An 866,968-nucleotide genomic window follows, 5' to 3' on the forward strand; every position below is an offset into this window, starting at 1 on the left:
TAGTTACCATATTGGACAGCACAGAATGTGAACATTTCCATCATGCTAAAATGTTCTATTGGGTAGCACTGGTTGATGACACAAACAGATGGAAAGTTATAACATGTTCTTAGATTGGAAGAATTATTATTGTTAAAGTGACCATACTACCCAAGGCAATCTACAGATTCAAAGCAATCCCTATCAAAATACCAAATTTTCACAGAACTAGAACAAATAATTTTAAAATTTGTATGGAAATACAAAAGACCCTGAATAGCCAAAACAATCCTGAGGAAGAAGAACAGACCTGGAGGAATCACACTTCCTGGTTTCAGACTATACTATAAAGCTACTGTCATCAAAACAGTATGGTACTGGCACAAAAACAGACACATAGATCAATGGAAGAGAATAGGGAACTAAACCCACACACTTATGGTCAATTAATCTATGACAAAGGCAGCAAGAATACAAAATGAAGAAAAGACAATCTCTTCAATAACTGGTGCTGGAAAAACTGGACAGCTACATGTAAAAGAATGAAATTAGAACATTCTGTAACAACATATACCAAAATAAACTCAAAATGGATTGAAGAGCTAAATGTAAGACCGCATACCATAAAACTCCTAGAGGAAGACATAGGCAGAACACTCCTTGACATAAATCATAGCAATATTTTTTATAATATATTTTAACTAAACTTAAAAGCACAGCAAGGAAACCACTGACAAAGTGAAAAGACAACCCACCAAACAGGAGAAAATATTTGCAAATGATATGACCAATAAGGGGTTAATATCCAACATATATAAACAGCTCATACAACTCAACATCAAAAAAACAAACAATCCAATTTAAAAATGGGCGAAAGACCTAAATAGACATTTTTCCAAAGATATGCAGATGGCCAACAGTTATATGAAAAGATGCCCAACACCACCAATCATCAGGGAAATGCAAATCAAAACCACAGTGAGATATCACCTCACACCTGACAGAATGGCTATCATCAAAAAGGTCACATATAACAAATGTTGGTAAGGATATGAAGAAAAGGGAATCCTTGTACATTGTTGGTAGGAATGTAAATTGGTACAGACACTGTGGAAAACAATATGGAGGTTTCTCAAAAAACTAAAAATAGGCCTATCATAGGACCCAGCAATTCCACTCGTGAGTATATATCCAAAAAACAACCAAAAACACTGTTTCACAAAGATACATACACCCCAATGTTCACAGCAGCATTATTTACAATTGCCAAGATGTGGAAACAACATAAGTGTCCATCAACAGATGAATGGATAAAGAATATGTGGTATATATATACAATGGAATAGTATTCAGCCATAAAAAGAACAAAAGTTTGCCATTTTCAGCAACATGGATGGACTTGGAGGGCATTATGCTAAGTGAAATAAGTCAGACAAAGACAAGTACTGTATGATATCACATATACGTGGAATCTAAAAAACTAGTGAATACAACAAACTAGTGAATATAACAACAACAACAAAAAGCAGACTCTCAAGATATAGAGAACAAACTAGTAGTTACCAGTGGGGAGAAGGAAGGGAGGAGGGGCACTATAGGGGTAGGGAATTAAGAGGTACAAACTTTAGGTACAAAATAAACTACAAGGATATATTGTACAACAAGGGGAATATAGCCAGTATTTTATAATAACTATAAATGGCATATAACCTGTAAAAATTGTGAATCACTATACTGTATACCTGTAACATATAATATTGCACATCAACTATACTTCAATAAAAAAGACAAAAAAAAAGATCTAACTAATCTCACAAACAAAAGTCCTTCTGATATTACACCGTAAGTAACATAGAAAACTTTATCAGCTCCCAACTCCTGATAGCCTATATATATATGTATATACATATATATATATGTGTGTGTATATATATATATACACACACATATATATACATATATATCACTGAATCACTTTGGTTCCGTTACCTGAAACTAACACAACACTGTAAATCAACCATACTTCAATTAAAATTTTTTTAATAAAATAAAATGGAAACCCCTTTCTAAATGAACCAATAAATATGGCCACCACTTATTGGGTGTTAACTAAATCATTTGTGTATATTATCCCATCTAATTAAATAATCTAGTGAGGTTGGTATTATGACTGCCATTTAACAGACAGGGAACAGAGCCAGAGAAATAAGGGAACTTTCCCAAGGATAGAAAGCAAGTAAGGAGGAGGGTCAGGGCTGAAACTGAGGTCGACTGACTCTAGAGCCTTAAAGGGGGATTGAAAGAGGCCACAAAATATGCTTCAGCTATTTCTTTAAAGAACTTTGAGCCACTTCTGAAGATACACCAGATTTTCCTGGAATGTAACCTCCTTCTAGGAATAAAGTGGCCTGTCGGACAGAGGATATTAATGCTCTGTGTTACTGGGGCACCACTTGGTAGTAAACTGCTGCTTTCAAATACAAAAGGACTCTGAAAGGATTCCTCCAGCTTTTCAAACTCTGAAATGAACAATGGAATTGTCTATATTCATAGAGAGTCAAATACTTTTACATGAGAATTTGTAGAAATGTAAGGAGAAGCAGGAGTGAGCCTAGAAAAGTGAAGACCCATAACCTTCCCCCACCACCTCAAACCATCACTAGGACTCCTCTGGGAGTCCCCAGCTCTACAGCCACAGGAAACTGAATTCTGCCAACAACCAGTGAGCTTAGAATACTCAGGGCCTCCAGATGAAAATGGAGCCTGGACAGCACCTTTATTACAGCCCTGTGAGGTCCTGAGCAGGAGACCAGTTAAGCTGTGCATAGACTCCTAGCCCACAGAAACTGTGAGATAATAAACATGCGTTGTTTTAAGCCAGTAAGCTTGGGGCAATTTGTTATGCAGCAATAGTAAACTAATACAGGCTCATTTCAGGAGCACACAAAACTGGCTGCTGTGTTATAGCGCAGGTTTGCAAGCATCCAGGGGTGCAGGTGTAGGACACAGGAAAGGTTTTCCATTTAGGCAGAGAACCAAAGTGGACAGGTAGACAGGGGACAAAATCACAGAACCATACCCCACTCCGCCTTGTTTGCGGAAGCAGTTGACTAATTGTTTTATTTGCCAGATGATGTCCTTGCCTTACTAGCCTTATTAACTTAAGGGCTTTCTCCTTTTCCCTCTCAGAGACTGCACAATGGCACCAGCAAAAGTCCATGAACTGGACCCAGTGTTAATATTGCTTACACCATTGGCACTTGGGAAGCAGAGCAAGACAGTGTGTGATTAGCTGCTCACTGTCTAAAGTAACAAAGTATTTCCAGTTTTATCAAATCTATTGTTTATTTGATAATTCCTAGGGTAAGACCTAAGTCCAAATTGTCCAATGCATTCTTACCGTAATTTTTTTAAACTGGCTCTGAGCTTTAAAACTTTTCCCCTCTGGTTCATAAAGTACTCCACTTATTTTACCAATTTAATCTCCCAACAAATCTATCCTTATCCCTGAATTACAGGTAGGGAACTAAAACCCAGGACTATGGTTAGATTTATCCAGAGCCATCAAGTAAATTCCAGATGGGCTGGAATACCCCAAATGCTCTTTCGTCTAAGCAGTTACATAACTCTTTAGTATGTGTGTGTACGGGTATGTGTATATATTTTACCTGATATTTCCCCAGGAGTTATTTCCACGGTCTGGGTTGTTATCTCAATAGCCTCTTATTTTTGACCCAATCTACTAGAGTTCAAGCGGTACGCAGCACAGATTGAGCTAATTATTACTAGAGGGAAGCATAAAGGTGTCATTTGATGAGGCAGCAATTCACATATGATAAAACAGTTTTTTGAACTAAAAATAAGGACACCTCAGGGTTAGACAATGGAGTAGAATGTGTAAATATGAGAGCTGCCCTCAAATCTAGAATATATGTTTACACACATCCACAGATGTATTTTAAAGACATCCACACTTTTATATGTTCAACATCACCAGTAAAAAAAATACCTTGTTGAAGCAAGCCTTTGCTCATAGGTTAAGCTCGACAAATACTCCGTAACTGAGTAGTTTGTGCAGTTACAGACTTGAAAGTAACACAAAGTTACCAAACAGACAACCTAAATCCCAGGAGCTGAAAAGACTAATTATTACAAGTAACACTGTCATCATCTATGCATAAAGGAAAATGTCATCCATTTGTTAAGAATTTACTAGGGAAACTGACATTTGGGGGTACCTCCTATATGCCTGGAATTAGGTTAAATGCTTTGCATAAGTCATTCCACTTATTCTCAATAAGAACCCTTTAAGGTAAATATTGCTACTGCCACTTTGCAAATACAGAAACTTAGATTCAGAGGGGTTAAGTAACTTGCCCAAGGGACACAACTACTAACTGCCTCTTGAATAAAACACACACAGGTAAAGAAAGGCCGAAACCAACAAAAATCCTACTGGAAGGAGCTCCAAGGGTTTCCCTATTTTGTTATAGTAAAATTGCATTTCACTGTTCTGGTAGAAGGCATATTACTAGCCTATCAGACCCGAAGATAAAACAGAACTGACCTCCAATTTACTTTAGTATTGTCAAGGAGTGGGAAATTTCTGCCTCTACCCCTCTTAAGTTCTTGTGGTGGGACTAATGATAAAATTGACACAAGACAGTTAACAGGAGAAAAAGCAATACATTTTAATTCAGATGCACGGAGGTATCAGAAATGGTACCTAAGAAGTGGCAAAAGCAGGTACCTTTTATACTTTTTAGACAAAGAAACAATAAATTTGTGAGGAACTGACAGGAGAAAGAAATAGGTTTGGGGTGCTCAATTAGTGAAGAATCTAAACAGTCTGGGCTTGGGATATTAAATTAAAGAAGTAACAAGGTTTGTTCACATAAGCTTCTTGACCTCTGTAAACAAATTCCCTATCTCTAGCAATGAGGGTGTCTTTCTACTTCCAAATGTAGGGAGTGCACGTTTCACATAGGAGATTTCCTGCTTTCAGAGAGACAGGGAGGAGGGTCTGAGTGCCCCTCTTGCACTGGCTGCTTTTTAAGTAATTTTGATCCAAAAAAATCAAAATGCCATTGTGGCATATTTTAGGGCTGCCCACCCTGAGTCGCAACAGTATGTAATCAAGTAAATCAAATTATATATTTAAAGCCCAGTTGGGGCTATCCCTTTCCCCTGCCCCTGTTTGGGGAGGGGGGTGGGTAGCTTTATTTAGGTGGAATCTCTTTATGTGAAAAGTATAATCTTGGAGCATAAAGAGATGTAAGAATTACAAAGAAGCTACTATTTGATGGGACAAGTGAAGGAGCAACAGGAGAAGTTGTAATAACCATAATGACTGTTGTTATTATTTAATGCATTATTTTAAGCACTTTCCATAAAATAACATTTAATCCTCACAACAATCCTATGAGGATACTATGATCATCTCCATTTTATAGGTGAAGAAACTGAGGCACAAAGAATTAAATAGCCTGCCCAAGGTCGCACTGACCATATGGAAGAACGAACACTGGAACTCCAGAGTCTGGGCTCTTAACTACTAAGAATTATGAGGAATTAAGGTCCTCCTGGCTTTTCCTCTCACCCCCACCCCTCCACAGCACAAAAGCTCTTAACCCTTTCCTCTGTTAGGGGATGATCATGATTTAAGAATGGAAACTGGTTTTGAATAGGACTTTTTGTTATATGAAATGCAGCCTAGTCTGTTTTGTTACTTGGGGAAAACTGTTCTACGCCCACCCCACTGCAGCTTCCAACCAGACATTCTCCCTTTTCCATCCCAACCAAATAGATCTGTCTTATGTCTGAGTTACAGCAGCAAAGTATACTGATGACACAAAGCATGACACTCACAGCCAACGCGTATGTGTTTTAACAGAGACCTTCAAATACTGCTTGAACCGAAAGGACAACTGTTAACTATAGAGCTGCAGGCACCATGGCAGGTTTGGGAAGCTGCATTAAGAAGAGTGGGTATGGCACTTCCCTGGTGGTCCGGTGGTTGACTCCACGCTCCCAATGCAGGGGGCCCAGGTTCGATCCCTTGTCAGGGAACTAGATCCCCCGCATGCCACAACTAAAGATCCCGTATGTCGCAATGAAGATCCCACATGCGGCAACAAAGATCCTGCATGTCACAACTAATGCGGCAACAAAGATCCTGAATGTCACAACTAAGACCGGGTGCAGCCAAATAAATAAATAAATAAGAATGGGGGTCTCAGAGAGAACAGACTTGTGGTTGCCAAGGTGCAGGGGAAGGAGAGGGATGGACTAGGAGTTTGGGGTTGGTAGATGCAAACTATTACATTTAGAATGGATAAACAACAAGGTCCTACTGTATAGCACAGGGAACTGTATTCGATATTCTGTGATAAACCATAATGGAAAAGAATAAAAAAAGAATGTATGCATGTGTATAACTGAGTCATTTTGCTGTAGAGCAAAGTCTGGAACAACATTGTAAATCAACTATACTTCAATTTAAAAATAAACAAAAGCATCAAAAATACCAAATATAAAAAAAAAAAAGTGTCTCTGGAGGAATTCATCCAATTAGGGGTAACCAGAATGATACTGAATTGTGTATTATGTAATATATGGTATTATAAATATGCAAATATATGGTATTATGAAGCAACACCAATTAAATTTTAGGCTTAAATAAAAGTAAATTAACCCTAAAACGTACACTGAGGGATTCAGAATCAGATGGCAGATACAACCCATGACTATAAAAAGTAGTAGAGGGCTTCCCTGGTGGCGCAGTGGTTGAGAGTCCGCCTGCCGGTGCAGGGGACGCGGGTTCATGCTCCGGTCCGGGAGGATCCCACGTGCCGCGGAGCGGCTGGGCCCGTGAGCCATGGCCGCTGAGCCTGCGCGTCCGGAGCCTGTGCTCCGCAACGGGAGAGGCCACAACAGTGAGAGGCCCGCGTACCGCAAAAAAAAAAAAAAAAACAGACACAATAATCTACCATGTTAGAAGTCTGATAGTGCTATCTTTTCCAGAAGATAGTGGGGGCAGGCCTCTGGGGTAATTTCTTCATCTTGTTACCAGCTAAATGAGTGTGGATACTTGGTGACAATTCACTAAATTGTACGCTTATGATTTGTACACTTCTCTGGATGTATGTTATGCTTCATTAAAAGGTTGTTTTAAAAAACAGGTACAGTGGTTCTAATCTTTGGTGCAGTTCTCATCACCCTGAGGAAGCTGAGGCTCAGAGTGTAAGAGGCTTGACTAAGTGTTACCGGCAGAGCCCATAAACAATTCCTGGAAAATAAAAATAGAGGCTGGGTAATAAAGTCTTACCTTTTGTTTTCCCCCTTTGTGCTTCGTCTAGTTTCACTTGCTCACAGGGTGCCACAGGCAGAGTCCTCACACCTCGCACTTCGTACCAGGGTTCCTTGTGAGGAATGGCTGCGTTGACGCCTCAGCTCGGCGGGCCGGGTGCTGAGGCGCTGCGCACGACACCTCAATCCAAGATGGTGGCTGCGGCGGGCCGTGTGCAGAGACTCCGCCCCCGAGCAGCACGGCTGTGCCCCGGCCCCTCCCCCGCTGGCTGACTAGATCCCTGTAAAGCAGCCCTGCCGCTGGAGAGCGTGTGCTCTCAAGCGGCAGCTCGCACCTCTCTATTCTTTGATCAAAGAATAAAATTTTCCTTTGCTTCTGAACTCGGCTCCATTCCATTGGCTCAAACGACCCCGGGCAGGAGGGCCCTTGTCGGGTCTGGCGACGCTGTCAAGTCGGACTATGGCCTCTTCGCCTGCACCCATCCGCTAGGCTCCGGGCTCGCCCCGGCTCCAGCAGGAGGACGGCGGAGGCTCTGGGAGGTTGACGTGAGGATGATCACCTCAGGTCTCTGAGGACACCCTGCCCAGGTAGGACGGCCGCAGCCTTCAGCCGATTTCGGAGCAACTTCTCCCAGCAACCCGTATTCGGGTGATTCTTTATCGACTGAATTTCCACAGGCTCCCCTCCCGGGATCAGCACGGAATACCAGCTGCCCCAGCGAATGGGTGCAGACGCCACGGACTCCCGCGTACTTTCAGCTCTCACCGGGCGGGAGGTCCAAAAACTCCTCCTTTTCAACCAAAGGAGGAAAGAGAAGACCCTGCCTCAGACAGCGGTGCCAACCCCCAAGGGACCAAGTTGGTCGGGAACTCACGCAGCTGAGCTGCTCTGGCCACAGGTGGCCCCATCTCACTTCCTGTGGGACATTCTGACTGAGGAGGGGCTGACTATCTCAAACCCAGGCTGCTACAGAGTCAAGGGGGCCCCCACTTATATCAGAGTCCACGCCATTTAGACGCCTTCTACTTTGGTCTTTTGAGGAATCCATTGACCATTTGGTACTGGTTTCAAATTTCCCGAACTGAAAGTCTTATTTCAGTCAAATCTTGTGGCATTTGTGTGCCAACAAATTACTCCAACCGCCCCCTCAGTAGCTGGAAAAAAATCCAAGACAGAACATCTAACGTATGGGGAACAAACCTCCACCATATGAAGGACAGCCCAGTAGGGTGCACCCTGCAGAATCGGAAGTCTTTTGAGTATCACCAAACTGGAAGTAGACCCAGATACCCCTACCTCTTGCCTGGTTGAGATTGCCTACTGGGTATTTAATAACCTGGATGCAGAAGAGGAAAAGTCAGAGGATAAAAAGGTCCGACGCAAGCCCACCTACTGGCTGTTGCCCTTCAATGACTAACCGCCCACGGAGACGCTCGACTCCGGTGAGTGACCCCTGCCCCCCACGAGGGAGAGCAAGCCAAGGACTAGGACCCAATCAGTGTGCCATCTGTAAACAAGAGGGACGCTCGAAGGGAGGACGCCCTAGCCACCCTCAAAGAGGGAGGGAAATGGCAGATCCCAGCCACTAGCCTGGAACACAGATGATCCAAATAGATGAAGAACGACAGGGTCAGGGGGCTCCAATTGACCCGCAAGGAGCCTCGGCTGACCCTGGAAATGGGAGAAAGCCTGTCGAATTGTTAGTCGAAACTAGTGCCACTTACTGGGTTCTGAACACCAGACTGGGCAAAACTCAGTCACAAGAGTTGTAAAATTAAGGGGGTATCAGGGAAGGCCTAGGAACAGGCATTCATAGAGCCATTAGAACGCCATTCCTTCCTTTATGTACAAATCGGAGATTGGTGTCCCCTTAGACAAAGGGCACAGGATGATAATGTTAATGGCTGAGGGCAAACCTCCCCAGACAGAGCAATTCCATCTCCCCAGAGTAAATCCTGATGTCTGGGCCCAGACGGGTGGGATGAGCTTGCAGGAGCTAGTCGCGTGATAGTCCATCAAAAACCTGGACATGTATGTCCAATAGAAAAGAGCACCCCCTTTGTCGGGAGGCCTTATTGGGCACTGCTTCTGCAATTGACCAGGGCCTTAACAGACCAGGCCAATCAGCCTGTAATACCTCCATTCTCCCTGTAAAGAAACCCAGCGGGGAATACCGGATGGTACAGGACCTCAGAGCAGTCAGCAAAGCCCCAAGGATATACATCCAGCAGTCCCTAATTCCTACACCCTGCTGGCCACTTCACTGTCCTCCAGGACCTGATATTCTGTATTAGATTTAAAAGAATGACTTCTTCTGTATTCCATTAGCCCCAGAGTCACAAGAAATTTTTGCTTCTGAGTGGCAGGACCCAAACACACAACAAAAAGGATACTGCTGGATAGTCCTGCCCCACGGATTCAAAAATTCCCTCACCATCTTTGGGGAAAATTTAGTTAACGACCCAAAAGATCTACATCTGGAGGAGGGAACCCTCCTCCAGTATACAGAACATTCTGATCACCAGCCCTACTATGGAGGCCTCTGACAAAAATACTGTAACCACCCTGAACCACCTGGCGGAGAAAGGATATAAGAAAGGATACAAGAAAAAGGTTCAAATATCACAAACTAAGGTGACCTACCTAGGCTTCATTCTCACCGAAGGTCAGAGAAGCCCACCCCAGGAAAGGAAAAAAGGCATTTGCAGCCTTGCCTCTCCTATAGAAGGCAGCTTAGGGGCTTCCTGGGGATGGCCAGGTTTTTCCCCATCTGGATCCTTAAGTATGGTCTAATAGCTGGATCTCTGTATGAAAAGTTGAAAGGAAAGAATGATGACCCTTTTGAATGGAGCTCAGAATGTGAAGGGGCCTTTCAAGAATTGAAAAAGCAATTACTGCAGGTCCCTGCCCTGGCCCTCCCAGACTTAGCTGAACCCTTTGACCTTTACATTCATGAAAGAAGGGGAATCGCCCTTGGGGTATTAGCTCAAAAACTGGGAGCCCTTGCTCAGGTGGTTGCTAATTTCTCTGAAAAATTAGTTCAAACTGCTAAAGGATGGCCTCCTTGCCTATGGACAGTAGCAGCTACTACAACCCTGCTGAAAAGTTAATGTTTGGTCAGCCAATCACTGTATGGACTCCACACCAGGTTCAGCCTTTAGTAAGTTCCAAAGGAACAGAATGGCTATCCCCCAAAAGTTGATTCAAGTTCAAGGAATGCTTTTAGACAACCCAGTGGTTACTGTAAAAATCCGTTACACACTAAGCCTGCCACCCACAGAAACGGGACCCCTGGAGCATGACTATATGGAAACCACAGACACAATCTATTCCAGTCTCCTGACCTAGGAAGTGAGCCTGTCCCAAACACCGAAGAGGAATGGCTCACAGATGGGAGCAGTTTTATGAGAGGGGAGAAGGCTGGCAGGATATACAGTAACCTCCCAGACCCAAATCACAGATGCATGAAGGGTATCCCCACGGACTTCTGCCCAAAAGGTGAAGTTGATAGCCCTCACCCAAGCCTTAGAGTTCAGGACAGGGAAGATCTTTTTTTTTTTTTTTAATTGCATTGAAGTATAGTTGATTTACAGTGTTGTATTAATTTCTGCTATACAGCAAAATGATTCAGCTATACATATATATATACTTTTTCATATTCTTTTCCGTTATGGTTTATCACAGGAGATTGAACACAGTTCCCTGTGCTATATACAGTAGAACCTTGTTGTTTATCCATCCTATATATAACAGTTTGCATCTGCTAATCCCAAGCTCCCAATCCTTCCCTCCCCCTTGACAACCACAGTCTGTTCTCTATATCTGTGAGTCTGTTTCTGTTGCATAGATATGTTCATTTGGGTCATTTTTTATTTATTTATTTTTGGCTGCGTTGGGTCTTTGTTGCTGTGCATGGGCTTTCTCTAGTTGTGACGAGCGGGGGCTACTCTTCGTTGCAGTGCGCAGGCTTCTCATTGTGGTGGCTTCTCTTGCTGTGGAGCACGGGCTCTAGATGCACGGGCTTCAGTTGTTGTGGTTCGCAGGCTCCAGAGCAGAGGCTCAGCAGTCGTGGTGCACGGGCTTAGTTGGTCCACAGGATGTGGAATCTTCCCGGACCAGGGCTTGAACCCATGTCCCCTGCATTGGCAGGCAGATTCTTAACCACTGCGCCACCAGGGAAGTCCCTGGGTCGTATTTTAGATTCCACATATAAGTGATATCACATAATATTTGTCTTTCTGTTTTTTCTTTTTTCCCCCGGCCACGCTGCTTGCAGGATATTAGTTCCCCAACCAGGGATTGAACCCCAGGCACTCAGCAGTGAAAGCATGGAGTCCTAACCACTGGACCACCAGGGAATTCCCTGTTTTTCTCTTTCTGACTTAACTTCAGTTAGTGTGATAATCTCTAGGTCCATCCATGTTGCTTTAAATGGCATTGTTTTTTATGGCTATGTAATATTCCATTGTATGTGTATGCCATATCTTCTTTATCCATTCATCAGGACAGGAAAGATCTTGAACATTCACACAGTTGACATCCTACACATACACGGGGCTATTTGGAAGGAAAGAGGTATGCTTACTGCAGAGAATAAACAGGTGAAATACGGCTTAAGCATATTGAAGCTCTTAGAAGCAGTACAGCTTCCAAAAACGTGGCAGCCAGTCATTGTAGGGGCCACCAAAAGGGGTGGGGGGGGTTCAGAGATAATAAAGGTAAACAGAACAGATGCAACTGCCAAAAGGGTGGCCCAAGAAACAGTATCTTGGCAACAACCTCTTACATCTCAAAGACCAGATCCATGCAATTATTCCCTAATCTACACAAAGGAAGAATTAGACAAAGCCCAAAAATGGGTGGAGACCCCAATCATCAGGGAAAGTAGAGAACCAATCAGACCTTGAAACCGGCCTTAGCCAAGCTATGTCAGGAAACTCAAAAAAATTGGATTACTTTGCTTCCAATTGCCCTGCTCCACATGCATTTTAGCCCCAAGGGATAAGATAAAGTTAAGTGCATTTGAGCTCTTGTATGGTAGACCCATTCCCTAAGCCCAAAAGAAGGGACACCTTAACCCCTTGAAATGGAACAACTCAAGTATGCCCTCCAGGGAGGAGAAACCATGAAAGCTCCAGTGGTCCAGTGGTTAGAACTCCGTGCTTTCACTGCTGTGGGCCCGGGTTCGATCAATTGTCATGGAACTAAAATCCTGCAAGCTGCACAGCACAGCCAAAAATTTAAAAAATAATTTAAAAATTAAAAAAAATTAAAAACCTGTAGTCCTGAGGTCCTATATACAAAAATAGTTTGGGAAAGCTAAAAAATTACTTTCCCAAAGTTAAAACCCTCTTCAAGGTTAAACATTTGCAGCAGTTCCTGGAAGTTACTCATTTCAAAAGAGGTAAATAGAGGCACTTGGCCCATCTGAGCTCATCACATAATGTGTGTTTTGAAAATAAAATCTCTACCTATGAACCATCCCTCTCAAAGATTTAAAATAACTCTCAGAGTCTGAAAGATCCTCTTCAACTGTAAAACAGTACATTAGCCACTGCCTCAAAAAGGACTCAAAACACTGACCCTGCTTATTCCAGGAAACCCATTTAAATGGCAAAGAAAGAAACAAACAAAATGAAAAGGCAGCTTACAGAATGAGGGAAAATATTTGCAAACAATCTATCTGATAAGGGGTTAATATCCAAAATATATAAGGAATTCATAGCCAGAAAAAAAGGTCAGAGGACCTCAAAAGATATTTTTCCAAAGACATACAGAAGTGCAACAGGTACATGACAAGATGCTCAAAATCACTTATCATAAGGAAAATGCAAATCAAAACCACGAGATACCACCTCACACCTATCAGAATGGCTATCATCAAAAAGACAAAAGATAACAAGTGTTGGTGAGGATGTGGGAATGTAAACTGGTACAGCCGTTATGGAAAACAGTATGGAGGATATTCAAAAAATTAAAAATAGAACTATATGACCCAGCAATCTCACTTTTCAGTATACATCCAAAGAAAAAGAGAACAGGATATCAAAAAGATATCTGCACTCCTATGGGCATTGCAACATTATTCACAATAGCCAAGTTATGGAAACAACCTAAGTGTCCACTGATGGATGAAAAGATAAAGAAGATCTGTTTGTATATACATACAATGGAATATTATTCAGCCATAAGAAAGAAATCCTGCCATTTGCATCAACATGAATGGACCTTTAGGGGATTATGCTAAGTGAAATAAGGCAGACAGAGAAAAATAAACACTGTACCATCTCATTTATACGGGGCATCTATAAAAGCCAAACTCATGGAAACAGAGAGTAGAATAGTGGTTGCCTGGGTCTAAGGAATGGGGGAGATGGGGAGATATTGCCCAAAGGGTACAAACTTCCAGTTATAAGTTGTAATTATGTGAGGTGATGGATGTGTTAACTAACCCTACTATGGTAATCATTTTGTAATATATACATGTATCAAATCATCACATGGTATACCTTAACCTTACACAATGTTATATGTCAATTACATCTCCAAAAAGCTGGAAAATAAGTAAATAAGACCACTGCAACCTACAGTCAGAAAAAGTTAAACATACACACACACACACACACACACACACACACACACACACACACACACACACATTCAGTTTTCTGATTGCTTCAGACAGTATATAACATTCTTCTTAATTTATATGCTTCCTCTACCAGGAAAAAAAAGCAAATGTTAAGTGGATTCAAACCTCTTTACGTAATTCAGTTTGAGACAAAGTGAAAAATTGTAGAGCCCTCCTCTCTCCCCTATACCCTCTCCCTTCATCTCCCTGAAGTTGCCCTGGTCCTTCCCAGAAGCCTGCATCAGGACCCTGCATCAGGACCTCCCTAGAACTGCTCTCCTCGTACTGAGAGGACCAGCATTCCTCTCTCCCTCCCTCCAAGCCACCAGTGTGGCTGACTTCAGGGAGGTAACAGAAAGAAAGCAACAGGACTGAAAAACGTTCATTCTAAGATCAGTTCTCCAAGGTAGTCATATTTTAAAAGTAGAGCTTATTTATCCACATAAATTCCTACTAAATGAAATATGGATTTCAACTTGTGTGCCCAAGGAAATTAAAGAATTCCAGTACTGTGAGGAAAAGAGCGACCTTATTGTCACTTCTTAAGGTGGCTACTGCCCATGATACAAGGAGCTTCATGGTTTGACTCCTCACAGCCTTTTTTCCCATTTCTAGATTGACAAGATTTCAATAAATTATAGGCATATATTTGTGCAGGTAATATTTCAAATGTCATACCAAAATGTTGTTCAGAAATTGATGTTCAAATAAATGGTGAAAGAATTCTAACTTAGCTAGAGTATATGGCCATGATCTCTAAATGGGAGTCTGTTATTCACAATTTTCCCAGCTCCACAAACTCACTCTCTTTAAGACTGCTTCACGCTTTCCATTTCCATTGTTTCATATACATAAATACAACCACAAAGTAAAAGCAAAGCAGGAACTCGATTCATGGTCATTAAAACATCGGTGTTCTAGTGGCACTGTTAATAGAGGTCTAAACCTTTATGGTGGAATCTCTGGCATAGTGTGGGGTTACAATACCCAACCAACTTGTGTTAAGCATCTACTAAATGTTAGCCATTGAGATTCAATTCCTGCTATATCCCAGTTCTTTCATCCCTGGAGAGAGATGCTGGCATTCACCCAAATGCCTTTGATCAGGCCATCACTACATATCCCCTTGGACCCCACCATCATATAGTCTAGTCATGGAACAAATAGGAGAGTCAACCCAAGTCTATACATTTAGAATACGACTCCAAAGAAGCATAAGGTAAGTGATAAGAAGGATTTCGTATTTGCAGAAAAGAGCCATTTTTAGAAGAGGAATGCTTCTAAACTCTATAATTTACATTTTCTTAAGCAAGTGGAAATCAAGAAGTGGTGTTGGAAAACAAGAGCATGTTATGAATCGAGAAATATTTTCTAACCAAATAATCACCCCCATCCTTTCTGGGAAACTCCTAGACTTTTCCCTCTCTGAGCCTGAATCTCCAATTTACTGCATTATGTCAATTGTTTACAAGATGCAGATCCAGTCAATATTTATTTAATTATCAATAGTATTTGGTATCACTAGAGTGCCTAGTACAGTGCCTGGCAAGTATCTATTGAGTAGGCACTCAATAAATATTTGTTGCGTGAATGAATAAACTGCTGAAATCTGTGACTCATATTTATTCAGCCAAAATACAAATGGTATTTTTAATTAATTCAACAACATATGGTATTGATTCTAAAGGCGTTTCATTAAACTATAAGCAAGCACTGAGATACTGATACTACAAAGGTAATTCTGCTACTAGACTATAATTATACTAATGCATTACTAGACTTATTTGTTAAGTACAGACTATAAATATGCTTTAATTGGGCCTTCATTAAGTTATACAGAAATTTTAAAATGCTTAGGCTACCAGATTTCTCTTTCCTCAGGAATAGGAAGGAAGTACCTCCCTTAGACCCAGGCAAGAGGGCCCTTGTCCTGGATCCCCTATCTGGCACTTGTCCAGCTGGAACCACCACCCCTGCCAGTGACAGAGTCTGCAGGGCCAAAGGGATATGCATACCCAAAGCCCACATCCCCCCCTCCTAGAACACGCTCTGGGTATCTAGGACCCCAGAGTTTCCGGGTCAAACAACCCCAAGCTACTTCCAGAACTTGTGCAGGACCACTTCCCAGGGTCCCTCCTCCAGAGGGTGGACCACACCTAGAGTGCTCATGCCTCAGCCTGAGGGGGTGAATGTACACAGTGGAGAGGGATGCCCACGTAAGTGCATGCAAGAGAGAGCCAGGGATGGGGAGAGAGGCAGATGGCCTCAGGCTAAGAACCAGGGCTTGCCTTCCCTGTGTCACCATATTTCAGCACAGACCACCAAGAAGACCAAGAATTCTAAATTCAAAGCTGCCTTCCAAAATTACTGGAAAACAGGCATCAAGGTGTTGGTTAACTTTGGAGGATAGCATTATGGGTCATTTTTTCTATGTGTTTTTTTTGCCTCACGTTTCATGTCTATAAAATGGAAATAACAATAGGACATCCCCCGTCAAATTGTTATTAAGACTAAATGAGATCATGCATATAAAGTTGAAGCACAGTACCTGACGTAGGATAAATGCTTGATAAAATAATTGTAACTACAATTAGTATTACACACACGTACTAATTTTGTAACTAGGAACACAGGCAATAAATGCTATTTTAAAGTACTATTGAAAAATAAAAAGCAGACTTCTGGGTTGCCATGAAAATGTGTGTGTCAAGATGGAAAGTAAAACAGTTAACAGTTTTGTAGCTTGATGTATAATGTTTCAGAATTTAGACACATGGTTTGTGGACATCTATGTACACTAGTGACCCTGGCTTTGCAAATATTAGGAGTGGTGTCCTCAAATTCTTTTCTTGAACTTCAAATATCCAAATATCCTGAATATGCTTAATGAAGTATCACAGGTGAGACCCTGCCCATTTAAACCTTTGAGATTTCTTATGATCTCAAACTTAACCAACAGAGGGGCTTGGTCCAGATGAATAGGTTTTCTTTAAGCAGCCTATAAATGTCAACAGGGTCCATCTCGGGTGGTAATAGTATTCACACATAATAATGAAGTTTATTGAGCATTTAGCAGATGCCAGGTACACTAGCAAGTAATTTGCATACATTATTCCATTCAATTCTCAAGACTCTAAAGTGGGTAAAAATATTATTTTATTCAACAGATAAGGAAAGTAAGGTATAGAGAAGTTCAATAATTCAATAACTTGTCCGGGTTTCCACAGCGGAAGGGACAACCTCTGGGTGCCAGCTGGCTGGGCAGCCTGCAAAGCGCCTGCTGTCTGCCATGTACTCCACTGCCTCGAGCACCACCATCCTCTCTAGGTCTCTGCCTCTTCTCTTCCTGAGACTCTCTCATCTTCACCTTTGCTCAACTTTGCCCCACCCGACTCAGACCTCAGGTCTCTGACCCCAAGTTATAATTGCTAATTGTGTTCAATGTAGAAATTGCTTGGGGGCGGGGGATGGATGCCTTTCAACACACGCACAGGAAAGGAAAGATACTCCAGAGTTGAAGGTACCTGGGAATCAGGCAGGCTATGCCCCATGGTGGCATGAGGGAACCAGAGCTGATTCATGAAGATTCCAGAGGGAGTGGTGGTAAGTCAGAGCATGGGGCATGTACGGTACACCTGGTGCCAGGAGTGTGCTGTGGGTGAGTGTCTGCTGTACCTTGAAAAAGAAGGGACAGAAAAGGACAGAACTGAGAAGATGTGCAGCCATGAGCCTCAGTCAGTGCTGAAGTGAGGGAAATGGGCATCCAAACTGAAGGAGAGTTTCCAGGCAGGGAGCACAGTTTGGGTTAGACACAATAAATAAGGAAAATTCACTCTTCTTCATTAAACACCAAACCAAACCTACTCTTGCTGGTTTAGTTAGATCATATCTATGTTTTTAAAAAGTGAACCTAACCTATGTGTTTTGAAATATAGAGATGGGAGAGGAGTTATAAATTTCCTCAAAACTGATATGTGTTTGGATTACAGTCCATGAGCCCGAGAGAGGCAAAATATTTCCAGAAGCATGTCACTGGATGAAATAGTTTGGGAAGGAGCAAGGAGAAAATGAAGCCTCCTTTCTCTTCATCTCCCTTTCTCTCTTTTCTTTCATCTTCAAATGCACTGACTGAATATGCTTACTCTTGGGGAATCGATTGAGGCATAATCATGACATCTGCCCTCTACGGAGAGAGAAAGATGAAAATGATATTTCATTTTAAGTCCACATTTCAATTCAACCTCACCCCTCCCCCTGTACAAAAGCATCTAGGGCACTCAAAAACTCTTACTTGCTCTTGTTTCTGTTACCATGACAACAGGCATCTGTTCTGAATGGACCAAAAGTGTAGGGAAACAAATACATTTCAACCTACTTGAGAAATACTTTCTTGTTGATAGTGTAGGGGAGGAAAACTTCTCCCTTCTCCCTTCTAGGTTCTTTGGCTGGTCTAATAATTCAATTGACATAAGGCAGATTAACAGGTGAAAATTTTAATTTCATATATACAGAAGCCCATAAAAATATGAAACTCCAAGAAGTGACCAAAGCAGGCAGCTTTTATACCTCTTAGACAAGGAAAAAATTAATTTGTGAAGAATTGGCCAAACAAAGGGGTTTGGGCTCGGGATTAGTGAAGAAGTAACAAGGTTTGTTTACGCAGACTTTGTGGCCCTGAATTCCCTATCTTTGGCAATAAGGATGCCTTTTACCCTCCTGGTACAGGAAGAGTAACTTCACATGAGAGAATTATTTCCTGCTTTCAGGGAGACAAAGGAGTGTCAGAATGTTCTTCTTGCACTGGCTGTTTCCAAAGTAACTTTGATTCAATATGCCAAAGAATCATATTTTGGGGTAGCATACTCTGCTCTCCTTCAATCCTACCTTCGAAACTTCCAAGAAGTTTCACAATTCAGAAGCCACGTTGGCAGATTGCTCCATTATTTCATTGAATTCCTCTTTTAGTCTTGAAAATAGGTTGGTTCAGTCAAACTTATTTCAGGAGGTGGTGATGCTAAGGTGGGCTCCCAAAGTTAGGCCTGTATTGTGCTAGCAACAAGGTATTTAATAAACATTTCTAAGGAAACAAAAGAAAAACAAAAGGTCGATGGTTGGAGCAAGTTATAAACCCAATCTGAGCTTTGAGAGTAGTCAGTCAAGAAGATTTCTAGATATTGGTGTGGGACTCGAGGGACATTGTTCCAGCTAATGATTAAGAACTCTCCAGACAATAGGGGCTTCTTAGACAATGGGTGAATTTCCAGGATGTCCGGCCCCCTTCCGAGAAGGAGGGAGATAACAAAATGTAAAAAAGGTGTCTGTCAAAGACCAATCAGGCAGCTGGGGAGAAGGAGGGAGATAACAAAATGTAAAAAAGGTGTCTGTCAAAGACCAATCAGGCAGCTGGGGACAAGTTCCCTCTCTGGTCCGAGCCTAAGCCGGGACCAATCAGCAGGAGAACACAACCAAATCTATAATTTACATACGGGGAAGTGGGAACCTATAAAACTGACATATTCGCGCCCAAAGGGGTTCCTTCTTCGACCTCCTGCGTGAGGACCAAGGAACCCCGGTGCACCGGCCTTCAATAAACCTCTTGCGTTTTGCATCGACTTCCGACTCTTGTTGTTTCCTGGGCGAGTCGAAACTCCTAGGAGACCGCGCAGGTCTAACATTGGGCTCAAAACATCTTCAGATGGAGTGAAGGCAGGCAGTGGCAATATGACAGATTTCCTAGTTTGCAGTTTGAATGTCTTTGATAACCTTTCTGAGTGATTACACAGCAACAGGCCTGAAGATTGTCCATATATGAGCTGTTGTGTTGACTTCTCTGTAGTTTATATCAAGTTGTCCAACATTAGTTTGCACAGCTTTGGGAAAAGGGCAGTTTTAGTTCTCAGTGATTCCAAGTCAAGAAGGGTAGTAGAGAAATTGGAAACATTAATTGAGAGAGCTGTACCCAAATACTGGAGGAAACTAGAAGAATTCAGGGTCCAGTTCAGTTTACAAGTAGAAAACAAACCTCAAAGACAATAGCACTAGAATCTGATATCCACAGAGGCGTATTACTGAAATGTAATGAAACGTAATTTTTCTCTCTATGATTACACCCATTTATATCAAAGATAACCGCAATAACACTAATTTGTTTACAAATTGAGTCTAGTTTCAATAAACTTGATTATTTACGTAAGTGCAACAAGGATAGTGATTGACCATATAGGCTCTTTTAAATATTCTTTGCTGGAACTTTTCATAAAGAATCTCAGACTGAGCTCTAAAAAGCCTCTCTTCTAGGAGAAGCCAAGCTGAGAATTTGCCATCAGACTTTGCTTGCAGTACCCATAGATTTGGGTAAATTTCTCTCTTCTTGAGGTCCCCAAAATACCCTGAGTTTCTTGCACCTGCCAGGAAGTGACCTTCCTTACTTGCCTGGTAAGGCTGCCAGGAACCCTGTAAGCAAGGTACCAGGATGTTTTTCCAAGGGACTTTATTGGCTACTGAGTATATATACATCTCTCTCAAATATGACATTCCAATCAGAGCCTTGGTAACATAACCAATGTTTTTAATTGTGTCTTGTTACAAGGAGAACATTATTATTGAACTTATGCAAATAATTGTATTGCCATAAAAATAATAATACTCAGTGAATTTTCCTAATTCTCGAGGGATCAGGTAGGAAGACAGAGTAATTGCTTCATCTTTATTCACAAAGGTATACTTTATCAAATTGCCCTAAGTCATAGGTATCTTAAGAGAAAAGAGAAAAATGTTTCCTTAAATCTAGAAAAACAAAACACTAAAAGAACCAGCAATGTTTCAGTCATAAAAATTAAAATCATCCACCTTAGTCGTTTCAGTCCTATGCAATTAATTCTTGTTGACCTTGAACTTTGTTAGCAATTTTATGAATCCAGTTTTTCCTTAAAGTTCTGTAAATTCTTACTCAGTTCAGTTGTATGATCTGAAAGTTATCAGAAACCTGTATTCTAGAGTACTTGTCAGAGTCCTTTCTATGAATTTCTCTAAAGATGAAACACATTTGCCAAAGCCATCAAACAGTAACTGTAAATGCCAAAAGACTTAAAATGGTCATAGTTAAAGATCTGATGAGAGTTCATTATAATGCAGTTGACAAGGAAATTTGATTATTTCTGTGACACACAACACTTCAAGATAATGACTAGAATTATAAGTGATAACATACCAGGAGATATCAGATTTCTAAGAATTTTATACAATTTATGGAACATTTATATTAATAACATACATCTATACAAAAGTAACCTAAAATGGTTTAGCATCACTTATTTGACAATGCTTCTCATGTAATTTAACATATCAAATAAGCCTAATTAGTGTAACATCTCTCTTTTATAAGGAGATGGAACAAATCTTTTAAAATGTTTCAGGGACCCTCTGGAAAATCCCATACTTAGTTTGAGGTCAACAGGACTTCATTTAAAGCTTGATTTGGGGAAGTTTTTCAAAAATATAAAAAAGTTTTCGACACTTGACTCAAAAGGATCACAGATCATTATGAAACAATACTTAATTAGCCATTTAACCAAAGGGACAGTAAAAAATTTCAAGGGCACATAAAGAAAGTTACATAGTTCTGAGCAAAGTTTAGCTCTTTTAGTATCTAGAAGATTCAGTTTACTTAAGTAATCAAAGACCTGATGATAAAGATAACATGAAACACAAAAAATTATTATTATTATTATTATTTTTTGCGGTACGTGGGCCTCTCACTGTTGTGGCCTCTCCCGTTGCGGAGCACAGGCTCCGGACGCGCAGGCTCAGCGGCCATGGCTCATGGGCCCAGCCGCTCCGCGGCATGTGGGATCTTCCCGGACCGGGGCACGAACCCATGTCCCCTGCATCGGCAGGCAGACTCTCAACCACTGAGCCACCAGGGAAGCCCCCAAAAATTATTTTGATAAAACACAAAACCTTTGCTTTCTTGGCAGATTACTTAAAAGGTAAAGAGAAATCTTTCACAATGTCTTATCGAGAGCAGACCCATAGTCCAAAAGAACTTTCTCCTTTTAGCAGATGAAACAAAATTAAATTGTGCTTTTACATAAGTATACTATTGGTGTTAAAGCTTATTTTTAAAACCCTTATAATAACAATTCAATTTTTAGCCAACTTGACCACACAAGATTCTTTTTCTCTCTCCCCCACCATCTATCTATCTCTCTCTCTCTCTTCCCAAGTTTCTGTGTCCATAGATTTCCCTTTACACTGCTCTTTTCCTTTCTAAAATATCCAACCTTACTTTACTTCTTTTCCCTTAAAAAAGTACATCTCCATACCTCATACCTTTTCTAAGCCAAAAACACAACTTACTTTCCTTGTATACAGGGTTGCAAGGAAAATTTGCAAATATTACTATTTATAATAGTTTTAATTGCATTAGAATTCTTAACCCTTAAAATCCTTAATTTCTATTGAAAATTAAGAAGTAAGCATTTCAAAGAATTGAACTGTTACAACAGCATTCTTTAGATTTGCAAATTTATGAATACATTTCATAACCTTTAGAAATGCTTTCTCATAGTACAATTTTTTTTTTGGTAATAAGGAGCTAAAAGTGGATAAACCTATGTTTAATAACTAATGTTTCTGTATTTTATTTTATTAGGAAATGATCTAGATATTAAATAAATTTCCATCATTTACTTTAACTTAGCAAAACCCTAAGGGTGTAAGTTACCTAAGAGATTTAGGAAAATATTTAAGTAGACATATCATAAAACATAATTGTTATTGAAAAGTTCGCTTAAAATTTTTATTCCACTTGCTTTTAATTCACTTGCTGTTAACAGCCATACTTAGATTACTCATGAAAATTTCAAGAGACGTTAAAGCAGCTAGTCATCATCTTATTTTTCTTGTTCACAAATTTTATAACAGGACATCACAAGCTTATTTGACTTTTAGTAAACCAAGTAAAATAAAAGTATTATGCTTAATGTTGGTAACTCTAAAGGTATGCATGTTTTAATTAAACCAAGAAATCTTAAACTAGTTTTTATTTACTGAATATTATCCTAGATCACATGAACTTGAAAAACATTTGGATTAGTTTTTATATCTCTAAGAGTGTACTTAATTTATATAGCACTTGTTTGCCTTTATGCCAATTAAATGAGCTCTTTACAAATTAATTTTAGCAGTACCATCTGGAGGTAGAAAAAATGTATATATATACATAAACATACATCCATGAATATACATAAACACAGAGACAGTATAGACAGGCATAGAGACCCTATAGCTTCTGTTACAAAATTTTAGTTGTGAATGGGGTACAATAATATAAAACTCACTAGCTAATAAATAACAGTTGAAATAAGTTGACCAGCTCAGGTGACTAAAGCTTTTTACTATTTATGGAGAAGATTTTCAAAACTTGTATTTGCCCTTGACAAATAATCTTATGGAGGCTGTGGACTACAGTTTGGGCCAGAGAGCTTTTGTAGCAGTTTGTATTTTAGAAAGCCTCTTTTCCCTATTTTTTTCCGTCAGTCCCAAGCATGTGTGAGCATTGTTTTACTTATCTCTTAGGGTGTTTACATTTCAAAGACATGGTAAGATTGATATCTTCAAGGGACATAGAAAGAACATAAATTTTTCCTAGGAGGTTTGGAGAATATTTGTCTATTATCAGAAGTCTAGGATAATTACTATTTAAATGTTTCCTTCTCTTTCTTAAATGTTATTATACTTCCAATGTCCTGATTTTTTACAATATCTGTAAATGTCTGAAGGCAAATAAAGAAAGAGTCTGAGTGGGCTTTGGGTTGCTCTCAGAGTTTTGCTTTTGTGTTTGTAAAGTTTCAAGTTGCAACTCAAAAATTTAACTCTTTTTTCCTCTTGCATCCCTGCAAACTATCTTCAAAGAATTGAGTGATGCTTTCATTGTAATGCTTAGAGGTTGATTAGCCCACTAACCACACAATTTTGAATCTGCCTTTTTATATCAGGGAGAAATTTTCCTACTAAAGCGAAAATTAAAAGATCTTTTATGTTCTAGAGCTTCGGGGTTTAGTGAAGTATACCTTTCAAAACTCTATAAAACGTTCAACAAAGGCCTTGGATGCTCTCCTTCCTTCTGAGTGCTCAGTTTAAACTTAGACCAATTCACCTTAGAGGGGCAAGCCTCCACTAATGTCTCTAACAGCCCCTCAATCTCAGCCTCTGGCTGAGCCATTTCCTGGTAATTTGCAGGAAGGCCTGGGAGAATTTCTGGTCATCTGTTTCCTCCAAGGGAGATTTTCTCCAGGAGGGCTGTCTGACTTATCTGATAATTATAGTCTAATATGGGTGGGAAGAACACCCCTTGGCAGCCAAACAAGGTCACTGTGAATAGGGTTTTGAAAAGCCATTAATTCCTGCTTAAATTTGGTAGAATCTTCCAAAAGTAGAAGTGAAGGGGCTTTATAATTTAAAAGATCTGCTGCTGTCTGGGGAACATGAATTCTTTGGGTGGTGTTCTAGACTATGTATCTGCAAAGGGCATTGCATAGGAAGGCCTAAAGCTAGCAGGGCCTGATTACAGAGCCCTGGTGAGTAGGAAGAGTTGTAAGGGACAGCAAAGTGAACCCCACTTCTTGTTCTGGGTGCTTCTGCTAAATTCACTTCCTGACTTTCAGCATTTATGTGAATAACCTGTATGCCCTAGCTATTAGGCTGGAGTGTTCTCTGTAAATCTTGCAGAGAAAGGGAAGTTAAAACAGGCAGCAGGGTGTTTAAGGGATTTTCTGGGGAAGGTGGAGGAATTTGGGGAGCTAAGGGAATTTGCTGAGGAGACAGGGCCAGATCTTAAGAAGGGGAAATTATGTGAGATGTAGACTTTACTTTTTAAGTCTAATCTCTGTTCTTTCGTATTGTTAAGGGAGTCCCTAAGGCTAGGATACTCCTTTGTAGCCATTTTTTAAATTTGGTCTTTCCACAGGTACGAATAAAACAATTGTTTAGAATGAGAGGTCTCTAAAAGAAATTTTTTTGAAATACAGAAGTTTTTCCAATTCAAACAATCTTTTGTCTGGTCATTGATGAGTAGGATCTTATATTAATTTCAGTAATGACTCAAACCAGTAAGCTTTTTTATGGCTTAACTATGGACACAAGAGACATCCCAAAGGAGAATGCAAAAGATGCAGCCCTCACAGGATCCAGAAGGTTCACCCCCAAAGCCTGTGAAAGCAAAGACCTTCACTGCCACAGGCAGTAAGAAAGTTTTAGTGAAAAGGGTGTCTCCAGTCCTCACAAGATTGTGAGATGCCCTCAGTCACAGACCCACTAATATGTAACACTGGGCAGGTACTGCTGGAATGGGACTTTTCCAGCGGTAACCAGACAATGAAAATTGAGACAACAAAGGCCCCTTGTAGACGGGTGCACCCTTATGCCGAATTCCTCGGAGAGCTGGACAATGAGAATGCTGCTGTGACTTCATGTCTCGTAACCCCAGTCTATTCAACTGGCCACCAAATGCAAGATGGCATTTGCACTTTCTAGCTGGTAGAAACTAGAGAGAATATTCTCACTGTTCACAAAGACAAGCTTTGGGGACATAGAACAAGATTTCATATGTCCTTGAATCCCTTCACCATTTTCGTGCTCAATGGCTCCCAGTACATATTCACTCCCAACTGTAAGCACCTGTGCCTCTTTTCTGGTGATCTCCCTCCCACTGTCCAAACCCAAATGTATGTCCCCTGGGGAGCCTTACCCTGTATGACCACAGGTGCAGATGATAAAACGCTTCTTCTCTGCAAACTGAGGTAGACCACTCGAGGGAGTGCTCCCCTTTTTGGACTTGGCTTCAGGCGATGCCCTCACTTGACCTCTTCCCCTTGTAAGTCACACTTCCCAACCCCCTTCCAGGGGACACTTCCTAATCAATAAATTGCTTTCTAGAGCATCCTCCTCAGGATCTGCTTCTAGGGAACCAACCTAAGACAGGCTAGTGTTAATGGCCGGAGTACTTGCTTCAAAAACATGGTTAGAAGTAAACACTTGGGTGAGAAATGTTTCAGTCTTTGCAAGGCTTGACACACAAGCTTTAGTATTTGAGCATTTGAGAGAGTAGTAATAGGCATTTTGTCCTTCAGTATGAAAGATGGAGGACTATTAGAGTTGAGAAGTAGAAACACAGTGATGCATTTTAGAATAAGATGCACCTTCTGTGCAGCAATCACTCCTAAGTTAGAGTAATCAGACTCTTCACTGTTGCTTGTTTCCAAATGAAATGTTCCTTAAACGAAATTCAAAATGTACCAGAACAAGCAAGGCTTTCTTAGGTGCTCAAAATTGCAAAGAAATCATAACTTTTTAAGTGAAGTACAATTAAGTAGGAGTGAAATATTCGTCATTTGAATGCTTAATGGAATTCTATCTAAGAGAATCTATCTTTAGAGCTTAACTGTGGATACAACTTGTAGACATTCAACAGTGGTGTCCACCATTTCAGGGTGGGATTCAGTTAGATTAAAATGTACCTAGGTTTTTATTTATGACTAAAAAGTAAGGCAGCGCTGGTTAGAAATGATATTTGAGACAGCCTCCTTCATCATGACTTTTGCCATTTGGCCTTGGATATGAAATTTCTGATATTATGGTCATAGCATTCAGAGTTTAGAGATCATCTAGCCCAATTTTTTCTTTCCAGTGTTCTACATTTCCAGCTTTTCCACAATGGGTATATGGATATATATAATGTATATATTTACATATATGGATATGCATAGCCATGTGTGCTTTATGTATGTATATAAATATATATGTATGTATGTGTAAATATACAAAGAGAGATTACTTCTATAATTTGAAGTTTCTAAATTGGACCATGTTCAACATGTATAAGTATAGACACAAGTATAGACACTTAAAGGAATTTAAATTAGAAAAAAGAAACAATTTTGCTTATACATTATCAAAATGTTTTTTAAGTAATAAGATTTACTTGCTGATGAAGGGAAGGTAAAGCGATATGAAAGCAATTTAGCAAGAGCCTTTAAAAGGTTTGTAATCCGGGCTTCCCTGGTGGCTCAGTGGTAGAGAGTTCACCTGCCAATGCAGGGCACATGGGTTCGTGCCCCGGTCTGGGAAGATCCCACATGCCGTGGAGCGGCTGGGCCGCTGAGCCTGCGCATCCAGAGCCTGTGCTCCGCAACGGGAGAGTCCACAACAGTGAGAGGCCCGTGTACTGCAAAAAAAAAAAAAAAAAAACGGTTTGTGATCCAGTAGTTCCATGCCTATAAAGCTGAAATAAATAAAAAGCTTTTTGTACAAATATGCACATTTTGATAAAATTTAATAGGTTGTCTACTTTTTTTAAAGTATAACATACTTACAGAGGAGTGTACAATTCCATGAACATCCACAAACTGTACCCACCCATGTAACCATCACCCAATTAATAAGCAAATTTTTTTTCTTTTTTAGGAATTTTTTTTTGAAGTATAGTTGCTTTGCAATGTTATATTAGTTTCTGGTGTACAGCAAAGTGATTCAGTTTATATATATATATATATATATATAAAATAAAGATTCTACATATAAGTGATATCATATGATATTTGTCTTTCTTTGTCTGACTTACTTCACTAAGTATGATAATCCCTAGGTCTATCCATGTTGCTTGCAAGTAGCATTATTTCATTCTTTTTTATGGCTGAGTAATATTCCATTGTCCGTGTGTGTGTGTGTGTGTGTGTGTGTGTGTGTGTGTGTATCACATCTTCCTTATCCATTCATCTGTCGATGAACATTTAGGTTGCTTCCATGACCTGGCTATTGTAAATAGTGCTGCAGTGAACATTGGGGTACATGTATCTTTTCATCTTATGGTTTTCTCCAGATGGAAAGCAGATTATTACCAGCACTCCAGAATGTAATAGCTTTCTTTAATATTTATTATTTATTAGTTTATTTATTTGTTTATTTATTTAGGCTGTTCTGGGTCTTAGTTGCAGCACGCAGGATCTTTTAGTTGCAGCACGTGGACTTAATTGTGGCATGCAGACTTCTTAGTTGTGGCATGCGAACTCTTAGTTGCAGCATGCATGTGGGATCTAGTTCCCCAACCAGAGATCAAACCCGGGCCCCTGCATTGGGAGCATGGAGTCTTACCCACTGGACCACCAGGGAAGTCTCCTGTAATAGCTTTTTAAAGTGGAAAACAATTAGTGTCCAAAATAGAGAAAATTTTAAGATGGGACAACCTGGGCAAATTTTAAGCAGTTTAAACAAAGCCATCTAGAAATCCCAAAGGCAATGAGACAAAGCAGTAAATATGAAGATCCTGTAGACCGGGGGTCCCCAACCCCCAGGCTGTGGACCGGTACCAGTCCACGACCTGTTAGGAACCAGAGAGCACAGCAGGAGGTGAGCGGCAGGCAAGCAAGTGAAGCTTCATCTGCCCCTCCCCATCGCTCCCCATCACTCACGTTACTGCCTGAACCATTGCTCTCATTACCGCCTGAACCATCACCCCCCTCCCACCCCACCCCCGGCCATGGAAAACCATGAAACCAGTTCCTGGTGCCAAAAAGGTTGGGGACCACTGCTGTAGACCTCAGTCACAAGCTTGCAAGAGCTATATTACTGGAGGTGTGGCCAAGGCAATGGGAAATTGTACCAAGTAGCCTCTATGCAGAATGCCTGGGAGAATCATAGCCACACAAGCACTGAGTAAGCATTTGGCTCAGGTCAGGGCATGCCGCGTGGGTATGCAAATGAGGTCTTAATTGATATGCTCCCTAAACCAAATGATGAAAGTGAGTAGGCAATCACAGAGGGGAGAAGCAGATCTGGGTGGCTGTCTGACTGAGGGTGGAAAATATAGAAATAAGTCCTCCATGCTGAGAAAAGATGGAGTCCACCACTTTGAATCATATAGTGAACATTAACATCAAACCAGATTATAGCCAAAGACACTGATGAGAAGGCCAAGCTTAACTAATTGGTATAACCTGCTAGCACCATCTGGTTTATGCATAAGCGTAGCTAAATTAAACATGATATAGACCAAGTAGAAGAGGCTCAGAAGCTAGAACAAAGAAGCTTCCAGATAGGTGAAAGATGTATCAGCAACATTCCAACAAACAAACCTAACACAGTAGGACTCTTGAAGCTAGGATAGGGTGGACCTTTCTTATTCACTGATCCATGCTTGAGGGGGCAATGAGAGCACCAGGTAATAATATTAGTATAGAAAATCCAGGTTTTAGGAGAACTGCCTTAGAGAGAAGAGTGGGCTCTGAGTGAAGAGATTTCTCAGGGCTTCCACGGGACCAAGGCTGGGTAAAGACAGAACTAACCTGTGCCTCCTCCTTCATCTGCATAGATTCATTATTTCTCTCAACAAATAGTTACTGAGCCCCTACTAAGTGCCAGGCGCTGTGCTATGTAGAGGATCCATTAGTGAGAAAGATTAATATAGGATCTGCCCTGAAGAGACTATCACCTAAACTGTGACAAGCAGCGGTACACATCTACCACCCAGCTAACTAAGTCATAGCTTCAGACTGCATTTCAAGGCCCGCACCTAATTTTTTTTTCATAATTGTGTATTCTGTTCTTTCGGTGAGCCCACCAGAAATGTACAAGCTTTGGGTCCCACAAAATCTGGGCCCACATCTGTGAATGAGTTCTGTGAAGACCAGGTTCCTGTGATGGCACCTCTCACACTTCCTTATACACATTTATTTACGTATCTGTCTTTCTCTAAAACCCTGAGCCCCTTCGTGTTAGAGAGGCTTCTAATTTATCTTTGTGTCTCTGCTATTCAATGCAGATGTGTTAAATGAATTAGTAAGTGAACAGACTTTAGTTGACTTTTAGTTATCAGTATACTGAAGAATCAATTTTTTTATGCTTTCGAATATCATTTGTTCCCTTTTTGCTTTCCCTCAGTAAAGGTCCTTTTGAAAATTCCAGTCTGACCAGGCTGGAACAAATGAGGAATTATTGATTCTTATCCAGACTAGAAAAGAACAGCCTTTTTGTGGCCAGGTGAGGTCATGGTAGCAAGCAGTCCCAGGTAGCAAATCAGTGAAGTTTGGAGTTGCTGAGTCAAATTTTCACGTGCTCATGTGGAGAGCTTGTTAAAACACAGATGGCTGGGCCCCATCTCCAGAAGTTCCAATTTAGTAGGTCTCAGGTGGGAACTGGGAATTAGCATTTCTAACAAGTTCCAGGTGATGGTGATGCTGCTGGTCCAAGGGATCACACTTTGCCCTGTACCACTGATACCCAATCTTAGCTATACATTGGAATCACCTGGAGAGCTTTAAAAACTCTGACGTCTGGGACCTCCACCCCCACCCTGATATTGATTAATTATCTCCATCACAGTCTGGGCATTATGATTTGCAAAAGCCCAGTCAAGACTTCGAACCAGTGCCCAACACCGTGATGCATGAGGCATGTGAAAAGGTGTGCAGGTCACAAGTCCTGACCACCAGAAACAAGAGTATCTGAATCCTCATCTTTGGAGAATCTTAAAAATTGGTTAGAGAGGAATTTAAAGACTCTTAAAAGCTCTCCAGACTCCCTCCCTCTGCAACATCTACACAGGATTCCTTGGAGCAATTCCAGCTGGAGGCAATTTTTCTGCATTCAAACAGCCCCAGATAGTAAAATCCAAAGGGGACTCACTTAGGCCTTGTTGCTCCACTCACACCATGTTTCCTAGCCTTTGCATGCATCAGTCAGTGACCGCCTGAAGTGGCCACCCTAGCCCTGACCTTATATTTCTCTCCCTGCATCACATTACTTTGCATTTCCATCTTCCTCCCAGAATAATAGGAGCTCCTTGAGAGTAATTTCTCTCCCTTATGGCCCTAGAATTTAGATCAGGTTTTTTGAATGAATGTAGAACAATGTATTTTTCAGATCTTTGACTCCTCCCTTCAGAGCAAAAGAATTTCTTACACTTCCCAATTGTCTCTCCATTTCCATATCTAATTGCTGGAGGCTTTTACCTTAGTCAAAATTTAAAGGTAAAAATCAACTTGGTAACATCTTGTACCATGAATTGCAAAACAACCAAACTAAGCTCAAATTATTTGAATGGCCACCCAGAATAGAGCCTAAAACAGAAAGCTATATTAAGTGAACTAATTAAATAAGGAAAATGAGAATTTTGCTATTGCATTACAAGTTCTTGGTTTTACCTAATGAATGTTAAAAAACAGTGTGGAAGAGCAAAATGACTTCACAGTAAAACTCTAAGCCCCAGAAGATCCTAGCATCCCTTCTTTTCTAAACTTAGCCACTGGCCCACCATGTGAATGAGTCACTGCTCTTCCTTGACTTAAATCATCCCTCTTATAAAACTTGTTAAAGAAAGACGTCACTGCAAATTAGATGTTGTAGCTAAGTTTAGCCATCCTTAGGACATAAATATTGTAACTTATGTAAATTCAATCATTTTTGGTTCATGACATATTTGGGCATGTGCTTGAATATGTGTTTTTATACATACTGTAGATAAAGATATACCTTTTACATAGACATAGATTTTATATATATAAATACATTAATATATATACAAATATCCACAGAAACCACCTTGCACAGAAACATCCTTGAGCTATTTTAAGAGGCAGCATTATTTTACTGACAAATGTTCAGAATTTAGCTCTCCAAATTGCCCCCAGCCTAACCTCTATGAATGACTGTTCTCCTCAGAGAGTCTGTCTGAGTGAGTGTGTCTGTCGCAGGGAAGACAGGAAAACCCACCCTCCCCCGGCCCAGCTTCTCCTCAGATGATGCCATTTGCACTGAGCCATGCAGGCAGATGCCACATGGTGTGTCTTGGTGATTAACGGGGGGTCTAGCAGAAATACTCCCCCACATGCTTCTCAGAGAAGCCTGAGACTCCAGTCATCACCAGCACTCCCTCCATCCTTTAAGGTTTTTCTTAAAGAGCTCATGCATCTCACCTGGATCAGGAAACTATTACCTGGCAATGGTTACCCATTTAAAGTCTGAGTGATTAGAGAGCTTAGTTTGTCCAATCAGCCTATTACAGCCAATTTATAGTCACTCCTTTGAGATTAGGATTCTGAAAGAATGAGGTAGAGGAAGGCTACATACAGGGAGGCTGAGAAGCCCTGAATCTTGCTCTGGGAAGGAAGTCAGAAGCCTGGACAGGCCAGCGCCACATGGGGGTCTAGGCAGGAGGAGCAAGCAGCAGATGAGAGTAACAGGGACACCAGAAACCAGGTAAGTAGAAGCAAAAGGCCAACTCAGGCCAGTGACCATTGCATGGGAATTTATAGTTTACAGAGAACTTTCTCATCTCATTTGAATCTCATAAAATCCTGGTGAATTAGGTATTGTTATTTTCATACTCATTTCATAGAGGAAGAATAAGAGATTCAGAAACTGAGTGGCTGATCCAATTTCACTCAGCTGGTATAGGGCAGACCTGGGCTGCTAACCATGGTCTGCAAAATCCAGCAACTCTTCTTGGTATAGCTGATACCCAGCAGGGCCCTGTGGGGCTACTGGACATAAAGTCTTTCTGTGACCCCCACTTCTTTGATTACTAGAAATAACACCTTCTTTTCAGCCTCCATGACCTTCCCTGAGTTCCAAAGGGCAGATTCAAGCAGTTGTTAATTAGGGAAGGGAGGTGATCCTAGACAAGGGAGAAAGAGTCAAGAGAAACAATAGTTTAGCCTTGGGGCAGGACCTCGTTCCCCATCAATGGACACACACAAGATATCTTTGAGCAGTTTTGCAGACACTGAAACCCCCTCCAGGTAGGAAAAGTTAACAATTAATGATGGTATGCTGCCCACAAACATTTAAACCCCAGACCAGTTGGAACCAGAAGGTCAATGATGCTGACTCCCACTTACCTCATCACCAACCAATCAGAAAAACGTCCCCAAGCTGATCACACCCTCTTTGAACCATTACTATAAAAATTTCTCACTACCCTCTCCAAGGGGGGCACAGTTCTTGGAGGCACTAGCCTGCTATGTTCCCTCTTTGCCTGGCAAAGAAATAAGGCTACCCTTTCTTTTTCCTCCTAAATTCTGTCTCCGTATTTCTATTTGGCACCAGTGTAGAGAAGCTGAGATTTTTGGCAACATACCTTTCTGCCTACGTGTGTCAGGCCAAGCAGTGGCTGTACCAAATGGTTCTGTCCCCTCCAACACACACAGATGTGGCCAGACTCCACCCCTGGGTTTCCACCTCCTGTGGCCAGAACTGACCCATGCTCCCTAGCAATAGTCTACAGGCTGCTCATAGCAGGAGAGCCAATTTACCCTAAAGTGTGGAGCAAACGGCTAAAGGAGAAACTTAAGAGGGAGGCAAATAGTCAGATAGGTAAGGAAGGTATCCCTACCCTCCTAATCCAGGACAGTACGTTGCTAACATCTTCCCGTGGGTCAAAGGGAGATCTGAGAACACAGAATACAGGTTCTGGGAGAGGCCTCGAGGGTACAGCCCCACCCACCCCTCAACTATCCAACCCTTGGGGTCATCTAGCCTGGATGTAAATAGTGAAAAAGAAGCATTCTTCAATTTTCTTAAGAAACCCATTCCCATGTTCAGTCATCTTTTCTTTTTAAAAATGTGCTCTTTTGTGGGGGCTTCCCTGGTGGCGCAGTGGTTGAGAGTCCACCTGCCGATTCAGGGGACACGGGTTCGTGCCCCGGTCCAGGAGGATCCCACGTGCCGTGGAGCGGCTGGGCCCATGAGCCATGGCCGCTGAGCCTGCGCATCCGGAGCCTGTGCTCTGCAACGCAAGAGGCCACAACAGTGACAGGCCCGCGTACCCCCCCAAAAAAAAATTAAATTTAAAAAAATGTGCTCTTTTGTATCTAACAAATATTTTCTGTTAGCTTCCTTAGGTCTGCTCTAGAAGAGATAATCAGTGCCATTTAAATAACATATTTAATGTTTTAACGCCTGCTAAGAATCCCTTCAGTATTTCGTCTCCAGTAAAATAGCCACAAGTTCTTTGACATCTCCTCATAAGGCATGAGTCCTATTTTTCATGCCTTTAATCAATTCCATTGCTCATCTGTGGTCCCTTTCCAATTTTACCACATGCACCTTCAGATATGAAAACCAAAACACAGTACTCTGGATGTAACACTATCAGGAACAGACCAATAAAAAGGTTGGTTTCCAAGGTCCTGAAAGGAGATCACACAATAAAAGCCAGGGTTGGGCTTCCCTGGTGGCGCAGTGGTTGAGAGTCCGCCTGCCGATGCAGGGGACACGGGTTCGTGCCCCGGTTCGGGGGGATCCCCCATGCCGCGGAGCGGCCGGGCCCGTGAGCCATGGCCGCTGGGCCTGCGTGTCCGGAGCCTGTGCTCTGCAACGGGAGAGGCCACAGCAGTAAGAGGCCCGCGTACCGCAAAAAAAAAAAAAAAAAAAAAAAAAGCCGGGGTCATATTCATTCCCAAATATCACTAATAACAGCACCACCTTGTCAATTCATTCAGTGTGGGCTCCATTCACCACAGCTCCCCTGGTGCCTTGCCCTCCCTCCTCAGCTGTGTCCCTGTGGCCCACATTGAGTGGTCCTATATATAACCCTACCCTGACCCTTCCTGAGCAGGACCGTTAGGAGAGATCCAGGGCAGCTCACAAGCTTAAAATATGATGAGAGTAACCACTTCTCACTATCACAGATGACTGGAGAATCACAGAATTTCAGAACAAAATGGATGCTCAATCTAGCACCACAACAGGAAAGAAGGAATTCGCAGTATATGTAGGTGCTCAGTGAAGCCTCTGTTGGTACAAATAGCCCAAGAACATGCGTAGGTGACTTATACACCTAGGTCTATCTGTATAAAGGGAAGCCTTACCCTCATTCACCTGCTCACAGGTTTGATCAGCAAAGAGGCTGAAGCTGAGAAAGCCATATGTACCTGAAGCTTGTTAGAAAATTTATCACTGCAGGGCCAGCAATCACTCAGCCTGCTTTCTCTCTTTTTCCCTTTGCACCTGCATATTAAACCAAGCTATTTGCTCCTCACAAAGGGAAACTATTGTAACCTGAACTTCCCCATTTTTCTCCCTGAAGCAAAACATGATTGTGTAAGTAAAAGCCCCAGAAACACCCTAATCAAGAATAAGAACTAAACCCCCAACAACTAAGATTTAGGCAAACAAGAAACAGATTGCAGAATCAGCTAAGAGCCAGCTGATGCTGCTAGAGGCATTGCTAACACACAAAAGTCAAGCCTTAGCTCTCAATAGTAAGGTCCTCTCAGCTGAATGCCCTAGGTCTCTCTGCCTGGAGGGGCTGAGGCCCTGCTTGCAAATATTTACTCAGTCTCAGAGCATCCTTTCCAGAGTGGTATTTTTCTTTACTCTGCTGATGGAATGCAGCCATGCAGAGGTCAGGGAGGCAGCACTATGTGTCACTGACCCTCACAGCGAGTCCACCGTGGGGCCTGGACCATCTCATGTTCTCCCAGAATGGGTTTAGTCCTCTGGAATGTTAGCTCAATGCCTGCATTGCCAGCTGGGCAACCTAAGATGGTCATTTCAATAGAGAGCAGCCTGAAAAAGCAGTAAAATTATTCTGTTTTAGTCATTTAACAGTTAAACACTATTTCCAAAAGAATGTACTGTTTTTCTTGTTTTTATTTATTTGTTTGTTTGTTTTTGGCTGCGTTGGGTCCTTGTTGCTGCACGCAGGCTTTCTTTTAGTTGCGGCGAGCGGGGGCTACTCCTCGTTGCAGTGCGCGGGTTTCTCATTGCGGTGGCTTCTTTTGTTGCAGAGCACAGGCTCTAGGCACGCGGGCTTCGGTAGTTGTGGCGCATGGGCTCAGTAGTTGTGGCTTGCAGGCTCTAGAGTGCAGGCTCAGTAGTTGTGGTGCACGGGCTTAGTTGCTCTGTGGCATGTGGGATCTTCCTGGACCAGGGCTGAAACCCGTGTCCCCTTCATTGGAAGGAGGATACTCAACCACTGCGCCACCAGGGAAGCCCCAAAAGAATGTACTTTTATTTATTAGTGGTATTTAGACCAATTAAGACACAATGAGGGGCTTCCCTGGTGGCGCAGTGGTTGAGTATCCGCCTGCCAATGCAGGGGACACGGGTTCGAGCCCTGGTCCAGGAAGATCCCACATGCCACAAAGCAACTAAGCCCCTGTGCCACAACTACTGAGCCTGCGCTCTAGAGCCAGCAAGCCACAACTACTGAAGCCTGCGCACCTACAGCCCGTTCTCCGCAACAAGAGAAGCCACCGCAATGAGAAGCCAGCACACCACAATGAAGAGTAGCCCCCTCTTGCCACAACTAGAGAAAAGCCCACGCGCAGCAATGAAGACCCAATGCAGCCATAAATAAATAAAAAGACACAATGAAGATAAGAGAGATTTGCACTCCCATGGTCACTGCAGCATTATTCAAAATAGCTAAGAGGTCGAAACAATCTAAATGTTCATTGACACATAAGTGGATAAAGAAAATGTGGTGCATACTTACAATGAAATATTATTCAGCCATGAAAAAGAAGGAAATCCTGGCCTATGCTGCAACATGGATGAACCTTGAGGACATTATACTAAGTGAATAAGCCACTCACAGAAGGATAAAAACTGCATGATTCCACTTACTTGAGGTACTAAAGTAGTCAAACTCACTGAAGCAGAGAGTAGAAGGGTGGCTGCCAGGACCTGGCAGGAGGGGCAGGGAGGGAGTCACTGTTCAATGAGTAGAGAGTTTCAGTCACGTAAGGTGAAAAAGTTCTAGAAAGCTGCTGTACCACATTGTGCTTACAGGAAGCTATACTGTATGGCACACTTAAAATTTTGTTGAGGGTAGAGCTCATGTTATGTGTTTTTTAGCCACAATTTTAAAAATCTGTTCTCCTCTACTTCACTGCCAATGGCAAACTGAATGGACAATAAAATTATGTGCATGTCAAATCACACAAAACACACACACATACACACACACACACACACACACACACACTAAGGATAGAACATTAAGAACAAATAAAGACAGGGTTCTGGGGTAAGCTCTGGCCAGACCTGCCATACTCAGCACTCCCAAATCTAGAACCAGAGCCAGTTTCATGGCCGTATGATCTGTACACTCCCATTAGGCCCTGAGCTCAGAACAGTTCTGCGCTTGGGTTAGTACTTTGCTGTTGTCTAGAAATTCTTAATAATTTTTAAAAGGGTATTGCATTGTCATTTTGCTGTAGGCCCCCAAAATTATGTAGCTAGTCCTGTTTGTGTGTGTTCACAACTGGTCATCTTTACATAGTTCATTCCATGTGACTATAAATTGGTGGAGTCATTATTATATAATCTGTGCACAGTGGGGCAAAGGTTGTAAAATAAGAAAATATAGCAGCACATTAGACACAGGTGACTTGCTAAAAGCAGTTATTATAACTATATAAAGTAGTTAAGCTGGGGATTTGGGGCACTGTAGTTGGGGGTAAAAGAGATTTGGAAATCCCTTACTTTGGGCTTCCCTCTGCCTGACAGGACCCACCCTTGGCAGGCAGATTACCTTTGCTACCCTCCCAAGCCCATCTCCCCCAAGGAACTGGGGAGACCTAGGAAGCCACACTCATAAAACCCCCTCCAGCCTTATATTTTCTGAAATCCTTTGCTGAAAAATGGATCCTTTGTGTTTATCACATTAATGGTAATTTCTAGAATATGTAACTGTCCAAGCCCTCATTTTCACCAACCCTTCAGTTCCCTGGCAGATTTCTTCAGTCATTTAAAGGAACAAGAAAGAATACTTTCAAAGACTTGAGTTGAATACCTTTGCAAGAATCTGGGGATCAGTTGTCTATAGTTTTTTAGATAAATTGAATGAAAAACGAAATTAAGCCTAAAGGCTAAACGACTTGAGTCTACACAGAGATAACTTATTAAGAATGACTAAAAGTTAGTTATTTCAAGGTACAGTCAGATAAACCCTTACTCCATAAATTTATTTTTTCCCTCCTATGTTAGGATGCCTTCAGAGTAATTTCAGGGACATAAGCTACTTATTAACATAGACTGATTGGAGAAAAGACAGCCTCTTCAATAAGTGGTGCTGGGAAAACTGGACAGCTACATGTAAAAGAATGAAATTAGAACACTCCCTAACACCATACACAAAAATAAACTAAAAATGAATTAAAGACCTAAATGTAAGCCCAGACACTATAAAACTCTTAGAGGAAAACATAGGAAGGACATTCTTTGACATAAATCACAGCAAGATCCTTTTTGACCCACCTCCTAAAGAAATGGAAATAAAAACAAAAATAAATAAATGGGGCCTAATGAAACTTAAAAGCTTTTGCACAGCAAAGGAAATCATAAACAAGATGTAAAGCAACCCTCAGAATGGGAGAAAATATTTTCAAATGAAGCAACAGACAAAGGATTAATCTCCAGAATTTACAAGCAGCTCATGCTGCAGCTCAATATCAAAAAAACAAACAACCCAATCCAAAAATGCGCAGAAGACCTAAACAGACATTTCTCAAAAGAAGATATACAGATTGCCAACAAACACATGAAAGGATTCTCAATATCACTAATCATAAGAGAAATGCAAATCAAAACCACAATGAGATATCACCTCACACCAGTCAGAATGGCCATCATCAAAAAATCTACAAACAGTAAATGCTGGACAGGGTGTGGAGAAAAGGGAACCTTCTTGCACTGTTGGTGGGAATGTAAATTGATACAGACACTATGGAGAACAGTGTGGAGGTGCCTTTAAAAACTAAAAATAGAACTACCATATGACCCAGCAATCCCACTACTGGGCATATATGCTGAGAAAACCATAATTCAAAAAGAGTCATGTACCACAATGTTCACTGCAGCTCTATTTACAATAGCCAGGACATGGAAGCAACCTAAGTGTCCATCAACAGATGAATGGATAAGATGTGGCACGTATATACAATGGAATATTACTCAGCCGTAAAAAGAAACAAAATTGAGTTATTTGTAGTGAGGTGGATGGACATAGAGTCTTACTTCACACAGAGTGGAGTAAGTCAGAAAGAGAAAAATACCATATGCTAACACATATATATATGGAATCTTAAAAAAAATGGTTCTGATGAAGCTAGGGGCAGAACAGGAATAAAGACGCAGATGTAGAGAATGGACTTGAGGACACAGGGAGGGGGAAGGGTAAGCTGTGACAAAGTGAGAGAGTGGCATGGACATATATACACGACCAAATGTAAAATAGCTAGCTAGTGGGAAGCAGCCGCATAGTGCAGGGAGATCAGCTCGGTGCTCTGTGACCACCTAGAGGGGTGGGACAAGGAGGGTGGGAGGGAGACACCAGAGGGAGGGGATATGGGGATATATATATATAGCTGATTCACTTTGTTATAAAGCAGAAACTAACACAACATTGTAAAGCAATTATACTCCAATAAAGATGTTAAAAAAAGAAAAAAAGATAGACTGATTATCAGCTTTAAAGTTTAAAAAAAAAAAAAAAACAGCAGTTCTCCCTTACTACATCTCAAACAAAGATCCAAGTAAGAAAAGACAGGATCCTTTCTCCATTACTGATGATACTAGAGGAAAACACACACTGATTAGATTTATGGGAAATCTAGAGGACTTGCTTTAGCAGCTTCAATATCCTTTTTCACCAGGATGCCTAGCAATCAGCAGATTGATCTGGTTCACATTTTTGTTTCTTCTCCTTCCCTCTTTCTAATTGAAGCACAATAAATAATCTCATGATCAGAAGACAGAATCTGCAAATGGGATCATCAGCTCCTTACATAATTATGAAAGTTATGTGAGCAAGATGTGCCCCTGCAAAATCACAATCCCAAGATAGCTTCCATCTAATTAATGCTAAGAGCATCATTTATTTCCCCAGCTCACTGTAGAACTGAGCATCTGGTTTCCACAGGCAAGTATATGACACTAAAGAAGTCAGACGGCCTTTCTCTGATGCTCCCTATTTACACTCAAAGTGGGAGAACTAGAAGAGATCTTAGCAGGGGCTCATCCAAGAACATCTGCATATATAAGCAAGTTGGAAAATTCCCAAACACTCAAGAAAGTCTCATGTCCATTGTGTGAATGTATTTGTTTTTTTTTAAATTTCTCATCAAAGCTTAAATTTTGGAAACACACAAGTCAATGCACAAGGTCAAATATACTTGGGGCCTTTAAGCAACTCCAAGGAATTTGGGCTCTAAATTGGTGGCCTATATTTTCTCAGAAAACAAATCCATTTAGTCAACAGACAACTTCCAGTGAGTACCTACCATGTTCAAGTTCTGTGTTGCTGTTCCCATCTGTCACCTGAGTATAAGATTTATCACCTGCTAGGGTGAGAAGAGAATAAGAAAAACAAAGAGGGAAACAATCCTGCAGAACTCAAACAACCTCGGCACACAAACACTGGGTATTCAAAGGAATATGCTTTGACTCAATCACTCAAAAAGTATTTGTTGCTGTCAAAATCCTTCCTAATATCATGTTATACCTTAAATTATTTTGTTCCTAGTGTCTAAATAGAGAATAATCATTCACCAACTTCATGGAATTAATTTCAGTTCAACATGTAGTGACTGAGTGTCCATTATGTGCCGGAAGCTACAGGCCCTAAGCGTTGGAAGTTGAATAATTATGGTCCTTAGGTTCTCATCCTATCAGCAAAAGATGTGTATGCATGTCTAGCAGTACGAAGAAATGCAGCAGGAAAACAGAGAAAGGAGCTAGTCCTTCCTTGAAAGATTAGTAGCATTTCACCAGGGGAAAAAAAAGGATAGAAGACCGTTCTAGAGAGAGGGACCCACAAATAGAAGGTGATAGGTGAGAAGAGAAAGGTAGGTTAGAGGGAAATTATTAAAGACAGGCTAAAGACTTCGGACTCCATCCAATAGGCCAGAAGAAATCATAAAAATTTTTTCAAGCCAGTATAAGGAGGTAAGATAACCAGGATTTTATCTTAGATAGATCATTCTGGAGGCAGAGGAGAATGACTAGGAAGAAGTAAGTGGAGCCAAAGTGTTAGGAGGCTACTGTGAAAACAGCAAAGGATTATGTGAATATGGAGTTCTGCAGAAGATAGGATTGGAAAATCCATTAAGACTTACTGGCCGATTAAATAAATGGAGTAAAGAGGAGGAAAAGGAAGAGAAGAATACTCTGAAGTATTTAGATTGGGTAACATAATGGATAATGATGTCAAAAACAGGAGGAATAAATGTGGATAATGATTCGTTTGGGAACATATTGAGCTTGGGGTACCTAGAGAGCTTGGACATCCAGGTGAATACGTCAATTGGACATTTGAACTCTCACAAGGACTGTAGGGGTGGGCGCATCAGAACATCACAGATGTTCACCTACTGAAGGACATTTCGGTTGCTCCCAAGTTTTGGCAATTATGAATAAAGACTCTCTAAGCATCTGTGTGCAGGTTTTTGTGTGGTCATAAGTTGTTAACTCCTTTGGACAAATTCCAAGGAGCCTGACTGCTGAATCTTATGGTAAGAGTATGTTGACTTTTGTAAAAAACAGCCAAACTGTCTTCCAAAGTGGCTCTATTGAGTTTTATCACAAGTTTCATGGGTACAGGGAAAGGCAGGATTTCAAAAAAGTTTCAGAGCAGAGCAGTTCTAAGATGCTAGTGGTTCAGAGAGGTAGTAGAGTTGATGGCAAAGGATGGTGAGGGTCTTCACAGGGTATTTCTTACTATAATTAAAAGCAGTTACTGGGTTTACTTCTAGATGTTTTACAATATTTAAACATTAAAGTAAAATTTTAGCAGAGCGTGTTGAAGGCTTTGGAACACTGGGGCAATGGAAGCTGTAACACTTCCTGTTGGCTGGAACTTCTGCAGACCAGTTCTAACACTCTCCTGATTTATGAAGAAAAAATACCCAGCCAGTATGAGTCGGGTTTCCATGACTTGCAACACAGGTCTTAACTTACAAACAACAAACAAAACTGGCTTAAGCAATGAAGGGGATTTATGGGCTTATTTAACAGGAACGTTCAGTCCAGCCTTCAGGGTTGTTTGATTCAAGGGCTCATTTGATTCAAGGGCTCAATGTTGTTTTCAGGGACGTGTTTCTTCCTATCACTCCTGTCTGTCTTTCATGGTGTCAGTTCCATTGTGAGGCTGGCTTCTTATATGTTGTGTTAAATCATACATCATGCCATTCAGAAGTAAAAAAAGAACCTCTTTCCTAGAAGCTTCCAGCAAAAAAAAAAAATCTCTAATCCCACTATCCTGAAATTGGTAACATGTCAAGCCCTGAATTGTGGTCAGGGGGGACAATTATCCTGATTAGTTACATCTAGAAGTGCAGTTTGCATCCCATAAAAGCCAAGAGCTGCATGAGGGACCTGTGTTCAAGAGTAAATCCAGGTAGTTAACAAGAGGAGGGCAAATGTGCGCAGATGCATACCACATTGTCTATTTTCTTTTAGGTTTATAGGTAATAGTCCTCCCTGAATTAGGATTCTGTAATATATAGCAAAGATATAGCTAGAAGAAAATAAACTTAGACCAGATGACATCACCTACCACGATGTTCCACTGTTGTTAAAAAATGTCTTTCCTTATGTGCCTTTTCCTGTCTATGAACTTATGTTCCAAATTACATTTCTGTTGATGGGAGAAGTTTGACAGCTGCAGATAACTACCCTGTTAATTATCACTTTGAGAGCAGTCCAGTTCCCAGTCTGTTTCTCAAGAAATCCCTTTTCCTTTATTCTAGGAAAAAGTATGACTTTCCTGAGGCATAAGGTGAATTCCCTCTAATTTGGAAATACAATTCTTCTTTATCAGGATGAAAAACTTAAGGCCTGGTGGCTTGCTTGAGTCTGTCGCAGCCTTTTGCCTACATACGAATTTAAAGTTCATTTTATCTTATCGCAGAAACACACCTAATTAATTTGGCATTCTTTTCTATGTAGCTTTTCCTGGAGTAAGATCTAGTTTGATTTACAATGAACACCTAATTAATAAGTTAATTTCACTTCCTACATACACTTTGTAGCTGTCCTATTAGACTAAGGGGGAAATGTCAAGGTGAATTCTGCAAGTCCTCTGTTATTTCCATCACTCAGAGGTATTTATTATGTTCCCCGAAGTGTGTCGGGCATTAACGTGCATTTTGTCATCCACGACTTCCAGGAGATCATGGAGCTGGGGAGACAAGGCAGGCACTTACAAAACAGTTCAGGAACAGGGCAGAGCAGTGTGGAATTAAAGATCAGAAGTACTGCTGCAGAGAGTGAGGGTCACCGGAAACAAGTGCAAGGATGGTGGTGGAGGCATCAATATGTTACTCAGAGAGGCTGAGGAAGATCCCTAAAAAAGGAGGGTGTGAGTCAGCCCTTACAGAATATTTAGGTTGGGTTAGGTTGAGAAAGGACATTCCGGCCATGGAGGAATTGTGGGAGATGAAAAGGAGCATTCAAGTTTCCAAGACCAATAAGAACTTTTCCTTCTAAAGAAGGATCATGTTGGGTCCAGAGTATGAGGAACTTTGGACCCTGTGACAGTGGAGGCTACCCCAGAACATCAGAGGGATAAAAAGGAGCTAAAGCTACCTGGTTGAAGGGGAAATGACCAAGCACAGGCTGACCTGTTACAAACCAGCATAGGAAGCCAGTGGTGAGGCCGAAAGAGAAGCAGGCATCTCCCTTCTTCAAAGAAGGGTTCCAAAGAAAAAGAGCTCAGACTTGATGTTGGTTCCCAGTTTTGTAACAGTGTGAACAGTAGGGTTGAGTGTGAGGTCAGTGGAGCCTCCAAGTAAAATCATCTTGTAAACAGCTGGGGGGACATATTCAAGCCAAATTTGGACATAATGCAATTGCAAGTTGACTTCTGGATCCGCAGTTACCGCCAGCTAGCTGCGCAGGTTCTATTATTTCATTAATCTCTCAGTCATGTGATTGAACTACTTAGACTCTATTTACAGGATCACTCTTCTTCCAGAAGCTCCTCTAACAGAGAGGTCCAACCAGAACGTACAAGTAAAATAATGCTAACTATGGACTTAGTGACCTAAAGAAAATATTACAACTTCTCAAGAACCTAATGTCCATCCTGGGAGAATACAGCTTATTGATGTATTTATTACTGTGTACAGATAGCATAACCTGTTGCTTATTAATATGAAAAAAAATAGTCCCAGCACACACATGTGCCTAAAATATGTTGCCAAATTCTAGATCTAGGCAGTCTCAAACTTCATTGCCCATTAATCTACGGTTTTTATTTAAAATGCAGATTCACTGATTCTGGTGAAGTCCTGAAATCTGCATTATTAACAAGTTCCCCCATGTGATCCTGTTGCAGAAAAATATTCTTTCAAAAAATACTAGCTTAACTCCCACATGTTAGTTAGGCTTTCTCAACCAGTGTGCCTGGTCCATTTTAGGTGTTCAGTAAATTTATACTGTATTGAATCAATGTGTCCCCAGCCCTATCACCAATAGGGCACATCTGATGACTTCTTGGGTACCTAAATATATCAATCCCTCCAAGGAAAAAACATCATTTGAGTTAACCCATGTAAGAGAATATAGAAAGTTGCTAAATACAATTAACTTCACTTGAAGTCAGCCAGTCTGGGGCTTATTTCTATTTTCTCAACAAGTCATTAGCCCTCAACCAAATAAATTAGCTTTATTTTTCTTCATTCTTCCACTTACCGCACTAGCATACTATATATATATATATATATATATATATATATATACACACACACACACACACACTCAGCGACTCCATGGAGGGGCGCAGCAGAGGGGGCAGTTTAAAGATGGAGAAGAAAAACTCCTTATCCAATAAAATCCAATGTAAATATGAATTTTACTGTTCATTTTTTTAGATACACTACAAATGAGACCTCTAGGTCATAAGGTCCTCCTTATATGATTCTGGGCCTTAAATACTAAGCTAAGTTCTAAAGATAGTTTTTGAATCCTTGCGGATCTTTACTGGTCCTTTAATATTATTGTGATACATTTATTGATTTATTAATTGTATGCATTAATATTTAGGATGAAAACTTGGCAATTTAAATTAAATTGTATGTGACTTATTATAAGTGATTTTTATTACATTTTTTTAACCCAGAAATAGCAAGGGCTCCAAAATAAACACCACTGAGAAATTTATGGGACTTTCATATGAAGGCTTTGCTTTAAAGTTTGTTAATATGACAAAAAAAATCCACAAATGACTTTTCACATTTTGTCCTGGACTTCAAAGTACATTTTCTTTTAAAGATATTTAATTAACTCTTTGCTTACTCATATCCTTTTTCCTTCTGCCCAAAGCATTTTAATCAGAGACAGTTGTTTATAGATCTCTAAACATATTTTTAAACCTCCAAAGTTAAGTCATTTTTATACAGAATTTTATGGAGACCAATTTAGTGTGCAGAGTTACTTACAAAATAACAATGTTAGATTTCTATTTCAAAGGTGTAACTAATACCCAGTTACTATCTCCCACCACTGGATAGCAACTTTCTGAGTACTGAGCAATGTATTTACACACTAGGGGATGGAAATTAATCTAAATTGAGCATCCTATAAAGGTTCCAATATCTTCACCTATTTATGAGCTTAGTATCTTCTTAGGCGTCTCCATCTAAGTAGCTACTTTAAATTTTTAGTCGAATTCAGTAACCCATCAAGCAGATATTAAAATACAATTTATGAAAATACATGGATGATTAGATAGATATTCCAGACATGAAAAATCTTATGGTTGCTAAAGAAAATACTTTAAGAGATTTTAAAGTAGTTATTTCCTGAATGTCTTTTTTCCCCACACATTAGACGAAGTTGCATTGTTTATAAAAATTTATTCATACAAATTTTACACACTTTATATAACAGTTATCAAAGTCCTAATTATAGATATCATGTGTGTAATAATACTCGGGTAAGATGTTTTTATAATCAGTTGCACATAAAATAAGAGCTTCAAGACTAACATCTATCTAAATTATCACTATATCATAAATCTGCTCCAGGTTATTAGTAAGGCTCTTGGCATTTCTAAAAAATATACAAAAGATTAAACTGGGTGATCACTGTAAATGCTTGCAACTAGCCACGGGAACACTAAATTAGACTTCGTAAAAAAAAGGTTAACTAGAGCCCTATTTCACCACTAACAGCTGACACAAATACAGAAAACTGCCCATTATCCAAGAAACAAATAATTAAGACTAAAATGCAAGCCAATGTGTTGCAGCATTGTAGGGCCACTAAATAGCCATCTGTGATTCGTGGCGATTTAAAAGGCGAAGAAAGGCACTAAAGCTGCAAACTGCATCCCGTGTCACATTGCCTGAGGAGACTGCAGAATTAAAGAAAGATTGATTATGTACACAGGACTCAGGCATAGATCGAATGCCTCTGTGCTTTCACTGTTTGCAATGTGATCTCCTGGCAGCATCCATCCTGCCTGGGAATGCAAATCCAAGTCAGTTTTCTTTGATTTATGACTTCATACTGATCAAATCCGTAAAGGAAAAGGAAAGGTCCTTTAAACTTTACAAGCTAATGTTTAATCTTTTCTTGTTTTGTTTTGTTTTTTTCAAAAGAACTTGGGCCTGAAATCTGGGAGTTTGGCTGGCTGGTTTGCCTGTTGTTGCTTGAGCTGGTTGCTGGGTGAAGGTTCTTTTGTTTATTGAGATTACTTGACAGGTTCAAGAAATTGATAGGAAACAGACAGACATGCTTTCTGTAGCCAAGAAAGAATACAAGGGGACATTCTCAGGGCCTGTTGGAGCTTGCTTACCTCACTCTTGACCACAAATATAAGATAGTACTCATACATATGAAGATGAGATTTAAATGATTTGTCAGTTAGTACAACTGACCAACATGTGAACACTACACATTCTAATATGACAAAGGTTGGTTTTATGAAATAAATTTTACTAAGCAATAAGCCATAATGTAGAAAAATACATTTTACCTACAAACTCAATCAACAAGAAACAAAAGATTCATATTTAGTGCATAATTACTTAGTGGTAACTACACAAGGGTTCCTATACTTTACAATAAGTGCTAGCATCAAACAACAAAAATATTAAGAAGCATTACAAATTTAATAGAAGTGAATGAAAAATGGTAAACAGTACTTTAAAAACTGGTGCGAGAGGGTGGGAAAGAAGTCTTCAGAAAACCACGAAAGAAAAGGGTGGCTCCTACAGAGCAAGGTTCAAAGGGGAGGATCCTGGCCATTTCACAAGATGAGAAGCATGGACAGCACTGGAGAAAAACACATTGTACTTTGCATCCATTTCCAATACCCAGCACCCAAAGTCAGGCAGGCAGGGGACTACGGTGGGACTCGGCTTATGCCCAGCTCCCAGGCCTGAGGCAGCCCCCAGCCAGTCCCTCTCCAGGAGGGTCCTCCTCCTACTGCCTTACGCTCTGCCTTTTCCAATATTCCTACATTTCCTTCACTTTGTTCCAATTGCCCTAACCTTGGAATATTGGGGTCCCTGGAAGTACAGAAAAGGGAGCTTCCTATTCAAGTCTCCCTTCTCTGTAGAGTCTAATTCCTCCCCCAGGGAGTGGTATGAATCCTGGGGAGAAGCGCAATTTGGATCCAGCTGTTGTTTTATCAGGAGAATTTCCTTCTGGGGTGAGTCTGAAGAGAAACAAATACACATGAAAATAGAATCCAAGAAAGCAGAAGTATTGGAATTGCCACCCAGCGAGGGGGACAGTGGCTAGTTGAGTCCAGCTGGGATTGAAGCAGCCTGCCCCAAAGACTCACTGGGAAAGAGTGCCCTCCAGCAATTCTCCCAAATCATTACTCAAAATCTCCCTGGAGCAGGGCATCACTGTTTATGTACAGTAGCAAATGGTCGGTATTAATATCTTCAGGCCTGTAGTGGATAAAAATACTGTCCTTTTAATTCCAGTTTACAAAAATAGGAGTAATATTCAAAACAATGATTGTCTATTTTTCTATTTATTTTATATAAAAACAAACAGCTCAGGCGAATTTTCAATCCTTGTGCACACTTTGAACTGCTTTCAATTATACTTTTATATATATATTCTTAATATAAATTTGTAATATATATATATATATCAATATCAATAATTGGTCCACAAAGTATATCTGTGCATTCTCTAGTGCTTTGTAAAAAGAAAAACAATATTATTATCAAAATATTCATTTAATGGCTTTACTTCATACATAAATACATGTTTGGACAGAACACAAGAGCGATGACTGTTCAGTCAGTTGGGAAAATGACTTTTCAGTGTGTCAGGGTTGTATACACAGGGTAGCTGGTAACTCATCGCTACAAATACGCTATTCGCCGTCCTTTGTTTTTAACCCTTTGTTTATACCTTTTCCCTAGGACAGCCGCCAAGTATTTCTTAACAGCCATTTGTTTCCGGTAGCGGCTGTAGCTGTCCGTGAAGATTCCGTCCGAGTGGCGCTTGGAGAGCGGCTCCGAGTCGTCGTCCGCGCCTCCGCCCAGGTTCCCACTGCAAGGAAAGAGGTCGGGAAGAGGGTGGCGGGGCGGGAGACACAGGTTGAATAGTTGCTGGAGGCAGACGGGCCCCACCCCAAGCGGGAGTCTTCAGGGATGACGCCGGCTCTCAACGCCCACCGCGCCGCCTTGCTCGGCCAGAGAGCTGCCGGAGGGAGGGCTGCGATGGGAACCCTCACTCCTCCCTCCCCATCGACTATCTTGGGGCACTAAGTCCTTACAGAATGGGCCCCAGATGAGGTCCGGGCCAAAGGCAAGCGACTTAAGGCCAACCTCTCTCCAAACGCTGCCTGCTGAGATTTGAATATCCATGCTTTTGCGCTCAATCGTCCTGACGTTCCTGGCACACCCCCACCCAACCCCACGTACAGAGAAAATAACCGAAGAGCCCTAAATTTCAAGTTGGCTGCTGCCGTGGAGTTTACATCGATCCCGCAATTCCTAGTCAGACATGAACACTCCTCTCCTGCGCGCTAAAGTGAAAAACGTGATAATAATATAAGTCGACAGGCTGTAGGCAATATTTTTCATCGCATGAATTATTAATTGCGGAAAATGTAATCTTTTGTCCCATGGGCTTTATTAAAATGTTGCCTTCTGCTGAGAGATGCTCCACGCAAGCCCTGTGCTCTGGGTTTGTCTGGCACCAGCAAAAACTGTTTCCTTAAGGGTCCAAATCTGAGGATTTGTTTGTTTCGAACTGAATTTACAGTGAAAGAAAAATGAGGAAAGAAAAAGTCATGCTTAGAGGATATCCTAGCCAATCGTCCCACGAAGCTTGAAGGTTTTGAAGGCCTGGGGTGGGGGAGGGGGGCTTTTTCTTTTTTTCAATTATTCAAAACGGATCAGATTCCCCGGGTTTCCTGCCTTCTCCCTTCCTCGCCCAGTTCCCGAGCTCTCTGGCCAAACTTAAGTCGCGGTCTCCGAACCTTAGTCTGCCTCCGGGAGCTGGCCCGGCAGACCCTGCGGCGCAGACGCACCCTCGGCCCCACGTGCACGCACGGACGTAGAAGCTGCGCCGCCCGCCCAGCGCGCATTGGCACAGATACCCACCCCGGCGCTCGCGGGGGCGCGCCATTACGCGCGGGTTAACTCTTTCGCAAACTCTTACCCCACGCCCTTGGCCGTGAGCGTCTGCAGGTATTTCCTGGCGGACAGCTGGTCCAGCACTTTGCGGTAGGCCTTGTTAAGGACCCCGTGGGCGAAATCTCTAACAAGGAGGCAAAGTGCGCGCCTGGGGTCACTGACTGTCCCCAAGTGGCAGCCCCAGGTCCCCAGCTGGGCACGCACGCCCCCCGGTGCTCCGGGAGACTGCCGGGGAAAACCCCAGAGGCAAGGCACTCGGGGATGACTCTTGGGATGTTCCCGTGAGTGCCAGGAACCGGAGTTCGTCCTGCCCTCCGGGGACCGCAGGTGTGGAGCCCGGCCTGGGCGCGCACTCACTGCCACTCCTTGGGCCACGGACCTTTCGTCCCCACGCGGCCCTCATGTCCACACAAACCGGCCCGCTACTAACTTTCTCTCGCTCTCGTGGGAACCATCCCGGGAGAGGAGAGGCTTGAGGGCTTTTATGAAAAAGAACCTACTCGATGGGCCACCCCTTGCCCCTTTCTCCCTCCCAGTCCTGGGCCGGCGCAGGGCCGTGCGGTGGTACCTTTCCTCCGCCGGGTAGTAGAGCGCGTAGGCGTCGCGCAGCGCGGAGGCGGGGCTCCCCACGCCAGGTGGATCCGAGTCATAGAAGTCCTGCAGCGGGTTTCCGTCCTCGTCGTACGCCTCGTCCTCCGGCCTGCAGCGGTAGTCGGGGGCACGAGGAGTGGTCACTACAGGTCCCTCCTCGGCTCTGCGAGGACCCAAAGATCCCTAGGGGCTCTCACGATTTTCCTTCTTCCTAAAGGCGCCCCTTGGAGAATTGCCTCTTCTTCTAGGACAGGGGTGCGGGTAGAAGTAGGAGGAGAAAACTCCACCCAACAGAAATTCCCACCCCTCATCTCGCGGGTGCAGAGTCGCCCTGCCCGGGCCGCGGCCTCAACGGGCACTGGGAAGCCGAGGCGTCTGCGCCGACTTAGCACACCTGGCCACGGAGGAGGACCGCTCCGCTCCCGGCCTGGCGCTTGAGCCTCCGTCCACAAGCAGCGGCGGGCAGAGATGAGAAGGGCTCTAGGAGAGAGACGCTGGCCACGCGAAGACCGGATGGGGGAGGCCGGGAGCCAGAGAGGGTGGATGGCTGGGGAGTCCGGCGGCCAACGCCAGCAGCCACCCCCACCCAGCCTCCGAGCCCAGGGGAGTCCTTCCCCGCGCAGATGTAGGTCACGGAGAACCTCCGGCTTCTATTTTGGGCGGGAGAGGATCTGGCAGGAACATGAGTAATAGATGCCCCTAAACTTAGCCTGTTTGGCAGCGGCTCATTCTGTGGCATGTCCGCGCCCTCCGGTACCTCTTGCCCGGAGAAAGTGTCAGGCACACGGGACTTTGAAAATAGCTGGGGGTGTAATAAGGCTTTTAAGTCCAGTAAGTAGATAGTTCGCGCTAATATGTTAGCGGTGGCGGGGCGGCGGGACACCATCTCAACCCAGAGGCAAAGGGAGAGGGTCAAAGGGTCAACAGGGGACCGAGAGACAACAATCTCGCAGTCGCCCTTACCTACCAACTCAATCCTTGATACAGGACGGGAGAGATGGGTTAGTATACACAACCCACTCGCTTTCGGCCGCTGGAGAGACTAGGAAAGCGGCCAAGGCAAGTAGCGCGCTTTAGGAGGGGTTAGCCATACTTCGTTACTTCGCTCGCCTTTCCTCCATCCCTGGAGAGGTAGGGGCAAGGCATTGCTGCGCTCGCCCCACACCCAGCCTTTCCTCGGCGACGCGCCTGTCTGCCCTGGCCCGGCTGCTCGGAGTCTCCTGGTCTTTCTCGGCACTTCCACCCCGTACCCCGTGCCCAGATGCTGGAATCCTAACACCGAAGCCAGAACCCAAATCAATGGTCAGCGACCCCTAAGGAGATCATTCTTGGGCGCGGCTCGGAGGAGCAGCTTTGCGGTCAGAACGCGCGCTCCTCGCCGCCAGGAGCCCGGTGCACAGCGGAGTGCCGATGCTGCGCTGCGAGCTTCCACTCTCCCGCTGACAGGCCCGGGACTCTGGGGCTGCGGCGGGGAACCCGGGCAGCGCCGACCGATTAGAAACCCGGAATTGGGGGTGGGTGGGGGAAGCCAGGGTTACTCCTGCCTGGGGTGGGTAGGGCTGCCTTCCCAGTACTGCCTGCCAGTTTGGTTTCTGTTGCTCCTTTGCATCCATTTCATCTATTTCCCCCTCCCTCATCTTTGTTTTCCTTCTCTCAAATAGCTTCTTCTTAACTCTACCCGGCCAACACTCCCTCTCCCCAAGACTCAAAATGCAGTTGGAAAACCTATCACTTGAGAGGAAGCTCTTCCAGTAGAAAGAATTCTAATTGAGGTGAGGAGAGAGAGGGAGACCCCGCCCCGATAGTCCCGAACAAGCTGTAACAAAGCAAAGTCCACAGGAGCTTCACTCTCAACCCCCCCCCCCCACAAACTGGCTCCGGGAGCCAAAGTTCTCCTAACTCAAGCTAAGAATAGGGCCCGGCCCTGCCCCCCTCCCGTGGGAGGGGTTGGGGGAGGGGAGGTTTCACCAGCCCGCCGAAGTGCGCTCGGTCCACCCAGGCGCCTCGGCTGCGGCGGGCTGGGGGAGGGGGGCCGAGGCCCAGCGGAGTCTGCCGGGATCCTCCCGCTGAGCCACGGCCACTGACCCGCGGCCGGACCCAGGCTGGTGGCGGTGCAGTGGGGCCGCATGGGGAGGTGGTGGTAAGCCTGACCGGTCGTAGCCTGACCGAGGAACTGCAGGAGGGCGACCACGAGGAGGTGTCAGGGGAAGGGAAGCCCCGGCCTCAGCTCAGCTAGGGCAGCCAGCACCTACCTGATCCCAGGAAACCGGAGTCCGGCGGCGGCAGGTGAGCAATAGACGCTGCTGTGCATTATTATCCCGTAGACCAGCAGGGCCAGCCTCACTCCGCTACACATGGTCATTCTGCGCAGGACGCGAAAGAGAGCACACAGCAGTCAGAACGCCACTGGCCTTCCACCCTCCGACCCCTAGAAACTCCCTGAACTGAGGGAGGGACGGCGCTCACCTCTGACTCCCAGTATTGAATACGGCTTAATGACAGCCGGCGCGCCCCCGCCACTTCCTTCTCGCTATAGTTAGAAAGTATATGTATATACCCAACGCCCAATAACTCGCCAGATCTGGTACGAAGGAAAGCTAACTCGTACCCTGATGCTGGCGAAAGAATTAGCAGTCAGGTGAGTTGTTTGGTTTGGTAAGATTTTTTTCCCCTTACCATTCAACTCCTACCGCTGCCAGCAGAGGGTTTGCTGCCAAGTAGGACGGCGGGCAAAGGGCTTCTCCAAGTTTCTGCTCTGGAGTCACAACCCAAGAGGCATCACCGTCTGGCGTTAGTGTCTGAGCAGAAGCCGCAGCAACGAGCAGGAGCAGCAGGAGGAGCTGAAGGACTTGTTTGCTGAGGCCGGTATTCTGTTCAAAAGTTTGTGGACGCTCAGGACTAGGAGGGAGCGTGACACCGAGAGAAGGGGGCGAGGAGAGAGATGTAGAAGGAAGAAGGAGGGGGCGACGAGTTAAGAGGGGTGGGGGACAAAGTGGCCTTAAGTTCACGGAGAGAAAGAAGTGATAAGGAAAGAGGGAAAGTCTTAGAAGGAGACGAAGGAAAGAGAGAGGGCCCCAGCGCAGCCGGCGTCTGTGGGAGCCACTCGATCAGGCAGCTGCGCGAGTCGGCAGCGCCTTCTCTGCTCAGAAGTCCCTCTGGCTGCGTCTGAAGCTGCGGCTTCTGCTGCTGCTGCCGGTGGTTACAGAGGTGACCGGCCCTCTGCTCCTGTTTATATGTGCAGTTAGCAGAAATCAATCCGAACGTGGCTTTGGAAGAGCCTTCTTTGTCAACATCTGTCTGCCTATGGCCTTTAAGTACAGAATATTTTGTTGCACTGTTGCACTCCGATTTTTATTCATGGAATGACTTCCTTTTTTTTTTTTTTTTTCCAGTCACGTAATGATCGGGTATCAGAAAAAGACGTCAGCATCCTAGTCCCTCAAGGAACATATTAACTATTCTGTGCCGTCCTCTTGGATAAAATCCGGAGTCATCGACTTCTCATAAACACCTTTAACTCAAACAGTACAATTTTAAAGAAGTTTAATTGTTTTGATTGTTTTCAATTTTACCCACTTCTCAAGGATGGGTAAAGAATTCATAGAATTTTGAGAATGGTGAAAATCATGTTTTTAACTATGTCCCTCTTATTTCTTTTTGCTTTTTCATCAAGCCCCAGCAATCAGAGCTCTGAGCTCTGGAATTAAGCACCATCAAGCCCTCCTATTAATAAATTTAATTTAGATCTCCTAATTTCTTGCGTATGTTCTTTTAGATAGACAATTAAATGTGGAAGTCGTTTTGTTTTTAAAGGGAAGTCTTGGAGGATTTTCAGTAAATCGCTAATGAGTCTGGCTGTCGTTGACAGTCTGGCTCTGAGTAGAATTGATTAGAGTTAAAGCCGCGTCCGGAGCTCGGCCTGTGGAGCTGTCCAGGCTTGGAGTGCTGAACTGTTTGGTCGCAGATGCTGCAAACATTGAGAATTGCCACTAGTTTAATTTTTCACCAGAGCCTCTGAAGATTTGGTAGTGGTGCCCTTAATGTGGCGATTCATCGTCCAAGTTCCCCCGTTGTTCAGATATGTTCCTCCCTTGCAGTGTCCACGAATGCCCTTAATGGTGAGAACTGTCCAACCCTTGCCTCTGCCCTTCTGAGTAAAGAGCATTCTATGTCTCCCCTTAGTCCTGGTTTTTGGATCTCTAGATGACCTATTTGGACGCCTTCACACTTTCTGTGGCTCTTACTAATTTTAACATTGAAATTGTGAAATTGTATTTTCCACAAAAACTGAAATTTTAAGAATTTGGGAGTGAGAAATATGTTTCTCCCCTTTATTTACAGCTTGAGTTCTGTTTGGGGGTTACAGACAGACGGGGAAAGCACGAGGATACCCAGTACAAATTCACTTACTGAGGGTTTCTAACAGGAATCCCTTCGTTGGGGATGGCTAAAATTTTTTAACTGAAAATGACGTGGGGAGAGGAAAGCAATAAGGGAAGACCATATACACCAGGAAGCTTCCAAGTCCCGGGGTTATTTAAGAAGATCTGTAAATTTCTACTCCAGTAAGGGAACTCGGGTCTATTTCTTTTAAAAAAGAAACAGAGCCATCGATAACCATTAGTGTGCATTTTAATTATTTGGATCTTAAACAAAAATTAGAGGAAATGGCAATTTAGTGGGAGTGTTTCCTGTTACTATGATTTAGATCTAACATTTAGAGAAGCTATATTCTGCATGCTTTTTCTAAGACAAGATTATAATGCTGCTCATTTTCAATGCCTTTCCCGCTCTCTTATTTGAGATTTAATACTTCCTCCAAGGTGACAAAGTTTTGCTTCGTTCTGACCATTCATGGCCAGAAACTGCCACTTCCTCTTAGTTTGTTCCTGGGGATGCTCCAGATTGCCTATCTGCAATAAAGATTCAAACCACATCTACATGGGGGTGAATCTCTTTGTCTCCACTGCATATGTTCGCTGATTTATGTTGGAGTGTTTACATGCGTGTGTTCCGTGTTCAGCCCTGCCTCTGGAGTAAGCTCGCACACAAAGAGCCGGCGGTGAACACGACCGGATAATCAAGCAGAGACGGCTTTCTTACTAAAGCGCCCGGAGCTATTACCGGCTGTGGCTTTCCTGTCTTCCGCCTTGCTTCACGTCAAAGGTGAACCCGATTAAAATCCTACTCTTTCCGCCCACGTGAATTCTGAAATGAGTTAAATCTTTAGAAATATTTGAAAATTTCCAAGACTCCTTGTACCAATTCACTACTCGACTTTAGTAAAGGGAGCCACCATGTGGGGAGTTTGTTGACTTCATGGACTATTAAAGGGGGAAATCCACAAACACCAATACGTTTATGCGGAGGAGGAAGGAACTGCCGGCTCCACCCACCCCAAGAATCCGACCTGCGCCTCTGGTTTACAAAAGATGTGCCACTGGACTGTTCTCAGCGTGGGCCCTGTGAGCTTGGACCTCAGGGCCCAGCACGCCAGAATTACCGGCCTCGAGGCCCGAACCCGTTCACTGAAGTGAAAGACTAAGCAGAGAATTTAATTTGAGATTCTTGGCCACTGAACTCCAAAAACAATCAAGCTTCGGAGATCCATGTATTGCTCAGCACAATCCAAAGACCCGCCCAGCCCCGACCCACTGCTACCTGGGGGAATCAGACCCGGAAAAGGGTCGTCCCGCAGAACTTTCGTCCCATTGCAGCGTCTCTCATTAGGCGAGTTTGGTGTCCCGTGGGCAAAGATGCGATCCTATTGTTGAAAGTTCTGGTCTGGTCCTGAACCGCTGGGCCGGGAGATGCTGGGAAGGCTGAGAAAGGGGAGGAGCTAGAAGCTGAGGACCCAGCTCAAGAACTTGGGGGGTCTGGGGCTGCACCCCTGCCTCGACAGACCCTCGGCGCGAGCGCAGACCCTTTCTGCTTTCTATTCCATGGAGGGGAATATGGGGCGACCGATGTCTCAAAGACCAAAACTACCCCCAAATGCCCTGAGAGTGGTAATTTGCTTCCAACCTCGGGAGCGTTCTAACTCGAGTGTTGACGCTGCTTTCAGGGGGCCTTTGTGTCTGGGGATTTGGGGGAGCAGCGAGGAGGCGCGCATCACACCAGGCTGGAGAGGCCCGGAGCCACCCCGTGCGAGCTGCAAGGGGTCCCGGCCAGGGCCGCGCAGGAAACCGTGGCGGCAGATATGGACTTGCTTACTCACTACAAATGCAGACGAGAGAGAAACCTCCAGATGCCCAAGTGTAATTGACAGTGACACAGGGAGAAGAGGGAGGGGACGAAGAAAGGACCCAAGAGTTAGAACTTCCAATTTACGGGTAACGCAGAGGAATTTCAAGTCCTCTTTCCAAGAGCCCCGACCCTTACCCGCAACGTTCACTAGACGAAGTAGAATTCCCCGGCAACAGTTTCTTTCCCGACCATGGAAGAAAAGAATGGCAGGTAACTGGCATCATGTTCAGTCAGAGAAGCTGGTGGTACCATGGAAATCTTCAGAGTGCAAAGCCTCACCTAGGTCCTCTGTGAGGGAGAGCGACAGAAGGCAGGCAGTTTCCCGCTAAGCCATGACCTACCCAGAAGAGGCTGTTTGGAAATATTTGTTGGAAATGATCAAAGATCCTGAATTTCAAACCTATAACGTTATCAACTCCTTTTTATCCCGTTGGTCCTTAAGATATGGAAACAAAACTTTTAGTCTGAAATGGTGGATGCTAGCTACAAGTCAAACTAACACTTCCCTGAATTGTTTTTCCTGGTCACAAACACATCTGTCTCCTTGAAGTTTCAAGCCTTGAACCCTCAAACAACACTCGATTTTAAAGAACTCATTAGCCCTTGAAAAAGTGGGGTTTGTATTCAAACAGGAAGAATATGTCTAGTATATTACTGAGAGTTTGAATTTGCAGATGGCTTCACAACATTAGCAAACACCTGGCGTAAACAAGACTCAGTTTCCTAGGGTAAGGAGATTTCCACTACTTTCTTTCTGGCCTAGCTACCCATCCTACAGTTTCCATGTTTTCATTTTTCCTTTCTTTGACTGTGTAGCTCTCCCCATTGCCCTGTACCACCACCATCCCCATCCCCTACCCCATGGATTTTTTTTTTTTTTTACCATATGAAAGGACATGTTTGCACACAACATCTTCATACATTCCTAGTATAAATAACATTAAACCAGATTGAGAAAGTCTTATATTTTCATTCTATTCATTTCTAAGTCAATACTTAGCTAGGAACCAGGCTACAGTAAGCTTTCTCAGTGAGCAAGCTCATTGCAAAACACCATCCTCTCATATGAGTGACAAGAGTAAATTGCAACACTGTATTCAATTTCACTCTAAACTTTTTCTCTTCTGACTCTTCCAGAAAATGTTATGACTAATGACTCACCTCATACCGATTATACCTGTAGGGAAACCCAGATGTTCTGCAGTGGAACATCATGACCATCATTTACTGGACTGCCTGCATCATGCCCCTCTGAACTCACAAAGTAGTGAGGAGCTGATGAGCTTACCCAGAATGTGTCATGGTTTCTCTGACCTTCAGAATCTAGTGCTTCACACACTCTGAAAACAATCAGCAAAGGAAGCCTTTCCAAACCACATGAGCAAAAACATACCTTTCTAATTCAAGAACAGAACTGCCTGTTCACAGGGCCAAGAAATTTTGCCAGTTTTAAGACAAAGCAGACACTCAAGAAGCAAATCTAGGATTGAACCTTTGCTGAAAGTTTGGGTGATTTCAACTATCTCATATATGTGGCTCTTCTAAGGCCTGGTTCTGAGCATTAGCTTACTGGTGATGGGGTTCAGGGCAGCCTGCCCCAAATATACCACTTTGGCATATTGATTATTTTGAAACAGCTGGTTCAAGAAAAACACTAACCCTCCTTTGTACCCCTAAAAGCAGGAAATAAATCTCCCATGTGAAAGTACCTTCCCTGTCCCAGGAGGTAGACGGGGCATCCTTATCACCAGAGATAGAAAATTTAGGGCCAAGAAGGGTATTATAAACAAACCTTGTTACTTCTACACTAATTTACTACCCCAAGTCCAAACTTCTTTGTCTTGTCAATTCCTCACAAGTTTATTTTTTTCTTTGTCCAGAAGGTATAAAAGCTGCCTGCTTTGGTCTCTTCTTGTAGTCTCATATTTCTATGGGCTTCCATACACACGAATTAAATTTGGTTTTTTTGTTGCTGTTGTTGTTAATCTGTCTTATGTTGATTTAATTAGTAGGCTAACCAAAGAACCTAGAAGGGAAGAGAAGAAGGATTTTCCTCCCCTACCCTAGGTTCCAAAAATATATACCCCATACTTCACTGTGCAGCATCTGCAAGATTCTCCAGAGGTTTCCAGAACATGTCCTCTTAAAAGCCAAGGAGAAGGAAGTCTTCTCTCTACTTAAGTCTAAATCTTCTGCTCATGTAAGTCTTAAATGCAGGAAGAAAAGCTTGAAGAGGATACAGGACACCCAATATCTTAACTGAGTTTTTGTGACAGCCTCTAAAAATGTTGGAAGGAAGATCTGTGTGCAAAATAAAACAAGGCTTTTATGCATAAATCAAAACAGGATGTTGCTCTATGAGTTCATAGTATCCCAAATCTCTGTCCTTGGGGTTCAAACTCAGCCTTATCTATCTGTGAATATAGGTCTGTTTGTAATAATATTGGAGCACTTGTTTTTCATTATCCTTATTACTAACACTTTGTGTTAATAATAAAATCTCTACAAATATTTTTAAATTAATTCTTCTCTCCACCCAAATATAGAGGCATGATTTAATTTTTTAAGAAACTATCATCTGCTTGAAATACAATTATATTAGCCATGAGTTTACTATTTGAAAGCTTCAATTATTATTCCTTTAAATTCTTTTAAGTCCTTCCTTCCAATGGGGCTGCATAATTTTGCTACTCGCCAGTCAATAATAGCAATAACAACAGCAAAAATAATCATCTATTGAACACTTACTATGATAAATGCTTGATTAGAGTTATTTCCTTTACCCTCAAACAATCTTCTTTCTAGATACTACTATTATTCTATTTTACAGATGAGAAACTAAAACTCAAAGTGCTTAGGTAACTTAGCCAAAGTCACACAGCTGCTACATTGTAAAGCAGAGACTCAAATTCAAGTCTCAGTGACTTCAGACAGTCTTAGTGACAGTAGTATATTATACTAATTTACATATTTATTTGTTCCAGAGTTGTTATAAATATAAATTACTAATTTAATATGAGATTTAATCCATGATTTGACTCAACTGAGAAGAAAATGTTTCTTTTCTTATTAATTTTTAAATTAAAAATTATGGTTAATGTAATTGGAATCCAATGCTATTAACACAACAGAAACTGGTTTAGTTAGACTACAAACATATCACATACTTATGGGCTTTGCTTTAGAAAATAGATATGTGTCTAAAAATATGTGCATTAATGGTACACATATTCTTACTTATGTTATCAAATTGTTGAAAAGGTTAAAAATATTGCCATCCTGAGTCATTATTTAAAGTGATTTCATACCTAAGAGTGTAGCAGAAGTTTCAGTGATGTTTTTAAGTAAAAAAAACATTATCTTGTAAGATGACCATTAAATACCATTATATCATCATCATATCTTATTAAATCATCGTGTAATTTAATACCACGGAAATCGTATGATTGCCAATGAGTCAAGACTTTTGTGAGTCAAATGAGGTGATGTATATAAAAATGTTTTACAAACAATAAATCCTAGACCAGTATAAGGGAAGGGAAATTACATTTACTGGGGTCCTTCTTTGACAGCAGTGACTTGCTCTGTATTAGCAATGCCCCATTTAATCCTCTCATTGCCCTAGGAAGTAGATTTGGTAGTTTTATTCCTTTTTTTACCAATGGATAAACTGAGACTCTTAAAGGTGAACTAACTTGACCAAAGCACACAGCTAATAAATGACAAAGTGAGGTTTCCAACCCAGGACTGCCTGTTTCCAAAGTTACTGTACTTTCTCCTACCATTTGGTCTCCTTGTTATTACTGTATAATTACCATTATTATTATTAAAGGGGAAAGAAGCATCAACTTTCATAAAAGCACATGACTATTTAACAAAACATGAGTTTTAAAGCAGTAGTTAGAACAATTCTTGCTTTTTCTTGACATTTTAAAATAAATGAAGTTATCTGTAAGTATCATTTTTAAAGACATTTTAAAGATGTAAGTAATGAATAAGGTTTCACTCACAGGTATTAAAAAATGTGATAAAGTTGCAGTTATTGTAACAGTGTGGTGCTGATGAAATAATATATCAGAGGAATAAATATCAAGTATATAAATATGAAGAAATAAATACTACTATGTAATTTCCAAGGGAAAGAATAGAATACTGGGACAACTAATTATCCATTTGGAAAAAAAAAATTAGATCGCTACTCATGTCCTACAAGAACATCAAACATGTTCAAGTGGATTAAAATTTTAAATGTAAGAAATCTCAAAAATACTAGAAAAAAATATAGAAATACTTTTAGAATTGGAAAGAAAATTGTACAGCTGGCAATTTAAAAGAAACCAAAAAGTAAGAGATTGATAAATTGACTAAAATTTTTTAAAATTTCTCTGTATTAAAATAAAGTTCACAAATAAAGTTAAATAGTTAAACAGGAAAATGGGGAAATTTTGCCATTGCTTATGAAAAATAAACATGAAAATTTGAATTCAGATTTTCAAAGTACAAAGAACACTAATAGATCCATAAAGAAAAGATAATCATACCTAAATGCAAAGTTGGTGAAGGACATAAAGAGGCAATTCACAAAATTAGAAACATGAGTGGCCAATAAATTTGCACAAAATCTTTATTTTTCCAATTGGATAGTCAGTTGTCCTAGTATCCTACTCTTTGCATTGGAAATTACATAATAGTTTTATTTTCTTATATTTACACCTTTTATATTTATTCCTTTGATCTATTCTATGTAGCATAAATGGTCATACAAATGCAAATTAAAGTGTTGGTTTTTTAATTTACCAAATTGGAATGATATTTTTATATTCTACCATGTTGTATTATCAAATATGCCAGGAAATATGTGTTCTCAAGCACTATTGGCAGGAGTGTAAACTGATCCATCTTTTCCAGAGAGCAGTTTGTCAATTATTCATAAATTTGACCCACTGATTTTACTTCTATGAATTTATGCTGAGAAAATAAGCATAGGTCTATCAAAAGATTAATACAACCCTAATCACAGCACCATTTATTATAATAAGAAACATTTGAAAACAACCGTAAAATGTCCCATAGTAAGGGATTGATTAATTTTTTTTAGTATATCCCTACAATGGAACTTTATTTCCACTGCAGAATGATGAAAGGAAATGACACTGTAGAAAAATCTTTAATGCCATGAGGAGATGCTTACAACATGTTGTTAAAAAGAGACAGAGAACAGATTATAAACCCACATGTACAATACCAGCTTTGTAAAAGCAGAATGTTTATACGTGTGCCTCCGGAAGGAATATACCAAAACATTAACAAAGTTCATTGACAGTGTTGGAATTATGAAGGGGATCATGGATTCTTTTTATTTTATTTTAATGCTTATGTGTTTTTCCTAAAGTTTTTTTTTTTGTTTGTTTTGTTTTTGTTTGTTTCTTTGCGGTACGCAGGCCTCTCACTGTTGTGGCCTCTCCCATTACGGAGCACAGGCTCCGGACGTGCAGGCCCAGCGGCCAGGGCTCACGGGCCCAGCCGCTCCGCGGCATGTGGGATCCTCCCGGACCGGGGCACGAACCCGTGTCCCCTGCATCAGCAGGCGGACTCTCAACCACTGCACCACCAGGGAAGCCCCTAAAGTTTTTTTTTTAATGAACATGTATTTTATAATAAGAGAAATAAGTGTGAGATTTATTTTAAATATAATTCATGGCTTTTCTTTATTACTTTTCCAATAAATGTGTACTTCCTCTGTTGAAATTTTTTTGTCTTATAATGAGCTAAGCATCTATTTGATTCTTCTCATCATGTAGGTCTGATCTGTGACCTCCACTTGGAAGGAAAGCTGAAGGCAAATCAGAAAGGAAGAAAGAACAGAACCAAGTCAACACATTAAGGAAGATAGCATAGCAAAGGCAGGTACGGGAAGAAACACAGCAGAGGGGAGAGCCAAGCAATACGGTCATCGACAGTAGCTGTGTCTAGTGTATGTATCAAATCCTCTCATTATTGATAAGATTAATTGAATGTGTTAAATTTGTACTGAATGAGGTTGACTGTATCTTGGAAGAATAATTTATCATACATCATTCAGAGGTGGATCATCTAACTTGTGTTTTGTTCAGAATTTGGCTCCTTTATGATCCAAGTTTATTGTCATGGTTTGTGGGACCAAGTAGGTCTAGACATCTGATTAGTATCTCCTGACCTCTCCTTCATAAAATACATCCTTTCCATGCCAGCCTTCAGGGGTAGATGTTATCAGGGCTGAACAGTATCTAGCAAGCAGGCTTGGTGAAGTGCTATGTTTGAGGCATTAGTTAGAATTTTCAAAAGGCAGTGTTATGAATTGAACTGTGTCCTCCAAAAATGTATGTTGAAGTCCTAATCTCCCAGCACCTCAGAATGTAATCTTATCTGAATATAGGGTCTTTGCAGATGTCGTCAATTTAAAATGAGGTCATTAGGGTGTGCCCTAATACAATATAACTGGGATCCCTTGTAATATGGGGAAATTTGGACAGAGACACACATATGTGCAAAGGGAAGATTAGGTGAAGAGACATGGGGATAATGCCAAGTGAAGGTGAGCATGATACTGTCACAAGCCAAGGAATATCTGGGGCTTCTAGAAGCTGGAAGAGGCAAGGAAGTTTCCTTCCCCAATAGGTTTCAGCGGGAAGATGGCCCTGCCAACACCCTAACCCCTGGAACTGTGAGACAATAAATTTCTGTGGTTCTGAGCCACCCAGTTTGTGATACTTTGTTACAGCAGCCTAGGAAACTAATACAGGTGGTATAATGCCCCTCTCCAAAACAAGGTGCAAGTAATTCCCAGGGGATGCTGGGAAATACTGAGAAGGACTCTGATGCACGACTGTAAAACTAATGATAAAGACTTGGGGATTTGCTCCTGCCTGCAAGTGCAGGCAACACCTCTGTTTTATATATATACCCTCACCTTCAACTTCCATTTTGCCATCATTTTTCAGCTTTAAATTGGGATAAAAGTCTGCTCCCCCTCACAGGACTTCTGCACAGAACTAATATCTTGTTGGGAAGCACTTTGAAAAGAAAGGGAGTACATAAATACAACAGAACCAGGTAAAGTGACAACCCTAATAAACATGCTGAACAGAAGTGGCTACGAGGCCTTATAGTTTAAGGCAATTGTTAACTGGGCCTAATGCTTTTTAAATGGCTTGCAATCTCACGATGCTTCACTAGGATGTTAAAAGAAGGAGCTACATAGGAATTCCTTGGCGGTCCAGTGGTTAGGACTCCACACTTTCACTGCTGAGGGCTTGGGTTCTTTTCTTTTCTTTTAGTTTTATTGAAATATAGTTGATCTTCAATGTTGTGTTAATTTCTGCTGTACAGCAAAGTGACTCAGTTGTACATATACATACACATTATTTTTCATATTCTTTTCCATTATGGTTTATCACAGGATACTGAATATAGTTTCCTGTGCTATACAGTAGGACCTTGTTGTTTATCCATCCTATATATAATAGTTTGCATCTACTAATCCCAAACTCTCAATCCTTCCCTCTCCCACCCCCTTCCCCTTGGCAACTACAAGTCTGTGTCTATGTCTGTGAGTCTATTTCTGTTTCATAGGTACGTTCATTTGTGTTGTGAGGGCACGGGTTCAATCCCTGGTCGGGGAACTAAGATCCCACAAGCTGTGTGGCGTGGTCAAACAAAACAAAACAAAACAAAACAAGGAGCTGCTGGGCCAGCTCAATGCATGGTGTGCAGACAGACTGGTCTGGGTAAAGCTGTCTGTGTGGTTTACGTGCACTAGGGCAACAGTGTGTGATGGCCATTCCCTGAAGTTTCACACAACAGACACCTCGTAAATAAGGCTGTCCCAGGAAGGCAAATGTTCTGCTAAATTAATAAAATCTCTTTACGAAAACTGCACGACTCAGAGTAACAGCCAGAGAACAAAAGAAGGAGGCCACAGGACCTTTCAGATGGAGCACCTAAGTACCTTGAGACACGTGGGTCCTGGATTCAGAGAAGGACACCCTACAAAGTCAGCTCCACTCTTCAGAGGCAGGACCACTCATATTTCCTCTCCAAATGCTTCTGCTATAGGGATTCAGACATATTTTAGAGCCAGAAAGATTTTACCTGTTCTCTTTCACTGTAGCCTAATACTGTGCAAACTTTTATATTTAGCAGCAAGCCACACCAAAACGTGAAGCAAATCTCCCAACTCTTGAGCTAAAGGAACCCAAAATTACATAAAAAGTTAAACATAGTAATACTATGTATAGCTGTACATAAGGCGACAGAGCCCTGAGGTCCACCGTGTAGCACTATGCAAGCAGCCACAGTCAACAGACATCTACCACGTCTACTGAAGCCAAATCAAGATAAAAATATCAGCAAGTTTTTGTCAGTTAACAGCAACATGTGTTGGAGAGGCTAAAAAAGAAGCATAAGGCGTGTAAACTCTCTGCCGTCATGAGGTTTACAATCAAAATAACTGGAATCAAAATGCACTTTGTTAAGTTGTCTATTGAGTTTCTGCTATGAGCTGAATGTTTGTGTCCCCTCAAAGCTCATATATTGAAACCCTAATCCCCAATGTGATGGTATTTGAAGGTGAGGCCTTTGGGAAGTAATTAGGTCATGAGCATAGAGCCCTCATGAATGGGATTAGTGCCCTCATAAGGAGAAACACAGAAAAGATCATCCCTTGCTCTGCGTGAGGACACAGCAAGCAGGAATCCATCTGCAAACCAGGAAGAGAGCCCTCGCCAGACATTGAATCAGCCAGCACCTTGATCTTGGACTCCCCAGCCTTCAGAATTCTGAGAAATTAATGTCTGATCTTTAAGTCACACAGTTTACAGTATTCCCTTACAGCAGCCTGAGCTAAGACAGTTCCTTAAGTCAGATCCCCTCTACTCCTCCACTGCTGCTTTCATTCAGAAAATATTGGTGGGTGCATACAACTGCCAAAAATGTTTTTTTATTTTTGAAATCTCCAACAAATATCTCAGTTAAAGAAGATGAGTACAGCAGGTAAGTCATTGCCACTCACAAGGATAACTGCTGTGCTGTTACCTAAGACAGCAAGCATGAATGCAATCTATGGCAGCTTTGCAAACTGCTTTTTTTTAAATTGGAGTATAGTTGATTTACAATGTTGTGTTAGTTTCAGGTGTACAACCTGAAACTAACAACCTGTACAACCTGTACAAATACAAAGTAATTCAGTTATACATTGTACAGGTGTACAACCTGTACAAATACAAAGTAATTCAGTTATACATATACATATGAAACTGCCTTTAAAAATCACTATGCTGGACTTCCCTGGTGGCACAGTGGTTAAGAATCTGCCTGCCAATGCAGCAGACACGGGTTTGATCCCTAGTCCGGGAAGGTCCCACATGCCACGGAGCAACAAAACCCGTGCGCCACAACTACTGAGCCTGCGCTCTACAGCCTGCAAGCCACAACTACTGAAGCCCACGTGGCTAGAGCCCGTGCTACGCAACAAGAGAAGCCACTGCAATGAGAAGCCCACAGGCAGCAATGAAGACCCAACATGGCCAAAAATAAATAAAATTTTAAAAATAATAAAAATAAAAATCACTGTGCTAACCTTAAAAATAAAAAAGTAGGAGAATAATGTTGAGAACCACTGGTCTAATGCATTGGTTTCATATCAATTAGTCCTGACAAAGTGCAGAGAAGTCTGTAGGGAGAGTTTAAACTCCATTTTGTTTTAAGTCATGGTATGTGTAGCCTCGATCCCAAAGTCATTTGAATAAAGAGTTGTTTTTAGCTGATGGTTTTGAAGTTCCAGAAATGGGTGTATCTGAATGGATGTGAAGTGTTTACAGTAGTTTAGTTCACCCTGTGCTTGAGAATCTTAGCCCAAGAGATTCTAATTCGTATTATATTCACCACAGCTAATCAATGGCAGTGTCCCCATGTGATCTAAACCAAAATGGTTTTAAAGAGTGTTAGACTGTTCTTTTAAAATGGGAAAGTTATCTATTACTGTTGGAGAGATTTTTGCATTTTCAAGTTTCTGCTATTCTAATTAGATGGCATTGTGTGAAAGAAAAAAATCACTATGCTTACAAAGACTGTACTTGGCCTACAGAATTTACATTCTCTTAACACAGATTTTATCTAGGCTATTCTGTCTTCCTATCCCACAATAAATTAACAGAAAAGATACCTCTTTCTGTTACAAGTATCATATAACACACACACACACACACACACACACACACACACACACACACACACACACATACTCCTCATTTACATTGCTCTCATATCACACAGCAGATTCTGCCCAGATGAACAATTAAATTAGAATAGAATAGAAGAGGCAGCAAGTCACTATAGGGCTTCCCTGGTGGCGCAGTGGTTGAGAGTCTGTCTGCCGATGCAGGGGACACGGGTTCGTGCCCCAGTCCGGGAAGATCCCACATGCCACGGAGCAGCTGGGCCCATGAGCCATGGCCGCTAAGCCTGCGTGTCCAAAGCCTGCGTGTCCGAAGCCTGTGCTCCAAAACGGGAGAGGCCACAAGAGTGAGAGACCACAACAGTGAGAGACCCGCGTACCGCAAAAAAAAAAAAAAAGTCACTATACTTGCAACTTGATTTCTTTTTAGATTTGCCCCAAGATTCTGTGCGGCATGAACACATATCCTAAAGAAAACTTTTCTGCCTGCTATTTCCTTGCTTTCATTAGCTTTGTTTGTTTTTTGTTTTGTTTTGACCTTTTCTTTTAATTTTTTCTTTTTTATTGTGGTATAGTTGATGTACTCAATGGCTTTTTTAAAAAAATATTTATCTATTTATTTTGTTGCACCATGTCTTAGTTGCAGCTTGCTGGCTCCTTAGTTGTGGCTCGCCAGCTCCTCAGTTGCAGCACGTGGGCTCCTTAGTTGTGGCATGCAAACTCTTAGTTGCAGCATGCATGTGGGATCTAGTTCCCTGACCAGGGATCGAACCCGGGCCCCCTGCATTGGGAGCATGCCAGATACAGAGAAATCTATAATGCTTAAAAGAAGTCACTAAAATTGTGCCTGATACTGACCTATGATGACAGAGGTATAGTGGTTACCTTTAGAGGAAGGTATTGACCAGGTAGTTGCAGGAGAGAGCCTTCTGGAAATGTACTACCCCTTAACCTGGGTGATGGTTACATGCATCTATACATAGGTAAAAATTATCGAGCTGTAAACTTAAGATTTTGAGTACTTTATTGAGTTATACCTCAGTAAACTCTTTTATTTCTACCTCTGAAGCATATTCATATCCAGCTCAAAATCAGGTAGAGCAGTAACACATTATGGGACTTCCCTGGCAGTCCAGTGGTTAGGACTCTGAGCTTCCACTGCAGGGGGCACAGGTTTCATCCCTGGTTGGGGAACTAAGATCCCACATGCCGCATGGGGTGGCCAAAATAAATAAATAAATAACACATTACAGTAGAAAGTGATAACTTATAAATCAATAAGAACTAATAAAATTATTATATTTTAAGTCATGAGATCCCTTGAGGCATGCATATAACTGTTAAATATACACCACACGGCCATGAATATGAATTATCCATAAACCAAGGCTATTTGCTGGCCGTAGTTGAATCTGAAAGACCAACGGTAAAAAAAAATAATTATTTCCTGAAGCCTACCTCCTTTCAGTTGTATAAACACAATGAGCACAAGTGGACCATGGCCACCCTGTTGAACCCCAGACTTCCCTCACCTGTAAAATCACCTATAACTGGCTCCAGGAACCTAAGACCCATGGACAGCGATGCTCCAGCCACTGAAAACTATTGCAGTTTCTCAGTCCCATTCAGGGCCTGAATACTGAATTCAGTAGAAGAACACACCATGAGAAATATCCATCACAGCGACCAGAAAGAGAGTTTAGCATGGAAGAGACTATTCTGACTTCTCATCACCCCCTTGTTCACAGACCAGAAGAAAATATAGATATTGACCCAGCTTCCCAGTGCCCGGTTCTCTCCATTCCTACCACTATAAACCTGGAAAGAAGAATTTCTTTAAAGTTGGTCCACTGCTGTGAAAAAATCATGGCCCTTTGACAACAGAACTCACCCCCATAGGCTAACCTAGGCAATATTAATTCAGTCTAAATAAAATCTGAATTTTTTGGCCACGCCATGCAGCTTGCAGGATCTTAACCCAGGCCCAGCAGTGAAAGCGCCGAATCCTAATCCCCGGACCACCAGGGAATTCCCTAAAATCTGAAATTTTAAGAAACACTGCATTAGGTTTATAGAGCTCCAGGAACAAAGTACCACAAACTAGGGGACTTAAACAACAGCAAGTTATTGTCTCACACTTATAGGGGCCAGAAGTCCAAATCATGGTTTTGACAGGGCTCATTCCTTCTTTGAAGGCAGAGGGAGAAGCTTTTCCAGGCCTCTCCCTGAGCTTCTGGTGATTTGCCAGCAATCTTGGGCGTTCCTTGGCTTGTAGACATGTCACCCAGATCTTTGTCTTCATATCCACATTATGCTCCCCCTGTGTGTGTGTCTGTGTCCAAATTTCCCCTTTTTATAAGGAAACTGGTCATACTGGATTAGGGGCCACCCTGTGCCTGTATAACCTCATCTTAACTAATTACACCTGCAATGACCCTATTCCCAAATAAGGTTACATTCTGGGGTTTAGGACTTCAACGTACACATTTTTAAGGGCTACAATTAAGCCCATAGCAGACTCATACCCTGTTAGATCTTCTTTTCATCATCCTCCACTTCACCCGAGGCTCAGCTCAGGCCCTCTTCATCCTTCACCTGGGCTCCTGCAGTGCACACTTAACTACCTGCAGTCCCAGTTCCCTCCATGACATCCTCCACACAACCCCCTGAATGCTGCTCAAATTCAAATCTAGTCACAGTAACACTCTGGTTAAGGCTCCCATTGCTCATAGGACAAAGAATGTACCGATCCATTTAGCCATCCATCTCTAGCCCAGCAGAGTCAAATAGGAATATAGTGCAGCCCACAAATGGGGCCACTTATGTAACTTTAAATGCTCCAGTAGTGATATTTAGAAAAGTAAGATGAAACAAGTGAAATTAATTTTAAGTATATATTTAACCCAATTGTCCAAAACATCATCATTTCAACATGTAATTGATGTGAAAAAATTATTAGTGAGATTTACATTTTTTTCTATTAACTCTTCAAACTCCAAAATGTACTTTACACTTATAGCACATCTCAATTCAGACTAGCCACATTTCAAGGACTGAACAGCCACATGAGGCTAGGGAGCTACCATATTGGACAGTGTAGATCTAGCCCTTACTCATCTCAACCATGGGACGCCTTCCATCCTACCCACTAAGTAGGCATCACCAATTTATTAGAGTTTCATAAGCCCAGCAGTTAGTTTTCTAGCTCTTTGCTTTTTTTTTTTTTTTTTCGGTACGCAGGCCTCTCACTGTTGTGGCCTCTCCCGTTGCAGAGCACAGGCTCTGGACGTGCAGGCTCAGCAGCCATGGCTCATGGGCCCAGCCGCTCTGCGGCATGTGGGATCTTCCTGGACCGGGACACAAACCCGTGTCCCCTGCATCAGCAGGCAGACTCTCAACCACTGCGCCACCAGGGAAGCCCTAGCTCTTTGCTTTTTAAAGTGCTATTTCCCCTGACAGAATGCTCTCCTCGTCCCTCAAGTATCTCCTCTTCTTTGGAAACTTCCCTGAGAACACTTTCTTCCTAACTTTAGCAAATTTGATTATTCCCTCTTTTGTACCAACTCTGGGATCACCAGAAACTTAAGACCTATTAAAGCACTTTCGATATTTGGATTTCAATATTTGTTTTCCTTTCTGTTCTCCATAAATAAAAACTTGAGCTTACTGGAGCCAATGTTCATGTTTTATTCGTATATGTATCCCCAGCACTGGCCAAGGGCCTGGAAAATAATAGGTGCTTAACGAATGATTCTACCTGAATGAAGAGAAAGCCAGCGGCATGCAGATTGCAAATTCAAGTGTCATTTATTGATTACCTTACAATGTGTTTGACACTGCATGTATTTTATCTCGTTTAATCAATATTTATTAAGATTCATATAGCTAATCCTGGAAACAGTAGATTCCCAAGTATTGGCTCTTATTTAATGCCATATTAAAATCAGCATAGGGACTTCCCTATGGTGGTGCAGTGGTTAAGAATCCACCTGCCAATGCAGGGGACACAGTTTCAATCCCTGGTCCAGGAAGATCCCACATGGCGTGGAGCAACTAAGCCCGTGCACCACAGCTACTGAGCCTGTGCTCTAGAGCCTGCGAGCCACAACTACTGAGCCCACATGCCACAACTACTGAAGCCGGCGTGCCTAGAGCCTAAGCTCTGCAACAAGAGAAGCCACCACAATGAGAAGCCCACGCACCTCAACAAAAGAGTAGCCCCAGCTCGCTGCAACTAGAGAAAGCCTGCGCAGCAATGAAGACCCAACACCACCAAAAATAAATAAATAAATAAGTAAATTTATTTTTAAAATAAAATAAAATCAGCATAAGCCAGATCGAGAATAGAAAATACAGGGACTTCCCTGGTGGTCCAGTGGTTAAGACTCCAAGTTCACAGTGCAAGGGACACAGGTTCGAACTAAGATCCCACATGACACACAGTGTGGCCAAAAAAAAAAAAAAGAATAGAAAATACATTCAACAAATATTTTATTAATATCCACTATGTGCCAGACACTGTTAAAAGTTCTGAAGATGGATGCATTAAAAAAAAAAAAAAAAAAGACAGGGCCTGTGTTTTTGTGGAGCTTATATCCTAGAGATCCACAACAATAATCATGCCCCCTGTGTCTTTGGTGATTAAGTGCTACCACTTGGCCTCTGATGCCCCAGGATCCAATTATCCCCAATGTGTTTAAGGATTCCAGTTCAGTAGCAGCAGGTTCCACTGCAAATTCTGACCTAAAGAGAAGAATGACCACAGAGTACTTTAAGTATGCTGGCACTCCACTTACAAATTTGTTTCTCATAACCATGGTGAAAGAGTGTTGTCTGGAACCCTCACTTGGGGAAAATTAACATGATAAATCCACTCTAATATTTCAGTCTCCTTCAGTCTTTGGATATCCTCCTTTACAGCATGCCAAGGCAGTCCTGGCATTCCAACTTTATTTTGTGGAGGCTACCTTTTGGTCCATGTTTTAGCCAACCAACCAGACAAATTGTTAGAGCCCATTCTAACCCCTTGGGCTTCAACATTGACTCCAGAATCTACACTTAGTGGACCCATAACAATAAATTCAGCCTGATCAAACTTTACGTTCCTTCCACCATTATCTTACAACTTTAATATCCATTCCTAACACATATTCTCCGGATTTCTGTCAGTATAAATTAGAACCATCATTCAGGAGAATCAGCAGTTTCTTTCCAGGCTACTACCTCAGGGGAGGTCATTACAGGTTCTTGGAGCAAAGCAAGGTTAACCTCCTCAGACAGGGATGGAAGGGCTACTTCTATTGTCAAAGGAAATTCAGCAGAATTTAGTCATTCAAGTACCTCAGCTTCGGGACTTCCCTCGTAGCGCAGTAGTTAAGAATCCACCTGACAATGCAGGGGATACGGGTTCGAGCCCTGGTCTGGGAAGATCCCGCATGCCGGGGAGCAACTAAGCCCGTGCGCCACAACTACTGAGCCCATGCGCTGCAACTACTGAAGCCCGCATGCCTAAAGCCCGTGCTCTGCAACAAGAGAAGCCACCACAATGAGAAGTCTGTGCGCCACAAGGAAGAGTATCCCCTGCTCACCACAACTAGAGAAAGTTCCGTGTGCAGCAACGAAGACCCAACGCAGCCATAAATAAATAGATTTATTAAAAAAAAAAAAAACGAAACCTCAGCTTCATCAGGCTCTCCCCATATGTCCCATTCCTTCCCAGTCAATGTCTTCACTTTAACAGGAGACACCCTGCAAGGTTGAGAATTCAGCTAAAATTATAATTCAGCCACTTCCAGGATGATCCTCTCAGCTTGACTTTTAGAAATCTCAGCTCTGAAGCTACGGGAGATAAGGGTTTCTTTCAGGGTAGAAATAGAAACGTTGAGCTCATTTATGCAGCTGAGAATTTGAAGCCCTGAGCTCATTTTCTTTTCTTTCCCCACTTTCTCCGGTGCACTTAAGAACAACAGTCAATCTCATTATACTCATCAGTTTGACAACATTCTAAAGTTTCAAGCTCATGGTCACCCATACCCTTACCTCCTAAAACTATTTGGAGTATCCAGTGGTGATATTTTGTGTATCCCTATTGCTGCTTTATGCCATGGACTACCAGTGCCCCCGAAATAGAGTCATTCATGCCTTTAAATCAAATCATATTAGATTGCTGATTCCAGAAAACCCAGAGCCAGTTCAGAAACTCATCCTTAAGATTCAGTTCCTCTAGGACTACTCTCGGTACCAAAATCTGTGTCAATTAAGGAAAACAAAACCAGTTTTACTGTTTTCCTTGACTGATACAGATTTTGGTACCGAAAGTAGTTCTAGATGTTCTAATATAATTATATTAGAGACACAGAGACAGAGACAGAGAGACAGAGATTTCAAGGAATGGGCTTACAGGATGGTGTGGGCTGGCAACTCTGAAATCCATAGTGGAGGCTGGAACTCTCAGGCAGGAGCTGACACTGCTATCTTGAGACAGACTTTCTTCTTCCTCACGGAAACCTGTTTTGTTCTTAAGGCTCTCAACTGATTGAATGAGGTCCATCCACATTACCAAGGATAATCTCCTTTACTTAAAGTCAACTAATTGGATATGTCAATCACATTTACAAAATACCTTCACAGAGAGACTTAGTGTTTGATTGGTAACTGGCTACCATAGCCTAGCCAAGTTGACACATAAAACTAACCAGCACAATCTCTAATAGTGACTTCTTGTCACTGAGTCACAATAAGACATTTTAAGTTGTGTCTAAATTGTATTCTTTGTCCCCAGTCCTTCCAAAATCATGAAGAAACTATCATTTAAATTTAATTTACATTGATAGTATTTATTCATGGTTACACACTACTTACAGAGTCAAAATTTCATATATAACAGCTCTACCACCAGGAAAAAAATCCTTAGTGGTTTGTGGATAAGATTTTTAAAACATTTATTTATAGCCAAGAATTGCCAGAAATAACAGCCAAATTAATAATTAAATAGAAGTCTTTTATTGCAAAAGGAACAGAGCTAAAATAAATAGGAATCATCTGAAATTTTTCAGTATACAAATTCATAGAGCTTTAATTTAACCAAACAGTTATTACAATAATAACTAACAACCTGACATCTTCCAAGTCCCCTGGTGCTCCTGGCCTCTAAATCTGAGAAAGCTGACAGGGGTAGCCTAGCAATCCAGCCTGCGTGGGAGGAAATAAGAGAGGAATTGATGAAAAATTATGGAAAAACATGGGGGCAGGTGGGAAACACTCTAATTTGGTTTGTATTATTGCATAGAGAAGAATGAATATTTACAGTCATAAACTCATATATGCAAAACTGTATTTTATTTTCCTATAACTGAATTTAATTTCTTACCTGAGCTTCTATTACTACCCAACAGCAGAAAATTTCATCTAATAATTTCTAGGTAAACTCAGTCAAATCAATGATTACTCAGTCAGTCATTCCAAGTTTTTAGTTAGTCAATTCAGGAATTTTTTTTCCAAGTAAAATCCAGGGACCCACTGTTCCACTGTTTACCCAAGGGCAAAAATGCTGGGGAATTTATGAAAGTGCCTGTGCTTCCACAGATGAGGTGTCTGGTTCTTGATGTTTCTCTGTCCTCCATGAGCATCCACAGAGATGTAACTCATCTTCCTGGGTCCTTGGTGGTTCCTCATTCACATGGTCCATGTGACATCTGTTGACTGCTTCCCTGCATCATGACCTCCCTGCATTCATGACTGGAGACCACTTCTAGCCCATCAGCCTTCTCTCAGCCAATCCTACTCTACTCTTGAGCACATAGGGACCTTTCTAATGCTCTCCTACACTCCTCGAGGTTCACAGGTGACTCAGGGGACAGCCTCAGGCCCTCTGCCCAGACCTCCCCTCTGGGGATTTGCCACTGCCAAACCATACTTTGGGAGGGGATTCTCTGTAAAGCTTGGATTTCTCCTCAGGCCTTAGTTGGGAAGGGAAGCACTCACAGACTCCTAGCCTACCTGGAGTATAATGTCATCACACACACATGTTCAGACACACACACACACACACACAGTGCAAGGACGGGAGGCAGGACACTGGGACCCCTTTCACCAATGGTTAACTCTATCCTCGGCTATCACTGAAACACTAATTTTTCCAACTAGCTCATCCTCTCTGATGGGGCAGTGGTACATGCACAGACCCTTGCTTCAGTGTTCGGAGACTTTTCTTGCTAATCTATTGTCTCTGTAAAAGAAACTCTAAGGTTATTTTTTATCAAGATTATTTTTATTTTGACTGTATCACCCTTTGCCAAAAGTAACAATGTTCCACTGATATAATGAGTTAAAAGCTTTGACAAAAAAATTAAAGTGGAGGGAACCTTGATTCAGCCTTTCGTGTCACTACAGTTATAAAGTTCTAACAGAGAAACCACTATTGTTCCATGTTGACCATGGTATGTACAGTAACAAAGCTTCCTTGGGTTTGAGGAGGTCTGACAGGTTTATAGTCGAATTCCAGATCCATTATGTTCTCTCTAATTGGTCTCAGACAAGTTACTTAACCTCTTTGAAATCCATTTTCTTCATTCCCCACACCGATCTCATGGGATTATTGTTTAATAGTTAAACAGGGGACTTCCCTGGCAGTCCAGTGGTTAAGACTCCACGCTTCCACTGCAGGGGTCGCAGGTTCTATCCCTGGTCGGGAAACTAAGATCCCACACGCTGCACAGTGTGGCCAAAAAAAAAAAAGAGTTAAACAGGATAACAAGGGGTAATTGTTGGTTCCCTAATCCAATGCGGTAAAATTTGAAAGTCCCAGTTGGCACCATCTCAACATAAACTACTGTATAAAAGCTAATTTTTTCAATTTCATTTCTTTTTATGGCTGAGTAATATTCCATTGTATATATGTGCCACATCTTCTTTATCCATTCATCTGTCAATGGACACTTAGGTTGCTTCCATGTCCTGACTATTGTAAATAGTGCTGCAATGGAGGGAGGCTCAAGAGGGAGGGGATATGGGGACATGTGTATGCATAGGGCTGATTTGCTTTGTTGTGCAACAGAAACTAACACAGTATTGTGAAGCAATTATACTCCAATAAAGATCTATTTTTTTTAAAAAAAGCTAATTTTTATTTTTGCTTCAAACAACAGAATTCACTCTCTCACAGTTCTGGAGGCTAGAAGACCAAGATCAAGGTGTTGGCAGGGCTGTGCATCCTCCAGAGGTTCTAGGAGAGATCAGACCTATTCAGTGTGTAGCCAGTTCCAATGTCCAACTACCTTACTGAAGGAAGTTCTGCTCATGTCCACCGAAACTCCTTCTGCAATTTAGATGCTAACTACCCAACTACCCAGAGTTAGCACAGACTTCATGGGTTGAGAGGGCAAACCTCCACAGGAACCCCCTCACTTGAGATGCAAGACCTGGAGTTCCCAGGCTTCTGTCCAACTGGCTAAAAATTCGGAGGTTCCCTCTACTCCCTTCAGGTTTGATAATTTAATAGAAAGATTCATAAGACTCGGGAAAGCTCTATATTTATGATTGTGGTTTTTATTATAAGGATGTAGACCACGACCAGACAGAAGAAGAAACCTTTAGGATGAGATCTAGGAAGTTCACAAATATGAAACTTCCACGTCCTCTCCTTGTGGAATCAGGACATATGACCCCCTTGGCATATCAATATGTTCACCAACTGAGAAGCTGACCGAACTTGGTGTCTAGCTTTCTTATTAGGGTTTCATTAGGTAGGTGTGATTGATCAAGTCATTGGCAGTGTGATTGAATTCAATCTCTGGCTGCTCTCCCCACTGCCAGAGGCTGGGCTGCTATCACCTGGCTCAGAGCTGCATCCCTCTAATCACATGGTTGGCCTTTCCAGCAAGGCCAGCCCCCACCCTGAAGCCATCTAAGGTGCCCCGTGAGTCACCTTATTAGCATAAACTTAAGTGTGGTCTGAGGGGTGCCCTAAGAATAATAGTTACCTCTATCACTGGGAAAATTCCAAGGGCCTAAAATCTCCACCCCAGGAACCTAGGGCAAAGACCAGACAAATTCTTTATTATACAACACCTTCTTACTGCAACTTAAGATAGATAAGTTGATAAATGGAGGCCCCTGAAATATGTCTTATGAAAGCCTTATAGATGGCTTTGTTTTATTCCCTCTAGGTATCATTTTACCAGTGAAATTACTTCTAATCCGTGGTCCCGAGGCAGGTATTAAACAGCTATAAGTTATCAAATTACCTCATTAAAATTTTAAGAAAAATGTCAAGCAGGCTTTCATTATGTCATTATGTGATCTTTATTTCTCCTTTGAACTATTCAGAAAACTTTCAATAATTTGAAGATAAAATCTCTTTTGATAATCATATTTCTCTTCTTCTACTCAGAACCAAAAAGAATTAGATTTTCTGGTGTTATCCATACTCTTAGATAGAAACAAGGGTATGAAAATGAGTCCTTAACTTCATTGCCTATAGAGAAAAATCTTAAGTCTTAATAATAAATACTAGAAAACTGTCCTGGCATTTATGATAAAAGTCACACCTCTGTCATTCTAAGTCAACCTGACTTTACACTACATTATAGGTAAGGAACCAACCTTGATTAAAGAAAAAGTAGTTTTTCATTTAACATGTGGGAGTATCAAAGATGCGTAATTGGACTATAGGTGTTGTGACCAATTTAAGGAGACCATTTAGTGTTCACGTCTTTTACTATGACTTTAATATTGGGAGGTATTTTCCCCAGGTTCATGGACCAGCATCTACAGATGGGCTCTAGGGCTTCTGTAAAGCTCCTGACATGGTATATAAAATATTGTACATTTTTATGGAGAGAAAATGTATCAGTTTCATCAGATTCCCAAAATTCATTACCATGACTCTTAAAAGCCCTAAGAATCACTTTTGTAAGAGAGCCCTTCTCTAGGAACAGACCAGCCCTCAAACCATTCCCTAAAGCCTCCAGAATTTATAATTCCTACCATCATAACCCAAAGGGCTGCTGTTGAGTGTTTCCACCTCCTCCAGCCTTCCTGAAGCTTTTTTTTTTTTTTAGGTCACGCCATGTGTCATGCAGGATGCGGGATCTTAGTTCCCCGAGCAGAAATTGAATCTGTGTCCCCTGCATTGAGAGTATGGAGTCTTAACCACTGGACCACCAGGGAAGTCCCCTGAAGCATTTATTTTCCAAGTAAGTTGACTTGAGCCTCCATCCACATAGCCCTCCTCAGTATTTCTGAGAATTCTTGGTGGGAGTGCTTTTGTTTCTCTTGATCACCTCCTACTTTGATTTCCTTCTCTATTCACTCTCTGTAGCAACACCTGCAACATGGAAAATAATGCTGTTTCCCCCAAAGTACCATTAATATAAGACAGTTGCCTATAACAGAACTTTACTGAAAGTTTAAAAAACTGAGAAGGATTACATATCAATATTAAGCATGTTTATAGCTTCTGTAAACTCAGTGCTTTAATATTTGCCCTATGTACATGTGCTGGACATACCTTGTTCTGCTTTATGTTTGAGTGCCCTTGTCTTGACTTTCTGCCTCCTTCAACACCCCTGCCCCCTCAAGAGGAGTCCTCTGTTTGGGGACATGCCTTTCAAATACACACCAGCCAATACAGAGTCCACACTCCCAATCACCTTTTTATAGGGATCTCAGATCCTTAGCCATTATCCACCTGCCCCAATCACCCCAGACATCTAGGAACCGCCTCTGTATTCCAGAGCCTCTAAAGTTATGCAAACTAGCAATCTAAGCCTGCTTACCCCTCCTTAATTGCTTCTTTCCAAATAAACCACAATCAGTGCTTACCCACACTTCCTCCCCCTTCTTCTTCTTCATGACCAACCCTGGTGCTTCCTCATGTGACCCCAGGTGGTATAGCATGCCCACTTCTCTCCGAAACTGTGAGCAATAAACTATCTTTTCAGTGACAGTCGTTTGCTGATCTGTTGACCTTACTACATCTCAAATTTTGTGTGAATATACTCTATTCTAGAACAGATCACAACAGGGTTCAGAACAGGAATCAACTTATAATTTATTAATAAATATCACTGTTCTTTACAAGGAGCAATCCCTTTACAAGGAATTTTTTAGCAGTTCTATTTTCGTGGTACTCCTTCCCCCACTGAGGTCATTACTCCTCATAGTTTCTTCTATTCTCATCCTTGGGGTTCCCCATACCCCCGCCTCTTCAGATGGCAGAGGAATTTAGGAATGTTCCTGTTATTTTACTAAACAGAACAGCTTCCTTTTTCTTATTTTTTTTTTTTTTTTGGCCTTGCCTCAGGGCTTGTGGGATCTTAGTTCCCCAAGCAGGGATTGAACCCATGCCCCCTGCAGTGGAAGTGCAGAGCCCTAACCACTGGAATGCGAGGGAAGTCCCCTTCATTTTCCTTTCTTCACCCTCTGCCAATCTAAGACTTCCATGACCAAAAACTCACTAAGATTATTCCTAAAGAAAAAAGCTGTCTGTCTGCCTTTAAAATAAATGTTGCTCTTCTTTATGAGATGGATGTTCAGCAACAATTTCATCTTTCAAAGCAAATTTTCTTCCTATTAAATATGTATCTAGTAAATCCAAAAAAAAATCCATTCATAAAAGATTCCAGTGTGCTTCAATTTAAAATATTAGCTAACAGTTTAAAATTTATCATATACACATTATTCGAGTTTGCACTTGGTAACACAAATTAATGTGTATACAAGAATTAATAGCCTTCCTATGTCCCAACAATAAGCGGTAGAAAATAAAATGGAAACTATCGCACTAAAAGTAACTAATAACTAATAATAAAAATTATAAAATACCTAAGAATAGTCTTAGCAAGAAATGCAGAGGAGCTATACTAATAAGCTCAAAACTTTAGTGAGGGCATAATTATTTAAGCCTGAATAAAAGAGAGGTAAGCCACAATACGTGAATTGGAAATCTATGTATATGATAAAGATGAAATTTCAAGTCAGAGGAAATAATAAAATAGTCCATTAATGGTTCTTTAACAACCTACTAACTATTTTAGAATGAAAGATTATATTCCTAATACACACCATATTCCAAAATAGGTTCCAGTCATATAAAAATATTTTTAAATAAATTATTAGAACAAAATGTAGAATAACTAGGGAGTTCCCTGGTGGTCCAGTGGTTAGGATTCGGGGCTTTCACTGCCGTGGCCTGGGTTCAATCCCTGGTTGGGGAACTGAGATCCCACAAGCCATGCAATGCAGCAAAAAAAAAAAAGTAGAATAACTATATAAACTTGGAAGTCTTTCCTCAATATGACAGCAGATGCAATAACCACAAAGGAAAAAGTAAATAAATTTGACTATCTCAAATGATTTTGTAACTCAAAAACATCATTGTCAAAATATAAATAATAAACTGGGAAAATGTCATTTCTATATAAAGAGACCTTACCAAAAACTAAACAGCTCAGGACAAAATTGGCCAAAGGATATAGAACAGACAGTTCGCAAAACAAGAAAAGCAACTAGTCAATAATACATGGAAAAGTTTTCAATAGTTAAAAATGCTCACTGCCATTGCTTAGCGTTACTATGGCGGGGAATCATTGGAGAGACAGACATCTCATGCTTTGTTACAGGGGGATTATAAATTGAGAGAAACTCATGAAAAATGAGAATTTGGCAGCATGTATCAAAAGCCCTTAATACAGCAATTCTATCAGAATTTAATACAGAAATCTATCAGAAAGAAATTTGTTGACAACAGCCCAAAGTTAAACATGCAAGAATGTTCATTGCAGCAATGTTTATGAGAATGGAGAAATTCCAAACTGTCCCTAACAACAGGAGATTAAATAAATAAATTATGGCACATTCTGACAATGGGATGCCGTGCAGCCATTGAAATTATTATGAAGAGCTTTATTAATTTGAACTTAAAATGTTCATGGTATATTGCTAAGAGGAAAAAGGGCCACAAAAATGTTTATAGGATGTGATTTCATTTTCATGAAATGAGTAAGCATATGCACATATTTGCAAGGAAATATATCTAGAACGATATCACCAAAAGAGAAAAAAATTGTGTTGCACAGACTTTATGATGACAGCAGTGAAAATAAAAATGACAACACTCATTCAGGATTCCACCATTTTGTCAAAACAAAGTCATTTCATTCTCCATATTCTCTTTGGTTTGTCTTATAAGCAAACAAAATTTGATGGAGTTATCGTACCCAATGACAAAAATTCCTTAGGATGCAATTGTGCCAGAAAGAGGGAAAAACCACTAAAAAAAAATGGGTAAAAGAATGGAAAGATGGAAAAATGAATGGATGGAAAGATGGATGGATGAATGGATGGATGGATAGACGGACATTCACCCATAGATAAGCAGGCCAACTTAATCTTTTAGAATCGTACTTCATAGTAAGGAGAAGTCACTGTCAATGTCACAATTTCCATGGAGTGTTACCAAGACTCAGAAGTGTGACTGGGAGAGAGCAAAGCAAGCTGTCACCCTCCTGAGCACAATTTCACAGAGCAAAGTCTTGTCTACCATGTTTTCAAGAAAAATACATTGACAGGGTTATTGTTCAAACTATGACAGAAAAATCAGTAGAGGAAGCCATGTGAAAGCAAGACCAGGAGACCCCAGAGAAATTAGTCAAAGAGCAGTACGTTGTCCCTCTGTTCTCCTCCCACCAACCCGTCCAGCCTCTCCCCCAAGCTGGCTCTCCAAGAGGCTGGCATCAGGCTGGGCAAGCCTCTGCGAGGACCACCTTCATGGGAAACTGCTGCTTTCACATCAGGATGTGGCACAAATGACCCGTCGTGTCCTTCACAGCCCTCGTCAGTGTAATCTTACATCTTTTTTGTGTGATTGTTTAATTAGTGTCTGTCTCTGCAGCCAAACCATAAACGACTAAAGACCAGAATCCACCTCTGTTTGCACACCTTTGTGTCCCCAGCCTGGCGCCTGGCACAGACCGTCTCTCAATATTTTTTAAGTGGATGAGTGAGTGAGTGAAAAGCCAGCAAACTTGGATTTGGACTAGTATCCCTTACTTTTCTAGCCTTAACCTCTTTGTCTAAAAATAAGGATTCACCGGGAGTTCCCTGGTGGTCCAGGGGTAAGGATTCTGTGCTTTCACTGCTCTGGCCTGGGTTCAATCTCTGGTTGGGGAACTGAGATCCCACAAACTGAGTGGCACGGCCAAAAAAAAAAAAGAAAAAAAAGGATTTGCCCGTGACGTAAGATTATGGTAAGGATTAAAGTTAAATAAGATGGGTCCACAGCTACCACAGTAGATTCTTCATACATACAAATTCTCACCTGGTTTCTCCTCTCTGAGTTCTAGTTGGAGCTCCACAACCTATCAAATATGTAACTAAACTCCTCAAGATTTAATTTTTCATCTGTAAGATAAGGGATTAGATAGACAATCTTTAAAACCATGTCCACCCCTAACATTTTCTGATTCAGGAGGATCACCCTGAAAATTTTCCCTGAGAGAAGGGCTCACAAAACATTCTGGTTGTAAGAACTGGATGTAGCACTTAGAAGGAGCCCAAGTTGTGGAAATAATACTGAAAATATTAATAAAGGACAATGTCAAACTTCAAACATTCTATTTTGGGGGTGGAAAGAGGAGTCAATTGCCAGAATATATGTATCTCAAGCAAAGGGTCATCACTGAAATCAGATTACTCATCAACAAGGAGTAGGGTATTATAAATGTAATATTCCAATTGCATCAAAACTGTCCTTGTAAAAAAACTTTTGTCCTCCTCCATTCAGCTACGAGCATTGTCTGTGTCATCCAATGCACCATGGCATTTGTTCATTGAACTGTTGTCCTTCTCAAGAGATGGTTTTTCACCCCAACAAAAATAACTATGAATCACTGGTTCTATTAATATTTTCTCCCTTGTTTTGTTCACAGTATGAATGAGCAATTTCAGTGTACTTCTTGCATTAGCAAAAGTTGCCATTAACCTGAAATGATCTGTATTGCAAATGCAAATTGTTGCCTTTTAATTTCAAATTTAGGGTAACTATGCAGTTCTAATTAGGAATTCATCATTCTCTTAGAGGAAGGATATGAATAATAACAAGAGGGAAAAAGAAGTTTCACAGAGAATAGAAAGCCTATTGATATTTAAAATTTCTTTTTTCAGATTCAACTGTCTATGTGACTTGAAAATTAAGAGAAAAATATTCCCTTAGTATTTCCCTTCGTATTTAATATTATTTAGTGTTTAGTATTAGCTTTTCTATGGCATCTATGATCAAAGTGGTCAAAGAATTTTACATGTTTCCAGTTTTCCATAAAGAAAAGCAGCATTTAACACAGACACACAATGTCTTTTTCTGTTTGCTCTGTTAAAGGATTATATTTTTGAATAAATATCCCTATACAATCTAATCTAACATTCAGTTTTTATGTCTTTTTCTGTTTCCTCTGTTAAAGGATTATTTTTTTTCTATAAAAATCTCCATACAATCTAATCTAACAATCAGTTTTTCCTGTGAAGTGTCTACAGATAGTAATTTTCATATCTACTGCTATGTTCTCTCAGAGAATCTTGTATTTCTCCACTTAGCTCAGTTACCACACATTATTGGAATTGCTTGCCCAACTCACTGTTTGACCAGAAAAATGTAGTCTCCTTGAAGGCAGAGCCCATTACTGGTTCCCTCAATAAATAAACAAATTATTTAAAAGAAAATTAGTAAGTTAATTTAAACAGAATATATATGTGTAAAATATATCATGTCCCTAGAAGAAAAACTTGTATAATTCTGTAATGTCAGACTTATGATTCAAAAATTCTAATGTGATTTGGGGTATTTTTTCAGCTTTATTGAGATACTATTGACATATATGTAAGTTTAAGGTGTACAGTGTGATGATCTGATACAAGTACATATTGTAAAATAATTACCACAATAAAGTTAATTAACATCTCCATCCCCTCACATAACTACCTGTGTGTGTGGTGATAAGTTTTAAGATCTACTCTCTTAACAACTTTCAAGTATATGATACAATATTGTAATTATAGTCACCATGCTGTACATCATATCCCCAGAACGTCTTCATCTTACAGCTGGAAGTTTGTACCCTTTGACCAACATCTTCCTGTTTCCCCCCCCCTCCCCGCCCCGACCCCCAGCCCCTGGCAACCACCATTCCAACTCCCTACTCCTTTGAGTTCAGCTTTTTTAGATTCCACATATGGGTGAAAACATACAGTCCTTGTCTTTCTCTGTCTGACTTCCTAATGTAATTTTACATGTAGCAAATAGAAGGCCAGCAGTTTCCAAAACATTTAGAGCAAAGATAAAGCACTGAGCTAATATCATTATAGACAATTCCATTACCTCCTCAACCAAAACTTCAAAGTTTTCCTTCCATATCTTGGAATTCCAGGAATGCACATCCCTTCTGACATTCAACAAGAGTAGTATTCACATATATACCATATTATAAACATTCACATGCCTTTACAGTAAACTGGAATCAAATTAAATGGCTTTCAGGAGCTCATACTTTGCAACTGCTTAAAATCAGATAATCATAGACCATTAGAATCTGAAGGGAGCTTTGTGGTCTCCAGTCCTGATTTCTTCTGTTGCAGCTGAGAACAGGCCGGACAAGTAGATGCCTCACCAGATACCGTCTCGCTCCTCCTTCAGAGCCCACAGTGCCACTCCCACCACCAGCTCTTTATTTTTCCAGTAAGCCATCAAAAGCCTTCAGCCTCAGGAAAATTTTAATCATCCAATGGAAAACATAAATTAATGTAAAACGTAGGGGTGGGGAGAGATAAATTAGGAGTTTAGGATTAACATATACACACTACTATATATAAAATAGGTAAACAACAAGGACCTACTGTATAGCACAGGGAACTATACTAAATATCTTATAATAACCTATAGTGGAAAAAAAAATATATATATGAGTCACTTTGCTGTACACTTGAAACTAACACAACATTGTAAATTAACTGTACTTCAATTTTTAAAATAACTAAAGAAAAAAGAAAAAATGTAAAATTGTACTTATAATCTTGACAGACTCTGAATTTTGCCCTTATATTTCCTTTCCAATTTTTCAAAACAAAACACCCCAGCCTTTAGACTGTGAAACAATGTTTTTTTAATAAAGTTTTTTTTTTCAATGTGGACCGTCTTTAAAGTCTTTATTGACTCATTGTTACAGTATTGTTTCTGTTTTATGTTTGGGTTTTTGGCCGGGAGCCATGCAGGATCTTAGCTCCCCGACCAGGGATCAAACCTGTACCCCCTGCATTGGAAGGCAAAGTCTCAATCACTGGACCACCAGGGAAGTCCCATGGTTTGTTGATATAACAAATCACAGCCTTAACGAAAACTTAACAGAAAATTCCTTTTCCAGATATATATCCTGTAAGGACCACCTCTGCTTGAGTTAATCTGATCGCTCTGGGGCACAAACATCAGTGATCAGGGTTCTTTCTCTCCACAGAAATCCTAGCAGCCCTGAAGTGCAGCGGGCCTCGGCCTTCTAGCACTTACGACGCAGCACCGCCACCTAGTGCTTTTTCTGAGGAACTTGCTCTCTGCCAAAATCACTGCCCTTGGCCTTTCTGGGTCGGCGAACTATTTTTACGAACATAGCGACCAAGATAGGGTCCTGAAACGACTTCTACATCATTACAGGAAATCCTCTGGTTCACAGAGCACAATCCAGCAAGCAAATAGGAACCATCTATCATAAAGGCGACGGAGACCACAAGCAATTTAGAGCAGGATTCTCAAGTCTTCATTATCTTTCACTTTATTTATTTATTTTTTTAATATTTATTTGTTTATTTGGCTGCACCAGGTCTTAGTTGCAGCATGCGGGATCTTCGTTGCGGCATGCAGAATCTAGTTCCCTGACCAGGGATAGAACCCGCGACCCCTGCATTGGGAGCGTGGCATCTTAACCACTGGACCACCAGGGAAGTCCCTCTATCTTTCACTTTAAATAAATATCTCAGTTATTTAAATTGCACTTTTTTTCCCCCAACTGCTGAGTAAAAGAAGGCAAAACTGGAATTGACAGCAGCAATTTGAATTGCACTATTTCACAGAAACCCTCAATGAGACAGAAAGAGGAATGCAAAAATGAAACAGAAAAATATAACATGTATGTGTTTACCGAAGTTAGTGTCTTGAGCCAAGGGAGCACTTGATTATCTCTGACCATAGTTAGGAAAGAGAGAAAATCAGATTTTTTTCCCCCAGGTTTACTTAGCTGTTAATGGAATCCTAACTTTGAACCTGAACGCCCTTGTTCTTGTGCTTTGTGTTTACTTGGGCTCATGTTCTTTTGATGTAAGGCAAAATAACATATTTTAAAAGTAAATACCCTCCCTCTTAAGGACTGATTGATTATTGAGGGATCAAGCCTGAGGGAGATTGGTCCCAAGTCCACAGCCAACCATTTTTGCTTTTACACGCCTTATCTTCTGGGTAGTATATACATTCTATTCCACATAAAAGAAGTTTATGCTTCTCTAAGGGGTGATTTCCCCCGAGAAAGATTGTAAAGATAACTTACTTGATTAAGGTAAGAGCAAATTTGGTCATTTCAGACAGAAAGATAATAGAACTGCTTGAGTTAGTACCTTAAGGGGGACTCATTAATAAGAAGGATATCCAATGAGTCATGTCTGGGTTTAAATAACAAAAACCACAGGTGTAAGCAACACTGCTGCAATCAGGTCTCCCGTTTTCCCTGTGTGTATGACTCTGCAAATAATTGCCAACAATTATTTAATTACACCCAGATGCCTTGTGTTGAAAGTCACCTTGGGTTTTCAGAAACTGGAAGATTATGAAACAGATCTGAATCCCACAAGAGGAGACAGTCTGAGAAACTCCTTTGCACAGCCTGGGCTAATTCATTATTTCTGCATTTCGTGAAGGAACACAGAGTTCCCTGTGGGCCTGGGTAGCCTTGTTCAGAGTGAGATTCCCCAAGCTGCTCGCCCTTATTCCACCTGGAAAGGAGTAGGGCAGAAACACAAAGCATTGCCTGAACTATAAATGTCACTTAATGGTCAGGCAGCCAAGAAAAGGTGAAAAAAATTCAATTTTGGGTGGGGGGCAGTGCAGAGGTTTCTCCTATAAGTGTGAACAGCTAATTCTAGGAAAATTTTCTGCAGTTAGGTGCCAACCCAGCGACCGAAAAGGGCTACCAAAACAGGAGTGCCAAGAAAGGAAGGGTTTTGTTTTTATCGCAATCTTCTTCTCCCACTTTTCTCATTCACAAAATTAGCAGGTAGCTCTGACCTGTAGGAAATTAACTAGTGTCAAAGCAGCCTCTAGGCAGGAAGACCCTGCTTCTTTTCACCGCCTCAAATAGGACATTTGCTGCTGTTTCCTTCAGGAGAAAGGGGGAAGGACATTTAATGTCTCAAAGGAATTTCAAAGGTAATACCCTCTTTCTGAACATTTTCCCCTACTTAATTAGAACCACCGTAGAAGCAGGGGAACCCTCTTTGATTAGAGAAATCACCAATTTCAGAATAAAAATTAGAAAACAGCCTCCATGTTATTACTTCTCAAATGCACCCAAATATCATCTTGGGGGCTCATCATTCCTTTTTCTCATTATTATTCTTTTTTTCAATAATGACAATATTGTCATTATTGAAAATGTTGACAAATATACATTTGCTTTCAGGTGGAACTCAACTGTTTCCATTATGAAGTTTTTTAAATGCTTCATGAGCCTTTTTATTTTCCCTTTGATTTCCCTGGTGCCATAATGAAATGCCAGACTGCCTTTGTTGGGCAGCTTTGCTAGAAGAGGCTCTGATGAAAGACAAGAAGAGAGGGCTGAGAAGGGGAGGCCCTCAGGCACGTGGGCACATGGCCTAAAGCACATCCTACTTTTTATTCAAATGCTGTGGCCCATGTGCTTTTGCTGTCAGGTCTCCAGTCTTGCCATCTGGGTGCTTATTATCATTGGGAAGAAAAAGCAAATCCAGTGTCAAGCAGTTGAATCTTTATAAGAACAGTCTGGGGTCTCTTTTGTATAACAAGCCAATGATCTTTGTTGCTAAGGATACCTTTTCACAACAAATACGTAAAGCAGAGAGACTGACAAAAGGTTAGAGACGCTGAATAGGATTTTACATCAGGCTGCCTGTTTCTCATTGTTTTTCTTACACCTGAGTGTGGTTGTTTTATATGGTATAATGCTTTTTAACACAACATTGTAAATCAAGTATACTCTAATAAAATTTAAAAATAATAATAATAAATGGTATAATGCTTTTAGATGGCATAACAAGCCCAGGTGGCACAGAAATAATTCCAGCAATCTAAGAAATCAGTCTTAATAAAAATCATATTTTGTGGCCTAACCTGCAAAACTGTAATTACTACAACTAGTTCTAGAATATTTTGAATTTGTACACTGTTAAAGGTGAAGTAGAAACTGGAACTGAATCAACCAGAATGACTGCCTGAAAAGCTAAAATTCACTAAATATCTACTAACTTTAGCTTCATTTCTGCTACCTATTATGGCCCGAGACATAATGCCACACAAAATGAAAAGGAGGGGAGGAGAGAGAAAAGAATTATTATGCTAATTCTCTTTATAGATATGTTAGTTTCTTGAACTACACCTGAAGAAACTAATCCTTGAAAAGCCTAAAATGTCAAAACAAAAGAGTAATAAGCTACAGATGGTCCAGAGCATGCTCCTGCTCTGAGAACATCTATGTGAAAGATAATGGGCATGAGAAAAATAAATGAAAAAACAAGTAACTCATGAATTTCATGTATTAGGTAGAAGATTCATCAAGAAACATGCTGACTGAACAGCATGTCACCGGTATAAAACAGAAAAAGCAATTCTTCAAGAGTTTTAGAGGAGAGTTCTTTAGAGAACATGGCATCTGATCCCCTCTCTTTTTTTTTTTTTCAGTTTTATTGAGATATATTTGACATACAGCACTGTATTAAGGGGTACAGCATAATGATTTGACTTACATATATTGTGAAATGATTACCACAGTAAGTTTAGTTAACATTCATCATTTCATATAGATACAATAAAAAAAGAAAAAATTGTTTTTTATTTTTTTCTTGTGATGAGAACTCTTAGGATCTATTAACAACTTTCAAATATACCATAACTACAGTCATCATGTTGCACATTACATCCCTGGTACTTATTTATCTTATAACTGAAAGTTTGTACCTTTTGACCACCTTTATCCAATTCCCCCTCCCTCCACCCCTACCCCCATCTCTGGGAACCACACGTCTGCAGATCCCCTCTTGTATAAATGGAAGCTGGGGTTCAGAAGATGAAGAGGCTTCCCTAAGAGGCCAGGTAGTTGAGCACAGCAGCCCTGAATCCATTCTCTTTCTATTTCACATCAATATCAATGCCCCACACAGCTCTCTCTCCCCAGTGGGCCACACACAGGGTTTTTGTGGGGTTTTTGGAGGCAAAAGGTACTTTTTATAAAAATTGAGCCAACATTTAAAAATTAGAAGATCTCATGCAAAACAAAACACAGATTTCTGCTTCTATTAAAAATAAGGAGGTCTGAGAAGACATACAGATGGCCAACAGGCACATGAAAAGATGCTCAACATCACTAATCATCAGAGAAATGCAAATCAAACCACAAAGAGATATCATCTCTCACCTGTTAGAAGATGACAAGAGATAAGTGCTGGGGACAATGTGGGGAAAAGAAAACCCTTATGCACTGTTGGTAGGAATGTAAATTAGAAAACAGTATGGAGATTCCTTAAAAAGTTAAAAATAGAACTACCATATGATCCAGCAAATCCACTTCCGGTATTTATCCAAAGGAAACAAAATCACTATCTCAAAAAAATATCTGCACCCCCAAGTTCATTACAATGTTATTTATAATAGGCAAGAAATAGAAGAAATATGTATATTATTCAGCTATTTAAAACAAAAAAGAGGTAAATCCTGCCATTTGTGACAACATGGATGAAACTTAAGGGCATCATACTAAGTGAAATAAGTCAGACAGAGAGAGACAAACACTATATGATCTCAGGTGTATGTAGAATCTTAAAAAAAAAAAAAGATACAGAGAACAGACATGGTGGCTGCCAGAGACAGGAGGTGGGCAGTGGGCAAAATGCGTGAAGGAGGTCAAAAGGTACCTATTTCCAGTTATAAGACAAATAAGTTCTGGGGGTGTAATGTACAGCACGGTGACTATAATTAACAATATTGTATATTTGAAAGTTGCAGGTGGGAGGTTGAGTGAAATAAGAAGATCAAGAGGTAGAAACTTTTAGTTATAAAATAAATAAGTCATAGGGATGTAATGCACCGAATAGAGAATATAGTCAATAATATTGTGATAACTTTGTGTGGTGACAGATGGTTACTGGACTTATCGTGATCAACTCATAATGTACATGAATGTCAAATCACGATGTTACACAGCTGAAACGAATATAATGTGTGTCAACTATACTTCAATTAAAAAAAGACAATTGCTAAGGGTGTAAAAATTAAAAGTTCTCATCACAAGAAAAAGATTTGTAACTATGTGAGGTGATTTCTGTTAACTAAATTATTGTGGCAATCATTTCTCAATAAATACATAAATCAAATCCTTTATAAAAATGAGAAGATCTGGGGGATTCCCTGGTGGTGCAGTGGTTAAGAATCCACCTGCCAATGCAGCGGACACAGGTTCAAGCCCTGGTCCAGGAAGATCCCACATGCCGCGGAGCAACAACTACTGAGCCCGCGTGCCACAACTACTGAAGCCCACACGCCTAGGGAAGCCACAGCAATGAGAAGCCCGCACACCGCAAGGAAGAGTAGCCCCTGCTCGCTGCAACTAGAGAAAGCCTGTGTGCAGCAACAGAGACCCAAAGCAGCCAAAACTAAATAAATTTATTTTAAAAAATAATCTTTTAAAATAAAAAAAAAGAGAGACGATCTGGTAGCAGTGAGCAGCAAGCTGACAGAGCTGTGACTACCAAGAACTAGAACTAAACTAAACTAACTAATCTAAACTAACTAGAACTAAACTATAACTTAGTTTTTAAATTTTTTCAGCAAAATCATTCCACCTGAAAGTATACCACCTGATTGATGTGTTGAGGTGAAATCTATTCAAATTATGTCTAATCCCCCCAAAAATGAATCCTCTATGATTTGTTTTTAAGATGGAATGTTAGTAAATTGCATTTCAACATGCGTATTGGGTAATATTATCATATCATAGGGTCCAAGGTTGAGTATGTTTTCTTTCTTCTAAAGCTTATTGACGAATTTTGTTTTTCATAAAAACCAGCGACTCATGGCTTCACTATGAGCTAGGCATGGTATCTGCAGTTGGTTCTATACTTACAGCTACTTAGAATAAAAGATAGAACAGAATTTTATTATTTATTATATACCACATGTATCACCCAAACTGGCTTTTAAGTTCTTGATGACACTGGTTCATATTCTTTCAAGTTGAGAAATAATCTTTACAACCATTTCTTTTCATTTCCACAGTTAGTTCATTTATAAATTCTTAAAGGCATGGAACCAGTTCAGTCCCTAAAAGTTTCCTGAGTTTTTTTTCTAAATTGCTTTTTTTTTTTTTTAATTTTTTTTTCTAAATTGCTTTCAGCCAAACACAAGATGTTTCCTCTTTAACAAACCAACCTGATAAGCTCTCTGGGCAAATACAGGAAGCTTGACATTTAGTTCAATCTCTCTATATGAGGGATAATGCTCTAAGTTATGAAAATGTTCCCACTTAACACAGGATGAATTGTTCTATCTGATCCTTACTACCACTGTACTACTCACAATATTAAATCTCACTTTGAAAAATTGTGTTCATTAAATTAATAAATGAGAAAGTGAATCACTAAAAAATGTTAATCTAATGCATAATTTATGGTATAATAATAAATTGAACACTCCCTGGACCTCGGGTACATGAATCTCAAACACAAAAATCAGCAAATCTTTCTTCTTTTAACTCAGGTTCATAGTTGAAGTAATAATAATGGGGATTCTGTGACTAACTTTTGCCCAAAAGTGCTCACCCGAAAGAATACAGAAATTACTTTTCCCATTAAAAGTTCTATAAATGATGATTTCTCTTCCTTCTTCCAGGCATCATTAAAAATAAAGAACTTAAATTTTTATAAAATGACCCAGAAATCTAATTTGCCAAAGACTCTAAAGAGAATGAAGACATATTCAACTTTGAAGGGGGAAACCTAATGAAAAGTTATTCATCTGTGTAATTAATAGGGCAACCAACTGTCAGACACAAGATGTGTCATTGGCTTCAGCTGTCAGTCCCACCCTGAAAAGAAGGCGCAGGGCTCCTTGGCTTTGTCCCTATCCTCCATGACTTCTCGAGGGCAGCAGGGGGGTTCTTCCCAATTACTCTTACTATTACTTTCCATTCTGTTCAAGACAACCCTTTCCCAAAGGGCCCAGAGGGTAACAAATAGGAAAGTCCAATATGAAATTCCTCAAGTTCTAAATACAAATGTGTTTATGGAATAGACAGAAAACCTAAGGTGGGTTAACCAGTGAGAAGAAATGTTATGACGAGTAGAATTGTAAGATGGTCCCCAAGATTCCTGCTCCCCATCGTACACATCCCCCTTGAGTGTGGATGTGACTTGTGACTATGGTGGGGTAGTTACTCCCATGATTATATTACATCACATGGCAGAAGGGATTTTGCAGTTGTAATTAAGTTCCCTCATCAGTTGATGTTGAGTTAATCAAAAGGGGAATCTTCCTGGGTGGGCCTGACCTAATCAGATGGGCACTTCCTTTGGGAAGAGATTCAGAGGATGAGAGAGATTCTTCTACTGATCTCACAGGAGCAAACTTCCATGCTGGGGAGAGGACCACGTGGCAGGGAAGGCAGGTTGCCTCTAGGATATGAGAAGGTTGCCCAGTTGGCCAACAGCAAGTAGCAAATTAATCAAACCCAGAGAGGTGGTCGTGAGAACCTTCGATGTACAGCCTTTAGGTCAGAAGCACAGGTGAAAACCTGGACTTGCCACTGGCATCTAAAAGGGGGTGGGGGAGGGAATTCCCCAGTGGTCCAGTGGTTAGGAATTTTCACTTTCACTGCCAAGGGCCTGGGTTCAATCCTTCAAGGAGGAAACAAGATCCCCCAAGCCATGTGGTGTGGCCAAAAACAAAGGGGAAGGGGAGCAGTCTTGTAGGACTGAGCCCTTAACCTGTGGGGTCTGACTCTATCCCCAGGTAGATAGTGTCAGAATGAAGTTAAATTGTAGGATACCCAGCTAGTGTCACATGGAGTTGCTTGGTGGGAAGAAACCCACACATCGGGTGTCAGAACTGTTGTGAGTTTGCTAGTAAAGTGCGAGTAAAAGAGACACAGGAGGAAGAACTGAGTTTCCTAACTCAGCTCCCGACCCACAGAAAGTGTAAGATAATAAATTTGTGTTGTTTAAGCTGCTAAATTTGTGGTAATTTGTTATGCAGCAATAGAAAACTAATACACTCTAATCCTTATAATAATCCATGTACTATTAATATTCCCACTTTACATACAAGAAAAATGAGGCACAGAAAGATTAATAACTTGCCCAAGGTTACACAAGTGGTAGTGGGATTTAAATTTCAGCAGTCTGGAATGAGAGCCTACCCACATCCACCCATATCACTCATCACCCTGATCAAAATCTCTGGGTCTTTATCTACCGAGACCCCCTCCAGTGGATGCCTCGAGGCTCAAATGCTACAAAACAAACTCCCAAAAAAAACAAACTCCCAAAAAGTTATAAATAAAATCAAAAGACACACCATAGAGTGGTAGGAGAAGGAAATACCTGTAATTCATATAACTTACCAATGATTAGTATCTAGAACATATTAAGAAATTATACAAATCAAAAGCAAAAAAAAAAAACAAAAAAAGAGAGAGAGAGAAATAACCCAATAGAAAAATGAACAGAGGGAATTCCCTGGTGGTCCAGTGGTTAGGACTCAGCGCTTTCACTGCTGTGACCCAGGTTCAATCCCTGGTCAGGGAACTAAGATCCCACAAGCTGCGGGGCATGACCACAAAAAAAGAAAAAAAAAAAGAAAGAAAGAAAAAAAAAAAAAACAAACAGGAGATATGAACAGGCAATTGGCAGAAAGGGAAAGTCAAATAGACAATGAACATATGACATGGTGCTGGGCCTTGCTACTACTCACGCAAATTTCAACAATGATAAAGACCTAAGTATTGGTAAGAATGTGAAACAAGGACTCTCATGTTCTACCTGAGGGAGTAAAATTCCTACAACCACTTTGGAGAGTGATTTAGGAACATCTCGTAAAACTGAATATAAGAATGTCTTCTGGGCTTCCCTGGTGGCGCAGTGGTTGAGAGTCCGCCTGCCGATGCAGGGGACATGGATTCGTGCCTCGGTCCTGGAAGATCCCGCATGCCGCGGAGCAGCTGGGCCCGTGAGCCATGGCCGCTAAGCCTGCGCGTCTAGAGCCTGTGCTCCGCAACGGGAGAGGCCACAACAGTGAGAGGCTCGCGTATCGCAAAAAAAAAAAAAAAAAAGTCTTCTGAACCAGAAATTCCACTTTAACGTATATAGAGAAACTCTAGTCTATGTGCCTAAGAAGAAATATGAAAGAACATTCACTTCAGTCTGATTTGTATTAAGAAAGAAAATTAAGTGTCCACCAACAGAATGGTCAGTAATTAAGCAGTAAAAACAGTTTTTCCATCTCTAAATATGCTCTATCTCTCCATTTATTTAGGTCTTCTTCAGTTTTTTCAATAAAGTTTGCATTTGGTCCTGTAATCTAAGTTTAACTGATACCAGTCTTTTATGCCATGATATCTTTCTTTTAAATTGAAGTATAGCTGATTTACAATGTTGTGTTAATTTCTGCTGTACAGCAAAGTGACTCAGTTATACATATATATACATTCTTTTTTATATTCTTTTACATTATGGTTTATCCCAGGACATTGAATAGTTCCCTGTGCTATACAGTTGGACCTCGTCCACCCATTCTATATGTAATAGTTTGCATCTACTAACCCCAAACTCCAGTCCATCCCTCCCCTCCCCTTGGCAATCACAAGTCTGTTCTCTATATGCCAAGATATCTTTTTCCTTTTTCTTTTTTTTTTTTTTGGAGTAAAATTGCTTTATGATGTTGTGTTACTTTCTACTGTACAATGAAGTGAATCAGCTACATGTATAACTATATCCCCTCTCTCTTGGATCTTCCACCCCACCCCCTCATCCCACCCATCTAGGTCATCACAGAGCACTGAGCTGAGCTCCCTGTGCTATAACAGCAGGTTCCCACTAGCTATTTTACACATGGTAGTGTATTTTTGTCAAACCTAATCTCCCAATTCATCCCACACTCCCCTCCCCACTCTGTGTCCACATGTCTGTTCTCTATGTCTACGTCTCTATTCTTGCCCTACAAATACATTCAACTGTGCCATTTTTCTAGATTCCACATATATGCATTAATGTATGATATTTGTTTTTCTCTTTCTGGCTTACTTCACTCTGTATGACAGACTCTAGGTCCATCCACGTCTCTACAAATGACCCAGTTTCATTCCTTTTTATGGCTGAGTAATATTCCATTGTACATGGTATCTTAATTCTTAAATTTTAAATGTTGGTTTATCTCCTGATGAACTGAGTTATATGTCCAACTAATTTCTTTCTAATACAAGTGTTTTACCAGGATTTTTGCATGTATAATAACATCTTCCTTTAATCTTCCCAAACAAACAGCAATCTGGCCAAGCATAAAATTCTCTAACTGCACACTTTTCTCTACAAGGAGTTTCAGCAAGGATCTGTTTTCTTCTGGTACTCGTAGAGGTCTAAGCCTATGTTTTGCTCCCTTTAAACAACCTGTTTTTATCTGCCTGTGCATATTGCTTCTCGATCCATGTTGAAAGGGTAAAATTGCTCTGAAGCACTGGCCGTGAAGAGGTGCTGTGGCTCTGTTAGGAGATCACACAGGTCCTGGAACCAAAGAGCAGAAGTAGTTCCTGTCCCTGCAATGTTAGGCTCTCCTGGACCACAGGAACACTTCTCCTGGGAAACCAAGAAACAGTTCCACTGAACCTAAAGCTTTGACTGCATTTGGGGCTTTTCTGCTAGTGGATCAGAAAGCAGAGTGGAGTTACTCTGCTGGTGGGGGTAATTGACCTTAGAGAGCATGAGGAAATAAGATTGCTGCTACATAATCAAGGCGGGGAAGAATATGTCTGGAACTCAGGGATTCACCAGGCTCCCACTTGTTTCCATATACAACAACCATGCCTGGCAAGAACACAGGAGCTAAGGGCTCAGACCTCTCCAGGTAAAGGTCTGGATTTCCCACTAGGCAAACAACATAGACCAGCAGAAAGATGAGCCACAGGTGAGGGGAATCTAGAATGGGTGGCAGGTGAGAAAGGTGGTGAATGTTTATTGCAGTTTGGAGACTAACTACAGCAGAGGGAGCTACAGTATGAGTTCCAACCATCCCGTATAAGTCTATCTTTTAGAAATTTTGACTGGCCTGCCTAGAGCAAGCTTGAACCCATGACTGACAGGAGATGGTGCACAGGTATACCCCAGGCTCCTTGCCCTTCATTCTATACCATCTCCCAGTTCCCCAGGCTGGAGTAACCATATTTATCAACTTAATTTTCTTCTGTTTCACGGCCCCACCCACTACCAGTATTTCCTGGAATTATTTTCCGCATCCACCACTTATCTGTCCTGGTTCTTCTTCTGGAGAAATTCACACAAAGATATTTGAGCAGATTTACTATGAAGCTCATGAAACATCAGCATCAGAACGCCCTATGTTCATGGATGATGTTGGGGTTTTTCTGGAGTAATGAATGCTCCAACTTCGTATAACTTCATAAAACCTGGATCCACTCCTGATTATTTGATATTCCATATATACTATTCATTTGTTTGTTTATTATTATTTGTCTTCCTTCACTACAGTTTAAGCACCGATTAGGCAGGAATTTTAGCTCATTTGTTCACTGTTGAATCCCTAGTACCTTTATCAGTGCCGAGCACATAGTAGATGCTAATAATTTTTGTGGAATAGATAAGCGATAAGCCCCAAATGAACCAAACCCTTTCCTGTTTCTATCTCACTGCATCTGCTCTTTCCTCTAATTAGAATCCCTTCTGCTCCCCCAGCAGCTACTCACTCAAGACCCATCTCATATGTTCAAGAATTGTGTGGGTGGAAATGCAGACATGAATTTAGGGAAGGATTTGTATCTAACCCCAAATGCCTAGTTCCCTCTCCAGGTATGATTTCCCCTATGTGTCTATTTTAACTTTTCATTTAAAATTTTTCAAACAGACAGAAAATAGAAACAGCACAATAACCATATATCCACCATTTAAATACAGCTGTTAATCTTTTGCCATATCACTTCACCAGTATATATTTTTATTTAAATGTATATATTTAAATATAGAATTAATGTAAAACAACTTACTACATCTCATGATCTGTGGATCCGCCGAGTGTTTCCTCCTGTGGTCTCACCTGAGCTCACTCCTGAAGAACTCACTCACCTAGAAGGTTGGCCAGGCTCCCAAAAGTTCAAGGTGGGCTCGTTCCCAGGTGCAGTGGTTGGTGCTGGCTATTGGCTGAGCCCCTCAGTTCTCCTCCAGGACAGTCTCAGGGTTAGTATCAGTAGGAGAAAGGGGAAAGCTGCAAGGCTCACAGAACATCACATCTGCCATAGTCCTTTTTTTTTGCTGTACTCGGGCCTCTCACTGCTGTGGCCTCTCCCATTGCGGAGCACAGGCTCCGGATGCGCAGGCTCAGTGGCCATGGCTCACGGGCCTAGCCGCTCCGTGGCATGTGGGATCCTCCCGGACCGGGGCACGAACCCGTGTCCCCTGCATCGGCAGGCAGACTCCCAACCACTGCGCCACCAGGGAAGCCCTGCCATAGTCCTTTCTTAATCCGTTTATTGAGGTAGAATTTATGTACTGTAAAATCCACTCATTATAAGTGGACGTTTCAATGATTTTTAGTAAATGTACAGAGTTGCACAAACCATCACCACAATCCAGTTTTAGAACACTTTTTCCACCCCCAAAAGCTCCGTTATGACCGTATGCAGTAAGCCTTCATTTCCATCCTCGGCCCATGACAACAACTAATCTACCCAACGTCTCTCTAGATTTGCCTTTTCTGGACATTTCATATCAATAGAATCATACAATATGTGGTCTTATGCATCTAGACATTTTTCCTTAGCATAAGGTTTTTGATGTTCACCCATGTTATAACATGTATCAATAGTTTGTTTCTTTTATGGCTGAGTAATATTCCATTGTCTGGATAGATCACATTTTGTTTATCCACTTATCAGTTGATGGACATTTAGATTGTTTCCAGTTTTTGGCTTTTGTTAATGCTTCTATGAACATTGACATACAAGTCCTTGTGTGGATATATATTTTCTCTTGGGTAGAAGACACCCAGGAGAGGAATTGCTGGATCACAGAGCAAATTTACATTTAACTTGTTAACTATTTCCAAAGTGGCTGCACTTTACATGCCTAAAAACAATCACCGTTGATCTAGTTTCGGTACCTTCTCCCATCTCTTTTAATTATTTATTTATTTATTTGGGCCACGCTGCGCAGCTTGCTGGATCTTAGTTCCCTGACCAGGGATTGAACCAAGGCCCTCAGCAGTGAAAGTGCGGAGTCCTAACCACTGGACCTCCAGGGAATTCCCTCTCTCATCTCTTTTAATCTAGAACTGACGCTATCTCCCCAATTATTTTCATTGTACAATCTCCCACATTCTATTTTTAACTTCGTTTCTTCAAGATGTTTTTTAATTTCTCTATCCCTTCTATTTCTAGGAACTGGAAGTAAGACCTACAGACTTGCTTACATTCAAGTTAACATATTTGGCAAGTGGCAGCATGTACATCATATTGCATCTCATCAGGAGGCACATAATGCCTGATTGTCCTACTATTACTGATTGCAAAATTGATCACTGGGTTGTGGTGGTGAAAGCCAGATCTCTCCATTTTAGGTATTTTTGCCCTTGGCAGTTAGCAAGTAATCCATAGGGTAATTCTATGCCTATTGCCAAAAAAATTAAGTGGGAGAGGGTGTTTTAGATAACTTACAAATATTAAGACACAAGCTGACAATTAAAATTTTTAATGTAATTTTTAAGGAACAATATGTATACTTAGCATCTGGAATTAATTAAGCAATATAGTCAAGTACTCATTTGGCAATGAGTTTTCTGGGAACCAAAACAATAAAGCAAAGATATTTAGTATGAAGTCTCACTTCCGAATAGAATAAGGCACATGAATTCTTCCATAAAGGTGAACTAGACTCCAGCAGGAATGTCTCAAAGGGATCCTTATATAAATACATTGAATAATATAATGGATAATTATTCATATACTGTAAAAGCCTGTACATTTGTATACCTTGACTGAAGAACCAGCCTTCTGTATCTGAAAAGGAAGTTTTCCTCCATTGGGACTTCCCCGGTGGTCCAGTGGTCAGGACTCCGTGCTTTCACTGCCAAGGGTACAGGTTCAATCCCTGGTTGGGGAATTAAGATCTCACAAGCCATGGGGAGAGGCCAAAAAAAAAAGTCTTCCCCCCTCAAACATCCAATTTTGTGAAACAGACCCTAAACAGTGAGAAAAGAAAGGGACACCTGTCATTTCTGCAAGAGCAATTAAAGCAGCCCTAGAAATTAGTAAAATGACAGATTAGCCTAACAGCATTGTTTTGTTACTCTTATAAGGATATTTTTAAAGGAACTGTGATTACACACACACACTCACACAAACACACACACACACAGATTCAAGAACATTATCCTCTGATTACCTAAGATAATACAGTCCAATAACTTGGAGACCCTGGAAGAACAGATAATCACAATTCCCACAAATCTTTTTTCATATTCTTCCTTTCTCTTTCTCTCTCTTATCAGATGTCACAAGCAAACTCTGGCAAGGGCTGAATTGCAATCAATTCGTAGTGACAAATAACTAAAATGCCAGTCTTCTGTGTTGTTGAATGGAGGAAAATACATATGCTTTAGATCCCAGACGTGCAGATGGCACAGTTGAAAGTGTTGGGAAAATTTAGGAACCTGATCCACATTCTTGCCAGAGACAGAGCAGCCTACATTCCTAGGGAAGCTACCAGAAACCATGTATTTTTTTTCTCAAAATACAGCTTTGGATTGTAAAGAAAAAAATGTTGCTTGCCATTCCAGTTCTACAGGGATCAAGCCATTAGTCACTGCAGTCAGCCACCGACAGTGCATCCTGAGGGGAATTCAGGATGGAGAAAAACAGAAAGCATTCTGTGCTTTGAATATACCAGTCCCTAGATAAGATACTTATCTAAGGAAAAATTTCAATGACCCCAGATTCTTGCATCTTCCCATACTTAGAAAAACACTAAAATCATTAATTTGAGATGTCTGTTCTTTGGGATCAGCAATAATCTTTTTGTGCTTGACTATATGTTTTTCCCAGCAAAAAAATTCATCTATAACCTGGCTCCTCCCTCACCTCTTCAGAGAAGTTCTTCAGAGCTTACTTGAGAGCCTGTGTCCCGAGCTACAGTCCTCAGTAAGGTCCCTGAATAAAACTTAATTCACAACTTTTGCATCATGTGTTCTTATTTCAGTCAACAGGATCTACTCATAAACTCAAAAATAAAGTGCTTTATTGATAAATCTGCATCATAAAACATGGAAGAAATTCCTTTGTCTTTTTATTTTTTTATTTCATTTCTTTATTATTTCTTTTATTTTTGGCTGCGTTGGGTGCTGCAAGCAGGCTTTTCTCTAGTTGCAAGCAGGCTTTTCTCTAGTTGCGGGAGAGCGGAGGCTACTCTTGGTTGTGGTGCGTAGGCTTTTCATTGCCACGGCTTCTCTTGTTGTGGAGCATGGGCTCTAGATTGCAGGTTCAGTAGCTGTGGCAACCGGGCTCAGTAGTTGTGACTTGCGGTCTCTAGAGCACAGGTTCAGTAGCTGTGGCACACGGGTTTAGTTGATCCGGGGCATGTGGGATCTTCCGGGACCAGGGCTCAAACCCGTGTCCCCTGCATTGGCAGGCGGATTCTTAACCACTGCACCACCAGGGAAGCCGAGCTTTGTCTTTTAATTTTAAAATGTTTAATGTCTTTGGACTACAGAAAACTATTTGAATTCCAATTCTTGTATCTAATAATTAAGTAGCCCTGGACAAGTTACTAATGTCTCAAAGTTTCTCCTTCCACATCAGGAACAAGACCTATCAGAGTTGTTTTGAGGAAAGAAAATAATGTAAATAAAAGTGCTGAGAACAGCGTAGGCACTTCATGGACATGGCAGCTACTACTGCGACTGAACATGCTCAAGGTTCAGCTGCCCCTCTGTGCAGCCCTCCTCCACCTCCCCCCAGCTCCTTTCCCAGGCTCACTGACGAGCATGCGCAGTGGGAAGGAACACAGAAGGAAAGACAGTGGCACTTTTTTAATAGCTAAGCAAGCCGTTAACATAAATTCTCTTAAAAGCAGGTCTGGAGAAAGGCTTAGGCCTGAGGGTAGAGTGCAGCTTCCGACCGCTTTCCTCATACATAGCTGCCCGTTTCACCTCCAAATCCAAGGGTAGATGAAACTACTGTGGAGCCAGGAAAGGCCAGTTGGAAACGCCTGCATTCCAGGTGCCAGAGCAACCTGCAAAACAGCACGAGATCCATCACTTTCAGCTGCCCCTGGCCCGGCTCCTGACCTTCACCTTTTAGCCTGGGGCTCGGGCAGGAACTCCTACAGTAGGAAGTGAAGCAGGAAGGGTGAGCTCAAGCACGTAGCCCCACCCGCTAGGAAAACCTGCCTCAGAGGGATCCGAGGCTCACGCTCAAACTGGTCGCGCCTCTACCCAGGAATGGGTGGGACCCGGCTGTGCCTTATTCTCCAACACCAGACAGGGTGGCGAGGAAGCGGAGGTTTCCTGTCTGAGAGAGGCGGTGGAAGTCTAGGTAGGTGGAGAAAAGATTTATCCAAGTGGTCCCTCTGACCATTAAATCATTTCTGATGGCCTCACAGCCCCCGGGTTCTCAGTATATCTGTGTCCTAGTGGGTTTATCACAATGATTTGGTAGCGGAACGTGTTAAGTCTTTGGGAACGGAAATAATTAGTACAGTTCTCTCCAAGGTTGAGTCTTGTTTTATAAACACAAAAACTGTGGTAAAGGTCTCCATTCCTCAAGGAGAGTACCAGTGGCATTTGGGGTGGGATGATATTTGGTTGTGCTGGAATCCATACTTGACAGAGCATTTAGCATCCCTCATCCCAAGACACTAAATGCCTGTTGTACCTCCCATGCATTGTGACAACCTTAAAGGGCCGCCGTATGGTTCCAAATGTCCCTTGGAGGGAACCCCACACCTGACTGAGTCGCTGGCGGATGGTCAGATGGTCTTGCTGATAACAGTTAATCAACAGTTATCATTCCTTCTTTTAACCCATTAGTTTGTGATAAACAAGTCAAATGCTTCCATGATATTTGTCTACTTGTCAGAGAGAATAAATTCCATTTATATAATAGTTTTACATATTTAGATAAGGTAAGGCACTTAGTGTAGTGCTTAGTAAATTATGAGTACTCAACAAATAGCTCCAATTTTCAGCTTTTTTATTATTAAACATTAGTTAAAAGGAAAATCAAAAGAAGCAGTATTTTATACCATTTTGAACCTTAATTTCACCTGAGAGGAATTATATTACCTTTTCCGGTTCCTACATTAGCACTCTGTTCTCCCCAAGACTCAATTTCCTTACCTGTAAGTGAGGATGATAGTATTGACACTGTGGAGTTGTTAATGAGGCTTAAATGAGACCATGTTTATGAAGTATTGGTGAGTGATAGTGACTAAACAGATTTTTTTTTTGGTTATTTTTACAGATTAAGGAGAAAAAATGGGGCAGGGGGAGGCAGAGGAGGGACACCTCAAGTAGCTTCCAAAATCTCTATGTAATCTAATTCCAAACGTTAACGGGCACACTAATCACCTGGGAATCTTGTTAAAATGCAGATTCTTTTTTTTTTTCACATTCCAATTTTTTTTTTTTTTTCGGTACGCGGGCCTCTCACTGTTGTGGCCTCTCCCGATGCGGAGCACAGGCTCCGGACGCACAGGCTTAGCGGCCATGGCTCACGGGCCCAGCCGCTCCACGGCATGTGGGATCTTCGCGGACCGGGGCACGAACCCGTGTCCCCTGCATCGGCAGGCGGACTCTCAACCACTGCACCACCAGGGAAGCCCCCAATTTTTTTAATTACTAGATTCAAGACATAAAATTTCCTTAATAGAGTCAGAAAAATAACAGGAAAAAGAACTTCAATATTCTTTTAGCTCTTCTAGTTCCTTTGCCTTTCCATGTGAATTTTAGAATAAACTTATCTACCAAAGAAAAAGTCTTGCTGGAATTTTGATAGGAACTGTATTAATTTGGAAGAATTGACATCCTTGTTGAGTCTTTCAGCCCATGAGAATGGTACATCTCTTACTTATTTAGATCTTTGATTTCTTTCATCAGGATTTTCATCATATTAGTCCCATTTCTGTTTTATTAGATTTATATACATTTTTTGAGCAATTGTAAATTGTGTTGTTTTAATTTCAGCTTCTACATGATCATTGTTAGTATATTTGGGTTTTTATGTTAATCTTATATTCTGTGACCTTGCTGAATTCACTTATTAGTCTTAGGAATTATTTTTTGGATTTACGTAAGCTTTTCTGTGTAAAGAATCATGTCATGTAAATAAGGATAGTTCTTCCTTTTTTTTAATTTTTAAATATTATTTTTTTTTATATAGCAGGTTTTTATTAGTCATCCATTTTATACACATCAGTGTATACATGTCAATCCCAATCGTCCAATTCATCCCACCACCACCCCCACCACTTTCCCCCCTTGGTGTCTATACATTTGTTCTCTACATCTGTCTCTTTATTTCTGCCCTGAAAACCGGTTCATCTGTACCATTTTTCTAGGTTCCACATATATGCGTTAATATACGATATTGTTTTTCTCTTTCTGACTCACCTCATTCTGTATGACAGTCTCTAGGTCCATCCACATCTCTACAAATGACCCAATTTCATTCCATTTTATGGCTGAGTAATATTCCATTGTATATATGTACCACATCTTCTTTATCCATTTGTCTGTTGGTGGGCATTTAGGTTGCTTCCATGATCTGGCTATTGTAAATAGTGCTGCAGTGAACACTGGGGTGCATGTGTCTTTTTGAATTATGGTTTTCTCTGGGTATATGCCCAGTAGCGGGATTGCTGGGTCATATGATAATTCTATTTTTAGTTTTTCAAGGAACCTCCATACTGTTCTCCATAGTGGCTGTATCAATTTACATTCCCACCAACAGTGCAAGAGGGTTCCCTTTTCTCCACACCCTCTCCAGCATTTGTTGTTTGTAGGTTTCCTGATGATGCCCATTCTAACTGGTATGAGGTGATACTCATTGTAGTTTTGATTTGCACTTCTCTAATAATTAGTGATGTTGAGCAGCTTTTCATGTGCTTCTTAGCCATTTGTATGTCCTCTTTGGAGAAATGTCTATTTAAGTCTTCTGCCCATTTTTTGATTGGGTTGTTTGTTTTTTTAATATTGAGCTGCATGAGCTGTTTATATATTTTGGAGATTAATCCTTTGTCCGTTGATTCGTTTGCAAATATTTTCTCCCATTCTGAGGGTTGTCTTTTCGTCTTGTTTGTAGTTTCCTTTGCTTTGCAAAAGCTTTTGAGTTTCATTAGGTCCCATTTGTTTATTTTTGTTTTTATTTCCATTACTCTAGGAGGTAGATCAAAAAGATCTTGCTGTGATTTATGTCAAAGAGTGTTCTTCCTATGTTTTCCTCTAAGAGTTTTATAGTGTCCAGTCTTACATTTAGGTCTGTAATCCATTTTGAGTTTATTTTTGTGTATGGTATTAGGGAGTGTTCTAATTTCATTCTTTTACATGGTGCTGTCCAGTTTTCCCAGCACCACTTATTGAAGAGACTATCTTTTCTCCATTGTATATCCTTGCCTCCTTTGTCATAGTTGACCATAGGTGCATGGGTTTATCTCTGGGCTTCCTATCCTGTTCCATTGATCTATGTTTCTGTTTTTGTGCCAGTACCATATTGTCTTGATTACTGTAGCTTTGTAGTATAGTCTGAAGTCAGGGAGTCTGATTCCTCCAGATCTGTTTTTTTCCCTCAAGACTGCTTTGGCTATTCAGGGTCTTTTGTGTCTCCATACAAATTTTAAGATTTTTTGTTCTAGTTCTGTAAAAAATGCCATTGGTAATTTGATGGGGATTGCATTGAATCTGTAGATCACTTTGGGGGGCATAGTCATTTTCACAATATTGATTCTTCCAGTCCAAAACATGGTATATCTCTCCACCTGTTTGTTTTGTCTTTAATTTCTTTCATCAGTGTCAGTTTTCTGCATACAGGTCTTTTATCTTCCTAGGTAGGTTTATTCCTAGGTATTTTATTCTTTTTGTTGCAGTGGTAAATGGGAGTGTTTCCTTAATTTCTCTTTCATATTTTTCATCATTAGTGTATAGGAATGCAAGAGATTTTTGTGCATTAATTTTGTATCCTGCAACTTTACCAAATTCATAAAATGCAGATTCTGATTCAACAGGTGAGGGAGGGGGTGGGCCCCTGAGATTCTGCATCTAACAAGCTCCCAGGAGGAGATTTGTGAGCCAGGACCAATCTGGGTTTACATGTGATTCAATCAATAATTGTGTGATGAATTATCTCTGAGATTCAGTTCCATATCTGTGAAATGGTCACAATAATACACACCTTACATAAGCATGATAATTGCACAATATAACATATCTGCAAAGCAACTGTCATTATTTCACAAGTTTAGGATTTATTTTAATGCCCTGGCCGCTCTGAGCCCAGAAAAAATAAACATAATTATATCGCTCTTGCACTTGGCAGGCAGAGTTTAGAGTCAGACAGACCTTGGTTCAGGTCCCACTTTCCTGCTTTTCACCCATCTTGCCTGACGCAATTTACTCTGTTCCTCCAAATTTAGTTTCTTTATCTGTAAAATAAAACTGGTAACTACCCTATATTCACAGTATACGGATTAAATGAGCTATAGCTCATGTAAAAGACTTAGCACATATATTTAGCAGAGCATGCATTCTATGCTTAATAACTGATAGTTATTATTACACCAGGTAATCTAGGCTGTTTCCAGGCTGTCTAAAATGTTGTTACTATATAAAATGGAATTCTCTGCCGGAAACACTTTGGGTAGAAAATTTACTCATGGGATTAGAAAGATGCCTACTTCTTCTTAGCATTTTTTTCATCATTTTACTATTTGTGTTGAGAATTGTCAGACACACTTTTGAAAAGCAGCAATACTGAGGGGCCAAATATACTTAAAAAGGAAAATGATCACTTTTAATTTGATCTACAATATCTACCTCAGGAATTCCCTGGCGGTCCAGCGGTTAGAGCTTGGTGATTTCACTGTCAAGGGCCCGGGTTCAATCCCTGGTCAGGGAACTGAGATCTCACAAGCCCCGCACCACGGCCAAAAATATAAAATAAAATATCTACTGCAAACTGAAATAAGTAACAAATGGCTTAAGTGGATTAAAGTGCCAATTTTTAAAATTTTTTCAGAAACCTAGCCCTTTAAATCTACATGAAAATATACAGTGTTGTTAGCTCATGACAATAAATCCACTTGGCCAGATGGTTTCCATTTGGTTCAAGCAAGTATTCTGAGTAACGGGCCGTAGGAAAGCGGTCTCTCCACCCCACGCTTCCTGTGGTTGAGGCTTAGAGGGGGCCAGTGCCCAAATTTCCTAAAGTTAGTAGGCAAGCCAATGAGGGCCTCGGAGGTCATCACATTTGTTCCAGATCTGAAGCTCTAAATGCATAGCATTTAAGAGGCGTGTGTATGTTCAAGCAGGACTAACCGGAAATACGGACTAGGAGAAATCACATGTTCTTGATGTTAACTAAGGCCATCCTGGCCACGCCAAACACCACGGCTGCCATTTACTTTTCCAGATGAATGAACAAGGAAAAATCGAAAACTTTGGCCCTGGGATTTTGTTTGGCTTGGTTTGGTGTTCTAAAATTGTTCCTTTGTAAACACATCTTATTAAAGCCTCACAGGGAGTTTAGAGGTTGAGATTTTTGCCTTGTTTCCCCACCTATCACATTACAAAAGAGGAAGTTAGTCATCAGGCAATGAATTCCCAGTCACCTTCAGAATCAGAAAAAAACCTCATCTGCCCAGGGAGCTTGAAGGGAGGTGATTCCACAGTTGCTGAATTACTATTACCACTGGGATCAGTCTCCCCTGCACTGGTGGGCAACCCTTGTAAAAATGGATAACGGCAAGAACACAGTAAAAAGTCAGACAGAAGCAGATGGTTATGTGACTGCTGGAATGGAATTCGATGAGGATGAATCTAGTAAAAGAGCTGGGTCATCTGCAAAGAGAAAGCTAAAGTGGACATCTAAGGAGGAATTACGTACCGTGAGGGTCCAAGTGGTTCGAGATAGCTATCAAAGAAAGGGTCAAAGAAATTCCAGAATTGGTACAGAATTCCCATGTAAGTGGCTATTCTAATAAAAATGGACAAGGAAACATTCGCAGGGAAATTTGATTGGAATCACAAGACCTGAGTGAACTAATGTTACTAGGTAGTTTTTTGGTGAAGAGTCCCATCAAAAGCCATCCTATAATAGGGAGAAAATGCAAGTGTTCAAGGCATCTTCAACTGACTTCTAAGATACAGAATATTGGGACTTCCTGGCAGTCCACTGGTTAAGACTCTGTGCTCTCACTGCAGGGGGCACAGGTTCCATCCCTGGTCAGGGAACTAAAAAACCACATGCCTCGTGGTGTGGCCAAAAAGAAATAAAGAAAAAGAAATACAGACTATCCCTTCATGCAAGTTGAAATATAGCAGGAAACAGCTTTCCTTGTGTTATGTGTGGGCTCTGGACTTATCATGAATTTGATTATCAAAAGATACCTGGAAGGTTCTTTTGTGAAGTAGGTTAGAACTACTGCAATTTTTCATCACAATCAGGAGAAGGGTGCTATGCAATGGGCCATGCAAAGAATTTTGATTTGGGGACTTCCCTGGCGATCCAGTGGTTAAGACTCCAAACTTCCACTGCAGGGGGCAAGTGTTCAATCCCTGGTCGGGCAGCTAATATCCCACATGCCTTGCGGCACAGCCAAAAAAAAAAAAAAGAATTTTGATTTTACTCTACTTCCAATGAGTTTCATTATACTCTACGTATAATGAAACTCATTGGAAGACTTTTTATTTATTAAGGACTCGTTGGTTGTTTTCTAGTATAAACCAGTCCTGCAGCTACATTACTCCCTTCCATTCACTAAATATTTTATGAAAGTCCAATACACACCAGTCACTGTTCTAGGCTCTGGATATAAACTATTGAACAAGATAGGCAAAATCACATCCACTGCCAGCCTGGATGATACCTTTGGACAATTTTTTTTTAAGACAACCCGTCTGGTGGGTAAGTAAAGGCAGATTTTAGCCCATTCACTTACCTCAACTAGGCATCCTTATACAGTGCACAACCTGTGCAAATGTTCATGGTGACCCTGGACAAGTGACTTGACTTCAATGACCTTATTTCTTAGGGGGGCAGTCAGACAATAACCAAACAAACCCAAAATAATTATAGAGGATGGTGTGATGGAGAAAAACTAAAGAGAGAAAGACTTCTACAGATCAGATGATCAGGAAAGTTCCTCTGAAGAGATGGCAATTAGGCTGAGGCATGAAGTATGTGAAGGAGCCAAATGCGGTAAGAACATTGCAGTAAAAGAGAATAGCACGTGTGATGGCCTTCAGGTGTGTTAAAGTTGAAGCGGCGCTATAACATCAGAGGGTAAGAACTTAACCTCAAGACAGATGACCCTGGGTTTGATTATGTTACTCAGAGTTATTTAACCTCGCTGAGTCTTGGCTTCCTCACATAAAATGGAGATTAAAAACACCTACCTTATAAGGTTGTTTGAGGATTAAATGAGATAATGTGTGCATTTAATAGGGGGTTGATAAATCATAAGCATCGCGTGCACACACACACACACACACACACACACACACACACACCCATAAGCCTAAAAAAGAAACTGAGAAGGAATTTCTAAAGAGGAAAAAGAAGAGTCTGGTGTCACTGAAGCCAGGAGGAGAGAGTTAAAAGATGAAGGTGGTCAGCGGTGTGAAATGGGTTTTTTTAAATAAGTGCTTTAACTTTTATTGTCCTTGTATCCTTATGAAAGATGACAGACATTTTGATATTAAGTGGGCACATGATGTACAGAATTTACTGTAAACCAGAGAGTGGAAACCAGTGCTGAATTCTATATTTTGACATCTAGCCCAGTAACTAACATGTGACCCTCTGACCTTCATGAATGAAATGTCATTAGAAATATCAGATCACCCCTTTGAGACGTGTAATTAGTAGAGAAAATGATCTCAGGTTGTTCCGGAAAGGAAATCACAGCGTGAGGATCTGGTTGTTCTGCCATCATTACATGTGAGTATGTAAGAGGGCTCAGAAAAGCAACCACTGAATCTGGCCATGGTCATTTTAGCAGAGTAGCTTCACTATCATGGCTGAGTTGGAAGCCTTATGACTGTCTGAGGAATTATTCTCATACGTGGAAATGCAGAAAGATAACATACCTGCCCTGTTAAGAAGGTCGGCTCAGACCAGGAGCAGAGACCCAAGACAGTAACTGAAGTGGAGAATAGGATCAAGTTTGCATCTTTGTTTAAAGATGCGAATCACTTACACATGATTATATGCTGAGGAGAAGCTGAAAATACAGAAGACGATGATAGTTGATGTATAGGTAGGCGGTAAGAGGTCATAGGACCCAGAACACGAGTGGAGGGTGCACACCTTTTGTTGTGAAATGAGAAGGAAATATGAATGAGTATAAATATCCTAACCTTTTACAGATGGGAGTAGAGAGTTTAAATTTCTCAGGGTGTACTACATTTGCCTGGGAAGTTAGATCTGAGACTGAGGGACAAGGAATTAAAGGGTAGGTTGACAGGATTGACGTATGGAACTACAAAAGTGGGTGATTGATTTGATATCGTCCTGTAACAATTTTTGGATACTATCCGGTTTGGTGGGGGATGAGGGGTTTTGTTTGTTTGTTTTGGCCATACCGCACCACTTGCAGGATCTCAGTTCCACGACCAGGGATTGAACCCAGGCCACAGCAGTGAAAGCTTAGAATCCTAACCACTTGGCCACCAGGGAATTCCCAGGATGCTATAGTTTTTAATCCACAAATTTCTTTATAGCGGGAATAAAATGACCCAAATATTGGGTTGGCCAAAAAGTTCGTTTCCTCACGATGTTACGGAAAACCCCGAACGAACTTTTTGGCCAACCCAATATAAAGGAACAGGAGATATTCTGAGCAATTAAAAAATATATATATATTTATTTATTTCGTTGCACTAGGTCTTAGTTGTGGCAGGCGGGCTCCTTAGTTGTGGATCCAGGGCTCCTTAGCAGCAGCACGTGGGCTCATTAGTTGTGGCACGCAAGCTCCTTAGTTGCATCATGCATGTGGAATCTAGTTCCCTGTCCAGGGATAGAACCCAGGCCCCCTGCATTGGGAGCGCAGAGTCTTATCCACTGCGCCACCAGGGAAGTCCCCTGAGCAACTTTTGAAGCTAGCTCTTTGGATGGTAAAATTTCAGTCTGAAGTTTTGCTGGGGGAAAAAAAAAGTGGGATTAAACCTAGGGAGCAGATATATGCAGTCCCAAGCCAGAGGCATGGCTCTTGTGCTTCCAGGGTTCAAAAATTTGCAAAATGACAGAGAACCTCCCTCCGGTCTATTATCGTTTTATTATATTTGTTTCCTGACAGCCTTCCTGACAGAGACACTCTCTCTGCCCATGGCAGGGAATTCATAAGCCAAGGCCATTCCCAGAAGCTTTTGTCTCAGTAACCTTTCTGAATCATACAACTGGTTCTCCAGTATTACTAATCAGTCATTTAAAAATCCCTTAGAGACAGAAGAGGCTGCTGGGGCTCATGGCAGAGTGACCTTGACTTCTCTCAGCTCAACAAATGCCGGGACAGAATGCCGGGACACACACAGAGCAGATTTACAACTCTACTGGGAAACTCGTGAGATAGGCCTAACTATTGAGATGGGGTCATTTTCAAGGTCACTGTTTCAACAACGAAAAAATGCACTGAAGTAAACAGATTCCAAGTTTTAGCTAGTGTTATTGACCCTCTTGCTCCAATGGGCTGAGCACGCTATAAATTATTCACGTGTGTTAAGTTATTCATCATGGCCATAATGAAATTCTGGCTACTGTGCCATGTCCAACTCATGCTCCATTTATGCTAATAAGAGAGCACTGCCACCCTGGATACGGTCCCTTGTCCCTGGAGAGATTTTTCTGTACATAATAAAAACCCATCTAGAAAGCTGGGTCGCTGGGTCTTCAGCCTTGCGGAGCCTGTTGACAACACTATCCGTTTCTACCACAGGGTGGCACCCGCGAACCTCGAAAGGCGCTGCGCGGCTGTGCTGGGAATCCCACACTCCGCGAGCCTGAACCAGGGGTGCCAGAGAGCAGCCCACGCGTTTCACCAAGGAGAAAACTGCCACCCAAAGAAGGTAAGGGACCCGACCCAAACCACAGCGATATTGTGCCAAAGGCAGGATAAAAGTCCTTGTGTCAACACTGTCAATCCCAAATTCATTCCACCAAAGGGCAGTGGTTTTCAAACCAAAACAACCTCTCTCCTCTGGATGTTTCTTTTTCTAATCCCCTCCGAGGACACCCAGCCACCAGTCTCTGCCTCCACAGCACAGAACACACCTGAGTCCTCCAGGTGCTGTCCTAAGACTATTACATGTACTAACTCATCATAACCTTCACAGCGGTCCTATAGGGCAGAAAAGAGTATTTAGAATCCCCATTTTAAAATAAACAAATTAAATTAAATCCCCATTTTACAGATGAGAAGCCTGAGGCACAGAGATCTCAGAGTGGGGAAATGGCAGAGCTGCAGTTTGAGCCTCAAGCCTGTGTTATCCCCATGGCTTAACACACCCAGCGGTGGCCTCCAGTGAATGTGCCTGCAGCTTCTCTTAGAAAACCCAAGCTACCAGGCATCCAGTCCCTCCATTTCCATCCCTTCTACCTCATCATTATCTGCATCTCCCCCCAGCCTTGAATCCTTCTCTTTCTACTGGTAATTCTGATCCCGGTGTCTCTCAGTGTCCCAGAGGACAATTATTCTCCCCTCATCCCTCTATGGAAACTGCCCCACTGAAGCTCCTGATAAGCCTGGTTTGTCAGGCCCCGTGGGTGCCCCGTTCCTCTCCCTTCTTTGTCACCGTTGTCCCCTCCCTGCAGCCTCACCTCCTTGAGCTTACAGGACTCTGTCCTCCTCTGGTCTTCTTCCACAACAATGTTCTCACTTGGTTTTTTTGAAGCCTATCTCAGACCCCGTGACTCAGAATCTCTGGCTCTGGAGTAGTTTTGCAAACTCCTCGGGTGGTTTGGCTGCGACCACTGCTCCCTGCTCCCATGGTAAATATGCACGATTCCACTTATATGAAGTACCCAAGTAGTCAGATTCATGGAGACGGAAAGTAGAACAGAGCCACCAGGGGCCATGCAGGCTTCAGACCATCACCCTTCCTGCCTGGCTAATTCCTGCTCATCAATCCGGCTCAGCTCCTGGCTGCTGCTGGGCTAAGTGGACCCTCTGCATTCTCTCTCTCCCTTAGAAATCTCATTTGTTCCACAGCTGCAGCTCTTCCCTACATATTATTCGTTCCTAAATCCCCCTCCAGCCCCAGCAGTGCTCCTGAGTCCTGATACAAATTCACATCTCCCGCCTGCTCTCTTACACAAGACACCGACTTTCCTCCAGCATCTCAAAGCCAACACGTCCAAAACTTGAGTTATCATTTTCCCTCTTTCCAGCCTGCTTTTTCTCCTGTATTTTCTATTTCAGAAGCCAGTATCATCATGTCCTGTGTGTATCAGGTACTTAGAACAGTGCCTAGTAGCTATTATTATTCTATGAGGGTTAATAATATTATTAACAATAAAATTATAAAACTAGAATTATGACAAAGACTTTTAGAAATATGATGAAGCCAGAGATGAAGTATCTGTCACTCTACAGCATCTCCATATTTAAGATAACTTGAAAAACTTGTCTCTTAAATACTGAAGTGGAAAAGGAAAAGCTTAATGATGGAACATGCTCATACTAGAAGCCAAACACTACGGTTGATTATCCCCAGAAGAAAACTTCCTTTGAAAAGTGGAGCCTTGCCAGAAGACCTAACAAAAGGTAGAAATAGCAAGATATTTCAGATATACAGTCTAAGAGGACACAGATGACTAAGGGTTGAACAGTTTTACGTCTCTCTAATCAAGATGTGCTAGAGATTATAGAAGACTCTCAAAAGATGTATTAATGATTTACTGACTAAACAAAATTAATGTGATATTGTCAAAGATGAGCCATTATGAATGGATAAACAAAATGTATAAACATACAATGAGATACTATTCAGCCTTAAAAAGGAATGAAGTACTAATACATGGTACAACATGGCTGAATCTTGAAAACATGCTAAGTGAAATAAGCCAGACACAGAATGACAAATATTGTATGATTCCACTTATATGAGGTACCCAAAGTAGTCAAATTCATAGAAACAGAAAGTAGAATGCTGGTTGCCAGGGGCTGGGGGGTAGGAGGGAATGGGGAGCTAGTTTTTAATGGGTACAGTGTGAGTTCAGAATGATGAAAAAGTTCCAGAGATAAATAGTGGTGATGATTGCACAACAAAGTGAATGTACTTAGTGCCTCTGAACTAGACACTTACAAATGGTTAAAGTGGTAAATTTTGGTTATATATATTTTACCACAATAAAAAAAATCAAAAGAAGAGCCATCAAGCTCAATACTTAATAAATAACTATAAAGTTTCCTTAAATATATTTTTCCTAGTAATAGATAAAATTTGTAAAATTTCATAAATAAATGCAATATACGTCTCCAAGATGGGATGTCAGTAAGGACAACAGTTTGGGGAACAGCTTTCCAGTATATCCAATTAAAGTTGGAAAGAGGTAATTACAATAAAAATCATAACTTAAACATCCAAGGAAGAGATGCAGGAGAAGGAAGATAGTTCTCTCAAAGAATAAAGGAGCAAAGGACATTTAATTTTATACAAAAGTCAATCAGAACAGAAATTGTAATATAAAAGTCTGTCGCTACACTTCTGCCATTATACAAATGGGGATATTTAATTTTGAGTGTCAAAAATGAAGAATTGTGAACATCAAAATTGCTCTTGTTATTCTCTTTTTGATAGAATAATTTCCTAATGGAAAACTTCAAATCAAAATTTTTTTTTTTTTTTTTTTTTTTGGCTGTGCCACGTGGCATGTGAGATCTTAGTTCCCTGAGCAAGGATCGAACCTGCGCCCCCTGCCGTGGAAGTGCAGAGTCTTAACCACTGGACCTCCAGGGAAGTCCCCTAGCTGCTCTTGTAGAAGCTTTATCAGAGGCCATTGGTGCTCCCAGAACCTCCATTTGCCTCTCCCACCCTCCAGGCCACCTTGCCATTGGGCTGGGGGCTAGTTCTGGCCACTGGAAAGTAGCAGGGTGACATGTGTCCCTTCCAAGATGGAGCAGGTGAAAGCCAGTGGGCCCCCTCCATCTGTTTCCCTGTCCTGTTGAGTCTGGCAGTTGACACGGTGGCAGAGTTCACAAGATCAGGAAGCCTGGATTCTCAAGATGCTGCTTGTAGACAGGCCTGGCCAGCCTGCATTGGACCTTCCGTGAGGAAAAAAAATTGTGTTTTTAGCCACTGAAATTCGGGGGTTTATTTGTTACCATAACATAGCCACACTTCTACTGACTGATACAAATGATAAGGTGGAAATCCTTACTATTTTCCCTACTCATCAAGTCAGTTCTACCTCTGACCACTTTCTAAAACTCCAAAGTAGCCATCGTTAAATACTAAGAAACGCTAGAGGGCACAATTGCGTTGTGGAAAACTGGCCAATACTGTAAATGAAGCAAGGTATGGAATCTCGCAAAAATTAAACAGTGCGACAGAAAAATGGGTCATGAAAATCATTAGCTTTGGAAACAACTGTTTTCTTTGCAAATTTCTTAGCTACATTTTGCCATTTGAGATCATTGAATTAAGAGAAAATTTCAACACTTTAATTTTAATACAAAACTAATAGGGCTTCCCTGGTGGCGCAGTGGTTGAGAGTCTGCCTGCCAGTGCAGGGGATATGGGTTCGAGCCCTGGTCTGGGAAGATCCCACATGCCGCGGAGCAACTGGGCCCGTGAGCCACAATTACTGAGCCTGCATGTCTGGAGCCTGTGCTCCGCAGCAGGAGAGGCCGCCACAGTGAGAGGCCTGTGCACCGCAATGAAGAGGGGCCCCCGCTTGCCACAACCAGAGAAAGCCCTTGCACAGAAATGAAGACCCAACACAGCCAAAAATAAATAAATAAATTTAAAAAAAAAAAACTAATAAATTCCCAAAACACGTAAAGCATATACTTTTCCAAATATGAATACTTACATTGGAAAACTAGTGGGAGTGTTCTCAGTGTAAGAGACTCAATTGTCTTCCGTCTATATTTTTTTCTTTCTTCGGATGTGCCTGTCTGCCAGCACTGTTAACGGCCGTGGAATCCGTACATATTCTAACCTGGTTGCTTGAGAAGGCTCCAGTTTCTAAAGTTTCCTTGTTATAAGAGGTGACCAGATGTTGCAAACATCAAGCTGTGACAGGAAGCTCTCCTCCCACCACAATGTCATCCTGCGTGCTGAGCAGACTTCCTTTTCCCGTTTCCTTTTTCCCCTCTCTCTCATTTTTTTTCTTCAACGTCTATTCAAAAGCTGCTGCCAAAACTATCTTCCTCTGTTGTTGTTCTGATGACATCATCCCCTTCCCTGACTTGCCCCTATCTTTAGTTTCCGGGTCCCAGTTTGCCTTCATTTCCTTGGGCTTCATTTCTGTGCTGCCTCTACTGCATTTTCCCGTGCTGTCTGCTGCTTCTTTCCACTTCTGCACGGGACTGTCATTCTTGACGTCCCAGCGTTGAGGTATCTATTCATCTTTACTTCTAACAAAAGAAGTATTCCCAGGTCTCTTCCAAAAGAACTTCATTTATGTATTCATTGCTCAAGCACATATTAAGCACCTTCTGCATGCAGGGCATGATTCTGGGTACTGTAAGAGGGCATATAACGTGAAAGACATGGTCCTCGAACTCAAAACTACCAGGTAGCTGTTTATGTTGGGGTTTTGGAAAAGCAATTTGGGGGATGAACTAGCAGGAGAAAATTATGCAATGATAACCAAATAACTACACCATCAGAGTGGCAGACTTGGGGTCATTCTAATTATTTTATCATCTTGTCAAAATTATAATTTCAACAAAAAAAAAGTTGACTCTTAAATTGGTGTTAAGAATATGACCCTTACACCAAATTACAAAAACTATTATTTCCAGTGCATATCACGCTCCTATTAAAAAAGAATTTATTTTAATTTAATTTTATTTTTATTTATTTATTTTTTTGGCTGCATTGGGTCTTCGTTGCTGTGCGCGGGCTTTCTCTAGTTGCAGCGAGCCGGGGCTACTCTTCGTTGTGGTGCGCAGGCTTCTCATTGCGGTGGCTTCTCTTGTTGCGGAGCACGGCCTCTAGGCGTGTGGGCTTCAGTAGTTGCAGCACGTGGGCTCAGTAGTTGTGGCGTGGGCTCTAGGGCATGCGGGCTTCAGTAGTTGTGGCACGCAGGCTCTAGAGCACAGGCTCAGTAATTGTGGTGCACGGGCTTAGTTGCTTCGTGGCATGTGGGATCTTCCCGGACCAGGGATCAAATCCATGTCTCCTGCAGTAGCAGGCGGATTCTTAACCACTGTCCCACCCAGGAAGTCCGATTTTTTTTTTTTTTTTTGAGTGAGTTTAAGACAACACAGTAAACAGTATCACATCAAAAGGGAAAATGTTATAGTAACATAGAAAAAGACAGTTGTGTCAAACCCAAGACTCTAATATGAGAAAAACTATCATCTAAATTATATGATGTTATTTAGTGACCCAAACTACCTTAAATAGTACTCAAGAGTATAAAATTCATCACTGTGATTATAGTTTTTTGGTATTGATGTGATATGTAGAAAAACTACTTTGCATTCTTATTAAAATAAAATTTTGAGATTTTAGCATGGGATAAACACTGCCTAATAATCACATGTATTGAAGAAAAATCCCTTCTTAACTGAAGACCATGCTGATATTTTTTTACTTAGGAGAGTGGAATTTAGTCTAATGAGGTTTGGTGTATTAGAAAGCATACTAAGTTAAAAGCTTCTAGCTTAGTCATTAATTTGCTGCTTGTTGTTAGGCATACTAATTTGAATCTCTCATTTCTAGTTTACTGACCCTGAAATGAGGATAATAACATCTACTTACCCACTCTTCGAGGTTGTTTTAAGAATCAAATGTGATAGTGTATTTGAATAATTTGAAAAGTATAAAGTATTATTCAATGTAAGGTATTATTTTCATTATATTTATGCCACTGTGATTTTAAAATGTGATAAAAATTATTTATTGATTCAGTCAATGAAAAGTTCATGTCATCTTTAGTTGTTTATGGAAACTGTTTATAGGCTCACGGGTTTATAGGGCAACATAATTAACAAATATTAAATAAATGAAAATACCTGCCTTCTACTATTATAACCTCTCCAAATGTTTCGTTTCAAATCAAATTAGCGTTTGTGCATAAAAATTATTCTCAAATTTTCTATATTTTTAGGGTGACAGAATTCAAACACCCTAAATTATATTTTTTGATACAATATTAAGTATTCTTAAAATTGTTGTCATGTGCTTACTATGTATCAGGTGTTGCACTAGGAATTAAAGATAGAAATATAACTGAATGGTACCTGCCAAGAATTATTATTTCACTTGAGTGTTTAAAATTAAAAACATAACTTGACATTTTAAAAGAATATTTATGGGATCAAATCAAACAAGTGGTAATGGTATGCCACATTCATTAAATTTGTATTAGTATTTCTCTTTTTTTTTTTTTTTGACTGCGCTGGGTCTTAGTTGCAGCACGTGGGATCTTCCCTGCAGCACGCGGGACCTTTAGTTGCAACATGCGGACTGTTAGTTGCAACATGCATGCAGGATCTAGTTCCCCGACCAGAGATCGAACCCAGGCCCTCTGCATTGGGAGCTCGGAGTCTTACCCACTGGACCACCAGGGAAGTCCCTGCATTAGTATTTTTTATTAAACAGTAGCCATAATTTATTGAGTGAATACTATGAGCCATGCACTGTACTCAGTATTTTATGCTCTTATTTTATTTAATTCTCATAACAACAACTCTAAGATGGAGGAACAATTATTACTCCCAATTAATGGATAAAGAAACTGACACTAAGAGAAGTAACTTGTCAAGGTCACACGTCTGATAACTTGAATTTGAACCAGAGGTGCTCCTCACCATTATGTTGTACTATCTCAACAAAAGGAACTTGTATAAATACACATTGAGAACCAAATATGTAGCCCATGATGTTTTAGTGGAATAGATTTGGGATATTCAACTGACTACATGACTTGTGAGTGGTAAAGATCTGTGATGGTTAATTTTATGTGTCAACTTGCCTGAGCCATGTGATGCCAAGATACTTGGTCAAACATTATTCTGGACCACGTCTGTGAGGGTGTTTCTGAATGAGATTAACATTACATGGGGACTTCCCTGGTGGCACAGTGGTTAAGAATCCGCCTGCCAATGCAGGGGACGTGGTTTTGAGCCCTGGTCCAGGAAGATCCCACATGCCTCAGAGCAACTAAGCCTGTGCACCACAACTACTGATCCTGCGCTCTAGAGCCCACGATCCACAACTACTGAAGCCCGCGCCCCTAGAGCCCGTGCTCTGCAACAAAGAGAAGCCACCACAATGATAAGCTCATGCACTGCAAGGAAGAGTAGCCCCCACTCGCCGCAACTAGAGAAAGCCCACGCACAGCAACGAAGACCCAACGCAGCCAAAAATAAGTAAATAATTTTTTTTAAAATTAAAAACATTACATGAATTGCCCTCCCTAATGTGGGTGGGCCTCATCCAATCAGGTGAAAGCCTAAGTAGAACAAAAAAAACTGACCCTCCCCCAAGTAAGGGAGAATTCCTCCTGCTGGACTGACTTCAAACTGGGACACTGACTTTTTCCTGTCTTCAAACTAGAGCTGAAACATCAGCTCTTCCTGTTCTCAGGTCTTTGGACTAGAACTGGAACTACGCCATTGGCTCTTCTGGGTCCCAGTTTGCTGAGTCACCCTGCAGACCTTGGGACTTGTCTGCCTCCATAGTTGCATGAGCCAATTCCTTATCATCAATCTCTCTCTCTCTCTCTCTCTCTCTCTCTCTGTGTGTGTGTGTGTGTGTGTGTGTGTGTGTGTGTGTGTGTGTGTGTCTCTCTCAATACACACATACACATACAACTACACACACATATCCCATTGGTTCTGTTTCTGTGCAGAACCTTAACTAATACAATCTTCTTAAGGTCCATCCAAGAAAATTTCCAAAAAGACAAGGAGAATGGAAAAATAATGATTCTGTAACACTGTATAGTTCACATCTGAATAGAGTAAAAAGCAACAGTTTGTGCCAGCTGTAACTCACTTTCTAGTTGTTTGACCTTGAGTAATTCACTGAATCTATCTGAGACTCATTCATTCATTCATTCATCCATCCATTCAACAAATACTTGCAGAATGTCTTTTCTGAGTCAGGCACTCAAAGTACTGTGTTAGCACTGAAAACATCAGGGTAGATAAGATAAATGCCCACCCTCGAAAAGTTCCGTAGTGTGAGAGCTGGAGTCATTTGATAGGAAAATTCATGTTTGAAGTCAAAAGTTGTAAATGCTGGATCATCAGGAACCTTTATCTCCTATGCTATTCCTGCACAAACCCTCGACTTTTGGCCCTGGTAGCATTCTATCTGAACACACATCTGGGGCTCTGAAACTCTGCCTAAGCCATCACCTTCCCTTTGAAGAATGCCTTTATGGAATTGTCTTTCCCAATTATGTCCCACTACCTTTTCAGAGCTCTTTTTTTTTTTGCGGTACGCGGGCCTCTCACTGTAGTGGCCTCTCCCGTTGCGGAGCACAGGCTCCAGACGCGCACAGGCTCAGCGGCCATGGCTCACGGGCCCAGCCGCTCTGCGGCATGTGGGATCTTCCCGGACCAGGGCACGAACCCGTGTCCCCTGCATCGGCAGGCGGACTCTTAACCACTGAGCCACCAGGGAAGCTCCAGAGCTCTTTTTAACTGCCTCACCATACTCAGATCTTCCTCTAACTGAGAATTCCCAAAGATTTTCTTCTTTATGCTTTTCGTTAGCATGTATCAAATATGAGCTATTATTCATCTTTGTATATAATATTCTAGTTGTTAAGCTTCTACAAGCAGCATATAATTTGATATTTCTTTGTTTCATTCTGTACACTAAGCATTTCTTGAGTAACAATGATTTGCTACTGTTGACTCAGTAAAAGAAACTGGAAAATCACTTCATTTCAATGTCCTGATTTTTCATAAGTTACACAATGAAGAAAACAATTAAAATGGAAATTTTGTGTACAATATTATTGGTTTCCAAGTGGGAAAAAAAGACCAAATAAATTTAAAATATCATAATTTGTTTACAGTCATTATGGCAATAAGGAAATTAATCAACATCTATTACTGAAATTAAATATCTCCTGTTCATGACAAATATCCAAAAGTAGTCCCTTATATAAGGATTCTAATCTTACTTATTCTAATCTTATTTAATCAATAAGTAAATTCTAAGTTTTGAAAAAGTCCTAAGCCATATATAATTTGCAGTTAAATGTTATTGATATGAGGTTAAGGACCTGAGTTCTCTAAGGAAAAGGGCAGGACTGGGAGCACCTTTCTCATTTGTGGGGGAGAACAGTGATCATGACTCAGACTCAGAGTAAAATAGTGATGCCATTTGTTATAACTGCACACACTTGGACACATTAGCTTTCCTAAGGCTTAGTTTCTTTAAAATTCATCAATTAAAATTTTATTCTTGGGAATTCCATGGCAGTCCAGTGGTTAAGACTCGGTGCTCTCACTGCCACGGGCCCGGGTTTGACACCTGGTTGGGGGGGAGTAAGATCCCATAGGCCACGGCCAAAAAAATGAACAAGAATTTTATTCTCTATCTTCTTACTTGGTATAAAATGAAAAGGATATTCATCACAAAAGAATAGTTCTAACTCTCTGGGGATTTTAGCTTCATTTATACCTAAATTTATAGGATTGTTGTGAGGGGTTAAATGGGTTAAGATGATTTAAAGTACAGGAAATTTGCCTGGCACTTAGTAACTGTGAAATGAATGATATCTGCCTTAGAAAATAAATGGCCAGAAAGGTTGTATGTGGCTAGACCCATTACATTTCTCACACTGGTTCTGCGTTATTCCTACTTGGCTAAAATCTCTGTTAAATGTGTTCTTCCTGTGTCTTGAAGTTTATAATCTGATTTTTCCAAAATAGTTTTTATAATTTTTTAAAATTTATTTATTATTTATTTATTTTGGCTGCGGCGGGTCTTAGTTGCGGCACGCTGACTCTTACTTGCAGCATGTGGGCTTCTTAGTTGCGGCATGCGAACTCTTAGTTGCAGCAGTCACGTGGGTTCTAGTTCCCTGACCAGGGATTGAACCTGGGCCCCTTTGCGTTGGTAGTGTGGAGTCTTACCCACTGGACCACAAGGGAAATCTAGGTTTTATAAGTTTGAAGTTCATTTCTTATTTTATGCTTTATACAAATGCTTTTTCTTCACGTCACTTACCTTCTTTGTGGGGATCATTATCTCAAGCCTTGCTCCAAGAATAGGATTATAGTTGTTGGTTTGGTTTTTTTTTAACTCAACACGGGGTCTCCATTCCTCTTTAAGTTTCACGATTAATTTGCAAAATTCTGTCTAAATAGCTACATTGTTCCTGGCCCATTAGGCATTAGCTGCAGGATTTAAGTTTAACAATTCATAGCAAAGCATTAAAAAGGAAATGTGAAAAATGTGTATGTGACTGCAAATATAAAGGAAATAGTCAAGATTTGAGCTGAACCAAAGATAAAAGTCCCTGTGTTTAAACTAAATCTTCTAAATATTCTGTATTAGCAAAACATAGATCCTATAGCAGATGGAAGCTAAAAAATGGAAATGTCTGGGTAAACATGTTATGTTTATTTCAAATAATCACAACAACAGAAACCATACTAAATACATGTATGCTGTGTACAGAGGTGCATTGAGTGAGGGGCAACACTTCAGAGCCGGACAGTGGGAAAAACTACCAGGCTTGGCCCAAAGAATGTGGGATTTAACTCAAGCCAGATCATTTAATACCAAATTATCTTAACTGAGTTTCAGTTTTTAAAAAGTACAGGACTTCCCTGGTGGCACAGTGGTTAAGAATCCACCTGCCAATGCAGGGGACATGGATCCGAGCCCTGATCCAGGAAGATCCCACATGCTGCAGAGCAGCTAAGCCTGTGTGCCACAACTACTGACCCTGCTCTCTAGAACCCGTGAGCCACAACTCCTGAGCCCATGAGCCACAACTACTGAGCCCGTGTGCCACAACTACTGAAGCCCATATGCCTAGAGCCTGTGCACTGCAACGAGAGAAGCCACCGCAATGAGAAGCCCGTGCACTGCAACCAAGAGTAGCCCCCGCTCGCCACAACTTAGAGAAAGCACACATGCAGTAAGGAAGACCCAACGCAGCCAAAAATAAATAAATAAATATTTTTAAAAAAGGATCCACCTGCCACTGCAGGGAACACGGGTTCGCTCCCTTGTCCAGGAAGATCCCACATGCCACGGAGCAACTAAGCCCATGCGCCACAACTACAGAGCCCACACACCATAACTACTGAGCCCATGCACTGCAACTACTGAAGCCCGCATGCCTAGAGCCCGTGCTCCGCTACAAGAGAAGCCACTGCAAAGAGAAAGAAACCCATGGACCACAATGAAGAATAGCCCCCTGGTCTTCCCTGGTGGCGCAGTGGTTGAGAGTCCGCCTGCCAATGCAGGGGACACGGGTTCATGCCCCGGTCCAGGAAATCCCACATGCCACGGAGCGGCTAGGCCCATGAGCCATGGCCACTGAGAAAGCCCAACTCATTTATGATAAAAACTCTCCAGAAAGTAGGCATAGAGGGAACTTACCTCAGCATAATAAAGGCCATATATGACAAACCCACAGCCAGCATCGTTCTCAATGGTGAAAAACTGAAACAATTTCCTCTAAGATCAGGAACAAGACAAGGCTGCCCACTCTCACCACTATTATTCAACATAGTTTTGGAAGTTTTAGCCACAGCAATCAGAGAAGAAAAAGAAATAAAAGGAATCCAAATCGGAAAAGAAGAAATAAAGCTGTCACTGTTTGCAGATGACATGACACTATACATAGAGAATCCTAAAAATGCTACCAGAAAACTACTAGAGCTAATCAGTGAATTTGGTAAAGTAGCGGGATACAAAATTAATGCACAGAAACCTCTTGCATTCCTATACACTAATGATGAAAAATATGAAAGAGATATTAAGGAAACACTCCCATTTACCACTGCAACAAAAAGAATAAAATACCTAGGAATAAACCTACCTAAGGAGACAAAAGACCTGTATACAGAAAACTATAAGACACTGATGAAAGAATTTAAAGATGTTACAAACAGATGGAGAGATATACGACGTTCTTGGATTGGAAGACTCAACATTGTGAAAAGGACTATACTACCCAAAGCAATCTACAGATTCAATGCAATCCCTGTCAAACTACCAATGACATTTTTCACAGAACTAGAACAAAAAATTTCACAATTTGCACTGACACACAAAAGACCCCGAATAGCCAAAGCAATCTTGAGAAAGAAAAACAGAGCTGAAGGAATCAGGCTCCCTGACTTTAGACTATACTCCAAAGCTACAGTAATCAAGACAGTATGGTACTGGCATAAAAACAGAAATATAGATCAATGGAACAGGATAGAAAGCCCAGAGATAAACCCACGCACATATGGTCACCTTATCTTTGATAAAGGAGGCAAGAATATACAAAGGAGAAAAGACAGCCTCTTCAGTAAGTGGTGCTGGGAAAACTGGACAGCTACATGTAGAAGAATGAAATTAGAACACTCCCTAACACCATACACAAAAATAAACTCAAAATAGATTAAAGACCTAAATGTAAGGACAGACACTATAAAACTCTTAGAGGAAAACATAGGCAGAACACTCTATGACATAAATCACAGCAAGATCCTTTTTGACCCACCTCCTAGAGAAATGGAAATAAAAACAAAAATAAAAAAATGGGACCTAATGAAACTTAAAAGCTTTTGCACAACAAAGGAAACCATAAACAAGACAAAAAGACAACCCTCAGAATGGGAGAAAATATTTGCAAACGAAGCAACTGCAAAGGATTAATCTCCAAAATATACAAGCAGCTCATGCAGCTCAATATCAAAAAAACAAACAACCCTATCCAAAAATGGGCAGAAGATCTAAATAGACATTTCTCCAAAGAAGATATACAGATTGCCAACAAACACATGAAAGGATGCTCAACATCATTAACCATTAGAGAAATACAAATCAAAACTACAGTTAGGTATCACCTCACACCGGTCAGAATGGCCATCATCAAAAAATCCACAAACAATAAATGCTGGAGAGGGTGTGGAGAAAAAGGAACCCTCTTGCATTGTTGGTGGGAATGTAAATTGATACAGCCACTATGGAGAACAGTATGGAGGTTCCTTAAAAAACTAAAACTAGAACTACCATACGACCCAGCAATCCCACTACTGGGCATATACCCTGAGAAAACCATAATTCAAAAAGAGTCATGTACCACAATGTTCATTGCAGCACTATTTACAATAGCCAGGACATGGAAGCAACCTAAGTGTCCATCGACAGATGAATGGATAAAGAAGATGTGGCACATATATACAATGGAATATTACACAGCCGTAAAAAGAGACAAAATTGAGTTATCTGCAGTGAGGTGGATAGACCTAGAGTCTCATACAGAGTGAAGTAAATCAGAAAGAGAAAAACAAATACGGTATGCTAACACATATATATGGAATCTTAAAATAAAAAAAAAGGTTCTGAAGAACCTAGGGACAGGACAGGAATAAAGACACAGATGTAGAGAAGGGACTTGAGGACATGGAGATGGGGGAAGGGTAAGCTGGGATGAAGTGAGAGAGTAGCAATGACATATATACACTGCCAAATGTAAAATAGCTAGTGGGAAGCAGCTGCAGTGCATGGGGAGATCAGCTCGGTGCTTTGTGACCACCTAGAGGGGTGGGATAGGGAGGGTGGGAGGGAGATGCATGGGGGAGGGGGTATGGGAACATATGTATACATATAGCTGATTCACTTTGTTATACGGCAGAAACGAACACAACATTGTAAAGCAATTATACTCCAATAAAGATGTTAAAAAAATAAAGAGAGAAAGCCCATGTGCAGCAACAAAGACCCAACGCAGCCAAAAATAAATAAATAAATAATTTAAAATAAAATAAGATAAAAAGTAGAGTAGGGACTTCCCTGGTGGTCCAGTGGTTAAGACTCTGGGCTCCCAATGAAGGGGTTGGGGCATCTGGGTTCGATCCCTGGTGAAGGAACTAGATCCTGCATGCAGCAATGAAGACACAGCGTGCTGAAACTAAGACCTAGTGCAGCCAAATAAATAAATAAATACATTTTACAAAAGAAAATAAAAAGTGGAGTAATCTCACAAACTGTGGTGAAGACCATTTAAATCAGTATATAAATCAGGGCAAAAGTCTAGTAAAAACAAGCACTTAACAAAGGATGGTTTCCAATTTTTATTGCCAAGAGATTGGAGTCATCTTGAGAAGCTGGGACTGTGTCAAAATAACGTTGTGTTTGTTGCATTAGTAGAAGAGTGAGTATGTGTATGTGTCACAGGATACAGCTATCATCAAGAAGAAATAAGATAGGAAGACAGAACTTGACCTTTGCTGTTACTGTTTCCATTGCATTGACTTCAGTGCATCATCTAAATTCTGCTTCTTATTTCTCAGGCTTCTTATGATCTTTTGCCTTCCTGGGGAGCTAATTAGAACAATTCTGATTTGAGGAAGAATACTAGATATTTTTGTGGCCAAATTCAACTGAGCTAAAGTTGAACAACTCATTATTTCAATAGAATGTAGCCAAGGAATTATAGGAGCTTTATTCTTAGGGGAAGATTCTTTATTGCAGAAACACCTTTGTTTGTTTGTTTTGTTTTGTTTTTAATTAATTTATTTAGTTTTGGCTGTGTTGGGTCTTTGTTGCTGCGTGCGGGCTTTCTCTAGTTGTGGTGAGTGGGGGCCGCTCTTCATTGCGGTGCACGTGCCTCCCATCGCAATGGCTTCTCTTGTTGCGGAGCATGGGCTCTAGGCGCGCAGGTTCCAGTAGTTGTGGCGCACAGGCTCAGTAGTTGTGGCACATGGGCCCAGCTGCTCCACAGCACGTGGGATCCTCCCGGACCAGGGATCGAACCCGTGTCCCCTGCACCGGCAGGTGGATTCCCAACAACTGCGCCACCAGGGAAATCCCTGTTTTGTTTGTTTTAAAGTGAAAAGTTTCTACTACTCAGCCAAAATCTTGGGATCTACAAAGGGCATTAAGAAATGAGTTGATGGTCTGAACTGATGTGTTGATACTCCCTCCCCCACTCTTTTTAATGATTTCTCAGATGAGGTTAATTTAATATCAAGGAAACTCTTATTTTTTTTAAACCAATATTCACCAAAAATACAAAACCAATACTCACCAAAAATACAAAATTCTATAATATTAAGTGGAGAAGGGCTACGGGATTGTAGGTCAATTTAAAACTTTAAAAATTTATTGCCAGAATTCTAGATAGAATGATATAGTGGTTAAAAGTGGCAGCTTTAAAATTAAGCTACTTGGGTTCAATTACCAGCTCTATCACTTATAGCTGTATGTTTTTGTCTTATTAACTTCTCTTTCCTGCATTTTCTTTGCCTATAAAATGGGAATGATCATAATGATTATACTGCTTCATTGTTTGCAGTAAGGATTGGAGATTTTGCTGCTACCAAATTGAACAGTGTAAATTGACAGAATTTTATAAGAGGGAGATTACAAATCAGCTAACTTTTTATTGTAACCAACAGTGAAAAAAAAACATATTTTACATCATGACTCCTTATGTATTCACATATAAGGGAAATAAGAGTTTGGCAAAATAATACTTCTTATATGCAATACACTCAGATATTTGTTTCTTTTTCTTTTTTTTTTAAGATGCTGGTTGCCCTCCACTAAATTGATTTTGCCACTCACTAAGGATTGCAAACCACCGTGTAAAAAGCATTGCTCTAATAAAACCCCTTCACTTTACAGTGGAAAAACTGAAGTCTTAAGAACCTAGGAAACTTACTTAAGATTATATAGCTAAGAAACGTGATACATCACATTAATAGAATGAAGGATAAAAATTATATAATCTTCTCAATAGATGCAGAAAAAACATTTGACAAAATTCAACACCCCTTCATGATCAAAGCTCTCAAGAAATTGAGTGTAGAAGGAACATAGCTCACATAATATAAACTATATCTAAGAAACTCATAGCTAACATCACACTCAATAGTGAAAAGCAAAAAGCTTTTCCTATAAAATCAGGAATGAGGCAAAAGTGCCCATTCTCACAATTCCTATTCAACCTAGTCCTGGAACTCCTAGTCAGAACAATCAGGCAAGAAAAAGAGATAAATGTAATCCTAGTGGAAAGAAGAGAATAGTGGGACAACTGACTATCCATTTAGAAAAAAAAAGAAAAATAAGATTGCTACTTCATGTCCTACAACATCAAACATATTCAAACGGACTAAATTTTTTAATGCAAAAAAAATCACAAAAATACTAGGAAAAAATATATAAATAATTTTAGGTTGGAAAGGAAATTTTAAGACTGGGATTTAAAAGAAACCAAAAAGGAAGAGATTGATAAATGGAATAAAATATTTCTCAAGTTCTCTGTATTAAAAGAAAACCTACAAATAAAGTTAAATGGCACATGAAAACTTGGGGGAAACGTTGCCGTCGTTTATGAGAAATGAAGAATTCAAAATCTCAAAATAGGACACTTACAAACTCATAAAGACAATCACACCTAAATGCAAAGTTGGTAAAGGACAATTCACAAAATTAGAAATATGAATGGCCAATAAATTTACACAAAATCTTTAAGAGAAATTTTTCTTTCTCCAAATGGATAGTCAGTTGTCCCAGTATCCTACTCTTTCCATTGCAAGTTACATAATGGCATTGATTTCCCTACATTTATGTACTTTATACTTATTTCTTTGATCTATGTAGCATAAATGGTGTTTGATGTGCTAACTAACCTTATTGTGGTAATCATTTCACAATATATACGGGTATCAAAATCATCACCTTGCAAGCCTTAAACTTACACATTGTTTTGTGTCAATTATACCTCAATAAAGCTGGGGAAAAAAGATTACATAGTTACAGAAGGGAATAAAATTCTGGAACCAGAATTTTCTTTTAATCAAGATACAATTTACATGACACAGAATTCACCCTTTAAAGTGTACAATTCAGTGGTTTTTAGTTTATTCACAAAGTTGTGCAACCATTACCACTATCCGATTCCAGGATACTTTCTTCACCCCTAAAGAAACCCCATGTCCAGGACTTCCCTGGTGGCACAGTGGTTAGGAATCCACCTGTCAATGTAGGGGACGCAGGTTCAATCCCTGGTCCAGGAAGATCCCACATGCCGTGGAGCAACTAAGCCCGTGTACCACAACTGCTGAAGCCCGCGCACCTAGAGCCTGTGCTCCGCAACAAGAGAAGCCACCGAAATGAGAAGCCCGCGCACCGCAAAGAAGAATAGGCCCCACTCTCCACAACTAGAGAGAGCCCGCGTGCAGCAACGAAGACCCAACACAGTCATAAATAAATAAATAATTGATTTTTAAAAAGTGAAAAGACAATCTACAGAATGGGAGAACATTCCTGCAAATCATTATGTCTCATAAGGCACTTGTATCCAGAATGTACAAAGAATAATTACAGCTCAATAATAAAAATGACAAACAAATTAAAAAAAAAAAAAGAAAAGAAACCCCATATCCACTAGCAGTTGGACCAGAATTAGTATTTATTCCCAGTCCAAACATCTTTCCACTGTCATAGCTTTCTATCTTAAGGAACGTAAAGCTTAATAAGTGTTTATATGTCTAAATGACCAAACTTATCAAATACTTCCTGGGACTTTACGTAATTCTGTGCTATTTACCATCTCAAGATTTTATATAAATTTCTGTATTCTTTGGGAGGTTTCTGGCTTTCTTGTTTTGTTTTTTACTTTCTACCAGGTTCTTGAGGGTACATGACAAACACTTAGGAACTAATCCTATGTACTCTAAACAGACTCAGGAAATGCTTTGTTCTTTGGATGTATAGCTCATCATCTCAAAGGAAATGAGACTGGTGATTTTTAAAGAGAATATGTGAGGCTTGGAGACTTTGACAAAAGGAGGAATTTTTTTTTTTTCTGTTTCAAGGTTTTCAAATAAAATCCACAACTAGACAATAGGTCCTTAAGAGGGCTAAGGAAAATCTAAATATTTTCCTGAGCACAAGTTCAAATAAATTTTAAAAGGGCCTTACTATAATATAAACAGAATTTCCAGTCTGGTTTTCAAAACAAAACATCCATTCCTTGGTCTCCAGCTCTGGTTCTATTTTAACTTGTTGGAATTAATTTTACGTGAAATGAGCATGAGTGCCAATTTTCTATTTTATGCCAAAATTACCAGGTGTCCAAAAAAAAAAATCTCTACTTTGAAGTTAGTCACATTTGGATTATTTAAATAGCATCCTCTTTAGTGTGAGTCATTGTACACTCTTTGATTCTTCAGTGCATGGCTGTTGATTCTTTAGTAAACATGCTTTCAAATATTCAGAAGGACATAGGCCCACAGGAATTAATGACCAGAACTCAGGGCTCAAAAATTTGAAATGGTTGTAGAGTAGTCCACTATAAAGAAATGAAAATGATAATAACAATAAAGCTAAAAGATAATTTAAAAAAAGTGGCTAGCTCTTTTATGCAAAACAAAAAAATTTTTTAAATTAAATTAGGTATAAAGTGTAAAAACTGATTGTATTAGTCTCCAATGAATATCCTAAAGAAAACTATGTATTTTTTTTTAAAACTATGTATTTTAACATTAAATGTGGTAGGATATTAATTCCTTTTTCCCTGAAAAAAAAGTCCACATAAAATCTTTGAAAATCTATTAATATTTAATTTGTTGAATTTCAATACAAAGAAAGTATACTGCCATTAATTTTCCAATCCTTCAAGTTAATAAAGGCATAAGATCTCTCTTTTTTTTTTTTTTTTTTTTGCGGTACGCAGGCCTCTCACTGTTGCGGCCTCTCCTGTTGCAGAGCACAGGCTCTGGATGCTCAGGCTCAGCGGCCATGGCTCACGGGCCCAGCCGCTCCGCGGCATGTGGGATCTTCCCGGACCGGGGCACGAACCCGTGTCCCCTGCATCGGCAGGCGGACTCTCAACAACTGCGCCACCAGGGAAGCCCTCTCATGCATCTTTTAAGTTTGTCCCCAACCCTTTCTTAGAGATACAAGATTATACATTAAAGAATTTCCTATGAAATTTGTAGAATCCCACATTTCTTATTTATGTTTCCTAATTATAAAGGCAGTTTACCAATTTTAATTATTTCAGAATTTGGAGAAACAAACGCTGTTTTACATAGTCATTGAAATACATTTAAGAAATAATTTCTTTTCTGCAATGGGATCCAATCTGCAAATGGGAATAATACTACTAACCTCCAGAGTGATTATGAGGATTCAGTGAATGACTCAGGTAAAGCACCTGGCATATGGTAAGGGCTCAATAAGAGACAGCCATGGTTTTTACAACCCTGGTATCGGTGTTGCAGTCACATTAATTCATTCACATGACCTAAGACATTTCATCAAAGCATAGATCTTATGTTAGATATTTGTTATGTAAGATATTCCCCTAGAAAGAAGAGCAATTAAGTAGCTATTTCAAGTACTCAAAAGCCTTCTTCATATACAAGTAAAAGAAGCGTAAATACACTTTGCTAAAGAATTAAAAGTGCGTTATGGTGTACATCATATAATACGATCTTGTCAGATTTTAATTGCTCAGACACAATGCAAAAAATAATGATCTATACCACTGAAAGTACAAAAAGAAAGCATAGCTTTAAAACAATGTTAAAAGAGTTTTTCAAAGACATAGATTCATTCCAAACATATTTTTAAACCCCAACCAGTGTTAGCTTGCAAAATATCTAATAAAAAAGAGTTCCCTGATTCCAGTCCTTTATGTTTCATGATCTGATGTTAGTTAATTTAAGAGATAAGAGCATGACTGATGTATAGTTTCTTTTCTAAACCTTTGATGTAGGTAAACATTCTAACTTCTTGCCTTTAAGCAAAGTTATGTTCTACTTTTTATAACCCATTTGTAAAGATTTCCAGGAAGTAGCAATCTGGTAGCAATTTCGGTCGTGTTTATACTCACTGTCAGAGACACTGACCACACATCAGCTTAATGTATCAGGTCAAACACTTGGGAATGGCTACAGGACTTGCACATATAGATTTTGGGAGGAAATTATAAGCCTATAGGGCAGAGGTATCAAATGGGTTGCAATATCTAACATCAATTTCAGGTGTTTGCTGCCTGAATCGTTGTGTTGAGAAGGATTTTGAAGATGGAGGTAGTGCTCTGGGAGAAAGGGTAGATGCCTGCTGTGATGTAAAAGCAATGACTGGACTTCCCTGGTGGCATAGTGGTTAAGAATCCACCTGCCAATGCAGGGGACACAGGTTCGATCCCTGGTCTGGGAAGATCCCACATGCCTCGGAGCAACTAAGCCCATGCGCCACAACTACTGAGCCTGCGCTCTACAGCCCGTGAGGCACAACTACTGAGCCCGCGTGCTGCAACTACTGAAGCCTGCACACCTAGAGCCCGTGCTCCACAACAAGAGAAGCCACTGCAATGAGAAGCCCGCACACTGCAACGAAGACCCAACACAGCCAAAAATAAATAAAAAATTAAAAAAAAAATGACTGCCCCTGGCAGCTGGAGGAGGGACTGATTTGCCAGCTATGTTCTACTCTTGGGGTCTTACATGTGGCTCAAGGCAACTAGAGTTGGCATTGGGGTCCTACAAGCTCTTATCCCCGGAAAAACTTCTCACTATGCATCTGCTTCATCCTCTCCCTGAAAACGAGCTCCCCCCAGCCCTCACCCACCCCCACTGTGTGCAGGGGGCAGGAGGTGCTGCCCTCACAGCACTTGAGTTTACTGTCAGCAGTATGAGTAAGTAGCAGAAACTAACAGTGGCTCTTATTTGCAAAGAACAGAAGGTCTGTACTTAATTTAAGCAGAAAGAGAATTTAATTTTGGAAGTTCAGAGAATGAACAGGAGGATTGGTGGAGCAGGCTTAGGCAAGAACCAAGGGAGGTGGGGCAGAGTCCAGGTCCTGCCATAGGGATGGTCTGCTTAGGATGCAGGCACCAGCAGCACTGGACACTTGCTGCTCCTGGGCCCTCCCTACCCCTGGACACTCACCTTATGCCACTGGACCCTGAACTCCACCACACCATCATGAATAACCTCTGAGTCATCTTTGTGTCACTCCCTCAAAATTCCAAGCTGGAGCCTGAAAGTAGGGGGTACTCAGATCAAAGGGCTACACTCTGGCTATTGGGAGAGGACTGGTTCTCAGAGTAGAGGACCTTGGGTTAAACAGACACCCTCAAAAGGTGTCCACTGCATGCTATATTCTGCAAGGTGGACAGCATGTGAGAAGATGCCAAGTGCCATCCAGCTTAGAAACTGCTGTCACAGAACAGAGTGATGAACCAAGTTGAGAGCAAGAAAGTCTGAAGTGATGGCAAAGGCTATCTAGGAACAGGCAGAGTGGTACCCGGGGAGCTAGAGCTGCTGACACTGGTAGGGACTTCGCTAGGTATAACAGGCCTGGGACAAAACTACAGGAGAACTAGGAAGAACGGAAGTCAGAAAAATAAACCTAGATGACGCCCAAGTAGATTCCAACAGCAAAGACTAGATTTCCAACAAATAGTCCCGGAGCTGGGGAGGCACACCAGGCACAGGGTGGAAATCTAAGATTGTAGACCAGGCAGGCAATAAGTTAGACACTGGAGAGAGCAACAAAACAGGGCAAAACGATGGGCTGGATTTGCTGCAGCTCACATAAGATCACCGTTTCTTGTATCTATTCATTGTAGGAGGTGTCCTTACACATCCAGTGGAGTGCTTCTCTTAGACAGACCTTGCCCAGGTGAGCACCAGTCCTGGAGGTAATGAAAGCATCAGAAATTGTATGGCATCTCGCCACAGAGCTTGGCACAACAAGCCTAACATTCAAGGATGGATACTTGCCTTTTGCTCGATTTTCCCTATCTTTGCTTAGAGGGCTCCTCATATTTGCCCTAATTGGCCAGGTGGAGGAGGCAAGGCTGAGGTGGTGTAGATAACCCGAGGCACCGTGACTTAAGGAGATCCAAGCTTTGAATGGTTATGGTGGAAGGCATTTGGGGGGGAATAGTGAGGATAGTCATTAAAGAGCAGAGACCAGTGCCTGCACCCTGTGTAGGACTGCAGGCTCTCTAGTTACCAGGAAGAGAAAATCATCATCACAGCCTCAGTGATGCAAGCAGCAACAGCAGCAGATGACTGACACAGGCGGGAGAGGTTTATTCCACACACAACCACTTCCTGGCAAAATCACATCCAGGGTGAGAGGGAGTGGGCCCCAAGGAAACTCCAAATCCTTCAGACTTTCCACCAGTCAGATAATTGTAAGCATTAATAAACTTAAATAAACAATGTGTTTCACTCTTGTAGGGACTTAACCTATTTCATTAATTTATTTCAAGCTTTCCCCTAGCTTTTTCATCCAGCAGACTCGCCCAGGGATTCCATGATTTAGGTTCCTTATCACTCCTTAACCCATACATACCAGACGTCCCTGCTGTGTGGGAGGGACACAGGGGTGTGCTTCTTCATTTGTCCTTTTCACAAATGAACAGATTTTCACTTGAAAGCAATTTCTATTATACCAAACTCAGTGAGGCTTTAGAGATTCTCTTTGTCCCGTTTGTTTTAAATATGCTTGGAAATAAGTGAGACTCCAGATTGAAAAATCTCCAGAATATTTACAGACTGAAGCTTGATGTTGTTAGACAAATATTCCAAAAGAGAAAACAGGGAATGAAGTAATAAAAAGAATTAAAATGAGGGTTAAGGGAAGAAAAGTGAAGATAAATGGGTATAACAAAACATGTAGGATTTTGACACCCTCTCCCATCTTTAAAACTCCATACAGAACATCTTCAAAGCCACTTCATCCCTTGAACTGGAGTAAACTAGTATTTTTGAGTTGATTTTTTTGAGGCTGAGAGTTTAGGACAAAAAATACTATCTCTATTTTACACAGAAGTTTAGAAAAGTAGCAGCTCAAGGAATTTATTTTCTAGTTTAAAAAAAAGCTAAATATAAATTTACATGAAAATTTTAATAACCAAGACAGTCAAGGGCAAATGAAGTTTTAGCAGCTAAATCATATGAAGCACGATGTTACCGTTTAGTTAATGTGAATGCTTATGCCTATCTTTGGCTCATTCAGTGAGCTGAAAAAAAATTTTTTTCAAACCCTTATATGCATTTCCTAAGTTTCTAGAATACCCGAATACTGGCACATATGATTGTACCATTTCGTATTTGCCGAAGATGATTCTGAATTTCGCTAAAAACCACAAAGGAAACCAACAGTCCCAACATTAATAGTTCTGATAACCCCACCAAAGAGGAAATACGAAGAGGAAGTTAATCTGAGAGTCTGTCAGGGCAGAAGTGATTTCAGCAGAAGACACTCAATATTCAGCCCTTCTGGACACTGGCAGATCCTCATTTTTTCCCAGGTCCTTCTGGACCTTCTGGACCCTCTTCCTTCTGCTTCAGCGGCTGGCTGCAAGGCCAGTAGGAAAGGTGCTTGGATTCAGATGAGCAGGATTCTAGCTGTGGCTGCTCCACGTTCATTGGGGTGGCAGCCTCAGTTTCCACAGCTGTCAAACGGGACAATAATACCTGCCCCAGTTCCTCCTCTGGGACGTTGCCAGCATCGCCTAAGAACACGCTGTCGCAAGACAAGCCAAGGCCACCATTACTGGGCGAGTCGCCAACAAAACTCGGCTTCGGTTCCCTCTCCCGGCAAGGCTGGTTCGACCTACAGTCAACAGGAAGCTCCTGGGGCTGGGACAGGATCCCTGGATCGGAAGGAGGCCAGACGCGAGCGTTTCTGGACGGTGATCAGGCTGGTGATGAGGGTGTTAGTAACACCCCCCTGGCTGGGCTGAGATTTTACTATCCACGACAAAGGGTGCGGAAGCATAGTACTGAAGAGCAAACAGCCAACCCCCCAAACTCCTATACTCCCCCACGAAAACAAAGCCCTCGGCACTACAGAGAGCGGGGCGAGGGGAAAGGAAAGAGGCCGAGGCACCCCACCCTATCTTCCGCGGCAGCCGAGCCGCAGGTTCCGCGCGTGGGGAGGGGGCGCTGTGGGCCTGCTTTCCGTGTGGAGAAGCGCCTCCTCCTCACGCCCCCTCAGCCTGCGCCGCCTCGGGAATCCGCCCCAGACCCCGCCGCCATGTTGGGTCGGGATTAGTGACTCGATCTCGCCGCCGACCGGGACAGCTGGAGTGCGGCCCGCAACCCGAGGGGGCGCGCGCCGGCGTCGGAAGGCGAGGTCGCGGGAGCCCGGTCGGGCGCGGCGCGAGTTCCGGTGAGCGGGCGGGCGCGCGCGCGCAGGTAGCCCGCCCCCGCCCCTACACGGGGGGGCGGGGCCGGGAGTGAGGGCGGGCACCGCGCGGGGAGGAGGTGGAGCGTGAGGCCGCGGTGTTGGGGAGCCCGGGAATTCCCTCCTGAAGTAGCGAGTCCCCGGCTGGCTGTGCCGTCGTCGCTGCCCCTCGGCGCCCGGGACGAGGAGGTGGAGGACGGAGAGGGCCCCACGGGCCTCCCCTCCGCCCGCCGCCCCCTCCCCGCCACCCTTCCCCGCCGCTGCGGCGACTCATGCGAGCGCCGCTGGAGCGCAGGTAAGGACGCTTCGGGGCCCCGCGGGCGGAGCAGGAGGCGGCCGACCCCGGCCCCGCAGCGCTAGGCCCGGCGCCTGCCTGCGTCCGGAGGCGCCGCCGCTCCCCGCCGGCTCCGAGTCGGGAAGTTGGGAGAAACTTCTCCCCTCCCCCGGCCCGGCTCGCCCGACGGGCGTGTGTCCTTCCCGGCGCTACCTGCTCGCCCTCTGCCTCGGTCTCCGCCCAGTCCATTCCTTCCCGGTCCCGCCCAAGTCCGACCCAAGGTCCTGGGAGTGCCGGGACACCCGCACCCGCGTCTGTAAGGTCGTGCTGGCCGCCCGGCGAGGGGTCGGCGAGGTTTCTTTTGGCCGAAGTAAGGGGCGGGAGCAGCGGCCCCTTCCCGTCCCCGGGGTCGGGGGTCTGCCTGTCGGCGGACACGGGGTGGCAACTGTGCCGGGAGAGCGGGCGGGGGAGGGGGGGGCGAGCGGGTGAGCCTCTCGCTGCGCTAGGTTTGATTGAAAACCGCAACATGTTAAAGTTTTCCTTTGTTTTGGGTTGGGGGTTGGGAAATACGCTGTTCAGCGTGCACTTTTAGTGTTACGACGCTCCGCCTCCCATTTGGTTCGGTTCTCTGTCCACATGTGTTACAGAAAATTTTGTTTTAATGTGTGTTTTTCTTCTTGATAATTGCTTCCAGCTTTTGCTTTATTGGGCATGGGACAACGTTGTTTTAAGAAGCTCTTAGAAAATCAAATCCGATGTAGGGTAGGAACTGCTTTAGTTTTTGTTCTGTAGTGGGTGGGACCCAACATGGTTTGGATTTGGTAGAATTATTTTCTGCTTCATTAATTAAAACAGGCACGGCATAACACAAGGTCTGACGCTTTATAAATTGTTAGAGAAATGAAAAGCTGAGTCTCCACTGGAATCAAACTTTATGTTCAAGCCATTTATTATGTGTATATATGTTCCCACCGGAATGTGTGTTCACATAGATGATGGTGGTATACTTGTGCATTGCAACTGCAGGATTGCAGTGGCAAAGTGAAGTTGATAATTCTAAGTGTGTTTAAACCATCCTGTTAAATTATCTGTGGTTAAATTACACACTAAGGAAAATATTACTAAATAGGTACATGTGACTATAGGCATTTAAGGCAAAGTGTGGTAAATTTAATGTATTAACTAGCACAATGGTTGGCACACAGTGGACAGGAAACATTTTGAATGGACAGGTAATGAAGGAGTGTCTTGTATTAGAAGCCAAGGACCTTGTATGTGTCACATACAAGATTTTCATCTGTAGTTCTGTAAGAAAGTTATATTTCATTATTTATGTTTTGTTCTGTCTTTATTAATATATTAGACCCCTGCCATAGTTGATGTTTTAAGAAAAGGAAGTGTAATTGTATTTTAATTTTTGGACATTAGCTAAACCTCAGTGGAGATTTTGAATGCTGGTTGACAATTCATTGGGTCCTAAATTTGAAAAAAAAGACTTTGATCTGAATCTAAGTACAGGACAGTTCACATTCATGTTTCCAGGATAAAGTATAAAAGGGCTCTTAAAATATGTATTCTGCCGTAACCACCATAATGTTATAATAGCTTTAATTTTGCAGTACATTTTTGGTGACTTCATAAACCACAAAATTGACTCCATTCTGTTCAACCGAAAGTGAAATTACAGCTTTGACCTATCTTCTGGGATAGGTGGAATTTGTCTTATGGCTGAAGTATAATATTAACACATGGTTCAAGTTTTTTTTTTTTGAATCAGTGAATTCTCAAGCTGAAAAATCAACATCTATGCAAATAAATCTCTTTCATGATATGTAATGTTAAAAGAATAAATATTCTAAAAGATAGCAAGGACCCAGTGTAAATGAAATATTACTGACACATGCTTTAAGAGTTGTTTATGTAGAGTTCAAATTTGCATCCTTTTAGGCAGTAAATAATTTATTAATGTAATTTTTCTTTATAAATATGTTTAGCTCTTTAGTGAGTCTGTTTAGCGTAGACGTTATTTATTATTAGTTTCTACTAGCATTATATTAAAAAAAGCCTAATGTCAAAAATTTTTAAAGAGCAGTATTAAGATCTGGTATCTAGGAATGCAAACTCGGGGGGTAAAACTATGTAATTTTTAAAAACCTGCAAGGAAGTGATTTCTGTAAAAGTGAAGATAAAAGAGGAGGGAGGAGGCTGTGATTGGGACCTGGCTCCTGAAGTGGTGGCAAAGTTCTTTAACCTGATGGTGGTATAGTTCAAGCGTATAGTTCATTACGCCATGATTGCTTTTCTGTGTCTGTGTTTTAGTTTATGTGAAACTTTTAAAATTTCCTTTTTAAAGAAGCCTGTGTGTAATGTACTTTACACTGTATAAGGTGTTTCGCTAAAGGACTTAATATTTGGTGGCTGACTTTAGAATACTGCTGGGCTGCCCTTTGCAAACAGGATTAGACCTATTAAACCATAACTGGGAAATACCAGCTGGCGTATGTAACTACTTTCACAGGTGAATAACATATGTTAATTATGTTAATATTTTGAGGAAAGACACCAGGTTTAACTAACTTTAAATCCTTTTCAGTTTTGTATGTTGTACATGACAAATAGTAGGTAATCAAAGTATGTTTATTAAACTAGGGAACACTGTTCTATCATCAAATATAAAATATGCCCTATTTTTCAGAAGATTATGGTAGCATGACAGTTAAGACGCAAAATTTAACTATGGCATCGAGGTAATAAGTCTTTCATCCATTTTCAGTTTTCTGGAACAATAATTCTTTAGATTGGTAATTTCAGCCTGCGATTTGATATTCTTAAGGATGTCTTAAAATTCTCAGCATAAAATAAGTTGTCATTTACTCAGACTTTATGAAGATGTGCCGTATAGCACCTAAAGAAATGGTGTTTTGTTTCAAATGACATTATGGTGTTGGAGTTTCCAAAATGCTGTGAATCGCTGCCTTATGCTACTTTACTTGCTTTGTGTAATGGCTTGCTGTGTTAGTTGTTGGTGTGGTTGCTTTGCATTGTGGTAATGTAGAGCTGAAGAGGAGATCATGGCTGTACCAAGTTCTTATATCACAGGAACTTTCAGTTATGTTTCAAAGGTGATGTTTGTGGTGCTGGCTTTGTTGTGTGAATATTTACAGGAAGTTTTAGTTAAAATCTTCATTGTTCAGAACGCTACATGGCTTAGGTCACCTTCAGTTCACGTTTAAACAGGTTTGTAATACAAATACAAGTTCCTCTAGTGAGGTACAACTGCTTTTCTTTAAGGGAAATCATCTGTTCCTGTTAAAGTACCCTGGTATCTGATTGGTAGTGTGTGCGGCGGTTTGTGTGGCTATGGTAGGGTATGCAGTCTCTCTTTTCTTCCTCTCAGCTGCTCCGGCGCCACAATTAGGCTGCCTATTGCTCAGCTACAGCTGCTGGGTGATTATGAACCATCCAGCTCCTGTCTATACTCAGAGGCAGATTTAGCAAAAGGAGCTAGAGTAACAACAGAGGGTGAAAGAGAAGAGCCAGTGCCGCTGCCAGGATCATTTTAACGTGTCTGTGTGCCAAGGAATCGTTGGCTGCAGCAGCGCCACTGTTGTCTTGGAACTAGCAGACTTGATAGCAACACATCCTGGTCTGGGTTAGGTTTACCTGGTGTTATTCTTTAAGATCTTGAAGCTCACTCCAGGAAAGAAAGGGAATCCTGTAATTTCAGAGTACAGGATAATGTACAATGAGGTTACTGATGGGCTGAGCTATGCCTCTGCTCCCCCGCACCGCCCCCCAACCCGGGACAGCAGTGCCCTTCAGTTTCCCTAATTTGAATATATATGTGATTTCAGGTTCTCTGAAGCGTATACCATATACGCTTTAACCCGTGTCTCTTCGAAGTGCTGCTGCTGTTACTGTTGCTTGGCGGGTGGCAGAGCTGATATGTTCTTTGGACTCCCTGCTTTTTTTCCAGTAAGTGGAAGACCTTCAAAAGGGATTATTTCTAGAACTAGCTGCACATGGCATATCCCCTGTGACTGCTGGAGTTTTGCAAGTAGGAACCCTAGATTATTTTTCCTGTTGTTCTTTATTCCTGGGGTGTGAGAAGATGGACATCAACAAACGCAGATACAGCATCAGCTCTATATGGCAAGCCCCAGACTGGAAGAGGCCGCAGGCAAATTTTGCTGCTTCTGAAATGTTGCTCAGTGTGCCAAGCAAAGAGCAGCAGCATCTTGTCCTCTCGTTTACCACTACCGTTGGAAAATCTAGACAATTCCTTTTGATAGTTCTGGCTTTGGAATTTAGTGGTTCAGGATTTGGCTGATTTGGGATGGGGAATAGAGAGTATTGGGAGAAGTAGCTCTCAAACTGGTGTAACCAGAAGGAAGGAAGAAGTACGGAAGACTGTGTACACTTGAACATTAACAAGTACACATTGTTATCGTGGCACATACTTAACAAGACATTGGTGTGTTGACCCCCTTCGCTGTGCTCCCACAAAACGCTGGTATCAAAGCACATTTCTCCTTGCATTCTAATTATTTCTTTCCATGACTGTGATATACTTGACCTAGTACTCGCTGTGGCAAGGAACTGTTTTCTATGAATCTTTGAGAACAGTCCCTAATAGAATAAATCCTTTTGAGCTGTATTCAGGGATGTGGTTCTGTGTATATTTATATGAGTTTATATACACAGACTTTCCCCACACACAACATGTTTTTAAGGTATACCTGTAGTAAAATTTTACAGAAGTAGCGTAGTACTTTTTCAGAAGCTGATGTTAAAACAAGTTCTTTAGATCTTTAACCCTCATAAGTTTTGGTCTAGAAAATGATTTTATAAAACTGTTTAAAAAGTTTAAACTTTAAATGTGAACTTAAAGGTCATTTTGATATTTCTAACATAAACTGGAAACTCTTTGTAGTTGAAGTTATACTAGTTTCTAGTAAGGTTTATTTTAAATAAGTGTTTTTTTTACTATTTTAGTGAATGTTGAAAGCCCAAGATCCTAGATTGTAAAAAAAGTACATCTGGGGGACTTCCCTGGTGGTCTAATGGTTAAGACTCCATGCTTCCATTGCAGGGGGTGCAGTTTCGATCTCTAGTCGAAGAACGGGGATCCTGGTGCCACGCAGTGCAGCCAAAAATTTAAAAAAAAATTTTTTTGGGGGGTATCCTATCATGGTATTAGTGACAGTATTATAATTGTGATAATATTCGTATATTCCAAGGACAAAAAGAAAAAGAAATCCTTGTTTTCTTGATGTAATCTGTGAAAGAATGCATAGGTCATAGGGTATGTCTGCTGAATTATTGGTGGGGGTGGAGGCAGGAAGTACTGGGAGGAAAAGACTGACCACTGAAACCTAAAGATTGTCTGGTTTCAGCCTCTGTTCCTAACAATATATGTAGACCTTAGGTTTTCTTAAACTGATTACAGAGGCTAGTCACTTCTCTAATTTTTTAATGTAACTTTTAGTTTCTTAGCGTTAAGTAGAAATTGGGGTGGGGTGGAGAAAATTGGTGGCTTTTGCTTCATAAGTTAATACTTAAAACTGTTTCATGGCAAGTTTATTGATTTGTTTTTTGTTTTTTGTTTTTTTTGTCTGTATTGGGTCTTCATTGCTGCGCGGGCTTTCTCCAGTTGTGGAGAGTGGGGGCTACTCTTCGTTGTGGTGCGCTGGCTTCTCTTGTTGCGGAGCATGGGCTCCAGGCACGTGGGCTTCAGTAGTTGCAGCGCGAGGGCACAGGAGTTGTGGCTCGTGGGCTCTAGAGCGCAGGCTCAGTAGTTACTGCGCACGGGCTTAGTTGCTCCGCGGTATGTGGGATCTTCCTGGACCAGGGCTCGAACCCGTGTCCCCTGCATTGGCAGGTGGATTCTCAACCACTGTGCCACCAGGGAAGTCCCAAGTTTATTGATTTCTTACATTTGTTCTGATGTAATTAGTATTTTCACATTATAGATACTTTTTAATTAGCAGCAGTCAGGCATTTGAAAAGGAGCAGAGAAGGTAACATGGTGTAATAAGGACAAGACTAAAAGGTAGAAGACCATCTGCATTTTAATTCCACTTGTGACAGTGAAGAGCTATGTGGCCTTGGTCAATTCACTGAACTTCATAGGCCTCAGTTTCACCATTTGAAACGGGGGTACAGTTGGGCCAGATGTTTTCTAATATTCTTTCAGCCTTATTTAAATATGTGGCTCTACTGCAGTTGAAGTTTTTATATTGATAAAATTTTAAGGAAATGTTTTAGAGTCTAGAATTTGAAATACAATTAGATATCAGGTAAGTAAAAGTTAGGGTAAAAAACTGACCCACAGACTTGACCCTGGACTTTCTCAGGCAAATAAAGTGTATTCCATTCATTAAGTGGACATTTATTAAACCTGTGGTGCCACAAATACTATGCCAGTTTTGATGTTATAAAAATGATTGCAGCATGACTGCTACCTTCTAGGAATTCACAGTTGGGTGGAACTGGCTATAATTATGAGGCTGTTATAAATTTTTTGGATTGATCTTTTTAGTGTGATAATCCATTAGAATACTTCTCTGATTTTTGATGGTGTTAGGCTGTGATACATCTGAAGCTTTAATAAATCCCTTTGTACTACATAGATTTAGCCTCAAGTAAACCGATTCAGTTCTCTAGGCAGGAAGACTTGATGTTTTTCTAGATGTTAGTTCATTACAGATACGTGTGGCTCACATACACAGGCTCCACAACACCTGTACAGAGGTTTTACTATAAGAAAACACATTTGAAAGCAAGGCTTTTAAAAAAACATTTCAGATTTATTTTGCAGTAAAGTTAGAAAAGGACTGAATGATTCATTGAAGCACATAGTTGTGATGTCAGTTAACAGGTAGTCATGACTGGATGACAGCTTTGCTGCATTGTATCGGGAAAAGAGCCTCTGACATTAATTAAAACATCTTTTTTAATTGATAGAACCGGAGACTAATTATTTAGGATATTTTTCTTTAACACATGTAGTTAACATTTAGAACAAAATAAGCATGGGCATTTGAAGATGGTTAGCTTTTTAAGGTTTGCATAATAGATTTTGTAGAAAGAAAGAGAAGGAAGGAAAAGAAAAGAAACTAAAACTATAAGGTGGAAAATCAGTATATTTTTCCCAGAAAAAGTTCTTTTTGTAAGGTTAGCCTTTTTGGTTAGATTTCTGGGCAGCCCATTAGAGTTTACCTGTAAAAACCTAACATAAAGATATAACAGTGTTTCTGTGGTAAATATGTTCTGATTGATTTTAAGTTTTGTGTGTTTTTTTTAAATTTGCTGAGCTCTTTGAGCAAATGAAATACTTGGCCTACTAAATGCTCTGATTATACAGTGGATAACCTGTAGCTTTGCCAGTCCTCACCTTCCCAGCTTTTCACTATTTAAAAATCACTGTTATGAGCTCCATGTTAGGATGCTAGGACTCTGAGCTTAATTTAAGGACAGAAGCTTCCCTAGTTCCTCCCACCTGCTTGCTAGGCACTGTGAAACTTGCTTCCTACCCTGATCCGGTGTGAGAAATGGAAACAGGTCAAAAGATTGGGAATGAGAAACAAAAATGAGGGGAGTAGAAGAGGAGAAATGAGAAGTGGATGTAGTATGAAGTTTATAATTTTCTTTTTTGTGTCCTTTTTTCTTTTTCCCACCCATTCACTCCTTCTGTTAGGTATTGGGTAAAGACGGAAGAAAACCTGTTTTATTTTTTATTTTTAGATTTTATTTATTTTCTTTTAAACAATTTTTTGGCTGCATCGGGTCTTAGTTGCGGCATGCAGGATCTTTCATTGTGGCGCGGGCTCTTCGTTTTGGCACGTGGGCTTCGCTTTAGTTGTGGCGTGTGGGCTTTAGAGCACGTGGGCTCTGTGGTTTGCGGCACATGGGCTCTCTCGTTGAGGCGCGCGAGCTCAGTAGTTGTGGTGTGGGGACTTAGTTGCCCTGCAGCTTGTGGGATCTTAGTTCCCCGACCAGGGATCGAACCCCGTCCCCTGCATTGGAAGGCGGATTCTTTACCACTGGACCACCAGGGAAGTCCCAAGAAAGCCTGTTTTATGTCAGATGCTTTGCTATACATTCATATACATTTTCACGTTTAACTTAAATCTTTGAAAAGGCATTCCCAAAACACAGAGGAATCATGCATAAGATAGGCTTTTACTACACACAAAGAAACTGAGGACCAGTAAGTATATGTAATTTGCTAAGGTCACATGACTCGTTGATGTGACTGAATAATTGACAGCAAGACTGTTTCCTATAAGACACCTTCCTTAGGGATAAGGAGCAATGATGGAAAGGGAGATTTTTTTATCTTTTTCCTTCTTCCTTAAACTGTACATTTGTATCAGGCTGAGAATTTTCAACACTTACACTTTTCTTTTTAATGGAATTAGCTTTGTGGTGCATCTTTCATAATGGGTGTTGAGGTCAACTATTGTATGAGGTAAAAAATTGGGTTATTGAACTAACTAAACTGTAGCTACAGCCCACATTACAGAGACAGTGTTTGCATGTTTTTCCAATCAAGTTTTTTTCCTATCTAAATTTAATTCATCAGGGAATTCCCTGGCAGTCCAGTGGTTAGGAGTCTACGCTTTCACTCTGGAGGGACTGGGTTCAATCCCTGGTTGGGGAACCAAGATCCCACAAGGCTCCCACAAGCTGTGTGGCGTGGCCAAAAAGAAAAAAATTCATCAAAGGAGCAAAGGAGCATGCAGAAGTGAGTTATTACTCTAACTCAACTGGAGTAAATGTGGTTCATTTGTAAGTTTGGGTTTGTAAAGTATATATATAGTCTGTATGTATATAGTCAGCCTCCCCCCATATATATTTATATATATATATATATATATAGTTTATGGTCAAATCAGTTTTCCTTCTACTGTGCAATATTGCCTTCTTTTCTACTAATTATATGATTTATTCCTAGATGAGTTCGTAGAAATAGATGGAAGCTCTGTATTGTCTAAATTGTCCTCCATCATGTTTCAGGCACATGCTGCAGAAAGAGAGCACACTTTCTGATTTGTTCTGTCAGTAGGATGGTGGTTTCCTGCACCTTGGTACAGACTTACCAACATTCAAAGCTGCACTTCCTTCTTAAGGAAATCCAGTAGAATTCTTCCAAATTGGCTTGTTCTTTTATTTATTTAAAATTTTTATTTTTTTGGCTGCGTTGGGTCTTCGTTGCTGCGCGCGGGCTTTTCTCTGGTTGCGGCCAGCGGGGGACTCCTCTTCGTTGCGGTGCGCAGGCTTCTCATTGTGGTGGCTTCTCTTGTTGCAGAGCACGGGCTCTAGGCGTGCGGGCTTCAGTAGTTGTGGCGCGCAGGCTCAGTAGTTGTGGCGCACGGGCCTAGTTGCTCCGTGGCATGTGGGATCTTCCCGGACCAGGGCTCAAACCCTTGTTCCCTGCATTGGCAGGTGGATTCTTAACCACTGCACCACCAGGGAAGCCCTGGCTTGTTCCTTTAAATCTTATTGTTCCGTGAATTCCTCACTCTCTGCATGAAGAGTCTCATCTAAAGCTCTAAATGGAAATTTTGTTTGCTACTCTTTTGCCACTGTGTCAAGTTCCATTGACAGTGATTTCCTTCACCACCTTAGAAGCCTTTTCTTCTTTGGCTTCCTTTTATTTCTTCCGTTGTATCTAAGAATGTACCCTTTGTCCTCTCTTATAAGCTGGAGCATTGTTTTCTATGGGAATACAGCTTGATTTTGTTGCATTATTATCCCACATAGAATATCCGCAGTACAACTCCACACATCACTGCCAACAGTTCCATCACTGCCTGTGTTTATTGAGTCTACATAAGGATTAGCAGATAGGTTTAAACTGTTGTGCTAGGGACTCCCCAGTGGTCCAGTGGTGAAGAGTCCACGCTCCCACTGCAGGGAGCACGGGTTCCCCCTGGTTGGGGGAACTAGAATCCCGCATGCCACGCAGCGCAGCCAAAAAATAAATATATAAAATACCCTGTTGTGCCAACTCTATGAGCTTAGAATGGCTTCCACTAGGTAAGCTCCACAAGGGTAGGATCTTTATTTTGTTTACTGAAGTTATCCCAAGTATCTAGAACAACAGCACATAGTAGGCATGTATTAAATAGTTTTAAAATATGGGCAAGTACAGCAGTTCGCTGGCAATATTTGCTTGCCATGGGCATAGGAGAAAGGAGTGTCAGCAGCCAGCTTCTCACTGAAAACTCATGCAGCAAGTAACCTCAAGACTCCTTGGAGTGGCAGGCCCAGTGCTAAACAATGGCATTAATGCTCAGGATGAATTCAGATAAACACTCTACTTGAGTCTGATGAAGAAACTGAGATTTGATTTAGCAGTGACTTGTAAATGTTAAGGAGAAGTAAGAATAAGTGGGTTTCTTTTCTTTATATCATAGTCTCTAACTATATCTCTAGCAGCCATGCTTCTTAAAAACTGTAGCACACATCCGTTCCCCATACACTGATTGAGTCATATGCTTGTATCTGGTTGTAGGTAGAACTGAGACAAATAGTCCTTGGCAGGGCAGCTACCTTCCAGTGACAACTTTACACCATAGAAGGGGAGAAGGCATTTTTAGTGGAAACGTAGCTGTCTCTACCACAGAAGGGAACAGGAAGTAACCTAGTAGTTGAATGAGTTAGGTATATGGAAATACACTATCTAGTTGTATAAACATGATTAGAATATTTATTTGAAAGGTGTGGGCACAGATGGTATTTTCTTAATTCGGGCAACAATATTAGTACAGGAGCGAACTAACGGTGATGGTTTAAGATTGTAGTGGGCAATATACCACCTAAAGGAATGAATTTCCCAGGCTTTTTTATATGAAAAGTTTGAGAAGCACCCTGGTAGGGAAGGGCGTCAGAGTAGAATGGGGCTTTTATCTAAATACATTTAGATAGCACTTTTAGTGATTGAGAAAAGACAGTAATTAGCCGTATCAAAGAATTTGGTGGGGAATAGTGGCAGGTGGAAATTATGATGGAGCTAAACCTCCTTTTCCCCAGTCTCACCTCACACTTCCCCTTCCCCCCACCCCCTTAAGCCACTCCTACTGGGGCTTAGCTTTTGATTTTTTTTTTTAATGAATAGAACTTAAGTCAGAAGGAGGAACTCGTAATAAAGGTCAAGTAGAAGAGAGAGTCAAGAACCTCTTAGGTTGTCAGAGGATGAATAGGATTTTTAGGATGATTGATGCTTAGAAGAGGGAAAAACTAATGACAACGTAGACGATTCTTCGAGATAATCACAGCCAGCAGTAAGAAGCCACAGATCCACAACTTCAGAAAGTCGAAATGATAGATCATAAGAAACAACTAGCACGTCTTCTTTTTAATCTCCTAACTTCTGTAACAAGAGGATGCTCATTAATGGAAAAGCTAGAAAAAAAGTATAAGAAACTAGATAGCAGATAGTAAGAGGGTATCTAGCTTTGACTGATTTCAGGCTTCTAGGTCCAGAAGAATTCCATCTGAAGGTTCTAAAAGACATTTCTGATATTCCCAGGACCCCACTGATAATAGAAAGAAATCATGGTGGACTTCCCTGGTGACACAGTGGTTAAGAATCTGCCTGCCAGTGCAGGGAACACAGGTTTGATCCCTGGTCTGGGAAGATCCCACATGCCACGGAGCAGCTAAGCCTGTGCGCCACAACTACTGAGCTGCGCTCTAGAGCCTGCGAGCCACAGCTATTGACCCCATGTACTGCAACTACTGAAGCCCGCACGCCTAGAGCCCGTGCTCTGCAACAAAGAGAAGCCACCGCAGTGAGAAGCACGTGCACTGCAACGAAGAGTAGTCCCTGCTTGCCGCAACCAGAGAAAGCCTGCGTGCAGCAACGAAGACCCAACGCAGCCAAAAATAAAAACAAAATTAAAAAAAAAAAAGAAAGAAGTCATAGAGACAGACATCTCAAAAAGAAAGAAAAATGATTAAATGATGCCTTAAAAGGTGAATTTTAATAAATGCAGACACTGAAAGTTGCCTTTAAATCTGGACAAGATTCTGTAACAGTTTATTAAACAGTTACCATTTATAAACAATTGGAATGTTACAGAGAAGTAATTCTTAACAGTTAGTTGTCCAGCAGTGCTTTCTTGAATTGTTGAACCACCTCTTTGTAGTCTGAGTAAATACTGGCTCTAGATCATCTGTCAGTGGTACTTTCCTGTGTTGGTGAGTGGTCGGACCTGATAAAGCTTAGTTTCCTTCTAACAGCAAGGGTCAGTGATTCCTTTTCCAATTTATTTATTTTTTGGTCTGTTTTATTTTCCCCTTTCTGTAATTAAGTCTTCTAATGGCACTATAGACTTTGCTTTATCTTTTTGATATTCAGAGTCAGGGATATTAACAGGTTTAAAGCTCTTTTTATGTATTTCTGGATTTTTCTTTTTTAAGGAAAATTAAACTGGAGTATGGGATAAGCATGTGTGTTTATCCCGTAATATCTGTGAACATTGTTTTATTTTTATTATATATATGAACAAAGATACCTCAGAGTTATTTTTATTTGCTTTTTCAGTTGAAGTCTCCTGTGCATTTTTCTGTGCTTGCTCATAACCATTGCCAATCTTGCTCTTGGGTTGTCTTTTTCTTATAGATTTTTACAGATTCTTCGTGTACAATGGATATTAATCCTTTATGTTGCAAACACTTCATATCTCTGCTTGTCTTTATTTTGTTTAATGTTTTTCTTTTATCTTAAAGTATTACAAGTAATTTTCCTTTTGTAACTTCTGAATTTTGTGTTCTAAGAATACTTTCCACAGTTGACAATAATTTTAAAAATTCTATTTATAGGTTTTTGTTTTGTTTTATGTTACAAATAATTTAGCTGTTTACTCTGAAACTTATATATGTTGTAAGATAAGGATCCAATTCCTTTTTTCTTTCCTCAGATGATAGAGCTCACCAATGCTCTTTATTAAATCTAAATCTCTCCTTTTACCACAGATTCAAAATGCCACATTTAGCATTTACAAATTCTTTTACTCTCAGGCTTGTTTTGGGGCACTCTTTGTTTTCCCGATATTTACTTGTTTATTACTATGCCAGGACCACATAGCTTGATGATGAGGATGATCATGACCCTGATAACAACAGCAGGAGCAGCAGCTAATGCGTATTGAGTATTACCTGTGTACCAGTCACAGTGGTAAATACTTTAACATATTTTACCTGATTCATTTCTCACAAAACCCAGAGTTAGGTATTCTTTTTTCTTTTTAAAATCTGGCTTAAATGTTCTGACCGGTAGCCATCTTATTTAATGAAAGGATTTTCTTTCTTTAAATATGGAACACTTCACAAATGTGCCTGTCCTTGCACAGGGGCCATGCTAATCTCTGTATCGTTCAAATTTTAGTTTATGTGCTGCCAAAGCAAGCAATTGAGTTAAGTATTTTCAATATCTTTATTTTTACAGGTGAAGAAGTAGGTTTTGAGAAGTTATATTTATTTAGGTTACAAGCTAGGACTGTCACCAACTCTGACTCTAGAGCCTATACTCTTAACCGTGAGGTTGTGATTACTAGTGGGACAAATTTCCTCATTTTTCTTTTTTTAAAAATTTCTCGGGCTTCCCTGGTGGCGCAGTGGTTGAGAGTCCACCTGCCGATGGAGGGGACCCAGGTTCGTGTCCTGGTCCGGGAAGATCCGACATGCCGCCGGAGCGGCTAGGCCCGTGAGCCATGGCCACTGAGCCTGCGCGTCTGGAGCCTGTGCTCCGTAACGGGAGAGGCCACAACAGTGAGAGGCCCGCGTAATGCAAAAAAAAAAAAAAAAAAAAAAATTTTCTCAGCTATTCTTATGCATTTACTTTTCCATGTGAACATTGTGCTTTTGATCTAGATAATGTTAATTATTTAGATTTATTTAGGGAAGAATGGACACCTTTATAATAATGGATCTTATTATCTAAAAATAAATGGTTTGTTTCATTTATTAAGGTTCTTTATATCCCACAGTTTTATTTTTTTAATATAGACTCTGAACATTTGTTGTTAAGCTTATTCATAGGTATTATTTCATGTGTGGTTTTAGAAAAACTTGTTATTTGGAAATAATTTCAAAGTTACAGAAGAGTTGCTAACATTTTGCCACATTTGATTTTGTCATTCCTTTCTTGTATATGTGTGTGGGTATCCTCCCCACATCCCCACCTTGAAAGTTAGTTGCAGACATCATTCTCATCACCCTTAATTACTTCGGTGTACATTTTCTAAATCAGGGACATTTTCTTATACACCGACAGTACAGTCAATCAAATTCAGGAATTTTAACATCACTATGACACAGTTATCTAATAGATAATTGTTGTAGGTTGAATTGTGTTTCCCCCAAAAGTTCTAATCCCCAGTATCTGTGAATGTGACCTTATTTGGAAATAGGGTCTTTGCAGACGTAATCAAGTTAAAATGAAGTCATACTGAATTAGGGTGGGCCCTAATCCAGTATGACTGGTGTACTGATAAGAAGAGGAAAATGCCATGTGACGATAGAGGCAGAGATGGGAGCGACACAGCTGCAAGCCAAGGAGTCCAAGGATTGCCAGCCACAACCAGAAGTTAGCAGGAGGCAAGAAAGATTCTATCCAGAGATAGAGGGAGCGTGGTCCCGCTGGCACCTTGATTTTGGACTTGTGGCCTCCATTACTGTGAGAGAATACATTTCTGTTGTTTTAAGCCTTTTTAAAAAAATTTATTTATTTATTTTTAATATATTTATTTATTTATTTATTTTGGCTGTGTTGGGTCTTCGTTGCTGTGTGCGGGCTTTCTCTAGTTGCGGCGAGCGGGGGGCTACTCTTCGTTGCGGTGCGCTGGCTTCTCTTGTTGCAGAGCACGGGCTCTAGGCGTGTGGGGTTCAGTAGTTGTGGCACGTGGGCTTAGTAGTTGTGGCTCGCGAGCTCTAGAGCGCAGGCTCAGTAGTTGTGGCGCACAGGCTTAGTTGCTCTGCGGCATGTGGGATCTTCCCGGGCCAGGGCTCGAACCCGTGTCCCCTGCATTGGCAGGCGGATTCTTAACCACTGTGCCACCAGGGAAGCCCATATTTACTTATTTTTAAACAGCAGCCCTAAGGAGTTAATGTCGCAGTCCATAATCAAAATTTTTCTAGTTGTCCTAATAGTGTCCTTTATAACAAAAATCCAGAATGTAACCCACTGCATCTAGTTACGGCTCTTTAGTCTCCTTTAATCTGAATAGTTCTTTAGCCTTTATCTTTCATGATGTTGATATTTTTGAAAAGTCAGAATGCTTGTTTTGTACAGGGTACCTTATTGAGGATTTGTCTGTGCTTTCTCGTGATTAGATTTAGATTATGAATTAGGGCAGGAATACTACTGATATATCAGGGGTATTGTGTCGTTCCTGGTATAGCCCATCAGGAGGCACACCTTGTTAGTCCCATTATTAGCAGTATTAATTCTGCTTAGGTAAGGTGATATCTGTCAGGTTTCTCCACTGTAAAGTTAACATTTTTCTCTTTTTCATTAATAAGTGATTTGTAGGAAAATAGTTTTAGATTCCATGAATGAGTCTTGCCTGAATTGATTATTGAAATGATGGCTGCAAAGTAATACTTTTCTAACTGTGTAATTCCTTCTATGTTTATTAGTTGGGATTCTGAAAGAAAATCTTCCCTTCTCACTCATTTATATCAGAGTGATTTTTGGATTTTCTTTTTAGTCAACAGGTTATAATCTATTACTGTCATTCATTTTGATGCTCAAATTCATCCTGTATTTAGCCAGCAAGAGCCTCTTCAAGATGGTTCCTGTACACTTTCGATATATCCACATCATGTTTTGAGTAGTACTTAATTTTCTTGGTGTAAGATGTCCCAGGCTCTGAAACTGAGCAGAGGGCTTGTGTGTCTGCAGTGCAGAAAGCCAAACTCTGACAGCAGGAGTTTGTAGCAAAGTAAGGATTTGTTACAGGGTGCCATGCAGGGGAGTGGAAGACAAGCCTCAGGCCCACTCCAACTTGGTCTTTGAGTTAGGGATATTCTTAAAGGGGAAGAACAAAGAGGCTGGGATTAACAAAAGAGACATGGTCTTGTGACATTTTTCAGTCATAGTTTTGGGAGTCAGGATGTTTCTGGTTTATGATTCTCCTAGCCAGGTGGTCCATGGCTCAGGGGTCTGTTAGCTCATCTTGCCCTGGAGAAATGACCTGAGTTTGTATATTACTGATGATATCTACATCAGCAGCTTTAGGCATCTGACTCTGGTTGATTAGTGTTCAGTTAGCACGGCATTGAGGTCAGAGGGGACAAGAAAGGGGATAAAGTTTTGGATAGACATATTAACCATAAACTTTGTAATGGAACTTGGTTTCAGTCCCCACTCCTGTTTTAACTTTCCCCAAATCTTTCAGGGAATGGGGCGACAGCTGCTCTGGCTACTTCTTGTTGAAACAGGGTGTATTCTTGCCTCAATTTGGGGAATGGAAATGTTGCATACCAACTTTCAAAACACTTGGTCAAATAGATCATAGGTCACCATGAAACAATACTTATTCACTTAACAAAGTGACAATAAAAGATTTCAAAAGCAAATATATAGAGTTAGAACAAATTACTTAAAAGGTAAAGAAAGTTAGCCGCTCAGTATTCCCCACAAAAAAAATTTGTTTTCTTAACAAAGAAAACATATTCAAGTTTTGTACCATATTGCCTTTAATCTTAAAATTCATTGACTCAATTAAATTCATCCTGATCTTAATCCTGACCACACATAGAATTCCTTTTTTTTTTTTTGATTTTAATTTTTGTCTGCGTTGGGTCTCCGTTGCTGCCTGCAGGCTTTCTCTTGTTGCGGCGAGTGGGAGCTACTCTTCGTTGTGGTGTGCGGGCTTCTCATTGTGGTGGCTTCTCTTGTGGCACGTGGGCTTCAGTAGTTGCAGCACACAGGCTCAGTAGTTGCAGCACATGGGCCCTAGAGCATGTGGGCTTCAGTAGTTGCAGTGCGTGGGCTCAGTAGTTGTGGCACACGGCTTAGTTGCTCCACGGCATGTGGGATCTTCCCGGACCAGGGATCAAACCCGTGTCCCCTGCATTGGCAGGTGGGTTCTTAACCACTTTGCCACCAGGGAAGTCCCATAGAATTCCTTTCTATGGATTCTTTATTTTCTCTTGCAAATCTTCTGCAACTTTCTGTATCCATATTAATTTGTCCCCTACTTTCTTTCCCTTAACAAAATGCATTTCCATTCCTTATACCTTCTTTTTCCTTGCATACAAAGATGTTTTCCATATTAATTTTTAGTTTTAATTACATTAATTAAAATTCTCAACTCTTAAAAACCTTAATTTCTGATGAAAACTAAGAAGTAAGTAATTGTGGACTGTTTGTCATACCACCATTTCCCCATTGGCAAATTTTATGAACATATTCTATAACCTCTAGAAACATACATTTCCTCAGAGCATAATTTTTTAAATTGAAGTATAGTTGATTTACAATATTATGTTAGTTTCTCATAACATAGTTTCTTTCCTCTACGTGGTACAGGATGTGTCTAATAAACCCAAACGTCTTTAGTTTTTCTCTCGTAAGAAGACAAAAGTAGATAGACTTGTTTAGCAGTTAATGTTTCAGTATTTTATCTTATTTGAAATGACCTGGATATTCAATGAATTCCCATCATTTAACTTTATTTAGCAAAACTTTAAAGTTTCAAGTTACCAAAAGTCTGGAGAAACTATTTTTACTTGAAATTTTAATTTATTTTTTTCATTTTTGGCCACGCCACGTGGCATGTGGGATCTTCGTTCCCTGACCAGGGATGGAACCCGGGCCCCCTGCGTTGGAAGCGTGGAGTCTTAACCACGGGGCCACCAGGGAAGTCCTTGGAGAATCTAGTTTTAAATAGACATACCTAAAACATAATTATGCCTTAGGAGTTCACCTAAAATTTCCTATCTCATTTATCTCTATTTCATTACTTATGAAAATACCAAGGTTGCAAATAGTGAGTCTACACATTACCCACAACTTCTGTCCAACTGCTGTAAATTGGGATTTCCCATGACACCTCCTTGGGTTTGATAATTTGCTGTAATGGCTAACAACTCAGGAAAAGTTTATTTACTTGGTTACTGGTTTATTATAAAAGGATACAACTCGGAAACAGGCAATGGAAGAGATGCACAGGGTAATGTATGTGGGAAGGGGTGTGGGGCTTCCAGGTAAGCCACCCTCCCAGAACCTCCAGGTCTCTTCAGCACCTGGAAGGTCTCTGAACCCCTTCAGTTAGGATTTTTATGGAGACCTCTTTACAGAGGCTTCACTGATTAAACCATTGACTGTTGGTGTTTAGTTCAAGCTCCAGCTCCTCTTCCCTCCCCTGAGGTGGGAGTGTGTGGTGGGGCTGAAATTTCCAGCCACTCAATCCACTGGTGGGTTCACCCTAGGGGCTTTCTACTAGTTACCACTAACACAAACTCAGGGACTTGTGAATAACAAAAGGTGTTCCTTCACCTTTATTGCTCTTATCCGTCAGGAAATTCCAAGGGTTTTAGGAGCTCTGGGCTAGGGATAGGGAGGAAAACCAAATACATATTTCTTATTGTTAATCACAATGTGTCAAGTAGCTCCTGGCCACATGGGACAGTTGAGCAGTTGAAATGTGCTGTAAGTGTGAAATACATCCAGATTTTGAAGACTTAATATAAAAAGAATGTAAAATAATTCAACTTTTTTGGTCGATACATGTTGAAATTATAATATTTTGGATATATTAGGTTAAGTAAGATATTATTAAAGTTAATCTCACCTGTTTATTTTTCACCTTTTTTTTTTTTTCCTGCTACGCAGCTTGTGGGATCCTTGTTCCCCCACCAGGGATCGAACCCTGGTCCTCTGCAGTGAAAGCGCGGAGTCCCAACCGCTGGACCTCCAGGAAATTCCCCTATTTTTAATGCGGCTACTAGAAAATTTAAAGTTTATATATGTGACTCACATCATATTTTTGTTGGATAGCATTGCTCTAGATCCAGGCTGCCTGGGAGTTATCTTTGATTTGGAGCAAGTTACATAATCTCTATGCCTCAGTTTTCTCACCTTTAAAGGAAAAGTAAAAAGAAAAAGCCTTTAACTCACAGGGTTGTTTTAAAGATTGAGTAGGTTAATGTGTGCAAGAGTACTTAGAACAGTGCTTGGCACATAGTAAGTGCCTAATGTTGTCTGTTACTATTCCCAATATGAGTGCAAACTGCATGAAGGCTGGGACTTTGTTTCGTTCACTACTATATCTCCACTTCTTAGGTTCTCAGTAATTTTTGAATGAATAAATGAATATGGAGAGTTTTTGAGTAACGTAGGTAGTGATTGGGAAGGTTTCTTGATTATCCAGAATGTCTGTTGAAAAAATATTACAACCAAGAAAATTGCATCCCTAAAAGACAGGTGGCGTGGACTTCTCTCTTAGGAAAAATCTATATCAAAAGGTTAGAAAAATCAAAAGACAAATTAGATATATTTTGAGATTAAAAAGTAGAAAATATATATTATTTGCACTGCATTTTCCAGGCTGTCCGAGACTCTCAATAAAAATTCTCTAAGCCTGCAAAAAAAAACCCTAAAAAACTAAAAAACAATACTAAGTCAGTGATCAAATATCTGGTGGTGGGCTAGAAGAGCATGCTGCTGCTGGTCCTTGGTGTCTGTGGTATTTTAAGGGCTTTTCAGTGCTGTTGTTTCCTCAGAAAAACTCTTAATTTGCTAGGGACTGATATTTGCTAGCAGTCCAAGAGAGTGCGAAGATTCCCCTGACTTAGGAACTCTTCACTAGATCTTTCCCTTGTTTCCCCACTTCTTGGCTCTGTAGAGACCCCAAACCAACTGTCAGGATTCGGCTGTCAGTAAAAAAAAATAAGGAAACTTTTTCCTGTATGTTTTGGAAGAGATTAAAGAGCATAGAACTAGTTTATTCTTGACAGGTGTCAGATAATTTACCCATGAAATATTTAACAATTTTTGATGGAATTTTTGACAAGGTTTAAACCCTTTTCATGCTTATTGATTTATTTAGGTCTCCTATCTTTTAACTGAGTTAATTTTATTAACTTCCGTTTGCTTAGATAGTCATCCTTTTCATCTGATTGTTAAAACTTTTTTAAAGTTCCCGTTTATAGTTTTTTCAAATCTTCTGTTGCTCTAGCATTCTTTTCACACCTAAAACTGTGTACTCGCCCTTTTCATTTCTTGATTAAGATTAAATCTAGTGATCTATCTATTTCATTGATTTTTATTTGTAAATCACATTGGAAGTTTTTCCATTATAATAATGAAATAAAAGAAAATTAAAAGAAAAATTAATTAGAAACAACAGGAAAAGAAATCTCAGTATGATTTACAAGTAAAAATCCTCTTTTTGAGTTTTTGGGTTTTTTCCCTAAATTTTATTTGTATTAATTTCTTTTTAGTAATAGGTGTGTAAGACTATGAATTTTGCTCTGAATACAACCTTTGCTATAGCTCATTGATGTGGTAGGAAGTTGTTATTCTTTTTATTTTATAATTTCAGTTTGCATTTCCTCCTTGACACAAGAGTATTGGATCATGAAAAATCTTATGTATTCATGTTATTTAGGAAAACTTGAAAAAACACTTGTGTGCCATTTCTTTAGGTTTTATAGCATATAGTATTCTGTTGTCAATACTCAAAAATGATAAATAGGAGAAAATTGTTTCCAGTCAGAAATAGTTTATGCATGTATAGGTAACTTGTCTCATGGAATTTTAAATACCCATTCCTCAAATAAATAATACTATAAAATGTGGGCCTAATAATACAACCCACCTTTTTTATATACTTGCTGTAAGCAAGCAAATACTGCTAATACTACTGTAGTATTCTGGTAAGAGCACAAAATAGTATCAGTATTGCAAAAAATCTTAACCAATTCTAATACAGTTTTTGTGGCTCTTGTTGGAAATTTGTACTCCTTTATATGATAAACCGTAAAAATCAAATGCAGTCTTTTAACTTTTTAATAAGATGTTTTAAATGTTGACATATATTCACATAGTTATTACATACATGTTTTTAAAAAATGACTTCAGGATTGAAATAGTATAGCACAGAAGTAAGGAACAGTTCAGAAATATTGTACCAAGGTTCTGGCTTTGATTCTTAGGTCATGCTAAGGAACTAAAGACTGTGATCGTTTATAGCGTAGGGTAAAAGGCTTCTCATGTAATATGAAAGTAGAAAGAAAGAAAACATCAACTCTTCTTTGATTAAAAATTTCATGTCTCCCTTTTTTTTTTTAAATGAAAGAAGGTTTAATCAGGGAGATACACGCTCCATAGACAGTGTGTGGGGCCATCTCGGAAGGTGAGAGGCCAAAAACTTCATGTCTCCTTTTAATGTGACAGCTCCATTGGACTATGATAAAACCATTCACACTACTTCCACATTAATTTTTTACTCCCAAGAGCCAAAGCAGGCAAATTGATATTCTTTGGAAATTCAAATGTAAATGGAATGAAGTCCTTCAGAAAATATGTCATGTAGATCTGTTTGATTTTATGATATAGATATGGTCCTTGGAGCTTGACTATATAAAAATTTGATAAGTACCAAATCTTATTTTCCTATAAGTTTTCATTTACTCGTGTCTATAACATTCCTACCTATTTCTAAGTGGAGTAATAGCAGTTGCTAAATAATAATGCAGAAAACCGATATTATCAATTGTTGTTGCCACCTTCAATTGATAAGATGATGTCAGAAATGTCTGGAAATGGTCAACATGCATTTTACCTTTCTCATATAGCTGCTGTTTTCTTGTCACCTACCTTATACTGACATTTTGAGGCTAGAGCAGTTGTTGAGGTCATAAGCATTATCAGTCTTGACAGATTAAAGGAGATGTAGATAACTAGTAAATTAATCTTGTTAATTATTATGGATTAAGTTTATTTTTATTTATTCTTGGCTGCGGTGGGTCTTTGTTGCTGAGCACGGGCTTTCTCTAGTTGTGGTGAGCGGGGGCTACTCCTCGTTGTAGTGCCTGGGCTTCTCATTGCGGTGGCTTCTCTTGTTGCGGAGCACAGGCTCTAGGCGTGCGGGCTTCAGTAGTTGTGGCTCGTGGGCTCTAGAGTGCAGGCTTAGTAGTTGTAGCGCATGGACTTAGTTGCTTCGCGACATGTGGGATCTTCCCAGACCAGGGCTCGAACCCGTGTCCCCTGCATTGGCAGGTGGATTCTTAACCACTGCGCCACCAGGGAAGCCCTAAATTTATTTTTACTTAGGGTGATTTTTTTTTTTTTTTTTTTGTACTACAGTCTTTTTATCTCCATTTCCTTTGGCTAAAGAAGCCAGATTCAAACATTAATTTGTTGACTAATATTTATCTTTTGGGTCAAGTCCTAAACATTGATGGGGAAAAGAATCTGTAATTCAATTCAACAAACTTAAAAAAAATTTACATCTACTCCAGGCGAGGCACCATATTAATAAGGCTTTTTAGGAGGTAAAAAGGAAACTCTCCTTTCTGTTTATCAATTAAGTATTCCACTTCTTTAGATAACCTGAGAGAAATATTGTATTGGAGTCTTAAAGTTCAATGGCAGATCAAGAGAAAGGCCCATTCAGGAGACGCCAGGTGAAGGTAAGATTTGAGAAGGTTTTGAAGGATAAATAAAATGGACATTCCATAGGAAGCTGGTAATAGGAACAAAGACACAGAGAAGATGGACAAAGCAAGGTGCTTTCTGGTTATAGTAAATAGGTATGCTTGGAGCATAGGAATAAGGGGTCAATCATATACTTAAAAATGGTGGCTCTCATCATTACTTAAAAATGAGTGCCTGCTCATCACCTGGGATGTCTGTTAATGTGTAGCCTCCTGAGTTCTACTTCCAGAAATTCGAATTCAGTAAACCTGGACTGAGAGCCAGGAATCTTCATTTGTAATAAGTACCTCAGACCCTTATCACGCAGGTGGTATGGAAAAATTGAAAATAGAGACCCATTTATACAACTTGAAGCTTTAAAGATGTTCAGTTTGACAGTGGTAGACCACTGGAGGTCTGGAGTCTTACTGTCTCACTTGCCGTGTGACCTTGGACAAGTTACTTAATCCTCTGTGTATCAGGTTCTGCATCTGTAAATGAGGAAAGTAACAGTAATTGTTTTTCAGAGTGTTTTGAGAATTAAATGAGATAATTCATTTTAAGTGGTAAGCACAGTGGCTATAACACACTAACTGTTCAGTAAGTGTTAGCTCTTTTTGAAATCATTGTCATCTAATTAAGAGAAATATATTTATTACTAGGTTATGATTAAATTCATTAGTTATTTTACCCTACATGCTTAATCAGACTACTTTTTGGTATATTACCTTGTGTATATTACTTTTGCTCATTCATTTATTCAGAAAAACATTTTGAAATGTAGTGGGTGTGCACAATATTAGATATACAAAAATACGAATGTCTTAACTACTTGTTCTTGATTTGCTAAATTACTGATTTTTGTTTTAGTAATTGATGACTAAATACATGCCTAGCAAATTCAATACTTTTCTATTTGGAGCAAAACAATATAATGTAACAATTCATTTGAATGAATTTTAATTCACTTAAAAATGCAAAAGTGGCAAAGAAATTGTTGGAGGGCTTTAGTACATTTAAAGATATAATTTTAAAGCAGAACAAAAAGCTATACATTTTAAAAGTACAGCATTTTAGATTTTTCCTTTAAAAAATTTATTAGAGGGAAATTTAGCAGTATGTAATCAGTTTTCAAAAAGCACAACTTTTGACTCGCTTATGGAAGTCTTTTCTATCAAAGTATTTATATACAGTCAGTTTACATTATTTGCAGTAGTTATGTTCTAGAAAGTCACCTTGAACACTGATTTCAGTGAATACTGAACCATTGCTCCTAGAGGAAATACAAGGTTAGGTCCCTGTGAGCCTCTGATTACAACGTTTTGTCAGCTGATAAATGTATAATCTGTTTTATGTGTGCTTCTATTTAAAAACACACCTTATTTATATTTTCTTTTGGAGGAGGCAAATAGTTTATCTAGCAAAACAGAGAAATACAATTAGATTTCACCAAGTTTACAGTTATCTAGCCTTCTTTTTGAGCTCTCCTGAAAGAACTAAGATTCCTTCCAGTAATACATCTTAAGTCTGCCCTAGAAGGCTCAACAAGTAGGGAGAAAACTACTAAAAACACACCTTATTTAATGTGTATTGTTGATTCAATAACACTGAACTAACAAATAGCACTATAACTCGTGTCTGAATGAAGCTTATCCAGCACACATTTTCTCTATAAGGTGCACCACAGCCTTCTTGTGTTTAGAGAGAGGACAGCGCTTCAGCAGCAACACCTGGGATACTATTTTAAACAGTAACATCACCAACAAAAACACAAAAAGAAAAAAGAAAAGAAAGTGGCACTAGATAGACCGTGGAAAGGACACTAGTTTACAGTATGAGAGCCTTGCTTGCCCTGAGCTGGGTACGTGTGGATCTCGCAACTCATTTTTCATGGCTCTGCTCATGTCTGCAAGTGTCTGCTAAAACACCATAAATTATCATTGGTTTGGGAGTTACAAATAAATCTTAACAAGCAGGCTATTTTGCAAATATGGAATCCATGATAATGAGGATTTATTAATGATGACATTTTTATAGTAGTGTATGTTGCAGAATATCTTCTGGGCTAACCACAAGAGACAAAGGTCCTATTTCAGATTTCCTTAGCTCTCCTGCGTGTGTCACCCAAATTCAGTACTCCTGTATTAAGCACCCCTCCTTCTCACTCCATAGAGGGGAAAAAAGGAAAACGCCTCCGTGTTTGGTGTTGTGCTGTCAAGGAAGTCACCCACCCACTTAGTCTCCCGTCTTTGAGTCCTTGTGATTTTGGTAATTGCTATGCTGAGACCAGCTTCCTAACGAATTCCCATTCAGGGGACACTGAAAGAACAGTTGGGTCCAGAGTGTCATCCAGACAGGCTGCTCGTAATGCCAACCACAGCCCTGTTACCAGGACTCGGACCTTCTACAGTGCTTCTCTCTCCTCCAGCCACTTAGAGCCAGGCCAGCTCTGCCCGTTCTTATTTCTTCCTCCAAGGCTAGTACTTAATTCCCTTTGTAAGGGAAGAGGAAGGTGGTACTCTTACTGGCTTATTTCCCTTTAAAACCTAGTTAAATGAATGAGTTGTTCATTTGATTGATTCAACTACTTTGTTCTACTTGGTTATATTAAACCATTCTCCTAATTTAGCAAAGTTATGTTGCTTAGTACAGAATTACCTTTAAATCATAATAAACTCTGAACCCTAACAGACCAGTGTGATTTTTTTTTTTTTTTTTTGGCTGTGTTGGGTCTTCGTTGCTGTGCGTGGGCTTTCTCTGGTTATGGCGAGTGGGGGCTACTCTTCGTTGCAGTGCGCAGGCTTCTCATTGCAGTGGCTTCTCTTGTTGCGGAGCACGGGCTCTAGCTGTGCAGGCTTCAGTAGTTGTGGCACACGGGCTCAGTAGTTGTGGCACGGTCTCTAGCGCGCAGGCTCAGTAGTTTTAGCGCACGGGCTTAGTTGCTCCGCGGCACATGAGATCTTCCCAGACCAGGGCTCGAACCCTTTTCCCCTGCATTGTCAGGTGGATTCTTTTTTTTTTTTTAATAATATTGATGTATTTATTAGTCAAGTACTAATAGTGATTATACAGTTTTTACTCTTCTTTGTACGCGGGCCTCTCACTGTTGTGGCCTCTCCCGCTGCGGAGCACAGGCTCCGGACGCGCAGGCTCAGCGGCCATGGCTCACGGGCCCAGCCGCTCCGCGGCATGTGGGATCTTCCCAGACCGGGGCACGAACCCGTGTCCCCTGCATTGGCAGGCGGACTCTCAACCACTGCGCCACCAGGGAAGCCCTATAATCCTTTTTATATATGCTGTTATCAAGTTTTCCATTCATATAAAATTTAAAATCAAAGAAGTATAACTTAAAACATGACTAATTACTAATATATTCTTATTGTAGCTAATTCACTCGAGTAAAATAATTCTCTCTAAATGTTAATAGCTTTCACTTGGTGGAACAGTAAACGCCAAGTGTTTTGATTGCTCAGACTCTCTTATTTTCTAGGACCTTCTCCACCATCTCATGGTTAAAGTGGGATCTGCCATTTCCGGTGGTGATCCCACCTCTTGGCTTAGAGAGACAGACCCAGAAGCAGGCAGCTGACCCAATATGGGCCAGAGTCCTTTAGGAATTTGGAATTGATACTTAGAATCCTCTGTCTGGCTCTAAAATGAAGATCATAACTCTGGAACTGTTGATAGCCATAACTCTGGAACTGTTCTACCATGTGACGTCAAGAGCCAAAAAGCCATTCTTCCACAGGAGAAAAGAATAAGACACATGAACAGAGTAGCAGAGGTGAAAGATGGAGAGGGACTGAGACAAATATAGGAAGGGAATGGAGAAGAGAGGGGGATTAAATAGGCAGGGAGACGAGGAGGAAAGAAGAGGGGGTTGGGGAGGGAGTGAGCAGAGAGAGGAGGACTCAGGAGGAAGAGAGAAAAATGAACAAACTAACTTTTTATGGCTTGGGCTCCTGATTCTGGTTTTTTCTTATGACCTTGGATTGGATTCCATGAGACACTGCTGTAACCTTTATTTAAAATGCTCTTTTTGCTTAATCTACCTCTAGTTAGTTCTGTCCTTGTAGCCAGAATAGTCTTAACTAAAGCAAACACTTGTTTTTGTTACGGTACTGCTAGCTGCTCTACATACAATATTAGTTAATTCTCACAACCTTTCATGATAGATATCATTCCTCCAGAAAAATGAGGGAACCTGGGTTTAGGAGAGATTAACTAATTTGATCAAGAATCCCAGTAGCTATTAAGAAACAAAACCAGAATTGAAATGTGGTCTAATTCCAAGTCAGTTCTTATTCATTCACTCTAAAGACATTTATTGACCATCTTCTGTGGGCTAGCACCGGGCCAAGGTACAACAGAGACCAACAGGCAGTGACAATTTAGTAAATGCTGTGGGGAAGGAATAAAATGGGCTATAAGAGCACGTGAGAGGTCAGGGAAGATGCCTTGAACATTTAAGCTAAGAGCTGAAGGTTGAGTAGTCATAAGCCAAGCATAAGGAAAGAGGTAGGTTGTGGTGAGCATTTATGAAAAGAAAATGGTGCAATTGAGAATCTAAAAAAAATTCTTATGCGGGGAGCAAGGAGATGGATGGAAAGAGGTGAGCCAGGAGAGGTAAATAAAGCAAATCATGCAGGGACTCCTATTTCATATTAAGGAATTTAGACCTTATATTGGGAGCAGTATATGGACAGGGCCATTGAAGGCTCCTAATCAGATTTTCTCTTTAGAAAACACAAACATCCTTCACACTACACCCAGAAAAGACTGGAGAAATTCTTAACACTAGAGACAGTGAAGGTCAGCGAAGGAAGCTTTTGCAGTAATCCAGACAGTAAATGGTTAGTACCGAGGGAAGTAGTAATTAGTTGAGGGAAAAGTGGAAGAATGTTGGAGATTACAGGGTAGTATTGTCAGTTCCTGTTGACTGACTGGATGTGTGGGAGCGTGGGAGGAGTATGAGTTAAGAATGACTCTCAGGTTTCTGACTGAGGCAGCGGGGTGGACTGGAACAGTGTCCTCGCCATTCACTGACATCTGGGTGACAGAGAAGGAAGAGTGGATTTTGGTGGGAAAGATGGCAGATTCTATTTCAGACGTGATGAATTTGAGTTCTTGGAAGATAGCTGTCCCAGCTAACAAAGCCTCCTGCAGAGAGTGGATATGTTGACAAAATGAGAACTAGTCTTTCATCTTCACCCTTCATGTTTCTGGAGGGCAGTGCCTATAGGTATCTAATGAATTTTGATATTTTAGAGGATCTGAAAGACTTTTTCCATTAATTTTAAAAAAATAAAATCACGGTCTCTTCCAGCAAATCGCTAGAAAGTCATTGATTGTCTTTGCCATTCTACTGTGTAATTACCATTATTCTGTAGACTTTTATGTTTAGAAGAAAAAAAAAACCTATTTAAAGGCAAAATTGGTACTCCACGTATCCTTTTACCTAGTAGATATCCAGAGAATTATATTAGCTTTTATTTCCTTCAAAATCAGTGCCAGGAAAGAGAAAAATAAACATTTATTGAGTACATATCGTATGACAAAACCACAGTTTAAAAAAAAAATTATTGCTGACAGGACAGAACTTTCTTCGTGGAAGTTAAAAATTAAAATATCTTTTAACATACTTGGTAATTCAAATTTTGAAGCAAGCATTTTAAAACACTGTATTAACCTCTGACAAAACCAAAGTAAACTGTTTACTTCATGTAGTAATGTAACATCTTGTTTGAGAAGTTGGCAAAGTAAGCTAAAAAGGACAGTGTTTTAAAAAGGTTATAATTCTTCCATACATCTAAAATTATTTCACAATAGTTTTTAAATAAATGATGGTTTTAAACCTATATAATATGCACAAGTTACAATTAAATTCCTGGATACCAATCAAAATGTATTATTGATTGATTGGCTGCGTTGGGTCTTGGTTGCAGTGTGCAGGCTTTCTCTAGTTGCGGCAGGCGGGGGCTACTCATTGCGTTGCGCGGGCTTCTCATCACGGTGGCTTCTCTTGTCGCGAAGCACGGGCTGTAGGCACGTGGGCTTAGTTCCCCCACAGCATGTGGGATCTTCCCGGACCAGGGATTGAACCTGTGTCCCGTGCATTGGCAGATGGCGTCTAAACCACTGCGCCACCAGGGAACTCCCCAAAATGTGTTTTTAAAAACTTCTTTCGTACTAGTAGAAATACTAGCCTGAGTTCGAGAGGCGAGGATACAGTTTCTGCTTATTCCTGATAAAAGGCTAGTGATTTTACAGAATATAAGACCTGCACCAAATGGTATCAAAGGTCTGAAAGGTTCCTGGTCTCTGAGAGTGGTAACAGATTAAACTGATTCGCTTCTTGCCTTGCTTCCCTAAACTCATCTTCAGCCGTGTCCCATGTCATGTGATTTATTTTGATTTTTGAAATACATCTGACTATTCCTTGCTGTTGCTTCTGTTGCTAAAGCTCCCTTTCCTCAGATCTGCATTAATTTCATGTTTACAGTTGTATATTTTATTTACCAAATAGATGTCTCAGTTTTATATCTATTGACTAAAACATGCATTGAAACTCAAAATATTGTTACAGCAAAAGCACAGTGGAAAAAAAATATTACAGGAATTTGGAGAAAGCTAAAGAGTTCTGGGTCAGTTTTATAAACTGATGTTTCTAAAATCGTGTATCTAATTTCTTCTCTTTAGTCTTAAAAAGATAAACAGAAGGGACATATACATTATTATAGAAATAGTTGAATGATATATATATATTTTTTTGCGGTACGCGGGCCTCTCACTGTTGTGGCCTCTCCCGTTGCGGAGCACAGGCTCCAGACGCGCAGGCTCAGCGGCCATGGCTCACGGGCCCAGCCGCTCTGCGGCATGTGGGATCTTCCCGGACCGGGGCACGAACCCATGTCCCCTGCATCGGCAGGCGGACTCTCAACCACTGCGCCACCAGGGAAGCCCTGAATGATATATTTTTAAGGCTTAAAACTACGACTAAAGAAGAATCCATACAGTGTCTGAGGAGCATTTAATTTCCATAAGGACTTGAAAGTATTAACTAATTGTTTACTATTTCTAGGTCAAAAATCTTGACAAAGAACGATAAAAAAATCTTAAGATAGGTATAAAATCAGCTTATTTTTTCAAGAGTTGACTGAATTTGTAGAGAGAATGATGCTTATAAATACTTACAAGTAATAAATATCTTGGGGCTTTACATTAATTTGTAATTTGTTACTATATTTCCTAACACAATAAATTTTAAGTGTTCTTTACATCAGGTCCTTATGGCTGATCCTGTGCCAGACTTCATTAAAGAAACCATGCGGAACAACCCAGAATTTAGAATGAGTTGGCTTTTTCTTTAAGTTCACTTGTTTGCACATCTAAAGTGCAAAAAAAGAAAAAATTGGTGGTAGAAAATTGCTGTCAGTGAGACTGCAAGCTCAGTTTTCCATTGCTCACATTTTCTATTCTCCTTTGACTCTTGGGAAATTAAGTTCTTTGTTTGCTTTTACTAGACAAAGTGCACGCCCTTTAGTCGTGTGATGTTTCCTCCTCTCCGTCTGTTTTCTATTCTTTCATAGTCCTGCTTATCTTTTGTGCTTTATGCTAAAGGGAAGGATTTAAAAATGAAAGTAAGAGAAAAAATCGTTGACTATGTTTATGATCCATAGAGCACTGTGTCAAACTAGGCTTTTTACCCCCTTACTGGATACAGCATATAATGTCACAGTTGGTTAACTTGCTAGAGTTAGTTTATAGAAATAATGTACATTTTAATTTAAGAGTTCAGAAATGTGTTAAGTCATCTGAGAATTTTTAATCACTATTACTAATAATAAAACAACATGGTTATGGTGGAGAGGGGCGGGATGCTGTTTTCAGAGTTAGTAGATTTGTGTTGTGGGTAGAGCAGTGAGGCTGACTGCCAATAGTATTATCATGTTTGTAACATTTTCTAAAGGGCTGATGTTCAGTAACTTATCAAAGAACAGAAAATGTTATACACAAGCTTCCCCAGAGGCTGTATGGGTAGTGGAAAGAGGGCAGCCTAGAACTCAGACCCAGTTCCCCAGTTGTGCTTACTTTTAGCTTCATCTCCTTGAGCAAATGACTTCACCCACCCAGATGTCAGGTTCTTCAAATAAAAGATGTAGAGGTTATACCTACCTTTTTTTTCCCTGGTAATATTAGGATTATTATGGGGTCAAATTAAATAATAAAAAAATACTTTGGAGACATAAAACACTGTTAAAGAGTAAAATATTATTAAGACAGAATACCTTAACATAGAGTACAATGTGAAGTGTTACTTGCTAATGATTGAGCCAGGTGCATTTTAAAAATTATTTCAAATCTGTTCCAGCTCTACTAAACATACTGTTACAAAGCAGGTTCTGTTATAGTATAGGCAGTTCTGATATATGACTGCCTGATGGAAATTTGAAAAACTTTTATCTGACTTATGGAATTGATAAGTTAAGGAAATAGTCGAAGAACCTACAAGTATTTCTAGAATGCTTGCTATGCTTGGCCTTTTGGGGAGAAACAAATGTTAGGCAGGTTGTTGGAAAGAATAAGTCAGAATCAAGTTACAATTCAGTGATTTATTCTTTCTTTTTCTAACTATTTATTTATTTGTTTGGCTGCGCCAGGGCTTAGTTGCAGCATGTGGAATCTTTAGTTGCAACATGCAGCCTTTTTTAGTTGTGGTATGTAGGATTTAGTTCCCTGACCAGGGATCAAACCCAGGCCCCCTGCATTGGGAGCACAGAGTCTTAACCACTGGACCACCAGGGAAGTCCCTGATTTATTCTTTTAACAAAAATTAAATGAATACCCATGCATCTAAAGCAATTTGTATTAAGCAGAAGAAGATCCTTGTAGTATAGGCTCTGTTCCCTGTTGCTGTCTCTTCTGGCCTCATCTTTCCCCTTATTACTCTTCCACATTGTACTTCAGCACCAAACTACTTACGGTTTCAAAATCCCACTTTGTTCTGTCTTGTCTGTGGGCTTTTGTACATCCTGCTAGCTCTGCCTCTAAAAGACAGTCTCTGCTCCCTGATTTACATACTTAAAGTCTAATTGGCTTTTTTGTCTCCCCCAACCCCAGGTCTGTGTTTGGGAAGATTAGCAGGTGGTAGGGAAAGCAGGTTGGGAAGGTAAATTGGGGAAGTTAACGTGGAATACCAGGTTAAGGAGTTGGGTTCTTCTTCTGTAGGTACTAGGAAGCCATTGAAAGATTTAATCCTGGATGGTGTTCTAGACAAGGTCTCCTTTATAAAAATTATTAAGCAGTTCACAAGTTAGAACCTCCTTGGATTGGATTAGAGGTTGAGAATCACTATAAATTATCCAATTATGTAGCATAGTTGCAGAAACAGAGATGATTAGGATCTGAAGAAAAACAGAGCAGGCATTCGTTCATTTTAAAAATATTATTGATGCTTATTATGTTCCAGGCTCTGTTCTAGGTTCTGGGAATACTACAGAGAATGCCTTATAGATCAATAAGAAAAAGAGACAACCCTATAAGAAACTGAGTAAGTGTTTTGAATAGACATTTCACAAAAGAGAATGGCCAATAAACATATGAAAAGGTGCTCACTTCATCAATAATTATGAACACAAAATTTAAAGCACAGTGAGAGACCACTACATACCCACCAGAACAGATAAATTTTAAAAGATTGAAAATGCCAAGTATTGATGAACATGTGAAGCAATGGCAACTCTCATAATCTGCTGATGGGATTATATACTGGTGCAGCCACCCTGGAAAACTGTTCTGCACTGTGTACTCTGTGACCCAGCAATCTCCTGCAAGGTATATTTCCAGTAGGATGGTTGCTGGCAGTTAAGTATGTTTCTTAATCTGGGTGGTGAGTACATTGGTGTTTGGTTTGTGCTAATTCGTCTAGCTGTACATTTGTTATATTTACTTTTCTGCATATATGTTATACTTCAATAAAATTTAAAAACAAAATTTGCCATTAGATTCTGGAGAGGAGAGCCATCATTATCCTCAAAGTCATTACCATTATAGCAAACATTAGTGGTTATTATATGCTAGGCACTGTTGTAGGCGCATTACATGTATTAACTCATTTAATCCTCACAATAACTCTTGAGTCTTAACTTTTATTATTCCCATTTTACAGATGAGGAAACAGGCACAGAAAGGTTGAGTAACTTGCCAAAGCTCACGAAGCTGCTGAACGGTGGACTCAGACTTTTTTTATGTTTTTATTTTTTGCGGTGTGCGGGCCTCTCACTGTTGTGGCCTCTCCCGTTGCGGAGCACAGGCTCCGGATGCGCAGGCCCAGCGGCCATGGCTCACGGGCGCAGCCATTCCGCGGCATGTGGGATCTTCCCGGACCGGAGCATGAACCCGTGTCCCCTGCATTGGCAGGCAGACTCTCAACCACTGCGCCACCAGGGAAGCCCTGGACTCAGACTTTGCACCCAGACATTCTGTTTCTAAAATCTGTTCTTAAGCACTGTGCTGTACATCCAATAAGCAAATAACAGAACAGTCTTTGCTGTCAACGCTTATGTTTTATATAGTGATAAGTGCTATCAAGAAAAATAAAGCAGGTTAAAGGGGAATAGGCAGTACTCTAGGGAATGTTGTACTGCTGCTTTATATAGGATGGTCAGAGAAGTTCTTATTGAGAAGGTGGTAATAGTGCAAAGACCCGAAGAAGCTGAGGGTATGAGCCATGCCAGTATGTAGCAGAAGAGCTTTCCAGGCAGAGAAAAGAAGGGGCAGTGGCCTGAGATGGGAGTTACTTGGCCTGTCTGAAGGACAACAAGAAGGCCATGGGGCAAATAAGGACACAGTAGTAGGAGATGAGGTAAGAGAAGTAATGGGGGCTCCGTAGTAGGATCTCGAAGGCGATTGTAAGAACTTTGGCTTTTACTCTGAGTGCAGTGAAAGTCTTGGACGGATTGTGGCACAGAGTGATGTGAAATGACTTGTGATTTATTTATTTATTTAATAAATTTATTTATTTATTTATGGCTGCGTTGGGTCTTTGTGGCTGCGCATGGGCTTTTCTCTAGTTGTGGCGAGCGGGTGCTACTCTTTGTTGCGGTGCGTGGACTTCTCATTGCAGTGGCTTCTCTTGTTGCAGAGCACAGGCTCTAGGCGCACGGGCTTCAGTAGTTGTGGCATGTGGCCTCAGTAGTTGTGGCACTCGGGCTGTAGAGCGCAGGCTTAGTAGTTGTGGCACAAGGGCTTAGTTGCTCCGTGGCATGTGGGTTCTTTCCAGACCAGGAATCGAACCCATGCTTTGGCAGGCGGATTCTTAACCACTGCGCCACCAGGGAAGTCCCTGATTCATGTTTTAAAAGGATAGCTCTGTTACTTTGAGAAAAGCCCGTGAGGGGGTGCAAAAGCAGGAACCGGGAGACCATCTAGGCTGTTGGGAGTAATTCCATGTTGTTGAATTAGTGAGAGATGGTGTGACTTGGACCAGATTAGCAGTGGAGGTGGAGAAAAGTTTTCAGATTCTGGATATATTTGTAAAATAAAGCTTAGGAATTTGCTGTAGAGTTGGATATAGGATGTGAAATAAAGAGATTAAAGGATACTTCAGAGTTTTTGTCCTGAACAACTGGAGGAACAGCATTAACATTTACTGATATGGGGAAGATTGCGGGAGCTGGTTTGGGGAAAAAGATTAGGAGTCTTGGAAATGTTAAATTTGAGGTGCTTTTAGACATGCAAGTTGGGGATATTGAGTAGATATTTAGAAAACTAATCTGGAGTTCAAGTGAGGAGACTTTGGTAACCGTTGATGTATACTGTTGTACAGGTATTTAAAGATATGAGACTGGGTGTACCAGCAAAGGAGTGAGTGTAGATGGAGAAGGCCTGTGTTTAGATGTCAGGAGGTGAGGAGGGTGTGTCCTAGAAACTAGGTGGAAAAGGGAGGGATCCCTTGTATGGACTGTGGCTGACTGGTTAGGTGAGATGAGGACTGGATTGATTTAGCAATGTGCAGTTAATTGGGGACCTTAGTGAGCAGTTTTAATGTAGTGGAAGCAGCAAGCATGGGCAGAAATCAAGAAAATTCCGATTATATTTTAAGTGAGTATGAGAAACATAGGAAAGTTAGAAAAAATTTTTGCCAAAATAAGTGGGATGTGTAGAGAGAAGAGGGAAAGTTGAAATGGACAGGATTATGAAGGCCTGAGGTTTGAAAAGAGAATGCCTGACCATCTTAAATATCTGGTAGCATTTCTTCTTGTTGTCACTACCTTATCAATGCTTTATTTCCTATAGCATTTTGAAACAAAAGGTTTTCGAGTACTATAATTTACGTTCTTTTGGGGGATGACAAGACAGCCATATGAGAAATAGAAAGGGGCCATTTTACTTCTCTGCTTTTGAGAATTTGCCCCATCAGCAAAGCTCTGTTGATGTTTTTAGTTCCACTCTACCTTCTCTTGCCCTTTATCCAGGGAAGATGAGAAAGTACAATAGTTTAGGCGTGATGAGGGATCAAAGTAAAACTTTGCATTTGTTAACCTGCCTGACTCTACCCTCTGGTAATGGCTGGTGACTTAGTGGGGCTAGATCAGCATTACACATTAATCTTCCATATCTCTGACTTCCTTTCCACTAAAGAAAAAAAATCTAACACAGAAATTTGTTTCAGTTGGAAAAGTTTTTACTTTTAGTACATTTCGCTAATAGGTACTAAATTTTTTTTAATAGGTACTAAAGCAAGAGCTTATGCTGAACAGACTAATCATCATGGTAACTTCTAGGCCCACAATCTCGTAAGGAGACCATGGGGTGAGCACCTGACGGACAGATCTGGTCAGCAGGTTAGGGCAATGAGATAGCAGCTTACATTCTTTTGCTTTTACTCTTCTTCATGCTAGTGCAAACTCAGAAATAAGTGAATTAGGCAGTGGCTGGGGGAGTTTGAGGAAACCTGGAATAGACCATAAATGAATCAAAATTATGAGTAAATAGGGGTTAGAAGTAGGGAACTGTTATCCCAGTAGAGAGTGAAATAGTTGGTTGAAGCATCGGGGTATGGAAATAGAGATGCTGAATCCATGTTATAGAAGGGAAGCAATAAGCTCCTAACAATAAAGCAATGATTACCGAGTATCAAGACCTGCATTCAAACTTGAACACCATCAGCCTTTTGGGATTAATCTATATGATTAGATTGTTCTGTAGTTTATGGTTTTTATGAGACTCTTGCCTCTTCCCTATTACCATTTTTATGTTTAGAATAAAAACTTTCTGGAGTCCAAAAGAGCCTAACTCATGAAGCTGAGTATAAATTTTAGACTTAGCAAGTGGGTACATAAATGCTACCTTAAAAATTATTTCTTGAAATTAAAAATACTACAGAGCACTTCAATTATAGTAAAACACTTAAAATGTTAATTTGTTTGAAAGTGATGATGATGATGGTTTTTTTGGCCATGTGGAGTGACATGTGGGATCTTAGTTTCCCTACCAGGGATCGAACCCACACCCCCTGCAGTGGAAGCGCAGAGTCTCAACCACTGGACCGCCAGGGAAGTCCCTGAAAGTGGTTATTGTTAAGGAATAAGTCCATTATCTGTTATATAAACTGACTTAATTTTATTTAGAAATAAACTCTCTGCACGTTAATGATATTAAAACCAAGGAATGAAATGTTTTTTTAGGGATTAAATTTAAGAACTTTTTTTTTTTTTTTGGCCGTGCCTTGCAGCATGTGGGACCCTAGTTTCCCAACCAGGGATCGAACCCATGCTCCCTGCATTGGAAGCGTGGAGTCTTAACCACTGGACTGCCAGGGAAGTCCCCTTTAAGAACATTTAAAGTGGCCATGATGGATTTACTGTGATGGATTTACCACTCCCCCCAAAACCAAAAACCGAAAATCTGGACAAAGTATATGAAACAATTGTTTTCAGACATTGAACAACAGCAATACAGGACTGTGATCCCTGAAAGACAGGAAACAAATGAGGTAAGCTGGGCAGTCACCTAATCACCCCAGCTTTCTCTAGAGGCATGGTCTGAATTGCAGAGCAGGGATAGGGATCTTGGGCAAAGGAGGGTGGTTCTTTTTTTTTTCTTTTCTTTTTTAAAAAATTAACTTTATTTATTTATTTTTGGCTGCATTGGGTCTTCATTGCTGTGCGTGGGCTTTCTCTAGTTGTGGCGAGCGGGGCGGGGGCTGCTCTTTGTTGCGGTGTGCAGGCTTCTCATTGCAGTGGCTTGTCTTGTTTCGGAGCACGGGCTCTAGGCGTGTGGGCTTCAGTAGTTGTGGCACGTGGGCCCAGTAGTTGTGGCTCACAGGCTCTAGAGCGCAGGCTCAGTAGTTGTGGCGCACAGGCTTAGTTGCTCCACAGCACGTGGGATCTTCCCGGACCAGGGCTTGAACCCGTGTCCCCTGCATTGGCAGGCGGTTACTTAACTACTGCGCCACAGGGAAGCCTGAGAGTGGTCTTAATAAGTTGAGGAGATCAGAATTCATGGAGGCCAAGGCAGCTGGAAATTGCAGGGGAGAATTCCAGCAGAAAGACCACTATTTAGAAAAATAACGCTAACAGTCTGCAAAGGAGTCTCTCTGATTTTTTTGCTGAATTCTGGAAGGTACCTGCAGAGTGTGAAACTGTAAAGCCAGGCAAAGAGCAGTTTGTTGTGAGCTGGTGGCCCTTTGAGATCACGGAGGGTTGGGAGGCATTTGAGGTTTTACCAACTGGAGGGGAAAAAGTCCTTGTTGATTACTCTGAACTTCTAATAGAAACCTTGAAAGGGCTGTGGTGCTAGACTAGATTAACAAAGGAATATTATGAACAACTTTATGCTAATATAAATTTAATAACTTGGGTGAATTGGACAAATCTTGAAAAAGTTACCAAAGTAACACAAGAAAAATCAAATATGAGTAGCCCTGTATGTTAAATTTGTAATTGAAAACTCAAGGCCCAGATGGCTTCACTGGTGAATTCTTTTGAACATTTTAGAAGTAATACTAATTTTAACTCTTTAAAATAATAGAGGAGGAAGGGAACATTTCCCAACTTATTTCATGAGGCCAAAATTATCCTGATACCAAACACAGACAAATTACAAGAGAACAAAAGAGCAATATCTCTTTGATTATAGACATAAAAATATTGAACAAAATATTAGCCTTTAGGAATATATTAAAAGGGTAATATATCATAACCAAATGGGTTTTATTCCAAGAATGCAGAGGTGCCAAGGTGGGGTTAACACTCAAAAATCAATTAGTTTAATCCACCATATCAGTTGAGTAAAGGAGAAAACCCATGTGATCATCTGAGTAGATATATAAAAATATCTGACAAAATTTAACACCCATTCATGACAAAAACTCTAGGCAAACACAGAATTAGAAGAGAATGTCCCTTAGCCTAATGAAGGTCAGCTACAGTCTTACAGCTAATATACTTAATGGTGATAGACTAAATGCTTTTCCCTTAAGATCAGGAACGAGGCAAAGATGTTCTCTCTCCTCACTTCTATTCAGCATTGTACTAGAGGTGCTAAGGGAGAGTAAAAGTGTTTATTTGTACACATGACCTTTAATATAGAAAATCCTATGGTACTAAAAAAAAAGCTATTAGAATTAAGATGTGAACTTATTATTATTAGGGTCACAGGATATGAGGTCAATATATAAGTATCAAGTATATATATTATTAATATATTAATATATGTTTATATAAGTGATGAACAATTAGAAATAGAAATAAAATAATACCATTTATAGTAATAACCAAAAACCATGAAATGCTTAGAGATAAGTTTAACAAAAATTGAACAAGACCTATCTATCTATACACTGAAAATTGCAGAACATTGCTGAGAGAAATTTTTAAAGTTCTAAATAAATGGAGTACTGTATTCTTGGATCAGGAGATCAATATTTTCAAGATGCCGGTTTGCCCCAAATTGATCTGTAGGTTCAGTATCATCCCAGTCAACATTCCAGCAGGCATTTTTCTAGAGATTGACAAGCTGACTCTACAGTTTGTATGGAAATGAAAGACCCTAGTGCACAGGCAAACTGCAACTTCCAGGCCAAATCTGACCCGCTGCTTGTTTTTGGAAATAGTTTTATTACAACATTGCCACACTTAGCACTTATGTATTGTCTATGCACTAACATGCTTTTGCACTAACATGGTGGAGTCAGGTAGTTGTGACAGAGACCATTTGGTTTGCAAAGTTTAAAATGTCTATTCTTTGACCCCTTCCAGAAAAAGTTTGTTGACCCCCTTCCATAGAGTATCCAAAATAATTTTGGAGAAGATAAAAAAAACCCTGGAGGACTTATTTTATCCAATTTCAAGACTTACTGTAAAGCTATAGTGATGAAGACAGTGTGATAATTGACACTAGCATAGACATATAATATAAAACAATGGAACTAATAGTATAGAAACAGACCCTTGCATTTATGATTAATTGATTTTTTTTTTTGTGGTATGCGGGCCTCTCACTGCCGCGGCCTCTCCCACTGCGGAGCACAGGCTCCGGATGTGCAGGCCCAGCGGCCATGGCCCACGGGCCCAGCTGCTCCGCGGCATGCGGGATCCTCCTGGACCGGGGCACGAACCTGTGTCCCCGGCATCGGCAGGCGGACTCTCAACCACTGCGCCACCAGGGAAGCCGTATGATTAATTGATTTTTGACAAAGGTATCAAGATAATTCAATGGGAAATGGATAGTCTTTTCAGCAAATGGCAGTTGAAGAACTGTATATCCAATTTAAAAATATGGGATCGCAGACTTCACAACATATATAAAAATCCACTTAAAATGGCTCAGTAGGCCTGATATAAAGAGCTAAAACTTCTGGTGAAAACAGGAGAAATTCTTCTGGTGAAGAATTCTCAATTAGGACACAGCACAAACCATAAAATTAAAATTTCTTAATTGAGCATCAAAATTAAAAATCATGTTCAAGGATACTGCTATAAAAATGCAAAGGCAACCTATAGGCTGGGAAAAAATATTTGACAAAGAACTTGATTCTGGAATATTAAATAATATAATAAATAGTATTATATTAGTAAATATTCTTGTTTCCAGAATATATTAGAAAGAAGACAACCCAATTAAAAAATTGAGTTGAACAGATATTTCACCAAAGTAGATACGAGTAGCAAATAAGCACATGAAAAGACGCTTAATATCAGGTGCTTAGTCATTAGGAAAATATAAATTAAAACCTTAACAATAGCACTACACACCTAAAAAAATCAACTGACCAATAACAAGTGTTGATGAGGATGTAGAGCAACTGGAATTCTCATTTTGATCGGGAGAATGCAGAATGTTAAAGCTGCTTTGGAAAAGTGTTTGCAGTTTTTTATAAAGTTATACTTCCAATACAGCCCAGCAGTTTCCCTCCTAAGTATTTACTCAAATGAAATGAAAACTTGTGTTCACAGAAAAACCTATGTGTATGTGGTCATAGTGGCTCTATTTGTGATTTTCAAAAACTGGAAACAACCCAGATCAACTGGGGAATGAATAAACAAACTGTGGTATATGCATACCACTCAGCGATAAAAAGGAACGAACTAAAAAAAGGGGGGTGGGGGAGGGGAATGAACTGATACCTGCAAAAACATGGATGGATCTCAGATGGATTATGCTAACTGAAAAAAGCCAGAATCAAAAAGCTACATGCTGTATGGTATCTGGAAAAAAAAAGGTGAAACTGTAAGAACAGAAAACAGATTAATGGTTGCCTGGGGTTGGAGGGGGAGGTTGACTACAAAAAGTGCATGGAGGTGTCAGGGGATGGGGGTGGGGATGGAACTGTTCTTTATCTTCATTGAGGTGGCAGTTGCACGACTGTATGCATGTGTCAAAACTTGCAGACCTGTATACTAATATGAGTGGATTTTACACATTTATGCCTTAATTTTTAAAGATAGGGTTTTAAAAGTGAGAAACTGACCTATTGATGTAGTAAGGTATGAAGGAATCATCATTGCATCTTAGTAACCATGCAGTCTTAGATTGCCATTGGATCTAATCTGAGTGTAGAAATAATACTGGATTTTAGAGGGCAGGCTTGAGATTGAAATGCTCTTGATAACATTGGCAAATTAAATGGTGGTAAAGGTGTTTGGCAGTTACTGACCAAAGTCCTGACCATTGTTTATATCAGTGAACTAAAATCAGTGGTTAATCAACAGTTCTAATGATTTTGGTAATGCTCATGTTGTAAATGTGTGTAACATCAATTCAGCCATATGCATTTTATATTGTCAGCTACCTTTGGTATCAGTAGATTTCAATTGTCAAAGCTCTTTAGATAGAATAAAAAGTCAAAGAGCTGTGTAGACTATTTGGATCATATCCAAACCCAAGTAAACATGTGATGGGTTTCTGAGAGGGGAAAGAAAGACTTAGAAGTGTTGTTGAGAATGTGGAGAATGGATTCACATTCACTGCTGGTGGGGATGCAAAATGGTACAGTCACTATGGAAACCAGTTTAGCAGCTTATTACAGTAACTTAACTTTATATGACCAAGCAGTTCTATTCCTTAGGTATTTATGGGGAGAGGGGGGAGAGGCACATATCTACCCACCCGAAGACTTGTATGGGGATGTTTGTAGCTGTTTTATTTATAATAGCCCCAAACTGGAACAACCCAAATACCCATCAACAAGTGAATGGCTAAATAATTATGGTATATGATGGGGTTCTACTTAGCAATACAAATTAATGAACTACCTATATATGCAGCAATATGGAAGTATCTCAGGTACACAATGCCTAATTTAAAAAAATGGCAGACACGAAAAAGACTATAGTGTTATTCTATTTATATGAAACTCTAGAAAAGATAAATGTATAGTTAGAGAAAACAAATCAGTGATTGCTTAGGGATGGGGTTGGGGATTTTCCCTATTGGGAAAAGGGTACAACAGAATCTTCTGGGGGTGATTGGAATCTTCTATATTGTAATTATAGTATTGGTTGCACAGTTATAGACATTTGCCGAAACTCATTGAACTGTACACTTTAAATGGGTGCATTTTATTGTATGTAAATTACACCTCAAAGTTGTGTTTTTTTTTTTTTTTTTTGTGGTACGCGAGCCTCTCACTGTGTGGCCTCTCCCGTTGTGGAGCACAGGCTCCGGACGCGCAGGCCCAGCGGCCATGGCTCTCGGGCCCAGCCGCTCTGCGGCATGTGGGATCCTCCTGGACCAGGGCACGAACCCATGTCCCCTGCATCGGCAGGTGGACTCTCAACCACTGCGCCACCAGGGAAGCCCAAAGTTGATTTTTTTTTTTTTCTTTTTTTGGCTGCGTTGGGTCTTCGTTGCTGCATGCAGGCTTTCTCTAGATACAACGCACGTGCTTCTCATTGCGGTGGCTTCTCTTGTTGCCGAGCATGGGCTCCAGGTGTGCGGGCTTCAGTAGTCGTGGCTTGTGGGCTCTAGAGCGCAGGCTCGGTAGTTGTGGCGCACGAGCTTAGTTGCCTCACGGCATGCAGGATCTTCCTGGGCCAGGGATCGAACCTGTGTCCTCTGCATTGGCAGGCGGATTCTTAACCACTGCGCCACCAGGGAAGTCCCGAAGCTAATTTTTTTAAAAAAGAACATTTTAGGAAAGAATATCTGATAGTGTCTAAGGGAAGAAGTTTCTGTAATCTAAATTTTAAATTCATATTTCTCAGAAAATCTTAAAGTAACAGTAATATTCAAATTGAGGTAAAGCCTGTTTTTCAGCAAATATTCATGCACCTTATACTCAAGCAAATATCTATATGAAATCATTTGCTTAAAAATTGAATTTTACTTTTATAGACTATAAATTTTACAGTCTTAAGGATAGCTCAGATTTATGTAAATACTTTGAGAGAAGATCTATTTTTGTTAAGCTCTTGATTCTTGATATGTTGAAAGGGATTTAATATATTAACCATTGTCATGTGATTTGAGTAGTTTATTATTTAAGATCCTTTCAGCTGCAAGTAACTGAAAACCAAACAAGAAAATTGACTTTTACAGTAGATATTTATCTCACACAGTAAGATTTCTGGAGCTAAATTGTGTTCTCGGGTTATTATAGGGTTATATAGTTCAGTAACTGAGCAGCAGCATCAGGGACCCAAGTTCCTTTCATCTTTCTGCCCTCCCCTTTTCAGTATGTTTGTGTCCTCCTTTCACATGGGTGCTTTGTGGTCTCAGATTTAGGCATCAACAACAATAACATCTAGGGAGTGAAATGGAATATTTCTGTCTTGTATTCCTTTTTACAAGTGAGGAGAAACTTCCTAGAAGCCCATGCTCATGGCTTACACAGTTAATGGCAAAGGGATAGGACCAAGAGTGGCTTAAATCAGTCATTATTTATTACCTGGGGCTGGACAAATGAAGGAAGGTGAACAAAATCAGGGTTCTTTTATCAAAGCAGGATGGCTGTTGAGTAACCCAAGTGTCTGCCGAATTAGATCACGCCAAGACTGCGAAGGAAAGTATCTGTGAAGTAGACAAATCATATAAAACGTTTTGATACAAAGTGTATGTTTCCAGCTTATGAAGATGTTGTATTCCAGATTTCACCATATTTTCATGGCCTAGTCATTAATTTATTATTCAACTTAACTGTGCTCTCACTTTTACCTTCATGATGCTAAGAAATGCTCTTGTGAAAGTCATCAGCGAGCTCCTAATTACTAATCAGCTGGCCTTTTAAAATCAGTTTAAACGCCACTTGATTTCATGTTGGTCTTTACCATTATTAGTCATTTTCTTCTTGAAAGTCTATTTCTCTATTCCCACTGTATTATTCTGCTTGTTAAAAATGTATTAAATACTCCAAACTAACAAAAAGAATTATATCTATTACCTACGTTTAACACATTAACATTTTTCTCTATTTGCTTCATTTATCTTTTAAGAAAAAAAAAAAAAGTGCCACAGATACAGTTGAAACTCTTCCCCAACCCTTTCCACTACCTTGAAGTTAATGATTATGCTTTCCAATTGTGTTTTTGTATTTATGAAAGCACTCCCAACTCTTAATTGCTGCTTCCTAATTTCCTTGCCCGTCTGTTCCTTATCTGTAGGTGTCTTGCAACACTGTATTAATTTTTCACACCTCTCCAAGTCTGTGCCTTGGGTGAGTTTTATTATCTCCAAAAGGTGTGGTAACACTGAAAAAAATTTTAACTTTTCTCTGGTTTCTACCTCTTTCTGAGTTTTACACTTACTGTCATTCCCCACTAGACTTCTTAACATCATGCCCCACAGACCCCTAAAACTAACATCTGAAACTGAACTGGTTGGTCCAGAAAAACCTGTCTTTCTTTTCTCTACCTCATGGTGTTACTTTCCACTCAGTTCAAACTAGAAACTCTTGCGTCATCCAGCCCCTAGCATGCACATAGTAACTACTTTTAAAGTGTTTGGTAAATTGTAAGGACTGAGTAAATGACTCCTTTTTCATGTCTCCTCCACCCATACTCAGCCGATCACCTAGAGTTGATTATTTTACTTATTTTCATTTCCCCTCATCTTTGGCCCCAGTATTCCTGCTTTTGTCCTGCCTCCCATGGGTCATGGCAGTAGTTTTGTAACTTGACTAACTGCCGCCATTCTTTCTTTCCACTCTATAATTTGTCCTTTTACCACAGTTATTCTAAAATTCTAATATTTTCTGCGATTCACCTTTTTTTTTTTTTTGCGGTACGCGGGCCTCTCACTCTTGTGGCCTCTCCTGTTGTGGAGCACAGGCTCCGGACACTCAGGCTCAGCGGCCATGGCTCACGGGCCCAGCCGCTCCGTGGCATGTGGGATCTTCCCAGACCGGGGCACCAACCCGTGTCCCCTGCATCGGCAGGCGGACTCTCAGCCACTGTACCACCAGGGAAGCCCTATTCATCTTTTTAAGAATCTTAACTTTCCAGTGCTCCCTGGATAAATCTAAAAGTTATTGCTTAGCAAATAATCCTCTTTGTGTGTAAATTCTCCTCGAACACTAGCCATCTGTCCCACCATTCTCAAAAACACCCCCTTATACTCCTGCCACGGGGTTTTCTGTTCCCCAAATACACCATGCTGTTCCAAACATCTGAACCATTCTTCCCACTTCATTCTTCCTGGAATATCCTAGTTCTTCTTCCCTAAATCTCCAACTCTTCAAGACCTAGCTCAGATGCCATTGTCTGCAAAAATTTTCTTTCCCAAGCACTCAAGGCAGAGCTCATAACTTCTGTTGTATTCCCATGATGTTCTGTATGTACCTCTGCTCTAGTGTTTTTTTTTTTCACTCTGGCATTTTTCAAATTTTACAATACTGTGTTTTTTTCCTTCACTTATGTGTGACCTTTTTAAAGAAAAAGAACCATTCTTGCCATCCTTAGCTCCCTTTATAGTGTCTAATAAATATATGTTGTTAATAAATATGTATCTGTAAGTTAGTAGCTTGGAACTTGAAAGAGGCTTTTCCCATGTAAATATTTTAAATAATGTTATGTTTCTAAGACAGTCCATTAAAATCTGTATAACTCATTGCACCTGAAGTTTACTTAAAAATGTAAATCACATCCTACATTTATAATAATGTTTCTAGGGAATTCCCTGGCAGTCCAGTGGTTAGGACTCAGCACTCTCACTGCCAGGGGCCCAGGTTCAATCCCTGGTCGGGGAACTAAGATCCTACAAGCAACGCAGTGTGGCCAATATATATATATTTTATATATATATATATATATATATATATATATATACACGCACACACTTATATACACACACACACATATATATATATATATATATATATATATATATATATATATATATATATATATATAAATGTTTCTAAAGGAGATGGGCAGCCGTGATGGCTCCTGTGTATTGATGCTGGGTGCTATTGGAACTGTCCTGGAGCTATTGAAAAGAATAAGTGGGTAGATGTGAGGAGCTGGACCAAAGACTCTATTTAAGAAAAAGAGACTGGTGGACAGTAGTAATGAAAAACTGGTAGAGTGAGGGGAAAAAAGATGATACGACTTTTGAAGGAAGAGGAGTTAAGTTAGGAGTGATGTCTTACGGGGCGAAAAGACCTTAGCAAAGACCCTGAGTGAAGAAAAAGGTGAAAATGAGGAATTAAGGAAGCTGGAAATAGAAATGAGGGTGGGTAAATAGTTATAGTAACCTTGGTTATGAATTGATGTATTTCAGTTGGTCTGTTATCAAATTTAAAATGTTAGCACCGTTACTGGCTTTCATAATTTTTTCTCTGTCATACAACTACTGTTCTTTCAAAGTCTATGTAATTGTTAAAATATTTTTTTAATATTTAGACTTTGGATATAGGTAATAGTGAAAGTCTTGTATAGATTTTAAAATATTTTTGCAATTTAACATATTTTATGGGTATATATTGATTGTTGATTAAAATTCACCCTTCAGCCTTGAGTATTGAGCCAAAATTTGCCAATCTCATAAGCAAAAAGGATACCTTTAAAAATTTGCATTTATTGATTGATTGTCGTGCCGTGTGGCTTTTGGGATTTTACTTCTCCGACCAGGGATCAAACCCAGGCCCTCAGCAGTGAGAGTGTGGAGTCCTAACCACTGGACCCCCAAGGAATTCCCTAAAAATTTGCATTTATTAGAAGACTGGGATGGTTGGACATATCTTCATATGCTAATTGGCCTTTCATATTTCCTTCGTGAATTGCCTGTTGATAGGCTTTCCTATTTTTCTAAGGGGCTTATATATATGTTTTTAACGTGTAAGAGTTGTCTGTATTAAGAACGTCAACCAGTTTTCATACGAGTACATGTATGTGTTGAGAGAGCAAGTAAGAGCATGAGCAAGTGCAAAGATATTCTCCCTACTTCTCATGTCTTTAGTTTCACTTAAGAGTTTCTGTGTCCACACGTGCCCCCCCAACTTAATCATATATCTCTTAGTCTTTTCCTTTAAGGTTTCTACTTTTACGCTTTAAAGGGTTTTCCAACTCCTAGATTATGAAACAGCTTACCTTTAGTTTTTTCTAACACATTTAGAAGACTGCCTTTTATATATTTAGCTCATTATTCTCTCATAGTGTTTTCAGTAGATATTGTAAGTTTCCAGTCCCAGTCATGTTCCAATCCTGTGCTTTATTGTCACGTCTTCAGAGTATACCTGTTTTAAGATACATGTGAAAACCTTCCAACTTTGAGTTTCTGAGACTGTTTCTCTTTTAATATTTATAGCTACATTTTAAATCAATATTATGTAGTTGAGTTTGTAAAAATGTTCAGTCTTTCAGAATTGATGAAGCAGTCATCTTATCACTCACTTACTTCCTTTTGAATGCTGTAAAAGAAGGGAAATACTGTAAAAAGTAAGTGAATTAGGGGAATTCCCTGGCAGTTCAGTGGTTAGAACTCTGCACTTCCACTGAAGGGGGTGCGGGTTCAGTCCCTGGTTGGGAAACTAAGATCCCGCATGCCACGCGTCACAGCCAGGAAAAAAAACAAAGTGAATTAATGAAATCACCATTAGTTCTTCTGCAGGAAGTGAATGGAATAATGCAGATTTTGTCATATCAGTAAACATACTATATGCAAGTCATGTTGGTAGGCTGTACAGTATATAAGAGGTGAGAAACTCTTGCTTTTTAAGAAGTGTGTTGCCAGTGACTTGAGGGTAGGCTGGGAATTAGCAGAAAACAAGATGCAAGTGAGAGTCTCGTACAAAAATCTCTCCAAAAGTACATTAGAAGTTTTAAGGAAGAAGGTATTTTACCAGTTATGGAGACAGCCTGAATGGTAAAGTAACATTTGTAATGACCCTCAGTGAATGGATAAATTTTAGCAGGTAGAGATGTGAGGAGAGTATTAACCGACAGAGGCGCTTTTAGGAGGGAAAACACAAAAATGGGAAAGCACAGGGCATATGTATTGGAGAAACAGGAATTTATTTTTTCTCCATGTGTGCATAAGGTAAGTGAGGAAATGATAAAGTGGGAAAGATAAATTTAAGTCCAATTTGGCAAGCATTGGGAGTGCGTCCATTGGTAGGGAAGGGAAAAGATATAGAGCTGCATTGTCCTGTGTAGTAGCTACTAGCCACATACAGCTGTTGAGCACTTAAAATGTGCTTGGTCCAAATTGAGATGTACTTTAAGTTTAAAATGCACACCAGATTTCTAAGATTTAGTACAAGAGAATATAAAACATCTCATTAAGTTTTTTCATATTGATGACATGTTGAAATAATTATATTTTAGATTTATTGAGTCAAATCAAATATATTATTAAAATTAATTTTACCTGTTTTTATTTTTTAAATGTATTTATTAGAAAATTTAGAATTATATGCATGGCTCAGGTTATATTTCTGTTACACAGTGCTGGTATAGGTAGAAGGAAACCAACCAGAATTTGCTAGTACCCACTGTGTAGAACCAGAGATTGTCTAGAAGTTGTAAGAAATTTAATCCTTATAGAAAACCTTATGAAGTAGGTGATATTATTGTTCTCCTTTTTCAAGTAACTGAAGTGCAGAGAAGTTAAGCAACATACCTGCAGTCACTGCACTAGGAAGTAAGAAGCTAGGATTCAAACTCTCACCTCTGGCATCAGAGCCCATGGTTTTCCCAATACACTGTGGCATGTTGGCATTGAACCATTAAAGGAGATTGAGCTGGAGAATGACATGATTGGAATGATACATTAGCAGAATTGTAATAAAGATAAATGATGTGGAGAGACTTTATTTGCAGCTGTCTAGGTTCTTTTTGGTTTGTTTTGTAATTGTTTACTTATTTGCAGGGGAAAAATGCCTCGTTTAAAGTCAACTATTGAATTGCACCTTTTGAAGTATGTTTTATGTTAACTGCTTCTCAAAATTTGTCTTATCACCTTTGTAGATTTGATAATGGGCTGCATTAAAAGTAAAGAGAACAAAAGTCCAGCCGTTAAATACAGACCAGAAAACACTCCAGAACCGGTCAGTACAAGTGTCAGCCATTATGGAGCAGAGCACACTGCAGTGGCACCAACATCCTCCACAAAGAGCACATCTGTTAATTTCAGCAACCTTTCCATGACACCATTTGGAGGATCCTCAGGGGTGACACCTTTTGGAGGAGCATCTTCCTCATTTTCAGTGGTGCCAAGTTCATATCCTGCTGGTTTAACAGGTGAGATTTAAATGGACAATCCTGTTGTTGGTTTGAGAATGTGACCTTGGGCAATACATAAAGTTTGCCTGCTATAACAGAAATAACTTACTGGGGGACTATTAAAATAAGTTTATGTAAAAATTAAAGTCTCCAACATAAATTCAAGTCTTATTGTGTACATCTGGGAAATTTGGTAGTAATCTGATGGTGATTTTATATATATATATATATATATATATATATATATATATATATATGTACTGGGTTATATAATTAATTATTTCACTAATTCATTTTTCAAATAATTATTGAGTGCTGACTGGCAGGCACTGGAAATATAAAGATTAAAAACGTATACCCCAAAGAGAACCCTCCTGCACTGTTGGTGGGAATGTAAATTGATACAGCCACTATGGAGAACAGTATGGAGGGTCCTTAAAAAACTACAAATAGAACTACCATATGACCCAGCAATCCCACTGCTGGGCATATACCCTGAGAAAACCATAATTCAAAAAGAGTCATGTACCACAGTGTTCATTGCAGCTCTATTTACAATAGCCAGGACATGGAAGCAACCTAAGTGTCCATCAACAGATGACTGGATAAAGAAGATGTGGCATATATATACAATGGAATATTACTCAGCCATAAAAAGAAATGAAATTGAGTTATTTGTAGTGAGGGGGATGGACCTAGATTCTGTCATATGCAGTGAAGTAAGTCAGAAAGAGAAAAATACTGTATGCTAACACATATATATGGAATCTTAAAGAGAAAAAAATGGTACTGATGAACCTACTTGCAGGGCAGGAATAAAGACATAGACATAGAGAATGGACTTGGGGACTGGTGGGGGAGGGGGAAGCTGGGTCGAGGTGAGAGTAGCATGGACATATATACACTACCAAATGTAAAATAGATAGCTAGTGGGAAGCAGCCTCATAGCACAGGGAGATCAGCTTGGTGCTTTGCGATGACCTAGAGGGGTGGGATAGGGAGGGTGGGAGGGAGGCTCAAGAGGGAGGGGATATGGGGCTATATGTATACGTATAGCTGATTCACTTTGTTGTACAACAGAAACAAAGACAGTATTGTGAAGCAGTTATACTCCAATAAAGATCTATTTTTAAAAAAAGTATACCCCTCCCTCCTGTGGACTTCCCTGGCAGTCCAGTGGGCGCAGGTTCGATCCCTGGTTGGGGAACTTAGGATCCCACATGCCGTGCAGCACGGCCAAAAAACAACCACCCTGAAAAATGTATACCCCTCCCTCTAGAATATTACAACTTCTGAGGATTGTAAAGTGCTAGCCATTATTAAAGTATTATAGTAGTTACTTGATAAATGTTAGGTAAGTGGCAGTTTCGTGATGATAATACAGTTTTTTCGATTAGACACTACTGACTGAAAAAAGAAAAATCCTGAGGCTCAGTGTTTAAATGATTTTTTTTTCAGAGTCACAGATAATAAGCAGGAGGGCACAGATTTAATGCCCTATTCTAGAACTTCATTTTTTACCCTATAATATCTTTTCAGAGAACAGCAAGAAGTGATGGCCAACAACCTTTCGTGGAGTCAGAAATGCTCTAAAAACGTAGTCAGAAATTTCAAAAAGAGAGATGGTTCTTTTGTGAAGGGTCCCCTATCGGGATGCTTTTCCCTTGAGTAACAAAGCACAACTGGCTTTAAAAGGTAGGGTGAGCTCCAGGATTCCTTGATCCAGCAGTTCCTTGATGTCATCAAGGACTCGAGTTTCTTTGGTGTCTCTCTTGGAGCCCTTGGAGTGTCCACTTTATCCTTAGCCTTGGCAAAACAGCTGCCAGCATCAAATTGAGCAACATGAGGGGACAAAAGAAGAATCTCTTCTACAAGCATGGACTATAAATGTGTCCCTTCACTCTGCTCACCTCCAGACCAAAAATAGTGACTAGAGAATGTCATACACAAATTCTGTTAGACTGTTCATTTGAGAAGTTATGGACATCAAAGAGTCAATAATAGTCTTAATTCCAGTCCCCTAACTCTAAATACTTCAGTAATAGTTGGTCATGATGGTATTTCTCAGTCACCAGTAAAAGTTTATTTTCAGGATTATATGTTCTGGAAAGATATTAATCCAAAATGATTAAATGTTGAGAAGACATACTTGAGTTACCTAAAGCAGTTTATTTACGGGAAATAGTCCATTCATGGGTATTAATTTATTGATGAGTGTCTGTGTGCCACGTATAGAGAGTTGTAAGCAAGAGAAACAAGATTTCTGCCCCAGTGGAGTTTACATTATAATGAGGGTTGGATAATAATTATAGAAACAACTAAACAGGATGATTAATGGTTCATAAATACTATGAAGGAACTAACTAGAATGATTGGCGAAGGCCCTTTTTAAATGATCAAGGAAAGCCATCTTGAGATGAAATCGTTTGAGCTGAGGTTTGATGAGAATGACCTAAATATGTGCATAAATGGGAAAAGAGCTTTCTGGGAAGAGAGAATAACAAATGCACTTTAGGAGGTACAGATGGGCTTGGCAGGTTTGAGGACTAGTATGGGCAGAGGGTAGAGTTACATGATATGTGGTTGAAGAGTCAGGATTTCTCAGGACCTCATAGACTATAGTAAGAAGTATGGGTTTTATTCAAAGCTAGAAGGAAGTTATTGAAGAGATTTCAGTAAAGAATTTGCACGATTGAATTCCCTTTCTAAAAACTTCCTTCTGGCAGCTGCGTGAAGGGTGGATGTAGGGAACCAGATATAGAAGTGAGTTAGGCTATTACTTTCCCAGTAAGAGATAACAGGGACTTGGATTAGGGTGGAAGAGCTGGAAATGAAAAGGAAGTAGATAAGGTACTTTAGAGGTAGAACTGACAGTGCTGGTAATGGACTTGGCTTGAATACCTGACTGGTAATGTTCGCTGAGGTAGGGAAGACTTCAGTAATACTTCAGATTAGAGGAGAAAAGTCAACACCTTTGTGGGGTTTTTTTGTTTTTTGTTTTTTTTTTTTTGCGGTACGTGGGCCTCTCCCTGCTGTGGCCTCTCCCTTTGCGGAGCACAGGCTCCGGACGCGCAGGCTCAGCGGCCATGGCTCACGGGCCCAGCCGCTCCGGGGCATGTGGGATCTTCCCGGACCAGGGCACAAACCCATGTCCCCTGCATCGGCAGGCGGACTCTCAACCACTGCAGCACCAGGGAAGCCCAACACCTTTGTTTTGTACCTAATAAATTTTAAGTGCTTGATAGACATTTGAGATGTCAAATAGGTAGTTAATATATGACCGGGCCTCAGGGGAGAAGCCAGATAAATGAGATTCTGTTCTTTCGCTTGCAGATAATAGTTTGGCTATTTAAGTTGCTTATGTCTTAACCAACTACATACAGTGCTTTATATGACAAAATTACTTTTGGAATTTATAATCCATATCAGCCATACCATTTAGTTTCTAAGAAAAGCATGCTGTTTTTATCTTTGTGTTAAATATAATAAATAATCTTAATAAAACCCTAGTTATTACTGTTAGTCTTTTTTTAAATTAATTTTTATTGGAGTATAGTTGATTTATAGTGTTGTGTTCTGCTGTACAGCAAAGTGAATCAGTTATACATATATCCACTCTTTTTTTAAATTCTGTTCCCATATGGGTCATTACAGAGTATTGAGTAGAGTTCCCTGTGCTATACAGTGAATGATTAGTCTTAAGGATGGGAATGTTCACTTACTGTTTTTAAGAAATTGAGATGATCAATGCTAGTAGTTTATAATACTCGTTAATGCTTTTTCTGCCAAAGAATTGATTTGAACTTTGTCTTTTCAAGCTAGAGATGTTGCAGCTGTGAATCAAGATTAAAAATGTCTCTCTGGGTCTATAGAATTTTAGAATTTGTAGAGTACAGTAGTCTCATGGAAGGCCTTAAGATAGCATCTTAATAACTTGAAAACTTCAGCAACCCAAATCTCCAACTTTTTTTTTTTAATTTTATTTATTTATTTATGGCTGTGTTGGGTCTTCATTTCTGTGCGAGGGCTTTCTCTAGTTACGGCAAGTGGGGGCCACTCTTCATCGCAGTGCACGGGCCTCTCACTATCGTGGCCTCTCTTGTTGCGGAGCAGAGGCTTCAGACGCGCAGCCTCAGTAGTTGTGGCGCACGGGCTTAGTTGCTCCGCGGCATGTGGGATATTCCCAGACCAGGGCTCAAACCCGTGACCCCTGCATTGGCAGGCAGACTCTCAACCACAGCGCCACCAGGGAAGCCCCTCCAACTTTTAAAAATAGATTCTGGAGACCAGGAAAAGAGCTATGCTTAATAAGCTTTTTTTGTTGTTGTTGGCAATGTTTTTAAATTTTTCTGTTGTTAATTTGTCTATATAATTTGCATTGGTCTTTTTTTCCCCCAATAGGTGGTGTTACTGTATTTGTGGCCTTATATGATTATGAAGCTAGAACTACAGAAGACCTTTCATTTAAGAAGGGTGAAAGATTTCAAATAATTAACAATACGTAAGTGTTATGAACATTTTATGGGGGAGAGATACCAATGACAGCCTACTTTACACTGAAACCACTGAGCTGGATGATGATTCAGAGACGAGAGTAGTGGGGCGTGGGTCTCTGCCCACTGGATTGGATGATACATTTGGTTTCTTTAGACATACGGCATAATACTACTGCTGGAGCCAGAAGTTATGATTTCTGCAAATGGTGTTGCTGTGGTTCTGCCATAAACAGTAGAGATTTAAGAGTGAGGATTGAGGGAGTATATGTAAGTAAGTACCTTACTTAAAAAAAACCTTTATAAAGATATTTCTATGATCCCATTTATCTAAGTACTAGATGATTTAAAGATCTTAATCTCTTTCTCTTAAAAAAACAAACTAAAAAGGCTAAGGAACTCCTGCAGTCCCAAACTGACCATGTTACGTTGCTGTTTCCTTATGTGACTCTCAGACTTGTTGTCATTTAGTGGGCCACCATAGAAAATTCAGTGCTTGTTACAGAAAATAGATCCCATAATTTCATTAGCAGGCACAGTGACCACTTTGTAACTTCTCAGAATAGACACTTATGGTTTCTTTGCATCCAGTCATGTTTCCTTCCATCTTTGTTCCCACTTGCTACCAGTTATTTTTTGAGAACATGAAATGTGATTCTGTCTCTCGGCTTTAAAATCCTTCAATAGCTACTGGCTGCTGTCAAGATAAAACAGCAATAAGAGCAGGCGTCATTCATTGAGCTTTTTCCCCTTCCTCACTCCACTGCCCAGCCAGAGTGAATTACTTATTTATGATTCTGAATACACTGGGGGTTCTCCCCTTCTCTGTGCTTTCACACATGCGATTCCTTTTTTCTGGAATGTAACTTCTTGTCCCTCCACTTTTCTTCCTTCATCTGGCCAACGCTGTGCATCCGTCAAAGTGTATGTTCCTGTGTCCTTTCTCAAGGAAGCCTTTCTTGATATGCTTTCTACCTTTCCTGCCTGGCCCAGTCCCCACCTCCTGCTGGATTTGGTGGTGTCTCTCTTACATGTTTACATAGCAACCTGTGCAAACCTCAATTATAGCAGTCATCACAGTTTTGAATTAAAATTTATCACTTGCCTATCATCCTTTTAGACCAGTGGTTCTCAGCATGGGGGCAGAATCAGCCAGGGGACATTTGACCATGTCTGGAGACATTTTTGGTTGTTACATCCATGGTGCTACAACTGGCATCTAGTGGATGGAGGCTAGGGATGCTGCTCAGCATCCTGCGGTGCACAGGACAGCCCCCCCACCACAAAGCATTGTCCAGCCCAAAGTGTCAGTCGTGCGGAGGTTGAGAAATCCTGCTCTAGATGGAGTTACTTGAGGATAAGGACTTTTTACCTGTTTCTAGCACACTCTGTTGTAAGGTCTGTTACTTAAAAGATATTCAGTGAATGTTTGAATGAATCAGTGAATGATTATCAGGATCAAAGTTTTCAGTTTGTATATCTGAACGTACTTAATATATACTAGGAAGCTACAAGCCAAGTATATGAGTTTGTAAACATTTGAATTACAAAAGGATTTTCCATTTCATTTTTAAAAGATCAGATTCACCTCAAGAATTTATGAAATTTCAATGTAGACAAAATATTTTCAATACTTATTTCTGGTAAAGCAAAACATGCATTTAATCTATAGCAGCAGAACCCATATGTCTTCCTCATTGCAGATTGATAATATACTCTCCTTTCACATTAATTTTGGAAAAGTCAAGGCTTATCTATTACAAACTACATGTAGTTCTCATGTTCTGAATTGACTTTAGTCTTATTTGGATGTTCATGGATAACATTCTTGTAAATATACTTTATTACAGGAATTAAATCTTTTTATTATTGCTCATTGCTAATATTTTGGTTACAGTAGTTCTAGGGCATCTGAATTTTTTCTCCTAATATGATAGAAAGAAACATTGTAATTTTATGCATTGTTAAAAAGAAAATCATTGGGACTTCCCTGGTGGCACAGTGGTTAAGAATCCGCCTGCCAGTGCAGGGGACACGGGTTTGATCCCTGGTCTGGGAAGATCCCACATGCCGCAGAGCAGCTAAGCCCGTGAGTCACTACTGAGTCAACTACTGAGCCTGCGTTCTAGAGCCTGCAAGTCACAACTCCTGAGCTCACGAGCCACAACTGCTGAGGCCCGTTCACCGCAACAAGAGAGGCCACCGCAACGAGAAGCACGCATACCACAACGAAGAGTAGCCCCTGCTCGCCGCAGCTACCGCTTACCACAACTAGAGAACGCCCTCGCGCAGCAACGAAGACCCAATGCAGCCAAAAAAAAGAAAAAAAGAATAAAAAAATTTTTTTTAAAAAAGAAAATCATTTAGCAATAAAAAAAGAATGAGCAACTGATAAATGCTGAAAAAATTATGCTGAGTGAAGGAAGCCAGTCAAAAAGACCAGGTGTTGTATTGTTCCATTTATATGCAATGCCCCACAATGGGCATATCCATAGAAATAGAAAGCAGATTAGTGGTTGGAAATGGTGGGGGAGGGGTGGGATGGGAAGTAACTCTTTTTTTTTTGGTGGTACGAGGGCCTCTCACTGTTGTGGCCTCTCCCGTTGCGGAGCACAGGCTCCAGATGCGCACGCTCATTGGCCATGGCTCACGGGCCCAGCTGCTCCATGGCATGTGGGATCTTCCCGGACCAGGCCACAAACCCGTGTCCCCTGCAACAGCAGGCAGACTCTCAACCACTGCGCCACCAGGGAAGCCCAGGAAGTAACTCTTAATGGGTACAGGGTTTCTTTTGGGGGTGATGAAAATGTTCTAAAATTGATAGTGGTAACGGCTGCAAAACTCTTAAAAAATCTTAAATGGGGGAATTTTATGGTATACAAATTATATCTCAGTAAAGCTTTTAAATGAGAAAACATTTCATCGAAACTGAGTAATCTGAAAGATTTACTTCCCAAATTGTTTTATTCAGCATAGTTTATTGTCTTAGGTTGAAAGGTTAGGTTACGTAAAAAAGAGATTTTATAACTAAAATTAAAGTGGTTTTTTTTTTTGTTTTTTAGGGTTTTTGTTTTGTTTTTTGGTTTGAAGCAGAAACAATGCAATTGTGATTTTGCTTGGCCTTATTCCCTTAATTCATGTAACCTATTTTTTTTTTTTTTTTTTGGCTGCGTTGGATCTTTGTTGCTGCACGCGGGTTTTCTCTAGTTGCAGCGAGCAGGGGCTACCCTTCGTGGTGGTGTGCGGGCTTCACATTGTGGTGGCTTCTCTTGTTGCCGGGCACAGGCTCTAGGCGCTCAGGCTTCAGTAGTTGCAGCACACGGGCTCAGGAGTTGTGGCTCACGGTTCTAGAGCGCAGGCTCAGTAGTCGTGGTGCAGGGGCTTAGTTGCTCCATGACATGTGGGACCTTCCTGGACCAGGGATTAAACCCATGTCCCCTGGGTTGGCAGGCAGATTCTTAACCACTGCGCCACCAGTGATGTCCTCTAACCTATTTTTTAAATATTATTCTTGGAGTTTAATTCTTGATCAAATGAATGCATAAATAAAAATGGAAGTAATACTTCTTGTCTGTTTCAGATACAAGATGGCACTGCAATAGATCGTGTCCTGAGCTGTGGTCTACCTTGTGGTAATTGTTGTTTTATGTGTTGCAGGGAAGGAGACTGGTGGGAAGCAAGATCAATTGCTACAGGAAAGAATGGCTATATCCCTAGCAATTATGTAGCCCCTGCAGATTCCATTCAGGCAGAAGAGTATGGCACTGCTTCATATTTTATTAATTATTTTGATTTTTAAAATGTCTTAATGCACATTCTACTTAGCCACAACTTTACACACGTGCAATTACATACCAGTCTTAATACAGCTAATGTATCGTATTAATAGGAGATGTTACTTGAAAATTAATAATTAATGCCATAGTATTTGCTTACAGTAGGATCATAAATGAATCTGCATTTATAATACTGTATTATGCCTAGTCCCTAGCCTTTATTTTTTCACTTTAAAATAATTGCATTAACCCTTTTTATATTCTGCAGACTCTTTCACGCCAAAAATTTATCCTCCATTGATGTTATTGTATCAGTGTTAACTTCTTGACTTAGGTGCTTGCTCCATGGCTAAGGAGAGAGAGTATCTTTGTCTTTTAGGATGTACACACTGAAGCATTTAGAGGTAACGATTCAGCATGTTTGCAACTATCAATTCAGTTCAGAAGGAAATACACACACCCACACAAACACACATACACAGGGAAAAAGAGAATATGACAAAGCAAAATGTTAACAGGAAACCTGGGTGGAGTGTGTATGGGAGTTCTAAGTACCATTCTTACAACTTTCAAAAAGTTAAAGTTCACCTTCAGTGACATATTACAGGCATACTTGGAGATATTGTGGATTTGGTTCTAGACAGCCATAATAAAGCAAGTATTGCAGTAAAGTGAGTTGGTTTCCCAGTGCATAAAAGTTATGGTTACACTACACTGTGGTATATTAAGTGTGCAACAGTCTATGTCTAAAAAAACTATGTACATACCTTAATTAAAAATACTTTATTGCTAAAAAATGCTAACCATTGTCTGAGCTTTCAGCAAGCCATAATTGTTTTGCTGTAGAGGGTCCTGCCTCCATGTTGGTGGCTGCTGATCGGAGCGGTGGCTGCTGATGGCTGGAGTGGCTGTGGCAGTTTCTTAAAATAAATCAAAAACAGTTTGCCATGTTGATCGACTCTTCCTTTCACTCAGAGAAAGGAACACTTAGACCATTGTAGGGTTATTACTTGGCCTAATTTCAACATTGTGTATCTCAGGGAGTTGGGAGGCCTGAGGAGAGGGAGTTGGGGAAACAGCCAGTTGGTGGAGCAGTCAGATCACACACAACATTTAGCAGTTAAGTTTGCTGTCTTATGTGGAAGAAAATGTTTGAAATACTGCGAGACTTAGCAAAATGTGACACAGAGACGCGAAGTTAGCAAATGCTATTGGAAAAATGACTCTGATAGACTTGCTTGACCAGGTTGCCACAAACCTACAATTTTTTAAAAGACGCAATAAAGCAAAACACAATAAAATGAGGTATGCCTGTACTTTTATGACAAAGCAGGTTTATCTGGGATCCATAAATAATACATCATCTTCATATCATAGCACTTGACCCAGCATCTTGCACATAGTAGGTGCTCTATCAATATTTGTTTGCTTTTTTATTAGTGATGTGTAATTTGTCTCCATAACTCTCTGTTCTGCTTTGGGACGTGTTACTTTCCATTTTGTCCTTTGGTCTTTCTTCTCCATTATTCTGTGGCTCCTCCTCAGCAAAAATTGCATTTTTATTCACAAAACCGTATTAAATGAACCCACAGTAATTTAGAGTCTCTAATAATTTGGACATGGTTTACTTGCATCTTACTGAATACAAATGATCACACTGTTGCCAGAGAACCACTTTTACTCTTCCTACTATAATCTTAATATTTTCATCTGTCATTGACTAAAAGACTGTCATTGTTGCCTTTCCTTCTATATTTACGGTTCCTGTGACTGCCAGGTGGAGTTTAAGAGACTTGTTGAGTAGTTAATACATGAAAATACTATGACAATATATTCTGATAGTAATACTTGTAATATTTAAGAAAGATCTTTCATTCTGTTTTACTGTATTTTAAAGCTGTGTTCTGTTCTTTGTCATCCTCCCTATCCCACTCCATTCTTACTAATATCTATGTATAATTTTTCTGATGCTTATTACACCCTTCTAACTCAGAACACTACTCATTTTTTTTTCCAGATGGTATTTTGGCAAAATGGGGAGAAAAGATGCTGAAAGATTACTTCTGAATCCTGGGAATCAACGAGGTATTTTCTTAGTAAGAGAGAGTGAAACTACTAAAGGTATGAATATTGTTAATATAAGTATAAAAATTTTCTTGGGCAGTATTTTAAGAAAGGTATAGTAGAAGTGTTCATTTTCTCTTCTAGGTGCTTATTCCCTCTCTATTCGTGATTGGGATGAGGTAAGGGGTGACAATGTGAAACACTACAAAATTAGGAAACTTGACAATGGTGGATACTATATCACAACCAGAGCACAATTTGATACTCTGCAGAAATTGGTAAAACACTATACAGGTACGTGAATATTTCAAGGGTGAAAATTATTTCCTCATGTTCAATTTTATGAGGACAGCATCCATGTCTTCATGTCTCTTAAGGTCTAACATGCTACTTTATACACAGTATGTGCCCAATGTATTTTAGTTTTAAAATGAGGAACAGATAATACTATTGAGTTGGGTTCATTTTTCTTTTTTGGCTGCATTGGGTCTTCGTTGCTGCACGTGGGCTTTCTCTAGTTGCGGAGAGCGGGGGCTACTCTTCATTGCAGTGCACAGGTTCCTCATTGCAGGGGCTTCTCTTGTTGTGGACCAAGGGCTCTAGGCGTGCAGGCTTCAGTAGTTGTGGCATGCAGTCTCAGTAGTTGTGGCGCACGGGCTCTAGAGCACAGGCTCAGTAGTTGTGGCGCACAGGCTTAGTTGCTCCGCGGCATGTGGGATCTTCCCAGACCAGGGATCGAACCTGTGTCCCCTGCATTGGCAGGCAGATTCTTAACCACTGCACCACCAGGGAAGTTCCTCACTTGTGGTTTTTAGAAATAACAATTAATGGTAACATTCTCTTTGGGAAGAAATGAAGCACAGTGGTCAAAAGCAGAACTTTGGAGGCAGTCAGATCTAGGGTTTGAAACCCATCTCTATCATGTATTTACTGGGTCACCTTGTGAAAGTTGCTTAAGTTTTCTAAGTCTCTTTTATTTATATGAGATATTTGTAAAGGGCTGAATTAGCACAATAGCTGGGACATAATGGGACATAATAAATAATAACTTTTAAAATGTATTTAATAAAATGTTTGACTTCTTGTATGTTTTGCTTCTTTTATGCAACTCCCTTTTTGTGTTTGTGCTTTTGTAATAAAACTGATAGAACATTGTTTTTATTTCCTATAATTTAAACTTTTAAAAACACTGGTACAATTATATGTACCTTAATTTTTGTAAGTTATTCATTTTACAGTGTAGTTTATTCATTTATCTAGAACATGCTGATGGTTTATGCCATAAGTTAACAACTGTGTGTCCAACTGTGAAACCCCAGACTCAAGGTCTAGCAAAAGATGCTTGGGAAATCCCTCGAGAATCTTTGCGACTGGAGGTTAAACTAGGACAAGGATGTTTTGGTGAAGTATGGATGGGTAAGGAGCCTGAACTTTTGTTTTTTGTCATTGTTTAGACATAGATGAAAATGCCCCAATTTATGATAAGATATGTTGAAATATTTGAGGTTACTGCTGCTCATTGAAGTTTGTTGTAAATCTCTTAAAATATAGGTTAAAATAGTGAAATATGGGTTGTTTCTCTAGGAACATGGAATGGAACCACAAAAGTTGCAATCAAAACACTAAAACCAGGTACAATGATGCCAGAAGCTTTTCTTCAAGAGGCTCAGATAATGAAAAAGTTAAGACATGATAAACTTGTTCCACTATATGCTGTTGTTTCTGAAGAGCCAATTTACATTGTCACTGAATTTATGTCAAAAGGTATGTGTATGTTAGTATTTCATGGGGTATTCATGTTGTTAATAAATTTTAAGTCTTCATCTGTTTTTATGCATCCAGATTTTTACTGTATTTTCTAACTTAAGATTTTTTATGTAGACATGTGAAAAGAGAAAACCTGACATTTTGTTTAATGGAAATTAGCTCCAGTTATTCCAAATGATAGTACGGAGTTTAAAAAGGAAATAAGGCCCTGAATTTATTTTGAAAGTAAATAGTCCTTCATTCCATTTGACTAAAGTCAGTGGAATAGCTGGGAAGGTGAAAAAGAAAAGAAGTATTCACACTAGTTGATTTAAAATAATGCAATCAGAAAGCTATTTATATTTTTAGTACTAAAGCAAAGAAATCAGGTAAAGTTAAGAAAATTAACTTTATCTAGTTTTAATATAATCTCACTCAGAAATCCTAGAAACTGCTTTTTGCCACTACTGTCAACTGAAATTTCTCCATTTCTCCAAACACCAGACCCCAAGGTGTGGGATCTTCAGTAACAGGGTTGGTTAGGGCCAGGGAAAGAAGGGAAGGCTGTCGCTCTTCTCTCTTTCCCTTTGCTGATGATGCATTAGAAGAGGAACTAGTAAGTCACCAAATATGCTTGCTGACAGGCCTGCTTTTTATCCTCTTGAATTTTATCTCCTTTTTTTAGTCTTAATGAGTCATTAGTCAGAGCCACTGATGGAGTCATCCCTCACCATTTGTCCATCTTGATCAGTGATGTAGTTCCATCTAGTGGTGACAGGACCAACTACAAGCTACACATTGACCATAAGAAAATATTTCCCCCCAAAAGAAACAGAAAAACCAAAAGTTAAGAATTGACACAGCCTGCTAATTGAGAGCCAAAACATTACCTAAAGCTCCCAAAGCACATGGCACTTTTGGCAAAGAATCTCTACTTCAAACAACTGCCAAATATCCCATGTCAGAGTACATTAGATGAACTAGAAGGGAGAAAAGGGGCAAGGAGAAAGTTTAAATCAGGATATTGATAGCATAAGAATATAGTGGAGATAAAGCTAATGGTCCGTTTAGCTTTGTATATTGATTTCAAGAAGTATTTAATTGGGGAATATGGTAGAAGTCTATGTTGTCAGATTGCTGGGTTAGGATTATTTCTAGATGGGAGGTTTAGTATACAAGATCACAAATGCCCCTTCTAGTTTTTTAATTTTTTTTTAAATATAATTTCCATTTTATTGTCTTTCCAGAGGACACTATTTCTTTAGTCTTTAAGGACTTAGCGTCTTACATGGGCTTTGGCGGAGGTCATGGGGCAGCACCCGCAGGTCTAAATCGGGGTGGAGGTGTTCGGTCTTTCTGGGCTTCCCGAGAACGATTCCTGACTACCTTGCTGTGAATGGCACAACTCACCCAGTAATGCAGTTTCACATACAGCTTGGGAAGCACACAGGCGTTGAAAACACTCGCTTCGGAAATGTCCCTGACAGCTGCAGCCTCTACGATGTTCCGAATGATGAGCTTCTTAAATGGCCTTGTCCTTGGGCACACATCGGGCACAGTTGGTGCAGCGAATAGGCTGCACGTGGCCGCGGCCCTTTTTGGGGTGACCATTATTCCTTCTTTTCTTGGTCATCTTGGAAGCAGGGAGGCGAGAGAGGCCCTTCTGGTTTTAAACTCTGTAATTCCCCATCTTGCTATTCAGGCACTTAGAACTTGGCCCTCCATAATCTATCCAGACTCATTGCTTCGTGTGTTCTCTTTATAATCAGAATGCTCTAGAAATTGTTAACAATTAAAATGTATTGAATGCTTCTAATATATAAACAGTGTGCCAGTATTATAAGGTATCAAAGAAATAAAGCCATCTAACCAACTTACATTGAATTAAGAGAGAAAAGACCTAACCCGATAAGTTAATTTTCAGTATAAAAGTAAATAACAGCTCGCTATCAACAAACAAGTTCAAAGCATAATGGATTTCTAGGTGTTTTGACACATTCAGTAAGTAACATAGAAATTGAGGAAGAGATAACATAGGTTGGAATAAAATGAGAAATATCAGTAGAAAAGACAAGTCTTGAAATACCCTTTAAGATTATGAAGGACATGAATAAGTAAAGTGAAGGGTACCAGTATTTTTCTGCAGAGCTATGAGGAAATGGGGAACAAAACCATGGGTAGTGGAAAGTATAGAAGGTAACTGGTTGGAAATAAGGCCAGAGAGGTATATGAGACCGACTTAAGGACTGCTCTGAATTGGTTTCATAATTACTTATCAAATACATGCTCTCTCTGCCATGAATGAGCTTCAGAGGGTCAGTGAACTTCCTCTGAAGTTCTCTGTCAATCTTTGCACAGTTATGTATGTTTTTCTAGAAAGAGAGTCCATAGACTCTCATTCATCAGATTCTCAAAATAACCCATGACCAAAAAAAGGTTAAGGACCCACTGATATGATCCAAAATGTTCTGATAAATGGATATAAGAAACTTTTAAGGGAGGGGGGATTTGTTGTAATTAAAGATCAGAAAAAAAGAATTGTCAAAATAACACACATTCCAGTCCTGGATTTCTGTGCTCTGCAGCCTTTGCACTGTTTTAGCAATTATCATTACACTGAATGATGTTCTACATAGTGGATTGATCATGGCTCCTTATCTAGATTCTAAATCCTGAAACAAAGAACTGTAGCTTTTGCTTCTTTCTGTATATTCAACATTGTCATGCAGTGTATTTATATAACATCAGTCTGTCTTGCAGGCTAAGAAAAAGAAGTGTTCTTTCCTCTGTTTAAGGACAGTTAAATCCTTCCTTTCGTTTAAAAAGAAAACCCTCTCTTGGTCCCAACATCTGCTTTTCACTGACTTCTCTTTACCTTTTGCTTCCCTTCACAGCCAAGATTCTTTTTTTTTTTTTTAATTTATTTATTTATTTTGGGCTGCATTGGGTCTTCATTGCTGTGCATGGGCTTTCTCTAGTTGCGGCAAGTGAGGGCTACTCTTTGTTGCGGTGTGTGGGCTTCTCACTGCAGTGGCTTCTCTTGTTGCGGAGCACAGGCTCTAGGCACATGGCCTCCAGTAGTTATGGCTCGCGGGCTCTAGAGCAGGCTCAGTAGTTGTGGCGCACGGGCTTAGTTGCTCTGTGGCATGTGGGATCTTCCGGGATCAGGGCTTGAACCCCTGTCCCCCTGCGTTGGCAGGTGGATTCTTAACCACTGCACCACCAGGGAAGCCCCAGGATTCTTTAAAGAAGACAGTATTACATCTTTACTTCCTAACTAGCCATTTTACTCTTTTTAAATTACAGAATATTTCAAACATACAAAGAATACCATAACACCCATGTCCCTACCATCCAAATTTAACTAATGTTTACATTTTGCCATATTTGCTTCAGATCTTTCTACTAAGGAAACAACACATTAAAGATCTAACTTAATCCTTGTTTTTACCCCTCCTTGAGCCCATTCCCTTCAGAGGTAACCTCAGTTTTGAAGTTGTTGCTTTTCCCATCTCTGTTTTTCCTGTTGATATACTTTTACTAATATATAGTTAACCTATTAACAGTATTTGTATATTTTTAAATTACATAAATTTAACCAGCTTTATTTTCATTCAGCATCACGTGCTTGAGAGTTATTCATGTGGATAAGGGAAGATCTCATTTGTGTACTTTTAACTATTGAATGAAATTCTGTATGAGTGTTCCATTGTTTATTCATTCCTTTCCCAATGAACATTTAGGTTGCTTTTAGTTTGCACCATCACAGACAGTGCTGCAGTGAATATTCTTGTACTTGCCATTTTTGGAAAGGGGAAAGAGACTCTGGAACATTGGGTGCGGCAGCAGTAGCATCACCTGGACACTTGTTAGAAACACAGACTTTGGCAATGAGGCCCCGCAGTCTTCACTTTCCCACCCCCTTATGTAATAATAGTCCATTGTGGACTGTTAATTCCATTTATTAAGTGCCTCTGGAAATGTTCCTCTTCTCACTCTTTCCTAGACTATTGCAGGAACTTTTAAACTTATTCCTTTTATGCAGTTTTAGTACAATATCATTCATCAAATTGGAGTGATTGCTTTTTCAACATAAATCTGATCATATTGCTTCTCTATAAAACTTCATATAAAAAAGATAAAGTCCATTTATGCATTGCCTTCTGTGTTCTGACTCCTGCAGCCTCTTTCTCATCAGTTCCCATCTTTGTGCCCATGTTCTTGCATAGGAAGGACCGTTTTCAGTTCCTTGAACTTACTGTGCCGTTTCATGAATTACTGCCTTTGTACTTGTTATTCTGTCTTCCTGGAATTCTCTATCTGACCCCATTCTTCTTCAAGATGCATCTCCTCTGTGAAGCCTTTCCTGATTTTTCCATAGAATTAACCAGATCCATCGTGTCTCCACTGTAGTTTTTACAGTAACTTTTATAACACCTACTGGACAATATCTATTTGTGTGCATATAGTTTCTAGATCTATATACTATACTTTCATATAGTATTTTAAGAGCTTATTTATCTTTGTATCTTCTATGCCTTTTACAGTGCCTCACATGTAGTAGACCCTCAGTAAATATTTGAAAGGGCAGATAAATGGAGAAACACAGTAACATGTCCTCCCTGCCATAGACGGACCAGAGGAAGAGAGAGATTCCCTGACTTTGAATCTCTATAAATGAAGATACTAAGTCATGACTATGTCTTGCTTCATAGTCCTGTCAACACGGAAAGGGCTTTCTTTGCCTTGCCTTGTTTTTTGTTTTATTTTACTTTTATTTTGAAGTACTTTTAAACTTACAGAACAGTTGCAAAAATAATACAAAGAATTCCCATGTATGTTTCAGCCAGATTCGGCCAGTGCTATATATATGTATGAATAAATGTGAGGGTTTTTTCCCGAACCATTTGAGAGTACGTTGCAGACGTTATGCTTGCTTTACCTCTAAATACTTGAGTTTGTCTTCTGAAGACAAGAACATTGTCTTACATAACCACAGTACAATGATCAAATTCAAGAAATGTAACATGGTTACAATTTTGTTGCCTAAAATACAGTTCATATTCAGATTTCACCGATTGTCCCAGTGACGATTATAGCAGTCCCCCCCACCCCGCCCACCGATCTGGTATCCAGTCCGTGGTCATGCATTGCTTTTAGTCATCCATCTCTTTAGTCTCCTTTAATCTGGAGCAGTCCTCAGCTTTTCTTGTCTTTCATAACGTTATTTTTTTAAGAGAACAAAGTTGCTTCATAAAATGTGCCTTAATTTGGGTTTGTCGGATATTTTCTCTTGATTAAATTCAGGTACATGGTAAGTTTTTAACCTGTAATAGAATAGCAATTAGACGTTTTCTTTCCAACCTTTATCTCTGCTGTAATGCATAGTACTTTGCTGTTGCATGGTATCTTCTGCTAAAATTGAGAGAAGTTGGTTGTACTAACACTTCATATCAACTCATTTATTTAGCCACCTAGCTTTAGTTTCAAGTACCCCAAGATGTCCTCAAGTTGTCTGAGCTCTTGTTACAGATTGACTTAAAAATATAAGTATCTAATACTACTTTTTGACTAAAAATTGGGCTGATTTTGATCAAAGCAAACAAGGAAAGAATGTCTGTAATCTGGTGAGATGATTGCATTTTCCCTTTTTTTTTCATGTTATCAGAAGTTTTAAAAAATTCAGTTTAGGGCCCTCTTCTAGAATCTTAAAGATAATTATTCAGAAATTCCAAAGCTGCAAAAAATATTGAAGAATAAAAAGCTGAAGTTTTGTATTGTGATATGATTTGTTTGGAGGTAGGGGAATGTTTGTTGCAATTCTGATTTAAGATTTGCTTATTTTTTATGAATGTCTTGCTGTCTGTTACAGGGAGCTTATTAGATTTCCTGAAGGAGGGAGATGGAAAGTACTTGAAGCTCCCACAACTGGTTGACATGGCTGCTCAGGTACTTGTGTGTTTATACATGTGTCCATTTGAATTGCAAGTGTACATTAAAAATGTAAACTAATCTTAGTAGATACTATTGTTCAAATAGTGAAATCATGGAATTTTATAGCTGGGAGGAACATTACAGATAATCCAGTCTGAACTCGTATGTTACAGATACTGTAGTATCTTGAGGACCCAGGTATCTAAAAGTCATATAACTTATTAGTATTAGAATCAGGTAAGTAACTCCCAGTACAGTGCTTTCCTGTATCATATGGCCTTTCAGAAACATATGCATCCACAAGTATAAAATCTATATGTATTTATATTTCAGTAGATAAATTTTAAGTCGATGAATGATCGCTATTCCAAAGAAAATATTAGAAATCTAAAGTGTGTGCTGCAAAAGGCCCTGAACAAAGCTGGGAGTGGGATGCCGTAGATAGGCAGATATTAAGCAACATAGAATCATACTGATCCTACCAGGATAGAAGGTTGGAAAGTAATATACCTAAAATAATTAATAATATTGGTCTTTAAATAAATAAATAAAGATAAAGTATATGCTGAATTTCTTATTTAATATAGTCCAAAACAAGAATTAAGATGGCAGTATACAGTTAAAGATGGGATAGTTTTACTATTCTGGATCTGAAAACTATTAAAAGTTATATTCAGGTGTGTGGTAGGTATTCAAGGGGCCTTTTATTGGCTTTGGTTGACACATTGGGTCTAAGACTCTTCTCTCAGTGAGTGTCCAGATGTCTATGGGATCTAACAATTTAGAGAAACTTTATACCAAGAAACCGTACCTGTGAGACTTTAGCATATGTCAAGCCTCGTCCACACACCTGAGCTCAAGGCTCTGAGCCCCTCTATACTAGGGGCCAGCAAACTGTTTCTGGAAAGGGCCAGGTAAATGCTTCAGGCTTTCTGGGCCTTTCTCCTACTCCCCTATCCCCTCTCCTTCTCTCCTTCCCTCTCTCTCCCTCCATATCCTCCTCTCCCTCCCCCCACTCCATTAAAAGGTTTTCTGTTCTTATTATTATCTGCTAGACTATGCCCCATTACCATCATCTCTTTTGAAGATATATGATTCTTCAGCGATCTGGCTTAACATTAACCAGAATTGTCCTCTCTCTCCTTCCCTTTGTATCATATGTTTTTTTTCTTCCCAAGATTGCTGATGGTATGGCATATATTGAAAGAATGAACTATATTCATCGAGATCTTCGGGCTGCTAACATTCTTGTAGGAGAAAACCTTGTGTGCAAAATAGCAGATTTTGGCTTAGCAAGGTTAATTGAAGACAATGAGTATACAGCTAGACAAGGTAAAATGGCTTTTTAATAAATGCTTGTAACCTCATTTTCGATGGATTTTTCTTACCATTCTTTTGAATATACAGGGTTTTACAGAATAAGAAGAACAGCTCTCGGTCTGCTCAGAAGAGTCATAGAAACATTAGCAACTGTACTCCAATAAAAAAGAAAGGAAAAGAAAAAAAAAGTCATAAAAACATTGATTTTTATTCATAAAATTATACACAGTGCATAGTACTGTGGCTTTCTGATAGTTATTTCCCCCAAGGAAGAATCTAACTGTGGGTGTTCTTTGCATTATAAATATAGCAAGCAGTATTCTCTTCACACTGCCTTTGGCATGCCAACAAATAAGAAACATTTTAAAATAACTTTTGTAACGAACTTCAGAACCATCCAGTTTTTACTACACTAAGGACTAGGAGTTAATGTATTAAGAAATAGCATACAATTTTATAAAGGCTTTGGAAACCAGTTCCGTGCCAGATTTACAATAATTCTTTATTATATATAAAATTGTAGTAAATAAAAACACTTATAAGATTGACACTGTAAACAGGGAGGGGAGCTTACAGAAATTACAACAGGTCACTTCTTTTATTTGGTGTCTATCTCTCTGAGCTCTCATTCAGTATACATTTAAAGGACAAAATATATGCATACAGAAAGAGTATGGTTTTTGGTTTTTTTTAAAGTCAAGGTTGTGTCTTTCCTCCCTCTTTATTTTTTTTATTTTTTTAATTTTTTTTAACATCTTTATTGGAGTATAATTGCTTTACAATGGTGTGTTAGTTTCTGCTTTACAACAAAATGAATCAGTTATATATATACATATGTTCAAGAGTATGGGTTTTTGAGTTCCAGTTCCATCTCCTGTTAGCCCAGAGATTTCACCCAAGTTACCTAACCTTTTTGACTGGGCCTCAGTCTCCTCACTTATAAATATTAGATGGTAATACTTACTTTTCAAGATTGTTGTGAAACTTAATGCATTAATAGATGTAGAGTGCCTGACATTACCTAACATAGTGGATGCTCAGTCCACTATGAAAAGAAAGAGTGTAACTTTGACAGGCAGAGAGTAAGTAAGGTCGAGTGCAGATCAGCACATAGGTTGTTCATCCTGATGAAACCTTCAGGCCTCCACACCTATAAAAAAGATACCTTGGCATTCATCATCTCCTACTGTCTAGTTCCAGCTTGTCTTTAACAGACATTTGAGTCCTTCCACGTGCTGGACATCAGGGCACAGCTGTAAGAGGCATGATTTCTGCTGTCAGGGAGCTCACTGACTAATGTCTGTCTGCAACTGAATTATAAACAGACTATTTCAATACAAACTAGTAAGACCAACGTAAAGGTTAGCAAAGATTTATTTAGTAGATATACCAAAAAAACCTTTTCTCAGCTATCCACTATTACCATCATTTCATAAAAGAAAGAGCATTTTAACACTACACAAGCAGGAAGAATGTAATCTCAGAATAAAGAATATACCTATAAATTAGTGATTTTAGCTTTATGAATTGATGTGTGATCTTTTTTCTCTTTTTTTCATTGGACTGTATCTTTTTGTCACTGACCATATTGGTACTCAAACCACTGTTTGAGTACCACTGATTCAGGGAACTGTTCCCTAAATCACAGTTCTCAACCAGGGGTGGTGGTACTGCTCGCCGAGGGACATTTGGCAACCTCTTGAGACATTTTTATTTTTATTTTATTACTTATTTTTTTGGCTGCACCACGCACCATGAGGGGTCTTAGTTCTCCGATCAGGGATCGAACCTGTGCCCCCTGCAGTGGAAGTGCAGAGTCTTAACCACTAGACCGCCAGAGAAGTCCCTTTAGACATTTTTAGTTGTTACAACTGGGAGGTTGCTACTGGCGTCTACTGGGGGCGGCCCAGCATACCACTAAACACCCTGCAAAGTACAAGCTAGCCCCGACCAAGCAGAGAATTATCCAGCCCCAAATGCCAGTAGTCCACAGGTTGAGAAACCCTGTCTTCAACACAGTGCTTTCTTTTCAATCTCCATACGTTTGTGCTGTTCCCTCCAGCTGAAATATCTTCCTATTGTTCTTTAATCTTTACCTGCAAAAATTCTAAGCATTCTTTAAGACTAAACTTAGCCTCCACTTTTTAAATGAAACCTTTTGTGATTGTGCTAATGAAAATTGATCTTCTGTTTGAACATCTAAAGAACTGTTTTACAACATTATATACATATATAAGGAACTTCAAGTATTTAAGACACCTATAATCTCATTTTCACTATAAGTGTATAAACGTCACAAAGGCTATGTTTTTGTGTCTCCTATAACAATTAGCATAATGTCTTGTGCATAAAAAGTAAGTATACACTAAATGTTTGACTAAATATTTTTTAGTCTTTTAGGCTTTTAAAAATGATAGTACAATAAAATTTTCCAGAGAGATATCATAAAATATTTAGAAAGGAGATTGTGGTTGAAAACCAGTAGACGTTAGAACCGATAGAATAGGTTCTTGGCAACCAACAGAACTACTAGGAGCTAGACTGACTTAAAAGTTATAGATCCTATAACCCATGTACTTGGTTGCTTCTTACTAGAGTTTTTACCTCTCTTTTCTTTTTTTAAAAAAATTATTTATTTATTTATTTTTGGCTGCGTTGGGTCTTTGTTGCTGTGCGCGGGCTACTCATTGCAGTGGCTTCTCTTGTCGCGGAGCACGGGCTCTAGGCGCATGGGCTTCAGTAGTTGTGGCCTGCGGGCTCTAGAGCACAGGCTCAGTAGTTGTGGTGCACGGGCTTAGTTGCTCCATGGCATGTGGGATCTTCCTGGACCAGGGCTTGAACTCGTGTCCCCTGCATTGGCAGGCGGATTCTTAACCACTGCGCCACCAGGGACGCCCCCACCTCTATTTTCTTGAATAATTTTCTATCCCCATCAGCCATTCTGTCATTGAATATCTTATCAGGAAGAAATGTGATTTTTATTAATGCAAATTTTAAATAGTATTAAAGAAAATTTTCCCATGTATCTTGTACTTTTGAAGAATTTGACACTGATGACATGTACAGTAGGGATAGTGACAAAAAATTAACCTTGCTTATGTCATATTTACACAAATAGAGAAAAGCAAGTTACTGAAGCAAGCTTGTCAATACTGTTTTAGGTGCAAAATTTCCAATCAAATGGACAGCTCCTGAGGCTGCACTATATGGTCGATTTACAATAAAGTCTGATGTATGGTCATTTGGAATTCTGCAGACGGAACTGGTAACAAAGGGCAGAGTGCCATATCCAGGTAAGTTTGCATTTCATGTAACTGGAGTTTATTATGAGCAAAAGTGTAAGGGGTTGGGGGAGACGTTTATTTTTCTCTCTCTGTCTCATTTTTTTTTTTTTGTCATTGGATGGGGAGCAGTCTATGAGAGCCACAGTCCTTGAGATAGGGTAAGGTGTGCTCAGTTTTCTCCCTTTGGGGCATTTTCTAAAAGGGCCTTTTCGCTCTGCTGTTCTCTTAGGAGATGAGCATAAATATATCCTAGTCCTCTCCTTCCCCAGGTAATTGAGGGTATGCTTACCCTGTGATAACACAGGGTGCACTGCTGATGGGGTTGGTGGGGATTACAGAGGAATACAAGAAAGGAACTGTGTAATAACTTGAGGTAAGTCAAACAGGTGACAGTTGATAAGGAAACTGTTTCAAGGAAGTGACTTGATATAAAATAACATAATTAGTATATTTGGCAAAACCAGGACTAGCACTCTTTCTTCTGAATTCCTGTTTGAAAGTTCTTGGCCACTGTTCCTCATTAGCCTAAGTTTGGTCATTATTAACTGTTAGTATCAGAAAGTATCAGTACCTCAGAGTAGCACTCTGAATTCTCATTGAAGGCATTAGTATTAAAAGCCAGATTTTAGGTGGAATGAAAAAAGATATGTTGAAACAGATTAGCATTTTCTAAGCTCTTGTTGATGTACTTTGACATTTAAAATTCACTTTCTTTGTTGAAAGAATCGCTTCTCTAAATAAACTCACTCAAATATACCTCCAATTAGTTAGTGGTTAGGGGATTTGTTCTTTTTGCTAGTGGAGTTTGGCGTCACTGTTTTTTGGTGTTTGAATCTTGCGTGATAGGTATGGTAAACCGCGAGGTGCTGGAACAGGTGGAACGAGGGTACAGGATGCCGTGCCCGCAGGGCTGTCCAGAGTCCCTACATGAATTGATGAATCTTTGTTGGAAGAAGGACCCTGATGAAAGACCAACGTTTGAATATATCCAGTCCTTCTTGGAAGACTACTTCACTGCTACAGAGCCACAGTACCAGCCAGGAGAAAATTTATAATCCGAGAAGCCAATTTTATATGCACAAATCTGCCAAAATGTAAAGAACTTGTGTAGACTTCCTCACGTACAGGAATCAAAAGAAGAAAATCTTCACCCTGCATGTTTTTGATGGTAAACTGGAATTACAGATGTGGTTGCACAAAACCACTTTTTTTTTTCCTAAGTGTTAAACTCTAAAGTACCAATGATGAATTTTTCAGCTTATTTCAGGGTCCAAAGAAAGTATAGTTAAGATATTGATGACTGTGTGAGTGATAGCATGACAATGAAGAGCAACAAGGCTACTGTTTATGAATCACTACCTTTCTTTTATTCCCCAAACTCATAATTAAGAGAAGTTTATCAATCAGTATAGACAAAACTTGGGAGATTAAAAAGTTATACTATAATAAAATCTAGAATTACAGAACTTCACGGGACCAAACAATTCCATTCCAATTTTTTAAAATTTCTTGCATTTATTATTATTAAAAGTTTTTTCTAAGTTGAACAGTTAATATGCAACCTTAATATATGCCTTTGTTTGCATGGAAGTGGGCCAGGTCTCTAGAAGCAAAAAGGAATATAAACAGCATCTAAAACTTGATTAAATGTTAGACAACAGCAGTGGAATTTGAAAGTATAATGCACTATGTTAATACTCAGTATACTCATGGAACTGGAAAGTAGAAGAAATTTTTCACTTTAATCATTTCTGAATAGCTCAGTTTAAAATAATGAAGGTAACTAGAATATGGGTTAATCTTTTATAAGGTTGCACTGATTTTTTTTAAAGGCAATATATAATTGAAATCATATTATCCAACCCAAGGGGAAATCTTTTAATCTTTAGATAGCATGAAAAAAAATAAACCCAGCATTTAAATAGTCCTTTTTGAAAAACAGACTGGTACTGTGAGATTGCTAATATGTACTTATGATGATGGGTGCCACAAATATAAAATATCACTAGATCAGGGACTTGAATGCACTTTTGCTCTTATTGAATATAGACTAACAGAGAGGAAAATGTATTTAAAGAAATATGAGAAAAGAAAATGTGAAAGTTTTACAGATAGAGAGATGGAATGTAATGTTTAATGTTGACGTTACAGAGTGACAAAATGGCTTTGCTGGCACTCAAAGCTCCTCACTTATTTTCTGAGATTTTAAGAGTTATAAGGTATGACTATAAAACTAATCTTTCTTAACATAAATACTAAATGAGTGCTATAAGCCTCAAAATAGCTAAGTTAAGGCTTCCCACTAATTCCAGTGATACAGCTTTTATGCAAAACATTTTTAGAACTCCAGGTTTCAAATCCATGTTTGAATCTACATTCACTTTTTAAATATGCTTAATGATGATCATTTTTTCCCTTCGAGAATTTAGTTGATTTGAGGAGGAAAACATATTCGGAATAATAGCAGTGGTGAAAAGAGGGGGACAGATTTTGCCTATTTAAAGTACAGAAGTGAAACGTACAGAATAATACTGATTTTCATGACTAACTCAAAAAGAAAATTCCAAAATACGAATTTGAATAGCAGCATCACTGGTTTAAGTGTCTAGCAAAGGGACTGAATCTGACAAATGAAAGTCTGGTATTTACGTTTTAAAATACTCTCTTTTATAGTCACACTTTAAATAAAGCAACACATCAGGTCCCAGTATTTTAGGAATGTTATTACTGACCACCATCACATACCTGATTTGATCGTTAAATTTAAAATTCTGTGCTGTGGTCTCTCTGTTGAGATTCAAACCATTTTAAAATGTGACAGATGAACTTCATGCAGGTTGGCAACAGTTCTGGTACTAAAAATTGTGGTGGCTTCTTATGTTTACGTAACCTGCTTAGTATTGAATCCCTCTTCCAAGAGGGTTTTCCCAAGAATTCTGCTGTCATCACTTACCTTTAACGTCTACAACCTGTGACATCAGAGTTTTAAAGGGCTTTGTGTGAACTATGATATTAAAATTTTTCTAAGCATTTTAAAAAGGATAAAATTATATGTTTATGTACTAATTCTCTTCAGAAAAATAGGCCAGAAAAAGTTGATGGTATTCATTAGGTTTTAACTGAATGGAGCAGTTCTTTATAATATCGATTGTATAGTTAGGAAATAAAACACTAACTTAATGTGTATTCAGTTTAAATGGTTATGTATTTTTAAATTGCTGAGAAAAATAAACAACTTTGTACATTTGAAGATTTTTTCCAACAGCTTTTCTTCTTCAACCTCTTAATGTGTTTTTCTTACCAAAAGAGGAAGTTGGCAAAAACAGCCTTCTAGCACACTTTTTTAAATGAATAATGGTAGCCTAAAACTTAATATTTTTATAAAGTGTTATTATATTGTTTTGTGGATAATTGAAATAAAAATTTTCATTGAATGCACCGATTTATCTTTTTAGCCACTACTAATACTTTCTCATCAGTTTTTTAAGAATTGGTATTTAAAGCAAAGTATATTCTGTTTCTTCTTCCATTGGGGAAAAAAAGTGTTGAGTTATGACTCTTGAGCAGAGTTAAATCAATTCTTTATGAAATTCAGAACATTATTGAACTCATTCTGTGTGGTTAATTTTCCATGTCAGGTGAGTGAGTTACATTATTTTTACAGGTTTTTTTTTTTTTTTAATTATATCAGCAACTACAGTTTTAATGTATTATACAGAGAAACCTAAGTGATTTAAGTGAAGCTATTCACAGAAGAATCTGTGTGAAGGGTATAAAATAGAATAACTACTTTTGATCATAAAGGATTCAGTTTTCTAAAAATGAAAAATATGTGAGCCTTATTTCTATGTGTGTTTTATACTTCTATTATAGGTTTAATGAAAATAAGATACTAAATTATGAATGGCCAATCAAAAGCATTTGTTATTTTCAATAAGGTAATAATATTAATTGCCGTTTACTGTTATATTATCAAAATTATTAACTTTGTTTTTCCCTAATGATTTCAGAAAATTAACATTTAATCAACAAACACATCATTTAGTAAGCATTTATTAAATATTTTTATACAGTACGGTAATAGTTTCTCAACTTAAGAATGTTTTCTTAGTTTGCTGTTTGCCTTTTAAGTTTGCATGTAACTTTTTTGACATTTAAGTTGTACATTTGTATGTTATCAAATCTTTTTTATGCCTAAACAGTTCTTTGCATCCCAAGATTAAATATTCATCTCATCTGTTACATTTTATGCTTTTGTGTTTTACATCACTCTAATTCGTTTGGAAGTTATTTGGGTATAAAATGTGACTTATAAGTCTAGCATGATTGTTTCCCATACAGTTAATTTTCCCAGCACCAATTATTGGTTAATCCATGCCCACTGTATTGGTTTTGTCCAGTTAACTAGCCATTCTGACGTCACTACTTTCAATGACTAATCACTTGATAATGCATTTTAATAGTTAAGCAAGTTGCCTTTGCGATTCCTTTTTTTTTCTTCATCTTGGTATTCTGGCAAGTTCTTGATGAAGTTTAGACTTTATTTTTCATACTCCAAAAAAGTTCAGGTGAGATTTTGGTTAGGATTACATTATGTTTATAAGTTAACTTGTAAGAAATAACATCTTCCAATCAGTCTTCCCATCCTGTCTATTCAAATGTTTATTCATCCCTTGATTTATTCTTTTAATCAAGATTTAAATCTCCTAGTAAAGTCCTCTGAGACTTTTCTCCGTGGAGTTGGAAGATGAATCATCCTTTGTCTGATTATACTGCTCTAAAGATCTACCCCAATGCTCAGTGCTCTTGGAATCCAGGTCCCCACTTGGATACAAAACAAACAAGCATATGCAGAGATGAGGAGGAGAGTGTGTGCCTGAACAGCATTTATTTCCCTAAAATCAGCTCCTCCCCTGCCTTTCTTCCATTTTCTTTCTTTCTTTACTTTTTTTTTTTTTTTTAAGACATCAAGTTGGGTTTCCTTCAACAGCAGAGTCCCGATTAATTAACAAATTGTCGATACAGAAAGGAATATTTCTGATTAAAATAAGCAATGTATGCCCGGTGTCTTCCATTTGTCCTTCCACAGCCATACTCTGCTAGAAGGCTGGCCTGTACTCACCAGTGGGTTCCCTTGCTCTGGATTCCTCTTGGGCTGAGCCAACGAGGAGCTCTAGCAGAAGACCGGAGGACCTGAAAGAGAGGTCAAGGTATTTATTCCCCTGCTTCACTCCCTGTGAGGTTGGGCTGGCTATGTCCTCCAACTGAAGGGACCTCCTCTCCTTTGGGGGACCTCCCATCCCCTATCTTTTCTGCCTTAGGGGTGCTTCTGTTAATGTTGGTTGCTGCATTAATTCTTGTGATTCCCTTATCCTGCCCCCCCCGTTTGTAAATATCCTTGATTTATCTTAATTCGAGTGTGCCATTTGTTTCCAGCTGGGACCCTGACTGATGCTCATCATGCCACCACTAGATGTATCAGTAGAAAATTGGAAACTCTTATGTTATATGTCAAAGTGAGAGTTATTGCAAAACAGTAACATTTTTGGAACAGTAGCAATATACAATATTCTGTTAAATGTTAAGTTACCATAAGACCTTATTAAATGGAGAGAACACACCAAACGTTGAGCATATTCAAAACTCTTAATTTCTAAATTGGAACTTTTTAAGAATTTTTCAATTAAATTTCTGTTTTTCAAAAATTGGTAGCCATATATGTTAAAACTCCATTGAACAGACTAGTGTTAGATGTAACACTCCAAGAATGAATGAATCATTCAATTCATGGGTAGAATGAAAAATGAATAGGAATGAGGGGGTGGGAGTGCTGACCTAAGAAAAAGAGGAAATGGAAGAAAAAGGAGGTACCCAGAAAATTAGTAAAACAATAAAAGCCAAGTTAAATGGTGTGAGAACCCCACAGTAGCAGGAAAGGCCGACAGACCTTCAAGAAACAAGATGTCTAAGATGCTTGATCAGCTCTCCTCTGTTACCACAAACTTTCCTTCAGCTCTGCTACACACCCTGGGTGGGTGGCATTTGGGGAAGTAAAGGGATTAGGGGAATGTCCAGAGGGTTGACAAGGTACAAAAAAGGGGAGGGGTGGATTTCACATGTAAGAGTTTAAATGTTGTGACAAAATAAAAGTCCGCCAAGCGCTTCAGAGACCCTGGGAGGGACAGACACTAGGTTTCCCACATACACAGGGGAGCAGTTCAGTACACCTTCAGTCACATCTTAAAGGTCAAGTTAGCATGAGGAAGCTGGAGGACTTCGAGAATCCGAAGTAAAAAATTGCCCCCAGCCCAAGTGGTAATAGGGACAAGAGAAATAAAAAGAAACAACTTTGCAGTTGGCCAGAAGGAGTGACAGTGATCCTAATAGAAAAACTGAATTATTTAAAGTGGTGTGTCCCTTAAATGTTATGAGAGTCCTTTTATTCACTTACAATTGCTATTTATAATCCCTGTTTTCAAGGACAGCCTCAGCCTTGGTCTCCTAAAACATTGAGAGAATATACTGTGGAATTAGCAAACTACATGTATGCTTTTACGTCTCCCGATCCCAAACTCTTTCTTTTTTTTTTTATAAAGTTGTTTGTTTTCCCCCCCCTCATAAATTTATTTATTTATTTATTTTTGACTGTGTTGGGTCTTTGTTTCTGCACGCAGGCTTTCTTTAGCTGCATCGAGCGGGGGCTACTCTTCATTGTGGTGTGTGGGCTTCTCATTGCAGTGGCTTCTCTTATTGCGTAGCAAGGGCTCTAGGCACGCAGGCTTCAGTAGTTGTGGCACGTGGGCTCAGTAGCTGTGGCTCTCGGGCTCTGTAGCTGTGGCTCTCGGGCTCTAGAGCTCAGGCTCAGTAGTTGTGGCGCACTGGCTTAGTTGCTCTGCGGCATGTGGGATCTTCCCGGACCAGGGCTCAAACCCGTGTTCCCTGCATTGGCAGGCGGATTCTTAACCACTGTGCCACCAGGGAAGCCCCCCAAACTCTTTCAAAGGATCAAAGATCTTGGGTTGTTGGTTTGTCTGTTTTCGTAATCCTTACCACTGCTAGAAAATTAGAAAGATGACATCAATCCAGAAATTTTGAGAAACTCCTGGAACCAAAAGAAACCCAGTCCAAAATAAATACAAGAGAAAATTCTTGGAGAGTTTTAAGTGCAATTTCAGAGAATTCAAACTCAAAATTAACAAATAAAAGGAGGAGGGAGCCCCAGCGCAACATTTTTTTGTTTGTTTTATTGAGGTATAATTGCATAAAATAAAATTCACCATTTTAAGTGTACAATTAGATGAGTCTTGACAAACGTGTACAGTCGTGAAACCGCTGCCAGAATCATGATGTAGAACTTTTTCATCTTTCCAAAAAGTTCCCTCATGCCCCCTTACAGTCAGTCCTCTCCATTCACTCCTGACCTGTGGCAACCACTGAGGGCCTTCTGCCACTCCAGTTCTACATTTCTAGGTTTTCACATAAATGGAATCACACAGTATGTAGTCACTTGTGTCTGGCATCTTTCGCTTAGCATATGCTTTTGAGATTCATCTTTTTATGGCTTAGAAATTTCCCCTTGTATGAATATACTGCAATTTGATTGTCCATTTACCAAGTGATGGATGTTTGGGGCTATCATGAATAAGGCTGCTATATTAAAAAAGAGTCTTTTCATAAACTTATTTCAAATTCATATATCTTCTCTGGTGGAGGGTCTGTTTTGCCCATCTTTTGATACCAAGTTGTTTGTTTATTACTGAGTTGTAATTCTTTCAATATTCTGGATACAAGGACTTTACCAGATACATGTTTTACAAATATTTTTCTCCCATTCTGCACCTTGCATTTTCATGTCCTTAATGGTGTCTGTTGAAGAGAAAACATTTTCAATCTTGATGAAGTGCAATTTATCATTTTTTTTCCTTTTATGATTTACGCTCTTTGTATCTTAAGAAAATTTGCCTTACCCAAGTTCACAAAGATTTTCTCCATTGTGTTCTACAGAAGTTTTATAATTTTAGCTCTTATGTTTATGTCTGGATTCCAAGATGACTTTGTATATGATATAAGGTAAAGGCCAAGGGTAGTGTTTTGTTTGTTTTTCCATACAAATATCCATTTGTTCTAGCACTATTTGTTGCAAAGACTTCTACCCATTGAATTTCCTTGGCATCTTTTTCAAATCAGTTTACTGTATATGTGTGGGTCTATTTCAGGACTCTTGTTTCATTGATCTACATGTATCATTATGCCAATATCACATTGTCTTAATTAATGTGGCTTTTATAATAGTTAAGTCTTAAAATCAAGTAGTTTAAATTGTTTGGCTTTGTTCTTCTTTTCAAGATTATTTTGGCTATTCTGGTTCTTTAAATTTCCATAGGGATTTTAGAATCAAGTCCTTAATAGCTACAAAAAATCCTGCTGGGATTCTGATTAGACTGCATCAAATCAGTAGTTCAGTTTGGGAAGAACTGATATCTTAACAATATTGAATTTTCCAATCCAAGATTATGAACTTTCTGTACATTTAGGTCTTAAGTTTTCAGTGTATAGATCTTGCTTTTTTGTTGTTGTTGTCGTTGTTAAATTTGTGTCTAAGTATTCCAGACTTTTAATACAAAGAGGCATTGTTTTCTAATTTTAATTTCCCATTTTTAGTTATATTGAATGTAATTGATTTTATATTTTTAATAATTAATTAATTTGGCTTCACTGGGTCTTAGTTGCGGCACACGGGATCTTTGTTGTGACATTCAGGCTATTTTAGTTGCGGCATGCAGGCTCTTAGTTGTGGCATATGGGAGCTAGTTCACCGACCAGGGATTGAACCAGGGCCCCCTGCATTGGGAGCATGGAGTTTTAACCGCTGGACCACCAGGGAAATCCCTAATTGATTTTAAATTGACTTTGAATCCTAAAACTTGCTAAACTCGTTAATTCTAGAAGCTTTTTTTGGTAAATTCTACAAAGTTGATTTTCTTTTTTAAAGTTTTATTGGTGTATAGTTGATTTACAATGTTGTGTTAGTTTCTGGTATACAGCAAAGTGATTCAGTTATACACATATATATATATATATATATATTCTTTTTCATATTCTTTTTCGTTATAGGTTATTACAAGATATTGAATAGAGTTCCCTGTACTCTACAGTAGGACTTTATTGCTTATCTGTTTTATATATAGTAGTTTGTATCTGCTAATCCCAAACCCCTAATTTATCCCTCCCCCCCCACCCCCACTTTCCCCTTTGGTAACCGTAAGTTTGTTCTCTATGTCTGTGAGTCAAAGTTGATTTTCTACAAAAACCATCAATCATGTCATCCAAGAATAAAGAGGCTTACTTTATTCTTTCCAATATGCCTTTTGTTTCTTTTTCTTGCCATATTACACTAACTAGGACTTTCAGAACTATATTGAATAGAAGTGGTGAAAGCAGATATCCTTGCCTTGTTTCTTTTTTTTTTTTTGCGGTACGTGGGCCTCTCACTGCTGTGGCCTCTCCCGCCGCGGAGCACAGGCTCCGGACGCGCAGGCCCAGCGGCCATGGCTCACAGACCCAGCCGCTCCGCGGCATGTGGGATCCTCCCAGACTGGAGCACGAACCCGTGTCCCCCGCATCGGCAGGCGGACTCCCAACCACTGCGCTTGTTTCTAATCTTATGGGGAAAGCATTAATTTTTTACTATAATGTCAGATGGTGGCAATAGTTTTTTCCAAATGTCCTTTATCAGGTTGAAGAAGTTTCTTCTTTTGCTACTTTGATAAGAGATTTTTTTTAAATCATGAATCATTGTTGAATTTTGTCAAATACTTCTTCAGTCTGTATGAAGATCATATAGTTTCTCTTTTTTAGTCTATTATTAAGAAGAATAATTACATTAATGATTTTTGAATGCTAAACTAACCTTGCATTACTGGGATAAATCTCACCCAGTCGTGATGTTTTGTCTTTTTTATATAGTGCTAATGTCAGATTTGCTATTTTTTAAAAAGATTTTTGTGAATATGTTCATGAGTGCTATTGTTCTGCAGTTTTGTTTTCTTATAATATCTTTGTTTTAGTATCAGGATAATACTAACCTCTCTATTTAAAAGCTGGGAAATGTTCTCTCATATTTTTTTGAGGAGTTTACATAGAATTGCTATTGTTTCATAAATGTTTGGTAAACAGTGAAGCTGAGATGGCCTGGAATTTACTTTGAGGGAAAAATTTTCACTTTGAATTAAATTATTAAACTTTGTAATAGTTATAGGATTATTTATTTTTTAACATATTTATTGGAGTATAATTGCTTTACAATGGTGTGTTAGTTTCTGCTTTATAACAAAGTGAATCAGTTATACATATACATATGTTCCCGTATCTCTTCCCTCTTGCGTCTCCCTCCCTCCTACCCTCTATCTATTTCTTCTTGAATGAACTTTGGTGGTTTGTACATAATCTTCCCTTATTATTGTTTAGTGTTTGTAGGATCTGTAGTGCTGCCTCCACTTTTATTTGCAATCTTGGTAATTTGTGTCTTCTCTCCGTTGTTTTTCCTCATTAGTCTGGCTAGTGGTTTATCTATTTTAGTGATTTGTCTCAAAGAACTAGCTTTTGGTTTCATTGATTTGCTCTATATGCGTGTATTTATGTGTGTGTATGTGTGCATGTGTGCACGATCACCCATGTGCATGTGTGTTCTGTTTCACTGATTTCCTATCTTCACTTATTTCATCCTTTTGGGTTTTATTTGCTCTGTCATTTTGGAGTTTACTCTTCTTTTTCTAGCTTTTTTTAAGGTGGAAGTTCAGATCATTGATTTGAGACTTTCCTTCTTTTCTAATACATTTAATGTTATAAATTTCCGTTTAAATACTACTTTAACTGCATTCCACATATTTTGATATGTTCTTACCATATCAAAATATTTTCTAATTTCCCTTCTGAGTTCTTTTTTGACTCGTGGCTTATTTATATGTTTGCTATTTAATTGTTAATTATTTGGGGATTTTCCAGAAATCTCTTATCCTAGTTTATTTCTGTTTTGGCCAGAGAACATATTTTGTATAATTTCAATCCTCTCAAATGTATACCTGTATTAAAACTCTGTTTCATGGCCCAGAATATGTTCTACCTTGATGTATGTTCTGTTTGTACTTGAAAATAATATGCATCCTGCTTTTGTCAGCTAGAGTGTTCTAGAAATGTCAGTTTGGTCAAATTAATTGATAGTATTGCTCAGTCTTCTATATTTTTGTTGCTTTTCTGTTGGCTTTTCCTATCAATTACTGAAAGAGGAATGTTGAAATCCTCAACTATAATTGTAGATTTTTCTGTTTCTCCTTTTAATTCTATCTTTTTTGTTTCATGTGTAACTCTTATTAGGTGCATATACATTTATGATTATTGCGTCACAGGACAAATTGACTCCTTTATCATTATTAAATATTTCCCTTTATCCTTGGTAATATTCCTTTGCATAGATCCAGATTTCTTCTGATATCATTTTCCTTCTCCATGAAGTGCTTCCTTTAATATTTCTTCTTGCACAGGTCTGATAGTACTGCATTTTAAAAGTTTTTATTTGACTTCCTTTTTGAAATGTTTTAGTTCAGTTAAGAATTCTAGGTTGACAGGGTTTTTTTTTTTTCCCTTTAGTACTTTATAGATGTCTCTTCACTGTCTTCTAACTTGCATTATTCCTGACAAAAAGTCTTCTGTTGTCCTCAATTTTATTTCTTTAAATGTAGAGTGTCTTTTTTTTCAGAATGTTTTAAAAATAGTCTTTTTTTTTTTAAAGATTTTTTTTTTTGATGACCATTTTTAAAGTCTTTATTGAATTTGTTACAGTATTGCTTCTGCTTTATGTTTTTGGTTTTCTGGCTGCGAGGCATGTGGGATCTTAGCTCCCTGACCAAGGATTGAACCTGCGCCCCCTGCATTGGAAGGCGAAGTCTCAACCACTGGACCGCCAGGGAAGTCCCTAAAAATAGTCTTTTATTCCTGGTTTTCAGCAATTTATTTATGATGTACCTTCACATGACTTTCTTAAAGGTTATTCTACTTAGAGTTTAAGATGCTTGATTCAGTGGATTATAGTTTTCATCAAAGTTGGGAATTTGGGGCCATTATTTTTCAATTTGTTTTCTGTATTCACTTCTGGACCTCTACGTGTCTATTGGGCCATTTACTATTGTCTCACAGGTCAGTGATGCTCTCTTCTATTCTTTTTCTGTTTAATCCTTCTTTTTGCTTCATTATGGATACTTTCTTTTACTCTGTCTTCATATTCACTAATCTTTTCTTTTGAAGTGTCTTTTCTGCTTATAATCCCATACAGTGTATTTTTTTAATCTTAGAAATTGTAGCTTTCATTTTTTTCTTTTTTGTATCTTTCATACCTCTCCTCTTTATGCTTGTAGTTTCCATCTTGAAGGTCCTTGTCTGAATTTTAGGACTGTTGAGTCTGTTTCTATTTATTGACCTTTATCTTGTTCATGGGCTATATATTCCCGCTTTTATATATGCCTAGTAAATTTGATTGGATGCTGGACACTATAAATTGTAATTTTTGGTTGCTAGAATTTGGAGGGGGGCATTCCTTTAAATAATGTTGAATTTTGATTCATGTACACTTTCTACCCTGGCTCATGGGGACAGGAACTATTTTAAGCCCTGTGGAAACTCCAGGTATTATTTTGTCTAGTCTTAACTTGGAATCAGTTGAATCCTTCCAAGTTTTGCATTCAAGTTCTGTTAGATCCAAAACAATCTTTAGTCTTAGGAGACTTTTTCTGCCAGTAAGGCAATACCCCGTTGAGGGTTCTACCTGATGCCCCATGTATTACTAAATCTTCTCACTCTGGCTGGCAGGAATAGGTACCATTCCCTACCTTGTGCAACCTCCAATAATTTTTTTGCCTATTCCTTTCTGGTGACTTTCCTCAAATTTGAATAATTTCCTCTAATTCATGTGCATATCCACACTCAGCCAAAGATTAGAAGAGATCCTTCTGTTTTCTGCCTCTAAAATTACAGCCACATTGGCCTCCTCAAACACTAATATTAGTCTTCTCAAGTCAGTAACGCTGCTAGGCTCAGTTTGGGACCCCCCTTTCCAGTAGCCTCCAGCCTCCAGACAGTAAGCTGGTGCAACTGTAGGGTGCTTTGTTTTTCTTCTCTCCAAGATCACAGTTCTGCTCTCCTGTGGTCCAGTGTCTGAAATCCTTTCTTCCAAATATTTTAACTGGTTTTCTAGCTGTGTAAGATGGGAGTATAAATCCTGTCCCTTTTACTTTATTTTTCCTAGAAGTAGTGGGGCTATTAATTATAGGGATTTGGATGGGGGGTGTGGTCAGCATTTGGAATAGCTGGGTAGCCAGGCCTCTCCCTGTATGATAAACTGATCCAGTCAGTAAGCTGGAATATTAAACCAAAGGATATGCCCAGAACTCAACAAAGAGTCAAAAAAATTGTGGATTTTTTGTTTTTGTTTAAGTTAAAGCATGGGTGACAGATTCAGATTTGAACTTAACAAACCAACGTAAGTTCCAGATGAAGAGGAAGAACCAATGAAAGGAACAGTAGAGAAAACTTTCCAGAGCAATACATTGCTTCTGGCTTGAAAGAATCCATCAGTTGTAGAGTAAGATTAATACTTAAGTTCATCCTAAACATATATTAGTAATATTTTTAAACCATAAAGAGAAAATCCAAACATTTTCCAGAGAGTGGGAAAAAAACCCAAAACTCAGCGTATTCTTTAAAGAATGAGACTTAACATTACTTTAAAAAGTATTCATTTGAACTAAGAATTCTATACAATAAAATCCTTCAGATCTGAAAGAAAAAGACATCTTCAGAACACAAAGTACTCGGAATATATCACCCAGGCCAGAGACCCATTCTGAAAAAAATAAATTGAGCATATATTCCAGCCACATACCCCCAACCCCCAAAATCAAGAAAGCAAAAAATAGGGGTGAACAAATAGGTAACACAATTGTTAATAAATGTTGATCCATATGTAAAATTATCTCTATCTAAATGGCAAAGTGGGTAGGACAGGGAAAAGAAGGGCTATTTCCTATTAACATCCGAATTTCAGACTTCCCTTGGAAAATGTGAAGATGCAGCAATCCGGGCTCTAATTCCCACAGGGCCACAATCAGCTGGAGCTAACTGGCTGCCCCTTAGCTGCAGTGACTGCCTCTTGCCTCACGCCCCGCCCCCACACACACCTTTGCTTCTTGGTGTCCATGCAGCCTCTGTAGGCGTTTGAGTTAACCATCTCAGTCTTTAGCCAAAGGAATTCATTCAACGGGGTTTGCATCCTTGAGCAGCAGAGGTGACCTGGGTATCCCTGAAAACATCCTTGCCATACCAACAGGAACATATATTAATGGAATATCTATACAGCACTGCTTCCCAAACATTTAATTTTCAAAGCAGTCCCCAGAAGTAGGAACTGAAAGGTGGCCTGCTGTACTACAAGGCAAGGGGTCAGTGACCCCCGCCCCCCCCCCAAAATGGTATAAAAACTTACATGTGCACGTTGGAGGGGGCGGTGTCCATAGCCTTCACCATGCTGTCAGAGGGATCCTATAGCTCTGAACCCCAGAGTCCCTGCAACCCAGAGGACAGAGCCCTGGGTTTGCAGCTAGAACTCTCAGCCACTTAACTAGCTTTGTGGCCTTGGGCAAGTCTCTTAAATCAATCTCTCCAAATCCCCATTCCTTCACCAATAAAATGGACATGACCTGCCTACTTGTAGAGTTGGGCGGATAAGAGGTCATGTATTTAAAGCACTCTGCATCAGCAAGGGTGTAATAAATCGTGAGCCGCCTCTTTATCAGGTGGTAAACAGGCTGAGGTCACTTAAAAGACCCTTAGGATCTTCTAGCCCAAGGCTATCCTGGCTGACCTTCCGACTGAGGGCAGGCGCTGAGCTGACCCGAATCTGCTGCTAGGCGATCTCACTCTGACCGGACACGCACTCTCGGGCTCGCACTCTCGGGCACCGCTCCCGGTAAGGTCACTTTGCGTGTTTCTAGTCTGGGCGGAGCAGGGTCCTGCGGGGTTGCCGACGCGGAGCGAGGTGGGTGGAGAACCCGAACGAGTCCGCCTGTGGTGCAGCTCCCTCAGTACGGGCGGAAACTTGGCGCGAAAAACGTAGGAGTCATGGGACCCTGAACTGGGCTGGCCACTCCAGTCGGGCCAAGTTCACTGAGTTCGCCAAGTTCTCGAGCGCGGCCGTGAGAGTTGGCAGCCTCGGGGTGCGGGCGACATGGTGCGCGGCAGGATCTCTCGGCTCTCGGTTCGCGACGTGCGCTTCCCCACGTCGCTCGGGGGCCACGGCTCGGACGCTATGGTAAGCGCTGCCTGACCGCCGGTGCCCTCCCGCCCCTCCGACGCTGGGCCGTTTAGGCTCGGGGCACCCCGCAGGCCCCAGGAAGGTTCCCAACCTTGGAACCGTTGCTTTTGTAAGTGGAGAGGTCGGGAAGGGGAATGAAGGTATCTAGAGACTCTCCACCCTCCTAGGTTTTTTTCTCTTTTCTTACTGTTCCTTTCTTTGCTGACATTTAGTATTTCCTGTTTTTACATTTACAATTCTCATTTTGCTGGAAATGCGAATCGTATTTGCAAAACGATGTTGTTAGGTTCCCACCAGTGAAACCCTAAAACACAGCGCTAGCTTCTCAACCAGAAGGAGACCAGGAAGACCCGGGCAGGGTGTTAGGTGGTGATCCTGCTTCCGCCACAGCTTGCTGTGTGACCTGGGAAAGCTCCTAACCCAAGAGGCCCATCTGCGAAGTGAAGGAGTCACAGTCTGGCTGGAAAACCAGACGAACAAACTCGCAGTAACTGGGTCGTGTAAGAGGGGGCTCTCATGAAATTACCTGAAAACATGATTATAGAGGATGTGTCACATAAAGAGTTAAGTAGATGTCAGCCTTTGGAGATGCAGTAAAGTAAGCACTGAAGGGCATTTTTGCTCCCTGAGAGTGTTAGCGGGACAGCCCACGCCACCACCACCTTCTAGTGCAGTGGTTCCCAAATATGAGTCCTGTGCAGGGTCTCCTCCAGGCCTGTCCCCACTGGATCCTCACTGCCCCTCCCGGCCCACTCACACATGGCACACTGGAAAAACAAAGTTGCAGGGTATGTAATGAATGTGTGAAACATCCGTGTTAGGATAATGATTATCTGTTACTTGTATGGAGGGAGGGGAATTGGGTACCCAAGGACTTTCATTCACACTGTAAAGTTTTGCCTCTTAAGCTGGATGGAGGGCACCCTGATGTGTATTACATTCCCTATGCTCTTTGTGTACCTGAAATGACCTTTTGTTAAAAAGTGCTAAAGTTACTTAAAAGAATGTCCTTTATTCTGAGATTAGGTTCTTCCTGCTTTTAAAAACCCTTATTTGTCCTTTCTTATATGATGTTATGGTAAATGACAAAAAACACCCACTGGGCAATCCTTTGTGGATCTCCAAACAAATATTTGAAATTTTACTGACTTGTAAAATTCAAATACCTGATCATGTGCTATCGCCTCTGCCCCTCTGAGGTGTAGCAGCTGTGGGGAAACCACACAATCTCTCCAGGCCTGGGTTTTCTCATCTGTAAAATGGGTGTAACAGTGTCTGCTTTATACATGTAAATGAGATGTGTGTAGAGAGCCTGACACAGAGAAGGCTGGCAATAACTGTGGCTGTAATTACTGTTTACATATGAAGAAACTGAAGCAGAAGAGTGCTGACCTCCATTTTTCTCTTCTTTGAATTTGTGAAGTGTTAAGGTTGCTGGCTTACTGTGGAATAACTTAGGAAATGGAATTTGTCTCTGGCCTGAGTGGTTTATGACCTCTGGGTCAGGAGAGATTATTATCTGACAGCTGTATTGCAAGCTCATAAATACTGAAGTATTATCTCCCAGAGATATGGTGTGTGTTGTATGCTGATTTCCAAGTGCCTTCCTTTTAATTAATTAATTAATTAACTTATTTATTTGGCCACCCCGAGGCATGCAGGATCTTAGGAGATCTAACTCGTGCCCCCTGCAGTGGAAGCGCAGAGTCCTAACCACTGGACCACCAGGGAACTCCCCCCAAGTGCCTTCTTAATCGCAAGTCTGCTTGTCAGTCCTCAGCAGTACTGCCATGACTGAGGATTGCTCCCCGCACCCTCACTGCACGCAGCACTCAGCAGTTCAGCTCCCTTAGCACTTAGCAGCAGAGCGAGTCTTCCTGATCACAAGTAGGGTATTTTCATGAAGGAGCCCTGAAACTGTTCCCCATATTTGTTCAAGCAGTGGGTTCCAGTTACGATTTCTTACCAGCCTTTTAAGAAACGTGGAGCCCTCGGGCCTGCAGTGCTCTTACCAGCACTTATGCAGGAGCTAACTACGGTTCCAGAGAGCCCAGCTCTGCTGAGCCTGCCACTTCCCAGCCCGACTTTTTTTTTTCTTTTCCATTATAGTTTATATTAGATATTGAATGTAGTTCCTTCTGCTATACAGTAAATACTTCTTGTTTATCTATTTTATATATAGTAGTTTGTATATGTTAATTCTAAACTCCTAATTTATCCTTACCTGCCTTCTCCTTTGGTAAGCATAAGTTTGTTGTCTATGTCTGTGACTCTGTTTCTGTTTTGTAAAGTCCATTTGTGTGTCATATTTTAGATTCCACATATAAGTGATATCATATGGTATTTGTCTTTCTCTGTCTGACTGACTTCACTTAGTGTGATAATCTCTAGGTCCATCCATGTTGCTGCAAATGACATTACTTCATTCTTTTTTTACAGCCGAGTAATATTCCATTGTATATATGTACCACATCTTCTTTATCCATTCATCTGTCAGTGGACCCTTAGGTTGCTTCCATGTCTTGTCCCAGCCATACTTTTCCTCTCCATTCCCCGTTGTCTGCTGAGCTCCCTGAAGCTGCTGTCTAGACCACTCTCTCCCGCCTCTGCCACCCAGTCCTGTGCCACTGTGTCACCACAAAGACTGAAGACTAATGCGCCCTTGGCCCCATCTCTGCACATCAGCCTCCAGCCATCCCTCTCATCTTTCCCTTTATTCTGTAAGGCATGTCCTTCTCCAGAACTGATTTATGCCTGTGTCCCCATGCCCACCTTTTCTGACTGCCAGGGCCTGTTCCCTTTTCATTTTAAGCCTCTCCTTTTCTAGTGGCCCCTCTCCATCCCACATGGACAGGGCTTCCCACTTTGGAATAGTCTTTACTTGGCCTCTCCACCCCCTTTCTGTCCCTTCCCCACCGAACCCTAGATTACTGGTCCATGCCTGTTGCCTCCATCCGTTCATCTACTTCCTCCTTAACCTGAAGTTGACCTGTGTCTCCTTCCTTCTCTTGGAACTGCCCTTTCTATTTCTGCATCCAGTGTCCTTCACCCTGGTCTACATTTCTTGCTGTCTGCTGCCCATCCCTCCCTCGCTGACCACTTGCCTCTCTGGCTGCTCCTTCCTATACTGACCCCCTTCTTCCCTCTCAAGGCTCAGGCCTCAATGTCTTTCCTGTCTCATCACACACTCCCATTAAGACCCCCTCTGTGTTCATGGCTTCAGTGACCACTTTTATGCCAAAGACTCCCAGATCTCATTCCTGGATCTTCACTGTCACCTCAAGTCCAACTGCCATCCTTCAGGAGGACATTCCTTTTGTCCATTCAGAGCTCCTGTGTTTCCTTTGGGGAACATGAACAGTTCCCTCTGATGGGAACTCTTTTTGGTGTTTTCTGTTCTTACGTGACATCATTCCCGGGTTTATTTGGGGATTTCTCACGTTTGCGGATTTGGGGGGATCATTTCCCCTCCAGCACACAGACCCTGATTACTCAGCTGCCTATGTTGTCTTGGAGACGGATGCGGAAGATGGACTCAAGGGCTACGGAATCACCTTCACTCTGGGGAAAGGCACTGAAGTTGGTGAGTTGAACATCCCTTGAGGTTCTAGAATGCTTAAGTTTCATTTACATTCCAGTTCTGACCTTATTTTCCTCCGTATTTACACTGCTTGAAGTGAGTAAAAACAATGTTTAATGGTTTATTTCATTGGGATAAATTTTTAAATAGCAGATTTTGGCTTCTCTCCTTGTAGTCATCCATAGACTACAGGTGAATCCTTGAATCTCAGCCGATTTCTGTGCAGAGCTTTGAGGACCTGAACTGTGTGAGTGAGTGAGGGACATGACGTAGGCAGGCATGCATTCACAGAACAAGGCTTATTGTTGTGTGCAGAGAGCCTACTTGCTTTTCTGAATATTCCACACTGAGTTGGTTTCAAGTTCACTGCTCTTCTGGGCAGAAAAGGCTGTAGGTCCTGCCCAGTTTCAGAACTCTCATCTGGAAGAGCAGATAGTGAAGAATGCACATTGAGCCGTGAGTAAGCCTGTCTTTTCTCAGAGCTGGATGAGGGCTCAGCAGTCTTGAGAGTCCACATTTTTGGAGATAAGGAAACTGAGGCCCAGACAGCTGCTCGGTTAGTCCTGACTGCCCGAAGTGCTTTCTCTCCGGAATATTTACATACAAATTATTTGCTTGTTTTTTTTTAAATGCATAATTGTTTTTTTTAATGCACGCACAGTGTACAAAATTCAATATGTACAAAAAGAAGACCTCTGACAGATCAATTTCAATGGCTCATTAGGAGCTGAAGCCGAATTATGATAGGTTGAAGGGTGAGGGTCCAGGAAGGGAGGAAATAGATTCTCTAACTTTGGTGGTGATGCGATACCTCCCTCATGGATATTTGTACTGTCAGCCCTTGCCTAGTTGTAGAAGAAAACTCTTGACCCACCGAACGATTTTGGTATCATCGAGCAGATAAAAGGTGTGTGTGTGTGTGTATGTATGTGTGTATGAATGTATGTGTGTGTGTATGTGTGTGTGTGTGTGTGTGTGTGTGTGTGTGTGTGTGTGTGTGTGTGTGTGTAGGACAAGGGAACCTTTCTTGAGCGTTATGTGGATGCCATCAGGCTCTTCCAGCTCCTCCCAGGGCTGCCGTCCAGTCATCCGTCAGCTGGGCCTTCCGCAGACACCTCCTGTGTGCTAGGCGCTCTGCCAGGCACTGCAGAAATGACTTTACAAACAGAGAGAAAGGGGACAGAGTCCCACATACAAGGAGAAGGAAATCACGAACTTCTCAGGGAGACAGACATAAAAGAATCAATAGTGCAGTGCGAGAAGGACTATTTTTTTTTTTTTTTTTGAGTACAAGCTACACGGAAAGAAGTTTAGTTCATTGTCCAGGAGGGTCAGGACGGCCTCAGAGCAATGGTGAGGTTTTGAGATGAGCCTTGAGGGGTAACTAGGAATTGGCTGGGCAGAAGGAGGCACCTCGGCAATGATTCCCTGACCCCCTCCCCCTAAGTCAACCATTCACTGTTGATGTTTTCTCCCAGGCAGTGACTGCTGACCCCCACAGGTTGCTGAGCTGTGTATCAGCTTCTCCTGCAACTTTAATTCACTGGTGTAAGTTGAGCACTTTATGAAGCTGCTTTCTCCAGCCATACAGGGCAGCCCCCAAAGTTTGTACAAAACTCAGCAGGCTTACAAGATGTGTTCTGGGACAAGCCATGAGAACCACTCTCTGTTAACAGCCAGGACCTGGAACTGGGCCCGCAGTGGAGGGACGCTGCACTGTCACGTGGTCCCTGGGACAGATGTGTTGCTGAGTTCACTGTGTGGGGACCTCCCTGACCCCTCCCCTCCCCCACACTGTCCCAATGGATGCCTCGAGCAGGAGAAATCAATTTCCATCTCTCTGTGCCTGGAACAAATGGCTCTTTTGTGGTGATGGAGGTGGCTTCCGCCTGTTTCAGACCACAGCATGACGGAACCCATTTTAATTTTAACCTTGTTGCATTTTTCACTGCCACTGCCGTCTCACTGAACGTGTTACGTGGTGTTCAAATTAAAGTTGAAAAAAATTCCATTAGCTCATCACGGTTCTTCTGCAGCCTTTATCAGCCTACTTACCTAATCATCTTTTATGATCCAAGAAAACAGAAAGAAAACAATGCTTTCCTCATTACTGTGCAGAAAGCGCCTATATGTGAGAGAGCGGGGAAGTTATGGTTGATTTTTTATGTATAAATGAGACCAATATAGTTTCTTTTAATAGGAAAAGAAAAAGAGGTGAAAAAAGCATAATTTTTAAAGAGAAAAGATGTCCACAAGCGTTCTTGCCAGCATGAGAGCTCAGACCCAGGGTCCTCCATAGCCTTTACTGACTTGTCCCTCCCGGGCAGGAGGTCCCAGGAAGTGAGTCCTGGACAGATGTAGTCACAGGAGAGAACCCTGGCCTCAGTCAGCACGGAGCTGCCTTCAAGGCCGAGTGTTTCCAGACAGATTTCCCACCCATTGCTTCAGATGTGCACACCTGAAGCAGACTGTTCTCCACACTGGAGTCAGACCACCACCGCCCGAATTTCTGTGGAAGGCACCAAATTTTAGTAAACTTCCTGCAGTGGCCTCAGTTTGAGCAAGGAGAATCCACATCCTCTAGATGAATGTATTAGTGTTGCTTGCGCTTCTGTTAGAGCTGTGAAAGATGAGCCCATCCTTAACATTTGTTAAATGTGTTTGCTTTGTGATGCGAACAGTCCATGGTTTTCAGCAACCATCTCAGTAGAACAGAGGTTTAATGCAGATAATGATACGAGAGTCGCTGACTTACTCTTCAGATGTCTTTAATCCAAGAGCACCAACCATCAAGGACTGAGGAGCACTCTGTCTTCTCACAGTTCTAGGGACTGAGCACCTGAACTGGAATCAGTCTGCATGCCATTAACAAAAGCCCTAGAGAACACAGAAAGTGTGGATCAGCCCTAAATGCTGTATGTGAGAGCCAGTGCGAATCATCTGAGGGCTGCGTCACAGAGACCAAGCAGATCCTAAGAACATGTTTTAAATACTTTCAAAACATCTTTCTCCTAAGATCTGACTGATAGTAAAACTGTGCCTCTACAACTATCCTGTGAAATGATGTGAGAATTTTAATATTGAAGCAGTGGCTATACCAAACAAAAGTCGATCAAAATTTTTTATAATAAATTCATTGCTTTAGGGCTAAGTTGATGACTTGGTTTGATTATTTTGGCCTTTTACACATAGACTGAGTGTTTTATAGACTGAGCAAAGGATAGAAGGATCTTTCCCATACAGTTTGTTACTTTACTTGTTCATCTGAAATAACACAATAAAGTCTTTTTTAAGTAGAACACCAAAAATAAGTAATTGATGGTAATGCTGACCCAAATGCAGATTAACTTTGAAATTAGTTATGAAAAATGTAGTCTATCACAAGTCAATGGTAAGAAATTTAATGTTTATGAAAAGTGTTTTCATGTAGTTTAACATTTTACATGTAAGTATTAAGCCATTTGCAAATTCATTTCATTTTTAATAGAGTTATGCTGTGAATTCAAGATACTTTCTATACTTGACAATGATCAAAAGGCATTTTTTAAAAAAATTCTGTAAGTCAGAGTCTTATTCCTTAGGAACAATGAATTAGCAAGGTTTGGTTTTGAAGCTGACATATGGACACTTTACAAAGTGAACAGGAAAATGATTTGGGAACGTGATTTAAACTTTCAGATCTATGGCTCTGTCAATCAAAATGGGTTTGCTCTTTTCAGAAATTAAGCTCAGTATATAGATTAACAGTCATTCTATCGTGTGCTATTAGTTATGACAACCATAGAAGACATATTTGGGGCAATTTTTAAAGGCATGTACCTTTTGTATTTAAAATTATTTTCATTAATGCCCACATTAGATTGTTTGTGGTGCTTGCGTGTCTTAATTTATTTACACCAAAACTAAACAAGAATTAAATCCCCTTTAATAGTTGTCTGTGCTGTGAATGCCCTGGCCCCCCACCTGCTTAACAAGGACCTCGGGGACATTGTTGGTGATTTCAGAGGCTTCTACAGACAGCTCACGAGCGACAGCCAGCTCAGATGGGTAAGGCACCTGTTTTGTAAAACACTTCTATAAATAACTCAGGTCTCATGTCCTTTGATTGCAGCATTTGTGAAAATAGAGACAGGTTTACAATTTTAAGGTAAAACATTTTATTCAGATAAATTAGGGCTTGAACCATTTGGACAATCAGTATTTTGAGGTAATCTGTTCCTTTCTGTAAGACTTGAATCTGGACATATTTGGATCCTGAGAGCTATCTCTGCCCTTATGGACCTCATCTCTGCTCCCTGGATGGGGAGAAGTGGTCTAGACTCTCTAGAGGATAAAGTGCTGAATGGGCAACATTTTTTTTTTTTTTTTTTTTTGTGGTACGCGGGCCTCTCACTGTTGTGGCCTCTCCCGTTGTGGAGCTCCGGACGCGCAGGCTCAGCGGCCATGGCTCACAGGTCCAGCCACTCCGCGGCATGTGGGATCCTCCCGGACCGGGGCACGAACCCGTGTCCCCTGCATCGGCAGGCGGACTCTCAACCATTGCACCACCAGGGAAGCCCATGGGCAACCATTTTAAGGGAGACATAATGTGAGTAGAATTGAAGTTGTGGGAGGCACTTATTAAGGACAAACGTAAGAGAAGAACAAAGGTTAAGAAGAGAAAGACCAGAGCACCTTTATGTGTATAGGGCTATATTTGAAACCTAAGTTCAAAGCATGAAGAAAATGAGGTTCTAGAGAGAGGATTTTATCACAGTAAGGTCAGTCTAGCAGCAGAGACCTTGCCGATGTCTCCTGACATCAGCTCTGTCTTTTCCTAAGTGCTCAGTCTCCTGTCCATGCACAGAGAAAGGCTTATTGTCCACATTGCCTCGAATTTCATTCTTAACTTCTGCCAACCAAGTGAAACTTGCTTTTAAAGCATCCCCTCGAAGGAGTTCCCACTGGTCGAATCTGGGACAATTCAAGCATCAAGAGAAATGTGGTGGTGATGTGTACAAGTCACTGAATAACCTAAGACTCCATGAGTCTGTTCAGATAGCAAACAACCAACCAACAAGGGAAACTTTGTCATTACAATCGAATACACACTAATATAACAGGAATGGTAACATTAGAAAACCACCATATTACAACCATACCTGTAATTGACTGAGGCAAGAATCACCAATGGATGGTAAAACTTGGGGGCAATATTAATCTCCTTACTTAGAAAGGGAAATGGTAACCACACAGTGGGGAAGCCTAAAGGATACATCTTACCCAAGTGCTAAAAGATAATAGCCCTAACAAAAAAATGTGGTGGCAACGTTGCAATCTAATCATGATGGGGCTGCAGACCAACCCAGGTGGAGGAACATTGTGTAAGTCAACTGGCCTGTACTCTTTGAGAATATTGATATCATTTTTAAAAAGAAGAAAATTTGCTCCAGATAAAGAGAGACTAAAGTGAAATGTCAGCTAAATCTAATATGTGAATACAAGAAAGAACATTATTGGGACAGTTGGTGAAATTTGATTATAGACTGTCTTTGTAGGTAATAGTATTCTATCAATGTTATATTCCCTGAATTTGATCCTTGTTCTATGGTCATGTAAGAGAATGTCCTTGTTTTTAGGAGCTACATTCTGAAGTATTTAGGGTTAAAGGGGCATGATATTTGCAACTTACTCTCAAATGACTCAGTAAAATAAGTTTATATAATATATTTTATTTTTCTGTACATATGTGTATGTGTGTATATATGTATATACAAAGAGAGAGACAGAGAAATATATAGGAGTTCTTTGTACTATTCTTGCAAATCTTCTATAGGTTAGAAACTATTGAAAAAGAGCTTATCCTCTAAGTGAGTTTCCATCGCTGCCTTTTAATTCATGAAACATGTCCCTGGCTAGAAGACCTAAATATCTTTTTCTTTTCTAAGAAGTGCTGGTGTGTTTTGCTTCCTAACCAGATCGGTCCCGAGAAGGGTGTGGTGCATCTGGCCACGTCGGCCGTTCTCAATGCCGTGTGGGACCTGTGGGCCAAGCAGGAGGGAAAGGTAATCCTCCAGGCAGCACCTCTGTGACCCTGCAGCACAGACACTTCCTCTATGAGCAAAGGCAAACGCACAGCAGGCTCCCAAGTGACATATGGAGAATTGTTCGATTATTCGTCTCCGCTGAGAGGTACTGGCCACAGTCAGGTTGTTGTTGGAGTAGGTTAGAAAGGGCTGAGCAAGAAGGGGTAGCAGAGGCGAGGGGCTGGGAGGCAGGTGTTAGTCTGATAGTGGGAATTCGCCACTAGTGCATTTACTGTCAGAAAACAAGTGGGTACTTAACACGTTTTGGGTACTTCACACATTTTACAAATCTTTTCTTTTCTTCAAGCCTCTGTGGAAGTTACTTGTTGACATGGTAAGTAAATTCTTTAATATTCTCATTGTTTCTGTAAATGAAATGGATTTCATGGATTACTTGCCTTTTGATAATCAGTAAATACATTCAGCACTGCCTCTGGATCAATCACTATAGTGCTGATCAAACAAAACCCAGTAAAGTCTAATATTCTTTTTTTTTTTTTGGCTGCGTCGGGTCTTTAGTTGTGGCACACGGGATCTTTCTTTGCCGCGCGCGGGCTCTTCATTGCGGCATGTGGGCTTCTCTCTAGTTGTGACGTGTGGGTTTTTTCTCTCTCCAGTTGTGGCGTGTGGGTCTTTTCTCTCTCCAGTTGTGGCGTGCGGGCTTCTCTCTAGTTGTGGCTCATGGGCTCCAGAGCGCGTGGGCTCAGTAGTTGTGGCACACAGGCTTAGTTGCCCTGCAGCATGTGGGATCTTATTTCCTCAACTAGGGATTAAACCCACGTCCCCTGCATTGCAGGATGGATTCTATACCACTGGACCACCAGGGAAGTCCCAAGTCTAATATTCTTTTTCTGGTATTTGAAGTAACAAAGAGCTGTGCTCACACAGGCAGGGAGGTCCGATGGTCCCACCTCCCCCACTGTGGCACTTGTTTCCACATGTAACACAAATTCTTGAGTTTCCGCTTCCTAACTGTGAAAAGGGGATAATCATAACTTCTCTAGAAATTCCGTAGAATTGGTTTAAAGACCAATTGAGAAAAGTGCTTTACAAACTCTGACGAGCAAGATGTTATTATTGAAATATTATCTGGTCACTTTGACTCCAAGAGCAAATGGCAGATCAGACTCTTGAGCAAGGAGCCCACAGTGAATTCTAAAGATGTGCCCCTGCCGTTTCCTTTCTCCCTGACCTGTTGATATCAGGGATGAGCACCTGGCTGCCAAGGAGGAAAAAACTCTGGGCAGGTTAAGGGGAGTGAACTTCAGACTCAGGCAGACCTGGCTTTGAATCTGGACTCCACCACTTCCTGGCTGTGTGACCTTGAGCATGCTGCTTAACCTCTCTGAGCATCATCTTGCTTGGGGTAATGCCTTAGATGGTTGCTGAAAATCTGGTGGTTAACAAACGAAGGTCCTGGGACTTCCCTGGTGGTGCAATGGTTAAGAATCCGCATGCCAGTACAGGGGACACGGGTTCAAGCCCTAGTCCAGGAAGATCCCACATGCCTCAGAGTAACTAAGCCTGTGTGCCACAACTACTGAGCCTGCACTCTGGAGCCCACGAGCCACAACTACTGAGCCCGTGTGCCCTAGAGCCTGTGCTCTGCAACAAGAGAAACCACCGCAATGAGAAGCCTGCGCACCGCAACGAAGAGTAGCCCCCACTCGCCGCAGGTAGAGAAAGCCCGCGTGCAGCAATGAAGACCCAACGCAGCCAAAAATAAAATAAATAAACAAATTTACTAAAAAAAAAAAAGAAAAAACAAAGAACCATGGCCTTGAAGACTGTTGGGCCGGCAGACGTTGTCTCTTCTCTGGAGGAAAGTGAAAATGAGAGGCTGTAACATCATCTCTCTGACATGGTTGCGGGTGGCATGGGGGCGCCATCTGAAGGGGAAGGACGTGGACCTTTTGAGCCACCTGCAGGCTCAAGGTTGGCCTCTGAGAGGGATGTTGGAGGTGGCCCCCAGAACTGAATGATTTGGGGCCACTAGGAAGGTGCCTGAAATCCCACCTGTGGACTTTTCATTCTTTTGGATCCTGTTCCGTTTCAATGCCAGTGGTCTTAAAAGAAGCAGAATCTCGGCATTGAGAGCTTTTATGATATTTAAGGTTACAGCGGAGTACTATTGGTCACAGTACAACCTGCTTCCAAACTGACTGACTTAGATTGGGGTGGGGAGGTCTCGCCAGAGACCCAGCCTAGAATGTGGGCCTCCCCAGTGAGGCCAAAGCCCCGACTTCGGGGAGGGAGGAGAAGGGGACCCAAAGGTCCTTTCCCGGTCAGAATAAGCCCATGTCCAGCAGATTCTTAGAAACATAATCCACTTGTGAATTGATGTGGGCCTTTCCTACCTGCTCTCTTGCTGCCAGGACCCCAGGAAGCTGGTATCCTGCCTAGATTTTAGGTACATCACTGACGTCCTGACAGAGGAGGAAGCCTATGGTGAGTCATCCCCAGGAGCTGGGAGCTTTCTGGTCCATTCTTATATGGAAGCAACAGGGCCGAGTGCTTTGTTGTCTAAAAGAGTGATAATGCTTTTTATTTTTTCCAGAAATTCTGCAGAAAGGTCAAGTTGGGAAAAAAGAGCGAGGTGGGTTGTGAGGAAATTCTCTTCATTATTTTTGCTATCATTGTGCACTTTTGAGTGTCCCCGTCCTTGAGTGTCCAGGGGTTCGCATCATCCCCCTGCAGCAGGCCCACGGACAGACGGTTGAGTCTAGATGCAGCGGCCTCCTGGTGTGACCTCTTAGGTCAGAGTTCACTTCGGCCACTGCTGGGAGCAAGGCTGTTTTTAGGGTTACACCACACGCCACGGGCAAGGCCTTGGCCAGCAGGGCGTCCCAGAGGGTATCCCAGGACCTGGGTGTGACATCCTTGGGATCCGCACCGCCTCCAGGTGCCTGTGCAGGGCGGGCAGGAGAACAGCTGGATTCTCCATGGGCAGCGCCTTAGCCACGGGCAAGTCTAAAGCTGAAGGTCCCGCAAACACAAAATGTTGACGAGCGTTGTGTTTCCACAGAAGAACAAATGCTGGCGCACGGCTACCCCGCCTACACCACGTCGTGCGCCTGGCTGGGCTACTCGGACACCACGCTGAAGCAGGTGGGCGCTTGAACCTGGTTTTCTAGACAGGCTTTCTGGAGGGACATCATGTTTTCCTCTTAGCCTTTCTGAATCGTTAAGGATCCCAGGCCTTGCCCTGGAGGTCCTTGGATGTGAGCAAAAGGAAAGCCGTTTCCGTTGTGGACGCTGGGCCCGTGAGCTGGTGAGCCCCACCTCGGCCCTGGAGGGGGAAGCTGATTCCCGGGCAGAGGCAGCAGCATAACATGGTGCAATGTGAGCCCTAACCGTGCTCTGCCTCAGTTTCCTCACTGCGAAGTGGGGAAATAATAGCTGTCCGGGGTGGAGGGGGTTGAGGATTCCGATGAATGCTGCCGTGGTGTGATGCTCGCAGCACATGGTGGCACCTGGTGGGTGGTCAGCGCCTGCCTGCTTTACTGCCCTTTCCCATCACCCTGTGCTCACCTGCCGCTGAGAGCGAGAGAGAGGGGAGACTAGCTTCTGTTCGTTACTCTTTTATCCACTCTTCCTGTGGATACCACAGAACATCCTGGCTTTAAAAAGAGGGACAGAAATGCTCCATTCCCCAACCAGGAATGTTGTGACCATTAATGAAATGGTTCCCATAGAGATGAGGAAAGAAAGTCACCAAGCGGTCATGCTCTGTTGGCTAAGCTGTTTCTGCTCTGAATTTCAACACATGGTGGTTCTTCTGGTTCATGGTACAGCCGTAGCATTTGTGAAGCCAAATCAGAGATGACCAAGGTGCTGCTTAGATCTAGGAGTGTGTGTGTGGTGATGGCTCTGCTCCTCTCCCCACAGCTCTGCAGCAAGGCGCTGGAGGACGGCTGGACCAGGTAACTTATTTGGGTGAACTTGACTCTCCAGTTAGCGAGAGAGGCTGGTCGGTGGAGAGGAGCCAGGATCCAAAAGTACCAAGGAGGCCAGGATTCGCCCGGGGCAGTCTGGTGTGTAAGGACACACCAGGGAAATTTCAGCTGAAGCTCTTTCTCCAAAGACGAGTTATGAGTCTAGTTAGAATCGTGGAACATCAGAGTTGAAAAAGATAATTGATTTCCAGCCCCGATCTAGAAATCTACTCTTTACTATAGTAACAAGCGTTGATTCAGCTTCTATGTGAAAACCTCCAGAGGCAGCAAGCTTGTGCGTTGTTGGAAGGCTCTCAGTGTTGGAAGAGCTTCAATGTAGCAGACCCTTTGCTTCCCTATAACTTCCAGCCACTGGTCGCAATAATTATCTTCGGAGTTCTTCTCCCAAGAGTCTGGCCCCCCTCTTCCCCAGGCCACCTCCTCTCCAGACCAAGCCTCTGCCTTCTCTTCTCCTTCTCCCTCATGGTTATGGACCCCTGGGCATCCTGGGGTTTCCTTGGGGTAAACTACGGTGGGCAGTGGCCCCGAATCCCGAAGCTGTGCAGGACACAGGGACCATCACCTTTTGATCTGGTCACTGAGCCCATCCATGCGGCTCAAGGTGGACATTGTGCCTGTGAGCCGTCACCAGGCTCTCTGCGCGACAGTCTGGCCACCCGCCTCCTGTCGCTCCAGGTGTGGTCTGTGGAGCAGCAGCACTAGCGTGCCCTGCTGCTCGCGGTAGATTTAGAAAACCATTTGTATAGGTTGCTTAATAAGTAAGGACCAAAAACAAGATCTCCCATCAACTTTAAAAAACAAGTGCAGAATCTTGGGCCTCACCCCAGACCTGCTGCATCAGAATCTGCATTCTAACAAGATCCCTGGGTGATCTGCATACCCACTGAACTGTGAGAGGCACTGAGTTATGGTTGAATCCTCAGCTAAGTAAAGGGTTGGGGACTGAGAACTTGATGGAGGCAGCATGAAGCAGTGGAGAGGCTTGGGATGTGGTGGATTTGGAATCAACATCATGCCTTTTCCTTTCATCTCCTGCAGTGCCTGCCTGCTGTGTGACCATGGGCAAATTGTTCAACCTCTCTGAACCTCATTTTCTCTCTATAAAATGGGAATCATAATATCTCATGGTTTTCAAGGTTGCTGTCTCTGAAAAGGACCAGCACAGCCAGGATTGGTAGCAGGTGCTCAGTGAGTGCTGGCACCTTCCCTCCCTCCATGTGCCCAGGAAAGGCTGGAGCAGACACCGCTAGGAGTCAGAGAAGGCCGAGGAGAGATTCCTAGGCCCCTGAGCATGGGAAGCCCAGCATCCAGAAGCTAAGGCTTCCACCCAGGATAGAAAGGTCATCTTTAGTGTGTTTGGTGTTGAGCACAGGGGAGAGAACAGCACAGGCTGTGAGAGGGGCTTTTTTGTTAGCACAGCGGGTGGGCGTTGTGGAGAGGAGGACCTTGGGCCATCCTGGCTCCAAAGCGGCAGCCTGATGTCCGTGTGTAGGACAGAGAGGCTGGTGAGTGAGGCAGAGGATGCCAACTCACCCGCCAAGTCTGACTATGCCTTTTCCGTTCTTAACTCTTCTTCATGGCACAGCAAAAAACTCAGTTAATGTTATTAAAGATCTAGCTGCTCTGTCCATTGCTGGACTTCAGGACAGTAGGTAATTTAGAGTTACTGCCCCGATACTGAGTAAAAAGATACACTTACAGGGTTATTTTTGAGTGGCTTGTCTGAAGATTGATTGGGAAAGGGCAAGAGTTTACTAGAAAATGTGACCTGTGAATTATTGACAGAAACAGTTACTTCTGCAGAAAAGCCACGTGTCTTTGCCAAGTCAGGGGACAGATCTAAATTATGAGACCAAACTTATTTTATAGGTTTAAGGTAAAAGTTGGTGCTGATCTCCAGGATGACATCCGTAGATGCCGACTCATCAGAAACATGATCGGCCCTGAGAAGACGCTGGTAAGTAACCTCCCTGCCACTGAGAAGTAAGCAGCTGTATGTGAGAAGCCTTGTCCAGGGCCAAAATACAACTTGTTTCAAGCAAGGATTAAAGAACATTGGGAACTTTAACACCGTATGTCAGAAGTACAGCTTTGAGCTCTTGGAGTAGGCGAATTGTTTAAAAAAACAAAAAACTGAGGGGGCTGATTGATAGTTTTTTATTCTGCGGAACTAAGTAAGATCAGGTTTAGGGATTGTTCCTTTGTGCTAGGACAGATGCGCCTGAGCAAACAGGTCTCCCATTGGCGCCCCAGGTGTGTCAACCATTCAACCCCCCCCCTTCTTAAATCCGCCAACCCGCCTTCAGGTAGGTGGGTCTCAGGGAGCCATTGCTCAAGAAATGCTGGAACTTTTGCCGAGATAAATGTTAAATATCAGTCATTCCTACCTATTTTTATAAAACATTTCTTCCTATGTGTAAAATATTTTCATAAAATAGTCACAATAAGATGTTTTTATATCTTTTTTGGAGGCATGTTTCATATATTAAAATAGAAGTTTGAGTCCTGGACCTAAGATCAAAAGTCCCACTATTTATACATGAATTAATGTTACTTTTGTCTTGTGAGGTCATGCTCATCTAAATAATTTATGACAGGAATAGATTCTGGGCGCACTATCCTCTGGTTCCCACAGAGTCCCACAAGGGACCTCTTGCCACTCAGCACATTCTACTAAAGAATTCCATCTCTGTGTCTGGCTTCTCCAAGTGTGATGATATCGGGGATGGAGGGGCCCTTTCTTGTCTCTGCACACCCTGGCTTCCTGGCAGTCTCACTGCACACAGAGGGCCCAGGCCTTAGAGTGAGAGGCCTGGATTTGAACTCGCCATTTACTTACTGTCCTTGAGCAAGTTACTTCTCTGCTTATGTGTTCTTGTCTGTAAGATGGGTTAATGTGAACTGCCTCATAGAGTTATTATAAATATTAAATGGAACAAAATCCATTAAATGCCTAGTGGAGTAGATGCCTAATTAATGGTAGAGTTTGGGTTTATTATTGTGCCAAACACATAGTAGGTAATAGCCAATAAGTGACTATTGAACAAACTCGGTATTAACTGTGCATGATTCAGAATGTGATAAAACAGTTCCTACAAATGATGAACCCTGCAAGACAAATGTATTTGGGTGGTTTCTAAATGTAGATCAGGCTGGAGCTCCAGGGCCAGCAAGCACTTCTGGACCTCACAGTGGCTCCCTGAGCAGCTTGCATCTCCTGAGACAGTATCTGGAGCCAGAGTTCGTCTTGGTGGCTGCTCTTGGGGTCCCTTTGTTATGGGTGTGTGCTGGGCCCCAGCAGTCAGGGGCACCAAGTGGCAGCGTTTCCTCCCTGGGAGCCACAGCCTGCAGCAAGGTCAGCAGCGGGCACACCTCCCCATGAAGGGTCTCTCCCTCCTTTCAGATGATGGGCACACCTCCCCATGAAGGGTCTCTCCCTCCTTTCAGATGATGGATGCCAACCAGCGCTGGGATGTGCCTGAGGCCGTGGAGTGGATGGCGAAGCTGGCGGAGTTCAAGCCCCTGTGGATTGAGGAGCCCACCTCCCCTGATGACATTCTGGGGCATGCCACCATTTCCAAGGTAAAAAACCTGCTGCTGCTGCTAGAGTGGTGGTCACAGATCCTAAGATTGCTGGGCTTATTCCCTTTCACAGTTCTATTTATTTTAGAGAAACTAAATTGCTACCAGTTGAAAGGCTACCAGCAATCCAAAGGTTAACAGACCTGATTCCCATACTTTGTAAATACAGAAATCTGACTGATACTCAAATATTTTACTCACCCAGATTGAAACAAAGTGTAGATTCCTCTGGCTGATTCACAAGCAAAGGTTTGCTTAGCTAATGTCAAGTTCAGGCCTCCCCATGAGAAGGCTGCCCATCCGTTTCCACAGAGCCCTTTAACCAGGGCGCTTCCTGGGCAAACTCACCTGAATTTGGGCCGGCTTCTCTCCCTTTCATATGTAAGAATATGTGAGAAATATCCTGTCTCTCAGGGAGTCTCCCATTAGCCGGGTTCACAGCACAGATCTATAAGCCAGAGCGCCAGGTGGGTCACTCATAGGAGAAAGTGTAACTTCTGGGAGCCCTATATTTTTGCATCCTCTGACAGAGCGAGCTCCATGAGCAGCCCTATTTAAACCAAAGGCTGCCAGATGGGTGAGAAATCAGGGAGGTACTGGTTGTGGGATGGAACACGTGCTGGCGTCAGACAGAGATGGCCCAGTGTACCTCCCCCACCCGCTCTACCACTTTCTGTGGCTCCTTAAACTTCACACGGCTCGACGGCAGGGCTGTTTCCTTCTTCAGCTCTAAATAGCTGAACAGCTCTAAATATTTTTAAACATTAGGAGTCTCAGTTCAAAAACTTAGGAAAATAACATCAGGTTGCCTTATATTTTACAGGCACTGGTCCCCCTGGGAATTGGCGTTGCCACCGGAGAACAGGTAAGAGATGTCTCCTCAGGGTCAGCACACACTGGCCACCGACTGGGGACACTGGCATACGCTAGGCTCCATCACCTGTGTTGTTGTTCTGAGTTGGGAGATTTTCTTCATCTTAGAAATTGGGTCACCTTAGACCACTTCATTGTCTGGAGTAAGACATATATATAGTCGAGTTTGCATGTTCTTTTACAATTCCTATGACTAAGGTCATTTATCTTTTTCAACGTAGCTCCTCGGAATTTACAAGGCAGCAATTTAAAGCTGCAGGGGCCTAATGTGCACCATGTGGTTTTAAGAAAGCCAGCTTCCAAACTGGGTAAACATGATTGCGTTCCCTTTTTGTGCTTATAAACGAAGCACAAGTGCCTGCCAAAGCCCGCGGCAGGCGGCCCACGAGTAGAGCTCTGTGAGGGAACAGATTCTCGGCTTTCCCAGCAAAAGGAGCAGTGCCGTTCTACCACGCTTCTGTTTTGTCGCCCGTGCCACCTGCTCATCGCCATCCCCTTATTTCATCCTGATGCTTTATCTCCCACTTAGAGGTGGCGGTTATGCACTGATAGATGGTGAGTGGTGTGACTTTTACATGACACACACGTGGTTCCGCCAGCAAATCTGTAACAAAGTGATCAGAAGGTCCCTGCCTGGCTTGTCAGGGCTCACCTCATGCCAAGTGAGAACAAAAAATGAATACAGTCCGGGCTTCCAGGAGGCCACCAATGAGAGACTTGGAATGGGGGCAGTGCCAGGTATACAGATCCTGAAGGCCGAGGCTGACTCTTCTGTTGGTGTATTTTAATTCTATTTCCAGTGCCACAATAGAGTGATATTTAAGCAACTCCTACAGGCAAAAGCCCTGCAGTTTCTCCAGATCGACAGCTGCAGGCTGGGGAGTGTAAATGAGAACCTCTCAGTGCTGCTGATGGCCAAAAAGTTTGACAGTAAGGGCACCGCGGGGTCGCGGACCAAACACCATTTCCCTGCCTGGTTCCCTCTGGAGTTTCCCATTTTGACTTTTTTCTAACTCTCAGTTAGGCTTAATCAGGGAATCTTTGATGATTTTCATTCCTAACTATTAACGATTTAATCACCTGCAGGCAAAAGAAAAGCCACAGGTTCTCCTTCACTTCTCCCTCGCTGCCCTACTTAGCACTCAGTGGAAATCTGTCTTCACTTTTAGTTCCTGTGTGCCCGCATGCTGGTGGAGTTGGCCTCTGTGAACTGGTGCAGCACCTGATTATATTTGACTTCATATCAGTCTCTGCAAGCCTCAAAGACAGGTCAGTGATGTGGCATTAACTTCAGTACTGTCTCTCACTCCAGGCCAGACCCCTGGCCACTGGCACATCCCATAACTCAAAGGCAGTTTGAGCCCCACTACTGAATAGTCTTTTTTCTTCTAGAGGGTGGTTTCCTGGTAGCTGACTTACTGTTTTCTAGGTACATAAGGGGGATGGGGAGAGTCTGCAACCAAATGGAAACCAGAAACAGCTCCTGTTTCTGATTTTCTAAAGCCCCGCTTTCATATGTATACTCTCTGCTTCTGTCCAATTTCTTCCCAACACTGGAGTCTTCAGGATCTGGCTGCATCTTTTAGTTCCGTCTTATTTCTCAGCATGTGCCAGGTGAGCTTTAAATTAGGACAGTCTCCTTCCAGTCACCTGCAGACATACAACTTTATTATGCCTTTCTCTCCTCCAAGAATTAAATGCAATAGTGCAGAAAGATCACTAGGAGTATACAGTGAAAGCATGAGGACATGCACGGGAAAGGTGAACATCAAGTTCAGGATTGAGAAGTGGGACCTATGAAGGTCTACGGGGACTTCAACTATAAAGTAATGGTTCTTTCTGCAGCTGGGTATTTTAAACCTGAGATATTTTAAACTAGAAAAACGAACACTCCTAGGTTATTCTGCTTTTGCCCCCTCATTTCAGTTCCTTAAAGCAGGACTAAGGGAGGGGCTCCAACCAACCTTGACAGGTCCTGCAAAGTTTTGAGGAATACAAAAGAGGGTCAGCTCTGACCCACTGGGCACTATGCCCGCCCATGAGTGGGTGAGAACCTCATGCCACCCCCTGAAAGCAGACCTCACTGTTTGGGAATGCCACCATGCAGGAGGGACAGCCACCAGACAGAGATGCCGTGTGCTGTCACCTGCTTTGTAACCCTGTGTGTGGAGCACCGCTTCCCTATTCATTCTTCAAGGCCCGCTGTCCTCTCCCAAGCGGCCGGTTCTTCATCTGTAGCCTGTTCTTTATAGATTATACACAGTACATATTATAGTCAACAACTTGGTATCTACGGCCATTGAAACCACAAGGCCCTCTCTTACCAGTTCCTTTGTGTCCCCAGCACTGGACACATGGCCTGCTCATCTCAGCTGTTCATTAACCAATGGCTGAAGTAAGGCAGTAGAGTTAGGTCACTTGCCCCAAGTCACAAAACTAGACAGTGGCTGACACCAAATTTGAACAGATTGGTCTGATCCTAAAACCTGTGCTCTTCTAAATCATTTGTGTAGCTGGAAGGGACCTCATTTGGTGACTTTAATCTGTTCACCTTTTGGCTAGAGGCACCCAAATCCCAGATACGTCTAAGTCTAAATTGATGCCTTTTGGTTCCCAAAACCTTAAGTTAAAAGATACTTCACAGTTCATTTCATCCAATCCCCCATACTGCTTTACCTTACAGAGAAGAACCTGAAGTCCAGAGGCTGAGGGACTTACATAGAAATACATGGTATCAGCCAGGCCTTGGCAGAGTCCATCCTTTCTTAGTGGTGCTCGCCCCTTTGCCCTAACAGCACCACATGAACTATCTAACTGAAGGCATTTTTACCCCAACCCGATTCCTTCCTCCCAGGATGTGTGAATACGTCGACCACCTGCACGAGCACTTCAAGTACCCCGTGATAATCAAGAAGGCTTCCTACATGCCTCCTAAGGTGAGTTTGGCCAGGGAGGCCCCACCCCCATCCCCGAGGAGGCACTGCCAGCCCTGCCCTACTCTTCTCAGGAGCTAGACCCCAGAGCACAAAGTTTTGTCTCCTTCAAGTCTGTTTTCAATATCTAGAAACATATTGCTCTTTAGTCAAATTCCCCAGACCTGAAGGTCAGGATGCCCCTGACAAGGCTTCTCTCACGCCAGCCTTTCCTCACCAGCTGGACCTGAAAACATGCACTCCTTGGGTCCTTCCTGCCCCAAACAAAACGAAACTAAAAAAAAACCCCGGCACCATCTAGCAAGTTAGTGAAAGGTTTTGACTGCAGTTGTGTTGTCTGCGCCATTTATCCGTCTATTCAAGAGATCGGGGCTCATTTTCACCAACAGAGGTTGAACTATCAAAGGGTGTGAATAGTTCACTAATCCTGAGAAGCAGCCAATAAAGGACGTCCCTCTCCCCCATTTCAAACAACCTGCAAACTTATTTTTAAAACATTAATTCAGTTGCCTCTGACTTAGATTTAAAAGCATTTCTAGGAACAGCAGAAATAAGTAAAATAAATGACTTTTGTTCTAGGTGGTTATTAACAAGTTTCCATTTTTTGTCTTTGATAGGATGCTGGCTATTCAACAGAAATGAAGGAGGAGTCTGTAAAGAAACACCAGTATCCAGATGGTGAAGTTTGGGAGAAGCTCCTTGCTGCTCAAGGGAATTAGAGCTGAATGCTTAACAGCTTTTGCTTTAAGTGAAAAGGCTTAAAATTTCTTGGGTATGGTTTTACAAAAATAGAAAAAATAATTCATCCTACCAATCAGAACAAGTTCAGCTGAAAGTCATACTAACCTCAGGCATCAGCTTAGTCATCATTACTTGATTCTTTCAGCAAAAAACATTCTCCTATGTAATCTTTAAACAAAAGTAGATCCAACTGTCTCAAAGTCCAGGAAGATGTTAAAATTTCTATCAAGTGCTGGTACCTAGACATTAAACTTTGAAAATAAGCAGCATGTTGGAATAATTCCTTAATCTTTTTAAAAAACACACTTGTCATAAATTAGCATAATAAAACAGTCGTGCAGCACTATGAGGTATCTGATATGCAGCAAAGGTAAAAACATTCACTGATCAGCCCTGAGGTGGTTTAGCATCTTTCTCTTGCTCAGTCTAAGCACTGTTATTAGAGAATTCACCATGCTGAAGCTAATGAGGGTAAAGGGATATTTCATAGACTATTTTTATAACCCTTAAAGCCTTTATCCCAAATAATCATTGTATTTTAATGATAAAATGCAGCTAGAATTAGATGTATCATAGAAAAATAGGGTGAAATACAGCTTAGTCAGCATTTCTAAAATATACCTTACCCATCTAAGCAGCATCCAAAAGAGAACACAGCACAGGTATGTTTGTTTAGGAGGGTTCAGTTAAATCTGTTTTAGGCAGGAACTGAGCAGATAAATGGCAACATGGAATTAAAAAACAAAACAAAACATGAATGCAGAACATTACAGCAAGATATAAAACAAATATGTTCATAACCACACTAGGCATTATGACTGATGGTGTTATCCAGCTTGCTCCAATTTGGGCAATAGTTATACATAATTCTTGAAATTCACTGACCATTTTCATAAAAACATAAAGTTTGAATTAAGAGTATATATATTTTCTCCTTCCTGTCTGTATTCACAATCTCTACATTTACATACATCCTCAGTGAGTTACCCTAACTCCAGGTCTTTTATTACTAAGAGAACCAGCACAGTTCTATCTGCCAGTGGCAACATCCTTAAAAGTTAATGAATAATAACTGATAGATCACCAACAGGTTTTGACCTAGTTCCTTCTCCTTTAGAGCAAAATGAACTTTCACCTGTAAATATCCTTCAAACAACTCCTTCAAAAGCACTCTAAACAGCCATTTCCATTTTAATGGTCGGGTGAGGATTGTAGCCTTCAATCTGAAAGTCTTCAGCCTTGAAGTCATCAATTTTCTCAACTTTTCGAAGTATTTTGAGCTTGGGGAAAGGCCTTGGTTCTCGCTGAAGCTAAAAACAACATAAGTCCATTATTTTGCCAGATCCATACAACCTGCTTTAATTTTGCTCCCTGTGTCCCTTCATGAAACAAATAACAGCATTTTACCAATAAAGTATCAATATTATTTTTCAGGGGTGGAATACTACAGATACCTTGTCCCTGGTTATTCAATGCTGCTGACCAATTCTTTCACCCACGTGGAGAGTGAAGGGTGTTCAGTAGAATCACATGGTGTCAGGAGCCTTGGTGGCTCACCAGGTTTAAGTTCTTATAATCGACTGCTCTTGGTAAATTTGTTAAAGACAGGGCCTAGTCTTCTACTTTAATAAAAAGTAGCTACAGAATGGTTACTTGAGTCCCTTGAACCCTAGCCCAACTGTCCCTGGCAGAAAGGGCAAAGAAGATGACACGTGTTGACAACAGAAAGGGATGCAAGCCAGGACTCCTGGGATGAACAGACAGCAGCAATGAGGACATGGACACAGGTCACGACCACATAGTATTCCGTCCAGCATGACTGGAGCAGACTGCCAGAGAGGAGCATTTGGATGAGCCCTGGGTCACCCTCTAATCACAGCAGCCAAGCTCCTCAAAGACTTGCCAAACCCAGACCTAATCCATAAGGGGCTAAAGGTTTTTGGTTTGAATTTTTTTCCTTGAGGTTTATTAAGCACACTCATATTTTTATTGCCATCTTAAATCATCCTTTGTTGGAAATACATAAGACATGACACCATAAAACGCCTAGAAGAGAACATAGGTAAAATATTCTGACATAAATTGTATCAATGTTCTTAGGTCAGTCTCCCAAAGCAATGGAAATAAAAACAAAAATAAACAAATGGGACCTAAACTAACTACAAGCTTTTGCATAGCAAAGGAAACCATAAACAACACCAAAAGACATTTCTCCACAGAAGAAACACAGATAGCCAATAGGCACATGAAAAGATGCTCAACATCGCTGATTATTACAGAAATGCAAATCAAAACTAAAATGAAGTACTATCTCACACCAGTTAGAGTGGCCATCATTAAAAAGTCTACAAATAACAAATGCTGGAGAGGGTGTGGAGAAAAGGGGAACCTCCTACACTGTTGGTGGGAATGTAAGTTGGTGCAGCCACTGTGGAAAATATGGAGGTTCCTCAGAAAATGGAAAATAATATTACCATATAATCCAGCAATCCCACTCCTGGGCATATATCCAGACAAAACTGTAATTCAAGGATACATGCACCTCTATGTTCACAGCAGCACTATTCACAATAGCCAAGACATGGAAACAAGCCAAATGTCGATGGACAGATGAATGGATAAAGAAGATGCAATACATATATACAATGGACTACTACTCAGCCATAAAAAAGAATGAAATAATGCCACTTGCAGCAACATGGATGCAACTGGAGATTATCATACTATGTGAAGTCAGAAAGGGAAAGGCAAATACCATGAGATATCACTCATGTGAAATCTAAAATATGACAGAAATGAACCTATCTATGAAACAGAAACACGAACAGAGAATAGACTGGTGGCTGCCAAGGTGGGGAAGGGGTGGGAGTTCAGGATTAGCAGATGCAAACTAGTATATATAAATGGATAAACAAGGTCCTACTGTATAGTACAGAGAAGTATATTCAATATCCTGTGAAACCATAATGGAAAAGAATATGAAAAAAATGTATATACATGTATAACTGAGTCTGCTGTACAACAGTAATTAATACAACACTGTAAATCAACTATACTTCAATTAACAAAACAACAACAAAAAACATCCAAAAAACAAATCCTTTGTTGGCTGCTGTAAATTATGGAAGTGAACACAGACTTTTCAAAGTTCAGACCTAAATACTGTACGTTAGCATAAAACTAAGGGAAAATATTTGCATTTAAACACTCTTCCAAGTAAAACAATGAATTAAAATGCCACCTCTGGGAAGGTCCTAAACCTTCTGGTCCAAAGATGGCTCCTCCTCTCTGGTACTGGTACTTAATACCTCACAGCACGTGTCATGTAAAGTGTCTGTGGCCATTGAGGCCTGTCTGCCTTGTCCCTGCCTGCCCACCACCCCCCGCAAACCTGGAAGCAGGTCCTCTTATCTCTGTCAGAGCACCGAGGAGAACACTTATTACAGGAGGGATGTTTTCCATATCGACCTTTTATCAAGAGAAGGTACCAAACCCCAAAGTGTGACAGATACATTTCTTACCTGAATTTTCAGCGGCTCAATGTGATTCAGGTAAATGTGTGCATCTCCCAAAGTGTGTACAAAGTCACCTGGCTAAACCCCACGGGAGAAAGCAGAACAGTAAATTCTTTAGTTTGAATTCCTTTAAAACACATCATGTAGAAACACATGATACAGAGTATGCAGACATCCCAAAGCTTTTCACAAGGAATTTAACCAGCGTCAATTTTGAGAAAAGTTGATTCATCAAAGTTATAATAAATAACCTATACGATCCTGTTAGTTTATACAGAGCAAAAGGACGGGAAAGCTCCAAGGAGGTTACAGAGTAAGCCAGTTCCTCATTTACATCTATCACATTTAAAGACTAATTGGAGACGAAATTCTCTGCAATTAGTTCTTCCACGTTACAGGATCTAAGAGCTCAGTGCTTGGGACTTCCCTGGTGGCACAGTGGTTAAGAATCTGCCTGCTAATGCAGGGGACACAGGTTTGAGCCCTGGCCTGGGAAGATCCCACATGCTATGGAGCAACTAAGCCCGTGTGCCACAACTACTGAGCCTGCGCTCTAGAGCCCGTGAGCCACAACTACTGAGCCCACGTGCCACAACTACTGAAGCCCATGCGCCTAGAGCCCGCGCTCCGCAAAAGAGAAGCCACCACAATGAGAAGCCCACGCACCGCAACAAAGAGTAGTCCCCGCTCGCCACAACTAGAGAAAGCCCGCGCGCAGCAACGCAGACCCAATGCGGCCAAAAATAAATTAATTAATTAAAAAAAAATCATTGAAAATAAGAGCTCAGTGCTTTAGGCTGGCAACAGCCGTTCCTCCCCGAGAGGAGCCCACCTTCAGGCCCGTGATGTGTGCGATCATGTAGGTGAGCAGGGCGTAGCTGGCGATGTTAAAGGGCACACCCAGGCCCATGTCTCCTGACCTCTGGTACAGCTGGCAGGACAGCTCACCGTTCACCACGTAGAACTGGCAAAGGGCATGGCACGGGGGTAGGGCCATGAGAGGGACATCTGAGGAGACGGCAGAGGAAAGTCAGGAGGGGCAGTGGTTTTAAAGAACACAGCTCTAGGCAAAGTGAAACAGAACCAACTCATACAGCGGAGATGGTGAGAAAGAGCCACTGGGCCAGCGACCCCCATGACCCTCACAGACCGTTCCAACCCCAGGGATGGCATACGGTCGACAACAGAGACCTGTCCATCAATGTGAGACTTCTATGGATGCATGCTGACAACTGAAGCCATGCTCTTCCACCCGAGCTGAAATGAATTACTTGTGCTACCACCATGGCACCAAACCACAAGTATAGGAGGAATGAATTCATTTGCAGGGGCCACAGGATATTGGCCACTCAGGCACACCTTCCCGTATTCAAAATCTCTATCATAAATGCAAATATTCCACTCTGGGTATTTAGTACACCTTGGTAGAGTTTAGTTTTACAATATAATTGTTTAAAATGTTCATAATAGTGAGGGGGAGGTGATCTGAAATTCCATCTGCCTCAATTTAAAATGTTAAAATTTTCATGTGTAATTTTTATAGGCAATTTAAAGCCCATAAAATACAAATTTCATCTGGGCCCAACCTCACCCTCTGAAGGTGAAAATGGGACCACGTGCGACATGGCCAGGGTCACAGGGGCAGCCGGGCAGCCTCTGCAGGAGGTACAGTTAAGACATGGCAGGGTGACTGGGATGCAATCAACCTTTTGGATTCCAAGCACACAGGATGATTCTTCTGTCGTCAGGGTTGGTTTTGATTGTGTCAATCACTTTTTGCAGTTGATCTACTCCTTTATCTGAATAATCTGCAGAATTGGCAAAAAGAGAGAACACCTCACACGTGAATCACAGCATCCCATGAGAGGGTCTCAGAGGTCATCGACCACACTGTCCTCCCACGGCCTCCCCTGGCGCACAGTTACATGATAGCCAATGAACAATACAAATGTCTTATATTTCGTCGGGTTATATTGAGTCTTGGCTCCTAGGTCTGTCCTCTGGAACCGTAACAATGTCTATTTCTTACCTACTTAAGAGTCATTTAAATACTTGGCCATGGTGCCCCTCCTCCCCCTTCTCCTATCGCTAACCTTCTTCAGCCTTAACAATCTGTTTCTTCCAGTGGTCCCCACAGGACGTAGTCTCTATACCATCAACCAATCTTGTCACGCTCCACTGCCAGGCACAGGGCTGGATCTTCACTAATTTACCCTACAATACACGGTCCAACTAACAGAGGATGAGAATTCCTTTTTGTCATCTAGACACTATCCTTCCAACACTCCCACCTAAAATTACAATTTAACAGCTAAATACCTACTGACTGTAAATATCAGGAAACCTCTAATTATTATACCACCTTATACTTTTGTCCCATTTCTGGTCTCTGGACTTTTAAGTCCCTGCTTCCTTCTGAAATGAACTGGAAGCCGAGATGTGCAGAGCTTCACACCCCTCTGGTTAAACTTCCACTTATTGGAGTCAGACTATGCTCAAGTCCAGTAGTTCCAAATTTGGGGAAGAAAGTCCTATCACCATCACAGTTCCAGAAAAGTAACATCAAAGATTTAAAAAAAGATGAACTGTGAAGGAACAGTTCTGTATCTTGATTGTGGTGGTGGTTACCTAAATCTACAGGTGCTAAAACTGCACACAAATCTATAAAGCTGGAGCAATCTGGTAAGTGCTGTGGGTTTTACAAATGTTAATTTATGTGAGAGGTTACATTTTCTTGGGCAATTTCCTGTGAACCTATAATTATTTCAGGGTAAAAATTAAAAACAAAACAAAACAAAAACTCTTGTACTGAAATCCAACAGCTAAGCATTCATACAACTCTAAACTAAGGCCATAATTTCATCAGGTCCCTCAAGGAAGAATAAATAATTGAACATGAGGCAGGATTTAAGGCACAATTAAGCCAGGGGTGTAGCCTCACATCCTGAGGATGTCCTAGGACGGGGGCTACATTCTAACAACAGAAAGACCATTCACCTGCAGAGAAATTGTTTGGCCCACAGAGCATTTTTTTTGGTGTGTGGCAAAATTTATATAACATTAAGTTGACCATTTTAACCATTTAAAGGTGTGCAGTTGGTGGCATTAAGTACATTCCCAATGTTGTGCAACCATCACCACTATCCATTCTAAATCTTCTTCATTTTCCTAAAATGAAATTCTGTACCCATTAAACAACTCCCCATCCACTTTTGGTCTCTGTGAATTTGCCTGTTTCAGGTTGGCATGGCATTTTGAACTTACCAAAGTTGCCACCATTCCAAAGACTTAGCCATTTATTGAAAAACCCAACAACATCAGGCCCAAATCCCTCCAGCTGGCTAGAGCTGAGGTGTGACTGTCCCCTTTAGATGGCACAGGCTTTCCAGGTAACTGGTTTTTGCCCAGCCAGCAAACTGTTACTTCCTGTGTGTATGCACATGCGCGGCGTGCGCACACACACACACCCACCCCGAGGTAGGCATTTGCTTTTGCAACTCCTGACCTAGGGATGGGGGGACAGGAAGGGTCAAAGGACCTGGACTGGATTCTGTGACAGTCAGCAAGTGGAGCCACCAAGTGACAGAGGAGGGTGGGCGCCCAGGGGTGAGATATTTCACCTTCCTCCATCCCACCAGGATGGGGAAGAGAGGGTGACCAGAGACCGGTCCCCAGCACCACTACAGTGTGCTGGGCAGCTCAGTCTTTAAAAGGGGAGATCAAGGCCGCCACAGGGCAATCCCTGACACTCTTGTCCCCCAGATGAACTTCCAACCCTACACCCAACACACTGACCAACCACCAACCGGGTCACTATCTGCTGATGAACAAGGTATGGAAGGTGCTAAGACCCAGCAAGTGCTAACCACCCTGCTATGATCTGATCTGATCCTCCACCTGAATCTGAAGCGCCCCTCACAAGGTCCAAGTTATACATCCACTTCCCCATCACCGGTTTCCTATCCCCCAGGCTCCACTTGCAACATTGGAACAAACTCAGGCTGTGAGAGGCACTCAGGAAATTTGAGGCCCCACTCCGTCTCCTCACCTGAATCCATCTCTTTGTATTCGGCCCCAAAATGCCTCCACTGAAAGCCATAAACTGGGCCTAAATCCCCTTCTGCTCTGGTGGAGAATCCCAGGCTGTCCAAGAAGTCTCGGGACCCATTAGCATCCCAGATTTTCACTCCCTTGGAAGACAGCTCCTTAGCGTTTGTGGATCCCTGGAAGAGATGGGAGAGAGCAGCATCCAGTGAATTCTGTGCCATCAGTCGATCCCCCAAAAGCCTCCTCCCAAGTGGGCCTGTGCTGACAGACAGGGGACAGCACCTGACACATCCCATCATTAAGCAGGCTGGTCCCAGTCCAGACTTTCTGAGGGCCCCCAGGATGGTCCAATCCTTCTTTGCAATCACAATCTCAAATCTTTTTTCCTATTCCCCTCAACTAAAATTCGAAACACCTCCAAGTCCTTTAATTACTTCCATCTCATCTAACAGTTTTGTGTTTCTTAACTAAATGTGTTCTGTGTCTAAGTGTGATGCCCCAGGATGAATCTAATGCCTCATGTGCAATCTGTTTGGTGTATCTTAGACCTGGTATATCAGATATTTCCACCGATTGGCCTAATCAGTCTTAGCTTTTCTGGCAAATATGTCAGTCACACATCTTACAAGTGCCACTATCAAGTCATGTTTACCCCCAACCTATATTTGCAAAGTTAAGGTGTGGGTTTTGGGGGGTTATTTATTTATTTTTTTGGTGCCAAGTACAAGCTTTATTTTCCTCTTATATATTTTACCTCATTAGATTTGGCCCATGTCATCCTAACCTGTATTCTGATGGTGCATCCAGGTCAAGGACAGACCCCACTGGCCTCTGGGTATGATATGCTGTAAGGTTCCAAGCAAGGCTATGAGGCCACACACACCTGGGCCCCGTGCCTCTCTTCCTCCCTTCTCTGACCAGCTTCCTGACCCCTCTAGCCTCACCATCTGCACCCAAAAAAGAGCACAGCAGTAGTAACCACCACCCATATTACTGTGAGTAGAAAATACAAGCAAAACGCTTGGCACTCGACCCAATATTAACTATTGCACAGACCATACATCTCCATATTGCCCAAAGATCCCAGCTGAAGTGCAGGTAAACTCTGACTGCCGTATTTTTTTTTTTTTTTTTTTGCACCACACAGCACGTGGAACTTCCTCGACCAAGGGTCAAACCCGTGCCCCCTGCAGTGGAAGCACGGAGTCTTAACCACTGGACTGCCAGGGAAATCCCTAACTCCTGTATTTTTGAGTCACCCATGGAGTGATGATCAGAGGTGAGTCTGATGTGTTCCTGACAAGGAGTTATTAGAATCCTGCACTCAAGCTTTAAGATAAAACAAGCGAATACATTTTATTTCTAAGCATCTCAGTTCCACCCTTTGTCGCTGAGTTTGTACTAATTTTTTTCACTTCCAACAACTCATTTCTCAACCTTTCACATGTGGCTTCAAAAGTCTCCCTTCCCATCTATTCAGACTGGGCTCTAGCTGCTTTACAAACGTCCTCTTCTGAGATTTGCGCTGGTGTATTTGGAAGTAGAAGCTCGCTCTCAGTTGAGATAGGCCAATGCAGAAGAAAATACCCCGAGAATACAGAACTAAGGGAGACTGGATTGAATCCAAATCTAAACCTTTTCTAAAAGGTGTTAAGAGGCCTTGGGCCTGCTTTGGCCCAAGACAATACAAGCCACATAAGTGCCCTGTAGAAGGGATCCCAACCTCTAGCCCAGCCCAGAACAGAGCCCATTTCCTCAGGTACCCTGTGACCAGCACTGGCCAGAATATCACTAGTCTGAACCAGATGGAGCGAGGGGAAGCCCAGGTGTGGCTGCTGCCCATCATCACTTCACTCTAGCTTGTTACTCAAGAGACCCTTCCAGCTTATCCCAACACAAGAGCACAGTTGGGATCTATATTCAGTGATCACTCCATGTTGAGTGCCTACTGTGTGGCAGGCTGTGTCTCAGGGGATGCAACAGTGGACAAGAGAAATTCTCTGCCCTCATGGAGCTTCTAATACTTTTCTAAATTTAAAAAAAAATTTTTAAATATATTTTCATTTTAAAAAATTTTATTTATTTGATTGTCTGCCTTTACCCTTGAAGGGGGTAAAGGGGGAGGGCAGACCTTATACATAAGGTATTTCTCTGTAGAGAAAACAAAGGAGGGGTGGGAGGAGAGGGTGGGGAGGTAATCACAGTTTTAGATCCGAGGCAGGGAAAGCTCACTGAGCAGAGACTTGAGGGTGAGGGAGCGAGTCATGCTACATGGAGCAGAAGGTTCCAGGGAGCAGGACCAGCGGGTGCCTGGGCCCTAGGTGGGAATGTCCTGGTGTGCTCGAAGATTAGCAAGGAGGCCAGGGTGGGAGGGGCAGAGTGAGCAGGACTCTGGCGGAGGCCAGAGCTGAGACAGGATGGTAAGGACCTTGGCTCCTACTAAGTGAAATTGGAGCCACTAAGGGCTTTAGGCCGAGGAGTGACATGGTGTGACTTTTAAAAGGATCTAGCTGATGCTGTACTGAGAACAGATTATTGATTTCCAATAGCAGCAATTTCTTTACCTTGATAAACCACAGCAACTCCTCCAAAACACCCTTCCAGAAAACACGTTTGGTTGTCAGCAGAGGAAATTCATCTGGAAAACAAAGTTTATCGTATAATTTCAAGATGGGAAAACAGAACATGCCATCCAACTTTCTCTGTAAAAGCAAACTGCTCCAGGACACAAGGCCCTGGAGTGACCACAGAGCAGCTGGAAAACTGCAACCTCTGCCACGTGGGCACCCCCGGATCAGAGTGGAGCTCCCAAGGCTGCAGCCCCAAGTCAGTGACACAATTCAGACCGAGACCACCCTCCTGTGCCCCTTGACCACCAGACACAGGAATTCCACACAGTGATTTGGGGCAGGGAACAGGCAGGGATGCACGTGTACGCAGGGAAAGAGCTACCACCCACTACCTGGTTAGCGTGAACCCTTCATCACAGAGGTGCGAAGACAACACATAGAATGTGACCTAGGACAAAGCCTGAAGGCTCCTATTCCATGATTATCCTGCCAGGGATAACTTGCTCAAGACCACGGGATAGTAGATACTGCCCTGGCCCAAAATGAATAGTTTCTAGATAGTCGCAAAGAAAATTAACCTCTATTCTTTTAAGTGTAATAAAAATAGTTAACTGTTTAAACACTTGATATGCATGATCCTATTTGATCCTCAAAACAGCCTTCCTTGAGGCTCCATTATGACCTCCCTTTTTACAGACACCAGGAGGTAACACGTAAGTTTGCGTCAAGCAACACAGAAAACTGTAAAAGCTTCTCTCTAAATTTGGTACCTATTCAGTCGACATTATCACTTGTACAGGTGATACTCATGTAACAAGAACAGAGTCTTCAAGCACCTGCTTCCCTCCATTTTGAGGATGATTTCCTCCATTTTGAGCACATGGGGACGCTGAAGATGGGAAAGTTAAGCCACTTGCCAAAGGTCTAAGCAAAGGGGCGGGGGTAGAAACGAGGTCTGTGTTTCCCCGGAGGCCACTGCGCTGGAGCTGCAGGAAGGTGGATCCCTCTGCTCAGGGATCCCTCCCTAGGCTGTCCAAGCCACATCGGCCACTGCAGCCCCGTATTTTCCAGTCTCTCCAATGGGTGCGCGGCGGAGGGTTTCTCTCCTGACCTGGGTCAATCTGCTGTACCAACAGTTGGTCTCCCCACTCAAAACCGCCCTCCACGCCTGTTTCAACTTTCGTCCGGTGCCGACCCCCACCCCGCCCCTCTGTCCCCTGAAAGCCCAACCCTAACAGCCCCCTAGACACACTTCTTCCCAGGAGCCACCCTGTTTTAAAGACAAAGACAAATAAATATGAACTCCTACTCGGACTCTCGCGTTCCTGTTTCAAGGTTTAAGAGGAAAGCTGGTTCGCGGGACCAAATGGCAAAACTGTAGTGAACCACAAGTTCCCGCCCTTGCTTTTCGGCTCGCTCCTCCCAACGCGGCCTCGCCCACGTCATCTTGGCTCCAATTTTTAAAAACTTTGCAAAGCGAAACAGCAGACGCGGAGGGAAGAGGAGGGGCAGAAAAGGGGCCCTCCAGCCAAGGCCCCGGTCAAGCCCGAGCAGATCCTCTCCCACCCTCTAATCTGGGGCAAACGCTGCAGGATCGCGCCCGCTTTGGGGAGACAGCATAACTGCGTGATTAAGAGCCAGAGGACCTGGTTTTACCTCCCAGCTCTGTCCCTCCAGTTCGTGTGACCCTACGCAAGTCATCTCTCTAATCCGAGCCTCAGTTTCGGCGTCTGCAAAGTGGTGCCAAGGCCGCTTCCCCTCCTCGCGGGGTTGAGGTTGAATAAACGCCGACCGCGGGGCCCGGCCTGTCCGGAACGCTCTCCCCACCGCAGCTCCGTGCGCACCGGGCGCGCCCGCCTTCCCGCCCCCGTGGCGCGTCCGCCTCACCTCTCAGGCTGTAGCGCGCCTGCATGCCGAACACCGACAGGGTGCCGGTGCCTGTGCGGTCATCCTTCCGAAAGCCGCAGCGGAGAATGTGCTCGATCTGCCCCAAGTACTGCAGCTCCCCGTGCGGCGGCGGCGGCCGCGACTCGGCGCCCTGCTCCTGCGCGGCGGGCGGCGACATCGGGCGCGGCAGCTCGGAGCCGGCGGCGGGCATAGCGCGGCAGCGGGCGAGGCGACCCGCCGCTTTCAACGGTCCTCTTTTCCCGCCGCCGCTCCCGAGACTCCGCCTCTTCCATGACGTCGGCCCCGCCCCGACCCCCTCGGGGCCCCGCCGTTCGCGTCCCTTGAGCGCGCTGGGCCGCCAGCTGGGACCGCGATCGCTTTCCCGAATCGCGTAACCTTTATGGCATTTTAAAAGTCAAGAACCTTTGGCCTAGAAGGAAATCCTAAAGCTGTATCTTGGTGCGTTGCCTGAGACAGGCCGCCCTCGTTGGAAAGATTCAGGGTCGACCGCACGTTTAGGTGATCAAGGGGACCCTGAAACAATTTACACGTGTTCGCGCAATCGAAAAACAAACGAAACCCTGTTACCTGCGGTGTTTCCTACAACTGAGGGAGGCTGCTGCAAGTGATTTGCATTTCCATTTTCCCGCGTCCTCCCTCAAGGCCGGCAGCTGGAGCAAATAGAATAAGGCAGCTTTTTTACTTGATTAATAACAGCCAGCCGTTTTCAGTTTTGAATACCAAATTTTTCAGTTTTAGCGTAACGTTTATAATATAAACACTGGTGGGTAGAAAATATTTGATAATGAGTTTAAAAGGTACTAATACATGTACATGCAACAGCAGTCTTTTGAATCACCTGTTTATTGAGCACATAGTAGATGCTAAATAAATTTCTTGATGTCGCTGCGTCTAGGGTTACCAAGAAGGAGATGTGGGCTCTCTCTGAAACATACTAAACACTATTTCTTTCCATTCAATAAAGTCGATGGTTTTTCCTTTTTCTCCCCTCTCCTCCCCCATCTCAACTTTATTGTCTGTGGAAGATTCTCGAATCTTTCTGCTAAAGGGCACTTCTCAAACTCAAGGTTAAAATTTTTGTAACAGGAAAACATTCTGGGAGGAGATAAATATCTTTCACCTGCAGCTCTGCCTAATCTGCTCGGCAAAAACAATGTTACATTTGTGTTTTCTTTTGGGTGGAATGTTCTTGCTCTTTGGTTGTATGAGTGCTCACAAAGGGTAAACTGAAATGCACTGGATAGCAGATGTTTTAGATATATTTAATCTATTAAACCTATCTAATCCGTCACCTGCTAGGCTGGCCTTTCCCAGGTCAACTAGATTCATCCTTCTCCTCCCCCAGCACCTTCCTCATCCCACCCCCCACGCCCACACCAGTGTAATAATAGTATTAAAAAGTCACCTGTATCTGCTTTGGGGATGATGGCCGTCCTGTGTTGCGCTGTACTGCTTGGATGGGGTGGACGTGGTGGCTGTCTCCAGACGCGGCGGGCTTTTTTTCTGATGGTCATTTGGGCAGAGACTGCTCTGTGGGAAACCTGAACTCAGAAAACAGGCTTTAGACAGGGATGGGGACTCACGTTGTCTGCCTTAGCTTGAGAGCGCCCCTGGGTGTGAGAAGCTCAAATGCGATGTGGAGGTGCAGTCTTCGCTGCGAGGGATCGTCCCACACATTAATTACCGCAGGGCTGTAGGTACCTGTGCAAGGCCAACTAAATGCAGATAGATATTCCCCCAATCCCACGCCGAGCAAAAGTGTCTCCACACATTTCCAACCATGTGCCTGGTCCCAGTCTGAAAATCTCCCAGATTACCTAGTTGCAGTTACTCTCCGTGTTTATTTCCCTTTTGTTATTTTGAGCTGAGTTTAATTGTTCCAATTGAATATCACTTGTACCACAGGGTTAATCTTGGGACACAAGTGTAGACTCCCCCGCCTGTGTGGAGACTCCTCTTCCATTGTAGTACTTGGAGGACCTTGGTTTGCTGATAATGGAGAGAGAACGGTTTCCTTCCCGGTTACTGCTCTATAAACAAATGATCCTCTCAGACAAGCTTATCATTCATTCATTCATTCATTCATCCAACAGCGTTTACATCATAGTGCCTACCACGAGTCACCAAGGAGCAAGATAGACAAGGTCACTCTCAGCCTAGAGGAGCAATTTCTAAATCTGAGAACAAGACATCTGCAGAGAGCGACAAGTGCTATGATGATTACATAACCGGGTTCAGAGAGAGCACTTTAGATCCCACCATCAGGTGAGGCCTCCCTGAGGAGGTCACATTTGAGCTGAGATCTAAATAGTGAGAAGAAACCAGCAGGGGATGATCTGGGGAAAGAGCATTCTAACCTCAAATGCATTACACCAGCAGCTTTCACAGCACTCACATCTATAAAAACGCAAAATAAGGATGATATTGATGCTGAATCCTATCTCATTCTAGGAAGAAATAATAATTATTAATGGATCCATTAACTTACTGGAGGAAAAAAAGCTTTTTCTTCTCATTAAGAGATCTATTTCTGTTAAAAATTTCACTGTTTATGTTTAATAGCCATAGAAATGTGTAATATATTTATTTTGATCAATTATGTACAAGTAATAAATTACAATGATAACTCAATCCAGAATGAATATTTGATACCTAGATTTTTGTGTCCCAGGAAATTTTTAATTTTCAAAATTTAAAAATATTTATATTTTATTGATCAATAAAGATGTTTAAGCATAAAATATATTACATTAGAATAAAATTCTCTGGAGAAAATAGAATGAAAATATAAGAGTTTAAGGAGAAAATGGAATGAGATAAAATTTCTTACTGATAAAGAAAAACTTGTGTATTTGTTTAAATGGATGATACTGGATATCAAATTGCCATGATATGTAGATTCCATTGGGCACATTTCAAAAAAGGATGAGATATTTTTAAAGATGCTACTATTTACAATACATGGGAAAATTAAAATTCCCTATTCTTTCAACTTATATTGAAAAATCATGTGCAAGAGCATATATACATTTTTCAGTTTCCTTTTCAGTGTGTATGAGAGCAAGAACATTTGAATATTATTGGTCTGGATATTGATTCTTCTTTACACGACAAATTCTCAAAAATGTTGGCACAATTAGGTAAAGGAAAGCAGGAAACTAAAATTTTTGAGAGCCAACTATGAGTCAGATACTAAATAATAGTATTATTTATATAGTCAAAGCTACCATCGATTGATGCTTATCATTATGGATTATTTACTGTAGTTCTCACAACTACCCAATAAAACAAAAACTATTACTTTTATCATTTTATAGATTAAAAACACAGAGGTTCAGAGAGATTAAGGATCTTGCCTAGTCAAACACCTATGAAATCTGGCAGCCAGGATTAAAATCCAGGTCAGCCTGCACGGGAAGGCTTTTCTCTGCCAGGTGCTTTGAGGCCAGTATCTTCCTTTCCTTTCTTTACTCTACAAGGTTTTGATGGCACATTGGCTATAGTCAGGTTCCCTTTATAACTTATTTTTTGGCACCTTCTCTGACAAATATATCAAATGTATGGCTGAATAGGCTCTATTTATTTGAGATTTACTGTACATTACGGTATCCAGGATTCTATCAATAGTATCCTTTTTTTTAACTATAGCCTTCAGTTATGATAAAAACAGCTTTGTCTTCATTTGGAATTGACTATATTCGATGGACTGCCTTTGAACTCTAAGTCTCTCCGACAAGCTTTCCTACCAAATAGCTCAACTGGGTGAAAAATGCTTTAAAGGTTTCAAGTTCTCTCTTTATATTTCTTTTTATAATTTGAAAGACTGACTATAAATATATCCCCAGTGTAATCCTTAGTGAGATATACTGGCAAAAGATTCTCCTTTTGTATTGCACCAAGGTCCAAATTCTGAGGTTAAGTAAGAGTCAGTCAAAAACACTTTGTGTTTTATGTAAAATCTGTATGACCTTGTTAAAAAAGAGCACTGTTGTGTTAATTTTTAAAAGAAACTATGCAGTACACCCATATGCATGGCAGCACTCTCCACTATGGGCAAAAGAAGGAAGCCACCCAAGTGTCCAACTCCAGATGAATGGATAAACAAAATGTGATACTCACGTACAATGGAGTAGTATTCAGCCTTAAAAAGAAAAGGAATTCCAGCATATGCTACCACGTGGATGAACCTTGAGGACACTACCCTAAGCCAATTGCAAAAGGACAAATACTGTATGATTCCACTTATCTGAGGTCCCTAAAGTAGTCAGAGTTGGACAGATCCTGGCTGTCAAGGGCTGGGGGACAGGGGAGAAATGGGAGTTATTGCTTAATGGGGACAGAGTTTCAGTTTAGGAAGATGAAAAAAGTTCTGGAGATGGTTAAGGGTGATAGTTGCATAACATTGTGAATTTACTTAATGCTACTGAACTGTGCACTTAAAAATGATTAAAATAGTAAATTTTGTTATGCATATTTTACCACAAAAAAAAAATCTATGCAGAAGCTATAGATCTTTACTAAACAAAGGAATGAATTACAGATTTTTTTCAAGAAGTCAAATATTTTATATTGTAAAAGCAAATTGAAAAAAAGAATCTTTGTTAATTAGAAAGTGGCACATTTGTAGTAGAAGTGATAGAACACAGACCCCTTGGTGATTTAATATTTAATATACAAACTATGAATATACCATAGAATACAGTAATATTTACATTTGATTTTTTAAAAAGGAATTTTCATTTTAACTCAATTTGAAGTTATTAAACTGCCATTCAGTGTAAGACAATTAACAGTACTTTACAATATATAACTGACATACTCTCCTGCAGCTACATTTCCTGCATTATCTTATGTATTTCTGGATTTTCAGGTCTCAGCTGAAGAGGTAATTCTACTTGCCACATATAGGATGCATCAGTTCTTACCTTAAAAAAGCATCAATAATCAAAATATTAATAAATTACTTATAGACTGAGTGCATTTTTCTTGGAATAAAGTCCAGAATGAGTGACAGAATAAATACCCTTGGCTTTTGAAAAAATTAATACATAGCAAAATAACAGAAAACTCATCTGTATGGATATTTTTAATAACACTATTCAAAGGGATCTTCTCAGTAACCCTGGATTATTAAACCTTTACAATTGCCCCTGCCTCTGATGTGAAGATACTCATTCTGTATTCTACATGCACATAGGACTTGTTCGATAAACTTCTACTGTTTACGACACATTATTCAAGGTGTTTCTTCCCTTTGTGTGCCCTTCATTCTCATAATGACGGTAAGAACCAATCACCAAATGCTTATTGGATACTTGGGATGTGCAAGACATTCTGTTACAGCCTGTAACTGTGGATCCCAACCACAGTTACAGCTGTGAAAGTCTGGAATAGGGAAATAAACACATCCCAAACCAATCAATAAAGTTAGGCATTTAGGATGCTAGATGACTAGATGAGAATTCCAGAGGGTTCTTAATATATGTTCTACCCTATAAAATTGGGATTCATGTTTTAACGAGCTACATTCTTGGAGTAAGGGCCTAACAAATATTCATATATTTGAATGGAAATGACAGGGTGATTCTTTTCCCCCATCTTTCCTGTTATTTTCCTTAGTATGTTGCTATTTCACTGTTGGCAGGTTTGAGAGCTTGGTATGTTGATCTAATCAAAACACACAAAGTCTTACCCACTGAATTAAATAGGATGCACAAAAGAAGAAATTCAGGTAGTAAGCAAACTTGGAAAAATGTACATTATAATCAAAAACATAAAAGTTGTAATAGTAAGAAAAGTTTTCATTTATTAGTAAAGATTTTTTTAAATTGAAATGTTAGGATATGAGAAAGTAGTACTTTAGACGTTGCTGCTATCAAATTTGGCAATATATATCAATAAAATGTTAACCTTTAAACAAATAATTCAATTTTTTGGAATCCATCTAAGAAAATAAGTGGAAAATGTGAATAAGAAAAAATAGTAAGATGATAACAGTTTTGTGAAGATGGTGGGACTGTGGATAATCTTTGCCTTCTAAATTTGGGGGGGAATTCCCTGGCAGTTCAGTGGTTAGGACTCCGTGCTCTCATTGCTGGGGCCTGGGTTTGATCCCTGATGGGGGAACTAAGATCCCGCAAGCCGGGTGGCATGGCAAAAAAAAAAAAAAATTAAAAGAAAAATAAATAAAGTTTTGGAATTTGTGATTTTGTTACTTTTAGAATTAAAGAACTATAAATTAAAAAGAAAAAAATTAGTACTGCCTTTATGAAAGATCATTTTGTGAGCCATATTAGTAAATAATTTGTTCACTATCTCAATTTTTCAACATATTTTCCATTGTCATTGCAGCCTCTTCATTCCAAAATCTGTGAAAAGATTTTATTGAAAATATATTTATTATTCAGTCATAAATAAATCATCAATACCCATTTGAACAATAGCACACTGTTTCTTCCCTCAAAATCCTGCAGTGTCTCACTGTGGCCCACTGAGTTTGGGCCCTAGGCACAGCTGCCCAGCTTCCCTACTCATTTTGTGAGGCAGACAGTATCCTTCCATGTCTTTTTTTTTTAATATATGTATAGAATATTGGAAGGTGTTTAAGCCCTTCCTATATTCTTTTTTTTAAATAAATTTATTTATGTTTTGTTTATTTATTTGTGGCTGCGTTGTGTCTTCGTTGCTGCACGTGGGCTTTCTCTAGTTGTGGTGAACGGGGGCTACTCTTCATCGCGGTGCGCGGGCTTCTCACTGCAGTGGCTTCTCTTTGTTGCGGAGCATGGGCTCTAGGCACATGGGCTTCAGTAGTTGTGGCTTGCGGGCTCAGTGGTTGTGGCTCGCAGGCTCTAGAGCTCAGGCTCAGTAGTTGTGGTGCATGGGCTTAGTTGCTCTGCGGCATGTGGTATCTTCCCGGACCAGGGCTCGAACCTGTGTCCCCTGCATTGGGAGGCGGATTCTTAACCACTGCGCCACCAGGGAAGCCGCCTTCCATGCTTACAAGTGAAGAAAGAACACAAACTCATATGGGGGAGGTTCCTGGATAGAGGGAGGTGCAAAGGGCCCTGGTGGGAGTAGATTCGTTTAATAGGACTTCTCAGCATCCCTAGTATCTAGACACTCCTGTCTTTCTGGCCCCATTTGCTCACATTTTCCCCTATTTTTGGAATCTTTTTTGGAATATTCTCACCTTTATATTTTGACCATATATATATATGCACATATGATCAAATATATTATTTGATCATATATATATGATCAAACATATATATGATATATATCATATATATTTTGGTGGGGGATGAAGGGAGAAGAGGGGGGGAGGGAGGGAAGGAGGGAGGGAAAGAGAAAAGAAGAGGAAAATATGAGGGGGATAGAAGACCGATGGAAAACGAAGAGGAAAAAAATGGAAATGTACCACACTGAGAAGTTTCTCCTCCATGGTAAAGTAAAGACACTCCCCTCAACTCCTAGAGGGCCCCCTTGGGCACTCACTAAATGCTGCCTCCTATTACTCTTCTGTGTGTCTTGTGTCTCTCAAATTCATCATTTTCTCCTCCACCGTACCTGGGTCTTGTGCCTTCACTTAGTAGATGCTAAAAAGATATTGGTTGATTGATGTAACTTGAAAAGAAACTTCTCCAAAATTCAGAGGTAAAGGGAGAGGCAGCAAATCCAGTAATATCCAGCTTAATTATACACTGATGGTGACCTACTAACAAGATCCCTTATGAATAATAACTTAGAATTAAAAATTATTCTTTTAAGATTGATCATGTTACCAAAGGAGACTATTATGTACAGTTTTAATTGTGCCACTAATTTAGATCATCCTAAGTTTAACAGAGATGGTGACTAATGTATGCCTGAAATGTCATTCATTTATTTTCTCTGCAGACTTAATAGATTTACATTTTATCTCAATGTAGGATTATCATGGAATGGAAGTACTTATACTAAGGTTTAGAGATGCGGAACACATTGATACGGTTCAATCTACATTTACCTAGCTATTTTAGCAAAATAACATCTTCTAATTTGAAATCTTAAAATTATTTATTCACTACAGAAAATTGTAAAAATATCAGAAAATGGAAAGTTTTTAAAAGAAATCATCCATTTCCCATTGTAATTCCTGACAATCCTTTTTATTTTTAATGCAGATTTTAGATTTTTTTGATCATTACATTTATAGAGTTTTGTACTTTTTTTTTTTTTTTACCAAATGTCCTAACAGGAACCAGTATAATGTGGCAATTTTGAGTCAGAGAGAACTGAGTTAAAATTTGACTCTACCACCTGCTGACTTGAATAATTCATTTAACCTTGGATCCTGAGTCTCAAGTTCCCTTTCTGGAAAATGGTAATAATAATATCTACCTCACAGATAGGCTTAGAATAAACCCTTGTTCCAGTAGTTGTCATGTTATGATTTAAATTTTATAAATATCTTTAATGGTTTCATAAGACTTACTGAGCATATTTAGCCATAATCTTTTAACCATTTTCTTATTTTTAGATGTTCAGATTGTTTTTAACATTTTAAATAATTTTGCAAATATAGATCTTGGGGTAGGAACTTTTATTCAAATTTAGATTTATTCCTTCTGATTGATTCCAGAAGTGGAATTAATGTATCAAAAAGAAATTTTATGACTCTTGATATGTATAATTGAATAGCTTTTCAAAAAGGCAAAAACAGTTTATGTTCCCGGCAATAACATACGGGAATTCTCATTTCATCACATCCTATCAGGGTTTTTTTTAATTTGCAAATTTAATAGGCAAAAATTGCTATCTTGTCTTAGTTTTCATGTCTTTGATTATTAATGAGGTTGAATATATTTTCAAGGTATTTTAAAACTAGTTTTGTCATTTTCCCCTTTTATGAATCATCTATTCCTGTTGACAAGCATTCCTAATCAAGCACTCTGCTTACCAAGATTTAAAATGTTCCTTAAAATGCTGTACAGCTTTGGCCAGCATGTAGCTAATGAAGTTAGAACTCTCAGCACTTTCTTCATGAGGGATGGTGAGTGTGAAATTAGGGGAAAGCAGAATGCTTACCTCTGTCATCGTTACATCTCGTTTGGAAAAATTTCCTTCATGAACACCTGGAACTACCTAAGAAGAAGGATTATACAACAAAAGATTACTAAATTCCAGCACACATTCAGCATTAATTTAATACCACATTAGTCAGGATAGGCTAAGTTGTGCTGAGGTAACAAGTTAGCCCCAGCATTCCAGTGGCTTCTTATAATTTATTTTTCACTCATGTTACATGCCCATTACAAGGGCTCTGAACCACCTAGATGCTCAGGACCCTGGCTGAGAAAGGAATATCATCTCACATGTGCTGTAGCACATGTAATAACGCATGGCTTTCTTTACATCCTCATCAGAGAAAGAGAATGGATAATCACACACAGGCTCTTCTCTATCTCAGTCTAGAAATAACTCTTTTCATTTTTGTTCCCATTTCATTGGCCAGAACTTAACACATGGCACCACTTAACTGCAAGAGGAGCAAGAAAGTGTGAGTGGGCAGATGGAATATTTGGTGAGCGCTCCTGTCTGTCACAAATGTTAATGTGATGTACCAAGTTTTGTACTGAGTTTCCACAGGAAATTTACAATTTATGGTTGTATGTGTGATTTTTGTAAGAACCAGTCATCTGAAATGCATGTCGTTTACTTTCTTAATAAGTTCTCAAGGGCATATACTTTGATTTTAATAATTTACACGAAACTGTAATGACATGCAACTTGATGTAACCTTAAGAGAACTACTTTGGGGCTTCCCTGGTGGCACAGTGGTTAAGAATCTGCCTGCCAGAGAGACTTCCCTGGCGGTCCAGTGGTTAAGACTCTGCACTTCCACTGCAGGCGGCGCAGGTTCAATCCCTGGTTGGGGAACTAAGATCCTGCATGCCCCACGGTGTGGCCAAAACATTAATAAAATAAAATAAAAATAGGAGAAGAATCTGCCTGCCAATGCAGGGGACATGGGTTTGAGCCCTGGTCCGGGAAGATCCCACATGCCGCGGAGCAACTAAGCCCGTGCGCCAAAACTACTGAGCCTGTGCTCTGGAGCCTGTGAGCCACAACTACTGAGCCCATGTGCCACAACTACTGAAGCCCGTGTGCCTAGAGCCTGTGCTCCACAAGAGAAGCCACTGCAATGAGAAGCCCGCGCACCGTAAAAAAGAGCAGTCCCTGCTCGCCGCAACTAGAGAAAGCCTGCGCACAGCAACAAAGACCCAACGCAGCCAAAAATAAAATAAATAAATTTATATAAAAAAAGAACTATTTTGAAAATGTGTTCAAATAAATTTCCCTATCAAAAAAACTAAAGCAGAATATTAAGAAGCAAAATCAACACTGGTGATTTCTTAATTCTAGTTTATAAAGCTAACATAACTTTCCCCCTTTTCCTTTTGATACATGTAACACACATAAAAACTGCATAAAGCGTTTACGTCTAGTTGAATAAACAATTATAACGCTAACATGTAACTACAACCTAAAAAGCATAACTTTTTTCACCTGCTGGAATTTGTATATTTTTTTACAAAAGATTCCTCTTCAGTATGTGCTGTTTTACAAATTTGCACTTTCCATTACATGATGAAATAAGAGCCGTTTAAAGAAAAATAAGTTTTACAAGCGGTTCAGCAAAGTGGTTAAGTCCAAGGATTCTGAAGAAAAGCTGTTTGGCCTTGAATCTCAGTTCTACCATTTACTAGCTGTGCAACCTCAGACAAGTTGTTTAACTTCTCTGTACCTCATCTGAAAAATCTGTAAAACAATCATACTCACCTTATAGGTACACAGAGTATTAAATGATCTAATACACGGGAAAAGTTCTTAGAACATTGCCAGACAAATATTGAGTGCTCTTTAGCAGTGATTATTATTAGAAAAATATACCATTGAAAACCATAATTTTATTTTCTATGGAGTTTTTTGTATAGAAGTGTCTTTGTTATCAATATCAAAAATTTTAGTTAAATCAATTAATGTTACTCAGAGCCACTAGAATGGAAGCAAATTGAAGCATAGAATGGAAATCCTGACGACGATGAAAACAGTTAAATATTGGCTCTACTTTTCTAAAGATTGAAAGCATTGCTAAAATTTTTCTTAAAATTTTATTCTTTCCCTCATTCCTTACAAGAATTTTTCCTTTTTAAACTAAAAGTCTATATTTGTGAGAATGATCAAATATATCACATTATTTTACTCTCCTAGGGAATGATCTATCTAATGAAGTAATAGAGAGTCAGCAGGAATTGATAGTGGCTTTCAAAACCTTTTGACTATGGTCTACAGTTATAAACACATTTGTCGTCATGACTCAAAAACACACATTTCTTAGAAAACAAACTTAGGGTTACCAAAGGGGAAAGGCGGCAGAGGGATAAATTAGGAGTTTGGGATTAACAGATACATACCATTATATATAAAATAGATAAACAACAAGGACCCTGTATAGCACAGGGAACTACATTCAATATCTTGTAATAACTTATAATGGCAAAGAATCTGAAAAAGAATGTATATATAAAAGAATATATTGACATATATATAACTGAATAACTTTGTTGTACACCTGAAACTAATGCAACATTGTAAATCGACTATACTCAAATAGAAAAAGAAAATAAACCACATCTTACATATAAGTTATACACATATATAAACACACATCATGGAAATGAAAGTTCCATGACATATGCATCTGACTTATTAAATGCAATGCACTCTAATATTTTTTCTTCTGGTGTGTTCTATTCTGCTTTTGTTTGTTTGTTTGTTTAATGTGCTGGTTGTGACTCTCTAAACTTATTTCTCAAACCACAACCTTGTACCTTGAAAGAGAGTGAATCACTAGGATACAGAATGTCTTAGGTCAGACTGCCTAGAAGCAGAGCCTGAGATTCTGACAGTTATTTATTAAGGGTGCTTTCAGTAAAACTTTTAGGGGGATGAGGCGAGCAAGATAGAGAAGAGGGAGATGCTAATCTGGGAGGTGGCCTTCAGGTGACCTCCAGCCTCAGCCTGATCCTGCAGGGAGCTCTGGAGCATAAGTGGCCCCAAGGACCACCCTTTGGAGAAGATTTCAGGGGTGAGCAGTTAGCAGCAGCACCAGCTGAAGTTGGTAAAGGGATCCCGGGGGATTGTTAACATTACATGCTACACAAAATATTGTACCTTCAATTGCTCTGCAGGTGATTTTTGTATCTGGGCCTTTTTAGGAGCCCACCAATACCAACCTCATCAGAAATCACTTGCCTGGTGCATTGTATATTAATGTAATATGGTGTGTGAAGGGGGTGCATCAGGGAAGAAATTCAATCACTATTTTATGTTATGCAACAGGAGTTATTGATTGCAAGTGGGAGACATGGTATAAGTGCAACTTAAGATAGCAATGTTTATATGTGAATATTAATATATAACTGTGTTTAATTTTCAAGGTAAGTCAGTAGCTTGTTGTGTCAAAAGCTAATGAGAGCTATAATTTACAGAGCTCTTGTTTTGGATAAGGAACTTATACTCATTGTTTTACAGACATTAATTTTAAGGTAGCTATTATTATTCCCATTTTCCAGATGGAAAAACTGAGGCCTAGAAGGATTCTGGAACTTTCCCAAACTTATTCAGCTGGTAAGTTTCAGAGTCAGCCTTTGATCTCAAGTTGCTTTACCTGAAAGTCTTCTCCCTTAAAAACGATATTGGCCAGGTTTCTTCATGGTTACTTGTATCAGCACTATAGCTCTAAGCAGAATTAGCCATCTCTGGATTAGAAAGTATTTTGTGTTTTAAATTGGTTTTCTTTATAGAGTTTCTTGTTTTCTAAAGACCATGCACAAGTCAGCCTGAGTACAATCACAATGGAAGTAGAATATCCTTCTAGAGCCTGTTTTCAAATTCAGACGTAATTAATAAGTAAATTAACAGAAAAATCAACGTATGCACACTTAGTCTCCATAACTGCTCTTGAGTCTCTCCATTACCTTTATGAAATTGAAGATGTTCTTGGTTCCTAGGGTCTGGTTTGCCAGTTCTGTCACCCAGCCAAACTGCTCTCTCATCTTCTCCATCAGGTATGTAGTGTCCTCCAAGTGATGCTGGGTCATCTGGAGAACCTGGGCATACTGCTGATTGGATATGTTGACCAACTCAAGGGCCTCATCTACTTTTGTGTATAGTTTAGGAACATCAGGACAGTCTAGCAAAGAAGAAAGTAACATGGTAAAGAAAAATGTATGTGGGACTTGGAGTTGGGTGTTGTGGATTTAAGTCCCAGCCCTTAAGCTTTCTACTTCCAGCCTTTTGACCTTGAGTGAGTTTTCAGCCAGGTACAATCGTCACGAATGAAATAACACTGCAGAATGCCTGCTCACAGAGCCAGCACACACTGAAGATTTAAAATGTTCCTTTTCCTTGTCTTCCTTTCCATAGTGTCTCTGAAGGTCATTAGGGCTGCTCACTTATACTCTGATCAGGACACATGGGAGATTGCACTTTTCTGCCACCTGGAAGTTGAGCATGGCCATATTCAAAGTGATGTGTCTTACTGCTGGAGGAATCCTTTAAGAATGGTTTACGATTTATCACCCTCCCTCCCCTGACAGTGGAACTAGTTTTGCTCCATATGGTGGAGGCTCCATCATCCTGAGTGAGGAGATGTGCAGCAGAGCTCCCATGCAAGCTGTAACTGACAAGACAGAGAGAGAGAAAGCAAGCTTTGTGTTCACAAGTCACTAAGATTCTGCAGCTCTGTGTTATTATTGCACAACAGTCCTTCTGAACTGAAACAGGGTTAAAGGAATTTATAGAGCTGCGTTGATGAGCATCTTGATACTGTGTAAAGATTATTTATCTGCAAACTACAGAAGTGTCTATGTGTTAGGGCATCTGGGATCATAAAAGATTGTTATTGTAGAAAAAGATCACAGACTCTTTTCACTATGTCTTCTGCTGTTTACTAAGAAACCATGCCTTCAGGAAGATAGGGGTGGGGGAGAATCCACCAACCAGAAGCTAGGTGACTACCTCATCTCAAGTCTTAAAAATCAGTTATTGTTTCTTTTTGATATGTAGATATAATGCAAGATCCTCCAGCCTTCACACTTTTCCAAAATTTGTGTTGGGATCTTCAGGAAAGGGAGACCTTTGTACTTGCAGGTAAAAAAATTTGCAATAGTGTACATTTGAAAAGTAATTCAAGAAAATATTTTGAAAACAAAGAGAGTCACAGTTAACAAGATACATTATACGTTTGAAAGGAGATCCAGATATTCTTTTAAAATGTCTTCATTTGCAAGTTTAGAGTTGTTAACTTTTAGAATAGTGGTGTAGTTTTGTTTTTTTTTTAATTATGGGGGAAGAAGGTGGTGAGTTACCTCATGATCTTAGGCAAGGAGAATTCTACAAGGGACACTCATTTACTCTTTTAGAGAGTGGAAAACGATTTCCCTAAAATAAAGGTGAAACTTTGTGCAAAACACAATTGCATGAGAAAGGAAAAAGTAAAACTATCTCTATTCATAGATGACATAGTCTTGTATACAAAAAATCCTAAGGAATACATACATACACACACACACACACACACACACACACACACAAAACTATTAAAGGTAATAAGTCAGGGCTTCCCTGGTGGTGCAGTGGTTAAGAATCTGCCTGCCAGTGCAGGAGACATGAGTTCGAGCCCTGGTCCGGGAAGATCCAACATGCCGTGGAGCAACTAAGTCTGTGTGCCACAACTACTGATGCCCATGTGCCCTAAAGCCTGTGCTCTACAACAAGAGAAGCCACCAGAATGAGAAGCCTGCGCACCTCAATGAAGAGTAGCCCCGCTCACCGCAACTAGAGAAAGCCCACCTGCAGCAACCGAGACCCAATGCAGCCAAAAATAAATAAATAAATAAATTTTGTTTTTAAAAAAGTAATAAATCAGCAAGGTTGCAGAACACAAGATCAATATACACATATCAGTTGTATTTCTATACACTAACAATGAACAAACCAAAAATGAAATTAAGAAAATTCCACTCACAATAGCATAAAAAGAACCATATGCTTATGAACAAATGTTTTAAACGAACTGTAAGACTTGTATTGAAACTAAAACACGCTGTGAGAAAAATTAAAGATAACTTAAATAAATGGAAAAACATCTATTTTCACGAATGGGAAGACTTAATATTGTCAAGAAGGCCATACTCCACAAATTGACCTATAGATTTAATGCAATCCCTATCAAAATCTTAACTGCCCTTTTTGTAGAAACTGACAATCTGATCCCAGAATTGACATGGAAATGCAAAGGATCCATAAGAGCCAAAACAATCTTGAAAACAAAGAACAACATCGGAGCATTCACACTTCCCAATTTCAAAACTTACTACAAAGTACAATAATCAAGACAGTATGGAATTGGCATAGGATAGATATATGGACAAATGGAAGAGAATTGGGAGTCCAGAAATAAGCCCTTACTTTTGCTGTCCATGGATTTTCAACAAGAGTGCCAAGACAATTCTACACAGGAAAGAATAGAGTTTTTTAACAAGTGAAACTGAGACAACGGGATATCCAATTGCAAAAGAAAGATGCTGGATCCTTACCTCATACCATATACAAAAATTAACTCAAAATGCATCACAGACTTAAATGCAAGAACTAAATATATAAAACTCTTAGAAGAAAGCATAAGCATAAACCTGTGTGACCTTGGATTGGGCAATGGTTTCTTAGATATGACACCAAAATAAAAAAAGAAAAGAAGAAATAAAGTAGACTTCATCAAAATAAAAAACTTCCATGCTTCAAAGGACACCATCAAGAAAGTGAAAAGACAGCACATAGAATGGGAGAAAATATTTTCAAATAATATATCTGATGAGCATTTGGTATCTAGAATATGTAAAAAAAAAAAAACTCTTACAACTCAACAATAAAAAGACAAATAACAAAATTAAAATATGGACAAAGAATTTGAATAGACATTTCTCCAAAGAAGACATGCAAATGGCCAATAAAAACATGAAAAGATGCTTGATATTATTAGTGATTAGAGAAATACAGGACAAAATCACAATGAGATACCACTTCACATCCACTCGGTTGGCTAAGATAAAAACGATGGGCAATAACAAGTGTTGACAAGGATGTGGAGAAATTAGAACCCTCATACATTTCTGTGAGAATGCAAATGGTACATCCACTTTGGAAGAGAGTTTAGTAGTTCCTCAAAATGTTAAACATAGAGTTACCATATTACCCATATATATTTCATGGTATATACCCAAGAAAATTGAAAACATATGTCCAAACAAAAACTTGTACACAAATGTTCATAGCAACATTACTCACAATAGCCAAAAAGTAGAAACAAACCAAATATCCATCAGCTAACGAACGAATAAACAGAATGTGGTATATCCATAAAATGGAATATTAAGCAGCCATAAAAAGGAATGAAGTTCTGAGAGATGCTACAGTATGGATAAACCTTGAAAAAATTATGCCAAGTTAAAGAAGTCAGTCACAAAAGACCACAAATTGTATGATTTCATTTATATGACATACCCCGAATAGGCAAAATCAGAGACAGAAAGCAGATTATTGGTTGCCAGGGGCTGGGTAGGGGAAAGGGGCGGGGAATGGGAAATGACAGCCAATGAGTATGGAGTTGCAGCCAATGAGTTGACAGCCAATGTTGACAGCCAATGACAGCCAATGACAGCCAATGAGCCAGTTGACAGCCAATGAGTATGAGTATGGGGTGAAAATGTTCTGGAATTAGATAGTGCTGATGGTTATACAACTTTGTGAGTATACTAAAAAACACTGAATTGTATACTTTATGGTATATGAACTGTATCTTAATGCTGTTACTTAAAAAAATACACTCACATGATCAGTACCTTAAGGCCTTTTTTTAGTCACCGTATAGACATGAGAATGAGTGTTTCAAGAAAAGGAAGAAAGAAAACCCACATTTAGCAGGTGTCTCTTATGAAATGTGACAATATGCATCCATTAGCTTTTGTTGCACAACAAACAAATATTTATTATTTCTCATGTTTTTGTGGGTTTTGTGGGTTGGTTGGACTATTCTTATGTCTGAGCTAGCTCAGCTGGGGCTGGATGGTCTAGACCCTCACATTTTGAGGGTCTCAGCTGGCATGGCTGGGACCTCTCATCTTCCAGAAGGCTAGCCTGGGCTTGATCACGCAGTGGTGGATAGGCTTCCAGTAGCAAGAGAGGACAACTTTAATTCACAAGCACATTTCAAGCCACTCACATTTGCCAATATCTTGTTGCTTAAGGACAGACCCATGGCTGAGCCCAGATTCTCAGGTTGAAAAAACAGACTCCAGCTTTTGATGGGAGGAGCTGCAAAATATTGTGGCTATTTTGTCTTTAATCTAGTGTGCATGTATCACCTTCTGCCTGTGAGAGTTTCCAGTTTATACCTGTGGTTGTCAAGCAATTATTAATATTGCCTACATCACTTTCAAAAGAGATTCAGTTTAATTGATAATTATATGGTCTCATGTAACAAAAACTGGGCTGGAGACAGACATTCCTTGGTATAAATTCCATGTGCCTACCTCCTATATTAAGAAACAAAATATAACCCAAACAGATGAACCCCCCCACTGTGACCATTCCACATCAAACTCCTTTATCTTGAAACTACTATTTTGAATTTAGGTGTATACATCTAGTACCAGTAACTAGTATGGGAAAAGAGCTACTTACAGTGAGTCCATTTAAAATTGGGACCAAAAATGTATGGTAAATAATGAAAAAAATGATTTATAATGTTTTGGAACATATTTCATTTATCTTATATTTTTCAAATATAAGATTATAATTACAGCTGTATGCTTAGTCTTAGAACAAAGAATGAGTTAAATGTTGATAAAAGAGGCAAAATCATTGTTTGACAAAACATACAAGAGTTGTTTGTAAAATACTGGAAGCAACTTAAATGTGCTTCAGCAGGAGAATGGATAAATAAATTGTAATGTGCTTACACAGACTAACATACAACAATGAATTCGTGAAATTAGAAACACACGCATTCACATGACTAAATCTCCCAAACTGTACTGAGTGAAACACCAAGGTGCAAAAGAATACATAAGCGATAACATTTATACTATTAAGAAATATTATCCAAAACTTGGAAACAATGCAGAAGAATGGCTGTGTGTCCTTTCAATGTCACATAAAGTATTGTCTAAGAGGTCCACCCAAAGATTACTTAATTCTCTACGGAAATGATCCTTTGTTGGATTTACTGGTCACTGTTGATTTGGGCCAGACTCCACGAAATTAGATGTAAATTACAGATTGAAAAGTTGCAAATAATTTTTGTCCAGTAGAGACATAAATTATTTTGGTCTGATAGAAATCATAACTGCAAAAGTTACAGTTTTATTACCCTTCGGAACATCAACTAGTTTTATATCTAACTTTGCAATCTTACTTCAACATTCTGTCCTTGACTGTAAATACTTCAGTCTCTCCTGTACTCATTTAAACCAGCTTAATCATTCTGCTCGTTCCCTTGTTAATGGAATCAATCTTTTGAATTTTTTTTTTTTTTTTTTGCGGTACGCGGGCCTCTCACTGCTGTGGCCTCTCCCGTTGTGGAGCATAGGCTCCGGACGCGCAGGCTCAGCAGCCATGGCTCACGGGCCCAGCCGCTCCAAGGCATGTAGGATCTTCCCGGACCGGGGCACGAACCCGCGTCCCCTGCATGGGCAGGCGGACTCTCAACCACTGCGCCACCAGGGAAGCCCTAAATCAATCTTAACATGCTCATTTTGTACTTGTATGAGTCATATTTTTAAGCTTAAAAGTTATACTTTGACAATATAAAAACTAAAAACATGTAAAACGTTGCTATGTATGGTATATGTGTGTATGTGTGCTATATATAAACACATGATAAAAGTATAAAGAAACACAAGGAAAACAACAAGGTCCTACTGTATAGCACAGGGAATTATATTCAACATCCTGTGATAAACTATAATGGAAGAGAATATGAAAAAATAATGTATATATATATGTATAACTGAATCACTTTGCTGTACAGTAGAAATTAACACATTGTAAATCAACTATATTTCAATAAAATAAATTTTTAAAAAAGAAATACAAGGAAATAATAAGCACCAAATTCAAAACAGAAGTTTCCTACAGTGTGGGGAATATAGTCAGTGATGGTGACAAAGGTGGTTAAAAGTTACAAACTTCAAGTTATAAGATGTTAGTACTAGGGATGTAATATACAACATGATTAATATAATTAACACTGGTATATGTTATATATGAAAATTGTTAAGAGAGTAAATCCTAAGAGTTCTCATCACAAGGAAAAAATGTTTTTCTCTTTTAAAAATTTTTTTACATGAGATGATGAATGTTTACTAAACTTACTGTGTTAATCATTTCACGATGTCAAATCATTAAATTTATAAGTGTTGTATGTCAATTATATCTCAATAAAACTGGAAGGAAAAAAAACCCCAAAACGATTTCCTTATAAGGGGATAAAGAGGATGTGATGTGGAAGGGGCACCAGCGGGGGCTTCATCTATTTTGGTAATGTTTTATTTCTTCATCTAGTATTAGCCACATGTGTTTCTATTATTTTATTCTATATACATTTATCATAAATATAAAAGTTTAAATTGTATGGGAGGGCTTTCCTGGTGGCACAGTGGTTAAGAATCCGCCTGCCAATGCAGGGCACACGGGTTCGAGCCCTGGGCCGGGAAGATCCCACATGCCACAGAGCAACTAAGCCCGTGTGCCATAACTACTGAGCCTGTGCTCTAGAGCCCGCGAGCCACAACTACTGAAGTCCATGTGCCTAGAGCCTGTGCTCCGCAACAAGAGAAGCCACCGCAATGAGAAGCCCACGCACCGCAACAAAGAGTAGTCCCTGCTCACCGCAACTAGAGAAAGCCCGCGCGCAGCAATGAAGACCCAAAGCAGCCAAAAAAAAAAAAAAATTGTTTGGGAGCACATTAGGACAGCCTTTCCTCTGTGTTTTACCTTTGCAGCAATCAATTTATACTGCATGTATACTGTGTGACTTGATGTATACTGATTATTTGATGTGTTTATATTGTATTATCTGATTTCTTATATATTGTCTTTCTTTTTCCAGTTTTGTTGAGAAATAATTGACATACATCACTGTATAAGTTTTAGGTATACAACATGATGGTTTGGCTTACATATTCACAATATATTCTGAATTGATTACTGTTGTGGGTTTAGTTAACATCCATCATCTCATACAGATACAATAAAAAGAAAAAAAAATTCTCCTTGTGATGAGAACTCTTAGGATCTACTCTCTTAACAACGTTCCTATATATCACACAGCAGCTTTAGCTATGGTCATCAACTTGTACCTTACAGCCCTAGTACTTATTTATTTTGTAACTGAAGTTTGTACCTTTCAATCACCTTCTTCCAATCACTTCCCCCACACACACCCCCATCTTCTCTATTATCTTATGACAATCAGGGAGAGATTATTCTTCAAAGCTTTTAACTGGAAGTTACAGGAAGTTAATGATACATAGGTGGCATGTTTGAGTGGGACTATTTTTGTAAGAGGTCAGTATATTAGTGTATATTTTTCTCTTGTAAAAACTTCTGTTGTCTGTATGCAACCTTGTAACTGTGACTTGAAAAACAAACACTTGAATAATGAGAATCATGAGTACTTCAGACATTTTATTTAATCTTCAAAACACTTGTGTGAAGTAGCTATATTAATTTCATTTTCCAAATGATGAAACAGAGCTGCAGAAAGTCACGCAGGGAGCAATTCTGAAGAAATAAGACCCTCATCTGCTCTAATAAAAAGGTCCAGCGTATATTCAATCTCTTGCTTCAAATCTTAGCCACATTTTTTAGAATGTCCTTCCCTTAGGGCTTTGGCAAGGTAAAAAGCAGAAGCACAGGAATCAAAAGCTCTTCTTGGATTTTTCAAGAAAATTTGCGTTCAGACCCTAGCGGTTGGGAAGTGACTTCAGCTGGGGAGGAGAAGGGACAAGAGGGTCGGAGGAAAGGGGGAAGGGCCGGTGGAGAGAATTTTTCACCTGGGGAAGGAATGAAAGCTGCTCTTGGTCAGATCTGGGAGGAGGCGAAACGCGCTGCTCAGGGCTTGGGAGGAGAAGCTACTATCTGTATTTAAATACTAATTAGTAATTAACCCACCATCTGGAAAGAGTTAATGCCATTTAAAAAAAACTTATTTGGCAAAAAATTTGCTTACACATTTTGAAGATTTCTTCATTGGTGGTTTTCTTTCTGTGCAGTAAGAAGAAAGAAGTTACCCTGATTTGCTGAGTTCTCTTTTGCACACAAGAGTGTTCGCTTGGTCTTTAACCATAAAAATTTTTCACGGGAATAATGAGGGAATTTTTTAAAAGGGGAAAAGTAAGTTGACCTACTTTTGAATAATAAACGTTTATAAACCTGCCCTGAGCACCCCCAGACGGCAATGAGCACGCCAAAAAGAGCTTGAAGGGAAGCAAATGAATCCACGATGCCTGTAAAAGCGAGATTTGTGACCTCTGACCAGAATACAATCGAAACCCTGAGAACATAATAATCATTTACCTTCCTGTAGGTAATCCTGACATTTTTGGCATCTTGCGTGAAATTGGAAACATTCCGACGAGTTCTGGCGAAGCTCTCCGCACAGCCCTCGGCCCCGCACAGGCAATGCCGTCCTACTCAGGCCGCCGTGGGCGGAGTCTACAAGTAACAGCATTTTCACATCAGTGTCGTTAGAGAGTTTGAACTTTAAAGGCATGGATAGAATGTCATTTCTCTTTCTAACCAGCACTTGCAAAATCTTTGTTCTGTATGCAATCGTAGGAGTGCATACTGGTGCAACCAGTTACTAGGACAATTTGGCATCTATTAAAAAGTGCATGTATCGGGCTTCCCTGGTGGCGCAGTGGTTGAGAGTCCGCCTGCGGAGGCAGGAGACACAGGTGTGTGCCCCGGTCCGGGAGGATCCCACATACCGCGGAGCGGCTGGGCCCGTGAGCCATGGCCGTTGAGCCTGCGCGTCCGGAGCCTGTGCTCCGCAGCGGGAGAGGCCACAACAGTGAGAGGCCGGCGTACCGCAAAAAAAAAAAAAAAAAAAGTGCATGTATCCTTTAATCCAGCAGTCTCATTACTGTCATTATTACTCATCATTACTATTATTACTACTTGCTTCCCCCAAACCCCACTCCCCACACAGAGGTTAATGCATATAATTTTATTTTCAGGAAGGAATCATGAAGAATTATTCATAGTAACTCTATTGGAAGAGAGACTTGATGGGGTGGGAGAAGGCAGCTTTCATTTCTTTTGTTCCTTTGTATATTTAAATTATTTTAAATTTAGTGTGTCTTATTTTTATCATTATTATTTCTGATATCATTGGGGTTAACTAGACAGGGAATTGTAAGCCACTTTTCTCTTTGGGCGTCTATTAAAATTTTTTCTAGTAATTATTTTAATTTTTTCAAGCTGTAATTCGAATGTGTATTGGAGTTCCAAAGATATTGGAAATGTCTGTTTTTTAAACTGGGTGGTAGGTATTTATTACTATTCTTTTTTGCATTTCACATATATAATGTTATAAACAGTACGTCAAAGATTTAGGAAAACATCTAAAGCAGATCAATTTTTAAGAAACTTTTTTTTTTCCTGGAATAATTAACCATCCATATAAAAATGATGTAAAAAGAAGTCGTCCAACAGCAAATTGACAATTCCCAATTGAGTGTTTCACATTAGGAAAAATTTGTTATTAATTTTTAACCTGATGATATTCTGTTATATTAAATCCTTGATGTTAAAAAATGAAACATTTCGAGATAAACTGTGAAGTTTACTGGGACTTCCCTGGCGGTCCAGTGGTTAAGACTCTGTGCTTCTACAGCAGGGGGGCAGGGGTTCAATCCCTGCTCAGGGAACTAGGATCCTGCAGGCCGCGTGGCACAGCCAAAAGCAACAAACAAAAAATGTGAAGTTTATTGTTTAAAAACCTACAAGGCATTTGCTAGATCATCTGGTGGGTAAGGCAGCCATCCCCTTGGTTGAATAGGAGTCATTTTCTCCCATTCCCTATAGATTTAGTGGCATCTCCTCTCACCCCAGAGAACCCCTGTGAGTTCTACTGTAGAGCAAGTCTGCATTATGTGCTGTTAATTTTGTCTTCTCTATTAGACTCTGAGTCCTTTGAGAGAGGGGATTTGGTCTTGTCATTTCAATCTTGTCATTCTTCCATAACTTCCTCTGTCATTTCACTTAAGATATGGTAGTGCAACTGTTCACTGACCTGTTTTTCTTTCTCTGGACTAAACTCCTAAAAGTTAGGGGCTGTGTCATCTCTGTCATAATCATTGCTTATTCACAGCATCTAGATGAATACTTGGTATATTCAAGGATGGCAAATTGAGGGCTATCTAAACCAATTCCCCATGCTATACTCATGAGAGTAGCCCATCGCCTACCTTCGGCCATGCCAGAACAGAGCCTGAGGGCCCTTCTAGGCAGTTACTTCTAGTAAATCATCTACCCTCCCAACTTGCCTGTTTCCCCCATGGGAAAATTAAGGACAGCAAAATTCTCCAGGGCAGGATTAAAACCCAGAACTCCCAGCTCCCAGCACCCAGCACTGTGTGAAGCTGCTACACCACAGTTTTACTGAATGGATCTCATCTATTCTCTCTAGGGATTTGTAAGCCAAGGGAGGACAACTGCAAAAGCTATCTTATTCTGTTTCAACAGATTCAGCAACTGAAGTCTAGAAAGAACAAAGTGGGAAAGAAATTCTTTCATATGGAGACTAAAATGAAACAACAATCAATAAATTTAAAAAATATATTAAACAAGATATTTCATATTTTTATCACCTTTTTCCTTTTAACAGTGTTCATTATTCAATTTTAGCTACTTTTCTAATTTTGGCTCTTAGGATGATCATGACAAATAAAGCCTATCTGTGAAGGCTGCCAGATACTAGTTTACACTCAGAAGATATTAACCACTGTAATTGACAGGAGGCAGCTTTCCTAGTGCTATTGTAACAGATTCCACAGATTTAGTGGTTTGAACAACATAGATTATTTCACAGTGCTATAGGTCAGAAGTCTGAAGTGGGTCTCAGTGGGCTAAATGAAGGTGTTGGCAGGGCTGTTCTTTTCTGGAGGCTCTAGGGCAGAATCCATCTCCATGCCTTTCCAGAGTCTGGAGGCCACCCCCCCCGCCCCCCCCGTTGCCTCCTGTTCCCCTTCCTCTATCTTCTAAGCTGGCAAAGTAGGGACAAGTTCCTCTCGTGAGGTTGTCTCTATTGATTCTTTTCTGCCTCCTTCTTCTACTTTTAGGAGCCCTTGTGATTTCACTGGAGCCACCTGGACAACCCCAAATACTCTCCCTATTTTAAGGTCAGCTGATTAGCAACCTCAATTCCATCTGCAACCTTACTTTCCCCTGCTGTGTAACCCAACATTTTCACAGGTTCTGGGGATTAGGATTTGGGTATCTTTGGAAAGCTATTATATTATTCTGCCTACCGCAAGGGACAAAGGTTTATTCTCATTAGGTGGATTTTCTAGGGGCAATAGGTTTATTCCGCACCTACCACCAGTCCAGAAAAGTGATGGAAACTACACGCAAATACTCCACAGCCCCTGCCTGCCTATTTTTGATAAACTGTCCTCATGTACTCATCTGGGAAGAGAATCTGTTGAACTTGCTGTCTGGTTAGGGTAGGGACACTGGAGAGAGAAGAGTATAAAGGTGTAACAAAGGCTTTTTTTGTTTGCTGTTTTGTTTTTACTTTCTGCACTTGCAGGGGACCCTGGATCTCTAGATTATCACTGAGGTGATGGTGGTGCAAGGAAGGAATTGACTAGTTTAGGTTCCTCATGTAAGTGGGATATAATATTTGTCCTTCTGTGTCTGGCTTATTTCACATAGCATAATGTCCTCCAGGTTCATCCATGTTGTCACAACTGGCGGAATTTCTAGAAGGAGCCCGTTTCATTTTTTGTTAGAGAAGAGCATCCCTGTCCTTGACTTAATGTTCCATAGAGATATGTCCAAGGAAACACAGATTCTACCTGTGGCCCCCACGGCAACTCTCATTTCTGAGATGCTGCCTCCCAGCTCTCCACAGAAGCCCAAAGAAGTTACCTCCTTCTGCCTTAACAACATAAAGCAGCATTGCTTTTTCCAATATGGAATATCAGAGGGCATGAGTGGTATTGGTAGAAGGCGATTATTATCATTTACAGAAATTTCTCTATCATGTCTCTGAGTATTTTCTCTGGTTTTGTGCATAAAAGATGTGATCTAAGGGATTACAGTAGCGATGCAGAGGAGGTCCTGGAAGGCACTAAATATGACCTGGTTTTACATGGCACTAAGCTTTCTCCCCAAACTGGAAGTTGAGGAGCCTGGACTGATTTTAAAGAAACCCCATGGTGTTCAAGCAGAATAGAGCCAAGCATCTGCCTGAGTTTTAATAAAGGAGGCAACTGTCTTTTTCAAGTTCTCACCTTACCAGCATTTTCTTTCTCAGCTTTGAAAATTTGCTTTAGAAATAGAGAACAGCCCCACAGAGCTCTCGACAAAGACGGGAGAAGGCTAGTGTTTGGCAGACCTCAAAGCTTTTTCTAAGAGGCTGTGAGACTTTGATCATCCATAAACCATCACTCTCAGAAACATTGTACAATGACTTAGAAATGGCTACCATTTCCAAAGTTAAATAAAACTCAACTTTAGTACAGATATCTAAATAATCTTTTAATACTTGCCTTTGTCTTGTTTTGATAAATCCTCGATTGCCTTCAGCATCTCAGTAACTGTTGCACTGACACTTTGATAAATAGAGAGACTGAAATTACAAAACAGCTGGAAGAAGCTGGGAATGTCCCAGCTTTGCACAGGATGTGCTTTTTTTGCTGGCTCTTTGGAAAAAGCTGGAAAAAAGTAAGGCTCCATGAAGTCTGTATCTGACATGAAATACGATTGAAAAGCCTGGTCAAATTCTTGCTGCATCTGTTTGAAGACGTCAAAACTCCTGTTATAGAGAAATCCCACATCCACAGTCAGTTGGCTGAACATGTTCTCTATCTGGGTCAGTTGTGCATCTTCCTCAACGAACTTCTCACCGATGGGAAGGTCTTTTTCATTATCTTCATGGAAAGGAAACAGAAACTGATATATCTTCCCGAAAAAATGTTCAAGCTGTGGGGTGGGATGGGGGACAAAAATGAAATAAATTGATTTTCTTTTGGACTATTTTTTTATTGTGAATTTTTATGTCAACTTACAAGTAGTCATTCCAAATCAAGAACAGTTCTGGGCAAACTAGGAAAAGGTGATCCACTTTAAGATAATTTATTAACATTCATGTACCTGGCTTTGGCTTTGACCATGGAAATAGGGTCTGAAGTTCCTCCTGGTTTCTGTTTGTCTACCAAGGCCTAAGAAGGCCAAGTTTTCAATATTATTGACAAGCCACAGTCCTGATGTACTGGTTGGCATGCATGGTTTTAGACCGTGCAGCCTGAAAACTGTGAAGAAGGCTCTTGTCTTTCACCTCTGCCTTAGTTCTTTTTTTTTTTTTTTCTTCAGTGGCATGCTATTCATGTCTTTATGCTCTCCTCTCTCTCATCTCATAAATTAGTCCAGGGAAAAGATCAATACATTCACACTGAACTATAGATGCTTAATACAGCTAAATAGGTTACTTCGAGATGTTACATATTACCGGTGATCAAAGCCCTCCTTGGCTGTAGTCAAAGGAATGAAGCTCTAATTATAGAATTTCCCATTCAGGGGGAGATCTTCCAGCAGTCACACCATGTTCTACTTCATCTATGTGACACATAAGTTCGTGCCAGAACACAGTTGCCCTTGTATGATAGTGATATGACCCTGTTGTATGTTTTGGAATGTAGCAACCATCAAACATCACTGTGGGAGCACTCCCCACCCCTGCTCAAGGGCTGTTCAAAGAATTCTCCAGGGATTCTTAGAAGACTCATGCCTTTCTCAAAAAGTAATCTGGGTGGATCATCTGCCTCTCCCTCTGCCAGCTTCTGTTTACCTGAACCCAGCCACAAAACTGAAACTTCAAAGGCCCAAGAAATTGTCATAAGGTCACACAAAAGGTGCAGATAGGAATGGTCTCCAAAGCTCCTGACTTCCAGCCAGTGCTCATTCCAGTATACTCTGGTATGTTAGAGAGTGGCTATAAAAATAGAGCAGATGCAATTAACAGTGGAGGCAAATTAACTTGGCATATGAATTATCCTAGGGGTTGTTCCTTCTGTAATTGGGGAAGGCATTGCCAAGCCAGGCGCAGACTCTGATTACTGCATGCTCTGATATGGAGAGGGGAATTTCTCTGCATTGCCTACTCAGCCCACTTCTTGAAGGGGAAGGGAAATTCAGGCCAAGAGAAGAGGAGCCTTTTATGGGTCAGAGCTCATCCTAATCAGGTCACCACCCTCTGTGATTCCCTCTGCCCAGAAAAGAGCCAAAGAGGACAAAAAAGAAAACATGCCAGTCCTACAGGATGTGCATGGATTGGGGTAAAGGGGACGTGAATGTGGGTACGTGTGTGCACGGGCATGTGTGTGCTGCCACAAGAGGGCAAGCCCGTTGAAGGAGAGACTCAGGAGGCAGAGGACGCCTTCAAAGGCTTGGCCTCCAGAGAAAACACTAAAGCAGGTTGAAATCAGAGACTATAATACTATTATTCAGAATGCAATTCAGCAAACATTTATTGAATGCCTACAATGCTTAAATGAAGGCAGATAAGATATGGTTCCTGCCCTCAAAGAGCTTACAATCTAGTGGGAATGTGTTCATAAATAACAAATACAAGGCAGAAAGAGTCAGGGTGTTTCTGAGAGATACACAGTGTCCTGAAAGGGAGGGCAAGAACTGGATGGCTGTTCTAACTTAAAAATTATATATCCACAAGTGATTCATACATAAGCATGAATGCTAGATTCTAGGTTGCAAAAGGCCAACATCAGATCATCTATATCTATTCTAAATATTAAAATAAGTTAATTTTTAAAAGTAAGCTGAAGCACATACCTTAAGAACTTAGAAACCTTGAGCTCTATTTTTCCCTTACCTTGTTTTTCATAGAGGACCAACTGTTTGGGCAGGTTGTATAAAATCTCATGCAGTTACTTTCCAGGCAAGATTTGCATTCATCCCAGGAACCTGTCAAAGACACCTGGCATAGCCTTTCTTCCTCTTCTAGATGTTCTTGAACTTCATTCATAAGTTTCAGAGCCTCCTAATTAAAAAGTAGAAACACACACCCTATTTCCATTTCATGACTCTATGTGTTGTACCTTGGTTGATTTCACTCTTTACAAAATGTGCGTATTCTAAACTAAACCTCTGGGAATTCCCTGGTGGTCCAGTGGTTAGGACTCGGCACTCTCACTGCCAAGGGCCCGGGTCCATGATCCCTGGCCGGGGAACTAACATCCCACAAACCCTGTGGGACAGCCAAAAATTAAAACAAAAACAAAAAATACTAAACCTCATTCCTTCTTCAAGCCCTTAGCATCTGACAGTTCTACCCTGGAGCTTTCTGTTAACTTAAGAGCACTGCTTGATCTCTATTGAAGACCAGGCAGTTCTTATTCACCTGTTCATTCATACAGTCAACAGCTATTTATTGAGTGCTTGCTATGGGATGGACATTCACTGCCTGTGGGTGAAGCAACAATGAAGACACAGCCCCATCTCTGCTGAATGACTGTAACTGATCTGTTTACTTGTCTGTATTCACTTCTAGTCCTCGAAGGATGTGGAAGATGGGTTTTTAAGGCTTACAAAGTTGATACATTTATTTCCTCTGGGAATTCCCTGGTGGTCCAGTGGTTAGGACTCGGCACTCTCACTGCCAAGGGCCCGGGTCCATGATCCCTGGCCGGGGAACTAACATCCCACAAACCCTGTGGGACAGCCAAAAATTAAAACAAAAACAAAAAATACTAAACCTCATTCCTTCTTCAAGCCCTTAGCATCTGACAGTTCTACCCTGGAGCTTTCTGTTAACTTAAGAGCACTGCTTGATCTCTATTGAAGACCAGGCAGTTCTTATTCACCTGTTCATTCATACAGTCAACAGCTATTTATTGAGTGCTTGCTATGGGATGGACATTCACTGCCTGTGGGTGAAGCAACAATGAAGACACAGCCCCATCTCTGCTGAATGACTGTAACTGATCTGTTTACTTGTCTGTATTCACTTCTAGTCCTCGAAGGATGTGGAAGATGGGTTTTTAAGGCTTACAAAGTTGATACATTTATTTCCTCTGGGAATTCCCTGGTGGTCCAGTGGTTAGGACTCGGCACTCTCACTGCCAAGGGCCCGGGTCCATGATCCCTGGCCGGGGAACTAACATCCCACAAACCCTGTGGGACAGCCAAAAATTAAAACAAAAACAAAAAATACTAAACCTCATTCCTTCTTCAAGCCCTTAGCATCTGACAGTTCTACCCTGGAGCTTTCTGTTAACTTAAGAGCACTGCTTGATCTCTATTGAAGACCAGGCAGTTCTTATTCACCTGTTCATTCATACAGTCAACAGCTATTTATTGAGTGCTTGCTATGGGATGGACATTCACTGCCTGTGGGTGAAGCAACAATGAAGACACAGCCCCATCTCTGCTGAATGACTGTAACTGATCTGTTTACTTGTCTGTATTCACTTCTAGTCCTCGAAGGATGTGGAAGATGGGTTTTTAAGGCTTACAAAGTTGATACATTTATTTCCTTCATTTATGCTGCTTTTAATTTTTGTATGTTCTTAAACATTGCAAGGAAGCACAATTCTTGTGTATCAAATCAAATCTTGTATATCAAATTCCTGTGTACTGTATATCACAATTCTTGTAGTGAGTTGCATTCTAATGGCAAAGATGCTGGATTCTGAGGGGCTTCGTTCTTCTCATCCACATTCCAAGCACTCCCCCTTGTGGTGCCTGCTGTACTCGGCCAGGTCCCGCCCAGCAGAAGTGACACCTGTCCCTGAGAACGTCAACCCTGCCCCCAGAGCTCCCCCGAGGCCAGCCCCACGTAGACCCCACCCCCACCCCTGTCTCCCTGCAAGTGTGGGCTTCTGCAGACCGGCTCCCTCCAGGCCTGAGAAGTAGTTCAGGGGATTTAGGGGATATAATGGACCTGTCCATAAGGAGAAAGCCTCAGAGCGGATGAAGACTCCCTTGAGTGAAAAAAAACACGAGGGAGCACAGTTTCTAACACCAATGTAGTATGCACTTTTACCTACGGGAAAAGAAAAAGAAATCACCCTTTCCTGGCATATTAAGTCCAAAGAAACACCTGGGCACTGACAATCCCCCCACATTTCCTCTGCAGGGCTCGGATTTTTTCAGCTGCTCTCATGGTAGAATCCTGGGGCTAAGCTGGGTGTCATTTGCTACGTCCCACATAAGAAACCTGGCAGGGCTCCAGTCCGCCAAATGCACCTCGTGATCCAGACAGGTTTAACTTGTCTCTTTGGGCTTTGCAGAACAATTTTGGAATCCAACAACTTCTCAAGAAAGGTTGCCTCACCAGGACAGGCAACAGTACTGCCCAGATTTTCTCAATCAGTCTTTTAAATATTCTGCCCATTGTCACTATAAACCGAAATCCCAATATTTCCAATTACAAACTACACTCACTGTGGACCCTTGGGCAAATTATTTAACATCTCTGAGCCCCTGTCTCCTTCTTAGCAAATAGGAATAACTGTAGGATCTACCTCTTAAGGTTTCGTATTAAGTGAGATGAGCAAGCAAGGCACATAGTCCGTAATCATCTGATTTCCTTCCACTCACCTCCAAGAGTGTAACAAGAACCAATGATCAAATCACATGGCCCAAGTTTTGGTACTGAAATGTTGCCATGGAGGAAGAAGGTCTCTGGTTTAGGAATGCCTTGTCCATGCCTTCTGCTTCCCCCTAAATGTCCCACCCAGCGATAGATTCCATACTTAGAACTCTCTTCCTGCAGTTCAAAGTCCCACACAAACCTGGATGGGGGTGTGGGGTGTGGGGAATCACTTGAAGCTGCTTTAGGGTTTCCCACTTTAGTAAGAGCAAGTTTCAGATGCTCCCACTAAATATAAATAGGGAGAAGCTAATGAGGAGGATCGAGATTACACTGGATCACCTGAGGATGGGATGTGTTTTGTTCTGGGAGACTTGGGGGCACCCACCCCATATTTGTCAATTCGTGATTTGTGTGAAGTATCCTTTACTTTAGATTGAAAATAATTTTAGGGAGGGAAACTCAGGGTTAAACAGGTGTTTCCTTTTTTTTTTTTTTTTTTTGCGGTATGCGGGCCTCTCACCGCTGTGGCCTCTCCCGTTGCGGAGCACAGGCTCCGGACGTGCAGGCTTAGCGGCCATGGCTCACGGGCCTAGCCGCTCTGCGGCATGTGGGATCCTCCTGGACCGGGGCACGAACCTGTGTCCCCTGCATCAGCAGGCGGACTCTCAACTACTGCGCCACCAGGGAAGCCCGGTTTTTCCTTTTTGAAATGAATTTTTAAATGAATACCCAAACCTTAAGAGTATAATTCAATGATTTTTTAAAAAATAAAATAAGTACGTCTTAAGAAATAATAAAAATTCTACTAGCTCCTGGGATTCTTCAGGGTCAGAAATGGAACTAACACTTGCTAACCTGACTTACAGCAAGCATTCTTTCCATAGCATGTGCTCCCTCCTTGGCTTGCCAGGAGGCCCGGGAAAGGGAGAAAAACAGAAAGTCACTGGGTCTTCCACAGGCACAGCACCAGTGGACTTTGTCCTGGGTCAGTCATGACAGGGTTACAACATTGTAAAGCAACCATACTCCAGTAAAAATTTAAAACAACAACAACACCACATTAATTAACATCTCAAAACTCAGTTTCCTTAGCTGTAAAATGAAAGTGATGGTTTACTCAGATGTTGGAAGGACTGCAGGTGATAATGTGTTTTATAAAGGGCCTGTGAATGATATCTAGTGTGGTTATTCCCGGTGGCCAGACTCACAAGCCCACCAGGGAAGAACACAGCTAGAGGGGCTTCCACATTTTCCTCATGAGGAGCTGGTTTTCATTTCCTCAAGGTCTTTTGATCTCTGCCAAAAGGGAGGAGGGCTTCCAGCTGCTGGTCAAGCAATCTCCTTTCCTCGACAGGGACCCTGTGTGGTGCAGGGAGAGGGATGGCTGCAAAATCAACCAGCTGGTGACAGGCTGACTACAGCTTTGGGGTCCCAGCCTGTGATGTAGCCCTGCTCCAATGGATCAGGGGACACCCAGTGGCCACCGTGAATTCCAGCAGCTCCGGAGCTTGGCAACCCCCAACTTTATAGGTCTACAGGTCTAGGTGTAGATCAAGGTCTAGAGAAGAGATATTAGAACTTGTATTTGTGTTTTTTAAATTTAAAAATCAACTATGGAAAGGAGAAATGGGGGGTTGTTTAATGGGTATAGAGTTTCAGTTTTGCAAAATGGGATGAATTCTGGAGATTGGTTGTCCAATAATGTGAGTGCATTTAAAAATATATATTTCTTTATTTATTTGGTTGAGCCGGGTCTTAGTTGCAGCTCGCTGGTCTTAGTTGCGGCATGCATGCAGGATCTAGTTGCCTGGCCAGGGATCAAAGCCGGGACCCCTGCATTGGGAGCATGAGTCTTAACCACTGCGCCACCCGGGAATTACTGTGAATGTATTTAATACTGTTGAACTGTACTCATAAAAGTGGTTAAGATGGCAAATTTTATGTTATGCATATTTTACCATAATTAAAAATGTTTTCATGAAAATAAAATTGAAAAGTAATTTACTCCCAATTTTAAAATTTAAAATATTTTCCAAATTATTTTTATAGTTTTGATATTCTCTATAAGGGTATGTTGGAGAATAAATTTAAAAATTTTTTAACTGTTCTGAGTGTTATGTTAATGGTTAATGATATTAAACTATGAGCCATGCAATGTCTATAATTTAGAAATGTATTGAGCTTTATACTGTAACATATGAACAGTTTTTAATATGGCCCATAGACATTTGAATATAATGTATATTCTCCATTGATAAGATACATAGTTTGGACAACAACTATTAAGTTAAGGTATTTGAATTAAAAAAATTGATGAGGCTGATGTACTATTTCACATGCACTGGTGCTTGTGTCAGGCCATTGTGTGTGGCTAGCTGTGCGTGAGGACCCTGCGGAAGAGACACTGGTTGCCTCTCTCTGTTCACTTGGAGCCAATTGCAATGACTTGCCATTTAAGAGAACTTAGGTAAATGATGTTTTTTAACTACTTTTAACTAAACTAGCCCTCACAAAATGAACAGGAGGCTTTAAAAGTTTCTTGGAAAAAACCCCCAGCAGATTAAAAAATATGAATAACTTAAGCTCAAGTAGATAAGAAGCAAATGGCAGGGCTGCCACTTTTTCATTACAAGCTCTTTGGCCTTGTGTCAGTAAAAATATGATGATCTAATCAGATTTGGCAATAAGCTAAAATATTTTCAAAATATCTAGATGATTTGAAATATGGACTTACACCTACCCAAGCTAATGATGATCCCTAACTGCCTTCTGTGCCTTGAGATAATAACGGTAGCAATTCATGTGTCTAATTTAATAAATTAATTAAAATGCATATATTCAGGAGTGGATGCTAACAATAATTATGGTAATAGGGATGGGAAATAAAAAAACTTTGGAGGCCACTGATGTAGCCAAAAACTCCCAGACACTTTTGACACAATATCCCAACTCAAAAGGCACCAATAAAGCATTTTTAAGAAAGCAACACTTCCCAAACAAAGCCGAATCCCCCAAATTCCCGAGTTTGGAGGCCAGCGAAGGCCTGATCTACAAGGAATATCTTCTTTGGAGAAATTTGAAATTTTCTTCAAACTCTTCCTCCAGTAAGGGCTGCTCTCCAGAAAATCTATGATTAGGGTAAATAAGTAATTCCTCCAGTGCACTCAGACATGCACTATTTATGGTCCAGATATAGTTAAGGACAGGTGTGATTTTCAATGACTGTACCTGCTTTTCTTCTCTGCATTTCTTCAGGGTTCTCATTAGGTTGCTATGTTCCTCCTCTCTTCTTTCCATCAGGATTTTCATTTGCTTCATGCCAGTCAAAGCCTTCTTCACCTCTTCATCTATATCTATCTCCCCAGCCTTGGAAAAACCTAAAAGATTACGATGTAGTTGTAGTTTTTTCTTTTGAGATCTGATCAGATTACAATGTATCAGAACACAATGAGTTCGCCAACTTTTCATGTTCCCCCAGCAGAGGCTTAATTGTTTTTTTTTTTAACAGCATCAAACTTTGAAAGCAGATCACAATGATTTGGGCTGTCAGCTGCCACATGGACATGGCTACCACCCGGGTGATACCTTCTGTTCCTCACTTCTGAACTGCTAGCCAAGTCAGAGTTCATTTAACCCTATTCTTATCATTTTCCTCAGGGCCTGTTTTCATTTATCCAATTGTTTTTCTTTCCCTTAAAACTCAAGTGTGTTTATATTAGAAGAAAACATTGAATTTTCTTCACAGACAATTTATATTAAATGCCCAACTGGGAACCTTAAACAGAGTGAACAATTTCCTTTTCTTTCAGCTTCAGTTACCTTCCCAGGAGGCATAAAACCTAGAAAGCATCTTGTATAATGCAAGATTCTTTAATAACCTACTGGACATCTCTTACACCCCTTTAATAAGCCTTTAGCGAGTATGAAATTCATGGTTTGTCATTCTCTCTTCACAATAGCCAATATGGCCACCAGAGGAGCTTAATCTGGCCTCCAAATTTAATTACAGATCCCCAAAAAAGAAACGTTTAAACTAATTTATTTTCCTGTTAAGTACTCAAAGCATATCTCATCAAGCAAAGGCCACAAGTTAATGAGCACAGACCAACCAGATTCAATGTCATTATAACCCATTCTTTCACTATCTCAAGAATAACTGCATGGATTACTTTAATTGTTTAAATTTTTCAAATGCTAGAAAAGAATTTCACTGTTCATTAAAACTGTGCTCAGAGGACACCAAACATCTGGATGAGACCAAGCAATGCAACTCAAAACGTTGGCAAGTTTTATCTCTGTGATGGCAAACATCTGGATATGTGGACCATTCTCAGAGACGCATTTGGAATTTTCTATTTTTATCCAGATGCTTGGCGTCTTGTCTACTTGGCTTAAGTGCCTGGAGAACATCTCACCGTGAAACTAGAGGGCATCCTGAATACGGTTATCTCTCAACTGTAAATCACCGTAAATGCCAGCAGGACATGCAAACAGGCAAACGGGACACAGCGCAGATAAAAAAACCAAACATTACCCTTCAGGCCTCCATGGATAGCAGTTTTGTCCTTCCACGTAGGTGCACAGTGACAATCTTTCAACCACAGCAGATACACAATAAACACCAAGAGTGGCAGCTTCATGTTTCCGTTGTGACTGCAAAGGAAAAATAAACCTGCATCAAATGCCTTAGGTTAAGTTAGTTTCTACTGGCATCAATTGAAAACACATGGTGATCCAAAGCATTTTTCTGTCAGTTTTTCTTTATGACTTTAGACAATGTATGCTGATATGGCTGAGACATAAGGAAACCTGAAATCTAAATAAATTTTTAAAAAAGACAACCCAAGTCCCTATTTTGTTTACATTCTTCCTGACAGTTAAATAAGGTCATCATCTGAAGCATTTGAAATTTAGGGCAACCAATAGCATGGATAACAGCCCCATAGAATCCAAACTACATTTTATTTCCTTGTCAACAGTAAATATCCCCAAACACAGAATTAGGTATGTCAAAGGGACTGTTTTTTTCAAAATTCAGAGTCCACAAGTAAGTTTTAACCTAAATGGCTTACTACTTATTTTTTTATGAAAGCAAAAACCCCTCAGATTTTTCTCATACATCTTATAAAGTCCATCAGGATGTATGAATCATGCACAGTTAAATTTGTTTCTTCTCAGATAATAAATTTCCTTTTAAATTTAATTTGATAAATATTAGTTGCAAACATTCCAAATAAAAATGTATGCTTTCATAAAGTTATATCTATAAAATAACTTAGATTATCTTAATTCCTCCCAAAGGGGATATTTATCTGCTTTATGTATAGTTGTTATTTAAAAAAACTCCATTATTTAATCAACATTTGGGATATCTTTTAAAAATACTAGTATTTACAAAGCTATCACATTTTATATCTACGGTTATCATTTGGACTAATTCTCTTTCTATTAAGACCCTATTTACCAAATGAAGTTTTAATATATTTACCACCAACTTTGCAGGCTCTCCCCAGTGAGGTTGTCACCAGCTTCTGGAAGGAACTTCACTTTTCTCTGATTTAATTTTTGTCTGTGTCAGGGATTTTGCCTTGTTCTATTAATTTGATGACACAGTTCTTAATCCTATTAACCTAGCATTTTGAGATTATGGTTTAAAATGCGGTAGGGTTTAGAAAGAAACACTAGAGGGCGGGCTGTCTACACGATCAGGAACAATGACCTTGAGTTACTTTATCTTACACAAATTTTTTTTTTTTAATGTAGAATGCTTCATGAATTTGCATATCATCCTTGTGCAGGGGCCAAGCTAATCTTCTCTGTATCATTCCAATTTTAGTATTTATATGTGCTGCCGAAGTGAGCACACACAATTTTTTTTTTTAAGATTTTTTTGATGTGGATCATTTTTAAAGTCTTTATTGAATTTGTTACAATATTGCTTCTATGTTTTGGCTTTTTGGCCTCGAGGCATGTCTCGCGAGGCATGTGGGATCTTAGCTCCCTGATCAGGGATTGAACCCACACCCCCTGGAAGGCGAAGTCTTAACCACTGGACTGCCAGGGAAGTCCCCACAAATATGTTTCGATAGGACTCATTAAAGCCTTAAAATATATATATATTTATGGGACTTCTCTGGTGGTCCAGTGGTCAAGAATCCACCTTCCAATGCAGAGGATGCAGGTTCAATCCTTTGTTGGGCAACTAAGCCTGCCTGTCACACCTACTGAGCCCACATGCTCTGGAGCCTGCGTGCCACAACAAGAGAGCCTGCCTGCTGCAACGAAAGATCCCACGTGCTGCAACTAAGACTGGACGCAGCCAAAAAAAAATAATAATAATATAATAAAATAGAAATTTATTCTATGTATATTCTTTTATAGGCCAAACAAATTTCTTTGATTGAAAGTATAAGCAACAATATGAAATAAAGTAAATGCTTAGTTAAAACATTTTGAGATAACTAATAAGGACCTACTATATAGCACAGGGAACTCTACTCAATACTCTATAATGACCTATATGGAAATAGAATCTAAAAGAGAGGAGATATACATGTATGTATAACTGATTCACTTTGCTGTACAGCAAAAACTAACACAACATTGTAAATCAACTATACTCAATAAAAATTAATTTAAAAACATTTTGAAGATTATTTATAGTCATTTGGCATTTTAAAAAATACATGCAAACACATTTTAACTAAAGTGATAACACTGAGCATATAAGTGAGTATTTTACTACAATTTGGTAATTGATTAGCTGAACTGAAAATTCAGCGAAAAATTCATTTAAAAGCAATTTAGAGAGTCACCATAGCCAGGTGTTGTCTGGGTCTCTCTGGCTACTGAAATCTCAAGATTGTCTTGGGCCCCCTTTGCAAGTTTTGAAGGATTAGCCAATCAATACTTATTAGATACTCAATACTTTCTAAGCAGGTCACATTGTTTTGAACTGGTTCACCTGCCTTTCAGGGCCCTTAGAAGTTGATCCTTGTGTCGGAGTAACTTGCAGTCTGGAGTTTATCTCTGCTCTGCTTGGACATAGGGATGGGCAATTACAGGACACACGTGAAGTCCTGCCTACACCTCATTTCAGCTGTTTTGACTACCTGCTGAATCTCTGATTTAGTGGAAAACCTCTTAGCTCTGTTGGAAAACAGATCAGTTCAAAGCAAATTGACCTATTATCATTTTAAGAAGCCTCACGTCATTTTTGAGCAACTACAATCCACACCTACAAACAGATGTGTCCTATCCTGAGAGGTGATTGGTTGGCCAAAGGAAGAAGCAGTACTTTGGGTATTTTTCTCAGAAAGAGGAGAGCACAGTTCTGGGAAAGTCAATCATAGGAAATTGTGCCGCATCAGTGCAAACTCTGACCCTGAGAACCTTTCTTGTTAGTTTGCTGTTGTCCAAGTTTGGACCCATTTGAAGTCCTGGCTGGCATCTACATGCTCTTTTTCGACAACCCACATTTTGTTGAAAGTGGAACCAATGTTTAGGAAGACTGGTGGTTCATTCTCTAGCGGTAGATTTTTTTCTGTATTCCATGTTCCCCCTTTAAGTGTAATTTCCTAGAAGAGAACTTTATTGCTAACTAGTACTAATTACTTTTAAAATAGCCTGAAGCAGGGCTTCCCTGGTGGTGCAGTGGTTGAGAGTCCACCTGCCGATGCCAGGGACACAGGTTTGTGCGCCGGTCCAGGAAGATCCCACATACCGTGGAGCGGCTGGGCCCGTGAGCCATGGCCGCTGGGCCTGCACGTCCGGAGCCTGTGCTCGGCAACGGGAGAGGCCACAACAGTGAGAGGCCCGTGTACCGCAAAAAAAAAAAAAAAATCCTGAAGCTTCCAAAAACTTTCTTCCTCTAATTGTTTCAGCTGTTTTCACAGATGCCATTTTGTTCTTAAGATTAGGTAACACTTCGTGTGAATCTGGTTACTTTCATAATTATGACATCATTACATTCAAGATTTAAGTGGGTTGTAAAATATTATAGCTAGTCAGTAACTAAGGACACCTAGAAGCAAGGTCATCTTAATTAAGAAGGACAACAAAAAGAGGCACAGGGTATTAACTGAGAAATAGAGAAGTCAGACAGATGGACTTCAAAATGTCAGGTTTATTGTTGGTAAGTTTGGGCTTGGACAGAGCATCTTAGATGTGTGCCCATAATGGACTTGCTACTATGTCACCCCTGATTATATCGGCCCACCCTGCCACTGGCATAGCTAGACAACCTCTGGGCTTCCCTTCGGGTAACTACTTGGCACAGAGCAGGCCAGGAAGCCTGTGCCACTTGTGCTGTTTCTTCTGTGGAGCCCAACTCCAGGATATGATGTCCGTGGTCCGTGGAGCTGTGTAACCCGGCAGCCCTGCATGTGTCCTGTGGATAAGTTGGGATTTGCTGTCTTGCACCAGTGAGGTCAGAAAGGGGAGGAAAGAGAGCGAAGCCTTAATGCTTTTGCCACAACTTGGATTCTCCCGTGTGTCAACCCACTCCCGCTTGGGAGGGAGTGCTACTCTGGCAGAAGTCCCTTCCCTTCCCACCAAAAAAAAAAAAAATCAAAAAAAAAAAAATCAAGGAGGGAATGCATAAGAGAAGTAAAAGACAAGAGCATAAAGATCCAAATAAATGACTTATGTAGATTATAATTAAACCGTGGGTAATTATTAGTCAAATCCATTTTACCTGCCTTTGCTAATCAAGGTCATTTTAAGACTTGCACATCCTCCAAGCAGCAGGCAGCTGAAGCAATAAGATGTTTGCCCAAGTTATTTTCCAGGTACTTGGAGTCAGCTGTGTCTAGTTGGAGATGAGCTGGATAGGACCAAGCTGAAGTGGTTAACACTGGTTAGGACCACCAACCCTCCAACTGGGCATGTGTGAGTGTCCAGTCAGTGATGTTTCGATGTCAGAGGGCCAAAAACTCCACCCTCAGGACCATGTTAAGCACCTCCAGTTTTGAATGTGCAGAGGCCTTCATAGAACGATGACAATTACCACACCTTTTCCCAAGCACTTTCCTCATGCTCCCCACGTTCCTTACCCCTCAGACCATCCTGCTTCTTTATTCTTTATCTCCCAAATACCCCAAGGCCTTTGCACCCCAAAGGGGGAGGATGGTCTGAGACTTGTTCTCCCATCTCCTCACTTGACTGCCTTGTGAATAAACCTTCTCTTTGCTGCAAAACTTGGCAGCTCAGTGTTTTGGCTTGCTGAGTGTCAGGCAAAACGATCCTGGTTCAGTAACAATAGTAATAATTTCCCTAGCTCTGCTTCCTTCCTTCCTCTCCTCCCTCCCTCCCTCCCTCCCTCCTTTTCTTCCCTCCTTCTTTCTTTCTTTATCTTCATCTATTCAGCCATTCATTTAATAAAATTAAAGATATAATTCACATCAAAAAGCAAAATTTTGAAGTAGACTGTAAATACTCTTTTGGGGCAAATGTTGGCAGAGAGGACCAAGGGTAAAGTATAAAGTTCACTGATTTAAGAATCAGGTTCTGTCAAAATCCTTGCCTCGTGGTGGGCTCTGGATTTCTCTGTGTCCTCATCTAAAAATGAGAAATTATTGGAAGAAATAATCTCAACACTTACTCCCAGCTCTAAATATCTGTGATTATTATTCTTGTATTCTCATCAAGCTTCAACATAGTTTGAGTCCATCTGTAAAATAACACAGCCACCTTATCTCTTGTATAGAGTTACTGAACAGGTCAAATTAGTTAATACAAACAAAAATGATTTATTGAGCCGTAGAGCACAATGTAATTGGAAGGTAGACCAACAACCTCTTTTAAAAAATTCAGACTAAACTAAAATGATTGTTTTAGGCTCATATAACATAGGCAGCAAAAGTAGGCATTGAATCCAGATTTCAAAATCTTTCATGAAAAAGACCAACCTTGAATATAATAAGAAGAATTTATATCCCATTTAACCTCATCATGAAATCAGAATTTATCAGAACAGACCAGCACCACAAAAATTTAATTATTGATCAGGATGTATATAAATACCAAAAGCATTCTAGAATTTCCATGACACCGAGCACGGTTCTTCTCTTGCGTCCAGGGAGTTCAGTCTTGGAACAGCTCATTTATCAGCAAATGTATGTTGGGCAGCCTTGTGTTCCACACACTGAGGTTCTACGGACGTTGGGGCGAGACAGAATAGATGGTCCCTACCCTGTAGGAGCTCCTGTTACATTGCAGGGGGAGGGAAGTGGACACCACGCAAATAAATACCTAAGCAAGAACATATCAGAGCGTGAAAGCTGTTACAAAGAAAATAAAACGGGATAAGGGGATTGCCTGTGTTTTGGAAAGTGGGACAGCTTTAGTCTGGGAAGCCAAGGGAGGCCTCTCTGAGGAGGGGACGATCCCTGAGAGCAGAGCCCAGTGCAAAATGGAAAGGTGAGGCCCCTCAGTTCAAAAATGAAGAATTTCAAGATGCTAACAGCGGAGCATTAAACCAATATGGGGCCATAGGGATCAGGGGGTGCAGGACTCATGCGCAAGAAGCAAGCCCTGCCTGAAAGATGGAATAGCAAGTGCAAGGGTAGGAACAAACCCTGCACGTTTGAGGAACTGAAAATAGGCGCACGTGGCGGAGGGCAGCGAGAGGAAGGGGAAGTAGGATGCTAAGAGGCAGAAAGTGCGGATCATGTAGTATGGCAGGGTCAGACATGAACAATTATTTTTAATAACAGGATCACTGTGGAGGATTTACAAAGGGCAATGATATGGTCTGATTGACTGGTTTTAACAGACCCCTGTGGCCACTGTGAAGGACCGATTATGGGACAGTCAGGTGGGAGGGGAACCAGGGGGGAGGGAGTTTCCATCACCTGGACAGATGGCCACACAAGGGTGGCTCCTTGGGCGGAGTGAGAAGTGGTCAGGCTTGGGACTTATTTTGGAGGCAGGACTGGATTGTGAGCTGAGGGAAGGAGCAGAATCACTGGGGACTGCTGGGGTTGTGATGCGCTAAGTGTGTCCAACGATGCCCTGCCCCGGATGAGAAAGCCTGGGGCGTGTAGCCCTCCCTCACTTCCCACGACTCCTGACCTGCAGCCTGGATTTCACTCTCTCTGCCAGTGGGAAGTTTTATTGTTAAACGCATCACGGAGCTACTGATCACCAAATCCACGGCTTACTTTTTGTCCTCTTTCTTGTCCTCCACGTGGCATTTGGCACAGTTGACTAGCAACTACTTTTTTTTTAATATAAATTTGTTTATCTATTTTTGGCTATGTTGGATCTTCGTTGCTGTGCGCGGGCTTCTCATTGCGGTGGCTTCTCTTGTTGCAGAGCATGGGCTCTAGGTGCACGGGCTTCAATAGTGGTGGCTCGCGGGCTCCAGAGCGCAGGCTCAGTAGTTGTGGCTCACGGGCCCAGCTGCTCCGCAGCATGTGGGATCCTCCTGGACCAGGGCTCGAACCCATGTCCCCTGCATTGGCAGGCGGATTCTTAACCACTGCACCACCAGGGAAGTCCCGCAACTTTTTTTTTTTTTTGCGGTATGCGGGCCTCTCACTGTTGTGGCCTCTCCCGTTGCGGAGCACAGGCTCCGGATGCGCAGGCTCAGCGTCCATGGCTCACTGGCCCAGCCGCTCCGCGGCATGTGGAATCTTCCCGGACCGGGGGACGAACCCGTGTCCCCTGCACCGGCAGGCGGACTCTCAACCACTGTGCCACCAGGGAAGCCCCCGCAACTATTTTTTTAAAGCAGCTGGTCTTTGGTATTACTGAACCATTCTCTCTGGGTTCTCCTCTTACTCCTCAGACTGTTCCTTTTATTTGTAGCAGGATGGGGTTCACCTTCCCCTTCATTCTTTTAATTCCACCTAGTCTCACTGAGTTCTCCATCTTCTAAATCTCCTTTATCTCATCCATCCCAACCCCTCTGCAGGAAGAGGGTCTTTTAGGATAATAACAAACCGCAATTATGCTGTGAGAGGCAGTGTATACTGCTCCCCCTGCAAGGATGTGATGACACAGGCAGGCGGGAAGAGATCCCTGGGGTGAACCAAGCCAGGACCCCAGAGAAATGGAGAAGAGGCACATGTAAGGGAGACCAAGGGCACGTGACGTGGACGCAGCACTGACCAGAAGTGATCTGAGAAGAGTGGTCGACATGTTACATGAACCTCTGGGTCCAGGCACATTTCTTTTTTTTTTTTTAATAATTCTACAGCATTTCTATTGATTGATTGATTGATGGGCTGTGTTGGGTCTTCGTTTCTGTGCGAGGGCTTTCTCTAGTTGTGGTGAGTGGGGGCCACTCTTCATCGCGGTGCGCGGGCCTCTCACCGTCGTGGCCTCTCTTGTTGCGGAGCACAGGCTCCAGACGCGCAGGCTCAGTAGTTGTGGCTCACGGGCCCAGTTGCTCCGCGGCATGTGGGATCTTCCCAGACCAGGGCTCGAACCCGTGTCCCCTGCACTGGCAGGCAGACTCTCAACCGCTGCGCCACCAGGGAAGCCCCAGGCACATTTCTGACTAGTTACAGGTAAGAGTGAGCTGAGCCTGTTTGCCCAACCATCCTGCTGTAGATCCCCATGGCTGCGTTCCATATTCTTTCACAGTATTTGCAGAGTGCCAGCTGTGTGCCAGGCACTTAATCAGACATTAGACACCTGCTCGGTCTTTTTCCTGACCTTCTTCCTCTGTCCCAGCCTTAGATGTTTATATTCCCCAGGACTCTCTTCTTGGGGAAAATGCCAAGCCATCCTCTTTGGCTGATGTGACATGGAACCTCAGACACTCATAGCCAGCCTTCTACTGGCTGCCTCTCGGACTGCATGGCCCACAGGGATTTCAGACTCAACAGTTCCTAATCCAGCTTTTTCTCCTCAAGCTTGCCTTACCATGGGATCCCAGTCACCAGATCCAGACATTTGGGAATTATCCCAGACTTCCCTCTCTTCTTCAATCCAGGGGCCAACCCAAGCAGACTGCCAGACGATGTGTTGAATCTGGGCTCATGGAATGTCAAGACCCATGTGAGTCAATGGCTCGAGAAGCTCTATTATTATTGATAAACTAAAGCACGTAGAAGTCAACAGACCGTCAGAGCAAACAAGCAAAATTATATATAACTGCAAATCAAGTTTTTCTTTAAATTCTGACTACATTATTATGACCCTGGCAAATGTGTTTTAATTTGGTTCTTGATCTCCATGGCAACAGGATAGGTAAAATACCATATGTATTTGATGACAACTGGAGCCTATACCAATGACCTGTGGAGGAATAAATCATTCTATCAGTTGGATAGTACATTTCAGCCTCACCTTCTGATCCATAACTGCCTAAGTAGTTGCAAGTCCAAATTAAATAATAAAATATGAACAGGAGCATATAAATAATAGAATATATCACCTGGCTTGTTGGGTTTTTCTGAGCAAACTGGACTTTTTTGTTTAAGGTCGTTTACTTTTTAAAAAATTTTTTGGCTGCGTTGGGTCTTCGTTGCTGTGCGTGGGCTTTCTCTAGTTGCGGCGAGCGGGGGCTACTCTTTGTTGTGGTGCGCGGGCTTCTCGTTGCGGTGGCTTCTCTTGTTGTGGAGCACAGGCTCTAGGGCGAGTGGGCTTCAGTAGTTGTGGCGCATGAGCTTAGTTGCTCCACGGCATGTGGGATCTTCCTGGATCAGGGATCAAACCCATGTCCCCTGCATTGGTAGGTGGATTCTTAACCATTGTGCCACCAGGGAAGTCCAAACTAGGCTTTTTCTACATGGAAAAAAAAATTCTTCATGGGTACTGACTGCAAATTTTTAGAAGAAGGCAACACACCTAAAATATTAAAATGGGCAAAGAAATTATACACGTATCTTGTAGATAGATCAGGAGCCCTTACAAATGCTCTTTGGGTTATTGCCAGATTTTTATCCAAAAGGAGGCAACAGACTTGCCAGGATGAATTATCCTTATTTGAGTATTGAAGGAAATTGTGACTCTGGAAGGCAAAAAAACTAGGGAACATTTTGGGTTATTTGTAAATTCATTAAAAAGTAGAATAAATAAAACAAAAGTAAAAGAAACTATCCTGGAATTATTCTAAAGTAGGTGACATAAAATACCATGTGTGTTTTCCTGAAATGTGTCCTTCATCATTTTTATTTTTGAACTTTCTATGGGTAGAATGTTCTTTCTTCAAATTAGAATTAATTTTAAAACTCTTTCAGGAGCACGGATACAATCCTGCATAATAATAATAGCACATTGCAGAATAGGAACTCAAGCAACTAACAAAACAGAATTTGTAAAGCGTCAGAATTTTAAAAATGCCAGATCACAACAAAGATCCTTTAAAATTTACTTAAATATTTAAAATGATTGTACTGAGAGCTGTTGTCTCTTGACAACGTAAATATGTTGTCAAGTTTTACTTTAGAGTTTTAAATTCAGTTTGCTTATCTTAAATTGTTTTATTTTAAAAGATACCATTTGATTATTAATAAAGTATATGTATACATATGTATAAGACACATACATATATGAAACAAAATAAACCCTTTTTGTAGTACTTGGTGGCTGCACGTGCTTTGGGGTTCATTTTTTACTAACAATGTCAGGCTTCATCCCCTACAGCTGGTCACTGCATTCTATCCATTTTATCTCATTCATTCACTCAAAAAGTATCTAGGCTGTATACAATTCTTCATAGCAGCTTTGTTCATAATAACCCCACACTGGAAACTACCCACATGTCCTTCGGTGGGTTCAGTGGGTTGAACAAACACTGGTACATCCATGGAATACTACTCAGCAAGAAAAAGGAGTGAAATATTGATACACACAACTTAGATGAGCCACAAGCAAATTATGCTGAGTGAAAAAAGCCAATCCGCGAAGGATCCATGATACACGATTCCATTTATGTAACATTCATGAAATACCATAATTATAGAGATGAAGAACAGATTAGTAGTTTTCAGGGGTTAGGGATGGCAGATGGATGTGGCCATCAAGAGGTAACATGATGGCTTGAGCGTGTTGATTATGGTGGCGATGCTACACATACACACGAGTGTGTGTATAACTGATGAGATCTGAAAACACTGTGATTATATTAATGACAATTTCTTGGTTTTGATATTTTACTATAATTGTATAAGATGTGAACATTGCAGGAGGCTGGGTGAAGTGTACATGGGGTTTCCCTATACATTTCCTTGTAACCTCCTGGGAATCTATAATTATTTCAAAATTAAAAATTAAAAAAATTCTCAGATTTGTCTGCACTGTCCTGGGCATTGTCCTCCTTTTTGATTTCCTTTACAATATGTGTCCCCTCTTTTACATCTCTACTGCTGCCCTGTTTTAGATCCCCTAAGAGCAGGGATTGTTATTTTATGGTCTAATGAATCTCCAGTGCCTAGAACAGTGTTTGGCAGAGAGAGAGAGAGAGGCAGGCAGTGTGCATGTGAAATGAACAGAATTGCTTAACATCCTTACATGTCTTGAACCAAGTCTATTTCTCCACACTATCTCCCTCTGCTGCCTTCCCTATACTTAGTGCTCCAGCTGCCCTAACCTGCTAACAGTTGCATGAATACATCCTGGTGAGTTTTCTCTCCATGCTAGACATTGCCCCTTCCAGGTCTTTCTCCCACTTATTATTTATCCTTCAGCGTTCAGATCAAGAAGCATTTTCTCATTCCCATTCTCTGGGCATTCTTGAGCATGCCCTCCTGTATCACACCATTCTACTTGAGTATATACCTCTATTACTTCACTTACCTCCTTTAATTCAGTAGTTTATTTACCTATTGAATCAGTCAGGGTTTGTACAGGAAACAGAAGGCACACTCAGATGAAATCATGAAACTAACTTTGTGAAGGGACTATTCACAGAAGTGGGCAGAGGTAAGGAAATTGATTATTGGCTAAGGGAGCCCTGCAAGTGCTGGAGGCTTGGAGGAGAGAATTACAATCACAGACCAATGGCCAGAGCTTCAAGCCAAAACAATGCCTCCCATTGGCTGAACTCAACCAGAAGCCACAGAGCAAGACAGCCCCAGAGATGCAGCTCATAGAGGTCAATCCTTGAGGCGTGGAGCAAGGCAGAGAGAGGGCGAGAATGGATCTGGGGGAGACAGTGGCAAATAGAGACCAAGTGACACATGTTTCTCTCCCCATTAGATGGAAGGTTCCTGAGGGCAGGACCATTTCTCATTCGTTCTTGTAGTCCCAGCACCTAGCACAGGGCTTGACCCAGGATAATCATCCAATAAATCCTCGTGGAAGTGAATTACAATGTTAGGGCATATACTATATTTAACTTAATATTTATAGGAAAGTAGGCGGGAAGGCGGGCAAGCTGTTTACAATCTATCTTTGGCCCATTTTAATTTGCTTTCACATGGAAATGTTTTTATACGTTTCTTGATATCATATCTAACTTAGATGACAAGAGCACAACCAAGACAGAATCCACTGGAAAGGCTAATTTTGGTCATCTTGCTTTGCTGAGTTCAGTCTAATAGCTCCAAAAGCAACACGAACCTGGAAATAGTTGTATCCACGTGGGGCTATCAGCATAAGACACAGGGCGTGAGACACACAAAATATTTCAGTTAGGGATGCTTGTCTACTAATTGTACATCATCTCCAGATCCTGGCCCCCAGCAGGCAATGAATAAAAGCTTGCTGACTGTCTAGAGTCAGGCAAGCCATGTAGATTTTTGAGGCATGAAAGAATCCAGATACTCTATCTAATGATATACATCAGGCCATTGCGTAGGGTGACCAACCATCCTGGTTTGCCTGGGACTATCCTGGTTTTAGCACTGAAATCCTTCAGCCTGAGAAATCTTCTGTCTCAGGTCAGCTGGGACAGTTGTTCACCCTACAATTAGGGTTAATTTAAAAATACAGATTTAGGGGGCGGGGCCGCGGCGAGCCCCGGAAGCGGCCGAGCGACAAGGGGACGTCGCGTCGCCGGGTCTCGAGCAGCTGCCTCGGAGCCGCCGGACGGACCACCTGCCCCACCATGGCTGAGAGTGACTGGCCCAAAAAGGGCCCCATGGCCGCCCAGGCCAAGGCCAAGTCCTCCTCTCTAGCAGCTCAGAGAGGAGGAGAATATGTGGAGGCTTCCAAGAAATGGGCTGCCGGCCAGAACAAACAGCATTGGATCACCAAGAACACAGCCAAGCTGGACCTGGGGACTGAGGAGCTGCATCACGACCGGGTGAGCCTGGAGGTGGGCAAGGGGATCCCGCAGGGCCGGCAGAGCAAAGGGCTGACGCAGAAGGACCTGGCGACGAAAATCAACGAAAAGCCACAGGTCGTCGCTGACCGTGAGAGGGGCCGGGCCATTTCTAACAACCAGGCTCTGGGCAAAATCGAGTGAGCCATCGGCCTTAAGCGCCGGGGGAAAGACATTGGGAAGCCGATCGAGAAGGGGCCCAGGGCGAAATGAACACAAAGCTTCGAAATCAGCGCGTTCCAGCTGATCTTGTCTGGCTGGTTCCGCGTGACCACCAGCGCCAGCGTGGGTCTCTTCACGCGGCCACGCGGAACACGGGGCGGTAGCCCTGCCCGGGAGCCCCCTCTACCCCTACCTGCTGTCAGACTAACAAACAAAACCTTGCAAAGTGTTTGCTTCTCCTGATTATTTTCCTCCCTGTCCCCGTCCCTCACGTGGGGTGCGGAACGCTACCTTCCTCTCCCCTGGGGTCTGCCCTGTCACCAGGGTGGCTCCAGGGAGCTCGGAGGGGGACCACCTCGCACAGGGTGGGCAGCCACCGTCTGGGAGAGGAGCTGCGTCTCCCGCCCGGCTCGTAGAGAAGCTAATAAACATTTGTTGCCCTTCCAAAAAAAAAAATATATATATATATAGATAGATAGATTCCTCACGATATAGCTTCACTGAGGCATTATTCAGAGGTGATAAAGCTATTCTAGCTCTTTGACAGTTATCTTAAGTTTTGTAAAACTTAGAATCTTCTTTGACTGGGATCTGGTAACTTTGCTGATGAATCAATTAAGAAGTCCTAAGAAAAACCCTCCACTGACAGTATTTTCTTAACCCCAAACCTTACAAACATACTTAATCTAATTGGTTCCTCAGGTGTAAAATCAAAATGTACTCTAGCATATTTACAGAAATAACAAGCCTCTCTTTCCACTAATTTCCTCAGGTTTCTGGATATATTTCCAAACACCTTGCCAGCCTTGTCTGTAAACTGCAAGTCTCTTCTGATATTCTACGGGAGGAATATGCACACACAGCTATTGTACCAGTGGCCATTTCTAACTTTCGTATTTATATGCCAAGTGAGAAAGCAGTTGAGAACTAGTTAAGGCTTTTTGCAGCAAGTCTTCATCCTCAAACTTTTGGCTGAACTGTGGAAACTCAGTATTGCAATAAAACTGCCTGGTTCTGGAACCAGATACACTCCTTTTATTAGTGAGAAACATCATATAGATACTGATTTATGTCCTATATGGAAGTACAGGAAAGATTTAGCCTGTGTATAGTATTTATAATTTATGAGAGATTTTTAGAAAAAAAATTGGCAAATGGATTGCCTTGAATCTTGGTGGGAAAGGCTAAAGCTACTGAAGTAAATTAAAAACAAAAATCCAACTGCTGTATATACAGTAACAACAAGTGATAGTTTGCAAATAAGAGGAATAGTTACCCCCATTCCAGTCACCAAAATTAAGATTTGCCTCTGTGATGTGACACTAAGGGAAATAATTTCATTAATACTTTAATTAAATTATTTATTAAATTAAAGTTAATTTAGATCAGCAGTCCCCAACCTTTTTTGCACCAGGGCCCGGCTTCGTGGAAGACAATTCTTCCACGGACCAGGGTGTGGGGAGGATAGTTCAGGCGGTAATGCAAGCGATGGGGAGTGGCAGGTGAAGCTTCGCTCACTTGTCTGTCACTCACCTCCTGTTGTACTGCCCGGTTCCCAGCAGGCCGCGGACCGGTACCAGTCTGCTGTGGCCCGGGGGTTGGGGACCCCTGATTTAAATCATTATTAATTTTTATAATTGTGACAATATGACAATTCCATGATAGTGACAAAAATGTCACTGACATTTTTGGTGCTAAAAATAAATCCTTTAAATAGTTTTGGGGGGTATACTTTATTTTATTTATTTATTTTTTTTTTTGCGGTACGCGGGCCTCTCACTGTTGTGGCCTCTCCCGTTGCGGAGCGCAGGCTCCAGACGCGCAGGCTCAGCGGCCACAGCTCACGGGCCCAGCCGCTCCGCGGCATGTGGGATCTTCCCGGACCGGGGCACGAAGCCGTGTCCCCTGCATTGGCAGGCGGACTCTCAACCACTGCGCCACCAGGAAAGCCCCTTGGGCGGTATACTTTTAATGAAGGAATTGTGTGATATGTGAGTTATATCCTTTTTTCTTCCAGTTTTATTGAGATGTAATTGACATACAGCACTGTATAAAGTACAGCATAATGATTTGTCTTACATCCATCACTACCACAAGAAGTAATGATTACCACGAGAAGTTTAGTGGAAATCTATCATCTCATATAGACACGAAATTAAAGAAATAGAAAAAAATTTTTTCTTGTGATGAAAACTCTTAGGATTTTACTCTCTTAATAACTTTCATATATAACATGCCACAGTGTTAGTTATATTTATCATGTTGTACATCACATCCCTAGTACTTATTTATCTTGTAACTGGAAGTCTGTACCTTTTGACCACCTTCATCCAATTCAGCCTCTGGTAACCACAAATCTGATCTCTTTTTCTATGAGTTTGGTTTTTTTTTTTTTTTTGGAAGTATTGACATAATTGACCTGCAACACTATGTTATTTCCTAGTGTACAACCTAGTGATTTGATATTTCTGTACATTATAAGATGATCACCACATCATTTAAATAATTTGAAAAATCAACTATTTCTAAAGCTTTAAAAAAATTTACTTAAGCATCTGAAGTCACCATCACCTGAGAAAACTACAAATAATGAGAGTTGCCTTAATTGAACATCTTACACTGTGTCAGGCACCGTTAGACATTTTACACAGAATCTCATTTAATCCTTTCAACCCTGTTATATGAGTATTACCAACTCCACCTCACAGTTTAATAAAACGAGGATCAGAGAAGTTAAGTAATTTGCCCAATGTCACAAAACTTTTAAGGCAGAGAGCTAAAATTCTATCTAAACCAGATCTTTTTGTTCTCTCCACTATATCACACAATTCCCTTAAAAACAAAACCAAAATCACTTAAAAGTGTGTAAAAATACTATTCCAGTGACTATATTATTTTGCTTCTCTCTCTATAATCTTCATTGTATGTTGCTAATTAAGAGTGAAGTTAAATAAGAAACCTTATATAGCATTATAAGATCTATACTGATGCTTTTTGTGTATTGTAGAAGTATTCGTACCTTGAATGCTTGCTGAATGGTACTGGCTAATTCTACTCATTTACTAATTTGCTCATATATTTCCATTTCTGAAAATGTTGCCGAAAGCTGTTAAAAGGGAACAATGGGCATATTTTTAAAGTTTAGTAAATCAAAACAACATGGGCACATGCTAAAGATTAATTTGGGATCATTTACATATATGGCATTCTAAAACAAAAAAAGAGGAGGTACTGTTTTTTTGAGTGCAGAAAAAGGAATGCAACCTATTTCTTGCAAGGGCATAGGAGCGGGTCTCATATTCTCACACATGGCTTTGTTTTCAAATTCTTGAAAGTGCAGAAATTCTTTTAATTTAAAGGTGAGCCCATGGAAAATCTGGAACAGCTGTAGAAAACCGTAGAGGAACGCAGTGCCACAGCCACTTTTCCAGTTTGTGACACCACCCCAGGGAGATCTGACCCTCTGCTCAGCACTGTTCTAAATTATCAAAGAGGCACCCCCGTCCCCATTGCTACAAACAAGATGCTTCCATGGAATTGATAGTCTCATTAACTGCTCCTGCCTAAAGGTTGTAAAGTGCAGAGAGGAACTCAGATAACCCTTTAGACACGAGAGAGACTCCAGGCTGTCCAAGGAAGAAGGCTCAGAGCGGGTCTAAACACAGCCTACTAGATAGTAAGTCTTGGGAAACAGCCATATCTCAATCCACTCTCCCAGGGACCTGGCAGAACATCACCATGACTTTCTGCAAGGTCATGCAAAGTTTAAGTGATTTTTACTCTCCCACATTCCGACGTGTCCTTCTCTGTCGATTCATTTCCCATGGTGGTTCATCATTCTTTATTTATGGCACCTTTATTAGTTAACAACATCTCATCTCTCCTAGTAATTGTGCTGCTGCATATTTTTGGAAGCTTCTGCGGTCACTGTCAGGAACTGAGGGATTTTCATCAATGTTGAAGGGAGAGTTTGAAAATCCTGTTCTCAAATGAGACAGGTAAAAAATGGTCTTATTAGGATTCCTGTTTCCAATGTCCGGAGAAAAGTCCCAGGGAGAGAAAAACAGATAACAGAGCCTTGCCTTGTCCACTGGTGAGGTTTGTACATTGAAAGTAGGCTAAGCTAGAGTAATCGGCTTAATCTAGCCATAAATAGTGTATGCAGCTCTTCATTTCATTAACACCATTAACCAGGGCCCATCAGGAATGTGGATTGAAATCACTGGGCCCTTTCGCGGTTTCCTCTGATGCTGGTTTAGCCACCTGCGCGGAGAATGCCATGATCTGCCTGACGCTGATACACAAGTGTCAGAGCGATTCTTCTGCTGTTTTTTTTTTTTGCCAATAGATTTGTAGGGATGGGTTGTCTCCTAGCATCTACCTCCTCCTCCCGGCTGTTCTGATAAAGAGAAGAAACGTCCTGGAATAGCCCAGGAGGTGGCCTGAGTTTTGCTGGCAGCCTCTGAAGTAGCCACCACTGTTTGCACGTTCCCCAGGAAAAAGAACAGGGGGTGGCTTTGTTCTGCCCACACCGGAGAGGCCCCATATCCACGGGGTTTGCGTGACCAGACAGTGCCTTTCTCTGGCTTTTGGTAAGGAGAGAAATTTCTTCCTCCTAAAGGACATCATGCCTCACCTATCACTCATATGCGGGCATGTGCTGCCCCCTGAAGACGTTCACCAGCTGTGCCACTAGCTGGAAATCAGATCTGTTAGCCCAGAGCGTTCGTTTCCCCTCCACCCCCAGCACCACCCGCGACCCCCCAACCCCTCTCAACCCCCGGTGGCGGGGGGGAACCTAGGAGGCTCCCTGGCCTGCGGAGAACCAGCCATCTGGGTCTGCAGCGAGCAGTGGCCATCTGGCTCCAGCTAAAATGTTGTCAGGAAGGAATATGGGCCTACTGTGGAAAGATCATCCCATTTTCCGAAAGAAGCTAGGAATATAGAATCTTGCATGAAATCCCTGACTTTTCAAACTTGGCAAGCTAACTTGGTTAAAAAAGAAAAACAAAAAGACCCCTCTGATGGCAGGCCCATGCGTAATATATACAATGCTTTGTGCAAATTAGAAAAAAAGCACCCCTCTGGGCAGATAAAGCAGGGGAAAAAAAAAAAGCAGTCAGTGCATGTGTGCCAAGTAAAAGGCACTTCTGGGCAGTTGTTCCCTGTGCCAGGCGCTGGGTTTAACGAGAGCATCCTGGCCAGGGTTCAGCCTCCACTTGCCCGCTGGCTGCGCGCTGCGCGAGGTACACCATGCATAGCTGCAGGCAGCTCTCCTTCAGCCGCCAAGTCAGTCTCTACAGGCCAGATTCTGCCCCTGGGCCTCCGCGGGGGGCGGGCAGATTCACAAACTCTGGGTGATGGAGGAGGGAGCAAGTGAGCCAGGAGGCCAACAGAAATTGCAGGCCTATACTTGCTAAGGAGCCATAAAATTTTAAAATAGTTCTTCTACACTGTGTCCCAAACTTGCTCTCAGTGGTCCTGGGGGGTGAACGGTGAATCAGTAGGAGAGTTTATTTTAGACAGCATTTTTCTGAGGTTATTGAACTCTGTATGTGAGGAGGATGTACTCGTTTATCTACTTTGCCTTTCTTAGTACACTTCATCTACAATTATTTTTAACATGTTCCCTCTATTGGTCTAGTATGGATCAGATCCCTTTATAGAAATTATTTCTAACTCTGACAACATCCTGAAAAGATGTTGTTTTACAGATAAAGATACTAAGGCTCAGAGAAGTAATATTTCTGCCAAAACCAGCTAGGAACTGGCTCTGTTCTGGGCTTCAAACTTAGGTCTGTCACTAGGAAGCTATTGCTGCCCTAAGATGATATGATGACTCTGTTACTTCTAACTGAGATTCCAAAGGCTTTAGCTTTTCTCCCTAATGGCACCTAATCAAGATCTGTGTTATTCAAGTACATGATGCATGGAAATCTCCTATTTGGTGCCTTCTCCCTTCTCCTTTTTATTTCTTGATAAATGCAAGAACAGGGACTTCCTTGGAGATCCAGTGGTTAAGACTCTGCGATTCCAATGCCGGCGGTGCGGGTTCGATCCCTGGTTGGGGAGCTAGGATCCCACATGCTACATGGCCAAAAAAAAGAAAAAAGCAAGAACAGTTCTTTTACCAAGCAAAGGATGCATCTGTGTAGTGTATAACTTTGAAAATAACAACATCACCAGATGGACATATCCCAGTGAGTGTTGTTCTTTCAAAACACTGGGTTGCTATGGTGATTAGAGACTTATTCCAGCCATACTGTCATCAGTCACCACCTTTCTTCTCTTTTGGAAGAAACTTCAAAGCCAGTTTACAAACCATTCAGAGAAATTAGGCTCATCATTTCAGTGGCATTGATGGTTTTAAATGTCAAATGATAACATCCAGCTTTTCCAGCCACTCTGTCCATCAGATTTGACTACAAATCACTTGAGGCTATTTCCAAAGCTTAAGTCCAGTCTCAGTGGAGTTAGATTTGCCTCTTGAGAATGTTCCAGAGAATATGCTGGAGGTGTTTAGATTGTATCCAAAAGAGAACTTCCAAAAATATTCTGAGCCCAGCAGTACCATTGGTTAAGCGTGACTTTTGAAAGGGACACATGCATTGGGGAGTAAGTAGACAGGTCCTGACAAGCTGATTAAATTAAAGAGTTAGGGTGGTGGGCAATGTATACATTTCAAGTCTAGACTTAGGAGTCAGACAGACAGGATTCAAATCTTCCTTTTACCACTTACTAGCTGTGTAACCTTGCACAGATTACTTAATCTCTTCGTGTCTCAGTTACTGCTTTTGTAAAGTGGAGATAATTATTGAATATGTAGAAGCTCCTAGAACGGTGGGTGGTACAGAGTAAGTGCTATTTAAGTGTTGGCTATTGTTAAAATCACACATAGCACTTTATAGCATCACCTCGAATTATAAATGTATCAGGCAAGATCCGTAACAGGGCAGACATTTTCTATAAGTGTCATCACCAACTGTAGTAATAAAATGTTCTTATGTAGGATAAATAATTTTGTTTGGTTGTTAATATCAAAGTGGAATTTGCCACGTCTAAAGGTTCTCTATCTAAATACATTGCATTTCAGATATAATCTGTAAAAGACTCGAAGCACTATGCTGTACACCTGAAACGAACACAATATTGTAAGTCAACTATACTTCAATAAAAATATATAAATAAATAAATACACTCCATTTCACTTTACATCCAGGAATCCCAAATGAAAATAGAGATGCTTGGTAAGGTATCACAATATCAATAGCTTGAAATACCTGTGGCATACTGGCAAAATATTCATCCAACCCATACCTCTGAACCTTTATGACAGGAACATAATCTTTATGCAGTGCAGTCCATCTTTGTGCAGCTTTGGTTGCTGAAAATTCTTCCTGATACGAAATTGAAATCTCTTTCCCTTATCATTCCTTCTCTCTGAAACCCCTTGGAGCCCCGTGGAACAAGTCCTATTTCTTTGGAAGTCATATTCCTCGAGAGAATTTTCTTTTCAGAAGAAACAGCCTTAGTTATTTTAAGCCATTTCTCTTAGGATGTGGTTTTGTATCCCCTCACCCTATTTATCTCACTGCTGTCAACAGGCCTTGATTTCTTCAGTTCCTTTTAAGATGTAAAACCTACAAGTGAGCACAGTCCTCCAGACCATAGAAATGGGTCTCACTCCTCATTCGGTGAATTGCGCTTTTATGAATGTAGCCTGGGAACACATTCATTTTTATTTTAGTTTAGTCCTTACTTTGACAGCATACTGCACACTAAAGTGCCGAAAGAAAAGAACTGACTACCCAGAATCCTGTATCCTGTGAAGGTGTCCTTCAGGATGAAGGGGGAAATGAAGTTATTCTCAGAGAAAGAGAAAATAACTAAGAGAATTTGTCATTAGCAGATCTACACTAAAAGAATGGGCCTAAATAAACTGATTAAAAGACAGATATTGATAGAGTGGATTAAAACTAAATACATTCTACAAGAAATTCAATCCAAATATAATGGTATAGGCAAGTTGAAAGTAAAAGGATGTAAGATGATATATCTTGCAAACATTAATCAAAGGAAGCAGAAGTGATATATTTATATCATATAACATAGGCTTCAGAGCTCATAAAATTATCAGGGACTGAGACAAATGTTATATAATAGTAAAAGGGTCAATCCCCTGAGAAGTCACAGCAATCCTACATGGCTGTGCACCAAACAACAGAGCGGCAAAATACGTGAGGCAAAAACTAATAGAACTGAAAGGCGAAATAGACAGATCCTGAATTATAACTGGAGACTTCAATATCTCTCTCTCAACAGATTGATAGAATAAGTGGACAGAAAGTCAGCAGGGTTGTAGAAAAACTCAACATCATCAACAACCAACAGGACTTAATCATCATTTAAATAACAGATATGCTAAGGGCACTAATGGAAAAAGTGGACATTATGAAAGAACAGATGTGTATGTAAGTAGAGAGATGGAAACTCTAGAAAATAGTCAAAAGGAAATGCTAGAAATCAAAAACACTGAAACAGAAATGAAGCATGCCTTTTTTGGGCTCATTAATAACCAAGGAAAGAATCAGTGAGCTTGAAGATATGTCAATAGAAACTTCAAAAACTGAAATGTAAAGAGAAGAAAGAATGAAAAAGATAGATCAGAATGTGTAAGCGGACTTGCCTGATGGCGCAGTGGTTAAGAATCCTCCTGCCAATGTAGGGGACACGGGTTCAAGCCCTGGTCTGGGAAGATCGCACATGCCACGGAGCAACAAAGCCCACGTGCCACAGCTACTGAAGCCTGCACACCCTAGAGCCCGTGCTCCGCAACAAGAGAAGCCACCACAATAACATATGTATAAAGGGAATACCAGAAGGAGAAGAAAGAGAGAAAGGAAAAGAATAAATATTGAAAATGATGATGGCTGAGAATTTTCCAAAATTAATGATGGACACAAACCACAGATCCAGGAATCTCAGACAACACCAAAAATCTGCATGTAATTATCAAACTGTAGAAGTGGTGAGCCTTTTGTAATGTATAGAAATATTGAGTCACTGTGTTGTGCACCTGGAACAAAGAGTGTTGTAGGTCAATTATACTTTAATTAATAAAATAATAAATAAACAAATAAATACCATACTATGTTACCATAAATGATAAAATAGAGTGTATTTACAGACCCTATGTTTAAAACATCTTTTTATTTTTATGAATCTCCTTTATACTTTTAAATACACATTAGCTAAACACCATGGTATTTTAAATGCTTCCTATTTGGTTAAAAAATGTCCGGGCTTCCCTGGTGGCACAGTGGTTGAGAGTCCGCCTGCTGATGCAGGGGACACAGGTTCGTGCCCCGGTTTGGGAAGATCCCACATGCCGCGGAGTGGCTGGGCCCGTGAGCCATGGCCGCTGAGCCTGTGCGTCCGGAGCCTGTGCTCCGCAGCGGGAAAGGCCACAACAGTGAGAGGCCCGAGTACCGCAAAAAAAAAAAAAAAAAAAATGTCCAAGTATCTCTTAATATTTAAACTTAAGTTGTGAAACTATAAAGCAATGACATGTGCCAATGACATTACAATTAAAGCCTTTCATTATCAAATTAAAAAAAAAACTGCAGAAAATCAAAGACAAAGAGAAATTCCCCAAAGAGGCCAGAGGCGGAGTGGGGGAAACACCTTACTTTTAGGGAAACCAGGAAAAGAATTGTACTGACTTCTCTTCAGAAACCAGGCAAGGAAGAAGAAAGCGGAGTGAAACATTTAAAGTGCTGAAAATAAAAAACATTAACTTAGAATTCTGGTTTCAGTGAAGTAATCCTTCAAAAGTGAAGGAAAGGGCTTCCCTGGTGGTGCAGTGGTTAGGAATCCACCTGCCAATGCAGGGGACACGGGTTTGAGCCCTGGTCCGGGAAGATCCCACATGCCGTGGAGCAACTAAGCCCGTGCGCCACAACTACTGAGCCTGCGTTCTAAAGCCCGGGAGCCACAACTACTGAAGCCTGTGTGCCTAGAGCCCATTCTCTGCAATGAGAAGCCACCGCTCTGAGAAGCCTGTGCACCTCAACAATGAGTAGCCCCCGCTCACCGCAACTGGAGAAAGCCCACGTGCAGCAATGAAGACCCAATGCAGCCAAAAATAAATAAATTTATACAAGACAATATAAAAACAAACAGACAAACAAACTCATAGGAAAAGGACCAGAGGCAGGGGGTAGGGGAAGGCGAATTGGATGAAGGTGGTCAAAATATATAAACTTCCAGCTATAAGATAAAAAGTACTAGGTTTGTAATGTACAACATGATTAATATATACTTAACACTTCTGTATGTTATGAAAGTTAAGAGAGTAAATCCCAAGTGTTCTCATCACAAGGAAAAATATTTTTTGTCTTTTTCCTTTATTTTGCATCTATATGAGATGGTGATGTTCACTAAACTTCTTGTGATAATCATGTCATGATGTATGTAAGTCAAATCATTATGCTGTACACCTTAAACTTATGCAGTGTTATGTTTCAATTATAGCTCAATAAAACTGGAAGAACAAAAAGAAGAGCATTAGAGAAGGAATAAATGAAGGTAAAATAAAATCTTTTATTTTTCTTGTTCTTAAGTGATCTAACACCAATTAAAAGACAGAAACTGACAGAGTGGATAAAAAAAACAATACCCAACTATATGTTGTCTATAAGAAACCTACCTGAAATATAAAGACACTGGTTGGTTAAAAGTCAAGATATTCCATGCTAATAGTAATCAAAAGAAAGCTGAAGTAACAACATTAATTTCAGATAAGGCAGACTTCAGAGCAAGGAAAATTATCCGGGATCTAGAGGGGCATTAAATAATGATGAAAAGGTCAATTCTCCAAGAAGACATAAAATTCTTATGCACTGAAAAACAGAGCATCAAAATATGAGGCAAAAACTGATCCATGTGTGAAGAGAAATAGATGAATCCATTATTACAACTGGAGACGTTAACACCCCTGTAACAGAAACGGACAGATCTAGGAGGCAGAAATTCAGTGAGGACATAGCTAAACTCAACAGCACCATCAATCTACTGGATATAATTGACATCGATAGACGACCGCATCTGAGAACAGCAGATGACATATTCTTCTCAAGCTCATGCAGAACTTTCACCAAGATGGACTACATTATGGGGCATAAAACACACCTTAACCCATTAAAAAGAATAAATCTCAAAAAGCATGCTCTCAAGCCGCCGCAATGAGAAGCCTGCGCACCGCAACGAAGAGTAGCCGCCACTCACTGCAACTAGAGAAAGCCCGCGCGCAGCAATGAAGACCCAACACAGCCAAAAATAAATTTTAAAAACCCACAAAAACAAAAAAACAACCAAACAAAAAACACAGTGCTTTAAAAAAAAAAAGCAAAGCATGCTCTCAGACCACAGAGAATTAAATTAGAAAAGATAGAAAAATAGCAGGAAAATTGCAAAATATTTGAGATCAAACAATAACACATGGGTCAAAGAAGAAGTCTCAAGAGAAATTAAAACATATTTGGAACTAAATAAAAATGCAGTGGGGGGGACTTCCCTGGTGGTCCAGTGGTTAAGACTTCACCTTCCAATGCAGGGGTACAGGTTCCATTCCTGGCTAGGGAGCTAAGATCCCACATGCCTCAGGGCCAAAAAACCAAAACATAAAACAGAAGCAATATTGTAACAAATTCAATAAAAGACTTTAAAAATGGTCCACATCAAAAAATCTTTAAAAAAAAATGCAGTGGGATACAACGAAAAGTGGAGGGAAATGAATAGCACTGAATGCATATGTTAGAAAAGAAGAAAGATCTACAATCAATAGTGTAATCTGCTACCTTGGGAAACTAGAAAAAGAAGTGGTATATCTGGGGAAATTCCTTGGTGGTCCAGTGGTTAGCACTCCATGCTTCCACTGCAGGAGGCATGGGTTCGATCCCTGGTTGGGGAACTAAGAACCCGCATGCCTGGGATCCGGCACAGGCAAGTCTAGAGGACCCAAGTAAGCTGCGTGAGGAGAAGGCCCCTGTCATCCATCAAATTGCACCAGAGCCCCTCCCTCAGTTCATACCTGTGCCCACGTGGGGGTAGGTGGTCCTTTATTACTAGCTGTTGGAAGAGTAAAAATGCTGAAGTTGGTTCAGGGATACGTCAGCTTTGGTACAACGGACCATAGGTTCATTACACTCAAAGGTGGACCAGAAAGATATCAGTGAAAGAGGAAACCCTCCCAATGGACAGAATTTCTGATAGACCAGAATCCACTTTGTGTGGAAAGAAAAGTGGCCTGAAATTAGAATACATGTGGGCTCTGACAGTGGTGACCGATCAGTTGGCTGATTGTTCAGGACTCTGGAAAAGGAAACATCAGGAATAAAAAGATCTAGAAACAGCCGCATAGTACAGGGAGATCAGCTCGGTGCTTTGTGACAGCCTGGAGGGGTGGGATAGGGAGGGTGGGAGGGAGGGAGACGCAAGAGGGAAGAGATACGGGAACATATGTATAAGTGATTCACTTTGTTATAAAGCAGAAACTAACACACCATTGTAAAGCAACTGTACTCCAATAAAGATGTAAAAAAAAAAAAGATCTGGAAAAAAGGTACATAGATGGATTTATGGCAATGGGTAGGAAGTGTAAGGAATTCATATTAACACCTACCAGAGCATTTGTATCGTATAAGAGATGCCAAACAACTAGGAAGATAGAATGACTTGGCCAGTTGATGCCAGTCTACCTCTGTCATTGCCACCCCAGGGCTGGCACAGTACGCACATGAATGGAGTAGTCATTGGGCAGAGATGGAGGCTGTGCGTGGGTCCAGCAGCTCGGACTCCCATTCAGGAAGGGTGATATAGCTACTGTGGACACCAAATGGGAAGAGCACCATCCCCCAAGGAGGCCAAGAGGCCTCCTGGTGTCAAGTAGTCTGACTAGATCCCTTCCACCTGGAAAGATGAGCAACTCATCTTGACTGGACTTGACACATATTTTGGTCAAGGGTTTGCCTCTCTTGCTTGTGGAGCTTCAGCCAGGACCACAGCTGAGTATTTACTGACATAAGATCCCACATAATATTCCATTGGACCGAGGCACCCACTTTATAGGAAAGGAAGTGCAACAGTGGGAATTCAGGCCCAGAGTCTACTGGTACAATAACACACAGAAGCTTTTGACCTGATGGAGCAGTGGAAAAGCCTGCTGGCGATGCTGCTGAGGGGCCAGCTTGGGCATCACAACCAGTGAGGATGCCTTGCCACCCTCCAGGATGCAGCACACACTCAAAACTGATGGCCATTATATGGTGTGGTGTCACGTGAGTCCAGCAAATCAAGGGCGGAAGTCATTCTTACCACAGCTGCCAGGCATTTACCCTTTAATTTGTGCTGCCCGTCCCCACAACTCTGGCCTCTGTGCGTTTAGAGATCTTGGCTCCCAGAGGGGGAATGTTCCCCTCAGTAGGCACAGCGAGAGTCCCAGTAAATGTCAAACTATGCGTGCCACCCAGTTACGCTGGGTTCCTCGTGCTGAGAGGGCGGCAGTCCAGGGAAGGTGCCACCACCATGGGTAACTGCTCCTGGACATCAGGAGGATGCAGAGCTGTGGGCAGAACGTGGGGACAGTATGCTTGGCACCCAGGTGACACACTTGAACGTCTCTTGGGGCTCCTGTAGTCAATTTTGAGGGCAGAGAGATGTGTGCAGCAACCAGAGCCTGAGAGGGGCGTGGTGATTAGGGGCCCAGACTCCTCAGGGATGAGGATCTGGGTCATCCCACGAGGCAAGTCATATGTCAGCAGAGGTGCTGAGGGTGAGGGGAATCCAGACCGCGTGGTTGGGATGAGCACTACTTGTGGTCTCGAGACCAGCTGCTGTGACAGAGGCTGAAGTTCATCCCTCTAGATTTCCTTCTAGATCTAGAAAGATCCATCAGAATCCTGAATTAGCCAGTAGATCTAAGTGGTATAAGGTGTGGGGTGTAGTGGACACCGTGGGGCCCTGCCCAGATCTCCCCTCTGGCCTGTCCCTCAGAACTGAAGTCATCCCCCAGGTGCTGGCAGTCTTGACAGCTAATAGTTTGCAACTGAATTCCCTCTCCCAGAGACTGACTGCCCTTGACTGAGGCCAGTCACCTTGCTCAAGGTCATACCCTCTTCCTAGGGACAGCTCATGTCCAGTGACTGTCAGTCAATGACAAGTTTTAAAGGCCCAGCTTCCTCGTCACAATTTGGGTCATCTGCAGGGTCACCCTTGCCCCAGAGCTCCCCATGAGATCAGCTGAGGCCTCTGTTAGTGACCATATCATAGCCCAATTTCTCCCTCTGCCCTGTCTTGGTTTCTTTCCCCCTCACCCGTGGGATCCAGAGAACTCAAACTTCCTGTACACACATCTAAGACTCAAAGAGCCTGCTTCCCATGGAAACCAACCTGCAACAGTTTAAAGAGTTGGACCTATCCCATCCTCAATCTTCTCATCTTAGACATAACTAAGATGCCTTTAAGGAAAAAAAAAATTCCTTTACTGTCCTCTGCTCATTTGGGGCATTAGCTCCCTTGATAGCAATACAACCTTGAGACTGTCATATTTTTATCCTTGGCCTGATGCTCTGCTTTTCACCTGTTAACATTTATCATTAGAAAGCAAGAGTTTATCAATGAGCTCCCTACACAGTTTCTTTGCTATACTTCCTGCTTCTTTATTGGGACCATTTGTAATAGTGCCAGTAAAGTGAAAACTACTTTCTGAGTTCTTCCCAACCTTTATAGCTGAGTTTACTCATCTGCAAAAATGTGTTTTTAAATTTTCATTGAACTTCTTGTGTTCTATTTGTGTAAAGACTGGGATACAGGTCTGACCCAGCCAGACGTGTATGATTTACTTCTCTTAAAATTCAAATGTCAATCTAGGTCTGCTCTAGTTGTTCCCCTGCCCCCGATTTACCCTCCATCTCCCAGAATACGTGCCGACTGAGAAGCAAAACTAGTAGTCCATGAGAGGTTCTTCCTTAGCAGTGAATGGGATTCAGGAATATTCTGGAGCCCCTTCCTGTGTGTAGGACAGACTGTGTCTTTAAGGCAACCCTTTAAGTCCTGGGCTACAGCCTCCACAGTTGACCCCATGGTGTCTGGGCAGCTTGATTCCTGGGCTTCAGCCTGGGTTCCTGGTTTTCGCTTCTATCCTCTGCTGGGCCGGGAGCCAAGACTGAACCCAGTCCAGTTGGCCAAGGCTCTGACCCTTTCTCCTAGTTCCTGCCAACTTTCTTTGTTTCTGTTTTTTCTACCTTGATCCATATGTAGATCCTTGGGCCGAGACTCTGGTCATCAGGATGCCAGGAACTCTTGTTTCCCAGAATGCCACGCTCCTCCCCTTGCCCTCAGATCGGGCCCCTCACGCTGTCGCTGGTCCGAGCTGCACCTGTATCCCCTACAACTGCACCTGAATCCACACTAAGACATTGAACCTGAACTGTTAGCATTTGCAGTCTGGGTGAGTTCCCCTGCCCTGTGCCAGCCGCCTCAGCAAAATCCTTTCTCACAGTAAATGCCCACATACCCATCACTTCAGCTAGTACTGCTGCTTTGACAAATTAGTCCCTGTTAATGAGAATTAAATCCAGAGTAGTAGTTTTCCTGATTGGATTAACAATCCTCTGAAGGGTAAAACTGCTGGCAAAGCAAGTGAAAAATTTTCCAGAATTTCACATTTATTTTAATGGGACTTTGTATGAAGACTTAATTTAGTTGTGACCAAAATATCTTGCCTGTTTGCTAGTTTTGTTGCCTATTATCAAAACGTTTGTCCAGGCCTCCATCTCAGCAGACAGATTTCATTATCTTCCCACAGCTATATTATTTAACTTTTCTCTAACTTCATATTTGTAGATGTTCAAATGGGTAGGTATTTTATTTCAAAACAAGAAAGGTTTAATTTATAACAGAGAACAAGTAGTATTAATGCATACACAAGCCACAACAAATAGTTTCCTGGTATTATAAAATAGAGAACTACTTAAATGCCAGACATTCTGGCATCAACTATACACCAGAGGAGGGGAAATTAAGTATCAAGAACCAAGATGTTCTAAGAATTAGAAGGTAGACAGTGGCTTGTAATAAAGCAATAATAAAATGACTAAGGTTATAGTATAACTCATCTAATAACTAAAACACTAGTTTATCTTTCCAAGGACAGATAAGTAGCTCAAAGTGTGTTACAGATATTTTTTTACAACTTCCTAAGCTAAGATCTTACTTTACTCAAAGTCATTAGTTAGCTTAACCTCTTAAGCCAATCATACTTTGCTTGGGCCAATATTAAATTCTGTTTTTATTCTGTAGCCCAAGAATACATTGTGGCCCCGATAATCCACAGTAGGTAATGTACACACAAATCAAGAATCATTTGCATGTGATGAAACCAGAGAACCGTTTAAATAGCACCATTTACCACCAGCCAAAGGCAAGCCTATCCTTTAGAGCAGTACCGTTCCTGAGCCCAATAAATGGCTGCACTGTTTTCCTTCAAACCAGTATTCAGTTAAGTGAAAATCAATGGCTAGGATGACCTGCTGGTGATTCCACCTTATCATGCGAGAACAATGACTTGAATTTAAGGAATAATATATGAACCATACATTATATATATATATATAAACTGAAGGCAGTATGTCTTGCCTTCAGTTTAATGGGTGTCCATCAATGCAAGGCAAATGGTGGATGGAAAGAAGTTTCAGAATCTTTGATTCAACCTACACTCCTCCAGGTCTGCTCTTGGGAATGAAAAACCAAAACTCACATTAAAAGCATCTTTAAAATTCTATAATTGAGCTAGAGATTTGGAAATAGAACTATCTAGACCAGCTGGGGGTAAGAGGAGAGACAGTGCTGGGCTCTACCTCAAGGTTTCACAAAACAGAAACAGGGAACCCAGCAAGTCAACTCAATCTCCCTACACATGCTTGCGGGAGAAACCGACTTCAGTAGAGGCTGGTCTTTTTCATGATCCGAAGAAACTCTTCCTCGTTCACTTCACCGTCTCCATCCCGATCTGCTTCGTCAATCATTTCCTGCAGCTCCTCATCAGTGAGGTTTTCCCCCAACTCGGTGGCCACGCGCTTTAGGTTTTTGAAAGAGATCTTCCCGGTTTCATCATCATCAAAGAGCCTGAAAGCCTTCAGGATTTCTTCCTTGGTGTCTTTCTCGGCCATCTTCTGAGTCATCACAGCCAAGAAGTCATTGAAGCTGACTTTCCCTGTGCTTTCCTTGTCCACCTCGGCGATTATCCTCTTCATCTCCTCCTTCCTGGGTTCAAAGCCCAGTGCCCTCAAGGCCACCTTCAGCTCCTTCACGTCGATGGTGCCGCTGCCGTCGGCATCGAAGAGGGCAAACGCTTCGCGAATTTCTTGCTTCTGATCTTCAGTGAGCTCGGGCTTAGGCTCCACCTTTCTTTTCTGGCTGGTGGAGGCCACGTTTGACTTCTTGAAGCTGGAAGCCATCCTCTGGCGGCGGGGGCGGCGGCGGCGGCGGCGGCGGCGGTTGTTACCTTAACGCTTGTTGTCAGCGCGCTGGAGCTAGGGCGCCACCGCCAGGAACGCGGGCTCGGTGCCTCGGCTCATTCATTCCCAACCGCTTCCCTTGTGCGCCCCCAGGGAGACCCCGCTCAACTAAGCCCGCCCCATCTTCGAAATCTGACATACGTTAAAACCCACAGTTCCCTCAGTTATTACCGAGTTTCCACGACCTGAGAGACCTGAGCTGGTAGCCACCAGCCACATGGTCTTCTATAACATGCTGCACCTGTTCTTTCCAGGCCATTTGCCAGCATCCATAGGACCAGGTTTACAGGGTAATTTGGAAGTTTTTCCTCTCTTTTTCCATACAAATTAAAACAAACAAACAAAACAAAACAAAAAACCCCTCTGGGTCTGAGGTTACCTAAGGGTAAATTTAGGATAATCAAGATTGAGTTTGATCCCTTGTCATAAAATGCGGGGAAGAAGGAGGAGAGAATATTAAAAGTCACACCATGTGTTCAACTCCATAAATGGAAAACAGATAAAATGGAAAAACTTATGTAGAAAATTTGTAGACGTTTGTCTCCTGACATTACACTCAACAATGATAAAAATGTCACTAGCTTATTTGGCATAGGCTGAAATACGAAATGCAATATCCGAATGTAAGATTTACTTTCAGTGTTTCAATTTTACATGCTCAGTATAATTGCACTTGAGTACAGTCATCATTTCATTCAGTAGGCTTTGATTTGGAGAGAGGGGGGCTGCAGTACTGTATTCTGGTATTCTGGAATTTTAAAAACTCTACCAGCCTATTACTCTCACTGTTTGTCATCCAATTGGGGTTGTGCTGAAGCCCACACTCTGATTGCCCTGCTTCGGCAGTGGACACAGGAGGAGGTGATGCAGGGCATGTTGGGACTCAAAACTGCCTCCTGAGAACAAAGGGGCAAGAGGAAAATGGAAGCTTTTCAGGTGAAAAGAAAGAACAAATTCATCAGTTAAACCCATAAGGGAATTGTGTTTAGAACTGCTCTGTAGGTGCTAGGACTCAGCTATTTTTGTCTGACCTAAGGCTGGACATCTTCAGGGTTTTCCCTTCACATAAAAAAAATGAATGTTTCTTGCTAAAGAATTAAAAATAATTCAAATAAACTATTGTTGCTTTTGGTGGTAAAAAAAAAAAAGAATTGCTCTGTATTTCTTTAAACAGTTAAAAAAAAAACCAGAAAGCTGACAATGGTAGCATTCTTTTTTTAAAAATAAATTTATTTATTTTTGGCTGCATTGGGTCTTCGCCGCTGTGCGCGGGCTTTCTCTAGTTGTGGTGAGCAGGGGCTACTCTTCGTTGCGGTGCGTGGGCTTCTCATTGCGGTGGCTTCTCTTGTTGCAGAGCACGGACACGTGGGCTTCAGTAGTTGTGGCACAAGTGTTCAATAGTTGTGGCTTGCGGGCTTTAGAGTGCAGGCTCAGTAGTTGTGGCGCACGGGCTTAGTTGCTCCGCAGCATGTGGGATCTTCCCAGACCAGGGTTCGAACCCGTGTCCCCTGCATTGGCAGATGGATTCTTAACCACTGAACCACCAGGGAAGCCCTTACAAATTGTTTTTAAAGTTAGTGATCAGATATTGTTTACATGACATGTTTAAGTAGCCAGATCTCACTACCTGCCCCAGTTGATACGTGACATAATGGACAGAGGGCCTCGGCACAGGGTTTCTAAAGGTAAAAGCACCTTACCTGGGACATTCCTCTCAACAACCCCCTTTCCCGGCACGTGTTGTGGATGGTGTCAACTCAAAGCAGGCTTTGGCAAGTAGACACTGCCATTGCCCATCTTCCAACTCTGTAAATCCTCCTGCTTTCTTAACCAGGTCAAAAAGCCTGGGGTCTTATCTCAAACCTTATTATTTCTGTGACCCTGAGAAAGCCACTTAACCTCCCAGACTCAGCTGAAACTTCTGCAAAGTAGGCATAATAATAGAGCTTCGTACTAGGCTCCTGTGAGTGTTGAATGAACTACTCCAGGGACAGTTACTACAGGGAGCTACTCCAGGGGCCATACAGGGCTGGGTGATTCTTAGTTGAATCTGAATTCCTCCCAGATATTTTGCATTTCTTTTGACACCCACTCTTCTGCCCAAATTCATGCCAAGCTATGATGTGTTGGGAAAAACTGAGGGATAGAAGCTGCTTTATATAGAGCTATATTTGGGCCAAGTTGAGCTCAAAGCAAAACAGTTGTCATAGTTTCCAGATGTGTGCAATCAGCAGTCACAACTAAGGGCCACCAAGAGCTCCCTTCGTAGAAAACAGTGCCCTCGGCCAGAGTCAGCTCTTGGTGGGGAGTTACTTTATGTGCATAGCCTGTGATCTGATTTTAAAAAAGAAGGGATGCTTACATTGATAGTGTGCCTAGCACTGGGCTTGCTTCTCTCATCTGCTGTCTCATTTAATCCTTGTCATCATTTCTCATTTTGCAGATGGGAAAAAGAAAAAAAAAAAAGAGGCCCAGGAGGACCTGTCACGTATCTAATGGTGCACAGCGAAAAAACGGTGGCTCTGGGATTTAAACCTTGGCTGGTCTGAGTCTGATGCTGAATCTTCGTTCACCACACCATGCTGCCTTCTCCAGAAGTTGAGATCATTACCAAAATGCAGTATCACTGGGAAGCTATGATACTGATTTTCTTCCCTAAGCCTAACAGCAGTTAAGCATCTTGCCTAGAAAGATTTAACAGGATTTTGTGGGATCTCAGACAGGGTCCCATTCGGGGGTGAGTCACTGAAAGAAAGAGCAGTATGTCTGGACTTTTGTTTACATTTGTTCTTCAATTCTGCTTCACCCCATCCCCTCTGGGTACGAGTTAGTGGGAAGCAGTCTGGGCAAAGTGTTTTTGGTCGGCATTAGTCAGAGTCTATATAATGCTGGTGAAAATCAGCTTCATTGCTTTAAAGTCATTTTTCAAGTTTGAAGAAGACCAACATAAAGTAAATGAGATGTTCTGATAAACCAATGGCTAGGAGTGGTTTTGTTTTGTTTTGTTTTCTACTCTGAACATTTTTTGTACTGCGATGTCCTAGGTAATATGCTAACTCAGTTGTTGATTATCTGAGATGGGGAGAGGAGGGAAGATAGTTGTTTAGATCTGGTCATGGAAGTTTAGCAGCTGGAAGCGGGGGTGGGGAAGAGGTGTTAGAATTCCACAGCAGGGTCTGGAGTCAGCTGAGAGCAAGAGAAAGGACCCACACAGCTAGCTTATTCTAATTATTTGGTTTTCCATCTGACTCAAATGGCATGAAAAAGTGAGGCTCAGGGACCTTTTAAAATTTAAGGTGCTCTCAGCAAATTCAGCAAATCCCAGGTGCCACCCAATGCAGAAAACATGCATAATACAATTTCTTTATTGGTGCCTCTTTACTTTCCAACAAATGCGGAACAGAGAGAATGCCAATGCTTGATACTTCTGCATAAACAAGATAACTGTGTGCGTGTGTGTGTGTGTGTGTGGGTGACTCCAAAACCAACAATAACAGAACTAAACTATTTATTCGTGAATATGTGGAGCCATTTACAAGAAATGGACTCAGCATCAACAGTTTTACAATCCCGGTGGTCTCAGAGTGGGAATATGTAGTCCAGTCCAGTAACTCAACCCAAGCCTTTTTGGCAAGTCCAGGAACAGACTTAAGTGTCCAGCCAAGGACTATATAATTTCTCATTCCACGAACCCCAGAAATAAAGAAATACTCCTCTCAGATACAAAAGCAGACTGTGTTTTAGAAAAGAATTTACCAGAATCTCACACTGCTTCTCAAACTTTCACCCAGATACTCCTAATAGCAATGGAGATGTAAAGCACTCCCTTGGGATCCAGGGAAACATTTGGAAGAAGCCTACAGGAGGAATGAAATGTCTTTATGATCCTGTGTTTTGTCTTTTTAAAAAGTGAATTTTGCTTTCTGCTTCACTGCAAGTTTGCTGGTCTTAGTATAGTTTTAAATGACTGATCATCGAGGAATTGATTGCTTTCAAAAAAAATGCACTGTGCTTATTTGCTGAGTTTAAGTATACCTCCAGGGGTTAGGAGGACCTTGTATGTTTTAGCAAACTTGGACCTAACGTGGAGTTTGCAGTGAAAAAAATAAAGATGGACAATGTTTCCCACTCCTACCCAACCAAGATCTGCTCCACTTATACATCATTTGGATTTGGGTGTCAAAGAAAAAGAAGGAAGGAAAAGTGTGAGGAGGAGAAGAAGGAAGATGAATGAATCTCCAGAGCATTTGGAACTTGAGAGGTGGGGCAAAATGAAATGCATCCATTGAAAGAATGGCTGCCCTCTCTTCCCAGAGCCCAAATCAGCCCAACTTAAGCATTGCTTTGCTGGCAACAAGCTGAGAAAAGACACAGTCTATGTTGACATAAATTCAAAGCAGAACCTCATGGGGTTTATGACCCAGAAGGTGACCACCCTGTAAGTAGTCTGCCAAGAGCCACCAAGTTAAGGCACACAACAGAAAATGCAGAACTAAGAGGACCCGAGTGGCTTAGTTGGATTTTTAAAATATCTCATAGACTAAGCTATTGGTTTCCTCTTTGATCCACCCTTTTTCATTATCCAAGGCCCCTGAGACTTCAGTGTCAAAAGCTGAGTCCTCTGTTAACTAAGGAGAATTTTCTGGTCACCAGAGGCAGAAAGGTCAAAAGCCCACGGGGGTGTTAGTGACACAGAATTAGCCAAGTGACCTGCATGTTAAGGGTATATTTAGGGATTAGCAGTGACCTGGAGAGCTTGTGCCCTTTTAAAAGACATTGAAATTCAAATTAAAAAAAAAAAATAACTGTGCAGGCCCAAGAAAACAGGTCTTGTGGAATACAGGTCAGGCAGAACTTGGCCTGTTGGCTGCATGGTGTTTGTCCAGTCCTTGTACTGGTCACTGGGGTTCAAGTAGTAAGGACACTTCTCAGAGAAAAGGACAGACAGAGGGAAACTTGAATTCTGGCCTCAAGCCTACTCATGCCTAGTTCCTTTAGCACAGCATCAGTATCTTTTTTTTTTTTTTTTTTTTTTAATTTTTGACCACAAGGCATGTGAGATCTTAGTTCCCCAACTGGGGATTGAACCCAAGCCCCCTGCATTGGCAGCATGGAGTCTTAACCACTTGACCGCCAGGGAAGTCCCCGCAGCATCAATATCTTTATTGAAGTATAGACCCTGCTATAGGAGCAGCCCAAAGGGAAAGTGAACTACTGCAGATGTAGCAATAATCTGTTTGATTTTCTCCCCTGAACCAGCTTGGTAGGAGAGGAGCCCACTTTGCCTGCCCATATCCCTGTGGCCTTTTCCACAAGCACCCCTTTGGGAATAGAGGGCCCCTGTGATTGGCAGTGAGGCTGATCCAGGTAGGACCCTAGAGGCTACTCTTGAGTCCCGTGCTTGGCACCATGAGGGAGCAGGATAGCGAGGGACTGTACCCCTCCTGCACGTATGACACAACTGCCCTGTTATCAGAGGTCTGCTCCTCAATTCACTGGGGATTGAGGAAACCAAATGAAGATGACAGTAGATGGTAGAAAAACGTATGCTTTTTTTTTTTTAAGTTTTTATCTTATCTTTTTTTTTTTTTTGGCTGTGTTGGGTCTTCATTGCTGCGTGCGGGCTTCCTCTAGTTGTGGTGAACGGGGGCTACTCCTCGTTGCGGTACGTGGGCTTCTCATTGCAGTGGCTTCCCTTGTTGCGGAGCACGGGCTTCAGTAGTTGTGGCACATGGGCTCTAGAGCACAGCTCAGTACTTGTGGCGCATGGGTTTAGCTGCTCCGTAGCATGTGGGATCTTCCTGGGCCAGGGATCAAACCCATGTCCCCTGCATTGGCAGGCTGATTCTTAACCACTGTGCCACCAGTGAAGCCCACGTATGCCTTTTATGAAGAAAGGATTTGCATTAACAAAAAATTGAGAAGTAGATTTCGACTAAAAATCAGTTCTGTGCTGCAATATACGTTTAAAAAGAAGCTTCTGAACTAAATTACAGTTTGACTGCATTTCAAAGTTTAGCAATTGTGTCAGCAAACAAAACATCAAAGGAAACCAATAGGTCATGTTAGTCTCCTCTGAAGCAGCAATTAGAAATCCCTTCATCAACAAATAATCATATTACAGCTCCCTCCTGTGAAGCCTCTAAATAGGAAAGGGGTGCAATCTGGGCAGGAGGAGATGATGTCTCCCTCATCCTTTCCAGCTGGCAACTGACCATCCCCGCGGTGGTTTTTCATTTAGATGTTGGTGAAAACGTCTATTGAAACTTGGTGGGTTCACCACCCAGAGTTGCTGGCCCCCCTACTTGCCTTCATGTTCTGCATTTGCTACTTTGCATCTACAAAGCCCTTTCCAAATTCCTTTGGTTTCTGGATCATTCTTATCTGAAATCCATGTTCTTTTGTTTTTTTCCTTTGGCATAGGTCAGGGTTTCTTTTGCCCTGAGTACTGTGAATGGGACAAAGCTTAAAATGAAAAAGAAGTGGTTTACTCGTGGTATTTTTTTCAGTTACACCTCATACAAAATGTCTGTCTGCCAAGGTGATTTCAGGCTTCAGTGCATTAATGGGAGCCTATAGTTAGTTAGTTGATTTTAAAGCTCTCACATCCTCTAAGAATTTCACACAGGCATTTTCAATAATATTTTAAGGATAGCAGATGGGAATGAGGCAAGGGGAGAAAGCTGGCTCTCAGATATAAACTCACATTTCAACCTCATCCACCAAGTTGGGTTGAAAAAGGCAAGGAGGATGCATACTTCACTCCAGGCCTCTTCGTGACTTTATCAAAATCGTGAATATTTAGCGAATCCTAAGAAAGTGATAGACATTATTTAGCCTCTCCTTCTGCTTTAAAACTGTGAACATCCTAATTTCCCAACACAGTCAAATTTTAGAGACTAAGACATAAACAATTTTATGCTTACATATGGTTCAAAATAAAAGAAAGAATGCCTTAGAATCCCCAGTTCATTAGGATTAATGAGAAAGCACAAAACCAAATACATACATTTAGCATGGGGGCTCTGCAGACATTTACAAGGCTGGGATTAACGTCTAGATAAATGGAATAAGATTAAGAACATGTTCAGAAACTGTATTCTTCATCTTAGTGAAGAGCTCACAGGCAGAGAGATGTCTCTCCTGCATCTCGGCCGGGGCAGCCCCAACAGGAGAAGCCGGAGATCTTGCAGCTCTAGGGTACATTTATTTTTTTAAATCAATCAATTAATTAATTAATTAATGGCTGTGTTGGGTCTTCGTTGCTGTGCACCGGCTTTCTCTAGTTGTGGCGAGTGGGGACTACTCTTCCTTACGGTGCATAGGTTTCTCATTGCGCTGGCTTCTCTTGTTGCGGAGCACAGGCTCCAGAGTGCAGGCTCAGTAGTTGTGGCGCATGGGCTTAGTTGCTCCGCGGCTTGTGGGATCTTCCCAGACCAGGGCTGGAACCCGTGTCCCCTGCATTGGCAGGTGGATTCTTAACCACTGGGCCACCAGGTAAGTCCCTAGGGTACATTTTAATCTGAGACAAGTTGTCTACATTATGTCAGTGGTCTGCATATAGGGGGTGCTCATATGGCCCAGGTGCACAGGCATCTGTGTGATGAGAGTAGCCCAGAGCCCGGGGTACCACCTTCCAATGCCAGCGCCGCCCACTAATAGTCACGTGACCTCGGGCAAGCTAAGCTTCAAATTCCTGGAAAACGGGGTGGAAAAGCAGTTAGCTCATAGTGTTGCAGTGGTGATTAAATGAGCTAATCCGTCTAAAGTGTTTAACACCATGTCTGGTCCACCGTAAATGCTCAGGAAATGTAGGGCATTATGGTTTACAAAGCACTTCTAATATTATATATACGTAGCCTTGTTTCACTTCTCAAAAAAGCCTGCGAGGTACCGGTACATTTTATTGTTGCCATTTTCTCAGTGAAGCACCTGAGGTTAGAGATTCTCAGCCATTTTCCTATTCACACAGCAAGCAAGCAGCAGGGCAAGGACTCAGCCCATGTACTCAGCTCAACTCCTGTGCTCCTCCCTTACAATCTTCAACCCCCATCGCCCCCCATCCTCCCCCCCATCCCCACTCCTGCCTTTTAAGCACAAGGCAGGTGAACTACTTATTTTAGACCTTCTAAAGTCCCAGAGAATAGCAAAGCTCACAGTTTCCCTCAATCAGATCTAGCGTAATGGGTAAAGCATGGGCTTTTGAGGCAAACAAACCTGGGTTCAAATCCCAGCTCCACCACTTCCAGGTTGTGCCGCCCCACCTCTCTGTCCCTATCTCTTCCTTCATGATGTGGCACCCAGTTCCCCTTAGATCACCGTAGGCACTTTGAAGGAATGTTATCCTCAACGCTCTGTCCAGTATGGTCGCTTATTAGCCATTAGCTACAAAGTTTAATTATTCAGTGGAAATGTATTTAGTGTTCCATGGGCTATTTCATTCTTAAGAATTGGTGTGATCGGTGATATAAGATAATCATATTTGTAAAAGAATGCATTGTTTCAGCTTAAAATACTTTGGCAAGGCAAGAATGTGTATATTTAATAAGGTATTTGGAGGAGCTCTGTTCGGATGGCAACACCACCCAGTTGATTCAGTACCAAGTTGTTAGACTGTTCTTTGGTGTCATGGACTGAGCCACACGGTGCTGAGATTCTCAGCATGATTGTCATGTAGACCATGGGTCTGCCAACTGTTTACTGACACCTAAAATTTTTATTCACTGTCTAAACAAATCCCTCCAGTTTGATGTTTACAGCTTGTGATTATCAGACTTATCTTTTTTTAGTTCCCCAAATAACAGTTGCTTCAATAAAAGAAATTTATTTCTCTCTCTCATACAGTCCAAGCTCACATGGCTACTCAGACATTCCCAGGGTGCCAACAACCTTCGATATCATTGTTCCAACCCTCCCAGGTAGTTTGCTCTGGTTTCAGGTCTGAGACAGCTCTCCACTAGCATCTTAGCCAGCAGGAAGGGGGATGTATCACACTGTTTTGAGCAGCACTTCTAATCCTCTCAGCCCTACCTAACCACTCCTGGCTGCCCACAGCTGTGCAGCCTTTGCTATTTTGCACAACTGCATCCAGGCAATGCCTCATCTTAGTCCATACTCCAGGTTTTCCACTTTCTGTTCTGGGGCTTCTAGGCCTGTACAGGAAGTGCAACCTAGCGGTGTAGGAGAATTTACACCTTGACCAATGGCAGTCGGTTGTCAGTTGGTGTTTCCCCCTTTGTATCTCCCCATCAGAAGGTCCTGTGGGACTGAGCGCCGTTCACCTATGATACTGGCCCGTGCAGTAACGCGTTCTCGTGTGGGCTCTCCCTGGTTCCTCCTCACACCCCTCCTTGTCACCTCACTCCTGCTCCCAGAAGCCACTTCCCAAATAAACCTGCAGTTGACCTTTACCTTCAGATTCTACTCTCAGGGGAACCTAGGAGGAGAGAGGGGACCACACGGTCCTATGAACAGGAAGTTGCCCCCATCCCTTCTGTCACAATCCATGGACCACGTGTAGCTGCAAGGGAGGCTGAGAAATGACTTCTTTATTCTGAGCGGCCACGCTCCCACTTAAAAAATCCATTGGAATGGATGACATCTCTGCACATGCTTCTTATGGATATTTCTCTTAGTTAGATGAATTTGAATTTGCACAATACATCGTGGATGGACCAGAGAGGTGGGACCTGAGTTTTTGTCCAAGCTCTTCCACCCATTTTCTGTGTTAACTTAAGCAAGTTGCTTAAGTCTTCCGGGGCTAAATTTCCTCATTTGTGAAATGGTGATAGTAATAACTCTTTTCTCTGGGTAGTGGTGAGAAAAATGAGTTGGAGATGGGAAAGTGCTTTAAAACAGATAAAAGATGAGATATAGGCTAGATTTGGTTACGGCCTAGATGTAAACAATAAACCAGTGGCAGAATGTCCCATTTCATTCTGTCATTAGATTGCCAGACAGATACACCTACAGCGCAGGATCCAATTCACCCCAGAGGTGGGCGAGGTTGCCCAGCCCACCATCCCGCGAAACAGTGATCAGCATGAGATGATCAGCATGAGATAAACATTCGCTGCTTAAAAGGTTGCCCTAAAGTGGGTTTTTGGAGATACTCTCTCTTAATGTCCTTCTCTTTCAAAAGATTATCTACCTCTGGAATTTATCCTTTAAAAATAATCCTAAAGAGAAGAAAGCAGAAAAATGTTTCTCATGATACGTTACGTGAGCCTAAGGGACAAAACTGCATTCCCTCTCCCCATCAATAACCTACACTTTCAAACATTAAGGATTCCTCTGGACTATTTTAAGAAGCAAATTTATTAGTTCTATAGCATCTTGTAATCCTGAGGTATTTAGGAAAACTGCATTCTTTGGATTCTGAAACCCTGGCTGTTTCCCCGAGCTACTTCAAACAATGCAGCTTTTGCTGATGGGGCACTCGGTGGGCCAGCAGTGTTGTTGAATTGTAAGTAAATAATCTTGAAACAAATCCGTGGTTGACACGCTGTCATATTATGTTTACTGCTCCAGAGGAGGGATTTATTCTGAGGATATTGAAAAATTCCATTGCTGGTTGGGGGAAGTGACAATTGGGATCACCCATAAATTAAAGTGACTGCCCTCTGTACCACAGATACAGTCCAAAACACTGAACATGCACTAAAATGTCATATGCGAAATAGAACAGCACTGGATAAAAATATGTTACGTCACTAAATAAAAACAGATACTGTAGAAATGACAGAAGCTTAAATTGCCGAGTCTGGCTAGAGCCAGCACTGTTCTTCTCCCAGGAGTAATAAACATGGGAGTTCTAAAGTGGAGCAGAAAAACGAACTTCAGTTCAAGTGCATCCTGCTTCGGTTTAGCATAGATTTCATGATGTAATATAGGTTGCCCTTTTTTTTTTTTTGGAATGGCTTAATATTTAATGAGCCAGATACCTCTTTTCTTGTAAGAAGGGCATTAGCATTGTAACGTTCTAAAAACCGGTACCTGCTCTGCCAGTCTCCCCCATGCCTGGCTCTCTTGGGGGTTGGCCTGGCTTTGCAGATGCCGGTGTTGGTGAGGGATGCCGTTTAATGTGACATAGGGCTAAAGGGTGAGGAAGGCAACCACCATGGTCCTTTATCTCAGCAGAAACTTCTCTAGGCTAACTCCATCTAAATCCCAGCAATGTGCAATTACAGAAAATCAGGAGCGAAACTAGGATTAAACTACAACATCCCCTTGTGTGCATAATAACCTTCCTCTGATACCGTCTACAGTCTCTTAAATAGTGAACGTGTGCTTTTTGGAAACTATGTCTCTAGGTATAACGATGACCGCAGAGACACGAGAAAAGAGTTCTTCCACGATTGTGGAATACTCAGTAAGGGCCAGTTCCGCAGGGTGGAAGGAGTGAGAATCGCTGTAAATAATCGTAGCTCTCCGCCTGCAGTCAGGGAGTGCCTCCTACAGAAGGCCCCACTGGAGCCCACTCTGGCAGGGTAGCTGTGAATTGTCCGGGAGCAGAAGACTGTCAGGTAGAGGGAACAACACACACAAAGGAGTAGAAGCAAGAAAGTGAACAGCAAGTCCAGAGCCACAGGTGACCTTCCTGGTGGAGTACTGGATGTGTGTGCGTGTGAATAGGAGGGTGGGGCTGGCCAGGGATGGAGGTCTGCGGGGCGCCCATGCGTGGAAGGCATGGGGGTGGCAGGTACCAGCCACAGAAATCCTGGGAATGAGAGTCGGAGTCGTGGAATGGGATGGTCTGGGGGAGATCCGGGTGTCCTGTCGTAGACCAACCCTGGCAGGCGGCTGCTGGCGGGTGCAGCACAGCAGGACGACCATAGCGCTTCATCTGCTTGTGCACTTTCTGTGGCCAGCCCACAGGCCCAGGTCCACTGCAAGGCCGTGAAGGTCATCAGCAGCAGCAGCAGCAGCAGGAGAGGGGACAGCCTCTCACACAGCTCGTAGGATCTTCCACGGCCCCCTTCAAGGTCTCACTTCCGCCCACAATACCCTGCCTACCTGGCTGGACCTTCATGCCTGCCCATTGGATGTGTTCTAGCCAACTAGACTCTTCCCCATGAGTAAAAAACTGGCAAGTCCCCCTTAAATTTGTTCCCCTTCTTTTTTTTTTAATTTTAAAAATATTTATTATCTTTGGCTGCGTTGGGTCTTCGTTGCTGCACGCGGGCTTTCTCTAGTTGCAGTGAGCGGGGGCTACTCTTCGTTGCGGTGCACGGGCTTCTCACTGTGGTGGTTCCTCTTGTTGCGGAGCATGGGCTCTAGGAGTGCAGGCTTCAGTAGTTGTGGCATGTGGGCTCAGTAGTTGCGGCTTGCAGGCTCTAGAGCACAGGCTCAGTAGTTGTGGCACCTGGACTTAGCTGCTCCACGACATGTGGGATCTTCCTGGATGAGGGATCGGACCCATGTCCCCTGCATTGGCAGGCGGATTCTTAACCACTGGGCCACCAGGGAAGCCCTCCTTTTCCTTTCTAATCTACTCTATGTTTTATTCTTTATATCAAGGAATGCTTACTGTTCAGTTAATCTGTAAATACCCTCATTGTTTCAGTTCTCTTGTGAGAGATTTCTCGTCCTCCACCCCCTACGCCTCCTCCTCTTTCTCTGGCACACACAATAGAAGGGAGAATAGTATAAATGAACCCCCATTAGCCTATCACCCAGCTTCAACACTTACCCACTCATGGGCATAACCGTTTCATCACTACACCCATCCATAGGTCATTCTGAAACTAGTTCCAGACATTTCATCTATAAATAGTTCAGTATAAACTAAGAAAGATTTGATTCCTGTGACAATCTGATGTCCCTATCCCAGCCCCCTGGCCATATTTAAAAGTATTATTTTTCTGTTCGTTGCCATCAGAGTGTTCTCAGTGAGCAATTTATTGTAAGGCTATTTACCACTTGAAAAAGCATTATCTATGCTAAATGTTTATGTAACATATAACATTAGAACTAAAAATATTAGAATAACATTACAACAAACACCCATGTAACCATGATTGAGCTAAAGAAAGAACATTACCAGTGTTTTTTTAAGTCTTTTTTTTTTAAATGTTATTTTTTTTTAACATCTTTATTGGAGTATAATTGCTTTACAGTGGTGTTAGTTTCTGCTTTATAACAAAGTGAATCAGCTATACATATACATATATCCCCATATCCCCTCTCTCTTGCATCTCCCTCCCACCCCCCCATTCCACCCCTCTAGGTGGTCACAAAGCACCGAGCTGATCTCCCTGTGCTATGTGGCTGCTTCCCACTAGCTATCTATTTTACATTCGGTAGTGTATATATGTCTGTGCCACTCTCTCACTTCATCCCAGCTTACCCTTCCCCCTCCCTGTGTCCTCAAGTCCATTCTCTAGTAGATCTGCATCTTTATTCCCGTCTTGCCCCTAGGCTCTTCAGAATCTTTTTTTTTTATTCCATATATATGTGTTAGCATGTGGTATTTGTTTTTCTCTTTCTGACTTACTTCACTCTGTATGACAGACTCTAGGTCCATCTACCTCACTACAAATAACTCAATTTCGTTTCTTTTTATGGCTAAGTAATATTCCATTGTATATATGTGTCACATCTTCTTTATCCATTCATCGGTCAATGGACACTTAGGTTGCTTCCATGTCCTGGCTATTGTAAATAGTGTTGCAGTGAACATTGTGGTACATGACTCTTTTTGAATTATGGTTTTCTCAGTGTATATGCCCAGTAGTGGGAGCCTGATTCCTCCAGCTCCGTTTTTCTTTCTCAAGATTGCTTTGGCTATTTGGGGTCTTTTGTGTTTCCATACAAATTGTGAAATTTTTTGTTCTAGTTCTGTGAAAAATGCCATTGGTAGTTTGATAGGGATTGCACTGAATCTGTAGATTGCTTTGGGTAGTACAGTCATTTTCACAATGTTGAGTCTTCCAATCCAAGAACATTTTACCAGTGTTTTTTTTGTGTGTTTTTTTTTTTTTTTTTTTTTTTGCAGTACATGGGCCTCTCACTGTTGTGGCCTCTCCCATTGCGGAGCACAGGCTCCGGACATGCAGGCCCAGCGTCCATGGCTCACGGGCCCAGCCACGCTGCGGCATGTGGGATCCTCCTGGACCGGGGCACGAACCCATGTCCCCTGCATCAGCAGGCAGACTCTCAACCACTGCGCCACCAGGGAAGCCCCTTACCAGTGTTTTTGAAGCACGTTGTTTTCTTTCCCTTTTTGTCTCCTCTAGTTACCCTCTGTCCTGAAATTTGGGCTAATCATAGCTCAGTGAGTGTGTGTGTGTGTGTGTGTGTATTCACCATATGTAAATTTGGACCTCTAAACGATATATTGTTGCGTTTTGCCTATTGTGAGCTTTTCATATAAATACGATTACACTGAAGTATTCTGTGACTTCTTTCCACTCCAACATTATATTTTTGATATTCATCCATGTTAATGCATGTCTAGCTGTCAACCATTCATTTTCACTGCATTATAGTATTTCATGAGTCTACTGCAAATTATTTATGCCTTCTATTGTTGATTGACATTTGGGCTGTTCTTAGTGTTTTTCCTCCCAGAAAACCTCCTAAGAATATTATTGTACTGGTCTTCAGGGCATCTGTTCAAGAATTTCTCCAGAGTGGAATTGCTTATGTATATGAATTCATCTTTACTAGGTGATGCAAAATTGTTTTCTAAAGTAGTGTATCATTTTACATTCCTATTATCTCTGTACAATAGTTCCCACCAACACTTGGTCTTACCAGACTTTTGAATTTTTGTCGTTTGGTCCGTTTAATCTTTTTCCTCGATGAGTAATGAGAGTAAGCATCTTTTCATATGTTTATGGTCCCTTCATATTTTCTTGTCTATGAATGTCTGTGTTTTCACTTTTTGGGGTCTTTTCATTGATGATTCATAGGAGTTCTTTACATATTTTGAACACTAAAACTTTGTTGGCACATGGAATATCTGCAAAGAAGGCTGCCAGCAATTTCTCCCATTATTGTAGGCACATATCCCCTTCATCAGGAGCTGGGATCTGTATCTCCTCCTCTTGGTTCTGAGCTGACCCTGTGTCTTGCTTTGATCAATAGAATGGAGCAGCAGTGATACTGTGTGACCCCGAGGCCTCAGCCTAGAGACCTTACAGCTTCCATTCCACCCTCTAGGAAGCCAGCTGTCTTGTGAAAAGTTCCAGCTCTCCTGCTGGTGAGAGAGACCATGTAGAAAGAGAGGTTCTTCAAGATGAGAGACCGTGCAGGGGGAAAGGGAGGACCAGTCACCCCCTAACCTTTCCAGCCACCGCAGCTCATGTGGTGTACATGTGTGTGAAGCTGTCTTGGAAGTTCTAGCTCCAGCCAAGCTCCCAGCTGGATGCATATATGACCTCAGCTAATGCCTCTGGAAGCAGAAGAACTGGCCATCTGAGCTCAGCCTGAATTCCTGACCCACAGAATCATGGGCAATAAAATAATTGTTTCCAGCCAACAAGTTTTGGAATAGTTTGTTATACCATAGATAATAGAAACAATTTATTGTATATGTTTCTAAAAGTCTTCTCCCAATGTCTGGCTTTTTTACTCTCTCTATGTTATCTGTTCACTGTCAAAAGTTCTGACTTATACTATAGTTGAATTTTCCAAGATTTTCTTTTATGGTTAGTGCTTTTAATATGTTATTTGAGAGATCTGTTTCTACTTTAATTTAGTGTATTTTCTACTAAAAGTTTCAAAGTTTTATCTTTCACATTTAAGTTTCTTAATCTATCTTGAATGGGGTCCATTTTCCTTTTTTTCCATTTGGAAAACTGTTTGAGCATCATAGTTTGAATGGTTGTATCAGTTTCCCAAGTACGCTGAGTCTGTGGCTGGACATTTAATTCTGTTTGTCTGTCGCTACACCTGAATCTCTCACTGTTTAAATTACTACAGTTTTACAATAAGTCTTAATCTCTGGTAGGGCAAATCCCTTTTATTTTTCATGAATGGCTTGGTTATATTCTTGACTGTTTGGACTTCTTTATAAATTTTATTTATCATCTTGTTGAAAACCATAATGAATTCTCTTTGGGATTTTGATTGGATTTGCATTGACTCCATAAATCTTTTGGGAGGGGCGGATTTATGTCCTAAATATTGTGTGTTTAAATCTATAAACATCTCTCTCTTCATTTTTAAGAAAGTTTTCTTTAAGGTCTTTTTTTAAAAGTTGTATGATTTTCTACATATGCCTTGCACATCTCTTGTTGGACTTGTTCCTAAGTAGTTTATATTTCTTGTTGCTAGTTTTAATGGTATTTTTTTTCTTTTATTTGAATATTCTAACTGGCAGTAGCTGATGAAGAGAAATCCAGTTGGCTTGGTATACTGATTTAGTATTTTGGGAATCTTGCTAATCTTATTTTAATTCTAATAATGTGTAAATTTATTTGGATCTTCCATGTACAACTATATCATCTCTGAATAGCCGTTTTGTTTTCCCTTTTCCAACCCCTATAATTAAAAAAAAAAAAATCGAATCTGGACTTCCCTGGTAGCACAGTAGTTAAGAATCCACCTGCCAATGCAGGGGACATGGGTTTGATCCCTGGTCTGGGAAGATCCCACATGGCGCGGAGCAACTAACCCTGTGTGCCACAACTACTGAGCCTGTGCTCTAGAGCCCATGAGCCACAACTACTGAGTCTGCATGCCACAACTACTGAAGCCTGCGTGCCATAGAGCCCACGTGCTGTAACTACTGAGCCCATGAGCTGCAACTACTGAAGCCTGTGCACCTAGAGCCCGTGCTCTGCAACAAGAGAAGCCACTGCAACGAGAAGCCCACGCACCACAACAAAAAGTAGCTCCTGCTTGCCACAACCAGAGAAAGCCCATGCACGGCAATGAAGACCCAACACGGCCAAAATAAATAAATAAATAAATAAAATTAAATTAAAAAAAATCTAATCTGTTGCAAGGACCATCAAGTGCTACGTGAAAATCCTTATCTTTGTCATGATTCTAAAAGGTTTACTTTTTAAGTTTCATGATTGATTATAATGTTTCTTCTGTGTGTGTGTGTGTGTGTGTGTGTGTGTATTATAATCAGATTAAAGATATTCTCTTCTCCGTCTAGTTGGTTAGGTGTTTGTTTTATAATCCTGAGTGGTAACTGGATTTTATTATTTTCCTGCGTGTTCTACGAATATGTTTTCCTCTTTTATACTGTTATATTACTTGACTTTTTAATATTGAGCCCACCTTATATTCTTAGAATAAATCTAACTTGGTCATAATATATTATATTTTTCATACATCATTGGCTACAGTTCGCTAGTATTTTGTTTAGGATTTTTGCATCTATGTTCCTGAGCGAGATTAGCCAATGCTTTTTCTTTTTTCGTTTTTTTTTTTTGCGGTACGCGGGCCTCTCACTGTTGTGGCCTCTCCCGTTGCGGAGCACAGTTTCCGGACGCGTAGGCTCAGCGGCCATGGCTCACAGGCCCAGCCGCTCCACGGCATGAGGGATCTTCCCGGACCGGGGCATGAACCCGTGTCCCCTGCATCAGCAGGCGGACTCTCAACCACTGCGCCACCAGGGAAGCCCAGCCAATGCTTTTTTTCCTGGTCAGCTTTGGGTGTTAAGGTTAAGCTAGCATCATGATATAAGTTTGGGATTAATTTCTCTTTCTCTATAATCGGAAAACATTGTAAAGCTTGGAACTTTTAAATCCTCGAATGTTTGGTAGACCTCAACAGTAAAACAATACATCTGGTATTTTCTTTGAGGAAACATTTTTAATTACTTCAATTCCTTTTATGAATTCAATTTCCTTAATGATTTCTTTTATGGCTCAATTTCTTTCATGTATATAGAAATATTATGATTTTGATCATTTAAATTTTTGTAGTAATTTGTGTTTCACTTACAATTTTGAAATTTATTGGCACAAAGTTGTACATAGTATTATTACATAGTGTTTTAAATCTCTTCTGTTACTATTCCTAACGTTATTTATGAATGCCTTATCTTTTCTATTCCTAACATTATTTATGAATGCTTTATCTTTTTTCTTGGCCAGTCTTGCCAGAGATTTGGCAATTTTATTAGTCTTTTCAAATAACCAAGCATTGGCTTTGTTGATCCTCTTTCGTATAGTGTTTTCCCCCATTAATTTCTTCTATCTTTATTATTTTCTTCCTTCTACTTTCTTTTTTCTTCTCCTGCTACTCTTTTTAACTTCTTAAGCAGCATGCCTAGTTCACAAATTTTCAGGCTTTATTCTTTTTTTTTTTGGCTGCGTTGGGTCCTTGTTGCTGTATGCAGGCTTTCTTTTAGTTGCGGTGTGCAGGCTTCTCATTGCAGTGGCTTCTCTTGTTGCAGAGCATGGGCTCTCGGTGCATGGGCTTCAGTGGTTGTGGCACATGGGCTCAGTAGTTGTGGCTCACGGGCTCTAGAGCACAGGCTCAGAAGTTGTGGCACTCAGGCTTAGTTGCTCCACGGCATGTGGGATCTTCCCGGACCAGGGCTCGAACCCGTGTCCCCTGCACTGGCAGGCGGATTCTTAACCACTGCACCTCCAGGGAAGCCCCCAGCCTTTATTCTTTACTTTAATGCATTTAAGGCTATAACATTTTTCTATTCCCCTTTAAAATATTTCAATGTTTAATAATTAGAAATAATCATTAATATTAGATATTTAAAACTTTTATTAATGTTAAGCAATCTTTGCTGTCACTTTGTCAAAATAGTTAATACACTTCATATTTTAAATTTTTGGTTTAATAGCTTATGATATAACTACTTGAAAGTAGTTGTACTGGTTCTAAGTTCAGTTTATTTCTATACTTGATGTTAATGACTATCTTAGCTGAAAAAGATACCTCACAAAATATATATAAATACCAAAATGAAAAATGTGCATCATTGGGTGCACTTACAGATGATGGTATCCATTTTTTTAAGTTCCAGGCAAAAATTATGCAAAGTTTTTCTTAATATGTGGTTAGGAAATTTCCATCTACGCTGATCTGCTGATCTGAGGATGTTGTTTTATCTATATTTGACAAGTGGTTCAAAAACTACTGACGTTCTTCATCTGGAAGAGTTAAAAAAATAATCTTTTCCCAAGTCTAAGCAGGCAGATAAAAGAGTTCTAAGAGCTGAAACACATCTTTTGGGCAAGAAAGTTACATAATCATGGAAAGATTTCTAAACATACTGTGCAGAAGCTATCTTTTCTCTAGTTTTTTATCTTGGACATAAAACATTTTACTAAGTTTTAGTTCAGCTGAAGCCTCCTACTGCCTTGTGGGTATTTCACTACACTTCATCTTGTTTTTTTGAGGTAAGGAATACAACTTTATTCGGAAAGCCGGCAGGCCAAGAATATGGCAGACTACTGTCTCTGACATTTCATCTTTTTTTTAACATTTTATTTATTTTTACTTTTGGTTGCGTTGGGTCTTCTTTGCTGCACACTGACTTTCTCTAGTTGCGGTGAGCGGGGTTCTCATTGCGGTGGCTTCTCTTGTGGAGCATGGGCTCTAAGCACGTGGGCTCAGCAGTTGTGGCTCAGACTCTAGAGTGCAGGATCAGTAGTTGTGGCGCAGAGGCTTAGTTGCTCTGCAGCATGTGGGATCTTCCTGGACCAGGGCTCGAACCCATGTCCCTTGCATTGGCAGGTGGATTCCTAACCACTGAGCCACCGGGGAAGCCTGACATTTCATCTTAATCATAGTTTTTTAATGTCAGAAATCTAGACAGTGGATTGTTTTAAAAAGCTTATTTTTATTTATTATCATTATTTACATCTAACTGGCAGGTAGAGAAATTGAGACTATGACCATCCACTCTCCCTTTGTTTTGACCCAGGTGACCTCAGCATTCACTTACACCCCTAGAAACTGTGTTTCATGGTAATTGCCATACAGTAGGCATATGCATATGCAGTAGGCTCTCAATAGGTAATGGACGGGCAAATGTATGAATGAATGAATGACCTTGTGTTTGACTTCCTCTGTAGACCATGATTTGACGGGAGGGACCACTTCTTATTCATTTCTGTATCCCAAGTATGTAGCATAATGCCTGTGCATAATAGGTGCTAAATATTTTCGGGAAGAAAGAAACAGAGAGGAGAAAAGGAGACAGAGAATAATTGTATATGTTCTTGTCTGGATGTTTTAGTTAAAAGGAATGCTTGGTAGATTTGGCCAGTTCAACTTTGACCTTATTTAAAGCCTTTCCATGCTTATTTTTCATGAGAGCAGTCAAAAAAGATTCTCAGGATGGCGATTACCTCTCTCTATGTGAAAATGTTTTCCCAAGGGCCAGAGGAACGAGTGAATTCTATTTTCAGAGAGTCTCAAGGCTACCTCTCATTGCCTCTGGATTGGAAAATAATCCTTTGTCTTTCATATTATTCTTTCACTGTCTTTTAAAAGATAACAAGCCAGCAGAGGTTTGTTGCTGGATGATGCTCCTCTGCCTCTGCCCTGGAAGTCCCTGGAGGGTTCAGATACTCAGAGCTAGAAGGGAAAGTGAATAAAGCCTAGTGAACAAATGGCTGCAAACATTCAGCACGGCATGTTTACATGCAGGATGCACACTCTCACGAGGATACTTCACCTCATGCCAGGTTGTTTAATCAACGCCTCTGACCAAGTTACATGGTTACCTGCAGTGAGATTCTCATAATACTTTTAGAAACCAACCCACCGTGAGCTCTCGCTGTGAAGGTATTTAAATAATTAAAAACATTCCTCTATCAAAGGAGTCTCCTTCTGACAGTGGAATCCATAACTTCTGTAGCTTTTCTTTTCAAAACACTTAGATGAAAGAGGTGGTTGTGTTCTGTGCGGCCCCAACAATTAAAAAAAAAAAAAAGGCCCAACTTTGTTCAAAACCTTATGTGAAGAGAATCTTAATAATCATAGTTTGGGGCACCCAGCTTCTTACTGGGATAAGATGTAAAGTCTTTCTCAAGGAGGAATGAATGGTATAACTGGGCTACAAAAGATGTTTGTATTTTTTTGTTTGGATCTTGATGAGCTGCTTTTGTTTACACAGGAAGTCACTGGACAGGAAATCTCAGCAGTAGGTTCCAGGCTCAAATCTCTGAAGATCAGTGAGACGGTAAACAGAAGTGCCTGAATGCCCGCACACACAAGCATCACGTCTTACTGATCGTGGAGGAAATACAAACAGCCTCAAGAAAGGCCCTGAGATTTAAGACAGGACACGTCTGGAGGGGGAGGTCAGGAGTGGGATGTGACGATGTCCCAGTGAGGGAAATACCACCCCCTGAGCATTTTTTAAAAAAATGACAACCATTACAACAGCAATAGTTTCCAAGATTGAAGCTACTGAAATTCACCCAGACAGGTCCAGATGGTCTGAAGCCCTCTCAGAATGAAAGGGCCCTGCCGTGGAGCTTAGAGACGTTACTGATGAAATTAACATGCCTCTGGAGCTATCAGAAGAAGCAGGTACCATCTCTGTCACGTTTTGTCCCTGAATTGTCACCCACAGTGAAAACTGGATGGTACAGAGAAGACGGCATGTTGTCATGGCAACAGAAAGAGATGGTCATCTGGGAACCCGGAAATGGAAGCTTCCGTCTAGCACACCAGGGAATTCTGATGTGTGTAGCAGGTGATTCCTGCCACAGAACAGACTTGGATCCCGCCAGATGAAAAGCTAACTCTTTGCAGTCGAATCCTCCATTCTCCAGGCAAACTTACAAGAAAAGGCGGGCCCTGGCCTGCAGGCCAACTATGACCCTCTCCATGGCACACATCGGCTATCATAATTGAGAGATGTGTTCCCGGTTCATAAATCATTTTTCTGAAGTTTGGTTAGTGTAGACAGTCATTCTCCAGATTCCGACACCCCCGAATGAACTGATTACAGCAAGGTTTTCAACAAAAAGTAAAATATGAGGCCCAGCCTCCAGGCCTCTGTGACCTCATGACCTCAGCTGCTCAAAAGCCCCCAGCTGACCAGAAGGAGTGCAGGGCACAGCTGTGACTCCAGACACCTCGAGAGCCCAGGAGAAGACCAAGGGGGCACGTTTTAAAGTCAGCTAGGTTTCTTCAGTTTGTAAAAATTCTCTACTTTGTGCCTTTTCGGACCTTTGATTTCAGCTTTCAGTGTTAGTACCCTGGACGCCCCATCTTCTTTTAGTCTGATTTCCTGCTCACCTTTATGGAGCACCTCCTGTTTATAAAGCCTTTCATATTCATGGTCTCATTTGGCCAACATAAACACCCTGGGGTGTAGGTGCTGTCATTATTCCGATTTCATGGATGAGAAAAATGAGGCTCAGAGAAGTGAAGTCACCTGCACACGCTCTCTCAGCTTGTAGGCAGTGGAGCCAGAACCTGAACCTGGATGTTCTGGTCTGATTTCTGTTTTGATGTGTTGTTTATACCCTTAAACCACTGATAGACACAATTTTGTTTTTTCCTCCTTTATTTATTTATTTTTTGGCCGCACCACGTGGCTTGTGGGATCTTAGTTCCCTAACCAGAGACTGAACCCGGGCCAAGGCAGTGAAAGTGCCAAGTCCTAACCACTGGGAAACCAGGGAATTCCTAGACACACTTTTTTAAGCCTCACATTCCTGTGAAAATATTTGAGTGTGTACTCCAAACATATGTATGTCGACTTATCTACAAATTGTAAAATGTATGACAGGGACTTCCCTGGTGGCACAGTGGTTAAGAATCCACCTGCCAATTCAGGGGACACGGGTTTGAGCCCTGGTCCTGGAAAATCCCACATGCTGCAGAGCAACTAAGCCCATGAGCCACAACTACTGAGCCTGCACTCTAGAGCCTGCAAGCCGCAACTACTGAGCCCACGTGCTGCAACTACTGAAGCCTGCGCACCTACAGCCCGTGCTCCGCAACAAGAGAAGCCACCGCAACGAGAAGCCCGTGCACCACAATGAAGAGTAGAGCCCACTTGCTGCAACTAGAGAAAGCCCATGCGCAGCAACAAAGACCCAACATAGCCAAAAAAAAAAAAGTATGACAATGTTAATATACTAAGTACATTATAGAAAATACAAAAAAAGACATGAAAGGGTAAAAAAATAAGGGAAATGCTGTTTAAAAAATAATTCATTTAGTTTATTAATTAAGCAAAAACAAATTTTGCCCTAACTACAATTATTAATGTTAATTTTTAGGAAGATACTGTGATGGTCAAAGCTTTAGTATTTATGACAATTTTGGTGACTACTTTGTGATGTAGTGCTTTTCGAGTTTAGCCCTCAATTTAATGTATTTTAGTTCTTTTTAAAAAATAACCTTTTTATTTTGGAATAATTTTAGATTTGTAAAAAGTTGCTTAGATAATAGAGTTGTGTACCTTTCACCCAGTTCCCCCCATTGTTAACATCTTACATTACTGTGGTTTATTTGTCAAAACTTAGAGACTGACGTTAGTGCATTATTGTTAAGCAAACTGCAGACGGATTTGGATTTCATGAGTTTTGCCATTAATGTCCTATTTCTGCTCCAGGATCCAATGCAAGGTCTCCCATTACGTTTGTTGTCATGTCTCCCAGTTTCCTCTGGTCTGTGACAGCTTCTCAGGCTTTGTTTTTCCTGACCTTGACAGTCTTGAGAACTATTAACCACGTACCCTGCAGAATGCCTCTCAATCTGTGCTCGTCTGATGTGTTTCTCATGATTAGACTGGGGTGATGTTTTTATGGAATGAATAACACAGAGGTAAAGTGCTCTTCTCGTTATATTATGTCAGGAGGACATGAGAGTTATATGACATCACAGGGGATGTTAGCCATCACTTGGTTAAGACAGTGTTTGCCAAGTTTCTCTACCGTAGAGTTACTATTTTTCCTTTTTCCCACCTATTCTTTGGAAGTGTGTCTAACCTATCCTCATGGCAGAGGACATGATGGCTGGAATTAAGCTCTACCTCCTGGGTAGATGGGTTGTATCTACATACGTTGTTTGGGATTCTTCTGTGAGCCTTGTCTCTTCTCATCCCGTTTATTGATTTATTCAATCATTTATGTCTATCAGCACTGACTCATGGATATTTATTTTATAGATTGGGTTATAATCCAATACTATGCTATCTATTTTTTCGCTCAATTTTTCCAGCTTTGGCCATTGGGAGTTCTCTTAGGCTGGTTCTTCTATCCTTTTGACATACCAACCCACTTTCTTTTTTTTGGAGGCAATTCCTCACTTGCTGCTACTACACAATACTCCAGGTTCATCTTGTACTTTCCCTGCCCAGCCCTGGAATTAGTCATTTCTCTGAGGAGTCCTGGTGCCTTTTATTGGAAAATGGTATTTAGAAATCATTGTCTGTTCATTGCTTTTGGGGTGTCATTACTTCTAGGCCCATTTAGCAGACAGAACTAGAGCACACACACAGAGATACGTACACTAACTCACATTTCCACGCATGATAATTGGTTTTTAACAGACAACACAGAGAAAATAGCCCTAAAGTAGAATTGTATCATTGAATTTTCTAAAAAATGATACTAATTTTCAATTATATCAACCCGTTATACAAAGCTTTTTGTTCAAATCCATTTAGCAAACCTAAATATTTCCTGACGTTAAATCAGTTGGTTCCTGCAATTTAAGGTGTTGCATTTCTGTATGTGCATTTGAAGATGGATTAAAAACCCACTGAAACTCTTCAAAAGAAGCTATGAAGTTGTCTTTTTCCAAGCTTTTAAAAAGAGCAGGTATCAGAGTTTTATAGGTGACACATATACTACTTTTGGAAACAGAAGTCCATAATCATGGAAATATTTCCAGAAATCCAGTTTCACAATGCTTTTTTCATAGCACAAATTGCATTTAGACAATATTTACTTTCTCATTCATTGTGAACGTATCACCTTTATAATGAAGTGACAGAGTAAAAGAGTTTATTTTAATTTATTTATCTATTTCTTTATTGTGGTAAAACATATATAGCATAAAATTACCATTTTAATCATTTTAAAGTGTACAGTTCAGGGGGAATATTCATATTGTTGTGCAACCATCATGACCTGCCATCTCTAGAATATTTCATCTTGCAAACCTGAAAATCTGTACTCATTAAACAGTAAGTCCCCATTTCCCTCTCCCTCCAGCCCCCAGCAACTACCATTCTCTTTGCTGTCTCTATGAATTTGGTTACTCTAAGTACCTTATATAAATGGAATCATACAATATTTGTCCTTTTGTAACTGGCTTAGTTCATTTAGCCAATTTCCTTCCTTTTTAAGGCTGAATAATATTCTGTAATATGTATGTATCACATTTTGTTTACCCTTTCTTCTAATGACATTTGGGTCGTTTCCACAGTTTGGCTATTGTGAATAATGCTACTATGAACACGGGTGTACAAATATCCATTCAAGTCCTTGCTTTCCCTTCTTTTGGTGGAATTGCTGGATCATATGGTAACTCTAATGCTTAATTCTTTTAGATTTTTCTTGGTCATTTTTCCATCTCACTACAATCTTATTTTTATAAAATCATCTCAACAAAGACATCTTTTTAAAACCCTGAAAGACACTGAAAGTGAACCCAAAAATTCTTTTTGCGTAAACAGAATGTGTGTGAACCTAACAAACTGTGGGAACATGGGTTTCAATGGCAGTTTACGTTAAGTATTAGGAAATCATTATTTTTCTTATTTTTAAAATGGAATTTTAATAAAGGCAGAAATCTTACTGTTTTCCTTCTCACACACCACAAGGCCACTGCTCTAGATGGCAGAGGAGGGAGTGGGGGGTAGGGGATGGCCCGAGTCTCATTTTTGGTTTGCCTGTCCTGCCCTCTCCACCTTGCAAAGTTGTCACTAACTGTAGTGGGGGATGGGTGGACGAGTCTCGGGTCTCCCTCCCCCTGAGTGCACGACCACCAATCCCATGAATCGCTCAGGTCGTATTAACCCCTTGGCATCCCAGACCCTCACCCCAAAGCAGCTTGCTCAGAGTTCATCCATTTTCTTAATTTTCTCATAAGCAAATATAGCAGAAGCCTCTGAGTTCTGGGGGCACCTGTGTCAGGACTCACAGTAGGAATTTGCTCCGTGAATTTGCCCCTGGGATCGGTGCCACCTGTCGGTGTTGATACACATTCAAAAATTGCTAGTAGTTTTGGATTAATTGATGTAGATAGAAAAGCTCCTGCTGGGACCTACATATAGGACTTTGGCTGGCTATACATGTGATAAAATAGTCACAAGCCATTCTCACAGCTTTCTTATGGAACTCCTTAGTAGTGGCCCGTGCAGAAAACTGCACAGTCAGAATGACAACTCCTTCTGTGCCTGCTGCTCTGGATACGTGCTCAACTAAAATTTAGAACCAATACAGGCTTGGAATAATTCTACAGTCATGCATCTAGCCTGCTCATACTTCATTTGGAAAGACAGCCAGTTTTAGACCGTTTAGTGCAAGTACACTTATTAAACCGTCAGACAATCCACGGACTTAGGCTAGATTTCCCTCAGACACCCTTGGTGCTTCTCCTGTGACAGGGTCCCCCAGGACACTTATCAGCCCCTTTCCCCCCCCCAAGGTCAATGCTGACACGCTTCTGGCTGAGAAAAAAAAATTTTTTTTTCTCATTTCAACTTACTCATTCGGCAGAATCACCATGCCTACGTGCCGATTCAAAGAGAAGAGAGAGAAGGGGGCATATAAAAAAGGGAAGGGGAGGAGAACTGCTTTGTAATTAATCAAGGTTAATTAATATCAGCACTTCAGTTTTTACCCAGAAAATAACATTGTGTCCCACAAACTGACATTTGGGGTTTCAACTGAGAATGTAAGCCTTTTTAAAGCAGGAAAGAAGAAGATGTTGATGTAAAAGAAGGTACAAAATAAATTGAGCTTTTTTAAAAAATAAATTTATTTATTTTTGGCCGCGTTGGGTCTTTGTTGCTGCGCGCGGGCTTTCTCTAGTTGCGGTGAGTGGGGGCTACTCTTCATTGAGGTGCATGGGCTTCTCATTGTGGTGGCTTCTCTTGTTGTGGAGCACAGGCTCTATGCGCATGGGCTTCAGTAGTTGTGGCATGTGGGCTCAATAGTTGTGGCTCATCGGCTCTAGAGCGCAGGCTCAGTAGTTGTGGTGCACGGGCTTAGTTTCCCCACGGCACGTGGGATCTTCCCGGGCCAGGGATCGATCCCATGTCCCCTGCATTGGCAGGCGGATTCTTAACCACTGCACCACCAGGGAAACCCCCATTGCAAATTTTTGAGCAGGAGAGTGAAAACATATTTCTACTTCTAGGACAAAGGGTCCTAGTTTTATGGCTTCTCTGAGGTTGAGGGGGAAAGCCAGTCTGACATGAAGAACCCCAGAACCTTTATACTGGTTTCACGGAGTCAGGCAGAGGCAAGGCAATGTTCCAAGCTTAACTTTAAGAAGTGAATTTTGACAAAGTGTCGTATATAACGTAATCCCATTTTCTAAGTCTACATTTGAAAATCTGTTCTCAGTTCATCTTCCCATTATCGTGAAAAGGCACAGGAGCCTTGTCTAGAGGGACAGGAGGAGCCAGCCTGTTGCCAGGACTTTTCCCCCAGTTAAGAGATGCTTGTCTTTGTAGGTATAATCCAGTGATGTTCATTCTTGGGGCGCTTGGCTTCCCACTTTCACTTCCTGAACACGGTGGAATCCAGTTTGGAACTGAGTACCCCTAACATATTGGCACCGAGGCCATTGCTAGGGTCCATACATATTTCCCCCAGTTTCAGCTTCAGTAGATCAGAACTCAACCAAAATTACATAAGTGTGTCAAATCATAGAGGGAAACATGAAAGCAACACCAGTCTCAGGCAAAATCGAACGGGCATCATCACCAACTAGCTTTACCCTTCAATCATCTAGTTATTAGTGGCTGTCTTCCCAACATCCATTCCCCTTTTTCCTGATATCCATTCCAATGTTAATTTAAATATCCACCCACCCAAGTGCAAGCTTTAGGGGAAAAGATTACATGCTTGCATGAAAGAGCTGGGTGTATGACTCAGCTAATCACATAATCTCAGCCTCTGGTCAGTATTCCTGGTCAGAGACTGTCACACAGTCCTATTTTGGGTAACAGGAAGTGAGGAAAACTTGGCTGGATCTTTGGAGAAGCATTCCTGGAAGAGCTGGCTGGCAACAACCAAAATGGGAAAGCCAGGAAGAAACTGAAGTTTATGGGAAAAGGTAGTTTTAGGTACGATGATTTTTATTCTTTCACTCAACAAATATGGCATGCCCGTCATGTACTGGGAACCAAGTTCCTACCTTCAGGACACACAGACCAGTGGGGGAAGCCTGGCACATACATAGGCCGTGGCAATAAAAAGAGGTGATTCATCACTGTGTGCCCTGGGCTCTGTGAGACGACTTGCAATTGAAAGGATTGGGAAGGCTTCTGCGTGAGTTACCTGCTGGGATGAGACTGAAGGTGGGGTTGGGTGGTTGCTGTGGGCCCGTGGGGCTGCAAGAGCCAATGCGTGGGGTACTCATGCGAGCTAAATAAGGAGCAAAGATGTTTAGGAGAGGCTCTTACCCAACCTTCCTCTGCAGGCCTTAAGTGGAACAGGGGATGTGGTCATCCTTGGTAACTGTGACCAATGTCAGTATCTGGACGAATAGCTCAGACCTCCAAAATTACACGCGTCTCCTCTAGGGAAGAGTGAGCGGGGAAAGAGGAATAGTTCCTGTTTGTTGAGTTCCTACTGTGTGTCAAGAAATGTGTTAGATGTTTTACATACCTTGCCTATCATATTTAATAATCAGAACAATCCTCTTTATAAGAAAGATGCATTTGAAATTCTGAGACGTTAAATCATTTTCCTAAGGTCACACAGCTAGTAAGGGGTGGGGCAGGAATCGGAATCCAGGTCATTCTGGCTCTGAAGCCTGACTCTACACTTACTTTTGTAGCGTACGTAGAATCAGCTTGAAACTTCAGTTTGAATGAAACCACTTGGTATTAATTAGAAGGAGAAATTGGCAAATGCTGTTTTAAATGCTTTGAACAATTCTCTGAGGAGCACATTAAATACCCGAAAGCAAAGCAAAAATGTATATTAATAAGAACACAGCCATTCAAAAGGCAATTGTTCACCATCAGTTCCAAAAAGAATAAAAGGAGGGGAATTCAATTTCCCCATTTTTTCATGCCAAGAGCTCAGGCTCCAAGTTTCCCTCACTGCTCTTTCTTCACCTCTTCTCCTTACACATTACACGTTACAGCTTCATTCCGTAAGATGTAAGTGGTATTTATAGGAAATGCTGATCACTGCCAACAAGTGAATACTCCCATTAAACGCAATTTAAAACAACCTTCTCTCCAGTTGTTTATAATAACCTCTTGGAAGTTTGAAATTAAAATCTGTATCCTATCCAGCCCTTTTCCCGCCTCTTACATTACGCCAAGCCAAGAACTTGCCCTTGAACATACTTCAATTCCCTGGCCTACCACCCTGACATGTTCTGTAGCTAATTATCTCAATCCCTAAATATTAGTCTTTTCTCTTGTCTTCTCAGGTTTCCTGGACATGATTCACTCTCCCTGGGTATTTCATTGTTTATGTCAACGAACAAACTCTGTCCCTTCAACAGACTCTTTCCTCTTTCCTTGCCCTATCTTCCCTCAACACCTTTGCAAGAAAATGTGTGTAGAGCTTCTCTTCTTTCACAGGAAGAGACCCAAAAGTTGATAGTCCAAGCTCCTCATTAAAGAGACAAGGTCATTGAGACCCAGAGAGAGATGTAATTTACCTAAACTCACACAGCTGGGAAGAGGCTGTGACAAATTAAGAAGGTGGGACCCTTGGGTTCTAGTTCAAAGCCCTTTTCACTACCCTGCACCACACTCCTGATTCGCACCCATCCCAACAGCTTGTCAATTTGGTGTCAGATTCCATCTGTCCAAAGAAAAAGGCATGTCTGTTTTCATTGATCAAGTGAACAAGGCACAGGGGAGGTCCAGGTGCAGTTGCCGTGGGAAGTTTGTCTCATGGCCCAAATGCCACATGTGTGCTCATTATTCTGCAAGAGGGGCTCCTAAACCCAGGTAACTTGCCAAAGCCCTCCCTCCAGAGCTGTTCATGGCTGTGTGCCGTTCCTTTTCCGAGGACGTTTTAAGAGGACGAGGTTTTCGCCAAAACATTTCAGAGCGAGCAAAGCTTGTGAGGTGGGGTGGGCTGGGAGGGACTTCTAAGGCAGGGCCCGGAATTGCTGAGCTATGCGGGATCTGGGAGGGATGTGACCAAAAAAAGCTTTGCTTTGCTCCCATTGCCTTAAGATTCGTTGAGACTGTTGCTGGTCAAACAGAGCAGACCACTCAGGGAAAGGAACCCTAAAAGGCAGACTTCTCTTTAATGTAGAGTATGGTTCTACACAAAGATGCCCTTGAGCCGCTTTAGATCACTCCTGTCCTGACATCTGTCGGGGCAGATAGAGTCCTTCGTGGGCCTTTTAAGGCCTGAAATACTTGTAAGTACTGGAAAACAGAGGGTGAGCTTCTTGACATCCAGAGAGGTGGCCTTGGTAAGAGAGGAAAAGCCCCAGCACCTGTATTTGGTGCAACAGGGCAGTGGTTACCACTATCCAAGGCTGGCTGGCTTCAAGGGCAAGCACGCTGTGCTTGATTTAATGCTCTGCTGTCACTGCCTTGACATTCTTAATAATGTTTGAAGTGAGTCTCACATTTTATTTTGCATCGGCCCCACAAATCCTGTAGCTAGCCCGGCTGCTGGCCCCTCCCTCACCTCATGAATTTTCACGTATCATTTCTTCTCTAAGCTGGACTAAAGGGACTATATTCTATTCATTCTTGTTTCTTATCTGTGCTGAGCGAATTGTGCGTTACCATTAGACCACAGCTTTTTTTCTGCCTTATAAATGACAACTTTATTAGTGCTCAGAACGTCATTACAGACACACAGCTACATGAGGCCTTTAACTTTACTTCTAAACTTTTCCAAGCTCTAAGATTTTATAATTCTAGTTTCTTCTTGCTTGGATGCTAATTAATTTTGTAACAAGGTTATTTCCAGCAACTTCTAAAAATTACTTTCAGAAAGCTTGCGAGACTGCTTTCTTTCACTATAAATGAAGATAAGAATGTCTTATAAGTTGCTTCAGAATGCAAGATTGTTCAAAACCTTTTTCTGTAAGATGAATAAAAAAACAGAAAATCATTTAAATTTCACCTGGCCAATGATAAAAATTTTCTTCTAAGAATTAGCTTTTGGGCAACCTTCATGGATAAAAGAAAGCTATTGGGAACACGATAGCTGTTGGGAAGGAGAATAAATAGATCATTCTATTATTAACCATGTCTGGTTAATATCTTAATAATCATTTAATATTTACTAAGGTTTTATTAATTAGGCATAATTTTAACAGTCTTTAGTAACAGGGTACTGGGTAACTAGTAACTAATGTCTTGTGTGGAAGAGACCCAAAACAAATAAAAAGTAAAACAACATCACTAATTAATAGAGAAATGCAAATCAAAACTGCAGTGAGGTATCACCTCACACCAGTCAGAATGGATGGGCTTCATCAGAAAGTCTACAAACAAATTGTGGAGAGGGTGTGGAGAAAAGGGAAACCTTCCTATACTGTTGATGGGAATGTAAATTGGTACAACCATTATGGAGAAGAGTATGGAGGTGCCTTAAATAACTAAAAATGGAACTACCGTATGATCCAGCAATCCCACTCCTGGGCATATATCCAGAGAAAACCATAATTCGAAAAGATACATGCACCCCAATGTTCACTGCAGCACTATTTACAATAGCCAAGACATGGAAGCAACCTAAGTGTCCATTGGCAGGTGAATGGATAAAGAAGACGTGGTACATATATACAATGGAATATTACTCAGCCATTAAAAAGAGTGAAATAGTGCCATTTGCAGCAACATGGATGGACCTAGAGATTATCATACTAAGTCAGACAAAGACAAATATCATATGATATCAGGTATATGTGGAATCTAAAAGAAATGACATAAATGAACTTATTTATAAAACAGAAACAGACTCACAGACATAGAAAATAATTTTATGGTTACCCAAGGGGAAAGGTGGGGGAGGGATAAATTAGGAGTTTGGGATTAACATATACACACTACTATATATAAAATAGATAACCAACAAGGACCTATTGTATAGCACAGGGAACTCTACTCAATATTCTGTAATAACCTATATGTGAAAAGAATCTGAAAAAGAATTGATATATGTATATATGTATAACTGAATCACTTTGCTCTACAGCAGAAACTAACACAACATTGTAAATCAACTATACTCTAATATAAAATAAAAATTAAATTAAAAAAAGTAAAAACCAAACATGCCAACATGAAAGATAAGACGCTTTTATGCAATTCTCCATAAATCTCAAATTCAGGCACTTCTAATGCAGGAAAGACATTGAGTTCCCTCGCTTTCACATAACGCTGGGTTCTTTCCTCATTTGGGAAAGCACAGTGGCTCCCATCATTCACTATAGGTCAAATGTGCCCATCCTCTTTGTAAGAGTTTACTGTGGACTTCTAAGCACAGATCACTGAGGGAGGTGCCACGTGGGCAGAGAAGGGATCAACTTCAGTTCTGCCTTTAAGGAGCTCATTCTCTGGGTGGGAAGACTGACATGGACACCAACACGTCCCGCCACCAGACTGTGAGTTTTGACCAAGATGTGAGCCTGTCTTAAATCGTTTTCCTCTAGTGCATGCCTAGCATAGTGCCTGGAATATCTAAATGTGGGATAAATATTTCATAACTGACTGGCTGGCTGAATGAACGAACAAATACTCATAAGTGAAGTAGTCACCAGCTTCCCTTTTTCTCATAGATACTAGCTCTCTGTAGGTGGCACCAGCGAAACCACTGAACAAACACCTTTCAGAGGAGAGTGTACTGGTCAGTATGTCAGGCTACACCAATCTGCCCTTCTATACTCTTTTCCATGTTGCCTTCAAATAGGAAAGGATTCATGACAAATGATTTAGATGTTACTGATGTTTTCAGTTAATAACGTGAAAAATCAAAGGCAACCTTAATTCAACAATCCAAAATTGGCTAGACAAGATATAGTACAAATATATAGGGGAATTCTATGCACCTATTACAAACCCTATACAGAAATGCATTTGTGGGCATGGAAAACATCCATGAGATAGCACTAAGTGACAAAAAACAAACAAACAGGAGAACACGTAGGCCCCCAAACAGCCTTCACATCACTTTTGAGTGTCACCATAACTGCGGATCTCCAGCAAAGGGCCTGCAGGTGGGTTTGCTGGGCCTGACCCCAGCAGCTGCTGGCTCTGACTTGTATTTTTCCTATGCTTATTGTTGTTCCTGCCCTAAAATGTACCTGTGCTCCTTCTATCCTGAATTGCAATATGGAATTGAGGATAAAATAGACGAGACCTTAAATCCAGAGTCTTACGTTAAGAGAAGATGTTGGAAAACTGTGTCTGGATTGACCATGGTGCTTACAGATTGAGCCGGGAAGCACAGTTGGAGCAAACAGACTTTTCCCCAGTATATGTTTTTTTTCAAAATTCAAGTAGTCTATTTTAAAACTGCTTATTTTCATCTTGAAATTTTAGAATGATCATATTGCACCATGATTCTCATGCATTTTAAAGTACGTTATTTAAAAAAACATCAACTTGAGGCAGCAAAACCCCAATCATTTCATAGCACTGATTTCACACTTAAGAGCTTATCACTTGGGACTTCCTTGGTGGCGCAGTGGTTAAGAATCCGCCTGCCAGTGCAGGGGACACGGGTTCGATCCCCGGCCTGGGAAGATCCCACAGGCTGCGGAGCAACTAAGCCTGTGTGCCACGACTACTGAGCCTGCACTCTAGAGCCCGCGAGCCACAACTACTGAGTCTGCAGGCCACAACTACTGAAGCCCGCGCACCTAGAGCCCGTGCTCTGCAACGAGAAGCCACCGCAATGAGAAGCCCGTGCACTGCAACAAAGAGCAGCCCCCGCTCTCCACATCTAGAGAAAGCCCGCACGCAGCAACGGAGACCCAACGCAGCCAAAAATAAATAAATAAATTTTAAAAAAGAAAAAAGAGCTTATCACTCAAACCAGATAATTTCTGTTAACATATATAAATTTGTGTTTGCAAAATGAACCCTAAAATACAAGCAGGAGAGGACACAAGAAGACAGTGTGCGAAGCATTTGGTCTAAGACTCCAGGTCTCCAGCGCAGCCTCCACCACTCAATAGCAGGTGATCCCAGGGAGAATATTGCTCTTCTAGCCTTGTTGTTTGTATAAATAATAATAGCCGCTTGATCTAATTCCTGGGCTGAGTCCCATATGAGAAAGTGTTTTGTGAAGTGCAGAACTTGATAAATGTCTAAGGCATGGCTGTAATCAGACGATGATGAGGAATGTCTGGGGGATGGCAAACTTGGGTCTCATCCTTGCTCTCATTGTATAATAACGGGAGACAATCACTTAAGTTCCTCAGTTTGGTTGACGCATGTCCTCAGCTTGGTTGACACACGGTCAAATGCAGAGTTTGCCTAGGTGTTTTCTAAAGATACTGGCAACATGAAAATTCTATTATGTTAAGCAAATCACCCTGTGTTTCATTATGACTTTCAGTTCTTCTCATATAACGGAAGTTTTAAATTTGACTTTGTGAGGCTATTGTGTGTGAGAGTGTGTCTGTGGGGGAGGGGAGTTGGAGAGCATGAGGGGAGAGGAGAGGATGGTGGGAAGAAACTGGGAGAGGAAATGGGAAAGGAGCAGAGTGATAAGATATTGCAACAGGCATCATAAGTTGGAAAAACAGACCAGCCAGGACTGGAGACCTCTGATTATGCGTCCTGAGGAAACAGAAAGCCCAGCATGGGGCGGGTGTCCATGCCCCAACAAGCCCTGCTCTGGCTGCGAGTGAATCCACCAGACTTCGCTCCCTCCACCCTCAGCTCTACCAGGAGCTGCCTCCACCATTCCCAGTGTTCCTTAGACCTGATTTTGGTGTGGTCTTTTGCTTTTTCAATTTCTGTCTCAGAGAAAACATGACTTTTATGTATTTTAGATACAGTGGCTTTGATGAGTGAAGAACCCTTTGGGAATAATTACAGACAAATCCACGCTGAACTAGGACAATTTTCTACTGAAATAGATTTCGTTCTACTGTTCCCAATTAAGATTCTGTCTTTTCCTTAAAAAACTAAAAATAGAATTACCATATGACCCAGCAATCCCACTCCTGGGCATATACCCAGAGAAAAACATAATTCAAAAGGCACATGCACCCCAATGTTCACTGCCGCACTATTTACAATAGCCAGGTCATGGAAGCAACCTAAATGCCCATCGACAGATGAATGGATAAGGAAGATGTGGTACATATATACAATGGACTACTACTCAGCCATAAAAAGGAATGAAATTGGGTCATTTGTAGAGACGTGGATGGACCTAGAGACTGTCATACAGAGTGAGGTAAGTCAGAAAGAGAAAAACAAATATCGTACATTAACGCATATATGTGGAATCTAGAAAAATGGTACAGATGAACCGGTTTGCAAGGCAGAAATAGAGACACAGACATACAGAACAAACATATGGACACCAAGCGGGGGAAGCAGTGGTCGGGGGTGGTGGTGGGATGAATTGGGAGATTGGGATTGACATATATACATTAATATGTATAAAATAGATAACTAATAAGAACCTGCTATATAAAAAATAAATTAAATTTAAAAAAAAAGATTCTGTCTTCTGGGATCCAGCTTCAAAGTTTGCATTTTCTCCTTGTGGAGGCCAGAAGCATCCTATCATGATTAGTATCTGGACAGCAAAAAACCTGGCTGTGTCTAGCTGGGTCCTCCCACGCTAAGAGCAGCAGGAATCAGAGACTGCTGTCTGGTGAGGGAGGTCAGACAAACCAGTGCACCCAGGCAAAGGCAGGCAGTGGTCTTACAGCAACTGTTTTTGGCCTGAATTATTCTGGATGGTTAACTCAGTACTTCGTTTCATCCTGCCTTTCCAGGCACACATTCTGAGAAAGAAAATAAAGTGCCCATATTACATTCACAAAACATGTCCCTGTAAAAGGGCCCTTTCAAGATTTAAGATGGAGAGAGCTGGATACCCTAGAACAGCTCCCAGGACGGCAGAACGTAAGTGCTGGAGAGACTGTTACTTCACAGACAAGGATTCGGAGGTCAGAGGAGTTGGGCGACTTGCCTAAGTCCCTCAAGACTGGGCCAGTGAGAGATGGGACTCCTAGTCCCTGTTTTTGTTCTACCACATCACAAGCCCTGTTGAGTTAAAAAGAATTTTGAGCCTGAAACATAACATGTCAGAGGTAATGTTATAGAAAGACGTCATCGAGTCAACTTGACTAAACAAGGCTTTGTTGTGAAGTCTGAAAAAATAAGTACAAAAGCAATCATTTAAAAGATACCTGTTGGGGGCTTCCCTGGTGGCGCAGTGGTTAAGAATCCGCCTGCCAATGCAGGGGACACAAGTTAGAGCCCTAGTCTGGGAGGATCCCACATGCCGTGGAGCAACTAAGCCCATGTGCCACAACTACTGAACCTCTGCTCTAGAGCCCACGAGCCACAACTACTGAGCCCACGTGCCACAACTACTGAAGCCCACGCGCCTAAAGCCCATGCTCCACAACGAGAAGCCACCACAATGAGAAACCCGCGCACTACAATGAAGAGCAGACCCCGCTCGCCACAGCTAGAGAGAGCCCGCATGCAGCAACAAAGACCCAACACAGCCATAAATAAATAAAGAAATAAAATAAATTTTAAAAATAAAAGTAAAATAAAAGATATCCATTGGACTTCCCTGGTGGCACAGAGGTTAAGAATCTGCTTGCTAGTGCAGGGGACACGGTTCAATCCCTGGTCCGGGAAGATCTCACATGCCGCGGAGCAACTCAGCTTGTGCGCCACAATTACTGAGCCTGCGCTCTAGAACCCTGCAAGCCACAACTACTGAACCCGAAGCTTGTGTGCCTAGAGCCCATGCTCCGCAACAAGAGAAGCCACCACAATGAGAAGCCCGCACACCACAACCAAGAGTAGCCCCTGCTCACCGCAACTAGAGAAAGCCTGTGCACAGCAATGAAGACCCAACGCAGCCATAAATGAATGAATGAATTAATGATACCTGTTTCAAGAGAATGAAACCTCTAAGAACTTCCCTCTAAAAGTGTATCTGTTGAAAGTACATCTGTTGAAGGATGAAAAATTGAGTGACTAAGAGCACAAACTCTGGAGTCAGACCAGCCTTGAAGTCAGTTCTGATCCTCTGTCGTTCTACCTTTGGACAAGTTACCTAATTCCTCAAGTCCCAGTGTCCACAACTGTAAAATGAGGAGGATCATAGTATCATAGTATCTACCTCATAGGGCTGATGTGAAGATGAAATGAAATTAAATACATGTAAACTGCTTACTACCATGCCTGATACATTACACAGGCCTAAGAGATATTCACTGCCATCGTAATTCTAGTTACTGATTTGTATGGTGACTGAATTCTTTCATTCATTTCACAAATTTTTTTGAGCTTCTCTGTGCTAGACACAGAGGATAAAAGAGTATACATGATGCAGTGGTTGCCTTTACAAATAAGAGCAGATCATTACAAGGCAGTGAAAGGGCTAAGTCAGAGCCCCCAGGAGGGGTACCTGCCTTCTCCTGGGAGGGTTTAAGGGTCTCTTTCCTAGAGAAGGTGATGTCTGAATAAGTAGCAGTTAACTAGCTAAAGGTGGTGGGAAGGGAGTGGGGTGGGGGAGTAGAGTGGAAAGTGGTGGGAAGGGTCAGGGCCGGAGGGTGACAAACAAATGTGAAGGACACTAGGCTGGGGATAAGTACTGAGTCCACCTGCTTTTTTACGGTGCTTTCAATATGAATGTTGAAAAATTACAGTTTCGGTGAATTATCTTTAGTAGTTTTAGTAAATGTGTAGATTAAAGGCAGTTGCCAGGTTAAAATGTGTCCTATAAGTGATGTGCTCTTAATTTTGGATTGACCTTGTGGTTCAAGAGAGAGCCACAGAGAACTGCAATGTGGTTCATTTCAAGTATCAAAGCTACACCAAGAAAAAGAAAAGGGGGGGGGGGAGAGAGAGAGAGAGAGAGAGAGAGAGAGAGAGAGAGAGAGAGAGGAGTTGGATGGGGGAAGGGGGGAAAGAAGGAAGGAAGGAAGAGGGAAGGAAAAGAAAGGCTGTTCTTTGGAAGTGAGAGTTTGTCATGGAAACTGTTTCCTTTTCTGCATTATTTGTTTTGCACGTTTTTCAGTGTTTAAGGTTGAGTTCATTTTAGTTTTGTAATGAACTTTGCTGGTACTCAGATTCCTTCCAATGCTGTCAATAGTGGAAATGTGATTATGTTGTAGTTACTGATTCTCACAGGCTATCTTTCAAAGTCCTGCAAAGCCTGATGAAGAACATGTAGGAATAACAAAATCTTGCTCCCGGGGGACTGACTTTCACAGGCCTATTTCGCTTTTCAGAGCCAGTAAGGCAAAGTTCTGAAGCCTGACTATCTTTCAGGTATGTTTAAATGCCTCAGTCTTGTGTTCAGTAAGTGTATCTCACTAGAGATAACTAGGCTTTTTTTTTTTTTTACTAATGGCTTTTTTTCAGACTGTCAAGACACTGTGTTGAATGTCCCTAAAATTTAGAATTTGGAGATGTTAAAATTATTTCGAGTCCAAATGATTTTCCAAACTTGGGAACTTCCAGATGACAAAAGGGGAAGGATTCCGCATATGGACAGAGCACAAAATGAACTTACATCTCCTAGAATGTGATCACCTCTGCAGAGACTTCTGGTCTCCCCAGGGAGACCATGTCACTCCCTCCCTGTTCCACTCCTCAGAACGGCTTACACATCTCTTACACAGCACAGACTATGCTGAGACAATTTGGTACCTGTCTGTCTCCGCACTGGACAGTCAAATCCCCTAGGCGCTTTGTAGCTACCCTCAGCATCTAGAACACTGTCACAAAAGATACCGTCAAGAAAAATGTGTTAGTATGTTAAATAAATGAGTCCTGACAATGAGTGATTATTATCTGAGTAAACTTACTCCATTATGAGATCTGTCCAGCATCTTTGTCTTATCTCTAGCTTGATCTAAGACCAATGAATAAAATAGTGACATCATTTGAAGTTATGCTCAGACACACCTTTTATCTGATAACCAAGATATCATCCTGTTGAACCACAGCCAAATATCTAATAAACATTATCACTAATCATCTCTCTCCTTTATCCAACTAAAATTGAGGCATTGAAATTTTTTCAATCCAAAAAGTCAGCATCAGGTGGGTGGGGGGTTGGGAGAAGAGATGGATTGGGAATTTGGGGTTAGTAGATGCAAACTATTATATATAGAATGGATAAGCAACAAGGTCCTACTGTATAGCACAGGGAACTATATTCAATGTCCTGGGATATACCATAATGGAAAAGAATATGAAAAAGAATATATATAACGTGTATAACTGAGTCACTTTGCTGTGCAGCGGAAATTAACACAGCATTGTAAATCAACTATACTTCAATAAAATAATAAATTAAAAAACAAAACAAAACAAAAAACAAAGTCAGCATTAGTATTCCTGGTCTCGCATTTAGGTACTTTTCATAATATGATTTATGGTTTTTTCCACTTTGGTATACGGTGGCTCCAACTGTGAATGTTACATTGCCAAGGCCGCTCTAAATTTGACATCCAAGCAAGAAGTCAGGCTGTTTATCAAGACCAGGTTCATGAAGGTGGCAGAGGGATCTGACATCAGGTAAAGGAACTCACCTGAGAGGGCCAGGAGTATCGCGAAGTTTGCATCCCTAAGCAGATTGTTGCAGAAGCAAATGAGAGCTGACTGCCAGGGAGAAGCGGTGGGTCATAAACCGGGCAGATCTGGGCTCTAGTGCTGAAAGGTGTCACAGAGCCCATCCCGGCATGCATGCTCTCTGCAGCATCCCGCCAGTGCCTGTGATGAGTAGGCTGACGGCCAGCGAGAGGACCCCAGAGACTCAGGGCTATAGCTGGCTCTTTAAAGGGTCAACAGCTGATCAGAAATCAGAGCCTCCACACACAGACCTTGATTTTCACCTAGAGTATAAACTAAGCTGAAGGATTAGTCTGCCCTGGACCTTCAGGAATCAGAGAAGTGGTAGCCCTTGAGGAAGATAGAAGTGTGGGTGGCAAAGAACAGAACTGGTAATTCTGGTTAATCACGGGGCTCACACCCCGAGTTGGAGGGGTGAGGAATCTGTGGCAGAGAGCAATACCGTCAATAATCATCAGCATTCAGGGACTACAAATGATCAGGGCATGCACTCTGTTAGACAAGATGGAAGCATTCAGCGCAGAGAAGATCAGGAATCAATCAGCCAACATTCTGAACACAGGCAGTTCAACTGATCACAAAGATGAGGGGCTTTCAAAAGCATCGGAAAGATTGGTCATCAGCAATAGTTGGCACTTATGGAGAGCTCACTATGTTTTCAGCACTTTACATATATCATCTCATGTAATCCTCACAACAGTTCATATTATTGCCCAGATATTACACTTGAGGAATGTGAAATTCAGAGACATCAAGCAACTTGCCCGATGTCACTCAGCTGACCAATGGCCTAACCTGGATTCAAATCGAGGCTTGCATGACTCCACAGCTCAGGCTCTGACCCTGCGCAGCTGTGCTGTGTTTTGTAATCCACGTTTACTACTTCATTATTTCCTACAGCTGAGGGTCCACAGCGTGCTAGAAGTAGCCTGTCTTGTAGGTACCGCTTGCTGTAGAGTAATACGTATATTCTACTGCCAATCCAACACTAAAGAAAGATATGCTTATAGGTGGGGGATTTGCTTTCTGACCATATGAAGGCAAGATCTGGTCAATAAATAGTTGTATGTAAAATAGGAATTTGTTGAAAGATAGTCAACAGAATATCAAGATAGTAGTTGCGGGGCTTCCCTGGTGGCGCAGTGGTTGAGAATCTGCCTGCCAATGCAGGGGACACGGGTTCGAGCCCTGGTCTGGGAGGATCCCACATGCTGTGGAGCAACTAGGCCCGTGAGCCACAACTACTGAGCCTGCGTGTCTGGAGCCTGTGCTCCGCAACAAGAGAGGCCGCGATAGTGAGAGGCCGTGCACTGCGATGAAAAGTGGCCCCCGCTTGCCACAACTAGAGAAAGCCCTCGCACAGAAATGAAGACCCAACACAGACAAAAATAAATAAATAAAATAAAATAAAATGATAGTAGTTGCACTCATACCTGTACTTTAATCATTTTGAACGTACCACCTGAAAAATCTATTCATAAGTGGTCAGCAAACACAAGATTGAGAACTGCCTCTGTGTACTCACAGCAAAAAACAACCAAAAAATCAAGTCACTATAATGGAAGATCCAGAAAGTGAATAAATGGTTGCCAGAGGGGACTTCAACTAAATGAATCTCTATTCTTTAAAAGAGATGAGGAAATAAGATTAAGAATATTTACACATTCTTGAGATAGTCCTTGCTTGGCATGTTTTCTTAAGAACTAGTGCAATTTCACTTTATCAAGAAGATAACAAACACTGTTGAAGTGGCTGAAAAATGTTTCAAGGGATTTTTTAGCAACAATACATTTTACTAATTTATAACAATATGAATAAGGAAACAAAGGGTGAGAAAAGACTGTTTTTGTGCTCAAAAATGCAGAAAAATTTTCAGACAAAAACATTTCAATGAAAAAATCTCTCTCCGTCTCTCCCCCGCACTGCACACCCCCGCCCCATACAAAAACAGATTCTTTTAACTGTTCTTACTACTTTTTTGGATATGAGTTAATACTGGAAATAATGTACATTCAATTAGTGAAATTTATACAACCATCCTCTAGTAAGCTTGTAGTTTTGTAGCTAACATAGAACAAAAATTGCCTTCATGGCTAAAGATAAAAGCAACAAGAATTAAAATTGTATATTTAGAAAAAACTCAGTGCATACATAAAGACCAATAAAGCGCTTTCAATGAACACCATACTTTTCAATATCATTTTTTTGAGAAGGGAAAACCAGAGTACTCACCGTGAAGAATCAAACAAGGATTTCCACCACCTCTGAGAACAATGGAGGGAAAACGGTGAGAACAACGGAGGGAAAACGTTCAAAACAATCTTTCACCAGCCGATTGAAGTTCTCCACTTCTCATCACTCCCCTGCCCGGCAAAGAAACCAGAGCGCTGCTGCCTGTGGACACTGTACCTACTTCCCACAAACCCCAAACTGAGTCCTGATGCTCAGACAACACGGACAGGGTTAAAAGGGAACCCTCCGAGGTCGGACAGCCATGAATTAGTCCTGATTCTGACCCTCATCAGCTGTGGGACCTTAAGCACCTGTTACTCATCTGTTACGTGGGAAAACTAATAAGTAACAACCACGCTCTCAAAGCAGTCAGCAGAGTGTTGGCTCACTGACACTATGTGAATAAATCACATTTCCAGAAGGTAAGAGCCTAGAAGGGTGTGTGTTTGACACATCTTTAAAATCTCCATACAAAGCAGAGCGCCTTGCCCGGGGAAGCACTGAGTGAAGGTTCACTGAATGAACTCCGGCCGCCCTCATAGTTTGCTGGTGGTAACTATGGACACAGTTTGGGTTGGATCTGAGTGTGGCAAGGAATGGGGTTGGTGAAGGCCAGTTTGTCGTCACTGGCCTACGTTACCAGTGGGTTAGGGTTTGCTTTTTCCCTGGAAGGTGCCTCATTTTCCTGCCATGGATTCCCTTTGTAGCTGCTCAGCACTCCCCTGACCCACGATTACTAAATTGTAGATTCCCCAAGCTGGGTCTGGTGTGTGTTTTGCTCCAAATTCTCGCTAGCTTCAATGGCCTGTAAGGAATTAACTGTGAGCTCCAACACCCCACTCTGTCTTTTCTAACCTCCGTTTACTATAAATCTACCAAACATACCTTGATGGATCCCCTCAAAATCTAAAGAGCTTTTTCATTTACATATACTTTAAGAAAAATAAGCCAAATCCCCAAATAATTTGCACAAACTAATTTTTATTTCCAAACGTCCTTTCATTGAGCTCCATTTTCAAATCTCTCCCTTCCTCTAAAGCTAGTTCTCTCTGGTCATTCTAGAAATTATATTTCTGGTAAAATCATTACACGTTGCACTTAGAAAATGAGACACAAGAAACACTTCCTTCAGAAGTAATGCCACATCCATTCAGGGCCAAAAATGAGGGGCCAGTCTATTTTCTCTTAAAAACCAGTCCTCCGGGCTTCCCTGGTGGCACAGTGGTTAAGAATCCAACTGCCAATGCAGGGGACATGGGTTCGATCCCTGGTCTGGGAAGATCCCACATGCTGAAGAGCAACAAAGCCTGTACGCCACAACTACTGAGCCTGTGCTCTAGAGCCCGCGAGCCACAACTACTGAGCCCACGTGCCACAACTAGTGAAGCCCGTGTGCCTAGAGCCTGTGCTCTGCAACAAGAGAAGCCACCGCAATGAGAAGCCCGCGCACCGCAACGAAGAGTAGCCCCTGCTCGCCGCAACTAGAGAAAGCCCGCGCACAGCAACGAAGACCCAATGCAGCCAAAAATAAATAAATAAAAACAAAAAAAGCCAGTCCTCCTTTTTCCTGAGATGACTCTTCCTTGTCCTTTAGGAGTTAGTGTGAATGCCACTTCCTCCTGGAGGCCGTCCCTGACTCCTCTAGGCTGGCTTAGGGTCTTTCATACAAAAATAGGAACTGCTAAGCGTGCCATACACTGTCCTAGGCTCTTTACATGCATTATCAACTTAATCCTCAAACGAACTTGAGAGTGTAAGTTACTATTATAAGCTGTATTTTGTACTTGACAAAGCTTGGTACAGGGCAGGAAAGTAAGTTAGCAGAACTGGCACTGAAACCCAGGCAATGTGAGTTCAGAGCCCTTGCTCCCAAGTTCGATACCATCCTGCCTCCCAAAGCACGATTTGCTCACAAAACACTCTATATTTTCTTATGGCAGCACTTGTAGTAAACCTCAGTAGATTGCCTGCCCAGTACCCATCCTTTCTTCCCTTCACAACAACTTTTTATTTCAATCTGGTTACATATACTAATGAAACTCCTACTTGTCAATGGCCAGACGATGGATCCTTTGAATTGGAAAAACTGTATTTGAAAAAAATTTTAGAGAACTTTCACCCTCAAACAACGGTTTTATTGGTTCTAATACCTATGGGAAGATCAAATTAAAAAGTGGATACAAAGAAGTATAACAGCTAACCTTAGGGACTCCCTTAATAAAATGAAAAAATGGAAATTAGACTAAGAACAACAGCAACAACAAAATCTCTACATCTAGCATAAATTCTCCCTTCTTAAAATCCAAAGAGTTAAGTGTGCCACCTTTTAGCACACCTCCTTATTTTATGTCTAAGAACTGCAGGTTCCAGAAGCTATAAGCCTCTACAAAAGATGGCAAAATGTTAACTAAGCTTGTTTCGTGTCCTGAGAACTTGGCTTGGTTACTTTCAGGTTGGGGGCTCCAAAACATGGCTGGACAGAAATGTGGGTTGAACTCCATTCGTGGCCAGGCCCCTACTGAACTGCAGCCAGCCCTCAGGGGAATCACAATGGCCACAGAAGGAACGTTCCAATTCGATAAGATCATTTTAAAAGCGTACTTGGGCTTCCCTGGTGGCGCAGTGGTTGAGAGTCCGCCTGCCGATGCAGGGGACGCGGGTTCGTGCCCCTGTCCGGGAAGATCCCACATGCTGCGGAGCGGCTGGGCCCGTGAGCCATGGCCGCTGAGCCTGCGCGTCTGGAGCCTGCGCTCCGCAACGGGAGAGGCCACAACAGTGAGAGGCCCGCGTACCCACCCCCCCCCAAAAAAATAAAATAAAATAAAAGTGTACTTAACAGCCAGGGCTTCCAAATCAAATGAACAGAATGGGATACATATTTTAATTGGTATGCAAGAGACTCCTAAAGTCTTCAAAATTCCAAAATAGCTTCATTGAGAGACCTGTTGTAAAAGGCTAATGAAAAGTTGAAGACGTGGGTGATACCTTAACGGGAGGATGCTGAGACTGATGTGATTCCTACTGCTCCCCTCTGTCCGGCTTTTCCAGAGGACTCATGTTTTACCAATTCTCTATCTGAATTGCCTTTCCACTTGGAGGAGACTGTTAAACAGTTACCTTTTAAAGGAAGACCACCTGAGGCCACAGGAGATCACTCTTTCATCAAAGGCTGAAACTAAGGGCCATAGTTAAAGTATTTCTTAAAACCAGGGAGGATCCTCAAAGTTTTGTAAATGGATTACCTTCTGAGATTACTGAATAAATAAAAGGTAGCTGACATTCAGAGCCTGATCGGAAAAAAATTTTTAGGCCTTCTCCCCTAAATTAAAATAAAAGTGTATACCCAGAAGGAAAGAACAAATTGAATGGATGAGTGAGTCAACCTATGATGTCATGTAAGTTACAACCCAAATTCTTTGAGGAATTGAGAACAACTGTCTTTATTTGTCAAATCTTTGCAAAACTGGAAATTCAGCTCTAGAAGTGGTTCAAATTCCACCCATTCCTTTTCACCAATCCCTATTTATCTAAAAAGGCTTGTAAACTCTCCAGGAACTCTTATCTTGACCATCCACAATTCAAAAAAAAGAAGAAGAAAGAAAGAAAAAGAGGCCTTTTAAAAATACAGACTGCTACAGAAACACCCTTTCCCAAAATCTATTCAAGGACAAATACACCTCTTAAGTGCCTTCTCCACAGAGGTTAGTAAAAAAAGCTTAGCCATCTGAGCAGATAAACTTATTCCAAATAGTTATCTGTAGCTAGCTAGTGAGTTTTATATGGTGGTAGTTGATTCATGACCAAACATTTTTAAATGAAAGCCACACAATCTCTGTTCGTGTCTAAATGCTTAATGTATATCTATATAGGTACATTATAGATAACGATATTTTTCTACCTCTGTATAGTATTGCCAAAATTAATTTGTACAGAGCTCTATTTAAGCTTACAGAAACACTTACATATAAATTAAATTCTCAGAAAATATAATAGGAACTAACACAAATGTTTTTCAAGTTCATGTGATCTAGGATAATTTTCAGTACGTAAAAGCTAGTTTGAGGTTGTTGGTTTAATTAATACAGACATGTCTTTAGAGCTAGCAATAATAAGCATACTTTTATTCTATGTATGTTTACCAAGTCAAATATGCTCATGTTACCTTTATTACAAAATTTGTCAGGCAGAAAAATAACTTAGGATATGACTGATGCTGTCTAATGTCAAGTGAAGCTTTTGTAGGTAATCTAAACATGATTGTTAAGAACAAATAAATTAATGTAAATAAGAGTTTTTATTTTAGCAATGAACTTTTTAGCGATGATTGTTTTATGGTAGGTCTACTTATATAGTTTCCCAAGAGGAATTCATGAAAATCTATAGGTATTTTAGGCAAAGTCTGATCACAAAGACTTGACTTGGCTAGTTAGCCTCAAAAGGCATTAAAAAGTCCAATCTGAAATTTCTTATTCAAAGTCCCAGAAAAGTTGATTATAAGATTTTATATGATCAGTCATTCTTCTTGCTGTACTTATGTAAATAATGAGGCCAAGTTTATTACACTAGACTTATTTTGCAAACGAATTAGTCTTAACTTAGTAATCTTTGGTTAAAATGGGGTTGATTTTAGGGAGAAAATTTATGTTTCAGTAATACACCTTTGTGGATATTAGATTCTAGTGCTGTCCATTGTCTTTTAAGTTTTTTTTTCTATCTGTAAACTGGACTGGATTCTGAATCCTTCTAGTTTCCTCCAATATTTGGCTACAACTCCCCAAACTAACATTTCCAATTCTTCTCCCACTCCTTTGACTTGGAATCACTGAGAAGTAAAACTGCCCTTTTCCCAAAGCAATGCAAGCTAAAAGTTGGACACCTCGATATAAACTTCAGAGGAATCACCACAACAGCTTATGTCTGGATAGTCTTAGTGCCTGTTCCTGTGTGGACACTCAGGAAGATCACCAGAGACATTCAAACTGCAAACCAGGAAAATCTCTCAGATTGTCACTGCCTGCCCTTGCTCCATCTGAAGATGCTTTGAGCCAGACATTTAGAACTTTTCTCAACTGGCTGCCTTCAAAATTTAGAAACTGGGATTATAGTCTGCTCCAATCATTAATTATTATTCCTAGCTTTGGGAGCCTTGCATCTCCGCCTCCTAAAATGAACACAACTGTTTAACCGAACTGACCTTTTCTCTCGGGGCTAAGAGACTGATTCAGTGAGATGGAGCCACCTACCAGTTCAGCTTCTGGTCTGTGAAACTTCTTGGGGAAACTTCAAAGGTGGGACCGAATGGGTTCAGTACGAGCCTCTCCTGAATGTGGCACTTTCGCATGTGGGTTATTTTGAGCTAAAGGCAATTGAGACTGTGTGGGCTCAGGAGAAACTTCTGCCCTTCCCTAAACTACCCAGAACAATTTAAATTGGGGGTCTTTCCCAGAATGAGAATTATTACCAGAGATAAATTTTGTCTGAGTGACCCATCTGTATGGCAGGTCAAGCACCTTATTATTCAACACCTACTCTTCTTCTTATCGTTTTATGAATTACCTTTCTCTCCTTGGAAGCCCTATTCCTTAGCTCAGGGTGACATACATACTTCATTTCACCTTTCTGTCTTTGAACCTCTCATGTATGGGGGGTGTCCTGTAGGTGCAAAATTAAATTCATTTTTCTCCTGTCAATCTGTCTCATGTTGATTTGATTATTCAACCATCAGAAAGACTCTTCGAAGGGTAGAGGAACCCTTACCAATGGGTGCATACTATATATCAGATTTGGTGTTAGATATTGAAAAATAAAATGATATCTGCTCTCAAGGAGATTACAGCCTAGTTGGGAAAATAAATGTAATCAAACGCATGCCACTTAGTGTGGTAGGTTCTATAACAGAGGTATAATACCAGATTCCTTGAGGTCATGAAGGAGGGATCAGTCACACTGGGGGTCAGATATGTCCTTGAGTCTTGAAGATTTTGCCAGATGAGCCTGGGGAGGGGAGGGATGAGGCGTAGAGGATGTGATGGATTGGGCTGATGGTCTAGGAAACTGAATTTCAGTTAGAGCAAAGGGTATGAAAAGAGTTCTGGACCCAGAAACAGGCTGACAGTCAGGGAACTGTTAATAGATTAGTAACTGGAGCTGAGGCTGAGAGGGAACCATTCCTCTGCTTCCTTCTGTGCTGTGGAGTTTGGACTTTATCCTTGAACTAACAGAACATTTAGGCTATGGAGTTATAGATTAAGATGTGCATTTTAGGGAGTTGACTTTACAGATGGGATACAGCAGTGGCATGGGAAGGAGTTGGTAATCAGACTAGAAGCAGAAACACATGGAAGGTGAGAAAAAAGAAAGAATGAGGATTCTGACTTGAGCGAATGGATGGATGATGGTAACGTTAACCAGAGTTGGGAATACAGAACGTAGTGGTTTTACGGGAAAGGGATGGTGGAATTTCAGTTTTATTTTGAGTGTATGAAGTGTCAGTGCTTGATGAACACGCAAGTAGAAATGTCCAGAATTCTCGTTAAGACAGCGGTGAGTTCTTGTTCTGAAGCACCCCTTCCGCACTCCAAACACACAGCAGTGATGGGAAAAGTATACTAGAAACACTTCAAAAGAGACTGTTATCTCAAAAGCAAGGTGAATATGACATTGAACCAAATTTGGAAGACAAGCATAAAATGAGAAGCAGAACTGAACTCCTGGGCCTGCTGGGCTAAATGTGTAGAAGCAGGTGGAGGTGGAGTTTGTGACCTACAGGATAACAAGAATGAAAAGAACACTGGGCGAGGTAGAAAAAGTGAGCCAGGCTCACTCCCAGAAACCAGAGGCTGGGGCCTCTGCCTTACGTGGGCTTCATATCCAGAGAAACAGAAGATGCAAACACAGCTTACAACCAGTCCCTGGGCCAAGCCACCCTCTGGGTCAAGGACCAGAGAGGACTATTTCCAATACTACCCTAGAACAGGACCTGAAGAATCAATATCAGACTTGGCTCTGGACATAGGGCCCAGAGGGGCTGCACGGAGGCTTCTGAAGTTTACTAAACAGGTAATGATAAGTACAGAGAAGGAGAAAGAGGAAAATAAACAGAAACCCTCCCATTCAAAACAAGCCTGCAAACCAAAACTCTCAAAACAGGTGAAGAAAATGAATGCAATAAAGCATAAGGTGTTAGTCAGCTATTACCACAACAATGCTGCGTAACAAAACTCAGTAGTTTAAAACATAGCCATTTATTCTCAAGTACATGGGGCTGCTGGCAGCTGCCGCTGGGCTGGGCTTGGCTGGGCTCCAGGTTCCAGGAACCAGCCTCCAGGCTCCAGGTTGGTTTCAGGTCTGGTCCATATGTCTCCTCCTTCTGGGACCAAATGCTATCTAGGGCATGTGGTTGGCTTCACAGTTCCTATTCAGGGACCCGGGTTGGAGAGGCAGCAGTTACCTGGTTCATGTTCCTCTCACTGCAGATCATCAGAGAGCAGGAGGGGAGACCCAAGAGCATAGGAATATTTCAAGTCACTTCAGATAAGGCCAAAGCAAGTCATATGGACAAGCCCAAAATCAAGAAGTGGAGAGGTAGACTCCACCTATCACCAGGACAGAGTAAAGGTGTGAACATATAGTTCTGTCCCAGGGAAGAGAAGAATCTACACGGACAACAAACAAGATCACCTTCCAGAACAAGCATTCGTTCCAGACGAAATTAAATGTACAGGATAATCTTTTAAAAAATCTTTAAGTGGACTTCCCTGGTGGTGCAGTGGTTGAGAGTCCACCTGCCGATGCAGGGGATGCAGGTTCGTGCCCTGGTCCGGGAGGATCCCGCGGCCGCGGTGCGGCTGGGCCCGTGAGCCATGGCTGCTGAGCCTGCGCGTCCGGAGCCTGTGCTCCGCAGCGGGAGAGGCCGCAGCAGTGAGAGGCCCGCGTACCGCAAAAAAAAAAAAAAAAAACTTTAAGTAACTTAGCGTGCTCATAAAGGTAAATGAAGGAATCACAGCCATAAAAAATAGAATGAGATGGTATAAATCAAAACAAGAGAAATGAAACAAAATAAGTAAATATGAAGAAGAAAATTAGAAATCATGACACTGAACAATGTATTCATTAAAATTTGTAAAATTCAGTGGAAAAGGTGAACTCTAGATGGACAAAGGAAACCAAAGATAGGCATGAGTCCAGTGCAGGGAGACAAAAACATGAACAATATGAAAAAGCCCTGAGAGATATGCAGATAGAGAGTAAGCCTTCAATGTGCAGTGAGTAGACATTGCAAAAGAAGAGAATTGATGGAATTTGTGAGGAAGCAATATTCAAAGAGGAAAATGGCTGAGAATTTTCCAGAGAGAAGCAAGACATGAGTGCTTACATTGAAAGTGCACTGCTAGTATCAAGCAAGATAAATAAAAATAAGTCAATACCTAAATACATTGTAGTTGGAACCACAGAACCTCAAAGAGAAAGAGAAAATCCTAAAACGCTTTTAGAAAATATAGGTCAAACATGAAGAAATAGCAGTTAGACTGATATCAAACTTCTCTTCAGCAGCAATATATGTCAGAAGCTAAACTGCTGAGAGATAGTAAGTGGTAATTTATAATTCTATACCTTGATAAGTGGAGACAAAAAATATTTGGCTTTTTTGCTTCTATGTTGGGAAGAACCATTGCCTCCCTTCAATACTCATGTGGTGGGGAATTAACTGATTATAGTAGGGGGACTCAGGTGCTAAACACCCCAAAAGAATAAGAAGTATTTACCACAATCCTTAACTCCATCAATTAAAAAAAAGTTAGAAAATTGCAGATGAGTTAGCATTCAACTAAAAAAAAACAAAAACAAAAACTAGAAAAACAACAGAGTAAAACCAGAGAGGAAATAATAAAAAATAATAAAGGTAAGAGCAGAAATAAAATAGAGAAATAAAACAAAACAAAGATATATATAGATGAGCAACATCAAAGCTGTTTCTTTGAATATGAAAAAAAATATGTATGTATACAACTGAATCATTTTCCTGAATGGCAGAAATTAACACAGCATTGTAAATCAACTGTACTTCAATAAAAATTTCTTTTAAAAAGCTGTTTCTTTAAAATAGGCACATCTCTAGCAGATAGAAGGTTTAAATAATGTCAGGAACAAGAAGAGATATAAATACAGAGATGAGATTTTTTTTTAAAAGCAAAAGCAACTACTTTGAACTTTATGCTGGTAAATTTAAAACTCTATATGAAAGGGAAAAGTTTTGAGATATAGTAAGTATGTATGCATTTGAATGGTAAGCATTTTTGGATAGTTGGAGGTCAGAGAAGTCCAGTCAGGAAACAGAGGTCATCAGAAATGGAAAATTATTGAGTTACTAGAGGCAAAACTGATGGCAGGATCCTTAGGAGTGTCATTATTTTGAAGCAAGGCAGAAAAAGAGGAGCTGCAGTGAAGACCAAGAGTAAAGAGTGATGGAGTTAGTAGGAGAATCAGAGACGTGATGACACTTATCAGAGGGAGGAGGGAGGTTCAAGAAGTTGAGTGTCGAGACTTCCCTGGTGGCGCGGTGGTTAAGAATCCGCCTGCCAATGCAGGGGACATGGGTTTGAGTCCCGGCCCGGGAGGATCTCACATGCCACGGAGCAATTAAGCCCATGCGCCACAACTACTGAGCCTGTGCTCTAGAGCCCACGAGCCACAGGTACTGAGCCCACGTGCCACAACTACTGAAGCCCGCGTACCTAGAGCCCATGCTCTGCAACAAGAGAAGCCACCACAGTGAGAAGCCCGTGCACCGCAATGAAGAGTAGCCCCTGCTTGCCGCAACTAGAGAAAGCCCGCATGCAGCAACAGACTCAACTCAGCCACAAATAAATAAATAAAAATAAATAAATTTATTTTTTTAAAAAAGAAGTCGATTTTTCAATAGGAGAGAAGTTAAAGGAACCAAGGATGGAGCTAAGTGCCCACTGGATTTGGCGGTCTGAATGGCTCCAATAACCTTGGTTATAGCAGGGCCGGCGCCACCGTGTGGCAGCACAGGTGTGGCCATGTCTGTAGAGGGAACAGGTTCTAGAAGTGGACACTTCAAGTGTAGACGACTTCAAGAGTTTGTCTCTAATGGGAAGAAGAGTGTAGGAAGTAAAAGAAGAAACTACAAGAAGAGAGAGAGGCAATAATAATAGATGGGGATGGGAGAGGCGAGGTTTCAGGTGGAAGGAGCCCTGGAGGACAGATAAGATGTCTCTTCCAGTGATGATGAGGGGAAGTGGTGAGTCCAGGTGCCGAGAGAGATAAGTCATAGCAGGCCGGGCGGAGGAAAGAGTGCAGGAACTCCAGGGGATTCCTGTCAGATAACCTCTGATTTTTTGCAGAGGAGGCGATGAGGTCATCTGCTCAGAGTAAGAGGGTAGCCGTCAAGCAGAGTCCTTGAGAAGAAGGTCAGGAGTAATTGCTAGGAAAATGGGGAGTGAGCTGCCCAGAGCACATACAAGGACACGGATAGACTTGTCAGGCCCCAGCAGAGCCAGCTATGACCAGGACCCTGGATTCTGACCTGTGGGCATTTTCCTTACAGCACATTAGAATCTAGGATTCTAATTTTTTTTCTAATACAAAATTATATTTTTACTAATGTAATACATGAGCACTTAATCAATAAATTATCAGAAATAGCATTGTTCACAGTTCAAAATTTTTCTCATTGACTAATAATTAGTGAAAAACTGGTATATTTTAGATATGAAAAATAGGACAGAAAACCATGGAAAAGAAAGTTATCTATTACACTGATGAGTCCCTTGGTAAGGTCAGTGTTTTCTTTAATTGGGTTTTCTTACTTTAATGTCCTTATGTTGCAAATGGAGCAAGGATAGGATTCTAATATTTTACAAAGATTTCATTAGCCATATTTTCTTCATAGGAGATAGTAAATAAGTTGTAAGAATGACCTTTCAGCTATCTGCATTCCTATATTTCTGCAGCATTACAGGTTTAGTTATAAAATTCCAATTCTTTCTTTTCAGTCTCAAGTTTTTCATTCAGCTAAACTGCAATTATTGGAAAAATCATACTCAATTTGAGATGTGCTTGTTTTGAACACATTCAATAAGAAACTTAGTGGAACCTTATTCTTGACTGTCTTGGGCTTAGAAAAGTTGTGGAACCCTTCTGGACTTTAGCTTCCATTACAAGGAATACTAAACATTTTAACTGTGTGGAATAGAAATCCACAACTTTTAAAATCTATAAAGGAGATCAACTTAATGGATGATGTGAGAATTCACTGCACCATGGGAGCAATCCACAAAGAACATCTTTCAAATTCTGCAAAAACAAACAAACAAACAGAAAAAAACTATGAAAAGATTTTATTTAATAAATTATTTGCACATCTGATGCTCTTTATTTTTAAGTAAATCTTTTAGCATATTGATATGCACTATTCTTAAGTTCTAAGAAAGCACATTCAAGGTAGAGAAATATTTAAGTTCAAATATAATGTATTGTCTCAATGAAAAATATAAATAAAGTGAAAATAATTACTGGATCTTGACCTTGAATAAAAAATGTAGTGTAAGTTATTTATAGGAGTCAAAGACTCCAGTGAAAATAGCTAGTTATTTATAAGAAGTAAAGAGTAAAATAAAATTCTGCCAATCTTGAAAGAATATAGTATCAACAGACAATATCACATAGGAATAACGCCATACTGTGAAACCTCACCAATCTTGATATACTTATTTGGAATTTGTAACAATTTTGACAAAAGCTTAGCAAAAGTTTACCTTTTCACCATTATTAATCAAATTATAGTATAAACAAAATTCATAAAGTTAATGTTTAAATTACTTTAGAGAACAAATTATGTTCAAATATCTTGTGCACACCACACTTAGTGACAATGTACATGTGAATTGTAAACATTTTAATCTATCTCTTAGGGTAGTTCTCTTTGGGATCTCTACTATTTTTGTACTTGTTTGCTCTTAAAAATAAAACTGTCTCTTTAAAGCTATTCATCATTAAGGTTTTAAATAAATTTTACTAGGCTCTTCCTTAACCAGCCAAATTGTTATTTCGTATGAAATAATTTAATGAAATTATTTTGCCTTTGTTAAATTTGGTCTTCTGTTTTACCTTGAAAAGCAAAATAGAAGATAGAAAATTAATTAATTATGAGAAAAATTACCACAATTTACTGAGCTTCTCCTAAGTGACAGGTAGTGTATGAGGGATTTTAAAACATTACCTCTAATCCCTCCCCCAAATATTGCAAGATGGATAGTACTGTCCTCATTTCTTAGATAAGGAAATTGATACTCAGTGTTAAGTGGTTTCCCTAAAGTCCCACATATTTCTGAATCTGATAGATAAGATACTGTGTATCAAGGGCTAAGCATAGGGTCTAGAACATAGAAAGCACTCAGTAAACGTCAGCAATAGTTACTGTTATTACCATAAAGAAGAGACTCATTTTAAAGGTAGGTGAGAATTGATGGACAGATGAAACAGCTTCTCTGTTTCACTTGTATCTGCATATTCATTCGTTTAGTCATTTACTGGATACTTACTAGGTAATGGGACCACCAGCATGAATATATGGACAAAGGTGTACCTCTGAGCTAGTCCAATATTTTAAAAAGTGATCAGCTACAAATATATATATATGCACAAATGTATATATATACTCATATATACAAATCAGTGATCAGCTACAGATATATCATACAAATATACATAAGTAAAAATATATACATATATAAATAATATATATACAAATCAGTGATCAGCTACAAATATATGTATACAAATGTATATATGTTTGTAGTTGATCACTGTGAAAGTTGGAAATTCAGACATAATTTGGACATATAATATATATACATATATATACACACACATCCAAAATATGTCTGAAATTCCAACTTCCACAGTTTTTAAAAAATATTTACTTACTTGGCTGCCCCAGGTTTTAGTTGTGGCACGCGGGATCCTCGTTGCCACGTGAGAGATCTTTAGTTGCAGCACACGTGCAGGATCTAGTTCCTCGACCAGGGATAGAACCCCAGGCCCCTGCAGTGGGAGTGCAAAGTCTTAACCACTGGACCACCAGGGAAGTCCCCTCAAATAGTGTTTACATGCATTTCATGTTAAGGTTTTTGAGCCAAAAAAGACCTTGGAAATTAGTCTAAAACCTTTCATTTGTACTGTAAGAATACTCAGGCCTCGAGATGCCAGAGGCCAGCCCTAGTGAGAGAGGCCTCTAATAACAGAACAGGGCCTGGAGTCAAACTCTAGTGATCACCAGATGGTGGCGTGGCTCAACACACTTCATCTCCACCAGAACGAATGAATGACAAGACCAAATGGAAGATAAAACCAAAATAGTCCTTCTCATCTATGCCACTGCAAAAGATACACATTAAGGGCAAAAAAAACCCTCTAAAAACTTTTTTCATATAAGTCACTTGTCTGCCATGTCCAGATGTAATACACCTGAAACCTGATAGGAAAGAATCATCAGCATTTTGCAGTTGGCCATCTACCTTGTACTTCCCAGGTCAGGATGAGAGAATTCTGGCTTTCCCTGCGATGTACCTGGGTCTCCAACTGAGGCTCACATTTCTTTTTTCTCGGCCCTTACCTTTTCACTGAAATTAAAAAGAGGCTCCTGAACCAGTCTCTAGAACCATCAGTGGCCTTGCAGTGGATTAGAGGAAAAATTTCAGACTGATCCTCTGAACTGTGAAACATGACATGGAATAAATATTGACTTTTTGGTCAAACAGGGAAAGCAGCTCTCAATCAGAGCCTCCTTTCAAAAATCTTAAGTTTATTTAAAAATGAAAGAAATAGAAACACTCACTGACAAAAACCATAAACTTTTAAAGACCAAAAAGCTATTTCTTTATCCAACCCCCCCCCCCACAAAATAACAAAAAACCCCAAAACCTTCATGCAAATCTCAAGCATAATCACATCTCAAAGGATGGAGACAAAACACCTGGTGTCCATTACAACCACATTAGTCTCTTCACAGGGTCGTACCATTTTAGTGGACTTGCTTAATAACAACAATGGCTCCTCCGGCAAACAAGGTCTATTCTTTGTCAAGTGTGGAAGAGAATATGACGTGACTCAGATGACCAAGCTGTGGAAGCCAACATTCTTCTCAAGAAACCAGCTCATCCTCCTGCCATACTCAAAGGCTTGACTCAGAGCATGCGGTATCACCCATTGATGGCAATCCTCAGGGGTGTGCCATGCATTTTGCTTTCCCTGCTCTGCAGTTCCCTCCGTTGCTTATCCCTTCTCCATTTATTCAGTCTTTCACTGAATGTTAATTGCTAGAAACTGTTATTCTAAAGGTGAAGAAGACATGCCCCTTCGCTTAAGAAGCTCATAGTCTACTATAATGATTCTCCAAGTTTAGTGAACACGAAAATCAGCCGGGGAGCAACAGAAAACAGGAGCAACCGAGCCTCTCCCTGAAAGATTCTGATTCCAAGGCCTGAAGTGAAGCCCAACCTTCTGCACTTTATAAAAACGAGGTCGCAGTTGGATCAGGGTGGGGTTGAGAGGATGTGAACAGTGGGATTGAAGGAAAGGGAGAAGCTTTAAGATGATGCCCATATTCAAGCTTAGACAACTGGGCTGTGGGTCGTAGAAAATATAGAAAGGCACGTGCCTTGAAGAGGTGATTTGGTTTTAGAGAAACTGAATTGGGATGCTTGTAGGATATCCGGGAAGAACTTGTCAGTAGGTAGGCAGATGGAAAGAAGGGCTTAGAGTCCAGGAGAAATGTCTAACAGGAGAGAGATTTGGGTGTCTTCAGCATATAGGTGAATGATACATATCGGTTTCTCCCCAACACACCTGAGTTAATCAAACTAACTCCTGCAAGCAGAAGTGACTCAGTTACTCTTAAATGTGGATGACAGGGATTAGATTGGAATATGAAGGAGGCCCAAGTGTGGTTTGAAAGGTTTTCCCTGAGGCTTTGTTACCTTTTTCACTCCCCAACTCCCAGTGGGAGGCAGTATGGCTGACACCTTGGAGAGTTTAGATGGCCACCCAAGGAGAGCTTGTGGAGGCTGAAGACAAGGTGGCAATGGATGAAATCCAAGTGCTTAGGGCAAGTGGAGAAAACAGGAACAGGAAAATGAAGGGAGACAGAGATCATGGAAGTGAAGAGAGGCCTTTGCAGAAATAAATAAGTAAATGAGTAAAAAAATCATGATCAGCAAGACAAGCATGGCAGTGGGATAAAGTTGGTGGGAAAAAATCTGGAAGGGAAATCATGGATTTGGTAAGTTGGAGGTCCGTGACAGCCACAAGAGCAATTTTTGTGGGTCATAAGGCACCAGTCCGATTGCCTTGAGTTGGGTAGTAAATCAGAGGTCAAATGAAAGTGGCTCATTTCAAGGAAAATAGGATCCAAAGAATTTTATAAGATGGGGAGACTTGAGCTTATGTGGAAGTTTAGGAGGTGAGGACAAGGTTTGAAGATTTAAGAAAGGGCATAAATTACGACATGTGATCTAGGAAGACTTACTTCATTTACTTATTCATACATGTTTGTCTGTGGTTCTGCATTGAACAGGACCCAAATGGTCCCTGCCTTCATAGAGCTGTAGCCAGTGGGAATTCACACAGTTGACAGTAACTATTCCACAAGAGAGTGTGGAATGCAGTTTGCTGTGGAGGCGCCGGTTGGGTGGGTGGGGGACCCTAAACTAGTTTAGGTGTCAGGAAGAGGGAGGTTAAGCTGAGGCCAGAAGCTGAAGTTAGGTAATGAAGATGGGCCTGGGAAAAAGTGCTTCAGGCAGGAATGGAATATTTGAAGGCTAAGAGGTGATAGAGAAACGGAATGTTAAAAAAAAAAAGGTAGGGGCTAAAGCGTAGAGCACAGAGGGGAGTATGGGCTGAAGCCAGAGAGATAAACACGGGTCCAGTCATAGAGATCCTTGTAAGCTGGGTCTGAGAACTTGAATTTAGCCTGAGGACAATGTCAAACCATTGAACTTAAATTTTAAGTAGGAGAGTGACATGATCAGGTTTGCATTTTAGAAATATTTAGGCTGTACTGGTGTGGGTAGATTAAAGGCAGCGAGATTGAAGTCAGGGAGACCAGGTAGAGGGAGTGAGATCAAGTATATGAGTAGATTAATTGTGGAGGTGGGAGAGGAGGAGACAAAGGTGTTTATGATAGCAAAAATTAGATGCATGTGGAAAAGGAGGTTTAGGGCGTTCATATCTGATAAGGTGGGTGGTGAGGGAGCAACACCTAGAGGGTGACTGCAGAATTCCAGATGGACTATCGTGGTCTCCACATGGGGAATGCGGGGGAGACGGAGAGAAGTGGACGATGAGATCTATTTTGAAGGTAGAAGCAGAGCTTGGTGAGGTTGTAGGGTAGAGGGGAAGGGAGGAGGCAAGGGTGACTGGGCTTTTTCATCAGTAAAAAGACACTACTAGCACAGGGTTGGTGTGAGGATGAAGTGAGACGATGCCTTCTCTACGTTATAAAGGTAATAGGAACTCAGGGCACAGCTGCTGCTCCTGGAGCGGGGAGACTTGAGTTCACGCTCCTGCCCTGTAGCCCATTTCCCCTGAGGAGTGCAAGGCATCTTCACTGGTGTCCTTTCCAACCACACCATCCTCCTCTTCTGGGCCTTTCTCTCCTCTCCCTGAGCCCCAACTCAACTCCTCCCAGAGCTCCTGAGCAGAGAAATCTTGGTCAGCGGATGATCTGCACGTGACCACAACCTTCAGCCCCTGGATCCTCCAGAGTGGGGCTCAGAGGAGGCACCAGGCCGGGGGCTTTTGGGACCCACTTGCAGGGGCTCGATCAGTTCTTGGTGCTGAAGGTGGTGGGGCTGGAGGGAGGATGCATGTTCCAGAAGCCCTGTCCTCTAAAGAGTTGCTGAGCTTGTTTTCTCATCACCAGGTCTGTGAGTCTAGCCCATTGTAGCTAACAGGTTTTTGTGGGATTTTTTCCAACCTTATACTTCTTCTGTTAGGTTTTGCGTGTGTGTGTGTTAAAATACACATAACACAAAACTTATTATCCTAACCCTTTCCAAGCGTGCATGTCAGTGGCATTAAGTACATTCAGATCATTGCACAACCATCACCACCATCCATCTCCAGAACTGTTATCATCTTGCAACACAAACTGTCTCCACTAAACAGCTACTCCCCATTCCCTCCCTGCTCCACCTGGAAACCACCATTCTACTGTCTGTCTCTATGATTCGCCTACTCTAGGTACCTCATATAGGTGGAATTATACAGTATTTGTCCTTTTGTGACTGGCTTATTTCACTTAGCATAATGCCCTCAAGGTTCAAGCATGCTGTAGCATGTGCCAGAATTTCCTTCATTTTTAAGGCTGAAAAATATTCCATTGTCAGCATGTGCTGCCTCTATTTTGTCCATTCATCTGTTAATGGAGACTTTGGTTGTTTCCACCTTTTGGCAATTGTGAATAATGCTGCAATGAACATGGGTGTACAAATATATCTATTTGAGTCCCTGTTTTTGACCCTTTTGGGCATCTATCCAGAAGCAGTATTGCTGGATCATACAGTAATTCTATGTCTAATTTTTTGAGAAACCATTATGCTGTTTTCCATAGTGGCTGCAACAGTTTACATTCCAACTACCAATGCACAAGTGTTCTAATTTCTCCACATCTTTGTCAAAACTTGTTATTTTCTGTTTTTGAAAAATTTTTATTTTTTATGATAGTCATCCTAGTGAGTATGAAGTGGTATCTCATTGTAGTTATTTTTTTGTTTTGTTTTGGCCATGCTGTGTGGCTTGCGGGATCTTAGTTCCCCAACCAGGGATCGAACCTACTCCTCCTGCAGTGGAAGCGTGGAGTCTTAACCACTGGGCCTCCAGGGAAGTCCCTCTCATTGTAGCTTTGATTTGCATTTCCCTAATGATTAGTGATGTTGAGCATCTTTCCATATGCTTATTGGCCATTTGTATATCATCTTTGAAGAAATATCTATTTGAGTTCTTTGCCCAGTTTTTAAATTGGGTTATTTGTTTTGTTGTTGTTGAGTTGTAGGAGTTCTTTACAGATTCTGGATGTCAACCCCTTATCAGATATATGGCTTACAAACATTTTCTCCTGCTCTGTGGGTTGTCTTTTCACTCTGTTGATAGTGTCTTTGATGCACAAAAGCTTTGAATTTTGATGAAATCCAATTTATTATTTTTTTCTTTTGTTGACTTTTCCGTGTCACAGCTGTAATTTAGGTATTTTAAATGATTTTCTTCAATTCAAATACTGGGGCCAAAATTCTCTCCATTTTTCAGTTGGAGAAACTATTATGCAAAGAAGCTGATGGGCTTATTCCATCAGATGGGCTGAGAATCCATATTCTGGCCTCTTCAGGGACTCTCATTTGACATGCAAAACAAGGCAGGTACCTTGGTGAGAGCTGGAGCAAATCTCCAGAGTAATCTTCAGGGACCCTAGAGTTTCATCAAGCCCTAAAGTGAAAAAAAAAAAATTGCCAGTTTTTGTCTTTTTCTTTGCCAGTCATGTACAAGTTTCCCCCTAACGTTCTAAATAGAAAGCTTCTGGAATGGAGAGTCTGAAATATTTTAGAATGTATTCATTTCTGGGCACCGACTTTTACTAGAGCAAAGAATTCCCTGTTTAGAATGAATCAATGGACTGGTTACACTGTGTTACCAAGTTCTCAGGAGAGGAAATCGGAAAAGCTGCAACCACTGCCCGTGCCAGAATTGTATTTCTTTTGGTATGCTAACAAGAGCGCAAGTAATCTGTCGTTTCACCATTGTGGAAGAAAGTTCCTCCGCAGCGCCCCCCGCCCCGCCCCCCACCAGCTCCACTCACCGCTTGGTTTCTGCAGGAAAGCAATAAAGCAATGGGTCTGCTTAGGAGGGTTTCTAAAAGGAAAGATAAACACTGTGGGGCAACAGGATGGGCCACAATGAAAGGAACTCATTATGAATCTGCTCAACAGCCCAGCCTCCTTTCCTGGTAAAACTGGAGTCAACCTGGTCATTTCAGGGGCGGTGGGTAGAAGGGGGACTTTTCCAACCCAGAGGAGTGTGGTGGGTTTTTTAGTCTCTGTCTCTCTCTTTTTGAAGGTCCAAGAGTTGTAATCCTGCTCCGAGCTCTGCAGGGAGATCATCTAATGGTGACTTCGAACTTAGCGACAGCTCTCCCCGGGTGGCAGTGAGCACTGTCCCTTGTGTCCCTTCGGGGCATCAACAAGCGCACTTGGAAACTTGGAGCCTCGGGGAAGCGCTCGCCCCCTGTTTGATCCTCTAACCCTCCGTACCCAGGGCCCTTTGGGGAAGGGACGAGCTAACTCCGCCGTCCCCGTGACGCTGCTGCTCCCAGCCCTCTCACCCCACACTCTAGGTAGTCAGGGGTCTAGAAACAAGCCCAGCGGCCGCACGTTCCGTGCACCCCGAGGGTGAGCACTTGACCACCCTCGGGAGCCGCTTTCCTCCGACTTCGTCCCGTTTCTGGTCCAATGGGAAAAAGAGAGAACCGGGGGAGCGCGGGCGAGCGACGGCGCGGCGAGGGCGACGGGGCCCGGGCGGGCGCTGCCCTGCGGGCGGGCGGGGCGGGCGGGGCGGGCGCGGGAGGGCGCGAGGGGGGCGTGGGCGCGGCGGCCCGCGCGCCCCGGCGGCCGGGCCAGGGGGAGGGGCGCTGGCGGGAGCGGCGCCTCCCGCCCGGGGTGAGCGGCGCGCGCGGCGGCCCCGCAGCACAGAGCGCCAAGCGGGGAGGGAGGGCTGGAGCGCAGACGGCCGACGCGCGGCGCAGCTGCCATGGGCGCTCACTGACCCGCTGCTCAGCGCGAACTTCCTCGGCGGCGCGGAGCTCCCCGGCTGGCTGTGCGTCTCCTCGGCCACCATGAAAGGTAGGGCGGGCTTCGGGGAGCGCGTGAGGGGGCGAGGTGCATCCGGTGCGGACTTTCTCTGCGCGGAACCCCGGGGGACACCCGGTGCTTGGTTCGTGCGCGCACCCTGGGGGCGCCCCCGGCTCCGGAGTCGGGTACCGCCGGAGACCTAGAGGTTGGGGTTTTGAAGCGTGTGAGTATTCCCCTCCCCATCTTGTCTCTACAAAGTAGTTTGAAGCCCCAAATTATTGTTTACGGATTCCAGTTCCCAACTTTTTAATTGAAAAAATATGCCCAGGAGAGTGGAGGCATCATCATTCTTACCCACCCCCCCGCCCCAGTCGGTTCTCCGCTCTGGAGCACTCCCCCCTCTCCCCAGCGTCCTCTCCCTCCCCGCTGTTGCCGTTTCGCCGTCCAAGAAGTCGAAGGGCTGCTGGCCGGGGTTTTTCTCTGGGACTCGGGGATGTTCTCGGTGCGCCCTCCCCACATCTGGCAATGATTAGGTGCCCGCGGAGTTCAGCTGGCTTGGGAAGTGCGTTTGGCATCTTTCTCCATCAGACCCACTGACTGGAAAATAACTGTCCTGGGTTCCGCGTCCTTTCCATGTGCCTGCCTGCGGAGTTGTTGTGCCCACGTGTGTCCAGGGGTGACACAGTCCCCCGGGCGGTATCCTGTGCAGGCCGGTTTAGGGAAGTGTCAGATGTTATCATACCTTTAAACGGAATCGCGAGGAGAAGGGCTTCTCAGGGCAGCCTGTGTTTAGTAGAAACCCGAAGATTTGTCAGCAGAATCCAGATTTATATGTGAGATAAATAATTACAGCGGAGGCATCCAAGAGAGCTGTTTGGGGATGGGCCGGCGCGGTGTTTACACAAGACTGGAGACCTGGTTTTGCGTTAGGATAACACATTTCTGTCACCGCGCGGGCCAGGCTTGAGTGAGGGGGCTGGGTGCGAAATGCCATCTGACCGCGGGGACCGAGTTTCCAATCGCCCGAGACCACGCGATGCGACCGCTTTGACTTGCAAGCGTTGCTGACCGAGGCGGGCGCCCCGGGAGCCCCACAGACTTGGAAAGTAACTTTTGGCTCTAGGTTTCTCTGAAACGGAGTTCACGCTAAACACTCCGGAGCGGTAATGCCAGTTAGCTCTCCTTCCAAGGGAGTTCTGTGTCCTCCTTTGGAGACCCAGGGTAGGGAGGGGACAGAACACCAGGTGGAATGGGGCCCGCCCCAGGGCCAGAGAAACAAAAGACAGGATACTACTCTCTGGCTAGAGAATTTCAAAAGGCAGTGGTGTGTGTTCCTTCTCTCTCCATCTCGGTTTCTCTTCTCTCAGTTACCTTCTAGGAAAGGAGCACTTTCCTTAGCACTGATTGAAGGATCCTCCCAGAAAGGAAAGAGTTCACACGGCTAAACTTTACTCTGGGGCTCAGTTACCATCATTTTAGCCAGTTAATCTTCTCATTGCTGGTCACTGAGGCCAGAAGGTTTTGAACTCTCGGAAAGATAAGCCAGCTACTCATTTCATCAGCTCCCATGTGTGTTCCGAAACTCTGAAAATCTTGTTATGCTTTTGACTGGGTCAATGACTGTTACTACAGTTTGGGTATTTTTCCAATGTTAATTCAAATCTGCAGAGGAAGACACACCTACAAGTTCTAAACATATTTTTTGTGTGTGTGTGAGGTTTACACTGCATTCTAGACCAGCTTGCAGACCCCCTGGAGAAGGTTTATTGCTTACTCTCTGTGGTCTGGGCACTGCTTCAAAGGCCCCTCTTACCTTCTGCCCCAGTGGGAGAGGGGAGCTGAGGGACTGAATCCCTGGGTAGACTAGTCACTTTGAAGGCCTCTTTTAAAACAACATATTCTGTGAGAGGTTTGCTTACCAACCATTGCCATGTAATTTGCATTTATTTGTCTGGTTTGTGAGATGCGGAAGGGGGGCAGCAGTAATACTTCTTTAGTACCTACTAAGTGCTAGCCTCTGTGCTCCACTCTCTATAAGCCCTCCATCGGTGAACCCTCTCAACAACCCTGTGAGGTAGGTATTTTAACCCCTACACTATAGATGTGGAAAAGGAGTCTGGAAGAAATAGAAACCAGCCACAAGGAGGATGGTAGGCATCTAAAGACAAGCTTTGCCAGTTTCCCTGTGAGGCTTGGAGAGACCTAGGAGAGCAGATCCTGGACTAGACATCTCTGAACTAGAAGAAAAGTGAATCTCAGGCAATTAAGTAGCCAAGTAACTCGAAGTTGGTGCAGCAGCCAGGAAGGGGTGGAACCAAGAAATTGGACACAAGACTTTTGAAGCCAAGCAGAGTATGTGTTTAGCCAAACAGGAAAGCTGCCTTTACCATGTAGAATTATTTTGATGATTTGCCATAGGTAACCAACGCAGAGTCTTCCTTGGGTTCGTGATTATGTCGTATAGCTATTAAATCATTATGTTTAAGCCAACATTTCATTAGAATTTGATTTCCCTAAATAATAGAAGTCAGTGACAAGCCTTGCAAATGCTTAAAATTAAGGTAAAACATTCTTTAGCCGAATAGAAAATTAGTGGACATCTTAGAAGTTACAGAAGTTTATCTGCCAAAGCAGAAATTCAGCTACTATGCGAGACAGATACCTTTTCAGGGTGCCTATTTGACTTTCTAATTCTGATGTTTAAACCTGGGATATAGCCTTTGTAAAAACCCAGGCCTTTGTAGTCTAATTCCAGGTCTGCCATGAGCCACAGCGCCACCTATCTGTTGCGTTCAGCAAATATCTGTCTCTGTTCTATTTCCTCCATCTCTGGAGTCACAAGTACCAAAATAATGACATCATTATATATTTTCCAGAAGAAAATTACTTGCCTTGTTGCTGCAATACTTGAAGTGTTCCAAACTGATTAAAACATGAAGCTGGTTTTAATTTATTTCTAATTACATTTTCAATTAGCTGTACTGCACCATAAATTTCATGGTTTCTAATAAATATTCACATTCTTTATGAAGGAATCTGACTCCTCTAGAGTTAGGTGTGTCATTAAGAAGCCACACTTCTAGTCCTGGAAGTTGGGAATATTGGTGAGTTTTAATGCAGCAGCACTTGTTACCTAAGAGACGGCCGGAAACAACCAGGCGACCACAGTGATTCAAACCACTGTTCTAATTTAACACAGGGAGGAGGTTGGTGCCCTCAAAACATAGTGTCCAGCTGCTTATTTTTGTGCTTTTGTACGTAAACATTTCTGAAATGCTGTCTGGCAATAATACTTTTAAAATGCACTAGTAAGCAGTATGCTTCTCCTACTGCCTGTTGTTTTCCCAGACCCATGGTCTCTTTGCTTTCCCAGTGTCTAAAATTTCTTGTCCTTAACTGGGATAAGCAGGCACGCGTGTAAGGGCTGACTGCATTTAACATTGAAAGAATCATGTTTTCTGCAGGGAAATGGAAACAAAGTGAGACCTTTTTCCTTTCACTGTTTGGGAATTGGGGCTGCCCTTCCTCTGGAAGACAAATTTGCAATCCAATTACACTTTTGACTGTTAGTTTGAAGATGCTTGACATTCTTAGTCTGAGGTTTAATTATTGCTAAGTATAGATCTTCCCTGTGGTCTCCTATGCAATTTTCCAAGATTGTTCCCATCCCCTTACCACTCCTCCCCCCCCCCCACCATGCGGCTTATCCAGCAATAATGGTGTGGATGGGAAAAGCTGGAGTATGATAGCTTTAAAGCTATAGCATAACTAGGTGTCTAATTTTCTGAATTAATGCTTATTCTCATTAAAACATTATTTTAAAACTGTTGATGTAGCTGCTGCCAAAGTAAGTTAAATGGCCTTTGAAGTGTTAATTTTCAAATGGGAAAATAGACATTTAAATTTTGTGATAGAAAAGTCTGTTTTGCCTCGGGTAAACCCAGCACATGAGTGATCTCTCAGGGGGACAGTTTGGTCCACATGTCTCCGCGTGATGGGAAAAAGAGGTCAGGTGCTAGGAGAGGAGCCCAGAGTGGGCAGAGGACAGTCTTTCTGCTTTTGGGGGGCAAATCAGAGTGAAAAGAATCAGGCAGTTGGGGGCCAGGGGACAGTGTTCTAGGTCATCAAAGTGATCATCTGTGAAAAAAGTCTACCCGCACTGTGGGGTTGGCTCTACCAGGCTGGTCCTGCCTTTCCATCTTCTGCTCCTATGCCATTCCGAAGGCACAGGCTCTCTCAGCTTCTGGAATTCCTGACTGTGGCCTGGAGGCAGGGAACAGTGTTGTGAGTTGGAAGATAAAAGCCAGGGACAAGTTGATCTGTACCGTGGTTAGTACTGCAAACAACTTCTTAGGCATGACTGATGGGCCATTTAATATCACCACTTACTATTTTTCCCTTTAGTAATAGCTAACATTTATTGAGCACCTGCCATACCAGGCATTATTTTTTTCTTCATTTTACAGTTAAGAAATCTTAGACTCAGAGAGGCTGAGTTACTTGTCTAAGGGCACTAAGCTAGTCAGTGGGGAAATTAGTATGCAAATTCGGACAGTCTGACTCCAGAATCCACATGTAACACCTCTAATTTAGGCTCCCTCCTAGCCACACCCTAATGTTTCATTCAATCATCCCAGCTTTGTTAAGTACCTACTGTGTGCCACAATCCATAGATACTGAGTGAGCAAGGTAGAAAAGGTCCTACTGTCTGGGCTTAGACTTTAATAACCTGGCATCAAAGGTCTGAAGAAATTGCTGTGCTCTTCAGCCAGTCACTGGAGGACTCTAGGCTGGAGCTCCTGCAGAGATAAGGCGGATTCCAGGGTTGCTGCTTTTTGTAGAATTTATCTGCCGGGAGGTTTTCTTGTGATTGATTGAATGAGTGTGAATGGCTCCCTAAAGCCATGGACTCTGGAAACAGCCCCTGCATTGTTTTGCTGACAGGTTTGCTGTGAGACAATGAAACATTGTCAGAATTGCTTTTCAAGAACAGACTGTAACCACCAGTAGGTGATCAGTAATAATAATAATTAAGTGACCGCCTGGAGGGGTGGGATAGGGAGGGTGGGAGGGAGGGAGACGCAAGCGGGAAGAGATATGGGAATATATGTATATATATAACTGATTCATTTTGTTGTGAAGCTGAAAGTAACATACCATTGTAAAGCAATTATACTCCAATAAAGATGTTAAAAAAATAATAGTAGTAGTAGTAAACAAACATCTTAAACAAGGGATAGGGAGATACTGACATTCTTCATAGAAAGTATTTTATTGTTCACTGTTGATAACACAGTTTCTAACCACACCAACAATCCAAAGCTTGCAGGGGGTAACTTTTCAATCAAGCAGTGATTTGATTTCTTTTTAAGTGAATGATGTTTGAAGGGCCCAAACCAAAATACTACCTTGAACAGGTCCTGCTGATTGCTTAAGGGAACTTTGTAATTATATAGCAGTGAAAGGAGAAATTAGTAATCCAATTTAAAATTCCAAAGAGATCCTAGGAGCTTTCTTAACCCCTGAATTTATCACAAATAGTCAATCAATACTCTTAAAAACGATGAAGGAAATATGTTTTTCAGCATGGGAGGAGATTTAAACATTTATTTATTTATTGGACTTGGATATATTAAATGACTCCTTTATACTTCCTGAGTCATTTGAGATTATAACCTTGTATCACGTGCAGTCATATGCACTTGCCTAAGAGGTTGGACATTTGACATTTCTGTGTGAAAAAACTAACTTGTCATTGGTTTGTGGAAATAGATGCACTTCTTTGGGTGTAACTCACTTCCTTGTGACATAGAAATGTTTGGAAACTAGCTGATGTATATATATATACATATATATATAAATATATAACATTTTATTATTCAAAGGCAAAATAATCCAAATTTATAGTTAATAATATATACTTAAAATGTAGCCGTTTCATAAAATGTAATTATATGTAGTGTTCCCAGGAGTTGAACCTGACAATTTTAGTGTGGTGAAGAGTGTGGGCTCTGAAATCAGAGGGCCTGGTGACCACGTGCAAACTACTTAACCTCCTGGGGCCCCTGTGTCCTCATCTGTCAAATGGGGGAGCTACTGGATGCCTTTTTTTTGGTTTTATTTTTGTTTTGTTGGTTTGTTTTGAGGATTAAGTAGGTTAGTATAGATCAGTTGTTTAGAATGGTGTCTAGCACCTAAGGAGAACTCAAGTCATTTTAGGTGTTAGAATACTGTTTAGTTATAACCTGCTGCTTCCTCCAGGCAGAACGTAATTGCCAATTATGAACCATCTTATGTTAAGTTAATCAAGTGATACAGTTTCTACCAAGAAGAAAAAAGTTTGGTTTTGAAATGAAAGTAATTTTCAAATTATAAATGTGTGGTACAAAGACCTGGGGGATGGGAGAAAGCTGTGCTCTTTATGGGAAACAGTTTTACTATTGGTCCATCTCCAGCTGCCATCACTTGTGTTATTGTCATGTAGTCAGAAATCAGCCCTACTGAAAATGCATGGACCATATTTACAGTGAAGTTTGTAACTATAGTGAAAATGGTACCATTTTCTCATTTGTTATGATCATGCTAGGAAATTAGAAAATATATGTAAATACCTTTAATTTGCTTAGGAGTACTAATTTTCCTGGAGCACTATTGTTCAGGTACCTACTGATGGTGACATAATGTTTTTAAAGATTTGTATCTCAAATCCAGTGTCCAGTTTTGTCCAGTAAGGATATGACATCAAAGAGTCAAAACATAAAACAAATTTATCTGTAAATAAGTCTTAGGACAGATGTATGTGTATGTATGTGTTTTTAACCATATGACATCATGTCTATTTCATTGGTAATGTTAATTTTCTATTAAGCTGTCGTTTCTATTTTATTCATTATTTAAAATTAGGCCACCAAGTCCTTACTAGCTTTCACTTATTCTTTATGTAGTATATTATTTAAATATATTCAAATATTCTTTATATTAAATATAGTTAAATATTCTTCATTTAGAATGTTATTGAAATATAGTCAGATATTTAGTATGTACATAGCCCCTGTCCTCAAGGAGCTTGCAGTCTGATGGGCAGGGTAAGACTTATGCATAAACAATTGGCATTCAAGATAGAAGGAGAAAAGTGCCTTATTTGAGGTTCAGATAAATGCTGCTGTAGGACACAGGAGGAGATGGCTGAGGACAGGGATATTTTCCTTTGGAGGGGAGATTCAAGCTGATTCGTTATCTCAAATTATATTTCATGTTTCAGGTTACATTGCTCTAATAGTAATTAGAGGCAAATGGTGCATCAGGGCCACCCTGAAACCTTCAGGTAGGACATTTCGATGTGGGAGATGAGAGAGAATCAAATACAAAGTTTTCTAGAACTTTGTCTCCTAAGCTCAATTTTGGTCCATCATTCGTAATTAATTATAGTATGTTACTTTGGTATAATTGTTTGGATAACCTAAACATAAAGTTAAGTGATTTCAGAACAAAACAGCTATATCAGTTTTTGTTTGGTTTGGTTTGGTTTTTAAACAAAGACTACTTATTTTGTGTGTGTGTCTCCAGAGAAATGGACGGCATTAGTTTTTCTTGCCAAATGATCCATGTGGTTGACACCTTTCCACGGTCCTTATAAAATCTGGGGCAGGGATTCAAGTCCTCATCCTGATTCTACTTGACCAAGGTGATTAGATGAGACGGTCCCTCATAAGAGAAGGGGAGACATGTCACCTCCCCTGTAGTTACTGTGAGTGGTAGATGTGGGGGTCAACATTTTGAGTCTCACATTTATTTACTTTTTAAGTTGTTGAAGTGGGCCTGCTGGAGGAAATCTGGTTTAGCCTCCACTACCAATTTAGTGGTAAAAGTTACCCAAAAAATCCCTTCAATTTTGTTGAATGGTAAAGGAAGGAAAAGGGTATCATATCTCCTTATCAGAAAAGCAAGTTTTTGAAAAGCATCAGAATTACAAGTTGTGCCACAAATTGGAGTCACTTTATGTCTTTACAATTTTTTAAAAAATTTTTTTTAAAAATTATTTATTTATTTATTATTTTTGGCTGTGTTGGGTCTTCGTTTCTGTGCGAGGGCTTTCTCTAGGTGCGGCAAGCGGGGGCCACTCTTCAACACGGTGCGTGGGCCTCTCACTATCACGGCCTCTCTTGTTGCGGAGCACAGTCTCCAGACGCGCAGGCTCAGTAGTTGTGGCTCACAGGCCTAGTTGCTCTGCGGCATGTGGGATCTTCCCAGACCAGGGCTCGAACCCGTGTCCCCTGCATTGGCAGGCAGATTCTCAACCACTGCGCCACCAGGGAAGCCCTGTCTTTACAATTTTGACTTAAAAAAAAACCCCTATACCATTGAACCAAAAAAGGGATCCTATTGCTGTAAAACATAAAATTCAGAAAGCAGCTGAGTAATCAAAATAAATGTCTTGTACTATTTGGAATAACCTACAAGTATTTTTAGTAGCCTGTGGGCTACCGCACTGTTTTGTTCTAGCAGTGATCACGCTGCAGGAGCTGGGCCTGCATCAGGGTGGAGACAATACAGAGTGGACAGCAGTGCTGAGCCCGGCTTGGAAGAGAAGTTTAAATTCAGCCTTGCCTCTGTCCACGGTCCTTCCGCCTGGCCCCTAAAAGCGCCGGAACTTGTTCTGATCAGTGTGACATTTGTCAGAACCTACTCTGTGCCAGCTAGCGAAGGCTGCGAGTCCGCACCTTCTGTGCTGTCGTTCTAGGGTGAACTCTGCCTGCTGGCTCTTTGGAGCAGGGGACCATTTCTGGTGGTCAGCATCCATTGGACCCGAGCACTTTTCTTTTTGTCTACCTGACTTTTATCTCCCCTACACATTCCCTTGTTTTGTTTGCTTGACTTTAGTTCTTATTTTTATCAAAGTTAGAGATGCGCACAGTTTTAAAGAGTCAAAGAATATCACATTTATTATGAAAAACAGCAATTTCCTGCCCAACCCACTTCATTTCATCATTTCCCAGTCCCCAGAGGCACCTCCTGAGAACATTTTTTGCATTTTCTTTTGGCATTGAGTTTTCTTTCAGTTCTCTACCTAGAACATACCATCCCCAAACCCTGTAGCTTCAAACAACAGATGTTTATTTGTTCATGACCCTGCGATTCGGGCTGAGCTTGGCAGGGATGGCTGGTTTCTGCTTCCCGAGGTGTTGGCCAGGCTGGTCATGGTCAGCCTTGCTCCACGGCTGGAGCATCAGCGGGGTGGCTGGAAGGGCCAAGGGCTGGCCGGGCTCTCCCCTTTCCTTCAGAGTCTCTCATTCCCCAGGGATCCTCTCTCCTCAGGTGGCCTCTGGTTCAGCAGGGTACCTGGACATTTCCCATGGCAGCCAGCTGCCGAGGGGGTGAAAACAGAAGCTGAAAGGCAGAGGTCTTGGAGAAGGCCTAGGCCCTGAGGTCACCCACTGCTACTTCTGGCCAATACCATTGGCCACAGCAAGTCACAAAGTCCTCCCAGATTCAAAAGAGTGGAAATGGACTTGCACGTGGAGGGATGGAAAAATTGTTGGTGGCTCTTAACGTGGATGAGCTACTATGGTCCCATGTCCTTGAGTGACATGCTTTTGGCACTTTTTGGTTTTATTATTATTATTATTTTGGTTTTAGGCATTATATATTGACTTCTCTTTATAGCAGATGAGGATTTAGTTCTTTTACCCTTCACCTCCACCTGACAACCATCACGGACACCTCCTGTTGCCCCCTATCATCCCAGTATAGTTATATCACAGTCTGGCCTAGATCAATATTCAGTGTTTATATTATTAAGACGATGTCAATGCTATTAACAGCTGACTTACATTTCTCTCTTGCATAACTGCGTTTCCTCTGGAATTGGTAATCCTCTTGTTATTTTATTTGTTTAGCCTCCCATGTATGTTTACATCGACATTCACCCCCGAAGTCTCTTCCACTGTCCTCCATCTCTGTGCAGTGTGTTCAGACACAGTAGGTATTACCGCATTTTCATCTTCTTGAAGAAATCTTTCCTGGACTCTTCCGACCTACTCAGGGTTAGGGTTAAGGTTAGGTTAGGGTGCACACACGCATGTGCACACACACACATATACGCACATACATCTTTCTGGGTTTGTTCCTTATTTCAGTGGAATGCTTTCTCCAATGACTTCTCGAGAAGAATGAGAGGTACGTTTTTGAGGAATCTGTTAGGTCTGAAGAGGTCTTTATATTACCTACTCATTTAGTTGAGAGATTTCTCTGTTGGAAATAATATAGCCTTAGAATTTTGAAGGCACTGGTTTCTTCTCCTTTAGCTCTAGTTTTGCTGGTGAGACATGTGAAGCCATTCCTTTTCTTAAAAATTCTTGTAAGTAATTTTTTTTTTTTCTGTCCAGAAGCTTTTGAATTTTCTCTTTGTCCACGGGGTTCTGAAACTTTATGATGATGTGCCTCGGAGTGGATCTTCTTCCTTTCTTTGTGCTGGGAAGTAATGTGCCTTTTCATTCTGGAAACTCATGTCCTTCAGTCCTAGAAATACTGTTACTTATTCCTCTGATGATTCTTTCCCTCTGTTCTTTTTTCCTGGAACGCCTGTTATTTGAATATTGAACCCACTTAATTGGTTGCCTAATTTTTTTTCTCATGTTTACTCTTTTCTATTTATTTGCCCTTTTTCTGCTTTCTGGGATATTTCAACTCTGTCTTCCAACTCTTCTATTAAGTTTTCATTTCTGTGATCATAGTTTTAATTTCCAAGAGTTCTTCCTTTTTCTCTGAGGGTTTCTTTTTTATTATAGCATCCTGTTCTTCTTTTATGGATACATTATCTTCTCTTATCTCTACAAGGATATTAATGGTAGGATTTTTTATTTTATTTTTATCATTCTGCACAATGATATTCTCCAAATTGCTTTATCTGGTTTCTTTATTTTCATCTTTGTCTTTTCATGTTAGAGGCTGTGTCATGTGTCTGGTCTCCTCATGAATAAGAGCAGAGTATTATAAACATTAATTAGAAGCTCCTTGTTTTGGTGGATTTTGTGACCTGTGACTATCACTCTAGGCTGATCTGGCTGGGCTGTTCCACTGGGGACCTCCTGGAATGAGAATCATTAGTTTATTTTTCTCTTAACCGGCCAGATTCCCCAGGAAGAACCTTCAGTCATTAGCCTGGAGGATACAGTCTGGTTGGGTGAGTGGGAGAAGAAGACTGAGTGTCTGAACATTCAGTATGAAAATTTCCCCCTTTCCCCCTGACTCCATTACAGTTCCCCTCATCTCAGCTGTTGCTGGTGTCCTCTGGAGGAGGACACCATTTGTGTTCTTTTGTTTTAATTTTTCTAAGTAATAAATCTTCCATCTTCTGCTGTGGTCAGGGAGGGACAGTCACCCAGCTCTGTGAAGGGCCTGGGAGGTCAAACTGCTTTATTTTTCATATCCCACACAGAGCACCCATTTAAAGTGTGTAATTAAGAGGGTTTTAAATATATATATATATTCACAAGTTTTGCAACCATCATTACAATCAAGTTTAGAACATTTTCATCACCCTCCCCCACCCCCAAAACCCATGCCCATTAGCAGTCACTCCCCATTTCCCCCCCAAAACTTGCAGCCCTAGGCTTTAACCTGCTTTCTGACTATGAACTGGCCTAATGTAGACATTTCATATGAATGAAATCATACAAGATGTGGTCTTTTGTGACCGGCTTCTTTCACTAGCATAATATTTTCAAGGTTCCTTCCTGTTGTAGCATGTATCAGTACTTCATTCCTTTTTATTGCTGAATAATATTATCTTCACATTTTGTTTATCCCTTCATCGACTCGTGGACGTTTGGATTGTTCTACTTTTTTACTATTATGAATAGTGCTGCTATAAGCATTCATGTACAAGCTTTTGCGTGGACATATGTTTTCATTTCTCTTGGGTATATACCTAGGAGTAGAATTGTTGGCTTATATGGTATTTCTATGTTTAACCTTTTGAGGAACTGCCAGACTGTTTTCCAAAGTGGCTGCACCATTTTGCATTCCCACCAGCAGCATATGAGGGTTCTGATTTCTCCATCTTCTTGCCAACACTAATTGTCTATCTTTTTGATTATAGCAGTTTCTTCTTTTTTTAAAAAATTTATTTATTGATTTTTGGCTGTGTTGGGTCTTTGTTGCTGTGCACGAGTTGCGGCGATTGGGGGCTACTTTTTGTTGTGGTGCGCGGGCTTCTCATTGCGGTGGCTTCTCTTGTTGCAGAGCACGGGCTCTAGGCGTGTGGGCTTCAGTAGTTGTGGCTCATGGGCTCTAGAGTGCAGGGTTAGTAGTTGTGGCACATGGGCTTAGTTGCTCCATGGCATGTGGGATCTTCCTGGACCAGGGCTTGAACCCGTGTCCCCTGCATTGGCAGGCAGATTCTTAACCACTGTGTCACCAGGGAAGCCCTATAGTAGTTGCTTCTTAAACATATGTTCAACAAGTCCTCCTATTTTAGCCTCACCTTTATTCTCCTTTCAGAGTGGCCCGTGTCCCAAATTCCTTAGCCTTTTCAGGATTCTGGGGTATAAATCATCGCTTCTCAGCCTTCTCTTCTGCTAGCACAGAGTTCAGTTTCCTGGGTCTGTGGGGTCAGCAACCACCATGGTGTGGAACCTGAGGGTCCGCCAGACCTGGGTCTTAGTGTTGGTCTGGCTGCTCACAAGTTGTGGGACCTTGGATCAAATTACATGACTTCTCTGAGCCTCAGATTTCTCACCTATAAAACAGAGAAACAACAAATGGGAAGTAACTGACATTCAGTAGATCTGAGTAAGTATTGCTTCTCTTCTCTTCCTCAAACATGGTGGATATGCAAAAAGAGAAAGAATTCCTTCAGGAATTCATCTGCTAGTGGGAGAGAGAGACACATGTATAACTCTATAATCTGCTTACTTTTTAACAACAATTACTGAGTTTCTATAGCATGGCATAAATGTGCTAGTTTCTGAGGGTACAATGTGATAAGTTTCCTGTTTTCCAAAGGCTTTCCATCTGGTGAAGTCAAAACCAGAACTGGGTAAGCTGGGATGAAGTGAGAGAGTGGCATGGACATATATACACTACCAAATGTAAAATAGATAGCTAGTGGGAAGCAGCCGCATAGCACAGGGAGATCAGCTCGGTGCTTTGTGACCACCTAGAGGGGTGGGATAGGGAGGGTGGGAGGGAGATGCAAGAGGGAGGAGATATGGGGATATATGTATACATATAGCTGATTCACTTTGTTATACAGCAGAAACTAACACACCATTGTAAAGCAATTATACTCCAATAAAGATGTTAAAAAAAACAAAAACAAAAACAGAACTGGAATATAAGGCAGACGGAAGTAATTGCTGTTACACTGATACAAAGGGAGTGCAGGGGAAGGAGAGGTGAATTCTACCCATAAGGATGTTGCACAACTTGGTCCACAGATTGATTGGAACATATTAATATGTATGACTCTCAACTCTCCAAGCCAACTAAACTAAACTTCACTTGAACTCGTGGTACTCTGAAATAGCTAAGCCCAAAGAATAAATCAGCAGCAGAATTCTGTTTTGCGTTCTCCATCACGAAACCTCTGGCCAGCGTGGCCCTGTGCCAGTTACCAAGGAAAGTAAAAAAATAAATAAAAATCACATTTTGAAATAGGCAAGCAAAAGACAGTATAGCCCATAGGTATTACAACAAAAATGCTATAGTACAGCTGTGGCAGCCAGGAAAGTACGTGCCTATAGACATAAATCTCCAATTAAACACGTTTTGTTATTTAGGATGTTCAGGCTACTTCTTCCCTGCAGACTAACTGATGTCAGAAGCAGGGATCAAGTTCTGGCCACTGCAGAACTTAGAGGTCTTAAATCTTAACAAATTCCTTTCTCGTGTTGGAGTGTAGCAGTTATGTGACGTAGATTGTGTCAGAGACAGATTTTGAAAACTGGCAGGTTGCAAAGGTGACTGGATATCCTTGAGGGATAATATCCTTATTCGAGCCCATCACCTCTGCAGGCCCCTGGTACTATATAAAGAAAATCCAGGATGCATTTAGCCTGGGTCCACTCAGTGTGAGGAAAAGGTTTTGAGAACAAAGTATAACCTCGCACATAATATCAGGCTGTTTGTCTTCCTGAAACCCATCTGCCAGCCATGTGGGCCCTGTTGGAGTCTTTCACCCTCTCAAACTTTCAGGCACTGGGAACCGCTGACCTCTCCTCCTCTCTCCTGTGACTCTTGTAGTCTGATGTGGCTGTCCAGACAGCCGCAAGCCCCGTCAGCTCCTGCCCCTTTCTCTTTCTCAGTTCCTGAAATGTCTCACTGCATCACCAGCCTGAATCAGCTGTTTGCTAATCTACATAGCTGGGGGAATGTGGCTGGGGCTCTGGGGACACCTCCACTAATGGAATGTCTACTAGGCATTACCTGCCCAAGTCGACGCAGCTTTTAAGGATGCAAAAAGTCAACTCTTGAAAACATTGAGTGAAACAGAGTTGAACAATCTTTTTCTCTCTCTTTCAGCACCTCCCTGAGTCTCGAATGGTTCCAAAATTGCTATGAATTTCCAAGAAAGGGATATGGTAGGCAGTAACTCTCTTTTTCCCTCCAAAGAATAAACACTAGGAAAGATTAAGACACTTCTCCGTGATACCTTCCCTGATAATCCCAGTAAGACGTTCTCTGGGGTACTTTGTACCCCTCATGTCTCATACGATTTAGTATCTAATTATAGAGTTGGATGAGACAGAGATTTTTATTCTTTTAGGAGCTGCCATAAGAATTTCTCATCCTCTTGGGATGAGGGTTAAGAAGCAGGACATCCTCTCTGAGTTCTGTATTAGGAGTCGCCTGTAAAGCCTTTGTTTCTTCGAACCCCTAATGGGTTTGAGTAGGTTAATTTGGAGGCAGCGCTGAATTGCTTTAATAACAAAACCATGAGACATTTGAAGTTCCCAGGGAAATTTCAGGAAGGAGAGAGGAGTCAGTCAGACTAAATGCTGCATGGGAAAAAGACCAGAGAGGAAAAAGAAAACAAACAAACAAACTAATGGTAGGCCTGCTGAAAAGAAGCTTTAGGGAGAACACTAATTTTTTAAGCTGTTTGCTACCGGGAGCACAGTGTAAGCTGTTTTTTTGTCTCCACTGTGAGTTCTTCAGTGATGATGGTTCCTTGGCCCACAGTGTGTGCACGTGAGCAGATTCTTTTGTGGATGTGTCTCTGCAATGGAGGGGCTGGAGCTGGAGGGGGAAGCTGATGTCTGGGTGGCATCGTTACCTATGTTCATGTCCCATCAACTCCACTGGTCTATAAGCACCTGTTTATTGACTGAGTGAATAAATGAATGCATGGATTTCTAAGCAGAAGAAGCAGATAAGGGTTTCTCTTTAACTGAGACTAGACTGGACTTCGCAGGCATTAATGGGAAAATTACTTAGGAAAGCCAGCACAGACTAGGGGATTAATATGTATTTGTCGAACTAACTAATCACCGAGGCAGAGAGAAAAAGGTGCTGTTCTTTTGCTTGTAAGCACGTTCTTCCATCTAGAAAGAACTAAAGCTTTAATCCTTGCCAGAAGAAGATGACTTGAATCATGAAAACCTGGATTTCTAGATTCCAAGCAAGATCTCTTCGCTGTTCTCTGAATAAGGAAACACGGTAAAATATAAAGATTTCCGACTTCTCCATTGTCTTAGGAGTAGTTGTTCTCTCACACATGTCTTCATAACACTTCATAACAAACTAGTGTGCTGAGGTTCAGCACACTGTGTGGTAGATATCACACATCTTGGGTTTTTCCACATTTCAAGGTTCGGTTATAGCCAGGCCCTGTGTCCCATCTGTGGGCTGAAAAAGATGATCACAGAGGCTCTATTTCCTCCCTACGTGTCTCTTTTCTCTGAAAGCCTGTCAACTTCTTGAGGGAAGGGACCATGTCTCACTCATTTGTGCACCCCACTGCCTGGCAATCTCTGGTCCATAGTGAGCGCTGAGTCAGCGCTTTTGAACTGAGCTGCATGTGGGGGGAAAGCTGGGTGCTGGTGCAGAGATGGTGATCAACCCAAGAATAATTGGTTGAACAATAGCCAAGACACGGAACCAACCTACATGCCCACTGACAGATGAATGGATAAAGAAGATGTGGTACATGTGTACAATGGAATATTACTCAGCCATAAAAAAGAGTGAAAGAATGCCATTTGCAGCAACATGGACGGACCTAGAGATTATCATACTAAGTGAAGTCACTCAGACAGAGAAAGACAAATACCATATGATATCACTTAGATGTGGAATCTAAAACATGACTCAAACTTATCTACTAAACTGAAACAGACTCACAGACATAAAGAACAGACTTGTGGTTGCCAAGGGGGAGAGGGGTAGGAGAGGGATGATGGATTAGGAGTTTGGGATTAGCCGATGCAAACTACTATATATAAAATAGATGAACAACAAGTTCCTACTGTATAACACAGGGAACTATAGTCAATATCCTATAATAAACCATAATAGAAAAGAAAAACAAAAAGAAGAATTGGTTAGGTCTCCCTGGAAAGACCTGGTCTTAACACTTTGACTTGTCATCAGAAGTATCCTTTAATTGCACACCCACACCTGGCAGATGTGTGAAATGACAAGTTCATTATCAGTGTCATAGGAATTGCATCGTGTCCATGTGAGGAGGGGGATTTGGGCTTTTGGTAGAAAGCGTGGCTGCCATAACATTGCCCTTGTTTCCAGTTCCCTACCTTCAGGAATTCCCAAGCAAGTCTGTCTTTTGAAATGCATTTACTGGGAAATCATCCGTCAGTCCCAGTTATCCAGTGGAAGGAGAGTGGGGAAGGATTTGGCCGTCCTTGCAGGAGGCATGCTGGGCTCCTGAGATGCCACAGTTGGTGGAAGAGGTGACCCCAGAGCCTGGCATCTGCAAAGGAGGGCTTTAGGCTCAGTTACGTGAAGATAACTCGACCCTTTGGACAGTTGATTATTCAGTCATTCATTCACCCAAGTTTATTAAGCCTCTGCTCTTTGACAGGCACCATTCTAGGTACATGGGATTCATTCATGAAGTCAGACAGAAAAAAATTTCTGTTCACAGCATGCACGATGACACACACACACACACACACACACACACACACACACACACACACACACATAAATGAGGATGATACCAGAGAGTAATATTAAAATAGGATGGTTTGACGCAGAGTGGCTGGGTGGTGGTCCGGAAAGGCATCTCGAAGATACCATACCTCAGCTGAGACCTGAATTAGAAGGAGTCACCTGAGGTACAGGAGGAAGAGCAGTCCAGGCAGAGGGAACAGCCAGTGCAGGGACACTGATGTTTCTCAGAAAGCGTGGTATGTTCCAGGAGCAGAAGGACAGCCACTGTGAGGAGCATGGTGGGCGAGGGGAGGGTGGAGAAGGTGGAGACGGCTGAAGTTGAGTCCAGCACTGACCCTGCACTTCTGGCCTCACTGTGCTTAATGCTCTGTCTTTTCTTCTCCCGCAGACGACTTCGCAGAGGAGGAGGAGGTGCATTCCTTCGGTTACAAGCGGTTTGGTGAGTTCTAGCAAAGATCTGTTCCTTCTCTGTGCTTGATCTGGGATATGGTAACATGACCATGGCTGGACCTCTGACACACATGAACACGTGTGGCTCTGAGGCCCAATTTTGGTTGGAAATTGAGTTTCTGTATAACAGGTGGATGATTTCTCAGAGAATCTGAGGCTATTGGGACAGGAGTTACGCCCAGGCATGGGGAAGTGATGGGATGCTTAGGGGGGTTGGCTGAATACAAACCTGATGGCTTAACAGGCAAAACATGGTGGGAAAGGTAAATCTGTGACAAGATAATCATTTCTCTATTTTGAGATTTAGAAAACATCTTTTCCCTTTTTCCTCAGGCCCCATATTCATAACTTAGTGTCAGTGGAGAAACGAGAGGAAGACTTTTTTCAGGAACCCAGCTAGACACAGGTGCTCCAAGGTAGTCTGAACAGTGACCCCTAAAGATATCCTCATCCTAATCCCTGGAACCTGAATGTTACCTTATATAGCATAAAGTGCTTTGCAGAGGTGATCAAGTTAAGAGCTTGAGCAGGGGAGGTTATTCTGGGTTATCCGGGTGGGCTCTAAGTGGAAGCACAATTGTCCTTATAAGAGGGAGGGAGAGGAAGATTTGACTGCTGAGAAAAGAGGGCAATGGGATGATGGGAACAGATATTGGAGTGATATGCTGTGCAGGTGCAGGAAGGGGCCACAAGCCAAGGGATACAGGTGGGCACTGGAAGCTGAAACAGGCAAGGAAACATTTTCTGTTCAGAGAACTCTGGTGGGAATGCGGCCCCACCAACATCTTGATTTCAGCCGACTAAAGCTGATCTCAGACTTCTGGCCTCTCAAACCGTAAGAGAAGAAATCTGTGTTCTTTTAAGCCCCCCCCGTTCGTGGTGATCTGTCCCAGAAGCCACAGGGAACTAATCCACGCTTCTCTGCCTACTCATGGATGCTCTTCTGTCTTTGACCACACTTCCCAGGATCTGCAGTTGGGCCTCAAACTGCCAGTGAAAACATTACAAAGTTCCAAAGACAGTTCAAGGGAACTGAGGTTTTTCTGTCCAGCCCGTTTCTGTGCCTTGGTCAGAGGAAATGAGGAATAGAGGATAGAGGAGAAAAGAATGAGAGTGTGTGTGTGTCTGAGAGAGAGAGAGAGAGAGAGAGAGAGAGAGAGAGAGAGAATATGAAAGGGAATAAACCTACTTCCCGTTGCTTAAACAAAATCCTGGCTGGACCTTGATTAAATTTAACATCCCCCAGCTGCTCTGGCTCCCTCATTGCTTTAGCATTTTTCTTCTGGATACACACTTCTGCATTTCTTTCTGGGAAAAAAAATAGGGCTTTAAAGTGAGAATGCAGTGGCATGAAGCCCACGGCCCCTCCATTCATGTGCTGGCAGAGAGGCTTCTGCCCACCGTGCTCTCCCCTCCCTCATGCTACTGTTCTTTATCTGCACAATGACATGTTTCTGCATTGGTACCATGTGTTATTCTGCTTTCCCGTCGTGGGTTCACTGAAGGTTGTCATAGGAGTGAAGAGGAAACCAGACATTATAAAGGAAAGAAAAAAAAAAAACTAAAATTAAAAGGCAGAAATAAAGAGGAAAATCAAGCTTGTAAAGATAAAGCAGAATGAATGTTGACGTGCCTGTGTATTTTGGAGATCAGCAGATTTCAAATCTCTACGCAGAAATCGGTAGACATATGAAGAACCAAGAGAAAAGAGTGACCTTGAGAGAAATTTTATATAAAATTTCATGATCCTGTAACTAGCTAGATGGGCAGGGATTTGGTGGAAAACACAAAAACATAGTAAGTTGCTGAAAGGATTTAATTTATGGTAGTTAAGTTGTGTGTGGAAACCATAAACTGATGACTCAGAGGGGAGACATGATAACAACGTACAAATATTGGAGAACCAGGGAGACGTGGAGAGAGTGATACCAAGTGGCACAAGTAGAAGAGGAGAGGAATGAAATTAAAAGAGAAACTTTGGAATGAGCTATGAGAGAGACATCCCGAGGCTGAGAATTCTTGGGTTCAGCTTTTAGGCACAGTGATGGATATCCAGCATAGGGGTGGAGTAGAATTTTGGAAATGGAAGAGGCTTTGCGATGATTTATATCACCCTTTACTTTTTTTTAAAATATTAATTAATTAATTTTTGGCTGCGTCAGGTCTTCATTGCTGTGCGTGGACTTTCTGTAGCTGTGGCGAGCGGGGGCTACTCTTAGTTGCGGTGTGTGGGCTCCTCATTGCGGTGGCTTCTCTTGTTGCCGAGCGCAGGCTCTAGGTGAGTGGGCTCAGTAGTTGTGGCTTGCGGGCTCTAGAGCGCAGGCTCAATAGTTGTGGCACACGGCTTAGTTGTTCCGTGGCATGTGGGATCTTTCCGGACCAGGGCTCGAACCCATGTCCCCTGCATTGACTGGCGGATTCTTTTTTTTTTTTTGACAGGCAGATTCTTAACCACTGCGCCACCAGGCAAGTCCCTCAGCCTTTACTTTTACAGATAAGGAAGGTGAGGCCCAGATAGATCAAGTCCTTGCTCAAGCAGGTTAGCCGGAGCTGGGTTGGATGCTGGGTCTTCTAACTCTCAGGCTAGTGTAATTTTGAGGAAGGGTCCAACAGTGAGATTGAGGTGACCTCTCAATTCCTGTGTCCTAGAAGTGTCCCTGCAGTTCTGGAATCTTAAAGTGGGCTGGACACCAGTCTGGCTCCACCAGGGAGACCTAATCACATTCACAGGGCCTAGGACTCTGCACCTGGTTTTATAGAAGGTAAATGGGTTTCTAGTTCCTAAGGTGTGGCCAAGGCTGGTCATTGAAAGCAGCAGGACCCAAGAACCCAGTCCTTCAGGTATGCTTCAACTTTAACCATTAAAGGAAGACAAAGTTGGTGAAAGGTGGTGAGTGGGAGGCGTCCGGAGACCAGGCAGTCCTGTCAGCCCCGCCCCTACTTACTCCTGTGACTTGAGACCAGTCACTTCCACACTGTGGGCCTCAGTGCTGCATCTGCCCTGTGGGCAGAGTGACACCTGCCACAGTAGTAAGTCTACCTCACAAGCCTTTGGTGAGACTGAGAAGGATAGCAGATGGACCAGTGCTTCCAAGTTGCAGCACTGTGAAAACAAGGGTGGTGTTGCCACTTTCCTGAGATTTGAGGCTGTTATCACTCTTCAGACATTTTGGTCCAGCCACTGCCAAATATCAAAATGTGACAGATCTGAAATCTCATTCCTGAAGAGAGAGATAAGGATGAACATGGTAATATCACTGGCTTTTATTTTTGCAAAATAGACTGGATAACATATAGGGGTTAGTTATTGTCTAATTTTAGGTATGTCTTGTTTGTGCAAATACAGTGGTCACAGCTTGAATTTAGGCTGCAGATGAACCAGGGATTAATTATTTGCAAGGGCAAAAGGGCCACTATTTTAGCAAATTGGTAGCTTGTTTCCAAAGTTATTGATATATAGTTATTCAGAAGCATATGCTACATAAAGTCAAGGCTTGTTTATGTAAAAATACTGTCCTTTTTCAAATTCAGTATAATATTTAATAAAGAGCAAAATGCATGATCATCTCCAGTAATCTATTATGGGATGGTATTATTTTAAGATGGTCATCCCTTGTCTAGTCAAGAATTCATTGTTGCATTTGGGTCTCAACCAAGGCTTCTATTTTTCTTCCATCTCTCTATATGTCCTGCTTGTTAGCCCCTTTCCCAAGGTTCTGGGCAGGTGTCTGGAGAAGAGATGGAGTTAAATCTGGTGGGTTTGCACTTATCTGCTCCTCTGATGAAAGTTTTGATGAGGGGAAACTTTGAAAGGTTAAGGAAGTGAGCATTTTCAAATTTTCATCAGGCTCTGCAGGTCAGCGTTTCTTGGCCTCAGTGTGCAGAGCTAATTAATTTGGGATGTAACTATAGTTACAGTTTGGCAGAGTTCATTCTCTGGAACATGGGGTACCAGTATATTAAGTTTTATTTTCTATGGATAGAATATGATCTATACTACAATGATATCTTTCTACTTATTTCCCAGTTACTGTTTTCTTCAAAAATATCACACATGGCTCTAGTATTCTTAATTATTATAGTTAGCAGAAAGGGAAAGAGAATTCATTCATATTCTACGGGACAAATATGAATTCATAAAATTTGGAATTTGCGATAAGTTGCTCCAAAAATGTCTTCTGAAATCTTCTGATTAATCATGTGATTAACATGAGTGCCTTCAAGTTAAAAAAATTATTTTTCCATTAAATGGTAGAGTAGGAGGAAGGAAGAATGTCATTTCAGCTCCAAGGGATAAGTGCATCACAGTTCCAGAGAAGGGGAGAAGTGTGGGAAGAGGGGTGACTTCCAGATCCTGCTTTTTAACCCACATACAAAAGATTGCAACAAATCCAGCTCACATTTGCTTATCACTTGTATGCTCCCAAAGTATGTACTAATGTAGTTTTCATTCACCACTGCTCCATGAGGCCAACAGGCCAGGCGCCATCTTTCCTATTTGATGACTGCTTGTCATCTTTTCGGGAGGCAGTGGGGTGCAGTGGTTGGGTGTGTGGGTGCTGGAACCAGGTGGGTGGCTTTGGATCCAAGTTCCAGCACTCACCAACTATGTGACCTTGGGCACGTGATTATCCAAAGCTGTGAAGTCCATTTCCTCACTTGTAACATTTGGGTCATCACAGGCCAACTCCATAGGGCTGTTGTGGAATTAAACATGCTGCTGGGTTGGCACAGTGCCTGGCACACTGTGAGGATCCCATAAATGTTGACCAATATCCTATTATCAGATTCCTTCTTGAACCTTTTGATCCTGATGCTTGAACATGGAACTAGGGTTTAGTAAGCCCCTGGAACCTTCTGATGTCCTGCAGCCTCATGGATTCTGGCTGCATCACATCCCCTGCTTTCCTGCTAAAAGCTGGGAGAGGCGAGAAGGCCTGGGGACATGGCTCTCTCTGCCCCAGCACCGTGGTGGGCAGTGTGGGAGCCTAATGGCAAGTACCACCCTGGGTGTCCCTTACCCTCCCTCTGGAGCCTGCTTTGCCCCTTTTCTGTGCTGGGGGTAAGCGGGATGGGGGGACAAGACTGACTTTGTTTCATTGGTTGCATTGGGTTCTCTTGTGTTATCTTTGGAATAGGACCTGGTGTAATAATAGGATGTCCGAAGTTGGACTGATGCAGGAATCAGAGGCACGTGGTTCCTTCCGTCTGTGAACGTCGTGGGTAGATTTAAGGGTTGACAGTGAGCAACTGGGGGCAGCTGGAAACATTTGTTGTTTGTGTTTGACGAACAAAGCTTTGACAAAAGTGCTTCCTTGGGGCTCAGCAATAGGGAGTGTTAATAGCTATGAGAGAATAAGATCTCAAAAATTGCAAACTGTGAAATAGTAGCAAAGAGTACAAGGAAGCGTACTCTGTGGAGTAGAACTCAAATCTTTTGTAAAAAACTAAGTGGAAAAATTCTAAGAGAACTACTGAAAAATTACATAAGGGTAACAGTCCAAAAACGGGTACCAGATGCCTTTCCTAAGTGTATTCACTGGAGTCAGTTCTTGACTTTTTTTTTTAGAAAAAGTGAGTTTTGTTTACCTGCAACTTCATAGGCCTCCCTCTACTTACAGTTTCACACAGGCTTTCTTCCCTTGGACAATAATTTTGGCTTAGCAAGAATATTTTTAACAGTTTAACCTGCACAGTGCAGGGCATGTGGGAGCAGCTCGAGAGATCTGTGTGGAATAGAACCCAGCCCTGCCCCAGAACGCCCCCGACCCTGCTTCTTTTTTTCATCATCCCCCCCGCCCCCCACCTCCTAACCTGCCTTCCAAAGAGATAACATATGAACCTTCAAATCAGGGGCGCTAGTTAAATCTTGGAGCTGTGTCTTCCCAAGAGGGCTTGAGGAAGTGAATGTCTAGAAAGTGCAGAGGACCACTTGGGCTTCTGAAAAATAGCAACACAGGTATGCTTAACCAGAAAGAAAGATTCCTTCTGAGGCACATGGTGAGTTTCTGCTTTCAGTGTAGAGAGGGTTCCAAGAGTTGACCAAGAGGATGATGAACTCTCTCTGGGAAGCTGCCCAACATAAACACTTGGCCGCCCCCTCTTCTGAATGTTTGGGCTTGGGGACCAGGCTGCCTGTCTTTGCTCTCCCCGGACTCTTCCCAGAAGCCTGGCTTCATCTTGGATTTGGAGAAGGTGCCGCTTTGAAGTCATCTACCTCCAACCATAAAGGACGGCTCCGTGCATTCGTCTCCGCACAGCCCTTCCAGACCGGCACCAGCAGAGTTCACCCCTTTCCCTGATAAGAATGCCAGGAATTTCCATCATTTCCTGTGGGGAATGACTAAAGAAGCCCAACGTGAGGCTGTCCTTTCAACAGCACCTTTTCCAAACATCTCTAAATGGAAAGGGTACCAGGCCAGGCAAAGGACTGACCCTGGGCAGAGAGATAAGTGAGGATGAGAGGCTGAACTGGTGCCCCTGTGGGGTTTCTCTTCAAAGCTGTTTGCTTCCTTAGTGGCAGAGTCTTCTTTATGTGGCTTTGCAAATCCTAATGGAGTAGATATTTCTGGTTTTATGAGAATTGGGGGTCAAACGGCATGTGGAGAAGTAGATGCCAAAGAGATTCAGAACAGCTCACGTGGCCCCTCTCCCCATACTTCCAGTCAAGCAGTGGGGCTCCTGAGACCTGAGAAGAAGGGTTTGCTGCCTATTACTTCTTTTAAATAACCTGAGATTTCCTACTTTCTATCATTAGAGATAATATTCACAATCTCCCCTGTCAACAGTGTTCACCTGGGTTTCCCTTCTTTTCCATCAAGAGCTTCTCAGTGGGCAGCTCGCATCCTCCTTGCCTCATCTTTCTGCTTACCAGTAAAAATTTGTTCAACACCACATGGCCACGTGATTATGATTTTTTTTTCTATTTTCATGTGAAAGAAAGCATTAAGCATCTTTTCTTCAATATCCTTTCTTGAATATGTGCTAGGTAAAGCTTATGGTTACCAGGGGGTAAGGCGGGGGGAGGGATGAATTGGGAGATCGGGATTGACATATACACACTACTATATATAAAACAGATAACTAATAAGAACCTACTGTATAGCACAGGGAATGCTACTCAATACTCTGTAGTGACCTACATGGGAATAGAATCTAAAAAAAAGAGTCAATATATGTATATGTATAACTGGTTCACTTTGCTGTACAGCAGAAACTAACATACATTGTAAATCGACTATATTCCAATAAAAATTAATTTTAAAAATTAAAGTAAAATACGGAGACTGAGGGAAAAAAAACAAAAGGAAAAAGAAATCTTGCTGTCCTCACTCCTGCATTCTCTGCTCTGCATAAGGGCCATACTTTGTTCAGGGAATATCAAAAGAGTCTGTTTTCTTGCATAGCTTTTTTTTTTTTAATTGAAAGTCTTGGTGGCCACCAGCAAAGAATATATTGTAAGGAAGGTTGTGAGTACGGGCGGGGCTGAGAGCACGTTGCAGGTAACGTAGCAGGAGGTGACGTAGCAGCCTCCTGGCTGAGGGAATGTACCCCAGAGTCAGCTGCCTCTGCTCAGCTTCCAGCTTTGCCACTTACAGGTGAGATAGCCTCAGACCAGTTAACCTCCCAGGGCCTCTGTGTGCTTGTCTAAAAGACGGGGGTAATGATAGTATCTGCCTGTAGGACTCTCGTGAGAACTCAAGAGGTTAGTACTTAGAGCAGCGCCTTGCACACAAAAAGACTCACAAATGGTGCATCATGAGAAGTCACATAAATGGTTACAAGGTGGCTGTGGCAGTTCCAGGTGGGTGACAGACAGTCTTGGGTTCCCACGTCTTTTTGGAAGCAGGGAACCTTTCCCAGAAGGCCTTCAGAGACTTTTCCTCTCGTGTCATTGGCCAACATTGAGTCAGTCTTTTCCTAAATCAGTTACGGACAAAGGGAATGGGCGGGCCCTGGGTGGCTTGGGCTCATCGTTTGGGGCAAAATGTATGGTGAGGAATTAAGCACTCTCACCGCTGTTATTATGTATAAGTTAATACCCATAATGTAGACTATTATAAATACATAATATGTATAACATGTAATATTGTTACATTTATAATTTAATGTTAAATTAGATGATGAATGATTATTAAATAACAATATAATTTAATTGTAATCTGACCAATTATTATTTATAATTTGTTCCACATATAAAATTATCGTGTTTTATATAACATGTTGAAAAATTCAGTTCATTCACAAGATAGCTGCAATGATTTGGAATTTTGTTGTAAGTGGAGCTGCTGTGTGCTGAACTCTCAAGCACCAAGAGTTCTTAGTGTTTGACGGTTTATAAAAAGAGAAACCTTCAAAGACCAGAGATCGGTATGATAGAGAAGGGAATGAATAAATGAATGAACAAAAGTTGTTTTGCTTTCTTGGAACTTAGTTTTCTCAGTAGTGTTCAGCAGATTTGGAAGAAACAATTTTTTTTTAGAACAGGAACTTGAAAAAAAAAAAAAGGAGACAGTCCCAAATCTCAGTGAATACAACTCCTGCCACAGGAAACATTGTGAAATTGGTCTTCTGTTCTGAGTCATAACTATAAACACTTTCTGCTTCTTCTGATATTTCATTTTTATCCTTTTTATACGTTTTTGAAAACTGACATTTGGCCCTGATTGAAACAGTCTTCTCTTTTATACACTAGGGTGTTTTTATTTTTTTCTTCATTGGTGTAAATATTTCCATATACAGATCAATTTCTTTCACATGCTGAAAGATGAGGATGAAGGATTTTAGCTTTGTTGGGAAACAGGAGAATGGAACTAAAAGTCTGCAGAAGTTCTGGCAAAAAATCCAGACTACATTCTTATCCAAATGCCTAAAGATGCCCTCTATTCTCTAATATTTGAAGTAACCTTTCTAACATGTCCATCTTGTTCTGTGAAGGAGGAAATTGTATAGATAAAAATCATTGCTGACGTTTTTTATTTTGAATCTTCAGTCTAAGCTCAAGTATTCAAAGCAGTATGAGTGAGGGAGAACCATATTCTTTCCCTTTGGGTTTTACTTTGTACTTGTAAGAGGACGTCCTCGTGGTATCTCATATTTAATATTTGACCGGGGCCATTTGATAAGGAATATCAAAATGTATTGATTGCTCTGCCTCACGTTTTACATGGAAGTCTACTGTTGAATCACTTTTGGAAGCAACTGAGGGGAAATAGGAATGCTTCTCATTCTGAGAAGAATTCACTGACTGCCGTGAACTGGGGTACAAAGATGAATAAACAAGGTCTCTGCTCTTGACTCTTTTATTCCTTATCAACATTTATAATGCATTTAAAAAAATTTCTCAGAAAACAACAGGTATAAAAGTCCTTATGAAAACAAAATTTTTCTCCTAAAAATGTTTATACTAGGAATAGCCCAGATGATAAGCCTCATCAAAGGCTCCCCACAAAGAGTCAAAGGGTAGACATAGAACAGAGGGCTGCCACTTTGGGATGGAAGTGATATAACATAGGGTGTCAGAGAATTACATATAAATTCTGCAGGTGGGCATAGAAAAAGAGAGTAAAGCAGCTGGAGAACAGGGGGGAAAGCCACTGGCCCAGGGATAAGATGAGTGAAGCGTTGATGGGAATCTGGGGAAGAGATTCAAGCAAGGAACACCGGCCTTAAACAGTGCCCTTTTTCTGGGAAATGTATGCATTTTGTGAGATTTGCTGAGAAACTGAAGCAAGCAAAACTCCTGGGAAAATGTCATTCTCAGTCAATGCAGAATGAAAGCGATGTGACATTTATTAACCACCCATAATGTGTTGGGTGTCGTGCACAATAAAGAAGGAAGACATGGCCTTTTGCCTTTGGGAATTTCAAGTGTAATGGAAAGCAGAGTTTTCCAACAGGGGTGTATTTGCATAAAAGAAAAATATCAGCCAACCCTACGAATTGCTTCCTCTCCCACCCGCAGAATTTCCAAAGGCACAATAGAGGGCACCATATGCCAGATGGAGTGCGAGCCGCCTCTTCTTTCTGCTGTTCTAAGTTCAGTATTGGCAAGACTTCAGTGGTTTCCGGATGAGGTTGGGGGTTCTCCTTTGCACCCGCCTCTCCCATCTGTGCACAGGAAGAGGGCGTATATGGAGTCCCTGTCCTTTGCCCCTCAGAAAAGGTTCAGGACGGGATGTGAGAACTTGTTTGATATAAGCCGGTGAGAGAAGGTTGGAAGGTAATTTCCGTCTCCAGATGGTGTCCATGCTGTGGACCCAGCTGTTACCAAACTGTTGCCACGTAAACCTGCTCTGCTTATTAACAGCAGCTTTGTGCATTGAAAGCACAATTCAGTAAATGTGTAGTAAGATGATTTGGTTTAGAATCCTTCACTATTCAACTTTTTTTATTTTGGCCGCACTGCGCGGCATGTGGGATCTTAGTTCCCCAACCAGGGATCGAACCCATGGCCCCTCAGTGAAAGCACCGAGTCCTAACCACTGGACTGCCAGGGAGTTCCCATATTTGGTCCACTTTTGATGGACCAAAACGTACCTCCTGTAAACAGTGAATAAGGATCACAGAGGGCCCGAGTGACCTCAAGCACGTAAATTTCCACTAAGCCTCGTTTGCTTGTTATGGAAAGAGGGATAACAACACTACCCATGAGAGAGGGCGCGTCGAAGATTATTTAAGGGAAGTGAAATGCTTAGCACATTGCCTGACACTTAGAAACTGTTCCATAAGTGCTCATCGGGGAAAGAGAACCAGATTTTTTAAAAAAATTGAGTTCAGTACTTCATTTGAACTCCTTTTTCTCTCCGTCTACCCAGGCACACACGTCTGTATATACTGTGTGTGTGTGCATGTGTGTGCATCACTGGGTATTTGAAGAGGTCTGAATTGGAAGCATGGAGATCAGAATTGTAGTCTTTCTTTTCCTACAGTTAACTAGCTGTGTGAATTTTGCAAAATGATGTAAACTCTCTGGGTCTCAAATAAGCTGGTCTGCAAAGGAAGGGGGTTGGTGTAGATGATTTCAAAGACTTCTTTAGGCCATACTGGGTTATGGGTTTGCAACTATAATGTGATCCAAGGCTCTGTTCTGCCACTACATGAGATTTTTAAAAATATATATTATTTTTCACCCTTTCTTTTACTTACTCAAACAATTCACAATAAGTATTTTGGTACCCTTATTTCAGACATATTTTCCCAGGTATCTGATACAAAATTTAGCAAAAATGGCAGATGGAAAACTATCTTCTCTTCACATTAGTTTTGTTCAACTTGTCAACGATCTCATGATTGTTGGGTTTCCATTTGGTTGTATGTTCCTTTCATATAACTTTAGAAGCATTGAAGCATTTTCTAGGCTTAAGTGTTTTGAACTCACTTTATTCTAGATTTCTACACTCAAAAAGGGAAGATTCTATTCCCTCCAAGCTTCATAAAATCAGTGGGTAATTATTCAGATACACGTGTCTGCAAATTTAATAAGAAGCATAATGCTTCCATTAATAATCCCCAAGAAAATCTGGCAGTTTCTCTCAATTCAGTGATCTGTTTATATTTATCATATTATGAATTTTTTCTTTGTGCTTCTCATGTTAATGAAAGACATATTGAATGAGAACCTAAATCTACTGGTTATCCACAAAGGAAAAAACTCTCTTTAGCCATGCCCCTTATTGAGAAGAAGGCCCCCTGGGAGCTCTGTCTTTCTCACCTTCCTGAGTTAGTGACCAAATATTAGAATACACCCCCCCACACCCATACACACACAAAAGAGAGAGAACCAGGGGTTATGGTTATGTAAAGTGAGAACACGTATATTTAAAAAGCTTGTGAGCTAGATTTTTTTTCCCAGCTGGGAAATTATTAGGTCAATTCCTTCCCTCTCTGCCATTTTGTAAATAGTTAACCTCACTTTGAAAATCGTGAATGAGTCAGCATTTGAATGAAGGGAAGAAAAAAAGAAGGAAGGAAAGAAGGAAGAGTATTACATTTTTTTTTCCTATTTATAATTGCAAACACTTAGAAATGATATTCTGATAAATTGAGAGTCTTTTTTTTCCCTGCTGGGCACTTGTGTGGATTTAGGTATATATGCATGTAGCTGGAGACCTGAAGGATTTGGGGTTCCTGGGGCTGAAAGAAGGAAGAAGGAAAAGCCACAGGGGAGGGGAAGAGAGAGCAGAGTAGGGGTAGCAGAGAGTCCCGCAGGCTGTGGGATGGGGGAGTCAGACAGTTGGATTTAGTTCTCAAGGGCCAGGGATTCCAGGAAGAAGGGAGGGAGCAAACCGTTGCATTCTGATAATTTCTTACTTTTAAAAAATGTATTTTTCCCAGCCCTGGTGTAAGTACATTGGAGACAGAGATAGTGTCCGTTTTGTTCGTCATTGAACTTAGGACAGGTCCTCGGCTCAACAAGCATTTGAGAACAGAAGAGTAATATGCTTGGGTGCTTATAACACGCGTTGTACTCAGGGTGTTTTCTTAAATGTTACCTATACCCATGACCTGGTGGGCATCTCCCCGACGGCGTCTGTGTGTGGACCAAGAACATTTTCCAAAGTTGAATTCTGGGGAGGGAGAGGCGCGGACCCCAAATCCAGCATCCAGCCATGGCACAGACTCAAAGTCAGGACAGATGCCCCACGGCTGGGACTAGGGCTGAGAAGGAAGAACAACTAGAGCCGACCCTGGGGATGGGGGTTGCACAGAGTTCCCGGTCTATTAGGGGGAGAGACAGAGCACCTGAAATTCTCTAGCTGAGGTGGGCCCACGTCCCTGTTTGCTTCTTCAGAAAGACCCTGGGAAGGTCCTCTGGCTTCATCTGAATTTCTTTTGTGCTTAAACTTAGTTAAGATTATAGAGCTCTTGTGAAGGGCAAATACTCTAGGAAGTTATAGAGAGGAAGATGGTCACTCAGTCATCTGCGCTTCAGGGTGAACTATTTAATCAGATTGCTTTCTTCCTCAAATCTGGCTGAAATCAGCACAGTGATTGTTTTTAAGAGATTCGTCTTTCAGAGATATGAAAGGTTCAAGGAGCTTTGGATCTAAGGCACCTGGGATTGGGGAAGAAATTCAAAAATATCTGTCATGTACCTATTATATCCTATCCCTGTGCTAGACCCCGGGATTGGATTGCTAAGACATGGCACCAGTGTGTGTAGTCCTCATGGTGTAACAAAGGGGAAAGAACATCTACATCATCATACTATAATTTGAAAGATCCTTAAAAGGAAATAGAGGACCCAGATACTGAAGTTACTAATTCTGCAGGGAAGGGAGGAACCCGTGATCAGAGAAGCCATAGAGAAGGATGATTGTTTAAGGGCGGGGCATTAAAATGAGGAAGTCCCCTGGCAGTCAGTGGGTGAGATCCTCAAGGCAGAAGAAACAGAATGAAATTAGATCAATAGCATCAGTAGCATCAAGGGGCAGTAAGTCCTGTCTTCAGGGGACACAGACAGGCACACTCAGAGATATTGCAGGTTTGGTTCCAGATCACTGCAGTAAAGTGAATATCCCAATAAGACAAGTCACACGATATTTTTTGGTTTCCCAGCGCATGTAAAAGTTATGTTTACACTATACTGTAGTCTGTTCAATGTGCAGCAGCATTATGTCTAAAAAAAAAGCAATGTACATACCTTAATTTAAAAATACCTTATTGCTAAAAAATGCTAAACCATCATCTGACAACACGGGTTGCCACAAATACCTTCAATTTCGAAGCACAATAGAACAAGGTACGCCTGTGTACACCTGCAGGCAGAGGTGCGCCCTGCCGCTGGGATCCAGTATCCAGCAATGGTCATTAAATGCTGTGTCTATTAGGTGCCTGATATGTTTCAGGGGCTGGGAAGGATTCAGAATAGTAACTCATGTTCGCTGCTGTCGGGGTATCACCACCAAGTTAACAGGACAGAAGTTACTCACATGAAACAAGAGCAAACAATGCAAGCCACTATATCCTAGAGGTCTGTGCTGAAGGTGAGTCCAGACAAGAGGAAATCAGGAAAGGAAAAGGAAAACCATTGCATCGGTCTGGGGCTCTGAGTGAGGAGGGGCAGGAATTAGCTCAGGGTGCCTGTGCGGATGGGGAGAAAAGGCCGCCAGGGAGGGAAATTGTAAACCTTCCTGCCTGGAGCTGGGGTTGCGTGTTGGGGGCTGGGCTGGGCTGGGGAGCTGAAAACTAAGCAGAATTTCCATTTGATCCAATTAAAGTAACCGGGCTCAAAGTGTTTTAACAGATCCGTCTGTGTAGCAAAAGGAGTTATCGGGAGCGACTGATGTGCTGTTACTACGTAGTTTTATACAGAAAGAAGAGAAAGTGGAATTTAGGGGAGAGGGGAAGTGAGCTGTCGCCGTCACTGGTGAGTAAGCTGATAATGTGCTTGTGATGACGGGAATGAAGTGAGAGATTCGAGTAATCTGTGACTCCACGATGTCTCTGACTCTTACGGTGCTCACTGATAGTCATCTGCCACTGAGATTCAGAGGTCAGCCAGGGAGGCAGCGGCCACAGCACAGCCCCGCCGGGCACGCTCGATGTTTACGACACAGGCCGCCACTTTTCAGTGCATTGAGACTATTAGGCAACTAATTATTTTTCTTTGTATGTGTGTGGTTTATTCCTTTCCTGATTTTAATAGATCTTTTGGTTTGGCTGGTCGTTGCCAGATGTCTTAAATGCAACCATGTACCGTCAGGTACAGTTAATAAGCACGTTTTACTAAGTGGCTGCTACTTCACAATGTGCCAGTGTGATGCTGGAGATCTTTGATTTGGGGGAAAACAAAACAACAGCAAACCAGGCCTAAAACAAAACACTGTAAAAGAAGTCTGAAAATCAGCGAGCCTCACCCGCTGCCAAGGATAAGTAAATCCCTTTCTGGAAGAGTGGATGCCGAAAGCCGGCTCTGAGGTTGGAAGCTCATTTTGGGAAGCAAGTCAAGGAGGGGGAAGTAGTGAGTGAGGGGAGCTGAGCCACACACACTGGGAAGGCAGTGGGCTTGTGGGACTAAGCGGGGCCTCTCAGTTGGAGCCAGAGCTTCTGCAGAACCTGCCACCCCTTCCCCAAACTCCTCTCCCCACCCCATCCTCCCGAAAGCACAGAGATAGAAAGAGCTGGCTCCTCCATTGTTGCTGGGAGGGCTTAAATCTGAGATATTGCACTTGGCTCTTCTCAATAAACTCTGGCTGAGGAGAAATTAACCTGGGGCTGCTCTGCTTTGCCTTTTTCCAATAAAAGAAACATACCGGCTTCAACATTTCAACCATTGTTTGTGCTGGTAGAATGCTTCTCTGTCTGTATCCCTGTGGTCAAGTGCGCCATCTCATACAGCCACCTGATAAATTGTGTGCGGTTTGGAGGGGCCTCATCCATCAGGCAGCAATGCTTCTTCGCTGTTTTCTTTTAATAACAGCTGTATTGAGATAGAGTTCACATATCATACAATCCACTGGTTTAAAGTGTACAGTTCGATAGGTTTTAGTGTGTTCAGAGTTGTACAGCCATCGTCACAATTTTGGAACATTTTCATCCCCCCACCAAGAAACCTTGTATCCATTAGTCATCACTCCATTCCTTCCAAATCCTCCTCTGTGAAACCCCTCAGCAACCACTAAGCCACTTTCTGACTCTATAGATTTTCCTCTTTTGGACAGTTCATATAAATGGAATCATACCATATGGGGGTCTTCTGTATCTGGCTTATTTCACTCAATATAGTGTCTTCAGGGTTCATCCATGTCATAGCATGTATCAGTACTCCGTTCCTTTTTATCGCTGAATAATAGTCCACCTACATTTTGTTTACCCATTCATCAACTGACAGGGATTGGGTTGGTTCTACTTTCTGGCTATGATGAACCATGCTGCTGTGAACTTCATTGTACCAGTTTTTGTGTGGACATATGTTTTCACTTCTCTTGGGTGTGTACCTAGGAGTAGAATTGCTGAGTCACGTGTCACCCTATGTTTACCTTTTGGACTCCATTCCAAAGTGGCCGCACCATTCCATTACTGAGTATCCCCATTTTTTTTTTTATCCCAAAAGACAAAAAAATCAGCTGGGATTATTTTGCTATCATACAGGGATGATATGTATTAACTAAAAAGGAATAGAATTGAAATGACGTGAGAGTGGTTTTAGATACGGTGGCATTACATCTCAATATCTATACATTTCGATACACTTCAGTTTGCTGCCATGTGGAAAAGGTGGTCTGGTTAACATTCCTCTTCTCCCTCTTTTCTAAGTCCCTGTTTAAGTCAGTGAGGGTGCAGGCAGTGCTGTGCCTGGATTCCCAGTGCGGCAGCCCTGAGCTGTATGTGGCTACAGAGCTCTTGAAAATGAGGCTGGTTCAAACTGAGATATGCTGTCAGTCTACACTCTGCCTAGACTTGGAAGACATACTATGAAAGAAAGAAGGTAGAATACCTCATAATAGTTTTTTATATGACTGCATGTCAAGATGATAGTATTTGGGGTCTATTGAGTTAAATAAAATATACTGTGAAAAATAACTTCACCTGTTTCTTTTTACTTTTTTTTAATGTGGCTACTAGAAATTTTTTAATTACATATGTGATTTGTATTTCTATTGGACAGTGTTTTTACATACTATTAATATTTTCAAGGCTTGTTTTTGAGCTCCTGGAAAAGAAAAATATGTCATCTAAATACCCTTTGGGTAAAACTCAGATGATTATTAGCAAATCTGCTTATCACTTTTTATCACCAGGAATCCATTTGCTCCCTGAGTGAGAACAGCAAATCAGATGAGCCCTGGTCAGCTTTCAGCAGTAGGGCCTTAACTGACCAGCCAGCCAACCGTCCTTCAAAGTTAACCCATTGCCTACCCAACAAAATAAGAGAAAGCCTTGAAGAACAGAAACATGGCCATGAAGACGTTAAAGCAACATCCTGTGATAATTGGATACAGCTCCTTCCCTGACCCTCCCAGTCACGGGCTGGCCTGAGACGATGCCCCTTTCTGTTGTGTAACCTGGTGGACATTGCAGACTAAAGAAGAGAAGATGGGGCACACACGGCAAACGATGGGGAAGATGCTGGGGGCGTTGATCGCTGAGTCGTCCTTCAGCTAACGTGTGAATACCACTTAGCTGTAAATAGAGAGGGTTGGGCCAGGGCGTCTCACCTGCCTTTTTTGTTGGAAGAACAGTATTCAGGTTACCAGGAAAGCTATGTGGAAGGCATAACATCCTTGGCAACCCTCTTTTGTAAAACACACATCAGGTACTGGTGTTTTTAATTTCAAATATCTGGACATAAGGTTACCACTAGTTGTTTCATGATTCAAAACAGAGAACAGACCTGTATTTTGGCAACATCCCCAGGTAACATAATTTAGCTTGACTCCAGACCTCAAGACAGATACATTCCTGAATTCCACTTCAATAGGAAGAAAACTTCTTGCCATTTGGCTGAAACTTTCACTGATGCGTAAAATGAAACTTGGGATGGGAGTGGATTCAGAAGGTGAGACAAAGTCCATAAAACCTTGGGGCATAGAGTGAATGAAGAATCCTGATCTCTCTTGTGGCCCATCCCAAGTGACTGTGGAAGAAGGAGAATAAAAAGAGGTAAGAGCCAGCCAGGAGTTTATCCTTGAATGACAGCAGAGGGACTCCACGTGTGTTTAAATGATGTCTCTTGTCAAAAATATTCTTACTGTTTTATGGATGTTGCTTACTTGAGCTCACGGCCAAATCAAAATAGCTGAGTTCATTTTCTTCTTCTTTCTCTTGATGAGTTCTTAAGTGAAGGATTTGGCAGGCTAATCAGTCATCACTCATCACTTGCCCGTTTTAAAGGAAGAACCTCAGGGCAGTCCCCCTGGGAAGTACTGAGAGGTCATTATGGTTTACTGAAAAACGGGATAATTAAGAGAGAGAGACAACAATCCTATAAATGAACACACATGTGTTTTGCAGGATTTCCAGGTTGATTTGGGGGCCAACCTTGTGAGCAATGATCCTCCTTTGAGAAGGTCCCAGCATCCTTTTTTCCTCTTGTACTCCCTTACCTTATAGCTGAGAGGCATGGGCGAGTCAGGAGATTGTATCCTGCCTCTGGCTTCACTTCCACCATGAAGCTTCTGGAAGGTGGAGAAAGGAGTATACAGAAGCATTCTGGTACATGCATGGTACTTGCTGCCCTGGGTGTATAGAGAAAGCTGATCTGGGGTCTCCTGACATGCACCTGCCTTTAGCAAGCAGAGTTTTATGTAGACAGAACTATCTTAAACGCCCTTCATATCATCACTCAGGTTTTACATACATAACCCTTCACTCCTGCAAGCTCTCCCAGTGAGAAAAGCTGTCTGATTTACGATTTCACTTATAAACTTGTTCAGCACATACGTACCAGGCACTGTGCATGCTTGCTCTTCCAAGTGATCATTCGTTCAAAAGTAGACCTTTGTGATAGGCACTGCTTGACCCCAAAAGAGAACACAACACATGACGTACGAGACTTAGGGCCTGTTGACGGGACAGAGGCCGTTTTGTTGGCACCCTTCACACCATAGAGGGATTTTTCTGCCCACAGCTAAGGGCCATCCTGTCCTGAATCAGTCTAAGCTCCTCATGGAATCTGGGTGATCCAGCTCTGTCCACCAGCTAAGTAGATGGCAAATAAGAATGCTCCGAGGACCCAGGGTGTGAAGTAAGAATTCCATCAGGTGTAGTGGTGGAGCAGAGAGGAAGCTGGGAGAAAAGGCTTCACCCAGGAGAGAGGAATCTTGGGAAGTGGTTGTATGGGGCAAGAGTCTGGGATCATAAGACGGAAGAGGTCCAAAATTAAGGAGGGGCTTTTTAACAGGTGGAACTGGCCAGCAGTGGTCCAGGCCGCCCCATAGGTCACCGTCAACTCCTAGGTCCTGAACTGCCACCTGTTCACAGAAGCCGAGACTGGCCTTTGGAAAGTGGGGCTGTGCGGTCAGGAACAGCCGTTCCCCGATGCCTGTGGTGAGGGAGGAGGGCCGGCCGGGGTAATTCAGGCAGCTTCTCCCCCTCCCCACCCACCCTCATGTCTTCCCAGTTGTTTGGATAAGCCTGCAAACTCAGGTGGAGAAAGGAGAATTGCCCTAAATTACCAGAGATCTGTGTCTCCTCAAACACAGGGCTCAATTCAGTAGCAGTTGAAAAGATCATTGCTTTCTTAACATGAGAAACAAAAATACATCCTCAGTGGGTTGTTTCAAGGGTAAGTTAGGAAATTAGTGATAGAGTTTTTGATCCTAACAGAGTTCTCTGAGAGCATTCTTAAAACTTACTCATGTAACAGATAAGAAAACTTAAAACAAACAGTAAAAAAGTTGCAAATGACACCCCCCCACCACCACCACCAAAATCACAAGTGAGCTGAATGTTGTTCTCTTTTTCCAGCTCTTGGGCTTGAGGTTCATCTCACATTCATAGTCTCCTCTGGCCTGAACTCTTTTCTGGCAGGTCCAGTTGGTTTCTTTTGTCCCAAGGAAGATGTGGTGTCTCTGGCCAACCACATCTTTATGCAGCCTTCGACATATTTATGTAGCCTAGAAGAATTTTAAAAGATAAATTTACTGTAACTTTTGAAAAATGACCCGTATCCTGCCAGTAAGATATGCCATCCCTTTAATCATACACTCGAAACGGTCAAGGATCCCGTTTTTGTTGGCAGTGATGTTTCCAAACGCTGAATGAAGAAGGCTTGTTTTCCTTCTACTCCCCTTGGTGTGGAGTGCAGAGAAGAGCAAAATGAGGAAACAGCTGAGAAACCCCACAAGTGTAGGGACTAAGATCTTCATGGAAGGCGCTAGTTGGCTTCATTTACACCTTATGTTAAGTAAATAAACCATGGACTTTTCCGGCGTCCATTTCCCGACAGCTCAGCAAACTCCACCAAAGGATTCTGCGGGTTGGAACAGTTGCCCTGCCTCTATTTCAAAGATGAGGACCTCTGATCGACATAACTCGGTCCACTTGCTGAATACGTGTGCTTTGCTTAAATACCTTACTTGCCTCCAACAGCCCGAGCCTGTGACGTGGACATTCTTCAAGGCAGGGTTAAAAAACATCTGCAGCCTAGAAATCAGAGTTCCCCAGGGAGGGTGTGAAATCCAGAGTGTGCTGATCTGTTTCCTGTCTTTGTTATGATTTCTTCACTGTAACTGAATATCCTTGGGCGCTCTGGTGACTGGGTACCCGGGCGCAGCTGTGTTAGCAGGCCAAGGACTGTTGGCTTACGGGGCTCCTCGCGCGTTTACCTAACCAGCTTCCCTAATCCCAGGCAGGCCTATTAATTTACAGGGTAAGCTGCTCCTTGTCTGCAGATCAGCGGGTCTCGCTGTGCAGTCCCTGCTGTTAATCATAATCTAATTAAGGCTCATTAGGAGGAAGAGCCGTCACCTAGCTGGACTGATCCTTGCCAAGACAAAACTCGCAGGGACACCAGCAAGCCACCATCCTAACAAAATGCCCATGAATACGCCACCAGAAAACAGTGAAATATTTCAGAACCCGAAGACCGTTCCAGGCTCATCCGTGGAGAAGCAGCAGGGCTGAACACTCTCAGCGTTGTGCATTATGTGGGCACGGCTCTTGCCTACCACCTGTATTTTATTTTTACCTTCTGGCTGGGAAGCTGATCTTGCAGTCCCCAAAGTCTTTGATCCTCATGTGCGATCCCTCCAGAATCTAAAGAGTGAATCACCGAGGGGTGACCACTGCCCACAGCCCACAGCCCAGTCAGAAGCTGCTCTTTGTTGGAAGAGAAAATGTGCCTTTTGGAAATCTTGAAGATGACATAGTTTATTCTTGAAACGTGGCATCCGCTGCCGGTGGCTTTCCAGTAAGCTGTGAGAGCATTTAACCCAAAGTGGGTTTGTGACCCTCTTGAGCCAAGGTGTGGGATGGCCCAGTGAAGTGTGGAGAACAGATCACTGGTAACTCAGAAGCCACGCTGCTGTTTCCGGCACTGAGGGGAGATCCTGACCAACACTGAGTATTTCTTCAGAGAAAGTTTCTAGACAGCTTTTCTCTCCTTGTGCAAAATGTTGCAGCTGTGTGGGCCTGGCTCCGAGCACAAATTGCTCGTGGGACACGATTGGTCCAAACCCCCAGTGCTTCCTGACCAGTGAGGGGTTTGTGTTTTGTAGCAAGGTTGGAGAACTCGGCCATGTGCAGGATGGAAATCAATGCAGCATAACGCCAAGCTCATAGCTCTGCACTGGGAATTCGGACCAAGCGTAGCTACAGAGTGGATGTTCGTGCTGTCTTGCCCGCCTCTAGGAGATGGGGTGAATGTGGGTGTCAGATGGTTTTTCTCAGTCCTGTGGCTACGTTCAACTCAGAAAAGCAGTAAAATGTTCCACGCAGTGGATTGCAAGGCCCTCTTAAACCAGCCAGGCTTCAGCCACGTGCTCTGTAATCCCACCTGAGGGCTGACACACGGTCTGATTTCACACCCTGCTTGAGTGTGCCTGATACACTTAAGTATTGTGTCATTTAAAATACGTCACACTATCTTTATAACATTATCCCATCACCGTGCCTTTCATTTCTATTTATCTCCCAGTGGGGCTTTCCGCTTAGCTACCACACCGTCGTGGAATGGGAAACAATGATTTTTCACATGGTTTCCGTCTGGCTCACAGGCATGGTCTGAACGATGATGTGTGGTCTGTGATCATCAAAGGGGTCCCTGCTGGTGGGGGAGGGGGGCTGCTTGGACATCAGTAAGATCCGGAACCTCAGGGATCTTCAAGGATAATTCCACCCAGCGTGTATCCTTCATCGCTTTGAAAATAAAACTCAAAATTCTGATTCTAGGAAGCCCTTTCTGGCCAATCTGCACGGCTCAACATTTGTTTAGTCAGGCATTTATTGAGCATCTGTCGTACACCAGACTCTGTTGTAGACTCTGGGACCACAGTGGAGAGCAAGACAGAGATTACCTGTCCTCAGGCAGGTGGGAGAGATAGCTAATCAGCTAATAAAAACAATTCCAGTAGGTGCCGTGGAGAAAATCCAGGATGGGGGACTAGGGCGTGGTGGCACTGAATGGTGTTCTGGATAGGATGGTTAGAAAAGGCCTCTCGGGGGAGGTGACATTGGAACAGTAAACTGATGGGTGCTGTGATTTGGGGGAAACATTATAGCCTGAGGTGGAAACAGCCTGGAGTGTACAAGGAACAGAACTAAGCCAGATGTTGCTAGAATAGAGTGAAGGGGAGATGGAGGATATGAAGTTAAGAAATGAGGTGGGGGGACTAGAATATGTTAAGACTTGGGGTCCATGGGGAGGACTTTGGAGTCTATGGAAAGCCTTCATGGGTTCAAGTAGAGAAGTAAGATGGTCTGGCTTGCACCTCATAGTGTAAGCCACTCTGACTCCTTCATGGCAAAGTGTGTTGGGGCACAGAGGGCGGGGAGGCAGGTGTGAAAGCAGGAGGCTTGTAGGGGGTCATGTCCGTAGACTAGATGGGGGTGGGGGTATCCCGGACTGGAATGGAGAGATGGTGGAGATGATGGGAAGTGATGATATTGGGGGTATATTTTAGAGGCACAGCTAATCCGGCTTGCTGATGTGGGTGTAACGGAGTGAGGTTGAGGATGTTTAGGTGTTTGGTTTAAGCATCTGGGTGAAGAGTGGTGCATTTATGGACACTGGAACCTAAGGGATGAGCGGATTCGGAATTTTGTCTTAAACATGTCAATTTTGAGATTATACATCCAGTGAGATATAGTTGCATGAGTCTGGAGCTCGGTGGAGAAGTTGTGGCTGCAGATAGAAATTGGGATCTTCAGCAAGTCAAGGGACTAGGGGCAATTACATATGGAGAGAGTGTCGACAGGAAAGCTGGGAGCTAAGGACTGCCCCTCAGTATTATTTAAAGGTTGAGAAGAGGAGGAAGAACCAACATTCTGTTCTGCAAAGTTCAGCGCTTACACCTAAATCGTACACACCAGTTCCTCACTCCCAGGGGACAGCTGTATGCTCTTCCCGTGTGTTGGGGGGCAGGGGAGACAGGTCTTCATCATTTCCCCCCTCCTCTTTCTTCCTCATCTTTCTACTTTTCCTTTTTCTCCTCCCTGTTTTTTCCCCTTCCTTCTCCCTCCTCTTTCCTCTCTTGATTGATTCCCAACTTCTAGAGCTCCCCAACCTGGCCGGGAGTCGACTTCTTTCTGGCTTATCCTACACATTCCTATCCTTACTGATCCCCAGAACAAGTCCAGTGACACTGATCATGTGTCAGTAATTCAGAATTCTTGCTTGCTAAATCCACTGCTGCTTTTAAGTAGGGGAAGTTGGACTTCTGGTGGGGGAAGGAGAAAAACAAACCAGCAACCTCCAGAGACCTTCTTTGTTGTCCAGAAATTCTTCTGTGGATCAGAGGATGGATTTGACAGTGTGTAATAAAGAATAACTCTAGTTTCCTGCTGGGTTTTAGGATGATGTCTTTTGGTTACATTCTTTCAACTTGTAGAATGTTAGCTTCAAATTCCCATGGGTTAGGACTTCTGACGTTGTGTCCCCAAGTGACACTGTTTCGTGGGGCAAAGGCAGCGTCCTTCACTCCCTCCCCAGCCACCTCGCACTTCCATTGGAAGTGCACGTTGCCAAGGCACTAAAGTGTTTGTGGGGCAAGAGGAACAGATGTGAAGTTCCACAGAAAAGACACACAAGGCAAAAAAACGATATTGGCAGGACACAGTAATTAAAAAAATAAACCCGCAAGTCAGTCCTGGAGATCCAATCTTTGGGTCCTGCCTTGGGTTGGGGAAAGTTTTGGTTTTGTCAGGGGTGATATCGGCTGATCTTCCACACTCCCATGGAACCCTGCCAGAGCCAACACCTGGAAGCATAAGATTTCTTCCAAGATTCTTAAGAAATGTTCTTTGATGGTGGTAGTGAGGAAGAGGAGGATGCTGCTGAAGAGGCAGTTCCTGGAAGCAGCAACCAAAGCCTTAAGCGATAAAAAATGATAATGATGATGATAACCACCATTCAGTGAGTGCTTACACGTGCCAAGCACTGTGCTGTACATTATGTCTTACCTCATCCTTACTACAGTCTCACAAAGCAGGAACTAAAGGTGGAGGCGGATCCCGTTTTATTGATGAGTAAGCTGAGGTTTCAGGGCGTTGCATAAGTTGCCCAACATTATCGGCTAGTAGGTGGGAGAAATTTGAAACCAAGTCTCTGATTTCAGAACCCAAGCTCTCACTCTAAACCATATGTATTGGAAACAATGGTGCACAGTTCAAGTCGGTTTTCCTTTTCTAACAGAGTCTGTGTGAGTGATAATGGATGCCAGTGAAATTTATTCACTCAGTAATATCTATTCTGTTTAACACTAGATCATGCATAGTGGGGGCATTCAAATATATGTGACATTATTCTTTTTCTCATGCAACTTACAGTCTTTGAGAGAAGACATAGTCTAAAAAAAATAGATAAGAGTATGAGGCAGCATGGAACCAAGTGCCTAATCAGAGGTATAGACAAATATTGCAGATGCTCAAGAGAGAGCAAGACAGTGTGAGTTACAAGGGTCAGGGTGATACCTCTCCTCTATGATATAACTATCTTTCTTTTTAAAGTAATTTATTTTATTTTTATTATTTATTTTTGGCTGTGTTGGGTCTTCGTTGCTGTTGTGGGCTTTCTCTAGTTGTGGCGAGCGGGGGCTACTCTTTGTTGTGGTGTGTGGGCTTCTCACTGTGGTGGCTTCTCTTGTTGCGAAGCACGGACTCTAGGCTCATGGGCTCTAGAGCGCAGGCTCAGTAGCTGTGGCTTGCGGGCTCTAGAGCGCAGGCTCAGTAGTTGTGGCGCACGGGCTTAGTTGCTCCGCGGCATGTGGGATCTTCCCGGACCAGGGCTTAAACCCGTGTCCCCTGCATTGGCAGGCGGATTCTTAACCACTGAGCCACCAGGAAAGTCCTATAACTATTTTTTTAATTAATGTAAAAGGTAATACTTAATAGCCTACGAAAATGAAATATTTGTTGGTAAAATCTCCTTTTACAAAATACTATTATACATCTTCAAGGAATTCATGGAAAAGACTGACAAGTACAGGTTTCTGGTAACTGACTATATTGCCGAACTGAATGAATAAGCATTTTCAGAACTCTAATGGAAAACTGATGAATTCATAGAAGTGCTAACAAAAGATCAAGATAAAAAAGAATTAATTACATGGGACTGAGTGAACTGATGAGGATGATTATAATTTTTGACTTTCTGTTTGAATAAAAAAAAAATATCCCACAGGGACTCAGAGGCAAAAAATATACAAATCAATTTTCACTGCAAAGTAAAGGAGCTGTTACAGTGGAGGATTCCTGGACTGAATGTCAATATTATGACATAGTATGAGTGTGTTTCGTGTTTGGTAATTGCAATCATTGTTGCTTTTGTTGTGGTCATCCATTTACAATGCTTGGTGTCAGTTTACTTATCTCTTGTAAAAATAAAATACAGTGTGAAAAAAAAAGAAATACTATTATAACATTGTTTCAATAGGGGAATTTATCTATAAATCCCACAGAAGACCTTAAATGGTATGGTTTTGGTGTTGTGTATCTAAACACAGTTTCTTGACTGAGTTTGGTGATCATCATTTACTGAGGCCCTTCTACGTGGCAGGCTCTGTGCAAGGTCAGTGGGATTCCAAGATGACTGAGACATGGTCCTTGTAGTCAAAGAGCTCAGAAAATAGGAGGGCAGATGTGAGAAGGGCAAACTTGAGGGTGGGAGACCAGTTAAGAGTCCCTTTCAGTAGCGAGGGGTGGAGAGATGAGCAGAAATAGAGACACAGACGTAGAGAACAAACGTATGGACACCAAGGGGGGGAAAGGGGGGCGGGGGATGAATTGGGAGACTGGGATTGACGTACATACACTATTGATACTGTGTATAAAACAGATAACTAATGAGAACCTACTGTATAGCACAGGGAACTCTACTCAATGCTCTGTGGTGACCTAAATGGGAAGAAAATCCAGAAAAAGGGGATATATGCATATGTATAGCTGATTCACTTGGTTGTACAGCAGAAACTAACACAACATTGTAAAGCAACTATACTCCAAGAAAAATTAAAAAAAAACTAAAAAGCTAAAAAAATACATACATACATACATGCTTGGGAGGTAAAAAAAAAAAAAAGCAGGACTGAGGGGGGTGGTCAGAAAAGCCAGGTATCCAGGATAATGCCAAGACTTCTGACTGGCTCAGGGGTGGTGATGCACCATCTGACACAGAGCCTAGGAACATTTTAGAAGGAGTATGAATTAAGTTTTGTACACATTCAATTTGAGGTAATTGTTATGGGCTGAATTGTATCCCCTCCAAAACATGTTGAAGTCCTAATCCCTAGTACCTGTGGATATGATCTTATTTGGAAATAGGGTCTTTGCAGGTGATCAAATTAAGATGATGTCTTTAGAATGGGCCCTAATCCAGTATGACTGGTGTCCTTATAAAGAGGGGAAATTTGGACACAGAGGGCACACAAAGGGAGAACACCACGTAAAGACGAAGGCAGAGATCGGGGCGATGCAGCAGAAGCCAAGGAATGTCAAAGTTTGCCAGAAAACCATCAGAAGCTAGGAGAGAGGCATGGAAGAGATTTTTCCATCACAATCCTCTGAAGGAGTCAACCTTGCTGACACCTTCATCTTGGACTTCTGGCCTCCAGAGCTGTGAGAGAATAAATTTCTGTTGTTGAGGTAACTGTGTTTGTGGTACTTTGTTAGCACAGTGCTCTGTAGGTTTCCTGTGGCTGCTGTGACAAATTACCATAAATTTGGTTGCCTAAAACAATAGAAATTTATTCTTTCATAGTTTGGGAGGCTAGAAGTCCAAAATCAGTTTCACTGGGCCGAAATCAAGGTGTCAGCAGGGCTGGCTCCTCCTGGAGACTCCAGGACAGAGTCTGTTGCCTGCTGCTTCTAGTTTCTGGTGGCTTCTGGCATTCCTTGGCTTTTGGCCACATCACTTGGGTCTCTGCCTCTGTGGTCATGTTGCCTTCCTGTGTGTTATATAATTTCTGGGGATGCAATTTTTTAAAAAGACGATTGATTTCAATGAAAGAGATGAATTCAAGTAAACAGTATTTATTCCCCCCTCCTTCCCTCAGATGTCATTTCTTTGGGAGCAGAAAAATGACCTCATATTCTTTTTCTTGTTTGTGAATATACTGAATGTACAATATTCCTTCAATGAAAATAGCTTTTCAAAAGAAACTACTGAAGTTATTCCTCTGTACACTGTAGCAAAAGGCATTGCTTTACTTCGGTTAGGTTTAGCTACAGTATAGTCATTTAAAAAACCTTTTAAACTCATTAAAAAATGGAAACAGAATCTGTGAAAAACATATCTCCCCACAAATTTCTTTTGACCATTTTCGTTCACTTAATTATTCTAACCTATGCTTATTTTTGGCCACTGACAACCTAATTGGCCTCACAGACATCTCATTGTATTCAATGTCTCCACTAGTTGAACACTATCTCCTCTCTGGACTCCACAGGATTTGGGGCAATAATTGTGAAGTTCTTGGCGTGAGGGTGGGGTTGGGATGCCCATACATTATGAAAAACAGAGAGAGAAGAGAAAAATTATATTTCAAGTTAACTTGGTTTTACATAGCAGAGTCTGCGCCTGAGCATTCATTCACCACATACCCATTGAGGGAAGTCAGTCTGTTTACACTGTCTTAAGTCAAGGGTCCTATTTTTACACAAGGTTTGCCAAACCGAGTTATACGACAGTAGTGCTCTGCCAACACAAAGATTATTGGATCAAGCTCTCTGTGAGCACTTGTTTGCCAAACAGAGTCAGTTGTGTTTTATCTAGAGAACCCCAGCCTTGCCCAGTTCAAGCTGGGCAAGCTCCATTGGAAGCTCCATTGTGTTTATCCCACGATGGTGACAAACTGGTTAAAAGGAAGATTACCCCACGGAGTAATATTCTCAAGAGAGACAAAAGGCACTGATACAGACAGGCTTTAGAGAAAAGGTAAACTTTGTGGCTACCACTTGGGTCTTTGAAAGCAGCGTAATTATTGTTCTCCAGTCAAGGCAGTGCTACATTCCACCCTGACCTTTTTAGATACATATTTTCAATGCACAGTATTCCCCCAAGTCAGATTCCGCACCCACACCCCCATTACAACATACTTTGACTGCTGGCTATTTTTGAAAAGAGTTCTAAAAATATTTGATAATTATAAAAAATAGAGGTTAGAGTTTTTCCTCTCCGGGTGATTACATTATTGATATATTTTTCCAGAGGGGGGAAATGTGGTCTGTAGCTTTGTACTTAGTGAAGTCAGAGAGGACGGGACCTGCGTCTACAGTTTTACTTGTATGTTTCCTACATATTAGTAAAAGATACAAGCACTAGAAACTGCTTCTAATGTTTGTCCAGTATATGTGTTGGGGTGAATTTTGCAACGCGAGAAACTGGAATTATCCCCTCCCACTTTTGACAGTGCCCCATAAAGAGCGGTGCAGCAGATTCTCAGCACACCGAGGTTACGGTCTGCTGTTTTTCCTGGAGTGCCTCTACGGTGGATCTGTTTCACTTGGTCTGGTGAAGTCGTCACATTCTATTCAATAAGCCAGACTGGGTGGCCTCCATTCAGCACGCCAGGCAAGAACTGTGCGTGAATTTCCAGAAGTTGTAGGCTGCTCTGCCTTGCCTCTACCCCCTGTGCCCCCCCCCCCCGTGAGAAATTGGACAAGGTTTCTGCTGCCCAGGGGGAGTTGAAGGGACCTGAAATTGCCTCCTGAGGAAGTCAGAACCTGCTCTGAGCAAGGTCTCTCCCCATGTAGGAAGTAAGATCTCTGATACAAGTATCTCTTAGATGGTACAACCGTGGCTGACCCCAAATTATGGGTAGAAAAATAGGATGCACTAAAAGATACCTTTTTTTTTTTGGTTAGCAAAGGCTACGATGAGCCCAGGAGAAAGCCTGAATGCGTGTGTCATCACGCACGAACTGCCTTTCACAGGTAGGGACTCCACATGTGATTATCTGACTTAAAGGCATGTTCATTCCTAGGAGGAAGTTATTCCCTCCAATCACATGTGCCAGAGGAGCCCATAGATAGTCGGCATCTTGAACATGGGAAGATAAACCAGTACAAATGATCAAGAATAGCTATGAAGGTGGTACAGCCCACTCAAGGTCAAAGGTGAATGCATTATTCTTTCAGAAGTCTATTGGTGTGCTTATGTGTCCCCAGACCCTTGTATTCTGAGGAGAAATGGGTAAAATAATTCAGGATGATTAGGGAGAAGTCAAATGGAAAATGTGAATGAAATGAATGCCTTTTTGGTTGTTTTTCGAGGTGTTCAGTAATACAAATGAACAGCGGACAAAATGTTGCAGTGTGCATTAAGATCAACTGGCCTTGCTCTAATAAGACAGAATAGTTTGCAATTAACACAGTAAATATTTTATGCAAATAATGCTGACATTTTGAAAGGTATGGAGATTGTTTTAGAAAAGAAGCAGACCCAGGACTTTTATTTTGCATTTGAATTTCTTCACAAAACTTGTTTACATAGATTAAAAAGATAAATGTCAGAACAATCTGAAGGTTGAACATAGACTTTTCATATGACCCAGCAATTCCACTCCTAAGTATGAAATGAAATCGTGTCCACATAATGCTTGCACACGAATGTCCAAAGCAGCATTATTCATAATAGCCAAAAAGTGGAAACAACTTAAATGTCATCAACTGATGAATGGATCAATAAAATATAGTATAATCATAAAATGGAATATTATTCAGCTATAAAAAGGAAGTACTGGTACCTGCTTCAACATGGATGAACCTTGAAAGTATTTTGCTAAATCAAAGAAACCAGACACAAAAGGGTTATTTTATTTTTATTTTTATTTTTTTGCGGTACGCGGGCCTCTCACTGTTGTAGGCTCTCCCGTTGCGCGGAGCACAGGCTCCGGACGCGCAGGCTCAGGGGCCATGGCTCACAGGGCCCAGCCGCTCCGCGGCACGTGGGATCTTCCCAGACCGGGGCACGAACCCACGTCCCCTGCATCGGCAGGCGGACTCTCAACCACTGCGCCACCAGGGAAGCCCCAAAAGGGTTATTTTTATACGAAACATCCAAACAGGAAAATCTGTAGGGATGGAAGTAGATTAGTGGTTGCCAGGCAGGTATAGGAGCTGGAGAACTGTTAGTGGGTATTTGGTCTCTTTCTGGGATGATGAAAATATTCTTAGATTGATTATAGTGATCGTTGCACACCTCTATGAATATACTAAAAACCATTGAATTGAACACTTTAAATGGTTGAATATACTAAAAACCATTGAATTGAACACTGTAAATGGTTGAATATACTAAAAACCTTTGAATTGAACACTTTAAATGGTTGAATCCTGTGATATGTGAATATATCTCAATAAAGCTGTTCTGTTAAAAAAAAAAGATATATGTCCATTTATCCCTATCAGAATTTTCATAAATAAGAATAATTGGCATTTAGATGAATAAGATCTCACATTATAATGTAAACAACATCTGCAAGTTAAGAGGAGCAAGGTTGGGAAACAGTAGCTACGACCTAGGTGAGACTGATAACGTATTTTCCAGGGTGCTCTGAAATCCCCACCGAATGGAATCTGCTGACACAATTGGTCACAGTGAAAAGTACCGCCCCCCGGTCAGGTTTGATTATTATATGTTCACCTCAGACTGCAAATATCATGTGGGAAAACCATTTTCAACTGCAAGAAACAAACTGTAAATGTTATATGAGGAGGGTAATGAGTCAGATTTGACCTCTGTTGTAAAATAATCCATAAGGAAAAATATCTTAAACTGATAAAGTAGAAACAAAACATAACAAATCAAGGAGGAAGTATTTTTCTAGATCTGGAAAAGCCTTGTCAAATCTTGTATACCACTGTGAGAACTGTGGTCACCGTTGGTTTTGGGGCTCGGTGAGACGATTTCAGGATATGATTTCTGACAACTCTAAATTTCTTGCTTTAAGGCAATATGGAAATATCATGTGTCTATCTCATTTACATAGAGATGTATGTTTTTCAAATGAGTGGTTTTCACACTGGGGAAAGAGTTTTCTTGTTTTTCATACCTGTACTTATATTTTAACTTTTACTTTGCCCTCTCTATTCCATCCCCCCTCCCAAAAAAAACCCCAAAGAAACGAAGGAATATCCCTCTAAAAAATGTTGAGTGACAGGACTGGAAGCCGCTTCTGGAAATATCATGTCTCAAAAATAAATTAATTTCGAATCAAAGCTGCTTCTTACATTTTACACTGAAATGTAAATATGGGCGTATTATAGTTTCTATCTACATGACTTTATTAACTGTACAGATGGTGTGTTACTTTTAGGTGTGGCTTCAATTACATCAGCACTTTCACCTGCCGCAGGCTTTTTACGGAACCAGCCCTTAGCTAGGGATTCTAGATTCTACCCCAGTGGTCTCCAAAGTGATAACCATGTTTGCTTGTCTTTTATTTGAAAAGAGAGAAAGACATGTAAGTTGTAATGTTCTTTAATGATGGATAAAGATTACAGGTATATATCATTTATAAATAAATACATATACTCAAGGATGCTTGCTCATTGCTTTGTTTCTGATAAGGGTGTCTGATCAAAAACTTTGGAGAGCATGCTCCTTTTTCCTTTCCCTTTTCTGTTTCATCATAACGTAACCCTTATCCTTATGCTGCAGCCTCACAATCCATTTCCACCCCCTTCTCCTCTGCCTGCACCATTAGGCAAAGGGAATACAGCCACAGAGCTGGAGCCAAGAGCACCTTAGGGGTCACGAACACACACACATTCCCATGAAAACCTGATAGGACAGCCTCACTTCCAGAGCCAACTATTCTCAACCACCATTCCAATAGAAGGCCAGAAGGAGATTTAAACAAAAAGTTAGAGTGGTTTCACTTTACCAACCAGAACACATGAAAGTGAGACACAGGGTAATTGAGTTCTTTCAGGTTTGACCTTTGGTTTCTTTCAACCATGAGAAAATTGATGTATCTATTTTTTCCAGATTTGGAGATTTTGATCCATCATTTAACTCCAATCTGAAATACTTAAAGTCAGTTAAATACTCATTAAGTACATACTATATTTAGGTGCCATGGGAAAAATTATAAAAGAATTTGTTCTTCAGGAGCTTCCAACATAGTTGGAAAGAATATGCACGTACAGAATACATTCTTTTCATATATATGTATATATATTCCATGTTAACACACGTATAGAAAATTAGGGAACAATCAGGATTTTATATGAGACATGATTCATCAGGAAAAAGAGATGCCTCACCAGCCAGCAGGTGACTGGACCAGATGAGCTCTTACAGGGGCTTCTAGCCTTCAGAGACATGGCTCTAGATTGTGTAGAGGAGCTGGTAGTAAAGGTCCTAGGAGTTTAGAGAAAGCAGAGGTCGCTCTGGGCTGTGGTGCTGAGGGCAAGTTTCGCAAGCAGGATGAACACACGTGAACACACATAACAGAAGCAGTATATTCAAAGAGCTAAAGGCAGGAACAAGCAGAACTTAATAAGTAAGCCTTCCTTACTGAGGGGAATTAAGTGCTGGATCTGTGCTAAGCATTGGCCTGGGTTTTCTTATTTAGTCCTCCCAGGCTTAGTTATTTGCCCAAGGTCATGGCAGTCCAGACCCAGAGGCAGGAAGCCTGCCTCTGCTCCTGTCTTTTATGCCAGGACCCTGTTCTGAGTGGGACAGGGGAGTCATTGGAGATCCCTGTAGAACATCTAGAAGCTGTCATATGGTGGAAGGCACGCAAAACCTCTGTTTTAGGAGCATTAGGTCAGCTGCAGTGTATGAAATGGATTGAAAGAAAGGAAAGCTTGAAATCAGGAACACTTGCGAGGTGATCTGTTGCTCTTACCTAGTGTGAGGTCAACAGGTGAGGTGAGGAGAAGATTTCCAAGTAGAAGTATCTACAGAGAGCTGGACCCATCCATGAAGAGCTCAGGAGAGAAGTCAGGACTGAAGGTAAAGATTCAAATGCCCTCTGCGTACGCATCATAATCAAAGGCTTGAATTTATAACCCATCTCCGAAGGAAATACCGTGGAGATGGAATATTGGTGAACCCCAGGATGCATGAGGAGGAGAGAAAATGCCAGCCCACGTTGCATGCTTCGTGACCTCTTCTTCCGTCTCTGCACCGTTGTCTGACTTACCCCTTGGACATCCCCAGCACCGAGGAGCACAAGGTTGGCATACAGTCTCAGAATCCCTGCCTTGACGACGGTCATCAGAAGCGTCAATTCAAGGCTCCATTTAAGCATTATATTCCTCTGCCACTTCATCCCCTCTGCCCCACCTCCAGCTGATTTTCATGTCCCGCTTTTGGTGTTCCAGTATCATGCATTCCATTCTTTTATTATGGCATTCATTGCATAGGATGATAATGTTCGTTCGACTTTCCTGTTCTGCAGGCTCTGTACAGCTTGAGGGGAGACATTTTGTCTCATTCATCCACACAGAGTAGATGGTCAATAAATGTTTGTTGACTTAGTGTCCTTCTGACCCCCAAATATTTTCTTTTTCTTACAAATCTGGGTAAGGAACATCCCTAGTTGTTAAACCTATTGACTGAAAGAAATCGATCTTCTGGATCTGATATGATTTTTTAAAACATTTGACCGATTACATTAGACCAAGAGATATTATTAGTTTCCTGTTGAGTACTGTATAAAGAAAATGAACTTTGTCCCAAAGTTTTTTACCGGGGTTTTTATAGGGGCACATGCACTGGTAAAAGGAAAACATGAGCATGAGGTAGAATCGACACCGCTGTGGTTGGTACAGGCGTGTGGACAGTCTGCCTGTGTCCATCCCCATGGATGCCTGAACTGCAGTCTAGTGTGGCAGAGGACTGTGTCTGCATTGTTCACCATTATATACCCATTGTCATATAGTATGACAGACACTTCCAACTGAATGCTGAATGACTAAGCACAGTGTTTCCCAAAATGTATTCTTTCAAAATAGTCTCCAAAGGTGACCCTTGGAAAAATGCCTGTTGATCATATCAGTGCAGGAAAAGCTGCCCAGTGTAACCTTCTTTGGAGATGTACTATGTGCCTAACACTTTAAAGTGAAGCACCACTGTAGGGACCCTGATTAACTAAGCCAGCATTTCCCAGAATCATCTGTAATTGTGAATCAGGTACCTGATATGTACAATGGGGATGATAAAATCTATGGTATGTAACTCAAAGAACTTTTGAAAGAATCCAGTGCATTAACCTATGTGAATATGCTTTTATGTAAAACTTTAATCACATGTAAGGTATAATATTAGTCCTATTTCCCTATTATTACTGCACATGCTGTTCTCCAGATAGATGGTATATGAATTATATCTCAATAAGATTGTCAGATAGATAGATAGATAGATGATAGATAAAATTAGGAAAATGGAAAAAAAATCGTGCTTCTGGAGACCGTGAGGTTCAGAAAATTTGAATTGCTGTGGTTATTAGTTTGATTCTCTCCTCTCTTCTCTAGGTCTTCTCTCCTTTGATAGCCTAGCTACCTCTTCCCATTCATTTGTTCATTCACTCATTCATTTATCTAACAAATACCTATTAAGCACTCAAGAGAATGTACCATTTTGGTTGGTCTAGGCGTATGGACAGTGAATAAGAGAAAACAAACGCACAAAAAACTCTTCCGTTGTTCATGGTTTTGAGGAAAAGGCAGACATGGAAACAAAGAACTATAAACGAAGTATGTACGAAGAATGCTGGGGTGCAGCTGATTTCTTAGAGCAAGGACACTGTCAGAGGCAGGAAGAGAGGTTTGAGTTGGGTCTTGACAGAGTTTCCCAGAGAGACAAATCATGTTAAAGTCAGCCAGTTCCTATGCAAAATTATTATTCCTGCTTCCTTTATTTATTATTCCTTCCTGCCAGTTGCACCTGACTTCCCGTAATTGTGGCCTTGTCCCCTAACTTCAGGTCTGTTCTTTCTTCCGTGGCTTCTCAGAGACATTCAATGAAAGTTTGTAGCTGTGGGGTGATTGGGGCTTTATGGAATGAGAACTTTCGATCTTCCACTGTATACCTTCTTTTTTCATAAAGTGAAGCTAAACTTGGCATATAAACCTTCCAAGTATTGGAAGTAAAATGACAGATGTTCACTTAAGGTTTTAATATGGTTAAAAATAATAAATAGTTGTCAGAAATATAGAGTATATTAAATTTTGGAATTATTTTAGCTCCATGATATAGTACCACCTTATATTGGAGGCTAAGCTATCAGATTACAAGAAAAGAGTTAGGAAAAGTAAATGATTAATTCATTTCTCAGCCTGGGTTGTAATAGCAGGAGGTCTGAGCTGGCACTCTGACTTTACATCTGAAATCACTCATGTCTACCTTTTTATATCCAATAGTATCTCTATGGCCAAATTAATTCCTTTGTTACATTTATTTAAGAACATGGCTTTTACCTTATAATCTAGCACATATGTCGCCTTACCCCTTTCATAATTTTTTAAAAAGTTAAACTCAAAATATACCCAGTTCAAAGCTGAATTATAATTGACTGTGTACATGTAACATATGTATATAAACTGTAAATATCTAAAAAGTGTATTTCTTTAGAAATATGTGTGCTTTCAGATGACAGGTCAAAGCTTTAGCGTCTACTTTCCTTAGTCTATTTTATTCGTTGCCAGAGAAATATTAGGGATTCTTTGGTACCCAATTTGTAGCTCAAACAGTCCATTAAATACATTAATCGATGCAAAAGAGCTTACAAAAGTGTCTGGCACCTGGTGAGGGCTAAGTCGATGCAAACTCTTGTCATTGTTATTATTTCTCCAAAGACTTTTCTTTTAACTCGAATGCTGTCGTATGAAGTATCACCATCTGGGTTGACTCAAGCCACTTATCCAAATCAGAATAAAACTTTTAGCCCTGGAGTCATTTCCTGTCCTTTCTAATTGTACTTAGGAATATACGAAAGAGAGAGAACTCGACCAGTTCAGCAAACGACTGCAAGTTCCTCATTCCGTGTGTGCACATGCACCAGCAACGCAGTGAAAACCAGCTTGAGTGTAGGGGAGAAAAGAGGCTACGGAAATAGACTTGAAAAAAAAAATCCAGTTTAAGTGGAGAGTCATGGGACAGGTCAACATGGGCAGGGGAAAGAATTTTAGAGAAATGAAAATGTTGTGCAGGTGGCCACCCCGAAGCTAATTTAACTCGGGTCATCTCCGATCTCTTCCAGCTGTGAACATGTGCATTGTGGCCCAGTGGCCCAGCTGTTCTCCCTCGCTCTTTATGTTGCATGACCCATAAAATTAAAACAGGATTGGAATTTAATTCTAGGCCTTTCATAGTCCTATCATCAATATTTAATGGAGCTGTTCTCTGAAAATATACAGTCCTGGTAAGAGAGGTCCTGGTTTGGGGCCCGACAGCCCACTACACCCTGTAATTTCCCCTCAGTGACTGTTGCCTCCTCTGCCCTCCGCACCCCCATATCCAGTTTTATTCTCCTCACCGAATTGCTTTTCGCCTTAGAAGCTCCTGGGTTATGTAAATGTGTGGTTATTTCAAGTTATGAGCTAGAAATATCTGAAGACCACAAGGATTGTGTTACTTATCTTTTTAGGGCAAAATCAATTAATTGAAGATATTTATGGAGCATGTGCTAAATATTTCAACATTGGTGACTCTATCAGCCATGCGAGGGATACAAATAAAATATGGAACGTGGACCTTGACCTCAAGAAACTTGCAGTCTGGGTGTAGAGGAGTGGTGAACACACAGATCATCACAGAACAATACAGAAAAACTCTTCCATAGCTGTTTAGAGGAAGACAATACACCTGCTGTGATACCTGCCTCTGGTCATGACTTTTGGTTCAGGTGACTCCCAGGTAGGCTGGTATTAGGGCCTAAGAATCCCAGTCAAACACAGAAGAGACCTATGTAATGTCTAGACCAAAAGCTGCATGTACAGTGTGGGACCCCAGATCTAAATTCCTGAAAGCCTACTTTCTTTTTTCCTTTATTACCTGCAAAATAAACCCATGTCTAGATGAGAAAGACCCCATTTCTCTGGCTAGTCCCCTGGCAGTGCAGGGCCTATTTGAGCATAATTTTAATCACTAAGTAGGGTTTTTTTTCATGCAGTCGAGGAACTTGACCAAGAAGCAATGTTATGACAGAGAGTTGATGGCTAACTGGAAGGATGGTCTGGCTGACATACTCTGCACATTAGTCACGGATTCTGACTTAAATTCTCTCCAGAGACGACACAGACACATGAAGACCAAAGGGGAAAGGTGAACGGTTATTAAGAATATCTGACTGCCAGAAACACAATCACAGTCTTTTGTGGACCTTTGCTGTGAGCAGGAGATAAAGAGTCTAGATTTCAGTCCAAATTTCTGTTGTGTGTTATCAGAAACGAGAGTGTAAAGTTCCAGGAAATTCTTCAGGCTGACCCATCGATAATAGTCCTTATATTTCAACACTTTTTGCATTTTGAAAACAAATGAGTTTCTTCAACTTAGGTGTAGAAGGTTACTCAATATAATACGATATCCAGATTTTGGATATCCAGAAGGATTTTTTTTTTTTAAGTTGGCAAAATTCTGCATGCTGTGTCTAACTCTGGATATTCAGAAAAAGCCAGTGTATAAAAAGAAACTTCAAATATGTATCAGCCATATATATATATATATATATATATACCAAAGATCTTAACTTCTCATCTTTTCCCTAATTTGAAGTTCAGCTCAGTTACATTTTAGTGAACATTAATAGAGTGTTTATTATGTTTGAGAGAGTGTGCTGGCTGCTAAAATCTTTAGGAAACTCAGAATCCAGCTAGGGAAGTATAAGTGAAGAGAATTATAATATCAGGAGTAAGTCAGACACCAAAAAGCTGCTAGTGGAGATCAGGGATGTCAATGGGAAAATAGGCAAGGGTGAGGGATTGACACTCCAAGCTAAGCAAATGGTGTGAGTGTTCGCCTGGAGGAGGGGTCAGGTGGGGCACTTCTGGGAATGGCAAGTGGTTTGGCTCACTTGGTGGATGGCTCTGATGAGAGATGAAGCAGGAAAAAATAGTCTAGGCCAAATCAGTGGGGTACAGTGGGGAGGTTGTTTGCATTAAAAGCCATGGGAAGGAGTCTGAGGGAAAGGGAGCCACTGTGTGATTGCGGGGGAGAGTGAGCTTCAGATAGGAGATTTGGGAAGATAATTTTGATGGCAGTCTGAGGAGGGAAGTGATTGGAGAGAAGAGTGATCTGAGATAAGGATTTGAATTGAACAGTCTGTTGTGTCACACTTGGCAAGAGGTGGTGGCAGCCTGAGCTGATCAAGACAGTGACAAAGACCTGTCCTGAGAACGAGTGGCCAAGAGAAGTGTTGCGGGGGAAGAATGGGCCAGATGTGCCTCCTCAGACAATACGGAAACATGGGTGATAGAAATGTAGGCACCAAGCCAGACCTAGCACACAGTTGATTATGGAAGCAAAACATTAGCCCCAATGGAGATCTGTCATGAAATATCGTGTACTGCATTTATCTTTCTGGATCATTCTCAGCCATTATTGGTTTATATATTTTTTAATATCTGCAATTTTAAATATTTAGTATCTTCTTTTATTTCTTGCATTTTCACATGATGCTTTTACCTCCTTACAGTTGGTGGCATGTTCTTTCACAGTATTTTGTTAGCAGTGGAAAGCATATATTCTGACAATTCCTATACCTTTTTCCCAACAAATGAGAATGGCTTAATGATGTATGGATAATATTTCAGCAGTGTTATATTATTAGTAATAATAACAATGGCCTCATATATTTGTGTAATGACTCACTCTTGGGGTGTGAGTTTGATGTTTGTGGTGGGCTTTGCAGGGTACTTAACCCTCCTGCTTTCTTCTCTTTCTCTCTCACAATAATTATATTTAGGAGATTACCACCTGCCACAAGCAAACCTCTTCTCCAGACTTTTTATCAGCAGGACAGTCCTGGATTCAGGATGTGATGGTCTGACCAGGCCTGTAAAGCCTTTTGTTGTCTTCTGTAAGTGATGACTCTTAGAGCTGATTGGCCTCTGGGCTGAGCAACAACTTGATGCCAGGGCCTCCGGGGGATGCCAGAATCTTCTAAGAAACCAATTGTTCAGTAACCACAAGAGTCTCAGAGAAGAAACTGGCAGCAGCCCTCCAATAGCCTTCAGACTATATGAAGTTTCTTGGACCCATACGAGTCCTGCCTTAAGTGAAGCCCCAAGCGTCTTTGGTTGGGGTAGGAGACCCAGGGACAGGCTTCTTAAAGTGCTGAACCTCCATGTGCAAGGAAGTAGGTGCTCTCCCTGAGGGAGGAGCAAAATGCAGAGGGAGTGGGTGGTCATTTAATGCTATGACTGGATCCTTTGATCCTTAAGCTCAGACTTAAATAAGTCTTTATTTTCAGCCTCCTATTGATGTGATTCGGTGTTAAGTTTTGTTTAAAGGAGCACCAAAGGCAAACATTCAGTCCAGGGACGGCATAGTGAAGCAGGCAGAACTGAATGTTAAATCTGAAAACCACCTGAGAACAGTCACTGCTGCTTCCATGCAATGCATGGCCTTCCTGAAAACCACACTGTGTAATATCAAGCGATGAAAACCCAGGCTTAGGGTAAAAGTAGGGTAAGCGACACAACTCTCAACAGCTTGGCCAGTGACATATATTAAAAAAGAGATAAGATCCTAATAAAAATGTTAGCGCAGTTTCACACATGTTAAATGGTTAAGAACTAGATCAATACTACAATAAACATGACACTTGACTTTGAAAAGTTTGCTTGAGGAAGTCGAGGCTGGAAGGGTGGCAGCTTGTGAGCTTTTGTGAAGGGGCGGAAGGAGGGTTATCTGATATCAGATGGAAAGTTCTAGCACCAGATGTGGATGGCTGTGGCTCACAACATTTGGTGAAAGAGGTAGCTGGTAGATAATTAGAGTTGCAAGTGCATGTGCGTCTTGTGTATTCCAGCATGTCTCAGTTCAGCTGGATGAAGTTTTCTGCCTTCTCTTGGTGTCTGTCACAGGAGAAATGGTGCAAAAGCAAAAAAGCAAAATCCATGTCATGCTCAGATTGTTCCCTAATCTGTCAGATGGGTTGGAAGGAATGTGTATTTTTCAAAACAAGCGATATAGCAGAACTGACGGTAATCTTACCCCTTAATTTTTATATAAGGACGTTGCGACCCAGGTTTCAATGAGGTTTTATAGCCAGATTAGTATCTGAGCTGAGCGTGGATTCCTGGACCCCAGCCTCCTTTTGCAGTAGGAGTGTCCACATACGCTGTTGCCTCTTTCGCTGTGTTTTATAAACTCCTGCTATCATCATTTTAATGTTATTGCTGGTGATAACATTATTTCAGTACTTAGTTGTTTTCATGTAGATTTCAGAACTAGCTCTTCGGTGTAGATGTTGGCACTTAACGTAATATCTGGCACTGAATATATATTTGTTAGTAAATGAATGACTAAATTAATGAAATTAATGAATGGACATAATCAAATCTAGATTCACCATGGATGCAGTTCCAGACCTGAGTGTAGGTGGACTTACAGAGAAGATACATGTTTAGAGTTAAGGGCAGCAGCGCTCTTTCCTTATACTGCTCAAGTCTTTTTGGGTTGGTTTGGATTTTAGTAAAATGATTAAGGGTATGGCCTTGTAACAGACCACAGACAAGTTATTTACTCTCCCTAAGTAACACTGGGAGAGTACCCATTGGGTACTCATTGGGTTTCTGTAATAAATGAGATCATGTATATAAACCATTAGCACAGTGCCTGGCACATGGCAGTGGATCAATAAGTGTTATCAATTATTATTATTATTATCAGCAACGGCAGCAGCAGCATCCTTATCATCACTTACAACTACTACTGTTGCTGCTGCTTTTCCATCATACCCCTCTGTATGTTGCAAGGAGCCAAGAACAAGTGAATCTGAGAAGGAGCCCTGGTACTTCTGAGCTGTAGCCCAGTTTTCCCAACTACTCACTGGACAACTCCACCCAGATATGTAATAGGACCTCAAACTCAAAGGTCCAAAGTCAAACTCATTTGTTTCCTCCCAGTGTGCTCCTCCTCTTGAATCCCACCATCATCAGCACCGTCACTATTCACCCAAGGTGGAAACCTCAGTTGTCCTTTCCTTTACTCTCTCCTTCCTCTTCCGCATTCCATGGGTCATCCACTCTTTCAACTGTGATTTTTATTCAGCACCAACTGTGTGCCAGGCACTCTCCAAGGTGCTTCAAGAAATAAACATGAATAAGACATGATCCTTGTCCTGAAGAATTTTCAGGATATCATAAGACAGAGATGCAAAGTATGAAGTGTGTGATCGAAATCCCACGACAGTAGGCCAGTCACCATAAAATGTGTTAACCAGCTATATAAGAGGCCACATGATGTGACCATAGTTCCAATATGTTGCCACCCACTTAAATACACTTGAAGTGGGCAACCACTTACATGCAAAATTGATGAAGGATATAATCCTGGGGTCATCCTGTATTTTAAAAATTTTGACCCCTTGGGCTAACAAAACATTTGTCAGGAATACTAATTTTTATTACTCATCATATTTTTCATTTTGGGTTCTAAAAATGTTCTTTTAGGCAACAATGGCTTTACAGTAAACGTTTTCCCTCTTTTTTAGAATATTCAGTCCTTTGGTTAGATTTGTATCTGTATAATTATTTTTTTTTGTGGTATAAAGATAGGTTGAAAATAATTTAAAATAGACTTTTCAGTTTAAAAAAATTCCTACTTTTTATATACTAGCTTGGATTTATAAATTTAGCTTAGTCCATTTATACTCATATTCTTAGCAGTTTTGTCTGTACAAATAAAACCTTAGAGATTTTTAATTCAAATTCAAGTTTCAAATTTACTATATCATTGAAAGAGAACATTTTTCAAAATGTACTGTTAATAGCTGATCATTTATTAATAAATAATTAAACTAGGAAAGAGCTCTGAGAAAATATAATTTTTCAAAACAGGGGTAATTAATATGCAGAGTTATCCAGGTACAGAGTCTGCAGTTCTCCAAAGGATTTATTCATTTTTCACCAAATATTTATTGAGAACTTTCTTGTGTCAGGTCCTGTTCTAGGAGCTGGAGATGCTACAATAAGCAAACCAGAGCCCTGACCTGAGGCAGGAAATAAATGAATAAACAGTATACCTGTAATGCCAGGCAGTGATAAAAGCTGAGAATTAGGGCTTCCCTGGTGGCGCAGTGGTTGGGAGTCTGCCTGCCGATGCAGGGGACACGGGTTCGTGCCCCGGTCCGGGAGAATCCCACATGCCGCGGAGCGGCTGGGCCCGTGAGCCATGGCTGCTGGGCCTGCGCGTCCGGAGCCTGTGCTCCACAACGGGAGAGACCACGACAGTGAGAGGCCCGCGTACCCCCCCCCAAAAAAAAAATGCTATAGGAAAGCTGTGAATTAAAATAAGGGCAGTAAGGACTAGACAGTACAAGGAGCTGGATTAGATAGATGGGGTGGTGGGGAATCTCCCATAGACTGTAGGGCTTCTGCCTACTTGGTTCTTCACTGAGATTTTATTCATTCACACCGGCCTGGAATTAGACATTCAGATCCACATCTTCTATCATGTGGTCCTATTTCCCTTTCACTGTTGCATGCGCTCTGCTAGCTTGTGTTGGTAATGAATTGCATGAGAAAAGAGCTTGCCTTGTTTACTATCAAATCAGCCAAGTATAGCGATTATCTGGTGTGGTACACATTGTTCCAACAATAGTTTAAATATTTTGCAATCTACATCATTACCACAGGGGAGACAAAATGCTTTCTTTAAGAAAGCACACACAAACACATGCAGAACAGATGGTTAACTAACAATGTCTTGACGTGAGCAAATTTTTAGTCTCAAATTCTGTGACTTCACAATCTCAGAGGGATTTTCCTTTTTACTGTTTAGAAAAAATTACTCCCCACTGCATTTTAAAGAACTAAAAGTCTCACTTGTATATTAATAATATTCACTTTGGCTTGTTTAAAAAAATTATGATTACCCCAAAAAGGGGGACTTTTATGACCTTTTACATTTTGTAAGTAAAGCCTTCCATCTGGTTAAAAAATATCTTAAAAAAATTTTTTTTTTCCTTAAACTGTGTTTGTGTCCCCTAGTAAATGTTGTTTTCATTCCTTGGAAAATTTGCTCTGTGGCAAGTTCATTTTGGCCTGATGTAATTTAATCCAAAGGGAGAAAAACATTAACTTAATGAAATCTTAATGGAAAGCCACTATATTTATATTTAGTTTGGTGTCCTAATTATTATTCTCCCAAATTATATTGGCTTATATATATTTTTGAACATCTTTTTTTTTTTTTTTTTTTTTGGCGGTACATGGGCCTCTCACTGTTGTGGCCTCTCCCCTTGCGGAGCAGAGGCTCCGGACGCGCAGGCTCAGCGGCCATGGTTCACGGGCCCAGCCGCTCCGCGTCATGTGGGATCTTCCCGGACCGGGGCACGAACCCGTGTCCCCTGCATCGGCAGGCAGACTCTCAACCACTGCGCCACCAGGGAAGCCCTGAACATCTTTCTTGGAGTATAATTGCTTTACAGTGTTGTGTTAGTTTTTGCTGTATAACAAAGTGAATCAGCTATATGCATACGTATACCCCATATCCCCTCCCTCTTGCATCTCCCTCCCACCCTTCCTATCCAACCTCTCTAGGTGGAAACAAAGCACCAAGCTGATCTCCCTGTGCTATGTAGTTGCTTCCCACTAGCTAGCTACTTTACAATTGGTAGTGTATATATGTCAATGCTACTCTCTCACTTCATCCCAGTTTACCCTTCCCCCTCCCCGTGTCCTCAAGTCCATTCTCTACGTCTGAGTCTTTATTCCTGTCCTGTCCCTAGGTTCATCAGAACCTTTTTTTTTTTTTTTTAGATTCCATATGTATGTGTTAGCATACAGTATTTGTTGTTCTCTTTCTGACTTAACTTCACTCTGTATGACAGACTCTAGGTCCATCCATTTCACTACAAATAACTCAATTTCGTCTCTTTTTATGGCTGAGTAATATTCTATCGTATATATGTGCCACATCTCCTTTATCCATTCATCTGTTGATGGACACTTAGGTTACTTCCGTGTGCTGACTATTGTAAATAGTGCTGCACTGAATATTGTGGTACATGGCTCTTTTTGAATTATGGTTTTGTCAGGGTATATGCCCAGTAGTGGGATTGCTGGGTCCTATGGTAGTTCTATTTTTAGTTTTTTAAGGAACCTCCATACTGTTCTCCATAGTGGCTGTATCAATTTACATCCCACCAACAGTGCAAGAGTGTTCCCTTTTCTCCACACCCTCTCCAGCATTTATTGTTCGTAGATTTTTTTTTAAACTTATTGAACTGACCACTTAAAACCTGTGAATTTCACTGTATGTAAATTATATCTCAATTTTTTTTTTTAGATGTTGGGGGCAGGAGTTTATTAATTTATTTCTGCTGTGTTGGGTCTTCATTTCTGTGTGAGGGCTTTCTCTAGTTGTGGCAAGCGGGGACCACTCTTCATCGCAGTGCGCGGGCCTCTCACTATCGCGGCCTCTCTTGTTATGGAGCACAGGCTCCAGATGCGCAGGCTCAGTAGTTGTGGCTCACGGGCCTAGTTGCTCCGCGGCATGTGGGATCCTCCCAGACCAGGGCTCGAACCTGTGTCCCCTGCATTAGCAGGCAGATTCTCAACCACTGCGCCACCGGGGAAGCCCTGTTTGTAGATTTTTTGATGATGACCATTCTGACTGGTGTGAAATGATACCTCATTGTAGGTTTGATTTGCATTTCTCTAATGATTAGAGTGATGTTGAGCATCTTTTCATGTGTTTGTTAGCAATCTGTGTATCTTCTTTGGAGAAATGTCTATTTAGGTCTTCTGCCCATTTTTGGATTGGGTTGTTTGTTTTTTTGATATTGAGCTGCATGAGCTGCTTGTAAATTTTGGAGATTAATGCTTTGTCAGTTGCTTCATTTGCAAATAATTTCTCCCATTCTGAGGGTTGTCTTTTTGTCTTGTTTATGGTTTCATTTGCTGTGCAAAAGGTTTTAAGTTTCATTAGGTCCCATTTGTTTATCTTTGTTTTTATTTCCATTTCTCTAGGAGGTTGGTCAAAAGGATCTTGTTGTAATTTATGTCATAGAGTGTTCTGCCTATGTTTTCCTCTAAGAGTTTTATAGTGTCTGGCCTTACATTTAGGTCTTTAATCCATTTTGAGTTTATTTTTGTGTATGGTGTCAGGGAGTGTTCTAATTTCATTCTTTTACATGTAGCTGTCCAGTTTTCCCAGCACCACTTATTGAAGAGGCTGTATTTTCTCCATTGTATATTCTTGCCTCCTTTATCAAAGATAAGGTGATGATATGTGCGTGGGTTTATCTCTGAGCTTTCTATCCTGTTCCATTGATCTGTATTTCTGTTTTTGTGCCCATACCATACTGTCTTCATTGCTGTAGCTTTGTTATATAGTCTGAAGTCCAGGAGCCTGATTCCTCCAGCTCCATTTTTCTTTCTCAAGATTGTTTTGGCTATTGGGGGTCTTTTGTCTTTCCATACAAATTGTGCAATTTTTTGTTCCAGTTCTGTAAAAAATGCCATGGGTAGTTTGATAGGAATTACATTGAATCTGTCGATTGCTTTGGGTAGTATAGTCCTTTTCACAATGTTGATTCTTCCAATCCAAGAACATGGTATATCTCTCCATCTGTTTGTATCATCTTTAATTTCTTTCATCAGTGTCTTATAGTTTTCTGCATACAGGTCTTTTGTCTCCTTAGGTAGGTTTATTCCTAGGTATTTTATTCTTTTTGTTGCAGTGGTAAATGGGAGTGTTTCCTTAATTTCTCCTTCAGATTTTTCATCATTAGTGTATAGGAATGCAAGAGATTTCTGTGCATTAATTTTTGTATCCAGCTACTCTACCAAATTCATTGGTTAGCTCTAGTAGTTTTCTGGTAGCAGCTTTAGGATTCTTTATGTATAATATCATGTCATCTGCAGTGACAGTTTTACTTTTTCTTTTCTGATTTGGATTCCTTTTATTTCTTTTTATTCTCTGATTGCTGTGGCTATGACTTCCAAAACTATGTTTAATAGTAGTGGTGAGAGTGTGCAACCTTGTTTTGTTCCTGATCTTAAAGGAAATGGTTTCAGGTTTTCACCATTGAGAATGATGTTGGCTGTGGGTTTGTCATATATGGCCTTTATTATGTTGAGGTAGTTCCCCTCTATGCCTACTTTCTGGAGAGTTTTTATCAAAAGTGGGTGTTGAATTTTGTTGAAAGCTTTTTCTGCATCTATTGAGATGATCATATGGTTTTTCTCCTTCATTTTGTTAATATGGTTTATCACATTGATTGATTTGCGTATATTGAAGAATCCTTGCATTCCTGGGATAAACTCCACGTCATCATGGTGTATGAGCCTTTTAATGTGCTGTTGGATTCTGTTTGCTAGTATTTTGTTGAGGATTTTTGCATCTGTGATATTGGCCTGTAGTTTTCTTTTTTTGTGACATCGTTGTCTGATTTTGGTATCACGGTGATGGTGGCCTCTTAGAATGAGTTTGGGAGTGTTCTTCCCTCTGCTATATTTTGGAAGAGTTTGAGAAGGATAGGTGTTAGCTCTTCTCTAAATGTTTGATAGAATTCACCTGTGAAGCCATCTAGTCCTGGGCTTTTGTTTGTTGGAAGGTTTTTTTTTTTTTTTTTTTTTTTTTTTAACGGTACATGGGCCTCTCACCGCTGTGGCCTCTCCTGCTGCGGAGCACAGGCTCTGGACGCGCAGGCTCAGCGGCCATGGCTCATGGGCCCAGCCGCTCCGCGGCATGTGGGATCTTCCCAGACTGGGGCACGAACCCATGTCCCCTGCATTGGCAGGCGGACTCTCAACCACTGCGCCACCAGGGAAGCCCTGTTGGAAGGTTTTTAATCACAGTCTCAATTTCAGTGCTTGTGATTGGTTTGTTTATATTTTCTATTTCTTCCTGGTTCAGTCTCGGAAGGTTGTGCTTTTCTAAGAATTTCTCCATTTCTTCCAGGTTGTCCATTTATTGGCATATAGTTGCTTGTAGTAATCCCTTATGATACTTTGTATTTCTGCAGTGTCAGTTGTTACTTCTTTTTCATTTCTAATTCTGTTGATTTGAGTCTTCTCCCTTTTTTTCTTGGTTAGTCTGGCTAATGGTTTATCAATTTTGTTTATCTTCTTAAAGAACCAGCTTTTAATTTTATTGATCTTTGCCACTGTTTCCTTCATATCTTTTTTGTTTATTTCTGATCGGATCTTTATGCTTTCTTTCCTTCTGCTCACTTTGGGGTTTTTTGTTCTTATTTCTCTAATTTCTTTAGGTGTAAGTTTAGGTTGTTTATTTGAGATGTTTGTTGTTTCTTGAGGTAGGATTGTATTGTTATAAAATTCCCTCTTAAAACTGCTTTTGCTGCATCCCATAGGTTTTGGGTCGTCGTGTTTTCATTGTCATTTGTTTCTAGGTATTTTTTGATTTCCTCTTTGATGTCTTCAGTGATCTCTTGGTTATTAAGTCATGTATTGTTTAGCCTCCATGTGTTTGTATTTTTTACAGACTTTTTCCTATAATTGATATCTAGTCTCATAGCGTTGTGGTCGGGAATGATACTTGATATGATTTCAATTTTCTTAAATTTCCCAAGGCTTGATTTGTGACCCAAGATATGATCTATCCTGAAGAGTGTTCCATGAGTACTTGTGAAGAAAGTGTATTCTGTTGTTTTTGGATGGAATGTCCTACAAATATCAATTAAGTGCATCTTGTTTAATGTGTCATTTAAAGCTTGTGTTTCCTTATTTACTTTCATTTTGGATGATCTGTCCATTGGTGAAAGTGGGGTGTCAAAGTCCCCTACTATGATTGTGTTACCGTTGATTTCCCTGTTTATGGCTCTTAGCATTTGCCTTGTGTACTGAGGTGCTCCCATGTTGGGTGCATAAATATTTACAATTGTTATATCTTCTTGGATTCATCCCTTGATCATTTTGTAGTGTCCTTCTTTGTCTCTTGTAATAGTCTTTATTTTAAATTTTATTTTGTCTGATATGAGATTGCTACTCCAGCTTTCTTTTGATCTCCATTTTCATGGAATGTCTTTTGCATCCCCTCACTTTCAGTCTGTATGTGTCCATAGGTCTGAAGTGGGTCTTTTGTAGATAGCATATGTACAGGTCTTGTTTTTGTATCCATTCAGCCAGTCTATGTCTTTTGGTTGGAGCATTTAATCCATTTACATTTAAGGTAATTATCGATATGTATGTTCCCTTTACCATTTTCTTAATTGTTTGAGTTTGTTTTTGTAGTCTTTTCCTTCTCTTGTGTTTCCTGCCTAGAGAAGTTCCTTTAGCATTTGTTGTAAAGCTGGTTTGGTGGTGCTGAATTCTCTTAGCTTTTTCTTATCTGTAAAGGTTTTAATTTCTCCATCAAATTTGAATGAGATCTTGCTGGGTAGAGTAATCTTGGTTGTAGGTTTTTCCCTTTCATCACTTTAAATATGTCCTGCCACTCCCTTCTGGCTTTCAGAGTTTCTGCTGAAGAATCAGCTGTTAAACTTATGGGGATTCCCTTGTATGTTATTTGTTGCTTTTCCCTTGCTGCTTTTAATATTTTTTCTTTGTATTTAATTTTTGATAGTTTGATTAATATGTGTCTTGGTGTGTTTCTCTTTGGGTTTATCCTCTATGGTACTATCTTTGCTTCCTGGAATTGACTGACTATTTCCTTTCCCATGTTAGGGAAGTTTTTGACTCTAATCTCTTCAAATATATTCTTAGACCCTTTCTTTTTCTCTTCTTCTGGGACCCCTGTAATTTGAATGTTGGTGTGTTTAATGTTGTCCCAGAGGTCTCTGAGACTGTCCTCAATTCTTTTCATTCTTTTTTCTTTATTTGCTCCCTGGCAGTTATTTCCACCATTGTATCTTCCAGCTCACTTATCCGTTCTTCTGCCTCAGTTATTCTGTTATTGATTCCTTCTAGAGTATTTTCAGTTTCAGCAATTGTGTTGTTCATTACTCTTTTTTTTTTTTTTTTTGTGGTATGCACTGTTGTGGCCTCTCCCGTTGTGGAGCACAGGCTCCGGACGCGCAGGTTCAGTGGCCATGGCTCTCGGGCCCAGCTGCTCTGCGGCATGTGGGATCTTCCCAGACCGGGGCACGAACCCGTGTCCCCTGCATCGGCAGGTGGACCCTCAACCACTTGCGCCACCAGGGAAGCCCTGTTCATTACTCTTTGTTTGCTCTTTAGTTCTTCTAGACCTTGTTAAATGTTTCTTGTATTTTCTCCATTCTGTTTCTGAGATTTTTGATCATCTTTACTATCATTACTCTGAATTCTTTTTCAGATAGGTTGCCTATTTCATCTTCATTTATTTGGTCTTGTAGGTTTTTACCTTGCTCCTTTGTCTGTAATGTATTTTTTTGTCATTTCTTTCTTTTTTTTTTTTAATGGGTGGTGCTGTATTCCTGTCTTACTGCTTGTGTGGCCTGAGACATCCAGCCCTGAAGTCTGCAGGCAGTTAGATAGAGCTGGGTCTTGGTGCTGAGATGAGGACCTCCGGGAGGCCTCACTACGATTGATATTCCCTGAGGGCTGAGGTTCTCTGTTAGTCCAGAGGTTTGGACTTGGAGCTCCCACCACAGGAGCCCGGCCCGACCTCTGGCCCCAGAACCAAGATCCCACAGGCTTCATGGTGTGGTAAAAAAAAAAGGAGGAAAGAAGAAAAGGAGCAGTACAATATCAAAGAATGGAAAACAAAATAAAATAGAAAGATAAAAAATGTATTAGGGAAAATAAAATTATAATTGAAAGCACTGCAACAAGGCAAAATAAAACCACAGCAGAAAAAAGAAAAAAGGGGGGGGAGGGGCAACATGGCTTATAATTTTTAATTTAAGTCTCAAAACAATTTTTAGTTACCTTATTAAATGCAATACTGCTTCATTTAGGGAATAATACTTTATTTAAAATAATTCTTTTTTAATGAGCTCCCACAGAATGTGTCCATACATATCAATTGGATATAATTTCTAACCAATTACTCTTTTAGTCATAATAACAGATTGCTGAGCAACCCATGATGTGTGTTTGATCCATTTGATCCAGTTATCCAGTGAGTAACTTCAGGTAACCAATTACTTAGCACTAGTTCTAACAAAAAATGTCTGCTTTCTCTATTGTCTGAAAATGGGAGATACTAGAGAATCTTGTGGAAATCAACCTTCTTTGCCATCATTTAACTTGTCTTGGAGAAATATAAAAGGTATGAAATTTTATTGCTGGCATTATTTTTTATTTTTGAAATTCAAGGCAAGATTTCTAATAATTAAAATTTTTTCATAGTGTAAAGTTTTTAAAGTTTTTTTTTTAGTGTTAGGTATAACTGACAAAACTGTAAGATATTTTTAGTGTACATAACGATTTGGTATATGTGTACATTGAGGAAGCATTCCCCCATTGAGTTAACACATCTATCACCTCACATATTTACCTTTTTTTTTCTTGGTGAGAATATTTACATTCCACCCTCTTAGCAAATTTCAGTTATACAATACAGTGTTATAAACTATAGTTACCATGTTTTACATTAGATCCTCAGACCTTATTCATTTTATAACTGAAAATTTGTACCGTTCTACCTACCTTTCCCTATTTCTCCCCATTCTCCAGCCCCTGGCAATTACCTTTCTGTTTGTTTCTGAGTTCAACGTTTATTTTTTAGATTCCACATGTAAGTGATACCATGCAGTGTTTGTTTTTTTCTGTCTGGCTTAATTCGCTTAGCATAATGCCCTCCAGATTCATTCATGTTGTTGCAAGTGGCAGGATGTTCTTCTTTTGTTAAGGCTGAATAATATTCCATTGTGTGTATGTATGTATATGTACATAAATATATATATGTATGTGATATACGTATATGTATCACGTTTTCTTTACCCATTCATCCAATGGACACTTAGGTTATTTCTGAACCTTGGCTAATGTGAATATGCTTCAAAGAATTGGTGTACAGATATTTCTTAGAAATAATGATTTCATTTTTTCTGGCTGTATACCCAGAGGTGGGAGTGCAGGATCATATGGTAATTCTATTTTTCATTTCTTGAGGAATCTCCATCCTGTTTTCCGTAGTGGCAGTACCAGTTTACATTTCTACCCAGTGTACAAGGGTTGCCTTTTCTCCACATCCTCACCAGCATTTACTTATCTCTTGTCTTTTTTTTTTTAAAAAAATATTTACTTATTTATTTTTAGCTGTGTTGGGTCTTCGTTTCTGTGTGAGGGCTTTCTCTAGTTGCGGCAAGCGGGGTCCACTCTTCATCGCAGTGCACGGGCCTTTCACTATCATGGCCTCTCTTGTTGTGGAGCACAGGCTCCAGACGCACAGGCTCAGTAGTTGTGGCTCACGGGCCTAGTTGCTCCGCGGCATGTGAGATCTTCCCAGACCAGGGATCGAACCCGCATCCCCTGCATCGGCAGGCAGATTCTCAATCACTGTGCCACCAGGGAAGCCCCTATCTCTTGTCTTTTTGATATGGCCATTCTAACAGGTTTGAGGTGCATCTCACTGTGGTTTTGATCTGCATTTCCCTGATGATTTGTGATCTTGAGCACCTTTTCATGTAGCTGTTGGCCATTTGAGTGTTTTCTTTGGAAAAATGTCTATTCAGGTTCTTTGCCTGTTTTTTAATTGGCTTATTTGGGTTTTTGCTATTGACTTGTATGCGTTCCTTATGTAATTTGGATGTTAATCCCTTAGTGAGTATGTGTCTTGCAAATATTTTCTCGTTCCATAGGTTGCTTTTCATTTTGTTGATGCTTTCCTTTGCTGAGCAGAAGCTTTTTATTTTTAATTTTTATTTATTTATTTTTTTAAAGAGAATAAAATTGCTTTATTGAATAATTTATCCTTTCCCTGCTAACCTGTATTGCCAACTTGGTAATATTTTATTTATTTATTTATTTTCAAGGTAACAGTAGTGTTTTTTATTTCCAAATTGCACACGTCTATAAACCTAATAAATAGGTTTTTTCTATTTTTTTTTAATACAGAAGGTTCTTATTAGTCATCAATTTTATATGCATCAGTGTATACATGTCAATCCCAATCGCCCAATTCATCACACCACCATGCCCCCGTGGCTTTCCCCCCTTGGTGTCCATACGTTTGTTCTCTACATCTGTGTCTCAATTTCTGCCCTGCAAACCGGTTCATCTGTACCATTTTTCTAGTTCCGCATATATGTGTTAGCATACGGTATTTGTTTTTGGCATTCTGACTTACTTGACTCTGTATGACAGTCTCTAGATCCATCCACGTCTCAACAAATGACCCAATTTCGTTCCTTTTTATGGCTGAGTAATATTCCATTGTATATATGTACCACATCTTTATCCATTTGTCTGTCGATGGGCATTTAGGTTGCTTCCATGACCTGACTATTGTAAATAGTGCTGCAGTGAACATTTTGGTACATGACTCTTTTTGAATTATGGTTTTCTCAGGGTGTATGCCCAGTAGTGGGATTGCTGGGTTGTATGGTAGTTCTATTTTTAGCTTTTTAGGGAACCTCCATACTATTCTCCGTAGTGGCTGTATCAATTTACATTCCCACCAGTAGTGCAAGAGGGTTCTCTTTTCTCCACATCCTCTCCAGCATTTATTGTGTGTAGATTTTTAAATATCTTCCAATTTATTTTTGTCTTCTTCATTTTCTTTCATCAGCGTCTTATCGTTTTCAGTGTATAGGTCTTTCACCTCCTTAGTTAAATTCATTCCTAAGTACTTTATTCTTTTTGGTGCTATTGTAAGGAGGATTGTTTTCTTCATTTCTCTTTCTGATAGTTCATTGTGAGTGTACAGAGAGTCAATGGATTTTATATATATTGATTTTGTATTGTGCAACTTTACTGAATTCATTTATTAGTACTAACAGGTTTGTTTGTTTGTTTGGTCTTTAGGGTTTTCCATATATATCATGTCATCTTCAAATAGAGACAGTTTTACTTTTTCCTTTTCAATTTACATGCCTTTTTTTAAAGTTCTTTTAATTTCATCTATCTCCTCTCACCATCCTGTCTCACCCTAAAATGTACCTAAACTCTGTGGGAGCAGAGACTTTCTCTGTTTAGTCCATTGCATAGAACAAGCCATAACCCCTGGTAAACATTCAATCAATATTTGTTGGCAAAACCTCTTTAAGTAGGGCCTCCATGGGAGCAAATAACAGTATGTGTAGAATTGCATGTTTTGAAAAGATGATCATTAAGCACTAAAGATGACTTTGAAAGGGGAAGAGAGTGTCTCCCCACAGGTAGCCAGAGAGGAGAGTGGAATCTGAGGAGCACGTCTCATTGGACCGTGAGCACCGTGGGGTGGGCTTGGGGTCTCTTTCATCTGGGATAATGCCAGGCATGTGGTAGATGCCCATAAAATGCTTGTTGCATCAGTTATTTAACTAGTTAATGGGCTTGTATTCCACTCAATTCAGTGCACATTTGAGAACTAGTTATGAGCTGTGCAAGTCACTGGGGAGACAGAAAGATGAATAAGACAAGGTCTTTCGCCTCTAGGGATTAACAATTACATAAGTAAGCCTCAGGTCTTTTTAGTCCCAGCTGTAGAGTTTCACTTTTCTTCCAAGAGGGCTGCATCCCCAAGCCACTGCCCAAGGACCCTGTGAAGAAGCTTCTAAAGGGCTGGGCCTGAGAGATCACCCAGGACAGCCCTGCCCAGCAGGGGCAAGATATAGAACACATCTGCCTGTGTGTACCAGATGACCTGTAATACTTGCTTCTTTACCAGTTTTAAAATGAGGATCCCCCCCCACCCCCCCTGCCATTCCTGAGACCCAGGATTAATGACTGAAGGGGCAGGGACCTCCATACAATGTGTACCTGGCTCAGTGCCCGTTGTCTTTGTTCAATGTGGGCACAGTGAAATTTGTCATCCTACTTACCCTTCTGTCCATCCAGGCTTCCTCACTTTACAGATGAGAACTGGGAAGGTTTAGTGCCTTGCCTAGAGTCACACTACTTGTCAGCAGCTGAGCCAGAGCAAGAATGCATGTCTTCTAACTACGAGGCCACTGCTGTTTCCAGGACACCATCTTCCCTCAACTCACATTGTGTGGGAGACAAATCATATCAAATGCTCCCCAAATTGTCAAGCAGTGGGGTGTTGATCAACATCCAAAATGAGAATGATTTTAACCTTACCGTGTTAAACTTACCATGAACTGCAGCCCACCAGCCATAACTGCTCAAGATGGACTCACACATCTACCTCCATCAGGGACCTTGCTTCCTCAGTTATTTAGTTCTTGATATCACAGACCCCAAGGAAAAATTAGTAGGGGTGGCCTCAGGAAGAAGCAGGAGAGAAGTGATTCCCTCCCTTGCTGACTTTGGGACCTTGAGCAAGTGTCTTAATCTTCCTGAAGCTCTGTCTCCTCATCTAGAAAACGGAGATAATAAGAGGGCCTGCCTTATGGTTGTTGTGAGAATTAAATGCATGTCAAGCCCTTAGTAACGGCTTATAGTAAGTGCTCAGTTAAGTGTTAGCCGTTGTTAAAGCATAATTATTTTAAAAGATAAAATCATCATCTCATACAAATATCAAATGAGCATGTGTCAAGGATTTATTTAACTCATTAATTGATGAATAAGTAAGATGTTACAACTAGTTCAAAGGAGAATTCAAAGGGTAAGTGCATAGATAGGCAACCAAAGATGCTGAAGTGAATTGGCTTAGGAGATGCAAAACTGGCTCCTTCTACAGGGAGAGGGAAAGCAATTGCACTTTCAGGAGGCAAAATGCAATTGAGTGTCTGTGGGCAAGAATTGTTTGCACTCAGTTATCTACAATTTATGAGTTGTAAAATAGCTCAAAGACCACAAAACATGCAAAGTCCTCATAGTACAAGGTAACTGGAAAGGGTGAACTAGGCAATGTCCATTCACCCTTCTGGTGCATTTCAAGAATTTTCACAATTATTTCCTACACAGTTTTTATTTTTGCTAGTTCCTTATTTACATCCTAGGAATGTTTTGAAGATCAATAAAATCATGTATATGAAAAGTTGTCATAACTAAGATGTATTTTGCAAATACTAGTAGTTATAGTGTAAAAGAGAGAGGTGAGGTAGACTTGCCTTTGAGTCCTACTCCTGACACATTCTTTTAATGTTTTTTAAATTGTTGTAATTAACATACAATATTAGTTTAGTTCTGATACTTTCCTGTGACCTTGAGCAAGTCACTTTGTAGCTTTGTGCCTCTGTTTTCTAAGCTATAAGTCAGTATGTAAGATTCACTGCATAAGGTTATTGTGAGGATTAGATGAGGTGGTACGTGGGGAAATACAAAATGCTGTACCAAGACGAGATGTGATTACATGATTGCTCTCAGCTTAGATTTTGGTTCATTTTTCTTTAAGGAGACACTATAGGATAAGAGATGGAGTGATGAGTTCTCAAACTCACCAGGTCATTATTGCTGCAGGTTGTAAATCATATGGCGGAGTCTTTAACTCAGTAACAGTGATGAATGACACTCCTGTTAACCCAAAAGCACTTCTCCAGTATTCACCTACATGTCCTGAGGGTTCCGGAGAGAAGCTAGCGGTGCCAGGAATGGTAATGTTGATGACTGTGGGGCTGTGTGTCCCTAATGCAGCCTGTTAGGACTGTATTTTACTCTCCTCAATTCCTCCCCACAAAGCTGCCATCCCAGAGTCTCCCCTGGTCATCATGTTAAAAGAGACTCATTCAACCAGCCTGTGGAGACTCAGGAATTTGCAGGAATTGGGAAGGAAAACCTTTGGCCCAGCACACTCGTCTCCTGGCCCAGTTCTGTGTTTTAGAATTGAGAAGTGATGAGGAGGGTTTGGAGTGAGTCCAGGACCTGACACTGAATGCACTGAAGGAGATGAATGAGTCCTGAGTGGGAGGCGTTGGGTCCACTTGGCCTGGAGAGGAGAGGGTGGGGGCATGACTCAGTGTGGACGGAGGCTTCCAGGGGCCAGCTTTCCCCCAAGGCTGGGACGGGACAAAGGAACTCAAAGATTATGAGCAGCTTATAATCTTTGAGCTGCTTTGAGTAGCAAAGCAGCTCAAGGATTATGGTCATGGAGACCAAGGACCTCTCTGCCCACGGTGATGATTACTGCAAACACGTTTATGAAGGCTGTGCTAAGTTCCTCTCTAGAGGTTTTGTAGAACAAGAACGGGTCTTTCTTAATCTAGAATATTACAGATCATGCTCCCCTAAAGGCCGAGGCCTGGTTCAGATTTGAAGAAGGAAAAAAACAGATGAGGAAATCATACCTTGCTTGTCAGCCCTTGTTTAGTAGGAGTTAGGGGGCGAGGGAAGGAGAGCTTGAGCGTCCGAGCTGGCCTCCTTGTTCACCTCCCCGCCTCCCTGTGCCCTGGGAGGTGACCAGTGCACCCTGCTTGTCTGTCACAGCATTTGTCACACCGTGTTCTAGTTGTTGGCTGACTGACTTCCTCTCCTCAAAGGCAAAGCCTTGGTTTTCATCTCCGTGTCCCCAGCCCCTGGCACAAGGCCTGGCACATAGTAGGGCTCAACAAATACTTGCTGAATGAGAGCACTGACGAACGACTCCTTGACAGGCTGAGGTCAGGTCAACAGAAACCTCAACTCTAGAGACACTGACAGAAAACCCCGTTTAAAAGCTGGTTGAGCCTTGGGCTTGAGCTCTGATGAACTGTTCACCATAAAACACTACGGAAGCCTGGGTCCAGATTTCAGCATTCGTAGTGAGACTATTTTCAGCTTTCTCAGAGACAGCATCTGTAAATAATCAGGCAGAGTCTTTTATAAAACAACATAGAAAAACCTCAAAGGCTATTCTAAGGCTGCAACATTTAAACAGGATTTTTAACCCATGGGGACGCCAAGATCAACATGGAGCTTCCTGCACATAAAAGCCTGGAATTTCATAGCAGTGTGAGGTCAAAAGCTATGATCGCCTCTCCCCCTGTCTAAATTATACACTGCTTAGCATTCATGTGAGCAGAGGGCCGGGGTGGGGACAGGCCTGTGGTTACGTAAGTCCCATACTGTCTTCTCTTCTCTTGTGATACAGTGTCCATGGTGACAGTGATGTGGGAGTCCAGGCTGGCTGGACCAATGAAGGCAGAAGGTCACTTGTAGGTCATGCCATGATTGAAGTATTCAGTGTAATTTATAACTGGGCTTTCACTCTCCGTAGAAAAATGATCAGGGACATTTGTTGTATAATGTTTTCTCTCACTAGAAGATGCTGTCCTTAAAACGGAGTTTGGGGGCAGCTATAAAAGCCTATCTATAGAACATTCCAAAGTCACTTTCTTTTCCTTCCCAGTTGGAGGCAGGAGCAAGAGACGGTCTTCTTCTAAGACGAGAGGGAAAAGATGGCGTTAAAGCTTGAAATCGAATGAACTCCTCAGCCTCTCAACCTGCATAACTGTCTCCTGGGCACTTCTTCCACGGCCCCTGAACCGGGGGCCACATCGCCCAGTCTGACTAAGGTGACCACAATTACAAACAAGGGAAAATCAGAACGACCCCAAACCGTCCTACCATTAGGCCAGCCCGTGAGTGTGTGTATGATGTGACAGCTGCCTAGTTTCTCAAGTTTCCTGAAAAGTCACTCACACGCACTGATCCTGAGTCAGCCTGTCTTGTTACCTGGGAAGGCCAACATTTGAACAACGATCATTATAACACTTGGTCATTATACAATGTAAAAAAAATATTTATAATCAAAAGGGTTTTTGAGGTTATTTTCTTTAAAAGTAAGAATTTTATTTGGAAAAATTAGATATATTCATTTTAATCCTGTGTACTCTGGACTTGAGGGTAATTCATTTTTGTACTCCTAGTTAGCACAGCGTCTGGAAGATGGTCTAAGCCCAATAAATATTTTTTGAATGAATGGAGTGAGAAGAATATTTACAGAGCAAAAGCCTCTGGGCTGCCTGGCTGTGAGTCCAGTGGTGTCTTCTTTCTGCAAACTCTGAAAAATGTGTATAAACAAAAAGATCAGAGTGGGAATTTTAAAAGAACATTTAGTATAATTTTCAATAATTTATACTTTTAACCTCATGAGTACCGTATCTAGAATTGTGTGTGAACACGCATACACCCCAACACTCCCATGTGTATATGCTTAGAATATAATACATAGATCGTGTGTGCACATATAAATGCACTTTTAAAGCTATAGAAAATATAGATAAACCCATCTACAGCACATTCCAGGAATACCATTGGAAGGAGTAAAATTGGAAAAGATACAGGGAACGTTCACGTTTTTACCTGATATACGTCTCATTTGTTGAAACCTTCTTATCATGAGTATTCGTTTGTCTCCTGTTCTTAACACACGGTGTGGCCCTTAGCAAATATTCAGTCAGTGTTCAGCAAACACATAGGTGAATCAGTCAGTAGGGTGGCATAAAAATTATACTCAAACACCTGACTTTGAGTGAGGTAGGAGTGGGATGAGAATAAGGAAATTGAGCTGAAGGTCTAGGGAAAGAGAACATCATCTGGCTCTGTCGCTGGGAGAGGCCAGCAGAAATAAGGGAATAGTTGTGAGGCTGCCATTGCTAAACTGCGTATTTCCCACTTTTAGAAAGAAAACTGCCCAAATTAGCCACCTAACTGCTGTTGGCAAATAACACAGCGTTATGTATAGTAACGTAGGGTCACACCGAGTCATAGGTGTTCCTGTGGGTTCGTCTACTGCTTGCACAGGGGCCAGTAGCCTGGCAAGAAAGGCCCTGGCGACTTGCTCACCTGACAGGGCTGGACATGCATGGTGGTCTGAAAGGTCTTTGCACTCACAGCTGTGTTCAGGCCACAGCTGGTTTCCAGATCACCTGGAGAACTAGTGAGACTGGGAGGGAGGCAGTAGTCCAGTGGCTCAACCACCAGTCATTCGACTGAATTGACCAGAAAGGCCAGTCCTACAACTTGATGTCCAGAATCTGACATGATGAATGAGAGCTTTTAACCCCAGTCTAGCTGACATGACCCAAATGCATGAAACCGTTTCTTGACCCCTCATTTAGGACATGAGTTGACGATATTGAAAATGCTTGAATGGCAGCTTGGAGTCTCCTTGAAGAAGCTGATAGAAAGATCCTCATGGCAGGAATATCTAGATAAAAGTACCATCAGTAGGCAATGGTGGGAATCACTTCAATATTTTAAGTGAAGAAAGTGCTGCTCGTTGGCAGTCTGGGTGGCAGAATCGTTTTAAATGTGGCGACAGTCCAGACTTTCTGTGCCTTACTCATGCTGTGAAGTAGGTGATTTAAGCCACTGACTTCCTAAATTAAAGGCACAAAAAGGCAGACATATAATTCTTTTAATTACACCTCCAGATTCCTCCTACATTCCTTTGAGTCCCTCATGTTAGCCTCCTGCTTCATCGACCTACCAGAAGAAGATGAGCAACGGTGAAGGTAGAGGATCTGGAAAAGGAGAAAAGACCTTAATTCTTTGGCTTTCACTGTAGCCTTTCTCAGAAAAATAAAGGCACCATATTTGGAAGTTTTGAAAATATGAAATCTGATTTCTGCCGATAGCAGAGAATAGTAAAGCCTTTCAAGGTAGAAGTGAGTCGTACCTTTCTACATTTTTCACCATCTGCTCTCTACCATATTAATAAAACATATTTGGTTTATATCACCAGGCAAGAAGGTTCAATTTCCTCTTGTATTTCTATTAAAGTATATGCTCATTACCTTAATATGTGGCTTTCGTAACTCAGCATTAGAGACAGGCTTCATTTTCAGAAGATACGTAGCCCTGTGCAATTTAAAGCTCCGTATGCAGCCATTTAGCTATTTTACTTAAAAGAATTAATTGAAGTAGGTGCTTATAAAGCTACATCACTTTTTCCCTGCTAGATTACATGAGAAACTGAATTTTGGAATGAAGCAGTTGAGTTTCTCTTGTGCTCTCTCTCACCTCCTCTCTCCTTTGTAAGCTGAGAAAAGCCCCTCCATGATTCCATGGTCATTAAACTAGCCTAACCTCACCCACCCCCATTCCCAGCAGTTACTCTTGACTTCAGCTAAGTCTTTGACCACGTAACCCTTTGAATGATATTCTAAGAATGTCCATGTTATGGTAAAATAGGGCCACAGTCTTTACTGGGGTTTACCAGGGAAAGGCAAGGCAGGATAGGGTAAATGGTTTAGGATTAGCCAGTTTAATAATTTTGGAGGGCTTTGGACCATACAGTGTTCTCAGTTGTGTAGCGCCCGGCCTGGAGTGACTAAGGCAGAGGAATATTGCCTCCTGGAGTGTACGGACCAGACAGAGGAACTGTGGCTCTGGATTTGTTTGCTTGTCAAAGACCTGCTCCAGCCTGGGTCCTTTGCCATTTCCAAGGATTGTCTGGCTTCTGGAGGGAGCAGTCCCTCTCCAGCCAGAAAGATTTTTTTAAGATGTCAAAACATCATAATATACAAAAAATTTAAAATACATACAATACAAATGAGTTTAACATATTTGTCTGAATCTTTCTTCGTTACCTCTTGTGGAGTTGCACGATCATTTGCCAAGTATGTTCTAGAAGTAATTTGTCTTCAATGGTACATGATTTTGAATGCATGGTACAGTATTTCTTTTTTTAAAAAATTTATTTATTTATTTGTTTTTGGCTGTGTTGGGTCTTCGTTGCTGTGCACGGGCTTTCTCTAGTTGCGGCGAACAGGGGCTACTCTTCGTTGCGGTGTGAAGGCTTCTCATTGCAGTGGCTTCTCTAGTTGTGGAACACAGGCTCTAGGCATGCAGACTTCAGTAGTTGTGGCACGCGGGCTCAGTAGTTGTGGCTCACAGGCTGTAGAGCACAGGCTCAGTAGTTGTGGCTCACGGGCTTAGTTGCTCCGTGACGTATGGGATCTTCCCAGACCAGGGATTGAAACCGTGTCCCCTGCATTGGCAGGTGGATTCTCAACCGCTGCGCCACCAGGGAAGCCCCCTGGTACAGTATTTCTACAGTCCTCAAGTTATCATCCAATAAGGAGTTTAACCTCTACTAGACAGCTGGAGGGGGGAATCAAGAACCCCCCTCTCCTCACCCAAAAACATTTTGAGGGCTGTTTATAGATTTTTAGACTTCTTTTCTCTTTCTGTTGTATTTCTGCAAAAGAGATTAAGCCTATGTAGATTTGCTTGGCGAAACTTAATGAGGCTTTTTCCCTTGTCAGTGTACTTGGAAATGCTGAGGAATCGTTCCAATTTGCCATAATTTCTCAGACACCCGCTGGCAGCTAGCCATAGGAAAATGTTTCCCTGTTCTAAGACTGAAGCAAGGGCTGAAATTTCATTTTGGTGAGACACACTTTCATAAACGGTCATCAAACATTTTATTATTTCATGTTTGGATGATTTACTAGCTATCTATTACTGTAAAACAAACCACTCTAAAACTCTTCGGCTTAAAGTTCTTCTTCTTCTATCTCTGATCCTGTGAGTCAGGACTTTAGACAGGGCAGCAAGTATAGCTCACCTCTACACCACCGTCGTAGGGTCTCAGCTGGGGTGATGGGAATGTCTGAGAGCTAGGTGGCCTGGGGGCAGCTGGGCAACTCTCTCTCCTCATATGACCTCCCCTGGTGAGCAGCTTGGGCTTCCTTACAGAATGGCAGCCTCAGGGTAGTCAGACTTCTTATATGGTGTCTCAGGGCTCCAAAAACAAGTCTTCCAAGAGTCAGAGAGTAGAAGCTCATAGTCCCTTAAGGCTTGGAAATTGACATGGCAGACAGCTTCCTTGCTGCCGTATTCTGATGGTTAAGTTTTCACGGAGACACCCCCAGTCCCACCCTGCAGACTCAAGGAGAAGGAACATAAATTACACCTGTCAGTGGGAGGAATAGCAAAGAATCTGTGGTCATCTTTAATCTACCACAGGTGGCAAATCAAAAATCCCCCCCTGCCTCGCCATTTACTGTTATCTACAAAAAGGAGATTCTTTCTTTCTTTTTTTAAAAAATAAATTTATTAATTTATTTTTGGCTGTGCTGGGTCTTTGTTGCTGCGCGTGGGCTTTCTCTAGTTGTGGTGAGTGGGGGCTACTCTGCGTTGCATTGCACAGGCTTCTTATTGCTATGGCTTCTCTTGTTGCAGAGCACAGCTCTAGGCGTGTGGGCTTCAGTGGTTGTGGCACATGGGCTCAGTAGTTGTGGCTCGCGGGCTCTAAAGCACAGGCTCAGTAGTTGTGGCACACGGGCTTTGTTGCTCTGCGGCATGTGGGATCTTCCCTGACCAGGGATTGAACCCATGTTCCCTGCATTGGCAGGCGGATTCTTAACCACTGTGCCACCAGGGAAGCCCAAAAGATTACTTCTGTCTCACTCTGTGCCTGCCTTAAAAAGATAGATATTCAACGCACTTCATTTCAGAGTTCTTTCTATATAAAGATTACTGACCGCAAATGTTTTGATGGAAAAATTTTGATCTCACATTCAAATTATGACTTCATAATTATCTAAAACATATGCATGCATGTATGCAGATATTCAAATGTATATCCTTAAATGTATTAGATATTTTCCAAAGAATATTGAGATGTATTATCTGTTCCCTGCATCAGCTCTTAGGTATTATTATCTTCACTTTGTGGTTGAGGAAGCTGAGGCTCTGAGTGGTTAAGTGTCCCAGATCCCAAAGCTACTAATGGTGGAAGAGGCAGAACCAGAATTCGGTTAGCTGCATACTTTCACTCATGGCTTCCTTGAATTCCGTAGTAGAGGTAGAAGGAAGCTACAGACTATGGTAAGGACTTTTTTTTTTTTAAATTTTTATTGGAGTATAATTGCTTTACAATGTTGTGTTAGTTTCTGCTGTACAACAAAGTGAATCAGCTATATGTATACATATATCCCCATGTCCCCTCCCTCTTAAGCCTCCCTCCCACCCTCGCTATCCCACCCCTCTAGGTCGTCACAAAACATCAAGCTGATCTCCCTGTGCTATGCAGCAGCTTCCCACTAGCCATCCATTTGGTAGTGTATATATGTCAATGCTACTCTCTCACTTCGCCCCAGCTTCCCCTTTGCCCCCTGTGTTGTCAAGTCCATTCTCTACTTCTGCATCTTTATTCCTGCCCTGCCACTAGGTTCATCAGTATATGGTAAGGACTTTTAATAGATATATATCATCATTTTGGATGTTTATCTCCTAAAATGAAGAGAAGATCCTTCGCTTCAGGCAAATACTTGGTACTTACATGGCTCTTCTACTTACAAAGTATTTTCACACCCATTTTTTTACTTTGTTCTACCTGCTGATCTCATGAGAGAGGTAATACTAATAGCGCCATTTTTCTGATGAGGAAACAGAAGTACAGAGAGATTAAGTAAACTACTTCTCTGGGTCAGACAGCTAACTGGTAGAGCTGGTGCCCAAGCCCAGAATTTTAAACTCTGAATACTGTGATTTATCCCTCTCTAATCCCCACTCCGCAACCCCAGGTTCCTTGGCTTTGGAAGGCTCAGAACAGCACATAAATGGCTTAATTGTCTAGGGTGGCACCATCCTCTTCAGGGAGAAAAATGGGAGGCCTCAGAAAACTGAGTAACCCAAAGTGGTTAGAGAAAGGCAAAAGGATCAGGGCAGTGCCAGCACCATTAGAGGAAATGGGGAACACTAATTGTAGGCAGTTTCAACTTGTCTCCAGGAAGAACTAATACTGTTACGATTTCTGCTGATGAATGTGAAATCAGTTGCTATAGCAATGACCAATGTTTCCTGGAACTTGCTGACAGCAACAGGCCTTAGGAGTGAAATCTCTCCTCTGTTAATCATGCTTCTGAGGCTGATAGTAATGAACTTGGCTCTACCATTTCAGCACCTCCACCATGTTTTCTTCCTACCATCATCTCCTCCCGGCCAGAGGATAGGGCAAGACTCTGCTCACGTCACTTGATTGACTTGTTGACAGTGGCCCTGGGAACGTGGCTCATCTGTGGTTATGCTCTGGGGAAGGGGAGCCAGGCTGATGGAGAGAAGGACAAGGCAGGGGTTTGGAATCTGGGTTTGAACCTGTGTCGGTGAATATTTGGGTAGAGCCAATATCTCACATACATCTATAGATGTCACAGAGAGACTAGGGAATAAGTGAAACAGCATTAAGAAACACCTCCCCTTTTCCATTTAGATGTGAGCAGCGTGTCTGAATGTTGACTGGAGCTAAGGACATGTTTCCTAGCTCCCCATTCCTTCGCCACTGCCACCCTGACCCTCTTTCTCTTTTCAAGCTCCTCCTTGTGTTGGGACCTTTGCATTAGCTATTCCTTCTCCCCAGTGTTCTTGGTATGACTGGTTTCTTGTCATTCAATCTCCACTTAATAATCACCTTGATAATAATCACTTAATAATCTCCTCTTAATAATCACTTCCTTGAGGACCCAAGCTCAAAGCAGCCATGTGGATTCTCTGCATACTGCTCATCGCTATCTGATATTTTCATGTTCCTTTTTAAAAAAATTTTTATTGAAGTATAGTTGATTTACAATATCATGTAAGTTTCAGGTGTATAGCACAACCATTCAGTCATACATATATATATCTGAATATATTGATATCTTCTTTTTCAGATTCTTTTCCCTTATAGATTATTACATAATACTGAGTATAGTTCCCTGTGCTATACAGTAGGTCCTTGTTGATTATCTATTTTATACATAGTAGTGTGTATATGTTAATCCCAACCTCCTAATTTATCCTTCCCCCACCTCCTTTCCCCTTTGGTAATCATAAGTTTGTTTTCTGTGTCTGTGAGTCTCTTTCTGTTTTGGAAATAAGTTCATTTGTGTGTTTTTGTCCTTTTAGATTCCATATATAATTGATATCATGTGATACTTGTCTTTCTCTGTTTGGCTTACTTCACTTAGTATGATAATCTCTAGGTCCATCCATGTTCCTGCAAAATGACATTATTTCATTCTTTTTTATGGCTGAGTAGTATTCCATTGTATATATTTCATGTTCCTTTACCTGTTTATTTTACGTCTCTTCCCCACCTCTTTATGCCCAGCTCAGAGGCAGGTTCATGGGAGCAGGGGCTTTGTCTGTGTTGGTCACTGTAACCCTTAGAATAATGCCTGGCCCAGGTGCTCAACAGGACGTGTGAAATGAATGAACCTAGCTCCTGCCGTTCTTTAGACCTGGCACACTCTCCCTCACATCCATGCCCTTGCACCTGCTGGACTCCCCACCTGGAATGCCTTTTCCCTCCCTCCTTCCTTTTCTACCTCCCCCTGATTAGCCAAACGTCATCTCATGCTGTCGAGAATGCAGGGTGAGACAGGTCTTCTAACTTTAATGTTATTCTTGGTTTAAAAAACTTTGAGTACAGAGACCTATCAGAACTTGATCTTCCCTAGAACTGGAGCTTCTCATGACCCTCTCTGAAAGAGAAGCCTGTGAACAGTGCTCCTGCTGTGTGAGGGGACACAGCTGGGCGGGGAAGAGTCCCAAAGCTTCGTTACCTCCCTGCTCATAAGGAAAACCATTCCGTACTGGAAAGGAGGCACAGAAGACACTTAAAGTAAGTGGTGGAATTTCTCTAGGATATCGTAATAAGACATTTAATCAAAATATTGAGGGAGTAGTTAGAGAGACCCACAACTCATAGATATCATGACGGTCACTCATTCTTTACTCTCTTTTCAACCTCTGAGTGGATTCATTTTTCTTTTTTCCTTTCTTCCAAATCTCCTAAAACCCAGTCCTGTTTCATGTTTCAGTCACCTACCATAGCCAGCATGTGATAAGTACTTCACTCCATGTTCCTGGCTGGCCTTTACTATTTTCAGTTGGCTTTTGCTTTTTGATGAAACAATTCCCAGATTGACTTTTTTGTGGGTCAACACCATAACAGGTCAGGTTTGAATTTTGATCTGTTAGATATTTATGTCTCTTTAAGAAGAAAATAAGAACTGGATAATCCAGAAAAAGGTTTAAATGTCATCTCTCTACCCCATAAATATCTCACCCACATCTACTAGTGTAATGATATCTCATTTGAGGGCAGTGAAATTCAGTAGCCTGACCAGGAACTAGTGCTATTGACTATCGTTTCTTATTTATTTTTCTTCATTCCAGCTTACTATAAGCCTAACATATTCAACACCAGAGTATTGAGTAGTTGAAGAAAGACAGACGTGAATTACAATGTAATCAGGTGCATATGTCACTGTGACAGGCAACTGAATAAGTCTCCACGTTATTGCACATGTAGCCAGAAAAGCTCTGCTATTTATTCTATTTCTCTTAGTTCCTGAAGAGTCAATTCCTTTTCTGTGGTGACACATAACCTGCTTGCCAGTGCCTTGTAGAAACTTCTAGAGTCTAAATCCAAAAGCCTTTAAATTTCAAAGAGGTCATCAGATAAGACAGACCAGTGTACAAACAAGACAAGAAAGGCAACTTTTACAAATGAGTCACGTCAATGGGTATCAATTATAGAAGATACAAAGATTAGTACAAGAGAGTTGAACAAATAATTATAATTCAGTTAGCCACAAAAATAAGAGCATGTTGTTGTGTAGAATGACTGGATGGTGCAGAGAAGGTCTGGAGTCAGGATGGTAAGGAATTAAGCCTAACTTCTGGTCTGGAGAGTGGAATTTCCATCCAGGATGGGGTTAGCTTTGTAAGGATTAAGGTATATCTTGTCCCTAGATCTGGGAGAACACAACAGATATGAGGAACAGGCAGCAGTAACTGAAGATAGAAAATCTAGGTCGGCGCCCTCATTCTGCATTTGCTAGTTTTTAACTTTGGGTTGGTTATATAGCTTTATGGTGCCTTAGTTGCCTCATCTAAAAATTGGAGATGGCAATAATTCCTAGGCCACATAGAGTTGTTGCTATGATCACGTGAAATAATGCATATATAGGTGTTAATGAACTGTAAAACTTCATGTAAATGTTTATTGTTCTCACTTTGACTTGAACAATGTATGTAATTCTAGAGGAATGATCATAAGTAATGGCTTCATTCCAAGGTTGCACAAATGCATTTTGAATTCATCCTTTAAAATCAAGGCTACTCCCTTGTCTTTGTGACAGTAGCTTTATTAGGTGCAGAAAAGCAGTGAAATAATTCAAGTGAAATAGTCTGTGCTCAGATAAGGAAACAGTTCCTGCATCCCCTCTTAACTACAAAGACATTACGTGTTCGCTGTGGCCCACAGGCTTGGTGTGTGGGACCAAGACTGTTTGGTGGTCAGAGTCCCAGGTCTGTCCTTGAGCAAACCAGTCCACCTCTGGGCCTCCATTTGCCAACTTCAGATTAAGAAATCAGACAAGCTGATAAGTAAGGACTCTTTTATCTTTAAAGATCATGTTTGCATAAGAGTTTGGTTTTTGTTTGCTTGCTTTGTTTTGCTTTTGCTTACTTTCTTTACCAGTTTGCAAGTCGTCTCTGGAGCATTAAATTTTATAGTATTGTAAATGCACATGCAGTTGTAAGAAGTGATAGAAAGTGATTCTCTGTACACTTTCCCCAGTTTCCCCCAATGGTAACATCTTGCAGAACTATAGTACAATAGCACAAGTGGAGTGTTGGCATCGGTAGAGTCAAGATACAGAAAATGTCCATTATCACAGGTTCCCACATTTCTCTTATATAGATAGATAACACCAACTTCCCTCCCCTCCACCTTCTCCTTAATCCCCACCAACCACTAATCTGCTGTCCATTTCTATGATTTTTCATTTCAAGGATGTTATATAAACAGAATTATACAATGTATACCCTTTTTTCCCCCCGTGAGCATAATTCCCTGGAGCTTCATCAAGATTGTTCCATGTAATGCAAATCAAAACTACAGTGAGGTATCACCTTACACCAGTCAGAATGGCCATCATCAAAAAGTCTACAAATAATAAATGCTGGAGAGGGTGTGGAGAAAAGGGAACCTTCCTATACTGTTGGGGGGAATGTAAATTGGTACAGCTACTGTGGAGAACAGCATGGAGGTTCCTTAAAAAACTAAAAATAGAATTAACATATGACCCAACAATCCTGCTCCTGGGCACATATATGGAAAAGACAAAAACTCTAGTTTGAAAAGATACATGTACCCCAATGTTCATAGCAGCAATATTTATAATAGCCAAGACATGGAAGCAACCTAAATGTCCATTGGCAGATGAATGGGTAAAGAAGATGTGGCATATGTATACAGTGGAATACTACTCAGCCATAGAAAAGAATGAAACAATGCCATTTGCAGCAACATGGATGGACCTAGAGATTATCAAACTAAGTGAAGTAAGACAGACAAAGAAAGAAATATTATGTGATATCACTTATATGTGGAATCTTAAAAAAATGATACAAATGAAATAGATTCATAGACATAGAAAATAAACTTATGGTTACCAAAGGGGAAAGGGGGGGATAAACTGTGAATTTGGATGAACAAATACACACTACTACATATAAAATAGATAACCAACAAGGACCTACTGTATAGTACAGGAAACTGTATTCAATATCTTATAATAACCTATAATGAAGAAGAATCTAGAAAAAGAATATATATATATAAAACTGACTCACTTTGTTATATACCTGAAACATTGTAAATCAACTATAATTGATTTAAAAAATAAAGATAATAAATTTTTTTTCAATTAAAAAAAAGATTGTTGCATATATCAGTACTTCATTCCTTTTTATTGGTGAGTAGTATTCCATGAGATGGATACATCACAATTTGTTTCACCATTCATCCATTGAAGGACGTCTGGGTTGTCTTCAGTTTGGGGCTCTTGTGAATAAAGCTGCTATAAACATTTGTATACAGATTTTTGTATGAACCCAAGTCTTCCTTTCTCTGGAAGGAAGTGCCCAGGAGTGCCATTGCATATAGTAGTTGGATGTTTCATTGTTTAAGAAACCGCCAAGCTGTTTTCCGGTGGCTGCACCATTTTACATTCCCACATAGTGTGTGAGAGATCTACTTTCTCCACATCGTCACCAGCATTTGGAGATGTCACTATTTTTTATTTTAGCTATTCTGATAGGTGTGTTGTGGTATATAATTGTGGTTTTAATTTATATTACTCTCATGACTAATGATGTTGGATATCTTTTCATGTGATTATTTGCCATCTGTCTGTCTTCTTTGGTAAAATGTCTCTTCATGTCTTTCACCCGTGTTCTAATTGGATCATTCACTTTTCTGCTGTTGAGTTTTTGCAAGTTCTTTATATTCCCTATTAGTTCCTTGCTGGAGATATGGTATGAAAATATTTTCTTCCACCCTGTAACTTGTCTTTTCAACCCTTTAACAAGACATTTTTCCAGAGGCAAAGCTTTTAATTTAGACGAACTTCAACTTATCAATTTTTCCTTTTATGTATTGTGGTTTCAGTGTCAAATCTAAGAACTTTTTGCCTATCTGGTGATCCTAAAGATGTTCTTCTAATTTTTTCCTAAAAGTTTTATGTTTTATATTTAAGTCTGTGATCCATTTTGAGTTAAATTTCATACAAGGTGTGAGAATTGTCTGTGAATACTCCAGCACCATTTGTTGAAAATGCTGTCTTTCCTCCACTGCATGGCTTTTGCACTGTTGTCAAAAATTTTTGCTTCACCATCAAACATAATTTAGACAACTCAAGAGAAAGAGAAAAATCGATTGCACTTTCATATATTTTTGTTTACTCTATTCTTTTTTCCTTTTTTGACATTCCAGGTCTCTTCTGTTTATTTTTCTGTTTGGAAAATTATTTAGTTATTCTTTCTGAGTAGGTCTGCTAGCTACAACTCATCTTAGTTTTCCATCCTCTAAGAATGTCTTCGTTTCCCCTTTTATTCCTGAAGGATATTTTTGCTAGATATAGGATTCTGGGTTAGTTGTTTTATTTGTTTGTGTGGTTTTTTCCACATTTGAAAAATATTGTTTCCACTTCCAATTTTTCTGATGAGAAAGCCACTGTTGTTTGAATTGTTTTTCCCCCACAAGTAAAATGTTGTTTCTCTCTTGCTGGCTTCAATTTTTTTTCTCTGTCTTTAGCTTTCAGAAGTTTAATTATGATGTGTCTTGGCATGAATTTCTTTGGCTTTACCCTGTTTGGGGCTCATTCAGCTTCTGAATCTGTAGGTTTATGTCTCTTGCCAAATTTGAGAAGTTTTCACAGCTATTATTTCTTCAAGTACTCTTCCACCTCCTCTCTCTTCTCTCCTTTCAAAACTCTGATGACATGAGTGTTAGATTTGTTTTGTTTTGTTTTGTTTTGGTCCCACAGGTCCCTGAGGCTCATCTTGTTTTCAATCTATTTTCTTTTTGTTTTCCAGATAAAATACTATTCTACTTTCCAGTTCACTGGTTCTTTCCTCTGTTCCCTCCATTTGCTGTTGAGCCCTTCCAATCAGCTTGTTATTTTGGTTACTGTGTTCTTTTTATTCTAAATTTCCATTTGATTCTTTTTTTTTTTTTTTTAGGTCATCTGTTTCTTCGCTGAGACTTTCCATTTCCTTTCTGAGGTTTTCTATCTTTTTCATTTGTTTGAAACATTCATAATCGCCCATTGAAGCAAATTTTCATGACTGCTTTAAAATTCCTGGCGGGGAATCCTAAACTGTGTCTTCTGGGTATTGGTATCTATTGATTGTCCTTTTATTATTGAGTTTGAGATTTTTCAGCTTCTTGGTATGACAGTGATTTCAAATGAAACTGGGATATTTTCATATTATTTTATGAGACTCTGGGTCTTACCGAAATCCGTTTTTAGCTGGCTCTCTCTGACAGGGAAGGGGTGGGCACCACCTCACTGCTTAGGTGGGGGCAGAAATCCAGGTCCCCCACTCAGCCTCCATTGACACTTGAGGGGTGACATTTTGTTCATTATCCTCATAGCTCATTACAAAGCATCAATCCTGGGCAAGGGTGGAAGTTTCAGCTCTCTCCGTGGTCTCCTCTGACCCCACAGTGGGGTGGCCTTGTTATCACTAGGCAATGGTGAGAGTCCTGATTCTCCAGTGGGCATTCTCTGACACCACTCCAGAGGGGTGTTGGGCACCTCACGGTGGGGAAGTCTAGGCTCCCCACCTGGGCTTGGCTGGCATGGGTAGAGGTAGGGCCACCATTTTTGTGTGTGTGGTATTTGGCTGGAGCACAGCTTTTATTATTTAAATGTCTGCGGACTTGCTAGGCTGCCCCTTTCCTTGAGAGAGCAGGCTCTTGTTGGGACCTTTTTCCTCTGTGCCCTTTGGTGTTTCTAACTTTGGTTAGAGTTGCTGGCTTCAATTCTAACTATGGGGCATGTGAAACAAAAAGAAAGAATAACTCACCACCGTGTTGTGCCGTGGGTCCTGAGATCCCTAGCTAGTCTGCCTTCTTTTCTCTACCTATCAGAGTCTTCTTAAATTTGTTTTAAATCTAATGTCCAGGGTTTTAGTTATACGTAACAGGAGAGATGGGAGAAAGTGTGTCCACTTCATCCTCCTGGAAGCAGGAGTCCTAAGCTTTAATTTTTAGTCAGCTTGGTTTTCCAAGCTCAGTATTTTATGCACATGCGGCATCACTTAACAAACCAGAAGGGCACCAAACCACCTGCAGGAAACATTTGTTTCTAGGATTTATGTAAGAAGAAAAGTGTCTACCACGTGCTTGGCACTTTACGCATAATTTCACTTTATCCTCAGAATAATGCTACAGGGAGGGTATTATTAACCCTGACTTACCGAGGTGAGATCTGAAGTTCAGAGAAATTAAGTAACTTGTTCCAGATCACACAGCTAATAATTGGCAGAGCCAGGATTTGAGGCCAGTCTTGCCCACATTTTTCTCCCACCACAGGCCTCAGTCAGCTTGTGAGCTCACTGACACAGAGATGGTCTTTCCTGCTTCTTTTGTGTGCCCATGCCTAGTAAATCCCATGCAACTCCAAATCCGTTAGGTGAAGCCTATTCAGATATGTGTGGTTATGTGTATAAATGTAGATATAACTGCACCAACAGGGAGGCGTCCTCTACTTATAGGAGGTTATTAATAAATACCTATAGGATCAAATTAGTGAGATTCCACAATGCTAACATGTTCCAGTGTTGCTGTGTTAAGTGTGCCCATGGTATAACAGACGGATTCCAGTAGTAAATAAATACCTACAGAATCATAAGTAAAGCAACTCATCAACACTCTTTATAGGAATGCTTGCATTTTGGAGAGAAGGAGACATTTCTTTTAGAGCCTAAAACATTTGTCTGCATGCAGAATATCCAGATAATATTCTTTCAGTTGTGAAAAAGCATTGACTTTGTTTAAGGTTAATAAGCTGGTCATAATTATGGAACACAGTCCTTTCTGAGTCAGGCATTTCAACCCCTGTTTTAGTGTGAAATAAGTTGTAGCAAAATTATTTCCTAAGGAGCCCCATACACACTAATGAGTTTAGACCTATTTCGTGTCTCTGAAATTCGACTTACATAAGCTTAAATCTCTCTCCTTTTTTGCTTTCCCCATTTTTTTCTTTTTCTCGATGTTTGGCAATACTTGAATTCCTTGGAGAGTTTCAACTTTGAGACAGCTATGAATAATTCAAGTTTAATCCTGCATTTGTTCCTTTCCACGTTCAAAATCTGACATCTTTTTTTTTTCCTGTTTGTGAACTACAGGAGTTTTTAGTACAAGATAGTGATTGAAAAGAAAGACTGCTAAAGGAAGTGCAGTATGTGATGTATTATTTATTTATTGAAAACACAGGTGGATTACATGTATGATATGAATGTTTCTGTTTCTCAGATTTTAATAAGACTTGATTCTTATGGAGTTAGAGGAAGAGACTGACATTTGCTGTAATCCTATCAGGGGCCAGGCACTGTGCTGACCTTTTATTAGTGTCTCAGTGACCATTATCCTGGTTCTCAGGCCTTAAGACTCAGACTGAAGCTAAACCATCAGCATTCCTGGGTCTCCAGCTTGCCAACCGCAGCTCTTGGGGCTTCTCAGCCTCCACAATTGCATGAACCAATTCCTATGCACCCTATGGGTTCTGTTTTTCTGGGGAACCCTGCCTAACACACTCCATTTCTGACTAAGACTTCTAGACACCCTTCCGTCTCTGAGCTTTTTCATACTTTAGGTCCCTGGAGACATCACAAGGCATGCCTTTGAGATGGGGTTTGGATGGGCACCCCTCTCAGGTAATTGTGGTCCCATCCCAGGAAGGGCAGCCTGGGGAGTACAGGCACCTTAATATAAGGTGCCCACTGTTAACTCACATTGTCCAGTCGTCTCAGGGGTGTCTGGGGTCAGTCTGCTCAGGGTACTGGCTAAAGCTGAACTTGGGGTCTAGAGCCCAGCCCTGAGTGGGGAAGTGATTACCCAAAGAGACAAGAGAAAAATGAACCAAAGAGGGTTGCAAGCCAGTCCTAGAGAGCACTGAGCGCCAGGCCACTGTCCCATGCCAGTCCAAGGGGCAAGCAGAGAGCCAGAGAGGAGGGCAAAGTCAAAGGTTCAGAAGCCCAGCAGATGTAGCCAGGAGAACAGGATGGGATGGGGTGAAAGAGAGATGCAGATGCGAAGGTAGACCAGAAGTCTCCACTGTTGCAATCCGTGACTCTTTTTCTATGGCTGCCTGCCATGTGGCCATGAATGGATGGATCTGCCTGGTTGAAAGGCCTGTGCAGTGGTAGCTAATTTTCATTCAGTTTATACAGCCCCATCCTTAGTCCCACTTTAAATCAATATGTGGCTCCATCCTGTCTTTTGAATATTTTGTTTCACTCAGGAACACAAGTTCATGACTTGGTCACAAGAAGCCTTGGTTTACAACACTATAATCCAGTTCCCCATAAATTTCTATCATACTGATAATATCTTTAAACATATGAAATGGCACTTGGAGATTCTTGGAGATTATTAGAGTAAATTTTAATTCATTTTAGTGTCTTGTAAATAGCAGGCAGAGGAATGATATTCTTGTTTTATCACTTGCTTTTCTTTCCTTCTTTTTTTTGGGCTACATTTTTCCAAACTTTGAAAAACAATTGCTAATAAACAAACAAAGCCACAGGAATTATTCCAGTTCAAGGGAATAAACAGATTTCAAGGGATCAAAAGAAGCCACCGAAGTTCAGCTAGCAGTGCTTTCGTTACTGTATTACACAAGCACGTTGGTGCTGCTGTGTGTGAAGCTGAAGACATCACAGTTTCCATTTCATGCTTAATCTTCATGTGGTTTTGCTATTCTCATTTTACCTAAAATAAGTTAAAAAAAATAAACCAACTAGAAATACATTTGGGGAAAAAGGGAAAATGACCTGGGCTGGATCTTGGGGTTCTTCCAATTCCAGAGCAGCAAAAGAAAACCTCTTCCCACCCCCTTTTTTTAATACTATAGGAATGTGAGAACGACAGGTGAGCCAACCCTGCACCATGTTTACCTGGCTTCAGGTGAATCAGAAGGCTGCCCAATGACCTGGTGAAATTGGCACTGTGGACATTTTAGATTTGAAAGGATAACTATCCTCTTACCTTTGACCAAACTGGATAATTTCCTCAGCTCATCATTTTGGTTAGCTAATGGAAATACAACTGTAATCATCAACTCCATTTATTTTTTTTTTTTTTTTTTTTTTTTTTTTTTTTTGCGGTATGCGGGCCTCTCACTGCTGTGGCCTCTCCCGTTGCGGAGCACAGGCTCCGGACGCGCAGGCTCAGCGGCCATGGCTCACGGGCCCAGCCGCTCCGCGGCATGTGGGATCTTCCCGGACCGGGGCACGAACCCGTGTCCCCTGCACCGGCAGGCGGACTCTCAACCACTGCACCACCAGGGAAGCCCATTTATCTTTTTGATAGAGATTTCCAAAATAAATTAGATGGATGTGTTTTCAGTTAAAACTGTCTTTTCAGAAGGTTGGACAGTAAATCATCACTGAAAATAAAACAAATACCACCAACAAAACACTCTTTGCTTAATATACTGTTCTTTAGTGCCTCTATGCAAGTGTGTATAGTGTTAGCACACCCAGTGCTGTCTGTGTTCTTTGTATTCAAGGGTGGGGCAGGTGGGTGCTGCTAGCCTGAATTTTCCCACTCTGGGCATCAGAATCTTGTCTTTTATGGTCACCTGTGTTCAAATCTATTTATAACAACCCCTGAAAGTTGTTTGGTTTGTGTGTTTTTGTCTTGTTTTTTAACACAGGGTCTGTATGAAGACAACAAAAGGATTTCTTGGGAGTGGTTGAAATCACACTCTGTGATAAGTGAAGACCTTACACTATTTGCCACTCATGTGTACATACAACAAACCACACAGAAGATAAGGTGGGGTTTGCTATTAGTTACCAGTTCCACTCATTAAGGACCTGGTTGCCCTTAGGCAGTGGCTCTGGTCCAGGCTGAGTCCTTCTTTTTTTTACTATAAATTCATTCATTCATTCATTCATTTATTTATGGCTGCGTTGGGTCTTCGTTGCTGTGCGCAGGCTTTCTCTAGCTGTGGCAAGCGGGGGCTACTCTTCGTTGCGGTGCACAGGCTTCTCATCGTGGGAGCTTCTCTTGTTGCAGAGCACGGGCTCTAGGTGTGCAGGCTTCAGTAGTTGTGGCTCGCAGACTCCAGAGCGCAGGCTCAGTAGTTGTGGCGCATGGGCTCTAGAGGACAGGCTCAGTAGTTGTGGTGCACGGGCTTAGTTGCTCTGGGGCATGTGGGATCTTCCTGGACCAGGTCTCGAACCTGTGTCCCCTGCATTGGTAGGTGGATTCTTAACCACTGCACCACTAGGGAAGTCCCAGGCTGAGCCCTTCTATCATTATTGTGTCATCCCTGATCTAGTTTGTACTTCTTACATTCAAAAGGTCTCTCCTAAGCTGGTCATACATAGCTCTCAGTCTTTGTTTCCTAAAGCCTAGGAACCAAGTGTCTCAAAGTCCTCTCGGTAGGATTAGCATTCTTCTGAGTGCTAAGACTATAGATGGAAAGTTGAAAAAACCCCGTTTTAAGGGCAAGTAAATTAACCCTTGAAGGAGAAGTGAATCCAGATGGCTCACTGTCAGGAACAGGGGCACCGTCAGACACTTCCTGTGAAACAATTAGATGCTCTCCCGAAGTGGTCACTCAGGCCATGGTTGCTTAGTCACTTTGTGCCTTATTTATGTGCTTCTAGCTTTTGTGCACATGACTCACCCTCCAAGAGGCTCCCAAACATACACCTGAAGGCAAAGAACAAACTAGTACTGCTGCCCAAGGCGGAGGAGTGGGATCGTTATACCAGTCATGGAGATAGCCCTAATTCACCTACCGCTAAGACCCTTATTACGTGAAGGTTGAACATCTCACAAGGCAAAACTTCTCCTGGATCTTTTAGATCTCTGCAGTAAAGGAGTCATGAGAAGTCACCTTCTTGCCTCACTTCTGGTAGCCTTTGTATTGTTTGGCCATGGTTACCTGTCATAAATACCCTCTTTTGTACTGTTCTGTTACAGTTTTGCTCTACCATGGTCTGCTAGGGTATAATTCTATGTAGAATAGAATTACAGAGTCACACAAATGAGAACCGGAAGGGGTTCAGAAGGTTGTTGAATGTACCCAAACCCTCGTTTTACAGGTGAGGAAACCGTTAACCACGGTGATGCCATGGTTGAACTCAGACCATTTGTTGTGCCTTCCAGAGTAGAACTCTTTCTGCTGTCTTAGGAGGGAGGCCTTTGTTGAAGCCAAGTGTTACCTGCTCCAGAAGACAAATGTCCCTTTCAGGCCCTCTTGGGTCCTCTGAATTCCAGGTCACCACGTAGCACAGATGGTTTTCAGCCTTCCTGTCCCTGGACCCTGAAGAAAGAGGGCTTGAAGTCTGCTCATATGACACGGTGTGGCCACTGCCATGCCCCCAATAATTATACTGAAGCAAATTTTTGAGCATATTCTCTTGAGGTACTTCTTAGAGGATCTCTAAGGGAGAAGAGAGCCCAACTTCATAATCAAGAACATTGGGTACCAAGAGGATACATTGTGAGTCTAAGCCCAGCCCTGGCCCTGGCCCTCCCCATGACACCTGGAGACGTTCAGTTGCAGATATCACAGAACACTGAGGACAAGTCCTTAGTGCCAGTTAGAAAGTATCTTTTTTGTTGGTAATAATTGTGCTTTCATGAGCAACTAAGGAGTCGAAAACAGTTTTGCTTTTTGAAAACCTGGTCTGTTTCCCCTGGAATAAGGGTTGAATCCTTTAAGGAAGCCGAAGGTAACTGCATGGCTTTTACTGACAGAGTTGCTGGGGATTTTATAGAGGAATTATCTAAAAGACCAGCCAGGGGGACTTCCCTGGTGGTCCAGTGGTTAAGAGTCCATGCTTCCACTGCAGGGGGCATGGGTTCGATCCCTGGTTGGGCAACTAAGATCCCACATGCCATGTGGCGCATGAGCAGTGACAGATCTGAAGCACTATAATGCAAATAAAAATATTTGATTTCACTGATGAATAACTAATTTAAAATACCTAAATACTAAGGAGGTTGAAACCAGCCTGGATGCAGATAGTATCACAACTGAGCATATGCAGTTCCTAGGTGAGAACTGTTGAGTGGGGATCACATCCATGTGCAAAGTGGTCTGCATCCTGTTAGCCCTTGCCTTCAGAGGCTCTAATGAGATTCATGTCCCCATGTAGATAAGTCCCAAGGAAATAAAATTCCATGAACTAATCTCATCTTGGTTTCACTAGGGATAAAGAATGCATTTTAACAAAATAAGGAAGGACAGTTTACTTTTCAGGAGGCTGTAACCATATGTTCCCAGATGCTGCCTTGCTCCAAAACTCAGGGAAAGGAGGTTTAGGCTACTTACTTTGAAAAAAAATCCATACTCAAATTGTTATTTCTTAGAACAGAACAACAAGCACTCTGAAATAGTAAATGTTACCAGAACAATAATAAATAATGGCACAAATGCCCACCTTAAGAGACACTGTCAGTCACGTCTCACGTTGCACAACCAACAGCCACGTGCTCAGGCATTTCTGCAATGATTGAAGACACATCCCGAGAGTTATAAACATCCATCACAGATCTGAGTGTGCATCTCAGGGTTCCAGAACCACAGTCTGCTGGTTGTTGACCGTTAGTGACATACCAAGTATTCCTGAGATCTCTGCAAGACCTCTGGGTTTGTGCAACACAACTGAAATACTACTCAGTGTAAGAAAGTACCTGGGGGTAAAATAACCCTTCAGGAAGCCTAAAAAGGAAGAAAGAAATGTGCCATTTAAAGCCAAAAGGCTCTCCTGAAGCATGGTCAAATCATACATGAAATACAATGGCCTTTCCCTGCCAGAGGAGGAGTAATAGCTCATTTCTCCTCACGCCCTGGACCCGCGTTTCCTTTAAGTTTATGGCATGTTTAAGTCTACATTACTGGTCCTTCCAAGTGCATGAACTTATGACAGACTAAAAGGATCCATTTAGCCTGTAAACTGTTGAACACAGAATTGGCCTGATTTAGACTGAAACTTGCTCCACTCTGAGGGCACATCATCGTCCGGTGCACAGAGATTATCCAGATTAGAACTTATCTGGGCCTTTTCCATCTGCTAGATACCCACTTGCCCCAGCCTTTTTTTGCAGTTTCATTCCTCCCAGCACTACCAGCAGACCTGTGCTGGGGACACAGATGGAGGTGAAGAGGGTTCTCTATTCATACTAAGAGAGAATGGCAAGTCCTTGCTGAAACTGTCATGGGACTTTCTGTAGACCCTGAATAAACAGAGCCTCTCCAGTCCCCCACCCCGAGACGCCCTCTAACAAGGGCTGTCTGTGGATTGAGCCAAGATGGGGGCTCTGTCCTAGGTTGGGTTAGTCCCAAGCAAACTGTGAAGCAGATGAAAATTAATTTCCCACCATGCTTCTCCCCACACATCCAGCCCAGGCCGGGGCAGGGGCCTGCTCCTTCCAAGCAGCGGGCATCAGCCTGGGTTGAAAAACTCCACTTACTGAACACAAAGCACAGTTCTACCCCACAGCGTCTGCCTTGTGAAAACGCAAGCCAACAACCTGCCAGAGAGACTTAGAGAAAGCTTCAGATGAAGGTAGAGGCCATGTGTGTCCCATTCATGTGTGCATCCCCAGGGCCTGACCCTTCAGAGGAGTTCAATAAATATTTGCTAAATGGATGAATAAATTAGTGAATGTCATGTCAGACATGGGGTGGCAGAGCTCGGGCTGCTCTCGGGGCTGGTTTGACAAGAAAGGACACTCTAGCAGCAAGAGCTGGGGACAGAGGAGAAGGATCCTTTTGAGTGAGCTGCTCCGCAGCCCCCTCTTCCTGGCCACACACACCCACTGGGTCTCTAGTGCCGGGGTCACCCCCCCCCAACCCCCGCCAGCTGTCTGAAGTTCATTCTGTCAGTAGCATCTTACACTTGGCCTGAGACCAGCAGGGTAGAAAATGTCCTCGACCTCAGACTCTGTTGTGCATTTTCCAGGATGGCATTTTGGGTTTGGGTTGTTTTGGGTTGTCTTGTTTGGTTGGTTTTGCTTTTTTATAATAGTGCCTTGAGCTGCTGATAGAGTAGCCTGGTTTCCATGGGTGGCCCTGAGATGCTTGGCATTATTTGGACCTACTCTCTTGTCTTAAATTAGTAACAAGATCAGAGGAATCTGGATATGTTTAGGTTAGGTTTCAGGTCTGGATACTGCATATAGGCTGGCATTTGATTCTTTCCTTCTTGTCTTATTTAAGTCCACGGGTATATGAACACCTCCAAGTAGCGAGAAAAGAGGCAGCATGTGGATGAGAGCAAAGCCATTAGCTTACATATCTCCCGCCGGCCCAGAAAACATGGAGGTTTTGCCTGTCTCTGTTCCTGTCTTTTGTTGGCTTCAATGTCAGTTTTCTTCTCGTTCTTTATATAATTATTGACTTCTATGAATTTCACTGTGGATGCCACTGAGTTGGATAGTTCAGTGTATAAGCTAACTTAGAGTCGGCTTATGGTTAACTAACTCCTCCCTAGCTTGAACCCTCCTTTCCCATCCTGAGGTTTTCTGGACCTTGCTACAGGCAGCCACCCACCCTTCCCCCAGGGCCCTTCCCTGCAGCAGGACCCACTGAGTGAGCAGAGCTGCTCCCACCTTCCCAGGGAGCCTGGGTAGGACGGCCAGTTGTTTTCAAGCATTAGAGAAAAGTCTTCACTGGCAACAGTGGAGAAATCTGCTGACTTGGAGTTTTTACCATAGAAGTGGGCGGAAAGGGAATGGGCTGCTTGTTCCTCTCACGTTGACGGTGGTAGCAACATCCCTCTAAAACTAGCAGTTGGGACCCTTGAGATTGAATGTGCCTATAGCAGCTCTCATTTTTTCAAACCCAGAATGGGGTGACAAAAATCAGTTTACTGGAGGTGTTAAGACTGTAGATATTACTGTTGCCAGATGAGAGGCAGCACGGGCCAATGGGAGGAGGAACGGCATGGTTCCCTCCACTGTCTCGTGGTTCCCATGCTTCCCTGACCTTCTGTGGAGGAAAGACGTGTGAAGACAGGCCCCGATTTGGGTTGCTTTAAACCTAAGAAGTTAGGTCGTATACCTTACCTGCTTCCCTTTAGAGGCATTTGAGACACTGGGACATGTTTGGTATCTGTCGCTTCCCTTCCTTTGTTGGGAAGTGCTCTAAACCAGAAATGATGTAGATGTGGAATCAACTGTGAAAGTAGCATTTTTTTGGCAGCCCCCAAAAAAGCTCCCTCTGCTTTTTTTTCCTGACCTGTTACTAACCCTGAGTGAATGAATGGGCCAGTCTTTAGTCTTTTGTCTCCAAGTTTTCCAATTCAAAGGCATGGAGTGTCCTGTGTCTGGTTCCTTGTGCCTGGTTGAATGTATTTACCAGTTGTATTATCTAGTTTTAACCTTGACAAAAGGGACACATGGCTTGAAAAGACTCCTATAAAGGAACCATGGATTAAAGATAACACTCTAACCATACAGTTCCCAAGAAAACCGAACAAAAATGGCAGAAGTAGCCCTCCTGCTACTCCCACTGCAGAATGTTTGCCAACCACACTACAAGGTCACAGTGTTACAAGGTAGAAACAGTGGCAATCTAATTTGATTTAATAAGCAGTTGGCCAAAAACCTCCAAAAATTTTAAAATGTCACTGGGAACCTGGATGAAAATGTACATGTATAATGGTTATGATAAATCTCAAAATCTATTTTGTGCCTTGAACTGTTAAATAATGGTAATAGCCTGTGTTGATAATGTATATGTTAACAAATAAAGAATAAAAAAAATAATAAGGGGCTTCCCTGGTGGCGCAGTGGTTGGGAGTCCGCCTGCCGATGCAGGGGACACGGGTTCGTGCCCCGGTCCGGGAGGATCCCACATGCCGCAGAGCGGCTGGGCCCGTGAGCCATGGCCGCTGAGCCTGCGCATCCGGAGCCTGTGCTCCGCAACGGGAGAGGCCACAACAGTGAGAGGCCCGCGTACCGCAAAAACAACAACAACAACAACAATAAAAATAATAAGGATTTGGAGGATATATGTTCAAAATGCTTAGAACCCACTGCTCTAGGAAATGGCATCTTCTGAGGTTGATGGTCAAAGGTTGGTGGCATGTTCAAAGGTAGAGGTGGCCTCAGAGGACAGGCCTGCCTGCAAAGTCTGAGGGAAGATACAGGCCACTGATGAGAAGAGTGGGGAGTACGTTCTGCACAAACCAGGAGGACAGGAAATCTCCCATCTTTCCAGAGATACTCAAAACTAAGGAAGGACCCAAGGAAAGTGGACGCCACCTCACCAAAGGAACCAGTTCCGTCTAGGAGGTGCTTCTAGAGCAAAATGAATACTACAGGGTCACCTGGCCAGATGGAAGCCCATCGGGTCTAGATAACTCATGCCAGCCTCTCCCTGCAGAGGTCCAGCATTCCGAGAACACAGACAGGGGTACATGGTAGACTTTTATTCGAGCCTTTGGCCCCTTGCATTTTAACAGCCTGGTGTGGCCTTTTCCAGTTAAGGTGAACACACTTTAGAGTGTCCATCACTTTTCAAGATTTCTGGAAAGGAAAGGCTCCTGCCAGTGCTGCAACATTCATTGGTGTAGGTTTTGCTTTGCATAAAGGCTCCCAGAAGGGCTGAGCTGACTGGAGGGGTCACCTTTTTATAACTTACACAAAGGCACCTCTGTGGACCCGCTATGGCCATGACCTTGCTGTGACTTGTGGCCGACTAGAGCCAAAATCAGAACAAAAAAAAAAAAGATCCAGCAGAGAAAATGCTAAGTCTGATGAATTTTCACTTTTCAACCTGGAGTGTGGCTTGGTATAGGCCACGGTTAAGTAGGTTCACGCTGCACTCCCTTTCAGTGTTGTTAGAGAGGCTGCTTGAAATCAGATTAGGTGGTGGCGAGAAACCCAGGTGAAAAGTGTGCTGCAGTCACCAAGCTCTCTCCCAGACACTGCAGGCGTTCGGAAAAAAGAATGAGTACTTTGATTTTGTTTTTTGACCAAGGCTTTTTTTGGAGGGGTTGCACGCATGCCGTTTGCTTCCAGAAACTAACAAGCCACATGTTCCCCATTAGTTACATGTGGCCACTCTTTCCCAAACACTTTCTCTTTGGGCTCCTCACCAAAGAAGGAGAAGCATTCATTGTGACTGGGGCTGGGAAGTGACAAGAGAGCTCCGTGGAGGCTGACACGGGTGTCACCTCCATTTGTGAAGCTGGTAGCAAAGTCATCAAACCCAGCCGGGACCGGCTCCTTGGCCGTGTGCTCAGGGTTGCATAGGACCTGTAAATTGCATGGTAATGGCCGGCGCCTCAGCAGGAATAGACATGTGCTTTGAGTTTTCCCAATGAGTCAGACGCACGCCGCGAGATAAATGCTGATTGCAAGCAGATGTGACGTGCGCTTTTTAAGAGGGACGGGCAGAGGGGGATCGTGTATTGGCATCTTCCACACTCTTTGAGATGACGGACTGACACTTAATGGAGTCTGGTCCCTTAACAAGAAACATTGCGTGGTGGGTGATTTCCCCCCCTCCACCTCCCACCCCCGACACCCTTCTTTCTTCCGTAAGAGGAATCTACATTTTAAGCCTTAAATGTAAACGTGTTCTGGCTCCAATTTGTCGGCTGACTCTAATCGCCTCGGAACTTACATAAACTCTAGGTGAGTAATTTCCCCAAGTACGGTGCCCCCCTTGGAATGTGTGTGCTGTGAACTCAGATTAAACTTTTAACCTCACATTTTTCTGGGAAGGATTATTATCCGTGTTTTTACTGTTTGAAAAAAAGACAATCAGAAACTCAAAAATGTCTAGTGTTCTTTCTGTGGTTGAGTTGGTACACCTCTCACGAGCCTGCCCTTTGTGTTGTGTGTGCCGAGAGATCGTGGACACCCTTGGCCCCTAAAATTGGGGATGAGACGGCCTGTTGTGGCAGAATTGAGACTGTAAGGCACGGACACTCTCGCCTTCCTTGGGACACTCCCAACTGAACTGTGAACTGTTTGTAGGGCCCTGTGCCCTCCCACCTCAACTGCAGAAATCCCGAGTGTCTTTCTGCTGATGCACGCCATGTCCTGTTGCCAAGTGACCTACATAACACGTTCGTCAGCAGAGCAGGAGGTCTGAGTCTTAGGTTTCTGCTGCATTTTTCCACACTTGGCTTTCAATCACCTCATCTCCTTCCAGCAACTGGGTCAGTGCTAGGCTCTCCCAGAGTGTTTGTCGAACCAGTACCAGACGCCAAGCTTGAAGATACAGCATCTCTTTACAACCTTAGTCCCTTACTCGTTAATCACTTGCTGGGTCCATCAACTAAGTCTGTTAGCCCGTTAATGCCAGAGTTTTTTGGACTGAGTTGGCATCAACGTGGAAACAAATGGACTGGCTTCTTCTCCCAGGAGCTTCTGGTTATTTGTACTTGCTTTTTGTTGGATGCCTAAAAAGAGGCAGCTGGTATGGTGTCCTGGGAGGAACGGTGGGCTGGGGGTCCAGTATTGGTTCTGCCGCCTTGGTCTGTGTGGCCTTGGTCAAGTCATTGTATCTGACAGGGCTTCAGCTTGTGCATTTGTAAAATGGAGGCGTTGGATTCAGTGGTCTTCCTGTTGAAACAGTAATAATCCCATTAGTTTTATTGGCAGATTTCGAAGGAAAGCAAACACCAAAGCAAGAGGCAAAAATGGGAAACCTTCAAGGTAGAAAGTAACTGCTTGTCGTATTGAACATTGCTGTGCAAGGCCCTTTTAATATGTCGCGATGCAGCATTCTGCTGAGAACACTGTGATGCTCTTTTCATGTTCTATTTCATCATCCTAAGAATATTCTGGATTCTTGAGCAAACGAGAAACACTATTCTGGCACTGGAAGAACAAAGGGAGGCTGGAGAAGCATCGTTTCCACCCCAGTGTTTGGAAAATTGATTGAGTAATTGGTTTCTGGTGTTAACTTTCCTTTGCACTCATATGCATAGATATTTGCCCCCAGGATACCAGGCTGCCTCCCATCCCCCTTCCTGGGCCTCTGTCCTCTGGCCTCTAGAATCACAAACCAGAATCAGCTGCACTTTTTTCTGTTTCTGGCTTCCCATGATTGCTGTTTTGGTGTTAGCCTCACCAATGGCAAACAGCTGAAACTGACCAAGTAGCAAATGCCATAGGTGGTAGTGGGGCGGGGCGGTGGGAGCATCCAGGTATTGCCGTCTCTAGAAGAGAGTTGGAGGATTGGGGTCTGCTCTGAGGACTGGTACCCCACCTTCTGGAAGACGGCATCACCTGCACTTGTGCTTCTAGCAGCCACCACCAGGTTGTGAATGTTGAAATGCATTTTGTTATCAACCTTGGTAACAAACATCAGAAGGGTCCCACGTGCTGGTGCTGGAACAGGAGCTCTCATTTACTCATTAATTTTACCAACGTTTGTGGAGGACCTGTTGTACATCTGGAACTTTGTATCTGGAGATACAAAGACAAGTGCAAATGGCATTGCCTTCCAGGGGTTTATGATCTAGCAAAGGACAGAGGGGTGTACCTGGTCTACTGTATAATGTATGTGATAAGCTGATGGTGTGGATGAAAAGCTGGGCAGGAACAGAGATGGGGACTCTTGCGTTCTGCCAGGCTTTTGGTTGACTGAGAGACAGGCAGAGGGTATTCCAGGCAGGGGAACCTACATAGGCAGGTGTAGAACAACACGAAAGAGCACAGCACCGTGAAGGCGTGACGTGGCTCAGTGTGACTGGAGCACAGATTCAAGGTAAAAAGTGGCCAAAGACAAGGCCGGAAAGGCAGATTGGGATCTAGAAGAGGCTTATGCAGGGCCAATGAGTTCCATACACATTTGTTCTCAAAAAGATTCGGGGCGGTTTACCCCAACACACACTACATAGAAAAGAAATTAAAGTGTAGGGAATATAAGGGATGAAAAATAATATAAGACCATGAACAGTTAGTTCATATAGAGTTTATGTACCGTTAGTTGTTAGGGGTTGGACAAAAATTGACTCTGAGCTTCCTAGATGCCAAAGCAAAAAGGGAACTGTGAACTTTGCTATACCCATATGAGAAAAAGCCAGTTGCTCAAAAGAAACAGGCTTTTGCTGGAACTAAGAGCCAAGGGAAATTTCTCCATTGATTCTCATCGAAGGCTCAGTGTGGGGACACAGTGGAAATATCTTCCCTGCACTAGCAATTTTTATAGGACTGTTTCTTGTAATGTCCCTCAATGCAAGCCAATGGCATACTGCCAAAGTGTAATTCAGTAAAACCAGCTGAACACAGGGCCAGAACGATTCAGCCTAAGCCTGCAGCTTTTCCGTGGTTTGGCTTGGTGTGCGGATACAATTTAGGGTATCTAGAGAAATAGAAGTTCTTCATATCTTTTAGGCAATCATCCATGAACATTATTTCTTACAATGGGGCTCTTAAAGAGTATTGGACGGCAGGCAGTGAACTTGAGCTTCCATTCATTGGCAGAGACCTCAAGAACAAAAGAATTTGAACTTTGGGTTATGTAACAAAGAAAAACAATATTTTTCCAAAGATGTTTAATCATGGAAGGAAAGTAATTGGTTATCCTGGACTAATAGTTGGCTCGGCTCCAACTGACCTGGAATTGAGGCTGGGTTGCTAAGTCGAGTTCCCTGACCTGCCGGCATGTGTATTGCTGTGAATCTAGGTTGAAGGTGGTAGCATAAAAAGTCCTCACAGAAGTAAAGCTGTGGGTTGAGCATCTTTTGAGATTTGGTTCTTTTCCTTAGCAGCTAAAGTAATTGTGTGAAGTGCAAACCTAGGTTCAAGAGGCTGATGCGTGTGTGTGTGTTATGCGTGTTGCTGCGGTCTCAGAAGGCCTGTGGCATTCACCGAATAGCATCTAAGGTAAAAGTGTAAATTTTGCCGAACATAAATCAATCCCAAATATTTATACAACATGGTACAACTCGTAAAATGTATTCCCATTGTTCCCATCCAGTATCTAAGTTGAATTGCATAAAAACCTTGAGCAGGCCTGGTATGATTATCCCATCAGACAGATGTGAAAACAGAGGCTTGATCAAGTTGGCATGGATGCGAGGTGGGAGAATCAGGATCGTAACCCAGGTCTTTCGATTTAAGTATAGTTATTGTTCTACCTTCCCAGGCCCAACTGACTTACCCAAAGGACCAGTGAACTGTAGGTTACGATGACCACGCTCAGCAGCCACCAGGCTAGAGTAGCGCCTGTTGGGAAAAATTCCAAACACTGTAGGGTTGGAAGGCTCACTGCAGTTAACTCAGAAAAAATTTCAACTCCTTAGGCCGGAATGCTAAAGGGAGGCATCTGTTCATGGGAGGATGAACACTCTCTAGTTCCTGGACCCCACGCATGGCCCCAGGTATACACTGGTCAGAGACAATGCAAGGATCTGTTCTTTCACCCTTCTATTTACCAAACATACATACATGTTGCCATACATGAGTGTGTGGATGGTGTAATGCAAGAGTAGCTTCAAACATTGGAGAAACTTTAAATAATCTTACCTATTGGTATTCAGTGATCAAATCTTCTCAAAGCTAACTCATTGTAAATATGAGTTTGAACTTGAACTCTGTATGTGGTAATAATTGCTTTTCAGAGTACTCTACTTAAGTGGAAGCGTTGCCACCTCTTTTCTACTTATTCATTGAACATCTAAAGAGCTAACTCGTATCTAGTTACTTTGGTGTTACTTTTGTGGATATAGACTGTTTTCACTTGATTCTCCCTGAAAATACAAAGAGGGGGTGAAATTCAGACATCAATGCCACTGCTGATACAATGCACTAAATTGTAAGCTAGGGTCCCAAAAGACAGCATTCTCCTCCGGATCAGCAAAATTACTTATAACTAGAGAGCCACAAGCACGCAAAAGGATGATTTCAGTATAGCACCAAATATCCCCAGTTTATAGTCAGGGAGGAGATTCCAGATCTCAGAATGGTGGGCAGACCTGGTAACTCAACACATGTTATGTATTCACTAAAAAACCGAGACGCTTTTGATGCAGTTACTTGCCAAAGGTTCCCAAAAGCAACCCATCCCCAAACTGATCAGGATGAAATGTTCCAGAATGTTCTTCCCTGTTCTCTGTTAGGGCACACACATTACCACTCATCTCTTTCCAGGTGGCATCTGCACACTCTCCCAAAATGAGAGGATACGTCATCTCCTGAGTCTCTTTCAGTTCAAAACTTGAGAGTTTACTGGTTCTACAAGACGAAGGCAGCTACACACCAAAGAGCCTGCTTCTCTCCAGCCTCCCAAATTGTTAGAGTTTATGTTAATTCAGTGGAAACAAAAGCCTTTGACAGCCAAACTTGAGACTGCTTTGGGAAATCCATTGTTTAGAAATGGCTTTGCGATACAACTGGAAATTCAGGTTAAAAAAGAAAGAAGAACAAAAGAAAAAAAGAGTGGAACCAGTTCCCTGTCAACACAGCTCCCTGCACGGTTGGTTACTTCCTGACAAACACCAGTTTGCTGCTGTGGGGACAATGTGTGTCCCACCAGTGTAGCAGCAAGGGGTGTCCAGGTGCCTTCTCTGACCTGCTGCTAAACAGTGACAAAAGCATTAGGAAAGCAGAGCCTTCTTCACTCTCAGGGATTATAGCACATGTGCCAAAGGAGTCCTTGCCTCTGTTATCGTTTTCATCTTTGACCACAGAAAAGAGTCATTTGCTGAATGATCCTTAGTGCCAGGAAATAGATAATGGAACGTCTCCAAAAACCTCTGGGTCCCAGAGAGTAGTTTCTGCTTCAAAAAATTCCAATTCAAGTTTCTCATCTTGCTTCTTGTTCAAAAATAGCTCACAGGGGGAAAGGTGTAGGCCATCTCTGCTTCCATAACAAACCACGGTTTGGGTAACAGGACTCGCTTCCCTTCCCAGATTTTGGGAGCATCTGAGGCCTGCTCTTGGAGAATGCAGATGTGATTGAGAGCAGTGTCTCCCCCTGCTGGGCAAAGCACTTCCGGGTCCTGGAAACTGCCACAGGTTGACGTGGCACCTGTGAAACAAGAGTCTGGCAGTGTGTTCGCGCAGTGTTTTGTTTTCTTTTGTTTTTATTTGTGCTTTTAGTGTTAAAGAAAAAAATTCTGTTGGGAGCTTATCTTTGATCTTTCACTTAGAACAAAAGCCACTCATCAGAAAGCTATAGATGAGGTTTGTGGATACCATGGCGGAAAATGAATTCCCATTTGTGGCCTGATCTGTGAGTGGGATTCTGACCACGAACGAGATTTCCACATCCACTGGCCAGGCTCGGGGATTAGCAATTTTTCAGAAGTACCACGCCAAGTTTCCAGCTCCATTCTTCAGGCTTGAGTCTGTGGGTGGCACTGAGTGAGTTTGATTCTCTCCGGGAGTAGGGTGAGGGAAGGGGAGGATTATTCTGAATTAGTGGAGGAAGACCAGGGATGACTTTATTTGTGACTTGTGGTTGGATTTAAGAAACTCAAAGGGCGCTTTAGGACCTACAGCGCTCTCATTTTAAAAATTGGCCGTATAGTTTTCTGTAGCATGGCTCTGTGTGTGTACGGGTGGGGTGTGTGTGAAATAGATATATGTATCTTGCTTTTCAAACATTCTTTCCCAATTCTCCTTAAAATAAGTTCCTTTCCAAAGTTATATTGGCTGAAAGTGTATCAGTATAAATTCAATGATAACAGTAAGCTCATCTTTTCAATTGTTAATACTCTTAGGAGAGTTGTGGTGAGTTGGTCTGTCTTCACACTAAATTGTGAATAATGTGATCATGTTGCTTTCCTTCTAACGCCTGGCTTACACGCTGTCCAGGAGAGGGAGTGTATGTTGTCAGATGAAGAGGTACTTGGAGCGAGGAATTTCCAGTAGCTGGCAGGCACATGAGCCTATGAGGACTTCAATAGGCAGAAAGGGTGCTCAGAAGAAAGAAGGGCAATGCAGAGATACAGGCAGGAGGCCTCCAAAGATAAACTTCTACTCTGTTGAAAATGTGAACAAAGCTGACCCTGGTTTGGGGAGGGAAGGTGTGTGCTCTCCCAAGGGTTCTTCGACCAAACAGAAAGGGAGATAAAGGTAGGTGAGAATCTTATAAGCACAGTCAGTTACGGCAACTGCTGATGTGTCAGCTCCCGTTCAGATTTCCCTGGGAAACAGATATTGTGGCAAAAGCTAGTTTTCATGTCACGTTAATTAGTTGCCAGGAATACCTTCAGTTGTTTCCCCAGCACAGCCCTGTTTAGTCCATGTTTCTGACATACCGGCTGTCTCGGATATGAGTGGCCACAGGTAGTTAATGAAATGACTTCAGCGTATTTAAACGGACGTTTACAAACTTCGCTGGGTGTGTGGTTGACATCTGGGGAAACCCACACACATACAAAAACTTTGAGTGACTCTCTCTATAAAGAGGCCGGTGGGTGATTGTGCGCTCCCACTTGGAAGCCACGTGTGCATGCACAGTAATGGTGGCGCCATGCTAATTAAGACTAATGGCCGAAAGAGCCATTGCCGATGATCCAATTAGGCGGATGGAGTTAGAGATTACACAGATAACTCTAAGACATCAGTCTAGTTCAATTTTACAAGGCCTATATTTAAAATGAGGTGGTATTTGACTATAATAAAATAGTATAATAAGTCGTTTACTAGGTCTTGCCGTTGTGGAAGCTGAGGGCTACTAACAGCCTTAAAAGTTACCGTTTAAGCTGGATTTTTTGGTTTCAAGGACTAATTTTGTTGATGGCTTATTACCAAGTTCTTTTTGTTCCTTATGCCTCCTGCTGTCCAGTTGAGACTGTTTTACAGTTCATTAGCCCCTTGACTAGAAGGTAGAATGGAAGAAGATAAAATTCACATCCTTCTGCCTAGCAGCAGATCTGGTACGCTATTTTGTGGAGAAGATACTGAACCTGTTGATGAAAACAGACCTTTGTGTTCCCGTGGATTAAATTTTCCTTTGATTTCCCCGGATTCCTGATGTTGGAGAGAGCTAATAATTAGCTGAACTGATTATTTCTTGGTAGGGTAAAAAGTAAAGTCAGCAGGCTTCTGCTTTATATAACATTAATTTTGTCACATGTAAGGAAAAACACTGATAAACCCAACAAGATAGTGAAGCTTTTAAAAATTACACATGGTTTGTACTGTGGTTATATTCATCAAACTGAGCTTTGCTTAACTCTGTAAACGTTGTCAACAAAGAGTCTGAAATTTCCCAGAGCACATTATTTTTAATAATATCACACTCCAGTGTGACATGGAAAAACATCGCCAAGAGATTGCTCTATGGCATAGAAGCCTTCAAACATTTAAGTAGGGAGAGACAAATCACAGTGTTTTACTGGTGGAAATTTCCTCATGAGGCTTAGACTGTGAGCAGAAGTTTCTCTGCCTCTTACCATTAAGCATGGATTTGGGGGAGAAAGAGGGGGTAAGAGGATGAAAAAGAGCCAGGAAGGGTGCTGGAGCCTCAGTTCACTGCTTTTTCGAAGGCACCCCTTCTAGTCACTGCTACACGATCAATTCCTCAATGTGCTCTTTAGTTTCATGTCCTGATACAAGAGAACACCAGCTTAAAGCAGGATATACTTTATCCCTCTTGGAAAAAGAAATAACAAATCATTAAGGCCACAGCTCACAGGGGCCCAAGTTTATTGGCAATAAAAGGCAGCTGTGCTGACAACACTACCAATTAATCTGCCAAAAGCAAGCATGTCACTGTTAGAAAACAGAGCAGGAGGCATCCAGGGATCTATATAAAGCGTAGACACCAATCTTAAACAACAGGGGCAGCAATGTGGCACCCACCCTGCAGCAGATGGAGTAAGTTCTGCATTCTTTGTCCAAGAAAACTCCTTACTATGTAGAAAAAACCCCCAGCCTGAGTCAGGTATACACCTGGCCTCTTCCCGAGGCACTGGGTCCCTCAAAGGTGCTGGTAGGAACAGAAAAAAATATTTGGGAGTTAAATTTTTTGAGCACCTTGGGCATTTTCAGTTATGTTATTTCACTCAGTCTTCACAATTACACTGCTGAGGAAGTATAAGCATCTTAGTGTCCACAGGTGAGGAAACTGAGGCACGGAGTTTCTCAATTCAGGTCTCCCTGGTTCCCTTATCCATTCTTCTCCCATGACAACGTGTATTTACAGATGAACCATCAAGAAATGCTTGATCTAGACCTGGCTGCCATGAGTTCATGGTGTGACTTTGGGTAAGTCTCATAACTTCCCTGAGCCTCAGGTTTGTATCTGAAAAATAAGAGGTTATTGTTCCAAAACTATACATGCTCTTACCATACGAGCCAGCAATCACACTCCTTGGTATTTACCCAAAGGAATTGAAAACCTGCATCTGTGTCCACACAAAAGCCTGCACACAGATGTTTATATCAGCTTTATTCATAATTGCCAAAACTTGGAAGCAACCAAGTTGCCCTTCAGTAGGCGAATGGATAAATAAACTGTGGTACCAGCAGATGATGGAATATTATTCACCACTAAAAAGAAATGAGCTATTAAGTCATGAAAAGACATGGATGAAGCTTAAATGCACATTAAGTGAAAGGAGCCAATGAGAAAAGACTACATACTTTATGATTCCAACCATATGACATTCTGGAAAAGGCAAAACTATGGAGATAGTAAAAAGATCAGATGTTGCCAGGGGATATGGGGGAGGGAGGGACGAACAGGCAGAGCAGAGGATTTTTAGGGCAGTGAAACTACTGTGTGTGATACCATTATGATGGCTACGGGTCATTATACATTTGTCCAAACCCACAGAATATACAACCCCAAGAATGAACTCTAATGTGAACTATGGACTTTGGGTGATGATGTGTCAATGCGGGTTTGTCAGTTGTAAGAAATGTACCATCTGGTGGGGGCTGTTGATAATGGGGGAGGCTGTGCATGTGGAGGGGTGGGCAGGAAGTACGTGGAAAATCTCTATCTTCCCTTCACTGTGAACTTAAAACTACTCTAAAACATGAAGTCTTAATTTTAAACAAATTTAAATGAAAGGATAGAAACTCAAAGGTCTTACTGAAGTGCTTCTCCAACTTTAATGAGCATGGGAATCACCTGTGGATCTTGTTAAAATGCAGATTCTGACTCAGCAGGTCTGGGAGAGGCCTGAGGGTCTGCATCTAACAAGCCTCAGGTGATGCTGATGCTGGTGTAGGAACGGAGGTCATAGAGCATCATCACCCTGGGATTCCAAGATGGCAGCCACCACGTCTTCCACTCATCGCTGCAGGCTTGCGTTTTGGTAGGTGCCTTGCATACTTGGTTTTCAATAATGTTAGAGACGTTGGATCTGCTTAGTAGAGTAAGTGGCTCAAAGTAAGGGAAGTTTTTAACTTTAGCTGCTCAGTGATTCTGCAGTTCCCTGAAGGCTCCATCCTTCAAGGGCCAAACCAGAGCCTGGCCTTCTCCTCTACCCCCACCCCACCCCACCCCATGGCAGAGTCCCTGATAATCCTTTCTCCACAGTGGGCTTATTCACCCTACCTCTATCTAGCCACAGCTCAGTCTGATTGACATGTTCCAGAATGAGACCAACCTTAAAGGACACCTGGTAAATACCATTAAGAAGCACCTTACTCTTCCAAAGATTTTATTTATTTTTGCAGTTTAAATCACATCCTCCCCATGTACACTGTGACATGTAAAGTTTCTTCCTCCATTCTGACACCCCTCTTTGTTCTGGTAACCAATACAGCACTTTATTAGCCGTCTATGATGGCTTCATGCATTTTTTCCTTGTGCAGTGGTAGTTACTGCTCTTAGGAATGGTTGCAGAGGCCAGAGGCCAGATTTTCATAATCTCTATGGGGAAACATAGTCATAAACTCAAGACAAAAATATGGCATGAATTCAAAACTTTTTCTTTCTGTCGTTTTTTTAAATCCCATTTTAAACCACTTGTTCAGAGTTGGATCTAATTAGAGTATTTCAGAAATAAGGGCTTACTGTGTTGAACCTATAAAGAAGCGGCTACTATTTTTTTAACCTGATCTTTTCTTATAATGCCCAAAAGGACAACACTATGTATTTTGTACCACTGTCAAGGGACAAAGACAGCTCCAAATATTTGACCTAGATAAACAGATTACCATTCATTTCATCTGAAAATATAGGGATAATTAACTTGGACAACCATATAAACAGCAGGGGTCTCCTCCTGAGTGTCTGCCTTCTTAAATCAGCAGATAGCCTCCCAGAGGGCTGCCGCAGCGGGGGCCATTCAGCTGCCTCTTTTATTGCTCTATTTCCCATTGTTCTAATGAACTGTATGGTATTGTGGAAAGAACTTCTGGGCATTTCAGTCTTCTGGGGTTTATTCGTAAGTCCCAGTCCACTCATGTTTATCCATTTGGTAAGGTTTATAATGGATTTGTTCTCCTGAGTTAAACAAAATTTTTTTTCTTCACTGTGCAAAGTTGTGATTTAGTCCATTATTAGTCACTGAGCCCTTGGAATCAAAGACATCTGGAATCACAGAGTTACAGCGGACCCGAAGGGTCACGTGGTCTAATCCCCTGTCCGATGCCTGATTTCCCTGTAGATTCCCTGCCCTGTGGGCTTCACCATAGTCTGTGTTCGAACCTGTTCAGCCACAGGTTATAAGTTAGTCTTTGCAGAGTTTTCATACGAAAGTTCTTCCGAGATGGAGCTGAAATCCATTTCTCTCTAGTTCCCACCCTTTGATATCAATGCAGAGAAAACAGAACAGGATGGTTTCCTCTTACACCTGACAGGGCCTCAGGGAGTTTAAGTACGGGTTATACTCCCGAGTCGCCTGTCTCTCTTTCCTTTGCCAGTTGTCCTTATGTCAGAGATCAGACGCTTCACCATCCTGGTCACTCTTTGAACAGGCTCCTACCTCACCAACCTTCCTCAGGTTCGTGGCTCAGAACTGGTACCTTCCTCCAGGTTGGAATGGGACTGGCCTTCTGGAACAGTTGTTCTCAACCTTGGCTGCGTGTTGGAATCACCTGGACGGTGCCTGCGCCCCACATTTGGAGATGCTGATTTCATTGACCTGGGGTGTGGCCTGAGCACCAAGATTTGTATAAACTTCTGGGGAAATACCAAATGTAGCTGAGGTTGGGGACGAGTATTCTAAAGTCTTTACCAATCAGAGGCATTGCTGGCCACCCAGGCTAAGTGTGGAGAAGGGATGAGAATGGGAGAGGGTGTTAGAGTCGAGGAGGGGCTACAGCCTATTGTTGAATTGGTAGGTCTCTCCGTAAGCTGGAACTCATACTTGTTTCTTGGGTTTTAGATTCTCATCTTGAAGTTTTTTACATTGATACAAAACCAATATAATCATAACTTAAGTTTCACAGCTGAGCTAGCTGAGCTCATGTTTTTGTGTTTCATGTCTTATTTATCGTGTTTCTGGCACATATTTTATTTCGCTCTCTGGGATACTGTGATGAGACATTTGGGGGGTTGGGATGTGGGGAGATATACGTCTCCCTCCTGAGAGATCACTCCCCTCCATCACACTACATTATGACACTTGAGCTGTACCAGATCACTAACTCAAGGTGAATTTGCTATGCACTTTAACTCCTAGGTTTTTTTTACTTCTAAACCATTACCCCCCATCTTTTTCTGATAAATGCTTTTTGTTTTTAAATTTAAAAATTCACCTTTAATATTGATAAAGGCTAGGTGGGAGGATATGGCTTAGGTGTGCCACAGCAGTGAGCTTCCCAATCCTGGACTCCAGAATTAGCTGGACTTTCCTGTGAAGTTACAGGAAGTGCTGCAAAACCACAGACTTCCCATGTGGGGACTGCCATGTAAAACCTGCAGCATGGAGGCACAGACCAGAAAGTGTGTTCTCTGCAGATACCTCCAAAGAGGAATTGCATTTGGAAAGGAGAGAAGAAGAGGAAACTACAGTACATTGACTTAATATGTGCCACATTCACTGTATTCATTGGCAATGCATGGTCTCCTTTAACCTATACAATAATCCTGTGATGTGCATGTAATTACGCCCATTTTACAGATGAGGAAAATGGGGGCTCAGAGGGACTTAAGCACTAATCAATGGGGTGTCAGGATGAAAGTGAGAGTCATGCCCTTTCCACCACACCATCTTGCTGGGGTAAGGAAGGCCCTACATCCTACTGCATTTCATCGTGTTGGGTTTGCTCCAGAGTTCCAGTCTTTCAGTCATTCTGAATCCTCTTTCTTTGTGTTGTGCACTTGCTACGTTCAGAAAACCTACTCCATTGTGATGAGATGAAGAACTCTTAGAAGACACTCATCCTGTCTTTGAGCAATTTGCTCTGTAAAGTAGTAAGGCAGACAATATGCTTGTGAAACTAATTGATCCTATATTCTTGACCCTGTGCATGAAAAGTAGAAAGGAAAAGGAATTTTTTCCCCCGAGTGTGTCTGAATGATTTACCTAGGTAGTCCCCAACTTGGAACAGGAAAGGTGATTTGCAAGGCAGATGTTTGATCATTTAAAGATATATTTTGCTCTAGAAATAATATTTTCTCTTCTGGCCATCTGCATTGCCTCTTTAAACTGTGGTATATCATATGTGGTGATGAAAATGCTATTCCACCTCCATCATGAGTATACTGCCGATTATTATATTCCTGTCTCCCGCATGTTGGCAAGTAGCTTTTTTCAGATCCCTAGACGATCACAGACCTGGTATGCTTGTTAAACATGCCCAGTAATGAGTTCTTGACATTCATAAATCCAGCAATTATTTTCCTGATGAGAGGTGAAGTGTTTTAATACAATGCAGAACCAAATTTCAGAACTGCAGAACATTTGAGATTTAGATACCCCTTTTTCCTCTGTCAGTTTCACGCCAGACTTATTGACAATTAAGGGTTTTTTAAATTTTATTTTATTTTATTTATTTATTTATTTTGTGGTACGCGGGCCTCTCACTGTTGTGGCCTCTCCCGTTGTGGAGCACAGGCTTCAGACGCGCAGGCTCAGCGGCCATGGCTCACGGGCCCAGCCGCTCCGTGGCATGTGGGATCTTCCCGGACCGGAGCACGAACCCATGTCCCCTGCATCGGCAGGCGGACTCTCAACCACTGCGCCACCAGGGAAGCCCGACAATTAAGGTTTTGGAGCAGAATTATGTCTCAGTACGATGGACTATTTAAAAAATTCCTTCATACGTAAATACCCACTTCTGCGCTTTTCCACGTGTGCTTTGGAATGCGAGAGGTCCCTTCCTGCACTTACCTGCCTTTCTCTGAGGCTGTTTCCACTGGCTTTGACATTTATTAAAGTCTCAACTGCTTATCCCAGCAACTTTGACATTGGGTGGCTCTTTGGGAAAGGGCTAATTAAAAATGGAATCAAAATTGATGGAAATAGGGGACTTCCCTGGTGGTCCAGTGGTTAAGACTCCGAGCTTCCAATGCAGGGGCCACGGGTTCCATCTCTGGTTGGGGAACTAAGATCCCACATGCTGTGCAGTGTGGCCAAAAAAAAAAAAAAAAAAAATTGATATAATAAATGGCTCTTTACGTAGGGTGACCTGATAAGCGCCATTTTCCCAGGAAGCTGGAAGGGGACCAGGTGTGAGACTCTGCACAAGACCCTGTACCTCCCCCTCTCTGCTGTCACTCACTCTTATCTGCTCTCCTCTCTCAGACAGTGTAGACTCTGCCTGAGTTGAAGCTAAGGCCTGTGCATATGAGGTCTCTAAGCACTTGAAGCCATTCATTTCCAAGTTTTAGACTTGATTTCTGATAGACCACTTATGCCATTCCATCAATCCATCCCAACTCTGGGGCCCTGGTCGGAAACTTCATGGCAGGGTCCTAACTAAAACCCACAACCCTGGAGATGCAGGGGATGATGGCTGTGTGGGTGTATGTGTATGTGAAACTAAATGTGTATACATGTAGAATCCAAATGAATGCGACACGAACAGTTGGCATACATCTGGGGCATTTCCTGTGGGCTAGACACTGGTGACAAAAGAATGAAAAGATACAGTTCTTGTCTGTATTACAGTGAAAGATCGTTCTCGTAATGGGGTGGCTCTTCAGTGCAGTGGAGTCCAGGAGAGGGAACCCAGGAAGTCAGGCTGCACAGAGGAGCTAGAGTTTTGAGATGGGTTACAAAGGGAGAGTAAAATCTAGGTAGGCAAGCAAGCAGGGAAAGGTGTTCCAGGCAGGGGAAAACGCGTGTACCAGGGAAGTGTGAGACAGTATAACGTGCTCTGGAAAACGCAAATACTCTGTGAATTCTGAGCCGAGAATGCAGGAAGAAGACAAAGGGGAAGAGGTGGGTGGGGTCCCACCTTGGAAGCCTTGGGTGCCATGCCATGGCGTTTGTTTCATACACTAGGCAGTGGGAAGCTCCTGAAAATTTTCAGGCTGGGGAAAAGATACGGCCAGACGTGTGGGCCTCAAAGCTGAGGCACATACACTAAAAATAATCCCAAATCAGAGGGAAGTAGGATTTTTTCTTCATCATTGGAAAAATACGTCAATAAAGCTCTTACCTCAGCTTTGGGGAGAAATCTTTGCTTTTCCTCCGGAAATACAGCTTCGTCTTCTCCTTTGTGGTTTCTGTGCTGGTGCTTTCTTAATCTGGCCTTGCAAGCGAAGCTGCCAGATGGCTCCCGTCCCGTGAGCTGTCCCGGGCACGCTCGCACGTCCGGGTTGATGGATGACCTTCTCCCTTGTCTGTCTGACCTTTGCATCCCTGCCTTCCCCACTGTGCGGCTCTGTGCTCACTCGGTCGGACCATCCTGCATAGAGATTCGTGAGCTCCCATAAGAGCAGACCACTCCTCTTAAATCACTTGTCAGAGGCCCTGAGAGGCTGCTGCATAGTGGGACATTAGGAACAGTTTGAGTATTTTGAACTTTGACCTGAATGAGCTGTGATTGCTCTGAAGTGGGGTCTTTCTCTTCTGCTGTTTGTTCTTTTCTTCTTTCTTTTCCCCTCCGGTTTTCCCCCTCTGTTTCCTTCGCTTTTCCAAAATGTGTAGGTTGCATGGACCTGGTCAGGAGTCAGTGAGCCCTTCTGCTTGTTACAACTTTTTCTGACGAAAATCTAGTGTTGCGATAAAAGGGTTGAGCGATCCATCCAGCCCTTGTCTCCCAAACAAAGGGAGTTGTTGGAAACCGTCCTACACTTTTCCAATGTCCCATTCAACCCTCAGCCAAGGGCAGGCAGGCTGCTTTCTGACAGTTTGGATGTAAGGTTCTCAAGGGCACGGGTGGGAAGAAAGAACCGGGAGGAAGAAGCACAACTGCTATAAAAATGGAAGGGACAGCAGGGGAGAGCGTGCACGGGGCCAGGGGAGAAAGGTGAGAATGGAGAGGGTAACAATCTGGGAGTGAAAAGGAAAAGGGGAAATCACTTGGGAAGAAGCGCACGGTGTCAGGAGGGTGGAGAAAAGGCAAGACAAACGTGGTTCTCTTGGCACATCCTCTGGCCCTGAGAATGGCCCCGTGGAGAGCAGTACAGACTGCCACATGGAGGGAGCCGCTCACGTCCGACTTTGATACTAGTTGCCAGGACCTCAGCGTAAGCTCCTGGAGGGTGGGCACCAGGTGTCCTCATTCTCTCTCCCTCACCGGCCACACCCTGCAGGACCCCATGTTGGTCAACCCATGGAAGGGCCTGCAGCAATCGCACCTGAGTGTTTGGTTCACAAAACATTGCACTTGGGGTTTTTACCCAGTTTCACAGGAATGGAAGGATATCCTCCGAGCCCTGGCACCTGTCCTTACGGCTACTTTCCTTAAACAGAGGAGCAACTTAAAATGGCTATCCGCCTGTCTGCTTTCATAACAGCTTTTATTTTTAATTCACAACTGGGGCAGATAGTCCATCTTCTGATGTCCCATCAGCTCTGTGTGGCCAGGCTACCGTGGAGCAGGGCACCCTCCAGGAAAAGCGCCAGGCAGTGAAAGCTCTGAGTGAACAGTGGAAAGTGTGTTGGCTGCTCTGGGATATTCCACCCAGAGGTAATTGCTGTGGTGTTTTGTAAACGTCTCTCTCCGGACGCAGGCGGGGCAGATACTTAGCTGGGAGTGCCGTGGGGTATCCCTGCTCATTGATTAGTGCTCATGCCAGGGCATTTATCAAATATTTGGAATATCACCTGGATGTGGAGTTCAGGCTGAAGATGTGCACTTCTTCTATTGGTTGAGCTGGTATTTGGGCTGTGGGATGTTTTAACATTGAATTAAACTACAGCCCTCTCAGTGGGGAAGGAGTACAGGCCCCACCCACTCACCCACCTTCCCCACCCTGACTCCTCGCCAGGCTGGAGCCCAGGAATAAGGGCTTAGATGTGCCAGCTTGTGGTGCCCCTTTGAATCCACGCCCCTTGTGCTGCTCACCGGCTTCCCTCGCTTTCATCATTCTCGAAGGCAAGTGCTCCAAGTTCAGGCTCTGAATAGACAGAGGATTAAAGGCTTTTGAAATCAAAACTAGGTCTTCAAAGCTGCCGGCAATGGCCAAGGAACTCCCCTCGAGCATGGGTCCCAAACCCAGCCCAGCCCACAGTTCCCAAATGCTGTGGGAAGCTCATTTCCTTTGTGCCGCAAGGCCTGTGCTGTCCGTGGGTCTCAGACTCAAATGCGGCAGGGCACGCGTTGCTGGAGGGAGGTGGCTTCCCTGCAGCTGGAGACTCTGCAGGATACAGGGTGTGTGCCTGTTACCTGGGATCCCCAGCACACCCTGTTGGTCCAGCCAGGGGATCCAAACATGCGGGACATCTGGTTCTAATTCACATGGGTTCTTTATGAGTTTGGGTCACTGGCCCAAATGATGGGCATCAGACCCCTTGGACTGACCTGTGCTGTGTGCTGGTTGCTCTCCTGCCATCTGGAAGCCATCAGTGTTGAGACGGTTTCAGCCGCTTGCTGTGCACTTGTGTTGCAGGAGGCGCAGCCCAGCATGGCCCTGGTTCCTAGGAGTCAGGAGCCCTTTGCTTCCTTTCGGATTTCCAGTGTCAACCCCAGCGAAGCCCTGCGCTGCAGGCTGCCATCAGGTCCCCTTCTCTCCCTTCCCTTTCCTCTTATTTCGGACCTCGAGAGCAGTGACACTTGCAGGGGGACCCTGGCATCTCTCCCCATTCCTTTTCTTGCCCACTTTGCAGTTTTGAAAGGAAGGGGGTGCAGATAAGTCACTTTTTTTTTTTTTTTCTTTGTTTTGCGGTACGCGGGCCTCTCACTGTTGTGGCCTCTCCCGTTGCGGAGCACAGGCTCCGGACGCGCAGGCTCAGCAGCCATGGCTCACGGGCCCAGCTGCTCCGCGGCATGTGGGATCCTCTCGGACCGGGGCACGAACCCATGTCCCCTGCATTGGCAGGTGGAATCTCAACCACTGCGCCACCAGGGAAGCCCTAAATTCTTTTTTTTTTTAAGTCACTTTTTTAAAAGCCCCCAGGAAAGGAGTTGTACTTCACATTGTGTGCATTTTGTAAAAGGAATGTCTCAGAGGAATCGGGACTCAATCCTGTCACCATTTAAAGTCATGATAATAACTGCATCCTAATAATAGCTGCCAGTGGTACTGGATAACGTGCCAGGAGCTGCAGTTGCCTTACTTTCATCCTCGTAATAGCCCTGTGCGGACGGGGACACTGAGTCTCAGAGTTAAGCAGCTAATAAAGGAAGATTGGATTCTACCCAAGGTCTTTGCCGTTCCAGAGCCCACACCCTCTTGTGCTACAAGCTCGTGCCCTGTTTAGGCCCAGGTAGGGTGGAAGCCCCGGGGTGACAGAGGAGCAGAGGAGGAACGAACATCTGCAGGTCACACTAGATAGTCCAGTCATGGGTTTTTCTAAGGAAGCAAAATGATCTTTTGAAAGGAAACTCATACAGTCTGTCAGCTTCTTGCCAACTCCACTACAGTACAACCTGCCAAAAACAGCCAAACCTTGTTTTGGGTATGAAAGCAGCTGTTATAATAAACTCCTCTGCTCTACCTCTTTTTCCTGTTATGGTGGAATGACTGTTTAAAGTAAATGTCTCCAATACGCGGATTTTCTGGGGTCATGAAAACATTTTTTAATTGGCAGGTTCTGCTACATTTTTTGGTGAGGTTAGGAAGTAAACAGAATGCCACATGCCATTTCAGATCCATGCAGTAGAAATGTCTCTGGATTCTGGAAACTTGATTCCCTACCACCCACCCCCTTGGGCTAGAGCCTTCTCAGGCTTGGCCCTTGCTCCAGAATGAATGGATTTCTGCCTGTCTTCTATCCCAGGACTCCCAAAGCAGATGGAGGGAAATGAGTACACAGAACATAGAGTCAGATCTGGGTTTGAATCCTGGTTCTGCCAGCCACTAGCATGCAAAGTTATTCTGAGCCTCAGCCTCTTATATCTGTAAATTGGCTATTACAATACCAACTACTCATTAGGTGTGTCATGGAGTTTAAAACAAACATCAAAATAATAGCAAACAGTTACATAATTCTTATTATATGCCCTGTGCTTTTCAGGTGTTTTATGTGTCTTAACTCATTTAATCTTCTCAATAACCCCGTGCAGTAGGCACTGTGCTGGCCATATTCTAGCCATAGAGAAGTGAGTGCAGCTCACAAAATCTCCCTCTGCATGAAACTTACATTCTTGTTGGGGGAGGCCAAAAGATAAGTAAATTAGATCGTGTGTTAAATGGTGATGAGTGCTATAGACAAAAATAAAACAGGAAAGGGGGATGGGGGAGCTGTAATTTTCAAAAGGTTGATCAGGGAAAGCCTCTCTAACAAGGTGACATTTGAGTAAAGACCTGTAAAGAGTAAGAGAGAGAGAGAGAGAGCTGTGAGGGTATATGAGGGATAGAGTCTGAAGCAGAGGAAACAGCAAGTGCAAAGGCCCTGGGGCCATGTGTCTGGTGTGTTCAAGGCACAGCAAGGAGGCCAATGTGGCTAGAGCAGAAGGCGTGATCCGCAGAGTAGATGAGGTCAGAGAGAGAAGGTTTGGGGAGAAGATAGGCTTTGTGGGTCTCAGCTCTTTATCTCAGTGAGATGAGAAGCTACCAGAAGAACTTGAGCAGAGGGGAGACATGATCAAGAGGAAGCCAGATGTGTAGAAAGGACATTTCTGATTCATTTACTACAGCTGCTGCTCCTGCTGTTGGTTCCCATAAGGACAGTTGCCAACTTTTTGAGACTTTAAGTAGGACATTGCTTAATGGGACATCTGGGCCTCCACTGTCAACATTGTACATGTTGATTTTTTAACAACAGATGAACGCTCCCCAACTTCCCCTGTATCTGTGTCCAGCCTCCTCCCCTCTTCTGAATGATTCTGTCCTTTGCTGTCTCTTTGTATTGGGTTGTCTTGATGATGCTATTTAAGTGGCTTCATAGACAACTGTGGTCCACACTCGTGATTCATAATGTGTTGCTGTGTTGAATTAGTTATTGGGACCAGGGACTCGCAGATAAATATTGCTTGGGCCTGGCAATCAAGAGAATCAGCAGGGAGGAAGGGTGAAGGAGGAGATGTTTGTCAATGGAATTTCCCCTCCATCCTGTTCCATGGGGAACAGACGTGTGTCCGAGTGACAACTTGTACCCTTGCATTCCTGTGAAAAAGGATTATGACATCCTCATACATCCTATGAGAGGTCAGGCATCACAAGTTCTGAGCCCCAGGTCTGTGAGTGGCATCTGGAGCTCATGGATCTCCTGAAATCATGTCCAAATGGATGTCTGTGTACATTTTTCTGGGGACAGGTCATAGCGCTCAGTTGCGTGTTCATTGAATGGCTTCGTCACAACTGTAAGCCACATTTGCAACCTTGGGTAACCTATGTGCGAGCGTGTGAAAATGTACATGTTTTATAAAGGGATTTAAAGGGAACTTTTAGTTCTGTAATATTAAGAATCTGTAGTGTCTATATTTGACAAATATTGCTGATAGTGTTCCCAAGATAGATAAATTATGGTCCCTGGGAAGGTGTGGAATGTGTTTTTGAGGACCTCAAGGTGTACTATCACTCAAGGTCTGTTCTGCCTCCTTGCTCAGTGACTAAGTCACCAGGAATTCACCCGCTGTATTAGATCATTTGTTCTCATATGCTCATCATTGCCTTTGAAACACCTCCAATTCTAGCAATGCTTTACAGACACGCACATGAGCCAAGTGCTTTGAAACAACATCCTAGGCCTGAGGTATTTAGAAGCCCCCTGCCACGTCCCCTCGGGTCCTTGGTGGAACAGGGCCCACACGCTAGATGAGGTCCAGGCTCAGAAGGGGAACAGAGAGGGACTTAACAGGGAGACCTTGGGACTTCGCCGCAGCACCATGGTAGAAATACACGTTCCCAGTCACGTGGGTACGTACTGGCCTCTTTTGCCGCTGGAGGCAGGGCACGCACCCGGTGTGTCTGTTGTCTGATGCTCACCTGCAGGTATGCCGTGAAGCACACCTGGCGGAGATGGTGGGGGCGGGGCGTCCTGGGCGCTAGAGTCCTGCCCCGCTAATCAGTTCCTCCCAGTTCAGGGAAGCCCTCAAGGGTTTCTTAGCTGGGACTTAGGGAAGTCAACAAAAGGATTGTCGAGAATGACTGATCCCAGGCCCTGGAATGCAAACCCCGCACAGTTGGTGGTACTTAATTATACCAAAAAACTACAAAGGACATACAGTGGGTTTTGATATCAGGTTCCAGTTCTCCTCACTAAGGACCCAGTAGAAACCCTTCATCGGTGTGGCTAAGGAAATAGTCCCAGTCCTGTCTGAATCCGGCCTGTGTGTCCACACTGCCTCCCCCACTGTTCCTCTCACTGGTTGTCTGCTCCTCCCATCAGGGTCAGAAGCATCGACATGCCCCCTGACTGATCTCTGTGCAGGGGGAAACGGGGACCGTCGGAAACACACATAGAGGTTTCACATTTTTCATCAAGACGGGAATTGAGAAAAACTATGAAAACTACCCTGGATTCAGTCTGTGTGACTTTCCACCACTGTCACCAACGTTTCAGTTTTGTCCTGGTCACGGGGAAGCCGTGGTCTGGGCTCCTCTCTAACTCGAATGGACTGTTAAGAGGTAAACTGAGGCATATTAAGAATTTGAAGAGTTTATTTGAACAAAAATCGATTCTACCTGAATGGCACCAAACCGGAAGTGGTTGGAGCATTCTGCCCGACAGGAGCTGGGGCCAGACTTACAAGGAAAAGGTGCCGAAGCAAAGATAGGAAATTATCGATCGGCTGTAGCTTAAAGCCTAGTTGGCTGTTTGTGGTTGGTTGTCTTTGGGTTTAGATTTCGTAACCTTGAGGCATTTCAGGTTCAGGTTTTGGTTTGCTTCCATAGGCCTTGCCGGGATTAGAGCCATCTCAGTCTGATGGCCTCCTTGTTTCATTAATTTAACAATATCGGTCTCTCAGAGGGATTCATTAGGCTTTGCAACAGAGCTGTAATCTGTTTCCTTTAAAGACGGGAGGAGGTTTAAACTGTTAGGCCAGACCCTTTTTCTGCTAGAAGATCAGACATCCATTTTGGATCCCCTATTCATGAGACATCAATACACTTCCTGTGTCACAGCATCAAACGTCCCCCTTGGCAGGAAGTAGTTGGAGGTGTTCCCTTGAATCACACACTGCTCGACCTTGCGTGAATTCTATTACCTGGTGTCAGTAAATAACACTTTTGGTCGTACCTTACAAAATGATGTTGGTAGGAAACTATTTTGTACCAACTTCTGCACCAACTTAAGGGGTTGAATAGCCTGCTCACAGCTGTGGCTCAGTGATCTCAACACTGTGGTGCTTGACTTAAAGGAGACAGTGCTGATCTCTTCAGTTTATTACCTGTTTTGTGTTTCCAGAGAGTTCATGGAGGGAGGGGAGTTGAGGTTGTAGAAGGACTCTGAAATACATCTACTAAAGGGGGATGCTTTCATTGTCTGGACATAGTGCGCCCAAGTGGGGTACATCTGACGAGGGGGGAGCCCCATTGTTTGGTTCCCAGTTTTCGTGCCACATGATGTACCTGGCTGTGGGGAAGGGTGGGAGGAGAAGGGGAGTGAAGTCTCGCCCTGCTCTGAGGACCAGGTGCAGCTATAAAACCTTAGTATTGGAAGCAGATTGGCCCTTTGGTAAATAAGAATCACCATATTTTAACAGTGGATACTAGATTGGCACTCATTTCTCTGCCTGACATACTGGTTTGATTTTGCCCTAGATGTCCAAGTAATTAACAAGACTGTTGGGCAAATATTCGCTTCATGTTCTAGTTTGTTTTTCCTTCACTCTCTAGAGCCTGCTCTTCATTACTAACAGCAATAATCTGTATCATCTCTGTGTCCCAGCAAGTGAAGCACAGACACTCCACCTCAGGGTTTCCCAGCTCGCTGGGACACAAATGACTCGATGGTAGGAACCTTCCTTGCAGTGTATTTCGTGAAGCCTGTTGTTGCTTACTTTCATTTCCCTGTTGCCACAGCTGTCCCCTTTCTCCTGTTCTGACTAGATAATCACAAGCTTTGCTCTTTTCCTCAAAAAAGAAATCTTGTTTCCGTCCCCTACTCTGTGATCCTTTCCATCCCACCCTGAGCCTGTACAGCAGAAGTCACTGAAAAAAGGGCCCTTCCCAGAGCCCCAGGGCCCGCCTGGAGCCCCTGACTTTTCCAGTTCCATTTGGATAAACATTTCTCTTAGATGATTTGTGCCCAGTTTGGGATGTGTGTCTGGCAAGTAAGCAGGGATGGAAACAAACTCAAAGCCAGGAAGATTTACTCCTATACAACCGTCCTATAGATAAAATTTAGTAAATATACAATCACACAGTCATTTAGGGCGCTGTATACCCTAATGAATTAGTGCTTCTCATTTTATAAGCACTGTCATAACCACGGTTGTAAGTGGGATGTTTCCTTTTACTGTGGTGTATGTTTCTTTGCTTTTCTAGGTGTTGTTTATAAGGTGTTGTTTCCTCTAAGTGCTGTATAAAGGGACGCATTGTTTCAGGGAAACCAGTAGGTTGTATTTACAGGTGGCTGGTTGTCTTTACTAGCTTTGCTGCTATAACACAACTGCTTTCCAGCAGGAAGGAACATTGCAAAGTAGCTGGAGCTATTAAGTCCAGACTTCATCTGATTCCTCATTTAGGAACAGACGTTTTGTGAATCACTGAATCTTTCTTTTTCAGTTCCTCTCCAGGGCCATGCATAATGTGAAGTTAATGAACTAGTGCTCTCTTTGTGTTCACCAGATGACACTGCTGGCCCGTCATCCCTAGGACCTGAGCTTCAAGTGGCTTTTCCAACAGTAGGGTTGGGAAGCTTTGCTTCCCCAAGAAGGAAGAGCCCTGCTCAGGCCCCATTCTAGATGGGGTATGTGTCCTTGGTCTGCCAAGCTGAGCCCATCCTTGGCATCCCATTGTGTAGTGGCCACCCAAGACAGCTACATCTTCTTAACCAAGAGGGACTCTTTTGCCACAGAGATTTTAAAGAATAATAAGCAGTGAACTCACACTGTGTTCTAAACTATATACAGATTTCTAGGAGTTCATGTAAACCAGTAGAGTTGCATATTAGAAATATAATATATGAATGACTCCCTGGTGGGTGATCCTGATATTAATTCCAAATTCCAGATTCGCGGGGGTGGTGGAGAAAACCCTGAGCTAGGTGTGGATTGGACAGTATTGTGAAGCACTTGTCCAAAGCCTCTTCTTTCAGCCTGTTTAACCAGTTTACAGCCATAGTTAGAAGCTGTTTAGCCATTTGGGCAATAAAATTCATTTCTTTGAGCATGAAATACAATTAAGTGATTTTACCCTAAGAATTTCATATTGTATGAAATTATGTATATATTTTCTGCATCTCTGATATCCGTTGAATAATGGCACAGAGCTGATGCAGCCCTGACCAAACTTTGCAGTTCTCTGCTCTAAGAGGTCAAGTTCAGAAGGCACCCGGCCTCCACTCTGAGTGGCTCAGCTGGTGTATCTCTAATGTTCTCCTCTTTCTGTTTCTGGGTCCATTTGTTGCTGTCGCAGACATTTGTGCATCTTAAAAATGTACAGAAGTTTCATGCTCTTTGGACTCTTGGATTTTTTTCTGCCTAGCAGGTGGGGTTTTAATTCCTGCATGATGTTAGGAGGCCAGGAGAATATCTTCCAGACTCTGAGGGTTGTCATTCGAAATCCCTTCCTCCACATGAGAAAGAAATTAGTTTTTAGGGTGGCTGGTCAGAGTCAAGTCAGGTCAAACTTGTGTCCCTGGTATGAAGTTAACAGACATGTGGGAATTGAACCCTAAAATAAACATTGTCAGTTTCACTGAGAAACATTGTCAGTTTCACTGAATTTCATAATATCTCACTGACATCATGTCCCACTGATATGATGAATTTGTAATTTATGAACTTTCCATGCAAGTTTTAAATGCAAAACTTCTAATGTGCACAAGTCACCAATAGGAGCATGTGCGCTATCCCTACTGCCTTGAGGGGAGAGAAGGAACAACGGTCCAATACAGACTGCACCATGTCCAGCTTGACAGGGCCAGTGATCCTGAACTTCTCATGCGATTCTATGGACAGAACAGTTGTTTCACTTGTTTAAATGTGATGGGTCAGCTGCACCAGGTTGAACAGCATGCTGGCCAACTTTAACAACCAGTTCTCCAGGAGGCCAAAGCCCTGATTTGTAGCATTTGCTGATTTCTGTGGTGTAAATACTCCCAGCATGACCAGCTTCAAGCTGTCAACTAAAGTCTCAGAACACAGGGTGTGAAGAGATAAGAACATTTGGCTGGGGCTTCCCTGGTGGCTCAGTGGTTAAGAATCTGCCTGCCAATGCAGGGGACGTGGGTTCAAGTCCCCCGGTCTGGGACGATCCCTTATGCCGTGGAGCAACTAAGCCCATGTGCCACAATTATTGAGTCTGTGCTCTAGAGCCCGCGAGCCACAACTACTGAAGCCTGCGGGCCTAGAGCCTGTGCTCCGCAACAAGAGAAGCCACTGCAGTGAGAAGCCTGTGCACTGCAAGGAAGAGTAGCCCCCGCTCACCGCAGCTAGAGAAAGCCCGAGCACAGCAACGAAGACCCAACAGAGCTAAACATAAATAAATAAAGAAAGAAAATTTATTTTAAAAAAAACCACTTGGCTGTCACCAGTCAGTGTAAGCTGGCTCCAGCACACCCCTGAGAAATGATGGGAAATCGTGAATTTGAATTTTGCCTTAGAAATCCTTTCTTTAAAAACATCTCTACCGTCTGAAGAAAGTCACTGTGTGTGTGCGTGTGTGTACATACAAATGTAGGTACCTACCTGTCTTTTCATCTAGTTATTTCAGTTTTACACAATTTTCTAAATTTAACACTCATTTATGAACTCTTTACATAGGCATGGAAATGATAATAAGCATATACTTTCCCCAATAAGTTTACCTTTTTTTTTAACATCTTTATTGGAGTATAATTGTTCTAAAATGGTGTGTTAGTTTCTGCTGTATAACAAAGTGTATCAGCTATACATATACATACATCCCTATATCCCCTCCCTCTTGCATCTCCCTCCCACCCTCCCTATCCCACCCCTCCAGGTGGAAACAAAGCACCAAGCTGATCTCCCTGTGCTATGCAGCTGCTTCCCACTAGCTATCTGTTTTACATATAGTAGTGTATATATGTCCATGCCACTCTCTCACTTCGTCCCAGCTTATCTTTCCCCCTCCCTGTGTCCTCAAGTCCATTCTCTACGTCTGCGCCTTTATTCCTGTCCTGCCCCTAGGTTCTTCAGAATCTTTTTTTTTTTTTTAGATTCCATATATATGTGTTAGCATACAGCATTTGTTTTCCACATTCTGACTTACTTCACTTTGTATGACAGGACTCTAAGTCCATCCACCTCACTACAAATAACTAAATTTCATTTCTTTTTATGGCTGAGTAACATTCCATTGTATATATGTGCCACATCTTCTTTATGCATTCATCTGTTGATGGACACTTAGGTTGCTTCCATGTCCTAGCTATTGTAAATAGAGCTGCAATGAACATTGTGGTTCATGACTCTTTTTGAATTATGGTTTTCTAAGGGTATATGCCCAGTAGTGGGATTGCTGGGTCATATGGTACTTCTATTTTTAGTTTTTTAAGGAACATCCATACTGTTCTCCATAGTTGCTATATCAATTTACATTCCCACCAACAATGCAAGAGGATTCCCTTTTCTCCACACGCTCTCCAGCATTTATTGTTTGTATATTTTTTGATGATGGCCATTCTAACTGGTGTGAGGTGATACCTCACTGTAGTTTTGACTTGCATTTCTCTAATGATTAGTGATGTTGAGCATTCTTTCATGTGTTTGTTGGCAACCTGTATATCTTCTTTGGAGAAATGTCTGTTTAGGTCTTCTGCCCATTTTTGGATTGGGTTGTTTGTTTTTTTGATATTGAGTTGCGTGAGCTGCTTGTAAATTTTGGAGAGTAATCCTTTGTCAGTTGCCTCATTTGCAAATATTTTCTCCCATTCTGAGGGTTGTCTTTTCGTCTTGTTTGTGGTTTCCTTTGCTGTGCAAAAGGTTTTAAGTTTCATTAGGTCCCATTTGTTTATTTTTGTTTTTATTTCCATTTCTCTAGGAGGTGGGTCAAAAAGGATCTTGCTGTGATTTATGCCATAGAGTGTTCTTCCTATGTTTTCCTCTAAGAGTTTTATAGTGCCTGGCCTTACATTTAGGTCTTTAATCCATTTTGAGTTTATTTTTGTGTATGGTATTAGGGAGTGTTCTAATTTCATTCTCTTACATGTAGCTGTCCAGTTTTCCCAGCACCACTTATTGAAGAGGCTGTATTTTCTCCATTGTATATTCTTGCCTCCTTTATCAAAGATAAGGTGACCATATGTACGTGGGTTTATCTCTGGGCTTTCTATCCTTTTCCATTGATCTGTATTTCTGTTTTTGTGCCAGTACCATACTGTTTTGATTACCATAGCTTTGTAGTATAGTCTGAAGTTCAGGAACCTGATTCCTCCAGCTCCGTTTTTCTTTCTCAAGATTGCTTTGGGGCTTCCCTGGTGGTGCAGTGGTTGAGAGTCTGCCTGCCGAAGCAGGGGATACGGGTTCGTGCCCCAGTCCAGGAGGACCCCACATGCCATGTAGAGGCTGGGCCCGTGAGCCATGGCCGCTGAGCCTGAGCGTCCGGAGCCTCTGCTCTGCAACGGGAGAGGCCACAACAGTGAGGGGCCCGCATACCACAAAAAAAAAAAATTGCTTCGGCTATTCAGGGTCTTTTGTGTTTCCATACAAATTGTGAAGTTTTTTGTTCTAGTTCTCTGAAAAATGCCATTGGTAGTTTGATAGGGATTGCATTGAATCTGTAGATTGCTTTGGGTAGTATAGTCCTTTTCACAGTGTAGATTCTTCCAATCCAAGAACATGGTATATCTCTCCATCTATTTGTATCATCTTTAATTTCTTTCATCAGTGTCTTATAGTTTTCTGTGTACAGGTCTTTTGTCTCCTTAGGTAGGTTTATTCCTAGGTATTTTATTCTTTTTGTTGCAGTGGTAAATGGGAGTGTTTCCTTATTTCTCTTTCAGATTTTTCATCATTAGTGTATAGGAATGCAAGAGATTTCTGTGCATTAATTTTGTATCCTGCTACTTTACCAAATTCATTGATTAGCTCTAGTAGTTTTCTGGTAGCATCTTTAGGATTCTCTATGTATAGTATCATGTCATCTGCAAACAGTGACAGTTTTACTTCTTTTCTGACTTGGATTCATTTTATTTCTTTTTCTTCTCTGATTGCTGTGGCTAAGACTTCCAAAACTGTGTTGAATAATAGTGGTGAGAGTGGGCACCTTGTCTTGTTCCTGATCTTAGAGGAAATAGTTTCAGTTTTTCACCATTGAGAACGATGTTGGCTGTGGGTTTATCATATATGGCCTTTATTATGTTGAGGTAAGTTCCCTCTAGGCCTGCTTTCTGGAGGGTTTTTCTCATAAATGGGTGTTGAATTTTGTCAAAAGCTTTTTCTGCGTCTATTGAGATGATCATATGGTTTTTCTCCTTCAGTTTGTTAATATGGGTTATCACACTGATTGATTTGAGTATATTGAAGAATCCTTGCATTCCTGGGGTAAACCCACTTGATCATGGTGTATGATCCTTTTGATGTGTTGTTGAATTCTGTTTGCTAGTATTTTGTTGAGGATATTTGCATCGGTGTTCGTCATTGATATTGGCCTGTAGCTTATTTTGTGGCATCTTTGTCTGGTTTTGGTATCAGGGTGATAGTCGCCTGGTAGAAGGAGTTTGGGAGTGTTCCTTCCTCTGCTATATTTTAGAAGAGTTTGAGAAGAATAGGTGTTAGCTTTTCTCTAAATGTTTGACAGAATTCGCCTGTGAAGCCATCTGGCCCTGGGCTTTGTTTGTTGGAAGATTTTTAATCACAGTTTGAATTTCAGTGCTTGTGATTGGTCTGTTTATATTTTCCATTTCTTCCTGGTTCAGTCTCGGAACGTTGTGCTTTTCTAAGAATTTGTCCATTTCTTCCAGGTTGTCCATTTTATGGCATATAGTTGCTTGTAGTAATCTCTCATGATCCGTTGTATTTCTGCAGTGGCAGTTGTTACTTCTCCTTTTTCATTTCTAATTCTATTGATTTGAGTCTTCTCCCTTTTTTTCTTGGTTAGTCTGGCTAATGGTTTATCAATTTTGTTTATCTTCTTAAAGAACCAGATTTTAGTTTTATTGATCTTTGCCACTGTTTCCTTCATATCTTTTTCATTTATTTCTGATTGGATCTTTATGATTTCTTTCCTTCTGCTCACGCTGGAGTTTTTTGTTCTTCTTTCTCTAATTTGCTTAGATGTACGGTTAGGTTGTTTATTTGAGATGTTTCTTGTTTCTTGAGGTAGGATTTTATTTCTATAAACTTCCCTCTTAGAACTGCTTTTGCTGCATCCCATAGGTTTTGGGTCGTCATGTTTTCATTGTCATTTGTTTCTAGGTATTTTTTGATTTCCTCTTTGATTTCTTTAGTGATCTCTTGGTTATTTAGTAGTGTATTGTTTAGCCTCCATGTGTTTGTATTTTTTTTACAGATTTTTTCCTGTAATTGATATCTAGTCTCATAGCGTTGTGGTAGGGAAAGATACTTGATATGATTTCAATTTTCTTAAATTTACCAAGGCTTGATTTGTGACCTAAGATATAATCTATCCTGGAGAATGTTCCATGAGGACTTGAGAAGAAAATGCATTCTGTTGTTTTTGGATGGAATGTCCTATAAATATCAATTAAGTGCATCTTGTTTAATGTATCATTTAAAGCTTGTGTTTCCTTATTTATTTTCATTTTGGATGATCTGTCCATTGGTGCAAGTGTGGTGTTAAAGTTCCCTACTATGATTGTGTTACTATCGATTTCCCCTTTTATGGTTGTTAGCATTTCCCTTATGTATTGAGGTGCTCCCATGTTGGGTGCATAAATATTTACAATTGTTTTATCTTCTTCTTGGATTCATCCCTTGATCATTCTGTAGTGTCCTTCTTTGTCTCTTGTAATAGTCTTTATTTTAAAGTTTATTTTGTCTGATATGAGAATTGCTACTCCAGCTTTCTTTTGATTTTCATTTGTGTGGAATATCTTTTTCTATCCCCTCACTTTCAGTCTGTGTGTGTCTCTAGGTCTGAAGTGGGTCTCTTGTAGATAGCGTATTTATGGGTCCTGTTTTTATATTCATTCAGTCAGTCTGTGTGTTTTGGTTGGAGCATTTAATCCATTTACATTTAAGGTAGTTATCGATATGTATATTCCTATTACCATTTTCTTAATTGTTTGGGGTTTGTTATTGTAAGTCTCTTCCTCCTCTTGTGTTTCCTGCCTAGAGAAGTTCTTTAGCATTTGCTGTAGAGCTGTTTGGTGGTGCTGAATTCTCTTAGCTTTTGCTTGTCTGTAAAGGTTTTAATTTCTCCGTTGAATCTGCATGAGATCCTTGCTGGGTAGAGTAATCTTCGTTGTAGTTTTTTCCCTTTCATCACTTTAAATATGTCCTGCCACTCTGTTCTGGCTTGCAAAGTTTCTGCTGAAAGATCAGCTGTTAACCTTATGGGGATTCCCTTGTATGTTATTTGTTGTTTTTCCCTTGCTGCTTTTAATATTTTTTCTTTGTATTTAATTTTTGATAGTTTAATATGTGTCTTGGCATGTTTCTCCTTGGATTTATCCTGTGTGGGACTCTCTGCACTTCCTGGACTTGAGTGACTCTTTCCTTACCCATACTAGGGAAGCTTTCAACTGTAATCTGTTCACATATTTTCTCAGTCCCTTTTTCTCTTCCTCTTCTGGGACCCCTATAATTCAAATGTTGATGCGTTTAGTGTTGTCCCAGAGGTCTCTGAGATTGTCCTCAATTCTTTTCATTCTTTTTTCTTTATTCTGCTCTGTGGTAGTTATTTCCACTATTTTATCTTCCAGGTCACTTATCCATTTTTCTGCCTCAGTTATTCTGCTATTGATTCCTTCTAGAGAATTTTTAATTTCATTTATTGTGTTGTTCGTCATTGTTTGTCTGCTCTTTAGTTCTTCTACGTCCTTGTTAAACATTTCTTGTATTTTCTCTATTTCCAAGATTTTGGATCGTCTTTACTATCATTACTCTAAATTCTTTTTCAGTTAGACTGCCTATTTCCTCTTTGCTTGGTCTGGTGGGTTTTTACCTTGCTCCTTCATCTGCTGTGTATTTCTCTGTCTTCTCATTTTGCTTAACTTACTGTGTTTGGGGTCTCCGTTTTGCAGGCTGCAGGTTCGTAGTTCCCGTTGTTTTTCGTGTCTACTCCCAGTGGCTAAGGTTGGTTCAGTGTGTTGTGTAGGCTTCCTGGTGGAGGGGACTGGTCCCTGTGTTCTGGTGGTTGAGGCTGGATCTTGTCTTTCTGGTGTGCAGGACCACGTCCTGTGGTGTGTTTTGGTGTGTCTGTGACCTTATTATGATTTTAGGCAGCCTCTCTGCTAATGGGTGGGTTTGTGTTCCTGTCTTCCTAGTTGTTTGGCATAGGGTGTCCAGCACTGTAGCTTGCTGGTCGTTGAGTGGAGCTGGGTGCTGGCGTTGAGATGGAGATCTCTGGGAGAGCTCTCGCCGTTTGATGTTATGTGTGGCCAGGAGGTCTCTGGTGGTCCAGTGTCCTTAACTTGGCTCTCCTACCTCAGAGGCTCAGGCCTGACACCCGGCCAGAGCACCAAGACCCTGTCAGCCACACAGCTCAGAAGAAAAGGGAGAAAAAAAGGGAATGAAAGAAAAAAAATAAAGTTATTAAAATAGAAAAAAATTATTAAATATAAAAAAAATTTAAAAAGAGAGAAAGAAGAGAGCAAGCAAACCAAAAAACAAATCCATCAATGATAATAAGTGCTAACAACTATACTGAGAAAAAAAAAAAGGAGAGTCAGACCCTAGGACAGATGGCAAAAGCAAAGCTATACAGGCAAAATCACACAAAGAAGCATACACATACACACTCACAAAAAGAGAAAGAAGGGAAAAAAAAATTTATATATATAAAAAAATTTTTAAAGGAAGAGAGCAACCCAATCAACAAACAAATCTACCAATGATAATAAGCTCTAAATACTAAACTAAGATAAACATAAAACCAGAAACAAATTAGATGCAGAAAGTAAACCCCAAGTCTGTAGTTGCTCCCAAAGTCCACTGCCTCAATTTTGGGATGATTCGTTGTGTATTCAGGTGTTCCACAGTTGCAGGGTACATCATGTTGACTGTGGAGATTTTTTTTTTTTTTTTTTTTTTTTTTTTTTGCGGCACACGGGCCCCTCACTGTTGTGGCCTCTCCCGTTGTGGAGCACAGGCTCCAGACGCGCAGGCTCAGCGGCCGTGGCTCACGGGCCCACCTGCTCCGCGGCATGTGGGATCCTCCCGGACCGGGGCACGAACCTGTGTCCGCTGCATCGCCAGGCGGACTCTCAACCACTGCGCCACCAGGGAAGCCCGACTGTGGATATTTAATCTGCTGCTCCTGAGGCTGCCGGGAGAGATTTCCCTTTCTCTTCTTTGTTCGCACAGCTCCAGGGGTTCAGCTTTGGATTTGGCCCCGCCTCTGGATGTAGGTCGCCTGAGGGCATCTGTTCTTTGCTCAGACAGGACGGGGTTAAAGGAGCAGCTGATTTGGGGGCTCTGGCTCACTCAGGTGGGGGGAGGGAGGGGTACAGATGTGGGGCGAGCCTGCGGCGGCAGAGGCCTGTGTGATGTTGCACCACCCTGAGGAGCGCCGTGCGTTCTCCCGGGCAAGTTGTTCCTGGATCATGGGACCCTGGCAGTGGCGGGCTGCACAGGCTCCCGGGAGGGTGGTGTGGATAGTGACCTGTGCTTGTACACAGGCTTCTTGGTGGCGGCAGCAGCAGCCTTAGCGTCTCATGCCCGTCTCTGGTGTCTGCACTGATAGCCGCGGCTCATGCCCGTCTCTGGAGCTCGTTTAGGCGGTGCTCTGAATCCCCTCTCCTCGCGCACCCCGAAACAATGGTCTCTTGCCTCTTCGGCAACTCCAGACTTTTTCCTGGACTCCCTCCCGGCTAGCTGTGGCGCACTAGCCCCTTCAGGCTGTGTTCACACAGCCAACCCCAGTCCTCTCCCTGGGATCCGACCTCTGATGCCCGAGCCTCAGCTCCCAGCCCCCACCCGCCCCGGCAGGTGAGCAGACAAGCCTCTCGGGCTGGTGAGTGCTGGTCGGCAGTGATCCTCTGTGCGGGAATCTCTCCGCTTTGCCCTCCGCACCCCTATTGCTGTGCTCTCTGAGGCTTACCCCTTGCCCACCCCCCATCTCCACCAGAGAAGGGGCTTTCTAGTGTGTGGAAACCTTTCCTCCTTCACAGCTCCCTCCCACTGGTGCAGGTCCCATCCCTACCCTTTTGTCTCTGTTTATTCTTTTTTGTTTTGCCCTACCCAGGTACGTGGGGAGTTTCTTGCCTTTTGGGAAGTCTGAGGTGTTCTGCCAGCGTTCAGTAGGTGTTCTGTAGGAGTTGTTCCACATGTAGATGTAGTTTTGATGTGTTTGTGGGGAGGAAGGTGATCTCCACGTCTTGCTCCTCTGCCATCTTGAAGCCGCTCTTCTACTTTACTTTTAATTATAATTGGTTGCCTGCCTTCTGACTTGTTGGTGTAGTGATTTTCCACATATTTTTCAGTTTCATTCCTTTGACCTCTACAGCCAGGGCTGTCTGCTCCATGAAAAGATTTCTTCCTCTTTCTGTCCTTTGTCCAGTTTTAATAACAAGTGTGAATACCAAGCTGGTGAACAGATGCTCTTCACTGAATTTGGGGGCCACACCCCCTTCACCCCCGATCCCATGGTCTATAAAATAGAGCCTTCTCATTTTCCTCATTATTTTTACTAGCTTTTTTTCCCCCCTCAACTGAGTCATTTCAAATCGACTTCTCATCAAGGTTCAGAACGGAGGTTACCTTCACCACAGAATAGATAATTACTTTAAAGCGCCAACAGGAAAATCTGTCACCTCATCTGGCTCACTTTTCCCTTAATTTAAGTGTCCTCAACTATCATCTTCACTTGAAGAAAGTAAAAAACATATTCATACAGGAATGAGGAGTTTCTGTCAGGCTGATTGATATTTTCACTTCCATTTAGGTCCTTTTTTTTTTTTTTTCCCATCAAAACACTCATTTTTTGGTTTAAAAAAAGTCAAGTAGATATGTGAGAGATAGTGGGTTGTCTTTTTTTTTCTTTTCCACCAGCACCTGCTCCAAAGCATAATTTCCACATGCCCCAACGCTGCCTCAGTAATCGACAACAAATACGCTATCATTAACTGAGACTTGCCCGCTCAGTTCAGCTGCCCTAAAATGACACTTTTTAAAGCAAGCACCTCGAGGCAAATGTTGGACTGTGGGTTTGCTTTCTCACCTCTGCCCTGTCAGGTTTAGTTCTGTGAGAGCTGTAGCCCTGCGGCTGGGAAGGGTCTCTGGGAACAGCTTGCATTTCTCTGGTTAGTAAATCCCACCGCACACCCCTTCCCCAGTGGTGAAAAGAAAATGCTTCCTTTCTAGCTGTGCGTTCCTGAGTGTTTGGTTGGAAGGTGTCCTGTATGTCTGTGTTTTGACTGTCAGGCCCTGAGCTGAATGCCTCTCTCAGGACGTCTACACCCTGGCCTGCAGGACACTGAGCTCAGCGTGTCACCCATCACCCAGGAGGCTGGACACAGAGTGGGAGAGAAGTTTGTGAAATCCCCACACCTGGCGCTGCTGCCAGTTTGTTTGACTAGTAGGATTGGCTGAGGGGGTGACAGAGCCCGTCTGCCCGTGGCGGGCTCTACACTCCAGGCCCATATTCGTGAATCTGCAGGGCGTACAGGGTATGAGAGGGGTCTGGTTTGTTCAGAGAAATGCAAAAGCAGCACAGCAGAACAATTACATTCCCATACCATGGTCATAGCCAGGGAGATGGCATTTAAATTACTTGAAAACCGTACAAATGAGCCTAATAGATTTATGCAACGTGAACCTCAGAGGAGCCAAAGGGGTCCAGGCCCAGCTGGGCTCGGGGCGAGGCTTATTAGAAGAGGGTTCATCCAGGAGGAAATTTGTGAGGAAATTAAGCAGCTTTTAATAGAAGTCATTTGGTAGAGAGAAGAGTGCTGCAGGGAGAAGGGGGGCGAATCTCAAGACGTAGAGAGGAGACAGGCAGACGATGAGGCTGCGCCATGAGGTCCCCACCCAGCCCCCCAGGCTCCTTCAAGCTTTGGCCCCGATGTTATTCCCCGAAGCCTTCTCTGGCCACTTGCTTACACTGCCGTCCACCTCCTCTCCCACATTCCCTTTGTCCAGTCCTTGCTTTATTTTTCTCCATAGCCTTTAGCACCTTCCAACATATTAAAATATCCTCCCACCGGAGTGTACATTCCATAAGGACAGAGATTGTTGTCTGTTTTGTTCACCGTTCTACCCAGCACCTGGTACAGACTAGGTGCTCCATCCTTGTTTCTTGAATAAATGGGATGTAGCGAGAAAGAAGTATGGTGGGCTATGTTTTGGGGTCTAAAGAACTTTGGCAGAGAATCCGGAGACCTGAGTCCTCAAGCCCAGGACAGCCTGGAGGGCAGAGAAGTTCATTGGACTGTAGTTTCCTCACTGGTAAGATGGATACTGGCTGAGGTGACTGCTGAAGTCCTCAGGCTGTGAGGTTCTGAGGACTTGAGTGGTCAGAGGATGCTAGGTGGTGGGCTTCTTGGTATGTACTTTGAGCCACCTGGAGCTGTTACTGTGGCAGTGGATTTCTGAACCATGGGGTCAAGCTGGTATTTGTAAAAAGAATTGTTTTTTTCCAAAGTACTCCAGGCAGGTTTTTTTTGGGGGCGGGGGCGTGTATTAGGTCTTCATTGCTGCACGCGGGCTTTCTCTAGTTGCAGCGAGCGGGGGCTACTCTTCGTTGAGGTGCGTGGGTTTCTTACTGTGGTGGCTTCTCTTGTTGCAGAGCACAGGTTCCAGGTGTGCAGACTTCAGTAGTTGTGGCATGTGGGCTCAGTAGTTGTGGTGCACGGGCCTAGTTGCTCCGTGGCATGTGGGATCTTCCTGGACCAGGGATCAAATCCGTGTCCCCTGCATTGGCAGGTGGATTCTTTTTTTTTTTTTTTTTTTGCGGTACGCAGCCCTCTCACTGTTGTGGCCTCTCCCGTTGCGGAGCACAGGCTCCAGACGCGCAGGCTTAGCGGCCATGGCTCACGGGCCCAGCCACTCCACGGCATGTGGGATCTTCCCGGACTGGGGCACGAACCTGCATCCCCTGCATCGGCAGGCGGACTCTCAACCACTGCGCCACCAGGGAAGCCCGGCAGGTGGATTCTTAACCACTGTGCCACCAGGGAAGTCCCCAGGGAGGTTTTTTTAAAAAGGGGGTTAAGAGGCTAGATAAATTTTTATTACCACTCAATAAATCCTTCTTTTACCTGCTTCCTTTCCACTAACTTTTCTCTCCCAACTCCTGCAGGCTTGAACCACCAACAATTATTTGGGTCCACAGATGAGTGCACCATTGACTTCTGAGGCTCCTATTTCAGTGAACTAGAACTTCAGAAGAAAACTCAGTAGGGGCAACCAACTTGTTTTGGTTTCAAGCTCAAAGCCCTTACATATCTCAGTTTGCCTTGAAATTATAAAGCTACCTTCTCTTCCCAGGCCACCCCATCCCAGAAATTTCACCACCATTGGGGGATGATTCCCCTGAGGGGCTAACAGGCCTTACCGGCCAAACCTCCAAGCCAGTTGTGACCTCTCACAGAGATCATGAGGATTTATTTAGGGTGGAATTAACTTGCTGCTCAAGTATGTCATCACAGAATAGGAAGAGAAATTACAGCCTGTAGAAACCTCAGGCCTGTAATAGTTAACTTCCTGGAGACTAAATTTTCCTGCTGATTTCTGAGAAAGGCTTATCTGTCAACATTTGAAAGGATGTTTCTGCATTCCTGTATTTTGACAGAACACTTCTACAAGTCTAACCTGTCCACCTTCTACAGTTTATCTCATTAGGCATCCTTCTCCTTGCTTTGTTTTGCTTTCCACCTCTGAAGGTCAACAAGCTTAGGGAAGCAACTTGTGATCATCTGGGTTCAGCTCCCAGCTCAGCCACTCACTAGCTTGGGTGCTCAACCTCTCTGACCCCCACTATCCTAAAAATCTATAAAATCAGGGTCAGAAGTCCTACTTGGCAGGGTTATTAAAGGGACTGTAAGTAGCTGGGCAGGGGGACGTGGTACACATCAGGTACTCAAGACTGGCCACCATCCTTACCAATTCCTCTTCGAGTTTGCAGCAATAGCAAACTCTCATTCACTAAACAAATATCTCGTGGCTTTCCTCCAAATACCTGTGCAGTCTAAGTGTCCAGCTCAATTATACGACAGACTCTTGATGGTCCAAGCTGGAGCCAGATTTTCATGTGTCCTTTTAATTAAAAGATTCAGCGCCTAATCACAGAAGGACATTGTTTGGTGGTGCCGATAATGAAGTTAGTCAGGGCTGCTGAAGTGTATCGTTAGGATGGTTGACAGTTCACTCTGTGCCCATGGAATAAAATGAATAGGAAGAGAGCCAGGAGGAAGGGGCCAGCCAGGAGGGACATACGTAAGAGATGTGATGGACGAACTCCTCCAGGACCTAGGATTCCGCTCCTCAGAACTGAAGGCATTTGTGTACAGTTCATATAATAAAGGATTTCCTATTATAAAAACCACAAAGAGAAAGTAATGGCGTTCTTTTGAGACACCATATGATCTGGCAGACGTTATATATTCTGAGTGGCATCATTATCTGTCTTTTGCCTCTCACAATTCTTTTTTAGCAGGCAGCGTATACATTATACATTTTAAACCAATAATAAATATAGATTTTTACATGAAAACCAAACCAGAACTGGCTGCCTCTTTTAATATATACGTGAAAAATTTTTAACGAAAGAAACTATACCTTTGGTAAATGTGCAGAATATTAATATAAGCTCAGGATGAATGCTGAAGAGTTCAAATTCATAAAACTCTTCTAAATCATTTTTCTGGTTTGAATGCATCTTTATGAATATAGCGATGCTGTGAGGCTGCATTTATTTTGCACAGAAAGTGATTTTATTTTTAATTCTTGTCCTCTTTCTGTTACCATGATTCTCTACATTATTTAAGGAACTTGGCATAATAAGTTGTCCAGGGCTGGGATTTGTGTTTGGGGAACTAAATACTCATTAATACTTTTTAAAAAATACTACGTAAATCCATATACCATCATTTAGTAAATAGCCTTTATAATAAGGAGAAACTAATTATTTGTGGGATAAAGTGTTTTACGTATTTAACTTCTGTTCTAGTGATGTTGCACAGCATCCAAATAACTAACTAGGATGTTAACTCTTACTGTTTTGTTGCTTTTGAGGGCATTTTAATGATAGGAATGTATTTGAATCATCAGTTTTACCGTTAGAGCCAAATCATTCTCATGGGCTTATGGGAATATATGCCACCAGGCAGTAGATTAATAACTATTAAAAAACCACATGAAAAGGTCACTGCAAAACTCAGATCAAAACCTGTGGTCTTCTGGATTTTGCAGTCTACCAGCTTTTTGAAGCTTCTCTAGGGTAACATGATCTTTATGGCAACACCACTGAGCTCTGGACATTTATGATAATGAAGACAGCCCGAAAGTGCCGTGCACTCGCCCACAGCGCCAGCCTTCACTGAAGGAGGAAGGGCGCTGATCAGCACGCATCCATGTTAACAGAGAGCCCTCTTTTGGTGATGGTAGAAAAATATGATAGCGAAGGAGACTCTTGTTTTCCAAAATGATTGGCAAAACAGACTGTATTGGGGCCAGGACCACAGAGCGTGGGAGGGCTCTTTATGGAGAACCACAGCAGAAAGGAATTCTCTTTGCTGGTGAATTTTTCTGGCCTTCTGCACTGTCATTCCTGCAGCGTTTCTCACTTATTCTCTCCAACTAGCTCACCATACCCTGATCGGCGGCCGCACTGACCCCCGTCTTCTTACTTAAAACGTGTTATTGGAAGCAGGGCAACACAGGGAACTTTGAGTTTGCACACTGGGGATGGGACCAAATTATCAGCCTATTCTGAACTTCGTAGAATACTCAAGGAGTTAACCAGAGTGATTCTGGCTTCTTTGGCCTCCCCAGTGTTTTTTGTATAATAAAGACTTGGACACTGGAAAATGCATTCAGAACACAAGCCAAGCATTGAGTTCAGTGGGGATAGAGCAGGAGGGGTAACCCATGGGAGGGCATGGGTCCTGCAGGCACGTTCTGCCTGTGGCCTGCTGAATTGTAGATGTGCCGTTTGGGCCAGGTTTTGTGATAAGCTGGCTCTCTCGGTGGTGAGGGGCAAACTGCTTCACTTCCTGACCTAGAATCTCTTATCTGCAGCCTTGCAGATCCATTCCCTGCCCTTCCTACCGGCCCCTCGCAATGGGAACAGAGTCCCCTGTCTCTGGAAAGTAATGCTAAGAAAACAAACACTACAAAGGCTGGTAACAGGGGGATGTCTCTCTTGAATGTTTTTTGTGACCATCTAGGTTCAAGGAGGAGGGGGTCCCCCAGCTACGTGAGCCAGCAGGGTCTCTTTGTAGTAGGCATCTGTATGTTTGGCCAGATGTCCTCCCAGTGGAGGGCAGAGAGGGAAAGATAAAACAGAATTCTTATGAAAAATAAGTCTTGGGAGGAGGGAGAAAAAACAAGACGGAGAAATTGTGTCAAGTAGGACGGGAGGCCAGGCGGTGTCATCTGACATTGATTAAATGCTGATAGAGCAACGAGAGATGCGTGTCACTAGGAAGTGACCCTTGTTCTTCAGCATGTGAAGCAATGACAACTGTCTGGGAGCAGATCTGCTTGAAGACCACATGCAGAAGATGTCCAGTGGCAAACACAGCGCCAGCACGCATGGTGAGAAGGGGAGGAAAGGACCCCTGCACTGGACGTCAGGGCATGTTCCTTCTGATTCTGCTTTACCTCGCCGGCCTCACTCTCTACATCAGTAACACAATGATGCTTGGCCGGATGACCTCTAAGCAATGCTCTAGCCCCAAATTCTGTTATCTATCATCATCTGCCCTCTGACCAAATCTTCTGAGGCTCTTCTAATGGAATGAAAGAAATAGCCCTGGAGAGGCATAAAGAGTTCACCCACCACAGTCCTAAAATCCAAAAGGAATGAAACCCTCCATCAACTATAAAAGTGTCATCCAATCTTTGCACAGCATCCCTGGGTCTATCTTCCTTCTGTGTTTTACAATTACCACCAAAGCAAGTTAATTGCTTTCTGAACATGAGATGTGGCATATCTCTGGGTCTACCTGTGCTTCCCCCACTCCCAATTCCAAAAATATGCTCACTCTAACTGGATATAAGGGGTCTTTGTTTCATTTTAAACTGCCAGATTATAGAGAGCTTACGAGCAGGTGTGTGTGTGTGTGTGTGTGTGTGCGCGCGCGCGTGTGTGTGCGTGCGTGTGCGTGCACGCACGCATCCTTTAGTTAAGGGTGAACGATTGAAAGTTTTCTTTGTTTTTGTTTTTTTCTTTTTGGCATCATCATGAGGTCAGCAGTATTTTGTTACAGGGTGAGGCTGGATTCCAGTGGGAATGGAAGAGGAATCTTCCACTGAGATCAGAAGATCTCACACTAGGATGGTGGCAGTGGAAATGGATAGGAAAGCTTGACCAGAGAGGCACCGTGGCGTAGGGGAGAGTTCATGGCGTTTGGAGTCAGACAGGCCCAGGTTCGAATCCTGGCTCTGATGTCTATGGGATGTCATTTCAGCTCTCACTACCATGCCATCTTGAAGCATTATTATATGAATTAAAGGTGATGTAAAGTACCTATGTTAGAGTCTGACACAGTGTAGGCAGTAAGCGAACATCAGTAAACTGTGGATGAGATGATCATGACAAAAATATCCGCAGGAAGATTAGCAGGGTCTGATGACCTGTTGAGTTAGAGAATAAGTATAAGAGAAGACTTCAAGGTGTCTGAGTTTGACCACCTGGGGGATTGGGATGGTAGGAGTATTTAGGTTGGATGGAAATAAAAAAGTTGGGTGAAAGCTGGAGATCTGGCTTGGCAGGGCTAGTACCAAGGTCAGTTTTGGACACGAGCGATGGCACTGAAACATCCAGGTGGCAGTGGAAGGAGGAGGATGGAAAGGAAAAGGAGTCAAAGAAATGAGAAAACTGCGATGCTGCGAAGCTGATTAACTCTAGGTCTGTTTGATCAGTAAGTCTGACTTTACAGCTTTACCTTCAAGGAATTGGCTAACCAAGGTTGATCCAGCATATGACCATCTTCTAAAACAAACCTCAAAATGTGTTCCTCCAACGAAGCATCTCCTGGACCTTTTTAGAAATACAGAATTTTAGCTCCTGCTTCAGACCTGCTGAATCAGGATCTGCATTTCAAAAATGTGATTTGTAAGCACTTGACGGTTTGAGAAGCACTGTTCTAAAGCATGGCGGCCAGACCAGCAGCATCACAGCCCCTGGGAACTTGTTAGAAATCCAGATTCTCAGGTGCCTTCTCAGACTTCCTGAATTAGAAAGGCTGTGTTTCAACAAGCCTTTCGAGTGAATCCAGTGCACCGTGGAGTTTGAGAATCATTGCTCTAAGTCATGGAACAGACAGATTGAGCCCCCTCTCCTTGGGTGTATAGCCCAGAACACTGGAGAGATTGGTTAAACCCTGAAACTTAATTTGAGTCATTGTTCTATGCTGTTTTTCTCATCATTTTGCATTAAACACAGCTGAAGAACTCTTTTCACCGAAGAAGGGCACAATGCGTAAAATTACAAACCAAAGGAGAGAAACTTCAGCTGTGGCTTAATCTTCACAATTTACCCATCAAAAGTTATTGAGCACAATCATAGAAGATCAGTCCTTTATATGCTATTGCTCCTGGGAGACGCTATTAGTAAGACACACATAGGGAAAGGAAGACTCTCGCGATACTCCTTACAATGTGATTTTCACATTAAAATGTCAAGAGTCTATGTCTTCTGTGTTTCTCATCAGTCCGATGGCAAGTTCCTTTTTAATGGGTTAGTTTCTGAAGTCACTTGCAGAAGTGTTGGTGGTTTACCACTTAGACTAGAATGTTTCTCAAAAAGTTCAGCTGTGAGCACTAAAAATTTACCTCCTCTCATCAAAAATGTCTGGTTTTTCTGGTTGTTCCCTAGTTGTTATTTAAATCACTGTGATAACTTAAATAAGGGTCAGTGTCTGTTTTCTGTATATATGTAATGTACAAAGATGGTTATATATGGAGCATTTTAATCATAAAATTACCTATATTTTCTGCTATAGGTTATAGTACAGTATAGCTAGGGGCATGCTGGTAAAGCAATTGAGGGTGTGGGAGGGCATCATTTGTAGTGTTTGCCAATTTCCATGGTGTAAATACTCCTCCAGGGTTGATTTCAAGCTGCCAACTGTTTAACAACCGGTTCCCAAAATTCCTACAAATTTGACAATTGACTCTTGCAAGCCAGTAGGAACTAGCTCGAGCACACCAATGAAACAAACATCAAGGGACAAGTCACAATTTTTTTTTTTTTTTTTTGCTGTGCGTGGTTCTCTCACTGTTGTGCTCTCTCCCGTTGCGGAGCACAGGCTCTGGACGCACAGGCTCAGCGGCCATGGCTCACAGGCCCAGCCGCTCCGTGGCATGTGGGATCTTCCCGGACTGGGGCACGAACCCGTGTCCCCTGCATTGGCAGGCAGACTCTCAATCACTGCGCCACCAGGGAAGCCCCAGTCACAATTTTTTTGTTGTTGTTGCTGGTTGTGTCTGAATTACTGTAGGTCCAATAATGGCTGACACAAGTAGATTTGGGTGTTTTAAATCTCTTGTCATGTAGAGATCTTTATTGAAATTATAATTATCATAATGGAATGTGATCTTGAAACTGTTCTATGAGACAAAGTTCTCTATTTTCAAGTCATTAAATACGTTTATAATAATATAATGGCGAGATTTAAAGTGCTTGTGTTGTTCAAGTATGTTTAATTTTAAAATACCACTCATCCTATAAGAGGGCATGTGTAAAAACTACATTCTTAGTTATGGTATTTGAACCAAAATGCAAAAAGATACTTTTGAAATGTGTTTTTGGTTACTATTATTAAGATTTGACTTTTCTTACAGGTATTCAGGAAGGAACACAATGTACCAAATGTAAAAATAACTGGGCACTGAAGTTTTCTATCATATTGTTATACATTTTGTGTGCCTTGTTAACAATCACAGTAGCCATTTTGGGATACAAAGGTAAGTACTCTTTCCTTTTTCCTTCCAAACAGCAAGTTTTCTTTCATTAATTTAAGCCTGAAAAAACAAGGACATTGGCAAGTGTGAAGTATTTCATTAATATAACTCTTGCCAACAAAACTTAAACATCTTAAGCTCCATCTTTGTGTCTTGAGCTTCTTGTAGCTGTGGGACCTGAAAGGAGAGAAGTAGCAATTCCTTTCGAGTCATTTCAACCATAATCATGGTCCTCTATGAGTTATAAATTTTTTTCCTCTTTGTTGCTTTTTCCTACTTATTTCCAAATACTCCCTCTTCCTCTATCTTCTTCCATCTTATCTCTAAGAGGCCCCACGAAAACCCTGGAGTCAGCACATGGGAAAACTGTATTGACAGAGGATAAGACCTCCAAGAGATACGACTTACTTCACCTAGGAACTGGCCAATCAATTCCCTTTTGTTTCTCTTCAGCACCTTTACTGTGGTCACTGTTTATATAACCCCATAAAAATACCACCCTGTAGAAATTAAACACAGAGGCGGCACCATCACCTCAACGGTACCTTATGGCACATCAGGCATTCTTTCAACATGTCTGGTTTAAGGTCAGTGGAGGATTTTTGCCTGAATCCTCCAGATCTGCAAAGTGGGTTGGTCCCCCCCCACCCCCCATTCCAGACACCGCAGGTAGAAGGCGCCCTGATTCAGAATCACAAACTACATAAACCCTTTTATAGGAAACAGCCATGGGGGACTTTCCTGGTGGCGCAGTGGTTAAGAATACGCCTGCCAATGCAGGGGACACAGGTTCGAGACCTGGTCCGGGAAGATCCCACATGCTGTGGAGCAACTAAACCCGTGTGCCACAACTACTGAGCCTGCGCTCTAGAGCCTGTGAGGAGCCCGTGCACCGCAAGCCCGCTGCAACTAGAGAAAGCCTGTGTGCAGCAACGAAGACCCAACACAGCCCTAAATAAGTTTATTTATTTATTTATTTATTTATCTAAAAAAAAAAGAAAAGAAAACAGCCATGGAAGCCTCACAGAGACATGCGAGATAGATGTGATGTCTGGTTTCAGCAAGAGGCAGACATGGGGTCTGTTGATCTTCGCTCTGCCTTCCCTCGGCGCTGATAGATTAACAGTGGAGAATTCCCACATGTTCCCTTCTCTGTTCCTTGCCCCATAGACTTGACCTGGGGACAGAAGGATGCAAGGTGAATTCCCTCCAGCTTGTAACTCCTCCCACTGCTCTCCCAGCGTTTATCGGTTTCCTGAGAAAACAATGTACTGGAATAAGAATGGGCTTTGGAGCCAGACGGTCCCGGTCCAGTTCTTGAGTCCACCATTTGTAATGCAATCGTGAATGTTTATTAAGTGCTCGCTGGCGTGCCGGGCATCACGCTAAATCCTCTGCATGGCTGTGTAACCTGGGAATGAATCATAACCCCTTGGTGTTTCTGATTTCTTATCTGTAAAATGGCAATAGTGATGCCACTCTTCAAGGTGATGGCGATGAGCAAAGATGATGTAACTGAGCCACCTGTCCTAAGGTTGGTCCCAGTAGCGAGTGGCTGAATCTCTCTGTTCTTTGCTTCTTCATAACTGCGTTTTTACAGCTCTAGCTATGAGAATGGCAAAACATGTTAAAAAATACTCAGTATAGTCAGGGCTTGTTAAGTCCACTTTTAAGGCTATTTCCATGGAAAATTGTGTGCATCCTGCAAGTGGGCTGACTGATGAACTTGGGCAATGGAAGTTTGGAAAATTACCAGGTCATTCTATCCATTTGCGATGAGTTAATCTAACCTAGGATTAACAGAGCAAGTGTTAAGAAAGGCTATTAAATCATGGCGGGGCTGGACAGAGGGAGGCGGGGGAGGGAACTTAGTGGGGAAAAGGAAGGTGTTTTATGTCCCAGGTAGTTCAGCCTGGTTGTCTTCTTTCACTGGGTCATTTAGGTCATTACTCACTTGACAACTTTTCCTAGTGAACTCAGATAAAGGAGATGCTTGAAATCAAACAGTCATTTAATAGGTATCTTTAGGGCTCAGCACTATGTGATATGAAAGTAAACAGAGATGAGAAAGGTTTGAAGAAATAGCTCTGTATGGTATTTTGGCATTTTTACCTCTGCAAAAAGATATGGTCTAGGATCTTTATGCCTTAAGAATTATACAGAAAGATACAAAATAGGGGGCTTTGTTTATTTTTAAAGTACAGATATTTCCTCCATTTTTATGACAGTAGAAAGCCCTTCTCGGCTCTGGCATATTTGTGTGGGCTGGTCCATTCACCCGGAACACCTTTTCCCTGTTCTCCACCTTTCTCTGTATGACTTTCTCTTCTTTCCCTTCATGTCTCCCTCAGACACATGTACCGCAAGAAGCCCCTGAAAGCTGAGCTGGGTGCCCTCCTGCTGGTCCCCATGGCATCCTTTTTTACTCTTAGCCCCTGTCGCACTATATCGTTATGGCCAATGGGTCTGTCTCACCACCCAAACTGTAAGCTCCACGAAGACAAGAGACTCTCTTTTATTTATCATATCTCCCACTAGCATCTGGCTCATAGTACGTAATAGTTACCCAATAAAGTTTACTAAATGAATTAATGAGAAGATGGATGGATAATTGGATGGTTGAATTGTAGATTAGGGCCGACTTCTATAAAGGCAGTCAATCAATGCCCAGGGACCTCTAAGCCAATTGCTGCGACTCAAGGCCCTACCTAGAAGCTTAAAATCCTGAAGATTACTTGGCCTGCTCTGGGGTGTATCTCGCCAGGATGAAGGGCAAAGAGATTGAGGGAGTGAGACAAGTTGGAGTCCCCTCTTTTCCTCCTTCAGGGTCCCCATCCCTCAGGCTTCTAATGACAAAAATAAGGTAACACAACATGCAATTTTTGTCTTTAAACACAGCCTTAATGAGCTAAAATGCTGATATTTTCCAGATGTGTTTTCCCTTTACTTGAACAGTGATTCCTCTTTCTTGCTGATAAGATTCTGGTGACCCAACATGGTAAGAGGCAGAAAGATAAGTTCTCCCTTCACACATCTCCCTTTGAAGTCTGGAGGAACTCGCTCCACTTAAAAAAAAAAAAAAAAAAGGGAAGAAAGAAACAAAAAAGAATATTCAGTGAAAAAGAGGTTTCTCTGGAGGAGAAGTTGGAAGGAAGTGAAATAGAAACTCCTTTATCAGAGTTTGCAAAGGCAATTCCATGGTATTTTCCTCAAAACTGTTCTTTACTTCTCCTTTTATGTCACTTATGCAGCTACAGTTAGGATGTAACTTAAGCTCCTTCCAGAGAATTTGCTGATCAAGTCAGAGGATTGCTGAGTCACCCAGACAGGTCAGTACACTGGCTGTGACAATGAGGCATGTCAGCCACTTTACAGAAAGCACATTCTCAGACAGTTACAGCTTGGTGCACCCTCTGTCCTGGACTCTTTATCATCGGTCAGTGAAGCTTCCATGACAGAAGCCACCTCCTAAATTCAGTGGGTCATTTTTCCTCCAGAACATTCCCTGAACAGGAAAATCCTAGTCTGTGGTCCTGCCCAGCAGGCATCTACCTTAAGGGAATTAGGATGAAGATGAAAGACAGACATCTGAATCTTTTTCAGTAAGAACCTCCTCTGATGCAACATTCCTAGTCATAAATGTCTGCCTTGCTGCTCGGCTCTGCCAAGGTGGCAGTTGCAGCTGGATAAGTAGGCTTTCAGATGTGCATCAGATCACACTGTGTAGCTGTTGTCAGAATCCACGATAACACCCTATAACCAGATCTTCTGTATTTTTGTAATGAAATATGAAATAGTGTTCAAGGTAGAAATGTCTTTATTACATCACGAAGGAGCATAACTGGTATTACTGGGAAGTCCCAGGTACCAGCAGGGGGCGTGTTTCTCAGGACCACAGTCAGGCTGGTACAGACCCTCGTGAGCACCCGGCAGGAGCTCTGTGCTCTGCTCTTGTTCCCTGTCCCCAAGGCCTGGGCCATGAGCTACGTCTCTTGGATCCTTCATGTCCAGCTCTGGGCCACAAACCTGGCAGATACTTGGTAAACATCTGAGGTTGATGACTGTAAAGGGAAGATAAAGAAGACATAGTCCTTCCCCTGAAGGGACTTTTCTTGGAAGAAACCATATTTAGGAAAAAGAAATACTGCATGAAAGGCAATGTGGAATTATAGAGCAAGCATGGATTTTAGAGTTAGATCTCCTGGCCTGGTATCCCACTTAGTCACTTATAAGCTGTGTGAGGGACTTCCCTGGTGGTCCAATGTTTAAGACCCCGCACTTACACTGCAGGGGGCGTGGGTTCAATCCCTGGTCAGGGAACTAAGATCCTGCATGCCGTGTGGCCAAAAAAATAATAAACATTTTAAAATTAAAAAAGTAAAGTGTAGATTTTTACCCCCCCCAAAATTAAAAATAATAAGCTTTGTCACTCTGGACAAGTTACTGAACATCTCTGAGCCTCAATTTTTTTTCATCTGTATAACAGCAGTCATAAGGATTAACTGCAGTGATGATGCAGTGCACCTTGCAAAGAGCAGGCAATCCACAGAGGCTGTTTTTATTGCCATTCAGATAAAGGGTCCATTGGTGTGGAATCAGATCATCAGGCAAGGCTTAGCACGATGGGCTGGTGAGATTCGGAGTAGACCTTAAAGGACGGTGGAATCCAGACGAGGGAGAAGGAGGTTAGTGGCCCAGGCCAAGGCATGATACCAACATGCTTTTATAGAAAAGGTATTATTGTCAGATGATCCTAGAGAATTGAGTTTTGGGTACTTAAAGAAGGGCAACACTTCAGATATGACACCTAAAGCAATGATACTTTGAAGAAAAAATCTGTCAAGAAACACTTTCCAATAAAGGGGAGCCTGTGAAAAAACAGACTGCTCGTGACCCTTCTGTGTTTCATGTTTGTTTTCCTCATATGAGAACAATCTACAAACTGAGGTCTCCCTCCAAAGATGGGGAGTTTCCAGGGTCAGAGAGGATGGTCTGCCACTATTTTCCAGAGAATTTGTGCTAATGAGTTAAGAGTAAAAAAAAAACAGCGAAAATGCTATGTGCTATTACAGCAAGTGTTACTTCTGGATCCCCATCAGTCTAGTATTTTAAAGCAGTTAGCAAGCTGCCAGTTTTGCAGCCCTCAAGTTTGCAGCTTTATACCCAGATCCTGTGTTTTTAAACACAGACACACAGGCAGTGGTGCATGTAACCAATTCATAATCCTTGTGGGCGGGGCAAAGAGTTTCCTAGCACCAAGGAGAAACCTAACAGGTTTTTGGGTTTTTTTCATGAACGTATTTATTCCTTTTACTCTATACAAACCTGAATTAGCTGTCTATGACAGTTCTGTGTTTTTAAAAAGTAAAATGGAAGAAAAATTAGAGAGGGTAGAAAATGACTGCCTGTCAGCATATTCAGAGGTTTCTTTGGCTTCCAGGAAAAAAGGTCAGGACTTAAGATCCTGTATGTGGTTTGAGGACAGACTGAGGCATGTGTTTGATTTGAGGATCAAAACTGAACCTAAACTTGTAAACATTCGTTGTTTTTTTTTTTTTAAAGGGTAGCTTTGCTAAAATGTAGATGAAACATTTTGTTCTTCCCATTTTCCAGGGATTTAGGAATGTGCATGCGCATCAGACAACCCTCAGATTATTGTAACTATACCTCTGTGTTTATATAGTCATCTTAAAAAAACGATAATTATTCAACTAAATGCCATACTCATTGCCAGTGTCGAGGCCTCCCTGCATTGGTTGGTTTATACGTTTGTTTGCATAACCTCTAGCTCAGTCGATTTTTTCCACAGGCCTCAGCAGCCAGCAGGCAGATTCTCATTTATTTAAATAAACGGTGTAATGAATAAGTATGTGATGAATACCTACTACGCGCCACACACTGAGCTAAGAGCTGGAGATAAAACCAACACAGATTGTCCTGCCCTAAAGGGTCCTAGAGTAGAGAAACCATGACAACACAGTGACGAGAGTCCTATAATCGGGAGAGAGACCCCTGCAACATAAACTTCAGCAAAGATTTCCCACAGGACGTGACCAGCTGAGTCTTGAAGAGCAAGGAGGGCTTAGCTTGGGGAAGAGGCCAGGAAGAACATTCTAGGTGGGGAGAAGCATGCATGGAAAGGCTTGGGGGAGAAAGAGCGTTTGGTGCAAAGCACATATTTCATTATGATCAGACTATATAGAAGCTTGAGATAGAGCACGACGAGCTTCTCCAGCTTCTCCACGCGTGGGAACATACTTCTGCTTCCTGATGGGAGCCTGGAGAATCTTCTCATGCAGTCCCACGTGGGTGGAACGCTTGCTGAATAAAATAGACTGGGTCCATTGGCTGATAAGTAGTATATAAAACATATTCATGCTTAAAAAATTAGTCATTATTTTTTAAAAAGCTATCAATACCAAGAGGGACAGTCAGACTTGATCCCAAGCTGCTAGAGGTTGGATCTCACACGAGTTACTTCTGGAGGGATATACTCTTATTTGACATTTATTTTTTATTTTTATTTTTTCACTTAGTACACTTTATTTTTTTCTATCTTTATTTTTTTATTGAAGTATAGTTGATTTTCAGGTGTACAACATAGTGACTCAATTTTTTTATAGGTTATACTCCTTTTAAAGTTATTACAAAATAATGGCTGTATTTCCCTGTGCTGTACAACATATCCTTGTTACTTATTTACTTTATACATAGTTTGTATCTCTTAATCCCTATCTTGCCCCTCTCCCCTCCCGTCTCCCCACTGGTAAACATTAGTTCTCTATACCTGTGAGTCTGTTTCTGTTTTGTATATATATATTCGTTTGTTTTATTTTTTTAGATTCCACATATAGGTGATATACAGTATTTGTCTTTCTCTGTCTGACTTATTTCACTAAACACGATAGCCCTCGGGTCCCTCCATGTTGTTGCAAATAGCAGAATTTCATTCTTTTTTTATGGATGAGTCATATTCCATTGTATATATATGTATATATATAGAGAGAGATAGATATATATATATACACACACATACCACATCTTCTTTAGCCAGTCTTTTGTTGTTGGTCACTTAGGTTGATTCCATATCTTGGCTATTGTAAAATAATGCTGTTGTGAACATTGGGATGCATGTATCTTTTCGAATTAGTGTTTTCATTTTCTTCATATATATACCCAGCAGTGGAATCACTGGACACATGGTAGTTCTGTTTTTAGTGTTTTGAGGAACCTCGTTACTGTTTTTCATAGTAGCTGCACCAATTTGCACTTTCACCAAGAGTGTAGTAGGGTTCCCTTTTCTCCATATCCTTGCCAACATTTGTTATTTGTAGACTTTGAGGATAGCCATTCTGACAGGTTTACACCTGTCAAGGTGTAAATGAGATATGAGATATCAAGGGGATATCTCATTGTGGTTTTGATTTGCATTTCTCTGATGATTAACGATGTTGAGCATTTTTTTCACATACCTGTTGGCCATCTGCATATCTTCTTTGGAAAAATGTCTGTTCAGATCTTCTGCCTGGTTTTTTTTTTTGTTTGATTGGTTGGTTGGATTTTTTTTGGTGGTGGTGGGGATCTCCTGGAAGATGAGTTACAATGACATGGCTTGAGTTGTAAGGAACAAGAGACAGTTGTTGAAATGCGTCCATTCCAGATGAATAGGGAAACACTGAAGTCTCAAGAAATGTTGCATTGAAAGGATGAGAAGAAAAAGATGCTGAAATCAGAGAGAAGGTACACCATGTCTTGAAGTTCTGTTGTTTATAGCCTCAAAGAAAAGTAGAGTAAAATTGGGTGATGCTGATTTCAAAAGGAGGAAAGGGTTAAAAGATATTTCAAAGATAAGGATCAAGATGTGCCAGAGGTAAACAATTATGTCAATACCTACAGTGCCCACTAGGGAGGACCTCCAGGGAAGTGGTGTTATTGGGAAGGAATCAGGTTTTCATTTATATGAATAGGTACAATATTAGAGAAGGTAGAAGATGAAAGAGATTATGACATAGGATGGATCACTGTTAGGGAGAGTAAGAGTTTTCTTCTTTATAGACTAGAGTTTAGTGACCTGGATATTTTTATTCCAATAATACGAAAGATGAAGGCTGGTATAAAGAGAAGGAAATAGATAAAAGTGAGTCTGACACTGCAACTTTGGAATTCAGGGAGGCATCGAGGATGCCATAAATCAATTTAAAAAAAGATATATATATATGTGTGTGTGTATACATATATGTTACATATTCATTCTCTATTTTAAATTACAATAAAGTATAATTAAGTAAGTTTGGTGTTTATATAATAAATCTACCCGTTTTTTTTTTAAATTTATTATTATTATTTTTTTTTGCAGTACACGGGCCTCTCACTGTTGTGGCCTCTCCTGTTGCGGAGCACAGGCTCCAGACGCGCACGCTCAGCGGCCATGGCTCACGGGCCCAGCCACTCCGTGGCATGTGGGATCTTCCCGGACCGGGGCGTGAACCCGTGTCCCCTGCATCAGCAGGCGGACTCTCAACCACTGCGCCACCAGGGAAGCCCAATCTGCCCGTTTTTTAATTGGCATGTTTGTTTTATTGATATTGAGCTGCATGAGCTGTTTATATATTTTGGATATTAACCCCTATGGGTCATATCATTTCCAAATATTTTCTCTCATTCAGTATGTTGTCTTTTCATTTTGTCACTGGTTTCCTTTGCTGTGCTAAAGCTTTTAAGTTTAATTAGGTCCCATTTGTTTATTTTTGCTGTTGTTTCTTTTGCCTTAGGAGACAATTCCCAGACATTTTAGAATGGTACATTTAAATTCATAACCATGGACAATTACTGCCTTCTGAGAACGAATAATGACAGTGGCTTTAACACTGCATCACTAACTTTCCCTATCATGTACAATCAGGAAAATGCTGGGAAAAAAGTCTTCTTAGTCAATTATTATTTGGAAACCCACTTAGGCATCTTCTTGGGAACCGATGAAGATTCACTTGTCACTACGGAGAAGCAGATTTTCAGGCCTCAGTGATGAACTCATGACAGAGAGTAGCAAACACCCTTGACTTTGCATCCCTTTTACAACAACTTTATGTATAGACTTGAGCTAGATTTTCTTTGCCATGGAATCTCCTTCCATATAATCGAGTTATACCTACCAAGAATGGTAGGGAGTCTGATAAGTGACAAAATATTGTGTTATGCCTCCACCTATGGAAGTTAATATAAAAAATAACACAGATTGAGGATTTCTATAATACAAAAAAATATTTAATGAGTTCCATACAATTTCTAAAATCTCCAAGCCAATACAGAATCCTGAGAACAGCTTTTAAGAACATACAGTTCTCAACCAAGTAAACTACCACCAGGGTTTATGACAAGTACGTTACTTATTTTTCTAAAAGAATGGCTTTTTCCCTATATTTGATTTCTTTTATACTCTTTTTCTTTCACTCTGTTTCCTTTATTCTGTAATGAAATGCTCTCTTGTTGAAACTGAAAGATAAAATATGGGCAGGTGTGTGTATTAATCCATTGATTTCCAAATCTTAGTTGTAGAGAAAATGGACAGTGTTACAGGTGGCATGGAGACATCTCGCCAAACCTATGATGACAAGCTCACAGCAGTGGAAAGCGACCTGAAAAAATTAGGTAATCTGCAATGAGAGTAAACTATTAAGTTGAATCCCCTAACTCAACTCTATGTAAATGACCACAGCTTTTTAGAATGACATGGCTCTAAATTCACATTCACCCAGAAAGACTTTAAACTTTCATGTTGTGTGTTGAATCTTTCCTCATGATTTAATTCAAAGACTTTAAAATTTTAAAGTTAAGGACCAATTTTGGAGTTGAATTCCGCTCCCCAGAAAACACTATTGTGTGCCACATAAAACCTGAAGACCAATCCTGATCAAAAAGAACCACAAATACCCTTTATTAAAAGCTCTTTTATGAAATACTCAGTAAATTCCTATTTGAAATATTTTAAACTTCATAAAAAATTGTAGAGATTAATTAAAAAAATAAAAGATACCAGCCTATTCTTATCCTGTGATTTTTTTCAATTTTTTAAAAAGGAATTTTGATGAATTAAACAGAAGGTTATTGCCTTCTTGACGTCCTTCCCAGTGCTCTAGAATCAGGAAAATTCCCCCTCCTTTGAGATAAGTGTTCACCCAAGTTAGTCTGTCCTAGTACTCAGTAGCCTTTCCAATTTCTGAGGACCCAGTTTTAACAGAGAGATGGATTTTACTACTGCAGTGCAGTCTGCATATCCCACAAATTTTATGTATGAAATAGAGCACATCCCAGTTAGGTCTCTGGGATCTGTGACCTCACCTGAACACTTCTCCATCCCACCAATCTGAGTAACACACGTGTCTTATTCCAGGGGACCAAACTGGGAAGAAAGCTCTCAGCACCAACTCAGAACTCTCCACCTTCAGGTCAGACATTCTGGATCTGCGTCAGCAACTTCGTGAGATTACAGAAAAGACTAGCAAGAACAGAGATACGCTGGAGAAGTTACAGGTGAGCGGGGATGCGCTGGTGGACCAGCAGAGTCAACTGAAAGAAACTTTGGAGAATAACTCCTTCCTCATCACCACTGTAAACAAAACCCTCCAGGCATATAACGGCTATGTCACAAATCTGCAGCAAGACACGAGTGTGCTTCAGGGCAACCTGCAGAGCCAGATGTATTCTCACAACGTGGTCATCATGAACCTCAACAACCTGAACCTGACCCAGGTGCAGCAAAGGAACCTCATCACAAATCTGCAGCGCTCTTTGGATGACACAAGCCAGGCAATCCAGCGAATCAAGAATGACTTCCAGAACCTGCAGCAGGTTTTCCTTCAAGCCAAGAAGGACACGGATTGGCTGAAGGAGAAAGTGCAGAGCCTGCAGACGCTGGCTGCCAATAACTCTGCCTTGACCAAAGCCAACAATGACACCCTGGAGGACATGAACAGCCAGCTCAGCTCCTTTGCAGGGCAGATGGACAACATCACTACGGCCTCCCAAGCCAATGAGCAGAACCTGAAAGATCTGCAGGATGTACACAGGGATGCAGAGAACAGAACAGCTGTCAAGTTCAGCCAGCTGGAGGAGCGCTTCCAGCTCTTTGAGACCGACATTGTGAACATCATTAGCAACATTAGCTACACGGCCCACTACCTACGGACACTGACCAGCAACCTGAATGAAGTCAGGACCACGTGCACGGATACGCTGACCAAACACACGGATGATCTGACCTCCTTGAATAACACACTGGCCAACATCCGTTTGGATTCTGTTTCTCTCAGGATGCAACAAGATTTGATGAGGTCGAGGTTGGACACTGAAGTGGCCAACTTATCAGTGATTATGGAAGAAATGAAGCTGGTGGACTCCAAGCATGGTCAGCTCATCAAGAATTTTACAATACTACAAGGTAAGAGAAAATTCTGAATTTGTGTTTGTATTAGTTATCTATGGCTGTGGAACAGGTGACCCTAAAACTCGGCAATTTAACACAATAAGCATGTATTATCTCGTAGTTTCTATGGATCAGGGATTCGGGAGCAGCTTAGCTTAGCTAGATGGTTAGTAACTCTCATGAGGTTGTGGTTAAGATATTGGCCAGGGCTGCAGTCTTCTGAAGCCTTAACTGGGGCTGAGGATCTGCCTCCAAGATGCTCATTCACATGGCTCTTGGCTTGTCAGCTGTTGGCAGGAGGCCTCGTTTCCTCACCATGTGAAATTGCTTGAGTGTTCTCACAACATGGCAGCTGGCTGCCTCCAGAGCAAGTGATCCAAGAGAAACAGAAAGAAGGAAGCCACGATGCCTTCTATGACCTAGCCTCAAAAGTCACATACCATCACTTCCACCACATTCTCTAATTTAGAAACAAGTCACTAAGTCCATCCCACACCCAAGGGGGAAGGGAATTAAGCTCCATTTCTTGAAAGGAAGCAGAAATAACTAAGAATTTGTGGACCGTGCTCAAATGTGTTCCATTAAATATTTGTGGGATGAAAGATTGGTTAACTTGGATTTTCTTAGTGCCTAGCTATTTCAGTGCCGTTATAAATCAGACTCCTTTGGAAGGAAGATTAATTCTTTTAGATCATGGAGTTACCATTAAGAGATTCCTACTTCTAAGTGTCACGAGCAGATGGATGGTTGGCCATTACAGTAACTGTTGACACCACAGAGGAGGGGAATAATGGACTTACATAAAAATCTGAGTTTTGCTCTCAACCAGATCATCCCTGTAAATTGAAAGTCTTTGGATTAGATTAAGCCTACTTCTGAAGATTTGCAGCAACCATATATTAATAGTATTTTCAGTCATAACTATTTTCACAGGGTTTAAGTTGAAAGTACTGAGTGGAAGATGCTGTGCTCGGCACTCTGGGGTGTACAAAGAAGACCAGAAGGTCTTTGCCCTCACGTAGCTTAAAATCAAGAGAATTTTAGGGCAAAAAGAGACTGGCTATAAGCAAAAGTAATCCTGATTTTCAAAAAAAGGGGATAAAGGTAGAGTCTACACACTGTGTAGAATGGGGAATTTGTCTTCAAGCCCAAGAAAAATTTGAGAAGAGATTATAAAAAGGATAATTTTTGAGTTTTCAGGAATGCAATAATCATCAGAATGAATTCACTAGGAAGAAGCCTGGTGAACCTAATCTTATTTCCTCACGTTAACAGAGTTAGTATATTGTTTAAACTAGGAGAATGAAAAATAGCATATCTGGATTTCACCAAGGCACTTGGCAGTGATACCCTTGAACAAGATGGAGCACTCAGTGCTGGTTTATAGCCCAGTTAGATGGGTTTGTTGGTTGTATTCATTTTCTGTGCTGCATAGCAAATTACTAAAAACTCAGCAGCTTAAAACACCCACTTCTCATCTCACAGTTTCTGTGGTCAGGAATCTGGGCACAGCTCAGGTGCGTCCTTTGCTCAGGGTTTCACCCAGCTGCAGTCTCAGCGAGGAGCTGTGGTTTCATCAGAGTCTTGACTGGGGAAAGACTCATTTCCACACTCCTTCATGTTCTTGGCAGACTTCATCTGCTTGGACTGGAAGATCGGCTGTCAGGTCCTAAAGGCCACCCCCAGTCCTTTGCCATGTGACCATCTCAAAACATTACAGCTTCTTCAAAGCCAGCAAGGGAGTCTCTCTCACTCTAGTTGGCAAAGACAGAGTCTTATATAATGTAACCTAGTCAAGGGAGTGACATCCCATCGCCTTTGCCATATTCTATTGGTTAGAAGCAAGTTAGAGGTTCCATACTTAAGGGAAGGGGATTATACGAGGGCATGAGTCATTGGGAGTCACCCTGGGGTGTGACTGCCATACTATTGAATGACTGAGTATAAAGAGTGGTAGTTCATGAGCCCCTCTGAGCCTGGAGGCATATCTGGGTGGCAGATGGCAGGGACCTGCTCAACAGCTTTGCAGGGACTCGCTTGAGGACGTGGATGACCTGGTCATCCAATACTTGTGTGACATGAAACTGTATATACTGTTTAATGGGTGATAGAATCATAATCCAAAATGATCTGCAGGGGCTGGCATAGTAAAGAGATGCCAACAAAGTGAAATAAATAGGGAAGACCTATAGGACCTGCTCGTACATAGAAAAGACCAAATACTAGTGTTGATGGGAGGGCATGGCTTGGAGGAAGTGTGCAGGAAAAGCGTGGGGATTTTAGTTGACTGTAAGCAACTAAATGTGTCTTCCAGGGAAGTTAATGTGATCTTTGACCGTATTAATAAAAATATGATTTCCAAAATGAGGGAGGTGATATCTTACTCCCTTCAGCATGGCAAAACCACTCCTGGAGGATACTGCGTATGTTGGGGAGCCCCTTTCAACAGGGGCACTCACAGACCATCATGCTTGGAAAAATATGACCAGGATGATGGGGTCTAGAAACGATGTGCTGTGAGGAAGGACTGAAGGACCTGGGAACTTTAACCTGTAGGAGAGACAGCTTAGTGGGGAATAAGACAGCTGTTTACAACTATTCAAAAGGCCAGCATGTGGAGGAGATTTTAAATGACATCGGAGGTGCTCCAGAGGGTGAAACAAAGACTAATGGGTACTCATTAAAGGAAAATAAATTTTGGTTTTTGCGGTACGCGGGCCTCTCACTGCTGTGGCCTCTCCCATTGCGGAGCACAGGCTCTGGACGTGCAGGCTCAGCGGCCATGGCTCACGGGCCCAGCCGCTCCGTGGCATGTGGGATCTTCCCGGACCGGGGCACGAACCCGTGTCCCCTGCATCGGCAGGCAGACTCTCAACCACTGCGCCACCAGGGAAGCCCAAATTTTGGTTTTATATAATGTTCCTTATAAAAATTGGTGTTGCCTGAGACTATAATGGGTTTCCTGAACCATAGGCATGCCCCAACTCTAGAAAGGTTGGACAGTGCCCGTCAGAGTATTGTAGGTATGAATGATACTCTGAATAAAGAGGTGGGCTTTCAAATGACCAGAAGGTTCTTCAGTGCTTGATTTATTTTTTTTCCCTATTCTTCCTCAACCTAAATTCAGAATGAGGGCAGATCTCAGCAGACGTGCAACCTCAGAAAATAAGAGCTTTCTCATTGTCTCTTGTTATACCTTAGGCAGGTTGTTATACCTTAGGCAGTCCTATCATGGTATTCTGGATATTTTCCAGCTATAAATTTCATAGTTTTATTATTCCATGGGTTTAATTGTTAACTTCTCTTGTACAAGGAAACTTCTGACATATTTAGTTTACAGACAGTGCGGCTTAACAGCTAAGGAAGGGTATGAAAAGCTCATGGTTGAAGATTCAGAGCCCAGCTTTAACTTCGTTAATGTTTCCATTGTTCTGATTATTTTTATCAGCTGCTACTGAGCGTGAGAGGAATGAGGGCTTTTCATGAACCATCCTGGTGAGTCCTAACACCCACTCTGTATGGCAGGTACTCAGAAAATCATCACCTGTTTATAGATGAGGAAACTAAGGCATTGAGAGGTTTAAGGAACTTCCTTAAATTTACAGAAATGATAAGTAGCTAAACAGGATCTGAGCCCAGTGTGTCTAGTGCAAAGCCCATGGTGCGAACCCCATTGATAATCACAGCAAGTGCACGCCCCCCTCCCAGCCATCCCGAGGGAGCCTGTGAGGGCAGGGAGATGGGATTTCATTCTAAGTGTGAAGGGGAGTTTTAAGGAAGGTGGTGACATACCTGATTTATATTTTTAAATATAAAAATATTTATGTTTTTAAATATAAAAATATTTACGTTTTTAAATACAAAAATAAATGTTCTCTGGGGGGAGAACAGATTCTGGGGGAGTGAGCCTGGAGGCAGGGGTCCAGTGAGGGGCAGTGGAGCAGTCATGGGTGACGTGGGATGGATGGTAGCAGTGGAGATGACAGAAGTGGGTCTCCTCAGTCAGGAGGAATCATGGAGGTAGAATCAAGGACAGCCCTGCCCTTCCCTGGACAACAGGCCGTGCCCACCGGGGTGAGGAATTCCCGGGCTGGAGGGGCTGTGCAGTTTGGAGTCTGTGCCAATCCCATCTTGACTACGTTTGGTGCACAGGACACTGGATTTCCCTCCCCGAAGTGTCCCAAGCCCAAAGGGGCAGCCAAGAGGCACCAGTACATCTTAGGAGTCGGGGTGCTGTGGACAGAAACTGAACACGGGGTTAGGGGCTGCTGCCTGCAGGTGGACGAGGCTCACGGATGCATCAGCCATGGAGGGCAGGGGAAAGGGAGGAATGGGTGTCCCCTAAGTGTTTGGCTTGAGCACCTAGGCGGATGGCAGTACCAACCAGGAGATGCAGAAAGGGAGGTCTGTTTAGACGTATTAAGTGGGAGATGTCTCTTAGGGTGAGGTTCCTGGCTCAGTGTCTCTGAAAGGCCTCAGAGTTTGGTTTCTGAATGGTATTTTCTTTTTTTCATATGCTTTCCCATTTACATTTATCCTTGGTCTTCTCATTACCTGCACTTTCTGTGAGTTGACCTGAGAAACTTCTCAAGCCAAGCCACCCCCTTTCTATTCAATGTGTTCAACTTCCTCCAGGACGGGAATGCCCACCGGCGATTCCAAGAGAACCAGAGACTGGGGGAAGACCCCCACTTCCAAATGCAAGCGTTTCCTCCCCCCCTGCATCTCTAGCGCCTTTCCTCGTTCTCTGTACGCACATCCCACCCCTGAGGATGAGGGACAGATGGGATAAAACAGGAAGGAGCAGGATGGGATTAACACTGGCTTATGCTGGGTTTGCCTCTGCAAGATTCAGAATACGCTGATGCTTTCCAGGAAATTCTTGGTGACGTGCACTTCAAGAACCCTAATGCTTCTGGGACATTTCAGCCACAAGAGACAGTTGCCTCATTAGGAAGTGAAAGCTGAAGCTGACTGATTAGATGGCACTGAAGCCAGATGATAATGTGGAACTAGATATTAAGTCATATGTTGAATCCTGATAACAATTATCTCTACATCCATAAACCCCCAAACCTTAAGAAAGCCTTATTTTTTTTGTTACCAATAATGTAATGCTTTTTATCCTAATTAGGCACATGGAGGACTTCATACTCATAACACACACTCTTGGGTGGCAAGTTCACCTCACATCCTGAGCTATTCTCTGCAAGCCATGCAGGTGTAAGTCACATCCTCCTAGTGCAGCAGACAGTTCCCTGCACCTGCTGTTCTGAGAGAAGCACAAGGTTTAGTGGGTGAGAACAAAAGCTCTAGAGCCTGATAGCCCTGGATACGAGTACCAACTTCCTTAGCCTCTCTGTGCCTCGGTTTTCCCATCTGCATCTACCTTTTAGAGTTATAAGGACTTAATGAGATAATGTAAATAAAATAGTGCAGTGCCTGGCAGGGGGTTAGCTAATATTCATACCCAAGAGTGAGTTTGTTCAGTTCCTATCCAAGACTTCCCTCCACTGGAGCCCCAGCCAGTACATCGCTGTGGAAAACAACAGCTTCATGTGCACAAGGACTATAGTTGTACCATGTGGGTCCAAACTACTTAACTGCTGGCTTCCTGGTGCCCAGCCCAGGAGAGGAATCACACTCGGTGCTGCCGACCCCTGGCTTTCACTCATTTTTTTAATCCACTTTTTTTAAAAATAAATTATTATCATTATTATTATTTTTGCGGTATGCGGGCCTCTCACTGTTGCGGCCTTTCCCGTTGCGGAGCACAGGCTCCCGACGCGCAGGCTCAGCGGCCATGGCTCACGGGCCCAGCCGCTCTGCGGCATGTGGGATCCTCCCAGACCAGGGCACGAACCCGTGTCCCCCGCATCGGCAGGCGGACTCTCAACCACTGCGCCACCAGGGAAGCCCCTAAATAAATTATTTTATTTTATTTATTTTTGGCTGCGTTGGGTCTTTGTTGCAGTGCACGGGCTTTCTCTAGTTGTGGCGAGCGGGGGCTACTCTTCGTTGAGGTGTGCGGGCTTCTCATTGCGGTGGCTTCTCGTTGCGGAGCACAGGCTCTAGGCGCGCAGGCTTCAGTAGTTGTGGCATGTGGGCTCAGTAGTTGTGGCACACAGGCTTAGTTGCTCCATGGCATGTGGAATCTTCTGGGACCAGGGCTCGAACCCGTGTCCCCTGCATTGGCAGGCGGATTCCAAACCACTGTGCCACCAGGGAAGTCCCTAATGGACTTTTATTGAGTGTCTGCAACATGCCAGTCATGCCAGTGAGCACTTGGATAAGTTGTCTCTGTTCATTGTTATAGCTCCTTAAGGTAGGAATCGTCAGCATCCCCATTTGCAGGGAGGGGGGCTGAGGCACGGAGAGCCTGCGTAACTAATCCAAGATCAAGCAGCTAGTCAGTGGTAGGTAGTGCTAAACTCGGGTCTGTCTGGTCCCTTAACCCATGCTTCCACATGGTACCCTGCTGCCCTCACATGATTCAGGAGAAAGATGGCATGTTTGGGGAGGTTGAATACACGAGAGTTTACCTTCAGGAGAGCTATCAGTTAAGGCTTCAGTGAGAGACTGACATTTGATCTGGACCTTGAAAGATGCACGGGAAGGCTGGACAGCACACATAGCAGAACAGGGCGTGGAGCAAAGTGGATCAGGCATGAGGCCTCGATTCCTCTCACTGTCGACCCCACCCCCTCTTGATACTCTTCCCCAAACAAGACCACTTGTCTGGGGAGCCCTGAGAGTAGGCAACTCAAAGGCATCGATGTAGACCGTGGCCAGTTGGTGAGAAACAGTGGTTTAAGTGTATCCTTCTCTGTGGAGAGAGAGCTTCCATGGCTTTCCAGAAGCCTGACTGTCTTGAACATGAGGTCAAGAATCAAATTCTTCTTCAAAATGATTGCCAAAAAATATCTCTTAAATTTCCTTTTAATTTGTATATTCCTTTTCACCTAAGTGAAGCAGGACCACTTTTTCATATGTGGGTGTTAAATAAATGTTTGATTAATTTCACTGCATGCGAAGTAGATTTTTTTAATAAGAAGAAAAATATGTCAGATTATATTACTGTTTTCTTCTGTCTTCCAACCCAACCACTCGTGGTTCTAAAACAGTCTCTCCAAGATGTTGAATGGCAGTAAGAATTAAAGTGGTTTCTCTACTTTCTGCTAGGCACCAGCAGTTTTGTTGGAAAACGAATTGGAAAGTTATCTCTGGCATAGGACACAGGGCTGGGCCCTTCTCAAGGCCTGCAGTTTGGTTGTTAAAGCAGAAATGGCACAGTGATTTAGTCTTCTGTCCTCTTTGGAGCTGCTTGTTTAGGGGATTCGTGTGTTCAAGGCTCTGGGCTCTGGAGCCTGGGAACCTGGGGAGAAGGTTTTGCTGGCAGTGTAAACACGGTTGCTCCAAGTTCTGGTGTCGGTTATATACAGGCATTTCTGGAGCCTTTGGTGGCTTTATCAGCAACATAGGTATCCTGGCATTTCAGAATCCCAGGCCAGCCACCCACTTGGCCTTGGAAGCAAATCTCCAGTTTGCTCTTCTGTATGAGACATCATGTCTGCCTCACATGTAGTGTTACATTTTCTTGAGTCTGAATTCAAATTGTTATCACATGAGCTCATAAATACCTCCCTCATCATTTATCTCAGTGTTCTCAGTTTTAAGGCACTATGGATGGCTTATATTTTATTTCATTTTATTTTCACTTCAGTAGCTGCCTCATAAAAGATTCAAGTAATACCTAAAAGCCTGGGATCATCTAGATGCCAAAAGCAGTACCAGCATCCCAGGGCCTAGAGGAAGGTATACTCATGGCATTAACGATCGGCTTTGTAGGGGGATCCAGTGCTGACTTCTGAAATGGTTTTAGCTCTTTTTCTTAGTGATTTTTATTTATTTATTTATTTTTTATTTATTTTTTTGCAGTACGCGGGCCTCTCACTGTGGTGGCCTCTCCCGTTGCGGAGCACAGGCTCCGGACGCACAGGCTCAGCGGCCATGGCTCACGGGCACAGCCGCTCACGGGCATGTGGGATCTTCCTGGACCGGGGCACGAACCCGTGTCCCCTGCATCGGCAGGCGGACTTTCAACCACTGCGCCACTAGGGAAGCCCTCTTAGTGATTTTTAAAAAGAAATGATTAGCAAATATCTATGTCTTAAGGAGCAAAGTACCGTCTTAATGAGCCAAGTATATGAATGAATGAATCCCCTAGGTATGGGACACACAGAATACGTTTTCACATAGCCCAGCGTCTGTAAGCAGAGCGCCAGCCTCCTGCTCTAGCTCTGCGGATGGGGCAGCTGGGGATGAAGACATGCGTTGATAATAGTGTGCTTGCTAGGAGTTTATCCACAGCCATGAATATAAAACTTTATCTTAAAGAGAGAGACAGATAACCTATTTATGATGGATGTAGTTAGTGCTTCATATGAAAATTTCAGTTTTTATGCTAATCCAGCTAGGAAATCCATCACAAGTAGGATTTTAGACTTTATCAAAGGCAAAATCTTGCATCTTCTCCCAGTGTCTTATTCCCTTCCTTCTCAAGATCTGGAAATTAGCATCTGTTGGTATTTTGTGTTGACTGTGGGATCCGTGTTTTTATGCTGTTCTTAAAATAAGCCACGATTCTATGTGGAGAAGGTAGGGCCATTCAAGCACAACTTCGGTTCAGAGGGAAACAGCTGAATACGATAAACTACCCGACCCCAGAAAGAAAGAAGATTCACGAAAAGCTGTCACCCCAGGTAAGGGAGGTCTTGGATTCACGTGAGGAGGCAAAGAGAGAGTTGTATGTCTTTGGAATTCTGTTGGAAACCAGAGGAGGGTGTTCTGGAACAAATACAAGTCCCTGTCACGGGTCTGTCAGAACATTCAGAACAGGGAGACAGGCCCCAGAATGGGCACTATTTCACGGCTGCAAGTGAACTCATTTCCCGTAACTTGCAAGTATAGCACCAACCCCAGACGTGAGTGATCAAGAAACTGATTATTGGTAAATCCACGAAGAGGATAAGGACAAAGAATTTCTAAAGCACTTGAATTTCCCAACAGAGCTTCCTCATTATTTGGATTTCTTAAGGCTAAACGTAGAACATAAACCAAACAAAAGTAGCTGAGGGGAAAAAAAAAAGTTACTTTTATTTTTGCCCTTATTCTAAATAAATTAGATTTTTGTTTGTTTGTTTTGGACTATTGTCAGTATTGTTCCACTAGAATCTTCCATAATGCTACATCTGTTGTGGAGGAACACACATGCCACCTTACCCACTAATAATCTGTAAGACACTATTTCTCAACTACACAAAGTTATTTTTTTTATGAGTGAGAGCCCTTTTTATTTTTTAAATATTATTTCTTAAAATTTATTTTTGGCTGCGTTGGGTCTTCGTTGCTGTGCGTGGGCTTTCTTTAGTTGCGGTGAGCAAGGGCTACTCTTTGTTGTGGTACACGGGCTTCTCATGGTGGTGGCTTCTCCTGTTGTGGAACACGGGCTCTAGGCATGCAGGCTTCAGTAGTTGCAGCATGTGGGCTCAGTAGTTGCGACGCATGGGCTCTAGGGTGCACGGGCTTGAGTAGTTATGGCACGTAGGCTTCAGTAGTTGTGGTGACCAGGCTCTAGAGCTCAGGCTCAGTAGTTGTGGTGCACAGGCTTATTTGCTCTGCGGCATGTGGGATCTTCCCAGACCAGGGATCGAACCCGTGTCCCCTGCATTGGCAGGCGGATTCTTAACCACTGTGCCACCAGGGAAGCCTCTAAGTTATTTTTTTTAAAGGAGACTGATCTGGCAATGAAAACCCACCCTCCGTGTCTTTACTAAGTGGCTTGGCTGTTTAATAAGCCTCATCAAGTTAAACAGAAAAAAAAAATCAGATTGTGGATAAAAGACCACTAGATCAATTCTGAAGTGTGAGTAGAGTCAGGAAAGGCATCTCCCCTTGGTGATTCCATACTGGCAGCCAGGGTAGACCTGATATGTAGATTGAGTGGAGCTGTACTTCTTGGAATGAGGTGAGGGACACCAGGCAGGACACCGTTCCCCCAAAATCTCTCCCTTTTGGTCTCTGCTGGGGCCCATAATGTTGGCATTAGTGCACTGGGCTGTGATGCACATTGGTTTGATAAACACTTGCTGGATAATGACTATGGCCTATAATCTAGCTGCTAGATGGGGAAGGATCCTCGAAGAATAAACAAGGACTAAAAAATCATAAAAGAGGAAAAACTTCCATCTGGAGTGACCTGGAAGGATTACATGGTGGGTGAACAGGAAGTCTCCAGATGGATATGGGCAGAGAAAATTCTAAGAGAAGAAATTTGCATAAGTGCAGGGGAGGATGGAATAAACACATGTGAGACCAGGTCATGAAAGCCTTGACATCAGGTGATCAAGAAGGGGCTGAATATTCTGGAGCAGGTGGAGACCAGAGTTACGTGTAAAGAAGGCGAAAGATGCAGAGTGGGATGAATGGAGAGGAATCAGAGGTAGGAAGAGCAGTTAAGAGGTAACTGTAAAAATCTACCAGAAAGCCAGAGAGGGGCAGGAGGGAGAGAGGAAGAGAGAGAAGACTCACACTAGGATGGTGATGAGATGGTTGTGATGATGCAGTGGGATAAGGGATGGCGGGAGGAGGACGTGAACAGCAGAGATGACAAGGTCAGTGTAAACACACCAGGTTGGGGGTGCTGGCGGGACATCCCAGAGAAGATAGACCATCCGACTATGAGATGGAGATAAGGACCCAGAGCCCAGGGGAGCTGATGGTAGAGAGGAGTCAACAGGAGCGGGTGGAGAGGAGTCAATGAAATGGGTTCAGGGAGAGCGTGCTTCATCCCAAAGCCTCCCACTTATGGGGTAGATAACCCTAGAAAGAACGCACTGAAGCCAGTGCTAGCCATTGGCATAAACTCGCTTACAGCTCCGTAGAGGGTCCTGCCAGTAAGTCCAGGGGCAATGTCATGGGTAGCCTCAAGTAAGGAGAGCTGAGTCCAGGACCTAGGCTCCTGCTAAGGGACGGCAGAGACGGCAGGCTGGACTTGGCCATGGATGGTGTGTGGGCGCAGTGATGTCCATTAGGGCCTGGGATGGGAGGGTGCAGAGATTCCCCCTACTGAGGTGGGACAGGCTGCTTCACTGTTCCATCCCGACCAGCCGGTGGGGTGTGCTGGTGCAGGGGAATAGGAAAAACTGTGGGAGTGCAGAGTCCCACCAACCCAGCCTTTCCCCCGCACCTGCGCCCTTCCAGCCTCAAAGGCTCTCTGCTTCTGTCCAAAGAATGGGTGTGAAGCTCTTACACTTGTTCACGAAGAATAGTGAGATCTCAAACTCTAAGATTCCAGGCAGCAGAATATTTGAGCACAGCGCCCTCCACGATGCATCCATTTCAACACGAGAAGCCCTGAATTCCTGTCCCAGCTCCTCTCCCAGACGGTGACTGTCCGTGTCTTACTCCCCTGGGTAGATCTGTCCTGAGTCACTAAGTAACCTTGAACAAAGAGCTTGGTGTCTGTGGCCCTGCGTGTCCTCAGATGTGCTGTGGGAATTCTCTGTCATAGACGAAGGTCAGGTGACATAATGTATGTGAAAGTACCTCACACTGTCATTTTCTATACAAATCCTTGTTGTGATGTATTTGTGTGACATCCCTGTTACCTTACCTACCCCTGAGAACTCAGAGAAAACAAAACAATCCCATGTTATGTGAACTTGCTTTTGGAACGAGAAGGGATGAACAGGTATTTGCCTTCTTCTCCCAACCTTTTTTAGGGGGAACTGCTTTTTCCTCCTTTGGTGGAAAATGGTGTCTTTTTTTCTCCCTTGCCAATTAGATGGTCCACCTCTTTTTTTCTCTAGTCCACCTTCCCTATTTGTATCATTAGATTCTCTGGAAAAAATGAAACTGATCCTCCTTAGCTCTGGCCCCGAGAGCACTTCTCATGGAGACCGCCCGTCCCTGCACGCTGGTGCACGCTGAGGCTGAGCCCTGAGGACAGCAGTGTGCCCGCAGCACCGCTGAAGGGGACAGGAGCGTCAGTGGAGGAGCAGAGAGGAGAGGCCGGGGCGGTGTGGTGCAGGAATTACAGGATAGGGCCCGCAACGCTCGATGGCATCTTTTTGGTCTAATTCTAAACCCCTTCTCCCCCACCTTATATGGTGCTTGTCATATAACAGGTAGTTCATAAATATTCATCACATCAGTGGAAAGAGGAGGAAATAAGAGGGAGGGCATCCCGATCTCAACCCGCACGCGATCTCAACCCACACAGCCTTCCTGCTAGTGACAAAATGGTCCCAGATGACCAGAGGCGTCCTGGATTTCACTTTTATGCCTTTTGTCTTTTTTTTCTTTTAGGTCCTCCTGGCCCCAGGGGTCCGAAAGGTGACAGAGGACAGCAGGGACCCCCGGGTCCCACTGGCAACAAGGGACAGAAAGGAGAGAAGGGGGAGCCTGGCCCTCCCGGCCCGGCCGGTGAGAGGGGCCCGATCGGGCCGGTCGGCCCCCCTGGAGAGCGTGGCGGCAAAGGCTCCAAAGGCCTGCAGGGCCCCAAAGGCTCCCGCGGGTCCCCCGGGAAGCCCGGCCCTCAGGGCCCCAGTGGGGACCCAGGCCCCACCGGCCCACCAGGCAAGGACGGACTCCCGGGCCCCCAGGGCCCCCCCGGCTTCCAGGGACTGCAGGGCACCGTGGGGGAGCCTGGGGTGCCCGGGCCGAGGGGTCTGCCGGGCTTGCCTGGGGTGCCGGGCATGCCGGGTCCCAAGGGCCCCCCCGGTCCCCCGGGCCCATCAGGGGCGGCGGTGCCCCTGGCTCTGCAGAGCGAGCCAACTGCAGCACCCGAGGCCAACGGTAAGTCTGAGCCCCTCGTACCCGGGGATGGGTGCCCCCCCCATGTGCGCCCCCCACACCGCATTTTATTGGCAGTGAAGGCATCGCACAGGGTGGCCTCCGCCCCCGCTGCTCCCACGGCCCCGTGCCAGGCGGTGGTGCTCAGGCACTTGTGTTTCTCTCTAAACAGCACCAGGCCCTCCAGCACTTGTTTATAATTAGCTGAGTCGGGTCCTCGGGGACAAACTGGTTCCAAACATTTCCTTCAGGAAAGTCCGAGGCTGGCCACCCCGGACCCGTCCCTGTCCTCATTTTATGCCCTTCACCTGGGGATGGATGACCCGTGGCTAACGTGCAGATGGAACTTTCTGTTCCTGAAGCCAGATCGTATTTCTGTTTGAGAAGATGTTATGGCGCCTTCTCGTCCTTTGATAGTGAAACCTTTAGTCAAACCCTGAGTGTTGGGTCTGCAACCTTTGACCCACACCCGATTCCACTTGGTTTCCTTCAGTCCAGCTCAGTCATGTTTGTTCCGTGAGCCTAGTTCTAGTTCTGGGCTCTCCCAGCCACTTGTTTACAGGTTCCACGTGATTCCAGACTGACGTTGAACATCTGTGCCTGTGCTGCTTTTTGTTGCTCTGTCTGTTATTTCTGTCATTGTAAAGACGAATCCAGACACAGAGGAACAAAGGCTCAGGGTAGATATTTTCCAGATTACGTAGTTTTAACTACTGTGTATTCTGCAGGCCACTTTCCTGGACTAGTCTTTGCTCCCAGCATGTCCCCAAACGTCAGTCACTGGCTTGGCACATGGACGTGGGGAAGCAGGGCCATAGCTGTGCCTCTTAAACACAGCTGAGGAAAGGCATAGTGCTGTGTGTGTGTGTGTGTGTGTGTGTGTGTGTTTTAATCAATGCTTTTAAACTTTGCCTTCCTAGGCTGCCCGCCTCACTGGAAGAACTTCACAGACAAATGCTACTATTTTTCGGTTGAAAAAGAAATTTTTGAGGATGCAAAACTTTCCTGTGAAGACAAGTCTTCACATCTCATATTCATAAACACAAGAGAGGAACAGGTATGTTTGCAGCATACTTATAGTTGGGGAAAACTGTAATTTAAGGATCGTGACACCTGGAAAGTACGTGCTTACTGAGGATTCAAAGATATCAAGAATTCATAGTCACGTAAACACAGAAGGCTGCCTTACGGAGATTCGGGCTATTTATCCAGTGACAAGAAGCATTCATGGCATGGGAATTAGGTCCTTATGCTTCCACCTGGAAGGCCTTGCTTTATCAAGCCTGGAGGTGTGTGGCTTTTACCGGTGGCCATTGAAAGAGCCGTAAGCCTGGCAGGCCAGCACCAGGCCCCTGTGGAGAGAGAGGCAGAGAGGCCTAAGCACCATAGGGGTGGGGAGGGATGCGAGGGACCAGACGTGTGGCCTCGGCACAGTCAGGAAGAGCAGAGGCGGCCCTGGGGCAGAGCCCTCACACGATAACAATGGTGACCACTCACTAGGCCCCTACTGTGTGCCAGGCACTGTATGAGGCATTATCTCTTATAAACCTCACCACATCCCTAGAGCTTATGTGTAATGTTACCCCCATCTAACAGATAAGAAAACTGAGGCCCCGCAAAGTTTAGATGATGAATACATGATGAGACAAGTAAATGCAGAGCTGAGATTGAAACTGAGGTCCAACTAGCAACAATACCAATGCTCTTTCTTTAATGCCACACTATCCCAGTGGCCTCCTTCCTTTTCCTTAAGTGTCTCTGGCAGACATCACCCTACAAACAGATGCTTCTGCAGTAACTGACTGGGAATGAGCATCCATAGGACAGCAGTCAGGTTCCTGGGCTTCAGAACACACACACCTGGGCCTGATCCCAGCTCAGCCACTTGTCATCTGTCTTAGGTTGGTGGTTGTAATGGCTCAAAGACACGTTGTATGTGACACACTGGACGTGGGACCTGGCCCAGAGGAAGTGCTCAGTGTTGCTGTGGCTGTTACTGTTATTTGAACATGGGAGGGAGGGGTGGTGGAAGGGGGTGGAGCCTGGTGGAATTCATCGAGTGATCTGGATACTTTAAGGGAGAAACAGCGTCACTTAAATATTGCTTATAAGCTTATAAGAGGAAAAAACGTCAAAGCCCCCAAAACAGTGCAAGACAAGTGCAGTCACGAGAGGACAGCAAAAGCAGTGCACAAATTCTGACAAACATCCTTTTTTTTGTGTTTTTTGAGACAGCTTTATCTTATTCAAATCTCATATGCTTCTCTGTTAAAGTCTGATAAACATCCTCTTATAAAGTGTCCTTCTTTTCTAAACATTGAGGGGAAAGTCCCCCAAACATCTGTTCAAGAAATAGTAATGTACCGTTTCTGATTTATTTTTCAGCAATGGATCAAAAAGCAGATGGTAGGGAGAGAGAACTACTGGATCGGCCTCACAGACTCAGAGCAGGAAAACGAATGGAAGTGGCTGGATGGGACATCTCTAGAGTATAAGTGAGTCTCAGAAACTTCCAGATTGCTGGTCAGGCTCTCACTGGTCTATGTTTTCACCTCTTGCCAGACTGACTTCCTACAGTTTCTTCCTGAACGACCTTGTGTCCTACACGTTCCTCAAACTGAGGCTCCAGGTACCAGCTGCATGTTTATATCCATGTAGGGAAATTATGGTTGAGAATCAATATGCTGTAAAAATAGGGGTTTTCTTTTTTCTTTTCATGGAGTGAATATTTTTTCATTTCTATAAAAACAAACAAAACAACAAACAAAATAAACCACCAGACTCATAAAACCACCCAGGATGGCACTTGTGGCCGAGCGTGCTCTTTAAATGCTGCCGTGAAGGCCAAAGAAGCCCCAGGCTCCCCAGCATGGTCCGAGCTCACCAGCCATGTTTCTGACGAGAGCCGGGCACTCCCTTCAGGATGACGCCATCGACGCCCTGACCCCCTCTGTGCTTCTGGCCAGAGTGTGGGGATGAACTACAGGTTGATGACTGTCCTACACACAGAAAGTTCAAGTACACCACAAATGAAGGTGTTTGTGGGATGACCATGTCCTGCCGGCTTGAAGAGTCTCTCTAAGTCCGATGTGACCTGAGTTCTATAAAGGCAGCAACAGAGAAGAGAAGCACTTCACAGAACCTTCTCGGAGCTCCTAGGGGCACAGACATCTCTATGAGCCTCATCCGACCCCGGTGTCCACTCCTGCCCTAATCCTACCCCATGGTCTGAAGAGGACTAAATTGTGCCCACTTAAATTTCACCTCTTTATCCTACTCCTGGTTTGCCTCTAATGGATGTGAAAATATGCGACACACACTGTACCAAATGGAGCAGAACTTATAAAAACCCACCTTTCCTTTGCTGGAGACAGAGAAGGCAGGCCCCGCAGAGGTTCAAGCAGGCGTGTGGGCATCTCGGCTTCAGGACCATGTCCCGAGCGTGGAGGAGCCACAGCATCCTTGGCACCAGGAGAGGAGAAAGCGAGGGTGTTTCAGGTCCAAGACAGCATCACGGGCATCGAGGCTGGAGCAGTAGAGGTCAAGGACAGGGAACAGGGGTTAGAGGGGATGGAGGGGCCAGAGAGAGTTCCTGTGCCTGTCTGTGCATGGGGGTAGACAGGCAGGCTTCTTTATACTTTCAAATCCTCCACGTGAAAAGCATGATTAGAGGATATAGGTGGAAACCAGAATAAGGCCATTTATTTTATTTAAAAAACTTAAAAATTGTGGTAAAATATATATAACATAACAATTACCATTTAAACCATTTTTAAGTGTAGATTCCAGTGTCAACTACATCTACATTGTGTAAACTTCACCACCATCCATCTGCAGAATTTTTTCATCTTCCCAAACTGAAACCCTGTCCACGTTAAATAATAACTCTCTATTCCCCCCAGCCTGTAGTACCTACCCTTCTACTTTCTGTCTCTATGAATTTGACTCCTTTAAGTCACTCATGTATGTGGAATCATTCAGTATTTGTCCTTTTGTAACTGGCTTATTTGACTGAGCATAATGTCTTCGTGGTTCATCCATGCTGTAGCACGTGTCAGAATTTCTTTCCTCTTCAAGGCTCACTAATATTCTATTGTATGGATGGACCACAGTTTGTTTATGCATTCATCCATGGATGGACATGTGGGTTGCTTCCAACTTTTGGCTACTGTGAATAATGCTGCTATGAACACAGATGTGTAAATGTGGGAATTCAGTTTTCAGCACAATCTTAGACCTCATTCCATGTGACCCTTATCACCCCCATGGGAGAGGTGGAAATGATCAGCCTAGAATGGACCTGACCCCCGAGGTGGGGTCACATAGCCAGGCACTGGGTCTATGGTCTTACCATTGTGGGGGGTTTGGGGGGAGTATTTAGAGAAAGACAGTATGTTTATTTTTTATTTTGGCTGTGGGTTGTAGTTGCGATATGCAGGTTCTCGGGATCTTTCATTGTGGCACGCAGGCTCTTTGTTGTGTGGCGCAGGCTTCTCTCTAGTTGTGGCGTGCGGGTTTCTTTTCTCTCTCTAGTTGTGGTGCGTGGGCTCCAGAACACATGGGCTCCATAGTTGCGGCATGCGGGCTCTCTAGCTGAGGTGTGCGAGCTCAGTAGTTGTGGCGCACAGGCTTAGTTGCCCCGTGGCATGTGGATCTTAGTTCCCTGACCAGGGATCGAACCCCGTGTCCCCTGCATTGGCAGGCAGATTGTTTACCACTGGACCACCAGGGAAGTCCCGACAATATATGTTTTTGCTCCTGCAGCCCATCACAAGTGCTGTGCTGGAGCGCACGCTGGAAATTTTGGGTCCATAGCTAGGTTCATCCTACTACAAGGGAGTTCTGGGTGGGGGCTGGCAAAGGCCATTTCTTTTAAAAGAACGACCAAACTTCAAGGTGGAACATTTGAAGATTTTAGGTCTGCTCCAAAGGTGAGCCCCAGACTGCCCCCAGGGCAAATGGATACCTGCCTCCTGGCTCAGCAGACATCCTGTCTGCTCCCTGCGCACCTGTCCTTGTGGGGACGAAGCCACACCACACCCTGGCACTCGGGAATTTGGCCGCCAGCCCGAGAAGGGCATCCAGCACAGCAGATATATGCTTCAGGAGAGTCAAAACAGTTGTGAGAGTTGTCACCTAAAATCGGACCAGTGGTGGGGGGGACTGAAAGACTGAAGGGCTGACTCGTGTTGCCAAGATTTTAGTTGCCCAACTAAGGACATGGGTTTTAAAAATCACCTATCAACGGGGACTTCCCTGGCGGTCCAGTGGTTAAGACTCCACACTTCCAGTGCAGGGGGGCACGGCTTCGATCCCTGGTCAGGGAACTAGGATCCCACATGCTACACAGCACAGGCAAAAAAAAAAAAAAAAATCACCTATCAACAAATCTCAGCACGAAAACAACAAGAATAAAACCAAGAAAAGGCAGTTGGCCATCACACGTACACACAGAGTTGTCCTCATTTTTCTCTTTTCACCACAGACCTGTGAGAACTTCATTCTTGCCCAGCACCAGTCCTCTGACTGGACATTGGGATCCACTGGCCCACAGTCCCATGATAACATTCAGTGAATTATCCTGGAGTGTCCACCATGACCCAGCCTCTGTGCTGGTTTGGAGGATGTTTTCTGGAGTTTGGGGCACAATACGAGCGAGAGTTACTGTTCTTCTACTCATGTAAAAACAGTCTGATTTCCAGGACCCTGTCACAATCAAGAAGACAGACACTCTGACCCTAAATGTGGATACAGTGAAGAGCGGGGCTTCAAAGGAGGTTTGAAAGCTCTCCTCTCAGTAATTAATAGAACAAGTATTGAAGAGATAGAAAAACCAAGAGGGATATAGCAGACACTATCAACTAACTTGACTTCATTGATATTTATGGGACTTTTCACCCAACAACTATAAATACACATTCTTTTCAAGTGCGTATGGTATGTTCACCAAGATCAACTATGGGCTGGGTCATCAAACAAGTCTCCATAAATTTAAAAGCGCTGGAATTATGTAGTGTATGTTCTCTCACCAAAACAAAATTGAATTAGAAATCAATAACAAAAAGATATCTGTAAAATCACCAAATATTTGGAAATTAAAGACACACTTCTAAATAACCCATGGAGCAAAGGAGAAACCACAAAGGAAATTTGCAAATGTTTCAAAGACAAAACATATCAAAATCTGTGAGATGCAGCTAAAACAGTATATAGAGGGGCATTTATAGATTTAAAATGCTTATATTAGAAAAATATTTTAAAGTTGAAAATTAATGATCTAAGCTTCTACTTTATGAGGGTAGAATAAGAAATGCAAATTAATCCCAAAGCAAGCAAAAGGAAGGAAATAATAATGACTGGAAAGCAATGAAATAGAAAACAGACAAACCAGGGAGAAGACCAGTGAAATCAGGAGCATGTCAAAGCTGGTCTTTCTACTCTTGATGGAATAAATGTCAGTGTGTCATTTGGCAAAGGTCATCACTGTCAGTGGAGACTGCCTGGAAGGCACGGGGCAGTCAAACACACATGGGATGGAGACTCTGCCCACTTGCTCAAAGCAGAACTGTAAGGGAGCCTTTGAAGGCCTTTCCTGCCCACCCTGCTTGCAGTTGCCCACCTTAGATCACCAGAGATGTGCTGTGCTTCCTGAGAGTCTCCCAAAACACACTTGAAGCTCCTCTCTTCCTCTTGTCCACTTCTTGGTCCCCTGCACAGGATATCATTTAACGGGAGCATGCTGTCAAGTTACGAGTAACAGCTTTCATCTCTGCACTGCAAAGACAAAACATGGGTTGCCCTTCTGTCCACACAGATGGCTACACGTAATATTATATACTACATTTTTAGAATATAGAACCGTAGAATGGTAAGGACCAGAAGGGAACCTTTGGCGTCATCTACTTCAATACTCACTCGCTCTGGTCATGCCTCATGTTTGTATCAGTGGCACTGGCTTTGGCCACTAGAGAGAAATCTTCCACTGTTCAGACCTCTATAGCGGGAGAAAATTCTACAGCAAAGAAACACTTCTCACTACTAAGATTTTCCTGTTTTGAGGCCAGGCTCTTACCAGCAGAAGTTTCTTGGCCATGAAGGCTCAGTCAATCTTGTGGTTGATGAGAAATACGAAGTTGTGAGAGTTGGAAGGGGCTGTTCCCAAAATTGAGAGTTTGTGCTCTACCTCCATTAGTATAAACCCAGAATCCTGGGGGTTGTTTCACACCCACTGGCTGAGGTGCTTGCGATGATTCCAGCTCCCTGGAAGAGGGAGTCCCGATGCTTCCATGGTCCCCAGTGTACTCAAAATACAGTGTCCAAGTACATACACACGTTGCTACCCAACCACTTCTGTGACGTGTATGTTATAATGTGGCATTCAAGGATCTGGCGCCCAGGTTTCAGCCATTCTTCTTTCCAGAATCTACCTATGAATGAGGTTTAGGCAACATTTAAGCTGAAATTCTCCAAAATATATACATTCTATTTATCTGACACGTTCTGCTCTATTACAAGCATGCAGACTGGGGGGATTTGCCACAAATCATTCCATGTGATTTTAGCTTTTCCAAAGAGATGCTGTGAGACTTAGTCTTTGAGACAAATTCCTCCTGCAGCCTGGCTTCAGGCTACTCCACCGCACATCCATGCTGGTCCCACCTGAGTCACTCCACTCACAGCCACCTTCTACCTTTAGTCCTGAAGGATTGCTTTAAGCACTGCATGTGAAGAATTCCAGTGACCTGGAAAAAAACGAATGGAGGATGGTGATAAAGACCATCTCCTTTCTTATCAAGCAGTTCTCTTTTTGTCTCATCTGTAAATCCCTTTTATCTACTCAAAAGGGCAAGGAAATACAAGGGGAAAATATTAAACAGATCTTCTATCAGAATTCCTATTTATGCAATTTCCCAACTAACTGGGAGATAAAGAATATTAAATGTCCTGTCAGTATGCATCGAGAATCACAATCTCAAATTTGATAAACAAAATTGGAATGGAACCCCCTCGTATAACTACAGAAATGAGCAATGTGTACACCAACAACATCAAACTGCCCAGGCATTGTTGACATTTCCGGGAGGGTCCTTCGAGGTGGAAACACACACACAAAAAAGCTTGCCTGAAAGTTTCCTTCATCTTCATCTCTTTCTGGCATCACTGTGACAGTCTGAGGGTTTTACCTCATTTGTTTCTTGCCTGTGATATAATTTCTGAGAGGGCTGGGACTCTATTCTCCACAGTGCCGTGTTGCCATCAGCTAGCATTATTTATCCCTGGCACATAGCTGGTGCTCTGTGAATATCTGTCGAATGAATGAGTTAACAAATGACTATTTCTGACTTCCACCTGAGTATCGTCCCACATTTACTCTCATCAGTTGATGGTTTCATCTAAATTATCTCTTCATCACTAGATTTATTTAAGTGAGTTCACTTCATTTTATAAAACATCGCAAAATATACAGTTGGCTTGGGGGAGTCCATGCTACCTTGTTACATCCTTTAACTGTAAATTTCAACTCTCCTTTCCCATCGCCCTGATTTTTGCTGGTCTTGTCATCGAAAGAAGTAGGACAACATGGGCTCTGTCCCCAGGTGACCCTGGTAAGAGCCTGGCCTCAGAAAAGGAAAATCTTAGTAGTGAGAAGTGTTTCTTTGCTGTAGAACTTTCTCCTGCTATCAGGGTCTGTACAGTGGAAGATTTCTCTCTAGCGGCCAAAGCCGCAGCCACTCTGATACGAACATGAAGCATGGACCAGAGTGAGTTATTATTAGATGATGCTGGTTGGGTAATGAGTCATCGTTTATGGGAAGCACTTCCTGCTGCAGATGTTTTTTCGGACCCTCCGCACGAGGCAAGCTTGTCCTCTTAGGAGGTAACCACAAGCTTCTGTGCAAAGACCTGGTTCTCGGAGAAGACGTAGTCTTTCAAGTTTTGAGTCTTGGAAGCACATCTAATTTATTGCTTGGAAATAGAGTCAGAAACAGCAAACGCTGGCAAAGGGGTGCTTTAAGCAGCAGCATGCAAGTTAAGCCCCAAATGAGCTCATCCTAAAGAAAACTTGTTTTAAAGACTTTAATCTCTCTCCCAAAAAAGGCAGTGAGATGTATTAAGTCATTTTCAGTAAGAATAAATTACTATTTCTTTCTATAGCAATTAACTATCTACAACTTAGCCAGAAAACCATAACCAAGTGTTTATAATTGTAGGTTCTTGTAAGTGTATATCAAGCGTCTTTCACTCTCTCTGCCTGACTCTGACTTGTTAGAGACAAGATATCAGAACGTACGAGGTTCCCTCTGGGTTCTTCCAAGAATGTGTGTGTGTGTGTGTGTGTGTGTGTGTGTGTGTGTGTGTGTGTGTGTGTGTGTGTGTGTGTGTGTGTGTGTGTGTGTGTGTGTGTGTTCGTTCCTCAGAATGCATACACATTCACACACAGATATACACCCACGTGCCCAGCAGTCAGCATTCCAGTGCACGTTAGAAAGCTGTCATTCATCTAACTGTGTTGGAGACAGATTTACTCTCTCAGCAATGTGATGAAGCAGCTCAGTGAGCTGATTGCACTGTGGCAATGATAACAAGCCTGCAGGGAGATGCTGCATAACACAGTGCTCTGCAAAACAGCTGCTTATTCTGAATCCAAGTGTGCACAGCTTTTTAAACAGTGCATTTTCATTCCCAGACAAATGACAGGCCTTGGTTTTGTTTTTTACATTTCTCTGCTGCTCTTGGGTAAAGAAAACTTCTCTGTGACTTTGCAAATAATACTTGATTTCTGTTTTCTTAAAAGAAATTGGAAAGCTGGACAGCCAGATAACTGGAGTCATGGCCATGGGCCTGGAGAAGACTGTGCTGGGCTGATTTATGCTGGGCAGTGGAACGACTTCCAATGTGAGGACATCAATAACTTCATTTGCGAAAAAGACAGGGAGACAGGTAAGCAGCAGAGGGGATTTAAGAGAGAGCCGCTGAGCTTATATCTTATTAAAGGGCAAGAGGTGATGAGTATAAGGGATCTGAATGTAGGCTCGGTAATCGGGTTCCAGTCCTGGTTCTGCCATTTACTAGCTGGGCAAGCTATTAACCTCAGGGAAATAATAATATCTTCTTAATGGGGTTGTTGTGAGGACTTAAATAAGTTAATAAATGTGCCTAATGTAGAGGAAGTACTCAATAAATATTAGACTAAAAGGCCTAGGTCATTACCTTATAATATTGTCAGTCAATTGTTATTTAACATATGGCACCAGTGTTAAGTCTTTTTCATAGAGTTCCAGGCACGGATAATTCAGGTGGCCAAGCATTCAATTCCACATGTATTTATTGAGCATTTACTATGGGCCAGATGCTGTGCTAGATAATGTAGGGATATAGTTTCCCCACCTCCTTATAAGCTCATAAGCCTAAGAGGCATTTGGAGATTCTTTTTTTCATTTCAAAAGGTACTTATGTAAAGCTTCATTAAATACATGACCCTCTTCAGGACATAGCATCTTAGTTTTCTTCATCAGAACTACATTTGAAAGTTTGTGGTGGGGGAAGGAGGAAATGGGGGTGAATGGTAATAGGTATGGGTTTCTTTTAGGGGTGATGAACATGTTCTAAAATATTAGATAGTTCTAAACTCTACAACCTTGTGAATATTATGTAATTCTATCTCATAAAGTCTTTCTTTTGAAAGTTGGTGGGAGACCTTGAAGGGCAGGCACTATCTTTGTGCTCTCCCTCTGCTGTGCTCCACAGCACCAGTATCACCCCAAGGGGAGCTTCTACACACGTCTGATGCCCAGTGTTTTGCAGCTGCCACCCAGGGAACACCCCTGGATCTCCTGGCTCTAGTGGCCAGTGAGCTTGCATTCCTGGGTCCCATGAGACTATAACAAACAAATCATTCTTGGCCAGCTGCTCTCCCCAGGGGACTGTGCAGACAGCAAACTGAATCATACCCCCAGTATTTCTGTGAAAGAGGCCTATTTGCTTGTCCTGGAGCTTCAGCAAGAGGGGTAGGCTTCTGGTTTGGCTCATCTAGGGACCTACTGAGGTGCCCTCCAGGGACAAAGGCTGGTGGATGCCATCTTTGTGACCTCCCTCTGCCTCGTGACAGGGTGCAGGTAGCTCCCAGGATGGAGCTTGTACACTTGTCTGGCACCCTGATTTTTGCAACAACTGTGCAGGAGACACTTCTAGGTCACCCAGTTCTGGTGGCCAGTGGGACATACCTTTCAGTCCCATAAGACTATAAATATTTGCATATTTTAAAAGCTGCTGCCTGAAGGTCTAGTTTCTAATCAGCAAGACTCTAGTTGCTGACTGAGATCCTCCCCTTTGGGGCACTGACAAGTCTTGGCACACTCAAATGCTAGGAGCCACTAAAAATAAAAAAGGCTGCTTGAACAATCACAGTGGTTTGAAGGACAAGCAAGAGCTAGGGCAGGACTGAAAGATAAGGTTCATTCCTACAAGATGCCACTCCCTCAAGACTGGGAAAGAGGGTTGTTTTATCTAGTTTGACAACACAGAGAGTCAAGCAAAATGAAGAAAGATACATATGTTCTGAATGAAAGAACAAGATAAAACCTTATAAAAAGTCCTTAATGGAGATAAGTGATGTACCTATTAAAAAGTTCAAAATAATAGTTATAAAGATGCTCACACTGAACTCGGCAGAAGAATAGATGAACACAGTTAGAACTTCAATAAAGAGATAGAAAATATAAGAAAGTACCAAATAGAAGTTACAGAGCTGAAGAATACAATAACTGAACTGGAAAATATATACTAGTAGGGTTCAGTAGCAGACTAGATGAAGCAGAAGAAAGGATCAGTGAGCTCAAAAGCAGGGCAGTGGAACACACCCAGTGGAGAAGCAAAAAGAAAAAAGAATGAAAAAACGTGAAGATAGTTTAAGGTACTTATGAGACAACGTGAGGTGGTCCAACATTCACATTATAGGGGCCCAGAAGGAGAAGAGAGGGGTAAAGGGGCAGAAACTTCTTGAAGAAATAATGGCTGAAAACTTCCCCAACCTTGGGAAGGAAACAGACATCCAAACCCAGGAAACCCAGAGTTCCAAATAGGAGGAACCCAAAGAGACCCACACCAAGACACATTACAATTAAAATGTCAGAAGTTAAAGACAAGGAGAGAATCTTAAAAGCAGCAAGAGAAAAATAACTTGTTACATACAAGGGAACCCCTATGGACTGTCAGCTGATTTTTCAGCAGAAACTTGGCAAGCCAAAAGGGAGTGGAATGGTTTTATTAAAAGTGTTCAAAGAAAAAACCTTGCAGTTAAGAATACTCTACCCAGCAAAGTTATCCTTCAGAATTGAAAGAGAGAGAGAGTTTTCCAGACAAGCAAAACCTAAAGGAGTTCACCACCACTAGACCAGCCTTACAAGAAATGTTAAAGAGGCTTCTTTACACTGAAAAGAAAGGGTGCTAATTAAAAACAGGGAAACATATGAAAGTATAAATCTCACTGGTAAATGTCAAAATATATTTACCTTTACATATATATAGTAAAATTCAGAATACTCTAATGTTGTAAAGGTAGTGGATTAACACTTATAAAGCTAGTATAAAGGTTAAGAGACAAAAGTAATAAAAATAACTATAACTACAATGATTTGTTAAGGGATACACAAGATTAAAAGATATAAATTGTGACATCAAAAACATAAAATGGTGTGGGGGCAGGGAGTAAAAACACAGAGTTTTAGAATGCATTCAAACTTAAGCTGTTATTAAAATAGACTATTATAAATATAAATTGTTATACGTAAGCCTCATGATAACCACAATGCAAAAACCTATAGTAGATATATAAAAGATAAATAGAAAGGAATCTAAGCCTACCACTACAGAAAATCATCAAGTCACAAAGGAAGAGAGCAAGAGAAGAAGAAACAGAGGAACTACAAAACAGCCAGAAAACAATTAACAAAATGGCAAGTAATACATATCTTTTAATAATTATTTTAAACATAAATGGACTACATTCTCCAGTCAAAAGACATAGAATGGCTGAATGGATAAAAATACAAGACCCGTCTATATGCTGCCTACAAGAGACTCACTTCAGATGAAGGATACACACAGACTGAAAGTGAAGATGTAAAAAGATATTCCATGCAAACGGAAACACAAAGAAAGATGGGGTAGCTATATTTATATCAGACATAATAGGCTTTAAAACAAAGACTGGAATAAGAGACAAAGAAGGTCATTACATAGTGATAAAGGAATCAATCCAACAAGAGTATATAACATTTGTAAATATTTATGCACCCAACATAGGAGCACCTAAGTAAAAAAAAGCAAATATCGACAGACCTAAAGGGAGAAATAGACAGCAGTACAGTATTAGTACCCCACTTTCATCAGTGAATAGATCATCCAGACCAAAAAATCAATAAGGAAACATTGGCCTTAAATGGCACATTAGATCAGGTGGACCTAACTGATAGAAAAAATCCCATCCAAAAGCAACAGAATACACATTCTTCTCAAGTGTACATGGAACATTCTCCAGAATATATCATGTTAGGCCACAAAAAAAAAGTCTCAATAAATTTAAGAAGATTGATTTCTAGCCTCATACCATTGTGACTGGAAAAGATGCTTGATATGGCTTCAATCACAAGAAGAAAACTGGAAAAATCACAAATATAAGGAGATTAAACAACATGCTACTGAACAACCAGTGGGTCAAGGAAGAAATCAAAAAGGAAGTAAAAAATATAGTGAGACAAATGAAAATGCAACATACCAAGACTTATGGGATGTAGCAAAGCAGTTCCAGGAGGGAGGTTCATAGCAATACATCCTATATCAAGAAAAAAAGATCTCAGATAACCTAACCTTACCCCTCAAGGAACTAGAAAAAGAACAAATGAAGCCCAAAGTTAGTTGAAGGAAGGAAATAAAGATCAGAGTGGAAATAAATGAAATAGAGACTAAAAAGATAATAGAAAAGATTAATGATAGAGCTGGTATTTGAAAGATAAACAAAATCAACAAACTTTTAGCTAGATTTACCAAGAAAAAAATATGGGCTCAAATATATGCAATCAGAAATGAGAGAGGAGACACTGTAACCGGTATCACAGAAATACAAAGATCACTATGAACAATTATACACCAACAAATTGGACAATCTATGAGAAATAAATTCCTAGAAACATACCATCTACAAAGAAATGAATCATGAAGAAATAAAAAAATCTGAACAGACCAATTACTAGTAAAGAGATTGAATAAGTAATCAAAAACCTCCCAATAAACAAAAGTCCAGGGCCAGATGGCTTCATTAGTGAATTCTACCAAACGTTTAAAGAAAAATTAATACCAATCCTTCTCAAACTCTTCCAAAAAATAGAAGAGGAGGAAACACTTCCAAACTCATTTTATGAGGCCAGCATTACCCTGATACCAAAGCCAGACAAGGACACTACAAGAAAAGAAAATTACAGGCCAATATCCTTGATGAACTATAGATGTAAAAATCCTCAACAAAATATTAGCAAACTGAATTCAACAATACAGTAAAAGAATTACATGCCATGATCAAGTGGGATTTATTTCAGGGATATAAGGATGGTTTAACATCCATAAATCAATCAATGAGATACACTACATTAACAGAATGAAAGAAAAAAATCATATATCATCTCAATAGATGCAGAAAAGCATTTGACAAAATTCAGTGTTCATTTATGATAAAAAAAAAAACCACTCTCAAATGGATTCCCTGTAGAGGGAAACTCTCTATAGAGGGTCTGTGACAAGCCCACAACTAACATCATACTCAATGGTGAAAAGCTGAATACTTTTGTTCTAAGATCAGGAACAAGACAAGGATGCCCACTCTCACCACTTTTATTCAGCATAGTATTGGAAATCCTAGCCAGAGCAATTAGGCAAAAAAAAAAAAGGCATCCAAATCAGAAAGGAAGAAGTAAAACTGTCGCTATTTGCAGGTAACATGATATTTTATATATAGAAAACCCTAATGGCTCCACCAAAAAAAAAAAAATGTTAGAACTAATAAATGAATTCTGTAAAGTCGTAGGACACAAAAATCAATGTACAAAAATATGTTGTGTTCCCATACACTATAACAAACGATCAGAAAGAGAAATTAGGGAAACAATACCATTTGCAGTTGCATCAAAAAGGAAAAAAATACCTAGGAATAAATTTACCCAAGGAGGTGAAAGACCTATACACTGAAAACTATAAGACATTGATGAAAGAAACTGAAGAAGACCCAAATAAATAGAAAGATATTCTGTGTTCATGGATTGGAAGAATATTGTTAAAATGTCCATACTATCCAAAGCAATCTACAGATCCAATGCAATCCTTAGAAAAATTCCTATGGCATTTTTCACAGAAATAGAACAAACAATCCTAAAATTTGTATGGACCATGAAAGACCCCAAATAGCCAAAGTAATCTTGAGAACGAAGAGCAAAGCTAGACACAGTCCCTGATTTCAAAATATATTACAAAGCTACAGGGATCAATACAGTGTGGTAGTGGCATAAAAACAGATACATAGATCAGTGAAACAGAATATATATAACCCAGAAATAAATCCATACATATGGATTATTGGTCAACTAACTTATGATAAAGGAGCCAAGAATATACAGTGGGGAGAGGACAATCTCTTCAATAAATGCTGTTGAGAAAACTGGACAGCCACATGCAAAAGAATGAAACTGGACCACTCTCTTATACCATACACAAAAATAAGCTCAAAATGGGTGAAAGACTCAAATGTAAGACCTGAAACCATAAAATTCCTGGAAGAAAACATAGGTGATAATCTCCTTGATATTGATCTTGGCAATGATTTTTTGGATCTGACAAACAAAAGCAAAAATAAGCAAGTGTGACTACATCAAACCATAAAGCTTCTGCAAAGCAAAGAAAACCATCAACAAATGAAAAGTCGGCTTACTGAATGGGAAAAAATATCTGCAAATCATAGAACTGATAAGGTGCTAATATCCCAAATATATGAAAAATTCACACAACTCAATAGCAAAACACCAAACAATCCCATTGAAAAATGGTCATAAAATCTGAACAGACATTTTTCCAAAGAAGACATACAGACGGCCAACAGGTACATGAAAAGCTGCTCAACATCCCTAATCATCAAGGAAATGCAAACCACAATGAGATATCACCTCACACCTGTCAAAATGGTCATTATAGAAAAGACAAGAAATAACAAGTGTTGGTGAGGATGTGGAGAAAAGGGAACACTTATGCACTGTTGGTGGGAATGTAAATTGGTGCAGCCACTATGGAAAAACAGTATAGAGGTTCCTCAAAAAATTAAAAATATAATAGAACTACCATATGATCCAGCAATTCCACTTCTAGGTATTCATCTGAAGAAACAAAAACATTAACTTCAAAAGATATATGTACCCTTATGTTCATTAGAGCATTATTTACAATATGGAAGCAGTCTAAGGGTCCATCAATAGATGAATGGGTAAAGAAAATGCAGTATATAAATACAATGGAATATTATTATTCAGCCATAAAAAAGAATGAAATATTGCCATTTGTGACAACATGGATTAACCTTGAGGGCATTATGCTAAGTGAAATAAGTCAGAGACAGACACCATATGATCGCACTTATATGGAACCTTATAAAAAAAAAATGGAACTCATAGATACAGAAAACAGCTGGTTGCCAGAGGCGGAGAGTGGTGGGGTGTACAAAATGGGTGAAGGGGCTCAAAAGGTATAAACATCTAGTTATAAAATAAATAAGGCATGGTAATGTAATGTCATGTACAGCATGGTGACTATAGTTAATAATCCTGTTACATATCTGAAAGTTGCTAAAAGAGTAAATCTTAAAAATTCTCATCACAACAACAACAACAAAACTATAACTACATGTGGTAGTGGACGTTAACTAGACTTACCGTGGTGATCATTTTGCAATATATACAAATTTGGAATCATGTACACTTGAAACTAACATGTTATATGTCAATTTTATCTCAATTTTTAAAAACAAAGTTGATGACAAAAATATATTTTGCTCAAATTATTTTTGACAGTAACTGGGGCACAAATTATGCATTTATCCATTCCAACAGTCATGTATTGAAAACCTCTAGTGTGTCAAGCACTCGTCCAAGTGCTAGAGGTCTCCAGACACGTAAGGAACTCCCATCCTGGTCAGTTTCAGGAAAAGAACACAAATATCTCAACAAGAGATTACAGTAGAGGGTGACAAGTGACCCAGATTTGTCATTTGTTAGCCTTCTTTGGCCATTTGGGATTTGAGTTGGGACTAGGATTCCCCAAAATAGGCTCTTTCAAAGTGAATTTTACCTTTTATTTAATCTGAGTAAGAATTTCTAGGCATTTATTTGAAAAAATAATTATTGAACGATGTATTTGGAATGTTTCCTATAAAAACACGTTCCTTTTTTGAATTATACATTAACATTGTTCTTTAAGAAAAACTAACACCCATCCTTTTTCCTTTCTTTTAGTACCATCACCTGCATTATAATGGACTGTGATATAATAATAAGAACAAATTTTCGGACAGTTCTCAAAGGCAAAAGATACTTCTTCCTCATTGCATCACCTTCTCACCAGATTGAAAAAAAGCACTGAAAACCAATTACTGAAAAAATTGACAGCCAACGTTCTTTACCATCTGCCATTACTTAAGGACTTGGGAACGAAAGTGTTCCCCCAGTATGATACATTGATTTTCAGTATGCAAATGGACTGAATCACATAGATTTTTCTCAGCCAGTAATCGTACAGTTATGCAAATCATGTCTTCCAGAGTATGGAATGCTCCAATCAGAAAAAAGATTATCATTGGTTGTTGAGCTTTAGGAAGAACTGAAAACGTATACTGTGTAAACAGTACCTTACATTTCTAAAATCCCACATGTAGGAAAAATATGCAGACATACAGATATATAGGTCAACTTTTAGTAACAATATGAAATATACTTAAAGAGCTTTTAAAACTTTGTATTTTTGTACAAAATATTTGCCTTTTTACAATTTTTTTCTTTTTTTTTTTGTTATTTTACCATTATAGTACATGAAGCCAAAGAAAACAATAATGGTACTAATAAAAACTCATAGGGTTTCTTGTCAGATTTAATTCTACACAGTGGCAAAGAATTTTTTTCAGTTGTGGTTTAAAAAAATAATTAAATATGTGTGTATATGTGTATTTTTTAATGTATCATTTCCTCAGAGGAATCAATCACTTGAAATGTCTAAGAAGTGTCCTTGCAGATTTTGCCAGTGTAGGTCAAGCCTGAGCATATGTGTGGCTCAGTCAAGTGGGCCATGCATCAAGCCCATCACCAGCCGAGACTCTTGCTGTGTGTCTGCCAGGCTCAGAGGAAGTGGTCAACTCAGGATGTGCTTTTACTTCATTTTGGCGGAGTCAGGGGTGGTGGAGAGGCATCTGTTGGGAAGGGCAGAGCACCTGAATCTGGCTATCTAGAAGGTCCTGTTTTATGGCTGAGGTATGAATATACTTGGTATCAGACCCATACCAGAGCTGATATTAAATGTCAGGAAAGTATGGCATCACATCGGCCAAAGGCAGAGATGCTAGAAAGATGGGGACAGCTATACACTACCTGGAAAGTTTATGTTTTCTTCAGTCAGATTCCAAAAAATCCGTAATTCCAAGGCACATGCATGATGAAATGCAAGAATAAAATCTTGGCCACTATGTTGAACTCTTGCAAAGAACCTTTTGTCTGAGCCCATCTACCTTCTACTCCTTGACTTGCCATTGAAAAGTCTAACATGAAATGTGCTGAAAACAGGCTTAGATGTAACTGATGCTCAAAGGTAAGATTTCCATCCAACAGATTCCCTCTCCTCTCCTCCCAAGGAGCTCCCCAGCAGTGCTGCTACCTATCCCACATACAATGGTAAAAGAATAAAGACAGAGTTTGATTTTCACACCTGCAGCTGTGTGGACTGTGTTGTCTTGCCCTGGTCACTGTTCATGCCATCTCTGCAGCCCAGGAATGGTCACCTCCTCAGCACCTTTATGCCCTGCTGTCCTGTCCATGTAGTCTGGTCGGGCTGGTAGGACCCGCTGTCATCTGGGCCCTATGACACAAGACAGGCACTGGACTCTGGTACCTCTTCAGGCTCAAGACCTTCTATAGACTAAACTCTATCCTCTTTTTCATCCTCTTCTGGTTTCTTAGGTGTCAATTAAGATTCATGTTCAGAAGCAACTTGAACGTCTGATGCCATGCTCAGAAGAGAATGGTGCTGGCTCCCACAGCTGAGGGTGTTCCTAATAACAACTTACCCAGTGCTTATCATTTGTCAGGCTTCAAGCAGATGATCTCATGTCATCCTCCCAACAGCCCTAAAAAGTAGGCCTTACTACTCTCCCCATCTTATAGAGGGGAGCACTCAGGGAGGTGATGTCATTTCCTGGGTCACATCATCACCAAGGAATGAGGCAGGATTCAGACTCGAGCTTTGAAAATGTTCTAATTTTCTTTAGGAAGCAGGGTTCGTCTTAACACAGTAAAATCAGATGAAAATCACACATTACCAGATGCCTCATGTACTCCTCTGTATATTTAGCTATTTATACACCATGTTTCTATTCACCTACTCACCACTGATGCCCTTCTGGGAGGAGAGTTTTGGTAAAATGTCATGAGGTCCTCAAGCACTTGAGTTGCTATGAGAAGATGGAAACTTTTTCTTTTTAAATGACTCTTGAAAGAATGAGTGCACAACCAGAAAGAAAAAAACCCTTTCTTTTCCTCTTCATGAGCAGCGTTCACCAGGTCTTCCCATATCCTTCCAATTTTAGCAGTTAGAGTTTAAAGCAGACAACAAATAGTAAGACCTGCTCCCATTTTAAAAATCAGATGTTTAAGGAAATAGAAAGCTACATAAGTCATATATCCCTGGGACTTCCCTGGTGGTGCAGTGGTTAAGAATCTGCCTGCCAATGCAGGGGACATGGGTTCGAGCCCTGGTCTGGGAAGATCCCACATGCTGCAGAGCAACTAAGCCCGTGTGCCACAACTATTGAGCCTGCGTTCTAGAGCCCATGAGCCACAACTACCGAAGCCCTCGCACCTACAGCCTGTGCCCCGAAACAAGAGAAGCCACTGCAATGAGAAGCCCGTGCACCACAACGAAGAGTAGCCCCCGCTCACTGAAACTAGAGAAAGCCTGCACACAGCAATGAAGACCCAACGCAGCCAATCAAACAATCAATCATATATCCCTATATAAATCAGGTAACAATATTAAGCATGTGTATTTTGCCTCAGATGACAAAACTGATCTCTTGAAAAATGAAGTATGTTAACTCATTCATGGCTCAAAGAAGTCCAATAATAATAATAAAAGTTTAAATATATTTAGCACTTTCACATACATTACCTCTTCCAACCTTGGTGCAAAACCTTTCTCTCTACTTTAGGAATGAGGACACTGAGGCTAATTTGAAGACTTGCCCGTTGCCCACATCACTGTCATGCAAATCTGATCAGGTTCCTCCTTCTTATGTCCCTAAGTCTAAGTCCATTCTAACCCTTACCCCCAGTTTAAAATCTTCTGAGTTGCCTGCAGGACATACATGCAGGGGAGATAAGGGCCTTGTGACCAGGTCCTCAGCTGCACCTCCAGCCTCCCCTCCAGCTGCAACCCTGCCCTCCCTTGCCATGTGCCAGAACAGCCTTGCAAGCCACCTGCAATTTCCTCCATGTTCTTTCTTACCCCCATACTTTACCTGAACTTCCCTTCCCTACCTTTGTTACCTGGAAAGTACCTCCTTTAAGATACAGCTCAAGCATCACTTCTAGCCCAAATCCTTTCAAAACAAATGCACCCTGAAGGAAGAGCTGATTCTTCCATGCCAAACGCTACACACAAGTGCTCCGGATAACATGGAGGAAAACCCACACACTGTGTTAGATGATCTACAGATTAGCTGAGAGGCCTAAATATTACTGAATTAAAAAGAGAAAGGTGGGCTTCCCTGGTGGCGCAGCGGTTGGGAATCCACCTGCCAATGTAGGGTACACGGGTTTGAGCCCTGGTCCGGGAAGACCCCACATGCTGTGGAGCGACTAAGCCCGTGTGCCACAACTACTGAGACTGTGCTCTAGAGCCCACGAGCCACAACTACTGAGCTCACGTGCCACAACTACTGAAGCCCACGCGCCTAGAGCCCGTGCTCTGCAACAAGAGAAGCCACCACGATGAGAAGCCCGTGCACCTCAATGAAGAGTAGCCCCTGCTCACCGCAACCAGAGAAAAAACCCGCATGCAGCGACGAAGACCCAATGCAGCCTAAATAAATAAATAAAATAAATAAATAAATTTATAAAAAAAAAGAAAGAAGAGAAAGGTGAATATGGCCAGTCAGCAATGAAATCTTAAGAGAACTGATGAATGGGAGAAGCCAAGCAGGAGAAATGAAGCAATTCACGTTGATAACAACTGGTTACTGTAAATCCACTATATTGGCTATATATGTAATATACATATTATGAATGGAATATTGAGTGAAAAGAATCAACTGGCAAAGCAGATTCATTCTATTTATCAAAATATGGCCCTGAGTCAGGGAAAAGCTTTAGAAACCTTTTCTAAATGGATGTGTAATGAAATATCTCTTTTCTGTTATACTCAACAGTTTTAGAAGTATAGGTGAACTTTTGCCATTTTTTAGAAGGTATTTCTCTGTACCATAGCTCCATTTTCCTGGAAAGCATCCCGTAATGGCATGGCATCACACTTATTTTATAAATCACAGAGCAGATGTTAAAGAGATTCCACTCCACCCGTTCATGCTTTTTCCTCTCCTCCTAGATACACTTGTTCAAATAAGTACATAGCATGCCCAGGTTACACCAGGTGGGCAGAAGTCCAAAGAAAAGCAGGCTTAAGAAAACCAACTTTAATTCTCCAGAAGCAGAGCCCCTGGTTTTCAAACTTTTCAATGAATGAGTCTATGAATGAACTCAGTCCAGCCCTGCCTGCCATAGGCAGGGTTGTATCCCAGCCTCCAGCTTTCCTCCAAGGACTTATTAGGTAAAACAGGGATCACCCGTACAACTTGCTTGGGAGTCAGCTGCCAGCAAGGAGACTCCCACCAACAACTCAACCAGGCAGGTCATTAAATGGGCTTTAACAAAAGGGTTAGTCCTCTTGGCCAGAGATGGAGAATTGTCCTTTGGCCAGTCTTCCAACCGTTGGTGCCAGAGTTTGGTGTATTCTTTAATCATCACTCATTGCCGTGATCCACTAAATAATGCCTGCAAGCTTCAGGGAATTATGAGATTCTTAAAAGCAGTTGCTGTGCCTGAGAGCAGAGGAGCTAGGCCAGGTTTGACATAAACCAGCACAAAGTGCCAGCTCTAGAGTAGCTATAATAACACCTACTATCTCCAATTACCATACGAGGAAATTGAAGATCAGACAGGTTAAATAATTTTCCAAGAACTGGGATTTGAACCCATGGCCACCTAGCTTCCACCCCGCCACGCTGTCTCCTATGATCCAACAGTAACCTTCCTGAGAGTCTGGGCTTTCTGGGTTGTATTTTGTTCTTTGCCACAAGAAATCAGTCAAGGCACCAGGTCTCTCTAACAGAAGCAGGGAGATAATGGAGGAATCGTGATTCGTGCTCTTTACATAAAAGTACTAGACCAATCTCTTTGTTATCAATGAGCGAAGAGGCAAAAGTCCACTTGGCGCCCATGCCATGGATGTCCAAAGAGGTCCAGTTTGGAGAAACCACCATAGATTCTAGAGTAACTGGACGTCTCACAGGGTTCTCTGATATAATTAGTGTCAAATGAAAGGAGACAGGCTTGGGAGCCAAATAGACCCAGGTTTGAATCCTCCTCTCTACTTCCTGCTTGTGAGGCATATTCAAACAAGCGACAAATAGCTCTCTCCCCGCACCTCTCTTTCCCACCAGGCCCTCTGCTCATGGACAGAGCCAGCATTGGTCCAGAACTGGTTCAGAACTGGTATTGCTTGTCCTGTTATCATTAGGGTGAATTTGCATTGACAATTAGCTCACTGATCATGCCTTTCAAAATACTAGACAGGAGTGACATGGAGAAAAATTTAAATTGTGATCATCTCTTCTCTCTTAGTCCAGTAAGTTCTGAAAAAAATTAATTGGTATCTCTCTCTGTGTTATCCCTTCAATTAGGTATAAGAGTAGAGGTTCCTATCAGTTTGTATTAATTACAGATTTGGCTGCTGAAGTGAAGACCCAAAACAATGCCAGCCTAAATCTCCTCTATCTAACTATATGAACATAAGCAGCCCAGGGAGCCACCCTCCTACTATATTCCTCTTCTGCCATCCTGAAGCCATTGCCCGCACTCGCAGGGTCCAAGAGGGCTCAGCACCGCACCCACATTCCAGGAAGCACGCTCGAGGGAGAGGTGGAGAGAGAATTGCATCCCTTTAAGGCAGAAATTGCAGACATCATTTCCACTCACATCTCTTTAGCCAGAACTTAGTCAAATAGCCTCATTTGAGGAGTCTCGGAAATATCGGCTTTAGCTGTGAAATACAGTCACATGCCAAGCTAAAAATTCTATTATGATAAAAGGAAAGGAGTATGGCTATGGGTGGGAAGCAGTATAAATAGTAGTTGCACCTTCCAAACCCACCCACACCAATTCCCCTCCTGTACAACATACAGGTGACCCTTGAACAACGCAGGTTTGAACTGCATGGGTCCACTTATACGTGGATTTTTTCAATAAATACATACTACAGTACTATACGATCCACAGTTGGTTGAATCCGCAGATGCAGACCACAGATATGGAGGAACCAAATGGCATATATGGAGGGAGGACCACAAGTTATGTGTAAAGGGTCAGTGCCCCTAACCTGACCCTTTGTTGAAGGGTCAACTGTATTTTCTAACTTGCCTTCCTGTGGAGACTCTGGTGGATTGAATTACTGGCTCCAATTCTCCATACCTCCCTGCATCCACCCATTTGTAATTCCCCTCTCTGGGAGGAGGGTACCTTCCTGCCCCTTTGACTTGGGCTCAGCCAGGTGACTTGCTTCGGCCAATATTGGTGGATGTGATGTGACCAAAGGCTTGAGAAATTCTAGGGTGACTGTGCTTGCCCTCTTGTACATCTGCCATTGCCTTGAGGAGGGCTTCCTCTAGGTAGCTGCTGCCCCTGTGGCCGGGGCTCTAGAATGAACACACATGGCGCAAAGCTGCCCCAGCCAAGACAGACCTGCAGCAAGAAGCAGAGCCAGCCCAACTTTCAGAGCCTGCAGCAGAGCCACTGGGCCACCCCACAGACCTGTGAGAATAAACACCTAATGCGATATATATTCCATTGAGATTTGGGGGCTGTTTATTATACAGCATTACTGGAATAAGAGCTAACTGATACAAGTCCTTCAGCTCTAACCCAGCAGCTCTCTATGTGGTTATTTTCTATTTGTCCCTCCAGATCCCTTCTCCACCATTCTCTGGGTTTTGGAAGGTAGATCTTTATGGGCTCCATTGGCTCTTGGCTTCCAGGTGGTTCCAGTCTGAGGGTGCCATCTTTTTCTTATTGGACCCTGACTGACACCCCTCCTACCTGTACCCCACGTCCACTTCCTGGGCCTTTGCTCATAAAATCCCTGGCCTCTACCTGCCACTTAGTGTGTGCCCCCCTCCTCTTCATGGGTCCAAACATGACTCCCCTTTCGAGGACACCCTCTCTTTCAAGGCACTTCCTCAAAAGTCTGAAGCCCCCAGTGAGCTCGCTCTTTCCTTAATTCCCCCAAGACCCACCACCTGTACCACATCACCAATACTTTGTTTCATACAGCAGTCTGTAAACTGTGCTCTGGGGAGACCAGGGATCCTGTGAAGGGGCCACAGTGGATGGAAGGAGGGTATCTGCACAGCAAATGTAGCTCCAGATCACTATCCGGATGGCTACATATGACTTTCTGCTCCACACAAATCCCACTGGAAGCATCTCTCCTGGAACTTCAACCAAACTCTAAAAGGCCAACTAAAGGAAAGCTGAAGGTCAGACAGGATATGGGAGATGCTGGCTGAACTCAGCTGCATGAGGCAGCTCCAGGTCCCGCTTACTGAGACCTCAGAGGAAAGGGGCACAAGAGGAACAGCACGGAAGCCTGATGCTGTGGGAAATCCTGCTCAAACAGACAAAAAGCAAGAAAGAGTCCCAGTGGACTTGCTAACATGCTCTTAAAAATCTATAATCCTGCCTCTGCCAAAAGATTTCCTAGCTCCAACCTTCTGCCATGATGTTCATAGATAGTAAATGAATAATGATTTTTCTCGTGCTTAATCAGCATATACAATGATCATGGACATTGTAGACACACACTACCTTGTTATTGATGGTAATAACAACTTATTTCTAAACAACTATTTGCCTTGCCTCCATTTGGACAATACTGTGTGAAAATAAGCTCTTTTTACTCCAAAGGTATAGTTTGGAGTCCACTTCATAAAATAGTCTGGATTTCAAGTCCTATAAGATGCCACTTAATTGACACTCTGCCAAGAAATAATCAGTTTATACCAGAACTTCACCTATTTCAACCCTATAACCTACAACTTCACTGGGTGAAGTATACCAAGAGGCCTAAATCAACAGGCACAAGGAATAATGACCTTCACACAGAGCCTGGCATTTCTCAGAAAGAAAAAAAAAGCCCCCCAAAATTAAATGATGGATAGATAGATGGAAGGAAGGAGGGAGGGAGGAAGAAAGATAGGAGACAGAAACATAGACACATAGATGCATAGAATGGAAGAGAAAAAGAAAGAGGGTCAGCCAGGAGAAAGCTGTTACCATTTTTTTTTTTTTTTTTTTACCCCAGAGTCCATTTGAAAGAGTTCTTTCGGCGGAAAAAGCACTGCCTTAAAGTCCACTGAAGTCCTGAAGTCCTCCGCCTGCCCCCCCAGGCAGGTGAAACCTGAGTTTAAGATGATGACAGCTTAGGAGCAGCCAGCGGCACTGCACATACTCTTCTGAAGGCATGAAAAACTCATCTGCTCAAGATCATTGGTGCTCACTTTTCAACTCTGTGACCACAGTGTTTTGAAATCATAGAGCCCCAGCATTACCTTTTCCTGTTTTCGTCTTCCATCGCAGGCAACAGGATCATATGCACTGCATTCTTCCACAGTCTGCAGTAAGAACTGGCAGCTTGGTCAGCTGGCCCTGGCATTTGGGGTTGCTGCTTCCCACCTCCCGTGGGGACTGTTTTCCTCCCTAATTCAGCTCGCTGACACGCACCCTACCACAACGGGCACCTCCTGAGGCCAGAGCAGGGGAGGCCAGGAACCCAGCATGTTACCCAAATACAGGGTGGGGTGCCCTATCCAGGAGCAGACCTGCCAGAGACAGGGTGGGGTGCCCTATCCAGGAGCAGACCTGCCAGAGACAGGCTGCTCCCAGCAACCGGAAACCCCCGCAGGAAGGCACTGGGCACCACTGAAAAGTAGGCAGGGCTGATCTGTCTGAACATTCGCATGAACTCTGGATTCTCATCCTTCCCTGTCTAGCCCTGTTGCTATTTTTGAGAAATAATCTCCTACTTAGTATTAGAGATTATATAAGAAAATACCACTTCTCATAAGAAAATAAACCAGTCCCCAAGATTAGCACTTGAAGGATAACATCCTGGACCACACAGCCTGATGTGTCCCTAAGCTTCACGTTCTCCTGGGGCCTCATGGATCCCTGCTGTCATCACAGCAGGAGGGGGACACTGCTCTGTCAACGCTCGCATCCAAGCATTGACCAAACCCCTCCCTTTCATTCTCTAGGTTAGAAGCTCTGGAGAAGGCTTACAGTCAGGGCTAGAGCACAATAAAAGATAAACAGTCACAGAGAGCATCCAGTTGCTAGACAAGCAGAGCTTGCCAGCCACAGAGGATTCCAGGGAGGAGAGGTCTCACCTGGACTGCTCCTTTCCTCACTCCAGGGTGCCGCCTGACATCACCTTGAAAACCCCCTGTCCAGAAGCACCTTTTAGGCATCTAGACCCCCGAAGTGCCCCTCTCCTGCCTACAGATCCATGGGTCCACCCTGGAGACACCTGTCTCTAGTTATTCACACGACACAGATCTCAACTTTCAGAAAAGATCCAGTCTCACCCTACAGGGTCTGCACCAGAATAACCAAATCTCAATAATAAAAACCCAATGCCACTAATACAAGAAACAGAGGAAGGGATAGGGAGGGAGACAAACCTCGGTAGAAAGGCTGGGAAGGTGATACTTCACCCAAAGAAATGTGTCTCCAAAGGTGGACTCTTAGTAATTGTGGGGAGGAATCTGTGGATAGGAGGTAAAAGGGGGGATGACATTTATAAGGGGGGATGACATTTATAAGGGGGGATGACATTTATAAGCGGGGATGACATTTATAAGTGGACCATTTTTTCCTTATCTTTATAGACGTTACTTTCTTAGAGCAGTTTTAGATTTAGGGAAAAATTGATCAGAAAGTTCAGCCAGTTCCCACACATCTCCTCCCAGTTGCAACTGCACAGGTGGAATGAAGGAGAGTGAGGCCCTTGGCCTTGGGAACTTGGCTGTCACAAGGCATTCAGGAGGCAGTTCCAGAAAAAAAAAAAAAAGATAAAATCTGTCCTCCGAGACAAGGCAGAAGCCAGCCCTCCCAGGGTGAGATAACGAAGACTGCATGCTTAGCACCCAGCTCGGGGGGCTTGCAAACTGACACTACCTATTTCGAAAACTTTGCAAAATTAAAAAGAGAGTTCCTCTATGGATGGCAATTGTTAGCCTGTCTTCAGAGCAGGAGCCCTTTCAGCTCTTCTCTTTTGTGGGAATTTTGGGGAATACAGGAAATTGGGGGCACCCTGACGTCCTTACTCAAACCCCTTTACCACTCACCCGAACACCCTCTTTTTCCCATTTTCTGCAAATTGGCACCATTCTCTCCCCAGGCATCTTATGCGATGGCCGAGCACTGTATATCCTTGCTGACGTTCTAGTCTTCAGAACCTCCTCCTATAGGACACCCAGGATAAAATGTTCAAGGATACACCACTCCCTGGAGCTCCTCAAAATCAGCAGTACCACAGTTGTGCATCTGGCCTCAGGATCAAGCCTTGAGATCTGTCTCTTCTCCCCCTTATTAATTTATTCCATCATTTATTCATTTATATCATATGTGTATGGACTCAATCCCCCTAGGGTCTTTGTAGTCTGTGCGTCAAGACTCCCAATAAATTACTGAATGTCCTCGCCAGCACTATATTTCGAAGAGATTTCAGGAGGAAGGGGGCAGAGTGGTTTGTGTCTTTCCACGCGTATTCTAGACAAGGAGTCAGCGTGCGATAGTCTGTGGGCCAAATACAGCCCCCTGTGTGTTTTTATAAATAAAGTTTTATTGGAACACAGCTGTGCTCATTGTTTAAGCGCTGTCCATGGCTGCTCTTGAACTGCAACGGCAGAGTTGAACAGTTGCGTTAGAGACCAGATAGCCTACAACGCTGACATGTCCTATCTGTTCCTTTACAGAAGAATTTTGCCAACCCCTATACTAGATGGTAATAATTTATCTTTCTGTAGTGCTTAGGAAGTGTTTCACACATATAATTTTATTTCAGACAAACATCTCAGTGGATTAGGATACTTTATCACTTATAGTATCATTGCGCTGCTATGACATTTCCTACTTTACAAAATGAGGAAGCTGAGGCTGAAGGTGTTAATGGACTGGGCACTGAGTAGCAGAGGGGTCCTCAAACTCAGCACTGTTTCCATCCCACTCTCCCACCACTGTGTCTACAATACCAATATCCTTAATGTGACCTGATAAGAGTCTGAAGGGCACACAGAATCATCTTAAGGAGCTTTAAAAGCAGGGTAGCACTTTCGACAACCTCTCTTGTAAGAGGTCACCAATAATGATAGCAACTGGAAAAGGCAAAATTATAGAGACAGTAAAAAGATCAGTGGTTGCTAGGAGGGAGGGGAGAGAATGGAAAAACCTGACAAGTGCTACCTTAGCCAGGTGACCAAAGCCAACATTAACAGTCATAATTCATGTGGATGGCCTGTACTCTTGATATGATGTAATGAAAATGGCACTTTATCCTTTGGTCTGTCTCCCAAAAGCCCATAAAGTCAGTCTATTCATGCAGAAAACAACGGACACATTCCTATGGAAGGATATCCTACAAAATATCTGACTGGTACTCCTAAAAACTGTCAAGGCCATCAAAAACAAACAAGGAACAAAAAACAGTCAAAGCCAAGGAGAGCCTATGGAGACCTGACAATTCCATGTTATGTCGTATCTTGAATGGGATCCTGAGACAGAAAAAGGACATTAGGTCAAAATTAAGGGCATCTGAGTAAAGTATCGACTTTGGTTAATAATAATGAACCAATATTGGTTCACTGATTATAACACATGTACCATACTAATGTAAGATGTTAAGATAAAGGAAACTGGGTGCAGGGTATAAGGGAATCCTCTGTACTATCTACTCAATTTTTTTGTAGTAAGTCAGAAAGAGAAAGACAAATACCGTATGCTAACACATATATATGGAATCTAAGGGAAAAAAATGTCATGAAGAACCTAGGGGTAAGACGGGAATAAAGACACAGACCTACTAGAGAATGGACTTGAGGATATGGGGAGGGGGAAGGGTAAGCTGTGACAAAGTGAGAGAGTGGCATGGACATATATACACTACCAAACGTAAAACAGATAGCTAGTGGGAAGCAGCCGCATAGCATAGGGAGATAGCTTGGTGCTTTGTGACCACCTAGAGGGGTGGGATAGGGAGGGTGGGAGGGAGGGAGATGCAAGAGGGAAGAGATATGGGAACATATGTATATGTATAACTGATTCACTTTGTTATAAAGCAGAAACTAACACACCATTGTAAAGCAATTATACTACAATAAAGATGTAAAAAATAAATAAATAAAAACCAAGGGAACTTTTTGGCCAACCCAATAAAATAAATAAATAAAAAATAAAGTGTATTTTTTTTTAAAAGTTGCTAAATTAGATACAAAGCTATACTAACAGGGCAATAACAACTCCTGGGCATATATCCAGAGAAAACCATAATTCTAAAAGATACATGCACCTCAATGTTCACTGCAGCACTATTTACAACAGGTAAGACATGGAAGCAACCTAAATGTCCATCGACAGAGGAATAAATAAAGAAGATGTGGTATATATATACAATGGAACATTACTCAGCCATAAAAAAGAATGAAATAATGTCATTTGCAGCAACATGGATGGACACAGAGGTTATTATACTAAGTGAAGCGAGTCAGACAGAAAGACAAATATCATGTGATATCACTTATATGTGGAATCTAAAAAATGATACAAATAAACTTATTTACAAAACAGAAACAGACTCACAGACTTAGAAAACAAATTTATGGTTACCAAAGGTGAAAGGTGGGGGGAGGGATAAATTAGGAGGTTGGGATTAACATACACACACTACTATATATAAAACAGATGATCAATAAGGACCTACTGTATAGCCCAGGGAACTCTACTCAATACTCTGTAATAACTTACATAGGAAAAGAATCTGAAAAAGAATAGATATATGTATATGTATAACTGAATCACTTTGCTGTGCACCTGAAACTAACACAACATTGTAAATCAACTATACTCCAATATAAAATAAAAATTAAAAAAAGAATTACAAAGTGAAAAAATAAAAATAAATTTTATTTTAGTTGCTAAATTAGATACAAAGCTACACTAACAGGACAATAGGGCCATAACCTTTGGAGTTATCTCTTCAGCCAGACAGAAATCATCTGCTCCTCTACTGGTCAAAAATCACTGGCAGCTTATCAATTATCTTCATTAACATCCAGCTTTACAGCGTTTGAGCCATTAAGTTGCCGAAGTTTCATTCATTTTTAGTGTCCCCATAGTTTTGTCTTTTCCAGAATGTCATATAGTTGGGATCATACAGTATGTAACCTTTTCTTATTGGCTTCTTTCAATTACTATTTATCATATTACTAATAAAGAGTAATATGCATTTAAGCTTCTTCTATGTCTTTTCATGGCTTAATAGCTCATTTCTTTTTAGTGCTGAATAATATTCCATTGCCTGGACATACCACAGTTTACCCATTCACCTACTAAAGGACATCTTGGTTGCTTCCAAGTTTTAGCAATTATGAACAAAGCTGCTATAAACATCTGTGTGTAGGGTTTTGAGTGGACATAAGTTTTCAGTTCCTTTGGGTAAATACCAAGGAGCATGATTGCTGTATCATATGGTAAGAGTATGTTTAGCTTTGTAAGAGACTGTTTTCCAAAGTAGCTGTACCATTTTGCATTCTCACCAGCAATGTATGATCCTGTTGCTCCACATCCTTGTCAGCATTTGGTGTTTTCAGTGTTCTGGACTTTGGCTATTCTAAAAGGTGTATAGTGGTTAATCTTTGTTATTTAACTGAAATATTTAGTCCACTAACAAGTAATGTGATTGTCGTGTATTTGGATTTAAATCAAGCATCACGGGTTTTGTGTCTCACTTTCTCATGTTCCCTTTCTCCCCTTTCCTGTCTTCTTTTGGATCAAATATTGTTTTGCCCCCTTCTCTACTTTTTGTTTTGCTATTTAGACATTATTTTGACATTATGTTAGTGGTTATGTTAGCTTAGAAAATATAATATTCTTTTTGACTTTTTGAGTACAATTTATTCAATCTATTAAAAAAAGTTCACCCCTTTCTCCCACCCCCACCCCCTATCCCTTGCAATCACCAACATGTTCTCTGTATCTATGAGCTCAGTTTTTTGGGTTTTGTTGTTTTTCTTCAAGATTCCACATAAAAGAGAGATCATATAGTATTTGTCTTTCGCTGTCTGACTTATTTCACTTAGCATTAATGCCCTCAAAGTCCATCCATGTTGTCACAAATGGCAAGATTTCATTCTTTTTTAAGGCTGAATAATATTCCACTGTGTATATATACCAAAATTTCTTTATCCATTCATCCATCAATGAACACTTAGGCTGTTTCCATATCTTGGCTATTGTGAATAATGCTGCAATAAACACGGGTTTATTGCATACAGCTTTTCAAATTAGGGTTTTGTTTTCCTCAGAAAAATATCCAGAAATGGAATTGCTAGATCATATGATAGTTCTATTTTTAAATTAAGCCACCTCCATATTGTTCTCCATAGTGGTTGCACCCATTAACATTCACACAGACAATGCACAAGGGTTCCCTTTTCTTCACATTCTCATCAACATTTGTTATTTCTTATCTTTTTGATAAGTCATTCTGACAGCTGTGAAGTGATATCTCATTGTGGTTTTGATGTGCATTTTCCTGGCAATTAGTGATGTTGAACATCTTTTCATGTACTTGCTGGCCATTCATGTTTTCTTTGGAAAAATGTTTATTCAGATCCTCTGCCTATTTTTTAATCAGATTTTTTTTGGCTATTGAGTTATATGAGTTCTTTGTATATTTGGGATATTAGCCCTTTATCAGATCTATGATTTGCAATCATTTTCTCCCATTCAGTAGGTTGCCTTTTCATTTTGTTGCCTTTTCATTTCTGCTGGGCAGAAGTTTTTAGTTTTATATAGTTCGACTTGTTTATTTTTGCTTGTTGCTTTTGGTGTCAGATTACCAAAAATCATTGCCAAGGCCTATGTCAAAGAGCCTACCGCCTCTGTTTTCTTCCAGGGGTTTTATGGTTTCAGGTCTTAACATTCAAGGCTTTAATCTCATAACTCATAACGCTTATACTGTTTTCTTCACTACTAGCTAGACCCAGGATTCTTAATTGGTAGGTCACATATAGTACAGTGGCATCTCACAAATCCATTGCTAACATGTGGCCAAATATTGATCAACATATAAATTTCATTTTGGGCACAACTACAATACTTACTGTTACAGAGTTGTTCAAAAAATGAAACACAGAGGTGACAAGGCTGTGAAAAGCAATATAGAGCTATGTGGAACTTACTGTAAGGCGGTAAAGCATAAATTTTTATCAGGCTAGTACCAAAGGCAAATGTTATGCTAATTTAACCATGTGAGTAAAAGGCCAGGGCAGTAAAAAGGTCTTCTGAAACAACACGGCCTGAAAAGCTGCCAGGTGAATGAGGCAATGACTGTGGATGCTTTCATAACACCTTGAGAAAGTGTTAAACCCGAACAGTGGCTGCATGGTAATTTATTGCTTACTTGTTTACTGTTGTTCTGAGTATTTCAATCTCTTCACAAATGCCACCAAAATTCTAGCATACGAGAATGGACTAGAAATGTAAGAGCTGAGAATCAGTGAGCCAGGCTGTAAAATGTCAGAACTAAGAGAAAGCAAAAAAGATGGGAATAGAGTGAAAGACTGATAGATTTCTGACCCTATCTGCAGAGCCTCTGCTTTTGGCATTGGGCACTAGGCAAAAACACCTCCAAGTCCTTCCAGGCCTACGATTACATCTCAAGAAGATAGCTCATTTGTTGGAGAATTCATCTCCCACCAACCAATCCCAGGAGAGAGAGATGAAGGGGTGGAGGGGAAGCAATTTTTCATAGAGCTGAGCCTTAGACCACTGTCAACGCTGTAATTATATTACACTTGCCACTTATTTTGGTAATTTATCGGGGTAAGGTACATGGGATAATTTTAAAACTAAATTCATTCAGTCACTTTCAAAAACATTCAACTGGCTTATGTGTGGAGCAATAAAGTGTGAAAGTGACACAGCATCCAAATTATAGCCATGTGTGACTTGGCTTTTTTATTTGGGGGAAAGAAAATGGTCAAGCCTTAAGGATCGTGTTTCTCTCTGTCGCTCTGACTCTGAGGAATAATGAGTTCCTGCTGGCGACACAGTGGCTTGGGGAGGCAAGCACAGAGGGGCTTTGGTGCACTTCCAAAGCTGTGTGTGAGCCTTCAACATGAGACCCTGGTTCGGCGGGAGGAACAGTGAGTGAACCCTGCTGAACAGGGGCTGGGGGTGTCACGTGTTAACATACAGACCTTCCCTGAGATCCCTAAGCACTTCTCAAATGTGAATTAACTTGAGCATCCTTACCACAGAGCACAAGGCACAGTTATTCATTCATACATTCATCAAAGATTCATATAGTCAACCTCTTATGACCTCTCTACTATGTTCTAGATCCTGTGCCAGATGCTAGGGATCTTTCTTGAGTTCCCTGGAAAGCAGATCCCAAGATAAAGCCTTCATTTACCTCCTCCACCAGCCATTCTAGATTTCACTCACCTTTGGCCAGTACTCCAGACAGCTGAGGCTTCCTGCCTGATGGGCTGACCCAGAACCTCAGCCCTGAGTCCTCAGCTGTCTTGGCCTCATCAAGCCATAGCTGTTGAAGTTGCCCACTTACTGTTATTGCTGGCATGGAAGCACCGAGAGACACCCAAGTGAGTCCTCTGGGCTCCAGTCAACTCCTCCATGCTTTCATTATGTAGGAGCAATCCTATGCCTCATGGTAATTAGGGTCAATTTTGCCCACCAAGGGGATAATTCTTTTCTTTGCCAGTTCTTCCACTGACATGAGGAGCCTAAAATGACCTGACATAGTCACAGTGTCAAGTTCAACTGCTGCCTGGTGTTCCCCTTGTGGAAACCAGAACCTTTAAAATGGCAGAGTCTAAAGTTGCAAGCTTGATAAGCAGTGATCCTGAGAGGATCCACACCCATTTCTATCCCTTGGTTCCTGTACCTGTGAATTCTAGTTATTGGGAGCATAGCACTATAGCCACTGACTTAGTGGATATACTGCACCCTGGAGGACAGCGCCCTAACTCTGCAGGTTATTGCTCCAAGGCTAGAACCCTAGCTGAGCCTTCAACAGTCTTTGCACTCTCCCATTAGACTAGCTACTTCTGGTTGATCAGATCTCTGGGGAGACCAGTAGATCTCGTGTTCATGTGCCCTTTGCCACAATGCTGTGCAGGATGCCATTTTTAATAGATCAGGAATTCTGTGAGCCCTTGGGTGGTGATACTAATAGAGACATGTGGGTAGGGTGGGTATATCAATTCCAGAAAGGACAAATTGAAATTGACATCATTCTGCTACCAAGTGGGTGGTCTGGTCTCCCCAAGGCTCATCACTAGCTGTCCACATCCACAAGATGAGACATCTTGTCTACCTTGTGGTTGAGAGCTCCCTCTGCAGTGGGGGTTCTCTGGTGGGCATTAATGTAGGATACAAAGATACACATACTCTGTGCCCACAACCATAGATACATCCTCATGCCTCTTCCCCAGATTTCCTCACCATGGACCTTCCAATTTTGTTCCTTCTGGGCCCCGACCAAGCAGTCAAGCCATTCACTCTTGTCCAAGAATTCCTATCAATCTGTATCTCAGGGTACTTCTCCTTCTTTATAAAGTGAGCCTTTATAAGGCCACCCTGAGAGGGGGTACAACATGGCAGCAGTCCATCTCTAGCCAGCACCAAGATCCCATGATCTTTCTTTCCACTGTGCTGGTAAATGGATAGCAGGTGGCTGGTTAAGTTTCCCACTGTGGTAGGTTCAGGGCAGGGATGTGATATGAGTGAGGCTCTTTGGTGCTTAAGTCTGTGCTTCTCCTTGGCACCCCACTCTGCCAAACCAGAGAGCAGTGCTAGGATGGAGAATACACAGTTTCTCCTATAAGTTCTTTGCCCAGTGGGTGGTCACTACTACTCTAGCGACTGGCCAGAACATGACACCCTCTACAGAGCAGGTCAGAAAAACATCCGTGTGCCAGCTCCCACTCTGCCCAGTTTTGGAGGGTACACTTTACACTGTGGCTGTTATTACCAGTTTGAATGCCATTGCTGTAGAAAAATGAAAAACCGCAATTTGGTTTGGGCCAATCCTGGCTCACAAATTGTGTTCCACCCAGCTGAGAGATTGGTATTTCTAGGAGAATAGAAAAGTTAAGAAATCTGCAAGAGGTCTGCCTTGTGTTGATTTTTCCAGGGACTTAGAAGTTACTGGATGCTTCAAAGTATTGAGTGACTAATTTTCTTTCCTTTTTTCTAAAATCTAACATGGTTAAGCATTTATTTCCTGAAAACCTGCCAAAAGAGTAATTTTTTTCAGAGTTGGAATATTGTTTTAAAATGTAAAATGAAGTCCTGATAGCAAAAATTATCAATGTAGCTTGAATCTACCTATGGCAACTTAAGAAGTATTGCCTTCGTTTCGTTTCAGGTTTGAGGAGTTTAAAGGAAAGAGAGAAAGAGAGTAACTTCCAAATGTTTCTGAAGTGCTTATTTTTCTCTACGATTCAGGCTTGCTTATTGTATAAGAATGGTCAACCCAGGGCTGTGGGCAACTCCAGGTAAAAATGTGCCTACAATTTGTTTTTAGTTGTGTTATTACACCTTTCAAGCCAAGGTTGCAGGTTGGCAGTGCCCTGAAGAAGGCAGAGAACTGGACAGCACCCACATCTCCCATTAGGGAGGCCTCCAGACAGAGCCTGGAGCAGAGCCACGCTGAAATTGACCCAAGCCAGGCCTTCCTGGGCTGCCCAGAATCGGAGTAGCACCCTCAGGATGAGCCCACTTGAGCCCACTCTGCATAGGCCGTTCTAGGGGCATACACAGATTTGCCCAATGGGTGTTTTTTTGTATCCTAAGAAGTGTCTCTGTCAAATTCATAATTTAGATTGGAGGTTGGTGATCAAATACTATGGAAACTACTACCTGGTTTTGCCATTTAGTGAAGGGGTGGGCCTTTCATTCTAGAAAGTGCTCATTGAAAGTAAGGTATTTTGTTTCAAGAAGTAGATACACAGTTAATCTGGAATTTTAAAATATTTTCCCAAAATAACAATAAACCTTGTTTTCAATGAAACCAGTTAAGTGCCTTGTGTATGATGATATTCCTTTGATTAGCCCATTATTTATGGGCTGTTGGAAGACCAACCTTTCACTTTACAAATTGCCAGTGGATCGTTTGGGAAAGGAACCAAAGGGTCAGGAAGAGCTCTTTATCCCACTAATGCAGACACACACACAGCATGACCCAGATATAAAAAGGGGCCAGCACTGCTAGCAGATGCCATTCATGGTTGAGCTGAGGAGACTGCTGCCTGGAAGCTCTCATAAAGAAGAAAATGATAGAGAGGTGGGAGGAAACACTGCCCAGGGTGAAACACCATGGGGAAGACCAGAAGGATCTGGGAGGGGTCTGGCTTTATGAAAAAACAAGATATAAAAGGATCCCATTTTTCTAGTTTCTGCCCCACCCTCTCCCTCCTGAAAATCTGAATCCAAATAGACAACGTATTTGACTGCAAATATCCACCCTTTCCATGTACTCCATCATGGTTAGAGTTATGAGAAGAGTATATTAATTTGGATAACACTAGCTGCTATAATAAACAGCCCCTCAAAAAATGTATAATGGCTCAAAGACTACAGGAGTTTCTTTTTTTCCCAGAACTCAGTGTGAAGGAGATATTGTTTGGCAGCTCTCCTCCACATGGCAATTCAGGAACCAGGCTCCATCCATTTTGTGGCTGTGTCATCTCCTATGGCCTTGTCATCTTCTACATCAAGACACTGAGGAGGGCACTTAAAAAACCTGCCTTTTAGAAACTCTAGCTCAAAAGTGACGCGTAAAGCTTCTCACAAACCATTGGTTAGAACTTCATTGCATTGTATGCCTACTTGCAAGGGTGCAAGGAATGTAGTATAGCTGCCTGCCCAAAGAAAAAGAAGAAATGGATTCTTTTTGGTGAATGGCTAACCATCTGCTTGGAAGCAGATAAACCCTTTATTCATTTTTTCATGAGTGCCTTCTGCTGTGCACTGCAGGGTGAGTGGCAAGTAAACAGTTAAATGAAGTGGTGTTTGAGTGACTACTGAGATCAGAGTAATAATTATCATAAACTTATTGAGAACTTATTATGTGCACCATTCTAAGTTATTTACATGTTATCTTATTTAATCCTCAAAGTTTTGTGTACTTTTACAGATGAGGAAACAGGCACAGACTTACTGAAAGTCACATAGCTGGTGGGTGGCAAGGCAGGAATCTGAATCCAGATTTCTCATTCTTTTTTTTGCAGTACGCGGGCCTCTCACTGTTGTGGCCTCTCCCGTTGCGGAGCACAGGCTCCGGACGCGCAGGCTCAGCGGCCATGGCTCACGGGTCCAGCCGCTCCGCGGCATGTGGGATCTTCCTGGACCGGGGCACGAACCCATGTCCCCTGCATCGGCAGGCAGACTCTCAACCACTGTGCCACCAGGGAAGCCCCCAGAGTGTAGCTTTTAATCACAATTTTTGTTCATGCACACGGAAACCAGCTTTTAGAATTTTGTAACCCAAAGGTCAGTATGACATAGTGTAGTGTATTTCAAACTGGATTCCTGGATGGGGTCCATTGAGTTCGATGGGACAATTTTTTAAGTTTGGAGTTCCCACTGTAATGATAACCTTTAAAAAAAATACCATGGGGGGTATGAATCTCAATCTGCAAATTTAAGCAGGGAAAAATATATTACTTAATTCTCTATAATTAAACTTAATTTCTAACTCTGAGTCTACCATTCCACCAGGAGGACAAACAACTTAACTTCAGGTCTCCTTGCTCCCCTCACCCCACATCTCCAGGGCTTTGTCTCAACTCTGTGACTTTTCACAGAGCCCCAAACACCAAATCATGGGGGCCTGTGCGGGAGCAAGGACTTATGTCCAAACAAGTAGCCACTGAGATGCGTCCCTCAGTATCATGTCAGTGCCTCCCACTGGCCAAATCCAAGCAGAAGCCAAAAGACGAGAGGGATCAGTGATACAATTCATAACGAGCAGCCTCCAAGGGCACAGATCAGGCTGGAGAAGAGTGGAGAGTGGATCTGAGGGTACGGATGGAGGATAAGCAGCACACTGAGGAAAAGTAGACCCAAAAGGGGCTCTGTCACCTGGAGGCTTAGGGAACACAAACCAAGAAAGCTTACAGACAGTCTGCTTCTCCGACCCGCCAGACCCCTCCCATGAGGTCCTTGGCATAGAATCCAAGTACCTGCTGGAATAGTCAGGACAGGAAGAAAGGGAAGGGCTGGAGAGGGAAAGCACAGAGAGAAATCAACAAATAATGCCTCAAAATATTATCTCAGCAATATAAGCACACTGTGAACCATCTGGACGACCATCGAACAATCTATTATCACAAGATCTCAGAAACTGCCCTTACAGGTAATAATGTATTGGCCTCAAGTGTTTTTTGTTCATTAACTCTTCCATCCAATAAACATTTATTGAGCACCTACTATGTGACAGGCACTGTTCTAGACACCAAGAATACACCAGTGAAAAAGGCAGGCCCACCCTCGAGGAGTGGACATAGTTCTATTTTTATTGTCATGATTGATTTTTTATTGTAATGAAACAAGAACAGAGGTGGATTTCATAATGAAATAATCATTTGGGTCAAGCAAAGGTTAAATCATATCACGATGTGCTGTAAAAATCTCAGATTTTCACAGTAGTTCAAAGAGTTAAGTGGTAATGTGAAATGGAATCATCACACAGCAGACAGAAATGCCGAAGTGAAAAAAAACTGCACTATGAGAATCAATATTGTATTTATATTGCAAGCCTCAATTTTATTTTAACAAAATTACATTATCTACTATTTATGTCATTTGAAGTTTTGTTTCTATTTAATTTGTATATTTGCTTTTAGTCCTGTAGTTACATAAATGCCATATACATGAACTGTATTTAGTTTTATGTTTGTTCACTTAAGAAACACAAAGTAACTTTAATCATTACAAGAGGTCTGTGGAAATGTTTTCCTTTTTAAAAAGAGGTCTATTCTTCATTTAAATTTGGGAAACCCTGGGGGAGCGGGGTTATGATAATGCATGTGAAAGAGTTGTCTGGCACTTAGCATATCCTCAGTAAATACTAATTCCCTTCCTTTTCTCATAATACTTTTTCAAGATGAGTGATAAAAATAAATTACTTGAAATGGGAAACTAATAAGGCCATATCTTTAAAGAATTCCTTGCTCTCAAGAAAATGGAACCATAATTTGCCAGGAAATTTCCAGAGTCTCAGCAACTAGAAAACTGTACAAGATGCACATTTAAGAAAAAAAAAAAAAAAGAGGAAGAAGCCATTGCGAAATAAGAAAGGCAATGCTCATGGTACAAATCTAAGTGAAAATCTAGCTCCCAATATTTGAGAAAGAAATGAAAAGGCATGCTGGAGATATAATCCCTCAAAGTTTCTGTTCCCAGGTAGCATGCTCAAAATAGCCATTAGCTACCTTATGGAAAGAATTTTAAGAAAGGAGTGTTGCTTCCTCCTGATTTGCCCATTCTGAGCACACAAGTCCTCCCTGTAGTTTGGGTAGGAGTTGTTTTCCCTCACTTTCAAGGCCCTTTTGGTTCCTGTATTTGCAAAGGCTCAGAGTTCATTTCAGGTCTAGCCTTTAAACACAGCTGCCCATTTGATTTGTTCACCCGAGTAATATCTTTTTCTATTCTCTTAGCCCTGCAACTCCACCTTGGGAGCTCCTTCTTGAAACTTCAGTTACTGCTCAATCAGTACTCTCCCTCTCCTGGTAATTATATCTCGGGGTCAAAGGAGATGGACTTATTTTGCTCCCTTATTTTGAACACATTTCCTTGCTGGGGTGCAAGCTACAAGTGGATTTCCACACGTTCTTTTCTGAAGAACCAGAGCAATGGTTCTTCCAGAGTAACATCAGCAGTTAACTCCCAAATCCTCTGCCGTACTCCCTCATGTAAATGCTAAGAAAAACTACTCTGTCCTCAGAGCAGGGGCCCTGAACACAGTTGAATAGATCGGGGAGGGTCAACCACAGCAGTGATGACTAAGCTGAGCTTTAAACAAGAAGGATTCGACTAGTTAGAGCAGGGAAGAAAGGCATTCTGGAAGAAGCAGAAATGTACGCGAAAGTTATTAGACATAAAAAGAACTGAGAGTAGCTCAGTCTGACTGCAGAGTATGTGGTTATGAGGCGAGACAAGAGAAATGCAACATATAATTATGACTTTAGAATCAAAAACACTCAAGTCCAAATCCTAGTCGTGTAAAGAATTTTTTTAAATTCTGAGTCTTGTTTTCCCCGTTTGCATACAATATCTCAAAAAGTAAGGAATCAATGAGATCATGTATATAAAGTATAAAAGACAATGATGGCATAAGATGTGTGCTTAGCATACAGTAACTTATGAATAGGAATATATCAATATATAAGGCTGATGGATTGGGCAGGGCCATGCTATGAATACCTTTGAATGTGGAGCTCATTTAACTAGGTCTTGAAAGCTATTTGGAGCCACTGAAGGAATGGATTGATCAGATTTCTATTTTCATGAAGGCAGATATTCAAGTACAAGGCAGTGTGCTAATCACTGTGGGAGAGATGTTTGAACAAAAATGCTATCTTAGACACCCCCTCTATGATTCATTGCCATCAACCACTGACGATTTAGTGTGGGTCTGGTGCTGACATCAAAACAGGAACCTTTTCACGACTTTCCATTTACGAAGTGGGAGGAAGGAAGCTAGAGTCAGGCAAAAAAACATTTTAGTGGAAAGTCTAACCAGAACCAAGTGGCAGAGGCCTCTTCTAGCCCTGAGGGCAAAGTGCTTTGTTTTCCTCTAAGAGCTATGAATAAAAATAGCACATGCTAGAGTGAAGGTCACAAAACCTCATGAAATAGTCATAACTTAGTAATTCCCCCTGGTGTAGGTCTGTATCACTTGTTTTTTAAACTGACATAAACAGCCATTAGAGGAGTTCCTTGAAAGAAAAAAACCCCAAAGTCCAGCTGAGCCTTCCTGACTTCTGTAATGTGGATGGACCTGCTGAGCTGCTCAGAACTAAGGAAGTATTCTAACACAGCACTATAAGTATATACCATTTTCTGTAGTAATAACTTACTTACAATTGGCATTGACTAAGGCCGTTAAGGTCAGTACTACCAGAATCCACTTCAGATAGGAACACATCTAAATAGAAAAAGTTCACTTTTCTGTCTCTTCGTCTTTCTACTTTAGAGGAGATATTTCCATGCAAATGCTGACCTCTCCTGGTAAGAAACTTTAGTAAGTTACTTACTAAACTACTTCTTTAAAGTTACTTTAAAGAAGGTATCATTCCAATGGAATTTAAGATAATTTGCGTTATGGATAGGAAAGGCAAAGTTAAATGATCCTATTTTATTTATTTATTTTTTTTGCATTATGCGGGCCTCTCACTATTGTGGCCTCTCCCGTTGTGGAGCACAGGCTCCGGACGCGAAGGCCCAGAGGCCATGGCTCACGGCTCATGGTTCATGGCTCCGCAGCATGTGGGATCTTCCGGGACCGGGGCACGAACCCGTGTCCCCTGCATCGGCAGGTGGACTCTCAACCACTGCGCCACCAGGGAAGCCCTAAATGATCCTATTTTAATGGAAAAAACAACTTCACCCACAAAATGCTTTTCCCTTGGCAGTCCCAGAACTTTCTCTCTTTCCTCCAAAGACTTTCTCATTTTGCTTATTACATCCCTATTGAAAATTATAAAAGTCAAACATGATCACTCCAACCAAAGAGATTTATTCACACTGAAACAAATACATCTAGCTCTTTCATTTTCTCTGCCTTACACTCAGCAAATGAATATTTTAATATTTATTCACCAATTCATTGATTGACTTGGTGTTTCCAATTCTGTGGCGTTACCAACAGTACCAAAATAAGCATTTGTGTACATGTCTCTTTGTATACATCTTATCAATGTAAGAAATCCTCTTGTGTTTATACCTAGAGAATTGTTGGATTGAAGGGTATTACACCTTCAACCTTATAAGTGCCAAATTCTCTTCCAAAATGGCTGTACCAGATTACATTTCCATTAGCTGGCCCCACCTCCTCACGAACATGCCTCAGGCTTTTTTTTTTTTTTTTCTATTTTTTTGGCCGCGCAGCACGGCATGAGGGATCTTAGTTCCCCGACCAGGGATCGAACCCGTGCCCCCTGCAGTGGAAGCACGGTGTCTTAACCACTGGACCGCCAGGGGAGTCCCACATCAGGCTTTTAAACTCATGCCAATCTCACAGATGAGAAAACAATATCTCAGTATTGTTTTATGCATTTCCCTGATTACTCAGGGAGCTAAGCATCTTTTCATATTTCCTCTTCTGTATGAATTTACTGTTTATGTCTTTTGCCGTTTTTAACTTGTTTGCCTTTTTATTGATTTGTAAAAGTTTTTAATATATTCTAGACACTAATCACTGGTTATAAGAGTCGCAAATATCTTCCACCACTCTTAAGCCCATCTTTCCATTTTTACTATCTTGTCTTCTTAATGAGCTGAAGTTAATTTTAATGTAGACAAAATTGTCCATTTTTCCTTTATGTTTTATGCTTTTTGTATTTTGTTTGAGATATCCCTCCCTACTCCATGGTAATTGGATATGCTTTAAATAATTTAATTTTGTATTTCAGACTGTGTCATTAATCCACCTGAAATTTTTTTGTGTGATATGAGGGATCTTTTTTTTCCCCATGTGTGGATAACCAATTGTCCTAGAATGATTTATCATATAATCTCCCATTTTCTTCTTGACTCTTAGTCACAATGTCTTCAAATGTGATACAATGAAACATAGATAAAATTTCTTCATATGTGTGGGTCTGTTTGGGGGCTCCTTATTTTCTTTCATTAGTCAATTTTTCTTTCCCTTAACCATTAGTATGGCATCTTGTTATGATTCTAATAAGCATATATCTAGTAGGGCAAGTTTTAATTTTTTCCAGTGTTATTGAGGTATAATTGACAAATAAAAGTTGTGTATTTTAAGGTGTACAACATGGTTTTGATAAATGATTACCACAATCAAGCTAATTAACATACCTATCACCTCACCTAGTTACCTTTTTTGTGATTGATGAGAACACCTAAGATCTATTCTCTTAGCAAATGTCAACTGTAAAATACAGTATTAACTATAGTCACTGAGCTGTACATTAGATCCTCCCCTTCTCTTTTCATTTCCTACAGTCCATCTGTTAGCTCTGTGTCTGTGTGTTGGCCTCATTTTCTCTTTCTGAAGATGGGCTTTCTCCAAGTTTTAAGGAAGACGGCAGCATTAGCTCAATATTCACCATGGCTCCTGTGGTAACAGAGAATCGGGCTGGGCAGCCAGCATCACTAATGGATATTATCCTACTTGCTGTTCAGCATCCAAATACTCTTTCCAGTTGAAGGGAAATCCCAAAATAGGGCTCTGCAGCTCACTACAGAAGCTGAAGGTGAGGAGGGACAGGTATAACTCTTCCTGTTCCCTGGAAGCTAGAGCACAAGCACGAGACCTGAGTATAGCCAATCAGATACTGTCAGCCATGAACTTGAATCTCGAGGAAGACGTGCAAAGGTCTGAGAGCTGGAGATGATGCAGGACAGCTGCAGTGGCATGGTGTGGTGGTCAATGTTCAGTGATGCGGTGACAAGTGCCCAGGGGTTGCCGAATCCAGGAGCAGAGCCAAGCCATAGAAATGGTGTTGGTGGGGCATCTTAAGACTGAAGCTATGTCTTGCTTCCACTGAGGCCTGCCCAAGCTTTATCTCCAGCCTTTTACTAATATGAGCTTCCTGATACCCTCCCAATAACTTACTTTTCAAAATACTAACCAGAGCAGGTTTCTATTGTTTTATGAAAGAGAAACTCTCACTAGTACGACAGCCATATTGTCCAGCTGCAGAAGAAAAATTTCAAAGACTTACGGCTGGCCAGGCCTGGTCCTATGCCCACAACTGTTCATCTGTTACAAGAATGGGGCAAAGGTGGTGGGAATGGCAAGCGAGGAGTGGGAAACGTGCTGAGCACCCCTGCAACAGTGATTAGGACTGAACAATCTTGACCTTCATTTATAAACATTTGTAAACATACAGAAGGAAAAATCACCAGTCATATGAATGTCTTTCTTGCCTTCCTCTGCCAAATCCCACCCTCACAAATATACAGCTCATTCCTTTCCATTCTTTAAGCTTTAGCTTAAATATCATTTCTTCAGAGAGGTCTTTTCTGGCAACTCAAAAGTTAAATACTGCTGGAGCATCCCCTGCCTCAGTCTCTCATTCCTTTGGTTTTGAGGGACCTTGGGGCTACGTTACTTAAGCACTCTTCACCTCAGGTTCTTCTGTAAACCGGGAATAATAAAGAGTACCTACCTCACAAGGTTGCTGGGAAGGCTAAATAGTTCATACATGTAAAGCACTAAGAATTCAAGCACACAAGGGCACTCAATATACGCTACTGTTTCCTTCATAGCATTTCTCACAGTGAAATTCTTTTATGTTTTTCTTTACTTTTAAAAAAATCTTTTCTCCCATAGAATAAAAACTCCATGAGGACAGTTAACTCTTCTGTTTTGTTCAAAGTGCCAGGTTCATCCATATATACATACACACACACACACACAACTAATATATATATTAGTTGAGAATAAACAAATGAAGAAGAAAATATTATATCAAAAACTTAGGAGAGTGTGGTGGCCATGAAAATGCTCCCCTCAGACCATTTGCTGTGGGAAATATAATTGACTGACAGCCTCACTGCTGCCTGCTGGGTCCACCACACCTGCACTGAGGCCAGACTTTCTGAGGGTGGCTCTAAGTAAATGACTGAGCATGGCAGAGGTAACCAGGGCAGGTCCATTCGGGCAAACTGCCAGACCCTTCCTACAAGAAGTTTGGCCTGACATCTCCCCACTGGCAAAGTCAAGCCTTTCCTGGAGCTGCACTTCACTTCTTCCCTCCCTCTCTCTTTGCACAGGTGTCAGCCCTGCACTGTGGTCTGCAAGCTCTCACTGCCTGCTCCTGGTTCCTGCTCCCTCCCTAATAAATCTCTTGCACATCTAATAAAATGTTGGCATCTGCTTCATGGTAGACCCAAACTAACACACTCAGGACTTGCAGAAGCAAATCCCGAGGGGAAAATTTGTGAATAAATGATTAAGGTGCTCTCAGGAGAAACCAGTAAGGGAGAGAAACAGGATAGGAAAGGGATACAAGCCAAGTGATGGGTCAATTTCAGTCAAAATCTCTGCCTAACCTTTCAGGGAAGCTGGGCTCACCAGGGTAAGAATCACCCACTATTCAATTTCTAATCTTAAATTATGTTCATCTATGTGGTCCAATCAAGCTCACCAAACAGGATTTCACAACATATACTAGATAATGATATATACAGTATTACAATAAAATAACAATACTGCATATATAGTCCAATAATATTGTTCTTGTGCTTAGCAAATAGTAGGCACTCAATAAATACATATTGAATGAATAGCACAATATTTACAATATAAAATGCTTGAAAATTGCCACCACCCTATAAAAAAGACAGCACCCACACAGTTTTCACGCAATTTCTCTTTTTCCACAAAAATGTAACTCCCAAAATACACACGAAGTGCCAAACTTCTCCCATTCTTCTTCTCAGCGACATTCCTCTCCCAATGCAGGAGTCTCATTCTTTTTGCTCAACTTTGCCTCTCAAACATCAGTTCCCTGTCAATATAATTCTTTCAATCCACTTAAATTACCTAGGGAGAGGAAGGGAAAGAGGGCTAGGGCCCAGAACCCAAACCGGCAAAGGCCGCAATCCAACATGCTAACACGGCTGACTTGTGAGCATGGAACAAAGTTTCCTTGGCCTGGGCTAGAGGATAAAGACCAGAACGAAAGCAGACTAAGCTGCCTCCCTGGTCCTCTTCTCCTAGATCTCACCACACCAATGATAACTTGAATCCAAATGAGACATACCAAGGAAAAGAAGAGGAATAAAGATGTGAATGCTTAGAATCCATCCAAACCATCCATCCTAGAATTTCCCATGGAGGTGTTTCCTAACAGAGAGGCATTCCCTGGTCCATCTTACCTCACTAGCGTAGAAGGAAGGAGAGGTGCTCAATAAACGTAGGTGAGGAATTTACATGCTATTGGATGTCTGCCCTTGGAATGTTATTATTACATACTTCTTTAAACACTTATGTTAGGAATGACAATATGATCCTCACCCTTATCTAATTATAAGGAAATAATTTATGAGCCATTAACTAGGCCCATGGCTTCATAAGGATTCATAAGTTAAGACTCGAGAAAAATATAGGCTTTGGGATTACAGCTAGGGGTTCAAATCCCAAACCTAGCTTCCTCTAGCCATGTGACCTAGGACAGATGAACCTGCTTCCTCACTGATGTGTATAACTATGTACAATGTTGTTGTAAGGAGTAGGAATAATACAAGAAAAGTGTCTGGCTCATAGGAGGTACTCAATAAAACTTGACTATTATGACAGTATGACAGTGTAGAGCTAAAAAATTGAAATCAAAACCCATGGGTAGTCTCATGCTGCCAGTTACCTCTATCAAGAACCCTAACTCTTTGAGTTTGCTTCCTCATGTGTAAAGTGAGCATAATCGCTGTTACTCATCTCAAAATATCATTTAAAAGATCAAATGTCTTACTACACGTTAAGTGCTTTGGGAATTATAAGGCATTTATTAACATGATCTAAATGCTAACACATTTCTATCGTTGTGAGTTTTGATGCACAACTTTTTTAAATGCATCACCTACTTCCTTGCCTTACTGAATATCACTTCACCTCGAGATCTCAAGATCATACTGATGGCTGTGACGTTTTTGCCCTTTTTAAGTTATCTAGCATCAGACTGCTGTTTTTACATAGATTTTTTCCTAATTGTGGTAAAGTATAAATAAAATTTAGCATTTTAACCATTTTTAAGTGTACAATTCAGTGTCATTAAGTACACTTACAGTGCTGTGCAAACGCCACCCATATCCATCTCCTGAACTTTTCATCGTCCCAATCTGAAATCCGTACACATTAAACAGCAACTCCCCATTATCCCCTGATGTTTGCTGCTTTTTTTTCCTACTGTTTATCTGGCGTTTGTTCACTCATTAGCAACAACAGCTCATTTCTCTCCTTCCCACAAAATATACTGCTGGCTATAACTTGGGAGGAACCGCAAATGCCATTTTTAAACCAGTAACATTCTTTGGCCTGAAACACGAATACGATCTGGTTCCAACCCAGTTTTTCAACTCTATTTCTATTCAGAATCCAAAGTTTAAGTCAAAGTCAACAACTACCTTTCACTGTGCTTTCTTCTTTCCACACCTCTGCTCACACCTTCTTCACCCTTTGGAATGTCTTTCCTATTCACCCCTTCACACTCTGACCTGTCTATTGGAATCCTTCAGGGCCCAGCTCATATTCTCTCTTTTCCACAAAGGCTCCTTGACCACCTCATATGGTCCCTCTCTCCTTTGATCTCTTACAGCAGCTATGATGCAAATTACTCATGATCAAAATTGTACACTGCAGTTGTTTCATTTATGTCGACCTGAGCTCCTCAAAACAGCAATTAAGCTATATTATTTTGTTCATTCAATCATATGTCCATATATTTATTACTCATTCAACAAATACTGTCCACTGTGTATAAAGTGCCCAGCAAATGTGTGAATAAACACAATTCTAAGTCACTAGACTTTGATGGATGATTCAATAAACTCAAGCTCTTCTTCTGTTTGGATTTTGTAAAAAATAATTTTATTTACCTCTTGGGTCTTAGTTGTGCTCCACACAGTTAATAATCATCTATAGTATAATAATAATCCTAATACATCAGCTACCTATCAAATCAGTTAAAACCTGTTTATTTTGGCAATTTGGAAATTTACGTTGCACAATCAAACCTGAATGATTCTGTTGATTCTAAAAAGCCTTCAACGCTCCAGGTAGCCAGCACTGTTCACAATTCCCACTTAGGGACAAGATTATGCAAAGCTGTCTTTTTGTTAAGTGTCCTGTATTCTCGCTGGATATCAACGAAGGGAAAAAGGTAAAGCGCGTCTAGCTTTCTTCATTTAGGTACACATGGAGGTGAATAAGAGCTGGTAGGAAGTGTTTGGGTCAGTGCTTCTGACCAGTGCATAATTCCAACTGAAAAGTTACTGCCACTTGGCTTCTCGTTGGCCAAGGTAGGAAACTGCAAGGTTTTGCAGCTGGTGCCTCCAATCCTTGACCCGGCGCCACGCGCTATCCAATCAGCGCCGAGTACTGCGTTCCTCCAAGATCTTCCTCTTTCAGTATAGCCCTCTATGTGCCAGCAAAGTTAACGAATCCCCAAACATTCATGATAATACTTGCATTGCTATACAAGCCACACGCGCATTCATGACTTCACTGACGCTCCTCCACAGCCCAAGGATATAAGCATTATTTCTATTACTCAGAAGAGGAGGCTGCTCCTGAGCTACAGGGCCCATGAACTGTAGGGCAGAAACGCAAATCCGGAGCTGGGACCACTCCTCGAAAAGGACTTTGGTCCGGCGGTGCACGGCCACTGCCGACACTTCCCCAGCCTGGAGCTTTCCCGGATAACCCACCTGCCTTGGATTCTCCGGCGGCGGTTACCTTCCCTCGCGGCCCATTGAGCCGTAACCAGCCGCCTTTCACCAGCCTTCCCCAAAACAGGAAAACCACCGCCAAAGTGCGCGTCCCGGCCTGCAACCCGCAGCGCTTACAGGACAAGGCCACACATCTACCATCACCCCAAGGGTTACCCACGAACCCGAATCGGGCTTTGAGCGGCTGACTCCGGCTCCCAGCGCCAGCCCGTCCTCGGTCACCACAGACGCTCCCACCCCCCACCGGGCCCGCCCCTGCGCTCACAGGCCGCTCTAGCCGCGCACCGAGCCGGCAATCTCTTCGCTCCCGCCCTGACGTCATCGGCGGGCGCCGCGGCGCGGTGGCGGGCACGCGCGGCCGAGAAGATGTCTCCTACGCCGCCGCTCTTCACTTTGCCCGAAGCGCGGACGCGGTTTACGGTGAGCGGAAGGGGGGTGGGTGCGGCCCTGGCTCAGCGCTATTTTTTGCCCTCCTCTCCCTGAAATTACTCGAATTTTGCTCTGGGGTAAAGCGGGGACAGAGGCGTGTGCGCCGCGGCGACGGGCTCCCGGCCTCGTCGTGGGCTGGGAAGTGGCAAAGGCGCATTACCTGTCTCTTTCGCGCGTCCTCTGCGGTACGCCTCCACCTTCCCGCCAGCTGGTCCCAGGACCCCGCGTTCTGGGCGTGTCTGCGCCCTGCGTGGAGGGGTCATCCGCAGACTACCTCTGTCCGGGTCCAGCTCCTCTGCAGTGCTCTCTCAGCTGGTCAGGTGTCTCCAGAACTGGAAGGGGGCTGCTGAAGGGGGAGGGCGGGACTGACTTTAGCCCAGAGATTTGGCTCCCGCCCCGCCTCCTAAGCTGCCAGGTGGTTGTTCTGGCCGCTTATTCACCACCCTTTAATCCTCCGTATCTCATTCGTAAGAGATCGATGAGGAAGGTCCTAAGTGGGACAGGACAAACAGGTCAGCTTGGAAAGGGTTGTCAGCTGTCATTTTATTCTTACACATTGGGGAACAGTAGTTTAAGCATTTGGGAAACACTTTACAGAGCGTTTTCTTGTTAGCTTGTTTAACTCTTAGAATAGCACTGTAAGGAGGCTGTTTTATTATCCCTGGTAGATGAGATAGAAACTGAGTTAAGTTTAACTCTAACTCCAAAAGTTAAATGATTTACTTTACTGTTTTCTCTGACTTAAGACCCAGTATTCTTTTTATGTTGCCCATCACTAAATTGTTTGACTGTATTTTTCCCTAGTGCTCTGAAATTCTGCCAGGAGTAACTTAGGAATATCCAATATTGGTCCTGGAGGGGACCATTTAATGGGAGCTCATCTAGCCCAGTGCTTCTCAAGCTTGAGCATGAGGTGAGATCTCCTGGAGATCTTGTTAAATGTAGATTCTGGTTCAGTAGGTCTGGAATGGGGTCTGAGATTCTGCAGTTCTAACAAGTTCTCAGGTGATGCCACTGCTGCTGATGGTAGTAACAACCCTCATATTTAACTCGTGAGGAAAATGAAGCACAGAGGTAAGGGGGTATGCCCAAGATTACACAGCCTATTCACAGGCAGAGTCAGGAATGGACTTTTCCAGTATAAATGTAACTCCTGTGAGGTAACATTGATTTTCCAAGTGTATGTGAATTTTCACAGAATGAATGACTTGGCAATATTTTTGTCTTTCAATTATGACTGCTTTAAGACAACCAGCAGGTTTACTACTTTAAGACAATCAGTGTTTACTTGGTGTCAGGGGCTGTGCTGTGCAAGCTACCTAGACGAGGTAGAACTTTTTTTTTTTTTTCCGAGGTAGGACTTTTGATGGGTCTTGAAGAATGGATAGAATTTGCGTGACCACGTGGGAGGAATAATGGGAATGAATACACTAGAGTGAGCTTGATAGAAAATGATGGGAAAATGGCTAGACCCTAGTGGAGAGTATGTGTTAGGGGGTACTGGGAAATGAGGTTGCATAGCTTGAGGGGGATAACATTATCAAGGACGTTTAGAGGAAGCTACGAAATAAGGAGCCACTTAGAGATTTTGTTTTTTAAAAGCAGGATACTCTCATGAATGGGATATTTAAAAAGAAAGGAGGAGGGAAAATTGGAATAAGAAAGTCTAGCTGGGGAGCTCTTGCAAGGCTTAAAGTGATGAGTCTATATCAGTAAGTGGCATTTGAATAAGAATTACTGATAGAATGACTCATAGGTAATTTTTCCCAGGTATAAACATTTTTTAGTTAGACATACTATTGATGAGTGATATGTTTTTCAGTAAATAATAAGCAGAAATCTTTCCACTTATTTGCTATTTTTATTTTTCTAGAAATCTACCAGAGAGGCCCTGAACAACAAAAATATCAAGCCCTTGTTGAATACCTTCAGCCAGTTGCCTGGAAGGTAAGGCGTTGATATCCATGAAATAGGCTCGCTGAAATCTTTATACTTACCCTGAGCTGCTTTAAAAATGCAGGTGTTTTTTGTTTTTAATAGTGAAAATGAAAAAAAATGTACCCTTGACCAAGCTTTTAGAGGTGTTGTAGAAGAAGAAATTGTAAGTATGTTTTTCCTTTATTTATCGTTAGAATTTTGCTGGCAAATTAATATTATTTTTAAATTTGCTTTTATCCTTAGAATAGATATTTAAACATGACTATTTTTTCTAGAGTGAACGTGCTACTTTGTGAAACCTAACTTGGTCGTAGTTAGTATAGGAGTTGTGTAAGGATTAAGGGTTTTAATAGCACAGTTTGACTTGTTTAAGGGTTTGGTTTAATAAATGAATAGAGCCCTCTGCAAGTGAATATGTATAAGAAAATTTGATAAGAGGTCTTCCTGAGCAAAAACTGTAATTTGAAGGTGAGCCCTCTCGCTTTGCTGTATAAACAGTGACACATCTTGTAGTGGCATAAAAGGTCTAGTCCAAGGATGTTCAGCATGGGAGCTGGGATTCCATGCCCTCATTTTCCTATGGCATCCCCTTATCAGTTCACCTGCAAAAATAACAATAGCCTATCCAACTTCAGTAGAGAAATTTAATCTAAACATGAAAAATCTGAATTTATTTACCATTAGTGGAGCACCCAAATGAAAGGAAAAGTTTCAATAGTTTATTCTTGGTTTAGCAAAGCTTAGATCTCAAGAAGCTAGACCCTTTTCCCGTGGCCATAAAACAGTGTCCCTTTCTTTTGGACAATTCTATGTCAAATTCATTCTTTCCTCTTCTTCAGACCTAGTCACTTACCTGTTGTCAGGTATTGGGCAAGTTACTTTGCTTTTCTGAGCCTCAATTTCATTTGTAAGAGGGGAAATACCATGTTTTCATGGTGGTTGTGTGAAACGGCACTTAATGTACACTCAATAAATGCTGGATTTTATGATGTTATCAAACCTAAGCACCACCTCTCTTCTATTAAAACCCTCCCTCAGACATATTGATGCACCAGTACAATTAATTCCCTTGGCCCTGCCATTGAGTGAGTTATGGCCTCAGCACATGTGTAGTTGATTAGCTTATAGCCTTAATCATGCTAATGTAAGGATCTTCCTAAGACTTGGATTTTAAGTGAATCATCTGCTGTTTAATTATTTGATATACTTCTACCGTTAGGGTTATTACTGTTCATTTCTTAAATTTTCATCTTAGAAAGTAATCTTATCTTCTGTGAGAAATATCTTTATCCAGTGTTTATGATAATCAACTTAGTGTCAGAGGATATGTTTTTCTTATTATCAAATTAGTCTAAAGTCTGGCTCCAAAATTAAGTTGTTTTCTCCTTTGTTGGTAGATAAATCATTCATCATGTGAAAACGTTTTAGCTGTTATTTCTCTTGCTATTGGGGGAGTTACTGAAGGTAAGTATGGGTTTGTTTTGTCTTTTTTAAAAGCAATCTTGGGCGTGACATGTTTTATTTAAAACTTATTCTCCCCATACCTAATTGATTTTGTTCATTTTTAAAATTCTGCCTACCCCCTTTGCCAAGAAGTCCCATGGAAATTAGCTCACAGGTATTTCTTGTCACTAGTGTATACAGTGCACACTTTGGCACTTTCTTTGTTCTCCACTTGTTCTGTTCATCAGGTAAATATTTATTGAGCATCTACTATGTGCCTGGTACTGAACTAGGAATTGGGAGATTCATTGGTAAATAAAACATATTCGCTGCCTGTAAGGAGCCTAGTGGCTAATGGAGGAAACACGTCTAAATGTCTTACTGGGGCGGGGGGTGAAGTAGGAATGAAGTATGGTTGAAGTGATTCTCTAAACTTCAGAGTCTGAAGGAATCAGGATGGTCTTAGAAAGGAAACTGTAACATAAGAGCTGGGATGTGAGGGATGAGTAATTTGTCAGGCAGAAACAGAAGGATATAGCTATATAAAGACCTGGTTCAGCATGACTAAAAAAAATGTAGAGAAGAATGGTGAGAGGATGATGAGCATGGTGAAGAAAAGAAGCAGGAGGGGTAGGTTAGGGCCATTTGTAAAGGGCTTTGTGTGCCATGCTAAAGAGGACCTATGGAAGAGCCATTGGATTGGGAGAAACTGCTGGCAGGAAAACTAGGTAGAGGACAGTTAAAATGGGGCAGTGGCAGTAGGGGATAGTTTCAAGAGACTTTTATTTATTTTTATTTATTTATTTATTTTTAGTTATTTTTATTTAGTTATTTTTGGCTGCGTTGGGTCTTCGTTGCTACGCGTGGGCTTTTCTCTAGTTGTGGAGAGCAGGGGCTACTCTTCGTTGCAGTGCACAGGCTTATTGCAGTGGCTTCTCTTGTTGTGGAGCCCGGGCTCCAGGCACGCAGGCTTCGGTAGTTGTGGCACACGGGCTTAGTTGCTCTGCGGCATGTGGGATCTTCCTGGACCAGGACTCGAACCCATGTCCCCTGCATTGGCAGGTGGATTATTAACCACTGCGCCACCAGGGAAGCCCCTCGAATGAGATTGCCAGGCTTTAGCTTTGTTTTACTGAATCAGAATCTTTGAGAGTGAAATTTAGGTAATTTTCTATAGTTATTAATGTGAGTTAACTTTTGCCAAAGTATACTTCTGCTAAGGGCAGGGAGTATGTCTCTCAAATCTCTTGGATATACAGGACATAAAAGTATCACAAATCTAAGTGTTAAAGGACTTTAGAGGTCATATGGTCCAATCTTGTCTCTGACCTATCCTGTCTCCCCTCAGTAAAGTCCTTGGCAGGTGGTCATCCAGCCTCTACTCCCATTGATGGAGCTCACTATTTGATTTCTGTTAGATAGTTCTGATGGTGCGATTTCCCCTTTGTATTGAGTTGAAATTTGCTGCTTTATGCCTCCCTGGTTCTAGGCAGTATCCCTCACATCACATTCCAGATATGATCTTACCAGTGCAGAGTAGAGCTGGAAATACTACTTCCTGTTTCTGAAGATACTGTGTTAATGCAGTAATTTGGGCTAATAGTACCCACTCAGTACTTTTTTTTTTTTTTTTTTTTTTTACATATCATGCTGAAGTGTCTACTTTTCCTAAACACTTAACAAGTGTTAGTATCTATTACGTAAAAATAGAAGGAAGAATGAGCAGGGAGGTAAAAGTACTTTTAGCTAGCCTAGATGACCTTAAAGTCTTTAATTTATTGCTTTACTTTAGTAAGATTGAATTTAGAAATAAACAACTTTTTATTTTACCTTTTTTTCCCTTGAAACAATGGTATTATTGTAAAAGTTTAATGAGTTGAAATCAGTATCAAATCTTTTTTTTTTTTTTTAGAAACAAATATTTATTTTGCCACTTCAGAAGGTTTTTGAAAGCTTTAGGAAGAGTGGAAGAACAGAATTTTCAGTTTGAAGTTCATTTACCTTTTTTTTTTTTAACATCTTTATTGGAGTATAATTGTTTTACAGTGATGTTTTGTTATCTTTTTTGAAGTAGTTCTTTCAAATCACAGACAACTTAAATTTTAGCAATAGTACAGAACATTTGGAAATGAGAAGGGAACATACTAGTCCTAATTCTTCCACTTTAAAAAAAACTACCATTATTTTGGTATATGGTTTTAGTTTCTCTGGTCTTTTTAAAAGATTTTATTGTGATAACCATAATACCCATACAGTTTTGAACCCTGCCTTTTTCACTTGACATTATATCATAAACATTTTCCAAGTTATTATAGTCGTCATAACCATCTTTTTTAATTGGCTGCATTATATTCTTTTGAATAGCTTAGTGGTGAAGAAAACAGACTGTGGAGCCAGACTGCCTGGGTTCGTATCCCAGCTCTACCACTTACTGGCTCTGTGATCTTGGGCAAGTTATTTAACTTCTCTGTGTCTCAGTTTTCCCATTCTATAAACTGGAGATAATGTTATCTACCTCATAGGGTTATAAGGATTACATGTGTTAGTATATGTAAAGCACTTAGTGTGCCTGACATATAGTAAATGCTCTAGAAGTGTTATCAAGAATGATTATCATCATCACATACCAAAACTTACTTAAGTATATCCTGTTTGGGGACTTGAGGTTGCTTCTGTTTCTTGTCTTTCACAGCCTTGTTAGGATTGACAAAGTATACCTCTAATATTTTCTTTAAAATTATTTTGCATGGGCTGTTTTACTCAACAGTATTTTAAACTTTTTAATTGGCTTGTGCTCCACTTGAAGGTATTTGTACAGCATCTACACCTTTTGTATTGTTGGGAGATGTTTTGGATTGCCTTCCTTTGGATCAGTGTGACACGATATTCACTTTTGTGGAAAAAAATGTTGCTACTTGGAAATCAGTAAGTGCCTTAGTTTCTTTTTCTGCTAATATTATCTTTCTATAGATCCAGAGTTCTGAGGGTAGTTTTTGTTGTTGTTGTTGTTTTTGTTTGTTTTTTGCTTATATTTCTAATATTGCTGATTGCCAAAAAGTTTGTCCGTATGAGAATTATATATTCTGCTCTCTTGGAAAAGCCAAGTAAAAGTTATATGGAGAAAAAAATGGAAGTACAAAATTTGAGTAGATACAATTAACTTGAAAACACACACTTTTACATGTTTAAAAATTACTTAGAATTGTGTTTTGTTATATATTTGAAAATATTTTTATTTCATTAAAATTGTTATTTGCTTGAAAAAAGTGAAAGTGGCATAGTAGATTCTCAGTGCATAGTAGTGTTCTTTAAAATTTTACTTCCTGTGACTTACTACTGAAGGATGTGCAACAACTTCAGAACAATAGTAATAATTTCTGTCTTAATTTCAGAATACATTCTATTCTGCTGGGAAAAATTATTTACTACGTATGTGCAATGGTAAGTAATTCAACAGTAAATGATTGTTTTTTAAAAAGTAAATGTGGCCAGGAAAACAGGTGGTGGAATTAAACACAGGTGGTAAAATTTTTAAAGTAGATTGTATCTTCATTTTTAAATAGCAGTCTGACTTATTAAAACTGATCATTTGCTTTAAATTAAACTATTCCTGTTCTGGGTATAAACTTAATGAAAACCAAAAAAATTTAGTAAAGCTTGTCTTACCCATGCTAAACTTGTTTAGTTTTATTCCTAATTTTCTAGCGCTTTTTTGTGACAATAGTTTCTACCCCCATTTTGAGAACTACTGCTTTAGGAAAATACTTTTGACAAACTGGTTAAGAAACTTAGGTATGGTTGTAATAAACATAGAATGATCTCACCTGTGTAACCTTCGTTTCCATGTGTTGTTAGATCTCTTACGAAGATTATCAAAATCCCAGAATACAGTCTTCTGTGGACGAATTCAGCTCTTTTTGGCCAGACTTTTCCCTTTATCTGAGAAGTCAGGTAAGCTTTTGTACATAAAATGCTTTGCAGGAAAATCTTTACCAGATTAGAATCTACTATGATGATAAAAAAGAAAAATGGTTCTAAAAAGTTGAAAACATAGGAAATTCCCACTTTATTTTACTTATAAGTAGTTATACCTGTCCCAGTGTATGGTACAGGTAACCCTTAAATAAAGTCATTGATTCCTTTTTTTCTATATCTGCAAGCCTGTTTGTTTGTCTCTCTTTTTTTAATATTTATTTATTTATTTTGGTTGCACCGGGTCTTAGTTGCGGCACGCAGGATCTTTGTTATGGCATGCAGGATCTTTAGTTGCAGCATGTGGACTTCTTAGTTGCAGCATGTGGACTCTTAGTTGCAGCATGCAGCTCCCAGTTGCGGCATGCATGCGGGATCTAGTTCCCCAACCAGGGATCGAACCTGGGCCCCCTGCATTGGGAGCACAGAGTCTTACTCACTGGACCACCAGGGAAGTCCCTAAAGTTATTGATTCTTTAAGTTCAAAGTTTATTAATAATGTACAGTTGAATCACACTGAAATATGTAGCTGTGAATCATGTTTTTATTTCATTTCCTAATGTATGCCTATTTTTCTGTTTTTTTCCTTCAGTCACTACTGTTCAGCCACATTGACTTTGTTTGTTTCTTTTATCATTTATTATTGTGAAATATAATGGTAATATGAAAAGTGCATAAAGTAAATATAGTGTAATAATTATGAAGCAAATACTTGTGTAACCACTGTCCAGGTCCAGAAATGGAACACTGCCCACCACAAGGCTCTCTAGAGCCCACCACAATCTGTTCAAATACGCCAGATTTTAATCTCTTTGCTTCAGTCTTCCCTTCCTTAGTATCAGGCTAATATACCGCCTACTTCATATGTTGTTGTAAGGATTAAGTGAATTAAAATATGTGAAGAGCTTACAACAGTGCCTGCATATGGTAAGACCTATAGTGTATGTTAGCAGTTGTTTTACATGTGGCTTTCTTTTTGTCCTGCTAGATCTGTTTTTTTTCTTTCCTCTTATTTAATGTGGTCAGGATTAATTTTGATTTATCAGTGTATTTACCACTTGTATTTCTGACCTTCTGTTTCCCCCTTTAGACTTTACTTTAGTGCAGATTTGTGTTTTCTTTGAAAATCTTTATTTCTTTACTCTTGAAGAATGGTTTCAATAGATAGAAGATTGTAGGTTGGCACTGGATATAGGATTTCATTTAGTGGGAGATAATCATTACTTTGCCTTCTAGCTTCTATAGATAAGGCAAATGTCAGTCTAACTCCTTTGAAGATAATCTAGTTTTTTTTTTTTTCTCTCTATCTGCTCTTAAGGTTTTATTTTTCTTTGGGTTTTTTGTTTGTTATTTGTTTGGGTTATTTTGTTTGTTTTTCAGTTTTATATGATGTATCTAAGCATGGATTTTTAAAATTTATCATTCTTCAAATTTGTGGGCATCTCGAATTTATGGATTGGTTGTCCTTCATCCAGTTTGTAGAAATTTAAGTTGTTATTTCTTCAAATATTATATATGCTTCTTTCTCTTTTCCTCTTTTTGGAACTCTAGTAGACATCCTATATCTTCTCACTGTATCCTGTCTCTTACACTTTCTACATTTTTCATCTCTTTGTTGCTCTCCATCACATTCTGCATAATTTCTTTAGAAATTTTTTCCAGTTCACTACTTCTCTCTTCAGCTATGAATAATCTGCTGCTAAATGAGCTCTTAATTTCAGTAATTGTATTTTTTCATTCCTAGAAAGTCTTTTTTAAGTCTGCTGTGTCACTTTTTTAGTTTCTTATTCCCTGCTGATATTTTCAAACTTGTTTTTTAATTTTCTAACGAGGGTAAGCATTGTTATTTTTATGTGTCTGATAATTCCAGTGTCTTAAGTCTTTGTGGGTGTGTCTCTAGTGTCTGTTTCTACTGTTTCTCACTGATTGTATCTTACCCCTTTGTGTTTCTGGTTAGTGTTTGATGTTATATTTGAGAAGATATTTGAGGGAATAATTTTGACACCTAGGTTAGATACCTTTCTCCAGATAAGAGTTTTCATTACTCCTGCCAGGCACCCTTACAAGGGTGCTACTACTAGTCCAAGATTACCTTAATCTAGCCCAGCTCAAGGCCTGTGATTCCTTAGATAATCGAGAAGACTTGGCACTGGACTGCAATTTGGTTGATCCCTACCTGAGGACGTAGGTCCCAGTCTAGAAGAAGGTTGGGGTAGGATTAGTTTCCCCACCTTCCTTGGACTCAGAGATTTATTTTTATCATCCTCACTTCAGGAAGCTGCTAAAAGAGTAGCTCAGTTTTGCAGCCGATTCTTCCTGTTTGGCAGATATCCTCAAGACAGAAGTGGCTTTGAGTGCTGATGATGCATTGCTTATCTTTCTTGCCTTCTTGATTTTTGCCATATATTCCTCACTGAATGTCAGCTCTTTACTATTTTTAAGAAAACAATTTTCTGTTTCTTTGCCTAAAACAATGCTGTGAACATGGTTTATGCTCTGTAAGTATTCATAGAATTAATGTAATTTATCCAAGTTTTCAGTTGTCCTTAGAGGGTTAATCTGAATTAATTAATTAGCTAATTAATTAGCCTTCCATTACTGGAAGCTCAGCTTTTTATATTTTTTAACAGCTTTATTGAGATGTAAATTCACATACCATACAATTCACCATTGAAAATGTACAGTTTACTGTTTTTTAGTATATTCACAGGGTTGTGCAGTCATCATTGCAGTCTAATTTTAGAACATTTTAACTTCTAAAAGGAACCCTGCACCCATTAACTGTCACTCTCCACTTACCTCCATCCTTACCCTGTCTCCCAGGCTCTAAACAACCATTAATCTACTTATTGGTCTCTATGGACTTTCCTATTCTGGACATTTTAAAAATGGAGTAATAAGATATGTGGTCTTTTGTGACTGGCTTTTTTTTTTTTTAACATCTTTATTGGAGTATAATTGCTTTACAATGTTGTGTTAGTTTCTGCTGTGTAACAAGGTGAATCAGCTATACGTATACATATACCCCCATGTCTCCTCCCTCTTAAGCCTCCCTCCCACCCTCCGTATCCCACCCCTCTAGGTGGTCACAGAGCACCGAGCTGATCTCCCTGGGCTACGCAGCTGCTTCCCACTAGCTATCTATTTTACATTTGGTAGTGTATATATGTCAGTGCTACTCTCTCACTTCATGTGACTGGCTTTTTAAACTTAGCTTAATACTTTCAAGGTTCATCTGTGTTGTATGTATCAGTAGTTCATTCCTTTTTATGGCTGAATGATATTCTCTATATGGATATACCACATTTTGTCCATTCATCAGTTAATGGACATTTGAGTTGTTTCTGCTTTTTGGCTATTGTAAATAATGCTGCTGTGAACATTTGTGTACAAGTTTTATGTGGATGTATGTTTTCACTTCTCTTGGCCATATACATAGGATGGAATTGATGGGTCATATGGTAACTGTTTTAATTTCTCCTGGATAGATATCTAAGAGTAGAATTACTGGGTCATATGATAACTCTGTATTTAAGTTCTTTTTTTTTTTAATTGGGGTATAGTTGTTTTACAATGTTGTGTTAGTTTCTACTGTACAGCAAAGTGAAGTAGAGTTCCCTGTGCTATACAGAAGGTTTTCATTAGTTATCTATTTTATATGTATTAGTGTATATATGTCAATAATCCCAATCTCTCAATTCATCCCACCCAACGTTTTCCCCGCTTCGTGTCTATATGTTTGTTCTCTACATCTGTGTCTCTATTTCTGCCTTGCAAACTGGTTCATCTGTACCATTTTTCTAGATTCCACATACATGTGTTCACATACGATGTTTGTTTTTCTCTTTCTGACTTAACTTCACTCTGTATGACAGTCTCTGGGTCCATCCATGTCTCTACAAATGATGTATTTAAGTTCTTGAGGAACTACCAAACTGTTTCCCAAAGAGGCTGCATCATTTTTATCATTGATGCAAGTGCGTTCCAGTTTCCCCGCATCCTTGCTAACACTGACTGTTTATTGTCTTTTTTATTATAGCCATCCTAGGGAGTGTACAGTGGTATCTCATGGTTTGGGTTTGCATTTTTGTAATGACTAAAGATGTTAAGCATCTTTTCATGTGCTTACTGATCATTTGCATGTCTTCCTTAAAGAAATCGTCTATTAAGATTCTTTGCCCATTTTAAAAATTGGGTTATTTGTCTTTTTATTACTTAGTTGTACAAGTTCTTATTATATTCTGGATACTAGACCCTTATCAGATAAATAATTTGTAAATATTTTCTCCCATTCTGTGGATTTCATTTTCACTTTCTTGATCGTGTTGTTTGCAGCAAAAAAGTTTCAAATTTTGATGAAGTTTAATATATCTATTTTTTCTTTTGTTGCTGGTGCTCTTGGTGTCATATCTAAGAAACTGTTGTCTAACCCAGCAGTCCCTGACCTTTTTGGCACCAGGGACTGGTTTCGTGAAAGACAGTTTTTCCACGGACTGGTTCAGGTGATGATTCTAGCGATGGGGAGCGGCAGGTGAAGCTTCAATCACTCCCCTGCTGTTCACCTCCTGCTGTGTGACCCGGTTCCTAACAGGCCGCTGACCGCTACTGGTCCACGGCCTGGGGGTTGGGGACCCCTGGCCTAACCCAGAGTCACAAAGATTTACATCTGTGTTTTCTTCTAAGAGTTTTAGCTCTTACATTTAGGTATATGATCCATTTTGAGTTAATTTTTGTATGTGGTGTGAGGTGGGGTTCTAATTTCATTCTTTTTATATGTGGCTACCCAGTTGTCCCAGCACCATTTGTTGAAAAAACTATTCTTTTCCCACTGAATTGGCATCTTGCCTTCTTTTTACCTTCAAAATATCAAGATCAATTGAACCTTAGGACCTTGGCACTCATTCTGCTGTCTGTAATCCTTTTGTTCGTTATTGTCACATTACTGACTTTTGCTGTCACTCAATCTCGGTTTAAATTTTACTACCTTAGAGAGGCTGTCGTTGAGCATCTAATCTAAACCTGCCACCACAGTAACCCATTATCACCACCTGATTTCAAATCTCTTCTTAGAATTTAGCACCGCCTGGCATTTTCAGTGTGTTTGTGTTGTTCACCTCTGTATTTTCTGTGCCTAGTAAGTTCTAATACCAGATATCTAGGCACTATTTAAATATTTGATGAATGAAATTCTATCTCTTTGTGAAATGAAGTGCCCCTTCATAAGTATCCTGTGATTTCTTTTTCTGGAATTTACAGAAAACATAAAAACAAGGTTTCAATTCTCAGCCATTCTTTAGTCCTTCCTGTTGATCTCTAGCCTCCACTCTCATTTTTAAAAAAACATTTTAACCTCTTTTTCAATATGCTACATTCCTAGATTGACAAGACATAGAGAAATCACTTTTTTCTTATTAACTAGTTGAAAGACTAACTAATTGCTAAAGGTAGCTTTAAACTATACATATATCTTTTAATAAATTATATTTTTAAATTTAATTTTTAAATTATAAAATTACCCAACCTTGTTTCAGAAAATTTGGAAAATGAAGGGAAAAAAAAATCATAATCAATCCTGTCACCCTAACATAAGCTAGGTTGGCATTTGGGGATATCTTCTTGCAGTATTTTTTCTTCTTTTTTTACATTTGATTGCATAAGATTCACTAGAGTATATCCCAAGACCTTCAGAAAGCTGTCTTCACATGTAATTTACCCATTAAATTTAGTAAAGTATGACTGAGATTTTTAACCTGAGAATTATGGCATGTGCTTTGTTGAGTAATAAACAGAAAATGGACAAAGATATTTTAAGTAGTCAATGCTAAATGGTCAGCCAGGTTCATTCACTAGCTTAATGACGTCATCTAGCATACTAGCTTTTAAAAAAAACTTCTTGTTTTAAAATAACTTTAGACATGAAGAGTTGCAAAGATAGTATAGAGTACCCAAATAGCTTCACCTAATGTTAACCTCTTACATGCCATGGTACAGTTATCAAAACTAAGAAATCAACATTGGTGCAGCACTGTTAGCTACAGACTTTATTTGGATTTTACCAGTTTTATCAGTGCTTTCTTTTTTAAGGATCCAATCTGGGATCCTGTATTACTTAGTTGTGATGTCACTTTAATCTCCCCAATCTACCCAGTCAGTGACAGTTCTCAGTCTTTGCTATTTTTTCATGACCTTGACAGTTTTGAAGAGCACTGGTCAGATAATTCGTAGAATGCCCGCCAATTCATGTTTGTGTGATGTTTTTCATAATTAGATTGAGGTTATAGATTTGGGGAAGAAGACCACAGAGGTGATGGGCCCTTCTCAGTGCATCGTTTCAACATGGTATTGATGTGTCTTTTTACTGGGGGTGTTATCTTTCATCACTTATTTAAGATATTATCCTTGATCACCATATTTCTCTACTACAAAGTTACTATTTTCCCCTTTGTAATTAATAAATATTTGGAGGGAGATACTTCGAGGCTATGCAGATACTTTTTCTCCTTAGACCTTTGCCGGCTGAGTTTAGTACTGTTCATCAGTGGATCTTGCCTGCAGTGATTATTATTAGGTTGTCCTGGTGGTGATTTTCTATTCCTTTCATTCCTTCTACGTTTATGAATTGGGAGTCTTCTCTAAAGGTGAGTTGTCTTCGGAATTCCCGGGCGGTCCAGTGGTTAAGACTCTGCGTTTCCAATGCAGGGGGCCTGGGTTTGATCCCTGGTCAGGGAACTAAGATCCTACAAGCCTCGCAGTGCAGCCAAAAAAAAAAGAAAAGAAGAGTTGTCTCTTCTCCTTTGTTTACTTGTAATTCAGTCATCTATTTCAGTATGAACTCATGGATATTTATTTTATATGGGTTATAATCTCATAATATCATTATTTACTTTGTTGCTCAAATTATTGTAGTTTTCCCCATTGGGAGCTCTTTCATGTAGGCGAGGATAGTCCAGGCACATCTTGTATTTTCCCTGCCCAACCCCTGGAATCAGCCACTTCTCCAAAGAGCCTGATTTGTTTTACTTAAAAATGGTGTTTAGAAGACAAGATCTGGGACCTAGATAATGCTATTTGTTACTAGAATATCACTGCTTCTAAGCCCTCTCAGTAGACAGAGCTTGGAAAGATACATATGTATACTAACATGCATTTCTGTATCTGTATTTCTGTATCTGTTTACATTTTTTTTAATGACCAACAACAAAAGCAATGTTATCATAGTGACTGATAACTTGTGAGTCTAATCTAGCACCAATAGATCTGCTTATTTATAACTTCTTTCCCTGACAGCGAGAAACCTGGCCCTCACTAACTATATTTCCTATAAATATTGTTATACATTCACACTTTTTGAATAATACAATTTCTATTTGTGCTTCAGCAAAATTATAAATTACTACATATTGCATTCTGTAAAATTGTTCTAGAATATTCATAAATAACAAGGATCAATATATCTGTCACAGTGTATACAGAATTCAGCATACTCTAAAGGCACCTTAAAAGAAATGAATTTTAGAAAGAATTTGAAAATCAAGTGTGATGTTATTCTGACTTGATCTTTTGCTTAATTATGGATTTATCATTTTATGTATTTTGGTTATATGACAACAAAGTTATACTCTTAAACAAGTTTAGGTGTTTGATGGATTTGCTTTGAAAATCTTTTTTTTTTTTAATAGGTCTTAACTTGCAGAGTCAGTTTAATCTGGAAAATGTCACTGTTTTCAATACCAATGAGCAGGAAAGCACATTGGGTCAAAAGGTGAGGCTGATATGAAATCTAACATAACATATTTTGTTATTGAGATAACTCAGATGAATGGGTCTTCTAAATCAAAAATTTTAAAAACCTTTGTTTTCAATTTATAGAAATAATATGTATTCTGTGTAGAAAAAAATGCAAACAAAATAGAAATATTTAAAATAAAAAGTACAGCTACCCCATAATCCAAGGCCCCAAAGATAACCACTCTTAACATTCTTTTTTTGTCCTTACAGGACTTTCTGTGTATATGTAGTTTTATTCCAAAATTGAGGTCATACAATACATACTGTTCTGAAAATCACTTTCTTCTTTTAACAGTATGAAATGGTTGCATTTCTGCATCAGTACATTTAGATTTGTCTCTGTGTTTTAATGTCTCATGATAAGTCTTTGGATATATCACAGTCTCCTGTTACTGAGCATTTAGATAATCTCTAATAGTGAAAACTTGTTAACAACATTATAGTAAATAGTATTTTGTATATCATTGCTAAATTATGCCTGTGTCTCCTTAGGGTAAATTTTGATAGGTGAAATTTCTGTGTCAAAATAAATGCATATATATCAAATTTTGATAACTGTTGCCCGGGTACTTCTCAAAAAAGTTGTACCCATTTATACCACCCCCAGTGGCACATAGAGAATGCCTTCCCATTTCCCCACAGCCTCACGCCAACATGGGGAATTACCAGTTTTTAAAAATTTTTGCTTAATTGATACATACTTGAAAGGTAAGTCGTCTTTGTTTTAACTTACATTTCTTTGATTATTAATGAAGTCGAGGAACTTACTGCATATTCATTGGAATTTATTTTTTTTCTGTGCTGATTAGAAACAATGAGGAAGAGAATTGCCTATTCATGACATTTGCCCATTTTACTGCTGAAACGTCTTTTACTGTTGATGTGTAGAAACTCATTATATAGAATATTATTAATTCATTCCTACTGTGTGTTGATACATTTTTTTCCTCAGTTTATGGTTTTTCTTGTAACTTTATAGTTTTCTATATGGAGCTATTAAATTTGGATATAGTAATATTAACATTTGTTGGTCTTTTGTTTTAGTGTTTCTAGCCTTGTGTCATACTGAAGGCTTCCACTCCACAGGAGTATGTAATTCTTTGTTTTCTTCTGGTGCTTTTATGATTTTATTTTTTCTTTTAAATCTTTTACCCAGCAGGAAGGTTGGGGTTTGGAGTAAGTTGAGTTATAATTTAATTTTTTCTAAATGGTGAGCCAGTTATCGCAGAACCATTTGTTAAGTAATCCATCATTTGCCCACTGATTTTTTCAAAAGGACATCAGCAAAATCAACTTTATTTTTAAAGATTATTTATTTATTTATCTGTCTATTTATTTATTGGTGCGTTGGGTCTTCGTTGCTGTGCATGGGCTTTCTCTAGTTGCGGCAAGTCGGGGCCACTCTTCGTTGTGGTGCGCGGGCTTCTCATTGCGGTGGCTTCTCTTGTTGCAGAGCATGGGCTCTAGGCACACAGGCTTCAGTAGTTGTGGCTCACGGGCTCTAGAGCGCAGGCTCAGTAGTTGTGGTGCACAGGCTTAGGTTTCTCCACAGCATGTGGGATCTTCCCAGGCTAAGGCTCGAACCCATGTCCCCCTGCATTGGCAGGCAGATTCTTAATCACTGTGCCACCAGGGACACCCCCTAAAGATTATTTTTGAAGTGTCCAGAAGACAGTCCAGAGCTGGCAAATTTTTGGACATTCAGCACCTGCTCTTCATTTAAGAGCAAGTTATAAAGTTTAAAAAATTATTAATTAGATGTAACTAATATTTCACTGTAAATTAATCAGAGTACTTTACTTAATTTATCCCTTAAATTGTAATCATTGTCAATTTGGAAATGATATTGACTTTAAGATTTTTCAAAATCTGCCTTTCCCTTTTATGTATCTTTTAGGTATTTCTTGGACTATTCTATGTAAACTTGTTATTTTAAAGTGGGGGGGGTGGGATGAATTGGAAGATTGGGATTGACATATATACACTATACTATGTATAAAAGAGATAACTGATGAGAACCTACTGTATAGCACAGCGAACTCTACTCAGTGTTCTGTGGTAATCTAAAAGGAGAGGAAATCCAAAAACGAGGGGATATATGTATACGTATAGCTGATTCATTTTGCTTTACAGTAGAAACTAACACAACATCATAAAGCAACTATACTCCAATAAAAATTAATTATTAAAAAAATTTTTTTTCAATATGGAGCTGTACACCCAGCATATCCTAAAGTGTTCCCAGATAATAAGTGTTATGTGTACAGGCGGGGGAAGATTTTCAAGGTCAAATTAAAGTTGGGGATAAAAACTACTTAAATCGCTTTGAGTTATTTACTGTGGTTCTTGGAATCCTTAGTGTACTAATGATCTTCTCACTTTTTGTATACTATGTTTCCAAATCATATTTTGCCATAGATTCTCTATTCCCAGAGAGAATGTACTGAATGTGTTAGGAAAAGTACTGGTTTAAAACTTTGCACTACGTTTTTTGTTGTTGTTATTGTTTTTAATGAATAGGTATTTATATTCTTTTATTATTTATTTATTTATATAAATATTTAATATTTATTTTGGCTGCAACTGTTCTTAGTTGCGGCATGCGGGATCTTAGTTGCAGCATGCAGACTCTTAGTTGCGGCATGCATGTGGGATCTAGTTTCCTGACCAGGGATCGAACCTGGGCCCTCTGCATTAGGAGTGCAGAGTCTTACCCACTGGACCACCAGGGAGGTCCTTGCACCATGTCTTCATGGCTATCTTATATTATTGTCATACCGCTCTTGAGTTCTCGGATCCCTGTCATATAGAATTCTCCTCTGCTTGACAACTGCTTCATGACAGGATGTACGTTCTTTTAATTTAGCACATGGAGGACAGAGAAGAAGGAATGGATGTGGAAGAAGGTGAAATGGGGGATGATGAAGCTCCAACAACTTGGTGAGTGTTTAGAAGTTCAGATTTCTTGATTTACAAAGATAATACCTTATGACTTATCAGGTACTAAGGTGAGAACGTAGACAGGGAGGAAGGAGATCATGCTTATAGATTTCTTTTGTTTGTAACTTTAATGTATATCACTTAAAATTACAACTCCAAAATCACTAATGGGCTGTATCAGTTGGTTTCTAAATTGTGTGCAGGCAGTCCGTTGTTTAGGTGTAACCTACCTTATATATATTCATAACGTTTGAAAAGCCAACCACAGGCAACCTACGCACTCCTTCCCTTCTCCCTTCCATTTCATTTTGAGATCATGGTGCTGTGTGGATCACTAAACCTACTTCCTGTTTCCCATATAAAATTACAGTCTTACTTGGAATATTTGTATGGGCATGAAGCTTAGCACAGATGCTAACTGTAATCCATAGGTTCAACTTGTTAAGGTTTATTTGGAAAGAGTGGAGTAAGATAGTATACGTATACATATAGCTGATTCACTTTGTTATATAGCAGAAACTAACACAACACTGTAAAGCAATTATACTCCAATAAAGATGTTTAAAAAAAATATGTATTGACACTGAAGATTTGTAACATAGCCGAATTAGAAATTGAATTAGTAACGCCATTTTTGTAATACTAAGTTGGTATTTATCTAATGTGTTTGTTTCATACTAGGTCTTAGTGTGTTGGTTAGGATATAATGCCTAGGGCTTTTACCATTAGAGTCAAATTAACATTAGCTTAAACAACATAGAAATTGATTTCTTTCTCATGTAAAAGTCTGAAGACAGGTGTTCAGAAGACAGGTGTTCAGGGCTGATGCAGTAGCACTCTTCAGGGAGATTGTCTAGGGACCCATGTTCCTTCTAACTTCTTGTTCCACCATGCCTTGGTATTTGCTCTTTTTCATATAGTCCAGGATGGTTCATCATCATATCTGCATTCTAGCCAGCAAAAAGGGAAAATGGTAAAACATAGCCCATATGAGACATATGATTTCCGCTCCCCACTGACTGGCCAGAATTTAATCACATGGCCACACCTAGTGCAGGAGAGGTTGGGAAAGAGAGCCTTAAATTCTGAATGTATCCAGCCAAAATTCAGGGGTTCCACCACTGAAGATAAAGAGGGAATAGGGGTCTATGAACCCCCTGAAATTATTTATAGACGTTTATATAAATATTTATGAATTTGTGTACTTTTCTGGGGAAAGAAGCCATGGCTTTCATTACCTTTTTCAGAGGATATGTGACCCAAGAAAAGTCAAAGCATTTAGATATTTCTAAAAGAACTTAAATGATTTATTTAATGTAACATTTATTTTATCAGCTCCATTCCAATTGATTACAACCTGTACCGAAAATTTTGGTCACTTCAGGATTACTTTAGGAACCCTGTGCAATGCTATGAGAAAATTTCATGGAAAACTTTTCTCAAGGTGAGTTGCCAATTACAGACTACCAAAAGCCCAATATTTTATAGCTAATGGCAGAGTCAGAACTTGACTCTTGTCCAGCATACTTTTCACTATATAGTTCTACCTTTTATGTTTTTATACCTATTTCATAATATAGAAGCTAAATTGTAAATTAATATATAAACAATTGATTTTGAGAGTAGTTTATAAATGACTTGAGGATTAAAATTTAGTAATTACAGCCTTGGTTTTTTTTTTTTTACATAGTGAGTATTGTCAATTGATGAACTTTTGCAGAATACATCCTGCCTTTGCACAAAATTATTTCAGCTATCCTTTAAGAATAGGACTCTGCATACTATGGCTTTGGACTACATCCAGCCTACTGCCTACTTTTGCGGACAAAGTTAATTTTGTCACACAGCGACACCAATCATTTACGTGTTATCTGTGGTTGTTTTTGTGCTATAATGGCTGACTTGAGTAGTTGTGATTGAGACCATATGAGCCATATAGTCTAAAATATTTACTATCTGACTGTTTACAGGAAAAGTTTACTAATCTCTTTATTATAAGAATCCTCTGTATTTCTTTTTCTTGGCTCCTTAAAGGTCAGTTTGTCCTTTTTGTTGTAATCAAAATCTAAAGTTAATAGGTAGCTCTTAAAAGTAGCGTGGTGTGTTTTCTGTGTTACTTTTTAAAGTTTTTATTTTATATGAAGTATCTTTTTTTTCCCCATAACTATCCAAATTCAGATTAAGTGGTAAGTGAGAAATCATCTGGAATTGTTCCTCAACTGGATAGGCTTTGACATCATTTTTTTATTTGGTCACAGTGTTTAGCACAAGAAATGCTTGAGAGTTCCATTGCTGATTAAACAGCTACTTTTACTGGTAAATTTCTGTATACTCGCAAAGCATTCCTTTCTCTGTTTGCCCCTTACACAAACTGCATAAGAAATCACATTTTTCCAGAAGTAGAGAGTTTATTCCTACTTTTACAGTAACCATGATATCTCACAAAAAATAGTTTTACCCTCATTTTGCTGTCATAATTTTTCTTGTTTAGTGTGCCTTAAGGATGCATATACGATTAACTGGGAATAAATTGTACATTATTTTGATAAAGAAAAGCACTAAACAAATGATTGGGCAACAATGCCAAATAAAACTAATTGATATTTTTACTTTGCAGTATTCTGAAGAAGTTCTAGCTGTTTTTAAGAGTTATAAATTAGATGATACTCAGGCCTCAAGGAAAAAGATGGAAGAATTGAAAACAGGAGGAGAGCATGTATATTTTGCAAAGTTTTTAACAAGTGAAAAGGTATAAATCTTTCTTTTTCACTAAGCATAGTAAGAAATGTTTTTATTTTTGTTTTCTCTATTTAGCTGATATCCTTTTAAGTTAAATACAGTAGAAAAATTTCTTACTTTATTTTTGGTTAAAACTGACAAATGTTAGTTTGAGAGTCCTATTTCTTCTTGTAGAAGTAAGACTAATTTAATTTCAAAGGTGAAAAGTTGTTCTGCATTGTCTGTTTTGTAGATTTACTTTGGATTAAATACATTTTAGTTACTTTCAAGTACATATATTCTGAACCTCAAGTTAGGATTTCATTTGCATTTATGAAAATATTTTGTATAGTTTGCCATTTAGGTACAAGTAAGGGGTTTTAAAATTCCCTGTTAATCTTATTTACACAGTTTAATAAGTAATAAGTAAATTTTGTTCAAATACAATGCTAAGGCATTATGCAAGTTTCTAGTCAAGATGGCACATTGAGTTTGTGTTTCGATTCACTCCCTTTGCTCCAAACACATAGCAATGACAGGTAAAATATAAAAAGAGAAAACCAAAAAGACAAAGCTGGGCTTCCAGAGACAAGATAAATATCTTCACAGACCAGAACTGCCAAGTAATAAGTGAAAATGAAGCCTTGGGCCTGCTGACTGTATATTCCAAGCAGGTGGTGGCAACCAGGAGCTTGGCTACAAGTGAGACCAGATCCATGTGGGACCAGGAGCCAGAGCCATATTCACTGCTTGAAGCCAGAGACTGAGGTAGAACTTAACCCACTTTTGAAAAGAAGCTAAGGTAGATATTACCAGTCTTCTGCCAAAGGCTGTGGTTTCATAGCAAGTTGTGGGTCTAGGGATAACAAAGGCACAACTTTGTGTCCTCTGCTTGCTCTATGACCAGATATGAGATATCCCCAGTATACTCATGAAACAGCTGTTCCAAAAAGTCATCATGAGACTGTTTTCTAGACTTGGGCCCATGGACCTGGTGAAAGAAAGCACAAAACTACTAGATAGAAAAAGGTATACACAGAGATAAAGAAGAAGAAATAAGCAACAATCCCAAAACAAAAGCCTTCCATTCAAAACTTTCTGATAAATTAAAATTCCGAAATCCAGTGCTAAGAAAGATCACCAACAAGGGATGATCTTTGTTTATTTTAGATACATAGCCTGACCAAGACTTTAAAATATATATGTTTTGGATAATCAAAGAGATAATTGATAGTACAGCCTCCATGGAGAGTAAGAAATTGTGAAACTGAAACATTTCAGTTGAAATGAAATAGGAAAGTTTAATATGACAACTAATTGGGATTCTTGAAAATGAAAATATATGATCATTGAAACCAAAGCACAGCACATAGAATTAAACTATAGTTTGGACATAGATGACAAGAGTACTAATGATGAGAAGTTCACCCAGAACACAGCACAGAGACAGATTTTTTTGGTCAACCTGAAAGCAGTTAAGAGCCATGGAAGATAGATTGAGAAATTCTAGCATATATCTAAGCAGGATTGCCAAAGAACAAAATGGAGAGAATATTGGAGAAACTAAAGGACTGAAGGAAGTCCCAAGTTCTCAGATTAAAAGTGTGCTACAACTACCAAGCAGGATAAAGAAAGGTGAATCCATACTTCAGTACATTATGCTGTAACTGCAGGTATAGAGAAAAAACCTTAAAAGCCACCAAAGAGGGGAGGAAAAAAACACAAATATACTGGAAAGGAACAGATTTCTAACAGTTATCAATAATAGATACCAGAAAACAGTGGAGAAATATGTCTGAGAAAAAACTATCAGTCCAGAATTTCATACCCAGCTAAATGCACTCAAGACTAGAGGAAATAAAGACATTTTCATTCTAAGACCAGGAAAGCATACCACTCTAAGACCATCATTGTGAAAAACTACTAAAGGATGATCTTCAGGAAGAAGGAAAATGAATCCATAAGAAAGGAGTGGAATACAGAAAGCAATTGTGAGCACAGAAATTGAAAAATATTTCAGTTTACTATTGACTAAAAACAAAAAAGTCATAATAACTGATTTTTTAAAAAATTTTAATGTAGTATGTAAACTAGATAACAATAAGAATCAGAGAGGGGAAAACAGATGTTTAGTGAGTAATTTAAGCATATGCTACAGTCCTTGTAATCCTCAGGAGGAGAAAAGGAATGCTGAATAACTTTAGACATTATTATATTAAAAGGGAAACCACCAAAGGAAAAACATCCTGTAGCTCTCAAATGGCAAGGGGTTAAAAAAGGGGACAAGAAGGAATATAGACTACTTTATAAATCCAACAGATGGCAGGAAGGGAGGAAAAAAAGAGAGAAGGGTAGGTAAGTCCAAATATATCAGTAATGACTGCATAAACTGATTTAATTTACCTAATAGAGATTATCACATTGGATTTTTTTTAAATCCAGATATATTTATTAATTTAAATGAAACAGACATATAAAACTCTTTGGTTGAATAAAGAATTCAAAATTTTATTTTACCATATGTAGAAAGGGAAGAAAATTCCAAAGCCTCCTCTAATTTAACAAAGAAGCTTCCCAAAGATATATACCTTTCAGAAAGCTTGAGATATCAATTTAAATAATATTATCAGGGCAAAACAGTTAAAAAATACAACAACCAGTAAGAGTTGTATGCTTTTAGCAGTTAAAGGTCACATTTCTCAGGACATGACAACTATTTGAAAACCCTGGGTATCTTAAAAGATTTTTTTTTTTTGGACAGTTGACATTTCCAAGGACATTTTAGAAAGCAGCAGGATTATACATTTTCAGAGACATCTCCACATTGGAATGTAAAATCAGTGCTTTTGTATCGATCTCCATTCACCACTTTATCAGAACTGGTCCCTGAATAGTGTCTCCCTTACTGACTCTTTGTGAGCTTTGTTTCACCAGCAATGCAGACAGCATGAGCTTTCAGGGTTAAGCACTGGAATTCCATTAGGTAACGTTTTGATAGAGGGAAAAGCAGGTTTTAGAAGCTTAAAACTTTACAATATGGGAAAGAAAAAAGGCACAGAGAATTGCAACAAAGAATGTAAGGCATGTGATGTTTTGCATCTTCACTTCCATTTGTTGCCTCTTAAGCAGTAACTTTATCTTAAATTTCAACCTATAAAAGAACCCTTCCTGTGCAATCTTCGTATTTTTCGTATGTATTTCCAATGTTTATTACTCAGCATCCAAGTGAAAATATTTGTAATGCACCACCTATAGCACCATTTGATAAGTTTTACTGCTTCACTAAAAGGAGCCTTCTAGCATTTCTGTAACACCTTACATGATGTTTTACATCCCAGGATTTCTGAAAAGGCCATCCCACCTAAGTATGTGCCAATCTAATGTTACTTTCTTCTGGTTGTAGATTTGGTAAAGGACAGAAACACTCTTGATTTTTCAGGGATATATTTCTTGCCAGTGAGAGCTAGCCTAAGTGAAATCAAAAGCCATTTAATTATTTAGAGTATAATTCTATAGCCCATCGTTTCAGTGGTGAGCAGGTTTAGGAGAGTGGTCTTGTCATTACAAGGTTAGGTCTTTCATCACTCAAATAGAGCATATAGCCTCATTTGATGGCCGTGTTATTACCCAGAACCCTTGTGTTTTGCTTACATGAATGTGGTCAAACTTTTTCTTAGGAGAGTTTTCCTTATATCATTCTTAGGAAGGATGATATAACCTTTCTAGTTAGAGACAGGCCAATCATGTAGCAGCTTCAGGTAGGCACAGATTTTACAGATAAAATAGATATGTTTCTAACTTATCATACCTTCTTTCTTAAAGGTGGAAGTTTCCACTAGAAACTCATGCCTAGGGTATGATTGTAAACACTAATTTCCAACAATATAGTTCCCTTGTTAACGTAGCAAAATAATCCCTGGATTATTATTTTTAGTGGAGAACTGCCGGTTCCTTAAGTTTAGTCCAGAGTCATACTCAGAAATTTTAAGGGAGGATTTCACCTCTAATTGTCCAGTTTATCATACTGTGTGAAGGGCACTGTACTATTATAGGAATTTCTCCCTCAGTACTGTGTAGCATGTAAAAGTAGAACCAGCATTTTAAAACAAAATTCCAAGTATCATGAGTGTTAGCATGATGGTTAAAGGAATGTATTTTTATATCTTTGAGTCCTTACAGAAAAAAGCCCAGCCAGTAACTAGGTATGAGCTTCAGGGTTACCCAGTTCTTCAGAATACCGACTCCTTTTCCCCTTACAGTTGAGACTCAGTGACCTAATGAAAAAGATCCGGGGGAATACTCCAGAGCTATCAGTTACCAGAGTGGTTGCCCCACAGTCACACACTAGTGTGGTCATTAGGCCATTCTTGTTCATGGAGGTAAGAGAAATAACAATTCTTCCCAGACTCTGCATTGTATGAAGAGCTCTCAAATAAGAACTTTTAGTCACTTAAAAAAAAAAGTTCCTGGCAGAAAGAAGCTATCAGTACAGCCTTAAATTTTTCATACTTTCTCTATCAATTTGAGAGATAGCCAAGGCTGAGTGTTTATGTAGTGTAGGCAAAGACAGGTCTCATCTTTTATGAGACACACTACAACCTGAGACCCTCCTATAGACAGACAGGCAGGCTAACCACTTCCCTATAATTTCCTTTAGTTTCATCAGTTGTCTCATATGGGGCTCCCTTTAAACAGGTCTGGGAGGTTTTTGGACAACTCTGGAACACCACTTGAGTTTTCCTTGTCTGCAGCCAGAGAAAGAGCCAGCCCTCCAAATAGTTCCAGGAGTGTACCATGAGGTTCCTGGAATTTATCAGAAATTTAAGTAGAAACTAAATCATTGATCCCTGTGCCCCCAGAGAAAAAAAAGTTATAGCAAAAAGCTGTTAAATGGGTGGTGCTGACATTTTCTTATAGGTCCAAGATGGAAGGCCTTACACTTTAAAAATCATATAAGCACTCAGCAGTTCTCAATAAGAACGGAGCAATGTTTTCCACTGATGAACCTTGATGTAAATCAGTTGTTAGACTTTACGTCTTGACACCATCCATCTGAGTTAACTGGTTGGGCTTCTCACAACTGTGATTAGAATATTTGACACGCTTGATCCAGGCTTTGAAGTAATCTAACACAACATTATCTAGCACATCAGTGTTGGCCCTTGGGCGGCCACTGGGGAAGTATCAGAAATTTAGTTGGCCTACCATTAATATTTCACAAGGAGAGAAACCAAATCTTCTGTTTACTATAGATCTCATTGTCATATGAGCTGTAGGCAATGTGTCTAACCACTATAGTTGAAATATATACAAACTCTTGGGTTAGTTTATTTTTCAGAATTCTCTTTTGATGTTTGACTTTCTCTGCTGAATTCCAGTTCTATGGCATGAAGGCATTGATGAATCGTTAGGGTTTTACAAACTGCAGTTTGTTTGAAGACTTTTGCTGACACTCATGTCAGTTTTAACATATGGGTGTACTTCCACTCATCTGAAAAGGTAAACACAATTACTAAAGTTTTACATGCATAAAATCAATCTGAAATGGTCTGCAAGGTGGGAGGCATGAGCTGCTCTCTTTATTGTGACACTCCTGTACTCTGTGGGCCTGACACAGGGCAGCTCCATAAATACCATTGAACATATTGGAAAGTTTAGAGCATACTCATCATTCTTTATTATTTTTAGAATCCCTTCTGTGTGTGAGTCAATCCATAGTTATGCAAGCAAGATAAGAGTAAATTCTTTGGTGATGCCAAGCAGCTATTTAGGAAAGACTAAAGATAGGGTTAAAAAAATACCCTGCCAGTGTAGACTGGATTTGGAGCCTAGTTCTGAAGAAGGACAAAGTATTTTATGTCACGTGTGTAGGTCACAAATAAAGTGAGAGGTAAAAATTACCACTTTAAATGCATTAATGAAAAATTTAAGAGTGACAAATTGAGAATTCAGGAAGCTAAAAAAGATACGGAATAAACCTCAAGAGAGAAGTAAGTAATAATAATAGCACAAATTAATGAAATAGAACAAAGAAACTATAGAACATATCAGGAAAACCGAAGGCTTTGAAAAGAAAAATTTTATAAAAAGAATTTTTGTAGAAGTTCTTGTAGAACAGGCCTGACTAAGGAAAAAAGTGAAAACGTACCAATAAACAAAATAGGAGTAATTGGAAATACAGAGACAGTAAAATGTGTAAGAGACTATATTTAAATCTAATGAAATAGTAATTCTGTAGAAAAACTTAATTACCAAAATGGATTCACAAAGAAATTAAAAGCCTGAATAAACATATAACTATTAAAGAAATAGTAATCAAAATGACACCTTTCAAATGACATCTGTCCCAGATTTTTTTAGGTACGTATTATCAGCACTTCAAGGAATAGAGGAAAAGCAACCAAGGTCCTTATATGAGATTAAATGTAACTTTTAAATAAAACCCCAATAAGGACAGAACAAGAAAAAAAGTATATATATCAATTTCACTTACGAATAGAGATGAAAAATATATTGTAGAAACTCACAAATCAATTTTTTAAATTGATGGTAGCTATTTTTTAAAAATAGAGACTAGGGGCTTCCCTGGTGGCGCAGTGGTTAAGAATCCGCCTGTCAGTGCAGGGGACACGGGTTCAAGCCCTGGTCCGGGAAGATCCCACATGCCGTGGAACAACAAAGCCTGTGAGCCACAACTACTGAGCCCATGTGCCACAACTCCTGAGCCCGTGTGCTACAACTGTAGCCTGCATGCCTAGAGCCTGTGCTCCGCAACAAACAGAAGCCACCACAATGAGAAGCCCGCACACAGCAACGAAGACCCAATGCAGCCAGTAAATAAATAGATAAATAAATTTAATAAAATAAATAAAAAATAGAGACTAATATTTATCATTTAAGTCTCTAAATAATAGACTTAATATTTATTAATATTTTAATAATCCCAGGATTGTATGATTCAATACCAGAAAGATTAATACGAAATTAACAGATTAATGGTTTTTAAATAAAAACTATGACCATCTCAGATGCCAAGAAAATTATTTCAATACAATCTAATACTCATTACAAAACCAAATCAGAAGTAGAAGGGAATTTTCTCTAACTTGATTAAGGGGATTGACAAAAACCCTATAACAAGCGTCATATGTAATGATCAAACTTTCAAAAGTATTCTCAGTAATTTCAAGACCAAGACACGGATATCTACCAACCATATTTCTGTTCAACGCTGTAATGGAGGACCTACATTTCAATAAGAGAAAACAAAACAGAAATGGGAGTTATATGTATTGGAGAGAAAAGACTGAACTGTCTCTAATTGAAGGCAATATAATTGTCTACAGAGAAAATCCAAGAGAACCAACAAACTTTGAATTAAGGAGGCTTCAGCAAAGTTACAAAAGAAACATCAATAGTGTTCCTATAAGTAACTGGTTACAAAATGTTATTTAAAACAGCAATGAAAACTAATACCTATGAGTAATCTTCATGGATAAAATTATAAAAATAAAGAGATATGACTACATTTATAGATAGGAAGACCCAGTGCAACTTCTCCCCAAATGTGTCCATAAATTCAGTGTATTTTAAATCAAATCCAAACAGGCTTTTTGAGGGAACTTGAATAGTTGATCTTAAAGTTTTTATGGAAAAGCAAAAAGCCAGGAGTAACTAAGCCAAGAGTAACTACTTCCTCCTAAGAAGGAACAGTTGCCCTATCAGATATAGATACTAAGACCTATAAAGCTCTAGTAATTAAAACAGTAAGTATTAGTACAGGTATAAAGAAGAAAAAGGAACTAGGACTAGACAAAGTGAAAAGACAAGCCACAAAGTAGGAGAAGATATTCACCATCTCCAGAACTGAGGAAGATTAGTATTTTGAATATACCGTTGACAAAAAGACAATCAGATGGAAAACTGGAAAGATGGTATGAACAGGTAATTTACAGATGTAGAAACCTGAATAGCTAATGAGCTTATAAAAGATGCTAAATGTCACTAGTAGCCAAAGAAATTAAAATGGTGAGATAATCACTTCACATTTGTCAAACTGACCAAAATTAAATATCCTAACAATAAATGAAATGTATTGGCAAAAGTGTGGGGAAAGGAGAACTTTAACACACTGCTGGTTGAAGTATAAATTGATACAGCCACTTTGCAGAGTAATTTTATAATAAAGAGCAAAGTTAAAACTTCTAAGATGTGGGCCCTGGAGAATCACACATATGCACAAGGAAATATATGACTCATTGTAACTTAGGTGTTTGCGAGTGAAAGTGTAGAAACGACCTAAATGTTCATAAGCAGGAGACTGGGTGGGTGGTAAAATATGGTAAATTTACACCATCGATTTCTATAAAGCACTGAAAATGGATGACTTAGGATGGGGGTTGGCACATTACTTACTGCCTATTTCTGTAAATGAGTTTATTGGCTCACAGCCATGCTCACTCCTTTACGTGTCGTCTGTGGCTGCTTCTGCATGGCAACAGAGATAAGTAGTCGGGACGAGGACTGTATGACCACAAAGCCTAAAGTAATTTACTGACCCTTAACAGAAATTTGCCAACCCCTAAACTCGAGCTACATGTATCAAGTTGTGTAAATGTCAAACATAATATATGAAAGATAGCTTATTGCAGAATAATGTGTGTAGTATAGAGTTTGAAAACATGCAAAATACCTTGATATTTATAGATGCCTCTATATGTATAATAGTGTAAAATATGCATTAGAATCAGCAACACTGAATACATGGTAGTGCTTTCCGTAGTGGAGGGAGCTTATAGAGGGGCTTCAACAGTTTTGATAATATTCTATTTCTTTAAGAAATGTGGAACAAGTAAAAATGTTAGGATTTGATAAGTAACTGGATCGTGAGACATGAATGTTGTATTAACTGTACCTTTCTGAACTTTAAAAAATACTCCACAATTTGAAAATTGGATATTTTCATCTGATGTGTTAATAATCACAAATTAGTAAGAATTTAATTAATGAGAATGCTCTTAATATTTTGTTTTTTAGTAAAGATTTTTTAAGCATTTTGTGTTAAAGTAACAGAAATGGAAGATTTCATACTTCAGTTTAATTTTTCCAGAGCATTGTTTTGCTTTTAAATTTTTTTATTATGAAAAGTTTCAAATGTGCAGAAAGGAATATTGTTTGTATGTACGATTTATTGACAGAAAGGCACATAAGAATAACTAAGAAGAGTAGCCTGAGCCTTTTTAGGTTTAGAATAATAATCAGGAAGGCTGAGGCCTGAGCTAAGAGGTGTAGTAAAAGCTAAGGACAATAAAAGGCCCTTTGTTCACAAAACAAAGACAGCAAAGAAATATTTGACCCAATGCATGATGTAAATGGTGTAATTTTTAAAATAACCAAAGAAAAGCAGGACTAGAAAAAATATATTATTGAAGAAAGAATACAACACCTCTTACTAACTAGCTGTGTAACCTTGCAGGGGTCATTTTAACTTGTCAGGGCCTCATTTTCTTAAGGATAGTGTGATGCAGTTAGTTTAAATGATCAAACTAGTCCCCTCCCACCTGTGATTCAATGTCTTCTTGACTCTTGTTTTCAATCCATTGTTTCTATCAAAAAAAATTATCATCCAACATAAAAAATAAATGTGGAATAGGGGACTTAAAGCTCAAGGTAGATGAAAAGTTCATAAACAGCACCTATTTCTTCAAGCCAGGAGTTCCTGTCTTCACTGTAAGCTAAACGCCTCAGGGTCTTCAAACTGGCCAGTCTTTTACTTGCCTCAGTCTTTGTACCTCCTGTTTCTTTCTTCTATACACTCCAACTTTAGGTTTGCTCCTGTGGCTCATGGTTGCTGCTTTTTCCAGGAAGTATTCCTGGAGTAGTTTAGGCAAATAGATGGATGGTGGAGCCTCTCGGTGAATTAGCCAACACCGGAGAAAAGCAGACTTTGTTGAGGAAATTGGTGTGTTTTATTTTGGACAGGAAATCTGATCAAGTGTCAGTGGGACATTCAAATAGAGATATGTAGTAGCTTCTTGAGCACACAGATCTGGAGATGAGGAGCGAGATCTAGGTTGAGAGTATAGATTTGGTATATAGTTTGGTTAGCAGCTTGTACGTGGTAATTAAAGAGGAGAGTGTAGACTGGAAAGAAAAGAAAGCATCAAACCAAATCCTGAAGAAAATCAGCATTTGAGGGAGAAGGAAAAGAGAAGGAGAGAAGAAGATAGAAGAGTAGCCAGTGAAATTGGAGGAGAACTAGAAAAATATGACCCCATGGAAGCCAAGCATATTGAGTAGGATGAGGACTGTGAAGAGTGCTCATTCGATTTAATAACAAGTAAGTCATCGGTGGTCTTGGCAAAACACTTCCCGTGGATTGGTGACCCAGAACACCACTGGTTGAGGCAGGTTGAGGGGAGGATTGGAAACAGTGAATGTAGCCAGTTCTTACAAGAAGCTTTGCTATTCAGGAAGGATAAGGTGAAGCTGTAGAATCTTTTTGAGAGAAGTTATTAAATGCTAATGGAAAGGAGCTTGGAAAGAAGAAAGGGTTGAAGATAAGGCACCAGGGTGGTTAACTGATGGGATGTCCAGATAGAAGGATCACCTTCAGCGAAGATCCTGAAGATGTTGTGGCAGAGGAGATGAGGCGAATGAGGATGTGGGTGCAGTTGAAACTTCCATTTTAATGAGTTTTTCTCCTCGTTGAAGGTAGAGGGAATTATCTACTGAGAGCGAGAGGGGTAGTAAGTAGTGTTCTGGTAAGTACAAGGGATTTGAAATAGTTGCTATGGAGAATAGGAGGGAGAACAGCCTTGGAGAATAAAGATTGCTGATTAGAGACAAGGGAGAATTCTAAGTTGGAGACAGTAACATAGCAGTGGTACCATTTGCGTAGCTGTGTGATTTGTTTTTTTGTTCTGTTTTTTTTTTTTTTTGCGGTACGCGGGCCTCTCACCGTTGTGGCCTCTCCCGTTGTGGAGCGCAGGCTCCGGACGCGCAGCCTCAGCGGCCATGGCTCACGGGCCCAGCCGCTCCGTGGCATGTGGGATCTTCCCAGACCGGGGCACGAACCTGTGTCCCCTGCATCAGCAGGCGGACTCTCAACCACTGCGCCACCAGGGAAGCCCTGATTTGTATTTTTTTCCAAGCAGCTCCACCTGTGGCTAGATGGGAAGCCTTAGTGTTAGGATAGAGAAGGTGACTAACAGTTGGTTTGCTCCAAGTTGCCCTTTTGCTCAGTAGATGTGACAGAAGTATGGGATTTCTGTTAAGGAAGTTGGCAAGAAAGTTGTTGAAGAGATAGACCACGTAGTCTAAAACAGGGGTCGGCTGACTACAGGCCAAATGTGGCCCACTGCCTGTCTTGTGTTTTTATACATTTTAAATGTTTACATAAGTACTTACATAATATCCATAATATGCCTCTTGGCTCACATAGCCTAAAATATTTAGTCTCTGGCCCTCTAAGAAAACGTTTCCTGACCTTTACCTAGACTAAAATAGGATTATAGTAAAAACAGGATGGGACTTACAGATAGCCAGAAAATAGAGGGTCCAAGGAACTTAAGGTCTCAGTAAAGTCCAAATATTAGGTACAATGGGACAACTGAGTGGGAAGGATAGGAGGTTGAAGTGAGACTCTTGTGAGTTAGATTTCAGAGTTGGGGCAGCTGCAAGTGACAACCAGGTCCAGCTGTGGCCATGGTAGTCGGGGACCAAAGTAGAGGGGCTGTGACTGTCAGTGGAGTTGAGGTCAGGGAACTGAGAGCCCAAGCGGAGATATAAAGTCATCCAGGAGTGGAGGAAAGGGAGATTGGGAGCGTGCCATTCAGCCTGCCAATTTGGGATGGTTAATACAGTAACAGAATCAGATCCTTAAATCAGATCTCTAAAGGCGAGGGAACCCCCACTGGAAGGCCAATCGTATGTTTAAAATTAAAAGAAAAAAGGGCATGGCATTTGCTTGAACAAGAACCACCCTTGTGGAAGAAGTGGCTGGTGAGTAAATGGCTAATGAACGTTAGGCTGCTGCATGACCAGGTCACCCAGGATGGCTGTTCTCTTGCTCTCTGTACATCCCCTGCCGACCAGTGCCTGCTTCACCCACACCCTGCTCACATGACTGCCCTTCTACATACCTGCCCCAGGCCCCAGCTGGTGATCTAATCTTTAGGTCAGAAGATCTCCACCAGGAGAGCTTACCTAAGGGGCAGTGAGGGGCATGCGCCTCTGCTAGTTTCCCTGGTAACCGATGACATCAATTCCCGCTATAACTGGTAATCTCCCCCCTCCCTCCTGGGGAGCGAAGACTGCTGCCTCGTCCTGCCCACCGTCTGCCACACATGGTGGGGTGTCACTCCAGGCCTCGCTTTCAAACCTGTAAGCTTCCGCGTCCGTTAAACCATTGATGTCTCTGTTGCTGACTCCAGCTCTGCTGTCTTGAGGCTGGGCAAGTACAGGGCTTCCAGGCCTGTGGGGTGCAGCCCAACTGCTGTGTTAGTAGATGAAAGCATAGCGTGTGATGCGTTGCCCAAGGAACTTGGGACCTGGTACTGGAAATTGGTTCCTAGGGCTGTCAGGTGTGTCTCACTGTTATTCATTTAGAAGAAGGAGGCCTCCATTGTTGCTTTAGGTCTGGAGGGCAGAACAGCACAAACAGGGTTTGTGGACATAGACATAGCTTTCCCTCAGCACGTGGGACAGAATCAGAATGACGCCTTCATCACTGTGGTCATTCTTACAGCAAGACCAGCTAGGTGGCAGTGTTGTTGAAGAGCTTCCTCATAAATGACCTTCAAGTCCTTTCTAATCCAAATTCTGTGATAATACAGGTGTGATACAATTTTTTCTAAAATATAAGAACAATCCATTTAATTTATGGATGACTTTTCACCTCTGATTCTTCTCATTTGCTTGTTATTGAGCACCCACCCTGTTGCAGGCACTTCCTAGGACTACAGAAAAGAGCGACGTCCCTCAGTATTGTTTACCCACAGGGACCTCTTCTGTAGCCGTTATTTCTTTATATGTGGGAAAGTGACAGCCATACTTTTACTTTTTTATATTTCCACTTTTATCCTGACCTCAGGACCCCAGGTATAACATTGCTATCCACCAACATAAATACCTCATGGCATAAAATGGTTAAGAAAGCTAAATAAAGCTTTGCTACTCTGTCCTGGGGCTTGTACAGTAACGCCTCACATGCAGTGAGTTCTCAGCACGTGTTTTTTGAATTGAAATCTTCCATTTCTGTAATAGCATCACTTGCACCTTTAGGTAGAACTTGAATTTAATGTGGTGGTTTGTGTGTGTGCTTGTTTTTCGAGTAGCTGATGGATTTACAACTGAGCGACAGTAACTTTCGTCGACACATCCTGTTGCAGTATCTCATTTTATTCCAGTATCTCAAGGGGCAGGTCAAATTTAAAAGGTAAGTTAATATGGGTAGTAAATGGTTTATAAACAGCAGCAAAGAGAATGCTTACTGATGTATATTTTTATGTAGCGGGCTCATTTTGTGTGGAAGGCTCACCTCCCTGAAACATTTCATTTGCAGCAATATTAGATAATCAGGGGCTTTTGTTAGCTTAACAAGATGCTACGGTGTTTGTTTTAGAGAAAAGGCATTGACTGTATCTGCTGCCAGTGTCTTTCTTGCTGAGAGCCTGGCATCCTGGGAGTTCTCAGTTGTCTTGGTGGGTGGTGATTTCCGTCATTCCTCACCTCACTCAGACCTTCTCCAAACCTGATTTGCAAACTCAGCCAATAATACTTTTTTCTCCAGGTGTGGGACTATCTAGGACATTAGAACTGAAAAAAATTAGGTAAAGCTTTGAAGCACGGAGGAGTTCTAGTTTCTTTGGGATTTCAGAAAACCTAATCAGGACCTCCGCTGTCAGTCTGAATACCTCCACCTGTAGGGCGGACTAGTCCCTCTTGTCCCACCTAAAACTGAAGCAGAGCTCCGTTACTGGATGGTATCGGAAGTTTGCAGAGCAGTGTTGTATTAGTTGTAAAGAATGTGGCTTTCTACCTTCTGGTTTTGAATCCCACTTTCATCACCCACTAGCTGCAATTCAGCTTTCAGACTTGTAATTTTAAGATAACACATAGCAAACACTCAAAAATGCTATTTGTTATCCTTCTATCTGTTGTGGAGGTTTGGTATAGCATAGTAGAAATTGGAGGCAGACCTGGGTTTGAATGCACGCTTTATGGCTTGAGCCTCTGTAGTCTGTTTAATATATGCACATGTCCTTGTTTTGAGAATTAAATGAATAATGTGTGTAAATCCTGGCACATGGCAGTCTATCAGTATTCGTTGGATGGCTATAAACTATAGAGCACCTAGTACATAGTGAGAGCTGAATTGATGGCAGCTGTTAACAATTTGGGTCTGCCTTCAGCCTTCTCTAGAGTTTTGGGGGTTTTATTCATTGTATCTTGAATGCGTTTTAAAGGAACATAGTGTGACTTATTTGAATGTGCATCTTGGAGAGGAGTACGTTAACATTTTCTCTGAGGCTATTATCCCACATTGAACTTATTTTAGGAAACATTCATTGCTTTGTTCAGTGTTTCTTCAAGATGGTACATAAACCTTAAAATTGAATATACAATTCTTGTAACTCAAGCATGCTTTTATTGCTTTGTTTCCTAGTTCAAACTATGTTTTAACTGATGAGCAATCACTCTGGATTGAAGATACTACAAAATCAGTTTATCAAGTAAGTTCATCACGCAACAAACCCATGATTGAACAAAATGAAAATTTAGAATTTTCTTTGTTTCAGCCCCAAATAGGAAAATAAGGATAAAGTTAAGCTCAGGTACAAGACCACAAACACTTCTTGGTTCTCTGCCTACAAACCACTCCTATGATGCAGAAAGTTGTTGAAAGCTTAGTATATTCTTTCTAATCACAGCTACTATCTGAAAACCCCCCTGATGGAGAAAGATTTTCAAAGATGGTAGAGGTATGTGTTTTATATTTACATAGTCTTCTTAGCACCCAGTAGAGTTTCAAAGTCTTCATTATGGAAATGTAATTTCTTTGTTTTTCCCAGCATATATTAAACACTGAAGAAAACTGGAACTCATGGAAAAATGAAGGCTGCCCAAGTTTTGTGAAAGAAAGGTAAATATATACTCCTCTCAAGCAATATGAGAAAGGCTTTCAGAATACAGTTTGGTATGACTATTTTATATTATGTACAGATATGTGTAAATGTATTTCATATAAAAAATGTAAATTGTATTCCATAAAAATTACAACCATTTTGATATATTTCTATTTGACATTTTTATCTCAAATTTCTTGTCATTAACTTCTCAGAACAAACTGATCTGTTATTAATTATTGGGAAAAAAATGCTGTGTACCCACTCCTTGTAATTTGTCCCCTGGTGTGGCCTTTTTGTCTTCTCTCTGATGAATGTAATAATATGAAACTTTCATATGAAGCTTTTTTAGGAAGAAAACAGTAACTAAATTTTCTTTTACATTAAACATTTGAAATTCCAGTATGTTTTGTTCACCACAGAACATCAGATACCAAGCCGACAAGAGTAGTACGGAAGAGAACGGCTCCAGAGGACTTCCTAGGGAAAGGACCCAACAAAAAAATTCTGATGGGAAAGTAGGTTAACCTGTCTCATAGGTGGGATGTTATCATAGAGACTTTTATATTGTGAAAATATTACTGTAAGAACTCCCAAGGTTTTGTGTTTTTCCAGTTTTTTGTGTGTTTGGTATGTACACAGATGACTAAAGCAAACCACACCCTATCAATCTGTAGGGTCCATCATGGATTCATGCATTGAGACAAAACTTAGTTTTTTGTCTCCTGCTTCCAAAATCCATGGCTCTAGGTTCTGCCATTTTTTCCATGTCACAGACAATACAATTGCTGTTAGATTGATCCAGCTTATTTCTAGTTGTTGCATGGTACTATAATCCTTTCATTTCTTTTACCTTCTAGTTAACTATTCATCGCGTTATACTGCACTTGAATATTTTTAGAAAATAGTAGTGGTTATCATTATCATTAAAGGGAGCTCAGCTCAGCGCTCTGTTATGACCTAGATGGGTGGGATGGGGGGGATGGGAGGGAGAGCCAAGAGGGAGGGGATATAGGTATACATATACGATTCACTTCATTGTACAGCAGAAACTAACACAACATTGTAAGGCAATTTTACTCCAACAAAAAAAAAAGAGAAAAAATCATTAAATATATGCTTATATAGAAAATTTGCTAAATGATTAAAACTCATCACCACCCCAAAATCCACTATTTAAGTATTTTTATAGTTTTAAGGTAGAAGAGAATGGTGTCCATAGAAAAATGTATTTATCTTTGTGTCTGTCTGTTTTGCAGTGAGGAGTTAACAAGGCTTTGGAATCTCTGTCCTGATAATATGGAAGCCTGTAAATCAGAGACAAGGCAGGTTTAAAATGTTTCATATGAAGTATTGCTTTTCTCAAATGTTAAACTAGAGTAGAATTTTGTCAGCTATAAGCAGAACTCAAAAGAAATTTTAAAGTTTACTGTGGTTGACTTTGGCCCAGTAGAATATAGCTTTCCATAAAACACCTAGAAGTACTGATAAAATAATTATAGAAATCACAAAAAATAAAGATTTGCAAAAGAAGGGGGAAGTAAAAACCAAAGTAAGAACTAATGCTGCCGGTTGCTTCTAGCTGGGGAGCAGTGCAAGTGATTCCCACATTGGGGAACCAGAGAACTTGGGTTTTAACGGCCACAAAAGGACAGAAAGTAAAGCCTTAGGACTGTACAAATATGTAACTGAGTTTCCCCCAAGTAAAGCTGAGGCCCTCAGTGCACACTATCTGTAAAGAAAAGGACACGGCGGGAGGAGGAGGGACTTGCTCACTGGCACAGGAAGCAAGGAGCTCATCCATTTCTACCTGAGATGTGGAGGAAAAGGAAAAAGTATTCCCTGAGAAATTATAACCACAGGTCTGCTGTCATGCCGTCTTAGAGTTTATACTACCAGCAGTATAAAGGAACGACCCTTAAGCTAAGAGGGTGAACTAAAAAGTCCCAGGCTGACAGAAAGCTTGTGGTGGGGTAGGGCGGCCACACCTTCAACCTAAGCCACACAAGGATTCTACAGGTAAGTCTGAAGATAAACTCACCATCCAAACTTAAGAAAACAATCTACCATGACTAAGAATCAGCAGACAGAAGAAGCAACTAAAAGGAACATGATGGCACTCTCAAAAAGGACCAGGCAAATTAGAAAAAACAAGTACTTCTTGTAGCAATAAGAAAATATAGCCATTTTGTACAACACAAGGAATAGAACCAATATTCTGTAATAACTGTAAATAAGAACAGACATGATCCTCACTAGTTATTTTTTTAATGCCCAGGGAATATATGCCAACTTTGGAGGAATTCTTTGAAGAAGCCATTGAACAGGCAGACCCTGAAAATATGGTTGAAAATGAATTCAAGTAAGTAATGTTTCTCATGAACTAATTTCCCTAATATCTCTTAAGAACTGTATGTATACTAGAATGCTTATCAAGGCAGACAGTTGAGAGCATAGTACTTTTTCTTTCAGCTGCGTTTATGTGCCAGCTTCACATTACTGCACGTCTTGATTTCAGTGACCATTCCCATCGACTAACAAGCATGACTTAGAGTCACGCTTGTGTCAGAAAAGTAGAAAAATCCCCCTTGAGCCCACCTCTATCACCTCTTTTCTCTGTTCCCCTTCAAATCACAGTTTGTCCAACAGTGGTTGATAATTACTGCCTTCATTTCCTCAGCTCCTGTTCTCTGGGTCAGCCCATGCCTGTCTCCCCATCATTCCACTGAAATAGCTCTGATCATTTTTTGACCTCTCAGCAGCATTCTCCAGTTGATCTCTCCCTGCTTAGATAATGTTTTCTTCCCTTGACACCCATCTAACTGCACTCTCCTCCTGTTTTTCCCTTAGCCTCACTGTCTCAGTCTCCATTGCTGGCTCTCCATCTAACTCAAATTTTGTAGTAACTTCAGGAGTCAGTCTTAGCTGTATCTTCCAGGTGACACCACACAGCCCCGTGGTTTTAAATAGGCATTATGGCATCGTGATCCGAGGGCAAGGGCCCTCTCATCAGCCTGCCTAGGTCAGTCCTGGGACTCTACCACTTACTGGCTAGGCTTCTAAGGGCTAATTTAAACCCTTCTTTGCTTTGTTTCGTTATGTTAAACAGTAATAGTACCCATCTCACAGGGTTCTTCTGAGCATTAAATAAGATGGTTCACGTTGAACCACGCACTGCCTAGCGGTAGTTTTTCAGGTGCCAAGACTGTCTCAGAGGTAATGAGGCTCATTTATGAGCAGTGACTAATAAACTAGATTGCTACTCTAAGAACTTGTGGGGACTTCCAAGTCACTTACAAAAACTCTTAAGTGGAACAAATCTGTGCTCTGGATTCTCTGTAGCTTGCCTGTTTCCAAAACATTATCTTTAGAGTTTCTCACGTTTTTCTTACCTGTGTACCACCTATATTAAGGAACAGTTCGTGGATTCTGTTCTTGGTATCACTGCTTATGGTGTTGGCTACTGGATGTGTCCCTTTTAGTTTGGAGTAATTTTTATTCACTGAGGTTGATATTCAGCAAATTAAAGTTTAGATGTTATATAAATTTTTTAAAAAACAGATAAATTAACATGATGAAAACGGTTGGGTTTATAAAATATTCTGAAACTCACACCTGCAGATGGCATTGCCTGTTTGGATATCAAGTCTACTGAACATAGTGAACCTATGAGTATTTTTCTCTCTAAATGACCAGGGGGATGATCTGTCCTGCACACACAGCATCTAGCCAGTCCTGGACACATACTAATTGACTTAACTTAAAATGTATGTAAACTTTTTAAATTTAAAAACTGTTTGCTCTATATGAACCTGCCTCTTTGGACTCTGTTGGTTTCCATTTATAAGTGAACTGCTCACTGAGAGGTTCTTTAGGGCTGTGATCAGAATGAGAAGAACGGTGCCTTCAGCTACTGACCTGGGAGTATAGAATTTTGCCTGGTGAACTACACTAACTAGAAGGGAATATAGAAATAAAGAAGTATAAATTACAAGACTGATATCTCTTTTTATAGGGCTGTGAACAATTCTAATTATGGTTGGAGAGCCCTGAGACTGTTAGCACGGAGAAGCCCTCACTTCTTTCAGCCAACCAACCAGCAGTTTAAAAGTTTGCCAGAATATCTCGAAAACATGGTAATAAAGCTAGCCAAGGAATTACCAGTAAGTAACACATCAGTTTTTACATCCTTTAGTTCGCGTTACCTTCTTTTTTTAAACTGCTATTGCTGTTTGAGCTAAGAGCTGAATTTAGCCTTTATCATGTGGGGAAAAAAAAAAATCCATAAACCCCCTTGTTTAGAATGAGAAAAAAATGCATTTGAGTATACATTTATAGGAAGTACATAAATAGATAAAGTAACTTTATATAAAAATTAACTTATTATACTTTAACTTATTTTTTCTGTGTGCCAATGCATTATATTTTATCAAAGGTAGGGCCCATGGGGTAGTGTGGTAGGCAGCTTGGCCTATCTTTCTGCTCTTTTCCAATACAATATGGTAATAACTATACTGTATGCATAAATCTGAATAAAATTACTCAAAAAAAGTGTTAAGGACATGGCTGCTCCCCCAGTCTTCCCTAGACCATTGTTACCATATGCTGAGTACTTGCAAGTCATCTTACCATACTTCTTACTGGCTCCCTTCTTCCCAGGTTGGAATAAGAGTCTTTCCAACCTTCAGTCTTCCCCGCCCACCCCTCCTTCTCCAGGTTAACACTGTCCCACTGCGATCCTTACCTGACATTCACATTTAACACTCTCAAGGGTAAAGTTCTGGGCCCCGTAATTGGAATCTCGTACCTAAATAGAAAGTATGCCCAGTTATCTGATTTTAGAAGTTGGCATTCTTTTAAAACATTCTTTTACTCATTTTAGCCTCCTTCTGAAGAAATAAAAACAGGTGAGGATGAAGATGAGGAAGATAATGATGCTTTACTGAAGGAAAATGAAAGTAAGAATTGAATTTTCTTGGCTATTTTACAAAATTGGAAAAGATTGGGGTTCTTTGTTGAGAGGTACGTTATTTGATCTACTTCTCAACTTCTACCATCTTTCTCAGCTGTTTCTTATAGTGAGGAATCTAAAACATTGCTTGATAATAACTTTTAAAATAGTACCTTTTATACAGTAAAATTTGGAAGTGTTGGGAAGAAAAGTACTTACATTTGAAGGCAACTCATACCTCTGTTAATTCTTGGGGTTTAGATTGAGGGCCACTGGTTTCAGAAGCCTTCCTAATTATAATAGAGGCAACAGCTTTAGCTTTGATTGAGTCCCTAATGATCATAAGAATGGTAATTCAACCCGTGGAGAGTACAAAAAGGAACTGTTTTACTTTTAAAATAAAGCTTATTAAAGGTGACTAATATCTCAGTGGCCCCATATTCCGTTTTATATTTTGAATCGTACACATCCTCGTACTTTGTTCATAATTTATGTTTCCTGTGTTTTCTAGGTCCTGATGTTCGGCGAGACAAACCTGTAACAGGGGACCAAATAGAGGTATTTGCCAACAAACTGGGTGAACAATGGAAGATTCTGGCCCCCTACTTGGAAATGAAAGACTCAGAAATTAGACAGATTGAGTGTGACAGTGAAGACATGAAGATGAGAGCTAAGCAGCTGCTAGTCGCCTGGCAGGATCAGGAGGGAGTGCACGCGACACCTGAGAACCTGATCAATGCACTCAACAAGTCTGGGTTAAGTGACCTTGCAGAAAGTCTAACTAATGACAATGAGACAAACAGTTAGCTTTTTTTTTTATTATTAAAACTGTGATAAGCTTTTGTTACCAAGCAGCATTTGATAAGAGGTTCACTGGTTTTGGTAAACAATAAACATTTTTATAACAGTTGTACAGTTGGCTGGTGCTCCAAGAACAACAGAACGCATGGTGGCTCTTGATGACTGACCTCAGGGTCTGGGGGGACAAGGTGGTAGGTTGGGAAATGGCCAAAGTAAAGTGACCTCAAGGTCACATAATATTTTTGTTAATTAAACATTTATAAAGTCAGTAAGCAATATTTAGGGGCATGGTGTTTCCTAAGATACACTATGCCAAACTGGTTTCCTGCATTCCATTAGCAGTTACAGAATTTAACTTGCTATCCTGAACATCCCACAGTAATACTTTCTGAAACTATATGACTGCTCTAGTCTCATCTATGCTTTAAAGCAGAGGATCAGCAAACAATGGTCTGTTTGTCACCTCTTTTTATAAGTAAAATTTTAATGGTACACAGCCATGCTGATTCTTTTAAGTACTATCTATGGCTCCTTTCATGCTACAACAGCAAAGTTACATAGTTGCAACAAAGACTTATGGTCTGCAAAGCTTAAAACATTTTTAAAATACCTGGCCCATGGCAGAAAATATTCTCCAACCCCCAACTTTAAAAGAAATGGGGTGAAGTCTAAAACGTAGTTCATTTAGCCTTAGAGAACTTATTTTAAGCTCTCAAGTCATTAAAATAGGGGTACATACCTCAGGGATTGTTGTGAAGTTCAAATGAGATGTATGTGAAAGCATCCTACAAACAGCAAAGCACTATGTAGTCATCATGGCTGGAGACAGTTTCCATTCCCACGTAAGTTACCCTTTAGGGCGCTACGGTCATTGTTTTGAATCTGGAAGGAGGGCTAAGTGCCTGTCACTAAAAATATTCTTGCTGGGGCTTCACCTCACTAGTCCAACAGTGATCCAGCACAGCTCTAATATCAAAAGGGCCTCAGTGCGAGGGGCACAGCACATAAGGCACGCTCAGGAATCAATCAAGACATTTTCTTGCTTATTCTCTCTTTTCAAAGATCTTATATGAAAGGCTGAATTCTAAAATAGCCTAAATAGTTTAAAACAACACTAGTATAAGTCCGATTTCTTATACTTCATAATGCTTTTCTGGATCAAATAAATTGAAGTGTTTTGTAATGACAGTTAAGGAATTATAATTTAAAATGCTAATTCCATACAAGGCTTATATACTTTGTTCTAACCCTACCTGATCTAGTAGCTACAGCATCCTCCAAATCATAAAATCTGAATTCTAATTCCTAAATTGTTGTCCTCAAAATTGTTCAGAACAAAATTAGTGAATAAAAAAACTTCACAAATTTACAAGCATCACACCAATATATAAAAGAATCATTACAATTCTTACGGTCTCATCCTCCCTATTCTATTCTATACCACCTCCAAGGCAAAAGGAGTACTGATTGCCAATTATTAAAGCTTAGCTGAAGAAGCTATTTACAAATAAATTTTCCTGAAATGCTTATTTTATCCCCTAGTGTTCTTAGATTATATTACATTGTTCAAACTTGAGAGGAAATGGCCATTATTCTCTAAGAATCTTATAGTTATCACTACTATGCTCTGCAGAGCATTAAAACAGCATAAGCAAAGATGAGATTTCACGATAATCCCCAAAACTTTATTATAAATATCTAACTCAGAGGAAATCAGACAAGTCAGCTGATATTCTATCCTTTTGCAACCAAGCAAGGCTCCTAAAACAAAAATGAATTGACTAGAGTATTAAAATGGAAGAAACATACCATATATTGAGATATCTCATACTCTGGTATTTCTACCATCACTTTAAAAATCATTGGTACTAAATTTTGATAGACATTAAGAATTTGGGAGTTGACAGGGGAGTAGAAATAAACACCCAACTGAGCCAAGGAACAGATCTGATAACATGGTTGCATTCAGCATCCAAAGAACTCCATTACTTTTACAACTCTATTCCTTTTTAAACAGAATATTATGCTAGCAGGCAAAGACTATTTTTAAATGGATGCTTAAGAGCATAGTTAAACTAACCATCTGCAGAAACTAATAGTAGTAAACATATCTGAACTTCAGCCAAGCTCCAACACTCAACAGACAAAAGACTTGAGGTCAAACGCTGTTAGTCCCTCTTTGTTTTGTTTTTTTATTAAATATCCTAATTTTCTAAAAATAAGCAACCGGAGCTTGTCAACATTATTTTTAAGGTTGATTACTACAAAACCATTGCAAAGTTAAATGTACAAACCTAGTACATCAGAGACACAGTAATAAATGTATAATCAAATGTACTATTATTGATCACAATTTATTTTAAAGTCATGAGAAGCCAGCAACAGTCAGGCTGGACAAATACTTGATTGTACCCATGTTTCCATGGGATGGGGACAGCAGCACTGAGTTACACAATGAGATCAACACTTAACTTCCTTTCCACCGTCCTGGCAAAATTTTTGTTAGATAATGCAAAGGATGGGCAGCTACTGAATCACTGGTGGTTTGAACCATGCAAAAACAACAAATAATAGAGTAATAGGTGTGCAATAAACATCTGATTGCTGAATCTTGGGCTGAAAAAGACAGGAAGAAAAATTATCACAGAAGGTAATGGTTGAAAGGCATTTCAACTCATAATTTTTAAAAATTAATCCAAGAAATAAGCTTTTTAAAAACGTCTTCCTGTCACTTTTATATAGGGCAGCACAGTCCAAAGGCAATTTTCTCTTTTCTGTTATTTTTTAGGTCGATAACACAGAGTGGTCTGCTTCTGCCCTCTTTTGTTCCACATGAGGGGAAACATGTAAAACCACCTAAAAATCTTCCTTTAAAGCTCTGGGTTATAGAAATGATCAACAAACAACATTTATTTCACACCTAAGCATAAATAGCTAAAATGAAGATTACTGTTCACTTTCCTCTTCCATTATTTCAATTCTGCGAGGCCCATAGAGTAGAACATAAGCTATATGCCAGTCTCCACCACCAGAAAGCCTCAAGATATCCTCTGGTGTCACGATGCTGACCTTATCATCATCAAACTTAATCCATTCATCTAAAGTGCAAAAGAGAAGAATGAAATTAATCTCATATATGATTTTTTCAGAGTTCCATTGCAAAAGAGGTACTGAGTAATTTTATGTACAGTAGTATTCCATCTGCCATACCAACAGTTCTCAAAGAGTGGTCCAGGGACTACTCAGGTTCAAGATCTTTTCAGGGGTTCCATGAAGGTTACAACCATTTTTATAACACTCCTAAAGCATTATTTCCCTTTTCCCCCTCATTCTGTGAAGTGTGCTTTGGAATTCTCCAGAGGTTACACAATGTGTGATAAAGCAGCAGACTGAAGGCAAAAACAGGAGAATCCAGCTGTCTCCTATTAAGCCTAACAAAACAGACTTAGAAAAATGTAAATCAATATCATTTTTTGCCTTTTTTTGTTCTGGTAAAGATTGTAATTTTTATTTTGAAAATGTTATTTATGTTAATATGTAATGACTTCATTACTGTCAGTTTTAAAAGAATTAACTTTTCAGTTTTAATTTCTATTATAGTAAATATTAAGAGATAATCCTCATAAACAGAAGCTCTCTGGGATCCTCAATAATTTAAGAATGCAAAAGGAGTTCTGAGATCAAAAAGTTTGAGAACAAATGTGCTAAAAATCTAAACAACTTATCAAAATAGTATGGAACAATTAAAAAAAAACAGAATCTTTACCTTGTTTCCTTTTCACCCATGATACATAATGACCTGAAGAGCTAGATCTTCCCTGATGTGTTAGCACTGCTTGTAAGTCATAGTATCCACAATTATTGGAGCCAATGTCTAAAGAAAGATGTAAACCCAATAATATTAGAAATGAACAGATATGTGCTTTCTCAAGCTAAGTAACAAGCAAGAACAACTCAAGTTTAGCCTAGAGAAGTACTACTTTATTGTTAAAATCCAATAAGATACTACTGTCCAATTAAAGGTTCATGAAAGATGTTTTAAGCAGTATGCTACCATTCATAGAACATATATTCACTAAAAAGTGATTTTTTTACTATCTCATACTAGAGTAAATTATAAGAAACAACTTTTTTTTAAAGCACAGTACCTGAAAAAAACAGATATGTGGAAAGACAGTAATTTTACCTTAAAAAAAAACACTACACACAGTAAAAGTCAACTGAAATGAAGATTTCACTTACCATCAGCAAAAGAAAAGGGTTCATACTTAACTTCTTTTGGGGGACTACTCTTTTTGTCACTCTGAGGGAAAAAAATTTTAATTTTAAGTTTTCATGATATTGGATATAAAATTTATATTCTCAATGAGTATCCATCTCCACAAATATTTACTGTCTATAATGCAAATCACCAAGGCAAGACAAAGAAAAAATATGATCTGCCTTACAAATTGCTCAAATGATACAGTTACAGTTAACATAAAGCTGTAAACCCAAAAGTCCTACTCTTTAACAACATACAGTCTCATATGTATAGTAGGAGATCCTGATTACAGAACCAACTTCAAACCACTAAACCTAGAGCACACCAGTGAATACAGAGTACAAGTAAACACTGCTCTAGGGTAAAAAAAGAAAACCCAATTCTGCAACTTTTCCAGAATACTATCAAACCATATAGGTGAAGATAAAAGAAAACCTGCCTCAAAAAAACAAGTCGAATTACTGCAATTAATATTATATCTACTAAGCCACGGCCACCTGCCACTTCAGCTCAAATGAACTAAAATATTTAATTCAGCAAATATTTACCTAAATTAAGAGGCATGATTTACAACTTTAAACAAGGGTACTTCAGTGGGAACTCTCTTGCCTCAACCCATTTCAGTGTGTAATATAAAAACAACTAAGCAGGGGCTTCCCTGGTCACGCAGTGGTTAACAATCTGCCTGCCAATGCAGGGGACACAGGTTCGAGCCCTGGCCCAGGAAGATCCCACATGCCGTGGAGCAACTAAGCCCGTGAGCCACAACTACTGAGCCTTCACTCTAGGGTCTGCGATCCACAACTACTGAAGCCCACGTGCCTAGAGCCCGTGCTCCACAGCAAGAGAAGCCACCACAATGAGAAGCCCGCGCGCCACAGAGAAGAGTAGCCCCTGCTCGCCACAACTAGAGAAAGCCCGCGTGCAGCAACAAAGACCCCAACACAGCCAAAAATAAATAAAATTAAAAAAAAAAAAACTTACTTAGGCATATGGACACAAAGTTCTTGAAGACTATAATGATAATGAAGACAATGCAAGCAGTTTAAAAGATAGCTAAAGTAACAAGAAGCCAAAGGATCTTACAACAAAGAAAGGCAATTAGGTCAACCATTCCTTTATATATTTTTAACACCTAGAGCAACCCAAAAAAGGCTATACAAAGAAACACATTAAAAAACATTACACATGAGTTTCCCTGGTGGTGCAGTGGTTGGGAATCCGCCTGCCAATGCAGGGGACATGGTTTTGAGCCCTGGTCCGTGAGGATCCCACATGATGTGGAGCAACTAAGCCCATGTGCCACAACTACTGAGCCTACGCTCTAGAGCCCGCAAGCCACAACTGCTGAGCCCGTGCACCACAACTACTGAAGCGCGAAAGCCGTAGAGCCCACGCTCCACGACGAGAGGCCACTGCAGTGAGAAGCCCGCGCACCATAGCAAGGAGTGGCCCCTGCTTGCCGCAACTAGGGGGAGCCTGTGTGCAGCAACAAAGACCCAATGCAGCCAAAAATAAAATAAATTTTTTAAAAACCAAATTTTTCAAAAAAAATTATACATAAACTAGAATTCTAAAAAATGTTCATGTAACCTACAAGAAGGGAAAACAGAAACAAAAATCAGAACAAACAGCAAAATATAAAATAGATTCAAACACTAACATATTAAGAATTACATGAAATATAAATGGTCTAAATGTACCAATAAAAAGACAGAGGTTAACACAGGATTAAAAAACATGACCCAACTATATGCTGTCTATAAAAAACTACCTTCAAATATAGCATGGGCAAATTTAAAGTAAAAGAATGGAAAAAGGTGTATCATGCAAACATTAACAAAAAGAAAGCAGCAGAGGCAATATTAATATCAGATAAAGTAGACTACAGAACAAAGAAAATGACCACAAACTGAGATGGACACTGCATAATAATCAAAGAATCACTCCACCAAGAAGACAGAGCAATCCTAAATGTGTATGCACCAAATAACAGTTACAAAACATGAAAAGCAAAAAGCTAACAGAACTGAATTAATGGAGAAACATACAAATCCACAATTTTAGTTGAAGATTTCACTACTCCTCTTTCAACAGCTGACAGAAAAACAGGAAGGTTACAGGAAAAAGCAACAACACCATCAACCAACTGGATCTAATCAACATCACATAATACTCCACTCAACAACCGTAAAATACACATTCTTTTCAAGTGCCCATGGAACATTTACCAAGATAGATCACATCCTGAGCCATAAAGCAAACCTCAACAAATTTAAAGGAATTTAAATCACATGAGGGTGTTTTCTCACCACAATCGACTCAAACTAGAATCAGTAACAAAAAGATAACAGGAAATTTTCCAAACACTTGTATATTAAACAAGACATTTCTAAATGATCCAAGGTCAAAGAGAAGTCTCAAATTTTTTAAAAATACAAGAAACATAATGAAAATGGAAATGCAATACAACAATTTGTAGGACACAATCTGAAAGCACTGCTAAGAGGAAATTTACAACACTAAATGCACACATCAGAAAACAGGAAGTCTGAAATAAAAGATCTAAGTTCCCACACCATAAGGACCTAGAAAAAGAGGAGGAAAATAAACCCAAAGCAAGCAGAAAACAAGAAATAATAAGAGTAAAAATCAATAAAACGAGATGCAGAAAAATAGAGAAAAATCAATGAAACGAAATGCTAGTTCTCTGAAAAGAGCAATAAAATTGACAATCCTCTAGCAAGACTGACAAAGAGAAAAAAAATAGACACAAATTTACAATATCAGGAATGAAACAGGGGACAGATATCGCTACACACCGTGCTAACATCAGAATAATCATCATCCTAGGAACAACTCTGCACACATAAAATTGACAAGCTAGATGAAATGGATCAATTCCACGAAACGGCAAACTACCAAAACATACCCAATATGAAATAAATTTGAATAGCCCATAACTATAAAGTTGAATTTTTAATTTAAAGACTCCTGAAAAAGGGCTTCCCTTGGTGGCGCAGTGGTTGAGAGTCCGCCTGCCAATGCAGGGGACACGGGTTCGTGCCCCAGCCTGGGAAGATCCCACATGCCACGGAGCAGCTAGGCCCATGAGCCATGGCCGCTGAGCCTGCGCATCCGGAGCCTGTGCTCTGCAATGGGAGAGACCACAACAGTGAGAGACGCGCGTACCACAAAAAAAAAAAAAAAAAACTCCTGAAAAAGAACTCTGCAGGCCAAGACTGTCTGACCAAGACAATCCTACCAAACGTTTAAAAGAGAACTAACACCAATTCTACACAATCTCTTTCAAAAAAAATAAGAGAAAAAAACAGCTAATAAACCAATTCAGGAGAGTAGAGGATGTAAGATCAATATACAAAGATCAACTGCAATGTATGCAAAAATGAAATTTTTAAAAACTCTGCCATTTACAAAAACATCAAAAAGAATAAAATAGTCACAAATAAATTTAACCAAAGTACAAGAAGTGGACTTTCCTGGTGGCTCAGTGGTTAACAATCTGCCTGCCAATGCAGGGGACACGGATTCGAGCCCTAGTGTGGGAGGATCTCACATGCCGTGGAGCAACTAGGCCCGTGCGCCACAACTACTGAGCCTGCACTCCGGAGCCCGCGAGCCACAACTACTGAAGCCCGCACGCCGCAACTACTGAGCCTGTGAGCCACAACTGCTGAAGCCTGCACGCCTAGAGCCCATGCTCCGCAACAAGAAAAGTCACCACAACGAGAAGCCCGCACGCACACCACAAAAAGAAGAGCCCCCAGTCACCGCGCGCGACCAGAGAAAGCCTGCACCAGCAACAAAGACCCAACACAGCCAAAAATTAATTAATTAATTTTTTTTAAAAAAAGAACGGGGTAGGGGGAAAGGAGAGTGGATTTGGCTACAAAGGGACAGCATGAGGGATCGTTGTGGTAGAGGAAATGTACTGCATCTAGACTACATCAAAGTCAGTATCCTGGTTGTGATATTGTATTACAGCTTTGCAAGATGTTACCACTAGGAGAAACTGGGTAAAAGGTACTCTATTATTTCTTATAACTTCATGTGATTCTACAATTATCTCAAAATAAAGTTTAATTTTTTTAAAATTGCTTTTAACACACACACACAGTAACCTGCAGAAGAATTTAATTTTAAAATTTGCTATATAATATCACACTGGAAATATTCCTATTTACCAGGAAATATCTTTTTCCTTTTGAAGAAAATCCAACATATAATTCAGCTGTCCCTTCTCTGAATTTAAAATATACAATTTATTAAATATATAAAGTTGCTAAGGTTATAATTTTAACAGTTATAGGTGCTTGTTAAAAGATATGACTTAAGTTGTCACAGTGGGCATAATGAAGCAATATTCGATAACACTAACTCCATTTTAAAAAATGGAGATGCCTTACAAGGAAAATAATAAAATACTCTGAATTTTACAAGGCAAGATTTTACGTGAAGTGCTTTGAGGAAATAAATATTGATATAAAAGGAATATAAGCTGAAGATTTTTATGGGAAAAGAAAATATTAAGTTTATTCTACCATGAAGGACCCATTTAGCATAGCTAGAGTTCTTTTTCTTATGCTAAAACACACCTAAAACTTTAAGGGCTTGCACCAATATCTGCAAGATTTGTATATATGCTAAACACAGGTTCATCCATTTTTACTAACAGGTTAACAATATAAAATGAATACTGGACACGGATTAAAGATAAACATATTAAGATTAGAAAATGACCAATAAGAACCTACTGTCTTTGGCTGATGATTTACTTTTTTATCTTCCAGATCCTTGAATTTTGATCGAAAAGAAATCATTTTCTCTTGAAGTTCTGGTGTACACAGTTCGTACACATCCAACATAAGAGGAAATTTAACATCCTATATACAAACCAAAAGAAAAAGGGTAAACAGACTTATAAAGGTAGTTATTTAAAATATTTATCACACTTTTTTAAGTACTGCTTTCATATTCAAATAAAGTTGAAAATAAGAACTGTAAAAATCACGTGGAAATCTAAGCATTTGAAAATATGTTTATTTTCAATCTTGTCCTAACTTTTTTTTTTTTTTTTTTGCGGTACGCAGGCCTCTCACTGTTGTGGCCTCTCCCGTTGCGGAGCACAGGCTCCGGACGCGCAGGCTCAGCAGCCATGGCTCACGGGCCTAGCCGCTCTGTGGTATGCGGGATCCTCCCGGACCAGGGCACGAACCCGTGTCCCCTGCACCAGCAGGCGGACTCTCAACCAGTGCGCTACCAGGGAAGCCCGTGGTCCTAACTTTAAGATAAAAAATTTTTTAACTTTTCCATTAAACATTTTAACCCATGAAACTGGCCGCAGAGGAGTTACCAAAAATTTAAACAACAGGGACTTCCCTGGTGGCCCAGTGGTTAAGAATCCACCTCCCAATACAGGGGACACGGGTTCAATCCCTGGTCAGGGAACTAAGATCCCATATACCAAGGAGCAACTAAGCCTGCGTGCTCTAGAGCCCACGCACAACTAGATAGCCCATGTGCCGCAACTACTGAGCCCGTGTGCTCTGGAGCCCCACACACCACAACTAGAGAGCCCACATGCTGCAATTACTGAGTCTGTGCACTCTGCAGCCCGTGCGCCACAACTAGAGAGCCCGAGTGCTGCAACTACTGAGCCCACATGCTCTAGGGCCCATGTGCCACTAGAGAGAAGCCCGCATGCTGCAAAGAGCCCATGCGCCACAACAAAAGATCCCGCATGCTGCAATGAAGATCCCGTGTGCTGCAACTAAGACCCAATGCAGCCAAATAAGTTTTTTTTTTAATTTAAACAATTAAAGAAGCATTTCAGAAATACTAGACTAGCAGATATTTCAACTACATTTAACCTGTTCCTATGACCCTAAGTATATCTGAAAATGTATTATAAATTTCAGCTCAAGAGGCTAAAATTACATATACCTCTCCCAAGGATCAGACGCTATGGATGCACAGCAGAGCTACAGTTCAACAAAACAGATAAATCATAAGGTTAGCTCTGACGTCAAACGATTACAATTTAAGTATTCCTTGGGCACCAGTAATTTAACACTCTCCTTTCACCTGGAAGAAAGGAACCGCCTAGAATAGAGTGTGTTATATTGCCCCTTACCCCACTCCCGTCCCCAAACCTACTGGACCAGTATCTCTGGAACTGAGGATCTGGTCTAGGGCAATATTTCTGGGGAATGGATGGCATCCATCAGAATTACCTGGGAATCTTTTGAAAAATGTAAGACCTACTAAGGCCCCACTTAATCAGATGCTTGGTGGCAGTTGAGGGGCAGGCGTGTGTATGATTTAAAATAAAAAGGACAATAGATAATTCCAATATATATTCTTGATTAAGAACCACTTGTCTAATGTTAATAACTTCCCTACTTATAGTATTTTAAAGTGAGTTTACCCCTAAAAGAATAAAAAAACCTATTGTAAGTTATGAATTACCTTCAAAGAATTACAATAATTCATTATAGTAAAGTTCATTACTAACCTTAAGAACTTTGGCATTCACAGATTCCTTCTCTTTATAAAAAAATCGAACCATCTGAATAGTCAAGTAAGCAGGCAACCGGCTGATCTTGGACTGAGGAGAAAAAGTGGAAAGAAATTCTGTAACATACAAATACCACGCAAATTTTTAATTCCTCAGTTTGGTAAGAACAAAGACTGGGTAACATTAATTAGCTGGAAACCCTTCTAGTAAATGGAACTGGATTCCAAAACTTACAGATTTGATGTACAAAGCATTTCTTTGCAATGTTGGAGACTGTTTGGTGATTTCTTCCTGAAGTCGCTAAAAAAGAACATAACAGAAGTCCAAACATTAAAGAATTTTCTTCTGCAATACAGTTATATCTTTAATTCTTTTAAAAATTATCAGCACTACTAATGAATAGACAACACACAGGACGTCAACGGATTTATACCCCTGAGAAATAATTTGAATGAAGACAATGTGGGAAGGCTTTTAGATATGGTTCAGTTCTTAAAAGGCATCAATTTTTACTGGCATGAACTCCTCAGAATGTAAATAATATTTGAAGTCTTTTAATTATGACCCAAATGCTCAGATTCTGAGAGTTTATACTGTATTTTATACAACCTAAGGAAGCCTTTCATGGTATTCCTCTACTTATGGATCAACAGAATATTCATATTAGAAGAAAATTAAGAGAATGCAGATAACCCTGTTCTTTACGCTTTATTTAGCAAAGCCTTCCAGAACAAATCAGTTATTGCTAAATCTGAGAAAAGTCGTAACACAGAAAACCTCTGTTAATCTAATAAATGTGGGAAAGCCTTTAGCCATTATATCTTATAACCATCATGTCTGCCATTCCACTCCTTACAGCCTGTGTGACACTGAGCAAGACAGTTAACCCTCTGGACATCATCTGTAAATGGTGCATGGTCTGTAAATGGTGCTAACAGCATTTAACGTGACAGTGCTATTGTTAGAATTACATGAGTTTGTACATGGAGAAAACTTGGAGATCTATTTGGTATATATTCTATGTTCAACAAGCATGTTATACTTGTATAAAAATTGTTTCAGGTTTGATATTTTTAAATTACTAATTACAAAAGAAAGCACCATGGAGTAGCTTTTTAACATTTAACCAAGTTTATCTGACAACAAAGAGGTAAAGAAATGTGGAGCAAAATTACTCAAAAATAAAACGAATGATGATAAGAAATCTAAAAAATTACCAAGACAACAAATACAACATCGCATTAATACATGTTGTTAAAGAAAGAATACATGGTACAATGTTACTCATCAGGTAAGCTACATATCATTATCATCAATTCATGATCATCTAGAAGTTCCAGGTATACTTAGTTTTCCTGGAATTTTATAAAATTACGAAGAATACACCCTGGAGAGTCCCTGCCAAAACATTCTATACCACACTCTCCAATTAACATTTACAGCACGTTTTGATGCCCCAAAACTTGCATCATAATTTTTTATAGGACTTAGGGCGGTAAGCTAGTATCTGTATGCTTTTATTTTTACTTTTTTTTTAACATCTTTATTGCAGTATACAATGGTGTGTTAGTTTCTGCTTATAATAAAGTGAATCAGCTATACATACACATATATCTCCATATCTCCTCCCTCTTGCATCTCCCTCCCATCCTCCCTATGCCACCCCTCTAGGTGGTCACAAAGCACCGAGCTTAACTCCCTGTGCCGTGTGACTGCTTCCCACTAGCTATATATTTTACATTTGGTAGTGTATATGTCCATGCCACTCTCTCACTTCTTCCCAGCTTACCCTTCCCCTTCACCTTTTCCTCAAGTCCATTCTCTACGTCTGCATCTTCATTCCTGTCCTGCCCCTAGGTTCTTCAGAACCATTTTTTTTTCCCTTAGATTCCATATATATGTGTTAGCATATGGTATTTGTTTTTCTCTTTCTGACTCACTTCACTCTGTATGACAGATTCTAGGTCCATCCACCTCACTACAAATAACTCAATTTCGTTTCTTTTTATGGCTGAGTAATATTCCATTGTATATATGTGCCACATCTTCTTTATCCAGTCATCTGTCGATGGACACTTAGGTTGCTTCCATGTCCTGGCTATTGTAAATAGAGCTGCAATGAACATTGTGGTACATGACCCTTTTTGAATTATGGTTTTCTCAGGGTATATGCCCAGTAGTGAGACTGCTGGGTGGTATGGTAACTCTGTTTTTAGTTTTTTAAGGAACCTCCATATGGTTCTCCATAGTGGCTGTATCAATTTACATTCCCACCAACAGTGCAAGAGGGCTCCCTTTTCTCCACACCCTCTCCAGCATTTATTGTTTGTACGTTTTTTGATGATGGGCATTCTGACTTATAATGAGGTGATACCTCATTGTAGTTGTGATTTACATTTCTCTAATGATTAGTGATGTTGAGCATCCTTTCATGTGTTTGTTGGCAGTCTGTATATCTTCTTTGGAGAAATGTTTATTTAGGTCTTCTGCCCATTTTTGGATTGGGTTGTTTGTTTTTTTGTTATTGAGCTGCATGAGCTACTTGTCAATTTTGGAGATTAATCCTTTGTCAGTTGCTTCATTTGCACATATTTTCTCCCATTCTGAGGGTTGTCTTTTCATCTTGTTTATGTTTCCTTTTGCTGTGCAAAAGCTTTTAAGTTTCATTAGTTCCCATTTGTTTTTGTTTTTATTCCCATTTCTCTAGGAGGTGGGTCAAAAAGGATCTTGCTGTGATTTATGTCAAAGAGTGTTCTGCCTATATTTTCCTCTAAGAGTTTTATAGTGTCTAGCCTTACATTTAGGTTTTTAATCCATTTTGAGTTTATTGTTGTGTATGGTGTTAGGGAGTGTTCTAATTTCATTCTTTTACATGTAGCTGTCCAGTTTTCCCAGCACCACTTATTGAAGAGGCTGTCTTTTCTCCATTGTATATTCTTGTCTCTTATCAAAGATAAGGTGACCATATGTGTGTGGGTTTATCTCTGGGCTTTCTATCCTGTTCCATTGATCTATCTTTCTGTTTTTGTGCCAGTACCAAACTGTCTTGATTACTGTAGCTTTGTAGTATAGTCTGAAGTCCAGGAGCCTGATTCCTCCAGCTCCGTTTTTCATTCTCAAGATTGCTTTGGCTATTTGGCGTCTTTTGTGTTTCCATACAAATTGTGAAACTTTTTGTTCTAGTTCTGTGAAAAATGCCATTGGCAGTTTGATAGGGATTGCACTGAATCTGTAGATTGCTTTGGGTAGTACAGTCATTTGCACAATGTTGATTCTTCCAATCCAAGAACATGGTATATCTCTCCATCTGTTAGTATCATCTTTAATTTCTTTCATCAGTGTCTTATAGTTTTCTGTGTACAGGTCTTTTGTCTCCTTAGGTAGGTTTATTCCTAGGTATTTTATTCTTTTTGTTGCAATGGTAAATGGGAGTGTTCCCTTAATTTCTCTTTCAGATTTTTCATCATGTGTATAGGAATGCAAGAGATTTCTGTGCACTAATCTTGTATCCTACTACTTTTACCAAATTCATTGATTAGTTCTAGCAGTTTTCTGGTAGCATCTTTAGGATTATCTATGTATAGTATCATGTCTTCTGCAAATAGTGGCAGCTTTACTTCTTCTTTTCCGATTTGGATTCCTCTTATTTCTTTTTCTTCTCTGATTGCTGTGGCTAAAACTCCCAAAACTATGTTGAATAACAGTGGTGAGGGCTTCCCTGGTGGCGCAGTGGTTGAGAGTCCGCCTGCCGATGCAGGGGACACGGGTTCATGCCCTGGTCCGGGAGGATCCCACATGCTGTGGAGCGGCTGGGCCCGTGAGCCATGGCCGCTGGGCCTGCGCGTCTGGAGCCTGTGCTCCACAACGGGAGAGGCCACAACAGTGAGAGGCCCACGTACCGCAAAAAAAAAAAAAAAAAAAAAAAAAAAAAAAAAAAAAAACAGTGGTGAGAGTGGACAACCTTGTCTTGTTCCTGATCTTAGAGGAAATGGTTTCAGTTTTTCACCATTGAGAACGATGTTGGCTGTGGGTTTGTCATGTATGTTCTTTATTATGTTGAGGTAAGTTCCCTCTATGCCTACTTTCTGAAGGGTTTATATCATAAATGGGTACTGAATTTTGGGGAAAGCTTTTTCTGCATCTAGAGAGATGATCATATGGTTTTTCTCCTTCAATTTGTTAATATGGTTTATCACATTGATTTGCATATATTTACGTATGCTTTTCAAGTGAACTTCTCTTAAAAGCCATTATGCCTCACCACACCTCTTCCCTCAGTTATCACAGTGCAAAGAATAGCACTATTTATCTATCTGTTTCTTATAGAAACATTTACCAATACTTCCCCTAACCAATCTTACCCCAAACTGTAAATGAGAGCTCCCTGACAACAAATAATCTTGTTTTCAATGTAATCCCTGCCCCAATTCACTGCCCATCATTCAAGAGATGTACATATTCCCCCAAACCATATCAAATAAATGTTAGGCAAGCAAAATTGTTCTTTTTCATCAATCTGCTCATTAGGGTGGATTCTTTAGTATGGCACTGGGGAAACAGTACTAACTGAATAATAAGACAAGCAAGTTTTATTTCTGGCTCTGCCACAAACCAATTAAGTCACTTAAATTCTAGGGCCTCAACTTTAATACTAGTGCAATGGCAGAATGACTACATGCCCGTATTTGCTCAGTACAACCCCAGTTTTTACCTCACAATTATTAATATATCCTCATTATAATACCCTCAGAGGCCTCCTTCGAGCCTCTGGCCACAACATTTTTGTCAACCAATCAATACACAACCTTGTTTTATGTGTGTTTCTGCTATTTAATGACACCTTAACATACACTGAACTCACAGTCAAGTAAACTATAACTCATCCCTGAATGAAGCTTATCTAACAAAGGTTATTTTCTCCTTAAGGCACATCACAGCCTTCTTGCACTTAGAACACCAGACAGCACTTCAGCATTATGCCTGAAGGCCATTATAAACAGCAAGATCACCAACAAAAAGCACAAAAATGCAAGAAATGTGGCATTAAAATTACTGCAAAAAGGGTACTTGTTTATAGTATGAGCACTGAAACAAGAAGGCAGAGCGGGCTTCCCTGGTGGCGCAGTGGTTGAGAGTCCGCCTGCCGATGCAGGGGACACAGGTTCGTGTCCCGGTCCGGGAAGATCTCACATGCCGCGGAGTGGCTGGGCCCGTGAGCCATGGCCGCTGAGCCTGCGCGTCCAGAGCCTGTGCTCCGCAATGGGAGATGCCACAACAGTGAGAGGCCCGTGTAGCGCAAAAAAACAAAAGGCAGAGCATCACCTTTGGGGACCTCAGGTGAAACAGTGTGAGTCAGGCAACTCAAAATTTTTGTCACCCTGTGCATATCTACAAATGACCATGAAAGCACCATGAGTACTGATGTTGGGGTTACAAATACATTTTAGCAAGTAGGTGTATTTGCAAATACAGAATCTACGAACAATGGGGAGGAACTGCAATTGTCCTTACCAACTTAAGTCCTGTAAAAAGATACTTGACTTCTTGATTGATAAAACAGCTAAGCTGAAGCTGACTTTCCTTTCCTTTACTGACTTCTTCTTCTTCAGATTCTGTACATTTCATGCTTTGAAAAATAAGATAAGGAATTTTCCAATAGGCATTCAATTTGTTATATAATCTTGAATAAGTTATCCTAATGCTATTAAAATTAATAGCATCATTCACTGGTATTTAAAACATTTCCAGTCTTCCAATAGAGATTCATTTTAATATACTTAAAAATGCTCATTCACTTACCAACAGTACGGATTAATGAATGTGTGTAAAAGGATAAACTCTCAACAAATTTAAGTTGGTATTTATAGTCTTAAAATGGTCTTAATAACCCAACGATAGATAAATCTTTTTCTAAGTTTCCACCCATGATGTAGAAAATAGTATTCTCCTAAATTCATGTTTTATTAATTATATCAATCTCATGTATATAATTTAGCTGATTTATCCCATTTCATAATTAAAAATTAATTCTCTATGAGGTGAATTAATGAGGTATTCTGCTAAAGGTGTTCTTAGGAAAAAATATGAATGTCCTTAAAGAGTACATTTATCTAAACTTCAAGAGCACTCCAAAGGGTGTATTTTTCCAAATTCCTAATTTCCATATTTTTTAAGCATAAAAACCTCTGAAGAATTTTCCTTCATATCCCACCCACCACTCCAGCAGGCAACAACGCTATTTATACCAATTCACTTCTAAGTTACGATTACAGTCATACTAATCTTGGCTCATAAGGATACGTAGTTTCAAATTCAACTCCGAAGAACTGATCAATTAAACTTTTCTTTTTAGAAGGTGTCACTGCTGGTACAGATGAAGAATCTGTCTGCAAAAGTTAAGATGAAATAAAAATTCCAACTTTACTTCATATGGATATTAATGTACATTGGCTCCCACACAATCCAGTTTAGTAACACACATTTAGACTTTTTAAAATGTAATCCCTTTCTGTAAAATTCTTCTACTGATCAAAAAATATTACCAAAAAATTACAGATGCTCAATAATCTCAATTGATTAAATTTAGCAAATAATTCATTGAATTCAAGCATCAAATGCAAGCTGTCAAGTTCCAACTACAGATTCAGCATCTAAAGTATTCAAGTACATGTCTACCTATTAAGATGAACTGACTTTAGGGTGGGGGTGGGATAGAGAATCAAAGTCTATATTCACAAATGTATTTCAATTACCTCTTTAACAGTATCATCCTCTATAGCTTCCAATTTCTGTTGCAATACTCGCATCATTTGTATCCAACATTCATTAGCATCCTGTAATTTAAAAAGTGACACAGTAAGTAATCCTGGCTATTACAGTGTTTGATCTATAAAATGCTTCCAAAGTAATTACTGTTTCCTTAGAGAAGGGGAAGGAAGTTTTTTTCTTAAAAAATATTAAGCCAAATTAAATATTATATGATCTTCAAAACAATGAAGAATTCCAGAATAGTTTATTCATTCATTCAAGAGATGTTTCGTGAATTCATCATTATGCTAAACACTATTCTAGACACTAGGAATACACAACAGTCAACAAAACAGAAAAAGTTCTAATGGGGAACATAAACAAAATATAACAAATTCAAGTGAAGAGAGGGTTATGAAGGAAAAAAAAGCAATATGGGAGCAGAAAGTGATTAGGGGATTGTCAACAAACACATGAAGGATACTCAACATCACTAATCATTAGAGAAATGAAAATCAAAACTACAATGAGGGGCTTCCATGGTGGCGCAGTGGTTGCGAGTCCGCCTGCCGATGCAGGGGACACAGGTTCGTGCCCCAGTCCGGGAAGATCCCACATGCCGCAGAGCGGCTGGGCCCGTGAGCCATGGTCGCTGAGCCTGCACGTCTGGAGCATGTGCTCCATAACGGGAGAGGCCACAACAGTGAGAGGCCTGCGTACCCCAAAAAAAAAAAAAAAAAAAAAAAACTACAATGAGGTATCACCTCACACTGGTCAGAATGGCCATCGTCGAAAAATCTACAAACAATAAATGCTGGAGAGAGTGTGGAGAAAACGGAAACCTCTTGCACTGTTGGTGGGAATGTAAATTGACACAGCCACTATGGAGAACAGTATGGAGGTTCCTTAAAAAACTACAAATAGAACTACCATACGACCCAGCAATCTCACTACTGGGCATATACCCTGAGAAAACCATAATTCAAAAAGAGACATGTACCACAGTGTTCACTGCAGCTCTATTTACAATAGCCAGGACATGGAAGCAACCTAAGTGTCCATCGACAGATGAATGGATAAAGAAGATGTGGCACATATATACAATGGAATATTACTCAGCCATAAAAAGAAACGAAATTGAGTTATTTGTAGTGAGGTGGATGGACCTAGAATCTGTCATACAGAGTGAAGTAAGTCAGAAAGAGAAAAACAAATACCATATGCTAACACATATACATGGAATCTTAAAAAAAAAAAAAAGGTTCTGAAGAACCTAGGGGCAGGACATGAACAAAGATGCAGATGTAGAGAATGGACTTGAGGACAAGGGGAGGGGGATGGGTAAGCTGGGACGAAGTCAGACAGTGGCATGGACATATATACACTACTAAATGTAAAACAGATAGCTAGTGGGAAGCAGCTGCATAGCACACGGAGATGAGCTAGGTGCTTTGTGACCACCTAGAGGGGTGGGATAGGGAGGATGGGAGGGAGATGCAAGAGGGAGGAGATATGGGAATGTATGTATATGTATAGCTGATTCACGTTGTTATAAAGCAGAAACTAACACACCATTGTAAAGCAATTATACTCCAATAAAGATGTTAAAAAAAAAAAAAGAAAGTGATTAGGGGAAGGGAAGTGTGCTGTTTCAATAGGACTGTCAAGGAAAGCCTCTGATGCCTTGACATTTGAGCCATGACACCTGAATGAGGTGAGGAAGCAAGCCATGCACCTGGGAGCCAAAGGAACAAGAGCAAAGGCCCTACCGAAAGAGGATACTTGGGGGGTTTTTTAAAAATAGCAAGGAAGTCAGTGTATCTGGAGAGAATTGAGCAAGGGGAAGAGTAGCACATGATAAGCTCAGAGAGGTAGCCAGGAGCTAGACTGTTTAGGACTGAGACAGAAAGTCACTAGGAGGTACTGAACAAGGAAACCAGCATAATCTTATTTACATTTTTAAAAGGACTCTGGGGCTGTATAGAGAAACACCACAAAAGGCAGAAGCAAGATGATCAGTTAACAGACTACTGCACCTCTCCAGGCAAGAGATAATGGTGGTGTGAACTACAGAGGACTGATTATTTGTATTTCCAAATATAATCCAGTAAGTGTAGGACGCCTAAATTTTACATTTACAAAATAAAAACCACAGAACCTTGCCCTGATTACCTGTTGAAGATATTGTCCTTGTTCGCCCTTCTCTGCAAACTGTGGAAAAGCCATGTGCAAAAACTGCAGTAGAATAATAGGTGGAATACTAGAAGAAGTTTTATCCATGGAATCAAACAAATCTCTAAGGGCTTAAAAACAAAGCAAATACTTCCTTAGTAAAACAGTGACATATTTAATACATGCTACTGTAAATTAATTCTCAATTAATACCAAGAAATGCCTATTATTTTTAAGTATATGTATTCCTTTTGCAATTGTTGGATCCCTAATAAGAAAATAATTTGTTTTTAAATCTTAACTCAGCAGAAGACTTTACAATACAATCACTAGATATAAACAATGTCTCTCTCTCTCCTTGACAGCCTTTGTCTTCCCTAATAAAGCAAGGTATATTCATTTAATACAGACAACACATAACTTCTGTCTAGGAATCACAGAGGCATGATGTTACAGTTCCGCCATTATCAGGACGTCAGGTAACCACTCCCAGCCCTCCTCCCTTTAAGCCCACACTTGGTTCCCGTGTACTGAACTCCTGAGTATTGAAATCTGGAGTATGTTTAAATGAAGTATGTTATCCTCTCTCAACATGACCATAAATCCCATGATGGTCATAAACTCAACCCTGCTCTTGAGTTCAGAATACTTTTTTCTCTGTTGACTCCCTAGCTATCACACCTTGCCCTTACTTCATGTATAGCAAAACTCTAATCTAGCTTATCTTGCCTTGTTTTGTTAACTAAAATGTGAAATGTTATCATTAGTATACAGACTATTTAGCATAGCAAATACTAAAATATAACATCTCAGCACAAAGTAAGTACTCAATGAAATGTTCCTGAATAAAACTACTAAACACAATGTTTAAAAAATATTTTAGGAGGTAGAGCTGAAATTATGCATCCCTACTAAGTTAATAATTTTTAAAATAAAAAAGCCTAAATTGTAATAACACTTTAAAGGATACACTTCTCAAAAAAAAAAAAAAAAAAGAAAAACAAGAAAAAAACCCAGATGATTTAATATATACCATGAACAGAGCATCTCAAATACTTCATTAGTTTGAAAGAAAAAGGTCAAAAGACACACTATACATTAAGAGACTAATGAGACATAACAACATAACTAAGTGCAATGTGTGATCCTAAATTGGCTCCTGAAGCAAAAAAGAAAAACAACTTTATAATGGGCAGTACAGGGTTAATTGGCAAAATTTAATCAAGTCAGTATTACGAGTTAACATCAGTGTTAAACTCCCAGACTTTGAAAAATAACCATCTTGTGGCTATGAATGTCCTTATTCTCAGGAAATACATACTGAGGTATTCAGGAACAAAAAACAGGATGTCTGCAACTTATTCTCAAATGGTTCAGAAAAAAAGAACATGCATTACACAGAATGATGAACCAGATGTGACAAAAAGTTAGTAACTGGTGAATTCTTGCAACTTTTCTGTGAATTGAAATTTATTTCAAAATAAAAACTTAAAAAATCAAGAAGCAAAAAGTAAAGAACGGTATTTTTCATCCCATAAATACTGCAAACCTCCTGTAAGACTCTGGAGAAGCTGTTGAAATTCTGAGCAACTCTTAGATACGTAAGTTACAAGATGAACTAGATATATGATCACATTTTCCCAGTAAAAACTTCATTTCAGGGGGCTTCCCTGGTGGCGCAGTGGTTGAGAATCTGCCTGCTAATGCAGGGGACATGGGTTCGAGCCCTGGTCTGGGAGGATCCCACATGCCGCAGGGCAACTAGGTCGGTGAGCCACAACTACTGAGCCTGCGTGTCGGGAGCCTGTGCTCCGCAACAAGAGAGGCTGCGAGAGTGAGAGGCCCGCGCACCGCGATGAAGAGTGGCCCCCACTTGCCACAACTAGAGAAAGCCCTCGCACAGAAATGAAGACCCAACACAGCAAAATTAAATAAATAAATTAATAAACTCCTACCCCCAACATCTTCAAAAAAGAAAACAAAACATTTCAACAAATGAATCTACTTTCAGGGAAAAAGGTTAGAGGAAAATCTCACTAATTCCAAATGATGCAAAGAAACCTACTGTTTATAGTATTACAAATTAATGATTGACCACAATGAGATACCATTTCACACCCCTAGAATGGCGATAATCAAAGACATTCAATACCTAGTGTCAGTGAGGATACAAAGAAATCAGAATCTTCATACATGCTGGGAGGAATATAAGATGATGCAGCTGCTTTGGAAAACAGTCTGGCAGTTCCTCACATAGTTACCATGTGACCCAACAATTCCTCTCCTAGACATATACCCAAGAGAAATGAAAACATATGTCCACACAGACTTGTACACAAATGTTTAGCAATATTTATATTGGTCAAAAAGTGGAAACTACCCAAATGTCTTATCAATGATGAAAGGATAAATGAAATGTGATATATCCAATACAATGGAATCTTACTCAGCAATAAAAAGGAATGAAGTACTGATACATGTTTACGATGTGGCTGAACCTCAAAAACATTCTAAGTGAAAGAAGCCATCAAAACAGACCATGTATTGTACAATTCCATTTATATCAACATTCTAGAATTGGCAAATCCGCAGACTGACAGTAGATTACTGGTTGCACAGGGCTGGTAGTAGTGACAGGAAACAGGGTGACTGCTGTTACAGGATTTATTTTCTAGTGATAAAAATATTCTAAATTTGATTGTGGTGATGACTGCATAACTCTATGAGTAAACTAAAAAACAGTGAATTGTATAATTTAAATGGGTGAATAGTACGGTATGTGAATTATCTCTCAATAAAGACATTACAGGGCTTCCCTGGTGGCGCAGTGGCTGGAGTCTGCCTGCCGATGCAGGGGACACGGGTTCATGCCCCGGTCTGGGAAGATCCCACATGCTGTGGAGCGGCTGGGCCTGTGAGCCATGGCCGCTGAGCCTGCGCGTCCGGAGCCTGTGCTCTGCAGCGGGAGAGGCCACAACAGTGAGAGGCCCGCGTACCGCCAAAAAAAAAAAAAAAAAAGTCCCAAGTTGTTTAATGTAAGTGTAAGTACTCTAATTTTAATGAGGTGATGTTTTAAAAATACATTTTGAAAACAGAAAGATACTAAAAAAACTGTGAGTGAAAAATGACGTTTATTGAATACCATACTCCCTCTTGAAAAGTAGTATATTTAAGATACCCACCTGCAGTAATATACTGTGCTGAAGCCATTTCCCCTGAAGCTCTCAAGGCACCTGCATACCTAGGAACATTAAGACAGAATTAAATATTCACTTTATTCTGAAATTCAAATGGGAAGAAATTAGTTCAAAGGACTTATTATGAAACCCTCAACTACAAGTTTCTCTGAGTTGTTCCCACCATTTTTTCTTCTCTTCTGGTCTTGTTCCTTTAAGAATTACATGGGCAAAAAAGGACTGCTAAGAAAAAACGGAAATTAGATGAATGAAGCCTACTTTAAATTCTTTCCTCTTGTCTAACTCATCTATAACATTTTCTAAAAATTGTGTAAACAAAAAAGTACATATAGCTGACTCACTTTGTTATACAGCAGAAACACAACATTATAAAGCAATTATACTCCACTAAAGATGTTAAAAAAATAAAATTAAAAAGCACATATTTAATATCCATTATTACAAAGAAAATAAAATATAATTTCAGAAATGAAGAAAAAATCATTAGATCAAAAACATTAGATCAGGGCTTCCCTGTTGGCGCAGTGGTTGAGAGTCTGCCTGCCAATGCAGGGGACACGGGTTCGTGCCCCGGTCTGGAAAGATCCTACATGCCGCGGAGCAGCTGGGCCCGTGAGCCACGGCCACTGAGCCTGCGCATCCGGAGCCTGTGCTCCGCAACGGGAGAGGCCACAACAGTGTACCCGTGTACCGCAAAAACAACAAAAACAAAAACACAAACAAACAAAAAAAATTAAATCAAAATCAATAAATCTATATTCAGCACTAACTTCCTACACAACACTAAATAAGTCACTTAAATTTCAAGTCAGTTTTCTCACCTATAAAATGAAGGGTTCCTATTAAATGATTTCTAAATTCACTTTTATGATTCTCAGTTAATTTACAGCAGTACAAAGGACTGGCCACCCTAAAGGAAATACCCAAACCACTGTAGTTACTTATACAATGTTTTACGACAAAGGATCAAAAATTATCATTCAGGTAAAAACACCGGGCAATGGGAGAGATCCCACAAAACTAATATAAGATCAGTGTTTACTTGGGGGAGATGGGCAGTTGACTGGGAAAAGGTACAATAAAACGTCCTGGGATGATGAAAATGTTCTATATATCTGATTGTAAAATGAGTTACAGAGAATTTGCATTTGTCAAAACTGATCACACTGAACACATAAGATGCATACATTTCACTAGACGTAAATTATATTCCAATTTAAAAAAAAGGGGACTTCCGTGGTGGCACAGTGGTTAAGCATCTGCCTGCCAATTCAGGGGACATGGGTTCGATCCCTGGTCCAGGAAGATCCCACATGCCGCAGAGCAACTAAGCCCATGTGCCACAACTACTGAGCCTGTGCGCTGCAACTACTGAGCCTGTGCTCTGCAACAAAACAAGCCACTGCAATAAGAAGCCCACACACTGCGATGAAGAGTAGCGCCCGCTCACCGCCAGAGAAAGCCTGTGGAGCAACGAAGACCCAATGCAGCCAAGAAAGAAAAAAAAACTCTGTGCTTATGTAAGTGAATGAAAGAGGTCACAGAAAATATTATGTTAAATTATACTCAATGGAATAATTTTCTTTCTTTTTTTCAATTGTTTAGATCTTTTGGAAACTCTTGCAACTAAAAAATTCTTAATTTTTCAATATACAATAATGCATGTTGTCTAAATTATGTATGTTCATTTAAAAAATAAAAATCATATGGGCTTCCCTGGTGGCGCAGTGGTTGAGAGTCCGCCTGCCGATGCAGGGGACACGGGTTTGTGCCCTGGTCCATGAAGATCCCACATGCCGCGGAGCGGCTGGGCCCGTGAGCCATGGCCGCTGAGCCTGCGCGTCCGGAGCCTGTGCTCCACAACGGGAGAGGCCACAACAGTGAGAGGCCCGTGTACCGCCAAAAAAAAAAAGAAATCATAATAGTTTCCCTGTCAGACAGTTTAGCAACTTTTTAAAGGGCACTTCTGAAGTTAAAACAAAGTACTCATAAAGTAGATGCATCCCATCTACTGTATGTAATTACATAACTGCCACTGTTATGAATTTACATCTAGTTACAGGGTAACATGAGTAGGTAACTATTACTACGTTTATGACAAAAGCTGCATTAATGAATTATCAATCTTTTTTTTATTATCTGAGAACAGAAAAATCATAGCTAATTTAATACCATCCCCCTAAAACTCTCAATATTATACCAAGAAAACTTGTAAGTCCTAATTAAGATAAAACCATCCAATAAGCCAAACATTCATAATGAACTTCACAAAGAAAAAACTGCTAGAAAAGAGGAGGAATTGACAGGGGTACTAAGAGTTTTAACAGATACAAATACTGAGAGGTTTTTCAGACAAAAGAACCAATAGAGTACCTTTCATAATCTTTGCAAATAAATAAAGATTAAATAATGATATAGAAAATCTGAATGTAATTAATAAACTTAGGGCTTCCCTGGTGGCGCAGTGGTTGAGAGCCCACCTGCCGATGCAGGGGACACAGGTTCGTGCTCCAGTCTGGGAAGATCCCACATGCTGTGGAGCGGCTGGACCTGTGAGCCATGGCCGCTGAGCCTGCGCGCTGAGCCTGTGCTCCGCGGCGGTAAAGGCCACAACAGTGAGAGGCCCGCGTACCGCAAAAAAAACAAAAAGAAACCAAAAAAACAAATAAACTTAATGCCTATTATACTTTATCACCTACAAAAAGAGGATGTCTTGACTTTTCTATCATCTGTGAAATATTCACAACATTCAGTCACAGATCAGATCAACCCAAACATTCACTGACAGAAAAATGAATAATTATTTGGTAGTATATACATACAATGGTGTACCCTACAGCAGGGGTCCCCAACCCCCGGGACACTAAATGGTACTAGTATGTAGCCTCTTAGGAGCCTAGCCGCACAGCAGGAGGTGAGCAGCAGGCAAGGGAGAGAAGCTTCATCTGTATTTACAGCTGCTCCCCATCGCTCGCGTCACTGCCTGAGCTTCGCTTCCTGTCAGATCATCGGCCTCATTAGATTCTCATAGGAGTGCAAACTCTACTGTGAACTGCGCATGTGAGGGATCTAGGTTGCTTGCTCCTTATGAGAATTTAATGCCTGATGATCTGAGGTGGAGCTGAGGCAGTGATGGGGAGTGGCTACAAATACAGATTATCATTAACAGAGAGGTTTGACTGCACAGAGACCATAATAAACCAACTGCTTGCAGACTCATATCAAAACCCCATCAGTGAGTGGCAAGTGAAAACCAGCTCAGGGCTCCCACTGATTCTGCATTATGGTGAGTTGTGTAATTATTTCATTATATATTATAATGTAATAATAACAGAAATAAAGTGCACAATAAATGTAATGCTCTGAATCATCCCGAAACCATTCCCCCCCACCCCCACACTGGTCCATGAAAACACTGTCTTCCATGAAACCAGTCCCCGCTGCCAAAATGCTGGGGACCACTGCCCTACAGCATGAACATGAATGAACACACACACAACATGGAAAAGCCAAATATAACGAGCCTGACTCAAATGAACATAATCTGTATGTTTCTGTTCATGAAGAGTTCGAAATAAGCAAAATTACTCAAAATTAGAAGTCAGGTGAGTATAACAACTTTGCAAAGAAGGGTGGGGGCAGTGGATAGGAAGGGATTGGTGAGGGGATTTTTGGAGTGCTAACAGAGTTCTGTTGATCCCCATCAGTTACAGGAACGTGTTCACTCTGGGATAATTCATTTGTATATGTTTCTATATAATTCAATAATTAAAAGCAAACTTTGGTTTTGCACAGCAAAGGAAACCATAAACAAAGCGAAAAGACAACAGGAGAAAATATTTGCAAATGATGCAACAGACAAGGGCTTAATTTCCAAAATATACGAACAGCTCATACAGCTCAACAACGAAAAAACAAACAAGCCAATCCAAAAATGGGCAGGGACTTCTCTGGTGGTCCAGTGGGTAAGCCTGCACACTCCCAATGCAGGGGGCCTGGGTTTGACCCCTGATTAGGGAACTAGATCCCACATGCATGCCGCAACTAAACAGTCCACATGCTGCAACTAAGAAGCCCGCGTGCAGCAACTAGGAAGTCCAGATGCCACAACTAAGGATTCCGCATGCCGCAACAAAGATCCTGCATGCTGCAACTAAGACCCAATGCAGCAAAAACTAAATAGTATAAATAATAATAAATTTTTTAAAAATAATAATACCTTTAAAAAAAGTCTACAAATAACAAATGCTGGAGTGGGTATGGAGAAAAGGGAACCCTCCTTACACAGTTGGTGGGAATATAAGCTGGTGCAGCCACTGTGGAAAACAGTATGGATGTTCCTCAGAAAAGTAAAAATAGAATTACCATATGATCCAGCAATTCTACTCCTGGACATATATCTGGACAAAACTATAATTCAAAAAGATACATACACCCCTATGTTCATAGCAGCACTGTTCACAATAGCCAAGACATGGAAACAACCTAAATGTTCATCGACAGCTGAATGGATAAAGAAGATGTGGCACATACATACAATGGAACACTACTCAGTCATAAAAAAAGAAAGAAATAATGCCATTTGCAGCAACATGGATACAACTAGAGACTGTCATACTAAGTGAAGTAAGTCAGAAACAGAAAGCCAAATACCATATGATATCACTTATATGTGGAATCTAAAATATGACACAAATGAACCTATCCCAGAAACAGAATCATGGACATAGAGAACAGACTGGTGGTTGCCAAGGGGGCGCGGGTTGGGGGGGGGGGAGTGGGAGGTTGCGGTTATCAGATGTAAGCTTTTATATACAGAATGGATAAAACAAGGTCCTACTGTATAACACAGAGAACTATATTCAATATTCTGTGATAAACCATAATGGAAAAGAATATTAAAAAACCAGAATATATGTATGTATAACCAAATCCCTTTGCTGGACAGCAGTAATTAACACAACACTGTAAATCAACTATACTTCAATAAAAAAAGCAAAAAACAAAAAACTTGGGGCAAAAGGAAAAGATAAGAATTTATAACTTATTTTTTAAATATTTATTTATTTTGACTACACCAGGTCTTAGTTGTGGCGTACGTGATCTTTAGTTGTGGCATGTGGGCTGCTTAGTTGCGGCAAGTGGACTACTTAATTGCAGCATGCAAACTCTTACTTGTGGCATGCATGTGGGATCTAGTTCCCCAACCAGGGATCGAACCTGGGCCCCCTGCATTGGGAGCACAGTGTCTTACCCACTGGACCACCAGGCAAGTCCCTTTTATAACATTTTTTAAAAAACATCTGAGCAATCTCATCTAATGAATAGAAAACAAGCAAAATCTCAGAATTAAATACTTTCATTCCTACATGAGAATAAATTAATGATCCAAGCATGCAACTTAAAAAATAATATAACAAGCCTAAGGAAAACAGAAATAAAACATTAATACAAACAAAAGTAGAACGAATCAGACAACTGAAAGAACTGAGTGAATAAATCTAATAGCTGATTCTGTGAAAAATACACAAACCTCTGGCAAGGTAATCAAAAGAGAAAAAGTAACTAATACGAAATAAAAATGGAGAAAAAAATAGATCCCAAAACAGAGTAACTCATATGCTAAAATAGTTTAAAGACATAGGGACAAATTCGTAGGAAAAAATAAATTACCAAAACTGACTCAAAAAGACACAGAAAATGGACATTTAAAATGCCCCAAAAAGGGCTTCCCTGGTGGCGCAGTGGTGGAGAATCCGCCTGCCAATGCAGGGGACACGGGTTCGAGCCCTGGTCCAGGAGGATCCCACATGCCACAGAGCAACTAAGTCCATACGTCACAACTACTGACCCTGCGCTGTAGAGCCTGTGAGCCACAGCTACTGAGCCCATGTGCTGCAACTACTGAAGCTTGCATGCCTAGAGTCCGTGCTCTGCAGCAAGAGAAGCCAACACAATGAGAAGCCCGTGCACCGCAACGAAGAGTAGCTCCCACTCGCCACAACTAGAGAAAAGCCCATGCGCAGCAGTGAAGAACCAACACAGCCAAAAATAAATAAATAAATTTATAAAAATAAATAAAATGCCCCCAAAAAAGCTGGGTCCAGCCAATTTTATTCTATCAATTCTAAGTTCTATCAAGAATAGATCATTCCTCTACAAATTTGAAAATGAAAGTAAAATAGCAGTCTAGTAATTGCTAATGAAAAGACTATTTTGTACTTACTAAGAGTTGGCTTGCCAGTCTCCAATAAGACACAAATACTGTCATGTGATACTGTATTTTACAAGTAACATAGAATTTTCAAGAGTAATTTTTATTATATACACTTTTCACTTTAGGTTCTAAATTTAGAACTCCCGCATTAAGATGAGGTTCCACTGTTGGGCAGCATCAAGCAAACCAGATTTTATCTGCAGGTATTGTTCTTGGCCCTCACTGCTTCTCTTCAGCTAATCCAGCCTGTTTCTCTTAAATGCGTTTTCTTTCTACTCTTCATCAGTATACATCCCACTCTCCAGAACCTGCCATACATTTGAGGATGAACTTCAGCATCTCCAACAGTAAAGCATCTTTCATGGAATTGTCCTCTTTTCTTTCATTCCTATTTTATCAGTTAGTGTCATTTTCCCAAAGACATACAACCTCATCCACATCATTCTGTATCGATTAAGTTAGTAAGTACAGGGGCTTCCACCCTCTTACAACAACTTAGAATTCAAAATAGTTTACCTGGTTTCAAGAAAAATGGAAGCAACAAGATGAAATCTCCCTGCTTATAAAAAACTCAGAGAAGTTAACTCCAAAACATGAAAGAGAGCTCTCCTTGACGTAGAGGCTATAATAAGGAATCCCAGATGAAAAAAGTAAAGAGGAAGTCTTGGAAATAAGGCAAATCTGTCCCAACTAGCCACCCTCTATGACAGGGAGCTGCCCCAGCAAGCTACTCATTCAGATAATTTGCACTTGGGACACAAGAGAATACACTGCATAAGATAAGTACACCATCTTCAAAGAAATGAAGATCTATATATCCAAAGAGAACAAAGTTAAAGGACCAAACAGGGAAAAAAAAAAACCTTTAAATAAGAATACTTTGGAGCCTCAGAGAAATAAAAGCAGGAATCATATCCAAAACTTAAGAAAGGGAGATTTTATTAAAAAGAAGGTTGTGATAAATGAGCAGTTGTGAAACAAAGCTAACGTACAAATCAGTGAAATGTAAAACAGAACTGAGGCATTCTCCTAGAACACAGCACATAAAAATAAAAGTGCAGAGAAAAAAAAGACATTAGCAACAGATCCAAGAACCCCAATATTTAGAATATAAGAGGAAGGTAAAATAGAAGAGAAGCAATATCTGAAGAAATAATGGCTAAGAATGTCCCAGAGTTTAGGACAACAGTCCTCAGACTAAAAGCACCCACTGAGGGCTAAATGAGATAAATAAAAGAAAACCCACACTTAGGACTGTTGGAAAACGTTGAAAACAAAAATAAAGAGAAAACCCTAAAAGTTACTGACAAAAGATTAAGAATAGAGATTGATATCAGACCTCTCATCAGTAACCATGGGCACACTACAACAGTGGGGAAATAACTATGAATCTCTGAGGAAAAATAACTGACTTTAACATTTCCCAGCAAAGCTGTTCTGAAACAGTACCCGTTTACTTGGTAGTCTTCCTCCATCAGACCTCCATCAGACCTCCAGTGCTCTGTCTTATGCACTGGCAGTATATTAGTGGCAATCTAGGCAACTTCATGTAAATACCTGACAAGTGTTCACTTCAGAGAAATTCGGAAAACCTTCAGTTACTCTCAGGTTTCTGCATGTCCCTTCTCTCTCCTCTCTACTGCTCAATTTTATCAAAGCATTTCACAAGCCAGTAGGGGAGAAAAAACCACACAGCATTCATAAAGCTAAGAATCCAAACTGTAGTTCAGAATTCCACCACATATTAATAACTGGCAATGTATGAATCAAAACAGATGTAATAAATGTAGTCAGAATTAAATTACATATTTTTTAAAGTTACACATTTATACTCACTGAAGAGAAGGGACCCTCATTTTATAGACTATTTGATATGTTCTCAAAACATGGATAACTGTTTACTGTAAATACAATAGTATAAAAACAAAGTTCTATTTCTTTTAAAAACCGTTACTCACTGGTATAAGGATAAACATACAACGTATGTGTTTCTAGACTAGAATCGAGAATCCAATCTTACTTTTTATTACATACATTATGGTCAATTAATTTTCAAAAAAGGTGCTAAGACAATTCAACAGGAAAGACTAGTCTTCTCAACAAATGGTACTGAAAGAACTAGACATCCGCATGCAAAAGAATGGGGAAAACTACCTCCCACCATACAAAAAAATCACCTAAAAATGGATCATAGACCTAAATGTAAGAGCTAAAACTATATAACTCATAAAAAAATTTTATGACCTAGAAATTAGGCAATGGTTTCTTACATATGACACCAAGAAAAAAAATTCAACTACATCAAAATTTAAATTTTCTGTGCTACAAGAATGCGGTCAAGAAAGTGAAAAGACAACTCACAAAATGGAAGAAAATATTCGCAAATTACCTGAAAAAGGACTTGTACCCAGAATATATGAAGAACACTTACAACTGAATAATAAAAAGACAAACCATTTAAAGCATAGGAAAAGGATATGCTGATCAGACATTTCTACAAAGATATACAAATGGCCAATAAGCACATGAAAAGATGCTCAACATCATTAGTCACTAGGTAAATACAAATGAGGGCCACAGTGAGATACCATTTCACCCTTAGGATGGCTATAATCAAAGACAGAGTCCCAAGATGGCAGCCACCATGAAGATGACTGCATAGATGTCAATGTTACATCTGAAGATCAACAAAAGATAAATGTGCACAGAATACAAGTAGAATCACAGTTAAAGGAAGAAACAGAATTAAAAAAGAAACAACTCCAAAATTTAGGAGATGCTTGTGAGGATATCACACTTGCAGATGACAACTGCTTAATGATATCTCATCAGATTAGTGATGTTTTCATTAGCCATTCTCAAGAAGAAACTTCAAGAAATGTTAGAAGAAGCAAAGAAAAATTTCCAAAAAGAAACTGATACCTTAGAATCCAGAGTGGAATCAATGCAGCAGGTGTTAGCAGATTTGAAAGTTTAGTTATATGCAAAACTGGAGAACAGCATAAACCTTGAAGCAGGAGAACGCTAAACATTTTACAATACTTTTAAAATGTTGCTCAACAGAGGTTACCATGTGACCGAGCAACCCACTCATAATCAAGAGAAATGAAAACAACTCATCTGCACAAAAACTTGTGCTTGAGTGTTCATAGCAGCATTATTCATAATAGCTAAAATATGGAAACAATCCAAATGTCCATCAACTGATGGATAAACAAAACATAGTATATCCATACAATGGAATATTATTCATCCATACAAAGGAATGAAGTATTGAATCATGCTACAACATGGATGAACGTAGAAAACATTATGCTAAGTAAAAGAAGCCAGTCAGCAAAAAGACCACGTACTGTATGATCCCATTAATATGAAATGTCCAGAATAGGCAAATCTGTAAGACAAAAAGTAGATTAATGGTTGCCTAGGGCTGGAGGTGGGAAAGGTATAAGGAGCGACTGCTAATGAGTATGAGGTTTCTTCTTGGGGGGCAGGGGAATATTCTGAAATTAGACCATGGTGATGGTTGCACAACCTTGTGAATATAATAAAGACCATCTAATTGAACATGTTAAAAGGGTGAATTGTACGATAAATGGATTATATCACGATAAAGCTGCTAATATATATATATATATATGACATAAAACAATCTCTCTTCTGTCTTACCTTTTAAGGGCATCTTTGAGTTCAGGTACAGAACGAATACACTGAACTGTAGCATTCATGTAACAAGTGTTACCAAGGTTTGTCAATCCACATGGTAATTCCATCTGATAAGGAAAAGGATTAAATCATTTTTAAAAGATGACACAGCATATATAAATCACTAAACACACTGAAGCAAATACAATTTACCAACTCATACCAATTTATTCTACCTTAACAATGTTTTATTTCCCTAACAAAAAATTTTACTTGCATCATGCGGACAATCATCCTGTTTTAATTCCCTTCTTAAAAATAAGAAAACAATCATATCAGTTCTGCCTCATCTGCAGGTTTATCACTGGAAGAGGGTAACAAAATATATACAGAAACACTTCAAAAAAATGAATGGTACTATATAAATGCTGGGTAGTAAAAATAATAATAATATTTGACAAGTGTGTGTTGGCCAGTTTCTAAACCAACACTGCATTTAAATTAAGGATAAACTGTATATTTTCAACATGGAAGGTTTTAAGAATTTAAATATCCCAGCATTTAAACTATTTAACTTCTTTGAGCCTGTTTTCCCATAAAATAACAGTAAACATTTAAATAGCACTATCTGCCAGACACATATTTATTACAGATATTCACTGACTTTATAATGAATTATTCAATTAAAATAGGATTCCTTGAGCCAATTTCAAAGATAAAACTTTTATTTACTGCTAATAACATCTATCTTAATATTGATTAAATCTTCAAAACATGTAGATGCTTTCTGAAAGGCATCTTACTAACTGTATTTCTTAAAAGTAGTGATCAAATATATAAAATGTGGTATGTCTTACAGCAGATGCTAACTGTTCTTCTGTCATGTCTTCTACGAAGACAGTTTTAGCTGAGGGTTCCTCAGGAAGAGCATCTGCTGACCCCATCATTAGTAAAGTCATTCCCTGTGTAAAAAAAAATTAATTTCATGAAAATGCTGAAAAGTTGATCACGTTTATGTGCAATGAAAGAAGCCAGACACAGAAAAACACATGTTGCATGCTTCTATTTGCTAGAAAAGGTAAATCTAGAGAGACACAAAGTAGATTAGTGGTTGCTAGAAATGAAGGTGAGAATAGGGAGTGTCTTTAAATGGGAACTCATTTCTTTCTGGGGTGATGAAAATATTCCAAAATGAGACTGTGGTGAAGGTTACACAACTCTGTAAATACATTAAAGATCACTGAACTGTTAAAAAAAAAAAAAAAAGTACTAGGGTGGCTGCCTCAGGCCACAGGTCATCTGCTTATCTGAAAAGGGGTATAAGGAAACTTCTTAGAATAGTGGAACTTCTTTATCTTGACTGTGGTAGTGGTTTCATGACTGTATAAAGTTAACCAAATCCATCAAACTCTCACACTAAAGTAGGTGAACCTTACTCTCTATATACTATACGTCAATAAAGCTAACAGAAAAAACACAGTCACAAAGAAAGCTGAGAATGTTTTCAATATTGGAAAGGAGAGAATTCTTCAAATGATCATTAATATTTTGTGGCATCATTTCTCCCCATAACACACTAAGCACTGATAAGATTCTTTCTATGAAAGTCTACTGTGAAATGTAACCATTATTTACATTTGAATAGAAATATTTTGAAAGCATTGAAATCTCCATTATTAGAAAATATCAAACCAAACATATAAATTAGTTCAAAATATCTAATTTTATAATTCTACACATTATTAACTTAAGGGAATACTTATATTCAGTACAGATACACCATTCCATACAATAGAAGAACAATAGAGACACTGTCACCTTAAGTCTCATAATCCTGAAATGTGAACATCTTATTCAATATCTTTCTGGAAGACAAAAACATCTGAGACAAAGACAGAGGGTAGAGAGGTTTAAAAGAAAAAAAAAGGCCAGAAGGAGAAATTTTTTTTAAAAAAAGGACAATAAAATAAAAATATCTAGACGAAGATTAAAATTAGTAAATTAATAAGGTCACCAAACTCATAGTCTTATGGGTACCTATGTTCAAATCCAACAATCTTCATTCTATCACCTATTATTTTTATTTAAACTTTCTATAAGATAATAGCAAAGCAGTACTAAGCTATCACTAAAGAATCTTTCTTAAAAGACAACTGTCGGGCTTCCCTGGTGGCGCAGGGGTTAAGAATCCACCTGCCAATGCAGGGGACAAGGATTCGAGCCCTGGTCTGGGAAGATCCCATATGCCCCAGAGCAACCAACACTGTGTGCCACAACTACTGAGCCTGCGCTCTAGAACCTGTAAGCCACAACTACTGAGCCCATGTGTCACAACTACTGAAGCCCGTGTGCCTAGAGCCTGTGCTCCGCAACAAGAGAAGCCACCGCAGTGAGAAGCCCGCGCACTGCAACGAAGAGTAGCCCCCACTTGCCACAACTACAGAAAAGCCCGCACGCAGCAACAAAGACCCAACACAGCCAAAAATAAAATAAATACATTAAAAAAAAAAAAGACAACTGTCTCAGGAAAACCAAATATCTGAGGAATATACTAGCAACAGTCAGTTAGAAAATACAACAGAAAAGAAAGAATACCAACAAATATCTAAGAGTAAACATAACAAGAAATATGTAATACTTTAATAAGAAAACTATAAAGCTTTACTTAGGGATATTAAAAAACACCTAAAGAAACTGAAAGACACGAAAGATTTCTGGAATAGAAAAATTATGTAAAGATGTGATTCCAAACTATCATATAAATTTAACAAAATTCCTTTCTGAAACTTTACAAAATGTTTCATTCATGTAGCAAATTCATACCCATGACAACAGCTAAGAAATTTCTGAAAAAGAAGAAAGACTAAAAACAACAATACCTTTAAAATTATTAAGAAAATAGATTACAAAATGAAGAATGCTGAGGACAATAATTTAGAAAAAAAATACTTTGAGTTCTCCACCTCATGATATGCCACACCCAAAATGAATTAGAAACTGAAGATTTAAACGTAAATAAAATGAAACAAATAATTACAAAACATTTGTTTATTTTCTAAAAAGTCTTACTGTTTTTGGAAGATTTTCTAAAATTGACATAAAAGATGAAAGGACTCATGTCTCTAGTCTATAACTATATAAATCTTAAAAACTTGCCCATTACCACAATCAAAATTTTAAAGGACAAACTTAAAAAAAAAAATCACTATATATAGGCACAATAGAAAAACAGGCAATAGAGATAAGTAGAAAGCCAACAAAAAAGGCTTAAAATTAAATTAAATATGCTTCCACCTTAAGAAGCTAGCAGAAGTATATATTAAAATCAAAGTAAAAGGAGGAAATGAAGCAAAGAGGGGAAATCAATAAAATAATAAATAAACAAGCAAAAGTTAACTCTTTGTACTGGGGAGAAAAAAGTATCAATGAAACTTTACAACCTCTGCCTAGATGATAAAGACAATAAGCAAGAAATCACAATTTGCTAATACGGGGGCTGGGGGAGGGGTGGAACGACAGAACTACAGATTCTAGAATCTGTAGGATATCCTGTAAGAATGTAGTATGACAATCAATCCAACAATTTAAGCTAAACAGACCAATTCCTTAAAAGACACTACCAAAACCGGTGTAAAGAAAATATAACATCTGAATAATCCTACATTTACTAGACTCTAAATTCTGAATTAAAAGTCTTCCCACCAAGAAAGCTCCAAGCCCAGAGAACTTCACTAGAGAATTCTATGAGACACTATATGTGTGTGTGTGTGTGTGTGTGTGTGTGTATATATATATATATATATATATAAACTCTTTCAGAAAAGAGAAGAGGTATGAATGCTTCATAACTCATTTTATACAGTCAGCATTACACTGATAGCAAAAATCAAACAAAGACAGTTCAAGAAAACTACAAACCATCTCTCACAAAAAAGAGACACAAAAATACTTAACAAAATACTACCAATAGAATCCACATTATATAAAAAGGAAAATATATAATGACCAAGTGGTTTACTATTTCGAAAAAGGCAGTGTAGTTCATCACATTGAGATTAAAGGATTTAAAAAGAAAAATTTCAATATATATAGAAAAAGTATTTGCCAAAACTCAACTCCCATTCATGATAAGTCTCAGCAAACTAGAAATAGAAGAGAACTTTCCTCAACCTGATGAACATCTGTAAAAAACCTGTAAAATTCTACAATGGGCAAAACTACCCTATATATGTGTAGCTGTAGTCTCAAAAAAGAGGAAAGAGAAGGACAGAAAAAATAAAGAAATAGCTAAAGATTTTCTAAATTTAATAAAAACTATAAACACACAGATCCAAGAGGTTTAAGCAGAATAAACATAAAGAAAACCTGACCAAAACAAATTGCTGAAAACCAATAATGAGAAAAATCTCAAAAGCACCCAGGGAAAAAAGGACACATTACATGCAGAGGAACAATGATAAGAATGACAGCAACTGTACAAATGAGAAGACATCTTTCAAGTATTGAAAGAGTGTTAATCTAGAATTTAATACCAATCAAAAATGTTTTTCAAAAATGAAATGAAACCAAGAGCTTTTCAGAAAAACAAAAGCAGAGAAAACTCATAGATAGGCTCTGCAAAAAATGTAAAAAGGAAGTTCTCCAGGCAGAAGAAAATGATACCAGATGGCAATTTGGATCTGGATCCAAAGGAAGAGCACCAGAAATGGTAAATATGGGTTTTCTACGTTTTTTAATCTCTTTAAAGGATAAATGACTATTTAAAGCAAAAGTAGCAATGTAGAAAGTAAAAATAATAGCAATGTAGTATGGAGTTTCTAACAGGTAGAAGTAAACTATATATATGTATGACAACAACAGCACAAAGCAGGGAAATGGAAATACACTGTTGTAATAGTCTTATACTATGCCTGAAATCACTCGTTATAGATACATAATATAAACCCTACAACAGCAATTCAGAAACATCAAACATCATCATAGGACCCTTTATACCAACAGTTGGCAAACTTTTCCTATTAAAGGCCATATAATAAATATTTTAGAATTTCTGGGCCACATACCATCTTTGTTGCAACCCCACCCTTTGTTTTCAACCCCACCCCTTTAAAAATATAAATATCATTCCTAACTTGCAGGCCTTACAAAAACAGGCTGCAGGCCAGATTTGGCTCAGAGTTCACAGTTTGATGACTCCTGCTTCACATTCTTAAAAATTGAGAACTTCTGTTATGTAGTTCTCAATATTTACCGTATTAGAAATTAAAACTGAGAAATTTTAATAATATTCATTCAAAAACAATAAACCCACTTAATGTTAAGATAATTAACATTTTATGAAAGATAATTATATTCTCAAAACAAAACTAGTGAAGACTGATATTGTTCTACATTTTTTCAAATGTCTTTAATGTTTGACTTAAGAGAAAACAGTGGATTTTCATATTTGTTTCTGTATTCAATCTGCTGCAGTATCACATGTCCCACAACCTCTGAAAAATTACTGTACATAATCAACAATAGAAAAGGCAAATAAAATCTTAATGTCAACATGAAAATACATTTTTTAAATATGAAAACAGTTTTGATCTCAAGGATTCCTTGAAAGAGTCCTGGGTACTGCCTGGAGTTCCCGGGATACACTCAGAGAACTGTTACCCTAGAGAAATCATTAAAACTCTGGGAATGGAGGGGAGAATGGAAAATGACTGTTAATGAACACAGGGTTTCTTTTTGGATAATGATATGTTTTAAAACTAGACAGTGCTGATGGTTGCACAACTCTATGAATATAGCAGAACACACTGAAATGAACATTTTAAAGCGCTGAATTTCATAGTCAGTGAATTTTCTCAGAAAACTTATTATAAAAGCATAAATAACAAAAGAGAGATAAAGCAAAGTCAGAGATAAACACAAAATTAAAAATAATCGAAAAGAAGGCAGCAAAAGAACAATGAGACAGAAAACAAATAGCAAGATGGTAAATTAAACCCAAACATGTAGATAATAACACTGAACATAAGTGGTCTAAAGGTTCCAATTACAAAGTAGAGATTGTAAGACTGGATAAAAAAGCAAGACCCAAGTATATGCTAACCTAAAAAAATCCATTTTAAACAAAGACACAGATGTATTAAAAGCAAAAGGATGGGAAAATACATGAAACGCAAACAATAATTAAAAGAAATATGGTGTAGCTTTATTAAAATCAAAGTAAAACTGAGAGCAAAGAATATTACCAAGGATAAAGAGGGACAGTTCACTGTGATGAAAGGTCAATTCATCAAGATTTAACAATCCTATATATGCATGCACCTAATAACAGAACTTGAAAATACACAAAACAAAACTGATACAACTGAAAGGAGACATAATCAAATCCACAATAATAGTTAGAGATTACAACACGCTTGATAAAAGAAGTAGACAGGGCTTCCCTGGTGGCGTGGTGGTTAAGAATCTGCCTGCCAATTCAGGGGACACGGGTTCGAGCCCTGTTCCAGGAAGATCCCACATGCAGCAGAGCAACTAAGCCCGTGCGCCACAACTACTGAGCCTGTGCTCTAGAGCCTGTGAGCCACGACTACTGAAGCCCACGTGCCTAGAGCCTGTGCTCCGCAACAAGAGAAGCCACCACAATGAGGAGCCCACGCACCACAACAAAGAGTAGCCTCTGCTCACCACAACTAGGGAAAGCCCGCACCCAGCAACGAAGACCCAACGCAGCCAAAAATAAATAAAATAATTCAAAAAAAAAAGGTAATGGGTTTGCTATTGCTACTTTTAAATGAATAATATGTTTAATTTCTCAGCCTTAATTTCAAATACAATAAATATCGACATAACCCATATATATGAAATTCTTTGGGGTTAAAAAATAATTTTTGAGGGCTTCCCTGATGGCGCAGTGGTTGGGGGTCCATCTGCCGATGCAGGGGACATGGGTTCGTGCCGCGGTCTGGGAGGATCCCGCATGCCGCGGAGTGGCTGGGCCCGTGAGTCATGGCCGCTGAGCCTGCGCTCCGCAACGGGAGAGGCCGCAACAGTGAGAGGCCCGTGATTCATGGCCGCTGAGCCTGCGCATCCGGAGCCTGTGCTCCGCAGCGGGAGAGGCTGCAACAGTGAGAGGCCCGCGTACCGCAAAAAAAACACAATAATTTTTGAGAGTGTAAAGAGGTCACAAAGACCAAGAAATCTAAGAACTGCACATGCCAAAAATGCAAGGTTTAATAGTTAAAAATCAATGAGACTAGCCAGATTACCAGAATAAAAGAGAAAAATCATATGATCCTTTTAATCAGCAGAAAAGTACTTAAAATTCAAGAGCCATTCATAACTTAAAAGGTCTTAGTGAACTAGGAAATGACAAAGATGTCCACTCCCATCACTTTCTATTCAATGCTGTATTAGAAGTCCTAGCCAGTAAAGTAAGGCAAAAAAAGAAGTAACAGCCGTAAAGACTGGAAAGGGAAAAGTAAAACTGCCTCTATTTGCAAAGAGCATGCTTACTTACATAGAAAACCCAATGGAATCTACAAAAAAACTACTGGAACTAGAAAGTGAATTTGGCAAGGTCACAGGTTAAAAATAAACTGTATTTTTTTTTTTTTTTTGCGGTACGCGGGCCTCTCACTGTTGTGGCCTCTCCCGTTGCGGAGCACAGGCTCCGGACGCGCAGGCTCAGTGGCCATGGCTCATGGGTCCATCTGCTCCGCGGCATGTGGGATCTTCCCAGACCGGGGCACGAACCCGTGTCCCCTGCATCGGCAGGCGGACTCTCAACCACTGCACCACCAGGGAAGCCCTATAAACTGTATTTTTATAATCTAGCCATGAACATTGGAAAACAATTTTTTTTTAAAGTATCATTAAATAGCCAAGAAATGTTAAGTTCCAGAATCTAACAAAAATCGTGCAAGCTCTCTACACTGAAAAATTATAGAACTGAGCTAAGAGAAATGGAGAAGTACACCTTATTTAAGGATTTCAGTACTCAATACCTTTAAGATGTTCATTCTCCCCAAACTGAACTACAGATTCAATGCAACCTAAACAAAATTCCAGGAGTCCGTTTGCTGGAATTGACTAATTCTAAAATTATAAGGAAATGCAAAGGAGTTAAAATATTCTTGAGGAAACAGAAAAAGTTGGAGAACTTACATTATCTTATTTCAAGACTTATTATAAAGCTTTAGTAATCAAGACCATGTAGTACTAGTATAAGGTTAATCAAATATATCAATGAAACAAGAGTCCAAAAATAAACCAACAAATGATTTTCAAGAAAGACTCTGACATAAATCAATGAGAAAAGGAAAATATTTTCAACAGATAGTGCTGGAACAACTGGATATACAGACAGAAATAAAGGCATTTGGAATACATTTTGTGTAATAATTAGGGAACTGCATTATAACTAGTGTTCTTAAGATAATACTTACATTTTTTATTTTGATGTTTCCCCAATCATCATCCTGTTTTAAAGACAAATAATAAACATTTAACCACCCCCATATAATCCAAACATAATCTAAAAATCAACTAATTTTATATTTCTACTTCAAAATAGAAATTGTCTATATGCAGATTTTGCTTAAAATTACTGTAATCAAAAGTATTTTTTAAAAAACAAAAAACAAATGCAGTCCTAAAACTAGTAAGTCTAACAATTGTTCAAACTACATAAGATACAATCTAAAAGGCAGTAAACTTGGCAGCACCAAAAGTACTGAAACACTTGACTGATGACAGATGCTAATTTTTTGCATATTTGGAACCAGCAGAGCTAATAACTAGCGTATGTTTGACAAGAATAAAGAATAACTTCAGAAATGAAATAAGGTCTACATAATTAGGGTGATTATATAATCACCCAAATCAAGAGACTCTTGAGAATCAAAGTGCTACTAAAAATTATACCAGGAGAGTAAACAAGACTACCCAAGGCAAACTAACCCTTAATAGTATTTGCTGCATCCACAAATGTTTCTCAAGTCCTACATTTCACATCTATGAATCAATTAACAAATACTTTGACTTCAGTATGTTCAATTTAAATCAAGTTTTTTTGGAAATGCCATGATTGGTCCACAGATATTTTGACAGCTAAAAGCCCTTCCCTTCAGGGGATGGTCAGTTCCATATCACTCCTTCCTTTTTACTGAAGGTACCAGGCACTCAATACACCTCCCTTTGGTGGTGCCACTATTTCTTTTTGGGCATCCTGCTTCAAAGTAGAACAGTAAGTTTCTAAATGCCCTTCTCAGTTTAAGGGCTATTACTGCTAATCATAAGGAATGATAATTATAAATGTCTCCTCAAATAATGCCTCCTCCTACTTATCCAAGGTCACACAAAGCTGGGAAATGAACCCAGATCTGCTCGACTTGTAAATCACATGTTCTTTTGGTGCCTTACTATATGTTACTTAAGCCTCTCTGATGCTCAGTAAAATATGTAAAATACATTTACTTTCCTCATTTTTAATACACATACATTTGACAATTACAGAAAACAAAAACCTGGCACAGAGTAAGTATTCAGTAAGTGGTAGCTATTAGTCATAGTTTCATTTAATTCACATTTTTCTGTAACTCTCCACAGTATACCACCAGTACACAGTTCAGCACAAATTACGTTACCAAGTTCACTAATGACCAGAAGCTCATACTGCAACTTGAGGGGAAACAATGTTTCTTCACCAATATCTGTTTTACGGCCCAGCTAACAGGGGTAGCCAATCCTTATCTCTAAAGTTAATCAGAGCTCTTTAGCATTTCACATCTAACTCTTGAAGAAAGTGTATTTTAAAAACTATACTTATGGGCTTCCCTGGTGGCGCAGTGGTTGGGAGTCCGCCTGCCAATGCAGGGGACACGGGTTCGTGCCCCGGTCCGGGAAGATCCCACGTGCCGTGGAGCGGCTGGGACCGTGAGCCGTGGCCGCTGGGCCTGCGCGTCCGGAGCCTGTGCTCCGCAGCAGGAGAGGCCACGGCAGTGAGAGGCCCGCGTACCACAAAAAAAAAAAAAAAACGTATATAGTATTACAAACAATAATAAAGAAAATACCTTCACATCTTTTCTGTGGCCCTTCATCAATGATACTGGTAAGCTTGGACTCTTAACTGTAATCAATGTGATCCTTCCAAGGGAACTAATGGAAAACTTAAATTCCCTCTCTTTTAAACAAAAATTCCTTTCCTCCCATCTCCAGGCAGATGTTAGATAGTGATTACTTCTAAGAGAAAGGGGCTCCTTTTAATGGTAGGATGCAAGAAAGGCCAAAGGAAAAACTAACAGTTTTCTAGTATTCCAGAACCAGGGCCTTAGTAAATTTGGTACATTCGCATGTATATACAAAAACACATTGTGTAGTAGCCTTTAAAAAATAAATTTACCATACTGTTCCACATTTTTAACAGAGATAAAATTTCTAACCCCATAACTGAAAATTACTAAGGAAATACAAATAGACTTTTTTAGTCTATACAAAATGAAATACTTTTAACACACATTCATAAGAAAAAAATTCAAACACAGATAAATGGAAAGTGCCCCAATCCCCTGACCTCCAGAGATAATCACTGATAAAATGCATTTTAAAATCAAAATTTTAATGATGCTTTATAATATAGTGTTTTGAAATGGCTACAATGTTCCTTCCTTAAACTAACATGAATAAGAGTTTTAATACCACAGACTATATACTCTCACCAAATAAAAAATACCTTAAATGCTGCATTTTCTGGTGCTAGTTATTTTCACTAGTACATAATGAAAATCTGGACTAAATTTTACCTTCAATGTTCCTCCTTTCACCATAACCTTCTGTCTGGCCGGCTGGACTCCAGTCAGTGCAAAAAGCTGAGCCTTGAACACCATCGGAGGTTCATCAGTATTCAGTTCTACACCTTCAAATTTCTCCTTTCCCCATTTCACAGTAACTGCAAACAAACCATAATTTGTTTTTTAATTTACAAAATAACAAGACTTAAGATTTAGAAGATCCTTAGGGAACTATTAGGCTAGTTCTTAAAAGCCAAACTTTGTCATTAATCTTTTTACACACCTAAGGCCTACCAAATCAGGAGTGAAGTGAATGCAACAGATCTTGGATAAAATTTAACTGGATCTAATCCAACTTCTCATTTGATAAATAAGGAAATTGAGACTTAAAAGAAGCTGATTGATTAATGTCACAAAACCAGTCAGTAAATATACAGGGCTTCTGAATCCTACTCCAATAGTATCTGCAAAATATGACCACACTGAAACACTTCCCAAAATAAAGTTCACAGACTTCAGAATGTGTTTAAACAATCATTAAAATCAGTTGAATATTACATACTGCTGAAATAGAGAGGGGAAAGAAAGGCTAGAGTATTTTGAGAAGAAAAAATATTCTTGGGAAAATAAAGCACACTGAAAACAGGTTAAGGAATATAGATCCCGGATTATAGGAAGAAAGGTATAGAAGAACTGAAAGGTCTGCCTCCTGAGCAAGAGGTGGTCAAATATTAAGAAGAATCCAAAAATATAGCTAAATTATTAAAAATTATAGAAATCCTACTTCACAGCCATTCAGATGGCTACAACAACAAAACCACAGAAGATAACAAGTGTTGGCAGGGATGTGGGGAAATTGGAACACTTGTGCATTGCTCTGGGAATATAAAAATGGTACCGCCACTGTGACAGAAAGTATGGTGGTTCCTCAAAAATCAGGCATAGAATTACTACTATGTGATCCAGCAATTCCATTTCTAGGTATATACCCAAAAGTATGGCAACCAGGGAATCAAACTGATATTTGTATACCCATGTTCCTAGCAGCATTATTTCACAATAGCCTAGAAATGGGAGCAACCCAAGTGCCCATCAACAGTGGAATATATATACAATGGACATTAATCAGCCTTAAAAAAATAATGAAATTCTGACACATTCTACCACATGGATGAACCTTGGAGACATTATGCTAAGTGACACAAGCCAGTCACAAAAGGACAAATACTGTATGATTCTACTTATGTGAGGTACCTAGAGTGGTCAAATTCCTAGAGACAGAAAGAAGAATGGGGGTTGCCTGGAGGCTGGGGGAAATGGAAACAGGGGTACAGAGTTTCATTTTAGGAACGGGAAGAATTTCTAGAGGTGGGTGGTGATGACGGCTGCAGAGCAATCTGAATGTACTCAATGTTAAAAACTGTGCACTTAAAACTGTTTAAAACTACACTTTATGTTACATATATTTTACCACAATAAAAAAATTTCAATCTTATAAAATAGCTAACTTTTGAAATATGTTAACATAAACAAACTAGGGAATTCCCTGGCGGTCCAGTGGTTAGGACTCCATGCTTTCACTGCCCAGGGCCCGGTTTCAATCCCTGGTCAGGGAACTAAGATCCCACAAGCCATACAGCACAGTCAAAAATAAATAAATAAACAAACAAACAAACTCACTCACTCAAGGATGTACACAGTTTTTTCCACTGAAAACTTTATACCTACTCAAAATGAGAATCCCATAATTAATAGTTGTCTAATTTCTCTGATTACTAAAATCAGAATATAAAAAAGTGACCCTGACTCCAAATCCCTATTCTTTCACTAGTTCAATTAACGTGTTAGCGTTCATTCAATGATAAGCCCAGTAACAAGGATTAGGGAGACTCTCTGTGAACTCACAGTTTAATAAAGGAGAGAGGGAAAAAGGTTAAAATAATTAACAATACAATATAAATATTACAAATGCTAGAGGAGCACAGTGGAATGCTTCATGAGGGAGGAAGGATTCTCTGGAGAAAGTGTTAACTGTGAGTTACCACTATCAACTTTGAGTCTCAAAGAAAAAATCAGGTGTTAGAGAATAAGAATAAAAGCATTCTTGGAAAAGACACTCAAAAGCATAAAGCAGCATGGTGTCCTCTGAGATACAAGTAATTCCCAGAGTGAAGGGGAAGCAGCTGAAAAAGGAGAAACTGACCAAAGATCAAATCAGGGAAGATAACATAAGTCACGTTAAAACATACAGGCTTTAGGTTGTACAAAATGTGCAGCCCCTGAAAGGTTTTCATAAAGGCCACTTTGGTCTGGTTTGAACATTAGAACACTCTAGCAGCAGCAGAGAAAATACTGGTTTGAAGGGGGAACGACTACAATCATTGAGACAAACCAGAAACATATAACAATAGTACAAACAAAAGAGGGAGGACTAAATCAAAACTGTATTAGAAATAATGAAGACGAATCTGAAATTTATTTAGCTGTGTCACCATGGGCAAGTTAAACTTTTTGCTTACCCATAAACCAGGGGTTCCCAACCCCAAGGCCACGGACCATACCACACCATGGCCTGTTAGGAACCGGGCCGCACAGCAGGAGGTGAGCAGCAGGTGAGGGAAAGAAGCTTCTTCTGTATTTACAGCCGCTCCCCACGGCTTGCGTTACCGCCTGAGCTCCACCTCCTGTCAGATCAGTGGCAGCATTAGATTCTCATAGGAGCACAAACCCTACAGTGAACTACGCATGCGTGGGATCTAGGTTGCACGCTCATTATGAGAATCTAATGCCTGATGATCTGAGGTGGAGCTGAGACAGTGATGCTACCGCTGGGGAGCGGCTGCAAATACAGATTATCATTAGCAGACAGATCTGACTGCACAGAGACCATAATAAATCAACTGCTTGCAGACTCATATCAAAACCCTATCAGTGAGTGGGAAGTGAAAACAAGCTCAGGGCTCCCACTGATTCTGCATTATGGAGAGTTGTATAATTATTTCGTTATATATTACAATGTAGTAATAATAGAAATAAAGTGCACAATAAATGTAATGTGCTTGAATCATCCCGAAACCATTCCTCCCCAACCCCTCCCCGGGACTGTGGAAAAACTGTCTTCCACGACTGGTCTCTGGTGCCAAAAAGGTTGAGGACCGCTGCCATAAAGGAGAATTATACTAGTACCACGGGACTATGTTGAAAATTAAAACAAAGCAACATGTATAAAAAACATTAGCTTTGGGCTTCCCTGGTGGTGCAGTGGTTGAGAGTCCGCCTGACGATGCAGGGGACACGGGTTCGTGCCCCAGTCCGGGAAGATCCCACATGCCGCGGAGTGGCTGGGCCCGTGAGCCATGGCCGCTGAGCCTGCGCGTCCGGAGCCTGTGCTCCGCAACGGGAGAGGCCACAACAGTGAGAGGCCCGCGTACCGCAAAAAAAAAAAAAAAAAAAAAAAAAAAAACATTAGCTTTGTACCAGACAAAAAAGTGTTCGCTAATTTTTACAGCACTTCTTCTTAAACACGTAAGTGTCTGGACGTTTAATTTTCTATCAAAACTTATGACAGTACTTAAGATGTTCTTGTTTTAATACAGGGCTTTTTGCAGAATCTGAAAATACAGATTCTCAATATGGAGATGTCAAAGGAAGAAACCTTAGAAATCTACTTCAATTCCCTCATTTTGGAAATGAGGAAAAGATCTGATTAAATATTTAAGATGGAACTCAATTTCTAAGAAAGTTTGGTGAGTACAGGCATTTTTTGAGGGGAACAAACTACCTGTGTGTGCTTAAGTATTAGCATACACAGGTATTTACCGCCGTTACTTCATTAATGCCACTTAAATTCTATACTGCATAAACAGAATATTTCAAGTACCATTCTACTGTTCCATTGTTGTGGCCTTAGAAAAAGAGGTTGAGCAATCATTATTAAAGCATTTGGGGACACACAGTTTTGAAGGCATTAGCCTGCTGTGGCCCCCTTTGCCTGGCAAAGCAATAAAGCTATTCTTTTATACTTCACCCAAAAAAACAAACAAAAAATCATTATTAAAGCATTCAAGATTCTAGAACATCGAGAATCCATGTCGAGTTTAAACATTATTTTGTTTGATGTCATTCTTTGAAAACGCTGAATCTTCAATAAAGGAATTATGATACAGTGTCAAGGATGGCCAATGAATCACACATCCATAGCCAACTGGAGCCACCACATACACTTTAGGGGCCATTTTGAATTACACTAGGAGACAGCAAGGTCCATTAACTCGGTAAAAACATGATCCCTGGCCAACCCCTCGGACTGCCATCACGCAAAAAAACCCTGTCAAACGCCAATCAAAAGGAAATGATACCCGCGACCATTTGTATTCCTTTACCTCTCAAAGCTAACACTGTGCTTCGGACACAGAAACACAAAACAGTGTCTGATGAAATGAAAATGAAGCAAAAAGCTCGCAATCTGCCTCGGGATAAAAATGAAATTGGTACAAACGGGGTGGTGGCAGCAAGGGGTAAGCGAAGGGAGGCTATGGAGGGAAACCCCCAGAACGAGGAAGGAAGGAAGGCTTAACCTCACATCTCTGGTCCCTCCATCACTCCCTTACCGAGGCTTCCCCTCCTGGCCGCTCCCTTCCACGGCTACGGCTACCACTGAAGAGGTTCAGGAAATGCCACTGCACCTCCAGCCTGGTCCCTGCTGCCCCGGGACACAACCTCACCCTACCCCGCACGCGAGGATAGAGACAGAACTATTCTGCAGAGTCACCACTCGGAGGGGCGGACGCTCGCTGCTTCCCCACCTCCCCTCCGGCTCCCACCCCACGCACGCGGTGGCCCAGGAGGGGCACGGCTCCCTCGCGTTGCAGGGCCCGGAACTCGCAGGGAGAGAGAAAGGGGCCAGGGTCCCCTCCACGCCGCGGAATCCCCGCCCCGTGCTCAGCGGGGCACCCGCCCTGCAGGCCAGGCCTACACAGAGGCCTAGCCCCGGGCGGGACTGCGGAGCACGAGACGAGGAGGGCGCTCACCGGAGTAGAGCGGCATGGCAGGGCGCGCTAGGAGGCGGCGGTGGCGCAGGAAGGCTGGGCCTGGCAAGAGCGGCGAAAGGAAAGGGCCGCAAAGAAGCTGTGGCGGCGGCCGAGGCGGAGGCGCGGTAGTGGCGGCAGACTCAGTGCGACAAGAGCCTCATTCAAACCGGCCACTGGCGATGACGCAGCAACACGCCGTCCGCCGGCCGAGCCACAGGGCGTCTGAGGGGAGGAAGCGAGGCGGGGCCTGCAGGTGGAGAGACAAGGGAGGTGGGAGCGGCCGGGTACCCGGCGCCCCTGCGCTTCACAGGTGCGCGCCTGCGCACTGCACCCCGTCTGCGCCTACCGGCTCCCAGCCCCGCCCCGCCCCGCCCCGCCCGGCTGCAGACATAGCGGGAACCTAGTGTCCCAGCCGCAGCTTCTTAGGAGGTCGTTCACCCGTTTCCAAAAGGTGGGGCAGTACGAGCTGGGGTTTTATTCTCTCTGTTAATGAAGGCTGGAGAAGAGCCTTGCTCCGCCCCTCAACTTGGTCTACTTATTAATGAAAATGTCTAGGCCTCCCATTCAGGATTTTGCAACAAAAATAAACATCAAAATGATCTGAATATTTCAGAGATAGGTCTGTCTTGGTTGTAATGTATTACTGCTGTTTCTAACACCTGTTCGTACCCTAGGTTGGCTCTAGTAAAGGAGTAGATAACAGCGCCCTTGACTGCCCCGTGGAAGTTACGTGCAGCCCTCCACTTAATTGTTTTGGACCTGTTTCCTCAGCCTGGTAAATGAAGAAGATAGACTGGAAGGTTTCTGAGGCCTTTTTCAAACTCTAAATTGTCACGGCTGACATCAGTTTAAAACTGTCTAGATGAGTTAGAAAGGAAATAGAACCTGTAAATGAACGAAGGAATTCCGAAAACGTGGAAATTAAAATTGAGGTGCTTTCTTGCCTAATATAGAGGTTTTATAATGATCACCTATACTGCAAACGAGGAGTTGAAACTGTCCCTATTTCAAAATTAAATTGTCCATATTTTAAAACAGTGCAGCCCATAGGAGAGTGAGTTTTATCAGTCTACATCAGGAGTCTTACTCACCCTTCCCTACTTCATTATTCAAGGCCTATCATAAAAATATCCAAAATGTGACCAAAATAACACAAAGATACGCAGAACGTTATTTAAAGTAATATGTGTAATATTAAGTGGAAAGAGTATATTGGATTTATTGAGTATATCGGATTTATGCAGTACATAAAACCATTGTTCATAGATTCAGACTTCTTAAAAAAATTTTAACATCTTTATTAGAGTATAATTGCTTTACAATCGTCAGTTTCTGCTTTATAACAAAGTGAATCAGTTACGCATATACGTATGTCCCCATATCTCTTCCCTCTTGCATCTCCCTCCCTCCCACCCTCCCTGTCCCACCCCAGACTTCTTTTTTTAATTGAAGTATAGTTGATTTAAAAGTTGTGTTAGGGACTTCCCTGGTAGCGCAGTGGTTAAGAATCTGCCCGACAATGCAGGGAACGTGGGTTCGATCCCTGTTGTGGGAAGATCTCACATGCCACAGAGCAACTAAGCCAGTGTGCCACAACTACTGAGCCTGCACTCTAGAGCCTGCACTCTAGAGCCTGCGTGCCACAACTACTGAGCCCACATGCCTAGAGCCTGTGCTCCGCAACAAAGAGAAGCCACCACAGTGAGAAGCCTGCGCACTGCAACAAAGAGTAGCCCCTGCTCGCCACAACTAGAGAAAGACCGCGCGCAGCAGCAAAGACCCAACACAGCCGCAAAGACCCAACACAGCCAAAAATAAATAAATAAATATTAAAAAATAAAAGTTGTGTTAGTTTCAGGTGTACAGAAAAGTGATTCTATATATTCTATATTATATATATATATATTAGAATATATATATACTTTTTCAGATTCTTTTCCAGTGTAGATTACAAGGTATTGAATATACTTCTCTGTACTATACAGTGAGTCCTTTTTGTTTATTTTATGAATAGTAGTATCTGTTCATCTCAAACTCCTAATTTTTCCCTCCCCCCACTTTCCCCTTTGGTAACCATTATTTGTTTTCTATGTCTGAGTCTATTTCTGTTTTGTAAATAAGTTCACTTGTATCATTTTTAAAGATTCCACTTATAAATGATATCATATGATATTTGTCTTTCTCTGACTTACTTCACTTAGTGTAATAATCTCTAGGTTCATCCATGTTGCTGCAAATGGCATTATTTCATTCTATTTTATGGCTGAGTAGTATTCCATTGTATATGTATACCACATCTTCTTTATCCATTCATCCGTTGATGGATATATAGGTTGCTACCATGTCTTGGCTATTGTAAATAGTGCTGCTATGAATATGGTGCATGTATTATCTTTTTCTCCAGATATATGCCCAGGAGTGGGATTGCATGATCATACAGTAAGTCTATTTTTAGCTTTTTAAGGAACCTCCATACTCTTCTCCATAGACTGCACCAATTTACACTCCCACCAACAGTGCAGGAGGGTTCTCTTTTCTTTACACCCTCTTTAGCATTTATTATTTGCAGAATTTTTGATGATGGCCATTCTGAGCATCATGAGGGAATACCTCATTGCAGTTTTGATTTGCATTTCTCTAATAATTAGTGATGTTGAGCATCTTTTCATGTGCCTGTTGGCCATCTGTATGTCTTCTTTGGAGAAATGTCTATTTAGGTCTTTTGCCCATTTTTTGATTGAGTTGTATTTTTGATATTGAGCTGTATGCGCTGTTTGTGTATTTTGGAAATTAATCCCTTGTCGGTAACATCATTTGCAAATATTTTCTCCTATTCTGTAGGTTTTCTTTGTGGTTTGTTTGTGGTTTCCTTTGCTGTGCAAAAGCTTTTAAGCTTAATTAGGTCTCATTTATTTCCATTACTCTAGGAGACAGATCCAAAAAACTATTGCTGGGATTTATGTCAAAGAGCATTCTGCCTATGCCTTCCTTTAGGAGTTTTATAGTATCTGGTGATTTTAAAAAGCAATTTTTTTTAACTTTTTCTTTCTGATATTTCATTGTTAGTGTAAAGAAATGCAAAAGATTTCTGTATGTTAATCTTGTATCCTGCTACCTTGCTGAATTCATTTATCATTTCTAATAGTTTTTGTGTGGAATCTTTAGGGTTCTCTGTATAGAGTATCATGTCATCGCATATAATGACAATTTTACCTCTCTCTTTCTATTGGATGCCTTTTATTTTTCTTCTCGGTTTCCTGTGGCTAGGATTTCCAATACTATGTTGAATAGAAGTGGTGAGAGTAGGCACCCTTGTCTTGTCCCAGAATTTAGCAGGAAGGCTTTCAGCTTTTCACCGTTGAGTATTTTGTTGGCTGTGAGTTTGTCATAAATTGCTTTTATTATGCTGAGATTTGTTCCCTCTATACCAAATTTGGTGATTTTTAATCATGAATGGATGTTGAATTTTTATCAAATGCTTTTTCTGCATCTATTGAGATGATCATGTGGCTTTTGTATTTTCTTTTGTTGATGTGCTGTAACTCATTGATTGATTTGTGTATACTGAACCATCCCTGTGACCCTGGGATGAATCCAGCTTGATTGGGGGTATGACCCTTTCCATGTGTTGTTGGATTTGGTTTGTGATTCAGACTTGTTTTGAATCTCATTACTAGCTGTGTAACCTCTGAGCCTCAGTTCCCTGATCTATAAAATGGAGATAAAATGTCTACATTATAGGATTGTTGCGAGGATGAAATAAGATCCTGTATAGAAGATACTTAGCACAGGGCATTGCACATAGTGTACAATAAATGATAGCTATTTCAGATTACACAATAAAAACTTGAGAGGGGGTCTTCCCTGGTGGCGCAGTGGTTGGGAGTCCGCCTGCCGATGCAGGGGACACGGGTTCGTGCCCTGGTCCGTGAAGATCCCACATGCCGCGGAGCGGCTGGGCCTGTGAGCCATGGCCACTGAGCCTGTGCGTCCGGAGCCTGTGCTCCGCAACGGGAGAGGCCACAACGGTGAGAGGCTCGCGTACAGGAAAAAAAAAAAAAAAATACTTGAGAGGGATTTTGTAGGGTGTGGCTCGAGTAGAGGACTATGGGTAGCTTTATTTTCTACTTTCCAAATGTTCAGTAATATAGTTCTATAAAATATATCTTTAAAAATATACTGGATAGGTCCTCAGTGGGCAACTCTTTGCTGCCCTGTGAAGTTGACAGTAAGGGAGGCCTAAAGATGGAAGGATGCCAGTGCTTATCATATACTGTCTCTCATCGCACCCTGTGCTTTCCCTCTAGTAACTTTCATCATTCTATTTCTTTAACGTCTGTATTCCCTCGACCAAACTATAAACAGGAATTGTGGCTATCTGGCAGGTACTCTAGAATTACTTGATGCTGTGAGAACTGGAATGTGAGAGAAAACTATTTTGAGCTTACTCATTGTGTACATGACCAGGGAGTCTTCTAGACTAACTTTGTTTTCAACATACACACCCCCAACTTTTGGTACAACTATCTTCTAGCCTCATTGGGGGATCTGGGAATTTGAATTGAAGACAAATGGGGCACAGTGAGGATGTGGAACAGTGCTAGCACTGAAAGGAAGCATAAAAGGAAATCTGCATGGCTGGTCTCCCTGGACGTCAGCAAGAGTTGTAGAGAGCAGCAACCTCGCCCCATGTCTCATACATTGCTAAGCCCTGGTCTGCAGGTGTCTAATGGAGAGAATCTTCTGCTTAGGATTGACTTCTTTAAATAATGAATATATTGGTACTATCTTAACCTGCATGTTTATAAATAAATAAACAAGGTCTCTAAAAGGTGGCCAAATACCAGAAAGGTTTTTAGCTGGTGAACCACCTATGGTTTATTGCTTAGAATGCCCCCTCCTTATCTGGCCAACAGAAATCCTATGCATCTTTCAAGTCTCCATTTAATGCTCACTCCTTCGTATAAACTTCAAGCCTACTTCTATAATTACCCCTTTCTTTCAAGTAGCAGCATCGTAGTTGTTTGCTCCTTTTATTCAACAAGTATGTATTGAGTGCAAGACACTCACTGTAGAAGCCGTAGGTACAAAGATGAATGAAACAAAGGCTCTCCCCTCCTAAGACTGAGAATCTACTAGGAATATTGAAATATGCACACATTAACTATATGGCTCTCTGAATTCATCAGAGCTCTTGGCTGTAAACAATAGAAACCTGAGAGAAGGAGTTAATTGCTAAGACAGGGTAAACTGACAGAATCAATAGGAAAACCTGTGAAACAGGTCTAGATAACGGATAGGAACCCAGTGACATGGGCAGTGGGAAACATAGGCCAGGTCATGTCACAGAAATAGTCTGGCCACTGCTGCCACCACCTCCATGACTAACTTCTAATTCCAAGTCTACCTCACTCTCTCAAAATTCCACGTCCTGAGCAAGAACATATAATCGACCAAGGATGAGGAAAAGAATGCCTGGCTCCACCTCCCAGACACATCAGGGTGTGGGGCATGGGCTGCCCAAAACCAAAGAGCTATGTATTTAGTTCCTATCACTGCTGTAACAAATTACCACACATTTAGTAGCTTAAAACAAAACAACAACACAAAAACAAACAAAAAACCAAGAAAACCCCAGAACACAAATTTATCATCTTAACAGTTCTGGCAGACAGAAGTCCACGAATGGTCCTAACCTTATGGTATTAGCAAGACGGCACTCTTTCTGGAGGCTCTAGGGAAAAATCCATTCCTTACCTTTCCCAGGTTCTAGAGGCTGCCCGCATTCCTTGTCTCACGGCTCTGCTCCAGCAAAGGCATCACTCCAACCTCAGCTTCCATCCTCCCAGCAACTCTACTGACTCAGCTCCTCTGCCTCCCTCTTTATAAAGACCCTTGTGGTTACATTGGCCTCACCTGGCTAACCCAGGATAATTTCATTTAACGTCCCTAGAGTAATCATATCTGCAAAGCCCCTTTTGGCATATAAAGTAACATATTCACAGGTTTAGGAAATTAGGACACAGACATCTTTGGGGGAGCATTACACTGTCTACCACAAGCTTCCCCCATCCTAAGAAGAAAACCAGCAAATATGCAGTACACTTTCTTATAGCATCTATAATTTTAATATTCCTCTATCTTTTCCCCTCTACTAAATTATAAACACTTGGAGGGAAAAAGCCCAGCCTTAAATAATTTGAAAACATGTATATTCATATTCAAATTATTTATATAATATATATAACATATATATTCCCAAATCATATAGATATGGGAGGAGCAATTGCTCTGCTTCACGAGGTCTTCATCAAAGATCAACATTCTTTCCATAAAGTTCCTCTGCCAGCCCCTAAAGCAGAGCTTCTCAAAGTTTAATGTGAATGTGAATCACCTGGGATCTTGTTAAAATGCAGCTTCTAATTCAGTAGGTCTTGGATGAAGTCTAAGATACTAACAAGCTCTCAGGAAATCACTCTTTTGAGCAGCAAAGCAGTAAAGAACCTGTCTTTTTCTATTTGGTCGAAGATGGGTTGCAGACACATTTGGGTTTACAGCACACAGGAAGAACCTAATGGGGAAAAGTACAGGGCAGCAATTTCCTTTTAAGCAAGAGTAAGGGGAGCGATGTGCACAAACCACGTCCATTCACATTTCGCTGGTGAAAACAATTATATAGCCAAGCTGCGTGGAAGTCTGGGAAATGTAGTCTCTCTCAGGGCCAAGACCCAGCACGGAGGGTATCTGATATATTTGCTGAATAGTGGATTTTTGGTGTTGTTGATAGGAATTCAGAGTAGAAAGAAACAGAAGCAAATGGGAAGCAGTTGGGGGCAGGAAGGTTTTAGAGAGACAGAAAAAAGCAAAACATCATAGCAATCAAATTCATTAATTCAACAATTATTTATTGTCGACTCATGGACCCTGCACTGCAGGAGCTCATAATCTATCAGAAAATGTAGGAAAAAATTATTAAAATAAGTAATAACTATGCATGTGGAGGACAGGAAGGAGACTAGCTAGAATAGTGCAGAGGACACATGTGCAGCGCTGTGGCAATAGATAATGTAGGGTGGGTGATATAGGACGCAATTAGAGAGAGCCTGCGTGCCAGGATAAAAAGTTTAGTCTTAGCTAAGTGGGGTTTTCTATCTTCTTAAAGTCTCTAGTCATCACAAACAAGAAGAGTAATACTGAAATTTCTTCCATGTAATCTCTTACTCCAAAGTGAAGATCTAACCTACATCAAGAATTCTTTTATAGGGATCCCTTTCAGTCAAGACAGAAAGACCACATTAATGTTCTCTACTTTTTTTTTCCTACAGTGAGAAAAAGGATAATTTGCATATCATGTAATTTGGAGCAACATTTTTGGAACACTCAAGCAGAAAATTTAAATGGAGAACTGGGTGGTAGTAGCAGAAATATTGGTTTAAAATCTGCTTGCTCATGTGCTCTCAAGTGAGTTCTCAGTGCGACAGAATGCTCTGTCAAAAAAATAGCAGTGGTGTTGTTTTCCTCCTGGCAACTCACCCGAGAGCCATAGCAACAAAACTAGAAATTTCTTTCCTCCTAGAAACCCACACACATTTTAACAAAAATTGGTGGTGGGTAGTGTGTTTGGGAGGGAAACAGGAGGGAAAAAGTGCAGCCACTTCCCAAAGAAAGTCTTTTAATCACATGTATTTTGATTCCCAATTTACTTCTTATCCTCACATTCAGATTCCTTTGATTCCACAAAAAAGTTGACCATGTGTATGCTAAAATTTCTTATAGTAATTACTCCCATGTTATTTTTCACCATACACCTATTTATCAAATCCATTTTCTGGTTGTTATTCAGTTTTTTAAAGATTATAAAATTTGCCAAAATTTCCAGGTTTTCCCTATAGAGAACCAGCGCAACCAGCAGCTATAAGGAACATCTGTTGCTTTTGCCTCTTGCGTTTTTGCAAAAGAGCAGCCTGATTTTCCCTTTGCAAACCAACCCTTCCTCTTCCTCTCTCAATGTACAAGGTTTGTGTGGGTCTGACCTCACATGTAACCAATCAGAACACTGCTTCCCTTGAAGCCAAGCAGGACCCTGCAAGGGCTTCCTGGGGACAGGTCCCCCACTTACGTCCCCCACCTCGTTTGTTAAAAAGCTTTAGCCTCCTAGGTCTTCCACGAGTTCCAAAGAGCAAATTTAATCAGAGGAGTAAGAAAATGCAGAAACATAGGAAAACAGCCACGCAAGACAAAATAATAATAATTTAGCTATAAAACAAAGTCAAGGACCTTTAGTTCCTCCTCAAGGGCTCTAGACAATATCCTGAGCCATATCCTTGATCTGTTTTGCAGATACGAAAACCCTCGCCAGGTGGAGGAAGTTAACTGCATGACGACCCCAGGCCAATTAGAACCAGAAGGTTGATGGAGATTCCCCAAACATCACCCTGTTACCTCACCATCAACCCATCAGAGAATTGTGCACAAGCCGATCACATACCCTGAGACTCTCTCCCTCACTTTGTCTTCAAAGTCCCTTTCCTGAAAGCCATCAGAAGTTCGGGGCTTTTGAGCATGACCTGCCTGTTCTCCTTGCTTGGCCCTGCAATAACTGTTGTACTTGCCTTCCTTACAACCCTGTGTCAGTAGATTGGCTTTGCTGTGTATGGGGCAAGGGGACCCAAGTTTGGTTTGGTAACACCCTCTGCCCACAGGAATAGGCTCAAGGATAGACATATGATGCAAGCAGTGAGAAGATTCCCCCAGATCCTAGGAATGATTAGGCTTTTGGCTGAGACTGCTACATTTCTAGAATGTAAGCCTGGTGCTTCAGTGACTTGAGACTATGTGAGGAGGCCCACCCAGAGGAAACAGCTGGAGATACAAGGATCCTGACGACATCATTCGAGCCCCTGGATTCAAGCTCAGAGCCAACTTTTCTCCTAAACTTTATAATTGCACGAGTCAATAAATTTCCTCTTCTTTAGTCAGTTTGAGTTGGGTTTTCCATTTGCAACCAGAAGATTCTGTATACAAAAGCATATGTTGTAAAGTGATATCCAAACATGAGTTCCATCTTTACATTTTTTCCTACACGTTTAAGTGTTTTCTGTAATCATGTTCGTGTATTGAATAACATGTACTCGATTAAAAAGCACATCATTTTAATAACTCAGGTTTGAAAATGAAACTATATGTGGTAGAAGCAGCATTCAATTATGAGCTGGGAGACATGGGTTCTATCCTGTTTTGTGTCTAATTGCAATTTAGGACATGGACATGTTACAATTTCCTCCCTGAGTACTGATACAATAAGTAGCTTGAGTTGGACTATCTCTAAAATCACTTCCAACTTTAAAATTCTGTCACTCTAAGAAATATAGCTTGGAAGGGGAAAATGGAAAAGATTACATTAAATTGGCAGAAACAGATAAAAATCATACCACTTTTCTTTCAGTAAAATGGGGTATTGAGGTGCTCATGTGTAAAAACCTTGATTTGTTGGTCAAAGAAAAAGGAAATAATTGTGGTAGGAAACATTATTGTTCCCCCAATTTCCTGTCCTTCCCAATCATATGATTATGTATCCTCCTCTCCTTGATGGCAGGTTTGGCCTATGACTTACTTTGGCCATGAGATATTAATGAGTGACATGTGTTGCATCTAGGCCAAAGCATTAAGATTTAGCTCATGGGTCACCATGTTCTCTTTTCCTTTGCCATGATGGTCAGTGATGTTCCTGAGAGAGGCTGCTATGGAGTCCCAGAGTGAATAGGATGTGGAACAAAGCTGCAGCTGACCCATGGTGGACAGGTCATGTTAGGGAGAAATAAACCTTTGTTTTTGTAAGCCCCTGAGATTTGGGGGATTGTGTGATAATCTAGCCTCTCTTGATAATGCTGTAATGGTGACTAAGCAAAATTTTTTTGAGCAACCTCCATACTGTCTTCTATAGTGGCTGTACTAATTTACATTTGCACAGTGTACAAAAGTTCCCTTTTCTCCACATCTTTGCCAACACTGATCTTTTTTTGTTTTGTTATTTTTTTTGATGTAAGGGATAAATAATGCTTTTTTTAAATTGAATGAAAGGTTCTTTAAATTCTATAGTGCTTTACAATTTTCAAAAGTTTCATACACACAGTCAAAATGGCCATCATCAAAAAGTCTACAAACAATAAATGCTGGAGAGGGTGTGGAGAAAAGAGAACCCTCCCACACTGTTGGTGGGAATGTAAACTGGTACAGCCACTATGGAGAACAGTATGGAGGTTCCTTAAAAACTATTAAAAATAGAGCTACCATATGATCCAGCAATCCCACTCCTGGGCATATATCTGGAGAAAATCATAATTCGAAAAGATATAATGAACCCAATGTTCATTGCAGTACCATATACAATAGCCAAGACACGGAAGCAACCTAAATGTCCATCGACAGATAAATGGATAAAGAAATGGTATATATATACAATGGAATATTATTCAGCCATAAAAAAGAATGAAATAATGCTATTTGCAGCAACATGGATGGACCTAGAAATTATCATACAAAGTGAAGTCAGACAGAGAAAGATAAATATCCTATGCATCACTCATACATGGAATCTAATTTTTAAAAAATAATACAAATGAGCTTATTTACAAAAGTTTACAAAACAGACGTACAGATTTTGGAAACAAACTTACGGTTACTAAAGGGGAAACGTAGTGGGGAGGGATAAATAAGGAGCTTCAGATTAACATATACACACACTACTATATATAAAATAGATAACCAACAAGGACCTACTGTAAAACACAGGGAACTCTACTCAATTTTCTGTAATAACTTATATGGGTAAAGAATCTGAAAAAGAATATATGTATGTGTGTAACTGAGTCACTCTGCTGTACACCCGAAGCTAACACAACATTGTAAATCAACTATACTCCAATAAAAAAAAAAAGTTTCACACAGATGATTTTGTATAATCCCATAACCCTTTATTTCCCCTTACTCCTATATCGCTCTTCCCCGCTTCCCTCTCCCCACTGGTAACCACCAGTTTGTTCTCTGCATCTGTGAGTCTGCTTCTGTTTTATTTACTAGTTTATTGTATTTTTTAGATTCCACAAATCTTTTGGGGTTTTTTTTTGATATGGCAATTCAAACAGGTATGACGTGATATCTCACTGTAATTTTAATTTCCCTGAGGATTAGTGATGTTGAGTATCTCTTCATACACCTGTTGGCCATTTGTATATCGTCTTTGGAGAAATGTCTATTCAGGTCCTTTGCCCAACTTTAAATCAGGTTATCTGTTTTTGGTTTTTGCTATTGAGTTGTAGGATTTCCTTACAGTTTTTGAACATTAACCCTTTATCAGATATATGGTTTGCGAATATTTTCTTTTATTCCACAGCTTGCCTTTCACTATTTTGTTTCCTTTCCTGTGCTGAAGTTTTAGTTTGATGTAATTCCATTTGCCTGTTTTTGCTTTTGTTGCCTGTGCTTTTGGTGTTATATCCAAGAAATCATTGCCACGGCCAATGTCAAGAAGCTTTTACCCTATGTTGTCATCTAGGAGTCTGAGTTTTAGTTCTTACACTTAAGACTTTAATCCGAGTTGATTTTTGTGTAAGTTGAGGGTCCATTTTCATTCTTTTGTATGTGGGTATCCAGTTTTCCCAACACCATTTATTGACATGACAATCCTTTCCCCACTGTGTAAATGTTAAAGTCAAAACAATGAAACTTCAAGAAGCTAACGCAGAATTATCTTCACGACCCGGGGAATAGGAGAGAGTTCTTAAATAGAATACAAAAAGCACTAACTATAAAGGAGATCAATAAATTTGACTTTGCTAAAATTAAGACTTTTGCTCATTAAACGATACCATAGAGTAATAAAGTGTAGTAGCACAATATATTATGTCCTTCACAACTAACTAATTTTTAAAGACATTGTCTTTATTCATCCTACTAGCTGCTAGTAGCTGTGTTTTCTTTCTGAGGAGAAAGAACTGTAGAAGTGCTGGAATACCAAAAATAAAAATTAAAAAGCTCAAACCAGCAACCCAGTAAGAATCAACAAACTAATTTATGTAAATACCAAATTTAGTTATTACAAAACTTCTAGTGATATGAAAAAAACACATACTTTATCAATTAGAGTTTGATTGCCATGTTTAAATTATTTCACTTATTGATATTTCTTTAAACGAAGGATGGAGAGATTATTTTAAGCTGAAACCCCAAATAATGACAAGTGACCCATCGTTGTTTTGAGCTTGTGAATCATGACAACGGCTGTTTTCTTTCTAGCCCATAATCCCTGACCTCAACCCAAGCTCTCAGGAGTGGTGGGTGGGCAGGCTTGAGGCTTAATCTCATTCTACACTCTGTGTCTTCCTGTAATCAAGAGGATAGAAAGCTAAAAGCTCCATTTCCCAGACTTTCTTACAGCTAGAATTCTGAATGTGATGTATTTTGGTTGAGCAGATGCACCTATAGAAGGCAGAGGAGAGATGGAGGGTATGCTAATGCCAGCAGATAGGGAGGCTCATGAAAAGGATTTTTCTGAGGTATTACTGACAGGGACCCCAGTGTTTAGAAACAAGGTTCCTAAATGGTAAGAGAATGAAACACAGCATCTAACATGGTGTGGACACGTTAGATGACACTATCCTGATGCTTGCCACGTTGGTATACTTTGGGATTGAGTGGTTTCCTGAACTTAGAATAGAAGCAGCTCTGTTGGGGACGTCCCTGGCGGTCCAGTGGTTAAGACTTCGCCTTCCAATGCAGGTGTATGGGTTCGATCCCTGGTCAGGGAGCTAAGATCCCATATACCTCACCGCCAAAACACCAAAACATAAAACAGAAGCAATATTGTAACAAATTCAATAAAGATTTTAAAAATAGTCCACATGGAAAAAAAAAAAAAAGCAGCAGCAGCTCTCTTGGTTGACCTGGTTTTGCAATGTGGCATTTGAAGTCATTCCTTAAAGTTCTGTCAGTTCTCAACAATTTTATGCTCAAGTTAATATTTTGTTAAAAAAAAAAAAGTACTCTCTTGCTCAAATAAATTAACTCTGTTCTCTGAACTTTACTGGACCTTAATATATTAGACCTTAATACATTAGGGTAATGGTGATGGTTCTGAGGCGGTAGTAAGGACACTGTCCAGAACTGTGAAGGGTCTGAGGTTTCACCCTACTTGCAAGCTACAAGTTAGCCTGCCACAATTTCATGGATCCTGGGTCATAGCCAAATGACTTTATACTTACAGCACAGCAAGCAGCATGAGCTTCACGCTCTCATCAGTTCCCCTTGCCCTCCGAGTCCCACAGGGGCAATGCAAAGTGGTCCAGGTGGGCGCTGAGCATGCAGTGAGTTTGCATCATAGCTGAGGAGCCCAAAGTTTAGGGTACCTGAATCTTTTATAATGAGCTCAAGCAAATCTGCCCAATTTTTGCCCTGGAGAGAGCCACTATCTTTATTATACAACAGCAAACAAACCTGCTTTCCTCTCTATGGAAACACAATGTCTTCCACGGCTGTTCACTATACAAATCTCCTTGGCAAAGACAGTGTAGAACAAACAAAGGCTGTCAGAGCTTCTGCTCCCAAGATGTGAGAAACGTAAGAGACCCATGGAGAATTTCCAAAAGACATTAGCTAACTTTTCATTTCAACTGTAGCACTCCTATTTTAGAGCCCAAACCAGGTTTTATCTTTTAAAAATTCACTTTAGTCATGAAATTTAACAAACATTTGTATGCAGCCAGGGACTAATTTACAGCATGGCTTCCATTCATCTCAGTCATGAGAAAATACCATAGCAGTCATTATTAAAGGTATCCATCCATAAATTACTTTTATTTCTCATTAAATGAGCACAGAGTCATTAGCATATTAATAACAGATATGTTTATTATTACATATCCATCAGTGCGGCTTTTAATACCACTTGAAACATGCATATCATCCTAGAGACGAATCAGTTTTCCAGTGCTTCTTATTTGATAGACATTACTGCAAAGCCATTATAAATTACTGAGGAGGTATTTGGTTAAAAAAATAAACAATAAATCATACTGCCCATATGAATCAACCCTTGCTATTGAACAAGAGTTTAACAGTATTTATCTGGTAATTCCTATGTTAACTGGAAAACATCACAGATGTATTGCCATAATTTTCTTTTATATTGGTGCAACCTTCTACATATTTTGCAGAGTTTTATGAAGTCATTCATTATTTTAGCAGGTAGTTTGATGCAAAGATTGTACTCAATTTATGGAAGTCCACCAAACCTCTAAATATTTTAAATTAAGCCAATTATCAATGAAAAACCCCCAACACACATAATTTTCTGAAAATATGTTTTTTGAAATTTTTATATTTAGTCATGGCAGTAAAATAATTCTCTCAAATTAAGGCACTAAAAGGGCAATGCAACTCCCATCAAAAGTGTTCTAAGAATAATTTACATTTCAAACAGTGCATACATTTCTTATATGTTTGTTAACTTAATGTCTTTATCAGTTAAAACCACAAAGAAACATATTATATAATTACAGAAATGATGTACCCCACAAAATGCTTTTAAACTTGGTTCTTTTGTACAGTTAGTTCCTAATGTCTCTAGTAGTAAAATAACTCAATATGGCTTGGCAAAAATGCATAGATTAAATGTAATTTTTTTGCCTTCTCCCATTCCCCAATCTACAAACTTGCTGAAACACATACAGTATTTTGTAAAGCATAATGTAAGATATTTATTTTCCATCAAGTCCACCACAGGCAATCAACAGTAAGGCTTTTAAATTCTACAGTGAGGGCACTGAAGTCAAGTGATGTCACTGCTTTCTTAAAATAGTTTTGTATAGTCTTGCAAGAGCATAAAAACTGAAGTTATTAAAAAAAAATTTCAGTTGTCTCATTTTGAGATATTTTCTTTACTCCTTCCATGAGCTGATCTTGATAGTGACGGCCATTCCACTTGAAAGTGAAAGTCTCTTCCTCTCACTCGTATGAGGAAAACTGTGTTCTATCATGATTGACAGGCGTTTTCTTAGAAATTCAAAAAGGCAGCACCTTTTTAAAAAAATATATCTAGCTAAGCTTTCCCTCAATTGTATTTGCATTACATAGTAATAATTAATCTAATCTACCTGTAGGCAAACCCGCAATAAAAAACAAAAACAAAACAAAACAAAAAAACAATCCTCAGTGTGCTTTTGTGCCAAAGCAAGGACAGAATAACAGCAATCTTAACCCTGAAGCCTGTGATATTGTGTCAAAGGAACAGCCTTCTGCTCTGCATGGTAAAAGATGCCTGGTTTATCAGGTAGCATCCCACACAATTCCACAAGGCACTAGGTCACATGGTTAACTGTTGAGGGAAAAAAATAAAAAATTTAAGAAATGTACGCAGTTTAAAAATTCAGAAAACAAAAATCGGAAGGAAAGGTACATATACATTATATATAATAGTTAACTAATACACAAAATTTGGAAAACAGGAAAAAGGAAAAACACACTATTATCTCCTTTTTGCTTCTACTTTGTTTCAAACACTTTTTTCCCCCCACAAAGCTATAAAAAATTTTAAGTATTTTAGATTCAGCTTTTATCCTATATAGGAGAGGGACAATACAAGATTCTACAGAAAGAAGTCCAGAGTGAGGTGATAATGCACTGGAATAGTATGGTAGCTGAGGAATACAGAAGGAGGAATGGCTATGAGTCATTTCAAAGAATTAGACTTGGTTATTGATAATATGGTATGAAGAAATGGGATAAATTAAATATGGCTTTAAGCCTGCTTGGAAGACTTGGGTGACATCAGCAGAGAGGCAAATCAGTGTTAGGTCTCAGCTTCTAGATTCAAATGTCCCTCTTAATATAAGGATTACACTCTAGGGAAAGTTGGTATTTGGTATAGGAGAAAAAACATAGGCTTCAGAAATGGATAAAAGTGGGGTCCAACCTGACTATGCTACTAGTTGGCTGTGTGATCTTGTGCAAGTTGCTTAATTTCTCTGAGCTCCATTTTTTCATGTGTTAAATGAGAACTTAATGAGTTATCATAACCGCTCCTCAGGAAAGGGTTTATGTCCTGTAACTGCTTGTTTTACCATATAAATATTTTTGAAAAAATTCCATCAAAACAAGATAAACTACACTCTCCCAAAAAGAAGAAAAGAAGGATACTTAACTGGGAAGTTTATTTGTTAACACTGATAATACCAAATAATTTTGATTAAAAAAAAATCTGCCAACATAGTTAAAAATAAAATGAGCAAAGTTTTACATGAAACTATTTACATTAAAAAGGGGTGAACAACAGTCGTTTAAAACATTAAGGGCTAAATATGTACCATAACCAATGACAATAAAACCTGACACTGAACTAAATAAATATGACATTTATAAACATTATTAGCTTCTAACAAGAATCAGTTAAACTAATTTGTAAAGTCATTTCAAGTCATATATAAATGCCCAGATACAAACGATGCCCTTTATGGGGAAAAGAACAATCAGACTCTGGATTTTAATAGATATTATCCAATCACATACTCACAGTTAAAAAGGTTAACATTTCAATCCTTACCTAGTTTTTCCAGATGTATTTTTGACCACTTTCCGGAAAGACTGATTTGCAGTGGATCTTGTAGAAAGTGTTCGAGGCGACGCACGAACAAAACCAGATGGTGGATTCTTAGGAATCTTCTTTACTAAATGAGTTACCCATTTTTTTTGTTCATCCTGAGAACATGCTAGTAGCAGCATATCTCTTGCTGATGTTACATCATAACTTACTATTTTAAGAAAAAAGAGCACAATTAAGGTCACATAATACCTAAAAGAGCCTTATCAAATATTCTTACAATTTAAAAAGATTTACTATGCTTAATTAAGCTTGGACAATATCTTGTCTTCTTAATTCAATTAAGTTGGAAAATTTAAAGAGAAAATATTAGTCATAAATTAGTAAGAAAAATAAAGTAAAATCAGAAATATGCATGTGGCTCCACCAGTGCCAAAATATTACGTCTTATTATCTCTTTTCAACTTGGTATAGGAAATGCCACATCTGAAGAAGTTATTTCATTGGGATTTAAGTCTCTAATTTGTTACATGTTATAAAAATAATTTTCATGCCTTACCTTTACATGGAGAAATTAAGTCCTCTTTCTTATCTAAGTGATCTCTGTGGCACTTAACGTGGCACCTTCGACATTCCAGGGCAGGGGGTGGCTTAAAAACATGCCAGAGAGGTTTGGCACAGGCCTCACAGTTGGCGGGAAAGTGGTAGAGGGTAGGAATGAACTCATGACCTTTGTGGTTTTGAAAATTAGTTTTCTCAGCTTGTTGCACTGGTTCCATCTCTACGTCTTTTCTACATTCACCTTCATTTGCATATAGTATCTACATTTAGGAATGGTAAACAGAAGATTAAAAAAAGGTCTTAATCTATACATACAAGTTTCAAATGTATAAAAGTATTGGTGTATTTACATTTACTTCACAAATACACTTAGTACGTAGGTAAAGGATCTTCTAAAATTATATTTTCAGATTTTTACCTGGAATATTTTAGGAATTTCTTCAGTTTCAGCTCTGTACACATCTCCTTGGGTTACAGGACGAACATGAAACAATTTACTAAAATGAAAAGAAATATGATGTAGGCCATTATAAAAACTCATTTATAGCAAAAGACAGATATTTCGTTGACGAGAACACAGACGTGGCAAATAAGCATAGGAAAAGATTAGTCATTAGAGAAATGCAAATTAAAATCACAGTAAGTATCACTATACTCCTATCAGAATTTTTAAAATAAAAATAGTAATAACACCAAATGCTGGTGATGATGCAGAGAAACTAGATCACTCATACAACTGTGGGAGAAATGTAAAACTGCAGAGTCACTCTGGAAAAGAGTATGGCAATTTCTTACAAATCTATATATATGAAAACCTGTACATGAATGTTCACAGCAGCTTTATTTTTAATAGGCCAAAATTGGAAAAAACTTAAATGAATGGTTAAACAAACTGTGATACAGTCATACGATGGAACACTACTCAACCACAAAAAGAAAAAAACTACCTCTTGGATGGACTTCAAGGGAATTACACTGACTGAAAGAAGCATATCGAATGTTACATACTATTTGATTCCATTTACATAACATCCTTGAAGTGACAAAATTATACAGATGGAGAACAGATTAGTGGTTGCCAAAGATTAGAGAGGAGTACAGAAAGGGTGCTTCCTATGGCTATAAAAGGGCAATGAAGAATCCCTGTGATGAAACTATTCTATATTTTAACTTGGTGGTGCCCATACAAATCTATACATGTGGTAAAGGCATGCAGGCTGGAAAGGCAGAAGTAAAACTATTATTATTTGAAGATGACATTACCGTATACGTAGAAAAGCCCTGCGGAATCCACACACATACACAAAATCTCTAAAACTAATAAGTGATGAATATTCAAGGTTGATATACATAAATAAAGTGTTGAAATAACCAGATATCCACATGAACAAAACAAAACAACCCCCACCCCCCCGGAAAAAAATTAACCTCAACCACTACTCCTTTTTTTTTTTTTTTCTTTTTTGGCCGCGCTGCGAGGCACGTGGGATCTTAGTTCCCCAACAAGGGATCAAACCCGTGCACCCTGCAGTGGAAGCGCAGAGTCTTAACCACTGAACCGCCAGAAGACCCTCTACCACTACTTCTTACCAAACATAAAAAGAAACGAGATCAATCAGAATTTAAAAATAAAACCTAGAAGAAAACATAGAATACCTTCACAATCTTTGGGCAAGCAAAAATGTCTTGGACAGACTACACAAAAGGCAATAACCCTTTTCAAACCAGTGATACATTGGTTTCCATTAAAAGACACCATAAAGAAAATGAACTGGCAAACCACAGACTGGGAAATATTTGCACTACATATTCCTGACATAAAATTTGAAGCCAGAATATATACAGAACTTCTGTAAACCAACCTTAAAAAGATAAGCAGCCCAATTAAAAAATGAGCAAAAGACTTGGAGACACTTAAGAGATACAAATGGCCAATAAATACATGGAAAGATTCTTGCCATCATTAGCCATAAGGAAAATATAAACTACAACAAAATAGCATTTCACATCCATTAGAACAGCTAAAAGTCAGACTGACAACACCAAATGTTGGTGAAGACGTGAAGCAACTGAAACTCAAATATTGCTGTTGAGTATAAACAGTATAACCTTTTTTGAGAACTGTCTGGTAGATTTATTTACACAGATTTACTATATGACCCAGGATTCCACTCCTAGGTATTTTACCCATGAGAAATGAAAACTTAAGTCCACAAAAACGAATGTTCAAAGCAGTCTTACTTAAAATAGCTCTCTTAGAAGCAACCCAAATGCCCATTAACAAAAGAATGGATAAACAAACTGAGATATATTCATTCAATGGAATATTACTCAGCAATAAACAGAACAATCAATACACACAACAAAACACTATGCCGAGTGAGGGAAGCCAGGCACGAAAGAGTACATACTATAAATTCGATTAGTATGAAGTTCTAGAATAGGCAAAACTAAATCTCAGTGATAGAATTCAGATAATCTTTTTTTTTCCCCTTGAGGAGGCACAAGCAAGCTTTTTAGGGTGATAGAAACGTTCTTTATCACGTACTGGGTTTGATTATGCGGGTGCTTACAACCGTCAAAAGTCACTGGACTGAACACTTAAGATGTATGTATTTTATTGTATGAAAATTACATCTCAATAAATAGGTAAAACAACAATAACAACAAACTCTCATCAACATAAAAAGTATTTAAGTTAGTTGAAAGATGTCTTTCTTATTAATGTTTATGTATTATTCCAGTTAAGCTGATTATTTAAATTTTCACAACTAATGTCTTTTTTTAAAATTGAGAAATAAAATATCAGTACTCTCTGGTACTTGCTCAATTTTTTTAACATTTTAACTATAATTAGCTCCACAATGTTTAATTACAAAGGAATGGCAAAACTTCATTTTAAGTTTATATTTCTCTGTCGTACCCACCACACTTCACTCTGAATTTGTATGTTATTGCATATATTTTACCTTTCCTGCTACTAGCCTGTAAGCTCCTCAAATATGAAACTGTCTTACTCATTTTATACAACCTACAACACTTACGATAATACAGGCAGCAGTGCCTAAGAAATGGTTTTAGAATGAATACAAGGAAAAAAACCTAAGCTTATTACAGACCTCTTTGACCTATTATTAAAAAAAGAAAAGATATATTTTATTTCCTTCTTAACAATGACCACATAATCATATATTTTGAGATGTTCTGTGAACATAAAACCAATAAACACTTGAAATTAAAAAAAATTGTCTTTAGAATACATCGATCAGGTATGCAAAATTTCCCCTCTCATATTTTGATAAAGATTTAATATAGTTATTATTTAAATTTGTTAAGAAAAAAGTCAATAACGTTTAAATAACAAAATATAAACTAAATGGTAAGTCTAAAAATAATTGATTATCGTAGGTTAACACTCAGTCTTAAAATTCAATAAAAGGCAACTTACTCAATGTCCAATACCATAGATGGATTGGATTGTTCCTTATCTTGTTCATCATTATAAAACAAAATTTTTTTGCTGCTTACCACAACATACTGAAATGAGAAAAAAGGGGGGAAGAGGTAAGAGCAGTATTAACTTGGTTTAAAGTGATAAGCACAATACTTGCCATTTATGTCTAGATCATATTGTAGTAATCTAAAAACAATGCCAATAATAGGACAGTTAATACAAGTTGTATGCTTTAAAAGTAAAATATATAACAAAATATCAATTAGAAAAACTGAGGCATATTGTACCTGTTTCTTCCAGCCGTATCTTTTGATATTTCCTCTATTTGGTATTGAAAGCCAACCTTCAATTCTTGATTCTAGAAGAAGAAAAAAAAAATAGTGTTCAGCCTTAAATTGTCACAAAAGGAAAAGCTATTACAAGTTGTCTGACAGCATGCAGCAACAGGCATTCGAACACAGCTAAATGAATAAGTGCTATAATTTGCTCTTTCATGCTTCAATCACACAAATCAACTTTAATGGCCATACAAATACTGCAGAAAAAAATTCCAAGCCACTTTCCGCATAAAATTAACATTCAGTACTCAATTATAAAAGTATGAAGTAACAACAGTACCCTTAATAGCCAGGCAAGACTGGAATGGATTGCAGCTTAAATGGGATATGATACAGAAGACTTTAAATATCATTTAACATTCATATAAAAGTATTTAGCAAAAAAAAAAAAAAAAATGCAAGTGGAACAAAAGAGCCATGATTTACACAAGAAAGAGCAAGCAAAAGTACACAAGTGTCCTATTACTCACAGAAGGTAAGAATAGAAGATAAATAAATAAGGAATGCAGGCAGAATCAACTAGATATAAAGAATAAGAGACAAGTATTTTATTTGTTTTCTCAGTACAATGTTCTGATAAACTTTTTGGTAAAACACCCCAAATAATTTCATTAAAAGTGTCCAAATTTGGTTGGGAAGGGGTCCTTAATTCTAGTGGTAAATCCAATTACAATTCTTAGCAAACTAAAAGAGGTATAAATAAAGCCTTTCAAGTTTGTAGCATCAGAATTTAATAAACAGTAAAAGAACACAGAATTCAGTTGGTAAAACTGCTAATGTTTTATCAGTTTGTGCATACCAGAAATTCTTTGACTAATTTGATCAGTGCATTTTATAATTATTATTACTATTTAAATATAATTAATGTTTATTAAAAATATCTGGGGGAAAAAGATGATTCCATTTAGAAATGCTTATTTTATATCAGGTTAGAGATAAGAACATTTAACCGTTTTTTTAGATCTATTATATTTGAAACACAAAAGAAGGGACAAGTGACCAACTGTAAGGTACAATGCTATAATGTGACATTATACCATGGCTCAAATCATGACCCGTAAGGGGAATATATATTACCCTCCTCCATATAACTTAAAAGTTGTGAAACAGTTCGGTCTTACAGTAATGATAACAATAGGTAACGTCTACTGTACATTTATTACTTCCCAAGTGCTTTACAAGGAATACCTCATAAATAATCTGTAATAGTCCCATGAACATAGGATATTACATTCTTAGGAATATAGGATAAAGTAGGTTCTACTATCATCCTCCATTTACAAATGAAGAGACTAAGGCTTAGCTAGGTGAACTAACTTACCCAAAGGTAATCACAGCAACTGTCAAAACTTTAGGGTTCACCCAGGCAGTCTAATTTCTGAGTTTAAATTCCTAGAGCACAATGATATTCTTTCCTTAAACAAGCTTTGCAGTTAACTAAATCAGGAGTAATGTTATTGTTCCAACTTCTTCCCTGTACCTAATGCCCTATGCTTTTGTTATTCCCCTTCATCTAAATTGTTGTTTTTGTTAAAGTCGAAGAAATAATAAGAAACTTCAGTTCAAAATGATCCCCCTCTTCTCCCAAGTTTTTTTCTTAGTTGCCGTTATTTAGTTCATCAATAATTAATTTGTTCCATCGGGCATTTCCTTGGTAAGTTTTGTGAGAGCAGGGGACCATATACTAACACTTTATTTTATTTTATTTTTTATTTATTTATTTATTATTTTATTTATTTATTTTTTTTGGCAGTACGCAGGCCTCTCACTGTTGTGGCCTCTCCCGTTGCAGAGCACAGGCTCCAGACACGCAGGCTCAGCGGCCATGGCTCACGGGCCCAGCCACTCCGCGGCATGTGGGATCCTCCCAGACCGGGGCACGAACCCGTGTCCCCTGCATCGGCAGGCGGACTCTCAACCACTGCGCCACCAGGGAAGCCCCACTTTTTAAAAATTTATACTCCAAGGCATCTGACACACAGAGTAGGTACCTGATATATACCTTTTTTGCTTATTTTGCAATTCTTTTTTTCTGACTTAGCCAATTAAATTCACCCTCTATTTAAATAATGGTTGTAATTTAAAAACCAAAGGGCTGCTTTAAATTAAGTAACATACAGAAGGCTGTTGATCATTCACAAATATTCTGTTGTAGAAAAGGAAAAAAGTTATTGCTAGGAAAACTTCCCTTCAGTGTGCCAAAGTCCATTTAATACCAGTAATTCCTCACTAAAAATAAAAGATGTAAAAGCCACTGAAATCTTGACATTTATACAAAATTGTGTATGCCAAAATATTCCTCCCTCCAAGTTATTTCTCTATGAGAATAAATGCCAAAAATATTTATGCTTTCTGGCTCTAGGTTTGAAATATATTTTCAATGAATTGTTGTATGTTGAAGACTGTATGACTGAATGTATGTCATTTCAGTGTTCCTATAGAAATTCTATACATCAAAGGCATTTTATGAATTAAATAAGCCCAATTTTATATTTGCTCTAATTTAAATAAAATGAAGAAATTAGGAACTCAAAAAAGATGCTGAAGATATGTGAAGGTTTTTGCCAATTTAAAACAATAATGTTATAGGAGAGAATCTTAGTCTTTCCTTCTGGTGAATTCCCTTCAGAGAAGCAGGTAAACTAAGCTCAGTGATAAATTAAAAAAACTACTTACTTCTGTCTTACATGCAAGTTAATATACCAGTTTTTTTTTTAAGTATATAAAGACCTCCTTCAAAACTATGACCACTTGTGACCTAAGTGGCAATCTGAAAGTATAATGCTCTAAATTCTATCTTTTACAATACAAGCACAGAAATCAGCTTCTCCAGATAAATAAAAGAAATGCTGAGGACTTCTAAGTCTATATTATTATCTATAACATACTACTGAAGTACAAAAACAACTTGGTCCCAGGTTTTACATATTTGTAGAGCAATTTTAACTTACAAAAAAATTTAGATGTGCACTACTGCAATATCAGCAATTAACTCCTTTACCCAAATAAGAAAGAGGTTAACTATACGTAAATCAGTATCAAATACAGCCAATTTAAACATCAAAGCTAACCACTGAAGACTACCAAACTTTACTTGATAAACTACATACTGCTTAAGAAATAAAGGTAGAGAATCACTCCAAAATTCTAAAATTATATTCAGAAGTGATATAAAAAAGAAGAAAAAATCAATGCTCAAGAATTCAGATGTACTTATTATCTCCAATCATTGATTAGATTTGGGCAAAGTCAGAAACTCTTATATACTCAAATACTTGGAAACATACCAAGAAATCCAGCATACACAGGTTTAAGTTACAAAGTCTGAGATCAAGCTGGATGGAAAGAGAATGATGCAGATAATCCATAAGAGATAATGAATATTAATGGATGCTGATACCAGTGTTCTTAGTGCTTCATCTATTTTTACATTCTTTTCAGATTCTTAGGTCAATATTTCCAAAAGTAAAGGAAAAAAAACAAGGAAGGAGAGCCAGATATCACCTTAGTCTTTCTGTCATCTAGGCAATAGGAAAACCTTAACCCTAGAGGGTAACCTTTATATCTACAGTGCTAAGGCCACAACCTGCCACAGAACCAAAAGGAGGATGAAGACACAAGAGAATGAAAGTGATATTAAGAACTTCAAAGGGTTATAAGTCAGAGAAGGATAACCATTTTCTCTAAGGTTTTTAGAATTGGGAAACTTAGAGAGATTTAATCTAGTTAATGACAAGATGCCAGCTGAGAAAATGACAGAGGCTGAACTCTAAACAAACAAGATAATTAAATGAGATTCTTTATATTGAATGATGAAATCTAAGAGAAATAAAGTATATTATCAGTTTATCCACCTAACTACTTAAAAAACCATCTCACTGAACTAAAAATATGATCAATATTTCAAAAGGCCTTCATTTTAACTATTTAACTATTCTAAGACCTCCCTTTGTAAATCTGTAGTTTAAATTCATTTATCAGTTTTCCAAACTAAGTAAAATTAATCATCACTTTCAAAAAAATCTTTCAGACACTTGAATGATATGTAACTCTCTCAAATTAAGGATGAATACCGCATCAAGTTTCCGTAGTGTAGTGTTATCATGTTCGCTTCACAAGAATGAATACCAAAATTCTTTACAATTCTTCCTAGATATTACCACAAAACCTTAACTTTATTTGCCAGAGATCTAGTAAATGGCAGACTTAGTACATATTTTCAATTTACTAGTAAAATATCTGACACAGAGGTAAAATAACATTGGTAATGATTATCCATTAATTTCTACCTCCAATATGAAAGTCATAGTCTCCAATATGAAAAGGTTCAGCACTACAGAGACCTCTGTAAAGTTCAAACTGAGAACACAGTTAATAGAGAAAGAGATATCCTAATTGGTCTCCCTTTATAGCAATGGAGAATGGCCACCAGAGCCTTTTTGTTTTCCCACTTTGTTTGAACTTTGAAATCCTTAAAAGCAAAATCTCTGAAAATACTAAGCTATTCCAAATATTATATACTCAGAGTGGAGCCAGTAGAAAAATTTAAAAATCTCTTTGCTGACTGACTCCTGAGTGGATTTATTAGGTCAGGATTCTGAAATCTAAATGGATATCTCACCTAAGTCTGCCAATCAAACCACCTGATGATGCTTTGAGTTTAGCCTTCCTGAATAAGCCAGGATGAAAGATAAAACTCATTACCTTCTCCCAACCTCATCTTTCAATTCAAATCCTCTAGATAGCATTCACCAATAATGAATCAGTCTCTGAAATGTTTAACTTAATACAAGGAAAACCAAGGCATACATAGTAAGACATTATAAACAAAGTTAAAGGGAAATGGGTGGGATAAAGACAAAAACCTTGTCAGGATATTTAACCTACACTAGAGAAAGAATTCCTTTAACTAAATAACTAGAAATATCTTGGGGTTAATGAAGAGGGAACCTAAACTACAATTTCAGTTCAACAAGTGAAGGAATGTAGACAAACTGCCCTAAAATTCATACTCTTTCTTAACTGATGATTAAGTCATAACTTTAGAAAGATGTTCAAACAACGGCTGAAGCTAGAGATTCTTATTAAATCCAAAGTGATCCTCTGATAAGGATGTGTACCTACAAGAGTCTCAAGAGGCAGGAGGTTTCAGAGAGCCAAAAATGGGAATACAGAAGGAATTTCTTGACCACTGGAGTAAGAAATATTTATTCCCTGTCCTTCACTTTCCAGATATCTCATTTTGGGCTAGCAAAGCCACCGAAGAATGAGGGCAGGGATTACACAGAATACAAATAAGAACTGAATTCACTTCCTACTTTGAGTCCCACTTTCTTGACCAAGAATGATAACGTAAAATTTTCTAAGTAGTCTATCAAGTTTCTTATATCAAATTCTCAAAAAACAAGTAATATCTGTTAAAACAGATCCCTATTACATCAAATGTGCTGATTCATATCTTTTTATGCATTATTCAGGAAATACATTAAATAAAGTCTATTTTCAAGTTTAGGACCATGTTACAAAACTTTCAAGACCTTGAACTAAGAATATGTAGTAGGTCAAATGTGTTGTGTGTGTGTGTGTATGCCTTTAAAATCTGTAATGCATGTTTTAATATATATAACCTATTCATTTCTAAATTGAACCTGTAATATGTGTATTGTTCATCTCTGTTAAAAAGACATAAATGTACTATAACCTATACTACAATGAACCGAAGAATGAGGCTGTGTTTATTTTTCAATTGATTCTCCACTAGAAAAAAAAAGGAAAAAGAAGAAAAGGTCTGAAATCCTAGCTACTCGCTTTTGCCTTTACTTGACTTCCTGCCCCCTCTCTGCATCTTCCAACCCCTTTTATCTATTTCACCAAATTTGAAACTTCAAGTCTGATTAAAGTTTATCACTATAGCATTAGGTGGGCTTCTATATAGAGCTGCTGTGGTTCTGATTATTAAGTATAGTTCTTAGTTTTAGCAAAAAAATACATAAAACACTGCAGAGCTGCTACTCATGAAAACATGTACAATCCTCCTTAAATGGTGAGAGTTGTAGCAGCAGCTTCAACTCTCACCATGGCATTAGGCTGGTTCAATACTGATTCATAAACATCTTCAAGTTTCTATTTAGTTAGAGCCACTCAGATCTATTTTAATAGTCTAAGACTGCTTATGACTGCTTTTATTCTATAAAATGCACTAGGTATACAAATGTCATCAGACTCTGGCTATCAGAAACATAAATCCCTTCTTAAGAATCCATGGACAAAACAACAAAGAGGTAGAAATCCAAATGAAAGAAATCTACATTAATTTCCATGACGTTTAAGCAAACTTGAAAGAAGTAACAGAAAATATTCTTACCTGGAAGGTTTCCATCAGTTTCATCAGCACTAGGAAAACTAGCAACACTTGTAGAATCTGATAGGTCCAAAAGTTTCGCACGCAATTGCTCAATGTCACTCTCTTTGCTAGCCAACTGCATCTGAAGCTCATTCCTATGTGTACATTCTTCTACCAATTGCTATTTTTTAAAAAATACCAAGATAATATAAAGAATCAAGATCAAAATTTCCAACATTAGAAATTAAGAATTAGTGGAACTATAAGTAATCTAGAATTATTAATACTAAAAATTTACTGTAAACTTCATGAATGTTTACTACCACAGATTTTAATACAACTATAAATGTGCAAGTTCTCTTCCTCAGTAATACATTGCTTGGATAAGCTCCTTTACTCTTTGCTTTAGATATTTTTTAATACAAAGCATCAAAAACCAAAACCAAACACCTGTTAAAACAACAGAAATTGCTTTTATGGCTTCAAACAAAATAATTTAAAAGATATAGAAAGCTTCTCAGGATGGTAAAATAAATGATGGAGTCAATGCTTGTATCTAAGTCTGCCTAAGATCAGAGACCATGTTCTCAATTTTGTGCTATTAAGCTAGGAAGCATCAAAAAAATTAAGCTTGATATTTTGAAAAGTGAGTCCTTATCCGAGGAAACAAAAAGGCTATAATACTCCAATTCCACTATCCCAACTATAGTCAATATTATACCAGTCATATCTCAATTTCAGTCTGAAGCCAAAGAGGCAAAACCCTTGGTTGTTTCTCTAAAAGTACCATCTCTAATCAAGCTGATGCTAAGGGGTAAAAATTACTCAAGTCATAGTTAATAGGCAACAGAGCATCTTTCTATTTTTTCAAGATCATTGTTCAAATTAGAGTAACAGTAATCAAATTATGGAGAATATAAACCTAAATATGATTTTTATACTAAAAAAACTAAATGAGATCAGTAGACAGTAAGTATATACAGTAATAACAATTTAAAATAATCCTACAAGTGCAACACACAACCTTACCGCTTGCATGTCATTCAGTTCCTTCTGATGTTTCACTACCATCTGGTTGAATTTCTCTCTTTCTTGGTTGAGTTCAAGTTGTAGCTTTCGATTTTCCTTTTCCTTCTTTCTCAAATCCTGTGTATTCGCTTTCTTTCTATCAATTTTAAAGTCTTTCCGATTCATTATTTCTGCCAACTTGTTAACAGCCTATTAAAATATTAAAATGTTATTAATAAGGTTCTTCATTGTAGCTACCCAATTTAAATCTCCACTAAAAATATATATTTTTCTTCAAAATCAGGAAGCAGGACTTTTTGTGTATGTGAAAATTAGGAGAACCTAATGAACGTTGGAATATGATCATTGGTAGCACAAGTAACTATTATTGATTTATCTCATTGTTCAAATGTAAGAACCAGACAGGCTTGCAAAAATCCAGTTATTGTTCAACAATTATTCAGCACTTATACTGCATGTAAGCACTCTGATAGGCACTAGAGACAAGGACAGAAAATACAATTATGCCCCAAAGGCATCCTAGTCTGGTGGAGGAGGAGGATAAGCAAGCATGACAGTACAGAGTGATACTGCTTCTTTTTTCTCTTAAGTGTCCCTTACTTTTTCTTTTTTTCTATTGGATTGTCTTTTTCTTTTTTGCAGATGTTCTTTATATTTATCTATATATGCTGCAAATATTCTTCGTAGTTTATTTTCTTTCAACTTATGTTCTTTTGGACTTTTTTGTATGTAATAAATGTCAACCTTTTTCTTCATGGTCTCTGTTTTGGTATAAAGGGAAGTAAAATCTCCACTGAAGGATTTTCAACAGGTATTAAGTGCATTTTTGAAAGACTACTCTAGTTGAAGGATTGTTGAGAGGGAGAATAGATTAGTGGTAAGGAGCTATCAAGTAGAAAATATTTATTTTACTGTAAAAATCAACTGAGGTACACAGCACCTTATGAAGAATTTAAACTACTGGATAACTTGGTAAAATGACAAGATACCAAGTTTTACTGTAAAAAATCTGATCTAGCTGCAAAATACAAAGCAAAATGATACCTCCACCCCTTTTAAGTTTCTTATTCACTCCCCATTCTTCTCTCTTGACTTCAGTCAAGTATGTGGTTTCTCCTCATTAAGTTTTCCTACTGTCAATTGTAGGTTTTCCATACAGTCTAAAACAAATTCTTCACTAATCAGGTGACTAGACGAATTAGCTTTCTTAACTCGATTGAAATCCTACTTCCTGAATAAGTCTTCCACATTTAATGAAGAAAGAATATTACATTACTTGTTCTAATGAAAAGCTTGAACCTTATAATCTCAGTTTTAAGAAAAGGACATGAAGAGCAAATATTAACTTCTGAATATATGATACTCAAATACAAACACATGGAAAAGGCTAAGAGCATGTATACCTGCGTTTTAAGGGTTCGTTCTGTATTGATATTCTTTTCAAAGGCAGCCTTAAGATTATTGATCTCCTCCTCCTTCTTCAGTTTATATTCTGTCAACAAATTATATAAAATGTTATTGCATGGCATTAATTAATTTCTGCCTTGCAAAGTAACAATGAGATACTTTTATAGAAATTTTGTAATGGATTCAAGGTTTATTTTAAGCAATAAAATATTTAATTCTTACTTAGTTATTAGTAACAATAACTAATTATTCAAATTAGCATATACCACATAATAACTTTCAGTAACTTCATTAAGATATTTTTCCAGGGCTTCCCTGGTGGCACAGTGGTTAAGAATCGCTTGCCAATGCAGGGGACCCGGGTTCAAGCCCTGGTCCGGGAAGATTCCACATGTGGCGGAGCAACTAAGCCTGTGCTCCACAACTACTGAGCCCGTGAGCCACAACTACTGAAGCCCGCGCGCCTAGAGCCCGTGCTCCACAACAAGAGAAGCCACCACAATGAGAAGCCTGTGCACCACAGTGAAGAGTAGCCCCCGCTCGCCGCAACTAGAGAAAGCCCGGCACGCAGCAATGAAGACCCAATGCAGCCAAAAATAAATAAATAAAATTAATTAATTAATTTTTTTAAAAGATTTTTTTCAGTTAATTGAGGTATAATAGACAACTAAAATTTTAAGATATTTAAAGTGTACAATGTGATGAATTGATATACACATACATTGTGAAAGGATCCCCCACAATCAAGTTAATTAACACATCAATCACCTCACATATTTACCTTTTTGTGGGGTTTGGTGGTGAGAATATTTAAGTTCTACTAAGATAATACTTACGGCTACGAAAGTTATTTAATATATGAAAACAAATATTTCAAAAACCTAATGCATATAACATAAAGATTTACCTCTGAACTTGATTTAACTTATGATTTTTAAAAAAATCCTACATACCTTCCTCTGCCTTCCTCATTTTATCAGTTAGCTCTTCATTTTCTTTTCTTAATAATTCAATATCTTTGGTTAGCATACTGTTCGTTTCTTCGAGCTAAACAAAGCACAGAAACGTTTAAGCTATATAGTCTCTTTGCTAGTCCCATATTTAAAGCAATAACCTTTAAAAAAATACTTGCATTTTCCATAGATGAGGACAGGTCAGACATTGCTTAATTATAAAAACATCTGGTTTCCAGTTTAAAATATGTGGATATAATTAAATTCAAAATATTTTAAAACAATTGTTAGCTTCCAAAAATTATTTCAGTGTGTGTGTATATACACATTACATATGAACGGAAGGAATAAAAAATGTAATGAAAAGAGAACGAGACTAGAAACTAGGAAATGTGCATTTAGTTTTCTAGCTCTGTAACCCTTAGCAAGTCACAACCTTTCTGGGCTTCAGTTTCTTCATCTGAATAATGATGATGAAAATGACAATTTAAAATGTTTGATGATTACTGTATGGCTGTTAGCATAAATGATGCCATTGTGGGCCCATATAGTTCCTCCTGTCCTTCCCCGGACCCTATCCAGAACTGTACTGTGTGGTAAAAATCACTTCTTTGTTATCAAGGGCTTTGTAGTTAATAGATACTATTTAATAATCATTAAGACCAGGTGGCCTCTATGCTCTGTTAGTCCCCAATCAATGATGAAGACCTTTGCTGACATATTCCTGGTACCTACGAGACTAGTTATCTATTCATAAATCTTGACGTAGGAATGCACTTCCTATTTCCAAGCACATACCCCCCATACCCTAGGTTAACTATAACATTGTCCCAATGGTCCCTTGGTGGTATGGAGCGTAGCTGTGAATGCTTCCATACCGTTGTCTGTCCAAACCCACTCTGTGAGTAGGGTACCCTATAATAAACTGATCCACTGATTATACGGAGCTGCCTGCCTTGTTTTTCGGTCTCAAGATACCTTCTCAGTTCGGTGGGCACTTTTCATTTCCTCTGTCCTCCAACAATGTCTTTTAGTAATGTACTTATTCACCCTTCTATTTATATGATTTCATTTAATCTTCGTAAGAAACCTGTGGAATAGGTATTGTTTCTATATTATAGATGAAGAATCTGAGGCTTGGAGAAGTTAAAGCAAACTGCCAAGACCATGTAACTTCTTAGGGGCAAAGCTGGGATTTGAACTCAGACCTGCTTATACCAGAGCACTTGATGGTGGCTTCACCACCAAGAAGAAAAATCTCTCTAACTTCCATTTCTAGCTCCATAATACATAGACCATAGTATAAATTTCAGGAATAGGTAATTGTTTGTAGTACTGTTTTTTCTATAATGGATTTGTAGATATCCACAAAGAATTTTTTATCCCAAAATAGTTTCTCTGAATTTTATAGAATTCTGGTCATGAAATCAGTTGCAATTTATTAAGATAATAAAACAAATGAATTTAAGGTAAGCATTTCTTCACAGAAAATATATTAAGATCTACAGCCAGAAAGGGAAAAAACCCAATACACTGAATAAGAATTTCAATCATTAACAACTGTTTTAGATTATATAAATTATTTTATACATGAGTACAAGTTGACCATTGTGTATAAGTAAATACTCATGCACTTACACTTACCCAAACACTTTGTAACATGTAACCTATTTTGATTTTTAAATTAATTTTAATCACATAACTTAATGAACTATCACACTTACCCGACTAACAGTGTGCTCTTTATCTGTAATCTCTTGTCTATTTCTTGAAGCAGCTTTCTTGCTTTCTTGGGTCAATTCAAAATACTGTTCTTCCAGAAGCCCTCGAGCCAACTGCTCAGACTCGGCTTTTGTTTCTGCTAGATCCAACTGAGTAGCAAGAGTTTCTCTAGTAGATTTAAAAGAGAAATGAATGTAAACAAATTCAATTCATTCTTCTAACTTAATCATATGCTTAAAAACACAATTCTTTTTAAATGATAAAATGAATTAAGTATTTTATTGCTTAAAATAAACCTTGAATCCATTACAGACTTCCTATGAAAGTAATGAATCTAACCTCTCACACTTAGAAAAACTATAAAAGCAAAGGACACTTTAACCTTGTACCTGCTATTTTGCTTAACTAAGGAAAAGGTAATAAAACAATGGCAAGAGGTCTACTTCTAGAAGGGAATGTGTTGGGATCTGGAATGAAACGCAGCATGGCACAGTAGAAAAGTCATTGGCTTATAAATCAAGAGGCCAGGCCTGGACCCTTATCCCCATTCTACCACTACCTAATTGGTTAGGGACATTGGGCAAGTTCATTATACTTACTGGAGCTCAACTTAATCAAATCCATAAAATGAGAGGATTAAACTACATTATTTTTGAGGTCCCTTCCAGCTCTGAAATTCAATGAGATTATGAAGACTTATAAATAGACACTGTAAACTATTCTAGAAATGCTCCTTAGGAATTACATTTTAAAGGCCTTTCAGAATTGACATTCAGACCACGACCAGATCACTGCAGTTTGCCTGCTCTTCCCAAAGAACCTGTCTTCGATAAGTTATCTTGGTCATAATTGTAACCCCTACATACAGTAGGTGCACAATAAATGTTTATTAAATGAATGAATGAATGACTTCCAACTATTTTCTATTAAGAGAGTAATACAAATACTTTAGGCTGCCTCAAGCCTAAAGAGGAAGACATATAGTGGCTACAAAAAATAATTTTTTGGACAATTGTTTTTGTCCAACAAATATTTGAATGTTCCTATGTGCCAAACACTGTTCTAAGAATTAAGGCATACAGCAGTAACAAACTCCCTGCCCTCAGAAAACATACGTTAGTAGTGTGAGATAGTTTAAAGAAATGAACAATATACAGTATATCACACAGAACAATGAAAAGAAAGGTGAAGAGGCTATGAGTGTGGTCACTATTTTATAGAGGGTGATCAAGGAGGCCTCTCTGCTAAGCTGACATTTGAGGAAATATATGGAGGAAGTAAAAGAGCCATGCAGTGTATCCGGGAATACAGCTTCAGGCAGAGGAAACATCTAATACCAAGTGCCTAAATGTTCTGAAGGAAGCTAATGTGAGCAGAGTGAAGAGGGGTTGGGGGAAGTTGTGAGATATAGTAAGAGAAGTGGGGAGAGAGAACAGGTATTATAAGGCTTTCTAAAACAATATAGGGACTTTGGCTTTTACACTGAGTATTCTGTCTTAAAAAGATCATTCTGGCTGTTTAAGATCAGACTAGAAGGAGAACAACGATAGAAGCAGGGATACCAGTTAGGAGGCAACTGAAATAATCGAGATTGGAGATGATGGTAGTTTGGATCAAGCTGGTAAATGTTAAAAGTGGTGAGAAGTGATCATATTATGGACATGTTTTTTTAGTTATAGCTAGGATTTATTGATGGATTTCATGCAGAGTATAAGAAAAAAAGAAGAGTCTAGGATGACTCCAAGTTTTGGATTTAAGCAACTAGGAATAACAGAATAGCTAATATTGACATGGGGAAGACAGGGAGGAGCAGGTTGGCAAGGTGAGGGAGTAAGGCATTTTTTCTGGACATGTTACATATAAGATGCTTATTAAACACTCAAGTGGAGATGTCAAACAGACAGCTAGATTTACAAGTCTGGAATTCAGGGGAGAATATACTTGTACATTGATGCTATTTAAAGCCCTGAGGCTAGATGAGAACAAGTAGGGAGTGATCCCTTGGGTCCTCCAAACATCAAAGGTCTCAGAGATGGGAAAGGACAAAGGAGCAAAGAAGGGTGAGGAAGGGCAACCAGTTCAATAAGAGGAAAACAGTGTTTGGTGTCACAGAAGCCAATAAAGAAATTTTGTCAAGAGACAGTAATCAATTATGTCAATTGCTGCTATTAAATAAGATAAGGACTGAGAACTGAGTATAGTTTTTAGCTATTAGGAAGTCACCAGTGGCCTTGAAAAGGGTTATTTTGGTAGTGTAATAAGTACAAAAGTCTTGAGTGAGCTCGAGAGAGAATGGGAGAAGAGGACCTGATGATAAATGGTATGTCACTTTTCAAGGAAGTTTGCTACAAAAGGAAGCAAAAAAATAGGATGCTACCTGGAAGTAGATATGTAGTTTAAAGAAAAGCAGGCTGGACTTTCCTGGTGGCGCAGTGGTTAAGAATCCACCTGACAATGCAGGGGACATGGGTTCCATCCACGGTCCAGGAAGATCCCACATGCTGCAGAGCAACTAAGCTCGTGTGCCACAACCGCGGAGCCTGTGCTCTGGAGCCCGCAAGCCACAACTACTGAAGCCCTCACACTTAGAGCCCGTGCTCTGCAACATGAGAAGCCACCACAATGAGAAGCCTGCGCACTGCAACGAAGAGTAGCCCCCACTCACCGCAACTAGAGGAAGCCTGCGCGCAGCAACAAACACCCAACGCAGCCAAAAATATAAATAAATAAATAAAATTTTAAAACGCTTACAAAAAAACAAAAAAGAAAAGCAGGTTATTTTTTAAGGATATGTTTACCTGTATGCTTATATAACAACAGGAATGCCTACAGAAAGGAAAAAATGATGTAGGAAAGATGAGAGTATTATTGGAGTCATACTTTTAAGTAGGCAGAAAGGGATGGGGTCGAGGGGCTGCCTTTAGGTAAATTCATGTAAATTTTGTCCATTTACACGAATCAGAAGGACGGTAGGGTTTTAGGTACAGACGCAAACAGGTTAGTAGCTATGGTGGTGGAAGAGAGATGTTCTATGACTTCCAGGAAGCAAGGCCATTTGCTGAGTATGAGAACAAGGAGAAGTTGTTGATTTGAGGAAGGAGAAAAAGATAGAAAATAGTTGTCTAGAAGAGTAGGGGAGTTAGGAAAAGATAAAAAATACTGCCATTGGTAAGTCCATGAATACTAAGGGGTGGTAATGCAGGGCTTCAGATGGATAACATGTTCTCATCTGGGGTTACTGCTTTGCATCAGGTTCAGATAAATTATCTGCAACTATATTCATTCAGACATCCTTCACAACTCTCCATAGTAAAAGACCTGTATTTACTGATGTTTAAGGCCAATCTCTCACTTTTATTCTCCTATCTCCTTTAAGAAATCATTTATCAATAATTCCCTATGCTTCTAGATTATAAGATTATAAGCAGGGGCTTTGTTCTTATTCACTGCTATATTCCAAATGCCTAGAAAAGCATCTGGCCCATAGAAAGTGCTCAGAAATTTTGTTTGAATCAGTGAACAGATGTGCAACTTTTTCCACTCTGATTTCCTTGCCATGTCCAATGCTCAAATTTCTGCTATCTTTAAAAATAAATGACGCTCCTTCACAGTCTCCTCCAGCTACAGCCATAGCTTCTTGCCTTAACAACTATGTTTCTTGAATTTTTTGATTTAATAAATATTTACTGAGCATCTACAATGTTCTAGGTACAATTCTAGATGCTAGGCATATAGCAGTGAATTAGAGTTAAGAACAAAACAACTGAAAATTCCTTCCTTTGTTGAGCTTAAGTTTGAATGGAAAGAGAAAAACAACAGAGTAAGTAAGCAAATTCTATAATATATTAGGAAGAGATAAGTGCTAAGGTAAAAATAAAACAAGGAAGAAAGTACTGAGCTGGGCAGCTAGGTAGTAAGGTGAGGGCATTCTCAATTTTTGAGTGTTCAGGGAAGGTCTCTCGAGATTACATTTAGGCCTAGACCTGAAGAGTGTAAAGGAAGAACCCATGTGGATATTCAGAGGAAAATGTTCCAGGCAGAGGGATAAGCAAGTCCAAAGGCCCTGAGGCAGAAGAGTAACAGACTGGTTTGTGAATAGTAAAGAGGTCAATGTGGCTGCTTTCTACTCTCTCTGTACTTCTACCCTTCCCACTCATGTCTCAGTCTACTTCAGTATAGCACCTATCAATATTGTCATCACTATTTACAAGCTGTTCTCAACAAGATAACAACCTTAAATATAATGGGACAATTTATTTTTTACTTGACCTTTCTGAGTATTTGGAATTTTAAGTCACTTTCTCTTTTTTGAAATATTCTATTCCCCTGGCATTTGTGATACCCCACTCTGCTTTCCTCTTTGTATTATGGGGGACTTTATACTTTCCCTTCCTCTGCCCATTCCTTATCCTACACTAGGGGTTACAACTTGTTGCTTGAGAGCCAAATGAGTCCATATAAATGTCCCCTCCTACCTCCTTTCTGTACCTGCATGTGCATGCACATGCATGCACACACACATACACACTTAAAAATAAATTTGGGCCAATATTTTACATAAAAACTGAGACTCCTGGCTTCTCTTGAAAAATCAGAAGATCTTGAAATACTGGGTCAGTGCTACCATGTGGCAGCAAATGCTCAGAACTGAGGACGTGAACTCTTCAGTTTGTTATAATCCTCACAACTCACGCAATGGATGCTATCGATACTTAGATCCAACTAACTTCAACCCAGTTACATGTATGGTATCATAGGCTCAAGAGTTCATAAACCCTGATAAACACAACTGTCTTAACAAATCTCATCTATCTTAGTGGTTTCAGCAAGAAATGACTGTTGAATTGGCTTCAAGTCCTTATCTTTGAGTTCTAAAGCAATAATGCCAATGTCTGGTATCCATTTCTCTCTGGACATCCCATAGGCACCTCAAACTCAGTAGGTGTGAAATAGAAATAACCTTGTTTGCTCTCATTCCCCCAAACTGGTATTTTAGCTTAGGGACTACCACTACCAACAACCCAATTGTCCTGGTCAGAAACTTGAGCTGACCTGAAATTTTCCCTAACTTTTATCCCCATACCTTCAAATCTACAACTCCTATTGCTTCTACTTTCTTATTTTTTCCTATGCACTTGCCTCTCCTTTTACTGCCAACTTCCACTATAATTGTATATCTAGATTATTCCTATGGCAGTATAACTGGACTCCCTATATCCACCCAGCTTTGCCTCACTCCAATCCATTCTCTAAAGACTGGAGACTTCTAAAACCCTATCTTGTCAACCCCTAGCTTAAATTTTCATTTATTCATTGACTATTTATTGAATACTTATTATTTGCCCAGCTCTGATCTAGGTGATGTGGATATACAATAGAGAATGGCAAAAAAAATAAAATCTTCCACTCTTCAATGTTGATAATTCCCAATGACACACAAGCCCTTTGTAATCTGACTCAGGTTTATCTCTCCAGCCTCATCTGTCACCAACTGTCTCCCTACCGGCAAATGAAAGCATTTGCTGCTCCCAAATCACAGACTGGCTTTTGCCTATACTGTTCTCAACCCATATCCCATTCCCTGGTGAATTCTGCTCTGCTTAGTTGTCACCTGGGGAATGTTCTCTGAATCCCAGATGGTAAGATGAGGTATATACCCCTTCAGTATATTCCAATAGCACTTTGTCATAGCTACCTACCTTAATTATATCTGTTTCCTGACTAGATTCTGAAGCACTTGATGGTAAGAGCCATAACTTATTAATAATTATATCACTGGCATGAAGCACAGCACACAGCACAAGAGTGGTGATCAACACATTTCTCTTAAACAGATCAAACCAGGGAAAACATATCAACCCCATGAAACAATATAGTATGTAGCAGATTGGGTGTCCCCTTCACTGTGAATGCATATAAGCTGGGACTGTATATTATATTGTAGATACCACACAAATGATAGGCAACAGACTATACTCTACAAAAGTAGTTTACTACTGTCACAGAGAGAAACCAGGAAATGTAGCTTTGTGCCTACCTTAGAGTTTACCTAATGTATTAAGGATCTAAGCACTGAGTGCCAATGGTTGCTAAAAACAGAGGTAGTCTTCCCTCTAAAAACCAGATTTGAATCTGTTTAAGCCTCCAGATTAGGGATGTCCAGTAAAACTTTCTACGATGACAGAAATGTTCTACACTTGTGCTGTCCAATATGGTAGACACTGACCATATAAGACTATTAAGCACCTAAGTCGTGACTAGTACATCTGAGGAACTAAAGTTTAAATTTTATTTTAATGAACTAAAGTTTAAATTTAAACGGCTACATGTGATTGGTGGCTACCATACTAAACAGTGAAACTCTAGATTTAACCATTGATTTGCAAAAAACACAGAAGGATGACGAAAATGTTCAACTAACTATGGAAACAGAATCAGCAAAATCATAACTGAGGAAAACTATACAGGACAAATGATTCAGTTCCTTCAACAAATAAGTATCAGGATAGTGATTACTCTTGTGGTGGGGAGGGAAGAGGCATAAGCAGAAGTGGGGATATAGTGGGCTTCTGAGGTAGATTTTGTTCATGGGTGGTGGTTATAATGATATTTGTCATATAATTTATAAAACTGTACATGTTTTGCTATTTTATGTATTTGTTTGCTTCAACAATAAAAGTTAAAATTTTTTACTTCTTTCAAAGGTGGTTATATGGAAAAGAATATAACAATGTGAGAAAACTAGTTTCAATGTCTGTTCTCACACTATCTAGCTATGAGCAGTTGTTACACTTAATAGCTTTCTAAGATCACCTCCTTATAAGGCCCTAGGCACACATGCAATGGAAATTAACCTGCATTATAATACTAAGAGGAAGACCCTGCATACCTTTACCTAACATAAAATGATGACTTGCAAATACAGCGTGAACTTTTTTTTTTTTTTTTTTGCGGTACGTGGGCCTCTCACTGTTGTGGCCTCTCCCATTGCGGAGCACAGGCTCAGCGGCCATGGCTCACGGGCCTAGCCGCTCCGCGGCATGTGGGATCCTCCCGGACCGAGGCACGAACCCACGTTCCCTGCATCGGCAGGCGGACTCTCAACCACTGCGCCACCAGGGAAGCCCCGAGTGTGAACTATTTATATACAAACAGATGTTTGAAGATTAAGAGACCCTTGAAAACAATTTACTGTCACAATTTAGTGAATCTCTGTACAACCCCTACAGTGTTAATGTATCAAATTATTTCTTCACCATAAAGGCAAATTTAGCCTAAATCTAGTTTGATTTGTTCTGAATTAGCCCAATAAGATTTGCTATTCCACTGTCATCAGAATAATGGCACATCTATTCTCTACCTTTAAACTTAAATTTAAGAATGTTTTGCTATAGTACTGATTCTTGTTCTAAACTAAAATGGACATACTTTTCACTTTGTAGTTCCTGTATTTTCTTTGAATTTTCTCTGTTTTTTTCTTCAATTTCTTCCTTAAGTTCCTTTACCTGGGTTTTATAAAGTGTCTGCAAAACAAGTGATAAGAAGAAGTAAGTGTTTATGGTAGGTTAAAAAACAGTTCGGTAGTTTCTTATAAACAATTAACACATGGTCCAACAATTCCACTCCTAAGTATTTACCCAGGACAAATACAAATATATATCCATACAAAGTCTTATACATAAATTTTCATTGCAGTTTTATTCATGGTAACTCCAAACTGGAAACAATCCCAGATATCTATCATCAGATGAATTTTTAAAGTTGTGATGTACCCATACTACTCAACAATAAAAAGGAATGAACTACTAATATATACAGCATGATAAACCTAAAAAATGTTAAGCTGTATGAAAGAAACCAGGTGCTAAAGAGTGTGTACTACATGATTCCATGTATATGAAATTGTAGAATAGGTGAAAATAATCAATAAGACAGAAAGCAAATCAGTGGTTGCCTGCAGATAGAGGTGGGTGGAGAAGATTGACTCCAAAGGGCCGTGAAGGAAATGTTTTATATGTTGATTGTGATGGTGGTCACAGTATACACATATGTCAGAATTTATCAACCACTTAAAATGGGTACAATTTATTATATATAAATTATACCTCAAAAATATATTAAATGTACTGATTTGGGAAAAGCATTATAAAGAAACTTAGCAAGCAATACTTATTTAAAAGTTAGATCAATTTTTGAAGTAAATAATGTTAGAGAAACCACTTCTCTTGGGTGATGAAGTGGGTGGTTGAGAGGTAGAAGAAATATCCATAAATAGGATTTATCAATGTTCTGTCAACATATGAATAATATATACTTAGTACAGAACAGTGATTCTTACAAAATTCACTAGGTTTTTGCCAACTCCATCAACAAATATTTAACAGGTATGAAAAAGTATTAGACCCACACTGTGTTAGATGCTGAGGTTACAGAGTAAACTTCCAATTCTGAAGTCTATGTCTTTTTTTTAAACCAACCTTTTTAGTCTAAAAGATAAGGAAAAAAATAGTAAGGACCAGCAAATAGCTGTGGAGTACTACTTTTACACTGTACACTGAATTATACCTCTAAGAAACAGCACTTCTCTAGGGGGAAAAGTACATTTCCATGGAAATGCAAATGAAGGAAGAATGATGGCTGGCTTTAGTTTAAGTGCTTACAATTTCTAAAATGAAATAGTCCATTCTGCATTTAGGAATCAGATTCTCATTTCTCCTTTCTCTGACTTCAATTATTGAAATTTATATGTGTAATCAATGAAGAGAGAAAAAGAAAAATAACCTGATTTGAAAGCCCAGATTAAAGAAAATCTTAAATTTGGTTCATAATAACTTATCAAATTTAGCAACATCTAACCCAGTCCTCACAAGCAATAGAATAAATCAAAACTAAAGGCAGGGTTAGTATTTTGTATGGTTTTTATACAGGCAAAAATCAAGAATCCATAGGAACCACCACAAATCACTTGACAGCCATCCCAAAACATGGAGGCACTGAATGATTACTCTGTGGAAGCATAGGGACAAAAAGGTGTGCTTGATATTACAGACCACTTTGCAGAAGTCAGTACCACACACTAAATAGTTAAGGTTAATTTACACTCAGGGAAAAGTTTTTCAACAATCTTGAATTATTTTTTAATTTAAAAACACTTAATTTAAAAACATATTTAATTTAAAAACATACTATACTATCATAAAAACATATGATAGTATAATAAGCCAAGAAGAAATAGACAGTAGTAGAAAGTCATCATATTTATTAGGAGATGAAAAGAGTAGAGCATGAAGCTCTTAATTGTGTGAAATTCTGTAGAGCTCTAATGGTATCCAGATTTTTTACTAGAGAAATCATTACTTCCAATATTGTTCACACTTGGTTTCTAGGGCATGTTTATCAGTGTAACTCAAACTCCATGCATTTAATTACGCTGCTTAAAGCTCATAGGAAAGGTGGTTGCCACTGAAAGAGAAATGGAGCTGGTAGATAAATGTTAAGTTGAAATGGCAGAGCACAAGCTTGGCAACCAGAGGAAGTAAACAAAAATTCAGAGGTTTCAATAAAGCCTCAAAGCATTAGCTATAAATGCTCATCAACAGTAGTAATGAAAATAACTTGGCCTGCAGCAAATATGAAAATGATTTTTATGGAGAAAAAGGATAACAGATGCATAAAAGTGCACACAGGGCTAAAACAGGAAAAAGCTCCTCAACATCAGTTATACCCACAACTGTATGTAGTTACACCTAGAGATATATGTATGTAGGCCACTATAATGTGTATACAAGAACCACACATGATAATACTGGCACTGTAAACCACCAGAGCTTGCTACCAGGCAGACAGAACCCTTAACAAAGTCTTATATGTAGCTCCAGTTTGAAAGCAATTCTGGAAATATTTGCACAAAAACAGTCATTTCTTTACAACTTAAACAGACCACCAACTCAGATCCAGAAATGAAATGCAGAGATGGGGATATAAAGAAGGGGAGAAAACTACTTCACAGTCATTTGAAAAAGAATCATAGTTCACATTAAAAATCTAAATACCTTGTTTTAAGTCAGGTTTTGAAACAGTCTATATGTTAAAAATGATTCTCACCGAGAAATATTGCTCAGCTTCAAGCTGATCTTGTAGCTCCCGCATCTGTCCTTCATTTCCTCTGTATTGTCTTTAGACAAAAGAGAAAACAGTAAACAAATGCTCCTATTTATACTAGACTTTACATCATTCTTTGTTTCTTAAAGTTGCTACAATAAAAAAGGTTTACTAAAGTAATCTTTGTTTCAAAAAATCATTCTTCAGGGACTTCCCTGGCAGTCCAGTGGTTAAGACCCTGCGCTTCCACTGCAGGGGGCGCAGGTTTGATCCCTGATAGGGGAAGTAAGATCCCGCATGCTGCGCGGTGCAGCCAAAAAATTTAAAAACTCATACTTCATTATACAGTATTACTTTACTAGTTATGTTTGGTTAGGCCACACTGTCTGCTCCTTATTAAATGATACTATGAAAAGTTGAGGGGACAGTTTTCTACTGAAGGTCACTTATTAATTGTGGAGTAATCCACAATGCAAAAATAAAAATATTTTTTGGTAAATTTTTCTAAAGAAAAGCTTTCTTAGGGATACATTTAAAATGTCTTATGCTGTAAGTAGACTATTAAAAACTTGACCATATTTAATAAATAGTAAGAATAATTTAGTACTATATTTTATGGTCAATTAAGCACAAGGGTGCGGTGGAAATGAATACTCAGGTAAGGAGTAAGAAGGGCGGCAATAACAACAACTGACAAAGGAGGAGTAACACAGATAAAGAGACAAGTACACTGCTCACAGAGAGGAAAGGACTTAAAAAGACAGAGACACAATGCAACCCAAAGAAGCTATTCAACAATGAACAATTCCATCTGCAGCTGCTAGGTTTTCATATTAGATAGTAACAGCTTTTTATTTTCAGCATATGGTTGACAGAAAGTACATAATAATTATTAGTTAAATGCTGAGTGAAAGTTATTTCGGGAGAGGAAAACTACAAAACACATTACTTGGTAAAAATAGTGGCTCTAAAAGGGGAAAAGAATTTCACCAATATAAAGTCAACAAATTCAAACCCAGCAATTTTACCTAAGAATTACTGTGTTGTAAACAAAGCTGGCAAATGAAGACATTATAACATAAATTTGGAGGAAATAAAACCTCATGGTCTGGCATAAGGTATCTTTGATATTAAATTTCTGAAGCATGTCCTTATACAAATTCTGAAAGTCATACTGACACCTTGCTTTGTCCCCATTTCAAGTAAGCGGGCACATCACATCTCAGAATAGAAGAAAAAGAACATTTTGCACTTTGAGATGAACCAAAGAAACAAAATAAAACAAACAAACAAACAAATACAGGGCCATCATGTCTAATTCTAGTCTCTAAAATAGAGAAACCTTAAACATTTTCTGTAAGGTACTAAATCCTAAATAATAAGGTTATTCCTCATTTTTGTAATTCTAGTGTGAAGAAACATGATGACTTTCATAGATATGAAAATCATATGAGAAAACTGTGTTTTTCCTACCATAAACAGACATTGTAAAGTCACTAGTCTTGATAATGTCCTTTTTTTCCCCTTTAAATAACTGTGTTTTTTATTTAGTAAGCCTGTCTTTCCAAAGCCTGAACTCCCTTGCAAACCTTCTTTGCAAATAAATTCTTTTATTTTTTCTAAATGCTTTTTCCTAAATCTTCCTTTCACAAACTCTAAGAACATAACCTATATACACATAAAATATGAAACACATAAGCAAATGCTAAACACAAAAAAGAAAGAAATCAAGAATGTTACTTCCGAAACTTACTTTGTAAGCTGAGCTAATTCAAACTCTAATAATCTCTTTGCTTCCAATAAAGTATTTATTTCCTGTTTCATCTGCTTTTCTAAACCTTTTAAATTGTCTGCCTCAAATGCGTGGGTCTTCAATTCATTTTGTAACAACAGTCGCTTATTTGACTCCTGCTCCAGTTGCAGGGATAGATTCTTAACCTATGAATGAGAAAAATAATTGGGATTGTAAATCTCTTTAGTAATTTATTAGACATCATTTGAAAGAATACTAATCAAATCTCAAGTACATTATAATTCCTTATACAAGTAGAAAATATTAGTATTGTAATGAGTCTCCACAGTTCTATGCATTTATTACTGCAGAATTTACTGTTAAATCAAATTAATTCCCAAATTTCAGATGTGAGATCTTGGAGGGAAAAGAAATCTGGTTTCTTTGTACCCCAACCTGTAAGGAAATTTTGGAGAAGGTGAGTATAAAAGTCACTTTTGGGGGGACATTCCTAAATGGTATTTAAATTTACCTGTTCTTTCATAAATGTTTGTACTCTAATCTACAACCCTCTAGAGTTTATAAAACAAATTGAATATATATTTAGTTCAACTCAATAAATATTTATCAAGTACTTATTAGGCGTTAGGACTAATAAACGAAAAATTCTTACAGTGGTTACAGTGCCCTTCATGATCTATTCTGTTTACTTTCCTAGCATTATCACTGGTCATTCTCTGAATCCAATCATACTCCTCAGATCCTCCAGTGTGACAAACTCTCCATCACCACACAGTTCTTGCACAGGCTATTCTCTGTCTTTCCCTCTTCATTTATTCTTTCTTCAGCTCTTAAATGCCAAACCCTTAGTGAGGCCTCCTTTACCTCCTGGATGTGATTAGTCCTAACACTCCTACTTGGTATGTCCTCTTTAAATATGTCATGCTTATAATTCAATTTTAATATCTGTCTTTCCCTTTGGGTTCTAAGTTCCACAGAAGTCAAGACCATAGCTGTCTTATTCCATACCCCAACTCCTAGCACAGGGCTAGGCAGATAACACGTGGTCAAAAGTTACATTTTAAAATTACTGAATATTATCTCCCAAATTTTCAACACATATTCTTCCTGCATGCTGGCTCTATTAGGTATCTCTAATCTCTCTTCTTTCTTGTCCATTCTATATACCACTACCAGATTACTTTTCCTGAAAGAGTGTTTTCATCTATAGCTTTATAGTTTTAAAAACTATCAATACTTTGCCCTCCAGGTTTCCCCCATGACTACTCAATATGTCTCTCCTTTCCTGGTTTGATCAAGTCGCTTTTTGTCCCTCACTTACCTATCTCCTTAAGCATTCTGTAATTACTCTTTTACATATGTGAACTAATTATTTTTGGTCTTATAATTTCTAAAGTACATATACCGGCTTCTCTGGTGGTGCAGTGGTTAAGAATCCGCCTGCCAATGCAGGGGACAGAGGTTCGAGCCCTGGTCCAGGAAGATCCCACATGCCGCCGAGCAACGAAGCCCGTGGGCCACAACTACAGAGTCCGCGTGCTGCAAATACTGAAGCCCACGTGCCTAGAGCTTGTGCTCCGCAACAAGAGAAGCCACTGCAATGAGAAGCCCGCACACTGCACTGAAGAGTAGCCCCCGCTCACCACAACTAGAGAAAGCCCACGTGCAGCAACAAAGACCCAATGCAGCCAAAAATAAATAAATAAAATAAATAAATTTTAAAAATAAAGTACATATACCAATCACTAGGATATAATATCATTTTATCTCTTTATTTACTGCTTTCAAGCAAGTCTTTCAAGCAAGACTCCACAGCTTAATGCTTCTTCTGAAATCTAAAAACAATGCTCCTCTTGGGGATTACTGGATACCTGACAATAAAGAAGTTTTTTTTTTCTCTCTCTCTCTCTTAAAAAGCAAATGGTCAGTTTCTTCAGGGGAGGAGCTGTGACACTTCTTTACAGTTGTACTGTCACAGTGCAAAATGGTATAGAACCTATGGTGTGAATGTTCACTATACGAAGATGAAAATTTTAGGAGTTAGGGATATAGTGGTGACCTTACAGCAGTGAACACAGATACATATAAGTTATTTTATTAAAGTCTCCACCATGTTGTTTAAATTATAGATAATGACTTTTTAGTCATAACAATGATATTCTCTTTTATAAGATGAACAAAATTAGTATTATTTTTCTTACTTCATCCTCCATCCTTTCTTTATTTTCAGTCAAATGCTCTAGCTTCTGCTGAGACTGTTTTAGATCAACATCTAGCATGGAGCATTGCTTCTCAATCTGAACAACCCTATTTTCAGCCTTCTCTCGAGCTTCTCTCTCTTCCTTCAGCTTTTTTTCCATCTCTGTGAAAGAAAAAGTTATAAACATACATTTAAAGACAAAGACATGCTTTTCACTTTCATGGGCTGTGTAAGACACCTAGGTGCCAAAAATCCCTACTGTTTTTATCCTGGGACTCTTTTAGAGCTATTCGTTATAGAAGTTCTAACATTATGAATTATTTGTATAGTGGGATCTCTAAAGGAAGAGAGTCATAAAATATAACGAATCTTCCAAATCCATCCCTTGACCAATGATCTGAGAGACTATTCAGTGCCATTTTCAGACCAGAAGGTGAAAGTATAGCTGGAAAAAAGTGGAGTATCTAAGGAGAAGAATGGAGGTAGTTCAGATAAAAGTAGAAAAATAAGATTGTGGTTATTAATCTATACCTGGCATTGTTCCAGAAAAGTTTCCGAAGCTTAAGGCTGTGATGCAAACTTTAATTTATGCAACTCAGACAAGATTCCGTGATAGTATAATACCTATTTTAATTATTATTAGAAGATATTAGTCTACAGTGAGGTTCCCTTTTTGAGATACGGTAACTAAGGTTCTGAAGGTTAATTTTCTAGGGTCCTGCAACTCTTAAGTTGCACCATCAGGTTTCAAACTTAATAAGTCTGCTTTCTCACTTTCAGACTGTCCTCTAGGTGACAAAATAGAAACCATCAGAATGGAGCTTCCTGAATAATTCCCAGATTTCTGGCTTGGGCCCCTGGATGTTGAATACCATCATCCATAACCATGATAATATCTCCCATTTATTGAAAGCTTTTTATGTACAGGCAGTTTAGATGCATTTTCCCACCTAATTTTTTTTTTTTTTTAATACAGAGTGGCTAAAAGGCAAAGTAGATTTGTCTGATTACAAGCCTGGGCTCATAAAAACTAGACAGCCGTTAACCAAGACAGTCAGAATAGGAGTAAGGGCAGGTCTGATAGATAAGGTCACACGTTTTCCCTTGAATAAACTGAATTTAAGGCGCCAGGTAACATTTCCAGGTTACAGTAGGTTAAGAAGTGAGTAGAAGGTGAAGAAAAGGAAGACATCTTTTTGTAAGTTTGGCTATAAATGAATGGAATAAAACAGTGGCAATTAGTAAGGATCACAGGTTGCTGCAAGGGTTTGTCTTTTTTTTTTTTTTTTTAAGATGGGAGAGACTTGTACATGTTTACAACAGGAAGAAATTCAGTGGAGGAAAAAAGGTTGAGAATAAAGAGGAGAAAAAGAAATAATAAGTTGAGATAAGAGGCTAGATCTGAATACAGCTAGAACATATTGGCAAGGACAGGAAGAGGATCACCCTCCTCTAAGATGAGAAGGAAGATAATGAACATAGGTAAAGTAGTAAGACAGGTTGATTAAGTTAGAGAATTAGATTCTGAGGGGTTCACACCTATGATTTCACAATTTGTTTTTGAAATAGGAGAATGTTCACCTAAAATTAAAGTGATAAAGAAATGGCATAGGAAGCTTGAGGAGAGAAATAAAAGTTTAGGAGAAAAACTGATCTGCATATTACCTATTTAATATGAGTGACATATATAAAAATGACAGCTCACCTGAGGCTGGAGACAATGCATTGGGATAACATCCATCTGAAGAACTATTTGAAGCAATGAAAAGTGGCCGGCTAGTCTGATCTAGATCTGTTGTGCTTAGAGGCATAACACAGTGGAAATACAAAGGAATGAGAGAGTTGAGGGTACAGAGCAAGAAAGCAGATGAATTAACAGACAATGAGTTCCAGAAGAAGAAAACTGAGGAAAGGGCTGAAAAACTGGGAGAAGTAAGAATCCACTGACTCTTACAGGGAGTAGAGGGTAGTATAGGGAGTAGAGAATGGTAGAGTAAGAGAACTAGCAGGTGAAATTGTCATTTTAAAAAATGGAAGGTATCAAAAAAGGAAGGCACACTTTTCCCAGATCATCATTTATAATTTCCAAGAGTTTAAACTACTACACAATAAAATTTGATCAAAATCAAAATATTTTTGTTGGCATTATTTAAAAACTAATCATGTAGAAAATATTAAAACTGACACTTACCACACATTGCAACAGACTTGGCCTCTTCAATAGATTGATGTTTGTCAGTTAAACGAGCTTTGGTTACTTTATGTTCATTTACCTCTTGTTCTAACCTTTGCTGTAATGATTTAAGCTTGTAGTTTAAATCTATTTCTAAGTTATTCTTTTCCTGTAAAATGAGAAAGAGAGTCATATACTATGCTGTGCAAAAGGCACATCATTAAATCTTATATTAATTAATATCCCATAAGAGATAATACATGAATCACATTGGCTTGAAATGTTACACCATATATACTTAAATACTTTTATTCAAGACACAGCTTTATTTTTATACTTCTTGTATATTTCACACCATCTATAATGTCTTACTTTAAAAATCATAATAAGCACATATAATTAAAAGCAAAATATCACCTTTTTTCTACCCCCCACCCTTCCCCATGTGAATCATTAGCCATGGCTGATGGCAGGGCAGAGTTCTGTTATGTTCAGGAGGGTTCACTGCGAGGATCAGAAACGAATAGAACAATTCTTCAGTTCATTTAAAAATTTTTGCTACCATTAAAAAAAACTGATCTCTATTTACAATTGCATCTACACCTAGATTTACCTTGCTCTGACAAAAGAATGTCAACATGTATTCCATTCCTGTTTGGATACTTCTACTCTTCTTCTTTCAACCTATTTCCAAACTTATACCAGACTTAAACATCAAAAAGTTATTCTGAATGACACAAAACATGTCTAAAGGACAAGATAAGTGGTGAATTTTCTGATCATTTATCTGAGGATCTAGTAAACCTACAACATTTCAGGGAGGTAAGCTAAATCTGCATATTACCTATTTAATCCTTTTCTTAGCAAGGTAAGGACAGAGGATAACCAATGGCATTTTTTGACTGTTATGAAAATTCTACATGCAAAGGCCAATTACATTATGTATGCTCTTTACTATTTTGCTAACTCTTACTAACGAAATGGAAAAGGCACACATGGTCTACTACATACTAATTCTTTGTTTTCCTTCTTCATAATTAGTAAGGTTCAGCGTCTTCATCTTACCCATGTACAAAAAATGGGGGGAAAATTCTGTATGAAGAGGTATCCCCAAACCAAAGCAATTTGTGATGATCAGATAATATCAGTTATCTGATACCCTTCAAGGGTAGAAACAAACAACTAAAAATAACACCCTAGGGCTTCCCTGGTGGCGCAGTGGTTGAGAGTCTGCCTGCTGATGCAGAGGACACGGGTTCGTGCCTGGTCCGGGAAGATCCCACATGCTGTGGAGCGGCTAGGCCCGTGAGCCATGGCCGCTGAGCCTGCGCGTCCGGAGCCGGTGCTCCGCAACGGGAGAGGCCACAACAGTGAGAGGCCCGCGTACCGCCAAAAAAGACCCCAAAAAAACAAACAAAACAAAACAAAACAAAAAATAACACCCTAAAAAGCCCAAATTAAGACCCACATACACCTCCACACAGCAACCAACAATAAAAACTTCTAGAAATGTAAACATATAAAGATTAGGAATGAATGATCTTTTATAAAACCATCTTATAATATCTGATAATCAGTAAATACTATCTCATAATTGGTATATGTTAAATCATTTACCTTTTCTGAATGATTAAGCATGTCTTGAGCCTCTTTTCTTTCTCCTTCCACTCTTTCAAGATTATGTTTGAGATGCTTCACCTCCTCTTGTAAAGATGTAATTCGAGCTATCAAGTAAGAAAAAAGTTCAAGTCACATAGTCATTGAAAGAGAAATCTTTTTTTCCCAGCATTATCATTAAGATAAAAAAAGTTTAAAATCTCCTGATCAGACAGAAATTTATTAAGTGTTTTCTTAGCAGTATATACAATAACTACAATACATAGTGATAAAAATGTTAATTCTAGTTGGAGATCATCTAGTATATATTCATTTTACAGATTGTCAAAGAGATAAGCCTGAGCTTCATCCAGAAATCAGATCTGAGTCCTAATCGAGTGCTCTTTTCCCCATGTTAATTAAGGCAAGTATTTAAGTGCTTTTTTATGTATCAGACATTCTGAAAAGTGTTTAATTACTCTTAAACTTAATGAAGAAAAACTCCATTACTAAAGAAACTAAGTTTTAAGGAATTCAAGTCCTCTAACAAAGCTTAGTGTTAACCTACCTGATGCTCATTTCATGCAATGGTAGCAACTCACATATTTAGAAACTCTACTCATTAAGATATGCTTTACGTTTTGTTTTTAATGCATAAGTACTTAATAAACACAATTTAATACATGCAGAATCTAACATATATGAATATAATTATATTGTCTAGTTCAAAAGTAGAAACCTATTTTCTTATTTTGTGATTCAATGTGGCCTAAGATTTGACGGGGAAATGGATAAAGCACCCTAAAAGACCCGGAAAAAATTTGTACTTCTTAAAGTTTAGTGTTTAACTTGCAGTACTTGCCAAAGTCTTCAAGACACTCAACCTGCCTCCTATATTTTACTGTTTCTGAAGTAGTTCTTTTTTTTATTTTTTTTTTCTGGCACACGGGCCGCTCACTGTTGGGGCCTCTCCCGTTGTGGAGCATGGGCTCCGGACGCGCAGGCTCAGCGGCCATGGCTCACGGGCCCAGCCGCTCCGTGGCATGTGGGATCTTCCCGGACCAGGGCACAAACCCATGTCCCCTGCATCGGCAGGCGGACTCTCAACCACTGCGCCACCAGGGAAGCCCCTGAAGTAGTTCTTTAATGAACAAATGAATATTAAATCTTTGGCACGTGATAAGGCTTGTCTGGTAGGCTAGTTCTAGGATCTAGACAGCAATGAAGCAATTTTATTTACACACACAGGCAATGTGGCATTCTGTTCACATAGGAATATTTTCATATAGGAGAAAGAAACACCTGCTAGTTTCTTTCAAATGGTTGAGCAAAAATACAGAGAATGTGTGTGTTTGTATGGAGAGAGATAAAGCAAACATGGCAAGATGTTTAAATGTTAAAGTGCTATTTAAAAAATGCTTCTTCCTGTATTTATAATAAATAATAGGTTTTTAAAATCTGTAGAAAGATAGTATACTCAGGTTAAACTGAATTTCTGTGTAGAAGTTGTTCATATAAACCAACTCTCAAGAAGACAAAGTAATGAAAATATATGGGTTGAATTCATTAGAGTCCTAGTAACTTTATAAAAGGTATGTTAAATATATTTTATTTTCCTCATTTATTGTATTTTTTAAAAAGTGCTAGGAAGAAACTATAACTTGTCTGTACAATACATGAAAGCAAAAAAGCTTCACATTAAAATGCATATATATATATATATATATATACACACATACATACATATATATATACACACACACAGTAGAAGGAATAAGAACCAAAATATCAGGGATCGTAACCTAAGCAGATCAAAACAATAAAGCTTCTAGAGGAAAATAGGGAATAATATCCTCATGATTTAATCAAAGAATTCAACAGGCCACACTAAATAGCACTGACCACAAAAGAAAAAAAAATAGGACTACATTAAAAATAAGAAAAGTAAGACCTCCTGTTCATTGGCAGACAGGATTTAAGAGTGAAAAGGAAAACCACAGAGTGGAAGAAGATAATTATGGTACATAAATTTGATAAGGGACTAATATCTAGGACTCCCACAAACCAACAAGAAAAAAGCAAACAATCCAATAAGAAAAGGGGGGGGGCAAAAGACTTGAAGACCATATCACAAATTGCCAATAAACATGTGAAAAGCTGCTCAATCTCCGACACCAGGGAAATGGAAACTAACCCCTAAGGAAATACCATCAGGCACCACCTGAATGGCTAAAACAGTAAGACTGACAAAACTCAGTGGGGATGAGTACTATCCTTGAGGAGGCAGTGGAACAACCAGAACGCTCATACATTGCTGGTGAATGTAAACTGGTGAACCTACTTTGAAATACTTGGATGTATTTACTAAAGCTAAATATACTCTATGGTTCTACCACTTCTAAGTATATACCAAAAGGAAGCATACGTATGATTACCAAAGAATATGTACAAGAAAGTTCACATCAGCATCATTCATAATAATCCCTGAATGGAAGCAATCAGAATATCTGATTTAAAAGACATGACCACAAAATAACTGATAAATTGCAGTGGTCATACAAAATACACGGAGTACTATACAGCAAGAACAAAAAACTACTGCCATATACAACAATACGGATGAACCTCACAAACAATGTTGAATGAAATAAACCAGAAACAAAGGACTGTTTCTGCATGATTCCATATACAAAAGTTCAAAAACAAGCAAAACTAACTTATGTGTTAGAAGTCAGAACAGTGATTACTTCGGGGAAAAAGGGTTAGTGACTAAGCAGAAGTACAAGGGAACTTCTGGGCTGCTGGTAATATTCAGTTTCTATATGGGTGTGTTCATGCTGTGAAAATTTTTCCAGATACATATTTTTTATTTATTTTAATATGTACAGATATATTAAGTCTCAAAAACAGAAACAAAAAAAACCTCACTGTGAAAAATCTAAATATGTTAAAATCCCCAAATATGAAATCTACTATCTAAATTTGAGGCCCATCAACTATATATAAAAATTAAAAACAAAGGAATGGGGACTTCCCTTGTGGTGCAGTGGTTAAGAATCTGCCTACCAATGCAGGGGACATGGGTTCGATCCCTGCTCCGGGAAGATCCCACATGCTTCTGAGCAACTAAGCCCATGCGCCACAACTACTGAACATGCACTCTACAGCCTGCAAGCCACAACTACTGAGCCCATGCGCCATAACTACTGAAGCCCGTGTGCCTAGAGCCCGTGCTCTGCAACAAAAGAAGCCACCGCAATGAGAAGCCCGCGTGCCGCAAGGAAGAGTAGTCCCCGCTTGCTGCAACTAGAGAAAGCCCACACGCAGCAATGAAGACCCAATGCAGCCAAAAATATAAATAAATTTAAAAAAATATATATATATAAATAAACAAACAAATAAATAAATAAACGGGCAAGATACAACAGGAAAGTGCAAATTAAGGGAAAAACCCCCTCAAGGTCAGATATATTTAATATCATCTATAATACAATTTTAATCCAGTAAGAAGATACAGAAGTCATAAAACCTTAACACACCAAACAACGCTGCATTAAAAATATACAAAAGCAGGGTATTATGAAATATCCACAGCTAACATCATACTTAATAAACAATACAAAAGGAAAACTAAGATAATTCCATTTATAACAGCATCAAAAAGAACAAAATACCTAGGAATAATTTAACCAAGGAGGTGTAAGACTTGTACACTGAAACTAATAAATAAATAAATAAATAAATGCTGAAATGAATTTTTTAAATACCAAAATAAACGGAAATATATCCTGTGTTCATGGATTAGAAGTCTTAATATGTTAGGATGGCAATACTATCCAAAGCAATCTATAGATTCAATGCAATCCCTATAAAAACTCCAAAGATATTTTATGCAGATATGGAAAAGCAGATCCTCAGATTCATATGGAATTACTTGCAGACTGGAATATCTAAAACAGCACTGAAAAAGAACAACAAAGCTGAAGAACTCAAACTTCCAATTTCAAAACTTGCTGTAAAGCTACAGTGACCAAAACAGTGTGGTACTGGTCTAAGAACAGACATATAGACCAACTGAATAGAACTGAGAATCTAGAAACAAAACTGTATACCTAGAGCCAACTGATTTTCAACAAGGATGCCAAGACCATTCAGTGGGGGAAAAAGTAGTCTCTTCAACAAACGGTACTGGGACAACCAGATATCCACATGTAAAAGAATGAAATTGGACCCCTACACATCATACCATATACAAAAATTAACTCAAGTTAGAGACCTAAATATAAATGCTAAAACCATACAATTTTTAGAAGAAGACATAGGGGTAAACCTTCATGATCCTCAATTTGGCAATGTATTATGATATGACACCAAAAGCATAAGCAACATATATTAAACTGGACTTCATCAGGCTTCCCTGGTGGCGCAGTGGTTGAGCCTGTGCTCCGCAACAGGAGAGGCCACAACAGTGAGAGGCCCGCGCACTGCGATGAAGAGTGGCCCCCGCTTGTCGCAACTAGAGAAAGCCCTCGCACAGAAACGAAGACCCAACACAGACAAAAAATTAATTAATTAAAAAAACCCCCCAAAAACTGGACTTCATCAAAATTAACTTTTGTACATCAAAGGACATTATCTAGAAAAATGAAAAGACAAACTACAGAAGGGGTGTAAATATTAGCAAATCTCACACCTGATAAGGTCTAGTATCCAGACTCTTAAAAGTCAACAACGAAAAGACAAAAGACCCAATTAAAAAATGGACAAAGGACATGAGCAGACATTTTTCCAAAAAGGATATACAAATGTCCAATAAGCACATGAAAAGATGCTCAACCTCATTACTCATTAGGGAAATTAAAGTCCAACCCACAGTGGGACACCACTTCATACCCACTAGGGTGGTTATAACCAAAAACAGTTAAATATCAAGTACTGGCAAGGATGTGGAAAAACTGAAACCCTTGTACAATGCTGGTGGGAACATAAAATGATTCAGCCATTGTGGAAAATAGTCTGAAGTGCCTCAAAAGTTAAACACAGCATCAGCACATGACCCAGCAATTCTACACCTAGATATCCAAAAGACCTGAAAACAAGTATTCCAATAAATAGTTGTAAACGAATTTCATAGCAGTGTTATTCACAATAGCCAAAAGGTGGAAACAACTCAAATGTCCATCAACAGATGAACAGCTAAACAAAATGTGGTGCATACATACAATAGAATATTAGTCAGCCATAAATGAATGAAGTACTGATACATGGTACAACATCAATCTTAAAAATATGCTAGGTGGGGCTTCCCTGGTGGCGCAGTGGTTGAGAGTCCGCCTGCTGATGCAGGGGACACGGGTTCGTGCCCCGGTCTGGGAAGATCCCACATGCTGTGGAGCGGCTAGGCCCGTGAGCCATGGCTGCTGAGCCTGCGCGTCTGGAGCCTGTGCTCCGCAACAGGAGAGGCCACAACAGTGAGAGGCCCGCGTACAGCAAAAAATATATATATATATATATGCTAAGTGAAAGAAGCCTGATACAAAAGGTCACATATTGTATGATGTCATTTATATGAAATATCCAGAACAAGTAAATTCAGAGATATAAAACAGATTGGTGGTTGCTAGGGGCTAGGTAGAGGGGCATATAGGAAAGGAAAGCTTAATGGGTACAAGGTTTTCTTCTGGGTTAATGAAAATGTTTTGGAACTAGATAGACAAGGTGGTTGTACAACACTGTGAATGTACTGAATGCCACTGAATTGTACACTTTTAAATGGTTAACTTTATGTTATATGAATTTCACCTCAATAAAACAATATAAAAAAGCTGTTAGAAATACAAGGGGGCTATGAGAAAAAAGACTACAGTCATAGTGTTAACTTTTAAAATATGTTTCAAAATTTGGCAAATCATCAAAGACACAAAGAATAAATGGAGTCTTAGAAAACTGGTTAGATTAGAAAATGGACCTATTGTTTTTCTTCCAAAAGTCAAATCCAAAAACATACCAAGTAAAAAACTTACACAATTTCCAAATGCCCATGTAACAGTTAAAAACAAAAGTGCATTACACTATGATATACTATTCCCTCAGCCTATTTCCCTATAGACATGAAGCTAAGAATGTTTTTTTCATTTTTAAAGGGTTATAAAAAGCAAAACAGAAGAATATGTAACAGAGATCGTATGTGGCCCACAAAACCTAAAGTATATACTATCCAATTATATTTGGTAAGTCATTTCCCAAACACATGAAGAAGCTTCTGCTCAATAGTGTACATGGAGAGCATTCAACTAGGCAACAATTGTTACTGTGCCACAAGGCTAGCCTCCCAAACTATGAGAAATTTATACCTGAGGGATCTGAAATGTCTTAAGAACCATAAAAAAATCAACGTAAAAATTTTATGTTTGCGTGTGTGCATGTTTTACCACAATGCACCTTGTATGTTGAGGCTCATATAAGTTTTGTGCTTTTTAATGTGTGTGAACTTTGATTCACATTTAAATTAAAAAATAAACCTTAAAGAAAGCATTGAAAAAGGATAAACATCAACAATAGGTCATGCTATGAATCTTCCTTAACTTCACCAATATCTAAACAACAGAGTCAGTTAAAACCATTGTTGATGAACACATAATGATGGTCTCGTCCTTGAAAGCAAGCACTTCAAGCTCAGCGTTATCTGGAAAATCACAGACTTAAAGAATTTTAGAATTGAAAGAATTTATAGGGGTCACCTAATCTTCTTGGTTTATAAATAAAGCAGAAGAAGTGACCTGCACACAGCTAATAAGCTGTATATGAAGAGGCCTAGAGAAGCAATTTAAGGAAGTGGAGTATGAGGCTTTTTCTAATATATATAATGAGGATACTTTCTTGGTTATATTCAGATCTATTTTAAGCCTAGTCCCTGAGAAATAAGATTGCAGAGCACTCCTCAGCTAAGAACGAATGGGAGATCCTTATTTGTTTCCAAAGTCCAAAAACTGACCCCGACCTCTCTCCACAGAATTACAGCTAATCATCAAGCCCCATGAGACCCCAAACTATGTTCACATCCTGTGACTTAGGTTAAAATGGACTATCCCACCCCCTAATTTTCCCTGAAAGATCTGGCAACTTCCATGCATATCTGTTTTGATTAGGTAGTATGGATGCTGATGCTGACAGAAACAGAAAAAAATGTGAGAAGTGGAAGCCAGGAATCTTGTTGAAAACAAAATGATTTTATTACCATGAACAGTTTGTGAGTCTAAAAGGAAACTTTAAGACCACAAAGGCTGCTGATATCTCTAGTCCTAACCTTTCCAAGTACCGAATTCTTTATTTGCAATGGGATTCCCTTTCTGCAGTTTAATTTCTATTTCTACCAACAATGCATGAGGAATTCCCAGGTTTTAATAGTGATAATCTTCTCTGCCTGGTTAGTTCCACTTTGAGTAAGACTTTTGTGAATTGGGCACTTTTAAAAATTAAGTTTTCAGGGCTTCCCTGGTGGCGCAGTGGTTGAGAGTCCGCCTGACGATGCAGGGGACACAGGTTCATGCCCCGGTACGGGAAGATCCCACATGCCGTGGAACGGCTGGGCCCGTGAGCCATGGCCACTGAGCCTGCATGTCCGGAGCCTGTGCTCCGCAATGGGAGAGGCCGCAACAGTGAGAGGTCCGCGTACCCCAAAAAAAAAAAAAAAAAAAAAAAAATTAACTTTTGAGTAACTGGCTGTAAAATTGGAAATATTCACATTACCTCCATCACAAGGGTGCCTGAGAGAGTGAAGAAATTACAATTTGATACAAATTATCCTGAAACAGAAAGAATGCTAACCATTTCCAGTATTAGCAAGGTCACTTTCTTTTTTATTGAAGTATAGCTGATGTACAATATTATATAAATTATAGGTGTACTATATAGTAATTCATAATTTTTAAAGGTTATACTCCATTTACAGCTATTATAAAATATTGGCTATATTCCCCAGGTTGTACAATATATCCTTGTAGCTTATTTTATACCTAGTAGTTTGTACCTCTTAATTGCCCCTCCCCCCACTGGTAACCAGTAGTTTGTTCTCTATATCTGTGAGCCTGCTTTTCTGTTATATTCACTAGTTTGCTGTACTTTTTAGATTCCACATATAAGTGATATACAGTATTTGTCTTTCTCTGACTTATTTCGCTTAGCATAATGCTCTCCAAGTCCATCCATGTTGCTGCATATGGGAAAATTTCATTCTTTTTTTTAATAGCTGAGTAGTATATTCTGTAGTATATATATACCACATCTTCTTTATCCTTTCGTCTGTTGATGGACATTTAGGTTGTTTCCCTATCTTGGCAATTTCCAGAGTGGCTGCACAATTTACCTTCCCACCAACAGTGTATGGGGGCCAAGGTCATTTTCTTTATGAGGACAATATGATCAAAAATATATTACCTTACATACTTAAAAATTAAGATGGTAAATTTTATGTTTTTAGCTACAATTAAAAATAAAATATAAATTAAAAAAATTACCTTCCATTGATAAACAAAATGTGGTATATATGGTATAAATACAATGGAACAGTATACAACCTTAAAGAGGAAAGAAATTCTGATACATGCCACAACATGGATGAAACTTGAAGACATTAAGCTAACTGGAATAAGACAGACACAAAAGGATAAATAATAACTTCTATGAGGTAGTCAAATTCAGAGACATAAAGTAGAATGGTGGTTACCAGGGGCTGGGGAGAGTGGGAAATGGGGTATAGATTTAATGGGTATAGATTTTTTAGTTTGGAATGATAAAAAAAGTTCTGGAGATGGACAGTAGTGATGGTTGCATGACAATGTGAATGTATTTTATGCCACTGAACGGTATACTTAAAAATGGCTAAAACAGTAAATTTTATGTCTATTTTACCAGAGTAAGAAAAAATATTACCTTGTAGGTCTCCAATCATCTCAGAATCATGACCTCTGTCTCTTCGTTCAGCTTCTAATACAGCTTGCAGCTGGTAATAATCCTTGTCCATTTGTGACTTGGAATTCTCCAAAATTCTATTTCTCTCCTGCAATTCTCTATTCAGGGACTCTAGCTGAGTAATTGATTTACTCATCTCGGTGTGACTCTTCCTTAATCTTACAGCTGTGTCTGATTCTGTCCTAAGTAAGTCATTGGCTTCTTCTAGCTAATTAAAAAAGAGAGCAAGAAAATAGTTTTTTATCAAAACACAATCAAACTTAAATTTTGATTTAAAAAAAAAAAACCTCACTCCAAAAACTTACCTGCTTTTGTAATTGTGCCAGCTTCTCATTAGCAAGGTGTGAATTCTGACTGACTTTCTTTAAGTCTTCCAACTGATCCTTTAATGTAGAAACTAGAAAATGAAGGAATAATATGTAAGTTTTCATAGAGGAAACATATAAATCCCTTTTAAAAAATGAAATTTGGTCTTAGGCCATAAAAGTCAGCTATATTAGGTCCATATTCCAACTTGGAAGTACCTACATTTTAAATTTATCAAAAAGTAGAGCACTGTTTTATAATACAGAATGCAAAAACAGATGTTTCCACTGCTGTAATATTTTAAATTCTTTTATTCCTTTCATAAAGGTTAATCTATTAGTGAAATTATATAAAGCTAATTTTAAATATTACCTATTTTTGAATAGTACAAATCTTTGATTAGTTCAATTATTTTTAAAATGGTTCAACTAGTGGCAGGGCAGGAATAAAGACGCAGACATACAGAATGAACTTGAGGACACAGGGTGGGGTGGCGGGGGGGAACTGGGACGAAGGGAGAGAGTAGCATTGACATATATACACTGCCAAATGTAAAATGGATGGCTAGTGGGAAGCAGCCACATAGCACAGGGAGATCCGCTCGATGCTTTCTGACAACCTAGAGGAATGGTATAGGGAGGGTGGGAAGGAGGCTCACGGGGGAGGAGGGATGGGGATATATGTATACATATAGCTGATCCGCTTTATTATACAGCAGAAACACAACACTGTAAAGCAATTATACTCCAATAAAGATGTAACTAACTAACTAAATAAAATGCTTCAAAATTCAAAAGGTACCAAATGGTGTATAGTATAGCATGAGTCTTTCTCCCTTCACGTCGTCTCCCAGCCCCTCTGGCTCTCCTCCCCAGCAACAACTATTACTAATTCCTTGCATATCCTTCCTAAGATAGTCTGTGTATCCATACCCTAATATATAAAAACACAAATATATATATATATATATATGTTTTCACATGCACATCTACACACACACACACACTTAAACATATATAGATAAGCAATTTTGTTTTAAACAATCTATACTTTTTTTGGTAAGATACATTTTAGAGATTCTTTTATAAGTTTATAAAGAGATACTTTATTCTGTTTTAAAAAATATTTTTAAATTTTTTTTTTCTTTTTTTTTTTTCCTTTTGCGGTACACGGGCTTCTCACTGTTGTGGCCCCCCACCCCCGCCACGGAGCACAGGCTCCGGACATGCAGGCCCAGCAGCCATGGCTCATGGGCCCAGCCGCTCCACGGCACGCGGGATCCTCCCGGACCGGGGCACAAACCCGCGCCCCCCGCATCGGCAGGTGGACTCCCAACCACTGCACCACCAGGGAAGCCCTAAATTCTTTTTTTTTTAATTAATTAATTAATTTATTTATTGCTGCTTTGGGTCTTCATTGTTGTGCGAGGGCTTTTCTCTAGTTGGGCTACTCTTCGTTGCGGTGCACGGGCTTCTCATTGAGGTGGCTTCTCTTGTTGCAGAGCACATGCTCTAGGAGCATGGGCTTCAGTAGTTGTGGCTCACGGGCTTAGTTGCTCCGCGGCATGTGGGATCTTCCCAGACCAGGGCTTGAACCCATGTCCCCTGCATTGGCAGGCGGATTCTTAACCACTGCGCCACCAGGGAAGCCCAAGAGATACTTTATTCTTTTATAAAATGCATAGTATTCTACCATATATACTAAAATTTATTATACCACTGATTACATTTACATTGTTTATAATTTTTGCCATTTTAAACAATTCTAAAATGAATAGCTTTGTTTCTATATCAGTATACATGTGCACAAGTATATGTGAAATAAATTTCTAGAAGTGAAATCACTGGATCAAAGGATGTAGAAAGCTATTTTAAATTTGTAACACTAATATCAAAAATTCTAGTCTTGTTGTTCTAAAATATGGCTACTTGTTAGAAGTGCCTAGAGAGCTTATTAAAAATACCAATGCCCAGTCTACATGTCTAGATCAATTAAATTAGAATTTCTGAAGTTTAGGCATTAGTTTTCTTTGAAGTTTCCCAAGAAATTCCAATATACACCCAAGGATAAAAATCAGTACTCTAGCTAAAACATTACTACTGAATCTAATATGTTATAAATAAATTTTGGGACACGGGTATTTAGCTCATGAGGTGTCTTAGGACTGTGGCTTCAAAAATATATGACAGGCACTAAATTTAAAACAACCTCAAGATGAAGACCTCAAGATAGTGTTAGAAATTCCAGTGTTTTTCAAAGGAAGTAACAATTTACCTTCATTTTCTACATTCCTCCTCTTCTCATTTTCCTGTTCTGCTTTTCTTTGGTACTCATTAATTCTATGCTGTAGCAACATTTTCTCCTTCTCAATCTGAGACACTGTAGATTCTAGGTTTCTTCTTTGATTCCCCTAAATTATGAGAAAAGTTACCACTACAATTAATACTCCTCATTTATTCAAGGGAATACTCTGTTCTTTTTTTAAAAAGTACACAATTACTTAAGATAGATATTTTGGTTTCAAAATCAGATAATACTTCCTAACAACAACAACTTTCTAATATTAGAATTAGCTTGCCTTAGAAGAAAACAGTGAGAATCCCCTTATTTTAACTAGACATACAAAATTTTCAAAGATTTAAAAAAATCCTTGAGTATAAAAAACCCTACGAATCTTGTCAGTCTGAAGGTCGAACACATTGTATTCAAACACATTAAGATGAACACACTGTATTATATTACCAATATTTTGGTTTATTTACAATCCTAAACTTTAAGACATGAAATATAAAAGGAATCAGATAACTACATATTTGATAATTAAATGGTGCAAAACTCAAATGATACCAAAGGTTACAGTGTTTATAATAAGTTCACCAGTCCCTGTATGAGGTCTCCCTTAATCCCCTCCCAATCTCTGTAACAACTTACCTTTCTTAAGATGTTCTATGTATGTACCTACTAATGCATATTAAAGAGTAATGAAAGAAATATTTATTTTAGAAAATGAAACTAAGGGGAGGGGAGGGTTAAAGAAAAAAAATACTCCAAATTCCACAACTTAAAAAAATTTATCTTCTGTTTCTGAGTTACCACTATCAGCATATTCTGCTTTTGATGCTTCATTTTTATCTTTAAGACTCCACACTGGACAAACCTCCTTTACAGTGCGTGCTTTTCTGGGCTTTTCCATTTTTAAGTGAAATCCATCTTTTAAGTAAGATGCTGTCAGAGAAATTTAGTAAAATTTGACAGAGATCATCCAAAATCTTTCCAATTGTAAGATTTTATCATTCTTTTATTTTTTCATTTTTAAATTTTGAAATTTGAAATTCTACATTTCAGAAGTTTCAAAGACAGTACATGTACCCTACCAGTCAGTTTCCCCTAATAGTTACATTATTAACACTGGTACAATAACAAAATCAGGAAATTGATATTGGTATAAAGCATGCATGTGTAGTTCGATGTCATTTTATCTCATGTGTAGATGCATGTAACCACCACCACAATCAAGACACAGAACTGTTCCATCAGCACAATGATCTCCTTCCAGCCACTACTTATAGCCACATGCATCCCTCACTTCTCCCACCACCTATATCCCTGGCAACCAACAGGAGGTCCTCCATCTGTATAATTTTGCCATTTTGAAAATGTTATATTAATGGAATCATACAGTGTGGACCTTTTGAGATTAGCTTTTTACATTCAACAAAATATCCTTGAGATCCATCCAAGTTGCTGTGTGTAACGACAGTTCATTTTTCCAGTCTACAGATCTTCACCCTCTTATCAGGGTCTTTCACAGAGCAAGTTTTGATGAAGTCCAATTTATTGAATTTTTTTCCTTATATGGATCATAATTGTGGTGTAATGTGTAACTCTTCACCGAGTTGCAGGTCCCAAGGACTTTCCCCTATTTTTTCCCTAGAAGTTTTATATTTTTTATGTCCCTGTTTAAATCTATGGTCTATTTTAAGTTAATGTTTGCATAAGATGTGAGACTGAGGTTGAGGTCCCTATCTTGGCCTATGAATACCTAATTGCTCCAGCACCACTTGCTAAAAAGACTATCCTTCCTCCACTGAATTGCTTTTGCACCTTGGTCAAAAATAAGCTGGCCATGATTGAGGGATACTGATGCATAGTTTTCTTTGTAGTACTGTCTTTGCTAGACTCTGGTATCTTGGTAATTCTAGCCTCATAAAATTCACTGGGGAATGTTCCCTTCTTTTATATTTTCTAGAAGAGAGAGTGTAGAATTGGTGTTAATTCTTCTTAAAACACTTGATAGGGACTTCCCTGGCGGTCCAGTGGTTAAGACTTCCCCTTCCAATGCAGGGGGTGCGGGGTTCGATCCCTGGTCAGGGAGCTAAGATCCCACATGTCTTGGGGCCAAAAAACAAAAACATAAAACACAAGCAATATTTTAACAAATTCAATAAAGACTTTAAAAATGGTCCACATCAAAAAAAAAAAAATCTTAAAAAAACACTGGGTAGAATTCTCTAGTAAAACCATCTGTCCTGAAGATTAATTTTGGGGGAGCTTTTAAATTATGAATTCACTTTAATAGTTATATAGGGCTATTCAAATAATGTATTTCACATTGTGTGAGTTGTGGCAGTTTGTATTTTTGGAGGAATTAGTCCATTTCACCTAAATATTACACTTACTCGTTTGGAACTGTTTATAGTATTTCCTTAAGATTTTTTTTTTTTTATATATCTGTAGAGTCTGTAGGAATATGTTCTGTTTTATTCCTGATACTGATCATTTGTGTCCTTCTTTCCTTTGACAATCTTGCTAGAGGACTGTCAATTTTGTTGATCTTTCCAAGCAGCTGGGTTTTTATTTTCACTGATTTTCTCTATTATTTTTCTGTTTTCAATTCCACTGACTTCTGCTCTTTATTTTTCCTTCCTTCTCCTTGCTTTGGGTTTATTTTGCTCTTCTTTTTCTAGGTTCCTGAGGTAGGAGCTTAGATAACTGATTTGAGACTTCTCGTCTTTTCTAATGTAAACATTTAGTGTATACATTTCCCTTAGAGTACTATGTTAGCTGCATCCCACAAATTTTGATGTATTATTTTCATTTTCATTGTTCAAATATTTTTATTTATTTATTTATTTTTGCCGTACGCGGGCCTCTCACTGTTGTGGCCTCTCCCGTTGCAGAGCACAGGCTCCGGACGCACAGGCACAGTGGCCATGGCTCACGGGCCTAGCCGCTCCACGGCATGTGGGATCTTCCCGGATCGGGACACGAACCCGTGTCCCCTGCATTGGCAGGCGGACTCTCAACCACTGCGCCACCAGGGAAGCCCTCAAATATTTTTAAAAGGTGAAGATCCATAACTTTGAAAAATAACTTTATGAGATATAATTAACATTCCAATGTATTTTTTCATTCCCCTTGAGACTCTTTGACCTATGGATTATTTAGAACTGTGTTGTTTAGGTTCCACGTGTTTGTAGATTTGCCTGATACTTTTCTGTTATTCATTCTGGTTTGGTCACAGTTTGGTCAGAGAACACACTCTGTATGATTTTAATTCTTTGAAATCTGGAGAAGTTTGCTTAGGATGTGGTCTATCTTGGTGTGTGTTTCTTGAGTGCTCGAAAAACATGTGTCCTTTGCTGTTGCTGGGTGGAGGGGTCTACAAATGTTGAATAGATCCTATTGGCTGATGGTGTGGCTGAGTTCTCCTATATGTTTGCTGATCCTCTGTCTAGAAAGTGGCATTTAAAAAGTCTCCAACAGTAATCGCAGATTTGTCTACTTCTCCTTTCAGTTTTATCAGCTTTTGCTTCACATATTTTGTAGCTCTTCTGTTTGATGAATACAAATTTAGGAATGTTATGTCTTCTCAGAGGATTGACATTTTTGTCATTCTGCAATGTCCCTCTGCCCCTGGTAATTTTCTTTGTCCTAAAGTCTACTTCACCTGATATCAATATTGCCATTGCTGCCTTCTTTTTGCTAATGCTTACATGATGTATTTTTCCATCTTCTTACTTTTAACTTGGCTATATTGTTACATTTGAAGAGAGTTTCTGCTGGACAGCATACAGGTAGGTAATTTTAAAAAAGCTACTCTGACAATCTATCTTAATTGATGTTGCATTTAATTTACATTTAATATAATTACTGATATGTTAGAGTTAAGCCTCCCATTTCGTTTTGTCCCATGTTTTCCTTCTTGTCTTTCTGTAGGTTACTTGAACATTTTTTGGAATTCTATTTGATTTACTAGTGTTTTTAAGTGTATCTCTTTGTATAATTTTTATCAGTGGCTGCTCTAGGTACTACATTATATTACTAGTGTTGGCATATTACCAGTTTGATTAAAGTGTAAAACCTTACCTCCCTTTATACCCATTTATAATTGTCTTAAAAATTTCTTCTATATACATGGAGAACCACATTAGACAATGCCGTAATTTCTGCTTCAACTGTAACATAAAAAAACTTAAGAGGAGAAGGAGAGTGTAGTGTGTTTACCCATATTCTAGAACCATGTTGAAATTTTAGTACATAAATTTCAGTTCAGTGGTTCTTAATAGTTGAAAGGTGAGAAAGGAGCAACAGATCAAAAATTGAATCTGGAACTGTAGCAGAAAGAGACAGACAAATTCAACTATTAAGAACCACTGAACTGAAATTTATGTACTAAAATTTCAACATGGTTCTAGAATAAAACCACACAAAAGAAACTAAAGTATAATCTAATTTCACTTAAACCTGCAGCTCCAAAGTGAGGCTTTCATCATAATTCTTTGGTCCTGTTCTGTATTGCAACCTATAAAGTTCAAATATAATCTTCTCAGAAAACAATCTGAAAGAGGGAAAAAGTCTCAAAAAGGAAAACTTCTGATAAGAAAACAAAAAGTACCTCTTCATCCAATTCTTTCATTATCTTGTCGAGTTTTATGTTTGAAGTTCTGTAAAAGCAAAAGCAATATAGATTATAGATATATTTACTTTTTATAGCTTGGGGTGAAACACCACATTCCTTACTTTTCCATTTAGCTAAGATTTCTTAACCTTTCTTGTGTGTACTGTGGATCCCTTTGGCAGTCAGTCTGGTGAAGCCTATGGCATTTTCTCAGAATAATATTTTAAAAGCATAAAATAAAATACATAGGATTAAAAGAAACCAAAATTATACTGAAATACAGTCATAACCTTTTTTTAAAAAAGTATGATTCACTAATATATGCATTTTATTAATATATTAAATAAGATCTAGCAGCAGTAATTTTAAAGTAGTAATGAGCATAAACGGTATTTAGAGATAAATAACAACTGCATTCTAAGATAATATTTGTGATTTCTATCGGTAATAAAAAATTCACAGCTACTGCTAATAACTGTGGATTATTCACTGTGTTCATAATTAAAGAAAATGCTGAATTTCAGCTAAAGGTTACAGAAAAGATTCACTTCTGTCACCCAAGTTTAAGGACCTTGAATTCCATCCATGGATGCTTTAGGAGAGGTCTATGGATCCTAGATTAAGGATCCCTGAATTCCCTCATGCAATACTTGCTACTTCACAAAGATTAACCATTTAACCTTTAATATAAGAGTAAGTAAATGAAGGGAAAGGTGGCATATATAAAGCAGTAAATGCACCACTTGGCAACTTGGGCAAAAATCTGAGATAAACTGAAAGTGTATTATTATCTCCATCACAATTCATTTTTGGGGCTCTAAACCTATTTCTGAGCTTCAAATCTGTACATGCAACGTTTCACATGGATGTCTTACCAAATAGCTCATTCAGCATGTCCAAAGCTAAATGAATTCCCTCTGCCCGGCGGCCCCTCCCACAATACCAATCTGCTTCTCTTCTCCTGTCCCAAGTAAAGCACTCCGCCTGGGAATCCTCCTTGACTCATCTTCCTCCCTCATTCTCATTTAGGTGAATAAATGTCAAATGCTGTGTAATTAACCAGGGAGTTCTTTTTTAAAAGCAAATTTGATCTTTTGTTTTACTTTTAAGTTTAATAACTTTTAATGTTTTTTCATCACCCTTAGGATAAATCCCAAATTTCTTAGCTTTTCAAAGACAGTGTTTTAAGATCTAGACTCTGTCGACCTTCCCAGTTTCATCTCAGGCTACCCCCCCACCACACACACACCCATTTTCGTATGATTATTGGCCACTTTGGCCACTCTTATTTCCTCCTTAAATTGATCCCTACCACCACCACTACCACTAATTTGTCATTTGCCTTTTAATTTTAATAGAAACTGTTCAACATTTATGTAATAATATCTATCCATTTCCTCTCCTTATTTCTATGTTTTATACCTAGAAATTCCTTCCAAATACTGGGCTCAGTTAATTATTTCCTTAAAGTGCTTTTCTAAAAAAAGCTTATATTAGATGCTTAACTATTTAATCTATAAGGAACTGTAGGTAGTGAGCAGTTTACTTGTTTCCTCTCCCCCACTCACAAAATTGCCAATTTTCTCAATTCCATTTTTTTGAATACTTAATCTGTTACCTGTTTTTCATTTATTCAATACTATCTACTAACAATATAATAAAGTGTTATTGTTTGTAATTAATAAGTAACTAAGCATTATGCTAGGTTATTTTAAATTATCTTGATCATTTTATATTTTCGTAAATATATATGCTCTTATTAAATTTAGACTCATAGGAAAAAAATTCTGAAAAAAATACTGCTATAGCGACCCATAGTGGAAATTAAAAAGAGTGTCTGCACCGAAAATTTAGTGAATTTTAATCTTCAAAAACAGCTACACTTTAGAACGCATCTTATTTAATGTAAACTAATTTTCCCTTTTTGTCAGCTAATTAAAATGTGAGACAAAATCAATAAACCAGGCATTAAGTGAATATTCTTCACTGAATGTATATCAATAGCAATCTTTACATCTCTGCCTTACTTCCATCTACTTTCAAGGGTTTATAGAGTACAAGTTTTAAAATCAGCATTTGCTATACAACTTTTAATGTGAAAAACATAAAGTATATTCTCACCTGCACTTCTGCTCCATTTCATCTTTTAACTGCATTTCATTATGCAACTGTTCTTCCAGCTTATAAATTGTTTTTTGCAAATTTTCCTGCTTTAATTAAAAACAACAAAAACTTATTCTAGTAAGAATATTCATAGAGAATTTTAAAATAGCAAGTTTATATTACCATTTTATACCTGTTTACAAGGGAGTTATCTGATCCAATCTTACCTTTTTCCTTTCTATCTGAAACTTTTATTATTAATTTTTTTTTTTTTTTGCGGTACGCGGGCCTCTCACTGTTGTGGCCTCTCCCGTTGCGGAGCACAGGCTCCGGATGCGCAGGCTCAGCGGCCATGGCTCACGGGCCCAGCCGCTCCGCGGCATGTGGGATCTTCCCAGACGGGGGCACGAACCCATGTCCCCTGCATCGGCAGGCGGACTCTCAACCACTGCGCCACCAGGGAAGCCCTTTATTATTAATTTAACAAGCATTTTTTTTCCAACACCTACTAATATGTCAGGTGCTGTGGTAGGCATTAGTAACACAAAAATTAAAAAGATTTGGTCCCCGTTCTCATGAAGCTAATAGTTTGATAGTGGGGCACAGGGGAATAGGAGGGTGAAAAGAACCTACAATAACCCAGACATATACACAAAATATTATAATACAATGTGGTAGGTACTAATAAAATTATACATAAGGTGTACTGAAGAAGAGAAGAGGTCACATCTAATTCTGCCTTGAAGATGGAATGTTTGAGATGAGACCTATAAGAGAGGTATTTACCAAGCAGAGGAAGTGAAAGAAGGAATGCATTTTAGCTAAAATGAATGAGTAGAGAGAAAGAAAACATGATTGAATAATGGGAAGAAATCAAGTCTAGGCAGAGCAAAGAACATAACAGGGAGAACAAATCACATAAAATCTGAAAGGGCAAGTGGGACTATGATCCTTGTATGCAGAAAAGGAGTTGGGCACTTTAACCTATAAACACTTTAAAAGGGGAAATGACAGAGTATTGGCATTTTAGAAACATCACTTCGGTAATAAGGTGAATAGGTTAGAGAGCAGAGAAATTCTAGACTAAACAACCAATTAATAGACAGTTCAGGCAAAAAGAGTATATAGGTGTGATATAAGGCAGAAGCTGTAGAAATGAAGAGGAGATGGATAACTGTGTCAGTCAAAAGGCAGAATTTATAACCCAGCAACTGATTAGAAATAAGAACAGAGTAGCATTACAAAAGATGGGTGACACAAAAAGAACTGCTGGTGAGGGGATGGAGAGAGGAGAAGTGTGAGTTAGGCTTTGGCCTAGGTTGAAGTGTCTGAAAGATGTGCAGGAAGAGAAGTCCAGTCAGAGAGAGAGAAAAGATTCGGGTATGTTGTTCAGAGGAGCAAGCTAGACACACATGAGATTAACTACAGATAATGAGCAGAGAGCCAAGATCAGAACTATCTTGAGAAACACTTAATAATTATGGGGTTGGGGGAAGAGAGAAAGGGAGGAGATCCTGCAAAGAGGACTGAAAATAAAATCCAGAGGTAGAAAGAGAAAAAGAAGGAAATAATGAGAACATGAAGGTTCTTAAAGTTCCAAGGAGGAAGGACTGGTCAGTGTCAAATGCAGCAAAAAGAAAAATAAGATACGGAATGAAAAATATTCATCATATTTGGCAACTGCAAAGTTGTTCACTAGCATCTCTGCTAGAAGGCTTTCAGGGAAGAGTTGAAAATTAAATTAGTTGATTTTTGTACTTAGTTCTAGGTTAACAGAAATAGTAGGCACACAAGCGTTTTCTTCTTCCCCTGTGATCTTAACCAGAGTAAAAGATAAAAGCCACTGACAGAAACTTATGGCAGTCACCATTGAACAAGATCAGCCCAAAGAAAACAGGATTCCACTGAATTATTTTTTAAGTCCTAATGTAGCTCTAAACTTACAGGTAAGTAATACAGTCAGAGCGGGGTTATGGCAGCTCCTTATTGTCACCATCTCCAGGTCAAATGTGCTTTAATTTTGAAGATTTTTGAGCCCCTATTAGCTATATTTTTTGGCAAATAGCTCTAATGGGATGAGAATTTAAAAGAGAAAAATGGCCATAACAGCTAACCAGTACTCGCATAGTTCATTCCCCTTTTTCTCACTTTCCCTTCCCACCATATGTTCTCTCACATTTAAGAGTAAATATATGAAGGAGAAAGAAGAATTCTGTCAGCTTTTAAAAATGATTGCTGCCTACACCTCATCTCAGTTACAAATATGGAGGCTATAGCACACAAAGAGCTCAAAGAATGCTCTGAGGATGGCCAGATAATTATTTCTGGTATATTTAAGAAAAGTCCTGGTTAACCCAAAAGGACCTTCTCAATGTAAGCTAACAGAAAATATTTTAATCCTCTGTCTCATGAACATGAGCTGTTCTAACAATAAAAAGAACTCATGTCTCTAATATTCACTTCGTACAGGAATTCACTTTTCAGTGGTCAAATTAGAAGATGCTCACTGTACTAGTTATTCTCCATTTGCCACCTCTCCCTTCCAGCCTTGAAGACCCATCCTCTGACCTTCTCTGCCTTCAAATTTACAGAGTGCATTGACTGGGCTCTGTTGTCCTATGATTTTAAGCTTCGCTTCAGCATTCAGGAGACACCAGCCGAAAATCAGTTGGGAGAAATGAAATATCCGTTCTCCTCACACTCTTCTTGCCTTACCATGGCTCTGGCACTGCTCTATGTTCTATGCTCCTCTTTCATGATTCTACGCATTCTCTCTGAGCTGTGGTAACAAGATTTGTCTCTCCTTGTCCCTTCAGACTAAGGGAAATGGCTTCCCACTGCTGTCAATCAATGGCTGCTTTAGCTCTCTTTATTTATTGCTCCCCTTGATCCTATGCATAGCACCATTAATAGTCCCTTCATTAAACTCTCTTCATTTAATAAATAAACAAAATTTGGTATATGCATATAACAGAATATATTAAGCCTTAAAAAGGCATGACATTCTGATACATGCTACAACATGCCTGAGCCTTAAGGACATTAAGAAAAATAAGCCAATCACAAAAAGTCAAATACTGTATGATTTCACTTACATGAGGTACCTAGAATAGTCAAATTCATAGAGACAGAAAGTAAGGATAATAGTTAATAGGGGTTGAAGGGAGAGTGGAATGCAGACTTTAATGGGCACAAAATTTTAGTCTGGCATGAAGAAAAAGTTCTGGAGATGATGGTGGTGATGACTGGACAACAACGTGAGGGTGCTTAATGTCACTGAACCGTACACATAAAAATGGTAAAATGGTAAATTTTGTGTTATGTAAATTTTAGCACACACACACACAAAAACTCTCATTTAAATTTTTTGAATGTGCCATCTGTTTCCCTGTCAAGACTCTTACTGATACACTGATTTATCATAAATTCCTAATTCCAAAGACTAAAAAGACCACCTCTGTCAATCTGTGTAGCAATGTATAGTTTACTAACTGCCTCCACATATAATATCCCATTTGATATTCAGGTAAGAAATCAAACAAGAGAGGAAACAGTAGATAAAAAGTGCTATAAAAATTTAAAATCACTAACTACATTTTCTGAAGCAATGCATATTTACTTAGTATCATGCATACAAAATACATTATCCACAAAACAACTTTTAAAATAATAACAATAAGAAAATACCTACCAAGCTTTTATCCACATTAGAGCTAGTTCTGTTTTCATTAGGATTTGCTGAAGATAAGTATCTAGGAAGAAAATAGTTTTTAAAAGAAAACAAAAAACTCTTTAATATCTAGTAACAACCAGTAACAAATACTATATGCCTATCTTTTGTACTTGCTCTGCTTTTAAAAATTGAGTGCAGGTTCTTAATTCTTTATTTTAGAAACATAACACAGAAATGATACATATATTAAATAAAACCCCCAGTTAGGTCTGAAGCAGCACTCTGTAATCATATACCTTAATATTCCTGCAGCAAAATATATGAATATTCATACCAAAGAGAATAAATAAAAACCATAAAATAGTCTCAACTTAGTTCAGATTAGGTTTTTGGCCATGAGAGCAGGTTATGGCAGGTTTTGCCACCAAACAAATCACTAAAAAACTTTTAGTTTTTAGAGCTTTTGGATTTAGAATCAGGAATAAAGAATTGTTGACTTCTACAGACATGTGCACAATTCCTCCCCACTGCCCCCAATTATCCTTCAGTCAAGAATGATATTGCCGGGGAGTGCCCTGGCAGTCCAGTGGGTAGGATTCAGCGCTTTCACTGCCGTGGCCCAGGTTCAATCCCTGGTCGGGGAACTGAGGTCCCGTAAGCTGCGCGGCATGGCCACAAAGAATGATATTGCTTTTCTGGGCAAAAAAGTTAAGAGTTTTTGTGTAAGTGGTTGAAATAACAGAACCAAAGTTCTGAAGATGTCCTGCTAATCTTCTGTGACTCTAAGCCTTGCAGAGTTTGTTAAATTCAATATAAAGTTAGAATTACATACAAATACAAGATATTAGTGATCTTCAGAGGTCTTCTTTAGACATCTTATCAGATTACCAAACAGATATAAACAGATCATATAAAAATTTTTTCTACACAATCAAAAATGTTAGGTAAAGGTAAGATACTTCTGCTACTTCCTTTACCATTCTATGACTACCACTATTACTACATCTACATCACCACTACAGTTACCACCTTGGTTAACCAGTAGAGCTCCCTCAAAAAGAGATCAAATAGCTACAGTATACTTCACAGCTGTTATGGGGCAGTTGTTAACACACTAGAAATAATTAATTCATAGTGAGAAACAGAAGATAATCAAGTGTCCTTTAAGTACCATGAACATATATATAGCAGTGCTCTAAAAGAAACAGCAGGAAAATATGTCATTTCCCATGTTTCTCTTGGAAAATTATTCAGATCAACCACAGAATCAAATATTCAGGAGACAATAACAAGGGCTATGTAGCAGGTTTGTAGAGAAAAGGTCATATAACAAATGACAACTCCTAGGTATAGTGCAATTTAATTCCATTGACTATAAAGTGCCTCAGAAATTCAGTGTGAGATTCTGCATTATGTGATATAAATAAAAGCATACAGCAACACCAGTAGAATCTGAATTAGATAGATCAGACTATTTGATCTCTGGTTTATCTTCTAAATATAATATGCTATATAAGTAAAGTTTATGTTTAGCCTTCTGCAAGGTTAGTAACATAAAGTTCTCTGAATACAGTCATGGAAATGTAAGGATACCAATGTACACGTCCATTCATTCTTCCACTTCTTATCTTTTTTTTCCTTTCAAGGTTCTTTTTCATATTATATTGTTGCTTTCATATAGAATCTGGTCATTTAGGTAAACTTTTTATGAAAGAGGTGTTAGATTATTAGGAATATAGCTAAAAGTTTAAGGCTGTTTTTAAAATGTTTATAACTCAGCTATACGTCAACAGTAAAGATCTCTGTTCTTGTATGTTTGGATTTCAGAAGTAAGAATTTCAGAAGTTTTTAATTTCATGCAATTCAAAATTATACTTACATATTACAGTAAGGGTAATTAATATTTTGCTGATTCTTTCTTTATTAAGAGCAACCATACCTCCAACCAAACATGTAAGAAACAATGACTAAACACTATATTACTCAATAAGGTGGTGATATTTAAGAACAGACTACAATTTCTACTTTTAAGAAATTCAGAAATTAGTTTGGGATATGAAACACATGAATACAAGGAGAACTCACGGAACATAATCTAGTGTATTACAATGGATAAATAGTACAAAGAATATATATATATATATAATGCTTATTTAATTCAAGATTACCTTTGTGCAGAGAAATTAATTACTTTTGTGCAGAAAAAGTAATTAACTGCTGAACTCTATTACAGAAAATCCAGAAACACTGGGGGGTGTTTATATCAACACCTTGAGTGTTTCAGAAACCAAGCCAGAGAATAATTGATAAAAATATAAAATTTAGGGACTTCCCTGGTGGTCCAGTGGGTAAGACTCCGTGCTCCCAATGCAGGGGGCCGGGGTTTGATCCCTGGTCAGGGAACTAGATACCACATGCATGTTGCAACTAAGAATTCGCATGCCGCAACTAAGAAGCCTGCATGCCACAATGAAGATCCCGCATGCTGCAACTAAGACCCAGTGCAGCCAAAATAAAAAAATGTTTAAAAATTAAAAATATATATATATAATTTTTTTAAAAAGAAGAAAAAAAAAAGAAAGGATGCTGCAGCAAACACACCACTTTGAAGGTTCTCTGTGTATTTCAATATAAAATAGCTCTGGGGCTTCCCTGGTGGCGCAGTGGTTGAGAGTCCACCTGCCGATGCAGGGGACACGGGTTCATGCCCCGGTCCGGGAAGATCCCACATGCCGCGGAGCGGCTGGGCCCGTGAGCCATGGCCGCTGAGCCTGCGTGTCCGGAGCCTGTGCTCCGCAACGGGAGAGGCCCGCGTACCGCAAAAAAAAAAAAAAAAAAAAAAAAAAAGCTCCAATGTAATACTCATGGAGTATTAGGGAGGGAAGAAGGATTAAAATATTGCTCTTTTCTAGGGGTCAAAACTCAAGTACTACCTACTTGGTGATACAACAAAAGTATTCTAACATCTAAAGAACAAAATTATTGTCTTACAGTTGGATTATTGGAGAAATTTCATAAAGCAAGACTAAATTGAATTCCTGTTTTCTAAGCTTGAACTGAATTACCCTCATAAAAAGTTTTGACTAAAATAACAAGATGCTTCACTTTAAAAGGTTAGTTATAATAACCTCAAATTTAATCATTACTGCAAGCAATTCAAATATCTAATACCATTCTAATGGAGTATAATTTGATTAGAGATACATATTTTAAAATAAATTTATCAAGTAGATTTAACACACCCAGTTAATGGTGCATATAGTTCACTTTTATATATTGGTATGGTATTTTGTTTAGAGTTCTGTCGTGTAGTACTTGCCAACCTACATTGTACAACTTATCCATTTCCTCACTAGGATATGAGCATCTCAAAAGAAGATAATTATATCTTATTAATCCTTCTCCCTGCACCTTGGTGCTTAGTATATACCTGACAAAGAGTAGGTTGTCAAACATGTCTGTTGAATGAATGAATGAATGCCCAGCATATGAAAATAATGTTAAATGTTTAACTTGTATCTGAAGTCCATTAGAAAAGACTAAAACTAATATTAGCTCATACTAATGATAAAAGTAACTAACATTGAGTGCTTACTCCATGCAAAGCATTGTTCTAAGTGTTTTACTGTGTTTTGACTTACTTAACCCTTATAACAACCCTGAGACACATATTGTTATTATTATCCCCGTCATCCCTATTTTTGAGGAAATGGAGGCATAAAAAAGATGAAAGTTATTTGCCCAAGGTCACAAGGCCTTACATGATATAAAACATAATTCATTTAGTAGTTTTAGGGAGGAATCACTTAATTTTTGAAGAACTGAAAATTATAGGCCTTTCGTAACATCAATATAGTGATGATAATGCTAGAAAACTGTATGTTGTTCCAAAATGTATTATAAAACCAGAACTCTTCGGATAACACGATTAACCAAAATATCAGTATTAAGAGAATCTCTTGACCTATTAATTGTTGTAACTTGAAGATATATAGGGTAGCATTCAGCAAAGAATTTCTGAAAAACAATACCCTGAGCATGGATGAGTCTGAAAGATATTAAATATGAAATTAGAAATCTAATGCACTGTTGAAAAGTGGCATATTAATATATCTCTTTATATACCATTAAATCTACTTTATTATTTATTTATTTATTTATTTTTTTTTTGCAGTACGCGGGCCTCTCACTGTTGTGGCCTCTCCCGTTGCGGAGCACAGGCTCCGGACGCACAGGCTCAGCGGCCATGGTTCACGGGCCCAGCCGCTCCGTGGCATGTGGGATCTTCCCGGACTGGGGCACGAACCCATGTCCCCTGCATCAGCAGGCGGACTCTCAACCACTGCACCACCAGGGAAGCCCAAATCTACTTTAAATGTTCTTAAAGTGATTTGTAGATATCCCTAAGAAAATAACATGACTACAACAAAGTCAGTACCTACCCCAAATATCAATGGGTAGCATACTTACCTACGATTGCTATAATACGTAAATCCTACAAAGGGTAGTTGATTGCCAACAAAAGCTTTAGGTATAGGGAATGTTTCTTCATCTCCTTTATCTTCTTCCAAGTCATCAAAGTTACTTGTGTCAATGTCACTACTTAAATCAGGTACAACTGGCGCTACAGCTAAAAACAGAAACAAAATTGAAGCAATGATTCTGTACCAACTACTAATGACTTCCTACATACAAATAACTTGTGACTCACAAATTCCAAATGGGTTGAACCCTATTTCAGTAAGCTTTATTAGGATTATTAATCAACAGGTATTGATCATTAATTATGTAATTCGTGAACCAATTATCTTCAGAGTCACCTATAATTATCATCTATATCTCCAGTTTAATTTGAATATTATAAGTCAAGTATTATTAAGGTTTTAAAATACATTGTAGTATAAGATGTGCAAAAGCAGTTAGGACTACAGAAAAGACTTTTCAGAAACTACAGCATGACAAATCACACTCAAAGTTGATTAGTTTCAAATGCAGTATTTTGCTCGTTAATCTGTTCTACAGCAGACTAGAAATCAAAGTTATCTCTTAGTGGTCCTGGGTATAATAATTTGTTACTGAAATATTTTTACTCATCTAAAATCTAGATGATCAGTATTCCCCTCCCCCCGACTCAATATCTCTGTAAGAGCAAAGTATTGTTTTTAATTGAAGTTGATTTACAATACTGTGTTAGTTTCAGGTGTATAGCTAAGTGATTCGGTTATATGTATGTGTATACATATATATGTGTATATAGACGTGTATTTTTGTTTTTTTCAGATTCCTTTCCATTATAGGTTATTATAAAATACTGAATTAGAGCAAAGTATTTTGAATTATATTTTCAGACTAGTTGCCTTCCCTAAATTAAGTGATTAAGGGACAACTCAGTGAACTATTTATGAAATGGCTATTGGGAAAATAGAGCAGGGATATAAAACCTTAACACAGAATCTTCAAGAGTTTTAAACTTGATTGGGAGCAAGAACCACACATACTTAATAACATAAAACTGTATGTGGCAATGCAAATCTTCATGACACAGAAGAAAATACCATATGAAACTAGTACTACTAATATCTTCTTTTGGAGCTCAAATACACTATAGAAAGTACACCTAAAAATAAATTTCAGGAAAAAAGTTTTTTAAAGATACAGGAGTATAATAAAACATCACTGAAATTTTATCATCAAAATATTCAATAATTATTTTTGATACAATCATCTCATGTTCCTTTAGAGAAAAAGATAAAGAAGAGTAAACAAACAAAAACTAACTGACCTGATTTTACAATCTTAATTTCCTATATAAAGGAATCACGGTTCTATTGAATCATCTGGGTATTCCAGGCAAGAAATAACTATTGTGCATCTCAGATACAGTGAACTATCAGATAAATTTGGGAATGAAACAACACATTTAACCAAAAGAAGCTGTAGTACTAACAGCGAATGAGAAAAGAGCTTTTCCACCATTTTCTTTCCTTAATGGCCAAGAGAACTGTCCAACTAGATGATTCTAGCTTCCTGATCTTAATTGACTAATTTGTAAAATGAGGGGAAAAAAGGGTTGTCGCTCCTTGTGAAGTACATGGTCTTGGCACAAATTTTACCTTAAAACAGTGGTTCTCAATCAGGGACAGTTTTGGCCCCTCGGGGATATTCAGCAATGTCTGAATATGTCAGAAATGTCTGGGTACATTTTTTTGTTGTCATAACTGTGGGAGGGATGCTACTGACATCTGGTGGGTAGAGACCAGGGATACTGCTAAACATCCTACAATGTTCAGGACAACAGATACGAGAAAGATTTCTCTGGTCTAGTGTTGAGGCTGAGAAATCCTGCTTTAAAATTATCATGTAAGATAGATTTTAAAAGGAAGCAGAGCAAGTTTTGGTGCATTTTCTCTTGCTGTTTCAGATGGACCTAGTCTTTTTATAGATGACATACCACCTCAGAGTAGTTTTAAAATGAGACAAGTATGGGATGCAAGTATGGGAAATCCTGGGAGAATTATAAAAGTAATTATTTCTGCTTCTAAATTAAGATGTTTAGGCTTTACATAATACCATATAATCATGCCAGAACTAATAAATAAAGAAGGATAAATTTAGCTTTACTGAATTACCATCAATATATACAGTGTTCCATTTATAAAAAATTTACCTTTCAATAAATAACTGGTAATATAGGAATCATGTTCCATAAAAAAGAATCCAACTGATGTCACCAAAAATGGCAGAAGAGGGAGCTCTAAGAAGCTGCCCTTCCATTGAAGTAACTAACCATTAAGCTCACAAAACTATCAGGAACAACATTTTTGGAACTCTGAAATCTAAGAAAAAACTTACAACAAGCAAGGAAACGTTCAATGAAGAAAGAGGGTGCTAAATTGTGGCATTTAAGGAGATATTTGTCACTGGCTGACTGCTAAGATAATGGAAAGGGGACTTAAATGAACACACACAAGGAATACAGACTTCATAAGAATAGTTCCAAAAAGTCACTAAACAAACGGATGACTGGAGCCCACAATAAGCTGTTGCTTGCAAACTCTACAAGGAGGGAATTCTGATTTCCAGAGTTACAACATTGGTGTTCAATATGTCCAGTTCACAACAAAAAATTACAAAGTATGTAAAGTATGGAAAAGTATGGCCCACTTACAGGGAATAAAGAAAACAACAGAAAACCTTACTGGGGAAACCCAGACATTGGTTTTACAAAACAAAGACTTTAAATGTCTTAAACGTGCTCAAACAGCTAAAGGAAACCAAGGACAAAGAACTAAAGGAAACCAGGAGTATGATACCTTAACAAATAGAATATATTAATAAAAAGACAGAAAAAAGAACCAAATGTAAATTCTGGCACTGAAACGTACAAAAGCTGAAACTAAAAATGTGCTAGAGAGGTTCAACAACAGATTTGAGCAGGCTGAAGAACCGGCGAACTCAAAGATAGGACAACTGAAATTATCAAGTATGAGGAACAGAAAGAAGTGAATGGAACCTAAGGGGCTTCTGGGACACCATAAAGTAGACCAATATATACATTACAGGAGTCCCAGGAAAGGATAGAAAGGGGCAGAAAGAATATTTAAAGAAAGAATTGCTGAAAATGACCGAATTTAATGGAATATATATATCTATACATCCAAGAAGCTCAATGAACTCCAAGTAAGAACTCAGATTCACACCAGGACACATTATAATAAACTTTCAAAAGACAAAGACAGAGAGAATATTGAAAGCAACAACAGAGAAGCAACTCATCACATACAATGGATCCTCAATAAGATTAACAGCCAATTTCTAAGCAGAAACCTTTAAGGCCAGAATGTAGTGGAATGACATTTAAAGTGCTGAGGGAATTCCCTGGCAGTCCAGTGGTTAAGGTTTCATGCTTCCATTGAAGGGGGCATGGGTTCAATCCCTGGTTGGGGAACTAGGATCCTGCACAATGTGCAACGCAGCCAAAAAAATGATAGTAATAAAGTGCTGAAAGAAAACAACTCTCAACTAAGAATTCTATAACTGGCAAAATTATTCTTCAAAAATGAAGAAGAAATTAAGAGATCTCCAAGTAAAGAAAAGCTGAGAGTTTGCTACTAGTACACCTGTCCTATAAGAAATGTTTTTAAAGGGAGTCTTCCAGGTTGAAATGAAAGGATACTAGACACTATCTTGAAGCCTTATGAAGAAATAAAGAACACCGGTAAAGATAACTACATAGGTAAATGTAAAACCCAACTTTATTGTAATTTTGTTTTGTAACTCTACTCCTCCCCACATATGATTTAAAAGACAAATGCACAAAACAATTATAAATCTATGTTAATAAGCACACAATATATAAAGATGTAATTTGTGACAATAACACTAAAGGGAGAGAATGGATTTGCATAGGAGCAGTTTTTATTGCTACTGACAGTAAACTGTATCAGTTCAACCTAGATTGTATCAAGTTAGGGTGTTAAATGCAATGGCCAGAGTAGTCACTATAAGAAGATGACTAAATAATATGCAAAAAAAGAAATGAAGGGGGAATCAAAACAGTCAACCAGAAAAGGTAATCTATTAAACAAAAGAAGGCAATAATATAAGAATTGAGGAACAAAAAGAAAAAATAAGACACAGAAAACAAATTGGACAATGACAGAAGTCTTTCTGTATTCACTTTACATTTAAATGAATTAAGCTCACTGATTAAAAGGTAGAGATTGGAAAAATTGATCCAGTTATATGTGCTGTACAGAGACTCACGTTAGATCCACAGACATAAACAGGTTAAAAGAAAAGGATGGAAAAAGATATTCTACAGATAAACGAGCTGAGGTAGCTATACTAACACCAGACAAAACAGACTTTAAGTCAAAAATGGTTAAAATAAAGACATTGTATACATATATTTTACTGAAGTATAGTTGACTTACAATGTTGTATTAGTTTCAGGTGTACAGCAAAGTAATTCAGTTATTTTTATATATATATATATATATATATATATATTCTTTTTCAGATTCTTTTTTATTATAGGTTATTACAAAATATTGAGTATATAGTTCCCTGTGCTATACAGTAGGTCCTTGTTGGTTATCTATTTTATATACAATAGTGTATATATGTTAATCGCAAACTCCTAATTTATCCCTCCCCCATCTTTACCCTTTGGTAACCATAAGTTTGTTTTCTATGTCTGTGGATTTATTTCTGTTTTGTATATGTGTTCATTTGTATCATTTTTAACTTTTAGATTCTACATATAAGCAATATCATATATTTGTCTTTGGCTTACTTCATTTAGTATGATAATCTCTAGGTCTATCCATGTTGCTGCAAAAGGCATTGTTTCATTCTTTTTTATGGCTGAGTAATATTCCATTGTATATATACACCACATCTTCTTTATCCATTCATCTGCTAATGGACACTTAGGTTGCTTCCATGCCTTGGCTACTGTAAATAGTGCTACAATGAACACTGAGGTGCATGTATCTTTTTGAATTAGAGTTTTCCCTGGATATATGCCCAGTAGTGGAATTGCTGGGATCATATGGTAGCTCTATTTTTAGTTTTTTAAGGAACCTCCATACTGTTCTTCATAGTGGCTGCCCCAATTTACATTCCCATCAACAGTGTAGGAGGGTTCCTTTTTCTCCATACCCTCTCCAGCATTTATTTGTAGACTTTTTTGACAACAGCCATTCTGACCAGTGTGAATGTGAAGACATTGCATACTGATGATATTGATAAAAGGGTCAGTCAATTCATCAAGAAGATACAACAATGATAAACATATATGCATACAACAACACAGCTCCAAATATATATATATATATATATATATATGACATAAAAGAAACAGTTCTAATAGAGTCCTCAATAATCCACTTTCAATAGTGGACAAAAAATCTAAACAGAAGATGAATAAGAAAATAGAGGACTAGAATAACACCATAAACCAAACAGATGTAACAGATATACTAAGCACAATCCAAGACCAACAGCAGAATACACATTTTTCTCAAGTGCACATGGGACTTCTCCAGGACAGACTATATGCTAGTTCAAAAGACAACTTAATACATTTAAAGAGACGGAAATTCTGCAAAGTATTTTCTCCAACCACAATGGAATGAAACAAGAAGTCAATAATAGAAGGAAAATTAGAAGTTTCACAAGTATGTGGAAAATTAAACACTGTTCTCTTAAACAATGAGTCACAGAAGAAATCAAAAAAGAGACTAGAGAAAATGCTCTGAGATGAAAGAAAATGAAAACAACATACCAAAACTCATGGGATTCAGTGAAAGCAGTACTTAGGGGAAAAATTTAGTTGTAAATGCCTATATTATTAAAAAAGAAAGATGTCAATTCAACAACCCAGACTGACACCCTAAGAAACTAGAAAAAGAAAAGCAAACCAAGCCCAAAGCAAGAGGAAGGAAAGAAATAATAAAGATTAAAATTCAGGTAAGCAAAATATATAATAGAAAATAAATAGTGAATATTAACAAATAATTTGTTCTTTAAAAAGATCAATCAAACTGGCAAATCTTACTAAACCAAGAAAAAAAGAGAAGACACAGGAATAACTAAAATCAGAAATGAAAGTGGGGACATAACTACCAACCTTCTACAAATAAAAAGGATAAAACTAAAAACTATGAACAATTGTATACCAACATATTAGATAACCTAGATGAAATGACAAATTCCTAGAAACACACAAACTATCAAAACTTATTTGAAAAAGAAAATTTGAATAAACCTACAGTAAGAGATTTAATCAGTAATAAAAAATGTTCCAACAAAGAAAAAAGTCCAAAACAAGATGATTTCACAATCGAATTCTACCAAACATATAAAGAAGAATTAATGCCAATCCTCACAATCTTCCAAAAAACAGAAGAGGATAAAACATTTCCTAATTCATCCCATGAGGCCAGAATTACTCTGACACCAAAGCCAACCAAGACACCACAAGAAAAAAAAAAAAACACAAACCAATATCCCCAGATGCAAAAATCTTCAACAAAATACTAGCAAACTGAATGCAGCAGCATATTAAAAGGGTTATAAACTATGATCAAATGGGATATATTCCAGGGTGGCTCACCGCATGAAAGTCAATCAGTGTAATACATCACATCAATAGAACGAAGGAAAAAACCCCACATGATCATTTCAAATAACACAGAAATGGCGTTTTACAAAATCCAACACCCTGTCATGATAAAAACAATCAGTCAACAAGGCACAGAAGAGAACTTCCTCAACATAATAAAGGGCATTAATGAAAAACCCATAGCCAACATCATATACAATGGGGAAAGACTGAAAGCCTTCCCCCATGATCAGGAACAAGACAAGGAACAATGCCCAGTTTCACTACTGCTATTCAACTATGTACTGGAAGTTATAATCAGAGCAAATAGGCAAGAAAATAAAATAAAAGGCAGCCAAACTGGAAACACGTTCAACATAATTGTTACAAAAATTCCACTGTCCTTTTTTGTAGGAATGGAAAAACCCATTCTAAAGTTCATATGGAATCTCAAGAGATCCCAAATACAGGCATAAATCGGAGATATTGTGAGTTCAGTTCCAGACCACAGCAAAAAAGAAATTAGAGCAATAAAGCAAGTCACACAAATTTTTTGGCTTCCCAGTGTGTAAAAATGTTAACACTATACTGTAGCCTATTAAGTGTGCAATAGCATTATGTTTTTTAAAATATTAAAATTAAAACCTTAATTTAAAATTAAGACCTTAATTTTATTGCTAAAAAATGCTGACCATCATATGACCACACAGGGTTGCCATAAACCTTAAATTTACAAATAACTGCTATATCTGTAAAAGCACAATAAAGTGAGGTATGCCTGTAAACAAAACAATCTTGAAAAAGAAGAACAAAGTTAGAAAAGTCACACTTTCTTATTTCAAAGCCTACTACAAAGCTACCACAATCAAAACAGTAGCATAAAGACAGACATATATAGATCAATGGAATACAATAGAGAGTTCAGAGATAAACCCTTGTATTTATATGGTCAAATGTTTTTTGACAAGGGTACCAAGACCATTTAAGGAAAAAAGGACAGTCTTTTCAACAAATGGTGCTGGGAAAACTGGATAACTACATGCAAAAGAATGAAATTGGACTCTTATCTTACACTATATACAAAAACTAACTCAAAAGAATGGAAAGCAATGACTCCAACAGACATCTGTATATCAATGACCAGAGAAGCATTACTCACAATAGCTAAAAGGACAAGCATTCTGAGTACCAGTCAATAGATGAATGGATTAAAAAAAAAAGTGGTATATACATACATGGAATATTATTCAGCCTTAAAATGGAATGAAATTCTGATGCATACTATGACATGGATGAACCTTGAAGACATGCTAAGTGAAATGTCAATCTCAAAAAGACAAAGATTGTGTGAATCTACTTATTTGAGGTAGCCAGAACAGTCAAATTCATAGAGAAAAAAAGTAGAATAGTGGTTACTGGGGGGTTGGGGTAAGGGGAGAATGGAGACTTATGGTTCAATGTGTTACAGAGATTTAATTTGGGGTGATGAAAAACTTCTGGAGATGGATGGTGGTGTGATTACACAGCAATCTGAAGGTGCTTAATGCTACTGAACTGTGCACTTAAAAATGATTAAAATGGTAAATTTTATGATATAGATCCTTGAAAATAAAGAGATAATCTTTCTTAAAGTTTATTTGTTAAAAAAGAACCCAATATAATGCTGAGGAAGTCTAAACTCCTAAGCCCCTAAAACTGGCTAGCTCCTAAATTCTTTATCTATGAAGCCTACACTGATGATCTCTCTCATGAGAATGTAAAGTTCTAAGAGAGGACACCAGACTCAGTTGAACCACAGAACCCAAACTAGTATATATGTGCATATAATTAATTGTGTTTGTTTTTAACTAAACTGAAAACTCACCACATGATCTGACAGTTACCACTGTTACCATCTTAAGTGTCACCCATCAGCTAAAGGTGGATTAAGTAATGGTAATATCTTAGCTGAAGTGAGATCATGAATGGCAAAGTGTTTTACAAGTAACCACATATTATATTTAACACAGTATTATTAATAATGTTATTATATGTAATAATTGTTATCATTTTGTTTTTCCTAAAATTTAACTGCCAACAAGTGTCAATTCCCTACGTTTCTAGTCTGTATAATACTGAATAGTGGAAATCTTTAAATGATACATGGTATTTTACGAGATCAAAGATGCTAGAGTCAAACAGACTTAACCTGAGTCCTGACATTGTCATTTGCTAGCAGTATGACCTCTAGCAAGCTATTTAGGTCTTTTCATTTCTTTTATCTTTAATCACCTATCATTTCTTTAATTCTATCCCAAATGCATGGAAAAAGTAATTTTACAATCTTAATACTTTGTGTCTCTAAATTAAGAGTAAATAAGATCAGGAAGCTCATGGAAATTCTGCCAAAAAAATCAAGCTATTTTGTACCCTGCTCCCACACAGCCAAGGAACAGATGATGGTGAAGACTGCCATTATAACTTGCAGACATATAAGTGGTAAAACTACCAAAAGAACTATTATTTGCAAAACAGTAAGAAATTTTGCCAAAGAAAACTGAAGAGGCAAAAAAAATTAAAAAGAATTATAACTGTTACATAATTTTTTAAAACTTGGCAGGTCAGAGAGGTCAGTTCAGAATAAAAGTATTCTTGGTATTTTAGGGGTGGGAAGTAAAGAAGGGTAGGAAGACGGAAAGGGAAGAAGAGAACAATAAGTTCTACAGACTTTGATTTTTCTTTCTTTTTTTACAGTAAGCACAAAATAGGAGCTATCAGGATTAGAAAAAGCTCTCGAAATTTTAAGTACGTTAACTCTAAGCAGACTGCAGCAAAACCATAGATAACAATATAGATCTTAAAAAGATACAGAAATAACAATACTACTAATAAAACTACCTATTTATAGAAATTCTTTAAATATAAAGTTCATTTGACTTAAATTAATGACTTAATTCATTTTACTTACTTTTTCCATAAACATAAACAGTTATATCAAGGAGGTATAACAATATCAAAAATGCCACTGATTTGGATACCACAGTTCCACTAGACTATGAGCTCCACAAGGTAAAGAACTTTTGCTGGTTTGTTTTCCTAATGTCTGAAATAGAGTATTGCTCAATATATAGTAGGTGTTCAATAATGTTTGCTGACTAGGTTGCCTCCTCTCCTAATTAATATCAATTTTCAATACACATGTCTTCCCTACTTTTTTAGAATGATTTATCGTATGGTTATTCTGTAGTTGTTTATGCATTGCTTTACTCTGAAAAAAGCAGCGACAGAAAAGATACTCGGTATTTTCTTCAGTCCTCTTTTAAATTTTCCTCAATTTACAATCATATCTGTATGTTTTCAGCCTTCTGAAACTTTACTAAAAGCATAACTCGAATAAAAACATAATTTTTCAATGCAAACATTCATCATCTCACTCTACTCATCTCTGTCTTGCAACAGTTTCTCTTGAAATGTGAAGACAATCATCATGTCACATTTACTTATGAGGAAGAGGAAGTTTCTTATTTTCCAGTGTATACCTAACTGTTAATAAATTCTCCCACGGTGAGCCTGCTCCTGTAGCTTCTCCAGATAGCAGGTCATTCAGTGACATTCTCTGTAGCAGTGTAATTTCTTAATTTCCAGAATTTCTTATTTCCCCTTTTCCCTTCTTAGTCAATTTTATAGCTTAGTAGAATGTATGTACTGTACCTGAAGGTCATATAATAGTTTCTTTTAAAATATTTAACAAGGATACTTCACTAATATAGGCAAAGCTACATGATCTATTTCTTCAAAATTAGAAAGATTTTTCTCCCCTGAAGGAATCATCTCATGCAATCTCAACTAGATAGGCAGATCTTAAGAGGAATACCTAATTTGTATCTGTTTCTAAAACAGCTGAGTTCATTTTATTATGATCATTGCTGTTGCTACAGCAGGAAGTTAGGGGCTGGTATACACTATCCTTTCTCTGCTAAGTGAAAAGGGAAACAATTCCTGAGACTTCAGCAAGGGAAATGGCCTCCCAAATACACAAAGATGGTGGGAACCTTTGGTGCCATTATGACTTTGATTCAGCTACGTTAAGCAAAGTTTTCTGCGAATCATCGTAATTTTAACTCTTTTTAAAATAGGGAATATTCTAAACTGACTGAAAATTAACTTTTTGCACACTACAATTTTTTATTTCTGGATTTCAAGCTGCAAGTCTGATGGAATCAAGCATACCATAATTTCTTATATCCTCACACAAATTAAACTGCGATAGAACCTCCTTATATTTTAGGTTTTAGTAAGAACAAGAGAATAACTTTTTTTTCACAAGAAATATTACCTCTTAATTATTGACTTCCTCTACAAAGAGATACTAAAGTCTAAACAGACAGCAATTCAACAAAGATCAAATATCACATTATGCCTGCTGAGCCCAACTCCATTACATGTACGTAATACTTCATCTTGATATATTGAATGGGACATCAGAGAAGGAGCAGTATAATTTTCCTAATATTATCAAATATTCTCTCTTTAACTAGGTTAGGACAATAGTTATACAGTATTTGTATACTCTGGATTTTCATCAGATATATACATATGTTAGGAAGGCAGTTCCAACAGACTATTTACCACAACTACTTTCAAATAGTACTGTAATGTGCAAGAGAAAATAACTTACTGTCTCGGAGTGTTTCCCAAGCCCACTGATCATTTTTGAAGAAGAGATGTCGTTTGATTTCTTCTACACCATTCCGCCCTAATCTCACCTCTCTGAATAGAAAGAGAAGGAGAAAAGTCATTAATCATTTAAGATATTTTATTGATACTATAACCTGTTCATATTTATTTGTGGGCATAATGCTAAATCTGTGCAGGATGTTAGATACGATTTTATGTCACCTTGAAATTATATTGTCAGCATAATTATGAGCTTACATAAAAAATAAGTTGAAGACTGAGAGTATTAAAGAATTTTTTCTAAAGAACAAATACACACAAAGTACAGATTTATTGATACCCCATGGCTTTTCTACTGACAACAAATATCCATCACCTTGCTTCATTAGCATAATTAATTTTCTTCATAGGTTTTTTAATACTGGTAAAGTTAATACATGTTTTGAACTAACAACTTCACACCAGGAGCTAACAAAAACTCCAAAAGATGTTTTAAATATAAAATTTCCATTTTATTCTCTACTAAATATTTCTGACCAACAAAAACCAATGACAACTAATTCTTGACCCTACAACAAAACTGAGAGTTTTAATGGGACAAGCTACTGATCCTTGGCCTCTTCAATAGGCATAGAAAAAAAGTATTTTAAAATGTGCCGTTAGCTGAGTTGCAAAGGGGAACTTGGCACCTTTTGTTTTTGTAGAGTACTTATAAACAACAAAAATCCCAATTCTTTTCATGAGTTGAAAGATAAACTGCTTTAATCAAAGAGGAAATCAAAAAATACCTAAAAACAAATGACAATGAAAACACAATGACCCAAAACCTATGGGATGCAGCAAAAGCAGTTCTAAGAGGGAAGTTTCTAGCAATACAATCCTACCTCAAGAAACAAAAAACATCTCAAATAAACAACCTAACCTTACACCTAAAGCAATTAGAAAAAGAAGAACAAGAAAACCCCAAAGTTAGCAGAAGGAAAGAAATCATAAAGATCAGATCAGAAATAAATGAAAAAGAAATGAAGGAAACGATAGCAAAGATCAATAAAACTAAAAGCAGGTTCTTTGAGAAGATATACAAAATTGATAAACCATTAGCCAGACTCATTAAGAAAAAAAGGGAGAAGACTCAAATTAATAGAATTAGATATGAAAAAGGAGAAGTAACAACTGACACTGCAGAAATCCAAAGGATCATGAGAAATTACTACAAGCAACTATATGCCAATAAAATGGAAAACCTGGAAGAAATGGACAAATTCTTAGAAAACCTTCTTAGCACAACCTTCCGAAGCTGAACCAGGAAGAAATAGAAAATATAAACAGACCGATCACAAGCACTGAAAATTGAAACTGTGATTAAAAATCTTCCAACAAACAAAAGCCCAGGACAAAATGGCTTCACAGGCGAATTCTATCAAACATTTAGAGAAGAGCTAACACCTATCCTTCTCAAACTCTGCCAAAATATAGCAAAGGGAGGAACACTCCTAAACCATCACCCTGATACCAAAACCAGACAAAGATGTCACAAAAAAAGAAAACTACTGGCCAATATCACTGATGAACATAGATGCAAAAATCCTCAACAAAATACTAGCAAACAGAATCCAACAGCACATTAAAAGATCATAAACCATGATCAAGTGGGTTTTATCCCAGGAATGCAAGGATTCTTCAACATACACAAACCAGTCAATGTGATAAACCTATTTACAAATTGAAGGAGAAAAACCATATGATCATCTCAATAGATGCAGAAAAAACTTTTGACAAAATTCAATACCCATTTATGATAAAAAAACCCTGCAGAAAGTAGGCGTAGAGGGAACTTACCTCAACATAATAAAGGCCATATATAACAAACCCACAGCCAACATCATTCTCCATGGTGAAAACTGAAACCATTTCCACTAGATCAGGAACAAGACAAGGTTGCCCACTCTCACCACTATTATTCAACATAGTTTTGGAAGTCCTAGCCACGGCAATCAGAGAAGGAAAAGAAATAAAAGGAATCTAAATCAGAAAAGAAAAAGTAAAACTGTCACTGTTTGCGGATGACATGATACTATACACAGAGAATCCTAAAGATACTACCAGAAAACTAGTAGAACTAATCAATGAATTTAGTAAAGTAGCAAGATACAAAATTAATGCAGAATGCTTTAATTAATGCACATTAATGCATTCCTATACACTAATGATGAAAATTCTGAAAGAGAAATTAAGGAAACACTCCCATTTACCATTGCAACAAAAAGAACAAAATACCTAGGAATAAACCTACCTAAGGAGACAAAAGAACTGTATGCAGAAAACTATAAGACTGATGAAAGAAATTAAAGATGATACAAACAGATGGAGAGATATACCATGTTCTTGGATTGGAAGAATCAACACTGTAAAAATGACTATACTACCCAAAGCAATCTACAGATTCATTGCAAGCCCTATCAAACTATCAATGGCATTTTTCACAGAACCAGAACAAAAAATTTCACAATTTGTATGGAAACACAAAAGACCCCAAACAGCCAAAGCAATCTTGAGAAAGAAAAACAGAGCTGGAGGAATCAGGCTCCTGGACTTCAGACTAAACTACAAAGCTACAGTAATCAAGACAGTATGGTACTGGCACAAAAACAGAAATACAGATCAATGGAACAGGATAGAAAGCCCAGAGATAACCCCACGCACATATGGTCACCTTATTTTTCATAAAGGATGAAAGAATATACAATGGAGAAAAGACAGCCTCTTCAATAGGTGGTGCTGGGAAAACTGGACAGCTCCACGTAAAAGAATGAAATTAGAACACTCCCTAACACCATACACAACAATAAACTCAAAATGGATTAAAGACCTAAGTGTAAGGCCAGACACTATAAAACTCTTAGAGGAAAACATAGGCAGAACACTCTATGACATAAATCACAGCAAGATCCTTTTTGACCCACCACCTAGAGAAATGGAAATAAAAACAAAAATAAACAAATGGGACCTAGTGAAATTTTAAAGCTTTTGCACAGTAAAAGAAAACATAAACAAGATGAAAAGACAACCCTCAGAATGGGAGAAAATATTTGTAAACAAAGCCACTGACAAAGGATTAATCTCCAAAATATACAGGCAGCTCATGCAGCTCAATATCAAAAAAAAAAAAAAATCAACCCAATCCAAAAATAGGCAGAAGACCTAAATAGACATTTCTCCAAAGAAGGTATACAGACTGCCAACAAACACATGAAAGGATGCTCAACATCACTAATCACTAGAGAAATGCAAATCGAAACTACAATGAGGTATCACCTCACACCAGTCAGAATGGCCATCATCAAAAAGTCTACAAACAATAAATGCTGGAGAGTGTATGAAGAAAAGGGAAGCCTCTTGCACTGTTGGTGGGAATGTAACCTGATACAGCCACTATGGAGAACAGTATAGAGGTTCCTTAGAAAACTAAAAATAGAACTACCATATGACCCAACAATCCCACTACTGGGCATATATCCTGAGAAAACCATAATACAAAAAGAGTCATGTACCACAATGTTCATTGCAGCTCTATTTACAATAGCCAGGACATGGAAGCAACCTAATTGTCCGCTGACAGATGAATGGATAAAGAAGATGTGGCACATATATACAATGGAATATTACTCAGCCATAAAAAGAAACAAAATTGAGTTATTTGTAGTGAGGTGGATGGACCTAGAGTCTATCATACAGAGTGAAGTTAAGTCAGAAAGAGAAAAACAAATATCATATGCTAACACATATATACGGAATCTAAAAAAAAAAAAAAAATGGTTCTGAAGAACCTAGGGGCAGGACAGGAATAAAAACGCAGACATAGAGAATGGACTTGAGGACACTGGGCGGGGAAAGGGTAAGCTGGGACAAAGTGAGAGAATGGCATGGATATATATACACTACCAAATGTAAAATAGATAGCTAGTGGGAAGCAGCTGCATAGCACAGGAAGATCAGCTTGGTGCTTTGTGACCATCTAGAGGGGGGGTGGGATAGGGAGGATGGGAGAAGACGCAAGACGGAGGAGATATGGGGATATATGTATAGCTGATTCACGTTGTTATAAAGCAGAAACTAACACACCATTGTAAAGCAATTATACTTCAATAAAGATATTAAAAAAATTAAAAAAATAAAAATTGTGATACCATAAAAAAAATAAGATAAACTACTTTAGATATAATGAGACACTTTTAAAGAAGCTTTCACTGACTCTCTCAGACTGGCTTAGGGAAACTCTCCATGGTTCTATGGCACACGATACTTAAGAGTACTTACCTCTCTGTACAATAAATACCTCATTTGCCTGTCTGTTTCCCCCAAAGGACTCTGAGGTAGTGGAGAACAGTGGCTGTGTATCTTGGTCATTTCTATACCTCTAGCATAGTTTTTATATTATAATATATTTATACAGTGCTTATATTAAAATGTAAAAATTTCAAAAACTATATGTTTCAGGCTGTAAGGGACATACTGAAGGAGGATAAGTTAATTTTAATTAAAGTGAATCCAAAATTGAAACATATTTAAATTTAAAGCCTCTCTACTATTTAAATTAACAATATACAACCTTAAATCCTAAATGTAATCTTAGTAAGCCATCTGGTTCCTGTTTAAATTTTAAAAGTAAACCACAAGGGTATATACATAATATGCCATTTTTGTTTCTAAAACACTTATGTGCATTTACATTTATAAAAAACGCTTGTTGAAACTGGAAGACCATGTCAATGAAGGAAGGAGGTAGAAAATACTACATACTTTTTTTATAGCTTTGCACTACTTCATTTCAAAAAGCATATATAATTAAATCTTTTTCCCAGCTTTACTGAGGTATAACTGGCAAATAAAATTTTAAGATATTTAGTTTACAATGTTACAATTTGATATTCATACATACACACTATGAAAGGAGTCCCACGACAAGCTAATTAACACATCAATCAAATATTTACTTTTCTTTTTTTGATCGGACGCAAGAACATTTAAATGTTGTCTCTTCACAAATTTCGATTATGCAATACAGTGTTATCTTAAATGGCATCAGCTGGAAGATGCATCATCATTTTTCTATCACCAGGAAAAAAATGTCCCAGTTAAATTACTACATGCCATTGATTTTAAGATGCACTCTAATTTTAGAGATTTTAACATGTTAAAAAAAAAAAACTCAGGGAATTCCCTGGCAGTCCAGTGGTTAGGACTCGGTGCTTTCACTGCCAGGGCCCAAGTTCAATCCCTGGTCGGGGAACTAAGATCCCACAAGCCGCACAGCATGGCCAAAAGGAAAAAAAAAAAAATCAGACTCAATAAAATATACTACCATCTTTATACTTAACTAAGTTAAAAATGTTAACAATGAAAAAAAAAATCATCTTGTCTAGTCATCAGCAAAGAATCTATTACTATCCCAATTTCTTAGGTAAGGTAAGTGAGTTGAGATCCAGAAAAGCCATCCAGAAAAATCAGAAAAATTATATCAGGTTTCACTGTCATGAACGACTTGGGGAATGGTAGGTTTTATTCCAATAGTTCAAATATAGGAGTTCAGATATAGACCTTAAAAACTGAGCAGCAAAATGAAAATTTCCTTGGAATAAGTGTCCCATGTTAAAATTATTTACCTGTCAGTAAGGAAGGCACAAATAAGATTTTTTGCTTCTTTTGATATGTCATTATCATCAGGGAAGGTAAGTGAATTTTTATGGTTCATAATCTTACTGTAAGTTCCAACCAGAGAATCTGCATAAAATGGTGTATCACCTGATAAATTGACAGGGAAAACAAAAGCAAATTAAGATACATTGAAAGAAATCAGTTTCAAAGGAAAAGAGTCAATGTTACTGTTTAAAGATAATTAACTATGCATAAACTAAAAATATACACCAAATACATAAAAAGAAGTAACACATCAAGTTTCTCTAAGTCTCTGAATAGCTTGTCAAAACTGACATAGTAGGTTTGGATCAGTTTGTTTCCTACAAACAAAATCAACACTGCTTAATGTAATATTTTATTAGAAGAAGCCAAGTCTAAGTTTGGAGATGAACAACTATGTTAGAGGTACATAAAATCCTCCTTTACTCACCTACAAGCATTTCATATAAAAATACCCCAACTGACCACCAGTCACATTCTCGTCCATAATAACCATCACCACCTTGAGATTTTAATACTTCAGGGGAAATATAATCAGGTGTCCCAACTGCTGTATCACATCGTACCATACCTTCCTAAAAAGAGGTCAAATTTTCAATTAGGATATGAATGTAAAGTCTCAATTATTCAGCATGAGTTTTTCTTAATATAACATGTAGAACTCTTAAGTCTTTGTGTTATGAAAGATCACATCAAAACCTAATGCAGACTTGATAAAAAGTAACAAACAGCTTAATCATATATACATAATATATTCATAATGTATGTGTGTATGTGTATATGGTTATAGCAGTGATTTTTATTTTGTAATAACACTCACTAGAAAGACATATTGCCACCATTTATTATTCCTCCAGTTGTACCAATATGATGATCTCATCTTAATTGCAGAGAACAAGTATATAAGTCAACGCAAATATGTTGAGGAACCGACAGAATGAATCACTTGATAACATCAATATATAAATGCTGATTTAATTGTTTTTTTTTTACTAAAATAGTCATTCACTTTAATTATGCTTGAAATTGAGGGGAAAAAACATGTAAGAATTGACTGTACAAATATAAAATGGGGAAGCATGTGCATGGGAAAAGGGCATAATAGTGTTAAGCCCACTGATAACTACCTAATATGCATTTTAACCCTCTCTCCAAAATAAAAACAAAAAGTATATATACCAGTTACTTACTTTAGCTGGTATGAATGCAACAGAATTATACATGATTACACAAAAGTTCTCACATAGTGTTCTCCTCCTAATCCATAAATTTCTTTTGGAAATAATAAATACAACTTTCTGGTTATTCTTCTATGATAAGTTTCAAAGAATATAAACTGTTTCAACTGAAAATAAAGCAGCATACTTGCTACTTCAGCTATGTATATAAGTTATTTATTATATAAATAGTGAGCATGGGTACCTTTTACTATTGACTCCCCAAATAAGTAGTAAGATCTTTTCATGTTTAATAGAAGACTAAGTAAAACATTAAAAAATATACATATTCCTGAAATCCAGTTTTTACGAAAGTCTCATTTTAACAGTGGCATTAGTATTTAGTGACATTTAAGCTAATCCAATTTCTAGCTACCAACAGTGGACATTACAGATTTGCTTTAAAAGATTTAGTAAATCTGGCAATCCACGCTTCCCCCAAATAGAGAGGAGAAAAAATAAAGCACTTACAAGTTACTAACACAACACTGAAACCATGGCATCTAGTTCAACAAATAAGACTGGGCACATCAATTCTGTACAAGTCCAGATATGGTTAGTAAATTCTTAAAACATTGGGAGAGGGAAGGGTAAGCTGGGACGAAGTGAGAGTGGCATTGACATATATACACTACCAAATGTAAAATAGATAGCTAGTGGGAAGCAGCTGCATAGCACAGGAAGATCAGCTTGGTGCTTTGTGACCATCTAGAGGAGGGGTGGGATAGGGAGGATGGGAGGGAGATGCAAGAGGGAGGAGATATGGGGATATATGTATATGTATAGCCAATTCACTCTGTTATGAAGCAGAAACTAACACACCATTGTAAAGCAATTATACTTCAATAAAGATGTTAAAAAAATTTTGTAAAAAGCATCTATCTTGAATTAGCAAAACTAAATTAAAATCTAATTATTTAACCTTATTCATCTTCATACAAGTACCAAAATCTGCTAACTTCAAATGTCCAGACTTATCCAGCAGCATGTTATCAGGCTTCACATCTCTGAGGGGGGAAAAAAAAGTACAGTATCTCTGAAACAGATCAGAAGCTGATAAACATTATATGAGGCAGTGATTTTAGGTCATATATCCTCAATTTAGATAAGGTCACCTTTGATCTATATGTGCTCTCTATCGACATCTATAAGCTGACTTCATCAGGGAGACTCTCTCATATATTATGCCTCAGAAGAAGACATTCTTTTAAGTAGAGTTTGATTCTTCCAAGAGGAAAATCAAGTCATTTGAGAGAGAATAACCATAAAAAATGTAACATTCAAACATAAAAAGTAACTGAGACACACAAGATAGATAAATACATAAATAACCCCAGAAGAGGGTCTAAATCACTTTCATTTTTGCATCCCTGGCACTGAGCACAGCAATTGCACATAGAATTCAAGTGGTGTTTGCAGAACAAATTAAATTATTCTTCTAGCAAATAAATTTGATCTGTTCACTAATTAAAAGCAAATTAATTTGTATATAAAAATTAAAAGCATTTAATACCCCAGAATATACCTTAAAAAAACAGCTTATAATTTTTACTTTTCAGGACACCATATAAAAGCCTTATAATCGGAATAAGAAATATTAAAGAATACATTTATATCAACGCTAAACTGAAATGTTAAAACCACAAATTTCAAAGTTTTAAATTCTGAAACACCACTCATGTCATATGGGAAAATAGGTGGATTTAGAATGGGAAATGCTAATCAAATGAAGTTTAAGTACTGATTTTTAGCTTCTCTCTTTAACAAATGAGAAAATTTAAAGCATTTTTGTCCTTACCTATGAATAAAACCCATGGAATGGATTGCATCCAATGCAAGAACTACTTCTGCAGTATAAAATCGGGCCCATTTTTCAGGCACATCATAGTTGCTCATTAAGTTTACAAGATCTCCACCAGGCATGTATTCCATTACCATGTAGAGATAACGATCATCTTGGAATGCATAAAATAGCTACACAAATACAAAAAAAACAAAGAAACAAATTCATTAAGATTAAGCAAAACTGTTTCATTTAAGAATTGTCAAAATTACTAATATAAGATTTAACTGAAATAATCAAATTGCAGTAGTTGTAAGTACTCAAAAAAAAGGAAACAAATACAAAGATAAATAGCACAAAGAACTTTGCGTATACAGAGGAGTTATTAACTGTGGTTACTTCTGAGGAGTCGGAGACTTCTTTTCTCTACCCTTTTCTATACTAATTGGATTTCTTATACTGAGAATTTTTAAAAATTATAATAGTTTCAATAAAGAATATACAACTCTTCTAAGCAAAGACGTATTGTAGTTCTAATTTAAATTGTACATAGTGGGGTTTAGTGTTAAATTTATATCAATACCATAATTTTCAAGTAATCTAATAAAATTAGGCTACAGTCTTAGTTGTCCCTTATTAGCTGTGTGACTAGGCAATTTACTTAACCTCCCAAATTATCTGTGACTATGATCCTTTCTAGAAGAATATATGGGAAAAAAAAAAAAGAATATATGGGACTATATATCATGTTTGACTTTTATACTTGTTGCCCAGTCTGTGTCTGGATGCCTGGCAGTTGGCAAGTACTTAATGAATGTTCAGTGAATAAAAGCACAAATTTAATCTATAAATTGAGGGTGTAGCTAATAGGGATTAACTGCCTATCAGAGTTGTTAAAAAGATTAGCGAATAGAGGAAAAGCCCTTAGTACAATAGATGCTCAGTAAACAGTTGCAGTCAGTAGGAGGAGTTGCAGTAACAGCTAACAGACAAACAGGAAGAGGACAAGAGTTAAAGCAGGAACAGTAAGGTCCATTGATATGAAATTGGCAACAATATCAAGCATAAATATATTATGTGACCAGTGTTGAAGTTAAAAGAAGAGCAAATTTACAAAAGAAAATTTCTTTTTTTTTGGCTGCAATACGTGGCTTGTGGGATCTTAGTTCCCTGACCAGGGACTGAACCCATGGCAGTGAAAGCACAAAGTCCTAACCACTGGACTGCCAGGGAATTCCCTACAAAAGAACATTTTAAGTAAACATGAGAAGATTAGAACAGAACTAAAATAAATGAAATAAGCCCTTAGAGAAAAAGTATAACTAATTTACCTAGGCACTTATGTATTAAAATTCTTCTTATATTTCATTTTTTTCAACAGCATTTAATGATTTTAGTTACAGATTTAGTAACTTTAATTAAATATAAATATTTGGGGGAAGGATAAGAAACTAAGTGGTATCTCATGGCTATCCCAGATTAACATGTACAGTATATCACTCGGACACCATAATTAAAGAAACACTGTTGATTTGGTGGCAGTTTACCCTATTTAAAATGTATCAAGAAAAATAGAGCTTCAAGTTCATAAGTTGTAAATTTAACCTTAAACATTTATGTCATGTTTTTTAACTTTTTACACAACACTGAACACTCCCCAGTATCAGTGGTTCTCAACCAGAGATGATAACTGTCGGTGTCCCACGGCCCCCACCTGCCCACTCTCCCCAACACGCCACCCAGGGAGATGTTCAACAATGTCTGAACACAGTTTTGGTTGTTACACCTTGTGTGTGGGGTAGGGAGGGCTGCTACTGGCATCACCTGGGTAGAAGTCAAGGATGCTGTTTAAAACCCACAGGATAGCCCCCAACAACAAAGAATCACTTGGCCCAAAATGTCAGTAACACTGAGCCTGAGACACCCTGCTCTAAACAGCTGATAAAAACAGGGCAGACATTTCAAGTATAAAAAGTCTTATTATGCGAATCTTAAACATCTTCCATATCCTTTTTATTCCAATTACTATTATGATTATTTAAGACAGTCTTCATTACATACTGTAAATTTAAAAAACTATAAAATTCATGCTAGGAATTTAGAAATGATCTAGCTCAGCAGTTTTACTATTTTTTTAAAAAAAACCACAAGACCTTATTTCCCCCATATGAAATCTTAATAAGAACCCCAATATATAAGACATATAAAACATGCAGCTGCTCTAGTTGAAGCAGAAATAGAAAACCCAGAATTACAACCTACCCAAACAACTGCTTGCTCCCATGACCCCATCTGAGGTATCTCCTCAATTGAAAATAACCAATCTAAGCCACCTTTCACATTTTTGAGCAAGGAGACTGAGGCCCAGAGATGTAAATAACCTGGCCACAGCTTCAGGTCAAGATTAGTACCTACAATTACTGACTTTCTAATGTATTTTTCTTTCCACTGAAAAACCTGAAGCCAATACAATATTATGTGGAGGCCTAGCTTAACTTTTTTCCCTCCATTTCTCCCATTCTTTCCACTCTACTCCCATTCTTTCCCTCCATTTCTCCCATTCTCTCCACTCCAGAGACAAATAGTTACTTTCCTCCTAGAGATAATTCAATAAAATTAAATTTTATGATTTTAAAAATGATATATTAGACACTTCTGTAATTGCCAATAAATTCTCTATTACTGTTCTAAAAAACAAAGCTTCTCAGACATGTTAAGTTACAAACTACTAGAGCAACAATGAAACAATAACAAAAGCATACCTGAACGACCCATGGACTGTTAGCAAAAGCCATAATGTCCCTTTCTTCCCAGAAAAAAGCAGAATCAGATCTCTTAATCATTTCAAATTTGCTGAGAAGCTTCATAGCATATACCTTCCTGGTGGATTTATGCCTTACCTTTAAAATTGAAAATGGAAAATAATGAACATTTCATTAACATTTAAAGCTCAGTGTTTCCCAGAACAATTTACTAAATAATTTAACATTATTGGTCTTTCTATTTTAACTTCTTCTCTTCTGAATTATCCCAATTAGATAATGTCAAGGCTTTAACTACCAGATGTAAGTAATGTTAGAAAAAAATCTTTATTCCCTATATTATGGCACACTTCCCCCTCCGCCACCCAGCTAGTTATGCTACTTCCTGTTTATAAAACTTACTATTGCACAGCATTTTAGATAGTGTAATATTAGGAGTAAAGATTTCTCTTTTGATGCTTGAAAACTCTTCTCTATCCATGAATTCTTGGGGAAAATATTTCACACTACTGCTGAATTAGACTCTAGGCTTTCATATCCTTAGGCAAGAATGTCTAGAGCAATTTAAAGCAAGAATTTTATAAAAACAATAATTTCCCAAACAACATATGTTAAACACACAAGTGAATTTTTTAATTTTAAAAAGATTGTTTTTTTAATCTCATTAAAATAACCTACCAATTGAACTTCTCCAAATGCACCTCTACCAATCACCTTCACTACTTCATAATCTTCAGCTTTCATTCGTAAATCTCTAATTTTATTTATTGTGTCTTTATCTGTATGAAAAGAAAAGTTTATAATTTTAAATCACTGAAGCATTATAACTAAAACTGCTTATTTTACATTCAAGGTCTTCAGAAACAATAAAAAACAAAGATGTTCATTAAAAATTAATATAAGTAAAATATGAAGTTGTAAACAGAGAAATGTTCAATGTGCTAAGAATTGTTTTTAATAAATTCTGGAATGACTTCACTGTTAAAATATTTTTCTTAAAATCTGACTTACTAGAATGTTTTAAAAAAACATATACTACACGTACACTGAGAATAATTAGTTAATTAGTTCCTGGTATTTTAAGTATATATCAAATTTGAATCAAGGGGCCACAGGTAGATATTTTAGATTAATGAAACAAGTTTTCTTTTTATCAAGTCAGTTTTGATGATCCTTTTAAAAAGATATAACTAATTTAAGATATCAAAGGTAAACATGTTAAAGAATCACGTACTTATTATATTTCTCTATTTGAATGCAGCTTTTAACTTAAAACACACAGTGGGAATCGCTACAATTATTTATATAAACCTGTCACACTACAAACTACAATAATTTAAAATCCCCACTGGATAGATATTCTAATTCCTAATTTGGTCATAGATTAAAATAGGGCTATTTTAATCCACATGGGTCAACACTGGCATGAGATTACATGGAAAAGCTTCACAGCAGAGTTATACAAAATACAGGGCAGCTATTAAATTTAAGTTCTAGTTCCTGATAAAAGCTACATATAATATCTTGTCTTTCTTTTGAAATGCACATTTAAACTCATGTTTGTATACATTATGACCCATAAACACATGCAACAGAGAGCAAACTTTCACACAGGGATAACGTAAGTACATTTAATTTTAGATCACATATCTATTGCAAATGTAACAGCAAGATATAAACAATAATCAATTTACTGCAGAAACATCTGTGTTAACTATAGAGGCTCTACAGTAATCACTGTAGATACATAAACATAACTTTAAAACACAGTGTCTGCTCTTATGGATTTCAAATGAAACTGAAACAAACAAAAAATAATACCAAAAAATGCAAAAAGGGAAATAAGCACAAGCACAGAGTTTGTGGAATATAAAGGATGACACCTAACCCAAGGCTGCCTAGGAGGGAGGTGGCTAGAAAAGGCTTTCTGGAGGTGAAGAAACCTGAAACAAGTCTAAAAAGAAAGCAGCTAGCTGGGAAGAAGAAAAGAGAGAATATAACAGGCAGATGGGCAAATATAAGCAAAGGCACAACAGAACTGTTCTGTGTTGCTGGAGTATCAAGTCTGTGGGAAGGATGTGAAGGAGAGGCTGGAGAGCCCCAAACTAGTTAAGGAGCTTGAACTTTACCTGCAGGCCAGTAGTTGTAAAATTATTATTTAATCAACAAAAATATTTTTCACATTAAAGTTTAAAAGCAGTACAATATGAAAATAGATAAAAGTGCTCTGCTTCAAGAGGGTAGTGGTGGTGGGTGTCGTCAGAGAGGGGCTGGAGCCTCGTCTACTTCGTACACCTCCATAATGCAGCCCGACAGAGTCCTGTGGGATCTGTCGGGAACTGAGAACCACCACCTGAAAACCACTGCTACGTGTTGGAAGCCATGACAAGAAATAAGACATATAAACAACACAGTCAAATTTACATTTCAGCTGCACTACTCCAGGGAATATGTAAATGATAAATTCAATAAGGGCAAGACTGGAGCGGGGGTAGAACTTTAAGAGTACTTTAATACTCCAGACACGAAATAAGAAAGTTCTGAACCAGGATAATGTGTAATGTAATAGCCTATGGGGTTGAGAAAGGATCCCTGGCTCTGGTTATACCAGATTTAGAGCCATAAATAGGCTATAAAGTCTGTAGTTTTGGGCTCAGAAAATATATCTGCTGCAAATGTGTGTGGAAATGGAAATCTTGCTTCTTGTTTTAATTTCTGACAGCACAGGAAGTTACAAAGCAGCTCGACGTTACTTGTGATTTGAACATTAGTTGTCAAAATGACTTTATTACATTTAAGTTTTGCATTAAAAGTGCTGTTTTGCCTTGTAATTTTAGGTTAAATCAAAAACTAATTTCCAAAGTCAGTGTTCAATGATAATTCAATGATAGTTGAGAGTGGTTCTTCTCATTAAGAAAAACCTTCATCATGGTCCTTGTCTAAATGAGCTCATCCTGCCATGCAAAATACCACAGACTGGGTGGCTTAAACAGACATTCATTTTCTCATGGTTCTAGAGGCTCAAAGTCTACGACTGGGGCCAGCATGTTGTGCTTCTGGTGAAATCTCTCTTCCTGTCTAGTTGGCAGCCAGCATCTCTCTGTGCACTCACAGGACCTCTTATGTGTTGCACAGGTAAGGACACTAATCCCATCACTAATCCCATTTTATCACAGTCCCGCCTTTATGACCTCATTTAACCTTAACTGCCTCTTGCTTGGCCCTATCTCCAAATACAGTTATATTGGGGGGTTAGGGATTCAACAGATGGATTTGGGGTTGGGGGACACAATATAGTCCACAAAAAAAAAATCACAAATGTCACCACTGCTAAGCCATTGACTTGCTATATGCAAAGATAAACTGGGATATTCAGCTTCAATTTCTGTCAAAAATGTACAGAATTGATAACAGTTAGTTAAGTCCACGAGAGTGAATGATGTTTACCACTGATCCTGTGGTTCAGTAACATGATAGATTCAAATATTTTCCACAAAGTACTTGGTGATGTATAATACAATGAATAACTACAGGCTTTAAACACCTTGTATTGTCATGAACTTTGTTATTTTGTTCAACTAACATTTTCTGCACCATACATAATTTTAACTACCATCACTTGTAACACATCTTAGCAGACTCCACAGCAAGTTGTACTTAGTGTTTCCTCAACTTTTAAAAAAATATTCCTGCCTGTACTTGTTCCATGCAGACTATACATAGAGGCTAATTCTTCACTCACTTCAAACTCAGCATTGATTCCTCAAACAGGAGTCAAGGAAAATCACTCAAAATTGTCTTATTTTTTAATTGACTATTGCTGTTGCTCCCAAGAGTCTCAATTCTTTGAGCAACTACTGTTCATGCCAAAAAGCTAATAGTTTTTTTTAAATTTTATTTTATTTCTTTATTTTTTATACAGCAGGTTCTTATTAGTTATCTATTTTACATATATTAGTGTATATATGTCAACCCAATCTCCCAATTCATCACACACACACACACACCCGCCACTTTCCCCCCTTGGTGTCCATGTTTGTTCTCTACATCTGTGTCTCTATTTCTGCCTTGCAAACCAGTTCATCTGTATCATATTTCTAGATTCCACATATATGCATTAATATACGATATTTTTCTCTTTCTGACTTACTTCACTCTGCATGACAGTCTCTAGATCCATCCACGTCTCTACAAATGACCCAATTTCGTTCCTTTTTATGGCTGAGTAATATTCCATTGTATATATGTACCACATCTTCCTTAACCATTTGGCTGTCAATGGGCATTTAGGTTGCTTCCATGACCTGACTATTGTAAATAGTGCTGCAATGAACATTGGGGTGCATGTGTCTTTTTGAATTATGGTTTTCTCTGGGTATATGCCCAGTGGTGGGATTGCTGGGTCATATGGTAATGCTATTTTTAGTTTTTTAAGGAACCTCCATACTGTTCTCCATAGTGGCTGTTATCAATTTACATTCCCACCAACAGTGCAAGAGGGTTCCCTTTTCTCCACACTCTCTCCAGCATTTGTTGTTTGTAGATATTCTGATGATGCCCATTCTAACTGGTGTGAGGTGATACCTCATTATAGCTTTGATTTGCATTTCTCTAATAATTAGTGATCTTGGGCGGCTTTTCATGTGCTTCTTGGCCATCCGTGTCTTTGGAGAAATGTCTATTTAGGTCTTCTGCCCATTTTTGGATTGGGCTGTTTGTTTTTTTGATATTGAGTTGCATGAGCTGCTTGTATATTTTGAAGGTTAATCCTTTGTCCGTTGATTCATTTGCAAATATTTTCTCCCATTCTGAGGGTTGTCTTTTCGTCTTGTTTGTAGTTTCTTTTGCTGTGCAAAAGCCCAAAAAGCTTAGTCTTAAGGAAGTTTTTCTCTCTGTACACATTTGCTTTGTTGCTGCAAACACCATCAGTGAATAGCTTTCCCTGCTTGACTAACAAATAAACCACTTCTAAACTTATGTAAGGTCATAACCTCATTTTCTTTTTTCATCTTTGTAAAGAAAATTCTGCTGTGGTGAGATATTCTATTTTAAATTTTCTGGGGTTTTCTAACTGTTGCTTTCCTGTGAGTTGGGAATGTTATGGCAAGTGCTTATTCTGGTAATGTCAATGCACATTGTACTCTTTCAGCACAGCTACAGTGTAACTGCATAATAACACAATGCCCTGCCCTCTAACCTGATGAAATAATCCACACTTTACTGTGCCTCAAAATAACAACATTCAGTTTCACTTTTCTTTTCCTTTTTTGTTCTGACATGATGGGCATGCACTGGCAATGGAAAAAAAATAATAAAATTCTGTGGTATGGTGATACACATGGAATGCTATTGTGTTGTAACTGTGTCACTGTGATTTCTAGTGTGCTGAGCAGCAGTGTGAAGCAATAACAATGCCATGTATGATTTTTGTCACAGGTACTCAACTCTTCAACTTGTGTTGTAGCATAAAAGTGGTCACAGACAACAAGCATAGCTATGTCCCAATAAAACTTTACTTATGGACACTGAAATCTGAACTTCATATAATTTTCACGTCATGAAATATTCTTCTTCTTTTGACTTTCTATAAATTATTTAAAAATATAAAAACCATTCATAGCTCATAAGCCATCCAAAAACAAATGGTAGGCCAGATCTGGCCTGTGGGCTGTAGATCTGGCCTGTGCGCTGTAGTTTACCAACCCCTACTCCAATGGAAATCCAGCTTCCCTGAGGACACTGCTTCCCCTGCAGTTCTACAGTGGTGCCCTTTACCCTCCACATGCTTTATACCAATGGCCCTGAAAGTGGGACAGGTGAACTCCACTGCCATCTCTACACTCCCACCCTATATCTGCCAGCTTGCTTTTCATGTTTATTAGGTTCTATCTCCCACTACCTCTCATTGTCACTGTAATCTACTGACCCTCAGGTCATCACATCTCACTGCTAGACAATTTTAGTTCCTGGGTTACCAACCTTCTTTCCAACATTTTCCTATTTTAATTCTTAAGGACTTTAATATACCCACAGATGATACTTCTAATAACCTGGCCTCTCAATACCTTTAACTTCTCTCTTTCAATGATCTTGTCCTCTACCTTATCTCAGCCACTCATTTCCATGGCCACATACTAGATCTTGTCATTATCAGTAATCATAGTCCTCCCTTAATTTCAATTTCAAATCCTTTATTCTCTAAGCACTCCCTCAGCTTTCCTGCTCACTCCCTCCAAAAACCACACCCCAACAATCCCCAGCCCCACCAAGGCCTCCAATCCACTGATCCTATCCATTTTTACTGTACCTCACTGTACTGATAGGTTCTCTTTCTTACCTACTGAGCTTAAATTACATGGTCAATTATTATAATCGCTCACTTGCATAACCTTTAATGCCTGGGCTCTTTTGTGCTTCATTATACTTAGTTTGGCAAAACCATAATTCTAGTTAAATCTACCTCTACAACTAACTCTGTGTCAGCACCCATGTAGTTGAATATGTCTGGATAAATACATAAAATCATACTGTCTGATCCCACTTTAAATCCATAATTGCGAACATAAAGCTTGCCCTTAATTCTGCTTGGCAATCATGTATTTCTTTAGTATATTCACTCTCCCACTTTACTAGAGACCGTATTTCACATTTTCTTTTCTCTTCTCAAACCTCTCACTGATCCTTGTTCATAGCTAATGACCTTGTTGGTTACTACCCTGAAACAATCGGAAGAAAACTGCCATAGACTTACCGCTAAATAGACATATTTATAATTATATTTATGTATTCATTTTCAACTACCAGCACATGCCCTCATATATTTGGTCTCTTAACTTTTTACTATAGGAGAATACTGCTATCTCACACCAATCCCTCCACTGGTGATGTCATCCTTTTTCACAAGCTCGAGGACATTGCTCCAGCAATTTCCCCCCCTCTTTCTCCTGTATCATTAAGCTTTCCCCTTCCTAACTGGACTGTATCATGCCATTTTCATTCCCATCTTGATGCCATTTCTCTCACTAGCTGCTGCCCCATTACTCAACCCCACTACAGCAAAATTCCTCAAAAGTTGTCTGAACTCTATTTCTAAATCTTTCTTCATACCTGCTCTTAAATACATTTTGGGTGAGCTTTGGCCATTACCTTTCTATCAAAACTGCTTGTCAGGGAGTTCCCTGGTGGTCTAGTAGCTAGGATTCAGTGCTTACACTGCCGTGGCCCAGGTTCAACCTCTGGTCAGGGAACTGAGATACCACAAGCCGTGCGGTGTGGTCAAAATTTAAAAAAACAAACAAACAAGAAACAACAAAAACGGAAGTGCTGGTCAAAGTCACAGGTGACCACCATGTTGCTAAATTTAACAATGAATTCCCAGTCTTCACCTTGATACATCAGTAGCTTTTGACAGTTTGATCACTCCTGCTATACTTTCTTTACTTGACTTCCAGGATACTACATTCCTACAACAATACTAAGGGTATTTTTTCATTTTCTTTTCTTTTCTTTCTTTCTTTCTTTCTTTTTTTTTTTTGGCTGCACTGTGCGGCATGTGGGATCTTAGTTCCCTGACCAGGGATCAAACCCACGCCCCCTGCATTGGAAGTGTAGCCTTAACCACTGGACCACCAGGGAAGTTCCAAGGGTATTTTTTTCTACATCAATGATTACTTCTCAGTTGCCTTTACTGGTTCCTCCTCTTCTCTCAGATTTCTTAACACTGAAGCATCTCAAGGCTCAGTCTTTCGTGGTGTTTTCTTCTCTATATACACTCATTTACTGGTGGGCTTTAAAAAGCACTGACATGTCAACAATTTGCAAATTTTTATCTCTGGTTCAGACCTCTCTCTTAAACTTCAGATTTATATATTTAATTGCTTACATAATATATCTACTTCGTTAACATACATCTCAAATTTAATGTGTATAGGGGCTTCCCGGGGCTTCCCTGGTGGTGCAGTGGTTAAGAATCCGCCTGCCAATGCAGGGGACACAGGTTTGAGCCCTGGTCCGGGAAGATCCCACATGCCGCAGAGCAACTAAGCCCGTGTGCCACAACTACTGAGCCTGTGCTCTAGAGCCCACGAGCCACAACTACTGAGCCCATATGCCACAACTACTGAAGCCCACGTGCCTAGAGCCCGTGCTCCACAACAAAAGAAGCCACCACAATGAGAAGCCCGTGCACCACAACAAAGAGTAGCACTGCTCGCCACAACTACCGAAAGCCCACGTACAGCAACGAAGACCCAATGCAGCCAAAAATAAAAAATAAATAAAAATTAAAAATTTTATGTGTCTGAAACTGAAGAGGTGTTCTCACCCCAAACCTCTACCTATGATTTCAACACTTCAGCTGATGGGTCAATTTTGCTTGGGGCAAAAACCCAGGGGCATTCTTGACTCCTATTTTTTTTCTTACACTCCTCATCCTACCTGGCTGGCTCTACCTCTGAAATATATCTGGACCTGATAACTTCTCACCTTCTACACTGCTACCATGCTGGACCAAGCCACCATCATCTCTTCTTTGGATTACGGCAATCGCTTCTTAACTGATTTCCTGGTGTCTATCCCTGCTTCTCAGTAGCCTATTCTTAACATGGGGCGATATTTTTTTTTTTTTTTTTTTTTGCGGTACGCAGGCCTCTCACTGTTGTGGCCTCTCCCGTTGCGGAGCACAGGCTCCAGACACGCAGGCTCAGCGGCCATGGCTCACGGGCCCAGCCGCTCTGCGGCACGTGGGATCTTCCCAGACCGGGGCACAAACCCACATCCCCTGCATCGGCAAGCGGACTCTCAACCACTGCGCCACCAGGGAAGCCCATGGGGCGATATTCTTAAAACACAATTCAGATCATGTCACTCCTCAAAACTTTGACTTGCTATCTTACCCAGAGCAAAAGTCAAAGATCTTACAATGGCCTACAAGATTCTACATGACCTACCCTCTCTATTTCTTTCCTTCTCTGATGTCATCCTACTATTCTCTCCCTTGTTTAATCCTCCCCACCAGCTGCAGTGACTTCCTTACCGCTGTTCAAATATCCTCTCTTATGGCCTTTGCACTGGCTGTTCCTCTGCATGCCATTTTCTTTCCTTAAACATCTGCATGGCTAACCCTCTCAACTACTTCAACTCTCTTCTCCAATGTCACCTTTTAGTAAGCCCTCTCCCAGTCATCGTACCTAAAACTGCAAAATTCTCCGAACTTCTAATCCTTCTTACAGTGTTCCACTTTTTCCCATAATAAAAATTAACCTGTTACTTACAGAATTTAATACTTGCAAAATTATAAATTTGGTAAGCTCTTATTACTTCTAAGACCAATAAGCAGGACTGTGTGACCATCAGATCCTTTAAACAATTTCTGATTGTCAACTGTGTTGAACCAGGTGATGGTGGCAGAAAACTAAAATTCAGAGAAGTGAGATATTACTATACAGCACAGTTAGCAAGGAATGAAATGGGCAAACTGAGTCACAAATAAACACCGTAAGTCTTGATAGGCCACAAACTAGCTAATCATCTCTAAATAATCAGAAGTTAGCAAAAGAGGCAGTGCAGAAAGGTTTCAGGGTTACAAAAAATTAAAAAATATTTCAATCACATACAGACTCTTTAACTTTCTAGAAAGCAAATGGATGATTTTTCTTAAGGATCTTTTTTTTTAATCACACTTTATACCCAATAAATTTTACTTCTAGGAATACATATACATACAATGACATATTAGAAAACATTTAAATTGTGTTGTTTAATAATAATTACATAGAATGATGTTCAACATATGATATTGAGCGTAGAAACAGATTAAACTCCATATGGTATATGAACTTAATTTTCTAAAAACACAAATATATATTGGTACATATAGACAGAAAAAAGCCAGCAAGAAATATACCAAAATAGTAACTGCAGTCATCTCTAAGTATGGTGGGATTACAGATTATTTTATTCCTCACATTTTCCATTTACTTCAAGTTTTCTATAATGACTCTGTTTCTTTCTAATGCGAAAAAGATATATTTTGCCTAGTTTAAGATCCTAGATTATAAAATGCAACATCATTTTACGTACCACTACAGATTGTAAGACAACCCAATTATTTAAAAAATGTTTTTAAAAAGTCAGAATAGATAAAGTATAGCAATAAAAGCTATGAACAATGCAATATTTGTCCAATATACTGCTACTCTTTGCCTAAAGAAATCCAATACACCTTGCAAATTTTCAGAGTAGTCAAAGCAGCCCTAATAAGCTCTAAAATTATCTAAAACTTACCTAGAACATTTATAATGTGGGATTCAATTCCAAATAACTGATTTTGTTTCAATTCAACAGTTAATAATAAAAATAAAAATGTTATTCTATGTCCATATGTTCAAACAGAATTCGAGCTCCAGGAAGATGTGCTATGTTTTGCCAGGGTGCACACACGTGTAAACACACATACAGAGTAATCCAGTGTGAGAAACAGATTGGCAAAAAACAAAACCAAACCCAAACTCCTCAACACCTCATAAAATGGCTTTTAGATCTTGTTACTCTCTGATTCTGCAATCTTTTATTTCTAGATACTCTCCCCAACAATGCTCTGGCAATGCCTAGTTACTTGCAATTTCCCACACAGCCATACTGCTTTACATCTCCATTCTTCTGCAGATGTTGATCACCAACCTAAAATGACTAGCCCCACTTTATTTGAGCAGGTTACTACCAAACAAGATCTAATCCTTTATCCATCTCCTCCTGATCCCCTCAGTGTGATAAGCTGCCTTTCTCCTCTGGGAAACCACTATTTCTCTATTATTTCATCTGTCAACGTGGGCTGGAATTGTTTGTATTTCTTCTGTTAGATTGTATGTTCCCATTTCCTTAAGGGTAGAGACCATACTTCATTCGTGGATATGTCTTTGATGTACGTATGTGCTCAATAATACTTACTGAAACATTAAAAATATTGACATTTAACGATATTATTTACAAATGGCCGCAATCACTTGCTGCTCTTATCTGTTCAGGGACAACAGAAAAGCCACATATATATTTACTCCAAAATAATAAAAGTATATACTTAAAAATCAATCTTGGGTTTCTCAAAATGTTATACAGAATTATATGACATGAAAATTCCACTTTCAGGTATCTACCCAAGAGAAATGAAAACATATGTCCACACAAGAACCTGTGCACTAATGTTCATAGCAGAATTATTCATAATAGTGAAAAAGTAGAAACAATCCAAATGTTCATCAACTGATGGATGGATAAACAAAATGTGGCATTATCCATACAATGGAATATTATTTATTTGGCAATTTAGAAGAATGAAATGCATGCTACAACACAGATGAACCCCGAAGAGAGCATGCTAAGTCTAAAAAGCCAGTCATAAAGGATCACACATTGTATGATTCCATCTATAGAAAACGTCCATATTGGCAAATCTATACAGACATAAAATAGATTAGTCATTGTCTAGGGCTGGGGAGCTTGGGGAGGATTGCGGAGTGACTGCTAATGGGTACAGAGTTTCTTTACAAGATGATGAAATGTTCAAAAAGTAACTGAGGTAATGACTGCACAACTCTATAAATACAGACAAAAAACAATGAACTGTACACTTTAAATGGGTGACTCTTCAGTACGTAAATTATATCTCAATAAAGCAGTTTTAAAAAATCAATCTTGGGTTTGGCAATGATTTTTACATGCAACACCGAAAGCACAATCCATATGAGAAATAAATGATAAATTAGACCTTATCAAAATCAAAAACATTTGCTCTGTAAGATAATATGTAGCCTTCTGAGACTGGAGATGGAGCTTATTGATGCCCCTCCCCTTGAGTGTGGACTGGAATAGTGACCAGATTCCAAAGAATCAGGTATGGAAAGGAAAAATAGTAACTTTTCAGGAGAGAAGCCTGGCAGACACTATCTTAAAACCAGTGATAAACATTAATATTATCACTGATAAATCATTATGGTATCACATATCCCAGATAAAATGTGATGAGAAGCACATGTCATCTCTGTGGTACTCATCCCCAAAACCCATAACCCCAGGGTAATTATGAGAAAACATTAGACAAAAACAAACTGAGAAAAGTTCTACAAAATACCTTATCAATAATCTTCAAAACTGTCAAGGTCATAAAAAAACAAGGAAAGCCTGAGAACTCTCACAGATTGAAGATGACTAAGGAGAAATGGCAACTAAATACAATGTGATATTCTAGATTGGATTCTGGAACCAAAAAAAGGAGATTAGTGGAAAAACTGATATCTAAGTAAAGTATATAGTTAACAGTAGTATACCAACTTTAATTTCTTAGTTTTGTCAATGTACCATGGTTATATAAGATGTTAACATTAGGGAATGCTGGGTGAAGGGCATATAGGAATCTCTGTACTATTTTTGTTGTTGTTTGTTTTTTGTGGTACGCGGGCTTCTCACTGTTGTGGCCTCTCTCGTTGTGGAGCACAGGCTCCAGATGCACAGGCTCAGGGGCCATGGCTCACGGGCCCAGCCGCTCCGCCGCATGTGGGATCTTCCCGGACCGGGGCACGAACCCATGTCCCCTGCATCGGCAGGCGGACTCTCAACCACTGCGCCACCAGGGAAGCTCTCTCTGTACTATTTTTGCAGCTTTTCCATGAGTTTATTCCAAGATAAATAATTTAAGAAGTAAATAAAGAGAATATTTAACATTTCTTTTTGAAAATCTATCTGATTTAGTAATATTTTACTTGTAATAACTTCAAACAAGATCGTGTAATACCCTAGGTTATCCTGCATAATATATTCAATTTTATGGCTCCATTAAAAAATTTTGACTTTTATTCCACCTTCTGGTGTAAAACTGCATTTTGGCAATACATATCAAAATGCAAATTGGATGCAACTTTTGACTCAGTAATTCCTGGAATTCACTTCAAAGAAAGGAAAACCAAGTATACCAAGCTGTATGCACAAAAAACATTAATATAACATTTTCATTTATAACAGCGAAAAACTGGGAGGAACCTGAGAACCACTATTACAGAAACAGTTTTTTAAACTGTGGTATGTTCATTCAACGGAATATATGTATTCATTTAAAAAAATGTGTTATCCATACTTATTGACATAAAAAGGTATTTTGCAACTTGCTTTTTCACTGAACACACTGTGGATAGCTGATAGAAATGTCTTATTGATTTTTATGTGGGTTGTTCTAACTTTTTGCCCCAACATCAATATATTTTTGCAATGATGAACATTCCCATGTATTTTCAGTGCTATTTTTGCAAGACACATTTCTTTAAGTAAAAGTATTGTTATACTCATGAACATTATTAGTTTTAAAATACGCTAACTGCCCTCCAGTCCCTCACCAATCTTGGATATTATTACTTTTTACCTTTCTCCTTCAGGTTGCGGGGGGGCAGGGAGGGTTGGTTCTTTTTTTAACCCATATTTCTTTTTTTTTTTAACCCATATTTTTTTTTAAACCCATATTTTTTTAACCCATATTTCTTGAAATATTAATGCTTTTGTTCAACTGTTAACTGCTCATTGGTAATTTTTATTTTTTCGCCATTACACTACATATTCAGTTACTTTGTCCATTTTTTTTATTGTTTGTGTTTTTCTTGTTGACTGGAAGGATCTCTTCATACATTAGGAATATAATTCTATTACATATGTTGTAATTTTTTCCCGTTTGTCAGTCATCTTTATATCTATTTTTCTTTATAAAGTTTTGATAAAGCAAAATCTGTCAATGTTTCCTTTACAGTTTCTACTCCTGGTATCTTGCTTCAAAAAAAAAGAAAAAAAGCCACTCCCTACTTAAAGACTATAAACATAATACCTATAATTTCATCTAGTATTTTTTGTCTTTACATTGGTACATGTTGTGAAGTAGAGACAATTTCATTTTCTCCTCATATATGAGTATCTGTCTCAAAACAAATTACTGAATAATCTTACCTTTTTTCCAATGACCTAACTGCCATAATAAGCTTACATCAAATTTTCATATAATAAAAAAAGTATGCTTCTAGACTCTCTATGATGATCTGTTGGTCCTATGTCCTTCAACAAAGTACTATTTTTCTTATACTTCAGTATCCAGTTTGAAAAAAATAATCCCAAAATATGATGACTACAATCCTGTCCCATTCTCCAGAAATGGAGATACATCCACCACTCAAGTGGTAGAGTTACCCAACTACACAAGCCTTTCATAGATTTCATAAGCAAACAAACATGTCAAAACGCTACTACATTTCAGTACTTCCTGGCTTCATAAAGGCAGACTCTTATATGTACCTTAATACTTATTTGTGGAGAAGGAAGCTTTTAATGCCACTAACCAAGTAATAGTTTTGCATTTTTGTCATCACTTGAAGAACTTGAAAATGAAATTGTATACTAATCACAATATATGATCACTATAATCCATTTACATTCTACTCCTCTCAAGAAACTTATCCACTTTAAATGCAGAAGTAAATTATATATAAAATTTCCAGTTTCACAATTCTTGTTCCTTAGAATTCCCCCAGAAATGTAGATTTCTAACTACATCTAACTTTATATTCAAAGCACATGAAAATCACCTTTAATTTTACTAAAGATAACGTAGTACTCACTTTCAATATCGCAGTACATGATTTTATAAGTGTAACGAAACACTCTTAGGAGAAACTAGTCACAAACATTAAAATGAGGGCTCTTCTACAAGTCATTAAAACTTTTGATGTTTTGTTTTAATTACTATTATACCTTAATTTAAAATAAGAAAAAAGTTTACTTTTTCTATTGAGTAGTATGTACCTTTTGTGTAATTCTACAAGGAACTAAGGCAAACACAGTCAAGTTGTTTTTACTTCCTTGGATGAACAACAGATTCATTGATTGATATCATTCAGAATACGCTGAACTGAAAACTATTTTATTTTTTTTTAAAATAAAAGATCATTGTGTGTTGATTTTAATCACCAACCAATGAATAGCTAATTTAATAACACTAACATTCAACTATCAAAATAATCATTTAATAAGTAGAAAGGTATCATGATTTTAACAAGTTTAAAAAGTAAGGAAGAATTTTACATTTTGAAGCATGCCTGAATAATGACATATTAAGACTTCAAGACGGGGAAAAAGAGGAAAAAACTTTATAATGATCATCACTGCCAGTTTACATATAAATAAATATCTAACTAATTAAATGTGTACAATCCATGAAATATTATTTTTGGAAGGAATTTAAGTAACCACTAGAGAAAAGGTTAAGCTCCATTAAAATACTGTACAGTAGGTTACTAAATATAATTACTTGGAAAAATAAAAAGTTTAGGTACAATCTTTTTACAATGATGCATGTAATTTACCTTTTAATGCAGTGATTTAATACAGTGATAACATAATAGAACCTTTTGAAAGAACTTTATTTTCTACATCTCAACTGAAATTGTTTTGTTCTTATTGTGTGTGTGGCTTGTCAGTTGTACCTATCATCACAATTAAACTAATAGATACTAGTTTGCCTATCTGCTTCTGGTCTTTTGTTCAAAATAAAATGTTAAATTACTGCCTAAGCCTTAAGCCTCATGTTTTCCTCTTCCAAAGGTAACTACCTGCCAAGAATTGATATATTTAGTCACTGTTTTTTAAACTTCCTCAGAACAGTGATTTCTAAAAAAGTGGCCACCCATACAAAAATCATCAAATCAAAAACAGAAATACAAGAAATTCAAAATTCTAGGGTTATAATCTGCGTAGATCTGGCGGTATAAACTAATTTAAAGTGCTCAACTTTTTTCTCTTTCCTTGAACTTCAATTCCTTTATCTAAGTTTTTAAAAATCATGAGAACAATGAAGACAAAAAATAAGACACTAAGTAATTCTTTTTTATCCAATCCATTAACCCAACAGCCCCAACATGCCATTTCAGTCTCTTCTGCCACGTGTCCTCCTTACTCCTTCCTGCTCATCATAAACCAAGTTCAATTTATACCAAACTCTTGGTTCCTCAAAGGTATCATAACTTTTGGATGGCTTAACAAACGCTGTTCCTTCTCTGCCTGAATTGTTCTTCCTCAACTGAGAAATCTAGCCCATCCTTTAAGACTCAACTCAAATACTACTTTCTTTCTGGAGCCTTTCTTTACTCCAACATCTGTGTATCATTACTTTCTCTACAAGCTTCCACCATTATAAAGGTATGTATAAGTTACTACTTGCTTCTGTATTTCTCCCCACAAGATGGTAAAATCTACAGTTTTTAAGAAAAAAAGAGCGTATTATTTTTCATGTTTCTAGCGACTGGGCATTCAAAATATATTTCAAGAATAAATGGTCTCATGCAGTGAGTTTATCATTTTCTCATACATATTGTCCCCATAACTCTAAATGGGGAAAGATTAGAGGGAAGAAGTTACTTTTGCTGTCTCAAGAACTTTTCACAAGTTTTGGCTCATCACAGGCTTTTGGCCTAACACAATTTTTACAGATTTGTACTACTCTTTTGCATTTATCCCTGGATATGTACTCACACTTGACAGAGTCATTCATATCCTTTCCAATCTGAGCTGAGAACTGCCTGTGCAATAACCTTGGTTTCTGTGGCTGCAGCCTTCTTATATTTACCCCTTTTAGAAATTTCATCCTTCACTTGGAATCACTATTAATAGGATTTATCTTTTCAATAAATTTGATTAAATTTCCTAAGCTTGGAGCACATGCCTAACTGTGCCCAGAATTTCTTTCCCTCATTTATAGAAAGTCTTAGGCAGTGGTTCTCAACTGAGGGCAATTTAGACCCCCAGGGGACATTTGGTAAAGTCTTGAGACATTTTTGGTTGTCATAACTGGGGGAGGGGGCAGAGCTGGCATCTAGAACGCGGAGGCCAGGGATGCTGCTAAACATCCTACAACACAAAGGACAGCCCCCCACATCAAAGAGTTATCTGACTCAAAAATGTCAACAGTGCTACTGCTGAGAAACCTTGGTCTAAAGTGAAATGAATGCTTTGTCTCAAGGTCTCTGTCACATCCTAAATGCTAATCAATTTAGCATTTCTGGTCACAAACTGAGAACAGCAATTATTACTCTCATTACTTTCTCAATAATAAATCATTGGCAAAGCAAATTAAAATTTTATCAACAGTTCTCTATGCTTTTATATAAACGGAGAGCTGATACATCATTAGCAATAGCTATTATGCTACTACTTTTGTAATTTGCATTAGGAAAGCTATAGTATGCTACCAAGAAATACCATTTGGTTTTTTTTTTGATTTTTTAACCACTTTTTAAAATCGGAATATAGTTAATTTACAATGTGTTAGTTTCAGGTGTACAGCAAAGTGGTTTAGTTATACATATGTATATTCTTTTTCAGGTTCTTTTCCATTATACTTTATTAGAAGATATTGAACATAGTTCCCTGTTATACAGTAGATCCTTGTTGTTTATCCATTTTATATATAGTAGTATGTATATGTTAATCCCAAACTCCTAATCTATCTCTCCCCACCCCACCTCCACTATCCACTTTGGTAATCATAAGTTTGTTTTCTATGTCTGTGAGTCCATTTCTGTTTTGTAAATAAGTTCATTTGTATCTTTTTAGATTCCACATGTAAGTGATATCATATGAAATTTGTCCTCTGACTTACTTCACTTAATATGATAATCTCTAGGTCCATCCATGTTGCTGCAAAAGGCATTATTTCATTCTTTTTTATGGCTGAGTAATATTCCATTGTATGTATATACCACATCTTTATCCATTTATCTGTCGATGGACATTTAGGTTGCTTCCATGTCTTGGCTATTGTATGTAAATAGTGCTGCTATGTACATTGGGGTGCATGTATCTTTTTCTAATTACAGTCTTCTCTGGATATATGCCCAGGAGTAGGACTGCAGGATCATATGGTAACTCTATTTTTAGTTTTTTAAGGAACCTCCATACTGTTCTTCATAGTGGTTGCACCAATTTATATTCCCACCAACAGTGTACACCCTCTTCAGCATGTATTGTTTGTAGACTTTTTGATGATAGACATTCTGACCAGTGTGAGGGGATACCTCTTTGTAGTTTTGATTTTCATTCCTCTAATAATTAGCAATATTGAGTATCTTTTCATGTGCTCTTTGGCCCTCTGTATGTCTTCTTTGGAGAAGTGTCTATTTAGATCTTCTGCCCATTTATTGATTGGGTTGTTTGTTTTTTGATATTAAGTTGTATGAGCTGTTTGTATATTTTGGAAGTTAATCCCTTGTCAGTAGCATCGTTTGCAAATATTTTCTCCCAGTTCGTAGGTTTTTTTGCATTTTGTTTATGGTTTCCTTTGCTGTGCAAAAGCTTTTAAGTCTAATTAGGTCCCATTTGTTCATTTTTGTTTTTATTTCCATTAATCTAGGAGGAGAAAAATAAAAAAAATAGTGCTGCGATTTACGTCAAAGAATGTTCTGCCTATGTTTTCCTCTTAGAGTTTTATAGTATCTGGTCTTACATTCAGGTATTTAATCCATTTTGAGTTTATTTCTGTATACAGTGTTAGAGAATGTTCTGCTGTCCAGTTTTCCCAGCACCGCTTATTGCAGAGACTGTCTTTTCTCCATTGTATATTCTTGCCTCCTCTGTTGCAGACTAACTGACCATAAGTGTGTGGGTTTATTTCTGGGCTTTCTATACTGTTCCATTGATCTATGTCTGTTTTTGTGCCGGTACCATACTGTTTTGATTAGTATAGCTTTGTAGTAGAGTCTGAAGTCAGAGCGCCTGATTCCTCCAGCTCCGTTCTTCTTTGTTTTGGCTATTCAGGGTCTTTTGTGTTTCCATACAAGTTTAAGTATTTTTTGTTCCAGTTCTGCGAAAAATGCCATTGGTAATTCGATAGGGATTATACTAAATCTATAGACTGCCTTGGGTAGTACACTCATTTTAACAATATTGATTTCTTCCAATCCAAGAACATGGTATATTTTTCCATCTGTTTGTGTGCTCTTCAATTTCTTTCATCAGTGTCTTATAGTTTTCAGAGTACAGGTCCTTTGCCTCCTTAGGTAGGCTTATTCATAATTATTTTATTCTTTTTCATGCAATGGTAAATGGGAGTGTTTCCTTAATTTCTCTTTCTGATATTTCACTGTTAGTGAATAGAAATACAACAGATTTCTGTATATTAATTTTGTATCCAGCAACTTTAGTGAATTCATTGATGAACTCTAGTAGTTTTCTGATAGCACCTTTAGGAGTTTATATGCACAGCATCATGTCATTTACAAACAGTGACAGTTTTACTTCGTTTTTCCAATTTGGATTCCTTTTATCTCTTTTTCTTCTCTGAATGCTGTTGCTAGGACTTCCAAAACTATGTTGGACAGAAATGGCAAGAGTGGGTATCCTTGTCTTGTTCCTGGTCTTAGAAGAAATGCTTTCAGCTTTTCACCACTGAGTACAATGTTAGCCGTGGATCTATCACATATGGCCTTTATCATGTTGAGGTACGTTCCTTCTATGCCCTCTTTCGAAGAGTTTTTATTATAAGTAGATGTTGAATTTTACCAAAAGCTTTTTCTGCATTTGTTGAGATGAACACCTGGTTTTTATCCTTCAATTTGTTAATGTGGTGAATTACACTGATTTGCAGATATCGAAAAATCCTTGCATCCCTAGCATAAATCCCACTTGATCACAGTATATGATCCTTTTACTGTATTATTGGAGTCAGTTTGCTAGTACTTTGTTGAGCATTTTTACGTCTATGTTCATCAGTGATATTGGTCTGTAATTTTCATTTCTGTGGTATCTTTCTCTGGTTTTGGTTTCAGGCTGATGGTGGCCTCATAGAATGAGTTCAGAAGTGTTTCTTCCTCTGCAATTTTCTGGAATAGTTTCCGAAGGACAGGTGTTAACTCTTTTCTAAATGTTTGGTAGAATTTACCTGTGAAGCCATCTGGTTATGGACTTCTGTTTGTTGGGAGTTGTTAAATTACTGATTAAATTTCAGTACTGCTAATTGGTCTGCTCATATTTTCTATTTCTTCCTGGTTCAGTCTTGGGAGATTGTACCTTTCTAAGAATTTGTCCATTTCTTCTAGGTTGTCCATTTTGTTGGTGTATAGTTGCCCATAGTAGTCTCTTATGATTCTTTGTACTTCTGTGGTATCGGTTGTAACTTTTTTTTTTTTTTCTTTTTTGCGGTACATGGGCCTCTCACTGATGTGGCCTCCCCTGCTGCAGAGCACAGGCTCTGGACGCGCAGGCTCGGCGGCCATGGCTCACGGGCCCAGCAGCTCCGTGGCATGTGGGATCCTCCCAGACCGGGGCACGAACCCGCGTCCCCTGCATTGGCAGGAGGACTCTCAACCGCTGCGCCACCAGGGAAGCCCGTAACTTCTTTTTCATTTCTGATTTTATTGATTTGGGCCCTCTCCCTTTTTTTCTTAATGAGTCTGGCTAAAGGTTTATCAACTTTATCTTCTCAAAGAACCAGCTTTTAGTTTCACTGACCTTTTCTACTGCTTTTGTCTCTATTTCATTTATTTTTGCTCTGATCTTTATGTTTTTCATTCTAACTTTGAGTTTTATTTATTCTTCTTTCTCTAATTGCTTTAGGCATAAGGTTAGGTTGTTTATTTGAGATATTTCTTGTTTCCTGAGACAAGCCTGTAGAGCTATAAACTTCCCTTGCTGGGTTTATTTTTTGAATCCAAACAAATGCTCTCTACCACATTTTTCCTTTCAGGTTCATGGATTTTTTTCATACGTACAATGATCTCCATTACCTTCTTTTAGACTGGTAGTATCTGTTTAATAAGTATGCTTTCGTATTAACGTTAATTATGAATCTTGTACCCCCAAATCGCAGTGAAATTCACAATGGTTTACAAACATATACAGTCAAAAATCACCGTTTCCACATCCCCCTCCTCCTCCTTCCAGTGTGTACCTGCCCCACAACATGTTTCTTCCCACCAAGACAGTTTGATTTTATCTGGATACCTTTCTAACCCTTACTTTAAAAGTTCACCTTAAAATCTTTATCAGTTCTGTGAGGCTGATAAACATTTTCTTTGTAGTCCTTACTATTTAGGTATCATAGACCAGAGTGCAGAAAAACAAATCTTTATATTTAGTTATTCAGTCAAAGGGTCACAGATTCTCTTTTCCCTTTCAGTGTCCATACATGCTTCAACACAAAAAGATGAAAATACAGTTTGTAATATAATTAGGCCTGAAGTTGAAAATATTTCAGGCTGCTATACCTTAAAGCTGGTATACTTTAGTGAGACTTGAGCTGAATTACTAAAGAAAAAGATTTTATTCCATGTTCCAGGTGTTATTCTTAGATCACTACATCTGATACCTGTCAGCAAAAAGCAATGCAAAGCAACATTTACCTTCAGAAAAATAATTTTGATGTCCCCACTAATGAAAGCTATAAAAATCCATATAAATGAATTTCAGCAACATGCAGAATACTATCCTATGAAAATCTATTATTCTGTGTGAAATATTACATAAATACAACTTTAGGAGTTGAAGGAGAATGTTATAATGTCATGTAAGTGGGAACCATACAGTATGTACCCTTCTGTGCTGGGCCTTTTTTTTGAGGGGGGGGGTGCCTGGCTTTTTTCACTTACCACAGTGCTTTTGAGATTTATCAATGTTGTTGCACCTATCAGTAATTTACTCCTTTTTACTGTTGAGTATTCCATTATGTGGTGTACCACAATTTATTTACCCATTTATCAGCTGATGTGCATCTGGGTTGCTTCCAGTTTACAGCAATTGTAAATAGAGGCTCCTTAAACATTCTCACATAGGTCTCACATAGATATATACTTTCATTTATCTTACATAAATACCCAGGAGTGGGATCCCTAGGTCACGTGATAAATGCATGTATAACTTTATAAGAAAAATGCCAAACTGTTTTCCAAAGCAGCTTACCATTTTACAAACCAACCAGCAATGTGTCAGAGTTCAGCTGTCCCACATTTTCACATATACTTGATATTGTCAGTTTTTTAAATTTTAGTTATTCTAATAAATGTGTACTGATTCATTGTGGCCATAATTTGTAACTTCCTGATGACTAACCATGTTGAACAGCTTTTCATGTGTGTCTTTTTTTGAGAAATGTCTATTCAGATCCTTTGCCCATTTTTAAATTGGATTGTCTTTTTATTATTGAGTTGTAAGTCTTTAGATATCAATCGTTTATCAAGTACAGTAAGTCCCCTACATATGAACGAGTTCCATTCCGAGAGTGCGTTCGTAAATCCAATTTGTTCGTAAGTCCAGCAAAGTTAGCCTAGGTACCTAACTAACACAACAGGCTATATAGTACTGTACTGTAATAGGTTTTTAATACTTTTCACACAAATAATACATAAAAAACAAATAAACAGAGAATAAAGAAAACATTTTTTTTTTTTTTTTTTTTTTTTTTGCGGTACGCGGGCCTCTCACTGTTATGGCCTCTCCCGTTGCGGAGCACAGGCTCCGGACGTGCAGGCTCAGCAGCCATGGCTCACGGGCCCAGCTGCTCCACGGCATGTGGGATCTTCCCGGACCGGGGCACGAACCTGTGTCCCCTGCATCGGCAGGCGGACTCTCAACCACTGCGCCACCAGGGAAGCCCGAAAACATTTTTAATCTTACAGTACAGTACCTTGAAAAGTACACAGTACCAGCTACATCACCACTGCTTCTACGTTTGCTTCTGGACATCCTGGGTTTGAAATAAAGATACTGTACTACTGTACTCTATACAGTACTGTAAAGTACACAAAGCACAACCACTTGTAGAGGATGCACGCAAGTGACAATGTACACCAGACCTCTGAACTAACTTACGTGATTGGACATGTGAACACATGTCACACGTTTCAAAGTTTGCAACTTGAAGGTTCATATGTAAGGGACTTATTGTATAAGATTTGTTAACATTTTCTTCCATTCTGTGAGTCACCTTTTCACTGTCTTTTAAAAAAAATTATTTATTTTTTTTGGCTGCGTTGGTTGTTCGCTGCTGCACGCGGGCTTTCTCTAGTTGCAGCGAGCAGGGGCTACTCTTCGTTGCGGTGCACAGGCTTCTCATTGCAGTGGCTTCTCTTATTACGGAGCACGGGCTTCAGTAGTTGTGGCACACGGGCTTCAGTAGCTGTGGCTCACAGGCTCTACAGCGCAGGCTCAATAGTTGTGGCGCACAGGCTTAGGTGCTCTGCGGCATGTGGGATCTTCCCAGACCAGGGTGCGAACCCATGTCCCCCACACTGGCAGGCAGATTCTTAACCACTGTGCCACCAGGGAAGTCCCTCTTTCAACTGTCTTGATAGTGTCCTTTGAAGCACAAAAGTTTTTAATTTTGATGATGCCCAACTTATTTATTTTTCTTTTCCTTCTTATACTTTAGGTTATACCCAAGAAACACTTGTCTAATCCACAGTCATGAAGATTTATGCCTATGTTTTTTTTCTAAGAGTTTTACAATTTTATATTCTGAATTAATTTTGTATGTGGTGTGAAACAGAAGTCCAACTTCATTCTTTTGCATATGGCTATCCAGTTGTCTGAGCAATGTTCGTTGAAAAGACTATTTTTTCCCCTTTCACTTGTTTTGCAACCATATTCTCCTAGTCAGTGGTTTACCTGTTCATTTTCTTAGCAGTATCACCTGAAGAGAAAAAGTTTTGAATTTTGATAAAATCTAATCTATCTTAAAAAAAAAAAACGGTTTGTGCCATTTGTGTCTCATCTAAGAAATTCTTGCCTAACCAAAATCACAAATATTTTCTATGTCTTATTCTAGAACTATTACTAGTTTTAGCTCTCACATTTAGGTCTATGATCCATTTTAAGTTGATTTTTGTAATATACTGCAAAGTAAGGCTTGGGTACTGAATTACCTTGTCAACTTTGTTGAAAATCTACTGACTGCATATATAAGGATCTATTTCTGTTCCATTTATCTCTATGTTTATTCTTTCATTTCATTATACTGCCTTGATCTTAAAATCCAATAGCGTTAGTCCTCCAACTTGGTTCTTACTTTCCAAGATTGTTTTGGCTATTCCAGACCCTTCACATTGCCTTATGAATTTTAGAATTAATGGTTACTTTATACAAAAAAGCCTGCTTAGGTTCTGAGAAGACATGGACTCCATAGATAAATTAATTTGGGGATTCCTGACATTTTAATACTGAATTATCTAATCCATCAACATTGAATATCTGTCTTTTTTTTAAAGGTCTTCTTTCATTTCTCTCAGTATATTAAATCATTTTCAGTATACAGGCTTACACACATTTTGTCAAATCTATCCCTACATTTTTCATGCTTTTGCTTCTACTGTAAGTGGTGCTATATTTGCTATAATGTCAATTTAAAATTGCTTACTGCTAAACTGTTTTTTGTATGTGAATCTTCTAGCTTGAGACCTCACTGATAAGTTCTTGAGGCTTTTTCTGTAGAATTTTGAGGACTTTCTATACAGAAAAATACAGTGTCTGAATAATTTTAAATTGTTCCTTTTTAATCTATATGATTTTTCTTTATTTTACACCTTACTGCACTGTCTAAAACTTCCAGGACAACACTGAATGAAGTAGTGGGAGAAGACATAGTTGCCTTTTCCCAATCTTAGGGGAAAAGTATTTAGTCATACACAGTTAAATACAATCTGAACTATAGGTTTTTTGTGGATTCTCTTTATCAGGGTATGAAAGTTTCCTCCAGTTCCTACTTTGCTGAGAGATATCTGTAAACCAAGAATGGATACTGATTTTTTTTCAAATGCTTTTTCTGCATCTACTAAGATGATATTATGGATTTTCTTTTTTAATATGTTAATATGATAGATTACACTAATTGATTTTGAAACTTACACTAACTTTGCAATCCTGGTATAAACCCTACTTGGTCAAAATTTTTACCTAATGCTAGATATGATTTGCTAAAACTTTTAGTATTATTCTCTGTACTTTTCTTCAATCTGAAAACTAGACTAAACTACACAGGTTTATCCGTTTAAAATAGTTTTCTTTAGCTTTATACTTTCATTTCATTTTACTTATTTCTACTGTGGCTACTGATGTTTCTATTTACAAAATACAATGTAAAGGCAAACTTAGTATTATGAAAGCAGCAATGTTGCATAACAAAAACAGTAACAGATATTTAAAAGCATGTGTTCCAATTCTTGCTACCCTACTTCACAAAATTACACACCCCAACTTTGTACTAACAAGGATTCATCCTTTTGCCTCCCACCAAATAAGAAGGGGTAAAGTTTCTCCATCTTTTTAGTTCTTCTGCTGTATTGTTAAGTAGGAAGGTGAAGCAAATTAAACAGCAATAAAATTTTCCTGCAATTTCAGTAAGATGTGAGAAATTAAGAAAAATTTTTTAAAAGTTTGCAATTCAGAATCTGGCACTATATTCCAAAATAAAATTAAGGCTGAAAAAATAATTTTATAAAGAAGAGAAAAACAGAAACCAAAAAAATTGATAAGTAAAATTCTGAGCCAAGATTTCAAAGTGTAGAAACGATAAAAGAAATTAAATCTAGTTAAAAAGATTTGACTATTTAGAAAAATAAAACTTTTCTAACAAAACATATGTAACCAAAATTGAAAGATAACACTAAAATCAACCCAACCTAAATGTATCGATATGTATGGTTGAGGAACAGATAAAAAAAAATGGAGTGGGGAGGATTTTATAAACCAAAATCTTATTATCAATTATTTAAGATGAAAAGATTGAAACTACCTTAATAAGTTCTCTAATCAAATTTTAAATGATAAATATCTAACATCAAAATCCAAAAAAGAATTTTTATAAAAGAACATCTGTAAAACTTAAATATAAGCCAGCTTTCACGGAGAAAATTCTCATATCTCAGTGGTAGGAGGGCTTTTCATATGTAATTGATTCTCACCTGCAGGTACTGAAACATAATAGCTAATTCATTTATAAAAGAAAAATAGAGGATAAATATAATATTATTGAAATTCAATGTGCATGTATGTATACGCTTATTTTAACATATTTATTTTAGCCATTTACTTTTTATTCCCTTGTCTGCAAAATATTTTAGATTCTCCTGATAAGCTCCCAAACTGACAAGGTTTCTTTCCCATTTCCTACTCCTTTGATGTAGGTACTATTGATGAAATAACCAGAGTAGATAGAAAGAAAAAAAGGGGGGGGGGGCTTGAATTATCTAAGTCAATATTTCATTATATATAATCTGCCATTAACCTCCACAACAAATTACTTACATCTGCTTAAAAAGTTGTCAATATTTTTGTTTTTTCTTAAGGCAGGAAAATCCAAATCATATACCAAAGCATCCAATCCATCCTAAACAAATAAACAAACAAACAAAGTTAGTTTTTTGGTTCACACTATGAGCACTTTCCTTTTTTATGAGTAAAGAATAAAATATATGCTTCAACATTTAATTTGCCTTACTCTCATACAACTTGCATTCATTTAACACCTTCTACAAGGTTACATGAGTACTGGGAGAAGAGAAAATTTGGTTTTATTTCATACAGAGTTTTCACCTTCTAACTCTCCCAGGCAGAGGAGCAGCAAAATCACCGCAAATTGGCTACAAGTGACCTCAACTCGTGCCCTTTTCCCCCCATATAAGGGAAGGAAATTTTACTTTTCACTTTCCCTTAACTACTGCATTTATTTATTTCACAGACACTCATAAAAAACAAATGGCCTATATTTTTGACTACAAATATTTTATAAGGTAGTATCAAATATTAGTTCCTAAAATGTGAAGTTTAGTATAAAATAAATTCTGCACTTAGATACATTTTTATGGTATGTTTTTTATAAATATATTGGGTTTTCATAACAGTTCTATCTCTTTCTTTGAAGCACTTTCTAAAGCAACTATTAGTAAAGGACAAATACGGGCTTTTACTTTTACAGGGATATTTAAATATTATCTAAGCAAGTGCAGGGCTATGTGAAGGTGTACCAATCAGTGTTGAAATGGGAATGCATCTATTCAGATTATACCTTGTCATGTGGTAGGAGCAGAGGAAACATTCAGATAATCCCAAGTAATCTTCATTTTATTTAACTGGGGAAATTTAGTTTGCTACAATATAAAAACAGAAGCAGCAAAGGAAAACACACCTTCTGGAGACCATGTACAGTCATGTTCATAAGAGGTTGAAGGAGAAATCAAAGCCAGGGGATATGTACTTTGTATTAAGCCAAAGGTGTGAGTAACTCAGCTATTTTAGAGTACTTAAAATATTTCCCTAGGAAACCAAAAAGCCCAGTCAAATCTTAATAGGTTTTAAAATATATCATTGCTTAGGCTGGAAACTGACCATGGAGAAGATGACTAGTAATACCAATGTTGTTGACTGCTTGAAGAGAACAACCCACCCTATCACTGGCTTTTCAGAATTCAGAGGTTTGTACAGATCTGAAGAAAAAGTTCCTCCACTAGAGAAAGTTCATCTATCCTTGAGATACATTTCTTAGAGTCTTATAAACCATTTGAATAGTTCTGTTAATTATTTTTACAATAAAGAGACAAGAACCTTTACTTGGTCTATTCTAAACTGAAAACCAATCAATAAATATATGAACTCACTATTTTCTAGGAAAAGGTAAATTAAATATATATATACACACCCATTTGACTAGGTTTTAAGTTCTTTGAGGCAGAAACCACAGTTAAATCTCATTTTCTCCCACAGCACCTAGCAAAATGTCCTGAACAAGTGTGCATAAAATGTACATTAAACCAATGATTTTTATGCTCCACAGCAAAGGCATTATATTAGTCAAGAAATAATACTGTTCTTAGATTAGATACTAAGTTTCACTGCATCGTGTCACTCCAAAAAATTATACCGATTATAGAGTAGTACAAATAATATTAGCTACACAATTTTAGGCTGAATTTTGATAAAGTCGTCTGGGAAATGCAAGTAGGCATAATGCAATAAAATCAACATATTATTATATCTTATAATAACTATTATTTTAAGAGCTCTTAGTACACATGTACTTCCAAAGACACTTCCCAGTTTTAAAAGGTTCAAAACACCTAAATTTGTAACAGCTTATATTGTTTTCTAGTATCAAATAAAACATTAAAAAGTGAGGGAAAGGGCTTCCCTGGTGGCGCAGTGGTTGGGAGTCCGCCTGCCGATGCAGGGGACACGGGTTCGTGCCCCGGTCCGGGAGGATCCCATGTGCCGCGGAGCGGCTGGGCCCGTGAGCCATGGCCGCTGGGCCTGCGTATCCGGAGGCTGTGCTCCGCAACGGGAGAGGCCACAACAGTGAGAGGCCCGCGCACCGCAAAAAAAAAAAAAAAAAAAAAAAAAAAAGTGAGGGAAATGTGTATTAAATTTTACTTACAACACGCTCTCTTCAGTAAATATACTGAAAACAACTGCCTCCAATTTTATTCCAAATAAGTTTTTTTTAATTACTAAATGTGAGACAGAAAAGAACCTCAAAAAATAACGTGTTTAACCACCTCATTTCATAGCTAAGGCAAATAACAATCAGAAATATTAACTGACTTGTCCAATGCCACACAGCTAGTTAGTAAGCTGTGTTATAATCAAAATATGAACTCTTAGTCTAGTCGTTATAGAAATAACATGACCATGATAAAAACATGATTTAAAAATCCTGAATCTCTTTAAAATGAAGTTAGGAATTGAGAATAAACATGTATATTTAAATCCAAGATGTACTGTTCAAAATTTAATAGAAAATCACAAGTCATTCTTCTAATTAAAACTAGAAAGTACACTGGTTAGGACTCAAACCTAGTGTTCTGGCTCAAAATACTACGTTTTCCCTAATACACCACTATTACCTCTTCTGCATGACCTTCCCTAAACTACCTATTAAATCTAACAGTTCTCCTGTATTAGAGTTATTTTTTACTTTAATCTTCACAGCTAATTTCAGATGCTGTGAGTAAGCTAAGCCCCAGAACTGAGCAACACGTTTTACTCACAGCATGGCAGGCACTGTTGGCTCTCCTACCCCAACAATTATTTCCCCCTTCTACTTTCCTCATTCAACTTTGATTTTGTTTGGGCTATCCACCCTCCTCCATGAGACTACAAGCATCCAAGAAGGGAGAGACCTTCCCCAACTCCAGGAGGTCACTTCTGATTAGTCTAATCTAAGCTAAACATGGAGGCCTATTACTCTTGCCAGTGTTCAGCTTAAGTACAGGAACATGGTAATAATCTGACACATGTAACATGAGGGAAAAACCTATAGAAAGGTTTCTGGGTAAAATTTCTTCTCTCTTGAAAGAAATACACGTCAGACATAGTCTCTCCTTTCATGAGAAACTGTTATATCTGTATGTGACACCTTAAACAACAGCAGCCACCTTGGGTCCTCAAGGGAGGTTGGCAGGAGAAAAAGCCAAACACAATGAGGATGACAGAGACAAAAGATGGAAAGAACCTGGGTCTCTGATGATGTTTGTTGAACCACTGAATTAATCTACTCTGGAACCTATTCATCCCATGCTTTCTCGAGATAATACTTTTTCCTTATGGCTTAACTCAATTTACATTGGATCTTCTATTTCTTGTGACTAAAAGCATCCTGAAATACACAGTAAGAGTTCATTAAATGCCACTGAATCGATGTAGGAGCTATAGGACTTATTGCACTGAGAGGATCATCCATTCAAATAGTGAGATCAGGGGCAAGACAGGGCTGACAAAAAGTGTCACTCTTTGGTAAATGTTGTTTGTATAACTGTATGGCACTATGGGAGAAGAATGATTTTTGATTCATATTAATAATTAAGTGAATTCCAGATGGGTCAAAAGAATTCAACCATGAAAAAATAAAACATTTTAAATTAAAAAAATAAACATAGTATATTTACATATTACTGTTGGAAGGACAAGTCACATAACCTTCCTGAGCCTCCGTTTTCTCTTTTGTAAAATGGGAATAACTAACTACAACTCAGAAAGGATTTGTGAGTTAAATGAGTGAAGTGTATGAAGTGTTTGACCATTAAACAGTCCCACTTCCCACTCTTTCCTTTATTTCTCTAGATGACATTTGAAAGTTCTACAAGTTAGTCTCACTACTGATAGAAATGACATAAAGAGAAAACAGATATTTTAATCATGTGGTCATAAAACCTTAAGAGTAAATCGCAGGTCATGATGTTAAACTGTTCCCAATGTAGTAATCCCATATATAACTAAAATTTTTTTCTTTTTTACGTAAGGCATCTGACTTTTGCTTGACCAAGAATTCAATCATGCCTTTGTTAATGGAAAACCACCTGCCTCCGCTGTTTATGGTCACTAGGTGTCTGGACCTATCACCATATGCTTTAATTTTACAGACGTAGGAGACGGTATATGGCTTTTCAGTAACACTCATAAGTAAAAATTATATGCCTTTTATCAGAGAAATAAAATGGGGAAGAAGGTATTCTTCTAGCATAATCTAAGGCATATACCAACAGAGGCTAAGGGGAGTCAAAACACTGGGGTTGGGGAGAGGGATGCAGGCTTCCACTTTTAATGAAGTAGAGAAGCTACACAAGGTAAGAAATGTCCATATCCAACCACAAAGTGGGCCAAGGAATCCTGACTTCTATTCAACACTCTGAAGTTCTCTAAAATAATGGAGAATAAGACTTCCCACTTCCTAAAGTCCATATTCTAGTATGAGAATTCAGGACCTTAATAGAAATTAACATTCTTCCAAGTGCAAAAACAATTCACAAGGAATGGCAGTCAAAGCACGTAGTCCCACTGCTCCTTCACTCAATTTTAAGATTTATGCAGGAAGGAAAGGTACCCTCTGCTTTCACATGTCCATCATATAGCTTAATCATCAGTATAAGAATTACAGAGGAGAAAACGTAGGAGAGGAGTCAATCAATGTCAACGAATTACAATAATTAAATTCTTTGCTACTTATATTTGAAAAATGATAGTAGGCCAGTTATAGCAGTGTATTTTGAAAGAAGCTAGTCACACCAGAGAAGTATTTTCACATAAACACACAAAGGCAGGCATAATTAATGACAAGTATAACATTTTACATGAATCTCTAAAGAATGGACATTTCACATTTCTTAAGAAGTACTGGTATTAGGAGGGAGGAAAGCACCAGTTGTGTTATCTCACAACAGAGTTTAAGCAAAGGAGAAACAGAAGAAAATTATTCAACTGAACACCTCTGCAAACTTTAGTCTCTGGATAGTTTTAAATTACAAAAGTAAGATTCCGGTGTAAAATATCATTTAGGATTAGATCCATTAGTAATAATACATTTGTTATAAGGTATGAGACTATAATGGCACTAGGAAAGGAAAATATATTATGTATAAAAAGCATCAATTTGTTTTTTGAATTTGTAAAATTTCAAAATCAAAATTGTTACTTATTTCTAAATAAGAAATATTTTTTGAGAAACTGAAAAAAAAAATCCATTAAAACTATGGCAGTAAAACCAGGGCTTCTGGGACTTCCCTGGTGGTCCAGCAGTTAAGAATCCGCCTTCCAATGCAGGGGACACATGTTCGATCCCTGGTCAGGGAACTAAGATCCCACATGCCGTGGGGCAACTAAGCCCGTGCAACATAACTAGAGAAGCCCATGAGCTGCAACGAAAAGACCCCTCCCCACCGCATGCCGCAACTAAGACCCGACGCAGCCAAATAAATAAATAAACATTGGTGGGGGGGGAACAGGGCTTCTGAAAACCAAACTGCTTCTAAAATAGGCTGACTTTTTTTCTTTTTTTTTTGACTGCTGTCAAATGTTTGATGACAGAGGATGTACCATTTGAAGAAAATATTTTGGGTCCATGTTAATCTCTTTGTTAGGTAAAGAGATAAGAAATTTCTCAAAATTAAATCACTGATATGAAAATGGAAACAGATTTTCCTCAGGGAATTTTAACAACTTCTGATATTAAATACAATTAAAATCTGTTTAACCAATGTGACATTACTACATACATGCCAATATTCCCTAGGACAATTATAGTACAAAAAATTAAGTATTCCAAATACTTAGTAAAACATACAGTGGCTCTTCCCAATCAATCTCAAACTATACCTTTCCACCCTCATATTCTGTACATACATATATCTAGGCTTGAGCCACAGTGTGCTACCAGTCATCTCCCAAATGGCCCATGCTCACTCTATCCCACTGCCTTTGCACCTGCTCTTTTCTCCAGCTGGGATGTGAATATTTATGTTTAGACTGTCTCAAATGTTTGTGCTGCCTTCCCCAACACTCTGAGAAAATGTTAAAAAATAAAACACCTCTGTGCTTCCTATTTAGGAATTACCGTACTTGTTACATTGTAATTATTTAAGTCAGCCTCCTCCTCTGTAGGAAAACAGGGATAGTAATAGTAATAATAATGAAGATAGTAATAGTAAAATACTTCCTGTCTCTGCAAGTTCACTGGTTAGTAGGTAGAAAAAGTAAATAATACAGGATCCTCAGTGTTACAAAGTAGATACTACACAGAGAAAGGACTGCTTAATCAATTGGGGCTTCATAAAAGAGATGAAATATGAGTTGATTCTTTTTCTCTTTAACCATTTTTTTATATTGAAGTATAGTTAATTTACAATGTTGTGTTACTTTCAGGTGTACAGCAGTGATGCAGTTATACTTATATCTATCTGTCTATTCTTTTTCACATTCTTTTCCATTATAAGTTGTTACAAGATATTGAATATAGTTCCCTGTGCTTGTTGTTTATCCATTTTATATAAAGTAGTATGAGTTAATCCCAAACTCCTAATTTATCTCCACTCCCCAATCTCCTTTGGTAACCATAAGTTTGTTTTCTACGTCTGTGAGTCTGTTTTGTAAATAAGTTCATTTGTATTATTTTTTAAGATTCCACATATAAGCGATATCATATGATATTTGTCCTTCTCTGTCTGATTTACTTCACTTAATATGATAATATCTAGGTATTTCATTGTTTTTTATGGCTGAGTAATATTCAATTGTACTGATATATATATACCACATCTTCTTTATCCATTCATCTGTCGATGGACATTTAGGTTGCTTCCATGTCTTAGCTATTGTACATAGTGCTGCTATGAACACTGGGGTGCATGTATCCTTTCCAATTAGAGTTTTCTCTGGATATATGCCCAGGAGTGGGATTGCAGGATCATATGGTAACTCTATTTTTAGTTTTTTTGAGGAATCTCCATACCGTTCTCCATAGTGGTTACACCAATTTACATTCCCACCAACAGCGTAAAGAGGGTTCATTTTTCTCCACACCCTCTCCAGCATTTATTATTTGTAGACTTTTCAATGATGGCCATTTTGACCAGTGTGAGAATATACCTCATTGTAGTTTTAATTTGCATTTCTCTAATAATTAGCGATGCTGGGCATCTTTTTATGTGCCTATTGGCCCTCTGTATGTCTTCTGCCCATTTTTTTTAAATTTATTTATTTATTTTTGGCTGCTTTGGGTCTTCGTTGCTGCACACAGGCTTTCTCTAGTTGCGGCGAGTGGTGGCTACTCTTCGTTGCAATGCATGGGCTTCTCATTGTGGTGGCTTCTCTTGTTGCAGAGCACAGGCTCTAGGTGCGTGGGCTTCAGTAGTTGTGGCACGTGGGCTCAGCAGTTGCGGCTCATGGGCTCTAGAGCGCAGGCTCAGCAGTTGTGGTGCATGGGCCTAGTTGCTCCACGGTATGCAGGATCTTCCTGAACCAGGGCTCGAATCCGTTTCCCCTGCATTGGTAGGCGAATTCTTAACCACTGCGTCACCAAGAAGTCCCTTCTGCCCACTTTTTGATTGGATTGTTTGTTTTCTTGATATTAAGCTGTATGAGCTGTTTGTATATTTTGGAAATTAATCTATTTTCTTCCAATCCGTAGGTTGTCTTCTCGTTTTTTTTTTATGGTTTCCTTTGCTGTGCAAAAGCTTTTAAGTTTAATTAGGTTCCGTTTGTTTGAGCTGATCTTTAAAGAAGAGAATTCAGAAAGAGTAAGATGGAGGTGGGGCAAGGCAATCTATAGAGAAGAAAAGCAAGAAAAGTTTAGAGAATGAGAGTAGGATGCTCTGGTCCCATAGGGTGAGAAGGAGGAGGTACAGAAAACAATGCTCTGAAGATGGATTACAGAATGTGTATTAAAGGTATAACATACCATGCTAAGAATTTCAGTATTTATCTTATGATATCCACTTGGAACCACAGGAATTTTGGGGAGACGAAGAGTGACATGACTGTTTTTTATTTTATCAAAGTCTGACAATGATAAAGACAGCGGATTAGAACAGGAAGAGACAGGTGGAAAAGGAAGCAATTAGGAGGATACTGTGGTAATACAAGCATAGGAAGATATCAATACAAGTCTGAACTAAACTGGGGCAATAGGAATGGAGGATTAGAAGCAAAAGAACCTGATGAATGACTGAAAGAGGGACAGGAAGGATTAAGAATGATTATATAATTATAAGAATGACTATCTATCTTCTAGTTCAGGTAAGAAGATAGTGACTTCATTAACCAAGGCAGAGAATACAATCTGGAGAGAAAAGATAAAGATGTTAGATATACTGAATTTGAGGTCCCTGTAGGATAGCTGCCATTTTATGGATAACTAGATGGCAGTTAAAAATATGAGTTTTGAGTTCAACAGAGAGACTGGACTGTGATACAGATTTGGAAGTCAAGAGAATACACTGAAATCCACGGTAACAGATGTAATTACCCAACAAGTGTAAACAAAGGGGAAAATGAAAAAAGAGTGAACAATAGCGTCCTGGGAAACATTAACATCTGAGAGATAAGCAGAGCAAACATGACCAATGAGCAATAAGAGAGGTGGGGAAGGGAGATATAATAGCATCATGAAAGCTGAACTAACTCTAGAAGTAACTTAAGAGCAAAGCAAAATGCCACCATGAGGTCAACTAGAATGAAAAATGCAAAAGGAGGCAAATAATTTGTGATTAAAATGTCACTGATAATAGTTGTACAACAATATAATGCCACTGAACTGTACACTCAGAAGTAATTAAAATAAGTTTCACATTATACATATTTTGCCACAACTTTTTTAAAAACTCACTATTGGACATCAGCAAAATGGCAGACTAGGAAACTCCAAACTCTCATTCCCCTAAAGAAATGTGAAAAAAACCCAGAAGCTCTCTGAACCAACTTTGTAAGAGCTCAGGAAAACAAAGGTTAAGAGCAATCAAGCAAATATCCAATCAAGTAAAAGCCATATTCAAATGGTAGGAAAGTTTTGTGACATGTTTACTCACTGTTACCCCACTCTCTCCTGGAGTGGGGGTGGTCTTGGTCTTGAGTAGGTAACAGATTGGTTCCCACTTCCCCCACCTTGAACCTGAGGGAGCAGAGTAAGACCGTATTTGTAAACTATTATGTATGTCTGTTTTAACCCATCTGGGGGATGCCTGAAGGACCAAGGCAAGGACCTTTCTGTTTTGTGTAACTAAGAATACAGGTAGACAAAGCAGTGGGGGCACAGCTCATAAAAGCTACGTGACAACTATAAACCCCACAGACTCCTGAGGGAAGAGATTATGGTAGAGACATACAATAGACCATCTAGGCCCAGAGAAGCTGGAGTGAGACTCTTTGGGAAATTCTTCTTTTAAAGGTCAGTATCAACCTTAAATAGAATGCTTCTCAGAGTGGAAGGGGGCATAAACCAGCTTATAATGGGTAGAAAAGTTAATGGAAAAGGAACAAATGAAATAATGGCCAAAAGAAATGAGAAAGATTAGAAGCTTGCATGATTTAAAACCTGTATTTGACGAAATACTTTTAGGTAGAAGAGACATTTTTATAGAATAAAAATGATTAAGTGAGGTTCCAAAAAAAATGTAAGGGAGGACAGAATTAAGATACAGAGTCGATACATCAACCTTATAAAAAATAAGAAGACTTCTATATAATCAGTATCCTGTCAAAAGGGCACGGAGTCATATTCCAGTCTAGAACACTTAATAGTCACCATGATCTTAAGCAAGTTATCTAACCCTTCACAGCCTCAATGTTCTCATCTGTAAAATAAGGATAACAACAATAACTACCACATAGGTCTGTTGTATTGTAAGAAACTGATATATCCTAAGAAGTCACAGAAATATACTCATGGATAATTTCAAAGAGGATCTGCCTCCCTATCACTTTAACAGTTTATAGGTATGGGTGAACACAAGCTAGACTTTGTGTTGGCATGAATAACTGAAAAAGTTCAGGTGGTTCGATTTTGTTTTGGGGGAGAGAGTTTATTTTTCAAATTTTTCCTTCAAGTGTCTGATTTGTTTCTTTGGGGAAAAATAAAGCACGTCATATGTTTAGTTAGCAGTAGTATAAAAACATTTTTCAAAAAAACCAGCTCATCAAATTTGTAAATGAAAGTGAGAAAAACAAGCTGATTTCCAGCCAACTATATTTGACTAATAAAAAATGAAATGCACTTTCCCCTCCCAGTCTAAAGCCTTTTATTGAGTCGTAGAAATGGCTTGGGGAATCTTCATTTTTGAGTCCTTGTTACCATTAGGTTGGTACTCGTCAAAGAGCCAAATCTATTGGTTATTTTAATAAACACCAGTGTGTGATCTTGACTATTTAATAAAGAGGAAAGGGATGTAAAGCAATGCTTCCCTTCAAAGGCAGCAAAATGACTCACTTGCCATGTGTGCTTCATATCACCCTAATCAGCACATATAGTTACAACGTGGTATAATTTTTCAGAATGATTGTATTTTGCTGTTGAATTAAAAAATAAAATAATATTGTTTAAAATAAAAGTAAACAGCTCGCTGTTATCTTTTTAAAGTTCCTATACAAATTTTCATAAAACTAGACCTTGATCATGGCGGGAAAAAAAAGAATGAACAGAGACTCAGAGACCTGGGTAATCATAACAAAAGATTTAATATCACTGGAGGTCCAGAAGGAGAAAAGATAATGGGACTAAAAAAGACTGAAATAAATGAAGGCTAAAAATTCCCTACATTTGGCAAAAGACATAAACCTCTAGATTGAAGAACCTAACAGGATATCCAAAGAAATCCAAACCAACAACAAAAACCTGTCAAAGTAGAATTCTATATCAAAAAAAAAAAACAAACAAAATAATCTCAGATGACAGAAAACTAAGTGATTTGTGACAAGCAGACCTATCCTAAAACAATGTAGCTGACATACAATATTAAAGGAAATTCTTCAAATAGAAAATGATAAAAGAAAGAATCTTGGGATAAGAGGAAGAATGAATGAAAAAGTAAAAATACAGGAAAATACAACACACTTTCATTCTCTTGAAAGTTGAAGCAAAAAATTTTAATATGACCTGACTGTTTCTCATTGTTTCTCATATAAAAAGACATTAAAGATGAATATATTATATACTAGGACGGTAAAGGAACATAAAGAAGATAACTCTACCCTTCGCTCGAACTAATAAAATGTCAACACCAATCAAATGTGGTAAGTTATATATGTCTAATTGAATACGTAGAGTAACCAAATAAAAAAGCTATACAAAGAAATACACACAAAAGCATAATAGGTATAGAAGCCTGTTTCCCCCATTTGGTTGGAAGAATATGATGAACCTTCATTGTTAAATTCTAATTCTGGAACATAAGATTACATCGTAAGTTGCCCAGGATAAAATCAGTGGCATCTACCTGTGTACCAAAACTCTCAGACTTATGATTGGAAAGAAATTCTTTCCTTTGAAGCCTCTCCAGCTTGTGTGATAGTAACCTCATTATGTGAAGACCCCTGAGCCAAGAATGACTCAAGCCTGAAGAGGTTTCCATCTTCTACCACAGTGATGGCTGGCGTCTGTTCACATTCCAACACTCACTCTCTCTCACACACACACACACACACACAGAGGTAATGACAATAGTCATTAGCTGCTCTAAGAAGGGATACTGGACTAGAATGGAAAAGAGGTCTTAGTTGTAAAATAAGGGCTTGGACTTCCAGTATAAGATGAATAAGTCCTGGGGATGTAATGTACAGCAGTGACTACAGTTAACAATACTGTGTTGAATATTTGAAAGCTGCTAAGAGAGTGTATCTTAAAAGTTCTCTTCATATATAATTTACTATATGAACAAGCTAAAGAAGAAAAATCACATGATATTAACAGATGCATAAAAAGTATTTGACAAAATCCAACTCCTATTCATGAGAAAAATTCTCAGAAAACTAGAAATAGAGGTGAACTTCCTCAACTTATAAAGAACATCTACAAAAAAACCTGAAAATAACATCATACTTAATGGCAAAAATCTATGATATCCCTCATATCAAAAATCAAGAAAAAGGCAAGGATGTCCTTTCTCACACTCTTAATTTAACATAGCACTGGAACTCACAGCCAGCTCAATAAAGTAAGGGAAATAAAAGGCACACATATCAGAAAAGAAATAAAATTGTCCATATTTACAGATGGTATTATTGTCTATGAGGAAAATCACAAGGAAGCTACAGCACAAAAATAAACAAAAAACACCTAGAACTAATAAGTGAGTTCCACAAGGTCATAAGATATAAGATCAACATTCAAAAACAACTGTATTTCTGTATATTAGCAATGAACATGAAGAAACCAAAATTAAAAACGCAATGCCATTTACATTTACTCAGATAAAAAAAGAATATTTAGGAATAAATCTAACAAAGCAAATATAGAATTTATGCTGAAAACTACAAAATACTGATGAAAGAAATTTTTAAAAGATCTAAATAAATGGAGAGACATATGGTGTTCATGGATTGGAAGACTCAAAACAGTAAAGACATCAATCCTCCCAATACTGACGTATAGGTTTAACACAATTCCTATCAAATCCCAGCAAGAGTTTTTGTACATGTTGTAGATATAGGCAAGATTGTTCTAAAATTTATATGGAAAAGCTAAGGAACTAGAAAAGCTAAAACAATTTTGAGAAAGAATAATGTGTAGGAATAACTGTACCCAAGTTTAAGACCTACACAGCTACAATAATCAAGACAGTGTGTGCTACTCATGGAAGGACACACATACAGTACTCCCTTGGCATCTCTGGGGGATTGTTTCTAGGACCCCTGCAAATACCTAAATCCAAAGATGCTCAAGTCCGTTAAATAAAATGGCACAGTGGAATTCCCTGGTAGTCCAGTGGTTAGGACTTGGTGCTTTCACTGCTGGAGCCTGGTTCGATCCAGTCAGGAAACTAAGATCCTGCAAGCTGCACAGTGCAGCAAAAGAAAAAAAAAAAAAGCATAGCCTTTGTATATATTATCCACACATCCTCCCCTATACTTTAAATCATCTCTAGATTACTTATGATACCTAATACAATGAAAATGCTATGTAAATAGTTGCAATTACAATGTAAATGTTATGTAAATAACTGCTGACTACAGGCAAATACAAGTTTTGCTTTTTGAAACTTTCTGGATTTTTTTTCCCAGACTGTTTTCAGTCTGCAGTTGGTTGAATCTGTGGATGTGGAAATTGTGGATACAGTGGGCCAACTGTATAGATCAATGGAACAGAACAGAAAACCAAGAAACAGACCCACACAAGTATAGCCAAATGATTTTTGACAAGGTACAAAAGCAATTCAATGGAGGAAGGTAGTCTTTTCAATAAATGGTTTTGGAGAATTGAATATCCATTAAAATAATGAATCTCAATCTAAACTTCACACCTCACACAAAAATTAACTCAAATTGGATCACTCATTTAAATGTTAAAGTGTTTAGGAAAACAGGGTAAAATCTTTGAGAACTACAACTTAGTGAAAGCTTCTGAAACATGATACAAAATGTATTTTAAAAATCTAAAGAATTTTTGATAAATTGGACTTTGTCAAAAATAACTTTTGCTCTGCAAAAGATCCAGGTAAAAGGATGAAAAGACAAGCCAAATACTGGGGAAAATCTTTTGCAAACCATATATATTAGAATAATTGAATAACTCTCAAAACTCAACAATAAAAAACAATCTGAGCAACTGACAAATCTCCAAAATCTACAAGCAGCTCATGCAGCTCGATATCAAAAAGACAAACAACCCAATCCAAAAATGGGCAGAAGACCTAAATAGACATTTCTACAAAGAAGATATACAAATTGCCAACAAACACATGGAACGATGCTCAAGATCACTCATAACTCATCATTAGAGAAATGCAAATCAAAACTACAATAAGGTATCACCTTACACCATTCAGAATGGCCATCATCAAAAAATCTACAAACAATAAATGCTGGAGAGGGTGTGGAGAAAAGGGAACCCTCTTGCACTGCTGGTGGGAATGTAAATTGATACAGCCACCATGGAGAACAGTATGGAGGTTCCTTAAAAAACTAAAAATAGAACTACCATGCGACCCAGCAATCCAACTACTGGGCATATACGATGAGAAAACCATAATTCAAAGAGAGTCATGTATCACAATGTTCATTCCAGCTCTATTTACAACAGCCAGGACACGGAAGTAACCTAAGTGTCCATCAACAGATGAACAGATAAAGAAGATGTGGCACATATATACAATGGAATATTACTCAGCCATAAAAAGAAACAAAACTGAGTTATTTGTAGTGAGGTGGATGGACCCACAGTCTGTCATACAAAGTGAAGTAAGTTAGAAAAAGAAAAACAAATACTGTATGGTAACACATATATATGGAATCTAAAAAAAAAAAAAAAAAAAAATTGGTTCTGAAGAACCTAGGGGCAGGACAGGAATAAAGACGCAGACATAGAGAATGGACTTGAGGACACGGGGAGAGGGAAGGGTAAGCTGGGACAAAGTGAGAGAGTGGCATGGACATATATACACTACCAAATGTAAAATAGATAGCTAGTGGGAAGCAGCCGCATAGCACAGGGAGATCAGCTCAGTGGTTTGTGACCACCTAGAGGGGTGGGATAGGGAGGGTGGGAGGGAGGGATACACAAGAGGGAAGAGATATGGGAACATATGTATATGTATAACTGATTCACTTTGTTATAAAGCAGAAACTAACACAACATTGTAAAGCAATTATACTCCAATAAAGATGTTAAAAACAAAACAAAATCTGATTAGAAAATGGGAGAAAGATATAGACAGACATTTCACCAAAGAGGATGTACTGACTGGCAAATAACTGCATGAAAAGATGCTAAATATCATTAGCCATTAAATAAATGTAAATTAAAGTCATTATGAAATATCACTATATACTCATTACAACTAATATGAAAAATAGTTACAATACCAATGCTGATGAGAATGCAGAGAAACTGTATCTCTCATACATTGCAGGGTGGTATATAAAATGGTAGAGCTACTCTGGAAAATAGTTTTACAGCCAGTATCATATGACCTAACATTTGCACTCATGGGCATTTATCCCAGAGAAATGAAAACACTGTACATGCAAAAACCTGCACACAAATGCTCATAGCAGCTTTATCTCTAATAGCCAAAAAATGGAAACAACAAAAATTATCTTCAGTAGGTAAATGGCTAAACAGACTGTGGTATATCCACACTATGGAATGATACCCTGCTATAAAAAGGAATGAACTACTGATTCCTGCAACAATGGGGATGGATCTCAGGGGCTTTATGAGTGAAAAAAACAATCTCAAACGGTTGTATATTGTATGATTTTTTTCTAATAACATTCTTCAAATGATAAAATTATACAGATGGAGAACAGATTAGTGGTTTCCAGGGGTTAGGGATATGGGGGGTGGGGGGATATGACTATATAGAAGTAACACAGGGAAATCTTTGTGGTGATGGAATAGTTCTGTATCTTGATTGTAGCAGTGCCTACAGGAATCTACACATGTGGAAAATGGCACAGAACTGTACACACACATCAAACCAATTGCAATTTGCTGGTTTTGATACTGTCCCAAGGTTATGCATAATGTAACCATCAAGGGAAACTGGGTGAAGGGTGCATTAGACCTCTCTGCATTATATTTGTAACTTCCTGTAAATCTGTAATTATTTCAAAACAAAAAGTTAAAGACAAATGACAGATGCCAATAGCAAAATGACACACAGGTTGGAATTATCTAACAAAGACTTAACAAAGACTTTTAAAACAGCTATTATTAAAATGCTCCCCAAAATAAGGGCAAACACTTGGAATTAATGGTTAGACAGTGTAAGCAATAAAAAAAGAACTAAATGGAAAATTCAGAAGGGAAAAATACAATGACCAAAATGAAAAACACACCCTCGATAAGCTCAAAAGCAACAAAGAGATGACAAGAGAAAAGACTCAGTATGCGGGCATACCTTGGAGATGGTATGGGTTTGATTCCAGACTACCACAATGAGGCAAATATTGCAATAAAGCCAGTCACACGAATTTTTTAGTTTCCCAGTGCATATAAAATTTATGTTTATGCTATACTGCAGTTTATTAACTGTGCAATAATATTATATCTAAAAAACAATGCACATACCTTAATTTTAAAATACCCTACTGCTAAAAAATGCTAACCATCATTTGAGCCTTCAGTAGTCATGGTACTAACATCAAAGATTACTAATCACAGATCCCCATAATAAATATAATAATGAAAAAGGTTGAAATGTTGCAAGAATTACCAAAATGTGACATAAAGACACAACGTGAGCAAATGTTGTTGGAAAAATGGCACCACCAGACTTGATGAACACAGCGTTGTCACAAACATGTAAAAATTGTAGTATCTGTGAAGTGCAAAAAAGCAAAGCACAATAAAATGAGGTACGCCTGTACCTGAAGATACATCAGTAAAAATGATCTAATCAACAAAGGAAAAAAAAATTGTTTTTAAATGAACAGAGCCCCAGGGACCTGTGGGAAAACAACAGAAAGGGGAACATTTGTGCTATTAAGAGTCCCAAAAGGACAGGAGAAAGAGTTTAGTGCAGTGAAAATATTTAAAGAAACAAAGGTTGAAAATTTCCCATATTTGCTACTGATTCAAGCTCAGTGAACCCCAATAGGATAAACCCAAAGGAACCTACTTCCAGACACATCATAATCAAACTGCTTAAAACTAAAAACAAAGAAAATACCTTGAGGACAACCAGAAAAAAATGACCTTACTTACAGGGGGAGAATGAATTGGATACCTGAAGATTTCTCACCAGAAACTATGTGAAACCTCTGAAAGAAGTGGAACACCATTTTTAAAGTATCAAAAGGAAAGAACTATCAATCCAAAATTCTATAGCCACTGAAAATATACTTTAGGAATGAAAATGAAATAAAAACAGCCTGAGAGGAAGGAAAACTATGAAAATTCATAGCCAGCTAACTTGCTGTAAAAGGACTACTTAAAAAAAAAAAAAAAAAACCACCTCATAAAGGAAGTTCTTCAGACAGAAGGAAAACGATAGTGGAAGGAAACTTGGAACATGAGGTAAGAAGAGCAACCAAAATGATAAATTTACCTATTCTTCTCCTATTGAGTTATTTAAAATATATTTGACCAATGAAGACAAAAATTATAACATTTTCTGACGGGATTTTCAATGTCTATAGCTGAAATACGTAAGACAACTACAACATAAAGGGGAGGGTGAAGGGGCATTTATGGTGGTAAGGTTCCTACATTCCTTAAAAAGTGGTAGCATACTGTGAAAAGTCAGGCATGTATACTGAAATCCCTAGAACAGCAACCATTAAAAAAACTGCATAAAAAATATAATCAAAAACACAGGGACTTCCCTGGTGGCGCAGTGGTTAAGAATCCGCCTGCCAATTCAGGGGACACGGGTTCGAGCCCTGGTCAGGGAAGATCCCACATGCCACGGGGCAGCTGGGCTCATGTGCCACAACTACTGAGCCTGCGCTCTAGAGCCCTCGAGCCACAACTACTGAAGCTTGCGTGCCTAGAGCCCGTGCTCTATAACAAGAGAAGCCACCACAATGAGAAGCCTACGCACAGCAACGAAGAGTGGCCCCCACATGCCACAATTAGAGAAAGCTCACGCGCAGCAACGAAGACCCAACTCAGCCAAAAATAAATAAATAAATAATAAATTTATTTAACAACCCCACACACAATATATAAACTAAAATGGATACTAAAAAATGTATAAATAACCCAAAAGAAGGCAAGAAAGAGAAACAGGAACAAAAAACAAAGGGAAGAAGTACAAAATAAGTAATAAAATGGGAGACAAACCCAAACACGTTAATACTACATTAAATGGGAATACTCTTAACACACTGACTAAAAGACAGATCATGAGAATGGATTTTTAAAAACAAATCCATTAGGGAATCCCTGGCAGTCCAGTGGTGAGGACTCTGCACTTTCACTGCCAGGGCCGGGTTCAATCCCTGGTCAGGGAACTAAGATCCCACAAGCCACATGGCACAGACACATTAAAAAAAAAAAAAAAAAAAAAAAAAGTCATTTGCAATATGGAATCTGAAACTGTATCAATGAACTTTTTGCGCTCACTTTGTAATATTTAAATTAAATGGTGGACTTCCCTGGTGGCGCAGTGGTTGAGAGGCCGCCTGCCAATGCAGGGGACACGGGTTTGATCCCTGGTCCAGGAAGATCCCATATGCCACAGAGCAACTAAGCCCGTGTGCCACAACTACTGAGCCTGCGCTCTAGAGCCCAAGAGCCACAACTACTCAGCCCACATGCAACAACTACTAAAGCCTGCGCGCCTACAGCCCATGCTCCACAACAAGCGAAGCCACCGCAATGAGAAGCCCGCGCACCACAATGAAGAGTGGGCCCCAATCGCTGCAACTAGAGAAAGCCCGCGTGCAGCAATGAAGGCCTAACACAGCCAAAAATAAATAAATAAATTTTAAAAAAAAATTAACGGCCTATCTTGTACTTTGAGTAGATCTTTTACTCATCGATGATTTTATAATTGGTCACTGAGAAAATATTGGCTCTTCCAAAAAATTATGAGCTCTTCCAAATGTTGATACATTTCATCACACAATGTTCAAAAATCACATTTATTAATGTCACCACCAACTACATGAGAAAAGTCTTTAGACATTGGAAAGCTGTCAAGCTCAGGGTGGCAAATACAAGTTTTCCAAAATTCTAATTTTCACATAAAAGCTCTAATTTTATCACTGGCCACAAATATTACCAGTTGTTTTTCAATCATCACATTTCAAAATTCAGACAGCACAGGTCCTTCCCAAGTGACACATACATACATAAGTGAAGTCACACACAGACACATCCCTCATATTCAAAGGCCATATTACTGACAGCAGCAAATAAATGTTTAGTTCTGTCATAGGACTACTAATCCTTTCACCAAGTATTTTTTCTTTTTTAAAAATTCAGGTTTATTGAGGTATAATTTACGTAAAATAAAATTCATCCTTTTTAGGTTTATAGTTCAATGAATTTCGACAAACAGCTGTATAACCACCACCACTACCACAATCAAGATACAGAACACTTCCATCACCCTAAACGTTCCCTTGTACCTCTTTGCAGTCAATCCCCTAGCCCATCCCTAGCCCCTGATAAATGTTCAGTTCTGTTATAGGACAGTAATCCCTGCACCAAATACACAGATATTAATTTTTTTAACATGTTCCCAAAGTCATCCCGTATCTTATTTGATACCAATTCAGTAAAATGTTACTACTGTTTACTGTTAAATTAATGTGCATGATGGTGTCATTAATCATCATGCATCATTTTATTCTACTTCAGATCACCATGCTTCATGGCTTAGATTGCCTACCAATACTCACTTTCCAGACGTGTCAAATCCGACAAAGATATGTTTTAGCAGAAAGCTATTTGAACCTTGCAATAAATACATTGCACAGTCAATCAAAGAACTGACTCCCATCCCTTACCCAGTCAAGTTCTAGACCACTGCTTCTGAAGTAAAATACTACAGAACTTACTTACCTTCCCCCTCCAACCTAGTCAATAAACATTTAGCAAGATCTTTTCCCTACTACTACATACCTCATCTTCCCCACTCCATTCTTTACCAATGCCCATACTTTTCAATTTAAATGTTTTTCACTTTGTGCAGTCTGTGTACAAAGCACTCTCCTAAGTGCTGTGGAAACACTTCTCTTTGTGGCATGTTATCTACAACTTTGATGCTCTTTCCACTATACTACAGACGAAGGATCTTTGAAAGCCTGCCAGTTACTGATGATACGCTGTTATGTCAGGCAATTCATTTACCTTTTCTAAGGTTTAATTTAATTTATAAAGAATAATATCTGCAGCCCATGGGATTGTTGTAAAGATTAAATAAAATAATGAATGTGCAAAGTCTTATAAAGATGAATATATTGGCTTTTGGTTCCCCATCCAAAATTAAAAGATATTGGGGGGCTTCCCTGGTGGCGCAGTGGTTGAGAGTCCGCCTGCCGATGCAGGGGACACGGGTTCGTGCCCTGGTCCAGGCGGGTCCCACATGCCGCGGAGCGGCTGGGCCCGTGAGCCGTGGCCACTGAGCCTGCACGTCCGGAGCCTGTGCTCCGCAATGGGAGAGGCCATGACAGTGAGAGGCCCGCATACCGCAAAAAAAATAAATAAATAAAAATAAAAAATAAAAGATATTGGGGAGTGGGGGAACCCACCTATACCTTTATACATACCATTTGTAGTTTTAAAATATATTATCCCCCTAGAACAGATATAGCTTAGATTTAAATAAATTACCAATTACACCATATCTCTTAACCTCATGTCAGCTGTTCTTGGCTTTCATTACAGAAACAAACAAAAACATTTTCTAGTAATTCAACAACAAACAAATATTTATTGAAAACTTAAAATATGCCAGGCACTGCTCGTGGAACTAGTGACACATCAGTGAACCAGACAGACAATCAGATACCTGCTCTCATGGAGCTTACATGTTGAGCATCAATATCTCAATATATAATAGCTCAGAAGCCCACGAGCTATTTAAGTAATTCAAATATGTTTTCATTTAGGAAAAAAATTTTAATCTCATAGGAACAGTAAATTTCCAATCTCTTTCGAATTTATTTTAAAAAAATCTGTTTTTTAAATATACTATACTATTCTTTCATAGCCTATTCACATTTAAACAATTTCTTCATAAGTACTAAGAAAACAGGAGGTCCTTTCCTTTTAGCTGGCAAAGGAACAAGGTACTGGGGAGTTACAATGATGACTGAGGGTAACACTACTTGAATTCTTTATCAAATCTGATTTCCTGCCCCGCCTGAAATCAGATCAACCAAACAAACTAAAACAAAACCAGCTTTTTCAGAAAACGTTCATTCTTTTTCATATAACCTGTTCTTTCTTAAAACATATTTTTAAAAAGAGAAAATACTTTCTTAAAAGGGAGGCAAGTTTTTTTCTATCCAATCCTACCACTTCCATCTATTTTGTTTTCCTCACAGCAGCTTCCCAAATGAGGTATTATGCAGGAGGCATAATGTCTAGCTAGTTGGCAACTATTCAGTCCTTCCCAAACCTGGCTATGCAATCACATAGACTCTGTTAAGAATACAAATTTCAGCATACTACATCTTCCAACTCCAATTCTTGTACGGTAAGGCTGTGGTGAGGCCTGCCAGAATCTGTATTTGGTTTTGATATGGTTGATCCATGAACAGGCATTTGGAAATCTTTCACTAAGTTACCCGAAGACTTATCACTAAGGCAAAGCAGCATACAGGTATCCTTTCATTAAAGGACCAAATGTTATCCCAGCTGTGGTCTTAAATTGGCAGTCTTTAGCAACTAGTTGACAATACTTATGCTAACTCTAATGTTAGATAACTTAACAATTTAGTAAACACGTCATTTACAAAAAAGATAAGGAAGAATAAACTATCATAACTTGGGTCTCTCTCGGTGAGGAATCTCCATCTAATATAGGAGATACTTGCTGTTTGCGACTGCCCAGCAGGTCATTTCCCCCTATCTTGGAAACTGAACTCCAATTTCCATCCCTCCCTCATGCAACTCTAATACTCTGTCTTGGAATAAGACGACTCACTCCCAGTTCTGAGACTGGAGCTCATGACGGAGGCCTACGCTTACCATCAAACCATTCTTCTGACTACTGTGACTGGTTCAGATATGGGCACACGATCTAGTGGGCCAGATCAGTTAGAAACTCTATTTAAAGGTTAGAAGAAAAGACTTTTTCTTCCACTATGCCTGAACAAGCACTCATGGAAGCTAATGGCAAGTACCTTACAACCACAAGGAGTTATGTACCTGAGAAAGGAGACAATACTAAAGAAGCAGATTTGGAAAGCCAGCTCCCAGTCACATCATTTGAGCCCTGAAAAAAGACATTCCTGAAGCTAGAACCTACCTATCAAGTATTCAGAGGCAATAACATTCTTTGTTGTTTAAATTAATTTGGGTTGAGTTTTCAGTCCTTTACAATAAAGATTTCTAATTAATATAGGTAAAAAGGAGTAGAATCTCTATAGGCCCTTAGCTTTCAATTCACTAAATTAAGTGGCTACTCTGCCACTACTATAAGAAGAAAAGGGGCAGGGACTGAGCATGAATGCTACAATTACAAAAATAAGCCCATTGTTTTTATTTAGATTATAATTCATTTAATTATAATAAATATTTACTCTAAAACCACCTGAGAAAAGCTATATGAGGTTAATAACTTCATTCTCTTCTACTCAAAAAGATGATAGAAGCTATGGGGGACTGGGTTGAGACAGGTAATGCCAAAAGACCACCTAACAACCTAGAATGGCAGGATAAACTCCTACAAACAAAAAAGCTTTGGGGCCAGGGCAGAAGAGCACAGGGCAGAAGGGCAAAAGGGACCTAGGGGCAGCCATTTATCATCAGCTTACACAACTGTTTTTGTGAGGTTTCAAACCATGCTTTACAGATGATCACATTTAATGCTTACCACCACCCTATGAAATAAATTATTATTAACTCCCTTTCACAGACTGAAGAATAGGCTGTTGAAGAGAGTTTAAGCGATCCAGCCAAGGTCAAAAGAAGAGGGAAGGGAGGAGTGGTATAAGGAACATCTGTGTTATAGTCTGCCTTGCCTCACTGCTCTTCTTTTCCTAGAAACTGCTTCCCCATTCTCATAGTTCTCATGTGATCCTTATCACAAGAGATTAGTTGAGGGGTGAGCACCTGACCCAAGCTGAATCGATGCATCTTTTGCTCCAGAGCTCTGGATTTGAGACTCCAAGATTTAAAATCAGTGGTTGAAGCTGAAGCTGTTAGATATAAAGCTCCAGCACTCTGGGCAACGGTATCTTCCACACAAGTGACTAAAACCAGTCTACAGTCCGAATGACAACACAAAGCAAGAATAAGAATAGAGAGAGAATGGCTTGTTTCCATTTGAGGCCCAAGTTCCAGTTCTTACTGAAGTTCAACTGAATCTTTATACTTTTAATGAGATCAGGTTTCTCTGACTCTAGAAATTCTTTTTGCCTAGGAAAATTCAAGTTGAGTGCTATCATGTATAACTGACAGCATCCTAACTAATTCAGAGAGAAAGAACAGGGGAATGGGGGGGGGCAGATAATCATTCACAACCATCAAAAAGTATTCATTGAACAATAATGTCCAAAATTACTAAGCCCTCATTAGTAATTCTCATTAGAGAGGTAAGACTAAACACTTTAGACTCATACAACACAGTTCTGATCAAGTTCTAAACTATATGAGACAGATTACAAATACTATAGAAGTTCAAAAGAGAAAATAACAGTATAACACAGTTGTAACTTATGTTAGACTATAAAGATGAGAAAATTGGCGAGGAAGACATAGAGGAGAACTCAAAGGGAGAGAAAGATAAGGCCTGGTGGGAAAGAGCAGGCAACATGCTGTAGAAAGTGAGGAAATCCACCTGGAACATACAGTCTATTCTGGAGAATGGTAGGAATTAAGACTAAGTAAATAGGGAAGCTAAGACCACATGACCAAAAGCACTAAAGTTAAGAAAAAGAAAGATACAGTATGGACTATACTGGCAAACTGCTAGGGTGTCCCACTAAACCCAAGAATGTTGGGTTGAAATTTTCGACTTGAGTAGGGCAGAAATAAAAGAAAGCAAAAATCAGATTCAAGAAATATTTCAAATAAAGAATCCCATTCTACTCTTCTCCCAAGTTTCCAAGTACTAGTATTTCTAACTACAGTGGAACCTTCATAAATCTGTAATATAAAGGTAGAGCAAGGAAAGGAGTAACTATTAACACCTGGATGAAACTACAGCACTTGCATATAAATTATTTCATCTAACCCTCATGATTAAACCTATGAAGTAAACATTATTATGATTCTCATTTTGCAGATTAAATATATTCAGGCTCAAAGAAGTTAGATAACTTGTCCAAGATCACTCAACTAAATAAAAAGTTGGCCTGTGGAATGGGGAGGTGGATAATAATGCTCTTGGTCAACACAAGTCCTTTTTCCCAGAACAAATTATGAAGACATATAATGAAAACAATGATGATGATAATGATAGCTAACATTAACTAAAGGCTGAGAACTATGCAAAGCATGTTACATGCACTAGCATTATCACATTTAATATTCCTAACAGCCCTATGAGAGTCTGTGATTAATCTCATTTGAGGATGATGTAAGCATATGAGTCCTAAAAAAGTTAAGAATTTTGCCCAAACTCACAAGGCTACTAAGTGCCTGACCTGGTTGGGATTCAAAATCACAGTCTGACTGCAAAGCTCATGCTCTCAACCACTATGCTATATTGCCTCCATGACTAGATATTACTAGAAATAAACAAAGGAAATACAATTAGGATGAGATAAGTAAACACTTTTAGAGTGGATGATAAAAATTAGGGAAACATTTTCTTTGTCCTACTGTTACAGCATTAAAATTTTAAAAATTAACTAAAGGATAGAAGACATATCTAAAACAGAATTTCTTAATAAGGTTGGGAATTTAAATACACTTGTATCTAAAGACAGTTTGGAGATGGTTTCAACTACTGAATTTTGTACTATACTCCTAATGAAAACCAAGGGTCAGAGAGTAGACATTAGCTGTCCAAGGCCATACAATTTTTCAGTTTACAATTTACAGTGTCAACTAGAGAGTACAATTCTGTACTTCAGACCCCACCCACCATCACCCACCAACCATTCAGTTTTTCTTTCATGTATATCATACCCACATTCTTGGAAATTAAACAAATGTGTAATTATGTTAGTGTTGTTAGAACTAAGATCTTTCCATGTAAAAGCAAAAAATACAAAGTGATGATAAACATAAACTAGAATTATCAGTATAAAGTATTTTTTCTTCTTTCCAAAAATAAAATTTCACAGCCCTAATTATTAAACAAGGATAAGAAGCAATTTTAACCAGTAGTAATGAGTACTAGCATCCAGGTCCCCACTAAATGGCTGATTTCCAAGTCTGGGACAAGAAATGTATGTACAAGATGAGCCTGGTCATCTTATTACACCAAGAAACAAGGAAGTTCCCTCAAAGATTATTAAGATCATAGACAAATAAGATGGGAGTCAATGTAAAGAGGCTCCCATTAGTCAAAGACAGGACAAACTGAGCATAGCAAACATGACAAAAATTGACTGAAACACATCAAATATATATTTTTAATGGTTTCCACAATGATGCCAAAAATAAAAAACAAAATAAAAGAGAGAAATAAATAAATGTTGGGTATATCTTATCCGCTGAACTTTATGGACTAGATTAATGAGTTCTTTTGCATACCAGCCTTTTAGGCAAAGGGAGACCACAGTAGGAAACTGTAGGGAGGGAGGCCGATAACAGCAGGGGATATATTCCCCTTGTTCCCTTACTGCCAGATCAACATGCTTCTATCTCTACTTAAAACCACAGTCCCTGCCAGAAAGCCCTCTCCGTAGAGCTACCCTTCCAATTGCTCTCTTCCCTTGTCATCCTAAAGGTGGTAGTAGCTCTTTCCCCACTGTTACTTGTCCCAGGGTACTGTACTACCCCTACTGATTTCCTTAAATACTGTCTATACATTTGTAAATAGTCCCTTTCTTAAATTTCCCTTAAATACCCAATTTGTGCCATGTCTAGCACACTAAACCTCCAAAATACCTCACTCTGAAAAGTGGCAATTAAAGAGAAAGACTAAAAGAATCTAAAAAAAAAAAAGTTGATATATGTGTATGTATAACTGATTCACTTTGCTGTACACCTGAAACTAACACATTGTAAATGAACTATACTCCAATAAAAACCTAAAAAACAAAAAATTTAAAAAAAATAAAAATAAAGAGAAAGACTGATGCATTCACCCTGTACTTTATAAACACTATTTCACGGTAAGCAAACAGCCCTATAGACGATGAGTAAACATTCTTAAATTCTTATATTCTCTTTTTTTTTTTTTTCTTATATTCTCTTAACAGAAGAATTACAGTTAATAAATGTGAAAGGAATGACATAATTAGAAAACCATTATTTTGCTTTCCCTGATGAATAACTGCTTCAGTTAAAAATTATAAATGGATGGAACCATTAGCTGAAAGGATACTAAAGGATTTTACAAAGCAAGTTATTCAGGCTGTCACCACCTGAACACACTGATCAACCTTAGCATCACTAAAAGCGTGGGTGAGCCAGGTACTGTATGCCTCTTGATGTGATGCAAAAGAAAATACAATCTATGAAACACTCCTGACTAAAAGGTCAAAATAATTAAAACGAGTTTTTAGATCTAACTACCAACTTACAGGAAACATGGAAGATACAGGAGCAAGCTAAATGACATGACAAGGAAACAAACAAAAAAAATCCAGAATATGAAACACTGTATGGTACCAACGACCTAGTTTTTTCAACAAGACAATGGGGGTGGCAGATCGAGGAGATGGGGGAAAAAACTGCTCTACATTAAAAAGAGACTTAAAAGACCTAACAAACAAAAGCAACATGTAGACTTTGTCCGAATCTAGATTCTAATAAGGCGACTGCAAAAAAAGACATCGTTTCAGACAACCAGAGAAATCTGAATATAAACTGGGAATTAATGGTACCAAGGTACTTTTAATTTTGTTAGACACGATAATGGCCATTGTGGTAATGTAAGAAAAAAAATTTTTTTGAGATGTTTACTGAAGTATGTAAGGGTGAAATGACAATATCTGGAATTTGCTTTAAAATATTTTTGCAAGAAAAAGGATGTTTGATGAAGCAAGTATGACAAAATTTTGAAAACTGCAGAATCTGAGTAATGGGGGTTCACTATGCTATTTTCCCTACTGGTGTATGTTTGAAATTTTTCATTTATAAAATTACCAAACAAAACAAAAATCCATGTTTTTCCCACTAGAACCATAGTTTTCAAACTTGAGCATGTCTAAGAATCCACATCTCATGCAGGATCCTAGGACTCATACCCCAAAATTCTGACTTTGTCTGGGCATGGGCTCAGGTTCCATTTTTAACAAGTCCTCAAGGGAATCCAGTACATACAATCTACAGACATATCTGAAAATTATACACTTAGACTAATTCACCACAAGTCTTTAAATATACTCCACCTAAGAGAAAAGGCATGATCATATCTCTTACCTCCCCTTCAAGCCTTACCCCATTTAAATCTGCTCATAACTTATCCTGTTCCTGGGACTGTAAGTTCCATGAAGGCAGAGCCCTTTGCTTTTACTCACCATGGGGTCCCCAGTGCCTACCAGAGCACCTAGCACACAGTACACAGCAAATAAATATTTGCTGAATAAATGAATTCATTATTCATTAATGAATGAACAACAGCAAAGAGAAAAAAGAAGAGTTAACTGTAGTTCACTATTTCAAAATTAGTTCCAGGGAACAATCTAAGGTAAAATTTCAATTTCTGGCCAAAAATCAGTATAGAAAGTATGGAATAAAGACTATAAATAAAGTATGGGAATAACAATAAACTAAAATTAAATAATAAAAATAAACATAGGAATAAAGGAGGGACACAGGTTAGGGTATGCTTTAAAATATGATACATGTTTAAGACAACCTCTCTCCTAAGACATCAAACTTTGAATGTTAATTTGAACATTCAAGTTCCTACTAAATGTTTAGAAACTATTATGAAAATGTACTCTTACATCTCACAATCCCAAACAGGAAGGGCAGACACATTAGAAAAGTAAACTAGTACATGTATACATTTTAGTGGAAAACAGATAAGTAACTCAATTACTACTTTCTCTGTTTAAAAAGCACAAACCCCTACAATTATGACACAAGTCACAAATGCAAAAAAGAATAACTGCCAAATATAACAATTAAAAGTTATCTTAGGATGATCTTCTAAGGCTATGTAGAACTAGTTGCAAAAATAGCACTTACCAAAGATGGTTCCTATTCTTATACTTCTACCCCCAAATCACTTAACTTTAAAATTTTCCTTCTTAAATAATAAATCATAACTTTTTAAATGTTTATGGAATTATAATAAACAAAGACTTATAGAATTTTTAGAGACACAATGGACATTAGCAACTACATGGTCCAATTCTTCATTGGGGAAGATGAAGCCCAGATGAGAAAAAAAGATTTACTTGGCTACACAGAGAGTTAACAGCAAAACAAGGATATGCCAGTGCTCTGAATTTCCAGTCCAGTGTACTTTTCACTATACCATGCTAACAGGATATTTTAAAGAATATTTTCCATTGTGAAATGCAGTAGTATCTGTTCACCTCCTTGTACATACATGTGTGGGGTATTCATCAGCTATGTTCTGGGCTTAAACTAAATGGATGTACCTCTTTTTTAGTGGGGATGGTCATGGGGAAGGGGAGCTACTAGACTATCTTCAGCAACAGAACTCCGTATGTAGTACTTCCTGATATGTGGGCCTTTCTGTCATATATCAGAATCTCTAGTTTTTACCATATAAACACATCAAAATTTAAAATCATGAAATAAAACTAAATTGTAAAGTTATGCAAAATCTAATCTAAAACTGGGAATTGGGGCTTCCCTGGTGGTGCAGTGGTTAAGAATCCACCTGCCAATGCAGGGGACGAGCCCTGGTCCAGGACGATCCCACATGCTGCAGAGCAACTGAGCCCGTGCGCCACAACTACTGAGCCTGTGCTCTAGAGCCTGCAAGTCACAACTACTGAGTCCGTGTGCCACAACTGCTGAGCCTGCGCTCTAGAGCCTGCAAGTAACAACTACTGAGCCCGCGAGCCTAGAGCCGGTGCTCCGCAACAAGAGAAGCCACCACGATGAGAAGCCCACGCACCGCAACGAAGAGTAGCCCCCGCTGGCTGCAACTAGAGAAAGCCTGTGCACAGCAACGAAGACCTAACACAGCCAAAAAAAAATAAATTTTAAAAATAAATAAATAAAATAAAATAAAACTGGGAATTTACTCTTTGTTCATTATAAAATATTATCTGTGGTTCCTTCTTCTGGATTAAAAACAGCTCTGACTCAAGAGATTAATGAATGGCCCAATTCATGTCTCAGCTATTACTCTGAGCCACCTCTCTATACACCCACAGGGTTCTTGTGGTGCAATAAGGGCTGTTTAACAGAATAGTGAAAGTATAAGATACACACAGAAAGAGAGTAAGATAACTAAATCTCTGTAAACCAGCTCCCAACTATCTTTTTTATCAATCTGAACCCTTAGCACAAAGTATGTATGTTATAAATCATGACTAAATGAATAAACAATCTCCAAAAGCCCCTCCTCATTCTACTGAATCTCATCTAAATGTCTCCATTGTCAGTAACAACTGGCTTGGACACTTCAAATAAAGTATAGCTGGATTATGAATTTACAAGCATGGTTTGAAGTGCCAGATAAATTACTTTACACTTAAGAGAAGACAATAAATATCAACTTCCAGCCTAAGCACAGTGACTAGCATATAACAGGAATACTATAAATATGACAAAAATAATAGTTACCAATTAACAAATGCTTACTAAATGTCACATGTTGTGATAATTGCTTTGTCTACATTATTTAATCTTTACGAAAATCTAGTACTATTATCCCTCCACTTTCCTGAAGATGAAACAAGCTTTGAGAGGTTAAAATAATTCACCTAAAATCATCTGGTAAGTACACGACAGAGCCTACATTTGAATCCACGTTTAGAACCTACACAAAGATTTGCTGAATGAATGACCTCAAAACAGTCTGATCCAAACTAACCAGATATGCAACAGATACTGGTAACACTCATTAACTCATGAATTATGAACACTAGCAAGCATATAGCTTTAAGGCCCAAAGACTTAATGACCTCAAGTCTTTTCATTCCACCAACAGTAATATAACCCCAAATGTGATCAATGCAACTGGCAGGACACACAGAGGGACTATACAGCAATAATCTAGAATCTGGAATGCTAGCCACAATCTTTTGAAATAATCCAACATGTGACCTAGGATTGTCAAAGTTAAAGTATACAACAAAAGTTCCATTTGAGTGACAGGCACACTAGCAGTGTTAATGACAAAACAGGTAAGTTATGTGACATGAAGCTTATTTTGGAATATTAGTAATTTGAGTAAAAATATGACATCCAGTAGAGATGCCTAATAGGCAGTCAGGTATTCAGGATTCAAAAACAGCAAAAAGACTAAAAAATAAAGACCTGGATATCATGGGTACAGAGATGATAGCAGCTGAAGATATAAGAATGGATGAATTCTCCAAGACAGGTGAAGAGAAAGCTACGTATTACGGGCCAAAGACTGTGGCTGAAGGAAAAAGAAGTCAGCAATGTAAAGATGGAAAAGCACTAGGTCAAGGAAGCCCAGAAAAAGAGAATTTAAAGAGGAAAAACTCAAAACTTCATTTACATTTGCCTTCTACATTCTGAAAAACTGACTAATGAATGATGGTAGCAACAAATACGTACAAAGGGGACAGCAGTGTTGGAACTCAGTATGCACTGTTCATCTGTTATTGGTTGCCTTCCCTCTATGCCACTCACTCATTGTTACACCTCCACCAACTAAACAAAACTAGAAAAAAAAGGTCAGAAACAAAAACTAAAAAAAAAAAGATGCTACAGTCAGATAGCTTTATTTTCAAGAAATGTATGTCAAACCTCAAGACAAATATATACCTAACCTTCCCACTCACCTGCCTTTGTTTTTCCTTTTTAGCTTACAAATTGTAGCCATTTTTGCCTCTGGAAAAATAAACATTAATTAAACTCCATTCCTTACTGTTTTCAGAGGTACTCAAAACTATTGAGAAATTGTTAACAAACCTTAGATAAAATAATTCTAAGGTTTAAAAAAAAAGTTGGAAAAAGAAAAACAGCTCTTGATTATCACTATAAACTATAACATGGACAGTAAGAGAACCATTAGGACACTGGAAAGAATCCGACTTACAGAAAACCAACGTTGAGTAATTTGGATGATCTAGGAAACGAGTGACTAGGTACCGTATTACCTTAGCATCTGCAGACTATTTTAGCATTTACATTTGCAATATGAAAAATGGGCTTACCTGGTTTTTAAAATAAATTATGTGTTCAAGAAAAAGTTGAAGAAATCATTTATCAAGGCTTCTATCAGCTACATTATTTTATAACTACTAATACTCAACAAAAAAAGCTGTTTTCTTTGTGGGTGAGGTGGTTTAAAAGCCCTATGCCAGGGACTTCCCTGGTGGCACAGTGGTTAAGAATTCGCCTGCCAATGCAGGGGGTTCAAGCCCTGGGCCAGGAAGATCCCACATGCCACGGAGCAACTAAGCCCGTGCACCACAACTAGTGAGCCTGCACTCTAGAGCCCACGAGCCACAACTACTGAAGCCCGCGCGCCTAGAGCCTGTACTCCACAAGGAGAAGCCACCGCAGTGAGAAGCCCCCGCACCGCAACGAAGAGTAGCCTCTGCTCGCCACAACTAGAGAAAATCGACAGGCAGCAACAAAGACCCAAGGCAGCCAAAAATAAATTAATTAATTAATTAACTAAATTTTTTTTAAAAAGACCTATGCCAAGAAACTCTTCAGAAATCAAAAGGTGTAGGAACTTTCATTTCTGAAGAGTAGGTCTAGTCAAGAAAACATAATTTGACAACTTTATTTTCTGAGATTACCAAAAAAATATTAGAACTTGAGTGTTGCACATGGCACAAAATACATACTCAATAAGTATCAGCTAAATAAAGCAACAAAGGCCAAAATAATAGGGAAAGTTCAATCAATTTAAGAAGGGTATTGTTCCTACAATACATGAGATGTCCAAAGTCCAGACAGGGAAGAGTAAAAACGGACTCACTGGAAAAGATGAAGCTGCCTGGTAGGTCATTCTGCATGGTTGAATAAATGAATGAATGTTTGATGATAAACATAAAATAATCATGCAAAGAAAATTCATGTTAGATGCTACAAAACTGGAAAAAGGGTTCTGCCTCCAAAGAAAAATTCAATCTTTACCAAGTTCAGATTAATATAATAAAATTTCAACAGCTATCAATAAGCAATTATGGAACTCAACAGAAAAAAGGTGACGGGGGAATATGTCCGTTGACTATGTTCTTTTAGGTTTTGGGCTCCAAGATACTTGGCTGTCCTAACTCTGAGAGGGCATGACTACCTGCCTACTTTCTTGACTCTTCCTCTTTGTTCTTTACCCTTTTATCATTATATCAGTTTCAACTTGCATCTGTGTGCAAATGATTTCCAAACTGTTATCTTTAATTATGAGCTCAGTTTCATATCTCCAATAGTCTACAGATCATGTCTTTGTGGTTGTCCTACTATCCCCTCAAACACAACAAATATAAAACTGAATTTATCAAAAAAAAAGAGTTCTTTTAAAAAACAAAAAATAAAAACAAACAACAAAAAAAAAAAAACTGAATTTATCTGTAGCCAATTCTTCCCAAGCGATTTCCAAACCTTACTTGTTTTCACCAGTCTCCCTATAACCCAGGCTTAAAATTTTTAGTCATCTAACTATTCTTCTTGGTTGCCCCTTCTCCCCAACCCTGCCAATCAAATTCCATCAATTCTCCTTCCCCATTCTAATGCCCCAATTTTGAGCTTCAGTCATTTCTGGACTATTAAAATAATTTTTTAAAAAACTTCAAATCTCACCCCATCTCCAGTCTCTTTCCACACAACCCATCCTGCACACAACTACCACATTCATCTTCATTCACCCTAGCACAGCCCTGTTTATAAATATTTAATAGCCACAACATACTGAATAATCTAAACTCCTTAGCCTAGCAATCAAATCCTCCACACTCTAACCCCAATCTATCCTTCCAACTTTATCTTCTGTTCCCCTAGCATGTGCTAGCCCGTCATGTTTCCACCCTCTATTCACGTTTTCTTCCACTCCCCCTTTGACTACCCTCTATCTAAATCCTATCCATCCAGCATACAGCATACTGTGGCTCTCTCAACTCACAGAGTTCTTCCTTTCAATATCCAAGAGTATTTATTACCTATACCAATCATTTGAAACATCACATATTTTCTCAATCTGTGAAGTGTTTTGCTTTATTTTTGTGTATGTGTGTGAGATTAGGACTTGTTTTTCTAAATAGATTGGACTTTCAAGGAAAGAATTCATGACTCACATTTCCTTATATCCTCCACATTTCAATAAATTTGTGAGGTTCCCACCAAATGAAGCTACGGCAAGAGGCTAGAAGACAACTAAAACCAACCAAAAAAATTCCTACTAATCCCTCCCTGTAACACTGCTTCATGGAATAAGGAGATCAAAAAGCAAAGTAAAATCAAGAGATATACAAAAATTGGATAAATATTAAAAGATTAGACTTCTTAAAAGTTATAGAAATCCTTCCTAGAAAGATAAGTTCTAATTCCTTCTCTTATTCAATAAAATGTTTTCAATTGTATTAAGCATCAACCCTCTTTTTTGTTTCTCTATATGAAGGGCATCCATAATGTGGGTGTGACATTTCAAATATACAACCCACAACTCTTATTTCACAGTCAAGGATGCTTAGAGTAATTTAGAAAGCTTTGGGGAGAAACTTTCTTGTAGACCCATATGTGTTAAAAAATATATACACAGGTATTTAGAGTAACTGAAATGTATGTTAATTTTAAATGATCTACATCATTTTCCTGATTCAAGATGAGATTTTAAAATTGTATTATTTCTCTGAATGGCATTATTCAATTCACTTAATTTTAATCCCAAATACTGTGGACATCTAACATTAATTCTCTGAGAAGGTTGTAAATTACTATCCATATACATATTCCTTGAAACTTTTAAGATAACGTGGTTTTGTCTGGGCGAAAATAGGATTATTACATAACTTTTGGCTGTTCAGTAAAGGAAAAACTTGCTTACAAATAGTTTGCAACTATTAGTATTAGGAGATTTTGAAAAAACTTAAGAACTCCAGTTATCTACAGATACTTATTCATGCTATCAACCACTGAAGAATTTTTAAAATAGTGTTTCGGACTTTCATATCATAAAAACTTCTTCAGAATGTTTCAAAAGTTATAATGTTAAGCACAACACCACCAAAAAAGGCAATTATGACAAAATATCTGTGCAGTACTTTTGTAATCAACAATATTGTAAAAGATGTTAATATCGTGATGACCTACCATCAGATATCTTGGATTTTTAAACTTTAATAGTCCAGCAAAAAGTTCCTCAGACTCAAATCACCTATGACATTTTGGCTCAAAAATCACTTCCTCAATATCGATTCTACATTGTCACAAGTCTAAAAATTAAACCCTTAAGGAGATAAACAGCTGTAAATGGAAGCAGTCTTTTCAAACTTTACTGTCAAACCGATAGGAAGGATTAATATTACTAAGGTCGCCATTTAACAAACTATATACGTAGTAATGACTTTGACGTGGTAACTTTTTATATGATCGCCTGCAACAGAGGTTTATAAGTATCTTTTGTTTAACGATAAACTGAGTCAGAGCTAAAAGTTCAGAGAGTGCAGAGCCAGTCCAATGATAAATAGGTCTGCGGCATGAGCTTTCAATGGTACTCCAAGACTCTTCAGGAAAAACACCAGATTCTGGTGTTTTCCAAGATGATGCACACCTGAAACTTTCTTTTGCAGATAACCAGACTGAAAGCAAGAGGAAGGAAATAAATACAGAACCTCCGGCAAGCAAAAGAGAACTGTGCCACTCACCAGCAAACAATCTGAATTCACTTCCGATTTGGGATCCCGCAGCAGGTTGTCGATTTTTTCAAACCGAGTCTCAAAACTGTCCCCAGTCGACATGTTGCTGCTACTGTGACAATACCCTCGTACCAGCACCAGTAGCGGAAAGCAATTTCAACCAACTTCCTCCGGCGGTGGGTTCGCGGCCGCGGGGCGGAGGAGCCGGAACCCCAGGGTCACCAGGTGCGCCCGGTTCCCCCTCCTCCCCCTCACTGAGGGGATCTCCGCTCTCCAGACCCCGGGCCGGGGGCGACGGCGACCCACAGCCGCTCGGACGCCCAAAGTCGCATCCCACCCGGCAGCCCCTCACGACAGCCGACAGCGCCGTCGCCACCAGCCTCGTCGCTCCGGCGAAGTGCTTCAGCCTAGCGGGCCCCGGCCGCCTTCGCCATGGAGGGCTCCCGGTCCCGAGATGGGCAGGAGGGGGGAGAGAAAGAAAAGCAGGGTGGAGACTCCTCCGGGCAGCAGGGGAGGGAGAAGAGGAAAGGCGAAAGCGAAGGGCGGGCGCGGAGCTGTGCCAGCTGCCGCCGCCGGCGCTCGGGCCCCGGGCCGGGCCCGCTCCTCTCTGAGGCGCTGGAGACGGTCTAGCCCTGCATCCCCGGATCCACTTGGCCCGGTCCGACGCACCGATCCGCCTCGACCAAGAGCTGGTCCCCGCGGGATAGCCTCAGTCTCCCATTTTGTCCCGACGCTGACGGGGCTGCTGCTGCGGTGTCCGGCGGGGCAGGGCGAGGTCGGTGCCCGATGGAGACTTGGGAGAGGACGGGCTGGAGAGGGGGCGGTGAGGGAGACGAGAGTCCGGTCCCGGCGGCTGCGGCTGGGGGAGCTTCTGGGAGGCGCTGTGGCCCGGGCTGACGAAAGGGCGAGTCGCGCGGCGAGTGCTTGGGGGGTGGGGCGAGGGGGGCCGTGAGGGACTAATATGTCCGCCTTCCTGTTCAAACAAACGGAGACCGCCGGCGCCGACTGCGCATGCGGGGCGCGGACATTCGGAAGGGGAACCGGGCCCGCGCCGCGCGCGCGCGCGCACTCTGACGCCTCCGCAGGGCCAGGCTGGGCCGGGCGGGGCGGAAGGCGGGGCGCCCCCGGGGCCTCGCAGGCTGCCTGGGAAGGCTGGCAGCGGGGAGGAGCTGACTGGGCGCGGCGGGCGGCACCGCCCTCGCTCCTGCAGGCATTGAGCAGCTAAGCCGTCTCGGGAAGCGGCTGTGGGTGTCCACGCGGAGTAGGACCTCTCGCTGCCTCCGGTGGCGTCCTGGCCGCTGCCCCAGCTCTGCTTCCTCTGGGCTGCAGCCATCAGAATTCTAGCGAGAAAGGGTGCTTGTTATTGTTATTTTGGAGATAGGTTTTTTTGTTTTGTTTTTTAAAGGCAAGATGCCTTTTCGCCGGCAGGGACCAGCGTTTTAGCACCAGCGGAGTCTGGTCTTCAGTAGTGCTTCATCGTCGGCCCTCCGTGAACCCCACGTCGTTTAACCCGTCTTTGCTTCCATGGGAAAATTACGAAGCAGTGCAGTACATGACCCTCCTAAAGCGAGCGTGTGTGTCAGGGGAGCTTTAAACTATTGACTCCGGAAGATATGGTCAATAGAAGTCAAGCTCAATTTAGTTTAAAAAAAAAGAAAAGAATCTCAGGAAAGAAATCAATATTTTTTAAGTTATTCATACTAGCTCTCTCACACGATTAACACTCCCACTATAGTTCTCTTCTTGATGTGTAATCCTGCCATTTCGATTTCAAAACATTCAGTGAAACTTTAGTCTGATTTTACCAGACTAAAGTAGAACATGAAAGTAATGGCCATTTCCTCCTAATTCAATTGCTTCATTGACTGTAGTGTGAGAGAGGGTGAGACGTGTTATCCAATCTGCTGATAAAGTAATGTTCGTCACTGCTTTCAGCAGGACATCTACCTTAATTCATTTCTAATCAATCTTCAGGTTTGCTCATAGGTCAAATAAAGGATTGCTAATAATAGAAAATGTGGATGTTTTGCCCCACACTGGAGAATGCTACAGATGAACCAATTGTCTATATAAAAAGCACTGTACAGCATCTGAACAGTCCACCAACTTTCTGTTGTGAGTCAGAGGTTAGGAAAATGTTCTGTTGTTTAAAAAATGTGCATTCTCTTTTCATTGTGTTAGATGCAAGAAATATTTAGATGTAAAATCCACTGTATAAATCAAGATAGGAAGTAAATCTTCACAAAAATCGTATCCGACGAGAACTAGACAAAATTCAGGTATTTCATTAAATGCTTTTGCAGTGACTTTTCCTGGCTCCAGTATTTTAAGCCAGTCATGTGAATTAAACTTATTTTTAAGCATAGGGCTTAAAATAAATCTGGCAGTTGCCCTAAAATAAATGTCCTAAACCATGCTTGTCCTTTTTTATTACCATTTTTAGGTAGTCTTAGGAATTTTGTTGTTTCTCAGAGAACTGTGAGCATTTTGCTGCTTTCCACTTGGACACTTAAAAAAATGCAGGTAGCTAAGACAATAATTGAGTGGCACTTATAAATGTAAGTGGGACTGAAAGCCCATCTGGCAAAGCTACTAGAAGTATAGGTGTGGCCTATATATTTTACTGATCTACAAGGCTAATCTGATGATTGTAACCCCCCACTATCTTTTTTTTTTTTTTTTTTTTTTTGCGTTACGCGGGCCTCTCACTGTTGTGGCCTCTCCCGTTGCGGCGCACAGGCTCCGGACGCGCAGGCTCAGCGGCCATGGCTTACAGGCCCAGCCGCTCCGCGGCATGTGGGATCTTCCCGGACCGGGGCACGAACCCGCGTCCCCTGCATAGGCAGGCGGACTCTCAACCACTGCGCCACCAGGGAAGCCCCCCCACTATCTTTTACCATAAGATAGCTGGACTCTGTATCAATGTTTTTGTTAAGTCCTCACCTGTAATGGAGTAGAATCATATGACATTAAAGTTCCTTTCCAACTTTAAAACTCTATTGTCTAATTGTTACTAGTCTCTTTAAAAGCATTGTGGATATTTGAGATCACCCTTAAAGTATATATTAGAATCCTAAGTACAATTGCAAACTACTGATACCATGGATAAATATAGTAAGAATATAACATTAATTATACATACTGAGCGCTTACCATGTGTTAGGCACTATGCCATATATAATATCTCATTAAAACTTCAAAAATACTCTGCTATAGTTATACCTACATTGTAGATGGGGAAACTGAGGTGCAGAAAGATACATTAGTTGCTCAAGGTCATGACAGACCCACGTTGGAACAGAGGCTGTCTGACTCCAGAATCCCAACTCTTACCTGCTGAGTATGCTAACAATATCCAATCCTAATACAGTAACAAGTAGTAGTATTTCACAACTGTATTATTTACATCCCATAGATTTAAATGATTCCATATAAAAAAGGAAATTATAAAATTTACAATGTGAGCAATATGATTACAGTCCCTAGGGAAAGATGTGAAATGATTGTAGTAAGGTGTGAATAAAAAGGATCTTGGTAGTATTCGATAACAGTGGCTTGAATAGAGGTTCCCAAACACTGGGTCCAAGAACCAGTGGTCGTCCTTGGTGGAGTTGCTCATAAAGGAAGCTGTTCTACTTTAAGACTGTCTTTCAATCTGAAATTCTCTTGACTACTTTTTAAAAAAACTAAATGTATTTTCCTTTAAGAAGCAAGAGTAATAGTAAATGGTACAGCTTTTTTAATGTTTTTCACCTGGAAATTTAAAATTACAAAGTTGGCAACTTAAGCAAATATATAGATTAAATTAGTTATATGTTAATTTTTCTGGTTTTTGGAATTCAAACATCTGGAAGTGTTTAATTTATATGAGATTCATGCTAGGACCTAATGAAGAGACTGCGGTGCTGAAAGAATTTGAATGAGGCATATTTGGGAGAGATCATGGAAAAAGTAGAAAGATTTGGGTATAGACTTGTGTATAGTGAAAGACAATTAAGTTGAGCGTTCCTTTGCTTTCAGTTATTTCGTAGGAAATTGATTCTGTTTAACTTTATGGAATTCTTTCGTAAACATTGATGTAGTAGCTAGCCTCGAAGGATGGTCCCCAAAGAACCCTGTCTTCCAGTATTCATGCCCTCCTGGAGTACCCTCCCACACTGAATCTGGTCTGGGGCCTTATGACCTGCTTTAACCAATAAAATGCAGCAAAAATGGCACTGTGCCAGTAACAAGCCTAAACTTTGTGAGTTTGCCTGGCAACTAAGCATTTAGTGCTCTGATAAGCCCAACTAAACTGAGATCACCATGGTGTGAGGAAACCCAAGCTAACTAAACACAAGAAGAAATCAGATGGAGGATGACTGAGGAATCCAGCAAACCTTGAGAACAGAGACTCCAGACTTATGACCCACATCAAGCCATTCCAGCAGTCTCCAGACATTTGAAACGCGCCAGATGACACCACAGGGAACAGAGACAAGCTAATCCCTCCAATCACTGCCCACACATCAGAATCATGAACATATAATAAAATGGTTGTTACTTAGAGCTTCTAAATTTTGGGGTAGTTTTTCAACATTAAATAACCAAAACGGTTGGATTTCAGGGAAAAAAAATATTCATAGCTAAATGTGTATATAGACATCTATTAAGAGTACCTTTTATACTTGTTTTATATCACCACTATACAAGGAAGTGGTCCACAATGAAGTGTTGTAAAGGAATGACAAATTAACTCATGTTTATTGTCTTTACTTCAACAAACCTTTGTACAAAAGAAATGTAAAAGCTTTTTGATCAAATTAAAGAATGCTTCCAGATTTTAAAAAATATTATAAAGTTACCATATTCCCATATAAACACATTTTCACATATATTTTTACATTTTCTCAATGCATAGTCACATCTATTCTATCTTAAAAATGCACCAAAAATTCAGGTACACGCTGTAAGTTACATATCAATTGTAATTTGGTGCCATAAATTGCATGTAATTTCAAAAATGCATACCACAACATATATACACTACCAAATGTAAAATAGATAGCTAGTGGAAAGCAGCCGCATAGCACAGGGAGATCAGCTTGGTGCTTTGTGACCACCTAGAGGGGCGGGATAGGGAGGGTGGGAGGGAGACGCAAGAGGGAGGAGATATGGGGATATATGTATATGTATAGCTGATTCACTTTGTTATACAGCAGAAACTAACACACCATTGTAAAGCAATTATACTCCAATAAAGATGTTAAAGAAATTTTTTAAAAAATGCATACCACAAATGTGTTAAGAAGGTTATGTGGCTAAATTCCTACAGAAACTGTAGTTAACATTTCCAAGAAAGTATGATTCTTATTATGTTTCATATAACTTTCAAAAAGGGCATTACTTTATTTATTTTTTTAGTGTGGAACAACTTCACTTGATTCTGAACAACTTTAGTAAACAAAAAGTTGTGAAAATTTAGGTTCAGTTCTGTTTTAAGAGATTGGTTTTATATGATGAATATTTACCCTCAAGTAGTTTATATGTACATATTTTTCTAGATTTGTGAAGTGAATCAGGAAGAATATGTTCCATTACCTAAGAGTGCTCTTGAGATGAGCCAAGCTCTTTTTTTCTTTCCACAGGATATTCAGGCTTGGGAGTCAATGTAGTTTGACATGTTTACATCTACTACAGCCTAGGTGGTGCCTAGGCAGTTGGGGATGTAACATCTATCAAGATTACTGCAAGGAAAAGTGTAGGACCAGCCGTGAGCACAGGGTGCCCTTAAGGGCTTCTCCTGACTCACCCTGGAATGCCTTCCTCTAACATCTGTTTTTTATTTCTTAGAAGCTGCTATTCCATTCAACTGCAAAAATACTTGCATTGACCCTAGAAACAGAATGGAAAAATAGAAGGAAACAGATTTCTGTAAAACAGTTACTTCCCTGCTCTATGTTATTGCCATCTTGGGGACCCTTCTGTTCCCACACTCACAAGCCCAAGCATGTAAATGTCTGATGTTATAATTCATTCCAAGGGTGGAGACTGTTAGGTTTGTGGAACCCCTGAGATGGTGCATGCATGACCATAGTAAGAGAGGAAAGCCCAGATCAAGGAGATAATAACAGATATACATAGTTGGTCACATACTCTTTTTCAGTTTTTGCAAGAGCCTCCTGTCCAAATTTCCCCCTCCCACCCAGCAGCCCCCCACTGAGTCCCAATTGTGTGTTTTCTAGCCCATTGCTTTTTAGGTACTTACATCTTCCTCTTTAGGGCTGTTACATTAGTGAATTGCCTTTTTTGGCAGTAACGGACTCTCGCTCAATATCTAATTCCCTTTTTTTTTTCATAACGACTTTTATCACTCATCTCAGTCTCAACTTTAAGACTTCCATGCCGGGATATGGGGATATATGTATACATATAGCTGATTCACTTTGTTATACAGCAGAAACTAACACAGCACTGTAAAGCAATTACACTCCAATAAAGATGTTAAAAAAAAAAAAAGACTTCCATGCCAAACACGTGGAAACAGAAAAATGTGTATCTGACATTTCACCATTTCCCCCTCTCTTTCATCATTCAAAGACCTCCTAAAATATAACATCTTCCCTAAAATCCCTGTAACTTGAAGAGAGGCACTGATTCCTCATGTTCACCCATCAGCATGTAAATATCACCCATATACACTCTATATATTCTTTCTTAATAACCAAGACCCTTTATAAACCTTACTCCTTTTTATTTGCAGACAGTGTTAGTGCTCTGCTAGTTGAATTTATACATATGCTCTTGTTTATGTGTTCTTGTCATTGCTGCTTCATGCATTCCCTAAGGCATAGGCTAGGACTTTTAAAGCAGTAATCATGTTTTTCTTTCATTATAAAAATAGTACACGCTTATTTTTAAGATTTTGGGAAATATGGAAAAGTAAGAGAACAAAATTCACTCATATTCCCACCACTCAATTACCATCACTATTGACAATTTTGGAGATTTTCTTTTAATCATTATTTGTCCCCTGCAAAGGTTTGTTTGTTTTGTATGCTGTATGTGCAATTCTTATATACTGTTTTTTTTTTCAGCTTACATAATGGTTTGTATAGGCATAATTAAGCATAACTTTTTATACCTGCATAATATTCCATTCCAGAAATTTACCATACTTTATTTAACCATTACTATAAATAGTGCTACTATAAACATCCTTGTGCATGGTTTTTTCTTTTCTTTCTTTTTTTTGATTTTTTTCCCTTTAAAAATTTTTTTAATTTTATATTGGAGTACAGTTGATAAACATTTTTTGGATTTTTTTCCCTTTAAAAATTTTTAAAATTTTATATTATAAAGTTTTTTCTTAATTGAGAATTATTTCCTTAGAAATGCTTCTCAGGGACTTCCCTGGTGGCGCAGTGGTTAAGAATCCGCCTGCCATTGCCTGGGATATGGGTTCAACCCCTGGTCTGGGAAGATCCCACATGCCGTGGAGCAACTAAGCCAGTGCACCACAACTACTGAGCCTGTGCTCTAGAGCCCATGAGCCACAACTAATGAGCCTGTGTGCCACAACTAATGAAGCCCGCGCACCTAGAGCCCATGCTCTGCAACAAGAGAAGCCACTGCAATGGGAAGCCCGCACACCGCAACGAAGAGTAGCCCCTACTCGCTGCAACTAGAGAAAGCCCGCCCGCAGCAACGAAGACCCAACGCAGCCAAAACAAAACAAAAAAAGAAATGGTTCTTAGAAATGGGCCAAAGCATTTTAAACACTTTTGATATATTTTGCCAAATTGTTTTTCAAATAGCAATGCAAGTTTACACTCCGGCTATTTATGTTTATGTCCCTTTTTTTTTTTTTTTTTTTTTTTTTGCGGTACGCGGGCCTCTCACTGTTGTGGCCTCTCCCATTGTGGAGCACAGGCTCCAGACGCGCAGGCTTAGCGGCCATGGCTCACGGGCCCAGCCGCTCCGCGGCATGTGGGATCTTCCTGGACAGGGGCACGAACCCGTGTTCCCTGCATCGGCAGGCAGACTCTCAACCACTGCGCCACCAGGGAAGCCCTATGTCCCTTTTTATCATCCTCCCCCTGGCATTGGATGTGTCGTTATTAACATCTTAGCTCATTGTTGTATTAATTTGCATATCTTTGATTACTACAAGGTTGAATACTTTGCCATATGTTGTTAATTAGCTGTTTTTCTTTTTCTATGAATTAATTTGTGATTTGTGCCTATCCATCAATGGGGCCTTAGGATTTTTCTTATTGATCTTTATGAGCATAAATATGAATATATATGTATGTATGTGTATATATGTAGGTATGCATATATATATGTATGTCTTAAGGATATTTTTATTCTAGAATTGAAAAATTTTACCAATTTATTGTTTATTTAAACATTTTGAATGTATTTTGTCAATTAAAATATATACTTTAAAAAATTCTGTTAAATCCATGATATTTTAAAGGAATTTATTTTATTATTTTTAATTTAGAAAGTCCTCCCACCTTCCAAAAGGTTGATATATATTTCTATTTTCTTTTGTCTCTTTTCCCCACCCTCACCATGGCTTGCTTTCTGTATATTTTTTTTAATTCCAACTGAAATGCATTTAGGCAAGAGCAGAAAGTCTAGCTGGGAGTCAAGAGACACTGAAACCAGAGTTGAAAAGCTCTGATGAACCATTGATACTCGCTCAGACTTTCCAGGCCTAAATGATTCTCATCTCTGCTTCTTGGTGGTTTACTTTATTCTTTCCCTATGTCCATGAACTGATTTCTTCCTACTTCTCCCTGCACATAAGCCAAATATAGCAACTTCTGCATCATACACTTAATTACAGTGAATTTAATTACTAAGAGAGGATAAGTATCTCTTGTTCCAATCCATATTCTGTAAATTTTACTTAATTAATTTTTGAACAGTTAATACATACTCTGACATATAAATCCAACAGATACAATGTGGTATTCAATGAAAAGTAATTCTTCCTCTCACCTCTGTCCATAAGCTACTTATTCCTTAACACAAAAGGCAATGGCTGTTCAGTTTCTTATATTCTTTCGGTAATTACGCAATCATCCACATTTGTTACATAGACTTTTCTCAACCATGCTTTTTCTTCCCCTATCTTAACAATATATCTTGAAGATTGTTCTGTATCAGTAAATATAGAACTGTCTCATTCTTTTTAACACCTACCAAGTAGTTCACTTTTTGCATTCATAGCAATTTATTTAACCAATGCCCTACTAAAGGACATCTTAGTTGGTTCCAATCTTTTCCTGTTATAAACAATGCTGCAATGAATAGCTTTGTGCTTAAGTCCCTCCTGAGTTATTTATTTTGATTCTTTTCTTTGTTAAGTGGTTCTTCATTCAATATTTTTTTTATAGGAAGTGCTCATAGGAAAATGGTTTTCATTCTTTCTTTTTAAAAAGTTTCTACTGGGCTTCCCTGGTGGCGCAGTGGTTGGGAGTCCGCCTGCCGAGGCAGGGGACGCGGGGTCGTGCCCCGGTCCGGGAGGATCCCGCATGCCGCGGGGCGGCTGGGCCCGTGGGCTATTGGCCGCTGAGCCTGCGCGTCCGGAGCCTGTGCTCCATGACGGAAGAGGCTACAGCGGTGAGAGGCCCGCGTACCGCAAAAAAAAAAAAAAAAAAAAAAAATTTCTACTTAGTCAATGTCTTTGCTTTCTATAATTTTCTATATAAACTTCAGGCTATTTTTCCTTTTGTTTCTGCAGTGATTTGGATTTTGGAATAAAGAATTCTTGTTGTTAGTCTACTAATAGTTACCTTTAAACACAATGTTAAATATACATTTTTATGACTATAAATTTAAGCATAAAACTATAACTTTTGAAAACTTTCTTTTTAAATGAGAAATACAAATGGGCACCTTTTCTTTCTCTCCTTTATCTTTCTCTCCTTTTTTTTAAAAAAAAAAAAAACAAACTTTTTTTGTTTTTTTATCTTTCTCTCCTTTTTTTTTTTTTTTTAAAAAAAAAAAAACAAAAAAACACTGTAGGGCTTCCCTGGTGGCGCAGTGGCTGAGAGTCCGCCTGCCGATGCAGGGGACACGTGTTCGTGCCCCGGTCCGGGAAGATCCCACATGCCACGGAGCGGCTGGGCCCGTGAGCCATGGCCGCTGAGCCTGCGCGTCCAGAGCCTGTGCCCCGCAACGGGAGAGGCCGCAACAGTGAGAGGCCCGCGTACCGCAAAAACAAAACAAAACAAAACACCATAATCTTTTCTTTCAAGTTTTACAATATTATCTTCAGGTTTGTAACTAAATTATAACTAACATTTAGATTTACTTCTGTATTTTTAACTTCCATATTTGCTCCCAGTCCTTGTAAAGAATTTGTTTTCTTGCACTTTAATTTTTACTCATTTTTGAGTGGTCTAAAGTAAAACCTTAAATTATTTTATTTTTTTCTTCCAGTTCTATTGACATGAAGTTGACATACAGCACTGTATAAGTTTATCTGTATAACTACAGATAATGATTTGATTTATGTACATCATGAAATGATGACCACAATAAATTAGGAGAACACATGTTATCTCATATAGATACAAAGTTAAAGACACAGAAAAAAATTTTTTTTCCTGTGAACTCTCAGGATTTACTCTCTTAACAACTTTTTTTTTTAGATTTTTTTTGCTGTGGACCATTTTTAAAGTCTTTATTGAATTCGTTACAATATTGCATCTGTTTTATGTTTTGGTTTTTTAACCAGGAGGCAGGTGGGATCTTAATTCCCTGACCAGGGATTGAACCTGCACCTCCCACATTGGAAGGCGAAGTTTTAACCACTGGGCCGCCAGGGAAGTCCCAAATATTTATTTATTTATTTATTTGGCTGTGCCAGGTCTTAGTTGCCACACTCGGGATCTTCGTTGCCACGTGTGGGATCTTTTTTTTAGTTGCGGCTTGCAAACTCTTAGTTGCGGCATGTGGGATCTAGTTCCCTGACCAGGGATCTAACCCGGGGCCCCTGCATTGGGAGTGCAGAGTCTTAGCCACTGGACCACCAGGGAAATCCCAACAACTTTCAAATATAACATACAGCAGTGTTAATTATATTTATAATGGTGCACATTACATCCCCAGTACTTATTATCTTATAACTGGAAATGTGTACCTTTTGAATGACTTCATCCAGTTCCCACCTGCCTCACCCCCTGCCTCTGGTAACCACAAATCTGATCTCTTTTTCTATGAGTTAGTTGGTTGGTTGGTTGATTTTTGAAGTATAATTGACCTACAGCACTATGTTAGTTTCCGTTACAGAACATAGTGATTCAATATTTCTATTCATTTCCAACTGATCACCATGATAAATCTAGTTATAAAATGACACCATACAAAGATATTACATAGATATTGACTATATTCCCCACACTGTCTGTTTCATACCTGTGACACGTTTAAAACTTTAAATAATTTTAAAATGAAGGATCCTTAGGTGAGATCTAGCACATCTTTAAGCATGTCTGTTGTCTTCAGACATCAATGACAACATGGATAGATACAGTTTTTTGGTTCGTAAATCTTTGCCCTAAAATTCTTTAAGTGTACTCCACTATCTGTTTTTAGACTTAGTGCTACTGAAGAAAAGTAAAAGACCAACCTGTGTTTTGCTACTTTATATTCAACATTTTCTTGCTTAACTCTTGCAGGATTCTTTGTGTATTTCTGAAATTCAAAAACTTCACTGGGATAACCCCAGGGGTGGATCTCTTATCATAAATTTTTTCTGGAAGAGGGAACTTCTGAAAAGACTAAGGTCTTCCTTCACCTCACTGAAATTTTCTTTTTTTTTTTTTAACATCTTTATTGGGGTATAATTGCTTTACAATGGTGTGTTAGTTTCTGCTTTATAACAAAGTGAATCAGTTATACATATACATATATTCCCATATCTCTTCACTCTTGCGTCTCCCTCCCTCCCACCCTCCCTATCCCACTCCTCCAGGCGGTCACAAAGCACGGAGCCAATATCCCTGTGCCATGCGGCTGCTTCCCACTAGCTATCTACCTTACGTTTGTTAGTGTGTATATGTCCGTGACTCTCTCTCACCCTGTCACAGCTCACCCTTTCAAATTTTCTTATATATTAGTTGATTGCATATGCTTCATTTATCTCATCTTCTTTTGGAACATCTATTATCAATACCTAGGATCTCATCTTTGTCTTCCTTATCTCTATTTCTCTTTGTTCTTTTCTTCTACATTCTGGGAAAGCTTCTCAAGTTTGTCTTCTGAAACACTGATTTGATTTGCTGCCCTGAAGAGTCGGCTATATGTGACCTCCAGAATGGATTTTATTTGAGTTACTGCATTTTAAAATCTTGGTTTCCTTAAAGACTTTTCTACCCTGTTTTCTTTTCACCTTAATCTGTTTTCATTTCAGTTTAGCCTGCTCTTTCTATTCGTATTTCATAGGCATGAGTTTTTTATAAAAAAAAGATATAACTTAGATCTAGTAAAATGCACAGATCTTAAGTGTACAAGTCAGTGGAGTTTTATATATGTATACAACTGTGTGAACACCACCAAATCTATTATAGAACACTTTTAACACTCCCAAATAGTTCCTCATTTCCCCTCCCTATAAACACCTCACCAAGGTTAATCTATATTCTAATTTCTATCACCATAGATTAGTTCTTCATGTTTTAGAATTTCATAGAAATGAAACAATATACTATATAGTTTCTTGTGACTGACTTGTTCTTTTTATAGATTTGGGAGCATTTTGTGTGTGTGTGTGTGTGTGGTATGCGGGCCTCTCACTGTTGTGGCCTCTCTCGTTGCGGAGCACAGGCTCCGGACGCGCAGGCTCAGCGGCCATGGCTCACGGGCCCAGCCGCTCCGCGGCATGTGGGATCTTCCCGGATTGGGGCATGAACCCATGTCCCCTGCATCGGCAGGTGGACTCTCAACCACTGAACCACCAGGGAAGCCCTTGGGAGCATTTTTTAATTGTAGTAAATATATATATAACTTAAAATGTACCACTTTAACCATTTTTAAGTGTACAGAAAAGTGGTATTAAATATACTCACATTGTTGTACAACCATCACCACCATCCATCTCCAGAACTTCCCAGCTTCCCAAACTGAAATCCTGTACCCACTAAACACCAGCTTCCCATACCCCCTTCCCCCAGCCCCTGGCAACCACTATTCTACTTTTCATCTCTATGAATTTGGTACT

General features: G+C 40.2%; 11 protein-coding genes, 1 long non-coding RNA gene, 3 other non-coding genes and 3 pseudogenes across 34 annotated transcripts; 7 read left to right on the forward strand and 11 right to left on the reverse strand.

Moving 5' to 3' along the window:
* Window positions 1-48,253: 48,253 nt before the first annotated feature.
* ADCYAP1 (adenylate cyclase activating polypeptide 1) lies at window positions 48,254-52,487 on the reverse strand. Its single transcript, XM_019930358.2, has 4 exons — window positions 52,378-52,487; window positions 50,103-50,234; window positions 49,560-49,658; window positions 48,254-48,443 (listed from the first exon to the last, which is right to left on the reverse strand). Exons 1-4 carry the CDS (start codon window positions 52,485-52,487, stop codon window positions 48,254-48,256), a joined length of 531 nt encoding a protein of 176 aa, XP_019785917.1.
* Window positions 52,488-93,587: 41,100 nt separating this feature from the next.
* Window positions 93,588-93,659, forward strand: TRNAE-UUC (transfer RNA glutamic acid (anticodon UUC)). Its single transcript has one exon. It is a non-coding gene; the product is annotated as a tRNA-Glu (tRNA).
* A 41,380-nt stretch (window positions 93,660-135,039) lies between these two features.
* Window positions 135,040-211,017, forward strand: YES1 (YES proto-oncogene 1, Src family tyrosine kinase). 4 transcript variants are annotated; one of them, XM_019930562.3, is made up of 13 exons: window positions 135,956-136,165; window positions 183,099-183,181; window positions 184,712-184,984; window positions 189,368-189,467; window positions 193,117-193,215; window positions 195,253-195,356; window positions 195,444-195,593; window positions 196,560-196,715; window positions 196,884-197,063; window positions 202,918-202,994; window positions 204,158-204,311; window positions 207,461-207,592; window positions 208,430-211,017. In XM_019930562.3, the coding sequence occupies exons 3-13, from the start codon at window positions 184,720-184,722 to the stop codon at window positions 208,636-208,638; spliced, it is 1,626 nt and encodes a 541-aa protein (XP_019786121.1). In that variant the 5' UTR covers window positions 135,956-136,165; window positions 183,099-183,181; window positions 184,712-184,719; the 3' UTR covers window positions 208,639-211,017. The 4 variants fall into 4 exon arrangements, with proteins under 4 accessions (XP_073646667.1, XP_019786121.1, XP_019786120.1 ...); XM_073790566.1 differs by lacking the exons at window positions 135,956-136,165; window positions 183,099-183,181 and adding an exon at window positions 135,040-135,855; XM_019930561.3 differs by lacking the exon at window positions 183,099-183,181.
* On the reverse strand, window positions 149,467-149,563 carry LOC117307772 (U6 spliceosomal RNA; annotated as a pseudogene).
* On the reverse strand, window positions 198,330-198,678 carry LOC117307687 (small ribosomal subunit protein eS26 pseudogene; annotated as a pseudogene).
* A 1,801-nt stretch (window positions 211,018-212,818) lies between the features above and the next one.
* ENOSF1 (enolase superfamily member 1) lies at window positions 212,819-246,125 on the forward strand. Of its 4 annotated transcripts, XM_019930569.3 has the most exons (16): window positions 212,819-222,941; window positions 226,419-226,527; window positions 230,456-230,571; window positions 232,482-232,568; window positions 232,897-232,923; window positions 234,965-235,037; window positions 235,147-235,185; window positions 235,615-235,697; window positions 236,478-236,512; window positions 238,415-238,502; window positions 239,993-240,127; window positions 240,951-240,992; window positions 241,801-241,930; window positions 242,170-242,269; window positions 243,855-243,936; window positions 244,551-246,125. In XM_019930569.3, exons 1-16 carry the CDS (start codon window positions 222,858-222,860, stop codon window positions 244,650-244,652), a joined length of 1,332 nt encoding a protein of 443 aa, XP_019786128.1. In that variant the 5' UTR covers window positions 212,819-222,857; the 3' UTR covers window positions 244,653-246,125. The 4 variants fall into 4 exon arrangements, with proteins under 4 accessions (XP_019786128.1, XP_073646668.1, XP_019786127.1 ...); XM_073790567.1 differs by lacking the exons at window positions 212,819-222,941; window positions 230,456-230,571 and having other exon boundaries at window positions 222,960-226,527; XM_019930568.3 differs by lacking the exons at window positions 212,819-222,941; window positions 226,419-226,527; window positions 230,456-230,571 and adding an exon at window positions 230,594-231,112 and having other exon boundaries at window positions 232,482-232,695.
* TYMS (thymidylate synthetase) lies at window positions 242,647-256,938 on the reverse strand. Of its 2 annotated transcripts, none has more exons than XR_004521543.2 (8): window positions 256,694-256,938; window positions 254,801-254,874; window positions 252,238-252,412; window positions 249,896-249,997; window positions 249,022-249,197; window positions 248,196-248,267; window positions 245,301-245,984; window positions 242,647-244,925 (listed from the first exon to the last, which is right to left on the reverse strand). XR_004521543.2 is itself a non-coding variant. In XM_019930565.3 (8 exons), the coding sequence occupies exons 1-7, from the start codon at window positions 256,902-256,904 to the stop codon at window positions 245,847-245,849; spliced, it is 948 nt and encodes a 315-aa protein (XP_019786124.1). In that variant the 5' UTR covers window positions 256,905-256,938; the 3' UTR covers window positions 245,340-245,382; window positions 245,810-245,846. The 2 variants fall into 2 exon arrangements, 1 of the variants encoding a protein (XP_019786124.1); XM_019930565.3 differs by lacking the exon at window positions 242,647-244,925 and having other exon boundaries at window positions 245,340-245,382; window positions 245,810-245,984.
* Window positions 256,939-265,648: 8,710 nt separating this feature from the next.
* Window positions 265,649-292,303, reverse strand: CLUL1 (clusterin like 1). Its single transcript, XM_004320818.3, has 7 exons — window positions 292,198-292,303; window positions 290,892-291,040; window positions 284,940-285,107; window positions 282,601-283,033; window positions 278,399-278,536; window positions 269,737-269,951; window positions 265,649-265,837 (listed from the first exon to the last, which is right to left on the reverse strand). Exons 1-7 carry the CDS (start codon window positions 292,301-292,303, stop codon window positions 265,649-265,651), a joined length of 1,398 nt encoding a protein of 465 aa, XP_004320866.2.
* A 1,113-nt stretch (window positions 292,304-293,416) lies between these two features.
* Window positions 293,417-293,527, reverse strand: LOC117307763 (U6 spliceosomal RNA). Its single transcript, XR_004521642.1, has one exon. It is a non-coding gene; the product is annotated as a U6 spliceosomal RNA (small nuclear RNA).
* Window positions 293,528-304,665: 11,138 nt separating this feature from the next.
* On the forward strand, window positions 304,666-305,025 carry LOC101321993 (endothelial differentiation-related factor 1-like). Of its 2 annotated transcripts, XM_019930357.1 has the most exons (2): window positions 304,666-304,875; window positions 304,927-305,025. In XM_019930357.1, the coding sequence occupies exons 1-2, from the start codon at window positions 304,666-304,668 to the stop codon at window positions 305,023-305,025; spliced, it is 309 nt and encodes a 102-aa protein (XP_019785916.1). The 2 variants fall into 2 exon arrangements, with proteins under 2 accessions (XP_019785916.1, XP_019785915.1); XM_019930356.1 differs by having other exon boundaries at window positions 304,666-305,025.
* Window positions 305,026-321,872: 16,847 nt separating this feature from the next.
* On the reverse strand, window positions 321,873-322,656 carry CETN1 (centrin 1). Its single transcript, XM_004320817.3, has one exon. It carries the CDS (start codon window positions 322,557-322,559, stop codon window positions 322,041-322,043), a length of 519 nt encoding a protein of 172 aa, XP_004320865.1. The 5' UTR covers window positions 322,560-322,656; the 3' UTR covers window positions 321,873-322,040.
* A 61,754-nt stretch (window positions 322,657-384,410) lies between these two features.
* Window positions 384,411-571,876, forward strand: COLEC12 (collectin subfamily member 12). 3 transcript variants are annotated; one of them, XM_073790568.1, is made up of 11 exons: window positions 384,411-384,632; window positions 402,103-402,153; window positions 431,130-431,198; window positions 528,478-528,600; window positions 538,147-538,245; window positions 538,988-540,034; window positions 552,389-552,877; window positions 553,795-553,931; window positions 555,260-555,369; window positions 562,671-562,816; window positions 570,421-571,876. In XM_073790568.1, the coding sequence occupies exons 1-11, from the start codon at window positions 384,626-384,628 to the stop codon at window positions 570,438-570,440; spliced, it is 2,298 nt and encodes a 765-aa protein (XP_073646669.1). In that variant the 5' UTR covers window positions 384,411-384,625; the 3' UTR covers window positions 570,441-571,876. The 3 variants fall into 3 exon arrangements, with proteins under 3 accessions (XP_073646669.1, XP_033693496.1, XP_073646670.1); XM_033837605.2 differs by lacking the exon at window positions 431,130-431,198; XM_073790569.1 differs by lacking the exons at window positions 384,411-384,632; window positions 431,130-431,198 and adding an exon at window positions 435,298-435,451 and having other exon boundaries at window positions 402,124-402,153.
* LOC117307688 (uncharacterized) lies at window positions 529,315-603,246 on the reverse strand. Of its 4 annotated transcripts, XR_012325343.1 has the most exons (6): window positions 603,032-603,246; window positions 571,880-572,029; window positions 559,947-560,616; window positions 559,494-559,648; window positions 556,229-556,400; window positions 555,363-555,613 (listed from the first exon to the last, which is right to left on the reverse strand). It is a non-coding gene; the product is annotated as an uncharacterized lncRNA (long non-coding RNA). The 4 variants fall into 4 exon arrangements; XR_012325344.1 differs by lacking the exon at window positions 559,947-560,616 and having other exon boundaries at window positions 603,032-603,223; XR_004521545.2 differs by lacking the exons at window positions 555,363-555,613; window positions 559,947-560,616; window positions 571,880-572,029 and adding an exon at window positions 529,315-529,774 and having other exon boundaries at window positions 603,032-603,220.
* THOC1 (THO complex subunit 1) lies at window positions 602,747-644,659 on the forward strand. 3 transcript variants are annotated; one of them, XM_019930558.3, is made up of 21 exons: window positions 602,747-602,862; window positions 604,745-604,818; window positions 604,912-604,972; window positions 606,207-606,273; window positions 609,059-609,177; window positions 609,645-609,693; window positions 610,108-610,203; window positions 617,904-617,986; window positions 620,879-620,952; window positions 622,288-622,396; window positions 623,570-623,701; window positions 637,008-637,108; window positions 638,339-638,405; window positions 638,604-638,654; window positions 638,745-638,815; window positions 639,221-639,316; window positions 640,058-640,123; window positions 641,077-641,160; window positions 642,814-642,961; window positions 643,681-643,756; window positions 644,261-644,659. In XM_019930558.3, the coding sequence occupies exons 1-21, from the start codon at window positions 602,809-602,811 to the stop codon at window positions 644,554-644,556; spliced, it is 1,974 nt and encodes a 657-aa protein (XP_019786117.1). In that variant the 5' UTR covers window positions 602,747-602,808; the 3' UTR covers window positions 644,557-644,659. The 3 variants fall into 3 exon arrangements, with proteins under 3 accessions (XP_019786117.1, XP_073646672.1, XP_073646673.1); XM_073790571.1 differs by lacking the exons at window positions 602,747-602,862; window positions 617,904-617,986 and adding an exon at window positions 608,617-608,658; XM_073790572.1 differs by lacking the exons at window positions 602,747-602,862; window positions 604,745-604,818; window positions 604,912-604,972; window positions 606,207-606,273; window positions 617,904-617,986 and adding an exon at window positions 608,681-608,701.
* On the reverse strand, window positions 620,672-620,744 carry TRNAR-CCU (transfer RNA arginine (anticodon CCU)). The gene has a single exon. It is a non-coding gene; the product is annotated as a tRNA-Arg (tRNA).
* Window positions 644,660-646,722: 2,063 nt separating the features above from the next.
* USP14 (ubiquitin specific peptidase 14) lies at window positions 646,723-693,365 on the reverse strand. 2 transcript variants are annotated; one of them, XM_004322016.4, is made up of 16 exons: window positions 693,148-693,365; window positions 688,130-688,275; window positions 685,775-685,807; window positions 678,188-678,292; window positions 677,355-677,458; window positions 667,454-667,512; window positions 664,272-664,402; window positions 662,105-662,185; window positions 661,653-661,738; window positions 660,864-660,978; window positions 655,587-655,652; window positions 655,350-655,442; window positions 653,590-653,718; window positions 648,793-648,853; window positions 648,317-648,424; window positions 646,723-647,648 (listed from the first exon to the last, which is right to left on the reverse strand). In XM_004322016.4, exons 1-16 carry the CDS (start codon window positions 693,161-693,163, stop codon window positions 647,497-647,499), a joined length of 1,485 nt encoding a protein of 494 aa, XP_004322064.1. In that variant the 5' UTR covers window positions 693,164-693,365; the 3' UTR covers window positions 646,723-647,496. The 2 variants fall into 2 exon arrangements, with proteins under 2 accessions (XP_004322064.1, XP_019786119.1); XM_019930560.1 differs by lacking the exon at window positions 693,148-693,365 and adding an exon at window positions 690,637-690,691.
* On the forward strand, window positions 676,318-676,713 carry LOC109549205 (prefoldin subunit 4 pseudogene; annotated as a pseudogene).
* Window positions 693,366-707,030: 13,665 nt separating the features above from the next.
* Window positions 707,031-853,896, reverse strand: ROCK1 (Rho associated coiled-coil containing protein kinase 1). 4 transcript variants are annotated; one of them, XM_019930555.3, is made up of 33 exons: window positions 853,759-853,891; window positions 818,857-818,938; window positions 793,225-793,325; window positions 792,547-792,684; window positions 789,800-789,975; window positions 788,924-789,008; window positions 787,215-787,359; window positions 786,751-786,889; window positions 781,089-781,180; window positions 769,792-769,951; window positions 765,340-765,400; window positions 761,667-761,752; window positions 759,543-759,591; window positions 754,919-755,054; window positions 752,644-752,735; window positions 752,300-752,546; window positions 743,390-743,496; window positions 741,791-741,941; window positions 739,601-739,761; window positions 737,400-737,584; window positions 735,650-735,719; window positions 732,974-733,068; window positions 725,548-725,713; window positions 723,824-723,917; window positions 722,867-722,955; window positions 721,464-721,652; window positions 720,456-720,615; window positions 714,041-714,111; window positions 713,748-713,836; window positions 710,718-710,796; window positions 710,298-710,559; window positions 709,742-709,949; window positions 707,031-708,517 (listed from the first exon to the last, which is right to left on the reverse strand). In XM_019930555.3, exons 1-33 carry the CDS (start codon window positions 853,849-853,851, stop codon window positions 708,514-708,516), a joined length of 4,062 nt encoding a protein of 1,353 aa, XP_019786114.1. In that variant the 5' UTR covers window positions 853,852-853,891; the 3' UTR covers window positions 707,031-708,513. The 4 variants fall into 4 exon arrangements, with proteins under 4 accessions (XP_019786114.1, XP_019786113.1, XP_019786115.1 ...); XM_019930554.3 differs by having other exon boundaries at window positions 761,667-761,755; XM_019930556.3 differs by lacking the exon at window positions 853,759-853,891 and adding an exon at window positions 827,898-827,916 and having other exon boundaries at window positions 761,667-761,755.
* Window positions 853,897-866,968: the final 13,072 nt, after the last annotated feature.

The sequence above is a fragment of the Tursiops truncatus genome, chromosome 13 (assembly GCF_011762595.2).
Source record: "Tursiops truncatus isolate mTurTru1 chromosome 13, mTurTru1.mat.Y, whole genome shotgun sequence".
Taxonomy (NCBI): Eukaryota; Metazoa; Chordata; class Mammalia; order Artiodactyla; family Delphinidae; genus Tursiops; species Tursiops truncatus.

Bases quoted from the DNA above. Each gene is read 5' to 3' on its own strand.
- ADCYAP1 (XM_019930358.2), bottom strand. From the start codon at position 52,487: ATGACCATGTGTAGCGGAGTGAGGCTGGCCCTGCTGGTCTACGGGATA. The intron at 50,235-52,377 runs GTAGGTGCTGGC...CTACCGCTGCAG, and splicing joins CTCCGGTTTCCTGGGATCAG to GCCGGAGGACGAGGCGTACG. The intron at 48,444-49,559 runs GTAAGAGTTTGC...CTTTCCTTGCAG, and splicing joins CTCACGGCCAAGGGCGTGGG to TGGGAACCTGGGCGGAGGCG.
- YES1 (XM_073790566.1), top strand. From the start codon at position 184,720: ATGGGCTGCATTAAAAGTAAAGAGAACAAAAGTCCAGCCGTTAAATAC. The intron at 197,064-202,917 runs GTATGTGTATGT...TGTCTGTTACAG, and splicing joins CACTGAATTTATGTCAAAAG to GGAGCTTATTAGATTTCCTG. The intron at 202,995-204,157 runs GTACTTGTGTGT...TTTCTTCCCAAG, and splicing joins TGGTTGACATGGCTGCTCAG to ATTGCTGATGGTATGGCATA.
- ENOSF1 (XM_019930569.3), top strand. From the start codon at position 222,858: ATGGTGCGCGGCAGGATCTCTCGGCTCTCGGTTCGCGACGTGCGCTTC. The intron at 232,569-232,896 runs GTAATCCTCCAG...CTTTTCTTCAAG, and splicing joins GGGCCAAGCAGGAGGGAAAG to CCTCTGTGGAAGTTACTTGT. The intron at 243,937-244,550 runs GTGAGTTTGGCC...TGTCTTTGATAG, and splicing joins CTTCCTACATGCCTCCTAAG to GATGCTGGCTATTCAACAGA.
- TYMS (XM_019930565.3), bottom strand. From the start codon at position 256,904: ATGCCCGCCGCCGGCTCCGAGCTGCCGCGCCCGATGTCGCCGCCCGCC. The intron at 252,413-254,800 runs GTAAAGAAATTG...CATCTCTTCCAG, and splicing joins AGTTGCTGTGGTTTATCAAG to GGATCCACAAACGCTAAGGA. The intron at 245,985-248,195 runs GTAAGAAATGTA...TGTTGTTTTTAG, and splicing joins TTGAGCCGCTGAAAATTCAG to CTTCAGCGAGAACCAAGGCC.
- CLUL1 (XM_004320818.3), bottom strand. From the start codon at position 292,303: ATGAAGCTGCCACTCTTGGTGTTTATTGTGTATCTGCTGTGGTTGAAA. The intron at 278,537-282,600 runs GCAAGTATTAAA...TGTTACTTGTAG, and splicing joins TTTATCAAAACAAGACAAAG to ACTCCGCCCACGGCGGCCTG. The intron at 265,838-269,736 runs GTAATGGAGAGA...CCTTCTTCTTAG, and splicing joins ACATCTTCAATTTCATAAAG to GTAGTTCCAGGTGTTCATGA.
- LOC101321993 (XM_019930356.1), top strand. From the start codon at position 304,666: ATGGCTGAGAGTGACTGGCCCAAAAAGGGCCCCATGGCCGCCCAGGCC.
- CETN1 (XM_004320817.3), bottom strand. From the start codon at position 322,559: ATGGCTTCCAGCTTCAAGAAGTCAAACGTGGCCTCCACCAGCCAGAAA.
- COLEC12 (XM_073790568.1), top strand. The intron at 540,035-552,388 runs GTAAGAGAAAAT...TTTTTCTTTTAG, and splicing joins GAATTTTACAATACTACAAG to GTCCTCCTGGCCCCAGGGGT. The intron at 552,878-553,794 runs GTAAGTCTGAGC...TTGCCTTCCTAG, and splicing joins TGCAGCACCCGAGGCCAACG to GCTGCCCGCCTCACTGGAAG.
- THOC1 (XM_019930558.3), top strand. From the start codon at position 602,809: ATGTCTCCTACGCCGCCGCTCTTCACTTTGCCCGAAGCGCGGACGCGG. The intron at 617,987-620,878 runs GTGAGGCTGATA...CTTTTAATTTAG, and splicing joins AAAGCACATTGGGTCAAAAG to CACATGGAGGACAGAGAAGA. The intron at 637,109-638,338 runs GTAAGTTAATAT...TTTGTTTCCTAG, and splicing joins GGGCAGGTCAAATTTAAAAG to TTCAAACTATGTTTTAACTG.
- USP14 (XM_019930560.1), bottom strand. From the start codon at position 690,676: ATGGTCCGTGGCCTTGGGGTTGGGAACCCCTGGTTTATGG. The intron at 660,979-661,652 runs GTATCCTTATGA...TATTTTTCAAAG, and splicing joins GGAGTTGAATTTGAAACTAC to CATGAAATGTACAGAATCTG. The intron at 648,854-653,589 runs GTAGGTTCTTAT...TTTTTCCCTCAG, and splicing joins TAAATCATCAGCCAAAGACA to AGTGACAAAAAGAGTAGTCC.
- ROCK1 (XM_019930554.3), bottom strand. From the start codon at position 853,851: ATGTCGACTGGGGACAGTTTTGAGACTCGGTTTGAAAAAATCGACAAC. The intron at 818,939-853,758 runs GTGAGTGGCACA...TTATTTGTTTAG, and splicing joins TGAATTCAGATTGTTTGCTG to GATGGATTGGATGCTTTGGT. The intron at 710,797-713,747 runs GTAAGTTGCCTT...TTTTCATTTTAG, and splicing joins TCTATGGTATTGGACATTGA to TAAATTGTTTCATGTTCGTC.